This window comes from Homo sapiens, chromosome 19, assembly GCF_000001405.40.
Source record: "Homo sapiens chromosome 19, GRCh38.p14 Primary Assembly".
NCBI lineage: Eukaryota > Metazoa > Chordata > Mammalia > Primates > Hominidae > Homo > Homo sapiens.
In genome coordinates, this window is record NC_000019.10 from 45605200 (window position 1) to 46516159 (window position 910960).

General features: G+C 49.5%; 28 protein-coding genes, 8 long non-coding RNA genes, 4 other non-coding genes and 7 pseudogenes across 155 annotated transcripts, besides 164 other annotated features; 18 read left to right on the forward strand and 29 right to left on the reverse strand.

Annotated features, from left to right (window-relative positions):
* Positions 1-4200: 4200 nt before the first annotated feature.
* On the reverse strand, positions 4201-40430 carry EML2 (EMAP like 2). 12 transcript variants are annotated; one of them, NM_001352052.1, is made up of 22 exons: positions 40074-40430; positions 36935-37153; positions 36719-36842; positions 36442-36546; positions 33646-33674; positions 33306-33435; positions 29123-29272; positions 27871-27940; positions 27662-27772; positions 24752-24847; positions 21506-21640; positions 19520-19619; positions 16284-16438; positions 16008-16133; positions 13861-13992; positions 12431-12498; positions 11566-11654; positions 11262-11359; positions 10603-10690; positions 9406-9501; positions 8342-8472; positions 4201-4589 (listed from the first exon to the last, which is right to left on the reverse strand). In NM_001352052.1, the coding sequence occupies exons 1-22, from the start codon at positions 40243-40245 to the stop codon at positions 4464-4466; spliced, it is 2550 nt and encodes an 849-aa protein (NP_001338981.1). In that variant the 5' UTR covers positions 40246-40430; the 3' UTR covers positions 4201-4463. The 12 variants fall into 12 exon arrangements, 7 of the variants coding, with proteins under 7 accessions (NP_001338981.1, NP_001180197.1, NP_001338982.1 ...); NM_001193268.3 differs by having other exon boundaries at positions 36442-36549; positions 40074-40403; NM_001352053.2 differs by lacking the exon at positions 40074-40430 and adding an exon at positions 38380-38530.
* Positions 10847-11096: a silencer, noted in NCBI's record as "silent region_10782". NCBI's record gives its function as "represses an Ori minimal core promoter by ATAC-STARR-seq in GM12878 lymphoblastoid cells {active_cell/tissue: GM12878}" and the evidence as "EXISTENCE:reporter gene assay evidence [ECO:0000049][PMID:35858748]".
* Positions 10847-11748: a biological region, named in NCBI's record as "H3K27ac-H3K4me1 hESC enhancer GRCh37_chr19:46119367-46120205".
* Positions 10910-11748: an enhancer, noted in NCBI's record as "H3K27ac-H3K4me1 hESC enhancer chr19:46119367-46120205 (GRCh37/hg19 assembly coordinates)". NCBI's record gives its function as "activates a minimal SCP1, AML or CMV promoter by ChIP-STARR-seq in primed H9 embryonic stem cells {active_cell/tissue: H9 hESC(primed)}" and the evidence as "EXISTENCE:reporter gene assay evidence [ECO:0000049][PMID:30033119]".
* Positions 11749-12586: an enhancer, noted in NCBI's record as "H3K27ac-H3K4me1 hESC enhancer chr19:46120206-46121043 (GRCh37/hg19 assembly coordinates)". NCBI's record gives its function as "activates a minimal SCP1, AML or CMV promoter by ChIP-STARR-seq in primed H9 embryonic stem cells {active_cell/tissue: H9 hESC(primed)}" and the evidence as "EXISTENCE:reporter gene assay evidence [ECO:0000049][PMID:30033119]".
* Positions 22241-22741: an enhancer, noted in NCBI's record as "H3K4me1 hESC enhancer chr19:46130698-46131198 (GRCh37/hg19 assembly coordinates)". NCBI's record gives its function as "activates a minimal SCP1, AML or CMV promoter by ChIP-STARR-seq in primed H9 embryonic stem cells {active_cell/tissue: H9 hESC(primed)}" and the evidence as "EXISTENCE:reporter gene assay evidence [ECO:0000049][PMID:30033119]".
* Positions 25338-25417: a silencer, noted in NCBI's record as "silent region_10783". NCBI's record gives its function as "represses an Ori minimal core promoter by ATAC-STARR-seq in GM12878 lymphoblastoid cells {active_cell/tissue: GM12878}" and the evidence as "EXISTENCE:reporter gene assay evidence [ECO:0000049][PMID:35858748]".
* Positions 33024-33875: an enhancer, noted in NCBI's record as "H3K27ac-H3K4me1 hESC enhancer chr19:46141481-46142332 (GRCh37/hg19 assembly coordinates)". NCBI's record gives its function as "activates a minimal SCP1, AML or CMV promoter by ChIP-STARR-seq in naive H9 embryonic stem cells {active_cell/tissue: H9 hESC(naive)}" and the evidence as "EXISTENCE:reporter gene assay evidence [ECO:0000049][PMID:30033119]".
* Positions 33112-33406: a silencer, noted in NCBI's record as "tiled region #4040; K562 Repressive DNase matched - State 2:TssF". NCBI's record gives its function as "represses a minimal TATA promoter and a strong SV40 promoter by Sharpr-MPRA in K562 cells {active_cell/tissue: K562}" and the evidence as "EXISTENCE:reporter gene assay evidence [ECO:0000049][PMID:27701403]".
* Positions 33112-33406: an enhancer, noted in NCBI's record as "tiled region #4040; HepG2 Activating non-DNase unmatched - State 3:PromF". NCBI's record gives its function as "activates a minimal TATA promoter and a strong SV40 promoter by Sharpr-MPRA in HepG2 cells {active_cell/tissue: HepG2}" and the evidence as "EXISTENCE:reporter gene assay evidence [ECO:0000049][PMID:27701403]".
* Positions 33795-33888, reverse strand: MIR330 (microRNA 330). Its single transcript, NR_029886.1, has one exon. It is a non-coding gene; the product is annotated as a microRNA 330 (primary transcript).
* Positions 33876-34727: an enhancer, noted in NCBI's record as "H3K27ac-H3K4me1 hESC enhancer chr19:46142333-46143184 (GRCh37/hg19 assembly coordinates)". NCBI's record gives its function as "activates a minimal SCP1, AML or CMV promoter by ChIP-STARR-seq in naive H9 embryonic stem cells {active_cell/tissue: H9 hESC(naive)}" and the evidence as "EXISTENCE:reporter gene assay evidence [ECO:0000049][PMID:30033119]".
* Positions 34103-34382: a silencer, noted in NCBI's record as "silent region_10784". NCBI's record gives its function as "represses an Ori minimal core promoter by ATAC-STARR-seq in GM12878 lymphoblastoid cells {active_cell/tissue: GM12878}" and the evidence as "EXISTENCE:reporter gene assay evidence [ECO:0000049][PMID:35858748]".
* Positions 34403-34492: a silencer, noted in NCBI's record as "silent region_10785". NCBI's record gives its function as "represses an Ori minimal core promoter by ATAC-STARR-seq in GM12878 lymphoblastoid cells {active_cell/tissue: GM12878}" and the evidence as "EXISTENCE:reporter gene assay evidence [ECO:0000049][PMID:35858748]".
* Positions 36295-37641, forward strand: EML2-AS1 (EML2 antisense RNA 1). Of its 2 annotated transcripts, NR_130728.1 has the most exons (3): positions 36295-36567; positions 36680-36873; positions 37026-37641. It is a non-coding gene; the product is annotated as an EML2 antisense RNA 1 (long non-coding RNA). The 2 variants fall into 2 exon arrangements; NR_130729.1 differs by lacking the exon at positions 36680-36873.
* Positions 36702-36761: an enhancer, noted in NCBI's record as "active region_14803". NCBI's record gives its function as "activates an Ori minimal core promoter by ATAC-STARR-seq in GM12878 lymphoblastoid cells {active_cell/tissue: GM12878}" and the evidence as "EXISTENCE:reporter gene assay evidence [ECO:0000049][PMID:35858748]".
* Positions 37283-38134: an enhancer, noted in NCBI's record as "H3K4me1 hESC enhancer chr19:46145740-46146591 (GRCh37/hg19 assembly coordinates)". NCBI's record gives its function as "activates a minimal SCP1, AML or CMV promoter by ChIP-STARR-seq in primed H9 embryonic stem cells {active_cell/tissue: H9 hESC(primed)}" and the evidence as "EXISTENCE:reporter gene assay evidence [ECO:0000049][PMID:30033119]".
* Positions 37292-37551: an enhancer, noted in NCBI's record as "active region_14804". NCBI's record gives its function as "activates an Ori minimal core promoter by ATAC-STARR-seq in GM12878 lymphoblastoid cells {active_cell/tissue: GM12878}" and the evidence as "EXISTENCE:reporter gene assay evidence [ECO:0000049][PMID:35858748]".
* Positions 37562-37611: an enhancer, noted in NCBI's record as "active region_14805". NCBI's record gives its function as "activates an Ori minimal core promoter by ATAC-STARR-seq in GM12878 lymphoblastoid cells {active_cell/tissue: GM12878}" and the evidence as "EXISTENCE:reporter gene assay evidence [ECO:0000049][PMID:35858748]".
* Positions 38002-38051: an enhancer, noted in NCBI's record as "active region_14806". NCBI's record gives its function as "activates an Ori minimal core promoter by ATAC-STARR-seq in GM12878 lymphoblastoid cells {active_cell/tissue: GM12878}" and the evidence as "EXISTENCE:reporter gene assay evidence [ECO:0000049][PMID:35858748]".
* Positions 38142-38191: an enhancer, noted in NCBI's record as "active region_14807". NCBI's record gives its function as "activates an Ori minimal core promoter by ATAC-STARR-seq in GM12878 lymphoblastoid cells {active_cell/tissue: GM12878}" and the evidence as "EXISTENCE:reporter gene assay evidence [ECO:0000049][PMID:35858748]".
* Positions 38282-38331: an enhancer, noted in NCBI's record as "active region_14808". NCBI's record gives its function as "activates an Ori minimal core promoter by ATAC-STARR-seq in GM12878 lymphoblastoid cells {active_cell/tissue: GM12878}" and the evidence as "EXISTENCE:reporter gene assay evidence [ECO:0000049][PMID:35858748]".
* Positions 40190-40689: an enhancer, noted in NCBI's record as "H3K27ac-H3K4me1 hESC enhancer chr19:46148647-46149146 (GRCh37/hg19 assembly coordinates)". NCBI's record gives its function as "activates a minimal SCP1, AML or CMV promoter by ChIP-STARR-seq in naive H9 embryonic stem cells {active_cell/tissue: H9 hESC(naive)}" and the evidence as "EXISTENCE:reporter gene assay evidence [ECO:0000049][PMID:30033119]".
* Positions 40683-40952: an enhancer, noted in NCBI's record as "active region_14809". NCBI's record gives its function as "activates an Ori minimal core promoter by ATAC-STARR-seq in GM12878 lymphoblastoid cells {active_cell/tissue: GM12878}" and the evidence as "EXISTENCE:reporter gene assay evidence [ECO:0000049][PMID:35858748]".
* Positions 41053-41112: a silencer, noted in NCBI's record as "silent region_10786". NCBI's record gives its function as "represses an Ori minimal core promoter by ATAC-STARR-seq in GM12878 lymphoblastoid cells {active_cell/tissue: GM12878}" and the evidence as "EXISTENCE:reporter gene assay evidence [ECO:0000049][PMID:35858748]".
* Positions 42350-43210: an enhancer, noted in NCBI's record as "H3K27ac hESC enhancer chr19:46150807-46151667 (GRCh37/hg19 assembly coordinates)". NCBI's record gives its function as "activates a minimal SCP1, AML or CMV promoter by ChIP-STARR-seq in naive H9 embryonic stem cells {active_cell/tissue: H9 hESC(naive)}" and the evidence as "EXISTENCE:reporter gene assay evidence [ECO:0000049][PMID:30033119]".
* RN7SL836P (RNA, 7SL, cytoplasmic 836, pseudogene) lies at positions 46311-46606 on the forward strand (annotated as a pseudogene).
* Positions 62907-63066: a silencer, noted in NCBI's record as "silent region_10787". NCBI's record gives its function as "represses an Ori minimal core promoter by ATAC-STARR-seq in GM12878 lymphoblastoid cells {active_cell/tissue: GM12878}" and the evidence as "EXISTENCE:reporter gene assay evidence [ECO:0000049][PMID:35858748]".
* On the forward strand, positions 63022-78523 carry GIPR (gastric inhibitory polypeptide receptor). 12 transcript variants are annotated; one of them, XM_047438600.1, is made up of 14 exons: positions 63022-63099; positions 64116-64393; positions 65436-65535; positions 66086-66193; positions 67652-67755; positions 68875-68978; positions 69483-69627; positions 71750-71909; positions 72124-72184; positions 72511-72580; positions 72707-72795; positions 72889-73027; positions 76405-76446; positions 76530-78523. In XM_047438600.1, exons 2-14 carry the CDS (start codon positions 64322-64324, stop codon positions 76734-76736), a joined length of 1401 nt encoding a protein of 466 aa, XP_047294556.1. In that variant the 5' UTR covers positions 63022-63099; positions 64116-64321; the 3' UTR covers positions 76737-78523. The 12 variants fall into 12 exon arrangements, with proteins under 12 accessions (XP_047294556.1, XP_011525012.1, NP_000155.1 ...); XM_011526710.3 differs by having other exon boundaries at positions 64116-64196; positions 64278-64393; positions 72511-72795; NM_000164.4 differs by having other exon boundaries at positions 64278-64393.
* Positions 63447-63726: an enhancer, noted in NCBI's record as "active region_14810". NCBI's record gives its function as "activates an Ori minimal core promoter by ATAC-STARR-seq in GM12878 lymphoblastoid cells {active_cell/tissue: GM12878}" and the evidence as "EXISTENCE:reporter gene assay evidence [ECO:0000049][PMID:35858748]".
* Positions 65139-65657: an enhancer, noted in NCBI's record as "H3K4me1 hESC enhancer chr19:46173596-46174114 (GRCh37/hg19 assembly coordinates)". NCBI's record gives its function as "activates a minimal SCP1, AML or CMV promoter by ChIP-STARR-seq in naive H9 embryonic stem cells {active_cell/tissue: H9 hESC(naive)}" and the evidence as "EXISTENCE:reporter gene assay evidence [ECO:0000049][PMID:30033119]".
* Positions 65139-65675: a biological region, named in NCBI's record as "H3K4me1 hESC enhancer GRCh37_chr19:46173596-46174114".
* Positions 65496-65675: a silencer, noted in NCBI's record as "silent region_10788". NCBI's record gives its function as "represses an Ori minimal core promoter by ATAC-STARR-seq in GM12878 lymphoblastoid cells {active_cell/tissue: GM12878}" and the evidence as "EXISTENCE:reporter gene assay evidence [ECO:0000049][PMID:35858748]".
* Positions 65658-66176: an enhancer, noted in NCBI's record as "H3K4me1 hESC enhancer chr19:46174115-46174633 (GRCh37/hg19 assembly coordinates)". NCBI's record gives its function as "activates a minimal SCP1, AML or CMV promoter by ChIP-STARR-seq in naive H9 embryonic stem cells {active_cell/tissue: H9 hESC(naive)}" and the evidence as "EXISTENCE:reporter gene assay evidence [ECO:0000049][PMID:30033119]".
* Positions 65706-65755: a silencer, noted in NCBI's record as "silent region_10789". NCBI's record gives its function as "represses an Ori minimal core promoter by ATAC-STARR-seq in GM12878 lymphoblastoid cells {active_cell/tissue: GM12878}" and the evidence as "EXISTENCE:reporter gene assay evidence [ECO:0000049][PMID:35858748]".
* MIR642A (microRNA 642a) lies at positions 69729-69825 on the forward strand. The gene has a single exon (NR_030372.1). It is a non-coding gene; the product is annotated as a microRNA 642a (primary transcript).
* MIR642B (microRNA 642b) lies at positions 69733-69809 on the reverse strand. Its single transcript, NR_037512.1, has one exon. It is a non-coding gene; the product is annotated as a microRNA 642b (primary transcript).
* Positions 71862-71961: a silencer, noted in NCBI's record as "silent region_10790". NCBI's record gives its function as "represses an Ori minimal core promoter by ATAC-STARR-seq in GM12878 lymphoblastoid cells {active_cell/tissue: GM12878}" and the evidence as "EXISTENCE:reporter gene assay evidence [ECO:0000049][PMID:35858748]".
* Positions 71992-72251: a silencer, noted in NCBI's record as "silent region_10791". NCBI's record gives its function as "represses an Ori minimal core promoter by ATAC-STARR-seq in GM12878 lymphoblastoid cells {active_cell/tissue: GM12878}" and the evidence as "EXISTENCE:reporter gene assay evidence [ECO:0000049][PMID:35858748]".
* Positions 76153-76212: an enhancer, noted in NCBI's record as "active region_14811". NCBI's record gives its function as "activates an Ori minimal core promoter by ATAC-STARR-seq in GM12878 lymphoblastoid cells {active_cell/tissue: GM12878}" and the evidence as "EXISTENCE:reporter gene assay evidence [ECO:0000049][PMID:35858748]".
* Positions 76383-76772: a silencer, noted in NCBI's record as "silent region_10792". NCBI's record gives its function as "represses an Ori minimal core promoter by ATAC-STARR-seq in GM12878 lymphoblastoid cells {active_cell/tissue: GM12878}" and the evidence as "EXISTENCE:reporter gene assay evidence [ECO:0000049][PMID:35858748]".
* Positions 78524-82254: 3731 nt separating the features above from the next.
* SNRPD2 (small nuclear ribonucleoprotein D2 polypeptide) lies at positions 82255-87117 on the reverse strand. 5 transcript variants are annotated; one of them, NM_004597.6, is made up of 4 exons: positions 86967-87117; positions 86688-86793; positions 83188-83367; positions 82255-82528 (listed from the first exon to the last, which is right to left on the reverse strand). In NM_004597.6, coding segments are annotated over exons 2-4 (357 nt in total). In that variant the 5' UTR covers positions 86690-86793; positions 86967-87117; the 3' UTR covers positions 82255-82353. The 5 variants fall into 5 exon arrangements, with proteins under 5 accessions (NP_004588.1, NP_808210.2, NP_001356680.1 ...); NM_177542.3 differs by lacking the exon at positions 86967-87117 and adding an exon at positions 84034-84148; NM_001369751.1 differs by lacking the exon at positions 86967-87117 and adding an exon at positions 85373-85468 and having other exon boundaries at positions 82261-82528; positions 86688-86754.
* Positions 86290-87010: an enhancer, noted in NCBI's record as "H3K27ac-H3K4me1 hESC enhancer chr19:46194747-46195467 (GRCh37/hg19 assembly coordinates)". NCBI's record gives its function as "activates a minimal SCP1, AML or CMV promoter by ChIP-STARR-seq in naive H9 embryonic stem cells {active_cell/tissue: H9 hESC(naive)}" and the evidence as "EXISTENCE:reporter gene assay evidence [ECO:0000049][PMID:30033119]".
* Positions 86290-87098: a biological region, named in NCBI's record as "H3K27ac-H3K4me1 hESC enhancer GRCh37_chr19:46194747-46195467".
* Positions 86829-86958: an enhancer, noted in NCBI's record as "active region_14812". NCBI's record gives its function as "activates an Ori minimal core promoter by ATAC-STARR-seq in GM12878 lymphoblastoid cells {active_cell/tissue: GM12878}" and the evidence as "EXISTENCE:reporter gene assay evidence [ECO:0000049][PMID:35858748]".
* Positions 86969-87098: an enhancer, noted in NCBI's record as "active region_14813". NCBI's record gives its function as "activates an Ori minimal core promoter by ATAC-STARR-seq in GM12878 lymphoblastoid cells {active_cell/tissue: GM12878}" and the evidence as "EXISTENCE:reporter gene assay evidence [ECO:0000049][PMID:35858748]".
* On the forward strand, positions 87467-98788 carry QPCTL (glutaminyl-peptide cyclotransferase like). Of its 5 annotated transcripts, NM_017659.4 has the most exons (7): positions 87467-87711; positions 88214-88357; positions 90238-90519; positions 93348-93500; positions 93602-93701; positions 96599-96715; positions 97705-98788. In NM_017659.4, the coding sequence occupies exons 1-7, from the start codon at positions 87505-87507 to the stop codon at positions 97848-97850; spliced, it is 1149 nt and encodes a 382-aa protein (NP_060129.2). In that variant the 5' UTR covers positions 87467-87504; the 3' UTR covers positions 97851-98788. The 5 variants fall into 5 exon arrangements, with proteins under 5 accessions (NP_060129.2, NP_001156849.1, XP_047294953.1 ...); NM_001163377.2 differs by lacking the exon at positions 90238-90519; XM_047438997.1 differs by lacking the exons at positions 93602-93701; positions 97705-98788 and having other exon boundaries at positions 96599-96709.
* Positions 87624-88174: an enhancer, noted in NCBI's record as "H3K27ac hESC enhancer chr19:46196081-46196631 (GRCh37/hg19 assembly coordinates)". NCBI's record gives its function as "activates a minimal SCP1, AML or CMV promoter by ChIP-STARR-seq in primed H9 embryonic stem cells {active_cell/tissue: H9 hESC(primed)}" and the evidence as "EXISTENCE:reporter gene assay evidence [ECO:0000049][PMID:30033119]".
* Positions 101731-101960: an enhancer, noted in NCBI's record as "active region_14814". NCBI's record gives its function as "activates an Ori minimal core promoter by ATAC-STARR-seq in GM12878 lymphoblastoid cells {active_cell/tissue: GM12878}" and the evidence as "EXISTENCE:reporter gene assay evidence [ECO:0000049][PMID:35858748]".
* FBXO46 (F-box protein 46) lies at positions 105430-127978 on the reverse strand. 6 transcript variants are annotated; one of them, XM_047438538.1, is made up of 3 exons: positions 125650-125697; positions 118274-118686; positions 105430-108374 (listed from the first exon to the last, which is right to left on the reverse strand). In XM_047438538.1, the coding sequence occupies exon 3, from the start codon at positions 108294-108296 to the stop codon at positions 106485-106487; it is 1812 nt and encodes a 603-aa protein (XP_047294494.1). In that variant the 5' UTR covers positions 108297-108374; positions 118274-118686; positions 125650-125697; the 3' UTR covers positions 105430-106484. The 6 variants fall into 6 exon arrangements, with proteins under 6 accessions (XP_047294494.1, NP_001316562.1, NP_001073938.1 ...); NM_001329633.2 differs by lacking the exons at positions 118274-118686; positions 125650-125697 and adding an exon at positions 127736-127978; NM_001080469.2 differs by lacking the exon at positions 118274-118686.
* Positions 111757-112427: an enhancer, noted in NCBI's record as "NANOG-H3K27ac-H3K4me1 hESC enhancer chr19:46220214-46220884 (GRCh37/hg19 assembly coordinates)". NCBI's record gives its function as "activates a minimal SCP1, AML or CMV promoter by ChIP-STARR-seq in naive and primed H9 embryonic stem cells {active_cell/tissue: H9 hESC(naive and primed)}" and the evidence as "EXISTENCE:reporter gene assay evidence [ECO:0000049][PMID:30033119]".
* Positions 112428-113098: an enhancer, noted in NCBI's record as "NANOG-H3K27ac-H3K4me1 hESC enhancer chr19:46220885-46221555 (GRCh37/hg19 assembly coordinates)". NCBI's record gives its function as "activates a minimal SCP1, AML or CMV promoter by ChIP-STARR-seq in naive H9 embryonic stem cells {active_cell/tissue: H9 hESC(naive)}" and the evidence as "EXISTENCE:reporter gene assay evidence [ECO:0000049][PMID:30033119]".
* Positions 112541-112590: an enhancer, noted in NCBI's record as "active region_14815". NCBI's record gives its function as "activates an Ori minimal core promoter by ATAC-STARR-seq in GM12878 lymphoblastoid cells {active_cell/tissue: GM12878}" and the evidence as "EXISTENCE:reporter gene assay evidence [ECO:0000049][PMID:35858748]".
* Positions 115451-115951: an enhancer, noted in NCBI's record as "H3K27ac hESC enhancer chr19:46223908-46224408 (GRCh37/hg19 assembly coordinates)". NCBI's record gives its function as "activates a minimal SCP1, AML or CMV promoter by ChIP-STARR-seq in primed H9 embryonic stem cells {active_cell/tissue: H9 hESC(primed)}" and the evidence as "EXISTENCE:reporter gene assay evidence [ECO:0000049][PMID:30033119]".
* Positions 116832-117126: a silencer, noted in NCBI's record as "tiled region #3721; K562 Repressive non-DNase unmatched - State 14:Gen5'". NCBI's record gives its function as "represses a minimal TATA promoter and a strong SV40 promoter by Sharpr-MPRA in K562 cells {active_cell/tissue: K562}" and the evidence as "EXISTENCE:reporter gene assay evidence [ECO:0000049][PMID:27701403]".
* Positions 116832-117166: a biological region, named in NCBI's record as "Sharpr-MPRA regulatory regions 3721 and 14243".
* Positions 116872-117166: a silencer, noted in NCBI's record as "tiled region #14243; K562 Repressive non-DNase unmatched - State 14:Gen5'". NCBI's record gives its function as "represses a minimal TATA promoter and a strong SV40 promoter by Sharpr-MPRA in K562 cells {active_cell/tissue: K562}" and the evidence as "EXISTENCE:reporter gene assay evidence [ECO:0000049][PMID:27701403]".
* Positions 124552-124846: a silencer, noted in NCBI's record as "tiled region #6016; HepG2 Repressive non-DNase unmatched - State 2:TssF". NCBI's record gives its function as "represses a minimal TATA promoter and a strong SV40 promoter by Sharpr-MPRA in HepG2 cells {active_cell/tissue: HepG2}" and the evidence as "EXISTENCE:reporter gene assay evidence [ECO:0000049][PMID:27701403]".
* Positions 125695-125804: an enhancer, noted in NCBI's record as "active region_14816". NCBI's record gives its function as "activates an Ori minimal core promoter by ATAC-STARR-seq in GM12878 lymphoblastoid cells {active_cell/tissue: GM12878}" and the evidence as "EXISTENCE:reporter gene assay evidence [ECO:0000049][PMID:35858748]".
* Positions 125895-126024: an enhancer, noted in NCBI's record as "active region_14817". NCBI's record gives its function as "activates an Ori minimal core promoter by ATAC-STARR-seq in GM12878 lymphoblastoid cells {active_cell/tissue: GM12878}" and the evidence as "EXISTENCE:reporter gene assay evidence [ECO:0000049][PMID:35858748]".
* Positions 127979-128239: 261 nt separating the features above from the next.
* MEIOSIN (meiosis initiator) lies at positions 128240-159342 on the forward strand. 4 transcript variants are annotated; one of them, NM_001310124.2, is made up of 15 exons: positions 128240-128467; positions 130178-130248; positions 134427-134531; positions 139993-140122; positions 145476-145587; positions 148452-148589; positions 149280-149525; positions 150771-150879; positions 151978-152078; positions 153679-153834; positions 154215-154291; positions 156480-156668; positions 156740-156984; positions 158139-158228; positions 158772-159342. In NM_001310124.2, exons 2-15 carry the CDS (start codon positions 130178-130180, stop codon positions 158917-158919), a joined length of 1917 nt encoding a protein of 638 aa, NP_001297053.1. In that variant the 5' UTR covers positions 128240-128467; the 3' UTR covers positions 158920-159342. The 4 variants fall into 4 exon arrangements, with proteins under 4 accessions (NP_001297053.1, XP_011525873.1, XP_011525876.1 ...); XM_011527571.3 differs by lacking the exon at positions 128240-128467 and adding an exon at positions 129440-129467; XM_011527574.3 differs by lacking the exons at positions 128240-128467; positions 134427-134531 and adding an exon at positions 129440-129467.
* Positions 142378-143170: an enhancer, noted in NCBI's record as "H3K27ac-H3K4me1 hESC enhancer chr19:46250835-46251627 (GRCh37/hg19 assembly coordinates)". NCBI's record gives its function as "activates a minimal SCP1, AML or CMV promoter by ChIP-STARR-seq in primed H9 embryonic stem cells {active_cell/tissue: H9 hESC(primed)}" and the evidence as "EXISTENCE:reporter gene assay evidence [ECO:0000049][PMID:30033119]".
* Positions 158343-158897: an enhancer, noted in NCBI's record as "H3K27ac-H3K4me1 hESC enhancer chr19:46266800-46267354 (GRCh37/hg19 assembly coordinates)". NCBI's record gives its function as "activates a minimal SCP1, AML or CMV promoter by ChIP-STARR-seq in primed H9 embryonic stem cells {active_cell/tissue: H9 hESC(primed)}" and the evidence as "EXISTENCE:reporter gene assay evidence [ECO:0000049][PMID:30033119]".
* SIX5 (SIX homeobox 5) lies at positions 159586-164053 on the reverse strand. The gene is made up of 3 exons (NM_175875.5): positions 162843-164053; positions 161151-161956; positions 159586-160912 (listed from the first exon to the last, which is right to left on the reverse strand). Exons 1-3 carry the CDS (start codon positions 163643-163645, stop codon positions 160302-160304), a joined length of 2220 nt encoding a protein of 739 aa, NP_787071.3. The 5' UTR covers positions 163646-164053; the 3' UTR covers positions 159586-160301.
* Positions 161594-161808: an origin of replication, noted in NCBI's record as "amplicon J (PMID:20711191); peak of nascent strand synthesis detected by quantitative PCR of lambda exonuclease-digested DNA". NCBI's record gives the evidence for it as "EXISTENCE:nuclease protection assay evidence [ECO:0001106][PMID:20711191]".
* Positions 161594-167796: a biological region, named in NCBI's record as "origin of replication in DMPK trinucleotide repeat region".
* Positions 161772-162407: an enhancer, noted in NCBI's record as "H3K27ac-H3K4me1 hESC enhancer chr19:46270229-46270864 (GRCh37/hg19 assembly coordinates)". NCBI's record gives its function as "activates a minimal SCP1, AML or CMV promoter by ChIP-STARR-seq in naive H9 embryonic stem cells {active_cell/tissue: H9 hESC(naive)}" and the evidence as "EXISTENCE:reporter gene assay evidence [ECO:0000049][PMID:30033119]".
* Positions 162472-163031: an enhancer, noted in NCBI's record as "H3K27ac-H3K4me1 hESC enhancer chr19:46270929-46271488 (GRCh37/hg19 assembly coordinates)". NCBI's record gives its function as "activates a minimal SCP1, AML or CMV promoter by ChIP-STARR-seq in naive H9 embryonic stem cells {active_cell/tissue: H9 hESC(naive)}" and the evidence as "EXISTENCE:reporter gene assay evidence [ECO:0000049][PMID:30033119]".
* On the forward strand, positions 162597-166684 carry DM1-AS (DM1 locus antisense RNA). Its single transcript, NR_147193.1, has 2 exons — positions 162597-162932; positions 166291-166684. It is a non-coding gene; the product is annotated as a DM1 locus antisense RNA (long non-coding RNA).
* Positions 162773-162902: a silencer, noted in NCBI's record as "silent region_10793". NCBI's record gives its function as "represses an Ori minimal core promoter by ATAC-STARR-seq in GM12878 lymphoblastoid cells {active_cell/tissue: GM12878}" and the evidence as "EXISTENCE:reporter gene assay evidence [ECO:0000049][PMID:35858748]".
* Positions 163353-163572: a silencer, noted in NCBI's record as "silent region_10794". NCBI's record gives its function as "represses an Ori minimal core promoter by ATAC-STARR-seq in GM12878 lymphoblastoid cells {active_cell/tissue: GM12878}" and the evidence as "EXISTENCE:reporter gene assay evidence [ECO:0000049][PMID:35858748]".
* Positions 163814-163891: an origin of replication, noted in NCBI's record as "IS-SIX5; amplicon G (PMID:22354993); peak of nascent strand synthesis detected by quantitative PCR of size-fractionated DNA". NCBI's record gives the evidence for it as "EXISTENCE:fractionation evidence [ECO:0000100][PMID:22354993]".
* Positions 163933-164472: a silencer, noted in NCBI's record as "silent region_10795". NCBI's record gives its function as "represses an Ori minimal core promoter by ATAC-STARR-seq in GM12878 lymphoblastoid cells {active_cell/tissue: GM12878}" and the evidence as "EXISTENCE:reporter gene assay evidence [ECO:0000049][PMID:35858748]".
* Positions 163933-164508: a biological region, named in NCBI's record as "ATAC-STARR-seq lymphoblastoid silent region 10795".
* Positions 164324-164508: a silencer, noted in NCBI's record as "fragment chr19:46272781-46272965 (GRCh37/hg19 assembly coordinates)". NCBI's record gives its function as "represses an EF-1alpha promoter that drives an FKBP-Casp9 reporter gene in an ReSE screen in phorbol 12-myristate 13-acetate-treated (for megakaryocytic differentiation) K562 erythroleukemia cells {active_cell/tissue: K562(+PMA)}" and the evidence as "EXISTENCE:reporter gene assay evidence [ECO:0000049][PMID:32094911]".
* DMPK (DM1 protein kinase) lies at positions 164518-177291 on the reverse strand. Of its 14 annotated transcripts, none has more exons than NM_001424163.1 (16): positions 176994-177291; positions 175124-175182; positions 174579-174670; positions 174240-174323; positions 174065-174160; positions 173294-173442; positions 172928-173021; positions 172468-172674; positions 172128-172391; positions 169750-169835; positions 167442-167553; positions 166572-166729; positions 166369-166466; positions 166151-166197; positions 165772-165857; positions 164518-165441 (listed from the first exon to the last, which is right to left on the reverse strand). In NM_001424163.1, exons 1-16 carry the CDS (start codon positions 177170-177172, stop codon positions 165282-165284), a joined length of 1971 nt encoding a protein of 656 aa, NP_001411092.1. In that variant the 5' UTR covers positions 177173-177291; the 3' UTR covers positions 164518-165281. The 14 variants fall into 14 exon arrangements, with proteins under 14 accessions (NP_001411092.1, NP_001275693.1, NP_001411095.1 ...); NM_001288764.2 differs by having other exon boundaries at positions 165772-165861; NM_001424166.1 differs by lacking the exon at positions 175124-175182 and having other exon boundaries at positions 173935-174079.
* Positions 164523-164602: an enhancer, noted in NCBI's record as "active region_14818". NCBI's record gives its function as "activates an Ori minimal core promoter by ATAC-STARR-seq in GM12878 lymphoblastoid cells {active_cell/tissue: GM12878}" and the evidence as "EXISTENCE:reporter gene assay evidence [ECO:0000049][PMID:35858748]".
* Positions 164763-164872: an enhancer, noted in NCBI's record as "active region_14819". NCBI's record gives its function as "activates an Ori minimal core promoter by ATAC-STARR-seq in GM12878 lymphoblastoid cells {active_cell/tissue: GM12878}" and the evidence as "EXISTENCE:reporter gene assay evidence [ECO:0000049][PMID:35858748]".
* Positions 164844-164904: a protein binding site, noted in NCBI's record as "DM site 2". NCBI's record gives its function as "may negatively regulate DNA replication" and the evidence as "EXISTENCE:protein binding evidence [ECO:0000024][PMID:11479593]".
* Positions 165006-165065: a repeat instability region, noted in NCBI's record as "repeat instability region; expansion of the (CTG)n trinucleotide repeat (CAG relative to the plus strand of the reference genome) can be associated with myotonic dystrophy type 1". NCBI's record gives the evidence for it as "EXISTENCE:polymerase chain reaction evidence [ECO:0000082][PMID:1310900]" and "EXISTENCE:Southern hybridization evidence[ECO:0000078][PMID:1310900, PMID:1346925]".
* Positions 165006-165067: a tandem repeat, named in NCBI's record as "dystrophia myotonica protein kinase repeat instability region".
* Positions 165006-165068: a microsatellite, noted in NCBI's record as "trinucleotide repeat region".
* Positions 165033-165192: a silencer, noted in NCBI's record as "silent region_10796". NCBI's record gives its function as "represses an Ori minimal core promoter by ATAC-STARR-seq in GM12878 lymphoblastoid cells {active_cell/tissue: GM12878}" and the evidence as "EXISTENCE:reporter gene assay evidence [ECO:0000049][PMID:35858748]".
* Positions 165101-165161: a protein binding site, noted in NCBI's record as "DM site 1". NCBI's record gives its function as "may negatively regulate DNA replication" and the evidence as "EXISTENCE:protein binding evidence [ECO:0000024][PMID:11479593]".
* Positions 165313-165392: an enhancer, noted in NCBI's record as "active region_14820". NCBI's record gives its function as "activates an Ori minimal core promoter by ATAC-STARR-seq in GM12878 lymphoblastoid cells {active_cell/tissue: GM12878}" and the evidence as "EXISTENCE:reporter gene assay evidence [ECO:0000049][PMID:35858748]".
* Positions 165433-165942: a silencer, noted in NCBI's record as "silent region_10797". NCBI's record gives its function as "represses an Ori minimal core promoter by ATAC-STARR-seq in GM12878 lymphoblastoid cells {active_cell/tissue: GM12878}" and the evidence as "EXISTENCE:reporter gene assay evidence [ECO:0000049][PMID:35858748]".
* Positions 166392-166949: an enhancer, noted in NCBI's record as "H3K27ac-H3K4me1 hESC enhancer chr19:46274849-46275406 (GRCh37/hg19 assembly coordinates)". NCBI's record gives its function as "activates a minimal SCP1, AML or CMV promoter by ChIP-STARR-seq in naive H9 embryonic stem cells {active_cell/tissue: H9 hESC(naive)}" and the evidence as "EXISTENCE:reporter gene assay evidence [ECO:0000049][PMID:30033119]".
* Positions 167446-167796: an origin of replication, noted in NCBI's record as "IS-DMPK; amplicon D (PMID:20711191) and amplicon C (PMID:22354993); peak of nascent strand synthesis detected by quantitative PCR of lambda exonuclease-digested DNA". NCBI's record gives the evidence for it as "EXISTENCE:nuclease protection assay evidence [ECO:0001106][PMID:20711191]".
* Positions 171776-172509: an enhancer, noted in NCBI's record as "H3K4me1 hESC enhancer chr19:46280233-46280966 (GRCh37/hg19 assembly coordinates)". NCBI's record gives its function as "activates a minimal SCP1, AML or CMV promoter by ChIP-STARR-seq in primed H9 embryonic stem cells {active_cell/tissue: H9 hESC(primed)}" and the evidence as "EXISTENCE:reporter gene assay evidence [ECO:0000049][PMID:30033119]".
* Positions 174353-174522: a silencer, noted in NCBI's record as "silent region_10798". NCBI's record gives its function as "represses an Ori minimal core promoter by ATAC-STARR-seq in GM12878 lymphoblastoid cells {active_cell/tissue: GM12878}" and the evidence as "EXISTENCE:reporter gene assay evidence [ECO:0000049][PMID:35858748]".
* Positions 177748-187646, reverse strand: DMWD (DM1 locus, WD repeat containing). Its single transcript, NM_004943.2, has 5 exons — positions 187117-187646; positions 185706-185888; positions 180395-181672; positions 179442-179516; positions 177748-179091 (listed from the first exon to the last, which is right to left on the reverse strand). Exons 1-5 carry the CDS (start codon positions 187555-187557, stop codon positions 179044-179046), a joined length of 2025 nt encoding a protein of 674 aa, NP_004934.1. The 5' UTR covers positions 187558-187646; the 3' UTR covers positions 177748-179043.
* Positions 186017-186076: an enhancer, noted in NCBI's record as "active region_14821". NCBI's record gives its function as "activates an Ori minimal core promoter by ATAC-STARR-seq in GM12878 lymphoblastoid cells {active_cell/tissue: GM12878}" and the evidence as "EXISTENCE:reporter gene assay evidence [ECO:0000049][PMID:35858748]".
* Positions 186097-186146: an enhancer, noted in NCBI's record as "active region_14822". NCBI's record gives its function as "activates an Ori minimal core promoter by ATAC-STARR-seq in GM12878 lymphoblastoid cells {active_cell/tissue: GM12878}" and the evidence as "EXISTENCE:reporter gene assay evidence [ECO:0000049][PMID:35858748]".
* Positions 187295-187774: a silencer, noted in NCBI's record as "silent region_10799". NCBI's record gives its function as "represses an Ori minimal core promoter by ATAC-STARR-seq in GM12878 lymphoblastoid cells {active_cell/tissue: GM12878}" and the evidence as "EXISTENCE:reporter gene assay evidence [ECO:0000049][PMID:35858748]".
* On the reverse strand, positions 190514-210109 carry RSPH6A (radial spoke head 6 homolog A). 2 transcript variants are annotated; one of them, NM_030785.4, is made up of 6 exons: positions 209328-210109; positions 205404-205641; positions 199053-199817; positions 196921-197065; positions 195247-195364; positions 190514-190907 (listed from the first exon to the last, which is right to left on the reverse strand). In NM_030785.4, the coding sequence occupies exons 1-6, from the start codon at positions 209975-209977 to the stop codon at positions 190670-190672; spliced, it is 2154 nt and encodes a 717-aa protein (NP_110412.1). In that variant the 5' UTR covers positions 209978-210109; the 3' UTR covers positions 190514-190669. The 2 variants fall into 2 exon arrangements, with proteins under 2 accessions (NP_110412.1, XP_011525653.1); XM_011527351.3 differs by having other exon boundaries at positions 190815-190926.
* Positions 195686-196547: an enhancer, noted in NCBI's record as "H3K4me1 hESC enhancer chr19:46304143-46305004 (GRCh37/hg19 assembly coordinates)". NCBI's record gives its function as "activates a minimal SCP1, AML or CMV promoter by ChIP-STARR-seq in naive H9 embryonic stem cells {active_cell/tissue: H9 hESC(naive)}" and the evidence as "EXISTENCE:reporter gene assay evidence [ECO:0000049][PMID:30033119]".
* Positions 204185-205053: an enhancer, noted in NCBI's record as "H3K27ac-H3K4me1 hESC enhancer chr19:46312642-46313510 (GRCh37/hg19 assembly coordinates)". NCBI's record gives its function as "activates a minimal SCP1, AML or CMV promoter by ChIP-STARR-seq in naive H9 embryonic stem cells {active_cell/tissue: H9 hESC(naive)}" and the evidence as "EXISTENCE:reporter gene assay evidence [ECO:0000049][PMID:30033119]".
* Positions 204185-205921: a biological region, named in NCBI's record as "MED14-independent group 3 enhancer GRCh37_chr19:46313062-46314261".
* Positions 204605-205804: an enhancer, noted in NCBI's record as "MED14-independent group 3 enhancer chr19:46313062-46314261 (GRCh37/hg19 assembly coordinates)". NCBI's record gives its function as "activates an origin of replication core promoter dependent on BRD2, BRD4, P300/CBP and CDK7 cofactors, and independent of MED14, by STARR-seq in HCT116 cells {active_cell/tissue: HCT116}" and the evidence as "EXISTENCE:reporter gene assay evidence [ECO:0000049][PMID:35650434]".
* Positions 205054-205921: an enhancer, noted in NCBI's record as "H3K27ac-H3K4me1 hESC enhancer chr19:46313511-46314378 (GRCh37/hg19 assembly coordinates)". NCBI's record gives its function as "activates a minimal SCP1, AML or CMV promoter by ChIP-STARR-seq in naive H9 embryonic stem cells {active_cell/tissue: H9 hESC(naive)}" and the evidence as "EXISTENCE:reporter gene assay evidence [ECO:0000049][PMID:30033119]".
* A 101-nt stretch (positions 210110-210210) lies between the features above and the next one.
* Positions 210211-257948, reverse strand: SYMPK (symplekin scaffold protein). Of its 3 annotated transcripts, XM_011527354.2 has the most exons (28): positions 257859-257948; positions 256701-256828; positions 249192-249308; positions 248976-249041; positions 247283-247336; positions 247113-247186; positions 243551-243677; positions 242553-242802; positions 238831-239001; positions 237051-237290; positions 233262-233416; positions 229879-230029; positions 226185-226389; positions 224855-225005; positions 223771-224006; positions 222638-222719; positions 222311-222424; positions 221027-221174; positions 219972-220132; positions 218568-218676; positions 218173-218273; positions 217557-217647; positions 216185-216286; positions 212760-212947; positions 211599-211775; positions 211283-211378; positions 210652-210984; positions 210211-210498 (listed from the first exon to the last, which is right to left on the reverse strand). In XM_011527354.2, the coding sequence occupies exons 3-28, from the start codon at positions 249294-249296 to the stop codon at positions 210361-210363; spliced, it is 3825 nt and encodes a 1274-aa protein (XP_011525656.1). In that variant the 5' UTR covers positions 249297-249308; positions 256701-256828; positions 257859-257948; the 3' UTR covers positions 210211-210360. The 3 variants fall into 3 exon arrangements, with proteins under 3 accessions (XP_011525656.1, NP_004810.2, XP_047295441.1); NM_004819.3 differs by lacking the exon at positions 256701-256828; XM_047439485.1 differs by lacking the exons at positions 210211-210498; positions 210652-210984; positions 256701-256828 and having other exon boundaries at positions 211283-211415.
* Positions 211783-211852: an enhancer, noted in NCBI's record as "active region_14823". NCBI's record gives its function as "activates an Ori minimal core promoter by ATAC-STARR-seq in GM12878 lymphoblastoid cells {active_cell/tissue: GM12878}" and the evidence as "EXISTENCE:reporter gene assay evidence [ECO:0000049][PMID:35858748]".
* Positions 212013-212102: a silencer, noted in NCBI's record as "silent region_10800". NCBI's record gives its function as "represses an Ori minimal core promoter by ATAC-STARR-seq in GM12878 lymphoblastoid cells {active_cell/tissue: GM12878}" and the evidence as "EXISTENCE:reporter gene assay evidence [ECO:0000049][PMID:35858748]".
* Positions 221504-222271: an enhancer, noted in NCBI's record as "H3K4me1 hESC enhancer chr19:46329961-46330728 (GRCh37/hg19 assembly coordinates)". NCBI's record gives its function as "activates a minimal SCP1, AML or CMV promoter by ChIP-STARR-seq in naive H9 embryonic stem cells {active_cell/tissue: H9 hESC(naive)}" and the evidence as "EXISTENCE:reporter gene assay evidence [ECO:0000049][PMID:30033119]".
* Positions 256973-257611: an enhancer, noted in NCBI's record as "NANOG-H3K27ac-H3K4me1 hESC enhancer chr19:46365430-46366068 (GRCh37/hg19 assembly coordinates)". NCBI's record gives its function as "activates a minimal SCP1, AML or CMV promoter by ChIP-STARR-seq in primed H9 embryonic stem cells {active_cell/tissue: H9 hESC(primed)}" and the evidence as "EXISTENCE:reporter gene assay evidence [ECO:0000049][PMID:30033119]".
* Positions 257863-258272: an enhancer, noted in NCBI's record as "active region_14824". NCBI's record gives its function as "activates an Ori minimal core promoter by ATAC-STARR-seq in GM12878 lymphoblastoid cells {active_cell/tissue: GM12878}" and the evidence as "EXISTENCE:reporter gene assay evidence [ECO:0000049][PMID:35858748]".
* Positions 258913-259322: a silencer, noted in NCBI's record as "silent region_10801". NCBI's record gives its function as "represses an Ori minimal core promoter by ATAC-STARR-seq in GM12878 lymphoblastoid cells {active_cell/tissue: GM12878}" and the evidence as "EXISTENCE:reporter gene assay evidence [ECO:0000049][PMID:35858748]".
* FOXA3 (forkhead box A3) lies at positions 259127-268598 on the forward strand. Its single transcript, NM_004497.3, has 2 exons — positions 259127-259326; positions 266876-268598. The coding sequence occupies exons 1-2, from the start codon at positions 259258-259260 to the stop codon at positions 267857-267859; spliced, it is 1053 nt and encodes a 350-aa protein (NP_004488.2). The 5' UTR covers positions 259127-259257; the 3' UTR covers positions 267860-268598.
* Positions 268667-268811: an enhancer, noted in NCBI's record as "145 bp enhancer 173 fragment used in the MPRA reporter construct; PK_construct_1765". NCBI's record gives its function as "activates an SV40 promoter by MPRA in HepG2 cells {active_cell/tissue: HepG2}" and the evidence as "EXISTENCE:reporter gene assay evidence [ECO:0000049][PMID:23512712]".
* Positions 268732-268745: a transcriptional cis regulatory region, noted in NCBI's record as "HNF4 motif; enhancer activity is reduced when this motif is scrambled". NCBI's record gives its function as "necessary for full MPRA enhancer 173 activity {active_cell/tissue: HepG2}" and the evidence as "EXISTENCE:site-directed mutagenesis evidence [ECO:0005528][PMID:23512712]".
* Positions 276699-277251: an enhancer, noted in NCBI's record as "H3K4me1 hESC enhancer chr19:46385156-46385708 (GRCh37/hg19 assembly coordinates)". NCBI's record gives its function as "activates a minimal SCP1, AML or CMV promoter by ChIP-STARR-seq in primed H9 embryonic stem cells {active_cell/tissue: H9 hESC(primed)}" and the evidence as "EXISTENCE:reporter gene assay evidence [ECO:0000049][PMID:30033119]".
* Positions 277676-277820: an enhancer, noted in NCBI's record as "145 bp enhancer 100 fragment used in the MPRA reporter construct; PK_construct_218". NCBI's record gives its function as "activates an SV40 promoter by MPRA in HepG2 cells {active_cell/tissue: HepG2}" and the evidence as "EXISTENCE:reporter gene assay evidence [ECO:0000049][PMID:23512712]".
* Positions 277741-277754: a transcriptional cis regulatory region, noted in NCBI's record as "HNF1 motif; enhancer activity is reduced when this motif is scrambled". NCBI's record gives its function as "necessary for full MPRA enhancer 100 activity {active_cell/tissue: HepG2}" and the evidence as "EXISTENCE:site-directed mutagenesis evidence [ECO:0005528][PMID:23512712]".
* Positions 277804-278355: an enhancer, noted in NCBI's record as "H3K4me1 hESC enhancer chr19:46386261-46386812 (GRCh37/hg19 assembly coordinates)". NCBI's record gives its function as "activates a minimal SCP1, AML or CMV promoter by ChIP-STARR-seq in primed H9 embryonic stem cells {active_cell/tissue: H9 hESC(primed)}" and the evidence as "EXISTENCE:reporter gene assay evidence [ECO:0000049][PMID:30033119]".
* Positions 278024-278123: an enhancer, noted in NCBI's record as "active region_14825". NCBI's record gives its function as "activates an Ori minimal core promoter by ATAC-STARR-seq in GM12878 lymphoblastoid cells {active_cell/tissue: GM12878}" and the evidence as "EXISTENCE:reporter gene assay evidence [ECO:0000049][PMID:35858748]".
* Positions 278356-278907: an enhancer, noted in NCBI's record as "H3K27ac-H3K4me1 hESC enhancer chr19:46386813-46387364 (GRCh37/hg19 assembly coordinates)". NCBI's record gives its function as "activates a minimal SCP1, AML or CMV promoter by ChIP-STARR-seq in primed H9 embryonic stem cells {active_cell/tissue: H9 hESC(primed)}" and the evidence as "EXISTENCE:reporter gene assay evidence [ECO:0000049][PMID:30033119]".
* Positions 278409-280942, reverse strand: IRF2BP1 (interferon regulatory factor 2 binding protein 1). The gene has a single exon (NM_015649.3). The coding sequence runs from the start codon at positions 280573-280575 to the stop codon at positions 278821-278823; it is 1755 nt and encodes a 584-aa protein (NP_056464.1). The 5' UTR covers positions 280576-280942; the 3' UTR covers positions 278409-278820.
* Positions 280197-280436: a silencer, noted in NCBI's record as "silent region_10802". NCBI's record gives its function as "represses an Ori minimal core promoter by ATAC-STARR-seq in GM12878 lymphoblastoid cells {active_cell/tissue: GM12878}" and the evidence as "EXISTENCE:reporter gene assay evidence [ECO:0000049][PMID:35858748]".
* Positions 280477-280956: a silencer, noted in NCBI's record as "silent region_10803". NCBI's record gives its function as "represses an Ori minimal core promoter by ATAC-STARR-seq in GM12878 lymphoblastoid cells {active_cell/tissue: GM12878}" and the evidence as "EXISTENCE:reporter gene assay evidence [ECO:0000049][PMID:35858748]".
* Positions 281117-281266: an enhancer, noted in NCBI's record as "active region_14826". NCBI's record gives its function as "activates an Ori minimal core promoter by ATAC-STARR-seq in GM12878 lymphoblastoid cells {active_cell/tissue: GM12878}" and the evidence as "EXISTENCE:reporter gene assay evidence [ECO:0000049][PMID:35858748]".
* Positions 281417-281656: an enhancer, noted in NCBI's record as "active region_14827". NCBI's record gives its function as "activates an Ori minimal core promoter by ATAC-STARR-seq in GM12878 lymphoblastoid cells {active_cell/tissue: GM12878}" and the evidence as "EXISTENCE:reporter gene assay evidence [ECO:0000049][PMID:35858748]".
* Positions 281717-281766: an enhancer, noted in NCBI's record as "active region_14828". NCBI's record gives its function as "activates an Ori minimal core promoter by ATAC-STARR-seq in GM12878 lymphoblastoid cells {active_cell/tissue: GM12878}" and the evidence as "EXISTENCE:reporter gene assay evidence [ECO:0000049][PMID:35858748]".
* On the reverse strand, positions 284824-297414 carry MYPOP (Myb related transcription factor, partner of profilin). 3 transcript variants are annotated; one of them, XM_047438749.1, is made up of 4 exons: positions 297371-297414; positions 296076-296626; positions 286971-287080; positions 284824-286124 (listed from the first exon to the last, which is right to left on the reverse strand). In XM_047438749.1, the coding sequence occupies exons 2-4, from the start codon at positions 296572-296574 to the stop codon at positions 285762-285764; spliced, it is 972 nt and encodes a 323-aa protein (XP_047294705.1). In that variant the 5' UTR covers positions 296575-296626; positions 297371-297414; the 3' UTR covers positions 284824-285761. The 3 variants fall into 3 exon arrangements, with proteins under 3 accessions (XP_047294705.1, NP_001012661.1, XP_047294706.1); NM_001012643.4 differs by lacking the exon at positions 286971-287080; XM_047438750.1 differs by lacking the exons at positions 284824-286124; positions 286971-287080 and adding an exon at positions 289270-290433.
* Positions 297177-297226: an enhancer, noted in NCBI's record as "active region_14829". NCBI's record gives its function as "activates an Ori minimal core promoter by ATAC-STARR-seq in GM12878 lymphoblastoid cells {active_cell/tissue: GM12878}" and the evidence as "EXISTENCE:reporter gene assay evidence [ECO:0000049][PMID:35858748]".
* Positions 297417-297466: a silencer, noted in NCBI's record as "silent region_10804". NCBI's record gives its function as "represses an Ori minimal core promoter by ATAC-STARR-seq in GM12878 lymphoblastoid cells {active_cell/tissue: GM12878}" and the evidence as "EXISTENCE:reporter gene assay evidence [ECO:0000049][PMID:35858748]".
* Positions 297657-297766: an enhancer, noted in NCBI's record as "active region_14830". NCBI's record gives its function as "activates an Ori minimal core promoter by ATAC-STARR-seq in GM12878 lymphoblastoid cells {active_cell/tissue: GM12878}" and the evidence as "EXISTENCE:reporter gene assay evidence [ECO:0000049][PMID:35858748]".
* Positions 298027-298106: a silencer, noted in NCBI's record as "silent region_10805". NCBI's record gives its function as "represses an Ori minimal core promoter by ATAC-STARR-seq in GM12878 lymphoblastoid cells {active_cell/tissue: GM12878}" and the evidence as "EXISTENCE:reporter gene assay evidence [ECO:0000049][PMID:35858748]".
* NANOS2 (nanos C2HC-type zinc finger 2) lies at positions 308015-309579 on the reverse strand. Its single transcript, NM_001029861.3, has one exon. The coding sequence runs from the start codon at positions 309492-309494 to the stop codon at positions 309078-309080; it is 417 nt and encodes a 138-aa protein (NP_001025032.1). The 5' UTR covers positions 309495-309579; the 3' UTR covers positions 308015-309077.
* Positions 321767-322267: an enhancer, noted in NCBI's record as "H3K4me1 hESC enhancer chr19:46430224-46430724 (GRCh37/hg19 assembly coordinates)". NCBI's record gives its function as "activates a minimal SCP1, AML or CMV promoter by ChIP-STARR-seq in naive H9 embryonic stem cells {active_cell/tissue: H9 hESC(naive)}" and the evidence as "EXISTENCE:reporter gene assay evidence [ECO:0000049][PMID:30033119]".
* Positions 322573-322642: an enhancer, noted in NCBI's record as "active region_14831". NCBI's record gives its function as "activates an Ori minimal core promoter by ATAC-STARR-seq in GM12878 lymphoblastoid cells {active_cell/tissue: GM12878}" and the evidence as "EXISTENCE:reporter gene assay evidence [ECO:0000049][PMID:35858748]".
* Positions 328535-368666, reverse strand: NOVA2 (NOVA alternative splicing regulator 2). 2 transcript variants are annotated; one of them, XM_006723230.4, is made up of 5 exons: positions 368068-368666; positions 357073-357179; positions 355811-355954; positions 348581-348747; positions 328535-335746 (listed from the first exon to the last, which is right to left on the reverse strand). In XM_006723230.4, exons 4-5 carry the CDS (start codon positions 348647-348649, stop codon positions 334664-334666), a joined length of 1152 nt encoding a protein of 383 aa, XP_006723293.1. In that variant the 5' UTR covers positions 348650-348747; positions 355811-355954; positions 357073-357179; positions 368068-368666; the 3' UTR covers positions 328535-334663. The 2 variants fall into 2 exon arrangements, with proteins under 2 accessions (XP_006723293.1, NP_002507.1); NM_002516.4 differs by lacking the exon at positions 357073-357179.
* Positions 334524-334623: a transcriptional cis regulatory region, noted in NCBI's record as "silencer 7 or peak_14115 region targeted for CRISPR/Cas9 genome editing". NCBI's record gives its function as "negatively regulates DMPK gene expression in K562 erythroleukemia cells {active_cell/tissue: K562}" and the evidence as "EXISTENCE:mutant phenotype evidence [ECO:0000015][PMID:32103011]".
* Positions 347336-348283: an enhancer, noted in NCBI's record as "H3K27ac-H3K4me1 hESC enhancer chr19:46455793-46456740 (GRCh37/hg19 assembly coordinates)". NCBI's record gives its function as "activates a minimal SCP1, AML or CMV promoter by ChIP-STARR-seq in naive H9 embryonic stem cells {active_cell/tissue: H9 hESC(naive)}" and the evidence as "EXISTENCE:reporter gene assay evidence [ECO:0000049][PMID:30033119]".
* Positions 355138-355711: an enhancer, noted in NCBI's record as "OCT4-H3K4me1 hESC enhancer chr19:46463595-46464168 (GRCh37/hg19 assembly coordinates)". NCBI's record gives its function as "activates a minimal SCP1, AML or CMV promoter by ChIP-STARR-seq in primed H9 embryonic stem cells {active_cell/tissue: H9 hESC(primed)}" and the evidence as "EXISTENCE:reporter gene assay evidence [ECO:0000049][PMID:30033119]".
* Positions 368832-368991: a silencer, noted in NCBI's record as "silent region_10806". NCBI's record gives its function as "represses an Ori minimal core promoter by ATAC-STARR-seq in GM12878 lymphoblastoid cells {active_cell/tissue: GM12878}" and the evidence as "EXISTENCE:reporter gene assay evidence [ECO:0000049][PMID:35858748]".
* Positions 389626-389815: an enhancer, noted in NCBI's record as "active region_14832". NCBI's record gives its function as "activates an Ori minimal core promoter by ATAC-STARR-seq in GM12878 lymphoblastoid cells {active_cell/tissue: GM12878}" and the evidence as "EXISTENCE:reporter gene assay evidence [ECO:0000049][PMID:35858748]".
* Positions 390206-390385: an enhancer, noted in NCBI's record as "active region_14833". NCBI's record gives its function as "activates an Ori minimal core promoter by ATAC-STARR-seq in GM12878 lymphoblastoid cells {active_cell/tissue: GM12878}" and the evidence as "EXISTENCE:reporter gene assay evidence [ECO:0000049][PMID:35858748]".
* Positions 390268-413417, forward strand: CCDC61 (coiled-coil domain containing 61). Its single transcript, NM_001267723.2, has 14 exons — positions 390268-390305; positions 397809-397967; positions 398220-398302; positions 401360-401517; positions 402941-403102; positions 409850-410060; positions 410146-410228; positions 410855-411024; positions 411119-411194; positions 411495-411634; positions 411792-411870; positions 412048-412105; positions 412879-412951; positions 413091-413417. The coding sequence occupies exons 2-14, from the start codon at positions 397820-397822 to the stop codon at positions 413186-413188; spliced, it is 1539 nt and encodes a 512-aa protein (NP_001254652.1). The 5' UTR covers positions 390268-390305; positions 397809-397819; the 3' UTR covers positions 413189-413417.
* Positions 395732-396026: an enhancer, noted in NCBI's record as "tiled region #4903; HepG2 Activating non-DNase unmatched - State 23:Low, and K562 Activating DNase matched - State 8:EnhW". NCBI's record gives its function as "activates a minimal TATA promoter and a strong SV40 promoter by Sharpr-MPRA in HepG2 cells, with weaker activity in K562 cells {active_cell/tissue: HepG2 | K562}" and the evidence as "EXISTENCE:reporter gene assay evidence [ECO:0000049][PMID:27701403]".
* Positions 397898-398397: an enhancer, noted in NCBI's record as "H3K4me1 hESC enhancer chr19:46506355-46506854 (GRCh37/hg19 assembly coordinates)". NCBI's record gives its function as "activates a minimal SCP1, AML or CMV promoter by ChIP-STARR-seq in naive H9 embryonic stem cells {active_cell/tissue: H9 hESC(naive)}" and the evidence as "EXISTENCE:reporter gene assay evidence [ECO:0000049][PMID:30033119]".
* Positions 410092-410386: a silencer, noted in NCBI's record as "tiled region #13926; HepG2 Repressive non-DNase unmatched - State 10:DNaseD". NCBI's record gives its function as "represses a minimal TATA promoter and a strong SV40 promoter by Sharpr-MPRA in HepG2 cells {active_cell/tissue: HepG2}" and the evidence as "EXISTENCE:reporter gene assay evidence [ECO:0000049][PMID:27701403]".
* Positions 410854-410933: a silencer, noted in NCBI's record as "silent region_10807". NCBI's record gives its function as "represses an Ori minimal core promoter by ATAC-STARR-seq in GM12878 lymphoblastoid cells {active_cell/tissue: GM12878}" and the evidence as "EXISTENCE:reporter gene assay evidence [ECO:0000049][PMID:35858748]".
* Positions 411664-411723: a silencer, noted in NCBI's record as "silent region_10808". NCBI's record gives its function as "represses an Ori minimal core promoter by ATAC-STARR-seq in GM12878 lymphoblastoid cells {active_cell/tissue: GM12878}" and the evidence as "EXISTENCE:reporter gene assay evidence [ECO:0000049][PMID:35858748]".
* Positions 413418-413732: 315 nt separating the features above from the next.
* Positions 413733-413850, forward strand: MIR769 (microRNA 769). Its single transcript, NR_030412.1, has one exon. It is a non-coding gene; the product is annotated as a microRNA 769 (primary transcript).
* Positions 413851-413953: 103 nt separating this feature from the next.
* Positions 413954-417854, reverse strand: PGLYRP1 (peptidoglycan recognition protein 1). The gene is made up of 3 exons (NM_005091.3): positions 417536-417854; positions 414327-414448; positions 413954-414220 (listed from the first exon to the last, which is right to left on the reverse strand). Exons 1-3 carry the CDS (start codon positions 417820-417822, stop codon positions 414039-414041), a joined length of 591 nt encoding a protein of 196 aa, NP_005082.1. The 5' UTR covers positions 417823-417854; the 3' UTR covers positions 413954-414038.
* Positions 416462-417347: an enhancer, noted in NCBI's record as "H3K27ac-H3K4me1 hESC enhancer chr19:46524919-46525804 (GRCh37/hg19 assembly coordinates)". NCBI's record gives its function as "activates a minimal SCP1, AML or CMV promoter by ChIP-STARR-seq in naive H9 embryonic stem cells {active_cell/tissue: H9 hESC(naive)}" and the evidence as "EXISTENCE:reporter gene assay evidence [ECO:0000049][PMID:30033119]".
* Positions 417855-422611: 4757 nt separating the features above from the next.
* On the forward strand, positions 422612-424715 carry LOC105372421 (uncharacterized). Its single transcript, NR_187871.1, has 3 exons — positions 422612-422844; positions 422948-423059; positions 423734-424715. It is a non-coding gene; the product is annotated as an uncharacterized LOC105372421 (long non-coding RNA).
* Positions 427374-427977: an enhancer, noted in NCBI's record as "H3K4me1 hESC enhancer chr19:46535831-46536434 (GRCh37/hg19 assembly coordinates)". NCBI's record gives its function as "activates a minimal SCP1, AML or CMV promoter by ChIP-STARR-seq in naive H9 embryonic stem cells {active_cell/tissue: H9 hESC(naive)}" and the evidence as "EXISTENCE:reporter gene assay evidence [ECO:0000049][PMID:30033119]".
* Positions 433983-472430, reverse strand: IGFL4 (IGF like family member 4). Of its 7 annotated transcripts, none has more exons than NR_163177.1 (6): positions 471821-472430; positions 454986-455094; positions 435853-435911; positions 435319-435369; positions 434958-435217; positions 433983-434737 (listed from the first exon to the last, which is right to left on the reverse strand). NR_163177.1 is itself a non-coding variant. In XM_047438851.1 (6 exons), exons 3-6 carry the CDS (start codon positions 435761-435763, stop codon positions 434693-434695), a joined length of 375 nt encoding a protein of 124 aa, XP_047294807.1. In that variant the 5' UTR covers positions 435764-435911; positions 454986-455094; positions 471821-472430; the 3' UTR covers positions 433983-434692. The 7 variants fall into 7 exon arrangements, 2 of the variants coding, with proteins under 2 accessions (XP_047294807.1, NP_001002923.1); NR_163175.1 differs by having other exon boundaries at positions 435319-435549; NR_163176.1 differs by having other exon boundaries at positions 435319-435567.
* An 883-nt stretch (positions 472431-473313) lies between these two features.
* Positions 473314-610163, forward strand: IGFL2 (IGF like family member 2). 25 transcript variants are annotated; one of them, XR_007066607.1, is made up of 15 exons: positions 473933-474888; positions 576036-576141; positions 590910-591062; positions 591660-591714; positions 591826-592086; positions 592936-593053; positions 596266-596443; positions 598361-598457; positions 598853-599015; positions 599606-599721; positions 603733-603970; positions 604963-605070; positions 607591-607811; positions 608130-608284; positions 608598-609639. XR_007066607.1 is itself a non-coding variant. In XM_047438228.1 (8 exons), exons 5-8 carry the CDS (start codon positions 543787-543789, stop codon positions 555887-555889), a joined length of 393 nt encoding a protein of 130 aa, XP_047294184.1. In that variant the 5' UTR covers positions 473933-474888; positions 495782-495938; positions 537866-538013; positions 542617-542712; positions 543626-543786; the 3' UTR covers positions 555890-556090. The 25 variants fall into 25 exon arrangements, 5 of the variants coding, with proteins under 5 accessions (XP_047294184.1, XP_024307149.1, NP_001002915.2 ...); XR_002958257.2 differs by having other exon boundaries at positions 596266-598457; XR_007066609.1 differs by lacking the exon at positions 592936-593053 and adding an exon at positions 606917-607035 and having other exon boundaries at positions 596269-598457.
* Positions 508006-508659, reverse strand: LOC100533846 (solute carrier family 30 member 5 pseudogene; annotated as a pseudogene).
* Positions 514868-519489, reverse strand: IGFL3 (IGF like family member 3). 2 transcript variants are annotated; one of them, XM_011526953.3, is made up of 4 exons: positions 519426-519489; positions 519069-519122; positions 518687-518957; positions 514868-515121 (listed from the first exon to the last, which is right to left on the reverse strand). In XM_011526953.3, the coding sequence occupies exons 1-4, from the start codon at positions 519448-519450 to the stop codon at positions 515010-515012; spliced, it is 462 nt and encodes a 153-aa protein (XP_011525255.1). In that variant the 5' UTR covers positions 519451-519489; the 3' UTR covers positions 514868-515009. The 2 variants fall into 2 exon arrangements, with proteins under 2 accessions (XP_011525255.1, NP_997276.1); NM_207393.2 differs by having other exon boundaries at positions 514868-515158.
* Positions 527609-528440: an enhancer, noted in NCBI's record as "NANOG-H3K27ac-H3K4me1 hESC enhancer chr19:46636065-46636896 (GRCh37/hg19 assembly coordinates)". NCBI's record gives its function as "activates a minimal SCP1, AML or CMV promoter by ChIP-STARR-seq in naive H9 embryonic stem cells {active_cell/tissue: H9 hESC(naive)}" and the evidence as "EXISTENCE:reporter gene assay evidence [ECO:0000049][PMID:30033119]".
* Positions 528441-529272: an enhancer, noted in NCBI's record as "NANOG-H3K27ac hESC enhancer chr19:46636897-46637728 (GRCh37/hg19 assembly coordinates)". NCBI's record gives its function as "activates a minimal SCP1, AML or CMV promoter by ChIP-STARR-seq in naive H9 embryonic stem cells {active_cell/tissue: H9 hESC(naive)}" and the evidence as "EXISTENCE:reporter gene assay evidence [ECO:0000049][PMID:30033119]".
* Positions 529273-530103: an enhancer, noted in NCBI's record as "H3K27ac hESC enhancer chr19:46637729-46638559 (GRCh37/hg19 assembly coordinates)". NCBI's record gives its function as "activates a minimal SCP1, AML or CMV promoter by ChIP-STARR-seq in primed H9 embryonic stem cells {active_cell/tissue: H9 hESC(primed)}" and the evidence as "EXISTENCE:reporter gene assay evidence [ECO:0000049][PMID:30033119]".
* On the reverse strand, positions 531083-532398 carry TGIF1P1 (TGFB induced factor homeobox 1 pseudogene 1; annotated as a pseudogene).
* Positions 553891-555090: an enhancer, noted in NCBI's record as "BRD4-independent group 4 enhancer chr19:46662347-46663546 (GRCh37/hg19 assembly coordinates)". NCBI's record gives its function as "activates an origin of replication core promoter dependent on BRD2, P300/CBP, MED14 and CDK7 cofactors, and independent of BRD4, by STARR-seq in HCT116 cells {active_cell/tissue: HCT116}" and the evidence as "EXISTENCE:reporter gene assay evidence [ECO:0000049][PMID:35650434]".
* Positions 557342-575680, reverse strand: LOC105372424 (uncharacterized). Of its 2 annotated transcripts, NR_187895.1 has the most exons (6): positions 575602-575680; positions 575406-575490; positions 574287-574338; positions 568735-568853; positions 559379-559452; positions 557342-559017 (listed from the first exon to the last, which is right to left on the reverse strand). It is a non-coding gene; the product is annotated as an uncharacterized LOC105372424 (long non-coding RNA). The 2 variants fall into 2 exon arrangements; NR_187892.1 differs by lacking the exons at positions 557342-559017; positions 559379-559452 and adding an exon at positions 568228-568321.
* Positions 565433-565983: an enhancer, noted in NCBI's record as "NANOG hESC enhancer chr19:46673889-46674439 (GRCh37/hg19 assembly coordinates)". NCBI's record gives its function as "activates a minimal SCP1, AML or CMV promoter by ChIP-STARR-seq in naive H9 embryonic stem cells {active_cell/tissue: H9 hESC(naive)}" and the evidence as "EXISTENCE:reporter gene assay evidence [ECO:0000049][PMID:30033119]".
* On the reverse strand, positions 583830-597863 carry IGFL2-AS1 (IGFL2 antisense RNA 1). The gene is made up of 3 exons (NR_135234.1): positions 597641-597863; positions 593209-593243; positions 583830-585215 (listed from the first exon to the last, which is right to left on the reverse strand). It is a non-coding gene; the product is annotated as an IGFL2 antisense RNA 1 (long non-coding RNA).
* Positions 584833-585127: an enhancer, noted in NCBI's record as "tiled region #10795; HepG2 Activating DNase matched - State 8:EnhW". NCBI's record gives its function as "activates a minimal TATA promoter and a strong SV40 promoter by Sharpr-MPRA in HepG2 cells {active_cell/tissue: HepG2}" and the evidence as "EXISTENCE:reporter gene assay evidence [ECO:0000049][PMID:27701403]".
* Positions 591822-592081, forward strand: IGFL1P1 (IGF like family member 1 pseudogene 1; annotated as a pseudogene).
* On the forward strand, positions 605043-609639 carry LOC93429 (uncharacterized). The gene is made up of 6 exons (NR_027003.1): positions 605043-605070; positions 606410-606479; positions 606917-607035; positions 607591-607811; positions 608130-608284; positions 608598-609639. It is a non-coding gene; the product is annotated as an uncharacterized LOC93429 (long non-coding RNA).
* Positions 606073-606367: a silencer, noted in NCBI's record as "tiled region #8129; HepG2 Repressive non-DNase unmatched - State 10:DNaseD, and K562 Repressive non-DNase unmatched - State 7:EnhWF". NCBI's record gives its function as "represses a minimal TATA promoter and a strong SV40 promoter by Sharpr-MPRA in HepG2 and K562 cells {active_cell/tissue: HepG2 | K562}" and the evidence as "EXISTENCE:reporter gene assay evidence [ECO:0000049][PMID:27701403]".
* Positions 606073-607066: a biological region, named in NCBI's record as "Sharpr-MPRA regulatory region 8129".
* Positions 606188-607066: an enhancer, noted in NCBI's record as "H3K27ac-H3K4me1 hESC enhancer chr19:46714644-46715522 (GRCh37/hg19 assembly coordinates)". NCBI's record gives its function as "activates a minimal SCP1, AML or CMV promoter by ChIP-STARR-seq in naive H9 embryonic stem cells {active_cell/tissue: H9 hESC(naive)}" and the evidence as "EXISTENCE:reporter gene assay evidence [ECO:0000049][PMID:30033119]".
* RPL12P41 (ribosomal protein L12 pseudogene 41) lies at positions 614136-614767 on the forward strand (annotated as a pseudogene).
* Positions 620399-620599: a silencer, noted in NCBI's record as "peak3520 fragment used in MPRA reporter construct". NCBI's record gives its function as "represses an SCP1 promoter by STARR-seq MPRAs in K562 erythroleukemia cells {active_cell/tissue: K562}" and the evidence as "EXISTENCE:reporter gene assay evidence [ECO:0000049][PMID:32103011]".
* Positions 623891-625090: an enhancer, noted in NCBI's record as "CDK7 strongly-dependent group 2 enhancer chr19:46732347-46733546 (GRCh37/hg19 assembly coordinates)". NCBI's record gives its function as "activates an origin of replication core promoter dependent on BRD2, BRD4, P300/CBP, MED14 and CDK7 cofactors, with strong dependence on CDK7, by STARR-seq in HCT116 cells {active_cell/tissue: HCT116}" and the evidence as "EXISTENCE:reporter gene assay evidence [ECO:0000049][PMID:35650434]".
* On the forward strand, positions 624543-626044 carry IGFL1 (IGF like family member 1). Its single transcript, NM_198541.2, has 4 exons — positions 624543-624600; positions 624909-624962; positions 625075-625318; positions 625622-626044. The coding sequence occupies exons 1-4, from the start codon at positions 624576-624578 to the stop codon at positions 625629-625631; spliced, it is 333 nt and encodes a 110-aa protein (NP_940943.1). The 5' UTR covers positions 624543-624575; the 3' UTR covers positions 625632-626044.
* Positions 626045-630607: 4563 nt separating this feature from the next.
* LOC124904728 (uncharacterized) lies at positions 630608-645008 on the reverse strand. The gene is made up of 2 exons (XR_007067273.1): positions 644946-645008; positions 630608-630705 (listed from the first exon to the last, which is right to left on the reverse strand). It is a non-coding gene; the product is annotated as an uncharacterized LOC124904728 (long non-coding RNA).
* IGFL1P2 (IGF like family member 1 pseudogene 2) lies at positions 655236-655662 on the reverse strand (annotated as a pseudogene).
* Positions 655443-655942: an enhancer, noted in NCBI's record as "H3K4me1 hESC enhancer chr19:46763899-46764398 (GRCh37/hg19 assembly coordinates)". NCBI's record gives its function as "activates a minimal SCP1, AML or CMV promoter by ChIP-STARR-seq in primed H9 embryonic stem cells {active_cell/tissue: H9 hESC(primed)}" and the evidence as "EXISTENCE:reporter gene assay evidence [ECO:0000049][PMID:30033119]".
* Positions 657279-658478: an enhancer, noted in NCBI's record as "P300/CBP strongly-dependent group 1 enhancer chr19:46765735-46766934 (GRCh37/hg19 assembly coordinates)". NCBI's record gives its function as "activates an origin of replication core promoter dependent on BRD2, BRD4, P300/CBP, MED14 and CDK7 cofactors, with strong dependence on P300/CBP, by STARR-seq in HCT116 cells {active_cell/tissue: HCT116}" and the evidence as "EXISTENCE:reporter gene assay evidence [ECO:0000049][PMID:35650434]".
* Positions 660113-660407: an enhancer, noted in NCBI's record as "tiled region #13463; K562 Activating DNase matched - State 12:CtcfO". NCBI's record gives its function as "activates a minimal TATA promoter and a strong SV40 promoter by Sharpr-MPRA in K562 cells {active_cell/tissue: K562}" and the evidence as "EXISTENCE:reporter gene assay evidence [ECO:0000049][PMID:27701403]".
* Positions 666001-666714: an enhancer, noted in NCBI's record as "H3K27ac-H3K4me1 hESC enhancer chr19:46774457-46775170 (GRCh37/hg19 assembly coordinates)". NCBI's record gives its function as "activates a minimal SCP1, AML or CMV promoter by ChIP-STARR-seq in primed H9 embryonic stem cells {active_cell/tissue: H9 hESC(primed)}" and the evidence as "EXISTENCE:reporter gene assay evidence [ECO:0000049][PMID:30033119]".
* HIF3A (hypoxia inducible factor 3 subunit alpha) lies at positions 691843-738234 on the forward strand. Of its 22 annotated transcripts, none has more exons than XM_017027132.2 (16): positions 691843-691903; positions 693184-693315; positions 698699-698889; positions 700046-700191; positions 703022-703106; positions 703464-703576; positions 703952-704160; positions 706962-707068; positions 707307-707454; positions 715244-715362; positions 716577-716767; positions 720336-720440; positions 723882-724279; positions 725957-726074; positions 729706-729787; positions 734326-738234. In XM_017027132.2, the coding sequence occupies exons 1-16, from the start codon at positions 691878-691880 to the stop codon at positions 734421-734423; spliced, it is 2268 nt and encodes a 755-aa protein (XP_016882621.1). In that variant the 5' UTR covers positions 691843-691877; the 3' UTR covers positions 734424-738234. The 22 variants fall into 22 exon arrangements, with proteins under 22 accessions (XP_016882621.1, XP_005259209.1, XP_016882622.1 ...); XM_005259152.5 differs by having other exon boundaries at positions 724008-724279; XM_017027133.2 differs by lacking the exon at positions 734326-738234 and adding an exon at positions 733028-733341.
* Positions 697941-698524: an enhancer, noted in NCBI's record as "H3K27ac-H3K4me1 hESC enhancer chr19:46806397-46806980 (GRCh37/hg19 assembly coordinates)". NCBI's record gives its function as "activates a minimal SCP1, AML or CMV promoter by ChIP-STARR-seq in naive H9 embryonic stem cells {active_cell/tissue: H9 hESC(naive)}" and the evidence as "EXISTENCE:reporter gene assay evidence [ECO:0000049][PMID:30033119]".
* Positions 698525-699108: an enhancer, noted in NCBI's record as "H3K27ac-H3K4me1 hESC enhancer chr19:46806981-46807564 (GRCh37/hg19 assembly coordinates)". NCBI's record gives its function as "activates a minimal SCP1, AML or CMV promoter by ChIP-STARR-seq in naive and primed H9 embryonic stem cells {active_cell/tissue: H9 hESC(naive and primed)}" and the evidence as "EXISTENCE:reporter gene assay evidence [ECO:0000049][PMID:30033119]".
* Positions 701271-701378, reverse strand: RNU6-924P (RNA, U6 small nuclear 924, pseudogene; annotated as a pseudogene).
* Positions 714877-715378: an enhancer, noted in NCBI's record as "H3K4me1 hESC enhancer chr19:46823333-46823834 (GRCh37/hg19 assembly coordinates)". NCBI's record gives its function as "activates a minimal SCP1, AML or CMV promoter by ChIP-STARR-seq in naive H9 embryonic stem cells {active_cell/tissue: H9 hESC(naive)}" and the evidence as "EXISTENCE:reporter gene assay evidence [ECO:0000049][PMID:30033119]".
* Positions 715379-715878: an enhancer, noted in NCBI's record as "H3K4me1 hESC enhancer chr19:46823835-46824334 (GRCh37/hg19 assembly coordinates)". NCBI's record gives its function as "activates a minimal SCP1, AML or CMV promoter by ChIP-STARR-seq in naive H9 embryonic stem cells {active_cell/tissue: H9 hESC(naive)}" and the evidence as "EXISTENCE:reporter gene assay evidence [ECO:0000049][PMID:30033119]".
* Positions 741726-741905: an enhancer, noted in NCBI's record as "active region_14834". NCBI's record gives its function as "activates an Ori minimal core promoter by ATAC-STARR-seq in GM12878 lymphoblastoid cells {active_cell/tissue: GM12878}" and the evidence as "EXISTENCE:reporter gene assay evidence [ECO:0000049][PMID:35858748]".
* PPP5C (protein phosphatase 5 catalytic subunit) lies at positions 741888-785776 on the forward strand. 2 transcript variants are annotated; one of them, NM_006247.4, is made up of 13 exons: positions 741888-742018; positions 748549-748790; positions 770405-770552; positions 771254-771375; positions 778212-778277; positions 778581-778679; positions 779605-779710; positions 781894-782036; positions 782167-782254; positions 783209-783249; positions 783354-783532; positions 784852-784933; positions 785085-785776. In NM_006247.4, the coding sequence occupies exons 1-13, from the start codon at positions 741898-741900 to the stop codon at positions 785145-785147; spliced, it is 1500 nt and encodes a 499-aa protein (NP_006238.1). In that variant the 5' UTR covers positions 741888-741897; the 3' UTR covers positions 785148-785776. The 2 variants fall into 2 exon arrangements, with proteins under 2 accessions (NP_006238.1, NP_001191213.1); NM_001204284.2 differs by lacking the exon at positions 778212-778277.
* Positions 742006-742135: an enhancer, noted in NCBI's record as "active region_14835". NCBI's record gives its function as "activates an Ori minimal core promoter by ATAC-STARR-seq in GM12878 lymphoblastoid cells {active_cell/tissue: GM12878}" and the evidence as "EXISTENCE:reporter gene assay evidence [ECO:0000049][PMID:35858748]".
* Positions 744382-744441: an enhancer, noted in NCBI's record as "active region_14836". NCBI's record gives its function as "activates an Ori minimal core promoter by ATAC-STARR-seq in GM12878 lymphoblastoid cells {active_cell/tissue: GM12878}" and the evidence as "EXISTENCE:reporter gene assay evidence [ECO:0000049][PMID:35858748]".
* Positions 744802-744861: a silencer, noted in NCBI's record as "silent region_10809". NCBI's record gives its function as "represses an Ori minimal core promoter by ATAC-STARR-seq in GM12878 lymphoblastoid cells {active_cell/tissue: GM12878}" and the evidence as "EXISTENCE:reporter gene assay evidence [ECO:0000049][PMID:35858748]".
* Positions 745262-745501: an enhancer, noted in NCBI's record as "active region_14837". NCBI's record gives its function as "activates an Ori minimal core promoter by ATAC-STARR-seq in GM12878 lymphoblastoid cells {active_cell/tissue: GM12878}" and the evidence as "EXISTENCE:reporter gene assay evidence [ECO:0000049][PMID:35858748]".
* Positions 745548-746349: an enhancer, noted in NCBI's record as "H3K27ac-H3K4me1 hESC enhancer chr19:46854004-46854805 (GRCh37/hg19 assembly coordinates)". NCBI's record gives its function as "activates a minimal SCP1, AML or CMV promoter by ChIP-STARR-seq in primed H9 embryonic stem cells {active_cell/tissue: H9 hESC(primed)}" and the evidence as "EXISTENCE:reporter gene assay evidence [ECO:0000049][PMID:30033119]".
* Positions 747471-747640: a silencer, noted in NCBI's record as "silent region_10810". NCBI's record gives its function as "represses an Ori minimal core promoter by ATAC-STARR-seq in GM12878 lymphoblastoid cells {active_cell/tissue: GM12878}" and the evidence as "EXISTENCE:reporter gene assay evidence [ECO:0000049][PMID:35858748]".
* Positions 751655-751744: a silencer, noted in NCBI's record as "silent region_10811". NCBI's record gives its function as "represses an Ori minimal core promoter by ATAC-STARR-seq in GM12878 lymphoblastoid cells {active_cell/tissue: GM12878}" and the evidence as "EXISTENCE:reporter gene assay evidence [ECO:0000049][PMID:35858748]".
* On the reverse strand, positions 772288-799039 carry PPP5C-AS1 (PPP5C antisense RNA 1). Of its 2 annotated transcripts, none has more exons than XR_007067275.1 (2): positions 798636-799039; positions 772288-777325 (listed from the first exon to the last, which is right to left on the reverse strand). It is a non-coding gene; the product is annotated as a PPP5C antisense RNA 1 (long non-coding RNA). The 2 variants fall into 2 exon arrangements; XR_936001.3 differs by lacking the exon at positions 772288-777325 and adding an exon at positions 785602-788434.
* Positions 777569-778470: an enhancer, noted in NCBI's record as "H3K4me1 hESC enhancer chr19:46886025-46886926 (GRCh37/hg19 assembly coordinates)". NCBI's record gives its function as "activates a minimal SCP1, AML or CMV promoter by ChIP-STARR-seq in primed H9 embryonic stem cells {active_cell/tissue: H9 hESC(primed)}" and the evidence as "EXISTENCE:reporter gene assay evidence [ECO:0000049][PMID:30033119]".
* Positions 788516-789016: an enhancer, noted in NCBI's record as "H3K4me1 hESC enhancer chr19:46896972-46897472 (GRCh37/hg19 assembly coordinates)". NCBI's record gives its function as "activates a minimal SCP1, AML or CMV promoter by ChIP-STARR-seq in naive H9 embryonic stem cells {active_cell/tissue: H9 hESC(naive)}" and the evidence as "EXISTENCE:reporter gene assay evidence [ECO:0000049][PMID:30033119]".
* Positions 798241-798948: an enhancer, noted in NCBI's record as "H3K4me1 hESC enhancer chr19:46906697-46907404 (GRCh37/hg19 assembly coordinates)". NCBI's record gives its function as "activates a minimal SCP1, AML or CMV promoter by ChIP-STARR-seq in primed H9 embryonic stem cells {active_cell/tissue: H9 hESC(primed)}" and the evidence as "EXISTENCE:reporter gene assay evidence [ECO:0000049][PMID:30033119]".
* Positions 803481-804005: an enhancer, noted in NCBI's record as "H3K4me1 hESC enhancer chr19:46911937-46912461 (GRCh37/hg19 assembly coordinates)". NCBI's record gives its function as "activates a minimal SCP1, AML or CMV promoter by ChIP-STARR-seq in primed H9 embryonic stem cells {active_cell/tissue: H9 hESC(primed)}" and the evidence as "EXISTENCE:reporter gene assay evidence [ECO:0000049][PMID:30033119]".
* CCDC8 (coiled-coil domain containing 8 subunit of 3M complex) lies at positions 805130-808365 on the reverse strand. Its single transcript, NM_032040.5, has one exon. The coding sequence runs from the start codon at positions 807609-807611 to the stop codon at positions 805995-805997; it is 1617 nt and encodes a 538-aa protein (NP_114429.2). The 5' UTR covers positions 807612-808365; the 3' UTR covers positions 805130-805994.
* Positions 806739-807572: an enhancer, noted in NCBI's record as "H3K27ac-H3K4me1 hESC enhancer chr19:46915195-46916028 (GRCh37/hg19 assembly coordinates)". NCBI's record gives its function as "activates a minimal SCP1, AML or CMV promoter by ChIP-STARR-seq in naive H9 embryonic stem cells {active_cell/tissue: H9 hESC(naive)}" and the evidence as "EXISTENCE:reporter gene assay evidence [ECO:0000049][PMID:30033119]".
* Positions 809239-810072: an enhancer, noted in NCBI's record as "NANOG-H3K4me1 hESC enhancer chr19:46917695-46918528 (GRCh37/hg19 assembly coordinates)". NCBI's record gives its function as "activates a minimal SCP1, AML or CMV promoter by ChIP-STARR-seq in primed H9 embryonic stem cells {active_cell/tissue: H9 hESC(primed)}" and the evidence as "EXISTENCE:reporter gene assay evidence [ECO:0000049][PMID:30033119]".
* Positions 810073-810905: an enhancer, noted in NCBI's record as "NANOG-H3K27ac-H3K4me1 hESC enhancer chr19:46918529-46919361 (GRCh37/hg19 assembly coordinates)". NCBI's record gives its function as "activates a minimal SCP1, AML or CMV promoter by ChIP-STARR-seq in primed H9 embryonic stem cells {active_cell/tissue: H9 hESC(primed)}" and the evidence as "EXISTENCE:reporter gene assay evidence [ECO:0000049][PMID:30033119]".
* Positions 811332-811421: a silencer, noted in NCBI's record as "silent region_10812". NCBI's record gives its function as "represses an Ori minimal core promoter by ATAC-STARR-seq in GM12878 lymphoblastoid cells {active_cell/tissue: GM12878}" and the evidence as "EXISTENCE:reporter gene assay evidence [ECO:0000049][PMID:35858748]".
* Positions 818261-818310: an enhancer, noted in NCBI's record as "active region_14838". NCBI's record gives its function as "activates an Ori minimal core promoter by ATAC-STARR-seq in GM12878 lymphoblastoid cells {active_cell/tissue: GM12878}" and the evidence as "EXISTENCE:reporter gene assay evidence [ECO:0000049][PMID:35858748]".
* Positions 819498-823737, reverse strand: PNMA8C (PNMA family member 8C). The gene has a single exon (NM_001386793.1). It carries the CDS (start codon positions 823158-823160, stop codon positions 822546-822548), a length of 615 nt encoding a protein of 204 aa, NP_001373722.1. The 5' UTR covers positions 823161-823737; the 3' UTR covers positions 819498-822545.
* Positions 820908-821415: an enhancer, noted in NCBI's record as "H3K4me1 hESC enhancer chr19:46929364-46929871 (GRCh37/hg19 assembly coordinates)". NCBI's record gives its function as "activates a minimal SCP1, AML or CMV promoter by ChIP-STARR-seq in naive H9 embryonic stem cells {active_cell/tissue: H9 hESC(naive)}" and the evidence as "EXISTENCE:reporter gene assay evidence [ECO:0000049][PMID:30033119]".
* Positions 821127-821256: an enhancer, noted in NCBI's record as "active region_14839". NCBI's record gives its function as "activates an Ori minimal core promoter by ATAC-STARR-seq in GM12878 lymphoblastoid cells {active_cell/tissue: GM12878}" and the evidence as "EXISTENCE:reporter gene assay evidence [ECO:0000049][PMID:35858748]".
* Positions 821416-821922: an enhancer, noted in NCBI's record as "H3K4me1 hESC enhancer chr19:46929872-46930378 (GRCh37/hg19 assembly coordinates)". NCBI's record gives its function as "activates a minimal SCP1, AML or CMV promoter by ChIP-STARR-seq in naive H9 embryonic stem cells {active_cell/tissue: H9 hESC(naive)}" and the evidence as "EXISTENCE:reporter gene assay evidence [ECO:0000049][PMID:30033119]".
* Positions 821767-821816: an enhancer, noted in NCBI's record as "active region_14840". NCBI's record gives its function as "activates an Ori minimal core promoter by ATAC-STARR-seq in GM12878 lymphoblastoid cells {active_cell/tissue: GM12878}" and the evidence as "EXISTENCE:reporter gene assay evidence [ECO:0000049][PMID:35858748]".
* Positions 823468-823737: an enhancer, noted in NCBI's record as "active region_14841". NCBI's record gives its function as "activates an Ori minimal core promoter by ATAC-STARR-seq in GM12878 lymphoblastoid cells {active_cell/tissue: GM12878}" and the evidence as "EXISTENCE:reporter gene assay evidence [ECO:0000049][PMID:35858748]".
* Positions 829179-829379: a silencer, noted in NCBI's record as "peak3522 fragment used in MPRA reporter construct". NCBI's record gives its function as "represses an SCP1 promoter by STARR-seq MPRAs in K562 erythroleukemia cells {active_cell/tissue: K562}" and the evidence as "EXISTENCE:reporter gene assay evidence [ECO:0000049][PMID:32103011]".
* PNMA8A (PNMA family member 8A) lies at positions 861304-866364 on the reverse strand. Of its 3 annotated transcripts, none has more exons than NM_001103149.2 (3): positions 866138-866364; positions 864739-865915; positions 861304-863378 (listed from the first exon to the last, which is right to left on the reverse strand). In NM_001103149.2, exons 2-3 carry the CDS (start codon positions 865834-865836, stop codon positions 863340-863342), a joined length of 1137 nt encoding a protein of 378 aa, NP_001096619.1. In that variant the 5' UTR covers positions 865837-865915; positions 866138-866364; the 3' UTR covers positions 861304-863339. The 3 variants fall into 3 exon arrangements, with proteins under 3 accessions (NP_001096619.1, NP_060685.2, XP_011525369.1); NM_018215.4 differs by having other exon boundaries at positions 864534-865915; XM_011527067.3 differs by having other exon boundaries at positions 864463-865915.
* Positions 866365-885991: 19627 nt separating this feature from the next.
* On the reverse strand, positions 885992-890668 carry PNMA8B (PNMA family member 8B). Its single transcript, NM_020709.3, has one exon. The coding sequence runs from the start codon at positions 890264-890266 to the stop codon at positions 888359-888361; it is 1908 nt and encodes a 635-aa protein (NP_065760.1). The 5' UTR covers positions 890267-890668; the 3' UTR covers positions 885992-888358.
* Between the last annotated feature and the right edge of the window lie 20292 nt (positions 890669-910960).

Sequence of the window (910960 nt, forward strand, 5' to 3'; positions counted from 1 at the left end):
AAATGTAATTAAAAATTACATTTAATTAACAATTAGTCTCAAAAAATTTGATTAAAATGTTCAGATCTTAAGGGAAGAATATAAGGAATCCTGAAAATTGGATACACCATGTAATTAAACACCCAAATCAAGACTCAGGATATCGGCCAGGTGCGGTGTCTCACACCTGTAATCCCAGCACTTTGGGAGGCTGAGGTGGGCAGATCACTTGAGGTGAGGAGTTCAAGACCAGACTGGCCAACATGGCGAAATCCCGTCTCTACTAAAAATACAAAAATTAGTTGGGTGTGATGGTGGATGTCTGTAATCCCAGCTACTCGGAAGGCTGAGGCAGGATAATTGCTTGAACCCAGGAGGTGGAGGTTGCAGTGAGCCGAGATTGCGCCATTGCACTCTAGCCTGGGCGACAGAGCAAGACTCCATCTCAAAAAATAAATAAATAGTGCAGGTGCACTGGATCATGCCTGTAATCCCAACACTTTGGGAGGCCAAGGCAGGCGGATCACCTGAGGTCAAGAGTTCAAGACTAGCCTGACCAACATGAAGAAACCCTGTCTCTACTAAAAATACAAAATTAGCCGGGCGTGGTGACACATGCCTGTAAACACAGCTACTCGGGAGGCTGAGGCAGAAGAATCACTTGAACCCAGGAGGTGGAGGTTGCAGTGACCCAAGATCGTGCCATTGCACTCTAGTCTGGGCAACAAGAGCGAAACTCTGTCTCAAAAATAAATAAATTAATTAATTAATAAAACAAACAAAAACATAGCTATTCTTATAATCTTGTGTGGCTTTGGACAGGTGACTTTACCTCTGTGAACCACATTACCCCCTTCCTCTCAGGGATTTTTCTTTTAAGAGATGGGGTCTCACTCTTTTGTCCAGGCTGGAGTACAGTGGCTCCATCATAACTCACTGCAGCCTCTACCTCTGGGGCTCAAGCAATCCTCCCGCCTCAGCCTCCCAAAGCACTGAGATTACCAGAGCCACCAAACCCAGCCAAAGTGAGCAGGTTAACGAAGACTCAAGAGACCAACAACACTCATAGGAATAAATGTTTTTTTTTTTTTTTTTTTTTTTTTTTGAGACAGAGTCTCGCTCTGTCGCCCTGGCTGGAGTGCAATGGTGCGATCTTGGCTCACTGCAAGCTCCGCCTCCCAGGTTCACGCCATTCTCCTGCCTCAGCCTCCCGAGTAGCTGGGACTACAGGCGCCCGCCACCGCGCCCAGCTAATTTTTTGTATTTTTTAGTAGAGACAGGGTTTCACTGTGTTCTAGATCTCCTGACCTCGTAATCCGCTCTCCTCGGCCTCCCAAAGGGCTGGGATTACAGGCGTGAGCCACCACGCCAGGCCAGGAATAAATGTTTTTTTCCTTCAGGCCGGGCACAGTGGCTCACGCCTGTAATCCCAGCCCTTTGGGAGGCCGAGGCAGGTGGATTGCTTGAGGCCAGGAGTTCAAGACCAGCCTGGCCAACATGGCAAAACCCCATCTCTACTAAAAATACAAAAATTAGCTGGGCATGGTAGCGCACACCTGCAGCCCTAGCTACTCGAGAGGCTAAGACATGAGAATCGCTTGAGCCTGGCAGGCAGAGGTTGCAGTGAGCTGGGATTGTGCCACTGCACTCCAGCCTGGGCAACACAGTGAGACTGACTCAAAAACTAATAATAATAAAAAGATAAATTCTGAATGCTCATTGGTGGGCTTAGAGTCCCCTTCTCTCTCTGGCTCATCCTAAATTTATGCTGAGACTCGATCAGGGTCCTGGAGGGAAGCAAGTGGCCACTCCGAGTTTAACTGGGAGCATTTATGGGCAGTTTATAGAGGGATGGGCAGAGTGGAGAAAGCCACAAAGGATGGGGCGGCCCCAGGGGACCATCCGAAGTGGGCACGAAGCCATCGCCAGCCTAGGGCAGAAGGGACAGGGAGGGAGTCTGTTACCCGTCTCCAGGGACAGCTCGAGTTCCCAGAGGAACTGCGGCTCAGAGGAGGGGAACCACAGCCACTGTGAGTGCGGGATGCAGGGAGGGGCCCAGGAAGCAAATACCCTGACCTCTCTCCACCGACCCTGCCGATAGAATTTGCACACGGCGGTCTCCCAGGGCCCCGAGCTGGGGAAGGAAGGCTGAGAGTGACCCTGGGGGCGCGGAGGAGGGTCACGTGGAGAATCACCAGCACTTTTCCAGCAGAACTTTCTTGGCACATTTTTCCATGCAGGTCCAAGACTGGCCACGAGGGGTCGAAAGAGCACCCGGATGCCCGATGAAAGGGCCGCTTCCGCAGCGCTGGGCCACTTTCCCAGAACCTGGGCAATGGGGAAGGGACAAAAGGTGGGGAGTGAGGGGAGGAGGAGAGGAGGCTTTGACCCAAGAGCGGCAGAAAACTGTCTTCTAGACCTAAGGGTGATAGGATAGGCCTAGTGCAAACTCCATCCACAGGGTCGGTGGAGAGAGTCAGGGTACACTCACTTCCTGGGCCCCTTTCTGCTTCCCTTAGTCCCACAGTGGCTGTGGCCCCCTCCTCTGAACCACAGCTCCTCTGGGAACTCTGCCTGTCCCTGGAGACGGGTAACAAATTCCCTCCCTGTCCCTTCTGCCCTAAGGGTGGTGATGGCTTGGGTCTCACTGGTCTCCTATCTCCAGCATAGGTCTGGTCACTGCTGGCTGATGAGGAGTTCGCCCGTGGACAAGTTCAGAAAGGGAGGGTTCAAATGGCTGGCACCTAAGACAATGTGACTGTAGAGGGTGCTGGCTTTTAAAAAAGTGAAGGATCAGCCCCGGTGTGGTGGCTCATGCCTGTATTCCCAGCACTCTGGGAGGCTGAGGCAGGCAGATCACCTGAGGTCAGGAGTTCGAGACCAACCTGGCCAACATGGCGAAACTCTTTATTAAAAAATACAGGCTGGGCGCAGTGGGTCATGCTTGTAATCCCAACACTTTGGGAGGCTGAGGCGGGCGGATCACGAGGTCAGGAGACTGAGACCATTCTACCTAACACAGTGAAACCCCATCTAAAAATACCAAAAAAATTAGCCGGGCATGGTGGCAGGTGCCTGTAGTCTGAGCTACTCGAGAGGCTGAGGCAGGAGAATGGCATGAACCCAGGAGGCGGACCTTTCAGTGAGCCGAGATCGCACCAGTGCACTCCAGCCTGGGCGACAGAGTGAGACTCCGTCTAAAAAAGAAAAAAGAAAAAAAAATGCAAAAAGTAGCCAGGTGTTGTGGCATGCACCTGCATTCCCAGCTACTCAGGAGGCTGAGGCAGGAGAATCGCTTAAACCCGGGAGGCAGAGGTGGCAGTGAACCAAGATCATGGCACTGCACCCAGCCTGGGCGACAGAGCGAGACACCATCTCAAATAAAAAAAAAATTTTATTTTAATTTTTTTGAGACAGAGTCTCACTCTGTCACCCAGACTGGAGTGCAGTGGTATGATCTCGGCTCACTGCAACCTCTGCCTCCCAGGTTCAAGCCATTCTCCTGCCTCAGCCTCCTGAGTAGCTGGGATTACAGGTGCCCGCCACCACACCCGGATAATTTTTTTTGTATTTTTTAGTAGGGACAGGGTTTCACCATGTTGGCCAGGCTGGTCTTGAACTCCTAACTTCAGGTGATCAACCTGCATCGGCTTCCCAGAGTGCTAGGATTACAGATGTGAGCCACCGCACCCAGCCAGAAAGTTTTATTTTAATCTAAGTTAGAGCAAGATGGTTTCTGTTGCTTGCATCCAATGAAGACCTAAGTAACAATGGTCCCTCATCATAAGCACTGTGACACACTGATCTGGTTTGGCTGGGTCCCCACCCAAATCTCATCTTGAATTCCCAGGCGTTGTGGGAGGGAACTGGTGGGAGGTAATTAAATCACGGGGCAGGTCTTTCCCATGCTGTTCTTGATAGCGAATGAGTCTCACAAGATCTGATGGTTTTCAAAAGTGGCGTTTCTCTGCACAAGCTCTCTTCTCTTGTCTGCCACCATGTAAGATGTGCCTTTCATCGTCCACCATGATTGTGAGGCCTCCCCAGCCACATGGAACCATAAGTCCAATAGACCTCTTTTTTTTTTGTAAATTGCCCAGTCTCAGGTATGTCTTTATCAGCAGCATGAAAACGGGCTAATACACTAATACACACACACATCCATACACATACACAACTGTGTAGGCACATACCGTACAAATACATAGACCCTGACACACCTTAGTGTACGTGTCTTTATTTCTGGATGATATAAAAGAAAAAACTTAAAAAACACCCCAAACCAAACACCAATGGATCCCCAAAGCGATGTGACTCCCTCTTCCCACCCGGATAAATAGAGACTTCTGTATGTCAGTCTACCCTCCCGCCCCCATAACCCCCTCTGCTATAGACATACTCTGGGTATATATTACTCTACTCGGCAATAGACATCTCCCGAAAATAGAATTCCTGCCCTGACACCTGACTCTTCCCTGGCCGCATCAGACCACCCGCCACTGTAGCACACTGGTGTCCTTGCCCCCTGTGGTCAGGGCCATGCTGTCATCCCACAAGAAGGCCACATTTGTCACATGGCTGCTGTGTCCACCGTACTTGTGGCTGAGGGCCTGTTACAAGGAAAGAAGTAAGTGAAGAAATGTCAGTGGGGACAATGCCACCCCATCATGGTCCTCTTGTCTTGACCCGGTTCTTTTCTGCTCTTCCTCTTTTTTTTTTTTTTTAATCACTTAGAGTGAAGTCACTTAGGTATGAGCACAGCTTCAATGCAGCCTTGACCTCCTGGGCTGAAGGGATCCTCCCACCTCAGTCTCCCAAGAAGTAGCTGGGATCACAGATATGCGCCCCCACACCTGGCTAATTCTTTTTCCTTTTATAGCAATGGGGTGTCCCAGTGTTACCAGGGCTAATAAGCCCTTTGTTTAAGAACCAACAGAGGCCAGGCGTGGTGGCTCACGCCTGTAATCCCAGCACTTTGGGAGGCCGAGGCAGGCGGATCACAAGGTCAGGAGATCAAGACCATCCTGGCCAATATGGTGAAACCCCGTTCTCTACTAAAAATATAAAAATTAGCTGGGTGTGGTGGCGCATGCCCGTAATCCGAGCTACTTCGGAGGCTGAGGCAGGAGAATCACTTGAACCAGGGAGTCGGAGGTTGCAGTGAGCCAAGATTGTGCCACTGCACTCCAGCCTGGTGACAGAGTGAGACTCTGTCTCAAACAAAAAAGAACCAACAGAACAGCTGGGCATGGTGGCTCACGCCTGTAATCCCAGCACTTTGGGAGGCCGAGGTGGGGGTGGATCACTTGAGGTCAGGAGTTCAAGACTAGCCTGGCCAACGTGGTGAAACCCCGTCTCTACTAAAAATACAAAATTAGGCCTGGCGTGGTGGCTCATGCTTATAATCCCAGCACTTTGGGAGGCCAAGTTGGGGAGATCACTTGAGGTCAGGAGTTCGATACCAGCCTGGCCAACGTGGTAAAACCCTGTCTCTACTAAAAATACAAAAAAATTAGCCGGGCGTGGTGGCACACGCCTGTAGTCCCAGCTATTTGGGAGGCTGAGGCATGAGAATCACTTGAACCCAGGCAGCGGAGGTTGCAGTGAGCCGAGATCGTGCCACTGCACTCCAGCCCGGGCGATAGAGGGAGACTCTGTCAAAAAAACAAAAACAAACAAAAAACCCAGCAGGGCAACTGAATTGGTTTATTCAGCAAGTTAATGGCATAAATAGAAGAAATAGCATGCACGTGGGGAAGGCTATTCTACATGCTGGGATTTGAGACATAAGCAAATGTAGTTTGGACCCTGGTTCAAACAAACCAACCATAGAAGGCCAGTCTGGGGCACATCAGGGAAATATGAATATGTACTGGCTATGAGATCATATTTAGGAATTAACGTTTTGTTTTTGCCTTCCTAGGGATGAGGCATGTAAGAAATTAATGTTGCTGGGCGTGGTGGCTCACGCCTATAATCCCAGCACTTTGGGAGGCCGAGGCAGGCAGATCGCCTGAGGTTGGGGGTTCAAGACCAGCCTGACCAATATGGAGAAACCCTGTCTCTATTTGAAAAATACAAAATTAGCCGGGCATGGTGGTGCATGCCTGTAATCCCAGCTACTCAGGAGGCTGAGTCAGGAGAATCGCTTGAACCCAGGAGGCGGAGGTTGCAGTGAGCCAAGATCGCGCCATTGCACTGCAGCCTGGGCAACAAGAGTGAAACTCTGTCTCAAAAAAAAAAAAGAAGAAGAAATTAATGTTAATTAGGAGTGGTCAGAGGCTTGTGGATATGTAACAATTCTTCTTCTTCTTCTTCTTCTTTTGAGACAGAATCTCGCTCTTTTGCCCAGGCTGGAGTGCAGTGGTGCAATCTCAACTCACTGCAACCTCCGCCTCCCAAGTTCAAGTGATCCTCCTGCCTCAGCCTCCTGAGTAGTTGGGATCACAGGTGCCCGCCACCACCCATGACTAATTTTTTTGCATTTTTAGTAAAGACGGGGTTTCACCATGTTGGCCAGGCTAGTCTCGAACTGTTGACCTCAGGTGATCCGCCTGCCTCGGCCTCCCAAAGTGCTGGGATTACAGGCGTGAGCCACCGGGCCTGGCCAGAATTATCCTTATTTTTTTAGGCATGAATGCTCAATTTAGAGGGCTAAAAGATAACCTATGCGTTTTCGTGTGTGTGGGTTTTTTTGTTTTTGTTTTTGTTTTATGACGGAGCCTTGCTGTCGCTCAGGCTGGAGTAAAGTGGCACGATCTCCGCTCACTACAGCCTCTGCCTCCCGGGTTCAGGCAATTCTCCCGCCTCACCTTCCCCAGTAGCTGGGATTACAGGCGTGCACCACCAGGCTTGGCTAATTTTTGTATTTTTGTATTCTTTTTTTTTTTTGAGACAAAGTCTCACTCTATCGCTCAGTGCATTGTTGCTTAGTGGAGTGCAGTGGCGTGATCTTGGCTCACTGCAACCTCTACTTCTTGGGTTCAAGCAATTCTCCTGCCTCAGCCTCCTGTGTAGCTGGGATTACAGGCGCCTGCCACTACGCCTTGCTAACTTTTGTATTTTTAGTAGAGTCAGGGTTTCACCATGTTGGTCAGGCTGGTCTCAAACTCCTGACCTCAGGTGATCCATCACCTTGGTCTCCCAAAATGCTGGGATTACAGGCTTGAGCCACCGCACCCGGCCACATATGCAGTTTCTTAAAACTACAGACCAGGACAGGTACTGTGGCTCATGCCTTGTAATCCCAGCACTTTGGGAAACTAAGGTGGAGAGGATTGCTCAAGCCCAGGAGATCAAGACCAGCCTGGGCAACAGAGAACCTATCTCTATGAAAAATACAAAAATTGGCCAGGTGTGGTGGTGCACGCCTGTAGTCCCAGCTACTCAGAAGGCTGAGGTGGGCGGACCGCTTGAGTCCAGGAGGTCAAGGCTGCAGTGAGCCGAGATTGTGCCATGCCACTGCACTCCAGCGTGGGCAACAGAGTGAGACCCTGTCTCAAAAATAAAAAATAAAAAAAGAAGAGAAAGGAGAAAGAAGAAACAAATGAAATAAATATACCAAATCTGGTAATAGTTGAACATGGGTAACAGGTACAGGAGGAGTCACTGTACTAGTCTTTCTGCTTTTATGCATGAAAATTTCCTAGGAAAATGCTGAAACAATCCCTCTTCTGTTAGAACCAGAGAATGGTAAAATTAACGTCCAGCTTTTTTTTTTGTTTTTGTCTTTGTTTTGAGACAAAGTCTTGCTCTGTCGCCCAGGCTAGAGTACAGTGGTGCAATCATGGCTCACTGCAGCCTCAACCTCCTGGGCTCAAGCAATCCTCCCACCTCAGACTTCCTTGTAGCTGGAACTACAGGCATGCACAACCATGCCCAGCTAATTTTGTGTGTATTTTGTAGAGATGGGGTCTCACTTTGTTGCCCAGGCTGGTCTTGAACTCCTGGCCTCAAGCAATCCTCCTGCCTCAGCTTTGCAAAGTGTTGCGATTACAGGTGTGAGCCACTGCAACTGGCCTTGGCCTCCCTTAAAAACTCATAAGATCTGGTTGTATATCCTGTGCCTAGGTACATAGTAGGTGCTCAATAAATATTTACTGAGTTAACAAGGATAAAAGAACCAAAGAGCTCAGAATTGCAGTTGCTCAGAACTTCAGAGAACCAGGTCTTCACCATGACACACTGAAATTCATCCACCTTGGGGTTAAGAAAGGCCCTTGGGATCAAGACTACTGTCCTCCTTGTACAGATGGGGAAACCGAGGCTCAGAGAAGGGGTGGGGTTGGACCAGAGCTGCCTGAATTTTGTCCCCACCCCTGCTTGCTACCCCCGTCCATCCCCATCTCCCCAAGGGACTCACTCGAGGCTGACAGCAGGGGTAGCTAAACAGGTGAACTTTGCCAAAGTCATCAGCTGAAGCCAGCAACTTCCCATCATGAGAGCGGGCCACAGCGTTGATATCAGTGCCGTCCGCCCCCTCAGACCAGATCCCTGTGGGCAAGATGAAGGGAAGTGGTAAGATGTCAGCTGGAGCCAGGGACCGCCAAGAGGAGCAGATTGCCACTCCAGCCACCTTAATTTGTTCCGACCTAGCCTGTATCTATCCGAGGATATGAGTCAGAATTACCTTAAAATGTGAATCCGAGCCTGCCCCTGCTCTGCTTAAAACCCTTCCATGGCTCCCTGGTGATCTTAGAAGAAAGCCTGTGGTTCTAAGGCTCAGCAGGCCCCATGCACTGCTCCAGCCTCATCCCTCATCAGTGCTCCTGTTAAACTCTGTAATGATTTGGCCACCCTGCCTCCCTGCATTTCTCCAAATGCCAAGTTCTGTGTCACGCGTGGGCTTTTGTATGTACTATTCCCTTTGCCAAGAGACTGCTTTCCTTCTTCACTGCCCTGGAAAGTAACTCCTCATCCTCCAGGTCCTAGCTCAGATGTCTCTTCCTCCAGGAAGCCCTCCCTGATTCCCTCCAAGAGTAGGCCAGATGCCCCACCCTGGGTTTCCCTGTCTCAGACCTGCTCACTCTGGGTCATCACTGTCTGGGGACAAGTCTGCCTCCCCCACTGGACTGAGAGCCACAGGAGAGCAGGGCCGTCAGTCATGGTCACTGCCAAGCCCACGGCAGGCACAGAACTGCTCAGGGAATATGTGTTTGCTTCATTCGTGCCTGAATGAATGGGTGGCTAGGGCACCGGCAGTGTGGATCTCTCCTGGCCAGTTACCACGCCCATTTGGTTTCATTTTATTACAGCTCTAATGAGTCATCTCACCCTACCCTTTCCTCTTACACAAATACAGCCCACATGCAGTAAAGCAGTGAGCTTCCCACACTGGAGGTAAGCAGTAAGACTCTGGAAACCACCAGCGGGGATGTCTCTCAGAACTACTGTCCTCAGTGAGACCTCTCTCATTCCAGAACTCACCAAACACCCCAAACCCTAGGACACAAGTAGCTGTGGCCCATTCCATGTTCCTCACAGCATCCGCACTGGTGATCTGCTTACAGGTAGCCGGGTCCCCTGGGGCAGAAAATGGGAGGAGACATTCAGAGTTGGAAGAACTACCCAGTAAACCCATCCCTTTCTTAGACAATCGGAGCTGAGGTCCAAGACAGAGGAGGCTAAGGTCCCAGGGCTCATTCTACCTGTCAGGACTGGCTGAGAAGGCATCACATGCTGGGGTCTTCACAGCCCGCAGCGTAAGCAGGAGCATCTACTTTTAAACCCGCATCTGGCCGGGCATGGTGGCTCACGTCTGTAATCCCAGGAGGCAGCATGAGCCACAGCATCTGGCTGGATCACCTGAGGTCAGGAGTTCGAGACCAGCCTGGCCAAGATGGTGAAACCCCATCTCTACTAAAAATACAAAAATTAGACCAGGTGTGGTGGCTCATGCCTGTAATCCCAGCATTTTGGGAAGCCAAGGCAGGCGGATCACCTGAGGTCAGGAGTTTAAGACCAACCTGGTCAACATGGCGAAACCCTGTCTCTACTAACAATATTTTAAAAATTAGCTGGGCGTGGTGGTGGACACCTGGAATCCCAGCTACTCAGGAGCCTGAGGCAAGAGAATCGCTTGAACCTGGGAGGCGGAGGCTGCAGTGAGCCGACATCGTGCCATTGCACTCCAGCCTAGGAGACAAGAGGGAAACTCCCATCTCAAAAAAAAAAAAATACAAATACAAATATTAGCCGGGCATGGTGGTGTGCTCCTGTAATCCCAGCTACTCAGGAGGCTGAGGCAGAAGAATCACTTGAACCTGGGAGGCGGAGCTTGCAGTGAGCCGAGATCGCGCCACTGCACTCCAGCCTGGGGGACAGAGCAAGACTCCGTCTCAAAATAATAATAATAATAATAATAATAATAATAATAATTAAAAATTTAAAAATGTAAAAAAAGAAACCTGCATCCTACCCATCCGACCGGAAAGGGGAGGAGTTGACTAAAAGTGGGGTATACCAGGGAGAAAATGAGAAGCCAGCGGTCCCTAAATTCCAAATCAGAACCAGCCTTGAATACCAAGGGAGCGAGGCTTGAAGCCCCTCCCTCCCCTCCCAGAACTCAGGGAAGTCTGCAAATGAGACGGAGGAAGTAATGTCTCTGGGTCCCGGAGAACTCACAGTACAGAATCTCATAGTCCCCGGAGTTGGTGACAAAGCAGCTGCTGTCCTGGGCCCAATCCAGGTGGGTGATAAAACTGGAATGGCCCTGCGGGGGAGGGAAGGGATGGTGTTAGAGCTGCAGAGGGCGGAACCAAGGAGAGGGGGACAGGATTAAATCAGGAAAGTGGAAGTCAAATACAGAGGTAGGGCGAGAACACAAGGGGACTAAAGGAAGGATACACAGGCCTTTGGAGTATGGGGGCAGGGCCAGAATACTGTGGGCGGGGCCAGACTGTGATGGGCAGGGCTAGACAAAAAGCACTTAGAACACAATGGGAGTTTAGAACAGGTGGGCAGGGCTAGACACGGAGGAGCTGGCTTTGAATGTTGAGGGGCGGGGCTACACAGAGGGGCGGTCTCGGAACGTGAGGGGCGGTCTCGGAACGTGAGGGGCGGGGCTACACAGATGGGCTTAGCACGTGGGGGCGGGGCTACACAAAGGGGCGGGCTTAGAACACACGAGGTGGTGAATGTGTGGACGTGGCCAAGACTCCTTGCTCTGATCAGGGCAGAATCAGTTGAGTGTTGAAGCTGCGCTCCCTTGAGGTAGAAAATTGGTTAATTTTGCACCCCCTGGGCGGGGTGGCGGCGCGGGCTGGGGGCCACTGCCCACTCACCGAGCACTTGCCCAGGCGGCTGACCTTGCGGCCGCCCTGGTCCACCGTGTACACGTACACCAAGTTGTCGTGGGAGCCCACGGCCAGGTACGCCCCGTCTGGGGGAGGGGGAGGGGGGCTATGAGGAGGCACCCAGGCTCCATCCCCTCCTCGCCCAGACTCAGCCCCCTCAACAGTCCCCAGCTCCATCCCCACTGCATCCCTCCTAGGCCTCGCTTCGCAGGCTCCACCCCTCCCCCTGCCAAGAGCTCTGAGCCTCTGTCCCCTGGCCCTGCCGCTTGGGTGTCCCAGGCCTGCCGCTTACCTGGGGAGAAGCTGACCACTGAGATCTGTTCATTGCCGTCTGTGTGGATAGCCACCAGGTCATGGGTCTCCGTGTCCAGCAGCAGCCATCTTGAAGGAGAGGGCGTGGTGGGGGGAGGAGGGGTGAGCTGATCTGACAGAGAGAGGCCGCAATCTGTGGGGTCTAAGGGAGGGATCAGAGGGACCCCAGAAGTGACCTGGGCTGGGCACGGTGGCTCAGGCCTATAATCCCAGCACGCTGGGAGGCCGAGGCGGGTGGATCACTTGAGGTCAAGAGTTCGAAATCAGCCTGGTCAACATAGCAAAACCCCGTCTCTACTAAAAATACAAAAATTAGCCAGGCGTGGTGGCACGTGCCTGTAATCCCAGCTACTTAGGAGGCTGAGGCACGAGAATTGCTTGAACCCGGGAGGCAGAGGTTGCAGTGAGCTGAGATCGCGCCACCGGACTCCAGTCTGGGCGACAGAGCAAGACTCTGTCCCCCCAAAAAACAAAACAAAACAAGGCCAGGTACAGTGGCGGTGGCTCACGCCTGTAATCCTAGCACTTTGAGAGGCTGAGGCAGGTGAATCACTTGAGGTCAGGAGTTCGAGACCAGCCTGGCCAACATGGTGAAACCCCGTCTCTACTAAAAATAAAAAAAAATTAGCCAGGCATAGTGGTGGGCGCCTGTAATCCCAGCTACTCGGGAGGCTGAGGCAGGCAAATCGCTTGAACCTGGGAGGCAGAGGCTGCAGTGAGCCAGAGGAATATTGAGGGATCAGGGCTCGGTAAATAGTGGGATTTGGGAAAGTAGGAAAGAGGGAAGAAGGGCCAGTTCCCCAGGGAGCAGAGAAGGCCTCCCGAAATGCTCTCCTCAGCTTTACCTGCCAGTCACTGTACCCACAGCCAGGACAGAGCCACTGGGGTGGAAGCCGGCTGAGCGGGCAGGGTCCTGAGAAGGGAGAGAGAAGAGGCAGGGCTCAGAGCTGGGGTCCCATGTCCATCTGGACATTCTCTTGCCTCAGGGCCAAGTCTAATCTTTGCATGAGGGCTCTCCCCTCCCTCTGCTGCCCTTTGGGACACCCCCACCCCAGACACCATGGCAGCCATTCCTCTTTACATTTCTGTAGCATGTTAACCTGAACAGAAACCATTCCTCCTGTCACTCCTGTCCCGGGATCCCTCCTTACTCCTCTTCTAAATTCCCACAGCTTTATTCATCCAAGACGACTTCTTTAGATAATTTCCTAGATGTGGGAATGCTGGGACAAAGGGCATCTAGAATTTTAAGACTTTATTTTTGTTTTTTATTTTTTAAATTTTTATTTATTTTTTTGAGATGGAGTTTCACTCTGTTGCCCAGGCTGGAGTGCAGTGGCACGGTCTCAGCTCACTACAACCTCCGCCTCCTGGGTTCAAGCGATTCTCCTGGCTCAGCCTCCCAAGTAGCTGACATTACAGGCGCCCACCACCACGCCCGGCTAATTTTTGTTTTTTTTTTTTCATTTTTTGTAAAGATGGGGTTTTGCCATGTTGCCCAGGCTGGTCTCAAACTCCTGGATTCACACAATCTACCTGCCTCAGCCTCCCAAGTGCTGGGATTACAGGTGTCAGCCACCACACCCAGCTGAAATTTTTATTCTGTTTACATTTTAATTAATTGTGAATAGCCATGTGTGGCCAGTGGTTACCCTATGGGACAGTGTAGCTCTACACTTGACTGTTGCAGCGGTCACACCTTCCTTGAACTCAGCGGCTCCTGACTCCCCCCTCCTCATGGCGGCACCCCTGACAGGATGGTTCGGTGTCGTCCTGGGCTCCCTTCCAGTCAAGAACCTACTCCTCCAACCCTTCTGAGAGAGCTTCTAAGCACCCAGTTCCCTAGATGAAACCCCCACCCTGCTTAAAAAGACCTTGTTTGGGCCAGGCTTGGTGGCTGGCATCTGTAATCCCAGCACTTTGAGAGGCCGAGGCGGGCGGATCACGAGGTCAGGAGTTCGAGACCAGCCTGACCAACATGGTGAAACCCTGTCTCTATTAAAGATACATAAATTAGCTGGACATGGTGGTGTGCACCTGTAATCCCAGCTACTCGGGAGGCTGAGGCAGAAGAATCACTTGAACCCGGGAGGCGGAGGTTGCAGTGAGCCGAGATCGTGCCATTGCCCTCCAGCCTGGGTGACAGAGCGAGACTCCACCTCGAAGAAAAAAAAAAAAAGACCTTGTTTGGTTTCAGTCTAATGTGCTGAGCCCTGACACAGGGGGAAAGGTAGTTCTGTTAGAATGGTGCTTTTCCAGTCCCCGGGCCCCTTACCTCGATGATCCTGCTCCACAGGGGCTGGTGGGAATCTGAGCTCCATAGATGCACCAGCTTATCCTGCCCGCAGGTCACAAACTGGGCCCGACTGGGGTGTGTGGCCAGGCCCCACAGCTCTTCCACATGGCCCTGGTGGAAAGGGAGGACAGCAGGATGGAGACAGCAGCCCTGGCCTTTTCCCACTCAACACTAATGCCAGACAAATGCTAGATGAGCCCCAGCAACTCACCCTGCCCCAGCGGGACCCAGGGAAGACCTTTCCCAGTATGTCTGAAGGGGGCCTCAATTGGGCATCTGAACCCATGCCCTGGTGTGTGACTCAAGGCAAATCCTGCCCCTTCTCCAGGGACCTCTGCTTTCTTCTTTGCACAATGGGAGGCAGGAGGGCATGGTGGCTCAGAGCTTGATCTCAGGGGTCAGACAGGCTGCACCCTGGCCACACACCTCCCAGGTCTCCAGCTCCAAGGATCTGGGAAGGCGCTTCTGGAGTCTGCCTGCATCCAGACAGAGCCCAGAAGTCTGAGGGACCTCATGGAGGGCACTAAACCTGATGGCTCTGACCTTCGGCTTTCTATTACTGACCGAGCGCAGTCATCTAGGCAGGTGACATCTCCTTGGGACCTCAGTTTGATCGCCTGTAAAATGGGGCCAATTGGTATGTATGCCTCATAGCATTCCTGTGCTCACTCAAATCATGGATGGAAAATGCTGGCCAGGTGCGGTGGCTCACGCCGGTAATCCCGACACTTTGGGAGGCTGAGGCAGGAAGATTGAGCTCAGGAGTCCGAGACCAGCCTGGGCAACATGGCAAAACCCCATCTCTACAAAAAATACAAAAATTTGCCAGTTGTGGTGGTGCACACTTGTAGCCCCAGCTACTTGGGAGGCTGAGGCAGGAGGATCCCTTGAGCCCAGGAGACGGAGGTTGCAGTGAGCTGAAATGGCATCACTGCATTCCAGGCTGGGTGATATAATAAATAAATAAAATGCTAAACATGAGGATAATTCAGAGAATGTGGTCACAAAATGGAAATGTCTAACTATTAATATTTATAACAAATTTTTTTTTTAGACGGAATCTCACTCTGTCATCCAGGCTGGAGTGCAGTGGTAGGATCTCAGCTCACTGCAACCTCTGCCTCCCAGGTTCAAGCAATTCTCCTGCCTCAGCCTTTTGAGTAACTGGGATTACAGGCACACGCCACCATGCCCAGCTAATGTTTTGTATTTTTAGTACAGATGGTGTTTCACCATGTTGCCCAGGCTGGTCTTGACTCCTGATGTCAAGTGATCTGCCTGCCTCGGCCTCCCAAAGTAATATTAATATTATGATTAATAATTATAATAGCCAATATAATAGTATGGGCTGGGTGCAGTGGTTCATGCCTGTAATCCCCGCATTTTGGGAGGCTGAGGTGGGTGGATCACTTGAGGTCAGGAGTTTGAGACCAGCCTGACCAAAATGGTGAAAACCCATTTCTACTAAAAATACAAAAATTAGCTGGGTGTAGTGGTACATGCCTATAATTCCAGCTACTCGGGAGGCTGAGGCAGGAGAATCACTTGAAGCGGGAGGCAGAGTTTGCAATGAGCCGAGATTGAGCCACTGCGCTGCAGCCTGGGCAACAGAGCGAGACTCTGTCTCAAAAATGAAAAAAAAAAAAAAAAAGTATAAATATAGTGCTTCCCGGTAGGTGAGTTCTTTAATTGGGTCAGGGGTAAGGAAGGGAGGGAGGAGGCCAGGAAGGGAGGAGCAGGCGTTTGAGCTTCGAGAAGAAATGCAAGCAGACTCCAGCAGGACCTTCCCCAATCCGTGGAGCTGGAGTCTGAGAGGTGTGTGGCCAGGGTGTCTGCAGCTGTGGGACAACCTGTAGGGACACTCACCAACCTGAAGGGTGCCACCCCCAATCAGAGTGGCAGGAGGCAGCACAGTTGGAGCAGGGGCCTGGGGCCCCTCTGCTGTGCTTGGAGTTAAACTCTTGGTTGCTGGATCCTGGGAAGGGGTCCTGGGTCAGGGCCAGGTCAGAGAAGGGACAGAGCAGGGAGGTGAGGAGAACTGGGAGTGGGGAGGGGGAGTGGATGATGCAGGGAAGGCCAGGGAAAGAGCTGGGAAGAGGGGAGGGGTGCAGAGGAGAGAGGCGCACCTGGACCAGCAGTGAGAAGCCTGTGTGCACGGAGCCCTGCAGGATGGAATTGCGGGTGGTCCCCACGTACAGTGTGTCTCCGTGGCCCTCTGCCACGGTGCGCACAGGGCCAAAGTCCTCAGGGACCTGGGTGGACAGATAAGAGGGAAGATGAGTAGGATGCACACGGGTGGGTGTGGGGTGACATACTGTGGGGAGGAGGGTCTGGCGTTGGGAGCCCTGGTGAGATCGGGGGGGGCCTCTCTACCCCCATCTGAGCCCACTGCCCCTCCTCACCTCCACTTCCTGCAGCTTGCTGTAGTCAGAACCCCAGAGGACCACCCGCCGATCACGGCCCCCTCCAGACACCAGCGTCCCGTCCCGCAGGGCGCAGAGCCCAAACACGCCGCCGTCGTGGGCGCCCAGCACCGCCTGTGTGATACGGTTCCCACCTGCAGGGTGGCCAGGGGCAGGGTCAACAGGGAGAAGCCACCCCTATGCTGACCCCTGAAAGCATCTTGAACTCTCAAGCCTATGTCCATCCATTCTCACCCACTTTTCCACCTTTTTTTTTTTTTTGAGACGGAGTCTCTCTGTTGCCCAGGCTGGAGTGCACTGGTGCTATCTCGGCCCACTTCAGCCTCTGCCTCTTGGGTTCAAGTGACTCTCCTACCTCAGCCTCCCAAGTAGCTGGGATTACAGGCGCCCACCACCATGCCTGGCGAATTTTTTGTTTCTCGTAGAGATGGGTTTCACCATGTTGGCCAGGCTGGTCTCGAACTCCTGACCTCAAGTGATCCACCCGCCTTGGCCTCCCTAAGTGCTGGGATTACAGGCATGAGCCACCATGCCCGGCCCCACCTTTCGACCTTTCTATCTGCTCTTCCACCCACCCAACCACCCAAGCACCTGCCACCTACCCACTCAAATACAATACCTTATCATCTATTCATTAAACCATCTGCACTAACATCTACCCATCCACCCATCTACCCTTTGACCCATACACCCACCCATCCATCCATCCACTCACTTATCTACTGGTCTGTTAGATGAACACTATCGACTCATCCATTCATCACCCATCCATCCACCAGACTATCTATCCATCCATCACCCTAGCCATTCATCCACCCATCTCTCTACTGATCCATCCAGTCAGCCACCCTGCCATCCATCCATCAACCCACCTCTCATCCATTCATTTGCCCTCTCTCGTTTTGTTTTGCTTTGTTTTGTTTTGTTTTGTTTTATTTTGTTTTTGAGACAAAGTCTTGCTCTGTCGACCAGGCTGGAGTGCAGTGGTATGATCTTGGCTCACTGCAACCTCTGCCTCCTGGGTTTAAGCGATTCTCATGTCTCAGCCTCTGGAGTAGCTGGGATTACAGGCATGTGCCACCACACCTGGCTAATTTTTGTATTTTTAGTAGAGACAGGGTTTCACTATGTTGGCCGGGCTGGTCTCGAACTCTTTGACTCAAGTGATCTGCCTGCTTCAGCCTCCCAAAGTGCCAAGATTACAGGTGTGAGCCATGGCACCCAATCTAATAAAGACAATTTTTTAAAAAGAGAGGGCAGGCGGCCGGGTTCGGTGGCTCATGCCTGTAATCCCAGCACTTTGGGAGGCCGAAGGGGGCGGATCACGAGGTCAGGAGATTGAGACCATCCTGGCTAACATGGTGAAACCCCATCTCTACTAAAAAAATACAAAAAATTAGCCGGGAGTGGTGATGGGCACCTGTAGTCCCAGCTACTTGGGAGGCTGAGGCAAGAGAATGGTGAACCTGGGAGGTGGAACTTGCAGTGAGCTGAGATTGCGCCACTGCACCCCAGCATGGGCGACAGAGCGAGACTCCGTCTCAAAAAAAAAAAAAAGAGAGAGAGCGCAGGCTGGCCGAGTGCGGTGGCTGATGCCGATAATCGCAGCACTTTGGGAGGCCGAGGTGGGCGGATCACGAGGTCAGGAGATGGAGACCATCCTGGCTAACACGGTGAAACCCCGTCTCTACTAAAAATACAAAAAATTAGCCGGGTGTGGTGGCGGGCACCTGTAGTCCCAGCTACTTGGGAGGCTGAGGCAGGAGAATGGCGTGAACCCAGGAGGCAGAGCTTGCAGTGAGCCGAGATCACTTGAGCTCAAGTGTTCGAGGGCAGCCTGGGCAACATAGCGAGACCTCATCTCTACAACAAATACAAAAATTACCTGGGCCTGGTGGTGGGCACCTGTAGTCCCAGGTACTTGGGAGGCAGGAGGATCACTTGATACTGGGAGGCAGAGGTTGCAGTGAGCTGTGATGGCAACCACTGCACTCCAGCCTGGGCGCTAGAGTGAGACCCTGTCTTAAAAAAAAATTCTTTATTAAAAAAAAATTTTTTTTTTTTTGAGACAGAGTCTTGCTCTGTCCCCTAGGCTGGAGTGCAGTGGTGCCATCTCTGGTCACTGCAATCTCCACCTCCAGGGTTCAAGTGATTCTCCCACCTCAGCCTCCCGACTAGCTGGGATTACAGGTGCTCGCCACCATGCCAGGCTAATTTTTGTATTTTTAGTAGAGATGGGGTTTTGCTATGTTGGCCAGGCTGGTCTTAAACTCCTGACCTCATGTGATCTGCCTGCCTCGGCTTCCCAAAGTGCTGGGATTACAGGCGTGAGCCACCGCACCCAGCCTAAAAACTTTTAAAAGTAAAGATGAGGTCTCACTATGTTGCCCTGGCTGGTCTCAAACTCCTGGGCTCAACCAGTCCTCCTGCCTCAGCCCCTCAAAGTGCTAGGATTACAGGCATGAGCCACTGTCCCAGCCTCAACCCATTAGTTTGTTAATAAAGTCATCCATTGGTTGGAGCAAGTATTTCTTCACCCAACCATTGGCTAAGACAAGTCATTTATTCATCCAATCACTGATTAACTTCTTGGAACAATCTGTTCTTCATAACACATTAATCTGTTGGCTGAAACAACCATTCATTCATTCACTCACTCATTCACTCATTCATTCATTGCTGTATAGATCCACTGCCTGAGACAAAACCTATTCACTAACATAGTTAGCCATTAGTGGTAACAACCACTCATTTGTTCCTTTACCCAGTCACTCTCCCTTTAAGGAGGATGACACATTCATTTACTTATTCTTCCATCCATTTCCTAGGATCACACCTTCATTCATTCCTTCATTCACTTATTCATTGATCCACACGCTGGGACAAAGCACTTGTCCATGTATCCATTCATCTACCCATCCGTCCTTCCTTCCATCCACCCATCCATCCATTCATCATCTAAACACAACTGAGCTAACCCATTCATTGATAATCTGGACTTGATCCCTAACAAGGGATTTCCAGAGGGCAAGGCAGGGGGGAGTCAATAAAGATTTCCTGGAGATAGGGATACTTGAGCTGAACCTTGACGAGGGTGTTGGAATCGGACATCCATTTACACTCATTTCACACAAGCAGAATTCCACGAAGGGAGGCAGAGCCAGGAGTGTTTCAGAAGACTGGATTGGGAACCAAACAGATGGGGTGACACTGACCTTTGCCCCAAACATAGAGGTTCCCCCCAGAGTCCCCCGTGACCACGTCGCCACCTTCCAAAAAGGTCACACACAGCACATACTTCGGTTTCTCATGTTTCTAAGGTGGGGGAGGAAAGGAAGGTGTCAGAGCGTCACTGAAGCAGGTAGCCTCCCAGAGGTCATCTGTCACCCAGGACCGTGGCCAGGCAATCCCCTCTATCTATGCGTTTAGGGTAAGGCTCTGCGTGGAGCATCCCTTCTCCCACCTGCCTCCATCCGGCCTGCAGTGCTTCGGTGGCCTAGAGGTTCTGACCACAATTGTCTTGCTTTCCTACCCCTGGGCCCACTTCCTGCCCTCTCTCTGGTCCCCCTGACTCTTTCTTTTGAGATACAGTCTCACCTGTCATCTAGACCGGAGTGCAGTGGCATGTCTCGGCTCACAGCAACCTCCCCCTCCCGGGTTCAAACGATTCTCCTGCCTCAGCCTCCCAAGCAGCTGGGATTACAGGCCTGCGCCATCATGGCCGGCTAATTTTGTTTTGTTTTTGTTTTTGTTTTTCAGACGGAGTCTCGCTCTGTCACCAGGCTGGAGTGCAGTGGCGTGATCTCGGCTCACTGCAACCTCCACCTCCCGGGTTCAAGCGATTCTCCCGCTGCAGCCTCCCAAGTAGCTGGGATTACAGGCGCCCACCATCACGCCTGGCTAATTTTCATATTTTTTTAGTAGAGATGGGGTTTTGCCATGTTGGCCAGGCGGGTCTGAACTCCTGGCCTCAAGTGATCCACCCGCCTCGGCCTCCCAAAGTGCTGGGATTACAGGCGTGAGCCACCGCACCCAGCCTGGTCCCCCTGACTTCTCCCCTCCTGTCGGCGCCTCATTCATCCTGTCTCTCCTCCTCCCTCCTCACCTCCAGTCTGTCTCTCTAGGTCCCATTCCCTGCCTCACTCCACCTTCTCAGTGTCTCTGTTTCATCTCCGTGCCCAGTGTTCTCTGGGCTTCCCTTTTGGGGTGGAAGCCCCATCTCTCACCAAAGGCAATGAGCCCTATGGGAGGAAGCCCTGTGTCTTCCCACCCTCTGCTTCCCACTCAACTTGTGGCTCTCTCAGCCAGGCAGCCTCTGAGTTCTCTGATTATCCATCATATCGACAACCGCAGCACCCCTGTTTTTGTTTTTGTTTTTGTTTTTGTTTTTTTTGAGACAGGATCTCACTCTGTCACCCAGGCTGGAGTGCAGTGGTACCATCATGGCTCATTGCAGTCAACCTCCTGGGCTCAAGCGGTCCTCCCACGTCAGCCTCCCAGGTAGCTGGGATTACAGGTGCGCACCACCATGCCTGGCTAATTTTTGTATTTTTTGTAGATATGAGGTCTCTCCATGTTTCCCAGGCTGGTCTCGAACTTCTGGGCTCAAGGGATCCTCCCACCTCAGCCTCCCAGGTAACTGGGATTACAGGTGCACACCACCATGCCCAGCTAATTTTTGTATTTTTTGTAGATATGAGGTCTCACCATGTTCCCCAGGCTGGTCTCGAACTCCTGGGCTCAAGGGATCCTCCCCCCTCAGCCTCCCAAAATGCTGGGATTACAGGCGAGAGCCACCTTGCCACAGTACCCATTTATTGACCATTTACTATCTGCTAGGAACTGCTGTACTCTTCATCCCTTTGAATCCTCACAACTTTTTTTTTTTTTTTTTTTTTTTTTTTCTGAGATAGGGTCTCGTTCTATCACCCAGGCTGGAGTGATCATTTGATCACGGCTCACTGCAGCCATGAGCTCAGGTGATCCTTCCACCTCATGGTGCCCGGTCACCCTCTTAACTCCAGAGTTAAGGTGGATCATCACCATGGTATGGAGAAAGAAACTGAGGCCCCAGCAGGCAACATCTCAGCGTCCCTGTAATCCCAAACCCCTGCCACCCTCTGGGGGATCTTGCTACCTCCCTGCCTGTCCCTAACTACCTCTCTCAGGGCCAGCCTGTCCCCCAAACCCCTGGCACTCACCTCAAAGAGGCCTTGCCGCTTGCTCAAGCTGCCCCCCTCCAAGGTCCAGAAGTAGATGTGAGATTTCCCGCAGGTGATAAGCACAGTGGGGTCCGTGGGGTGGAAGGTGGCCACCAATACAGCCTCATTGGAGCACTTTGGGGGGTGGGGGAGATTCTGAATGAGGACCTCAAAGTCCCCAAGGCTACTATACCCGCCCCTCACAGGACTGCCCTAAACGGCTGTTTGTGTTGTATGCTGCACACCTGAACTTTTCTTTTTTTTTTTTTTTTCAGGGCAGAGTCTCACCCTGTCACCCAGACTGGAGTGCAGTGGTGCAATCTCTGCTCACTGCAACCTCCGCCTCCTGGGTTCAAGCGATTCTCTTGCCTCAGCCTCCCGAATAGCTGGTATTACAGGCAGGTGCTACCACACCCAGCTAATTTTTGTATTCTTAGTAGAGACAGGATTTCACCATGTTTCCCGGCTGGTCTCGAACTCTTTACCTCGTGATCCACCCGCCTCAGCCTCCTAAAGTGCTGGGATTACAGGCGTGAGCCACTGCGCCCGGCCTTTTTTTTTTTTTTTTTGAATATGAGTCTCGCTCTGTTGCCCAGGCTGGAGTGCGGTAGCACAATCTTGGCTCCTACAACCTCTGCCTCCCAGGTTCAAGAGATTCTTCTGCCTCAGCCTCCCAAATAGCTAGATTTACAGGGACGTGCCACCACACCTGGCTAATTTTTGTATTTTTAGTAGAGATAGGGTTTCACCATGTTGGCCAGGCTGGTCTCAAACTCCTGACCTCAAGTGATCTTCCCACCTCAGCCTCCTAAAGTGCTGGGATTACAGGCGTGAGCCACCACGCCTGGCCAGTACCTTTCCTATACGGTAAATTAAAGTACAGGAAGCAGGACAAGCCAGCGAAGCATTATCATCTTCTTCATCATTAACAAAACAGCAGACACTTGGAGCTCCTCTCCTCTGCCCTAAGCACTGTGCTCAACATTTTACAATCATTAGCTCCTTTAATCCTCCATCTCCCTGTGAGGTCAAGACCATTATGCCCACCTCATTGCAAATTAAAAAGTGAGGCTCAGGCTGGGCGTGGTGGTTCACGCCTGTAATCCCAGCCCTTTGGGAGGCCAAGGCGGGTGGATCACCTGAGGTCGGGAGTTCGAGGCCAGCCTAACCAACATGGAGAAACTCCGTCTCTACTAAAAATACAAAATTAGCTGGTCGTGGTGGTGCATGCCTGTAATCCCAGCTACTCGGGAGGCTGAGGCAGGAGAGTTGCTTGCTTGAACCCGGGAGGCGGAGGTTGCAGTGAGCCGAGATCGTGCCAGTGCACTCCAGCCTGGGCAACAAGAGGAAAACTCCGTCTCACAAAAAAAGTGAGGCTCAGAGAGGGCCGGGTGTAGTGGCTCACACCTGTAATCCCAGCACTTTGGGAGGCCGAGGCAGGCGGATCACGAGGTCAGGAGTTCGAGACTGGCCTGGTCAACGTGGCGAAACCCCATCTCTACTAAAGATACAAAAAAATTAGGCGTGGTGGTGCGCACCTGTAATCCCAACTACTTGGGAGGCTGAGGCAGGAGAATCACTTGAACCCAGGTGGTGGAGGTTGCAGTGAGCCGAGATCATGCCATTACACTCCAGCCTGGGTGACAGGGCGAGACTCCATCTCAAATAGAAAAAAAAAAAGTGAGGCTCAGAGAGGGTAAACCATTTGCCTAAGGCCACACAGCTAGGCAAGAGTTGTGTGTGGAACCCAGCTCACCTAGCCCTAATTCCAGAGCACAGCCTCCGCACCATTTCTGTTTCCCCAAACAGTGGGCCTTGATTCAAAACCCAGGTTTCCACCAGGCGCAGTGGCTCACGCTTGTGATCCCAGCACTTTGGGAGGCAGAGGCAGATGGATCACCTGAGGTCAGGAGTTCGAGACCAGCCTGGCCAACATGGTGAAACCCCGTCTCTACTAAAAATACAAAAATTAGCCGGGCATGGTGGCACACACCTGTAGTCTCAGCTACTCAGGAGGCTGAGTCAGGAGAATCGCTGGAACCTGGGAGGTGGAGGTTGCAGTGAGCCAAGATTATGCCATTGCACTCCAGCCTAGGTGACAAGAACGAAACTCCGTCTCAAAGTAAGTAAGTAAGTAAGTAAGTAAGTAAGTAAATAAATAAATAAATAGAACAAAACCCAGGTTTCCTTCCCCTAGCCCAGGACAGGTGTGCAACCTGAGGCAAGTATCTCTTCCCCTCACCATGCCTCATCCTTAAAATAGGCCACCTCTCAGAGAGGGAAATCGAGACACCAGAGGACTGCAGAGTCAGCAAGCAGCCACCTCAAACCCACCCTTCTGTTGGGCCTGGTCCACCGTACCCCATATCTCCATATCCTCACCAAGGCCCTACGAGGAAGATGCTACCATTATCCCCATTTTATTTTATCTATTTATTTTTTTGAGGCAGGGTCTCACTCTGTTGCCCAGGCTGGAGTGTAATGGTGCAATCATGGCTCACTGCAGCCTCAACCTACCAGGTTCAAGCGATCCTCCTACCTTAGCCTCCGAAGTAGCTGGGACTATGGGTGCACACCACACCCAGTTAATTTTTTTTTTTAAGTGCCAGATTTTCTGTTTGTTTTGTTTTTTGTTTTTGAGACGGAGTTTAGCTCTTGTTGCCCAGGCTGGAGTGCAATGGTGTGATCTTGGCTCACCGCAACCTCCGCCTCCGGGTTCAAGAGATTCTCCTGCCTCAGCCTCCCGAGTAGCTGGGATTACAGGCATGTGCTACCATGCCCAGCTAATTTTGTATTTTTAGTAGAGACAGGGTTTCTCCATGTTGGTCAGGCTGGTCTCGAACTCCTGACCTCAGGTGATCTGCCTGCCTCGGCCTCCCAAAGTGCTGGGATTACAGGCGTGAGCCACCGTGCCCGGCCTTTTTTTTTTTTTTTTAAGTAGAGATAGGTCTCCTTATGTTGCCCAAGCTGATCTCAAACTTCTGAGCTCAAGCAATCCTCTCATGTCGGCCTCCCAAGGTGCTAGGGTTACAGGTGTGAGCCACCTTGCCCAGCCTATTATCCCCATATTACAGATGAGACCACCAAGGCTCTGAGGTGGCAAGCGGCTTGCTCAAGTCACACAGCCAGCAAGGAGTAAAGCCAGGGCTTAAACACGGGTCTATCTGATTGCAGACTCCTAACCACTGAGATTGGGAAAGTCCCACAGTGGCACCCAGCAGGAGGGGATGAGAAAAGTCACCTCACCTTGACATCCACCACCTTGGTCTCCTTGGCCCAGTCCCACACCGAGAGCATGTGATCATTGGATTCATCCACTGCACACAGCAGGTTGCCTCCATTCTAAAGAGGAGGAGAGAGGAGGGGGACAGAGGCAAGGGGAGTCAGGGCCCATCCTCCCCCCATGCCCACCAAGGCATTCACCACACAGGCCTGTTTTAAAACCTTCAGGCTGGGCACAGTAGGTGGGAGGATCGCTTGAGTCCAGGAGTTTGAGGCCAGCATAGGCAATATAGGGAGACCCTGTCTCTTAAACAAAACAAATTTAAATATTAAAAAAAAATAAAAAGCCAGGCGTGGTGGCTCACACCTGTAATCCCAGCACTTTGGGAGGCCGAGGCAGGTGGATCACGAGGTCAGGAGTTCGAGGCCAGCCTTGCCAACATAGTGAAACCCTGTCTCTACTAAAAATACAAAAAATTAGCCAGGCGTGGTGGCAGGTGCCTGTAATCCCAGCTACTCGGGAGGCTGAGGCAGGAGAATCGCTTGAACTGGGAGGCAGAGGATGCAGTGAGCCAAGATTGCGCCATTGCACTCCAGCCTGGGTGACAGTGAGAGACTCTGTCTCAAAAAAAAAAAAAAAAAGACCTTCAAAGGCCCTGGCCATTTTGCAGGAAACACATTAAAATACACCCTCCATTAGAAGCTGTGAAGACATCTGAAATGGTTTCATACTATGCCTTGAAATGACTCATCCCTAATAAACTCATTTCATTTGCCCTCAGCTATTGTTTCTCTGCAGCCAGCACCCCTAGCCAGGAATTCTTGCTGACATCATCTCATTTGCATTTACATATATAGAGAATGACTGATGTAGGTGAAATTCAGCAGTTAACAAAGTTGGTATTATGTTGGGTTTTTGTTTGTTTTTTATTTTATTTTATTTTTTGAGACTGAGTCTCATTCTATTGCCCAAGCTGGAATGCAGTTGCATGATCTTGGCTCACTGCAACCTCCACCTCCCAGGTTCAAGCGATTCTCCTGTCTCTGCCTCTCAAGTAGCTGGCACATGCCACCACTGCCCTCCTAATTTTTGTATTTTTAGTAGAGACAGGGTTTCACTATGTTGGCCAAGCTGGTCTTGAACTCCTAACCTCTGGTGATACACCAGCTTCCACCTTCCAAAGTGCTGGGATTACAGTCATGAGCCACCTCGCCTGGCCAATGTTGGGCTTTTATACCTTTCATTAAATACAGGTTAATTTTGATTTGGCAAGGTTTTATTTTCTTCTCCACACCTTTGGTAACAATATGGCTTACCCCTACCCCAAGCTCTTAAATGTTTCTTTAGGCCTCAGAAAACCGGTGAGGGTCCAATCCAGTGCCTCTTAAGCTATCTGTGCAGGAGACTGGCTGTTTTTTACTCCCTAATCCATTGAAGACTAATATTTTAATCAAATATGATAAAAATGTAAAATATGATTTTTATCTATCTATCTATCTATATATTTTTGAGACAGAGTCTCACTCGGTCCCCTAGTGTGGAGTGCAGTGGTGGGATCTGAGCTCACTGCTACCTCCGCCTCCCAGGTTCAAGTGACTCTCCTGCCTCTGCTTCCTGAGTAGCTGGGATTACCACACCCAGCTAATTTTTGTATATTTTTAGTAGAGATGGGGTTTCACCATGTTGGCCAGGCTGGTCTCGAACTCCTGACCTCAAATGATCCACCCATCTTGGCCTCCCAAAGTGCTGGGATTACAGGCATGAACCGCATCTGACCAATTTTTATTTATTTTTTAAAGTCAGCGTCCTGCCATATCGCCCAAGTTGGAGTGTAGTGGCATGATCACAGTTCACTGCAGCCTCGATCTCCTAGGCTCATTCAATCCTCCCACCTCAACCTCCCAAGTATCTGGGAGTACAGGCCCAGGCCCACACTAGTACACCCAGCTAATTAGAATTTTTTTTTTTTTTTTTTTTTTTTTTAGTTGGAGTCTCGCCCTGTCGCCCAGGCTGCAGTGCAATGGCGCGATCTCGGCGGCTCACTGCAAACTCCGCCTCCCAGGTTCAAGCAACTCTCTTGCCTCAGCCTCCCAAGTAGCTGGGATTACAGGCACCCTCCGCCATGCCCAGCTAATTTTTGTATTTTCAGTAGAGACGGGGTTTCACCATGTTGGCCAGGCTGGTCTCAAACTCCTGACCTTGTGATCCGCCCGCCTCGGCCTCCTAAAGTGCTAGGATTACAGGCGTGAGCCACTGCACCTGGCCTTTTTTTTTTTTTGAGTACGAGTCTCGCTCTGTCGCCCAGGCTGGAGTGCTGTGGCGCGATCTCGACTCACTGCAAACTCCCCCTCCCGGGTTCAAGCGATTCTCCTGCCTCAGCCTCCCGAGTAGCTGGGACGCCACCACCTCAGACTAATTTTTGTACTGTTTTTGGTAGAGACGGGCTTCACTACGTTGGCTAGGCTGGTCTCAAACTCCTGACTTCAAATGATCCTCCCACCTCAGCCCCCCAGAGTGCTGGGATTACAGGCACAAGCCACCATGCCCAGCCAAAATAGGATTTTTTTTTAAAAAAAAGCCCACAATCACACACTTGGATGTTGTGGTGTTGTCAAACTGCTCTCCAAATTCCTAAAGGCATACTCTCGCTTTCTGTACTTATCTCTGCCTGGACATGCCAAAACCCGCCTGCAAATGGGCAAGGACCAGCTGGGCCCTAGGCACTGGGTTTAAAATGCCTGAGAGGGCTGGGCGGGCACGGTGACTCACCCGCCCCTTGGGGTGAGGACACGCCCTCATTGTGACGTCACAGAGGCGGGCCACGCCTCCAGCAGGATTCCCGGCCCTCAACCCAAGGGGCGGGTGAAAAGGTGCGGGCACTTGCCCTCCTTTTCGGGGCGAAGGGGCGGGGTTAGGGTGGGCGAAGGACTTACAGATTTGGAGAAGCCCACACAGCACACGGCTCTGTCAAACACCCCCAAGCCCAGCACGTGTAAGGTGGAGAGGGAAACTGAGTCCCAGATGCGCACGTGGGGCGGCAGCGGCTGCAGGGAAGAGAGGCTTGTTACCTTGGGGGTGCCAGCTGCTTGTCCCCCACAACTGCGTCCTGCACTCTTTTCTGCTTTCCCCTCCCTTCCATTACCTTCCCTTCCTTAGTGGTTCCCGCCACCTGTCCCGTGGCGATGGTGACCATATCTGGGTGGATGGCCAAGCTGCGGAAAGAAGGGACAGAGAGACCAGGGCTCAGTGGGAGAGAAGAGGCTCACAGAGACCCAGGACATTCATTCCACAAATTGGCTGGTTGAGTTTAGTCAATAAACGTGTATTTAGTGCATTAATAGCAGTGAGCGGATGCCCTCCGGGTGCGCTGGCGCTGGATCAGAAGCAAGACTTAGGCCTGGGGCCTCTAACTCAAATGCCAGCAGGACGCAGGTCTGTACCTCACATAGTGGCCAGGAGAGCACACTTATTTAAGGGGGCTGACACCACCCTGCTCCAGCCACCAGGAATTGTCTGGAGTGCCTATTCAGTTTTTTTTTTTTTTAAGAGGCGGAGTCTCCCAGCACTTTGGGAGGCCGAGGCGGGCGGATCACCAGAGGTCAGGAGTTTGACACCTGCCTGGCCAACATGGGGAAACCCTGTCTCTAGTAAAAGTACAAAAATTAGCTGGGCGTGGTGGCGGGCACCTGTAGTTCCAGCTACTCGGGAGACTGAGGCAGGAGAATCGCTTGAACCCAGGAGCGGAGGTTGCAGTGAGTCGAGATCGTGCCACTGGACTCCAGCCTAGGCGACAGAGTGAGACTAGTTCTCAAAAAAAGAAAAAAGAAAAAAAAAGGAGATGGAGTCTCGCTCTGTCCCCCAGGCTAGAGTGCAGTGGCAGGATCATAGCTGACTGCAGCCTCCAACTCCTGGACTTCAGCGATCCTTCCGCCTTGGCCTCCCAAAGTGCTGCTTTCACAGGCGTGAGCCACCTCGCTGCCCAGATTTTCAAAAGAAGAAAAAGATCCAGGCATTGCGTGAATTCACTGTCTGAATTTTTTTTGAGACAGAGCTTGCTCTTTCACCCAGGCTGGAGTGTGGTGGCTCAGTCACTGCAGCCTCGACCTCCTGGGTTCAAGTGATCCTCTCGCCTCAACCTCCTGAGTAGCTGGGACCATAAGGGCTTACCACCACACCCAACTAAAACACCTGAAATATTGAAATATTGATACTCAATCCACATTTTCCCACTAAATTCAGCCTGAGGGCAGCTGGTGGCTTTGGAGAGGGAGCAAAGGCTTAGCCTTGCCCCAAACCCCACAGGGTAGCAATGTGAAAAGAGGCATAGAGGGGCAGGGGCTGGAGCTCCATCTCCAGCCACAGCTCCCTCCCGTCCCCTCTGTCCCACATCTCACCATTTGATGTCATCGTTGTGTCCCAGGTAGTGTCGCTGCCTCTGCTCCTCCACGCTGTATAGCACGGCTACGGAGGCCACAAAGTACACTATCTCCCCGGTGGGCAGCAAATAAAGGTTGGCCCGGCAGTCTCGGCCACGGTAGCCATAGCTGGAGCCACCCAGGGGCTGGTTAAGGAATGTGTTTTGTTGTTGTTGTTTGTTTGTTTTGTTTTTATTTATTTATTTATTTTTAATTTTTTTATTTATTTATTTTTTTGAGATGGAGTCTCACTCTGTCGCCCAGGCTGGAGTGCAGTGGCGTGATCTCAGCTCACTGCAAGCTCCGCCTCCTGGGTTCATGCCATTCTCCTGCCTCAGCCTCCTGAGTAGCTGGGACTACAGGCGCCCGCCACCATGCCCGGCTTATTTTTTGTATTTTTAGTAGAGACGGGGTATCACCATGTTAGCCAGGATGGTCTCGATCTCCTGACCTTGTGATCCACCCGCCTCGCCCTCCCAAAGTGCTGGGAGCCACGGCACCCAGCCTATTTATTTTTTCTTTTTTTTGAGACGCAGTCTCGCTCTGTCTCCAGGCAGCAGTGCAGTGGTGCAATCTCAGCTCACTGCAACCTCCGACTCCCTGGTTCAAACGATTCCCCTGCCTCAGCCTCCTGAGTATCTGGGATTACAGACACACGCCACCACACCCAGCTAATTTTTGTATTTTTAATAGAGATGGGATTTCACCATGTTGGCCAGGATGGTCTCAATCTCCTGACCTCATGATCCGCCCGCCTCAGCCTCCCAAAGTGCTGGGATTACAGGCGTGAGCCACCACGCGCGGCCTGTTTTGTTTTTTTAAGACAGAGTCTGTCACCCAGGCTGGAGTGCAGTGGCATGATCCCAGCTCACTGCAACCTCCGCCTCCTGGGTTCAAGCCATTTTCCTGTCTCAGCCTCCCAAGTAGCTGGGACTACAGGCAGATGCCATCATGCCAGGCTAATTTTTGTATTTTTAGTAGAGATGGGGTTTCACCATATTGGTCAGGGTGGTCTCCAACTCCTGACCTCAGGTGATCCACCCACCTTGGTCTCCCAAAGTGCTGGGATTAGAGGTTTGAGCCGCTGGCGCCCAGCCGAGGAATGTATTTTGCATCACACACACTGGCTGAGGACCAGACTCAACAAGGTCATTGGAATGAGGTTTTTCTGTTTCCACTCTCACCCCTGTAGTGGGCTGATGGTCCCCTCCCACTCCAAAAAAAAATGAATGTCTGTTTCCTTTTTTTTTTTTTTTTTTTTTTTTTTGAGATGGAGTTTCGCTCTTGTTGCCCAGGCTGGAGTGCAATGGTGTGATCTCAGCTCACGGCAACCTCCACCTCCCGGGTTCAAGGGATTCTTCTGCCTCAGCCTCCTGAGTAGCTGGGATTATAGGCATGCGCCACCATGCCTGGCTAATTTTGTATTTTTAGTAGAGAAAGGGTTTCTCCATGTTGGTCACGCTGGTCTTGAACTCCCAACCTCAGGTGATCTGCCCACCTCGGCCTCCCAAAGTGCTGGGATTATAGGCATGAGCCACCGCGCCCGGGCTATGTCTGTTTCTTAATCCCCACAACTTGCAAATGTGACCTTACAAGGAAAATGGGTCTTTGCAGATATAATTATAGATCTCAAGATGAGATCATCCTGGATTATCAGAGTAGCCCCTAAATCCGATCACAAGTGTCCTTATAAATGACAGAAGAGGCAGCCTCAATCTCCTGGGCTTAAGTGATCCTCCTGCCTCCGCTTCCCAAATAGCTGAGACTACAGGCATGCACCACCATGCCCAGCAAATTTTTTGTATATTTTTGGTAAAGATGCAGTCTCGCCATGCTGCCCAGGCTGGTCTCAAATTCCTGGGCTAAAGCAGTCCACTTGTCTTGGCCTCCTAAAGTGCTGGGATTACAGGCATGAGCCAATGCACCCAGCCTGCCTGGCTAATTAAAAAGAAATTTTCTGTAGAGATGGGATCTCGCTTTGTTGCCCAAGCTGATAGTTATCTGGTTTATTTGTTAACTGCTCATATTCCCCAATAAGACTGTGAGTTCCATGGTGGCTGAGATTGGGCTGTTTTTTTTGTTTGTTTGTTTTGTTTTTTTCATTTCTGTATCTCCTCCTCCAGGAAGCCCTCCATGACTCCAGGCTGGGTCAGCCCTGTCCCTGTGGATTCCCCATCCCAGTCTTGCACACTCTGGGTTGTCACTCTCAATGAGTCTGTTCCCATGCTAGACTGTATGCCCCAGGAGGGCAGGCAGATGCTGTCATGGTCAGCACTGGGTCCCCAGCCCTATGTCTCAGATGTTCAGAAAATATCTTGAATGGGCCAAGCACGGTGGCTCACGCCTGTAATCTCAGCACTTTGGGAGGCCGAGGCAGGTGGATCACTTGAGGTCAGGAGTCCAAGACCAGCCTGGCCAACATGGCGAAACCCTGTCTCTACTAAAAAACACACAAAAAAATTAGCCAGGCATGGTGGCCCATGCCACCCAGCTACTGTAGTGGCCGAGGCAGAAGAATGGCTTGAACCCAGGAGGTGGAGGTTGCAGTGAGCCAAGATCGTGCCACTGCACTCTAGCCTGGGTGTCTCAAAAACAAGAAAATATCTGAATGATTGTCAATATACATATATCCTGACCCCATGAAACTGCTCTGACCTGCAGTCACTGCAAAGGGGAGCAATCTGAGGTCCTCACTTTTGCAGTCTCAGCCACCTCTCATCAGATGCTTATCAAGCCCTACTGGCAGGACATTTGGGACAGATTCCAGGGGATATTTCCAGCTGCCTCGAGAAGGCTCTGGGCACCCAGAAGGCCAGGCCATTTCACCAACCACCCTGGCTCCTCCAAAGAGGAAACCAAGGCCCAGAGAGAAGCAGACAAGGACCGGGTTCCTGGGGTGTGGACTCCAAGCTCAATAGGATTTTAGGAAAAAGTTTGGGTCCCAGAATCAGGATTGTTGTCTCCTACCTATAACCTCAGTTTCCTTATCTGGAAAGGAGGTATAATAATTTCCAAACTGTAGGCCTCAGAGCTCTTGGAGGCCACTAGTTGTAAAAAAATAAATTCATACCTGGAATAACTTACAACAGTGTCTGTCAGATAGTAAGTGCTTGAGTTATTATTTTGGATTTTTTTTTTTTTTTTTTTTTTTTTGAGAAAGGAGTCTCGCTCTGTCGCCCAGGCTGGAGTGCAATAGCACAATCATGGCTCACTGCAACCTCGACCTCCCAGGCTCAAGTGATGCTCCCACCTCAGCCTCCAGAGTAGCTGGGAACCACAGGAGCATGCCACCATGGCTGGCTATTTTTTTTTTCTTTTTCTTTTCTTTTTTTTTTTTTTTTTTTTTTTTTTGAGACGGAGTTTCACTCTTGTGGCCCAGGCCGGAAAGCAGTGGGGCAATCTCGGCTCACTGCAGCCTCTGCCTCCTGGGTTCAAGCGATTCTCCTGTCTCAGTCTCCCGAGTAGCTAGGTTTACAGGCACATGCCACCACACTCGGCTAATTTTTGTATTTTTAGTAGAGACAGGATTTCATCATATTGGTCAGGCTGGTCTCAAACTCCTGACCTCAGGTGATCTGCCCACCTCGGCCTCCCAAAGTGCTCAGATTACAGGCATGAGCCACCGCGCCCGGCCTGCTATTTTATTTCCTGTAAAGACGAGGTCTTGCTATGTTGCTCAGGCTGGTTTCAAACTCCTGGGTTCAAGTGATCCACCCACCTCGGCCTCCCAATGTGCTGAGTTAGTGTTTTATCAGTCCCTGTGCATGGGGCACATACTATGAGCTCAGTACCTTTACACATTATTTCACAGGTCTATGGACCTGAGATCATAAAATTCATTTTTCAGAGTCAAGACGACTTTTCCAGGGTCACACGGCCAGGTACGGGCTGGACTGGGGTTTGAACCCATCTCTGTCAGACTCCAGAGCCCGGGCTTCCAGCCATTCCCAACTCTTTTTGCTCAAATGCACCAATCCCACTCTGGCCACATAGCCCTTGAACGTGCTGTGCTTGTTTTGTGTGTTGCCCAGGCAGGTCTCAAACTCTTGGCCTCAAACGATCCTCCCAAAGTGCTGAGATTACAGGCCTGAGCTGCCTTGACCGCCTTTCTATTTCCTCCTGGGGGGATGGGAGCACCAAGGAGATTCCAGCAAAAGGATACACCCACTCCAGCTTGAGCCGGCAAGAAGGCAGCTCCGAGCGTGTGTCCAGGCTGTAGGTGGGTGCCAGCTCGTCTGGGATCATCATGGGCACAGGGCGGCCCCTCAGGAACATTTTCACGGAGCCATCCTCTGCCAGGACACCCCCAGAGGTCAGGCACTGACACCAGCCCCATCCCTATTCCCTCTCCTCTTCCAGCTTTATTTATTTATTTTTTTAAAGGCAGGGAAACTGAGGCCAGAGAGGCAAAGACCCAGTAGCCAAGACTCCTGACCTCTGGCTCCAGCCTGTCACCCCAACAAGCAAGCTTCCACCGAGCCCTTCCCCATCTCCCCACTCACCCACACTGAAGATAACTTCTTTGGTTTTGCTGTCAGGAAAGGACAAAGAAAAAAAAAGGGTCTTAGTATTCAGTTCAGAAAAGGGGAGAAACCATTCCTCCACCCCCACCGCTCCCCGGAGGTCTCCGATGAAAACGGGGCCGAGTAAGGGGCAGAGCGCTGCCTCTCTGCAGGCCGTGTGCTTTGCTCGGTTGATCTTGCAGAGCCTAAGACACAGGCCCAGAGAGGCAGTGATCGCCAAAGATCACACAGCACGAAGTGGCAGGGACGCGATCCTGGAAGAAGGGAGTCACCAAGGACCCTTCCCTCCTAATCAGCAAGGTGCTCCCCAGCGCCCCCCACCCGCAGTTCCCCCAGCACACCAAACGTCAAGCAGAGGGAGAAACGGGGAGAGTTTAAGGGAAGGGGCGTGTCCCCACGCCGGTCTGGGTCCCAGGGGTTGGGTGAAACCTGAGATCTAAGCCCCGGGAGCGCGGAGAGGAGATGGGGGGTGGTCTGCGAAAGGGTCTCACCCAGCTCCAAAGCTACTCATGGCGGCGGGTGGCGGAGCTTCGGGGCCGGGGGTGGAGCCGGGACCGGCTCTGCCGCTTCCGGCCCTGGGAGGCGCCCGGGCCGCCGCGCCCCTGCCCCGCCCTCCACAGCCACCCCTGGAGCCGGAGGGTCCCACCGGGTCACACATCCCGGGCTGTGGACTCCCGATCCCAGGTTCTTTCGGGGTGGGTGGGGGAGAGTGGTTGAGAACATGGACTCGGGAGCGCGCCTGCTTGAGTTAAAACCCCAGTTCTGCTAATTCCTAGCAGTGTACACAGGTCGTCCAACCTCTGCCTCGGTTTCCTCATTTAAAAAATGGGGATAATAAGAGTACCCGGCCGGGCGCGGTGGCTCATGCCTGTAATCCCAGCACTTTGGGAGGCCGAGGCGGGCAGATCACCTGAGGTCAGGAGTTCAAGACCAGCCTGGCCAACGTGGTGAAACCCCGTCTCTACTAAAAATACAAAACTTAGCCTGGCGTGGTGGCTGGCGCCTGTAATCCCAGCTACTTGGGAGGCTGAGGCAGGAAAATCATTCGAACTCGGGAGGCAGAGGTTACAGTGAGCTGAGATTGTGTCATTGCACTCCAGCCTGGGCAACGAGAACAAGACTCCGTCTCAAAATAAATAAATAAATAAGAGTACTCACACCTCCCGGGGGTAGTTGCGAGGGTGAAATTGGTTAATTATTGGGAAGTGCCTGGAGTATACACAACGCTGTATTTGTGTTTGCTATGTTTGAGCAGAGTTGAAATGTGCAGCTTTTGACCTTGGTCTTGCCCTTGCGTGGCCTCCTAGCGCTGACCACGCCCACTGCACCATAACTCCAGCCTTAGGGTGATTTTTGTTTTGTTTTGTTTTTGATACAGGGTGTGGCTCTGTCGACCAAACTGGAGTGCAATGGCGTGATCATGGCTCACTGAAACCTCGAATTTCCTAGGCTTAAGTGAGCCTCCTGCCGCAGCCTCCCAAGTAGCTGGGTCTACAAGCGAAGGCCAGCACGCCCGGCTATTTTCTTTCTCTCTCTTTTTTTTTTTGTTTTTTGTTTTTTGTTTTTTGTTTGTTTGTTTAACGGAGTCTTGCTCTGTCAGCAGGCTGGAGTGCAGTGGCGCGATCTCAGCTCACTGCAACCTCCGCCTCCCGGGTTGAAGTGATTCTCCTGCCTCAGCCTCCCGAGTAGCTGGGACTACAGGCACGCGCCACCACGCCCATTTTTGTATTATTAATAGACAGGGGGTTTCACCATGTTGGCCAGGATGGTCTCGATCTCTTGACCTTGTGATCCACCCGCCTAGGCCTCCCGAAGTGCTGGGATTACAGGCGTGAGCCACCGCGCCAGGCCTAATTTATTTTCATTTTTAGTAAAGACGAGGGCTCGCTATTTTGCCCAGCCTGGTCTCGAACTCCTGAGCTCAAGCGATGATTCCCGCCTCCGCCTCCCAAACTGCTAGAATTATATAGCCTTAGTTTTTGACTCTGTCCAGATCTTCAGTATGGCCCCGCCTCTGGAGTTGACCACGCCTGTCATTCTGAGCCTCCCTTCTAACCCTGTCCCTGAGTTGACTCAGTTGCTTGAGAATTGACTGCTACCTCCCGCCAACGCTCCTTCTCCGGCCCGCCAGGCATTCTGATTACGTCCATTTTCACGTATTCCTTATGTGAATACCTTCGAGGCCTCCAAGTTGGCTGCACCTCTTGGCATTTGACCACGCCCCTACGGCCCCGCCCAACCTTTAAGCCACGCCCTTTTCAACCTGGCAGTGCCCCCCGATTTTGATGTCAAAGCTTCTGGAATCTGGAATGCCTCCACCTGGTCTCAGCCTCTGTTACTCCGTACCCCAGATTTTAATTTCGCCCAGGCGAACACTGTGGCTGCACCCTTAAATTCCTCAGACTCCCTCTTTCCTTGTAGAAACTCTGTGGCTGCTGCCTTGACTTCATCCCTGAAACTCAACGGGGCCTCTCCTGTACCTTAATAACCACGCCCATAAGCCAAGCTCCTCCCTGACTTCCTCACCCAGTAGACCTGACCGTCCAGCTTCTAAAAACTCTGGCCACGCCCCTCAATATTGACTCCGCCCTCCCAGACCTTCCACTGTTACCGTGCCACCTCAAGATTGGTCCCTCCAAGGCTCTGGCACCGTCCCCGCTTTTGAACTAGCTGGCCCCACTCTAGGTTACGACCTCGTGGCCTGGGGCATGACTACATTTCTCGACCATTTCCTCCCTATCTCTTTCTGCGGCTTGACGCCGCCCCAGTCCTTACCCTTCCTTTTTGGCGCTACAGTTGCTGCTGGAGGATGTGGTCCGGCTGCGGGGGTCCTCACGGCGCACCGAGGCGAGGCGCTCTGGTGACAAGTAGCGGCGGACACTGCTAAAAGAGAGCACACAGGTGGGGGCAGAGCCTTCTAGGCCAGCAGGCGAGTGCCGTGAGCAAGCGAGATTCTCCCTGCACCCTCTGCTGCTGGAGCTCAGGCAAACAAACCACCTCTGTCTCCCACGAGGTCTTGGAAGAGGCTGGGGGTCCCGGCCTTGTGCCTTACCTGCGCCCGGAGGTCGCCTCCTTCTTGGGAGAGGATGGGGACGTGGCATAGCCACCCACGCGCCGCGGGGGTCCCGAGCCATTAAGGGGCGTCCTGGTGGGAAGGCCTTTCAAGAGCTGACACACTGGAGGGATGGGGTTAGGGGACAGAAGAGGGTGAGTATAAGGACCAGGCCCCGGTCCTCCCCATCCCACCCCTCCAGTCTAACGGGGATACCCGAGGCAGTGGTGCCTAAGCGCGGAGGCGCCCGGCCCTTGGGGGTGCCCCGCGCGCGTAGCGCCGCTCCCTGTTCTTCGCATGCCCGCAGGCGACGCAGAGCATCCGCCAGCGCCGCCTTTAGGACCGCCAGCTCGTCTTCCTGTAACTGCAGCCGCTGCTCCAGCGCCGACACGCGGTCGTCCACTTCCATACCGCTCGTGCCCGACAAATTGTCATCTGGAAGACGGGGGAGTGCCGGCTGCAGGGCCACCCAGGAGCTCCAGTGCCCAAGGGGTCCCTCCCGCCTTCCTGGGTCTAAGCGGGGGGCCAGCCACGCCCCTTTCCTGTCCCGCTACCTGGGGCTGGGACACTTGGACATGAGCCAAGGAAGAGGACTCTGAAGGGGGAAGGAAATCCCCACAGCTCTCCAACCCATCCGCACACTCCTCTCTGCCACAGCGCGCTGGCCGTGTGACCTTGGGGAAGTCCCTTCCCTCTTATTTTCTAAGAGTCTGTGAACCCAGGAGCCTCTCGCTCTGGCTTTAAGATGCTATGACTAAGACGTGACCAGGCGCAGTGGCTCACGCCTGTAACCCCAGCACTTTGGGAGGCCGAGGCGGGCGTATCACGAGGTCAGGAGATCGAGACCATCCTGGCCAACATGGTGAAACCCCGTCTCTACTAAAATAAAATTAAATTAAAAATAAAATAAAATTTAAAAAAAAGCCGGGCGTGGTGGCGCGTGCCTGTAGTCCCAGCTACTCCGGAGGCTGAGACGGGAATCGCTTGAACCCGGGGGGTCGGAGGTTGCCGTGAGCCAAGATCGCGCCACTGCACTCCAGCCTGGCCACAAAGCGAGACTCCGTCTCAAAAAAAAAAAAAAGAAAAAAGAAAAAGAAAAAAAAGATTCTTTGATTTTATGACTAAGACGTTAAGTATCTATGAGTGATAAGAGCATTTGCAAAATGACACCAACCTACTCCTAATGACACTAAAGTTCTAGAATTGATCCCCAACATCCTCCGACGAAGATTCTGTTATGAATACCAACGTCTCTTCACTGTTTCTAAGACTTTCCAAGCCAAAAGGTCATGCCTAGCCTCCCCGTTTCCCCTCCTCTCCTCACCCTGGGGTTCGACCCTAGAGCCAGCTGCAAGGACAGAGCTTCGGCGGCCCCTGGCGGCGGACTTGGGGGTTGCAGGCAGCGCATGGCAGACCCAGAAGACCCAAGGGAGATGCAGACCGGATTGACAACCAAACTCTTCCCCAGCAGGCATTCCTCTTTTCTGTTCCCCTTCTTTATTTCGCCTCTGTACCCCGCGCCCCAGATTTGGCTCTCCAGCCTATGGGTGCAGCCAAAATGACTCCCCGAGTCGCCCCCCCAACCCCGCTCATTTTCCCAAAGTGGGAGGGGCGGAGACCGAAGTGGCCCCTCTCCCCCTTTTCCCGCAGAATACTCATACCCAGACTCATTGCTGACCACAACCAAGGAAGCCCTGGTTCCCAGCCTGGTGGAAGTAAAGGTGGTAGCTTAGACGGGGACAGGGCGTGGAGCTCGCCCCTGCCATCCCGCGTCCACAGGCCGCGCAGCTGGCCCTCTGGGCTCCGCAGTGCAGCCGCCGCTCCTCCCTCCTTCCCTTCGTAGCCCAATCGCCTGCCGAGGCTTGCCCGCCCTGCCCCCCACTCAGCGCCTCCCAGGTCCGGTGCCTGGACCTGCAGAGGGAGGTGGGAGCCTCCTGAGGTCAGAAGGAGTGAGCCGTCAGGACTTAGAACTCGTAACAGGGGGAAACCTCTAGGGGTCTTGTTGGCATCACGTTTTGCAGACGGGAAACTAAGGAAGGAGGCTAGTAGGAGTGTGCAGAGACACGCCAAAGATCACTCAGCCCGTAGGTGGGGGCTGGGGACCCAATCACCTCCTGTGCTCAGCCTGGTCCTACCTACCATTAATTATACGACCAGAAAAATGGCATCTGTTACTGTGAGCTTACATGTGCCAGGCACTGCTCACGCAAAACATTTAGCACGTTCCCGGCTCATGTTGATGCTCGATAAATCCAGAATAGGATTAACTATTTTTATGATACCTAATGCTTTTGGCAACTCTAGTAGTTGTAGTAGCATAATCCATTTTAGGAGGAGAGGAGGAGGAAGGTTACTGAAGCCCAGAAAGGTGACGTTACTTGTTACACGGACACACAGCCGTTCAATGGAAGAACCCATACTCAACAGGAATGGCCACCCTGTCATTCTGGCTCTTAGAGGGACAGAGGAGGACAAAATAAGCATTCTGGGTCCCCTGCCAATTCCAGTGGTCCCTGGCACTAGGGTGTGTGCCCAGAGGACTGAACCTCCAAACTGAGTTAATAGAGGTGCTTTCATCTTGACCCTTCTGCCCCACCCAGAGAGGCCAGCTGCACTGTCAGGCCTTGGCCAGCCCATCCTACCAACCCCCACACCTCCACCATCCCCATCCCTGTGACTCAAGCCCTCCGCTCCCTCCTGACCATCCCCCCATCCTCAGCCTTTTCCCAGAGACCAGGCCTCACTTCCCACTTTTCCCTCCCAACTCCCCTCTTCTCCTATCTCCCCTCACCTGAGCCCGACACCCACAGTGGTCCTTCTGGTATCACACCCATTTGTCTAGGGAGAAGGGATGGTGCTAATGCATGGGAGGGCCAGGGCCAGAGGATTTGGGAGGTATCCTAGAAGCAAAGTCCTCTGGCCGTCCCTTTCCAGTCCCACACTCTGCCCTCAACTCAACACCAAATCCACCCCCACCCCCTCTGTCTGTCCCCCTGCTATGGAGATAGGGGAGCATTCCAGAAGCTTGAGGGGAGAGAGAAAGGGCAGAGTTCCAGGCCCAATCGACCCCCAGGCCGTTCCCCCTTCCAATCCCAGGTTCCTTCGGGTTCTGCCCCCTTCTCTCCTCTCCGTCTAGCCACCTCGGGAGTACAGAAGGATCCAAGTGGATGGGGGGCTGGGATCTAGGTTTTGGGGACCAGGGACCTTGCTCTTGGGTCAGGGTCCTGCTGAGGGAGAGAAAAGGGGGATCTTCAGCAAGGGAGGGGGTTGGGGACTTGCAAGGAGGAGGCTGGGGCAAGAAGAGATGGGTCCAGCCTTGGGCGGGGCCAAGGTCGGAACTGAGGAGGGGTCTCACCGTTGCAGTATCGCAGCAGCGAGGACGTGTCGTACAGGCCGCAGAAGGCCGGGCCGCGCTCCGCCATCGCCCCACCACAGCCACCGCCGGCCCCCCCGGTCCCAGCCCGGGCCCGGTCCCCCCAACCAGGCCCTGCCTCCCGTTGCCATAGCAACGCCCTTCGTTCCAGCATCCCCAGCTCAGCTCGCCTGGCATCAGGCGGCCGGCGCCGGGCCCGGCGCTGGGGTCATCCCCAGGATGCCCAGAAAGGGGGGTCGGGACACCGCCTGCCAAGCCCCCCAACACAATCCTAGGGCCAGGATTGGCTGCGCCCGGATCCCCCTAGGTACCGTCTGGTCCCGCCCACAACCGGAGTATAGTCTCTCTAGACCCCCCTCCTCGCCCGTTCAGAACCAATGAGAGCCTGTCGCGCAGGGCCCTTCACCAATAGGGATGCAGAGGGATTGGAAGGGGCAGGGTCTTTCCTGCTTTCAGCCTGAAGCGCAGCCCCGAGCTCCGGGAGGAGGATGGTGTGGAGGAAGACACTCCACTATCCCCAAAACCTCTTCAGACTTTCATTGGATTTTCCAAAAGCCCCCTCCGTAAGGCCAGGGCCCGACCTTAGAGCCCCAAACCCGCCCAGGGAGCTCTTGTTTATGACATCTAGGCCCACCCCCAGGCTCTTAGCCCCACCCCCAGAATCTTGCGGGTGCTAAAGTTTTATTCCTACCCACGGAATCATTAGCACCGCCCCTGAACCGCCAAGGGTTTATAGTATAGTACTTCTCCAGAGCTCTGGACAGGACCTTCTTATAGGATTAGCTCTGGCCTCGGAATTTAAATCCCTCCCCCCGCGGTCTGGTAGTCCCTCCCTAACTTTCCCCACCGCTCTGTCTGCGGCCCCAGGCCCTTAGCTCCGCCCTTAGAGCCCTAGCCTCCCACAACCGCATTATCCAGTCCGGGCTTTGGCACAGGCCCAGTTGTGAGGCTTGGACTAGCCCGCGTGTCAGGCAGAGATGGCTCGAAAGTTGTGGGGGAAAAGGGGAGGGTACAAAACCCGACAATGGATTTCAAGAATATTGGACCGCCTTCCTCAAGTCTCCAACGACGGTAAACACCTAGAGTATAGGCAGGAGAAGTGAAGTCCGGAGCCGAAAAAGAATTCCCTCTGGACACAGAGATGAAAAGTAGAAGTTTTGGAAGCAGATTGACCTGGGTTTGAATCCTGACTCCTCCACTTTCTGGTTTCGTGACCCTAAAGCTCCACTTCCTCATCTGGAAAGTGGGGGCTCATAATCGCGCCTGCCTCATTCATTCATTCAAAAATGTTTACTGAGTGCCTAACGGGCCAGGCTCTGTTCTAGGTGCTGAAGTTTTCGGAATGACCAAGTGAACCTGTTTCCTCTCATGTATTGTTCATTTAATGGAAGAGGTAAACAATCATACACAAAATAAATAACAATACCTAACGTTTAATCAGCAGTCACTATGGGCAAAGCACTCAGTTATCCTCACCAAAAGCCCTATTTTGTTGTTGTTGTTGTTGTTGTTTGCTTGTTTGTTTTCGAGACGGAGTCTCTCTCTGTCGCCCAGGATGTAGTACAGTGGCACAATCTCAACTCACTGCAACCTCCGCCTCCTGGGTTCAAGCGATTCTCCTGCCTCAGCCTTCAGAGTAGCTGGGACTACAGGCGCACGCCACCACGCCCAGCTAATTTTTGTATTTTTAGTAGAGATGGGGTTTCACCATGTTGGCCAGGATGGTCTCGATCTCTTGACCTCATGATCCTCCCGCCTCGTCTTCCCAAAGTGCTGGGATTACAGGCGTGAGCCACCGCGCCCGGCCTATTTTTTTATATTTTAAAAATATTTTGTGGAGAATTGCTTGAGCCTGGGAGGCGGAGGTTGCAGTGAGCCAAGATCGTGCCACTGTACTCCAGTCTGGGCAACAGAGCTGGAGAGCAGAGGCGCGATCTTGGCTCACTGCAATCTCCGCCTCCTGGGTTCAAGCGATTCTCCTGCCTCAGCCTCCCGAGTACCTAGGACTACAGGTGCCTGCCACCACTTCCAGCTAATTTTTGTATTTTTAGTAGAGACGGGGTTTCACCATGTTGGCCAGGCTGGTTTCAAACTTCTGACCTTGTGATCCGCCCGCCTCGACCTCTCAAAGTGCTGGGATACTTTTTCCTTTTTTTTTTTTCTTCTTAAGAAACTGGGTCTCCCACTGTTGCTCAAGCTGGAGTGCAGTAACATGATTATAGCTCTCTCCCTCTCCCTCTCCCTCTCCCTCTCCCTCCTCTCCCTCCTCTCCCTCCTCTCCCTCTCTTTCCACGGTCTCCCTCTGATGCAGAGCTGAAGCTGGACTGTACTGCTGCCATCTCGGCTCACTGCAACCTCCCTGCCTGATTCTCCTGCCTCAGCCTGCCGAGTGCCTGCGATTGCAGGCGCACGCCGCCACGCCTGACTGGTTTTCGTATTTTTTTGGTGGAGACGGGGTTTTGCTGTGTTGGCCGGGCTGGTCTCCAGCTCCTAGCCACGAGTGATCCACCAGCCTCGGCTTCCCGAGGTGCCGGGATTGCAGACGGAGTCTCGTTCACTCAGTGCTCAATGGTGCCCAGGCTGGAATGCAGTGGCGTGATCTCGGCTCGCTACAACTTCCACCTCCCAGCCGCCTGCCTTGGCCTCCCAAAGTGCCGAGATTGCAGCCTCTGCCCAGCCGCCACCCCATCTGGGAAGTGAGGAGCGCCTCTTCCCGGCCGCCATCCCATCTAGGAAGTGAGGAGCGTCTCTGCCCGGCCGCCCATCGTCTGAGATGTGGGGAGCGCCTCTGCCCTGCCGCCCCGTCTGGGATGTGAGGAGCGTCTCTGCCCGGCCGCCCCGTCTGAGAAGTGAGGAGCCCCTCCGCCCAGCAGCCGCACCGTCTGAGAAGTGAGGAGTCCCTCCGCCCGGCAGCCACCCCGTCTGGGAAGTGAGGAGCGTCTCCGCCAGGCCAGCCGCCCCGTCTGGGAGGGAGGTGGGAGTCAGCCCCCCGCCCGGCCAGCCGCCCCGTCCGGGAGGGAGGTGGGGGGGTCAGCCCCCCGCCCGGCCAGCCGCCCCGTCCGGGAGGGAGGTGGGGGGGTCAGCCCCCCGCCCGGCCAGCCGCCCCGTCCAGGAGGTGAGGGGCGCCTCTGCCCGGCTGCCCCTACTGGGAAGTGAGGAGCCCCTCTGCCTGGCCAGCCGCACCGTCTGGGAGGGAGGTGGGGGTCAGCCCCCCGCCCGGCCAGCCGCCCCGTCCGGGAGGGAGGTGGGGGGGTCAGCCCCCCGCCCGGCCAGCCGCCCCGTCCGGGAGGGAGGTGGGGGGGTCAGCCCCCCGCCCGGCCAGCCGCCCCGTCCAGGAGGTGAGGGGCGCCTCTGCCCGGCTGCCCCTACTGGGAAGTGAGGAGCCCCTCTGCCCGGCCACCACCCCGTCTGGGAGGTGTACCAAACAGCTCATTGAGAACGGGCCATGATGACAATGGCGGTTTTGTGGAATAGAAAGGGGGGAAAGGTGGGGAAAAGATTGAGAAATCGGATGGTTGCCGTGTCTGTGTAGAAAGAGGTAGACATGGGAGACTTTTCATTTTGTTCTGTACTAAGAAAAATTCTTCTTCCTTGGGATCCTGTTGATCTGTGACCTTGCCCCCAACCCTGTGCTCTCTGAAACATGTGCTGTGTCCACTCAGGGTTGAATGGATTAAGGGTGGTGCAAGATGTGCTTTGTTAAACAGATGCTTGAAGGCAGCATGCTCCTTAAGAGTCATCACCACTCCCTAATCTCAAGTACCCAGGGACACAAACACTGCGGAAGGCCGCAGGGTCCTCTGCCTAGGAAAACCAGAGACCTCTGTTCACTTGTTTATCTGCTGACCTTCCCTCCACTATTGTCCTGTGACCCTGCCAAATCCCCCTCTGCGAGAAACACCCAAGAATGATCAATTAAAAAAAAAAAAGAAAAAAAAATATTTTGTACAGAGGAGCTCTTGCTATATTGCCAAAGCTGGTCTCAAACTCCTGGCCTCAAGTGATCCTTCGGCCTGGGCCTGTCAAAGTGCCGGAATAATAGATGTGTCTCACTCACTCTTGCCCTGGCTGTAATGCAGTGGCATGATCTTGGCTCACTGCAACCTCCACCTCCCAGATTCAAGCGATTCTCGTGCCTCAGCCTCCCCAGCAGCTGGGATTACAAGTGTGCACCACCATGCCTGGCTAATTTTTGTATTTTTAGTAGACACAGGGTTTCACCATAATGGCCAAGCTGGTCTCTAACTCCTGACCTAAAGTGATCCTCCCGTCTCAGCCTCCCAAAATGTTAGGATTACAGGTGTGAGCCAACCGCACCCAGTAAAAGTTCAATTTTAATCACCATTTTAGAGATGATGATACAGAAACAGTGTGGCAGTGACTCAACCTGTTAATCCCCAGCACTTTCAAAGGCCAAAGAAGGGGGATTGTAGGGGTGCGAGATCAGCCTGGGCAACAAAGCAAGACCCCGTGGCTACAAAACAAAATTTCTTTCTTTTTTTTTTTTTCTTTTGAGATAGAGTCTTGCTCTTGTCGCCCAGGCTGGAGTGCAACGGCACGATCTTGGCTCACTGCAATCTCCGCTTCCCAGGTTCAAGCAATTCTCCAGCCTTAGCCTCCCATGTAGCTGTGATTACAGGCACCCACCACCACGCCCGGCTAATTTTTTTGTATTTTTATTTTTATTTATTTATTTTTGAGATGAAGTCTCGCTCTGTTGCCCAGGCTGGAGTGCAGTGGCATGATCTCAACTCACGACAACCTCCGCCTCCCGGGCTCAAGCAATTCTCCTGCCTCAGCCTCCCAAGTAGCTGGGACTACAGGCTCGCGCCACAATGCCTGGCTAATTTTTGTATTTTTAGTAGAGACGAGGGTTCACTATGTTGGCCACGCTGGTCTGGAACTCCTGACCTCATGATCCGCCCACACCGGCCTCCCAAAGTGCTGGGATTACAGGTGTGGGCCATCGCACCCGGCCAAAACAAAATTTTTCATCCTCCTGACATGGTGGTGCACGCCTGTAGTTCCAGCTACTTGGAAGGCTGAGGTGGGAGGATCACTTGAACCCAGGAGGTCGAGACTGCAGCAAGCTATGATCATGCCACTGCACTCCAGCCTGGGCAACAGAGCAAGAAGGTGTACAGACAGGATAATATAGTAAAAAAAGGGAGCAGGAGGCTCATTTAGAGACCCTAGATCCAGGGCAGTTACCTCTGAGGAAATGACATTTGAGCTGACATGTGAAAAATAAGAAGGGTTGGGCACGGTGGCTCATGCCTGTAATCCCAGCAGTTTGGGAGGCCGAGGCAGGCAGATCACCTGAGGTCAGGAGTTCGAGACCAGCCTGGCCAACACGGTGAAACCTTGTTTCTACTAAAAATACAAAAATTAGCTAGGCATAGTGGCATGCACTTGTAATCCCAGCTACTTGGGAGGCTGTGGCAGGAGAATTGCTTGAACCAGGGAGGTGAAGGTTGCAGTGAGCAGAGACCACACCATTGCACTCCAGCCTGGGTGACAGAATGAGACTTCATCTCACAAAAAAAGAAAGAACAAAAAAAAAAAAAAAAAGAAAGAAAGAAAAAGAAAAACAAGAAGGAAGCAGTTATGCCTGGAGTTGGGAGGCAGGGGATTTCTAGGCAGAGGAAACAGCAAGTGCAAAAGTCCCGAGGTTGGTTTGAGTTTAGCATATTCCTGGGGCAACCAGAAGGTTGATGACGATGAAGCTGTGGAGAGATAGGGGAAGGGGGGGATGCGAGGCCAGGGAGGCTATGGGCCTTCCATATCTTGCAGGGCCTCAAAGGCTGGGGGAAGACTTTGGCAGTTTGTCACTGTATCCTCCACAAGCCACAGTGAGGCCACAGATATAAATTATATATGAGTGGCCAGGCCACGCCTGTAATCCCAGCATTTTGGGAGGCCGAGGTGGGTGGATCACTTGAGGTCAGGAGTTCCAGACCAGCCTGGCCAATATGGCGAAACCCTATCTCTACTAAAAATACAAAAATTAGCCAGGCATAGTGGAGCATGCCTGTAATCCCAGCTATTCAGAAGGCTGAGACAGGAGAATTGCTTGAACCCTGGAGGCAGAGGTTGCACTGAGCCAAGATGGTGCCCCTGGACTCCAGCCTGGGCGACAGAGCAACACTCTGTCTCAAAAAAGAAAAAAAAATTATACGTGAGTACAATGCCTAGCACACAATGAGGCATCAATGATGGGCCGGGCACAGTGGCATGTGTTTGTAGTCCCAGCTACTTGAGAGGCTAAGGTGGGAGGATCTGTTGAGCTCACGAGTTTGGGCTGTAGTCCACTATGGCAATTAGGTGTCTGCACTCAGTTCAGCATTAATACGGTACCCCTTGGAGTGGGGGACCACCAGTTGCTTAAGGAGGGGTGAACTGGCCCAGGTCAGAAAGGGAATAGGGCAAAACTCCCATGCTGATCAGTAGTGGGATCCCGCCTGTGAATAGCCACTGCACTCCAGTCTGGGCAACATGGCGAGAACCTATCTCATAAAAAGTAAAAAACAGGGGCTGGGTGCAGTGGCTCATGCCTGTAATCCTAACACTTTGGGAGGCTGAGGCAGGTGGATCACGAGGTCAGGAGATCAAGACCAGCCTGGCCAACATAGTGAAAACCCATCCTAAAAATACAAAAAATTAGCAGGGCGTGGTGGTATGTGCCTGTAATCCCAGCTACTCAGGAGGCAGAGGCAGAAGAATCGCTTGAACCAGGGAGGTGGAGGTTGCAGTGAGTGGAGATTGCGCCACTGCACTCCAGCCTGGGCGACAGAGCAAGACATCATCTAAAAAAAACAAAAAAACAAAAGTAATAAATAGGACTGGGTATGGTGGCTCACATCTATACTTTCAGCACTTTGGGAGGCCTAAGCCCAGAAGGATCACTTGAGGCCAGGAATTTGAGACCAGCCTAGGCAATATAGCGAGAGCTCCTCTCTACAAAATATTTAAAAATTAGCTGGGCTTACTTTTTTTTTTTTTTTTTTTTTTTTTTTTTGAGATGGAGTTTTGCTCTTGTTGCCCAGGCTGGAGTGCAATGGTGCAATCTCTGCTCACTGCAATCTCCACCTCCTGGGTCCAAGCGATTCACCTGCCTCAGCCTCCCAAGTAGCTGGGATTACAGGCACGTGCAACCATGCTCGGCTAATTTTTGTATTTTTAGTAGAGACGGGGGTTTTACTATGTTGGCCAGGCTGCTCTCGAACTGCTGACCTCAGGTGGTCCACCCACCTTGGCCTCTCAAAGTGCTGGGATTATAAGCGTGAGCCACCGTGCCTGGCCAGTTGGGCTTACTTCTTGTTGAACAGGTCTAAAAAAAGAAAAATAGGCAGGCATGGTAGCTCATGCATGTAGCTCCAGTTACTTGGGAGGCTGAGGCTGGAGGATCACTTGAGCCCAGGAGTTCGAGGCTGTTGTGAGCTAGGATGGCACCACTGCACTCCATTCTGGGTGGCATAGTGAAACCCCATCTTTTTTTTTGAGACGGAGTCTCGCTCTGTCTCCGAGGCTGGAGTGCAGTGGCGCGATCTCGGCTCACTACAAGCTCCGCCTCCCGGGTTCCCGCCATTCTCCTGCCTCAGCCTCTCGAGTAGCTGGGACTACAGGCGCCGGCCACCGCGCCCGGCTAATTTGTTTTTTGTAGTTTTTAGTAGAGACAGGGTTTCACCGTGTTAGCCAGGATGGTCTCGATTTCCTGACCTCGTGATCCACCCGCCTCGGCCTCCCAAAGTGAGACCGAGCGCCCGGCCGTGAGACCCCCATCTCTTAAAAAATAATAAATAAATAGGCCGGGTGCGGTGGCTCACGCCTGTAATCCCAGCACTTTGGGAGGCCGAGGCGGGCAGATCACGAGGGCAGGAGATCGAGACTATCCTGGCTAACACGGTGAAATCCCGTCTTTACTAAAAAAAAAAAAAATACAAAAAATTAGCCGGGTGTGGTGGCGGGCCCTGTAGTCCCAGCTATTCGGGAGGCTGAGGCAGGAGAATGGCGTGAACCCAGGAGGCGGAGCTTGCAGTGAGCCGAGATTGCACCACTGCACTCCAGCCTGGGCGATACAGCGAGACTCTGTCTCAAATAAATAAATAAATAAATAAATAAATAAATAAATAAATAAAATAAACAAATAAAAAATCAATGATGGGTTCAAAGTGATGACCAAAATAGCCGTGGGTCCTTATCCTCCCACGATCACCGCTAATTGTGTTACTGGTAGAAACAACGCGGGAGGTTTTCTGCCGCCCAAATCACCACTAATTGTGTTACTGATAGAAACAACGCAGGAGGTTTTCTGCCGCCCAAATCACGCTTCTCCCACCCGCCAATCCTCTTGAGCTCAGATTCTAGGAGAGGGGAAGTCAGACACCCAGATACAGAATTCTGAAGCAGGCTGCAAAGTGTTAAGGGCTGTTACTGGGGTGTCCCGAGAGGACCGTGGAGGCCCAGGGGAATTCAGATCCATGGGCTCCATATGGTGCGGGAGGAGGAGGGAGGAGAGCCAGGCACAGGGATTTAGCTTGATGAGTTATGGGAGGTGGGAGATGACACACAAAGATGAGTCAGACCTAGTCCTTGCCCTTGAGGGGCTCCCAGCCTCAGTGCAGGGACCACTGTCAGGGTCCATGCGAGCTAAGTGATCTTGGCTTGGTTTTTCCTCCTCTGCAAAACGGGAGTCATCCCAGCCCCCACTTCCCAGGGGAGCAGAGCAGGTTGAATGGGCTCATGCTGATAAAGTGCCCAGCACAGTGGTTTGGGGGTACAGGTAACGGAGCTGGTTTGATGACAAGTGCTTTCGCAGGGAGGTGTCAAGGATGTGGGAGATAGGCGTGGGGAGAGGGCGGCTCTGTCTGAGGAGGGGGTGCGGGCAGGCAGGGCTCACAGTCTCTGTCTTTCTGCCTCCAGGTTTCCTTCTCCCTAAGGCTTTTCGCTCTCATCTCTATCTCTGTTTTTCTTCATGTTTCTGTATAGAAATTGGATTTCATCCTAGTACTTTGGGAGGCCGAGGCAGGCGGATCACCTGAGGTCAGGAGTTCGAGACCAGCCTGATCAACATGCAGAAACCCCGTCTCTACTAAAAATACAAAATTGCTGGGCGTGGTGGCTCAAGCCTGGAATCCCAGCACTTCTGGAGGCCAAGGCGGGCGGATCACAAGGTCAGGAGATCAAGACCATCCTGGCCAACACGGTGAAACACTGTCTCTATTAAAAATACAAAAAATTAGCCGGGTGTGGTGGAGGGCACCTATAGTCCCAGCTACTCGGGAGGCTGAGCAGGAGAATGGCATGAACCCGGAAGGCGGAGCTTGCAGTGAGCCGAGATTGCGCCACTGCACTCAGGAGACAGAGCGAGACCCTGTCTCAAAAAAAAAAAAAAAAAGAAAAAGACAAAAAGAAATTAGCTGGGCCTGGTGGCGCATGCCTGTAATCCCAGCTACTTGGGAGGCTGAGGCAGGAGAATTTCTTGAACCCAGGAGGCAGATGGTGAGCTGAGATCGCACCATTGCACTCCAGCCTGGGCAACAAGAGTGAGACTCTGTCTTAAAAAAAAAGAAAAGAAAAAGAAATTGGATTTCAAAGTTAACTGGCCAAGTGTGGTGGCTCATGCCTGTAATCCCAGCACTTTGGGAGGCCGAGGCAGGCAGATCACCTGAGGTCAGGAGTTTGAGACCAGCCTGGCCAACATGGTGAAACCCCGTCTCTACTAAAAATACAAAAATTAGCCTGATGTGGTGGTGGGCACCTGTAATCCTTGCTACTGGGGAGGATGAGGCAAGAGAATTGCTTGAACCCAGGAGGTGGAGGTTGTAGTAAGCCAAGATTGCACCACTGCATTCAGTGAGCCAAGATCGTGCCTATGCACGCCAGCCAGGGCAATAGAATGAGACTCCTTCTCAAAAGACAACCCGGGTCCTGATTTCAACACCTATGAGACATGTCACCCTGATCAAGTTACTTCCCTTCTCTGGGCCTCAGTTTCCCTATCCAGAAAATGGGGATAATATAACACCTCTGCTATAGGTCTGTTATGAGAAGGGACATATAGATGTGTAAAATATCCAATATGGTGGCCATTAGTATTATTATTACTGATACTAATCTCAGACTCTGTTTTTCTCTCAGCATCTCTTTTTTACATTTATTTATTTATTTATTTATTTATTTACTTGAGATGGAGTCTCACTCTGTCGTCCAGGCTGGAGTGCAGTGGTGTGATCTCGGCTCACTACAAACTCTGCCTCCCAGGTTCAAGCAATTCTCTAGCCTCAGGCTTCCCAGTACCTGGGATTACAAGCCCGCCACCACGCCCGGCTAATTTTTTGTATTTTTAGTAGAGACAGGGTTTTACCATCTTGGCCAGGCTGGTCTTAAACTCCTGACCTCATGATCCACCAGCCTCGGCCTCCCAAAGTGCTGGGATTACAGGCGTGAGCCACCGCACCTGGCTACTTTCTTTCATTCTTTCATTTTTTGTTTGTTTGTTTTTTGAGACAGAATCTCGCTCTATTGCCCAGGTTGGAGTGCAGTGGTGCAATCATGGCCCACAGCAGCCTCAACCTCTTAGGCTCAAGTGATCCTCCTGCCTCACCCTTCTGAGTATCTGGGACTACACGAACGAGCAGCCGTGCTTTGCTAATTTTTAAAAATTTTTTTTGTAGAGACAGAGTCTCACTATGTTGCCCAGGCTGGTCTCGAACTCCGGGGCTCAAGCGATCCTCCCATCCCAGCCTCCCAAAGTGCTGGGATTACAGGTGTGAGCCACCATGCCTGGCCTCTTTCTTTGTGTTTCTCTCTCTACGTCTCATTCTGTCAGCTCGTCCCCCTACTTGGGTTTATGTTTGAGCTGGGAGCTTCACAAAGCCAGAGCAAGAGCTGTCCCAGTCACCAGGGTCCCCAGCATTGCCAAGCTCATAGCCTGGCATGTAACAAACGTCCAGTAAAATGCATTGAACTCTGACCTCTGCTGAACCAATGTTGGGCAATGCTGGAGACACAGCAGTGACTGAGACAGCCCCAGTCCTGCCCTCATAGGGCACATAGTGTTGGGCACGGTGGCTCACGCCTATAATCCCAGCACTTTGGGAAACTGAGGCGGTGGATCTCTTTTTTTTTTTTTTTTTTTTTTTGAGATGGAGTTTTGCTCTTGTTGCCCAGGCTGGAGTGCAGTGGCGCGATCTCGGCTCACCACAACCTCCGCCTCCTGGGTTCAAGTGATTCTCCTGTATCAGCCTCCTGAGTAGCTGGGATTGTAGGCGCACGCCACCACACCCAGCTAATTTTTTGTATTTTTAGTAGAGACAGGGTTTCATCATCTTGGCCAGGCTGGTCTCGAACTCCTGATCTCAGGTGATCCACCCACCTCGGCCTCCCAAAGCGCTAGGATTACAGGTGTGAGCCACTGCACCCGGACTGGATCTCTCTCTCTCTTTTTTTTTTTTTTTGAGATAGAGTCTTGCACTCACTATCGCCCAGGCTGGAGTGCAGTGGTGCGATCTCGGCTCACTGCAAGCTCTGCCTCCTGGGTTCATGCCATTCTCCTGCCTCAGCCTCCCCAGCAGGTGGGACTACAGGCGCCCGCCACCACGCCCAGCTAATTTTTTCATATTTTTAGTAGAGAGAGGGTTTCACTGTGTTAGCCAGGATGGTCTCAATCTCCTGACCTCGTGATCCGCCCACCTCGGCCTCCCAAAGTGCTGGGATTACAGGCGTCAGCCACTGCGCCCAGCCAACTGGATCTCTTTTTTATGTTTTGTTTTATTTTGTTTTGAGACAGGGTCTCACTGTCACCCAGGCTGGAGTGCAGTGGCATCATCTTGGCTCACTGTAGCCTGGACCTCCGGGGCTCAAGCAATCCTCCCATCTCAGCCTCCCAACTAGCTGGGACTACAGGCATGCACCACCACGCCATTAATTTTTCGTATTTTTTGTAGAGATAGGGTTTCACGATGTTGCCCAGGCTGGTCTCCAACTCCTGGGCTCAAGCAATCCACCCACCTTGGCCTCCCAAAGTGCTGGGATTACAGCTGTGAGCTACAACTCCTAGCCAAGAGGCTTTCTTTAGGACAGGAGTTCAAGACCAGCCTGGGCAACAGAGTGAGACCCCATCTCTAAAAAAAAAATAAAAATATAGCCGAGCGTGGTGGAGGCCACCTGTAAACCCAGCCACTCAGCAGGCTGAGGCATGAGAATCGCGTGAACCCAGGAAGCAGAGGTTGCAGTAAGCCGAGATCGTGCACTCTAGCCTGGGTGACAGAGCAAAATCCCATCTCAAAAAATCATAATAATTAAACAAACAAATAAATAAATTAGCTGCACTTTGTGGCCTGTGCCTGTAGTCCTAGCTACTGGGGAGGCTGAGGTGGGAGGATCATTGAGCCCAGGAGGTCAAAGCTGCAGTGAGCCATGATTGTATCACTCCACTCCAGTCTGGACGACAGAGCAAGACGCTGCTCGAAAAAAAAAAAAAAAATAGCCTAGAGGGAAAGGCCTAGGTTTGCCTGCTCTCCCTGAGGCTTGAAAAGGGGCTTAGGGGCTTGCTGAGCACTACCAGGGAGCAATCAGGGACCCCTACAAGTTTGAATCTTTCAATTGATCCTTCCCAGGGCTGGCGGTTTACACTGGGTTTTGGAGCCGTCTCTAGGGCCCCAGCTGAGAGCCCCTCTGCTGGCCTCTGAGGCCCTGGAGCCCCCACCTCCCCCTCCCGCATGAGATTATGTCAACATAGCCCAGACGCTTCTGGCCAGGACAATATTTGCCCTCAGGATCTGGGGAGGTCGCTATGGAGATGTGCCCTCCCAGACTAGGCTGGAAGACGCCGAGGGGAGCCATGCGTCTCTGTCTCACGGAGTCTGACTTAATCCCTGTTCTCTTCTGGGATATAAGTCCCTCTCTCTGTTTTCGTCCCTCTCTGTTCCCCTCCTTTCCCTTTCCTTCCCCTCTCCTCCCCTTCCCTCTCCCTGTCTCTCTCTCCTTTTTTTTTTTTTTTTTTTTTTTTGAGATAGGGTCTCACTCTGTCACCCAGGCTGGAGTGTAGTGGCGTGACCTCCGCCTCCCGGGCTCAAGCCATCCTCCCACCTCAGCCTCCCCAGCAGCTGGGACCACAGGTGCGTGCCACCATGCCCAGCTAATATTTTTTTGTAGAGATGCAGTTTTGCCACATTGTTCAGGCTGGTCTCTAACTCCTGAGCTCAAGCGATCTGTCTGCCTCATCCTGCGATCTCGGATCAGTGCAACCTCCACCTCCCGGGTTCAAGTGATTCTCCTGTCTCAGCCTCCCGAGTAGCTGGGATTACAGGTGCCCGCCACCACACCCGGCTAATTTTTTAATTTTTAGTAGAGACGAGGTTTCACCATGTTGGCCAGGCTGGTCTCGAACTCCTGACCTCAGGTGATCCACCTGCCTCGGCCTCCCAAAGTGCTGGTATTACAGGTGTGAGCCACCACGCCCAGCCTTGTTTCTTAGGTCTTATCTCTCTGGGTGTCCTCTCTGTCCCTCTTTCTCTGGGTCCCCATCTCTGTGTTTCTGTCTCTCCGTGTCTCTGTCTCTCCTTGGGTTTCATGTCTGTGTCTCTCTTTGGGTCTCTATATTTTTTGTTTGTTTCTCCAGGCCTCTGTCTCGGGATCTCTGTCTCTTCCCATCTCTGGACTCCCCTCTCTCTGGTTCACATCCGTTTGTCTGTGTGTGCCTGGACCCACATCTCTCGCCAGGTCTCTGTCTCAGCTCTGCTGTCTCTCTCACTCTCTGTATCTCTTCTCTTTCTGTGTATGTGTGTGTCTCTGTGTATCTGTCATTCAGGCCTCATCTCTCTGCAGTCCTGAATCTCCGAGATGGAGAGGGGGCTGTCACAGCTTCCCATTCCTGGTCTCTGTCCCCACGGGGTGCCCCCTCTCCCCATCTCTCTCTGCCTCATTTCTCTGGCACCATCTGCCAGCACCCCAGGCCCCCGCCTGCTCCCCGCAGGGTCTGCTTAGCCAGGCAGCCCCATGTGGGGAGACACAGGCCTTGCAGCTTCCACCCCACCCTTGCATCCTGGACAGGGGCACTGCCTGGTCATTGCTGGAGGGCCGGGGGAGGCAGGAGTGCAGGAGACCAGAGCCAGGAGACCAGGGACCAGGGGCAATGGATAGAAACAGACGCAATCCCAGAGAGGAGATGGAAAAAGGGGAAGAGAAAGGAGAAACTTTAAAGACTGGCAAAATGAGGCTAATCCAGAGGGAGAGAGAGAGAGTGAAAGAACCCAGCAGAGAGGCAGAATGAAACATGGAAAAAGAGAAGAGAAAAGCCTTCCCAACAGACAGGAGAGGAAGACAGAGGCAAACTGAGTGTGGGCTCAGAGAAAAGGAGTAAAGAGGCAGGGCACAGTGGTGCACACCTGTAATCCCAGCACTTTGGGAGGCTGAGGCAGATGAATCACTTGAGCCCAGAAGTTCAAGACCAGCCTGGACAACATAGCGAGACACCACCTCTACAAAAAGTACAAAAATTGGCTGGGCACCATGGTTCACACCTGTAATCCCAGCACTTTGAGAGGCCAAGGCAGGTGAATCACCTGAGGCCAGGAGTTCGAGACCAGCCTGGCCAACATGGTGAAATCCCATCTCTACGAAAAATACAAAATTAGTTGGGCATGGTAGGCACATGCTGTAATCCCAGATACCTGGGAGGCTGAGGCACGAGAATCTCTTGAACCCGGGAAGTGGAGGTTGCAGTGAGCCGAGATGGCACCACTACACTCCAGCCTGGGTGACAGAGACAAACTCCATCTCAAAAAAACAAAAACAAACAAACCAAAAGGCTGGACACGTAATCCCAGCACTTTGGGAAGCCGAGGCGGGCTGATCATGAGGTCAGGAGTTTGAGACCAGCCTGGCCAACACAGTGAAACGCCGTCTCTACTAAAAAAAATACAAAGAATTAGCTAGGCATGGTGGCAGGCGCCTGTAATCCCAGCTACTTGGGAGGCTGAGGCAGGAGAATCGCTTGAACCTGGGAGGTGGAGGTTGCAGTGAGCTGAGATCGCACCAGGGAACTCCAGCCCGGGCGACAGTGTGAGACTCCGTCTCAAACAACAACAACAACAAAAATTAGCCAGGTATGGTGGCATGCGTCTGTGGTCCCAACTACTCAGGAGGCTGAGGTGGGAGGATTGCTTGAACCCAGGTAGGGGGGTCGAGGCTGCGTTAAGCTGTGATCACTCTACTGTGCTCCAGCCTAGGCAACAGAGGGAGAACCTGTCTCAAAAGAAAAGAAGAGGAGTGAGGAGATATTTGGATGAAAGAGAGAAACAAGGTAGGATGGACAGAAAGAGAGAGAGACATTGGGTCAGGGAAGGTGGGAGAGAGATGGGAGAGGCAGAGGGGTTGTAGGAGAGGTTTTGCTAAACAAGACTAGAGACGGAAAATGGAGATCCATCGGGGTGGGTGTGGAAAGGCTGGGGAATGAGGCTCCTCTGGTTCTGAGTCCCCTGTTGCGGGAGTGGGGCGTGGAACTCAGCTGTCTGGGAGGGGCTGAGTTGGGATGGTGCATGCTGTTTCTCGGCCTGAAGTTTTCAGAAGCCATGAGCAACGCAGCTGGAGGGAGCCTGTGCAGCCAGCCCCTTTGCAGACGCTGGGAGACAACAGAGGACCCCAGGAGGGCTGAGGTGGGCAGAAGACCAGGCATCTACCCACCCCTGACTCCTCATCCTGTCTTCAGAAGTCTCACTCTGATGCCCAGCGCTGTGGTGCAGTCTCAGCTCACTGCAATCTCTGCCTCCCAGGTTCAAGTGATTCTCCCACCTCAATCTCCCGAGCAGCTGGGATTACAGGCACGCGCCACTACACCCAGCTAACTTTTGTATTTTAGTAGAAATGGAGTTTCACCATGTTGGTCAGGCTGGTCTCGAACTCCTGACCTCGGTCTCCCAAAGTGCTGGGATTACAGGCGTGAGCCACGGCACCTAGCCTCTCCTCTTTTCTTTTCCCTTCCCTCCCCTCCCCTCCCCTGCCCTTCTTTTCTTTTGAGACAGGGTCTCCCTCTGTTGCCGAGGCTGGAGTATAGTGGTATGATCACAGCTCACTGCAGCCTCGACCCCCTCCCCGGGCTCAAGCAATTTTCACTCAGCCTTTCCATCTCGCAGTTTCTTTTCTGGATTTTTTTTTTTTTTTTTTTTTTTTAGATGGAGTCTTGCTCTGTCGCCCAGGCTGGAGTGCAGTGGCGCGATCTCAGCTCACTGCAAGCTCCACCTCCCGGGTTCACGCCATTCTCCTGCCTCAGCCTCCTGAGTAGCTGGGACTACAGGCGCCCGCCACCACACCCGGCTAATTTTTTGTTTTTTAGTAGAGACGGGGTTTCACCGTGTTAGCTAGGATGGTCTCGATCTCCTGACCTCGTGATCCACCCGCCTCGGCCTCCCAAAGTGTTGGGATTACAGGCGTGAGCTACCGCACCAGGCCTTTTCTGGTTATTTATTTATTTAATTTTTTGAGACGGAGTCTCGCTCTGTTGCCCAGGCTGGAGTGCAGTGGCGCGATCTCGGCTCACTGCAAGCTCTGCCTCCCGGGTTCATGCTATTCTCCTGCCTCTGCCTCCCAAGTAGCTGGGACTACAGGCGCCCACCACCATGCCTGGCTAATTTTTTGTATTTTTAGTAGAGACGGGGTTTCACCGTGTTAGCTAGGATGGTCTCGATCTCCTGACCTCATGATCCACCCGCCTCGGCCTCCCAAAGTGCTGGGATTACAGGCGTGAGCCACCGCGCCCGGCCCTGGTTATTTTTTTGAGACAGTCTGGCTCTGTCGCCCAGGCTGGAGTGCAGAGGCACGATCTCAGCTCACTGCTACCTCTGCCTCCCGGGTTCAAGCGATTCTCCTGCCTCAGCCTCCCGAGTAGCTAGGACTACAGGCGCCCACCACCACGCCCGGCTAATTTTTGTATTTTTAGTAGAGCCGGGGTTTCGTCATGTTGGCCAGGCTGGTCTCCAACTTGTGACCTCAGGTGATCCAGCCACCTCGGCCTCCCAGGGCTCTGGAATTACAGGTGTGACCCACCGCGCCTCTCTGTCTCTCTCCGGCTCAGTCCCTGTTTTCTCTTTCTTGGCTTCTCTCCCTCACCCCCTCTTATCTGTGTCTGTGTTGTCTGTTTGTCTCTGTGTGTGTTTCTCTCTGTCGCTGTCTCTCTCTGTCTCTCTCTCCCCCTCTCTCTCTCTCTCTCTCTGTTTCTTCTAGTCTCTCTCTTGTAGTCTCTCTCTCTTGGTCTTTCTCTTCTTGCTTTTTTTTTTTTTTTTTTTTTTTTTTGAGACAGAGTCTTGCTCTGTCGCCCAGGCTGGAGTTTAGTGGCACAATCTCAGTTCACTGCAACCTCCGCCTCCTAGGTTCAAGCAATTATCCTGCCTCAGTCTCCCCAACAGCTGGGATTACAGGTGTGCACCACCACACCCAGTTAATTTTTGTATTTTAGTAGAGACATGGTTTCACTATGTTGTCCAGGCTGGTCTCAAACTCTTGACCTCAGGTGATCCGCCCGCCTTGGCCTCCCAAAGTGTTGGGATTACAGGCATGAGCCACTGTGTCTGGCCTCTCTTCTTGTCTTTATCTGCCTCCCACTCTAGATCTTTCTTGGTCCTTGATTTCTTTTTTTTTTTTTTTTTTTTTTTTTTTGAGACAGGATCTCACTCTGTCACCCAGGCTGGAGTGCAGTTACGCGATCATCACAGCTCACTGCAGCCTCAATTTCCTGAGCTCAAGCAAATCCTCCTGCCTCAGCCATCCAAGTAGCTGGGACCACAGGCGCACCACCACCATGCCTGGCTAATTAAAAAAAAAAATGTTGAGAGGCCGGGCGCGGTGGCTCACGCCTGTAATCCCAGCACTTTGGAAAGCCGAGATGGGCAGATCACCTGCAGTCAGGAGTTCGAAACCAGCCATGGCTAACATGGTGAAACCCCATTTCTACTAAGAATACAAAAACTTAGCTGGGCATGGTGGTGCGCACCTGTAATCCCAGCTACTTGGGAGGCGGAGGCAGGAGAATCACTTGAACCCAGGAGGCAGATGTTGCCGTGAGCCGAGATCGTGCCATTGCACTCCAGCTTGGGCAACAAGAGCAAAACTCCATCTCAAAAAAAAAAAAAAATTGGCCAGGCGCAGTGGCTCATGCCTATAATCCCAGCACTGTGGGAGGCTGAGGCAGGCCAATCACCTGAAGTCAGGAGTTCAAGACCAGCCTGACCAATTTGGTGAAAACCCAACTCTGCTAAAAGTACAAAAAAAAAAAAATAGCCAGGCATGGTGGCAGGTGCCTGTAATCCCAGCCTCTCGGGAGGCTGAGGCAGGAGAATCACTTGAACCTGGCTCACTGCAATCTCTGCCCTAGCCTGGGCGACAGAGTGAAACTCTGTCTCAAAAAAAACAAAAATTTTGTTTTTAATTCTAGATGACGTGTTGATAGATGCAGCAAACCACCATGGCATATGCATACCTATGTAACAAACCTGTACGTTCAGCACATGTATCCCAGAACTTAAGGTAAATTTTTTTTTTTAATTGGAAAACTGAAAAAAAAAAATATTTTTTTTTTAGAGACGGGATCTGGCTATGTTGCCCAGGCTGGTCTCCAACTCCTGGGCTTAAGTGATCCTCCCATGTTGGCCTCCCAAAGTGCTGGGATTACAGGTGTAAGCCACCACACTAGGCTCTTAGCTCCTTTTCCTGTTTCACACCACCAGCTCATTTCCTCTCCACTGCTTCCCCCTCCCTGCCAGCCTCTCCCTTCCCCCTCTACAGCCTCCCCACCCCTCACTGCCTTCCTCTGTGGAGTGACCTCAGGCCCTCATTGGGGCCAAGGAGAGACTCCCTTCCAACCTAAACTTCTCCCAAGGTGCTGGGCAATCTCAGACCCCCTTCCCTCTCCACTCCAGGACAGGAGCCTTTCCCAGGACCCGGAGGGCACCAGGAATGTGGGGCAGAGAGCGGGGAGGCAGCCTAAGTCCAGGAAGCGAGAACCCTCGCCTCCCCCGAGACTTGTCTCCTTCCAGCCTCTGGTGCAGACCTCATGCCACCCCTTACTCCCTGTCCCTCCTGGGGCCTCTGGGCCTTAATTTCTCCTCTACAAAATGGGCAGACTCGCCTCTGTCCCACTTAGAGTCCCAGGGGAGTGCATGCTCACAAATGTCCATTGTATGATTAATGTGCAGGAATTGGAGTTTGTATTAACAGGAGATGAGAGCTGGGAGCTGGGACTGGGCTCTGAGCCTGTCCCCCACCCCCAGTCACGTACAGATGTTCCCCATATTTAGGGCAAAGGAACAGACTGGAAGTAGAGACAGCAGAGAATGTGTGTGATTCACTGGCGACTGTCATGATGAGACCATGTGAGGCTATGGGTTAGTGTGCAATTGTGACACGATGGTGTGTGTGACCCTGTGTGCACCTGTGTGACTGTGCGTGACTGTGGGAGGTGGGATTGCAGGGTGTGACAAGTCACTGTGACGTGCACAGCTATGGGACAGTGAGGTTGTGTGCGTGACATGTATATGACTGTATGTGACTTGTGAATATGGGTGAGACTAAGGGAGAGTTGTGAGTCTGTATGACCATGTCACTCAGTGTGACCGTGGGGGTGAGGGTGACGGTGTGAGAGTGTTTGCCTCATGACAGTTGGGGAATGTGTGTTGTTGGAATGTGACTGAGGACTCTGTGGGTGACTGTGAAGTGTGTGAGTGTGTGACGGTGTTAATGGGTGTGGTTGCATGACATTGTGTGTGACTTTCAGCTTGTGTCATAAAAAGACTGTATAATAAGACATTAAAAAAAAAAAAGGCCAGGCGCGGTGGCTCATGCCTGTAATCCCAGCACTTTGGGAGGCCGAGACGGGTGGATCACGAGATCAGGAGATCGAGACCATCCTGGCTAACACGGTGAAACCCCGTCTCTACTAAAAATACAAAAAATTAGCCGGGCATGGTGGCGGGCACCTGTACTCCCAGCTACTCGGGAGGCTGAAGCAGGAGAATGGCGTGAACCTGGGAGGCGAGGCTTGCAGTGAGCTGAGATCACGCCACTGCACTCCAGCCTGAGTGACACAGCAAGACTCTGTCTCAAAAAAAAAAAAGAGTCGGGCACAGTGGCTCATGCCTGTGATTCCAGCACTTTGGGAGGCTGAGGCAGGCAGATCACCTGAAGTCAGGAATTTGAGACCAGCCTGGCCAACATAGTGAAACCCCATCTCTTCTAAAAAAAAAAAAAAAAAAAAAAGCCAGCCACAGTGGCTCACGCCTGTAATCCCAGCACTTTGGGAGACTGAGGCGGGAGGATCACGAGGTCAGGAGTTCAAGACCAGCCTGGCCAACATGGTGAAAACTTGTCTCTACTAAAAATACAAAAATTAGCTGGGCATGGTGGCGCGTGCCTGTAATCCCAGCTACCCGGGAGGCTGAGGCAGGATAATTGCTTGAACCAGGACCCGGGAGGTGGAGATTGCAGTGAGCCAAGATCACGCCACTGTACTCCAGCCTGGGCTACAGAGGGAGACTCGGCCAAAAAAAAAAAAAAAATTATTAGCCGGGCATGGTTGCGGGCGCCTGTAATCCCAGCTACTTGGGAGGCTAAGACAGGAGAACTGCTTGAACCTGGGAAGCAGAGGTTCCAGTGAGCTGAGATCGTGCCACTGCACTCCAGCCTGGGCGACAGAGTGAGACTCCATCCCAAGAAAGAAAGAGAGAAAGGGAGAAAGGGAGGAAGGGAGGGGGGAGGGGAGAGGGGAGAGGGGAGAGGAAAAGGAAAGGAAAGTCCTTTGCAGCAACACAGATGCAGCTGGAGGCCAGTATCCTAAGTGAATTAACAAAGGAACAGAAATCCAAACACCAGATGCTCTTACTTATAAGTGGGAGCTGAGCACTGGGTACACATGGACACCAACATGCGAACAACAGACACTGGGGACTCCTAGAGGGGGCAGGGAAGGAGACAAGGGTTAAAAAACTACCCGTTGGGTGCCATGCTCACTACCTGGATGATGGGATCATTTATACCCCCAACCTCCGCATCGTGCAATACACCCCCGTGACAAACCTGCACATGTGCCCCCTGAATCTAAAATAAAAGTTAAGGCCAGGCGCGGTGGTTCATACCTGTAATCCCAGCACTTTGGGAGGCCAAGGCGGGAGGATCACTTGAGGCCAGGAGTTGGAGAACAATATGGCCAACATGGTGAAACCTCATCTCTACTAAAAATATAAAAATCAGCCAGGCGTGGTGGCATACACCTGTAGTCCCAGCTACTCTGGTGGTTGAGGCATGAGAATCGCCTGAACCCAAGAGGCAGAGGTTGCCAAGTTGGCGCCACTGCACTCCAGCCTGGGTGACAGAGTGAGACCCTGTCTAGAAAAAATAATAAATAAAATGAATTAAAATAAATGAATAAATAAATAAATAAAAGTTGAGGCTGGGTGTGATGGCACATCCCTGTAGTCCCAGCACTTTGGGAGGCCGAGGCAGGAGGATTGCTTGAGGCCAAGAGTTGGAGACCAGCATGGCCAACATGGTGAAACCCCATCTCTACTAAAAATACAAAAATTTTAGCTGGGTGTGGTGGCACACACCTGTAGTCCCAGCTACTCGGGAGGCTGAGGCAGGAGAATCTCCTGAACCCTGGAGGCGGAGGTTGAAGTGAGCCAAGATGGCGCCACTGCACTCCATCCTGGGTGACAGAGTGAGACCCTGTCTCAAAAAAAAAAAAGTTGAAATTATTTTTTAATAAAATGGTGGGGCATGGTGGCTCATGCCCATAGTCCCAGCTAGTCAAGAGGCTGAGTTAAGAGGATCCCTTGAGCCCAGGAAGTGGAGGCTGCAGTGAGCTATAATTGTTCCAGTGCACTCCACTCTCATAAATAAATAAATAAATAAAATGTAAAAAGGATTGTATGGGCCGGGTGTGGTGGCTGTCGCCTGTAATCCCACCACTTTGGAAGGCCAAGACATGTGGAACACCTGAGGTCAGGAGTTTGAGACCAGCCTGGGCAACATGGTGAAACACCGTCTCTACTAAAAATACAAAAATTAGTCGGTTGTGGTGGTGTGTGCCTGGAATCCCAGCTACTTGGGAGGCTGCGGTGGGAGAATTGCTTGAACCCAGGAGGCGGAGGTTGCAGTGAGCTGAGATCATGCTTCTGTACTCCAGCCTCAGCAACAGAGGAAGACTCTGTCTCAAAAAAAAAAAATTCTATGTCTGCGAGTAACCACACAACTGCATACTGCGTATATTTATTTCATGACAATCCTTCCTTGAACCCCTGCTCTTAACGATTTTGGGGACCCAGTGGTGACCCAGATGTCCTGGCTCTACCCTCCTGGGCCACACAGGCTAGCAGGGCAACAGTGTTTGTGATGAAACCCGGTGATTGCGTGAATGTGTGGGTGATTGACAGTGTTGTTGGAACTGTGAGACACTGTGAGCGTTACTGTGTGTGTGCAGGAGTCCATAGCCCTGGGTACATGACTGTGTGTCACAGTGGATGACTGTCCACCTGTGAGTGAGAGACTGTGGCTGTCTGGGTGTGACCATGGGACTGTATGGGTGTGACTGAATGTGTGACTGTGTGAGTAACAGCTTGTGAGGTTCTGTGACTGTGCCTTTCCATGGCTCAGCCTATGGGATTGTGTGTGACACTGCATGTTTGATTGAGTGACTGAGGCTCTGGGAATGAGTGGCGGTGGGGGCGGGTACCTGTGGGTGGGACAGCATGAGAGATTGTACACACTTGGTGCAGGGGTCCTCAGGACGATAAGGACAATTCAGTAACTGCCCTCCCTCATGACCTTGATGACTGCCCCCTGCTCGGCTCTCTGCCCCAGAGCTCCCCGCTTCCGTTCCCTGTCCCGCCTTGGCCCCGCCCCCTCCCATCACCCCGGGCTGCCAGCGCCTGTCACCTCTCCCAGAGCCGAGACAAGGCAGTTGGAGGCAGCGGTGGCAGGGGCTGCAGGAGCAAGTGACCAGGAGCAGGACTGGGGACAGGTGAGGGCTCCCCAATCCCAGCCCATTCTCCCTGCCCCCCCTTGACCTCTCAAGTCTCTGGCACTCTCCCTCTCTGCTTCTCTGCCCTGCCTTTGTCTCTCTGTCTCTGTGCCCACCACCATCTCTGCTCATCTCTGTCTCTTGATGTCTCTGTCTGCGTGTTTCCATCTCTGGTTAGCTGCTAGATAACTTCTCTTTCCCCTGCTCTGTCTCCCTCCACGTCTCTGCCTCTTCTTTGTCTCCTAGCCCACATCTGCGTCTCTTTCTCTGTTTGTTTTTCTCTGGTCTCTGGCTGGGGGTCTCATTCTGTCCCTCCGTCTCTGCGCCTCTCAGTCTTTACATTTCTGTCTCTTGTGTCTGTGACGCCGTTGTCTGTCCTTCTGAGGCTCGACCTGAGATCCTCTCTGCTTCCGTCTTTCTCTACGTGGAGCCGCGGGGGCGCGGGTGAGTGGGTGTCGGGCGTTAGACCGATTTCCAGGCATCTGCACATCTAACCCCGGATCTGTCGCTTCTCTAGTCCCTAAGTATTTGGATGCTGGGAAAGGGTTGTTCCACTTACTCTGGGCTTTATCTACCCCCAGCGGGGAAAGTTTTGTAAGGTCAGGTTCCTATGTGTGCTAGAAAACCCTTTGGGCTTGGAGAGTGGGAGCTCGGATGGGCGTTTCAAGTTCTCCACCAGGCTGTGGGAACTCAGATGGGCGTTTCAAGTACCCCACTAGGGGGTACTGAAAACCTTCAAGTTTTTCAGTTCCCCATAGAAAAGGGGTCTAGGCTGACGGTTTCTACCCCCTCCTCTCCAAGGCGGTCCCCGGGTTCCCAGGAGTCTGTAGGTCCAGACTTCGGTGACACTGACACTTCCGCCCAGCGTAGCTCTAGGGCAACCGCCCGCTCAGCAAACACCCCCCCCTTCCACCTTTGCTGCCCCAACAACAGTCAGGGGAGGCCGGGGAATCACTTAAGGGGCCCCGCCCACCACCGGAGTTCCACCCACTCCGCGTGCCTCTCCCTCCCCCCAGATCATCACGCCTGGGAGTTGCGGGAGCGGGTGCGCTGCCTCGGAGTCCCGCGTGTATACGGCTCCCCAGCCGTCTGCCCCTGTGTGTGAATCCCTGAGGCGGGGTGACGCTGGGGTTGGAGTAGGAGGGCAGAGGTGCTGACCTTGCCCTGGGACCCTCCAGGCCTGATCGCCCCTGCACGAACCAGACCCTTCGCCGCCCTCACGATGACTACCTCTCCGATCCTGCAGCTGCTGCTGCGGCTCTCACTGTGCGGGCTGCTGCTCCAGAGGGCGGAGGTGAGGAAGCGAGGAGCCAGAGGAGCTCCAGGCTTGGAGGGAGGTATGGGGACGGTTTTAGGGCTTCCGTCGTCAGGGCGCTGTCGCTCACGCCTGTAATCCCAGCACTTTGGGAGGCCGAAGCGGGTGGATCACTTGAGGCCAGGAGTTCGAGACCAGCCTGGCCAACATGGTGAAACTCCCTCTCTACTAAAAAAAATACAAAAATTAGCCGGGCGTGGTGGCGGCCGCCTGTAATCCCAGCTACTCGGAAGGCTGAGGCAGGAGAATCGCTTGAGCCCGGGAGGCAGAGGTTGCGGTGAGCCGAGATCGCGCCACTGCACTCTAACTTGGGTGACAGAGTGAGACTCTGTCTCGGGGTGGGGGGGGGAGGCTTCCCTCAGCGCAAAGAGAGTTTCAAGACTGTCCCGCTTGCCCAGATTCAAGTTGTTGGGTGGTGGTTTGTTTGTTTGTTTCGAGACGGAGTCTCACTCTGTCACCCAGGCTGAGATGCAGTGGCATGATCTCGGCTCACTACAACCTCCGTCTCCCGGGTTCAAGCGATTCTCCCGCCTCAGCCTCTCGAGTAGCTGGGACTACAGGCGCACTCCACCATGCCTGGCTAATTTTTGGATTTTTAGTAGAGACGGGGATTTCACCATGTTGGTCAGGCTGGTCTCGAACTCCTGGCCTCAAGTGATCCACCCGCTTCGGCCTCCCAAAGTGCTGGGATTACAGGCGTGAGCCACCGCGCCCGGGCCCAGATTCGAGTTTTGATTATCGTTTCCACTCCCTTTTCTTCCCCCAACAAGTCCTCCTGATAATTTCCAGCCACCCCCTCCCCAATTTTCTTGAAGGTTTTCAGTCTCCCATAGCAACTCCAGTGGGTGGCTTCCAGGCACCCCACCCCAAGACTTGGAACTGGTTTCCAAGCTACCCAAGACTCCCGAACAACACGCAACAGACCCTCAAAGTCTCTCTGGGGCGCTTCTGGGCCACATGGACCTAGCAGCCTGGGAGCGGGGGTCGGTCTGGGGGGGTCCTCCCTTCTTTCTTTTCCTAGACAGGCTCTAAGGGGCAGACGGCGGGGGAGCTGTACCAGCGCTGGGAACGGTACCGCAGGGAGTGCCAGGAGACCTTGGCAGCCGCGGAACCGCCTTCAGGTGTGACCAGGAGGGCTGGGGACGCGGGGAGGACCTGAGGCTGAGAGGGGTGGGCTTGGGATGGGCCTTGGGCTGACGGGCGGGGAAGAAATCTCGGGGCGCTGTGGGCTGGAGAGGCCCGGGGACTGACCTGAGCATGGTGGGAACTGGGGCGGGACCACGGTTCCTGGGGGAGGCCTGGGAGGAAGCTTGAAATGGGAGGAGCCTTGGGCGGGGCCTGCACAGAAATAAACCTTGAAGGGGGCGGGGTTTGGGATGGAGACTGGGAAGGGCCCTTCCGGGTGGGACGATCTGGGGCGGGGACTTGTTTGGTGGGAGGAGCCCAGAGTGGGGCCGGGAGGAGGGGCGGAGCTTTGAGGCTGGTGGGAGGAGCTTGTGGCCGAGCCGGGACGGAACGCCCTCCGAGTGGGCGGGGCTAGAGCCGGGCTTGGTGTGGCCGGCGGAGAAGCACTTGGCCCACTGCGGAGAAGCACTTGGCCCACTGCGCAGTAGCACTTGGCCCACTGCGCAGTAGGTCCACTGGGCACCTGGCCCCCGTGCCCACCCCCAGGCCTCGCCTGTAACGGGTCCTTCGATATGTACGTCTGCTGGGACTATGCTGCACCCAATGCCACTGCCCGTGCGTCCTGCCCCTGGTACCTGCCCTGGCACCACCATGGTGAGGTGCTCCCTGGGCCCGGAGCCCTCCCCAGACACAAACAACTGCTAACCTTTGCCCCCAGACACCTACATCCGAGTCCCACAGCTCACCTGCACCCCTCTCCTGCTCCTCTTTGCCCCCTACTCCTTTCCGGCAGGCTGGGTTTCTCCTGTCTGTCCAACCCTGCCTATCTCACATAACGCAGCTTCTCTGTCTCCGTATCTCTTTCTATTTATTTATTTGGAGACGGAGTCTCGCTCTATCGCCCAGGCTGGAGTGCAGTGGGATGAACTCGGCTCACTGCAACTTCCGCCTCCCGGGTTCAAGCGATTCTCCAGCCTCAGCCTCCCGAGAAGCCGGGATTACAGAAGCCGGGATTACAGGCGCGCGCCACCACACCCGGCTTTTTTTTTATATATATATTTTTAGTACAGACAGGGTTTCACCATGTTGGCCAGGCTGGTCTCGAACTCCTAACCTCAAGTGATCCGCCGGCCTTGGCTTCCCAAAGTTCTGGGATTACAGGCATGAGCCACCGCGCCCGGCCACCACAGGATTCTTATTTTGTCTCCTTTTCCTGAGTCTGTCAGTCTCTGGGCATCTTAACCTAACTAGCTATGTCGCCTCAGACACTTTATTTATTTAACCTATTTTTTTCTTTTTGAGACAGAGTCTGGCTCTGTCACCCATGTGGTGGCAGCATCATAGTTCACTGCAGCCTGGGAACTCCTGGGTTGAAGCGATCCTCCCGCCTCAGCCTCCCAAATAGCAGGGACTACAGGCGCACGCTAACACACCCAGCTAATTTTTTTTAAAAAATTGGCAGTGACAGAGTCTTGCCATGTTACCCAGGCTGGTCTTAAACTCCTGGCCTCAAGGGATCCTCTCACCTCAGCCTCCCAAAGCGCTGGGATTACAGGCCTATTTAACTTTTGTTGTTTTTGTTGTTGTTGAGACAGAGTCTCGCTTTGTTGCAAGGCTGGAATGCAGTGGCGTGATCTCGGCTCACTGTAACCTCACCTCCCGGGTTCAAGCGATTCTCCTGCCTCAGCCTCCTGAGTAGCTGGGACTACAGGCGCACGCCACCACACCCAGCTAATTTTTGTATTTTTAGTAGAGACAGGGTTTCACCATGTTGGCCAGGATGGTCTCGATCTCTTGACCTTGTGATCCACCTGTCTTGGCCTCCCAAAGTGCTGGGATTACAGGTGTGAGCCACCACGCCCAGCCTTAACATTTTGTACCTCAATTTTCCCATATGTAGAACTAGGTTAAGGATATTACTAATTCCATGGGCTAGTATGAATATTAAATTAATACAAATAACATGCCATATAAGGGTTTATCATCATCATCATCATCATCATCATCATCACCACTTCGGCTCTCTCCCTCTCTGTTATTGTCTCACAGTTTGTCTTTCTGTATTTATCTCTTTCTCTGTGTGCCTTAATTCCCTCTCTTCTTTCCCCACAGTGGCTGCAGGTTTCGTCCTCCGCCAGTGTGGCAGTGATGGCCAATGGGGACTTTGGAGAGACCATACACAATGTGAGAACCCAGAGAAGAATGAGGCCTTTCTGGTAAGAAGAGGTGAGGGCTTCAGGTTAGGAGTCCAGGGAGAGATGGAAAGGCAGTAGATTCAGGCAGGGCCTGAAACCCCTTGGACTGTTCAGACCTCTGGGTTGTAAGTGAGAGAAACTCAACTCAGACTTGCTTCAAAGAGAGAAAGATGTACTGCCTTCTGTGATGGAAAAGAATAAGATGGCCGGGTGGTGTGGCTCACGCCTGTAATCCCAGCACTTTGGGAGGCCAAGGAGGGTGGATCACTTGAGGTCAGGAGTTTGAGACCAGCCTGGCCAACATGTCAAAACCCCGTCTTTACTAAAAATACAAAAATTAGCTGGGCATGGTGGTATGCACCTGTAGTCCCAGCTACTCAGAGGGCTGAGACATGAGAATTGCTTGAACCCAGGAGGCAGAGGTTGCAGTGAGCCAAGATCGTGCCACTGCACTCCAGCCTGAGTAACAGAGCGAGACTCCATCTCAAAAAAAAAAAAAAAAAAAAAAAAGAATGCTGTAGTTGGGCCAAGGTCAATGGCTCATGCCTATAATTCCAACACTTTGAGAAGATGATTGCTTGAACGCAGGATTTTGAGACCAGCCTGGGTAACATAGTGAAACTCCATCTCTACAAAAAATATAAAAATTTGGCCAGGAGTGGTGGCTCATGCCTGTAATCCCAGCACTTTGGGAGGCCAAGGCGGGCGGATCACGAGGTCAAGAGATTGAGACCATTCTGGCCAACATGGTGAAACCCCGTCTCTACTAAAAATACAAAAATTAGCTGGGCATGGTGGCACGCACCTGTAGTTCCAGCTACTCTGGAGGCTGGGGTGGGAGGATCGCTTGGGCCCTGGGGGGCGAGGCTGCAGGGAACCATGATCCTGCCAGAGCACTCCAGCCTGGGCAACAAAGCAAGACCATGTCTCAAAAAAAAAAAAATCTCTGGTTGGCTGGTCACATGCCTCGTGCCCTGGAGCTGAAGGGTGGAGTCAGCCCTTCTCAAATAAGGGTAAGCAGTTCCCCAAGATAAAATAGGGTATTTGGGCAGAAACAAAGAGCAGAGGTCCTTCCAGTCTCTCTCTGGGCCTGGGGCTTCGAGCCAAGCCTTGTTCCCTTCCCCTTCTTGCCCCGACCAGGACCAAAGGCTCATCTTGGAGCGGTTGCAGGTCATGTACACTGTCGGCTACTCCCTGTCTCTCGCCACACTGCTGCTAGCCCTGCTCATCTTGAGTTTGTTCAGGTGGGACCTTAACCCTGAGTGGTGGCGGCAGAGATGTGAGCTCGGCCTCAGTTTGTCCAGTAAGATGGGGTGGTCTGTTTCCACCAGGTCCAGCTATCCACTGGTGGTTCTATGGGGAGCAGTGGGGGTGGTTAAAGGAGCTCTGTGTGGCCGGGAGCGGTGGCTGATGCCTGTAATCCCAGCTCTTTGGGATGCCAAGGCAGGAGGATCGCTTGAGCCCAGGAGTTTGAGATCAGGCTGGGCAATATAGTGAAACCTTGTCTCTACGACAAATAAAATTAGCTAGGCATACTGGTGGTGCACCTGTGGTACCAGCTATAGGGGGGCGCTGAGACAGGAGGATTGCTTGAGCTCAGGAGGTTGAGGCTGCAGTGAGCCCTGATTGTGTCACTGCATTCTAGCCTGGGTGACAGAGTGAGACCCTGTTTAAAAAAAAAAATAGAACTCTGTGTGGCTGAGGACAGCTCTCCAGGGGCCCCCACACTGCCTTCCAAATTCCCCTAGGCGGCTACATTGCACTAGAAACTATATCCACATCAACCTGTTCACGTCTTTCATGCTGCGAGCTGCGGCCATTCTCAGCCGAGACCGTCTGCTACCTCGACCTGGCCCCTACCTTGGGGACCAGGCCCTTGCGCTGTGGAACCAGGTGGGCATCCTCCTTCCGTTCCTCCAAATGGGAATCTTGCTTCTCTGGTGGGACCAGGAAGTTCTCAGTCCATTTCCTATCTCCTACACTCTCCACAGTTTATCTGAGTTGGGAGGGTCCCTCTCCAAATGTGTCTTGGGGTGGGGGATCAAGACACATTTGGAGAGGGAACCTCCCAACTCGGCCTCTGCCATCATTTAACTCTCCCAGCCTATCACTCCCATACTGGAATTTTCCGTTCCTCTCCCTCATTATTTCACCCATCATTGAACTTTTTCACCAATGAGAGAATCCACCTGCTGGCGGTGAGGCATGGCAGGATACGAGAAAGTAAGTGGGGGTGGGGATGTGGCAGGTGCCAGTTTGTTACTAGGAGACAGGGTGGGAGAGACTAGAGTCTGGGAGCAGACGTGGTAAGAACTAACTTGTTGAAAGTTGGACCATACCAATTGTTAAGAAGCCGCACGCACCCAGGCACAGTGGCTCACATCTGTAATCCCAGCACTTTGGGAGGCCAAGACGGGCAGATCACGAGGCCAGGAGTTCAAGATCAGCCTGGCCAATATGGTGAAACCCTGTCTCTACTAAAAATACAAAAATTAGCTGGGTGTGGTGGCGGACACCTGTAATCCCAGCTACTCAGGAGGCTGAGGCAGAAGAATTGCTTGAACCCAGGAGACAGAGGTTGCAGTGAGCTGAGATTGCGCCACTGCACTCCAGCCTGGGTGACAGAGCAAGACTCCATCGCAAAAAAAAAAAAAAAAAAAAAGCCATAGCGTGGCCCGGCAGTGGCTCATGCCTGTAATCCCAGCACTTTGGGAGGCTGAGGTGGGCAGATCGCTTTTTGCCCAGGAGTTCAAGACCAGCCTGGGTAACATAGCAAAACCCCACCTCTACAAAAACATACAAAAATTAGCCAGGCATGGCGGCCCTCGCCTGTACTCCCAGCTACTTGGGAGGCTGAGATGGTAGGATCACTTGAGTCCATCAGGTCGAGGCTGCAGTGAGCTGTGATGCTGTGATAGTGCCAGTGCAATCTGGCGAAAGATTGAGACCCTGTTTCAAAAAAATAAAATGAAATAAAATAAAATAAGAGGGGCCAGGCACAGTGGCTCATGCCTGTAATCCAAGCACTTTGGGAGGACGAGGAAGGCAGGACACAAGGTCAGGAGTTCAAGACCAGCCTGACCAACATAGTGAAACCCCGTCTCTACTAAAAATACAAAAATTAGCTGGGCATGGGGCACATGCCTGTAGTCCCAGCTACTCAGGAGGCTGAGGTAGGAGAATCACTTGAACCTGGGAGGCAGAGATTGCAGTGAGCCGAGATCGTGCCATTGCGCTCCAGCCTGGGCGACAGAGCAAGGCTCCGTCTAAAAAAAAAAAAAAAAAAAAGAGGAAGCCATAGGGCAGGAGAGTCCATAATGTGGGTACTGGCAGGGAGTTCAGTTCTTAGAAGGAGCTGGGGTGACCAGTGACAGAGGTCACATTTTGGGGATCTAGGGGGGAACTGACGGCAATGATGGAAGATACCAATTATTTTTTGTTTTGTTTTTGTTTGTTTTGTTTCTTTGAGATGGAGTCTCAAAAAAGAAGCTGATTTTTTTTTTTTTTTTTTTTTTTTTGAGACGGAGTCTCCCTCTGTCGCTCAGGCTGGAGTGCAGTGGTGCAATCTCGGCTCACCGCAACCTCCACCTCCCGGGTTCAAGCGATTCTCCTGCATCAGCTTCCCGAGTAGCTGGGATTACAGGCGCCTGCCACCACACCTGGCTAATTTTTGTATTTTTAGCAGAGACAGGGTTTCACCATGTTGGCCAGGCTGGTCACCAACTCCTGACTTCAGGTGATCCGCCCACCTCGGCCTCCTAAAGTGCTGGGATTACAGGCGTGAGCCACCGCGCCCTACCAGATACCAATTGTTAAGGGGTTCAGAGTGGGAGAGTCCATACAGGGAAAGGGAATAGGGTGAGAGAAACCAATCACAGATACCATTCACTGGGGACACAGAGTGGAAGAACCTTTGATGGCAAGAGACGGGGTGGAAGGGCGATCAAAGCTGGGGGAGACTGGGAGACACCCGGGCAGCGCTGACTACCCCTCTACCGGTCTGGCCCCTCCCTAGGCCCTCGCTGCCTGCCGCACGGCCCAGATCGTGACCCAGTACTGCGTGGGTGCCAACTACACGTGGCTGCTGGTGGAGGGCGTCTACCTGCACAGTCTCCTGGTGCTCGTGGGAGGCTCCGAGGAGGGCCACTTCCGCTACTACCTGCTCCTCGGCTGGGGTGAGCTCCGATCCCGTCCCCCGCCCAACCCAGCGCGCCTCTCCTCGGCTCCCCCAACTGCCCTGCTGGTTGGCCTCTGCGGGTCTCCTCCCGTCTCTAGGCTTCTGCCTTCCCCACCCCGACAGAGGAATTCCGCGGGTCTTGGGCCTGGCGGGGCCCGTGAGCGCGCTGACAGCTGCGGCGGGGTGGGGGGGCGGGGTCGGGGTCTGCACAGGGGCCCCCGCGCTTTTCGTCATTCCCTGGGTGATCGTCAGGTACCTGTACGAGAACACGCAGTGAGTTGCAGGGTCTGGGGCGGGGCGTGGGAGGTGGGCGGGGCTTTGAGGGACTGTGGCGGGTTGTGATGGACATGTGGGCAGGGTCGGAAGGCTATTCGGTGCTGGGGATACGTGGGCGGGATCCGAAGTAATGGGGAGCTAGGAAAGGTTGTGTTCCAGGGCAATCGGCAAGGGGAGGGGGTGGGGCCTGGATCGTAATGGGCGGGACCTTAGAGAATGTGTGTGGTCTCAAGTGCGGTGGGCGGGGCCTAGCGAGCAAATGAGCTTGGTGATCGGTGAGTCTAGAGTTTTTCTATCTCTTAGCTCTACTCCGCCTTCCCCAGGTGCTGGGAGCGCAACGAAGTCAAGGCCATTTGGTGGATTATACGGACCCCCATCCTCATGACCATCTTGGTAGGATCGGTCCCGCCTCCACCAGGCCGCCCTCAGGGATTTCCCATTCTGGGAAGTGGGCTGCCACCTCCTCCTGCCCCTTCAGAATGGGATCGCGGCTGGCTCAGCCCTTATCTCTCCCCACAGATTAATTTCCTCATTTTTATCCGCATTCTTGGCATTCTCCTGTCCAAGCTGAGGACACGGCAAATGCGCTGCCGGGATTACCGGCTGAGGTGAGGGCATGCGTTGGGGACCGAGGGGAAGGGGCCGGGTGCGAGATGGGGAACCAGGGCTGCGGGATCACTGCTGCCGCCCTCTCTCCCCAGGCTGGCTCGCTCCACGCTGACGCTGGTGCCCCTGCTGGGTGTCCACGAGGTGGTGTTTGCTCCCGTGACAGAGGAACAGGCCCGGGGCGCCCTGCGCTTCGCCAAGCTCGGCTTTGAGATCTTCCTCAGCTCCTTCCAGGTGCTCAGGCAGGGTGCAGGGGCTCCATCCTTCCACCCAGGGCCTCCTCCCCAGAGGGGCACGAAAGCTACAGTCGTTCTCTGGTGCAGCCACTGAATGGGGTGGGAAGATGGGATTTAGTTCGTTCATTAATTAATTCATTCTTTTTTTTTTTTGAGACGGATTCTCGCCCTGTCGCCCAGGCTGGAGTACAGTGGCGCGATCTCGGTTCATTGCAGCCTCTGACTCCCGGGTTCAAGCGATTCTCCTGCCTCAGCCTCTAGAGTAGCTGGGATTACAGGAATGTGCGACAACACCTGGCTAATTTTGTATTTTTAGTAGAGGCGGGGTTTCACCATGTTGGCCAGGCTGGTCTCCAACTCCTAACCTTGGGTAGTCCACCCGCCTCGGCCTCCCAAAGTGCTGGGATTACAGGCGTGAGCCATGGCGCCCAGCCCGTTCATTCATTCGATACAAAATACTGAGCTAGGACTGTCCTGGGCTGTGGGGAGCAGCAGGGACCAGGACAGGAGATTGGCGGCCCCAGCAGTGCTGCCTGCTAGTGAAGAGTGAGGGCTTCGAAGCTGGACACAGCTGAGGCCAAATTCAGGTTCTGTCACTTTCTAGCTGTTTGCCAGCTGTGTGGCCTTCACCTCAGGGTTGAGGGTAGGGAGAGGTAAGTGAGGTGCCAACGTGCAGAATCTAAGGAAAGATTCATTCCAAAATTGAAGGCCCACCTTACACTTGCTTGGTTTACCTGAGTCCCCAACCTGCTTCACCTCATTCGGCCTGTTTTCTCATCTCTAAAGTGGGGAAAATACTAGTCTCAGTGGACAAGGCTGTTCATTCATTAAATTCAGCAAAAAATTACTGAGCATGTGTATATGCTAAGCACTCCTCCAGGCTTATCACAGGAATACAGCCAAGAACCAAATGGTCCCTACCCTCCAGTGGGAAAGACACACTAAACACACTATAGAAGTAAGGCATACAGCTGGGCGCAGTGGCTCACACCTGTAATCCCAGCATTTTGGGAGGCCGAGGCAGGCGGATCACCTGAGGTCAAGAGTTCAAGACCAGCCTGACCAATATGGTGAAACCCTGTCTCTACTAAAAAAATAGAAAAATTAGCTGGATGTGGTGGCGGCCGCCTGTAATCCCAGCTACTCAGGAGGCTGAGGTCGGAGAATCGATTGAACCCGGGAGGTGGAGGTTGCAGTGAGCCGAGATCACGCCACTGCACTCCAGCCTGGCCACAGAGGGAGATCATGTCTCAAGAAAAAAAAAAAAAAAAAGGAAAGCATATAGAATGTCAGATGGTGAGATGTGCCTAGAGGGAGAATAAAGCAAGAAAAGAGATGAGGAGTGTCCACTGAGGGATGGGGGTTACTGTTTTATTTATTTTTATTTTTTTAGAGATGAGGTCTCCCTCTGTTGTCCAGGCTGGATCCAGTGCAGGGGTGTGATCCTAGCTCACTGCAGCCTTGGACTCCTGGTCCAAAGCAATCCTCCTGCTTCAGCCTCCTAAGTGGCTGGGAGCACAGGAGCAAGCCATCACACTTGACTAATTTTTTTTTTTTTGAGACAGAGTTTCACTCTTGTTGCCCAGGCTGCAGTGCAATGGTGCCATCTCAGCTCACTGAAACCTCTACTTCCCAGATTCGAGCGATTCTCTTGCCTCAGCCTCCCAAGTAGCTGGGATTACAGGTGCCCACTACCACGCCTGGCTAAGTTTTGTATTTTTAGTAGAGATGGGGTTTCAACATGTTGGCCAGACTGGTCTCGAACTCCTGACCTCAGGTGATCCGCCCGCTTCAGCCTCCCAAAGCGCCGGGATTACAGGTGTGAGCCACCGCGCCTGGCCAAGATCCTCATCTCTACCAAAAATAAAAAATTAGCTGCCGGGCGCGGTGCCTCATGTCTGTAATCTCAGCACTTTGGAGGCCAAGGAGGCCAGTCCAGCGTGACCAACATGGAGAAACCCTGTCTCTACTTAAAATACAAAAATTAGCGAGGCTAGGTGGCACGTGCCTGTAATCCCAGCTATTCAGGAGGCTGAGGCAGGAACATCGCTTGAACCTGGGAGGCAGAGGTTGCACTGAGCTGAGATTGTGCCACTGCACTCCAGCCTGGGAAACAGAACAAGGCCCTGTCTCAAAAACAAAAAAAAAATTAACTTGGTGTGGTGGTGCATGCCTGTAGTCTTAGCCACTCTGGAGGCTGAAGTGGGAGGATCCCTCTAGCTCAGGAGTTGAGGTTGAAGTGATGAAGTGAGCCATGATCACTCCACTGCACTCCAGCCTGGGTGACAGAGCCAGACCCTGTCTCAAAAAACAAAAACAGGCTGGGTGCGTTGGCTCACGTCTGTAATCCTAGCACTTTGGGAGGCTGAGGCGGGCGTATTGCCTGAGCTCAGGAGTTTGAGACAGCCTGGGCAACATGGCAAAAATTCTGTCTCTACTAAAAACACAAAAAATTAGCTAGGCGTGGGGGCGCATGCCTGTAATCCCAGGTACTTGGGAGGCTGATTCAGGAGAATCGCTTGAACCTGGGAGGCCAAGTTTGCAGTGAGCTGAGATCGTGCCACTGCACTCCAGCCTGGGCAACAGAGCAAGACTCTGTCTCCCTGTCTCCAAAAAAAAAAAAAAAAAAAGCAAAAAACAAAACGGCAACACAATCACCCTAAATTTTCACAACTACTACTATATTACTGCTCCATTTTCCAGATGAAGAAACTGAGGCACAGTGTGGTTAAGCAGCTTGCCCAAATGGGAAAGAAAGTGGAAAGGTGGTTTTTGAGTCCAGGGAGCCCACCTCCAGGGTCCACAGTTCTTAACCCCCAGCCAGCAGTGCTCAGCTAACCTTCTGGAGCAAGCAGTGGGGTTGGTGTGGGGGAAGCCAGGAACCAGTGAAAAGATGACCCTAATAGTTTAGGACCACGGTGGCGGTAGCTGAGGTGCTTCAGGGCCTGGCAAGGGCGCGAGCTTATTAAGAGAACAGTTACAAAGGCTAGGCGCGGTGGCTCATGCCTGTAATCTCAGCACTTTGAGAGGCTGAGATGGGTGGATCTCCAGAGGTCAGGAGTTCGAGACCAGTCTGGACAACAGGATGAAACCCCGTCTCTACTAAAAATACAAAAATTAGCTGGGCGTGGTGGAGGGCGCCTGTAATCCCAGCTACTCAGGAGGCTGAAGCAGGATAATCACTTGAACCCGGGAGGTAGAGGTTGCCGTTTGCCGAGATCGTGCCACTGCACTCCCGCCTGGGCAACAAGAGCAATATTCCGACTCTTAAAAACAAACAAACAAACAAACAAACAAAAAACGGGGAGGGAGGCGCGGAGGCGGTTACAGTCCTGCCCCCACCAGCGATGTAACCTCCGCGCCTCCTCTGGGCAGGGCTTCCTGGTCAGCGTCCTCTACTGCTTCATCAACAAGGAGGTAGGCAGAGACCCGGCCGCCGCCCCCGCCCTCTGGCGGCAGCGCGGGGTACGGCGCCGCCTCTGAGCGCCATCGTCTCACAGGTGCAGTCGGAGATCCGCCGTGGCTGGCACCACTGCCGCCTGCGCCGCAGCCTGGGCGAGGAGCAACGCCAGCTCCCGGAGCGCGCCTTCCGGGCCCTGCCCTCCGGCTCCGGCCCGGGCGAGGTCCCCACCAGCCGCGGCTTGTCCTCGGGGACCCTCCCAGGGCCTGGGAATGAGGCCAGCCGGGAGTTGGAAAGTTACTGCTAGGGGGCGGGATCCCCGTGTCTGTTCAGTTAGCATGGATTTATTGAGTGCCAACTGCGTGCCAGGCCCAGTACGGAGGACGCTGGGGAAATGGTGAAGGAAACAGAAAAAAGGTCCCTGCCCTTCTGGAGATGACAACTGAGTGGGGAAAACAGACCGTGAACACAAAACATCAAGTTCCACACACGCTATGGAATGGTTATGAAGGGAAGCGAGAAGGGGGCCTAGGGTGGTCTGGGAGGCGTCTCCAAGGAGGTGACACTTAAGCCATCCCCGAAAGAGGTGAAAGAGATCACTTTGGGGAGAGCTGGAGAACAGGATTCTAGGCGGAAGCGATAGCATAGGCAAAGGCCCTTGGGCAGGAAGGCGCTCAGCCTTGGCTGGAGTAGAATTAAGTCAGAGCCAACAGGTGGGGAGAGACAGAGAAGTGGGCAGGGGCACCCAAGTTGGGATTTCATTTCAGGTGCATTGGAGATTCTTAGGAGTGTCTCTTGGGGGTAATATTTTATTTTTTAAAAAATGAGGATGTCACTCTTACCCAGGTTGGTCTTGAACTCCTGGGCTCAAGCAATCCTCCCACCACGGGTCTCTCAAAGTGCTGGGATTACAGGCGTGAGCCACCGCACCCGGCTTTTTTTTTTTTTTTTAAACGGAGTCTCACTCTGTCACCCAGGCTGGAGTGCAGTGGTGCAATTTCAGCTCACTGCACCCTCCACCTCCCGAGTTCAAGCCTCCCGGGTAGCTGGGATTACAGGCACCGCCACCATGCCTGGCTAATTTTTGCATTTTCAGTAGAGATAGGGTTTCTCCATGTTGGCCAGGCTGGTCTCGAACTCCTGACCTCAAGTGATCCACCCACCTCAGCCTCCCAAAGTGCTGGGATTACAGGCATAAGCCACCATGCCCGGCCCAAATGGGCTAATGTTTTAAACAGATCCTTCTTGTCTGCCCTGTAGGAGGACAAATTATCAGGGGCAGGGGTGGAAGCTGGAGCCCAGAAAGGAGGGGACTGCAGGTGGGAAGTGATGGTGGCTGGACCAGGATGGAGGCCACTGAGGGGTATGAAGCAGTCGGATTTGAAGCTGTTTAAAAGGTGGAGGTGAGAGGATTTCATGAAGGAGCACATGAGGACACAGCAGCAGAGAGGACTCCTTGGCTTTGGATGGTGGAGAGACTAAAGATAGAGAGATTGGGTTCGGGTAGGGGGAGAACCACGTGTGCTCTTTGGAAAGGTTAGGCTGGCAGTGTTTGTAGGACATGACAGGACACTGAGTGTAAGGGTCTGGAGCTCTCAGGAGAGGGGCGAGCTGGAGATAGTAATGTGAGAGGCACTGGGTCCTGAGAGGGTGATTTGGTGTGGACCGGAGCACAGGTGAGGCAAGGCAGGCCTCGCAGCTGAAACTTTATATCCAGAGCAGCCAGGGCCACTGCTGGCTGCGGAGTGAGGACGCATATCCCCACTGTCCTTAGATGGGTGGCCCCTGGAACCTGGGAGAATGAGGGGGCATGCTGACAGTCTCATTGTGGCTGGACCACCTGTACATACACCCACAAGACCCTCACCCCTAAATCCTCCCCCTACACATATGCACACTTAAGTTACCGTATGGGTGTTGTCGAGCATTTTCCCTGGGGTCTGTGGCTCCCTGGACCGACATGCCCCAAAGCTGAACTCAGCCTTTTCAAGCTTGCGGCCCTGCTGCCCAATTCCCCTACACCCTGCCTTGTGGGTTCTCGCGGGGTGGGGGCCTTAGGGCAAGGCTCTTGTAAATAAAGTATAAGAAACAGTTGCTTTTTTTCTTTCTTGGGTAGAAGCATCTTCTTGGCAGTGTCACAAAGGGAAATGACCGAGGCAGGCTGCCTGGTGGAGTAGGGGCCCGTGGTGGCTTTACTCAAATTTATCCATGTGTTGCTACAAGAAAACGGGACACCTGCTGCCACTGTCCCTCCTAAGAGAGTCCCCAAGTGGCCATGTTACATGTGATCTGTGACATATACGATCAGATGTTACCTGCATCCTAGGGTCGCCTGGCATGCCCATGAGTGACGCTTAGGACCGTGCCTGGTGCTGGTGTGTGGACAATGCTGGGCCAGTTTGCCCAGGGCTATGCCTGCCACCTCTACTTTTATTTCACCCTCTGGAGGCGGACGCATTGGAAAGCATGTGGGGCAGGAGGTGAGGAAGGAAATTCAGACAAGCTGAGCAGAGCGGCCAGGACTGGAATCTTGGGTGCCAACCCGCAAGGTGGGGAAACTGATTTCCATTTCCCAGTAATTACAGGTCAATACCACACCTGAGAAGGCAGGCAGGAATGGAACCCAGACTGACTCCAGGGCTGTGTTGCTTCCTGTATCAGAACCAAACCCCGGGTGACCTCCTGTTGCATGCCCCTTGTCCCAACTTTATAGATTAGGACACTGCAGCTCCATCTTGCTACCCAAGAGTTAAGACTTTTTCTGGAGGACCTGGCTCCCCGGGTTTGGAAATAGTACCATTGTTTCCTAACTGGGTGACCCCGAGCAAGTTGCTTACCCTCTCTTGGCTTCAACGATCTCATCTATAAAATGGGATCACTTAGGTCGGGCGTGGTGGCTCACGCCTGTAATCCCAGCACTTTGGGAGGCCGAGGCGGGTGGATCACAAGATCAGGAGTTTGAGACTAGCCTGGCCAACATGGTGAAATCCTGTCTCTACTAAAAATACAAAAATTAGCTGGGCGTGGTGGCGGGCGCCTGTAATCCCAGCTACTTGGGAGGCTGAGGAAGAACTGTTTGAACCCGGGAGGTGGAGGTTGCAGTGAGCAGAGATGGTGCCACTGCACTCCAGCCTGTGGGCAACAGGGTGAGACTCCTTCTCAAAAAAAAAAAAAAAAAAAATAGCTCTAGTATCCACCCCACAGATGGTTGTTTCCAATTAGATGTAGTAAATGCACGCCTTTATAACCCCATAACCCATTGCCTTCTGTGTATCAGGCCTCTCTCTGCTGCAGGGTCCCAGCTCTGCCACAATGCTCACAGTGTATCTCAGGCTGTGCCTTTCTTTTTTTTGTTTTCTTTTTCTTTTTTTTTTTTTTGAGACGGAGTCTCACTCTGTTGCCAGGCTGGAGTGCAGTGGTGCGATCTCGGCTCACTGCAACCTTCACCTCCCAGGTTCAAGCGATTCTCCCGCCTCAGCCTTCCGAGTAGCTGTGACTACAGGCGTGCACCACCACACCCAGCTAATGTTTGTATTTTTAGTAGAGACACAGTTTCACCATGTTAGCCAGGATGGTCTTGATCTCTTGATCTCGTGATCCGCCTGTCTTGGCCTCCCAAAGTGTTGGGATTACAGGGCGTGAGGCACCACGCCCGGCCCCAGGCTGTGCCTTTCACAGCTCAGAGCAGGGCACACATCTCACTGAGTGTGCACTGACCTCAGGCCTGCAAACTCTTGCAACTTTCAGGTGTTTGCCTATATCCAGAGGACAGAGACATAGGCAGAGACAAAGATATGGGGGGAGGGCCCAACACAGTGGCTCACACCTGTAATTCCAGCATTTTGGGAGGCCGAGGCAGGAGGATCACTTGAGCCCAGGAGTTCAAGATCAGCCTGGGTAACACAGTGAAATCCCATCTCTACAAAAAGCCGGCAGGAGGATCAATTGAGCCTGGGCAGTCAAGGCTACAGTGAGCCATGATGGTGCTGCTGCACTCCAGCTTGGCAGACAGAATGACACCCTGTCTCAAAAAAAAAAAAAAACAACAAAAAACAAAGATATGGGGAGCACACGATGTGTGTGTCAGAGCAACACAGGGAATTTCCTTAATCCCCCCAGTATATACCACCTCCCTTTCCCACCTCCATTTATCTCCCCAAATTTGTCAGAGAATTCCTCTCAAGGGTAATGCAGTTGAATCTGAGGGGCAGCAGAGCTCAGGGGTGAAGCCACAGGCTCTGGAGGTGAGTTTAAATCACAGCACCACCACTTCCTGGCTGGTTGTCCCCGCAAAGTGACATTGCCTCTCTGTGTCTCAGTTCCTTCTTCTGGAAAAGGGGGATAATAAATTAACAGGCCCGCGCCAGAGCTGTTGGGAGGATGTTTGAAAAGCGCTGAGCCTGGCCTGGCACCTAAACAGCTCAGCAAGTGTTAGCCAGGATCACTAGCAGTAATATTTAGCTACTGACTGCTTTCTTTTCTTTTCTTTCTTCCTTTCTTTCCTTTTTTTTGAGAGGTAGTCTTAGAATCTGTTGCCCAGGCTGGAGTGCAGTGGCGCGATCTCAGCTCAGTGCAACATCCGTCTCTTGGTTCAAGCTATTCTCCTGCTTCAGCCTCCCAGGTAGCTGGGACCGCAGGCGTGCACCACCATGCCTGGCTAATTTTGTATTTTTAGTAGAGACAGGGTTTCACCACGTTGGCCAGGCTGGTCTCAAACTCCTGAGCTCAGGTGATCCACCCGCCTGGCCTCCCAAAGTGCTGGGATTACAGGTGTGAGCCACTGCACCCGGCCCTTTTTTCTGTTTCTTATCTATTTAGTTTAGAGATAGTATCACACTGTCTATAAAACTCACAACCATTCTCCCAGGCTAGTCCTAAACTTCTGGGCTTAAGCAATGCTCTCACCTCAGCCGCTGTGCTGGTGGCACTGACTGCGTTCATCACCTGTCTAATCCTCCTGTCTTTCAGGGCAGACCAGAGGCTCCTGGGTACCTGGTGCCCCTGCACTGCAACACAGGGCTGGACACACAGGGGGCATTTGGGGGATGTTTGCTGAAGGAACAAACATAAAGAAAGGCTGAAAGATACACATATATAATTTTTGAGATGGAGTCTCACTCTGTCACCCAGGCTACAGTACAGTGGGGCCATCTCAGCTCACTGCAACCTCCATCTCCGGGGTTCAAGCAATTCTCCTGCCCCAGCCTCCTGAGTAGCTGGGATTACAGGTGCCTGCCACCATGCCCTGTTAATTTTTGTATTTTTAGTAGAGACGGGGTTTCACCATGTTGGCCAGGCTGATCTCAAACTCCTGACCTCAGGTGATCCACCCGCCTTGGCCTCCCAAAGTGTTGGGATTACAGGTGTGAGACACCACGCCCGGCCAGTTTTTGTATTTTTAGTAGAGACAGCGTTTTACCATGTTGGCCAGGCTGGTCTCGAATTCCTGACCTCAGGTGATCTGCCCGCCTCCACCTCCCAAAGTACTGGGATTACAGGTGTGAGCCACCATGCCTGGCCCCAAAAGATACTTTGGTCAAGCGAGGCCAATTCATTATAAGAGGTAGAGAAGAGAGCAACAGAGTGACAAGGAGAAGCTCAGGAAGATTAAAGCAGGAGAGCTAAAATGTTCTCCAGAGCCACAACTGGGCGCTCATTTCCATGCAAACTGTTTGCTTTGCAGATGGAGAAAGTGAGGCCTCGATGGGGCAGAGCCAGGGCCTCTCCACTTGCTCAGGGGTCCTGCTCCCACCATTCAGTCCGATACCAGCTGCCTCCCCCAAGCCCTCCTGAATCCACCCCACTCCCAAGGCTCTGGAAACAGATACCACTAGAAAAAAACACAGAGCTTTATTATTCTCAACACCAATGGCAGCGGTCTTCATAGGACAGAGGAGTGAGTTCTGTCAACAGACAGGCGGCCCCTACTTGCCGGCGATGAGCGGGTTCCGCAGGACCACGATGACTGAGTCCCCGCGCAGGAACATCTTGGAGATGTAGCGGTCTTTGTTGACTGGCTTGGACTTCTTCTTGCCCTTGCCACTCTTGGGTACCTCAGTCCACATCTCCTTCACGTTCTCCAGCACCATGTTGCAGTGCCTGGTGGGGAACAGGGAGGGGAGGCACTGGGCGTGAGGGGCGTGCCTCTGACAGTGCCCCCTACTGCCTGCTGCTCGCCCCCTCCAGCAGCATGGCTTGGGGAAGGGTGCAGGTGCTAGGCCGGGATGACCAAGCTGCCAAAGCAACTCTGCCAGTCCTTAGGTTGAGGCTGAGGCAAAGGACTGCACCTCTCTGTGCCAGTTTGCTCCTTTTTAAGAGGGAAGATAATCACGTTACCTTCCTCACAGGGCCATTGAAAATTATCATTTTCTTTTTTGAGACAGAATCTCACTCTGTTGCCCAGGCTGCAATGCAGTGGTGCGATTTCAGCTCACCACAACCTCCGCCTCCTGGGTTCAGGCTATTCTTGTGCCTCGGCCACCTGAGTAGCTGTGAATACAGGCGTGCACCACCACGCCTGGCTTTTATATTTTTAGTAGAGATGGGGTTTCGCCATTTTAGCTAAGCTGGTCTTGAACTCCTGACCTCAGGTGATCTACCCGCCTTGCCTTCCCAAAGTGCTGGGATTACAGGCATGAGCCACCACGCCTGGCCATACACCCCAGGCTTCTGAGACAGCTGTCTTTGAGCTCTTCAGACTGGAGCTGGAGTGGCCTCTCCAGGCCTGCGGAGAACACCTCCCAGGACCCAGCACTCACCTATCGAAGGCCTTCACGCGGCCCAGGAGTTTCTTATTGTTGCGGCAGTTGATGAGCACTTGGGTATTGTTCTTGACTGACTGTGTGAGCACAGAGAGTGGACCGGTGTTAAATTCCTCCTCCTCTCGCTTCTGCAGCTCCTCTGGGGTCATCTCACTCTTGGGCTTGTTGAGGAGGCTCCTGCATGGACAAACATGGAACCAATAAGTGAGAGAGGCTGGAGTTGAGAGGCTGGAGCTGTGAGGATGGGTGATCAGGGCCTTGGCTTCAGTGTCTCCCCAACCTTGTCCCACCACATCTGTCCTCCTGTTCAGCCTTCTGAGTATCATCAGCTAGATGCCTAACAGACATTTTTTTTTTTTTTGAGACGGAGTCTTGATCTGTTGCCCAGGCTGGAGCGCAGTGATGTGATCTCGGCTCACTGCAACCTCTGCCTCCTGGGTTCAAGCGATTCTCCTGCCTCAGCCTCCTGAGGAGCTGGGACTACAGGCATGCACCACCTCCACGCCCAGCTAATTTTTGTATTTTAGTAAACAGGGGGTTTCACCATGTTGGCCAGGATGGTCTTGATTTCTTGACCTTGTGATCCACCCGCCTCGACCTCCCAAAGTGCTGAGATTATAGGCGTGAGCCACCGTGCCCAGCCAGACATTTTCAACTCTGCATGTCTCAGGTCGGGATCCAGATCACCCAACCACCCAAGCCTACCCTATCTACAGCGTTCCCCATCTGCTTTGATGGTAACTCCATCCTTCTAGTTCTCTGGGCAAAAACTCTTTTGTCAACTTGATTCCTCTTTTTCCCTCACATCCTACATGAAATCTGTAGGAAATGGCCGTTTCTTACCATGGCCTAAGCCTCTGTCATCTCTGTCCTGGAATCTTTCTGGTCTCTCTGCCTCCACCCACGTTCCCTGACAGTCTGTTCTCCACAGAGTGGTCTGAGGGGGTTGTGCTAAAACCTAAATCATAACATGTCACTCTTCAAAACCCTCCCAGGGTATGGGTACAGTGGCTCATGCCTGTAATCCTAGCACTTTAGGAGGTCAAGGTGGATTGATCACTTGATGTGAGGAGTTCGAGACCAGCCTGGCCAACATGGTGAAACCCCATTTCTACTAAAAATACAAAACAAAACAAAACAAAACAACAATAAAAAAAACAACCAACAGAAAATTAGCCAGGCGTGGTGGTGCACGCCTGTAATCTCAGCTACTCGGGAGGTTAAAGTAGAAGAATTGCTTGAACTCAGAGAGTCGGAGGTTGCAGTGAAGTGAGATCATGCCACTGCACTCCAGCCTGGGTGACAGAGCGAGACTCTTGTCTCAAAAAATAAATAAATACAAATTAGAAAATACAAAAATTAGGCCAGATGCGATGGCTCACGCCTGTAATCCCAGCACTTTGGGAGGCCGACGCGAGGTGGATCGCCTGAGCTCAGGAGTTCGAGACCACCCAGGGCAAGATGGTGAAACCCTGTCTCTTCTAAAAATGCAAACAAATTAACCAGGTGTGGTGGCGCATCCCTCTAGTCCCAGCTACTTGGGAGGCTGAGGCAGCAGAAACGCTTGAGCCCCAGCAGCGAAGGTTGCAGTGAGCCAAGATTGCGCCACTGCACTCCAGCTTGGGCTACAGAGTGAGACTCCATCTCAAAAAAAAAATTAGGCCGGGCGCGGTGGCTCACGCCTGTAATCCCAGCACTTTGGGAGGCCGAGGCGGGCGGATCACGAGGTCAGGAGATCGAGACCATCCTGGCTAACACGGTGAAACCCCGTCTCTACTGAAAATACAAAAAATTAGCCGGGCGAGGTGGCGGGCGCCTGTAGTCCCAGCTACTCGGGAGGCTGAGGCAGGAGAATGGCGTGAACCCCAGGGGGCGGAGGCTGCAGTGAGCCGAGATTGCGCCACTGCACGCCAGCCTGGGCGACAGCGAGACTCCGTCTCAAAAAAAAAAAAAAAAAAAAAATTAGCTGGGCATGGTGGCGCATGCTTGTAATCCTAGCTACTTTGAAGGCTGAGGCAGGAAGATCGCTTGAACCCAGGAGACAGAGCTCGTGCTACTACACTCCAATCTGGGTGACAGAGCGAGACTCCATCTCAAACAAACAAAACAAAAGAAAACCCTCCCATCCTCCCCCCATCTCAGTGTAGAAAGTAAAACCCCGACCAGACACGGTGGCTCACACCTGTAATCCCAGCACTTTGGAAGGTCGAGGCGGGTGGATCATTTGAGGTCAGGAGTTTGAGACCAGCTTGGCCAACATGGTGAAACCTGGTCTCTACTAAAAATACGAAAGTTAGCTGGGCATGGTGGTGGGTGCCTGTAATCCTAGCTACTCGGGAGGCTGAGGCAGGAGAATCGCTTCAACTCAGGCGGCGGAGGTTGCAGTGAGCTGAGATCGCACCATTGCACTACAGCCTGAGCAACAGAGCAAGGCTCCGTCTCAAAAAAAAAAAAAAAAAGAAAAAGAGAAAAAGATTTTTCTTTTCCCTTGGGGACTAGAGGTTTCATTCACTGATGTATCCTATGTAGCTTAAGCAGTGTCTGATACATAAGCATTCAATGTAATATCTGCTGCACTAATAAATGCGCAAAATCATGTCAATGACTCGTTCGTTATCCGTGTAAGTTGTGAATCAAGTCGAAAACGCACCCGTCTCCAGCTCAAATGATCAAGATAAGTCCCTTATTTCAAATAATTATTTCTAAAAGTCCTAACTTCCCTCCCCCATTATTCGTTTTATTTCTTTTGTTTCGTTTTGAGATGGAGTCTTACTCTGTCGCTCAGGCTGGAAGTGCAGTGGCGCAATCTCGGCTCACTGCAACCTCCGCCTCCCGGGTTCAAGCGATCCTCCGGCCTCAGCCTCCCGAATAGCTGCAATTACAGGCGCCCGCCACTACGGCCGGCTAATTTTTGTATTTTTGTTAGAGACGGGGTTTCACCACAATGGCCAGGCTGGTCTCAAACTCCTGACCTCAGGTGATCCGCCCGCCTCGGCCTCCCAAAGTGCTGGGATTTACAAACCTGAGCCACCGCGCTCGGCCTCCCCCAGTATTCGTAAAATCGCTGCCCCTTAACATTCATTTCAATAGGACTAATTATCTAGGACCACTCCCGTTATCGTTTAAAACATGTTTTTCATAATTAAATTTTTTTTTTTTTTTGTAGAGACGGGGGTCTCGCTATGTTGCCTAGGCTAGTCTCGAACTCCTGTGTTCCAGCGATGCTCCGCCTTGGCCTACTAAAGTGCTGGGATCACAGGAATGAGCCCCCGCGCCCAGCCCAGGGCGTTATCTGATAAAGCTGTCCCCTCTCCCGAAGTCACGATGCGTCAAAGGCCCCACGCCCGTTCTCAAACTCATCAGGAGAAAAGCAGGACGCTGCATCCCTAAAACATCTGCCCCTGCCCCCCCCGCTCTGCTCAACCCTTCCCACACTCAATCGGTCAAATATCCACCCTCAACCTCATTCCCGCCGCCTAAGCCTAGCCCGGCCTCACATGATGGTCACTACGCTCTCCGTTCACTCCCGTTTCCTCCGCGTTGCTGCTGCCTGAGGAGAGAGAGGCGGGACTTCCTCTTCCTGCGACCCACTTCCGTTGGCGCCTGCGCAAAGCCAACCAGTAAGTGGAGGCGTGGCCTGTTGCCACAGCATTCCCCACCAACGGTGCACAATGATGGAATAAAAGCTTCGGGTAGGGGTTCGCGGCCAGTCAGAACCACACGGGGGCAGATGTTTATGACAATGAAGACAAAAGGAAAGGCAGTCTGATTCAAACCGTTTCTTGAAGAATGGTACAGGTTGAAGGAGGGAAATGACAAGCTATTTCCAAATGCCCGCCGGCCGTGACTTCGGGGGCGCGGCCTCCGTGAAGCCAATCCGCTCCTCGCTTCGGAGACAGGCACCGCCCCTCTTCCCTCTGGGACGCGTTACTGACGTATCTACTGATCTTTCCGACCCTGCGCCACCAATCCCCTGCCTACATCCGGAAGGGGCATGGACCTGCGCCCGGGAGATCGAATATTTTCCATGATCAAACGCTGTTCATTGGCTTTCCCTCCTCCGCTAAGGCGGAGCCTACTTCTCTTGCGCTCCCATTTGGGTCGTGCCATTCTCAGGGGAACCAACCCCAATACCTAAGGGAGGCTGGGAGGCGTGTCCTCAGGACCGTAGTTCTTATTGGTTTCGCTGCTCGCTGTGGGGTGGGCTGGTGCAGCCGCAGCTGTTGCTTATTGGCCCACCGATTCCATGGGGAGGAACTTGGCTGGGCCTAAACTCAATCCGTGGTCTGGTACAGGTTTCAGGGCAAAGCGGCCATGCGTTCCGGGGGCCGCGGGCGACCCCGCCTGCGGCTGGGGGAACGTGGCCTCATGGAGCCACTCTTGCCGCCGAAGCGCCGCCTGCTACCGCGGGTTCGGCTCTTGCCTCTGTTGCTGGCGCTGGCCGTGGGCTCGGCGTTCTACACCATTTGGAGCGGCTGGCACCGCAGGACTGAGGAGCTGCCGCTGGGCCGGGAGCTGCGGGTGAGGCTGGGCGGGGACCCGGGCACCGCGGGGACCCTCATTCCCTCCCCGCTGTTACCCAGGGTTGACGTGGCTTTAGCGTACGGCCCTAACCGCAGATGCCACCGTCTTCGTCATCTGAGCGCATGACCCTTACCAAAGGAATAAGGCTTCGGGCTGGTTCTGCAACAGTAGCTTCCTTTTAAGAGGAAAGGTCTGAAATAGTAAGACGGGGGGGTTCAGGGTTCTACGCCTTTAGTCAACTATTTGGAAGAGTCCCTTCCTCCATCTCCCCTCTCTCTCACTGGGCCTCGATTTCCCCATCAAGTTTGAGGTAGGCTGGACCGGATGGTCTTGGAAGGACTTTTCCTGAGCCTTGGATTTATCCTAGAAGTCTCCGATGCTGGAGGCGGCAGATTAGGAAGAGAACCCGGGGCTCCTCGCGGGTGACGGCGCCCGGGGTAGGGTTGAAATGGGGGGGTTGCTCTCATTCTTCCCTTCCCTATCCCACCTCCTTCCCAAGGTCCCATTGATCGGAAGCCTCCCCGAAGCCCGGCTGCGGAGGGTGGTGGGACAACTGGATCCACAGCGTCTCTGGAGCACTTATCTGCGCCCCCTGCTGGTTGTGCGAACCCCGGGCAGCCCGGGAAATCTCCAAGTCAGAAAGGTAAAGGGACCCACCTCCAGTCCCTGACCCCCTAGCCCTCCAGGGAATGGGAAATAAGAATCCTGTTCAAGATCCCAAAGAAGCTAAGAGGAGGAACTGGGGCTCTGACTGGAGTTAATCGGACTCTAGACTCCATGCTGGTAACAAACCACCAGGCTGTACTGCCCCCCTTAATGCCCCCACCAAAAGCTTACTGTGTGCTAGGCATAGGCAACAGACAGCCCTATAAGGTGGGTACCAATATGATCTTCATTATGCAGATGGGGAAACTGAGGCTCAGAGAGGTTATACACATTGCACAAATCCTACAGATAATAAGTAGTAGACCTTAGCCGGGTGCAGTGGCTCATGCCTGTAATCCCAGCACTTTGGGAAGCCAAGGTGGAAGAATCACCTGAGAAGTTTGAGACTAGCCTAGTCAACCTAGTGAGACCCAATGTTTAGAAAATCATAGACCTAGAGTTGAACCCAAACAGGTTGGCTCCGAGCTGGTGCTGTAATGTATCTGTTGTCTTCCAGAAAGCATGAAGAGTCATTTAAAGGCCAGGCGCAGTGGTTCACACCTCTAATCCCAGCACTTTGGGAGGCCGAGACAGGCAGATCCCTCGAGATCAGGAGTTTGAGACCAGCCTGGCCAACATGGTGAAACCTCATCTCTACTAAAAATACAAAATTAGCCAGGCGTGGTGGTGGGTACCCGTAGTCCCAGCTACTTGGGAGGCTGAGGCACGAGAATCACTTGAACCCAGGAGGCGGAGACTGCAGTGAGCTGAGATTGCGCCACTGCACCCCAGCATGGGTGACAGAGCGAGACTCCATCTCAAAAAAAAAAAGTCACTTAAATACTGCCTGAGTCCCAATGCTACCTCATCCACTTAGATTGTGACCTTGGACTGGTTTCTTTTTTATTTTATTTTATTTTATTTTATTTTGAGATGGAGTCTCACACTGTCGCCTGGGTTGGAGTGCAGTGGCGCGATCTCGGCTCACTGCAACCTCCACCTCCCAGGTTCAAGCAAATCTCATGCTTCAGCCTCCTGAGTAGCTGGGATTACAGGTGTGCACCACCATGCCTGGCTAATTTTTTGTATTTTTAGTGAGACGGGGTTTCACCATATTGGCCAGGCTGGTCTCAAACTCCTGACCTTATGATCCGCCCACCTCAGCCTCCCAAAGTGCTGGGATTACAGGCGTGAGCCACCGCGCCCGGCCTGGACTAGTTTCTTAACCTCTCTGAGCCCATTTCCTCATCTGTAAAATGGGGTCATGTATTGGCAGTCCCTCCCCTAAATGGTTCCTAGAAGAGGGCTTAGCACACAGTGAGAGCTATTTAAGGGTAAGCTGTGATGAGTCTTGCTGGCTTCAAGAGGTGGGGTCTCCCCAACATCTGGCACCCAGTAGGTACTCACCAGCACTGTCAAGGGAATGATTTTAATCAGAGTAGGGGGCTGGGCACAGTGGCTCACATCTGTAATCCCAACACTTTGGGATGCTGAAGCAGGCAGATCACTTGAGGTCAGGAGTTCGAATACCAGGCTGGCCAACATTGTGAAACCCCATCTCTACTAAAAATACAAAAAATAGCCAGGCGTTGTAGGGGGCGCCTGTAACCCCAGCTACTCAGGAGGCTGAGTCAGGAGAATCACTTGAAGCCAGGAGGCAGAGGTTGCAGTGAGCCAAGATCAAGCCACTGCACTCCAGCCTGGGTGACAGAGCAAGACTCCATCTCAAAAAAAAAAAGAAAGAAAGAAAGAAATCCATTCAATCAGAGTGGGGCTTTAGTGTCAACCCATCTGCTCTGCATGGCTCAGGTCACGTGGCCCTTCTCCCCACCTCCTCCCCAGTCCCCGTCCACCCTCCCACCTCTCTCTTGCCGCTAGTTCCTGGAGGCCACGCTGCGGTCCCTGACAGCAGGTTGGCACGTGGAGCTGGATCCCTTCACAGCCTCAACACCCCTGGGGCCAGTGGACTTTGGCAATGTGGTGGCCACACTGGACCCAAGGGCTGCCCGTCACCTCACCCTTGCCTGCCATTATGACTCGAAGCTCTTCCCACCCGGATCGACCCCCTTTGTAGGGGCCACGGATTCGGCTGTGCCCTGTGCCCTGCTGCTGGAGCTGGCCCAAGCACTTGACCTGGAGCTGAGCAGGGCCAAAAAACAGGTGAGGAGCAGGAGTCGGGGAGGGTAGTGGGCTACCTCCACCTTTTCCCAAGCCCCCACCCTCCCTTGCCTGGACATTTGTCATCCCTCTCGTCTTCCCACTCTACTCCACGCACAGAGCCACAGGGATCTTTTTTTTTTTTTTGAGACGGAGTTTCGCTCTTGTTCCCCAGGATGGAGTGCACATGGCGAGATCTTGGCTCCCCGCAACCTCTGCCTACTGGGTTCAAGCAATTCTCCTCCCAACCTCAGGTGATCTGCCCACCTCGGCCTCTCAAAGTGCTGGGATTACAGGCGTGAGCCACCGCGCCTGGTCATCACAGGGATCTTTTTACCTTCTAGATGTCAGATTCTCTTTCCTCTCCCCCAAACCCTCCCAGGGCTCCCGCCTCATTCCAGCCATAATCCAGAGTCCTTATATTGGCCCACGAGCTGTGCCCTGTTACCTCTCCAGCCTCATCTCCCACCCCTCACCTCTTGCTCACTCTGCTGTAGCCACCCCCACCTCCTCTGGGTTCCTCAAACCCGCAGAGCTTGCTCCCACCTCAGGGCATCTGCACTTGCTGTTTGCTTTGGATAGAATGTGCTTTTCTGGCCAGGCTCCGTGGCTCACACTTGGAATCCCAGCACTTTGGGAGGTTGAGGTGGGTGGATCACAAGGTCAGGAGTTCAAGACCAGCCTGGCCAACATGATGAAACCCCATCTCTACCAAAAACACAAAAATTAGCCAGGCTTGGTGGTGCACACCTGTAACCCCAGCTACTCGGGAGGCTGAAGCAGAGAATTGCTTGAACCCGGGAGGCGGAGGTTGCAGTGAGCCAAAGTTGCACCACTGCACTCCAGCCTGGGCAACAGAGCGAGACTCCATCTCAAAAAAAAAAAAAAATTATCTGGGAGTAGTGGCATGCTACTTGGGAGGCTGAGAGGGGAGGATGGCTTGAGTCTAGGAGTTTGAGACTGCAGTGAGCCATGATCGTGCCACTGTATTCTAGCCTGGGTGACAGAGACCTTGTCTCTTAAAAAAAAAAAAAAGAATATGCTTTTCATAGATATCTTCCTGGCTGGCTCCCACTCTTCACTCAGGTGTCCACTCCAATGTCACCCCTTCAAAGAGGCCTTCCCGGCCGGGCGTGGTAACTCGCACCTGTAATCCCAGCACTTTGGGAGGCCGAGGCAGGCAGATCATTTGAGGTCAGAAGTTCGAGCCCAGCTTGTCCAACAGGGAAACCTCATCTCTACTAAAAATACAAAAATTAGCTGGGTATGGTGGTACATACCTGTAATCCTACTACTTGGGAGGTTGAGACAGGAGGATCACTTGAAACTGAGAGGCGGAGGTTGCAGTGAGCCGAGATCGCACCACTGCACTCCAGCCTGGATGACAGAGCGAGATTCTGTCTCAAAACAAACAGAAAAGAAAAACACAGGCCAGGTGCGGTGGCTCACACCTGTAATCCCAGCACTTTGGGAGGCCAAGGCAGGTGGATCGTGAGGTCAGGAGATTGAGACCATCCTGGCTAACACAGTGAAACCCCGTCTCTACTAAAAATACAAAAAGTTAGCTGGGCGTGGTGGCGGGCGCCTGTAGTCCCAGCTACTTGGGAGGCTGAGGCAGGAGAATGGCGTGAACTCGGGAGGCAGAGTTTGCAGTGAGCCGAGATCGCGCCACTGTACGCCAGCCTGGGCGATACAGCGAGACTCCGTCTCAAAAAAAAAAAAAAGAAAGAAAAAAAAGAAAAGAAAAGAAAAACACAGATTTAATCATGCTCCTGCCCTGCTTAACCCCTCTCTGTGCCTCCCCAGTGTCCCTATAACAAAGCCCACACTCCTTGGCCCTTGCTAAACCTTCCGTACCCCTCTCAAACCTCTGGGACCCCTTCCCTGGCCATAGCCTTGCCCTGTGTTGCTCCCTTGGCTGGGAATACTCTTCCTCCTGCTCCATTTTGCCAGGCCAGTTCCTACCCATTCTCATGGCAAACATCCCTTCCCAAAAGACCCAACGCCCTCTCCAGGCCAGGTCATCCCCCAGCCTCCTTCCTATGCCCTCTCAGGACTCTATAGTTCTTAGAAGCATTTGTCTCAACTGCATTTCACTGTTTGTATAATTATTCATTTGTGGATCTATCTGGTTCACCAAACTGAGCTTGAGGAATAATAATCAGAGATAACCCTTATTTAGTTATATGCCAGGCACTGTTCTAAGACCTGGATTCAAACCTTACCCTTTGAAAAGAACTGTTATTGCCGGGCGCGGTGGCTCACATCTGTAATCCCAGCACTTTGGGAGGCTGAGGTAGGTGGATCATTTGAGGTCAGGAGTTCGAGACCAGCCTGGCCAACATGGTGAAAGCTTGTCTCTACTAAAAATACAAAAATTAGCCAGGCATGATAGCGGGAACCTGTGGTCACAGCTGTATGGGAGGCTGAGGCAGGAGAATCTCTTGAACCTGGGAGGTAGGGGGTGGAGGTTGCAGTGAGTCAAGATTGCATCATTCCACTCCAGCCTGGGTGACAGAGCAAGATTTATTCTAAAAAAAACAAAAAACAAAAAAAAAACAAAAAACCTCTTATTAACCCCATTTATAGATGAAGAAACTGATCCTTCCAGAAGTTAGTAACTTCCCCATGCCTGCTTTGTTATGAAGCAGCCAAGTACGGATTTGATCCCAGACAACTGACTCGGAATCTGTGCTCTTGGCTACCACGTTCTATGAGTGAGGACACCTTATGTGTTCTCTTAAGCATGCAAGCGGGCAAGAAGTGTGGGTATGTTGAGGCTGAGGGCTAGTCCTGAGCTGGCTCTGGCCACCCCCCTGCTGCTCCCACAGGCAGCCCCGGTGACCCTGCAACTGCTCTTCTTGGATGGTGAAGAGGCGCTGAAGGAGTGGGGACCCAAGGACTCCCTTTACGGTTCCCGGCACCTGGCCCAGCTCATGGAGTCTATACCTCACAGCCCCGGCCCCACCAGGATCCAGGCTATTGTAAGACCAGGGTCCCCTGGCTTCTGGCGAGGGAGGGAGCAGGTTAAGCAGGGCTGGCGTCATCCTGCACGGGCCCCTCCAGTCCTAGCCTTTCTCCTTAGGAGCTCTTTATGCTTCTTGATCTCCTGGGAGCCCCCAATCCCACCTTCTACAGCCACTTCCCTCGCACGGTCCGCTGGTTCCATCGGCTGAGGAGCATTGGTAAGGGTGAATGCGGAGGTGGGCCCCAGCCCACCTGGGGTATGGGGTACAGGGCGGTGGGCTGGGGTAGGACAGGCACCTACACTCTAAAGGCTCATCCACCAGTCTGGGCCACATAGGGAGACCCCATCTTTTTTTTTTTTTTTTTTTTGAGATGGAGTCTCGCTCTGTCACTGAGACTGGAGTGCAGTGGCATGATCTTGGCTCACTGCAACCTCCACCTCCCAGGTTCAAGCCATTCTCCTGCCTCAGCCTCCCGAGTAGCTGGGACTACAGGCGCATGCCACCATGCCCAGCTAATTTTTGTATTTTAGTAGAGACAGAGTTTCACTATGTTGGCCAAGCTGGTCTTGAACTCCTGACCTCGTGATCCGTCCACCTCAGCCTCCCAAAGTGCTGGGATTACAGGCGTGAGCCACCGTGCCTGGTGACCCCATCTCTTAAAAAAAAATTAGCTGGGTGCAGTGGCATGCACCTGTCATCCCAGCTACTGGGGAGTATCCTTAGAGCCTGGGAGGTCAAGGCTATAGTGAGCCAAGATTGCGCCACTGCACTCCAGCCTGGGCAACAGAATGAGATCCTGTCTCAAAAAAATAAAAAATAAAAATAAAATAAAGGCTGGGCTTGGTGGCTCACACCTGTAATCCCAGCACTTTGAGAGGCAGGTGGATCACTTGAGCTCAGGAGTTTCAGACCAGCTTGGGCAATATGGCGAAACCCTGTCTCTACAAAATAAAAACAAACATTAGGCCAGGCGCGATGGCTCACACCTGTAATCCCAGCACTTTGGGAGGCCAAAGCGGGTGGATCACCTGAGGTTAGGAGTTTGAGACCAGCCTGGCCAACAGGGCGAAACCCCATCTCTACTAAAAATACAAAAAGTTAGCTGGGCGTGGTGACATGTGCCTGTAATCCTAGCTATTCGGGAGGCTGAAGCAGGAGAATGGCTTGAACCTGGGAGGCGGAGGTTGCAGTGAGCCGAGATCACGCCACTGCACTCCAGCCTGGGCAACAGAGCGAGACTCCATCTCAAAAAAAAAAAAAAAAAAAATTAGCCAGGCATGGTGGCACCTGCCTGCAGTCCCAGTGACTTGGGAGGCTGAAGTGGTAGGATCACTTGAGTCTGGGAGGTCGAGGCTGCAGTAAGCTGTGATCACACCACTGCACTCCAGCCTGGGGACAGAGTGAGACTCTGTCTCAAAAAAAAGTAATAATAAAAATTAAAATTAAAAAAATTAAAAATTGTTTTTAAAAATAAAGGCTTGGCTGGGCGCAATGGTTCACGCCTGTAATCCCAATACTTTGGGAGACTAAGGTAGGTGGATCACAAGGTCAGGAGTTTGAGACCAGCCTGGCGAATATGGTAAAACCCTATCTCTACTAAAAATACAAAAATTAGCTGGGTGTGGTAGCGTGTGCCTGTAGTCCTAGCTACTCCGGAGGCTCAGGCAGAAGAATCGCTTGTACCTGGGAGCACAGGTTGCAGTGAGCTGAAATTGTGCCACTGCACTCCAGCCTGGGTGACAGAGCGAGACTCTGTCACTAAATAAATAAATAAATAAACAAATAAATAAATAAGAAAATAAAATAAAGGCTCACCCAGCCTTTCCTCTACCTCCCTAGCCTTTCTAAGGAACTAGAGATTAGTAATAGTGATTACCAGACAGGGGCTCTAAGGTGAGACAGCCGTGGTTTCCAATCTTACCAGCTGGATGAACTTGGACAAGTGGCTTCATTTCTTTGAGCCTCAGTTTCCTATCTGTAAAACGGCCAGTGGGGGCCGGGCCTGGTGGCTCATGCCTGTAATCCCAGCACTTTGGGAGGCCGAGGTGGGCGAATCACAAGGTCAGCAGTTCGAGACCAGCTTGGCCAATATGGTGAAACCCCATCTCTACTAATAATACACAAATTAGCTGGGTGTGGTGGTGGGCGCCTGTACTCCCAGCTACTCAGGAGGCTGAGGCAGGAGAATTGCTTGAACCCGGGAGGCGGAGGTTGCAGTGAGCCGAGATTGTGCTACTGCACTCCAGCCTGGCGACAGAGCAAGACTCTGTCTCAAAAAAAAAAAAAAAAAAAAGGCCGGAGGGCCCAGACATAGTGGCTCATGCCTGTAGTCCCAGAAATTTGAGTGACCAAGGCAGGAAGATCACATGAACCCAGAAGTTTGAGGCCAGCCCGGGCAACACAGGAAGATCCCATTTCTACACACACGCGCACACACACACACACACACAATTACCCAGGCATGGGGGCATGCGCCTGAAGTCCTAGCTATTTGGGAGGCTGAGACTGAAGGATCACTTAGGCCAGCGAGATTAAGGCTGCACTGAGCTGGGATTGTCCCACTGCACTCCAGTGTGGGTGAGAGAGCAAGATCTTTTTTTTTTTTTTTGGAGACAGAATCTTACTCTGTCACCCAGGCTGGAGTGCAGTGGTGCAATCTCAGCTCACTGCAACCTCCACCTCCCAGGTTCAAGCAATTCTCCTGCCTCAGCCTCCCAAGTAGCTGGGATTACAGGCGCCCACCACCACACCCAGCTAATTTTTGTATTTTTAGTAGAGACAGGGTTTCACCATGTTGGCCAAGCTGGTTTCGAACTCCTGACCTCAGGTGATCCACCTGCCTTGGTCTCCCTAAGTGCTGGGATTACAGGCATGAGCCACCACACCAGGCCACAAGATCTTGTCTCAAAAAAAAGAATGTCTATGTCTTAGACTCTGAGGGATTGAATGAGACCAGGAACATAGTGAGCCCACAGGAAGGAGTAACTGGCATTCACTCTTGTTGGGCTGACCAGGGCTTTGTCTCTGGGTGCTCTGCCTTCCTCTGATTTGTGGACTGGGGACCTTCGACTACTAAGGACTAACCCTTCCTCTCTAATCGCCCCCACTTCCAGAGAAGCGTCTGCACCGTTTGAACCTGCTGCAGTCTCATCCCCAGGAAGTGATGTACTTCCAACCCGGGGAGCCCTTTGGCTCTGTGGAAGACGACCACATCCCCTTCCTCCGCAGAGGTACCAGCTGCAGGGAGGGATGGAGGGTGGGTGTCCAAGGAAGCCACAAATTGGAACTGGCCAAGTCCCCTTCCCAGGGCTGGGGAATGGTGCTAAGTGGCCTTAACCTCTTTGTGCTTTGATTTATTCATCTGTAAAATGGGGATAATACTCCCTATCTTAGAGTATTGTTGAGGGGATTGAACATGCTAACACCGGTAAAGACCTTACTTGGACCAGCACCCAGCACATAGCAAGCATTCCAGAAATGTTTGCAGCTGGGCACGGTGGTTCACAGCTGTAATCCCAGCACTTTGGGAGGCTGAGCGGGGTGGCGGGGGGGGATCCTTGAGCCCAGGAGTTTGAAACCAGCCTGGGCAACATGGCATAAATCTTGTCTTTACTAAAAATACAAAAAAATTAGCCGGGCATGGTGGTTCACACCTATAGTCCCAGCTACTCGAGAGGCTGAAGTGGGAGGAGCACTTGGGCCTGGGAAGTCAAGGCTGCAGTAAGCCTTGATTGAGCCACTGCACTCTAGCCTGGACAACAGAGGGTGATGATATCTCAAAAAAAAAAAAAGTGCCAGGCTGGGCATGGTGGCTCACACCTGTAATCCTAGCACGTTGGGAGCCTGAGGCGGGCAGATCACCTGAGGTCAGTAGTTTGAGACCAGCCTGGCCAACATGATGAAACCCCATCTCTACTAAAAATACAAAAATTAGACAGGTGTCGTGGTGCCTGCCTATAATCCCAGCTACCCGGGAGGCTAAGACGGTAGAATCGCTGGAACCTGGGAGGCAGAGGCTGCAGTGAGCCGAGATCACGCCACTGCACTCCAGCCTGGGCGACAGAGTGAGACTCTGTCTCAAAAAAAAAAAAAAAGTGCCAGAACATAGTATCTTTCACCAGTGTGTGGTGGCAAGGCAAGGTTACCTAGAGGTTGGGCTTGGGCTCCTGGGTTGTGGTGGGCTGCAGTGGACCTGACAAAGTCTCCTCTGTCACTTCAGGGGTACCCGTGCTCCATCTCATCTCCACGCCCTTCCCTGCTGTCTGGCACACCCCTGCGGACACCGAGGTCAATCTCCACCCACCCACGGTACACAACTTGTGCCGCATTCTCGCTGTGTTCCTGGCTGAATACCTGGGGCTCTAGCGTGCTTGGCCAATGACTGTGGAGAGGACTGTGAGAGAGAAGGTCCCAGCGGGGGCCAGTGAAGCTCAGGCAGGATCTGCCTAGGGTGTGCTGGTTTGTCCTTTTCATACCTTTGTCTCCTAATTGTGCTACAATTGGAAGACCTTCTTTCTTTTGATTGTCTCAAGCTGCCACCCTTCAAGGACAGGGAAGAGACCACTGTGGGATGACAGCCAGAGGAATAAGAACTTGCTCCCTCCCCAGAGGTAAACACTTGGTCCAAAGGTTTGCAGGGACCAAATACTGTTCTTTTTTTTTTTGAGACGGAGTCTCACTGTGTTGCCCAGGCTGGAGTGCAGTGGTGCGATCTCGGCTCACTGCAAACTCCGCCTCCTGGGTTCACGCCATTCTCCTGCCTCAGCCTCCCAAGTAGCTGGGACTACAGGTGCCCGCCACCACGCTGGCTAATTTTTTGTATTTTTAGTAGAGACGGGGTTTCACCGTGTTAGCCAGGATGGTCTCGATCTCCTGACCTTGTAATCCGCCAGCCTCGGCCTCCCAAAGTGCTGGGATTACAGGTGTGAGCCACCGCACCTGGCAAAATGCTGTTCTTTAAGTCAGCGAACTGAAAAAGTAAAAGACTGCTGGGTGTGGTGGCTCACACCTGTAATCCCAACACTTTGAGAGGCTGAGGGGGAAGGATCACCCGAGGTCAGGAGTTTGAGACCAGCCTGGTCAACATGGCGAAACCCTGTCTCTACTAAAAATACAATAATTAGCTGGGCATGGTGGTGGGCGCCTGTAATCTCAGCTGCTTGGGAGGCTGAGGCAGGAGAATCACTTGTACGCAGGAGGCGGAGGTTGCAGTGAGCCAAGATCACACCACTGCACTCCAGCCTGGGCAACAGAGCGAGACTCCATCTCAATAAATAAATAAATAAATAAATATTTTTTAAAAAGAGTAAAAGACTAAAAGACTATTACTGGTCTGGCCCAGTGATGCCACCCAGCTAGATGAATTCTCTGTGGTTTGTGTTGTGTCAGTTCATTCTCCAGAACAGCAGCCTTGCTACTGCACCAGTCCTAACCTAACTCCCACACGGGGCACACAGAGGATGTCCTCATAACCAGGCACAGAGGAGACAGAAGCTCATATTTTGGAAGTCCAGATTCTTCCAGACCCAGTGGGTAATAAGCCATTGTTTCTGGCTGGGCATGGTGGTTCACACCTGTAATCCCAGCTCTTTGGGAGTCAGAGGCAGAGGGATAGCTTGAGCTCAGGAGTTTGAGACCAGCCTGGGCAACAGAGCATGACCCCATTCTCCAGAAAAAAGAAAGAAAAAAAAAAGCGTAACCAATGTTTCTGCAAAACACCACCTGCATAAGCCAGGTGTGGTGGTGCACACCCTGTAGTCTCAGCTATTCAGGAGGCTGAGGTGAGAGAATCCCATGAACCCAAGAGTTCAAGACCAGCCTGGGCAACACAGTGACACCCTGTCTCAAAACAAACACCACCACCACCAACAACAACAAAAAAGGCCATTCTGTAGAACTCGTGTAAATAGACATTGCATGACAAGGGGGATCTGAAATCCAAGAAGAGGGTGAGACAACATAAAATGAGTTTCCTCACTGCATCATGTGAATTTTTAAGACAGAACCCAGAGGCTCCCAAAGTATTTCACTATGGAACACTTTTTATTGGGAAGCACTTCATAGAACTAGGATACTTCGGCCGGGCATGGTGGGTCACACCTGAAATCCCAGCACTTTGGGAGGCCGAGGCCAGCAGTTCAGCTGAGCTCAGGAGTTCGAGAGCAGCCTGGACAACATGATGAAACCCCATCTCTACTAAAAATACAAAAATTAGCCAGGTGTGGTGGCATGAGCCTGTAATCCCAGCTACTTGGGAGGCTGAAACAGGAGAATTGTTGGAACCTGGTGGCAGAGGCTACAGTGAGCCAAAATCACGCCACTGCACTCCAGCCTGGGCAATAGAGCGAGGCTGTCTCAACAAACAAACAAAATACAACAACAACAAAAAGAACTAGGATACCTCAGAAGGTACTTTGGAAAACATGGGGTTTTGAAAGTCTGAGAGCATCTATGAGAGGAATGGGTAAGACAGATCTAGATTTACCGCAGAGTAGTTAGGGCACACTGTCTTTCCCCTTCAGCTGTTGGTACAGCACTGTGAGATGGCAGTGTAACTGCAAACTCCAATGAGCAAGTATTTCCCAACCCTACCTAATTTTCAGACTCAGCTGGGGTGCTCATTAAAAAATGCAGACTGGGTGCAGTGGCTCATGGCTGCAATCTCAGCACTTTGAGAGGTTGAAGTGGGAGGATCACTTGAGCCCAGGAGGTTTTTCTTTTTGAGGCGGAGTCTCGCTCTGTCACCCAGGCTGGAGCGCAGTGCTGCAATGCTGGCTCACTGCAACCTCCGCCTCCCGGGTACGAGCGATTCTCCCGCCTCAGTCTCCCAAATAGCTAGGACTACAGGTGCGTGCCACCACGCCTGGCTAATGTTTGTATTTTTAGTAGAGACAGGGTTTCACCGTGTTAGCCAAGATGGTCTCGATCTCCTGACCTCGTGATCCGCCTGTCTCGGCCTCCCAAAATGCTGGGATTACAGGCGTGAGCCACCGTGCCTGGCCCACGCTGTCCTTAAGGAGACACTTTGGTGCATACACAGCTGCTCAGCAAACCGACTCAAAAGAAAAACCTGAGACAGATGGCACCTGGAAGCAGTCCTACGCTGTGTAGGTGAGCATCTGCCCTCCAAATCAGCTCCAGGGCTGAAACTCGGGGTATCAAATGAGAGGATAAACATAGGTCCTCAATTTAGGTTCTTCCACATTCGCTGACATTTATTGAGCATCTACTATGTGCCAGGCATCATGAGAACTTTTTTTTTTTTTTAAGATGGAGTTTCGCTCTTGTCACCCAGGCTGGAGTTGCAGTGGCACAATCTCGGCTCACTGCAACCTCCACCTCCTGGGTTCAAGCGATTCTTCTTCATCAGCCTCTGGAGTAGCTGATTACAGGCATGTGCTACCATGCCCAGCTAATTTTTGTATTTTCTTGGTTTGGGGGAGAGAGTCTTACTCTGTCGCCCAGGCTGGAGTACAATGGCGAGATCTCAGCTCACTACAAACTCCACCTCCTGGGTTCAAGCGATTCTCCTGCCTCAATCTCCCAAGTAGCTGGGAATACAGGCACCTGCCACCATGCCCTGCTAATTTTTGTACTTTTTAGTAGAGATGGGACCATGTTGATCAGGTTGGTCTTGAACTCCTAACCTCAGGTGATCCACCTGCCTCGGCCTCCCACAGTGCTGAGATTACAGGCATCGAGCCACCATGCCTGGCCAATTTTTGCATATTTAGTAGAGATGAGTTTTGCCATGTTGGCCAGGCTGGTCTTGAACTCCTGACCTCAGGTGTCCACCCGCCTTGGCCTCCCAAAGTGCTGAGATTACAGGCGTGAGCCACCGTGCCCAGCCCATGAGAACTTTTTTTTTTTACATATACAAAACTATGTAGTCTCCCTGACTACAAATCCTGAAATAGGTACAATTTCAGTTCTCATTTTGCAGGTGAGGTGGCTGAGACTGAGAATTGCAAACGAGTTGTGTATGGTGTGCAAATTTTCACTCACAGCTGTGCTCGCAACCCCCATGTCCTATCTCCCTTCCAAAAAGTACCTGTGGCTGGGTGCGGTCACTCACCCCTGTAATCCCAGTCCTTTGGAAGGTTGAGGCAGGAGGACTGTTTGAGCCCAGAAGTTCCCGACCAGCCTGGGCAACAAAGACCCTGTCTCTACAAAAAAAATTAAAATTAGCTAGTATGGTGCCTGTGGTCCCAGCTACTTGGGAGGCTGAGGCAGGAGGATCTCCCGAGCCCAGGAGTTTGAGGTTACAGTCAGCTATGATTGTGTCACTGCACTCCGGCCTGGGTGACAGAATGAGACCCTGTCTCAAAAAAATAAAAATAAAAATACCCCAAATACACCCCCACCACTACCAAAAAAAAAAATACACTTGTGCCAGATGAAATTTGTTAAGAAAAAGTATCCATAGAATTTTAACTTTAATCTGCTTTATGCAGATTTTTGGCTTGAATCTGGGGTAAGAACTGTTAGCCCTGTTGTACAGATGAGGCTGCTGGTGCCTGGCAAGTTCCCGCAGCCAGCAAACCCTTTTATCTTTTTTTTTTTTTTTTCTAGACAGAGTCTCGCTCTGTCGCTCAGGCTGGAGTGCAGTGGCACGACCTCAGTTCAGTGCAACCTCTGGCTCCCGGGCTCAAGCAATTCTTCTGCCTCAGCCTCCCGAGTAGCTGGGACTACAGCCACACGCCACCACGCCCGGCTGATTTTTGTATTTTTAGTAGAGACAGGGTTTCACTGTATTGGCCAGGCTGGTCTCAAATTCCTGATGTCACAATCCACCGCCTCGGCCTCCCGAAGTGCTGAGATTACAGGCATGAGCCACTGTGCCCAGCCTTGCATTTTTCATTTGTAAAAGTTATGTCAGTGGGTTTTTTTTCCCTTTCCTACCTACTAGGCCATTTTGATTTTTTTTTTTTTTTTTTTTTTTAGTTTTGGCTTCCTTGCTGATAATTCCAAGCTTTTAAAATTTTTAAACAGTTTAAAATAAATTTTGTATTATAATCTGTGATTGACAGTTTCATCATGTGAAGCCTATGTGGGTGTTTTTGTTGTTTCTGCTGGTTCTTATTCATATTATTTCCATTTGTTTGGTTATTTGTGTACTACTCATTACCTGAAAAATTATTTGTGGTGGGCTGGGTGCGGTGGCTCACACCTGTAATCCCAACACTTTGGGAGACCAAGGCGGGCAGACTGCTTGAGGTCAAGAGTTCAAGACCAGCCTGGCCAACATGGTGAAACCCCATCTCTACCAAAAAAAAAAAAAAAAAAAAAAAAAAATTGCTGGGCGTGGTGGTGGGTCCCTGTAATCCCAGCTACTTGGGAAGCCTAGGCAGTAGAATCGCTTGAACCGGGGAGGCGGAGGTTGCAGTGAGCTGAGATTGTGCCACTGCACCGTAGCCTAGGCAACAGTGAGACTCCATATCCAAAAAAAAAAAAAAAAAAAAAAAAAAAGCCAGGCGTGGTGGCTCACACCTGTAATCCCAGCACTTTGGGAGGCCAAGGTGGGTCAGGAGTTCAAGACCAGACTGGCCAACATGGTGAAACCTTGTCTCTACTAAAAATACAAAAAATTAGCCAGGTGTGGTGGTGCGCACCTGTAGTTCCAGCTACTTGGCAGGTGAGGCAGGAGAATCACTTGAACCCAGGAAGCAGAGGTTGCAGTGTGCCGAGATCGCGCCACTGCGCTCCAGCCTGGGCAACAAGAGCGAAACTGCATCTCAAAACAAACAAACAAAAATATTTGTGGGGCTTCTAGATGACAGTTCCTTCCACAGGTGGACTTGTGTTTGTTTCTGCCAGACATGTCAGCTAGAAGTACCCTGTATCACACAGGACGTGAACCTGGCTGCGAACCTGTGCCGAGGGCCAGTCTGTGACCACAGATTATCAGAATCTTTCTTTTTTTTTCATTTGATTTCTGCCTCTTGAATACCTCTTCAGTCTTCCGGGTCATCCTTACCTGAGCTTGTAGCTCTCTGGAATCCCAGTTCCTGCAGTTGCTCACTGTGGGCTGGCTTTGGACTTGACTTTTGCCTGCTCCTTCCAGTAAGGCTGCCAAGTAGGAAACCCCAGTGTGTCCACATCAGCAAACACCCTGAGAGCAAATGTGGCTTCAGAGCCCCACATATCATTCTTTTTTTTTTTTTTTTTTTTTTGAGGCGGATTCTTGCTCTGTCTCCCAGGCTGGAGTGCAGTGGCGCAATCTCGGCTCACTGTAAGCTCCGCTCCCCGGGTTCACGCCATTCCCCTGCCTCAGCCTCCCGAGTAGCTGGGACTACAGGTACCCACCACTACACCCGGCTGATTTTTTGTATTTTTAGTAGAGATGGGGTTTCACTGTGTTAGCCAGGATGATCTCGAACCGCCCGCCTTGGCCTCCCAAAGTGCTTGGGATTACAGGAGTGAGCCACCGCGCCCGGCTCCCACATATCATTCTCTTAACTATTTGGCGTGGTGGGTCTTTACTGTATTTTATTGGCTATTTGATCCTTTGAAGGGCATTTTTTTTTCAGTTGTTCTCAACAGGAAGGTCCGAATAATCTAACTCACCCTCCCCACAAGATTCAAACCCAGGTCTTATTGATTCTAAAATCTAAGCATTGAATCACTACCATAATGTATCCTAGTCCTCTGGAAATTCTGATTTCCGGAGAAGAATGTCAGAGACTTAGCTGCCTCTCAATATCCATTTTTCCCTTCCTTTAAACTGAAAATTTAAGATATCCAGCTGGGCGTGGTGGCTCATCCCTGTAATCCCAGCACTTTGGGAAACTGAGATGGGTGGATTACTGGAGGCCACGAGTTCGACAGCAGCCTAGACAACGTGGTGAAACCCCGTCTCTACTAAAATACAAAAATTAGCCAGCTGTGGTGGCGAGTACCTGTAATCCCAGCTACTCAGGAGGCTGAGGCAGGAGAATCATTTGAGCCCGGGAGGCAGAGGTTGCAGTGAGCCGAGATCACACCACTGCACCCCAGCCTGGGTGACAGATTGAGACTGTCTCAAATAAATAAATAAAAAATTAAGTGGCTATTTAAAAACTTTAATTACAGGGATTTTTAGTAAAGAGTGTTTTGTTGGGCATATTGCACCCAGCTAAAAGACTGCATTTCCTAGACTCATGCAGCCCTTCTGTGGCTAAGTCTGACGGGTGAGATGTATATAGAAGCATAGTGTAGTGCTTCTGGGAGGAAGGGGGCCTCCCTTCCAGCAAAATGGTGATAGTAAAAGCAATATAATCTTGGCTGGGCATGGTGGCTCACTCCTGCAATCCCAGCACTTTGGGAGGCCGAGGCGGGCGGATCACGAGGTCAGGAGATCGAGACCATCCCGGCTAAAACGGTGAAACCCCGTCTCTACTAAAAATACAAAAAATTAGCCGGGCGTAGTGGCGGGCGCCTGTAGTCCCAGCTACTTGGGAGGCTGAGGCAGGAGAATGGCGTGAACCCGGGAGGCAGAGCTTGCAGTGAGCCGAGATCCCGCCACTGCACTCCAGCCTGGGCGACAGAGTGAGACTCCGACTCAAAAAAAAAAAAAAAAAAAATTTAAAAATTAGCTGGGTATGTGGCGTACACCTGTAGAAAACCCAGCTGCTTGGCAGGTTGAGGTGGGAGGTTTCCTTGAGCCCAGGAGGTTGCTGCAGTGAGCTGTGATCATACCACTGCACTCCAGCCTGGGTGACAGAGAGAGACCCTGTCTCTAAGGGAAAAAAAAAAAAAAAAAAATCTTGTTCAAGCTACTACTATTTTGAGATTTTTCAAATCCAAATTGACACAGATGAGAAGAGTAAAAAATAATCTCAGGCTAAGGGACTTGGCTAGGGATCCCTTCTCTTTCCACTTTTTCCATCCCCCATACACAGGCCTACAACTCCCCTCTCTTCCCAAACCCTCCCTTCACAACACACAAACCAGTCTGCACACAGCCTTATAAATATTGATTTTATAGAAAGGACCAATTCAAAATTGGTCAGATGCCACACGCTAGAAGCTTCCAGAACCACGATGGAAAGAAAAAAAAGAAAACAAAAAACAGAGAGAACAAACAAAAATACCCCAGACCAAAATGCCTGAAAAATCAAGGTCCTGGTTGACCAAAGGATTCTTAAAGAAACATGTGGCTGGGGTGAGGAGACCCCAATGCCTGAACGAGACCCCAGAGTGGAAGGAAAAACAACCCAGAAATGCAAATCCGAAGTCCCTGCCCACGGGGCCCCCCCACGCTGTCAAAAGCGAGGCAAAGGGCTTCACAGCTTTATGGGGGTGGGGTTGATGGCAGTAGCTTAAATAATAACGGGAGGAGGAGGGTTTTTATACTTCAGCTTTTTTTTTGTCTGCCCCCCTCTTCCTCTACGCGGAAGAGGAGAGACTGGTAGCTTGAGGTTAAGGAGAAAACAGTATTTCCCCCCCACTTCTTTAATAGGCAAACCATCTAGAAATGGACTGTCATAAAAAAATGCCAGATCCCACCTGTGACCTGACAGCCCCCAATTCCTAGAGAGGTGAGAGCTGTCGTGTGGCAGGTTAGGAGAGGTGCCAACCTTGGGCGATGCGGCTTCTTGGGAAATAACAGCTCCAGCGAGAAAGAATTGGGGTGAGGGAGAGGATGGGGGCCAGAATGGGGGGACCCTTAAGTGGTACCAAAATTAGCTGCCGTCTGCTCCCTGCTGGTGGGTCCTTGGGGTGGAAAGCATGGCAGGGAGGGGGTTGGGGCTGAATGGAGAAGAAAGTGAGATGCTGATAAAAAAAAAAAAAACACCCTTCTCAGAGGGTCCACGGCCCTGGTTCTGAAGAGTAGAAAATCAACAGGATCAAGCAGAGGGCTTTCCTGGGTCACCCCTGCTGAACCCCAGCTCAGTTCCGGTGAGGGATCAATGCTGCCTGGAGTAGGGGAATGGGCAGGCGGCCCAGTCCGGACCCTCGGCTCCCGGGGGGAGAGGGGAGGGGTGGGCGTGGTGGGCTCTCCCCTCCCCTCCCCCGGCTTCACCTCCCCTCCTCCCGGCCGGCCCGGCCCCCGCCTGGCCCATTGCAGGGCAGCACCCAGTTGTTATCGTGGAGGCCCAGGCGGCAGCCGGGAGTCTCGCGGTCGGCTCGACGGCAGCACATCCAGTAGGAACGTCCGTAAGGCAGGTCATGGTGGTAGGGCTTGGGGTGCCAGCGGCAGAGCGACACGTCGCCCTTCTCGTATCTCTTGCGGCACTGTTTGCACGGATCATCGCGGTAGAGCGGGTCTCGGCTCCAGCGCGAGTCTGTGGCCCGCACGCCAAACGCCTCGATGATGCCCTTGAAGTGGTGGCAGGTGCACTTGAGGGCGGCCAGCGCGCGCGTGGGCAGGAAGCTGAAGATCTTGACCAGCACGTGCTCGGGCAGCAGCAGCATGTACTGTCGCGGCTCCAGCAGCCGCTGAATCTTGAAGCGGATCTCTAGGAAGTCGTGCGACACGTGCCGGTACAAGCGGCACAGGGAGGTGTCCGCCGTGCCCTCGGCATCGTCTGGGCCGGGCGCAGTGGCCGGGGAGTCGGCCGGGGGTGGCTCCGGGGGCCCGTCCGGCCCGCGGTTCTGGAGAAAGAAGAGCTGGCCCGGAGGCGGCGGTTCCTCCGGGCTGACCGTCAGGCACACAGTCTCCTCCTTCACGTTCTTGGTGCCGTCCTTGCCAAAGAAGATGCACTCATCTACCACGCCCGTCACCACCACGTCCACGTGGAAGCCTGACGCTCCGCAGTCCCGGGCAGGGGGCGGAGGGGGCGCCGGGGGAGTGTCCTCAGGCCTGGCGGGTGCCGGGCTGTCACCCTCACTGGCCTCATCCGCCCTGGCCAGCAGGAACTCCACGTTGCTGGGGAGGGCATCCCGCGAGGGGCTGATGAGCTGGTATAAGTCACATGTGATCTTGTCCTTGGCTCGGGCCCCAGGACCTGGGCTGCCAGGGTAGGCACAACCAGGCCTGCCCCCGCCCCCACTGGGCAGGCCGCTGTCTGGTGCACGGGGCTCCCGGCCGTTGGAGATGCGGAAGGCGATGCGCACCTCCCCAGGGCCTGGCCCGGGCCGCTCTTCCTTGCGGAGGCCCTTGGTGGGAGGGCTGTCCCTCTGCGCTTCAAAGTGGGCCACGGCCTCGGCTACACGGCTGCAGTCCCCACCACCGGACCGCCGTTCAGATCCCACCCCCTTGGCCGGTCCACCTTGCTCGGCGGACACAAAGACTACAGGCGCTGGGGTGGTCGGTCGTGGGTAGCTCTGCAGGGCCAGGGCTGCCCGCTGTTCCACCAGGGCCACCATCTCGGCCACAGAGAGCAGGTCCACGTCCTCACCGGCTGAGGCGGGGCCCTCCTCAGCAGCAGGGGGGCCCTCCCGGCCCCCTGGGTCAGGAGGAGCCTTGGTGGGGTCAAGACAGCGCCTCCGCCGCTTGGCCTTGGAGCTATCGCTGCCCCAGTGCCCCTTGACCTTCATGGAGCTGGCCCGGCTGCCCCCACCACACTGGTGGGCCACAAAGAAGGCCACCTTCTCCTTTGTATTCCCGGGCTTGATGACATACCACGTGTCCAGGAGGACTCGACCCTCATCACCAGCAGCTGCTGCTGAGAGGAGCGGAGCCGGCTGGGAGGCAGGGACCTCAGTGGCCAAGGCGGGTGGTGTGTTCTCTGAGTGGGCAGGCCCATGGTCTGGCTCGGCCCCGCCACCAGGCTCAGGGCAGGCTGATGGCTTGAGGGCCGCAGAAGGCGGGCGTGGCTGGTTCTGTGAGTAGGTGCCAAAGGGCCGGGGGCACCATAGCTGGAAGGGCAGGAGGCTCCCACGGTCCATGCTGGGGGATGATGGCAGACAGGCTGGGCTTCAGCGCATCTCAGGACCTAGGTGGTGGTGGGAGGCTCCACATGCCACCTGGAGACACGAAGAGGAGGTTGGGGAGCTAGGGGGACAGCCTTTCTTCCCAGGACCACCCCAACCTCCACCTCTCCTTAGACCAAACCAGACCATCAAGAACTCTATTCCTGGCTGGGCGCGGTGGCTCACGCCTGTAATCCCAGCACTTTGGGAGGCTGAGGTGGGCAGATCACCTGAGGTCAGGAGTTTGAGACCAGCCTGGCCAACATGGTGATACCCCATCTCTACTAAAAATACAAAAATGTGCTGGGCGTGATAGTCCACGCCTGTAATCCAAGCTACTTGGGAGGCTGAGGCACGAGAATCGCTTGAACCTGGGAGGTGGAGGTTGCAGCGAGACCAGATGGCACCATTACACTCCAGCCTGGGCGACAAGAGCGAAACTCCGTCTCAAAAAAAAAAAAAAAAAAAAAAAGAACTCTATTCCCACTGCCATGCTCAGGTGAGCAGACAGAGGTTGCAGAGGGGATGAGAGATGCCCTTTTAACTTGCAGAGCGGGACCCTAACTGGCAGCACGCACCAACCCCATAGGTCCTACCCCACTGTCCAACTGCCTTTGCCCACAATCCAGAGGCCTTTAAACTGCCATAACTTTTACACTTAAGTGAAAGGACCACTGACAGACAAGGTCCTTTTTCTATTTGCTCACTCAGTAGCTCGTTCCTGAAAAGACAGAAATTCCCAGCCCCACCCACAGCTATGGCTGCTTAAACCCACAGAGAGAGGAACGAAATGCGCTGGGATGGGGATGAAAATCTGAGGTCAGATTCAGACAAGCACTTAAGAAATCGGCTTTTCTTTTTTTTTTTCAGGTAGTGGGGCTTAATGAGAATTTATTAAAGCTGTGTGTCCTCAGTCAGAAAAATGCACACCCTTGCAAAGACAGTACAGGGGATTCCCTAAAGCACAGCCGTGGACCCGCGGAGTAAGAGGGCCTGTTCTAGAGCCTAGGAGGAGTTCCAGGCTGCAGGGAGCAATGATGGCACCACTGCACTCCAACCCGGGTGACAGAGTGAGACCCTCTAAAAAACAGAGAACAAAGCCGGGTGTGGTGGCTTGTGCCTGTAATCTTAGCACTTTGGGAGGCCGAGGTGGGCAGATTGCTTGAGCCCAGGAGTTTGAGACCAGCCTGGGCAAAATCCATCTCTACGAAAAAAGATACAAAAATTAGCCGGGTGGGGTGTGGCGCACCTGTAGTCCCAGCTAGTTGGGAGGCTGAGGTGGGAGTATCGCTTGAGCCCAGGAGGTGGAGGCTGCAGTGAGCTGTGATGCTGTGATCATACCACTGCACTCCAGCCTGGGTGACTGAGAGAGAACCCATCTTGGGAAAAAAAAAGAAAGAAAACACGAGGGTGCCTGTTCTAGCCTAGCTTTCTCCTCAAGCTGCACACAGATAAACAGAGGCTCAGAGTGGGGAAGGGTGACATAGCTAAGATTACAGTGGGTCCGGAGCAAAAAGAGGCTCTCAACTTGATTTCTGGACTCTTCAATTTAGGGCTCTGTTAATGACTATTTTATTTTGGAATGACTTGATGTGAATGACCTAATCTGGAGGCAATCTTGCGCATGAGTCCGACATGATCACTTTCACTGCAGTTTGAACCTACTAAGTAACATATGCCTCAATCTTTCTCTGGCTCATCTCCCTCCAGACAGCTCAAAACCAAAATGACCCTTTAAACCTTGAAACTTCCACATGCCTACAGGCCAGAGAGGTCAGCAAACTATGGCCCAGAAGCCTAATCCAGCTCGCTGTCTTTGTAAATAAAGTTTTATTGAAACATGCTCATTTGTTTATGGATGCTTTCATCTTCAACAGCAGAGCTGAATAGCAGAACAAAGACCACATGGCCTGCAAAGCTTAAAATACCCATTATCTGGCTCTTTATGGAAAAAGTTTGCCAACTCCTGCAGTACAGACCATCCCTCTAAATTCAAACAATTCCAGGCCTGGCACAGTGGCTCACACCTGTAATCCCAGCACTTTGGGAGGCCGAGGCAGGCGGATCATCTGATGTCAGGAATTCGAGATCAGCCTGGCTAACATGGCAAAACCCCGTCTCTACTAAAAATACAAAAATTAGCCAGGCGTGGTGGTGCGCGCCTGTAGTCCCATCTACTCAGGAGGCTGAGGCAGGAGAATAGCTTGAACCGGGAGGCGGAGGTTGCAGTGAACTGAGATCTTGCCACTGCACTCCAGCCTGGGCGACAAGAGCTAAACTCCATCTCAAAAAAAAAAAAAAAAAAAAGAAAGAAAACAAAACAAAATCCAGACAGCCTCCAAGCACTCACAGGTACCAGTAAACACAGAGAATCCCCATGTCAAGAATCTTTATCTCCACTCCATAATCCCCAATCCCACCTACCCCTCAAATACTTACAGTCCCTGCTGTAATCTCAGCTCAGTGTTAAAAATATCACTCCACAGCCTCCAAAACCTATAGATGGCTGTTTACCAACCACCAATTCACATACATGTTGAGTATCTCAAATCTGAAAATCCAAAATGCTCCCAAATTCAGAACTTTTTGAGTGCCAAGATGACACTGATAGGATATGCTCATTAGAGCATTTCAGATTTTTCAGACTTGGCATACTCAACTGATAAGTATAATGCAAATACTCAAAATCCGAAGAAATCCAAAATCCGAAACACTTTTTAGTCCCAAGATTTTCGGGTAAGGGATACTTGACCTGTATAACCAACTGCCCAGGGAGGCAGGCTAACACAGCAAAAGCCAGTCTCTACAGATGCCATCCTGCTACAACCTGGCCACCCCCTCAAGTCCCCTAATCAGTTCCAACCTTACCCCCAGCATCTCAATGTCCTCCCCCAAATATCGAAAAGCTTTCAAATACTACTTTAAACCACCGAACCTAAAAATATCCTCTCCAGCACTGAAGGGCCGAATCTCAGTCAATCTCTCACAGATCCCAACACAGCAATTCCCCAAACTATGTCATAAACAATCACTCTCCCGGAATCCTATACTCCCCCCAACCCTCCTCCATTATCTCCCAATTCCACTAGAAGCCTCCAACAGCAGACGAACTCTTTGAAAACACAAAAGCTCCCTAACACTTTAAGATGAATCTTAAACCATAAAAATGTTTCACAAAGCCAAAAAAAAAAAACAAAGAAACCTCACAAATGTTACAATAGCAGACATGTGCTTACTGCACGCTCGCTGCGAGCTTACTAGGTAGGTACTGCGCTAACAATTCCTAATCCTCCTCGGTCCCTAGGAAGCAGGTAGTGTTATTAATGCCTAGTTCCCGATGAGACACAGGTGAAATCTCCTGTCCGGGTTAAGACAGGTAGGAAGTCAAGACGCGAGCCCAGACATTCCACCTCCAGGACTGGTACTCTCGGGCTCTTTGCTTCTGTCTCTCCGGGAGCTCCCCAAATTCTATGCCCAACAAACACTCCAAAACACAAAGGGAACCCGATCCCGAAAACACAACCGAACCTTCCGCATTACAAACGAACCCAAACTCCAAGGTGCCCCTTAAGCGCGAGAGAACCCCAAAAGTATCCCCTAAACCCACGTTAAAACTTCCCCAAGCCCCAGAACATTTTGCAAATGGAAAAGGAACCCCCAAATCTTGTAACCGCCCCCCCAAAGAAATCTTCCAAACCCCTCAGGTGACCCTCGAAACCTACACACGCCCCCAAAGAGCCCTCACCCGCAGCCCCCCCAGGCGGCGGGAGAAGGCTGCAGCCCACACGCATGCGCGCGAAAGGTAAAAGGGCCCGCCCCCTCGCTCCTTCCCTCCGGCCACCGCGCGGGCAGACTAGCAACTAGCTTCCCTCCGCCCTTTTGTTGACAGACGCGCGCGTGACGCTCTCAGCCAATGAGCGGCCGCCATTCGGGGCCGTGCCCATATAAGGCAGGCCTTGGCGAAGGGGCCCAACTTCGAAATAGGGAGGAGTAGGCGAGAGGTGATGGGAGTGGGTGGTGGGGTAGACACAGCCGGATGCAAGGGAGCGTGGAACAACTCCCAACGTCCAGCTAAACGGAACAAGGTCAGGGCAAAGGCCACGACACTCCAGGGGAGGCTTATTACACCACGTCCCCTCGAACAGAAGCCCTGATTGACGCTTGAGACTTAAAGGGCCAGGCAGCCCGGGGATTAAGAACACCAAGGCGGAAGGAAGCAGGCGGAGAGATCAGAGTATCCAGCTTTGGTTGGGAACTGTGGGGGCGGGGGGCGGGCTGAGGATTTCCGCGGGGGGAATTGGGCATCGGGATAACCCCACCCTGAAAAACAAATGGACAGAACCCTACGAAGGTTCCCACGGCAACTGAAAACAAGCCTCTAGGCCTGGCGTTCAAGGCTCAAGCCGTGTAGCCATTCGGAGCTGCCAGTTCAGCCTTTCCAAACAGGCGCCCCAAACCTGCCTCACTTAGTACAAAAGAGCAGCCAGAAAAGTCCTGTTAAAGCACAGTCCTATAAACCTGAACCCGTCCCTATCCTGGTGAGAACCTGCCATGGCTCCCCAGTGCCCTCTGGAAAACACCCAGGTACCCCACCTGTCCAGTCGCATCCCTCCCCACTCCTCCGCCCCGCAGGCAATACCCCAGTGCACCCTGGTGGGCACCTGATCTGGCATACATAGAATACTCAGGACCCATCTGATCCCCGGTAGGAGTGATCGTCTCCACGGTATGGATGAAGAAACTGACGCAGGGCAGGTCTCCTGACCACAAGGTCACACAGAGCTGGAGTGTGAGCTGGAGCAGGGATATGAAGCCAGGGAATCTGATTTCCTAGTCACTGTGCCCTACTGTTTCACTATATATTCCCTGGGGTTTCAGCTCGACCACCCCTCCTCTAAGAAGCTGACACCCCCAATCCCCCTAGGCCAGGTCAGGCTTCACCCAGGGCGTCCATGCGGTGGGCTCATTGCTGTCTATTCCTCAAAGTTACCGGGCTCTTGCCTTCCCTGGTCTCTGCATTTGCTGTTCCCACCAACTGCAATACATTCCCCCTCTGCAAGGCTCAATTCCTTACTTCATTCAGGTCTGTGTTCAAATGCAGTTTTATTAGAGAGGCCTTCTCCAACTCCCTTCCTGGAAATCACCCACCTGCCCAGAGGGGACCTCTGGGTTCCCTCTTCCCTGCCTACTCTGGGTCATCGTCTGGGGTGGGTCTCTCTCCAGGCCTGAGACAGGATCTTCTAACTCCCCCACACTGAGCCCAGCATAAGGCCCTACACTAGGTCAGCCTTCAGCAACTACTCCATGAAAATCTATTCATTGTAAAACATTGTGAACCAAAAATATGGAAAATCAAAAGACGGCAAAAAACTGGCTGGGAAAACACGAACCAAGAGACAAGTAGAGGAGTAACATTACCCCTTAAAAAAAAAAAAAAAAAAACTTGGCCAGGCACGGTGGCTCACACCTGTAATCCCAGCACTTTGGGAGGCAGAGGGGGGACACAATCCCTTGAGCTCAGGAGTCTGCGACCAGCCTGGGCAACATGGTGAAACCCCATCACTACAAAAAATACACAAATTAGCAGGGTGTGGTGGCACGTGCCTGTAGTCCCAAGTACTCAGGAGGCTGAGGTGGGAGGATTGCTTGAGCCCAGGAGGTAGAGGCTGCAGTGAGCTCAGATCAGGCCACTGCACTCCACTCTGGGTGACAGCACGAGACTGTCTTAAATTAAATTAAAAATAAATTAAATAAATAAAAAATAAATAAACTGACAAAAGCAATGGATGATGACGAAACAAAATGACCAATTATTTACTTCTCTACATGAGTCCCTAGGGCTGGGGGAGGGAGGTGGAAGTGACCCATTATACACAAAAGTTCTCAACATACATGATCCAAATACTATGGCTTCCAAATAGATAAAGCAAAAAACGACCATCTCTACACATGACAGCCATAAACTTACAAATGACAAGGGAAAGTTTGTTAAATCCACAATTGATATGGGAAAACAACATATTTCTAAGAAAAGACTGCTTGGGAAAATTAGTAAGGACCTGAACCACTCAATCTACACCCTTGGTTGAATGCCCCCAACAATTAAATAATCCACATATTTACATCCCTAGCATACATACATACATGGTGCATTTGCAAAAACTTGTCTCTGACATTCACTGTGGTCCTGCATGCTGGCCATTGTTGGGCGCTGGAACACACAGGTGACACTGAGCTCCCCAGGAATGGCTCATGGGAAAGGGGTCAGACATCCAAACAAACAGTCAGAACCAACATGAATATATTAGAAAATGATAATCACAACAGCAGTCAATACTCGAGCACTCTACAAATATGAACTTGTTTGATTCTTCTATCTCCTATTTTTAATTTCGTGTTGAAGATAAGGAAACTGAGGCAGAGAATGGCTAAGTAATTGCCCTCATTTATAGCTTTGTAGCAGAACTCTGTTTTTGTGAGTGTGTGTTTTGTTTTTTGTTGTTTTCTGAGATGGTCTCACTGTCACCCAGGCTGGAGTGCAATCTCGCCTCAACGCAGCCTCAATCTCCTGGGCTCAAGTGATCCTCCCATCTCAGCTGCCTTCTTTTTTGTTTTTTTTTTTAAGACGGAGTCTTGCTCTGTTGCCCAGGCTGGAGTGTAACGGTGCGATCTCGGCTCACTGCAATCACTGCAACCTCTGCCTCCCGGTTCAAGCGATTTGCTTGCCTAAGCCTCCCAAGTAGCTGGGACTACAGGTGTGCGCCACCATGTCCAGATAATTTTTTCATTTTTAGTAGAGATGGAGTTTCACCATGTTGGCCAGACTGGTCTCGAACTCCTGACCTCAGGTGATCCACCCCACCTTGGCCTCCCAAAGTGTTGAGATTACAGGCGTGAGCCACTGCACCTGGCCTAATATTTGTATTTTTAGTAGAGACAGGGTTTCACCATGTTGATCAGGCTGGTCTTGAACTCCTTACCTCAAGTGATCCACCCGCCTCAGCCTCCCAAAGTGCTAGGATTACAGGTGTGAGCCACTGTGCCCAGCCTATCCCAGCCTTTTGAGGAGCTGAAACCACAGGTGTATACCAGCACGCCCAGCTAATTTTTACATTTTTTTGTACTGATGAGGTCTCACTATGTTGCCTAGGCCAGTCTTGAACTCTTGAACTCAAGCAATCCTCCACCTTGGCCTCCCCAAGTGCTGGGACTACAGGCAGGAGCAACCACACCAAGTCAGAACTTAGAATCAAAGATCAGCTGACTCCAGAGCTCAAGGTCTAAACTACAATATAAACATCATCCTGGCTGGGCGCAGTGGCTCACACCTGTAATGTGGTGGCAGGCTCCTGTAATCCCAGCTACTCAGGAGCTTGAGACAGGAGAATCGGAGAATTGCTTGAACCCAGGAGGCGTGGCTGCAATGAGCCGAGATTGCACCACTGCACTCCAGCCTGGGTGACAGAGCAAGACTCTCAGCCAAAAAAAAAAAAAAAAAGAAGTGAAGCGGGGAAAAAAACAACAGAATAAACCAAACAAATAAGGAAAAATAGGCCACGTGTGGTGGCTCGCGCCTGTAATCCCAGCACTTTGGGAAGCCGAGGCAGACAGATCGCTTAAGCCAATGAATTTGAGACCAGCCTGGGCAACATGGCAAAACCCCGTCTCTACTAAAAATACAAAAATTAGCCAGCATGTGCCTGCAGTCACAGCTACTCGGGAGGCTGAAGTGGGAGGATCGCTTGAGCCCGGAAGTGGAGGGTGCAGTGAGCTGAGATTTTGCCACTGCACTCCAGCCTGGGTGCCAAAGCGAGACCCTGGCTCAAAAACACCAAAACAGAAAGAAAGAATGGAAAAATAATGATAAATGGTAAAGCGTAGATGTCTGACCCCACCCCACTTCCCCATCCCCACCCCTAGTCAGATGACCCCGCTCCCCATCACAGGGCCAGGGTCACACCCAGCACAAGGCACTTGCCCAGTTACATGGGAATTGGTGGCAGGACACCAGGGTTTCGTTCCTGGTCCTGTTCCTTTTTTTTTTTTTTTTTTTGACAGGGTCTTGTTCTGTCACCCAGGCTGGAGTGCAGTGGCACGATCTCGGCTCACTCGAACCTCTGCCTCGTGGGTTCAAGCAATTCTCCTGCCTCAGCCTCCCAAGTAGCTGGGACTACAGGCGCCCGCCACCACACCCGGCTAATTATTTATATTTTTAGTAGAGTTTCACCATGTTAGCCAGGATGGTCTCGGTCTCCTGACCTCGTGATCCACCCAAAGTGCTGGGATTATAGGCGTGAGCCACCACGCCCGGCACCACCCCACCCTTTTTTTTTCTTTTTTTGAGATGGAGTCGTGCTGTTGCCCAAGCTGGAGTGCAGTAACACGATCTCGTCTCACTGTAACCTCCACCTCCCCTGCCTCAGCCTCCTGAGTAGCTGGGATTATAGGCACCTGCCACCATGCCCGGCTAATTTTCGTATTTTTAGTAGAGACAGGGTTTCACCATGTTGGCCAGGCTGGTCTTGAACTCCTGATCTCAGATGATCCACCCACTTCCCGTAGTGCTGGGATTACAGGCATGATGCACCGCGCCCGGTCCCTGTTCCTTCTATGCCCTACCCTGCTGCTCCTTTGTCCAGAATCCTGACTCATCCATACCTCACCCATGGCTTGTTGGCCTTAGAGTCCACTGGGTCCCCTCCCTTTTAAGTTTTCCTTTCTGACTAATGGTCCCTGAAGGCAGGAATCATCCAAGCCCTGAGATCCTGGAAGCAGACAGGAACCAGACAGGGCCTGCTGGATCCCAGCTTTCCCACCTCTGGCAGTATGACCTCAGGCAGGTTTTTCAGCCCCATGTGCCTCAGTTTCCCCCACTGTAAAATGGCAATAATGACAGCATCCACCCATGGGCTGGCTGACCATCCGCTGAAACAAACCCAGCAGAGCACCTGGTACCAGTTTGGCACTGAGGCGTAGCTCACACCTGTAATCCCAGCACTTTGGGAGGCCCAGGCAGGCGGATCACAAGGTCAGGAGATCGAGACCATCCTGGCTAACACGGTGAAACCCCGTTTCTACTAAAAATACAAAAAATTAGCTGGGTGTGGTGGCGGGCGCCTGTAGTCCCAGCTACTCAGGAGGCTGAGGCAGGAGAATGGCGTGAACCCGGGAGGCGGAGCTTGCAGTGAGCCGAGATTGCGCCACTGCACTCCAGCCTGGGCGACAGAGCCAGACTCCGTCTCAAAAAAAAAAAAAAGTGGGCTGGGTGTGATGACTCATGCTTGTAATCCCAGCACCTTGGGAGGCTGAAGCGGGCACTTGAGGTCAGGATGAGACCAGCCTGGCCAACATAGTGACACCTTGTCTCTACTAAAAATACAAAAAATTAGTTGGGCATAGTGACAGGCGCCTATAATCCCTGCTACTCGGGAGGCAAAGGCAGGAGAATCGCTTGAACCTGGGAGGTGGAGGTTGCAGTGAGCTGAGATTGTGCCACTGCACTCTAGACTGGGCTACAGAGGGAGACTCCATCTCAAAAAAATAAATAATTAAACATAAAAATTGAAAGTGAAGGCTGTGGGTGGTGACTCATGCCTTAATCCCAGCACTTTGGGGGGCCAGGGCAGAAGGATCGCTTGAGCCTTGGAGATCAAGACCAGCCTGGGAAACAAAGTGAGACCACATCTCTAAAATAATTTTTTAAATTGGCTGAGCATGGTGGCATGAGCCTGTAGTTCCAGCTACTCGGGGAGGCTGAGACAGGAGAATCCGCTGGGCCCAGGAGTGTGAGGCTGCAGTGAGCTATGATCATGCCACTGCACTCCAGCCTGGGCAACAGAGGTGGGCCCTGTCTCTAAGTAAATAAATGAATGAAACACTTGTGGATTACTTAGGGAATGAACGCTAATTTTCCAGAGGAGGAAACTGACGTCCAACGGGATCAAATTACTTACCCTAGGTCACACAGCTGATGAGAGGTGAAGCCAGGACTCAAAGCTGGGCACTCTGGCTTTTTCATTTTATTTTTGTTTTGTTTTGCTTTTTGTTTGAGATGATCTCACGCTGTCACCCAGGCTGGAGTGCAGTGGTTCTGTCACAGCTCAATGTAGCTTCAACCTCCTTGGCCGCCAAGCCCAACTAATTCTTCTTTTTTTTTCTTAGACGCAGTCTCACTCTGTCACCCAGGCTAGAGTGCAGTGGCATGATCTCAGCTCACTGCAACCTCTGCCTCCCAGGTTCAAGCAATTCTTCTGCTTCAGCCTCCCGAGTAGCTGGGACTACAGGCGTGCGCCACCACGCCCAGCTAATTTTTGTATTTTTAGTAGAGACAGGGTTTCACCATGTTGGCCAGGCTGGTCTTGAACTCCTGATCTCAGGAGTTCAAGAAAAAAAAAAGAAAACTTGTGCTTTTAGGAGTAAGACAGCTTTACCATAGCAGTTAGAAATACATCATTAAACGTGGTAAAAAATACAATTTTTTTCTTCGTTTCCTAGTACATGTCACAGGTTTTGAAATAAAGATGGTAAAAATACCATTTTGTATGAGTAAGCTTCAGACAAGCACAGGCTGAAAACAAATTTAAGATTTCAAGAAAAGGCAAAATAACTTGGAAAGCAGACAAATGCTCTAAGACAAATAAATGAAGGCAACGGAAAACAAAAAAGTGTCAGATCACCCCAGGGTGGCCAGATGTGACACATAGGATCAGGGACAAGTGAGAGACTGGCAACTTTTCCCCAAACCAATAGGTTTTCAGATAATTCAATGAGGGCTGGAGACAGAATGTTAAAAAATCCATGAAAGCAGTGACAAGCAGGCCAAGCTGGCATAAGGGGCTGAAAATGAATTGGGAATAGAGAAACCCAAACTTGAAAATGAGCACAAATGCTCGCATACTTGCAGAACTGCCCTACCATTATGACAACAGCAAGTTCCCCAATGGCAGGGTCGAGTCTGCACCCAATACAGGCGCTGGCACATGGTAAGTGCTCTATTAACACTTGTGGGCTGGGCTCTGTGGCTCATGCCTGTAACCCAGCACTTTGGGAGGCCGAAGTGGGAGGATCACTTGAGTCCAGGAGTTTGAGAGCAGCCTGGGCAATATAGCAAGACCCTGTCTCTACAAAAAAAAAATTTCTTATTTTTTCTGTTCGAGACGGAGGCCTGCTCGTTACCCAGGCTGGAGTGCAGTGGTGCAATCTCAGCTCACTGCAACCTCCGCCTCCTGGGGTTCAAGTGATTCTTGTGCCTCAGCCTCCCGAGTAGCTGGGACTACAAGCACACGCCACCACGCCTGGCTAATTTGTATTTTTAGTAGAGATGGGGTTTCACCGTGTTGGCCAGGCTGGTCACAAGCTCCTGACCTCAAGAGATCTGCCCATGTAGGCCTCCCAAAGTGCTGGGATTACAGGCATGAGGCCACTGTGCCCCATCAACAACAAAATTTTTTTTTTAATTAGCTGGGCATGGTGGCAAGCACCTGCAGTCCCAGATACTCTGGAGGCTGAAGCAGGAGGATCACTTGAGGCCAGGAGCTTGAGGCTGCAGTAAGCTGTGACTGCACCACTGTACTCCAGCCTGGGCAACAGAGACAGGCCCTGTCTCTAAATAAATAAATAGGCTGCGGTGGCTCAACCCTGTAATTCTAGCACTTTGGAAGGCTGAAGTGGGTAGATCACTTGAGCTCAGGAGATCGAGACCAGCCTTGGCAGCATGTATTATTCATCTCTACAAAAATTACAAAAATTAGCCAGGTGTGGTGGCATGCCCCTGTAGTCCCAGCTATTTTGGAGGCTGAGGTGAGAGGATGGCGTAAGATCAGGAGGTGGAAGTCACAGTGAGCCAAGATAGTGCCACTGCATTCCAGCCCGGGCAACAGAGCCAGACCCTGTCTCAAAAAATAAATGAACAAATAAATAAATAACTAAAACACTTGTGGGCCAGGTGCGGTGGCTCACACCTGTAATCCCAGCAGTTTGGGCAGGTCGACAGCTTGAGTCTCATTGTTCAGGACTAGCCTAGGCAACATGGCAAAACCCTGTCTCTACAAAAATTTTTTTAAAAATTAGCCGGGCATGGTGGTGTGCGCCTGCAGTCCCAGCTACTTGGAAGGCTGAGGTGGGAGGATGGCTTGAGCCCGGGAGGTAGAGGTTGCAGGGAGCCGAGACTGTACCACTGCACTCCAACCTGGGCAATAGAGCCAGACTTTGTCTCAAAAACTTAAATAAAAATGAATAAATAAACACATGGACTACTTAAGGAATGAACCCCATTTTCCAGATTCAAAGTTGGGCACTCTGACTCCAGAGTGCATTTTTCTCCCTGTTTTCTTTTTGTTTTGTTGTTGCTTTGATTTTTTTGTTTGTTTGTTTGAGATGGTCTCGCTCTATCACCCAGGCTATAGTGCAATGGGGCAATCAGAGCTCACTGCACCTTCCACCTCCTGGGCCCAAGTGATCCTCCCGCCTCAACCTCCAGAGGTGCTGGGACTATAGGCTCATGCCACCAAGCCTGACTAATTTTTTAAAAAATTTATTTGAGGCTGGGTGCAGTGGCTCATGCCTGTAATTTCAACACTTTGGAAGGCCAAGACGGGCGGATCATTTGAGCATAGGAGTTCAAGACCAGCCTGGGCAACATAGTGAGAACCCGTCTCTACAAAAAAGATACAAAAATTAGCTGTGTGTAGTGGCATGCAACTGTAGTCCCAGCTATACTCAGGAGGCTGAGGTGAGAGGATCACTTGAGCCCGGGAAGTTGAGGCTGCAGTGAGCTGAGATCGCACCACCGCACTCCAGCCTAGGAGACAGAGCAAGACTCCATCTAACAACAACAACAAAAAAAATGGCTGGGCACGGTGGCTCACACCTGTAATTCTAGCACTTTGGAAGGTTGAGGCGGGTGGATCACTTGAGGCCAGGAGTTTGGCACCATCCTGGCCAACACAACGAAATCTCGTCTCTACTAAAAATATAAAAATTAGCAGGGCATAGAGGTGTACACCTGTAATCCCAGCTACTTGGGAGGCTGAGGCAGGAGAATTGCTTGAACCCAAGAGGCGGACGTTGCAGTGAGCCAAGATCATGCCACTGCACTCCAGCCTGGGCAACAAAACGAGACTGTCTAAAAAAAAAAAAATTGTTTGTAGAGATGAATTTTCCCTGTGTTGCCCAAGCTGATTTCAAACTCCTGAGTTCCACTGATCCTGCCACCCTGTTAATCCCAGCCTCCCACCTTGGCCTCCCAAAGTGCCAAGATTATAAGCATGAGCCACCTTGCCCAGCCTCAGTACCTTTTCTTGAAAGAATAAAAATCATAGAAAGACCTCACACTTATTGAGAGCATAATACACCCCAGGCATTTTATATATGCCACCTCATCAGTTACCACGTCAACTCCTTACGAGAAGCTCAGAGTTTAAATGTGGTCCCATTTTTACATGAGAATACTGAGGCTGGCTGGGCACTGGGGCTCATGCCTGTAACCCCAGCACTTTGGGAGGCCTAGGCGGGTGGATCACTTGAGGTCAGGAGTTCAAGATCAGCCTGGGCAACGTGGTGAAACGCTGACTCTACAAAAATTAGGCAGGTGTGGTGACACACGCTTGTAGTCCCAGCTACTCAGGAGGCTGAGGTGGGAGGATCCCTTGATCCTGGGAGGTGGAAGTTGCAGTGAGCCAAGATGATGCCCCTGCATGCCAGCCAGGGCAACAAAGTGAGACCCTGGTTCAAAACAAAAAAAAAGAAAAAAAAAAAGAGGTCGGAGCAGTGGCTCACGCCTGTAATCCCAACACTTAGGGAAGTCAAGGAGGGTGCATCACCTGAGGTCAGGAGTTCGAGACCAGCCTGGCCAAGATGGTGAAACCTCATCTCTACTAAAAATACAAAAATTAGCTGGGCGTGGTGACACAAGCCTGTAATCTCAGCTACGCAGGAGGCTGAGGCAGAAGACATCATTTGAACCCGGGAGGCGGAGATTGCAGTGAGCCAAGATCACACCACTGGCCTCCAGCCTGGACAACAGTGAGACTCTGTCTCAAAAAAAAAAAAAAAGGGAAAAGAAAACTGAGGCCCAGAGTGGGAATGCAGCTTGGCCAAGGTCACACAGCAACAGAAGCAGGGTTTTGACCCTGCGCCTCTCTGAAGCCAGTGTTTTCAACCATAAGCTTACTATCACAGCCAATGAATTAAGCCCAGAAAGCTCACAATAAACCAAACTGTTTCAAGGTGAATTTACAAAGTTGTCAAACTGCCCAATGAGGCCTTAATGACCCAAAAGTTAAACGAACAAAAGCAAACTAACAACAACAACAACAAGAAAAACCTAGTTAGAAATATTTTCTCTTCACTGAAACACCTGGAGTAAGGCCAGACTGGGTATTTGGCGGGGACAGGAATGGGAATGGGGACACACTGAGTTTCCTTGTTCTTTTTTTTTGAGACAGTCTCACTCTGTCGCCCAGGCTGGAGTGCAGTGGCACAATCTTGGCTCACTGCAACCTCCACCTCCTGGGTTCAAGAGATTCTCCTGCCTCAGGCTCCTGAGTAGCTGGGACTACAGGCGCCCGCCACCACGCCCAGCTAATAGAGATGGGGTTTTGCCATGTTGGCCAGGCTGGTCTTGATCAAACTCTTGGCCTCGGGCAATCTGCCCGCAATGGCCTCCCAAAGTGTTGGGATTACAGGCATGAGCCACCATGCCCAGCCCACAGATTGAGTTTGTAAGCACACTCTCCAGAAGTCGTAATTGGATTTAGGAGCCCAGAGGTGGAGGGCAGGGACATGGTGACAACATGAGAGAGAAAGGAGACAGCCTGACATCTTCCCTCTTGGTTCCTCTCTACTGCCTTCTCTTTCCCACTGACATTCAAAAACAACAACTCACACGTACTGAGCCCTTCCATAAGTATTGGAGTAAGGGCTCATAAAGTAAGTTCCACTATACTGCATTATCTTCCCGAAACTTCTCACCTTCCTAGGGTTACTGATCCCATTTTATAGGTGAGAAGAACCCAAAAGAAGAACCCTTGCCCAGGGCCAGGCGTGGTGGCTCACGCCTGCAATCCCAACACTTTTGGAGGTTGAAGCAGGAAGACCCCTTAAGCCTAGGAATTTGAGACCAGCCTGGGCAACAAAGTAAGACCCGCGTCTCTACAAAAATAAAAATAAAAAATTAGCCGTGTGTAATAAAAAATTAGTCCCAGCTACTTGGGAGGCTGAGGTGGGAGGATCGCCTGAGCCCAGGAGGTTGAGGCTGCAGTGAGTCATGATTGCGCCACTGCATTCCAGCCTGTCTGGGCAACAGAGCGAGACCCTGTCTTTAAAAAAATAAAAAGGCTGCGCGCAGTGGCTCACGCCTGTCATCCCAGCACTTTGGGACGCTGGGGCGGGCAGATCACCTGAGGTCGGGAGTTCAAGACCTGTCTCTACTAAAAATACAAAATTAACCAGACGTGGTGGCGCATGCCTGCAATCTCAGCTACTCGGGAGGCTGAGGCGGAGAATTGCTTGAACCCGGGAGGCGGAGGTTGCGGTGAGCCAAGATTGCACTCCGCCTGGGCAACAAGAGCGAAACTCCGCCTCAAAAACAAAACAAAACTAAACAAAAAACCATAAAAATAAATATAGGGCCAGGCGCAATGGCTCACGCCTGTTAATCCCAGCACTTTGGGAGGCCGAGGCGGGTGGATCACCTGAGGCCAGGAGTTCAAGACCAGCCTGACCAACATGCAGAAACCCTGTCTCTACTAAAACTACAAAAATTAGCCAGGGCGTGGTGGCACATGCTTGTAATCCCAACTACTCAGGAGGCTGAGGCAGGAGAATCGCTTGAACCCGGGAGGCAGAGGCTACAGTTAGCCATACCACTGCACTCCAGCCTGGGTGACAGAGGGAGACTGTCTCTAAATAAATAAATAAAAATAAATAAAAGACTTGCCTAAGGTCATATAGCAAGTAAATGGCAGAACTAATATTCTAGACTGCTTTGTTCGCTGTCTCTACTCATCACATTGTATATTTCAGTATGGAGAGAGGACTAAATTATAGTGCTGAAAGCACAGATTCTGAGCCAGGCTGCCAAGATCGGAATCCTGAGTCTAGCAATTAATGCTGGATAGCCTTGGGAAAGTTGCTTAATTTCTCTGTACTTCTGCTTCCTTTCTGTAAAATGGAGAAAATAACAGCACCTACCCCTCAGGGGTGTTATCAGAATTAAATGAGTTAATGTGTACAAACAGCTAAGGACAGGGCCAGGCATTTTGTAAAACAATAAGCGTTAGCTGTAATCCACAGTGGGGAGCCCCTACATGCTTCTGAGCTGGGGTGTGTGCCCAGATCAGTGCCAGCTTTTGAGAAAACGCCTCTGGGACTGGACTGGAAAGGAGGAAATCCATTAGCACCTGTAACCCAGTCACATTCCGGGGGCGGAGAACTTCCCACCAACAGCTCTGAGACTGAAACTTCACAGCCCAGCTCTCCCACTAATAGTAACGATTTTAATGACTCCCTTTAACCCTGTTCTCAGAGGCATGCTTGCTGTTCCCATACTACAGATAAGGGCACTGAGGCTCACAGATTTGTCCATGGCACAAAGGGGTGGAAGAATAGGGGATATGAATGCTGTACTTCTCATAGGGATAAACCATTACACTCTTCTAAATTCCACCGGGGAAGTGAGGGTGCGAAAGCCTGTCTCGATGGCCCTTTCTGGCCGTATTATCCTACAGTTCTGTGCCTGTCCAGCTTACCGGGAGTCTCTGGCGGGACTAGGGAAATTATCACTACATCCAGGCCCCTAATTTCACGCTCCTTACCCCACCCTCAGTCCTGGAGCCTAAACCCACACTCTATCCTACCACTGATTTCTCCCTCCTACCTCCTCAACTTGCCTTCCTGCCCCCAATCCGATCCAGAGGCCCCAACCCATTGCGTCCACCGTTCGCCTGTCCCTTGGAGCTTCCAGACCCCCTCACTCATCCTAACCCTGATCCTCATACCCTCGCCGCAGGTTAAGCCCCCATCGAAATCGACCCCTTCAGGGCCTCTACCTGGATGTCCAGCCCAGTCTCCAACTCGGGGCCCACTTCCCCAGCTCTGAGCCCCTTTACAATCAATTCCAAAGCTCCACTCCCACCCCACCTCCAAGACCCCTCCCCAAGCCACCATTCTTCTACTACTACCTCCGGCTCCCATTCCTCCCAGTCCTCTCCCCCAGGCAATCTCCCCTCACCCAGCCCCTTCTTTCGCCCCTGCCTCTTCCCCCTCGTCACCCGGTCCCGAACCCCCGTCCCGACTCTCCAGCGCCCCCGGCCCGCGCCTGGGCTCTCACCATCGCCGCGCGCTGCATCTCCCTCGGCTACGCGGGTTTCCCCCACTCGCTCCTCTCCAGCCTCCCCTTCCGGGTTCTCGTCCCGAAGCCCGCTGGGAATTGAAGTCCGGGCAGCCACGGACTACATCCCCCAGAAGGCAGCACGGTCAAGCTTGGAGGTGGGGTAGGAAGCAAATTAGGCGGGCGGAGGAAAAGAACGACTCGAACTCCCGGGAGACAAAGCCGGGGAGGACTTGGCAGCGCAAGCGCAGGGTGCTTCCCCGCTGGGCGCGCTGGGAGATGGAGTCTAGCCAGGAGGGCTCCATTTTTGCCCGAGGCCCTTGGGAAGGGAATTGAGAATATTGCAATAGGGTGTTGGTGAGGGGTGGAGAGTTGGGGAAGAGCAAATTTATTGATTCATTTGTGCCGATCAACACAATAGCTAACAGCTCCTTGTGCTTTTCCAAACTCCTTCCCATCCATCCCCTTCTTTTTTTTTTTTTTTTTGAGACGGAGTCTTGCTCTGTCACCCAGGCTGGAGTGCAGTGGCGCAATTTCGGCTCACTGCAACCTCCGCCTCCTGGGTTCAAGCGATTCTCCTGCCTGAGCCTCCTGAGTAGCTGGGATTACAGGAGCCCGCCACCACGCCCGGCTAGTTTTTGTATTTTTAGTAAAAACGGAGTTTCACCATGTTGGTCAGGCTGGTCTTGAACTCCTGACCTCATGATCCACCCGCCTCGGCCTCCCAAAGTGCTGGGATTACAGGCGTGAGCCACCGCGCCCGGCCCGTCCCCTCCTTTCTTACCTCCTGATTTACAAATGAGAAAATTAAGCCTTAGGAGGAAGGAAAGTCCCATACATTAGGAGTTAGTCCACATCATAGAATAGCAGCTCCACATCGCTCGAGCCCAGGAGTTCGAGGCAGTGAGCTAGTGTTACACCACCGCCCTCCATGCAGTTCAGCCTGGGCGACAGAATGAGACCCTGCTGCCTCTTAAAATAAAAGAAGGCCGGGCGCGGTGGCTCACGCCTGTAGTCACAGCACTTTGGGAGGCCGAGGCGGGCTGATCACAAGGTCAGGAGATCAAGACCATCCTGGCTAACACACTGAAACCCCATCTCTACTAAAAATACAAAAAATTAGCCGGGCTGGGTGGCGGGTGCCTGTAGTCCCAGCTACTCGGGAGGCTAAGGCAAGAGAATGGCGTGAACCCAGGAGGCGGAGCTTGCAGTGAGCCGAGATCGCGCCACTGCACTCCAGCCTGGGGGACAGAGCGAGATTCCGTCTCAAAAAAAAAAAAAAGAAGAAGAAGAAGAAGAAGCTCCAGGAGGGCAGAGATCTTTGTGTACCTTGTTCAAGCACCTAGAACAGCGTAAACATGTGTTCAGTAAATATTTATTGCATCGGAACTATATGCCAGACACCCTACAGACAACCCTGGTAGGAATTACAATCCCAAATTTATAAGGCAGAAAGAGATTAAGCCTCTTGTCGCTGGCAACACAGCCAAGAAAACGATTTGAACTGAAATGTATTGGATTTCAGGGTTTCTACTCTTGACTAGGTCGTTAGATCATCTCCCCTTAAGACGTATTTTCCAGGCTGGGTGCGGTGGCTCATGCTTATAATCTCAGCCGGGAGACTGGCTTTAGTCCAGGAGTTTAAGACCAAACTAGGCAGCAAAGTGAGACCCTCGTCTCTACCAAAAAAAAAAAAAAAAAAAGCCCAAATCTTTTATTCTTTTTCTTTCTTTTTTTTCCTTTTTTTTTTTTTTTTTTTTTTTGAGACAGAGTCTTGCTCTGTCGCCCAGGCTGGAGTGCAGTGGCGATACCAGCTCATTCAACCTCCACCTCCCAGGTTCAAATGATTCTCCTGCCTCAGCCTCTGGAGTAGTTGGGACTACAGGCGCGCCCCACCATGCCCGGCTAATTTTTGTATTTTTAGCCGAGACGGGGTTTCACCATTGTTGGCCAGGCTGGTCTGGAACTCCTGACCTCAAGTGATCCGCCCGCCTCGTCCTCCCAAGAAGGCCCAATTCAAATGGCCCTCCTCTTTGAATCCTTTCCCAACGTATTGTTCTCTGCATTAACCGAGTTCCCGTCTCACCGGATTCTCATGGTCTCGGAGGTTCTCACGGTCTTCTCGATTGTACTGGGAAGACAGTGGCTAAGTTCCCACCATCTAGCCTGGTGCTTGGCACACAGGAGGCCCTCATGAATCACGAACTGAAGGGAAAAGGTGGAAATGGGACATCATAGGGCCAGAAGGGACACAGGCGAGCTCGCTCTCTCTCTCTTCCTGAGAGTTGGCAGTTGAGGAAACCCAGCCTACTTGGGATGCAACGGCCCTGGACCACGCGGGTCGTGCAGGGGCGTGACCGCTTAAAAAGGCGGGTGGCTGAGCGGGCGCTGATTGGTCACCTAGCGGCTCACGCCGACCAAGGCCTTGTCAGAAGGCTCGAGGCCGAGCTCACGCTGTGCAAGACGACAGGGCCCTTCCCGAGGCGCGCGTGCGCACGGCCACTTGCACCCTGCCCTTTCAACCCCGTCGTCTCGTGCCCAGCACATCTTGGCTGGAACTGGTAGGGGCGTGGCCTGGCCTCAGGAACGCACTCTTGCTCTGCTCCTCACGCCTCGCGCAGGATCCTCGCGCCGGGAGGATTCGCACCCAACCCCAAGCCCGGTTGGGAACGTGGTGTCCGAGACCGTCTGGGATCCCCGCGCGCACGGCCGGCTTCCCGGGACCCGCGCGAGACGCTGTCTGATCGGGCTCCCTAGAGTGGGGCCCGGAGAAACCAGAACGGCGGGGGCAGCCTCACGCCATTTTGCACGCCCTGAGGCGGGTGCTGGAGGCCAAGGGGAATGGGGCGCGGGGCAGGGGGCCTCCCCCAGCACTAGCTGGGCTTAGGGGAACCCGGGATCCCCACAGGAGCTTCCCTCGGTGGGGGGCTCAGGGGAATAGAACATGCTCTGGGTGCAGGGCCACGGGCGACGGAGTTTGGGTTTGAAGCCGGGGGTCCAGGTTCGAGTTTGAGGAACGGAAGACTCTGTTTGTGTTGGGAATCCGGGCTCTCGAGTTCTGATCTGGGATCTCGGGATTTGTGTCTAGGGGTGACTAGTTCTGGAATCTGAAGAGCTTGAGTTTTGTGACTGGAAGCTTTCTCCTTGGAATCCAGAGATCCCAATTTGGGGATCTGGAAGTCTTAGTTCTGAGTTATGATGTAACATTTTGAGAGTCTGGAGCCTGATTTGGGGCAACTGAAGCCTCAGTATAGATTTAGGGCCTAAATCCCAATGTAGAGTATGAAGCTTTAGGATCTGGAGTCGCAGTTTGAGTCTTTAGAAGCACGTTTTAGGGCCTGGAGTGCCCACATTGAGTATGGGAGCTCCAGTTTTAGGGTCTGGGGTTTCAGAGTAGGACCCACATTCGAGATCTCAGTTTTAGGGTTGGGGCCACAATTTGAGGGACAGTTTGGACGTCTAAGAGGTCAATCTGGAGAAGTGAGATTTGTTTCATAGGGGCCTGGATTTCTTATCTTAGGATATAGGTTCATAGTGTTACAGCTTGCAGTCTGTAATCTTAGTATTAGGATCATATTTGAAGATCAGAAGTTGACAGTTTGAGGGTCTGGGGTATCTCAGTATTAGAATTTAGGGTTTGTAGGTTTGGGAGGGCTCCTTTTTTTTTGTTTTTGAGACAAGGTCTCACTTTGTCATCCAGGCTGGAGTGCAGTAGTGCGATTTTAGCTCACTGCAGCCTTGACCTCCTGGGCTCAAACCATCCCCCCACCTCAGGCTCCCAAGTAGCTGGGACTACAAGCATGTGCCACTATGCCCAGGTAATTTTTTTTTTTTTTTTGTAGAGGTGGAGTTTTGTCATATTGCCAGGCTGGTCTCAAACTCCTGAGATCAAGCAATCCTCCTGCCTTGGCCTCCCAAAGTGCTAGGATTACAGGCGTGAGCCACTGTACCTGGCTTTGGGAGGGCTCCAAAGTGAGGATTTAGGTCCTCATTTTGGGACTCTAAAGTATTAGTTTTAGTGCCTTTTTAGAGGTTTAGGGGTTTGTTTTTGTTTTTGTTTTTTGAGACACAGTCTCACTCTGTTGTCCAGGCTGGAGTGCAGTGGCTTAATCCTGGCTCAGTGCAACCTCCGCCTCCCAGGTTCAAGTGATTCTCCTGCCTCAGCCTCCCAAGTAGCTGGGATTACAGTCGTGCACCACCACGCCCGGCTAATTTTTGTATTTTTAGTAGAGATGGGGTTTCACCATGTTGGCCAGGCTGGTCTCAAACTCCTGACCTCGAGTGATTTGCCTGCCTCGGCCTCCCAGAATGCTGGGATTACAGGTGTGAGCTACCACTTCTGGCCAAGGTTTAGCTGTTTAATTTGGGTCTTTGGGCCCATAATTTGTTGGGGCTAGGGACTCTTATTTTGGGATCTCTGGGTGCTCAAAGGAGCATCATAGGGAAGATGAAGGGTGCCCATCAGGGTTCCTGCCCATCCTTCCTGCAATCCCAGAGGTCACTAATCATTCTTTTTCCCTCTTTGCAGATGTTTGGTTCCAGCAGATACTTGGGTTCCTCTGAACAGCCCAGAGCTAATTCACTGGGTCCCAGTGACAGGTAAGGGCTTGCCCCATCTCCCTTATAGCCCCAGCCACTCTCATTGAATAATAATAACAAAAACATTTGCTGAGCATTTACCGTTTGCTAGACTCTTTGCCAAACATTTTGTTTGTATGATAACTGTTAATCCATACAACAATCTCATGAGGAAGTTGTGTACAAAGATGCCTACCATTTTCCAGATGAGAGTACTCTGAGGTGATCGGCAAAGATCATTGCTTATTTATTTATTTATTTATTTTTGAGACAGGGTTTCACTCCTGTTGCCCAGGCTGGAGTGCAGTGTTGCGATCCCAGCTCACTGCAACCTCCGCCTCCTGAACTCAAGTGATTCTCCTGCCTCAGCCTCCCCAGTAGCTGGGACTACAGGCTCATGCCTCCATGCCTGGCTAATTTTTGTATTTTTTGTAAAGATAGGGTTTTGCCATTTTCCCCAGGCTAGTCTTCAACTCCTGGCTTCAAGTGATCTGCCTGTCTCAGCCTCCCAAAGTGCTGGGATTACAGGTGTAAGCCACCATGCCCAGCCCATTTCTTTTTTTATTTTTAGGGCAAAGATAACTTCTAAGGTCCTTGCAGCCTGTGACATTCTGAGTTTGTTTGTTTTCAGAGTTAGGGTATCACTCTGTTGCCCACGTTAGAGTGCAGTGGTGGCATCATAGCTCACTATAGCCTCGGACTCCTGGGTTTGAGCCTGGGCTTGATCCTCCTGCTTCAGCCTTCCGAACAGCTAAGATTACAGGCACATGCCACCACACCCAGCCAGTTTTTCTATTTGTTGTAGTGACAGGGTCTTGCTATGTTGCACAGGCCTGTCTTGAACTTCTGGCCTCAAGTGATCCTCCTGTCTTATCTTCCCAAAGTGCTGGAATTACTAAGCCACCACGCCCAACTGACATTCTGAGTGTCTTTCTTTCTTTCCTTTTTTTTTAAGACAGAGTCTAACTCTGATGCCCAGGCTGTAGAGTGCAGTGGCGCGATCTTGGTTCACTGCAACCTCTGCCTCCCAGGCTCAAGCGATTCTCCTGCCTCAGCCTCCCAAGTAGCTGGGATTACAGGTGCCCACCACTATGCTCAGCTAATTTTTTTGTGTGTATTTTTAGTAGAGACAGGGTCTCACTGTGTTGGCCAGGCTGGTCTTGGACTCCTGACCTCGCGATCCGCCCGCTGGAGTGCAGTGGCGTCATCTGGGCTCACTGCAAGCTCAACCTCCCGGATTCACGCTATTCTCCTGCCTCAGCCTCCTGAGTAGCTGGGACTACAGGCGCCCACCACCATGCCTGGCTAATTTTTTATATTTTTTTTAGTAGAGATGGGGTTTCACCATGTTAGCCAGGATGGTCTCGATCTCCTGACCTCGTGATCCGCCCACCTCAGCCTCCCAAAGTGCTGGGATTACAGGCGTGAGCCACTGCGCCCAGCCTTTTTTTTTTTTTTTGAGATGGAGTTTCACTCTTGCTGCCCAGGCTGGACTGCAATGGCATGAACTCGGCTCTCTGCAACCTCCGCCTCCCGGGTTCAAGCGATTCTCCTGCCTCAGCCTCCCGAGTAGCTGAGACTACAGGCGCATGCCACCACGCCCAGCAAATTTTTGTATTTTTAGTAGACATAGGGTTTCACCATGTTGTTCAGGCTGGTCTCGAACTCCTGATCTCAGGTGATTCACCCGCCTCGGCCTCCCAAAGTGCTAGGATTACAGGTGTGAGTCAGCAAGCCTGGCTTCTTTCCTTTTTTTTTTTTTTTGAAACAAGGTCTTGCTCTGTCACCTAGGCTGGAATGTGGAATGCAGTGGTGCAATCCCAGCTGACTGCAGCCTCGACCTTCTGGGCTCAAACAATCTTCCCATCTCAGCCCCCTGAGTAGCTGGGACCATAGGCGTGCACCACCACGCCTGGCTAATTTTTGTATTTTTCGTAGAAATGGGTTTTTGCCATGTTGCCGAGGCTGGTCTCAAACTCCTGGGATCCAGTGATCCACCCAGCCTCCCAAAGTGCTGGGGTTACAGGCATGAGCCACCACGCCTGGCTCTTTCTTTTTAGACAGGGTCTTGCTCTGTTCCCCAGGCTGGAGTGCAGTGACACGATCACAGTTTACTGCAGCTTTGACCTCCCAGACTGAAGCAGTCCTCCCACATCAGCCTCCCAAGTATGCAGGACCACAGGCACACGCCACTATGCCCAACTAATTAAAAAAAAAAAAAATTGGCCAGGTGTGGTGGCTCACACCTATAATCTCAGCACTTTGGGAGGCCAAGGTGGGTTGATCACTTGAGGTCAGGAGTTTGAGTCCAGCCTGGCCAACATGGTGAAACTCCATCTCTACTAAAAATACAAAAATTAGCTGGGCATGATATAATCCCAGCTACTTGGGAGGCTGAGACAGGAGAATCGCTTGAACCCAGGAGGCAGAGGTTGCAGTGAGCCGAGATCGCGCCATTGCACTCCAGCCTGGGCAACGAGTGAAACTCTGTCTCAAAAAAAAAAAAAAAATTGTGGACAGGGTCTCACCATGCTGCCTACACTGGTCTGAAACTCCTAGGCTCAAGTGATCTTCCTGCCTCAGCCTCCAAAAGTGCTGGGATTACAGGCGTGAGCCACCATGTCTTTACTTCCTTTCTTTTATTCACGCATTCATTCATCCATCAAGCACTTACCAAGTGTAATGAATCTTATAGAGGGAATTTTCACAGCAGATTGGAGGTTGGATCAGATTTCTCCCTCCCTCCAAAGTCTGGATAAAGAAAAAATAAGGCCAAAGTTCATATTAACCCCTACCATCTCCCCCAGTGACTTTCCATCCAACTATCTCTTCATTAACTCCAAAATTAAGCATCTACGGGGTTATGTCCTGATAAACCCATCATAAACTGAAAATATTGTATGTCAAAAATGCATGGTTGATGGCTCAGGCCTGTAATCCCAACACTTGGCGAAGCCAAGGTGGGCTGATCACTTGAAGTCAGGAGTTTGAGACCAGCCTGGCCAACAGGGCAAAACCCCATCTCTACTAAAGATACAAAATTTAGCCAGGCATGGTGGTGTGTGCCGGTAATCCCAAGCTACTCAGGTGGCTGAAGCAGGAGAATCACTTGAACCTGGGAGGCGGAGGTTGCAGTGAGCCAAGATCGCGCCGCTGCGCTCCAGCAACAGAGCAAGACTCAGTCTAAAAAAAGAAAAAAAAGCATAGCTGATTGGGAGCTGTGGCCCAGTGTTGCTGCCCAGCACAGTAAGAGAAGTATGGCTTCTACTGAATTTGTATGGCTTTCACACCATTGTAAAGTCGAAAAATGTTAAGTCCGACTGTTGTAAGACGAGGACTGTGTGCTTTGTTTAGGTTCTCTACCTAGATACTATGCTCAGAAGAAGCACCATGAAGAAAATGAAGAATGCCTATCCTGCTGCCCATTCCTCCTGGAATTTTAGAGTTGCCACAATTCATACTTTCATCCCCCTTTCTAGATGTGGGGGTCCTTGTATTGATAAAGACTGTTAGTTGCGAAGAACAGAAACCTAGCAAAAACTGGCTTAAGCATAAAAAGGGATTTATTGGATCATTTAAACAAAAAATTCAGGGATGTCGGCCTTGGCTGGTTCCAGGATGGAGGTTAAATGATGTTGCCGGGAATCTGCGTCTCTTGGCTCTGGTATTGTCTGTGTTGGCTTCTGTCTCAAGCAGGTTCTCCCTTTGCTTTATTTATATATTTTATCTTATTGTTTGTTTGTTTGAGATGGAGTCTTGCTCTGTCACCCAGACTGGAGTGCAGTGGCATGATAGCTCAGCGCAACCTCCGCCTCCTGGGTTCAAGGGATTCTCCTGCCTCAGCCTCCCGAGTAGCTGAGATTACAGACATGTGCTACCAGGCCTGGCTAATTTTCTCATAGTTTTAGTGAAAACGGGGTTTCACCATGTTGGTCAGGCTGGTCTCGAACTCCTGACCTCAAATGATCTGCCTGCCTCAACCTCCCAAAGTGCTGGGATTACAGGCGTGAGTCATTGTGCTCAGCTGCAGGTTGTCCCTTTGGAAGGGCAAGATGGTTCCCAGCAGTTCCAGGTCTATATCTTGCCAACTCCATATACCCAGAAGAGAAAACATCTTTCTAAGATTGATTGACTCTGATTGGCCAAACCTAGGATTACCACTCCAACCCTGAACCAATCACTGTGACTATTCTTGGCAGGACCTTGGTTTTGTGCTCCCTAGTGGAAGGGGAAGATAAGGTCAACCCCTCCGAACCACATGGACTGAGAATGGAGGAGAAATGGTTGCTCAAAGGAAAACTGAGGTACTGTTAACAGAAAAGGGGGGATTGGATGTTGGCCAAGCAAAAACATAGCCCATTGTTCAACACCTCTTACCCCTAAAATCATTCTGACAAATGACTGTACACACATGCTTTCTTTCTTCCTTTTTTTTTTTGAGACAGAGCTTTGCTCTTGTTGCCCAAGCTGGAGTGCAGTGGCGCAATCTCGGCTCACTGTAACCTCTGCCTCTAGGGTTTAAGTGATTCTCCTGCCTCAACCTCCCGAGTAGTTGGGATTACAGGCACGTGCCACCACGGCCAGCTAATTTTTTGTATTTTTAGTAGAAACAGGGTTTCACCATGTTAGTCAGGCTGGTCTTGAACTCCTGACCTCAGGTGATCTGCCTGCCTTGGCCTCCCAAGGTGCTGGGATACAGGCGTGAGCCACTGCACCCAGCCCCACACGCTTTCTTGAACTAACATTTCATGAACACTCCCTATGTACCAGGCACTATACGAAACACCTTCCAGATAAGATCAAGGTTTTCCTAGCCACCTCCATTTTGTAAAGGAGGAAGAAACAGGCACAGAGAAGTGAAAGCAGTTGCCCAAAGTCACACAGCAAGCGGAGGAACTAGGATTTGAATCCCAGTCTTTCTGCTTCAAAAACTGGAGCTTATATATCAACCTTTATGCCACCTCCTGGGACTGTCCCCTGCTTTGTCCCACTTTGGGGCAGCTCTTACTCTTACATCCCTACACACTATTAAAACAAATGAAGGCCGGGCACGGAGGCTCACGCCTGTAATCCCAAAACTTTGGGAGGCCAAGGCGGATAGATCACGAGGTCAGGAGATTGAGACCATCCTGGCCAACATGGTGAAACCCCGTCTCTACTAAAAATACAAAAAATTAGCCAGGTGTGGTGGCACATGCCTGTAATCTCAGCTACTCAGGAGGCTGAGGCAGGAGAATCGCTTGAACCCAGGAGACGGAGGTTGCAGTGAGCCGAGATCGTGCCACTGTACTCCAGCCTGGGCAACAAGGCGAGACTCCATCTCAATAATAATAATAATAATAATAATAATAATAATAATAATAATAATAACAATGATAATAAAGTAACTAGGGTATGTTCAGGTTGATTAGCTCAGGGAAAAGGAAACTTGAGAATTAGGTTCATATGCCACTTTAGAAGTCTGAGCAGCTATCCCAAGACCTTTCAGTATTCATTAATTCAATAATTCTTTATTGAGCACCCACTAAGTGTTAGGCATTATTCCAGGACTTAAGGGATATAACCAGCGCAGCATTATGGCTTCTGTGGGCCCTATACAATTTTACCTTCTTGATCCCCTTCTTCCATAGAAAAATATTAACGCTGGGTGCGGTGGCTCACGCCTGTAATCCCAGCACTTTAGGAGGCCAAGGCGGGCAGATCACGAGGTCAGGAGTTCGAGACCAGTCTGGCCAACATGGTGAAACCCCGTCTCTACTAAAAATACAAAAATTGGGAGGCATGGTGGCGGGCACCTGCAATCCCAGCTACTTGGGTTGCTGATGCAGAAGAATCGCTTGAATCTGGGAGGCGGAGATTTCAGTGAGCTGAGATCGCACCACTGTACTCCAGCCTGGACAAGAGCGAGACTCTGTCTCGGGGGAAAAAAAAAAGAAAAATATTAACAATTGTGGTTTATGATAGTATTGATATGAAGACAAGTATACTACAGATGGGGTGATATTTATTTTTTGTTCTAATTTAAAAGGAATTAGAATATTTTCATGAGCCCCTAAAAGTATCATGGGTTCCAAGCACTGTGCTTTCTGCATTTTATGGATAAATCAGCCTGGGATATAGCAATAAATAAGACAAAAATTCTTGCCCTGTGGCGTGTGCCTGTAATCCCAGCTACTTGGGAGGCTGAGGTAGGAGAATCACTCTAGCCCAGGAGGTGGAGGTTGCGGTGAGCCAAGAGCCTGCCACTGCACTCCAGCCTGGGCAACAGAGCAAAACTCTGCCTCAGAAACCAACCAACCAACCAACCAATTCTTGCCCTCATGGAGTTCATATTTATAATTAATAAATTAATGAAAGAAATAAGATTTCACAGCCTGTACAATATAGAGAGACCGCGTCTCCAAAAAAAAATTTATTTTAAAGTTTATTTTATTTTATTTATTATTTATTTATTTATTTTTTGAGACGGAGCTTTTGCTCTTGTTGCCCAGGCTGGAGTGCAATGGCACGATCTCGGTTGCTCACTGCAACCTCCACCTCCTGGGTTCAAGTGATTCTCCTGCCTCAGCCTCCCAAGTAGCTGAGATTACAGGCACCTGCCACCACACCTGGCTAATTTTTGTATTTTTAGTAGAGACAAGATTTCACCATGTTGATCAGGCTGGTCTTGAACTCCTGACCTCAGGTGATCCACCTGCCTTGGCCTCCCAAAGTGCTGGGATTACAGGCGTGAGCCACCACGCCCAGCTTAAAAGTTTTTTGTAGATGCAGGGTCTCACTATGTTGCCCAGGCTGGACTCAAACTCCTGGGCTCAAGGGACCATCCTGCCTTGGCCTCTGAAGTGCTGGGATTACAGGTGTGAGCCACTGCACCCAGCCTTGTCTCTACAAAAAAATTTTAAAAATAGCCTGGCATGGTGGTGCATGCCTAAAGTCCCAGCTACTCGGGAGACTGAAGCAGAAGGATTGCTGGAGCCCAGGAGTTTGAGGTTACAGTGAGCTATGATTGTGCTATTACATATGAGCTTGGGTGACAGAGCAACTCGTTGTCTCTTTAAAAACAAACAAGCAGGCCAGGCGCGGTGGCTCACGCCTGTAATCCTAGCACTTTGGGAGGCCAAGGCGGACAGATCATGAGGTCAGGAGATTGAGACCATCCTGGCTAACACGATGAAACCCCGTCTCCACTAAAAATACAAAAAATTAGCCAGGCGTGGTGTCAGGCACCTGTAGTCCCAGCTACTTGGGAGACTGAGGCAGGAGAACGTGAGGGTGAGGCTGAGGAGGCGTAATCCCGGGAGGCGGAGTTTGCAGAAGCTGAGATCGCGCCACTGCACTCCAGCCTGGGTGACAGAGCAAGACTCTGTCTCAAAACAAACAAACAAAACAAAACAACAACAACAACAACCAGGGCAACAGAACATTCCAAACAGAGAAGGCAGAAATAAAATTGGCAGTTGAGAGAAACAGAAAGAAAACCTATGTGACTGGAGCTGACCTGTTCCCTGAAAACCCAGAGGGCACAGCTGGGATTAGTGGATGCAAATATACAGACTGTGAGGGAAGAAATTGGCTAAAACCCGAACCATCCAGCAAAGAAAAGAGGCAGCTCTGGGAGGTGGTACATGGCTTCTGGAGGGCCCTGAGAGCGGAGCCCAGGTTGTACTTCTTCAGGACTACTGCCCAGACACTGGGGATGCCAAGACATTGGGATTCCCATCCACTCAGTTGCTCCCTTTCTAACCTCTGTGTTTACCCAGAAGGTTCACCCTGTGCTTTGTAAAACCCAGAATAAACACCCAGGGACTATGGTTTATATGAAACCCTCTGAGACGGTCAAATAACACCTTGAACTTTATAAGTAGACCTGGACACTTTTTCTTCCTTGCTTCCTGAGTTGTTTCTTGTCGGGTCTGCCAAGGGCCCCTCTAGAACACATGGGAAATAATGTGATATATATATATTTATTTATTTATCAGGGCTAGACAGGAGTTTAAGCTCAGCCTACTCAATTTATCTCGAAGGATAGAACCCCAACACCCCCTTGGCTCAAAGTTATCGTTTCTACCAGGAGGTAACTTGGGGACTCATCAGTGATTTTTTTTCTTTTTTTGAGACAGAGTTTTGTTCTGTTGCCCAGGTTGGAGTGCAGTGGTGCGATCTTGGCTCACTGCAACCTGTGCCTCCTAGGCTCAAGCAATTCTCCTGCCTCAGCCTCCCGAGTAGCTGGGATTACAGGCACGTGCCACCACACCTGGCTGATTTTTGTATTTTTAGTAGGAACAGGGTTTCGCCATGTTGGCCAGGCTGGCCTTGAACTCCTGGGCCCAAGTCATCTGCCCACTTCAGCTTCCCAAAGTGCTGGGATTACAGGTGTGAGCCACCATGCCCAGCCAACTTTTTATTTTTTCATAAAGGCGAGGTCTCACTTTTTTGCTCAGGCTGGTCTTGAACTCCTGGGCTCAAGTGATCCTCCCACCCTGACCTCCCAAAGTGCTGGGATTACAGATGTGAGCCACCACACTCAGTCAAAAGCAAAGCATGGCCTCTTCATGTATTGGTGACACCACACTTGCCACTTAGCATTTAGATCAATTTCCTTTTACAAGCTTCTTATTTTTACTTTTTTTTTTTTTTTGAGACAGTCTGGCTCTGTCACCCACAATCTCAGCTCACTGCAGCTTCCGCCTCTCAGGTTCAAGCAATTCTCGTGCCTCAGCCTCCTGAGTAGCTGGGATTATAGGCATCATGTCCAGCTAATTTTTGTATTTTTAGTAGAGATGGGTTTTTGCCATGTTGGCCAGGCTGGTCTTGAACTCCTGACCTCAAGTGATCAGCCCACCTCAGCCTCCCAAAGTGCTGGGATGACAGGTGTGAGCCACCATGCCCGGCCTCCTTTTACAAGTTTCCATAACACCAAGCAACACTTTTTTCTTTATCACGGCTAGCTTCATAGACATATGACCTGGGCAGTCACATAGGGCCCTGTGCTTAGGATGGTCCAATGCTTGGTTTGATGCTCTGCTCTCAGCATCTTTTTTTTGTTTTGTTTTGTTTTGTTTTTGAGACGGAGTTTGTTTTGTTTTGTTTTGTTTTGTTTTTCTCCTGCCTCAGCCTCCCCAGTAGCTGGGATTACAGGCGCCTACCACCACGCCTGGCTAATTTTTGTATTTTTATTATTTATTTATTTATTTATTTTGAGACGGAGTCTTACTTTGTCTCCCAGGCTGGAGTGCAGTGATGCAATCTTGGCTCACTGCAACTTCCACCTCCCGGGTTCAAGGGATTCTCCTGCCTCAGCCTCCCAAAGTGCTGGGATGACAGGCATCAGCCACTGCACCCACCCCACATTAGGACCTTAAACTTGATCCTTAACAATGGGATGTCATGGAGAGGTTTGAAGCAAGAGAGTGACGTGGTCAGATTTGTGTTTCAGAAAGGTCACCCTGACTCTAGCAGACAGTAGGGATGGAAGAGGCCAAATGGCAGGGTTGAGTGAACTATCAGGATGTTAACACATGGACTAGGGCAGGGCTGTGGGGTTGAAGAGAAGGTCATGGAAGAGGAGTGGGTAAGATTTGGTGACTGACTGATTAAGGGCTAAGGGAAAGTAACAAGTACGGGTGATGCCTGGGATTCTGTCCTCGGTGTCCAGGGTGGGGTGCGGGCAGCCCTAAAATGAGTAACACAGACAGGAGGTTTGCGGGTTGGATGTGGAATTCGTTTTGGATGTCCTAACCAAAACCAGCTCCTGTCCCCAAACAGGAATCAGAGGAACCAAAACAAGCTCCTGTCCCCAAACAAGAAGCAGAGGAAAAACCACACTAGCAAGCTGCAAGAGTTGGCACTGCTGCTGCCCATAGCCCTGAAGACGGGGACCAAGAAGCTCACAAAGGTACAGGGACTAGAGGAGAGGGGCCAGATTTGGGACGCAGGTCTTTAAATAGCAGCAAATGGGTCACCCTCTCCTGGGAAACCTGGACAGATCCTTTCAGTGGCAGCATTCAAATGGGAATGGTGCTACTCTGAACGGGAATTTCCGGGAGTCTGTGATCCCATAACTAGGTGCCTGGAGGATCCTTTTTTGCAAAGGAGAGAGGAGAAACCGGGCTGGGGAAATAGAGATAGCACAAAGATCATTGTTCCAGGAATCAAATAGCCATGGGTTTGAGCCCTCTAGCTTCACAGCTACAGAACTCTGGGCAGTTTCTCAGGCTACCCAGACTTTCTTTTTTTCTTTGTTCTTTTTTGTTTTTGAGAGTCCTGAGTAGCTGGGACTACAGGCACAGGCCACCACACCCGGCTAATAGTTTTTTTGTATTTTTAGTAGAGACAGGGTTTCACCATATTGGTCAGGCCGGTCTCAAATTCCTGACCTCAGGCGATCCATCCGCCTTGGCCTCCGAAAGTGCTGGGATTACAGGCGTTAGCCACTGTGGCCAGCCAAATTTATTCTCTTATGGTTCTGGAGTTCAGAAGTCCAATATCAGTCTCAGTGGCTTTTTCACTTGTTTGGTTGTTTTGGGGTTTTTAGGTTTTGTTTTGTTTTGTTTTGTTTTTGAGACAGGATCTCACTGTCTCACCCAGGCTACAGTGTAGTGGCTCGACCTCAGCTCACTGCAGCCTCTGCTTCCCAGGCTCAAGCAATCCTCCCACCTCAGCCTCCCGAGTAGCTGAGACTACAGGCTCATGCCACACCTGGCTAATTTTTTGTAGTTTTGGTAGAGACGAGGTTTTACCATGTTGCCCAGGCTAGTCTCAAACTCCTGACCTCAAGTGATCCTCCCACCTTGGCCTCCCAAAGTTCGGGGATTACAGGCATAAGCCACTGCACCCAGCCAGTCTCACTGGTTTAAAGTCAAGTTGTCAGCAGGGTTGGTTCCTCTTAGAAGCTCTAGAGAGTTTGTTTCCTTTCTTTTTGCCAACTTCTGGGGGCTGCCTGCATTCCTTGACCCATCATGGTCCCTCAAAGCCAGCATGGAAGCATCTTCAAATGTCTTTCCTGTCCTACCGCTTCTGTTGTCACATTGCCTTCCCTGCCTTTGACATTCCTACCTCTGTAAGATTATATGTGATTACACTGGGCCCACCCAGATAAACAGGAATAATCAGGCCATCTCAAGATCCTTAACACAGCGGGCTCAGTAGTTTGGGAGGCCGAGGTGGGTGGATCACCTGAGGTCAGGAGTTTGAGACCAGCCTGGCCAACATGGTGAAACCCCGTCTCTACTAAAAATACAACCAATTAGCCAGGAGTGGTGGCGCGTGCCTATAATCCCAGCTACTCAGGAGGCTGAGGCGGGAGATTTGCTTGAACCTGGGAGGCAGAGGTTGCAGTGATCCGAGATCGCGCCATTGCACCCCAGCCTAGGCAACAGAGCAAGACTCTGTCTCAAAAGAAAAAAAAAAAAAAAGATCCTTAACTCAATCATATCTGCAAAGTCCTTTCTTTCTGCCATACAAGGCAACATATTCATAGGTTCTGGGGACTAGGACATGGACATCTTTGGAACTTTGGGGGGATGCATTATACAGTCCACGATGGTGCTAAAAATATTTGAGGAATGTGAGTTTTTGGCATGCATAGGTGCTGGAATAGCCCTTGGGGAGCCAGAGATGACTATGACACAGTCCCTCCCCTCGAGGAATGGCAGTCTTGTCAGGGGACTGGCAACGTTTCATAAATGACCGGATGGCCACATCTCTTGGAATTCTCCCCAGGCCTCAGCCTACTTATTTACCATGTGTCCTCTGCTGTCTTCAGAACCCCTCTTCTCCCACCTCTTCATCCTTCCCTCAGCTGCATCATGGGGTCCTGCTCCACAGACAACCCGCATCCCGGGGCCGTGGGACATGCTCAGTCCAGTGCTCCGCGCCATAGCAGGAGCTGTGAGAATTGCCTCTCCTGTGTTAGAGACTTGGGGTGCAGCTTTGATTCAGAGTGTCCTTCCTCACCACTCTGGCTGGTGAATTGCCCCCTGCCCCGTCTGATCATGTAGGTTCTCCCTCTGACCATGAACACCCCCAGCGTATCACTGCAATTACTTCCTTGTTTCCGACCTCCTTCAGGTGGAGTTCTGCCAGAGCCATAAAGGAGACATCTCTGTCCGCCTTGCCCACAGGGCCTAGCAAGAGCAGAGAGCAGACAGCAGACAGCAGTAACAACCGTTCCCAACTTACTGAGCGTTCCAGGTGTCAGACCTTGAGTGCTAAGTGTCTTAGATACATTTTTCTCATTTAACTCTCCCACAAGGCTTGTGAGAGATGTATGGCTATGCTCATTCTTTGGTCTGAGGAAACTGAAGTGCAGAGAATGGTCACATCGCCCACAGGCACAGAGTTGAGATAGAAAGAGAGACAGAGAGAAAGAGAGAGGGAGGGATTCAGATGTGGCCAGGCACAGTGGCTCACACCTGTAATACCAGCACTTTGGGAGGCTGAAGCAGGCAGATTGCTTGAGATTAGGAGTTCGAGACCAGCCTGGGCAATGTGACGAAAGTCCATCTCTACAAAAAATACAAAAATTAGCCAGCCATGGTCCCCGCTACCCAGGAGGCTGAAGCAGGAGGATAGCTTGAGCCTGGGAAGTGGAGGTTGCAATGAGTCGAGATCATACCACTGCACTCCAGCCTGAGCAACAGAGTAAGACCCTGTCTTTTTTTTTTTTTTGAGACGGAGTCCCGCTCTGTACCCCAGGCTGGAGTGCAGTGGCACCATCTCGGCTCACTGCAAGCTCTGCCTCCTGGGTTCACGCCATTCTCCTGCCTCAGCCTCCTGAGTGGCTGGGACTACAGGTGCCCGCCACCACGCCCGGCCAATTAGTTTTTGTATTTTTAGTAAAGACAGGGTTTCACCGTGTTAGCCAGGATGACCTCGATCTCCTGACTTCGTGATCCACCCGCCTCGGGCTCTGAAAGTGCTGGGATTACAGGCGTGAGCCACCGCGCCTGGCCATGAGACCCCATCTTAAAAGAAATAGAGTCAGATGTATCTCACTCCAAAGGCTCTTGCCTTCAACCATTCTGTCACTCAAGGTTCAATAGATGTTTGTTGAATGACTGAATGAGCTCCCTTTGTTGGGACAGTTACAGGACCTGTTGATCTTACCTTCAGAAGGTCTTTGAGAGTCCAGACTCTGGTGTAGCCCCCAAGCTAACCTTCCTGAAGTTTCAATTACTGAGGCATCTGTCTTGAAATCTGGGATGATGCCCAATTGCTTTCTACATACAACCTTTATACTAGTAATAATAAGTAACATTTATATATTACTTCATGGTTTATAAGGACTTTTTCTTAGCGAGTGCCAACCATATGCTCCAAGCCTGGTATTAGAGATAATAAGCTTAAAAAGACTGAGGCTGGCTGGGTGCAGTGGCTCACACATGTAATCCCAGCACTTTGGGAGGCCGAGGTGGGTGGATCACTTGAGGTCGGTAGTTCGAGACCAACCTGGCCAACATGGTGAAACCTTGTCTCTACTAAAAATACAAAAATTAGCCAAGCGTGGTGGCACATTCCTGTAGCCCCTGCTACTCAGGAGGTTGAGGTGGGAGAATCGCTTGAACCTGGGAGTCAGAGGCTGCAGTGAGCTGAGATCGTACCACTGCACTTCAGACTGGGCAACAGACCGAGACTCCCTCTCAAAAAAAAAAAAAAGACTGAGGCCAGGTGTGGTGGCTCATGCCTGTAATCCCAGCACTTTGGGAGGCCAAGGCGGGTGGATCACTTGAGCCCAGGAGTTTGAGACCAGCCTGAACAACATGGCGAAACCTCATCTCGATAAAAAATACAAAAAATTAGCTGGGCATGGTGGCATGCGCCTGTAGTCCCAGCTACTTGTGGGGCTGAGACAGGAGGATTGCTCGAGCCTAGGAGGTGGAGGTTGAAGTGAGCTGAGATGGTACCACTAAACTCCAGCCTGGCCAACAGAGCAAGAGACCCTGTCTCAAAAAAAAAAAAAAAAAAAAGGCCGAGCGCAGTGGCTCACGCCTGTAATCCCAGCATTTTGGGAGGCTGAGGTGGGCGGATCATGAAGTCAGGAGATTGAGACCATTCTGGCTAACATGGTGAAACCCCGTCTCTACTAAAAAATACAAAAAAATTAGCGAGGCGTGGTGGAGGGCGCCTGTAGTCCCAGCTACTCGCTGAGGCAGGAGAATGGCATGAACCCGGGAGGCGGAGCTTGCAGTGAGCCAAGATTGCGCCACTGCACTCCATCCTGGGCGACAGAACAAGATTCTGTCTCAAAAAAAAAAAAAAAAAAAAGCGCAAAAAAAAAAAACAAAAAAAGACTATTGGCCGGGCGTGGTGGCTCACACCTGGAATCCCAGAACTTTGGGAGACCAAGGCGGGCAGATCACAAGGTCAGGAGTTCGTGACCAGCCTAGCCAGCATGGTGAAACCCCGTCTCTACTAAAAATACAAAACATTAGCTGGGCCTGGTGGCACGCACCTCTAGTCCCAGCTACTCAGGAGGCTGAGGCAGGAGAATTGCTTGAACCTGGCAGGCAGAAGTTGCAGTGAGCTGAGATCGTGCCATTGCACTCCAGCCTGGGCAACATAGCAAGACTCTGTCTCAAAAAAAAAAAAAAAGAAAAAGAAAAAGAAAGAAAGACAGGGTTGAGCACAACAGCCAGGGCTCAAGACAACGTGGGGCTGCTGGGGACCAGAGACACAGAGGCTCCAGGAAGGACCCCATTCCCCACCCACCCCAACAATTCTTCAGTCGGCAGAGACCTTCTTGTTCTGCTATCTAGCCCTCACTGCAGACCAGTGAGACAGGGGCTACAGCTACAGGCTGGAGTGCAGTGGCATGATCTCAGCTCACTGCAACCTTTGCTTCAGGCTGTGTCTCTGGTCCCCAGCAGCCCCACATTGTCTTGAGCCCTGGCTGTTGTGCTCAACCCTGTCTTTCTTTCTTTCTTTTTCTTTTTCTTTTTTTTTTTTTTTTTGAGACAGAGTCTCGCTATGTTGCCCAGGCTGGAGTGCAACGGCGTGATCTTGGCTCACTGCAACCTCCGCCTCACGGGTTCAAGCAATTCTCCTGCCTCAGCCTCTCAAGTAGCTGGCATTACAGGCATGTGCCACCACACCCAGCTAATTTTTTGTATTTTTAGTAGAGACGGGGTTTCACCATGCTGGCCAGGCTGGTCTCGAACTCCTGACCTCATGATCCGCCCACCTCGGCTTCTCAAAGTGCTGTGATTACAGGCGTGAGCCTGGCCAACCCTGTCTTTCTTTTGAGGCAGAAGGAGATTCTGGTGCATGTCCTGCAGTACATTCAGTACCTCCAGAGAAACATCGATGCCGCCAAGGCCTTGTTCAAATGCCACATCACCACTGGGGAAGGTGGACTTGCGGGTAAGTAGTTCAGCCAGTGTTTCCTGGTGCCTGTGATGTTCCAAGTGTTGTTCCAGCCATCAGGGATACTGAGTGACCCTTCTGTCAAGGCCTGGTATAGGGGACAAAGAGAGATATGCAAGATGCCTCAGAGAAGAGGGGCCTTGGAGCTGGGCCTTCAGGACTGTAGGAGATGCAGGGAAGCCCAGCCAGGCAGAAGAAACAGGCCGGGCACAGTGGCTGATGCCTGTACTCCCGGCACTTTGGGAGGCCGAGGCGGGCGGATCGCTTGAGGTCAGGAGTTCGAGACCAGCCTGGCCAACATGGCAAAACCCCGTCTCTACTAAAAATACAAAAATTAGCTGGTGTGGTGGCTGGCGCCTGTAATCCCAGCTACTTGGGAGGTTGAGGCAGGAGAATCACTTGAACCTGGGAGGCGGAGGTTGCTGTGAGCCGAGATCACGCCACTGCACCCTAGCCTGGGCAACAGAGCAAGACTGTGTCTCAAATAATAATAATAATAATAATAATAATAATAATAATAATATATACATAAAATAAAATAAATCTGATCATGACCTTCCCCTGGCATAAAATCCCTCAGTAATTTTCATCTTCTTCACTTCCCTCCATAGCCAGGTGCTGGAAACCATTTGGGATCTCATCCCTGCCTTCCTAGTCCCTGCCAAACCTCCCCAGCCTCATCTCCTACCATTCTGCCAGCGTATTTTATTTATTTATTTGTGCTTTTTGTTTTGTTTTGTTTTTTGTTTTTTGTGTGTTTTTTGAGACGGAGTATCACTCTGTCACCCAGGCTGGAGTGCAGTGGCGTGATCTCTGCTCACTGCGACCTCTGCCTCCCGGGCCTCTGCCAGTATATTTTACACTACAGTAACAGCGACAGCACCCAGCACATCTAGCCTTAGGGGACTGCTATGTTCCAGGTGCTGTGGTATGTTTCTTTCTTTCTTTTTTTTTTTTTGAGGCAGAGTTTAGCTCTTGTTGCGCAGGCTGGAGTGCAGTGGCGTGATCTTGGCTCACCGCAACCTCTGCCTTCCAAGTTCAAGTGATTCTCCTGCCTCAGCCTCCCGAGTAGGTAGGATTACAGGCACTCACCACCACACCCAGCTAATTTTTTTGTATTTTTAGTAGAGACGGTGTTTCACCATATTGGCCAGGCTGGTCTCAAACTCCTGACCTCAGGTGATCCACCCACCTTGGCCTCCCAAAGTGCTGGGATTACAGCTGTGAGCCCCTGCTCCTAGCCGTTTTTTTTTTTTTTTTTTTTTGAGACAAGGTCTCACTCTGTCACCCAGGCTGGAATGCAGTGGCATGATCATGGCTCACTGTAACCTCAAAATCCCAGGACTCAAAACTCCAGGGGTCAAGCAATCCTCCTGCCGCAGACTTCTAAGCAGCTTGTACTACAGGCACGTGCCACCAATATCCAGATAATTTTCTTTTTTTTGAGATGGAGTTTCTCTCTGTCGCCCAGACTAGAGTGCAGTGGCGTGATCTCAGCTCACTGCAAGCTCTGCCTCCCAGGTTCAAGCCATTCTCCTGCCTCAGCCTCCCAAGTAGCTGGGACTACAGGCGCCCGCCACCACACCCAGCTAATTTTTATATTTTTAGTAGAGACAGGATTTTGCCGTGGTCGCCAAGCTGGTATCACCTCAAGTGATCCACCCATCTCAGCCTCCTAAAGTGCTGGGATGACAGATGTGAGCCATCGTGCCTGGCTCTGGCTAATATTTTTGTTTGTTTTTTTGTAGAGACAGAGTCTCACTGTGTTGCCCAAGCTGGTCTTAAACCCCTGGGCTTAAGCAATTCTCCCGCCTTGGCCTCCCAAAGTGCTGGGATTATAGGAGTGGGCCACCAAGCCTGACTTGTTTCTATGTATTAACTCACATTTAATCGTCAGGACAAATACCGAAGGGAAAAGCTAATGTGGTCCTGTTTTGCAGGTGATGGAACTGAAGCCCAGAGAGGTTAAGGTCACAGAGATGAGCCTGAGTCAGGGCCTGGCTCAGAGCCCACACACATCATCTCCATGCCACGCAGACCTCCAATCACACCCAATGACTTGCCTGTCCCCAGACACCCCGCGCGTGTCTTCTCATGCCTGCAAGCTCTTACTCAGATAGTTTCTTCTTCTTTTTTTTTTTTTTTTTTTCTGAGGCGGAGTCTCGCTCTTTTCGCCCAGGCTGGAGTGAAGTGGCGAAATTTCGGATCACTGCAAGCTCCACCCCCTGGGTTCAAGCGATTCTCCTGCCTCAGCCTCCCAAGTAACTGGGATTACAGGCACCCGCCACCACACCCAGCTAATTTTTGTCCCTGACATGTAGTGTTGAGGACTGGTCATGAAGTGAGAGACTGGAGTCAGGGAGATGAGGAAAGACACTGTTCGGAGTGATCTAGACGGGACAATTAGGCCCAAGCTAGCGCTGTAGATGAGAATGTGGATAGAAGTGAGTAAACCTAGAAGATGTTAATGAGGAAGAATCGAGAGGCCAGAGGGAAAGGCCCCAGTGACCTTGAGGGGGTCGGCTAGGAGACCCTCACTGTGTTGAGGAAGGCGGGAGGAGGTACTGGTGTGGGCGGGGAGAGGGTGAAGCATCCTCAAGGTGCCCAGTCTGGGGAAGTGTTGATTCCATTCTCCCACTGAGCCAAGGCCCAAAACAGCCCTGAAGAAACCTGAGTTCTTGCCCTCTACTTTCACAGTCCTGACTGAGCGGCCTTGGATAAGCCCTCAGTTTCCACACTGTAAAGTCAGCCTGGGGGCCCACCCTGACCCGGGACTGAGGAGCATTGTCTGGAAGGCAGGAACTGCAGTTGGATGCAGATGGGGTGGGGGATCTGAGCTGTTTCCCTCTCCATCCCTGCAGGGCTGGGTCAGAAACCAGCCTGGGGCCCAGCCAGGCGGAGGAGACACTCTACCCCCTCCAGCTCCCCAAGCTCTCAGAAGTCCTGTCTCCAGGGGGCGTGCCAGAAGCCTCGGAAGAAGAAGCTGACCCAGGCATCAGGTACAAGCTGTCACTGGAGGCAGAACTAGAAGCCCAGGTCACCCAGGAGCAGGGCTCCTTCTCCAGGGATGTCCTTACTCTGGGGGCCTTCTCAGCACCCTGTGCCGGGGTTCAACTCCCAGCTCCTCCTTGTATTAGCACTGAGGCCTCACACCCGGAAACTTGGGGTTCACTGGTCTATGGCAGAACCTGGGCATCAGTATTTTTTTTTTGAGAGAGACTCTCACTCTGTCCACCAGGCTGGAGTACAGTGACACAGCTCACTGCCACCTCTGCCTCCCAGGTTGAAACGATTCTCCTGCCTCAGCCTCATGAGTAGCTGGGATTACAGGCATGTGCCACCATGCTCAGCTAATTTTTGTATTTTTAGTAGAGACAGGGTTTCGCCATGTTGGCCAGGCTGGTCTTGAACTCCTGACCTCAAGTAATCTGCCTGCCTCGGCCTCCCAAAGCGCTGGGATTACAAGCATGAGCCACTGCGCCTGGCCAGTGTTTTTTAAAGGTCGCAAGATGATTCTGACAGGTGGACAGGGGTTGAACAAAGAGGCCTGTGATTGAGGATCTGGGCATTCCCATACCAGGCCAGGCATAGCTTTGACACTGACAAGGATGTTTCCCACCTGAACCCTATTCTGGTGACAGGCAGGTGACTCCCAGGCCCCTCTGACACCTGAACCTCTGCTCCCCCAGAAAGCCAGACTCGGACCCCGAAGCCTCGCCGCTCTCTGGCCCTGAACAAGCCTGAGAAGCTGGTGGCCCCATCCCCAGACCAGAAAGGAAGTGGCACAGGGGGGACCACTACCCCTCCAAGGTGCCCTGACTCCTGCGGTCACCCGAGGCCTGCATCATCCTCACCTCCAGGTGACAGAAAAGGAGGACAGTCCCAGCTGACGCTGTTGGATCTGGCCGAGGACACCATCCACTGTGACATCTCAAGTGGGTCTCTTTCCTCACTCTGAACTTAGTCTTTCAGTAAGATGCCACTCTGGGGGCACCTGCTGTGTCCCAGACACAGTACCCGTAGTGGGGGCTGCAGCAGTGAATAGGAAACACCGCCTCTTACTTCTCAAGCTTGTGGCCTTGCTCTGGTGGTCTTCATCTCAGGCTGTGTCGTGGCTGTAATGGGGGGATGAGATCAGCGTCATTGTCTTGTGTGGGCTTCCCATCACAGAACCAGGGAGGAGGGCAGGGCCTCCGCCTCAGGCCTCACTTGGCTCTCCCATGCCCCAGTCACTGCACTGGTTTGGAAAACGTGTGGTGATGCTTTCAAGCAGAGAGCTAGGCCAGAGGGAGGGAGGTCGGAGCTCGAGGCTTTGAGGCCTCAAGTCATCTCGTTCCTCTATTTGTTCATTCAGCCTTTTCTTTTTTTTTTTTTTTTTGAGATGGAGTCTTGCTCTGTCGCCCAGGCTGGAGTGCAGTGGTACAATCTCGGCTCACTGCAACCTCTGCCTCCTGGATTCAAGCGACTCTCCTGCCTCAGTCTCACGAGTAGCTGGGATTACAGGCGCGCACCACCACGCCCAGCTAATTTTTGTATTTTTAGTACAAACAGGGTTTTGCCATATTGACCAGGCTGGTCTTGAACTCCTGATCTCAGGTGATCGCCCACCTTGGCCTCCCAAAGTGCTGGGATTACAGGTGTGAGGCACTGTGCCGGGCCCATTAGAGTTTTTTGTTTGTTTTGAGACAAAGTCTTGCTCTGTCGCCCATGCTGGAGTGCAGTGGTGCACTCTCGGCTACTGCAACCTCTACCTCCCAGGTTCAAACAATTCTCTGCCTCAGCCTCCTGAGTAGCTGGGACAGGCGCCCGCACCCATGCCCGGCTAATTTTTGTATTTTTAGTAGAGACGGGGTTTCACCGTGTTGGCCAGGCTGGTCTTGAACTCCTGACCTCGTGATCCACCGCCTCAGCCTCCCAAAGTGCAGGGGTTACAGGTATGAGCCACGGTGCCCAGCCCCCATTACAGCTTCTGATAGGGATGTGGGATTCAAAAAACCCAGGGGTGATTTGGGGCACCCCTCAGCCTCACACCAACGTGACACCCTGCATCCTGAGGTTTGGGCTAGGATTGGGGAGTGAGAGGGTGTGTGGCAGAAGCTGGCACCCCTTTGTCCCCTGCTTCTGGGCTTCCTGGAATTTGGTCCAGTCCCCAGGCATGGTCATCCTGATCTGCCCCTTAGGCTGCTGGTGCCAGGGCAGTGTCCAGGATGACGCACCTTTCCCTGCGCTCCTGGCTCAGGAAGATGTGGCGAGGATCCATTTTCTCAACAAGACCCAGCCCCATCCCAGGTAAGGGCGTCCCCAGGGCACTGAGTGAGTGGTGCTGAGGGGTTTGGTCTGGCGTGGGTGAGGGGTAGTGGGAAGACAGGCCAAGTCACGTCCTCTGCGGGTGCCCCTTGAGCACCAATGGAGGCCCAGCTTTGTGTCTGCCATTGTGAGCTCGCAGGAAAGCCTGACTTCCCATTTCCCAGACATGGTCACAGCTTCCTCACCAGTCTCTTTGCCTCACCTGTTGCCCCTCCATCCCATCCTCATGTGACCACATGGCTTTTCCAACACAGAGACGTTGACCACGGAGTTTGTGGCTTAAAGCCCTTCCTCAGGCCTGCAGCATAGAGTCCAATATTTTTGTTTGTTTGTTTGTTTGAGACAGGGTCTCACTCTGTCGCCCAGGCCAGAGAGCAGTGGCACAATCATAGGTCACTGCCGCCTCAACCTTCAGGGCTCAAGCAGTCCTCCTGCCTCAGCTTCCTGAGTAGCTGGGACCACAGGTGCACACCACCACACCCAGCTAATTTTTTTATGTTTATTTTTTGTAGAAATGAGGTCCCCCTATGTTGCCTAGGCTGGTCTTGAACTCGTAGGCTCAAGCAATCCTCCCACCTCAGCCTCCCAGAGTGCTGGGATTATAGGTATGGGCCACTGCACCCGGCCCGGATATTTCACCTGGCCTTTGAGACCTTCAGTGGCCCCCAACTCACCTCGTCAGCCCTCTCTCCTGCCCTTCACCCATGACTCTTATACTTCACACTGCCACACATTTGCCATTCCCCAGAAGCCCTGCGCCAGCCCCTCTGAGCTTCTCACATTCCAGTACTTCTTCCTGGATAGCCTGCTTCCCTGTGCCCCTGGAAAACTGCCCATCCCTCAGGCTGAGCCCACTGCTCTCCACTGGCTCATCATCCTCCAGCGCCCTCGGTCACAGCACTGCTTACGGGCTGGGCTATCCTCATGAGACTGTAAGCTCCCTGAGGATGGGAGCCTCGACTGACTGAGCTTTACACCCCCAGCACTCCCCCAGGGGCCAGTGCAGAGTGCCAAAGGGGCCCCATAGCAGTTTCTAGCCCAGAGTCTGTGAGTCTGACTCTGAAACTCCACCTCTTGCAGGCAGAAGCTGGTGTTCTATGATTCCAGCGAGGATGTGGACAAAGGGTCCCTAGACGCTGACCCTTGGCTCCCTGCCTGGACCCCAGAGAACAGCCCCCAAGGTGACTGCAACTCTGTCTCTCCTCCTTGTAGGCTGGTGTGGGCCTTCCCATACTTTCAGTCTGAGGATGTCTATGGAAGAGAGGAGGCGGGAAAGGGAATGGAGATCCCCTAAGCACAGGGAAGGCAAACACACAGTGCACCTGCCAGCTCTCCGCCACCGCTGCCACGGAGGCTTGACAATCAATCACCACTCTTTCCTTGAGCCCAGACATGGCCTCAGAATCATTCTGGGTCTTTTTGGTTTGTTTGTTTTCTTTTTTGAGATAGGGTTTCACTCTGTCGTCCAAGCTGGAGTACAGTGGCGCAGTCTCAGCTCACTTCAACCTCTGTCTGCTGGGTTCAAGTGATTCTCCTGCCTCAGCCTCCCGAGTAGCTGGGATTACAGGTGCCCACCACCATGCCCAGCTAATTTCTGTATTTTTAGTAGAGATGGGGTTTCACCATGTTGGCCAGGCTGGTCTCAAACTCCTGACCTACGGTGATCTGCCCGCCTCAGCCTCCCAAAGTGTTGGGATTACAGGCATGAACCACCCCTCCGAACTCTTTTTGTGTTTTTGTTTTGTTTTTTCTTTTGAGACAAGTTCTCGCCCTGAGGCTGGAGTGCAGTGGCGCAATCACAGCTCACTGAGGCCTCCAATTCCTGGACTCAAGGGATCGTCCTGCCTCAGCTTCTCAAAGTGCTGGGATTACAGGCACGTGCCCCTGCTCCCGACCTCAGAATCCATTTTTTTTTTTTGAGACGGAGTTTCACTCTTGTCTCCCAGGCTAGAGTGCAGTGGCACTATCTCAGTTCACTGCAACTTCTGCCTCCCAGGATCAGGTGATTCTGTGTCAGCCTCTGAGTAGCTGGGATTACAGGTGTGCACCACCACGCCTAGCAAATTTTTATATTTTTAGTAGAGACAGGGTTTCACCGTGTTGGCCAGGCTGGTCTCGAACTCCTGACCTCAGGTGATCCACCTGCCTCGGCCTCCCAAAGCGCTGGGATTATAGGCGTGAGCCCCCGCATCTGACCTCAGAATCTTTCTTGTTGCAGAGCTGCAGGTAGTTATAATCAGCCTATGGGACTTTGCACATTATGATATTGATTTTTCTTTTTTTTTGGCCATCCCTGACATAATGCCAAACATCATTTTGCTTCATTTCTTCTTCTTTTTTTTTTAAATTTTGAGACAGGGTCTCACTCTGTCACCCAGGCTGGAGTGCAGTGGCACGATCTCGGCTCACTGCAACCTCTGCTCCTGGGTTCAAGCGATTCTCCTTCCTCAGCCTCCTGAGTAACTGAGATTACAGGCACGTGCCACTACCCCCAGCTAAGTTTTGTATTTTTTAGTAGAGACGGGGTTTCACCATGTTAGCCAGGCTGGTCTTGAACTCCTGATCTCAAATGATCCGCCCACCTTGGCCTCCCAAAGTGCTGGGTTACAGGCGTGAGCCATCGCAGCCGGCTGCCTCTTCATTTCTGTGATCAAGAATTCAAAATGAGAAACTGAGATTCGCTTTCCGTAGCATCAGGCACTATCTCCTCAATGCCAGCTGCTGTGCTAGGGCAGAGGGTGATCTCTGGCCACACCCCTGAGTCTGCTGTTCCCTTTCCAGGGAGCCCACTGTTCCTGGGGCCTCCCCAGATTGATGTCTGGAGTGGAACAGGCCACCCAAGTGAGATCCTCGGGCTCAGCCCTAGCCTTTTCAGCTCCCCAGGGAAACTGCTGCCAGACGAGATCTTGGAGGATGACATGGAGTACCTGACCCAAGGTGAGGCCCAGGCCTGGCCCTGATGCTTAGTTCATTCGGGAAACATACGGTGCCCAGGCCTGCGCTGGGCCATCCTGGGTGCCCGGGGTGAATCCTGCCCTGGCCCTGCCTCAAGGAGCCCACGGCCTAGTGGGGGAGCAGCCACAGGCTGGTGTGGTGCATGGGTGGCTTTAGAAGCCCATAGCAGGACTTGAGCTCACTCTGTGTGTTGGAGGTGACCCAGGGGAGTGGGCTGTGAGCGGGATTTGGACCTAGGGTGGGAGATCCTGAAGGAGAACGCCAGAGACGGGGACTCCGGCTAGCAGGGACGGTGTGGCTGAAGCTGGGCGGTGTGGGAGAAGCATTTCCACTCTGGCTGCCCCTCTGGTCTCCCTCCCTAGCGGCTTTCTTTGAAGAAGTGTGCTTAGATCTGGAGTCTTCACCTTCAGCCTACACGCAGGAGGCTCCACAGGAAAAGGTAGACATCCTCTGCCCCTCTGTCCACAGACACATCCATCCGTCTTTCCACACACGTCACTCATGGCTTCATTCACTCATCCACTCCCTCACCCTTTCAGCCACCATCTACCCATCTGTCCTTCCACTCATGCGTCTCCTCATCCTTAAAACCGCCCCCCGACCCTCTCTGCGCTCACTGGTGGCCACCAGATGCCGGCTCTGTGCTGGGCACGTGGAACGAATTGGACAAAATGGATAAAAAAGGATAAAAGCTGCCAGGTGCCCATAGAAAAGAAAACTCACATCATTTTATTCATTTATTTTATTTTATTTTATTTTATTTTATTTAGACTGAGTTTCCCTGTTGTCGCCCAGGCTGGGGTGCAGTGGTGCGATCTCGGCTCACTGTAACCTCCGCCTCCCGGGTTCAAACAATTCTCCTGCCTCAGCCCCCCTAGTAGCTGGGATTACAGGTGCCTGTCACCACACCCGGCTAATTGTGTATTTTTAGTAGAGATGGGGGTTCACCATGTTGGCCAGGCTGGTCTCCAACTCCTGACCTCGAGTGATCCGCCCACCTTGGCCTCCTAGAGTGCTGGGATTACAGGTGTGAGCCACCGTGCCCAGCTTCCCACATCATTTTACAACTACTCTACGAAGCAGGGTCTCCTGTGGCCCCATTTTACAGATAAGGAAATTGAAATCAAAAGACTAAGCTGGGCGCGGTGGCTCACACCTGTAATCTCAGCAGTTTGAGAGGCTGACGTAGGCGGATCACCTGAGATCAGGAGTTCAAGACCAGCCTGGCCAACATGGGGAAACCCCATTTCTACTAAAAATACAAGAAGTGTCCGGGCGTGGTGGCTCACGCCTGTAATCCCACTATTTTGGGAGGCCGAGGAGGGCAGATCACCTGAGGTCAGGAGTTGGAGACCAACCAGTCTGGCCATCATGGCGAAATACTATCTCTACTAAAAATACAAAATTAGCCGGGTGTGGTGGTACGTGCCTGTAATCCCAGCTACTCAGGAGGCTGAGGCAGAAGAATCGCTTAAACCTGGGAGGCGGGGGTTGCAGTAAGCCAAGATGGCACCGTTGGACTGCAGCCTGGGCAACAAGAGCGAAACCCAGTCTCAAAAAAGGAAAAGAAAAAGAAAAAGAAATTATCAGGGTGTGGCCGGGCGTGGTGGCTCATGCCTATACTTCTAGCACTTTGGGAGGCTGAGGCGGGCAGATCACCTGAGGTCAGGAGTTTAAACCTAGCTTGACCAATATGATGAAACCCCCTCTCTACTAAAAATACAAAATTAGCTGGGCGTGGTGGTGGGCACTTGTAACCCCAGTTACTCAGGAGTCTGAGGCAGGAGAATCACTTGAACCCAAGAGGTGGAGAATGGAGCTGAGATGGTGCCATTGCACTCCAGCCTGAGGGACAAGAGTAAGACTCCGTCTCAAAAAAAAAAAAAAGAAAGAAAAGAAAAAAAAGAAAAGAAAGGAAGAAAGAAAGAAAGACAGGGTCTTGCTTTGTTGCCCAGGCTGGAGTGCAGTGTCACCATCATAGATCAGTGCCTTGAACTCCTGGGCTCAAATGACCCTCCCACACCACCATGCCCAGCTGGTTTTTTAAATTATTTTTAAATTTAACTTAATTCAATTTCTTTTTTTTTTTTTGAGACAGAGTCTCACTCTGTCACCCAGGCTGGAGTGCAGTGGTACGATCTCGGCTCACTGCAACCTCCGCCTCCTGGATTTAAGCGATTCTTGTGCCTCAGCCTCCAGAGTAGCTGGGACTACAGGCGCCCACCAACATACCTGGCTAATTTTTTAGTATTTTTAGACAGAGTTTCGCCATGTTGGCCAGGCTGGTTTTGAACTCCTGACCTCAGGTGATCCTCCTGCCTCAGCCTCCGAAAGTGCTGAGATTACAGGCATGAGCCACTGCGCCTGGCCTATTTTTTTTTTTTTTTTTTTTTTTTTTTTGTAGAACAAGGTCTCTCTATGTTGCCCAGGCTGGTCTGTAACTCCTGGCCTCAAGCAGTCCTCCTGCCTCAGCCTCCCAGAGTGTTGGGGTTACAGGCGTAAGCCACCACACCCTGCCAATCTGAGCTGCTGCTAATGCTCATGTTATGTCCTAGAAAAGCAGTACTGGGGGGATGAAGGGGCACCACTTGTCTCCCCTCCCATCTTTCTCCCTCATCATGCCCCAGGACACAGCCTCCAAGGCCCCCAAAGACCCTCCTGAGTCCCACAGCCTGCACCGGTCCTCAGTCTCGCTGGACCACTGCTACCTCTCGCTGAGCGGGAACAGCAAGGCGCCATCCAGCTCCAGCTCCAGCTCCAGCTCCAGCTCCAGCTCGGAGGACAGCGACTCGGAGCCCCTGTGGAAGCAGCGAGAGGTGAGAGACACGGCCGCATGCCAGGGCCAGCAGGGCCTCCTTCCTCTCTCACCACCCTCTCCCTCCCCCAGGATATGCAGGCCAACCCTGTGGGCACGCCGGGCTCCAGCGAAGAGGACGAAGACACCACATGGACCCCCACCCGGCTGGCCTCACCCCTGCTGGCAGCTGAGAAAAAGGCCACGAAGGGCCAAGTAGCCAGGGCCCCTGTGAAGCCCAAGGAGAAGAAGAAAGGCCCCTGCCCACCCCAGATGAAGAAGAAGTGTGTCAACGGCTTCATCATGTTCTGCAGGATGAACCGGAAGCAGTACATCCGGTGGGTAGGGGGTCGTCTTTGGCCCTGGGGAAGGCCCTGGCTTCGTTCTCTGCCCGCAGCCTGGCCATGCCGCTCCTCACAACTGTCTGACACTTTTTCCCCCTCCGAGACCCCACAAACCCTTCGTGGACCACAGTTCTTCCCCAGAACTGAACCCGGCCCCATTGTATTGGACAGGGTCCATCCATTGTCAGCGCTGAAACCCAATTCAGGCTTTAGACTTCAGAAAAAAAGGAGTTTTTTTTGTTTTGTTTTGTTTTTTGAGACAGAGTCTCACTCTATTGCCCAGGCTGTAGTGCAGTGGCACAATCACAGCTCACTGCAATGTCTGCCTCCCGGGCTCAAATCACTGCAACCTCTGCCTCTCAGATTCTCCTGCCTCAGCCTCCTGAGTAGCTGGGATAACAGGCGCGCCATCAGCTAATTTTTGTATTTTTAGTAGAGACAGGGTTTCACCATGTTGGCCAGGCTGGTCTCGAATGCCTCACCTCAAGTGATCTGCCTGCCTCGGCCTCTCAAATTGCTGGGATTACAGGTGTGAGCCATCAGGCCCAGCAAGAAAAGAAAATGAATTGGCTTATATAACCTAGAAAACAAGGGCGGGTATAGACTGCCTTGAGACATAGCTGGTTTTAGGGCTCACACAGGCTGTCTGGAATCTTTGTCCTTTTCACCCAGTTCCTCTGTCTTCCGGGCTGGCTTCATTCTCTGGCAGGTGGGGTCACCCCAGGAGGCACAGGCTCGGGTCCTGTCCCCCACCCAAGCGACCCCGGGAGGAGGAGAGGTCTCTAAGGTTTTAAGCAAAGTCCTTGGGACTGACTTTGGTAGATCCGGTGCCAACCCTGAACCAGTCACTGCCAGGCCTGGAGCCAGGGGATGGGGAGGCCCCCCCCAAGCCACAGTGGAAAACAGCTAGTTCCTTTACAGGAAGATCCAGATGTGGGGGCCAGGAGCGGTGCCCACAGGTCCCCTGCACTCTCCTGGGACACCAGGTGCCCCCTTGTGAACAGCCGCTGAGTCCAGCTCCCTCTGCCTCCTCAGCTCCAGAGGGTGGTCTTGGAGGCCTTGTAGACCCACAAGGCTAGGAAGGGTCTGAGTTCTCAGTCAGGGTGTCCTGCAGACCTCTCCTTACCTCCTCCTCCTTCCTGTCCCAGATCCTGCCCTGGAACCGCTTCCACAGCTGCCACCAAGGAGCTGGCCCAGCTGTGGCGGGTGATGACCCAGCAGGAGCGGAGGCCATACTGGTGAGAGGCTCCGGCCCCGAGGTGTGGGTGGGGGGTGGAAGAGCCTCCCTACCCCGGAACCCTGCTCTGTCTCTGGAGCCTTGGGTGTCATGGCATGGGAGACTGGGCCGAGGAATTTGCGTGTTGCCCCTTCTTATGAAACCCTTGGGGGTGACACAGGTGTAGGGGTACCCCACCACAGCTAAGCTGGGGAACAGCTGAGCCCAGACATGGACCCCTGCCTCAATTCTTTTGCTGTCTCTGCCACACGACTTTCTCGGGGCGTGGTCTGATTTTCCTGTCGCTTGGCCACCTCGACTCCCCCGAATCCTGTCCCCTCCACCTTCAAGGAGCTGCCACCTGCCCTGGCTCCTGACTTTGAACACATCCCAGAGCCCTTGGCCGAGTCCCATCTTACTGACTGGGACTTGGTGGACCCAAGGCTCGCCCAATAGAGGCTAAAACGGTGGCCCAGGCCCCTGCGGGGACACAGGATTGGGAGTGGTACAGGGATGCCCGGGAGGCGAGTGAGGAAGCCAGGCCATCCTGCCACCGTCTCCCCAGCACCAAGGCTCGCAGGTTCAGCCGCCAGCACAACCGCATCGTGAAGCAGGACGGCTCCAGCAGCGAGGCTGAGGACTGGGAGACGCCAAAGCCCTTCTACCAGCTGCTGGCCGAGAAGGCCTTGCCGCTGCCCCCGCACCTCCAGTGAGAGGGCGGCCCCTCGCCTCGCTCCCCTCACCCCTCATGGCAACCGCGGCTCTTGCTGGAAGCCAGGACCCATCGATGAACTTGTCCCTCCTGGGCCTCCAGCCCCTGAGAATGCAGGTCCCATGGGACTGGGGAGGGGGGCACTGATTAGCCCCAACCGCTGGGCACATTTGCCTGGAGCACCAGAGTCACCCACAGCTGCCTTGATTCTCCCCCAGGCTTAGGAAGGAAACCCAAAATGAAATGCGGGGTGTCGGAAGGTGAAGTTTACCCACCCCTCTCCCCTTCCCTTCCCCACCCCAGAGCCACTCGGTTGCAACCCTGTTCATGCTCACCTCACCCTACTCCTCCCTCTCCTGTTCTATTTTTAGACTATTTATTGTTTTAAATAAAATAAAGCAAGTGGAACCTTTGTTACCAGCAAGAGAGACAAGGGCAGGCCCTCCTGCGTCCCCCTGCTGCCCCACTGGGGTGCTCCGTCCACCCTCATCTGGAGGCCTGTGGCTTGCAAGAGGCCTCAGTGCCACCCCCTCCCCAGCCACTCTGTGCATCTGAATGCAAACCCCTCTTCCCCTCGGGAGGCAGCAATGGGAAGGCCAGGTCTCGAGGTGGGCTCTGTGTTCAGCGCTGCTTTGGACAGACACTGGAAGGCACCCCAGACCCCTGGTGGTGGTGTAATCCGATAACTTTATTTTAATTGAAAATGGAGGCATAACATGTCCTAGAAAAATAAAGATTTAGGATACAAAGGAGACACAGCGGCAGGGCTGCCCCCAGGGATGAGGGAATCTTTGGTCTGGGCCGGATAATGAGGACAAGGGCTTGAGTCGAGGGGAGCTGGTGAAGGAAGACCCCCGTCTCCCCACAGCTGCCCCACCCCCCGCCCCTGGCAGGAAATGCCACACTGGGGAGGGTCTCCAGTCTCAGGGGCGCGGGGCTGCCTGTCCTCCACCTTCGGATTCCAGGCAGTTGTGACAACACCAGCTATCGGCAGAGCTATTAATAGTGTTTCAGGGAGTGACAGGGAGAGGGCTCTGGGGGCTGGAAGTCCGGCCCTGGGGCAGGGTGTTCCGCTTACAGCTAGTACCAAGTGGAGGGGGCAGGGCCCCTGAGTCAGGACCCTGAGTCCCCCACGTATATGGCAGGGCACAGCATGGGGAGGGCTGTAACAGAGAGGCCTCCCATCCAAAGGGGGATGGAGACCTGGACAGGAGGTGGCCGGGGATACAACCCCCAGCACCACCAGGGCTTGGAGAGGCCACCCAGGCAGAAGGATGTGGTGACTGGGGTCTTCAGCAACCGCATTTCTGGGGCTCCCCCCTCCCATTCCTGTCCCTGCGTCTTCAGCACCAATGTCGGGAGAGGCCACGGGGCCACACTGGGTCACAGTTCCAAGGGCTCCTCCACAGGCACCGACTGGAGCTGGGTCAGAACCTTGGCCTCAGCTTCCAACCCCTCGTCAACCTCACCCCCTGCGGTGGCCCCCAGGAGCAGCCCCTCAGGGTCGGGGTCTGGCAGCCTCAGCACGGTGTGGGGGGCCTGTGTCCCCAGCCCCTTTTCCGCTTCCAGCAGCCCCTCTGTTCCTGCGCTTAGTTCCAGCCCTGCTGACCAGACAGGCACGGCCGCGGGTGACAACATCAGCCCCTCTGGTGGGGGCGCCGGGAAGTTGGGCAGGAGGCCAGGGGAGTCAGGGGAGAAGGGCAGGCTGGTGCTGGAGGTGGTGGCAGCGGCGGGGGGTGGCTGCTGTGCAGAAAGGGTGCCTAGGGCGTGAGCCTCTGGGAGAGCAGGGCTGGGGGCCACCGGGAGGCCTCCCTCAGGCACGGAGATGGCCGTCTCTGGCTTCAGTGGCAGGGCCAGGCCGGGGGCTGGCGGCAGGACCTGGGAGACGAGCATGCTGGTGGGGAAGGTGGCGGTGAGGATGATCTTGCCCTGCTGCAGGGCCACACCCGTCACGATGGGGCTGCCAGACACAGGGTTGGCCAGGAGGAAGTTTCCTGTGGGGAGAGAGGGACCGAGCGCAGGTGAGAGCCAGGAGAGCAGGCCAAGCCAGAGAGAAGTGGAGACTGTGCAGCTGGAGGGCGGGCGGAGGGAGCCTTGTGGTGGGCCTTGGGGCACTGGGACTTGCCAGGGATGAGATGCCCTCCAGGAGCCCAGGGACAGCCCCTCCCTCTCCGAGATGACTGCACCCCTCCCCGGCTCTCACCTAGGCCTGAGGGAGGGAGATGGGGGTACCTGGGGCAGTGGCCGAAGGCAGCTGCAGGGCAGTCACGCCCACCCCGGAGTTGATGAGGTGCACATTGGCAGGGCCTGCTGCAGCTGCCACCTTCACAGGGCTGCCTGGCCCGGCTGCCAACAGCTGCAGGGGCCCCACAGCCTGGGGCAGGGTCACCACCTGTGAGGTGGGTACTACCTGGGGCAGGTTCAATAGTGGGGAGGTGGGGCTCAGGCCCGTGGGATACCCCGGGGGTGGGGAGAGCGGTACCACTTGTGGGGCAGCCACAGCAGGCACTGGCCCCGGGGGCAGAGGAAAGGTGGCAGCCGTCGGGGGGCCAGGCACCACTTGGGCCAGGGGCCCCAGGACCTCCTCTCCAAGGGCTGGTCCCGGAGCAGCCACCTGGGCCCCTTTGGTCTCAGGGGCCTCCGACTGAGCCTCCTCCAGCCGCACCTCCCCTGTCTGAGGGTCCAGGACCAGAGAGGTCTTGGTCTCGCTGGCCCCCTGAGGGCTGGGCTGCGGTGGAGGGGCACCCCCGCCCCCAGTGAGCAGCAGCGGGCCCAGGCTGGAGGCCTCGCCCAGGGCCAGGCCGTTGATGATGACGGGGCCCCCGTTGAGGAGCACTGCTGGGGAGCCGCTGGCTGCCAGGAAGCTCCCGTTCACCAGGATGGAGGAGGAAGCCGGGCAAGGCGCGGGAGGGCCGGTCCCTGCCAGGAATATGGAGCCCTGGGCAGCGGCCTCGGCGGACACTGGGGCCGCCCCTCTCTCCAGGTCCTCAGGACTTCGGCTGGACTCGTCCTCAGTCGTGGGATTCCCATCAGACTCGCTGGCCGGAGAAATGGCTGTCAGCTGGGGTCCCTTAGCCTGTGGGGCCTCCCGCATAGCCAGCCAGCTGCTCCCCCACCTTTCCCTGGCCCAAGTTTCGGTGGATCATTCCAGGGGTTATGACGCCTCTCTGAGACCACTCCAAACTCCAGGGCCTTTTGCAAGCCCTGCGTGGACACCACTGCAGAGAAGCGCTGGGGAGGGAAGAGGCCCTTGCTCTCCCCCACCTCGGCCTCGGGTCCCCAGAGGCTGAGCTCCCAGGTTGCCCTAAAAGTTCCTTGGTTGGGCGGAAAGCGGGCGAGTGGCCTGGAGAGAGGGAGCAGCAGCCGCCAGCCCAGTTCCCGGTGCCCTCCCCGCGGGGCGTCAGAGAAGGGAGAGGCCGGCGCTCAGGGTGGGAGGAGAAGGGTTTGGGTTACAGGGAAACCGGAGCTGGGAAAGGTTCACGTTTCACAACAAAGGCAGAAGACGGACCACGCCGTCCGGGCCCGGAGGGAGTGTGGGGGCGGGTGGGTAAGAGTAACGGTCAGTGAAGAAAGGGGGCTGGGAGGCAGCCCCTACGCGGAGTGGAGTGGCCACAGGCCCTGTCCTTTTTCCTCAGTCCCTCTAGTGCCCCCCGCAGTGTGATTCCCCAACACCGATGGGATTTGGGAAGGAGCTCGGAATGGAGCCGCTGGAAGAGGAGACGCGTGCGGGGAGAGGGCCCGGGCGGGTGCCTGTCCCGTCCACACTTAGTCCCCGCGCCCCGCGGGCGCCTGAGATTGTGAGCTGGTCCCGGGAGATGTCCGAGGACCTCGGCGCGCCGGCCCCAGCAGTGGGCACGGGGGAAGAGGGCTGGTGGACGGGATGTCCCCGGGAGAGCTGGACTTGCGCCGCCCGAGGCCCCTCACCTCTTGCAGGGCGCGCCGCCTCCGGCCCCGGTCCGGTCGCGCTGTCGCCGGTTCTTGAACCAGTTGCTGACCTGCGTGAGCGACAGGCCGGTGAGTGTGGCCAGGCGGCGCTTCTCGTCCGGCGTGGGGTAGCGGTTGCCGCGGTAGCAGGCCTTGAGCGCTGCGCGGGAGCGCTCCTTGAAGCAGTAGACTGTCTCCTCGCCGTCCCAGATGGTCTTGGGCAGCGGGAACTTCTTGCGCAGTCGATACTTGTCCACTGCGCCAAGCGCGCGGCCGCGGGCCCGCTCGGCCTCATGGTAGCGCGCGCGCAGGTAGAGGTCCTGCAGGAAGGCGTGGTGGGCGGCGGGGAAGGGGCGGCTCTCGAGTAGCCGGTAGAGCTCGGCGTACTCGCCCCGCTGGAAGGCCACCAGGGCCCGCGCGCGCAACACCGGGTCGCTGCCACGTAGGCGCTCGGCCGGGGGCAGTGCGCCCAGGAAGCGGCTCAAGCGGCCGGCGTGGCCCGCCTGGAGCAGCGCCTCGCAGACGCACGCCACCTGCTCGGGCGAGAAGCGGAGGCCCGTGGGCGGTTCGGAAGCGGCCTCGGGGGGCGACCCGGGGACGCCCGGGGATCCCGGGCCCTCAGCTCCCGCAGCCGCTGCGCCCGCCCCGGCCCCGGCCGCCGCCGCCGCCTCACCCTCGGCCGCCTGCAAAGTCTGCAAGAGCTGGCGCGCTTCCTCCTCCTCCTCTTCGGTCGCCGCCGCCGCCGCCACCGCCTCCCCCCCAGCCGCCGGCCCCGCGCTCGGCTCCGCAGGCAAGGTAGCCATGTTTTGCAACTTTGGGAAGTTCCTCCCTCCCTCTCTTCCTCCCTCGGGCTTTCCCCAGCCTCCTCCCCCACCTGTCCCCCCTTTTCGCCCCCACTCCCCGCTCTTCTCGATCTTCTTTCTGGCCGACCCTGCGCCCCACGCCGGGAAGGCGAGATCCAGCTCTCCACTCGGGTCTCTGTCCCCTTGTGTGTGTCCGTCCCCCTCCCGTCTGTCTGTGATTCTCCCTTTGTTTTCCCTCCGCCTCTGGCCGCGCTTTCTGCCTCCCCCCAGCGTGTGCTTCTGGCTCAGGGCCTCAGTTTCCCCATCGGGACAACGCAGAAGGTAACGGGCCGTCCAGGAGGACTAAGGGCGCGAAGCCTCCGCCCCGAGACTGAGCTTCTGCACGCCTCCGTCTCCAGGGTCCTCTGCAGGCCCCCACATTCCCCATCTCGGCCTGCGCTCCGCCCCTCGGAATTCCCGGCTCCGCAGGGGGGGCGGGTCTGGCCGGGAGGAGGGGCGGGGAACGGGCTAGAAAGTTTGCAGCAACTTTTCTCGAGCTTGCGTCCCAGGAGCGGATGCGCGTGGCGTGCGCAGGCGCAGTGGAAGGAGGATGGCCGCGCGCGCTGCCAGCCCAGCCCCCTCTTCTCGACGCTCGGTGGCACAGCTGGGCCACAGCTGGGCGGGGGCGGTGCCTCCGGGTGGCCCGCTCGCCCTCCTATTGGCCGGACGCCAAAGCCCCGCCCCGTGGCTTTTCCTCCCCCAACCCTGATTCGGCCGCTTCGCATCCCGCTAGCTCCTCCCAGACCTTCGGCCGCCTCCACACGCCTCCGGATTGGCCCGCTGCGGAGCCTCCGGCCCACAACGCAAACCGCGGACACTGTGGAGTCCAGAGCTTTGGGCAGATGGAGGGCCTTTTATTCGCGAGGGTCGGGGGTGGGGGTCCTAGGTGGGGACAGACAATAAATACCGAGGAATGTCGGGGTCTCAGTGCATCCAAAACGTGGATTGGGGTTGTTGGGGGTCCTGTAGCCTGTCAGCGAGTCGGAGGACGAGGTCAATAAATATCCAAACCGCCGAAGCGGGCGGAGCCGGCTGGGGCTCCGAGAGCAGCGCAAGTGAGGAGGGGGGCGCGGGATCCCCGAAAAAGCGGGTTTGGCAAAAGCAAATTTCCCGAGTAAGCAGGCAGAGATCGCGCCAGACGCTCCCCAGAGCAGGGCGTCATGCACAAGAAAGCTTTGCACTTTGCGAACCAACGATAGGTGGGGGTGCGTGGAGGATGGAACACGGACGGCCCGGCTTGCTGCCTTCCCAGGCCTGCAGTTTGCCCATCCACGTCAGGGCCTCAGCCTGGCCGAAAGAAAGAAATGGTCTGTGATCCCCCCAGCAGCAGCAGCAGCAGCAGCAGCAGCAGCAGCAGCAGCAGCAGCAGCAGCAGCAGCAGCATTCCCGGCTACAAGGACCCTTCGAGCCCCGTTCGCCGGCCGCGGACCCGGCCCCTCCCTCCCCGGCCGCTAGGGGGCGGGCCCGGATCACAGGACTGGAGCTGGGCGGAGACCCACGCTCGGAGCGGTTGTGAACTGGCAGGCGGTGGGCGCGGCTTCTGTGCCGTGCCCCGGGCACTCAGTCTTCCAACGGGGCCCCGGAGTCGAAGACAGTTCTAGGGTTCAGGGAGCGCGGGCGGCTCCTGGGCGGCGCCAGACTGCGGTGAGTTGGCCGGCGTGGGCCACCAACCCAATGCAGCCCAGGGCGGCGGCACGAGACAGAACAACGGCGAACAGGAGCAGGGAAAGCGCCTCCGATAGGCCAGGCCTAGGGACCTGCGGGGAGAGGGCGAGGTCAACACCCGGCATGGGCCTCTGATTGGCTCCTGGGACTCGCCCCGCCTACGCCCATAGGTGGGCCCGCACTCTTCCCTGCGCCCCGCCCCCGCCCCAACAGCCTACAGCTGTTGTTAGTCCACTCGCACGCCTCGAATCCCGTCCGAACTCGTCATTGGCTGCTTCCTAGCGGCCTGTGTTGATTGGCTGCCCGAAGATCCGCCCTCCTGCCGTGGGCCCAGCCCCGCAAATGCGCAGCTAAGCGGGTGGCAAGGGGCGGGTGGAGCGCGGGGCGCGACGGCGGAGGGGGGCGTGGGCAGCCGGACGTACCCTGGCAGGGAGCAGCAGGTGGCGGCGGTGCATGGGGCCTGGCCCCACCAGCGGGCACTGGCCCACAGCCACGGCCGGGGGGCCATCTAGCTGGAGAGAGAAGGGACAGGTGACCCGATCGGAGCCCAGCCCAGCCCTCAGCGGTGGGGCGAGAGACAGCGAGGGGAATCGAGGTTGGGGAGGTTATCTAGGGAGATCCCGGAGGGAATCTGGTGAGGCCTGAACGGAGGGAGATCTGGGGCTGAATAAAGGGCTTCTGCCCTCTAAAGTCGCAAAGACGTAGGGTGAGCCCTATATCTGGACGGGGAGACCAGGAGCCAGGGAGGGGATCTGCAGAATGGGCAGCAGGTCTGAGGCAGGGGAAAGAGAGGGGTCTTACATGGGAAGGTGGATCCGTGGCCCGGGGACTGGGGACCCCCGTGACAGCTGGAAGGAGAAGAAAGAGGCATAGGGCGCGTGGAGGGGCGAAGGAGGGCGGTGGCGCGGCGTGCCCCAGCGTGGGTCCCTTCCCTCCTCCAGGTGTCTATACACGCCCCGCGGAGCAGACGGCCCACCTCCTCCCGGTCCTCCGGGGAAGGGGACACATGAGGGACTCACCTGTGGCTCCCTCTGCCTGCAGCAACTCCATCCGCTCCTGCAACTGCCGGACGTGTGCCTCTAGGTCCCGGTTCCGAGCCTCTGCCTCGCGTAGTTGACTGTGGGGAGGTAAGGACGGTGAGTCCGTCCGGGCCGGACGAGAGGGGATGCCAAGGGTTGCCACCGGCCCGCATCCCGGCCCCGGCCCCGGCCCCGATCCCGACCTGGCGAAGTTCTGGTTGTCCGTGCGGATGGCCTCCATCTCCCGGCTCAGGCTCTGCCGGGTGAGCACCTCCTCCTCCAGGGCTTCCTGGAGCTCCCGCAGCGTCACCTCGGCCTCAGCCTCTGCCGCAGGGACAGCCGCTGGAACTGCCACTTCAGCCTGTGTATGGGGACCAGGCTTAAGGCTGCCTGTGGCTCCTGGAAGACTCAGGACTTGGGCACTGGTTCCAGGCTAGGAATCCTTGTTTATCCCCTACTCCTCCGTCCCCTCAACATTTCTGGAATCCCCATAGCTCCTGCAATGATCCAAGCCCCCTCCCTTCCCTACCTCCCTCAGCCCCATCCCTGAGTCTGGTCCTCTAAATCTACACAGGGACCAGAGGGCTGGTGCTCAAACACTAACACAACCTATGTCCCTCTGCTGCTCAAAATCCCTCCAGCTCCCTAATGCCCTCACGACAAAAGGCCTTGCTGGGTTTTGTTTCCTGCTGGCCTCTCCAGCCTTCTCAGGAATGATTCAGCCAAACTACCTTTCAGGAACAAATCAGGATTCCCACCTGCCCAAGGCCTTTGCCCTGGAGGCTCTCGCCTGACCACTTGGCACCTTTCCTTCCATGGCTTGTTTCTCCTTCACCAGCGCTCAGCTCAAAGATCGACTTCTCAGATCCCCAGCAACACACACACCCTTACTTAATGCCCCACTGTAACTACAGAGACCGTCCCATGTCTGAAGTAACCTCGTCTCTCCGTGGTTTCTGTCTGCTTCTGTTCAGGAAGTCCCTAGAGGGCTCTACAGTGCACGCCACCCGGGAAGCCCTCACCTTTTCTCTCCCAATTGTCCCTGACGGACCCCCTCCCCTCCACCAACTTACTGTTTCATCCTGTGGGGACACCGAGGGCTCCAGGCTGGGCGCTTGCACGTGTGGCTCAAGCAGCTGCTCGGCCTCCAGTTCCATGGGTGTGGGGCCTGGGACCTCACTGTCCCTGGGGAGAGGAGGAGGGAGTGGGGAGGGAGACAGAATGCTGATTCTCTGGTGGAGAACCAGAACTTCTGGCCTGTGGGTAGGGGCAGCTGCTTCCAAGACCTCCTGATTTGAGGAAGGGGAGCAGCAGAGCGAAGAGAACAGAGTCCCAGGTAGGCCAATAGCCCCTCCTCTGCTTAGGAAAAGCCCTGCCCCTCTCCTGGCCTTGGGCCCCTGGGAGCTGCTCTTTCTAAACCTTCTGCAGGGACTTGGGGTCCAGACCCCCATGTTCTAGGGTCAGCTCATCTCCTCCCTTGACATGTGACCGCTGCAGACCCCTCTTCTCAGGGCCTCAGGACAGGGAGGCCGACCTGATGGGGAGACTGCTTGGCTCTGGCCACCTCCACAGATGTGGTCCTAAGACTGGGCATGGGACCCCAAGATGGCAACTTGAGGTCAGCACACCCCACTCAGCTGTGGGAAGGGGACAGCTCCTCCCTGGGGTATGAAGTGGCTGTCCCCTCCAACCCAGCAGTCCCTCCTGTGGGAACACGGCTCAGGACCTAGCTATCCTGGACATGCGCCTGGGTTCTAATAGAGGATGGGTTCAATCCTGACCCACCGTTCAGGCCCCGCAGCGGTTCAGAATCAAGCTGGAGTTCATTAATGATAAGGTATAGTATGTGTAATGTTGTCCAGTAATAAAAGCTGACTAGAAAACCAACTGTTCTCTTAGACAAAGTAGCATGAGGAAGGGGAAAAAAACAAACCAAAAAAACACCTGTTCTCCACTATTTAAACATGTGTCAGTACACGTGTGAGCCAGGGACCACTGCCATCTGGTGAGCTCACGAGATATCAACTTCCTTTTCCTTATCTGTATTTTCTAATTTACTTGTGATAAGCAATGCATTATTTGTGTAATTAATACTTTTGTTGAGACCAGGTCTCACTTTGTTGCCTAGGCTGGAATCTATCATGGCTCACTGAAGCCTCAAACTCCAGGCTCAAGTGATTCTCCTACTTCAGACTCCTGAGTAGCTAGGACTGCAGGCACAGACCACCATGCCTGGCACGATTTTTTCAATTTTTTGTAGAGACAGGGTCTCATTATGTTGCTCAGGCTGGTCTTGAACTCCTGGGCTGAAGCAATCCGTCCACTTCAGCCTCCCAAAGTGCTGGGATTCCAAGCGTGAGCCACCATGCCCAGCCTGTAAATTAGTACTTTTTTTTTTTTTTTTTTGAGATGAAGTTTCACTCTTGTTGCCCAGGCTGGAATGCAATGGCACGATCTCAGCTCACCACAACCTCCCCCTCCTGGGTTCTGATTCTCCTGCCTCAGCCTCCTGAGTAGCTGGGATTACAGGTATATGCCACCACGCCTGGCTAATTTTGTTTTTTAGTAGAGATGAGGTTTCTCCACGTTGGTCAGGCTGGTCTCGAACTCCTGACCTCAGGTGATCCACCCACCTCATCCTCCCAAAGCACTGGAATTACAGGCGTGAGCCACCACACCCGGCCTAAATAAATACTTTTTTTTTTTTTTTTTTGAGACGGAGTCTTGCTCTGTCGCCCAGGCTGGAGTGCAGTGGCATGATCTCGGCTCACTGCAAGCTCCGCCTCCCGGGTTCATGCCATTCTCCTGCCTCGCCTCCCAAGTAGCTGGGACCGCAAGCGCCCGCCACCATGCCCGGCTAATTTTTTTGTATTTTTAGTAGAGACGGGGTTTCACCGTGTTAGCCAGGATGGTCTCGATCTCCTGACCTCATGATCCACCTGCCTTGGCCTCCCAAAGTGCTAGGATTACAGGCGTGAGCCACCGCGGCCCGCCTAAATTAATACTTTTAAATGGCCTTATTGTTATATGGCTGATTCAAAGAATTTGCATTCTTTTACAACTGATTGTAAAAGTCTAAACTTCATATTTTCCAAGTTCTGAAGTCCTGTGGCTCTGTGTACTACAGACGTAAAAGTTAATGGTTACAAGATTCTGGGAAGCCCAGTCTGTGACTCTGAGGTTTTAAAATTCAATCTAACATTTTGAAGTACATAGATCTGAAAATTTAAGGTCCTCCAACTCTGGCCTCTTAGGAGTCTTTGGGCCCAAAACAGTAAGGTTCCAAGACTGATCCTGCAACTCCATTGGCTGCCAAGGAGCAGGACCCAGGAAGCTCAAGCAGCCTCGTGGCCCCTGGAGGCCGTCCAGGGCAGTGCTTACCTGAGGGCCATGCAGGAGTAGGAGTAGCCCACAAAAGGCAGGTGGACCCCTAGCGGCGCACCTTCCCGAATGTCCGACAGTGTCTCCTGCGCAAGACACACAGATGTGAGCAGCAGTCGTCAGGGCGGGCCCCTCACTGCTTTTTGATCTTGGCTTACATGTTCCCCCCAAACCAGCCCCAACTCAGGGCTTATCTAAAGTGGCCCCTCCAGCATTTTTTCTTTTTTCTTTTTCTTTGATACGGAGTCTCGCTCTGTTACCCAGGCTGGAGTGCAGTGGTGCAATCTCAGCTCACTGCAACCTCCGCCTCCCAGGTTCAGGCGATTCTCCTGCCTCAGCGTCCTGAGTAGCTGAGATTACAGGCGCCCTCTACCACGCCTGGCTAATTTTTTATATTTTTGGTAGAGACGGGGTTTCGCCACGCTGGCCAGGCTGGTCTCCATCTTCTGACCTCAAGTGATCCGCCTACCTCAGCTGTTGTAGTCCCAAACTCTGGGCTCAAGCAGTCCTCCAACCTCAGCCTCCCAAAGTGCTGGGATTACAAATATAAGCCACTGTGCCCAGCCCAGTTCTGTTTTTTTTTTTTAGATGGAGTCTTGCTGTCTCCCAGCCTAGAGTGCAGTGGCACAACCCCAGCCCACTGCAAACTCTGCCTCCCAGGTTCAATCAAGCGATTCTCCTGCCTCAGCCTCCTGAGTAGCTGGCATTACAGGCATACGCCACCAAGCCTGGCTAAATTTTGTATTTTTAGTAGACACAGGGTTTCACCATGTTGGCCAGGCTGGTCTTGAACTCCTGACTTCCAGTGATCTGCCTGCCTCAGCCTCCCAAAGTTCTGGGATTACAGGCGTGAACCACCTTGCCCAACCCTTTTTTTTTTTTTTTTTTTTGAGACAGAGTCTCACTCTGTCACCCAGACTGGAGTGTAGTGGCATGATCTTGGCTCACTGCAAACTCTGCCTCCCAGGTTCAAGCAATTCTCCTGCCTCAGCTTCCCCAGTAACTGGAATTACAGGCACCCGAGACCACACCCAGCTAATTTTCTTGTATTTTTAGTAGAGACGGGGTTTCACCGTGTTGGCCAGCCTAGTCTCAAAACTCCTGATCTCATGACCCACCGGCCTTGGACTCCCAAAGTGCTGGGATTACAGGCATGAGCCACAGCGCCCGGCCGCGGTCCAGCCTATTTTTTTTTTTTTTTTTTTTTTTTTCTGAGACAGAGTCTCGCTCTGTCGCCCAGGCTGGAGTGCAGTGGCACGATCTCGGCTCACTGCAAACTCTGCCTCCCGGGTTCACGCCATTCTCCTGCCTCAGCCTCCTGAGTAGCTGGGACTACAGGCGCCCGCCACCACGCCTGGCTAATTTTTTGTATTTTTAGGAGAGATGGGGTTTCACCGTGTTAGCCAAGATGGTCTCGATCTCCTGACCTCGTGATCCACCCGCCTCGGCCTCCCAAAGTGCTGAGATTACAGGCGTGAGCCACCACGCCCGGCCAGCCCAGCCTATTTTTTAATTTCAGTTTATCTTATTTTTGAGACAGAGTCTCTCTCCGTTGCCCAGGCTGGAGTGCAGTGGCACAATCACAGCTCACTGCAGCCTTGACCTCCTGGGCTCAAGCCCACGTCGGCCACCCTAGTAGCTGAGTATACAGGCATGCGCCACCACGCCCAACCAATTTTTAAAACATTTTTGTAGAGACGGGGGTCTCACCACATTGCCCAGGCTGGTCTCGAACTCCTGGGCTCAAGCAATCCACCCACTTCGGCCTGCCAAATTGCTGGGGTTACAGGCGTGAGCCACCGTGCCTGGCCCCATCATTTTTTCTTGTATCCTGTTGCTTCCCTTCAGGGCACCTGCCACACTCTCCATAATTCTCTAATTCTCTAGACTGCAACTGGATGAGGGCAGGGACCAGAGCTCATCTGGTCCGTGCTGGATCCCCAGTATTGTTCAGCAAAAGGGCACCCAGAGCCGAGCAAGCATGCCATGACAGCTTGTTACACGGTGAAGAGAGACGGCCTAAGGGAGGAGGAGTCCTCTCCTGCTTCTCATCCCTCCAAGTCTCAGCTCAGATAGCTCCCCACTCCAGAAAGCCCTCCAGGACCTTCCTTGCTGAGTCAGGAGTCCCCCACCCCCTGCACTCCATTGTCTCAGCCCTGATCACTCTGGGGCCTTACTGTCTGAAGACTGCTCTGTGTTCCCCCACTGGACTGTAAGTCTAGGTCACTGCTGGGTCCTCAGTAGTAGATGGGCACAGAGCAGGTGCTCTGGGGAATGAGTGATTCAGGACCCCAGAAGGTAGGCACTGTCCTTACTCCAACTTTATGGAGGGAGCATGGGGAGGTTCCCGCAGCCGAGCAGGGGCCACAGGTACCTACCCCGCCCCCGCTCACCATGGCAGTGAGCCCGTCCTCCACCAAGTCGAAGTTGCATGTGTCGGTGGCACCTTCGAAATCCGGTGTAAAGGGGGGCACGCTGTCCCGGAGACCATCCCAGTCGAGGCCAAAGAAGAAGGGATGTGTCCGGAAGTCGCCTGCTCCACCCCGGCCCAGCCGTGTCTCCGGGGGACACAGCAACCGCTGAATGAAGTCTCGAGCCTCCTCAGGGACCCCTTCGTCCACCAGCGGCAGAGAGAGGTGCTCCTGCTCAGAGGGAGAGGAGGCGATAGCCTGGGAGCGCCTACCGGGAGAGGCCAGGTCTCCCTGCGGCCGTGCTCACCTTGTAGTGGACGATCTTGCCATAGGTCTCCGCCGTGGAATCCGCGTAGAAGGGCGTCTGCCCATAGAACATTTCATAGGCGAATACACCCAGCGCCCACCAGTCACACTCGGGCCCGTAGCTGCCTGTCCCAGGCCCACCGCCCACAGCCTGCAGGATCTCGGGGGACAGGTAGTCTGGGGTGCCCACAGCCACCAGCGACCGCACCTGGACCAAAAGGAGCAGAGCGAGGCTTGGGCCCACCCCTCTGGGCCCACCAGCTCTGGGCCCTCCTTCCAACCACTCCCCAAATGCTTAGCCCCTCCCTCTGCCTGGTCTAATACTCCGCCACACAGATGCACACTTAAGCCTGGGTCACACCACCTCTTTTCCCCTCCAAATCCAGTCCCGCTCCCACACTCTGTGCCTTCCATCCCTCATCAGCAGCCCCAGTTGCTCTGTGGCCAGGGCACTGGCTCACCGTTCCATCTGCCCGCAGCTTGAGGCAAGAGCCGAAGTCGGCCAGGCGGATGTGGCCACAGCGGTCCAGCAGGATGTTGTCGGGTTTGATGTCCCTGCACGGAGGAAAAGAGAAGGGTGGGATAAATGAACCTCCCTTCTGTGGTCCCACCAGGCTCCGCCCCTCCGGGCAGTGCCACCTGGGACCCCACTTCCTCGGGTTCCGCCCCTGTAGGGCTTCTACAGTTCTGACCCCTACTCCCAGGCACCCCCCGGTGGGCCCCAACCAAGAAGGTCCCTCTCCAGGCCCTGGCCTCTCTGGGCTCTGACCTTCCAAGAACCCGGCCAGGGAACAAGCTTGCTATCCCCTCGGCCATGCTGCACCCACCTGTGCACGTAGCCAAGCCGGTGCACCGAGTCTATGGCCATGACAATCTCCGCCAGGTAGAAGCGCGCCATCTCGGCCGGAATCCGCTCCCCAAACTTGCTCAGCAGTGTCAGCAGGTCCCCGCCCACGTAATACTCCATGACCAGGTACTGAGAAGGGGTTCGTCATGGGTGGTTGGTAGTCCCCTGAGGCCCTGATCCATCACGGATGGCTGGGACAACCCCTCCCAGAGACACCCCATCCTTGGGCAGAGACCTGCAGCCCCAGCCCAGAGATAACCATAGAGATCTGCCGGGCCAAATCAGAGACCACCTGCGGCCCCCGCCCCCGCCCCTCAAAAAAAAACACAAACAAAAAAACTTTCCTGGGATGTCACTGGGCAGATTCACTCCCCCTGAGATGTTCTGGGAAAGAGAACCCAGAGGCCACCCAACACCCAGAGAATAGGTCCCAGACACTCCTTCCCTAGGCAGTGGCCCCGTTAGAATTCCTGAAGACCTATCCCATTCCAGGTAAGAGACCCCCCGCAACAGAGACATCTTTATAAGAGTCCCCCAGATCACCCCAGAAACGGGCAGTGAAGGACACCATCCCCGTCTCAGATAGGGAAGGCCCCTCATCCACCTGACACACCCTCTTACCGCACACAGACTTTCCCACAGACGTTTCCGGGCAGCACCCCCAATCCTAGAGCTTCCTCTCCCCACCTCCTCGTCCAGTGACAGCACGGGCTCTTGTCCCTCTTCCTAGTCACCCCGGCCCGGAGCTCACCAGGTAGTTCTCATCCTGGAAGGCGAAGTGCAGCTGCGTGATCCACCGCCGGTCCCCATTCACCAACACGTCCCTCTCCTCACGGAAGCACGACACCTGCAGGGCACCCGGAGGAGCTGCAGCCGGAGACGGGGCGCGGATCCTCAAAGCCCCCCACGTCCGCCCAGCCCCTCACCTCGCCCCTCTTCAGCATGTCCCACTTGTTCATGATCTTCATGGCATACACCTGGCCCGTCTGCTTCATCTTCACTACCGCTACCTGAGGTCGAGATAGTGAGACAGAGTGGAGACGGCGGGAAAACAAAAGGGCTCGCCCAGACCCAACTCCACCCGCTTCTGCACCCAGCCGTGGCCCCGCCCCACCTGCCACACCACGCCCATTGGTCCCAAGCCCCGCCTCCAGCCCAGCCCTAGGTTCTAAGGCTCGGTCATTCATCAATTTCTAAGGCCCCGCCCCAACCCCTATGCCCCGCCCACCACGAGTCAAGTCAGGCTCCCGCCCGGTTCGGCTTACCTCGCTGAACGCCCCGCGTCCGATCACCTTCAGAATCTCGAAGTCGTCCCTCTGCAGTCGGACCTCCTTAAGCCTCACCACGATGGGCTCCGCTGGGGGGGTGGTGGGGGAAAAGAACCGAGGGTCACCAGAAAGGGCACTGGAGACAAGGGGGAAAGCCCCACCCTCTGTCTGTCTCCCCTTCTCTCTGCCTCTCAGCTTCACCCTAGGACTGTCTGCTTCCCAGGGGCTTCCCCACATAAACACCGTGTAAGGTTCTGGGGGCCAAAAATGCCCTCCCATAGAGGTGAGATGCCTGAGAAGCCCTTTGCGGGACAGGGCATTGGCCCAGAGGGCTCCAAGGGTGTGCAGGATGGTTAGGGTGGGGTAACGGAGTCTGCAGAAGGACAGACCCTAAAGAACAAGGGGAGAAGGAAATAAGACCCAGTTCTTCCACCTTCCACCCTGACTCCAGGTGACAGTTCAGGTGCAGCCAGGGCCCCACCCCCACGTTCTCATGTAGAATGTCCTGGGTAACGGCCCAGACGTGGGGTTGTATCCAGTACCTCTAGATTCAGATGCAGGTGGTTCTTGAACCACACTTTGGAAAACCCTGGATTTGGGGCTGGGGGAAGGAACAGGACAGGGAGACAAAGGTAGCATGGTCACATATCCCAGACTCAAGTGCTCCGGTCCAGCCCATCTCTCAGTCCTCCAGGAGGAGTGCTTTAGTCCTACCCCTTATTTACAGATGACAATCAGGCCTCTCAGAAGTCAAGGTCCTATGACTAGGAATGTTAAACTGGGCAGCCTGGGTGGGGGACCAGCTGGGGTGGAGGCTTGTGGCTCAGGGACTGTGGGGACAGGGAGGCCTGGACTCCCGGGGGTGGAAGAAGTGGAGGCAGGATGGAGAGAGGGATGGGTATGGGAGGGGAGGGAAGGAGAGGAGACAGTGGGTTCTGGAGGAAAGAGAGGGGTTCCGGGGGGTTCCGGGAGAGTGGGCCAGCAGGGACGAACCAGCCAGGGCTGAGGACGGGGGAGGGAGGAGAGAGCCAAGACATTGAGCCCTTTTAAGGCAGCAGGAACCCTGGCCCCCTCCCCCGCCCCAGGCCTGGCAGGGGAGGGGCCGCGAGATGCAGCTCGGGCCACAAAAGGAGTGCTCCTCCCGGGAGCGCCAGACCCCTACCCCACCCGGTCTCAGTTTACCCTGCCAACCCAACTTCATCCTCTACTAAAGGGAGGCCAGGAGAGTCATTAGGGGCTGTGGGAGGTTGGGAGAAGGTTTTTCCAGAGGCTGAATGGCCTGGCCCTTCTTGGCCTCCACCTTCCCATCTGTGAAATGGGAGGAGGAGGGAAAGGAACCAGGCCTGGGTCAGAAAGAGATGGACACAAGAGGAAGCAGGGGAAGGCGGAGAAACAGGAAACAAGTGTCACACACAGTTTGTTACACACAGGCCAAAAACCAAACACCAGTCACTGAGGGCCAGACATATGAGGGCCAGAGGGGCAGGGTGCTGGGAATGAAAGAAACCAGTGACCAGTGAGCCCGAGTCCTGGGCTTGGGGAGGAGGTGGGCAGACAAGGCAGCTGGCAGAAGCGGAAGCATCCTCCTTCCAGCCCTGGCCCCAGGCCCTGGAAAGCCCTTGCAAGAAGGGGTTTTGTGGGACAGCTGGAAGGTTGGAGGCCCTGGGCCAGGAGAACTAAAGGACGCAGGGACCCGGGGTGGCGGGAATGGTGGCTGACCCACACGGCTCATAGGAACCGAGACTTTGGGGCTGGGGGTGGGGGTGGGTGCAGAACCTACAAAAGAAGGAGACACACCCAGAAGAACCCAAAGTTGTCCCTCCTGGATCGCAGAGGAGGGGGCACTGGTGGCGCCTGTCTGCAAAGCTGGTTCTCCCACAGGGCCCGCGTGAGTCACCGCCCTCCCAGTGCCTGGGCACCTGTTGGGGCAGCTGGAGAGGCTGGCGCCGAACACCTGCCTGTCGGCTGCGCCCCTGGCAGCTGCCCCATGCTGGCCCTCCTGGCTTGCCCCAGGCCACAGGAAACCAGGGGAGAGGGCCATAGAGCCCACTTTTGGGGGGAGGGTCCTAGGAGAGGGAGCTCCCAGCATGACCCTGACCCTGACCCTGAGGCGGGGTGCAGAGAGGCCATGGGAGGCTGTTGGCAGCCTAGCCTGCTGTGACTCCTAAGCCATGGCTCTGAGTCACAGCCACCCTAGCCTCTGCTGACCTTACTCTGCCCCTCCAGAGTGGTGGCATAGGACAGAGAAATGTTGCCCCAGGGCCCAGGTCCACACTCTGAGCCCCAGGATGGGAGGATCTCCCCATGCCCATCCTGCCATCCTGCCCCCCCAACAGCCAGGCCTCTGTGCCCAGACCTGTCTCCTGCCCCACCCCCACCCCATCTGCAGGAGCCCCGAGGGTAGGCACTCACCCCACTGCAAGAAGTCGGCCACGTACTTGTCCTGGGCCAGTTCGGAGGCGCCCAGCTCCTGGTGGACGCCCAGGAGAAGGTCGAGCAGGGGCTCCAGCCCCAGGAAGCCCGGGTCCAACACCAGCTGCTGGAGCCGCCTCAGCCGCACCTCGGCTGACATGTTGGACAGGCAGCACCATGGCCCCTCCCCGGGCCGGGGGCTCGGGGTCCTCCTGTCACAGGGCCTGGCAGCCCCTGTCCAGGCCCTGGAGCCCTGGCTGCATGTCTGCCTGTCCCTGGCTGTCCCCTGGGCCTCTCTGGCCACTTCTCTCTGCGGCCGGCCGAGGCCTCCTCCCCTTCTCCCCACCCCTTGGTCCAGCCCCCCTCCCGCCTCCCAGCCTTAACCCCTCACAAGCCAGCCCCCCAAGCTCCCTCCTTCCAGGGCCCTTCAGAACCCTTCAGTGCTAGAGTAGGGGGAATGCATGGAGAATCTCAGCTGTCACACTGTCACCCCAATAAAAAGGTAGAGCACAGAGGAAGCCACAGGTGTGATGAATTTCAAGAAGAACCTGCCCATTGCTGAAACAGGGCCAATTGAGGCTGAGTGACCCAGTAGCAACCACCCCCTTGCTCCCGACAAGCTCCAGAACTGGGGGCTAGGGGGTGAGGGCTGGGGGTTGGGGCTGGGTGGGAGAAAGGGGTTGAGGCCTGGGAAGGGGACGGGAGGCCAGGGCAGCTTCTTGGGTGACTCAGAGATGGATTCCGACTCGGACAGTTAAATTTAGCCCTCAGGCTCTCTGCTTTATACCAGCTTTTTTTTTTTTTTTTTTTTTTTTTCCCAGGAGGTGGGGAAGGGGTGGTGAGGACAGGACCAGGAGGGGGCACCCTCAGAGCCTGAACAGGGGTGACCTGCTGCCCAAAGGCTGGGGGAGGAAAGTGGTGGAGCCAAGCCCTCCCTGGGCAAACGAGACCCCAAAATAGCTCCTTGGCCCCTGGCCGGGGAGCCACATTCCTGCCCAGGCTGGGATTAGAAACAGAAACATTTCGGGGGGTGGAGGGTGGCGCGGGAAGACACACTCCCTGCGGCTCCGAGAGCCAAGAGGAATCTGAGCTCTTCTTTCCAGGGTGGACGGTTCTCCAGAGTGGAAGTCGGGGCCTCCAACCGGCCTGGGGTGCCTGGGCCTTGAGAGGGCCAGGCCTGAGAAACTAGGAGGCAAGGACCGAGGAGTCCCAGCTGGGCAGGGCCTGGGAAACGTGGTCCTGGGCAGTTCTGATAATTTAAAAAACACCGAGGACTTTGATGAGGGGCCCTGGCTGCGGGCAGGATGCTCTTCTCCCCAAGAGGGTCCTGCTCCAGCCGCTGGTGTGGGTCACCAGTTGTGTGACTCGCAGGTCCGTTCCCTCCCTGGGCTCCGGCTTTTCCTGCTATGAAAAGGGGTGGGAGGCGCTGGGCTGGGAGCAGGCCTGCACTCCTCCTCTGGGGAAAGCGGACTGCCTAGAACCACAGAGTACACACACAGGTCCTCTACATCATCTCCTCCGAAGGGGACAGACCCGCTGAGAAAACAGGGAACTTTAGTATAAATAAGAGGTCCTGCGGGACAGGGAGGAACCTGAGGGGCTTCCATAATTTAACACTCTTCAAAAGCACAGACAATAGCAAGGGCAGCTGGGGTGGGGGCCGGGCGAGGGCTGGACCACCCCCGGCCCTGCCCACTCAACTGAGGGGCACACTGCAGACCTGGGGCTCTTGTGGCAGGGGCGGGGAGTCTCTCCCCAGGAGTGACCAGTCACATGCTGGGGACAGGGATGAGGGTAACACTGATGTTTCAGAGGAAGAGGTCATTGTACTTGGCAGTGGGTGGGGGACAAGGCTGAGGCCACAAGGGCTATTACATCGCCCGTGTCCGGGCCAGTCTGGGGGGCCCCCAAATTTTGTGCAGGTGGGGGGACTGGAGCAGTCCATCCATCATGGTTAGTCTTGTTAATACGTTGATCTGTGAGGTCAGCAGGGAGGGTTATGGCTAGGAGGCTGGGGGCATGGGGTTGGGGGGGCCCGATATCCATGGCTTCACACCACTGTGCCACTCGGGGAGTTGCCTGGTTGGGAGGAGATGCCCTGGGGAAGATGAGAGGGAGAGATGGGAGGGGTTAGAGACCACCTGGGCTTCAGCCAGTGTCAAGGGGAGGGAGCCAGCCCAGAGTCCCCAAAGCTGCTGCCACCCTGGCCTTGCCCTTGGGTCCGCCCTAGACCCCCCAGAGGCCACTGCTCTAGGCTGGGAACTTGCATCTTAGCTAGCTTCCTGTCCTGGCAGTCAGCACTTTCACGCAATAATCAAAGTCCTTGGCGGATCCTGAGTGAGACCATGGGGTAAGGGTAAGGGTGGGAGGGGAGGGGGAAACTGGAGCTCCCTTCTAACTTGGGAGGGACCCTGAGGTGCTGGGGAAAGAACTCAGGGACAGTCCTACCTCTACCACTGACTTGCTGGGTGACCTGGGCCAACTTCCTTCCCCTGTCTGGGCCTCGGTCTCCTCGTCTGTGAACTACGGAGACAGAGGGGTCTCTTTTAGGACTCAACCAGACTCCCCAAATCCCACCACTCTTGCCTCTGAGTCACTCAGACTGTGCTCTCAAGTTCTAGGGACTCAGGACTCTACGATTCCAAAACTGAGGATCTGAGGAACCAAGCCACGGCCTCCAGGACCCTGGGCAACTGAGTCCAAGCCCTAAGAAGCTGAGACACCCAAGACGAGCTCCGAACTTACAAGATGCCAGGCCTGATTCGCCTACTATGACCTTCCCAACGCCACAGCCCACCCAGGAGGCAAGCACATCCACCCACTGCCCATCCTACAGGCTCTGTTCTAAGAGGTGATGAGTTGGAGGTCAGAGGGGGCAGTGACTTGTCCAGGGTCACAGAGGGAGTGGGACTGGAACCCAGGCCTGGGATTCCCAGCCTGTGCCTTCAGCAGGAGGCTCAGATCCTGAGTCCCAGACCCAGGCTGGCAGCCATGCCCACAGGCTTGAGCTCGCCCCTAGTTTTGGCCTGAAGTACTCAAAAAAGTTTCACGATTTAAAAAACAGATGTTCAACAGAAATAGATTCTGGTTCGAGTGACAGGCAGTAAGACCTGGCCATGTGGGGCCCATCTGCTGCCCTTCAGACGGCCAGCCTTGGATGCCCCAATTCCTAGCTGGCTCTCACACCCACCCCTCTTTCTGCTGCCTGCTGCCTAGGGCTAGACCCCCTCACTCTAAGGATCTGAGAGGTCTTGTACTGAGACACTAAGATTTCCCTGGCTTCCCCTCACCCCACGGAGCCAGAGGCTGTGACAGCAACAAAGCCCTCTCTCTGCCAATGCCTGCCTCTTCCCACGAAAGGTCCTGCCAGGTCCCCGGCAGGCTGGTGTGGGGCCACTCACCGCCTTGCCCGGCCGGGCCCAGGTGCAGATGAGGCCCTCCTGGCAGGCAGTGATGATGCAGTCCTCCAGGAACAGGAGGACTGTGAGCCGCTCCTGGGCGATCTTCTTGCACACAAGGGGCTCCAGCAGGGGCACCTCGTGGATGCGCGGGCACAGCGCAGTGCCCAGCACCTTGGCGGGGTCCAGGCGGCTGCGGGGAACAGGGCCGCTGGGCTTCTCCCCACCACTGCCACTGCCGCCACTGCCACCCCGGCTGATGTTGCCCAGGCTGTGGTAGCGCTTGTGCTCCTTCTCTGCCCCCCGGTCCCGCCGCTCCTGCAGTGTGAGCGTGGCGAAGCGGCCAATGCTGAATGGTGTGCCAGGCTCTGCCGCCACACCCGGGCCGCCCGCCTTGCCCCCGCCAGCTGGGTGCGGGAGACTGTTGGAGCGGGACAGCGAGCGAGGCAGGGGGCCTGGGCCAGGCTCGCCACCCCTCGAGCTGCTGGCGGCCGGTGGCGTGGTGCCAGGTGTGCCAGGGAGGGTGCGGGTGCGGGCCAGGGGGGGGTGCGGGTAGAGCACGTCTTCAGTGAGGTCCCACAGGCAGAACTGCGTGTCCTGGCCCGCCGAGCCAAAGCGGTAAGTAATGGAGCCAGCCTTGGGCAGTGGAGAGAGCGGGGCGCCCCCGGCCGAGCCTGTGCCCGCAGCCTCGGGCTCCTCCTCCTCCTCTTCGCCGCTCCGCTCCCCATCAGCACCGGCTGCTGTCGCCGCCTCCTCTGCCCTTGTGGTGTAGGGGTCAAAGGCCACAGCGTTGACCCAGGACTTGTGGCCATGGCCTCGAGCCACCACGCGGCCCTCGGTGAAGGACCACACGGTGACCAGGTCATCTTCGCCACCCGTCACCACGTAGCGGCCGTCAGGGCTCCAGCACACACACAGCAGGCCCCCAAAGTAGCTCTTCATGAGCCCACGCAGGAGCATGGAGTCGAAGTGGAAGACGCGCAGGCAGCCATCCTGGCTCACACAGGCCAGGTGCCGGCCATCGGGCGAGAAGGCGAACTCGTTGAGGGGCCCCTCACCCACCGCCCACTTGGCCAGCGGGTTGCGGGGTGCCTTGCTCTTGGCAGCATAGACAGAGAAGCCCTCGCCCTGCTTCAGCAGGCTGTACTGGGGCGGGGCCGAGGCGCAGGGGTGGCTGACGTTGTACAGGTACAGGTGGCCACTGGCGTGTGATGCCAGGAACAGGCTCTCCGACTCAGGCAGCCACTTCAGATATGTCACCTTGGTCTTGTCGATCAACCGCTGCCAGGGGAGACAGTGTGGGGTTGGGAGAAGGCAGTAAAACCCAGGCAGAACTTCTCCCCGACCCAAAGTCCCCAAGAAGGCCGTTGGACATGGCCCCGCTCACACAGCAGGTGCCACACCAGGCCCAGGTCCTCCTCGGAGAGAAGCTCCCAAACTGGGGAAGACAGATGGACACCAGGTCATGGAAACATGGGGAAACAGAGGCTGCTGCAAGGTGGCCACAGGGTGCTCCAAGGAGCCTCGATGTCCCATCTTTGGCGAGGGGACAGTCCTGCTTGCCACAGAATTGTCCTGTATCTCGGGGTCCTCAACCTCCGGGCCATGGAACAGTAGTGGTCCGTGGCCTGTTAGGAACCAGGCCATGCAGCAGGAGGTGAGTGGTGGGCGAGCAGGCATTACAGCCTGAGCCCAGCCTCCTACCGGAGCAGCGCACCATTCAATCCTCGTAAGAGTGCGAACCCCACCATGAACTATGCATGCGAGGGATCTAGGTGTGCGCTCCTTATTAGAATCTAACACCTGATGATCAGAGGCAGAACGGTTTCATCCCAAAACCATCCCCCCAACAGTCTGTGGAAAAACTGTCTTCCATAAGACCAGTCCCTGGTGCCAAAATGGTTGGGGACCACTGTATCTGTCTAACCCTCCCCCGATCTTTACTACGTCAGGCTTCAAGTAGGAAATTTCTTCACGGAAAGGCAGCTCCCCAAAGGAAGCGATCTTTGTTTGGTTCACTATTCTTTAAAGCAGTGCACACAGGAGGCAGCTTGAAGGTAATTCCTGGACAAATGAGTGACAACCCCCCATCCCGCTAGGTGCTTAGACAAAAAACCTCGGCATCTGCCCCTCTTTTCCTCATCCAATCCTTCCACAAATCCTGTGGGCTCGACCTTCAAAATACACCCAGAAGTGGCTGGGCGTGGTGGCTCACGCCTGTAATCCCAGCACTTTGGGAGGCTGAGGCAGGCGGATCACAAAGTCAGGAGTTCCAGACCAGCCTAGCCAATATGGTGAAATACAAGTAGAGATACAAAATCTCTACTAAAAATACAAAAATTAGCCAGGCATGGTGGCGGGCGCCTATAGTCCCAGCTACTCAGGAGGCTGAGGCAGAATTGCTTGAACCCGGGAGGCGGAGGTTGCAGTGAGGGGAGATCATGCCACTGTACTCCAGCCTGGGCGACAGAGCGAGACTCCACCTCAAAATAAAAAAAAAAGAAAAAATACACCCAGAATCTGACCTCCTCTCACCATCCCATTCAACCACCCCAAGCCTGCAATGCTGTGTGACTGGCCTCAGGCTCCAATGCCTGGGCCTGTCTGTCCTCTGCAGCCGCCACAGCGATGCTCTGTGAAGTATCAGCCAGCACCTGGCACTGTCCTGCTCTGAACACTTCGCAGCCTCTCTCAAGCAGGGTTCCAGAGCCTGAGGCCCTAATGCTCTCAGGCAGCCAGTGTATGCAACTAAGGAGCTGCTCTCCCAGGATGAGGTGCCTCCCATCCCTGGGAGAACTGAACAAATAATCACTCTAGTCACTTCTGCCTTCCAGGGCTCAGGTGAGCCCCAATGAGAAAGGCTCCTCCACAGGCTTCCAACTAAGAGTAAGGCAAAATCTCTCCGTGACCTTCCAGACTCTCCATGAGCCAGCCCCTCCGTTATTTCTTGGAACTCATCTACCATCTTCTCTCCCTCAGTAACTGCACTGGCCACACGGCTTCTGTGCAATCCTGCATTTGTCCTAGCTGGCCCCGATACTCAGAATGTCCTTCTTGGCTGGGTGTGATGGCTCACGCCTATAATCCCAGCGCTTTGGGAGGCCAAAGCAGGAGAATAGCTTGAGCCCAGGAGTTCGAGACCAGCTTGGGCAACACAAAGAGACCCCGCCTCTACAAAAAATACAAAAGTTAGCCAGTTGTGGTGGTGCATGCATGTAGTCCCAGCTACTCAGGAGGCTGATATGGGAGGACTGCTTGAGCCTGGGAGGCGGAGGTTGCAGTGAACGAAGATCGTACCACTGCACTCCAGCATGGACGACAGAGTGAGACCCTATCTCAGGAAAAAAAAAAAAAAAAATGCCCTTCCCCAGGCAACTCTTCTCACCTGCCTCCTTCAGGTCTTTATTTCAGTATCACCTCTTAGTGAGGGCTTTCCTGACCACCCTACTAAACTCTCCAAGCTTCCCTCAGCCCCTTCCCCACTGCTTCTTCTAAACAGGCCTTAATCACCTGCTGACACACGAAGACTTAACTTGATTAACTGTCTGTCTCCCCAGCTAGACTGAAAGCTCCAAAAGGGCAGGGCCTCCTGTCCAGGGCCCTGAGATGTGATATCCCTAGTGCTGGGAACGGTGCCTGGCACAGAACGGATGCTCAAAAACTATTTGTGAATGGATGAGCTAATGAATTTTTAATCCACTGACTGTTCCGTTCACTCCCTTCAGCCATTCACTCATTCTGAGAATATTTATGGAACACCTCCTCTGGACCAGAGAGAATGAGACAGAAGCCAAGAGCAGTCCCTGCCCGCGGATAAGGTCGTTTACTGGTATCTCCTCGTAGGCCAAGTTGGCCCAGGACTGAGCAATCTCCATGTATGATTCTACAACAGCGGTCCTGCAAGGTAGGAACTGGAATCCCATTTTGCAGAGGAGGAGAAGTGAGGCTCAGAGAATGGTCACCTTCCCAAAGTCACATGATGAGTAAATGGTGCAGCAGGGCTTTGAATCCAAAGCCTCCAGAGCCCAGAACTCAAAGAGCAAGGGCATCAACTAAGTCCCGACTTATTTACTAGCCTCAATTCTCTAATCTGCAAAATGGGCAGCACACTTCTGTATCCACTGGTTGATGAAAACTCAAAGAATGGCCGGGCGCGGTGGCTCATGCCTGTAATCCCAGCACTTCGGGAGGCCGAGGTGGGCGGATCACAAGGTCAGGTGTTTGAGACCAGCCTGGCCAACATGGTGAAACCCCATCTCTACCAAAAATACAAAAATTGGCCGGGTGTGGTGGCTCACGCCTTTAATTCCAGCACTTTGGGAGGCCGAGGCGGGCAGATCACGAGGTCAGGAGATCGAGACTATCCTGACTAACACGGTGAAATCCCGTCTCTACTAAAAATACAAAAAAATTAGCTGGGCGTGGTGCTGGGCGCCTGTAGTCCCAGCTGCTGGGGAGGCTGAGACAGAAGAATGGCGTGAACCCGGGAGGCAGAGGTTGCAGTGAGCCGAGATCGCGCCACTGCACTCCAGCCTGGGCGACAGAGCGAGACTCCATCTCAAAAAAAAAAATTAGCCAGGTATGATAGTGCGCACCTGTAGTCCCAGCTACTCAGGAGGCTGAGGCAGGAGAATTGCTTGAACCTGGGAGGCGGAGGTTGCAGTGACCCGAGATTGTACCACTGCACTCCAGCCTGGGCGACAGAGTGAGACTCCGCCTTAAAAAGAAAAAAAAAATTAAAAACAATAAAAATTACAATTACAATTAAAAAAAAAAAAAAGAACCGGGCATGGTGGCTCACACCTGTAATCCCACCACTTTGGGAGGCCGAGGTGGGCAGATCACGAGGTCAGGAGATCGAGACCATCCTGACTAACACGGTGAAACCCCATCTCCACTAAAACTACAATAAATTAGGCGGGCGTGGCAGCAGGTGCCTGAAGTCCCAGCTACTCAGGAGGCTGAGGCAGGAGAATGGCATGAACCCGGGAGGTGGATCTTGCAGTGAGCAGAGATCGCGCCACTGCACTCCAGCCTGGGTGACAGGGTGAGACTCCATCTCAAAATAAATAAATAAAAGAAAGAAAGAAAGAAAGAAAACCCAAGGAGTAAAGTATTCAGCACAAGGGTAACACAGCACAGGGCCTGGGTACAGTAAAGGCAGCTGTCATTAGCTGCTGTCACCCCATTCTCCATCTCTCCCTGGTCCTGCCCCTCTCAGGCCTACACTGTTCCGCAGGCAGCTGCATCCTAATGGCATATAGTGGGTAGGTGAGAAGGCAGAGAAGTTGGGGGCTCTGGGGGCTGCAATCACCTCCTCATTGAACAGCTTGCTGGTGTCCTTTTTGATGAGATCCAGGTACTGCACTTGACCCGCTGAGAAGCCCACCAGCAGCGAGATGGTCTCGGTGGCAGCAGTGAACTGGTTGAAATCGTGGCAGGTGGGCTGGGTGCCCTTGTAGATCCGCTTGTCAATTGGCTTGTTGAGGTCAATGGACTTGAGGGGTGGGAGAAAAGGAGTTAATGGTGTATGCCACTGAGGAGAAGGAAGAGGATGTTGAGGTTGGGGGAAACCACTAAGAGGAAGCAGGGTTAGAACCCAGAGGGAAGTGGGGAGGTGAGTAGGTGGATTGCGAAGGACGGGGCAACCACAGACGGGAAGGGGACCCAAATCACAGACAAGAGTAGCAAAAAAGATGGTAAGGATCCCCCTTGACCACAGTGCCTCCCCAAAGTTGGGTCACCTCTAATTCAGAGACACCCTTGTCCACATAATCAGGGTTCTGGGTCCACACAGTTCCTAAGCTCCGATTCCTTTTAGCCTCACCACTCCATCCTATAACCTCAGCAACTCCCTTGGGACCTAGTACCACACTATTCCAAGACCCCCAAACCTTGAGGTCACCCAAATTTCCAGGACTCTAAAGCCTAACATCCTAGCATTCTCTTCACTTTGTAGTCCCTAAACCGCCACAGTTCTGGGACCCGTCAAACCTCACGGTCTCCCACATTTTAGGCCCATTTATTACCTAGGGGCTCCGAAGGATCCCCATCATTTCTGGGATCACCATAAACGGCCAGGGTTCTCACCACATCGCTTTAGAGATGTCCTGAATCACACCTGCAGATTCCCCTGCCAGGGCCTCTCATTCCCTTGAGAGCTCCCATCAGCTTCCGGACGCTCATCTCCTCCAGGACCCTCATGACTTCCAGACCCCAATTTTCTCTAGAATCCCATTCAGCTTCTGGATCCCCTATCACCTTCAAGGCCCCCATCACTTCTAGACTTCTCCTCATTCCTGGGCTCAATCTCAAGACCCCTCTCCCACACCTCCAGGCTGCAATACTGGGTTCTCCATCACCTCTGGGCTTGCATCACCTCATGATTCCCCATTACCTGCAGAATGCCTGCCACCCCAGAACCCGGGGGATCCCACCTCATCTCAGATACCCCATCATGTCCAATAGTCACCATCCCAGAACTCCTACGCATAACGGGGGTAAAGGGGATTTCCCCCATCACCTCCAAGATGCCTGCCCAGCACCCCGCGGGCCTCTCATCACATTTCAGAATCCTGTACTCCCTCCAATGCTGTCGCCCTACAACGTCCATCACATTTAGAATGCCTATCTCAGGGCCCCATATCAATTCGGGGACCCTCCTATCAGTTCTCTGGAACCTCCATCCTTTCAGCACCCAGGGCCCCACGATGCAGGCCGCTCACCCGTTGGCTCCCACGACGACAGCAGCCTGGGTAGAAATAGAGCTCACGGCCCAAGTTGAAGCAGACGCGGTCTCCCCCCGAGCCCAGCCCCGCGGGCGTGGCGGGCGGCTCCCCGGCCCCGGCGCTGTCCGGCTCCCCGAGGCGCACGAGGCTGAGGCGCACGGCGGGCAGGGCGGGCCCGGGTCCGGGGCCTGCGGGCGGCGGGGACGACGCGGGGCCTGCAGCGCCGGGACCGGAGGCGGAGGCAGGGCCGGGCGGGGGCTGCGGTGGCTGAGGCGGCACCGGAGTCTGGGCGGAAGCCGGACCCGACCTGCGAGCGGCGCCGTCGCCCGGGAGTAGCTTGTAGAAACCCTCGCGCGTGCGGAATTGCGACTTAATCTCCGCGCAGTCCCCCATGGCGGCGCCGGGGCCCGAGCCGCCCTCCGCGCCGCCCGCCGCCATCTTGGGCGCCCCCCGGGCCCCGCCACTGCCGGACTGCCGCCCGCAGCCGGGCCCCCTCCCGGAAGCCGCTGGCCCGCGCCGGAAAAGGTGGGGTCGTCGCCCGGGCAACGCCTCTTCGATTGGCACCCAGATCCGGAGGCGGGACGAATCCCCGCGGTCGCTCGGGTAACGGTGCTGGGACTGTGGGCGGGGCGAGAAGGTGGGCGCGGCCTTTGAGCCTGTGACCGACTTGTGGTTGGCTGCGGGGGCGGAGCCCGCAATGGAAAGAGGCGTGGCCAGTTAGAAAGCTCAAGTCCTTAGCAACCGCGCCCTGGGAACGTTTGCCTAGCAACGGAGGGATTTTTTTTTTTTTTTCCCCCACGACAAAGAAGCCCTCATCCATAGTCCAGCCTTCCCATGAAGTCACAGCCAACCCCAAGTGACCCTGGTCTCTCCTTAGACGCCCAATATACACTCCCCTGACCTCCAGTGTTTCCCACTGACATATTCAAATCCCTGAATGACCACAGCATCTGCTACCATTCTTCCCCACCCTTGGTGACCCACCAAATCCCTGTGTCCCCACACAACTCAGAGGACTTCCTCTGACCCACTATTGATTAATGCTAACTCCAAACATCCTTCATATTTTCCACCAACCTCCAATGTATATTTCCATGATTTTCTTATTTTCAACAACCTCACTTGTCCTCCAAAACCTACCTCTGATTCCCAAATTGTATTGATCCCCACGGTGCCCCAGTGTCCCAGTGATCCACTCGTAACCCAAAGTCTCCCCCTGATCCCAACAGCTCCTACTCATAGCCAGTGCTCCCCATGTCTGCTGAAGCCACCCAGCCCCATCATAGATCTTTCTAGTCTCATGTAGTCAATGGCCTCTACGATTTCTCCCTAGAGTGTCCCAAGGGCATCTCACACTTAAAAAAAAAAATCCTACAATGGTTCGGGCATGGTGGCTCATGCCTGGAATCCGAGAATCCCAGCACTTTGGGAGGCTGAGGTGGGAGGATCGTTTGAGCCCAGGAGATCAAGACTGCTATGAATTCACATCACTGCACTAAAGCCTGGGGGACAGAGTCAGACTCAGTCTCTCTAAAAAAAAAAAAAAAAGAAAGAAAAAAGAATCCTACAATGAAATTGACGTCTTACACCAAATCCTCCACCTCTCTTGCATCCCCACCTTAGGGCTAGCTCTGCCGTCCACTCAGTCAACCAGGCCACAGACCTGGGTGTCTTCCTAGATGTGTACCATTTATCTTCACTCTGCCCCCGCTTACAGCCTCCAAGTCTTTTGCATTCGACCACGTGGAATTCCTCTTTCTCAGTTCCTTGTTCTCCCTGATCCAAGCTTCTCCTCTACCCAAGCCCTTCCCCCACCCCCACATCAACCGTGTCTCTTGGTCTCCCAGATTTCTGTCTCACCCCCACTTCCACCTTTCACTTGGCATGTAGAGAGGTTTTATTTTGTTTTTGTTTTTGTTTTTTTTGAGACAGTCTCACCCTGTCACCCAGGCTGGAGTGCAATGGCTCCATCTCGGCTCAGAGACGGGGTTTCACCATGTTGGCCAGTCTGGTCTCGAACTCCTGACCTCAGGTGATCCACCCACCTCGGCCTCCCAAAGTGCTGGGAGTACAGGCATGAGCCACTGCACCCGGCTTTTTTTTTTTTTTTTTTTTTTTTTGAGACAGAGTCTCGCTCTTGTCACGTGGGCTGGAGTGCAATGGGACGATTTTGGCTCACTGCAACCTCTGCCTCCTGGGTTCAAGTGATTCTCCTGCCTTAGCCTCCTGAGTGGCTGGGATTACAGGCACCTGCCACCACACCCAGCTACTTTTTTGTAGTTTTAGTAGAGACGGGGTTTCACCATGTTGGGCATGCTGGTCTCAAACTCCTGACCTCAGGTGATCCGCCAACCTTGGCCTCCCTAAGTGCTGGGATTACATGTGTGACCCACTGCACTAGGCCTAGAGAGGTCTTTCTAAAGCATGAATATGATCAGGGCCCTCCCCTGCTCAAAACCCATCTGTAGCTCCCTAGTGCTCTCAGGGGAAAGTTAAGCCCCAAGTGATCTGGCCCCTGCCAACCTCTTTTCAATCTCATATCTCACCACTAACTCCTCACACTATCCACCACCTAAAATGAGGCTTGAAAAACTACCCCAACATATCACACTCTCTCTTGTCCTTGGGTCTTTGCACATTCTGTTCCCTATTCTTGGAATGCCTTTCCCCATTCTTTTCTTGACCCTTTAAGAGTTGGCTCGGGAGCTCTGTCAGTCCTCTGGGCTTCCCCATTTGGGCTGTCACTGTCTGGAAATGAGTCTCTCTCCCTATAGTGTTGTGAGGTCCAGGAAGGCAGGACTGCAGCTGTCTGTGTCCCCAGCACAGGGGTGGGCTGACAGGAGGTATTTCAATAATGGTTTGATGGCTAGGTAAATGAATAAATAAAACAGGTGGGGCTGGTCGCGGTGGCTCACAGCTGTATCCTAACACTTTGGGAGGCCAAGACAGGCAGATCGCTTGATGCCAGGAGTTCAAGACCAGCTTGGGCAACATAAACCCCATCTCATAGTGAGACTCTGAAAAATTGAAAAAATTTAGCTGGGCATGGTGGGCTGTGCCTGCAGTCCTAGTTACTCAGGACCCTGTCTCTACAAAAAATACAAAAATTAGTGTATGTGGTGATGTGCACCTGCGGTCTCAGCTACTCCGGAGGCTGAGATGGGAGGACTGCTTGAGCCCAGGAGGTCAAGGCTGCAGGGAGCTGAGATTGTGCCACTGTACTCTAACCTGGGTGACAGAATGAGACCCTGTCTCAAACAACAACAACAAAAACCAAACAGGTGGGAGAGACTCTGCCAGGCAATGTCTGTGCTCTCTGCAGGGCCCAACAGCCCTGGCTTGGAGTCCATGTCAACAGAGGTGGTGAACAAATGAATGAATGGCTCATCCATAATGCCGTGGAGGAATTTTATTTGAAGCAGTTGCCTTCCTTTTCTATCCCTGCCCTCTGGGGACAGGAAGCACATAGTGAAAATATAATCCATGCTAACTACCTCTAAGGGGAAATTTGCTATCTACCTGCTTGGGGAAAGTGGCTAGAGGGTGGGCCTCAGTCATCTGTCTCCTCGCCCTCCTCCTCCTCCTCGCCCTCCTCCTCCTCCTCTGTGGCTCCCAGGGCTTGTTCCTGGGCTGCTTTCAGAGCCTGCTCCTCTTCCACTGTGGGGTCACTCATCTCCATGATCTCTGGGCCACTGGGGTACTCTTGTTGAATGGGGGCTGGCAGGGCCGGGTTGAAGCTCTCGGGGCTGTACTTGTGACCCCAGCCGATGTAGATGTTCTCAAACTTTCTGGAGAAGCAGTGAGACACTGTGAAATTCTCCCTCAAAGGCCCCAGACTTGACTTTTTTTTTTTTTTTTTTGAGATGGAGTCTTACTCTGTTGCCTAGTGCAGTGGTGTGATCTCGACTTACTGCAACCTCTGCCTCCCAGGTTCAAGCGATTCTCCTGCCTCAGCCTCCCATGTAGCTGGGACTACAGGCACGCGTCACTACGCCCAGCTAATTTTTGTATTTTTGGTAGAGATGGGGTTTCACCATGTTGGCCAGTGTGGTCTGGAACTCCTGACCTCATGATCTGCCCGCCTCGGCCTCCCAAAGTGCTGGGATTACAGACGTGAGCCACCGCACCTGGCCAGCCTTGACTTTCTTTAAGGGTAGGACCCAGCATGTGCATAGCATGACTGCAAAGTTGTGGATGGCAGGGTGAAATGTGCTCACTGGGTTCCTCTGTATTACCCAGGCTGGATGCAAACTCCACCTCCTGGGTTCACTGCAAAATCTGCCTCCTGGGTTCAAGTGATTCTCCCACCTCAGCTTCCCAAGTAGCTGGGACTACAGGCACACACCACCTCGCCCAGCTAATTTTTATATTTTTAGTAGAGACGGGGTTTCACCATGTTAGCCAGGCTGGTCTCAAACTCCTGACCTCAAGTGATCTGCCTGCCTCAGCCTCCCAAAGTGCTGGGATCACAGGCATGAGCCACCATGCCTGGCCTAATTTTTGTATTTTTAGTAGAGAGGGGGTTTCATCATGTTGGCCAGGCTGGTCTTGAACTCCTGACATCAAGTGATCTGCCGCCTCCACCTCCCAAAGTTTAAAAATTAGCCAGTTGCAGTAGCACGTACCTGTGGTTCCAGCTACTGGGGAGGCTGAGGGGGGAGGATTGCCGGAGCCCAGGAGTTTGAGGCTGCAGTAAGTTGTGATCATGCCACTGCACTCCAGCCTGAGTGACAGAGTGAGAACGTATCTCAAAATAAATCAAGAAATAAGTAACTAGGCTGGACGCAGTGGCTCACGCCTGCAATCCCAGCACTTTGGGAGGCCGAGGCGGGCGGATCACAAGGTCAGGAGATCGAGACCAGCCTAGCTAACACGGTGAAACCCCGTCTCTACTAAAAATACAAAAACAAAATCAGTGGGGCGTGGTGGCAGGCGCCTGTAGTCCCAGCTGCTGGGGAGGCTGAGGCAGGAGAATGGCGTGAACCCTGGGAGGCGGAGCTTGCAGTGAGCCAAGATCGCGCCACTGCACTCCAGCCTGGGTGACAGAGTGAGACTCTGTCTCAAAAAAAAAAAAAAGAAATAAGTAACTAAAAATAACAAAAAAAATTAAATTATATATGTGGCTCATATTTTATTTATGTGAGACATAATTTTATGTTGGATATCAATTTATTTATATTGTGACACTTTATTTATGTCCAACATATCATGTGGGACATAAATAAAATTGTCTAGGTGCTGGGGACACAGCAGTAAACAAACTAGACAAAACTCCCTGCCAGGTGCGGTGGTTCAGGCCTGTAATCCCAGCACTTTAGGAGGCCGAGGTAGGAGGATCAACTGAGGTCAGGGGCTCGAGACCACCCTGGTGAAACCACATCTCTACAAAAAATACAAAAATTAGCTGGGCGTGGTAGTGGGCGCCTGTAGTCCCAGCTACTCAGGAGGCTGGGGCATAAGAATCACTTGAACCCAAGAGGTGAAGGTTGCAGTGAGCTGAGATCACACCACTGTACTCCAGCCTGGGCGACACAGCGAGACTCCATTTCAAAAAATAAAAAAAAAATCCCTGGGTTGTGCCTACATTCTGCTAAGAGGAGACTGATAATGAACAAGGAGGTAAGTGCCCAGGCATAACCCAGCGAATTCAGCCTTTCTGCAGAATTTTAACTAGAGAAGGAAGAGGAATAGATGGGAGGAAAGGGAGGGGACTAAGAGGTAGGGAGAGAGGGAGACAGAGACTGATAAAGAGGCAGAGAGAGCCAAGCATGGTGGCCCACGCCTGTAATCCCTGCACTTTGAGAGGCTGAGGTGGGTGGATCACCTGGTCAGGAGTTCGAGACCAGCCTGGCCAACATGGTGAAACCCCATCTCTACTAAAAATACAAAAATTAGCTGGGCACGGTAGTGCATGCCTGTAATCCCAGCTACTAGGGGGGCTGAGGCAGGAGGACGGCTTGAACCTGGGAGGCGGAGGATGCAGTGAGTTGAGATCGCACCACTAAACTCCAGCCTAGGCAACAAAATAAGACTCCATCTCAAAAAAAAAGAAAAAAGAAAAAATTTAAAAATGAGGCCAGGCACAGTGGCTCACGTCTGTAATCCTAGTATGTTGGGAGGCTGAGGTGGGAGGATTGCTTGAGGCCAGGAGGTGGAGGCTGCAGTGAACCGTGATCACGCCACTGCACTCCAGCCTGGGTGACAGAGAGAGACCCTATCTCAAAAAAAAAAAAAAAAAGGCCAGGCGCGGTGGCTCACGCCTGTAATCCCAGCCCTTTGGGAGGCCGAGGTGGGCGGATCATGAGGTCAGGAGATTGAGACCATCCTGGCTAACACGGTGAAACCCCGTCTTTACTAAAAATACAAAAAAATTAGCTGGGCATGGTGGCGAGCACCTGTAGTCCCAGCTACTTGGGAAGCTGAGGCAGGAGAATGGCATGAACCCGGGAGGCGGAGGTTGCAGTGAGCCGAGATCGCGCCACTGCACTCCAGCCTGGGCAACAGAGCGAGACTCTATCTCAAAAAAAAAAAAAAGAAAGAAAAGAAAAACAAAAACAATGGAACAATGGGTGGACACAGATTGGGTGGGGGACAGAAGAGCGTTGGGTGGGTGGGGGCAGAGGATGGATGGACAAGTGGAGCCTCAAGTTTGTATCATTTGCTTTCAGAGGAATGTTGGCATATCAGGGTATAGCCTGAAGAAGGGAGTTGGCAAAAGCAAACGTGCCTCTTCCCAGCTTCCAGAGAAGGAAAAAATAAATGCCAGGAATGTGTTAAAGTATCCAGATTACATGCAATCCCACCACGGCTGTGATTCATACAGGAGCGAATACAGTCCCAGTTCACATTGAGATTAAAAACGAAATTCTAGGAAAAATCATCATGCCATCTGGTGGACAAAGCTGGTAGGTGCGCCCACCTCCAGCGGCAAACCCCCTGTCACGCAGCAGGGCAGAGGGCTGCCAGGTGCCTGCGGGGGAAGGCTGAAGGACTGTGGGGAGTGTGTAGCTGGGTGGGAGGATGTAGGAGTGACTTTGGCTTGCCATTCTTGTTTGTTTTTTGAGACAAGGTCTTGCTCTGTTGCCCAGACTGGAGTGCAGTGGTGCAATCACAGCTCACTGCAACCTCGATCTCCTGGGCTCAAGCAATCCTTCTGCCTCAGCCCCCTAAGTAGCTGGGACTCTGTAGTCCGTGCCATCATGCCGGGCTGATTTTAAAAATTTTTTTAATTTTTTTTTTTGTACAGATAGTGTCTTACTGTGTTCCTCTCGCTGGTCTCAAGCTCCTGGGCTCAAGCAATCCTCCCACCTTGGCAACCCAGAGTGCTGGGATTACAGGCATGAGCCAGTGCACCTGGCCCAAGCTTGCCATTCTTTTTGGAACAACTGGTGGTGGGAGGGAAGGTTTCTGCCCCATAGAGAGAAAAGCCTTCCAACTGGAAGAACAGGCCGGGTGCGGTGGCTCATGCCTGTAATCCTAGCACTTTGGGAGGCCAAGGCGGGCAGATCACTCGAGGTCAGGAGTCTGAGACCAGCCTGGCCAACATGGTGAAATCTTGTCTCCACTAAAAATACAAAAATTAGCCAGGCATGGTGGCATGCATCTGTAGTCCCAGCTACTAGGGAGGCTGAGGGAGGAGAATCACTTGAACCTGGGAGGCGGAAGTTTCAGTGAGCTGAGATCGCACTACTGCACTGTTGCCCAGCCTGGGTGACAGAGCGAGACTCCATCTCAAACAAAACAAAACAAAACCACAAACAAGAAGAACTGTCCAGGGGACCCCAGGGACGGAGTTAGCTCCTCCAGAGAGGGATTCTGCTGCTGTCATCAGGGGGCTGGAGATCCAGGTTCGTATCCTGCAAGTGCTGTGTGACCATAGCCAGTCCCTCCCACTCTCTTATTCTCCTTGCTCTCATCATGACTCATCACCAAGACCCATCCTAGTGGGCTGGTATTTCCCACTTTAGCCCTGGTGAAACTCCTAGGAGCTATGAGGGCATTAGTCCTTGGGGCTTCCTGAAGGGGGCCCTCCCCATCTCTGCCCACCCTGGCGAGTTGCCCAGCCCAACCAGGCTTGAAGAAGTCCTGAGAGATTCTCCTGCTGGGAGGGGCTGGGGGAAGACCTACTTGCCACTGGCATAGGCATAGGCCCCGGGCCAGAGGTTGGAGCGCACAACGGCCACTGAGTACTGCGGGCAGAGGCTGCAGGACAGGCGGGTGGTCCAGGGTGCCAGGTGCATGATTTCTGTGGTGGAGAGGCAGCAGAGGGGGGCAGCAGGGTCAGGGAGGCCCCCAGGCCCTGCACTGCACCCTGAAGGAAGGAAGGCAGCAGTGAGGGAGGCCTGGAGGGGCATGAGGGGAACTATAGCCACCAACAGCTCGGGCTGCGGTGTTTGAACCCTCGCTGCAGACCACACACACACACACACACACACACACACACACACACACACACACTCTCTCTCTCTCTCTCGCTCTCTTTTTTTTTTTTTTGGAGACAGAGTCTCGTCGCTTTGTCACTCAGGCTGCAGTGCAGTGGTGTGAGCTCGACTCACTGCAACCTCTGCCTCCCAGGTTCAAACGACTCTCCTTCCTCAACCTCCCGAGTAGCTGGGATTACAGGCATGCACCACCACGCCCGGCTAATTTTTGTATTTTTAGTAGAGACAGGGTTTCACCATGTTGGCCAAGCTGGTCTCGAACTCCTGACCTCAGGTGATCCACCCGCCTCAGCCCCCCAAAGTGCTGGGATTACAGGCGTGAGCCACCTCGCCTGGCCTGGACCACTCTTTCTCTATGTGGCCCCAGGAAGCCAGTTCACCTGTCTGAGCCTCAGTGGCTGCACCCAGGAAATGGGGAGACTCATCTGGCCTTTGTTGCAGGGTGGCAGTGAAGCCTGGTGACAAGGTCTGCAGCACACCTGCTGCAGTGCCTGGCGCCCAGCAGGGCCTCCAGACTGGGAAGCCACTGTGATTCCACTCCCGAGTTGGTCATCGGTTTGGACCAGGGTGCAGAGGGAAGGGCACAGGCTGGCAGGATCTGGCTTCAAATCCAGGACCTGTCCCCTGGCCCACTCCTAGCCTCTCTCTCCACTTCCCTCCGGGTGCCTGAGGCCCCAACCTTAAAAAATTCCTGTCCATTCATCCAAAATCCAGCTCCAGGTTGGGCACAGTGGCTCCTGCCTGTAATCCCAGCACTTTGGGAGGCCGAGTAAGGTGGATCACTTGAGGCCAGGAGTTCGAGATCAGCCTGGCCAACATGGTGAAACCCCATCTCCACTAAAAATACAAAAGTTATCTGGGCGTGGTGGCACACGCCTGCAATCCAGCTACTCAGGAGGCTGAGACGGGAGAATTGCAGGAACCCGAGAGGTTGAGGTTGCAGTGAGCCAAGATTGCACCACTACACCCTAGCCTGGGTGACAGAGCTGGACTCCATCTCAAAACAACAACAATGACAACAACACCACCACCACCACACACACACACACACACATACACACACATGCACACACACACCCAGCTCCAGTCTTTAGGCAGGGTTCCCCAACTACATCCCCTTCCCTCCAGGCCCAAACTCAAAAGGCCATATCCTAAGGTTTAGGCCATTGCCACGTGTCTATGGACATGTTCCCAGAACCTCCTGATGGGGCCACTGTGATTACACCCATTTTTTAGCTGAGAGAGCCTCTGAGCCTGGGAGGGAAGGACCGGGGAGATGGACCCCAGCAGTCCAGCCACCCCTCCCTTTCTTCCCAGCCCTCCCCAGCCAGTGGTGTACAGGCTGAGAGGGCTTCCTTACCTGCATCTTCTGAAAGTGGCGTTAGCAGTGGGGGGCCAACCTCCTGCTCCACCTCCTCTGGCCCCTCATCTGCCTTCTCTTCCTCCTCCCCCAGGTCCTCCTCCTCCTCTGTCTTCTGCAAAGGGTTCACCCAAGTGCAGCGGCCCTGGGGGTGGGGGGAAGCTCAGGTGATGGCCCCAGTGCACGGAACCCAGCCTGCCTCCTGTGGGGGAGGTGAAGGGCCAACAGGCATAGCCTTGTCCTCAGAGACCCAGGCACAGGCAAGAGGGCAAGATTTAGCCGCACAGCTAAGGGGAGGTGGGAAACGGGCTGACAGAACTGCTGTGTTGAGGTGAGGACTCCTGACTGTGCGACCCCCATTCATGCATTCATTCACTCATTGAATTTTTTTTTTTTTTTTTTTTTGAGATGGAGTTTTACTCTGTGGCCCAGGCTGGAGTGCAGTGGCACAATCTTGGCTCACTGCAACCTCTGCCTCCCGGTTTAAGTGATTCTCCTGCGTCAGCCTCCTGAGTAGCTGGGATTACAGGTGCCTGACACCACGCCTGGCTAATTTTTGTATTTTTTAGTAGAGACGGGGTTTCACCAAGTTGGCCAGGCTGGTCTCGAACTCCTGACCTCAAATGATCCACCCGCCTTGGCCTCCCAAAGTGCTGGGATTACAGGTGCGAGCCATTGCACCTGGCCCACTCATTGATTCTTTTCTTTTTTTTTTTTGAGATGGAGTCTGGCTCTGTCGCCCAGGCTGAAGTGCAGTGGCTCACTGAAAGCTCCGCCTCCTGGGTTCACGCCATTCTCCTACCTCAGCCTCCCAAGCAGTGGCTTACGCCTGTAATCCCAGCACTTTGGGAGGCTGAGGCGGGCGGATCACGAGGTCAGGAGATAGAGACCATCCTGGCTAACACGGTGAAACCCCATCTCTACTAAAACTACAAAAAAAATAGCCGGGCATGGTGGCGGGCGCCTGTAGTCCCAGCTACTCAGGAGGCTGAGGCAGGAGAATGGCGTGAACCTAGGAGGCAGAGCTTGCAGTGAGCCGAGATCACGCCACTGCACTCCAGCCTGGGCAATAGAGCGAGACTCCGTCTCAGAAAAAAAAAAAAAAAAAGCCAGGCATAGTTGTGGTGGTATGTGCCTGTAGTCCTAACTACTCGGGAGGCTAAGGTGGGAGGATTGCTTGAGCCCTGGAGGTCAGGGTAGCAGTGAGTTATGATCTCATCACTGCACGCCAGCCTGGGCAACAAAGCAAGTTGCTATGTCTTAAAAGAAAAAAAAAGCTGGGCATGGTGGCTCATGCCTGTAATCCCAGCACTTTGAGAGGCTGAGGCGGGCAGATCACCTGAGGTCAGGAGTTTGAGACCAGCCTGACCAACATGAAGAAACCCTGTCTCTCCTAAAAGTACAAAATTAGTTGGGCGTGATGGCACATGCCTGTAATCCCAGCTACTTGGGAGGCTGAGGTGGGAGAATTCGCTTGAACTAGGGAGGCGGAGGTTGCGGTGAGCCGAGATCACGCCATTGTACTCCAGCCTGGGCAACAAGAGCGAAATTCTGTCTCAAAAAGAAAAGAAAAGAAAAAAAAAAAAAACCAGCCAGGGCGCAGTGGCTCATGTCTATAATCCTAGCACTTTGGGAGGCCAAGGTAGGCAGATTGTCTGAGCTCAGGACTTTGAGACCAGCTTGGGCAACACAGTGAAACCTCATCTCTACTAAAATACAAAAAATTAGCCAGGTGTGGCAGCGTGTGCCTGTAATCCCAGCTACTCAGGAGGCTGAGGCGGGACAATCGCTTGAACCCAGGAGGTGGAGGTTGCAGTGAGCCGAGATCGTACCACTGCACTCCATCCTGGGTGACAAGAGCGAGACTCTGTCTCAAAAAAAAAAAAAGAAAAGAAAAGAAAAGAAAAAGAAAAAAAAGAAGAAAGAAAGAAAAGAAAAAAAAATGCCTCTGTCCCCAAAGGTTTCTGATGGGATTATCCGCTAATATCTGTTGAACCAATGAATGGATGGATGAATGAACGAATGAATATTAGTTGCCCAGCAGAGAGTAAGAGCTTGATGTCAGTATTGCAGGGTCATGCGTGAGCCCCCTGCTCCTGCCGTTTGTGAGAGGCGGGAGTCCCGGCGCTCACCTGCGGCAGGATGTGCTGTGTGTGATGCACCCAGTTGGCCATGGAGTCGACCAGCTCCAGCACGGGGATGCCCTCGAAGTCCGGGTTCTCCTCGTAGGAGTCGCGCCCAGCACCACCTTCCTCCTCCTCGTCGCCCTCCTCCTCACTAAACTGGTAGAAGCCCAGCGGGCTGACCTGCGTGGCGGCCGAGATGCGGGCTATCTGGGCCCGCAGGTAGTTGGCCTCGTTGCCCGGGAAGGGTGGGTAGCTGACGACTGGCGTGTCCAGGTAGCCTGTGAAGAACTTCTTGATCTTTCGGGCGTTCACGATCTGGGCTGGAGTGACGTGGGGCAGCCGCGTCCATGGCAGGCCCGGCTCGTTGCACACAAAGTACAGGTACTTGTTGGCGCCTGAGCGGCTCTCCTCCTTGGGGATCACGGGCGGCGGCTTCCATACGGACTTAGGGACGATGTCCACGGCCTTCTCCTCGTCCTCCTCGCCCTCCTCCTCGCCGTGCGCCTCCATGACCTCGCCACCTTCCGTCATCTCCTCCACCTCCTCCTCCTCTGCCTCCTCCTCGCCCTCCCGGAATTCCACCTCGGCCACCAGGTAGCTGCGTTTGATTCCCAGGATCTTGCCCCAGAAGCGACAGGTGTGGATGGGCTGCTGCTCCACCAGCTGTTTCATGGCCAGGAAAATGCGGAAGCTCTCGTCCGAGCTCAGGCCGACGCCGGCCTGCTCGAAGTAGAAGGCAGTCTCCATGATGTTGGGCACTGGTGTCTCCCCCTGCGCAGGGTAGGGTGGAGGGCAGAGGGGAGAATGCTGAAGCTCTGCTCCCTAGCCTACCTCTTCCAGACTCTTCTAGAGTCAAGAGAGCTAAAAGAGGCCGGGTGCAGTGGCTCACGCCTGTAATCCCAGCACTTTGAAAGGCCGAGGCTGGCTGATCACTTGAGGTCAATAATTCGAGTCCAGCCTGGCCAACATGGTGAAACTCTGTCTCTACTAAAAATACAAAAATTAGCCAGCCATAAAAGCAGGTGCCTGTAATACCAGCTACCCAGGAGACTGAGGCAGGAGAATCACTTGAACCGGGGAGGCGGAGGTTGCAGTGAGCTGAGATTGCTCCACGCACTCCAGCCTGAGCAACAAAGTGAGACACGGTCTCAAAAAATAAAAAGAGGCCTGATGTGGTGGCTCACGCCTGAAATCCCAGCACTTAGGGAGGCCAAGGCAAGCAGATCACCTGAGGTCAAGAGTTTGAGACCAGCCTGGCCAACATGGTGAAACCCCGTCTCTACAAAAAATACAAAAATTAGGCAGGCGTGATGGCAGGCACCTGTAATCCTAGCTATTTGGGAGGCTGAGGCAGGAGGATCGCTTGGACCTGAGAGGCGGAGGTTGCAGTAAGCCAAGATCACACCACTGCACTCCAGCCTGGGTGATAGAGTGAGACTCCCACTCAAAAAAAAAGAGAAAGAAAGAAAGAAAGAAACCTAAAAGATTCTGTAACTCAGCTGCTCAGGCCACTTGTGCTGGCCAGTGAGATGTAGGGAAAGCCCTTGGACAGGATGTCCCTGATGGAGAAGAAAAGGGAAAACCACACTAGGAGAAAATTTTTCTTGCCTTTTGTCATTCCCTATTCTTCCTGCCTGGAATGGGGATATAAGATCTGGAGCCACAGCAGCTATCTTGGGACCATGAGGCAACACATGGGAGACAAAGTACTACACCCTTAATGGTGGTGGAGATGAAAGGTGGAAATTGCCTGGTCCCCAGTAGCATTGCTCAGCTGCCTTACCCACCCTGACCTTCTTGCTCCTGTAACAAAGAAGCCACTTTTATTCATGATTTCTGTGACTTGAGGCCCAATGCACTCCTAACACATACTCCATGTTTCACAGAAAGTTAAGGGAGAAGACAGGTCTCGAACGGAGGAGTCAGTGATGTTAGAGGATGGTAATAAGTCCTGTCTTCACTGCCTCCATCTATACCGTGTGCTTGATTCACACAGCCAGAGGATGGGTGGGGTGGAGGAGAAGAAAGAAGGAGAGGAGGAGGAGGAAAAAGAGGAAGAAGGAAAGAAAGAGAAAGACAGAAAGACAGAGGCTCAGAAAGGGACTGAAGGCAAGCAGGCTGAAACTAGAAGCCAGCAAAGTTTATGGCTGGGCGCAGTGATTCACGCCTGTAATCCCAGCACTTTGGGAGGCCAAGGCAGGGAAATCACAAGGTCAGGAGATCGAGACCATCCTGGCCAACATGGTGAAATCTGGTCTCTACTAAAAATACAAAAATTAGCTGGGTGTGGTGGTGGGCGCCTGTAGTCCCAGCTACTCGGAAGGCTGAGGCAGGAGAATGGCATGAACCTGGGAGGTGGAGCTTGCAGTGAGTGGAGATTGCACCACTGCACTCCAGCCTGGGTGACAGAGTGAGACTCTGTCTCAAAAAAAAAAAAAAAAAAAAAAAAAAAAAAAAAAAAAAGGAGGCCGGCCAAGTTTTGGCTCAGAAGCCAGAGAAAGAAGAAGTGTAATGTACATCTGCACGGGCCACACACCAATGCTCTTCCTTCTCCCAGGGAAATGCCTGCCAGCCCCTATCCATGTGGCCACAAGGCTGTCCCCAACACTTTATTATTCAACCAGTCCCAAAATCTTTATTATTTATTTATTTATTATCATTATTTTTGAGACAGAGTCTTGCTCTGTCACCCAGGCTGGAGTGCAGTGATCTGATCTCAGCTCACTGCAACCTCCACTCCTGGGTTCAAGCCATTCTCCTGCCTCAGCCTCCCCAGTAGCTGGGATTATAGGCGTGCACCACCACACCCAGCTAATTTTTGTATTTTTAGTAGAGATGGGGTTTCACCATGTTGGCCAGGCTGGTCTCGAACTCCTGACCTCGTGATCCGCCCGTCTTGGCCTCCCAAAATGCTGGGATTACAGGCCTGAGCCACTGTGCCTGGCATATTATTATTATTTTTTAAAAATTATTATTATTATTATTTTTGATACAGAGTCTTGCTCTGTCGCCCAGGCTGGAGTGCAGTGGCGCAATCTCAACTCACTGCAAGCTCCGCCTCCCGGGTTCACGCCATTCTCCTGCCTCAGCCTCCCAAGTAGCTGGGACTACAGGCGCCCACCACCATGCCCGGCTAATTTTTTGTATTTTAAGTGGAGACAGGGTTTCACCATGTTAGCCAGGATGGTCTTGATCTCCTGATCTTGTGATCCACCCACCTTGGCCTCCCAAAGTGCTGGGATTACAAGCGTGAGCCACTGCGCCCGGCCCATTACTATTTTTTGAGACGGAGTCTCGCTCTGTTGCCCAGGCTGGAGTGCAGTGGCACAATCTCGGCTCACTGCAACCTCTGCCTCCAGGATTCAAGCGATTCTTCTGCCTCAGCCTCCTGAGTAGTCGGGACTACAGGTGCACACCACCACGCCAGGCTAATTTTTGTATTTTTAGTAGAGACAGGGTTTCACCATGTTGGCCATGCTGGTCTCGAACTCCTGACCTCAGGTGATCTGCCCGCTTTGGCCTCCCAAAGTGCTGACATAACAGGCGTGAGCCACTGCACCCAACCAGTGATGGGATTTATAACCAAGATACTGTGATGCTGAAAACAGCTCTCTTTGTTTAGGGACAGCTAGGGAGCCTGGGAGTGTGGGGAATAGGCAGCTCTCAGTGCCCTTCACTGCAGAGCCACCTTGCAAGACTAGGACCTTACCAGTCCTAGACTACACCTGACGATTCTGTGTGAGAAAAATGACCAACTCATCCAAGTCACTTATTTCTATTTATCTGACATCATCTATATCCTAACTTAAAGGGACCTATGTTGTCAAACAAGTAAAATAAGGTGTTAGTTTTTGGAATGTGCCAAAATAATCCTAAAGTTAGTCTAAAATTATAGATGTGGGCGGGCGCCATGGCTCACGCCTGTAATCCCAGCACTTTGGGAGGCCGAGGCGGACAGATCACCTGAGGTCAAGTGTTCGAGACTAGCCTGGTCAACGTGGCAAAATCCTGTCTCTACTAAAAATACAACAAATTAGCCAGGCGTGGTGGCACAGCCTGTAGTCCCAGCTACTCGGGAGGCTGAGGCAGGAGAATAGCTTGAACCCTGGAGGCAGAGGTTGCAGTGAGCTGAGATCGTGCCACTGCACTCCAGCCTGGGCGACAGAGCAAGACTCCGTCTCAAAAACAAGAACAAAAATTAGCCAGGCATGGTGGCGGGCACCTGTAATCCCAGCTACTCGGGAGGCTGAGGCAGGAGAATCACTTGAACCTGGGAGGTGGAGGTTGCAGTGAGCTGAGTTCACACCACTGTATTCCAGCCTGCGTGACAGAATGAGACTCCATCTCAAAAAAAATGGAAAAAATAAAATAATAAAATAAAATTATAGATGTGAGAATAGTCAAAACTTATCTTTTTTTTTTTTTTTTTTTTTTTAGACAGACTCTCACTATGTTGCCCAGGCTGGAGTACAGAGGCTCAATCTCAGCCCACTGCAAGCTCCGCCTCCTGGGTCCATGCCATTCTCCCGCCTCAGCCTCCTGAGTAGCTGGGACTACAGGTGACCGCCACCACGCCTGGCTAATTTTGTTTTTGTATTTTTAGTAGAGACGGGGTTTCACCGTGTTAGCCAGGATGGTCTCGATCTCCTGACCTCAGGTGATCCACCTGCCTCGGCCTCCCAAAGTGCTGGGATTATAGGCGTGAGCCATCAAGCCCGGCCGAGAATAGTCAAAACTTTTCTTTTTTTTGTTTTTTGCTTTTTTTTTTTTTTTTGAGACGGAGTCTCGCTCTTTTGCCCAGGCCAGAGTGCAGTGGTGCAATCTCAGCTCACTGCAAGCTCCGCCCACCAGGTTCACGCCATTCTCCTGCCTCAGCCTCCCCAGTAGCTGGGACTACAGGCGCCTGCCTCCACGCCTGGCTAATTTTTTGTATTTTTACAAGAGATGGGGTTTCACTGTGTTAACCAGGATGGTCTCGATCTCCTGACCTCGTGATCCACCCGCCTCGGCCTCCCAAAGTGCTAGGATTACAGGTGTGAGCCACTGCGCCTGGCCTTTTTTTTTTTTTTTTTTTTTTGAGATGGAGTCTCGCTCTGTCGCCCAGGCTGGAGTGTAGTGGTGCGACCTCCCCTCACTGCAATGTCCACCTCCCAGTTTCACGCCATTCTCCTGCCTCAGCCTCCCTAGTAGCTGGGACTACAGGTGCCCGCCACCATGCCCGGCTAATTTTTTGTATTCTTAGTAGAGACAGGGTTTCACTTAGCCAGGATGGTCTTGATCTCCTGACCTCGTGAACCACCCGCCTCAGCCTCCCAAAGTGCTGGGATTACAGGCGTGAGCCACCGTGCCCGGCTAGTCAAAACTTTTCAAAACAGAGGTTCAGTGATGGGGAGAATTATGCTACCAAAACAGCAACACCTGCCGTGCAGCTGCTGTCAGCAGTAAACAGGAGAGTCCTAGAGCAGGAAGCCATCCACAGAGCAAAGGCCGGGAGCAGAGACTCCTGCAGGACCCTGTGTGGGGAGCAGATGGTGCAGGTGGCATTTCAAAGCAGTGGGGGGGCAGGAAGGAATGGTTTATTGCATAAATGCCATTCAAGGTCCTGGCTAGCCGTCTGGAAGACAGAAAACGAGAGAAATAAGAGCCTTGCCTTGACAGAAAAAGAAACACAAAATGCTGAATCATGCATTTTTTATGAGTCATTTCCTAGAAGCATGTACAGGCCACAAAAGCCCCCAGTTTTGCCCTTCCACAGACCCCACATTAAGAACTCCAGCTCTTGGCTGGGAGTGGTGGCTCACGCCTGTAATCCTAATACTTTGGGAGGCCGAGGCAGGAGGATGGCTTGAGGCCAAGAGTTCAAGACCAACCCGGCCAACATAGCAAGACCCCCATCTCAATTATTTTTATTTATTTATTTATTTTTATTTATTTATTTTTTTGAGACAGAGTCTCGCTCTGTTGCCCAGGCTGGAGTGCAGTGGTGTGATCTCGGCTCACTGCCAAGCTCCGCCTCCTGGGTTCATGCCATTCTCCTGCCTCAGCCTCCGGAGTAGCTGGGACTGCATGTGCCTGCTGCCACGCTTGGCTAATTTCTTATATTTTTAGTAGAGACGGGGTTTCATCATGTTAGCAAAGATGGTCTTGATCTCCTGACCTCGTGATCTGCCCACCTCGGCCTCCCAAAGTGCTGAGGTTACAGATGTAAGCCACCCCATCCTGCCAAGACTGAAGTTGTTTTGTGACTGGATTGTGCAATGCTGTCTTTCGCCTCCAGGCCTTGGCACAGGCTGTGCCCTAAGTATGCTTGGGCCCCCACTGACCCTGATGCCCACCTCTCCTGACTGGCTCACTCACCACCTCCTCCTCCATCTCCTGTTCGCCTTCAGTGCCGCCTCCACTCCGGGTGAACAGCGCCTTCTGTTTCTCCGCCATCTTGTAGGTGGGCTGCATCTCGGGGTCGTCCCGCAGCGTGTCCAGCTTGGGGTGGAACCACTCCCACTGCGTGGTGCGGTTCAGAGACTCCAGGACAGACAAGGGGTCCTCAGGCCGCTGGTTCAGGATCTTGGTCAGCAGATTCACCAGGTGCTCGTACCTGCCTCCCGCAGGAGGAGTGGGAGGAGAGGGACCTCACTCACTCAGCTCACTGAGCTGGCTCCCATGTGCCTGGCCCTGTGCCTGGTGCTGGGGACACAGTAGGGAACTGAAAAGGTCCCTGCCCAGGTGTAGCTGACATTTATTTATTTATTTTTATTTATTTAGTTTTTGAGATGGAGTCTTGCTCTGTTGCTCAGGCTGGAATGCAGTGGTTCATCTCGGCTCACTGCAACCTCTGCCTCCCGGGTTCAAATAATTCTCCTGCCTCAGCCTCCCGAGTAGCTGGGATTATAGGCGCCCGCCACCACGCCTGGTTACTTTTTGGATTTTTAGTAGAGACAGGGTTTCACCATGTTGGTCAGGCTGGTCTCGAACTCCTGACCTCGTGATCTGCCCGCCTCAGCCTCCCAAAGTGCTGGGATTACAGGCGTGAGCCACCGCGCCTTGCCGACATTCTTATGGTGGAAACAGACACTAATCAAACGAGCAAAATATATACAGTGTGTCAGGCATGGGGTGGTAATTTTTAGGGTGACACATATAGTACTGAATGGGGCCTGGGGGTGCCAGGGATGGGAGAAGGTTTGCAATTTTATTTTTTTAATTTATTTTTCAGAGGAGGTCTCGCTGTGTTGCCCAGGCTGGAGTGCAGTGGCACGACCTCAGCTCGCTGCAGTCTCTGTCTCCTGGGTTCAAGCGATTTTCCTGCCTCAGCCTCCCAAGTAGCTGGGATTACAGGCATGCACCACCATGTCCCGCTAATTTTTTTGTATTTTTTGTAGAGGGTTTCGCCATGGTGGCCAGGCTGGTCTCAAACTCCTGACCTCAGGTGATCCACCTTCTTCCGCCTCCCAAAGTGTTGGGATTACAGGCGTGAGCCACCGCACCTGGCCAACATTTGTATTATTATTATTATTATTATTATTATTATTATTATTATTATTATTAGAGACAGAGTTTTGCTTTGTTGCCCAGGCTGGAGTGCAGTGGTGTGATTTCGGCTCACCACAACCTCTGCCTCCTGGGTTCCTGGGTTCAAGTGATTCTCCTGCCTCGGCCTCCTGAGTAGCTGGGACTACAGGTGCACACCACCATCCCCGGCTAATTTTTGTATTTTTAGTAGAGACGGGGTTTCACTATGTTGGCCAGGCTGGTCTCGAACTCCTGACCTCAGGTGATCCGCCCGTCTTGGCCTCCTAAAGTGCTGGGTTAACAGGTGTGAACCACCGTGCCTGGCCAACATTTGTATTTTTTGTATTTTTTTTTTGAGACAGGGTCTCACTTTGTCACTCAGGCTGGAGTGCAGTGGCTCGGTCTTGGCTCACTGCAACCTCTGGTTCCCGGGTTCAAGTGATTCTCCCACCTCAGACTCCCCAGAGCTGGGATTACACGTGTGCCAACATGCCTGGCTAATTTTTGTACTTTTTGTAGAGATGGGGTTTTGCCATGTTGCCCAGGCTGGTCTCAAACTCCTGGACTCAAGTGATCTGCCTGCCTCAGCCTCCCCAACTGCTGGGATTACAGGCGTGAGCCACCAGGCCCGGCCACAGTCAGCCTTTGAAACCAAGTTGGTCTGATTTCCAAGCATGTATGTGTCACCTTTTGCTTTGCGGAAGCTGTTTTGTTGGCAGTCTTGGGTGTGGTGTTGGGCCATCATGGAAGTTGGGAAGGGTAAGAAGAGGTGAGACTTTGGCTAGGGCTTCTCAGGAAGAGAGCCTGAAGCTCTGAAGAGCTGGCACTTGGGGAATAGCCAGAGGTTAATTCTGACTAGATTCTAGGATCCGAGGAAGGAGCAGGTAGTGACTAGAAATCAAGTTTGGTCAGCGGCCAGGGGCTGAACCACGTAAGGCCTTTTGTTTGTTGGTTTGTTTGAGACAGAGTCTCGCTCTGTTGCTCAGGCTGGAGTGCACTGGCACGATCTTGGCTCACTGCAGCCTCTGCCTCCCGGTTCAAGTGATTCTCCTGCCTCAGCCTCCCGAGTAGCTGAGATCACAGGCGTGTGCCACCACGCCTGGCTAACTTTTTGTATTTTTAGTAGAGACAGGGTTTTGCCATGTTGGCCAGGCTGGTCTTGAACTCCTGACTTCGAGTTATCTGTCTGCCTCAGCCTCCCAAAGTGCTGGGATCACAGGCATGAGCAAGGCCTTATATGTCTCAGGCCAGGAGCCTTGAAGGTTGTGGTGAGGAGTCTGAGCTTCCCCCTGTGGGCAATGGGGAGCCATAGCAGGTTCTGAGCATTGGAGGGACACGGCCAGCTTTGTGCTTTAATAAGAACCATTACTTCATCAACCTCATTTCTCCCGCTCTCCCTCTTCCTCCCTTGGTTCCAGACACACCAGCCCCTCCTTACTGCTCCTCAAAAACAGCAAGCCTCAGAGCCTTTGCATTTGCAGTGTGCTCTGCCTGGCTCACTCTTCCTCCGGTCATCTGCAAGATGCTCTCCCTCGACTCCTTCAGGGCCCTAATCAAATGTCACCTCCTTGGACAGGCCTTCACTGACCCACACAATTTATTTTTTTGAGATGGAGTCTCGCTCTGTTGCCCAGGCTGGAGTGCAGTGGCACGATCTCGGCTCACTGCAACCTCTGCCGCCCGGGTTCAAGTGATTCTCCTGCCTCAACCTCCCGAGGAGCTGGGATTACAGGCCCATGCTACCATGCCCTGATAATTTTTGTATTTTTTAGTAGAGACAGGGTTTCGCCATGTTGGCAAGGCTGGTCTCGAACTCCTGACCTCAGGTGATCCGCCCGTCTTGGCCTCCTCAAGTGCTGGGATAACAGGCGTGAGCCACCGCACCTGGTTGGACCCCCACTATTTCATGTGTTCCCTAGCCCTCTTAGCCTCCCTTATTTTTCACCTGAGTCCTTAGCTTCAGTTTATCACTTTTTCTGTTTCTTGTCCACTCTCCTAGAATGAGAGCATCCTGGGTATCTAATGGAGGCTGAGAGCAGTGTTTTGTGACTGTAGCTAAGTGGCTTTGGCAAGTATCTTCCTCAGGCAGGGAGGTTTAGTTGCAGGATAAGAGGGTCTCAGGAGGGCTGGGCACGGTGGTTCATGCCTGCAATCCTAGCACTTTGGGAGGCTGAGATGGGCGGATCACTTGAGGTCGAGTTTGAGACTAGCCTGGGCAACATGGTGAAATCTTGCCTCTACTAAAAATACAAAAATTAGCTGGGTGAAGTGGAGCGCGCCTGTAACCCCAACTACTCGGGAGGCTGAAGCAGAAGAATCACTTGAACTTGGGAAGGAGAGGTTGCCCTAAGCCAAGACCACGCCACTGTGCTCCAGCCTGGGTGACAGGGTGAGACTATGTCTGGGGGAAAAAAAAAGCAAGAGGGCTTGGGGAGCCAAATCACGTGTTCTGGAATCCTGACTCTGCCATATCCTAGCTGTGTAGTTTTGGGTAAGCGACCCAACTTCTCTGTGTCTCGGTCTCCTCCTCTGTAAAGTAGGATGAGCTGATGTGCTCATCTCCGGTGAGAATTAGGTGAGTGTGTGCAGTGCCAGCACATGTCTGGGAAGTGAATGCTAGCTGTTGTTGGCATTGATTCCGACTCAGCTGAATTAGAGTCACTGGTTTTCCATGAGGGATGATCCCTTGTCTGACTGACTGAGGCAGGCACTTCGGGTGGGGCCCCTCCCTGCCTGGGTCCCCCACCCGCCCCACTCCTAGCCCCTGCTCACAGGCTGAGGTCGCAATTGATGCTGGTCTGCAGCAGGTAGGCCTTGGCGTTCTGCACGGCCAGCTCCAGAGGCTCGGGCTCAGGCACCTGGGCACTGTAGTGTGGGAAGCCCAGCTCAGAGGGCAAGAACTGAAGGGCAGGGTCATCCCTTATGTAAGGCCCGTGCTGGGCACCTTCAGAGAACTGGTCTGTCTGGTAGAGGTTGAACTGGCCCAAGGGGTTGACTGGGGGCTCCTGGAAGGTGGGGTCCAGTTGCTGGAACAGGCTGCTTTGGCCCTGCTGGAGCCGCTGCAGCATTAGGCTGGTGGTGAGCTCGGCGACCTGCATCCTGCTTTCATCAGAGTAAGGCTGAGGCTGGAACTCTGAGGGAAAGCCCGTGTTCACAGATGGGTACTCCATGCCACCCAGCCGGGCTTCCTCAGCCTGGAAGACCTGGGGCATCAGCAAGTTCTCCTGTTGGGACAGGCTGCCCCTCTGTGACCAACCAGGGGCGTTTCGCTGGGCGTCTGGAGGTATCTGCTGCCTCTCCTCGGGGTCCGCTGCCAGGGCCTGAGCTTGGTCCCGACTGTGCCGCCTCTGGGAGGCCTGAGAAGTCCTCCGGCCCGGAGGCTGCTGGGCAGGGCGCTCAGGGTAGGGCGGCAGGTCTCCCATGGTTCGCCAGGAGGCACAGATCTCTAGGAGAAAGGCTTGCAGACAAGGAGGCCAAGCGAGAGCCACCTGTCGACACCGCCGGTTTCTGAGCACCGAGAGAGGGGGCCGTTACCCGTGGAGGGCGCGGGGAGCGGGCCAGGGTGGGTTCCGCGCAGGCTCTGGGCGCGCACTCCCGATCCCGCGCAGCCCCACGGTGGACGTCGCGCCAGACTCGAGACGGCACCCGCGCCCCAGGCCCGCCATCCCTTTTTTTTTTTCTTTTCAGTAACTTGCCCAAGTTCACATCTTTTATTTCTTTTTAAGGCAAAGCACCCGCAGGTCAAGCCCCGCCCCGTCCCCCAGCCCCGAGTCCCTGTCCCACCCCCTTTCCCCCTCGAGCCCCGTCAGCTGTTCCCCTTGGCCTCGGGTTCCCTGGCGTCCTCGGCAGCCGGGCTGGGAGTCTTCATAGCATCTTCTCCAACAGGTGCGAGGGTCTGGGGGCTCCGCTCCTCCTTCAAGGTCAGCCCGCCCGCTGCCGTCTCCTGGTGACCGGGGAAGGAAAGGGCAGCCGGGTGGAGGGCGCGGTCACCTCCACGCTCCCCTTCAGGCCCTGCCCCCTGATGGCCCCTCCTCCCCCACCTTCACCCCGGCCCAGATCCGGCTTCTTCCTTCGCAGCGGAGGCTGCTCTCCCTACCTTGGGTAGGGGGCCCTCGAGACTAGAGTCCAACAGCGCGGCCTCGGTCAGCCCCGAGTCGTCATCCATGCTGATGAAGATGCCCGGGGTCTCGCACTCAGGCCCCTCCTCCCGGAAATCCATGGCTTCCTCAGACGGGGGCGGGCCTGGCCGGGCCGACGGAGAGGGAGAGGGGGAGGAAGAGGAGGGGGCTCCCACTCCTCCCGGCTTCAGCTTCTGTTCCTCCTCCAGCTGCCGCTTTAAGGCCTTCTCCTGGGCCAGTCGCAGGCCGATGAGGTCCTGAGGGGGCCGGGGTGCTGGGGCCGGGGCCAAGGTCAGGGGCTCCAGATCATCCTGGGGATAGGGAGGGCCACACAGAAGCTCAGAGGTGGGTGGCTCAGAGGACGGCCGGAAAGAGAAGGAACCACCCTGAGGTGGTCTTTGAGTTCTTCACCAAGAGCATGGGGAGGAAGGGGCAGTTGTCCCCCAGACCCCCAACTCCCAGCAGGAGCATCCCCTGGGAGACGGGTGGCCCAGAGGCAGGGGTGGCCTGAGTCTCTCGGGGTCAGGAGGAGGCCATGGTGAGCCTTGCTGGCTTGGGGTAGGGGGTGGGAGTCTGGGGATCCAGATGGGTGGGCTGCAGGGCCCTCACCTCCTCCAAGGGCCCCGCAGGCGCCTCCTTGGCCTCTGGCTCCTGCTTGCCGCTGGCCTCCAAGATGGTCATGATGGAGTTAGGGATGTGAGCTTGCTGGGTGGAGAGCAGGAAGGGGGCGCTGGGGGCAGCTCTGGCACAGAGACCCCATTTGCACACCTCAGGTCCGGGGGCCCTAACCCTCCAGAACTCCCAGCAGTGCAGGGCCTTCTTGTGTCCGCCTCCATCCAGTCCCCACCAACCAGAGGGACCCAGGGGGCCGCCCACCGCACACCCTGGGTGGGGGGAAAGGGTACCTGGTGGGGGGAAGGGGTACCTGGTGGGGGGTGAAGGAGCGGACATGGGCCAGCAGGGGCTCCCGGAGCTCTGGGCACTTGTCAAAGACGGCTCCCAGCTGCTGGGGCGGCAGCTGCAGGATGACCTGGAAGCTCTGGGGCTTTGTGCGCTGGCAGCACTTGATGAAGCCCTCCCACACCTTGGGGTACTTCCACACCTGAACCAGGGAGGGAGGGAGCCGTCGGGAGAGGCACACAGGCATCCCCCCGAGCCTTGACACTGGGAGAAAGACCTTGCCAAGACCATGCCCAAATCCCACCATCCAAGATTCCTCTGGATGGGCAACAAGCAGCCCCGACCTCCCTCCAGAGGCCTTTGTCTTCCCGATCCAGGCGGCTGGACCACGAGGGCAACTTGGGAAGGGGGTGGAAGAAAACTCAGCCGCCTTTTACCAGAGCTCCCCCTGGGCCAGGCCCAGGCTAAGTGCTGCGGGAGCACCTCTCATGACATTCTCACGGCAGCCTCCAGGGGGCGAAATTACCCCTGCTAAACAGCGGAGGTCCGTGCCGGTGCCGGGACCTGTCCTGGGTCACATGTACATTCTCACCGCAGCCTCCAGGGGGCGACATTAGTCCTGCGGGGTTTGGTTTTTTTGTTCTCTTTTTTTTTTTTTTTTTTTTTTTTTTTTGAGAGATGGTCTTACTCTGCCGCCCAGGCTAGAGTGCAGTGAGTGGCGCGTTTCTTCCTCACTGCAGCCCCAAACTCCTGGGCTCAAGCAGTCCTCCTGTCTCGGCCTCCCAAAGAGTTGGCATTACAGGTGTGAACCATCACACCTGGCCTTATCGTGGTATTTCTAAAGCCCAAATTTCTAGCACCTCTTAAAAAACTGGGCCATTTTTCAGCTCTGGGATGCATCCTGGCCGGGCACACAGCGGTGGAGGGTGAGGAGCAGCCATGCCTCTCCCGGGTGCACACCCCTTGAGGGTTACCACAGCTCCTACCACCCAGCTGCCCTCCCTCATCACCTGGGAGCTGGCCCAGTCATACACCCTGGAGCACTGCTATTTTCTTGGCAGGAGGCAGAGCAGAGCCTGCTGTCCTCCACCGGGCTCCCTCCGGGGTCAGACGGGGGAAGGGGAGGGCAAGCAGGCTAGAAGCTGCTGTCTGCAGCCTGGAGGCGGGGTGGCCGGGGATGGGTTACCTGCTTCATGATGAGGCGGGACAGGATGTTCATGACGAAGCCCCCCAGGCGGGGGTACATGGTCAGGGACTGGATGACGGTCCTCATGAGCAGCATGGGCAGGGGGCTCTGCTCCATCAGCTGCTGCATCACCACGGCCAGCACCTCTGACGTGTACACGTTCCGCTCCGCAAAGCACAGGTTGGTGGCTGCGAGGAGGCGGAGAGTGGGCCTGTCCTCTCTGCCCAGCTGCCCCCTGGGAGGTGGGAGTCCCGGCCTCTGCTGTCTGCCCATGTGAGGGGAAGACTTCTAAAGCCCTGACTTCTAAAGCCCCTGCGGGAGAGAGGAGACTCCCCCGACCCAGCAGAAGGCACACTGCAAGCCCCGCCCTTGGAAAACCTGCAGGCTTGGTTCAAGGGAGAAGACATCCAACTCCAGGAAGCCCCAAAATGGGTGGAACAGGGAACCCGTGGCCCCTCACTTTAAGGACGACCTTGGGAAAGATGTGTTGCCAAGCCCTGGGGGAGTGGCAGGGCCCCCCACCCCTGCTAGGGAGGGAAGGCAGCTATTGGTTTCTACCAGCCCCTCCAGAGAGAACAGCAGTCCACAGACCAGCTTGTCAGAGGGCCAAGGGACTGCCCACCCAGTCCTGACAAGGATACAGGGCTTGCGCTGGTGCTGGGAAGATGGGGGGTGCCAGGCTAAGGGCTGTGTTGGGCATATGGGCACAATCAGAGTAATAGCGAAGGGAGGGACAAGAGAAGGCTGGGGCCGGGGCATACGATGACCCCCCGACTCAACACCCAGTGCCAGTACCAGTAGGACCCAGAGGGTTGGCACAGCACAAGCACCCATGAAGGCAGGCCCTGGGGTCTGTTCCCCGAGTGGGTGGCCATGCCCCAATCCACAGTGCTAATGGGAGGCCCCAGGAGCTGCCTTTGAAGCCCTTCCCCAAACACCACTTGCCATGTGAGTGTCAACCAGGAAGTCTTTATTGAGCCAGAAGAGCACCCCAACCCCCCAAATCCTTGAGAGGCTAATGGAGAACAGGGGTGGGGTCTCTAAGGGGGGGGGCGTAGACAGGTGGGGAGGAGGCTGAATGGGCAGAGCAGACAGTGGAGGTGAGGACCTGCCAGAAACCGAGGAAGCCCCTGCTCCTCGTCAGGGCCAGGTGGTCACTGGTCCTGCCTGCTCAGCCACCCCAAGGCTCCAGAATCACCCCTCCCCTCTTCCTTCCCTGTCGGCTTTGCCCCAGCCCCCCACCTGGGCCTCCCCCGAGCCTCCGATCCATTCTCCATATAGCAGCCTGAAGGGTGTTTTGGAAAGCTCAGACCTGACTTGCCTCCCAGAGACCCTCAAGAAACAAGGTCAAATTCCCACCTCGGCCTGCGAGACTCCTGTGTGGGCAGGCCCCAGGGGCACCTTTCCCAATGGCGACAGCCTGACCTCCTCCCTTGACCAGGCCCCCTCCTTCGTCCCCTAGGTCCAGAACCAGCCAGCAAGCACCTCCCTCGGTCCCTGCAGTCTCCTGCTGCTGCCGCCTACTCATCCTTCCTTGGTCTCAGCCTGAGTGTCCCCTTTTTCGGGAAGTCTTCCCTGATGTCCCACACCCAGGCTGGGTTACATGGCCCCTCTGGGCTGCCCAGTCCCAGGCCACCCCTCTCAGTTGTTACTGGCCAGGGACTTCTTGTCTCTCCCTGGACTGTAAGCCCTGGAAGGACAGGGCTAGGGCTGTCTTTCCTGTGTCCCCAGCACTACCCAGGATGGATATGGGTGAGCAGAGGTGCTGACTTTTCTTAATGCTGGACTACCAGGAGTGGGTCTAGTTATAGACAAGCTCCCCAGAGGAACAGGGTGGTCTACGGGGGAGTGAACAGTGCACAACAAAAGGACTCGACTTTGTGATCTGGAGCTTAGAGTGCAACCAGGAAGACTGCTGGTGCCTGAGCAGGAGAAAAACTTGGGTTGGGTGCTGGGGACACCAGCTGGAGGGTTGTCTGGCCTGCAGCGTGCACGCCTGGGCGTGTTGAAGGGTGGGGTGGTGTAGGGTAGGCCCTGCTGACCCCTCTGGGGGCCTCACTCCTGGTGGCCTGTGTGGCCTCTGGCAAGGCCCTTTCTCCTGGGCCAAGGATCTTCAGGGGCCTGGCTCCTGGTGGCCTGTGTGGCCTCCGACAAGGCCCTTTCTTCTGGACCTAGGATCCTCAGGGCTTCTAATCTGGGTCCACAAATGGCCTTGGGGTGTGTGTGTGTATGTGTGAACCCCCTCAAACTGTATGCAAATAATATGAGCATACTGTCCTGGGAATGGGCTAGAACTTTCCTCAGATCACCAAAGGGGTCGGGGAATGTGAAGACCACAGCCCTGGCCTATGAGCCTGGAGATCTTTCCTCCCTGCTGGTCTCCCACGAGAGGCCTTGGTGCCTCCTGGGTTTTATAATGTGGGTTTGACATTTCCATAAGCTGCTCTCTTGACCTTAAACGTTTCTCAGAGAACTTGCAGAGGAAGGTTAGGAAGTAAGTCACTGAAAAGCTGTTTCAAGCTAGAACACGAAAGTAAGCAGCACAGAGAGGAAGCCCCTTCCCGTCTGAGGGTGAGAAGAGAAATCAAAGGACAGCAGTCTTCTGAGTATAGAGGGCGACAGTGAGGGTGTCCAGCTCCGTGGGACAGGATGGCTCCTGGCCCAGAAACCTTGCTCAGGAGGGATGGAGGGGTGGGCGCTCTCAGGGGAGGTGGTCCTTAGACGCGGAACCGGCAGAGCTGGGATTCCCACCCAGGTCCGTTTCACTTCAGATTCTGTTTCTTCTACCACACCACTTAGCTTCTGCTTGGCCCTGAGTAAGTCACCTAACCTCTCTGGAGCCTCCATTTCCTGTCTACACAATGGAAGTGAACATACCCACCAAGTGGCGGACCAGCAGGCTCAGGCCTGTAGGCGTTCAGGGAGAGCCCAGCGCAGAGTGCTCAGTGAGTGGGGGCCATCGTGAGGCGGCCAGTTCGTCACCAACCCTGCCGCCCTGCAGGCAAGCTCTCCTGCCTCACCTACCCTGGCCCACAAGTGCCCTGGAGCCCTGGGTCTGCCCTGCTGCTGCGCCTCTACCACTCACGGTGTGCCCTGCTTCCTTCTGTTCCTCGGGGCTAGGGGTGGGGCTACCCAACTGCTTTAGGCCCACTCTGTGCCAGGGCACAGCAGGTACATCAGAGGCAGAAAAAGGTGGGTTGTAAAGGGTAAAACCTGGGAGGAAGGAAGGAGGAGGGAGGGAGGGAGGGAGGGAAGAGGAGGCAAGAAAAGGAGGGAGGGAGGGAGGTGGCTCTCCAGAGCTCTGAGGTGGGGCTGTGAGTGACAGTCTTTGACTTGGCAGATTCCAGTGGGGGCATGTGGGTGACTGAGGTCCTGCCCTGGCGTCGCAGGGGCCAGGCCACTGGAGTGGGGGGGAAGCGCCTCACCTTTGATGATGGATTTCATGTCGCACTTCACGGAGTCAATGTTGTGTAATGCGATCAGGAGCTCTCCAGGGTTCAGCGGGGACAAGGCTGAGTTTCCCTCACCTGCAGCAGGCGGGAGGAAGGGTGGGGGAAGACAGTGCGGACGCATAAGTGAAGAGATGGGTCTGAGTTCCCCAGATCGGGGGAGCTGCGAGCAAAGATGAGGTGCCCTCTGCTTTCAGGGCTGGAACAGGGGAAGCGACTGACAACATAAAAAGGGGACACCGAAGGCAGCAGCAGCCCTCAGGCAGCGTGAGGTTGCCACTGTGTGCTCCTCCCCATCCTGGGCTCCCACCCTGGGTAGCGTGTGGCACGGCTGGGTCTCTCTGCCCCTGGGCTGTGCACCCCCGAGGGCAGGGTAGGACCACCTCCTCGTGTGGTCCCCAACACAGACTCCACCGCGGCACAGGGGGTCATGGGCATTTGTGGCACAGGGCAAGATGGAGCCAGGCTACAGGCTTCCAAAAAGTGGCTGGAGCCTTCTGCTGTGTGGGGCCTGGGGGAGTGGAGGGGAGGCTGGTGGAGTGGCTCTTTGCTGCTGCTATTTTGATGGTCCCAGAGCCATCTATATGTGTGTTTTAAACCACCAGGGTCTGCGTGGAACAGACATCCTCCATTTTTTCTCTAGCACCAACCACTGGGGTAAGGGTGAACAATCCCTTGCTAGTTTTTCTAAGTTGAAAGTTTTGCTTCTTTTTTTTTTTTTTTTTTTTTGAGATGGAGTCTCACTCTGTCATCCAGGCTGGAGTGCACTGGCACGATCTCCGCTCACTGCAAGCTCCGCCTCCCGGGTTCATGCCATTCTCCTGCCTCAGCCTCCCGAGTAGCTGGGACTACAGGCGCCCGCCACCACGCCTGGCTAATTTTTTGTATTTTTAGTAGAGACGGGGTTTCACTGTGTTAGCCAGGATGGTCTCGATCTCCTGACCTTGTGATCCGCCCGCCTCGCCTCAAGTTTTGTTTCTTTTTGACTGTGTCAAAACGAAATGCCCCTGGCCCACAGCTTGAGGGATTCGGGCAAGATCTGAGGAGGGGCCAGACTGGAGCCGGGCCTGAGAGGGGCTGGTGTGTGGCCAGATCCTAAAAGGGAAGATGCTGCTGGAGCCTCCGCCCCTAGCTCCACGGTCTTGCCCCTGCTGTGAATGAAACCATCATAAAAATATCCCAGAGGGTGGCCTGGGAGCTCCGGGACACATGGAGATGTCCAGTACAGCTGGTGTCCCAGGGAGCAGGATGTGCCCTCTCTCCCTGAGGGGGGTGCCTGCACCTTGCCTTCTGCCCCAGCACCTGGGGTGGGTGGGCCTCTTGGTGGGGATGAGGCTGCATCACCTACCATGCTGGGTGCCCAGCAGGCGGTTGAAGACTTCCTTCACCACGATGGGGTTGAGTTTGATGAGTTTAGGCAGGGCCTGGATCACCTCTTTCTACAGGGAGAAGGTGGTGGGGGTGGGAGTTGAGTCACATACACCCTCATTTCCCTTCTAGACAAGCCACCCCTTCTGCTCGCCCTGGGGAGCTGAGGGCAAGCTCTGGCTCACTGAGCCCCTCCTACCCTCACCACACCCTCAGGGCGGAGCTTTCTCCCCAGCTCTCACCCCATCTGAGCCCCCTGCATGTCACATGTGTGTGCCCCCAAGAGGCATCCTGATCCTTGTCTGACAGAGGAGAAAAGCGAGTCTCAAAGAGGGGAAGGGACCTGCTTGAGGTAGAGGAGGAAGCAGCAGAGCCATTGGCACCCGGGTGCCCATGCAAATGAGGCCAGGAGCTGCTCCGCATTTCCAGGGTACCCAGGTGTCGGCGGCTTCCATGACTTCTGACCACAGGCAAGGTGCCTTCTGCCCTCTGCTATGTGCCTCTGGCTCAACTGCTGCTGAAGCAACGTGCTGCCCTGCCCCTCCCAGTCCCACATGTCCCAGGTAGCAGGGACAAACAGGCCTCCAGCTCCATACCTTCTCCAGCCCATTGAGCACCGGGATGAGGAAGCGGACGTCTGGCAGTCGCTTGTGGTAGAGATCCCGGACCCGCTTCACCAGCTCTGGGGAGGGTGGGACTGCATGGAAGCAGCAGGAGGCACCAAGTTGGAGGCGGAGGGGAGCGTGGGAAAGGGTGGGCACCCAGGAAAGAGAAGCAGGCAGGTGTGCAGGAAGGGATGGCAACTTCACCCTTGGCTGCTCACGTGCAATTAGCACCACACTGTTCCAAATGGAGAAACTGAGGCCCTAGGACAGGCACAGACCCGCAAGAGGTACGACCATCTGGGGACCCAGCAGCTCAGATCCCCAGGGCCCGGGGAAGGCTAAGGAGAGGGAGGAAAGCCATGAAAGGTGGGGGTCTCCAGGGTCACCTTTGTCTGTGAGGCTGTGCAGACATCTCGTGACCAGTGTCTCTGCTCCCTTGGGACAATTTTCCACCAGCAGGAGCAGCTCCGGGGAGTTCATGCCCATTCCTCGGATCTAGAGGCAGAGACAGGGATGACCAGACCCAGGGTGAGAGCTTAGGGGAGGGTCAGGTGTTGCCCGGCAGGGTGGCTTGCGGGGCATGCTGGCGCCCAGGGTGAGACTGAGGTGACAGGGTTTGGAGGGCGGGGGAAAGGTGGGGAAGGGCAGGAGAGTCAGAAGAACCTTGGCATCTCCCTGCAGCTCCTCCAGACATGGGCCTGCTCCAGCTCCCAGCCCTGGCTGGGCTGTCCTCCTGCGGGCCACTCCTCTGTGGCTCAGACTTGACCTGACCTCGAATGCCCACCCTGTGCTTCGTTCACTGGTGAAGATGTTTCTGGCTCCACCCACCTGCTTCGTGACTCGGTTTCTCAGGCGCAGCTGGCTTGGCTGCGAGCCCAGACCAGGCTCCACCTGCTGCTGCTTCCTGAGCCTGCTCTGCGGTGAATGCCAAACAGGAGCCAGGGCCAGGCTCCACCTCTGCCCAGTAACGTTTACGCTCCTGACTAAAACCGACTGTCTCTGCCCTCGAGAAGCTCACAGCCCTGCCAGATAACTTTTCTGCAAAGTGAGATCACTTTTCCACAGCTGGACCACCTTGAGAATGGGGCTAAAAATCTGTTTCCTCCCAACTACAAGCCTGTTATCCCCATTTTCCAGGTAAGGGCCCCACTGAACCCAAATGGCAGATAGGTGGGGATTAACATACACTTCTCTCTCCCGTTTATCACGAAAATGTTCTGTAATCCAAAAATGTCAGGGGCAGAAAGAAAAAAAGTGGTTTCAAATCCTGCTGCAAACTGGAAGAGCAGACCTTCTAATCTCAGGTGCTAGTCTGTCACTGAGCTGCTTCTCATGTGGGCAGACCTGTGCCTCTAGAGAGAGGGGCAGGAAGGACTTATGTTTATGTAATGACAGCTAAAGAGTCCCGTTAGCAACACTGGGAAGGCCAGCTCATAAAGTGACAGTAACACAGAGGTTTATGTGCCTGAGTTCATGGACTCCTTGCATCAGCGTGGAGGGACTGGAACGTCTTCCCCATTTTTACTGACGGGCCCAAGGTCGCAGTGAGAAAGCGAGAAGTGAACGCGAACCCAGGTCTATCAGCTCCAGGCTCCTAACTGCCGGGCCACTTGACGTTTCCTCAGGAGTGACATGCGGACCGCCTGCAAGCTACACAGCCTGGGTCGGCCCGGGGTGACCACCCTTCGGGCTTGGCACACTCTGAGGTGGAGCAGGTTGGGGAAGAGCTGGAGCTGGGGACACAGCCTTGCCCGTGGGTGGGCAGGGCCTGGTGGGCTCAGGGGCCTCACCGGCTGCTCAATGACCCTCAGCACCGTCCGCTTGATGTCGGCGATGGCTTCAGTGTACACGGCCGCCAGTTCGTGGATCAGCTTGTGGTTCTGAGGCAGGAGGGCCAGGTAGAGGTACAGACACTGCTTCACTGTCTCCTCCGTCCAGGGTGCTGCCACCTCTGACAGGGCAGGAGCGGGCATCAGATTGGCCCACACTCTTCTCCAACCCCCTCGGACCCTCAGGAATGTCCCTTCTTGGGCAGTGGAGCCGGGGAGGGCAGAGAAGGGAGCCGGGGCTGGGGAGCTAATTGTTCTAGGGCAGGGAAATGGCGGGGACCAGGACTTCCCACCTCCAGCCTCCCGTGACTGCCAACACACAAGGCAACTAGAAGGATCTTTCTAAAGTGCGATCCTGACCCTGTCCCTCTCTGGCTCCAATCCCAGCCATGCCTGCCCTGTGGCCTCAGAATAAACCCCCAGCTCCCTGCCTCACACTGTCTGCCAGGTGTTGTATGGGGTGGCCCCGGCCCGCTGCTGCTCTGCTGCCCTCCATGTTGGTCACATACCCATTCTAACAGTCCCGAGGGCCCTGGTCTCTTTGCCTTTGCATCCACCCTCCTCTTTGCCTGGTCCACGGCACCTGCTCAGCTTCTGGGCCTCCCGAAGGCTGTGCATCTCCTGGGAATGCTTCCTGGCACCTGGGCCAGGCCTCCCGTGCTGCCCTATCATGGCCCAAGCCTTCCCATTTAATGGTCCATTTACTCGGGGTCTGAGTCTACCTGTCTGTAATCCAGGGCTCTGCTGAGGGAACCTGCCTGAGATGGCCCTGCCTGGTCCTTCCTCAGGCCCCACCGATGGCTGGCTCTCCTCGTCCTCCAGATCTCTCTCCCTGACCCCCCAGGCTGGGCCAGATGCCCCCTACCCTGACTCCCACAGCCCCCAGGTGGCTGTCCCAGTCCTGCCCATTCCCGTCACTCGTGTCCGAGTGGCTTCCCCACTCATCCCCTCTGCTCGCAGGGCCCAGAGCGCGGACACAGCAGCGCTCAGTATGCATCTGATGACCTGTGCCCAACCTGTGTCCTTGTCAGCTCCAAACAGCACAGACGGTGGGTTGGGGTGCACCAGGAGCTGCAGGTAGTTGAGGGCAAATTTCTCCACATACTCCCGCAGCTGCTCCTTCTCATACATGCGTTTGATGAACAGCAGGGCCTGGGAGCGCACCTGAGGAGGAAGATGGAGAAGGGCAGGGTCAGGGAAGAGGTAAGAGGAAGAACAGCTATTCCTGCGAGCATGGCAACACTCACGTGAAAACAAGCCCGAGGCTGAGAAGGGGCAGCCCAGCTGTTACCAGGGCCCAGGGCTGGTCCCCAGTGCAGGAGGCAGATATCCTGGCCAGGGCCGGACCCGCAGCACCACCTCACTGCCTGCCTCTCCAGCCCATCTGCCCATCACTGCTTCTTGCCTTGCTCACTAAGCTCCAAGCAGAGGGAGAGCTCCTCAGTTCCTTAAAAGTGCCACTCCCTGCCAAGTCTCCCTAGAACGTCTACTGCCAGCTAAACCCTGTTTCACTCAGATATCATCTGCCAGGAGCCGTGAGGGAAGGGTCTGGTCCTGGGCACTCTGACCCCAGCAGCAGCACATGGCCATGGCCAGGGCCAGGGCCAGGGGTGTGAGATGAAGGTCTGCTGAATGAATGAAAACGCTACCCAGCAAGGGCTGGGGCAAAAGGCTGCAGGCAACGATGGGTCAAGGGCGCTCTCAACCACAGCACGTGCACATCTGTCCCCTCTGTCTAGAGCACACCCAGCTACTGATTTTCCAGGTCTCAGCGTACAAGTCCCCTCCTTGAAAGAAGCCTTCCTTGAAACACCTCCCCTGCCCACCCCACAACCAGATGGTCGGCCCCTCCCTCCCCAGGGCAGCCACACACTGCTCTGCTCAGCTGCTGAGCACGCTGTGTCCTCACTGCTGGCTGAGGCCACACCGGCTCCCCTGCTGGGCTGGGCAATGCCCTCAGGCCCCGGCACAGGACTGGGCTGCACGAGGAGCCTGTGCTGGCCACCACGGGTGGACTAAGAGCGAGAGTGGGACTGCCCTTCCCAGGAGGGCAAGCGCACGTGTGTGTGTGTACACACTACAGGCAGACTCAGGCACGGTAACCCTGGTTTCTAGGCAGCTTGATGCCACTGAAAATGAAAATAAAACAGACAGAAATAGCCAAAAAACCACTGAAAGAAGGGAATGGGCCCAGAGAAACTTGCAAGGGAGTGTGGAAGACGTGGGCTGGTTACTCAGGATAGAGGCGGCCTCTGCAAGCTGCAGGCTGAGGGCAGCCAGGAAGTGGAGGAGGGGATCACCTTGTCCTTCTCATGGGAGCTGAGGTCGAGGAGGACATGCAGGTACTGGAACTGGCGGGACGGGCGCTTGAAGATCAGGTCTCGAAGTGTGGACATGCCCAGATAGGTGCGACTCTGCAGCAAAAGGAAAGGGACCCGAGCTCAGCCCACCTGAGTGTGCCTCTGGGCTCTGTCTTTCCTGCCTGCCTCTGATCAGGTACCTGGACAAAAGGGCCCGGTCCCTCACAAAACCCCCGGCCACAAGGTTTAGACTGTGTGCCCTTCAGACCCCTCAGGGCAGGGCCCTGTCCCCTGCCCCGGGCTGCACTGACCAGGGCCTGTCCTCACCTCATCCTCGCAGTACTTGCGGACCACCTCCAGGGCACTCTCTGTGATGAGTGGCGCCTCCAGCACAACCTTGGTGAAGATCCTGCCAGAGATGGAGGGAGGGCCATGGCTGCAGAGGAAGAGGCCGCCTGGCTCCCGGGCCCTGCTGAATTGTAGGAGCTCAGGGCCAGCAGGCCCTCCCTCAGGGGCTGCTTGTTCAAGCCCCTGCTTATAAAGCTTTGGAGGTGAACAGAACAGGGTTCAAAAGCTGGCGGCTGGATGATCTGGGCAGAGACTGCACCTCTCTGAAACTCATTTCTTCCGTTTGTCAAACAGGGATTCCTAACTTTATTCACTGAACATAAGAACGGGAGGGAATGATGGCGGGTGGAGAAGGGTGTGGGTATTTTAGATATGGTGGCCTCAAAAGGCCGCTTTGAAGTTACAGTTGAGTACACTGGTGGATGAGAAGGAGCCACCCACACATAGAGTTGAGGGAAGAGCATTCCAGGTGGACAGAACAGGAAGCACCAGCGCCCTGAATTTGACATGTTCGAGGAACAGACAGAAGGCCAATGTGGCTAATGTTCGGGGGGTAAAGCCAAAGAGATTGGGTCACATAAGGCCTCACTGGTCACAGTAAGGAGGCTGTGTTTTATCCCAAGACCAATGGAGAACCATGGAAGGTTCCTTGTGGGGAAGTAATAAAAGGATTTATATAATAAAATGTTCCTGGAGCTGCTGTGTGGAGGATAGACGAGTAAGCTGGAGGCCACGGATAGGGAGGAAGCTACAGAACCAACTCAGGTAGTGAATGGGGTGTAGAGAAGTCTATCTCCAGGCCCATGGGTGAGCACTGTTATTTACAGATGGGAAAATGGCAGAGAGAGGGAGTGACAAAGCCACGCAGAGCAAGCTCAGAGCAAGTGGCAGAGCTGAGGAACAGCTCAGGGAGTGCGACCTGGAGCCCACATGCAAAACTACAACCTTGAACGTGCCTCCAGAGGGGGAGGAGGAGAGGAGACTTGGGATGGGTGCGAGGAGGACTGACTCGGGGGGTGACGAAGAGGGAGGTGGTCGCAATCAGAAAGGGAGGGCAGCACCAGGAGAGGAAGCCTCTCGGGGACAGGAGGGTGCAGGGTCAGCCCCCTCACCCATCCTTCTGGTCTGGTTTCTCCTGCAGGCCAGACAACAGGCGGATGAGGCAGTCCTCATACTTGTCCAGGGAGCCCGAGGCACCTGCGGCCAGGTAGGCGTTGTACTCCTGGTAGAGCCAGGCGAAGGCCAGGTCCAGGCGGGCCCGCACATCCTCCAGGATGAAGGACAGGACCTCCGCCTTCAGGCCCGAGTTGAACTGTGTCACCAGGCTGGCCAGGATCTTTATGCGGACCTGGTGGGAGGGTGAGCCAGCATGTCAGTGTAGGGTGGGCAATCCAGGGACTCCGCAATCGTGCCCTGCGACTTCTCCCACCCAGACGCAGGAACTCTCAGAGCAGACAAGGAGTGAAGCGAGGAAGGCCAGCCGAGGACCCTTATGCCTAGGAAGGTCCCGTTTGTGTGTTGGGGGGTGGGGGTACCAGGGTGGGGATCGATCATCACAGAATAAAAATGAGTTTCTAGGAGCAGCACCCATGTACTTAAGTGCACAGAAAAAGATCCTCAAAGATTCCCCTCATTTGTGCCTTTGTCACCTTTGAAGAGAGGGATGGGGTGCAGGTGATGGCCACGGAAGAGTACTGGATCTGGATTCCCCGGAAATATTTTTCAGCTCAGGGAGTATGTTCCTATACTACTGGCTAATCAACAATTAACTTCACAGAATGGGGAAAAAGTCACTTTTCCCCATTCTTTGAAGGTAACAGTGCCAGCAAGTGGCAGAATCAGGACAGAGAACCAGGTATATTTCTAAAGCTAAATAGTAACAGTAAGAACGTTAACAACCGTGAAGAACCAAGACCACAAGAGCAGCCCTCACTTGCAGAGGCCTCCCAGCACCTGCCCTGTGCACCTGAGTGCCTGTGCTCATTGCACATTTCCTCCTCGTCACCCAGGAGGAGCTGCTGCTACTGTCTCTGTTTTATGGAGGATGGGAGTGATCTGGAGAAGCGGCTGTGGGCAGCAGAGCTGGGGTCCGCAGCCAGGGAGGTTTGACGCCAGGGCCAGACTCTTCGCTGGATGTGAGGTAGACGTTTGGGTAGAGGGACTGGAAGGATGGGGTGGGGGGTGGCAGGCGCACACCTGGGCTGCCCCGCTGCAGGCCACAGCCTTCTCAGCCCGCAGGATCCGCTTCACAGCGCCCAGCTTCATGGCTTCCACCTGGGCATCGGTAAGGGGCTTCAGCACGTCGCTGAGACGGAAAATTTTCTTGCGCCCACCAGCGCCTGCCAGCCTGTGTGGAAGAGCAGTGACAGAGATGCAGTGACCCAGACTGCAGCAAAGGCCTGTCTGGTGACTCTCCCAACTTCAAGGACTAGGTAGGCAACAGAGATGGCCCCCATCCCCCTGCTGCCTCTCCAGTTCCTCTGTGTCTCTGAGGCACGGTGTGGCGGTGGGTAAGAGGAAGGAAGAGGATGTTATTTTGGTTTTGCAGAGGGCGTCTTACGGAAGGCTTCTGTGAGTGGGGATCTGAACGGAGGCAGGGACAAGATACACAAATGTCTGGGGGACCAGCTCTCCAGGCAAAGGCCCTTAGGTGGGAACAGACTTGTGGGCACGAGTGGAGGAGGGGTGAGGGTAGCAGAAGAGAGCTCGGAGGGTAGCAGATCCCGCTCAGCTGTGTTAGTAAGACTTGGGGCTGGGCACGGTGGCTCACGCCTGTAATCCCAACACTTTGGGAGGCTGAGGCAGGCGGATCACGAGGTCAGGAGATCGAGACCATCCTGGTTAACACGGTGAAACCCCGTCTCTACTAAAAATACAAAAAATTAGCCAGGCGTGGTGGCGGGCGCCTGTAGTCCCAGCTAATCGGGAGGCTGAGGCAGGAGAATGGCATGAACTCGGGAGGCGGAGCTTGCAGTGAGCTGAGATCGCGCCACTGCACTCCAGCCTGGGAGACAGAGTGAGACTCCGACTCAAAAAAAAATAATAAATAAATAAATAATAAAAAGACTTGGGTGGCCGGGACTGGCTGGATTTTGTGGTGTGTAAGGGAGGTAATAATGGGGACAATGATGATGACAGCCAGTAGCATTTACTACACAACAGGAACCACGCGAAATGCTTGACAATCACAATCACTTTTCACTCGAGTATCTAGTTACCTAACCATCACCATTACCACGAACTAATTTAATTCTTCTTTGATCCTTATGAGAAAGATACTATCATTATCCTAATTTTAGACATAAAAAAGGATTTTTTTTTTTTTTTTTTACAGGAAAGAGAACAGCAAAGGCTTAGTGGTTATGGCACTGACTCGGGAGTCAGAGAGAACCTATTCCAGACTTCCTTCTGTCTGCATCTCAGTTACACACACACACGCACACGCACACGCACACGCACACGAGCTGAGAACCAGACCTTCAGGGTAGGGCTCCTGTCCTGCCCTAGCACCCAGAAGAGGACTCACCGGGGCTGAGTGACAGGGATAATGGGCTCTGGCCTCCTCTTGGCCTGCGGTGCCTCTTCCTCCAGGGGGGACATGGAGCTCAGGGAACCCACCACCGAGATGGCTTGGCCCTGGGCTGACAGGCGCCGCTTGATCAGGACGCTCTCTGTCTTCACCACCTTCTCCTCCTTGGGCTCCTCCTTGCACTGTTTGGTCTGCTCTACACCTGAGGGGGAGGCAGCAAACAGACACCCAGTGCGTCAGACCCACCTGCTCCAACCCGAGGACCTCCTGTGTGCCTGGCTCTGTTCTGAGCCCTGTACACACAAAACCTCGTTTAAATCCACACAACACTGTCCTGGAGTGGGTACTCTTTTTATCCCCACTTTTCAATACAACTGAGGCTCAAACTAGAAATGCCATTCATTGCTGGGGGGAGCAGCAAATGCTACAGCCACTTTGGAAACATGATGAGCAGTTTTTGTTTTTTAGACTGGGTGTCACTCTGTCACCCAGGCTGGAGTACGGTGGTGCAATCAGGGCTCACTGCAGTCTTGACCTCCTGGGCTCAAGCAATCCTCCTGCCTCAGCCTCTCAGCCTCCCAACTAGCTGGGACTACAGGCGCATGCCAACATACCTAGCTAATTTTTGTATTTTTTTGTAGAGATGAGGTCTCCATATGTTGCCCAGCTTAGTCTTGAACTCCTGGGCTCAAGCGATCCTCCCGCCTTGGACTTCCAAAGTGCTGGGATTACAGGTATGAGCCACTGTGCCCAGCCCTCAGCTGTTTTTTTTGGAGACGGAGTCTCACTCCATCACCAAGGCTGGAGTGCAGTGGCTTGATCCTGACTCGCTGCAGCCTCCACCTCCTGGGTCCAAGCCATTTTCCCACCTCAGCTTCTGGAGTAGCTGGGATTATAGACACCCACTGCCACACCCAGCTAATTTTTTTGTTTTCAGTAGAGACGGGGTTTCACCACATTGGCCAGGCTGGTCTTGAACTGCTGACCTCAGGTGATCCACCCGCCTCAGCCTCCCAAAGTGCTGGGACTACAGGTGTGAGCCACCACACCCAGCCTGTAGCAGTTTTTAATAGCACTGATCACACCCTATGACCCAACGGTTCCACTCCTTGGTATATGCTCAAGACAGATGACAGCATGTGTACATGAAGAGAGTTGGACACAAATATTCACAGCAGCTTTATTCCCAATGGCCAAAAACTGGAAAGAAGCCACAGGTCCATCAATACCGGTGTGGATAAACAAATGATTGTATATTCATATGACAGAATACTACTGAGCAATAAAAAACCAACTAGTACCTCACACGACAACAATGAAGAATCTCAAAAATGTACAGCAGGCTGGGCGTGGTGGCTCACACCTGTAATCCCAGCACTTTAACAGGCCGAGGAGAGTGGATCACCTGAGGTCAGGAGTTCGAGACCAGCCTGGCCAACATGGTGAAACCCCATCTCTACTAAAAATACAAAAAAAAAAAAAAAAAAAATCAGCCAGGCATGGTGGCACATGCCTATAATCCCAGCTACTTGGAAGGCAGGAGAATCACTTGAACCCAGGAGGCAGAAGTTGCGGTGAGCCGAGATCATGCCATTGCACTCCAGCCTGGGCGACAGAGTAGGACTCCATCTCAAAAAAAAAAAAAAACCGTGAAAAACAAAAAATTAGCTGGGAATGGTGGCAGCGGGTGCCTGTAATCTCAACTACTCGGGAGGCTGATGCAGGAGAATCGCTTGAATCCAGGAGACAGAGGTTGCAGTAAGCCAAGAAAGTTCTGCTGCACTCCAGCCTGGGCCACAAGAGCAAAACTCCATCTCAAAAAAATAAATAAATAAAAATAAACAAACAAAAAAACACAAAAAACCATATGGCAAGCCAGAGAAACCAGACTTTGTGATCCTATTTAGTTTTGTTCAAGAATAGGTAAAACTAGGGCCGGGCGCGGTGGCTCACACCCGAAATCCCAGGACTTTCGGAGGCCAAGACGGACAGATCACAAGGTCAGGAGATCAAGACCAACCTGGCTAACACGGTGAAACCCCGTCTCTACTAAAAATACAATAAAATTAGCTGGGCATGGTGCCGGGCACCTGTAATTCCAGCTACTCAGGAGGCTGAGGCATGAGAATGGCGTGAACCCAGGAGGTGGAGCTTGCAGTGAGCTGAGATCGTGCCATTGCACTGCACTCCAGCCTGGGCAACAGAGTGAGAATCTGTCTCAAAAAATAAAAAATAAAAAAATAAAGAATAGGTAAAACTAGTCTATGGAGGCAGAAATCAGAACACTGGTTTTCTCTGGAGTTCAATGCCCTGAGGCATCTCTGGAAGAACAAGGAGGAAATTTCTACAGTGGCAATGGTCTATAAATCCGAAACTTTCTGAGTCTCAACAAAACACAAGGGTAAAATTCCACACCTGACCTCGTGTGGATAGATGGCAGTCAAAACATCATTTCATGAACAAAATTATTAAGAAATATTACAGGTCCAGTGCGGTGGCTCACGCCTGTAATCCCAGCACTTTGGGAAGCCAAGGTGGGCGGATCACAAGGTCAGGAGATTGAGACCATCCTTGCTAACACGGTGAAACCCCGTCTCTACTAAAAATACAAAAAACTAGGGCCGGGTGCACTGGCTCACACCTGTAATCCCAGCACTTTGGGAGGCCAAGGCGGGTGGATCACAAGATCAGGAGGTGGAGACCATCCTGGCTAAGACGGTGAAACCCCCGTCTCTACTAAAAATACAAAAAATTAGCCGGGCGTGGTGGCAGGCGCCTGTAGTCCCAGCTACTCGGGAGGCTGAGGCAGGAGAATGGCGTGAACCCGAGAAGCGGAGCTTGCAGTGAGCCGAGATCATGCTATTGCACTCCAACCTGGGTGACACTGCAAGACTGTGTCTCAAAAAACAAAACAAAACAAAAGCTAGCCAGGCGTGGTGGCATGTGCCTGTAGTCCCAGCTACTCGGGAGGCTGAGGCAGGAGAATCATTTGAACTTGGGAGGCAGAGGTTGCAGTAAGCCGAGATTGCACCACTGCACTCCAGCCTGGGCAACAGAGCGAGACTTTGTCTCAAAAAAAAAAAAAAAGAAAAAGAAATATCGTATATAATTACCTTTGAGCTATGTTTAGCTCATTATGAGCTAAACATAAATGAATTTCATGTTTAGACTTGGATCCCATCCCTAAGATACCTCATTATGTATATGCAAATACTCCAAATCCAAAGGTCTGAAATCTGAAACACTTCTGGTCCCAAGCATTTTGGATAAGGGATATTTAACCTGTATCTTGATCTGGGTGATGGTTACACTGGTGTGTTCACTTTGTGAAAATTCACTAAGGTCTATAATTAAGAGTTCTGCATTTCACTTATGTGTATCACACATTAATAGTACTGTTAAAACAGGGTAAAACTATGAAGCTCAGAGAGGTTAACTAACTTGACCAAAGTCATACAGATATTAAGTGGATGAGATCTGATTCAACTCAAACTTCAAACCCAGGTCTGTTGGATTCCAAAGCCCAGGACTTAAAAACACTGAGCCATCTATCTGTGGTACCTGTCATTATCTACACCTTAGCTCCCACATGATTTTCAACTGCACCACGAGAAGTTGCTCTTCCAGTAAGGAGAACCCAGAAGCCACAAGTGCCAATCCCTGGCCCAGGTTAGGGCCAGGACACACTCACCTGGTCCCAGTCCGGCAGCTGTCATCTGTGTGGCCATGAGCCGAGCCAGGTGCTTGATCTGGGCTTCCGTGCCTGCTGACTCCACGGGGGTGTAGATGGCCTGGAAGGAGGCTGGCATGGCCTCGGGTAGGTACACCATGCTGATGAGGACCTGTGGGATGCCCAGGAAGAGAGCCTCTCCTTAATCATTAACTCAAGAAGCATTCTTTCCATGCCCATGCCAATACTGGGGAAATGGCAGTGCCTAAGACCGACTTGGGCCTGCTCTCCTGGGGCCCAGCCTCTTCTGGAAGTCACAGAGAAAACAAATAATTATATAGTGTAGTGCTTGAGAGGGTAACATGAAGGGCACTGTGAGCCACAGCAGGAGCCAGGCAAGGCAAGGGCTCCCTGTGCAAGAAGCACCTAGGCTGAGAACTGAGGGGAGGGCAGGAGTCAGCATAATACAGGACAAGGTTTTGAGGTGGGAGGGGTGTGTATTCCCCGTAGAGAAACACCATGGGAGAAGGCTAAGAAGCAGCAGAGCTGGCACCCTGTCCAGAGAACAAAAGAGGCCAGGTGCAGTGGGTCATGCCTGCAATCCCAGCACTTTGAGAGGCTAAGGCAGGTAGATCACTTGAGGTCAGGAGCCCAAGACCAGCCTGGCCAACATGGTGAAACCCTGTCTCTACTAAAAATACAAAAATTAGCCTGGCGCAGCAGCATGTGCCTGTAATCCCAGCTACTCGGGAGGCTGAGGCAGGATAATTGCTTGAATCCAGGCGGCAGCAGTTGCAGTGAGCCGAGATCGCGCTACTGCACTCCAGCCTGGGTGACAGAGCAAGACTCCATCTCATTCATAAAGAAAGAAAGAAAGAAAGAAAGAAAGCAAAAAGAGGTTCAGTGAAGAGTGTTAGGACTGGGAATTGACTTCAAATAACAAGCAAACAAGAAACCCCCCAGAATCCTAACAGAGAACATCCATGGATGTCAGGAATTAGTAACAAAAGATAATTTCCTTTTTATTTATTTATTTATTTTTTGGGACGGAATCTCACTCTGTCCCCCAGGCTGGAGTGCAGTGGCACGATCTCAGCTCACTGCAACCTCTGCCGCCTGGGTTCAAGCAATTCTCCTGCCTCAGCCTCCCAAGTAGCGGGGATTACAGGTGCCTGCCACCGCACCTGGCTAATTTTTGTATGTTTAGTAGAGATGGGGTTTCACCATCTTGCCCAGGCTGGAAAAGGATAATTTCAAACTTCCTATACATTTGAAGCTTTAAAAAAAATTTATACTGGGCACGGTGGCTCATGCCTGTAATCATAGCACTTTGGGAGGCTGAGGTGGGCGGATCACGAGGTCAGGAGATCAAGACCATCTTGGCTAACACAGCGAAACCTCATCTCTACTAAAAATACAAAAAACTTAGCTGGGCGTGGTGGCAGGCACCTGTAGTCCCAGCTACTCGGGAGGCTGAGGCAGGAGAATGGCGTGAACCCGGGAGGCGGAGCTTACAGTGAGCTGAGACTGCGCCACTACACTCCAGCCTGGGCAACAGAGCAAGACTCTGTCTCAAAAAAAAAATGTATTATTTTTCTTAGAGACAGGGTCTTACTCTATTGTCCAGGCTGGAGTGCAGTGGCGCCATCAGAGTTCACTACAGCCTCAAATTCCTGGGCTTAAGCAATCCTCCTGCTTCAGCCTCTCCAGTGGCTGGGATCACAGGTACATGCCACCATGCCCGGCTAATTTTTTTATTTTTCTTTTTGTAGAGACAGGGTCTCGCTATGTTGCCAAGGCTACACAGTGAACTTTAAATGCACACACTAAGTAATAACTAATTAGAACAGAAAGATAATGAAACTGCTATAAATTAAAATTGTGGAATACAGCTAAAATAGTACTCAGATGGAAAATCAAATCCTTAAATGCTTGCTTACATTGGAAAAGATAACTAAAGATTAATGAGCCAATCACTTAAAACCGTGGGAACAAACATTCAAAGAAAGTAGCAGGAAAGAAATAAAGGCAACAGAAATAAAACAGAAAAAGTGCCAAAAGAATATGAACAAAACAAAGAGCTAGTTATTTGAGATGACTGAAAACAAGCAAATATTTTGCAAGATTGGACATAGTAGTAGCAACAGAAAAGGGGCACATTACAAACATATGGTATTTTATACTATGAATAGCAGGCATTTTTATAAATGTTGATGAGCAACTTCATGGCAAAACTGAAAAGGTCAATTCCTAGTGTGTGATAAGACAAAAGGTAGAATGGCCGGGCATGGTGGCTCATGCCTGTAATCCCAGCACTTTGGGAGGCCATGGTGGGCGGATCACCAGAGGTCAGGAGTTCAGACCAGCATGACCAACATGGTGAAACCCTGTCTCTGCTAAAAACACAAAAATTAGCTGGGTGCAGTGGTGGGCGCTGGTAATCCCAGCTATTCGGGAGGCTGAGGCAAGAGAATCACTTGAACCCGGGAGGCGGAGATTACAGTGAGCTGAGATCGCGCCACTGCACTCCAGTCTGGGTAACAAAGCGAGACTCTGCCTCAAAAAAAAAAAAAAAAAAAAAAGACAAGTTAACAGAAGCCAGATCAAAGATGGCTGACTAAGGCAAGTGGAACTTAAATTTTACTTGAAGGAAGTTGGAGCCAGGTAGCAAGTGAGGGTTGGGCTTCAGGTGAAAAGGGTGGGCCTGGCCCAGGGTAAGTGCTACAGGGGTGGAAAAGAGGGCAAGGATTAGGGAGAGAAGGAAAAGAGGTTCACTCCCAGGTTTCTGGTTTGGGAACTGGGAGGGGCCTGGAGAGGAGCGTGGGGAGAAAGTGGAAAAGTGTAGTTCTGCCACATGAGTCTGAGGTGCTCCTGGGACGTCCAAAAGGAGGATGATCAGAAGCGGGTTGCATACCCAGGCCTGAGGCTCACTGATGTAGTCTGGATATTTGTTCCTTCCCGAATCTCATGTTGAATTACAATCCCCGATGTGGGAGGTGGGGCCTGGTCGGGGGTGTTTGGATCATGGGGGCAGATCCCTCATGGCTTGGTGCTGTCTTCAGGATAGCGAGTTGTCACAAGATCTGGTCATTTAAAAGTGTGTGGCACCTCCCTGCTCCCCAACACTCCCTTTCTCCTGCTCCTGCTCTGCCACACGAGATGCCTGCTCCCCCTTCACCTTTCACTATGATTGGAAGCTTCCTGAGGTTTCCCCAGAAGCTAAGCAGATGCCAGCACCACGCTTCCTATACAGCCTGCAGAACTGTAAGCCAATTAAACCCCTTTTCTTTATTAATTAGGAGGGTACTCTGGAGGAGGTGGATGGTGTGAAGTGGAGGCAGGTGAAAGACCGAGGAGATCCTTCCTTCCTGCCCAGGGGGAAAACGCTCCCCACCCATCCTCACCAGATTAGCCACATTATCAGGCGTCAGCAGAGGCTGCAGGAACTCAGCTGTGATGTCCGTGTCTGACTGGCCGGAGATCTGCGCTGAGGCCTTCGAGGTCCCCGACGGGCCTGGCTCCAAGTCTTTGTCCTCATCGTCCTCCCCCAGGTTGGGCTCTGGGATGAGGGAAAAGAACAAGATGCTGGCTATAGAGAGAGCTGCAGGCCCTCCATCCTTCCGGGGTGCCCGGGTGGTCCCTGCCTCTAGTCAGCCTCAGCAAACAGGAGCAAACAGCGGATGAAGATCCAGGCTGCAGCTCTGCCTCTGGTGCCAAACCACTTTATGACCCTGGGCAACTACCTGACTCGTTCTGAACCTCAGATCTCCTGATCTGGGAAATGGGAGTAAGCCACACCCCTGCAGCTTATCATAAGCTCTAAGAAGAGATTATTATTATTACTATTTTTTGAGACAGTCTTGCTCGTCACCGAGGCTGCAGTACAATGGCATGATTTCGGCTCATTGTAACCTCCGCCTCCCAGGTTCAAGTGATTCTCCTGCCTCAGCCTCCCAAGTAACTGGGATTATAGGCATGCGCCACCAGGCCCAGCTAATTTTTTTGTATTTTTAGTAGAGATGGGGTTTCACCATGTTGGCCAGGCTGGTCTCAAATTTCTGACCTCAGGTGATCCACCTGTCTCAGCCTCCCAAAGTGCTAGGATTACAGGCATGAGCCACCACGCCCAGCCTGGTGCAGTTTTTTAGAAGGCACTTTGGTAATGGCTATCAAGAATGTACACTCGGTACCTAAGGGCACACCTGGGCTCAGACCTTGATTTCTGAAACTATTCCCCACTTAAAGGAAACCAGGGTTCCTTAAAAAGAAAGACTGATTCCAGGGCTGGGGCAAGGACAGTACAAGAGGAGTCTAGAACATCTTGTCATGCTAGTAAGTAAGTGAAATGCTCAAAACAAATTCCTGATAGTAAGTGGGAAGAAGAAGAGAAAGTTCTTCCTTACAGCAGAATGTCAACTGATAAATGTAGAAGGAAAATCTCTTTGGAGCCAGTATAGAATAATAGACTCAGGCAACAATCATCACTGGATGTTAAAACCACTGGGTGAGGCTGGGCGCAGTGGCTCACACCTGTAATCCCAGCACTTTGGGATCATGAGGTCAGGAGATCGAGACCATACTGGCTAACACGGTGAAACCCCGTCTCTACTAAAAAAAATACAAAAAATTAGCCGGGCAGATGGCGGGCACCTGTAGTCCCAGCTACTCGGGAGGCTGAGGCAGGAGAATGGTGTGAACCCAGGAGGCGGAGCTTGCAGTGAGCCAAGATTGCACCACTGCACTCCAGCCTGGGCAACAGAGCGAGACTCTGTCTCAAAACAAAACAAAACAAAACAAAAAAACACAAAAAAACCACTGGGTGAACGTTTAAAGAGAAACATGTATTTTACATAGTTTCAAATATCTCCCCCAGCTTATTACTGACAAAGATAAAAATGGCACTTGACACTAGAGAAAGCTGGTTGAAACTGTGTTAACCAAGCGTTCAAAAGTTAATATCTCCAACAATGGGACACCATGTGCCTCCTGATCCCATGTACTGAGGCAACCAGGGGATCACCTGAGGCGGGTGGATTACCTGAGGTCAGGAGTTTGAGACCAGCCTGGCCAACATGGTGAAACCCTGGCTCTACTAAAAATGCAAAAAAATTGGTCAGATATGATGGCGCGCACCAGTAGCCCCAGCTACTCGGGAGGCTGAGGAGGGAGAATCTCTTAAACCTGGGAGGCGGAGGTTGCAGTGAGCCAAGATCAGGCCACTGTACTCCAGCCTGGGTGACAGAGCGAGACTGTCTCAAAAAAAAAAAAAAAAAAAAAAAAAGACAAATTTGGTGGGTAAAATATAACTTTAAATATACAAACCCTGGCCAGGTGCAGTGGCTCACGCCTGTAATCTCAACACTTTAGGAGGCGAAGGCAGGCAGATCACTTGAGGTCAGGAGTTCAAGACCAGCCTGACCAACATGGTGAAGCCCCGTCTCTACTAAAAAGACAAAATTAGCTGGGCATGGTGGCACATGCCTGTAATCCCAGCTACTTGGGAGGCTGAGGCAGGAGAATTGCCTGAATCTGGGAGGCAGAGCTTGTAGTGAGCCAAGATCCCACCACTGCACTCCAGCCTGGGCAACAAGAGTGAAACTCCATCTTTAAAAAAAAAAAAACAAACAAATACAAAAATTAGCCCGGTGTGGTGGCATTCGCCTGTAATTCCAGTTACTCAGGAAGCAGAGGTATGAGAATTGCTTGAACCCGGGAGACAGAGGCTGCAGTGAGCCCAGATTACACCACTGCACTCCAATCTGGGCAACAGAGCAAGACTGTCTCAAAAAAAAAAGGATGAGGTAGATTTCTATAAAGAACTCCAAGATGAAAGTAAATGAAACTAAATGAAAACAAGGTACAGAATACTCTGCTTAGTATACTTAATTATGAAAAAACATAGTAAGATCCCTACCTCACTCCTTAGATAAATTCCTTTTTTTTTTTTGAGACGGAGTCTTGCTCTGTCACCCAGGATGGAGTGCAATGGTGCAATCTTGGCTCACTGCAACCACTGCCCCCAGTTCAAGCAATTCTTCTGCCTCAGCCTCCCAAGTAGCAGCAACTACAGGTGTGCACCACCACGCCTGGCTAATTTTTGTATTTTTAGTAGAGACAGGGTTTCACCATGTTAGCCAGGCTAATTTCGAACTCCTGACCTCAGGTGATCCCCTCAACTTGGCCTTCCAAAATGCTGGGATTACAGGCATGAGCCACTGTGCCTGGCAATTCCCCCCCCACCTTTTTTTTTTTTGAGACAGAGTTTCACTCTTGTCACCCAGACTGGAGTGCAATGGCATGATCTCGGCTTACTGCAACTTCTGCCTCCTGGGTTCAAGTGATTCTCCTGCCTCAGCCTCCAGAGTATCTGGGATTACAGGCATGCACCACTACACCCAGCTAATTTTTGTATTATTAGTAGAGACGGGGTTTTTCCATGTTGGCCAGGCTGGTGTCAAACTCCTAACCTCAGGTGATTCACATGCCTTGGCCTCCCAAAGTGCTGGGATTACAGGCGTGAGCCACTGCGCCCAGCCTAATTCCTTATTTTTTAAAATGAAAAAATAAATCTTTCGTAAATGCTCTAGAAAAAAAGTGTGATTTAAGAAAAAAATCTTAAAGTTAAGAAAAGCCATAGTTGACACTATTGATAAATAATACAACCACTAGAAAATTACTTCAGAAAGAAAATTATCTGATAACTAAAACAAAGGAATGAAAGAAGAGCTCCACACTCTACATAAAGCACTTCTGGAGGAAAACATAAAGAAGTGTTCACACCTGGGGAGTGGTTACTTCTTGGGAGAGGGATAAGAGGGATACTATTTTCATTTTATTCCTTTCTGTAAAATTTAAATAATGCATAATTTATTAAACGTATATTTTGATAATTCTATTGTAATTTATATATCATATTAAATACTGTAATTTATTTTTATAATTATTTTATAATTTTTTAAAATTAGAGACAGGGTTTTGCCATGTTGCCTAGGTTGGTCTTGAACCCCGGCCTCAAGTGATCTGCCCGCCTCAGCTTCCCAAAGTGCTGGGAATACAGGTGTGAGCCACTGTGCCTGGCCCACATAACATAATCTATAATATAATCTTAGTAAATACAAATTCAGCATAGTTTAAGGTAAATAATGAAACATTTCAGCATGGTCTGCCTGCCCCACCCCACCAGCCCCTCTCACCCAGCTTCATCTTCTTGAGTGTGGAGTCCGAGTCATCGCGGGGCCGCTTGCGGGTGTCCTTGCTGCTCGGCATGTTGCGGGCGATCTCGGCCTGAGGTGTGCCCAGGTCCACCAGCAGGGTGGTGATCTGGGCCTGGAACTCCAAGGAAGCCGGGTGCTTCAGCACACTCAACAGGTGCAGCTTCAGATTCTTACGCACACTGCTCACCTGCGATTTGGCCAGCGTCGGGGGCAGGTTGGCTGTGAGGAAAGTGGCAGGAGCTGTGTCTTGTGGAAGATCTCATGGCATGCTGCCAGTCTTAATTCTCAACCCCAAACTTGGGCAGTGGTCTTGCAGGCATCTACTAGAAAAGTTCCTTCACCCTCAGATCTAACGTGTGGCTTTCCGCCTTACAAGCTGATGCTTCAAACCCTGGGGGTCTCCATCAGTATCAGTCAATCTTAAAGAGAAAAACTCACCCTCTCTTTTAGTAAATACATACAATTTCGTCCTCCTCCATCTCTGGTCTGGAAATTCACATATGCTTCGCTTGGGGAGGGTTATAATCACCACTTTTGCCTCCAGAAACCCCCAACTGAACTGCTGCAACAGCTCACTGCTAGTCTCCCTGACGCCAGGATGACTTTCTAATGGTCACCCTGATAAGTGAGCCTCCCCTGTTCCACAGTGAAAAAGGATGCCTGTAATTCTGCCTGCCTAGCATCCACTGCCCCTTCCTCAGCCAACAACACAACCCACTCTCCGTTAAGGGAGACCCCCCTTCTCCAGTCTCCTTCCGAGTGGGCATGAGACCTGGGGCCAGTGAGAATACCACATTCCCTTGGCCACTGTAATTGGCTCAGAGACTGGCTCATAATCTCTGCTCAGCCAATCAGAAACAATGACCGTCAGCCCTTGGACTTCTGCTGGAATGGTTGGGAAGGAGACACTCTCTTTCCCATGGTGTTGCTAAGTGAACGGAATGGGAGCCATGAACTATGGGGGGCCATCTTTGCTACCCTAAGGAAAGGGCCAGAGAGTGAAACTAAAATGGAGAAACAAAGAGCTGAGAGATGGAGAAATGCAGATCCACGACCTGTACGCATTCATACCCCAACCCCAGACTTCTCGGTTTTCGTTTCACAAAACAGAGAAAATGGTATGAGTCTCTGTGTACCCATCAACATTTCGCTAATCTTGGAACATCTATCCTCCCTTTTGGTGGGGGGAGAGGACTGGAATATTTGAAAGTATTTCACAGACATCATGTCATTTCACCCCCACATACCTCAATATTAAAGCCAGTCCTGAATCAAGTTTCTGTCACATGCCAAAAGATTCCTGTCTAATGTAGAGAATCTCAGGCCTGCCAGATGGATGACTAGCGCTCGGGGTCCACCACGGAGCTACATTTCTTTAAGAATGAGCAGGCTGAGGCCGGGTGCAGTGGCTCACACCTGTAATCCCAGCACTTTAGGAGGCCGAGGCAGGCGAATCACAAGGTCAAGAGATAGAGATCATCCTGGCCAACACGGTGAAACCCCGTCTCTACTAAAAGTAAACAAATTAGCTGGGTGTGGTGGTGTGTCCTGTAATCCCAGCTACTCGGGAGGCTGAGGCAGGAGAATCACTTGAACTGGGGAGGCAGAGGTTGCAGTGAGCCAAGATTGCACCACTGCACTCCAGCCTGGTGACAGAGCGAGACTCTGTCTCAAAAAAAAAAAAAAAAAAAAAAAAAAAAGAAAGAGCAGACTGGCCAGTGAAGAGAAGGCAGGGGGAGGGGGGAGGACAATGACCTACCATGCAGAGTTTCATAGGCCTGGATCACCTCAGACATGAACATGGGTCTCTGGCGGGCGATATTGGCAAGGGAGCCCAGCGCTGTGGTCAGGTTGATGGAGGAGATGGCAGGGTGCACCATGAACTTAAGCAGCTGCTCCAAGGCTGCCTTGCCCTCTTCCCATAGCACGTCTAAGAGACAGAGAGGAGAACCAGTCAGTGGGATCCGTTTTCCCAGGCCTCTGGAGACAGCAGCTTTTGGGACTAAAAGGAAGGACAGATCCTGGTACCTAGATGTCTATGAATGGCGGGAAAAACAGAAAATGTGGTGGTTGATTAGTTCTATGAGACTATTAATGAGTATAAAAATTTAGTTATAAGGGGCTAGACGCAGTGGCTCATGCCTGTAATCCCAGCACTTTGGGAGGCCAAGGCAGGCAGATCACTTGAGGTCAGGAGTTCAAGACCAGCCTGGCCAACATGGTAAAACCCCGTCTCTACTAAAAATACAAGAAATTAGCCCAGGTGTGAAGGCCTGTGCCTGTAATCCCAGCTACTTGGGAGGCTGAGGCAGGAGAATCGCTTGAACCCAGGAGGCAGAGGTTGCAGTGAGCCGAGATCGCGCCACTGCACTCCAGCCTGGGTGACAGAGTTGGACTCCATATTAAAAAAAAAAAAAATTTAGTTATAAAGATGTTCAAAGCATGGGCTTGCAATAGTGAAAGACTAGAATACATGTGTATATACACACAACTCAAAGTCCCTTGTGACACCACTCCCCTCAATACAGTCCCCAAAATTAATGCTTAAAACTTTGGTGGATATCTTTCCAGACCTTTCCTATACAGAAACATAACGAATGCCATATATATGTTTTTAACTTAAAAAATTTTAATGGGTATATAGTAGGTGTAAATAATTATGGGGTACATGAGATTTTGATACAGGCATGCAATGCATAATTATCACCATCAGGGTAAATGGGGTCTCCATCACAAGCATTTATCCGTTTTGTTACACACAATCCAATTATACTATTTCAATTATTTTAAAATGTATGATTATTTTTTAGTATAGTTACCCTGCTGTGCTATCAAATACTGGATCTTTTTTTTTTTCCCTGAGATGGGGTCTCACTCTGTCACCCAGAGTGGAAAGCAGTGGCGTGATCTCGGCTCACTGCAACCTCCACCACCCAGACTCAGGTGATCCTCTCAACTCAGCCTCCTGAGCTGCTGAGACCACAGGCACATGCCACCATGCTTGGCTATCAAATACTAGATCTTATTTGTTCTAACTATTTTTTTGTACCCATTAACCATTCCCACTTCCTCCCCAACCGCCCATTACCCTTTTCAGCCTCTGGTAACCATCATTCTACCGTCTGTCTCCATGAGTTCAATTGTTTTCATTTCTAGCTCTCACAAATAAGTGAGAACATGCAAAGTTGTCTTTCGGTGCCTGGCTTATTTCACTTAATGACTTCCACTTCCATCCATGTTGTTGCAAATGACAGGATCTCCTTCTTTTTTATGGCTGAATAGTATTCAATTGTGTATGAGTACCACATTTTCTTTATCTATTACTCTGTTGATGAATACTTAGTTTGCTCCGAAGTCTTGGCTATTCTGACTAGTGCTGCAATGAATATGGAAGTGCGGGTTATCTTTTTGATACAGTGATTTCCTTTATTTCGGTTACATATCCAGCAGTGGGATTGCTGAATCATATGGTAGCTCAATTTTTAATTTTTTGAGGAACCTCAAAACTCCAAACAATTTTTAGGCTGTAGTAAGTGACATTCTCACCAACAGTGTACAAGTGTTTCCCTTTCTCCACATCCTCGCCAGCATTTGTTGTCTTTTTGATAAAAGTCACTTTAACTGGGGTGAGACATTTCATTGTAGTTTTGACTTGAACGCCACATTATTTAAAATAGTGAATTAGGCCGGGCGCGGTGGCTCACGCCTGTAATCCCAGCACTTTGGGAGGCCGAGGTGGGCAGATCACGAGGTCAGGAGATCAAGACCATCCTGGCTAACACAGTGAAACCCTGTCTCTACTAAAAATACAAAAAATTAGCCGGGCGTGGTGGCGGGCACCTGTGGTCCCAGCTACTCGGGAGGCTGAGGCAGGAGAATGGCGTGAACACGGGAGGCGGAGCATGCAGTGAGCCGAGATAGCGCTACTGCACTCCAGCCTGGGTGAAAGAGCGAGACTCCGTCTCAAAAAATAAAAGTGAATTAAAAATCTAAATGACCATCAACAGAGCATTGCTTAATAGAATGTAATGTAACTATACTATGGAATATGGTATAGCAACTATATGATTCTCACAGGGAAGGACGTCACTGATACTATTAAGTCAAAAAGGCTGTCAAACAATACATAAGAATAGTTAATATTTATGGAATGTTTACTATTCCAGCCATATTAATACACCAAATGCTCATACCTACATCCTAAATTAGATGCCATAATAACGATCCCCAATTTACCAATGAGGAATCAGGCTCAGAGACAAGGGAAAATAGGCTGTGTGTCAGACACAAGCTACTATAATGTCTCTGAGATGAAAACACAAAGCATGGCCTCATTTTTGCAAACAGAAAAGCAAACAAATGCAGACACTATGCATATACACATACAAATACCTACATGTGCACAGGAAAGATCTGAAAGGAAACATAATACTCTTAACAGTGTTTATCTCTGGAAAGCAGGACTGAGGGAGGGGACATTATTCCTTTTGATTCACCCATATTGCTTGACACCAAGTGTATATATAGTACTTTTTTTTTTTTTGAGACAGTCTCATTCTGTCACCCAGGCTGGAGTGCAGTGGCACAGTCTCAGCTCACTGCAACCTCTGCCTCCTGGGTTCAAGCGATTCTCGTGCCTCAGCCTCCCAAGTAGCTGGGATTACAGGTGCCCGCCACCATGCCCGGCTAATTTTTGTATTTTCAGTAGATAAGGGGTTTCACCATGTTGGCCAGGGTGGTCTCGAACTCCTGACCCCAAGTGATCTGCCTGCCTTGGCCTCTCAAAATGCTGGGACTATAAGCATGAGCCACCACACCTGGCCTATGTCCTACTTTTATAATTTGCAGTTAAGAAAACTGTAAAACTGCCCGGCGCGGTGGCTCAAGCCCGTAATCCCAGCACTTTGGGAGGCCAAGGCGGGCGGATCACAAGGTCAGGAGTTCGATACCAGCTTGGCCAATATGGTGAAACCCTGCTTCTACTAAAAATAATTTTTAAAAAAATTGGCCAGGTATGGTGGCGGGAGCCTGTAGCCCCAGCTACTTTGGAGGCTGAGGCAGAAGAATCTCTTGAACCCGGAAGGCGGAGGTTGCAGTGAGCTGAGATTGTGCCATTGCACTCCAGCCTGGGCGACAGAGGAAGACTCCATCTCAAAAAAAAAAAAAAGAAAACCATAAAACTAGCTAGCATCGACTGGCTCACACTCATGGAACTTCACTACAAACCTGTGAGAGTGGTACTATGTTATCGTCTCCAATTTACAAAAAAGAAAATGAAGTACAGAGACAGGTAACTTGCCCAAGTTCATGATGAGTAAGCAGTGCAGCTGGGATCTGAACCTAGCACCAGGGATCTTAACTACTGCACACACTGTTCCAGAAATTTAAAACCAAAAAAGACAAGGGGGAGAGAGGGAGGGGCGTGAAGGAGAGGAAACTGGTGCAGGGCTGTCAGGGGTGGCAGCTGAAGGCAGTACTCACTGTACTGGATGTAGGGGTGGTCACGAGGGATGCGGTCCAGGCTGATATCATGCTCCTGGCGTCGGGGTATCTCTGAGTCAGCCATGCGGGGTGACAGGGTGACAATGAGGCCCTCCACAAACTTGATGGCGTGGGTGCGGATGCCGTCATTGTCAGAGTCCAATAGCAGGATGATGTCCCCCGCCATGGCAGATACCATGTCCCAGCAGGCCTCCTGTAGCTCGCTAATGACCCGTGACTTTACCATCCACTGCCAGCAGGCCAGGAAGGAATGGAAGAGACACACAAAGAGGTGAAGACAACGCATCAATCACCAACACCCTCTGCCAATACCCAGAGAACCATGAATGATGAATACATTCATTTGGTTAACAGTTACTGAGTTCCAACTCTGCCCCAGCCCAGTGCTCGGTGATGCTGGAGACAGGACTGAGTAGTGGCCAGGCCTCGCCCTGCCCTCATGGGGATGCAGAGAGTGACCACTCAGTGTGATGAAGGCACACATCTTCAGGGTAAAGGACTAACAGTGCTGACTTCACAAGGTGGTGGTGATTAAATGGATTCATTCGTTTTATTAATGCTAATGTACATCACACCATAGAGTGTTCTTTTCCTATCACACTCCATAATCAATATTTATGTGATTCATTAATTAAGGTCTACCTCCCTCCTTGGGTTATGAGCACTGTGAAGGCAGTAAGCTGTCTTGGTCACTGCTGTGTCCCCAGCATCACCTAGCCCAGGGCTAAGCACAGAGGACATACTCAGGGAATGTCTGTTGAGTGAATAAACGGATGGTCAATGGAAGGAATGAAGGTTAAGTGCAACTTCCTGACCTAGGAGACAACGTTAGCTCTCCATGTTATCTGTTCCCACAGACCAGTGGCACATCTTGCCCATAAAGAGTATGCTCGGATGCTGGTTTTGAACCCCAACATATTAGTTTGTCAACGAGACATATCAGGCAGGATGGCCCTGGGTGGGGAGGGCGCTCTCACCTGCAGGGCCACCTTGTAGAGCTGGGTCATGGTGAGGATAGCCTTCTTCACCACGTTCACATTCTCGTCCCTCAAGAGCATGTTGAGGTTTGCAATGAGTTTCAGCAGCAACTCAATGTCTCGCTTGCTGAGGGATGGAGAAAAAAGGGGCGAGGTCAAGGTGTGGTCTTAGAGCAAGTAGGAGGAGCCTGAGGTCCAGGAGGGAAGGGAAATCAGGGACCTGTCTCAGGGGACCGGAATGGCACATCCAGAAGCTGGGAACAGTGCTTGGTGCCTCCAGACTGAGCCGCCCCTGAACCCTCTATCTAGACTGGTCCTGTAACACCAACTCCTTTGCTCTCTCAGGGCCCTGCTGTTCACATAAGGGACAGTAGGGGCAGACAACTGTGTGAATTTGGACAAGCGACTTCACCTCATTTAGAATAATAGTATCTATCCAATTGTTTATGCAATTTTTTGGGAAAATTGCAACAATACTTGTAAAGTGCTTAGAAGAGTGCCTGACATGCAGAAAGCATTCAGTAAACACCAAAAAGCATTCGGTAAACACCAGCCATTGCTACTTTAAAGCACTTTGTTTTCTGTAATCACTAGTTTTGCTTGCCTCAGTCTGAGGGCTCAAAAAGTAGGGACCCTTTCCTAGCTTGGCAATAACCCCAGCAGGGTCATTTTCATTGAAGAAAAAAATGAAGGGCCTCCAACAAATGTTCAATGAATAAATAGGAGCTCAGCACAGAATTTTCACAGCATACATTACAATCTGAAATATTAATTAAATCAGTCAAAAAATATGAAACTTAGCTGTCAGCTACATGAAGGCAGGAATAATACGTTTTTGCTCACTGCTATACTACAGCCTAACATGGATGCCTGGTACGACAGCAGTCACATGGTATGTATTTGCTGAATGGACTTTTTACAAATTCAGAAAATTTACCACAAATTCTCCCAGTAAATGGGGAGATAGGATATTTGGGTTCTGGCATTGCAGACATGAGTTAAAATCCCAGCCTTGGCCAGGCGCAGTGGCTCACGCCTGTAATCCCAGCACTTTGGGAGGCTGAGGCAGGTGGGTCACCTGAGGTCAGGAGTTTGAGACCAGCTTGACCAACGTGGTGAAACCCCATCTCTACTAAAAATACAAAATTGGCCGGGCATGGTGGCGGGCACCTGTAACTCCAGCTACTTGGGAGGCTGAGGCAGGAGAATCACTTGAACCTGTGTGGTGGAGGTTGCAGTTAGCCGAGATCGCACCATTGCACTCCAGCCTGGGCAACAAGAGCGAAACTCCATCTCAAAACAAAAACAAAAACAAAAACAAAAAAAAACAACAACAGAAAACAAAATTAGCTGGGTGTGGTGGCAGGCACCTGTAATCCCAGATACTCGGGGGGGCTGAGGGAGGACAATCACTTGACTCAGGAGGCAGAGGTTGTAGTCAGCCGAGATTGCACCACTGCACCCCAGTCTGGCCGACAGAGTGAGATTCCATCTCAAAAAAATAATAAATAAATAAAATCCCAGCCTTGCCACATTCTGGCTGTGTGACCTTAAGAAAATTCACTTCACCTCTCTGAGACTGTTTTCTCTTCAGTTAAAGGGTCAAACAACTGATCCATAGTATTACGAATAATGAAGCTGCTCAAGCATTTAATACAGTGCCTTACAAACAAATATTTAATACACAGTAGCTAGTCTACTTCCTCCCAGTCACAAAGCATCCAGTAAAGCTTTAATAAACAAATGAGCAAGTGACCAGCTTGAACAAGTCACTTGACCATTCTGAGCCTGTTTCCCTTTCTGTAAAAAGAGGATAACCACAGTATCCATCGAGGCTGCCATAATTACGGAGATAACACGGGAAAGGACCTGACACAGCGCAGGGCACAGTACGTGTTCCATGTGGTGACTGTTATGTTCAACTCATTCACGTGTGCAACAAATACGTAGTCAGCCCCTACTAGGTGACAACACTGCTCCAGGCAGGTACTGGGGACAAAGTGGCCAGCAAGACAGAAAAAGTCAAGCCCCGTCCTCACAGAGCTGATATTTTGCGGGAAGAATCAAGGTTATTTCAATGAGTGAGGAACACTGTAAAGAACAGTGAAGGTGGGGTGCCTGAGACATGGGGCTGCATGGGAGCGGGCAGGAAGGAATTTCTGAGGAAGAGACCTGAGGGAAGGGAGGGGAGAGCCAGGTGGCAACCTGGGGACGAGGGCCCCTAGCAGGAACAGCAAGCAGACAGGCTGCGAAATCCAACTGTGACTTCTGAGGAGCAGGGGAGACAGAGAGGATCAGAAGTGAGATGAAGCCGAAGTGAGAGTTTGGGTTTCCACCTAAGTAAGCTGATGAGCCAGCTGGGGTCTGAGAGCAGGGGTGTGCCAAGACTGATTTACATTTAACAGCGTCACTCTGGCTGCTGAGTGCAAGAGTGGAAGCGGGAAATGAGTGCGGTGATTCCTCTTTGGGGGATGAAATGCCCTGGAACGAGATTGTGAACGTGCTAAATGCCACTCACTTGTTCACTTTAAAATAGCTGATTTTTGCTGGGCGTCGTGGCTCATGCCTGTAATCCCCGCACTTTGGGAGGCCAAGGTGGGCCAATCACTTGAGGTCAGGAGTTCAAGACTGGCCTGGCCAACATGGCAGAAACCCCATCTCTACTAAAAATACAAAAATTAGCCAGGCATGGTGGCACGCACCTGTAATCCCAGCTATTCAAGGAGGCTGAGGCACAAGAATCTCTTGAGCCTGGGAGGTGGAGGTTGTAATGAGCCAAGATTGCGCCACTGTACTCCAGCCTGGACAACAGAGCAAAACTCAGTCTCAAAAAAAAAAAAAAGGCCAGGCACAGTGACTCACACCTGTAATCCCAACACTTTGGGAGGCCAAGGCGGGCAGATCACCTGAGGTCAGGAGTTTGAGACCAGCCTGGCCAACATTGCAAAACCCCTTCTCTACTAAAAATACAAAAATAAGCCGGATGTGGTGGCGCATGCCTGTAATCCCAGCTACTTGGGAGGCTGAGGCAGGAGAATAGCTTGAACCCGGAAGTCGGAGGTTGCAGTGAGCCGAGATTGCGCCACTGCACTCAAGCCTGGACAACAGTTGAGCGAGACTCCGTCTCAAAACAAACAAACAAACAAAAGATTAAAAAAAAAAGCTAATTTTGTTATATGAATTTCAATTTAACTAAAAAGAAAAAGAAGGGAGCCAGAGAGAGACCACTGAAGTCATCAGGTAGGAGGAAAGGGTGGCTTGGGCCTGCATAGTGGCAGAGGAAGTGATTGACAAACGGTCAGATGCTACAGATATTCTCAAAGTGGAGCCCACAGTCCTTAGTGATAATGTAGATGTGAAGTGTGGAAGAAGCAGAGGAATCACAGATGACCCCAGGGTTTCCATCTTATTAAGTATTTGCTGGGGAATCAGTGTGTATGAGAGAGAGAAAGGGTCTGGGAAGCAGAGGGCAGGCCTCTCAGTGGTGGCCTCCAGGCCAGGCCACGAGCTGAAGGCTGCCACCAGTGAGAATGCTCCCGGGGCTCCGTGCCTCGCCCCATACCATGCCTCCTCGATGAAGCCGATGACAAATTTTCGCACTTCGATTGACTTGTCTGCTTGGAATGCGATGATCTCCTGCCAATGTTAGAGAGAAAGTGGATCAGGGCTACACAAGGATCCACATCCCCTTTCCCCTACACCACACCCCTTTCTCTTCTGTCAGTCACTCACATCCAGGAAGTTGTCCAGTAGTGTGGGGTCTTTGTTGATGATCAGCTCCTGGACCTGGAAGGAGATTGGGGGTGGGGAGGAGGAATACCCATATAAAACGAGGGGCCAATCAATGCAGACAGGAGAGTAGAGGGGAAGACAGCAGAGGGCTAGGCAGCAGATACACTCATTTCAATGCCTGGCTCTGCTTCTCCCTACCAAGGGTGCTATGCTCTGGGCATGGTCTCTGAACCTCAGTTTGCTCTTCTATAAAATGAGACTCTTAAACATCAACTCAAAAGGGATGTTAGGAGGCTACAATGAGATCCTACAAGGCACAGGTCCTGGTAGATAGTGAGGACATGACACAGGAGGGGGCTGAAAAAAAGAGGAAAGTGCCCCAAGGCTCAGGCCTTCCTGAGGTTTGGCCTCCATTCACCTGTCCATCAGTTCTCCCCACTCTCCTTCTGCTTCTGCTCCCTACTTCACATTGCCATGATTCAGCAAACATCTTCACAGTGAGAACCCAATTCCTGAAGCCCTTGTGCCTGCCAGGCTCTTTGGAGTAAGCCCTTCCCATGGACATCCTCCAATAAGCAAAGAGCTGGCACAGGACCTGGCTGCTACAACTCAAGCTACTATTGCTAAACGGCCTCATGACCACCCATGGGGGAGGCACCAGGTGCATCCACTCCACCTCGGAGGTGGGGCTACTCCACAAGGCTACAGGCTGATGAAGGAGCCGAACGGGTTCTCACACAGGAATGCTAACCCTGCCAGTCTCTGAACTCCAACTGCCTCCTGCTCTGAACCATGCCCAGCCCAAGTGTCCCATGTCGTCTTCTGCCTTTGCACACACTTCTGTGCCCTCAGCTTGACATGCTCTCCCTCTCTTGGCTGGGCACGGTGGCTCGTGCCTGTAATCCCAGCAGTTTGCGGGGGCCAAGGAGGGTGGACCACTTGAGCTCACGAGTTTGAGACCAGCCTGGTCAACATGGTGAAACGCGTCTCTACTAAAAATACAAAAATTAGCCAGGCATGGTGGCAGGTGCCTGTAATCTCAGCTACTCAAGAGGCTGAGGCAGGAGTTGCAGTGAGAGCCAGGATCGTGCCATGGCACTCCAGCCTGGGCAACAGAGCAAGACTCTGCCTCAAAAAAAAAAAAAAAAGAGATGCTCTGCCTCTCTCATTTGGTACACTTCTCTCCTTTTATCCTCCATGGCTTGGTTCAAAAGTCCTCCCTGACTCCCCATCCCTAGGCTGGGTCAGGAGCTCCCTCTGGGCTCCCAGAGCCCCCCTGGGCTCCCTTCTCCATCCCAGCCCTGCCCACACTGGGTCATCATTGCCTGGTGACAGGAATGTCTGCCCCACTGGACTGGACACTGGCAGAGAAGAAATGCAATGATGAAGAGTGTAGGATTTGGAGCTGGAATCCAGGATTCAATTACTAGTTCAGCCAGCTCCCAGCAGAGTGACCCTGGGCTAATAATTTAAGCCCCGGGGTCTGCTTCTTTCTGTATAAAACAGGGATGAAACTACCCTGCCTTACAGAGCTTTCATGAGAACTAGAAGAGCAGAGGCCTGCACTGAGCACTGTGGCCGGCACACACTGAGTGTGTAAATGTGGACACTGGTGTTACTGCAAGTGTCTTTCTCAGGTTCCCAGCCTCCTCCCTTTCACCTGCTCAGCCCAGGATGCCCCCCGGGCCCTCACCTGTTTGAGCACTGTGATCTTTGAGTCATTGGTGATCAGCGCCGCCTGGTTCAGAAGATCCACCACCTGGAAGGAGGGGGAGTGGCAGGGGATAGTGCCAGCCCAGTCCAGCCCAGTGCAGCCCCCTCGGCACTCCCAGGGCTCTGCCACCTAAACAGGGATTGCCAAAGCCAGGGGCTATGCTTCCTCACTCCAAGCCCTACCCGCCACGCTCACCCTCTCTGAGGTGGTCATGCCATCGATGCCCGGCCCCTCCTCTTGAGTGAAAAACTGTGATGCCACGCTCCGACGGGTGACGCTGTCTCCACTGCCGCTCGCCATGGCTGCTGTCAGCTTGTCCCCAGGAAAGAAGAGGATGGATCAAGCTCAGGGAACCAGCGGATGGGCTGGGCTGGATTGTCACCCGAACACCTACAAAGGGCCCAAGCCTCCTTCCCAGGCTGTTCCTCCCCAGTCAGGCCTTCTCAAGTCCCTCTCCCCTCCAGGGTCTGTCTCTGGCTTATGGATATGTGCACGGGGCCTGTAACTTGGGGGAGACTGACATCTCCCAAGGCAGAGCCAGAAGTCTCAGCCTCAAGTGGGCCAACCACAAACAGCTGCTGAACGATGGGCCACATGAACGTGCAACAGCCACCTTGCAGGTCTCCGTGTGTCCCCTCTCTCCATCTGGGATATGCTTTGGACTGGGCACCACAGCAAACTTTCTTTTTTTTTTTTTTTTGAGATGAAGTCTTGCTCTGTCACCCAGGTTGGAGTGTGGTGGTGCGATCTCAGCTCACTGCAACCTCTGCCTCCCAGGTTCAAGTGATTCTCCTGCCTCAGCCTCCCAAGTAACTGGGATTACGGGCACATGCCACCATGCCCAGCTAATTTTTGTATTTTCAGTAGAGACAGGGTTTCACCATGTTGGCCAGGCTGGTGTCAAACTCCTGACCTCAGGTGTTCCACCTGCCTCGGCCTCCCAAAGTGCAGGGATTACAGGCGTGAACCACAGTGCCTGGCCCAGAGTAAACTTTTAAAAACACAGCTCTGAGGAATATCAGGCACAGAGTCCGGCACATAGTAGGCACTCAATACATCACAAAAGGCCTGCTTCAATAATTATGTTTCAGCCACTCTCTGGAATATCATGAAGCTGTTTTTAAAAGGGAGGAAGGGGGCTTTCAGGCATCCATCACAGTCACACAGGCAAAATTATGGAATGATTAACGTAGCAGTATATGTCAATTACACAACTATTCATAATAGCAAAAGACTAGAAGCAACTCAAGTGTTCTCAAATAGGGAGACTGGCTGAAAAAAAGTTCATACATAATCAAAGGCCATGGGGCTTCAACACCTGTGAAAGTAAGTGAAAAACATATAAATATAAATAAAGGAAAAAGACTATGGAACTGTAACAAGAAAGGAAGAAAAAAACAAAAAAATGAGAACAATCTCTAGACACTGATAGAGAGTGCATACATTAAGTGAAAACAAGCAAAGCTGAAGACAGTGTTGACTGTATGTTTCTGTTTTACAAAAAAAAAAGAAAAATGAGGCCAGGTGCAGTGGCTCATGCCTGTACTCCCAACACTTTGGGAGGCTGAGGCAGGCAGATCGCTTGAGCCTAGGAGTCGGAGAGCAGCCTGGGCAACATGGTGTAACCCTATCTCTACAGAAAATATAAAAATTAGCTGGGCATGGTGGCGTGCCTGGTAGTCCCAGCTACTCAGGGAGGTGAAGGCAGAGGCTGTAGTGAGCCAAGATCGGGCCACTGCCCTCCAGCCTGGGCAGCAGAGTGAGAACTTGACTCAAAAAAAAGAAAGGGGAAAAAATATATATGTTAAAAAAGGAAAAAAATCTGAAAGGATAAACCAAAAACCAGCAGAGGAAACAGGGTAAAAAAAATTGGTGAAGCCGGGCGCGGTGGCTCACGCCTGTAATCCCAACACTTTGGGAGGCCGAAACGGGTGGATCGTCTGAGGTTAGGAGTTTGAGACCAGCCTGGCCAACATGGTGAAACCCCATCTCTAGTAAAAATACAACAGTTAGCTGAGCCTATAATCCCAGCTACTCAGGAGGCTGAGGCAGAAGAATCGCTTGAACCCAGGAGGCGGAGGTTGCAGTGAGCCGAGATCATGCCACTGCACTCCAGTCTGGGACATAAAGACAGACTCCATCTCAAAAAAAAAAGGTGAATCTCAGTATATTATCCTGAAAAGAGGTCCCTGACAGCCTGTTGCATCAGAGGACAATACATGCAGTTCAAGCCATTTTTGTCAAGTATGTGTTTATGTATACGCAGAATGACCTGAGGCAAGACATTTAACTTCTCTGGCTCTCAGTTTCCTCTTCTAGGAAACAGGGATAGTAACAGGGCTTACCTCCCAAGACTATTTTGAGGATTAAATGAGTTAGTATATACAGTAAACATTGGCTAAGTATACTATTATTTTTATGTACATGGGAAAAGATCTGAAGGCTACTGCATAAACTGCTAACAACAATTATGATAATTAATAATAATTTGGCCAGCTCACGCCTGTAATCCCAGGATTTTGGGAGGCTAAGGTGGGAGGATCAATTGAGCTCAGGAGGTGGAGGATGCAGTGAGCTGTGATCCCTACCACTGCATTCCAGCCTGCGGACAGAGCAACACCCTGTCTCAGAAACAAACAGGCCAGGTGCAGTGGCTCACATCTGTAATCCCAGCACCTTGGGAGGCTGAGGTAGGCAGAACACCTGAGGTCAGGAGTTCGAGACCAGACTGGCCAACATGGAGAAACACTGTTCCCTACTAAAAACATACAAATTAGACAGGCATGGTGGCGCATACCTATAATCCCACCTACTTGGGAGGCTGAGGTGGGAGAATCACTTGAACCTGGGAGGCAGAGGCTGCAGTGAGCTGAGATCACGCCACTGCACTCCAGCCTGGACGAGAATGAGACTGTCTTAAAAACAAAACAAGGCTGGGTGCGGTGGCTCACACGTGTAATCCCAGCACTTTGGGAGGCCAAGGCGGACGGATCACGGAGGTCAGGAGATCGAGACCATCCTGGCTAACAAGGTGAAACCCCGTCTCTTCTAAAAATACAAAAAAATATGCCGGGCATGGTGGCGGGCGCCTGTATTCCCAGCTACTCGGGAGGCTGAGGCAGGAGAATGGCATGAACCCGGGAAGCGGAACTTGCAGTGAGCTGAGATCACAACACTGTACTCGAGCCTGGGCGACAGAGTGAGACTCTGTCTCAAAAAAAAAAAAAAAAAAAAAAAAACACACACTAAACAAACAAACATGCCAAAAAAACAATAATCTGAGGACGGTGAAAATGATACTTTTTTCTTTTTTTGAGATGGAGTCTTGCACTGTCGCCCAGGCTGGAGTGCAGTGGCGTGATCGTGGCTCACTGCAAGCTCCGCCTCCTGGGTTCACACCATTCTCCTGCCTCAGCCTCCCCAGTAGCTGGGACTACAGGCGCCTGCCACCACGCCCGGCTAATTTTTTGTATTTTTAGTAGAGACGGGGTTTCACCATGTTAGCCAGGATGGTCTCGATCTCCTGACCTCGTGATCCGCCCGCCTTGGCCTCCCAAAGTGCTGGGATTACAGGCGTGAGCCACCGCAACCAGCCGAAAATACTTTTTTTTTTTTTTTTTTAGATGGAATTTCACTCTTGTTTCCCAGGCTGGAGTGTAATGGCACAATCTCAGCTCACCGCAACCTCCACCCTCCCAGGTTCAAGCAATTCTCCTGCCTCATCTCCCAAGTAGCTGGGATTACAGGTATGTGCCACCACATCCAGCTAATTTTTGTATTTTTAGTAGAGACGAAGTTTTACCATGTTGGTCAGGCTGGTCTCGAACTCCTGACCTCAGGTGATCTGCCCACCTTGGCCTCCCAAATTGCTGGGATTACAGGTGTGAGCCACAGCGCCCAGCCGAAAATGACACGTTTTTTAAAAGGAACTACCCAATAGCTATTCACAGTAGTATCACATGATAGGGGTCTCCTCAATGAATGACGAGCCACAGCCTCCTCCCTAGTTTCCCTGCTGCCTGTCACCCCCTATCTTGCTCAGGGTCAGGGCCAATGTCCCCATCAAGGCCTACAAGATTTTATGGCATCTGGCCTGTTCTTCCTCTGACTGCCTCTCCCCCTGGGCTCTTTGCTCCACCCACTCTGGCCTCCTCGCTGTCCTGTGAACATGCCCAACATGCCCCTTCCTCAAAGACTTTGTGCCTCTCTTCCGTCTGCCTGGAATATTCCTCCTCCTAGATATCAGCACAACTCCTTCCCTCTTCATTTCCTTCAGGTCTCCACTCACATGTCTCTGCAGTAAGGTCTTCCCTGACGACTATGTTTCTTTTTTTTTTGAGACGGAGTTTCCCTCTTATTGCCCAGGCTGGAGTGCAATGGCGTGATCTCAGCTCACAGCAACCTCTGCCTCCCAAGTTCAAGCGATTCTCCTGCCTCAGCCTCCCTAGTAGCTGGGATTACAGGCATGTGCCACCACGCCTGGCTAATTTTGTATTTTTAGTAGAGACGGGGTTTCTCCATGTTGGTCAGGCTGATCTCGAACTCCCGACCTCAGGTGATTCGCCCGCCTTGGCCTCCCAAAGTGCTGGGATTACAGGCATGAGCCACCGCGCCCGGCCGACGACCATATTTCAAATTTTAACTTCCTCTCGATCCCCATCTGTGTTGCTTTTTCTCCATAGCATTTATCATCATCACACACTACATATTTATAAGTTCCACGAGGACAGTGATTTATTTATTTGAAATCATTTTTTGGTAGAAGCAGAGTTTCGCCATGTTGCCCAGGCTGGTCTTGAACTCCTGCACTCAAGCAATCCACCCTCCTTGGCCTCCCAAAGTGCTTGGGATCACAAGTCTCAGCCATCGCCCCCGGCCTAGAACAGGGATTTTGTTCCTTCACTTTTTATATTCCCAGCACGGAAGAGTGCTTGGCACCTAGCAGGAGCTCAATAAACATCTGCTGAATGAGTGAACACTACTGCCAAACGGCCTCCCCAATCACTGGGTTCAGTATTCCTGCCCTTTCACTCTTGAATCCTAATAGCTATACTTGTTCTACTTTTTCCCCCTTTCTCACTACTGCACTTGACAAGTCTTTAAAAAAAAAAAAAAAAAAGGGCATGGTGTGGTGGCTCACTCCTGTAATCCCAGCACTTTGGGAGGCCAAAGTGGACAGATCACTTGAGGCCAGGAGTTCAAGACCAGCCTGGCCAACATGGCAAAACCCAGTCTCTGCTAAAAATACAAAAAAATTACTTGGGCATGGAGATGGATGCCTGTAATCCCAGCTACTTGGGAGGCTGAGGCATGAGAATTACCTGAGCCTGGGAGGCAGACGTTGCAGCGAGCCGAGATTGCGCCACTGCACTCCAGCCTGGATGACAGAGCAAGACTCTGTCTCAAAAATAAAACAAAACAAAAACAAAGAAAGGAAAGAAAACAAAAATAGGACGGGTATAGTGGCTCACAATTGTAAACCCAGCATTTTGGTAGGTCTAGGTGGGAGGATGGCTTGAGGCCAGGAGTTCAGGACTAGCCTAGGCCTAAAAACTAAAAAAGAAGGCCAGGTGCAGGGGTTCATGCCTATAATCCCAACATTTTGGGAGGCTGAAGCAGGAAGAGTACTTGAGGCCAGGAGTTTGAAACCAGCCTGGGCAACACAGCGACACACCATCTCTAGACATATGCACAATTAGCTGGGCATCGATATCATGCCACTGCTCTCCAGCCTGGGAGACACGGTAAGACTCCATCTAAAAAAAAAAAAAAAAAAAAAAAAAAATTAGCCAGGCATGGTGCCATGAACCTTTAGTCCCAGCTACTCTGGAGGCTAAGGTGGGAGGATTGTTTGAGCCTGGTTGTAGTGAAGTATGATTGGGCCACCGTAGTCCAACCTGGGCAACAGAGCATGAACCTGATGAACCTGTTTCCAAAAAAAAAAAAGAAAAAATAATCAGTTAATATATATTGAACACGGCCGGGCACGGTGGCTCAAGCCTATAATGCCAGCACTTTGGGAGGCCAAGGCGGGTGGATCACCCGAGGTTAGCAGTTTGAGACCAGTCTGGCCAACATGGTGAAACCTCATCTCTACTAAAAATACAAAAAAATTAGCCAGGCATGGTGGCAGGCACATGTAATCCTAGCTACTCGGGAGGCTGAGGCAGGAGAATCGCTTGAATTTGGGAGGAGGAGGTTGCAGTGAGCCGAGGTCACATCATTGCACTCCAGCGTGGGCAACAAGAGTGAAACTGCGTTTCAAATTAAAAAAAAAAAGAAAAAAAACCCACACACACAGAGAGAGAAAGAGAAAGAGAGAGAGAGAACACTTAATATGTGCTAAGCACAATTCTAAGATATACATATTAACTCATTTAAACCTCAGACACCAAGGTTTAAATGAATTAATATGTATATATTAGAATTAATATACATGAGTTAGGTTTACATTTTTTGTTTTTTTGAGACAGGGTGTCACTCTGTTGCCCAAGCTGGAGTGCAGTGCCGCAATCTCAGCTCACCGCAATCTCTGCCTCCCGGGCTCAGGCGATCCTCCTACCTCATTTTCCCAAGTAGCTGAGACTACAGGCGAATCCCCATTTAATTTTTGTACTTTCTGTAGAGAAGGGTTTCGCCATGTTGCCCAGGCTGGGAGTTAGTATTTTTAATTTTCATTTTACAGATGAGGAAACTGAAGACCAGGGAGGTAAAGTGACCTGACCAAAGGCATATAGCTTGTAAGAGGCAGAGTCAGCAGCATGGCTGCATATCTTCCTTACCACTATGCTACAGTACTGTTTATCTGAAAGGAATTGTTTTTTACCCCCAGGTCTGTTTACGTAAGCCAAGGATCCTGGCCACCAGACAACCGGCATGGCATGCCGTCCCCAGTCAAAACATAAAAAAAACAGGCCGGGCATGGTGGCTCACACCTGTAATCCCAACACCACTGCACTCCAGCCTGGGCGACAGAATGAGACTCTGCCTCAAAAAATAAAATAAAATAAAATAAAACCCCATAATAAACATTTCCACTTTTTTCATGATAATACATTCAGATCAACCAAAATATTTTACCCTGTTTCATTCTTCTTCTGCTTTTTGGTTTATGCTTTCAGTTTTGTTTTGTTCTTTTTTAAACACACATACACAAAATTCTCCTGCAGGAGCTAGATTTTATGCAAAAAAAGGAAAAAAAATGAAAATAAAAAAACCCATATATACATATTTCCCTTTCATTTACAAAAAGAGCATACACAGGGCCGGGAGCGGTGACTCACGCCTGTAATCCCAGCACTTCGGGAGGCGGAGGCAGGTGGATCACGAGGTCAGGAGTTCAAGACCAGCCTGACCAACATGGTGAAACCCCATCTCTACTAAAAATACAAAAATTAGCCAGGCGTGGTGGTGTGCCTGTAATCCCAGCTACCTGGGAGGCTGAGGCAGGCGAATTGCTTGAACCTGGAAGGCAGAGGTTGCAGTGAGCCGAGATCACGCCACTGCACTCCAGCCTGGGTGACAGAGTGAGACTCTGTCTCAAAAAAAAAAAAAAGGAGCCTACACAGGCCGAGTTTGGTGGCTCAGGCCTGTAATCCCTGCACTTTGGAAGGCTGAGGTGGGCAGATCACTTGAGGTCAGGAGTTCAAGACCAGCCTGGCCAACACAGAGAAACCCCGTCTCTACTAAAAATATAAAAATTACCTGGGTGTGGTGGGGCACGTTTGTAATCCCAGCTACTCGAGAGGCTGGGGTGGGAGAATCACTTGAACCAGGGAGGTGGAGGTTGCAGTGAACTGGGATCGTGCCAGCCTGGGCGACAGAGTGAGACCCTGTCTCAAAAAAAAAAAAAAAGAAAAAGCATATACAATAAACACCAACCTCCACTTCACTTGTTTTCCCTTAATATATGTTGGAGGCCACTATATCAGTGTATAGAGATTTTCATCATTTCCTTTTATCTACCTCATTCCTTTTTAGAGTTGCATAGTATTTTTTATGTGGATGTATTATAGTTTCTTTCAGCCAATCTTCTTATTTAAGAACATTTGGGATGCGTGTAGCCTTTTGCTATGATGAACAGTATCACTGTTTCCCCTTCCCTCTCGATGTACTCGTTAAGAAGTGGTACCCTGCCCCACTGCTACCTAGGAATCTGATGACTACCCTGTTTCCCCAAACTGGCTCTAGGAGTATCTTTTATTCCTTCAACGAACATTAGCTGGGCGTCTCCGGCGTGATTGGCGCTGTGCTGAGAACACAGTGGCGACAGAGACAAACCTAGTCCCTACCTTCATGGAACACACGGTCATAGACATCATAAAACAGCACACAGATAAGAGTCGGATAACAAATTAGACCACACGTGACATGAAGGAACACGGACCGACAAAAGCATTTAACAGGCGGATTTCTGGATGGAGGGCAGGGAAGGAGGGCTTCGCAGAGGAAGTGACGTTGGTGCCGAGACCCGAAGGATGAAATGGGAGTTAGCCAAGCCGAATGGGTAAAAGGATGTTGCAGGCAGAAGGGACAGCCTGTGCAAAATCCCCGAAGCGGGAAAGCGCATGGCAAGTTTAAGGAACCGAAAGGCCAGGGCGGCTGTTAGAGGTGGGGGAAAAAGCAAAGAGGCCGAGTCGAAGCAAGCGAGGTCTGCGGGGCGGTGGCGCCCGGGGGGCCACGTTGGAACTTTGCCTCGAGGGCACTAGGGAGCCAAGGAAGGGTCCTGAGCAAGGGAAGAAACATGGGTCGCGAAAGCCACTGTTCCCCTCTCCCCACGGCGATGCCCTCCCCGCCCGAGCCCCTGCTTCTTTAGGAGCCTCCTCCTTTCGTCTCCGGGCCCAAACGCCGCCTCCCGCTCACCGCAGCTCTGGCCTCCGTTCCCCTCGCGCCCCCTCAGCAGTGCCTCTTCCTACACTCCGCCGCCGCCGCCGCCGCCATCTTCCGTTCGTCGCCGGGAACGGTGCGCACGCGCCACACACCCAGGGCCGCCGGGAAATGGAGTCCAGAGCACAGCCCGACCCCGCCCATGCCTCGTCCCGTGCGAGCGGCATTCTGCCCGCCTCCATACTACGGCGAGCAGACCCTTCATTTCCGGCTCTGGGTCCGGCTAGGCCTTCTGGGAAATGTAGTCCCTTCGGAGGCACCGGGCGGAAAGGGAGCTAGAGCATTCTGGGAAATGGAGTTCTCAGTGGTGCTGAGTCCCTGGACGGCTGGCTGGTCTTGGAGAGTGCGGAGTTCGGGCAGCGAAGCTCCTGGGTCTTGGAGGGGAGGTGGTCTGTTGCCCTAGTGGGGTCTGCGGAGAGGCCCCGATCCCCTCCATCTTTGTTCTTGACCCTTTCAACAGTCTGAAGCATTTCTTTTTCTTTTCTTTTCTTTCTTTCTTTTTTTTTGGAAACGGAGTCCCGCTCTCTCTCCCAGGCTGGACTGCAGTGGCGCGATCTCGGCTCACTGCAACCTCCGCTTCCTAGGTTCAAACGATTCTCCTGCCTCAGCCTCCCGAATAGCTGGGATAACAGGCACGCACCATCACGCCTAGCTAGTTGTTGTATTTTTAATAGAGATGGGGTTTCACCCTGTTGGCCAGGCTGGTCTCAAACTCCTGACCTCAAGTGATTCGTCCGCCCGCCTCGGCCTCCTGCAGTGCTGGAATTACAGGCGTGAGCCACCGCGCCCGGCCAAGTTAAGCATTTCTAGCCGTCGGAAGCCTCAGTCTTCCTGTCTGTCCAATGGGGATGTGATTTCGGGGACCTTTTACGGGTCCTTGTAGTCGCATAGTGGCCCTAGCGTTCTGATTCCCCTTTCTTCCGCCACGGTCATGCAGGGCTCTGGCTCTTCGTCCTCTCCTGCCGAGATGATGAAGCCCCCTGAGGTAGAAAGGCTCCAGAGTTCTGACCTCGGGGCCCTTGGTATCTGCAGCGTCGCTGCGGGCAGCTCCCTCACTCCTGAATCACCCCCAGCTGTCGCGTCCTGGGGCTGCGGCCCCCGGCGCCTGAGGTCTGTCTCCTGGCGATCCCGCAGGGGGCGCCCCAGTCCGAGCGCGCCGCCCTCGGGGAGGCGGGAGGGGAGCCCGGGGCGGGCGAGGGCGGGGGTGTCCCGGCTATAAAGCGTGGCCGCCTCCCGCGGCGCTCGGGACAGCCGTACCCCGGGCGGTCGGACGGGCGGGCGCCGGTGGGAGCTCGGGCCGTGCCCGCTGAGAGATCCAGAGCGCTCCGTTCCCCCGGGGCCGGAGCGGGGGCGGGTGGGGGCGTAAGCCCGGGGGATGCTGGGCTCAGTGAAGATGGAGGCCCATGACCTGGCCGAGTGGAGCTACTACCCGGAGGCGGGCGAGGTGTGTCCTCGGGGATGGCGGAGCGGGAAGTTGGGGGCAGGTATCGGGGTGTGGGCTCACATGGAGCAGGGACTGGTTGTGGGTTCAAATGGAGGCAAAGGCGTCTACTTGGGCAGCTGAGGAACTGGGAACACGGAGACCAGGTGTGGAAGTCGGGGACCGGGGACGAGGCATGGATGGGAGCGCTGTTTGGGCAGCCTCGCCGCGGCCAGGGCTTAAAAATGGAAGTCAGGAAAATTTAGCCAAGGGTCGGGTCACACCTTAAACTTGGGAGCCGGGTGTTGGAGCCCCAAAAAGCAAGGGATTTATATGTACAAACCAAAGATAGGAATCAGAGTTCCAGGGTAGGGGACAGACTAGGGGGTTTCAGGATGTGAGGTTCAAAGTTGGAGGGAAAGAAAGACTAAAAGATGGAGGAGGAGTCACCATTAAGGGGAAGACTGAGGTGGGAGCTCAGGGCCAGCACACAGTGTTAAAGAACCGGGGTTCGGGGCTAAGGATCAGCTGGTAATCTAAGGTAGGGTCAGACATAGGGATTGGTGCTCAGGGGTCAGAGATGGGGGTGCTCAGAGATGAAGCTTCGTTTTTGGAGTCTGAAATAACAGGTGGCTTAGAGTTGGGCATCTGGGAGCAGAAGATGTAGCCATCAGCATTGGCAGGAGAGGGGCCGATCTCCACCCCCCCATCCCTACCCATGACCCTCCGCAGGGACTCCCCAAGTCGGAAGATGGAGAGTTTTAGATTGTGCACCTTCCCCTGCTCCCCGCCAGTCCAGCAACCTCCAGCTATTGCTAAAATTCCCATCCAGTCTCACCTCAGACAAGGCTTCCCTGGAGTGGGGGGTGGCGGCATATTCTAATCCCCTCACCTGGACAGACAGAAAGTCCTTCCTCAAGTCTGACCCCCATTCGTCTTGCTGCAACGACCCCTACACCTTAGCTACCTCACTCTGTAATCAACGTTGTGAGGTTGTTGGGGCTGGGGGTTGGGTTCTTGGTCTGAGAATTATGGGGGTCTGGACACTTGGACTTCTAACCTGGAAGGGGACTGTGGGCTTGAGGTGGGGTGTGGGGCAGGAATGGCTAGGTTCTCCAAGGAGTCAAGATCTGGTGACTGCGGGGGCCCCAGTGTGCCTGAGTCTTGGGTCTGGGGCTCGAAACTGTAGGGTGGGACTCCTGGATCCCCAGGCCTTCAGGGCTGGGCAAGGTGCCTGGGAAGGGCCAGTCCTGGGTTTGGGGAGGTGTGAGGTGCACGTGGGGTGGGGCAGGGCCAACAGGGAAAGGGACTGGGAGTGTTGAGAGGTGGAGGCAGGGTGGCTGGAGGTATCAGTTGTGAGATGCGGAAGGCAGAGACCCAGGTGGGAAATGGAGGGTTCCAGGTAGTGGGGGTGATCCCAGCTGGACCTCTGCAGAACTCAGTCTGGGGACCTGATTTAAGGGAACCACCTACAGACCAATTGTACAAACCAACTACAGTTGTTTTGGGGGCACATCTTAAGTAAATGATGGGGGTCTAGGCAGGAGGAGTTGATATTTGGGGCACAGTCTGAATAGATCCAAGTTTAGGGGACAATTTGTATGGAAATTGTGTCAGAAATTGAAGGAAAGCCGGCACAGTGGCTCACACTTGTAATCCCAGCACTTTGGGAGGTCGAAGTGGGAGGATCTCTTGAGCCCAGGAGTTTGAGGCCAGCCTGGGCAACATAGGGAGACCTTGTCTTTAAAAAAAAAATTTTTTTTTAATTAGTCAGGCATGCCTGTAGTCTAAGCTACTTGGTTGGGAGGCTGAGGTGGGAGGATCACTTGAGGCTGGGAGTTCGAGCTGCCGGGAGCTGTGATCGTATCACGGCACTCCAGCCTGGGTGACAGAATGAGACCCTATCTCAAAAAATAATAATAGTAGAGGGACAGTCTGGAGGTAATCAGCATTTCAGGGCATATTTTGGGAGAGTCAGTATTTGGAGGAATGGAAATGGTTGGGTGATACTGTCTGAGGCTCTCCCCAGCCTTCCCATCAGATAAGCCCACCTCTTCCCCTTGGGTCAGAACAATGGGGAGAGAAATACCTACACTCAGCCAGCAACTGAGAGCTGAGAGGGTCCCCAAACCACTTCTTGCCCATAGCACCCTCCCGCTTGGGGTGACGTTAACACTCAGGGCAGCTTGCTGTCTGGAAAGAACTTGGAAAGTTACCATCCTGGGATATCCCTGTTGGCCTCAGGTTCTTGCAGATCAGCTGGTCCAGCTGCTCCCCTGTTTTAGAGGTGGTTAACTCTGAAGCCCCGCACGCAGAACACTGGGGTCCTGGGTTGGGTCTGGGACTAGAAACTTGGCTTCTGGCTTCACACTGCCTTCCTCTGCTCCCTGTCACACCCTTCTCCAGAGACAATAAGGAAATGAAAGAGGAGAAATTCCAGTCTCCTGGTGTGGGGGTGCGGGTCCCCCAAGGGCTTCCCCCCAATCTCAGCCCCACCCTGTCAGGGGAGATCCGGCTCAGACCCGGACACCAGGGGTTCATCCCAGCCCCGGGGCGTGGGAAAGCCTAGGGTGGATTAGGGCAGCTGGAGTGCTTGAGGTCGGACCTCAAGGAGGACTTCCGGGTGGGTGGGGAGCCAGAAAGGAGGGCCCTGGGGTCCCTGTCTGTCTTACTCTGCAATACCAGAGAGCCTGACTGGGTTGCAGAAATGGGGGGTGGAGGTATAGGGGGATTTGGAAACTCTGTGGACCCCTCTAATCCATCACCTTCTCACCTCATCCCTTTTCTTTTTCTGGGGAGGGGACCCGAAGCCACCAACCAGCGGGAGAGCCTGCATGGGGGAAGGGAGTAACTGTGGCTGCAATTTCACTGTAAGACTTGGGGTGAGGGGGAATGGATTTGTTGAAGGGAGGGAGATAGATAGATAGATAGATAGATAGATAGATAGATAGATAGATGCATGGATGGATGGATAGATAGATTGATAGGAAGATGGTGGCTCGTCATGGTAGCTCATGACTGTAATCCCAGCACTTTGGGAGGCCGAAGAGGGTGGATCACTTGAGGTCAGGAGTTCAAGACCAGGCTGGCCAACATGGTGAAACCCCATCTCTACTAAAAATACAAAACTTAGCTGGGCATGGTGGTGCATGCCTATAATCCCAGTTACTTGGGAGGCTGAGACAGGAGAATTGCTTGAACCCAGGAGGCGGAGGTTGCAGTGAGCCGAGATGGAGCCACTGCACTCCAGCCTGGGTGACAGAGTGAGACTCTATCTCAAAAAAAAAAAAAAAAAAAGACAAGAAGATGGGCTGAAGGAGGAAGAAAGGTGGGAGTTGGGGTTGGGAGGGGAGTGGGGTAGAGTCGGATAGTGAGAGAGAGTGCCCAGGAAGGGAGAAAGAGATGGAAGGATGGAGAGAGAGACAGGGGCCGAGATGGAGGGGAAAGAAAGATGGGAGAGGACTCGGGAGGGGTCGAGGGTGGGCAGGAAGAGCAAAAGAGGTTAGGGTGGAGACAGAAGGGAAAACAATGCGGGGGTGGGGAGGGAGATGGGAGAGGGGAATATGGGTACTAGTACTGAGACGGGTAACACAACGGCAAAAATAGCCAACAGAGATTCAAAGAGACATGATGAAAGAGTTCCTTGGAGAGACATGAAAAGGAAAGAGCAGAGGATTTCTCGACTGGAACTCAGACTTAGGGTTGAGTTGGTTGCCTCCACTCTCTGATTCCCTAAGCCACCCTGGCCAGACTCGTTTCTCCGGACCTTGTGACCTGCAGAAGCTTACAGTGGTAGGGCCAGACATGGTGGCTCATGGCTATAATCCCAACACTTTGGGAGGCCGAGGCAGGAGGATCACCTGAGGTCAGGAGTTCGAGACTAGCCTGACCAACATGGTGAAACCCTGTCTTTACTAAAAATACAAAAACTAGCTGAGTGTTGTGGTGCGTGCCCGTAATCCCAGCTGCTCGGGAGGCTGAGGCAGGAGAATCGCTTGAACCTGGGAGGCAGAAGTTGCAGTGAGCTGAGATTGCACCACTGCACTCCAGCCTGGGCGATACAGTGAGACTCTCTTAAAAAAAAAAAAAAAAAAAAGCTTACAGTGGCAGGAGACTAGGCGGTATCCAGTTAACTCACATTTGGTGGCTCTAGCCAGTGCTGTATATAGCAGCATTCCCCCACCCACGCAGTGCCATGAGACCCCAGGCCTCGGAGGAGGCAGTGGGGAAAGGTCCAGGTGGAGAATGGGGCAGAGAGGATGGGAGACAGTGGTTGAGAAGGGATAAGTAGATACAAAGAAAGAAACAACCTTCCAGCATGCCTATGTTTTCCTGGCGTGTTCTGTTCACTGTTGTGTTCCTGCTAGACTGTTGGCACCACGAGGGCAGGCATTTCTGTCTGTCTTAGTCACTGCTTTTATTTTATTTTATGATTATTATTTTTTGAGATGGAGTCTTGCTCTGTTGCCCAGGCTGGAGGCAGTGGCACGATCTTGGCTCACCACAACCTCTGCCTCCTGGGTTCAAGCAATTCTCCTGCCTCAGCCTCCCTAGTAGCTGGGATTGCAGGCATGTGCCACCATGCCCGGCTAATTTTGTATTTTTAGTGGAGACGGGGTTTCTCCCTGTTGGTCAGGCTGGTCTCGAACTCCCGACCTCAAGCGATCCGCACCCCCACCCCCCCCACCTCAGCCTCCCAAAGTGCTGGGATTACAGGCGTGAGCCACCGCAACTGGCCTAGTCACTGCGTTTATAGCGTGACCCGGAACAGGTCTGGAGCCAGACTGCCTGGTTGCAGAATCCCAGTTCTGCCCCCATTCTTGCTGTGTGACCCCAGCAACCTCTCTGGGCCTCAGCTAGCTCAGCTGTAAAATGGGCATCATCATAACACCTCCTCCCATAGTATGGTTGTCAAGATTAAAGGAGACCATTCTTGTGAAGTGCTTGGAGCAGCTAACTGATAAATATTGGTTGAATGAATGAAAGAATATACAGAGGGTTACTTAGGAGGCACTGCAAGATCTACCGTGTTCCATTGACCTAGGATGCACCTTTTCCCCCCATTTGAACATTTCCAAAAATGGGATGCATTTTACAGTCAACAGTGTCCTATGATTTTAACTGAGTGTTTTTCCCATTTGTATTAATATATAAAGTAATGCTGCAGCTTCCAGAGAAGTCTTAGATTTGAAGATATATAGTAAATGGATAATATTATTAGGTTGAAAAGTGATTTCTGATATTCAAACACTTTTATGTATAAATACAGTAATTTATTTTTATTTATTTATTTTTTTTTTTTGAGACAGAGTCTTGCTCTGTCGCCCAGGCTGGAGGGCAGTGGTGCAATCTCGGCTCACTGCAACCTCCACCTTCTGGGTGCAAGCAATTCTCCTGCCTCAGCCTCCTGAATAGCTGGGACTACAGGCGCCCGCCACCATACCTGGCTATTTTTTGTGTTTTTAGTAGAGACAGGGTTTTGCCATGTTGGCCAGGCTGGTCTCGAACTCCTGACCTCAAGTGATCCACCTGCCTCGGCCTCCCAAAGTGCTGGGATTACAGGTGTGAGCCACTGTGCCCAGCCTAAATGCAGTAATTTTATAAGCTAAAAGATTGAAGAGAGCTACACATATATGTTAGATATGTTAGATTATTACAGAGTTATAATAACTTTTTTTTTTTTTTTTTGAGACAGAATCTCACTGTCGCCCAGGCTGGAGTGCAGTGGCATGATCTCAGCTCACTGCAAGCTCCACCTTCCGGGTTCACGCCATTCTCCTGCCTCAGCCTCCCAAGTAGCTGGGACTACAGGCGTTCGCCACCACACCCGGCTAATTTTGTTTTTGTATTTTTAGTAGAGACAGGGTTTCACCGTGTTAGCCAAGATGGTCTCGATCTCCTGACCTTGTGATCCACCTGCCTCGGCCTCCCAAAGTGCTGGGATTACAGGTGTGAGCCACCGTGCCCGGCCTATAATAACTCTTTATGATTACTAAAATTGAGAACTGCTGATTTACCTAATAAACCAGCAGTTATTAAATGTTTTGGTCTCAGGACCACCCCCCTTCTTTTTTTTTTTTTTTTGAGATGGAGTCTTGCTCTGTTGTCCTGGCTGGAGTGTGCAGTGGCATGATCTCAGCTCACCGCAGCCTCAGACTCCTGGGCTCAAGCGATCCTCCTGCCTCAACCTCCCGAGTAGCTGGGATTACAGTCCTGTGCCACGATGCCGGCTGATTTTTGTATTTTTGGTAGATAACAGGGTTTTGCCACGTTGCCAGGCTGGTCTTGAACTTCTGACCTCAAGTGATTCACCCTCCTTGGCTCCCAAAGTTCTGGGATTACTTTGGGAGGCTGAGGCAGGAGGATTACTCGAGGCCAGGAGTTTGAAAACAGCCTGGGCAACATGGTGAATCCCCGTCTCTACTAAAAATACAAAAAAATTAGCTGGGTGTGCGGTGCATGCCTATAATCCCAGCTACTTGGGAGGCTGAGGCAGGAGGATCACTTGAGCCCCAGAGTTTGAGGCTACAGTGAGCTGCGATTGCACCACTGCACTTCAGCCTGAGTGACAGAGTGAGACCCTGTAGAAAAAAAAAATTATTTAGGAGTCCAAACAGTTTCTGTTGATGTGGGTTATGTCTATCTACGTTTACAGTATTTACAATTAAAACTGAGAAATATTACAAACATGTATTCATTTAAAAATAGCAATCATTTGTTAGTGTAAAAGATTTTTATTAAAAAAACCAAATTTCAAAAAATTTAGTCAAAAGAGCGACACTGTTTTTTTCCATTTTTGCAAATCAAGTCTGGCCCAGTGGAAGACAGCTGGATTCTCCTGGTTGCTTCTTCATTCTCTCTGTTGGAATATCAACACCCCCTGGAAAACTCCACTGTACACTTCATGAGAAAGAGAGTGAAAAGGGCTAATAATAACTTAGGATTGCGGGTGTGGTGGCTCATGCCTGTAATCTCAGCACTTTGGGAGGCCGAGGCGGGCAGATCACGAGGTCAGGAGTTCAAGACCAGCCCGGCCAACATGGAGAAACCCTGTCTCTACTAAAAATACAAAAAAAAAAAAAAAAAAGCTGGCGTGGTGGCACACACCTGTAATCCCAGCTGCTCTGGAGGCTGATGCAGGAGAATTGGTTGAGCCCAGGAGGCGGAGGTTGCATTGAGGTGAGATCACGCCACTGCACTCCAGCCTGGGCGACAGAGCAAGACTCTGCCTCGAAAAAAAAAATAGCATTATTTTGAAAATAGTTTTGACTTCGTGGACATCCTCAAAGGGTTTCAGAGACTGCCCTGGGAGTCCCGAACCCTGGAGAATCACTTAAAGGATGATGTTGAGTGTATGGGAGCATGGTGGGTGGGAAAGCAGGGGGCAGAAAGGGCGTGTCCAGGGAGTGAGGAGAGACCTTGAGAGACTGCTTTCTACAGATAGAGGTAATGATGGAAGGGATTTGTAGAGAAGGCAAGATGGACAGACAGACGGACACTCAGTGGGTCCTGGGATCCTTTGCTGACCAGCAGAGTGGAGCCCCACTGACCCCTCCTTTCATCTTTCCCCTAGGTCTACTCGCCGGTGACCCCAGTGCCCACCATGGCCCCCCTCAACTCCTACATGACCCTGAATCCTCTAAGCTCTCCCTATCCCCCTGGGGGGCTCCCTGCCTCCCCACTGCCCTCAGGACCCCTGGCACCCCCAGCACCTGCAGCCCCCCTGGGGCCCACTTTCCCAGGCCTGGGTGTCAGCGGTGGCAGCAGCAGCTCCGGGTACGGGGCCCCGGGTCCTGGGCTGGTGCACGGGAAGGAGATGCCGAAGGGGTATCGGCGGCCCCTGGCACACGCCAAGCCACCGTATTCCTATATCTCACTCATCACCATGGCCATCCAGCAGGCGCCGGGCAAGATGCTGACCTTGAGTGAAATCTACCAGTGGATCATGGACCTCTTCCCTTACTACCGGGAGAATCAGCAGCGCTGGCAGAACTCCATTCGCCACTCGCTGTCTTTCAACGACTGCTTCGTCAAGGTGGCGCGTTCCCCAGACAAGCCTGGCAAGGGCTCCTACTGGGCCCTACACCCCAGCTCAGGGAACATGTTTGAGAATGGCTGCTACCTGCGCCGCCAGAAACGCTTCAAGCTGGAGGAGAAGGTGAAAAAAGGGGGCAGCGGGGCTGCCACCACCACCAGGAACGGGACAGGGTCTGCTGCCTCGACCACCACCCCCGCGGCCACAGTCACCTCCCCGCCCCAGCCCCCGCCTCCAGCCCCTGAGCCTGAGGCCCAGGGCGGGGAAGATGTGGGGGCTCTGGACTGTGGCTCACCCGCTTCCTCCACACCCTATTTCACTGGCCTGGAGCTCCCAGGGGAGCTGAAGCTGGACGCGCCCTACAACTTCAACCACCCTTTCTCCATCAACAACCTAATGTCAGAACAGACACCAGCACCTCCCAAACTGGACGTGGGGTTTGGGGGCTACGGGGCTGAAGGTGGGGAGCCTGGAGTCTACTACCAGGGCCTCTATTCCCGCTCTTTGCTTAATGCATCCTAGCAGGGGTTGGGAACATGGTGGTGGGTATGGCTGGAGCTCACACCACGAAGCTCTTGGGGCCTGATCCTTCTGGTGACACTTCACTTGTCCCATTGGTTAACATCTGGGTGGGTCTATTACTTACTGTGATGACTGCTGTCTCAGTGGGCATGGTGTTGATCCACGGGGTACTGTGATAACCACCATGGATACATTTTGGTGGCCCACTGGGTACTGTGAGGACTGCTACATTGATGGATGTTATTGGCTAATCCACTGCATGGTTTGATGGCCACCATCTCGGTTGGCCCTTTGGGTGTGATGGTGATAGCATTTCAGTGACATCTTCTTTGGCCCCCCCCATTAGGTGCTGTGCCCACTTCTTTTTTGGTGTACTTGGCACAGTAGGTGCCAAGTTGGCCACCATTCTGTGTAACACCTTTTTTGGCCCATTGGGTGCTTTGATGGACATCATACTGGGTAGGTGACAACGTCAGTGGGCCACCATGTGCCATGATGGCTGCTGCAGCCCCGTGTTGGCCATGTCGTCACCATTCTCTCTGGCATGGGTTGGGTAGGGGATGGAGGTGAGAATACTCCTTGGTTTTCTCTGAAGCCCACCCTTTCCCCCAACTCTGGTCCAGGAGAAACCAGAAAAGGCTGGTTAGGGTGTGGGGAATTTCTACTGAAGTCTGATTCTTTCCCGGGAAGCGGGGTACTGGCTGTGTTTAATCATTAAAGGTACCGTGTCCGCCTCTTACTGAATGTCTCTTTTCCTTGGCCAGTGGGCCCTGTGGGGCTTGAACACCTGAATTTCTGCTCCTCTGTCCCTTCTGCTTCCTGCCCCTAAGAGCTGGCTGCCTCTGGGGGAGGAGTTGGGGGAGGCATCGACCTGACCTTTGGCTCTTTGCTGTCCCTGACCCCAAGGACAGTTTGCTCACAGATAGCAGCCCCCGCAGCAGTGGGGCCAGAGCAGCAGGGGGAGGTGGCTCTGCAGTGACCAAGGCCATCTCCCCACCCCCACTTCTCAGACATACACACAGACCTCTACCTCTGAGGCTCTGCAAGCCTAATGGCCGAATAATCTTTGGCTAAGCTGGGGAGGAGGAAAAAGGACAGATGAGGTGTCAATTCAATGACTGGAGATCGTGCACATGTTGGAGTTTATCTGCGTGTGTGTGTGTGTGTGTGTGTGTGTGTGTGTGTCCTCTGTGTGTCATAGGATAGCACTATGCCTATTGGGGTCCTCATGGTCTACCGCAGGGTGTTGTCTGTTGTCAGTATCCCTTGATTGTGTAGGTTTTTGTGTCTGTTCATACCCTGGGTATATGCTTACTTGCCCTGGGTGGCTGGGAATATCAGACTCTTGTGTATGTTTTTTTTTGTTTTTTTGAGACAGGGTCTCGCTCTGTTGCCCAGGCTGGAGTGTGTGGCACAATCTTGGCTCACGGCAACCTCCACCTCCTGGGTTCAAGTAATTCTCTTGCCTCAGCCTCCTGAGTAGCTAGGATTACAGGTGCCCGCCACGACACCTGGCTAATTTTTGTATTTTTAGTAGAGACAGGGTTTCACCATGTTGACCAAGCTGGTCTCAAATTCCTGACCTCAAGTGATCCGCCCACCTCAGGCTCCCAAAGTGCTGGGTTTACAGGCGTGAGCCACTGTGCCCTGCCTTTTGTGTATGTCTTTATTGTGTTGTGTGTGTGGTTCTCTGTGTACACTTATCCCTGGGTCTCTCTGGGTCTCACACTGTGTTACGTGTGTGTCTATATGCCATTCTCTACCTAACTCACTGCCTCAGAGAGTGCGTGTGTGGAACGAGATGCATATGGCAGGGCTGGCTGTTCTTGTGTGTTCTATGTGTGTCTCTGTGAGTCCGTGTATGTCTGCATGCTTAAAAGAAAACATGTAGTCTGGGTGTGGCGGCTTATGCCTGTAACCCCAGCACTTTGGGAGGTCGAGGTGGGCGGATCACTTGAGGTCAGGAGTTCGAGACCAGCCTGGCCAACATGGCGAAGTTGGCCTAAAAATACTCTATTAAAACACAATAATTAAGCCGGGCATGGTGGCTCACACCTGTAGTCCCAGCTACTCAGGAGGCTGAGGCAGGAGAATTGCTTGAACCCAGGAGGCAGAGGTTGCAATGAGCCGAAGGTTGCAGTGAGCCGAGATTGCACTGCTGCACTCCAGCCTGGGCGACAGAGCAAGACTGTCTCAAAGAAAAAAAAAAAAAGAAGAAAGCATGTGTGTTTGTGTGTGTCTGGTGGCTACCTTTGCTGTGTACTTGTCACTGTTGCATTTGCATCTGAACGTGTGTGGAGAGTAGGCTGGCCTGGTGTCTGTCACTTTTGCAGGAGAGTGTGCGGGGAAGGAACCGTGTCCTCCTTCAGCCACTGTGAGCCTCTGGGTTTGGGATCTGTGTTTCTGTCCCCCAGGTCTCTCCTGTGACTCTGAGTCTGCCTGTCTGTTGCTCAGATTGGCTGTCCCAGAAACACAACTGTGCACCTCCCACCTCTCCTTTCAGAATGGAAACTGAGGCCCAGATGGGATGGGACTGGGCTAAGGTCATTCAGCGGGGCTGGAGTGAGTGGGCAAGGTTGATCTGATTCTGTCTTTTCCTTACCTGTCATCTGCCTTTCCTGGTTGCTGGCTCTCTGGTTGCTCATTCATTTATTCAGTCAGCCAGCCAGCCATTCAGTCATTTGAAGACCAAAGACTTTGTCTAATCCACGTGTGTGTGTGTGTGTGTGTGTGTGTGTGTGTGTGTATGAGCGCACACGTGCATGCATGCACACCAGTGTGACGTGTCTTTCAGTTTCTGTGGGTCCATCTTTTTCCTTGTCTCTTAGTGTCCTTTTTTCCTCTTTTTCTTTCCCTCCCTCCCTTCCTTCCTTCTTCCCTCTTTTCTTTTCTTTTCTTTTTTTTTTTTTTTTTGACAGGGTCTTGCTCTATCACCCATGCTGGAGTGCAGTGGCGCAATCACAGCTCACTGCAGCGTCGACCTCCTGGGCTCAAGCTATCCTCCCTCCTCAGCCTCTCGAGTAGCTAGGACTACAGGTATGCACCCCCACGCCTGGCTAATTTTTTAATGTTTTATAGAGAAGGGGTCTCCCTGTGTTGCCCATGCTATTCTTGAACTCCTGGCCTCAAGCAATCCTCCCGCCTCAGCCTCCCAAAGTGCTGAGATTATAGACATGAGCCACTGCGCCTGACCAGTGTCATTTCTTTCTGTATCAATCTGTCCCTCACCCTCTTTCTGTGCCTTTATCTGTGTTTCTTGGTTTGAGTTGCTGGTGCTGTCTGTGTGTGTCTGTCTCTCCTATGGCTCACCTCATGCTCTCTCTCTCTCTCCCCCCTCGCTCACCCGGCCCCCGCCTTTTCTCTCTACTGCTCTGACTTCCCTCCTCCCTCCACCTGGGTCTCTGGGTTTCTCCCTCCTTCTCTCAGAGTGACTCTTTCCTGGGGTCCGTCTCCCCCCACTCCTTTCCTGGATCTCTGGTCTCTCTTTCTCTGGCCTCCATCCCTCTCCCAGCTCTCTGGGTTTCCGCCTCTACCTGCCACCTCGCAGGCCAGGCCCTCTATTCCTGTCGCTGCGCCCCGCCTTGCCGGCTGCGTGTCACCCCCGCCCCCTGCCGCGCTGGCTCCCCGTCCGTCCCACCAGCCTTGCTGTCCTGGGCAGGCCGGGGAATTCCTCCCGGTTCCTGGAAAAAACAACTGGGGCCGAGAGAAAGGCCCTCAGTCTCCCCAGGCACCCGCCCCCCTCCCTCGGGCCTGGGGGTCTCTCCCGGAGTCGGCCAGCCCGAGGCAGGAAGCCCTGCGGTTTCTGGCTTCTCCCAGGCGGCCTCCGGATCTGGCCCCCGCCCCCCGGCCAACAGCCCAAATATTATTCCGCGGGAGGAGTCGGTGGTGGCGGGAGGAGGCCCAGGCTGAAAGAGGCTTTCAGGGCGGCCAGGCCTGGGGCTTCCTGTCCCCAGGCTCGGGCCTCAGGCCGCCCCAGTGGGGACCTCAGGTGGCCGGAGGGGCGGGGTGTTGTTGTAGGGTCCTCGGGGGAGGGTGGGGCCATCCGTCGGGGTGTCTGGTGGCCACCAGCTCTGCTGGCGTGGGCAGGTGTGACCCCCACCCCAGGGACAGCCGGCTGATGTCCAGCGTGGAAAAGTACCACGGTCAGACATGGGACGCATGGACAGACACGGGACGCCACGAATCAGGGATGTGGGGTGGCCATGGGGACACAGGCGGCCCTGGGCTGTGGGCCTAAGGTGACATGGTCCAGGGGAGGGGCCTGTGGGTTGGAGCAGAGGCCGGGGCAGGGTCGCAGCTGTGGGCAGAGGGCTGTCAGCATTAGGAGGTACCAGATGATGATGATGATGATGGTGATGATGGTGATGATGATAATTAAAAGATCCTAGGGCTTCCCATGAGTCAGGGATTGTGTTAGCACCTTACAGAACTGATGGGCTCCATCTCTCCCGCTCCCCCCAACTTTACTGTTGAATGAAACTGAGGCACAGAGAGGTGAAGTAACTTGCACAGATAATGAGTGGGGTGCTAGGGCATGAACCCAGGCAGTCTGGGCCCAGAGTCAGTGCCTCTAAGCACCCCGCTGTTCTGCAGGATGGGAGGGATAGCGGCAGTGCAGCACAGTCCTGGGGTCCCAAGCCCTCCCTGGCAGGCACCCCCCCTCTCTGCCACAGCCTGCCATATGGCAGGAGGTGGGTTCCCAGAAGCCACATACTCACTGGTGACCAGGCGGTTCACAGCTAGGTAGGACATGTGTGTCTAAGCGGTTTGTCATTGGGCTTTATTCGCGTGTCTTGCTGTCAGCGTCTCAATGTCACTGTGTCTGTGGGCTCGTGTGTTACTCCATGGTGTGTCTCTGTTGAGCGCATGAGTGTGTGTGCCTGGACACCTCTATGTTGGTGTCCATTGCTGGGTTTGTGTTGGTGTCACTGACTGTCTCACCGTGTACACGTGTAGGTGACTGTTCTGTCATTGTCTTCTTTGTGGCTGTCACCATGTTCTCTATGTCTGTTCATCGCTGTGTGCTTTGTCACTATGCCTCTGTGCCTGACAACACATTTGCCTGTCATTGTGTTTTCTGTGAGCATGCATCAGTGTGTCTGTCACCGTGTCTGTGACAGTGTGTCTCTGTGACTGTTTACGTCTCTGTCACTCTGGACCTGTCACTGTGGCTCTGTCTATATCTGTCACTGTGTGTCACCGTGTCTGTCCCTCTATGTGTCACCATCTACCCAGGTGTCACCATGCATGTGTTACTCATCGCCCAGGCCACAGGTGGGTGTGTCGGGCCCACTGGTGCCAGGGCTGTGGCCCAGCCCCTCCCACCCTTGCTGACCGTGGGCCAGGCTGGGCGCCTATTTGCAATCCTGCCCCAGGTAAACACCAAGATCCGGAACCCAAGGGCCACCTCCCTCACCTCTGCTCCTGCCCCTCAGCCTGTTCTGGGCTGGACCAGAGCCCTGCAGACAGTGTGCCCCAGACTGGAAATGGGCCCTGAGCCTCCCCCTAACCCTGGGCACCAGCCTCCCCAAGCCTTCAGCCTCAACTCTCTGTCTGTCTGTCTGCTTCTCTCTCTCTCTCACTGCATGTCGATTTCTCTGTTTCTTTTTGTGCCTGCTTCCTCTCACCTGGGCTTCTCTATGGCTCTGCCTCTCTCTGGAATGACGCTTGTCTTCATTCTGTCACTGTCCCTCTTTCTGTGGCTCTTTCTGTCTCTCTGCAGATAGGTTCCATTTCTCTGGATGTTCAGCTGATGTGTCTCCATTTGAGTCCGCCTGCTTCGTGACACTTGCTTTCTATCTAATGCTGGCACTGTCTCCGTAAGTCTGTTTCTGTCCCACTTTGTAAGTTTCTCCCCCACCTTCTCTCTGTCCACCGTCTCTCTGTCTACTCTGAGCCTCTTAGTCTTGGGCACTATCTCTGTGGGTCTCTGAGTCCCCAGCCCCCACAGGGGCAGACTGCCATGCCTGGACCCTTAGGGGAGTGTGTAGCCCCCAGTCTCCCCCAGCCAGTGTGCTGGTGTGTGTGTGTGTGTGTGTATACACACACACACATATATATAAATGTATATGTGCATATTATTTATATCTGTACCCAGGCAGGAGGGGAAGACACTGGGGCCTTTGTGTAGCCGCTGCCCTCCTGCCCGCCACTCTTCTCCCTTCGTCCCTGCCGCCCGCCCACCTCCACTCCCCCTGCACAGAAAGGTTCCTGTGGGGCCTGCCAGCTTCCTCTGCCTGAGGTGTGAGTGGGCACGCCACGGGTGAGGCAGGCAGGAGGGCCTGGGGGATTTTTCCAGCCCCAGGAAGCTTTCCGGGTGGGGAGGGTTCTGGAAGGAATGGGAGTTCTCAGCAGGGCTGCTGTGGGTCTGTGTGGATCTGCTGTCCCTGAGTGTCCCCGGGCCCTGAGCTGGCCTCTCCCTGGGGGTCTCTGAGCCTGTTCGTCCATCTAGTTGCCATTCTGACGTTTTCTCTGTTGGTTTGGGGTCTCACTCACACATGCACACACAGTCATCGGGCATTTGTGTTGGGCTCCGTGTTGAGAACACACAGATAAATGTCGGTCCCAGCGGGTTCTATGCCGTTTCTGTCTCATTTGCTCCATCCCTTTACCCTCTGCTTGAAAGCTCCCACCTTTTCCTATTAAAACAAAATTCAGGCCAGGTGCAGTGGCTCACGCCTGCAATCCCAGCACTTTGGGAGGCCAAGGCGGGCGGATCACTTGAGGTCAGGAGTTCGAGACCAGCCTGGCCAACATGGTGAAATCCCGTCTCTACTAAAAATACAAAAATTAACCGGGTGTGATGGTGGGCGCCTGTAATCCCAGCTACTCAGAAGGCTGAATCAGGAGAATGGCTTGAACCCTGGAGGTGGAGGTTGCAGTGAGCTGAGGTCGTGCCACTGCACTCCAGCCTGGGTGACAGAGAGCAAGACTCTGTCTCAAAAAATATAAAAAACAAAATTCAAAGTCCTTATCACAGTGTACAGGTCCTCTTACTGCTCCCCCACCATCCCTCTGATTCAATTTCCTACTACTGTCCCCCAGCACTGGTCACCTGGTTGCTTCTGGGACAAACCAAGCAGGCTCCCACCTCAGGACCTTTGCAGGTGCTATTTACACAGATTTCTGCTGGCTTACTCCCTCCCCTCCTTCAGTTCTTAGTGTCACGTGCTCAGTGAGCTCTTCCCTACATCCCTTTCTAAAATAGCAACCCCAACTGGACACGGTATCTCATGCCTGTAATCCCAGCACTTTGGGAGGCTGAAGCAGGCAGATCACATGAGGTCAGGAGTTTGAGATCAGCCTGGCCAACATGGTCAAACCCCATCTCTACTAAAGATACAAAAATTAGCCAGGCATGGTGGTGCGTGCCTCTAGTCCCAGCTACCCGGGAGGCTGAGGCAGGAGAATTGCTTGAACCCGGGAGGTGGAGGCTGCAGTGAGCTGGGATCGCACCACTGCACTCCAGCCTGGGCGACAGAGCGAGGCTCTGTCTCAAAATAAATAAATAATAAAATAAAATAGCAACCCCGGCTGGGTGCGGTGGCTCACACCTGTAATCCCAGCACTTTGGGAGGCTGAGGCGGGCAGATCGTTTGAGCTCAGGAGTTTGAGACCAGCCTGGCCAATATGGTGAAACCCCATCTCTATTAAGATAAAAAAAAAGAAAGTAAAATAGAAACCCCCATCACTCTTTATCCCCTTTCCCTGGTTTATTTTTTCTTCTTAGGACTGACCATTCTAAGTGTCTTTTTTTTTTTTTTTTTTTTTTTGAGACAGAGTCTTGCTCTGTCACCAGGCTGGAGTGCAGTGGCATGATCTCCGCTCACTGCAACCTCTGCCTCCCGGGTTCAAGTGATTCCCCTGCCTCAGCCTCCCAAGTAGCTGGAACTACAGGCGTGTGCCACCACGCTTGGCTAATTGTTTGTATTTTGGTAGAGACGAGATTTCACCGTGTTGGCCAGGATGGTCTTGATCTCCTGACCTCGTGATCTGCCCGCCTTGGCCTCCCAAAGTGCTGGGATTACAGGCGTGAGCCACTGCGCCCGGCTGGCTGTCACATTTTATGGTCCTGTTTCCATCTCTTACCTGAATGCCAGCTCCATGAGAGCAGGGGCTGGATTCTGTTTCCTGCTCCATCCACATTATCTCCCCCAGTGCTTGTCACATGGTGGATGCTGAATAAACACTTGTTGAGGAAGAGAAGCAGTCCATTAATCTATCCATCCCTTAAGCTGACCCTGTGCTGGGTGATGCTGGGGACGCAGTGGTGATCAAGACAGCCCTGGCCTTGCCCTTTTGGGGCTCACAGTCTGCTTGCCAGACAGCAACACTCCAGAATGGACAGGGCTGGGATTGGGGGAGCACAGAGGGATATGTGGGGTGCAGAAATGGCAGCTGATGCAGCCTGGGGGTCAGGCTTCTTGGAGGAGGTGCCTTGACTGGGGACTAAATGACCCAAACAGATCCAACCTTGCACTTCCTCCAGTTCCCTGCCTGTCTCACAGAACTTTCGAGTTTGATGATGTCATCACTCTAGTTCACACCTGTGCCTTTTCCTGATTTCAGTCTTTCTCATCTCTCCTTTTTTTTTCATCTCTTTATTGCCTTCTCTCTGCATCTCAGTCTCCCCTCTTTTGCATCTCTGTTGTTGGCAGCTCATCCGTACATCTCAGTCTCGCTCAACCCATCAGAATATTGTCCATTTCCTTTTCTTTTCTGTCTCTCCTTCTCTGTGTCTGCCTCATCTCTGAGGCTCTCTGGAGTCTCTCCCTGTCTCACTGGGTCTCCGGCTTCTGCGTCTCCTTGTCTCGTTCAGTGAGCTGGTCTCTGCATCTCTCCCTCCCCACCTCTGTTGTCTCCCATCATTCCCTGAGTGTCTCTCTGCGTTTCCCCTATCTCCAAGTCTCTCTACCTGCTTCCTGATTCCCAAATAAATCCAGAACCCCTCCACCCTGGCCCCACCCTGGCACTGGGGGAAGGGGGGCTGATCCAGCCCCCACACCCACACAGGTCAGGCCTTCTGCTCTGTTAATGGTTAACTCAACCTCTATCTAGAATACACACCAGCCAGGCTGGGGGTGACTCCCCTGCCCCCCACCCACCTACCAGCTGTTCTTAAAGGACCAGGTGTCCTCCACAGCAATTTAGCTCCCGCTGGGACATAGGAGCCAGGTGTCTGGAGGCCTCCAGCTGTAAAGATTTGGGGGTGGGGGAGATACCCGGCACTTGGGTCTGCAGAGCTGGGTCAGGGGAAGCCACAGGCTTGCCTGGGAGGGGAGCCCAGGCACAGGAGCTCCATCCAGGTCTCTCTTGCCCCAGGCTTATCACCTGGTGTATTTAATCAGGGGTGGTTTTCCCAGCCCTGCCCTGAGCCCAGGCTGGCAGTGCCAGGGGTGGCAGAACACCTGAGAGCTGACGGCTGGGGGGTGGGGAAGGATGGGACCCCTCAGTCCAAGAACAGAGGGTCCTCCAGATGCGAAGGTTGAAGCCCTAGGATCCCTAATATCTGGGAGTTAGGACATGTAGGTATGCAAGTATGGGTGGGACCCCTGGGTAACCGAGCTGATGGGTCAGGACTTTAGGGGCCTCCAGATTCAGGTGATGGGAACCCTGGGTTCCCGAGGACATCTGGGGGCAAACTTGGATCCCAGAGCTGTCTGACAGTGCTGGGTGGTGGTTGGACAATCATTCCCTATCTCTCTGTCCATCCGCGGGCCTCTGAGCCCCGCATTCCCCCTTCCCGGAATCTCCACCTTAGCTTGGCCGGGGAGGCCGCAGGGGTGGGGGCTGGGCTCTTGGGGCCGCCCCCTCCCCTTAACCCCTGCTTTGCCGCAGCCCGCTCAGGCCCCGCCCCGTGACGCCAGCGAGCAGGAAGTCCTGGTTAATGATCAGCCACCCGGACAGGTGCGGGACAAGGCCGCGCACATCAGAAGCAGCCGCGGAGCGAGTGCCTTTCACTCTGCTCTCTAGGGTGGCCGCCAAAGGGGCTTGTCTCCCAAGACGAGGGTGAGGAATCCAGCTGGGGCTTCCCAAACGTCCGCCTCTGGGGCACCGCCAGAGGCAAGAAGTAGCCAAGTTGTTTCTAGGCATCCTGTTAGTTTACCCCGTGGAGGTAAATTTCCTCTTTCCTCGGGCAGTCCCTCTAGCAGTCTACCCTAAATTCTCCCTTCTACCCGGCAAGAACCCACTGCCCATGTCTTCTAGGAAGCCTCCCGCTGCCTCTTTCCCCTCCCCACGTAGGCGCTGAGTCCTCCACCTTCCAGGTAGAGATAGGGGATGGGTCAGCTACAGAAGGGTAATCTACTCCCAAGCCTGTCTGTGGCTCCCCTGCAGGAGCCATCCCCTCTCTGAGCCTCAGTACTTTTATCTGGAAAACGGGCCGATGGCTGAAACGTGACCAGTGGGTCGCACTTGTTGAAGGTCGGCCGGCGGGACCGCCTGGGTGCAGGGCGCCACCTGGAGGCTACCGCGCAACGTCCTCGCCCTCGCAGGACCAGTTCAGTCCCAAAGGGGGCGCAGCATCTCACACAACTAAGGGACCAAGAAGGAAAAAAAAAACCCATCTTTCGGTTTATTGAAGGAGCAGAAGGGAGCGGGGGGTGGGGGGGTGGGAATTAAATGCTTTTGCCTCGTTTATAAAGAGCGAGTTTTCAGGAGGTCCCTTCTCAAGGAGGAGGGGGGCACCTCTCCCCCAACTACAAGCAGCAGCAAAGCCAAGCCAAGGAGGACAGAGGGAAACTGGAGGGGCCAAGGGACCCCAAACACCCCCTCGGACAGGAGCCACAAGCTTTCTCCCCCCACCCACAATGCATCTACCCCAGGGGACCCATCTGGGTGGAAGAAGGGAGTATGTACACAGATAGAGGTGGCACTGGGCTGGGTCGGGGAGGGAATAATTTATCCGCGGCAGCGGTGGGTGGCAAAGGGGCAGAGGGCAGTAGCCTGGAGGCAGTGGTAGCCTAGGGGTCCCGTTCTTTCTTAACTTTGATGTCTCCAGCAAGGATGGTGGCGATCTCGCCCTGCATGAAGGCCCAGGGCACGGAGGAGCCGACCAGCGGGCACTTGTCTCCGCTCGGGCAGTACACCTCCCCGGCCGGGCCCTGCGCCTTGATGAACTCCCGGGAGCAGGGAAAGCAGAACTTGTGTCCGGGCACCGAGGGGCACTGGACGAAGTGGGTGTCTTCTAGCCGCTCCCTGCACAGGGTACAGCACAGGGGGGCCCCAGGGGTCGCCCCAGTGCCGCTGCCACCCCCGCTGACAGCTTCGGCCCCCGCTGTGGGACTGACTTCTGCTTCGCCGTTGCGGGCCACAAGGCGATGCTGGGTTGGCGGCTGGGCCGTGGAGGAGGCTGCAGGGCTGGCGCCCCCTGCACGCACAGGCCCCCCGCCTCCGCCAGGGTCCTTGGGTGAGTGGCCCAGGGCTTCGGCCACATTCTTCAGGGCGGCAATGGGCGAGGGCACACCAGGGGTCTCAGCGGAGTACGGGCCGCCGGGTGCCACCCAGTGCCGTTGCTGCTGCTCCTCGGTGGTCATCTTCCCAGCCGCCTCGCCCTCCGGCTCGGGGGATGCCTTGCGACGGCGCGGCGTGGGCGCCAGGTTCCGGGATGGGGCTCGCGGGGGTGGGCCACAGAGAGCCGCAGGGGCCGGCTCTGGGTACTGCTGGGGCAGGGCCTCCGCGGGAGCTGGCTCGCGGAAGCTGCGGACGCCGTCGGTAAGCAGCTCGCCCAGCTGCCGCCATTCTCCTGATCCATGCCGGCGTTCATATTCGAGGTACTTGAAGCCCGAAGAAGCCAGTGCCTTGCCCGGCTCCCGCAGAGCATCGTGGAACATCTGGCGAGCCACTGCCAGGACGCCGGCGTACACATTGCCGGAACCACAGGGGTATTCGGTGAAGAGCTTCAGCTCGAACTCGTATCCTGGAGGACGGGCAGTAGCATCGAAGGCGAACACTCGCCCCACCAGCCCGTGATCCTTCTTGAAGCGCACATTGAACGGGGCGCAGGCGGACAGCGCCAGTAGCTGTTCCCGCACTGCTTTGGGGCGCCCGTGCCATTCCTCTGCCCGGCCTCGCATGGCCTCGTTCAGTTCTGCCAGACAGTCCGCATTCCTCTGCTGCTTCTCTTTCTCGAAATCGGAGCCGAAGAGGGGACGGGCAGGACTCAAGCCGGGTGCCAGCGTCAGGCCTCGGCTTCCCAGGCCAGACACTGCAGCTGCCAGCAGCCCAGGGGGCATCAAGCCAGGCATGGAGCCAAGCAAGGCCCTTCGCGCCCCCTCAGCCACGGCCTCCTCACGGCCCAGCCCATTGGCCAGGCGGGACCCCAGAGTGTACTCCAGGGCGGGCGAGGGCAGGGGGAGGCGGCCTGATGATGTGGCCCTGTCATAGCGGTCCTGGCCCGACACGCCGCCGCCGGTCCCTGACGGCTGGGGCTGGGCCTGCGGGGGCGGCAGCTGGGGCCCCTGTGCGGCTGCCGCCGCCAGGTCCTTGGTGGCCGGGTGCTTAAGGGCCGGGGGCCCGGGCGAGCGGCCCTCGGGGAGCACGTGGCTGCGCTTGAGCTGGCGGGCGGCATCGATGAGCAGTTCGATGCGGTCCGCGCCCTCGAAGTTCACGCAGCCGCGACACACGGCCTCGCTGAAGTCCCACACCATGGCCCACGGCATCTTGGGCAGGTCGCACAGGTAGCACCACTGGCGGCGGGACGCCTGCACAGACGCCATGGCCCCAGTCCGCGCGCCGCCCAGCTCCCGCGTTCCACCGGCCGCCGACGTGCGATCCGCGCCGCCAACGTTCGATCCGCGTCCCGGGGACAGCGCGAGCCACGGTCCGGCCTCCGGCTCGGCCTCCCCGCCGGATCCAGGCCCGGCCCCCCTTCCCCGCCCCCTGGGCCCTAAGCCTTTCTGCTCACTCCCGCCTCCCTCGCGAAGGCAGGCTGAGGCACGTCGGCGCCCCCGCCCGGTCCGGGCTCCGAGCCGAGGCGCACAGCTCGGGCCCCACGATGGGCCGCGAGCGCCGCCGCCTCGGGCTCCCGCCGCTCTCGCCGCCGCCGCTGCAACGGCCGCCGCCGCCTCCACCTCCTTCTTCTGCCCCAGAGGCCGCTTCGCAGGGAAAGTTACATAACACGCCTGCAAAGCCTTCTGGGAAACGTAGTCCCGCCGGGGCCGGCTCTTAAAGGGAACGGCGGGCAGACGCGGGCTGGGGGGGTTGTCGCCTCTGCCGGCGCAAACCTTACAACCTTCTCCGTGGGGCCGGAGTTCAGCGCGCCGCAAGATGCTGGGACACAAAGGTGGTAGGCGAGGATGCAATACAAATGATCAGAGCTACTCCGGATTCAGAAATTGTGGGGGTGGGTGGACAGGCTTCCGGGCTTCCAACTTCTGCTCGGATTTGCTGTGCAGCTTTAGGCAAAATGTCTTGCCCTCTCTGAACCTCAGTTTCCCCGCCCAGCAAAGGTGGGCCAATGACGGATTAGGAAAGTAGCAGCTTCTGGGGCGGGGCGGAGAAGCCCTGATTGGCTTCAGAGCAGGGACGGGAAGCTGGCAACTAGGTGGGGGTGGGGGTGGCCACCTGGCACTTCGTCCTCCCCCCGGAATCCTAGATATATGCTTCTGGGGCCCGCCACAGCCAGAGAAGGGAGAGGACTAAGGGCTTCCGAGCCAGAGCCTTGTCTCAGTTGTTTCTCTGCTAAAAGAGTGGGGCGACTGGCCGCCCTCTAACCCTGTCCCAGCTCTGCCCGCGCGCTCTGGTCTCTAAAGGGTTACACCATCGGGGGCTCGGCGTCCCCCACCCGCTTCACTACAATTCCCAAAATGCACTGCGGGTCGGACATAGTGACGCACTTCCGCCCTCTGGGAGGTTTGGGGAGGCCTTCCAGATTCACGCTACTTTCCCGGCTACCCCCCGCCCCCCCACTTTTCTGGGGGCTCTTTACGTGCATTCGGAGCGTGGCGTTTGGGGGACCCTTATCTTCTGTTGCTCCCCAGTTTGAGGGAAGAGTAAGGGGTTAAGAAGTGACGGGCAAGAGGAGGGAGTTGCTGGGGAAGGGCAAACACCAGACCAACCTTTCCCCAACCTTGAGCGCTCACTACCTGGAAGGCCCAATCAGGCTGTGAGGACCCTTCTTCTTTCCCAGGCATTGGGAACTGGACGAGGCTGTCTTTGGGGAAGGGCGGAGGCGGGTCTCCAGGTTCCAACCCACAACAGCCCCTTTCTCTAGGCCTGGGTCCGTGTTAGGTGCTCAAAAATATTTGAATGACGTACCAGTTGGCCCTGGTTTTGTCTAGTGAGGGGCTGCTTGTCCCTTCTCCTCCCGTCCCACTGGAACCGCAGCAGCTCTGATTCTGTTACCCAGACCTCACAATTTTAAAATGGTTTCACAATTTTGTCTACTACCTGTATTTGAACACTTTTCTCCCTTAAAAAAAAGATTTATCAGGCTGAAGTGGGAGGATTGCTTGAGCCTGGAGATAACAGGCTACAGTGAACCATGATTGCGTCACTGCACTCCAGCCTGGGCAACAGAGCAAGATCCTGTCTCAAAAAAATAAATAAAAATAAAAAGATTTATCTATTTTTGCCTCATCCTAGGTAATACGTTCACAATCATGGGTTTCATGTACTGTGGTTACCTTAAAAAAAATTAGTGAAAACTATCGACTCATTCAAGAGGACATTAATATGTCACTTAAAGTTGCCTTTGGGCTATTATTTACGAAACACTAATGGGAGTTAAGGCTTCTGGCCAGATTCAGCCTTCAGGTGGACTGGATTGGCCTCTGACCAGCTGTGGCCTTGGGCCAGTTTCTAAACTTCTTGGAAAAAATGGAGACCCCCTCCAGTCTCCTTTTATTTGGGTACCTTCAGATTGAATGCAAACATGCATATAAATGCTTAGCTTGGTGCCTGGCACAGAAAATAAGTGCCACAAATGGAAGTTGTTTTTAAGCTGGACAGTTATTCAAATATTCAACCCCTCTTCCATGCTGGGCAATGCTGGGGACATAGCAGTGACTGAGACAGGCTTTAAGCCTTGCCCCTGAGAAGCCCCAGCCTGGTGATGGAGGCAGATAGTAAATTTACTCAAATGATGAACTAAAATTTGTGATGACTGCGGTGGGGAATGTGTGTCAGGAAAAGCTTTCCTGGCCATAGTGGCTCATGCCTGTAATTCCAGCACTTTGGGAGGCCGAGGAGGGCGGATCACTTGAGGTCAGAAGTTTGAGACCAGACTGGCCAACATGGTGAAACCTTGTCTCTACTAAAAATTAAAAAATTAGGGGGCCGGGCGCGGTGGCTCACGCCTGTAATCCCAGCACTTTGGGAGGCCGAGGCAGGCAGATCACAAAGTCAGGAGATTGAGACCATCCTGGCTAACACGGTGAAACCCCGTCTCTACTAAAAATACAAAAAATTAGCCAGGTGTGGTGGTGGGCGCCTGTAGTCCCAGCTACTCGGGAGGCTGAGGCAGGAGAATGGTGTGAACCCGGAAGGTGGAGCTTGCAGTGAGCCAAGATCGAGCCACTGCACTCCAGCCTGGGCGACAGAGTGAGACTCCATCTCAAAAAATAAAAATAAAAAAAAAATAAATAAATAAAATTAGGCCGGACAGTGGCAGTGGCTCACATCTATAATCCCAGTACTTTGGGAGCCCTATCACTTGAGGTCAGGGGTTCGAGATCAGCCTGGCCAACACGGTGAAACCCCCATCTCTACTAAAAAGTACAAAAATTAGCCAGGTGTGGTGGCGCACACCTGTAATCCCAGCTACTCAGGAGGCTGAGGCAGGAGAATTCCATGAACCCAGGAGATGAGTTCACACCACTGCACCTCCAGCCTGGGGGACAGATGCAAGACTCCGTCTCAAAAAAAACCAAAAAACAACAACAAAAAAACAAAAAACTAACTAAATAAGTAAAAATACAAAAATTGGCCAGGTGTAGTGGCACACGCCTGTAGTCCCGGCTACTTGGGAGGCTGAGGCAGAAGAATCACTTGAACCCGAGAGGCAGAAGTTGCAGTGAGCCAAGACCGCGCCACTGCACTCCAGCCTGGGCGACAGAGGGAGACTCTACCTCAAAAAAAGAAAAAAAAAAAAGAAAAGTATAATCTAATTATAGGAAGAAAGACTCTGACATCTTTATGTCCATTCTACAGATGAGGACACTGGAAGCCAATGGTTACACAGTTGGCCAGGGCAGCACCAGTACTTGAGCCACGTCTTGAGTCCAGAGTGGTGGTGATTATCTACTTTGTTACCTGGCCCTGCAGCAGAGTAAAAGAACCAGTTCCTGCCTTCATGACATTATGGGCAAATGTGCCTTAAATAGATAAAGGCCTGTGTTCATTTAGAGTCACTATGAAAAAGAACCCAGCTGTGTGTGGTGGCTCATGCTTGTAATCCTAGCACTTTGGGAGGCCGAGGTGGGAGGACTGCCTGAGCCCATGAGTTCCAGATCAGCCTGGACATCATAGAAAACCCCATCTCTAGAAAAATAAAACAATTAGCTGAGCATGGTGGCACATGCCTGTGGTCCCAGCTACTTGGGAGGCTGAGGCAGAAGGATTGCTTCAGCCTGGGAGATCGAGGCTACAGTGAGTTGTGATCATGCCACTGCACTCCAGCTGGGGCAACAGAACGAGATCCTATCTCAAAAAAACGGAAAGAAAAGAAAAGAAAGGAAAAGAAAAAGAAAAAGAACCACAGGACACTGAAAGAGACTCTAAGAGGCAAACCCACGTTAGCCTTGGGGAAGGAATCTAGGACTTTCTCCTGGAGTTGACATTTAGACTGGTATCTAAAGGAAGAGTAGGAATAAGATTTCATGTAAACACAAGACTTGATGGCTTTAAGAATTAAAAAAAAAAAAAAGCTGGAAAACCACCAGCCTCCCAATTGCCTGCCTGTGGAGGGGGCGGGGCAGGTGTAGGTGCTGGTCCCCCAGGCCTGTCTCAGACAGAGCCTCAAGTAATTGTATTAAAAATAAGTTTATTGATATCTTGTCACCACTGGGAGAAAGGAGGGGGTTGAGCTCTGGAAGTCAGAGACAGCAATGGTAGGCAGAGAACCCAACCTGTACCTCTCCCATCAGAACTCGGCGCCTCCTCTCCCTGGGGTATACACGGCTATATCCTCTTTGTCATCCGTATTTTGATTTGTCTTACAACTCCCACCCGCTCCAAAGTCTGGGTTGGGGAGGTGGGGAGTCCCCCACGGGTCAATTCTCTTCAAGTCAAGAACAGGAACTGTTAGGGAAGGGGAGATGTGCAGACCCGAGAGGTTCCCTCCCCACCCCACATAGGGCAATAATAAATAACATGAAATTGATGGCTTAGAAGTCAGGGTTAAGGGAGGCAGCCAGGCAGACAGCACTGTACCAGAGAAAGGGGTTGGGGGGGCCCATTACTGAGGCCCCCCCCAGAGAATCAGGCACTAACTAGCACAGGGAGTGGGTGCTCACATCCCTGGAGCAGGGAGCTAGGGTGCAGCTGGGATGGGCAGAGAGCATCGCCCCCCTCGACTGCGCCAAGCTGGGGAGAGGGGTTGCAGGCAGGATCATAGATAGTAGATTTCACGGAGATTTCCATCGGCCGCGCCTTTTCCGTGTAGGGAAACCTTTTCTCCGCTTGTGTGGGGGGGAGTCGTGCGGAGGGAGCGGGGCTGGGGGGGGCCGGGGTGCCCCCTCCTCGCTCCTTGGGGCAATGATCACTCCCCTGGCTGCCACCACTGCCCCGTCCACCACAGCAGCCACCACGGACACGGGCTCTGGGGTGATCTCCACCTTGGGGGCCGGTGGGGGCAGGACAGGCCTGGGAGGTGGCGGTGGGGGTGGGGGTGGGGGCAGAGGTGGAGGCAGGGAGTCAACTGGGGTTCCTGGCAGAAGGGGCAGCAGAGCGCTGAGGGCCTCGCTCAGTTTGGCCAGTCCCTGTCGAAGGGTGCCGGCCAGCTCCCGGATGGCGTTGGCAGTCTCCTGCTGGGCCCGCAGGAAGTCCAGGGAGGGGTCTGAGGCCGAGAGCGTGGGTGGAGGCCGAGGAGGGGGTGGGGGGCTAGGGGGTGAGGGTGCCACTTGGGCCAGTGGCGGTGGGGGTGGCAGTGGAGGGGCTGGGGGTGGTGGAGACAAGGCCAGGCGAGGCAGCTGGACCGGCTGCAGGGCCGAAGGGGGTGGTGACTCACGCTCCTTGGGCCGTGGGCAGCCCCCTTCCTGGGGAGTGCAGGAGGGCCGGGCCCATGGCTCCGGGCTGCTGGAGCCCGCCTTGCTGTGGGCTGATGTATCTGTAGAGAGAGAAATACAGGTAAGGGGTGAGCGACCCTCGATGCTGCCTTGATTTCCCCTTTCCCACTCCTTCCCTCACCTCCCCCCTACCCGAACCCAGAACTATCCTTCTCACCCCCGCCCCCCAGCCCCAAGACAGTCTTGGTCTGTCACCCAGGCTGTAGTGCAGTGGTGCAATCTTGGCTCACTGCACCTTCCACCTCCTGGGTTCAAGCGATTATCCTGCCTCAGCCTCCCGAGTAGCTGGGATTTCAGGTGACCGCCACCACACCCGGCTACTTTTTCTATTTTTAATAAGAGACAGGGTTTCACCATGTTGGCCAGGCTGGTCTCGGACTCCTGACCTCAGGCGATCCGCCCGCCTTGGCCTCCCAAAGTGCTGGGATTCCAGGTGTGAGCCACCGCGCCTGGCCCCAGAATGATCCTTTTAAAACCTAAGTCAGATCATGCCTTGGAAGAGAAGCTCCATGGCAGGCCAGTCTTTGTACCCGGAGGAGAAAAAGTCCTGCCAGCTTTAGTGGAAACAGGTCCTGGAAGTCCCTTGCTAGGCCAGGCAGCTCCCATCTCACTCACAGTAAGAGCCAACAGTTTTTTTATTTTTTTAATTTTTTTTGAGACAAAGTCTCACTTTGTAGCCTAGGCTGGAGTGCAGTGGCGTGATCTCGGCTCACTGCAACCTCTGTCTTCCGGCTTCAAACGATTATCCTGCCTCAGCCTCCTAAGTAGCTGGGATTACAGGCAGGCGCCACCCCGCCTGGCTAAATTTTTGTATTTTTAGTAGAGATGGGGTTTTGCCATGTTGGCCAGGTTGGTCTCAAACTCCTGACCTCAAGCAATCCACCCACCTCGGCCTCCCAAAGTTCTGGGATTACAGGTGTGAGCCACTGCGCTCGGACAAGGGCCAACATTTGACGAGGTTCTGAACTATATGGATACTGCACCACACTGCTGGATCCTGAGGAAGTGAGAGAGAGGTCTGGGAGAGAGCTGGGGTGTCTGGGCACTGGTGGACACTTCCCTGAGACTCTCTCCAACCAGGACAGCAGGATTTTCCAGTTCAGCCCCCAGCCTGGTAGGTTTCCTCAGTCTGTACTCACCTGGGGTCTCATTCATGCTCATGGGCTTGAACAGTTTGCATACAGGGGCTCCCAGCTTCCTGGGCTCAGCCTGAACCTCTCGCCTGGGCTCCAGACTCCTGTCTCCAGCTGTGTACTCTCAATTGTCGAAAAACGCCCCAAACTCACTTGCTCGGAGCTGGGCTTCTGATCCTCCCCCACCCTGCTCCTTCCTCAGCCACCCCCATCTCAGCTGATGCAGCTCCATCCTCCCAGCTGCTCAGGTTAAACACCTTCACTGTTTTGTTTACTAAGACACCATCCACATACAGAAGCTATCGTCTCTGCCTTCAAATTAAATACATACAACTTCTTTCTTCCTGGTCCCCCACCCTGGCCCAACCACCAGTATCTCCCACCAGGACCACTGCAGTCATCGCCTCCCTGAGGGCTCTCTGCTTCCACCCCTGTCCCTGACAGTATCTTTTTCCACCAGCAGCCTGAGGGGTCCAACCAAAATACAAGTCAGTTAGGCTACGGGAAACAAGCTAGTCACAAAGAACCACAGATCACAGGGGCCATTTATATGAAATGTCCAAAATAGGCAAATTTGGCCGCATGTGGTGGCTCATGCCTGTAATCCCAGCACTTTGGGAGGCCGAGGCGGGTGGATCACCTGAGGTCAGGACTTCAAGACCAGCCTGGTCAACATGGTGAAACCCCATCTCTACTAAAAATACAAAAAATTAGCCGGGCATGGTGGCATATGCCTGTAATCCCAGCTACTGGGGAGGCTGAGACAGGAGAATCGCTTGAACCCGGGAGGCGGAGGTTGCAGTGAGCCATGATCGTGCCATTGCACTCCAGCCTGGGCAACAGAGCGAGACTCTGTCTCAAAAATAAAAATAGGCCGGGTGTGGTGGCTCACGCCTGTAATCCCAGCACTTTGGGATCTGAGGTGGGCAAATCACCTGATGTTGGGAGTTTGAGACCAGCCTGACCAACATGGAGAAATCCTGTCTCTACGAAAAATACAAAGTTAGCTGGGCATGGTGGTGCATGCCTGTAATCCCAGCTACTCAGGAGGCTGAGGCAGGAGAATCGCTTGAACCCGGGAGGCAGAAGTTGCAGTGAGCTGAGATTGCATCATTGCACTCCAGCCTGGGCAACAAGAGCGAAACTCCGTCTCAAAAAAAAAAAAAAAAAAAAGGCAAATCTATAGAAACAGAAAGTAGATGAGTGGCTGCCGGGGGCTGGGGGAAGACAGGGAAGATGGGAGATTGGGGATGGCTAAGAGGTGCAGGGTTTCTTTCTGGAGTGATGAAAATGTTCTAAAATTGATCGTGGTGATGGTTGCATAACTCTGAATATACTAAAAGCCATTGAATTGTACGCTGTATTTTATTTTACTTTTTTTTTTTTTTTTTGAGATGGGAGTCTCACTCTGTCGCCCAGGCTGGAGTGCAGTGGCGCGATCTCAGCTCACTGCAAGCTCCGCCTCCTGGGTTCACGCCATTCTCCTGCCTCAGCCTCCTGAGTAGCTGGGACTACAGGCGCCCGCCACCACGCCCGGCTAATTTTTTGTATTTTTAGTAGAGACGGGGTTTCACTGTGTTAGCCAGGATGGTCTCGATCTCCTGACCTCGTGATCTGCCCACCTCAGCCTCCCAAAGTGCTGGGATTACAGGCATGAGCCACCGCGCCTGATCCTGTACACTTTATTTTTAATTTTTATTTATTTTTTATTTTTTGAGACGGAGTCTCGCTCTGTCGCCCAGGCTGGAGTGCAGTGGTGTGATCTCGGCTCACTGCAAGCTCTGTCTCCTGGGTTCACACCATTCTCCTGCCTCAGCCTCCCGAGCAGCTGGGACTACAGGTGCCCTCCACCACGCCCGGCTAATTTTTTTGTATTTTTAGTAGAGACGGGGTTTCACCATGTTAGCCAGGATGGTCTCAATCTCCTGACCTTGTGATCCACCTGCCTTGGCCTCCCAAAGTGCTAGGATTATAGGCGTGAGCCACCGTGCCTGGCCTTAATTTTCATCTTTTTTTGAGACACAGTCTTGCTCTCTCGCTCAGGCTGGAGTGCAAAGGTGAGATCTCGGCTCACTGCATCCTTAATCTCCCCAGCTTAAGCGATCCTCCCATCTCAGCCTCCTGAGCTTCTGGGACCACAGAGGTGCGACCCCACACCAGGATAATTTTATTTTTTTGTAGAGATGAGGTCTCACTATGTTCCTCAGGCTGGTTTCAAACTCCTGGTCTCAAGCAAATCGTACACTTTGAGGTGATTGTATAGTGTGGAAATTATATCGCCATATATATATACATTTTTTTCTTTTTTCTTTTTTTTTTTTGAGATGGAGTCTCATTCAGCTGCCCAGGCTGGAGCTCAGTGGTGCGATCTCGGCTCACTGCAACCTCTGCCTCCAGGGTTCAAGAAATTCTCCACCCTCAGCCTCCTGAGTAGCTGGGACTATAGGTGCACACCACCATGCCCAGCTAATTTTTGTATTTTTAGTAGAGACGGGGTTTCACCATGTTGGCCAGATGGTCTCGATCTCTTGACCTCGTGATCCACCCACCTCAGCCTCCCAAAGTGCTGGGATTACAGGTGTAAGCACTGCGCCCGGCCTTATATTGCAATATAATTGTTTAAAAAAACACAAGTCAGATATTGTTTCTATGCTCAAACCGTCCTGTGGCTCTCACCTCACTCAGGGTAAAAGCAAAGTCCTTGAGGCCTCTAGGGCCCTGCACGATCTTCCCCCATTGCCTTCCTGACCTCAGCTCCCATCCCTCCCTCTTGGGTTACCTGGCTGTAGCCACGGTGGCCTCCTTGCTGATCCTCAAACACATCAGGCCTACTTCTTTTCTTTTTTTTGAGACGGACTCTCATTCTGTCGCCCAGGCTGGAGTGCAGTGGTGCAATCTCGGCTCACTACAACCTCTGCCTCCTGGGCTCAAGCGATTCTCTCACCTCAGCCTCCTGAGTAGCTATAGCTGGGACTACAGGTGTGCACCACCACGCTTGGCTAATTTTTGTTTTGTTTTTGTAGAGACAGGGTTTTGCCATGTTGCTCAGGCTGGCCCCATCTCCTTCTTTTTTTCTCCCCTAACCCTACCTGATTCCTCTCCCAGCACTTATCTCCACCTGGCACGGTATGGCTCTGTGTCTGCTGTCTGTCTCCTCCTCCTGATGTCAGCTCCATCAGGCAGGGCTTTGTATTGCTCCCTTCTGTTTACCCGGCGCCTAGAACAATGTCCAGCACAACATTTTTTCTTTAACGAGAAAAGAACTGGGGCTTCCAGAGACTCAGCGCTGATTGGGTCCCAGGCCCCAGAGTGCCCAGCACCCACAGGAGAAAGTCCAGCCTCTTCCCACGGCTATGGGGCCTCAGCACTTGCCCCCAACTCCGCCTGTCTTCCCACATGTCGTTCCCTGGGCCAGGCTCACACTGCCTCTTGCATCAGCTTGGATGTTTTTTTGGATGTTCCTTCCTCGGGGAAGCTGGCCTCCTGCTCCTTGGCCAAATCAGATCACCCTGCTCTTCTCTCAAAAACAGCCAGCCAAAGAAAGAGAGAAGATAGAGAAAAAAAAAATAACAAAAACAAAAAACCAACCATCCAGGCCGGGTGCGGTGGCTCAGCCGGTAATCCCAGCACTTTGAGAGGCCCAGGCAGGCGGATCACCTGAGGTCAGGAGTTTGAGACCAGCCTGGCCAACATGGTGAAATCCTGTCTCTACTCAAAATACAAAAATTAGCCGGGTGTGGTGGTGCACGCCTGTGATCCCAGCTACTTGGGAGGCTGAGGCACAAGAATCGCTTGAACCCTGGAGGCCGAGGTTGCAGTGACCCAAGATCACACCACTGCACTCCAGCTTGGGCGACAGCAAGAACCTGTCTCAAAAACAAACAAGCAAGCAAACAAATCAGCCACCTCCTACCCTGACTGCTGGGAGTCCAGCCTCCCTGGGCCAGCCACCAGCAGGAGGTAGGGAGGCTGGGAGACAGATGAGTAGAGCGGACAGTGACAGGACACCTGCTCCCGCCAGGCCCTGGGCTAAGCTCCCCTCTTAAGTGATTCCACCTAGTCTTCCCAGCCATTCTCTGGGGTAGGTGCTACCATGATCATCGCCCCATTTTATAGATGAGGTGATTTGAGGCTCAGAGAGAGGTGTCATAGAGTGATATGCAGAAAAGGGATTTGAACCCAGGTTGACTCCAGAGTCCATTCTTTTTTTTTTTTTTTTTTGAGACGGAGTCTCGCTCTGTCGCCCAGGCCGGACTGCGGACTGCAGTGGCGCAATCTCGGCTCACTGCAAGCTCCGCTTCCCGGGTTCACGCCATTCTCCTGCCTCAGCCTCCCGAGTAGCTGGGACTACAGGCGCCCGCCACTGCGCCCGGCTAATTTTTTGTATTTTTAGTAGAGACGGGGTTTCACCTTGTTAGCCAGGATGGTCTCGATCTCCTGACCTCATGATCCACCCGCCTCGGCCTCCCAAAGTGCTGGGATTACAGGCGTGAGCCACCGCGCCCGGCCTCTTTTGTTTTATAGAGATGGGAGCCTCGCTATATTGCCCAGGCTGGTCTCAAACTCCTGGCCTCAAATGATCCTCCCGCCTTGGCCTTCTAAAGTGCTGGGATTACCGGTGTGAGCCACTGCTCCTGGCCAGAGTCCATGGCCTTTTTTTTTTTTTGAGATAGAGGCTCACTCCATCACCCAGGCTGGAGTGCAATGGCGTAATCTCAGTTTCCTGCAATTTCTACCTCCCAGTGCAAGCAATTCTCCTGCCTCAGCCTCCCGAGGAGCTGGAATTATAGGCATATGCCACCATGCCTGGCTAATTTTTGTATTTTTAGTAGAGACAAGGTTTCACCACATTGGCCAGGCTGGTCTCAAACTCCTGGCCTCAAGGGATCCGTGTACCTCGGCCTCCCAGAGTGCTGGGATTACAGGTGTGAGCCACCACACCAGGCCAGAGTCCATGCTCCTAACCATTCCTTGGGCAAGGGCTGTGGGCCTGGGGTGTGAGTGACAAATCTTCCTTATAAGGAACGTGGGAATTGCAGAAACGTGGCTTTTCCAGTCTACTGAGTAAAAAGGAACAGAAAGTAGCCCAGCCTTCATGCCCACAAGGCTCACAGGAGTCACAGCAGTGCCCCTGCAAGAGTTTGTTTTTGGTTGTTTTGAGGAAGGGTCTCACTGTGTTGCCCAGGTTGGAGTGTAGTGGTGCGATCATGGCTCACTGCAACCTCCGCCTCCCAGGTTCAAGGGATCCTCATGCCTCAACCTCATGTGTAGCTGGGACCAAGGCGCCGGCCACCATGCCTGGCTAATTTTTGGATTATTTTGTAGAGATGGGGTCTCACTTTGTTGCCCAGGCTGGTCTTGCCCTCCTGGGATCAAGCAATCCTCCCACCTCAGCCTCCCAAAGTGCTGGGATTACAGGCATGCCTCTGTGCCTGGCTTCCACTGTTTAAAAGTTAAAATCATATTTATTTGCAAACTTTGGATCTCAGTTTCCCTACTTGTTTTCTTTTCTTTTTTTTTTTTTTTAAGACGGAGTCTCGCTCTGTCACCCAGGCTGGAGTGCAGTGGCACAATCTCGACTCACTGCAACCTCCACCTCCCAGGTTCAAGTGATTCTCCAGCCTCAGCCTCCTGAGTACCTGGGACTACAGGCGTGTGCCACCACGTCCAGCTAATTTTTGTATTTTTTAGTAGAGACGGGGTTTCGCCATGTTGGCCAGACTGGTCTTGAACTCCTAACCTCAGGTGATCCGCCCGCCTTGGCCTCCCAAAGTGCTGGGATTACAGGCATGAGCCACCGCAGCTGGCCCTCAGTTTCCCTACTTGTAAATGAGTGTGTGAGCTGGTACTACACAGAGTGCTGGGATTTCAGGCGTGAGCCACCATGCCAGGCCTGTGTATGGTTCTTTTTTTTGTTTTTTTTTGAGACTGAGTTTTGCTCTTGTTGCCCAGGCTGAAGTGCAATGGCGCGATCATGGCTCACTGCAACCTCTGCCTCCCGGGTTCAAGCGATTCTCCTGCCTCAGCCTTCCTGAGTAGCTGGGATTACAGGCATGCGCCACCACGCGTGGCTAATTTTGTATTTTTAGTAGAGACGGGGTTTCTCCATGTTGGTCAGGCTGGTCTCGAACTCCCGACCTCAGGTAAGCCACCTGCCTCAGCCTCCCAAAGAACTAGTATTACAGGCGTGAGCCACCGTGCCTGGCCAGGCCTGTGTAAGATTCTAATCGAGGATGCTCTACGCGTGTTCCTGCCTCAGAGCTTTTGCACGTGCTGTTTCCTCTAGTCTAGCAGGAGTGCCCTTCTCCCAGATGTCTGTCAGGCCTACTCTATTCCCATCTCTACTTGAATTTCACCTTCTCAGAGAAGCCCTCCCTGATTACCCTGTCTGTATAGCCCCCTTCCATGACTCACCATCCTCTGAATATGACTTATTTATCCTCTTAGTTCTCACCACCTCCTGGTATACAGTCTGTTTTGGGACTTCTTTGTGGTCTGTTTCCTCCAACTACATAGAATGTCAGCTCCAGGTCGGGTGTGGTGGCTCACGCCTGTAATCCCAGCACTTTGGGTGGCCAAGGCGGGCAGATCACCTGAGGTCGGGAGTTCGAGACCAGCCTGACCAACATGGAGAAACCCCATCTCTACTAAAAATACAAAATTAGCCAGGCATGGTGGCGCATGCCTGTAATCTCGGCTACTCGGGAGGATGAGGCAGGAGAATTGCTTGAACCTGGGAGGCGGAGGTTGCGGTGAGCCGAGATTGCGCCATTTCACTCTAGCCTGGGCAATAAGAGCAAAACTCAGTCTCAAACAAACAAACAAACAAGCAAACAAAAAAAGAATGTCGGTTCCATAAGGGAAGGGGATTTTGTCTTTTTCTCTACATTATTCCCTGCACCTACCACAGCGTCTGCCTTGGATGAGGTTCTCAATATATATTTGCTAAACGAGTGAATGAAGTGGTAACAAGTTTCTGAAAAAATAAGTTGGCCATCTCTGCTCTGGTCCTATGGGGCCATCTCACAGATGGAAACACTGAGGTTTGATTCAAGGTTTGAGAACAAGGGTCCCATGTGATTGTGTCACCTTCCTGCTTAGGAGATTTTCATGCCTCCTGAATGCCCTCAAGAGCAAGTCCAGGCCGGGCGTGGTGGCTCAGGCCTGTAATCCCAGCACTTTGGGAGGCCGAGGTGGGTGGATCACCTGAGGTCGGGAGTTCCAGACCAGCCTGGTCAACATGGTGAAATCCCATCTCTACTAAAAATACAAAAATTACCTGGGCATGGTGGCAGGCACCTGTAATCCCAGCTACTCAGGAGGCTGAGGCAGGAGAATCACTTGAACCTGGGGAGGCGGAGGTTGCAGCAAGCCAAGATTTCGCCACTGCACTCCAGCCTGGGCAACAGAGCAAGACTCCGTCTCAAAACAAAAAACAAAACAAAAAAAATAGTAAGTCCAAATTCCTGACCTTGACTTCCAAGCCACGTGTAATCTAATTCTGGCACACTCATTAACTCCTGGTCAATATTAACTCTTGTTATTGCTGGGCAATCTTGCTCAGTGGTTAAGTGCCATGGACTGGGGGTTGGACGCACACTTATGCTTGAGTCCTGACTCTGTCACTTACTTGCTGTGTGACCTTGGGTGGGTGAATGAACCTCTCTGAATCACATAATCTTGAACTGTCTTGTTTGATCATGCCCATGTTCCTCCCCTTCTCCAAACTCTTCAGTGGCTTCTCATAGCAGTCAGGATAAAATCCAAACTCCTCACCTTGGCCTAAAGGCCCAGTATGGTCTGGCCTTTGCTGACCTCTCTGAACTCATCTCAAAATGTTACTTTTCTTCAACCTTTCCACTCTACACTCTTTTCCCCGCAACTTCTTTTAGTTTCCCAAACTGGCCAAGCTTTCTTGCCTCCAAGCCATTGTACATGCTGTTCCCTCTACCAAAAATACTTTCCCAGTTCTTCATTCTTACTCTTTGCATCTCAGCTCTGATGTCCCCTCCTCCAGGAAGCCCTCCTGGACCACCCCCCCCCCCACCGAAATCAGAAACCCTCTCTGGGCTCCCACAGTCCCTGGGATCCCCTACCCCAGCCCTGCTCCCTCAAGTCATCACCGTCTTCCCCACCCCCCTACTAGACTGGCTCAGTCATCCATGTGTCCCCAACCTCATCGAGCATGGGGCAGGTGCTCAGGGAACGGCTGTAGAAGAAATAATCCAGAATCAAGGCTAAGCAGGAAGTTTCTGTAGTCAGCTCTCCACACCTCTATCCAAGGCATGACCTTGGGAAAATTACCAAACATGTCTGAGTCTTTTATTTATGAAATAGTGAAATAGTATGCATCTTACCGCATTGATGATTCTATCAAGAACTAACAATGAGAGTTGAGGAGGTGCTGAACTAAGCAACTTACCCATATTAGCTCATTTAATCTTCACAGCAACGCTTTGAGGTGCAGACTATTTTTATCTCCATTTTACAGATGCAGCAACTGAAGTACAGTAACTTACTCAGATGACACAGTTCAGTGGCAAAGTTGTGATCGGAGCCCAGGCAGCCTGCCTCCAGAGTCACTACTCGACACTGCATTTAATGAAATCCTGCCTGTGCTGATGACCCCAGGTGTGGACCTGAGTCAGGCCTCCTAAATCTGGTTCCATTCCTGGCTCTTGACAGTTACTAGCTATCGGAACTGAGGCAAGTCATTTCATTTTTCTGAGCTTCAGTTTCCCTAGCTATAAAATGGGGCGAAGGACAGCATCCACCTCACAGGGCTGCAGCAAGGCTTTGATGAGACATGTAAAAGGCTTGCAACAGCGCAGGCACACAGCCTACTCTGAAGACACTCACCTGCACGTCGGTCCTCCCGGCGGTCTTCCGACAACACGTAGCGCTGAGGGCAGGCGCTTGGGGGCGGCGGCTGTGAAGAGGGGGCCGCAGGGGGCTCCTCCGCCCCAGCACCTGCCCCCGGCGCCGCCACACCTGGCCCCAGGATGGCAAAAATGGTCTCCTCTTCCGCGGAGAAAGCGTCCTCCGCGGCGGGCCCGGCGCCCTGCGTGGAGTGCGGCACGCGAGCGAGCTTCTCCTTGGTGCGGCGCTTGAAGTCGTTCCAGCGCTTCTGCACCTCCTGGCCCGTGCGCTTCCAGCTGGTGATACCGTTGATCTTGGCGGCGATGCCGTCCCACACGCGCCGCCGCTCTGCCACGCTCACCCGACGGCTCTGCGCGCCGTAGAGCTGCGGGTAGTGGGCGCGCACCTCGCGGATCAGGATCTGGTTCTCTTCGAATGAGAAGCGCGGCTTGCGCAACCGGGTGGTTTCCTCCGCTTCGCCCGCCGCCGCCGAGGCCATGGCGCCCCCCGACGCCGCCGTCCTGCCGTCTGGCGCATGGGGGGCGCCGGCGCTGCGGGCAAAGGGCGCACGGGGCTGGCTGGGGTTCGGGGTCCCCCCGCCGCCGCCTCTCCCAGACCGCCGGGCCGAGAGCTCCTTAGTCCCCGGGGGCAGGAGTGGGGGCGGGGGGCGGGCGGGGGCGACGGGCACCCGGGTAAGTCGGAAGCGCCTAAGAGTAGCTGACACCGGCTGAGCGCTTGGCTCGGACTTCGCGCGGCGCGAAGTGCCACGCTGAAGAGTTGATAGAAATTGGGGGAGGGTCTGGAGGGATGGAAGGAAAGGAGGAAAAGTGCGAGGAGAGGAGGTGTCTGCAGGAGTTAGAGAATGGGGGCACGGGAGGATAGGAAATGGAGGGAGGATGGGGGTGCCTCGGGGGGGTCTTAGATGCATGAAGATAAGGAGATGCGGAAGGGGGGATGCAGCAAGAAGGGGGGAATCTGGAGCAGAGGAGGCGCTCTAGGGGCTCTAGGGGGCAACGGGGCGTCTGTAAGACCGATATGAGAAGGGCCCTTAGAGGGATGTCCAGGAATAATGGTGAGGTGGGAGCTCCTGTATCACTGGAAGAGCTGGAACGATCAAATATTAGGGATCAGGGTCTGCGAGGATTGTGGGGGCTCTGGGGATTGCCAGAAATTAAGGGGAGCTCTGGAAATAACGGGGGTCCCGTATCACAAGGAGACAACGGAGGCTACGGGGGACGGCAGGGAGAGCGAAGGTCGCGGAGGGTGGGGACCGAGTCGGGCCACGGGTCACTCACCGGCTCCGCCGCAGCCGCCGGTGGGTCAGGGCTCGGGCTTCTGCGGCCTGTTCCCACCCCCCGCCTCCCTCCCTCCCCTCTTTCGGCCCCGCCTCCGGCCGCCCCGCATGCCAAGGCGCAGGCGCGCCCAGGGCCAGTCGGCCCCAATGCCCTTACCGCCAGGGTTTCATTCCCACCTACCCCAGCACAGCGCAGGCGCAGAACTGCGCTCCGCCGAGCCCCACCAGCAGGCCGCAACTGCGCAGCCGCAACGTTAGCGCCGCGCGGGTACCCCAGCTTCCTGGGGCCACAACGGCGCACGCGCAAAAACTCCATCGCGCGCATGCGCGTGCCTCGGGTTGTACCCGGTACCGGGTCTCGGCGCAGGCGTTGCGAGCTTGGATGGGAGAGATGCTGGGAGCGCGCCAGTACCCAACCTTTCGGACAGTCTTCCAGCCCACCCTGCCCTCTAACCAAAGGGGAGGGAGACAGCGCTGAAGGGAAGCGCTTTGTCTCCTTGACAACTGTGTGGGTGGGGTGGAGGCGTGAGGAAACCGCTTTGCCTCCTGGCTTGCCCGCCCCTGCGCTGGGCCGCTCCAGAGCTTCCCACCTCGCACCCCTAGAGGCTGGGCGTCCTGGGGATGTCCCGCCCCGGGCGGATGCAGTAACCATAGCGACCCACAAGCCTTCCAGTCACGCCTTGGGGGCCCCTCTGTGCGCACCTTTACCTCGAGGAGCGGGGAAAATAAGAGGGAAGAGCTTCCTGGCTGGTAGGAAGGGAGATCCTGACGCCGGCACGACTTTAAGCAAGTGCATGGAGACAGGAATGAAGCCAGAACGCAGGTGGGGTGAGCCGCATGGCAGGATGATGGAGCTCAGTCCGGCTGAGAAGTGTGTTCGTTAGCATCCTGCAGGAGTCCTCAAGGTCATTCGACAATTGGTGCTTCATTCATCGACTCAATAAATATACATGAGCACTTACACAGTTCCTGGTACAATGAACATAAAAGCTAAAATCCGTAGCCTGGGCCGGGCGCGGTGGAGCTCACGCCTGTAATCCCAGCACTTTGGGAAGCCAAGGCGGGCGGATTACCTGAGGTCAGGGGTTCGAGACAAGCCTGGCCAACACAGTGAAACCCCATCTCTACTGAAAATACAAAAACTAGCTGGGCATGGTGGTGCATGCCTGTAATCCCAGCTACTCGGGAGGCTGAGGCACGAGAATCGCTTAACCCCGGGAGGCAGAGGTTGCAGTGAGCTGAGATTGCACCACTGCACTCCACCTGGACGACAGAGTGAGACTCCGTCTCAAAAAAAAAAAAAAAAAAAATACATGCCTGTAGTCCCAGCTACTTGGGAGGCTGAGGCGGGAGGATCGCTTGAGCCCAGGAGTTGCAGGCTGCAGTGAGCTATGATCAGGCCACTGCTCTCCAGCTTGGGCAACAGAGTAAGACCCTGTCTCAAAAGAAGAGAGAGAGAAAAAAAAGGCCCCTCTGCCTGCTGTGTGGAGGGTGGGTGGGAGGGAGCAAGACTACTGGGTAGAGTCAAAAAAAGTCATGAGCAGGGGTAAGAAAAGGATTAGGAAAGCGAGGGGAGACTAAACTAAGACAGGGACAGTGTCAAGGGGGACACGGAGAGACATTTGAGAGAATATATGGAAAGCATGGTGAGTGTCGCGCTAGCGAGGGAAAGGAAGATGTCTAGGTGAAACCCAAGTCTCTGGCCCAGGTTCTCACTTGGGGGTGTGGGGTCAGGTAAGATGTGGTGAATGTAAGGCTGGGTGCAGTGGCTCACGCCTGTAATCCCAACACTTTGGGAGGCTGAGACAGGTGGATCATCTGAGGTCAGGAGTTCGAGACCAGCCTGGCCAACATGGTGGAACCCTGTCTCTATTAAAAATTCAAAAAAAAAAAAAATAGCTGGGTGTTGTGCCATGTGCCTGTAATCCTAGCTACTCGGGAGGCTGAGGCAGGAGAATCTCTTGAGCCTAGGAGGCACAGATTGCAGGGAACCGAGATCTCACCACTGCACTCCAGCCTGGGCGACAGAGTGAGACTCTGTCTCAAAAAAATTAAAAAAAAGGCCGGGCGCAGTGGCTCATTCCTGTAATCCCAGCACTTTGGGAGGCCGAGGCAGGTGGATCACGAGGTCAGGAGATTGAGACCATCCTGACTAACATGGTGAAACCCCGTCTCTACTAAAAATACAAAAAATTAGCCGGGAGTGGTGGCAGGCGCCTGAAGTCCCAGCTACTCGGGAGGCTGAGGCAGGAGAATGGCATGAACCCGGGAGGCTGAGCTTGCAGTGAGCTGAGACTGCGCCACTGCATTCCAGCCTGGGGGACAGCGTGAGACTCTGCCTCAAAAAAAAATTAAATTAAAAAAATAAGAACAACAACAAAAAAAACACAATCAAAAAAAGATACGTGAGTGTAAAGTGACCAACAGGTTGAACTGTTTCCCCCAAAAAGAGAGGCTGAAGTCCTGATCCCCCAGTGCTTCAGAATGTGACCTTATTTGGAAATAGGGTCCTTGGAGAGGGAATTCGTTGAGAGGTAGCCATACCAGTGTAGGGTGGACCCGTCATTCCTCATTCCCGGTGTCTTTATAAGAAGAGGAGACACACAGGGAAGACAATTCTATGGTGACAGAAGTGGAGACGGGGGTGACGCAGCCACAAGCCCAGGAAGGCCCTGTGCTATCAGAAGCTGGAAGAAGCCAGGAAAGATCACCCGCTGGAGCCTTGTCCGGAGTGAGGCCACGCCCATGCCTTGATTTCGGATTTTCAGCCTGGTGAATCTGGGAGACAATACGTTTCTCTCTCTCTGTTTTTTTTTTTTTTTTGAAATGGAGTCTTGCTCTGTTGCCCAGGCTGGAGTACAGTGGCACGATCTCGGCTCGCTGCAGCCTCTGCCTCCCGGATTCCAGTGATTCTCCTGCCTCAGTCTCCCGGGTAACTGGGATTACAGGCGCATGCCACCATGCCCAGCTAATTTTTGTATTTTTAGTAGAGACGGGGTTTCACAGTGTTGGCCAGGCTGGTCTTGAACTCCTTACCTCAGGTGATCCGCCTGTCTCGGCCTCCCAAAGTGCTAGGATTACAGGTGTGAGCCACCGTGCCTAGCCACGTTTCTCGTTTTAAACCACCCAGTTTGCGGTACCTTGTCATGGCAGCCACAGGAAACAAATGCACTGGGGACCCCGGGAAGGCATTCGGGGAGCTGCATTCAGGGAGCTGCTGCCTCCATGGCAGTCCAGGCAGAGAGTTGAGTCTAAACCTGGCTCTGGGTTCACGAGGCGGTGGGAGGTGGAGAGCCACAGCAGTGGGGTATGGAGCTCCACAGATGTGGGTAGCTGGAAGCTGGATGCAGGAAGTCAGAGGGCAAGACTCCTGGGGTGAGGGTGGGTCAGGGAAGGCTTTCTAGGGCCACATTTTCTTTCTTGTCTTGCCTCTTTTCTTTTCTTGATGGAGTTTTGCTCTTGTCGCCCAGGCTGGAGAGCAATGGTGCGATCTCGGCTCACAGCAACCTCTGCCTCCCTGGTTCAAGCGATTCTCCTGTCTCAGCCTCCTGAGTACCTGGGACTACAGGGGCACGCCACCACACTTGGCTAATTTTTGTTTTTTTTTTAGTAGAGATGGGATTTCACCCGTGTTGGCCAGGCTGGTCTCAAACACCTGACCTCAGATGATCCACCTGCCTTGTCCTCCCAAAGTGCTAGGATTATAGGCATGAGCCACTGTGCCTGGCGAAGGGCCACATTTTCAAAACTGTGAGTTGTGAGTCCTTTTTTTTTTTTTTTTTTGAGACAGAGACTTGCTCTATGACCCAGACTGGAGTGCAGTGGTACAATCATGCAATCATGACTCAAACTTCCAGGCTCACCCTCCCACCTCAGCCTCTAGAGTAGCTGGAACTACAGGCACACACCATCATGCCCGGCTAAGTTTTAAAATTTTTTGTAGAGACAAGATCCCACTGTGTTGCCTAGGCTGGTCCCAAATTCCTGGGCTTGAGCAATCCTCTGTGAGGCCTCAGCCTCCAAGAGTGTTGGGATTACAGGCGTGAGCCACTGAGTCCAGCCAAAACTGTGAATCTTGACCCATTAGTGAGTCCAGGAAAATACTTAGGAAGTTGCAAGGAGAGATATTTAGGAGGAAGAATGGACAGGACTTGGAACCTGATGGGCTGTGAGGGGTGAGGGAAAAAGCCTAGATCTCTGGCCCTGGAGACAGGGTACATTACATGGTAGGGCCGGCCAAGATGGGGACTTGAGGGGTAGCAGATGTGGGGGTAAGATGCTGAAGTGGTTTGGGATGTGGTGGGTATGAAAGGCCTGGGGAGGTTTGGGGAATGAGGAAGAGCATCCAGGAACCCATCAGGTATGTGGAAGAGGGCTGGAGGCAGAGGCGGAGTGGAAGCTAAATTTTTGTTTTGTTTTGTGTTGTTTTAATGCTAAAAGAAATGGATGCAACAAGCATATCAAGTGCTGCCCTAGGGCTGGGCCTGGTTGCTCATGCCTGTAATCCCAGCACTTTGGGAGGCTGAGGTAGGAGGATTGCTTGAGGCCAGGAGTTCAGGCTGCAGCGAGCTATTATCTTGCCACTGCACTCCAGCCTGGACGACAGAGCGAGACTCTGTCTTTTCTTTTCTTCTTTTTTTTTTTTTAATTTAAAAGATAGAGATGAGGTCCTGCTACATCACCCAGGCTGGTTTTGAACTCCTGGGCTCAAGTGATCCTACTGCCTCAGCCTCCCAAAATGCTGGGATTACAGGTGCGAGCCACTGCACTGGCTGATACCCTGTCTTAAAAAAAAAGAAGGGGCCAGGTATGGTGGCTCATGCCTGTAATCCCAGCACTTTGGAAGGCTGAGGCGGGTGGATGATGAGGTCAGGAGTTCGAGACCAGCCTGGCCAACATGGTGAACCCCCGTCTCTACGAAAAATACACAATTAGCCGGGTGTGGTGGTGCACGCCTATAATCCCAGCTACTTGGGAGGTGGAGGCAGGAGAATCGCTTGAACCAGAGCGGAGGTTGCAGTGAGCTGAGATGGTGCCACTGCACTCTAGCCCGGCAACAAGAGCGAAACTCTGTCTCAAAAAAAAAGAAAAAAAAAAGTGCTGGCCGTAGGCACCTGGGATACAGCAGTGAATAAAATACTGAACTCCACTCTCAGAGCTTCCTTTCTAGCTGGGGATGGTGGATGGACAGGAAGTAGCTCACTTCAATCAGGGATAACACGGAGGAACAGAGCCAGTAGGGGGTATGTATGAAGTGATCTGTTGCAAGGAATTGGCTTACAGGATTGTAGGGCCGGCTAAGCAACTTCAAAATCCATACACAGGGCACCATCGGAAAGTGCAGGCTGGAGCTTTGGGCGTGAACTGAAGCCACTGTCTACAGGCGGAATTTCCTCAGGGAAGCTTCGGCTCTGCTCTGAAAACCTTTTGACTGATTGCAGCAGGCCCACTTAGATTATTATTATTATTTATAGAGACGGAGTCTTGCTCTGTCGCCCAGGTTGGAGTTCAGTGGCACGATTTCAGCTCACTGCCAACCTCCGCTGCCCCAGTTCAAGCAATTCTCCTGCCTCAGCCTCCCGAGTAGCTGGGACTACAGGCGCCCACCACCATGCCCAGCTAATTTTTTTGTATTTTTAGTAGAGACGGGGTTTCACCATGTTGGTCAGGCTGGTCTCGAACTCCTGACCTCAGATGATCCGCCTGCCTCGGCCTCCCAAAGTGTTGGGATTACAGGCGTGAGCCACTGCACTGGCCTATTATTATTATTATTACTCGAGACAGAGTCTCACTCTGTCACCCAGGCTGGAGTGCAGTGGTGCGATCTTGGCTCACTGCAACCTCCACCTCCCGGGTTCAGGTGACTCTCCTGCCTCAGCCTTCCGAGTAGCTGGGACTATAGGTGCATGCTACCATGCCTGGCTGATTTTTGTATTTTTAGTAGAGACAGGGTTTCACTATGTTGGCCAGTCTGGTCTTGAACTCCTGACTTCAGGGGATCCACCTGCCTTAGCCTCCGAAAGTGCTGGGATTACAGGTATGAGCCACCGCCCCCTCAGATTATCTAGGATAAATTTCCTTCCTTAAGGTAAACTAATTATAGTCTTTAATCACATCTATGAGATATCTTCACAGCAGCAGCTGGATTCATATTTGACTGAATGACTGGGGACAGCGGTCTAGACAAGCTGACATGTGAAACTGACCATTGCAACCAGAGACATAATAAACAACTCAGCCATGTGGCATGTTAGATGGTGGTAAGTGCTAAGGAGGTAAGAAAAGTAGAGATGGGTTGGAGGGATCAGGAATATGTGGGTGGGAAGGCCTCGGGGAGGTGGCGGCCTTTGAGCAAAGGCTTGCAAGAAGTGGCAGAGTAGGCCATGTGAGTATCTGGTCCAAGAGCTGTCCAAGGAGCCGGAAGGGTGAGTGCAAAGGCCTCGAGGCCAGAATGTTCCAGAAGTGTTCGGGGAACAGCTTAGAGGCCAAAGTGGCTGGAGAAGACTGAGCAAACGGGAGAGGGTGGGAAAAGAGCCAGACTTGGGTGAGAGGCAGATTGTGTGGGGCCTTGTGGGCTGAGATGAGGATTTTGGCTTTTAGTCAGAGTGAGACAGTGACCACAGGAGGGCTCTGAGCAGAGGAGGGAGATGAGCTGGCTTGTGTTTTAATGGGATCACTTTTGTTGGGTTTTGAAAATATACTCTTGGCTGGGCACAGTGGCTCACACCTGTAATCCCAACACTTTGGGAGGCCGAGGCAGGTGGATCACTTGAGGTCAGGAGTTTGAGACCAGCCTGGTCAACATGGCAAAACCCCATCTCTACTAAAAATACAAAAATTAGCCAGGCGTGATAGCGGTCACCCGGAATCCCAGTTACTCGGGAGCCTGAGGCAGGAGACTTGCTTGAACCTGGGAGATGGAGGTTGCAGTGGGCCGAGATCATGCTACTGCATTCCAGCCTGGGAGACTGAGTGAGACTCCATCTCAAAAAAAAAAAAAGAGAGAAAGAAAATAAAATATACTTTTTTTTTTTTTGAGACAGTCTCCCTCTGTTGCTCAGGATGGAGTGCAGTGGCGCCTTCTTGGCTCACTGCAACCTGCGCCTCCCAGGCTCAAAGATTCTTGTGCCTCAGCCTCCCAGGTAGCTGGGATTACAGGTGTGCACCATCATGCCTGGCTAATTTTTGATTTTTAGCAGAGACGGGGTTTCGCCATGTTGACCAGGCTGGTCTTGAACTCCTGGCCTCAACTGATCCACCTGCCTCGGCCTCCCAAAGTGCTGGGATTATAGGAATGAGACACTGTGCCCAGCCTGAAAATATACCCTTAGGGGTTGAGAGTAGAAGCAGGAAGATCATTGAGGAGGTGACTGCAGTACTCTGGGTGAGAGGTGGTGGGGCATTGGAAGGTAGTGTGCTGGAGAAGAGATGGTCAGATTTGGGATGGATGTTGAAGCTAGAGCCAAGAGGATTTCCTAATGAATGTGAGATTTCTGTTTTGGACTGGATAAGGAGGAGGGAAGGAAAGAAGGGAAGGAAGGAAGGAATGTGGGGAGGGAGAAAGGAGAAAGAAAGGAGGGCGGAAGAAGAAGGCAAAAACGACAGATGGAGAGACACGTTAAGAGAGAATCTGGATCGGGCACAGTGGCTCATGTGTGTAATCCCAGCACTTTGTGAGGCCTAGGAGGGAAGATTGTTTGAGGCCAGGAGTTCGAGGCTGCTGTGAGCTATGACCACTCCACTGCATTCCAGCCTGGGTGACAGAGCAAGACTTTTTGCGGGAGGGCAGAGAGAAGGAGAAACTGAATGATAAACCTAAAAGTGATCTCTCAACATTCTTAGTACAAATTAAAAATAAAGACTTTTGTTAATAGTGCGATCTTGGCTGGGTGCAGTGGCTCACTCCTGTAATCCCAGCATTTTGGGAGGCCTAGGCAGGTAGATCATTTGAGGTCAGGAGTTCGAGACCAGCCTGGGCAACATGATGAAACCCCATCTCTACTAAAAATACAAAAATTAGCTGGGCGTGGTGGCGCATGCCTGTAGTCCCAGTTACTTGGTAAGCTGGGCAGGCAGGAGAATTGCTTGAACTCGGGAGGTGGATGTTGCAGTGAGCCGAGATCATGCCACTGCACTCCAGCCTGGGTGACAGACTGAGACTCTGTCCCAAAAAAAAAAAAAAAAAAAAAAGTGCAATCTTTTCCCTTCCTTTGTATAAAATTCTCTAGAATGGGCCAGATACTGGTTAGCATTGGAAATAGGCTCTAATCTATGGTCACCACTCACCAGAACCCCTGGAACCCCACGTGTGCACAAATCCAGTTTCAGAGACCAACACAGTGGTAGGCACTCTTGGCCACTGTGGGAGTGTGAGGTGCAGAGACAAAGCCTTGGCCTTATATACTTCAGAGCACACTGGGGACTCTGTGAGGCTCTAGGTCTATCCTTAGTGGATCTAATTTTCCTGCCCTGGTTCTTTGTGGGTGTAGAACTATTCCCCTACTCTCTCTCCTAAGCCCAAAGTGGTGCTGGAGGGAAGAGGCCGTTCTGAAGCATTTGCTTCTCTGCATGGAGTCTCCCTGCTGTCTTCTCTGATTTCCTCAGGGGTGGGCGAGATGGTGTCTGATGCACACGGGCGCCACGCACAAGTCTCCAGTGGCCCCTGCATGCCCACTCTGCCTCTTTGTATCTTCTCTGAGCCCAGGAGGCTGCCCTGTGTGCTCTCCATCTGCCTGCCTGCCTGGTCTCAGGTTCATGGGAGGTAACTGCAGGAATGGGGCAGATGCAGGAGAATGACCAGCTGTCCTGCACCTGGCCTCGACCTGTCCACAGCAGCAAAGCTCTCTGTACCTCTTCCCATAACTCTCTGCATGCAGCCTTCTCACAGGCTCCAGGCCGGACTTTGACACGCACCTACTTCAGTCCAGACTCCCTGGATGCCTCCCCAGAGCCCCAGTGCATTCCTTTCCTGTAGCTGTCATGACAAGGTACTGCAAACTGAGTGGTTTAAAACAAGGGAAACGGGCCGGGCGCAGTGGCTCACACCTGTAATCCCAACAGGCATGGGAGGATCGCTTGAAGCCAAGTGTTCGAGACCAGCTTGGGCAACAAAGCAAGACTCCAGCATGCCTGACTATTGTTTTGTATTTTTTGTAGAAACGGGTTCTCACTATATTGACCAGATTAGTCTCAAATTCACGGTCTCAAGTGATTCTCCCACCTCCGCCTCTCCGAGTGTTGGGATTACAGGCGTTAGCCACTGCACAGGGCAGGGACCACAATTTTCAACACCTCGCCAATGGGGTCTGGGAGCTCAAAGTTTAAGAATTACCAAAAAGCCGGTCCTGGAAGATCCCGGGGGTTCACAGGGCCAGAGAAACCCATAGACATGACATGAAAAGGGAATGGGGATCAAGGCAAAGGCACAGGAGGAATTTGAGAGCCAGTTCATAGGTGGCGGATGTATCAGGGGCCGGCTGGGAGGGGAACCCAAAGCCCCTTCCTGTCCTGCCTCCGTGTTCCCCGTGTTGGATCTGGCCAATGCAGCTACCTGCTCCTTCACGCAGCCGCTGAGGACAAAGCCAGATGAGAGGATGGAAACAGAGGCCTGACGCAGTGGCTCACGTTGTAATCCCAGCACTTTGGGAAGCCGAGAAGGGCAGATCACCTGAGGTCAGGAGTTCAAGACCAGCCTGGCCAACATGGCGAAGCCCCATCTCCACTAAAAAAATATATATGTATATATATAAAATTAGGCAGGTGTGAGGCACTCTGGAGCCTGAGGCAGGAGAATCGCTTGAACCCGGGAGGCAGAGGTTAGTTACAGTGAGCCGATATCGGGCTACGGCACTCCAGCCTGGGTGACAGAGCGAGACTCCATCACAAACAAACAAACAAACAAAAAAGTCCAGGCGCAGTGGCTCATGCCTGCAATCCCAGCACTTTGAGAGACCGAGGTGGGCGGATCACCTGAGGTCAGGAGTTCGAGTCCAGCCTGGCCAAAATGGTGAAACCCCGTCTCTACTAATAATACAAAAAAAAAAAAAAAATTAGCCGAGCGTGTTGGTGGGCGCCTGTAATCCCAGCTACTTGGGAAGCTGAGGCAGAAGAATCGCTTGAACCTGGGAGGTTCAATGGTGCAGTGAGCCGAGACCGCACCATTGGCACTCCAGCCTGGGCAGCAAGAACGAAACTCCATCTCAAAAAAGAAAAAACAAAAACCAAAAATAAAAATTACCTGGGTGTGGTGGCGTGCACCTGTAGTCCCGCCTACTCGGTCACCCCGTCTCTACTAAAAATACAAAAATGGCCAGGCGTGGTGGTGCATGTCTATAATCCCAGCTACTCCGGAGGCTGAGAGGCAGGAGAATCGCTTGAACCCGAGAGGCAGAGGTTGCAGTGGGCCGAGATCGCGTCATTGCACTCCAGCCTGGGCGACAACAGCAAAACTCCGTCTCAAAAAAAAAAAAAAAAATTAGCCAGGCGTGGTGGGGCGCACCTGTAGTCCCAGCTATTCAAGAGGCTGAGGGAGGATAATCACTTGAATCCGGGCAGTGAGCCAAGATCGCACCACTGCACTCCAGCCTGGGCGACAGAGCAAGACCTTGTCTCACAAACAAACCAAAGACGGAAACAGATACAGCCATTTCAAAGACGACTAGAAAACCTTTTTATTCACCAGAGCTCAATACTCAGGGTCCCGACCCTGTGCCAAAAACTGAACAACTTAAAATCTGACGGGGGCCCTTCTTCTCTTTGCCCCTAAAATAAAAGCTAGGCCATTGCCATTCCCATCCGGGTACTCAAACCCCCTTCTTATCGGCGGTTCCTTGACTTGAACGTTGGAGGTTGAAAAACACAGGAGGAAAAAAAAATGTCCTTTAGTCAACTATCACGATTTGGGGGGTCGGACGGGAGGTGGTCGAGAGATATGCTTCTCGCTGGGGGAAAGGACCCATCGGTGATTTGGGGATGGGGGCAGGTACCGGGTGCAATGGGCTGAACAAGGGGAAGAACAACCAGGGGGCATTGAAAGGTGTCAGCTCACCCCACGGCTCTCCATCCACAGGTGAGCCTGCGAAGACACGGTGCCCTCCAGTGATACGGTGCTCTCCAGAGTCCTACTCCGCTCCTGACGGATGGGTACTGAGGTCAGGGAAGGAATGAACAGGCGTGGTCCACGATGACACCGTGGTTCTGCAGGAGGCTGAAGATGGAGAAGGCTGGTCTTAAGTCGACATCCCATCTTGAAGTTCTTGAGTAGGCACTTCTCAGCCAGCCTTGTTCAGTATCTCCTAAGGGCTGGCTTGGGACAGCACCGTGGAATCCTGGAGGTTCAAAAATCCAAGAACTCCACAAGGAACAGAGAAGTCGAAGGGGCAGGGCTCCAGTCACCAGCAGGCCCCACGAGGACAAAAGATCCATGAACCGGGGCCCAGAGGGCGCTACAGGGCCGTGCAGGAAGGGTTCCCGCGGCACCAAGGACCCTCAGGCCAACGCCCACAGGCCAGAGCTCCGAGGGCTGACAGGTCCAAGGGGGCGGGGCTGGCCTGGCTCCCAGCAGCCTCCACTGTTTCAGGATCCAGCCAGGGTGGAGTTCTGGGGGCCAGAAATTCCAAAGGGCTGGGTGACTGGAAGAGAGAGTTTAGGGACTTGGGTGGGATGGACCAGGAGGGTCAGGGGTGCGGGTGGTGAGCATCTCACGATGCTCAGCGCTTGACCCTGCGTCCGGCCGAGTTGCGCCCGCTGCGGCGGTAGAGGGACTGCTGGCCACCGTTAAGCGGGCAGTACTTGAGCGTATGGGCCTGGTCACCGGTGGCCCCGCACACGGGACACACGTAGTGCCTCAGGATGGGACACACCACCACGCCATCCGGTGTCTTCAGCTGGTGTGAGGAGTAGACGTGGCGGGACTCCCCGTTGTGCTTGCAGAAGTTGCACAGGGTCCCCAGGCCCCCGTTGGCCCCTGGCGCCCCCAGCCCCTGATCCTGCCCCAGCGGAGGCCCGGGACTTGGCTCCTCAATCTCTTGGGTCTCCAGCCTTTGACCCCGACTTGCGATCAGCGCCCACACCACCTGGCTCAGGTTGAAGTAGTCCTTCCACATGTCGAAGGGTGGCAGCTGCATGGCACCAAAGCAGGGGTGGTGGGCCACAGGAGAGGGGCTGGGGCTGGGGGCCCGTGGGCAAGGGCAAGAGCAGCAGGCGTTTCCCAGAGCAGAAGGGAGCTGCATCCCCTTTTATAACGCCCAGAGACTCTTCTAAGTAAAGGTGGAGCTTAGGATTTAAAGGGCTCACTCCCTGCCCATAACCCCCATCTGACTTTAGTTCTTCACAGAGATGTGGAAGGAGGTCATTCCCCTGATCTCTGGTCCCAGCTCTGCTGCCAAGGTGCTCTGTGACCTCTGGGAAGACACTTCCATTCTCTGTGCCTCAGTTTCCCTATCTGTTCAAAGAAAGTCCATGTCTGCAAATATCCCCCACCCCTAGGCTGGAGGGGCTGCACCCTTCATAGACTTCAGAGTTATTCCTAATCATCATAGCAGCCAGGCTGGGCGCAGTGCCTCACACCTGTAATCCTGGCACTTTGGGAGGCTGAGGAAAGAGGATCGCTTGAGCCCAGGACCTCTAGGCCAGCGTGGGCAAAATAGCGAGACCTTGTCTCTACAAAAAATAAAAAGACAAAAATAATAATAACAACATGACCTGATTTATTTTATTTATTTATTTACTTGAGACGGAGTCTTGCTATGTCGCCCAGGCTGGAGTGCAATGGCACGATCTCAGCTCACTGCAACCTCTGCCTCCTGGGTTCAAGTGATTCTCCTGCCTCAGCCTCCTGAGTAGCTGGGATTACAGGCGCCCACCACTAAGCCTGGCTAATTTTTTTTTTTTTTTTTTTTGTATTTTTAGCAGAGACAGGGTTTCACCATATTGGCCAGGCTGGTCTCGAACTCCTGACCTCAGGTGATCCACCTGTCTCTGCCTCCCAAAGCGCTGGGATTACAGGCGTGAGCCACCGCACCCGGCCTAGTATTTTCATTTTACAGAGAAAGATATGAAGCTTGGAGAGGTTAAGGAATGTATCCAAGGTCACACAACAAGGAAATGGCAGAGTCGGGTTTCATAATCACTCTGGGAACTGGGAATTGATGTTAAAAGTGGCAGAGGAACTTGGCACAGAACAATCTCACTTAGAATGCCCCCTCTTGGGCTAGGCATGCTGGCTCACGCCTGTAATCCTAATATTTTGGGAGGCTGAGGCTAGAGAATCACTTGAAGCCAGAAGTTTGAGACCAGCCTGGGTAACATAGTGAGACCCTGTTTCTACATATAATACAAAATCAGCTGGGCATGGTGGCATGTGCCTGTAATCCTAGCTAGTGAGGAGGCTGAGGCAGGAAGATCACTTGAGCCCAGGAGGTTTAGGCTTCAGTGAGCCATGATTGTGCCACTGCAGTCCAGCCTGGGCTACAGAGTGGACCCTGTCTTTTTTTTTATGAGATGGAGTCTTGCTCTGTCACCCAAGCTGTAGTGCAGTGGCACAATCTTGGCTTACTGCAATCTCCGCCTCCCAGGTTCAAGTGATTCTCCTGCCTCAGCCTCACAAGTAGTTGGGATTACAGGTGCCCACCACCACACCTGGCTAATTTTTTGTATTAGTAGAGATGGGATTTTGACATGTTGGACAAGCTGGTCTGGAACTCCTGACCTCAGGTGTGATTCACCTGCCTCGGTCTCCCAAAGTGCTGGGATTACAGGCATAAGCCACTGCGTCTGGCCAACCCTGTCTCTCTAAAAAAAAAAAAAAAATAGCCCTTTCTTGGCCCCATCCATTGTCTTAAATCCTTCCTGGCCTTTGGAACGAGCAAAAGCCTCATCTCCCGCCCACCGCACCTGGGGTTCTTCTTCCACCCACAGTCTCCATGGGCCACCTTGATATTCAACACATAGTTACTGAGGCTCCATATTGGGTGCTGGAAATTCAGCAGTGACCAAGGCTACCTTATGCCTGCTTCATGAACGAGTTCAGGAGAGCGACCAGTAAATGAGAAAACGCTAGACTGTAAAGACCTGCTGGCCTGTGAACCGGGTGTTCTAAGAGTGGCTGGCTCAGGAATGGGACTTGGAAGCTGAGACCACTAAGAAGAATCTTCCAGGAAGAGGAACACAGGATATGGAAACTGTGGCTGGGTGTGGTGGCTCATGCCTGTAATCCCAGCACTTTGAGAGGCCGAGGTGGGTGGGTCACCTGAGGTCAGGAGTTCGAGACCAACCTGGCCAAGATGGTGAAACCACCCCCATCTCTACTAAAAATACAAAAATTAGCAGGATGGGCACAGTGGCTCACGCCTGTAATCCCAGCACTTTGGGAGGCTGAGGTGGGCGGATCATGAGGTCAGGAGGTTGAGACCAGCCTTGGCAACATGGTGAAACCCCGTCTTTCCTAAAAATACAAAAATTAGCTGGCGTGGTGGCGGGTGCCTGTGATCCCAGCTACTCAGGAGGCTGAGACAGGAGAATTGCTTGAACCTGGGAGGCGGAGGTTGCAGTGAGCTGAGATCATGCCATTGCACTCCAGCCTGGGTGACAGAGCGAGGCTCCATCTCAAAAAAAAAAAAAAAAAGTAATAAAAAATAAAAAATAAAATAAAATAAAATAAAATAAAATAAAATTAGCTGGGCGCAGTGGTGGGTGCCTGTAGTCCCAGCTACTTGGGAGGCTGAGGCAGGAGGATTGCTTGAATCCAGAAGGTGGAGGTTGCAGTGAGTCGAGTTAGGGCCACTGCACTCCAGCCAGGGTGACAGAGTGAGAATCCATCTCAAAAAAAAAAAAAAAAAAAAGACATCCTGAAATTTGGGAACAGCAAGGGGGCTGGAGTGGCTAGAATGGAGTGAAGATCCCAGGATGAAGCCAGCATGATTTGCAGAGGCTGGACACCCTCAGACTCTGCAAATCTCCCTTAGGGCATGTTTTGGAATTGGTGAGGGCGTTTTGAGTTTGTCACCGTGATTGGAGGTGTGGCTGGATTTAGTAGGTGGGGACCAGGGATGGCAGATATCTCGCAGTTCGCACCACCAAGACCTGTTCTGAGCCCCACTTAACTTTCCAGTGTCCCACTGAACACCCATCTAGGTAGAAAAACCCATTTATAATTATCCAAATTCAGAGCCTAGCTATGTTTTATATATAAGCACTAGGTGCTTTTTGCATTATTTTAAGATAACACTCATTTTTCCTGGAATGCAACCACTGTGTTCATTCTGGTCTTCAAGCTCTTGGTTTTTCTGAGAACTTTATTCAGTTATTCACCAATTCTAGAAGCCACAACACTCAAGGCAATGCTGCTTGTGGTATCTGTCTCCAAACAACATACCATTTGTTTGTATCTCATTCATGGTGAATCTACACAGAGAGGCTAGTGTCTGCCCTGCTCAGATGATTTTTGGAGTGTCCATGCCTGAGCATTTATACACTTACATAGACATTATTTTATTATAAATTACTGTCTTTTTATTTTCCCTTTATATTTTGGTTAGGACACGACACGATATCCATTTTTGAAAATAAAATTTGTGACTGGGCACAGTGGCTCACGCTTGTAATTCCAGCACTCTGGGAGACCAAGGCAGGCGGGTCACTTGAGGTCAGGAGTTCCAGACCAGCCTGGCCAACATGGTGAAACCCCGTTTCTACTAAACATACAAAAATTAGCCGGGCGTGGTGGCACGCACCTGTAACCCCAGTTACTCTGGAGGCTGAGGCAGGAGAATTGCTTGAACTCAGGAGGTGGAGGTTGCAGTGAGCTGAGATAGCACCACTGCACTCCAGCCTGGGCGACAGAGCAAGACTCCATCTCAGGAAAAAAAAATAATAAAATAAAATAAAATTTGTATGTTGGTGAGCTATATTACCTATGAGTTTAATTTTCAAGGTCCTAAAGGGTAATTGCAAAATGTTATCTATAATGTTGGGGGTCCTCTCTTGGCCCCATCCATTGTCCCAAATTCCCATTCCTGTAATCCCAGCACTTTGGGAGGTTGAGGCAGGAGGATCACTTGAGTCCAGGAGGTTGAGACCAGCCTGGGCAGCATAGTAAGACCTAGTCTCTATAAAAAGTACAAAGAAGTTAACTGGTGATGCATGCCTATAGTCCCAGCTACTTGGAAGCCTGAGGCAGGAGGATTGCTTGAACCCAGGAGGCTGAGACTTCAGTGAGCTGTGTTCGTGCCACTGCACTCCAGCCTGGGTGACGGAGTGAGACCTCATCTCGAAAAAAAAAAAAAAAGATCATCTATGAAATGAAGACACAATTGAGACAATAATCATAGGCACACTCATTACTGAGCATCTGTGGGCTGGCACCATGCTCAGGGCCCGACCTGTGTCATCTGTAAATCCTCCCAGATCCTGTCAAATAGTCTGTTAATGGTCCTGTTTTACAGATGAGCAAAGGGAGACTTAGAGGGGCTCAGGAGCTTTTCCAAAGTCATATGGACAGTAAGTGTTAGTCTGGGCTGGGCACAGTGGCTCACACCTGTAATCCCAGCACTTTGGGAGGCTCAGGCGGGCAGATCACTTGTGGTCAAGAGTTAGAGACCAGCCTGGCCAACATGGTGAAATCCGGTCTCTACTAAAAATACAAAAATTAGCCGGGTGTGGTGGCGGGTGCCTGTAATCCAAGCTACTTGGGAGGGTGAGGCAGGAGAATCGCTTGAACCTGGGAGGTGGAGGTTGCAGTGAGCCCAGATCGCACCACTGGACTCCAGCCTGGGTGACAGAGCAAGACTCTGCCTCAAAAAAAAAAAAACAAAAAAAAACACCATTAAAAATAAAAATAATGTTAAAAAAAAAAAAGGTGTTTCTCCGGAGCTGAAACCCAAGACTGTTTGACCCCGACCTTGGACATCCTCCCACCCCCTGTAGAAGGAGCACGCAAAGCCCGCTGTGAGCGAAGAACCTGCCTAAGACCCCAAGGGAAAGCAGCAGACCCTGGGGGTCTTGCAGTGTGTAGCGACAGATTGAGGTGGGAAGCCAGGAAGGATGGGGGTATTTGAGCCAGGTAGCTTTTCAGATACAGAGCAGATGAGACCTGTCAGCCACCGATGGACATACTCAAGAGCAGAAGAGACTGTGGTCGGCAGAATGGAAGAACAGTACTCCTGGGGAGGCACCACGACGGGCATGGGGGTCCCTGTGCTGAGTGCTTTCTGCAAAGTCACAGCCTTGACTTTCCTCGTGGGAGGTGTGAGTTCCCTGTGTGTGCAGGGCCTGGACCCAGTAACCCAGTGACAGTGGTTACAGCTGTGGCATCTGCGGGATGTCTGAGAATGATGTAAGGAGAGGCCGTTCCCAGGCTCCATGGCTCCCCTTAACAATTGCACCTATTGTTCGGAGAACCCCAGATACTGCTGGCTTGGGAGTTTTTTTTTTTTTTTCTCCTTATTGTTTTCTCCCTAATTGTTTTCTTCTAGGATTCTGTTATTTGGGCCATGGCTGCTTTCCACCCCCCAACTCCAGTATTATTGGATGAGTTGATTGAAAGATACCCCTTATCCTTCTTCAGACAAGCTCTCTTTCCCTGGTGTGGTTGCTGCTCTGAGTTAAGGGAACGGGAGATGATACTGACTAGAAATTCATCAGCCCCGGTGTTTACTACGTCCTAACCTCCGCCCCCACCCCAAGGCCACGACCGCTGTCTGCTAACCTGACGCCAAGGTGCCCTGTTTATTTGTGAGTTTCCGTCTCCGCCTGATGCCTGGCAGAAAATAGCTCTTGCTGGGGGTCCAGAGACGAGTGGGGAGGGGAAAGAGTTAGAAACCCCGAGAAAGTGTGGGGAGAAACACGTAAATGGGCAGCAGTGACTCCCAGAAAGACCGAGGGACCCGCTGCGAGACCGAGAGACCTGCTCATGCGGGGACCAAGACAGGGGAGATGAAGACCAGGGGGAGAGAGACCCCGAGGGCCAGCGAGGTCACCATCATCATCATTGTCCTCATGGTCTCTGCTGCGTGCTTGCCTGTGCCATGTCATTAAATCCCCAGACAGCCTTGTCAAGTATCTTGTAATATCCTCATTTCACAGAACAGGAAACAGGCTTGGAGGTGACATCTGTCATGGAGTGATTCAGTGAGGCTGGACTGAAATCCAGATCTGGGGCTGGGTGCGGTGGCTCACCCCTGTAATCCCAGTACGGGAGGACGAAGCAGGAGGGTAGCTTGAGCCCAGGAGTTTAAGGCCAGCCTGGGCAATATAGTGAGACCCCCATCTCTAAAAAAAATTAAAAATTAGCTGGACTTGGAGTCATGCCTGTAGTCTGAGCTACCCAGAAGGCTGAGGTGGGAAGATTGCTTGAGCCCAGGATGTCAAGAAGTGACCGTGCCACTACATTCCAGTCTGGGCAGACAGAGCAAGATCCTGTCTCTAAAAAAAAAAAAAAAATATATATATATATATATATATATATGTTAAAATTATATGTTGTATATATTTATATAGTTATATATAAGTAAATATATGCTATTTTTATAGAATTATATGTGATTTATATATATTTATATTTTTATATTACACATAATATATAACATTAATATAGTAATATATATTCATAAATATATTTGCATTTACAAAATACTATATATCAACATTGATGATTAATAATATATTAATAATTATATATTTATAATATATAAATATTATCAATATAATATAAAAGGTATATGGGTACTTATATAAAATATAAGATATTTTATATCTTATATATAAGATATTAAATATCTTATATTTTATATATTAATATATATTAATATATATATTTATATCTTAATATATAATGTTTTATATTTATATATTTATATATTCATAAATTTAAATATATATTTATAATTTATATTTATATATTTATTACATATAAATATATATTAATATTAAGACACATTTATTATTAAAATATGTATTTATTAATATTTATATATTTATATGTGTATATTTTATATATTTATGTTATATTTATACTTTTTATATATTTATATTTCATATATAATGTACAACTGTAATATTTATATATTATAAATTTATATATATAAATCTATATATAATATAATATATATTTATATATAAAATATAAATATATAAAATATATAGTTATATACATAATATAAAAATATAAAATACATTTATATTTGTTTATATTTTATTGAACATGAATATGATAATGTATATCAAAATTATATATATAATTGGCCAGGCATGGTGGCTCACGCCTGTAGTCCCAGCACTTTGGGAGGAGAGGCGGGCAGATCACCTGAAGTCGGGAGTTTGAGACCAACCTGGGTAACATGGTGAAACCCTGTCTCTACTAAAAATACAAAAATTAGCTGGGCGTGGTGGTGGGCGCCTGTAGTCCCAGCTACTCAGGAGGCTGAGGCACGAGAATCTCTTGAACCTGGGAGGTGGAGGTTACAGTGAGCAGAGATCACACCACTGCACTCCAGCCTGGGTGACAGAGCGAGACTCCCTCTCAAAAAAAAAAGATAATTTAAAAAATTATATATGTAATTATATATAAGTTAATAATTATATACATATACAATAATAAGTGTTATGTGTATTTTTCAGGTTGGGCTATGTGCTATACAGAAGAAATAAAGGGGGCAGTGGTTAGGAGCGGCCTTTTGGAAGAGGTACCATTTGAGAAGAGTCTTCACGGATGTAGAGGAGGGAGCCTTGTTGATACGTGGAGACGTGCGACCCAGACAGAGGGAGCAGCCAGTGCAAAGGCCCTGAGGTTGGACCATGACTGGGTGTTCAGGGAGGCGAGTGTGGCTCCAGTGGATTGACAGGGAGAATGGGAGGGAGTGAGCGAGAATGCAGGACCCGGTGGGCCACAGTAAGGACATTGGGTTGTGCTTTGAGTGAGGTGGGAGTGATGGGCGGGTCTGAGCAGCAGCGGGGAATGCTTTGACTGAAGATCTAGCAAGATTTCTCTAACTGCCCTGTAGGGGGACAGACAATGGGAGTTGAGGGCAGAAGCTGAGAGCCCAGTGAGGTTAAGGCAAGAGGTGATGGTGGCTGGACTAGAGGGAAGGGAGAGAGAAAGTGTCGAGGAGTGGCTGGGTGTTGATTACCGCACAGCAGCAGAATGAGATTTCTAAAATATAAATCAGATCGTGTCACTCCTCTTGCTTAAAACTTACTCTGATTCTCTATTATCCTCAGAATAAAGTCCCAAAACATTACTGTGACCTACAGGCTCCTAGGTGATATGTGTCCCCTCTTCTCACCTTCCCTGGGATCTCTATGATCTCATTTTCTATTGCATTTGGCTCCAGTTGCTCACTCCTCTGTAGCCACCCAGGTGTCATTTCTCTCTCTCTCTCTTTTTTTTTTTTTTTTTTTTTTGAGACAGAGTCTCTTTCTGTCTCCCAGGCTGGAGTGCAGTGGCGTGATCTCTGCTCACTGCAACCTCCGCCTCCCAGGTTCAAGTGATTCCCCTGCCTCAGCCTCCGGAGTAGCTAGGATTACAGATGCCTGCCACCATGCCCAGCTAATTTTTGTATTTTTAGTAGAGACGGGGTTTCACCATGTTGGCCAGGCTCGTCTTGAACTCGTGGCCTCAAGTGATCCACCTGCCTCAGCCTCCCAAAGCTGAGGCTAAAGGGTGAGCCGCCATGTTTTTAAAAATATTTGCCTAAAAATGTTTTTAAAAACATTTGCTATATCATGGACTGAATTGTGTCTCCCCAAATTCATATGTTGAAGCCCTAACACCTAGGACCTTAGAATGTGACTATATTTGGATATAGGACCATTATTTTGTATTTATTTATTTATTAAAAAAATTTTTTTTTGTAGAGATGCAGTCTCACTGTATTGCCCAGGCTGGTCTTGAACTCCTAGACTCAAGCGATTCACTGGCCTTGGCCTCCTAAAGTTCTGGGATTACAGGTGTCAGCCACCGCATCTGGAGACAGGGCCTTTAAGGAGGTAATTTAAAAGGTGGCTGAGTGGGGCTCGGTGGCTCACGCCTGTAATCCCAGCACTTTGGGAGGCCAAGGCGGGCAGATCATGAGGTCAGGAGTTCGACACCAGCTTAGCCAATATGGTGAAACCCGTCTCTACTAAAAACACAAAATTGGCTGGGCGTGGTGGCACACGCCTGTAGTCTCAGCTACTTGGGAGGCTGAGGTAGGAGAATCGCTTGAACCTGGGAGGCAGAGATTGCAGTGAGCTAAGATCGCCACGCTGCACTCCAGCCTGAGTGACAGAGCGAGACTCCTTCTCAAAAAAATACAAATAAAAAATAAATAAAAGGAGTCTGTTAGGGTGGACTCTAATCCAATCTGACTAGTGTCCTTATAAGAAGAGGGGATTGATGGTGGCTCATGCCTGTAATCCCAGCACTTTGGGAGGCCAAGGTGGGTGGTCAGGAGATCCAGACCATCCTGGCTAACATGGTGAAACCCTGTATCTACTAAAAATACAAAAAATTACCTGGGCATGGTGGCGGGCACCTGTAGTCCCAGCTACTTGGGAGGCTGAGGCAGGAGAATGGCGTGAACCCGGGAGGCGGAGCTTGCAGTGAGCCGAGATTGCGCCACTGCACTCCAGCCTGAGCGACAGAGCGAGACTCTGTCTCAAAACAAACAAACAAACAAACAAACAAACAAACAAACAAAGAAGAGGGGATTGAAACATACAAAGAGACACTAGACACTCTGTGCACAGAGGAAAGGCCATGTGAGGACCCAGAGAGAAGGCAGCGATTTGCCAAGGAGAGAGGCCTCCGAAGAAACCAAATCTGTTGACACCTTGTTCTTGAACTCCTAGCCTCCAAAATTGTGAAAAAATAAATCTCTCTTGTTTAAAGTCACCCAGTTTGTGGTATTTTATGGCAGCCGTAACAAACTAATACAATATACATTCTTAAAGTTATTTTTGCAAGGTATAAAATTCTACATTATTCCTTCTTTCCCTGTGTACATAAGATATTTAAAAATATATAAAATTCTACATTAGACGTTCTGTTCTTTCAGCACATTGAAGATTTCATTTTACACTCCTGTGATTTCTACTGGTGCTGTTGAGAAGTCACCATTTAGCCTAACAACCTTCCATTTCCTCCTGTGGTCGCTTTAAATTTTTTTTTTTTTTTTTGGGATGGAGTGTTGCTCTGTTGCCCAGGCTGGAGTGCAGTGGTCCGATCTCGGCTCACTGCAACCTCCACCTTGCAGGTTCAAGCAATTCTCCTGCCTCAGCCTCCCGAGTAGCTGAGATTACAGGAGCCCACCACCACGCCTGGCTAAATTTTCTATTTTTAGTAGAGACGAGCTTTCACATATTGGCCAGGCTGGTCTCGAATTCCTGACCTCAGGTGATCTGCCTGCCTTGGCCTCCCAAAGTCCTGGGATTACAGGCATGTTTGGAATCTGCTGGCCTCCTCTAGTTGTGATCTGGTGTCTTTCATCAGTTCTGGAAAAATTTCAACTACTCTCTCTTCAGATCTGATCTCTGTCCCCTTCTCTCTCTCTTTTCCTTATAGGATTGCTAATTTTTGTTTATTTTCAGTGGAGATGAGGTTTTGCCATGTTGCCCAAGCTGGTCTCAAACTCCTAGACTCAAGCTTCTCAACGTGCTGTGATTACAGGTGTGAGCCACCATGACTCATGACTGTTTTAATACTGGTGTCTGATCTCCCAGCATCTAAAGTCTGAGCCACACCTTTTCTGTTCTTTTGATTCTTATTGGTGTCATATTTCCCTGTGACCTGATTATGTCGGCCTGATGATTATTGACCTTTGCATTTTTTTTTTTTTTTTTTTTTTTTTTAGTGGAGTCTCCCTCTTTTGCCCAGGCTGGAGTGCAGGGGCGTGATCTTGGCTCGCCACAACCTCCACCTCCTGGGTTCAAGCGATTCTCCTGCCTCAGTCTCCGGAGTAGCTGGGATTACAGGTGCGTGCTACTACGGCTGGCTAATTTTTGTATTTTTAGTAGAGACGGAGTTTCACCATGTTGGCCAGGCTGGTCTCGAACTCCCAACCTCAAGTCATCCGCCTGTCTCGGCCTCCCAGAGTGCTGGGATTACAGGTGTGAGCCACCGCGCCCGGCCGACCTTTGCATTTAACTGGGGAATTTCCCCTGGGCCTGAGTTGAATGCATGGATTCCAGGGTCTGTGTTTGCTTTGGTTAGGCACCCCTCAGACACTTCCAGTTACAGCCTCTCCAAACATGGTTCTGGTTTCTTGTTCCTTGACTCATCCAGTTATCTACACTGGGGGTGTCAACACTGTTCTTGGGCCATTCTGAAGCCACAACTTCTCAGGGACTTTTTTTTCTTCCTTATCCCATTCTGCTCAGTGTTGATGCTGCTACCTTTGGAGTTGGGACTTGGAGTTGGGACAGGGACAGGTTTAGGTCTGGCTCGAACTCACTCAGCAGAAAGCACTTTGGGGTCCCAGCTTAGTGAAAGGAGGGTCTTTCTTTGCACTTCCTATCTAAGCCAGGCCCTGGAGGCCACAGTACTGAAATCCAATCATATGCTCCCAGCAAACCCGTTGAAGAAACAACCACCTTTTTTGTGTTCTTCTAGCCACCCTGTTTACACTGCACATTTTACAGGTGTTATGTCCTGTCTTTGCATTTCATCAGTGCTTTCTTTTAACTTTTTATTTGGAGAGAATTGTAAAGTCACAAGTTGTCATAATAAATAATGGAGATCTTCGTGTCCTTTCCTCAGTTTTCCCTGATGGTAACATTTTCCACAACTGTAGTACAATACCACAACCAAGATATAGACATCGATACAATCCACTGATGTTGTTCAGATTTTACACTTATTTGTACTCATTTGTGTGTGTGTACTTGTTTTTTGTTTGTTTGTTTGTTTGTTTTTTGAGAGAGAGTCTCGCTCTGTCTCCAGGCTGGAGTGCAGTGGCACGATCTCGGCTCACTGCAACCTCCACCTCCTGGGTTCAAGCGATTCTCCTGCCTCAGCTTCCTGAGTAGCTGGGATTACAGGCGCCTGCCACCGCGCTCTGCTAATTTCTGTATTGTCAGTAGAGACAGGGTTTCACCATCTTGGCCAGGCTAGTCTTGAACTCCTGACCTCGTGATCCACCCGCCTTGGCCTCCCAAAGTGCTGGGATTACAGGCGTGAGCCACTGCGCCCGGCCAATAAATGTATTTTTTTAAATGACTAGGTACCTCCTGAGAAGGATGCAGCTCCATTTCCCTACAGTTGGAAGCTCATTGGTTAAGAGAAAGAACAGTGAAGAGAAAATGGGGTTGAGATGGCCGCAGCTTTCTGGAGAGTAAAGCTGAGTGGTCAATTACTTCTGGCCAACTGAGGGCCCTACTCTGCTCCAAACCGAAACCATAATCCCCCACTGTGGCCACTCCAACTCTAGCCAGTAACTCACCGGTCTCTTTCGGTTCACGTTGCCTACCTGGAGGTGCTTGATCTTTCCACCTGCAGGGAGAGCAGCTGAGAAATGCCAAAGCATGGGTCCTGTTCCTGGCTTGTCTGTGGAACTACGGGACACCCATGTCTTACCTCTCCCTCCTCTTCTTCCTTAGGGATCTGAGCTTCTGGTTCAGCTGAGAGTGGGGTGAAGGTCAAGAGGGAGATCCCCGATAGTAAGGTTGGAACTGAGGATGAGGATAATGGTGAGGCAGGGGGCTATGAGAATTGGCACTGGTCATACAGGTGGTGACCAAGAAAAAGGACAGAGAAGGCCATAGAGATGGAAGAATTGAAATAAAACGAGCGTGGGGGCCAGGCACGGTGGCTCGCCTGTAATGCCAGCACTTTGGGAGGCCGAGGCAGGTGGATCACCTGAGGTCGGGAGTTCGAGACCAGCCTGGCCAACGTGGCAAAACCCCATCTCTACTAAAAATACAAAAATTAGCCGGGCGTGGTGGTGGGTGCCTGTAGTCCCAGCTACTCGGGAGGCTGAGGCAGGAGAATCGCGGAGGTTGCACTGAGCCGAGATCGCGCCATTGCACCCCAGTCTGGGCGACAGAGCGAGACTCTGTCTCAAACTAAACAAAAACAAAAACAAATTCTGGAGAGTGAAAAAGATGGGGGGGAAAATCAAACCAAGGAGACAGAACACACACGAAGACAGCAAGTGAGATTATACATGCACGTAAAAACAGAGATGGACAGAGAGAGAGGGCGTGCAACCACGTGGAGGAGGTGTGGCGCCTCTCAACATCTATTCCACTCTCCTAGCGCACCTTCCTGCGACTGCAGCGGCTGGAGGGCTCAAAACTACGTTTCCCAGAATGCCTTGTGGCTGCGCATGTGGCCGGAGGTTAGGTTCCACCAATCAGGTGCCTCCGCGGGAAGCTTGAATTTCTTACCGAAGTAAGCTGGGCGAGAGGCAGCCCGAAGGCCAGTGCAGATCCCGGCGAGAGGCTGCGGCGGTGGAGCCGGCTGGCGGCTTCCTGATCGCGCAGGAGGAGCAGCGGTTCCTGGACGGCCCTTTCTGAGCGCTGGATTTGAGAATGCCCTGGAGGCTCAGCCTAGATTCTGTTTCTTCTGAGAGGCTCTGTGTCCCTTAATAAGTCCTTTTTGCTTACACTGTCCCAAGTGAATTCTGTTCGCGCCTCTGAGCAACGATGGGTACACAGACAGGGAGAAATAGATGCAGACACGGACAGAGACAGGGAAAGTGATTCAGGGAGACACACAGAGACCCCATCCCTGCGAAGAGACAAGGAGAAAGACAATTCTGCAGAAGTGGGGTGGAGATGCAGGAAAAAAAATCAATGGGAGAAGGAAGACCTGGTTAGACAGACACTCAGAGAAATACGGAAGATAACAGGCAGAGAGGAGTGAGAGGCAAGGGCAGGTGGGCCAGAAACAGGGACACGGAGACCTCACCAGAATGCTGGCGTGAAGGTGTTGGTTGAGAGGCCTCATTTTAAATATTTATTTATTTATTTATTTAGGGACGGACTCTCGGTCTGTCGCCCAGGCTGGAGTGTAGTGGCGCAATCTCCCCTCACTGCAACCTCCACCTCCGGGTTCAGCAATTCTCCTGCCTCAGCCTCCCGAGTAGCTGGGATTACAAGCATCTGCCATCTCGCCTGGCTAATTTTTGTATTATTAGTAGAGACGGGGTTTCACCATGTTGGCCAGGCTGGTCTCGAACTCCTGACCTCAGGTGATCCGCCCACCTCGGCCTCCCAAAGTGCCGGGATTACAGGTGTGAGCCACCGCGCCCGGCCGGAGAGGCCTCTTTAGAGAACAGACTTCTCTGAAGGCATGGCAGTTGAAGGCAGGAGAATGGAGGGGACTTTGGAGAAATCTCTGACTTGCTAGACTCTCTGATTTTGGTGGCAGCGAGCATTTGCCTGGCAGAACGTCTCTTTGTCCCAGCACCTATTCCCAGCCCAAAGCTTCATCAGCTCTGACTGCGGAGGGGGTAGTGCCCCTGAAAGTGTTTCCCATTCTCCATCACTTGCCCCTGAGGCCTTGTCCCCCAAAACCAGCCCCCACTTGACAGCTTGGTAGGAGTGAGAACAGTGACTCAACTGGTTTTAATGTGTGAGGCAGATTCCAGGAGTAGTGACTGACTGAGGAACTAAGAGGAGTTGGGGGTGGCGGGAGGGACAGAAGGACTGCAAAACAGGGACACCAACGAAAAAAGAGAGGGAAACGTAGGGACAGAAAGCAGGGAGCGTGTGAGGCAGGGAAAGTGGAGACTGAGAAACTAGGGGCAGAGAGAGGGAGGGATCCAGGGGCTGAGAGAGGGGACAGAGGGGAGACAGAGGTGGGGGGCAGAGGGACAGAGAGGAGGGGCAGAGGAGGGGGACAGAAAGACAGAGAGGGGGAGGATGAACAGAGAGAAGGAGACAGAAGGACAGAGAGAGGGAGACAGAGGGACAGGGGGGACAGAGGGACAGGATGGGGAGCAGAGGGACAGAGGGAGGGAGGATGGAGGAACATAGAGAGGGGACAGAGAGATGGGGGGCACAGAGGGACAGAGAAGGGTGACAGAAGGGCAGAGAGGAAAGGGATACAGGAGTTACGGGCAGTAAGCTGGGCATGCCCCAGTTGGGATTCCAGATGGTGGACGCCTCGGCTCCTTTAACCAGTTCTCCTGGCTTTTTTTGTTGCCCCTCAGATTTCTTTTTGTTTTCCTCCACCTAAGGTTGCCAGGTAAAATACAGGATGCCCAGTTTCATTTGAATTTTAGATAAGCAACAATTCATATTGTAGCATACGTATTGCCCACATATTGCATGGGACATTTTTACACTTTTTTTTTTTTTTGAGATGGAATTCCACTCTGTCACCCAGGCTGGAGTGCCATGGTTTGATCTCAGCTCATTGCAACCTCTGCTTCTTGGGTTCAAACGATTCTCCTGCCTCAGTATCCCAAGTAGCTGGAAGTACAGGCGTGTGCCACCACGCCCGGCTAATTTTTGTATTTTTAGTAGAGATGGGGGTTTCACCATGTTGGCCAGGCTGGTCTCAAACTCCTGACTTCAGGTGATCTGCCTGCCTCCACCTCCCAAATTGCTGGGATTATAGGTGTGAGCCACCGCGCCCGGCCTAAAAAGTTCTTTTAATCTGAAATTCAAATGCCACTGGACACACAGTATTTTTATTTGCTAAACCTTGGCAACCTTATCTCCGTCACTTTCCAGTTTCTGCCTCTTTTTCATTTTCTATTTGTGTGTGCCTGCCTCTCCCTCTCTTCTAGTTCATCTCCACCATCTCTATTCTCCTTCCTCTGTTTTTTATTTTTGTTTGAGACAGGGTCTTCCTCTGTTACCCAGGCTGGAGTGCAGTGGTGTGATCTCACTGCAAACTGCCTCCAGGGATCAAGCGATCCTTCCACCTCAGCCTCCCAAGGAGCTGGGACTACAGGCACGCACCACCACACCTAGCTAACTTTTATGTTTTTTGTAGAAACAGGGTTTCGTCATGTTGTCCAGGATGGCCTCAAACTCCTGAGCTCACGAGATTCTCCCACCTCTGCCTCCCAAAGTGCTGGGATTACAGGCATGAGCCACTGCGCCTGGCCTCCCCGTCCCCTCTTAATGACCTGGCTCCTCTCATGTGTAGAGACCTCTCTTGAGACACCCCCACCAGGTCCCTGCCTAGGCCCCTTCCTCCCTCCTTCCCCCTTCCCAGCCCTCTTTCTAGGGCTGTCTCTGTGCTCCAGGCAACTTCTCTGTCTTCTTTCTCCATCTCTCTTCTCATTCAGATCCCCCACCTTTGCAATTCTCTCTATACTCCCCTCACCCCCTGCCCAGAGGAGAAGGTTTGGGGGCTTTGAGGGAGCTAGGAATCTCCCATTACTCACCTTCATCCTGACCTCATCTCCTTTCCTTTCCATTTCCTGGGCCAGAGACATCATGAGGGTTTTCCAAAGCCACACAGCAGAACAGAAACACCCGCCCTGTCCCTCCAAATCCCTTCCAATTTCCCAGCTTCTTGGTGGAAAATTCCTTTACTCTTCCTGAAAATGGCCTGGCTTGGCAATGTTTCTGAATACCAGGCAATGCTTGAGGGTCACAGGCCAGGACCAGAGGCGCCTGTGGCTCATGGGATGGTAGACTTTTGGACACCTACTATGTGCTGAGAGTGAGGGATATGGCCTGTGGGCTGTAAATACAACAACAGTGATGTGTCCTGGGCATCACCATATCCCTAGGCCCAGAACACAGTAGGTGTTCAATAAATACCTGTTGAATGAACGAATGAATGAGTGGATGGACACATCCCCAGCAGGTGGAGCCTCATCTCCATGTCTGCCCTCCTCTTCATCCCTATCGCTCTTGCTTACTTTATCCTAGCCTGAGTCCCCCTTCTTCCATCCCCCTCTGTTGGGCTTGTCCTTTTCTGGAGTCCTGTTATTGTTATTTTTATCAGCTGGAGGGGGTCTCTGGTGACTACCATGCGCTGAGCGTTTTCTCTATGTCAGGTACTGAAGGGGTGAGTGACATGTAGAATCCTTCTGGAATATTCCAGAAGGCAAGTACAGCTTTCTAGGGCGTTTTCCAGATGTGGAAATTGGGAGCCAGGGAGAGGAAGAGAAAGTGCCTTGGGTCACACCAGAATCCAAGCGTCTGGCCTCACCCCACCCAGCCTCCTTGGCCTTGGTCTCTTGTTTCTCTGTCATTATCTGCCAAGCTGCATCTCTGACACCTCCAAAATGTAAGGCAATTACTTATCTTTTTTTTTTTTTTTATGAGACAGGGTCTTGCTCTGTTGCCCAGGCTGGAGTGCAGTGGTGCAATCACAGCTCACTGCAGCCTCGACCTCTCAGGCTCAAGCGATCCTCCTGCCTCAGCCTCCCGAGTAGCTGGGACTATAGGCATGTACCAACACACCTGGCTAATTTTGAAGTTTTTTGTGAGACAGAGTCTCAAACTCCTGGGCTCAAGCGATTCTCCTGCCATGGCTTCCCAAAGTGCTGGGATTACAGGTGTGAGCCACCACATCCAGTCAGGCAATTTTTTTTTTTTTTTTTTTGAGACGGAGTCTCGCTCTGTTGCCCAAGCTGGAGTGCAGTGGTGCGATCTTGGCTCACTGCAGCCTCCGCTTCCTGGGTTCCAGTGATTCTCCTGCCTCAGTGTTCTGAGTAGCTGGGATTACAGCCACCTGCCACCATGTCCAGCTAATTTTTGTATTTTTAGTAAAGAAATGGTTTCACCATGTTGGCTGGTCTCGAACTCCTGACCTCAAGTGATCCGCCTGCCTCAGCCTCCCAAATTGCTGGGATTACAGGTGTGAGCCACCACACCCAGCCAGGCTAGTAATTTTTAAATATTTGCTCAGGGGTTGCAAACGTCCAGAGCCTAGGCATGTGAGATAAATGAGCAGTGCCGGTCAGGAAGGGGCTAAGCCTCTCTGCCCTGGGTGAGTGGCAGTGGCTGCCCCAGGCCAGCCCATTATGGGCAGGTGGCAATTGCAATCAAAGCTATCACATGGCATTTCTCAAGAGGGTCTTGAAACCCATGTTTTCAAAAGTCTCCCAATGTTTAAATGCTGGCAACAATTCCACAAAACACTGTTTGGGTCAAATGAAATTATGGGTACCGCACCTGCCTGTTGGCCGATGGTTTGCAACCTCTGAATTCATTTGAGTCCCACGTGTCAGGTTTTGTGTTAAGAAGAATTTCCCAATTCCAGTAGACTGTATGCTCCAAAAAGCCAGAGATACCTGGGTCTGTTTTGTTCATTGCTTTATCTTCAGCACCTAGAACAGTGCCTTATGCATCATAGGTCTTCAGTAATCATTTTTAAAAAAGTGAATAGTGTATCGATCCAAGCATAAGCCATATGATGTAGAAATAACAATTTAAAAAATCCCCATGTTACAGATGGGGACCTGAAGGCTCAGAGGAGCAAAGGACTGAGGGTAACACAGCAGCACGGGGATCTAAACCCATAGCTCACCTGACTCGAAAACCTCCACCTTGGCCTATCCTGATTCTACCTGGCGTTGTGTATTTGCAGGGCTGTGTGTGGGGATGTGCGTCCAAGACAAAAGCCTGTTTGTGGGACTGTGGCTCTGCATATGTGTGTGGTGGTGGTGGTGTCGGTTCTCCTGACTGGACACTGAGGCCCTGGAAGCTACATTTTTTTTTTTTTTGAGACAGTCTTGCTTTGTTGCCCAAGCTGGAGTGCAATGGTGCGATCTTGGCTTACTGCAACTTCCGTCTCCCAGGTTTAAGCAATTCTCCTGCCTCAGCCTCCCAAGTAGCTGGGACTATAGGCGCGTGCCACCATGCCTAGCTAATTTTTTGTATTTTAGTAGAGACTGGGTTTCACCATGTTGGCCAGGCTGGTATCGAACTCCTGAGCTCAGGTGATCTGCCCGCCTCGGCCTCCCAAAGTGCTGGGATTACAGGCGTGAGCCACTGCGCCCGGCCTCTGGAAGCTAAACTTGAGCACCTGCTTCTCTTCAATCACAGTTACTCCGGATGCTCACCCCGTCCAGAGAGAACAGTCCTCCCTCCCCAGCTCCCCCATCTGGGACCATCCTCAGGGGTCCCCCCACCCTCTTCCCCTAAATGCCCAGAGCCCTGGGGGAAAGGGGGAAAGAATTTAGGATGAGGGTGGAGGTGCAGGGAGGAGGGAGAGGGAAGGGGATGGGTTAAGAAGGAGTGTGTGATGTCAAGCAAAAAAGACAACATTAGACACAGATGCTGAGATGGCGTTTATCGCGGCAAAAAAAGGTGAAGTCGCCGAGGGGAAAGGGGTGGGGAAAGGGGGTGTGGTGGGGGCTGGGGTGGGGGCCATGGAAGCTAATACATGGTGCACTAGGTCACACAACGGACACTGGGGGTGGGTGAGTGGGTGGGGTGGGCGTGGCCCAGGCATGGCAATGTGGGGAGTGGGAGGAGACGGCAGTGCACCCCAGCCAGGAGCTTCTGGAGGTGGTGGGCAGGAGGCGGGCGGCGTCTCTGGTCGCAGAGGATGGAAGGAATCAGTTAGAGGGGGTTGAATGGAGGCACTGGAGGCATGGCCACATTCCAAGAAATGGAATGAAGGAGTGGGACAGCAGGCAGGGGGCCAGCCTGGGGCCTGGGCCTTTTAATCTAAGGACTGGGGAGAACCAAGGGACCTTAGAGGTCCTCCAGTCCTCCCCATATTCCAAGAGGGAGAACAAGCCTGGAGAGGAGGCTACCTTAAGGTCCTAAGAAGGATTTAGCAATCGGTTCTCCAAAGATGGCCCTGCAGCCTCCCCTGTCCCCCATTCTTCTGCTACCCTGTCTCCAACAGAGAAAGGGGGAAGAGAGGTTCTAGCTCCTCTGACTCCACCATTATCTCACTGAGGCTCCTCAGGGAAATTGGAGGATGAATCCATTTCACAGAAGGGGAAAACGGAGGCATCCTCCCAGACTACACCTTTCCACACCTCTCCCACCACCCTGCCGGGGAATCTATGCACCCCATCCCTCTAGAGTAATACTGATAGCTTGAAATCCTTAGCGATGGGGACAGGTGAGGGGACATACCTTAAAATTCTCCCAAATCGACCCGGGATGTGGGCCATGCCTCCAGTGGCCTGAGATGCCAACATAAAGAAAAGAAAAATGACTCCCCACGTCCCCTGGCTCAAACCCAGTACAAAAGTGACTATTTACAATGAAGGCGTGGGGAGTGTGTGGGGGGCACACGAAGGAGGGGGTCAGAGTGAGCGCTCCATTTGAGGGAGGCCACGCCCCTGGACCCGCCTTTTAAAGGGACAAAGCCAAATAGCATAGATATTTATAGAGGATGTCAATCCCCAGGGTGGGGCAGACCCTAGGGGTGAGGGATGGGGGTGGGGCATGGGATGGGGTGCGGGTGGGGAGGCATGGGTGGTGGGAGGAGATGGAGGAAAGGTAGCAACTGCCCCTAGCCTCCCCCCTCCCCCCTGCCGGACACACAGTTTTCCGTGGGATGAACACAGAAAGGGTTAATCAAAAAGAGTTCGATGAGCGAGTCTGACGGTCGAGTGGGGCGGGCTGGAGCAATGAGGCCGCAGGTCCCGGTGGCCGGTGGTGATGGAGTCACTTAGAAGATGAGAGGTTGGTGGTTTTGGGGGGAGAGGTGGGGTAGGGAAAGGGGTGGGGGAGGGGGGGTTAGGCAGTCCCCCCCCAGTTATCTCTGGGAGACAAGTGTCCTGGACTGGTTGAGAAGGGATTAAAAACCAGCAGCCTTCACCACCATGACCCCACAGATTCTCTTCCCATTTCCCTCCCTGCCACCCAGCAATCTCCAATGCAACTTGCAGGGGACACTAAGACAGACCATACACACCAGCAGTGGCGCCCGGAGACAAGCCCTCTCCAACCACGGCGTGGAGACAGCTGACCACAGTGCAAACGGATCGCGATAGCAGGGCTGGGTGTTATCACCCCAGTAAACCAGTGTCCCTGGCTCGCCTGTGCCCCAGCTTGGGTATCGCGATCCCGTTCTCCCCATCGTGACATCCAGTCCAGGCTTTCAGGACAGCGAGCCCGGTTTCCAGGCAGGTGCTTGTCGAAGGCCTGGCTGGCTGTACCGACAGGCGGGCACTCAGTCAGCAGCCTGGACGCCCCAACTGCCATCCTCATCGCCACTCTTGTTAATACTTTTGCCACTGCACAGTCTATCACAGCCTCTAATCCCGGTCCTGAAACAGCAATCATCCATTCAGGGGGACTCCTCTCATTTTCCAAACAATTGGCCACCAATCAAAACAAAGTAAGAAGGAGGATGTGGGATGGAGGAACAGGGAGGAGAAACAGAATGAGGGGATATTGAAGGATTTGGTGGTCCAGAGGGGAGAGGAAATACACCTCGGAGATAAGCGACACCCTGGTGTTCCAAGTAGAGGTCCCCAACCATCTATAGGTCGGCTTTTATCAACATCCACTTGGGATACCCATAATTCCCAACTACAAGTCCAGGGTAGGCGTTAGGGCAGATAGAAACGGCAAAATCATTGTCTTCTGATCACCACCCCTACTAATTATTGCAGTGAAGCCTCCTTGCCCATGTAGAGGTGGCTGGGACAGGGCAGAAGAAGGTGGCTGGGCAGGTTGGCTCAGAGCCCCCTGAGATGGGGGATGAAGGAGGTTAATTTGGCACATCGAACCCCCTCTTCTCATAGGAGCTTTGAGGTCCTTCTCTTGAATCCAGTTGGTACCGCCCCTTGGGCTAGCAGAGGAGGAGTTGAGCTTGTCTCCTCCTCCCCAGTTTCCATAGATTTGCCAGGAAGTTGGCAAGTGGGATTCTCCTTGGCTGGTGGAATTTGGGGGGACCCAAAAGGATAGGGGTAAGTTGAAAAGGAGAGCTTTTTTCTGTCTTTTTTTTTTTTTCTTACAAAGATTCTAAGAAAAACTCAGGGTGGGAGGGCTGTGGAAGGGGGACCCAATTTAGCTCCATGTCCACACTTTTGCAATGCCTCTTAGGGACCTCCTCAAAGAGAAATGGTCCCATTTCCTCCCCTCTATCCAAGGTCCTCTCCCCCCAGAGCGGCTCAGTTCCAAGGAAGTTTGGCACTTTTTTTTTTTTTTAAATGGGGAAATTGGGGAGAGAGAGTTGAGACATTTGAGGAAAGGAGGAAGACAGACAAAGACTAAGATAGAGACAGGACAGAAAACAATGGGAACCACACGGAGGAAAAAAAAATAGAAAGTCATAGGGAGCCAGACAAAGAAAGGGAGGAAGACACTTGGAGAAGGTATGGGAAGCTAGAGGGCAAATGAGAAGGAATAGGGAGATAATCCAATGCAGCAAACACTTATTAAGCACCTACTGGGTGCTGAAGAGAAGGGTGCAAGGAGGCCACTCAGAGACTCTGAGATCGGATTGGCTAATAGGGAGACGGGGAAAAAAAAAGAGATGATGGGTTTTTCAATAATCCTCATCCCTGACCCCACATCTGTGTCCCCTCTGGACAAACTGCAGCACAAAAGATTGAGGTCAGATTGCAGAAGGGACTTTCAAGAGATGGCAAAGATGGTGGAGTGAGTTTCCCAAGGTAAAATGGGGAAAGGTGTGGCTCTCTGCTCACCAACATGGTGAGTGAACTAGCTCACTGAGCTAGCAAAGTATACCTTTCAGATCACCCTGGCTGGCTGGGTAGGGGGTCCCCAAGAAATATGAATAGGGAGGGGTTGTTACACAGACACCCCAAGCAAACACTTTTCAGGAGGCCCAGCCTCCGGAGATGTGTCTGTGTGAGAGGAGTCCTGGACCCGGCTGATTGGGACCCAGACTCCAGTGAATGAGTTTGTAGAAAGCGGCTGCCAAGCGGAGGATGCAAATGATATGCAAATGAGTTCATTCAGATCCCACCTCCCCAGTCCCAGACCTTACTTCACTCTCCCTGGCTCCTTCCCTTCCTCATAGGGTCCTGGGGGGCTGTAGGGGGATATTCCAGCTAGATACTGTAATACTCGCGTGCGGGTAGAGATACTGTGAAATACTGTAAGGTCTTTTGAGAGGTGGAGGGGAGCAATGGCCCACAGAGCCGCCCCCACCTCTAACCCCAAGAGCCCCCAACGGTAGTAGAAGATATGTACAAAGTTACATCAAGAATTGTTTTGGCACTCAGATCTCCATCTGGGTTCAGTCTGGAGATTAGGGGTGGGGCAACAACAATGGGAAGTGGGGGATAGGGGAGGGGAAGTGGGGCCTGCCTCCCACCCTGGAGATGACAAGGGCATGGAAAAAGTCACCCCAGTGCCCAAGTTACAGCCTCCCATCGGGTGGAAGGGCTGGGGTGGGAAATTCAGTGCAAGGTACCTCGAAGGCTATTGCTTTCTAGGGATTTTCACATTTTGATTTGGGGGTGGCTCTCTAGCAAGGGAGAGGGATCTCCTAGGCTTTAGGGGCAGGAATTGTCTCTGTGGCTTTTCTTCCCTCCTTTTTTAGGAGAGAGACAAGGAGGCTGGATTTCCCCCAAAGTCATAGAGAAGAAAAGGGTTTGGAAGACCTAGGAGGCGGACAAATGGGGGAGAGGGTGGGCATGGGGCGCCCCTCCCCCAGAGATGCTGATGATGGAACCAGGGCACTGGGCGCCCTGCTTTGGGTTGGAGAAAGTGGAGGTGGTCTCCAAGGAAGAGAGGGAGATGGGTGGGGGTAGAGGGAGGTCTCAGCTATCCTAGTCTACATGGTTGTCAGGCCCTGAAATCTCAGTCTGCCAACAGGTCCTTAGAGCTGACCACAGCCACAGCACTCAGGGAGCCACTCCTAAACCAACTCTCAAGGCCGCCTGGCTTGTCAGACTCCATCAGAACATTCTAGTTCTCCAGAGCCCCTGGTGAGCACACCAAAACATTCTGATCCATCAGACATCACCGAAGTATGCCAGCTTGCTGGAAGCCACCAAACCAATCTAACCTATCAGACCACACGAAGCATTCTGGCCCAAGGGACCCTACTATGGCTCACTGAACTCTACACCTGGCCATACTGGCCTGACAGAGCCACCACACACTTGGCTCACCCGATTCAATGAAACAAAGCCACGCAGACACAGGCATGCACACAAAAGGCAGGGGTGGGAAGGGAGGTCTTTAACAGTAGTTTGCACTAGGTCCATCTCCCACCCCTCCCTCCAGGGCGAGTTCGCAGACTTGACGTGTTTGAATGGAGATGACCCTGACAATATTGGTTTTTTTCCGTTAGAGTCCTCCAGATTGGATCCAAGTCCCGTGCCTTATTCTCTTCCTAGGAAGACCCCCAGGCCAACACCCACCAAAGAAGGGTGTGGAGGGAGAAGGCAGGTCAGAGACTGGTCACTGTCCAATACAGGAAGTACATGCTTCAGCCTAATGACATCACAGGACGTGACCTCTAGGCATCACCGGAAGTACACCTTCCCATGATATCACCAAAGTGACCTTCAAGGAAGAACTCATTGAGACATCACAGGAAGTACCTGCTCCCTTATGTTCACAGGAAGTAACCTCTGAGGAACTGCTTCCTGTGACATCATAAGGGGTGCCCAGAAGCACCCCAGAAAGTACTCAGTGACATCACAACAGAGACCCTCATTGCCATTACTCTAAGCCATCAGAGATACCACACCAAGTTGATCCAGCCTCTTGCAAGTCTTGCCCACAGGACTGGCCCAATCCCAGAGCTGGCATCCTTCCCAGCAGCACTGTCCCTGCCCCCCCATACAACCTGACAACAAAAGAGTGAACATTCCCACCTAGGAGGGACAGCTCCAGTGGGAGGAGAGTAGCTGAGAAGATCTGGGAACTCTGGGGTCCTTGCTCCAAATGCCCCATTTCAGCTCAGACGCCTCTGCTACCTCTACTCCCATGGCTTCCCTCAGATCTAGAACTGAAAGCAGAGAGGTGGGGTGTTGTGTTTTGGGAAGGCCCCTCATTCTGGGTGACCCAGAGGCTCCCTCCCCTCCTCCCATATGGAAACAAAAACTTATAAAGGGGGAAAAAATCCTTACCAAAAAAAAAAAAAAAAAAAAAAAGGAGGGAAAGAAAGAGAAAATAACGCTTTGTTTTCTATTAAAATCAACAAAATGCAATATATACAGATATCACACAGACCTGGGCCCTGGGACAGGAAGGGTCAGGCCCAGCCAAGCACAGGGAGGGAGGAAGGAGGGGTCAGTTCCGGGCTGGGGAGGGGGCTTCTGAGCCCCCTTCCCAACCGTCACTCAATCCTGCCTATGACTACCAGAAGGGGAGGGTGCAGTCGGGCCTACCCCAGCCCCATCCCAAGAGGAGCAGGACTACACCAAGCTGAGGTCAGGAGTTGGGGGGGAGGAGGAGAGGGAAGAGGAGGAGATGGGAGGAGAGAAAAGGGTGGGAGCACACACCACAGGCCTCATCCCACTTTCTGGGGGTTTGAGGCCCTCACTCCCTGCTCGTAGGTGACCCGCTGACTGATGAGGTATTGAGCGGCTTGCGTGGCCGCGGGGCTGCCCGTGATGGTGACCCGCCGGTTCCGCGTGCCTGGCAGGAACTCGCCCTTCTTGGAGATCTGGATGCGAGCGCCCGTCAGCTCCTGGTACTCCACCAACGTCTTGCCCCCCTTCCCCAGGATGGCTCCCACCAGGTTCTCAGGCACCGCAATCTCCACCAGCTCCTTGGCACTCTCAGCCGCCAGCTTCTCCGCCGTCAGGAAGCCCCCGGCCGCCCCGGCCGCGGCTGCAGCGGCCACCAGCGGGCCGCCCCCTCCGCCCGCCCCGCCGCCCGCCCCGGCCCCGAGGTAGCCGTTGGCGGCTGCGGCCAACGCAAAGGACCCCAGGGCTCCGGGAGGCGGGGGCGGCGGCGGGGCGGCCCCTCCGGCTGGCCCGGCCCCGGCCTCGCCCGCGTAGGATGCCAGGAGGTTGGCGGCGGCGGCGGCTGCTGGGTTGGCCCCGGCGGCCACGGCGGCCAGGACGCCGGAAGCTGCGGCCGAGTTGAGGCCCAGGCCCAGGGAGTTGGTGTTGTAGCCGTAACTTGCCAGCGTGTTAAGCGCCGTGCTGATGGCCAGCAGGTCGGTGCCTGAGAAGGCGGGCAGCGCGGCGGGAAAGGCCCCCACGCCAGCCAGCCCGGCGGGGCCCAGCAGGCCGGAGGCGGCGGCGGCCGACGCTGCGGCCGCGGCTGGCAGCACATCCGCGGGGCTGGCGTACGGAGAGCCGGTGGGGTTGGAGTTGGCCACGGGGCCTGCCACGTTGGCGTAGCTGATGTTGAGGCAGCTGCTGCTCTGGGGGTCTTCTTGTACCTTCTGCACGATGGCGCTCACGGCCTTGTGCACCTGCTCGGGCTCGCCGCTGACCGTCACCACGCGCTCCTGCAGGTTGATGCCCTCCGGCTTCTGGGACAGCTGCACCCATGCTCCTGACTGTTCCATCACGGCTTTCACCGTGGCGCCTCCCTTGCCGATGATCAGGCCCGCCGTGCTGTTGGGGACGATCAGCTTGGCCTGCGTGGGGAGCAAAAGGGAGGGTCTTTAATTTTATTTTTTTAAAAAATTAAATTAAATTAGGCTGGGCACGGTGGCTGTCGCCTGTAATCCCAGCACTTTGGGGGGCTGAGGCAGGCAGATTACTTGAGGTCAGGAGTTCCAGACTAGCCTGGCCAACATGGTGAAACTCCGTCTCTAGTAAAAATCCAAAAATTAGCCAGCTGTGTGTTGGCACATGCCTGTAATCCCAGCTACTCAGGAGGCTGAGGCAGGAGAATCGCTTGAACCCAGGAGAGGGAGGATGCAGTGAGCTGAGCTCGTGCCAAATTGCACTCCAGCCTGAGTGACAGAGGGAGACCCTGTCTCAAAATAAAATAAAATAATATATATATATATATATATAATTTTGTCTATCTATATTAGTAGAGATGGGGCCTTGCGATGTTGCCCAGGCTGGTCTTGAACTCTTGGCCTCAAGGGATCTCCTGCCTTAGCCTCCTAAAGTGTTGGAATTACAGATTTGAGCCACCAAACTGGCGAAGGGAGGGTCTTTACGGTGGCTGGAGACTGAGACGCCCCAGGTCATTCCCTACCCCTCCTCTCCAGCATCCAAAATCAGGCCCAGCATGGCCTTTTGATATGCACCAGTATGGTCCAACTGGTTGTTAAAAATATTGAAATATTTCAGGTCAGGTGCAATGGCTCAGGCCTGTAATCCCAGCACTTTGACAGGCTGAGGTGGGAGGATAACTTGAGCCCAGGAGTTTGAGACCAGCCTGGGCAACATAGCGAGATCTTGCCTCTAACATTAAAATTTTTTTTAAAAAAATTGAAATATATCCACAATGGTTGGTTAATGAATAGCCAGTATTTGAGGTCCCCTCAGTAGCCCCTCAACCACCCTGTCCCATGTACCTGGGACTCTTAGTACTTCCTCTGCGTCCAGCATCTAAAAGCTTAATGGCTAATCCAATGGGGCCCTCCAGGATCTCACTCCAAGCTTGCACAATGGCCCACCCATGCCTTCTAGTGTTACGTACTCTGACTTCCAGCCCTGGAAAAGCCTTCATTAAGCCTTACTTTACAGATGAGCCTCTTGAGGCCCAAGAGGTGAAAGGACTTGTCCTAAGGTTCCCCAGTTAGTGACGGAGCTGAAATCTAGGCTCTTGGGTTCCTGATCCATTGTGCTCCCCTAGACATGGTCTTCTCGTTGAACTCTCTGTTGTTATGGGCTGACACTGTGTCCCCTTCAAATTCATATGTTGAAGGCGTAACTTCCAGTACTTTAGAATTTGACTATATTTGGAGAGAGGGTCTTTAAAGAGATAATTAAGGTAAAATGGGGTCATTAGGGCGGGCCCTAATTTACTGACTGGTGTCCTTATAAGCAGAGGAGATTAGGACACAGATGCACACAGAGGGAAGACTGTGTGAAGACACAGGGAGAAGAAGGTCTAGGAGAGAGGCCTCAGAAGAAACCAACCCTGCTGACACCTTGATCTTGGACTTCTGGCCTCCAGAATCATGAGATATAAATACCTGTTGTTTAGACCACCCAGTCTCTGGCACTTTGTTATGGCAGCCCTAGCAGACTAATCTAGTTGTCCTGTCTGTAAAATGAAGATAACATGAAGGCTTTTGTCTGAGAAGGCAGACGTAAGTGGATGTCTTGGATGTCACACAATGGATCGGGAACCCAAGAATCTAGATTTCAATCTCCTTCTAATTCCTGGGACGGGAACTCTCCAGGATGAAGAAGTTGGTCATTTGAATCTGGTGACCTCTCCTTTCTCAGTTGCAGAGCAGCCATCCTTCAACCACCCATTTGTCCAAGCATCTGCAAGTCTGATCAATCTTAATTCCTGTGGAGACATTTCAAAACCAGTCATGTCCTTTTGCACCTCCGAGAGCATTTCTACACATAAATTCCTCCCTCTCAAAAATCCTTCCCATGTCCCCTTAAACCCTGGGGGTGTCTGAGAAATTTGTGGGGGTGGTGGTTTTGGTTGTTGCAAGGACTGGGGGAAGATGTGGACTGTCAGTGGGGAGGACCATAGGTGTCTGTACCCCACAATGGAGAGTCAGTCCCTCACAAGAAAGAGCTGTCCCAGGCCCTATATGTCTACTTTTTTTTTTTTTTTTTTGAGACGGAGTCTCACTGTGTCACCCAGGCTGGTACACAGTGGTGCGATCTCGGCTCACTGCAATCTCCACCTCCTGGGTTCAAGGGATTCTGCCACCTCAGCCTCCCTAGTAGCTGGGATTACAGGCGCCCACCACCATGCCCAGCTAATTTTTTTGTATTTTTAGTAGAGACAGGGTTTCACCATGTTGGCCAGGCCAGTCTCGAACTCCTGGCCTCAAGTGATCCAGCCACCTCAGCCTCCCAAAGTGCTGGGATTACAGGTGTGAGCCACCGCACCCAGACACTATATGACTACTTTTGAATGTCCTGTTGGACATTCATGCTGATGAAGAGCCTGTTTTTAAATCTCTGAGCCCACGTCTGGGCACGGTGGCTCACGCCTGTAATCCCAGCACCTCGGGAGGCCAAGGTGGGAGGATCACTTGAGCCCAGGAGTTGTAGACCTGCCTGGGTAACATGGCATGACCCCATCTCTACAAAAAAAAAATTAAAAACATTAGCTGGCCTGGTGGCACATGCCTGTAGTCCCAGCTACTCAGGAGGCTAAGGTGGGAGGATCACTTGAGCCTGGGAGGTATAGGCTACAGTGAGCTGTAATTGTGCCACTGCACTTCAACCTGGGCAACACAGTGAAACCCTGACTCAAAAAAAAAAAAAAGTCTCTGAGCCCAGAACCCAACTGACACAGTGAGACCCTATCCCCCCCAAAATAAATAAGTAAATAAAAATAACAAAATAAAAAAAATCTCTGAGCTCAGAGCCCAACCCCATGACACATGTAAGTACCAAGTATTGTTTGCATGGTTTTAAGAGCTACTGAAATTTCCAGGAACGCAACTACCAGTAAATCAAGAGCAGATTGTGCTTTGTTTTGCTCTGCACTTCACTAAAAGTTTTCATCATTTTAGAAAACCTGGCGTCAGTAGCAACAGCATTTGTATTATTTAAGTCTCCAGTATTATACTCTGGATCACTTTACATATGTAGTTGTCTCACTTAGCTATGCTTAGGTGTGAGCAGCTGCCTAATTCATTATTCCTTCTATTGTGGTCCTGACTATTTATTTACATATTAAAATTCACCTTGGCTGGGTGCAGTGACTCACACCTGTAATCCCGGCACTTTGGGAAGCTGAGGCAGGGTGAATCACTTGAGCCCAGGAGTTCAAGACCAGCCTGGGCATCATGATGAAAACCTGTCTCTAGTAAAAATACAAAAAATAGCCAGGTGTGGTGGCATCTGCCTGTGGTCCCAGCTACTTGGGAGGCTGAGGTGGGAGGATCACTTGAGCCCAGGAGGTTGAGGCTGCAGTGAGCTGTGATTGTGCCACTGTACTCCAGCCTGGGCAACAGAGCAGACCCTGTTTCAAAAACAAAACAAAACAAAAAACAAAAACAACAACAAAGAAGCAAAAAATAAAATTCATCTTGTTTTATAACAAATCACCTTCCTTTTATTTCTTCTTTATTTAAAAAAGTCTCGTGGGATAAATAAAACATGGTATATCCATACAATGGAATATTACTTGGCAATACGTTGAATGAACAAAGTACTGATACATGCTATAGCGTGGATGAATCTAGAAAAAATTATGCTAAGTGAAAGAAGCCAGTTACAAAAGACCACAGCTGAGTTCATTTACATAAATGTCCAGAATATGCAGATCCACAGAGCCAAAAAGGTAGATTAGTGGTTGCCAGGGAATGGGAGGAAGGGGATTGGGGGTAACTGCCTACAGGCATAGGATTTCTTTTGGGTAATAGATACTTTCTGGAATTAGAAAGTGTTGATGGTTGACCATATACTGTGTGATTCCTTTTACAGAAATGTCCAGAATAGGCAAATCTATAGACACAGAAAGTAGATTTGTGGTGGCTTGGGGTTAGGGAGAGGGTGAGCTGAGGTGGGAGATCGAGGGGTCATAGCTAAGATGATCAAGATTTCTTTTGGAGGCCAGGCTCGGTGGCTTATGCCTGTAATCCAGCACTTTGGGAGGCAGAGGCCAGAGACTGCTTGAGCCCAGGAATTAGAGATCAACCTGGGCAAGATGGTGAAACCTCATCTCTACAAAAAATAAAAATAAATTAGCTGGATGCAGTGGTGTGCACCTGTCGTCTCAGCTACTCAGGAGTCTAAGGGATCACTTGAGCCCAGGAGTTTGAGGCTGCAGTGAGCTATAACAGGTGCCACTACACTCCAGCCTGGGTGACAGTGCAAGACCCTGCCTCTAAAAAAAGAAAGAAAGAAAAAAAAAAGGATTTATTTTGAAGGCAGTGCAAATGTTTGAAAATGGATTGTGGCAATAGGTGTACAACTATGTGACTATAATAAAAGCCAATGAACTGTACACTTTATTTATCATGTATTTTATGTTTCTCTTTTTTTAAATAGGGTCTTGCTCTGATACCCAGGCTGGAGTGCAGTGGTGTGATCAGAGCTCACTGCAGCCTTGTACTTCTGGGCTCAAGTGATCCTCCGGCCTCGGCCTCCTAAAGTGCTGGGATTACAGGCATGAGCCCCCATACTGGGCCTAGAGCCGTGTACCTTAAAAGGGTGAGTTGTATGTGAATTATATCTCAATAAAGCTGTCAAAAAGTCTTACGGGTGTAGATATGTCTATATGTGTATATATGAATATGAATAGTATTTCAGAGAGTCAAGTGAACATGACAAAATATTTGTAGGAGAAAGGGGGTGTTGCTGTGACAGAGCTCCCCATGCTCTATTCCCTGTTGGTCTCCCTGACTTTATTATTATTATTATTATTTTTTTTTTTTTTGAGACACAGTCTTGCTCTGTCACCCAGGCTATGGTGCAGTGGCATCATCTCAGCTCAATGCAACCTCCACCTCCTGGGTTCAAGTGATTCTCAAGTGAGCCGAGATCATGCCACTGCCCTCCAGCCTGAATGACAGAGTGAGACTCCATCTAAAAAAAAAAAAAAAAAAAGGCCAGGCATGGTGGCTCATGCCTGTAATCCCAGCACTTTGGGACGCTGAGGTGGGCAGATCGCTTGAGCTCACAAGTTGTACAGCCTGGACAACATGGCAAAACCTCATTTCTACAAAAAGTACAAAAATTAACTGAGTGTGGTGGTGCATGCCTGTAGTCCCAGCTACTTGGGAGTCTGAGAAGGGAGGATGGCTTGAGCCCAAGAGGTGGAGGTTGAAGTGAGCCAAAATGGCATCACTACACTCCAGTCTGGGTGATCGAGCCAGACCTTGTGAACAAGAAAAAGGAATCTTCATTTATTCTAGAGTAAAAGAGACTAATGAGGTGTAACAATCAAATGCAAAGCACGAATGTTGACTGAATCTCAGATTGAAAAATCCTCTATAGCTATAAAAGATATTTTAGGGCAATTTGAATATGGACTTTCCAATGAGACAATAGTATAGAATTAGCATTTTTGTTTGTTTGTTTTTGTTTTTAGGTGTGTTGACAGTAATACAATAATGTAGGAGATTGTCCTTGGAAGATACATGTTAAAGTACTTAGGAGTAAAGAGTCATGAGGTCAGCCAGGCACGGTGGCTCACGCCTGTAATCCCAGCGCTTTGGGAGGCCAAGGCGGGCGGATCACGAGGTCAGGAGATCGAGACCATCCTGGCTAACATGGTGAAACCCCATTTCTATGAAAAATACAAAAATTAGCCAGGCGTGGTGGCACACGCCTGTAGTTCCAGCTACTTGGGAGGCTGAGACAGGAGAATTGCTTGAACCTGGGAGGCGGAGGTTGCAGCGAGCCGAGATCATCGCACCACTGCATTCCAGCCTGGTGAGTGAGCAAGACTCCGTCTAAAAAAAAAAAAAAAAAAATCACAACAAAAATTGTGTGTGCGCACGCGCATGTACACACATGCATGCACATGTGTTCATGCATGCACAAATGTTAACAACTGGTGAATCTAAGTGCAGTGTATGGGGACTATTCCTTAAACATTTTCAAAATAAAAAGGAAAAAAATCTATGCCCTAACATTCCCTTTTCCTCTTCTCCGCTTTATTTTTCTTCATAGTATTTTTCACTCTCTAACATCCTCTATATTTTACTTATCTCCTTGTTTATTTTGTGTTTCTCTGTAAAAGAATTTCAAATCCACGAGGTTAGAGATTTTTGCCTGTATTATTACTGCTGGGTTCTCAGCGCCTAGAAAAGTGCCTGGAACACAGTAGATACTCAGCAAAGGGTGAGCGAATAAATAGACGGATGAAGACTGAAGGATGACACGCCCACAGGCCCAAGCAGGAAGGCGAATGGGTGGAGGCAGCAGGTGTATCTTACCTGGTGGGGGTGGGGAGTGGTAGAGTACTATGCAATTGGGCAGCCAAACTAAGCCTGATGGACATTTTCCAGATGAGTTGGAAATGCTGATTTGTAAAATGTGAAGCACCCTAGTTTTTTTTTTTTCTTTTTTTTGAGACGGAGTTTCGCTCTTTTGCCCAGGCTAGAGTGCAGTGGCGCAATCTCAGCTCACTGCAACCTCCGTCTTCCAGTTTCAAGCGATTCTCCTGCCTCAGCCTCCCGAGTAGCTAGGATTACAGGCACCCACCACCACGCCCGGCTAATTTTTGTATTTTTAGTAGCGATGGGGTTTTAACATGTTAGCCAGGCTCGTTTTGAACTCCTGACCTCGTGATCCGCCTGTCTCAGCCTCCCAAAGTACTGGGATTACAGGCCTGAGCCACCACACCTGGCCAGCATCCTAGTTTTTAAATGTTGGCAATCTCTTAAAAATGTCTAAGATTTGTGTAGTAGAAACAATGCAATGTACTAGCCAGGCTACCCATTTGCAGTCTGTGCATACAAATCCCTGAAAAGCTGCCTTGGACTCTGGAGTCACCTGCTTGGGTTTAAATCCTGGCTCCCTGTCTGATGCTGGGCAAGGGACCTAACCTCTTTGAGACTCAGTTTTCTCATCTGTAAAACAAGGATATTCAGACCTCCTCATAGGACTATGATGAAGCTTAATTGAGCTTATGCATGTAATGGTGAGCTTGAAATCCAAGCATGACCACAAGTAGCTGGAACTGAGAGTGAGTGCCCTTCAGGTGACTCACAACTGCTACCATTGGCAGATTACACCTCAGTCCCTATGTTTCTGCTTGGCCCTGTGGGTGAAGTCATCACCTATTCATTCAAATAAGTGACATGTGCTGAGCACCTACTATGTGCCAAGCATAGGGCATCATGTATGTGTGCAATTAATATAAGCCATAGAAGCACTCAAGAAATGATTATTGTCAGCCGGGCGTGGGGGCTCATGCCTGTAATCCCAGAACTTTGGGAGGCCAAGGTGGGCGGATCACGGGGTCAGGAGATCAAGACCATTCTGGCTAACACGGTGAAACCCCGTCTCTACTAAAAATACAAAAAAATTAGCCAGGTGTGGTGGCGGGTGCCTGTAGTCCCAGCTACTCGGGAGGCTGAGGCAGGAGAATGGCGTGAACCCGGGAGGGGGAGCTTGCAGTGAGCCGAGATTGCGCCATTGCACTCCAGCCTGGGGGACGGAGGGAGACTCTGTCTCAAAAAAAAAAAAAAAAAGAAAAAAGAAAAGAAAAGAAAAAGAAATGATTATTGTCATTGTTATCCCCATGGATGGAGCTGGATTTAAATCCCACATCTGCGGTACAGCTATTATGGAAACCAGTCTGGCAGTTCTTCAAAAAGTTGAACATAGATTTATCATATGTCCCAACAATTCCACCCTAGGTATCTACCCGAGAGCTGGAAATATATATCTACAAAAAGACTTGTACATGAATGTTCAGAAGCATTACTCATCATAGCTAAAAAGGAGAAACAACCCAAATGTCTATCAACTGATGAACAGACAAGCAAAATGTGGTCTATGCATACAATGAAACATTATTTGTCTATAAAAAGGAGTAAAGTTTTGACACATGCTAAACTATAGATAAACCTCGAAAGTATTACATCAAGTGAAAAAAGCTAGACACAAAAGACCATATATTATATGATTCTGTTTATATAAAAGATCCAGAATAGGCAAGTCCACAGAGACCAAAAGTAGATTAGTGGCTGGAAGACGTTGAGACTGGGATCTGGGGGAATGGTGAGTGACTGCTCATGGGCACAAGGTTTCTTTTTGGCATGATGAAAATGTTCTGGAATTAGATGGTAACTGATGTACGACTCTGTGAACATACAACAAAACTACTAAACTGTACACTTCTAAACAGTAAAGCTTACAGTATGTGAATTATAGCTCAACAGAGCTGTTATTTCAAAAAAAAAAAAAAAAAAACACCAGGAAAAACAAACAGCCTGACAAATCAAGAAGATGGAACAGCATGTTCACAACCACAACCAGGAGTGGTATTTAGTCTGTGATGCAGTATTTTAGAGCAGTGAAGGAAGGATAGATTGGCCAAGAAAAGGTTTGAGGACAAGGGGTTAATCATGTGGGAAAAATAAAGTTAGGTTTTAAGAAAATTTCTACCTCTTCCACCTCCTAGCTGGTGGCCTGTGAAAGTCCCTTTACTTCTCAGAGCCTCTTTTTCCACATCTGTAAAATGGGCATACTATTCCCGATCCATACGATTTGTGCAAATATTCAGTGAGACACTGGAAGCCTGCTCTCTGGAGTCACTCAGTCAGCAGGGTTGCTGTTTCTACAACACAGCAAGGTCCAAATCGTAGGTTGTTTTTTTTTTTTTTTTTTTGAGACAAAGTCTTGCTCTGTCAGCCAGGCTGGAGTGCAGTGGTGCGATCTTGCCTCACTGCAACCTCTGCCTCTCAGGTTCAAGTGATTCTCCTGCCTCAGCCGCTGGGGTAGCTGGGATTACAGGCGCCTGCCACCATGTCTGGCTGATTTTTGTATTTTTAGTAGAGATGGGGTTTCACCATGTTGGCCAGGCTGGTCTTGAACTCCTGGCCTCAAGTAATCCGCCCACCTCGGCTTCCCAAGGTGCTGAGATTACAGGCATGAGCCACTACGTCCAGCCTCCTAGTTTATTCTTTAGTAACTGTGTGACCTTAGGCAAATGCCTTCACCTCTCTGTGCCTTACCTTTCTCATCTCCAGTATTAGCATAACCACACCTACCCTATATTATTATTGGAAACATTCTTTTTTTTTTTTTTTTTACAGTCTTGCTCTGTCACCCAGGTTGGAGTGCAGTGGCGCGATCTCGGCTCACTGCAGCCTCCGCCTCCCAGGTTCAAGCGATTCTTCTGCCTCAGCCTCCTGAATAGCTGAGACTACAGGTGTGCACCACCATGCCCGGCTAATTTTTTTGTATTTTTAGTAGAGATGGGGTTTTGCCATGTTGGCCACGCTGGTCTCGAACTCCTGACCTCAGGTGATCCACCCACCTCGGCCTTTCAAAGTGTTGGAATTACAGGCATGAGCCACTGCTCCCGGCCTGTTATGGGAAACATTCAATGACTAAAGTGATGCCCAGTGCCTGGCACATGGGAAGCGCTAAGCCAATGGCAGCTGCCTTCATGATAGACCCTGAATTGTAGAACTACAGCATCTTAGAAAGATCTGCAGATGCAGACTCATAGAATCTTGGAATCCCAGGACATTAGAACAGTAGAATCTTAGATAATACATGCTTAGAATCTTGGAATCACAGAGCCATAGAACTGTTGAAGTTTTAGAGCCAGAAGGACCAGAGACCATCTGCCCCAGTGATTTGCAAGCCCATGGAAATTTGCAAATACTACTACTACCACCACCAACAATAACAACAAAAGCAGCATCAACAGCTAACAGTTTAATAGAGTAACTTATCTAGGTTCCACCACAACCCTAAGATAGGTGTTATTATTACCCCATTTTCTAGATTGGGAAATGGAGGCACAAAGAAAGAACTTGCACAAGTTCTTTCACAGGTAATGAGCAGTAGAGTCAGGATCTGATCCCGGGCCAGAGTTTATGCTCAGATTCCTAAGCCTTACCAGAAATATTGATTCAGTGGTTCTGGACAGGACCCATGAATCTGCATTTTAAGCTACCCAGATGACTCAGATATCAGCTAGGGGTGAGAGCCACTGGTATAACCCAGAAGTGGCAATCTGGTGATCCTCAGGCCCCAGTCAGCCTACAGCCATACATGTTTTTTTGACCTTCATAGTGTTTTAAAAGCAGAGTTGGCCTGGCGCAATGGCTCACGCCTGTAATCCCAGCACTTTGGGGAGCTGAGGCGGGTGGATTGCTTGAGTCCAGGAGTTAGAGAACAGCCCGCAACATGGTGAAATCCTGTCTCTACAAAAAATACAAAAATTAGCCAGGGGCCGGGCGCAGTGTCTCATGCCTGTAATCCCAGCACTTTGGGAGGCCAAGGAAGGCAGATCACCTGAGGTCAGGAATTCGAGACTGGCCTGGCCAACATGGTGAAACCCCATCTCTACTAAAAATACAAAAAATTAGCCAGGCATGGTAACAGGTGCCTGTAATCCCAGCTACTTGGGAGGCCAAGGCAGGAGAATCACTTGAACCCGGGAGTTGTAGGTTGCAGTGAGCTGAGACCAGGCCATTGTACTCCATCCTGGGCAACAAGAGCAAAACTCCGTTTCAAAAAAAAAAAAAAGAAAAGAAAAAAAAATTAGCCAGGCGTGGTCGTGTTCACCTGTAGTCCCAGCTATTCAGTGGGCTGAGGTGGGAGGATCGCTTGAGCCTGGGATGTCGAGGCTCCAGTGAGCCTAGATCATACCACTGCACTCCAGCCTGGGTGACAGAGTGTGACTCTGCCTCAGACTAATATATATTAAATAATAATAATAATAAAGCATTTTAAAGTCAGTTGATCTAAAAAATTTATGGCTTCTTTTGAAAAATTTGGAAGATGTGGTAGCACTATGTTCATGTTCCCAAAGTGCAATAATTCGGTGGATTTGAGTGGCAGCTTCTCCCTTTAAAGATGGCATACCCTCTCCAGAGAGCAACAACCCTCAAGGCTTTTGTTACCTTTTTCAATACTTTAGTTATTTAATTTATAATCCCTGGTTTGGCCCAGCTGCTGCACTGTAATAAAAGAGAAACTGAGGTCTACAGAAGGAAAGGGGCTCTGAGTAACACTGCAAGTCCAAGGCAGAAAAGAAGTAGACCTGTTTCCTGACTCAAAAATCCCATAATAACAACAGAGAACATTTTTGGGGCTAACTTTCTATGCATTATACACATAAGCTATGTGCTTTTCAAACATCAACGAACACTAACCATCACCCTTAAGGAGGCATCATAATGAATCTCATTTTACAGGTGAGAAAAATGAGGATTGGAGAAATCAAAGTCACTTGCTCAAGGTCACATAGGACGTAAGTACTGTACGGAGAAGGATTCAACTAAACAACAGAGCCCAGAGCCTGAGTTTTCAGCTATGATCTCCCTCAGTCTTTGGAACACTCGAGTAATAAGGCAGGGAATAAATCCTGGTTCTATAACCTTTCGACTCCACTGTCTCAGAGCTCCTGTGGATTAGGGGGAGGGGGTAGAAGGCTCAGGCACAGATGGTGCTGACCCCATTTTCCTTGCAACATTCACAAACTCCTGATGAACCCTGAGTCCCTTGTGGCCACGACCAAGGCGGAGGGAAGAGGCAATGCCCTCGCCTCCCTGTAAACTGTGAATAACTTGTGCGCTGCTGGTGGGAAGGGATTCGGGAGAAACCTGGCGGGGAGCGAGGAGCTTCAGCACCAAGGACAGCGTCCGCGCTACACGCCCCAAGCCCTGCGGTCTTTTTTGGGAGCGCTCCACCCTGCAGCTCTCCTCCAGGCTTCTCCGCCCACCATTTCCCCATGAGCTTAGGGGAACTCAGGCCTGTGCTCTGCCCCACCTCAGGGCAACGACAGGACCCAAGAATTCCAGATTTTACGGACTCCCTCTCTCCTGTCTTTGCCTCTAGGTAGACGTTAACGAGCCCTCGCAAGGGGCCCTCCCGTCAGCCCAGGGGTTCTCGCCCCATTGCACGGAGTACGCATGCATAGGGGAGTGGGGACGGGAGAGAAAACGGGAGCCAGCCCCGCGTTTCCGTTCCCTTACGCACTTCCGGGTCCGGACAGCGCTGCCTGCAGCTTTGAGGGGAGCCCACCTGCCCCGTGAGCGCCGTCGTCATGGCAACCGGACAGGCCCGGGAAGCGATTGGCCACTCCCTGCCACGCCCCTATGCCACTGCTTCCCCGTAACTGAGGCAACGGAGGGGCGCTGCCTTCCCCCTTCCATTCCTTCCTGGAGAGGGCTGTGTAGGAGAGGGACCCACCTCTTCTCTCGCTAATGAAACACCACCTCTACCCCCATACGTTAATTATGGAGGGAAGGAGGATGAGAGGCCATTTGTAAACTCTTCTGGATGTGGCTGAACTGTCACTGAGGTCACTTCCGGTGATAGCAGGAAGTGGGAGGCAGGTCGTTCAGAGAGACAATGGGATGAGGTGGAAGAGAGAAGAGGAACTAGAGAATCCTAGGAAGAAAGGATCGAACAATAGGGAATCATGCCACATTCTCCCAGACCTTCACTCCCTCTCTGAATCAAGCCCACTCTAAATGTTCTGGAGTCCTTTCTATTCTATTAGAGCTGACTCCCTAAAAATAATACTAACCACTACCATGTGGTCTTTGACTGATGAGATTTTTATCAGCTTTGTCCCATTGAACCTCACAGTAAGCAGTGATGTGGGAGGAATGTTTCTTTGTGAATGTCAACAGCTTTACAGCAACCCAGTCTCTGCCCCAGCTGACCTGCTTGGCTCTGTCGGGGTTCATCGTGGTTTGGGGTTGAAGGATGTTGACCACCTCAGGCTTGGTCATCGCTTGTGGGATTTCTCGGACCTTCTCGGCAATAAAGCTGTGCACAGCATTCAAGGCCTCTGCCGTGCCCTGTACTAGGCATACCCGCTCTGTGGTTCCTGTTGAGCAAGGGAGAGAGAGGGCACACTCATGAGACAGGAATGGGAACATTCCTGAGAGACAGGCCCCATTTAATGGAAGAGGCAAGCTGAGGTCCAGAGAGTGGACCTGACTGATCACACGGTGAGCCTGGGGGAGCGGGCATGGGCTGGCAGGCCATGATGGGCAGCTGGGAGAATGAGTGCCATCCTGTTTTATAATCTGCACTTCATCTCCCTCCCCTAAAACAACCTCTAGGGATGGAAGAATGATGCTTAAATGTTTTGCGATGCCCACAGCAGCCCTGGGCAGGGGAGACAGGGCTCAGCTGCCTCTTCTCAGTTCTTGCGGTTCCCTGGTTGCTTTGGCAACCATTCACTCACTCCGCCCCCCTCCCCTTCTGGAAGCAGAGAGCTCAGGCCTGCAACGGTTGCCACAGTAACTGGAACCCCCTTATCGGTCTGGCTGGCCGGGTCCTCAGCCCACCCCCAGGGGGACGAGGGACGAGGCCCTGTTGTCATGGCAACCCCTGAAAGCCTGCAGCGTTGGCCTCTGGGCTTTTTGGAGAGGATGGGGGAAGAGCTGGGGGATGGGGGAGGCAGAGGAGAGGCCTGAGTGCCTGTCTGAACCCACCAGATGGAGGGCTGAGGGGTGGGGGAGGGCAGGGGTGTGGACAGGGGAGAGCAGGGTGGGTCAAAGACTGCTCATGGAGGAGTGAGGACCAAGGAACTGGGGAGGGAGGGTCTTTCCTGGAGATTCTCCAGATACTGGCTGTGGCTCTGTCCTGGGCATCCTTCTCATTTCTGCATGAGAGTGTTAGGGAGTGGGGGCACGGGGGAGAGAGAAACTGGGGGGTATTGGGATATGTGTGTGAAAGAGATTCTGGGTGACACTGTGACCAGTGTGTGTGTCTGCGAGGCTGGTGAGTGGTGTGTGTGTGTGTGTGTGTGTGTGTGTGTGTGTGTGTACTTGAGCAGGACTAGCTAGATGATCCTAATCTGTGTTTGTAGAAGATAAAGTGCAGAGACTGCCTTATGAACAGACTATGTGACACAGTGATTCCGGTGAAGATGTTCGTGCGTGCCCTTGTGTGTGGGACAGACTTTGGTGTCGCTTTGATGATGAAGGTTATGTAGACTCTTTGTGAGACAGAGCTGAGTGTATGTGAGAGTTTGAGAGAAAGAAACAAAAGAATCTCACAAAGTGGGATAGAGGCTACACAATGAATATATACCACTTTGAGACTGGATGGCAGTGTATGTGTCTGCATTTGTGTGTGTACGTGTGTTTGTGAAAGTGAAAGAGAGACACACTTCTGGATGTTTCTGAGACTATTTGGATGACCAGTGTGAATATACACATATGTACAGGAGACAGGAAAGACCCTATGACCAGTGTGTGTGAACCTGAGAAGGAGAGACAGACAGGTAGACTCAGGTGTCAGTTTGTAGGACTTTTTGGATGACTGGTGTGTTTGTGTATGTGTGTGTCTGAACATGTGAATTACAGCGAGACAAAGAAAACTTGACTGGTCAGTGTGAGAATGTGCGTGCCTGGGTGAGCCGGGATGTGTGTGATGCGTGGAGTGTGAGTGTGTCTCTCTCTCTTTGAAGGGGATTCTGCCCCTGAGAATGTAAAAGGTCTTGAGTGTGGCCGGGTGCGGTGGCTCACGCTTGAAACCCCAGCACTTTGGGAGGCCGAGGTGGGCAGATCATGAGGTCAAGAGATCGAGACCATCCTGGGCAACATGGTGAAACCCTGTTTCTACTAAAAATACAAGAATTAGCTGGGCGTGGTGGCACGCACCTGTAGTCCCAGCTACACGGGAGGCTGAGACAGGAGAATCGCTTGAACCTGGGAGGCGGAGGTTGCAGTGAGCCGAGATCATGCTACTGCACTCCAGCCTGGCGGCAGAGCGGGACTCCGTCTCAAAAAAAAAACAAAAAAAAGAAAAAAAACAAAAAGTGTCTTGAGTGTGCACCAGGCACCGTGTGGCTGTGTACCTGTGTGTCTGGGATACCTGGGGTGTGTGTCAGTGTCCAGCAAGCACTTCAGTGCAGCACGCTGGTGACACGACCCTGACTCCTCAATTGCCATTTCCCAGTCTGGCAGGCCAGCCTCGCCATGTGTCTGGGCGTCACTGTCTGTGGGTCACTTGTGTAGCTGACATCCCCCACCCGCTTTGGGCCATGTTCCTCACTCTTACTACCCCCCCTTCCCCACCCCAGAACAATGGCTTGGTCTGAGCCAAGGGTGAGTCAGCCTGCAGTCTGCCTCCGTCTGGTGTAAATAGGAAAGGGTGTGGGTTGGGGTGGGAACTGGGGGGCGGGGTAGGGGGAGGTGGATGCCCCAGGAAGAGCTGGCCGAGGGTTTGCCTCTCTGTGAAGCTTCCTTCCAACTCAGGAAGTCTTTGACCTTCCATCCCCTTGTAGTTTTTACAAGGGGGCCCACAGGGGCTTTTGGGGAGGTTGGTTAAGCCCCACAAGAGTGTCTAATAATAGCTGACCCTTATACAACCCAAGCCTCAGGCACCATTCTAAGCACTTTTTTTTTTTTTCCCTGAGACAAGAGTCTCATTCTGTCGCCCAGGCTGGAGTGCAGCGGTGCGATCTCAGATCACGGCAACCTCTGCCTCCCAGTTCAAGTGATTCTCATGCCTAAGCCTCCTGAGTAGCTGGGATTACAGGCGTGTGCCACCACGCCCGTCTAAGTTTTGCATTTTTTGTAGAGATGGGATTTCACCATGCTGGCCAGTCTGGCCTCAAGTGATCCACCCGCCTTGGTCTCCCAAAGTGCTGGGATTACAGATGTGAGCCATCGCACCTGACCAAAGCACTTTATACATACGTGTTCACTTAATATATGAAGTAGGCAATATTATTATTGTCCCTGATTCCCTGCTAAGGACGCCGAGGCACAGAGAGGGCTCAAGATGTGTTCAAGTTCTCTTAGATGGTAGTGGATGTTCAGAGATTTGAACCCAGGTGTCTGGCTTCAGAGTCTGTGCATTCTGCTAAATTTGGGGTGCATGGAGTGATCAGCTCTATGTGTGTATCTTGGAGGGAGGCATAAAATGATGACAGTTTTATTTTTGTATTTTTGATATTAAAAAGAATATGAATGTATTAAGTAGTCATTCAAGAGTATGCACGTTGATAGAGGTATGTTATAAAACTATAAAAATGTTTTTTGAAGTGTGTGTGGTGGGACACAGTGGCTCATGCCTGCAATCCCATCACTTTAGGAGGCCAAGGTGGATGGAGGGCTTGAGCTCAGGAGTTCAGCCTGGGCAATATAGCGAGACCCCATCTCTACAAAAAAAAATATACAGGCCAGGTGCAGTGGCTCACGCCTGTAATCCCAGCACTTTGGGAGGCCGAGGCGGGTGGATCACCTGAGGTCTGGAGTCCGAGACCAGCCTGCTAACATGGTGAAACCCTGTCTCTACTGAAAATACAAAAAATTAGCTGGGCATGGTAATGGACGCCTGTGATCCCAGCTACTCGGGAGGCTGAGACAGGAGAATCGCTTGAACCTGGGAGGCGGAGGTTGCAGTGAGCCGAGATCTCACCACTGCACTCCAGCCTGGGCAACAACAGCGAATCTCTGTCTAAAAAAAAAAAAAAAAGTAGCTGGGCCTGGTGGTGCACACCTGTAGTTCCAGTTACTCAGGAGGCTGAGGTGGGAGAATCACCTGAGCCCAGGAGGTTGAGGTTGCAGCGAGCCACGATCGTGCCACTGCACTCCAGCCTGGGTAACAGAGGAAGACCCTGCCTCAATATAAATAAATAAATACAAAATAAAAAGTGTGTGTGTGTCTGTGCTTTTCTTCAGCAGTTAGGGTATAAAGCTTCAAGCAGATGTTCAACATCAGACGGTGTTTTAGAATCCCTAGGGTGGCCGGTCGCGGTGGCTCAAGCCTAGCACTTTGGGAGGCCGAGGCGGGTGGATCGCGAGGTCAGGAGATCAAGACCATCCTGGCCAATATGGTGAAACCCTGTCTCTACTAAAATACAAAAACATAAAAATAAAAAAATTAGTTGGGCATAGTGGCACATGCCTGTAGTCCCAGCTACTCGGGAGGCTGAGGCAGGGGACTCGCTTGGACCCAGGAGGCAGGGGTTGCAGTGAGCCGAGATCACGCCACTGCACTCCAGCCTGGTGACAGAGCAAGACTCCGTCTCAAAAAAAAAAAAAAAAAAAAATAGAATCCTCAGGGTGGATCTGGGCTGACGCAAGGGAGTCTGTGTGGCCCTTGCGCAGGTGCTTGCCTTTTTCTGCATTTCAGTTGCTCCATGTATGACCTGGATGGATTGAATCTAGGGCTTTGGGATCCACCACAAAGGAGGGGAGGTTGTGTGTTCTGCCCTTCTCTTGGAGTTAAGTGCCAGGTAGGTTTTTATTTCATGTAGTAGACACCCAAGTGCTGTGTGTGTGTGTGTGTGTGAGAGTGTGTGTGTGTGGGAGCATGTGTGTGAGTGGGGTGTGTGTGAGTGTGAATGAGTGTGAGAGCACGTGTGACAATGTGTGTGTAAGCGTGTGTGTGAGTGGGATGTGTGTGAATGAGTGTGAGTGTGTGTAAGCATGTGTGACAATGTGTGACAGTGTGTGTGACTGTGTGTAAGCGTGTGTGTGGGTGTGAGGGTGTGAGTGTGAATGAGTGTGTGTGAGCATGACAGTGTGCGTGTCAGCGTGTGTGAGTGTGAGCGTGTGAGACTGTGTGTGAGTGTGCATGTGAGAGTGTGAGTGTGTGTGCATGCTAACCTACTAGGCCCAGAGTGCCCTTTCAGTTTCTCCACTGTCATTTCTCACATGTTCTGTCTGCTTTGGCTACATTGACCAAACTGCTCAGCAGCCTCCGAGTATGCCATTTTGTCTTCCTGGGCACACTTCCCTGCACTTTACCTCGCTCATCCTTCCCTACTGCTCTGGTCGTCTCTTCCAGGAAGCTCTTCCTGACCTCCCTGGGCTGGGTCCTTTGTGCCACTTGGGCTCCAACTACCAACCTCTGGACTTCCTGTCCCAGCCCTGACCACTCTGGGTCATCACTGGTGTGACGTCTGCTTCCCTGACTGGGATGTGAGAACCAAGGAAGCAAGGCTGGGACATTTCAGCCACTGCTATTGTCCCCATTTCTGTCTGGCACCGGGCTGGCATAGAGGAAGTGCTCAGAGAATGTGTGTTGAATGAATGAGTGAATGAATGAATGACAGGGTGTCACGCCAGGAGTGGAGGGAAGTGTTTTTTGTCTCCTGCAGTAGCTTTTCCATTTTCCTACATTCCTGTGGGATGTAGGACTAGGATGTAGGGGGCTGTGTCCTGCTTCTCTGAGTCAGCAGCCGGCTCATGCTGTATGATCTGGAAGTTGCACGCCAGGAGTGGGGATGGGGGCTGACCACATGTCCAGGGGCTGAGGAGAGACGCTGGCTCCTGTTGCTTGTCTGAATACTGTTTGACCTGGTAGGACCAATGTCTGTCCCGCCTTCTGGGTTTCCCAGCTGCCTGGCCTGTGGGGTGTGTCAATGGGCTGGGAGGGGACGACATGTCTCGTGGCACAGAATGTGATCCAGGAGCAAGGAACCAAGTGTCCTCGGAGGAACATTCCGAACAGAGGTCTTATCCATATCTTGTGGGCTACAGGGGAGTGGGGAAAACTGGGCCAGGGTGGAAGAGAAAAGGAGGAGGTGTGCCTGGTTCACTCGATTTTTCTCTAAACCTCTTGCCAAAGCTGCTTAGTGAGATGGGAGGCTGGGGGCGGGGTGGATGGTGGAGAGAGAGAGAGAGAGAAGAGGAGAGAAGATAGAGCAGAGAGAGAATGAGAGAGAAAGAGGGAGGAGAGAGGGAAAGATAGGAGAGAGGAGAGACGGGGTGGGGAGAGAGAGAGAGACAGAGAGGGAGAGAGAGAGAGAGAGAGAGAAAGAGAGAGAGAGAAAATGAGTGCGTACTGACCCTGGGCTCCAGCTCTGGTGTTTGACCTAAAAAATCCAAGGGGATTAAGGATGAACTAGAACCAGCACTGGACCAAAGATGCAATTCAGGAGGCCTTCCCTGGAGTCCTAGATGTCGATGCTTGTCGGGCATTGGTCTTGGGAGGGAGATAGGGAGAGGTGAGAGACTTTGGAGGGAATAGAGAGAGTGGAGGGGCCTTGGAAAATGTATGGTTGGGGGAGAAGGATGGAGCAGGGGGAGAGGCAGAAAAGGGACTGGGTTTGGAGGAAGGGAAGAAAAAACCAGGAGGGAGCTGAGACTTAGGAAAAAAGAGACACAGGAAGGGAGAGGCAGAAAGAAATGTGTGACGCCCGCAGAGGAGGACCTCAGTGAGAGGGGGCTAGTAGATACTGGTTGAATGGATGATTGAACAGAGTTCAGAGAGAGAGAGGAGGAAAGGAAAAACGTGAGACTATGAGAGGTGGAGGGAAGGAAAGGATGGGGAGAGAGACAGGAAGACAAAAGGAGAAGGAAAGATGAGGGGAGGGACAGGGAAAGCAGAGGACAGATGAAGAGGACAAGAGATGGGGGGTATCCAAACAGAACCAGAGAGATGGACAGAGAGGCAGACAGAGGGGCAAGAGACAGAGGGAGGCAGAGGGGAGCAAGAGACGAGAAGTCAGAAACAGAATGAGAGGGAGACACATAAAGAATGACACCGAGACAGAGAAAACCAGTGAGACTGGGCAAGAGGGGGTGACAGAATTCCAAAGGGGGGAGCAAGTGTGTGGAACATGGCTGGCTGGCCCCCAAGCCCGGAGGGACGCCCTGACACCTGCCTCCCTCCCCACCCTCGCTCCTCCAACTGACCAGAGGGGGCAGGTGTGTGGGAAAAGACACATCTGCCAGCGCATCATGCAAATGAGCTCATGAATATGCAGCAGGCCCGTTGTCTTGCCCTGCCCCCACCCCCATCTGCTCGGCCAGGCCCCTCGGGCTGGGGGCAGCTCTGTCCCCTTAGGGGAAGGGGAGGCCCCCTCCCCACCACTGTCACTGTCCTTAGGGCAGACCTTCCCCCTCATCTAGGGCCCAGGTGGGAGGGAGAAAGGGAGGAAGGGCGGGGGGCCTAGGGCAGAGACCTGGGCCGGGGCTCACCGGGGTAGAAGTCTTTGGACTTGGAGAGCTTGATGGTGGCTCCGGTCTCCTTCTGCAGCTGCACGATGGTCTGCCCGCCCTTGCCAATGATGGAGCCCGCCGCGTAGCTGGGGATCAGCACCTTCAGGAAGTATTCGCCTTCCTCTGCGGGGGCACACAGGGTGGAGGGGAGTCAGCGGGGGAGGGGTCTTCACCTTTGGAGGGGGTGAGCAGAGGAAACCCCAGGGGTCACAGTAGCAGTATGGAGAATAATACAAATAATGATCTTCATTCACTCATTCATTCAACAAATAGTTATTGAGCACCTGCTACGTGCCTGGCACTGGTCTAGGGAAACAGCCAAGAAGAAAATAGACAAAGCTCCCCGATTTGTGGGCAAATGAGGCAAATAAGGCCGAAAGAGTTTTAGTGATTCAGCCAAGAGCTCGCACAGCTAGCTACATTCTTCTAGGTGGGGAAGACAGACAGTATATTTCATGTCAGATGGTGGGACTCCTGATGACACAAAAAAGGCAGGAAAAGGGGGTCAGGGAGGGTGGGAGGCTGCAGTGTCAGAGAGGGAGGCCAGGGAAGCTCTTCCTAAGAATGTGGCAGGCTTTATTCATCATCACACACTTTTGCAGCACCTGATAGGTGCTATACTGTTCTAAGTACTTTCCAAATACCAGTCCTTTGAATTTTCACACTTATCCTATGAAGGAACCCATCATACAGATGAGGAAACAAAGGTGAAGAAATCACCCAAGGACACTTGTAGGTGGCAGAGCTGAGATTTGGAGTCCATGCTCTGAACTATTATGATCATCAGGATATGGAGGAAGGAACGGAACCACATGGCTATGTGAAGGACGAGTGAGTGCAAAGGCCCTGAAGTGGGACTGTGCCTGTGCTCTTCCAGAGGGACTAAGGAGGCCCCTGTGCCTGGGGCTGAATGAGAGAGGGGAAGAATGGGAGGAGATGAGGACAGAGAGGGGTGCTGGTGGTGAGGGGTGATGGGGCTCGCAGGCCACAGTGAGGTCCTTAACTTTTACCCCAAGTGAGATGGAGCCATGGGAGGGATGTGGCCTGACTTAGGTTTTAGGAGGATTCCTCTGATGCCCATGAGGGGAGCAGACCGTGAGAAGCAACGGTGGGAGAGGTGGGGGCCCAGTGAGGTGGCGACTGCAATGGTCCAGGCAGGAGGTGACGGCGGTCTGACAGGTGGAAGCGGTGAGCGGGGAGGCAGAGGAAGGCCGGACGCTGGGGATGCTCCGAACACTCACTTTTGATCAGGCGCTGTGCTGAGTGCTTTGTGAGCTTGATCTCGTCCGTTCCTCACAACCTCCCGGTGAGGCGGGTGGAATGAGCTCCATTTTTACACAAGAGGAAACTGAGGCACAGAGGGGCACAGAGAAGTGAAGGTACCAGCCCACGGTCATCACCAGCCCAAGGACACGAACACAGCTACTGGGCTCAGATTCAAATCCAATTCTGATTCAGTCTCCTCCCATCATTGCTTAACACCCTCCACTCCTGGGGGGACCAACACGATGAAGGACAGCCTCGAAGACCTAGATGCAGTGCCAGCGGCAGCTTGTGGAGTTTTGGCCATTCTTTGTTATAGGCCAATTTTTCTTTTCCTTTTCTTTCTTTCTTTTTCTTTTTTTGTTTTTCCTGAGATACGGCCTTGCTCTATTGCCCAGGCTGGAGTGCAGTGGTGCAGTCTCGGTTCACTGCAACCTCCACCTCCCGGGTGTAAGGGGTTCCCCTGCCTCAGACTTCCGAGTAGCTGGGACTACAGGCGCCCGCCACCACACGTGGCTAATTTTTTGTATTTTTCGTAGAGACGGGGTTTCGCCATGTTGGTCAGGCTGGTCTCAAACTCCTGATTTCAAGTGATCCGCCCACCTCGGCCTCCCAAAGTGCTGGGATTACAGGCGTGAGCCACCGCACCTTGCTTATTATAAACCAGTTTTTTTGACCATGTGAAAAGCATTTTGTTAATGTAGTCTCAAGGCAAGCATCTAGCCTCCCCTGCCCGTTGCCCCTACGTGCCTCCAGGATGGAAATTCTGGACACTTCTCAGTATAAGAAGACCCTTTGCGGCCGGGAGCGGTAGCTCACGCCTGTAATCCCAGCACTGTGGAAGGCGGAGGCGGAGGCGGGCAGATCACGAGGTCAAGAGACGGATACCATCCTGGCCAACATAGTGAAACTCCGTCTCTACTAAAAGTACAAAAATTCGCCGGGTGTGGTGGCGCGTGCCTGTAGTCCCAGCTACTCGGGAGGCTGAGGCAGGAGAATCGCTTGAACCCAGGAGGCAGAACTTGCAGTGAGCCGAGATCGCGCCACTGCACTCCACTCCAGCCTGGCGACCCTTTGTGACTTGGCCCCACCCACCTTTCCAGCTTCACTTCCTCATCTTCCTCCGTGAGCCTCAGGCTCAGTGCATATTTTGTTCCTTAAACGTGCCCTGCTCCTTCCCACCTTAGGGCTTTTGTGCATGCTCTGTGCCTGGCAGCTTCTCTTCCCCTCAGTCAGTTTCTTTTTTTTTTTCTTTTGAGACAGAGTCTCGCTCTGTCGCCCAGGCTGGAGTGCAGTGGCGCGATCTCGGCTCACTGCACGCTCCGCCTCTCCGATTCACGCCATTCTCCTGCCTCAGCCTCCCGAGTAGCTGGGACTACAGGTGCCCACCACCACGCCCAGCTAATTTTTGTATTTTTAGTAGAGACGGGGTTTCACCATTTTGGCCAGGATGGTCTGGGTCACCTGGCCTCGTGATCTGCCCTCCTCGGCCTCCCAAAGTGCTGGGATTACAAGCGTGAGCCACCGCGCCCGGGCCCCCTCAGTCAATATCTTTTGTCCTTTAGGTTCTCACTCAAATGTTTCTTCTTCTTGGAAGCTTTCCTTGAACCCCAAAGATAGGATGAATCCCCGTTTCATGCCTTCAGAGTAACTGATCACAGAGGTCCACTGTGGATCACATCCATAGAGCTCACCCATGTCCTAGGGACTTGAACAGTGTCCCCAAAACTTGAACAGCACATACTAGGTTTGCAATAAGCACTGGGAAAAGAAAGGGAGGAGTTAGGCCATCCTGCTTCCAAATTTTAAGGTCTTAAACCATCCCCCAATGGTTTTTCAACTTTTAAGCAAAGGAAGCCTATTTTCTTTTTTTCTTTTTCTTTTTCTTTTTTTTTTTTTTTTTTTGAGACAATCTCGCTCTTGTCACCCAGGCTGCAGTGCAATGGCGCGATCTCGGCTCACTGCAACCTCCGCCTCCCGGGTTCAAGCGATTCTTCTGCCTCAGCCTGCGGAGTAGCTGGGATTACAGGTGCCCACAACCATGCCCGGCTAATTTGTGTGTGTGTGTGTGTGTGTGTGTGTGTGTGTGTGTGTGTGTGTGTGTGTATTTTTAGTAGAGATGGGGTTTCACCATGTTAGCCAGGCTAACATGTGCTGAGATTACAGGGGTGAGCCACAGAGCCCAGCCAGGAAGCCTATTTTCAATGTCTCACGTAAAACCTCAACATACAGAACAGATAAAAGAGAAACTGCTCTAACACTCTCTGATCTCTCTCTCTCTCTCTCTCTCTTTCTCTTTCTCTGTTGCCCAGGCTGGAATACAGTGGTGCCATCACAGCTCACTGCTGCCTCGACCTCCTGGGCTCAAGTGATCCTCCTGCCTCGGCCTCCCAAGTAGCTGGGACTACAGGCACATGCCACCACTCCTAGGTAATTTTAAAATTTTTTGTAGAGATGGAGTTTTGCCATGTTGCTCAGGCTGGTCTCGAACTCCTGAGCTCAAGGGATCCAACTGCCTGGGCCTCCAAAAGTGTTGGGATTACAGGCGTGAGTCACCATGCCTGGCCTCTGCCTGGCCTCTTAAGATGAAAGTTCTGTGTTCCCTTATGTGTGTAAGATGGGGGTGTGGTAAGAGGGGCTAGATGTGGCTTTGCAGGCATGGGGAAGGGTCCAGAATTAAGGAGTTTCCTGACACCAAGGCAATCCTCTTAAACTTGCTTAATCAGACCATTAAGCCTATTAGGTAATTAACCCCTCTCTGGTGCCTTCCTACCAATCATCCTGACCCCTACTGAATTCATTCTCTTCCATGGACTCACGGATATGTCCTCTTCCCCACCCTCACCCTAAACTTGTCACAGATAAGGGGTCCTTTATCTCCAGAAGGCTCAGAAAGATGGGGAGGGAATTCTCACTAATCCCTAGGACTCCGTCCTCTCTCTGCTTCTTCAATTTCACTCCCCATCTTCTCTCCCAGCCAGAGCATCTTCCCTGCTTCCCTCTGAGGGTGGAAGGTATTCATTTTCTCTGAAGAAAACTGGGGTCACCCTCTTCCCCATCTTCTGCCCCCTCTCTCTTGTACTTCTTTAAACTGTCCCTGAGAATTTTTGTATGAAACAGCAGAAGCAACTCTAGACTAAGAGTGACGTTTATGGTCGAGCGCAGTGGCTCACGCCTGTAATCCTAGTGTTTTGGGAGGCCAAGGCGGGTGGATCACTTAAGGTCATGAGTTCGAGACCAGCCTGGCCAACATGGTGAAACTCCCGTCTCCACTAAAACTACAAAAATTAGTCAGGCCTAGTGGCACATTCCTGTACTCCCAGCTACTCGGGAGGCTGGGGCAGGAGAGTCGTTTGAACCCAGGAGGCAGAGGTTGCAGTGAGCTGAGATCGCGTCACTGCACTCCAGCCTGGGTGACAGAGTGAGACTGTGTCTCAAAAAAAAAAAAAAGTGCATTTTGCCACTGATGGGCTCTATGCCCTTGGGCAAGTCTCCTCACCTCTTTGGGCCTCAGCTTTCCTCATCTATACAATGGGAATCATGATAGTGCTACTTCATGGGGTTACTGTGATTAATGAAATGAGGAAATGTAAGGAAAGGTACTTCGGATGGTCCCAGGCACATAGAAGATTTGAGAAATGTTAGATATCATCATTATCAGCATTGCCTACACCATGAACACAAGTTCAGTGCTTATCACAGCATCAGACACAGAGCAAGCACCCTATACGTGGGGTTTGGGGGTTGGGTTGAGAGGTAGGAGGAGGGGTGATCCTACTTTGTTAATCACCCATTTCCCTAGGGGGCTGTCCCAAACTTTTCCCTCCTTCTTGGAGGAGGAATGTCCTCTCACTGATACAAGCCAGACCTTGTCTCCATTCTCTGCACTCAGCCTCTCTCTAATTCCTGTCTTTCTCATGCCACCTTCTAGAATTTTGCCCCTTTTATGTCCTTCTGTACTGGAATTGTTCTTTCTTCTCTTTTTCTCTCCTTCTTCCTTCCCTTCCTCCAACAAATCCTTCCTGAGCACCCATGACCTTCCAGTCCTTGGTTCAGGTGCTGGGGATGCAGCAGGGAACAGACAAGGTCCCTTTCCTTTAAATTCCTTTTAAATTTTAAATGCATTTATTTACTTATTTATTTATTGTATTTTTAGTAGAGACGGGGTTTCACCATGTTGCCCAGGCTGGTCTTGAACTCCTGGGCTCAAGGGATCTGCTCACCTTAGCCTTCCAAAGTTCTGGGATTACAGGCATGAGCCACCGCGCCTGGCCTAAATGCATCCATTTAAAGAAGAAATTAGGCCGGGTGTGGTGGCTCACACCTGTAATTCTAGCACTTTGGGAGGCCGAAGCAGATGGATCACCTGAGGTCAGAAGTTCGAGACCAGCCTGACCAACATGGTAAAACCCCGTCTCTACTAAATACAAAAAATTAGCCAGACGTGGAGGCACATGCCTGTAATCCCAGCTACTTGGGAGGCTGAAGCAGAAGAATTGCTTGAACCCGGGAGGCGGAGGTTGCAGTGAGCTGAGATGGTGCCACTGCACTCCAGCCTGGGCAACAAGAGCGAAACTCCGTCTCAAATAAAAAAAAATTAAGAAGAAATTTAAAAATCGTTGCTAACAATTGGAGCTTGAAGGGCTGGTTGTTTTTGTTCTCCCTAACATACATTAATATAAACATACAATGTTCAAAAATGAAAAAAAAGTTTGTCCATGGACCACCTTAAATCATCTTGTGGGTGGCTTGATGGTCCCTGTATCAGACTAGTGCAAATCTGACGCCTGGAGCCCCCTCTTCTAGTGAGTCTCCTATGAACAGTGATTGGCTAAGACCTCCCACCTGTAGAGACTCAGCACTTGAATTCCCAGGAGTCCCCGTTGTGAGCATCAGTCTGTGCTGGTCCTTCCCAGAATTTTATGCACATCTTTTCTGTTTGGGGAAGTTTCCCACCATGTGAGTCCTACCTCCCCAGAAAGAAACCAGGTCTCTATTGACCAGCCTTCCTCACAGCAAGGGCAGACACGTGACCTCAGCTGAACTCGGAGCCCTCAGCCATTACGCACGCCCACCCTGTTTGAACAACCAAGGCACTGCTTGTGAGAAAGTTCTCCCTTGTAGTGAGGCAGAATCTACATGCCAGAACTCCGCACCCACCCATTCCCATCCCACTCTTCACTCTTCCCTTGAGTCCAGGCAGCTCCCTCTACCCGATGTAAGAGTCTGAAGAACTGAAGATAGCAAGTTCAGGTCTCCTGACTAATTTCCTGCTGCAATTTCAAACATTTCCACCTTGGAAAGGTGCCGTCTTTCCCCTTCTAGTCACTGAGTCTCTGCTCTTGCTCCTTTTGTATCCACCCCCTCAGGGATGCTTCTGACGGCTTTCAAAAATCCCAGCACTTTGGGAGGCCGAGGTGGGCAGGTCACCTGAGGTTAGGAGTTTGAGACCAGCCTGGCCGACAAGGTGAAACCCTGTCTCTACTAAAAATACAAAAGTTAGCCGGGCATGGTTGTGGCACGCCTTTAATCTCAGCTACTTGGGAGGCTGAGGCAGGAGAATCACTTGAACCTGGGAGGCGGAGGTTGCAATGAGCCGAGATTGCGCCACTGCACTCCAGCCGGGGTCACACAGCAGGGCTCCATCTCAAAAAAGAAAAAAAAAAAATCAGCCAATACTCCCTTCCCCCTTCCATAAATAACAATTGCCTACCCAAGAGATTTGGGGTGTTGTAGTAAGAGTGGCCTATTTTAGTGTCAGAGAGTTCACCCTCTAAGGTGGCTTTGATCTTGGGGGTCATGAATGACAAAGGTAAAGCTGAAGGGGTGTGGGTTGTTGAGGTGTTGTTTTTGGTGTTAGTGTGTCCAGATGCAACATCAATGTTGGGTGTTGTCCTCATGGCACCTCATGGTTTTGTTTGGGGGCTGGGGAAGGGAGAGCTGGCATGTTCTATGAGGGTACGAGGAGGCTGGGGTTTGACATCGGTGTTGTCATCGGGAGCCTGTGGGGATGCTGCTGGCAGAGAGGGTGTGGGGTGGGAGCAGTACTGCCGAGGAGGGGTGGGACTTCAGGCATGTGATGTGTTTCTGTGAATGGCGGTGTTGCCTATTTGGTGTGAAATGCAATACAACTAGAGTGTGCTTATGTAGGGATGAGATGCTGAAAGGTGTGATGCTGCCTTGAGTTGTGACGGTCTCTAAGTGAAAGAAAGGCAGATGGGCCACGGTTTTCTTGGAGTGAATCACCATTGGATGGTGGATGGTGAAAAGGGAAAATGACATACACTTATATAATAATAATGATGATGATGATGATGATAGCGACTGTTTACTGAGCACTTACCATCTACCAGCCTTACGCTATGTGCTTCACATATGCAATCTCATCTAATGCACAAAACCCAGAGAGGTAGATCTTCCTGCCTCCATGTTTCAGACAAGCAGGCTGAGGCTCAGAGTAGTGAAATAACTCGCCTGAGGATTCCACACCAAGCACATGACGGTGGCAAGATATGAATCCTGAAAGAGCTCATTCTAGGAGGGGCTCTTAACCTGGTGATGTTGACTTCGTGATAAAGAATGTGGCCGGGCGTGCTGGCTCACGCCTGTAATCCCAGCACTTTAGGAGGCCTAGGTGGGTAGATCACCTGAGGTCAGGGGTTCGAGATCAGCCTGGTCAACATGATGAAACCCCATCTCTACTAAAAATACAGAAGTTAGCCAGGCGTGGTGGCACATGCCTGTAATCCCAGCTACTTGGGAGGCTGAGGTACGAGAATTGCTTGAACTCAGGAGGTGGAGGTTGCAGTGAGCTGAGATGGCACCACTGCACTCCAGCCCGGGCGATACAGCGAGACTCTGTCTCAGAAAAACAGAACAAAACAAAACAAAATAAACAACAACAACAAAAAACAAAGAATGAGGGATGTGGCTGGGAATGGTGGCTCACACCTGTAATCCCAGCACCTTGAGAGGATGAAGTGGGTGGATCACCTGAGATCAAGAATTTGAGACCAGCCTGGGCAACATAGCAAGACCCTGTCTCTACAAAAAAATTCAAAGAATTAGTCAGGCTTGGTGGTGCACACCTGTAGTTCCAGCTACTGGGGAAACTGAGATGGGAGCATCACCTGATCCTGAGAGGTCAAGGTTGCAGTGAGCCATGACTGCACCACTACACTCCAAGCCTGGGTGACAGAGTGAGACCCTGTCTCAGAAAAAAAAAAAAAAAAAAAAAAAAAAAAGAGGGATGTTAGGAGCAAGATCTGGCTGGTGTAAGCTACGTTGAGGGTGTGAGATATGTATGTATGTCTGTATATGGGTTTTTATTTTGGGGGGGTTGACAGAGGTGGGAATATAGTCAGGAGTACAGGGGTCATTATTGTTGCAGCTTAAGAGTTACGATCTGTATCAAGGGGGCCACTGTTTGTTATTGTCCTGCCAGACTGGGGTCATTTATTTCTGCAAGGAGTCCCTGACTAGAGTTTCCGTCCAACCTCTTCACCCAAGTCTTCCTGCCCTTAGTGCCTTGTTTTCCTCCCAGCGGCATCTGCCAGCCACTCACAGTGCCCAGAAGCAAGTGTGAACTGCCACCATCTCCTCCACTTCTCCCATCTGCTCCCAGAAGCGGGCAGGAGTGGGGCAAGAATCTCATCTGTCCAGTAGGCCACTGCTTGCTGGGACACCCAGGAAAAGCCCTCTGAGCCTCAGTTTCCCCATCTAAAAATAGGGTCCATTCTAGTGTCTCCCCACACAATGGAGCCAGCCGCCTAAGTTCACATCATGGTTCTGCTGCTTATCAGCTGAGTGACGTTGGGCAAGTGACTTAACCTCTCTGTGCCTCAGTTTTTCATCTGTAACATGGGTTAACATGATAGAATTGTTGTAAGGATTAAGGAATTGATCCATGTCAAGCACTTCCCATGATAGTTCCTGGCATACTGCAGTATCGTAAGTCTAGCCATTATTATAACTGATTATTATTATTCCATCATAGCATGTTGGGAGAGTGATATGAAATTGCACGTAAGACATTAAACAATAATATAGGTAGCTATTGTTAGTATTATCCTTGTGTTTTTTGTTGGTTTTTTTTTTTTTGAGATGGCGTTTCGCTCTGTTGCCCAGGCTGGAGTGTGGTGGTGCGATCTCGGCTCACTAAAACCTCCACCTCCTGGATTCAAGCGATTCTCCTGCCTCAACCTCCTGAGTAGCTCGGACTATAGGCGCCCACCACCATGCCCCGATAATTTGTGTATTTTTAGTAGAGATGGGGTCTCACCATGTTGGCCAAGCTGTTCTTGAACTCCTGACCTCAAATGATCCACCCGCCTCAGCCTATCAAAGTGCTGGGATTACAGGCATGAGCTACTGTGCCCAGCCCCTTATGGTCATTTTTATGTGCCCACTTGGCAGATGAGGACACTGAGGCTCAGAAAAGGGGATGGGTTGGCCCAGCATCCCCCAGCTATGAATGTATATTATTGAAAGAAGCCCTCAATTTTGGGATCAAAGTCCTGGACCCTTGCCCAGCCCTGCCCCTGAGTGTGTTTCTGTCAATGGAGGCCTGTCCCTCTGCATCTCCCGGCCTCAGTTTCCCCATGAGTAAACAGAAGCGGGGTGGGAGACAGTCTGGAGGAGATGGTCCCTAAAGGCTCATCCTAGTTTCCCCGCTGTGGAGGGAGGCAGGATAGCACAGAGGTTACGTCCAGGAGCTCCGGAACCAGGCAGCCTAGGGTTGGGTAAATTCTAGCTCCATCACTTAGAAACCGTGTGACCTTGGGCAAGCGGTTTCATTTTGCTGAGCCTCAGTTTTCCTCATCTGTAAAGATGCTCAAATCATGTCTCCCAGGGGTTGTACTGAGATATTAACCCATGTCTCAGAGTAGTAGGTGCCAAGTAGGCAGATGTGACTGTTATTAGCAGCAGTGGCATCAGTGTTAAGTTGTGCTGAGAAGTGATCAGATTCTAAGCATCTCAGTCCCTGTAGAGAAAGGTGGGAACCCCCTACCCTCTGGAGGACGGTGGTGGAGGGCTAGACAGTCTGGCTGGGCTCAGGGACCTCCTGGGTCCCTGACCTCTCCAGGACTGGGAACAGCAGTGGGGCAGGAAGGAGGGAAGGAAGTCGGGGACATATTCATGTGTGTGCTGGGGGTGGGGGAGCAGGAAGAAGGACAGGAAACTCCCTCCCATCCCCTCCCCCAACTTCCCTTTCCTCCAATTTCTGCTGGACACCCTCACAGGCATCCAGGGGGTCCCTGATTCCTGTCCCACCTGGATGGAGGTGGGGGAGGGCTAGGATGGGAGGAAGAAAGTCGGCTTGTATTCATCTGTAGGGAGGAGGTAGGAGGCCCCCACCCCACCCACTGCCAGGCCTGGCGGAGAGGAAAGGGTGCACTCTGCCTGAAGCCATCCCTCTCCCATCCGGAGGAAAAGGCCAGAGGAAGTGGAGATTTTGGCAAGGTGACCGCGGGGAGGGGCTTGTCCGCTGCGGGGTCTCCCTCCTACCAGGGAGCTAGAGGACAGGGCTCTGAGGACCCCAAAAAACCCCACCTCTTCCCTGAGCCCCCCACGGCAGGGCATGCACCTAGAGTTCCCAGCTCGGCTTTTCTTCTCTGGTACACACACCTCCTTGGGTCACACACCCAGGGAGAGCCCCTCTCTTCCCTCACACTGCCTTCCGTGGTGTCAAACATTCGGCAATCTCCAATACACACGGACACACACACAGCCTCCCTTGTCAAACACATGCAGAATCATCCCCATATCTCTGGTGTCACACACTCAGCCATTTCACACACACACCTCTCCTTGTTACACCCATACACACAGCTGGGTGTCATATGCACACGTGCCCTGTCACATGGGGACCCATCCTTCCTTCTCCTTTTTACACACCCTCGTGCGTTTCACCCACAAGCCCCAGCCTCTCCCTCGTCATACACCCACCTTCCCTGTTGCACACACCCCCTCTGATGTCACTGTTGCACACCTCCATGTGTCACACCCAGCCACAGCCTCTCTGGAGTCACACCCACACCCTTTTCTTGTCACATCCCCTCACCAGCCACGCCTGTGTCACACACACTGGACCCCTTTCCTCTGATCTACACGGCCTCTTCTGGCTGACACCCAGAGCCAGCCCATTCGGTGTCCCCCACACACCTCCTTGCATGTCACACACACCCTCTCATGTGTCACACTCTGCCACAGCCCCCTTGGGGGTGACAAGCACACACCTTTCCTTGTCACACGTACCCGCTGGAGGGTCTCAAACATGGAGCCCAGCCCCTGTCCCCTGTCTTTCTCATACACCCCCCTATGCTGTCATATTCCTGATCCCTAATGTCACACATCCAGGCTGTAGAGGGCACACATACACACACACGCACACACATACACACCTGTCCTAGCCTCACATTCTCCCACCTAGCTTTACACACCCACCATTTCCTCCATTTCACCCCACACACCTACCCAGCCTGTCCCCACGCACGATCCGGCCAGGGCCACACAAGCCTCCATCTGGGACAACCCTTGTTCAGGACATCCCCAGGGAGGGAGGCTGGGAAGCTCCCGGTCCACAGGCCTCTACTCCTTCCCCTCCCCCAGCCAGGACACGCGAGCTCGGGGAACACCCCTGCTCCGAAAGGGTCACATCACACACCCCTCAAGGACACACAGACACCTGCCCTGAGGCTCCCACGCCCCCCATCTTCTGCGCCCCCCAAGGACACTTATCACCCCCTCCCCCCCACCCCTCTCCTCGCAGACAAAGCTCCCAGCCCCGGGCCTCAGCGAGAGGAGGAGGGGGTCCAGCCCCCTCCTCAACTCCCCGCTCTGTCCCCCGCCTCGGGGAGGGGTGTCTCTCCCCTCCCCAGAGCCCTTGCACCTGCCACGGGAGGGGGGGAAAGGATGGAGAAAGGCGAGGCCCCCTGCCCGCTCCCCCGCCCCGAGCCGCAGCCCTTTCTCACCTCCCGTGTTGCTGCGCTTGGTGCAGACCACCTCGGGGGGCGTTTCGAGGGGCCTCTTGCGGGAATCCGGGGCCTCGGGCTCCATGGGGGGGGCCTGGGGCGGCGGCTGCTGCTGCTGCGGCGGCTGCGGCGGCGGCGGCGGCGGCTGCTGTGGCGGCGGCGACGGCTGCTGGGGAGGCTGGGGTTGCGGCGGCGGCGGCGGCGGGGGCGGCGGCGGCTGCGGGGCCGCGGAGGCCGTGAAGAGGCCGTGCACCGCGCCGGCGGCCATCATCCTCATGGTGGGGGGGGGCGGGGGGCGGGGGGCGGGGGAGGGGGAGGGGAGGGGAGGTGGGAGGGGGAGGGGGCGGTGGAGGGATGGGGGAGGGGGAGCCCCGGAGAGGGAAGGCGGGGGTAGGGGGGAGCCGGTTCTCGGGGGGCTGACAGAGCCTGGAGAGCGGCCGTGAGCAGGATGGCAGGGCCGAGGGGGGTCTCCGATAGGGCCGGGAAAGAACTGAGAGGTGGGGTCTCTCCTGGGACCACAGAGGCTGGGGACTGGACGCGCCACTGGGGGGACGGGACTCCCCGCTTCTTCTTGGCTCCCTGGGGCAAGAGGGCCGAGCCCCCCAGACCCTGCTCGGGGTGGGGGGCCGGAGGAGCGTGGCCGGAGTGGGAGGCGGAGGCGGCCGCTAGTGGGGGCCCGGGGGGCGGCGGGCGCGGGCGGCGGCGGCGACGGGGCTGGCGGTGGCTGCTGGCCCGAGCATCTTCTTCCCGGAGGCTCCCACAGCGCCTGGCCCCTCCCACCCAACGAGGTCACGCCCATGCCGGGTAGGGCCACGCCCTTCGGCGCCCCCATTGGTCCAGCCTTGAAGCCTGGACCACGTCCCTCTGGGTTGGCCACGCCCCTCCCGGCGGCAGAGAGCTGGACCCGACTCCCCCAGGCTGCTGGGAGGACCCCGGGCTCCTCCAAGCCGTCCCCACTCCTCACCTTGAATGAACGTTTATTGAGCACTTACTGTGTGCCAGGTCCGGTTCCAAGCAAGCACGTCACAGACGTTATCGCATTTACTCCCCAGAGCGACCAGCTCTGTGAGTTACGCTTATTATCCCTATTTTACAGATGAGGAAACAGCCTTAGGAGCTTACTTTGACTTCACTTGGTCAAGACAAGAAATTTCGACTAGGCGCGGTGGTTCATGCCTGTCATCCCAGCACTTTGGGAGGCCGAGGCGGAAGAATCACTTGAGCCCAGGAGTTTGAGACGAGCTGGGCAACAATATTGTGAGACCCCATCTCTACAAAAAAAAAATTTTTTTTTTAATTAGCCAGGCGTGGTAGCACATGCTTGTAGCCCCAGGTACTCTGGAGTCTGAGGTGGGAGGATCTCTTGAGCACAGGAGTTTGAGGCTGCAGTCAGCCATGATCAAGCAACTAGATTCGAGCCTGGGAGACAGAGCAAAACCTTGTCTCAAAAAAAAAAAAAAAAAAGAAAGAAAGAAAGAGAAAGAAATTTCACTTCACTCTTTTTCAATCCTTTCAGCTGGGAAATTCCCCTTCAAATCTTTCATCCATCCTTTGAAGAATCAACACCGTGATGCTGAAAGGGCTCAGAGGATTGAATTCACTGAGCTGGAGTTGCAGCCTGCAGCACCTGCCCTGGGGCACAACTGGCTCTCCATTCAAACAACAGCACTCAGGGCCTACCTACTAAGTGCCAGGCACTGTCCCTGATGCTGCGATACAATAGAGAACAAAACAGCCTTGGCCCTTGTACAGTATTACTACTCATGTCATTAAGAAAAATTTGTTTTCAGATGACAAAGTGGAGGCCTGGGAACATTGAGGGTGGCTTCTTCAAGGGCACACAGCTTGAGAGAGAGAAACTGGGATGAGAACGCAGGACAAGTCCAATTTCAGAGCCCAAAGTCATTGGAACTAGGGTGCCTTTCTTTGGAATGGATCATTGCTATTATTCTGTGTTCCTTGATGCAAGAATTTCCTTCTCCCTGGGTTCTTAACCTCCAAGGAATCTTTCCTTCCTGGGTTGGTCAGAGGCAAGATTAGGCTCAGAAGGGGTCTGGATGCAGGTAATTGTGGCCACTGCGTGATCTGCGGCAGGGGGATCGGCTCCAACCCCCCCCTGCTCCTCCCTTGCCATGCTCTCAGGTCCCCAGGATGGGGGAGGGTAGCAGATGGCCTGGGGTGGATGGGGTGGCTACCCATCTGTCCCCTCCCCCCCATTGTCCCCAGAGCCAAGGGGGATGGGAGGGGGCTGTGGTCCACTGCAGTCTGGATCCTCCCCCTCCATCTTCCTGGAGGGAGCTGAGGAGCTGGTTGCCATGGAGATGGGGAAGAGGCAAGACGGATATAGGGAGATACGGGGGTCAGGCTGAGTACCACACCTTAGACCCTTTGAGTCAAATAGCCTCACACCACACAGGTACATATCCCAACATCCATGAAATTAGCTGTGAAGTTTCCCCCTCTGTGTGACACACACAGAGTCACACTGGCCCTGCTGCAGGTGCACGGTCTCAACACAGTCACACAGACACACTTATAGGGGATAGGCACACGTACACACACATACACACTCATCTGTAATGCACATTCAGTCATGCAGACGCAAGGCCACAACACAGGCTCTCATACACAAATAGACAGACACACATCTAATATGCAGGTATGTCCCAGGTACACACATTCAGAGCCACGACAGCTCCACACTTGGCCCCACACACTCGGAAAAGTTACAAATCCATGATCAAAGCCACAGGACATCCATGGCCTATGTTACATAAGACATATCAGCGACATGTGATGTATAGACTGACGAACAGACTAAGTCTTTCCTTGCACACAAATTGGGTAAACACACACAACACACACATTTAGATACACGGCCCACATAGGCTAACGCACACAATAACTGGACTTCACGGGCCACTCAGTGACACGCACAACACACATGGAAAGCTGTGTGCCGCTCAGCCCCCACCCCCGAGGCATGCCTGCAGCCCCAACCCTGCGCTCCCCCCATCGAGCCCTCCCGTTTGGACACACACAACAGCACGGTCGGTCACGCACTCACACTCACACACAAACACAAACCTCCTGCTAGATATTTTTAAACCCGGGCTAGTTCTGCTGCCATGGCAACCGCCCCAAACCCATCACCATAGCAACCCAACGTCAGCTTTCCAAGCACCAAATCCTGGGGGACTGCAGGGCCCCAATCAGAGGCTGGCGGAGGGGGCTGCTGCACCCTTTGCCATCATCCATGCCACCCTTGTGCCCCCACCCCAGAGCTTTCAGGGGAGCAGTCACCCTAGTCTGGGCAGGGGCCAGAGTCAGGGACATCAGAGACCCCCACCAAGCTGGGGCAGGGGATCCCCGAACCTGCCTTTTCCTTCCAACCTGGCAGAGCTATATGGAGGGGCTCGTTGGAGTGAAGGTCAGCTTACAGAAGCCTGGGTTTGAGTTCTGGCCCTGCCATTTACATGCTGTGTGACTTGGGCATGCCCTTACCCTTTCTGAGTCTCTCATTCTTTAATTTGGAAAATGTTGCTGCTGCTGTTAATACCCCCTTTATTTTTATTTTATTTTTTATTTTTTAATTTTTTGGTATTTTTAGTAGAGACAAGGTTTCACCACGTTGACCAGGTGGGTCTTGAACTCTTGACCTCAGGTGATCTGCCCGCCTCGACCTCCCAAAGTGTTAGGATTACAGGCGTGAGCCACCGTGTCTGGCCAATATCCCCTTTAAATGACTGTTATGATTTGGTGGTTAAAAGCCCAGACAGATCTACATCCAGATTCTGGCTTTCCCACTTCTTAGCCATGTGAACTCAGGCAAGGGCCTTCTCCTCTCTATGACAAGTCTCAGGGGTAAATAGTCCAATTACATAGGGCTGCTGGGAAGATTCCCTAGCAAAGGGGTATGGCAACTGTCCTAAGAACTTTGCATGTATTCTAACTTATCAGTCTTAAACATGGTCTTATGGGTGGATTACTATTCTTATACCCATCTTGCGGAAAAGGAAACTGAGATCCAGAGAGCTTGCCTGGTGTCACATAGCTACAAAGTTTAGAAGGATGGGATTTGGGCCGGGTGCAGTGCCTCACGTCTGTAATCCCAGCACTTTGGGAGGGCGAGATGGGAAGATCACTTGAGTCCAGGAGTTCAGGACCAGCCTGGACAACATGGTGAAACCCCATCTCTACTAAAAAATACAAAAATTAGCCACGGGTGGTTGTGCACACCTGTATTTCCAGCTACTTGGGAGGTTGATGCACAGGAATCGCATGAACCCAGGAGGCAGAGGTTGCAGTGAGCTGAGATCGTGCCACTGCACTCCAGCCTAGGTGACAGAGAGAGACTCTGTCTCAAAAAAAAAAAAAAAAAAAAGAAGAAGAAGGAGAAGAATGAATGGGATGGGATTTGAGCCTGGGCAGTCAAAGACACATCTTTAGCCATTTCTCTCTCCTGCCTCTCAAAGAGGGCAGTTTGGAGAAGGGTGACAGAATGGTGCATCCTTGGAAAGGCTTTCTAGCTTTGTTTTCTGGGATGAAATGAAAGGCCTCAGTCTTTCAGCCTACAGAATGGAGGTTGAAATGATACTGCTGGCTGGAGTGTCAGGAGGATCGATAAGGCAGTTTGTACCTGTTGGGCTCTGAGGACAGGCTGGCACCCCTGAGTGCTCTTGCAGGTGTGGAGCAGATCAGGAGAGGCTGGGCGAGTGGGCAAATGGGCAAGGATTACCTGTGCAGGCTCAGGAGAGAAACTCACTGGGGCTCAAGCCTCAGCTTTCCCAGCCTGGTGATCTTAGGCATGAGATGTCTCCAGCCTAAGCCTCAGTCTTACCATCTGTCAAATGGGAATCATGACCATACTCGGGGTGTGACAAGGAGTCCATGAGCCAAAGCAGGCAAAACCACTTGGCACGGATCTCAACAAAGAGATAAATCTGAGCTGCTATTAATATCATCCATCTACTCAGCGCACAGGATTTAGGAGAGGCAGGACTGCAAACTTTTTTTGCAGGGTTTTTGCAAACTTTGTTGACTCACAGTGAGAAACACACATCATGATGCAATGCATATATTAGGTTGGTGCAAAATTCATTGCGATTTTTATCATCAAAAGCAATGGCAAAAACCGCAGTTACATTTGCACCAACCTAATACAACTGAAATGAAAGTTTCATGAAACCACGCTTCATCTCCACCTTAGTCTACATTATGTTGACACTATGTGCGTAGACTCTGATCTATTCTTTTTTTTCTTTTTTTTTTTGAGACGGAGTCTTGCTCAGTTACCCAGGCTGGAGTGCAATGGTGCGATCTCGGCTCACTGCAACCTCCACCTCCTGGGTTCAAGTGATCCTCCCACATCAGCCTCCCGAGTAGCTGGGATTACAAGGAGCCGCCATCATGCCCGGCTAATTTTTGTAGAGATGGGGTTTCACCATGTTGGTCAGGCCGGTCTGGAACTCCTGACCTGAGGTGAGCCATCTGCCTTAGCTTCCCAAAGTGCTGGGATTACAGGTGTGAGCCACTATGCCCGGCTGACTCTGATTTATTCTATGCTATTGAAAAAACTACTGGTTGATTTTACAGCCTGCTAAGCAGTTGTGACCGACAGTACAGAACACCCTGGTGTGGCGATTACAATGTGGAATCCTTGAGTCCCTGGAGGATTTTAAGCAAGGAAGTGACATGGGCATCATAGGGACGATGAAGGGGAGGGGGCTAGATGGGGGCTGGGATGAAGCCAGAATGGACTCTAAGAAGGAGGGATCCTTTGCCTTTACCCCCTGGCAGAAGCAGCGGAGATGGAGATCGTTTGAGCTTGGGAATTCAAGGCTGCAGTGAGCTGTGAGATGGAGAGGTGTGGTCATATACCAACACCAGAAAGCAGCTATCTCAGCGCTTTGCATAAAAAGGTATAGTGGGGAGGAGCATGAACCCCAGACACTCATCTGCTTGGCAAATATTTACTGAGCACCTACTATGTGTTGGGCACTGTTCTAGGTGCTGGGAATACAGCAGTGAACAAAACAGATACAAATTCCTGACCTCATGAGCTCACGTTCCAGGGAGACAGATAATCAAGTAAAAAAGTAATACATAGAGTGTGACAGATGAGGCTAACTACCGTGGGGAAAATGCAGCAGGGGAGGAGGAAGAGGCATAGGGTATGGGGGCAGGGGGGATGGCTGCAATTTTATTTATTTATTTATTTATTTATTTATTTATTTATTTACTGATGGAGTCTCACTCTGTCGCCCAGGCTGGAGTGCGGTGGTGGGATCTCAGCTCTCTGCAACCTCTGCCTCCCAGGTTCAAGCGATTCTCCTGCCTCAGCCTCCCAAGTAGCTGGGATTACAGGCCCGCGCCATCATGCCCGGTTAATTTTTGTATTTTCAGTAGAGATAGGGTTTCACCATGTTGGCCAGGCTGGTCATGAACTCCTGACCTTAAGTGATCCACCCACCTCGGCCTCCCAAAGTGCTGAAATTATAGGCATGAGCCACCACACCTGGCCTGCAATTTTAAATAGGGTTGACATAGAGAGAGAAGGCCTCGCTGAGGAATGACATTTGAGCAGAGACCTGAAGGAGGTGAGGGAGTGGGCCGCATGGGTCTGTAGGGGGAGCAGCAGGTGCAAAGGCCCTGAAGCAAGAGCATGTCTAGTATGTTGGAGGAAGAGCAAGGAGCCTAGGGAAGCTGGACGACAGTAGGGGAGGGGAATAGTGGGAGGAATAAGGCTAAAGAGCCAGTCAGGGAGCCAACTGTGCAGGGGGCCTTGAGGACCACCATAAAGACTTCAATTTGTATGCCTGTAATCCCAACACTTTGGGAGGCCAAGGCAGGAGGATCGTTTGAGGCCAGGAGTTCGAGATTAGCCTGGACAACATAGTGAGACTCTGTCTCTACAAGAAATTAAAATAAATTACCAGATGTGGTGGCATATACCCGTAGTTCCAGCTACTCTGGAAGCTGAGGATCGCTTGAGCCCAGGAGGTCAAGGCTGCAGTGAGCCAAGATCACGCCATTGCGACAGCCTTGGTGACACAGCGAGACCCTGACTCTAAATCAATTTTTTGTTAAAAGACTTAGATTTGACTCTGATTTAAGTGGGAGCCATGGGGGTGGGGGGGTGGTTGTGAACAGAGGAAGAACTTGAGCAGACTTAAATTTTATCACATGATCCTTCTGGGTTGGATACAGTGGCTCATGCCTGTAATCCCAACACTTTGGGAGGCCAGGGTGGGCGGGTTGCCTGAAGCCAGGAGGTTGAGGCTGCAGTGAGCTGAGATCGCACCACTGCACTCCAGTCTGGGTGACAGAGTGAGACCCTGTCTCAAAAAAAAAAAAAAAGTTGGGGAGGCCAGGCACGCTGGGTCATGCCTGTAATCCCAGCAGTTTGGGAGGCCGAAGCAGGCAGATCATCTGAGGTCAGGAGTTTGAGACCAGACTGGCCAACATGGCAAAACCTCATCTCTACTAAAAATGTAAATATTAGCAAGGTGTGGTGGTGGGCGCCTGTAATCCCAGCTACTCGGGAAGCTGAGGCAGGAGAATCACTTGAACCCGGAAGGTGGAGGTTGCAGTGAGCCAAGATTGCGCCACTGCACTCCAGTCTGGGCGACAGAGTAAGACTCTGTCTCAAAAAAAAAAAAAAAAAAAAAAAAAAAATACTGGGGGGAATCCTTCTGGCTGTGTATGAAGAACATGGTAGCAGGGATGGGGCAGAAGTAAGGAGCCCAATAGGAGGTGACTTTGACCAACCAGGTGAGAGGTGCTGGTGGTTGGACCAGGATGTGAGACAGCAGTGCTGGTGAGGAGATGTCTTGGAATCCCAGTTCTCCCCTGTGACTTTGGGCAAGTCATTTCAGAGTCTGTTTCCCGATTTACAGATGAGGATGATAATAAAGCTCCCACCTCAGAGGGCTCCTGCGTAGTCTTCATTTCACTGAGCGTGAATAGCCCCTGGCACAAGTGCCGCCTGCCATTGTCACTAATTTTATCCTCAAGGCTCCTGGATCAGGGCACTTCTGTACCCTGCCCAGTGGTGCACAGGTGGGCTTTGGGGAGGAGGATAAGGAGAAGAGATTTAATCTTGTGTGCTGATTGTGTGTTTATCTGATCCTGGGGATATCTGAGTCAGGGCTTTCTCTTCCTAACAGCCTGTCTGTAGTAGGGAGTATTGAAGTCCAGTGAGGGGTGCTAGCTTGCCCAGAAGCCCACAGTGAGTTGGGGGCTGAGCCAGGGCTAGAAATCTATCCCTGCCTCCTGTTTTCTCAGGCCTGTGTTCCAGGTCCTGGCTGCCACCTTGGTGATTTTGGCAACTGACTGAGTCCCCTCCCCCGCTCCAGCCTCAACATCTTCCTATGAGTCCCTGCTGCCTCTGGGAGAAATTCCAAACTCTCCCGGTTGCTCAGGCCAAAACCTTGCAGTTGCCCTTGACATCCCTTTCTTCCTCACACCCACATCCACTCCATCAGCAAACCCTTTCTGCTCTACCTTGAGTTCCAAATCTCACCCCATCTCCCTACCTCCAGCGGCACCACCGAATGGGGGTCCATTAGCTCCCACCTGGACTCTCCCAGGAGCCTCCTCCCTCAGACCCCACTTCCACACTGGCCCACCCTTTCCCACCAGCAACCAGAGTCATCCTTTTTTTTTGAGACCGAGTCTCGCTCTCTCGCCAAGGCCAGAGTGCTGTGGCTCAATCTCAGCTCACTGCAGCCTCCACCTCCTGGATTCAAGCTATTCTCCTGCCTCAGCCTCCCGAGAAGCTGGGATTACGGGCACGTGCCACCACACCTGGCTAATTTTTGTATGTTTAGTAGAGACGGGGTTTCACCATGTTGGCCAGGCTGGTCTCAAACTCCTGACCTCAAATGATCTACCCGCCTTGGCCTCCCAAAGTGCTGGGATTACAGGCGTGAGCCACCGTGCCCGGCCCAGAGTCATCCTTTTCAAAGGTGAGTCAGATCACGCACTGCGCTTTATCTAAAAGAAATAAAAATGGGGTTTCTGGCCAGGCACAGTGGCTCATGCCTGTAATCCCAGCACTTTGGGAGGCCAAGGCAGGAGGATCGTGTGAGGTCAGGAGTTCAAGACCAGCCTGGGCAACACAGTGAAAGCCCATCTCTAAAAAAAAAAATTCAGCCACACACAGTATCTTCCACCTGTAGTCCCAGCTACTTGGCAGGCTGAGATGGGAGGATCATTTGAACCCAGGAATTCAAGGCTGCAGTGAGCCTTGATGACACCACTCGCACTGCAGCCTGGGTGACAGAACAAGAGCCTGTCTCAAAAAAAAGTGTGCGTGTGGGTGATTTCTGTAAGAACCTTGAGGAACAATCTGTATTGCTCTATTTCTTGGCTTAGGTTGTGGAAGACGAAGGCACTTTCTGTGTGTCTCTTATGACTACAAATAGTACGAATGGGTCGGCTGTGGTGGCTCACACCTGTAATCCCAGCACTTTGGGAGGCCAAGGCGGGTGGATCACAAGGTCAGGAGTTCGAGGCCAGCCTGGCCAACATGGTGAAACCCCGTTTCTACTAAAAAATACAAAAATTAACTGGGCATGGTGGCACGCGCCTGTAGTCCCAGCTACTCGGGAGGCTGAGGCAAGAGAATCACTTGAACCCAGGAGGTGGATGTTGCAGTGAGTCGAGATCGTGCCACTGCACTCCAGCCTAGGCGACAGAGCGAGACTCCATCTTAAAAAAGAAAACAAAACAAAACAAACAAACAAACAAAAAACCCCAGTGGAACTGTGAGAGAGCTGGGCTTTGAACCCTGGCAGCCTGGCTACAGGGGCCATTCTTTTAACTGCTTCACCAGCTGCCTCTCTTTCTCACATGTCCCCCTCCCTCAGCTGCAACGCCTCCCCACCCCATGGTCCTCTCCCTCCCTGGGGATCTCGATGCTTCCCTGATTTAGAACTGCAAGTGCGTAGACTTATGCTGATTCTATGCAATCATCTTCAGTTACATTTAATTTTAGTAATTTCTCCCCTTCATCTGTCCCCCCACAGGCACCCACTCTTATGTGCTTAATTTTTGGCCTTCCAATCTTTCTATTCTTTTATCAAGATCCCTGTGTATCCTTGCAGTTAGTTTTGCTGTATGTGGGTGTGTGTGGTGTTTTTTTTTTTTTTTTTTTTTGAGATGGAGTCTCGCTCTGTCGCCCAGGCTGGAGTGCAGTGGCGCGATCTTGGCTCACTGCAAGCTCCACCTCCTGGGTTCATGCCATCCTCCCGCCTCAGGCTCCCTAGTAGCTGGGACGACAGGCGCCCGCCACCACGCCCAGCTAATTTTTTGTATTTTTAGTAGAGATGGGGTTTCACCATTTACAGGATGGTCTCGATCTTCTGACCTCATGATCCACCCTCCTCGGCCCCCCAAAGTGCTGGGATTACAGGCGTGAGCCACCGTGCCCGGCGCTGTATGTGTGTTTTAAATTTGTAGAGTCGTTGTTAAGCTACAAACCTCATTCTCTTTCTTTCTTTCTTCTTTTTGAGAGCTCTCTGGGTGGCTATGCTTATTTCTAGCTGGAGATGAGTGCCAGAGTCTGCCCCGGTTCAAGTTCCATCCTCACTGCTTATTGGATGAATGACCTTGGGCAAGTTACTTAACCTCTCTGGGCTTCAGTTTCTCCATTTGTAAGATGAAAGTTGTTAAATAATGGTCACTTTCTCATAGGATTGTTGCAAGCTGGTTTTTTGTTTGTTTTTTAGAGATGGAATATTGCTCTGTCACCCAGGTTGGAATGCAGTGGTGCCATCATAGCTCACTGCAGCTTCAAACTCTGGTACTTATTTGGTCTTGAAACCCACTGGGAAACAGTAGAACAGTGAGTTTTGCAAAGGCAGGAACAAGGAATTGAGTAGAGGGTAACTCCTTATGCTGGAAGGTCCTGGGCTCCAGCGATCCTCCTGGCTTGACTTGCTAAAGTGCAAGCTGATATCCTTTTTTTTTTTTTTTCTGAGATGGAGTCTTGCTCTGTCGCCCAGGCTGGAGTGCAGTGGCACGATCTCGGCTGACTGCAACCTCTGCTTCCTGGGTTCAAGCAATTATCCTGCCTCAGCCTTCCAAGGAGCTGGGATTACAGGCATGCGCCACCACGCCCCGCTAATTTTTGTATTTTTAGTAGAGACGGGGTTTCACCATGTTGGCCAGGCTGGTCTTGAACTCCTGACCTCGTGATCCAACCACCTCGGTCTCCCAAAGTGCTGGGATTACAGGCATCAGTCACCGCTCCCAGCCCAAGCTGATATCTTAAAGCATTCAGCATTGGGCATTTACTGAGCAATACACTGATGTTAGTTTCTCCCTCTTTTACATTGCTGTGTAGTATTCCACTGTGTATTCCATATTCTACTTCTCCAACCCTAATGATGGACATCTACTTCTTTCCAACTCCTTGCTGCCTAAATTGCACTCCAATGGACATCCTCATACAAATCTCATTTAAGGGCCTGTTGGACAGTGTGATAATTGGGTCATCAGGCATCCTCACATTTAATTTCTTAAAGTATTGCTGGATTGTTCGCCAGAAGGGATGCACCTCTTTGGCCTCCTACCATCCATGGCAAATGATCCATTCTTGCATATATTCCTCCAGAACTTGATGTTCTTAGACTGTCTAATTTTTGCCAATCTGTTGGATGTCAGAGAATGAATGTATTGCTTTGATACTTTTTTTCCTTTTTTTTTTTTTTTTTTTGAGACGGAGTCTCACTCTATTGCCCTGGCTGGAGTGCAGTGGTGGGATCTCGGCTCACTGCAAACTCTGCCTCCCGGTTTCACGCCATTCTCCTGCCTCAGCCTCCCGAGTAGCTGGGACTACAGGCGCCCGCCACCGTGCCCGGCTAATTTTTTGTAGTTTTAGTAGAGACGGGGTTTCACCGTGTTAGCCAGGATGATCTCGATCTCCTGACCTCATGATCCGCCCGCCTTGGCCTCCCAAAATGCTGGGATTACAGGCGTGAGCCACCGCGCCCAGCCCTTTCTTTTTTTTAAGACGGAGTCTCGCTCTGTCACCCTGGCTGGAGTGCAGTGGTGTGCTCTCAGCTCACTGCAATCTCTGCTTCCTGGGTTCATGTGATTCTCCTACCTCAGCCTCCCAGGTAGCTGGGGTAGCCACGCCTAGCTAATGTTTTTGTATTTTTAGTAGAGATGGGGCTTCACCAGGTTGGCCAGGCTGATCTCGATCTCCTGACCTCAAGTGATCCATGCGCCTCGGCCTCCTGAAGTGCTGGGATTACAGGCCTGAGCCACAGCGCCCGGCCTTGATACTTTCTTATGTAGATCAGCTTAGCTTCTTCAGGTTTCCTCGGTCTTCATCTCTACCCAGAGTTACCACAAACTAATGTGTGTGTGTATATAAGGCTTTCAATATGAACCCTTCAATATTATATATGTACATTATATATATATCCACATACACACACACACATATGTATATATACACACACATATATATATATATAATAGTTTGGAGACAGGGTCTCGCTCTGTTGCCGAGGCTGGAGTGCAGTGGTGCAATCTCAGCTCACGGCAGCCTCAACCTCCTTGGCTCAAGTAATCCTCTCAACTCAGCCTCCTGAGTAGCTGGGACCACAGGCATGGGCCACCACACTTGTCTAATTTTTGTATTTTTTGTAGAGTCGGGGTTTCGTCATGTTGCCCAGGCTGGTCTCAAACTCCTGAGCTCATGCAATGCACCTACCTTGGCCTCCCAAAGTGTTGGGATTACAGGCCTGAGCCACCATGCCTGGGCCAAACACTTTAATATTTTAATTGCTGTCACAGTAGAAAAGGAATCATAATAGCACATCCCTTCTAAACTGTTATGACGATTCAGTGAATGATAATAGCCACGGTTTATTATGTGTTTACTACACGGCGTGTGCTGTGCTAAACTCTGTATACATTTACTCACTTATTTCCTCTAAAAGCTCTGGGAGGTCCCTGCTGCTGCTATCGCCCCCATTTTATAGAGGAGAAAACTGACACATGAAGAAGTTGACTGCAAGAAGCAGAGCTGGAATTGAAATCCAGGCAGACAGGCTAACTGACCATCTCACTGCCTCTCAATGAGCCTATGCAGGAAAAACACACAGGGCTTCACAAATATTCTGTATCATCCCACCTGTGATACTCAGGCAGGGCAGTCCAGAAGGGCTTGGGGAACGTTTGCTGATTGCCTCTGCAAATTTCTTTTTTCGAGACGAGGGCTTGCTCTGTTGCCCAGGCTGGAGTGCAGTGTGGCACGCATAATCATAGCTCACTGCAGCCTCAACCTCCCCGGTTCAAAACATCCTCTTGCAGCAGCCTCCTGAGTAGCTGGGACTACAGGCACACACCACCACACCCAGCTAATTTTTTTTATTTTTAGTAGAGATAGGGTCTCACTATGTTGCCCAGGCTGGTCTTGAACTCCTGGGCTCAAGTGATCTGACTGCCTCAGCCTCTCAAAGTGCTGGAATTACAGGCATGAACCACTGCACCTCCTCCACAAATTTCATAATGGGTTGAGCTATTGGGACATTTTCCGAGCATAATAATAATTGCATGTTGCATTTGGGAGAAAAACATCATTTTAGAGCGTATAAAACCTGAAAGGGACCTCAGTGGGTTGTTACCGCATCTGTAAAAGGTTCGGGTAAGACTCATGGTCCCTCTCCTTTCCAGAGCCCCTCTGTTTACCACATCAAAGCATTTATAACCATAATCATCACAGCCAGATTCTTTATTTATTTATTTATTTTGAGACAGCGTTTTGCTCTGTCGCCCAGGCTATAGTACAGTGGTGCAATCTTGGCTCGCTGCAACCTCTGCCTCCAGGGTTCCAGCGATGCTCCTGCTTCAGCCTCCCAAGTAGCTGGGACTACAGGTGTGCACCACCATGTCCATCTAATTTTTGTATTTTCAGTAGAGACAGGGTTTTGCAATATTGGCCAGGCTGGACTCAAACTCCTGACCTCAAGTGGTCCTCCCAAAGTGTTGGGATTAAAGGCATGAGCCACCATGCCCGGCCAACAGGCAGGTTTTTATGAGAATCCCCAAGAGCAGCACTTCTGCAGGGTACACGGCTGTCACCCAGCTCTTTCCTACTCTGCACCTGCATCTGCTGAACGTGGCCGGAGAAAAACACATAATACAGTGGTGAGACTGAGCTCACCACAATTTCACGATTACTCACCTGGGGGCTGGGGACTGCCTGCCAACCTCAGTCCTGTCTATTCACTCTCCCACCCTCCTGGGAATCTATTTCCTACCTGTGGTTCCCTCCTCCAACCTTGCCCACCTCCTCTCCATCCTCACCCTCACCCTTGACCCTGTTCTTAGTTCCTGGAGAGAAGAGAAGCCATCAGGAAACTTCCTCAGATTTTCTTGTTTTTTTTTTGGTTTTGTTTTGTTTTTTGTTTTTTGTTTTTAATGGAGTCTTGCTTTATCTCCCAGGCTGGAGTGCAGTGGTGCAATCTCGGCTTACTGCAACCTCCGCCTCCCGGCTTCAAGTGATTCTCCTGCCTTGGCCTGCTAAGTAGCTGGGACTACAAGTGCATGCCACCACACCCAGCTAATTCTTGTATTTTTTTTTTTTTTTTTTTTTTTTAGTAGAGACGGGGTTTTACCATGTTGATCAGGATGGTCTTGATCTCCTGACCTTTGATCCACCAACCTCGGCCTCCCAAAGTGCTGGGATTACAGGCATGAGCACCGCACCCGGCCCTTACGCAGGTTTTCAACACATCTACCCACCTACCTGTGACTATTGTTTTCCTCTCTCCTGTTAACTGCAGAAACACTCTCAGCCAAGGCCAACTTCTACATGTGTACACTTGGTCCCCTTCTCTCTCGCCTACTCAGGGACATCAGTCAAGCAAGCCTCTGCTTTCTCTCCTGCACCATCAATTCTCCGGTATCTCCTCGAGCATTCTCATTGGCATCAAAGCACATTCTAATACAAACCTGCTTTTTCTTTTTCTTTCTTTCTTTCTTTCTTTCTTTCTTTCTTTCTTTCTTTCTTACTTTCTTTCTTTCTTTCTTTCTTTCTTTCTTTCTTTCTTTCTTTCTTTCTTTCTTTCTCTCTTTCTCTCTCTCTTTCTTTCTTTCTTTTTTTCTTTGAGATGGAATCTTGTACTGTTGCCTGGGCTGGAATGCAGTGGTGCGATCTCAGCTTACTGAAACCTCCACCTCCTGGGTTCATGCGATTCTCCTGCCTCAGCCTCCCGAGTAGCTAGGATTACAGACACACACCACCATGCCTGGCTAATTTTATTATTATTATTATTATTAGTAGTAGTAGTAGTATTTCTATTTGTATTTTTAGTAGAGACGGGGTTTCACTATGTTGGCCAGGCTGGTCTCGAACTCCTGACTTTGTGATCTGCCTGCCTCAGCCTCCCAAAGTGCTAGGATTACAGGCGTGAGCCACCACGCTGGGCCTCTGCTTTTTAAACTCCGTGTCTGACTCTAGCTTCAATGTTCTGCTGCTCTTTATAATACAATCCTCAGAGACTGGGCATGGTGGCTCATGCCTGTAATTTCAGCACTTTGGGAAGCCAAGACGGGTACATCACTTGAGGCCAGGAGTTCAAGACCAGCCTGGCCAACATGGGCAAAACCCCATCTCTACTAAAAATACAAAGATTAGCTGGGCGTGGTGGCCGGCACCTGTAATCCCAACTACTCGGGAGGCTGAGGCAGGAGGATTGCTTGAACCCGGGTGGTGGAGGTTGCAGTGAACCGAGATCGTGCCACTGCACTCCAGCCTGGGCAACCAAGTGAGACTCTGTCTCAAAAAATAACATAATAAAATAAAATAAAACAACACAATCCTCAGAGGTATTTGTACTCATCTTGTGTCTCTGATTCCTTTTCCTCCCAAATCTGTGACTTTGCCAAATCAGCTGTTTTTTTTTTTTTTTTTTCTCAGGCTGGTCCTGAACTCCTGGGGCCAACTGATCCTCCTGCCTCAGCCTCGTGAGTAGCCGAGACTACAGGCATGTGCTACCATGTCTGGCTATTTTTAAAATGTTTTGTAGAGACAGAGTCTCCCTATGTTTCCCAGGCTGGTCTCGAACTCCTAGGCTCAAGTGATCCTCCCTCCTCAGCCTCCCAAATAGCTGGAATGGCAGGTGCAAGCCACTGTGCCCAGCTCCAAATCAGCTCTTGGTGATGTTACCAATGACCCCTATGTGGCTCAGTCCCGTTGTCCAGTGGCCTGTCCTCATATTACTTGAGCTCCCTCCTTGTTGACAGTCATGCCTTCCTCCTTGGTTTATTTTCTCCCTCAGGTTCCAGGACACTCCACTCTCAAGACTTCCCTTCTGGCCCATTGGCTCCTCTGCAGTCTTGCCCGTCCTTGGAGTCTTTAAACATTGGAGGGCTGTAGGGCTCAGTTCTGGATTCTCTTCTCCTTTCTCTCTTCACTCACTCTTTTGGTGATGGACTCCCACATCAATCAGTCTAGGTTGGATCTTATCCCTGAACTCAGACTCATATTCACCTGTCCTCTCAATATTTCCACTGGGAAGTCTACTGGGTACCTCAACACTTCCAAAACCAAATTTCTGATTCACATTCTCCTCCTGTCTCCCTATACCTGCAATTCACCTAATCTCAATACGTGGAAACCTCATCTTGGCATCTTTTCAGATCAAAAACCTTAGAGTTGGCCGGGCGCGGTGGCTCACGCCTATAATTCCAGCACTTTGGGAGGCTGAGGCGGGTGGAACACCTATGGTCAGGAGTTCAAGACCAGCCTGGCCAACATGGTGAAACCCTATTTCTACTAAAAATGCAAAAAATTAGCCAGGCGTGGTGGCGGGTACCTGTAATCCCAGCTACTCGGGAGGCAGAGGCAGGAGAATCGCTTGAACCCGGGAGGCGGAGGTTGCAGTGAGCCGAGGTCGCGCCACTGCACTCCAGGACCCTTAGAATCATTTTTGACTCCTCTCTTTCTCTTCCTCCCGACACTCAATCCATCAGCAGATTCTGTCAGCTCTACCTTCAGAATAGATTCTAACCACTTCTCACCACCTCCGCCATCACCACCCTCGTGGAAGCCACCATCACCTCTCATTCTAATGATTTTTTAATCTGTTGCTTAAATTCTTTTTTTATTGAGGTGAAATTCACATTAACAGAAAATTAACCATTTTAAAGTGAGCAATTCAGTGGCATTTAGTACGTTCATAATGTTGTGCAATCATCACCTCCATCTAGTTCCAAAACATTTCATCACCCCCCAAAGGAGACCTCACACCCATTAAACAGTGATTACCCATTCGCTCCTTCCCCCAGCCTCTGGCACCACAACACTATTTTCTGTCTCTGTGGACTTGCCTCTTCTGGACACTTCATATAAATGGAATCATACACTATGTGACCTTTTGTGTTTGTCTTCTTTCACTTAGCATCATGTTTTCAAGGTTTATTATCCATGTTGTAGCATCTATCAGCACTTCATTTCTTTTCTCTTTTTCTTTTGTTTTTGAGATGGAGTCTTGCTCTGTTGCCCAGGCTCGAGTGCAGTAGCGCGATATTGGCTTGCCGCAACCTCCGCCTCCCGGGTTCAAGCAATTCTCCTGCCTCAGCCTCCTGAGTAGCTGGGATTACAGGCATGCGCCTCCATGCCTGGCTAATTTTGTATTTTTAGTAGAGACTAATATGGTTTTGCCATGTTGGCCACGCTGGTCTCGAACGTCTGACCTCAGGTGATCCGCCTGCCCCGGCCTCCCAAAGTGCTGAGATTACAGGCATGCCACTGCACCTGGCCTTATCTGCTCATAGATTTATGGACATTTGGGTTGTTTCCACCTTTTAGCTATTGTGAATAATGCTGTTATGAACATCCATGTACAAGTATTTGAATACCAGTTTTTAATTCCCAGGTATACACCTAGGAGTGTAATTGCTGGGTCATGTGTTAATTCTGTTTAACTTTCTGAGAAACTGGCTGTTTTCCATGTCCACATTATTTTAACAGCCTAAGTTTTTTAATTTAAATTTTTATTTTTAGAGATCGGTTCTCACAGGCTGGAGTGCAGTGTCGAACTCCTGTCCTCAAACAATCCACCTGCCTCAACCTCCCGAGTAGCTAACAGCCTATTCTTAATGCAGCCACCATAATGATCATTGAAGACATGAATGAGTAGGCCAGGCGGTGGGGCTCACCCCTGTAATCCTAGTACTTTGGGAGGCTGAGGCGGGTGGATTGCTTGAACTCAGGCGTTCCAGACCAGCCTGGGTAACATGGCGAAACCTCGTCTCTACTAACAATACAAAAGTTAGCCAGGTGTGGTGGTGCATGCCTGTAATCCTGCTACTCGCGGGGTTGAGGCAGGAGGATTGCTTGAAACAGGGAGGCTGAGGTTTCAGTAAGCCGAGATGGAGCCACTGCACTCCAGCCTGGGTGACAAAGTGAGACCCTGATTCAAAAAAAAAACAAAAAAAGACATGAGTAAAATTATGTCCTCTCTGCCTAATACCTTCGATGGCTCCCACCTCACTCAGAGTAAAACAAAAGGCCTCACAAGGGCCGACAAGGCCTTATATAACCTGGTCTCAGGCATCCTCCCAGACATCATCTTCTGTCACACTCCACACACTCAATATTGATGTCTTTGCTGTTTCTTAGAAACACCAGGCATGTTCCCACTACAGGGCCTTTGTACTCACTGTCTCATCTTCTTGCAATGGTCCACCTTGGTACCCTCAAGGCTGGCTTGGCCAGGAGCGGTGGCTCACGCCTGTAATCCCATCACTTTGGGAGCCCGAGGCGGGTGGATCACATGAGCTCAGGAGTTCGAGAGCAGCCTGGCCAACATGGTGAAACCCCATCTCTACTGAAAATACAAAAATTAGCCAGGCATGGTGGCATGTGCCTGTAATCCCAGCTACTTGGGAGGCTGAGGCAGGAGAATTGCTTGAACCCAGGAGGTGGAGGTTGCAGTAAGCTGAGATCACGCCATTGCACCTCCAGTCTGGGCCACAGAGCGAGACTCCATCTCAAAAATAAATAAATAAATAAATAAAAATAAAAATAAAAAAAATAAATAGGCTGGGTGTGGTGGCTCACACCTGTAATTCCAGCACTTTGGGAGGCTGAGATAGGTGGATCACTTGAGGTCAGGAGTTCAAGACCAGCCTGGCCAACACGGTGAAACCCCATCTCTACTAAAAATACAAAAAAATTAGCCAGGCCTGGTGGCAGGCACCTGTAATCCCAGCTACTCAGGAGGCTGAGGCAGGAGAATTGCTTGACTTTGGGAGGTGGAGGGTGCAGTGAGTCAGGCGCCACTGCACTCCAGCCTGGGCGACAGAGTGAGGCTCTCTCTCCAAAATAAATAAATGAATAAATAAATTCCTGGCTCAGTCACTTGCTTCAGGTCTCTGCTCTAAATCAGCTTTTCTGAGACATCTTCCCACCCCTCTAACCCCCAGTTCCATCCACTTCACTCTGCTTTATTTTCTCTGTAGCACTTATCACCCCGGACCTGGACATTTCTTTCTTTCTTTTTTTTTTTTTTCTTTTTTTTGAGATGGAGTCTCGCTCTGTGGCCCAGTCTGGAGTGTAGTGGCCTGATCTCAGCTCACTGCAACCTCTGCCTTCCGGGTTCAAGCGATTCTCCTGCCTCAGCCTCCCAAGCAGCTGGGATTACGGGCATGCACCGCCATGCCCAACTAAGTTTTGTAGTTTTAGTAGAGACAGAATTTTGCCATGTTGGCCAGGCTGGTCTTGAACTCCTGACCTCAGGTGATCCGCCTGCCTTGGCCTCCCAAAGTGCTGGGATTACAGGCGTGAGCCACCGCGCCTGGCCTATTTCTTTACTATATGTTATTATTTGCCTTCCTTTCACTAGGGTATGAGCTTTTCCTGTTTGTTACCAGATGTTTCTACCTCCAGCACCCAGAAAAGTGCCTGGAACATAGCAGGTGCTCAATAAATGGCCTGACAAGTGAGTGAAGAAATAAGTGAAGCAATGAATTGAACTCCACTTACAGATGAAGAAAGTGAAGTTCCCAGAAGAGGCATGACTTGTGGGAGGTCTCACAGCTGGCAAGGGAAAGCCTTCAGATTCTAATCCATGTTTCCTTTTTTTTTAATTGTTATTTATTTATTAATTATTTTCTTAGAGACAGAGTCTTGCTCTGTCACTCAAGCTGGAGTGCAGGCATTTATGGGATTTAGCTGAGGGGAAGGTGAAGTGAGAATACATTTAGATTGGGTTTACAGGGATATTTTTATGTGGTTCATAGATACTTCTCGGATACTTAAACCACCTAATTAGTTGTCATGGCGTAGAAATGGCTTCCCGGAATGCTTCTGTTGTGTAAGTTACTAACTCACTAGATGCGAGGCCACAGCCTACTAAATGGCATGAATGTATCTTTTAGCGGCTCATTCCAGAAGCATCTGTGTAACAGAAATGTCAGGAATTGAAAGGAAGCCTGCGCGGTGGCTCACACCTGTAATCCCAGCATTTTGGGAGGCTGAGGTGGGAGGACTGCTTGAACTCAGGAGTTCGAGACCAGCCTGGGCAACATAGTGAAACCCCATGTGTACTAAAAATAAATTAAAAAAAAATTAGCCAGATGTGATGGCGTGTGCCTGTAGTACCAGCTACCTGGGAGGGTAAGGCAGGAGGATCACTTCAGCTCAGGAGTTCAAGGCTGCAGTGAGCCATGAACATGCCACTGCACTCCAGCCCAGCGATGAAGCGAGACCCTGTCTCAGCAAACAAAGAAACCAACAAACAAAAAATTGAAAGTATTGAGCCAGAAGTTAGTCTGTGGAAACATTTTCCAAAACATAGTTAACATGTGAATGAAACTTTATGAAAGTTTTTCTTTTTTTTTTTTTGGAGGTGGCATCTCACTCTGTTGCCCAGGCTGGCGTGCAGTGGCACGATCTTGGCTCACTGCAACCTCCGCCTCCCGAGTTCAAGTGATTCTCCTGCCTCAGCCTCCTGAGTAGCTGGGATTACAGGCGTCCGCTACTGCGCCCAGCTAATTTTTTATATTTTTAGTAGAGACAGGGTTTCACCAGGTGGTTCAGGCTGGTCTCGAACTCCTGACCTCGTGATTCCCAAAGTGCTGGGATTACAGGTGTGAGCCACCGCGCCTGGCCAGAAGTTTTTCTAGATTTCCAAAAGACTTCAATAACATCACCAATACTGATTTGTGAAGCTGAAACTTGTTCTAAATTATAATGAATTTTTAAAAAGTTCCATCAACCACGCTAGAGGAAAGATAACTTACTTTTCTCTTTGTAGACAAGGATATTGTGAAACATGCAGCTGAAAAAGTAGGAAACATCACAGAGGTGTGTCAGGCAGAAAATTAATAAAAACATTACGTTATCCTTTGGGATTTTGCAATGTTTGTGGTATTTGGCTCTTTTAAATATGTAATTTGTTATTATTTCATATTCTAAGTAAACTTTCATGTCAGTTTTTTTTTTTCTTTAAACTTTATTTTCCTTTCTTAAAGAGGTCCCTCCTCCCCCATCCCCGCGCTCAATTCCTTTAGCTGGATCCTTCCAGTTCATGACTGATCGGTTTAAAATATGGGTCGTTCAAAAGCCGTGTGAACCCGGGCTAGTGGCTATACCTCTCTGAGACTGTTTTCTTAGTGGTAAAATGGAAATCATAATAACTTTGCAGGGCTGTTATAAAGTTTAAATAAGCCAAGTCCTGCAAAATGCTTAGTGCAGGTTTGGAATGCACCAAGCGATGACAAATCTCAACCTGTCTTTATGCTGAGACCACTCCCCAGTTTCCGGAGCCGCGGCCACTATCTCCCCATGCGCATGCACACCCGGCTCTCCCTTCCAGGCCCTCCCCACCACGTGGGCGCGGCCTACCCTCCCGCAGGGGGTAATAGGTGGAGTCAAGGGGCTACTTCCGGGATTCTTTCCCTTCCACTCTGGGGAACAACCTTTTTGTATGACTGGCAGCATTATTAGCCAGTAGTGATTAGAGAAGAGCCCGACGTTAGGTGCCTCCCCCAACCCATTTGGGACAGCCTCTTCTTAGTTAGCCAATTGGAAGTTTTGGAGGGCGGGTTCTCCTCTGGGGGAGGGACAGAGTGATGGGCGTCTCTTTTGGCTAATGGAAACTTGGCTGCTGGTAAGCTGTGACCAATCAGAAGCGAGAACGCCGGATCCTGGGGCGGGGCTGGAGCTTCGTCAGTTGAACCGCTCGCGAGGAGGGTTGCTAGTGGAGAAGGTGAGAGGCCGCGGGAGTGGCGGTTGCGCGGGCCGTGGTGGAGGTCTTAGGTGGAGGGGAAGGGGCTTCTCTCGGGGGAGAGTGGGCTGCGGTGGGCAGCTGACCTGGCCTTGTAGGAATCGGGAGGGAGGGTGCCCTTTAACAAGGGTAGGCGCTTGATTGAGGGGTTGTGAGGCTGAGCGCAGCATGTGAGTTGGGGGTGATCTGTATATCGCAGGAGGGTCTTCAATGGGGAAAGTTGTAAAGCAGGAGACAGCAGATGGTAAAATATAGAGACGTCCTTGGAATGCAGCGTGGCGATTTAGTAGGAGGTTTTAAGGCAGAGGGTTATTACAGCGCACTATGCTTTACAAGCTTTGATTTGGGTGAAAGTCGTGGGAAGAAGCAATATTGAGGAAGGGAGGGAAGGAGACCTCCAGGGATGAGCATGTACTTTAAAGAGATGTGAAGCCCTATTATGCCTGTGGCGTTTGCTATGTGCTGTGCACCTGCCAAGTGTTTTAGGTGAATTAACTCTTAAACTTACTCTACTGATGGTTAAGAATGTGGGCTCTGGCGTCGGGTTGAATCCCGAATTTGAATCCTGGCTCTGCCACTGATCATTACTGTGGCTTTGGGCCAGTTGTTTAACCCTTCTGTGCCTCAGCTTCATCATCAGTAGAATGACATCATCTCTGTCTATACCATTGGCTAGCTTCACCCTCTTTATCTAATGAGAACTCCCACGTGTGTATTTCCAGCCTGGATCTCTGCCCTGAACTCCAGACTCATATCATGGCCGACTCTTCTCTCTTTGGAAGTTCATCTGACATTCAGACATAAACTTGTCCCAAACCAATCTTGCGATTTCTTCCTTTCAACCTCCAAACCCAGTTGATGGGACATTCATCCTGCCAGGTACTAAGATCAAGAAGCTTGGAGTGTTCTTTTTTTTTTTTTTTTGAGACAGAGTTTCGCTCTTGTAGCCCAGGCTGGAGTGCAATGGCGCGATCTTGGCTCACTGAAACCTCCACTTCCCAGATTCAAGGGAATTACAGGCGCCCGCCACCACACCCAGCTAATTGTTTGTATTTTTAGTAGAGAAGGGGTTTCACTATGTTGGCCAGGTTGGTCTTGAACTCGTGACCTCAGGTGATCCACCCGCCTCAGCCTCCCAAAGTGTTGGGATTACAGGCGTGAGCCACCGTGCCTGGCTAGCTTGGAGTCTTCTTCACTTCTCCCTTTTGTCTTACTTATATATGGTCTAGCAGATCGCATTAGCTCTGTCTTCAAAACACATCCAGAATCCAACCATGCCTCACCAGCTCCTTTGCTACCACTCTGGCCTCAGTTTGTCTCCTGCTCTTACCTGGTTTGTTGCAGTGGCCTTCCAGGTGGGCTCTCTGCCTCTCACTGTTAGGGGGATACTAGTAGAACAGAAGTCAGGTCAGGTTGTTTCTCCTTTCAAACCCTCTCCTGGCTCCCACATTACACTGCAAAAGTCTTCACCATATCCACGAGGCCCCAACCTATTGGGTTCCTCCTCCTCCCTCCCCTCAACTCCCATCACTTCTCTCATTCCCCTGGCTCACTCTGCTGCAGCCACCCTGGCCTCCCCGCTGTCATTTGAACATAGCGAACACATTGCCATCTCAGGGCCTTTGTACTCGCTGTCCCTGAACGCACTGCCACCTCAGGGCCTTTGTACTCGCTGTCCTGTCCTTCTGGATCAGGTCTTTTCAGGTGTCTGTGTGGCTTCTTCCACACCTCTTTCAGGTCTCCGCTCAGACGTCAGCTTCACAACCAGGCATTTGCTAAAGTACTACTCAAGCTAAAATAACTCCTGTCACTGTATGGCCCTTCACTTGGCTTTATTTTTCTTCATAACACCACTACCTGATATAGATTATTATTATTATTTTTTTTGAGATGGACTCTTGCGGGTCACCCAGGCTGGAGTGCAGTGGCGCGATCTCGGCTCACGGTAGCCTCCACCTCCTGGGTTCAAGTGATTCTCCTGCCTCAGCCTCCCAACTAGCTGGGATTACAGGTGTATGCCAGCATGCCCAGCTAATTTTTACATTTTTAGTAGAGACGGGGTTTTGCCATGTTGGCCAGGGTGGTCTCAAACTCCTGACCTCAGGTGATCCACCCACCTCAGCCTCCCAAAGTGCTGAGATTACAGGCGTGAGCCACTGCGCTGGGCCTATTATTATTTTTTGAGATAGAGTCTCTCTCTGTCACCCAGGCTGGAGTGCAGTGGCCTCATCTCAGCTCACTACAACCTACGCCTCCCAAGTTCAAGTGATTCTCCTGTTTCAGCCTCCCAAGTAGCTGGAACTACAGGCATATGCCACCACGCCTGGCTAATTTTTGTAATTTTAGCAGAGATGGGGTTTCACCATCTTGGCCAGGCTGGTTTCGAACTCCTGACCTCAAGTGATCTGCCCACCTCAGCCTCCCAAAGTGCTGAGATTACAGGCGTGAGTCACTGTGCCCGGTCCTCACATCAATTACTGTTGGTTTATATCCACTGGGCTTCTTGGACCTCCCCACTAGAGTGTTTGACTCCATGTGAATATGGAACCCAGCACCTAGAAGAGCACATGGTGTTTAAAAAGTGTTGCTTCTCCTATACTGTCCTCACCACCCTTTGGGGTCTCCCTGTGGTATGGGGCAGGGTTGCTGAACTAGGAGGGTCATGTGTGGGGTGGTAGGGTCGGAGGTGGGGGAATAAACTGGGCAGATTGTGGCGCCCAAGGGCAGAAGGAACCTTTAGTGTCTGAAGGAACTTGGAGGAAATGCAGATTTCTGGGCCCACCCCCAGAGTTTCTGCTTGTGTATAGTTGGGACCCGACCTAGGAAGCTGCATTTTCATAAGCACTTGTGGTAAGGATTATGTTCCTTGGCCATCACTGTGAGAAACACTGTTAGGCTGGTTCAGAGTTTGCTGGGGCCACTGTGGTGATTGAGACAGCTCCTGACCCAGCCTGGGAGTCAGGGAGGGCTTCCTGCAGGAGAGGGGATTGGAGCTGAGACCTGGAGGATGACAGGGAATGAGCCGAGGGGAGAAAACCTTGGCTGTATCCCCAGTGTCTAGAACCCCATTCCCTGGCATCTCCCGTTAAATTCACAAGCAGTCCCTGAAGATACAAGATTGATTAAAATGGCTCTGCCCTCACGGGCTCCTGGTCTGTCAAATAATCAACAGATCACACAGATGGTAACAGGGAGTGCCAGCCACTGTTTGAAGCACCTTATATACACTAAATAATTTAGTTCAACAACAACCCTATAAGGTAGGAGCTCTTATTATCCCGCTTTACTGATGGGGGAAGGCCCAGAGAGGGCAAGTACTTTGCCCAAGGACACACCAAGGAGAAAGGCAGCTGGAATCTGAACCCAGAAGTACCCAGCCTGCAGCATGTGCCATGCTTAAGGTGTGAGGCCGCATTTGGGTTAGTTCTGGGAGGAAACAGGAGGTGGTCAGGGAAGGTCAGCTGGGTAAGGGGAAGGAAGACGAATGTTTCTGTCTTTCATGGTGGGATCCTAGACAAGCCTCAGTTTCATCCTCTGTATAATGGGGATGGTTATAATACCCACCAGAGAGCAGAATTTAGGGTGAGTCATTCATTGGGTTAATAAGTGTGCATGGTCCTTATCTAAGGCAAAAGTTTGCCTTTGAGAGACAGTGGGAGAGGGAGTTGATGCCCCAGGGGGAACTGGGGTGCCGCAGTGTGCACCGTAGAGATTTCATTGCTTGGTTCCCCAGAGGGCTTCTCTGTCTCTACAGTCTATGGGGACAATGTGGAAGGCTTTGGTCTGTATTCTGGGGCAGTGAAGGGGGGGTTCTATCCAGCCTCAATTCACCCACGTGGTGGGGAGGTGAGGTCAGAATGGGGTCGGGAAGGGGGTCATCCAGGCCAGGCCACGCGTGTGAATGTGGGGCGGAGGGCTGCTGCAGGAGAGAGCCCATCTAGGGTATGGCTGGGCTGGAATATGTGTTGGCGGTGGTGGGGAGCTGCAGAGTGTGGGGAAACAGCCATCAGGTGTGGGCTGCCAAGGGCAGTGATTTGCCCGTGTCTGGTATGGGAGGTAGTGATGTAGATTTGTCTTTGGTGAGCCCAGCGTGGAGAGTTTTCAGCTCCGGCCCCGGGGTAAGAGCTGTGAAATCTGTGAGCTATCTGGGGAGAGCCATTTGGAAGGTGGAGCCAGGGGTGGTGATGTAACGCTGGAAAGGAAAGGGGTCATCCTAGTGAATGATGAGAGGGAGAGAGCTGGGGGCTGAAACACTGGGTGTAAGTGTGCCAGCGCCATGATGTCATGAGGCCCGAGAAGTGGGTCAGGTGTGTGGGCCAGGATGGGGCCTGGAGGGCAGCCGCACAGTGCTCGCAGGGATGGGGTGGTGACGTCATGGGTTGGTGAGGGCGGGGCCTCGAAGGCACCGCTGGGATGCGTGAGGTCAGGAAGGAGGCAGAGGCTGAGAAGAGGAACTGGGAGAGGCTCAGGACTGGAATGAAATCAGCCACCAGGATGAGCCACTGGTCATTCCGAAGCAAGGATGGAGGATGCAGGTAGAGGGACAGGGTCAGCGGCGGGAGGGGAGAGGGGGCTCAGGGTCCGGGGAATCCTAGAAGTGGCGGTGGTGGTGGGGTCAGTGGAGAGGAGGGGTTGTTCAGAGAGGGCTCTCTAAAGGGAAGAGAGGTGGAAAATATGTGTGCGGGTGGAGTGGGGGTTGGGGGTGGGGTTACAAGCAATTTGGGAGGGAACAGAATCCAGGTGAAATATGGGAGTGATGGAATACAGGCTGAAAGTGGGATGTGTGGAGCAGAACCTTGAGCAAATATGCGGGAAGAATGCAGTTGGAATAACGGGGTGCATTGAAGTTGAATATGCGGGAGCCCTAGGAGACCGTGGGTGGCTGGTGTAGGGAGGAGAGTGCGGCTGCCTCCCTGCCCCCAAATCTGGGAGAGCAGGATGGAATGAAGGGGCTTTGGACGGGAGAGAGGGGGCTGGTTTCCGGGGAATGTAGCATGAGGGTTGGGCTGGAATATGTGGAGTGGGAGGTTCTGCAGAGAGGAGGGGAAGGGGAGTCCAGAATTCCGTGGCCATCTGGGGGACAAGTGACGGGCAGCTGGGGTCAGGGAGGCCGTGTGGAGCTGGCACGGGTGTGGGATTTATTCCATCAGCAGTTACTGAGCACTTAGGACATGCCTAGAGGAGGGGAAGGGGCCGGGCAGCGGGTGAAGTTTGTGGAGGTGAGAGAGGTGTAAGTGTGCAAGGGGAATTGAGTTTAGGCAGAGTATTCGGTGGCTCAGTGTCTGGGATCAGGGCGGGGTGGGGGCTAAGGACAAGGCAATGGGATGCCGAAAGGGGCTGCTCTTCGCGGGGTGGGTATGGGGGGTTTCTGCCGAGCAGTGGGGAAAGGGGAGTTGGCGGCGGGGATGCGGTGTGGCGGGCCCCCTTCCTCTGTGCGGTCTCCTCCCGGGAGTTGGGGACCACGAGTGGGGGCGGTGATGCTGTGCGGCTCCTCAGGTGTTCAGTTCCGTGGGTGCCTCCTACGCCTTGGTAACCCGGACGGTGTCGCCGCTGATAGGTTCTGGGAGCCGGAGGGGGTGGGGTTGATGGGCGGGGTTTAGAACACCCAGTGGGGCGGGGCCAGTGCTGCCACGCACTGCATTGGGGTCAGGGGATGTGGGATATGCGGCAATTTGTTTGCAGCAAGATCGAGATTATTATTTTTTATTTATTTGTTTTTTCTGAGACAGAATCTTGCTCTGTTACCCAGGCTGGAGTGCAATGGCATGATCTTGGCTCACAGCAACCTCTGCCTCCCGGGTTCAAGCGATTCTCCTGTCTCAGCCTCCCGAGTAGCTGGGATTACAGGCACCTGCCACCACGCCCAGCTAATTTTTGTATTTTTAGTAGAGACGAGGTTTCACCATGTTGGCGAGGCCGGTCTCGAGCTGACCTCAAATGATCCACCCTCCTCGGCCTCCCAAAGTGCTGGGATTACAGGCGTGAGCCAACGCACACGGACGAGATCGAGATTATTAACCTGGACTTATGAACCATCAGAGAATGAAAGCACAATTGCCAGAATGTGAATTTTCCAGGGGAAGGGGGTCCCCGAATTCATCAGCCCTTCCAAAGCACTCTTCTCCCAAATGAAGTTAAGAGCTGTGATCTAGAGAGAGGTGTCTGTCAGGAGGTCTAGGGCCTACGCCATTGCCCTTGGGCCTCTGAGAAAAGAGATCTGTGGATGGGCCTGGGGGGTGGTAATTTGGGAGCCACTGAAATGAACTTGCAAAAGGTTTTGGGACTATTCATTTATCTGCAGAAGGCTCAGAAATTTCATTAGATTCTCAAAGGCTCAAGGACTCTAAAAAGGTTAAAAATCCCTTACCTGGAGTTTCAAGGATCATCTTTTTTGCCTCACAATATTGTATTTTCTGATATTAGATTTTATTTTATTTTTTGAGATGGAGTCTCCCCCTGTCGCCAGGCTGGAGTGCAGTGGCACCATCTCAGCTCACTGCAACCTCTGCCTCCTGGCTTCAAGCGATTCTCCTGCCTCAGCCTCCGGAGTAGCTGGGATTACAGGCACGGGGCACCACACCTGGCTAATTTTTTTGTATTTTTAGTAGAGATGGGGTTTCACCATTGTTGGCCAGGCTGGTCTGGAACTCCTGACCTCATGATCCACCTGCCTCGCCTCCCAAAGTGCTGGGATTACAGGCATGAGCCACCGCACCTGGCCTGCTCTGACCCCCTTTTAAAAGCTTGGCTCATCCTACTCCAATACCCCCGTCCCTCTTTCCAGCTTGACTTTTCTCCACAAATGTTTGCTGAATGAATGAATGAATAATAATAAATATATAATGAGTATAAGACTTAATAAATTAATACTAATATTAATCATGATTCTTTTTTTGGCCATCATGTATTTCTTTTCTTTCTTTTTTTTTTTTAACTGAGTCAGGGTCTCACTCTGTCACCCAGACTGGAGTGCAGTGGCAAGATCACAGCTCACTGCAAGCTCTGCCTCCAGCCTCCCGAGTAGCTGGGACCACAGGCATGCACCACCACACCTGGCAATTTTTTTGTATTTTTAGTAGAGGTGGGGTTTCACCACATTGCCCAGGCTGGTCTTGAACTCTTGAGCTCAAGTGATCCTCCTGCCTCAGCCTCCCAAAGTGCTGGGATAACAGTTGTCAGCCACCGCGCCCGGCTTGGCAATCATGAATTTCTAGTATCCAGCACATATTGGACACAGCCTCCAGGTCACAGTACCAAGTACTTTTATACATATTGCCCAATGTAATCCTCACAACAAGTCCACGAGGTTGGTGCCATTATTATACCCATTTTCCAGATGAGGAAACTAAGGCACAGAGAGGTGAATTCGCTTTCCCAGGATGCCACAGCTGGTAAATGATGGAGCCAGGATATGAGGCCTGGCCTTCCAACTCATGAGCCTGGGCTCTGAGCTCCTCTAGGTTTCTCTCTCATCTCCTTCTCCAGCAACCTTGGCCATGGACCAGCCGGCTGGCCTGCAGGTGGACTACGTCTTCCGGGGTGTGGAGCATGCCGTGCGGGTGATGGTTTCTGGGCAGGTGCTGGAGCTGGAGGTGGAGGACCGGATGACGGCTGACCAGTGGCGGGGCGAGTTCGATGCTGGCTGTGAGTGTGCCTGCCTGGGGTGGGCTCACCTTTCCTCTCCTGGGATCAGCTTCTCCCAGAATATCAGGCCACCCTGAATCCTGCCCACCTGCCTCTTCTTTGTCACCAGAAACTCTCCAGTGTGGGGAGGGGTGTAGGTCTTGTTGCTCAAGCCAGAGACACTGGAGTCGGGTAGAATTGCAGAGCTTAGGTGCATTGCCCTGGGGCTGGGCAAGCGGTCAGACCTCAGGAGAGACTTTTCTCCCCACCCAGTCATTGAAGATTTGACTCACAAGACAGGGAACTTCAAACAGTTCAACATCTTCTGTCATATGCTGGAGTCAGCCCTCACTCAGGTAGGGCCCGGGTTGGCGGGTTGGGGTGGGAGGGGGGTTCTGTCTTCCAGGTTCCAGGGGGGTTGATGCCCATCTGATGTATGTAAGACCCTCTACCTTCTCTTTCATTGTGGGAAGAGGGCGATCATTTTCTTCTTTTGCCAAGTGTAAATGCTTCATTTTGAACTTAATGATAGTTATTCTCATGTAGAAAATTTAGGTCACAGAGAAATATAAAGAAGAAAGTAAAAATCACTCCAGCCCTAATACTCGCTTCTGTTAATATTTTGGTGAAAATCACTCCAGTCCTTTCTCCATGTCTCTGTTTGTTTCCAAATACGTGTGTGTGTGTGTGTGTGTGTGTGTGTGTGTGTGTGTGTGTATGCATTTGCAGATCTGTAATTATATATAGTTTATATAATTTCCAAGGTATTCTGCAACCTGCTTTTTTTGGTTTGTTTGTTTATTTTTTTTTTGAGATGGAGTCTCGCTCTGTCGCCCAGGCTGGAGTGCAGTGGCACCATCTCAGCTCACTGCAACCTCCGCCTCCCAGGTTCAAGCGATTCTCCTGCCTCAGCCTCCTGAGTAGCTGGGATTACAGGCGCACGCCACCATGCCCGGCTAATTTTTTGTATTTTTAGTAGAGACGGGGTTTCATCATGTTGACTAGGCTGGTGTGGAGCTCCGGACATCAGGTGATCCACCCGCCTCTGCCTCCCAGAGTGCTGGGATTACAGACGTGAACCACTGCGCCCAGCCTGCAACTTGCTTTTAAAGGATTCAGCAATATCTCATAAAAATGTAGTCACATCAGTGAATATAGCCATTCATTCATTTCATTTGCTGAGCATTGACAGTGTGTCAGTCATTGTGGGGGACACTGGCGATACAGCAGTGAACAACAGACAAAACCCCTGTCCTCATGAGGCTGACATTTTGGAGAGACAGACAAATGAAAAAATACATAATGTCAGGTATTTAAAAGTTTTTGTTTGTTTGTTTGAGATGGAATCTCACTCTGTCTCCCAGGCTGGAGTGCAGTGGCGTGATCTCAACTCACTGCAATCTCTGCCTCCTGGGTTCAAGCAATTCTCCTGCCTCAGCCTCCCGAGTAGCTGGGACTACAGGCGTGTGCCGCCACACCCGGCTAATTTTTGTATTTTTAGTAGAGATGGGGTTTCACTGTATTGGCCAGGCTGGTCTTGAATACCTGATCTCAAGTAATCCTCCTGCCTTGGCTTCCCAAAGTGTTGCAATTACAAGCGTGAGCCACCGTGCCCAGCCTAAAAGTAATAATCAGGGGGAAGAAGCAGGTTAGAACTTAGAGTGACAGGGATGGGTGGTATTTAGATATCTTTTTTTTTTTTTTTTTTTTTTTTTTGAGACAAGAGTTTTGCTCGGTTGCCCAGGCTTAGTGGCACAGTCTCAGCTCACTGCAACCTCCGCGTCTCGGGTTCAAGTGATTCTCATGCCTCAGCCTCCCAAGTAGCTGGGACTACAGGCCTGCCCACCATGCCCAGCTAATTTTTGTATTTATTTATTTATTTTTTTTGAGATACTATCTGTGTAGCCCAGGCTGGAGTGCAGTGGCATGATATTGGCTCACTGCAACCTCCGCCTCCCGATTTCAAGCAATTCTCCTATTTCAGCCTCCCGAGTAGCTGGAATTACAGGCATGCGCCATCATGCCCGGCTAATTTTGTATTTTTAGTAGAGACGGGGTTTTGCCATCTTGGCCAGGCTGGTCTTGAATTCCTGGCCTCAAGTGATCCACCTGCCTCGGCCTCCCAAAGTGCTGGGATTACAGGTGTGAGCCACCGCGCCTGGCCTGGACAAGCGATAGTTTCTTAAAGGTTAGTTGCAATGTGGAATCTGCATCCTCATCAGTGAACTTTTTGTATTGTTACATTAAATTCCACTGACTTATCTTGCATTTTGTATGGATATTTTTTTACCTGTGGATGATCTTGTAACATCATGCATTGGTCATTTGGAAAATATTGGTTCACTAAGTTGTGCAGATTTTCCAAATGTTGACACATTTCCTTATATAATATCCAGAAGTCACATTTGTTAATATCCTCACCGATTTCCCCAGGAAAGTCTGTGAACACCGAGAAGCTATCAGACACCCAGTGGAAGATACAAGTTTTCCAAAATTCTAATTTCAAGTGCAAAGCTTGAATTTTGTTATTGGCAAGACATCCTGTTAGCTGTTTTTCTTGAAGTGACAGGCTCACTTTGTTCGTTTTTGAGAAAATTTCTGCCAGATAGCCCGAGTCTAAATAACCATAGTTTTGTCTGTCAGTCGTTTTTTTTTTTCAAGTAAAAATAGTGTTCTATGAAAAGTGGCTAATTTAGCTCAAAACTCAGATACAGAAGTGCTTTTTCCCGAGACCATCGTCATACTTTGGCGTGCACAGAAGTACTTGATGTGTACTTCCCATTTTCTTGCTCAACATAATAAAGAGATGTGTGCTCTAGGGGCTGAATTCAATAAAATTAATAATTTTTACTGCTTCATCAAGAACATTCCGATGTTTCATTTCCTGTGTTTTATGGTTGATTTGCTTATTTACTTGTTTGTTTATTTCTCTTCCCCAGCCCCCCACTGAGACTGGGGAGATACAATAACCTCCAGTACCATTCGGTGCCAGGGGCTTGATTTCTCCTAAGGCACCAGCAGTTTTTCCCACCATTGCTTTTGTACCATTCGCGCACATGTCAACACAGTGAAAAAGACAAATGACGTCTTTGTATTATTATGAAAGTAGCTTTGACCTCAGTGGAGATCCCTGAAAGGGTCTCGTGGACCCCCCAGGGATCTGGAGACAGCACTCAGAGAGTCACAGGTCTAAGCTGTTCTCTCTGGTTGAGCATTTAGGTTCTTTCTGGTTTCTTCCTTCGATGAAGTCCTTGTGTCTGCCCTAGGACAGGGCCATGTTGATTGCCAGCCTTCGCGTAGGAAAGCCTAGCCCGCCTAGAGAACGGGAAGGGCTGTGGCCCAGGTGTGTGCTAGGTGCCCTCCGTGTGGCAGTGGCGGGTGCTGTGGCAGCTCCTCCTCTCCTCTCCTGACAGAGTAGTGAGTCAGTCACCCTGGACCTGCTGACCTACACAGACCTGGAGTCCCTGCGGAACCGCAAGATGGGGGGCCGCCCAGGCTCCTTGGCCCCCAGGTCGGCCCAGCTCAACTCCAAGCGCTACCTGATCCTCATCTACTCCGTGGAGTTTGACAGGTGGGGAGAAGGGTCTGGCTCCAGGGCCAGGCTGGTGGGCGGGGTGGGAGAGGATGTGGGTAGGCCTTAGGAACCCCTGGCACCCAGGCAAGGTGATATTGGTTAAGCCTTGCCTTGGGAATCTTCCCTGTTGGGGTTTGTATCATTTAGTATTGTGTTTGGCTACAAGTAGCAGAATAACCATCACCAGTGCCCTAAACAAACAATACATCAAACAAATAATACGTCACGTAACAAGATGTCTAGGTAGGTGTCTGCCACCTGTTTAACAGTTCCACTAGGGACTCAAGCTCTTTCTTTTTTATTTTTTTCCTTTTACTGTCGTTAATGTGTTGGCTTTTTTTTTTTTTGAGATGGAGTCTCACTGTCTCATCCAGGCTGGAGTGCAGTGGTGTGATCTTGGCTCACCGCAACCTCTCCCTCCCAGGTTCAAGCAATTCTTGTGCCTCAGCCTCCAGAGTAGCTGGGACTACAGGCACCCACAACCACGCCTGGCTAATTTTTGTATTTTTAGTAGAGACGGGGTTTTGTCATGTTGCCCAGGCTGGTCTTGAACTCCTGGCCTCAAGTGATCCTCCTGCCTCAGCCTCTCAAAAGTACTGGGATTACAGGCATGAGCCACCACGCCCGGCTTGGCCTTTTGACTTCATCTTTATCTCTTCATGGCCACAAAATAGCTGCTGGATCCTCCAGACATTGCATCTATATCAAGGCAGGAAGAAGAGGGACAGGGCTGAGTTTGTTAATTGCCTTTGCTGTTTTTATCAGGAAAAAAAAAAGTGTTCCCAGAAGACTCCCAACAGATTTCCTGTAATATGTGGCCAGAGGTGGTCACATGCAAGGGATGCTGGGAAAATGAATATCTGGCTTTCTAGCCTTTATAGGGGGAGGGTAGCAAGAGAGTTGGGAATGGCAGTTGTGTAGCTAGGTGACCGTGTCTGTCCCATGTGTTAGTAGCCACTGGATTTCTTAGTGGAAAGTTACCAATCCTCTGTGAATAGCATCTCATGGGGCCGTTAATCACAATGGCTCACCTTTCCCCAGCCAAGCCAGGGTCACCCAGGCCAGGCCAACCAGAATGCCCCGCTGTGGCATCTGAATTAGGATTGCGTTTGGCTGCAAGTAACATGATACCAGCATTCCCTTCATCAGCAGTGGGTGACAAGGAAGTTCCCCCAGACTACACCAGGGCTGCCAATCCCAGTGGTCCCCAAATTGTTATATAAGAGGCTTTCACAGGTGGTGACTGGAACAAGGGGTCCGGGTACAGGGAGGGGCCTTGAGGATGTGCTCATAAGCCTCTAGGACAGTGCAGTTTTTGGAATTGTGTGTTTTCGTACTCTGTGGCTCTCAGAGGCTGCTGTTTACCCTCAGGTGCATTCTTGGCCTCTGAGATGCCACGGTTTTAATCCTCCCTCCTCAGGATTCACTACCCGCTGCCCCTCCCGTACCAGGGCAAGCCAGACCCCGTGGTTCTGCAGGGCATCATCCGGTCACTGAAGGAGGAACTGGGCCGCCTGCAAGGGCTGGATGGCCAGAACACTCGGGACACCCGGGAGAATGAGATCTGGCATCTGCGGGAGCAGTGAGTCTTGGAGGGGTGGGCAGCTGGGGCGGGTGGGGGCCCTCCCATCATGCACCGCGGGGCCCATGCTCGGTCCTGTGGGGAGGATGACTGTCCTTCGCCCACCACGTATTCTTTTTTTTTTGAGACAAGAGTCTCACTCTGTTGCCCAGGCTGGAGTGCAGTGGTGCGATCTTGGCTCACTGCAGCTTCCTTCTCCCGGGTTCAAGCGATTCTCCTGTCTCAGCCTCCCAAGTAGCTGGGATTACAGGCACGCGCCACCATGTCCGGCTAATTTTTGTATTTTTAGTAGAGAAGGGGTTTTGCCATGTTGGCCAGGCTGATCTCAAACTCCTGGCCTCAAGTGATCTGCCCGCGTTGGCCTCCCAAAGTGCTGGGATTACAGGCATGAGCCACTGCGCCCGGCCTCTGAGCCCCTCTTCTGTACCTTTGTGCTGGGTGGTGCTGGGGACATAGTGGTGACCAAGACTATCTTGGCACTGCCCTCCTGGGACTCTGAGTCCAGGGAGGGAGGCAGATGTGTTTGCAGACAGTGAAGGCTCTGGGTGGGGTACCTGACCCTGCCTGGTACGGGAGGGGTGTTCTTGGCAAAGGGAGCAGCATGTGCAAAGGTTGGGGGGAGGTCGAGCTCTATGTAGGCGAATCCACCTTCATGGGGTGCACCTTTTGTGCTAGCCCCTCCCTGCCACTCACGTAGTGCCCAGCCCTGGGGGAGATGGGTGCTAAGTATATAACCACTTGAGTATATCATTACAGATGGAGATGAGTAGGGCAGGAAAGGGAGCCTGTGCTGTGGGAGGCTGTCACAGGACTCCACTGGGGTGTAGGGTGGGTCAGGCCCAGGGGCTGGGGAAGTGTTGTAGGCAGAGGGAACAGCCTGGGCAAAGTCCTTGTGTTAGGTGGGAATGCGGTGAGAACAAGGGAATGAATGAAGTGAAAGAAGCAAAGGCCTTTGGCATATATATTCATGCCTGCCTTGTGCTTGGTTCTGTTGGGGAGACGAATCTGGGGCTTGATCGCTACCGGGAAGAGGCCTGGCTCGTTGGGGAGGACTAATAATATTTTTAGTAATAATGTTACCAGTAACTAATGTTTATTGAACATTTAACTGTATGCCAGGGCTGCTCTGTGCTTTATGATTAAATTCATTTTATCCTCACAGCCACCCTACAAGGTAGGCACTGCTATTATCACCGTTTGACAGAGGCCCAGAGAAGTTAGGGAACTTGGCGCAGGTCACACAGTGGGTAATATGGCTAGGCTGGACCTTAGATCCAGGCAGCCAGCGCCGAGCCTCTGTTGTTTCCCCAGCTGTTTGCACTGTTGGTGGCTGCAAGCCCAGGACAGAGCGCTAAGTGCTGACCCGGAGGACCAGTCCTTATGGGAGCTCATGGGGCTGGGGAACCCCGCCGGTCTTTGGAGGAGCTCGCCTGTGTACGGCTGGGCCGAGGAAGGCCGCAGTGGGGAGGCCAAAATTTATCCTCAGGATCTGCTCTCAGGCTGTGTGTGTGTGTATGTGTGTGTGTGTGTGTGTGTGCGCGCGCGTTTGCTCTGTCTCAGGCTGTGTGTGTGTGTTTCTAGGTTTGTGTTTCTGGGTGTGTGTTTCCCAAGATGGCCACAAGGGGGCGCCCTCCACCCTTTGGAACCAACCACAGGAGCCTTGAGATCCCACCGCTGCTCAGTGGCTTCTTATCTTCCTCTTCCCAGCCAGGAATTAGGGAGTTTGGGAAGGTTCTGAGATTTATTCATTCATTGAGCCAACATTTATGGAGTTCATACTGTGCCAGGCACACTGCCTGACGCTAGTTAATGTTTATTATGCTAGACATGGTCTAAGCACTGTGGATAGATTCTTACAGCCTAACAGGCGGGCATTCTTATTATCGTCCCTCTTCACAGATGAGAAAAGATGGCCTGAGGCTCAGAGATGTGAAGTGAAACTGCCCAGGGCCACCCAGCTTGTTAACAAGTGGAATAGAGTTGAATGCAGGGCGCCCGGCCACGCAGCCTGGGGTCCTGTGCAGTGAACCAGACAGGTGGAGGCTCTGCCCCCAGAAAGGTGGGATCCACATGGGAAACGGACACTCCTCTACATGCCAGGTCTGCCAGGGCTGGTGCTAGGAAGGAAAGGTATAGAGGGCTGGGAGAGCGGAGAACGTCAGGGGCAGGTAGGCTTCCCGGATGAGTGGAGTCGTTCTTGCCAGGAGAAGAGGGAGAGAAGGTTCTGGGAGGTGAGAACTGCATCTGGCTGGAGCCTGTGGGAGAGGGAGGCAGGAGGAGAGGAGGGGAGAAGTCAGATGGGCAGGGGCTGAATAGAAAGGAAAGCTCCTTGTTAGAGAGTGTGGGGAACCACGGATTTTAAGAAGGATTTATTAGGAAAAATTCCAGCACCACAAAAGTAAACAGTAGTATAATTTGCACGTACTTGTCCCCCAGCTTCAACAGTTACCCACGTTTGCCCATCTTGTTTGATGTACTGCCACCCCCTGCCCTGTAGCAAATCCCAGTCTTCGTGTCTCCTCTGTAAAAGCATCAGTGTGTATCTTTAACACATAAGGATATAAGTGCTGCCATCACATCCAACAAAATTCACAAAAATTCCAGGATGTCATCTGAAACCCACTGCGTATGCGTTCACACTTACACTTCTCTGATCACCTCTCAAATGTCTTTTTTGCAAGTGGTTTGAATTCGTCCTGTATCTAAATACGGCTGCACATTGCAGTTTGTCGAGGTCTTTCTTTTCTTTTCTTTCTTTCTTTTTTTTTTTTTCAGTCTTGCTCTGTTGCCCAGGCTGGAGTGTGGTGGTACGATCTTGGCTCGCTGTGTCCTTACCTCCTGGGCTCAAGCGATTCTCCCACCTCAGCTTCCTGAGTAGCTGGGACTACAGGCACATGCCATCATGCCCAGCTAATTTTCATATTTTTTTATAGAGACAGGGTTTGCCTGTGTTGCCCAGGCTGATCTTGAACTTCTGAATTCAAGCCATCCACCTGCCTTGGCCCCCCAAAGTGCTGAGATTACAGGCACGAGCCACTGAGCTTGGCTGATGTATTTCTTAAATCTCTTTTAATTTATATCCCCCTCTCCACTTTTCATGCTACTTATTTGTGGAAGAAATCAGGTTATTTGTCCTGTAGAGTTTTGCAGTCTAGATTTTGCTGAATTTTTCCCTAGCAAGCATACTCAGATGGAAAAATGAAAAATAGATTTTGCTGATTATATCGCCATGGTGTGTTTAATGTCCTTCTCTGTCCCCTGTACTTGCAGTGAAGTGGTGGCTAACCCTATATAGGTTTAATCACATGTGGGGTAGGTTTTGGCAAGATGCCTCCTTTGGTGGTGTTGAGACTGATGATTTCAGCTGTTGAGAGCTGGCTCCCTCTTTTATAAAGTTCTCTTCGGCCTTTCAACCAATGCAGTGGTTCACTCTGGATATGCACTCAAATTGCCCGGGAGCTTTGAAAAATCTCAGTGCCCTGGCTGCCCTGTACATTCACCATTTCTTTTTCTTTTTTTGAGACCGAGTCTCGCACTGTCACCCAGGCTGGAGTGCAATGGCGTGATCTCTGCTCACTGCAACCTCTGCCTCCTGGGTTCAAGCGATTCTCCTGCCTCAGCCTCCTGAGCAGCTGGGATTACAGGTGTGTGCCACCACACCCGGCTGATTTTTGCATTTTTAGTAGAGACGGGGTTTCACCGTGTTGGCCAGGCTGATCTCGAACTCTCGACCTGTCTCAAGTGATCCACCTGTCTCAGACTCCCAGAGTGTTGGAATTACAGGTGTAAGCCACCGTGCCTGGCCTATTTTTCTTTTTTTAAAAATTTTGTGAGCAGTGAGGAGTTCCAGGGCAGGCCCTGACTCCTCCAGACACACCACTTACACCTGAATCTCTGGGATGGGACCCGTCCCTCCTGCCCAAGAGTCCCACTGCTTCCACTACTTAACTTTCTTGTTGTGAAAAATAATATACTCCAAAGAGTATAAAATATAAATGTACGGTTTCACAAATTATCATAAAGCCAGCGTACATGTAACAACTACCCAGGTTAAAAAATTGAGGCTGGGCTCAGTGGCTCACGCCTATAATCCCAGCACTTTGGGAGGCCGAGGCGGGTGGAACACCTGAGGTCAGGAGTTCAAGACCAGCCTGGCCAACATGATGAAACCCTGTCTCTACTAAAAATACAAAAATTTAGCTGGGCAGGGTGGCGCATGCCTGTAGCCCCAGCTACTCGGGAGGCTGAGACAGGAGAATCACTTGAACCCAGGAGGCAGAGGTTGCAGTGAGCCGAGATCACGCCACTGCACTCCAGCCTGGGTGACAGAGGGAGACTCTATGTGGAAAAAAAAAAAAGGAGAAAAAAATCAAAAGTAGTCATTTCCCCATAGCCTCCGTATGTCTTTTTCCGGGAGAGACCCTCCTGCCCCAACCATGCTCCCAAATGCACCAGATCTCACTCACTTGATTTGCTTATGGTTTTGCCAGCTGAACTATGCATCCCTAAACAATATAGTTTAGTTGTATCTCTTTTTGCACTTAATTTAATTTTTTTTTTTTTTTTAAGAGACAGAGTCTTGCCCTGTCACCCAGGCTAGAGTGCAGTAGTGCAGTCATGGCTCACTGTCAACTCAGACTCCTGGGTTCAGACAACCTTCCTGCCTCAGCCTTCCCAGTAGCTGGGACTACAGGCACATGGCACCATGCCAAGCTATTTTTTTTTTTTGAGACAAAGTCTTGTTCTGTCCCCCAAGCTGGAGTGCAGTGGTGCAATGTCAGCTCACTGCAATCTCTGCCTTCTGCCTCCTGGGCTCAAGCGATTCTCCTGCCTCAGCCTCCTGAGTAGCTGGGATTACAGGTGCCCCCCACCAGACCTGGCTAATTTTTTTTTTGAATTTTTAGTAGAGAGGGGGTTTCACCATATTGGCCAGGCTGGTCTTGAACTCATGACCTCAGGTGATCTGCCTGCCTTGGCCTCCCAAAGTGCTGGGATGACAGGCATGAGCCACTGTACCTGGCTGCAAGCTAATTTTTGTAGAGATGGGGATTTACCTTGTTGCCCAGGCATGTCTCAAACTCTTGGGCTCAAGGTATCTGTCCGCCTTGGCCTCCCAAAGTGCTGGGATTACAAGTGTGAGCCACCACACTTGACCTACTTATATGTCTTTTCTTGTGATGAAAATCTTAGTTTCTAGGGATAATAACATATTTATTTGCTTTATCTTAAACAATACCAGTGTAATTACTAATAATTGAATTTTGAATGAAGTTTAACATTTCCAGGGCCGGGTGCGGTGGCTCACGCCTGTAATCCCAGCACATTGGGAGGCTGAGGCGGGCAGATCATGAGGTCAGGAGTTTGAGACCATCTTGGCCAACATGGTGAAACCCCGTCTCTACTAAACATACAAAAATTAGCCAGGGTTGGTGGTGGGCGCCTGTAATCCTAGCTACTTGGGGGCTGAGGCAGGAGAATCGCTTCAACCCGGGAGGCAGAGGTTGCAGTGAGCCAAGATCGTGCCACTGCACTCCAGCCTGGGTGACAGAGCAAGACTCCGTCTCAGAAAAAAAAAAAAAAAGATTTCTTTGCAGTTCTTTTTGGCCTTAGGCTATATCCCGCTTGCTCAAACGATGTGTTTTAGTCACCTCCTATAATTCTCCAATGTGCCACCAACTTTGATATAGAGTTAGGTCTGTTTGGGCCAGTTTCTTTTAAAATTTTTGTGATGGCATTTGTTAAAATTTAATTAATTAATTTGTATAAAATATTTTTATAGTTCCAAAACTGAAAAAGAGGGTACATTCAGAGAGGTCCAATTTCTTACATTTTTTAAAAAATTATTTTTACTTCTGGTTTTCTTATTTTTTTGAGATGTGATCCACCTGCCTCGGCCTCCCAAAGTGCTGAGATTACAGGCATGAGCCACTTTGTCCAGCCAGAGAAGTCCAATTTCTGTTCATTTTCCCCTTCCCCATAAATAATCCTTTTTTCCCCCATAGATTTTGGTTTATTCTGTAATTTTGAAAATATAAACATATAATTTATAATTCTCATTTCTTTTATGAAAAGGGACATTCTGAACATACTGTCTGCACCGCACTGTGTCACAGCAGTCACTCGGTGACAGGACACAGAGATACTCTACTTTCCTCTTTATAGTTTTGTGGGACTCAATTGAGTAGATGTATTAGAAATTCAATTAGTTCTCTTTTAACATACATTTTGGTTATTTCCACTCTTTTGCTATTACAGATTGTGCTGCAATGAATAGCCTTGTGTATACATTTTCTCAAGGAAGGGTTTTGAGCATGGTAGTTACCTGATCAAATTTGTATTGTAGAGGATTTCGTGACTGGGAGACTGGCCTGGCGAGGTGGGAGGAGGAGGGAGGCAGTGCTAGGCTTTCAGGGTGTGTACAGATTGATGAAATCGTTTAGAATTGGAACTCACATGGCTGTGTTCCCACTCCTTCACCCGCACCAGGGGGAGGAGTGTGTGTGTGTGTCCTGTGCGTGGTGGGGTCATGTCCTCTTCGTGAGGTGCATGGGGGTGATGTGACCACATCCCTCCTCACACGTCGCAGGGGATATGATAGGACCCTGCCCCTCCCCATGGGGTCAGTTGAGACTGATGAGCCGTGTACCCCCTTCCGGGGAGGTGAAATGATGAGGCGTCCCACCCCCATGGAGTAGTGGGAATGGGGCCATGCCTCTCTCTCCAGCGCTCTCTCCGCGTCTTCCCCAGGGTGTCGCGCCTGGCGTCCGAGAAGCGGGAGCTGGAGGCGCAGCTGGGCCGATCGCGCGAGGAGGCGCTGGCCGGGCGCGCGGCACGCCAGGAGGCCGAGGCGCTGCGCGGGCTGGTGCGCGGGCTGGAGCTGGAGCTGCGGCAGGAGCGCGGCCTCGGGCACAGGGTGGCCGGCCGTCGCGGCCAGGACTGCCGCCGTCTGGCCAAGGAGGTGAGCAGCGGGGGCCCGGGGCGGCCAGCGAGGCGCGGACCTCGGCCTCAGCCTGGACCTCCGCGCCCCTCTCCCCTCCCGGCAGCTCGAGGAGGCGAAGGCATCGGAGCGGAGCCTGCGCGCCCGGCTGAAGACGCTGACCAGCGAGCTGGCATTGTACAAGAGGGGGTGAGAGCGAGGCCTGCCAGGCGCCTGGGCGGATGGGCGGGCCCTGAGGGTGTGGAGGCTGATGAGGCGGAGCCTAAGGGGGCGGGGCGGGGCCAGGTAGGGTGGAGGGGGCGGGGCTGAAGGGGAGGCGGGGCTTAGCGGACCCCGTCTGGAGTCCAGACAGGATTTGGGTGCAGTGGTTAGGAGGTGGACCCGGGCTGTGCGGAGATGCGCAGGCTTGGGGCGGCGTTCAGGAGGGACTGGGAAAGGGATCGTGCCCTAGGGTCTCCTGGTGCGAAAGGGTGCGGCGCAGCAGGTGGGATCAGGGTGAGGTCCGCTGGCATTTATGGGGTGGGTGGTGGAAAATTGGAAAGAGTTTCCGGGGAGTTGTGGAAGACTCCGGAAAGAAGGGTCTGTTGAAGGCGGTGTGTTGAAAGGATGTAGGGGAATGACAGAGGGGTGTTTTAGGGGTCCAATTGGGTGAGGTCTGGGGGGGAAGATATCGAGAGGGTCATGGGCCCAGGAGTGCACGTCTAGGAGTTGATGGGGTAGGCCTGAGGGTTCGGAGAAGGTGCGGTCGGGGAGGAGTCTCGCGATTGAGTTTGTCGGGGCGGGCGGGAAGCTGACAGCTGCCTCTGTGGTCTCAGGAGGCGGACTCCGCCGGTGCAGCCGCCCCCGACGCGGGAGGACCGGGCCTCATCGTCCCGGGAGCGCTCCGCGTCGCGAGGCCGCGGCGCCGCGCGCTCCTCATCCCGGGAGAGCGGCCGCGGGAGCCGGGGTCGGGGCCGCCCTGCGCGCCCCTCGCCCTCGCCCACAGGTCTGTGCCCCTGCCCTGCGGTAGGGAGGGGACGCACTGGCGCTGCCAAGGCCCGTCTCCGGACCTAGCCGCCTCCTCTCCCACGCCGTCCTAGGTGGTCGCGCGCTCCGCTTCGACCCCACGGCCTTTGTGAAAGCCAAGGAAAGGAAGCAGAGAGAGATCCAGATGAAGTCAGTGCCCCTTCCTCCCTCACCTGCCCCTGTCCCTGGCCCGTGCCCGCTCCCGGGCTCTCATCTCTCCACGCCACCATCAGTCTCCATCCCCTGCCACCTGCTCGCTTCTCGCCGGATACCCCGCCTGCTCTCCCTTCCGTCCGTCCTACCTCCTCGTCTGTGTTTCTGCGTGCTTTCCGCTCGTAGGCCTGTCACCTCAGGCTTTCGCTGGCGTGGCTGTGACCTTTAGGGGCGCAGTGACCCCCTTGCCTGCAGGAGTTGGGCGTACAGACCGGCGTCTCCTTTCTTTTTTCCCAGGCAGCAGCAGCGGAACCGCTTAGGCAGTGGGGGAAGCGGGGACGGTCCGTCCGTCTCCTGGTCTCGCCAGACCCAGCCCCCTGCTGCCTTGACTGGCCGAGGGGACGCCCCTAACCGCTCCCGAAACCGCAGCTCCTCAGGTAACTGGCCTGGAGCTGGGGGCTGCCGGGCTAGGCGGGACTGGGCGGGGCTGGGCGGGCTGGGAGGCACTGGGCAGGGCGGGCGGGCTGGGAGGGCCTGGGAAGCACTGGGCGGGGCCAGCGAGGGCCAGCGGTCACGCCCTCCGTCTCCCTCTAGTGGACAGTTTCCGCAGCCGCTGCTCGTCTGCCAGCTCCTGCAGCGATTTGGAGGATTTCTCTGAGTCGCTCTCCAGAGGGTAAAACTTGAACTTGGGAAAAGGATCGCCTCCAAAGGGTTTCTGGGGAGACTAGAAACAGTCTTTTGCAGGGAAATTGGGTGATGGAGCCTGGGGGCCTTGAAACCACAAAGGTCGGGGAGGTGGGAAGTACCAGAGCCTCCCCACCACTGGTCCTTGGTTACTCCTTTTTCTCAGGGGTCACCGCCGCCGTGGGAAGCCTCCCAGCCCAACGCCCTGGAGTGGGTCCAATATGGTGAGTAGAAGGGGCAACATAAACCACTGGAACACAGCTGCCCCCATTTCCTGTGATTCCTTCCTGGGGATCAGGTGCAGAGGCGACTCTGAATGCCTTTGGCAATAGGGCTTTTTTAAGAGTGCGTCTCGCTCTTTCAGGCTGGGGTGCAGTGGGGCAATTGTAGCTCACGGCAGCTTTCAACTCCTGGACTCAAGAGACCCTCCCACCTCGGCCTATGGAGTAGCTGGGACTAGGCTTTTTTGGGGGGGCAGGGTGGGGTTGAGACAGGATAAGGGGGTGGTATTGTCTCTTTATGTTGCCCAGGCTGGTCTGGAACTCCTGGCCTCAAGCCATCCTCAGCCTCCTACAGCGCTGGAGTTACAGGCTGGGCCAGCGCACCTGGCCTGGGAACAGCACGTTTTGAGAGCATTAGATTGGAGAAGGAATAATGAGGGGCACGTGATGCTCTTTAGGGCTTTGGCTTCTGACTGTCAGGTCTTGAAACCTGTCTCCTCCTCTTCCCAGCTGTATGGTTCAAGGCAGTTCTTTAGCCTCTCTGTACCTTAGTTTTTGTTTATCAGTTAACCAGGGTTGGTAATGGCATCACCTCACATGTGAGGTGAGGGCTCTGTGAGGACATTAGGAGGTTATTTTGCAGATAATGAATGGCCAGTAGGTGTCAGGCCTTATTTTTCCCCAAGGTCCTTAGGCTCAGGATTTCCAGTGGGATTTAGGGGGACAGAAATAGAGGGACGGTGGGTGACCCCCTTTCCTACCTTCCCCATCACCAGAAGTCTCCCCCCGTGGAACGCAGCCACCATCAGAAATCTCTGGCCAACTCCGGGGGCTGGGTCCCCATCAAAGGTGAGCCTGGGACTCCACATCCCCTCTCCCAGCCCCAGGACCCGTTGGAATGGTAGTGCGGGCAGTGGTATATTGGGCCCAGGAACTCCCTGGGGCTTCAGGCCCCTCACAGCCCCCATACCCACACCTGCTCTCACAGAGTACAGCTCGGAGCACCAGGCGGCTGACATGGCCGAAATAGACGCACGCCTGAAGGCCTTGCAGGAGTACATGAACCGACTGGACATGCGGTCATAACGTGGAGAAGGGGTACTACCCCTCCATCCCCCACCCACTTGCTGGGTATGGTGTGGGGGGTGGGGCCAGGGTGGCCTCCAGCCCTGCCCAGTCCCTGCCCTGGCCCCGTCCCTCCTGCTGCCCCTGGGGTCTCAGGTGTGTGAGGCCCTGACCCTGCCCTCTCCCCAGGCAGTGCATGCTGGGAGGGAGGATGTGTGCATTTTGTAAATAAACATATTTGCCCTGGGGACCCCTCAGCTTATGACTAAAGGGTGAGGGTGGAGTGGGGAGAAATGTGGAGGAAGAGAAATTGGGGGGTATAATTGGGACCTGTGTGTCTGTGCCTCGGAGGCAGATTGGGACTCAGGCCTAGGAAAAGCTTGTACACTCTCTAAACAGTGCAAGGGCAGACCTGGGAGGAGTAGTGAGCAGCCCGTCCCTAAAGGAGTCCAAGCAAAGTTTCTGCGCAGGATGCCTTTGGCTGTGTGGTGGGAAGGAGGTGTCTTGCAGCGTGGTTCACTGCCCAGGAGGACCCCCAGGACCCACTGTTGGTGACATCCCGGCCGCCTTGGTGCTGATTCCTGGGCTCTGACCTGAGACCTCTGGGTTCTGAGCTGTGATGTTGCTCTCGAGCTGGGATCTCCGGGGTCTTGGTTCAGGGCCGGGGCCTCTGGGTTCCAAGCACCAGTGAGGAGAGTGCTGGGAGGGGAAGGGGTGGGAGGGCTTTGGTCTTGTGGGAGGGAGAGAAGGAGGGGAGGTGTGTGGTGGGACCTGCTGAGGAACACATTTTGAGCTACATCTTTATTGGAGAAGGAGACAGTGGGGTTTTTGGCCATGGGAGGGGAGGAATGGGGTGCGGATCAGCAGGGCCTCAGGGGGAGCGGTAGTGTGGCCAATTCTGGATGAGGTGGTAGAGCTGGTTGCCTGGAGAGAGTGTACGCTGCACATCCCGGTGTCCTTTGAGCACATAGTTGGACCTCAGGGCTCCCTGAGCCACACCGCAGGCCAGTAGACCCTGGGCTGCCCGGATGGCCTGGGGTGTGGGCACCCGATCTGGAGGAGGCAGAGGTAGGAGTCAGGCAGGGGCTTCCCCGAAGGGGAAGTGATAGCGTAGGGCCCCGTGTCAGCCCCCATCCCAACTGGCTGGACAGTCACTCACCCATGTAGTTGCCCATGAAGCTGATGCCAATGGACATGGGGTTCCATAAGTGACCTGAGTGGGCACCCGTGAAGTTCCAGCCACGGCCCTCGTATACGAGCCCGTCTTCTCCAATCAGGAAGCTGCATGGGGAGGTGGGGGGGCTTGATGAGTGAGGGAGGGTTTCCCGAGGAGGACTCCTCCTCCTTCCTCCACTCACCCTGCCTCCGTTACTGCCGTGGTGCACACAACTTCCCCAGCATCCTTCTCACCCGTTAATTTCCCACGATAGTAACAATGACTGTGGTCATTTATTGGGCCCCTGCCATGTGCCAAGCACAGCTCTGCATACACCTTTTTCCATCCTCACAGCAACCCTGTGAGTCACTATCACCCCCGTTTTATATAGACAGAATCAGAGCGGTAGAATCACCTGCCCCGGGGTCACACAGCCTGTCTGGGGCACAGCTGGGGTTTTTAACCAGGCCTCCATGGTCCCCACCCATGTGATCTTGTGCGTTGCTCTCTCCTGCCTCCCTAGAGGATTTGTGGAAGTCCTGTTTTACTGAATCCTTGCAGGACAGCCCTCTGAGGCAGAGACTTTTTTTTTTTTTTTTTTTTAAGACGGGGTTTCACTCTTGTTGCTCAGGCTGGAGTGCAGTGGCGTGATCTCAGCTCACCGCAACCTCTGCCTCCTGGGTTCAAGTGATTCTCGTGCCTCAGCCTCCTGAGTACCTGGGATTACAAGCATGAGCCACCACACCCGGCTAATTTTTGTATTATTAGTAGAGATGGGGTTTCACCATGTTGGCCAGGCTGGTCTCGAACTCCCGACCTCAGGTGATCTGCCCGCCTTTGGCCTCCCAAAGTGCTGGGATTACAAGCATGAGTCACCGTGCCCAGCCAAGGCAGGGACTCTTATCATCCTCATCTTAAGCAGAGAGAGCAGAGACTCAGAAAGCGACATAATTTGTACAAGCTACTCAGAGCCCCCTGCCTCTCAGAACTCTGCCTTTGCCCCAGCTTGCTTCCTGCCCTCGGGGTCCACTGGGGGACAGGATCACAGACTCAAAGTTGGGGTCGTAACCAGATACCGACCCTGGAGCCCCAGCACCTGCCTCTTTGAGGTTCCCAAGCCTGGCAGCAGATCCTTAAGGCTGATTCATTCAGCACATCTGATTGAGCGTGTCTGACTTGGCAAATGGGAATGAACTAGAAGATCAGTGCCTTGGAGCTGCAGTATGTGCCAACTCAGCCCCCGCGCTCACAGTGTCATTAATGACGCACAGAATGTCGGAACTTCCGAATCTTGAGTCCCGAATCTGCTGCTTAGGAAGCCAGCTCCCAGAATCTGGCCCCAGTGATGCTGGCTGCTGGGACTGGCTGGTTATGGCCCTGCTGGTGATGCTGGCTGCTGGGACTGGCTGGTTATGGCCCTGCCATATTCCCGGAGCCTGGCATGATGGTGCTGGGGTCGGGGGTGGTTGGTTCTCCCTGGTCATTTGTTGCATGAATGCATCTCATTGAAACCTCAGCCACCATCGCCAAGCGGGTACAGTCAGAAGCCCCATTTACAGGTGAAGAAACGAGGCTCAGAGAGAGAAGGTGACGTGACATGGAAAGGGGATTCAGAACGTTAGAACCAGATTCGGAATCCTAAAAGCTGAGGGCCAGACAGCGGCTGCTTCTGTATGTGGTGATGTGGACCCGAGGCTCGGGCCTTCGTGACCTCATGGGAACACTTAGGATCAGAGCGCCTGAGTCTTGGAAACAAAATGTTGAAGTTGGAGTCTTTGATAAAATCTTGAACTGGAAGGGCTGGGAATACCTTTGGACACTTCTAGACTTCTCTGGGTGGGTTTTGTGTGTGTGTGTGTGTGAGACACAGCCTTAGGAGGTCCTGAGAACATGTGTCCCCTGGGTGGGGTCTATTGAAGTGGTCTCTGGGGACCTGCATGTTCCTCCAATAAGCTCTGCAGGAGATTCTGATGCTTACCTGGGTCTGAGAGCCTGCAGGATTGAAAGTTCCCTCCCTGTGGAAACCGTCAGGCTGGACTGCAGCCCATTCTAAGGAGGAGGTAGCTGGTAGGCGTGGCCCCGGACCTGCTTCAGCCTGCTTCAGCCGGCACCCCTTACAGTCTGTTCTCCCCACAGCAGCCAGAGGGAGTCTCTTGTACCTACACTAGCCCTGGTCCCTGCTCTGCGGGGGGAAGCCTCCCATGGCTCCCATCTCGGAGTAAAAGCTACAGTCCTCACTGTGGTCCACAAAGCCCTGCCTGGTCCTGCCCTTTCCTCATTTCATTCCGCTCGCCCGGCTGTGTTCAGCCACCCTGTCCTTCCCACAGGACCCGCCCACTCAACCCCGTTGGCTTTGCCCCCAGCACCCCCTGCCACCTGCAGGCCTCTGTCTGCTCCCCCATCCCAGAGCCAAGGCAGCCACTCTCAGGGAGGCTTTCCCTTGCCCCACCCTTCCAAGGAGCCTGTGTGGGTCTGGTCCCAGCCTGAGGTCACCCTCCCTCACCTCTTTCCTTTTATCCATCGCCTCTATCACCGTCTGAATTCACCTGTGGCCTTGGCTTGTTTCTCCCTGCTGGTCTTTCAACCCCAGGAGGCTAGAGTGGCACCGTTCTCCATGCCACATCTGGCACACTGCCTGGCACATAGTAGGTGCCTAATGGTAATAGCCCGTGGCTTTGCGGGCCCCCGTGTGCCAGGCAGTTCCTAGGTGCTTTGCCTGTATTGGCTCATATAAGGAGCAGATGGGCCGCGATTCCATTGACTTTGCCGAGGAGGAAGCTGAAGCCGGGAGGACCCGCCCCAGGCCTCAGCCAGCAATAAGATGAGCTGACCCTGGAACCCAGCTCCGCACTGAGTCAGCCTGGTTTTCCGCCTCCTAACAAAGGCACCAGGCATCAGGAAGGGGCGCCTTCATAAGGCGTCGCGGACACCTTGGTGTGTGTTAGGCAAAGCCTGCCCCTTCTTCCCGGGAGCGGGAGCGGGGCTTGGATTTCAGCCCATCCCCCCTTCTCACGCATCTTTGTGCTGTGAGCACCTGCCCCGGCCCACGTGGTGACCCGAGGAAGAAATGACCTTGTGAGGTTCAGTAAGCTGCTCAGGGTGTCAGCCAGGTGGCCTCAGCACCAGGCCTAGAAATGGTCCCGCTGGCGGGCACTTGCACACCTTTGCCTCTGGGATCCCCAGTCCAGCCCGTGCCCCCCTGCCACACTCACTTGTAGCCCACGTCGCACCAGCCCAGTGTCTTCATGTGGTAGTGCTGCACATTCCGGGCCTGCTGCTGGCACGAGGCGGGGGTGTTGCAGCTGCTGCCCGCCGTGTGCGATACCACCACATAGCGTAAGGGCAGGCTCAGGTGCTGGGCGCACTCTGATGCCAGGGCCTTCCACTCGTTCCGGGGCACTATGGGGCTGCAGCAGGCCGGGTCTTCTGTCTCCTGAGCCGCTCCGAGTCGAAGGAGGCTGGGGAGAGCCCAGGCAAGCAGCATAGAGCGGCGGGACATAGTGGCAGGGCGGCAGGGTCCGGGAGACCGCTAGGAGCGCCCGGTGGAGGGGCCGCCTTTATCTGCTGGGGGATTCCAGGAGTGGCCCGGAAAGTCTTGCTTCACACCCTGCTGGGACTTCCTGCTGGCCCAGCAGACCCCAGACTCAGCTTCCTTCTCTGGCTGGGCCAGGGCGGGATGCACTGTGGTTGGGGTCTGGGTCACGCCCACGGCAATGACAGGCCCCCTCGCTCAGCAGGGAGGGACGCACAGGCCCCTGGGCGCTTCGCCCCGCCGTTTCTGGAAGACCCGGGGCCGGGATCCCGGTCCTGCTTGTCTCTCCTCTCAGTGGAACATTGAACAACTCAACAGGAACTTACATCGCAGAGGCCCGGGGCATTGGCACATCTTCTCCCCGCAAGGACTGAGGTAACAAAGCTACCCATTTTAAAAACACTTCCTTCCCCCAGGTCCAAGCCTGATGCCATTTACGCTTGCAGCAAACTCAAGAGGTGAGTATCTGGAAGTCCATTTCACAGTGGAGTAAACTGAGGTTGAGAGCAGGGAAGTCACGGGCTGAGACACCGGAGGCACTGGAGCCCCGCGTCTAGAGCCAGGCTGCCTGCATGTGAATCCTGGATATGCAGTGTGTGAGAGCCTGCAAGTGGTTTTTAAAAATGTGTATTTAAAATTTTTTTTTTAATTTTCTATTTTATAAATAATATTTTCCTTTTTTTTTTTTTTTTTTTTTGAGATGGAGTTTTGCTCTTGTCACCCAGGCTGGAGTGCAATGGTGCGATCTTGGGCCACTGCAACCTCCGCCTCCTGGCTTCAAGTGATTCTCCTGCCTCAGCCTCCTGAGTAGCTGGGATTACAAGTGCACACCACCACGCCCAGCTAATTTTTATATTTTTGGTAGAGACGGGGTTTTGCCATGTTGGCCTGGCTGGTGTCGAACTCCTGACCTCAGGTGAGCCACCTGCCAGTGTTCCAGAGTGCTGGGATTACTATAGGCATGAGCCACCGTGCCTGACCTGTGTGGTGTGTTTTCATCTTCTGTGTTCTGCCTTCTCATATACATTGTACTCATGCTGTTACTGAATTGTGCACCAGGCATCTGTAGCACTTTTCAGAAATTATCATATACTCAACGACAAGCTTGCCAGATCCATGTTATTATTAACCCCTCTTACAGTTGACGGAACTGAGGCCCGGGGGGATGATCACATACAGGAGGTGATGAAGCCAGGGTTTGGCTACAGGCTTTCTGCCTGCAGAGTTATAAACCGTATTCTCCTCCCTACAAACTTATATAAGGACATTAAAAAAAAAAATCAAAACCATGTGCATCAATTTACCTTTTGTCACCTAATATTTCATGGGCATCTCACCAGGGCAGTACATCTAATTCTAATTTATTCTTTATAATAGTTGCACAATATGCTATAGTATCAGTTCAGCATTGTGGATCTTTTAGTTTTTGAAGGTTTTCCAGTATTTTCTCCACACTACGCAAAATATTTTCAGACATATATCCCTATGCACTGGTGCATTTATAAGTAAATTATAAACACAGAGTTATTAGGTCAATGAGTATACATATTTAATTAATATTACCAGATCATTTTCCCCAAAAAGCCATTAATAATTCATATTTTTCACCAGTAATGTTTTGGAGCCTCCTCACCCCGACCCCAGAAGTGGGTGTTATCACTTTTTTTTTTTTTTTTTTGAGTCAGAGTCTCGCTCTGTCACTCAGGCTGGAATGCAGTGGCACGATCTTGTCTCACTGTAAACCTCCACCTCCTGGGTTCAAGCCATTCTCCTGCCTCAGCCTCCCAGGTAGCTGGGATTACAGGCATGTGCCACCACACCTGGCTAATTTTTGTATTTGTAGTAGAGATGGGGTTTCGCCATGTTGGCCAAGCTGATCTCGAACTCCTGAGCTCAGGTGATCCACCCACCTCAGCCTCCCAAAGTGCTGGGATTACAGGCATGAGCCACCTTGCCTGGCCAGTGTTATCACTTCTTAAATTTATAAGTATAAAGTGACAGCTCCTTTGGCATTTTTATACCCACTCAGGAGACTGGGTATTTTTCTGTATTTGCTGTCTATATTTGGGCTTGCTCTTTTGTCAATTACCTGTTCATATCCATTGCCCATTAAAAAAAATTGGGTTGTTTGCCTTTTTGTTATTATTTGCAAAATGAACAAAAGAATCCCATAATTGGGATTTTTGACTTCTTGGGTGTGTACATTTTGTGTATTTCAGTTTTTTTAGAAGCATTAAAGAATAATGTAATATAAAAAGTGTGTAAACACATTTTTTATAGAGTTGATAGACTTAATAGAGTAGTGAGCTTATGAGTGTTCACGAAGTGAATCCACCTGTGTATCCAGTGCCTGGATTAAGAAGTAGAGCTACACTTAAAATTTTAATAGGAATTGGTAAATACAATACCAAAAAGATTTTAGTATATATTTTTCCCACAATATGATCAGTTTTTAAATGTTTTACTAATCCAAAGAACAAGATCTCATTATTGCTTTATTTGCATTTCCTTGAACATTAGAGAGGTGATTATCTTTTTACATATTTATGGCTATCAGCATCCATCTTCAAACTGTCTGTTCATCTCTTCTGATCATTTTCTTGTTGAGTTGTATATGGGGGATATTAACCCTATGTCTTATCAAATGTGCTGTAAACCCTTTCCTCTAATCTGTTAAAAAAATATCTAGGTTTTTCTTTTATGGTTTCTGTGTTTCCTGTCTTGCCTTAAGAGGGACTTTTCACACTAAGATTGTAAAACTTTTTCTATTTAAAAAAGATTATTTTGTGTTTTACTTTTAGATCTTTATCTCGGCTAAAATGTATACTTGCATGTGGTGTGAGGTAGGGGTCTGATCTTGTTTCCAGATGCCTAGCCGTTTGCCCAGGTTCTGTTTATTATATAGGTAGACCTGGTTTTAAATTTCCATTCTGCCCCTTATTAGCTACATGATCTTGGGAAATTGGATAGCAATTGACACAGTCGACCACTTCCTCCTTCTCAAAATACTTATTTCCCTTAGCTTTTGTGATGTAAGACTGCCTTGATTTTCCTTCTGCTTCTCTGGCTGGTCTTTTTTTCTCTCTCTCTTTTTTTCAGAGCAATTCTTCCCTCCTGGACCCTCAAACCATATATTTTGTGCTGAGTGATCTTATCCACATAATGGCTTCAGCCACAGTCAAAATGCAGAGGATTCCTGTATTTCAATGTCTAGTCTGGAGCTCTCAGTTGAGTTCTGGATCTGTGTATCCACCTGGCCACTTGACGCCTCCACTTGGATGTCCCACAGGCACCTCCAATGCAAAATGACTCATGACCTTCTCCTCCCCATCAGCACTCTCACAGGAGTTCCTGTCTAAGGAAATGGTATCACCATCTTCCCATTACAAAAGCCATACATTTGAGCACCATCCTTGACTAATTCCTGTTCCTTCCTCTGTTGTACCCAGTACCCAAAAGAATGCCCAGCACATGGTAGGTGCTCACTAAATAGCTACTTGATTGAATGGATATGCAACCCACCACCAAGGAATGCCACTGTGATGAATTAGAACTCTTCTATCTAATTCCATTCTCTGCACCCTGGTCCAGACACCACCTCCTTTCACCTGGATTTTGCCCTGCCTCTTCAGTGACCTCCCAGGATGCACTCTGGCCTCTGTGAAGCCAAAGCTCTGCTCAGATCTTTTCTAAAGTCACCCTCAAAAATGAGTCACATTTTTCATTGGCATCTCTTGATTCCTAGAATGAGGCCCAAGCTCCTCCCCATGGCCAACAGCATGGGCTGCCTACAGTATGGGCTGCCCCCATCCCAGCCTCACCTTGCTTACTCCCAAAAGCCTCTTTCTGACTCCTGCAGCCACTGTCCCCTTCTTGCTGCCCTTGAACATGCTTTGACTACCCTGTTCCCTTGGGGACTTCAGACACACCAGGTATAAGTTTTAAATAGAGGAACCTGGAACGAATTCAGGAACTTTGTACCTTAGCTTTAAGACAACAAAACACCAAGCCAGCCTTTTGTAAAAAGACAGGACTATTTACACATCACATTCCTTTTTTTAATTTTTATTTTCTTTTTTCCCTTTCTTTTGCCTGTTCTTTCATTTGAGGCACAGATCCCTTAAAGACACTAAGAATATAAACATTAGCCAGCTGGAGTGAAGCCTTCCATTGTGAGAGTTTTATTTAGTCTGTATCTTTAAAAAAATGTATTTACTTATTTATTTTTTGAGACAGTTTCACTCTGTTGCCCAGGCTGGAGTGCAGTGGCACAATCTTGGCTCACCACAACCTCCGCCTCTTGGGTTCAAGCAATTCTTTTGCCTCAGCTTCCCTAGTAGCTGGGATGACAGGTGCCCACCACCATGCTCAGTTAGTTTTTGTATTTTTTTTTTTTTTTTTTTTAGTAGAGATGGGGGTTTCACTATGTTGGCCAGGCTGGTCTTGAACTCCTGACCTCAGGTGATCTGCCTGCCTCGGCCTCCCAAAATGCTGGGATTAAAGGTGTGAGCCATATTTACTTACTTATTTTTACATACAGGTGTGAGCCATATTTACTTACTTATTTTTACATACAGGTGTGAGCCATATTTACTTATTTTTACATACAGGTGTGAGCCATATTTACTTACTTATTTTTACATACAGGTGTGAGCCATATTTACTTATTTTTACATACAGGTGTGAGCCATATTTACTTACTTATTTTTACATACAATACAAACACTTTAAATAAAGTTGAAGATCATCTCCATGGACCAGGTGGTCAAGCCGAACACCCAGGATCCAGCTGTCAAGTTCAGGGTAGCCCCTGAGCTTCTCACTCTGACTCCAACAGGGTGAGCTTGCTATCCTTGTGGCACAGGGCCTTTTGCATTGTGGATGATGGAGCGGCTCGTATAGTCCATAAGTTTTGTGCGTAGCTGTGTACCCTGTCCCTGTGAGCTGGTTCTGCCCGGCACCTCGGTGACCTCGAGGAAAGAAGCTGAGGTAAGACCTGGCCTGCCTGGCTCCTCGACTTCCTTCCTCAGCCCTCAAATTCTGGCTCCCACCTCACTCTCTAAATTTATTTTTATTTTAAATTTCATTTTAGAGACAGAGTCTTGCTTTGTCACCCAGGCTGGAGGGCAGTGGCACCATCATAGCTCACTGCAGACTCGAACTCCTGGGCTCAAGGGATCCTCCTGCCTCGGCCTCCAAAAATGGTGAGATTATGGACATGAGACACTGCACTGGGCCTATTGTGTATCTTGTTGGCCTAAAATTGAAACATGCCTTGTGAGCGTTTACTGCAACTTCAATGAGTGATTATTATGTTGCCTTTAATCCTGAGAGACTGTATTACTTGTGCACTTTTTTTTTTTTTGGATAGGGGGAAATTAGATTTATTCCCTATATGTTTTAGAAAATTGAAGTTTTAAATATCAGACTCACTAGCTGCCCTGATTTAATCTGTTACAATTAAGTCAGTTAAAAAACTCCTCCTTGGCCGGGCATGGTGGCTCACACCTGTAATCCCAGCACTTTGGAAGGCCAAGGTGGGCAAATCACTTGAGATCAGGAGTTCGAGATCAGCCTGGCCAACATGATGAAACCCTGTCTCCCCTAAAAATACAAAAATTAGCCAGGCGTGGTGGCGGGCGCCTGTAATCCCAGCTACTTGGGAGGCTGAGGCAGGAGAATCGCTTGAGCCCGGGAGGCAGAGGTTGTAGTGAGCTGAGATTGCGCTACTGCACTCCAGCCTGGGCAACAGAGCCAGACCCTGTCTAAAACAAAACAAAACAAAACAACAACAAAACCCCCAGGACTTCCTGTACCCACATTCTAGTGGGGAAGACAGGAAGCAAATTAACAAACATCTAATAACTATTTTTAAAAGCCAGATATACGATATTTCACGTGGATGACCCGATTGGCCTGCTGCGGGTCAGGGAAACAGGCTCCCAGGTCGCATCCTCAGCTTGTTCTTGGCGCTGGAAAAAAGATGCTACGCGGTTCCCTCCTTCAGCCACCAGAGGGCGCGCCCTCCCCGTTTGTCCTCTTTCGCGCACTTTTTCTCCCGCACCTGTCAGTCACAGGGCAGCCCTTTAGCGGAACAGGGATCCTGTTCTGTGATTTTCCTGAGGGCCTGCCTCTCCCAGGGAGTAGCGGGCTCCTACGAACAGTAATAGCAACCATAATGTAGAGACCAAGAGCAGAGTTACTGAGTTTTATGCTGATGTCCAAAGTCACAGGGCATTTCATTTTTCTTCTTTTTTCCTTTCCTTTAAAAAAATGGGCTGGGCATGGTGGCTCACGCCTATAATCCCAGCTCTTTGGAAGGCCGAGGCGGGTGGATCACCCGAGGTCAGGAGTTCGAGACCAGCATGGCCAACATGATGAAACCCTGTCTCTACTAAAAGTACAAAAAATTAGCTGGCTGTGGTGGTGGGCGCCCGTAATCCCAGCTACTCGGGAGGCTGAGGCAGGAGAATCACTTGAACCCGGGAGGTGGAGGTTGCAATGAGCCGAGATTGAACCATTGCACTCCAGCCTGGGCAACAAGAGCAAAACTGTGCCTCAAAAAAAAAAAAAAAAAAAAAAGTGATTGGGTCGTGAGAGTTCTGTTTTCATAAATGAATTAATACATTCATGAATTAATGAGTTAATAGATGAATGGGTTATCATGGTAGTAGGACTGGTGGCTTTATAAGAAGAGGAAGAGAGACTTTAGCTAGCATCCTCAGCCCCCTCGCCATGGGATGCCCCATGCTGCCTCAACACCCTGTAGAGTCCCCACTAGCCAGAAGGCTGTCAACAGAAGGACCCCACAGTTTCAGCCTCAGAACTGTAAGAAACAAATTTTGTTTCTTTATAAATTACCCAGTTTCAGGTATTCTGTTATAAGCAACAAAAAATGGACTAAGACAGGAATATTACTGGGTTAAGAAATAAAAGTAAAAAAGAACTACTATTGATACATGCAATAATCTGGATAAATCTCAAGGGCATTATGCTAAGTGAAAAAAAGTCAATCTCAAAAGATTTCATACTGTACAATTCCAATTATATAACTTTTTTTTTTAGACGGAGTCTTGCTGTGTCACCCAGGCTGGAGTGCAGTGGTACAATCTTGGCTCACTCTCACTGCAACCTCTGCCTCCCAGATTCAAGCAATTCTCCTTGCCTCAGCCTCCCAAGTAGCTGGGATTACAGGAGTGCACTACCACGCCTGGCTAATTTTTGTATTTTTAGTAGAGATGGGGTTTCACCATGTTGGCCAACCTGGTCTTGAACTCCTGACCTCAGGTGATCCACCCGCCTTGGCCTCCCAAAGTGCTGTGATTACACGTATGAGCCACAGCGCCCAGCCTATATAACATTCTTACAATGAGAACACAACAGAGATGGAGAACAGATTGGTATTTGCAAAGGGACAGATACAGTGTGTTTGTGTATGTGCATGTATATGTGTGTGTGCCTGCCACTATAGTGGTAACACAAGGGGATTCCTTTGTGGGTCTCTATCTTGATTGTGGTGGTAGGTATACAAATATTTATATGGATCAGATTGCATAGAAACACACATGCACATGCGTGCACACACACACAGGAATGCATGTGAAACTGGTGAATACTGAATAAGGTCCTCTGTAATCTAGTTAACAGTAATGTACCCATGTCACTTTCCTGGTTTTGATATTATACTATGGTTATGTAAGATGTTCCCACTGTGGGAATACTGGATGAATGTTACGTGGGACTGTATGTACCATGCAATTTCCTGTGAGTCTGTAAGAGTTCAACACAAAAAGTAATTACAAAAGAAGAAAAGAAAAGGTGCTGGTGATGACAAGGTTGTTGGGAAAAGGGCTTGTGCGGTGCCTGCATAAACTGGCCGTAAAAAATATGGGACAATAAGTTGTGGAAAGCCACAGGAGGCCTCTGATGAGGAAAGCCTTCTAATTGCCATCACGTTCCCATGGCCAGAGCGTGACCTGCTCTCTTATTTACAAGCACTGTGCTCAAGGAGAAAGACACTCCTTTGAAGCATTGGAATGTGGCCAGATATGCCGGCTCCTAGTTACGCCCACTCCCCACAGCTGCTCTCCAGTGAGTTAAAGAATAAATCAGTAGTTAAGTTTATGCTGCTTCAGCACAAAGACAATTTACCTAAACCGCCATTGCTATAGATTAGGTGTATGACACACCGCCCCCCTTTCACCATTTCACCCCTGAATATCTGCTTCTCAGATCTAAGTGATTGTACTCAGTAGTGTGGAGACCAGAGTTTGGCACCTTTTGCAGCCTCCAAAAGTGCAGTTGGCCCCCTGGCACCCCACCCTTTATGCACTCTTAACCTGTCTCTTCTCATTCCTTCGTCGCCACCGGACTTTGGGTACCCTACGGGTGGTGTTGAGGCTGGTCCCCAACACAAGGTGACAGCAGCCATCCCACTCCATTAGCAACTGTGGTGATAAGCACTGGTTTAAAATGGGCTGAATTGAAAACTGTTACTCTTGCCTTAGTCCAGGGATTGGCAAACTTTTTCTATAAGCCCCAGGTAGTAAATATTTTAGGCTTTATGGACCACATATAATCTCTGTTGCATATTCGTTTCTCTCTCTGTGTGTCTGTGTGTCTATGTGTGCTTTAAAATGTTTTATAAATGTAAAAACCATTATTAACTCATTGGCTGTTTAAAATAGGCCACATATAGTGTGTGTGTGTGTGTGTGTGTGTGTGTGTGTGTGTGTGCACATAGGTGAGATTTGGTCTGTGGGTTATAGTTTACCAACCCCTGCTTTATACAATATTTCTAAAGGCTGGACATGTTACGTCTTCTGACTCTGGAGTTGTTGACAATGTCTTAGCCACCTGTTCTGCCACTTGGAAGACTATAGACCAGCAGACTAAAGATATCTCTTTATAAGGCTGTGAACTCTGGAAATTCAATCACAGCTGCTAATGGAAACTTCTAAGTCCACTAGCAGCTGTGATTCATTATTCATGTAGATGCTCATAGTAATGATGGCAGCAGTGGCCCGTCTGGAGCTGCCACTGCCATCATGTGGGCTGCAGTGGGGGGCAGGTGGCACAGTTGGGGCTGTACACTCCACTAGACGGTTGGAGCTGGGGACAAGTGGGAGCCCTGCCCCTTCCAAGTTGGTGGGGCAGGAGCTCCCCGGGTGCAGCTGCAGCCACCCAAGTCATGGCTATGGACCCAGGCCTTCCACTCCATGGAGCAGGCAGAAACCCCACCCTCCCAGGTGCAGCTGCGGCTGCCCAAGTTGTGGCCTCCCTGTGCTCTTGGAGGTGCTGGGAGCAGGCAGGAGCCCCACCTTCCTGGGCACAGCTGTAGCTGCCCAAGTCATGGCTGCAGACCTGGGGCTCCCACTGCATGGAGGCCAGAGCCCCACCCCCCCAGGCATAGCTGCAGCCACCCAAGCCATGGCTGCAGACCCAGGCATCTCTGCACTCTTAGGGGCCTGGGAAGGCACTCCCTGCCCTCACAGGCTTAGAAGTGCCTCCTCCTGCTGCCTGGCTTCTCCCTGCTGTCAGCACCCACTGCAATCTTAGAGCAAAGTTGGGGCCGAGCCTAGGCACTGTCACAGCCTGGCTGGGTGTGCACATACCCGGGGCAGTGCTGACACACCAGCCCCCTGCCACAGCCCCCTCCAGACTTTGGGCACCGATGAGCATAGGAGGAAAGCTGAGGGGGTGCTGAGGGCAGCTTGGTACTGGCCTGCAGGTGCCCTTTGGCATAAGCAGCCTGGGCACCATGGATGGCAGCAGGAGGCAGACAGCCTCCTGGGCAGAAGGGGGCAGGTCCTGGTGAGGCCCCACCTTGAGGTCAGGGAGGGCCTGAAGGCTGGGGGCTGGGCTGCCAGTCCCAGGACCAGAGGATGAACCTGTGGTGCCTTTTTGGGGCCTATTCATGGCCATCTGTGGAGCAATCAGCATGCACTTCCTCCCCTCTGTGGCCCATAAAAGCCCCAGGCTCAACCAGCACAGGGCAGATGATGGGACAACCAGCTGCAGAGCGGAGCTATACTTTCTGCTGAGAGCTGGAGCAGATGATGGGATGACCAGCTCCAGGGAGGAGCTACCCTCTCTGTTGAGAGCTGGACACTTGTTGGGATGATCTGCATGCAGAAAGGAGCTGCCTGCTGCAGGAGACTGAGCTGGTCTATTGCTCAGTAAAGCTCCTCTTCATCTTGCTCACCCTTCGCTTGTCTATGTACCTCATTCTTCCTGGTCACAGGACAAGAACTTGGGACCCACTAAATGGCGGGGCTAAAAGAGCTGTAACACAAACAGGGCTGAAACATGCCCCTTGCTTACCACGCTGCAGGCAAAGAGAAGGAGACAAGAGCTGTGGCCCTTCAGGGAGCCCAGACTTGGGAGCTCCCTGAGCCAGGGCTATGACTCCCTCTTGGGGCCCTGCAGCTCCTGGTGTCTCCAGGCATCTGGATGCTACCACATTCCCCAGCTCCAGCCAGGGAAGCTGAAGTGAGGCACCGGGTCCAGCTGCAGCCTCGCAGAGAGCCGGCACCATGCTGGCACCGGGAGCTGCCCGCCCCGTGGCAGCAACTGGCACGTCTGACTGCGCAGTGGCTGGACCCCATGCTTGCTCACACACCCCTCGCAGTCTTCCTTGGAGGCATGGGATCAAGGCCAGTAGTATAAGCTGAGTGCAGCCTGCCAGGCCAAGTGGGCAGAACGAGCCCAGAGGGTCCAAGCAAAACTCGGGCAAAGGTGCCACCAGCCATGGGTTTCTGGCCAGAAAAGCAGCACTCCAAAGATCCTGTAACAGTAAGGACCCATTCTCTGATGAGACTGACTGGAATCAAGCTACTGATCAAATTTGCACAACCTTCACTGCTGTCATTGCCATCCGGATCCATCATTGTAACACGCTGACCTTATGGCCATGCGAGGAGAGCAACCCTAGCATCTGGGGAGAGAATGCCACATGCTCACGAGGCACGGGGAAGGAAGAACAGTGCTGTGTTCGCCCCCCAGATTCAGCACTGCAGCCCGAATCAAGCAACAGCTGCTGCTGGGTTTGCCACCCCCCACCTACATGCTATGAAAACAGAGAAACTCGTTTTTCTTTTACTTTTCCTTTCTTTTTTTTTTTTTTTTTGAGATGGAGTCTCACTCTGTCATCCACACTGGAGTGCAATGGCGCAATCTCGGCTCACTGCAACCTCCACCTCCCAGATTTAAGCGATTCTCCTGTCTCAGCCAACAGAGTAGCTGGGATTACAGGCGCCTGCCACCACACCCGGCTAATTTTTGTATTTTTAGTAGAGACGGGGTTTCACCATGTTGGTCAGGCTGGTCTGGAACTCCTGACCTTGTGATCCGCCCGCCTCAGCCAAAGTGCTGGGATCACAGGTGTGAGACACTGTGCCCGGCTGAAATATGTTTTTCTGACATGGCTGGTCCTGAACCACTCTGTTCTGCCTTATACCATCAATAGCACCTTCCAAACGTGGATCTTCCTCATATGTGCACAAACACATAGACTGATAGACATCTTGCTTTAATCGGACATAGAAATTTATGGCTGGGCACAGTGGCTCACACCTGTAATCCCAGCACTTTGGGAAGCTGATGTGGGTGGATCACTTGAGCCCGGGAGCTCAAGAACAGCCTGGGCAACATGGTAAAGCCATGCATCTACTTTACAAAAAAAAAAAAAAAAATATATATATATATATATTTATATATATATATATATGGTAGTGCATGCCTGTAGTCCCAGCTACTTGGGAGGCTGAGGTGGGAGAATTGCTTGGGCCCAGGAGGTGTGTTGAGATGAGCCAGCATCGCATCACTGCATTCTAGCCTGGGTGATAGAGCAAGACCCTGTCTCAAAAAAAAAAAAAGCTGGACATGTTGTATTTTAGGTTATGAGACTCTGGAAATAATTTAAATCTTGTTTTAGTTGGCTCTGTTTGACACCACTATAGCAGGGGAAGGAAGTTGGGGTGCTGTCTCCACTGCCAGGTCAGGGTAGAAGTCCGGGTTCTTGACAGCCTTCATTGATACCTGGTGGGGAGAGGGTGAAGAGTGCCTTGATACTGATGGGTTTTGAAATTCAGGTTCCCCTTGTCGTCCCCACTGATACTGTGACTCTATTCTTGGCACTCTCTAACCTTAACCTGGTGGGATAATTAGGATTCCTTACAGCCCACAAAGAGACTGAAAAAACAAAGGTAGAATATCCAAGGATGCTGGGACAACTATAAAACCGGTAACAGGCTGGGCATGATGGCTCATGTCTGTAATCCCAGCATTTTGGGAGGCTGAGGAGGGTGGATCACTTGAGGTCAGGAGTTCGAGACAGGCCGGCCAACATGGTGAAAGCCCGTCTCTACTGAAAATACAAAAGTTAGCTGAGCGTGGTGGCACCTGCCTGTAGTTCCAGATACTCGGGAGGCTGAGGCAGGAGAACTGCTTAAACCTGGGAGGCAGAGGTTGCAGTGAGCCGAGATTGCACCACTGCACTCCAGCCTGGGTGACAGAGCAAGACTCTGTCTCAAAAAACAAAAACAAAAACAAACAAAACCTGTAACATTCACTTAATGGTAATATTGATGACAGCAGTGGGCTGTCTGGTGTGACCGCTGCCATCACGCTGGCCACTGCAGGGAGGGTGCAGGAAGGAGGTGGACAGCACTTCCACAGCTGCAGTCTTGGGGGCTGGCACCATGGGATTGGGCTGGGTCGCCTGTAGCGGGGTGGGGAGCAGCGCAGTGGGAGAGCAGTGCCTTCAGGCACATCACAAAGCATTTTCACAGATAGCTTGTTTCTAGTTTTTATGGTGGGATAAAGGGGCCTGATGCAGATCTGGGGCCATGATTTGGGGGCCCGGGCTGGGAAGTGGGAGTGGTGCTCTCTTCAGGGTCCCAGCCACTGGCGAAGCCACTGTGCCGACCTTGCTGAGGGTGCTAGGTTCCTGGGGCTCAGGAGAAGGATCTGCACTGCGCCGCTGGGGTCTCCTCCCTGGTGTCCACCTGGGCATTGGAGTGATTGCCAAACCTGTCACTCCAAATGGCCTGGCCCAGGGCCCGTGATCCACTCTGTCCCAGGCCATCCCTGAGTGCCGGGGTAACGAGGCAGCTTGTGGCAATGTCGCCCCTACCCCAGATGCCAGCCCAGGCCCAGCGAGGATCAGGAGTCCCCTCCCCAGGCTGTGAGGGGGCACAGCCAGAGCTACATGCTCCACAGGGCAGCCAGGAGCCCTGCCCAAGTTGTGGCTGCAGATCTGAGCCTCTGTGCTCTTGGGGGGCCAGGAGCAGGCAGGAGCCCTGCCTTCCTGGGTGCCACTGCACCTGCCCAAAGCGTGGCTGCAGACCCAGGCCTCCTGCTCCATGGAGCAGGCGGGAGCCTCCTCCTGCCCCTGCAGCTGCAGCTGCCCAAACCAGCAACTGCAGCCTCAGGCATTCCTGCACTCTTGGGAGCCTGAGAAGTGCCCCCCTGCCTTTGCAGGCTTGGAAGTGCCTGCTTCCGCTGCCTGGCTTCTCCCTGTTGTTGTCGCCTACCATAATCTTGGAGCAAAGCTAGGGCTGAGCCCAGCGGGCCATGAACAGCAGCAGGAGGCAAACAGATTCCTGGGTGGAAAGGGCCACGTCCCTGGTTAGGCCTCACCTTCAGGCCTGGGAGGGCCTCATGGCTGGGGGCTGGGCTGCTAGACTCACAGGCCAGGAGCGGGGACTTGTGATTCCTTTTCTGGGTGCCCGTGGTCACCCATGGACCAATTGGTATGCACTTCCTCCCTTCTGAGGTCCATAAAAACGATGGGCTCAGCCAGAGGAGGGCAGAGGATGGAGAGATGACTGAATGACCAGCTGAGAAGAGGAGCCACCCTCTCTGCTGAGAGCTGGGAAGATGACAGGATGAACAGCTGCAGATAGGAGCTCTCCTCTCTAGGGCCTCCTCTTTGCTGAGGGCTGAACACTTGACAGGATGACCTGCCTACAGAGAGGAGCTACCCACTGTGGGTCTCTTCTGAGCTATTCTATCACTTAACAAAGCTCCTCTTTGTCTTGCTCACCCTCCATTTGTCTGTGTACCTTTCTTCCTGGATGCAGGATAAGAACTCAGGCAAAAGTGCCAGCAGCCACAGAGGTTTCCAGCCAGAAAGAGCAACACCCCAAAGATTCCATAACAATACCAGAAGGAAAAAAAAAAAAAGAAATGAATGGAAGAAATGTTTGAAACAATAATGACTGAGAATTTCCCCAAATTCATGTCAGACACCAAACCACAGATCCAGGAAGCTCAGAGAACACCAAGCAAGATAAATGCCAACAAAGCAAGACCTCATCTCCTGAAAGGTGCTTACTTTCTGGGAGACACAGATCCCCTCCTGGAAGAGGCCCATGACCACACGGCAGGAGTTCCTTTCCGAGACTGCCAAGCACCTGTAGCAGTGCAGACCCTGAGCTCTCTTCATGCACAGCAGGGCCATCAGCAGGACCAGGGCAAAGGTCTTCATGGCATAGGAACTGCTCATTCTTCCTCTCTTGCCAGTCATTTAGTTTCAATAAACTAAAATTTGTTCTTAGTTTTGTAGCTTAAAAAAAAACTACAAATAAGCCAGTGCAATTTCCACAACCATGTTGTCTTGTACATTTTCTGATGCTATAACAGAAGTGGATTGGATAATTTAAAAAGAACAGAGATTTATTTCTTATGGTTCTGGAGGCTGGGAAGTCCAAGGTCCAGGGGTCCACATCTGGCAAGGGCCTTCTTGCTGTGTCACCCCATGGCAGAATGCAAAAGACAAGAGAGCCCATGCACACAAGAGGGGAAAGGGGTCTGAACTCATCCTTTATTTTTTATTTTTATTTTTTTATTATACTTTAAGTTTTAGGGTACATGTGCTTGTGCAGGTTAGTTACATATGTATACATGTGCCATGCTGGTGCGCTGCACCCACTAACTTGTCATCTAGCAGTAGGTATATCTCCCGATGCTATCCCGCCCCCCTCCCCCCACCCCACAACAGTCCCCAGAGTGTGATATTCCCCTTCCTGTGTCCATGTGATCTCATTGTTCAATTCCCACCTATGAGTGAGAATATGCGGTGTTTGGTTTTTTGTTCTTGCGATAGTTTACTGAGAATGATGATTTCCAATTTCATCCATGTCCCTACAAAGGACATGAACTCATCATTTTTTATGGCTGCATAGTGTTCCATGGTGTATATGTGCCACATTTTCTTAATCCAGTCTATCATAGATCGACATTTGGGTTGGTTCCAAGTCTTTGCTATTGTGAATAATGCCGCAATAAACATACGTGTGCAGGTGTCTTTATAACAGCATGATTTATAGTCCTTTGGGTATATACCCAGTAATGGGATGGCTGGGTCAAATGGTATTTCCAGTTCTAGATCCCTGAGGAATCGCCACACTGACTTCCACCATGGTTGAACTAGTTTACAGTCCCACCAACAGTGTAAAAGTGTTCCTATTTCTCCACATCCTCTCCAGCACCTGTTGTTTCCTGACTTTTTAATGATTGCCATTCTAACTGGTGTGAGATGGTATCTCATTGTGGTTTTGATTTGCAGTTCTCTGATGGCCAGTGATGATGAGCATTTTTTCATGTGTTTTTTGGCTGCATAAATGTCTTCTTTTGAGAAGTGTCTGTTCATGTCCTTTGCCCACTTTTTGATGGGGTTGTTTGTTTTTTTCTTGTAAATTTGTTTGAGTTCATTGTAGATTCTGGATATTAGCCCTTTGTCAGATGAGTAGGTTGCAAAAATTTTCTCCCATTTTGTAGGTTGCCTGTTCAACTCTGATGGTAGTTTCTTTTGCTGTGCAGAAGCTCTTTAGTTTAATTAGATCCCATTTGTCAATTTTGTCTTTTGTTGCCATTGCTTTTGGTGTTTTAGACATGAAGTCCTTGCTCATGCCTATGTCCTGAATGGTAATGCCTAGGTTTTCTTCTAGGGTTTTTATGGTTTTAGGTCTAACGTTTAAGTCTTTAATCCATCTTGAATTGATTTTTGTATAAGGTGTAAGGAAGGGATCCAGTTTCAGCTTTCTACATATGGCTAGCCAGTTTTCCCAGCACCATTTATTAAATAGGGAATCCTTTCCCCATTGCTTGTTTTTCTCAGGTTTGTCAAAGATCAGATAGTTGTAGATATGCGGCGTTATTTCTGAGGGCTCTGTTCTGTTCCATTGATCTATATCTCTGTTTTGGTACCAGTACCATGCTGTTTTGGTTACTGTAGCCTTATAGTATAGTTTGAAGTCAGGTAGTGTGATGCCTCCAGCTTTGTTCTTTTGGCTTAGGATTGACTTGGCGATGAGGGCTCTTTTTTGGTTCCATATGAACTTTAAAGTAGTTTTTTCCAATTCTGTGAAGAAAGTCATTGGTAGCTTGATGGGGATGGCATTGAATCTGTAAATTACCTTGGGCAGTATGGCCATTTTCACGATATTGATTCTTCCTACCCATGAGCATGGAATGTTCTTCCATTTGTTTGTATCCTCTTTTATTTCCTTGAGCAGTGGTTTGTAGTTCTCCTTGAAGAGGTCCTTCACATCCCTTGTAAGTTGGATTCCTAGGTATTTTATTCTCTGTGAAGCAATTGTGAATGGGAGTTCACTCATGATTTGGCTCTCTGTTTGTCTGTTGTTGGTGTATAAGAATGCTTGTGATTTTTGTACATTGATTTTGTATCCTGAGACTTTGCTGAAGTTGCTTATTTGCACTCCAGCCTGGGGGACAGAGTGAAACTCTGTCACAACAACAACAAAATCAATGCAGTATAATTACCAAGTATTAGATTCTAGAGTGATCTGTGACTCTGCTACCCCAGAACAGTCTAGATGAGGTCAGATCTTGACACAGGGCTTTTTGGGTGGTATTCCTGCAGAAGGAGAGAAGTGGGAGAGGGGAATAAGAGGGAGGGTGGTAGCAGCAGTGGCGGGGAAGGAACAGAGACATGGAGAAAGACAGAGTTGCATGGTTACTGAGAGATGGGAAGGTATGGAACCCAGCAGAGACTGCACATCTGGGTGGGACATGGACAACCAAGCTCCATTCCCTACTCCCCCCTCCCACAGCCTGGACTGGAGTCAGATCCTTACCTGGGCACAGATCCTGGTGATAGGGGAGGACTTGCAATCTGGCTTCATGCCTGGGACCTTGAACCTCACAACTGTCTGGTTCTGAGAGCCCAAAGACTCCAGGCAGCAGTGCTGGAAGCAGGGCCAGAAGGTGCAGCTGGAGCCGCAGAGCCGGGTCTGGTTCAAGTCTAGGATGACACCGTCATCACAGCACTGCTCCAAGGGGTTGTAGGTCCACTCCCCGCACCTGGGCGCTGGCTGGCATAGCCACAGTCTAAGATCTGGAAGAGTCGGGGCTGGATGGGCTGCAAGGACCAGCCTAGGACCACCTCCCCACCAACCTTAATGCTGTTCTCTCCTCCCTCACTGCATCTGTTCTCACCTGTGACTCCTTCTGAGTTTGAACCCAAAAGTTCAAAAATGAAGATGGCAGCTGAGAAGCAGAAGGAGAGCGAGAATGATTCTGAGGTCACTAGGTCTTGACCACGGGGCACAGGATGATGTCTCTGAGCTTCTCTGGTTGCTGTTAACAGCTCAGAGTGGATTTTGGGACTGGCTGTGGGTGCAGGTCCTGGGGACTGGGCTTGGCAGGTGAGGAAAGGCAGGGAGGGCTCTGGGAAAAGTTAAGCTTCTGGAATTTGCAGTTCAGGAGACAGATTACAATGCAGTCACAGATGACATAGCAGTGATTATGAGGTGGGACACCAATAATTAAATAGGGAAGAGAGAATTAACTTTGAAGTTCAGAAATAATTAGGGATGTGATATCATTAGGGATTAGCTTAGCCTAGGGCTGGGGTCTCCTTACCAGAAATTCTGGGCACCATGGGTTAGGCTTCAGAGCAGCGGACGAGGGAGCAGCAGTGGAAATGGGTCAGTGACTTTACATAGGGGCTTATATAGGATATGAACTTACCGCCATTTAGGGAGGTGTGCAGAAGGAGTGGTTTCTTGGGAAGAGTTAGGCAAAAAGAGCTGCAGGGAACATAAATAATTCATCAAAAGCTTAATGAGATGCTTCTGGACCTGTTCCAAGTGGTTGCTGCCTCCTCAGACCCTTCAGATCCTCAGGGTAAAGGCTACCCAGGAACCTATCTAAGCTTTGACTCTGCTGAGTGTCTTTCTTTGAACACCGCCCAAGGGAAAACCACTTGGAAGATATTCCTTAACTCTTGCTTATCTAAGATCAAATTACTCACCAAACACCGGCTGTCTCTAGGCTCCCCATATTCCTCCACCCTGAAGTTTCAAGGAGTCCCTCTACTCCCCGTCTCAGTTCACCTGCAGACCTGCACTGTCTATAATTTTTCAGAGTCACGTAGGAGAATTTGTGAAGTTGCAGCATAATCTAGAAGAACAGCAGGGGCTGCAAAACTGTGCCAGGGAGAACAACAACAACAAAAATAGGCGGTGGTAGGATGGATCTCTGGGATTCCAGATAGGAAAGCAGCACCTTTTTTTTTTTTTTGGTTTGTGGAGTGCCTTGTCCAAGAAAATGCTCCTGTGTGTCTCACTGTGTGATGGGATTACATGTGGCGTATTTTTAGAGCATGCCCCTCCATTTTCCACTGGTTTCTTCCCTGTGTCACAGTGAGAAGGGTGGGAGGGTGAAAGAAGGATAAGGCACAGGTATTAGAGCTTTGTAAAAGTGCATTGTTAGTATAGACTCTCTAGAGTCTCTTCCTCCTCCCTCCTCTCTCTCTTTTTTTTTTTTTTTTTTTGAGACACCGTATCTCTCTGTCTCCCAGGCTGGAGGGCAGTGGTGCTATCTTTGCTCACTGTAACCTTTGCCCCCCAAGTTGAAGCCATCCTCCCACCTCAGCCTCTTGAGTAGCTGGGACTACAGGCAGGCACCTCCTGGCCTGGCTAATTTTTTTGTATTTTTCATAGAGTTAGGGTCCTACAATGTTCTGGTCTTGGAATCCTGAGCTCAAGCAATCCACCTGCCCCAGCCTCCCAAAGTGCATTGATTTTGTTGTTGTTGTGCTTATTTGCACTCCAGCCTGGCCTCTCCTTTCTTGACTGGATGTCCAAGTCTTCGGTATTGATTTCATGCAATAAACTAGCTCTCCTCGCCTATTTCTGCAGTTGCGTATTTGCATAGATATGTCTGTTTGTCTGCTTATCAATATGCCTTCTCCTTTCCCACACATCCAAACAGAAATCCCACCTGTAAAGACACATTCTCTCACCTACACAGAACAGCTGCTGCGGAAACAGACCTATAAGAACTACATTCCTGTTTATCAAGTTAAGTAGTGTGAATACCGCATTATAACTCCGAGCCAGCAACCAAGAAATTTATGACCACTTGAAAGGGAAAGCTGCAATGAAGAGTACAAGTGACTAAGGAGGGAAATCCCAAAGCTGATTACTAGAATTGATCTCTGTATAATTGAACTATCTATGTAGAAAATCCCACGGAACCCACTGTCAAGCAAGAGGTGAGTCTGACAGATTCTGTTAGTGACAAAAACAAGCTCTTTTTAGATTCAGACACTTTATTACTTACACAGACAGGGAAAGAAAGAGCCACAGGTGCCAGCACCATGTCCCTTATACAGGGTGACACTGAAACAAAAGGGCCAGATGACTGAACAAGAATAATAGGATGCCTGTTGCTGAGTAGAGAATCCAGCCTGTGGCTCCATGGTATAGGGAGGTAGAAAGCCTCATCCCTCCCTAGAAGCCAGAGGCAGTGAGAAGCTGTGTCATGGCGGCCTCCCTTATCCATAGGGAAGTGAGTGACAAGTGATGCTGTAGCAGCTTCCCACAAGCCTCCCATGACCTCACGTTCTGGGAAGACCAGAGAGTGTTCTGCCATGACATACATCAGCTACAGTTAATTTCACCAACGTGGCCCACGTGGAGATGTTTGAGGTCGCCGGGGCAGTAGGGCAGAGCCATTACCGTAAACCTACCCCCAAAGCTCCGGGAACTAATAAGTAAATTTAGATGGTTGTAGAATACAAAGTCAACACACAAAAATCAATTGTATTTCTCGCTCCTGGAATAAGTGGAAACAAAAATTTAGAGGGGAACAATGCCATTTATAATGCCCCCCTACTGAAATTGAATACTTAGGTATACTGTAAATCTAGGAGAACATGTAGAGGATATATATGCTTAAAACTATAAACTAGTGATTAAAGTAATCAAGGAAAACCTAAATATAGAGTGGTATATCATGTCATAGTTTAGAATATGGGGCTTTTTAGCTAAGATGTCAATTCTCTCCAAATTGTCTACAGATTTAACACAATTCCAATGAAAACCCAAGCAGGATTTGTCTCAGATAGAAGCAAAATAATTCTAGAATTTATCTGGAAAGGCAGTGGAAACAAGAATGGCCCAAACAATTTTGGTTGATGAAAAATGTTGGAGGACTCACACTACCCAATTTCACAATTACTCCAGCTACACTAATGAAGACAGTATAGTATTGGCAAGTGGAGAGATACATAGATCAATGGAGCAGAACAGATTTCAGAAATAAACCCAAACAAACATGGCAAATTGACTTTTGACAAAGATGCAAAAGCAATTCAATGTGGGAAAAGATAGTCATTTCAACAAATGGTGTGGGACAATGGGCATGCATATGAAAAAAAAAATCTTCTACCAAAGCTTACACTTCCTACAAAATTTAACTCCAAAATGATCTAGATATAAAAAGTTAAACTATACATTTTCTAGAAGAAAACATAAAAAAAATCCTTATGACTTAGGGAAAAGATACAAAAAACATTGTCCATTTAAAAAATGGATAGATCAGGAAGCGGGCAAGATGGCTGACTAGAAGCAGCTGTGGTCCACCGCACTCACAGAGAGGAATGAAAGGAGTGAGTGAATTCAGCATCTTCAACTGAAATATACAGGTTGTCACTCTCAACCCATGGAGAACGAAGAAATGCAGGGTAGGGTGATGGTCCACCCAGGAGCAGTGTGGAGGTATGGGGACTCCTGCCCCCAGCCAAGTGAAGCAGTGAGTGATTGTGCAACCCTGCCTGGGAAACCATGCTTCTCCCATGGATATTTGCAACCTTAGGATCAAGAGATCCCCACATAAGCCCACGCCCAGAGATTTGGGTCCAATACACAGAGCTGTGTGGAGTCTTGGCAGAGCGGCCACAGGGGCACTCACAGAGACCCAGGAGTTTTACGTACTCTGGCCCTGGGATCTGCAGCAAGGGAGGACATCCCTCCATACATATTTCTATGAAGGGGGCTGAATCCAGAGAACCAAGCAGTGTCATTCTGTGGACCCCACTTCCACAGCACCTCACAAGTTAAGACCCAGTGGCTTGGAATTCCAGCCAGCCAACAGCAACAGGCCGGAGTCTGCCTGGGTCAGGACCAAGTTCCTGGGGTGGGGGTGTCGTGGGGGCAGTCACCATCTCTGTGGTTCAGTAGACTCAGCCATTCTAGCCTGCCAGCTTTGGAGAATACAAATGGTCCAGATGAGGAAGGGTTCCCCACAACACAGCACATCTGCCTTGCCAGATTGTAGCTAGACTGCTTCTTTAAGTGGTTCCCTGACCCCATTCCTCCTGACTGGGTGAGACCTCCTAACAAGGGTCTCCAGCCACCTCCTACAGGGACGTTTGGGTCAACAACTGGTCAGAGGAAGGAGCAGGCTGCCATCTTTGCTGTTTTGCAGCCTTCACTGGTGACACCTTCAGGTACGGGAAAAACGGAGGCAACCAGGGTCTTGAACAAACCCCCAGCACACCACAGCAGCCCTGTGGAATAGTGGCCTGACTGTTAAAAGAAAAACAAACAGAAAACACCAACAACATCAGCAAAAAAGACCCCACAGAAACCTCATTCAAAGGTCAGCAACTTCAAAAATCAAAGGTAAACCCACACAGATGAGAAAGAATCAATGCAAAAATGCTGAAAACTCAAAAAGCCAGAGTGCTTCTTCTCTTCCAAATGACCACAGTACCTCTCCAGCAAGGGCACAGAACTGGGCTGAGACCGAGATGGCTGAATTAACAGAAGTAGTTTTAAGAAGGTGGGTAATAGGCCAGGCGCAGTGGCTCACACCTTTAATCCCAGCACTTTGGGAGGCCGAGGCAGGTGGATCACGAGGTCAGGAGTTAGAGACCAGCCTGACCAACATGGTGAAACCCCCTCTCTACTAAAAATACAAAAGTTAGCTGGGCATGGTGGCACATGCCTATAATCCCAGATGCTGAGGAGGCTGAGGCAGGAGAATCGCTTGAACCCGGGAGGCAGAGGTTACAGTGAGCTGAGATCGCGCCACTGCACTCCAGCCTGGGTGACAAGAGTGAAACTCTGTCTCAAAAAAAAAAAAGAAAAAGATGGGTAATAATGAACTTCACTGAGCTAAAGGAGGATGTTGTATCCCATTGCAAATAAGCTAAGAATCATGATAAATTATACAGGAGCTGACAGAATAGCCAGTTTAGAGAGGAACATAACTGACCCAATGGAACTGGAAAACACAAGAACTTCACAATGCAATCATAAGTATCAGTTACAGAATAGTTCAAGCAGAGGAAAGAATTTCAGAGCTTAAAGACCGTCCTTCTGAAATTATACAGGCAGACAAGAATAGAGAAAAAAGAACAAAAAGAACTGAACAAAACCTCTGAGAAATATGTAAAGAGACAGAATCTATGACTGATTGGGGTACCTGAAAGAGACAGGGAAATTGGAACCAAGTTGGAAAACATACTCCAGGATATCATCCAGGAGAACTTCCCCAAACTTGCAAGACAGGCCAACATTCAAATTCAGTAAATACAGAGAACCCCAGTGAGATACTCCATAAGAAGATTTACCCCAAGACATATAATCAGCAGATTCTTCATTGTCGAAATGAAAGAAAAAATGTTAAGGGCAGCCAGAGAGAAAGGCCAGGTAACCTACAAAGAAAAGCCCATCAGACTACCAGCGGACCTCTCAGTGGAAATCCTACAAGCCAGAAGAGATTGGGGGCCAATATTCAACATTCTTAAAAGAATTTCCAACCCAGGATTTCATATCCAGCCAAACTAAGCTTCATAAGTGGAGAAATAAGGTCCTTTTCAGACAAGCAAATGCTGTGGGAATTCGTCACCACCAAGCCTGCCTTGCAAGAGCTCCTGAAGGAAGCAATAAATATGGAAAGGGAAAACCTTTACCAGCCACTACAAAAACACACTGAAATACACAGACAAGTAACACTATGAAGCAACCAACAAAACAAGTCTGTAAAATAACCAGCTAGCATCATGATGACAGGAACAAATTCACACATAACAATACTAACCTTAAATGTAAGTGGGCTAAATTCCTGAATTAAAAGACACAGAATGGCAAGTTGGATAAAGAGCCAAGACCCATTGATATACTGTCTTCGAGAGACCCATCTCACATGTGGGACACACATAGGCTCAAAATAAAGGGATGGAGGAGAAATTTATCAAGGAAATGGAAAACAGAAAAAAGCATGGGTTGCAACCCTAGTTTCTGACCAAACAGACTTTAAACCAACAAAAATCCAGAAAGACAAAGAAGGGTGTTACATAATGGTAAAGGGATCAATTGGACAAGAAGAGCTAAGTATCCTAAATATATATGCATCCAATACAGGAGAACCCAGATTCATAAAGCAAGTTCTTACAGATCTACAAGAGACTTAAGACTCCCACACAACAATAGTGGAATACTTTAACACCCACTGTCAATATTAGATCATCGAGACAGAAAATTAACAAAGATATTCAGGACCTGAACTCAGCTCTGGATCAAGTGGACCTGATAGATATCTACAGAACTCTCTACCCCAAACAACAGAATATACATTCTTCTCATTGCCACATGGCACTCACTCTAAAATTGATCACAAAATCAGAAGTAAAACACTCCTCGCAAAAGCAAAAGAACTGAAGTCATAACAAACAGTCTCTCAGACCACAGCACAACAAATTAGAAATCAAGATTTAAAAATTCACTCAAAACCACACAACTACATGGAAACTGAACAATCTGCTCCTGAATAACTCTTGGGTAAATAATGAAATCAAGGCAGAAAGCAAGAAATTCTTGAAACTAATGAGAACTAAGAGACAATGTACCCGATTCTCTGGGACACAGCTCAAGTGGTGTTAAGAGGGAAATTTATAGCAATAAATAACCCACATCAGAAAGCTAGAAAGATCTCAAGTTAACAACCTAACATCTCAACTAAAAGAACTAGAGAACCAAGAGCAAACCAACCCCAAAGCTAGCAGAAAACAAGAAATAACCAAGATAAGTTATTGGTTAACAGAAATAAGCAATAACTGAAGGAGATAGAAACACAAAAAGCCCTTCAAAAAATTAATGAATCCAGGAGCTGTTTTTTTGAAAAAATTTATAAAATAGATAGACTGCTAGCCAGACTAATGAAGAAGAAAAGAGAGAATAATCAAATAAACATAATCAGAAATGACAAGGGAGATATTACCACTGACCCCACGGAAATATAAACAAACATCACAGAATACTATAAACACCTTTATGCACATAAACTAGAAAATCTAGAAGAAATGGATACATCCCTAGACACATACACCCTCCCAAGACTAAACCAAGAAGAAACTGAATCCCTGAATAGACCAATTATGATTTCCGAAATTGGGGGGTAATAAATAGCCTACCAACCAAAAAAAGCCCAAAGTTGGAAGCATTCACAGCTGAATTCTACCAGAAGTACAAAGATCTGGTACAATTTCTACGGAAACTATTCCAAAAAATTGAAAGTGAGGGATTCCTCCCTAATTCATCCTATGAGCCCAGCATCATCCTGATACCAAAACCTGGCAGAGATACAACAAAATAAGAAAACTTCAGGCCAATATCCTTGATGAACATCAATGCAAAAAACCTCAGTAAAATACTGGCAAACCAAATCCAGCAGCACAGCAAAAAGCTTATCCACCATGACCACATTGGCTTCATCCCTGGGATGCAAGGTTGGTTCAACATACGCAAAGCAACAAATGTGATTCATCGTATAAACAGAACTAAAAACAAAACACACATGATTATCTCAATAGATGCAGAAAAGGCTTTTGATAAAATTTAAACATCCCTTTATGTTAAAAACTCTCAATAAACTAAGTATTGAAGGACCGTACCTCAAAATAATAGAAGCCATATATGACAAACTCACAGCCAATATCATACTGAATGGGTAAAAGCTTGAAGCATTCCCCTTGAAAACTGGCACAAGACAAAAATGCCCTCTCTCACCACTCCTATTCAACATAGTATTGGAAGTTCTGGCCAGGGCAATTAGGCTAGAGAAAGAAATAAAGCGTATTCAAATAGGAAGAGAGGAAGTCAAATTATCTTGTTTGCAGATACATAATCCTATATCTAGAAAAACCTCATCATCTCAGCCCAAAAGCTTCTTAAGGTGATAAGCAACTTCAGCAGTCTCAGGATACCAAATCAATGAGCAAAAATTGCTAGCATTCCTATACACCAACAACAGGCAAGCAGAGAGCCAAATCACGAATGAACTCTCATTCACAATTGCTACAAAAAGAATAAAATACCTAAGAATACAGCTAACAAGGAAAGTGAAGGACCTCTTCAAGGAGAACTACAAATCACTGCTCAAAAAAAATCAGATAGGACACAAATAAATGGAAAAACACTCTATGCTCATGGATGTGAAGAATGAATACTGTGAAAATGGCCATACTGCTCAAAGTAACTTATAGATTCAATGCTATTCCCATTAAACTACTATTGACATTCTTCACATAATTAGAAAAAACTATTTTAAAATTCATATGGAACCAAAAAAGAGCCCAAATAGCCAAGACAATCCTAAGCAAAAAAGAACAAAGCCAGAGGCATCACATTACCTCACTTCAAACTATCCTACAAGGCTACAGTAACCAAAACAGCATGGTACTGGTATAAGAACAGACACATAGGTTGATCAATGCCTCCTGGTCTCTGATGGCCATGGCTGGGAATCTCTCTGTACAAAAAGATGACAGATAGGAGGCAGGACTAACTTGCAGCTCCCACTTGGAGGGACAGAGAAGCATGTGGAGACCCACATCATGAAATTTTTCTCCAAGAACAACCACAGGAACATACCAGGAAAGCTGAGAGAATCCAGAGACCCTTTAAAGGAGGTGGATTGCTGCTGCAGATTATGTGGGACAATCAAGAAACTGTGAGTTTGCTTGCTTTCTCAGCTGGGAGGCTTGTAGCCTGGGGCAAGTTCTCAGTCCTGCTCACTGGCTGCCTGGAAATAAACTTGGTGCTGTTAGGGGGGCATAGTGGGAGTGAGACTGGCCTTTTGGGTTGTGGGCTGCATGGGAGCTGGGTGAGGTCTGTGATTGCTGGTTTTCCCTCACTTCCCTGGTGACCTATGTGATGCAGCAGAGATAGCCATAATTCCCCTGGGAACATAACTCCATTGTCCTGGGAACCACACCCCCATCCCCTATAGCAGCCACAGCAAGTCCCCGCCAAGGAGATTCTGAGCTCAGACATGCCTAATGCTGCCCCCACCTGATTTTCTCTATCGGCCCTGGGAGCAGAAGACAAAGGACACAGTCTCTTGGGAGCTCTATAGCCCTGCCCATCACCTGAGAAACCTGAATACTCATTCAAAGGTGACCCTAGGGCAAGTTTGTATCCTCCCCACACAACCACAGCTGACGCGCTCTTAAAAGCGCCACCTCCTGGCTGGAGGCCAACCAACACAAACCAGTGCACTTAACACACATACAGCCAAGGACCCTCACAGAGTCCACTTCACTCCCCTGCTACCTCCACCAGGGTAGGTGCTGGTATCCACGGTTGAGAGACCTAAAGACGGATCACATCATGGGACTCTTCGCAGACACTCCCCAGTACCAGCCTGGAGTCCTGTAGCTCCACTGAGTGGCTGGATCCAGAAGAGAAATAACAATCACTGCAGTTCAGCTCTCAGGAAGCCCCATCCCTAGGGGAAAGGGGAGAGGACCACATCAAGGAAGCACCCCTCTGGGACAAAAGAATCTGAACATCAGCCCTTCAGCCTCAGATCTTCCCTCTGACATAGTCTGCCCAAACGAGAAAGGAACAGAAAAATAATTTTGGTAAATATGATAAAACAAACCTCTTTAACACCCCCGAAAGATCACACTAGCTCACCAGCAATGGATCCAAACCAAGATGAAATCTCTGAATTGCCAGAAAAAGAATTCAGAAGATCGATTATGAAGCCAACCAAGGAGGCACCAGAGAAAGGTGAAGTCCAACTTAAAGAAATAAAAAAAGATACAGGATATGAATGGAAAAATCTCCAGTGAAATAGATATCATAAATAAAAAACAATCACAGCTTCTTGAAATCCAGGACAAACTTAGAGAAATGCAAAATGCACTGGAAAGTCTCAGCGATAGAATCAAACAAGTAGAAGAAAGAACCTCAGAGCTTGAAGACAAGGCTTTCAAACTAACCCAATCCAACAGAGACAAAGAAAAAAGAATTTTAAAAAATGAACAAAGTCTCCTAGAAGTTTGGGATTATATTAAACGTCCCAACCTAAGAATAGTTGGTGGTCCGGAGGAAGAAGAGAAATCTAAAAGTTTTGAAAACATATTTGAGGGAATAATTGAGAAAAACTTCCCTGGCCTTGCTAGAGATTTAGACGTTCAAATACAAGAAGCTCAACGGACACCTGGGAAACTCATCACAAAAAGATCATCACCCAGGCACATAGTCACCAGGTTATCTAAAGAAAAGATGAAGGAAAGAATCTTAAGTCCTGTGAGGCAAAAGCATCAGGTAACCTATAAAGGAAAACCTGTCAGATTAATAGCAGATTTCTCAGCAGAAACCCTACAAATTAGAAGGGATTGAGGTCCTATCTTTAGTCTCCTTAAACAACGCAATTATCAGCCAAGAATTTTTCATTCAGTGAAGCTAAGCCTCATAAATGAAGGAAAGATACAGTCTTTTTCAGGCAAACAAATGCTGAGAAAATTCACTACTACCAAGCCAGCACTACAAGAACTGCTAAAAGGAGGTCTAAATCTTGAAACAAATCCTCAAAATACACCAAAATAGAATCTCCTTAAAGCACAAATCTTACAGGACCTATAAAACAATAACACAATGAGCTGGGCACAGCGGCTCACACCTGTAATCCCAGCACTTTGGGAGGCCAAGGCGGGTGGATCACCTGAGGTCAGGAGTTTGAGACCAGCTTGGCCAACATGGTGAAACCCTGTCTCTACTAAAATACAAAAATCAGGTGGGCGTGGTGGCAGGTACCTGTAAATCCCAGCTACTCAGGAGGCTGAGACAGGAGAATCACTTGCACCCGGGAGGCAGAGGTTGCAGTGAGCCGAGATCGTGCCGCTGCACTCCAACCTGGGTGACGGAGTGAGACTTTGTCTCAAAAAACAAAACAAAACAAAACAAAACCAAAAAATAATAACACATGATGAACATGTAGTATTGAGATGTGAGAATAGTACCTCACATCTCAATACTAATGTTAAATGTCAGTGGCCTAAATGCTCCACTTAAAAGACACAGAATGGCAGAATGCATAAGAGCTCACCAACCAAGTGCGTGGCTGTCTTCAAGTGACTCACCTGACACACAAGGACTCACATAAACTTAAGGTAAATGGGTGGAAAAAGATATCCCATGCAAATGGACACCAAAAGGGAGCAGGAGTAGCTATTCTTATATTAGACAAAACAAACTTCAAAGCCACAGCAGTTAAAAAAGACAAAAAGGGATATTATATAATGATAAAAGAACTAGTCTAACAAAAAAATCACAGTTCTAAATATACATGCACCTAACACTGGAGCTCCCAAATTTATAAAACAATTAGTACTAGATGTAAATACTGAGATAGACAGCAACACAGTAATAGTGCAGGACTTCAATAATCCATTGATAGCACTAGACAGGTCATCAAGGCAGAAGGTCAACAAAGAAACAATGGACTTAAGCTATACCCTAGAACAAATGGACTTAACAGATATTTACACAACATTCTATGCAACGACTGCAGGGTATACATTCTATTCAGCACAGGGAACGTTCAGAATTAGCTTAGACCATAAGATAGGCCACAAAACAGGTATAATAGATCTCAATAAATTTAAAAAAATCAAAATTATATCAAATACTCTCTCAGACCACAGTGGAATAAAATTGGAAATCAACTCCAAAAGGAACCTTCAAAACCATGCAAATACATGGAAATTAAATAACCTGCTCCTGAGTGATCATTGGGACAACAATTAAAGATAGAAATTGAAAAATTCTTTGACCTGAATGATAATTGTGACACAACCTGTCAAAACCTCTGGGATACAACAAAAGCAGTGTAGCATTAAATACCTACATCAAAAAAGTCTGAGCCTGGCCAACATGGTGAAACCCCATCTCTACTAAAAATACAAAAATTAGCTGGGTGTGGTGGCATGTGCCTGTAATCCCAGCTACTCGGGAGACTGAGGCAGGAGAATCACTTGAACCCAGGAGTCGGAGGTTGCAGAGAGCCGAGATTGCGCCATTGCACTCCAGCCTGGGCGACAACAGTGAAACTCCGTCAAAAAAAAAAAAAAGTATATTAATCCCAGCCTAAAAAGGCAGAAATATCAATTGCTTTGCAGACATGAAAACTATTAACACATACTTAAAATGTACATTACATGTTTTATTCCCTAGAATTCTACAGGTATTTATATGTTATCTCGTTTTTTTTTTTTTTTTGGAAATGCTTGCTACTCTGTATCAGCAAACATCCCAGGGCTCGAAGTAGTGGGAATTGAAAAGCTTTGGGAGAAGTCAGAAAAGAAAAAAAAAAAAAAAAAGCAGGAGGAACCCTCGGTGGAAAGTATGCATAGACAGTAAACATGCCAACGGAGGCCCATCTGTTTCTGTACCCTTTATGCAACATGTCTGTATAATTGGGGATAGGCAAGTTGTATAATTGGGGTTGGCTAATAATAACAATTATTTGAAGTGGGGAATATTAGTCACTTACACTGCAATATAGCCAGGGTATCTGTGTTACTTCACTTGGTTCTGATTTAAATGATCTGTTTTGTTTTGTTTTGTTTGAGACGTTGTCTCACTGTGTCACCCAGGCTGAAGTGCAGTGGCATGATCTCAGCTCACTGCAACCTCCACCTCCCAGGTTCGAGTGATTCTCCTGCCTCATTCTCCCGAGTAGCTGGGATTACAGGCACCCACCACCACGCCTGGCTAACTTTTGTATTTTTAGTAGAGCCGGGGTTTTACCATGTTGGCCAGGGTGGTCTGGAACTCCTGGCCTCGAGTGATCCCACCTACCTCAGCCCCACAAAGTGCTGGGATTATATACCATATTTTCTTTATTCATTCGTCTGCTGTTGGACACGTAGGTTGATTCCATATCTTGGTTATTGTGAATACTACTGCAATAAACATGGAGGTGCAGATGTCTCTTAGATATACTGATTTCCTTTTTTGTGTGTGATAAATGCCCAGTAGTAGGATTGCTGGATGATATAGTGGTTGTTTTTATAGTTTTTAAAGAACCTCCATACTGTTCTACATAGTGGTGGTATTAATTTACATTCTAATCAACAATGTGTAAGAGTTCCCTTTTCTCTGCATCCTTGCCAGCATTATTTTTTATCTTTTTGATAATAGCTAACCTAACTCAGGTGAGATGATACCTCATTATGGTTTTAATTTGCATTTCCCTGATGATTAGTGATGTTGAGTAGTTTTTTCATATATCTGTTGCCCACTTTTATGTCTTCTTTTGAGAAATGTCTGTTCAGATCATTTGCCCATTTTAAAATCACCTTGTTTGTTTTTGCTATTGAGATGTTTGAGTTTTTTGTATATTCTGGATATTAATGCCTAGTCAGATGAATAGTTTTCAAATATTCTTCCATTCTATAAGTCATGTTTTCACTCTGTTGTTTGTTGTGCAGAGCTTTTTATTTTGATATAATCCCATTTATTTATTTTTGCTTTCATTGCCTGTGCTTTTGAGGTTTTATTCATAAGATATTTTCTCAGACTAATATCCTGAAGCATTTTCCCTGTTTTCTACTATAAGTTTTGTAGTTTCAGGTTTTACATGTAAATCTTTGAATCATTTTGAGTTTATTTTTGTATAGGGTGATCCATGGGAGTCTAGTTTCATTGTTCTACATATGGATATTCAGTCTCCCCAGCAGTATGTATTAAAGAGACTGTCCTTTCCCCAATGAGTGTTCCTGGCACCTTTGTCAAAATCAGTTGGCTATAGATACTTGGATTAATTTTCAGGTTTTCTGTTCTGTTCCATTGGTCTCTGTGTCTATTTTTATGCCAGTGCCATGCTATTTTGGTTACGACAGCTTCGTAGTATATTTTGAGGTCTGGTAGTGTGATGCTTCCAGCTTTGTTCTTTTTACTCAAGATTGCTTTGGCTTTTTCAGGTCTCTTGTGGTGTACTTTCATATCTCTACTTTCTCAATAATACCTCAAAAGCCATTTTTTTTCATATGATGCCCACACCAAAGAATAAACAAAGACATAAATACCTCAAGGACCTAATACCTAAAAAATTGAGCCTCTGTAATCTCAAAGAGAAAGTAAGAACCTGAGGGTTCCAAGGGAAGATGAATGTGAGGAAAACAGTGAGTAGCCTAGAGATAAAGGAATAGAAGATCTATAGTCTTCAAAGTTGGAAGATAAAGGAAGATGGCCTTCTGTCTTCAAGAACAAAATTTGAAATGGAGGGAATCAGCCCTGGAGCTATTGCTGATGTGTTTGCCAAATCAATACATCCCTTTATCATCCTTCAGTATGGGTATTTATAGGGCCACTTGAAGAGAGCCTATAGCCAACTTGGACATCTTTGGTGTCTTGGTGACTAAGGAGGGAAACCCAGTTTCTCTCAAAAGGGAAATGAAGAGAACTGCTGTATATGTCCCCTATGAACCATGGGAGCAGTAAGTAAAACTTGGTAAAGGTCATCAAATTAGTTCTGCCAGGCTCTCACCTGTGACTGTGAAGGCACCTCATGTAAAGTAACATGCCTTCCTGGGAATGGCATTTGATAACAGCAGATTTGTTCTCAGTAATATGTTTTCTTTTCATTTCATTTCTTTTCTGTTCTTTTCCAGATAGGGTCTCACTGTGTTGCCCAGGCTGGCCTCTAACTTCAGGAGTTCAACAGTTTCTCCTGCTTCAGCTTCCTGGGTAGCCAGGACAGGTGTGTGCCACCAGGCTAATCTTCAGTAACGTGTTTTCTTTGATCTATCATTGCATGTTTTGTTAGCCTCCCATGGCTGGATTGAATCTTGAATACCTCCCATGATCTTATCACACCCATCTTAACTAGAATATTTCCATTCAACATTGTGGCCACAAATTTTCCAATCTTTTGAAATGAGGTCAAAGCTCTTCATTTGAATTTGCTTATTAGTGTTTACCTATATTGAAAAAAAACTACATCATTAATTGCATCCTTCAGTTCTGGTCCTTATAAGTGGAAAGAGAGCTTTAGAGATACTTGGAAAGATCAGAATGTAGAATCATAGATATTTACACTTTGTTCTCAATATTTTACAGCTGAATGGTAAAAATTTAATTTGACAGCAAAAAGTTTTGTGAGAGCTCAGTTTAATTTTTTTTTTTGACGAAGTCTTACTCATTCTGTTGCCCAGGCTGGAGTGCAGTGGCATGATCTTGGCTCACTGCAGGCTCCACCTGCTGGGTTTAAGTGATTCTCCCGCCTCAGCCTCCCGAGTAGCTAGGATTACAGGTGCCCACCACCGTGCCCAGCTAATTTTTGTATTTTTAGTAGAGACAGGGTTTCACCATGTTGGCCAGGCTGATCTCAAACTCCTGACCTCAAGTGATTGGCCTGCCTCAGCCTTCCAAAGCGCTGGCATTACAGGCGTGAGCCACCATACCCAGCCCAATTTAGTTTTTATATAAAGGTGGCATAAATGGTAACACCATCTTTCAACCTTGAACTTTCCAAATGCAATCAATAGGACTTGCAGAAGTAATAGGGAATATTAACTAAACTAAGGCTGTGCTACACCATGTGGTTTAACTTTAGATTAATTGAAATTAAATAACATGAAAAATTCAGTTCCTCAGCTGCACTGTTCACATCTCATGTGCTCAATTGCCATATTGTCTAGTGGTTACAACATTAGACATCTCAGATACAGAACATTCTGATCATTGCCGAAAGTTCCATTGGACAGCTAATTAGAGTCCCTTATATGAAGTTCACCTCAGGAGGCTCATACTGGAATTAAGAGGCATTTCAATTATTCTCCAATTCCATCTTGTACTGCATCAATGTGCCCCAGCAAGGATCTCCTCCACTCGCTCCCTATGTATCCAGGGATCCCCTGGAGTTTTAGTGTCTGCTGTGACATTCTGGAGATGCCTCCTGATGAATTGGAAAAATACTGACATGGGTGAGGTCTGGTGGTCAAGAATTGTTGGATGCTTGCCAGCCCATGAATACACAATGGATACACAGAGAGACGAGGAGGAGTCAGGAATCAAAGGCAATGAAATATTTCCACTTAGGGCTGCAAGCCCGTCCAGGCAAGTCCTCCCTTTGAGCTGGAATTCTTTTTACATCTACCCAGCCACAGAAGACAGAAATGGAGCCCATTACGTCATTTCTCAACTTGCTATTCCTCCAGCATATTCCTTGCATAAGACTCCCTGTAGGATCTCACCGAAGGAGGACACAAATTCCTGAAACCTTTGACCTGACCCTCTTCTCTCCCTATACACCCCAGTCACTCACTTTTGATCATGTGCACCCTCTTTGTCTTAGGCTTCAGAGTCCCAAAGGCTGTTATTTTCTTCCTTTCTGGACAATAAGGTAGAAAAATTTGAAAATATGTGAAGATCTCCAAGGATTTGATACAAATGACCAAAAGTACATCTGAATATGAGAACTTTGACTTTTCTTTCAACTTATGTAGTAATAAGTACCCATTAAAAATGTTAAAGAATCAGTCTCAACATATTAAAAACCTTGAGACTTAAATATAGAAAATAAGAAATACTTCTTCTACTATTTTCTTATGTTTTTTTCTTGTGGGGCAGGGAGGTAGTGGACTCTTAAGCTTAGGAGTCTAGAGAGGGCAAGAGAGGCTCATTTTTAGAGTAAAAATATTAACCACATTTTTCCTCAGGGCTGAGGAAAGAATACACCAAAATATAGCTGTGGTTTATAACTGGATTTGAGTTGGCTGTGAAGGGGAATTTGAAACTTTTTGTATCCAGAAACATCAATGGATACGATTTTAGTTCCCCATAAATCAGCCGTGCTAACATTCATGTATAATAATAATTATTATTTTTTAAAGTGAAAGCAAGTTTATTAAGAAAGTGAAGGAATAAAAGAATGGCTACTCCATAGGCAGAGCAGCCCTAAGGGCTGCTGGTTGCCCATTTTTATGGTTATTTCTTGATTATAAGATAAACAAAGTATACTAGTCTGCTCTCATGCTGCCAATAAAGACACACTCAAGACTGGGTAATTGATAGAGGAAAGAGGTTTAATTGACTCACAGTTTCACCTGGTTGAGGAGGCCTCACAATCATGGAGGAAGGCAAGGAGGAGCAAAGCCACATCTTACATAGTGGCAGGCAAAGAGAGAGCTTGTGCAAGGGAACTCTCATTTATAAAACCATCAGAACTCTTGAGATTTATTCACTACCATGAGAACAGCATGGGAAAGACCCGTCCCCATGATTTAATTACCTCCCACTGCATCCCTCCCATGACAGGCGGGAATTATGGGAGCTACAATTCAAGATGAGATTTGGGTAGGGACACAGCCAAACCATATCATTCTGCCCCCAACCCCTCCCAAATTTCATGTTCTCACATTTTAAAACCAATCATACCTTCCCCACAGTCCCCCAAATTCTTAACTCATTTCAGCATAAACTTAAAAGTCCATAGTCCAAAGTCTCATTTAAGACAAGGTGAGTTCCTTCCACCTAGGAGCCTGTAAAATCAAAAGCAACTTAGTTACTTCCCAGATACAATGGGGGTACAGGTATCGGGTAAATACACCCATTCCAAATGTGACAGACTGGCCAAGATGGAGGGGCTACAGGCCCCATGCAAGTTAGAAATCCAGCAGGGCAGCCAAATCTTAAAGCTCTGAAATTATCTCCATGGACACCATTTCTCACATCCAAGTTATGCTGCAAGAGGTGGGTTCCCATGGTCTTGGGCAGCTCTGCCTCTGTGTCTTTGTGGCTGCTTTCACTCCTGGTGTTGAGTGTCTATGGCTCTTCCAGGTGCACAGTGTAAGCTGTTGGTGGATCTACCATTCTGGGGTCTGGAGGACGCTGGCCCTCTCCTCACAGCCCCACTAGGCGGTGCCTCAGTGGGGACTCTGTGTGGGGTTTCAAGCCCACATTTCCCTTCTTCATTGCCCTAGCAAAGGTTCTCCATGAGGGCGCTGTTCCTGAAGCAAACTTCTGACTGGACATCCAGGCATTTCTCTACATCCTCTGAAATCTAGGCGGAGGTTCCCAAACCTCAATTCTTGACCTCTGTGCACCCGCAGGCTCAACACCATGTGGATGCTGCCTAGGCTTGGAGCTTGCACCCTTTCAAGCCATGGCCCCAGCTGTACCTTGGCCCCTTTTATCCATGGCTAGAGCAACTGGGATGCAGGATATCAAGTCCCTAGGCTACACACAGCCAAATCATATCACAAGGGGTGGATTATTCATGAATTTTCCAGGAAGAGTGGGCAATTCCCAGAACTGGGGGTTCCTCCCCTTTTTAGACTATATAGGGTAATTTTCTGATGTTGCTATGGAATTTGTAAACTGTTTTGGTGTGGGTAGGAGTGTCTTTTAGCATGCTAATGCACTGTAATTAGCATATAATGAGCAGTGAGGACAATTAGAAGTCACTTTTGTTGCTATCTTGGTTTTGGCCGGCTTTTCTTACTACAACCTGTTTTATCGGCAAGGTCTTTATAAGCTGTATCTTGTTCTGACCTCCTATCTCATCCGGTGAGTTAGAATGCCTTAACCATCTGGGAATGCAACCCAGCAGTTCTCAGCCTTGTTTTACCCAGACCCTATTCAAGGTGGAGTTGTTCTGATTCAAATGTCTCTGACATTTCCCCCCTCCCTTTTACAAGGCAACTCTTAATCCTAAGGGTTGTGGAAGGATGAAGATCCATATTCTGTAACTTCTTCAGGCTGAATAGGGGCAATGCTTTCCTGCCTAACTGTTAGGGTCTCTTGTATTCAGGGTAGAGAGGAGCTCAGAAAGCATAATTATGGTGAGGGTCACTTGTAACTCCGAGTTCTGACAAAAGGTGGTATCTGTCTTGTTTATTCTGAACTGCAACCAGAGATCACTGGTTGGCTCACAGGAATAAGCAGTCAGTCTAAATTGCAGAAGAAAACCCTCAAAAACAACTGATGAGATTAGAATCTAATAACAGGTGTACCATAGTTCTTGAAACATAATTTTTCTCTCTCCAGTCTCCCATTTTTTACTAAAGACAAATCATGGCAAAACCAATTTGCTTTATTATACTTGGCCTAATTATTTGTATAAAGTGCAGCAATAATAATTATTTTTCACAGAGGCTTTTAAAATTGACTTTGATGGAACTGTGTTTCATAAAATGAATCTCAGATAAGACTTTTTAAAAGCTGAGCCCAGCCGTGAGTTTGCACCCTCAAATACCTGAGTTGGGTAAATTCCTCTCCTCTTGAGGTCCCAAGATAACCTGGGGCTCCTGGGCCAATCAGAAAGTGACATTCTTTACTTACCACAGGTCGGGAACCCTGTACAGGGACTGTGTAGACAAGGCATGAGGCCAGGTTTCCCAAGGGGCTTTTATTGGCTTTATAAGTCAAGTTTGATTCCTTAAAGGAAAACATACCATTCCAATCAAAGCTTTGGTAAAATCACCAGTTTCTCCAATTGTGTCTGTTTGCAAAAGAAAACAGATCCTTATTGTACTTATGCAAATAACTATATTGCTATAAGTTAAGAATACTCACAAATAGTTTCCAAATTTTGGAGAAATCAGGCAGAGAGAAACAAATATGCTCCAAATTTTGTTCACAGGAGTTAAGCTGTCAGTAGCTCAAAAGAAAAGTTTCCTTGACTCTGAAAAACAAAACAAAGGATCCGCAACATTTTAAGCAAAAAGCCGAAAAAGATCACCTCAGTCCTCTATTAGTTCAGTCCATACAGATAACTTCTGTTCTGTTTGATATTCATGAACATTTCAGCTCTCCATGAGAGTCCTGAAAGTTTTTTCCTGTATTCTAATGTCACAATCTCCAAAGTTATCAGAAAACCTGCATTTAAGAATATCTGCTAGAGTCCTATAGCTGATTACAAACCACCTTTTGAAGAGGATTAAAACAAGAAAGCAATGATCTGTGGATGACATAAAGTCTTAGGACAGCCATAGTCAAAGATACGATTGACAAAGATATTTGGTTACCTTGTGGCACACAATAATTTAACATAACAATTGTAATTATTACTGATAATGTACACTAAGTTATATTAGAATAATAAGAGTTTCTCATGATTTGGGAACACATACCAATACATATTTACACAAATACAGCCCAAAGAAAGCCAAACATCATTTCATATTTGACAGTGTTTCTTGTATGATTTTTGTATCAAATAAGCCAAATGCCACCTTTGCATTAGTGTACTATTAATGTTAAACCTAATTCTTAATAAAATTTTATAGACAAATCTATTTAACCTTAATCAGTTTGACCATAAGGTAAGATTCTCGTAAACTTTTTATTAACCCTTAACAGATTTTCTTTAAAAAGCAGATCAGTGCTCTAAGATAAACCTTTTGTACTTTTATTCCAATGTTCAATTCATGGAAAAAACTGAGTAATACCCCTTTAACTTTAGCCAACATGTTCATACACAGAATTTCTTTCACAAGATCAATTTTTCACAAACCTTTCATAACTTGCTTAAACCTTCAGCTTTATTCTATCTTAAAACTTAAAACAATCCTTCAACCCTTTAATCTAGGCAAAAACAATCCACATTCCCATGCCTTCTTATAATCTTTTACCAAAAACACATTTCACTTTTTTACACACCTTGCATGTAAAACTTTTTTTCCTGAAGATTACATAAGTCACATGAACTAAAAGGCATTATAGTTTTTGTTTTTCTGAGAAAATATTTGATATAAGCTCTTATTATTTTTAAACCAATTAATTAAAGCTCTTTTATATAAACATTACACACAACACATGTAAATACACAGACAGACAGAAGAAGATCCAGTAGTTGTAAGATTGTTCATTTGCCAGTTTGTTAATTGGATTACTGGCAGGGTGGAGCCTTTGGAGGAACAGGGCCAGGAAAGCATGCAGTTTCTACAGCCTAACAAGCAGGCACAGCTGGAAGGCAAAAACAGATCCCCAAAAATTAAGGGCCTCATTTTTACACCAGGTCCTGGATCCCCAAAAGAAATGCTATAGAACAAGACAGTACAATAATTTTACCATGCATTTAATTGCTAGGCAACCCAAAGTCAATCAGCCCATTCTGTGATTAACCCATCCCCCATAGGAGTCTTATGTCTGGGTGGGGGGAAAGGGCATTTCCATACTTTTTAGGTGGTCAAGAGCATGCTTTTCTGTTCCAAGAAAAAGCAAAGCGCCATATATTCCCAAACCACTGCCATTAGTTATTTACCAAAGTATATTTCCTATCTAGTTATTACACACCAGAGTTCTCTCATAATGCAAAGTAATTTCTGATATTCCCCCAAATCAAAACCATCACATAACACAATGCGAAACAGAACAGAGTCTTCGATTTTGAGAGGAATCTATCCACTTTTAATTCCTAGGGTTTCATGAGGAAAACAGGTTTTTCCCAAAACGTGGTCTGTAGCACTTCCTGTTTTTCCCAAGGAGTTCCATGATGCTAGAGCTTGAAAAAGCTGACTTTTAACCATAGTGCTCTTAAAAAATCCTTTAAAATTTCTTATTACCCAACTTTAGCCAGGCCAAACTGCCAATATTTCTGGCTTTTGAACTTTACCAAAGGAAAACCTTCCAAATGCTCCGAGAAAGGAAAATTCAAGATGGTTGGTGGAGGGGAAAAGAATCAACAAATGATGAAGGTCACACAGATATAAACCAGAAAGCACTGATTCCCTAAGCCAGGATTGAACCCAGGACACCATTGGAGAATGGCACAGCCTTACCTACTGAGCTACAGCACTGAGCAGTTTCTGCTGCTTTTCCCAGAAGGAGCCTAGAGCAGCCAATTTTGAGCTTGCACAGGCTTTTAAGTGCTCAAGATAGTTTTTAGAGTTAACTGTGATATGAACCCCTAAATTCATGTTCCCTGGAAGGTAGAGCCAGGAGAAAGTACTGCCACATCGTTACAAGGTTAAGCTCCCAAGGACATCTTTCAACATGTGGTCTCTGGGCAAGATGAAGGAGCAGACAGTTGTCCTGAGTAACAGAAAAGAGAGAAAAGAGAAAGGAGAGAAAGGGAGAAAAGCATTGCCTGTGGCAGGGTAGGGAAGGCAAAGAACTCAGGGAGGCCAGAGAAAGACTCACCCATTGCAGCCACACTGAATCAAAAGTTTAGGCCGCCCCTTCTTGGTTGCGAAGGAATCTTTTCCAGCAGTCCCATCAGCTCTCAAGTTTCCCCCTTTGGGGAGAAGAAAAGTTCCCCATGTCCTATTGTCCCATGATCCTGTACATGCCTAATCCTGTCACCCACAGCCATCAGCAAAGAGTGCAAGGCAGATTAATCCAAAGAGAATAGCACTTAACATCCTGTAGTGCCAAACCTGTTCTTAGCACATAGAGAGGGACTTTACTGAGAGGGGCCTCCATCCTCTTAAGTCTTAGGAAGGATTCTAATCTGCCTAAGATGGGCCTTGAACCCAAGTTCGGTCAAGCGTCCTTGCCTTTAATTAAGAACGACCTTTACTCATGTATGATTATTTTTATTGTGGTAGAAAGAGCTTGGAGCTAGTAGTTCAGCAAAGTGAATATAAACCCTGAATTGGCACGGAGTGATGGGGCACTTACTCTATTATTTAAATTCATTGCAATCATTACAGATGCCCTCCAGAGCTATCACCAAAGCCTCCCTTTTCTCTATTCAAAAGAACATTTAGAACACACACGCATGCACACACACACACACACACACACACACACACATACACGATCCCTCTGTCCTCTTTTATGTCATCACTAACTCAGTTCAAAGAGCACTTCCTCAGAAGCATTCACTCACTCACTCCCCAGATTTTGTCAAGGTTCCCTTTTATCAACTCCCATTTGAAATCTTTACTTTCCCTACATGCACTTTAAAAGAGATGGTATTTCAATAATTATCCTTTCAATGTCCATTTCATGTCCTGCACTACAATAGAAATGTCTTGCCATACACTCTGCATCTAGCACAGAGCCCTGCGCAGAGGAGATGCTCCATATTTATTGACTTCAACATCAATAGCCAAATTGAGGCACTGAGTGGAAGTAAACCAAATTCAATTAAATAAGATGGGTCAGGAAAGACCCATACTTGGGAATAAATCTAATAAAAGTGTACAAGATCTTAACACTGACAGTTACAAAACATTGCTGCAATAAATTCAAGAATTTTGAAATAAACAGAGCTATTCCATGCTCATGGATTGGATTTCTTAATATCTTTAATAAGTGATTCTCCTTAAATGAGGTATAGATTTGGTGCAATCAAAATCAAAGTCTGTAGGCAGGCATAGTGGCACGTGCCTGTAATCCCAGCTACTTGGGAGGCTGAGACAGGAGAATCGCTTGAACCCGGGAGGCGGAAGTTGCAGTGAGCCAAGATAGCACCACTGTACTCCAGCCTGGGTGACAGAACGAGACTCCACCTGAAAAAAAAAAAAAAATTCCAACAGCTTTTTTCTTCCTGGAAGTTTACATGCTGATTCTTGTTACAGGACCTAGAAAAGCCAAAATATTTATTCTTAATTTTAATATTTGTGGGTACATAGTAGGTGTATATATTTATGGGGTACATGAGATGTTTTAATACAAGCATGCAATGCATAATAATCATGTAAGTGGGGTTTCCATCTCCTCAAGCATTTATCCTTTGTGTTACAAATAATCCAATTACACTCTTGGTTATTTAAAAATGTAGAATTAAATTATTATTGACTATAGTCACTCTGCTATGCTATCAAATACTAGATCTTATTCATTTATTATATTTTTGTACCCATTAACCATCCCTCCTACCCTCAATACACTTTCCCATTAACCACGCCCCCTACCCATACCCTTTCCAGCCTCCAGTAACCATCCTTCTAATCTCTATCTCCATGAGTTCAATTGTTTTGATTTTTAGATCCCACAAATAAGTGAGAACAGGTGATGTTTGTCTTTCTGTGTCTGGCTTATTTCACTTGGTATGACCGCCAGTTCTATCCATGTTGTTGCAAATGGCAGGATCTCATTCCTTTTTATGACTAAATAGTACTCCATTTTGTGTAAGTACCCCATAGATACTTAGGTTGTTTCCAAATTTTGGCTATTATGAACAGTGCTACAACAAATATGGAAGTGCAGGTATCTCTTCAATATATTAACTTCCTTTCTTTTGGGTATATATCCAGCAGTAGGATCATATGGTAGCTCTATTTTTAGTTTTTTGAGGAATCTTCAAACCGTTTTCCACAGAGGTTGCATTAATTTACATTCCTACCAACAGTGTATGAGGGTTCCCTTTTCTCCACATCCCTGCCAGCACTTGTTATTGCCTGTCTTAAGGATATAAACCATTTTAACTGGGGTGAGATGATATCTCATTGCAGTTTTGATTAGCATTTCTCTGAAGATCAATGATATTGAACACCTTTTCATATGCCTGTTTGCCATTTGTATGTCTTCTTTTGATATATGTCTATTCAGATCTTTCACCGATTCTTTTGATCAGATTATTATATTTTTTTCCTATAGAGTTGTTTGAGCTCCTTAGGTATTGTGGTTACTAATTTTTCTTTTCTTTTCTTTTTTTACTAATTTTTCATCATATGGGTTTGCAAATATTTTTCTTATTCTGTGTGTTGTCTCTTCACTTCATTGATTGTTTCCTTTGCTGTGCAGAAGCTTTTCTTTTCTTTTCTTTTCTTTTCTTTTTTGAGAGGGAGTCTCGCTCTGTCGCCCAGGCTGGAGTGCAGCGGCGTGATCTCACTCACTGCAACCTCTGCGTCCTGTGTTCAAGTGATTCTCCCAAGTAGCTGGAAATACAGGTGCATGGCACCATGCCCAGCTAATTTTTGTATTTTTAGTAGAGACGGGGTTTCAACGTGTTGGCCAGGCTGGTCTCAATCTCTTGACCTTGTGATCTGCCTGCCTTGGCCTCCCAAAGTGCTAGGATTACAGGCCTGAGCCACCGCGCCTGGCTGGCATTTATTTATTGGGTGCTGCTACAGATCCCTCTGCAGATATTAAGCAAATGTGCTGAAAGCCTTTCCAAGAAAGAATGAGTCAGATTCCAATCCGGGCCTTAGCCCCAGGATATTGTCCACAGAAATGTGGAGCACAATGATTACGCCTCTTTCTCACTTAGGGGATTTTCTGTAGAATCTGTTTCTCTCCAGTTCTTGCCCTATATTGATATATTTCTCAGGGCTGCTCTCTAGAGGGTAAAATGTGATGTGTCAGAAGATCCATGGAAGCAGCCAGGAACCAGTTGCTAGGAGTTTGGAAAAAAATCCTGGGAGCAGGCAGAGGGTATGTGGGTTTGAATGTCAAAACGGCCATGAAGCAAAGTAAGTGAGAACCAAAGAATCCCATCAAAGTAGCCCCTGAGAGACCCTTAAGGCTGAAAGTGGAACTTAGCTCAGCATGGCCCTCTCAGCCAGGTGATTTTTTCTCTTGATTTCTGGTGAAGCGTGAGCTTGTAAAGCCACAGGGAGCCAGCACCTACCATCTTCTTGAAAGCCTGATGCCAAAGATCTTTAAACATCTTGACACCATATATCAAGGAATCCAGCTGCCAGATAAAATACAAGACTTCTAGTTAAGTTTGAATTTCAGATGAGCAACAAAGAAATATTTAGTGTAAGTATGTCCCAAGTGTTACCCAAAACATACTAAAATGTTTAAATTATCTGAATGTCAAATTTAAGTGGGCATTCTTATGTTTTTATTTGCTAAACTGGCAACCATAACTAGGAACACCCAACTCCCAGCATCCATGAAAGCTCTCTCTACTTTCCTGCAGACTCAAAGCCAAAGAAGTACCAATACTTCTTCAGGGACCAGTGTATTAAGCCACTTTTGCATTGCTATAAGGAAATACCCAAGGCTAGGTAATTTACAGAGAAAAGACGCTTATTTGGCTCATGCTTCTTCAGGCTATATAGGAAGCATGGTGCTGGCATCTGGTTGGCTTCTGGTGAGGCCTCAGTGACCTGTTACTCATGGCAGAATGTGAAGCAGGAGCAAGCATGTCACATGGCTAGAGTGGGAATGAGACTGAGAGGAAGTGTCACACATTTTTAAATGACCAGATCTTGCAAGAACCCACTATTGTGAGGACAGCACCAAGCTATGAGGGATCTTCCCCATGACCCAAACACCTCCTGCCAGGCCCCACCTCCAATACTGGTGATTATATTTCAACATGAGATTTGGAGAGGACATTCAACCTATATCAACCATTTAAATTTAAAGTTGAGGAATGAAAACATTTAAGAGCAAGTAAGCATGAATTATGTTCACCCAATCGTACTCCTAAAACCATCTCAGCTCCTCTCCTTCAGCCAAGGGCATGTCCTCATGTCCAATCTGGTTCTCACTGGAGAGATTTGGGAGTGGGAACTCTGCAATCTTGCTGTGGTCAATAAAAGAACCTCCCAGAGGCTCACAGGGGCTTCAAGCTTCAATCGTAGTCCCCATTTCAGATCCTCTGACACTCTCCCATCCACTCTCCTTGTGCCTGCTTCAAAGCCACAGCAAACAGAAGCCAAACCTTTAGTAAGGATGATCCCAATCTCAATTCCAACCCCAGCCCCAGCATATCCACCTTTGCCTATACCTAACACTACTATCTGGACATCCGCTTTCAGCCCAGGCCCTCGCTGTTTTCCTCATTGCCTCTGTGGCACCTCAGTCCCAGTTTGCCCTCCACCCATCCAGGAAGCTCACTCCCTTCCCTGGATTCTCATCTTGGCTCTTTTATGAGCTTCCTTGCATGCCTTCACCTTCCTGGGTTCCAGAGAGCCCAAGACCAGCTCCCAGGAATAGTGCCCCTACCCCGATGAGCCTGATCCCAGAAGAATTAGCCCCAAAGTAATGCTGAGCTTTAGCCAGAACAAAAGCTAGCCTAGAAAATTCCCCAGGCAGGAAACAGATGACTGCACATAAGTCTCATTGCCGACCCCATTCGTTTCCCACAGGGGCTTGTCTGCATCCTCATCCACGTGTGCTCAGGCTCAGAGTGAGTTTCAGGTGAGGAAAGAGTGATGAACAAGCAGAATGGAGGAGGAATTTGTGGGGTTGCAGGATGGGGCTCTGACAGGGCCCCAGGTTGGCAGCCAGGTTTGTTTCTCTCTGGGACCCACATCTGATCTATCCCTCAGGAAAGAGTCAGTCAGCCAGCCCCCAGGTGTGGAAACCAGATCTGTGACATCATGGAGAACTGCTCCATGGATAAGCCCATGAGTAAGCCCTAGTGCCATTTACCCAGGTGTGGATTCACCTGCTCCTATGCTCCACTTCCAGCAATGATGACAAACATTCTTTGGTCCCTTGGATCAAAAGACTTTGAGTCAAAAGGTTTCAGGTGTGAACTCTGACTGCACCTTCCCCCATAATCAAAGAAGGATCCAGGTAGGAATCCCTGCCATGCTCCAGGCTGAAGCGGGGAGAGAGCAGCAGAAAAGGAATTTCAATAACTGGGTCCTCCCAAGAGGGGACCCTGCTCTGTTCTCCATCTCTCCACCTTTTGTCACAGATGCTCTTCAACCAATTCCGCCACCATGTGTCACCATGTGTCTCTGAACACAAATCTTAAACAATCTCTTTATCTCTCCAGATGAAGAAAGACCCACCAGGGCAGACAGAGCTGATGTTTCCTTGCAGTGGCTTAGACAGTAATCTGAGGTCCTGGGATACAGGGTACATTAAGATATTAAAGACCTCGAGCTCTGAGTGTCGAATCTCATCATGATGGAATCCAACATAAAACAAGACTGAATGCAAACATGATGCTTAATTGTGTGCGGAATTGAAAAAAATAGTTCTCAATTTTTTTGCTTGCAAATTGTGGGATACGTTTACCAGATTTGAACTTTTCCCTTATTTGTCATCCCGCTTTGTTGATTCTGTAACCAGGGGCTTGGGATTCATTTTGGGGATCCCAAAGCCCTTGTTTGTTGAAGGGTTTCAAAGTCTGGTAGGAGGGTGGTGCACACACAGATAGAATTGTTCATCTGTGGGCGGCCTCTGACTCCCTCCCTGGGTAGGCCTCCAGGCCCAATCCTTCCTTCTGAGGAACCGCCGGGAAAGACTTTGATCAAAACAATTAAATGCATTGGGAGCTCAGTCTGAGGCAATTATGTGGTTTCATAGAGGAAGAGGTAGAGATGACTCAGGCATTTCTGGCCCCATGTCAGCCTCAGGGCAATCACATTCGGGATTTTGCAAAAGACACATTCACTCTGAGCACTGGAGACCTACATCTCTTTGTCCAGTTGACTTAAGTTCTCACCAAGTGAATATCTTCATGCTAAAGACAGTTTCATTTGTGATTAGGGACAGGAGAGCATGTTTCCCCTCGGTCCTCTGATTCTGACTGGAGGGGCAGTGCTGAGTTCTGGATCGGGGCTGCTGGCAGTACGTGGGAAAGCTGTCCTATCAGTACTGTATAGAACAGGTGGTCAGAGAAAATGCCTCCCTGGAAAACCTTTTCACATGGTTGAATGTCCCCAGACATGAGAGGGAGTGGAGGACTTTGTTCTAGAGCCCACCTCAGAGGCCAGGCACTGCCAATGCCATGAGCAAAATCTTCCACCTCTTTCCCCCAATTTTCTCTCCATCTGGATTCTGTGTTGCTGAGGTCATTTGCTCTGTCTCTTCCTACCCTCTGTATTCTTCTCTCTCATCTGACTGACTTTTCTCACTCAATTTTCAAATATCACCTAAAATAATAATACAGATAAGAAACAAATGTATTCTAATGAAAATGTTCAGTCTGAGAAGTAAAGATTACATGGTGAGCATTGATAATTTTTATCATGCTTCCTACCCTCCCCAAAGGTAACTGCATTTAAGATGTAGTGTTTGTATTTTTCCATAAATTCTGTATAGTTGAATACATATAAGTCTACATATATGCCACACTTTTCCCTTCTTATAAATAAGATATCATACATCCCCCCCTTGAAGCCCTAAAAGCCCACAGATCACAGATAATTCTCATGGCTGCCTAGATTTCTATTTTATGGATAAATTGTAATTTATTTCATTTGTCTTCTTTTTGAAAATTATGTAGGTTGTTTGCAATATTTCAGCCTTACCCTAAAAATTCTGCAACAAATATTCTTGTATGTACATATTTGGGCACTTTAATTAGAGTGTTTAGTCAACAGCAATAGATGTGAAAATTCTGAAGCAAATTGTGTAAGATGCTCTGAGCCATATGCATAGGGAAAAATCTAAACAATAGATTAGACTAAAGCAATAAACATGAATGAACAGGTTCAGGGTTTCAGTTTTAAGAATTGAAACATATTTTGAATGGCAGCCAGTAAAATGCACTGACTCCAAACACTTCAAACAAGACATTCCTGTTATCAGGAAGGTTAGGAGGGTAACGCTTGTTTTGTTCACTAAGCTGGGTGGACTCATGATTACTGAAGCAATACTCATTTCTGCTTTAGTCTCCTATGTTTGCATCCCATGAAGCTCAAATACGAATTGAAGCAAATCTCTAAGATTTTTTTTTTTTTGCCTTATCTCCTAAAACTTGAGGAATGCATGTGTTCTTAGTGATTCACATCCACGGGACAAAAACTCAAGGAGAAATAAGAGCTGACGTCATGCAAGTCTTGGCTGCTTTTGTTACTATACATTTTCTCTGAGAGTCCAACAGACTTCGGGCTGGAACTTGGCACTGGAGACTCATGTTCGGAATCATAGGGGAACATCTGGCTGTTAATCACTTGCACAATTTAGAACATTTCCTTTACATTGGCTTTAAATTCTAGCCCTTATTTCATTTTGTAGTCTTATTTTCTTTCTTCTGCATGCTCACAATACCAAGCATTAAATGTATTTTAATAACTAAAAAAAAAAAGGAATTTTATTTCTGGTGGTGTTACTAATGGTTGTGTGATTGTGCAGAGTCCAGAAAGCTGCTGACTTAACTACCCATCACCCAGCTCAAAACGCCCAATCCCCTCTTAGGTGAAAAGTGATGACCATACAGATATTTAAAGGAGAAGCACCCTCACTTACAACATCAGAGGGTCAAATCTACAGGCTCATCAGCTGTCCTACATTTTGTCAAAATAAAGCTCCTCTCAAACATGGAGGCACATCGGCAGTTCATGGAGCCAGAAGTACCTACTTCACCCTCTCTCTTACATGGGTGGGCCTGAAGTACTCCTTATCAGGGCATCTGGACTCTATTTTGGGTGTGTGCAAAGTGTTTTGAAGGGTTTTTCTTGGTCGATGTTTTGTATTTGGGGGAAAAATTAATCATCCTCAAATTGAATCGCCTAATCACCAGGTGACCCCAGGTGATGGCATGGCACCATACTCTCCAGAGGTCTGCGATATTTGCCCAGTGGAGTACAGCTCCCAACAAGCCTGCGGTCCTCCATTCATGATGCTCTCTAGAATCCCAAGATGGCGTTTGTTTGCCTGCATGGGATTCACCTTCCATGACTCTCAGGAATCAGGAACTCAAAAGACATGATCCTGTTTTTTTTTTTTTCTTTTTTTCTCTGCCTATGTGTATCAGCTCAGCCAACCTCCTCAATGTGCTTTCCCTCACGCCAGCGGCACACCAGCAAGTCAGCAAAGTTCAGGGGCTCAGTATGCACTGAATGAGGACACAAGTCTTATTTGCCTCTCCCTTGACTATGTTGGGGGTAAGGAGAAGACACAGCCTCTCTGCAAGCACAATACTCTTCCCTGAAAGGCCACCCTCTTTCTGGTTTCCAGTACTCCTCTTATATCACTAGTATCACTAGTTGGTTCTGCTTCTCTCCCATCCAGGGATCTGGAGAAGTTTCATATCAAATAAACATAAACACACGAATAAATGGGTGTGGTCCTGGAACCAAATAAATAATCTTCATTGAAGTGGGGATGGGGAGGTGTAAGACAAAGACAGTAGTGACTTGCATTAGACAGGAGGTAGTGTGAAACCACGACTCCTGAAACTGTAAGCCTGGTCTGCTGATCATGGACACCAGCAGAATGAATTCATAAGTTCAAGTGGTGGAATAATATTTTTACAGAGGTAAAAGAAAATAACAGCCAACAAAGACCTTTCTAAAATAGCCTTCAAAAATGGTAAGGAGGTTGGGCACGGTGGCTCACGCCCGTAATCCCAACACTTTGAGAGGCCAAGACAGGTGGATCACATGAGTCCAGGAGTTTGAGACCAGCAACTCCTGGGCAACATGGTGAAACTCCATCTCTACAAAATAAAAAATTAGCCAGGCATGGTGGCACATGCCTGTAGTCCCAGCTACTCGGGAGTCTGAGGTGGGAGGATGGCTTGAACTTGGAAGGCAGAGGTTGCAGTGAGCTGAGATGACACCACTGCATTCTAGCCTGGGCTACAGAGTGAGACCCTGTCTCAAAACAGAAAAAAATGAAGCTGAGGATTCTCCAACTTACAGCCATTAAGGGCAGTGACTTCAACGAGACTACTTTTCCTGCTATTGACAACAGTAAAACTGGATGAACCAAATGAGGCCACTGTTTTCAGGTGGTGAACGAAGACAGGATAAAATATCAATCTCTGAAAGTAAAGTCACAGAGTGAACACCTGGATATTTGGACTCTGCCTGGGGACAGTTTCCCAACGGAAGTGCAAGTAGCAAGGATCTGAGTATAGCACAGCAGTTCCGCAGAACTAAGGTTCTGGATGGCTTGATGGAACTGGAATCCCTTAGGTGTGGCATCAGTGAAGAAGTGCGAGCCCCCCAAATCCACGTGGGGTCCACCAAAGTTCCTGGATGAAGACTGGTCTGCACATGCACATTCTAGACCACCCAAAGCTTAGCAGAGAGGTAAGTCTTAAGAAGTATTTGTCTCATTTATACCCATGGGATTTTAATCAATGGAGGTAATGACAGGGAGATGCCAATGCCATTGAAATATGTTTAATGTCACTCACAGTTTCGGTAGAAATTAGAGGCACAGAATGTGAAGCAGGGGCATGTGGGGAAGCCCCAGGTGTGATCAGGAGACAGAGGCAGGAGTGAGCAAAAACCTAGGCCAGAGCCCTTATGATGTGTTCTGTGGGAAAGGCAGAACAGGGCAGGAGATGCAGCTCACAACTGGTCAGTTTGAATAATATTGGCAGGGTGTGAAATATAGTGGCAGCCTCTAGTTGTCTGGTACCTGGCCCTGGGTTGACTTAGGGCAGAGAAAATGTTGGCTTGGTGTGTAAGAGAGATAAAGGAGATGGTTCAGAGCGGGGGCTCTGGATCTCGGGGGAGATGCAGATACCTTTGGCCATGAGTTAAACCCCGTAGTTAATGGATACCAAATAGAGAAATACAGACTCAAGAAAACACAAAGCACTATCCCAGTTGGGAGAGCACAAAGGAGACATTATCAAAAGTAATGTGGGATTCTGGATTGGATCCTGGAGCAGGAAGTGGACAGGAGGGGACTACCAACAAAACTAAAATAAAGCCTGTAGATTCAACATTCATTTCCTACTTTCAATAATTGTATTAGGATCATTTAAGATGTTAACATTAGACGAAGTTGGGTGAAAGATCAAAACTCTGTACTGGCTTTACAACATTCTTGTAAATCTAAAATTATTTCAAAATGGCAGGTTAAAAAGTATTTTAAATGATACCTACAAAATACTATCATGATAGTGATAGTGAACACTCACTAAAGATATGATCAGGATGCCCTAATAGGCCTCCTTATTCTTGTAATTGCAATTAGAGTTCCTTCTTTCCTTAATATTATGTAACTGGAGCTCCCTTGAGCTATTTCTAGCCTGGGGTATAATGTCTGACTCATACACATGTAGTTTCATAGGAAGCCTTGGGGCCCTAGCAGAATAACACTATCACCCACAAGATAACCAGCCAGGTGCTGCACCAGGTCTAGGCCCTCTGTGTGATGGATGCGGTCCCGTAACCAAAGGGAGACAAAGTTACCACACCCTATGTGGCCCAGAAAAATGGCCAGAGACTGAACTGGCACAGTCTCTGCTAACACAAGAGTAACAGCACTCTTCCACCCAGTCCATGCTGCCTGGAACTTCCCTGACAGAGAATCATTCTGGGATCATTCTCGAGAACTTGGCAAATATCTCAACACTCTGACATCACATTCTCTTCTACAGTCAGGATCCTCAATCCTGGATTATAGACTCACAATCTCAACTTCTTTTCTGGACACTGGAAGTCTTTAAAGATAGAATGGTCAGAATGACTGAAAGTATTTTTTTGTAATGAGAAGCCAAATTATTGTAACACATAAAATGATTTTGCTGAAAAACTTGATTGATGGCACATAATTACAAGGCATATTCTTTCCTTTCTTAGTAGCTTAAAAAATCAACATTTCTTTCCTTCTCTAATACATTACTTGGGAATGTCTCAGTGGGGAAGGCTCATTTCTCCTTCGCACAGTGTTAGCTACGATGGCCTGACTGAGCCTGGAGGATTTGCTTCCAGAATGGCTCATTTATGTGCTTGAGAAACTGGTGCTGGGTGTCATTTGGGAGCTCAGTTCAGGGAATTGGCTAGGGGGGTCTTAGTTCCTCTTCATATTAGTGCCTCCACAGGGCTACTTGGGCTTCCTCCCAAGAAATCTGTATTAGTCAGGGTTGTCTAGAGGGACAGAACGAGCAGGAGATATATATATACATATATATATATACACACACACATATATATATCTTATTATTGTGGGACCTTGTGATCGTGTGAGTTAACACTACTTAATAAACTCCCATATATGTATATGTATACTTATTATAATTAATGTATGTATATCTACATATGTATATATGTGTATGTATATATACACATATGGGAGTTTATTAAATAGTATTAACTCACAGGATCACAAGGTCCCACAATAGGCTGTTTGCAAGCTGAGGAGCAAGGAAGCCAGTCCGAGTCCCAAAGCTGAAGAACTTGGAGTCTGATATTTGAGAACTTGGAGTCCGATGTTTGAGGGCAGGAAGCATCCAGCATGAGGGAAAGATGTAGGCTGGGAGGCTGAGACAGTCTAGTCTTTTCACATTTTTCTGTCTGCTTTCTATTCTAGCCAAGCTGGCAGCTGATTAGATGGTGCCCACCCAGATTAACATCGGGTCTGCCTTTCCCAACCCACTGACCCAAATGTTAATCTTCTTTGGCAATACCTTCACAGGCACACCTAGCATCAATACTTTGCATCCTTCAATCCAATCGAGTTGACAGTCAGTATTAACCATTACAGAAGCCAAGCTCCGCATGCAAGTATTCCAAGAAGCTGATGAAAATCATGTCCCTGACATGGAAATCAAGACACTTTCACCACATTCTACTGGTCAAGGAAGTCACAAGGTAAGCCCAGATTGAAGAGGAAGGGATTCAATTCCACCTTTCAATGGGAAGAACAGAAAGAATTTGTGGCTATCTTAAACCTACCACTTAGAGTTTTCAATAGTTTAAAGAATAATTTATTTTTAGAACAGCATTAGATTTACAGAAAAATTAAGAAGCTAGTATAAAAAGCTTCCAAATACCTTGAAACCAGCTTCCCCTATTTTTAGCTTCTTACATTAGTATTTTATTATAATTAATGAAAGGATATTTATACCCCGTTAGTAACTAAAGTCCATAGTTTATCTAGGTTTTCTTCATTTTCACCAGATGTTCTCTTTCTGTTCCAGAATCCTATTCAGGACACATTGCATTTAGTTGTCCTGTCTCTTTAGCCTCCTCTTGACTGTGACAGTTTCTCAGATTTTTCCTTGTTTTTGATGACCTTCACAGTTATGAGCAGTACTGGTAAGGAACTTGCTTATTTTCTGGCACAAGATGCTTCAGATCCTTACCAGGGTCTGAAGGGCACTGGTAAGGTTGTAGAATATCCCTACTGGAATTTGTGTGATTTTTCCCTCTAATGATTAGACTGACATTATTGGTTTTGGGGAGCAAGATAACAGAGGTAAAGTACCATTTCTATCACATCCTATCAAGGAGATACTGTCAACATGATTTATCATTGATGATTATGACACCGATTACCTGGCTGATGTGGTATTTTTCTCCAGCGTAAAGTTACTCTTTTTCTCCCCTTTCCACATTGAACTCTTTGGAGCCAGGTCATTATTTGCAGCCTGCATTTTAAAAAGTGAGGAGTTGGGCTTTCCTTCCTTGATGGTGCTGTATTTATATATATTACTTCGAATTCTTCTGTATTAGAGATTTGTCTCTTCTCCCCACTTATTTATTCAATCATTTATTTATACCAGTAGGAACTCATGAGTATTTATTTTAAACTTTGGGTTTATCTTAGTCCATTCCTGCTGCTATAACAAAATACCTTAGACTGGGTAATTTATAAACAACAAAAATTTATCTCTCACAGTTTCCGGAAGTTTGAAAGTCCAAACTTTCAAACACCTGCAGAGTCAGTGTTTGGTGAGGGCTGCTCTCTGCTTCAAAGATGACATCTTTCACTGTATCTTCACATGGCAGAAAGGGGAAACAAGAACAGACTTCCTCCAGCACTTTTATATGGGCACTAATCCCACTCATGAGGGAGGAGCCTTCGTGACCTAATCATCTCCTATAAACCTACCTCTTAACACTGTTGCATTGAGGATTAAGTTTCAACGTGAATCTTGGAGGGACACAAAAATTCAGACCACAGTAGGGTCATAACCCAATACCACCGAATTCATTTCTTGCTCAAATTGTTCCAGCTTTGGCCACTGGGAGCTCTTCTGTTGGCCCTTGTGCCCCTTTGACATATTGTGATCAATGTGGGGTTATATCATTATTGTAATTGTTATTTTCAGCACTTCCTTATTTTCTGGCACAAGATGTTCCAGATTCATCGTGTATATTTTCTGTTCCAGATCTAGAATGTGCCATTTCTCCAAGGACTGTGCAGTCCTTTTTTACACTTCTTTCCTTTTAAATTTATTCCGTGGTTCTAGTTCTTCCTTGATCCTAAAAGTTTAGGTCAAATTGTATACATTTTCCCGGTTAGTTTTATTTAGTAAATATAAATATATTATTTAGTTTTATTATAAATACATTATTTATAATAAATATAAATACATTATTTATAATAAATATAAATAATAAATATCCTGGTGTTGTCAACTTAAAATGCCCAGAAATATGTAAAAGTGAAAACAAAACTCTTGATTTAAAGATACGTTTCACTCTATCTTTCCTGGCTGCCCGGCACTTCTACCTATGCGTCTTCCCTGTTCACTGACCTAGCTTCTGTTCTTTTGGTGCTGGAAGCACAAAGAGGGTGTGAGATTCCTAACGTTATTGTGATTATCCATGGGCTTTTCAAATATGTAAAGCGGATTACCTCAAAGGCCCCCTTTGGCTTCTTTAGAGACACAAATGCTGAGGATCTCTCACCTGAGCATCCCTCGATGAGGGCTGTTGCGTCTTGATTTCATCTGGGTAGTTACAGGCATCATCCACCACGAAGTTTCCAACCCAGAGTCAGGATGCAGCTGAGCTTGACGGGCGTGGTGCAGACGTCGGTGCAGCGAAAGCTGAGGAGCCGTGGGCGTTCACCCGGGTGCCGGTGTTTCTAAATCGCGGGCTGCGACCTGCATACTCAGGTGCCAGCTGGGAGCAGAGGCGGATTTGCGAGGCCAAAACCTGGGTGTGACTTGGAATCTCAGTCGCGCTATGGGGGTGCACGCTGGCTCAAATCCCCGTGGAAGATGCACCTGTGACCTGCCCAGGCTGCAAAACCAGGTGCGCTGCCATGGGCACGACTCACTGGGCTCCATTTTCACCACAGGGAACTTGGACCGCCTGACATTGAAAAAGACTGAGGTAGCTCGGGGGCAGCCAAAAGAAACCAGAGGCGGGGATCCTAGTATCATTCAGGAAGTGGACCCAGCCGCAAACTCAGGAGCGTTCCAAGTGTCCAGAGCGTCTGGTAGTCGCAATAGCCAGTGATCAGTGACACCCCCAAGAAAGTGATAGCGACAGAAACATGGCGACTACTTACACTGCCGCCCCCGTGCGCCCCTGCGCGAGCTCTGCTGGAGGCGCCCGCGGGAGCGCCTGCGGGAGCGCTCCACTGCGGAATCCGCCGCTCTCTTCTCTGAGCAGTCTCCTACTGCCATCTAGGGAGGAATACGGGGATACCGGCTGGAGTACCCTCTCTATCTTCTTGCCTGCAGGGGTCGCAGGATAGATGTTTCGAGAGCCTATAAAAGTCATACAGTGCTATGGTGGGTGCACGCTAAACGTGCCTTTGACACTGTGATTAAATCACATAACCCATATAAAAAGTAATTGGAAAAGACAACCCCCAGAATGGAGAGAATGTTTAAAAATCGTATTTCTGATAAGAGATTAATATCCAGAATATATAAATAACTCCTGAACTCAACAACGGGAACAAATAACTCATTTAAGAGACAAGAGAAGGATTTGAATAGACATTTCTCTAAATAAAATACATAAATGGCCAATAATTACATGAAAAGATGCGCAACATCATTGATCATTAGGGAAATGCAAATCAAAATAACATGGAGATAGTACTTCACTCCAACTAGCATGGCTATTAACAAAAAAACAGAAATTAACAGGTGTGGGTAAAGATGCGGAGAAATTAACAGGTGTTGTGCATTGCTGGTGGTAATGTAAAATGGTTCAGCTGCTGTGGAAAACAATGGGAGTTTCTCAAAAAGGTAAATATAGAATTAATTAATATACGACCCAGCAATCCCAATAGTAGGTATGTACTCCACACAATTGAAATAGGGACGCAAAAAGATATTTGACATCAATGTTCATATCAGCATTATTTATAGTAGCCGAAAGATGGAAATAACCCAAGGGTCCATCGACAGATGAATGGATAAACAAAATGAGGTATTTTGATACAATGGAGCTGGCTACTAACCACCTGCTCCTGTATTACCTAAAGGCCTTCACTCCCTAACCCATTGGTCTTTTTTGTCCATTATTTTTTGTAGGGGTTATAACAGCATTCAAGTGTGGAGTCAAGGCTCACTTTAAAATGCATCAAACATAGCTATGTATCAATTCACCACAGTCCGTCAAAAGGCCTGTGACGCACTCTCTCTGGGGGTATTTGAGCCGATATCCCAGTAGTCAACACTAGATGGCAGTAGGAGACTGCTCAGAAAATGGAGAGCGGCGCCCACCTTGCAGTGCGCAGGCGTCGTCAGTAGACATCGCGCAGGCGTCGTCAGTAGACATCGCGCAGGCGTCGTCAGTAGACATCGCGCAGGCGTCGTCAGTAGACATCGCGCAGGCGTCGTCAGTAGACATCGCGCAGGCGTCGTCAGTAGACATCGCGCAGGCGTCGTCAGTAGACATCGCGCAGGCGTCGTCAGTAGACATCGCGCAGGCGTCGTCAGTAGACATCGCGCAGGCGTCGTCAGTAGACATCGCGCAGGCGTCGTCAGTAGACATCGCGCAGGCGTCGTCAGTAGACATCGCGCAGGCGTCGTCAGTAGACATCGCGCAGGCGTCGTCAGTAGACATCGCGCAGGCGATGGGTGAGGCGGCTTTGGCCGCCATGTTTTCGTCGCAGTAACTGCCTTGGTGTCAGTAGTCATTGCCAGTTTCGGGCGTTCTGGACAATTGGGATGCTGCAGAGTTCATGGCTGGGGCTGCTCGTTGGGTGGGACAAGAATCCTCTGCAATGGTTTGTTTTGGCTGCCCAGGAGGTGCGTCAAGTCGCTGCCGCTCCCCTCGTGGGCGTCAGGCCTCAAGAGTTCCCCGCCTAGAAAATGGAGCTCAGCGAGTCGTGCGTACCATGGTGCACCTGGTTTTGCAGCCTAAGCGGGTCACTTTAGTGCATCCTCCTCGCGGATTGGAGCCTGTTTGCACCCCTATAGCCCGAATGAGACCCAAGTCACACGGGCTCAGAAGTTCTTTGCCCCTGGCCATGATCCCCCAGCCAGCCACCCGAGTTTCCAGGCCTCAGGCGCTTTGGAAACGCCTGTACGTCGCCTGTACCTGAATGGCAGGTACTCATCTGCTTTAGCTACATCATAGTCTGCACCACTTCTGCCAGCTCGATTGCAGCCTGGATTTGAGTCAGAAACTTTTCATGGTGGATGAGGGTTGTAAATATCCAAAGCGACTCCAGATGAAATTGCCCTCATCAAAGGAAGCTCAGATGACAGATTTCTGCATAGAAGCCAAAAAAGCCTTCCCTCAAGGAAAGAGTCAGTTTCAAGTATTTGCAAACTCAGAACAGTGTCAATTTTAGATCACTACAATGCTGCCCATCAAGGAAGAACCCTATTGCTCCCTGGCGTCTCTCCTTGAGCCCTAAACACAGTAGATTCAGAAACTAAGTCAGCAAATGGAGGAAGATTCTTAACCGTGATAAGTTGGAAAACGTGCGTCAGAGGGCCACATCCCTTCCTCGAGTTCAGGCTACCACCTGACTGCAGGTCAGAGCTGGAAGAGACAGTGAAAATGTAAGTTTAAATAAAGATTGTCGTTTTCACTTTTACATACTTAAAGCCATTTTAAATGAGTCACGGGCAGATATTTATTAAATAAAATGACCAAAAAATTAATGGGATTTGACCTAACTTTTATCCTGGGGCAGGGGAAGAACTAGCACTGCAGAATACATTTAAGCTGCGAGCCGTGGCTCCTGCCTGTAATTCCAGCACTTTGGGAGGCCAAGATGGGAGAATCACTTGAGGCCAGGAGTTTGAGACCATTCTCATCAACATAGCGAGTCAACTTAGGGAGATCCCATCTCTATTTATTTTTTAAAATAAAAAAAAGAATAAATTTAAAAGGAAAGAGGTGTGAAAACGACAGCTACTTAGTAATTAAATTCTGTGAGTCATGGCTTGTTCATGGGAATGATTCTATTTGAATGTTATAATAATTTTGTTTCTAATTTCAGAAAGTATTTTGGTCCTTCTGACCAAGTCTTTGTATCTGTGTAAATCATGAGTTAAAGAAATAACTTTCCAAAAAGAGGTTGAGATCTTCTGATTCAGGACTTAAGCATTGTGAGTGTCAAGGGGGTGTGGTGTCAGTGTTGAGATGTGTGGCCCTGTCCCTGTTGGTGGTCTTGGTTTCAGACTTCTGTCAGGAAAGAGTCAGACAGTGTTGACTAGGAAAAGGAGTTCTGTGGTGTCTGTGGTTTGGTCTGTGGTAATTTTGCTGAGCCAGAAAGGGAATTCCAGCCTTGATGTCCAGGGCTGACTCTCCGGGCAGGCTGCCCATTGGTGAGTGGGAGCAGTGCCTGCTGTGCTTTCAGGACTGTGTCCATCACTTCCTGTCCAGGTGGACACTGTAGCGCAGGCTTCCCATTGATGGACGGGAACCTGATCTCCCTGTGCTTTTACTGCCATGCTCATCACGCACTGGGGATCATCAGCCCACCTTTTAAACCCAGCCCACAATTGGCCAGTTATCTTGTGGGTGATAGTGCAACTGTCTGTGTCGCCAGGCTTCCCACACAACTATCTGCATCTGGTTTGGACTGGCTAAACCAGGCCACACCAAAGGTCAGGGGAGCCTTAGATACATAACGCTTATTTCAGGTGTGAGGGAGCATGTGAAGGCACCCTGATTGCATCTTTAGGAAGTGTTCATTATCGTGATTGCGTTTTTATATGTAACATTTAAAATATTGTCTAACTTATTACTTTAAAATAATTTTAGACTTACAAAGAAGTTGCAAAAACAGTATGGTGAATTTGTCTTTTTCACTCAGCTTCCTCTAATGTTGCATAGCCTTAATAAAATTATTGAAACCAGAAAACTAATACTGACATAATACTATTAACTGATCTGCAGACCTTATTTGAGTTTCATCAGTTGTCCCACTCGTGTCCGCTTTCTGGTCTAGGATGCAATCCAGAATTCAGTGTTGCAATTCGTTATTGTGTTTCCTTACTCTCCTCTATTCTAGGATAGTTCTTCCTTAAGCCTTACCTGTCTGATAAGCCTTGTCTTATCAGACAGATAGTCTTGTCTGTGTATATGCAGCCTAGCCCTCAGCCAGGAATTTGGGGAAGACTCCACAAGGACATGTGGTGCTTACCTCTGCACAGTTCTTCTTTGATACCATACCTCAGAGACTCCAGGCTCACCAGCTGCCCTGAATGCCCTCAGTGCTGCAGAACTGCTGTCCTGTGCTCAGATCCCAGCTATCTGCATTGCACTTGGGAAATTGTTCTTTGACAACTTGTTTATCTAAGGGCTCACCCTGTAAATGTCCATCCCTTGTGGAATTGCAGTCTTGTGCTACCTGTTGTCTGGTACCTAAACACAGTGGCTTCATATACTTTATTCTGTGTGCAGTTTTATAGTTGTTAATGTCAAGAGAGCTAGTCTAGTTTCAGTTAACACCATCATGGCTAGAAATGGGAGAATCCTCACTTTCATTTTGAAGGCTATTTTAGCAGAGTATACACTTCTACATTGGCTGTTTCATTCTTTCACTCTTTAATGAGGAAATTCCTTGTTAGTACTATTCATGTCCTTGGTTAGCAGGCCAGTCATGCTTTCAGGAGTCTAGTTTTCACACCATCTTCTCTTCAGTTCAAATTACTGTTACTTTCCTTTTCTGTTTCCCCATACCTGGGTCCATGAAGATGTATTTACTATTACTACTATCATTATTAAGACAGTTAAACTCTCCTGGGTTCCTAGGTGGGAGAGAAGTTTAACTGTCTACAAGTATAAGGGGAGAACTGGAAGGCAAAAGAGGGTAGCCTTTTGGGGCAAGGTGTTTCTCTTTAGAGAGACTGTAATTCTCTTGATCCCCACAGGGTGGAGGTAAACTTGGCTGGTTTCCTAGTTCAGTGCATACTAAACCTCTGAACTTGCTTGTGTGCCACTGAAGAGAGGGAAGACACATTGAGGAGAAATGCGGAGCTGATACAGACAGGCATATTGTACACAACCAAGATAAGTGGGATCAAGCCGCCCTGTAAGAGAGAGGGTAGAAGCAGGGACTTCTGGCTCCCTGAACTGTTAACTGTGTCTCCATTTTTTTTTTTTTTTGAAGACACTCCACTCTGTCACGCAGCTGGAGCGCAGTGGTGCAGTCATGGCTCACTGCAGCCTTGATCTTCTGGGCTGAAGTCGTGTCTTCATTTTTGATAGGAACGTTATTTTGACAAAATGTGGGACAGCTGATGAGCCTATAGATGTAACTCTCTGATGTAGTCAGTTAGTCATATGGGTAGCTCTCCTTGACAAACTGCATAGGAATCTCTTTTGTCCTCTTAGTAGGTGGTAATTTTCCCCTGGGTGTGGGATGGCTAAGAAGGACTTGCACAATTACATAACCATGGGTGACATCTCCAGAAAGAAAACCTCCGATAAACATGACATTTTCTCTTTTGGGGCATTTGGATTCAGTGCATTTTATTGGCAACTGTCCTATGTGTTTAAATTCCTAGAACTGAAACCCTGGACGCACGGTAGCTCATAATTCTTGTTACATAAGATAATTTGTTTATTGTTTTAGTTTTCAATTAGTTTTTCCTTAACATATAACTGAGTGCATCATAAACAATTTGCTTTAGAATTTCTACTTCCAGGGCTGTTACTGACTGGATGCAGTGCACAAAGACATACGTATAAGACTATTTTTTTGTGATATTTTAGAGCAATGGTGAAAAGTTGGGAACAACTTAAATCGTTTTCAACAGAAGACTAATGAAATAAATTACTGAAACTTATTCACAAAATGGAAATCTAGGCAGCTGTAAGAAATGGATATGTGCTCTTAGGGATTTAAAGGGGTGTGTATAACATTATCCCATAAAGACTAAAGTGTGGTACGTGTGTACATTTATATTAATATGTATGCAAATGTGTAGAATATAGAAAAATTCAGACACTATGTTGTAAACACAGTTACTTTGGGGAGGAGAGGAGGTGCGATGAGAGAATACCAACCATGGCTGTATAATCTCTATTTCTGAACATACACAACATTTTTCAAGAAAATATATTACTTTATTATTTGAATTATTATTTTCAGCCATATGTATAGACTGAAAGGAGAGAGAGACAAGGAGACAGAAAGAGACAGTGACAGAGAGGACAGAAGAGTCACAAAGAGTGGGAGGAGAGAAAGGGAAGGACCTTAGCCACAGAAAGTTGAGAGGAGAGTAAGTTGGAAGAGGTAGTGATTAGAGATTTTGCGCATTGACAGTGGTTGACTTGGCTTCTGGGGTAGGCCCTGGAACAAAGTCCTCTGATCCTCGGTTGTTTGGGAATAGTCAATTATGTAAGGGTATTCTGGTGCTACCAGTTTTGTGCAATGGTGGGCATTTACTGCTATAAACTTCCCTCTTAGACCTGCTTTTGCTTTTTCCTACAGATTTTGGTATGTTGTGTTTCCATTTTGTTTGTCTCAAGAAATTTTTAAATTTCCCTTTTAATTTCTTCACTGACCCAATGATTGGTCAGGAACATGTTGTTTAATTCCCATGTCTTTGTACTGTTTCTGAAGTTCCTCCTGTTACGGATTTCTAGTATTATACCATTGAGTTAGAAAAGATACTTGATATGATTTCAGTCTTCTTAAATTTGTTAAGACTTGTTTTGTGGCATACATATGATATATCCTGGAGAATGCTCATGTGCAGTTGAGAAGAATGTGTATTCTGCAGCTGTTGGATGAACTGTTTTGTATAAATCTATTAAGTTCATTTGGTCTAGAGTATAGTTTGAATCTGATGTTTCTTTATTGATTTTGTTTTGTCTGGTTGATCTGTCCATTGCTGAAAGTGGGGTGTTGAAGTCCCCTACTATTACTGCATTGCTCTCTCTCTTTACTATTACTGCATCTGTCTCTCTCTTCAGATATATTAATATGTTAGGCCATTCCTACATTGCCATAAAGAAATAGCTGAGACTGGATAATTTATATAAAAAAAGAGCTTTCATTGACTCACAATTATGCAAGCTGTACAGGAAGCATGGTGCCAACATCTGCTTCTGAGGAGGCCTCAGGAAGCTTACAATCATGGCAGAAGGCACAGTGGGAGCAGAAGCTAGAGAGAGAGTGTGTGTGGGAGGTGTCACACACTTTTAAAAAACCAGATCTTACAAGAACTTATCACCAAGGGATGGCACTAAGCCATTCATGAGGGATATGTCCCCATGATACAAGCACTTCCCACTGGTGCCCCCTCCAACACTGGGTATTACATTTCAACATGAGATTTGGTGGGAATACAAAGATCCAGACCATATCATTCCACCCCTGTCTCCACATCTCGTGTCCTTTTCACGTTGCAAAATACAACCATGCCTTCCCAACAGTCCTGAAAAGTCTTTACTCATTCCGGCATCAACTCAGTCAAAAGTCTCAAGTCTCATCTGGACATGAATTCCTTCCACCTATGAGCCCGTAAAATCAAAACAAGTTATTTACTGCCAACATACCATGGGAGTACAGCTATTGGGTCGCTCTCCAAAAGGGAGAAGTTGACCAAAAGAAAGGGGCTACAGGCCCCAATGCAAGTTTGAAACCCAGCAGGGCAGTCATTAAAACTTAAAGCTCCTGCAGTGAGCCGAGATTGCGCCACTGCACTCCAGCCTGGGCAACAGAGTGAGACTCCAGCTCAAAAAAAAAGGAAAACAAAAAACACCAAAAGAAAACAAAACAAAACAAAAAAACTTAAAGCTCCAAAATAGTCTCTCTTGACTCCAGACTGTAGTGTTGGGTGCATGTGTATTTCATATAGTTAAGTCTTCTTGTTGAATCTGACCCTCTATCATTATGTAATGCCCTTCTTTTTCCTTTTTGATCATTATTGGTTTAAAGTCTGTTTTGTCTAGAATAAGAATAGCAACCCCTGCTCTTTTTTGTTCTCTGTTTGCTTGATAGATCTTTCTCCATCCCTTTACTTTGAGCCATTTAATTTGAGATGGGTCTCTTGAATACAGTATACAGTTGGGTCTTGCTTCTTTATCTAACATGCTCCTCTGTCTTTTAAGTGGGGCATTTAGCCTGTTTACATTCAAGTTTAATATTGATATGTGAGGGTTTGATCCTGTCATCATGTTGTTAGCTGGTTGTTATGTAGACCTGATTGTATAGTTGCTTTATAGTGACAGTGGGCCATATACTTAAGTGTGTTTTTGTGGTGGCTGGTAATGGCGTTTTGTTTCCATGTTTAACACTCCCTTAAGGAACTCTTGTAAGGCAGGTCTGGCAGTAATGAAGTCCCTTAGCATTTGCTTGTATGAAAAGGATTTTCTTTTCTCCTTTGCATTTTTGTTCTTTGCAACAACAAAGAAACCATACAGGAACATTGGTTGCCTTCTGGGACACCAACAATTCAAATATTTTATTGCTTTAATAGTGCTTCATATTTCATGTAGGCTCCACTCATTCTTTTAAATTATTTTTTCTTTGTTTTTGTCTGACTAGGTTACTTCAAAAGACCCATCTTTAAGTTCTGGGATTCTTTCTTCTGCTTGATATGGTCTATTTTTGAAGCCTTTGAGTGTATTTTCTATTTCATTCAATGGATTCTTCAGTTCTAGAATTTATCTTTGGTTCTCTTTAATGATACCTATCTCTTTGGTGATAAATTTCTCATTCATAGCCCGAATTGTTTTTCTAATATTGTTGGTTTTTTTGTATTGTATGTCATTGAGAACAACTCACTTCTTTAATAACAACATATTGAATTTTTTCTGGGATTTCATAAATTCCTTTTTTTTCTTGTTTTTTGGAGATGGAGTCTCGCTCTGTCTCCCAGGTTGGAGTGCAGTGGTATTCCACTGTCCACTCCAATCTCCTTCTCCTGTGTTCAAGAAATTCTTGTATGTCAGCCTCCTGAGTACCTGGAATTACAGGTGCGCACCACCATGCCTGGCTAATTTTTGTATTTTTAGTAGAGACAGGGTTCCACCATGTTGGCCAGGCTCATCTCAAGCTCCTGACCTCAAGTGATCTGCCTACTTCGGCCTCCCAAAGTGCTGGGATTACAGGCATTCGCCACCACACCTGACCTCATAAATTCCTTTTTGATTGGGATCTGTTGCTAGTGAATTATTGTGTTCCTTTGGATATTTCCTTACTTTTTCATGTTTCTTGTGTTCTTACGTTGATATCTGCACATCTGGTGTAAGAGTGGCTTCTTCCAATTTTTTGAATTTGCTCTCATGGGGAGGATTTTTTTCCTGAAGTTGTATCTATGATGTTGGTTGGGTAGGGAATTTTGGCTTTGATTGTGGGTACATGCAGTAGTGTAGTCTCTGTGTGATTTATTTTGGCTATAAACAGCATCAGTGGTGTCTTTCATTTTCTCAGTGGCTTAGGGTGCAATTGTTAGTGAAGGCTATTATGAAGTTTTGCTGGAGACTGGGATGCCAGGTAGGCCAGGTTTTGGGCCACGGTGGCAGTAGTGGGCTGAATGTGCCTGTCTTTGGGCCCCAGGGTGGCATACACTGGCATCAGTGTTAGCAGGTCCAGGCAGGCCAATCGTTGGTCCTCCAGGTCGCTTGATCAGGTATTGAGAATAGCAGTGGTATTTGGATGGGTGGACAGGTTCTTGGGCCCTGGGCATAAGTAGCATGGGCAATGGCAGTAGCAGTGATGGGACAATCCTCTGAGACCCAAGCAGTCTGTGCTGATGTTGGTGGTAGCTGGGGTGCACTAGGCAGGCCATTCCTCAGGCTCACAGGTGGCACCTGCAGGTGGGTGCTGGCTGTGGTGGTAGTGGCAGGCTGGTTGGGCCTAACCTCAGATGTTAAGAGAAGTGTTCAGGTGCTATCAGTAGTAGACCAGGTTGCGTGATCTGCAGGCCCCTTTGATGGGTGCTCAGGTACTGGGGAGGTGGAGCTGTGCCAGGCAGACCTGTTCTCAGGCCCCCAGATGATGTATGTAGGCACTGGCTCTGGTAATCAGGGATAGGGTGATCCTCAGGCTGCCAGTGGAATGCTCAGTTGAGGGCAGCAGGAGCTGCACTGCGGCCATGCTACTGGGAACAGTGAGACTGCTTTTAGTGGGAGCAGCGTTAGGCAGGTGGCTGGGGCATGTGTGCTTTGCCTGTGCCTCAACCCTGCAGTAGCCTGCAAGTGGCAGCAGGCAGTGGAATTTGTCCTTGGGGCATGAGAAAATGCATGACTGCCCCTCTACTGATGGGAAAGGGTTGCTGTCATCAGTTTCCACTTTGGTCCTGGCAGTGGGTGGGGAATGTCAGTTGGGCTCCAGGGATATCGGGATGTGAGGGCTGTTTGGCCCAGGGAAGGATGCAGTCTAGTGGAGGTGGAGCTCATACAATGGTGCCTTGATGCAGCTGATTAGGACTTAGGAGTTTGTGGGACTCCATCTCATTGGAGCAATGCCATAGTGCAGTCTCCAGACAGCTCCCTATGTTAGTCTCAGGACCTGTGAGGGCTGAGGGGCTCTCCTGTGGCTAGGACTGTAGGAATCTGTGGTAGAAATGTGGACCACTGGGGGTCTCTCACCATTCGCCCAGTTGATTCTGGCTCGGCAGGCCACTTCACTTTTCTCTCCTTCCTTGCTTTTGGTGCCTCCCATTACTTCTCTGTTGAATTCTAATGTCCTCTTTCAGATGATCTATTTGAAGTGTCATTATCTATGGACTATTTTGTTTCCTCTCCATAAAAGAGGCAAGTACCCAGTGCATCTAGTCAGCTGTGTTAAAGTCTTTCCTTTATTCTGTGTCTTTTGATTGGATAATTTGATCCATTTACATTGTTTATTATTTAAGATAAGGGCTTTTTTTCTGTACTAACTAATGAACCCATATGTTTAATTGTCAGACTTTATTCAGCACCACTGAGTCTCAATATCAAAACAACTAAAATTTAAGACACAACCTTCAATTGTAACATATATATTTACACTTCGTGTTCATTATATTGTTGAATGGTGCCATCATTCATCTACTTGGCTAACTGCTAACCAGAAATTAAAACTCTTCCATTCAGCTTCTTGTCATTGATTTACAAAGATTTATTGAACACTTTCTATATATTAAGAGCTTAATTGTGCACTAGAAATATAAAAATAACAAGATAATATCTGTTCTGGAGTTGAGGCATTTGGGTGACAATAAATGAAGTTACAAAACAATGTGAGAAGAGGCGATGAGAATACAAAGATAAAGACATATCTAGAGCTCTTCTGGAGTGATCATGTCATTTGAGACCTCACAGATGAAGTAATATCATAGCCTACTGTTGTATGTTGATTGGGGTTTGAGAAGATTGAAAAACAAAACAAAACAAGGATGTCCCAGACAGAGGAAATAATCAGCAAAGCTATAAAGGATTGAAATAGGAAAAGGAAGTCATTCTATGAACATGACTGGGTTAAAGGCGCTAATGTAGACTCTGGTAGATCTTAAAAGTTATTTATAGGTAAGGACTTTCTACTGCTATTTTGTTTATTGTTTTATAGATCCTTTGTTTCTTTCTTCCTGTCTTACTGTTCCTTTGTGGTTAAGTGATTCTCTCTAGCAGTATATTTTGATTCCTTACTTTTTATTTTTGTGTTTTTATCTACTATAGGTTTTTGGTTTGTAGTTACCAAAAAAAACTTTATAGTTACAAGAAAACCTTATAGTTATCATATGTTATTTTAAGCTGATAACAACTTTGATAACAAAAAAGCCCACCTCTACACTTTTACTGCTCTGCACCTTGTATTTTGAATTTTGATGTAATCATTTACATCTTTTTATGTCGCATATCTCTTAACAAATTATTGTGATTATTTTTAATAGTTTTTAAACCTTCATGTGAAATACATGTGATTTATACACCACTGTTACAGTATAATTCTAAATTTGACTGTATACTTACTTTTACCAGTGAATTTTGTACTTTCAGATGTTTTTGTGTTACTCATTAGCATTTTTTTCTTTCAGCTTGAAAAACTCCCTTTAGCATTTTTTGTAAGATGGCTCTGGTGGAGGTAAACTCCCCCAGCACTTGTTTGTCTGAGCAAGTCTTATCTCTCCTTCATTTCTGAAGAAGATCCTTTTAGGGTATAGTATTCTTGGTGGTAGGTTTTTTTTTTTCCCTTCTGCACTTTGAACTCTCTCAGGTCTGTAAAGTTTCCGAGAAGTCTGCTGGTGAGCATATTGAAACTCCCTTATATGTTATTTGCTTCTTTTTTCTTGTTGCTTTCAGGATCCTATCTTTGTCTTTGATTTTTGGCAGTTTACTTATAATATGGCTTGGGGTAATCTTATTTGGATTGAATCTGGCTAGAGTCCTTTGACCTTCTTGTACCTGGATATTTACATCTTTCTCCAGGTTTGGAAAACTTTCTGCTATTATTTGTTTAAATAAGCTTTCTACCTCTTGGTCTCCCTCTTTAATTCCAGTGACCCAAACATTTGCTCTTCTGATGCTGTCTCATAAATCCCATAAGCTTTCTTCATTTCTTTTTATTATTTTTTTCTTTTTTCCCCTCTGATGGTACATTTTCAAATAACTTGTCTTCAAGTTCACAGATTCTTTTTTCTACTTGATTAGTTCTGCTGTTTAGACTCTGTATTGCATGTAAAATTTTGTTCATTGTATTTTTCAGCTCTGGGATTTCTGTTTGAGTTTTTTAAAATTATTTCAGTCTTTGCTAAATTTCTTATTCTAGCCACTTACTGTTTTCCTCATTTCTTTGAATTGTTTCTCTGTATTTTCTTTAAGTTTGCTGAGCTTCCTTTAAAAAGTTATTTTGAATTGTTTAGTAAGGAGTTCATATTTATCCATCTCTTTATTGTTAGTCACTGGTGCTTTATTTTGTCTCCCCGCTAATGTCATATTTCTCTGATTGTTCTTGATCTTGTGGCCACACGTCAACATCTGCATATTTTAAGAAGTAGGTACTTATTTCCAGTCTTTGTAAACTGGCTTTGTCTGGGAACGCCCTTCAACAATAAGCCTGTCTAGATAGCCTGGACAGACTGGTGTGATCTCTGTGCCACTGTGGCCATTACAACTCTAGAGGGTGACCTATGCTGGTACGTGATGACAAGCACGTTGCCCGGCTGGAATCTCATGGCTTCTGAGGCTGGCACAGAGCTGGCATATGCCTGAAGCCTGTGGCTGCTGGTGCCTGCCTACTGCCAAGATTTGTCTGTAGCCCAGGGCCCAGGCTAGCAGTGATGCAAACTGTGGATTGAGCTGGCCTTGCAGGGGCTGTGGGTTCCCATCTGGTTCCCGGGCAGCTCTGGAAGCTTAGTCCATAGGTACTGATATGGGTTGAGCGGTTGCAGGGGTCTGCCTAATGCAGGGTTTTACTGTGGAAGATCCAGTATTAGGGTCCAAGGCAAAATTTTGTTTACTTTCCTCTCTTTCCACCAAGCAGACAGTATGTATCTCTCTCTGTGCTATGCTGCCTGGGGTTGAGTGAAGGGTAATTTGGGTGACATAAAATTGTTCTTCCTACTCTCTTCAATGCATCTTTTCTTATTATGCTATAACTAGGTACTGTGATCTCTCACCTGGTTTCCTTAGCTCTTTTGAAGGTATTTTTGTGCATGAATCATTCAAATTGATGTTTCCGTGTGGGCAATGATTACTAGAGAGTCCTAATGCACCATCTTGCTCTGCCCTTCTTCCCAAATGCCTGTAGCCTCATAGAAAAACATTTGTAAGAAGTAGATATCTAGGGAAGGATTCCACTGAGAAGTGGTCCACATTTATGTTTTTAAACAGCACGTTTTAGTGTGAGGAGGCCATTAAGTGGGGATATTTATGAAAGAATATAGGCAAACTGTTACTTAGAATGTCTTCAGTTCTGTAAGGTGCTTGGCATGTAAGGTGCTTGGCCTACATATTTCTTTCAAATTAGTACACAGTCAAAAACTTTAATCAGTATACAAATTATTCTGTTAGAAGAGACACTTGTGTTTTCCATGTTTGTGTTTCTCCTTAGGAGTTGTATTTCTGTTGCTGAGATAACCTATTGTTATATCCTAGTTTATTTATAATATGTTTTGTAAGAAAGACTGATGTCATTCATTGTAGGTGTAAAACAGGCTTACCATGAAATGAAAGCCTTTGTTCAACTTAGAGTCCTAATGTTTCTGATTTCTTACTCTTGTTGCTGATATACAGAAGCAGCTACAAGAGCTGAAAGATGACTGTGCACTTAATGTCTTTAGTTGAAAGAATTATTTAGCTAAAGAAACACAGTCATTAGCTATGGAATTTGAGAGCCTCAACAGTTTCAATGACAAATACAAAAGCATTTTTAAAAAATGAACTCAAACAGCATGATAAATTTTTATATAAAAATAAAGTTTCAATTTATTTTTTAATGCCTTTCTGAATTACTGGTTAAACTAAAATCTATAAAAATGCAATGCATTAAGTGTATATACCATAATCAAAAGTTTGAAGTGTCACATTTCTTCTATAATGGGGAGAAATTAATCACATTTGGTAAACATTTTTTACGTTCAAACCTGGATTTCAAGATAAGTTAAATAATTACTTTCATTCACTGTCAAGGCTCTTTCTTGATTCACATTTTGAGGTTGTTTCTTTTCTTAATGCAATACTAACTTTGTGTTGTTGTTTGTTAGAGATTGGGGTCTTGTTCTGTCACCTAGGCTGGCCTGCAGTGGTGTGGTGATGGCTCACTGCACCCTCAAACTCCTGGGCTCAAGCGATTCTTCTGCCTCAGTCCCCTGAGTATCTGGGACTACAGGCACACAGCACCACTCCTGGCTAATTAAAAAAAATTTTTTTTTTTTGGCCAGCCACAGTGGCTCACACCTGTAATCCCAGCACGTTGGGAGGCTGAGACAGGTGGATCACTTGAGGTTGGGAGTTTGAGACCAGTCTGGTCAACATGGTAAAACCCTGCCTGTACCAAAAAATACAAAAATTAGCTGGGCTTGGTGATGTGCGCTGGTAGTCCCAGCTACTCAGGAGGCTAAGGTGGGAGAATCACTTGAACCTGAGCGGCTGAGGCTGCAGTGAGCTGAGATTGCACCACTGTACTCTAGTACTCCAGCCTGGGTGACAGAGTGAGACCCTGTCTCAAAAAAAAAATTTTTTTTTTTTGTAGAGATGGGATCTCACTGTGTTGCCTAGGCTTGTCTTGAACTCCTGGCCTCAAGTTATCCTCCTGCCTCAGCCTCCCAAAGTGCCAGGATTACAGGTGTGAGCCATCATGCCTGTCTGTAATACCTAATTTTTGACCATTTATTGAAATTGTTATTTTATCAGATAATCTAAGTTATAATGTAGTTGATCTTTTAAAAGGGCATACTGTCTCTCTAAGTAGAAATGGCTCCAAAATGTTTTTGGGAAGTTTGATACTTTTATATACAAGGTAGCCTTAACCAGAAAAGTGACAATTTAAAATTGACAAAATGATATTTTTAAGACTTCAAAATGATAAATAATTTTTAACTATTAAAGTTCGCCTCAAGCTAATAAACTTAAGTCTGTAAGGAAATTAAAATTAAATATTAGTTTAATAACAACTAAATATTTAGTAGAAGTTGCCTCTCTTTATTGGTGATTTATTTTTAATTATAAAATTTTTGAAGATCTTTGCTTAAAGACCTTGATATTTGAAATAGTTGGACACTTGATGAGGAAATTGCCTTTATGATTATGAAAATCTCAGCTTTATAAAATGCATCTGTTAATAAAGATAATTTCTCTAATGGTGATCAAAATATAAAACTTAAGACATTAATATCTCACTGGAAGTGTATATGGGTTTCTGAGTAATTAAAACATTCATAAGCAGAATAAAATGCATTCTCAGAAAACTAGAAATATCAGGGACCTTGCTTAACTTTGTAAAAGACATCTACAAAAATCCTACAGCTAATGTCATATTTAATGGTAAAGATGGAATGTTTTCCTCCTAAGGTCGGGAACAAGGCAAGGGAGTCTATTTTCACTACTTCTATTCATCTTTGTCCTGGAAGTCCTAGCTAGTGTAATGAGGCAAAAACGCATGCAGATTGGAAAATAAGTGATGAACTGTCTATTTACAGACATTATTGCCGATGTAGAAAATCCCAAGGAGTCTATAAAGAATTCATAGGACAAATAAATTAGGTTAGCAAGTTCACAGACTACCAAGTCAATTAATATAAAATAATAAAATGTATTTCTGTAGACTATAAACAATAGTCTATGGCACAATTCAAATTTGAATTGTTCACTGTCTGTCTGTTTGAACAATTCAAATTTGAAATTAAAAGCAATTTAAAATTGTATCAAAAATTAAATATCTAGGCCTGAATCAAACAAAATATGTGTGGATCTGTATGCATGAAAGTTAAAAAACTGATGACATAAAGATCTAAATAAAAGGAGAGATATACTGTAGCCATGGACTGGAAGACTCATTGTTAGATGTCAGTATTCTTCACCTTGATATGTACATTCAAAGCAAACTTAACAGCCTTGGAGGATTTTTTTTTTTTTTTTTTTTTGCCAGGGGTAGGGGGTCAGTATTGTAAAGCTGATTCTAAAATGTGTAAGGAAAGGCCAAAGAACTAGAATAGCTAAGACAATTTTGTAAAAGAAGAGCAAAGTTTAGGGACCTGATTCTGAGGCTTTTTATAAAGGTGTAGTAATCAAGACAGTATCTTATTGGTGAATGGAAGAACATATAGATTGATGGAATGTAATGGAATATCCAGAAATAGACCCACACAAAAATGGCCAATTGAGTTTTACTTTTTATCAAAAGTAAGAAAACTTATTTTGCAGAGGGGTTGGTTTTAAAAAAATATTTAGATTGATTTTATTGGATAAGCAATGTATGAATATATATGTCCTATTCAAAATGATAGAAGTCTATAGAGCTGAAAGTGAAAGTCTCCATTACCTCACCCCAATCTGTTTTTGTTGTGCTGTAATTTTGTTTTTTTCTTTTTCTTTTTTTTTTGTGTGTTTTTAAATTTTATTGTATTTTAAGTTCTGGGATACATGTTCAGGACATGCAGGTTTGTCACACAGGTAAACGTGTGCCATGGTGGTTTGCTGCACCTATCAACCCATCACCTAGTATTAAGCCCTGCATGCGTTAGCTATTTATCCTGATGCTTTCCCCTCCCCTGCCCCCACTGACAGGCCCCAGTGTGTGTTGTTCCCCTCTCTGTGTCCATGTGTTCTAATTGTTCAGCTCTCACTTACAAGTGAGAACATGCAGTATTTGGTTTTCTGTTCCTGTGTTAGTTTGCTGAGGATAATGGCTTCCAGCTTCATCTATGTCCCTGCAAAGGACATGATCTCATTCCTTTTTATGGCTACATAGTATTCCATGGTGTATATGTGCCATGTTTTCTTTGTCTAGTCTATCGTTGATGGGCATTTGGGCTGATTCCATGTCTTTGCTATTGTGAGTAGTGCTGCAGTAAACATACATGTGCATGTATCTTTATAATAGAATGATTTATATTCCTTTGTGTATATACCCAGTAATGGGAATGCTGGGTCAAATGGTATTTCTGGTTCTTGATCCTTGAGGAATTGCCACTGTTTTCTACAATGGTTGAACTAATTTACATTCCCACCAACAGTATAAAAGCATTCCTGTTTCTCCACAGCCTTGCCAGCAACTGTTGTTTCTTGACTTTTTAAATAATCACCATTCTGACTGGCATGAGATAGTATCTTGTTGTGATTTTGATTTGCATTTCTCTAATGATCAGTGATGTTGAGCTTTTTTCCATATGTTTGTGTGTCACATAAATGTCTTCTTTTGAGAAGTGTCTGTTTATATCCTTTGCCTACTTTTTGATGGGTTGTTTTTTTTTCTTGTAAATTTGTTTAAGTTCCTTGTAGATTCTAGATACTAGACCTTTGTCAGATGGATAGATTGCAAAAACATTCTCCCATTCTGCAGGTTGTCTGTTCATGCTGATGATAATTTCTTTTGCTGTGCAGAAACTCTTTAGTTTAATTAGGTGCCATTTGTCAATTTTGCTTTGGTTGCAACTGCTTTTGGTGTTTTGGTCATGAAATCTTTTCCCATGCTTATGTCCTGAATGGTGTTGCCTAGATTTTCTTCTAGGGTTTTTATAGTTTTGGGTTTCACACTTAAGTCTCGAATCCAATCCATCTTGAGTTAATTTTTGTGTAAGATGTAAGGAAGGGGTCCAGTTTCAATTTTCTGCATATGGGTAGCCAGTTTTCCCAGCACCATTTATTAAATAGGGAATCCTTTCCCCATTGCTTGTCTGTGTCAGGTTTGTCAAAGATTAGATGGTTGTAGATGTGTGGACTTATTTTTGAGATCTCTATTCTGTTCCATTGGTCTGTGTGTCTGTTTTGGTACCAGTACCATGCTGTAGCCTTGTCATATAGTTTGAAGTCAGGTAGTGTGATACTTCTAGCTTTGTTCTTTTTGCTTAGGATTGTCTTGGCTATATGGGCTCTTTTTTGGTTCCATATGAATTTTAAAGCAGTTTTTTTCTAATTCTGTGAAGAATGTCAATGGTAGTTTGATGGGAATATCATTGAATCTATAAATTACTTTGGGCAGTATGGCCATTTTCATGATACTGATTCTTCCTATCCACAAGTGTGGAATGTTTTTCTATTTGTTTGTGTCCTCTCTGATTTCCTTGAGCAGTGGTTAGTAGTACTCCTTGAAGGGGTTCTTCACATCCCTTGTTAGCTGTATTTCTAGGTATTTTATTCTCTTTGTAGCAATTGTGAATGGGAGTTCATCCATGATTTGTCTCTCTGCTTGTCTGTTGTTGGTGTATAGGAATGCTTGTGATTTTTGCACAATGATTTTATATCCTGAGACTTTGCTGAAGTTGCTTGTCAGCTTAAGGAGCTTTTGGGCTGAGACAATGGGGTTTTCTAGTTATAGGATCATGTCATCTGCAAACATAGACAATTTGACTTTCTCTCTTCCTATTTGAATACTCTTTATTTCTTTCTCTTGCCTGATTGCCCTGGCCATAGCTTCCAATACTATGTTGAACAGGAGTGGTGAGAGAGGGTATCCTTGTCTTGTGCCAGTTTTCGAAGGGAATACTTCCAGGTTTGCCAATTCAGTATGATATTGGCTGTGGGTTTATCATAAATGGCTCTTATTTTGAGCTATGTTTTATCAATACCTAGTTTACTGAGAGTTTTTTAACATGAAGGGATATTTAATTCTATGAGAGGCGTTTTTCTGCATCTATTGAGATAATTGTGTGGTTTTTGTCATTAGTTCTGTTTATGTGATGAATTACATTTACTGATTTGCATATGTTGAACCAGCCTTGCATCCCATGGATGAAGCCAGCTTGATTGTGGTGGATAAGCTTTCTGATATGCTGCTGGATTTGGTTTGCTAGTATTTTGAGGATTTTTGCGTTGGTATTCATCAGGGATATTGGCCTGAAGTTTTACTTTTTTGTTGTATCTCTGCCAGATTTTGGTATCAGGATGATGCTGGCCTCATAAATGAGTTAGAGAGAAGTCCCTCCTTTTCAATTGTTTGGAATAGTTTCAGAAGAAATGGTACCAGCTCCTCTTTGTACCTCTGGTAGAATTCAGCTGTGAATCCATCTGGTCCTGGGCTTTTTTTGGTTGGTAGACTATTTATTACTGCCTCGACTTCAGAACTTGTTAGTGGTCTATACAGAGATTTGACTTCTTCCTGGTTTAGTGTTGGAAGGGTGTATGTGTCCAGAAATTTGTCCATTTCTTCTAAATTTTCTAGTTTATTTGCGTAGAGGTGTTTATAATGTTTTTCTGATGGCTGTTTGTATTTCTGCAGGGTCAGTGGTGCTATCCTCTTTATCATTTTTTATTGTGTCTGTTTGATTCTTCTCTCTTCTTTTTTAGTCTAGCTAGCAGTCTATTGATTTTATTAATTTCTTTTCAAACCAGCTCCTAGATTCATTGATTTTTTTGGAGAGTTTTTTGTGTCTCTATCTCCTTCAGTTCCATTCTGATCTTGGTTATTTCTTGTGTTCTGTTAGCTTTGGGATTTGTTCTTGGTTTTCTAGTTCTTTTAGTTGCAATATTAGGGTGTCGATTTGAGAGCTTTCTAGCTTTCTGATGTAGGGATTTAGTGCTATAAATTTCCCTCTTAATACTGCTTTAGCTGCATCCCAGAGATTCTGGTACATTGTCTCTTGTTCTCATTGTTTTTAGAGGACTTCTTTACTTCTGTCTTAATTTCATTGTTTACCCAGGAGTCATTCAGGAGAAGGTTGTTGAATTTTCATGTAGTTATGTGGTTTTGAGTGAGTTTTTAAACCTTGAGTTCTAATTTGATTGCACTGTGGTCTGAGAGACTGTTGTGATTTCAGTTCCTTTGCATTTGCTAAAGAGTGTTTTACTTCCAATTATGAGATCAGTTTTTGAGTAAGTGCCATGTGGCACTGAGAAGAATGCTTATTCTGTTGTTTTGGGGTAGAGAGTTCTGTAGATATCTATCAGGTCCACCTGATGCAGAGCTGAGTTCAAGTCCTGAATACCCTTGTTAATTTACTGTCTTAATGATAGTCTGATATTGACAGTGGGTGTTAAAGTCTCCCGCTATTATTGTGTGGGAGTCTAAGTCTCTTTGTAGGTCTCTAAGAGCTTGTTTTATGAATTTGGGTGCTCTTGTATTGGGTGCATATATATTTAGGATTGTTAGCTTTTCTTGCTGTATTGATCCCTTTACGATTATGTAATGCCCTTCTTTGTCTTTTTTGAACCTTGCTGGTTTAAAGTCTGTTTTGTCAGAAACTAGGATTGCAACCCCTGCTTTTTCCTGCTTTTCATTTGCTTGGTAAATTTTCCTTCATCCCTTTATTTTGAGCCTATGTGTATCATTGCATGGAGATGGGCTTCTTGAATCTTGAATACAGCACACCAATGGGTCTTGACTCTTTATCCACATTGCCAATCTGTGTCTTTTTTTTTTTTTTTTTTTGAGATGGAGTCTCGTTCTGCCACCCAGGCTGGAGTGCAGTGGTATGATCTCAGCTCACTGCACTTCTGCCTCTTGGATTCAAGTGATTCTCCTGCGTCAGCCTCCCAAGTAGCTGGGACTACAGGTGCATGCCACCATGCCTGGCTAATTTTTGTATTTTTAGTAGATATGTGGTTTCACCATATTGGTCAGGCTGGTCTCGAACTTCTGACCTCAGGTGATCCACCCGCCTCGGCCTCCCAAAGTACTGGGATTACACAACATGCATGAACCACTGTGCCAGGCCCAATCTGTGTCTTTTAATTGGAGCATTTAGCCCATTTACATTTAAGGTTAATATTGTTATGTGTGTTTGATCCTGTCATCATGATGCTAGCTGGTTATTTTGCAGACTAGTTGATGCAGTTTCTTCATAGTGTCGTTGGTCTTTGTACTTCAGCATGTCTTTGCAGTGGCTGATAGTGGTTTTTCCTTTCCATATTTAGTGCTTCCTTCAGGAGCTCTTGCAAGGCAGGCCTGGTGGTGATGAATTCTCTCAGCATTTGCTTGTCTGAAAAGGATTTTATTTCTCCTTTGCTTATGAAGCTTAGTTTAGCCAAATATGAAATTCTGGGTTGGAAATTATTTTCTTTAAGAATGATGAATATTGGCCTCCACTCTCTTCTGGCTTGTAGGGTTTCTGCTGAGAGGTCCACTGTTAGTCTGATGGGCTTCCCTTTGTAGGTGACCTGGCCTTTCTCTCTGGCTGTTTTAACATTTTTTCCTTCATTACATTCTTGGAGAATCTGATGATTATGTGTCTTTGGGTTGATCTTCTCATGGAGTATCCTACTGGGATTTTCTGGATTTCCTGAATTTGAATGTTGGCCTCTCTTGCTGGGTTGGGGAAGTTCTTCTGGATGATAGCCTGAAGTGTGTTTTTCAACTTGGTTCCTTTCTCCCCATCTCTTTCATGTACTCCTATCAGTCATAGGTTTGGTCTTTTTACATAGTCTCATAGTTCTCGGAGGTTTTGTTTGCTCTTTTTCTTTCTTTCTTTTTTTTTTTTTGAGACGGAGTCTCACTCTGTCACCCAGGCTGGAGTGCAGTGGCACAATCTCAGCTCACTGCAACCTCTGCCCCCCGAGTTCAAGTGATCTCCTGCCTTAGCCTCCCAAGTAGCTGGTATTACAGGCGCCTGCCACTGCGCCTGGCTAATTTTTGTATTTTTAGTAGAAACGGGGTTTCACCATCTTATCCAGGCTGGTCTTGAACTCCTGACCTCGTGATCCACCTGCCTCAGCCTTCCAAAGTGCTGGGATTACAGGGATGAGTCACCGAGCCTGTGCTTGTTCATTCCTTTTCATTCTTTTTTTCTCAGTCTTGTCTGCTTGCCTTATTTCAGCAAGATAGTATTCAAGCTCTGATATTTATCCTTCTGCTTGATACCTGTGTTCGCATCACGAAGTTCTTGTGCTGTGTTCTTCAGCTCCATCGGGTCATTTATGTTCCTCTCTAAACTGGTTATTCTAGTTAGCAGCTCCTATGACCCTTTATCATGGTTCTTGGCTTCTTTGCATTGGGTTAAACATGCTCCTTTAGCTTAGCAAAGTTTATTACCTACTTTCTGAAGCCTTCTGTCAACTCATCCATCTCAGCCTCCACCCAGTTCTGTACCCTTGCTGGAGAGGAGTTGTGATCATTTGGAGGAGGAGAGGCACTCTGGCCTTTTCAGTTTTCAGCGTTTTTTCATTGATTCTTTCTCATCTATATGAGTTTGTCTAGTTTCAATCTTTGAGGCTGCTGACTGTTAATCAAGGAAAATGACAAGAAAAGTCTCAATCATTTTAGGAGATTTATTTGCCAAAGTTAAGGATGCACCCGGGAAACAGGTCTATGCCTTTCTCTGAAGATGATTTTAAGGGCTCCAAATTTAAAGGGGAAAGGGTGGGATATTGAGAAGTATACAGTTTTCATGCAAGTGAATCTGCATTTTTACATACAAGGACATAAAAGGGGCAGAGGAAAAATGTGGGGAATCAGCATTTTACATAAGATAACACAAACAGAATGTGGTAGGGAAACAATCAGATATGCATTAGTGTCTGTGGGCCAGGATGACAGCACCTGGAAAGATAAGCTATCAATTTGCATTGCCATGGTGAAGTTTTAACCATTCACTAGGAATATCCTTGTGGGCAAATATGGGGGAGGCATGTAGCTTTTCATCTTGTAGCCATCTTATTTAGGAACTGAAAGTGGGAGGCAAGTTTGCATGACCCAGTTCCCAGCTTGACTCTTCCTTTTAGCCAGATGCATTTGGGGTCCCAAAATTTAATTTCCTTTCAGTGTTTTTTTTCATTCATTCTTTCTCATCTTCATAAGTTTGTCTAGTTTGAGGCTGCTGACCTTTGGATGAAGTTTTTGTGGTGACTTCTTTGTTGATGCTGTTGTTGCTTTCTGTTAGTTTGTTTTTCTTTAACAGTCAGGCCCCTCTTCTGTAGGACTGCTGCAGTTTGCTGAGGGTTCACTTCAGGCCCTATTCACCTGGGTCCCTTCTGCAGCTGGAGATGTCACCCGAGGAAGCTGGAGAACAGCAAAGATGGATGCCTGCTCCTTCCTCTGGGATCTCTGTCCTCGAGGGGCACTGACCTGATGCTGGTAGGAACGCTTCTGTATAAGGTGTCTGGTGACCCCTGGTTGGTGGGGGTCTCACCCAGTCGCGGGGCACAGGATCCGGGACCCACTTAATGAAACACTCTAGTTGTCCCTTGGTGGAGGGGATGTGCTGTGCTGGGGGGAAACCCACTCATCTGGGCTGCCTGGATTCCTCAGAGCTAGTGGAGGAAAGTAAGTCTGCTGGTTTGTGAAGGCCATGGCCACCCCTCCCACTAGGGGCTCAGGCTCAGGGAGATCAGAATCTTTTCCCTAAGGCCCTGGCTGGGGTAGCTGAAGTTCCTGCAGGGAGGCCTCGCCCAGTGAGGAGGGATGGGTCAGGGTCCAGCCTAAAGAGGCAGAGTCCACAATCTGCCACAACTGGTGTGCTCCACTGTGGGGAATACCTTCTGGGTCCAAGACATCCAATCTCCCTGGCACCAGCAGGGGAAAAACGGCAGCCCCGAGCTGTAGTGATGGCTGTTGCCCTTCCCCAGTGGGGGTTCAGCCTTTTAGGCAGCCGCAGTGATGGGAGCTCAGACGTCGTAAGCAGCAGGCAGCTGCAGTTGCAGTGATGATGGCTGGCCCTCCTCCCCAGAACTCGGTAGTCTTAGGCAGACTCCGGCCCAACCGCTGTTGAGACTGTGCAGCTCTGTGGTTGGGACCTAAGGCCCTGGTGGTGTGGGCTCATGAGTGAGATCTCCTGATTCACAGGTTGCACATCCATGAAAAAAGCAGTTTCCAAGGCTAGGTAACATTGAGGTGGGCAAATAAAGAGAGAACGTTAGAGAGAGAAAAATAAGTTTAAAAAAGGCAAGCTTTCTGTACTATGCTGACACATCCCAAGGGCAGTAACAGGCATAGCCTGGACCCAGGTGAGGACCTGATAACATTATCTAAGTGGCTGGAGCTGGAAGGAATGTGCTCTGGAGACTTTCCCAGGGGTAACAAAGAAGTAAATTTTCCCTGTGTCTTTAGCATAAGTAAAAGTCCCTTTGAACCCCCTCCAGTGTGTGATTGTACCCACTCTGCAAGTTTTATGAGGTCCTGTTTTTCTGTAGCTAATTTCATGCGCGCGTCTGTGTGAAGAGATCACCAAACAGGCTTTGTGTAAGCAATAAAGCTTTTTAATCACCTGGGTGCAGGCAGCCTGAGTCCGAAAAGAGAGTCAGCAAAGGGTGGTGGGATTGTCATTAGTTCTTATACGTTTGGGATAGGCGGTGGAGTTAGGAGCAATTTTGTTGCGGGCAGCGGGTGGATCTTACAAAGTATATTCTCAAGGATGTGGAGAATATTACAAAGTACCTTCTTAAGTGTGGGGGAGAATATTACAAAGTACCTTCTTAATGGTGGGGAGGGTGTATAGTACAAAGTACATTCACAAAGGCAAGGGAATATCACAAAGTACATTATTGCGAGGGCGGGGAGGGTGTATTGTCACAAAGTCAATTGATCAGTTAGGGTGGGGCAGGAACAAATCACAACGGTGGAATGTCATCAGTTAAGGCAGGAACTGGCTGTTTTCACTTCTTTTGTGAATCTTAAGTTGCTTCAGGCCATCTGGATGTATATGTGCAGGTCACAGGGGATATGATGGCTTAGATTCAGCTGAGAGACCTGACATTTCTGTCTTCTTATATTAATAAGAAAAATAGAACAAAATAGCGGTGAAGTGTTGGGGCGGCAAAATATTTTTGGGGGTGGTATGGAGAGATAATGGGCAATTTTTCTCATGGCTGCTTTGAGCAGGATTAGGGGCAGCATGGGAACCTGGAGTGGGAAAGATTAAAGAAAGATTTTGGGGTAAGGGGTGATATTGTGGGTTTATTAGAAGGAACATTTGTCATATAGAATGGTGATGGCCTGGATGCAGTTTTGTATGAATTGAGAAACTAAACAGAAGACACAAGGTCCAAATAAGAGAAGGAGAAAAACAGATATTAAAAGACTAAGAAATGGGAGGACCCAGGACATCCAATTAGAGAGTGCCCAAGGGGGTTCAGTGTAATTATTTGCTTGGTTGGTGAGTTTTTGGGCTCAATCCTTGAGTTTTTGATGTTGTCATATACCAGGCCAGATTGATTTAGGTAAAAGCAACACTCTTCTTTTAAAAAATATACAGAGTCCCCTTTTTTTTTAGCAGTAAGTCAAAGCCTCGGCGATTTTGGAGGAAAAAGAAATGCAAAGCCAACAATCGTTTGTTAAAGAAGGTTTAGAAACGGCTAGGAGAGAGTGAGTGAGATTGATAGTGTGGTGGAGGTAGCTGGGGAGAGGTAGAGGGTGGCACAAGAACGGGAATGAGAATAAGAGTGAGTGTAAAAGTAAAGAATAGGACTTCATCAGGGTGAAAGTATTGGAGTGTGCCCTGTGAGCAAAGATCATCTATCCACTCCAAGAGGGAGTCAAGAGTGGCGGATTGGGGATAGTACTAGGAGATATCCGCTGTGATGGTTTGGAGGAAAAATGTAAACTGGCAGTGTAAACAGGGGCACGACACTTATGAGTAGTTGAGAATGGTGAATAGGAATATGACTAGACAGAAGATAGTAGGGATGACAAGTTTTTGGGGTGCAATCCAAGTGGGAGGGGTGAATGCGTAAAGCTTTGTTGGGAAGAGTAGGGTAAGGACGAAGAGACCTAATAAAAATGATAGGATGTATTAGGCTTATAAGGGTTACTATTATCATTTAGGAATGCGGGTGAGTTTAAGGGAAGTAGGGTTGAGTACTTGCGACTTCCAGGAGGAAGAGGAGAGATCAGGCTGTCTGTCTGACAGACAAAGCTTTATTCTGGAATGGTGAACCCAATGGGGAGGGTCCTGCAGGCGGACAGCAGTTGGGGTACTAGAGATGACTAAGTAGGGTCCAGTCCATCGAGGTTGTAGAGTTTGAAGGGTCAGATTTTTAACAAGAACTTATCATCCAGCTAGGGTGTCTTCATATGGCTGGGAATCTGGAGTAGGCAAGAGAAGATGAGCAGCCTGGCAAATTTCCTGTCTAGCCTGCTGGAAGACTGGAAGATAGTCGCCTAGAGGGCTGGTGTCTGGGGCAAGGTTGGGTCCGAGCAAGAAAGTGCATCCATATAAAAGTTCAAATGGACTGTACCCTGTAGCATCTCGAGGACAGGCTCTAATTCTGAGAAGGGCAAGAGGTAAAAGTACTGTCCAGTCCTTTTTAAGTTGGAGGCTGAGCTTGGTGAGGTGTGTCTTTAAAAGACCATTAGTCCGTTCTACCTTTCCTGAAGATTGAGGACGGTAAGGGGTATGAAGCTTCCACTGAATAGAGCCTGAGAAACTGCTTGGGTGATTTGACTAATAAAAGCTGGTCTGTGATGAGACTGTATAGAGGTAGGAAGGCCAAACCAAGGAATTATGTCTGGAAAAAGGGAAGAAATGACTGCGGTAGCCTTCTCAGATCCTGTGGGAAAGGCCTCTATCCATCCAGTGAAAGTGTCTACCCAGACCAAGAGGTATTTTAGTTGCCTGACTCAGGGCATGTAAGTAAATCAATTTGCCAGTCCTGGACAGGGGCAAATCCCTGAGCTTGATGTGTAGGGAAGGGAGCGGGCCTGAACAATCCCTGAGTAGTAGTAGAATAGCAGATGGAACACTAAGAAGTGATTTCCTTGAGGATAGATTTCCACGATGGAAAGGAAATGAGAGGTTCTAAGAGGCAGGCTAGTGGCTTGTAACCTACATGGAAGAGGTTCTGAAAAGATGACAGAATAGAATGGGCCTGTGAGGCTGGAAGGAGATATGTTCCTTGGTCCAAGAACCATTTGCCTTGTGTGAGAGGAGATTGATAGGTGGAAGTTACAGTGGGAGAGTAGGTGGGAGTGACTGATGAGAAGGAGAAAAACTGGCCATGAGGGACAGAAGTTGGAATGCTAGCTGCTTCTTCAGCTACCTAATCAGCATAAGCGTTGCCCTAAGCAATGGGATCTGATGCCTTTTGATGGCCCTTGCAGTGAATGACTCCAGCTTCCTTTGGAAGTAAAGCGGCCTTGAGAAGAGTTTTTATTAAAGATGCATTAATGATGGAGGACCCTTGTGTAATGAGGAAACCTCTTTCAGCCCATATAACAGCATGATGGTGCAGGATATGGAAGGCATATTTAGAGTCTGTATAAATATTGATGCGTAGTCCTTTTGCAAGAGTGAGGGCTCGAGTTAAGGCAATGAGTTTGGCTTGCTGAGAGGTAGTGGAGTGGGGCAGAGCAGTAGCCTCAATGATAGATGTGGAAGATACTATAGCATAGCCTGCCTTTGCTAGTGATTGGTGATTAGGCTTGGTGGAACTGCCATCAATAAACCAAGTGTGATCAGGGTGAGGAACAGGAAAGAAGGAAATATGGGGAAATGGAGTGAATACAAGTTAGATCAGAGAGATACAGTTATGGGGGTCAGGTGGGGTATCAGGAATAATGTGGGAGGCTGGATTGAAGTCCGGGCCAGGAACAATGGTAATCGTTGCAGACTCAACAAAGAGTGAATATAGCTGAAGGAGCCAGGGGCAGAAAGTATATGCATCAGGTGTGAGGAAGAAAATAGATTTTGGAAGTTATGAGAACTGTAGGGAGTGAGTTAAGCATAGTTTGTGATTTTGAAGGCCTCTAAAAGTATTAGAGCAGCAGCAGCTGCTGCACACAGAGATGAGGGCTAGTCTAAAACAGTAAGGTCAAGTTGTTTGGACAGAAAGGCTACAGGGTGCAGTCCCAGCTCTTGTGTAAGAATTCTGACTGCACAGCCCTGTACTTCAGCTGTGTGTAATGAAAAGGGTTGGGATGAGTTAGGGAGAGCAGCTTTTAGGGTTGTTTTTTAAGGAATGGAAAGGGGAATGGGGAAAGGATTTAGGATTTATGGGGTCAGCTAAGTTTCCTTTTGTGAGTTTATATAATGGTTTAGTCAGGATGGCAAAACCAGATATCCAAAGGAGAAAGTACCTTAACCATGCCTAGGAAGGAAAGGAGTTGTTGTTTGTAGAAGGGGTTGGGGTTTGGGAGATTAGCCGGACACAATCAGCAGGGAGAGCACGTGTGTTTTTATGAAGAAAGGTGCTGAGATAGGTAACGGATGAGGAAGAAATTTGGGCTTTGGAGGGGGATATGCAATATCCTTTTGAGAATAGATGTTGGAGGAGCAGGAGGGTGCCCTGTTGGGAAGACTTGTAGGGTGGGCTATAAAGGAGAAGGTTGTCAAAATTTTGAATAAGGTGAGAAGCAGATGGACAGAAAGAAAGTAAATCATGAGAAAGGGCTTGACTGAAGTAATGGGGGCTGTCCCTGAAGCCTTGTGGCAGTACAGCCCAGGTAAGTTGCTGGGACTGATGGGTGTCAGGGTCAGTCCAAGTGAAAGTGAAGAGAGGCTGGGATGAAGGGTGTAAAGGAATAGTAAAGAAAGCATGTTTCAGATCCAGAACAGAATAATGGGTTGTGGAGGGAGGTATTGAGGATAGGAGAGTATATGGGTTTGGCACTATGGGGTGGATAGGCAAGACAATTTGGTTGATAAGGCAAAGATCTTGGACCAGCCTGTAAGACTTGTCTGGTTTTTGGACAGGTAGGATAGGAGAGTTGTAAGGAGAGTTTGTAGGCTTTAAGAGGCCATGTTGTAACAGGCTGGTGGTAACAGGCTTTAACCTTTTTAAAGCCTGCTGTGGGATGGGATATTGGCGTTGAGCATGGTAAGGGTGATTAGATTTTAATGGGATGATAAGGGGTGCATGATCAGTCGCCAAGGAGGGAGTAGAGGGATCCCATGCTTGTGGATTAAGGTAGGGAGATACAAGGGGAGGATTCGAAGGAGGCTATGAACTGGGGAAAAGGGTGGCAGTGAGGTGTGGCTGTAGCCCAGGAATAGTCAGGGAAGCAGATAATTTAGTTAAAATGTCTTGACCTAATAAGGTAACTGGGCAAGTGGGGATAACTAAAAAGGAGTGGATAAAAGAATGTTGTCCAAGTTGGCACCAGAGTGGGGGAGTTTTAAGGGGTCTCGCAGCCTGGCCGTCAATACCCACAACAGTTATGGAGGTAAGGGGAACAGGCCCTTGAAAAGAAGGTAATGTGGAGTGGGTAGCCTCCATATTGATCAAGAAGGGGATGGACTTACCCTCCACTGTAAGAGTTACCTAAAGCTGTGATGGTCCAGGAGGTTTCCAAGGTGATCGGGCAGCGTCAGTCTTCAGCCACTAAGCTGAGAAGATCTGGGAAGGAGTCAGTCAGAGAGCCTTGGGCCAGAGTTCCAGGGGCTCTGGGAGTGGCTGCTAGGCGAATTGGACAGTCTGATTTCCAGTGGGGTCCGCACAGATGGGACATGGCTTAGGAGGAATCCCAGGCTGTGGGCATTCGTTGGCCCAGTGGCCAGATTTCCAGCACTTGAAGCAAGATCCTGGGGGAGGAGGTCCTGGAGGAATGCCTGGCTGCTGTGGTTTAGGAGTTTCAAAGTTCTTGTGTGCTAGAAATGTGTGGGTGGGGTTTCTCTCACAGTGGAGGCAAGTAATTGCAACTCAGAAATATGTTGGCACTTGGCTGCCTCTTTTTTATTATTGTACACCTTGAAGGCGAGGTTAATTAAGTTCTTTTGTGGGGTTTGAGGGCCGGAATCTAATTTTTGGAACTTTTTCTAATATCGGGACTGGATTGGATAATAAAATGCATATTGAGAATAAGACAGCCTTCTGGCCCCTCTGGGTCTAGGGCAGTAAAGCATCCAAGGGTTGTTGCCAAATGGGCCATGAACTGGGCTGGGTTTTTATATTTGGTGAAAAAGAGCCTAAATGCTAACTGATTTGGGAAAGGTCTGATAGAGAAAAAGGAGCATTAACCTTGACTATGCCTTTAGCTCCAGCCACCTCTTTGAGAGGAAATTGTTGGGCAGGTGGCGGAGGGCTAGTTGCGGTACAAAACTGTAAGCCAGACCAGGTGTGAGGAGGGGAGGTGATAGAAGGATTATAGGGTGGGGGAGTGGAGGCCGAGGAAGAATTGGGACCTGGCTCAGCCTGGCGAGGAGCAGCCTGGGGAGGAGGGGAGAGGTCAGATGAGTCTGTAGTAAAGGAGGATTCAAAGGACTCAGAGCTTGGGGTGGAGACTGAAGGAACAGTCAGGAGAGAAAGAAGGATTTGGGATGGGTCGCATTGTGAGCAGAGACTAGGGAGGAACCGAGGTGTAAAAGAATGCCTGGACATCAGGCATCTCAGACCGTTTGCCCATTTTTTGACAAAAATTATCTAGGTCTTGTAGAATGGAGAAATCAAAAGTGCCATTTTCTGGCCATTTAGAGCCATTATCAAGTTTGTATTGACACCAAGTAATGTTGCAGAAGAAAATAAAATGCTTAGGTTTTAGGTCAGGTGAGAGTTGAAGAGGTTTTAAGTTCTTAAGAACACAGGCTAAGGGAGAAGAAGGAGGAATGGAGGGTGGAAGGTTGCCCATAGTGAAGGAGGCAAGCCCAGAGAAAAGAGAGGGTAGAGACATGGAGGAGGAGGGAGTGGTACTTGCCACCCAGGGGAGGTGGTGCTTGCCACCCAGGGGAGGTGGTACTTGCCACCAAGGTGAAGGATCAAGGCAGGCATCCCCGCAGTGATCAGACATCCCTGAAATGTGGGTGAATAATCAGGCAGGCATCCCCACAGTGATTAAACACCAACGGAAGACTGTCTGGAGTGACCAGCGCTGGAGTTTTGAGTTTATGGATAAAACACGTCTCTTCTGTCTCTACCAGAAAGGGAAAGGAACCAAAATTAAGGAAGGGAGAGATTGAAGGGTGGAGCAACAGCAAGAGAGGTTGGAGAAGAGAGTGAAAAGACCGCTTACCTGATTTGAAATTGGTGAGATGTTCCTTGGGCTGGTTGGTCTGAGGACCCAAGATGGTAGGTGGATCTCCTCATGGAGTGAGGGTGAGGACAGGGGACTGGTCTCCCGAAGGAGTCCCCCTCCCCCGGGTCTTTGGCACCAAATGTCACGTGTGTCTGTATGAAGAGACCACCAAACAGGCTTTGTGTGAGCAATAAAGCTTTTTAATCACCTGGGTACAGGTGGGCTGAGCCCAAAAAGAGAGTCAGCAAAGGGTGGTGGGATTATCATTAGTTCTTATAGGTTTGGAATAGGCAATGGAGTTAGGAGCAATGTTTTGTGGGCAGGGGGTGGATCTTACCAAGTACATTCTCAAGGATGGGGAGAATATTACAAAGTACTTTTTTTTTTTTTTGACGGAGTCTTGCTCCGTTGCCCAGGCTGGAGTGCAGTGGCGCAATCTTGGCTCACTGCAAGCTCCACCTCCCAGGTTGACGCCATTCTTCTGCCTCAGCCTCCCGAGTAGCTGGGACTACAGGTGCCCGCCACCACACCCAGCTAATTTTTTTTGTATTTTTAGTAGAGATGGGGTTTCACCATGTTAGCCAGGATGGTCTCAATCTCCTGACCTCGTGATCCACCCACCTCGGCCTCCCAAAGTGCTGGGATTACAGGCGTGAGACACCGCGCCCGGCCCAAAGTACCTTCTTAAGGGTGGGGGAGAATATTACAAAGTACCTTGTTAAGGGTAGGGGAGGATATTACAAATTACCTTCTCAAGGGTGGGGAGGGTGTATCATACAAAGTACATTCACAAGGGTGGGGGAATATCACAAAGTAGTTATCACAAGGGTGGGGAGGGTGTATTGTCAGAAAGTCAATTGATCAGTTAGGGTGGGGCAGGAACAAATCACAATGGTGGAATGTCATCAGTTAAGGCAGGAACTGGCTATTTTCACTTCTTTTGTGGATCTTTAGTTGCTTCAGGCCATCTGGATGTATACATGCGGGTCACAGGGGATATGATGGCTTAGCTTGGACTCAGAGGCCTGACACTAATAACTGTAAGTTTCTGTTTTTCGTCTGAGCTGCATAACAAAGGTCACAAGACATGTTCGAGTAAGCCTAGATTGTAGCCCTCCAGGCACCACAGCAAAGGACATAAGTTTGGACAAGATTCCTTTGAGCATAAGCTAGATAACAGCCATCGGGGCCACATAGCAAGAGACACACGTAAACCTGAGTTATGAACCTGTCACTGTTTGATAAACTGCCTTTGTTCTGCTTCTGTACATTCACTTTTCATGCCACTCAGAAGAAGGTGTATAAGCAAGACCCTGTCTTTGTTCAGGGCGCAGTTTTTGGATGTTAAGTCTGCTGGGTCTGAGTGTACTCAATAAAGATGCTCCTGTATTTCACCCTCAGGTCTCTCTGGTCCTCCTGATTCCTGCAACAACACAATCACTCACTGCCTTTTTTGGCTGAGGATGGGGGCTCCCCTTGTCCCCTGTGGCTCTCCAGTGTTGGTTTTATGATACATCAAAAACTAATATTATACTTTCATATTCTCATTGCTTGTTTCATATCAGTGGCAGCAATTTTTCCAAATAATTTAGTATACAATTAAAGTGGCAATGTAGAGTTTACTTAATGGACTTGTTATAATTAGGAACCAGTTTTATACACAGAGAATCCATAAAAATACAACTTTTTTGCTATTTTATCCTTTGGCTATGCAAAAAGTTGTTCAATGTTTACTGTAGGTGTTTGTTTTAAGCATGCAATACAGTTTATAGTGGAGATACCTTCTGACAAGAAGTAAACACCCAGAAGTGATTTTTGTCTTCATTAGAACTCATTACTATTTGTCTGTTTTCCAAGATGATACGATACATCATGATCTTATATTTTAAAATTCTGTTTCTATATGTAATTTAAATAAGTTATTTTACTTATACAATTAATGTTTCATTCTGTATTTAAATTTCCTGTAAGAAATATTCCTTGATTTAATAATGAGGAGCTTTGTTATTTTTTTAAAATATGGTGACATGTTTCTTTATAATTATGTACAATTTTTTTTACTTCTAGCAACATAAATACTGAGTCATTTATTCTTTATTGCTCATACCCCAGGGTAGTTGTTGAGTTATCTTACATGATGTAAGTACCGTCTTTTGCAGTACTTTATACTCTTCGTTTGTTTTGTTATAGCCAGAACATTATAAAATCCAGTTCTTAGATCAGACATATGTTGAAAGTAACCCTTTTTCCACTTGAATTGTTAAATTGTTTAATCTAGCATCTTTACTCCTACAACTTGCAGTACCATTCTTTGTTCCAGCACATTGGATGTCACCTCTATATCAGTTGGTCCTGTCCCAATAGTGGCAGAATGATATCAAAAAGTGAAGGTCTCAGTGTAATATGAAGCCTCAGTTTTTAAAATAAGTATGTATATCTGTTGGATATTCTGGTGGTAGTCTCAAAAGGATGACCTGATAAACTGACAGGCATCTTTAATTAATGGGACAACACTGAGAGGTATTCATATGGCAATAAAAAGAGAATAGAAGAGTTAAGCAATAAGCCACCCACACCGCTCTGTGAGCATAATGGATATGATCACACCCACATTGCCAAGTGTGTCTGCCAAAACATATGGAAATACATCTTTCTTCTAGCACTCATGCCTCATTAATGGCTGTAACTGTTTCACAGTCATGGTGTCCACGTATATGATACTAATGGCTATGATTAGATGAGTCACATCTTCATTGAGTAGCTCAATAGGTATTGTTATGGGCATAGATACCAATCAGGTTTACTACCAGCCCCGTAGCTGAGACTGGTGTTAATATGTGTATCTAGTCCTAGAGGATCAATTGAACCACTGACTAACACAAAAACAAGTTTTGCCATTAGAAAAATCTATTAATAGAAACCCAAACCTCACCATTATGAAGTATATCCATGTAACAACCTGTAAATGTACACCCCGAGTCTGTACAAATAAAAAAGATTACATTATGATGAAATGGTGAAACAGAAAGCTTTGTTACATGGAACTTTTCCTGTTGCATTCAAAACTGCTTCATTAAATAGTCCTGCAGAATAGACTCTACGACTTTCAAAGCTAGGAGAAATTGGAGTGACCAGTTTATTCCTTTTATGAAGAATTATCCCTGAGATGCCGAACATCTGTGTGTCAGAAGCTCCCAGCTAACTTTCAAAAGGCAGTTTAATTTCCAATAATAGTAATTCAACAAAACTGAGAGTTTAAATTAGGCAATTTAACTAATAGGCAAGTATTCTTTGTTGTGCTTCACATTTATTTTGGAGGTCCAAGATCTGCAATTATGACAAAAACCACCACCACCACCTGAGGGTACATTCTGTTTGGCCTTAAATAATTATAGTGGCCCCCACCCCATGTCAGAAATTGGTTTCAGAGTGGACTAGTGACCCTGTTTTTCCAATGAGAAAGGAAAAAAGCTGTGGGGCTTCTAGGAAGGTCCCTCCTTCCTAAGAAAAAGACTGAGAATCTCTTTGGATCTCTGGACATTGCTGTGTTTGGATGTGATACCAGAACTGTTCCATCCATGTGCCAGGAGCCTGGAGGCGAAACCAGTACAGTCAGGACCACAAAGCATAGATGAACACAAGCTGGGACCTTGAGGACATGGATGAGTGGCTGAATCAAACAGCCCTAAAACTTGTTTGACCTTAGAACTTTCAAATATGTTAGAGAATAGATTTTCTAATAGCTTAAGCCTGCAGAGGAGGAGTGGGAGTAGACAGCTTGTCGCTGTGATGGCTGCCAGTGGCTGAAAGTGATTTGGAAGAATCATCACATTCTGGATGTAATGTAATGTTTTGGTTTGGTTTTTACAAATCTGCTATCAAATTGATGATGTGGCTCATACTTGGTAATGGTGTCAAGGAAATACAGTACATTAGAGCTGCTGCTCAGAGTGGAAAGGTGCATGTTAGGAAAGAGGTCAATTCCTTCAAAACACTTGTAAGTTTGTTTTAATACCAATTGAAATACAAATGGAATTTTCTTGGAGAAAAGAAAAAGTCTATTAATAAATTGAGAGAGAATTTCTATTTGGGTGCACCCATAGGAGAAAAATCCCATTGCATTCCATCTTTTCATCAGGGCAGCAATAAATATCATGACTAAAACACATCTGTCATAGAGTGTGTGAAATACATCTGAGATGAGACCCAGACTGCTGGTCAACACATCATAGAATGATTCTACAGAGGCAAAAAGCGTTCCGTCCTCTCTTAGAGGGAGATGAAAAGACGTTGGTAGACAAAATGAAGACCTAGTACTCACTATCACTCCTCCAGACAGGATGTGTTCTGCACTTTCCTGGTATGCCATTTTGTTCATAGCCTGAAGTCAGACTGTTGTTGGATGTATTCAGAAATTTCCAAAGCACTAATAAAAACAGGAAAGGATCAATCATGGGGACATTTGGAAACTTCCATTTTGACTGAACAAATGGAATCCACGTAGATATCCAGGATTACGACAAAGAAGATAAGCATTGTGGAAGCCATAAAGGGAGAAATCCAAGATTTATCTTTAACCTCAGTTGTCACAGGAAAGACAATGACCCATGGGCACAAGAGAAGCAGGAAATAAGATGGGATAAAGCTTGAAGACTTTTGGCTCCACTGATGTCTATAGAGAGCTTTCTGGGAGCTGTATGAAAACCAGCTTTACACCACAAAGCCAAGACTAGCAATAATATTCCATGCTTGTTATCTGCCATGTCTAAGAAGGCAATGGTTGTGTAAAGCATGTAAGTTAGAGCCCTGAACTACCCTAATTAAATGGGGTGTTCAGCCGTTTTAGCCTTGAGATCATCACTGTCAAAAAACAGCAATAAATAGATGACAGCAATAATGAAGAAAGCAGTCCCCTGTATTGAAGTTCTGCTCTGTGTTACAAAAAGAGCTTGGTTTATGGCTGTATTTCTTAGAGATGAGAGACAAAATATACAGACAATGGCCAGACCACATATAAAAACAGAACTCTGACCCATAACCTACAGCAGCCTGCCTAGGAAATCAACCCACTTTTCTACAATAAACAGCCCAGGAAGCCACTTGCTGTAAGTCACACTTGTAGGAAGTCAGACTTTCTCTGGTAACAATCCAGGAAACTAAACAGTAACTCCAGTAACAGTCAGCTCCAAATGGCCAGGACTTTATTAATAACTGACAACTTCCCAAATTTTTGTTCCTGTTTCTAACTTAGGAGCAACGTAGGAAAGCCAAATACGTACCCTAAACCAATCCCATAGGATGCTGTGCATCTAGTTAGCTATCCTCAGCTTCCCCATGCCAACAGCCTCCAATCAGGGAACATGCGAAAAAAAGGGTGATACCTTTTCCACTATAAAGCTTTCCTACTCCTCTGCTGGTCTTTGAGTCTCTCCCAAAATGGAAGTGATGGTGGCTGACTTCTTTGTTGTAGAATAGATAGCCTTTACTTTCTTATTTGGTTAGTCTTTGTTTTCACAGAAGTTATTGGCGAACTCCATTTATTAAAGTCATGGGTGCTGATATGGTTTGGCTCTGTGTCCCCACCCAAATCTTACCTTGAATTACCCCACATGTTAGGGAGGGACATGGTGGGAGGTGATTGGATCATGGGGGCAGTTTCCCTCATTCTTTTCTCGTGATAGTGAGTGAGTTCTCCTGAGATCTGATGGTTAAAAAGTGTGGCACTTTCTCCTTCTCTCTCTCCTGCCACCATGTAAGATACGCCTTGGTTCCCCTTTGCCTTCTGCCATGATTTTAAATTTCCAGAGACCTTCCCAGCCAAGCGGAACTGTGAGCCAATTAAACCACTTTTCTTTATAAATTACCCAGTCTCAGGCAGCTCTTCATAGCAGTGTGAAAATTGACTAATACAGGTGCTTTTTGAAAATGCAGTTTCCTGGACTCCCCACAGGTTTACAGAATCAGAATCTCTGGGAGTAAGGCCCAGAAATTTGCATTTTCATCCATAGCCCTAGTGGCTCTCATGCATACTAATATTGAGGACCAGTGTCCTAGAATATTTGGTGATTATCTTTCTCTGGCATTTGTATCACACCTATGTTCATCCATAGCCCTAGTGACTCTTGTGCATGCTAATATTGAGGACCAGTGTCCTAGAATATTTGGTGATTATCTTTCTCTGGTTTTCGTATCACAACTATGTTATGTGTATGAAATACCTAACTATCCCCACTTGTGTGTTTCAAAAGGTCCTTTTGCCTACAGGAGCAGGCTAAATCTCATGACATTCCCCACACTCAATCCTCACCCAGAATTCCTGAGCTCTGGGGAAGGTGCCATCTCCAGCCTGGTTTGCAAGCCAGAAACACAGGCTCTCTCTTACAGGGAAAATGAAAATACATTTTAAAAATGTGAATAACCCCCAAAATATCAGGTAAGGCACATAAAACAAAAATAAGGCGGCGTCAGTAGAAAACACAAGACAAAATGAAATGCAGCGAATCACTGGAAATGTTGAGGGAAGTAGCAGTTCTGGGTCAGGGGAGGCAGAAACAGCTACAGCTTGGGAGCTGTGGCCAGTGTGTTCTCTGAGAGGTAGCTATGCAGACCCAAGCTAACAGCCAACCCCAGAAACCTCAGCCTGATTCAGATTCACCTCAGGGTGAATCTGGTGACTCAGCCTGAGTGGGAGCAGTTTCACTACCCGACTCTCTGTGTAATTTAATCTTGTGTTTGCAGCCAATACCTAGCCAATACAGAAAATTAATGTATGGGAGGAGGCCAGCTGCTCTTGACATGGAAAGTTCAGATTATTTTCAAGCTTCAAGAAGGGAACCAGCGACAGGGATAAATGAATGAGTAGAGCCACTTACCAGCAAAAAGCGTTGGAATTTTTTCTATACCACTCCAGCCCCTCATTGCAGGGCTGCTGTAGAGAACTGATGTCCCCAGTTCTGCCCATCTCAGGTATACTCCAGGAGGCTCGCCGGCTGACAGCTTCCTTGCTCTGCCGCCTGTGTGAAGGGGCTGCCACTCTCTGTTCTCAGGTCTTGGTGACTGATGATGGGTCCATTTTTCCTTTTGTTGATGTTATAAGTGGGACTGTTAATTCTATTTTTGGATTGTTCATTTCCCAATCTTTTTTTTTATTATTATACTTTAAGTTCTAGGGTACATGTGCACAACATGCAGGTTTGTTACATATGTATACATGTGCCATGTTGGTGTGCTGCACCCATTAACTCGTAATTTACATTAGGTATATCTCCTCATTTCCCAGTCTTTTAAGACATACCAAATAATTTTCTCTGTGAGTGTGAGCTTACAGAAAAGAGCTCTCGTTGTCTTTCTGGCAGCAACACCGTTGATAATGCATTGCTGGCAATATCTACTTGTGGTTTTCTGTAAAAATGCTGTGAGTTTAAGGACATTTACCTAATAGTCTGACTGGGAAATCCTAGATTTTAGTAATTAAAAAAATACATTGCTTTGCCTCTAGCAAATAAGAACAATGTCTCTTTGCTGATTCAGATATATTGAATCTTTCCAAAGCATTTGCTTTAGTTAAAGCAATTTTTGATTAGTATTATTCTAATTAGAACAATTTTTAAATTTTTACAGATGAGGTTTCACTCTGTTGCACAGGCTAGTCTCGAAATTCTGGCCCCAAGGAATCCTCCTACCTCAGCCTCCTGGGTTGTGGGGATTACATGTGCTTGCTACTGAAGCGGGCCAATTAGTATTTTTTTAATGGACAAGTTATAATTGTGTGCATTTATTTGATACAATGTGATGTTCTAATTCATGTAACGGAGTTCTGGGAAAGTCATACCAACCTACAGTGGTACCTTTGTGGAAAGATTAAATCAAGCTAATTAACATACCCATTACCTTGCTTATTATTTTTAGTTTTAATAGAGCCAGTAAATCTTTTCACACTCGAATTTAACTTATATTAAATTATTTATATTGTACAACTTACACAAGTTAAATTAATTAACTTGTTTATCTTATATTAAATTAGGCAATTATAATAACTAGTAAAAATTTTATATACTGGTTTGGCATAAACTTAATTGATTGGAGTAAAAGTAGGCAAGGATTTGATTCTAAAATGAAGCCTTAAAATCTTGAGCTTTATTTTGACTATTTTTTTCTCATTATGTAAGGTACTTTATTATTTATTTTTAAAATAATTTTAAGCTTTAATTGAGCTAAGCCTATTCAGTAAGTTTTTCAGTATACCTAGAGAATAAAGGTTAATTGAGGCTGCAGTTAGGAAGATTTCTCTCTTTTTAAATTTTTATATTTTGTAGATATTTTGTAGGTATGAGGTGTCACTATGTTGCCCAGGCTGGTCTTGAACTCCTGGCCTCAAGTGATCATTTTACTTCTGCCTCTCAAAGTGCTAGGATTACAGGTGTGAGTCATTGCACCAGGCCAAGAAGAATTCTCTTAAAAGTCAATTTTTTTTTCTGATTGAATTGGTGGTTTCCAGTCCCTTCTTTTTTGTTGTTTTTTGTTTGTTTGTTTGCTTGCTTGCTTGATTTTTTTAGAGACAGAATTTGTGCTGTCACCCAGGCTAAAGTGCAGTGGTATAATCATAGCTCACTGCAGCCTCAAACTCCTGGGCCCAAGGGATCCTCCCACGTCAGCCTCTCAAGTAGCTGGGACTACATGCATGTGCCATCAAGCCTGGCTAATTTTTTTGTATTTTTAGTAGAGACGGGGTTTCACCATGTTGGCCAGGATGGCCTCGATCTCTTGACCTCGTGATCCACCCACCTTAGCCTCCCAAAGTGGTGGGATTACAGGTGTGAGCCACCGCGCCCGGACTACCATCTGTTCATTTTTAAAATGAATCTTGCTTGGGACTACAGGCCCCAGAATGGAGATAGCACTTCTTCCTGCAGGAACCAGGGACCACCTCACTCTCTTGACACTACAGAGCCTGCCTTCCTTAGCCCCTGCTTGTTAGGTGCTCCTAAATGCAACCTTTGTGGCCATACTTAGCATGCAGTGTCCTCCCTCAGGCTGTGAGCATACGTGGGGCTAATAATCTACTGTTGATTTTATCCACCCAGAATTAACGTCCTGTGTTTTGCCATCCCCACAGCCCTAGGGTGGGCATCCTTTTCTTATAAACAAGGTAAACAGGAGGCAATTAAAACAATAAAAAATTTTAAAGAGAAGTTTAGTGTTCATAAATGTCTTTAACATTAAACCACCGATAGTCTAGAGGCAGCCTTTCAAACTTCTATAAATTGGAATAGACTTTGGAGATGAATCATAACGGCTGAATAGATGCAGGTATGTTTGTCTCCCCCACAGAGAAAACCAGAATAGCAAGTAGATACTCACATTTCAAACAAATGGTCTAGGAGAGAATGCTGAGGTTCACCAGAGAAGAGATGGGAAGCACCAGAAGTAAGAAAAGGGTTTGAGGCAGCTTGCCCACCTGGGATTGACTGAGCTGGGAGAGGCTCCTGGAATGTGTGGGGAAGCAGTAAGAGAGAAAGCCCCTGGGCTCCACACTCCTAGACAGGCTTTTATAATCTTGGCTGTGGGAGAAACCCCGGACTCATTAGGGCCTCCGGCCTGACATATGAAGCTGCCCAAAGATGTTGCTCCAGAAAGGGAACCCCCACACACTCCCACAGGCATCTGAACCCTGGGCAGCCTCAGATGGGCACCATTTTGAGAGCCCAGACATCAGGTATCTACAGACAGCTGCTGCCACTTTACTGCTGCAAGGAGGCAGAGGGGAGACCAGGCACTCCCATGCACCCCTGGGAGAGTTACTGCCTCCCTGCTGAAGGCTGAAGTTGAGACTTACACGTGAGCAGACTGCATTCCCCATAGCTTCTTGCCCATGCTGCTTGCCTGCGAGGGACCTCAGCCTCTCTGGTTGCAGGCCCAAGGTGCAGTTTCCATAGTTTAAGTTCAGGCTGTGCCCTGCCCTTGGCCTCAGTTTGAGTTGACATGGCTGCAGCTGTGGCCCGGTTTAGGAGGGACAGGGAGTCCAGACTCCCTTATACATACTCAAGATAATACTCAACACCCTGCTATGGGATGATGCTTTTCTGGGAGGGATCTCTGTTTTGTCTGGTCACAAGCCCACAGCTGGCACCATTTTGAGAGTTTAACACTTGGCTGTGCCCCGCCCTCCAGGTGAGTTTGAGGTGATGAGTTCCACACCCTGCTGGGAGAGGAACAGGGTAGACTAAGCTCTCTTACCAAACAGGGTAGTCCAAGCTCTCCAGGGTACACCACACTTAGGACAGTGACCACTGCAGTACTACAAGTGACTGTGGGACTGGGGACAAGCCTGCCAACTGATCGCATCTTCTTGTAACACCAACATGGAGGGCTTGGGTCCCAGTGAGCTGTTCTACCACTGCTACTGCTATCTCCCATGCCACACCAGCTGCCCAGAGGTCTGAGAACCTGCCCACACACAGGGATCATCGTTCCCACTGCAAGCTTCTAAGCCAGACATCTGGAGGCCCAAGAATCAGCCCCTAGAACCTACTGACTGGAGCCAGGGTATGCTGCTCTGGGGCCTAAAAACAGTCATTCTCATCCCACTGCTGCTACTACTGGGGCCAAAGACTGGCTTAGTTGACGTCCAAGTTCCCAGTTAAACTTTACTACAACCTCAACTAATAGCTGTAGCTTAAGCCACTGAGGAAATCACAGATACCACTGACCCTGAATACTGCCAAAGAAGTCATGCAAAGACCACTCTACTGCAGGTCAATTGGGATAATTTCCCTAACCCCTTCACAAGACTTGTGACAGAGGTGCCTCACTCGCTCAGCCTGTAGTGCTCAATTGCTCACCAGTGGGTGGGGTGGGGTGGGGGTGCAGCTTGCCGGCAAGGGGATGCAGGAGCCCGGGTAGGTGTGTTTTGGGCACTGGCAGGAGCACAACTGTGTACTGGCCCTGCAGCAGCATCTGGGGGATGCCCACAACTCATGAAGCCTCAGAGGGAGTGTTACAGTCAGTGCTCTTTTGGCTCTGCCATCCATGAATGGCTTAGGTGTTGAACAGCTCGGTGTGACAGCCCTCTGTATCCTGAGCTCCTGCTCAGTGTCCAGGAAGAATCAGGTTGCATGAACGAATTGAAGATGGTAAATGTGGGGGATTTTATTGCCGATGAAAGTGGCTCTCAGCGGGAAGGGGAGCTGGAAAGGGGATGAAGCAGGAAGGCATTCTTCCCCTGAAGTCTGGCCATCCCCAGCTGGGCTCCTCTCCAAAGCTATGTCATTGAGCCATCCCTCTGAAGTCAAGTTGCTTCTCTCCGAAGTTCAACTGTAGTCTCCGATGTCCAGCTGCTTCGTCTCTTCTCCCCTTGTCTGCCGTCTGCCAGTGGAGCCTGGGGTTTTTATGGGTACAGGACGTGCCTCCTGTTCCTATCACAGTGCCCCAAATCAAAGTGTCTTAACAACATATATTCTCAGGAAAAAATTATCCCCTACAAAAGCAATTTTAACAAACTTGACTTTAACAGACTTGACTGCTACACCAGATGTGTAGATATCAACAGAAGGACACAGTCACCATGAAAAAGCAGGAAGATAGGACACCACATGAAAGATCATAACAATTTTCCAGCAACAGATCCCAATAACAAAGAATTCCTCAAAATGCCAGATAAAGAATTAAAAATATTGATCTTAAAGAAAATGCAATGCAATAGAAATCTGAAAACCAATACAGAGATATCAGAAATTCAGTTTGGGATATGAATGAGAAATTTACCAAGGAGATACAGATATTATAAACTTCTATAATTTGGTTATTGCATAGCATGATGCATATAGTAAAAAAATGTATATTTCAAAACTATTAAGAGAGTAAATTTCAAGTGTTCTTACCACAGAAAAATGAGAAATATTGAAGGTAATAGATATGTTAATTTCCTTGAGTTTAATTATTCCACATTGAATTCATCAGTCATGCTGTACCCCATAAATACAACTATAATTTGTCAATTTAAATTAAAAAATTAAAAAATAAACTTAAGAAGCCTTAGGTTTATTTTTAATTCATATCCAACTTGTAGCCCTTTTTAAAATAATTTATTTGCATTTCAAGATACATATTTGATGGAACATGTACATTTTTCAGCGCTTAGAAAGTTCCAGGCACCACTATAGTGGTGGCTCACTCCTATAGTCCCAGCACTTTGGGAGGTCAAGGCAGGCAAATTGCTTGAGCTCAGGGGTTTGAATCCAATCTGGGTAACATAATGAAAACCTGTCTCTACCAAAAAAAAACCAAAAAACCAAAGTTAGCCAGATGTGGTGGCATGTGCATGTAGTCCCAGCTACTCAGGAGACCGAGGTAGGACGATCACTTGAGCCCAGGAGGTTGAGGCTGCAGCTGCAGTGAACTGAGATCATGCCACTGCACTCCAGCCTGGGTGACAAAGTGAGATCCTGTCTTGAAAAAAAAAAAAAAAGAAGAAGAAAAGAAAATTTCTAAGATTTTCCTCCCATCCTACTTACTCCAACACTCATAGCCTGAGCATCTTCCCAAGATGCATCTCAACAGCCCACTGAGAGGAGTAGTATTTTCTCTCAGCTGTGGAGAAAGAAAAATTGAGGAATTATGAGACAAAGACAAGAAGAGAGGAAAGATGTCAGAATTAGCCAGAGATAAAACAACGGTGTCGCACGTGACGACTATCTGAGGTTAGTGTCACGTGAGTAGTAAAAAGAATTCACCAAGACAGTTGTAAAGAAAGGCAGATTTTTTAGAAAATGTAGGTAAAGAAAGGCAGATTTTTTAGAAAACGTAGAAAAATTGTTGCAAGAAAGCAAAGGCAAAACAGCAAGTGCGGAGCTGACTGCAAAGAGACAAAGGCTTGCTGGGGATTTTATAGGTTGGTGCTTGTGCTGGAGAGAGCTACTTAGAGTACTGATAATGGTAAGGTTGCAGTGAGCTGATTTGCATATTTCTTTTTTAATGAAATTTAACTTGGCTTTTACTGCATTTTTAAAATGTAAAAATGTAAAAACAAACACAACATAGTATTTCAATGCTGTACCTTTATGCAAATGACTTCATCTATCTTTTTAAAACATGCTGTGATATAGCTAATGTTAAAACTGACACAGCTTCACTTTCTTCTTTTTCTCTGTACTGAAAGCTGCAGAAATACACCTTTAATTCCAAGACAATTTGGTTGAAGCCCTCAAAATAAAAAGTGTACATCCACTTCCATTGCCCTGACTTTCCCCACATTGTTGATTGTGATTCTCTGTGCCATGTTGGTAGATCAGGCAGGCTATATATAATTTGCACAAAACATCTTTAGCCAGGGTAAGGTTTTAGAAACTATCTTAAAAAGAAACTTGTCAAAATATTTTTGATATTTAGGACAAATACTAAATATTATAATTTTCTCCCAGCACATCTGTTTACACAGCCTAGTTAGCTAGCTGACCCTGTTAAAGATCAGCTTATGGAACAAATAGGTGAAGTCATTTCCTGAGCCAAAAGATACAGATAATAAATGTTAATAATAGCAGCAGACTAAAAACATTCCTTTTTGTTGTTTGTTTTCCATAGTCAACAGTTTTAGCACAAGGACTTTAGAAAATGACAGATTTTTTTGGTAAAGTTTACTGCCTGAAAAGAGTTTAATAAAGAACATCCAAGGCCTGATTGCTGTTATTCTGAATATAACTTTTAATTACTTTCTGTAAGTTACATTCGGTTACTGTCAGACAACTTACTGTTGCATGGAAAAATGCCCCAAAAAACTGCAATGGTTTACATACATTTTACATTACACGTATTACCTCTTAAAACCCCCAACAGAATAAAGTCTTAGCAAACACAAATTTTAATTTCTGAACACCCTTCCAGTAAGATTGTAAAGGTGGGAGGAAGGGGAGGAAGGACTTGTTTTTTGTATTCCTAGTCTACTTGATTAAAATGTAATCTTCCAAGGGTTTGTTTAGCTCACTATCCAGACTGCTAGGGTTATGATGAACATTATTACTTCTTTCCAGGGTAAAAAAAATGACATTTGAAAATAATGTAAATGCTATGACATGATTTTCCCAAGCATGACCTCAACTTGAAACATTAGATTACTTAAGAATTCTAAAGATTGGTATACCACCACTGCACCAGAATTTTTAATTATTCCAACAGCTACAGGAATTTTTTAATAGTTTTTTTAATTTTATGAACTTAAAGCTGAAGAAAATAACCGATTTAGAAACCATAATAAAAGGACAGATATTTAGCCAGAGATATCAGTTCCTCCTGAAAAAGGATACTGACCTCCTCTCACTGCAGTTTTTCTCCAGGTATCTTACTGATTTCAGATAGAATTTAAAATTCATCTTAAAAATAGAAACAAAAGGACTACTTAAACTGACATTAACTAATAAAAATATGCTCAAATTTACTGACAGAATCATGGACACTTCATACAATACTTAGACTCTACCAGTTTTAAGTAAAGTAAGGAAAAAATTATAATTACAAAGCCAGTCTTTCCCCTTGGGGAAACAAAAAAGCCACTTTTGACCAATTGTTCCCTGCATATACATATACTGTATATTATTATAAGCTTCTTCAGAGAAGCAAAACATCTTTGTCTTCCTGACACTGGATTATTTAGCATGTTTTTTTACATCAGGAAGGCAACTGCACTGCTTGCATTTTTCTACCAGCTGAGTGTCTGGTGATAGCTGGGTGCAAGAAGATTGTGAGTTATTTATGCAGGAGGACTGTTTGTCCTCGACCATGAAGAAAGGCAGACTTATAGCTTATCTGCTTCTTCTTTTTGCTTTCCCCTGCTGCCACCAGCCTGACTCTTTTGCCGTTAGAACTCCACAAACAGGAGTTCCTCTTCAAGCCCTCTGTATCCCTCATCCCTCCCTCATTCCTTTAGTTAAGAGCAAGGTAGGGACCTTTACCTGGTACAGCTCCGGGAGATGGGAGATAAGTGACACTGAGACTTCATACCCAGAACCCTCAACTTCACAAGAAACTTCTGCTGGGGGCCAAAAGACTCGGGACAGCAGAGCTCAAAGCAGGGCCAGAAGGTGCAGGTGGAGCCACAGCGGCGGGTCTCCTTTAAGGATAAGATGGCATCATCATAACAGCACTGCTCTGAAGGGTTGTAGATCTTGTTCCCACACCTGGGTGTCGGCTGGCACAGCCACAGTCCTGAGCCAACAGGAGCGTCTGGGGGCAGACATTGATGGTGTACATCCAAGGAAGAACAGATACTCAATTCCCAGTCTCTTTTCCCAACACCACCTCTTCCCTCCTCATTTTTCCCTGTCCTGTCCTTACCTGTAGTTCCTTTTGAACACTGGAGGAGGAAGACTGTTATCCAGCAGACAAGAGCTAAGGGAGAAAGGAAAAAGGTTGAACATGGAGCTGAGAATGTGACAAGTATGGAAAAAACAAACAAACAAACAAACAGAGGTTAGGGTGGTTTAAAGGTGGAGATTATCACTTGGGGCTAAGTCTGTATGGGATCCCGTTCAGGCAGGCCCTGAGCAGCACGCTCAGTCACCCTTTGAGGTGACTAGTAGGGCACAGGAGGCTGGAATAATGTTAGAGATAAAGAGGAATAAATCGGGTTGAGGTTTGGGAGCTGCACTGGGAATGAGATGAGATGATGTTTGGATTTGGGGTCCTACTTGCCCAAGATGCAGCATCGTGGCCTCATGCTTCCAAAGATGCTCTAGGAGAATTGAAGAAGAGTGGTAAAAGGCTGGAACTTATGGAGACAGCCTAAATGGGGTTGTCTGTTAACCTGGTAAGTTTACTGATTGGATGGCTGCTGATCATGCCACCTGCAGTCTCCCAAGCACATTCCTTGAAGATAACCAAAGTCTCCCAAGCACATTCATTAGTTTCTTTAAGGAGGAGACTGGGTGGCGTAAGGGACCACAGAGCCGAATGTTGCAGACTGACTCATTGCATTCTCCATATACTATTGCAGACCTCAGGGTGAATGAGTGTAGGTTGGTCCTACTCCAAGTTAGGCTTCTAAGAGTTTTCAAGCTCCGACATTGAGGAGACAGTGCCCAACTAAGCTCCAATCAGAGAGAATGCTTCAGCCACTTCCCCATCTGGTTTCACATCCTCCCCTTCCTAATACTTGCTTCTTCTATATTCCCCAAGCACGATGTCTCTGGAAATGTCAAGGGGACCGTTTATGAAGCCACTTTATTTTTTGCTCTGGAGTCATTAGAGTTGCCACCTGCTCTAGCAGTTGAGCCACGGCTCTGGAAACTCCAATAAAGGGGGTAGGGGTGGAGAATAGCAATGGCCCAAATCTCCTGGTGTGCTTGGTGTGAGGATTCAGAGACCTCCAGCATCTTAGTTACATGGTCAGGGAAAGTACTAAACACCTGCTTTTCATAATCATATTATATTAGTGGCCAATGATAAGTGATGTAGTACTTAGGAGTGTGTAGTACTTAGGTGTGCAGACAGAGGGAAGGGCAGGGCAAACTGAGGCCTGCCAGGCAAGTGCCAGCTAGGGAAGGGCTTGGACAAATTCAAATAATCCCGAAGCTGTGGAAAGGACCTCAGTCTTCATGGATGTGTGATGATTCAATCAGAAAATGTCTAAGGATTGGCCAGACTTTCCATCCTCCACTTGCTGGCACAGCATAGGGAAGAGTTGCTGACTTAAGTTCATCCAGCCTGTACCATAGCCTTTGAAATGGTTCTCCTTTTCTGAGCTTCATTCTTAGCTTCCTGTACATGTGCGGAGGTGTGGGGTGTGGTTTGGATGCACAAGGCTGCTCTCCCCTACCCCGGAACCTAAGAAGGCCAACAATGTGAAGATTCCTAGTGAGCCCAGGCTGTCAGCTTGTTTACTACCAAATGTTAAAAAGAAACGTTTGAGTTTGATTAGGTAAAATACAAAGGACAAATAATAATATCTTTAATATACAATTATCATTCTTATTCCAAATGAAACTTCAGCTTTACTATTGGGCATTGGGAAGTTAATGTGTACTTAATTTTTCATCTTACAGAAGTGGCAAGGGGCAGCTTGAAGGGATAATTTTTAATGCATTTTATAATGATAATCATTTAGAGAAATCCTTATGTTGTATCTCATTAACACTAAGATGTTATTGAAAGATACACTGTTGTTTTGCAACTCTAAGATGCAATCTCATCACTTAGAATGTTTATTAACAGAGCTTCTTGCAACATGTTGAGACGTAGACTTTTGGAAGGCGAATAGAAAAATAAAAATATATGGGAAATAAATCTGTTAAAGATTTCTTAAAATGTCTCCACATTTGGAGACTGCCTCCTGTGAATCATCTTTCAACCCCAGATTGGTTCCTGTGCTTTCTTACACAACATCATTCTCAGTTCTACCAACAGCATTGGTCATGCAAAGTTTGGTTTTATTCTAAGCTGCTGACACCCATACTGCAAGTTATCATTGAACTGGTGACACTAGCCCCTTCTTTCTTTGAATTTTCTTTCATCTATTCCTAGAGATTTTGACAACTCCTTCTGCCTTTCATTATGTTGTTTTCCTTGTGCTAGGCAATCCTTCTGTGCCTGTCTCAGAAACAAAATGTGATACTCTTCATCTCTTTATCTTCTTGTGCCCCATAAAGCACTTGGTTGTTGATCTGCAAGAAAATATGTACTTGGGTTCATTCCTAAAACAATGAGCATGTGCTTCATTAACAGTAAATTTACGTCATCGTCTTCTATTAATGTGTCATTCTGCACACACAACACACAAGCCAAATCATGGTGTTTTCTGATATTTAAAATGACAGTTACACTCAACACATGAAACATAAGCAATCCACACAACTTAATTGAAGTGTCAAGAATATTAACCTGAAGACTTAGTTCGTCCCTGTACAACTGGCAGCAGCTATGTCACTCTGCTTGTCTGATAGCTATTGCAAGACCCTATTGATGATACGATGCATCACTAGTTCAAGGGTATGGGAATGTAGAATATATATGTACATCTCTGAGTGGAGGAGAGTCATTCCAATTTGAAACTTAGTATATTTATGAGGATCAGATGAAGACACACTTGAAAAGCTCCCAGCACAGTAGCTGGAGTGTGTCAAGCTTTTCGTATTTTCTCTCCTCAACTGTGCTTTCTTAAGAAAGCTGCAAAATAGTCTGGGCACAGTGGCTGACACCTGTAATCCTGGCACTTTGGGAGGCTGAGGTGGGAGAACAGCTTAAAGCCAGGAGTTCAAGACCAGCCTGGGCAACAAAGCGAGACCCTGTCTGTACCAGAAAACAAAAATAAAATTAGTTGGGCATGGTGGTACATGCCTGCAGTCCCAGCTACTCGGAAGGCTGTGGTGAGCTGTGATGGCACCACTGTAATCCAGCCTGGGTGACTGAGTGAGATGCTGTTGCAAAGAAAGAAGAAGGAAGGAAGGAGAGAAAGAGAATAAGAAAGAAAGAACAAAATATACACATCTTGTTCCATGAACTATTGACAATTTAGGTCATAGGCAATCATTCTTAGTCTAAATTTTCTTGAAGGAAGAAATAACTTTCTGTCTGGCACTAAGTTTCAACATAATTTAGGTCCCGGACAATTTTTGCTGATTTAATGAAAATTATCAATCCTCCCAGAAAATTGTTCTTAAACGGATGTATAGGTAGATAGGTAAGATGTATAGGTAGGTAGGTAGGTGGGTAGATAGGTAGGTAGGTAGATAGATAGATGATGGATGGATGGGTGGTTGGATATTAGATAGATGTTAGATTGATAGACAACAGACAGACTGCATGCAATTTCTTTTTTTTTAGAGTCACTAATTTTACTTTTTTAAAATGTTAAAAAATCTACTTTTAATTTTTTCGTAAGTTATTGGGGTACAGGTGGTATTTGGTTACTTGAGCAAAGGAGCCACTGGCCACAGAAGTTTCTGGTTGGTGAAGCGACACCCCAAGGATCCCATAACACTTTGGGAAGTATGGCCATTTTTAACAATATTGATTCTTCCTATCCATGAGCATGGAATGTTTTCCCACTTTTTTGTGTCATCTCTGATTTGTTTGAGCATTATTTTGTAGTTCTCCTTGTAGAGATCTTTCACCTCCCTGGTTAGCTATATTCCTAGGTATTTTACTCTTTTTGTGGCAATTGTGAATGGGAATTGCAGTCCTGATTTGGCTTTACTGTTGTTGGTGTATGGGAATGCTAGTGATTTTTGTACATTGTACAAAAAATGTACATTTGTACATTGATTTTATATCCTGCAACTTCGCTGAAGTTGCTTATCAGCTGAAGGAGCTTTTGTGGAGACTGTAGGGTTTTCTAGATACAGGATCATGTCATCTGCAAACAGGGATAGTTTGATGTACTCTCTTTTTATTTAGATGCCCTTTATTTCTTTCTCTTGCTTGATTGCTCTGGCCAGGACTTCCTATACTATGTTGAATAGGAGCAGTGAAAGAGGGCATCCTTATCTTGTACCAGTTTTCAAGGTGAATTCTTCCAGCTTTTGCCCATTCTGTATAATGTTGGCTGTGAGTTTGTCACAGATGGCTCTTGTTATTTTGAAGTATATTTCTTCAATACCTAGTTTATTGAGAGTTTTTAACATGAAGAGGTGTTGAATTTTTCTCAAAAGCCTTTTCTGCATCTACTGAGATAATTATGTGGTTTTTGTCTTTAGTTCTGTTTCTGCAATGAATCACATTTATTGATTTGCATATGTTGAACCAACCTTGCATCCCAGGAATAAAGCCTGCTTGATCATGGTGGATTAGCTTTTCATGTGCTGCTGGATTCAGTTTGCCGGGATTTCTTGAGGATTTTTTGCATTGATGTTCATCAAGGATATTGGCCTGAAGCTTTCTTTTCTTGTTGTGTGTCTGCCAGGTTTTGATATCAGGATGATGCTGGCCTCATAGAATAAGTTAGGGAGGAGTCCCTCCTTCTCAATTTTTTGGAATACTTTCAGTAGGAATGGTACCAGCTCTTCTTTGTACATCTGGTAGAATTCAACTGTGAATCCATCTGGTCTTGGAAATTTTTTGGTTGGTAGGCTATTTATTGCTGATTCAATTTCAGAACTTGTTATTGGTCTATTCAGGGACCGAATCTCTTCCTGGTCCAATCTTGGGAGTGTATATGTCCAAAAATATATCAGTTTCTTGTAGATTTTCTGGTTTATGTGCATAGAGGTGTTGATAATATTCTCTGATGGTTATTATTTCTGTGGGGTTAGTGATAATATCCCCCTTTACATTTCTAATGGTATTTATTCGGATCTTCCCTCTTCTTTTTTAATCTAGCTAGTGTTCTATCTATTTTATTAATTTTTTTCAAAAAACCAACTCTTGGATTTGTTGATCTTTTGTGTGTGTGTGTGTGTGTGTGTGTGTGTGTGTGTGTGTGTGTGTCTCTGTCTCCTTCAGTTCAGTTTTGATTTTGATTATTTCTTGTCTTCTGCCGGCTTTGGGGTTTGTTTGCTCTGGGTTCTCTAGTTCTTTTAGTTGTGATGTTAGGTTGTGAAGCTGAGTTCTGACTCTCTGAAGTGGGCAATTAGTACTATAAATTTCCCTCTTACTCCTGCCTTAGCTGTGTTCCAGAGATTCTGGTATATTGTATCTTTGTTCTCATTGGTTTCAAATAGCTTCTTGATTTCTGCCTCAATTTCATTATTTACCCCAAAGTCATTCAGGGGCAGGTTATTCAATTTCCATGTAATTGTATGGTTTTGAGCAAATTCCTTAGTCTTGATTTCTAATTTGATTGTGCTATGGTCTGAGAGAGTGGTTGTTATGATTTCGGTTCTTTTGTGTTTGCTGAGGAGTGTTTCGTGTCTGATTATGTGGTCGATTTTTCAATGTGTGCCATGTGGTGGTGAGAAGAATGTATATTCTATTGCTTTTGTGTGGAGAGTTCTGCAGATGTCTATCAGGCCCATTTGATCCAGTGCTGAGTTCAGGTCCTGAATATCTTTGTTAATTTTCTGACCTGATGATCTGTCTAATACTGTCAGTGAGGTATTGAAGTTTCCCACTATTATTGTATGGATGTCTAGATCTCTTTGAAGGTCTCAAAGAGCTTGCTCTCTGAATCTGGGTGCTCTTGTGTTGGGTGCATATGTATTTAGGATAGTTAGGCCTTCTTGTTGAATTGAACCCTTTACTATTACATAATACCCTTCTTTGTCTTTTTTTATCTTTGTTGGTTTAAAGTCATCTGAGATTAGGATTGCAACTCCTGCTTTTTTCTGTTTTCCATTTGCTTGGTAGATTTTCCTCCATCCCTTTATTTTGAGCCTGTGGGTGTAATTGCATGTGAGATGGACTGCATGCAGTTTCAAGGGTTCAGGTTCACTGTTTATTTAAACCAAATACTACAGGGTATGATCTCCTGAACTAAGTGGGTGAAGTACACGTTTCCTATGAAACAGCCTTTTTCATTATCTCACAGGGCAATAACTTCTTTAGAGTTTTGATAAATATTTTAGTTCCCCCAGCAAGCATCAGATGATGAGTTAAAGAACATACCATGTTATTTAAAATATGGCATTTGTTTGTCTACATGCTGTTTATTGAGGTTCTTGGAAGCACCTTTTCATTATGTTTATAAACTGGTTACTTGCAAGTGGTTGCTTGCCAGTTTAAACTAGCTTAAGCTGTGGCAAAAAGAGGAATTTATTATCTTTGGTAGGTTCCAAATTAAAAAATAAAGTGAGCAAGAACTAAGATTAGAAGAAATTTATGAGCTTGGATGAAGGTTCCCAGTATTTCTCATTATTTTTATGTTTAATGATGTATAGTTCCTTTTCTGTAAATGATACACTATTCAGAATAATTGTTTTGGGTTGTTTGCTTCCTTCTTATTAATTTATAAATGCTCTTTTTATATGGGAGATACTAACCTTTTGTCTGTTATATGTTTTCCTCGCCTTTGTGTTTGTTTCTCAGTAATGCTGGTGGAGTCTTCTTTTTTGAGATATTTTAAATTTTTATGCAGCAGTGTCTTTTACCACTGCCCTACATCTTCTTTCCACTTTTTGGCTTCCGCTTACGTAAGGAGGCCATCTCCAACTTAAAGTTCTATGAATAGTTCTATATTTTTACTTTCTTTTTAGTCATTTTTATTCACATATAACTTTTTCTATAAGATGTGATGCTGAGTCTAAGTTAATTTTCTTGCTAATGAATGTCCTATTGAATCTGAAATTACTTGTTGACTAGTTTCATCCCTTTTCTTCTAATGTACAATGTTACTTTTCTTATATCTCAGTTTTCCATTATTAGCTTTATCTGTTGATGGACTCTGTTCAATTGATTTATGTGTAATTTTTCTAGGTAGTGTCTGGTTCATTTACAGTAGCTTTGTTTTAAATTTTAATAATAGACAAAAACTTCTCTCCTTATTACACTACATTAAGCTTTACTCGACAATATTTGTGCAGTCAGCTTTAAGAGCTCCCAAGTAATTTTCTAAACCCTCCTCCTAAAAAATAGCAAAATTTAAAAATGGGAATTCAGATGAAATTTTTTTGTAAACATTGTTTGGCTTTGGAAAGCATGAGCATTCTAATGTTTTAATACTTTCTGTCTCAGAGGTTTATCGACTTCTTTTTTTATTAGGTCTAGTTTGCTGTCAACACCCATTTAATTTTACGTAAACATGCTCTTCGAGGCTGAAGCGAATATGACTGATTTTCAGTGTGAAAATAAAACATAAAAACCCCTTCTTGGCTCATGCCTGTAATCGCAGCACTTTGGGTGGCTGAAGCAGGCAGATCACTTGAGGCCAGGAGTTTAAGACCAGCCTGGCTAATATGGTGAAACCCTGTCTCTACTAAAAATACAAAAGTTAGCCGGGCATGGTGGCCTATGCTTGTAGTCTCAGCTACTCGGGAGGCTGAAGTGGGAGAGTCGCTTGAACCCAGGAGGTGGAGGTTGCAGTGAGCCAATATTATGCTACTGCACTCCAGCCTGGGGAGCAGAGCGAGACTCCCTCTCAAACAACAACAACAAAAACAAAACTGTTCTTGGAGTTGTTTCTAAACAGAACTTGTCTCTAGTATTAACGTAGCAGAAATGTATATGATTTTACATTAGTATTAAAGATAAGAATATTCTTGGCCAACAGGAAATGGGTTAAAGCCTTGCAGAGGAGGGAAACAGTGAATTTTGTCATTCACTTAACCAGTTTTCACACACACACAGAGAAAGTCCAGAAGCCTGGCTGGTAAGAAATTCTTACCCTTTTGCTGGCATGCTACGGTTTTGGGTTCTCTTTTTCTGAGCAACTTTGGTGACCTTGCTCCCTGTGGCATAGCTGTGGGGGCCAAGCCACGTTACAAAAGAAAATGATCCCTTTCCATTTCATGGAACCATAGGCAAAAGTCTCTCCTTTTTACAAGAGGCCAACCAGTGGGTTGCATGGGAAAATAAGATATTGAATTAAATGCACAGAAAGAAAACAATTCATTGGGACATAAGTGACACAAACTTTGGTTCCACGTGCTGTCAGTTCTCTCCTTAAAAAGCCAGCACCCAAAGTTGATAGACTCACACACCCAAACAGACAGATGACAGAAAAGTCCACAGGCTTCCCCTCCTCACATGGTGTGGCAAAGAGAAAGTGAAGTGGTGAGGGGTTTTGAATAGAGTTACAGGATTGAGGGCCAGTATGACAGAGAAGGGGAGAGAGAAGGAGAGGAAGAGGGAGGGAAAACGATAGAGGGAGAGAGGGAGGGAGAGGGAGAGGAAAGAAGAAGAAAGGGAAGGAGGGAGAAAGGGAGGGAGAGGGAGAGGAAAGAAGAAGAAAGGGAAGGAGGGAGAAAGGGAGGGAGGGATGGATAGAATTGTTTCTTGGGACTGGAACCCAAACCAACTTAGGCCAGGGAAAAGGTACACTCTGTCCCACTGCCTGCTGAGTTGATCAGATCCAGGTAGTCAACGATTTCAACCTGTCCCTCACAGATATCTGTTCACGTGACCCAAACCACTAAGGATTAGGAGAGGAGAGACAAGGCACCCTAAGTGACAGAAAAGTTAGGAAGTGAAAAGGAGAGAAAGCAAGAAGGGAAGGGAGAAAAGCATTGCCTGCAGGAGGGATGGGGGAGGCAAGGAGGGCTGGCAGGCTGGAGAAAGACTCAACCAGCTTGGCGACACTGAATCAGAAGTTCAGGCAGCTGCTTGTCAGCCGTGAAGGGATCTTGTCCAGCAGTCCCATCAGCTCACAAGTCTCCCCCTCAGGGAGAGAAAGGCTCCCCACATCCCATTGTTGGGAATGGGTGCTCGGTGTCACAAAAATCAACACTGAGACAAAGGATCTCTCAGCAAGGCTAGTTTACTTTCTGCAGAAAGAGGGCCGCTTGCTAGCAGTCTTGCCATGAGAGCACACACGAACAAAGGAGACAGGGTCATTTATAACCTGATATGCCACCCTACTGCTGTGTCTGGCTTCCGTTGGCTGGAATGGGACCTCACATTCTGTACTTGACCTGATTGGCTAGCAACTTAGAACTTCCCCAAAGAGGCAAAGGCAGAGGAGAACAAAGGAAGACAGGAAGTAACTTGTGGAATGCTGAGAGAGGCAAAAGCACTTCCAAATAAGGAAGAGGAATAGGCTATGACCTAATGCTTGCTTGGGCCTGTTCAGGCATGCCAGGGCAAATATCTAGGCTAAAATGCGGTAGCTAAGAACGCAGAGTATATTGATTTCTTTATTATGGCTAGCAGATATTTAAGAATATTAGCACAGGTCTTTGAGTAAATTTTGCTTCTAAGAGAGGTTACTATCTATTCTCAATTAGACTGGGAGGAAAGTCCCTCTGAAGAGGAACCTCTACTTATTTTATTTTCTACACCATGATCCCAGGCAAGCCCCTAAATAATACATTACTGGTCTTGGGTTCTTGGGCTCTCAATGCAATAGAAACTGACATGAGGTCAAAATAGTTTTCCCAGACAAAACTTCATTGGAGATTATTCCTGGAAATAAGAGAGGCAGCACAAAAGAGAAAGAATTCCCTGATGACTCCCTGAAAAGAGCTGGTAGGGCTTTTTTTATTAGGCAAAGTGTGGGAATTGACATCAGGGGTAGGGTATGCAGGCTGGGCTGGGCAAAGCAGGAGAGGTATACGGTATGCAGGTCAGCAGTATCTGCTTAGGATGGTTTTCTTGAGGAAGAGACCACCTGGTGGTCTGGCCTGTGGCAGCAAGGCTGTGAATCAGTTGTTCAACATTCTTTCTGGAATCTTGGTTGTCTCCTAAGACCAGTTCTTGGGATTCTTTAAGTAAAAGGACTATTAGCAATGAGGTAGTGGCGTGGGTTTTGTGATCAGCAGGAATGTTGTAGTACAGCAGTCCCTAACCTTTTTGGCTCCAGGGACTGGTTTCCCAAGGAAGACAGTTTTTCCATGGACAAAGGAGGAGGGGGATAGTTTCAGGATGATTCAAGCACATTACATTAATTGTGGACTTTATGTCTATTATTGTTACATTGTAATATATAATGAAATAATATACATTATATATTACATATGCAACTCACCATACTGTAGAATCAGTGGGAGCCCTGAGCTTGTTCTTCTGCAGCTAGATGGTCTCATCTGGGAGTGACAGGAGACAGTGACAGATCATCAGACATTAGATTCTCATATTAGATAAGGAGTATTAGATTAGATAAGGAGTGTGCAACCTAAATACTTCACATGCACAGTTCACAATAGGGTTCATGCTCTTATGAGAATCTAATGCTCCTACTGATCTGACAGGAGGCTATGCTTAGGCAATAAGGTGAGTGATGGGGAGCAGCTGTAAATACAGATGAAGCTCCACCCACTAAGTCACTGCTTACTGCCTGCTATGCAGCCCAGTTCCTAAAAGCAGACACACTGGTACCAGTCCATGGCCTGTGGGTTGGGGACCCCTGCTCTAGTAGGGGTGAGATGAAGCCAAGCCCTGACTCTTCTCTGTCTCAAGGAGAGCCCTAGGTGCATAATACTGAGAAGAGGAGCAGCTCTGTAATTGCAGTTTTAGGCACAAGGAAGCATCATTGGGCATCCTGATTATCTCTTTAATGAATATTCACTGTCACTATCTTGATAATATCTGTAGGTATCATTTACAAAATTTTCTTAACTACTATCTTGAAATAATTTTAAACTTACAAAAAAGTTGTACAGTTGGTTTCTTTCTTTCACACAGATTCTCATAATGTTAACATCTTAAATGATCTTAATACAATTATTGAAAGCAAGAAATGAATATTGACTAACACTATTAATGAATCTACAGGCTTTATTTTAATTTTATCAGTTGTCCCCTCATGTCCACTTCCTGCTCCAGGATCCAATCCAGAATCCCACATTGCTTTTGATGATCATGTCTCCTTTGTGCCCTCCCAACTGGGATAGTGCTTTGTGTTTTCTTAGAGTCTGTATTTCTCTATTTGGTATCCATTAACTACAGGGTTTAACTCATGGTCAGAGTTGTTTGCATCTCCCCCGAGAGCCAGAACCCCTGCTCTGAACCATCCGAACCATCCCCTTTAGTGTAGGGGAGAGAAGAGGGTTAGATAAAAGGTTTCAGTCACTTCCTACAGGAACCTCACTGAAGTAGGACACAAGTTCGTGAGACCTTTGATCTGAGGTCCTTCAGTGAGGGAGGTAGGACCTCACTGATGCAAGAAACATGCTGGAGGAATAGCAAGTTGACCTCCATTCCAGTCTTCTGTGGCTGTGTAGATCTAGAACTAATTTCCACCTCAAAGGGAAGACTTTCCTGGACAGGCTTGCAGCCCTGAGTGGAAACATCCCACTGCCTTTGACTCCTGACTCCGTATCTCTTTTCCAGTAACAGTTGTGTAAATGTTTATTAGCTGACAATTATCTAACAATTCTTGGCTTCCAGACTTCACCCATGTCAACATTTTTCAAAGTGTGGCAGCAAACACTTTCTTTTCTTTAAGGATTCTGAATACAGGCCCTCAGTCTTTTCTGGCTTGTAGGGTTTCTGTTGAAAGGTCCACTGTTAGCCTAATGGGATTCCCTTTCCAGGAGACCTTCCCCTACTTTCTAGCTGCATTTAATATTTTTTCTTTATATTGACCTTGGAGAATCTGATGACTGTGTCTTGGGGATGGTCCTCATGTATAGTATCTCAGAGGAGTTATCTGAATTTCCCAGATTTGGATGTCAACCTCTCTAGCAAAGTTGGGGAAAGTTTCATGGACAGCATCCTCAAATGTGTTTTCCAGGTTGCTTGCCCTCTCTCCCTCTCCTTCAGGGATGCCAATATGTGGTAGGTTTGGTCTCTTTATATAGTCCCAGATTTCTTGGTGGTTTCATTCTTTTTTTAAGAAAATATTATGTCATGAAAAAACTCATCAATTAACTAGATTCATACTTGTTTGAACAAGAATTGAAAATCTATTAAATAGGCAGAATGTGGGCATCTTGTTCCACATGGGAATGAAAAGATGCTATAGGTTCTTTAAGAATTGCACAGTGTAAAAAAATAACAAGAAAGGAGAAGGAAAGGGGAAAAAATCACATGATATTGGGAGCCATCTCACATTATGAATAATCTACCAATAAACATGTAAAAAATAATACTCTTTGTTTCTGCAGTAGCTTTGAGTTTATAGTTCTTGGAATGACTGTATTCCATTGAAGACATCTCAGTAACAGGAGGCTGTTTTAGCAATCCCATGTGCAGATATTAATAAAAAAATATATAAAATAATGCAATTCATCTCTTGCCATCACCCCAGAAATCATGACATTTCTGAGAACTGTTTTGCTTGAAAATGGGTTAAGCTGTAAGTTTCGGCTGAAGCTCTGTCTCTCCAACCCGTTTGAGTGCAACATTCACTAGAAGCTGAAATCCACTAAAGTCCTGGTTGAGATCCATTGGAGTAGGGGGAGGAGTGTTGAAAAGACTACTCTGTGTATTGGTACTTGGTCTAGATTTACACATGTCCTCTGGGCACATGAGAGAGGTGTCTGTAAAGTTGTTGGCTGCTACCTGCTGTATATCTGTGTTTTGTCCCACACCAACTGACTGGCAGAGAAAGGGACATCTTTCAATGCAGTCACAGTGGCATGGCAGATCACTGATGGACGAGCCAAAACTGATCCTGGGGAAGACGGCTTAGGAGACAATGGCCTCCCTAGGGTTGGGTTTGGCCCAGATGTACAGGAATGAAATGGGGTCTCCTCTAGAGCTGGCATGAAGTTTTTGATGCCCATCACAAACTTCACAGAGCTTGTTTCAGAAATCTTGGGCCCACGGCAGGTAATTGTGAACTGATTTGGATCTTTGCCATCCTTTCTCAGCATGTCAGGATGCGTACACCACATGCAATATTATCTCCTTCGTAGGCTCATTTATCTGAGAAGCTTGTGGCGGGCGTTGATGAACCAGTTACAGACCTGTAGTGTAGACAGATATGTTTGCTGGGACAACAGTGCTTTTTCTTGCTCGGAAGGATGGACATTGTAATGGTGCTCATACAGCCAATCTTGAAGAATCTGCACAGACTCCTTGGGCAGGTTGCCCCTTCTCCTTCTCTTGCCTGAGCCAGAGGATGAAGGAAGGTCCAAGGGAATGTCCATGGAATCGTCATCCTCCGTCTCACTGCCAGATGCTGCAACAATACCTTTCATTGTTTCCATGAGTCAGTGCAGAGGAGCAGGACCCTGCGTGACCCAGGATGGGGACACCTATGCGGCCAGTGTGGCCCAGCCTTGGTCCCCGGCTTCAGGGAGAGGGTTTTCTTCATTTTAAAAAATGCTTTTTTAAATTTTTGTCTGACTGAGTTGATTCAAAGAACCAGTCTTTGAGCTCTGAGATCCTTTCCTCAGCTTGGTCTATTCTGTTGTGAATACTTCTGATTATATTATGAAGTTCTTGTAGTCAGTTTTTCACCTCTGTGAGATCTATTTGGTCCTTTCTTAAAATGGCTGTTTACTCTTTAAGCTCTTGAATCATTTTAGTAGATTCTTTAGATAACTTGGATTGAGTTTTGACTTTCTACTTAAATCTTGACTATCTTCATTGCCATGCAGCTTCTGAATTCTGTCTGTTATTTCAGCCATTTCGGTCTGGTTAAGAACCATTGCTGGGAAGCTAGTGCAGTCATTTGGCGGTGAGAAGACACTCTGGCTTTTAGAGTTGCCAGAGTTCTTGTGCTGGTTTTTTCTCATCTGTGTGGGCTGAAGTTGCTTTAATCTTTGAAGTTGCTGTCCTTTGGATGGGGCTTTTGGGTTTTACATTCTTTGATGCCCTTGAGGGTTTAACTATGGTATAAGTTGGGTTTAGTCAACTGGTTTCATTTCTGGATGATTTCATGGGGCCAAGGCTCAGCTCAGCACTTCTGGGCTGCATCGTCTAACCCTGGGGAGCTGGTACCAGGCCCATGGCTTTGTCCCCTGGATCTTCAGGGTTAAACACCTACTGCACTAGAGGGGCTAAGGTGTTCCCCATTTGCTAGCAACAACACTCCAACGTGGGGTGTTGACAAAAGTGCTTCATCTGGGTCACAGCAGTGGGATCTTCACTCACACATGTGCTGGTGGTGGGGGAGCATTGATGTCTGTGTGCATGTGCATGCTGGCAAAGTGTTGAGGGGAGGCTGTGGGTGAGTGCTTGCTGGCAAAGTGGTGAGAGGAGGCTTTGGCTGGGTGCATCCTGGTGGGACCTGTCTGCAAAGGCTCTCTGATAGTTGGACAGGGTCTACTGGTGAAAGGGCTAAGGCAGTGGCCCCTGGGAAGCACCTTAGTTTGGCAACTGAGGCTTTGCTGCAAACAGATGTGGCGGGTAGGGAACTTGGGAGAGGCCAGCACACTGAGAGGCACTCGTATCAGACTGGCCCCATCTCCTAGGCAAGATAGTCCTATTCTGTCCAGGTCTGACAGTCAAGAAAGGCCAAAGCCACCTAGAGGAGCAAGGTGAGCCTTGGAGAATGAGCATCCCTGTCCATGCTCCACTGCAGCTGTTTCCAAACCAGACTCTCTGGGCTCTACACAGGCTAGAGTCCTGTCCCTGCCAACTCTCCAAGCAGCTCTCTCTGCCAGCGCAAATGTCCATGGGGGCTGTGGGACCTTTTGCAGCTAGGATTCTGGAGGTCTCTGGCAAGAGTGGGCCACTCCATGCCTATTTAACTCCCCACTTCCCCAGGAGCTGTTCAGGGCCAGGAACAAGTCCTCATGCTCAGCAACCCTGTGCAGGGTTTCCAGCTTCCTCCCCTTGCAGCTGAGGGCCTGCCTCCCTCACTCCACTCTCAATGCCTTCCTTTCGAAGATCTGCTTGGTGTATGCTGGTCTTCTTGATGGTCAGTCCCTTGGTGGGAGAAGCTCTTCCTGGCTGCATCTAGTTGGCCATCTCAGCTCCTCTCCCCAATCAAAACCAATTTTTTTTTTTTAAAAACGAAATCATTCAAATTGAATTCTAAGATTTTAAGGCTGAATTTAAGAAAGAACCTCTATGCACATGTAAGAAATCTATGTTACATATGAGGTTCCAGAAATGTTAAAAATTAGTATGTAGAAAAGATACATCATGCAAACACTAGCAAAAGAAAATTACTGTAGCTAAGTGAATACCAAGGTAGGCTTTAATGCAAAAGATAAAGCTAGAGATAAAGCAGGACAAGTAATAATGACACAGGGATCAATCCAAATGGAACATATAATAATTATGAATCTGAATATACCTAATTACTTAGCTTGAAAAAAGTAACTAAAATAAAAGTGGAAATAAGCAAGTTCACAACTGTGGTGAAAGACTTTAATACACTTTTTGGGATAGCTTATGTAATAAGGAGAACAAAAAATCAGAATGGGCTAAAAATTTGAACAATACAACTAACACACATAACCAAACTTATATGTGTATATGTCTATATATATTTATATGTGTGTATGTATTTATATGTGTGTATATATTTATATGTGTATATGTATATATGTATATATAGTATGAGATACACATATATTTCACGCACTCACACACACACACACACATATATATTTTGAGACGGAGTTTCATTCTTGTTGCCCAGGCTGGAGTGCAGTGACATGATCTCAGCTCATTGCAACCTCCACCTCCTGGGTTCAAACGATTCTCCTGCCTCAGCCTCCTGAGTAGCTGGGATTACAGGTGTGCACCACCATGCTGGGCCAATTTTTGTATTTTTGGTAGAGACGGGGTTTCACCACGTTGGCCAGGTTGGTCTTGAACTGACCTCAGGTGATCCACACACCTCAGCCTCCGAAGTGCTGGAATTACAAGCATGAGCCACCACGCCCAGCCTATATATATATATATATATATATCTCAAAATGGTAGAACTTACATGTTTTTCAAGTCTACATAGAACATTTATGCTAAATTGATCATATGTTAGGTCATAAAGAAAGTCTCAGCTTCCAGAGGATGAACGTTATTAAAAGTAGGTTTTTGAGCTGGGCACAGCGGCACATGCCTGTAATCCCAAATACTCAGGAGGCTAAGGTGGGAGGATCACTTGAGCCAAAGAGTTCAAGTCTAACGTAGGCAACATAGCGAGACCTCATCTCTGAAGAAAATGTTCTCTGGGACTCCCAGTTTCTAGTCAAGCATGTAAGAGGCTTGGAACTCATCGCTCCATCTTAACAGAAAAAATACTGAACAAAGTAAAAAATTAACAACTCTTAGATAAGTGGGATCACAGAGCAAACTACTACCCTACGATTTGTTGACAGGCAGTTGGATACAGAGAATCAAAACTACTGCAACAGAAACCCATGACCAGAAACCCCTGTGGGAACCAGTACCAGGACAGGAAAACATGAAGTCTAATGAATGAATTCCTGGAGGCTCAGGGTGGAGCAGTCTGAGAGTTAAAAACTCCAGGGGGCCCAGTCTAAGGGGAGCCTCTGCACTTTTCTAAGAGTTTTACCTCCAGGAACCCTATCAGGTTCTCACAGTGAATATGGGAGAAAAATCTCCTTCATGGTCTGGCATGAAGTGGGAAGGGGGAAAGTAACCGCTGTGAAACACACCAGAGTATTCTGTTCTTCTTAACAAGCTCTGCCATTAAGAGAAAGCATTTTACCAGAATCTAAATTATTAGGGTTTTATCAGAGCCTAAGTGACCTGGAGGAAGAGAGTATTATTTTTATACAGGACAGTAAACAAGTATTCTTTGCTCTAAAGGGAAACCTTACCTCTATCTTCCAAGGCAGTTCACTACACAAACATCCTTGAAAAGAGTGTGGAACAAAAGAACAGTCAATGCCTCACTGCCAGGCCAGCAAAAATGCAAGAGATCCATGGGAAATTGTCTCTGACACCAACAAACCAATATTTTTGCAAAGTAAATAAACACATGAGCAAGGTGATAATAGTGTGCCGGAAAACGCTGCCCTGCTGCAGTGGTGACTGTGATAGTCCCGGGTGTCTGGGAAGACACGCCAGGATCACAGAGTGGGGCCTGGTTTTAGAAGAATGCAAATCTGGTCATGAGTTTCACTGCTTAAAATTATTGAACGACTCCCCACCATGTCTAGGATGGAACCCAGGCTCCCAGCTCATCCCACAAGGCCCTTCACTACCTGGGCCTGCCTTTCCCTCTAGCACCTTCTCCACCTACACCCATGGTGGCCCTCTGTCATCCAGCTGAACAGCCACTCCTAGAAACACCCAAAACAGGCTTCAACAACATGACTCACCTACCAGCACCTGCTTGAAGCCCTCCTCACAGTAACTCTTAGTTCCCTTCAGGGTTTCTCCTTCTCCCCATCTTCCCACCCTGCTTCCAACTTCCCTCACTGATAGAGAATTAAGCACTCACTCTATGCATCCCACAGGACTCATGCTTACCTCTGTCACTGTCTTGCCATTGGTCAGTCTCCTGGGTATTTGCCCAACCCGAATTCACCCTAAATTATCAAAGATATGCATGCAAAGAACAAAACTTCTGTTTTTGAAAGTTACAAATAAAGTATCCTTCTCCTCCTTTTACCTCACCCCTCCCTTGCTCATTTGCTCTCCTCAGAGATCAGTGCTGTTAGCAGATTCTGGCTTCAGTACCTTTGAAGTTTCCAATAATACTCTCATAATTCTCTCTCATGACTTTAGGGACCCAGGTACACCATTACCAGTTGTGGAATTCTAAAAATTTACTTAACCTCTCTGAGCTACAGTTTCCTCTTTAAGCACAATGAAATAATGACTTACAAGCATCCAATAACATAAATGTGTGTATAAAGTTCATGTAAACTGGGACCCCACACACACCCCTTATCATGCCAAGTGAATCCATCTTGGGAAGTATGTTGGATGGAAAATTTTCAGAATGTAGAAACTTGCATTCTATTATTTTAAGTGACAAAAATAATAATGTTCCTAGCCCAGTTAATACCACCAGGTAATTTCCTCAAACATTACAAAAATACTCTTAAAAAGCTTTCTAGCAGTCTATCCAGGGTTTCTACGTGAAATATAGCATTGAGAAGAGTTATTCTTTGTTAACATTTACTCACTGGTGAGTATGGGTATCTGAAGTAAGAAATACGTTGCGTAATATCTGAATCAAATTATCTATTCCTTCTGCAATGAAAAAACAATGCACTGTGATGTAATATAAATATACAAGTATGTTATCTATCTATGTTTAAATTATTATATGAAAGAGACTATTTAAATTGGACTTTAGTAGGCAGCACGACTGGTGGCTGACAGATATTATTACTGGGACCCATGCTGGGTGAAACCCTCTGGAAAATGGTAGGGAAGATGAGAGATACTGCTCTGTATGTACAGACAAGCCCAGAGAGCTGCTGACATTGGCTAATTGCACTCTGCATCCTTTTGCGTGTACTTCTGCCAATTTAAAAGCTTCCACTGGCTTCTACATGCACATTATAACAGCTTTTGATACAGATAATCTCATTTAGCTTATCACTGTCAAGCCTTCACAGCAAATATTGTTATAGTGTAAGTTTATATAGTGAAGAATACCTGTACATTACAAAATGAGAGAAAATTTCATTTAACTCCTATAAATGCACTGGCTCTGTGAGGTTGCTGGGTGGAAATGCAGGGGTTGACTGTTACATGTTACTGCAATTGATGTTTGAACAACACAGGCTTGAACTATGCAGGTCCATTTGTATTTTCTTCCACCTCTGCCACCCCTGAGACAGCAAGACCAATGCTTCTTCTTCCTCATCACCCTCATCAGTGTGAAGACAAGGATGAAGACCTTTATGATGATCCACTTCCACTGAACACATAGTAAATATATTTTCTCTTTCTCGTGATTCTTAATAACGTGTTCTTTTCTCTATTTTACTTTATTGTAAGAATGTAGTGTATAACACATAGAATATACAAACTATGTATTAATTTACTGTTTATGTTATCAGTAAGGCTGCCCATCAACAGTAGGCTATTTGTAGTTACGTTTTTTGTTTTCTTCTTCTTCTTTTTTTTTTTTTTTGAGACAAGAGTCTCACTCTGTTACCTAGGATGGAGTGCAGTGGTGCAATCATGGCTCGCTCCAGCCTTGAATTCCTGGGCTCAAGCAATCCTCCTGCTTCAGCCTCCCAAAGTACTGGGACTATAGGTGTGAGCCACCAGGCCCAGCCAGTAGTTACATTTTCAGGAAATCAAAAATTACATGCAGATTTTCAACTGCCCAAGGGTGTCAGCACCCCAATCCACACATTGTTCAAGAGTCAACTGTATTATCAGATGGTATTGTTGGTAATAACAATAGCTCACATTTATAAACCCCTTCCCATTTGCCAGGCACTATAGATATTGTCTCTGCTCAAACCCCCTCCAAGGGCTTCCCTGTGGCTCAGAGAAAATCAAGATTGTGCACAGTGGCCTACTGAGCTATATAAACAGGCCCTTGGTCTACTGTGACCCATCACTTGCCACTTCACATTCCCTCACTCAGACCCAACACGTGGCCTCTGTTATTTGTTGAATGCCCCATGCAGGCAACCCCAACTGGGGCTACAGCCTTAGGGGATTCTTCCAGTAACCTGTGGGCCCACCTCTCACCTCTGTCAGGCCTCTGCTCAGAAAATAACTCATCACAGAGGCCTTCCCTGACCACCTTCACTTAGCATTGTTTACAGCAGCGGTTGGCATACTTTTTATGTAAAGAGTCAGGCTTTGCAAAACATAAGTCTCTTCTGCAACCACTCAGTTCTGCCATTGTAGTGAAGAAGCATGAAGACAATACATGAATGAATGAGTGAATATGGCTGTGTTCCAGTAAAACCTTATTTATGGATACTGAAATGCCAACTTCATATAATTCATATAATTTCATATATTTTAAATGTGTCATGAAATGTTACTCCTCTTTTGATCTTTTTGACCATTGATACAACACAATTATTCTTAGCTTCTGGCAGTCGACCCTCAAGTCATGACTTGCTGATACCTGTCCACGTAATTCTCTATCTCCTAAACTCCTTTGTTATTTTTTCCATGGCATACATCATTGGTTGATATCGTATCATATCGTATCATATCATACCATATCTCATATCATATCATATCAAATATACTTACTCGATGTTTATTTTCTGTGTCTTCTAAACAAAATTAAACCCCTTATTTTGCTCACTGCTATATTCTTTGCAGCTAGAACAGCACTTAGTATAAAATATGTATTCAAAATTATTTCTGAATAAATAAGTGAATACAAAGGTCAGTTTCCACACCCTGATTTTATTTTATTTAAAAACATACAGTAAGTTGACTGTTTTCTATGCACAACTTAATGGATTTAAACACAGGTATAGATTCATGTAGTCACGATCAAAATCAGGTTACAGAACAGTTCCATCACCCCAAACCCAACCCCAACCCCTGGCATTCACTCTTTCCTATAGTTTTGCCTTTCCTGAGTGTCACAGGAAAGGCTAAGTTGATTCTTACCTATGTAATTGTTGAGACCAACTTCTTGTATCTGACACGGTGCCTTTGAGATCTTGCCAAGTCATGGTGTATGTAAATAGTTCCTTGTCTTTTTATTGCTCAAAAGTTTCCATTGTGTGTGTGTACCACGGTGTGTCTCCCATTTCCCCTGTTGATAGATATTTGAGTTGTTTCCACTTTTTTGCTATTACAAGTAAAATACTATGAACGATTGTGCTTTTTTGGTGGGAACATAAGTTTCATTTCTCTGGGATAAATACACAGGAGTGTGAATGATGGGTTGTATGGTAAATGTATAATTTTATAAAAACAGCCAAAATGTTTTTCGGGGTTATATATATATACCATTTTCATTTCCATCAGTAAAATATGAGAAATTCAGTGTCTTTACTTGCTTGTTAGCACTTGGTATTGTCGATATTCTCTCTCTCTCTCTTTCATATATGTTTGTGTATAATTTCATAATATCTAAATACACATACTCCGGCACTTTTTCACTTACACCCCCAGTGGCCCTCCCTCGTCCAGTCCAACACAGTCAATCCTTGCAACACCCCAAACAGGTTTCCACACGTGACTTACCTACCAGTGAGTGACCCACTCACCAGATTAAAGCCCTCCTTCCAGTAACTCTTAGTTCCTTTCAGGGTTTCTTCTCTCCACCTTCCCATCTTGCTTCCAGCTTCCCTCACTGGTAGAGAATTAAGGACACACTCATATATATGTGTGTGTGTGTGTGTGTGTGTGTGTGTGTGTGTATTTATTTATTTATTTATTTAATATATATATTTAAATTTTGCCAATTCTAGTAGATGGGAGATAGTATCTCACTGGTTTTAATTTGTAGTTCCAGTATGGCTAATGGTGTTGAACAACTTTTCATGTGCTTATTTGCTATCTGTATGTCCTCTTTTGTAAAGCATCTGTTCAGATATTTTGCCGATGCTTAATGATTTTGTTTGTTGTTTCACTTTGAGTTTTGAGAGTTTTTCATATACTCTGGATTCAAGTCCTATGTTAGAGATGTGATTCACAGACACTTTCTGCAGTTGGTAGCCTGTCTGTTGCTTCACTTAACAATTTGTTCATCAAGTTTAACTTTAAAATTTTGATAAGTCCAATCTGTTTTTAAAAAATGGATAATGCTTTTGATGTCTTTTCCCAGATATAAATGTTTTCTCTGATGCCTTCTCCTTGAAATACGTAGTTTTACTTTTCATATCTAGACCATTTGGAGTTAACTTTTGTATAGAGTGTGAGCTTTGGTAGAAGTCTTCTTTTTTTTTTTCATATGCATGCCCATTGTCTCACACCATTTGTTGAAATGACTATCTTTTCCCCCATTGAATTGCCTTTACATCTTTGCCAAAAGACAATTTACTATATTTGTTTGGGTTTATTTCTGGAACCTATTCTGTTCCTTTGATCTATGTGTCTATCCATGTCTATCCATTTGCCAATACTACACTGTTGTCATTACTGTAGCTTGAGTAATTGTGAAATTGGATAGTGTGAGTCCTCTACCATCTTTCCTCATCCAAAATTGTGTTGGCCATTCTAGTTTCCATTGCTTTTCTATATAAATTCTAGAGTTATTTTGTTTCTCTCTCAGACAAATCCTGCTTGGGTTTGATTGGAATTGTGTTAAATCTGTAGATAATTTGGAAAGAATTGGCATCTTACCTAAATTACAGATTCCAAACCACGACATGATATACCACTCTGTATTTAAGGTTTCCTTGAATACTTTAATCGTACACATCCTTTATATGTTCTCCTAGATTTACAGTATACCAGTTCAGTTTTTGGGGAGGGGGGTATTGTAAATGGCATTTTTTTTCTTTAAATTATTGTATCCACTAGTTCTTGCCAGTATAAAGGAATACAATTGACTTCTGTGTGTTTCATACGCTACAACCTTTCTAAATTCACTTATCAGGTCCAGAACTCTTCTACTAACAATGCACTTTTATAAAGCCCTAACACCTCTCCTGATCTCTGTCTCACCCTCCCACCTATCTCACTGTGGGATGGGAAGGAAGTCAATGGAAAACACAGGAGCGCATTCTAATAATAGCCCACATGGTATCCAGTGACACAAATAATAGTGATGGTGACAATAAAATAACAGTAAGAAACACAGAAGGAGCGTTTCCTTGGACAAAGCACTCCAGAAACAACAACAAAAAGGGGCTGCCTTTCCATCTATTCTATGAATCCCAGATGTCTATTTTATCACTGTCTGTTCCTTTTCTGTTCTCCCTGGCAGGGTTTTTACAGCCCCTGCTCTTTTTCTAGATTATGCTGCATCTTCACAGTTTCCCCTAAATGACTCTGAAGAATTATAGACAGTGCTGTCTACAATTATAATAATGGATATGGTGGTCCATTTCCAAGACAAAGTACCTCAGATAGGCTGAGGCCCACAAACTATGGAAGGACAGAATATACTAGGCCCATAGCTGGTGCATGCTTGTCGGGGTCCCCTTAGTTACCCTCTCCCAAACCAGAGTTTAGTCTAGAATGAAAGTTTACTAGCCAGCAAAATAGCTCACTTTATCTATTCTTATCAGCTTGCCTGACTGCCTAGGTCATAAGTCAAATACTTGAAAAGCCCTCGAGCTGGCTTTGATTGCAATGTATTATAGGCTGCAACAAAATGCAGTGAGACAATCCTAAAGAAAACACCTAAAAGCCTCAACCCAGCAACCAATAGGCGACGTCTGGGAAGATCGTGACCCCATCGTACTTAGCCTACGAGGAACCAGGGGAGAGACTTGTGCACTAGGGGATAAATAGCTTGTTGTAACCGTACTGGGTGTGCCTGCCTACCAGACATTCAATCTTGCAAGACCATCATTAAAAGTCTTGCTTCCACTGTTTTCTGTGTCTCTGAGTCCATTCTTTGGGTTTGGACGGGTGCGTTTGTTTCTCATAGTGCAGGTCTGGAGCCGGACTGAGATGGGGAGTAGAGGGACCCCTTGAAACTTCAGGGTGGATGAATATGAAGTTTCATCACCAGCTGTGATGTTTGGTGAGTAGTATGCTCTCAGATAAGTGAGAGCCAAGGAATCTCTTTCAAGTCTCTTTGCCGTGGGCAGAGTTCAAAGAATGACACTCACTCACGGCTTTGAAAGGTTCTAGGGAAGCCTTTACTCTGAGATTTCGAGAGGTCTGAGAAGGTAGCAGTCACTTGGAACAGGTCCAGGAACATCTTACTAAGCTGTTGATGCAGTTTTTTCTTATGCTTTCTGTGGCTTCTCATGCCCCACCCTTTCCAAGAGGCCAGTGCTTCTGGGCACCTCCCTAAATGTGGATAAGTTCATAGCCTACATAAGTCCCTGTATAAAGTCACTGACCCATTTGCACTGCTGCTGTCCCATCAGCTGCTCTGAAGCTCCATGGTGCCCAGAATCTTCGGTAAGGTAACCCTTGCCCCAGGTTGAGCTAATGCCTACTGTTATCCCTAATGTACCTCTGAACCTCAAACTTAATTCTCTCTTCCCTATTTAATTCTTGGTTTCCCACCTCATAATCACCCGTGTCCTCTCTGACTGCATTGCAATCTCTCTTCCCCACCTGCAAATTCCAGAAGCTTAACCCTTTCCAGAGCCCTCCCTGCATTTCCTCACCTGCCAAGCCCAATGCCCAGAACCTGCACACAGAGTCAGTCCCAAAATCTGCTCTGAGCTGTTACAGCAACCAAAGAAACTCAGAGACATCATCTTGTGCCCCATGATCATGATCTGGTGACCCCAGAATCACTGTCATTCTTCTCTCAGCTGATCTTTATTTTTGAACTCCTGGGCTCAGACTCAGAAGGGACCATAGGTGAGAATGGGTGTGGTGAGTGGAGGGAGAAGAAAGGAGGGAGGATTATAGCACTGTGGATAGGGTTGGGGGCTCCCAGAGGTCCCCTGCCAGCTCATCAGCTCTGACTCTTCCAGATATTGGACTGTGGTTGTGCCAGTTGACACTCAGGAGTGGAGACTAGATCTGCAATCTGTTGGGACTGTGATGAGGGGATCATCCTGCCCTCGAACCAGACCCAGCCCTGTAGCCCAGGCACTATTGCCTGGAGTTCCTGGGCTCTCAGCGCCAGGAAATCATGAGGTTCAGTGTCTCAGGCATGAGGACCGACTACCCCAGGAGTGTGCTGGGTAAGTAAGGGCAGCCCAGGCAGTGGACTGAGTTTTGTTGTGTGTATTCCATCAAGATGAGCAATGCCTGCTGTGTTCACTAACTTCTTTTTGGGCAACCATCTCTCTCTCTCCCTCTCTCTCTTCTCTCTCTCTCTCTTCTCTCTCTCTTTCTCTCTCCCTCTCTTTCTCTCTCCCTCTCTTTTCTCTCTCTCCCTTTTCTCTCTCTCTCTCTTTCTCTTTCCCACTCACCCCTCACCCTTTCCACCTCTCCCCCTCTTCCCCTCTCCCCCTCCCCCTCCCCTCCCCATCTCCCTGTGTCCCTCTGTCTCACATCCCCCTCTCTTCTCTTCCCCTCTCCCCTCCCTGTCTTTTCCCTCCTCTCCTTCCTTCTCTTCCTTCCTCTCTCAAGTTGAAGGAAGAGTAGCTCAGTCATCTTCCAGAATTGCTTTTTACCTCCGAGTCACCTGGCTCCATAGCCCCCGACCACCGCATGCCCATTTAGCTGTTCCTCTCTTTCCCCTCTACCCTCACCCTTGGCAACCACCAGTCAGCTTTCTGTCTCTATGGATTTACCTATCTGGGACATTTCATATAAATGGAATCACACCATTTATAAGTGACCTTTCGTGTAACTTTTTTTTTAACTTAATGTTTTCAAGGCATATCCCCATTATAGAATTTATTAGTACTTCATTCCTTTTTACAACTGAATAAATTCAATTGTATCCATGTATCAGCATTCATTTATCCATTCATCTGTTGATGGACACTTGGGCTGTTTCCACCATTTGGCTATTGTGAATAGTGCTGTTACAAACATATGTATACATGTATTTGCTTGAGAACCTGTTTTCAGTTATCTTGGGTGTACACATAGGAGTGGAATTGCTACGCCACATGGTAATTCTGTTTAACTTTTTGAGGAATTGGCAAACTGTTTTCCACAGAGCTGCATCAATTACATTCCCACCAGCAGTGTATGAGGGCTCACATTTCTCTCCAGATTCTTCAACCTTTGTTATTTTCTATTTTCCTGTTTATTACAGTCATCTGGGTGGGTGGGTGTGATATCCTGTGTAGTTTTAATTTGCGTTTCCTTGGTAAATAACAATGCTGAGTGTCTTTTCCATGTGCTTATTGGCCATTTGTATTCCTTTTTGAGAAAAGGTTTATTCAGATTTTTCCATGTTTAAATTGGGTTATTTATTTTATTATTATTTAGTTGTAAGAGTTTTAGAAGATATGCTGGATACTCATCCCTTATCATATATATAATTTGCAAATACTTTCCTCATTATGTGGATTGTGTTCATTTCCTTGATGCTATTGCTTGCAGTGCATAGGTTTTTAATTTTTGATGAAGTCTATTCTTTCTTTTCTCTCTTGTGCTTTTGGTGTAATATCTAAGAAAATATTACCTAACTCGAGGTCATTAAGACTTACTTGTATGTTTTCTGCTAGGAATCTTTTTAAGAAGTTGACAAAGAATAATTGTGTATATTTATGGGGTAAAATATGATGATTTAATGTATGTTTGCCTTGTTAAATGATAAATCAAATTAATTACCATATCTACCACCTAATATACTTATTACTTTTTGTCACTAGAACATTTAAAATATACTCTTCAGCAATTTTGAAATATACAACACACCATTTGTTTTTTTAAGAGGCAGGGTCTCACTCTGATGCCCAGTCTGGAGTGCAGTGGTGTGATCACAGCTCACTGCACCCTCTACCTCTGAGGCTCAAGTGATCCTTCCACCTCAGCTCCCAAGTAGCTGAGACCACAGGCACGCACCACCACACCATGCTAATTTTGTTTTTCATAGAGACGATGTCTCACTGTGTTGCCCAGGCCGGTCTCCAACTTGTAGGCTCAAGCAACCCTCCTCCTTGGCCTCCCAAAGTGCTGGGATTGCAGGTATGAGCCATCACGTCCAGCCCACAATACACTATTATTTATTATAGTCACCGTGCCCTGCAGTGGATCTCTAAAACCTATCTTTCCTGTCTAACTGTAACTTCATATCATTTGCTTATCTCCCTGTTGCCCATCTGCCCACACCAATCCTCTGGTAACTGCCCTTCTCTCTACTTCTATGAGTTCAACTCTTTTAGATTCTACATACAAGTGAGATGGTGTGGTATTTGTCTTTCTGTGGGTTGCTTATTTTACATTTCTGCTAAGAGTTTTATATGTTCGCTCTTGTATTTAGGTCTGTGATACATTTTGAGTTAATCCTTGTGTATGGTATGAGGAAGAGATCCTCTTTCTGCCCACTCTTTTGTGTATGAATATACAGTTTTCCCAGCACCATTTGTTGAAAAATCATTTGTTCCCTTACTTCATAGTCCTAGCACTTTTGTTGAAATTTGATTTCAACAAATCTAAGGGTTTATTTTCTGACTGTTAGTTTTATTCATTGATCTATATGTCTATCCTGTGTGTCAGCTCCTACACTGTCACTATAGCTTTGTGGTAAGCTTTGAAATCATGAAGTATCAATTCTACAATTTTGTTCTTTTTCAAGATCGTTTTAGTTATTCTCGGTCCTTTATGTTTCAATATGAGTTTTAGGATCAACTGATTAATTTCTTCAGAGAAGGCTGGGTCCTGTGGCTCATGCCTGTAATCCCAGCACTTTTGGAGGCCAAGGAAGGTGGATGGCTTGATCTCAGGCGTTAAGAGACCAGCCTGGGCCATATGGTGAGACCACATCTCTACCAAAAAATGCAAAAAATTAGCCAGGCATGCGGTGTGCGTCTGTAGTCCCAGCTACTTGGGAGGCTGAGGTGGGAGGATCACTTAAGCCTGTGAGGCGGAGGTTGCAGTGAGTCATGATCACGCCACTGCACTCCAGCCTGGGTGACAGAGTGACACTTGATCTCACAAAAGTTCTTTGATATGGATTGCATTGATTCTATAGATCAATTTGGGATTTTTGGCACCTGAACAATATTAAGTCTTCCAATTTGCGAACATGGATGTATTTCCATTTATTTACATATTCTTAATTCTTTTCAACAATGTTTTGTTGTTTTTAATGCACAAATCTTGCACCTCTTCTGTTCAATTTATTCATAAGTATTTTATTCTCTTTGGTACGTGGAATTATATTCCTAATTTCATATTTAGATGGTTTTTTACTAGTGTATACAATTGCTTTTTATATGTTGATCTCTTTTATCTTACAATCCTGTTGAATTTTTCTATTAGTCTTTAGGTCATAGTAGCTTCCTTAGGTTTTTTTTTTTTTTTCTTTTTCTTTTTTGAGACAGAATCTCACTCTATCATGCAGGGTGGCGTGCAGTGGTGTGATCATAGCTCAATGCAGCTTCGAACTCCTGGGCTCAAGTAATCCTCCTGCCTCAGCTTCCTGAGCAGCTAGAACTACAGGCATGTGCCACCATCCCTGGCTAATTTTTTTATGTTTTTATTTTTATACAGATGGGGTCTCGCTATGTTGACCAAGCTGGTTTCAAACTTCTGACCTCAAGTGATCCTCCCCACTTGGTCTCCCAAAATGCTGGGATTACAGGAGTGAGCCACTGTGCCTAGTCCTTAGGATTTTTAACATACAAAATCATGTCATTTGCAAATAGAAATCATTTTACTTTATCTTTCTCAGTCTAAATTCATTTTATCTTCTTGCCTAACTTTCATGGCTTGAACCGCCAATGCTATCTTGAATAGAGTGGTAAGAGTGGATATACTTGTCTTGTCCCTGATATTAGGGGGAAAGTATTCAATCTTTCACAATTAAGTATGATGTTAGCTATGAGTTTATTGTAGATGCTCTTTAACAGGTTGAGGAAACTCTCTTCTATTCCTAGTTTGTTCTTTGTATTTTATCATGAAAGAGTGTAGATTTTGTCAAATGCTCTTTCAGTATCATTTGAGAGAATTACGTGTCTCCCTCCTATAGTCTAGTAAGGTGGTGTATTATATTAATTGATTTTCATATGTTGAACCAACTTTGCATCCGTGGGATAAATCCACTTGGTCATGGCGTATCGTTCTTTATATATGCTGCTGGATTTGGTTTGCTATGTTTTGTTGAGGATTTTTGAACTTATATTCATAAGAGATGTTGGTCTGTAGTTTTTTTTCCTTGTGATGTCTTTGTCTGGTTTCGGTATCAGGGTAATACAGGCCTCAGAATAGACTGGAAAGTTGTGTTTGGTTTTTTTGAAAAGTTTGTGAATGATTGGTATTAAGCCTTCTTTAATTGTTTTGTAAAATTCACCATCTGGGTCTGGATGGGCATTTCCCGTGTATGGGTATTCCCCTTTCTCTGCATCCTTGCCAGCATCTGTTATTTCTTGTCTTTTTGATAAAAGCCATTTTAACTGAGATGAGGTATCTTATTGTGGTTTTGATTTGCATTTCCCTAATGTAAGTAATGTTGAACATTTTTTCATATACTTTTTTCATATACTTGAGTGTTTGTATGTCTTCTTTTGAGAACTAGGTATTCAGATCTTTTGCCCCTTTTAAAATCAGATTCTTTATTTTTCCCAGCAATACAATTATGTACATATTGTTTTATGCCATTACTTTTAAGACCAGTTAAGAGAAGAAAGGATAAGAAATAAGCAATTATACTGTTTTAATAAGTAGTTACAAGTTATATAATTGCTTATATAATTACACAATTCTATTTTATTAGTGCTCTCCAGAGGGTGCAGCCTTGGGCATGAGTGCTGGATCGCTAACTACTCCAGATAATTATGGTTTTAGCTGGGTTCTTTTTTTGGGGTAGCTTTTGCCTTTTTATTACAAATTATATATGTGTATATATATATATATATATATATTTTTTTTACTTTAAGTTCTGGGATTCATGTGCTGAACATGCAGGTTTGTTACATGTGCCATGGTGGTTTGTTTCACCTATCAACCCGTCATCTAGGTTTTAAGCCCCGCATGCATTAGGTATTTGTCCTAATGTGCTGCTTCCCTTTTCCCCCAAGACCCTGACAGGCCCCTGGGTGTGATGTTCCCCTCCCTGTGTCCATGTGTTCTCACAGTTCAACTCTCACTTCTGAGTGAGAACATGTGTTGTTTGGTTTTCTGTTCCTGTGTTAGTTTGCTGAGGATGATGGTTTCCAGCTTCATCCATGTCCCTGCAAAGGACAGGAACTCATTCTTTTTTTACTATTTTTTCCTGATGTTTCTGTTAAGCTTCTGGCCCGTCTGCCTCTGTTGGTATCACTTGCATCTGTTAGACTCCTCTAATTGTTAATTGATTGCTCTTTTCTTTTTAATAGGCCTGTGGGCTGCTTAATGTCTAACCCTTTTGCCAAGACAAAGTGTTGCCAGGGTTTGAGGCTGTCTCTGACCCCAGGAGGAGGGCCCTTCTTAGTTATCTCTTTTTCTGATTTTCTCTGTTAAGCTTCTGCCTGGATTTTTGGGTTTTGTTTTGTTTTGTTTTGTTTTTGACGGAGTCTCGCTCTGTCGCCCAGGCTGGAGTGCAGTGGCGCGATCTCAGCTCACTGCAAGCTCTGCCTCCTGGGTTCACGCCATTCTCCTGCCTCAGCCTCCCAAGTAGCTGGAACTACAGGCACCCACCACCACGCCTGGCTAATTTTTTTGTATTTTTTTTTTAGTAGAGACGGGGTTTCACTGTGCTTGCCAGGATGGTCTGGATCTCCTGACCTCGTCATCTGCCCGCCTCAGCCTCCCAAAGTGCTGGGATTACAGGCGTGAGCCACTGCGCCCAGCTGGTCTTTTTGTTTCTTGTTACTACTGTCATGGAATTACCACCCTCTTCTTGGTTTTTTAGCACCAGAATTTCAGATATTTTTGTACGGTGTTCTTAGGCATGAACTTCTCCACACTCTTTTCAAGAAAAGCCAGTTTTAGGGAGACTTGTGGAGCTCTCTGTTCTGATGGCCTCCCTCTCCCCCGGGCAGAACCGCTGAGCCACTGGACTGGAGCTGGTGTCAGGGACAGCAGCTAGCTTCTCCTGCAGCGATGTCTTTCCTCTACAGCTAGAACACTGGGAGGGGGTGGTAGCTGCTCCTCTTCTCGGTTTGCCCTTTCTTGTGTGGAACCTCTGCCCCATGAGTGAACTCAGGCAGGATCAGTGAAGCCCAGTGTGCTTCACCTGCTAAACTTGGCATGGAACTTCCATGCTAGGAGGAGGGGCTGGATGGGAGAAGGAGCCCCGGTGCTGTAAGCCACAATTTCTAACTAATATAGCACATCCGCAACATGGAGACAGTAGGATAAAAGATGCTGGTGCACTGCCCTTTCTGAACTGAAACTGTAGCCCTAGGCTGGGAGCTGGGGAGAGGTGGAGTCCCATTTTCTTGTCCGTGACTACCCAGCATAGAGCTTCAATTACACAGAGTTGGCTGGGGATGTGGGGAATAGGGATAATTTGTGGCTTAAATGCCCTCAGACTCTCGCTGCTCTATACAGATTGAGTGGAATTTCTTGAATAAACATTTCTTTATTTGCTGTATGCCCTTAGGACAATTTCCTGAGACTTAACTAGTTGTTTTTATAAAAAAAATAATTTTCATCAGTTAAATGGTTGTTTTGCCGGGAGGAAGGCACCCATGCTCTTCACACTGACTTCTGGAAGTCCTGCTTTATAGTTTGAAATATTTTGCATTTAAGTCTATGATCCATTTCAAATTAATTTTCACATTTTGTGTGAGATAAGGGTCAAGATACATTCCCCCCCAATATAGATATCTATTAAAAGGACTAATCTTTGCCTGGTGAGTTGTAGTGGTACAATTGTGATAAATCACTGATTGTCTGTGTGTGGATCTGTATCTGAACTCTGTTTCATTCCATTGATAAAATTATTTATCTTTCGCAATACCACGCTCTAAATTATTATAGTTTTATGAAACTTCCTGATCTGTTAGGGTAAGTCGTATAACTTTGTTTAGTTTCTTCAATATTGTATTGGCTATCTTGTCATTTTCATTTTCTGGTAATTTTTAAAAAAAATATGTATAGAGTCAGGGTGTCACTGTGTTGCCCAGGCTGGTCTTGAACTCCTGGGATCAAGCAATCCTCTTGCCTCAGCCTCCCAAAGTGCTAGGATTACAGGTGTGAGCCACCGTGCCCAACCATCACTTTCTGATAAATTTTAGAATCACTTTGTTAACTTATACAAAACCTTGCTGTAATATTTATTGAGTTTGCATTGAATTTATCGATCAATTTGGGGAACACTGACATCTTTGTTATATTGAGTCTTCCAAAGCATAAACCTGGTATGTTTCCCATTTACTTAGGTGTTCTTTAGTATCTTTCAGCAGAGTTTTGCAGAGGTTTCTCACCTTTCTTTAGATTTAATTCTAGGTATTTGTTATTTTTGATATCATTGTAAATGGTAATGGAGAATTGGCTTCTATCTAGAGCCGTAAAACAAACCTCAACAAGTTCTAAAGTATTGAAGTTTAACAGAGTAAGTTGTCTGACCATAATTTGATCAAGCTAATGACTACAGAAAGATCTCCAAGCACTTGGCAGCTAAGCAACACAACTCTAAATAACTCATGGTTTAAAGATGAGTCTCAAAGATTTTTAAAACTATATTTAACTTAATGAAATGAAAATACAATATATCAAAATTTATGGAACATATATAAAGCAGTGCTAAGTGTGAAACTTATTGTGCTAAATAGTTGTATTAGAAAAAAGGAAAAATCAATAATCTAAGCTCCCACATCAAGAAGCTAGGAAAAAATAAAAGAGCAAAATAAACCCAAAGCAAGAAGGAAGGAAATAATAAAGAGGAGAGCAGGAGTCGATAAAATTGAAAACAGAAAAACAGTCTAGAAAATCAATGAAATAAAGAGTTAATTCTTTGAAAAGATCAATAATCTTTTGATAGTTTTAGCAAAACTCTCAAAAATTCAAAGAGAAGACACAAATTGTCAGTATCAGGAATGAGACAGGAGATATAGGTTTTGCAGACACTAAAAGAATAATAGTGGAAAACTAGGAATAACTCTACACAATTTGACAACTTAGATGAAATGGACCACCCATTTAAAAGCACAAATGATCACAACACACCCAATATGAAATACATCATTTTAGTAGCCTTATAACTATTAAGGAAATAGAATTCAGAATTTAAAATATCTCCTAAAAAGGAAATCTCCAAGCCCAGATGGTTGCACCTGAGAATCTAACAAATGTTTAAAAAGAAATTGACACCAATTCTGCACAATCTCATCCAGAGAATAGAATAGGAGGGAATTCAATTCATTTCATAAAATCAGAGTTATTTTGCTACTAAAATCATAAAAAGACAAACAAGAACAATGACAACAACAAAGCAATGAAACTATAGACCAATATCCTTCATGCAAAAATCCTTGACAAAATATTTGTAAATTAAATTCAGCAATATAAAAAAATACTTACACATCATGCCTATGTAGGGCTTATTCCAGAATGTAAGCCTGGCAGAATATTTCAAAAATCACTCTCAGTGTAATCCATCATATTAACATGCTAAAGAAGAAAAATGACATGATCACATCAATTGATGCTGAAAAAGCATCTGATAAAATTTAACACCCATTCGTGATTTTAAAAACTCCCAGAAAAACAGGAATAGGGGGAATTTCCTCAACTCGATAAAGTCCATCTACAAAAACCCTACAACTAATATAATAAGTAATGGTGAAAAAGTGAATGCTTTCCACCTAAGACTGAGCAAAGGAGAGGAAGTCTGCTTTCACCATTCTTATTCAGTGTATTGCTGGACATTCTAACCAGGGCAATAAGTCAAGGAAAAAAAGAATTACAATTTATACAGATTGGAAAGGAAGCAATAAAACTGTTCCTATATTTGTAGGCCACACAACTGTCTATGTAAACAGTCCCAAGGAATCTAAAAATGTACTCCTATAACTAATAAGTGAGTTTAGCAAGGTTTCAGAATGCAAGATCAACATAGAAAAAATCAATCGTGTTTCTTTATACCAATAATGAACATGTGGACATTGAAATTAATAACAAAATAGCACCTGCAATTGTTCAAAAATGAAAAAGTTAGGTGTAAATCTAACAAAACATGTACAGGACTTATATGCTGAAAATTACAAAATGCTCCTGAAAGAAATAAATGGAGAGACATGCCATTTTCATGGATTGTAAAACTCAACTAGTAAAGATGTTAGTTCCCCCCAAATTGATTGCAATTTATATTTTATTTTATTTTGAGACAGAGTGTCACTCTGTCACCTAGACAGGAGTGCAGTGGCGCGATCTTGGCTCACTGCAAACCTCCGCCTCCCGGGTTCAAGTGATTCTCCTGCCTCAGGCCCCCTAGTAGCTGGGATTACAGGTGCGCACTACCATGCCTGGCTAATTTTTTTGTATTTTTAGTAGAGATGGGGTTTCACCCTGTTAGCCAGGACGGTCTTGATCTCCTGACCTCGTGATCCACCCACCTTGGCCTCCCAAAGTGCTAGGATTACAGGTGTGAGCCACCACGCCCGGCCTGATTGCAATTTCTATCAAAATCCCAGCAAGATTTTATTTTTGGGGGGGCGGGTGGGTATAGACAAGATTCTATATTTATATGGAAAGGCAGAGGAACTAGAATAGCTAAAACAGTTTTGACACTTGTACCTTTTCTTGTTAATTTCATGTACAACTTTTCTTGAATAACCAAGCTGGCAGGTGAGGCTCATCAAGAATATCCAGATTCTTGATCTTCTTAGGCTTTGTAAAGGAGGCCAATACCCTTCAACGTGCATGGGAGGCTAAGAATGGAGCTTGGGAGAGAAGAGCCCTCCCTAAGGTTACTGATGCGGTCAGGATGATTAGGAGTAAGGGCTCCCCCACAAGTTGTGGCAGCAGGTGGGGGATGGAGTGTCAGATCAGTTGTCATCACTGAGGGCTGGCTTCCTTACTGCCCGGGTCCTGCCAGATCTGCTGCCTTCCTCATAGGCATTGGTTTACCTTGTGATTTTGTTTATCTGGGCTGCACTCTCAGGTGCTGTATCACATATCATCTGCCACTTACTATTATTACTATTATTACAATCTGCACTCTAGAACCACATGCCCTTTGGATCCTCACAACAACTCCATGAAAAAATCGCAGCTGTCACTCTTCTCTGGTTCTCTTTTGGAGTTTATGGTGCCTGTGCACTTCTGCTAGATCACGTGAAAACTGTGGATATGACTCCAAATAGTTCTCCAGGGAGTAAACAAAGTGGTTTGGGGCATCATCTTTTGAAACTTCTAAGGATACAGTGCCTGGGAAATATAGAATTAGAAGGTGTTTAGTAGAAGGGGGATTAAAATAGATGGGAAGAGCCACCTTCTCTAGTTTCATGTTCATTGGTAATGGCCGGTGGTACTGGAGGCCATGAGCTTCCTCAAGCCACAACATGGAGTAGGACTTGGCTGCATTCACTCTCTGATATGGAGTAGCCCAGGAGAGGAAAAAGGTTATAGTATAAGGGGAACATTTTTCATTTGCAAGTACAGAAGACAAAAACGAACACCCTTCCTCTTATTTTGCTCACATAATCTCATTGTCACCTGCCTGTACATGCTTTCAAAAGCTGCCTGTACATGTTTTCACCTGCCTGTACATGCTTTCAACCATGGAATATTTGAACTTGGATCACTATGTTAGTCAGGTGATTGCATCCATAAAAAAACCTTCATATTCCATCATTTTTTTCCATTTCCTTTATCTCTCAACCTTCACCCACAGTCATGGTGTCAGAAACTGCAAAACAAATGAGGAGAGCCCCAAATTTTAGACCTACTGTCCGTCTCTACAGAAAATAGAAAATTACCTGGGCATGGTGGCACATGTCTGTAGTCTCACCTACTCAGGAAGCTGAAGTGAGAGGATCGTTTGAGCCCTGGAGTTCAAGGCTGCAGTGAGTCAAGATGGCACCACTGCACTCCAGTCTGGGTGACAGAGTAAGACCCTGTCTCAAAAAACAAAAAGCAAACAAACAAAAAAAGACCTACTCAAGCCCAATCCTATCTCCAAGACAATCCTGCACCCCAGTTCTCCACTTGCCAATCTTACTCAGCTTCCTTCCTCCTTCCTTATCACCTTAATCTTAACCATGGTTAATCTTTAACAGCTGCTCCCTCCTTTTTCCAACTGGTAAACTTCAGCATATTCTTAGAATCATAAACGAAGATATTCCAAGAGTTTTCCCTGCATTCTCTTTCCTAGAAGGGTCCATGCTTCTCTGGCCCTGCTGTCTGGACTCTTAACTGTGTCAGTTAGATCCTATGCAAAGATAGTTCCAAACCCAAGCCTTTAGAGCTAATCTGGAACTAAGCCTTCCCCACCCTGGCCTGCCCTCCCTGAGATCAACCTAGTGGCCACACTTCCAGCCCCATCCTTAACCTCCTTTCTTTCTCTCCCAGCTCCTGCTTATGTGTCAGTCTGTCTCCTCCTCTTGTGTCCAAGGGAAGTCATCGGTGAGTACAAGGATGGGCAAGAGTGAAGAGGAAGGAGGCTGACTTTGGAAAGTGGGCATGGGGGTTCACAGAGGGCTCCTGATTGGGGGATGTAGTGCCTGGTTATCCTTGAGCTCACACCAACAATGTCTGTCCATCTGTCCAGCTCCCGCTGGCTCAGAACCATGGCTGTGCCAGCCGGCACCCAGGTGTGGAGACAAGATCTACAACCCCTTGGAGCAGTGCTGTTACAATGACGCCATCGTGTCCCTGAGCGAGACCCGCCAATGTGGTCCCCCCTGCACCTTCTGGCCCTGCTTTGAGCTCTGCTGTCTTGATTCCTTTGGCCTCACAAACGATTTTGTTGTGAAGCTGAAGGTTCAGGGTGTGAATTCCCAGTGCCACTCATCTCCCATCTCCAGTAAATGTGAAAGGTAGGGACCCCGTCCCTGGCCAGGGGGTCGGGGGAAGGGAGGTGGAAATGAGGAGGGGAGTCTAGATGTCTTCATCACTCCTTTTGAAGAGCCCTGGCCCTGTAGTCTAATCTCTAGCAGTTTCTCAAATATTTTCAGTTATCTCCTTGTCTGTTATTCGTAATTTCTTGGTTTCTTTTTCTCTGTAGCAGAAGACGTTTTCCCTGAGAAGACATAGAAAGAAAATCAACTTTCACTAAGGCATCTCAGAAACATAGGCTAAGGTAATATGTGTACCAGTAGAGAAGCCTGAGGAATTTACAAAATGATGCAGCTCCAAGCCATTGTATGGCCCATGTGGGAGACTGATGGGACATGGAGAATGACAGTAGATTATCAGGAAATAAATAAAGTGGTTTTTCCAATGTACACACCTGTACCCAATGTCGTCTCCTTTCTTTTTTTTTTTTTTTTTTGGATTGAAATAGGCAAGGAAGACTATTCAAGACTATTGCAATGGAGGAAAGAGATTGAACTCAGTTCTGCTGAAACAAAAGGCTGGAGAGTTTTTAAGTACACTATTATTGTGTGGGAGTCTAAGTCTCTTTGAAGGTCTTTAAGAGTTTCCTCTATTAATCTATGTGCTTCTCTGTTGGTTGCAAATATATTTAGGATAATTAGGTCTTCTTGTTGAATTGAACCCTTTACCATTATGTGATGCCCTTCTTTTTTTATCTTCATTGGTTTAATGTCTTTGTCTGAAATTAGGATTGCAACTCCTGCTTTTTTCTGTTTTCCATTTGCTTAGTAGATTTTCCTCCATTCCTTTATTTTGAGCCTATGAGTGCCATTAAGTGTGAGATGGGCTTCTTGAAGACAGCATACCATTGGGTCTTGCTTTTTTATCCAGCTTACTAGTCTGTGTCTTTTAAGTGAGGCCTTTAGCCTGTTTACATTAAAGGTTAGTATTGATATATGTGGATTTGATCCTGTCATTGTGCTGTTAGCTGGTTATTATGTTGGCTTGTTTGTGTGGTTGCTTTATAGTGACACTGGTCTGTGTGTTTAAGTGTGTTTTTGTATTAGCTGGTTGTGGTCTTTCCTTCTATATTTAGTGCTCCTTGCAAAATCTCTTGTAAGGCAGAGCTGGTCGTAATGAATTCCCTCAACATTTGCTTATCTGAAAAGGATCTTAGGAAGCATAGTTTGGCTGGATATAAAATTCTTGGTTGAAGACTTTTTCTTTGAGAATGTTGAATATAGATCCCCAATCTCTTCTGGCTTGTGCTGAGAAGTCTGCTGTTAGCCTGATGGGGTTCTCTTTGTAGGTGACCTGCCTTTTCGCTCTAGGTGCCTTTAACATTCTTTCTTTCATTTCAACCTTGGAAAATCTGATGATTATGTGTCTTGGGGATGATCTCCTTGTGTAGAATCTTGCAAGAGTTCTCTGTATTTCCTGAATTTGTGTGTTGGCTTCTCTAGCAAGGTTGAGAAAGTTTTCATGGACAATATCCTGAAGTATGTTTTCCAAGTTGTTTGCTTTCTCCCTCTCCCTTTCAGGGATGCCAGTGATTCATAAATTTAGCCTGTTTACATAATCCCATACTTCTTGGAGGTTTGGTCATTTCTTTTTATTTTTTATTTTTCTTTATTTTTGTCTGACTCTCTTATTTCAAAGAACCAGTCTTCAAGTTCTGAGATTCTTTCCTCAGCTTGGTTTATTCTACTGTTAATACTTGTGATTGCATTGTGAAATTCTTGTGTTGTGTTATTCAGCTCTGCCAGACCTGTTAGGTTCTTTTTTATACCAGCTATTTTGTCCTTTGGTTCTTGTATCACTTTATTGTGACTCTTGTTTTCCTTGGATTGGGTTTTGCCATCCTCCTGAATTTCAGTGATCTTTGTTTCTATCTGTATTCTGAATTCTACTTCTGTCATTTCAGCTAGTTCAGCATGGTTCATAACTCTTGTTGCAGAACTAGTGTGGTCGTTTGGAGGACATATGACCCTCTGGCCATTTGAGTTACTGGAGTTCTTGCATTGCTTCTTTCTCATCTCTGTGTGTGAGTGTTTCTTTAACCACAGTGTAGATTAAGTACAGTCAATAGACTTCTTTTCTGGATGTTTTCCCTGGGCTGAGGCTTTGTGTGGGGTCTTTATTTGAAACTGACTTCTTGTCTCTGGTTTCAGAGGCCGGATATGTTAGTAAGGTATTATTTATGTTGACGCTTTGGGGTGTGATCCAGCAGGTGGCACTTAGGCTTATTGGTCAGTTGTATGGCTCCCCTATGTTTCCTCACAGTTGCAGCTGTGTTTTCTCACAATGCTCTGAAAGTGTGGGTTCCTCTCCCTCTTGAGTGCTGGCTGTGATTATGACTTGGGACTCCTGGGCTGCCCACTGCAGCTCTGGGGTGATCTCAGTGTTTATGTTCCTTCCTCAAGTTGGAAGCAGCAGAGGAAGGGATCTTATTAGTGGTTGTGGCCAAGGGTTGTTTGCTTGTCTCCTGGGGGCTCCATTCCAGAGAGATGAAGGTCAGCAGCCACTCAGTGCAGTCAGCTCAAGGTGGAGCATCTGTGCCGTGGGTCCATGCCAGGGGTTCCCTGCCTGGTGATGAGCAGTGGGAGAGGGAGTATGGGACCCATGGGAAACAGACTGATCTCCTCTCCTTGGGTTGACTGCAGCTTGTTGGAGGTGTGAATAAAGCGCTTAGGGCCTTTGCTCCTTTGTTAGTCTGAGGGTGGCAAGGACAGTTCCACTGCAGAGGCAGTGGCAGAGGGGCTTTCAGATGGCGCTGGAGGCTCTGTTCATGGAGTTGCTGAGTTGCTACTGGCTTCATAGCTCTGGCAGGGGGTGGCTGGAGGCCTAGGCTTGGAGAATCTGCCTGATGAGGAGACATGGGAATGGGCACCAATGTAACAGTCTGTCCTCTTTTCTGTAGGGCTGCTGTGGTATTCTGGGGGCCTGCTCCAGTCCTTAGTTGCCTCAGATAGTCCAGTACCTGGAGGTATCACCAGTGAAGACTGTGAAACAGCAAAAATAGCAGCAGTCCCTCCCTGAAGCTTCATCCCAGGATGGTACAGGCTTGTTGCCAATGCAAAGGCACCTGTAGGAGGTGGCTGAAGACCCCATTTGGGAGGTCCTGCCCAGTGAGGAGGAATGGGATCAGGGACCTGCTTAAAGAAACAGTCTGGCCATGTTTTGGTAGAGCAGCTGTGCTGTGCTGGGGGTCCATGTCAGCCCCTGGTTCCTCAGATACTCTGAGGCCTGAAGGCTGGAACAGCTAAGTCATCTAAATGGCAAAGATAGTGGCCCGTCTCTCCCTCTGGGAGCTCTGTCCCAGGGTGGTTACAAATCTCTGTAGGATGGAGAACACAAACAGGGGTGACTGTAGGTCCTGGTTGGGACATTCCACCCAGTGAGGAGGAACGGGATCAGGGACCCATTTAAAGAAGAAGTCTGACCACCTTTTGGTGGAGCAGCTGTGCTGTGCTGGGGGACCTCTTCTGCCCCCAGTCAGCTCAGACTCTCCAATACCCAAAGGCTGAAACAGCTAAGTCACCCAAACAGCAAAGATGGCAGCCCACCCCTCCCTCTGGGGGTTCCATCCCAGGGAGAATTCAAACCTCTGTCAGCTGGAGAACATCAGCAGGGGTGGCTGGAGGCCCCAGTTGATCACCTGCTTCCTGATGAGGATAGGAGAAGCACTTGGTACATACCATTTTATCAATTTAGCCAGTGTCTTCTGCAGCATCCCCATTTCCTCAGAGGGTCAAGACCAATTTACAGTCACCTGGTAAAGGAGAACAATAGACCTTTACGTCTTGCGTGAGGGATATTTACATAACCTTATAGTGGCTGCTGACCTGAGTAGATGGAGTGCGCTGGAGAAGGCACGTGTTTTCCATTACATTGATGATATCACTAACTTCTGAGTCTTTTTTCAGCTTACAAACTGCAGGCCCCACCTTGCTGTCTCACTTCGTGAACAGAGGATGGGTGGTCAATGTAGACAAAGTTCAGGGTCCAGGCTTATCAAATACTTGAGTGTCGTCTGGTCAGGTAAGACTAAAGTTGTTCCATCTGTCATTATAGATATGGTGTAGGCCTAACTGTGTCCTACCACACCAAAGCAGTTGCAGACCTTCTTAGGCCTTCTAGGGTATTGGTGTCTTTTTATTCCCCATGTGGCCCAACTTGTTAGGCCCTTGTACTGCTTAGTCAAGAAAGGGGCCCACTGGGACTGGTCCACAAAGGAGGATGATGCCTTTGGACAAGCTAAACTCACAGTGAAGTGAATACAAACCTTGGGTGTTCTAGGGCAGGGACGGCCTTGTAAATTTGACGTAGCCAGTTACTCCAAGAGGTTAGGGCGCAGCCTGTGGCAAAGGTGAGGACACAGATATGTGCCTGTAGTATTCCGGTCCCAACTATGGAAGGGTGCTGAAGTTATCTGTAGAATCATGGATCAACAATGCTACACTACATATCATGCCTTACAGCAAAGGGAGGATGTTACAAAGGGGGTCCCATTCTAGTCTGCAGCCAGCACCCCATAGCAGGTTGGCTGAAGGACACCTTCCAGAAACCAAAGTCTGGGAATGCCCAGACACAGAGTGTGGCCAAATAGCATGCATGCTTGCACAGAGGAGCACATTAACTAGCACAGGGAGCACATTAACTAGCACAGGGCTCCATTTGGTGCGTGGCCCTGTCACCTACATGACAGCTGAAGGAGGGCCTTTGACACAGACACTGAGCCTCCGCAAATTACCTCCTCATGCAAGAGGGACAGGGCCCGATTTCTGACCAGGCCTGGTACAGAGGTGGCTTGTCACGAGGCAATGCCTGCACTTGGATAGCCATGGTCATCCAGCCATCCACTGATAGTATCTGGCTTGATACAGGCAAAGGACATAATAGCCAATGGGCTGAGCTGTGAGCCGCCTGGGTTGTCTCTTCTGTGAGCCGGACCCAATAGTCCTGTGCATCAATAGCTGGTCCATCTTTAAGGGACTTACCATGTGGCTACTACAGTGGGAAACACTGGATTGGATGGTAGCTGGCCGCCCCCTTTGGGGAGGCTGACATGTGGAAGGACATTCTCCATTGTATCTCGGACATGCATATAATGGCCTAGCATGTGGATGCCTGCACAGCACCTGCACCACCTGGAAATCAGCAGGTGGACTAGCTATCCCACATTCATCTACTGGAGGAAGTTCTGTTTCTAACTTCCAAAAAGGTGTTAGAAACAGAAGATGTGGCCCACTGGCTAACAAAGAGGACATTAAGAACAAGATACCTATCGGGGGACCTGCCCCGATAATCACATAGGTTCTTTTCTATTTTCCTAAGCGTCAGCTGGCTTGAGAAATAAAGGGACAGAGTACGAAAGAGAGAAATTTTAAAGCTGGGCGTCTGGGCGAGACATCACACATTGGTAGGATCCTTGATGCCCCACAAGCCACAAAAACCAGCAAGTTTTTATTAGGGATTTTCAAAAGGGAAGGGAGTGTATGAATAGGTGTGGGTGACAGACATCAAGTATTTAACAGGGTAATAGAATATCACAAGGCAAGTGGAGGCAGGGCGAGATCACAGGGCCACAGGACTGAGGCGAAATTAAAATTGCTAATGAAGTTTTAGGCACCACTGTCATTGATAACATCTTATCAGGAGACAGGGTTTTGAGATCAACCGGTCTGACCAAAATTTATTAGGCGGGAATTTCCTCTTCCTAATAAGCCTGGGAGCGCTATGGGAGACTGGAGTTTATTTCATCTCTGCAATCTCGACCATAAGAGACAGGTACGCCCCGGAGGGGTGGCCAGTTCAGAGACGTACCCCTAGGTGCGCATTCTCTTTCTCAGGGACGTTCCATGCTGAGAAAAAGAATTCAGCGATATTTCTCCCATTTGCTTTTGAAAGAAGAGAAATATGGCTCTGTTCTGCCTGGCTCACCGGCGGTCAGAGTTTAAGGTTATCTCTCTTATTCGCTGAATAATTGCTGTTATCCTGTTCTTTTTTCAGGGTGCCCACATTTCATATTGCTCAAACACACATGCTTTACAATTTTTGTAGTTAACACAATTATTACAGGGTCCTGGAATGATATACATCCTCCTCAACTGACAGGATTAAGAGATTAAAGTAAAGACAGGCATAGGAAATCACAAGGGTATTGATTGGGGAAGTGGTAAGTGTCCATGAAATCTTTACAATTTATGTTTAGAGATTGCAGTGAAGATAGGCATTAGAAATTACAGAAGTATTAATTTGGGGAACTAATAAATGTCCCTAAAATCTTCACAATCCACGTTCTTCTGTCATGGCTTCAGCCGTTCCCTCCGTTTGGGGTCCCTGACTTCCCGCAACAGGTACCCTTTGGGCCACAGTGAAGAACTGGTGCCCACCACTATGACATAAAGACATAGTACACATCTGTCAATAATGTCCTGCGTGTGTGCAGGAGAGCCGCAGCCCCTTGCTGCATGATACTGGGCAGATCAGCCAGGGTCGGAGCCTGGCTCCGTGGTGGCAGGTAGACTATATAGGACCTTTGCCCGTATCTGATGGCTGCTGCTATGCCTTGACTTGTGCAGACCCCTACAATGGGGCTAATGCAGGCATATCCCAGCAAGCGTGCCACCCAGAAAACCACCATAAAAAGACTAGAGCAGCTGTGTGCAACATATGGCATCCCCTTCCGATATGGACGGGGACCAGGGCTCACACTTTACTGGACAAAAATACATTATCTATTATGGACTGAATGTTTATGTCTTCCCCAAAATTTGTATGTTGAAGCCCTGAAACCCACTGTAGCTGTAATTGAATGTGGAGCCTCTAAGGAAGTGCTTGAGGTCATAAGGGTAGGGCCCTGATCTGATAGGATTGGTGTCCTTATAAGAAGAGCCACCAGAGAGCTTGTACTCTCCCTGCACACACAAAAGAAGAGGCCATGTCAGCACACAGTGAGAGGGCGGCTGTCTGCAGGCCAGAAAGAGAGCCCTCAACAGAAACGGCATTGACCAGCACCTTGATCTTAGACTTCCAACCTCCAGAGTGTGAGAAAATTAACTTCTGTTGTTTAAGCCACCCAGTCTGTGGTATTTTGTTATGGCAGCCTAAGTGTCCTACTATGATATCTTAATATGTATTATCTAGAAGGAGGAAAGGCTAAAACAAAGTCAAAGCCGTGAATACCGAGGACTACGGGCACATACCACCATGCCAGCTAATTTTTGTATTTTTTTAGAGACTAGGTCTCGCTGTGTTGCCCATCTTGGTCTCAAACTCCTGGCCTCAAATGATTCTCTTGCCTGGGCCTCCCAAAGCACTGAGATTACAGGCATGAGCTGCCAATACCCAGACAAGGATTACATGATTGTTTTGAAAAACATTATCGTTGGTTAAAAAGATTAATAACAAGGGTGGCATCAGTTTTGAGTTTGGACAGGCAGTTGCTGGGCAAATGTCTGGTCTTATTTAAAGCATTTCACTCTTATGTTTTTGAGAAAAGAACTTTTATCTAAGGAATGAAAATATTTTCAATTTTCAGGCCCAGAGAGGCATTAAAATGAGACATCCAATCATGTCATACTCCTCCCTTTGAGCTATATCTTCATCTCTGGAAACTGCTTGCTATTGCCACAAGTAGCTATAAATTAACCTAATAATGCCACACCTGACACTATAACCCACACCCTATAACTTAATAATATGTAGCCAGTCACTAACCAGTGCCATTTCTGTAAACCCATGAAAACTGACAAACAACTTTGTATCAACCCCACTGCTTGTCCCCCTTTTTTTGCCTTTAAACATCCACTTGTAACTGCTGCTAAGCAGAGTGTGCATTCAGTGCAACTTGCATCCATGATCCCAGGTTGCAGTTCTCAAGCTTGGCCCAAATAAAGTTCTACTTATATAATTTTGCTTCAGCTTCTTCCTTTAAGGTTGGCATATCCTACATGCTGTAATTTTTTTCCCTGTTTTTTTCTGTACTTATTTTTTCCTGAATAGATCAGTAGATTGAGTGTGTGTGTGTGTGTATGTGTGTGTGTGTGTGTGTGTGTATGTGTATGTGTACCTTTTTTCTCCACTAAGATTATTTGGAAACTATGTGTTTGTTTGCCCACTGGTTGCTATATCCAACATAGTGGGACCCTAGCTCCACAAATTTTTCTTTTTTAATTAGCCAGGTCTGGTGGCATGTACCTGTAGTCCTAGCTTCTCAGAAGGCTGAGGCTGAAAGATCACTTGAGCCAGGAGGTCAAGGCTGCAGTGAGCTATGATTGCACCAGTGCACTCCAGTCTGGGCAACAGAGCATGACTCTATCTCTAAAAAATAAAATAAATTAAAAATGTTTTCAGAAATCTTTAAGACCTTAAAAATAGAATTGCCCAATCCAATATAAATTGAATTTCAGTGGACTAAATTAGGTGAATCAACCTGAAGACAGTAGAAATATCAAGATTGTTTCAATTGAATGCAGTGATAGAGAAAGAACAATGACCATAAAAATACAAAGTAAAATAAAGGCCATACACTCTAAAGCAAAAATAATGCCACTCAAAAGAAGAAAGTGGAGAGAGAGAGTGAATAGATGTTTTCAAGGTGGATAAATAAATAAATCTGTATTGGTGATAGTGTTGGAGACCTAATGAGAACAAAACTAGGAGTAATTGTATGAGAATATGGGTGAGCAAAGAATAATGCCTTTATTTAAATAAAGTACTTTGGGAGGCCAAGGTGGGCGGATCACCTGAGGTCAGGAGTTCAAAACCACCCTGGCCAACAAGGAGAAACCCTGTCTCTACTAAAAATACAAAAATCAACCAGGTGTGGTGGTGGGTGCCTGTAATCCCAGCTACTCAGAAGGCTGAGGCAGGAGAATTGCTTGAACCCGGGAGTCAGAGGTTACAGTGAGCTGAGATCATGCCATTGCACTGCAGTCTAGGCAACAGAGTGAGACTCTGTCTCAAAAAAAAAAAAAAAAAAAAATGGAGATAACACCCTAGAATTGCCAGAATTTAATCTTTTCAAGTATTTGTATGATTTGCTTTCAAATAAATGGTACCTAGTGAGATCTTTGCTAATGTCCTGCAAGAAACATTCCAAATTGATCTCAGATTTTCTGCCCAAGTAGTAGAAATTGAATGACTAGCTCAGTTTCTGAACATTCTGGGTGGCTAGAAGGGGGATGCAAGGGCTCCATGGCACCATATGGGAGATATGAAAAATAAAATAGGGATAGCTAAATGACATGTCCAGGGTAGCTTACTAAGTGGGTGCACCGAGAGAGAGTAAGAATCGGGCTCTCAAGCTTGAGACTCACTGTGTTGGTGTCACTCACTGTTGTGTATCAGTGATTGTTGTGGGAAGTCAGGGAACCCGAATGGAGGGACCTGCTGAAGCCGTAACAGAAGAACATAAATTGTGAAGATTTCATGGACATTTATCACTTCCCCAATCAATACTCTTATAATTTCCTATGCCTATCTTTAATCTCTTAATCCCATCATCTTCATAAGCTGAGGATGTATGCTGCCTCAGGACCCTGTGATGATTGCATTAACTGCACAAATTGTTCGTAAAGCATGTGTGTTTGAACAGTTTGAAATCTGGGCACCTTAAGAACAGGATAACAGTGATTTTCAGGGAACAAGGGAGATAACCTTAAAGTCTGGCTGCCTGTGGGCTGGGCAGGACAGAGCCATATTTCTCTTATTACGGAAAACAGGTAAGAGAAATATTGCTGAATTCTTTTCCCAGTAAGGAATATTAATAATTAACAGCCCTGGGAAAATAATGCCTTCCCAGGGGGGCCTCTAAAATGGCCACTCTGGGGGTGTCTGCCTTATGCAGTTGCAGATAAGGGATGAAACATGCTCTGGCCTCCTGCAGCACCCCCAGGCTTGCTAGGATTAGGAAATTCCAGCCTGGCGAATTCTAGTCAGACCAGTTCTCTGCTCTTGAACCCTGTTAAGATGTTTATCAATGACAATGTGTGCACGGCGGGACATGAAACTTCATTAGTGATTTTAGTTTCACCCTGACCTTGTGATCTCGCCCTGACCTTCTGCCCTTGTGATCTTTTGTCGCCCTTGAAGCATGTGATCTCTGTGACCCACACCCTATTCGTACACTCCTTCCCCTTTGAAAATTGCTAATAAAACCCTATTTGTACACTCCCTCCCCTTTGAAAATTGCTAATAAAAACTTGCTGGTTTTATGGCTCAGGGGGCATCATGGAACCTGCCGACCTGTGATGTCTTCCCCAGACACCAAGCTTTACCATTTCTTTCTTTTGTACTCTTTCGCTTTATTTCTCAGACTGGCCGACACTTAGGGAAAACAGAAAAGAACCTACGTTGAATTATCGGGGGCTGCTTCCCCCGATAAGTGATAGCCTGAATGAGTCACTTTCTGGGTCAAGAGCCAGGAGCTAAGTCAAGGGGAGTCAGCCAGAGGGAGGTGCTATTCAAGACGAGATTATGGGTGGGGTTCAGATTGACAGAGAGAAGAAGCTATTGGGCAAGAGTGGTGACTTGCTCACTCAGATGAGTTCGAAGATAATCTCTACTGATAAAACAATCAAACTTAGACCATACCATTCATGGAATGACATGGAGATGCACATTTCAGAGTATTGTGTCTTATTTTTCTCTATCTCCATTTTCTGTCAGGGCAAATTAACTCTGAGTACAATTTACAACTGCCTTCTCTTCCTTGGACTCAGCATAGCTCTCAGCAGTCTCCTGTCTTATAGGGACAGCCTGCTGTTTCTCATATTCCATAGGTCTAGTCTATTGTTGACTTACCCAACCTCTCAAGGAGAAAATGCGAGTACACTTACTTTATCTTTTGATAACTCCCTTCTTGAACTCCCCATCAGTATGAAGCTCACCCTGTTGAATGGCCTAGATGGAGGATATTACAAGGAACCAAAAGGACATTCAGGAAAAGTGAGAATTTTTTTTACCAAGTGATAAGTTTTATAAGAATGAAAAGTGGGTGCCGTACAGGTAAAATTGGTGCAAATAATATATTGTTACACCAAAAGGAATTTGAAGCTCTGAAGAACTTTCACCAGGAATCTGAATTGCAAAAAAAAAATTATGTGTGATGAAGATTAATGATAGAAACATCCCTAATTCAAAAGGTCTTATTTTTGCTTTGGATTAAGCATGCAAAAATCTGGAGTAGTCCTTGGCAGGAAGTGTTCTTGCTGTTGACTCCAGAGATACGGACTTTGGAAGTGGAAGCCATTAACCTGGATGTAACTGAATGGTTATATAGTCTAAGGTAGAAGAAATCGTGTAAAGCCTGATAGTAAAAAGTGGCAAATTGTCCTGATTATCAAGGGGGGAATTGGGTAGTTACTACACAATCGGCAGAAGAGAGTATAACTATACCACTCACACAAGGCATTCTGTGGGATGCCTCTTAGAACTCCCACGTCCCATTGTAAAACATGGGAAAATGATAATAATCCATTACAGGAAGGACTCCTGAGGGAATGTATACTTCATGAAGACGTGAGTAACTTCACCAGGTTAAAAAATCACAGCCAGTTGAGGTGTTTGCTGAGAGCATAGGGATTATGGAATGGATAGTGGAAGAAATTTTTTTTCAGGTGGAGTTCTGTTACGTTCCCCAGGCTGGTCTTGAACTCCGGAACTCAAATGAGCCTCCCACCTCAGCCACCTGAGTAGCTGGGATTACAGGCATGTGCCACTGTGTCTAACTTGAAAGAGGAAATTTTTAAATGCCAGCTTTAGCCTCAAGGCCAGCTGCTGAAACAAGGACTAAGTTAGATATTTATATAATCTTCCTCACTTTGATGTGTATATATATATATTTTTTTTCAGACAAGGTCTCGCTCTGTCATGTAGACTGGAGTGCAGTGGTGCGATCTTGGCTCACTGTAACCTTCACTTTCCAGGTTCATGCAATCCTACCACCTCAGCCCTCTGAGTAGCTCTACAGACATGTGCCACCATGCCCAGCTGATGTGAATATAGTTTCTGTATTAACTGAGTCCTCTGCTTTTTGTCTCAGTGCCTTCATACCCCTCTATGTAATATAGGTTTATATTGGTTGATCCTTGGTATTTATAGCATGAAAGAGCAAAAGGGGTTGTTAGTCATCTGGGAGACGGACTAGCATTTTCAAATATCTCTTCCATAGAGAAGATTAAAGGTCTTTGGGTTGTAAAATGAATAGTTGCATCACATTAGGTGGAAAATAGTATTGTTGCTGCTTTTATTTGGAAGTTGAAAATGTCTACAGATGCTTATTTTTGAATGGGGTGGACTGTGCTAGACTTTCTGTTGTCAACGTGTCCCCAACACCACTGTTCCTTCTGAAGTGGGAACCACGTTTTCCAGAATCACTTCCCCTATATGGAGCCCAGAAGGTGAATTGTATGATGTGGAAAATTCAGGAATAACAAGCACTATCGTATCCTCATGTGATTCACGTTCTGACCCATTATAAAGCAGACTACCTCTGTTGGTCCATTTCCATTGCTATAAATGAATACCTGAGGCTTGGCAATTTATAAGGAAAAGAGATTTAATTGGCTCACGGTTTTATAAGCTGTACAGGAAGCATGGTGCCAGCATCTGATTCTGGTGAGGGCCTTGGGAAGCTTACAATATGGCAGAAGGCAAAGGAGGAGCAGTCACGTCACATGGCAAGACAGAGAACAGGAGAGATGTCAGACTCAAGTCACCAGCTCTTGCACAAAGTAACAGGGTGAGAACTCACTTATTACTGTGAGGAGGGCACCAAGACATTTGTGAGGAATCTCCTCCCATGACCAAAACACCTCCCCAGGCCTCACCTCCAACATTGGGGATCACACTTTAACATGAGAGTTGGAGGGGACACACATCCAAACTGTATCACAGACAAGGGCAGGAAATTGTAAACTTTCATAACCAGAGCTAGATTGTGCCCCAACCACAGATGCTGTGCCAGATGTTGTGTCTTTATTGGGGCAAATCAAAACAGAGTTTGGTACTTGGTATGCAATTATTGATCTGGCAGTTGTGTTCTTACCAAAACCCTGCAGCCTCAAGTGTGTCTGGGCAAAGATGGAGCTGGGGTAAAGTCCTTTGGACTGGGTATGAGCCCATGGACGAGAACATGCATATGGAGTCAAGTCCTGGGAAGGCCACCTAGAGGAGGGAGCAGAAACAGGACAGATGAGCAGGTAGCACCCCTGCCTGCCTGGGCTGAGAAAGGACTTAGCACTGGCGAATACAGACCCACCTTTTCCTCACCCAGAAAAGCACAAGTGAGCTATCACAGGACCTGGAGTCGAGGTAGGACCGACCACAGAATTTTCAGGGCTCAGTGCAAAGTGAACATGCAGCGCTGCTTGTTCAATATGTGTTTTGGATTTCAACACAGTGACAGCAGAGCATAAAACCAACACCGGGCCCTTGTAAGTGCAGGGGACCCGCCCTTGTGGCTGGCTCTGGAGATCCACATCCTGAGATCTGACACGAGATTACAATTATGTAAGAACTCTTCCTCCCTGTTTTTCCAGAACAAAAACTACATAGAGGGAGGAGGAATAAAATATCAGGTGGGAAAGAAAGAAGTGGCTGGTAACACCCTCAGCATAGCTGAAAGTTTCCCAATCATGGAAAAACTGGATGTTGGTGGGAAAACATTGAGGACTCGTCCTCAATTTTCCCTAGTGACAAGTAAAGGCACCTCCATATAATAAATGTATGAGGAGTGGGTAGGGCAATAGGAAAGACGTTTCCCCAGTGCTCCTCACACTTGATATCCTCTGACATTTATGCTTCTAACCCTGGGGTTGGGAGCTGTCAAAAATGCAGCCCAGTCTCTCAGACCCTCTTTGGAACTGGCAGGTGACTCCAACCAAATTCCCAGATTAACTCTCTAAATTCCCATCCTCTTCTGGAATGTGGCTCGGTAATTGCTCATTACTTTGTTAGGTCATTGATGCTTTTAAGATGTTTTTGTATTTTGTTCAGCTTCTTTTATTGTCTTTAGCAAAAGGATTGATCCAAATTACCAGGTCTGATATTACTACAAACCAAGACCAATTATCTGAATTTTAAAATCTTTAAAGCTTGCTTGTCAAGAATCTGGGTGTTCAAATATTGTGATATTTGAAGTCTGAGAAGTACAAGAATGATAGAAGAGTTTTTAAAAATTAGTAAATTATTAATAACTTGGTCTATATATTCCTCCCAGAGAAGTAATATATTAATACATGAATCTGTCTCTGAAAACTAATAATGTCTAACACTTATCGAGCACATAATATATCCAAAATATTACCCTAATTTTCTTATATGTATTACCTTATTTTATTCTCCCAGCACATTTATCTGTTAATACTAATTCCTATTTCAAACTTACAGATAATAAAATTGAATAATTCACAGTGAGGTTAAGCAGCTGACTCAGGACTACAAAGATAGTAAGAATCAGAATCAGCATTTGAACCCAAAGTATCTAACTGTAGAGCCCAGGTTCTTAAACATCACTCTACAATGCCTCCATGCAGGGCAGGGAATAGAGTTGAATGAGAGAGGTATACATCTCTGGTGCAAAATTTAAGAGGGTGTCAAAAAATGAGTAAGGTAATACTTTGTGCCAAAAAATGAATAAGATAAGTAATACTTTGTGCAATTTTTTTTTTTAGACAGTCTCGCTGTGTCACCCAGACTGGAGTGCAATGGCATGATCTCTACTCAGCTGCAACCTCTGCCTCCCAGGTTCAAGTGATTCTCCTGCCTCAGCCTCCCGAGCAGCTGGGATTACAGGCGCCCGCCACCACACCTGGCTAATTTTTTTGTATTTTTAGTAGAGACGGGGTTTCACCATTTTGGCCAGGCTGGTCTCGAACTCCTGACCTCAAGTGATCCTCCTGCCTCAGCCTCCCAAAGTGCTGGGATTACAAGCATGAGCCACCGTGCCTGGCACTATTTTTTTTTTTTTTTTTGAAACGGAGTCTCGCTCTGTCACCCAGGCTGGAGTTCAGTGGCACAATCTCGGCTCACTGCAACCTCCACCTCCCTGGTTCAAGCGATTGTCCTGCCTTAGCCTCCTGAGTAGCTGGGATTACAGGTGCATGCCACTACGCCCGACTAATTTTTTTTTTTTTTTTTTTTTTTTGAGTGGAGACGGGGTTTCACCACGTTGGTCAGGCTGGTCTTGAACTCCTGACCTCGTGATCTGCCCGCCTCGGCCTCCTAAAGTCCTGGGATTACAGGCGTGAGCCACCGTTCCCAGCCCAGCACTATTTTTAAAAATCAAAATTAATGCCAAAAAAAAAAAAAGAAAAGAAAACTGGAGAAGGATCCAATTGGATGACTAGATGCAGGTAGTATGTGCCTCTTCCACAGAGAGGAACAAAAACAGGAAGTAGATATTCACATTTTGAATATATTGTTTAGGAGAGAATTCTAGCATTGACCAGGCAAGAGACAGGAAACAGCAGAAGTAAGTAACAAGAGGGTTTGAGGCCACTCGCCCACTTGGGGACACACTGAGAGCTGGAGATGCTCTAGGATGCAGGAAAACAGTGAGAGAGAAACCCGCAGGGATCCAAAATGAGCTTTTATAATCTTGACTCTGGGAGAAACCCTCAACCACTAAGGCCACAGGCCTGACATACAGAGCTGCCTAAAGATTGCACAGGGCCATTGCTGCAGAAAGGGAGCCCTCACAGAAGCCCACAGGCATCTGAACCTGGAATAACCTCAACTGGGAGCCATTTGAGAGCCCAGATGCCAGGGATCTACACATGTGGGTGCTGCTCCTAGGGGGAAGTGGGGATCCTAGGGGCTGTCATTCACCCCTGGGAGGGTCCCTGCCACCCTGCAGCAGGCTGCTGTTGAGACTGCGATGTGACCGGACCACACTCCCCCCAGCCTGTTGCCCATGCTGCTTGCCTGAGATGCGCCCCATCCTCTCTGGTCCAAGGCTGAAAGCACCATTTTCAGTTTATCACTGGGCTGCACCCCACATTCAGGCCAAGTTGGAGGCAATGTGACTGAATCTATTGCCCAGTTGGGAGAAGAAAAGGGGAGTCCAAGCTCTTCTAAGCACACGCATTACCCTACCCACTGCCCTTATCACTTTATGTGGTTCCAGATATCTTGAAGGTTTTGCTCATTCTTCAATCTTTTTTAGCCCTTAATTTTGTTTGACTGGATTGTTTCAAAAGATCTGTCCTCTACTAAAAAAAAAAAATAGCTGGGCATGGTGGTGCAAACCTGTAGTTACAGCTACTCGGGAGGCTGGGGTGGCAGGATTGCTTGAGGTGGAGTTCGAGACCAGCCTGGCCAACATGGTGAAACCCTGTCTCTACTGAAAATACAAAAATTAGCGGTGTGGTGGTGGGCACCTATAATCCCAGCTAATGGGGAGGCTGAGGTGGGAGGATCACTTGAGCCTGGGAGGCAGAGGTTGTAGTGAGCTGAGATCGTACCACTACCCTCCAGCTTGGATGATAGAGTGAGACTCCGTCTCAAAACAATATACAGATAGTTTACTTAATCCTTTATCAAATGTGTACTGAACTAGGAATCAGGCAATGTAATATATATATACATATATATATACGCATTATATATAAAATACTCCACATAAGAATAAAAAAAGATGTAATTATGCACATCAGGCCATCAAAGAATGAGAAAGAATGAGAAAACTCTTGGGGACATGGTCCAAGGTAGTCAAGAGCCCCAACATTTTAGGGTCCAGGGACCCTTCCAAATCCCTTTGGAGAGTCCTCCTACCCCTCACTCCCTGCTGTCCTGTGATTCCACCCCCACCTGGACACAGGAGGGTGAGGATGGAGGCTGCAGCTGGGGGAGATGAGGGGCACTGCAGATGGGCTGGGAGATGCAGTGGGGCAGTGAGAGACCAGGAGGAGCTCTAAACCAAAAATAAAATCTTCAGCTCCCCAGCCAACTGGACAGAGCCTCTCTTGGCCAAGGTGACCCAAGAGAAATCTGAAAAACTAAATTCCAGGCCATGATGGGAAGGGAGGTCAGACACCCCTTGTGTTCAATCCCTTCCCTCTTGGAGTTTAGGCACAACTGGCCATCATTAACATTAAAATAGAGAGCGTGGCCGGGTGCGGTGGTTCACGCCTGTAATCCCAGCACTTTGAGAGGCCGAGGCGGGTGGATCATGAGGTCAGGAGTTCGAGACCAGCCTGACCAACATGATGAAACCCTGTCTCTACTAAAAATAAAAAAATTAGTCGGGCATGGTGGCGCATGCCTGTAATCCCAGCTACTCAGGAGGCTGAGGCAGGAGAATCACTTGAACCCAGGAGGCGGAGGTTGCAGTGAGCCAAGATCGTGCCACTGCACTCCAGCCTGGGCAACAGAGCAAGACTCTGCCTCAAAAAGAAAAAAAAAATAGAGATCGTAAGGCTAACACAACAGACTCTGTGACAATAAGATACCAAATTTCAACCTGACTGTCTTATAACATCACACTACAGATAGCCAGCCCTGAAGGAAATCAAAATATTTTGCCCCAAAATATAATTCTTTGACATATTTTAAAATGGCCCTACAAAGCCATTTTTTTATGGGAGAAATTTACAACTGTACAGAATCTCCTTCCCATTCTAGGTCTTTCCCAGATCTAGGAGAGATTAAATGAGAGTCTGACACCTTTTAGGTCTAAAAAGAAACATTTATCATCTATTCTCTCTGAAGCCTGCTACCTTGAGATTTCATCTACATAAAAAGAACCTTGGTTTCCACAACTTCCCTTATCTGAACGCAAGCATTACTTTCTACTGACTTCAAGTCTTTAGAGATAGCTTAGCTCTTTCAACCAATCAGAAAATCTTTGAATCCACCCATAAGCCCCCACTTCAAAATGCCCTGCATTTTCAGGCTGAACCAATGTATACCTTACGTGTATTGATTTATGTCTTTGCCTGTAGCTTCTGTCTCCCTAAAATATATAAAACCAAGCTGTAACCTGACCAACTCAGGCACACTTTCTCAGAACTTCCTCGACTCTGTTCCCCAGACTGTGGTCACTCACATTGGCTCAGAATAAACCTCTTTAAATATTTTACAGAGTTTGGTTTTTTCATCAACACAGTGAGTAGAGCAGAGAGAAGAGGCAGAGAGAGAAGACCAGGGTGGGAGAGACGAGGATAGGTGAGGAGAGGAGGAGAAAGAGGCAGGGCTGCAGGGGTCCGGGCAGATCTGGTTGTGGGGTGGGGGGTCTGTGAGAGGCAGGGATGCAGGGGTCTGGGCAGAACTAGTTGTGGGGTGCAGAGTCTGTGAGAGGCAGGACTGCAGGGTGAGCTCTGAGCAGAGCTGGTCATGGGGTGGGGAGTCTGTGAGAGGCAGGGGTGCAGGAGTCTGAGCAGAGCTGGTTGTGGGGTGCGGGGTCTGTGAGAGGCAGGGCTGCAGAGGTGCAGGTGTCTGAGCAGAGCTGGTCATAGGGTGGGGGGGGTCTGTGAGAGGCAGGGGTGCAGGAGTCTGAGCAGAGCTGGTTGTGGTGTGCAGGGTCTGTGAGAGGCAGGGGTTTGCAGGAGGGGAAGGATCTGAGCAGCCTGACTTGGGCTCGGGTGGGGTCCTCCTTACTTGACGTGCAGCTGCTGGTCTCCACTCTGCTCAGTCAGGCTTCACATCGGGTCTGATGAATCCGAGCACAGCAGGAAAGAGGGTAGAATGGAAGAGCATTTATGAGGATGGGTGGATCGTTTACTGAACAGTGGCATCTCAGGACAAACATTGCTGTTGGGCTGGGCTCAGTGGCTCATGCCTATAATCCCAGCCCTTTGGGAGGCCACGAGGGGAGGTCAGGAGTTCAAGACCAGCTTGACCAACGTGATGAAACTCCATCTCTGCTGAAAACACAAAAATTAGCCGGGAGTGTTGGTGCATGCCTGTAATCCCACCTACTCGGGGGGCTGAGGCATAAGAATTGCTTGATCCCGGGAGGTGGAGGTTGCAGTGAGCTGAGATTGTGCCACTGCACTCCAGCCTGGGCGACAGAGTGAGACTCTGTCTCAAAAAAAGCAAAAACAAAAAAACATTGCTATTGGTTGGGGGTGGCAGAGATTATAGAGATTCCCCCAGGGTTTTCCCTCTTGTTGGTAACACCTCACCATCTCTCCAGAAGACAAATACACGCATCTGTGATGTATATATTCATATATGAGAAACAGGAATGCTGCAATGGAGTTTCGTATTCAGACTAGCCCTAACTCCATCTTGATTGAGAGCCAAGAAAACACCTGCTTTACTGAGGCACTGGTATTTTGATGATATTTTTCTTTTTTTTTTTTTTCTGAGACAGAGTCTCCCTCTGTTGCGCAGGCTGGAGTGCAGTGGCACGATCTCAGCTCACTGCAACCTCCACCTCCCGAGTTCAAGCAATTCTCCTGCCACAGCCTCACGAGTAGCTGGAACTACAGGCACCTGCCACTATACTCGGCTAATTTTTGTGTTTTTAGTAGAGACAGGGTTTCTCCATATTGACCAGGCTGGTCTCGAACTCCTGACCTTGTGATCCGCCTGCCTTGGCCTCCCAAAGTGCTGAGATTACAAGCGTGAGCCACCGCGCCCAGCAGTATTTTGATAATTTTAAAATAGCCTTTTATATTTACTACATTTGTATTAGTCAAGGTTCTCTAGAGGACACAACTAATAGGATATATGTATATATGAAAGGGAGTTTATTAAGGAGAATTGACTCACATGACTGTAAGGTGAAGTCCCACAATAGGCATCTGCAAGCTGAGGAGCAAGGAAGCCAGCAGTGGCTCAGTCTGAGTCCCAAAACCTGAAAAATATGACAGTGAAGCTGACGGTGCAGGCTTCAGTCTGTGGCGGAAGCCCTGAGAGCACCTGGCAAACCACTGGTGTAAGTCCAAGGGTCCAAAAGTCAAAGAACCTGAAGTCTTGATGTTCAAGAGCAGGGAAGCATCCAGCACAGAAGAAAGATGAAGGCCTGGACGACTCAGCAAGTTGACTCATTCCGTTTTCTTTGGCCTACTTTTCCTAGCTGGGCTGGCAGCCGATTGGATGGTGCCCCCCCAGATTGAGGGTGGGTCTGCTGCTCCCAGTGCACTGACTCAGATGTGAATCTCCTCTGGCAATGCCCTCTCAGACACACCTAGCAACAATATTTTGCATTCTTGTATTCAATCAAGTTGATACTTAATATTTGCCATCCCAACATTGAAACCTCCTTTGCAGAATTATAAGTAAGGAGAGAAATCAAACATGACTGACTCCATCTTGCTTCCAGCCTCACTGCTACATTTGGTTGTGTGTTGTGTGTTTTCTGTTTTATTTATTTATTTATTTATTTATTTCTTATTCCAGCACAGAGACCAAGATAACTATGAGAGGAATTTAACTTATAGTTCAACTTGCAGACAAGGGAAACTGACCCTCCTTCTTGTCCAGAGATTGAAGCCACATTCATAAGGTGAGTTTAAAATTATGGAAGGGGACTTGAATTTTGCTAAAGAATAGGCGTGGTCAAACAATGACCTGCCATCACTTAACTTGTTTTTCTATAAGTTGCTTCCTGCCCCAGAGTCACATAACAGGGGGTTGCAAGATTTATAACTTCCCCAACTACCTCTGTAGATCACATCACTATTGTGAAACCTAAAGCACTGATCTTTGAGAGAGTTTTCAGATTTAGCACTTCGGCAGACCCAGGGCTGCCGCCTGGTCCTGACACTCCCTCCCAGGAACTGACTCAGCTGCGTAAAGACAGCTTTAGACGTCCCTGTGATGTCATCAACTGTTTCAGTTTCCCAGCTCCCTGCCTGTCAAAGGATCCTTAAAAAGCCCTGGCCCCCAAATTCTTGGAGAGACGGGTTTGAGGAGTTTCTCTCTGTTTTCCTTGCTTGGCTAGCCATGAAATAACAAAAGTCTTTGCAACAATACTGGTTGTTCTCAGTATATTTGGCTCTCTGGGCAGTGGGCAAGGTGAACTTGTAGGATTGTTACAACCTGATTACCTTCCCAGTACCTCTCCTTTCTCCCTCCAGATCTGGTCTCCAGTCAGACATCATTTTCTTTCATTAGGAAGAACTTTCTTTTTAGCATCTCCTATAATACATGTTCACTGGCAACAATTTCCCTGAACTTTTGTGTGCATAAAAATATACTCATTTTATATCATTATTTTTGAATGGTATTTTCAGTGGATAAAGAATTCTGGACCAGGCGCAGTGGCTCACACCTGTAATCCCAACACTTTGAGAGGCCGAGGTGGGCAGATCACAAGGTCAGGAGTTCGAGATGAGCCTGGCCAACATAGTGAAACCCCGTCTCTACTAAAAATACAAAAATTAGCCGGGCTTGGTGGTGCATGCCTGTAGTCCCAGCTACCAGGAAGCCTGTGGCAGGAGAATTGCTTGAACCTGGAAGGCAGAGGTTGTGGTGAGCCAAGATCGCACCACTGCACTCCAGCCTGGGCAACAGAGAAAGACTTTGCCTAAAAAAAAAAAAAAAAAAAAAAAAATTCTGGATGCCCAGAACATTTTTTCTCTCACAATTTGCTTGTGTTTTTTTAGTGCATTCTTAATTACTGTTTATATTGAGATCTTAACATAATTTCTATTTGCTAAAAGAAAACTTGAGCCAAGTACAAGAAAAAACTTATAATGTCACAGGCATAGCTTAAGTCCTTTTTTGTTAGCTGAGTTGATTGAGGCATAATGTACATACAGTAAACTCCATCCGTTCCGTGCACTGAACTTGTTGTGTGAGTTGGAGATTGGATCCTTTCTTTCTCGATGCACGTGTCAGCCACGGTGTTGCATGTGTCAGATCGTCCCTTTTCATTGCCGAGCAGGACTTTGCTGATGACTGTACTGCCGTTAGTTTCTCCATCCACCTGCTGAAGGACATTGGGTCAGTGTGGCCCTGCCTTTCCCTGCCTCCTCTCCCTACACTCCTGCCCTCTGTCTTGTGGTTTCTCCCCATCTCTCCTGCCTCTCTCTGTCATCTCTCTTGTCTCTCCTCACATTCTCTAGTCTCTCCTCACCTCACCCCTTTCTCCCTTTCTCCTCATACTCTTCTCAATGCTTCCCACTTCTCCCCATCTCTCCCAGACTGTATTACTCCATTCTCACACTGCTATAAAGCTACTGCCTGAGATTGGGTAATTTATAAACAAAAGAGATTAATTGACTCACAGTTCCATGTGGCTGGGGAGGCCTCGGGAAACTCGACTTCAATTATCATGGTGGAAAGCAAAGGGGGAAGCAAAGGCATGTCGTACATGGCAGCAGGAGAGCAAGACGGGGGACGTGCCACATTTTTAAACCATCAGATCTCATGAGAATTCACTCACTATCATGAGAACAGCATGAAGGAACCACCCCCATCATCCAATCACCTCCCACCAGGTCCTTCTCCTGACATGTAGGATTACAATTCGAGATGAGATTTGAGTGGGGACACAGAGCCAAAGCATATCACAGACTCTCCCAGTTTCCATTCTCTCTCCCTCTTTCTCCAGCCTTCTCTCCCTCTCTCATTTCTTCCCTCCCAGCCACTCTTTCTTCTCTCTCCCAGGCTGGGCCTCAGCCTACCCCTCCCAGTCTCTCCTGATTCCTCTTCTGTCTCCCAGTCTCTCCCCTACTCTGTCTCTCCTTTCTGCAGACTTTTTTTTTTTTTTTTTAGATGGAGTCTCACTCTGTCACCCAGGCTGCAGTACAATGGGGTGATCTCTGCTCACTGCAACCTCCACCTCCTGGGTTCAAGCAATTCTCCTGTCTCAGCCTTCCGAGTAGCTGGGATTACAGGTGCCTGACACCATGCCTGGCTAATTTTTGTATTTTTAGTAGAGATGAAGTTTCATGATGTTGGCCAGGCTGGTCTTGAACTCCTGACCTCAGATGATCTGCCTGCCTCGGCCTTCCAAAGTGCTGGGATTACAAGCATGAGCCACCACGCCCAGCCTTGCAGACTCTTGTCACAGGTTTCTCCTTGTCTTTCGCTTCTCTACTAATTCCTCAGTCCCATCACTCCCATGCTTCTCTAATTTCTCCAGCCTTCTAGGTTTTCAGCATTTTTTCCCCTTCTAGTTGCATCGGTTTTTGCCCCCAAAATTGGTTATTTCCTTTTTGAGTTCCTATTTGATTTAAGGGATATCTGTCAGCATATTTCTTAACTTTCCAGTGATGATGGAGATCACGTTTTCTCATTATTTAATTCTAATTTTATTGGACACACTTCTAATTTTGTTCTGGTAAGGTTTTCATTGCATTCAACACATGTATAATTTTGCTTGTGGGTCATAATCAACCACAAAATGCATGGTGTCTACTTGGGTAGTTCAAAATTATATGTGCCTCTCTCTTTCTTTCAATGTCACTGCTTTCCTTTTTCTTTTTTTTTTCTTTTTTAATTATACTTTAAGTTCTGAGGTACATGTGCAGAATGTGCAGGTTTGTTACATAAGTATACATGTGCCATGGTGGTTTCCTGCACCCATCAACCCGTCATCTACATTAGGTATTTCTCCTAATGCTATCCCTCCCCCAGTCCCCCACCCCCGACAGGCTCCGGTGTGTGATGTTCCCCTCCTTGTGTTCATGTGTTGTCATTGTTCAACTCCCACTTATGAGTGAGAACATGCAGTGTTTAGTTTTCTGTTCTTCTGTTAGTTTGCTGAGAATGATGGTTTCCAGCTTCATCCATGTCCCTGCAAAGCCTTTTTTTATGGCTACATAGTATTCCATGGTATGTATGTGCCACATTTTCTTTATCCAGTCCATCACTGATGGGCATTTGGGTTGGTTCCAAGTCTTTGCTATTGTGAACAGTGCCACAATAAACATACATGTGCATGTGTGTTTATAGTAGAATGATTTATAATCCTTTGGGTATATACCCAGTAATGGGATTGCTGGGTCAAATAGTATTTCTAGTTCTAGATCCTTGAGGAATCGCCACATTGTCTTCCACAATGGGTGAACTAATTTATACTCCCACCAACAGTGTAAAAGCATTCCTATTTCTCCACATCTTCTGTTGTTTCCTGACTTTTTAATGATTGCCGTTCTAGCTGGCGTCAGATGGTATCTCATTGTGGTTTTGATTTGCATTTCTCTGATGACTAGTGATGATGAGCATTTTTCCATGTGTCTGTTGGCTGCATAAATGTCTTCTTTTGAGAAGTGTCTGTACATGTCCTTTGCCTACTTTTTGATGGGGTTTTTGGTTTTTTTTCTTGTAAATTTGTTTAAGTTCTTTGTAGATTCTGGATATTAGCTCTTTGTCAGATGGATAGATTGCAAAATTTTTCTCCCACTCTGTAGGTTGTCTGTTCACTCTGCTGATAGTTTCTTCCTTTTTTCTACCCCCCTCCCTCTCAGTTCCTCTCTTCTTCTCTGGGCAGCTGCTCCTCTCTCTGCCTGCCAGCTCAGTTTCCTTGTGTCTACTACCCTTCCTTAGGGTGGGCCATGCCTCCAGTCCAGCCTGGGGAAGGGCCACTGTGGGTGCTCAGAATCAGAGACATGGGGAGGAGGCAATGATGGGGAGATTTAGGCACCCGCCTTCACTCCTGCTCCCTTAGAAAATCCAGATAGCAGCTGCCAAGTCAAGGAACCTGGGCTCTTCCCTCTACTGGATAAAGGTGGGGGCTCTAGAGTGGTGTGGGAGTCTAGCAGTCACACAGCGTGGTCAGAGCCAATACTGGGCACCTCTCTTTCTAAAAGTTGGATGTGAGGAGACCTGGTCCTTAATTTCTTCTGAAGAGAAGCCTGTTTATTCCTAGAGCTTTGAAAATACCGGACCTGGTTAATACACCCAGTCTATACAGTGAGCTTGGATCATTGAGGTCGTTTTATTATTATTGTTGTTATTATTACTGATGTTTATTGTTGTTATAACCTTGACTAAAGTTTATCCATGAAATGGGTTTGATTTACTGAAGTTGTCGACAGAGGGTCCCCTACACACACCTCGCACCCCGGCCTCCCAAGGTCATGTACATGCCAGGCAGGCAGTCCTATGAGCCCCGGGAAATTTTTAAGACTCCCTCTGAAGGAAGGGACAGATCAGTGATGGCCTGAGAGGGCTATGGTGGGCGTCATCGGCCCGGCCTCCGTCCCATCTGGTGCTGGGTAGTCTTTATGAGACTCTAGGAAAATTTCCTAATCGTTCTCCAGGTCTCGGGAACCTCCTGTTCCAGCCAGGAAGTCTCGAGGTGAGTGTGTCCTTTGCTTGGCAGGGCCCAGTGATCACAGGAGGCTCGCCCCAAATTTCCCCAAGACTCCCTACTGGGGCCGGGCTGATTGCGTGCCGGCAGCCCTGGGTGAAGAAACTCCGTCCAAGGGGCACCAGGAAACGGCCGTGGATCAGGCCGCAGGCAGGGCACCCCCGCCGACCTGAAGACCCAGATCAGACCTGGTGCCGTCCATGCCACTTGTCGGGCGCCACCTGGCAGTCACTTTTAGAGGGTTTTCTCTGGCGCTCCGGAGAATTTTGGATGGGATATTACCCAGCTGCGGTGTCCACAGAAGCGTTCCAGGACCCTGGCAGCGGTGGCAGGCTCTTATCGGTGTTGACCCCATGCTATTGTGGAATAAATTCCTTGACCTTGTTCCTGCAGGGAAAGAGTGCTATGGCCTGGATATGGTCCCACATGGAGGCTGCTTATCAGATTCACTGTCCACAAGTTTATCAAAGCCCAGCTGATAAAATGAACATCACATCCCGTTTCTCCTAGTCACTTGTCCTCCTTCCCCAGGAAACCTCTATCCAGTTGATAGTCTGGCCTTCCAGAAGATATTACAAGAAGGAAGGCTTTTCAGCACAGCATAGATTTGATGGCTGCAGGGACAGATATGGGGTGTTAATTAGCAAATTAGGCGTCTCTTTTCTACCCTTCCCTAAAGTGTACAATTGAAAAACACTGAAGTCCGCTGCTACGTGTCAGGCATTGTTTAGGGGCACAGGGAGTCCCTGGCTAACAGGAAAGACAAGATGCCTGCTCTCTTAACGAGCCTGCTCTTCAGTGTGAAAGAAAAAAATAACCTAAGTTTATTTAAGCTTTGCTCTCAGATCACACGATTATAAAACAGGAGGAACCTGGTAGATAGTGTAAAGTATTTCACAGTGGGGAGACATTAGAAAGGGGGGTTTCCTAAGGATGAGCACTTGCTTATAGGGAGACCAGACCTGGCTTTTCTTTAGCACTTGAAAGATGTCAGACCTGCTGGTGGTTGGACCCAGTCGATGCTGCTGGTATGTGCTACCTGATCAGAGATGGTGAGCATTAACCCGTTTAAACCTGAGGTTGTGCTGCTGGTGTGTGCTACCTGATCAGAGATGGTGAGCATTAACCCGTTTAAACCTGAGGTTGTGCTGCTGGTGTGTGCTACCTGATCAGAGATGGTGAGCATTTACCCATTTATACCTGAGGTTGTGCTGCTGGTGTGTGCTACCTGATCAGAGACGGTGAGCATTAACCCGTTTAAACCTGAGGTTGTGCTGCTGGTGTGTGCTACCTGATCAGAGACGGTGAGCATTAACCCATTTAAACCTGAGATTGTGCTGCTGGTGTGTGCTACCTGATCAGAGACGGTAAGCATTAACCCGTTTAAACCTGAGGTTGTGCTGCTGGTGTGTGCTACCTGATCAGAGATGGTGAGCATTAACCCGTTTAAACCTGAGGTTGTGCTGCTGGTGTGTGCTACCTGATCAGAGATGGTGAGCATTAACCCGTTTAAACCTGAGGTTGTGCTGCTGGTGTGTGCTACCTGATCAGAGATGGTGAGCATTAACCCGTTTAAGCCTGAGGTTGTGCTGCTGGTGTGTGCTACCTGATCAGAGACGGTGAGCATTAACCCATTTATACCTGAGGTTGTGCTGCTGGTGCTACCTGATCAGAGATGGTGAGCATTAACCCGTTTAAACCTGAGGTTGTGCTGCTGGTGTGTGCTACGTGCTACCTGATCAGAGATGGTGAGCATTAACCCGTTTAAACCTGAGGTTGTGCTGCTGGTGTGTGCTACCTGATCAGAGACGGTGAGCATTAACCCATTTATACCTGAGATCGTGTTGCTGGTGTGTGCTACTTGATCAGAGACGGTGAGCATTAACCCATTTGTATCTGAGGTTACAGTTTTTAAATTTGAAAAATCGGACCTTGGTGATGACCTTGAGCAATAGGATATAAATAATTCCCACATTCTTAGCATTCCAATAATGGAACACTAGGCATAAATGGGGTTAATGCTTTCTTGAATAATTTATGAGAGTCTCCAAAAGTTCCAGTTTCACCCTCCCCCAATACCTATTTCTCCCTATCTTTACCTGTTCCAGATCGGTCCTTGGTCCAGCCCCCAGAAAGGCAGGTAACCCCAGGGCATCTTGTGCATGTCAGGGTTAGTGGGGGGCCCAGTGTGTGTACTGTAGACACCCATTTATTTGTTTTGTGGTGGAGCAGTTCATCATGAATCTTGCTGTTTGCACATGATCAGCTAAGTGAAAGGTCCATCCCCAGCCACCGTGACGCTCATTCCTGTGACCGCCCCCCCCACTCTCCTCTATATTGCCTTTGTGATTATAATTTGTGTGGACCAACTCCCATGCAGGATAATTTTGGACTATCAACATAAAGCAGCACAGCCTTGATAATGGGTGATCAGAAGCTCAGTGTGTTCCTCTCTCTATACTGAGGCTTACAATAGACCTCCTGGGTCTTTGTGAACCCATAGTGTTCCCCGTGGGTTCTGTGTTCCATGACCAATGGTTTTCAGATGCTCAGTGTCCTTCCTGGTTGTTGGGGACCCATACCCAGCTGGCCCCTATGGCCATCTGACAGCACTTCAGATGTATGGCTGGTGGGAGGCACCTCACTCCTTGTTTGTCCTCTGATGCCCACATATTTCCTACCCTTGCCTGACAGCTCATTTGCCTCCCAGCATATGGCCAGAGGCACACCTTTAGCAACTCGGACAGAGCCCCCATTCATCCTGGGGCAGGTGGCCAGCTCTTTGTGGGAGCATGGCAGGCAACTGCGAAGTCTTCCACAGTGGGATAGAGAGTCCTGGGATGTAGGGACCAGCCCTACAGGGTCTGTGGGTTTTTCTCCCCATGTGCGGAGACGAGAGATCATAGAAATAAAGACACAAGACCAAGAGATAAAAGAAAAAACAGCTGGGCCCGGGGAACCACTACCACCAAGACACAGTGACCAGTAGTGGCCCCGAATGCCAGGCTGCGCTGTTATTTATTGGATACAAGACAAGGGGGCAGGGTGAGCAGTGTGAGCCATCTCCAATGATAGGTAAGGTCATGTGGGTCATGTATCCACTGGACAGGCGGCCCTTCCCTGTTTGGCAGCTGAGGTGGAGAGAAAGGAGACAGCTTATGCCTTTATTTTTGCATTTCAGAGACTTTTAGTACTTTCACTAATTCTGCTACTACCTAGAAGGCAGAGCCAGGTGTACAGGATGGAACATGTAAGCGGACCAGGAGCGTGACTGCTCTGAAGCACAGCATCACAGGGAGACAGGCCTCTGGATAACTGCGGGCAGGCCTGACGGATGTCAGGCCCTCCACAAGAGGTGGTGGAGCAGAGTCTTCTCTAACTCCCCCGGGGAAAGGGACACTCCTTTTCCCAGTCTGCTAAGTAGTGGGTGCTTTTCCTGGGCACTGACGCTACCGCTAGACCAAAGTCGGCTAGGTAACGGGCATCTTCCCGGGCACTGGCATTAACGCTAGACTAAGGAGCCCTCTAGTGGCCCTGTCGGGGCATAATAGAAGGCTCACACTCTTGTCTTCTGGTCATTTCTCACTGTGTCCGTTCAGCTCCTATCTCTGTATGGCCTGGTTTCTCTTAAGTTATAATTGTAGAGAGAAGATTATTATTATAATGGAATAAAGAGTAATTGCTACAGACTAATGATTAGTAATATTCATATATAATCATATCTACGATCTATATCTAGTATAACTATTCTTATTTTATATGTTTTCTTTATTATACTGGAACAGCTTGTGCCCTCGGTCTCTTGCCTCGGCACCTGGGTGGCTTGCTGCCCACACTGGGAAATGTGTAAGTAACACGTCCTGGGTTGACAGGGTAGAATCTGAGTAATAAATTTGTGAATGAGCCCTTGGGGCTGAAATCAGGAACTCTGCAGGGACCCCAAAGCCCAGAACCCAATATTAAACACGGTGTTATGTGTCAGTTTGCTGGTGCTGCAGAATCAACGACCTCTACATTCAGTGTCATGGAACAACCACATCATGATTGCTCCTGAGTCCATAGGTCATCTCGTGATTCTGTTGATCTGGGCCAGGCTCAGTTGACCTTGATGGGGGGGTTGCTCACATGTCTGTGCTCAGCAGGTAGATAGACTGGATTCTGGTTCATCTACAAAGAACTCATTCACCTGTCCTCAGTTGTCTGGAAATAGGCTTTTCTGGGATGTCCTCAGCTGGGACATCAGGGCTCTGTCTCCTCCATGTGGTCTCTCACCCTCCAACAGGCTGGCCAGAGGGTGTTCACATTGCTTTAATTTCCTGAGAAAGTGGAAGTACCAGAGTCCTTGAGCAAAGTCTTAACTCAAAACTGGCACATGATCGATCACTCCACAGTGTCCTATAGACCACAAATTCCACAGGGTGCAGACAGTCAAGGGAATGGGGACATGGATACCAAATCTTAATAGACGTAAAGTCATATTTTGCAAGTGTGTGAATGAGGAAGGAGAGATAATCAGGACTGTATCTGCAGCCTACCACAGACCCTCCCAGCCCTCTTTGCCAAGGCTGAGGATATTTATCACGCCCCCTGGTAATCCCCCAACCCTCTCCTGTGGGGCAAAGAGCCTTGCATCATTCCTTCCCCCATGGGGGGTGGGGGTTGACTTTGAAGAGACCAAAAATGCATGTGGCTTTAGGGTATTCTGCAAAATCACGGACCTGGATCTTTTTACCATCAAAAAGAAAAATTCAGAAAAGACAATCCCTGAGACTCTGGCCCTCGCCCTCAGAAGAAGGGTTGACTATTCGGGAGTCCCGCTGAGTCATCTGTGGTGCTAGGAACACCAGGAATGATTGAGCCTCCAGTCCAAGCTCCATCTCCCCTCAGGCCCCTCAGTATGCACCATCCCCACAATGCCAGCATTTCTCAATGGACTGGACCTCAAAGTGGGGGAGAAGCAGGTATGTTTTTCTGAGGCATGTCAAGAAAGACTTCATTCTAGATATGTTAGAGATATCTCACCTTCCTTTCTAAATTTAACAAAAAAGTTATTAAATATAGAATTAATAAAGGAAAAATCATACTTCTAGTATAATTTCAAGAGCCCACAGAAAACAGATACTACAAAACTCAGCCCAGAAAGGGAAGACGCAGGGCCATAATGGGAGGGAGAGGAGAAAAGAGACTGATTTGGGGTTGGGAGGCCGATGTAGACTCCAGGGTATGCCTCACTGGAAGGAATGCTATTCCTCACTGAATTTTCCCTCCCAGGGCGGGGTGAGGGTCAGATTCAAGTTTGGCCTCAACCTGAGCTGGGCTAAAGAGAAGATCAGGAAGTGAGGATGAGGATGAAGGAAGGTGGACAGGACTAGGTGGTGGTGGGAACAAGTAAACGTTGCCAGAGTGGATAGGTGCATCCTGGGAAAGAAAGCTCTGAGCTCTGAGGTGTGTCTTTATGTCATACTTTGGATTGAGTTCTCAATCTCACCACCTGCAAGGAACAGGGAGGGCAAGAGACATGAGGGCCCTTTTCTCTCTCCTTTTTTTCTCCAAAAGAAAGCATGTTTTTGGAGAGCCGCAGGTCATCACAGACTCAGGGGCCTTGTGAAATTATGCTGGGAAGCAGAAATGAGCAAACCGGCTTCTCATGTTTGTTACTTTGTCTCACAGTGACCACCATAATTTCATTAAATATTAGCTCTCTTCTCCCCCCATCATTTGATTACTCTTTTTGTAAAATATGGGATTTTTACATAGTTTGACTAAAAGTATCTGATTTTCTTTTGTAATCTTATTTACTATTTTATTTGTAATCATTGAATTTTTGATTCATACTTTTCTTCTTGGCATAGCTTGTTTTCCATTATTTTATACATGTGAGAGGTGTTCTTTTAAAACTTCATCAGCACAGCAATAAAGTGAAAACCAAAGCTCCTTTTCCACTCTAAGCCCTTGTCTTTCTCCTTGGAGTGATTCACTGTCCTCTCTGGTGAGAACTCAGGGTTCCAAACGTGCCTAGAAGAGCACACCCACAGGGACACAACAGTGGGCAGCAGGGGCTGGGGTGCAGGTGCCCTGTGGCTAGCGCTCCCAGGTCAAACCCTGACCTTGCCCCACTGACTGTGACTGTGGGTGAGTTATGAAGCCACTCTGTGTTTCAGTTTCCTCATTTGTAAAATGATGATGAAACCCAGACAAGATGAATCAATAATTGTAAAGAGTTATGAAGAATGCTCGATGCTCAAATTACATTAAACATTGTGGAATTGCTTTTCTGAAAATATTTTGTTTGTTATAACTTTACATAAATGCCTCATTCTTTTGCTTTTTTTTTTTTTTGAAATGGAGTCTCGCTCTGTCACCCAGGCTGGAGTGCAGTGGCATGATCTCAGCTCACTGCAACCTCCACCTCCTGGGTTCAAGCAATTCTCCTGCCTCAGCCTCCCAAGTAGCTGGGACTACAGGTGCCCACCACCATGCCGGGCTAACTTTTGTATTTTTAGTAGAGACAGGGGTTTCACCATGTTGACCAGGCTAGTCTCGAACTCCTGATCTTGTGATCCACCCACCTCGGCCTCCCAAAGTTCTGGGATTACAGGTGTGAGCCACTGCACCCGGTCTCTTTTGCTTTTTAAATAGAATTATTTGAAGTATTTTTGAAGAACAAAGCATGGAGTCATCCCAGCCTTTCTAGTGGCTGAGTATTATTGTGGTATAGTAATTCCCTCTTATCTCCACTTTCACTTTGGCGTAGGTTTCAGTTACCCATGATCAACTGTGATCTGAAAATATTAAATGAAAATATCAGAGGCCAGGCATGGTGGCTCATGCCTGTAATCCCAGTACTTTGGGAGGCCAAGGTGGGTGGATCACTTGAGGTCAGGAGTTCGAGACCAGCCTGGAAAACATGGTGAAATCCTATCTCTACTAAAAAATTACAAAAATTAGCCGGGTGCTGTGGCATGTGTCTGTGATCCCAGCTACTTGGGAGGCTGAGGCAGGAGAATCACTTGAACCCGAGAGGTGGAAGTTGCAGTGAGCCAAGATCGTGTCACTGCACTCCAGCCTGGGGGACAGAGCAAGACTCTGTCTCAAAAGAACAAAAACAAAACACAAAACAAAGAAAAAACAGTTCATAAATTTTAAAGTTGCGTGTCACACTGATTGTGAAATGCCGTGTCGTCCCGCTCTGTCCTGCCCCGCTGGTGAGTCATCCTTCGTGCAGCATATTGACACTGTAGATGCTACCGGCTCAGTAGTCTCCAGTAGCTGTCTCAGTTATCAGATCAACTGTCATGCTATTGCAGTGTTTGTGAAAGTTTCTCAAGAGGGCTTTCTTTATCGTAAAATAAAACCTTTATTTTACTTTGTAATGGCCCCAAACTGCAAGAGTAGTGATGCTGGCAATTCAGATATGCCAAACAGAAACTGTAAAGTGCTTCCTTTCAGTAAAAAGATGAAAATTCTCCACTTAATAAGGAAAGAAAAAAAAATGGGCTGAGGTTGCTAAGATCTATGGTAAGAATGAATCTGCTGTACCTGAAATTGAGCAGGAAGAAACAGAAATTTGCACTAGCTTTGTGTCCTACCTCAAACTGCAAAACTTACAGCTGCACTATGTGGTAACTGTTACAATATATTGTAACTGTTCTATTTTATTCTATCTTGGATGTCTCCCTTCGATGTAATGATGCTGCTCTGTCCAGCAGACACCGCTCTCGGGTCTAGGCTGCTATCAGTTCAGGAAGAGATGGGTATTTCTGGTCAGAGTATTACCACAGTGTGTTGGCTCAGCCTCTCTGTTTCCACCAGAGCCCAACAACATGTTAATAGCTCCTTCAGAAAAGGTGCATGATGAGTGGCCATTTCTGGGAGCCTAGAAGTCCAGAAACTTTGCGGTCATCAGACTCTGATGGCTTTTCCTTTTGGTCAGATTCCAGTCTTCCTCATCTCCTAGCACTGAAACTTGTCATTCAAATGGGGAGCTGGGCTCTACGGGACACAGGGGCCTGAGTAACTGCCTGAGGTAGGGCCTGGAGTGCATTGTACTCCCTGGACCCCCACTGGGGGTCCCTGGAAAGCAGCTATGTCTCTGGTTATCTGGTGCAGGGGGACCACCAGAATGCCCAGATGGAGTCTATGTTGTCTTTAATATCCAAAATACCCAGTGAGGCGTTGACTCCACGGTCTGCAAGGGCCTCTCTCTGCCTGGTACCAGATATCAGATGTGGAAAGGCTGTCAATCTCTTTGTTAGAAACCTCCTGTGGTATCAGCCAGGCACCCAGAGGCTGCCTCTGGCACAAGCGCTTGGGTTTAGAGTCTTCTGACTTTGTTTATTTTAACTTTCATCACTCATTGGGTCTGATCCCATTCTGCTGCAGAAAGCAGTAAAGCTTTTCAATGGCTTCACCAGGGACAATGCAAGCAAAAACCAATCAAGGGCCGGACACGGTGGCTCACGCCTGTAATCCCAGCACTTTGGGAGGCCGGGGGAGGTGGGTCACTTGAGATCAGGAATTCAAGACCAGCCTGGACAATATGGTGAAGCCCCATCTCTACTAAAAATGCAAAAATCAGCCAGACGTGGTCACGGGCACCTGCAATCCCAGCTACTAGGAAGGCTGAGGCAGGAGAATCACTTGAACCCCGGGAAGCAGAGATTGCAGTGAGCTGAGATTGTGCCACTGCACTCCAGCCTGGGTGACAGAACAAGACCCAGGCTTCCTCATTTTATATATATATATATATATATATTTTTTTTTTTTTTTTTTTTTTTTTTTTGGTAGTGTTTTTTGTTTTGAGACAGGGTCTTGCTATTTTGGCCAAGCTGGTTTCCAACTCCTGGCCTCAAGTGATCCTCCTGCTTTGGCCTCCAAAGGGGTTGGGATTACAGGGATGAGCCACTGCATCTGACCAAGACTTTTTTTTTTTTTTGATACTGAGTCTCTCTCTGTTCCAGAGGCTGGAGTGCAGTGGCATGATCTCAGCTGACTACAACCTCCACCTCCCGGGTTCAAGTTATCCTCCCACCTCACCCTCCCAAGTAGCTGGGACTGCAGGTATGTGCCACCATGCCAAGTTAATTTTTGTATTTTTTGGTAGAGACAGAGTTTTGCCATGTTACCCAGGCTGGTCTCAAACTCTTGACCTCAAGCGATCCTCTCACCTCGGCCTCCCCAAGTGTTGGAATTACAGATGCCACTGTGTCCACCCAGTGGTGCCCTGTTAATTAATGACCCTTGTTATCAATTAAGTTCCCCTTTGTTGTCCTGCCTTGCTTAGATCAGATAACAGAAAAACCATGACTATTACACCCTTTGTAAAAAATGTTAAATGTGCCCTTCTCATAGAGAAACATTGCCTATAAGCAACTTGCTGTAATGATGTGCCAACCTTTTATGAAAAATGTTGTAATCCTGATAAAAACACCTCTGTCTTTGCTTATATACACGCAAAGACAGAGGAGTCTAAATGTATGTATTTATTTAGAGACAGGGTCTCACTCCATTTTCTGGACAGGAGTAAAATCCACTCCACTTGCACCCCCAGGGCCGGGCAGGTGACGCTTTGGCCCCTACCTGGGAGACACTAGAGCTCACACTGTGGGCACCTCTGGAGCTGACTGGGGAGATTCTCCTGAATCCTCGGCTCCCGCTGGGTCTGGACACCCTGTGGCTTCCCGATCACAGGATGGCTTCACACCTCTTCCGCTGTCCTGGGCCCTTGCACTGATTCACATCTAGAAGGGGACCAGGTCATGGAGCAACCCTCAGTCCGTGTCTCGACTCTAGACTCACAGGGTCAGCTGTAACATTGTGGCTGTGTGAGTGTGGGAGGGTGAGGACGACCCCAGGAGTGTCCTGCAATTTCCTATTTGCCAAAGAAGCCTCCATTCTGGAGGAGAGAGGGACCGAGGGTGGAGGGAGCATCGGTCCTCTCCTGGCTCTCAAAGGACCTGGCATCAAATCCACCATGACACATACCCTGTCTGGGACCTGTCTCGCTCCAGGGCCCAGCATGTCTCTGCAGGAAGGCAGGGCATCCCACGATATCACCAGCTCCTCTAGGAGTATAGGAGCCAAGGAGCTGCTGAGACCTGCTGATCACCCACTCACTCCCCTCCAGCCACCCCAGAGCCATGGCTCCCGAGGCCACATCTTGGGTAAGGAGGACAGGACCCCATTCCCACCCGAGCCCATCTCCCATCTCAGCCACCACCGAGGCTCACTCCCCACCCCAAACTACACCTCATCCCTGTCCCCATGCCTGGCCTCCTCCTCAGACATGGCTCCATCACAGCAATTCCCCATCCACAGCCCCTGGGTCAGCCCCATCCACAGCTGTTTCAGTCCCCAAACTACTCCCCAAACTTATGCCTAGCCCTGGTTCCAGTCCCACCCAGTCTTTTTCTAAATGTCAGTGCCAGCCACACCCATAGCACAACGCTAGTCTCGGCTCAGCCCCTTCCCTGCCCGACCCCAGCTGAGCCTCCAGCTCTGAACTCCTCCAACACCAGGAAACAACCACATTGCCCTGAACCCTAGGCCCATTTCTTCTGAGAGTCCTGCCTGCACTCCCTGGCCTTGCCCAGGACCCTTGAGCACAGGGAGACTGTGCCTGACCTCAGATCACCTTCTAGCCCTTCCTCGAGCTCCAGTCAGGACAGAGACCCCCTTGGACCCAGTGCTGCCGCAGGCTGGGGTCCCAAAGATGGCTCGTGGCCTCCTCCAGAGCCCTCCTCTTCTTCCTTCTCCCACAGCTGTCTTGGCGTCTCTCTGCATCCTCAGCCTTCTCTGATCATGTGGAGCCCCCAGGTGAGCCCAGGAAGGGCTGGGAATCTGGGGGAGGGGTGTGGCTCCCAGGAGATCCCAGGCTGGGACCCACCTGCCCTTCCACCTGGACCTCACCAGCTCTGTCTCCTCCAGTGGCCCCCATGGGTGCTTATCTGATGCTGTGCCAGCCACAGGCAAGATGTGGGGACACGTTCTGTGACCCTCTGCAGCACTGCTACTATGACAATGCCATCCTGCCCTCGGATGGGACCCAGAGGGGTGGAACTGCACCTTCAGAGTCTGCTTCGAGAAGTGCTGCCCCTGGTCCCTCAGTCCCCCAGCGTCCCTCATGGTGAAGATGAAAGGCCAGAAGTGCTCCTTGACCCTGACCTCAGATAACAGGCTTTGTCACAGGTGAGGTCCTGTCTCCTCCATGAGATTGTGGGTCCTGGGGGGCTGCATGCCTGTTCTGCCCTGAGTAGAGCCCCCATTCTCTGTGTCTGTCCTCCTGCCTCTAGTCAATCCACCTCCCCCTTTCCCTACAGTTGTATTTCTTCCTCCCTTCGTTTTTATTTTCCTCTCACAACCTCACTCTCTCAACATTGCTGGCCTCTCCTCCTGGCTCTCCTGTCCTCCTTTCTGCACTGTTCAGTCTCTCCCCCATCTCTGGCCTGCTCAGTGTCTCTGTCTTCAGTGTCAGCTCAGACTGGAGGGCAGTGGCTCAATCACAGCTCACTGCAGCCTCAACCTCCCAGACTCAAGCGATCCTCACACCTCAGCCTTTAGAGTAGCTGGGACCACAGGTGTGCACCACTGTGCCCAGCTAATTTTTGTATTTTTTGGACAGACGGGGTTTCAGCATGTTGTTCAGGCTGGTCTTAAACTCTTGGGTTCAAACGATCCTCCCTCCTCATCCTCCCAAAGTCCTGGGATTAAAGGTGTGAGTCACTGTGCCTGGCCAGGACAGGAGCCCTGGACTGGCCCTGGCTGCCCTCCTCCCATCACAGATGGGGTTTTGTCATGTTGCCCAGGCTTGTCTTGAACTCCTGAGCTTAAGTGACCTGCCTGCATTGGCCTCCCAAAGTGCTGGGATACAAGTGTGAGCAACCACACCTGGCCCCTCCCCTCCCCCTCCCTCCCTCCCTCCCTCCCTCCCTTCCTTCCTTCCTTCCTGCCTTCCTTCCTTCCTTTCCTTCCTTCCTTCCTTCCTTCCTTTCTTTTTCCTTTCTTTCCCCCCTTCCTCCCTTCTTTTTTGTTTTTCAGGGTCTCACTCTGTTGCCCAGGCTGGAGTGCAGTGGTCTGATCATAGCTAATTGCAGCCTGGAACTCTTGAGCTCAAGCAATCCTCCTGCCACAGCCTCCCAAGTAGTTGGGACCACAGGTGTGTGCCACCATGCCCAGCAATTAAAAAAATTTTTTTTTTGTAAAGACTGGATTTTGCCATGTTGTCCAGGCTGGTCTGGGATTCCTGGCCTCAAGCAATTCTTCCTCCTCGGCCTCCCTAAGTGCTGGGATTACAGGCATGAGCCACCATACCTGGCCACTTCTTCATTCTTGTTGGCTTTGCGTCCCTGGAAAAAAAAATAAATTCTGCCTCGGTATGTGGCTTACCAGAGTCATGAACGAAGGTTTCACTACAAGGCAGTTTCATATATAGAAATGAAACCATAAGTTTCTGGGTGCTGGCTCCAATTTTTGGAGTTGGTGTTTCTGGGTGGGCTATCCTCAACATTCGTGCTGGAATAAACTCTCTTTAAATTAGATTCTGACCATTTTGATCACCAGGTTGACACCATCCAGTCTTTGGTCACCAAAGCCCCTTTGCAAGGAGAGAGAGATCAGCCCCTTCAATTCTGATAACTATGCTCGGAGAAAATGAGTGACACAGCTTCCTCATCAGCCAGCAAAGAGAGGTGTTTAGGCTGGAGAGCTTCCGTCCCTCCTGTACACACATGCAATGCCACCCCATCCCTGCCTATCCCCTGGGAGGGGCTCCTTGAGGCCAGATGGAACTAACACCACAAAGATGCCAGGTGGAAGAGTCATTCTATTTATTCCTGGACAAAAGAGCAAGTGAAGAGAGAGCCTTTGAGAGTGGGAAATGTCAAGGCCCCCACGGTTTCACATTCCAGGAGCCCAGCTCTGCCAGCCCCACCGAGGAACCCTGGGAATGTCAGATTTGGGTCTCATCCAGGGATATCTGTGACCAAGGCCTGCCTCCCCTTCCCAGAGGGGCTGGGCCAGCAGAGGCAGGGTAGGGCAGCAGTTGGAGGCCTGTGGACTGGAGTTCAGGAGACCTGGGCTCTGGTCCAGCCTGTGTCTGTGACCAGCAGTGGGTCCTCGGACCGTGTCTTGCTTGGATTAGAAAGTGAGATGGGAGAATTAAACAAATGTCTGTCTGAGGTCAGGATCTTGCCCTTACTTGTCAGAAAAACAACCTCCTTTCACCGTGGGTAGAGGTAGAGTTCCAACCCCTGAGGATCAGTTCCACCAAGGCAGAGCTGGGCTCCAGTGCCGAAGACAGACCTGTCCCCAGACAATGGATTGGATAGGGTTGGGGACTCCACGGGGCTGGCGGAGGCATTGGACAGCTCTGTGTGCAAAGGCTTTTTTGACACCTGGAGAAGGGGCAGAGACAGGAGCACTGGACTAGCCCTGGCCACCCTCCCCGCTTCCCAGCCTCTGAGAGCCCCCTGCGCTGTCATGATCTCCCTCCACTGTCTCACCCCAGGCCTGACTCAGCCACCCTGAGAGATCAGGCTCAGGCCAAGGAGGGTCAGCTAGACTCCTCTCTCCTCGGGACACAATCCTAATCCTGACCCAAGAAACCTGCTTTCTCCCACCAGCGTCTAGGCCTCTACCTGCCTCGAGCCATCCCAGGAAATGCCTGGAACCATGGTTTGAGAGATGAAGCCCGTTATTGGGAGATGTGTTGGGACATCTAAGTCAGCAGCACTTAGGCAAGAAGGAAGCCAGGCCATGCCTGCACCCTTCTTCATTCCTTTTTAAATTTTTTTTTTAATTGAGACGGAGTCTCGCTCTGTAGCCAGGCTGGAGTGCAGTGGCACGATCTCGGCTCACTGCAACCTCTGACTCCCTGGTTCAAGCGATTCTCCTGCCTCAGCCTCCCGAGTAGCTGGGATTACAAGCACACGCCACCACGCCTGGCTAATTTTTGTATTTTTAGTAGAGATGGGGTTTCACCATCCTGACCTTGTGATCTGTCCACCTCGGCCTCCCAAAGTGCTGGGATTACAGGTGTGAGCCACCGCACCTGCCCTAATTTTTTTTAATTTTTATTTTATTTTATTTTTTGAGACAAGATCTCGTTCTGTCACCCAGGCTGCAGTGCAGTGGTGTGATCTCAGCTCACTGAAACTTCCACTTCTCAGGCTCAGGAAATTCTCCTGCCTCAGCCCCTGAGTAGCTGGGTCTACAGGCCCATGACATTATGCCCGGCTAATTCTAATTTCTGTATTTTTTGTAGATATGGGGTTTTGTCATGTTACCCAGGCTGGTCTTGAACTCCTGAGCTTAGGTGACCCACCTGAGTTGGCCTGTCAAAGTGCTGGGATTACAGGTGTGAGCCACCACACCTGGCCCTTTTCTTTTCTTTTCTTTTCTTTTCTTTTCTTTTCTCTTTTCTTTTCTTTTCTTTCTTTCGTTCAGGGTCTCACTCTGTTGCCCAGGCTGGAGTGCAGTGGTCTTATCATGACTAATTTCAACCTGGAACTCTTGAGCTCAAGCGTTCCTCCTGCTACAGCCTCCCAAATAGCTGAGACCACAGGTGTGTGCCACCATGCCCAGCTTTTAAAAAAAAAAAAACTTTTGTAAAGACTGGATTTTGCCATGTTGCCCAGGTTGGTCTTGAACTCCTGGCCTCAAGCAATTCTTCCTCATCAGCCTCCCTAAGTGCTGAGATTACAGGCAGGAGCCACCATACCTGACCACTTCATTCTTGTTGGTTTTGCTTCGCTGGAAAAAATATAAATTCTCCCTCAATATGTGACTTACCACAGTCATGAAGGAAGATTTCACTATAAGGCAGTTCATAAAAATCTGTGCAGTGTACACTAACCCATTTTTGTGTCTGTTTCTTGAATTAAAAAAATAATATCTATGACATACTCAAGCAGTTATACCACCCAATAAAATGTTGCCACCCTTAGTATGGAGGACACTACTCTTTCCTGAACTGCAAATGGAGAAGCCAGGGGAGCAGAGAGCAATGGAGAAGGAGAACACGCTGTCCCCTCTCCACAAGGGAGGAGGAAGACTGCAGGCCCCTCGTGATTGCACCATTACCCAGCTCCAGACTCAACCCTCCTCTCCACCCTCCTCACAAGAGAGATACAGGGATGTTCTACAACCATAAATCTGGTCACTTCCATCCCCTGCTTAGGCCTGGGCCATGGTCAGTGCCCTCAGGATAGACTGGAGTTCTCCAAGGGCCCATAAAAATGCCCCAGCCTTGCTGCCCACTCCAGTCTCCTCTTCCTGCCTTGCATTCTGGCCTCTGGGTTCAGCTTTGTCGAAACAGGCACAGTTCTCATTCATTCTTGAAATAGTAGCTCAAATGTCTTCTTCTCCTAGAAGACATCGCTGGCCTTCCAGGCTGGGTGAGGCAACCACTGTGGGCTCCCAAGCCTTTACGCGTCCCCAACCCAGCCCTGACTCTCTGAGTCATCAAGGCCTGAGGACAATCTGTGTTCCCAGTGATGGCACATGGCCCGCTATTATGTCTCTGCTGTGTCCTCTGCAGCACGTCGGGGTAAGGATGATTAGGTTTTAATGGGATAGTAACGGGCGTGTGATTGGTTGCCAGGGAGGGAGTAAAAGTGTCCCATACTTGTGGGTTAAGGTTGGGGGATACAAGAGGAAGACGTGAAGGAGGCTTTAGGTTGGGGAGAAGGGCGGCACTGAGATGTGGCTGTAGTCCAGGAATAGTCAGGGTAGTGGATAATTTTGTTAAGATGTAAAGGATCATTAACCTTGACTCTGCCTTCAGCTCCAGCCACCTCTCTAAGAGGAAATTGTTGGGCAGGTTGGGGAGGGCTAGTCACGGAACAAAACTGTAAGCTGGACCGGTTGTGAGTGGGGGAGGCGATAGAAGGATTATAGGGTGGGAGAGTGGAAGCTGAGGAAGAACTGGGACCTCGCTTGGCCTGGTGAGGAGCAGTGTGGGGAGGAGGGGAGAGGTCGGATGAGTTCACAGAAAAAGAAGATTTAAAGGACTCAGAGCTTGGGGTGGAGACTGAAGGAACAGACAGGAGAGAAAGAAGAAAGATCTGGAATGAGTCACATTGGGAGCAGAGACTAGGGAGGAACTGATGTGTAAAAGGATGCCTGGACATCAGGCACCTCAGACCATTTGCCCATTTTTTGACAAAATTATCTAGATCTTGTAGGATGGGGAAATCGAAAGTGCCATTTTCTGGCCATTTAGAACAATTGTTAAGTTTGTATTGGGGTCAAATGCTGTTGCAGAAGAAAATAAGATGCTTAGGTTTTGGGTCAGGTGAGAGTTGAAGAGGTTTTAAGTTTTTTAGAACACAGGCTAAGGGAGAAGAAGGAGGAATGGAGGGTGGAAGGTTGCCCATAGTAAAAAGGTAAGTTTAGAGAAAAGAGAGGGTAGAGACATGGAGAGGGGGGTTGGTACTTGCCATCCAGGGGAGGTGGTACTTGCCACCAAGGTGAAGGATCAAGGCAGGCGTCCCTGCAGTGGTCAGACACCTCTGGAATGTGGGTGAATAATCAGACATGCATCCCCACAGTGATTAGACACCAAGGGAAGACTGTCTTCCCGAGTCTGTGACCAGCAGCAGAATTTTGAGTTCATGGACAAAACGTGTCTCCTCTGTCTCTACCAGAAACGGAAAGGAACCAAAATTAAGGGAGGGAGAGATTAAAGAGTGGAGGGATATCTAGCAAGAGAGGTTGGAGAAGAGAATGAAAAGAGGCTACTTACCCGATTTAAAATTGGTGAGAAGTTCCTTCGGCTGGGCTGAGGACCCGAGGTCATGGGTGGATCTCATGGAGAGAGGGCGAGGACAGGGGACCGGTCTCCCAAAGGAGTCCTCCTGTCTCAGGTCTTCGGCACCAAATGTCACATGAGTCCATATGAAGAGAGTCCACCAACAGGCTTTGTGTGAGCAACAAGACTGTTTATTTTACTTGGGTGCAACTGGGCTGAATCTGAAAAGAGAGTCAGCAAAGGGAGATAGGGGTACAGCAGTTTTATAGGATTTGGGTAGGTAGTGGAAAATTACAGTTAAAGGTGGTTATCTCTTGTGGGCAGGGATGGGGATCACAAGGTGCAGGGTGGGGAGATCATGAGACTCATTGTCTAGGGGAGGAATGTCACAAGGTTGATGGATTAGTTGGGGTGGGGCAGGAGCAAATCACAATGATGGAATGTCATCTTTTGTGGTTCTTCAGTTGCTCCAGGCCCTCTAGATGTATACGTGCAGGTCACAGGGGTTATGATGGCTTAGCTTGGGCTCAGAGGCCTGACACCAGAGAGTTGGCCAACACCCCGGTACAGTTGGCCAGCTGCACTAGAGCTGCTTTGTTCTCCTGATTTGAATTTCAGTGGTTTCTTACAGTTTTTGCTGCTGCTGTAGAGCATTTAAGCAGGAAGGGATCCAGTTCAGCCATCCAGGGACTGGCACCCAAGTTCTTGTTGCAGGTAGCAGGGACCAGCTTGCAAGCTTGAAGTGTGCAGATGGAACACAGAGCACTCCAGCCACCCAGGCAGATATCAGAGGATGGGCCCTCAGGCACTGGTGAGGCCCAGTCCTCTCCCTCAGTGACATCTGCATTCCTAGCATTCTGGGTTTTTTTGTTTTTGTTTTTGTTTTTGTTTGAGAGAGTCTCACTCTGTTGCCCAGGCTGGAGTGCAGTGGTGCAATCTCGACTCACTGTAACCTCTGCCTTCCAGGTTCAAGCAATTCTGCTATCTCAGCCTCCCGAGTAGCTGGGATTACAGGTGCATGCCACCACACCCAGCTAATTTTTGTATTTTTAGTAGAGACAGGGTTTCACTTTGTTGGTCAGGCTGGTCTCAAACTCCTGACCTCAGGTGATCCACCCGTCTCGGCCTCCCAAAGTGCTAGGATTACAGGCATGAGTCTCCGATCCCAGCCCTAACATTATTTTTGAACATCTGAAATTTCACCAGATTCCTGTCTGTCACCTGGGAGAGGCTCCCTGAGGCCAGGTGGAAATCATACCCGGATGCCACCAGAATGATGATTCAGCCCTTTCCGTGCTTGTTCCAGAGGGGAAGCCCATGAAAGGAGGACAGCCAGTGCTCTCCTGTGTGCCACGTTCCAGAAGCTCAGGTCTCCCACCAGCAGCTGGGGTTGTGGGAAAGTCTTCCCTGAGGCCAGCCCCCGGGTGCCTGGGATCAGGGCCTGCTTGCCTTTCTGGACGAGCTGGGCCTGGGACTGGGGGGGGTTGCTGGGCTGAGACAGGGGTACCTGGGTCCAGTCTAGATGGTGTCTGTGACCTGCAGGGGCCCCTCATGCCAGGGTGCTCTTTACATAGAGGGAATAGGGTGAGAAAATATGACCAACAGATGTTGGAGTTTACTGTTATTTCCCAGGAAGCCATGAGAATCCTGTGACCCTGGAAAGAGACAGGGTTCCCAATAACTAGGGACATGGCAGTGAGTGATGCAGCCCTGCTCCCTGTCCTCAAACAGCTCTAGGTCCACTGTCCCTAAACAGTGACAACACAGAGTGGGCAGCTTTGGGATGTGGAATGCACAGGCGGCTGCTTCGGGAATTTTGATATGGGGTTTTAGCAGCTCCTGCTGCTTGCTGGGAAAAATCCCTCAGGGAATTGTAATGGACTTCAGGAGAAATGACACACAGGTGCTCGTGTATATGAAATAAGTTGTTGTTTTGTTTTTTGTTTGTTTTTGAGACAGTCTCACTCTGTCGCGCAGGCTGGAGTGCAGTGGCACGATCTCGGCTCACTGCAACCTCTGCCTCCCGGATTCAAGCGCTTCTCCTGCCTCAGCCTCCCAAGTAGCTGGGATTACAGGTACCTGCCACCACACTCAGGTATTTTTTTTTTTTTTTGTAGTTTTAGTATAGACGGGATTTTGCCATGTTGGCCATGCTGTTCTCAAACTCCTGACCTCAGGTGATCCACCTGCCTTGGCCTCCCAAAGTGCTGGGATTACAGGCGTGAGCCACCGTGCCCAGCATGAAATAAATTTTATAACCTGAATAGGACCCGGTAATATAGGAGTTAAGAAGAAATTATTTTAGGCAGATAGTGAAGGTAAGAAAGTCCTTGGTAAGGTTTTTCTTTTAATGAAAAGCACCCTCCAAATCATATACTTTTCCAACAAACAGCAGCCATTAAAATCAAGCCACAGACATAGAAAGGCAGGCTAGAAGCTTCCACAGGTGAATGCCAGCATTTGTGCCAATAGGAAAAGGCTACCTGGGACTAGGCATTTTCAAAATGGCAGCTCCATCTTCCCTTTTCCTTTCCAACCACATGCACAGTAGAAAGCAGATAACATGGCATCCACCAAGTGGAAAGTCCATTTGCATAATAAGATTAGGGTGGGGTGGTCAGCTTCTTCCAGCACTATGTAAATGTCACAGCTGATCCAACCAATCTGTGGGCCCTATGGAAATCAGATACCACCTCTTCAAACCCGTCTATAAAATCCAGTGCACTCTGCTGTAGGCTGGAAGTCCCATTCAGGTGCTGAGAGAGAGAGAGAGAGCTGTTCTTCTTTCTCTCTCTTTTGCCTATTAAACCCCTGCTCCTAAACCCACTTCTTGTGTCCATGTACTCGATTTTCTTGGTTTGAGACAATGAACCTTGTGTATTTACCCCAGATGATGACGCCACATTACCAGTGTCAGCACTCCCCAAGAAGAAGGATTGAGGCTTGGTCCAGTGTGAAGCAAGTGGGCCGTTAAACACGTGGCTTTGGCTAGTTTTTGAGCATGGGGCTATGGTGAGGGTTGCTGCCTGTGGGCTGGGGCTTGAGTGGTTTGAACGTCCTTCTGCTGCCAAGACAGAAAGCACATGGTGTGCCCAGATGTGCATTGGAGGTGACTGAGGAAGGGCTGGGAAGCTGACAATATCCAAAAATCTAATGTTGTTGTCATACAGGGAGATAAACAGGGCTACTAGAAAATAGCTTATCTGACCCTTTGAGAAAATGTAGAGAGAAGAGTCCAACCCAGGGCTGTTTGACCACAAAGTCTCAGGATTGCTGAGAGAGGGACTCTTGCATCCACAGAGCCCTGGCCCTGCCCCACTGCCCTCCCTCGAACCCAGCTTCTGACACCCCCTGCCCCGTCATCATCACCCACTGCTGTTTTCTCTACCCAGCCTGACTCAGCTGCCCTGACAGATGGGGACCAAGGCCAAGGAGGGCCAGCTGGGCTCCTCTCTTCCAAGAGATGGCAACTCCAGCCCTGCCCTCAGGAATGTGCTTTTCTCCCTGGCACTGGCTGCTCTCCAGGCCTAAATTCAACCCTGTTTTTAGCACAGAAAACCAGGCCAAATGCCACACCCAGTCTCAGCATACGAAGCACCTAGAACTGACACTGTGAGCTCTGAACTCTTTGTGTGTGTGGGGCGGGGTGAGGGGGAGCAACATGCCCGGACAGGTAGTCAGTGATTTTTAAGAAAGATGGAGGCGAGCTTATACCCAGAGGATTTTTCCTTCCAGTGTTTAGTAACTGTTTGGCTGTGACTTGCTAGGAAGCACTCATATTACATCAGTCCAAAAGAAAGTTTAATTGAACACTGATGAATAAGACACTGTGCCATGCACACTCTTCTATTTCTTTTGATTCTAGTTGAATGTATAAGATACCCATGTTGATGAATAAATTGATTCACAACCTGAGAGTGTCACAATCCCCATGTTGGAGATCACTGCTCTACCCTGCAGCTTCAGGAGAGGGGAGGCCAGAAGGCAGAATGAGAAATGGGGTCGGGGGTGTGAGTGCTTATCTCATCCACCCATGACAGCGAGTGGGCCTGCAGGACTCTGGAAATTGCATGAGAATTTCTGCTCCATCAGCTTCCTGCCTGGTCTCATGCTCCCATCTCAATCCTCTCACCCACCCTCCTCCCAGCAGAAGGACACACGGATTTTCCTGAATCACAATCTGATCACTTCTATCCCCTGCTTAAGACCTGTCTGTAGCTTGAGTACACTGAGAAGAACAGTTCTCACCAAGGCTCATAAGGGGAGGTGGACAGGGGAAGCGATGGGGATGGTGGGAGCTTCCCTGGCCTTCCTGGACACCCCATCCTCTCAGCACCTCCACATGTTCAGCAACTGGGAAGTTCAACTCTAGTTTTTCAAGAGTTTTTATAAAGTTTGGTCCTTATCTCCTCGCCATTGCCACTTTTCTTGGAAGTTGGTGGGTGATACTGAAAGTTTCTACCCTCTAATCCTCAAATCTTTTGGTCTTTGTGATGACTGGCATGATACTGAGGCTACCTGGGGACCCTTCCCTAATTCACATTTTTTTTTTTTGAGAGGGAGTCTCACTCTGTCACCCAGGCTGAAGTGCAGTGGCATGATCTCAGCTCACTGCAACCTCCGCCTCCCAGGTTCAAGCAATTCTTCTGCTTCAGCCTCCCGAGTAGCTGGGATTACAAGCGCCCACCAGCATGCCCAGCTAATTTTTGTATTTTTCGTAGAGACGGGGTTTCGTCATGTTGGCCAGGCTGTTCTCAAACTCCTGACCTCAGATGATCCACCCGCCTCGGCCTCCCAAAGTGTTGGGATTACAGGTGTGAGCCACCGCACCTGGCCCCTAAATCACATTTTTAGCATGAACTCAGCTGGTGTGATCTGAAAGAGTCTCATCTGGAAGAACAAAAGACATTCCTATCACTCAGGAAATTCCAAGTTTAGCTTCATGGTAGGAACAAGAGTCAAAGAACAAACATTTTCATGTTATAGCACACCCAGTAAGCCATGGGTTCATCAGATTGGACTCTCTTTGCTCTGCCAAATTGGCAGCATTTGTGAGTTACCAATCCCAAGGGAGGACTCCCACTGCAGGGAGGATGGCAAAGGTCACCACTGCGCTAACCACCCGGAATAGGGGTCTGAACACTTCAGCCACCGCATCTTGGGCTGCACTCTGACTACACTGAGCGTGGTGAACAGAACACCCACAGCCACAGCCAGTTCGACAAAGCAGGTTAATTACTTACAGACAGGCAGCGAGGGACAGCGGAAGCCTAGGCTGCATGACTGTTCATCTCTCTGTACGACAAGAACATTCAATTTTTGGATATTGTCAGCTTCCCAGCCCTTCCTCAGTCACATCCAGTGCACATCTGGGCATACCATGTGCTTTCTGTCTTGGCAGCAGAAGGACATTCAAACTGGTCTCCCGGGGCTCAGGAGCACTGCCCAGGGCAGATAGAGTCTCCCATGCCTGCCCCACTTGCACCACAGCTGAGGACTCAGCAGTGAGCTCTGGGTTTTAGATGTGGTGGACACGCCCTGGGCTAGTGTGGCAGGACACCCCCTCTAGGAGGGATGGGAATGAGGCCAGGGCTGTCCTGGGCAGTTTCTCTTTAGCTCAAGGTGTTGCATTCTCTCGGAGGAATAGAAACCAAGCTTGGGCACTTTCAGGCAGTTCCTCCTTACTCAGGATGGTGCATTCTTATATAATTTGGCTCTGTCTTGCCACACAAATCTCATCTCACATTGTAATCCCCATGTGTCAGGGGAAGGATCTGGTAGGTGATTGGATCATGGGGGCAGTTTTTTCCATGCTGTTCTCCTGATAGTGGGGGAGTTCTCAGGAGATCTGATGGTTTAAAAGTGTGTAGAAGTTCCCGGCTCGCTCTCTTTCTCTCCTGCCACCATGGAAGGCGTGCCTTGCTTTTCCTTCACCCTCCAGCATGATTGTACATTTCCTGAGGCCACCTTGGCGTGCAGAACTATGAGTCAATTAAACCTCTTTCCTTTATAAATTACCCAGTCTCAGGTAGTTTTTTTTAGCAGTGTGAAAATGGACTAATACACATTTCTACTGTATTCTACAGTGATTCTGGGAACTGTGGGCAAGAAGAGAGGCGGGAAAGCCAGAGCCATCCAATGCTTGTCTTCTGGTGCCCTCCTCCAGGAAGCCATTCCTGGTGCCCTGGGCGCTGCTCCCAGCCTTGCTCACCCTGGGTCATCACCGTTTTTGGAGGGGTCTGTGTCCTCCCCAGACTATAAGACCCAGAAAAGCAGGGCCTGGAGCTAAGTCACAGTCGTGTCCCCAGCATCCACTGACACAGAGTAAGTGCATAGTGTGTGCTAAATGAATGAAAGAAAAGTGAAAGCATGATGAAAGCCCTGTGTTCAGGGTGTGTCTCACTCAACCTGTCTGTCCTGTCATGGTGACTTGGTGAGAATTGTTGCCTGAAGGTCTTTAAAGCTCTCTCCCTTCCAGGGCTTCCGCATGGAGCTGCTTCTCAGCTGTGCCCTATGGGGTCAGATGCACTGGGGAAGAACTAAGGCTCTTCTCCACAGCCCACCTTTTGTCCCCTTAGCCCTCCCAACATAGGACACACCATGTCCAGGGCTGCAGGAGCCCAGGCTGTCAACAGCATCAGCATCCTGCTAGAAGAGGGTAGGGATGGCTGGTACTCAGAAGAGCCTTCTAGATTCCTAAGTTTATTAATCCTTTCACTGCAACTACTAAGAAAAATAGGTGTGACATTATTACTGGGTTACACACAGTCACACACACACACAAAAAGCGAAAGCAAAAATTGTCAAGAATATGTCAGCTTCCCTCAGGGGAGTGGCTTCTTCAACTTTGATCCCAAATGACTTATTTCAGAGGAAACCTCTCCCCTCTCCTCAGAACAAACACATTCACACAGGAAGGGATTAAATTCCTGCAAAGAAGAAGAAGGAAAACCTTCCACTGGTCCTTTGGTCTTAACTATCCTGGGCCATAATGTATTTGAGAGTCCAGTAATGACTGTGGATTTTTTTGCTCAAAATATCACAGATGATTGCCAAACATTGTGAAATGCCATTGAATTGCACACTTGAAAACACACACATACACATGAAAACTTAAGTAAACGCATATACTTAATTGTGGGGGCTGCAGGGGGGGAGCGGAAAGAAACATCCAGACATCTGGTGGTAAATATTCTGCTCTGGTTCAGCTAAAAATAAAGCCCTTTATCAGTTTGGTCACTGGAAGGACTTGTTCCCTTCTTGTTGATGATCAGAAACCTTAGCAGGAACTAATTCTCAAGTGTCTGCCTTAACAGAAAAGCCACAAAGAAACATGGTAAGAGCGTGGCAGATAACATCCACGGTGCTATCGGGAGGTGACAGGTGACTGACCTCAGCCTTGGTGTTCAAGAAGATTCCAGAAGGTGGGTGACATTTAAGGGAAAAATGAAAAATGAAGAGGGATGGGAGAATTGGAGGCAGAAGCCAGAGAGACATTGTGGTTCTTCCAAGGAACTGTGCTAAGTCGAGGGCAGTGAGAGCCAGGGAAGGTGTATTAATCAGGGTTCTCTAGAGGGACACAATTAATAGGGTTCTTTAGAGGGACACAATTTATATATATATATGAGTTTATTAAGTAGTATTAACTCACACAATCACAAGGTCCCACAATAGGCCATCTGCAAGCTGAGGAGCAAGGAAGCCAGTCCATGTCCCAAAGCTGAAGAACGTGGAGTCTGATGTTCGAGGGAAGGAAGCATCCAGCACGGGAGAAAGACGTAGGCTGGAAGCTAAGCCAGTCTAGCCTTTTCACGTTTTTCTTCCTGCTTTATATTCTGGCTCTGCTGGCAGCTGATTAGACAGTGTCCACCCACGTTAAGGGTGGGTCTGCCTTTCCCAGCCCACTAATGCAAAAGTTAATCTCCTTTGGCAACACCCCTACAGACACACCCAGGATCAATACTTTGCATCCTTCAATCCAATCAAGTTGACACTCAGTACTAACCATCACAGAGGGTGTGCATGATGTGGAGGTGGACACTTGGCATCCAGCCAACTTCTTCAGGACTTTCTGGTCTGCAGAGGCTGGAAGCTTCACACTTTCCTTCCCAGAGGGCCTTGCAGGTGGGGTTCTGGATACATTTGAATCTCTGGTAGCACAGTCATTGTGTCTCTGGGTGTATCCACAGTAACATCTCACATCCAAGCAATAGCTCTGAATGGCTGAAAGGCTGTTCCAGACACAGAAATGGCACCTGAATCTTGAGTCTCAGCTCAGCAGATTGTTCTAGCTTCATTCCTGGTTGGCAAACCCTGGGGCCTCTCCTCCAGCCTCTCCTATGACATGGAGGCTCTTAATTCACTGGTCTGCATCATACGAAGGATCCTGCCAGAGCAGGGATTAGGCTTTGGTCAACAGAAGCCACCTTGCAGGGAGCTTCTGAAATCCCAACATAGTGTTTGGAGAAAATGACTCACACAGACTCCTCCTTGTCAGCCAGCAGCGGACAGGCCTCTGGCCTGGGGAAACCCGGCCTTCCTTCTACATACCTGACATACCTGCACACCTGAAATTCCACCTCATTCCTGCCTGTTTCCTAGCAGGGCTTCCCTGAGGGCAGATGGAAAGGCCACTCCAAATCTGCCAGGAGGGAGATTCCTTCTATTTTTTCCTGGCATAAAAGGGCAAGCAGTGGGGGAGCTGCTGACAGCTGGAAATGCCAACGTCCTCCGGGGTTTCACATTCCGGGTTTCACATTCCAGAAGCCAAGATCTGCCAGCCCTGCCTGTTCTCTCACCCCGCTTCCTGGATCCAAGCAAGACACGGGCTGAGGTACTGCTGCTGGTCAGTGACGCAGGCCAGGCAAGAACCCAGGTCTCCTGACCTCTCACCCATGGGCTTCCCAACTCCCCAGGCCTGGTCTCTCTGAGAAAGGAAGACAGGCCCTGTTCACAGACACTCCTGAATGATACCCAGGTTCTCGGGCCAGGCTGGCAGATTTTGGTTCCTGGAATGTGAAACCTCTGAGGACTTGGCATTTCCTGCTGTCAGCAGCTTCCCTACTTCTATTGTACAATAGTATAATATGATCGAATGATAGAATGATATTCTACCATTACGTGGAATACACACAGTTCCAATAAGAGTGTCATAAACAATCTAGCACAGCATTCTGGTTAGGGCACACTGTCCCATTTCTTAATCCATTTTTTTTTTCAATTAAAAAATAACATTGCTTATGCCCAACTGATGGTTTTCCATGTTATCAGCACGTCCTAATCTGTGTCCTGGAAAACAACACTCTACCCCACAGCAACAAGGCATGGAGGCCAATGGAGAAGACAGGGAGATGGTGCTGGAAGCAGGGTCTGCTCTTCCCCTGGGGAAGGTGCGTGCTGAGCACTCTGGTATTTATCATGAGATCATTTCTGCTGCAGCCTCTTCCCTTGTCGCCTGCCTCCAGAGAGAAGCCCCTGTCCATGCTCCCCAGAAAGATACAGGATCTTCCACACACACAGATCTGACCACATACATCCCCTGCTGGGAATAACCCTGGGGAGAATGGCTTGTCCATACCAGGTGTGGCCTGTGAACTCACAAACTGAGGAAATCCTGCAGAAGCTGGGAGGGGCCCACAGAACTGACCCAAGACAGCTTCTTCCCCTCTGTTTTTTCGTCCTGACCCCAAGATGGCTCTTCTGTGGGGAAATCACACACCCGACCCTCTGAAAAAGCACGTTAAGGAAAAATGTCCTTGAAAATCTCAGGAGGGCTGTGGAATTTCTCCACCACCAGAACTTCACAGTGACAATGACACCAAACACAAGAACGACAATAACCAAAATCAGGAGTTTTATTCTCCTACCTTCTCTCTCTCTCTCTCTCTCTCTCCTCTCACTGTCATGAACGTCACGAAGACACTGACTTTGCATTTTCTACTCAGCACTGCATCACCAGTGTCTGACACAAAGCCTGGGACATGTGGGCTTCCAAGTGGACCTCTCCTGGATAAATGACCATTAATGAAACAGAGAAGGAGTTGAAGAGCCCCCAGAGGAGTGTGAGTCCCAGGGGTCCCGCCAGCTCCACTCCCACCTTCCAAACCTGTGAAAGTCAGGTGCCTGAGTCGCACAGTCTCTCCCACCCGAATGCCATGAGCTGCAGGTGAGTGAGCAGTTACTGCATCCTGGGCCATGGGCTTGGGTTGTGAAGTTAGGACCTGATTAGAGGATGTCAGGGGTTAGCAATGTACCAAGGAAAGTGGAGAAAGTCATAGCTCAATGGGATCCTGTGGAATCACTGTGTGGCTGTGTGAGTGGGGGAGGGCGGTAACTATAGGAGCATGCTGCACCTTCCTGTTTGCCAAAGAGGGGGCATGTAGGACACAGAAGCGGAGGGTGCACCACTTCTCCCTGGGTTCTCAAAGTGTCTGAGATCAAATCTACTATGACACATACCCTGCCTGGCTCCTTTACTGCCCAGCGACCCAGCCTGTCTCTGCAGGAGGGCCAGACATGCCGTGACATCACCAGCTCCTCTAGGAATATGGGATACAAGGAGTGGCTGAGATCGGCTGATCACCAGCTCACTCCGCTGCAGCCGCCCCAGAGCAATGGCTCCCCGAAGCCGTGTTCTGGGTAAGGAGGGGAGGACCCCATTCCCAACCGAACCCATCTCCCATCTCAGCCACCACCAGGGCTCGCTCCCCACCCCAAACTCCCTGTTCCCTCATTCTTGTTCCCATGCCCAGCCAAATCTCCAGGCGTGAATTGCTCACAGCAATTCCCCATCCACAGCGCCCGGGTCAGCCCCATCCACAGCCCTGTTTCAGTTTCTGAACTGCCCAAAGCCATACCGAGCCCTGGTTCCACCCAATCTTCTTCTAAATGTCAGTGCCAGTCGTATCTGTGGCTGTCCACTCACCCCATCTTCCCCTTCCCTCTCCCACAGCTGTCTTGGCCGCTTTCTGTTTGTGACTCTCCCTGCCTCCACTCCCCCCACCACCCCATGAAATGATCTCATTTGGTCATTTAAACGGAAAACTAAAAAGTTTTAAGTGACTCTAGGAGAGCAGGAGAGAGGCAGGTCTCCCAGCTCAGACCCCGCCCCGGGACGGCCCCACGGAAGATGCACATCTGGATGTAGGCGCTCAAGGCACCGCGCGTGCGCCGAGTGGCCTTGCTCAGCTCCGTCCTTCTGAAACCCGGAATCCTCATGTGTCTGGGTCCCGCCCCATCCTGGCCTCCTACACCACTGGTCCAGATCCTCCACCTTCCCCCAACGCGAGGTATTGACATCAAAGCATCACCTCATCTGGCACAAGAATCTGAAACACAGACCGCACCTTACACCAACGTAGTGAATCCCTCCTTGGACCTGAGTTCAACAAGCCCAGAGTCGGGGCTCTGGGTTCCCGCCCAAATGCCACGCATGCACACAGATGGCACCTGGCGTCTCCTCAAAGGGACAGGAATCCCGGGCTTCCCAGAATCACCAGGTCGATTTAAATGGCATCAGATGAACTGGAAAAGAATGAAAGTGCTATTGCCTAAAGTGATGAAATTTTCAGAGGATGTATCGGTCCTGTCTGGTGGACAGACGGCCACCAGAGGGAATGAACCAGTCTTCTCTGAACATCCATGAGGATGAAGAACAGTCACTGAGGTGACGGTACCAAGTCACCGGCCACCTCCCAGGGATCCTCTCATCCGGTCCTCACAGCAGCGCTGCATGGTCGGACCTCATCACCCACATTCCACCAAGAGGAAGCTGAAGCCCAGGGCCTTCATCCACTCATGTCCTCCAGACCCCTGGCACCCATCCTGGGCCCCACCCCATCATCCAGGCCTTGGGCCTTCGACCTGGGGAGAGTCCCTGTCTCCTCCATGAGCCGTCCAGGGCCTGAAGAGGTATCCAATAAACAAGAAAGCAGAACACAAAGAGCTGTGATGGAGTGGATCTTATGTAGTAAGAATAAAATTATTTTGAGAAATTACTGGGTCATGTATTTACCCACAGAAAAACAGAAGCAAACACACGCGTGCGCGCACACACACACACACACACCACACAGGCTGTCACGTGTCCTCAGCACAAAGTGCCTTGAGAAAGGCCATTGCTGGCCCCACACTTATCCTGACTGTGATCTTGCTGTGATCAGCACATCCCATCAGTGTGGCAACAGGTGTGGCCAGAGTGGGAACCAGGCCTTTTCTTCAGATTTGCTCTTTGTTCCTGAATAGCCACCGTCAGAACAGACACCCTCCTAGGAGTCACTTGATTAAAAATTTCCTTTTGGATATTTAGGTTGATGTTTTATCCATCGGTTAAAGTATAAATGTATATTTATTATAAAAGTGTAATTATGGCTCTAATTAATGATTATGGTGAATTTTACTAACTATAGCTATGAAAATATTCCAATAGATAAAAACAGTGCTAAAAATGTACAGTTAATCCAAGAGTGGTAACTTTAAGTCTTGTAATTTTTGATCTAATAAATCTTCATAAAATATACATGATCATGAAGTACATCAGTAGAATTAATCCTAATATTTACAGCAATACTTGGCGTGCTGTCTCTCATAAAAAATAACATTAATAGTAAAAAAAAAAAGAAGAAATCGGCCAGGCACGGTGGCTCACGCCTGTAATACCAGAACTTTGGGAGGCCGAGGCAGGCAGATCACAAGGTCAGGACATCGAGACCATCCTGGCTAACACGGCAAAACCCCGTCTCTACTAAAAATACAAAAAATTAGCCCAGCGTGGTGGCGGGTGCCTGTAGTCCCAGCTACTCGGGAGGCTGAGGCAGGAGAATGGCATGAACCCAGGAGGCAGAGCTTGCAGTGAGCCGAGATCACGCCACTGCACTCCAGCCTGGGTGACAGAGCGAGACTCCATCTCAAAAAAATAAAAAAATAAAATAGTAATAAAGAAATGATGAAATTTAAAAATTCTATTTAATTTTGGGTTGTTTAATTTTCATTTGGGGCATGACTATGTGAAGTAATAAATTTTGTTTGGGCATTAATATGGGATGACCTATGTCTCCCCCTAAATTCATGTGTTGAGGTCCTAACCCCAGTATCTCAGAATATAACTGTATTTGGAGATAAGGCCTTTGAAAAGGTGATTACAGTAAAAGGTCATATGAGCAGGACCTAATCCAAGCTGACTGGTGTCCTTATAAGAAGAGGAGATTAGGGCACAGACACACACTCAGCGGCCATGTGAAGACACAGGGAGGAATTGGCCATGGATAAACCAAGGGATAGACCCTCAGAAAAAACCATCCTGCCAACACTTTGATCTCATGCTTCTGCCTTCCAGAACTGTGAGGAACTGAATTTCTCCTGTTCAAGCCACCCCTCTGGTGCCCTTGATTATGGCAGTCCTGGGGGATTAACACAGGCAGAAGGAAAATGAAGGATGCAAGAGTCAGAGAAAGGAAGAAAATGAAATGTAATTTCTCCTCAAACAATTTTCAAAATAATGGACTTTGGGAAAACACTTTCAGGAAATTATTCTAAACTGGGTGTTTGACGTTTTATTCTAAACTGGGTGTTTAGTGTTTTAAGTGTTTTGAAGTTTTTACTATTAATAGAACTATTTGAATAGTTGAAGAGGAAACATATTTGAAACCTGATGATATTATGACTCCTGGCTAAGGTTCTGTAACCAATGGAAAGTCTTGACTGTGAGTTGTCCAGGCTCTTGGCATGTTAAACAAAGAATTGAACAAAAATCACAAGCAAAACAGCGGAAGAGGAAGACATAGATTTATTCAAGTGAAAGTACATGCCCCAGAGTGGGAGTGGGCTCGAGCAAGCAGCTCAAGAGCTCTGAGTGTTGGTAACCCCCCTGGGGTACCATTTAGAGGCCTCCAATTGGTTGCACCCTATGCAAATGAAGGATTTGGTGCGTGGCCAATCAGAGACTGAAGTGGAGTTACATCCTATGCAAATGAAGATTGATTGGCGGCCAATCAGAGGCTGAAGTGAAGGCTTGGCCCATGGCCATCAAAGGCTGAAGTTCTCCCTTTGGTTTAATTCCAAGAAGTCAGCCGTGGGTTGGCCTTAGGCTCCTTGTCTCCAGACCCTATTCTCCTGCCTCAGTTCCTTCTTTAGAATATATTACTAATAACTGCCTGGGAATGATATTGCCCTAGACATAGACACTTGAGTGACTTCCTGCAATGTAGCCTTCTAAGAGAGTCCATCCCTACAGCATGTCCACAGGCAGTGTGAGGCTTCAGGGGTCCCCTGGCAGCTGGCAGCACTGAAGAATGAGTTCAAGCTTGAAAATTGACTGCTAATCACAGCAACAATAAAACTATTATTTTTTAAAAATCTGATAACATTCTAGATTCATCATTTTTTGCCCCAGTTTGTTCCTTGGTGGTGATATTCACCTTAAGCCTCAGGGTCTAGAGAAAAGAGAAGGTCTCTCAGGAATTTTAGCATTAGGGTAAATCTTACAAATGGACATTTGCCAGAGAGTGTAGGGAGCATTTGGAAGCCTGGCAGCAGGGCTGAGAGGATGAGAGGGATAGGAGAGAGAAGTGAGAGAGGAGGCACATACTCCAGGGAGGGCCTGGGAATGTGCTGCATAGCAGAGGCAGGAAGGGTACACAGAGAGAGTGGACAGGTTCTTGTCTGGAAACCCAGAGACACAGAGCACAAGATGGGTAGCCAGAGCCGGGGTTTCGCCATATTGCCCAGGCTGGTCTCCAACTCCTGGCCTCAAGCCATCCACCCACCTCGACCAAACTGCTGGGATTACAGGTGTGATTCACGACGCCGGCCTTTTTATTAATTTTTAAACCACTTTTTCTTCAAATTTGGACTGGAAAGTGAGATGAGTCACTGAGCTGGCCTTTTGATTAATTGTTTTATGGAATGCTTCATGAATTTGGGTGTTATTTAAACCACGTTTATGTCAAATTTGGACTGGAAAGTGAGATGTCTCTAGGATACCTAGAGTAAGGTCTTACTTGACGGTCGTCAGAAAAACACAGCCAAACCTCTTCAATATTCTGTTACAGCTGATTGGAAAATGCTGGTGTTATCATTGTTTTTTCTGGTCTCTTCAAAGTTAACCCCACTTTGGAAGCAACTAGAGCCTTGTATTGGGAGAGTCCTAATCTACCCATCCGCACCACTGGTGGTTGTATAGTGGGGACAGGTGGGCTTGGAAAGTAGTGGAGATTTGAACAGGGCTCAGGCCGTTTGGGATCTCATGTTGTAGGACTAGGGTTCAGGGAGGAATGACACAGGCTGCTTGCACTAATACATGGTTTGTTTAACAATGGTTCTGGGCCCTGGGGTCCCTGCAGAACTCCCTGATTTCAGCCTCCTGAGGGCTCATTCAGACTTCTTATTCAGATCTGACTCTGTCACCCCAGGATATGTTTCTTACACATTTCCCAGAGCTCTCTGTATCCCAGGGTGGGAAACTCTCAAGTTGCATCCATCCTCACACAACGAGCTGCCAGGATGAATGGGGCTCTGTCCGTGGTGCTGAACATGTGCCTCGCTGTGTGCTGGTAGGTAGATGAGTTGTCAGGCAAAGGCAGAAAACATATGAACATCAGAAGACAGGCGTGGAGTGAGGTGCCTCCCACCATCCACGAGTTTCCATTACTGGTTTCCTTTTAAGCTATTCATTGGGTAACAAATTTGCTTGTCATCCTATATCGCCAAAGTCATTGTAGAAAACATCTTTCACAGGCTTTTCACACAGGCTAGGAAGGGACACTCAGACCATGTGTAGACTGTTTGCTGAGTCAAATGTCATCCTCTGCCTCCTGGTTGATTCTTTTTTTTTTTTTTTTTTTTTTTTTTTTTTTTGAGACTGAGTCTCGCTCTGTCGCCCAGGCTGGAGTGCAGTGGCACGATCTCTGCTCACTGCAAGCTCCGCCTCCCAGGTTCACACCATTCTCCTGCTTCAGCCTCCCAAGTAGCTGGGACTACAGGCACCCGCCACCACACCCGGCTAATTTTTTGGATTTTTTAGTAGAGACGGGGTTTCACCATGTTAGCCAGGATGGTCTCGATCTCCTGACCTCATGATCCACCCGCCTCAGCCTCCCAAAGTGCTGGGATTACAGGCGTGAGCCACTGGGAAGTTTCTCTTCATTCATTCACTTCTTTATAGATTGTCCCTTGAGGTCTTGTGAATCCTTAATTTTTCAAGACTAAATACTTCCTTTTCTTTCGTAACACATAGTATCTGATTTTCTGGGAAACTTTCTATTTGACAAAATGGGACTGGGATGTCAACATGAATTCTCCATGGAAAGGCTGATCTCACTGATTTAGAATTTGTGGTGGTTCTTGTGGTAAGATACCTGAAGAAAATATTGCTCTTATGTGACATTAAAAAAGAAAAATGTGACACTTAAGGTGAGTAAAATGAAGGTGTGTAGTTCTCTGCTCCCTGGGCATTAGTATGTAGGAACTGGATGCTAGAAAATCTTTGGCTTTGCTTTCAGCTTTTGGCTCGGAGGAGGCCAAAGTGCACCTTTCTTCGGTCGTCCCAAATCCAGGTTCATCTGACACCAGCCGCCTCCACCATGCCGCTGAAGTTTGATCCCAATGAGATCAAAGTCATATGCCTCAGGTGCACTGGGGGTGAAGTCGGTGCCACTTCTGCGCTGGCCCCCAAGATTAGCCCCCTGGGTCTGTCTCCAAAAAAGGTTGGTAATGACATTGACAAGGCAATAGGTGACTGGAAGGGCCGTAGGATTACAGTAAAACTGAACATTCAAAACAGACAGGCCCATATTGAGGTGGCACCTTCTGCCTCTGCCCTGATCATCAAAGCCCTCAAGGAACCACCAAGAGACAGAAAGAAACAGAAAAACATTAAACGCAGTAGGAATATCACTTTTCATGAGGTCGTTGACATTGCTCGACAGATGCGGCACCAATCTTTAGCCAGATAACTCTCTGGAACCATTAAAGAGATCCAGGGGACTGCCCAGTCTGTGGGCTGTGATGTTGATGGCCGCCACCCTCATGACATCATATATGACATCAACAGTGGTGCTGTGGAATGCCCAGCTAGTTAAGAAGCACAAAGGAAAATATTTCAATAAAGGATCATTTGGCAACTGGAAAAAAAAAAAGAAGAAAATCTTTGGTTTCATCTTGAGGGAAAGGCAAAAGACACTGCCAGCCACTTCCCCAACACTGTCTCTGTAGATCACGTCACTACTGTGAAACCTAAAGAACTGGCCTTTGAGGGATTTTTCAGATTTAGCACTTCAGCAGACTCAGGGCTGTCGCATGGTCCTGAGGCTCCTTGAGTATTGCTCCTGCCTGTTGGGCTTGTTCCACCCACTCGGCCTGGCTGCACTCAGACCACACTACCACGTCAGATCCCACACCCACCACAGGCAAGCCGGGCATGGAGTGGTGAGCGGTGTGTCAGCAAGCGAGCATGAGGTCTGGCCACTGTGCACAGCCAAGCACTCTGGCTGCTTTGGTGGAGTGGGCAGCTCCATGAGCTGGCATAGATGCCATCTCCATGCAAGGCCGTGGCTGGCCCAGATGCAGGTGCCTGCAGCAGAAGCTGCATGTGGTACATCTGGACAAGGGGAACATGGCAGTGCCTGGAAGCTTGGAGACACCAAGAACCACAGAGCCCCAAAGAGGGTGTCACAGCCTAGCTTGACAAACCCCTAGGTCTCCAGTCCTCAAAAAGCTGCAGCTTTTCTCTGCTTCTTGTTACTGGTAATGTGCAGAGTGGGAGGTCATGTTTCAGCCCTGTTCGTGTTACAGTTCTTTCAGGGGCTGGGACCTAAGTTCTTTTTGCAGGTAGCAGGGACCAGCCTATGTGCGTGAAGTGTGCAGGTGGAACACAGAGCACTCCACCCACCCAGGTGGATATCAGAGGATGGGCGTTCAGGCACTAGTGAGGCCCAACCCTCTCCCTCAGTGACATCTGCGTTCCTAATATTCTTTTTGAACATCTGAAATTCCACCAAATTCCTGCCTGTCATCTGGGAGAGACTCCTTGAGGCCAGGTGGAAATCACACCCAGGTGTCACCAGGATAATGATTCAATCTCTTCTGCACTTATTCCAGAGGGCAAGCCCACGACAGGATGAAATCCCAATGCTCTCCTGTGTGCCACGTTCCAGAAGCTCAGGTTCCCCAGCAGCACCTGGGGTTGTGGGAAAGTCTTTCCTGAGGCCAGCCTGGGGCATCTGGGATCAGGGGCTGCTTGCCTTTCTGGAGGGGCTCAGCTCAGGACTGAGGGGGATTCTGGGCTGGAACAGGAGTGCCTGAGTCCCGTCCAGATGGTGTCTATGAGCTGCAGGGGGCCCTCATGCCAGGTTCTTTCTTACATAGAGGAAACTAGGGTGACAAAATGTGACCAATGGGAGTTGGAGTTTACTCTTATTTCCAAGGAAGCCATGAGAGTCCTGTGACCCTGGAAAGAGATGGGGTCCCCAATAACTAGGGACATGGCAGTGAGTGGTGCAGCCCGGCTTCCTGTCCTCAAAGAGTTTCAGGCCCACTGTCCCTGGACAGTGACAACCCAGAGTGGGCAGCTCTGGGATGGGGGACAGACACAGGCTGCTTCTTTGGGAATTTTGATATGGGGTTTTAGTGGCCCCTGCTGCTTGCTGGGAAAATTCCCCACCTTGGAATTGTAATCGATTTCAGGAGAAATGACACACAGTTGCTCATGGATATAAAATAAATTTTATAACCAAAATAGAACCCAGTGTCAGCACTCCCCAAGAAGAAGGATTCAGGCTTGGTCCAGTGTGAAGCAAGTGGGCACTTAGGCAGGTGGCTTTGCCTATTTTTTGTGCATGGGCCCATGGTGAGGGTTGCTGCATGTGGGCTGGGTTTTGAGGGGTTCGAATGTCTTTCTGCTGTGCAGAGAGGGAGCACATGCTCTGCCCAGATGTGCAGTGGATGTGACTAAGGACTGGAAAGCTGATAATCTCCAAAACTGAATGTTCTTGCCATACAGGGAGATGAAAGGGCTGCTAGAAAATAGCTTATCTAACCCTTTGAGAAAATGTAAAGAAAAGGTTCCAACCCAGGTGTGTGTGACCGCAAAGTCTCAGGATTGCTGAGACAGGGGCTTTTGCATCCACGGAGCCCCGGGTTGGTCCCGCTGCCCTCCCTCCCACTCAGCCTGTGACTCCCTGGCTCTGTCATCATCTCCCTCTGCTGATTTCTCTTCCCAGCCTGACTCAGCTGCCCTGAGAGATCAGGACCAAGGCCAAGGACGGCCAGCTGGGCTCCTCCCTCCCCAGAGACGCCAACCCAACCCTGCCCTGAGGAATGTGCTTCTCCTTGGCACTGGCTGGTCTCCAGACCTAAATTCAACCCTCTTTTTAGCAGGCTGAATGCCAAGCCCAATCTCAGCGCCCCCAGGAAGGACCTAGGACTGAGGCTGTGAGCTCTCAACTTGTTTTTTTGGGGCAACAGGCCAGGGCAGCTAGCCAGTGATTTTAGGAAAGACGAGGTGAACCTGTGCTCAGAGGATTTTTTCCTCCCAGTGTTTAGTAACTGTTTGGCTGTGACTCACTAGGAAAAGCTCATATCACATTATTTATGGCTTACACACAGCCCAAAAGAAAGTTTAATTAAACAGACGAATAAGATACTGTAGCGTGCACATTCCTCTATTCTTTACTGATGCTAGTTTAATATCTAAGATACCCATGGTGACAAATAAATTGGTTCACAACCTGAAGAAGTGTCACAATCCCCATGTTGGAGATCACTGCTCTACCCTGCAGCTGCAGGACAGGGGAGGCCAGAAGTGAGAGTGAGAAATGGGGTCGGGGATGTGAGTGCTTATCTCATCCACCCATGAGAGCGAGTGGGCCTGCAGGACTCTGGAAATTGCATGAGTATTTCTGCTCCATCAGCCTCCTGCCTGGTCTCCTGCTCCCATCTCAATCCTCCCAACCAGCCTCCTCCCAACAGAAGGACACACGGACTTTCCTGAATCACAATCTGATCACTTATATTTCCTGCTTAGGGCCTGCCTGTAGCTCGGGTGCACTGAGAAGAAAGACCATTTCTCACCGAGGCTCATAAGGGGAGGTGGACAGGGGAAGCGATGGGTATGGTGGGAGCTTCCATGGCCTCCTTGGACTCCAGATCCTTTCAGCACCTCCATGTGTTCAGCAGCCAGGAAGTTCAATTCTTCTTGTTCAGGAGTTTTTAGGCTGGGCATGGTGGCTCACACCTGTAATCCCAGCACGTTGGGAGGCTAAGGCGGGTGGATCACCTGAGGTCAAGAGTTCAAGACCACCCTGGCCATCATGGGGAAACCTCATCTCTACTAAAAAATACAAAAATTAGCCGGGCGTGGTGGCAGGCACCTGTAATCCCAGCTACTCGGGAGGCTCAGGCAGGGAGAATTGCTTGAACCTGGGAGGGGGAGGTTGCAGTGAGCCAAGATCGTGCCACTGCACTCCAGACTGGGTGACAGAGCAAAACTCTGTCTCAAAAAAAAAAAAGTTTTTATACTTTGGTCTTTATCGCCTCCCCATCATCACCTTTCTTGGAGGTTAGTGGGTGACACCGAAGGTTCCTTCCCTCTAATCCTCAGATCTTTTGGTCTTTCTTCTGGTGACTGCCGTGATGCTGAGGCTACCTGGAGACCCTACCCTAAGTCATATTTTTAGCATGAGCTAATGCTGTGTGATCTGAAAGAGGCTCATTAGGAATAACAAAAGACACTCCTGTCACTCAGGATGTTCCAAGTTCAGCATCATAATAGGAAGAGGGCCAAAGAACACACATTTTCATATTACAGCACACCTGGTAAGCCATGGGTTCATCAGACTGGACCCCCCTTACTCTGCCAAATTTGCAGCACTCATGAGTTACCAATCCCAAGGGAGGACTCCCACTGCAGGGAGGATGGCAAAGGTCACCACTGCGCTAACCACCCGGAATAGGGGTCTGAACACTTCAGCCACCGCATCTTGGGCTGCACTCTGACTACACTGAGCGTGGTGAACAGAACACCCACAGCCACAGCCAGTTCGACAAAGCAGGTTAATTACTTACAGACAGGCAGCGAGGGACAGCGGAAGCCTAGGCTGCATGACTCACTGGTCCCCCGAGGCTCAGGAGCACGGCCCAGGGCAGATAGAGTCTCCCGTGCTTGCCCCACTTGCACCACAGCTGAGGACTCAGCAGTGAGCTCTGGGTTTTATATGTGGTGGACACGTCCTGGGCTAGTGTTACAGGAGACCCCCTCTGGAAGGGATGGGAATGAGGCCAGGGCTGTCCTGGGCAGTTTCTCTGTAGCTCAAGTTGTTGCATTCTCTGGGAAGAATAGAAACGAAGCCCGGGCACTTTCAGGCAGTTCCTCCTTTCTTAGGATGGTGCATTCTGATATAGTTTGGCTCTGTGTCCCCACACAACTCTTCTCTCAAATTGTAATCCCCATGTGTCAGGGAAGGGGCCTGGTGGGAGGTGACTGGATCATGGGGGCAATTTCTCTATTGTTGTTCTCATGATAGTGGTCGAGTTCTCACGAGATCTGATGGCTTAAAAGTGTGTGGCAGTTCCCTGCTCCCTCTCTTTCTCTCCTGCCATCATGGAAGATGTGCCTTGCCTTCCCTTCACCCTCTGCCATGATTGTACATTTCCTGAGACCTCCTTAGTCATGAAAAACTGAATCAATTAAACCTCATTCCTCTATAAATTATCCAGTTTCAGGTCATTCTTTATAGCACCATGAAAATGAACTAACACGCACTTCTAGTGCATTCTACAGTGATTCTGGGAACTCTGGGCAAGAAGAAAGGTGGGAAAGCCAGAGCCATCCAATGATTGTCTCCTGGTGCCCTCCTCCAGGAAGCCATTTCTGGTGCCCTGGGCACTGCTCCCAGCCTTGCTCATCCTGGGTCATCACTGTTTGGAGAGGTGTCTCTGTCCTCCCTGGACTATGAAAACCAGGAGGGCAGGACCTGGAACTAAGTCACAACTGTGGCCATAGAATCCACTAGCACAGAGGAAGTGCACAGGGTGTATTAAATGAATGAATGAAAAAAGTGAATTGACGATGAAAGCCCTATGTTCAGGGTGTGTCTCACTCAACCTGTCTGTCCTGTCATGGTGACTTGGTGAGACTTGTTGCCTGCAGGTCTCCAAACCTCCCTGTCTTCCAGACAGCCCCAGGGCTTCCCTGTGAAGCTGCTTCTCAGCTGTGCCCTACAGAGTCAGATGCATGGGGGACGCTCTAAAGCTGGACTCCACAGCCCACCTTTTCCCCGCTTAGCCCTCCTAACACAGGACACAGCCACATGCAGGGCTGCAGGAGCCCAGGCTGCCAACAGCATCAACCACCTGCTAGGAGAGGGTAGGGACGGGTGAGACTCAGAGCCTTCCAGCTTACTACGTTTATAAATCCCTTGGCTGAAACTACTAGGAAAAATAGTTGTGACTTCATCACGTGGGTTACACACAATCACAAAGAAAAGGGAAAGCAAAAATTGACAAGAGTGTGTCAGCCTCCCTAAAGGGAACATCTCCAAATTTGGATCCCAAATGACTTTTTTCAGAGGAACCCTCCTTCCTTCTCCTCAGAACAAGCACATTCATTCACACAGGAAGGAGATTAAATTCCTGTAGAGCAGAGGAGGAAAAACCTTTTCACAGAGGAGGTTCTGTGGTCTTAACTGTCCTGGGGTCATAATGTATTTGAGAGTCTGGAAATAATTATAAAGTTTTTTGCTCAGATTATCACGGACAATTGCGAAATATTGTGAAATGCCACTGAATTGCACACTTGAAAACACACACACATACACACATGAAAAGTTAAGCAAAAATGTGTATTTAACTGGTGGAGAGTGTTGGCGGGAGAACAAAAAGAACTGTCCAGACCTCTGGTGCTGAATGGTCTGCTCTGGTTCAACTAAAAATAAAGCCTTCGATCAATTTGGTCACTGAAAAGACTTGTTCACTTCCTGCTGATGATCAGAAACCACAGCAGAGACCTGATTTTTGGGTGTCTGCCTTAACAGAAAAGCCACAAAGAACTGTGGTGAGGGCATGGCAGATGACAACCACAGTGCTATCAGGAGGTAACAGGTGACTGACCTCAGCCTTGATGCTCGAGAAGATTTCAGAGGATGGGTGACATTTAAGTAAAAGAAGAAGAATGAAGAAGGATGGGGTATTGGGTGCAGAAGCAGGGGTGACGCTGTGGCTCTCCCAATTAGCTGTGTTAAGCCAAGGGCAGTGAGAACCAGGGAGGGTGTGCAGGATGTGGGTGTGGACACTTGGAATCCAGCCTACATCTTCAGGACCTTCTGCCTGCAGAGGCTGGAAGCTTCACACTTTCCTTCCCAGAGGACCTTGTAGCTGGGGTTCTGGATGCATTTGAATCTCTGGGCAGCGCAGCCATTGTGTCTCTCGGTGTAGCCACAGGAACATCTCATGTCCAGGTGATGGCCCTGAATTGCTGAGACACTATTCTAGCCACAGAACTGGCATCCGGATCTTAATTGTTCTAGCTTCATTCCTGGTGGCAAACCCTGGGGCCTCTCCTCCAGCCCCTCCTATGACATGGAGGCTCTTAATTCACTGGTCTGCATCATACGAAGGATCCTGCCAGAGCAGGGATCAGGCTTTGGTCAACAGAAACCCCCCTTGCAGGGAGCTTCTGAAATCCCAACATTGTGTTTGGAGAAAATGACTCACACAGACCCGTCCTTGTCAGCCAGCAGCAGAGGGGCCTCCGGCCTGGGGAAACCCGGCCTTCCTTCTACATACCTGCACACCTGAAATTCCACCTCATTCCCACCTGTTTCCTAGCAGGGCTTCCCTGAGGGCAGATGGAAAGGCCACTCCAAAGCTGCCAGGAGGGAGATTCCTATTTTTTCCTGGCGTAAAAGGGCAAGCAGTGGGGGAGCTGCTGACAGCGGGAAATGCCAGCGTCCTCCGGGGTTTCACATTCCAGAAGCCAAGATCTGCCAGCCCTGCCCGGGAGCCCTGGGAACATCAGACCTGGGTGTCTTCCAGGAGTGTCTGTGAACAGAGCCTTCCTGCCCTTCCCAGAGGGGCCAGGCCTAGGGAGTTTGGCAGCCCTTGGGTAGGAGGTCAGGAGACCTGGGTCCTGGCCCAGCCTGTGTCACTGACAACCAGCAGCAGAACCTCAGCCCGTGTCCTGCTTGGATCCAGGAAGTGGGTGAGAGAATGATGGTGATGGTCGTTTGAGGTCAGGGTTTACATTTACTGTCCAGACACCTGGGATCTTCTCCAGACACTTGAGGACAGGCTTCCACTGGGAAATCCTGGTCCCACCTCACACATCTGGGTCCCCAGGCAGAAGACAGACCCATGCCCAGACGTGGACGCTCCAGAGTGGGCATGTTAGGAAGGGGGACTCCGAGGGATTGGTGGCGGGATTGGACATGGCTGTGTGCACAGACTCTTCTGACACCTTAGGAAGGTGCAGGGACAGGGTTTGAACGCAGGGCTGACTGACCCTAAAGCCTCCTCATGTCTAATTGGGGGCTCTTAGTGTCCAGGGAGCCCTGGACGGGTGCCCACTGGCCTCACACTGTCCCAGCCTCCGAGGCCTCCATGATCTGCTAAAATCTCCCTCTACCTTCCAGATGCTGCATTGACTCAGCTGCTCTGAGAGGCCAGGAAGGAGCAGCTGGACTCCTCCCTCCTCAGAGGTGCCCACCTTGCCCCTGCCCTGGGGAAGGTGCTCCACTCTCTCACTCTGGCTCATATGCAGGCAGCCTTGCCTCTTCTTGGTAGAGACAGTAAGACCAGTGCAGGGCTCCACTGCAGCCTCCCAGAAAATGCCTGGAACCAAGGACCTGAGAACTCTACCCCTTTATGGAAGACATCAAAGGGGAGACATGTCAGTGGCTCTTAGAGAAGAAGGAGATGATCCTGGAGGCTTCTGTGCTCCCAAGTGTCCTCACCATTTGGCTGTGACTCCCTCCAGAAACTAGATATCTAGTTCTAGATATGTGCTATGCTATCATATAATAATATCATACGATAGAACAATATAATAATATTCTATCATTACTTGGAATATACACAGTCCCAATAAGAGGGTCCTAAACAGGCTGGGCGCAGTGGCTCACACCTGTAATCACAGCACTTTGGGAGGCTGAGGTGAGCAGATCACTTGCGGTCAGAAGTTCAAGACCAGCCTGGCAAATACGGTAAAACCCCATCTCTATGGAGAATACACAAATTAGCCGGGTGTGTTGGCGGGCATCTGTAATCCCAGCTACTCAGAGACTGAGGCAGGAGAATCACTTGAACCTGGCAGGCAGAGGTTGCAGTGAGCCAAGATCGTGCAACTGCACTCCAGCCTGGGCAACTGAACAAGGCTTCATCTCAAAAAAATAAATAATTTTTTTTAAAGTGTCATAAACAGTTGAGCACAGCATTCTGTTGAATGCACACTGTCCCATTTTCTAACCCATTTCTTCACTTAAAAATAACATTGTTTATGCCCAAGTAAATTGATTTTCCATGCTACTAGCACATCCTAATCTGTGTCCTAGAAAACACTGCTGTACCCCACAGCAGCAAGGAACAGAGGCCAAGGGAGCAGACAGGGAGATGGTGCTGGAAGCAGGGTCTGCTCTGTCGAGGGAGAAGGTGGGTGCTGAGCACTCTGGTATTTATTGAAGTCATTTCTCTGCAGCCTCTTCCTGTGTCTCCTGCCTCCAGAGAGAAGCCCCTATCCGTGCTCCCCAGGAACACAGATGCAGGATCTTCCACACACACAAATCTAACCACATCCATGCCCTGCTAGGAGCCAGCCATGGTGCCTAGAGGGTGACAGGTCACCTTGCCTGGCCCGGAGGAGAACGGCTTGTCCATGCCATGTGTGGCCTGTGAGCTTGAGCGGAGGAATTCCTGCAGAAGCTGGGCAGGGGTAGGGGGGCACAGAACTGACCCAAAACAGCTCCTTCCCCTCTGTCCTCACATCCTGACCCCAAGATGGCTCTTCTCAGGGAAAATCACAACCCAACCCTCTGAAAAAGCACATTAAGGAAAAACACCTTTGAGAATCTCAGGGGGGGATGTGGAATTTCTCCACCAGAACTTCACAGTGATAATGACACCAAACACAAGAACGACAATAACCAAAATCAGGAGTTTTATTCTCCTACCTTCTCTCTCTCTCTCTCTCCTCTCACTGTCATGAACGTCACGAAGACACTGACTTTGCGTTTTCTACTCAGCACTGCATCACTGGTGTCTGACACGAAGCCTGGGACATGTAGGCTCCCAAGTGGACCTGTCCTGGGTAAATGACCATTAATGAGACAGAGAAGGAGATGAAGAGCCCCCAGAGGAGTGTTGAGTCCCAGGGGTCCCGCCAGCTCCACTCCCACCTTCCAAACCTGTGAAAGTCAGGTGCCTGAGTCACACAGTCTCTCCCACCTGAATGCCATGAGCTGCAGGTGACTGAGAAGTTACTGGATTCTTGACCATGTGTTTCGGTTGTGAGGTTGGGACCTAATGGGACCCTTTGAAATGATGTCATGGGTTAGCAATGTCCCAAGGAAACTGAGGAAAGTCATAGCTCAGTAGGATCCTGTGGAATCGCTGTGTGGACATGTGAGTGTCGGAGAGTGTTAATGCCAGGAGCATCCTGAACCTTCCTATTTTCCAGAGGACTCAGTGTGGGGGACGATTGGGGCACATAGCACAGAGAAGGTGGAGGGTGTACCGCTTCTCTCCTGATTACAAAGGTGAGATCAAAGCTACAATGACACGTACCCTGCCTGGCACCTCTCCTGCCCAAGGACCCAGCCTGTCTCTGCAGGACTTGCAGGAGGGCAGGAAATGCCATGACATCACCAGCTCCACTAGAAATATGGGATAAAAGGAGTGGCTGAGATCTGCTGATCCCCTCCTCACTCCACTGCAACCACCCAGAGCCATGGCTCCCCGAGGCTGCATCGTAGGTAAGGAGGACAGGACCCCATTCCCACCTGAGCCCATCTCCAATCTCAGCCACCACCAGGGCTCTCTCCCTACCCCAAACTACACCTCATCCCTGTTCCCATGCCCAGCCAAATCTCCAGGCGTGAATTGCTCACAGCAATTCCCCATCCATAGTGCCCAGATCAGCCCCATCCACAGCCCTGTTTCAGTCCCTGAGCTGCTCAAAGCCATACCGAGCCCTGGTTCCACCCAGTCTTCTTCTAAATGTCAGTGCCAGTCATATCTGTGGCTGTCCACTCACCCCATCTTCCCTTTCCCTTTCCCACAGCTGTCTTTGCCATTTTCTGCATCTCCAGGCTCCTCTGCTCACACGGAGCCCCAGGTGAGCCCAGGAGTGTTTGGGAAGCTGGAGGAGGGGTACACCTTCCAGGGGACCCCAGGCTGGGACCCACCTGCCACTACCTCCTGGATCTCACCAGCTCTGTCTCCTCCAGTGGCCCCCATGACTCCTTACCTGATGCTGTGCCAGCCACACAAGAGATGTGGGGACAAGTTCTACGACCCCCTGCAGCACTGTTGCTATGATGATGCCGTCGTGCCCTTGGCCAGGACCCAGACGTGTGGAAACTGCACCTTCAGAGTCTGCTTTGAGCAGTGCTGCCCCTGGACCTTCATGGTGAAGCTGATAAACCAGAACTGCGACTCAGCCCGGACCTCGGATGACAGGCTTTGTCGCAGGTGAGTCCTGTCCCCTCCGTGGGATTGTGGGTGCAGGGTAGCTGCATGCCTGTTCTGCCCTGGGTGGAGCCCCCATTCTCCTTGTCTCCCTGTCTCTGCCCCCTGCTTCTATTCAATCCACCTCTCCCTTTCCCTACACCTGTGTCTCCATCCATTTTTATTTCCCTCTCAGAATCTCACTCTCTCTACCCCGCTGTCCTCTCCTCCTGGCTCTCCTGTCCTCATTTCTGCCCATGTTCAGTCTCGCCCCCATCTCTGGCCATCTCTGTCCCGCTCAGTGTCTCTCTCTGTCACTATCTCCAGTGTCAGCTAATGGAACATCAGGGGAACGATGACTCCTGGATTCTCCTTCCTGGGTGGGCCTGGAGAAAGAGGCTGGTGTTACCTGAGATCTGGGATGCTGAGTGGCTGTTTGGGGGCCAGAGAAACACACACTCAACTGCCCACTTCATTCTGTGACCTGTCTGAGGCCCACCCTGCAGCTGCCCTGAGGAGGCCCACAGGTCCCCTTCTAGAATTCTGGACAGCATGAGATGCGTGTGCTGATGGGGGCCCAGGGACTCTGAACCCTCCTGATGACCCCTATGGCCAACATCAACCCGGCACCACCCCAAGGCTGGCTGGGGAACCCTTCACCCTTCTGTGAGATTTTCCATCATCTCAAGTTCTCTTCTATCCAGGAGCAAAGCACAGGATCATAATAAATTTATGTACTTTATAAATGAATGCTGTAGAATTCATGAATTAGAGAGCTTGGACTGTTGAAAGGGGTCACAGAGGGTGACGTGGGGCCCCTTCTCTCTGTCACCCTGAGGCATCTGGGCCTTTCCATTTGTTCTGTTCGTGCACACACTTATTTTCTCTTTTTCCATTTATTTTTAAATTTATTATTTTGTTATTTGTGCTCGGTGACTAGGACCCTGGCCGCACCTGGGACAGGGGCCACCCTCCTACACCAGCCTCCACCACCCCATGGCTCCCTGAACCCAGTCACAACATCGGGAGCAGCCCAGGTGGGGTGGGGAGGAGGTGGGGATCGCGAGAGGGCTTCGGAGAGGCACTCCCTCTCCCACCAGTTCTGGGACAGAACAGGACCCGGCTGTTTGTTCTTGATGTACGTTAAGGAGATGCAGACAGACTGGGAAAGAACGGAGGTTCTTTCTCCAACTGGCTATGGGGAGAAGGTCAGAGTAGCTTACCAGACCAACTCAAAGCTACAAACTTCTTTTTCTAGTGCTTATATGCATTCTAAGCTCCACGCCTATGTGCGGAGTGCACCTGCAAGACAGCGTGTTTCATTCTTATCAATATCTAATCTTTAACTAGTGTCCAGGGTCTGGAAAGCTTTCTCCAGAGTCTTGGAAAGTTTCTTAATCTTAAATGGACCCCAGTATGAGGAATATGTGGAAGAATGCTATTATTATTTGATCAGATTTTAGGGTCTGAGAAAACCCAGCTGGGGTTTTAATGGGCTTGTTTTCTCATTCCCGCCCTCATCCCCAGGCACTAGTTTATCCAGTTCTATAATGTTTAAGGTATGCATTCATCAAAAATAAAGTTTAGTGGAAACTGACTCTTCTGGTCGCTAACAGAAACCTGATCTGCCACACACCCATCCCAGGCACGCGTCCCCTGGGATCGTGGAAAACCCACTGGGCAGGTCCAACGCCCAGAGATGCCACACTTAGTCTGACTTTGGGCCAAAGCTGGAGCCTGAGAGGGAGTGGGTGGGGCGGGGTGTGGAGGATGTGGGCTATGGAGGAGCCCTCGGGTTTGGAAGGAGGAAGCAAAGGCTGGCCAAGGCACCTGAAGCACATTCTTCAGGCCCTGTGCCAGGGACAAACCCTCGTGGCCAGTGCTGATGTGGAATAGATCGCAGGGAGGGGGCCACGCTGCTGCTTACCCAACCCAGAAGCAGGTTCCTTAGGGAGCGTTCAGCCCTAGGGTCTCCACCAACCTGGATTCCCCAAAGTCAAAGAAGCCACCACCTTTCTGGGTCCTGTTTCTCAGGGCCAGGGGGTCTGCACAGGGCCTGCGTCCCTGGGCCTCAGTCATCCGAGGCCAACCCAGGCTCCCGGACTGCCCGATGGCTTCCCTGGGCAGATTCTGACTCAAAGGGTTCCATCATCGCCCCACAGTTGGCAGCCTCGCCTCAGTGGCCCCAGACGGGCCCGGTGGCCAGGTGTCTGCACGTGCGGGAACTCTGGACCCGGCACATCACCATGGCAGCAATCTGGCATCACAGGGCAAATGCCCTGTCTCACAGGCCTAACCCTAGCTCAGGGCCTATCAGTGGGAGCACACCCAATGCTGGGTGAGCTCTGCCTCCCCATGCTAGGATTCTGCAGGGCGTGAGAGCTGTGCTGGCGCCTAGAAAGCGACAGACCCACCCCACCCACGGGGTGGCTGCTTCCTCATCCTCCACAGTGAGCGTCCTAAACCTTCACCCTGTCCACATGTGACTCTCCTTGCCTGCACTCCCCCCACCACCCCATGAAATGATCTCATTTGGTCATTTAAGTGGAAAACTAAAAAGTTTTAAGTGACTCCGTGAGAGCAGGAGAGAGGCGGGTCTCCCAGCTCAGACCCCGCCCTGGACGCCCCCACTGAAGCCGCACAGCAGGATGTAGGTGCCCAAGGCACCTACACGCGCCGAGAGGCCTCGCTCAGCCCCGCCCTTCTTAAACCTGGAATCCTCAGGTGTCTGGGTCCTGCCCCATACAGGCCCCCTAGACCACTGGTCCAGATCCCCAACCTTCCCCCAACACGAGGTATTGACATCAAAGCATCACCTCATCTGGCACAAGAATCTGAAACACAGACCGCACCTTACACCAATGTAGTGAATCCCTCCTTGGATCTCAGTCCAACAAGCCCAGAGTCGGGGCTCTGGGTTCCCGCCCAAATGCCACGTGTGCGCACAGAAGGCACCTGACGTCCCTTCTAAGGGACAGGAATCTCAGGCATCCCAGAATCACTAGGTCTGATTTAAATAGCGTCAAATAAATTGGAAAAGAATGAAAGTGCTATAAAGTTCGGCTGAAATTTTCAGAGGTTTTATTGGTTGTATCTGGTGGAGAGAGTGGGCAAGTCTTCTCTGAACATCCATGAGGACGAAGAACAGTCACTGAGGTGACGGTACCAAGTCACCGGCCACCTCCCAGGGATCCTCTCATCCGGTCCTCACAGCAGCGCTGCATGGTCGGACCTCATCACCCACATTCCACCAAGAGGAAGCTGAAGCCCGGGGCCTTCATCCACTCATGTCCTCCAGACCCCTGGCACCCATCCTGGGCCCCACCCCATCATCCAGGCCTTGGGCCTTCGACCTGGGGAGAGTCCCTGTCTCCTCCATGAGCCGCCCTGGGCCTGAAGAGGTATCCAATAAACAAGAAAGCAGAACACAAAGAGCTGTGATGGAGTGGATCTTATGTAGTAAGAATAAACTTATTTTGAGAAATTTCTGGGTCATGTATTTACCCACAGAAAAACAGAAGCAAACACACACACACACACACGCACACACACACACACACACACCACACAGGCTGTCACGTGTCCTAAGCACAAAGTGCCTTGAGCAAGGCCATTGCTGGCCCCACACTTATCCTGACTGTGATCTTGCTGTGATCAGCACATCCCATCAGTGTGGCAACAGGTGTGGCCAGAGTGGGAACCAGGCCTTTTCTTCAGATTTGCTCTTTGTTCCTGAATAGCCACCGTCAGAACAGACACCCTCCTAGAAGTCACTTGATTAAAAATTTCCTTTTGGATATTTAGGTTGATGTTTTATCCATCGGTTAAAGTATAAATGTATATTTATTATAAAAGTGTAATTATGGCTCTAATTAATGATTATGGTGAATTTTAATAACTATAGCTATGAAAATATTCCAATAGATAAAAACAGTGCTAAAATATACAGTTAATATAAGAGTGATTACTTTAAGATAAATCTTGTAATTTTTGATCTAATAAATCTTCATAAAATATACATGATCATGAAGCACATCAATAGAATTAATCCTAATATTTATAGCAATACTTGGCGTGCTCTCTCTCATAAAAAATAACATTAATAGTAAAAAAAAAAAAAAGAAACAAAGAAATCGGCTGGGCATGGTGGCTCATGCCTGTAATCCCAGTACTTTGGGAGGCTGAGGCAGGCAGATCACGAGGTCAGGAGATCAAGACCATTCTGGCTAACATGGTGAAACCCCGTCTCTACTAAAAATACAAAAAAGGAGCCGGGTGTGGTGGCGGGCGCCTGTAGTCCCAGCTACTCAGGAGCTGAGGCAGGAGAATGGCATGAACCCAGGAGGTGGCGCTGGTAGTGAGCTGAGATCATGCCACTGTCCTCCAGCCTGGGCAACAGAGTGAGACTCCATCTCAAAAAATAATAATAATAATAATAAAGAAATGATGAAATTTAAAAATTCTATTTAATTTTGGGTTGTTTAATTTTCATTTGGGGCATGACTATGTGAAGTAATAAATTTTGTTTGGGCATTAATATGGGATGACCTATGTCTCCCGCAAAATTCATGTGTTGAAGTCCTAACCCCAGTATCTCTGAATATAACTGTATTTGGAGATAAGGTCTTTGAAAAGGCGATTACGGTAAAATGAGGTCATATGAGCAGGACCTAATCCAAGCTGACTGGTGTCCCTATAAGAAGAGGATATTAGGGCACAGACACACACACAGAGGCCATGTGAAGACACAGGGAGGAGTTGGCCATGGATAAGCCAAGAGATAGACCCTCAGAAGAAACCATCCTGCCAACACCTTGATCTCATACTTCTGGCTTCCAGAACTGTGAGGAACTGAATTTCTCCTGTTCAAGCCACCCCTCTGGTGCCCTTGATTATGGCAGTCCTGGGGGATTAACACAGGCAGAAGGAAAATGAAGGATGCAAGAGTCAGAGAAAGGAAGAAATCAAATGTACTTTCTCCTCATACAATTTTCAAAATTTCAGTTACTTTAGGAAAACACTTTTTGGGAAATTATTCTAAACTGGGTGTTTGGCGTTTTATTCTAAACTAGGTGTTTAGTGACTAGATACTTTCTTTTCTTTCATAACACATGGTATCTGATTTTCTGGGAAACTTTCTATTTGACAAGTGTGTGATCAGGGATCTCTACATGAATTCTCCACAGAAAGACTGATCTCATGGATCTAGAATTTGCAGTGGTTCTTGTGATTAGATACCTGAAGGAAATATTGCTCTTATGTGACATTAAAGAAGAAAAATATGACACTTACGGCAAGTAAAAAGACGGCGTGTGGTTCTATACGCTTGTCTGGGGCTTTTATTGTCTGCACCCTTTGGCCTTTTTGAGTTGCCAGCTTCTCCAGGTCCTCCAGCTTCTCATGAGTTGCATCTAGGATATATGAGGCAAAAAAGAAAACTCAGGGAAACTCCCTGCTCTGCCATTTCTGTGGTCCCAAGGTCCTCCCTTCGTCTGCCTTCTTACCCTACCTTTCTGAGTCTTCTTATGCTTGTTTTATAGCTGTACTGAGCAGGAGAGATATGGAAACATATGCCTACCTCGTCTTTCTGGAAGCAGAATTCCACTCCTACTGAAGGGTTTTGGTAAGAACACATTTGCCAGATCAATAATTGCCTACCAAGGATCAAACACTGTTTTGATTTGCCCCAATAAAGATACAACATCTGGCACAGCATCTGTGGTTGGGGCACAGTCTAGCTCTGGTTTTGAAAACTTACAAATACCTGCCCTTGTCTGTGATACAGTTTGGATGTTTGTCCCCTCCAACTCTCATGTTAAAATGTGATCTCCAATGTTGGAGGTGAGGCCTGGGGAGGTGTTTTGGTCATGGGAGGAGATTCCTCACAAATGGCTTGGTGCCCTCCCCATAGTAATAAGTGAGTTCTCACCCTGTTGGTTTGTGCAAGAGCTGGTAACAAGAGTCTGACATTTCTCTTGCTCCCTGTCTTGCCATGTGACATGCCTGCTCTTCCTTTGCCTTCTGCCATAATTGTAAGCTTCCTGAGGCCCTCACTAGAAGCAGATGCAGGCACCATGCTTCCTGTATACAGCTTATAGAACCACGAGCCAATTAAATCTCTTTTCTTTATAAATTACCCAGCCTTGGTATTTCTTTCTAGCAATGCAAATGGACTAATGTAGTCGCTTTATGAGGGGTCAGAACGTGAATTGCATGAGGACATGATGATAGTGCCCATTATCCCTGAATTTTTCACATCATGCAATTCACCTTCTGGGCCCCATATAGGGGAAGTGATTCTGGAAAATGTGGTTCCCATCTCAGAAGGGAGTGGGTGTTGGGGACAAGGTGATAATAGAAAGTCTAGCACAGTCCACCCCATTCAAAGATAAGCATGTATTGACACCCATTATAGCCATTTTCAACTTCAAAATAAAGGCAGCAACAATACCATTTTCCAAGTAATGTGATGCAACTATCAGTTTTACCACCCAAAGACTTTTAATCTTCTCTAGAGAAGAGGGGTTTGAAAATGCATTGTCCATCTCCCAGATGATTAACAACCTCTCTTACTATTTCATACTGTAAATACCAAGAATCAAACAATATAAACCAATACTTGATAGAGGAGTATGAAGGCATTGAGACAAACAGCAACGGAATCAGTTAACATAGAAAATATTCACATAGGCCAGGCATGTTGGCTCATGTCTGTAATCCCAGCACTTTGGGAGGCCAAGGCAGAAGGATCGCTTGAGTCCAGGAGTTCGAGACCAACCTGGGCAACACGGTGAAACCCCATCTCTCCAAAAAATAAAAAAAGAAATTAGCCAGGCATGGTGGTACACGCCTGTAGTCCCAGCTACTCAGGGGGCTGAGGCGGGTGGATCACTTGAGCCTCGAAGGTAAAGGTTGCAGTGAGCCGAGATCACGCCTCTGCACTCCTGTCTGCATGACAGAGTGAGACCCTGTCTGAAAAAAAGAAAAAAATAAATAAAATATGTTCACCTCAAAGTGAGGAAGATTATATAAAAGTCCAACTTAGTCCTTGTTTCAGCAGCTGGCCTAGAGGCTAAAGCTGGCATTTAAAAATTTCCTCTTTCAAGCCAGACACAGTGGCACATGCTTGTAATTCCCACGACTCAGGTGGCTGAGGTAGGAGGCTCACTTGAGTTCAGGATTTCAAGACCAGCCTGGGCAACATAGCAAAACTCCACCCGAAAAAAAAATGTTTTTCACTCCATTCTATAATCTCTTTGCTCTCAGCAACCACCTCATCTGATTGTGATTTTTTTTTTTTGTTTTTTAATGACTATATTGTCTTCTCTTCATCCTTACATGAATCACCCTCTCCCTCTCTCCCCGAAAAAATCAATCATTCCATTGTTAGAATGCAGTTTAGGGTCTATAAACTCCAAACTCAGTACATAATTAAAATTTATATTTGCACTTTGGGAGGCCGAGGTGGGCGGATCACGAGGTCATGAGATCGAGACCATCTTGGCCAACATGGTGAAACCCCATCTCTACTAAAAATACAAAAATTAGCTGGGCATGGTGGCACGTGCCTGTAGTCCCAGCTATTCGGGAGGCTGAGGCAGGAGAATCGCTTGAACCTGGGAGGCGGAGGTTGCAGTGAGCCGAGATCGAGCCACTGCTCTCCAGCCTGGGTGACAGAGCGAGACTCCATCTCAAAAAAAAAAAAATGTATATTCATTGGGACCTTGAACTCAGTCTTCAAGTTTTACATGCAGTACCATTAGTTTAAGTTCAGTTGATTCACTGTCTTTCTGTCTCCTTCCACAAACCAACCTCTTGCATCAGATGTTCTCCTTAACTTGCTTAGAGTGCTGCCATTTTTTGAATTTTTTTCCACTTTATCACCTGAAACCTCATTTCCATCTTAAGTAGGCCTCCCATGCATTGTCTAAGTATCTCCCTAGTAATTCCCAACATTTTCTTGTCCCAACTGCAGCCTAGTTCTCTCTTTAATAGAATTGTTTTACATCCCTCTCTTGTTGTAGATATGATTTCTCTACAACTCCATATATGAAAAAGATAAGGTGAATAGAGGATATTGTGAGCAACTCAGTTTCCCTTGCCACTTCCCAGATTGGTAGTCCAACCCCTTCTCTGTGTCTATTCCCTCCAGCCATGCTATTCTTTATTTATTCTTGTGGCCTCCTTGTATATTCACAGAGGACTTTGCTTTGCTCTGGTTGTGATTTTTAACCTGGTGAAATTACCCACGTCTTCATTCTTGAAGTATATATGCCATTAGGAGTCTTTTCTGTAATGAATTGTTATAGTTTTCCCATGTTTTACTATGGGACGTGGGAGTTCTAAGAGGCATCCCACAGAATGCCTTGTGTGAGTGGTATAGTTATACTCTCTTCTGCCCATTGTGTGGTAGCTACCCAATTCCCCCCTTGATAATCAGGACAATTTGCCACTTTTGGCCATTAGGCTTTACACAATTTCTTCTACCTTAGACTATATAACCATTCAATTAGAGCCAGGTTAATGCCTTCTACTTCCAAAGTCCACATCTCTGGAGTCAACAGCAAGAACATTCCCTGCCAAGGACTACTCCAGATTTCTGCATGCTTAACCCAAAGCAAAAATAAGACCTTTTGAATTAAGGGTGTTTATATCATTAATCTTCATCATATGCAATGTTGAGTTTTTTTTGCAAAGCAGATTCCTGGTTAAATTTTTTCAGAGCATCAAATTCCTTCTGGTGTAACAATATATTATTTGCACCAATTTTACCTGTATAGCAACTACTTTTCATTCTTATCTTATAAAACTTATCATTTGGTAAAAAAAAATTCTCACTTTTCCTGAATTTCCTGTTGGTTCCTTGTAATATCTTCCATCTAGGTCTTTCAACAGGGTGAGTTTCATATTGATAAGGAGTTCAGGAAGGGAGTTATCGAAAGATAAAGTAAGTGCACTGGCATTTTCTCCTTGAGAGGCTGGGTAAGTCAACAATAGATTAGACCTATGGAATATGAGAAACAGCAGGCTGTCCCTACAAGGTGGGAGACTGTTGACAGCTATGCTGAGCCTAAGGAAAAGAAGACAGCCATGAACTGTGTTCAGAATTAATTTGCCCCGACAGAAAATAGAGGCAGGGAAAATCAAGATACAGTACTCTGGAATGTGCATTTCCATGTCATTCTCATGAATGGTACAGTCTAACTAAGTTCAGTCATTTTCTCAGTACAAATTCTGATTCTTGCTCTCTCTGGTTGCATCTACTTGGCGAGCTGCCCTGGGCATGTCGTTTAGCTATCTCTATTTCGTTTTCATACCTCCCATACAGTGCCATGGAGTCCTTGTGTCTCCCTTGTGGCCACACAGAATGTTCAGACAATGAGCTTAATCACTTGATTTCTACTACTTAAACAGACAACTCTTGAAATCAATTTGGAATGTTTTTTGCTCCACCAAGTATTGCAAGACGTTAGCAAAGATCTCAGCTAGGTGCCCTTTATTAGAAAGCCATCATACAAATATTTGAAAAGATTCAATTCTGGCAATTCTGGGGAGTCGTCTCCATTTTACAGCTGCTTCTCTTTACTTGGGGAAGGTATAAGTAAATTACACCTTCCCCGAGCATCTCAGGGAGACACTCAGGGGAATCCCCTCTGGCTTCCCCGACTCTGTGTTATCAGTTAAGAAGCGCATGAACATTATTATGCATTGTGTAATGATATGGTTTCACTGTGTCCCCACCAAAATCTCATCTTGAATTGTAGCTCCAATAACTCCCACATGTTGTAGGAGGGACCCGGTGGGAGATCATTGAATCCTTGGGGCAGTTTCCCCATATAAGACTTATTCTTGCGGTAGTGAATAAGTCTCGCGAGATCTGATGGCTTTATACGTGGTTTCCCCTTTCTCTCGGCTCTTTCTCTCTTTGCCTGCCACCACCTAAGACATACCTTTGCTCTTCCTTCGTCTTCCACCATGACTGTGCGGCCTCCCCAGCCATGTGGAACTGTGAGTCCATTAAACCCCTTTCCTTTATAAATTACCCTGGTCTCAGCTATGTCTTTATTAGCAGCATGGGAACAGACTAATACGTGTAATATTGCTATCGGCATTTATCTAACAATGATATAGCTCTAAGCAGGTGTTCTGTGTTCTTACTACACACTATTTTCGCTACAGTGAAGCTGTATACCTGTTGATTCCCCATCTGGCCCATTGCAGCCAGATTTTTCTACCACTGGCAGGCTACACCTTGGCTCACTACAAGTCAATGTGTTTTGTATTTTTCTCTAGCCATATATGGTTTCAAAGATGTAGGAAGAGTATAGGTGGAGAACTGGATTTAGATAAGGCTGTGGTTTTCCTAAATGAGTCTTACCAAACAGTGGGGAGACAAAGGACAATGGAAATCAGCAGGCTGTAATTATAATGATTAAGCAAGGAATCTAAGGTAGATAAACAAGTGTTATGAAAGCCGTCTTGAATCAGAAGTCAGGCTGGTCGCGGTGGCTCATGCTTATAATCCCAGCACTTTGGGAGGCCAAGGCAGGTGGATTACTTGAGGTCAGGAGTTTGAGACCAGCCTGGCCGACATGGTGAAACCCCGTCTCTACAAAAATACAAAAACTAGCTGGGCATGGTGACATGTGCCTGTAATCACAGCTACTTGGGAGGATGAGGCAGGAGAATCACTTGAACCCAGGAGGTAGAGGTTGCAGTGAGCCGGGATGGAACCACTGAACTCCAGCCTGGGCAAGGGACCCAGACTCCATCTCAAAAAAAAAAAAAAAAAAAAAATGGCCGGGCGCAGTGGCTCACGCCTGTAATCCCAGCACTTTGGGAGGCTGAGGCGGGTGGATCACGAGGTCAGGAGATCGAGATCATCTTGGCCAACATGGTAAAACCCTGTCTCTACTGAAATACAAAAAATTAGCTGGGCGTGGTGGCGCATGCTTGTAGTCCCAGCTGCTCGGGAGGCTGAGGCAGGAGAATCGCTTGAACCCAGGAGGTGGAGGTTGCAGTGAGCTGAGATTGCGCCATAGCACTCCAGCCTGGTGACAGAGCAAGACTCCATCAAAAAAAAAAAAAAAAAAAAAAAAGCCGTCTTCAATCAGAAGTCACATATGAAGAGATAAGAATTCAAAACATCTTAGAATTCACATTCCAAATAGCTTAAATGGAACTGGGTTATTAAGAAAGAGGGCTAGAAACATAAAATGTACTAATGAACTCATCTAAATAAAGGAATAATGTGGTTAACAAGGCAGGCTATTTCAATAAAAAACAATTGCCTGAATGGCCAAATCTGTTGCCTGGGCAACAGAGCAAGACCGTGTCTCAAAAAACAAAGCAAGCAAACAAAACAAGACCTACTCAAGCCCAATCCTATCTCTAAAACAATTCTGTGCCCCTATTCTCTCCTTGCCAGTCTTCCTTATCTTCCTTCCTCCTTCCTAATCACCTTAATCTTAATCATGGTTAATCTTTAACAGCTGCTCCATCCTTTTCCCAACCGGTAAACTTCACCACATTCTTAGAATCCTAAACGACGTTCCCCCCATTCCTATTTTTCTGAGAGTTTTTATCATGAATGGGTGTTAAATTTTGTCAGATGCTTCTTCAGCATCAATTGATGTGGTCATGTTATTTTTCTTCTTTTGCGTGTTAATACGGTGCATTCCATTGATAGTGATTTTTGAAATATTCTGCCAGGCCTACATTCTAGAATAAAGCCTAATAGTCATGGTGTGTAATTATTTTTTATATTGCTGAATTTCATTTACAAATATTTTGTCAAGAATTTATTTTTCTTTTTTTTAAAAATGGAGTCTCCCTCTCGCCCAGGCTGGAGTGCAGTGATGTGATCTCGGCTCACTGCAACTTCCGCCTCTTGAGTTCAAGCGATTCTCCTGCCTCAGCCTCGTGAGTAGCTGGGATTACAGGCGTGCACCACCACACCCAGCTAATTTTTTGTATTTTCAGTAGAGATGAGGTTTCACCATGTTGGCCAGGCTGGTCTCAAACTCCTGACCTCAGGTGATCTGCCCGCCTTGGCCTCCCAAAGTGCTGGGATTACAGGCGTGAGCCACCGTGCCCAACCAAGGATTTTTGTATGAGGGATACTCATCTATAGTTTTATTGCTTGGTTGTTGTCATTGTTCTTTGTCTTTTTATGGTTTTGGTAACAGAGTAATTTGATTTCACAAAATAAATTGGGAAGTATTCCTTCCTATTCTATTCTCTGGATGAGATGGTACAGAACTGGTGTTAATTTCCCTTTAAACATTTGGTAGATCCTCAAGTCGACCATCTGGGCTTGGAGATTTCTTTTTTAGGAAATATTTTAAATTCTAAATTCAATTTCCTTAATAGTTATAAGGCTACTAAAATGATATATTTCATATTGGGTGTGTTGTGCTCATTTGTGCTTTTAAGTGGGTGGTCCATTTAATCTAAGTTGTCCAATTGTGTAGAGTTATTCCTAGTTTTCCATTATTAATCTTTTAGTGTCTGCAAAACCTATAGTGCTATCTCCTGTCTCATTATTGATATTGATAATTTGTGTCTTCTGTTTTTGATAGTTTTGCCAAAAATTTATACATTATTGATATTTTGAAAGAATTAACTCTTTATTTCATTGATTTTCTATACTGTTTTTCTGTTTTCAATTTTCATGACCCCTGCTTTCCTCTTTATTATTTCCTTCCTTCTCCTTGCTTTGGTTTATTTTGCTCTCTTATTTTTTTCTAGGTTCTTGCTGTGGGAGCTTAGATTATTGATTTTTCCTTTCCTTCCTTCCTTCTTTCCTTTCTTTCCTTTTCTTTCCTTTCCTTTCCTTTCCTTTTCTTTCCTTTCCTTTCCTTTCCTTTCCTTTCCTTTTCTTTCCTTTCCTTTCCTTTCCTTTCCTTTCCTTTCCTTTCCTTTCCTTTCCTTTCCTTTCCTTTTCTTTCCTTTCCTTGTCTTGTCTTTTCTTTTCTCTTCTTTTCTTTTTTTCTTGGAGTTTCACTCTTGTCGCCCATTCTGGAGTGTAGTGGCACGATGCAACCTCCGCCTCTTGGGTTCCAGCAATTCTCCTGCCTCAGCCTCCCGAGTACCTGGGACTACAAGCACCCGCCACCATGCCCGGCTAATTTTTGTATTTTTGGTAGAGATGGGGTTTCACCATGTTGGCCAGGCTGGTCTTGAACTCCTGATCCCAGGTGATCCACCTGCCTTGGCCTCCCAAAGTGCAGGGATTACAGTCTTGAGCCACTGTGCCTTACCTGATTGTTCCTTTTTTCTAATACAACTATTTAGTGCAATAAGTTTCACACTTAGCACTGCTTTATATATGTTCCACAAATTTTGATATATTGTATTTTCATTTCATTAAGTTAAATATACTTTTAAAAATCTTTGAGACTCATCTTTAAACCATGAGTTATTTAGAGTTGTGTTGCTTAGCTTCCAAGTGCTTGGAGATCTTTCTGTAATCGTTAGTTTGATCAAATTATGGTCAGAGAACACACTCTGTTAAATTTCAAAATTTTAGAACTTGTTGAGGTTTGTTTTATGGCTCTAGATAGAAGTCAATTCTCCATTACCATTTACAATGACATCAAAAATAACAAATACCTAGAATTAAATCTAAAGAAAGGTGAGAGACCTCTACAAAACTCTGCTGAAAGATGTTAGAGAAGACCTAAACAAATGGGAAATAAACCATATTTATGCTTTGGAAGACTCAATGTAATAAAGATGTCAATGTTCCCCAAATTGATCTATATATTCAAGGCAAACTCAACAAATATTACAGCAAGATTTTGTATAAGTTAACAAACTGATTCTAAAATTTATCAGAAAATGATGGCCAGGTGTGGTGGCTCACACATGTAATCCTAGCACTTTGGGAGGCCATGGCAGGAGGATCACTTGAGCCCAGGAGTTCAAGACTAGCCTGGGCAACACAGTGACACCCTGACTCTACTTGCACAAATTTAAAAAAAAAGGATCAGAAAATGAAAATGACAGAAAATGAAAATGACAATACAATATTGAAGAAACTAAACAAAGTTATAGGACTTACACTAACAGATCAGGAATTTTTATGAAATTATAATAATTTAGGGTGTGGTATTGTATAAGGTAAACAAATTTATCAATGGAAAAAAACAGAGTTCAGACACAGATCCACACATAGACAATCAGTGATTTGTGACAAATGTACCACTACAACTCACCAGGCAGACATTAGTCCTTTTAATAGATATCTATATGGGGGGAATGTATCTTGACCCTTATGTCACACCAAATGTGAAAATTAATTTGAAATGGATCATAGACTTAAAAGCAAAAGATTTCAAACTATAAAGCAGGATTTCCAAAAGCCAGTGTGAAGAGCATGGGCGCCCTCCTCCCAGCAAAACAACCATTTAACTGGTGAAAAAAAATTTTTAATAAAAACAACTAATTAAGTCTCTGGAAATTGTCCTTAGGGCATATCGCAAACGAAGAAATGTTTATTCAAGAAATTCTGTTAGCCAGGTGCGGTGGCTCACACCTGTAATCCCAACACTTTGGGAGGCTGAGGAGAGCAGATCACCTGAGGTCGGGAGTTCGAGACCAGCCTGACCAACATGGAGAAACCCCGTTTCTACTAAAAATACAAAATTAGCCGGGTGTGGTGGCGCATGCCTGTAATCCCAGCTACTTCGGAGGCTGAGGCAGGAGAATCCCTTGAACCTTGGAGGCAGAGGTTGCAGTGAGCCAAGATCACGCCACAGCACTCCAGCCTGATGACAGAGCAAGACTCTGTCTCAAAAAAAAAAAAAAAAAAAAAGAAAGAAAGAAAAAGAAAAAGACATTATACTCAATCTGTAAACAGCAGCAAGAGTCTGAGGGCATTTAAGCCACACATTACTCCTATTCCCCACATCCCCAGCCAACTCTGTAATTGAAGCTCTATTATGGTCAGTCACAGTCAAGAAAATGGGACTCCACCTCTCCCCAGCTCCCAGCCTAGGGCTACAGTTTCAGTTCAGAAAGGGCAGTGCACCAGCATCTTTTATCCTGCTGTCTCCATGTTGCGGATGTGCTATATTAGTTAGAAATTGTGGCTTGCAGCACCGGGGCTCCTTCTCCCATCCAGCCCCTCCTCCTAGCGTGGAAGTTCCACGCCAGGTTTAGCAGGTCAAGCACACTGGGCTTCACTGATCCTGCCTGAGTTCACTCATGGGGCAGAGGTTCCACACAAGAAAGGGCAAACCGAGAAGACGAACAGCTACCACCCCCTCCCAGTGTTCTAGCTGTAGAGGAAAGACATCACCGCAGGAGAAGCTAGCTGCTGTCCCTGACACCAGCTCCAGTCCAGCGGCTCAGTGGTTCTGCCCGGGGGAGAGGGAGGCCATCAGAACAGAGAGCTCCACAAGTATCCCTAAAACTGGCTTTACTTGAAATAAGAGTGTGGAGAAGTTGATGCTTAATGACATTGAAAAAATAAAAAAGGAAATTTTGGTGCTGAAAAACCAAAAAAGGGCTTGCAGTAGCAACAACAAACAAAAAGACAAGGCAGAAGCTTAACAGAGATAATCAGAAAAAGAGATAACTAAGAAGGGCCCTCCTGGAGTGAGAGACAGCCTCAAACCCTGGCAACACTCTGACTTGGCAAAGAAGCTAGACTTTAATCAGCCCACAAAATGATTTATGCATTGTGCTATAGGCCTATTAAAAAGAATAGAGCAATCAATTAACAATAAGAGGAGTCTAACAGATGCAAGTGATACCAACAGAGGCAGACAAGCCAGAAGCTTAACAGAAACATCAAGGAAAGGACAGTCAAAAAGAGGCCAGCTTATGCCATAACTATCTGGAGTAGTTAGAGAGACAGTGCGTATGCTTAGGGCTGCACCCTCTGGAGAGCACTAAGAAAGGTATAATTGTTCATATGTAATTATGTAATTATTACTTGTATGCATGTTATATAATTATTGCTTATATGTAATTGTGTAATTACTTATAAAAACAGCATAATCGCTTATTTCTTACCCTTTCTCCCCTTAACTGGTTTTAAAAGTCATGGCATGAAACAATATGTATGTAATTGTATTGCTGGGAAAAATAAAGAATCTGATTTTTAAATGGGCAAGAGGTCTGAATAGCCATGTATTAAAGGAAGACATACAAATAGTCAACGGATATATGAAAAAATGTTCAACAACACTTATCATCAGGGAAATGCAAATCAAAACCACACTGAGATGTCCCACTTCGGTTAAAATGGCTTTTATCAAAAAGACAAAGAATAACAGATGCTGGCAAGGATGCAGAGAAAGGGGAATGCTCATATACTGGAAATGCCCCTCCAGACCCAGACAGTAAAATTTACAAAACATTTAGAGAAGAATTAATACCAATCATTCACAAACTTTTCAAAAAAGTCAAACAGAACTTTCCAATTTACTCTGAGGTCTGTATTACCCTAACACCAAAATCAAAGATATCACAAGAAATTAAAAAGAAAAAACTACAGACCAACATCTCTTATGAATATAAATTCAAAAATCCTCAACAAAATATAGCAAACCAAATCCAGCAGCATATATAAAGAATGATATATCAGCCGGGCACAGTGGCTCACACCTGTAATCCCAGCACTTTGGGAGGCCAAGGTGGGTGGATCACGGGGTCGGGAGATCGAGACCATCCTGGCTAACATGGTGAAACCTCGTCTCTACTAAAAATACAAAAAATTAGCCCGGCATGGTGGCACGCTCCTGTAGTCCCAGCTACTTGGGAGGCTGAGGCAGGAGAATTGCTTGAACCCGGGAGGTGGAGATTGCAGTGAGCCAAGATCGTACCACTGCACTCCAGTCTGGGTGACAGAGCGAGACTCCGAAAAAAAAAAAAAAAAAAAAACAATGATACATCATGACCAAGTGGGATTTATCCCGGGGATGCAGTTGGTTCAACATAAGAAAATCAATCAATATAATATACCATATTACTAGACTATAGAGGAAGTCACGTAATTCTCTCAAATGATATTGAAAGAGCATTTGACAAAATCTACACTCTTTCATGATAAAGTACAAAGAACAAACTAGGAACAGAAGAGAGCTTCCTCAACCTGTTAAAGAGCATCTACAATAAACTCATAGCTAACATCATACTTAATTGTGAAAGATTGAATGCTCTCCCCCTAACATCAGGAACAGGATAAGTATATTCACTCTTACCACTCTATTCAACATAGCTCTGGAGGTTCAAGCCAGGAAAGTTAGGCAAGAAGAGAAAATGCATTCAGATTGAGCAAGATGAAGTAAAATGGTTTCTATTTGCAAATGACATGATCTTGTATGTTAAAAATCCTTAGGGCCAGGTACTGTAGCTCATGCCTGTAATCCCAGCATTTTGGGAGGCCAAGTGGGGAGAATCACTTGAGGCCAGGAGTTTCAAGCCACCCTGGTCAACACAATGAAACCCTGTCTCTACAAAAACAAAAAATAAACAAAATTAAAAAATTATAAGTACCTGAGGTGATAGATAGCGTAATTAACTGGATTTAATCATTCAACAAGTTAAGCCTACATTAAATCATCACATTTTACCCAATGTGAATAAACAATTATTCTTTGTCAATTTCCTAAAAAAATTCCTAGCAGAAAACGTGGAAGTAAATCTTGATGACCTCAAGTTAGGTAATATTTTCTTAGATATTACACCAAAAACACAAGAGACAAAAGGAAGAATAGACCTCATCAAAAATTAAAAACCTATGCACTGCAAGCATCAAGGAAATGAAGACAATCCACATAATGAGAGAAGTGTTTGCAAATCATGTATTTGATAAGGGATGAGTATCCAGAATATATTTTAAAACTCTTACAACTATATAATAATAAAATAAGCAACCCAATTAAAACATGGAAAAAATCTGAATAAACTTTTTTCAAAAAGGAATACAAATGGCCAATAAGCACATGGAAAAGATATTCAGCGTCATTATTCATTAAGGAAATGCAAATTAAAACTACACAGGATATCATACGCACCCACCCAGATGACTGTAATAAACAGGAAAATAGAAAATAACAAAGGTTGAAGAATCTGGAGAGAAATGTGAGCCCTCATACACTGCTGATGGGAATGTAATTGATGCGGCTCTGTGGAAAACAGTTTGCCAATTCCTCAAAAACTTAAACAGAATTACCATGTGGCGCAGCAATTCCACTCCTACATGTACACCCCAAAATAATTGAAAACAGGTTCTCAAGCAAATACATGTATATGTATGTTCATAACAGCACTATTCACAACAGCCCAAGTGTCCATCAACAGATGAATGGATAAATGAATGCTGATACATGGATACAATTGAATTTATTCAGTTATAAAAAGGAATGAAATACTAATAAATTCTACAATGGGGATACAATTGTAGAAATTGTAACAATGAAAACAATAAACAAAGTAAAAAAAAAGAAGGTGACACAAAAGTTCACATATGGTGTGATTCCATTTATATGAAATGTCCCAGATAGGTAAATCCATACAGATGGAAAGCCGACTGGTAGTTGCCAAGGGTGAGGGTAGAGGGGAAGGGGAGGAACAGCTAAGTAGGCATACAGTGGTCGGGGGCTGTGGAGCCAGGTGACTCGGAGCTAAAAAGCAATTCTGGAAGATGACTGAGCTACTCTTCTTTCAACTTGAGAGAGGAAGAGAAGGAAGGAGAGGAGGGAAAAGACAGGGAGGGGAAGAGAGGAGAGTGGGGCAGTGGAGGGGGAGAGAGAGAGAGAGAGAGATTGATGGTTGCGCAAAAAGAAGCTAGTGAACACAGCAGGCATTGCTCACCTTGATGGAATACACACAACAAAACTCTGTCCACCGCCTGGGCTGCCCTTACTTGAGCACACTCCTGGGGTAGTCAGGCCTCACTCCTGGGACATGGAGCCTCACTACTGCCTGGTGCTGAGAGCCCAGGGGCTCCAGTCAGCAGTGCTGGAAGCAGGGCCAGAAGTGCAGTTAGGACCACAGAGCTGGGTCTTGTTCAAGGACAGGATGATCCCCTTATTACAGCCCCAAGAGATTGCAGATCTGGTCTCCACTCTGGAGTGTCAACTGGCACAACCACAGTCCAATATCTGGAAGAGTCAGAGCTGATGAGCTGACAGGGGACCTCTGGGAGCCCCCAACCCTATCCACAGTGCTATAATCCTCCCTCCTCTCTTCTCCCTCCGCTCACCACACCCCTTCTCATCTGTGGTCCCTTCTGAGTCTGAGCCCAGGAGTTCAAAAACAAAGATCAGCTGAGAGCAGAAGGAGAATGACAATGTTTCTGGGGTCACCGGATCATGATCATTGGGGCACAAGATGATGTCTCTGAGTTTCTTTGGTTGCTGTAACAGCTCACAGTGGATTTTGGGACTGACTCTGGATGTAGGTCCTGGGGACTGGGCTTGGCAGGTGAGGAAATGCAGGGAGGGCTCTGGAAAGGGTTAAGCTTCTGGAATTTGCAGGTGGGGAGAGAGATTGCAATGCAGTCAGAGAGGACACGGGTGATTATGAGGTGGGAAACCGAGAATTAAACAGAAAAGAGAAAATTAAGTTTGAAGTTCAGAGGTACCTTAGGGATAACATTAGGCATTAGCTCAGCTTGGGGCTGGGGATGACTTACCGAAGATTCTGGGCACCATGGTTTAGGCTTCAGAGCAGCAGATGAGAGAGCAGCAGTGGAAATGGGTCAGTGACTTTACACAGGAGATTATTATAGGGTATGAACTTACCCATATTTAGGGAGGTGTGCAGAAGGAGTGGTTTCTTAAAAAGGGTGGGGCATGAAAAGCCACAGAAAGCATAACAAAATAAAAGCATTGACACATTAGTAGGATGCTACTGGACCTGTTCCAGGGCTGTCATGTTCTCAGACAGCTCAAAACTCAGGGCATGAAGGACATTTTCTCCGGTATTCACTGTGAGAACCTCATAGGGTTCCTGGAGGTAAAACTCTTAGAAAAGTGCAGAGGCTCCCCTTAGACTGGGCCCCCTGGAATTTTTAATTCTCAGATTGCTCCACCCTGAGCCTCCAGGAATTCATTCGTTAGACTTCATGTTTTCCTATCCTGGTACTGGTTCCCACAGGGGTTTCTGGTCATGGGTTTCTGTTGCAGTAGTTTTGATTCTCTGTATCCACCTGCCTGTGTCAACAAATCTTAGGGCAGTGGTTTGCCCTGTGACCCCACTCCTCTAATGGATATAAGAAGAAGTGTTAATTGTTTCTTTGTTCAGTATTCACTTTCTGTTAAGATGGAGTGATGAGTTCCAAGTTTCTTACATGCTTGACTGGAAACTGGAAGTCCCAGAGAACATTTCTTTAGAGATGAGGTCTCACTATGTTGCCCAGGTTAGACTTGAACTCTTGGGCTCAAGTGATCCTCCCACATCAGCCTCCTGAGTATCTGGGATTATAAGCATGTGCCATAGCACCGGCTCAAAAACCTACTTTTAATAATGTTCATCCTCTGCAAGCTGAGACTTTCTTTATGACCCAACATATGTGTGGGGTTCCCAGTTTACATGATATTTACAAACACGTTGACTTTACTGGATGCTTATACGTCCTCATTTCATTGTGCTTAAAGAGGAAACTGTAGCTCAGAGAGGTTAAGTACGTTTTGAAATGCCACAACTAGTAATGGTAAACCTGGGTCCCTAAAGTCACGAGAGAGAATTATGAGAGTATGATAGGAAACTTCAAAGGTACCGAAGGCAGAAACTGCTAACAGCATTGGTCTCTGAGGAGTGCAAACGAGCAAATGAGGGGGGAGGTAAAAGGAGGGGAAGGAGATTTTTATTTTTAATTTTCAAAAACCATGTGCTGAAAGTTTTATGCTTTGCATGCATATCTCTAATAATTTAGGGTGAATTTGGGTTGGGCAAATACCCAGGAGAGTGACCAATGGCAAGACAAGACAATGAGAGAGGTAAGCGTGAGTCCTATGGGATGCATAGAGTGAGTCCTTAATTCTCTATCAGTGAGGGAAGTTGGAAGCAGGGTGGGAAGGTTGGGAGAAAGAGAAACCCTGAAGGGAACTAAGTTACTGGGAGCAGGTGCTGGTAGGTGAGTCATGCTGTGGAAGCCTGTTTGCACTGTTTCAAGGAGTGACTCTTTGGTTGGATGAAAAAGGGACGCCGTGGGTGTAGGTAGAGAAGGTGCTGGAGGGGAAGGCAGGCCCAGGTAGCAAAGGGCCTTGTGGGACAAGCTGGGAGCCTGGGTTTCATCCTAGCGGTGGTGGGGAGTCGTTCAATAATTTTTTTGGTTTTTTCTTTTCTTTTCTTTTCTTTTTTTTTTTTTTGAGACAGAGTTTTGCTCTTGTTGCCCAGGCTGGAGTGCAATGGCGCCATCTCGGCTTATCACAACCTCTGCCTCCAAGGCTCAAGCAATTCTCCTGCGTCAGTCTCCCAAGTAGCCGGGATTACAGACATGCACCACCACACCCAGCTAATTTTTTTTAATTTTTATTTTTTGTATTTTTAGTAGAGATGGAGTTTCTCCATGTTGATCAGGCTGGTCTTGAACTCCCAACCTCAGGTGATCCACCCTCCTTCGGCCTCCCAAAGTGCTGGGATTACAGGTGTGAGCCACCGCGACTGGCCATCACTCAATAATTTTAAGCAGTGAAACTCATGACCAGATTTGCATTCTTCTAAAACCAGGCCCCACTCTGTGATCCTGGCGTGTCTTCCCAGACACCCGGGACTATCACAGTCACCACTGCAGCAGGGCAGCGTTTTCCAGCACACTATTATCACCTTGCTCATGTGTTTATTTACTTTGCAAAAATATTGGTTTGTTAGTGTCAGAGACAATTCCCCATGGATCTCTTGCTTTTTTGCTGGCCTGGCAGTGAGGCATTGACTGTCCTTTTGTTCCACACTCTTTTCAAGGATGTTTGTGTAGTGTACTGCCTTGGAAGACAGAGGTAAGGTTTCCCTTTAGAGCAAAGAATACTTGTTTACTGTCCTGTATAAAAATAATACTCTCTTCCTCCAGGTCATTTAGGCTCTGATAAAACCCTAATAATTTAGATTCTGGTAAAATGCTTTCTCTTAATGGCAGAGCTTGTTAAGAAGAACAGAATACTCTGGTGTGTTTCACAGCGGTTACTTTCCCCCTTCCCACTTCATGCCAGACCATGAAGGAGATTTTTCTCCCATATTCACTGTGAGAACCTGATAGGGTTCCTGGAGGTAAAACTCTTAGAAAAATGCAGAGGCTCCCCTTAGACTGGGCCCCCTGGAGTTTTTAATTCTCAGACTGCTCCGCCGTGAGCCTCCAGGAATTCATTCATTAGACTTCATGTTTTCCTGTCCTGGTACTGGTTCCCACAGGGGTTTCTGGTCATGGGTTTCTGTTGCAGTAGTTTTGATTCTCTGTATCCACCTGCCTGTCTCTCGAAATCTTAAGGGCAGTGGTTTGCTCTGTGATCCCACTCCTCTAATGGATGTAAGAATTGTTAATTTTCTCTTTGTTCAGTATTCACTTTCTGTTAAGATGCAGTGATGAGTTCCAAGCCTCTTACATGCTTGACTGGAAGCTGGGAGTCCCAGAGAACATTTCTTTAGAGATGAGGTATCACTATGTTGCCCAGGTTAGACTTGAACTCTCAGGCTCAAGTGATCCTCCCACATCAGCCTCCTGAGTATCTGGGATTATAGGCATCTGCCATAGCACCCAGCTCAAAAACCTACTTTTAATAATAATCATCCTTTGGAAGCTGAGACTTTCTTTATGACCCATCATATGATCAATTTAGCATAAATGTTTAACATAGACTTGAAAAAAATGTATGTTCTACCACTGATGAGAGAGAGATATTTATATATTTGCATATATAAAATTAGGCCAGGTGTGTTGGCTCACACCTGTAATCCCAGCACTTTGGGAGTCCGAGGTGGGCAGATCACCTGAGGTCAGGTGTTCAAGACCAGCCTGGCCAATATGGTGAAACCCAGTCTTTACTAAAAATACAAAAATTAGCTGGGTGTGGTGGTGGGCACCTGTAATCCCAGATGCTCGGGAGGCTGAGGCAGAAGAATCACTTGAACCTGGAAGGCAGAGGCTGCAGTGAGCTGAGACGGTGCCACTGCACTCCGGCCTGGGATATTGAGCGAGACTTCAACTTAAAAAAAAAAAAAATTTCTTGCATTTCTATACACTAACAATGAACAAGCCAAAAAGGAAATTAAGAAAACTACCTCATTTATAATACCATCAAAAAGAATAAAGTGCTTCAGGCCAGGCATGGTGGCTCACGCCTGTAATCCCAGCACTTTGGCAGGCTGAGGCAGGTGGATCACTTGAGGTCAGGAGTTCAAGACCAGCCTGGTCAACATGGTGAAACCCCGTCTCTACTAAAAATATGAAAATTAGCCGGGCATGGTGACGCTCGCCTGTAATCCTAGCTACTCCAGAGGCTGAGGCAAGAGAATTGCTTGAACCCAGGAGGGGGAGGTTACAGTGTGCCAAGATCATGCCACTGCACTCCAGCCTGGGCCACAGAGCAAGACTCTGTCTCAAAAAATAAAAATAAAAAAAGAATAAAATAATTCAGAATAAACTTAACCAAGAGAGCAAATGACTTGTATAGTGCAAACTACAAAACATTGTTGAAAAAAAGTAATGAAGACACAAATAAATGGAAAGACAGTCTGTGTTCATGGGTTGGAAGATTTAATATTGTAACAATGTCCATACTACCCAAAGTGATCTACAGCTTCAAAGCAATCTCTATCAAAATCTCAATGACAATTTTGCAGAAGCAGAAAAAATCCTAAAATTCGCATGGACTCTTAAGGGACCCTGAATAGACAAAATAATTTTGAAAAATAAAGAACAGGCCAGGCGCGGTGGCTCACGCCTGTAATCCCAACACTTTGGGAGGCCAAGGCAGGCGGATCACAAGGTCAGGAGATCGAGACCATCCTGGCTAACACAGCGAAACCCTGTCTTTACTAAAAAAAATACAAAAAATTAGCTGGGCATGGTGGTGGCCACATGTAGTCCCAGCTACTTGGGAGGCTGAGGCAGGAGAATGGTGTGAACCTGGAAGGCGGAGCTTGCAGTGAGCCGAGATCGCGCCACTGCACTCCAACCTGGGCAACAGAGCGAGACTCCATCTCAAAAAAAAAAAAAAAAAAATGAAGTTGGACCCTTATCTCTAACCATACACAAGAATTAGTTCAAAAAACTAATGAGATCCAAGGCCTAAATGCAAAAGTTAAAACTATAAAGCTCTTAGAAGAATACATAGGGAGAAAGCTTCCTGACATTGGACTTGGCAGATTTCTTGGATGTGACACCAAAAGTCCAGGCAAAATAGTAAACACCAATAAATTGAACTCCATCAAAGTCAGAAAGAAGAACAAACTTCAGGGCCATGTGTTGTGGGCATTTACCATGCCCTACAGGAATAGCCACAAACTTGATGATTCACTTTTAGGCAACAGATCTGGTTCCTTGGTTAACCAGTCCGGTTTCTTTAGCTTCCTTCCTTCCTGGAGGTTTTCCTATTCCGTTGTTAAGTGGGGCCAATGCCAAAAAGAAATTAGGGCAATCCCTGCTAGAGTATCTATCACCTTAATAGATTTCCTACTCCTACCAATTACTCAGGACGCAGATTCTTTGAGAAAGTTTCTCCTCCTTCCGAGACAAAATTTTACACATTAATATGTCTTATGCTACTTGCTGTTGCACATATCACTAATTGAAATGATACATTAATTTGCATAATTTGCTCATTTCTGTGCCTTCTTCTCTAGGCCGTGAGCTCCAGGGTGAAAGACTGAAGGCTCTTCCTCCAAGATCAGGAACAAGACAAAGAGACCTGCTTCTACCACTGCTATTTAACATTGTACTGGAGGTGCTAGCCAGAACCTTTAGAAAAAAAAAAAGAAAAGAAAAGAATTAAAAGCATCCAGAGAGAAAAGGAGGAGGAAGAAGAGGAGGAGGAGGTGAAACTGATGATAAAAACCCATCCAAGAATGTAAATGTGACATCTGCAGCAGGTTCAAATCTAAGCTATAAGACAAACGGAATCCTTCGTAAGGACTGTCATCTATTATGCACAGAGAGCCGAAATCCATTACTGAAATTCTCTTGGTGAGCCACCTGATGGGCCCAGTGACGTACTAGTACACACAGGAGTTGAAACAAAAAAAAGTCTGGCATATTCTTTGGATGACTGGCAGAGTGTGACACCAATATGGTACCCAGCCCTACTATCATTACAAGGACTTCATGACCAAAAAAATAATAGAGAATTGTTTTGGTGGTTAAAACAATTAAAAGCATCCAAATTGGAAAGGAAGAGGTAAAAGCATCTCTATTCACAGAAACATAATCTTATTTATAGAAAACACTAAACCTTCCACACACACACACCCCAAATAAAACACCTGTTAGAATTAACAAACAAGGCCGGGCGCAGTGGCTCACGCCTGTAATCCCAGCACTTTGAGAGGTCGAGGTGAGTGAATCACCTGAGGTCAGGAGTTCAAGACCAGTCTGGCCAACATGGCAAAACCCCGTCTCTACTATATACAAAAAATTAGCGGGGTGTGGTGGTACGCACCTGTAATCAAAGCTACTCAGGAGATGAAGGCAGGAGGATCGCTTGAACCTGGGAGACAGAGGTTGCAGTGAGCCGAGATTGCACCACTGCACTCCAGCCTGGGCGACAGAGTGAGGGTCTGTCTCAGAAAAAAAAAGAATTAACAAAAAATTCAGCAAAGTTGCAAAGTGTGAAATTGACACTCAAAACTCTATTGCATTTCTACACACTAACAAACCATGGGCAACACAGTGACCTCACCCTGTGTCACAGGGCCAGGTACACAGAGGTACTGAGTAAACATTTTAGTTTTCATTAAGTGGATAAATAAAACCAAAACCTATTATTTACCACTCTCCTTTAACACCTCTCTAAAAGCAGAAAGAGATACCTCCATGAGGGACTTTGTGACACTTTGGGCAAAACTAATGCTGGCACTAGTTTGGATGCATCAGCGAATGCTGGACTTCTCACGTTGAGGATTCTCCAGGTGCCCTCCTTGGGCTCATTTCTTCCATGGAGATAAAAGAGAACAGGGTTTTTTGGGGTTTTGGTTTTGGGTGTTTTTTTTTTCCAGAGACAAGGTCTCAACTATGTTCCCCAGGCTGGATGAACTTGGGCTCAAGCAATCATCTGGCCTCTGCCTCCAGAGTAGCTGGGACTACAGGCATGCACCACCACCATAGCCAGCTGTTTTTTTTTTTTTTTTTTTTTTTTTTACATAAATCCTTTCTATAATAAACATTGTCCCTGTGACAGCTAGCGCTCCTCAGTGTTGTCAACTAAGGGCTCACATACGAGCCCCATCCAGCCTGTCATCTCACATACTGCATGAATCCATTTATACAAAATATCCAGAAGAGACAAATTCGTAGAGATAGAAGACTAGTGGTTGCTGGAGGCTGAGAGAAGGAGAAAAAGAGGCGTGACTCCTTCATGGATACACGGTTCCTTTAGGGTGATGCGATTGTTTGGAAATAGTGGTAATGGTTGCACAACATTGTGAAAGCACTCACTGCCTCTGACTTGTACATTTTTAGAAACTTAATTTGACATTATGTGAATTTTACCTCAAAAAAAAATGCCATTCTGGACATAAGGCAGTACCAGCTTTGCCCTAACTCGTCTTCACACAGCACTGCCCACCTTACCGCCCTCTGCGTTCTTCACAGTGTTCTAACCCAACTCCCTTCAGAGCTCTACTGAGATATCACCTTCTTAGGGCAGCCTCACATACCATTCTCTCTAAAATAGCATCAGCCATCACCCTATGCCTTCATAATATGTTTCTTCGTCATAGAACTATTGCCACTGGAACTATCCCTATTTCTTTCATTTTTGGTGGTTTCTTTTTTGAGCTAGAAGCTCACTCCATCACCAAGGCTGGAGTGCAATGGTACAATCATGGCTTGCTGCAGCCTCCATGCTTGGGCTTAGGTGATCCTCCTGCCTCAGCCTCCTGAGTACCTAGGCAGGTGCCACCACACCTAGCTAACTTTTTAATTTTTTGTAGAGATGGGGTCTCACTCTGTTTCCCAGGCTGGTGTCAAACTCCTGGCCTCAAACAATCCTCCCATCTTGGCCTCCCCAAATCCTGAGATTGCAGGTATGGGCCACCATGCCTGGCCTTTTATCTTTTTAATTTTTGAAATGACCAATAGAATTTGAGATGATGGAATTAACATCTTGGTTCAGTGCTGGGTCCTCAGATCCCAAATAGCAGCAGGCACACCGTACTTTCTCAGCAAATGGCTACTAACTTAATTAACCAAACTAATTAAAGGAGGAAAGTCATATGATTTTATACATATATAATTATGAATAAAGAATTTGATGAAATACCTTCAGCAGAAATTTCTAATATGAAAGTATGACTAAGTAAAATAGGATTTTTAAAACCTTTATACATTTGAAGATGTTTATTATAAACCACCAGAAATCATCATATTATTCTCCTTAATATCCACATAAGACAGATATGTCTTCTTCAATCTCTATTATTCAGTATTACTTTGGTGTTGCTAACTATCGCAATACAGTAACATGTAGAAATGAGTTAGAGCCGGGTGTGGTGGCTCACGCCTGTAATCCCAGCACTTTGGAAGGCTGAGGTGGGCAGATTACCTGAGGTCAGGAGTTCAAGACCAGCCTGGCCAACATGGCAAAACCCCATCTCTACTAAAAATGCAAAAATTAGCTAGGCATGGTGGTGGATCCCTGTAATCCCAGCTACTCGGGAGGCTGAGAAAGGCGAGTCTCTTGAACCTGAAAGGCAGAAGTTGCAGTGAGCCGAGATTGTACCATTGCACTCCAGCCTGGGTGACAAGAGCAAAACTCCACCTCAAAAAAAAAAAAAGGAAAAGAAAAGAAATGAGCACTGGAAGAAAAGATATTATTATTTTTAGACAATATGTTTGTATATCCAGAAAACCCAAAAGATTTGCCTTAAAAGAAGATAAATGGATTAGGAATATTTAATATTTTGACTGAATATAAATTAAATGTACATACATCAACAGATAATGTTATACTAGCAATAACCAGGGGAATTGAAATGTAAAAAAGTAGAGTATTGCAAAAGGTTATGTTACACAGGAATTAATTGTATCAAGAAATATGTAAGATTTGTGGTAAGGAAACCATAAAGTGATACTTAAGAACATAAAACTAGATCTAATTTTAAAAAGTAAATAAACCTGGGCCAGGCAGGGTGGCACCCAGGCTGGAGTGTAATGGTGGGATCTTGGCTCACTGAAACCTCCAACTCCAGGCTGAAGCGATTCTTGGGCCTCAGTCTCCCCAGAGCTGGGATTACAGGCTCACATCATGCCCTGCTAATTTTTGTAGTTTTTGTAGAGATAGGGTTTCACTATGTTGCCCAGGCTGGTTTCAAACTCCTGAGCTCAGCTGATCTGCCTGCCTCAGCCTCCCAAAGTTCTGGTATTACGGGCGTGAGCCACTGCACCTGGCCACTTTTTTTTTTTTTTTTTTTTTTGAGACGGAGTGTCCCTCTGTCGCCCAGGCTGGAATGCAGTGGCGCGATCTCGCACACTACAAGCTCCACCTCCCAGGTTCACACCGTTCTCCTGCCTCAGCCTCCCGAGTAGCTGGGACTACAGGCACCCGCACCACGCCTGGCTAATTTTTTGTATTTTTTAGTAGAGACGGGGTTTCACCGTGTTAGCCAGGATGGTCACGATCTCCTGACCTCGTGATCCGCCCGCCTCGGCCTCCCAAAGTGCTGGGATCACAGGCGTGAGTCACCGTGCCCGGCCACCTGGCCACTTCTTCATTCTTGTTGGCTTTGAGTCACCAGAAAAAAAGTAAATTCTGCATCCTTATGTGGCCTATTGAATCTAAAATTACTTGTTGACTAGTTTCATCCCTTTTCTTCTAATGTATAATGTCACCTTTCTCATATATCAGTTTGCCATTATTAGCTTTATCTGTTGATGGACTCCTGCCAGGCAGGAGTGAGCAGCTCTGCCGCACGGGCTGGAGACCCCGCCCTCGGTGCTCAGCTGCCACTGCCTCGTGACAACGATGCTGAAAGAGCGAGGTTCTGAGAGGGAAATCAAAACAGATGGAGGAAGAGAAACAAGTGGAGGGAAAAGGAGAGGTGGATTGAATAGAGGCAAAAAAAAAAAAAAAAGTAAATAAACCTCTGGGACGGGAAGTATTAAACATTTTGGTCATTGTTCCCAAAGCCAAACAATATTTACAAAAAATTTTCATCTCAATCTGCACTTCTAAATTTTGCTATTTTTCAGGAGGAAGCTTTAGAAAATTACTTTGGAGATGTTAAAGCTAACTGCACAAATATTGTCAAGTAAAACTTGATAGAGTGTAATAGGGAGAGAAGATTTTTTTGTCTCTTATTATTATTATTATTTTGAGACGGAGTCTCGCTCTGTCGCCCAGGCTGGAGTGCATTGGCGAGATCTCGGCTCACTGCAAGCTCCGCCTCCTGGGTTCAGGCCATTCTCCTGCCTCAGCCTCCCGAGTAGCTGGGACTACAGGCGGCTGCAATCAAGCCCGGCTAATTTTTTGTATTTTTAGTAGAGACGGGGTTTCACCGTGTTAGCCAGGACGGTCTCGATCTCCTGACCTCGTGATCCGCCCGCCTCAGCCTTCCAAAGTGCTGGGATTACAGGCGTGAGCTACCGCGCCCGGCCTTTTTTGTCTATTATTAAAATTTGAAACAACGCCATTATAAATGAAGATGACACTACCTAGAGGTGGGAGGGCAGAGACAGACAGACACGGAGAATGGGGACTCCACCCAGTGCAGAACAAGTATGCAGCGCCCCGCTCCCCTGCACCCACAATGCCATGGAGAGGACCGGATCTCACCTACGAGAAAGCCTGTCACCCGAGGTCAGGGCTGAGGAGCACTTCTGGCCTTTCGTCTTCACCATGAGGGACGCCTGGGAGCTGAGGGACCGGGGCAGCACTGCTCGAAGCGACACTGAAGGTGCAGTTTCCACACTTCTGGGTCCTGCCCAAGGGCACGACAGCACTGTCATAGCAACAGTGCCGCAAGGGGTCGTAGAGCTTGTCCCCACTTCCCAAATGCCGCTGGCAGAGCATGAGGTAAGCACTTATGGGGCCACTGGAGGAGACAGAGCTGGTGAGGTCAGATGGTTGGTAGATGGGTCCCAGCCGGGGGTCCCCTGGGGGCCACACTCATCCCCCAGTTTCCCAGTCCCTCCTGGGCTCACCTGGGGCTCCGTGTGAGCAGAGGAGCCTGAGGATGCAGAGAGAGGCCAAGACTGCTGTGGGAGAGGGAAGGGGAAGAGGGGGTGATCGGGAAACCACAGGCGATCCTTGGAAGCCCAGCTTGGGGAAGGGGGGCTCCGAGGGAGTTTCTGCCCTGACTGAGACTCAGGGAAGGGCTAGAAGCTGACCTTGCCCTGCCTTCCTGCAGACACACGCTGGGCCCTGGGGTGAGAGAGGTCCCAGACAGGGGATGTGTCGTGGTGGATTTGATGCCAGGTCCTTTGAGAGCCAGGAGAGGACCGATGCTCCCTCCACCCTCAATCTCTCTGTGGTCAAGGGGTGCAGGCAGGACTCTCGGAAGAAATGGGCCTAGGGTTCAGGGCAATGTGGTTGTTTCCTGGTTTTGGAGGAGCTCAGAGCTGGGGCTCAGCTGGGGTCAGGGAGGGAAGGGGCTGCGCTGAGACTGGTGTTGTGCTATGGGTGTGACTGGCACCAACATTTAGAAAAAGATGGGGCTGGGATTGGAACTAGCGCTAGGCAAGACTTTGGGGAGTAGTTTGGGGACTGAAATGGCTGTGGATGGGGCTGGCCCGGGGGCTATGGATGGGGAATTGCTGTGATGGAGCCATGTCTGAGGAGGAGGCCGGGCATGGGGACAGGGATGAGGTGTAGTTTGGGGTGGGGAGTGAGCCTCGGTGGTGGCTGAGATGGGAGATGGGCTCGGGTGGGAATGGGGTCCTGTCCTCCTTACCCAGGACATGGCCTCGGGAGCCATGGCTCCGGGGTGGCTGGAGGGGAGTGAGTGGGTGATCAGCAGGTCTCAGCAGCTCCTTGGCTCCTATACTCCTAGAGGAGCTGGTGATACCGTGGGATGCCCTGCCTTCCTGCAGAGACATGCTGGGCCCTGGATCGAGACAGGTCCCAGACAGGGTATGTGTCATGGTGGATTTGATGCCAGATCCTTTGAGAGCCAGGAGAGGACCGATGCTCCCTCCACCCTCGGTCCCTCTCTCCTCCAGAATGGAGGCTTCTTTGGCAAATAGGAAATTGCAGGACACTCCTGGGGTTGTCCTCACCCTCCCACACTCACACAGCCACAGTCTTACAGCTGACCCTGTGAGTCTAGAGCTGAGACATGCACCGAAGGTTGCTGTATGACCTGGTCCCCTTCTAGACGTGAATCAGTGCGAGGGCCCAGGACAGCAGAAGAGGTGTGAGGCCATCCTGTGACAAGGGAGCCACAGGGTGTCCAGACCCAGCGGGAGCCGAGGATTCAGGAAAATCTCCCCAGTCAGCTCCAGAGGTGCCCACAGTGTGAGCTCTAGTGTCTCCCAGGTAGAGGCCAAAGCGTCACCTGCCCGGCCCTGGGGGTGGAAGTGGAGTAGACGGCACTCCTATCTGGGCAACCGAGTAAGACCCTGTCTCTGAAGAAGTACATACATTTACTTAGACTCCTCTGTCTTTGTCATATATATACATATATGACATATATGAGATATACATATTATATATATGATATATATATGATATACATATATAAAATGTCATATATATGTGTCATATATATATGACATTTTATATATAGGAGCTCAAGACCAGCCTGGGCAACGTGGCAAAACTCCACCTCTACCAAAACATACAAAAATGAACTGGGCACAGTCGCACACACCTGTAGTCCCAACTACTCAGGAGGCTGAGGTAAGAGGATGACTTGAACCCGGGAGGCAGAGTCGAGCTGAGATCGCGCCACTACCTGCCAGCTTGGGTGACAGAGCCAGACTGTGTCTAAAAACAAACAAACACCAGAAGGCAGTGATTTTTGCCCCAAAGTGATTTAACTCTCCCTAGTCATTATACAGAACAAGAAAAATAAGAACATGAATTAGTCTGGGCGCAGTGGCTCACACCTGTAATCCCAACACTTTGGGAGGCCGAGGCGGGTGGATCACTTGAGGTCAGGAGTTCAAGACCAGCCTGGCCAACATGGTGAAACCCCGTCTCCACTAAAAATACAAAAATTAGCCAGGTGTGATCCCAGCTACTCGAGATCTGGGTAGCTACTGAGGCAGGAGAATTGCTTGAATCCGGGATGTGGAGGTTACTGTGAGCTGAGAACACACCACTGCACTCCAGCCTGGGTGACAGAACGAGACTCCATCTCAAAAGCAAACAACAACAACAAAAGAAAAAGAAGAAGAAAGTGAGTTGACCTGTAATGTGAGAAACGGAAGTTGTAATCATATGTGACTCAGATCACAGTCATATCACTTAAAGTGCTGTTATGGTTCAAGTGGCTTTTAAATAATATTGATTTTCACAGTGGTCAGACCACATCCCTACCCTGGTTAACCCCACTTCATGAAGCAGAGCGTTTGGAGGGGGAGGATGGGAGGAGGAGAGCAGGAACCCAAAACCCTCACGTGGCTGCTCTGCTCAACAAACTGGAAACACCGTCAACTTATTTTGATACAAATCCCTATGACCCATTTTTATTCAAGAATTCTGTCACCTTTGGCTGTTTTTCTGAGGTTTCTCCATAGCACCTTATCCTAAAATTTTCTCTTTTTTTTAATTTTAATTTTAAATTTTTTTTTTTTTGAGACAGAGTGTCACTGTCGTCCAGGCTGGAGTGCAGTGGCGTGATCTCAGCTCACTGTAACCCCTTCCTCCCAGGATCCTCGTGCCTTGGCCTCCCGAGTACCTGGGTTTACAAGTGTGCACCACCACACCCAGCTAATTTTTGTATTTTTAGTAGAGGCGGGGTTTCACCATGTTGGCCAGGCTGGTCTTGAGCTCCTGACCTCAAGTGATCCAAACCCCCTCAGCCTCTCAAAGTGATTACAGGTGTGAGCCACCATGCCCGGCCCTGCTCCTGGAATTTTCTTACAGAATCAGAGCAGACACCATTCCTAGAGGTAGGAAACTATCTCTGCAATTGGCTGTTCTGGAAGCCAGAAACAAAGGACCGGCCAGGAACCCATCTCCCCTGACAATTGTGGAGGAGCAAGTTGAGGACTTTCAGGATCCACAATGCCAGGCAGGAGGGAGCAGCTCTGCCACACAGGGCTGGAGACCCCATCCTCGATGCTCAGCTGTCACTGCCTCGTGCTATTAAGTTGCCACATCCTTGATGGTTTAATGCCCAACTCCAGGGCTGCTTGCTCTGCCTGCATTGGTTGATTCTTCTGGAAAAATAAAACTCTATAATATTTTGATCCAGGGAGCCCAAGGACCATCTTCCCAGCTCTCTCGAATTACGACACAATCCTCGTCCTAACTCCACTAGATTGCCCTGGTTAATGGGGTAATTCTGTGAGAAAACACAGGCGCATCAATATTGCAGTGTCCCTTACAGAAGCGCTGAGAGTAACACTATTGCTTTAGTTGGGGTCCTCATAGAACAGGTGATACCTCATAGAATTTTCTAGTGCTTTCCAATACCTCAATTGATATCATTCAGATTCGGCCGGGCGCAGTGGCTCACGTCTGTAATCCTAGCACTTTGGGAGGCCAAGGTGGGTGGATCACCTGAGGTCAGGAGTTCGAGACCAGCCCAGCCAATGCAGTGAAACCCCATCTCTACTAAAAACACGAAATTTAGCCAGGCGTGGTGGTGTACACCTGTAATCCCAGCTACTTGGGAGGCTGAGGCAGGAGAATTGCTTGAACCCAGGAGGTGGAGTTTGCAGTGAGCCGTGATGGCACCACTGCACTCCAGCCTGGGCGACAGAGACAGAGTGAGACTCCATCTCAACATATATGTATACACACACACATATATATCTCAGATCCTCTAGTGCAAAGTCACATATCTGTATGGGAGCTCCAATAAATTGGAATGCAGAGGTTAAAGGTTAATCAGTTAGCTACACCTACTAGGAACTTTCTCTGTTATAAGGGGTGGTGCCCACCAGGGACTGGTCCCATGGCCAGTTCCCACATATAATCTAACCCTGTATGGGATTTTAGAAGGTGGGAAACAAAGCCTGGCACGGTGACTCACGCCTGTAATCCCAGCACTTTGGGAGGCCCATTCGGGCAGTTCACTTGAGGTCAAGAGTTTGAGGCCAGCCTGGCCAACATGGTGAAACCTGGTCTCTACTAAAAAAAAATACAAAAATTAGCTGGACATGGTGGCCGGTGCCTGTAATCCCAGCTACTCAGGAGCCTGAGGCAGGAGAATCTCTTGAACCGGAGGGACAGAGGTTGCAGTGAGCTGAGATTGCATCACTGCACTCCAGCCTGGAGGCCAAGGCAGGAGGATCACTTGAGGCCAGGAGTTTGAAACCGGCCTAGCCAACATAGCAAGTCCCCATCTCAAAACAAAAAGCAAAACACAATATTTTGACCCAGGCAGTGTGAAGGGGGCAGGTGGCATCTTTTTGAAGATGCCAGAAAATTTGGGACCTCCAAACTTGGACAATGTTAGCAGCTGTCTGAGGCCACAAAATTAGGCAAACCACACTGGAGAAAGAAAATCCTTCGGAAACCTGTTCATTTAGGCAACTGTATGAGTTTCAGCTGAATTTTCTAAATGCCTCTAAATTACATCCTCAGCCTGGAGGGACATCAGAGCTGATTTGACTCACTTGTGGGGCCTGCTTCTGAGTTATTAACGTGGTTATGGCTCCCCCATGTGGTGGAGGGGGGCATATTCATTTTTTAAGTTCCTATTTCAGCCCAGCAGGGTGGCTCACACCTGTAATCCCAGACCTTTGGAAGACCCAGCGATCGCTCGAGCCCAGGAGTTTGAGACCAGCCTGGGCAACATGGTGAAAGCCCGTCTCTATTTAAAACAAAACAAAACAATGAAGTTCTTCCTATTTCTCTCCCTGTCCTTGACACGAGGGGATTCCAACTACTTTTTCTGCTAATCGTCCTTGTACATGAGCATATATACTGACAGGATTTTTACCTGTCCCAAATAATATGCCTTTGGTCCCATCCCCAGACAGGCAGGGAATGAACAGGCCATCTGTGACTCTCGGTCTTGCTCTGTCGCCCAGGCTGGAGTGCAGTGGTGTGATCTCAGCTCACTGCAGCCTCAATCTTCTGGGCTCAAATGATCCTCTTGCCTCACCCCCCCAAGTAGCTAGAACTATAGGCCCGCACCCCCGCGCCTGCCTAATTTTTTTCTTTTCTTTTCTTTTTCATAGAGATGGGGGTCTCACTATGTTGTGCAAGCTAGTCTCCAACTCCAGGCTCAAGCAATCCTCCCACCTCAGCCTCTCAAAATGCTGGGATTATAGGCATGAGCCATTGCGCCCAACCTGGATGTTGAGTTTTTTTTTTTTAAGAAACTGCCAAACTGTTTTTCAGAGCAATGTATAAATGATCCAATTTATCTCCACCCTTGCCAGCTTTCAATGGCGTTGCGGTTTTCAAAATTTTTAGCCATTTTAATTTAATTTGCGTTTCCCTAATGGCTAATGATGTTGAACATCTTTTTATCTGCTTACATGTCATCTGTATCTCTTCCTCATTGAGATGTCTCTTCATGTCTTTAAAAAGTTTTTATTTTCATTTGATTTTTTCATAGAGACAAGGTCTCACTATGTTGCCCAGGCTGGTCTCGAACTCCTGGGCTCAAGCAATCCTCCCACCTTGGTTCCACAAACTGCTGAGATGACAGGTATGAGCCACCATGCCAGATCCTCTTCAGGTCTTTTGCCCATTTTTTTAATGGATTTTTTTTTCACTATTGAGTTTTCACAGTTCTTTACATTTTCTAGATAATTGTCCTTTGTCAGGTATGTGCTTTGCAAATATTTTCTCCCAGACTATAGCCCTATCTGTCCTTCTAACTGGGTTTGTTTTTTGTTTTTTGTTTTTTGGGGGGTTTTTTTGAGACGGAGTCTAGCTCTGTTGCCCAGGCTGGACTGCAGTGGCGTGATCTCGACCCACTGCAACCTCCACCTCCAGGGTTCAAGCAATTCTCCTGCCTCAGCCTCCCAAGTAGCTGGAACTACAGGCGTGCACCACCACACCCAGCTAATTTTTGTATTTTTAGTAGAGAAGGGGTTTCACCACGTTGGCGAGGATGGTCTTGATCTCCTGACCTTGTGATCTGCCCACCTCAGCCTCCCAAAGTGCTGGGATTACAGATGTGAGCCACTGCGCCTGGCCTAACTGGGTTTTTCTTAGAGCAAAAGTTTTTCCTTTTCATAACATCCAAACTATCAATTTTTCTTTTTATGGACTGTGCTTCAGATGTCAAATCTAAGAACTGTTTGCCTGGCCCTAGATCCTAAAGATGTTCTTGTATGTTCGTTTCTAAAATTTTTGTAGTTTTATGTCTTACATTTAAATCTGTGATCCATTTTGAGTTAGTTTTTATATAAGGTGTGAGAGAGGAGAGAGGTTGATTTGTTTTGTTTTGTTTTGTTATTCCTATGGATGTCCAATTGCTCGGCACCATTTGTTAATAAGCTCTCTTCCCTCCATTGATTTCCCTTTGCGCTTTTGTCAAAAATCAGCCGGGCCCAGGCAGAGTGGCTCACGCCTGTAATCCCAACACTTTGGGAGGCTGAGATGGGAGGATCACCTGAGGCCAGGAGTTCGAGGCTGCAGTAAGTCATGATCACTCCACTGCCCTCCGGCCTGGGCAATCCTGTCTCAAAAAGAAAAAAAGTTGCACATATTTGTGTGGGTCTATTTCTGAGTTCTCTATTCTGTTCCTATTCTATTATTTTCTCTATTCCTCTGCCAGTAATACCACACAGTCTTGATTACTGCAGCTAGATGTCTTTAAATTGGGTAGACTGACTCTTGTCACTTTATTCTGGGTTATTTATTTATTTATTTATTTATTTGAGACAGGGTCTCGCTCTGTCACCCAGGCTGGAGTGCAGTGGTGTGATCTCGGCTCACAGCAACCTCCGCCTCCCAAGTTCAAGCAATCCTCCCGTGTCAGCCTCCCAAGTAGCTGGGATTACAAGCGTGCATGACCACACTCAGCTAATTTTTGTAGTTTTAGTAGAGATGGGGATTCTCCATGTTGGTCAGGCTGGTCTCAAACTCCTGACCTCAAGTGATCCACCAGCCTCCGCCTCCCAAAGTGCTGGGATTACAGGCATGAGCCATGGCACCCAGCCAATTCTTCTTCTTTCAAATTGTTTTACACTTTCTAGTTGCTTTGCCATTCCATAAAAAAATTTAGGATAATCTAGTCGATATCTAAAAAAGGAATTGTGTTCAACCTGTGTATTTATTTAGGGGGAAATTGACATGTTTACTATGCTAAGCTTTCTAGTCCATGTACATACTATACCTTTTCATTCTTTTAGAGAGTATTTGATTTATTTTATCAGAGGCTTTTACTTTTCAGGATACAAGTCTGGTACTTTTTTTTTGTTTCATTTTGATTTTTTCTTTCCTTTCCTTCTTTCTTTCTTTCTTTCTTTCTTTCTTTCTTTCTTTCTTTCTTTCTTTCTTTCTCTCTCTCTCTCTCTCTTCCTTCCTTCCTTCCTTTCTTTTTCTTCATTTTTTTTTGACAGGGTCTCACTCTGTAACCCAGACTGGAGGGCAGTGGTGCCATCATGGCTCATTACAGCCTTCACCTCCCAAACTCAAGGAATTCTCCCACCTGAGCCTCCTGAGTAGCTGGGACCACAGGTGCATGCCACCACACCTGGCTAAATTTTTTTTTTATAGAGATAGGGTCTCACTATGTTGCCCACGCTTGGTACATATAATATTGGATTTACACCTAAATATTTCATTGTTAAGCAGTTGTATTTGGTATTGATTTTATCTTTAATTTAGCTGTTTATCACTGATCTATACCAATGCAATTGATTTTGTATGTTTATCTTGTCTATCTCAACCATGGTGAGCTTGCTTGTTAGCTGTAGGAGGTTTTGTGGTTTTTCTGTCTTGAGGTTTTGGTTTTATTTTTTGTTTTTTGGTAGATTCCTTGGGATTCTCTATGTAGACAATCATGTCATTGCAAATAAGGACAATTTTATTTCTTCCTTTCCAATCCCTGTGATTTTTAGTCATATGGTAACTCTATGCTTAATTGTTTGAGAAACCACCAGACTGTTTTCCAAAGTGGTAGCTGAAACGTTTCGCATTCCGCAGGCAATGTATGAAGGCTCTAATTTTTTTTTTTTTAATTGAGATGGAGTCTCGCTTTGTCACCCAGGCTGGAGTACAGTGGCACAATCTTGGCTCACTGCAACCTCCACATCCCGGGTTCAAGCAATTCTCCTGCCTCAGCCTCCCAAGTAGCTGGGACTACAGGTGCGTGCCACCACACCCAGCTAATTTTTTTTTTGTATTTTTAGTAGAGACAGGGTTTCACTGTTTAGCCAGGGTGGTCTCGATCTCCTGACCTCATGATCCGCCTGCCTCGGCCTTCCAAAGTGCTGGGATTACAGGCGTGAGCCGCCACGCCCGGCCAGAAGGCTCTAATTTATCTACATCCTCATCACACTTGTTATCATTCTCACTTTTTAATTCTAGCCAGCCTTGTGGGTGTGAAGAGGCATCTCATTGTGGTTTTGATTTGCATTTCCTTGGAGACTAATGATGTCAAGTATATTTTCATTGCATATTGGCTATTTGTATATCTTTCTTGAAGAAATGTCAATTCAGATCCTTTGACCATTTTTAGTTGATTTATCAGTCTTATTATTGAAGTGCAGGAGTTTTTTTCTATATTCTAGGTACAAGTCCTTTAGGAGATACATGATTTGCAAATAGGTTTTCCCATTCTGTGTGTTATTTTCACTTTTTTGACTGTATCCCTTGAAGCACAAGTGTTAATTCTGACGAAATGCAAATTATCTATTTTTTTCTTTTGTTGTTCATGTTTTTGGTATCGTATCTAAGAATACTGTATTTTATTTTTTTGTTTTGTTTTGAGACTAAGTCTCACTCTGTCAACCCAGACTGGAGTGCAGTGGCACAATCATGGCTCACTGCAACTTCCATCTCCCAGGTTCCAGAGATCCTCCTGCCTCAGCCTCCTGAATAGCTGGGAGTACACCACCACACCCAGCTAATTTTTATATTTTTAGTAGAGACAGGGTTTCGCCATGTTGCCCAGGCTGGTCTCGAACTCCTGACCTCAAGTGATCTGCCCACCTCGGCCTCCCAAAGTGCTGGGATTACAGGCATAAGCCGACGCGCCCGGCCTTCTTGTTTTTATAAGTATTAGTCTTCAGCTTTCCATCTTCTGTCAGGATTTATTAAAAGACTCTTAGATATGAGACAGGAGGATCACTTGAGCTCAGGAGTTGGGGACCAGCCTGGGCAACAGAGGGAGACCCAATCTCTATTTTAAAAAAAAATTTTTTTTTAATAAATTAGCCAGGAATGATGGCATGCACATGTGGTCCCAGCTACTTGGGAGGCTGAGGTGCGAGGATCGCTTGGGCCTGGGAGTTCCAAGTTTCAGTGAGCCATGATCACGCCACTGCTCAGCAGTCTGGGTGGCAGAAAGAGATCCTGTCTCCAAAAACAACAACAACAAGATAAAACAACAAGAAAACATTTACCAGTTTTGTACCCAAGCGAGTTAGAGAAACGCTACACTTGGAGACAAATTCAGGAATCCTTTATTAGCTGGCGACCGAGAGACGGCTAACGCTCGAAATTCTCTCGGCCCCGAAGAAGGGGCTTGATTTTCTTTTATACGTTGGTTTAGAGAGGGGAGGGGGGGAATCTAGCTGTAACAATCTTTCAGAAGTAAAACAGATAAAAAATTAAAAAGACAAATGGTTACAGGAGAACAAAGTATTCCAGGTGCAGGGGCTTTAAATTCATCATAAGGTGATAGGCGTGAGGGCTCTGCCGGACACAAACACGGGGGCTTTATGGCACTATCTCCTGAGCGAATTCCTGGGAACTACGGACATTGATTGCCACAGTACCTTATCAGTTAATTGGACTCTCTGATATGCTGAGAGTCAGCTTACACGAGTTAACTCCTTGAGGAAGGGGGTCGGTAAGGAGTCCTGGATGTCTTGCAAATGAAGGAGCCAAATGGAGTCCGTCCGGTTTTCTCAGCTAAGGGAGAGTCTATTCATATTAAAACAAGGTTAGGTATTACACCAGGACAACAGCAATAACATGAAAGCATTCTTTTATTGAATAAATACTATTCAAGTTCTGTATTTCCATGGATTAGTTAATTAAATCACAAAATCACCTTAAGATGTCAGTCTCGTAAGAAAACTATGGCTCAGGGAGAGAGACAGAAAGAGATTTTCTAAGTGCTGTATGGCAGTGTGAGGAGTTTATCTCTGCAGGGCTTTGGCAACAAATGGAAACTGGTTCTGTTCGGAGATGGGCAACCACGGATGTACGCTGCTCAGATCTTCCTGTAAGAAAGGAAGCCCACTGGCCGGGCGCAGTGGCTCACGCCTGCCTGTTATCCCAGCACTTTGGGAGGCCAAGGTGGTCAGACCACAAGGTCAGGAGATCGAAACCATCCTGGCCAACATGGTGAAACCCCCTCTCTACTAAAAATACAAAAAATCAGCCGGGTGTGGTGTCACGCGCCTGTAGTCCCAGCTACTCGGGAGGCTGAGGCAACAGAATCGCTTGAACCCAGGAGGCAGAGGTTGCAGTGAGCTGAGATCGCACCATTGCACTCCAGCCTGGGGGACAGAGCAGGACTCCATCTCAAAAAAAAAAAAAAAAAAGAAAGAAAGAAAGAAAGGAAGCCCACTGTATGAGTCTGTTCTCACACGCTATAAAGATACTACCTGAGGCTGGGTAATTTATAAACGAAAGAGGTTTTAATTGACTGACAGTTCTGCATGGCTGGGAGGCCTCAGGAAACTTACAATCGTGACGAAAGATGAAGTGGGAAGCAAGGCACATCTTACTTACGTGGTGGCAGGAGAGAGTGAGGAGGGGAAACTCCCAGACACTGATGAAACAACCAGATCTCATCAGAACTCACTCACTGTCATGAGAACAGCATGGGGGAAACTGCCCCCTTGATCCAGTCCCCTCCCACCAGGTCCCTCCCTCCTCACCTGGAGATTACAATTCAAGATGAGATTTGGGTGAGGGGACAGAGCCAAACCATGTCACCCACGGGTCAGCCACAGAGCATAGTTAGCTTTACTTTAGCTGTAATGCCTTCAGGATCTGTCATAGCCTGGGAGACCAGATCGTGCACTTCCTGGCCAATGACCTGGACATTTCTTCCAAACGCAGGACTCCTCAAGTGGAAAATCTTTGTTGTGAAGCACCCTTTGAGGTTTGCCAAGATTTTCTTTCAGCTCTGAATCATAGTCTGAGTATTTTTCTGCCCACCTCAGCTTCTCTCTGTCAAGCAAAACTGACATATCTGGAAAGTAAGAAAATAAACCAGGCCACATGCAGTGGCCCATGCCTGTAATCTCAGCACTTTGGAAGGCCAAGGCCAGAGGATCATTTGAGTCCCAGGGTTTGAGACGACCCTGGGCAACACAGGAAGACCCTATCTCTACAAAAAATGTTAAAAGTTAACCAGGCGTGGTCAAGTGTGCCTGTGGTCCCAGCTGCTTGGGAGGCTGAGGTGGGAGGATCGCTTGAGCCTGGGAGTTGAGGACCAGCCCAGCCTGGGAAACAGCGAGACCCTGTCTCCACAACAAACAAAATAAGTTGGGTGTAGTGGCACACACCTGTAGTCTCAGCTACTTGGGAGGCTGAGGTTGGAGAATCGCTTGAGCCTGGGAGATCAAGGCTGCATAGAGCCAAGATTGCACCACTGAGCTCCAACCTGGGTGACAGAGCAAGACCCTGTCTCAAAAAAAAAGAAGAGGAAGAGGAAGAAGAGAGAAAGAAAGAAAGAAGGAAAGAAAGAAAGAGAGAAAGAGAGAAGGAGAGGGGAGGGGAGGGGAGGGAGAAGAAGAAAGTTCCCTCATCTATCAAGAAACTGGACCTGCCAAAGAGTAACACAGTTGCCTTCCCTGAAATTTCCTTAACCCTAGAAGATTAAAATTCACATCACAAGGCCGGGTGCGGTGGCTCATGCTGGTAATCCCACACTTTGGAAGGCCGAGGTGGGTGGATCGCCTGAGGTCAGGAGTTCAAGACTAGCCTGGCCAACATGGTGAAACCCCGTGTCTACTAAAAATACAAAAATTAGCCAGGCGTGGTGGCATGCGCCTGTAGTCCCAGCTACTCGGGAGGCTGAGGCAGGAGAATCACTTGAACCCAGGAGGCGGAGGCTGCAGTGAGCTGAGATCGCACTGGAGATTGGACTCCAGCTTTGGCAACAAGAACAAAACTCTGTCTCAAAAAAAAAAAAAAGAGAAAGAAAAACTTACATCACAGAGAAAAAGGCTGAAAATAAAACACCACAACTGAAAGCCAGGCAAACTGCATCCCAAACCACTGTCTGCTCTCCATCTTATTCAACTGGCAAAGAAAATTATTTACTAACTTTCACTCGCATCCGTGTGAAGACACCACCAAACAGGCTTTGTGTGAGCAACAAGGCTGTTTATTTCACCTGGGTGCAGGCGGGCTGAGTCTGAAAAGAGAGTCAGCGAATGCAGATAGGAGTGGGGCTGTTTTATAAGATTTGGGTATGTAAAGGAAAATTACAGTCAAAGGGGGAGGTTGTTCTCTGGCTGGCAGGAGTTGGGGGTCACAAGGTGCTCAATAGGGGAGCTTTTGAGCCAGGATGAGCCAGGAGAAGGAGTTTCACAAGATAATGTCATCAGTTAAGGCAGGAACAGGCCATTTTCATTTCTTTTGTGGTGGAATGTCATCAGTTAAGGCAGGAACCGGCCATCTGGATGTGTACGTGCAGGTCACAGGGGATATGATGGCTTAGCTTGGGCTCAGAGGCATGACATTTCTGTCTTCTTATATTAATAAGAAAAATAAAACGAAATAGGGTTGAAGTGTTGGGGCAGTGAAAATTTTGGGGGGTGGTATGGAGAGATAATGGGCGATGTTTCTCAGGGCTGCTTTGAGCAGGATTGGGGTGGCATGGGAACCTAGAGTGGGAGAGATTAAGCTGAAGGAAGATTTTTGTGGTAACAGTTGATATTGTGGGGTTGTTAGAAGAAACATTTGTCATATAGAATTATTGGTGATGGCCTGGGTACGGTTTTGTATGAATTGAAAAAAGAACGGAATAAGACAAGGAGAAAAACAGGTATTAAAGGACTAAGAATTGGGAGGACCTAGGACATCCAATTAGAGAGTGCCTAAGGAGGTTCAGCATAGCCCTGCCAGCAAAGATTATTTGTTTACTTTAAGAGGGAGTTAAGAGTGGCAGTTTGGGGATAGCACCAGGAGATATCCGCTGCGATGGTTTGGAGAAACAGTGTAAACCAGCAGTGTAAACAAGAGCAGGGCATTTATGAGTAGTTGAGAACGGTGAGTAGGAGTTGACTAGACAGAAGATAGTAAGGATGACAAGTTTTTTGGGGCGCAGTCCAAGTTGGTCTGGTGTCTGGAATGAGACTGGGGCCTAATAAAAAGGATTGTCCATACAGGAGTTCAAATGGGCTGTAACCTGCAGCATTTCGAAGACAGGCCCGAATTCTGAGAAGGGAAAGTGATAAAAGTACTGTCCAGTCCTTTTTAAGTTGGTGACTGAGTTTGGTGAGGTGTGTTTTTAAAAGACCATCAGTTCACTGAATACTAAGAGCCTGAGAAACTCCTTGGGTGATTTGACTAATAAAGGCCGGTCTGTTATAGGACTGTATAGAGGTGGGAAGGCCAAACCAAGGAATTATGTCTGACAGAAGGGAAGAAATGACCGTGGTGGCCTTCTCAGACCCTGTGGTAAAGGCATCTACCCATCCAGTGAAAGTGTCTACCCAGACCAAGACGTATTTTAGTTTCCTGACTCGGGGCATGTTGAGTAAAGCTAATTTGCCAGTCCTGGGTGGGGGCAAATCCTCAAGCTTGATGTGTAGGGAAGGGAGGGGGCCTGAATAATCCCTGAGGAGTAGTAGAACAGCAGATGGAACACTGAGAAGTGATTTCCTTGAGGATAGATTTCCACGATGGAAAGGAAATGAGAGGTTCTAAGAGGCAGGCTAGTGGCTTGTACTATAGCATAGCCTGCCTTTGCCGGTGTGTGGCGATTAGGCCTGGTGGAACTGCCATCAATAAACCAAGTGTGACCAGGGTGAGGAACAGGAAAGAAGAAATATGGGGAAATGGGGTGAATGTCAGGTGGATCAGAGAGATGCAGTCATGGGGGTCAGGTGTGGTATCAGGAATAATGTGGGAGGCCGGATTGAAGTCCGGGCCAGGAACAACGGTAATTGTGGGAGACTCAACAAAGAGTGAGTACAGCTGAAGGAGCCGGGGAGCAGAAAGTATATGTGTCAGGTGTGAGGAAGAAAATAGATTTTGGAAATTATGAGAACCATAGAGAGTGAGATGAGCAGAGTTTGTGATTTTGAGGGTCTCTAAAAGTATTAGGGTGGCAGTGGCCGCCACATGCAGACATGAGGGCTAGGCAAAACAGTAAGGTCAAGTTGTTTGGATAAAAAGGGTACAGGACGCGGTCCCAATTCTCGTGTAAGAATTCCGACTGCACAGCCCTGTACTTCGGCTGTGTGTAATGAAAAGGGTTGGGATGAGTCAGGGAGAGCTAGGGTAGGAGCAGTCTCTAAAGCTGTCTTCAAGGAACGGAAAGAGGAGTGGGGAAAGGATTTAGGATCTATGGGGTCAGCTAGGTTTCCTTTTGTGAGTTTATATAATGGTTTTGTTAGGATGGCAAAACCAGGTATCTAAAGTCAAAAGTATCCAACCATGCCTAGGAAGGAAAGGAGTTGTTTTGTAGAAGGTGTTGGGGTTTGAGAGATCAGTCGGACACGATTGGCAGGGAGAGCATGGGTGTTTTTATGAGAATTATGCCAAGATAGGTAACAGATGAGGAAGAAATTTGGGCTTAACTGAAGTAATGGGGGCTGTCTGTGAAGCCTTGCGGCAGTACAGCCCAGGTAATTTGCTGAGCCTGATGGGTGTCAGGGTCAGTCCAAGTGAAAGCGAAGAGAGGCTGGGATGAAGGGTGCAAAGGAAGAGTAAAGAAAGCATGTTTGAGATCCAGAATAATGGGTTGTGGAGGGAGGTATTGAGGATAGGAGAGTATATGGGTTTGGCACCATGGGGTGGATAGGCAAAACAATTTGGTTGATAAAGCACAGATCCTGAACTAACCTGTAAGCCTTGTCTGGTTTTAGGACAGGTGAAATGGGGGAATTGTAAGGGGAGTTTATAGGCTTTAAAAGGCCATGCTGTAGCAGGAGAGTGATAACAGGCTTTAATCCTTTCAAAGCGTGCTGTGGGATGGGATATTGGCATTAAGTGGGGTAAGGGTGATTAGGTTTTAATGGGATGGTAAGGGGTGCATGATGGGTCGCTAAGGAGGGAGGAGAGGTGTCCTATACTTGTGGGTTAAGGTGGGGGGATACAAGGGGAGGATGTGAAGGAGGCTTTGAACTGGGGAAAAGGGCAGCAATGAGGTGTGGCTGTAGCCCAGGAATAGTCAGGGAAGCAGATAATTTAGTTAAAGTGTCTCGGCCTAATAAGGGAACTGGGCAGGTGGAGATAACTAAAAGGAGTGCTTTAAAGAGTATCGTCTAAGTTGGCACCAGAGTTGGGGAGTTTTAAGAGGTTTAGAAGCCTGGCTGTCAATACCCACAACAGTTATGGAAGCAAGGGAAACAGGCCCTTGGAAAGAAGGTAATGTGGAGTGGGTGGCCTCTGTATTGATTAAGAAGGGGACGGACTTACGGTGCACTGTGAGAGTTACCTAGAGCATCTGTGACGGTCCAGGAGGCTTCTGAGATGATCGGGCAGTGTCAGTCTTCAGCTGCTAAGCCGAGAAGATCTGGGAAGGAGTCAGTCAGAGATCCTTGGGCCAGAGTTCTAGGGGCTCTGGAAGTGGCTGCCAGGTGAGTTGAACAGTCCGATTTTCAGTGGGGTCCCACACAGATGGAACAGAGCTTGGGAGGAATCCCAGGCTGTGGGCATTCCTTTGCCCAGTGGCCAAATTTCCAGCACTTGTAGCAAGTTCCTGGGGGAGGAGGTTCTGGAGGAACCCCTGGCTGCTGCGGTTCAGGCATTTGGAGTTCTTGCGTGCTGGAGATGTGGCTGGGGTTTCTCTCACAGTGGAGGTAAGGAATTGCAACTCAGAAATATATTGTTACTTAGCTGCCTATACTTTATTATTGTACACATTGAAGGCGAGGCTAATTAAGTCCTGTTGCGGGGTTTGAGGGCCGGAATTTAATTTTTGGAGTTTTATTTAATGTCAGGAGCAGACTGGGTAATAAAATGTATATTGAGAATAAGACGGCCTCTTGACCTTCTAGGGTCTAGGGCTGTAAAGCATCTCAGGGTTGCTGTCAAACGAGCCATGAACTGGGCTGGGTTTTTATATTTCATGAAAAAGAGCCTAAACGCTATCCAATTTGGGATAAAGAAAAAGGAACATTAACCTGGACTATGCCTTTAGCTCCAGCCACCTTTTTAAGAGGAAATTGCTGGGCAGGTGGGGGAGGGCTAGTCACAGAACAAAACTGTAAGCCGGACCAGGTGTGAGGAGGGGAGGTGATAAAAGGATTGTAGGGTAGGGGAGCAGAGGCTGAGGAAGAATTGGGACCTAGCTCAGCCTGGTGAGGAGCAGCCTTGGGGAGAAGGGGAGAGGTCAGATGGGTCTGTAGAAAAGGAAGATTGGAAAGAGGAAAGACTCAGCAATGCTTGGGGTTGGGACTGAGGGACAGGCAGCAGGGAAAGAAGGAAGATTTAGGACGAGTTGCATTGGGAACAGAGACTAGGGAGGGACCGATGTGTAAAAGAATGCCTGGACATCAGGCACCTCAGACCGTTTGCCCATTTTACGGCAAGAATTATTTAGATCTTGTAGGATGGAAAAATCGAAAGTGCTGTTTTCTGGCCATTTAGAGCCATTGTCAAGTTGGTATTGGGGCCAAGTGGTGTTGCAGAAGAAAACAAGGGGTTTAGGTTTTAGGTCAGGTGTGAGTTGAAGAGGTTTTAAGTTTTTGAGAACACAGGCTCAGGGAGAAGAGGGAGGAATGGAGGGTGGAAGGTAGCCCATAGTGAAGGAGGCAAGCCCAGAGAAAAGAGAGAGTAGAGACACAGAAGGGGTGGGGGGTGATTACCCCCCAGGAAAGTGGAGAAGGGGTAGAGACATGGAGAGAAGGGGTTGGGGGGTTCTTGCCCCCCAAAAAAGTGGTACTTGCTGCTAAGGGTGAAGGACCAAGGCAGGCATCCCCACATGGTCAGACACCTCTGAAATGTGGGTGAATAATCAGGCAGGCGTCCCCACACAATTAAACACCAAGGGAAGACTGTCTTCCCGAGTCTGTGACTGGTGCCGGAGTTTTGGGTTCACGGATAAAACGCGTCTCCTTTGTCTCTACCAGAAAAGGAAAGGAACTGAAATTAAGAGAAGGGAGAGATTGAAGTGTGAAGCCAAGATTGAAAGGAGAAAGAGGTTGAGGGATAGTGAGAGGGGTTGGAGAAGAGAGTAAAAAGAGACCGCTTACCTGATTTAAAATTGATGAGATGTTCCTTGGGCTGGTCAGTCTGAGGACCTGAGGTCATAGGTGGATCTTTCTCGCGGGACAAAGAGCAGGAGGACAGGGGATTGATCTCCCAAGGGAGGTCCCCCGATCGGAGTCATGGCACCAAAATATTTCACTCGCGTCCGTGTGAAGAGACCACCAAACAGGCTTTGTGTGAGCAACAGGGCTGTTTACTTCACCTGGGTGCAGGCGGGCTGAGTCGGAAAAGAGAGTCAGGGAACGGAGATAGGGGTGGGGCCGTTTTACAAGATTTGGGTATGTAAAGGAAAATTACAGTCAAAGGGGGAGGTTGTTCTCTGGCTGGCAGGGGTGGGGGTCACAAGGTGCTCAGTAGGGGAGCTTTTGAGCCAGGATGAGCCAAGAGAAGGAATTTCCCAAGATAATGTCATCAGTTAAGGCAGAAACAGGCCATTTTCACTTCTTTTGTGGTGGAATGTCATCAGTTAAGGCAGGAACCCGCCATCTGGATGTGTACGTGCAGGTCACAGGGGATATGATGGCTTAGCTTGGGCTCAGAGGCCTGACACTAACCATTGTCTGAGCATTAGGGCCATTCATTTCCCCCTAAAAATCACTGAATATCACGCAAATTGCCATATTTCCCCCATGTCCCCTTCCCCTATGAAAAAGGCTAAGAAGTATCTGTACCCCATTGGGTTATTGGGTAATCAGTCTCCTGTGAGTCCCCTGGGCAATGCATGTTAAAAATACATTTATATGCTGCCTTCTTCTACTAGTCTGCCTTTTGTCACTTCATTTTCAGTGAACCTTCAGAGGGTGACTGAGGATGTGTTCCCTCTTTGCCCCTACACAGCCAAAGTGGTTAACATCTCCCCCGAAATCCTTTACAGGCATACAAAAATCATATTACAAACCCTCCATTCCATCCCCAGTTCATACCCCAGCCACCTCCTCTATCTGACCCTCACACATCAATCTGCCTGAATCACTCAGGGCCAGGTACTGGACCACTGAAGACCAGCCGCGCATTCTTGAGTCTCTGACATCATTCAAAGCGGCCAATCCTGAGCTGTTTCCCCTTCCCTGCCTTGCCTTTCCCATGGAAACCGCAATAAAGGCCCTGGCCTAGGCTTTCCCTCTCTCTCCCACCTGCTGACCGAACCTGGTGCTTTCCCCTGCATGGCATGGCATGCGCCCGTCTCTCAGGAAGTGTAGGTAATCAATTCTTTCAAAGGCATCAACTTCATGTTGTCACTCAGTCACTTCCAGAAGATTAAATCTCATAAAGGCCGGGTGCAGTGGCTTATGTCTGTAATCCCAGCACTTTGGGAGGCCGAGGTGGGTGGATCACTCCTGAGGTCAGGAGTTCGAGACCAGCCTGGCCAACATGGCAAAGCCCCGTCGCTACTAAAAATACAAAAATTATCCAGGCGTGGTGGCACGCACCTGTAATCCCAGCCGCTCGGGATGCTCAGGCAGGAAAATCGCTTGAACCCAGGAGACAGAGGTTGCAGTGAGCTGAGATCATGCCACTGCACTCAGCCTGGAGCTAGACTCCGTGTCAAAATAAATAAATAAATACATCTCATGAGAAGAACTGAGACAACTCCCACCTTTCTCTCAGCATCTGCTCCCTGTAGGAGCCAAGCTGATCCAAGAGATTGATCCAATAAGTAATCATATTGAGGATAACGGAAACCCGGGTTAAAACCATAAAGGCCAGGCCAGGTGCAGTAGCTCACACCTGTAGCACTTTGGTAGGCTGAGGCAAGAGTATCACTTGAGCCCAGGAGTTCGAGACCAGCCTGGGCAACATAGTGAGACCCTGTCTCTACAAAAAGACAAAGTAAAAATTAGCCAGGTGTGGTGGCATATGCCTGTGGTCCCAGCTACTCAGGAGGCTGAGGCAGGAGGATTGTTTGAGCCCAGGAGATCAAGGCTGCAGTGAGCCGAAATTGCATCACTGCCCTCCATCCTGGGAGACAGAGTGAGACCTTGTCTAAAAGAACTTTAAATTATGTGATGTGAAATGTTTAAAACAGTTTCTGGCACATAATCTTTCAATGAATTGGAGATATTAGTATGTAAAATCTAGCTACTGGTGCTGGGTGTGGTGGCTCACACCTGTAATCTCAGCACTTTGGGAGGCCAAGGTGGGCGGATCACTTGAGGTCAGGAGTTCGAGACCAGCCTGACCAACATGGAGAAACCCCGTCTCCATTAAAAATACAAAATTAGCCGGGCATGGTGGCGCATGTCTGTAATCCCAGCTATTCGGGAGGTTGAGGCAGGAGAATCACTTGAACCCAGGAGGCGGAGGTTGCGGTGAGCCGAGATGGCATCATTGCACTCCAGCCTGGGCAACAAAGAACGAACCTCTGTCTCAAAAAAAAAAAAAAATTTGCTGGGTGTGGTGGCACCCGCCTGTAGTCCCAGCTACTTTGGAGACTGAGGCAGGAGAATCACTTGAAACTGGGAGGCAGAGGCTGCCGTGAGCCAAGATCGCGCCACTGCACTCCAGCCTGGGCAACAGAGCGAGACTCCGTCTCAAAAAAAAAAAAGGAGAAAGAAAAAGAAATCAGGCTACTAAAATATGTAGCCAATGTGACCCTCATATGTAAGTATAGTATCAGAGTCATCCTAATTTCTGCCACGAGAGGGCGTGTCAGGCTTAGTTAGGGCTTAGCTGCCAGCAGCTCCCAAATGATGGTCTCAGAACTCCTTAATTTTATTATTATGATTACTATTATTAGTATTATTTTGAGGCAGGTCCACACTCTGTTGCTCAAACTGGAGTGCAGTGGTGCAATTGTGGCTCACTGCAGCCTCAAACTCCTGGACTCAAACGATCCTCCCACCTCAGCCTCCCGAGCAGCTGGACTATGCTGTGTAGGCCACCACACCGGCTAATTTTTTCATCCTTGATAGAGATGGGGGTCTCACTATGTTGCCCAGGCTGGTCCTGAACCCTTGGCCTCAAGCAGTCTTTCCACTTTAGTGTCCCAAAGTGCTGGGATTACAGGTGTGAGCCACCGCCCCCAGTCATGTTTGGATTTTTTAAGTGACATATCGGCCGGGCACAGTGGCTCACACCTGTAATCCCACCACTTTGGGACGCTGAAGTGGGAAGATTGCTTGAGCTCAGGAGTTGGAGACCAGGCTGGGTAACAGAGCAAGACCCTGTGTCTACAAACAATTTTAAAAATTAGCTGGACGTCGTGGCGTGCACCTGTAGTCCCAGCTACGGAGGAGGCTGAGGTAAGAGGATCACTTGACCCAGGAGGTTGAGGCTGCAATGAGCCATGATCACACTGCGCCACTGCACTCCAGCCTGGGCGAGAGAGTGAGACTCCATTAAAAAAAAAAAAAAAAAAAGTACCACATGTCTATGGCACATATAATGTAACGCCCCAACTGGGTTCAGGATAGTTCCTGGAATCAAACACATCAACATTTATGCAATGAAATGAGGGCTATTCACAGAAACGTGGAGTAAATATAGAAGATTGCCAAAATAGCCTTGTGTTAGTTCAGGTCAAGTTTTGCCACCAAATAAGTTATACAACAATCTCTACCTTTTCAGAGTTATTTGGAAGTTGGAATTGTGTGTGGATGGGGGGGTGTTTGTTTTGTTTTGTTAAGACGGAGTCTCGCTCTGTCGCCCAGCCTGGAGTGCAGTGGCGTGATCTTGGCTCACTGCAACCTCCACCTCCCAGGCTCAAGCGATTCTCTTGCCTCAGCCTCCTGAGTAGCTGAGACTACAGGCACGCACCACCGTACCCGGCTAAATGTCATATTATTAGTAGAGACAGGGTTTCACCACGTTGGCCAGGCTGGTCTCAAACTCCCAACTTCAGTTGATTCACCCACCTTAGCCTCCCATAGTGCTGGGATTACAAGCGTGAGCCATCACACCTGGCCGGAATTGTGGCTGATGAAGGGTGAGCCTCTCATTTCTCATAGATAAGAGGTGTCCTGCCAGGTCAAAGCTTGAATGCAATTCTGCTCACAGACATACAGAGTCAGATATCCCTTCTTTTGATGAATTAAAAGTTTGTATTTAAGGTGAATAAGACAATATTCAGTCAAAAGTCTGTTTTTCTTTAGAGTCAACATTTTGAAATAAGAACTAAATAAGAGCGTTCCTATGTCTATGTAGACTACGGCAGAAGCCAAGGCTGAGTGATCAGCATAGATCATCTGAGATTCAAATACCATGAGAGGGGTAGACGTGGGCCATACAATTCTCTGAAGTGGAGAACTTTCCCAATATCAGCTTCTGCCCGAAAGAGGGTGCTACGTTCCTTTGATCCATGTGTAACAGTTGCTTTCCCAGAAAAGTCAGAGTGAGTTAAAATGCTACAGGCCAGGCGCAGTGGCTCACGCCTGTAATCCCGGCATTTTGGGAGGCCGAGGCAGGCGGATCACTTGGGGTCAGGAGTTCGAGACCAGCCTGGCCAACATGGTGAAACCCCATCTCTACTTAAAAAAAAAAAAAAATTAGCCGGGCATGGTGGCGGGCGCCTGTAATCCCGGCTACTGAGGAGGCTGAGGCACAACAATCACTGGAACCCAGGAGGCAGAGGTTGCAGTGAGCCCATATCGCGCCACTGCACTCCAGCCTGGGCAACAGAGCAAGACTCCATCTCTAATCTAAATAAAATCAAATAAAGTAAAATAAAATAAAATAAAATGCTGCAGCCAGGCACAGTAGCTCACACCTGGTAATCCCAGCATTTGGAAGGCTGAGGCAGGAGGGTTGCTTAAACCTAGTAGCTTTGTTTATTTTCTTTCCTTAAGACAGCAGAAAAGGTGATTTATTTATTTCTATTTATTTATTTGAGAACTACAGGTGCAGACTACAGGAGCGCAGCACCACGCCAGGCTAATTTTTTGTATTTTTAGTAGAGATGGGGTTTCACTATGTTGGTCAGTCTGGTCTCAAACTCCTGACCTTGTGATCTGCCCCCCTCGGCCTCCCAAAGTGCTGAGATGACAGGTGTGGGTCACCACGCCCGGCCTATTTTATTTATTTATTTATTTTGAGACAGAGTCTCACTCTGTCACCAGGCTGGAGTAAAGTGGCATGATCTCAGCTCACTGCAATCTCCACCTCCCAGGTTCAAGCAATTCTCTGGCCTCAGCCTCTCGAGTAGCTGGGACTACAGGCATGCACCACCATGCCTGGCTAATTTTTTTTTCTTCTTCTTCTTCTTATGCTTGTTTCCTATCAGCTGATTTTTGTATTTTTTGTAGAGACAGGGTTTTGCCGTGTTGCGCAGTCTGGTCTCCAACTCCTGGGCTCAAGCGATCCACCTGTTTCGCCCTCTCAAAGTGCTGGGATGACAGGTATGAGCCATCAGGCCCAGTCAGAGCCTAGAATTTTAAGTCCAGCCTTGGCAACATAGTGAGAACCCATCTTTACAAAAAAACAATTTAAAAATTAGCCTGGTGTGATGGCATGCGTCTGTGGCCCCAGCTACTCTGGAGGCTGAGGCAGGAGGATTGCTTGAGCCCCGGAATTTGAGGCTGCAGTGAGCCATGATCACACCACTGCACTCCAGCCTGAGCAACAGAGTGGAAAAAAAAAAGGTGCAATGTTCTTGTTGTTTCTATCTAAGATGGCCTGCCATGATTGTTAACAGATTCTTCCTGTACAAGAGGACTTGAACAGGATACAGGAAACCCCTCCTTGCCAGAGCTATGCGTGCATCGCACAATGCCTGGAGTCCCTGGCTTCAGCCACTAATTACCGGAAGCTCCATAAGTTTGCAAATACCTCCCAGCTTCCAAGAGCTACTCACTGAGCCCTAAAAAAGGTGCCTGCAGGAGAGGTGAGGGTGCAGGGCCTGGGAGGGGCCCCTTGGCCACCCAGAGTCTGTAGAGAGTTTCTCCTCCTGGGAGACGCTGAGGCCACCAGCAGGGGACTAGGGCCACAGTCTCCGTCACACCGCTGTCCAGGGCAGTCACCTGCATCAGCATCAAGTAGACATCAGCATCTGCACAGGGAACCGTGACATATACGAGACCTTTGCGTACATGCATGTGATGACCATAAACATGAGTTCAGCATTCAAGGTTTGTTTGTTTGTCTGTTTTTTGAGACGGAGTCTTGCTCTTTGCTCTTGTCACCCAGGCTGGAGTGCAGTGGCATGATCTCAGCTCACTGCAGCCTCCGCCTCCCGGGTTCAAGTGATTCTCCTGCCTCAGCCTCCTAAGTAGCAGGGATTACAGGTGTACACCACCACCCCTGGCTAATTTTTGTATTTTTAGTAGAGACAGGGTTTCGCCATGTTGGCCAGGCTGGTCTCAAACTCCTGACCTTGTGATCCACCTGCTGCGGCCTCCCAAAGTGCTGGGATTACAGGCATGAGCCCACACCCAGCCCAGCACTCACATTTTATTAAAGGCAGCTGCTCTTCTTTAAAGAACCCCAGTGTGTACAGGTGTCAGTATCAGTCACTATCGGCACCAACATGCGTCCACGTGCCGTCATCGGTAACCATGCTACTATCAAGGCACGCCTAAGGCTAAGACACAGATCTTAACACGATGGCATGTACTGACACATGTAGTTGTCAGAATTCACATGGGTGGATACTGACTTGTGTGTTGATGGCAGCTAGTGACATGACACCTGCCTGTGTGCCATTGACACATGCATGGGCATATATAGATGTGGGCACACGCATCTACACTCGGTGTGAAAGTGTCCATCTGAGCCCCATACATCCACCCTCCAGGCTGGAGCCCCTCGATGGGCTGAGGCCATTCTGATTAAGTTGTGTCCCGGTATCTGGCAGAGAACAGACGCATCATAAACGCTTGAATGAGGGCCAGGCTTGGTGGCTCATGCCTGTAATCACAGCATTTTGGAAGGCTGAGGTGGGTGGATCACATGAGGTCAGGAGTTGGAGACCAGCCTCGCCAACATGGTGAAACCCCGTGTCTACTAAAAATACAAAAATTAGCCAGGCGTGGTGACGGGCACCTGTAATCCCAGCTACTCAGGAGGCTGAGGCAGGAGAATCCCTTGAAGCTGGGAGGCAGAGGTTGCAATGAGCTGAGATAGGGCCATTGCACTCCAACCTGGGCAACAAGAGCAAAACTTCATCTCTAAAAAAATAAATAAATGCTAGAATGAGGCTGTGTGCAGTGTCTCACACCTGTAATCCCAGCACTTTGGGAGGCCAAGGTGGGAAGATTACTTAAGTCTGGGAGTTTGAGACTAGCCTGGGCAACATACTGAGATATCTTCTCTATCTAATAAAAAAATTAAATGCTTGAATGAATGAATAAATGGCAACAAATACTTTGAACAGACGAGGGCCAGGCACTGTGATAAGCACTCACATGCCTGATCTAATTAATCCATACCACAGTCTCTATGGGTAAGAACTAATGATCCCACTATACAGATGGGAAAAACTGAGTCATAAAGACAGGATGTAGCTTTCCCAAAGCCATATGCCACGTAAGTGACAGAGCCTGGATTTGACCCAGGTCTCTCAAACTCAAAAACTAATGTTCTTAATCACTGCCCCATCCTCGTTATGATGGGACAACCCTCTCTCCCAATTCCTGGATTCCTGGGACACACCACCAAACTCCTTCCAGTGCAGGCGCTCAGCAAGCTACAAGAAAGTAAGACAGCCTTTCATCATCAAAACAGAGGAGGCCGGGCGCGGTGGCTCACGCCTGTGGTCCCAGCACTTTGGGAGGCCGAGGCGGGCAGATCACGAGGTCAGGAGATTGAGACCATCCTGGCTAACACGGTGAAACCCCGTCTCTGCTAAAAATACAAAAAATTAGCCGGGCATGGTGGTGGGTGCCTGTAGTCCCAGCTACTTGGGAGGCTGAGGCAGGAGAATGGTGTGAACCCGGGAGGCGGAGCTTGCAGTGAGCCAAGATCGCGCCACTGCACTCCAGCCTGGGCGATACAGTGAGACTCCGTCTGAAAAAAAAAAAAAAAAAAAAAAACAGAGGAGAAAAGAGAGAAACTTTAAACCCAACGAAGCTCAGAAGTTCTGTGTCAGGGCTGGGTGAGGTGGCACATGCCAGTTATCCCAATGCTTTGGAAAACCAAGGTGGGAGGCCAGGATTTGAAGACCATCCTGGACAACACAGCGAGACCCCATCTCTACAAAATAAAAATTAAAAAATTAGCCAGGCCCTGTGGCATGCACCTGTAGTCCTACCTACGTGGGAGGCTGAGGTGGGAAAATCACCTGAGCCTGGGCAGTGAAGGCTGCAGTGAGCCATGATCACACCACTGCACTCCAGCCTGGGCAACAGAGTGAGATGCTGTCTCGAAATGATAATATTAAAGAGCTACCTGAAAAAATAAAAAATTCAGTTCCTCAGTCACACTCACCACATTACAGGTGCTCAGTAGCCACATGAACAATTTAGATACAGATCATTTCCATCATCATAGAAAGTTCTGTTGGACAGCATGGTCTAGCATGGGTGTCCAACCCTTTAAATGGACTGACTCTTCTGCTTATCTTTTTTTTATTTGTCTGTTTTTTGAGACAGGGTCTCACTCTGTGGCCCAGGCTGGAGTGCAATGGCATGATCTTGGCTCACTGCAACCTCCGCCTCCCAGGTTCAAGCGACTCTCCTGGCTCAGCCTCCTGAGTAGCTGCCACCACAGGCGTGCGCCACCACACCCAGCTAATTTTTGCATTTTTGGTAGAGACGGGGTTTCTCCATCTTGGCCAGGCTGGTCTCAAACTCTTGGTCTCAAGTGATACAACCACCTCCTTTTTTGCTTATCTGTGGTAGTAGATATCACGAAAATTATACACAGACCTTTTGAGACAGAGTCTTGCTCTGTCGCCAGGCTGAAGTGCAGTGCCGTGATCTCAGCTCAATGCAACCTCCATCTCCTGGGTTCAAGCAATTCCCCTGCCTCAACCCTCAACCTCCCGAGTAGCTGGGACTACAGGTGCACGCCACCATGCCTGGCTAATTTTTTGTATTTTAGTAGAGACAGGGTTTCACCATGTTGGCCAAGATGGTCTCCATCTCCTGACCTCAGGTGATCTGCCCGCCTCAGCCTCCCAAAATGCTGGGATTACAGGCATGAGCCACCACGCCCAGCCATGGACCTTTTTTTTTTAAGCGATCACCTATCATTAGGGTATTTTATGTGAGATCCAAGACAATTCTTCTGCTTCCAATGTGGCCCAGGGAAGACAAAAGTTTGGGCACCCGTGATAGTCTACCCCAGTCTATATATGATCGATTCTTCTTTATGGCATTGTTTAACATATTCCTCTGTTCCCTGCCTTTCCTGTACACCAGTAGTTACACGTGGAAGCCGAATAATTTCAGGTTCAATTATTTTGGTGAAAATACTTCCTAGGTCTGCATCCTTCCACCAGCAGACACATCAGGTCTCGTCTTTATTGTGTGAGACTCACATCCTATTGGCCACAGGAAGTCACATGACCAAGCCTGACATCAGTGAGTCAGGGAATGTATTTGACATACTCAAGAGGACCTGTAAAGTCACATGGTACAGTCATGGATGTATAATTCTATAACAAGGAGGAAGTGGAGATTTGGAAACAATAATTCAAGCTACCATGAGGGCGTTTTTGTTTTGTTTTGTTTTGTTTTTTAATCAAATGAACTTTTCAGAAATGACTCGGTCAGATGCGGTGGCTCACGCCTGTGATCCCAGCACTTTGGTGAGGCCGAGGCAGGCGGATCGCCTGAGGTTGGGAGTTCGAGACCAGCCTGACCAACATGGAGAAACCCCATCTCTACTAAAAATACAAAATTAGCGGGGCATGGTGGGGCATGCCTGTAATCCCAGCTACTCGGGAGGTTGAGGCAGGAGAATCGCTTGAACCCAGGAGGCAGAGGTTGCAGTAAGCCGAGATCACAGCACTGCACTCCAGCCTGGGTAACAAGAGCGAAACTCTGTCTCCAAAAAAAGAAAAAGAAATGACTTACGCCTGTAATCCTAGCACTCTGGGAGCTGAGATGGGAGGATCGCTTGAGACCAGGAGGTCCAGACCAGCCTGGGCAACATGGCAAGACCCTGTCTCTACAAATAATTTTAAAAATTAGCTGGGTGTGGTGGTCTGCGCCTGTGGTCCCAGCTACTCAGGAAGCTGAGGCAGGAGGATCACTTGAGCCCTGGTCAAGGCTGCAGTGAGCTGTGTTCATGCTACAGTACTCCAGCCTGGGCGACAGAGCAAGATCCTCTCTCAAAAGAAGGAAATAAGCCAGATGCAGTGGCTCACACCTGTAATCCCAGCACTTTGGGAGGCCAAGGCAGGCAGATCACCTGAGGTCAGGAGTTCGAGACCAGCCTGGCTAACATGGTGAAACCCCGTCTCTACTAAAAATACAAAAATTAGCCGGACATAGTGGCGCACACCTGTAATCCCGGCTACTCGGGAGGCTGAGGCACGAGAATTACTTGAATATGGGAGGCAGAGGTTGTAGTGAGCTGAGATTGCCATTGCACTCCAGACTGGGCAACAGAGTGAGACTCCATCTCAAAAAAAAAAAAAAAAAAGAAATGAAGGAAGGAGGAAGGAAGGAAGGGAAGGGGAAGGGAAGGAAGAGAGACAGAGAGAGAAGGAGAGGAAGGGAGGGAGGGAGGGAGGGAGGGACGGACAGACGGACGGACGGAACTAACTCTATGAGTCACAGAGAGGTTAAGTAATTTGTTCAAGGTTCTGCAGCTGGTAAATGATGGGATTAGAATGCAGGCAGCCTGGCTCCAGAGTCCACTATAGGAAAACATTGGAGCCCACTTAATGGGGCTGCTGTGACATTCCAATGTGAACAGGAATGCCAAGGGCTCAGGACAGCGCTTGGCACAGGATCTGTGCATCATGCTTGGAACTGGTGCTGTTTATTTCCATCACCTGATTCTGGGTTGGCCTTGGCTTGGGTTTGGAGGGATTTTCTGCCCCTGGCAGTGTTCCAGGGGTGGCAGCTGGACTTTTTAAATCCAAGGACCTTGTTAGGAGTCAGAGTTGGGCAAGGGGAGACTGGAGATAAAATCCGATCACAAGAGGTAGCTATGAATAGGTCAGGAGCAATTCTCCCCAGCCTTGAGCAGTAGGGAGGATGAGTCAACAGAAGTGAACTCACCCTTCCTACTTGTTATAGAATTATACATCCATGACTGTACCATGTGACTTTACATGTCTTCTTGAGTATGTCAAATACATTCCCTGACCCACTGAGGTCAGGGTTGGTCATGTGACTTCCTGTGGCCAATAGGATGTGAGTCATACCCAATAAAGATAACCAGACCTGATGGTAAGTAGAATATCCATGAAGATGTGCAGGAGACCATGGCCAGCAACACTGGCTTATCAGAACTGGGTTCATGCACAGGTCTGAGTTTTTGTTGCTGAACCCTCTTTCCCTGTCAATAAGACAAGCATTTATTCCCCAGTATCCCAAGGCCTATGACTCCACCTCCAGGCTGCCACTCATAGGTGGAGCTCACCTGGCACCTGCGGCTGGAACATCTACTTATCACCTTTCCATGTGGCTCCTTGGGCTTCCTCACATCATGGCAGCTAGGTCCCAGGGGCTATGGGACCTAGCTAGATATTGTGCTTCATAGCTAGATACGGTGCTATGAAGAGTGTGGCAGTTGACATTTCCTGGAAATGGTCACAGTAATATTTTGAGTCTCACATGCTCTCCCTTGTGGTAGCTTGCCCCTCCCATCAAAAGGCAGAGTATTTTCCTTTTCTTGAAGCTGGGCAGAACTTTGTGATTGCCTTGACAGAGGGGAAAAAAAGGGTTGGGGGGGTGCAGAAGTGACACTATATGCCTGTGTGACTTCCAAGGCTAAGTCATAAAAGCAGACACGGCTTTTTCTTGTCCTTTCCCTTCCCTTCCCTTCTCTCTCTCAGCCTCCCTCTCCCTACCCCTTCCCCACCACTGGCCTCTGGGACCTAGCTGCCATGATATGAGGAAGCCCAAGCAGCCACAGGGAAAGGTCACAAGTAGAAGTTCCAGCCACAGGGCCCAGGTGAGGTCCCAGCTGATAGGCAGCATCAACTGCCAGACAGGTGAGTGAGAAAGCTTCAGATCATTCCAGTCCACAGCCTTTTAAGCCACCCCAAGGGGTGTCAAGTGCAGCAAAGATGAGCCATACCTGCTGAGCCCTGCCCAGATTGCAGATCTGTAAGCAAAGCAAATCTTTTCACTGGGGTGGTTTGTAAACTAGGGAAGTTCCAGCTCTTTCCTAGTTGAAGACTTTTCCCTTCTTTAAAACCTAACTCAGGCCGGGCACAGTGGCTCATGCCTGTAATCCCAGCACTTTGCAAGGCCAAGGCAGTTGGATCACTTGAGGTCAGGAGTTTGAGACCAGCCTGGCCAACATGGCAAAACCCCATCTCTATAAAAAATACAAAAAAATTAGCTGGGTGTGATGGTGCACACCTGTAGTCCCAGCTACTCGAGAGGCTGAGACAGGAGAATTGCTTGAACCGGGGAGGTGGAAGTTGCAGTGAGCCAAGATTGAACCACAGCACTCCAGCCTGGGCAACAGAGTGAGACTCTGTCAGAAAACAAACAAACAAACAAAAAACACCTAACTCAGATGTTGCTTTCCTGCTTAAAAGCCTCCCATGTTCCCATCTCCTTCAGAGTAAAAGCCGAAGTCTATACTTAATCTAAAAGATCCTTCCTACATGATCTGCCAATACCACGGTTTCCTGTCAACATTGACTCTCTGACCTCTTATCCCACTCTCCCCATCCACCCCTCTGCTCCAGCCACACTGGCCTCCTTGCTGATTCTTAAACTTACGAAGCAAGTCCCACCTCAGGGCCTTTGCACTTGCTGTTCTCCCAGCTCAGAAGGCTCTTCCCCCAGAACTCTATATAGCTCCCACCTCATGATCAGGTCTTTGCTCAAATGTCATCTTCTCAATAAGCCCTTCCATGACCACACTATTTAAAATTACAACTCCCCCTCCCTCCCCACAAAATAAATCACTCCCATCCTTATTCCCTGGGTTCCATTTCTGCAGAGCACTTAGCATAATCTAATGGATTGCATATTTCACTTATGTTTCTTGTGTATAATCTGTCTGCCCAACTAGAGTGTAAGTTCCATGAGGGCAGGTGAGGGATCTCTATCTGTCTTGGTCACTGCTGTATCCCCAGTGCCTACAACAGTGCCAGGCATATGTTCACCACTCTGTGAATATTTGTTGGTATAAATGGAAGGAATGAATGGATTAATGGGTGCATATATTGTTGGAAGAATAGATCCAAGGGAAAGGAAAGAGGAGGGTAACAGGAAAAGAGCCCAACTCACCCTAAAAACATGAAGGCTTCCATTTGCCAAAGGCAGAAGATACTTAAAAAAAAAAATCTTATCTCCACAACCAGATGATCAACCAACTAATCAATCACTCTCCAAACCATGTCCCTCTTGCCTCCTAAACATTTCTTGTTTCTTCCAACATTTTATTATGAGCAATTGCAGGCATGCAGAAAAGTTGAAGGATTTTACAATGAACACCTTTACCCCAATCACCTAGACTCCACTCTAAACATTTTACTGTCTTTGCTTAATTATATTTCTATACATTTATCCATCCCTCCATCCATCCCTCCATCCCTCCATTCTTCCATCCACCCATTACTCCATCCATCCATCCATTACTCCATCCATTCATCTCTCCTTCCATCCATTACACCACCCATCCATCCATCCATCCATCACACCATCCATCCACCCAACCATCCATCCATCCATTTATCCATCCCTCCATCCATCCCTCCATCCATTCATCTCTCCATCCATCCATTACTCCATCCATTCATCCATCCATCCATCCATCCATCCATCCATCCATCCATCCATCCCTCCAGCTTAATTTTGATGCAGTTCAGTGAAAGTTGCAGACACCAGTACACTGCCCCCTAAGTCCTTCAGAGTGTCTATCGGTATTTGTTTACCATTCTTTATTTTCTATTTTGAAGTAAAGTTTACATACAAGATGTGCAAATCTGAAGTGTGCCATTCACTGAGTTTTGACAAATTCATATACCCGTATAACGCAAACTTCTGTCAAGATAAAGAAGCACTCCCCTGATGTTTTTTCCACTATACATGAGCCTTACTTGTTCTGGAATTTCATTTAAGTGAAATTGCATAATACATTCTTTACTGTGTCTAGCTTCTTTCGTTCATCATAAGGTTTTTGAGAGTCATCCATGATATATGTGTATCAATACTTCATTTTTTTTTTGTTGCTGATAGTATTCACTGCATGGGCATACCACAATTTGCTTATCCATTCTACTAATGATGAACCTCAATATCTCTTCAATCCACCCCCTTTCCTTCATCTCCATGGCCCCTTCCCTGGCCCAGGCATCTCTTCTTTACACCCAGGTCTCCACTCCAGCCCAGCCTCCTTCTTGCTCTCTGATCTCTAATCTCACTCCCTGTCATCCACCTTCCAGAGGATTTTGTTTTGTTTTGTTTCGTTTTGTTTTGTTTTTTAATACAGGGTCTCTGTCACCCAGGCTGGAGTAAATGGCAGGATCATAGCTCACTGCAGCCTCAACTTCCTGGATTCAATCAATCCTCTTCCCTGAGCCTCCTGAGTAGCTGAGACTACAGGTGCATGCCACCATGCCCAGCTAATTTTTAAATTTTTTAAAGAGATGGGCTCTCACTATGTTGCTCAGGCTTGTCTCAAACTCCTGGCCTCAAGCAATCCTCCTGCCTTGGCCTCCCAAACCTGGGATTACAAGTGTGAACTACCACACCCAGCTCCCAGAGGAATCCTTATCAGGCACATGTTGTGTTCTGTCCTGCTCAAAACTCGGCCATGGCTCCCCAGTGCTCCCTGGGGAATGCCCGAGATTCTTTAATGGCTTTCAGACTTGGTTTGATCTCACCCCGATGCACCCCTCCACCATCACTTCCCATCTCCTCTCTTTATAATCCAGGCTGCAACCACTGTCTACCTGTCAGTTCCCTCAATGTGCCAAGCTCTCTTTTGCCTCCAAACTGTTGTATTATCTTCCCTTTGCCTACAATACTTTTCCCCCAGCCCTCTCATTCATGTATTTATTTATTTTACAGATGAGGTCTCACTCTGTTGCCCAGACTGGAGTGCAGTGGCACAATCATAGCTCATTGCAGCCTCCAGCTCCTGGGCTCAAGCAATCCTCCCGTCTCAGCCTCCCAAGTAACTGGGACTATAGGTGCACATCACCATGCCTGGCAAAGTTAAAAAAAAAAATTAAGAGATAGAGGCCGGGCCGGGCGCGGTGGCTCACGCCTGTAATCCCAGCACTTTGGGAGGCCGAGGCAGGTGGATCATGAGGTCAGGAGATCGAGACCATCCTGGCTAACAAGGTGAAACCCCGTCTCTACTAAAAATACAAAAAATTAGCCGGGCGCGGTAGCGGGCGCCTGTAGTCCCAGCTACTCGGGAGGCTGAGGCAGGAGAATGGCGTGAACCCGGGAAGCGGAGCTTGCAGTGAGCCGAGATTTCGCCACTGCAGTCCGCAGTCCAGCCTGGGCGACAGAGCGAGACTCCGTCTCAAAAAAAAAAAAAAAAAAAAAAAAAAAGAGATAGAGGCCGGGTGCAGTGGCTCATGCCTCTAATCCCAGCTCTTTGGGAGGTTGAGATGGGCGGATCACCTGAGGTCTGGATTTTGAGACCATTTTGGCCAACATGGTGAAACCCCATCTCTACTAAAAATACAAAAATTAGCCAGGCGTGATGTCAGATGCCTGTAATCCCAGCTACTAAGGAGGCCAAGGCAGGAGAATTGCTTGAACCTGGGAGGCAGAGGTTGCAGTGAGCCAAATCGCACCAATGAACTCCAGCCTAGGCGACAAGAGCAACACTCAGTCTCAAAAAATAAATAAATACATACATAAATAAAATAAAAATTAAGAGATGGGATCTTGCTATGTTGCCCAGGCTGGTCTCAAACTCCTGGCCTCAAACGATCCTCCCCCTTCAGCCTCCTGAGTCATTGAGATTACAGTTGAGAGCCACTGCACTCGGCTGTCCCCAACCCTCTCTCTGCTTGCCTCACTGTTATTCCTTCTTAAGTCTGCATCCAAATGCCCCTTCCACAATAAACCTTTCTGACAGCCCCGACAGGGTGGGTAAGGTGCTTCCACCAAGCTCCCACAGTTCCTGGCAGTTCAGACCACTCTACAATTTAATATTAAAAGGTCTTAAATTCCCACTTAACTTCAGTTCCAGGTACAAAACTTGTCTCTTCAAACAAGAACATATCCTTTAGCAAAAGTTGGAAATCATTTTAACGGACACATTTCCCTTATTGCCTTAGCTGCTGGGAACCTCTGAGCGAAGTTTAACGCTAACCTACATCGTAGAGAGACACCTGTTGCATCTCTGTGTGTAAAGTGTTAGTTCTATTTTAATGTTTGTTGAAATAGTGCCAGCTTTTCTTGGGCACTGTAAATCCCTCCGATTGGCTCTCTGCTGTGACTCCCTCATACCAAAATCAATGAGTTCTTCCACTGAATCTATCATCCAACTACTGCCCCCTCCAAACTCTTCCAACACACCCACTGGAACTCTCGTTGTCTTGTTAACAACCACTCCCCTTCCTCAGTTTCTCCCTTGAACATCTCTTCTACCCCATGTCCTTACCTAAACCCTAAGAAGCTCTAAGAACAATGCTTCCTCTGCAGCCCCTTCTACTATTTATTTATTTATTTATTTATTTAGAGACAGAGTCTTACTCTGTCACTCAGGCTGGAGTGCAATGGCATGATCTTGGCTCACTGCAACCTCTGCCTCCTGGGTTCAAGCGATTCTCCTGCCTCAGCCTCCCGAGTAGCTGGGATTACAAGGGTGTGCCACCACACCCGGCTAATTTTTGTATTTTTAGTAGAGATGGGGTTTCACCATGTTGGCCAGGCTGGTCTTGAACTCCTGACCTCAGGTGATCTGCCCGCCTCAGCCTCCCAAAGTGCTGGGATTACAGTCGTGAGCCACCATGGCCGGCCCCCCTTTATAATTCAGACTGCTCCTTTTCTAACATCCCACCTGCCTCTACACTGAGGGTTGAAAGCTGATTTCTCTATCAAGATTCTTTTGGGTGCAAGTATCTAAAATCCATTCAAACGAATCTAAGCACAAAGCAAATAAGGCAATAGTGAATGAAGCAATATTTGACAAAAGCAACAGCAAAAAAAAAAAAAAAAAAAAAAAAAAGCCCATTGTGGGTTTCATTTGAAAAATCCAAGAATTAAACTGGAGTTCAGGTATGGCTGGATCCAGGCACTCAAGTGCTGGTGTCAAAACTGCCTTTCACAATCGTTCATTTCTGCACAATCTCTTTTGCACTGAACCTCATCTCATAAAGCCTCTCCTCTCTTTGTGGCAGTGTGAGCCCCATCTGCTCCATCTGCCCAGCAATTCCAGCAGACATAGAAAATCCTCTTTCCTAATGGTTTCAGCAAATGTCTCAGGGTTGATTCTCATTGGGCTAAATTAGGTAACATGCCTTCCCTGAACCAATCACTGTGGCCAGGGAAGCAGACTCAACTGATTAGCCAGGTTTGGATCCTATGTCCATCCCTGGAGCTGGTGAAGGCAGAGCAGTGGCCAAGCCCTATTCAAATTAAATAGATGAAGAGGACAGAGAAGTGGTTTCCCAAAAGAAAACAGAGTGGGGAACTGGCGTGAGCCGGGGAGCCGTGTGGATTCCTGGAGGAAGAGTGTGCTAAGCTGTGGGAACAGCAAGTGCAAAGGCCCTAAGGTGAGCAACTTGCCTGGCAAGTTCAAGGTTCAACAAGGCCACTTCTGCTGTAGTATCCTCTTCCCTGCCAACCAAATCCAGAATAGTGGTCCAACACACACACACACACACACACACACACACACTCTGTTCCTTATCCAACTGTAATGCTTTCACCCTTGCTTGGTACCTTTGTACTTCTCCCTTCATAGTCGACTAGTTAAAAAAAAATACATTTCTCGGCTCTTTTTTGAAGTAGGTGTGATTGAGTTAAAACATATTTACTTGACATAAGCTTAATTATTCATCAATGGGAACCTGAAAAGGGAGTCAGAGAGGCCAAGAGGTTAGGGTGGAGTAGAGGGGGTAGGGAAGGTAAGCTGGGGTGCAGAGGGTGCAGACTGGAGGAATGGGGGCGAAGTGGGGTATGGGACTGGGGTGGCAGGGAGGGGCTGGGGAGAGAGAGAGAAGGGTAGGTGCCAGAGGGCCAAGGATTGTGGAACTGGGGTGGGGTTGGGAGTTGGGGGGTGGGGAGGAGATGTGGGGTACTCTGTGAATACCTTAGAAGGGATAGAGAAGGCAGGGCTAGGGGTTTGGAAGGGGTGGGATTGGAGGTCAGAGGGGCTCAACTGGGGTTAGGAAATGGAAAGGTGAGAAGAGGTGGGGGTTAGAGGCTGGGGACTGGGGTCCAGAGAGCAGAGTGAACTGAGTGGGTTCAGAAGAGTACTGGCGTTGGCACTTCAGAGGCTGGACTAGAGAAGGCGCGTTCAGCCGACGGTGCGGGATACACTGCCGAGGAAGTCCGCGGCGAGGGGCGTGGTTGGGGGGTGTGTATTACACGGTATCCCCCCCTTGCCTTTCCAAGTCTTTCCCTCTGGTTCCGCCTCCTTTTCAGGAGTGACATACCGTTGCCCAATCAGAGCCTCAGGCCTGGCGTGGCACAGCCAACCGCGCGGCGTGGGGAGGAGCTGGGGAGGGGGCTCGCAAGGCCGGGGAGGGGGCTAGGGGCCTCCGAGGGCTCCGGAGCGGCGACTGGCGAGCCATGGCGCTGGGGCTGCAGCGCGCAAGGTACTGAAGTTCGGGGGCAGGAGTTCTGGGAATTGGGGGGCTCTCCTCCTGGAGACCCCTGAGCTGGATTGTTGGGGGGGGTGGGGTTCGCGGGTGCGAGCCAAGAACGCCCCGGGGCGCGCAGTTGGAGGCACATCCCCACCGCACTCTCCACCCTTAGGGACTGCAGGGGTGGGGGATTCCCTACGTCTCTGGCTGCCCCGCCCCTCTGGCCAAGAGCGGCTTCGGGGTTCCCGATTTCTCGCTACCCAAGGCTCATTTACCCTCCTGGTTGGGGGTGGAACTTGGGATTCCTGATAAATTAGGGGTGATTGCATTTGAGCAGTCCCCAGGCTTCTGCGGGAGATATTCGCCCTCCACATATTGATCCCTCTGGCCTCTGAACCCCCCAAAATTGAGGGTATTCTTTGCCACCAGGTGCCTGGGATCCTAGGTGATATGGGATACCCCTAAATGGAGCCTTCCCACATATAGGGAGTCCCTTGGAATGGCATTCAGCTCCTGAGTTCAAGAGAGGAGAGATCTCCTCTAATAGTATGCTTCCTGACACAGTCTCCTAAACATTGGGTTTCCCTAGAAATGGGCAGAGGGGAGCCCCTTTCAGAAGCCGTCTGGGACCCTTCCCAAGAGACTTTTTGTATCCTTTCAAAAGCCAGAGTCACCCCCTTAAATAACAGGGAAACAAGCTGGACCCACTTCCCAAAGTCCAGCCCCTCATCTCACCCCTGCACCCCCATCCTGAGAGACAGGGGAGCCTCATCCAAGCTTTATTTTGGGGAGACTCCATGGCAGGGTGCTGTGAGCCTGCAGGCTGTGATGGGAACGCCCCCTGCCGCAGTACTCAGATGGGGTCATCCCGGGCAGAGGGTGGGTTTCTGGGTTCACTTGCCCAGCAGGTGCAGCTCTGCTGGAACACAGGGGAACCTGTGCCCTGGGGCCGCTGCCGGGGGGTTTTATCTGGCCATGTTCCCATGGGACCCTGGAAAATGTTCTAGGTCCTCAGCTTTCCCTGTCCAATGTGAGGCACCCAGTAAGCCTCACCCCCTTCCCTCCTCCCTGGCTTCTCAGGCCTGATTGGATCCATGCACACCCCATGTTTCTAACCGCCCCCATCCTCTCCCCTGTCCCCTACTCTATTCCAGGCCCTGGCTCTGGGCCTAACAAGGAACTCTATCCCACCCCTTTTGGGCCAGCTGTCGTTCCGCCCCTCTCAGCGCCCCCTCCTGGCTGGGTGGGGGCCCCTCTTGGCTGAGCTCGGGTGCCCCCCCTCCCCACCCAAGGCCGGCCCTTTCCTGTGGAGTCATCTCACCGCCGTGCGCACCCACTCGTAACTCGCACCCGGGTCCTGGCTGCACCGCATCCCCTCCTGCACCCCCTGGATGGCCCTTCAGCCAACGGGGGCCTGGGCGATGGTGAGTGGGCCCCCAACACCTCCTTTCCCCCTTCCCTTCCTCTAGCTGGGGCTGGCTGCCATCCCACTGTGGCCAAGGATGCTCTTGGGAAGTCCCTGGTGGGTACGGCTTGCAGCCCAGAGTGCCCAGTGAGGTAGTATTCCCGGAGAAGATAGGATTTTGGGGACCAGCACCCTACCAGATTACCATGTCCTTGAGAACAGGCAGAGTCGGGGGGCAGAGAGACTCCCCCAGACCCCCATGCCAAGTCCCTTTGCAAACCCAAACCCTGCCTCTGGTCTCTCAGGACACCTCTCTGCAATGCCAAAAGGCATCCTTGCCCAGCTACAACCTAAACCCCCACCCACCAAATCCTCTGTGCTTTTCGTAAGACGCCCCCCCCCAATACCCAGCTGGGTGTCAGAATAGAAAAGCCCAGAAGTAGCCCTGAATGTGGGCAGGGACTGCCTGCTTTTATTATGCCTTCCTCATGGGTGGCAAATTCTTCAGGGCAGGGAAGAGGTGAACTTCTCTCCTTCCTGGTTGGAGGGGGGCACTGGGCCCCAACCCCCATTCTCAGGCCTCACCCTGAGCCCGCCAGGCCCTGGCCCCACCCCCTGTTCTTGGCTGGAACACGGAGGAAGGGTGGCAGGGTTCCAGCTGCACGTCCCAAGCTGGGCAGAGTGCCAGGGGGCTGGACCAGGGCTGGGCATGGGGCCAGCTGGGGCGATCTGGAGGCAGCAGGGGTGTGACGGGGGAAGGGACCGAGGCTGCTAGGCAAAAGAGGGGTGGGGCAGGGGCCTCTTGGGTGGGGGCCACACCTGCCAAGAGCACAGGGCCCAAAGACAGGGTTCAAATCCCATCTCACCCACTTCCTGGTGGTGTGGAATTGTGTCAGTGACTGCCGCTCTGAGCCTCACTTTCAGATCCTGGAAATACGGGCAGGCCGGGTGCGGTGGCTCAGGCCTGTTATTCCAGCACTTTGGGAGGCTGAGGTGGGCGGATTGCTTGAGTTCAAGACCAGCCTGGGCAACATGGCAAAATCTCATCTATACTAGAAGTAAGCAAATTAGCCAGGCATGGTGGTGAGTGTCTGTAGTCCCAGCTACTCAGGAGGCTGAGGTGGGAGGATGGCTTGAGCCTGAGGCAGAGGTTGTAATGAGCCAAGATCAGGCCACTGCACTCCAGCCTGGACAACACAGCCGGACCTTGTCGCAAAAAAAAAAAAAATAGAAAAATAGAAAAAAAAAAGAAAACTGGGTATCACACTCCCTTTCCACCACCCCAGATCAAGATGAGGAGCCAGTAGTGAGGAAGCAGACGGTGGGGGGCGGGACACCCAACAGGTGTGCCACAAACTGAGCTCAAGTCAGAGTAGACAGACCTGGCTTGAATCCTGTCTCTGCTACTAAAAGCTGTGTGGCTTCAGTTTCATCACCTCTTTGGGCCTGCTTCCTCATCCGGAAAATGGGGAAAGTCATTGCAGGAACATGGTCGGATTCACTGAGAAGTGGTTGAACATAGTTCAGTGTCAATGGAGGGCGCTGGGTTACTTGGGCTGGGGATGCCATTGCTCCAAATCTCAGTTTCTGCCTCTTTAAAAGGAGAGATCACTTCTCCTGCTCAATAGGGTAGTAGTAAGGACTTAATGGGTTCTCTAGCTCCGTGAGTGTTCAACACACCAATGCTATCATTATTACAGTATCACTGTTATTTAATCCTCCTTTTAAGATGCTTGTGTAAAAACCATGTATGTAATTGCATGCACACACCACACTATGGGGCGTGTAGAGTAATCCACAGGTTACTGTAAAGCCCAAGAAGCTCCTAAGCCCATGCTTTCCATCTCTGATACGCACAGAGGGAGAACAGTAAGTCTAACCTTGGCCGGGCGCGGTGGCTCATGCCTGTAATCCCAACATTTTGGGAGTCCGAGGCAGACAGATCACCTGAGGTCAGGAGTTCGAGACCAGCCTGGCCAACATAGTGAAACCCTGTCTCTACTAAAAATACAAAAATTACCCAGGCATGGTGGCAGGAGCCTGTAATCCCAGCTACTCAGGAAGCTGAGGCAGGAGAATCGCTTGAAACTGGGAGGCAGAGGTGACAGTGAGCCAAGATCAAGCCACTGCACTCCAGCCTGGGCAACAGAGCAAGATTACGTTCACACAGCTTATAAGCAGTCACACAGCTTGTAAGTAGTGGAGCTTGTAAGTAGTAGCTTATAAGTAGTGGAGTTGATAAGTAGTAGAGTCAGGATTGGAACCCTGAGCCAGAGGAACTAGCCCCCAGTCTGTGTAATGGGAAAGACCCACACTTCCCAGTAGAACATCCAGAGGGCAGGCTGGGAGCTGGAAGGAGGGTCCCTCCGCAGCCACCAGCTGGCTCCTTCTATGGAAGAAGCAGCCCAGCCACAGAGGATTACAGAGCCCAGCTGCCTGGGAGGTGGGGCACTGGCCCCACCTCCCTGCCAGTTCCCACTCCCTGTTCCCTGTCGGGCCCCCAGCTCCGTGAGGCCCTCTCGCCCCCACCCTCTGGGCAGGAAGACAAACAGGGCTGGAACAGAACAGGACGGAATGTCCTCTCAGGCAGGCAGGACTGAGGCCCCTGCCCCCACCAGCCAGGAAGGAGGGGACGGGGACAGGGGCCGTATCTCCCCTGCTCCAACCCTCCATCCAAACTGCCCCCTTCTGTGCCTCCCTCCCTGCTGTACTGAGGATTTTATTTTCCTTCTGTCTCCAGACAGGAAAATATCCCCTTGCCCTGGGGGGTGGGGCCGCAGGTCTCTTGCCTGAGGCTGGGGTTGATGCCACCCCAGAAGCACCCTCTGCTCTTGAATTTAAGAAGGGACAGTGTCCCCTCCTAGAGGTTCTGCTTCCCTCGGATGGGTCCCAAGGAGGGGATGAGAAAAAGCCTGAAGACTGGAAACTCACCGCCCAGATTCAAATCCCAGCTCAGCCAGTTGTTGGCTTTGGGGCTTCTTGGGCAAGGACTTCACCTTTCAGAAGCTGTTTCCCCACTGTAAAGTGGAAGTTTAAAATGCCCCCCTCCGCCGGGCATGGTGGCTCACGCCTGTAATCCCAGCACTTTGGGAGGCTGAGGTGGGCAGATCACTTGAGGTCAAGAGTTCGAGAGCAGCCTGGCCAACATAGCGAAACCCCGTCTCTACTAAAAATACAAAAATTAGCCGGGCGTGGTGGCAGATGTCTGTAATCCCAGCTACTCGGGAGGCTGAGGCAGGAGAATTGAACCCGGCAGGCGGAGGCTGCAGTGAGCCAAGATCGTGCCATTATACTCCAGCCTGGCTGACACAGTGAAACTCCGTCTCAAAAAAAAAAAAAAATTAAAAATTAAAAATTAAAAAATAAATAAAAAATGAAATGGCTCCCTCCTAGGGGTCCCCTGAGGATTGGATGAATACATGTAGAATATATAGTACAGTGGCAAGCACATAAATGCTTAGCAAATGACAGCTGCCTATTACTAATAGTAATATTTATCAATATAAATGTAGATGAGACTATATATACCATATACTACACTAGATTATATATACAATATAGTAGATGTAACACATCATATAATAATTTTTTATTTTGCCTATTTTTGTTAATTTGTTTTTTGTCTTTTTTTTGTTTTTTATTTGTTTGTTTTGAGACGGAGTCTCACTCTGTCGCCCAGGCTGGAGTATAGTGGCGCGATCTTGGCTCACTGCAACCTCCACCTCCCAGGTTCAAGCGATTCTCCTGCCTCAGCCTTTCAAGTAGCTAGGACTACAAGGTGCCCACCACCACGCCCAGCTAATTTTTTGTATTTTTAGTAGAGACAGGGTTTCACCATGTTAGCCAGGATGGCCTCGATCTCCTGACCTCGTGATCCGCCCGCCTCGGCCTCCCAAAGTGCTGGGATTACAGGCGTGAGCCACTGCGCCCGGCCTGTTTTTTGTCTTTTTTTAGAGACGGAGCCTTGCTGTGTCACCCAGGCTGGAGTGCAGGGGCACAATCATGGCTCACTGTAACCTCAAACCTGGGTTCAAGTGATCCTCTGTCTCACCCTCCCAAATTATAGCCGCTTCCGGCTATAATTTTGTATGAAAGAGGCCAGGCGTGGTGGCTTACACCTGTAATCCCAGAATTTGGGGAGGCCAAGGTGGGAGGATCACTTGAGTTCAGGAGTTCAAGACCAGCCTGGGCAACAAAATGACACACTGTCTCTACAAAAAATACAAAAATTAGCTGGGCGTGCTGATACGCACCTGTGGTCCCAGCTACATAAGAGGCTGAGGCTGGAGGATGGCTTTAGCCTAGGATACTGAGTCTGCAGTGAGCCATATTCATGCCATTGCACTCCAGCCTGGGCAACAGAGCGACAGCCTGTCTCAAAAGAAAAGAAAGAAAAGAAAAGAGAAACTTTGGGTTCAGAAAGACCTGGAGTTTGAATTTGAAGACAGTGGCAGAAACAGGGAGAAGAGCTAAAATTCTGGACATAAATCCAGGCCCATAGAGATAGAGAAAATTTGAGAATTTAGGTAGACCATTGTTTAAAGGCAGGCTTCCCTATTTGTGGGCAGGCACTGCACCTCTCTGAGCCTCGGTGTCCTCATCTGTTCAATGGGACGTTATCAACTTCCTTCTGGGTGGCCTGAGCATTAGGCGGGTTAATATAAGTTTCGCACTTGGCACTGGGAGTGACAAAATAGTAAAAGCTGGATAAGTGGCAGATATTTCTGATAAAACGACACTTATTCTTCCAACCCCACATGCAAAATGTAGGTATCTGAAGTGGATTACAGGGCAGGGTGAGTGGTAAACAGAACAGGTTGCTTTGCTGTGTCACCCTGGCGGGTCCCTGCCCCTCTTAGGGCCCCTGTTGGTGGTTCATCGTTAGACTTTGAGATCTATGTTCCAAGATTCACAGGACGGCTCAGTTGAGGGAAAAGGGCAGAGGAGGTGATTCTGGGAAACTGCAGGGCAGGGGGCCTGGGAGGCTGTAGGCCTCTCCTTCGTGGGCCCTCCCTCCTCTGGCCCCTGGCCAGCTCAGCCAGCCCCCTCCCAGCAGGGGCCCTCCCTGTCCCCCAGGCGTCCCTAGCCTGGGAAATAAACTGCAGATAAGTCAGGGAGGGGACAGAGCGGCCCTAGGCGCGCCACAGAGAGGAGCGAGGCGCCAGAGGCACCATGGACTGGCAAGACCACAGGTAAAATCAGGGCTAGGAAGGGCTCCACAGTGTAGCCCTTCCAGGCCCAGGGAGCGCCGCGAACTCGACAGGGCCACACATCGAGGCCTGCGCAGCCGCGGCCCAGCACTCCACGAGCCCCGGCCCCACGTGGCAGCTCCCCACGTGCTCGTCCCGTCCTCCTTTTCTCTTTCCCGAGTCACCACCAGTGAATGCTGCCCATGCCCTCAGGTCGACCACGGAGCTGCGCAAGGAAAAGTCCCGGGATGCGGCCCGCAGCCGGCGCAGCCAGGAGACCGAGGTGCTGTACCAGCTGGCTCACACGCTGCCCTTCGCCCGCGGCGTCAGCGCCCACCTGGACAAGGCCTCTATCATGCGCCTCACCATCAGCTACCTGCGCATGCACCGCCTCTGCGCCGCAGGTGAGCCCCGCCCGCGGGAATTCCCGTCTTGGTCAGGCCCCGCCCACGGAAAAAAACTACATCCCAGGGAGGCCCCTCCTCCGGGAAGCCTTATTCTGACAAAGCCCCGCCCCCTGGTGTCGTTTTTTTCGGCGGAGCCCCACCCCCCTGGAATCGACTTCCCCGGGGAGGCCCCGCCCCCTTTGAGTTCCTGGCCTGCTGGGAGTCCCGCCCCCCTCGAAGTCTATCACTTGTGAGGCCCCGCCCCTGGAACGCGCCCTTTGGAAGCCCCGCCTCCTTAGGACTCAGAAAATCCGCTAACCCTTCAACTCTTACGATTTGGTCCTCTAGGAGACTCTCCCAGATGGATAGGCCCTGGTCTCTCATAATATATCCACTGGGAGGCTGCGCCGCCCAACTTTTCGTTACTGTATCTGAGAGTCCCTTGTCCCTTCCCCACCCCTCTAGTTCTACATCACTTGTTCTCTTAGTAGGCATCTCCTTGAATTTCTACCCAGTTAGAATTGCATCCTGCAGCGGGCTTTGCCACGCACGTGCACGCGCGCGTGCACACACACACATACACTCACACATAAACCCCGTGGAATCCCAGGACCCTGAAAGCGGGGGAAGTAGCGTTATTCTCTGGGAGGCTCTGTCCATTTGACTTCCCTGCCCCATAGAATTTTACTTTTCTTGGAGGCTTTACCCCCTTAGAAGTCTGTTCCCTGGGAGTCCCTTCTTCTCTAGAGTTCTGTCCCTCTGGAAGGTCCTGCCCTCCATGAGTTTGAACCCCTTCGAGGCTTCCCCCTCATCTCTATATTACAATTCCCCTTAGGCCCTGGCCCCTTCATATTTTGACCCTGGGGAGTTCCATCCACTTAGAATTCTGTCCTCCTAGGAGGCCCACCCACATCCTTAGAATTCTGTTCCCTTGGGAGACTCCTACTTCCTTAGAATTCTGCCACCCTGGGAGGCCCTGCTTCTAATTCCAGTGCTTCTTGGTCCTGCTTTCTTCCTTGGGAATCCAGGCCACTAGGATGTACCCCCACTTCCTTGGGGGTGCATGTAAGTTTCTCTGAATGAGGAAAGGCAGAGGGAGGCTAGCCCAGGGTCAGTCCATAATTCAGACCATAACTGACTAGAGATGCCCCCATCCCCCTGCCCCGGGCACCAGGGGAGTGGAACCAGGTGGGAGCAGGGGGAGAACCACTGGATGCCTGCTACCTGAAGGCCCTGGAGGGCTTCGTCATGGTGCTCACCGCCGAGGGAGACATGGCTTACCTGTCGGAGAATGTCAGCAAACACCTGGGCCTCAGTCAGGTGAGAGGAGCTCCTTGCTCTGTGCCTGGCCCTGTACTGGTGATGCTGGGGATACAGTGGTGACCAGGACAGCCATAGCCCTACCTTTATGGGACTCACAATACAAAGGGGATATAGGTATGTCACTAGACAGGAAGACCCAGAATGGTCAGGGCTGGGATGGGACAGTCTAGGGGGCTGTGAGAGCACAGGGGTGGGGTGTACCTGACCCAGCCTGAGTGGGAATGGAGGGCTTCCTGGAGGAGAAGATATCTGAGCTGAAATCTGAAGAACTTAGCCGGTCAAAGGGTATGGAGAATGGATGGGATCAGTGAAGATCAGGAATGTACATGGTAGAGGGAACAGAGGAGGCAAAGGCCAAGAGGTGAGGAAAAAAAAACAGAATAATTTGGGGAAATAAAGTTGGCCACGTGCAGTGGCTCACACCTGTAATCCCAGCACTTTGAGAGGCCAAGATGGGAGGATAGCTTGAGTTCAGGAGTTCAGTGTTTCACCTGGGCAACACGGCAAAACCCTGTCTCCACCAAAAATACAAAAAATTTGCCAGATGTTGTGGCACATGCCTGTGGTCCCAGCTACTTGGGAGGCTGAGGTGGGAAGATCATGTGAGCCTGGGAGGTGGAAGTTGCAGTGAGCCAAGATTGCACCAGTACACTCCAGCCTGGGTGACAGAGCAAGACCCAGTCGCAAACAAACAAACAAAAAAATAATAAAAAGTTTATCCTCCTAGGTGCAGAGTGCAATAGGAGAAGCTGAGAGACAAAAGGCTAGAGAGGTCATCAGGGTAGACTGTGGCCAAATTTAAGGCCAAATTATCTTTATCTCCAGGGCCCCGGGGAGCTATAGAAGGATTTTAAGCAGTGGAGAGGTTGTGCCAGAAAGGTAGAATCAGATTTACATTTTTGAAAGATCCTCTAGGTACGGCATGGAGGTAGATTTGGAGGGAGTGAGATCAGAGGTTGAAAGATCAGCAATGGGTAGATGCCAATCTCAGGTGGGAGAAGAGGAATAGGGGCAGGGACCATGGGGATGGAAAGATAGGAACAAGAGACATTTAGAAAGTAGAACTTACTTTTTTAATTAACATGGAAGGCTTCATGCATTTGCATATCATCCTTGTGCAGAGGCCATGCTAATCTTCTCTGTATTATTCCAATTTTTAGCATACATGCTGCCTAAGCAAGCATAGAAAGTAGAACTAACTTTAATTCATCCTTACAGCAAGGCCTACAAGAAAGTTCCCATTCTTTTTTCTATCTCACATAAATAGGCTCCATAGTTGGTATCTGTTCCTTTTCTCTGCCTCGTTACCCCACTCCTGGTACCAATTTCTCTGTTAGTGTGAGTGAGCTTTTTGGACCCAGAGAGATGAATGTCCCGAGGTTCCAAAGCTAGGAAGTGGCACAGCCAGGATTTGACTCCAGCTACAAGAGATGTTGTCAGAGGAGCGAGATCTCCCTCTTTCCCTATTCACCAGCACCAGCACCATTCACATGGTGAGCCAATAGGGTCCACCTTCATCTGTGTCCCCTCCTCCCAGCACCACGCTCATTTCCTAAATTGAAATGAAGAATTGGGTTTTCTGCCTGCCAGAAAAGTGTGATTTGAATGGAGTCTCATCTCGGGGCCTTGCGCTTACTATTCCCCTCTTTCTAGAATACTCTTACTCCAGGGGGCCATAAGGCCACCTCACTTGCTTTGTTCAGCAGCTTTTTAAATGTCACCTCTTCAAAGAAACTGTCTAGACCACTCTGTCTAAAGCAGCCTCCCATCATTGCGTTACCTTGTACTGCTTTTGTTTTCTTCATGTTACTTGTTATATTGTTGTTATTTGTTCTTTCATTCACTGTCTGTCTCACCCCACTGGCCAGTAAGCTCTTCAAGGCAGGGATTTGTGTGTGCAGTCACCGTGTCCATACCATTTAGAAGAGCCAGGTGCAGTAGCTCCCACCTGTAATTCCAGTACTTTGGGAGGCCAAGGTGGGAGGATCACTTGAGCTCAGGAGTTTGAGACCAGCCTGGGCAACATGGTGAGACCCCCATTTCTACAAAAAAATTTGTAAAAATTAGCCAAAAGCTGGATGCGGTGGCTCACACCTATAATCCCAGCACTTTGGAAGGCCAAAGTAGGCAGATCACTTGAGGTCAGGAGTTCGAGACCAACCTGGCCAACATGGTGAAACCCCGTCTCTACTAAAAATACAAAAATTAGCCGGGTGTGGTGGCACATGTCTGTAGTCCCAGCTACTCGGGAGGCTGAGGTGGGAGAATCACTTGAACCAGGGAGGTGGAGGTTGCAGTGAGCTGAGATCGCACCACTACACTCCAGCCTGGGCAACAGAGCGAGACTCCATCTCAAAAAAAAAAAAGAAAAGAAAAAAATAGCCAGGTGTAGTGGCATGTGACTGTAGTCCCAGCTACTGAGGAGGCTGAGGTGGGAGGATCAGATCGCTTGAGCCCAGGAGGTTGAGGCTGCAGGAAGTCATGATCGCGCCACTGCCCCGCTGCATTCCAGCCTGGGCAACAGAGCAAGACCTGTCTCAAAAAATAGATAGATAGACAGATAGGTAGACAGACAGACAGACAGACAGACAGACAGACAGACAGACAGATAGATAGATAGATAGATGAGGGCCTGGCACTTGGTATGCGCTGAATAAATGCTTGCTCAGTGGGTGGATGGATGGATGGATGGACAAATGGATGGATAAATGAATGGGGAGACTGGTGAAATCATCCAGGCTCATGAATTGGAGCAGGGGAATGAGGATGGGATGGAGGAGATGGGTCAGAAGCCCTGGTAGACCCCCACCCCTCTCATCCCTGGCAGCTGGAGCTCATTGGACACAGCATCTTTGATTTCATCCACCCCTGTGACCAAGAGGAGCTTCAGGACGCCCTGACCCCCCAGCAGAGTGAGTTCCCTGGAGGCCTCTGTCCCCACCATACAGAGGAGGAAGCTGAGGCTCCACCCCTCCCTCAGCATATCCCCACCTCCTGTGGAACACCAGACTAAGACAAGTAGGAAGAGGAGAGATGGCCCTGCCCTGGGGTCTATGGGGACAAAGACCCTGCCCTGGGGGGGTCTGAGGGGACACAGCCCTGCCCTGGGGGGTCCAAGGGGACACATACTACCCCTGGGGGACCCTCTCTGGTTCCAGGTCCCAATTGTTGGGATGGAGCTGGGGAGGCCTGAGCAGCCAGGGTGCCGGAGGGCACTGGGCCTGTGTGTAGCTGCCTGTGACCTCCCCGCTGCCCCCGGGCCTCCCCAGCCCTGTCCAGGAGGAAGGTGGAGGCCCCCACGGAGCGGTGCTTCTCCTTGCGCATGAAGAGTACACTCACCAGCCGCGGGCGCACCCTCAACCTCAAGGCGGCCACCTGGAAGGTGCGTGGGGCCGGGCCAGAGGAGGGCGGGGACGCTGGGGCTGGGTGTGAGCCCTGAAAGATCTTGAAGGGTGCTGGAGTCCAGGCATCTCCTAGGCTGGGGACCCTGCGGGGCTCACTCAGGTCAGGTCTAGCGGGTCTCAGGGCATCGAGGAGCATGGGTGTCTGTGGAGTTGGGACCTGGGGCTCCTGTAAGCTCTCTTAGGATGGGTTCCTATGGGCCTGGGGCTGGGGATCCTCAGTCCCTTTGAACCTGAAGTCTTCATGGGGTTGGAATCTCAGCTCCCTGATGGGCCCTCAGGACGCATCTTCCAACCCCATGGGTGGTCTCAGGCCCAGAGGCACCACTGCCTTGTCCCCTCATCTCGGCCCCCAGGTGCTGAACTGCTCTGGACATATGAGGGCCTACAAGCCACCTGCGCAGACTTCTCCAGCTGGGAGCCCTGACTCAGAGCCCCCGCTGCAGTGCCTGGTGCTCATCTGCGAAGCCATCCCCCACCCAGGCAGCCTGGAGCCCCCACTGGGCCGAGGGGCCTTCCTCAGCCGCCACAGCCTGGACATGAAGTTCACCTACTGTGACGACAGGTGGGCAGGGGCCCCCTCTTCCGTCTGCCCAAGTTCAAGTGCTGTTTCCCTCCCCACCTCCACACTCCCGCATTTCTCTCTCTCCTTCTCTCTCTCTCTCTCACTTCATCCATCTCTCTCTCTCTTTGTGTGCCTGCCTGTCTCTGAATTTTCTACATGCCTTTTATATCTTTTCTTTTTTTGTAAAATCGCTGCCTTGCCATTTGCCCAGACTGCTCTCAAACTCCTGGGCTCAAGCCATCCTCCCACTTCGGCCTCCCAAAGTGTTGGGATTACAGGTGTGAGCCACCGCACCTGGCCTCCTTTTATCTTTCATTCTCTTTCTGTCTCTGAGTCTTTCTCTTAGTGTTTGTCTCTCTTTGTCCCTTTTCTTAAATGAGTCAATTTGTGTCAAGCAGTTAATATGGTGCCCAGCACACAGGAAGCATTCAATAAATTGTCGATAGGCCAGGCACAGTGGCTCACACCGGCAGTACCAGCACTTAGGGAGGCCGATGCGGGAGAATTGCTTGAGACCAGGAGTTCAAGACCAGCTTGGACAACATAGGGAGACCCCGTCTCTACAAAAAAATTAGCCAAGTGGGGCCGGGTGCAGTGGCTCATACCTGTAATCCCAGCACTTTGGGAGGCCAAGGTGGGTGGATCACCTGACGTCAGGAGTTCAAGACCAGCCTGGCCAACATGGTGAAACCCCAACTCTACTAAAAATACAAAAATTAGCTGGGCATGGTGGCGCATGCCTAAAATCCCAGCTACTCGAGAGGCTGAGACTGGAGAATTGCTTGAGCCCGGGAGGCGGAGGTTGCAGTGAGCCGAGATTGCACCATTGCACTCCAGCCTAGGCAACAGAACAAGACTCCGTCTCGAAAAAGAAAAAAAAGAAAAAATTTGTCAGGCGGGTGGCATATTCCTTTAGTCCCAGCTACGCAGGAGGCTGAAGTGGGAGGAATAATTGAGCCCAGGAGGTTGAGGCTGCAGTTAGCCATGATTGCACCATTGCACTCCAGCCTGGGCAACAGAATGAGACACTGTCTCTCAAAAAATAATAATAATAAATAAAATAAACTGTTATTATTTGTTCACCCTCTATCCTTCCTTTCATCTCTTTTTCTCTCCCCCTCTCTTCCTTCTGTCCTTCTCTTCCTTCTTCTGTCTTATCCCTCGCCCTGGTGTCATGCTTAGGAATGGTGACTCTGGATTCAGCCTGCTTGAGTGTCAGTCTTGGCTGTGTATCCTTAGCCAAATGACTTCACCTCTCTGTGCCACAATTTCCTCACCTATACTGTGGAATCATAACAGAACCTGCCTTGTACAGTCGTTCTGAGCAGCTCAGTGAGTTTCCCGGTGCAAAGCACAAGTATCTAATTTTTAAATCATTATTGTCATCATTACTTTTTGTTGTTGTTGTTGAGGTGGAGTCTTGCTCTGTCACCCAGGCTGGAGTGCAGTGGCAGGATCTTGGCCCACTGCAACGTCCACCTCCCGGGTTCAAGTGATTCACCTGCCTCAGCCTCCCGAGTAGCTGGGATCACAGGGGCCTGCCACCATGCCTGGCTACTTTTTGTATTTTTAGTAGAGATGGGGTTTTACCATGTTGGTCAGTCTAGTCTTGAACTCCTGACCTCAGGTGATCGGCCCGCCTCGGCCTCCCAAAGTGCTGGGATTACAGGCGTGAGCCACCGCACCCGGCCTATCATCCTCATTACTTTTTATTTATTTTCATTCTTCTCTTTCTTTTTGTGTTTTTTTCTTCCCCTCTCTTCCTCTCTCCTATGTCATGCATGCTGTCTCTTTTTCTGTCTTTTCTTAGCTCTTCTTCCCCTCTCCACCCCTTCTCTTCCCTTGTATTAGTTCCCTGTTGCTGCTGTAATATATTACCACGAACTCAGTGGCTCCAAACAACACAAACTCACTGTCTTACCGTTCTGGAGGTCAGAAATTTGAAATGAGGCCAGGCATTGTGGCTCACGCCTATAAACCTAGCACTTTGGGAGGCCAAGGCAGGAGGATGGCTTGAGGCCAGGAGTTCCGGATCAGCCTGGACAGCATAGTGAGACCTCATCTTAAAGAAAGAAAAAGAAATTAGAAATGAGTTTTACAGGCCAAATTAAGGCTGTGTTCCTTCTGGAGGCTCCAGGAAAGAATCTGTTTCCCTGCCTTTTCCAGCTGCTAGAGCTGGGCCCACCTGCATCCATCTCCCTATCTCAAGACTAACGTTAGGCAGGCCGGGCGAGGTGGCTAACACCTGTAATCTCAGCACTTCGGGAGGCTAAAGCAGGAAGATTGAGCCTGGGAGTTCAAGACCAGACTGGGCAACATAGTGAGACCCCCATCTCTACAAAAAAAATGCAAAAAGTAGCCAGGCAGGGCACACACCTGTAGTCCCAGCTACTCAGGAGGCTGAGTCAGGAGGATTGCTTGAGCCTGGGAGGTCAAGTCTGTGGTGAGCCATGATTGAACCACTGCACTCTAGTCTGCGTGACAGAGCGAGAGCCTGCCTCAAAAAACAAACAACAAAACAAACAAAAAACTTCTAATGTCATCATATCTGCAAAGTCCCTTTAGCCACGTAAGAGACCATATCTACAGATTCCGGGAATTAGGATGTGGACATCTTTGGGGGTCATTATTCAACCCACCACACTCCTCTTGTTCTGTTTCTTACTCCTTTTCTCTCGGTTACAATCCTTCTCGACATCTTGCTGGCTTTGTTCCTGTGTCCTCTGCTGCTACTTCCCTCTGCCTACCCTCTCTCTCACCCAGTAGCATCCTGACCAGACCCCACTCCGCCCCACCCCCAGGATTGCAGAAGTGGCTGGCTATAGTCCCGATGACCTGATCGGCTGTTCCGCCTACGAGTACATCCACGCGCTGGACTCCGATGCGGTCAGCAAGAGCATCCACACCTGTATGTATCCCATTTCCCCAGGTGCGAAGCCAGCTGCCACATGGCCCCCAGCTGACACCAGGACCCCCCAGCTCCCCATACCCCAGGATGCACTGCCTCCCCACCTCAACACCAGCTCCCTGCTCCCCAAGCCCCAAGGAACTGTCTCCTTCCTTGCCCCCTCATACCCAGTCCCCAGATATTTCTCTCCCCATTTGCCCCCTTGGTGGCCCTGATCCCTCCCGATCCCCCTCCTCAGTGCTGAGCAAGGGCCAGGCAGTAACAGGGCAGTATCGCTTCCTGGCCCGGAGTGGTGGCTACCTGTGGACCCAGACCCAGGCCACAGTGGTGTCAGGGGGACGGGGCCCCCAGTCGGAGAGTATCGTCTGTGTCCATTTTTTAATCAGGTAAGCAGGAGGAGGGGCTGGGGTGGCTGTGTGTGGGCCTGATCTGCATGTGTGGACAGGTGTGTGTGTGTGTGTGTGTGTGTGCGTATGAGCATGCATGTGTATCATGCATAAGTGTATGTGAGGGAGTGTGCACGTGTACACATATGAGGAATGTGTGTCACCATGTAAATGCCGGTGTGTGTGTCTGCATGGACACAGGTATGTGTATGGGTGTGTAGACTGTTAATTTTTTTTTTTTTTTTTTTTTTTTTTTTTGCGTGAACCTCTGCTTAAGTGGATTGTTAATTCAAATTAGAAAGGGGTCTTTATTTGGCCTGGCATGGTGGCTCATGCCTGTAATCCTAGCACTTTGGGAGGCTGAGGTGGGCGGATTGCCTGAGCTCAGGAGTTCGAAACCAGCCTGGGCAACATGACGAAATGCTGTTTCTACTAATAATACCAAAAATTAGCCGGGTGTGGTGACACATGCCTGTAATCCCAACTACTCGGGAGGCTGAGGCACGAGAATCATTAGAACCCAGGTGGTGGAGGCTGCAGTGAGCCGAGATTGCGTCAGTGCACTCTGGCCTCGGCAACAGAGCGAGACTCTGTCTCAAACAAACAAACAAACAAACAAACAAAAGGACTCTATATTCAAGTTAAAATAAGAAGTGTAACAGAATCATGGGGTCTTTTTTGCTTTTTAAATTTTGATGTGGCTCACACCTGTAAATCCCAGAACTTTGGGAGGCCAGGGGAGGAGGATTGCTAGAGCCTGGGGGTTCAAGACCAGCCTGGGCAAAGTGGTTAGGACCCATTCTCAAAAAAAAAAAAAAAAAAAAACCTGAAAACAGACCAAAAAAAAAAACCACACACACGCAAAGATAGATGGTTTGCATATGGTAAATTCTCTTTATGGTACACAGTTCTGTGAATTTTTGACACACGCATGCAGTTGTGTAACCACTATCACAATCCAGCTATTGACCAATTAGTGTGATTATAATAGTGGTTACACAATTACCACGATTTTTTTTTTTTTTTTTTGAGACAGAGTTTTGCCCTCGTCACTCAGGCTGGATTGCACTGGCACGATCTCGGCTCACTTCAACCTCTGCCTCCCAGGTTCAAGCGATTCTCCTGCTTCAGCCTCCCGACTAGCTGGGATTACACGCAACAACACGCCCAGCTAATTTTTATATTTTTAATAGAGAAGGAGTTTCACCAGGTTGGCCGGTCTGGTCTCGAACTCCTGACCTCAGGTGATCCACCCCCCTCAGCCTCCCAAAGTGTTGGGATTACAGGCATGAGCCACTGCACCCGGCCCATGTTGTGGTTTATATCAGTAGTTCCTTTGTAAATAGTGAACAGTATTCCATGGTATGAATAGAGCACAGGTTTTTTTTTTATCCATTCACCAGTTAGAAGACATTGGGCTGTTTCCAAGTTTGGGTGATTACAAAAAAACAGCTACTGTAAACATTCTCATACAAGATTTTATGAGATCACATGTTTTCATTTCTCTTGGGTAAACAGCTAGGATTGGAATGGATGGGTTATATAGTAAGTGTATATTTAATCTAAGAAACTGCCATGGCTGGGCACAGTGGCTCACGCCTGTAATCCCAGCACTTTGGGAAGCCAAGGAAGGAGGATGACTAGAGCCTCTGAGGTGAAGACCAGCCTGGGCAAAGTGGTTAAGACTCAACCGCAAAAAAAGAAAAACAGAAAACCTGAAAACAAACCAAAAAAAAAAAACAAACACAAAAATATATATGGTTTTCATGCAGTAAATTCTGTTTATGGTACACAGTTCTGTGAATTTTGACACATGCATGCAATTGTGTAACCACTATCACAATCCAGCTATTGACCAATTAGTGTGGTTACACAATTACCACAATTTATTTATTTTTATTTTTATTTATTTATTTTTTTTGAGACAGAGTTTTGCCCTTGTCACTCAGGCTGGAGTGCACTGGCACGATCTCGGCTCACTTCAACTTCCGCCTCCCGGGTTCAAGCAATTCTTCTGCTTCAGCCTCCTGAGTAGCTGGGATTACAGCTGGGATTACACCAAGCCCAGCTAATTTTTGTATTTTTAGTAGAGTCGGGGTTTCACCATGTTGGCCAGGCTGGTCTCGAACTCCTGACCTCAGGTGATCCACCCGCCTCAGCCTCCCAAAGTGCTGGGATTATAGGCATGAGCCACCACACCCGGCCATTACCACGATTTTTTACACAAAAATATTCTCTTGTAGTAAACCCCTCCCACACTCCCATGTCCCTGGCAACCACTGTCCTCAGACCCCAGAGTTTTGCTTTTTCCAGAGGGTCACATACAGGGAATCCTACAGTATGTAGCCTTTTGGGCCTGGCTCTTACTTAGCTTGATATATTTAAAATTCCTCCATGTTGTGGTTTTTCTTTCTTGGTTTTTTTGTTTTGTTTTTGAGACAGAGTCTCATTCTGTTGCCCAGGAGTGCACTGGTGCAATCTCGGCTCACTACAGCCTCCGCCTCTGAGGTTCAAGTGATTCTCCTGCCTCAGCCTCCTGAGTGGCTGGGATTATAGGCGCGCACCAACACGCCCAGCTAATTTTTATATTTTTAATAGAGAAGGAGTTTCACCAGATTGGCCAGGCTGGTCTCGAACTCCTGACCTCAGGTGATCCTCCTGCCTCAGCCTCCCAAAGTGCTGGAATTACAGGCGTGAGCCACCGCGCCCAGCCCATGTTGTGGTTTATATCAGTAGTTCCTTTGTAAATAGTGAACAGTATTCCATGGTATGAATAGAGCACAGTTTTTTTATCCATTCACCAGTTGGAAGACGCTGGGCTGTTTCCAAGTTTGGGTGATTAGAAAAAAACAGCTACTGTAAACATTCTCATACAAGATTTTATGAGATCACATGTTTTCATTTCTCTTGGGTAAACAGCTAGGATTGGAATGGATAGGTTATATAGTAACTGTATATTTAATCTAAGAAACTGCCATGGCTGGGCACAGTGGCTGATGCCTGTAATCCCAGCACTTTGGGAGGCCGAGGAGGGCAGATCAGTTGAGGCCAGGAGTTTGAGACCAGCCTGGCCAACATGGCGAAACACCGTCTCCACTGAAAATACAAAAATTAGCCAGGTGTGGTAGCACATGCTTGTGACCCCAGCTGCTTGGGAGGCCGAGACATGAGAATCACTTGAACCCAGGAGGTGGAGGTTGCAGTGAGCTGAGATCACACCGCTGCACTCTAGCCTGGGTGACAGAGTGAGATTCTGTCTCAAAAAATTAAAAAAAAGAAAGAAAGAAACAGCCAGGACAGGGTGCGGTGGCTCATGCCTGTAATCCCAGCACTTTGGGAGTCCAAGGTGGGTGGATCACCTGAGGTCAGGAGTTCTGGACCAGCCTGGTCAACATGGTGAAACTCCATCTCTACTAAAAATACAAAAATTAGCTTGGTGTGGTGGTGCATGCCTGTAGTGCCAGCTACTCAGGAGGCTGAGGCAGGAGAATCACTTGAACCTGGGAGGCAGAGGTTGCAGTGAGCTGAGATCAGGCCACTGCACTCCAGCCTGGGCGACAGAAGGAGACACCATTTCCAAAAAAAGAAAAACAGAAACAGCCAAACTCTTTTCCAAAGTGGCTGTATCATTTTGCATTCCCATCAGTAACGTATGGGGGTTCCAGTTGCTCCACATCTGTGCCAGCATTTCGCATTGTCTGGGTGTTTGGGTTTGGTGTTACTTTTAGTCATTCTAATAGATGTGCAGTGGGAAAATCACGATGGGGCTTTTTTTTTCCATCATGTGTCATAGAAGCTTTTCACCATTTAGAAATGCAGAGGTATCCATGACAACATTATGAGGCAGAGTTAGAATTACAGCTTTTCGGTCGTGCGCAGTGGCTCATGCCTATAATCCCAGCACTTTGGGAGGCTGAGGTGGGCAGATGACTTGAGGTCAGGAGTTCAAGACCAGGCTGACCAACATGGTGAAACCCCGTCTTTACTAAAAATACAAAAATTAGCCAGATGTGGTGGCGTGTGCCTATAATCTGAGCTACTTGGGAGGCTGAGGCAGGAGAATCACTTGAACCCCGGAGGCAGAGGTTGCAATGAGTGGAGATCAGACCACTGCACTCCAGCCTGGGCGACAGAGTGAGACTCCATCTCAAAAAAAAAAAAAAAGAAAAAAGAATTATACCTTTTCTTTGAAGAAGGTTATCTTATAGGACATGCACCAGTTTTCTAAAGCCTTAGGGGTTTTTCTAGATCTGGAGGAATGTTCTGAAATACAAATCAACATATACATATGTATATAAATTTTTTTTGAAATAAAGTCTTGCTTTGTCATGCAGGCTGGAGAGCCGTGGCACAAACAGGGCTCGCTGCAGCCCTGACCCACCTGAGCCTCCCAAGTAGCTGGGACTATAGGTGCGCACTACCATGCCTAATTTTTTTTTGTATTTTTTGTAGAGATGGAGTTTCATCATGTTGCCCAGGCTGGTCTTAAACTCCTGAGTTCAAGCGACCCACCCGCCTCGGCTTCCCAAAATGCTGGGATTACAGGTGTGAGCCCTGGTACCCAGCCTATAATTTTTTAAAAATAGGGATGGGGTCTCACTGTGTTGCCCAGGCTGGTCTCAAACTCTTGGGCTCAAGTGACCCTCCCGCCTCAGCCTCCCAAAGTGCTGGGATTGCAGATGTGAACCACCATGCCAGGCCTACAAATCAACTTATGCCTCATGTCTCTACCCTTCTCAGAGCCCTTCTGAAGCTCCCCAGTATCCTCAGGAGAAAAGCCAAGGGCGTTGGTGTGGTTCACCAGGCCCTGTGAAGCTCCTGCCTCCCTCCCCTTCTCACTTACCCTCCAAATCTCAGGGCCTTTGCACAGGCAGTTCCTCCTTCCCAGAATGCTCTCTTCTCTTCCCTCCTCTCCTTTCTCCTGAGTCATGCCCGCTCATCCTTCCAGTCTCAGCTCAGACATCACTTCTGGAGACCCTCTTTCCTGAGCCCCTACATGAGCTCAGGTGTCCCCCATGCCCATTTTCTCTCCTGGTGTCCTGTACTTTTGCACCAGAGCACTTAAAACCATTTGTAATTATCCTATTAACTTGTGTGTTCAGCCAGGCCTTCTTCGATCGTCCTTTTCAAAATTGCAAACTCCCATCACTGCTTTATTTTCTCTGTAGTACTTACCACTATCTTTTTTTTTTCTTCTTTTTTTGAGACAGAGTCTCATTCTGTTGCCCAGACTGGAGTGCGGTGGCACAACCTCAGCTCACTGCAATCTTAGCCTCCCGGGTTCAAGTGATTCTCCTGTCTCAACCTTCCAAGTAGGGATTACAAGCACCCGCCACCACACCTGGCTAATTTTTGTATTTTTAGTAGAGATGGGGTTTCACTATGTTGGCCGGGCTGGTCTTGAACTCCTGAGCTCAAGTGATCCACCCACCTCAGCCTCCCAAAGTGCTGGGATTACAGGCGTGAGCCACTGTGCCTGGCCCTCCCTAGTATTACCACTATCTAACCCAACGTTGTCCAATAAAAGCATGATGCCAGCCACATATGTCATTTGGAATTTTTTTTTTTTTTCTTTGAGACAGAGCCTTGCTCTGCCACCCAGGCTGGAACCACATTAAAAAGGTAAACGGAATGCTGGGCATGGTAACTCACACCTGTAATCCCAACGCTTTGGGAGGCCAAGGCCAGGAGTTTGAGAATAGTCTTGGCAACATAGGGAGACCCCATCTTTACAAATAATTTAAAAATTAACCCAGCGTGGTGGCATATGGCTGTAATCCCAGCTACTCAGGAGGCTGAAGCAGGAGGATCACTGAGCCTGGGAGATTGAGGCTGCAGTGAGCCGAGATCGCACCACTGCACTCCAGCCTGAGCGAGAGAGTGAGATCCTGTCTCAAAAAAAAAAAAAAAAAAAAAAGTAAACAGAAGCAGGTGAAATTAATTTTATTTTTTAAATTTCATTTTATTTATTTATTTATTTATTTTGAGACAGAGCCTCACTCTGTCACCCAGGCTGGAGTGCAGTGGCGTGATCTCGGCTCACTGCAGCTTCCACCTCTGGGGTTCAAGTGATTCTCCTGCCTCAACCTCCTGAGTAGCTGGGACTACAGGCGCATGCCACCACACTCAGCTAATTTTTGTATTTTTAATAGAGATGGGGTTTCACCATGTGGGCCAGGCTGATCTTGAACTCCTGACCTCAGGTGATCCACCTGCTTTGGCCTCCCAAAGTGCTGAGATTACAGGTGTGAGCCACCGCGCCTGGCCTAATTTTAACAATACATTTTATTTTCATATTCAAGATCACACCACTGTGTAAGTAGCGGAGCTGGGATTTGAACCCAGGCCACTGACTACAGAGTCCTTGCTGTGAACCACTACACAGCAGTGCTTGATGAGGATATATTTGTGGAATGATGAATGAGTTAACTGAATGTGTCACACGTGCACATATTCGAGCCCAAGTGTATGGAGCATGTGAGCATATGTGTCCCTATATGCACTCAGGTGTATGTGAGCGCTCCTGTTTGTGCCTGTGTGTACCGAGTGTGTATACAAGTTCGATTGTGTGTGCTTGTATCTTTCAGGGGAATAAGGGTGGCTTTGATCCAGCCTAAATTGGGATGTTTCCAGCCCAGGGAGGGTTTATTGAGTGTGGGGAGAGGTCATAGCTTCTCAAGGAGCTGGTGGGAAGACCAGGCCCACCTGCCTCCTGTCCTGAAGGGGGTTATGCAGATGAGATACAAATGAGGGCCTGATCCTCAGCCCCACCCAACTCTCCAAAAGCCAACTTGCACAGCGAGCATTTAGATTGTCTCTGCAGCCAGAGACTGTGTGAAGGGAGGTGCCAGGGACATAAGGATGTATTTCTAAACCTGTTCCCTTGAGTATGAAAAACATCTATGAATAGAAACAGCATAAATAAAATCTTATTCATAAAAATTACAGCCCTATGAATTCTTCCTATTTGGTCATGTAATGAAGACTATGTTAAAAATATATTTTTTCATCAATACCTTTCTAAGAATATGTTTATAAGTAAAAATCTATAAAGAGAATATTTAGTTATTCTGAAGCCTTTCGCTCACCCCGCTCTTTGCCCCTGGGCCTCCTCTCTCTGTTCCTAGGTCTCCTCCCGCTTCTGTCTTTCAGTGCCGCCCCACCCCCTTCCCTCAGTCTTCCTCCTCTCTGCCCAGGCTGTGCTAAATGCCAGCTCTTTTTTCTGCCTTTCCTTTTACAGAAGGAGCTTGGGAAGGGACAAACTTAACTTTCTTTTAAAAATGGTGTCAGAATAGGCCGGGCACAGTGGCTCACGCCTGTAATCATAGCACTTTGGGAGGCTGAGGCAGGTGGATCACCTGAGGTCAGGAGTTCGAGACCAGCCTGGCCAACGTGGTGAAACCCCGTCTCTACTAAAAATACAAAAATTAGCTGGGTATGGGGGCTTGCACCTGTAATCCCAGCTACTCGGAAGGCTGAGGCAGGAGAATCGCTTGAACCTGGGAGGCGGAGGTTGCAGTGAGCCGAGATCGCGCCACTGCACTCCAGCCTGGGCGACAGAGTGAGACCTTGTCTTAAAAAAATAAAATGCTGTCAGAATAAAAAGCAGTCAACAGAAATGAAACCCTTATAGGAGACAAATAAATGTGGGCAATTATTTTCTGCAAAATGCCCTCCAAGCCCCTGGGCGCCATTGCCTTCTGTAATAGGACATCACCTGAACAGGCTTTCTGGGCTGGAGCCAAGGACCCTCCCTGACTCCCACCTCCCTTTCTGCCTTGTACCCCAGCCAGGTGGAAGAGACCGGAGTGGTGCTGTCCCTGGAGCAAACGGAGCAACACTCTCGCAGACCCATTCAGCGGGGCGCCCCCTCTCAGAAGGACACCCCTAACCCTGGGGACAGCCTTGGTATGGGGCAGGGCTGGGGCCGGGAGGGGTTGTGTCCCCAGGGCCCTTGGGAGAAAGCCCAAGCACCTTAACATGGCTCACCAGGCCCTGTGGGACCTGCCTCCTGCCTCCCTTCCCTGCGCACTCAGCCTCCAAAACACACAGCCTCCTAAGAGCCCTTGGAACACTCCAGCCTCGTGCCTCAGGGCCTTTGCACATGCAGTTTCCTAGAATGCTCTTCTCTCTCCTGTCCTCCCTCCCCTTCTGTGGCTATGGGGTGGTTGCTTCAGTCTCTTGCTGGCCTCTGCTCTAAATCCTGCTGTGGCTCCACATTGCCCCCACGCTTCTGCCTCTTCCCTGTTCTGGCTTTGCTGCTCTTTGGCTTCCAGTAATCTCGATCCTCCTAAGTCTGGCTCCTTTCTCCCTCTTCCTTCACTCTCCTGCCATCCTGGATGAGCCTCCCTCCCAGTCTATCCTTCAAGACCTCACCTTCTCCAAGCTGTTGCTGGCCACCCATGCTCCTGGGTGTGGGGTGGGATTGCTGATATAATATCCTTTCCTTTTCTGGCTCAGAGCTGGCTCTGGGCCTTGTCTTAACCTCTGGGGACCTTACAGCCTCCTTGAGGGCTTGGGGCCAGTCTTTTCTCCTAAGGTGAAAGCTCCCCAGAGCTGAATGGCCAAATGCTGTTCTGAGCCACCAATCCCTTCCCCTCGGACCTTTCAGAGCCTCACCACAATCTGGCCACTGAAGTTCACACCTGGGCTGGGAGCAGTGGTTTATGCCTGCAATCCCAGCACTTTGGGAGGCCGAGGTGGGCGGATCACTTGAGGTCAGGAGTTTGAGATCAGCCTGGCCAACATGGTGAAACCCTGTCTCTATAAAAAATACAAAACTTAGCTGGGTGTGATGGCGGGCACCTGTAATCCCAGCTACTCTGGAGACTGAGGCAGGAGAATTGCTCGAACCCAGGAGGCAGAGGCTGCAGTGAACTGAGATAGTGCCACTGCACTCCATTCTGGGCAACAGAGCTAGACTCCATCTCAAAAATAAAAATAAAGTTCACACCTGGCCCAGCAGGGGTCCTCCAGGCCCCTTCCTTACCCTCTCACTAAGAACAGTGGCCATCCTGACCTGCTGAAGATGTCAACTGTGTTCCTGGGGTTGGTATGGAGGGCTCTGGCCCTTGGCCCTCAGTCACCAGCCCGTGTCCTCCCCATCTCCATGTGTCCTGCAGACACCCCTGGCCCCCGGATCCTTGCCTTCCTGCACCCGCCTTCCCTGAGCGAGGCTGCCCTGGCCGCTGACCCCCGCCGTTTCTGCAGCCCTGACCTCCGTCGCCTCCTGGGACCCATCCTGGATGGGGCTTCAGTAGCAGCCACTCCCAGCACCCCGCTGGCCACACGGCACCCCCAAAGTCCTCTTTCGGTAAGCCATCCCACCCATGTGAGCCCTCAGCATCCAGTGCTCAGTCCCTCAGGGGGTCTTGGCCTGTGACTTAAACCTGACTGTTCTCTGGGCCTCAGCTTCTCCATCTGTGTAGTGGGGAGGTTGGGATGAGATGGGGTTGAGGTTCCTTTAAGACGCAGATCCAGATTTTTCAATTGTTAGAATTCCAGAGTCTGGCTCTGTTTAGGGAAAAACTCTCTCAAGCTATGTTTTTCCTCTGCTCTCCTAATAATGCAACAATCGTCAACACAGAAGAAGACTTCTGTGACCAAATGTGGGCAGTTTTTCCCACACACCAAGCAGCGGACACCAGCTGGGTGTCCTCCAATTCAATTCCGGCATCATCTACCTGGAGATAGTGTCAGATTTCACAGGTTGGGCCTCAGTCCCCAAGACTGCTCTTTGCTCTTCAGACACCAGTCACAAGTCTGGGCCTCCAGAATTTCTTTTTTATTTTTATTTTTATTTTCGAGATGGAGTCTCACTCTGTCACCCAGGCTGGAATGCAGTGGCGCAATCTCGGCTCACTGCAACCTCCACCTCCGAGGTTCAAGCAATTCTCTTGCCTCAGCCTCCCAAGTAGCTGAGATTACAGGTGCATGCCACCACACCTGGTTAATTTTTTGTATTTTTAGTAGAGGCAGGGTTTCACCATGTTGGCCAGGCTGGTCTCGAGCTCCTGACATCAAGTGATCTTCCGGCCTCGGCCTCCCAGAGTGCTGGGATTACAGGTGTGAGCCACCGTACCTGGCTCTTTGGGTTTGATTAATTTGCTGGAGCGGCTCACAGTAATCAGGACAACACTTATTTAGGTTTACTGGTTCATTGTCAAGGATATTGCACGGATACGGATGAAGGGATACATTGAGTGAGGTATGGAGGAATGTAGGGTTTCGGAGCTTCCATGCCGTCCCGGGCACCACCCTCCAGAAACCTCCATGGGTCAGCTATCTGGAAGCCCCTCCAACCCAGTCCTCTTGGGTTTTTATGGAAGCTTCATGACATCAGCATTCCTTCCCCCAGGGTATCGGGCAGGACCCTCTCTGGGGACAGTGGTTTTTTTTTTGTTGTTTTTTTTTTGAGACGGAGTTTTGCTCTTATCGCCCAGGCTGGAGTGCAATGGCATGATCTCAGCTCACCACAACCTGCGCCTCCTGGATTCAAGCAATGCTCCTGCCTCAGCCTCCCAAGTAGCTGAGATTACAGGCGCACACTACCACGCCCAGTTAATTTTTTTATTTTTAGTAGAGACGGGGTTTCACCATGTTTGTCAGGCTGGTCTCGAACTCCTGACCTCATGATCCACCCGCCTCGGCCTCCCAAAGTGCTAGGATTACAGGCATGAGCCACCGCGCCCGGCCTCTGGGGACAGTCTTATGACCCACAATCAAAAAGGCAGGGGAAGATTAGAGACCTGCCTTTGGGCAGGTGAAACGAGGGCAGAAGAAGGCTGGAGAGGTTCTGTTTCCTGAGGCCTAACACACCCAGTGTTCTAACAAAAGACTGTTAGAACTGTTTTACTAGACTGTTCTAATAAAAGACTGTTCTAACAAAAGACAACGGCCATGGGAGTTTGACCCAGGAACCATGCACAAAATCATATATATATATGTGTGTATAAAATAACACCACAGGCCCTGTATTAGTCTGTCTTCACGCTGCTGCTAAAGACATACCCAAGTCTGGGTAATTTATAAAGAAAAAAAGATTTAATGGACTCACGGTTCCACATGGCTGGGGAGGCCTCACAATCATGGCGGAAGGTGAAAGATATGTCTTACATGGCGGCAGGCAAGAGAGAACGAAAACCAAGCGAAAGGGGTTTCCCCTTATAAAACCATCAGCTCTCATGAGACTTATTCACTATCACGAGGACAGTATGGGAGAGACCACCCCCATGATTCAATTATCGCTGACCAGGTCCCTCCCACAGTGTGTGGGAATTATGGGACTATAGTTCAAGATGAGATTTGGGTGGGGACGCAGCCAAACCCTATCAGGCCCCTAACCTGGGATGTTTGGAACTGGCACAGATGACCCTCCTCCCACTCCAGCTTGTGACTAAGCATCCAGTTCTCTGAACTTTGACCTCAAAGAGTCAAAGTGTCTAATATCCTGATTTATACAGACCTGGATTAAATCCTAAATCTGCCATTTATCAGCCACGTTACCCTGGCTGGGCAAGCAAGTTCTTGAGGCCTTAATTTCTTCACCTATAAAAGAAAGATAATAACATGTCACCACATCATTGGTTATTCTGAGCATTAAGTGACAGTATTCATGAGAAGCACTCAGTAGGGGCCTGGCACCTATCGGTGCTCAACAGATCATACCAGTTACTATCAATATTTGTTGTGAAGATAGTCTGACCTTTGACCTCAGTGGGTCCACGTTATCCAGTGTTGACTGTCTTCATCCCCACTCTCCACCCCAAGAAAATATCCTCTCTCCAGAGAAATACAGACTGTGACCTTTGACCTCATCCTTTACCCCTGAGACAGCTGAACTCTCCATTGTTTCCCCACTAAACTCCAGGCTCCAAGACCTTTAACCCCAGAGGATTTGTTTGAAAGTCTTGGCCTCAGGCTGGGTGCGGTGGCTCATGCCTGTACTCTCAGTACTTTGGGAGGCTGAGGTGGGGAGATTATCTGAGGTCAGGAGTTCAAGACCAGCCTGACTAACATGGTGAAACCCTGTCACTACTAAAAATACAGAAATTAGCCAGGCGTGGTGGAGGGCGCCTGTAATCCCAGCTACTTGGGAGGCTGAGGCAGGAGAATCACTTGAATCCAGGAGGTGGAGGTTGCAGTGAGCTGAGACCACGCCATTGCACTCCAACCTGGGTGACAGAGTAAGACTCCCTTTCAAAAAAAAAGTCTTGGCCTCAAGCTCATGTTTTTATTTATATATATATATATATACACACACACATATATATATACACATATATATATACATATATATATATATACACATACACACACACACACACATATATTGTGTGTGTGTGTGTGTGTGTGTGTGTGTGAGACAGAGTCTTACTCTGTCACCCAGGCTGGAGTGCGGTGGCATGATCATAGCTCACTGCAGCCTCTGCTTCCCAGGCTCAAGCCATTCTCCTGCCTCAGCCTCCCTAGTAGCTAGGACCACAGATGTGTGCCACCACACCCAGCTAATTTTTGTACTTTTAGTAGAGACAGGGTTTCACCCTGTTGGCCAAGCTGGTCTCGAATTCCTGACCTCAAGTGATCCACCCACCTTGGCCTCCCAAAGTCCTGGGATTACAGGTGTGAGCCACTGAGCCCAGCCAGGCTCTGATCCTTCTAACTGGAACTTCCATGTTTGCCCCATCCATCTATGTACACCCAGGCATTCTGAGTTTTGAACACCCAGGTTCAAAACTCATCTGCATTTGCCGTTGGACCCCCTTTGTGCCCCAGATGCCTGGCATTTGATCCCCACTTCTACCCTTGAGCTGCAGACTGTCTTAATGTTGATACCTCCCAGGCTCAAGATTTCCTGAAGTTTCTACTCCATCTCTCCACAGGCTGATCTCCCAGATGAACTACCTGTGGGCACCGAGAATGTGCACAGACTCTTCACCTCCGGGAAAGACACTGAGGCAGTGGAGACAGATTTAGATATAGCTCAGGTAAGGGCTGGCATGGAAGGGAGTAATCCTCAGCCCTGTGTTCTGGGGATTCACATATGTGGCTTTAGAGAAGGGTAGTGGGATGGTTAAAGGAATGAATGGATGGATGGATGGACCATTGTATTCATTAGGTGGATGATGGTGGATGAATGGATGAGGTTTAGGCAGATATTTTAATGGATGGATAGATGGGTGGGTAGGTGGATGAATGTTTGGATGGATATTTTGATAGCTGGATGAAAAATGGATAGGTGATACTTGGATGGATGATTTATTGAATGCATAGATAAAATGACAGCAGCATGATGTATTAGTTATCTACTGTTGTGTAACAAATTGCCTAAAAACTTAACACCTTAAAACAACAACTATTTATTATGTCACATGGTGACTGAATATCAGAAATTCAGGAGCACCTTATCTGCTGGTTTTTGCTGAGTCTCTCATGAGGTTGAAGTCAAACTCTCAGTCAGGGCTACAGTCATCTGGGGTTAGAGGGTTTTCTTCCAAGCTCACACACATGAGGTTGTTGGCAGGCCTCAATCCCTCACTTTGCTTTGGCTGGAGGCCTCAGTTCCTCATCACGTGAACCTCTACATAGACTCCCTAAGTGTCCTCACAACATGGCAGTTGGCTTCCCTAAGGCAAACAATCCAACAAAGAGAAAAAGGGACAAATGGAGAAGTAGAGAGATAGAAAGTACAAGTCCCAGACTGAAGACACAGTCTTTCATGGCCTAATCTCAGAAGTGACAAATCATCGCTTCTGCCATATTGTTTTGGTCATATAGATCAATCCTGTACACTGTGGGAGGCAATAACATAAGAGTGTGAACATCAAGAGGCAGGGATCATTGGGAACTTCCAATGATTGATGTCTCTCCCTCATGCAAAATACACTCACCCACCTCTCAAGGCCCCCCAAAGTCTCCCAAAGTTTCTTCCCCTTACAGCATCAGCTTGAAGTCCAGAATCTGATCATCTGAATCTGGTCTTGGTGCTGGGGAAGCTCCTTGAGTACAGTTCCTCTCAACATTTTGGCTTGTGGACTAATGGGGACAAGTCATCTGTCACCCACATACTCAATATACAGTGGTGAGACAGGAATAGACACTACTATTCAAAAAGGAGGGGTAAGAGGGGCATGCATATATCCCTGGTCCATAGCAGTTTTGAAATCCATATGGGAAAATATCACAAGTTCTTTCATTAGGACTTTAAAAAAAAACTGGGGGCCAGGCGTGGTGGCTCACGCCTGTAATCCCAGCTCTTTGGGAGGCCGAGGCAGGTGGATCTTGAGGTCAGGAGATCAAGACCGTTCTGGCCAACATGGTGAAACCCTGTCTCTACTAAAAATAAAAATAAAATTAGCTAGGTGTGGTGGCACATGCCTGTAATCCCAGCTACTCGGGAGGCTGAGGCCAGAGAATCACTTGAACCAGGGAGGCAGAGGTTGCAGTGAGCCGAGATTGTGCCACTGCACTCCAGCCTGATGACAGAGCTAGACTTTTGTCCCAAAAAAAATATATATATATATAAAAATAGAGACAGGGTCTCAGCCCAGGCTGGTCTTGAACTCCCAGGCTCAACCTCCCAAAGTGCTGGGATTAGAGGTGTGAGCCACTGTGCCTGGCCCAAGGGTGCTCTTCATTGCTCTGAGACCACTTTTTTTTTCTTTTTTCTTTTTTTTTTTTTGAAATGGAGCCTCACTCTATCACCCAAGCTGGAATTCAGTGACGCAATCTTGGCTCACTGCAACTTCCAACTCCCAGGTTCAAGTGATTCTCTGGCGTCAGCCTCCTGAGTAGCTGGGACTACAGGTGCCCACTACCATGCCCAGCCAATTTTTCGTATTTTTAGTAGAGATGTGGTTTCACCAGGCTGGCTCAGAGACCACTTATTAATGTTAGCATCATTTGCCATCTGGAGGGCTCCTGCAGTCAGCCAAACTCAAGGTTAATGGCATGGTTCTCCAGACTGCCAAGTCTGCCCAAGACTTCTGACATCAGACACAAGTTTGAGGGTCCCCAGGGTCACCCTTACTTTAGACCAGCTGCCTACCAATGTGGAGATTCCCAGACTCCTGTAGACTCCCTCAAGTTTGATAATTTGCTAGAAGTGTTCATGGTACTCAGAAAGTGCTATACTTAAGATTGTAGTTTTATTATAATGAAAGAATACAGATCAGAAACAGACAAAGGAAGATATTCATAGGTGGAATCTGGGACTGGAGGGTCCCAGATGGAAAGTTTTCTTCTCCTCAGGGACATGTTGTCCTCCCAGTATTGACATGTAGCAATATGTGGAGAGTAATGCCAACTCAGGAAGCTCACCAAAGCATCAGTGTTCAGAGTTTTTATTGGGGTTTCATTGCATAGGCATGATTGAGCAAATTACCGCCCATGTAATTGAATTCAGTCTCCAATGCTACCTCTACCTTCCCTGGATCCGGCTGATTTTGTGCGGGCCAAAGCCCCAACCCTCTAATCACAATGGTGGTTCTTTCTGCATGGCCAGCCTCCATCCTGAGTTATCTCATTAGCAAAAACTATCTAGGGGCTCACCATGAGTCACCTGGTTAGCATAAACTATCCAAAGGACCCACAGTGAATAGTAAAGACACTGCTATCACTCAGAACATTCCAGAGGTTTAGAGGTTAACTTCCAGGAGCTGGGACAAAAGCCAGACCTCTCTTTGGGTAAAGTTAATTATTCACTACACAAGGAGGTTGAGAATCTTCAAAACCTTCAAGTACTATCTCCTTCATGTTTAACATTTCTTCCTTTAGGAGAAATATTTTTTTATCTCTCTCTCTTCTTGCCTTTTACTATAAGTAACAAGATGAAATCAGGCAGCCCCTTCAACACTCTGGCTGGGAATCTTAGCTGGATCACCTCGTGTATTTGTTATATTTTCTACTTTCCACATAACTGCAGGCAACAGTGTTGCTAAACTTTCAGCCACTACAGGACAAAAATTCTCTTTCCTCTGGTTTCCAGTGATATGTTTCTCACTTCTCTCTAAGCCCTCACTGAGTCTTCTCAATGTTCAGATTTTGACCAATGGTTTCTTTGAGGCATTTAGGTTTGTTTTTTTTTTTGAGACAGTATTTCACTCTGTCACTCAGGCTGGACTGCGATGGTGTGATCATGCTCACTGCAACCTCAAACTCCTGGGCTGAAACAATCCTCCCACCTCAGCCTCCTGAGTAATTAGAACTACAGGCATGGGCCACCATACCTGGCTAATTTTTTTCCTTTTTTGTGTAGGTGGGGGTCTCACTATGTTACCCAGACTGGTCTCTAATTTCTAGCCTCAAGTGATGCTCCCGACTCAGCCTCCTAAAAGCTCTGGGATTACAGGTGTGAGCTACCATGCTTCTGACCCAGTTTAGGATTTCTCTAACATGTTCTTCAGGGAGTCCTTATACCCATTTTACAGATGAGGAAACTGAAGCTCAGACTGTTGACCACAGGCACAGAACTCAGAAGTGATGGTGCTGGGACTTCAGCCAAGGTCCACCCAAGTCCAAGGCTCATCCTCTTACCTCCCTCCTGCCCTCCGCAGGATGCTGATGCTCTGGATTTGGAGATGCTGGCCCCCTACATCTCCATGGATGATGACTTCCAGCTCAACGCCAGCGAGCAGCTACCCAGGGCCTACCACAGACCTCTGGGGGCTGTCCCCCGGCCCCGTGCTCGGAGCTTCCATGGCCTGTCACCTCCAGCCCTTGAGCCCTCCCTGCTACCCCGCTGGGGGAGTGACCCCCGGCTGAGCTGCTCCAGCCCTTCCAGAGGGGACCCCTCAGCATCCTCTCCCATGGCTGGGGCTCGGAAGAGGTGAGCCACAGTAAAGGGGGGACATCAAGGCAGCATCCCCTCACCCCGTCTTGCCCCTGCCTCCTGCTTCAGCCTCATCCCTCACCATTTCTCTAACCCTGATCTCTGCTCCAGCCAGGCCCTCGGTGGGCCCAGCACATGCCAAGTTTGTGCCAATCTCTGTGCCTTTGCCTAGGCTGTACACCCCTTCTGGAGTGCCCTCCACTGCTCTCACTGTTTATCCAAATCCCACCTGTCAACCAGGGCTCTCTCCTTTGGAACATAGTTATATCTGATCTGGTGACAATTTTTGTCAGAGTTTAGAAGACATTGCCGTGTGTCAGAGAAACTATCTAAGCCGGGTGTGGTGGTGCATGCCTGTAGTCCTAGCTACTTGGGAGGCTGAGGTGGGAGGATCTCTTGAGCCCAGGAGATCGAGGCTGCAGCGAGCTGTGCTTGTGCCACTGCACTCCAGCCTGGGCAATGGTGAGACCCTGTCAAGAAAAAAAAAAAAAAAAAGATAGAGAGAGAGAGAGAGAGTGAAGAGAGAGGAAGGAAGGGAGGAAGGAAAGAAGAAGGAAGGAAGGGAAGGAGGGAGGGAGGGAGGGAAGGAATGGAAAAAAGAAAAGAAACTGTCTAGAACTAAATTGCAAGCATGTGCTCATTTCGAATCCAGAGTGGTCTTATCCTTATGGATACATCTTGGTATCTCCCAAGGCTCCCAGCTTGGTACTGGCTATAAAGTGGGCCTGATAAATACTTATTAAATGAGGGAGGGAGGGAATTATTAATGAATATAGTTGGCACTTTAATGGGTGGACAGGTGGATGGATGCATAGGTCGATGGAAGGACAGATGGATGGATGTGTAGGTGAAAGGGTGTATGTATGTATGTGTGTATGTCTGGACGGATGGATGGATGAATGATGGATGTCTGGGTAGACAGAAGGATTGATGGATGGGTCAATGGATTGATGGGTGGCTGAAAGGAAGGATAGATGGTGGATGGATGGATGAATCGGATGGATGGAGGGATGGATGGATGGATGGATGGATGGATAGTTGGATGGATGGTGGATGGATGGCAGATGGATGGTGGATGGATGGTGGATGGATGGGTGGTTGGATTAATCAATGGATTAATGGATGGATGCATGGATGGTGGATGGATGGATGGATGGATGGTGGATGGTTGGCAGATGTATGGTGGATGGATGGCAGATGGATGGATGGATGAATCAATGGATTAATGGATGGATGGATGGTGGATGGCAGATGGATGGCAGATGGGATGGCAGATGGATGGATGGGTGGATCAGTGGATGGATGGATGGATGGATGGATGGATGGTGGATGGCTGGCAGACAGATGGTGGATGGATGGCAGATGGATGGATGGATGGATGGATGGGTGGTGGATGGCTGGGTGGAAGGATGGATGGATAGATGAAGGACAACTAGGTGGATAAATAGGTGGATGAATGGAAGGATAAATGGATGGAGGTTGGGTGGGTGGGTGATGGATCATTGGATGAATGAGAAGATGGATTGGTGGATGGATGGATGGACTGGTGGGTGTATGACTAAAGGAATAAATAGGTGCTCAGGGGAGTGAATGAATGCTCATCACCTGCTTACACTGTTATCCACACTTGCCCAGGTTTGCTGTGTCCTGAGATTCTTGCCTGTTTTCCTCCAGGACCCTGGCCCAGAGCTCAGAGGACGAGGACGAGGGAGTGGAGCTGCTGGGAGTGAGACCTCCCAAAAGGTCCCCCAGCCCAGAACACGAAAACTTTCTGCTCTTTCCTCTCAGCCTGGTGTGTTGGGGGATTAATGGGATTCTCTGGCCCTCATTACCTAGCTGGCTTAAACCTACTGTTTTATAGATAGGAAACCAGAGAGGGGCAGGGGCTGGTTGAGGGTCATACAGAAAGTCAGTGGGCCAGCTGAGACTAAAGCCTGATCTTCTAGTTTCACTAATGGGTATTAAAAACCTCTGCAGTGAACTGAGATTGCGCCACTGCACCCCAGCATGAGCGACAGAATGGGACCTTGTCAAAAAAAAAAAAAAAAAAAAAAAAAAAACTCTGCAAATACATGTAAGATGGCAGTAAGTCAGCTGGGCGCGGTTGCTCACGCATGTGATCCCAACACTTTGGGAGGCCGAGGCAGGTGGATCACCTGAGGTCGGGAGTTTGAGACCAGCCTGGCCAACATGGAGATACCCCGTCTCTACTAAAAATACAAAATTAGCCGGGCATGGTGGCGCATGCCTGTAATCCCAGCTACTCAGGAGGCTGAGGCAGAAGAATTGTTTGAACCCAGGAACAGAAGATTGCAGTGAGCTGAGATCGTGCCACTGCAGTCCAGTCTAGGCAACAAGAGTGAAACTCCGTCTCAAAAAAAAAAAAAAAAAAAGGCAATAAGTGCAAAGAAGGAAAAATTAAGCAGGCTAAGGGGAGAAATGGCATGTGGCTGGTATCTGCAGGGATCTTCTCTGCTCCCATGGGACCCCCTCCCCAAACTAGAACAGGTCTTGGCCTTGGATTACTAGTGCAGAGTTCAAAGTGCAGACACTAGAATCAGACTGACCTGGGTTCAAGTCCCAGGTCTGCCACCCAGTAACTGCCACCTGACCTTGGGCAGGTTACGTCACCACGTGGAGCCTCAGTTGCCTCATCCAGAAAGTGGGAATAGTTACATCTCACGGGACTGCCATGAGGATTAAAGGAAATTAGGCCCTTAGCTGACACTCAGTGGGCTGACCATAAATGGTGTACAAAAACAAACCAAAGGGCCGGGCGCTGTGGCTCACGCCTATATTCCTAGCACTTTGGGAGGCCGAGGTGGGTGGATCACCTGAGGTCAGGAGTTCGAGACCAGCCTGGGCAACATAGTAAGATGCTGTCTGTACAAAAAAAAAAAAATTAAAATTTAAGCGGGTGTGGTGGCATGTGCCTGTAGTCCCAGCTACTTAGGAGGCTGCGGTGAAAGCATCACCCGAGCCTGGGAGGTCAAGGCTGTAGTGAGCCATGATCGTGCCACTGCACTCCGGCCTAGATGACAGCACAAGACGCTGTCTCAAAAAAATAAAAATAAAAAAGCCAGCCTGGACTATGTCACTTCTGCAAGGCCTCCCTCTAGGACCTTTCATGGCCCTCTAGTGCTTACAGCAGTGCCCTGGTTCTTCACTCTGCAAAGGGTTGTTTGAATATGAGATGTGGTTGATAATATAACAGTTTACAGGCCAGACATAATGCCTCACGCCTGTAATCCCAGCACTTTGGGAGGATGAGGCGGGATAATCACTTGAAGTCTGGAGTTCAAGTCCAGCCTGGCCAACATGGTGAAACCCTGTCTCTACTAAAAATACAAACGTTAGCCGGGTGTAGGTGCACACCTATAGTGCCAGCTACTCGGAAGGCTAAGGCACAAGAATTGCTTGAACTCTGGAGGCAGAGGTTGCAGTGAGCCGAGATCGCGCCATTGCACTCCTGCCTGGAGGACAGGGTGAAACTCCCTCTCAGAAAAAAAAAAAAAACAACCTCTCTCTATATATATATATGTATATATGTGTGTATATATATGTATATATGTGTATATACATATATAACAGCTTACACTTATTAAGTGCCTACCATGTGCCAGACACTAACTGCACTAAATTCCTTGCATGATTAACTTATTTAATCCCCACAACTACTATTGAAATGTTCTTGTTACTGTTATACACACTTACACAGAAGAAGTTAAACAACTGTATCAGAGTCTGCACAGGAAAGGCAGCACACTCAGAGGGAGTGTTGAGGAGAATTTAATAACAGGACTGTTGAAAAAGGTGTTAACATAGTGTAGGGAAATCAGCAAGCCTGGTGCAGTACCTTGGGGCACAGCATGGGAAGTGGGCATCAGCCCTGGCCTGAAGGTGCAGGGCGGGGTGGTCACTGGATCCTGCAGCGAGTGGAGTCCAGCTAATGAGGGCTGAAACCTTCCATGGAGGGACACCGCCAACTCACAGAGAAGAATAAATACCCTACCTGCTGGTGTCTCCCATGAGCTAACCAACAGGATCACACGGAGCAAAGTTGCATGCTGTCACGGTCTCTGTGTACAGGTCCTCGGGCGAAGGAAGAAGGAGAAGGGGGATGAGGCCCTGGAGGAACACAAGTAGGATGACTGGACAGGGACTGACCCAAAGTCACACCACAAATGGGTGGCCACTGGACCTCAGCATCCCTTAACTACTGCACCATCTTGTCTTTGGATATATATTTTTTTCCTTCCTTTCTTTTTCTTTTCTTTTCTTTTCCTTTCCTTTCTTTTCTTTCTTTCTTTTTTTTTTTTTTTTTTTTTTGAGACAGAGTCTCACTCTGTCGCCCAGGCTGGAGTGCAGTGGCGCGATCTCGGCTCACTGCAAACTCCATCTCCCGGGTTCACGCCATTCTCCTGCCTCAGCCTCCCAAGTAGCTGGGACCACAGGCAGCTGCCACCACGCCTGGTTATTTTTTTTGTATTTTTAGTAGAGACAGGGTTTCACCGTGTTATCCAGGATGGTCTCAATCTCCTGACCTCGTGATCCGCCCAACTCGGCCTCCCAAAGTGCTGGGATTACAGGCGTGAGCCACCGCGCCCGGCCTCTTTTCTTTCTTTTTTGAGATGGAGTCTCACTCTGTCTACCAGGCTAGAGTGCAGTGGCACGATCTTGGCTCACTACAACCTCCTCCTCCCAGGTTGAAGCAATTCTCCTACCTCCGCCTCCCAAGTAGCTGGGATTACAGACATGCGCAACCACACCCTGCTAATTTTTGTATTTTTAGTAGAGATGGAGTTTCACCATGTTGGCCAGGCTGGTCTCGAACTCCTGACCTCGAATGATCCACCCATCTCAGCCTCCCAAAGTGCTGGGATTACAGGCGTGAGCCGCCATGCCCAGCTTATTTCATTTTTTAAATTTTTTTGTAGAGATAGGGTCTCATTATGTTGCCCAGGCTGATCTCAAACTCCTGACCTCAGGTGATCCTCCTACCTTGGCCTTCCAAAAGCACTAGAATTACAGGCATGAGCCACTGCACTTGCCCTTATTTTTATTTTACTTTTATTTTTATTTTTATTAGAGATAGGATCTCTGTCACCCAGACTGGAATGCAGTGACACGATCATAGCTCACTGCAACCTCAGCCTCCTGGTCTCAAGGGATCCTCTCACCTCAGCCTCCTAAGTAACTAAGATTACAGGCACATGCCATCACACCCAGCTAATTTTTAAATTTTTGTAGAGATGAGATCTCACTATCTTGCCCAGGCTGGTCTCAAACGTTTGGGCTTAAGTGATCCTCCCAATCCTCTGGCCTCAGCCCCCGAAAGTGCTGGGATTACAGTCACCACTCCCGGCTGTTCCTTGGATACTAATGATGATGATGATGGTGGTGGCTTTGTCTCTCTCCCACAGAGTTTCCTTCTGACAGGAGGACCAGCCCCAGGGAGCCTGCAGGACCCCAGCACCCCACTCCTGAACCTGAATGAGCCCCTGGGTGAGTAGCAACCTGGGTATCCAGAGCCCCAGAGCACCTTCTCCCCCGGGAGGTGCGAGAGGGATGGAGCCATTCCAAAGGTGCTGGGGGACTGTCAGTGCTTGGAGGTGACCTTGGTGGAAACGGCAGCTCCTGTCTCTTCTCTCTTCTCATGGGCACTGTGGAGGAGAGAGCCCCTAAGGGAGGCAGGGGCTCTCCAAGGCTGCCTTTTGGGGTGGAAGCCCGAGCCTAGGTCTCTGGAGCCTGCACGCCTATGATCACATTTATTTATTTATTTATTTATTTATTTATTTATTTTTTGAGATGAAGTCTCACTCTTGTCGCCCAGGCTGGAGTGCAGTGGCATGATCTCGGCTCACTGCAACCTCCGCCTCCCAGGTTCAAGTGGTTCTCCTGCCTCAGCCTCCCAAGTAGCTGGGATCACAGGTGTGTGCCACCACACCTGGCTAATTTTTGTATTTTTAGTAGAGATGAGGTTTCGCCATGTTGGCCAGGCTGGTCTCGAACTCCTGACCTCAGGTGATCTGCCTGCCTTGACCTCTCAATGTGCTGGAATTACAGGTGTGAGCCACTGCACCCAGCCTAAAAATTTTTTTTTAATTGGCTGGGCATGGTGGTGCATGCCTATAGTTCCAGCTACTCTGGAGGCTGAGGTGGGAGGGTCACTTGAGCCTGGGAGTTCAAGGCTGCAGTGAGCTATGATGGTGCCACTGCATTCCAGTCTGGGCAACACAGCGAGACCCTGTCTCAAATAAAAAAGAGTGCAAGAGGGCAGGGTGAGTGTTTCCTGCCTGTAATCACAGTGTTTTGGGAGGCTATGGAGGGGAGGATCACTTGAGACCAGGGGTTCGAGACCAGCCTGGGAAACATGGCAAAACCCCGTCTCTACAAAAAATTTTTAAAAACCTGGTGAGTGTGGTGGCACGCACCTGTTGTCCTAGTTACTTGGGAGGCTGAGACGGGAGGATTGCTTAAGCCCAGGAGTTCGAGGCTGCAGTGAGCTGTGACTGCACCACTGTACTCCAACCTGCGTGACAGGGCGAGATCCTGTCTCTATTTATTTATTTTCACATTTTTATTTTCTTTCTCTCTCTCTCTCTTTTTTTTTTTTTTTTTTTTTTTTTTGAGACAGAGTCTCGCTCTGCCACCCAGGCTGGAGTGCAGCCGTGCGATCTTGGCTCACTGCAGGCTCTGCCCCCAGGTTCACGCCATTCTCTGGCCTCAGCCTCCCGAGTAACTGGGACTACAGGCGCCCGCCACCTCGCCTGGCAAATTTTTTGTATTTTTAGTAGAGACAGGGTTTCACCATGTTAGCCAGGATGGTCTCAATCTCCTAACCTCATGATCCGCCCACCTCGGCCTCCCAGAGTGCTGGGATTACAGGCTTTCTCTTTTTTTTGAGAAGGGTCTCGCTCTGTCACTCAGGCTGGAGTGCAGTGGTGCACTGTCAGCTCACTGCAGCCTCTGTGTCCCCGGGCTCAAGCGATCCTCCCACCTCAGCCTCCCAAGTAGCTGGGACTGCAGGTGGGCACCAGCACACTTGACTTTGTGTGTTTGTGTGCGTGTGTGTGTGTGTGTTTAGTAGAGACAGAATTTCACCACGTTGCCCAGGCTGGTCTTGAACTCCTGAGCTCAAGCGATCCACTCATCTCAGTTTCCCAAAGTGCTGGGATTACAGGCGTGAGCCACCGCACCAGGCCCCTGTCTCTAAACAAACAGTCCAGGTGCAGTGGCTCATGCCTGGAATCCTAGCACTTTGGGAGGCTGAGGCAGGCGGACCACCTGAGGTGAGGAGTTCAAGACCAGCCTGGCCAACATGGTGAAACCCTGTCTCTACTAAAAATACAAAAATTAGCCAGGCACACTGGCAGGCGCCTGTAATCCCAACTACTCGGGAGGCTGAGACAGGAGAATCACTTGAGCCCAGGAGGCAGAGGTTGCAGTGAGCTGAGATCACGCCATTGTACTGCAGCCTGGGCAACACAGCAAGACTCTGTCTCAAAAAATATAAATATAAATATAAACAAATGAACAAAAAAGAGTGGGAGATGAAAATAAGTGTAACGGGGAAATAATGCATGCAAGGAAAAAGGTTTGGAGTAGGGGGATTTCAGTTTTAAACAGTATGATCAGGGTGGTTTCATTGAGAAGGTGATAGCTGAGCAAAGACCTGGAGTGAGTCCTGACGATATCGGGGGGAAGAGTGTCCCAGGCAGAGAGAACAGCAAGTGCAAAGGCCCTTAGGTGGGGACTGTATCTATCTTTTTTGGGGTGTGGGGGGACAGGGTGTGTCTTGCTCTGTTGCCCAGGCTGGAGCACAGTGGTGCGATCACAGCTCACTGCAGCCTTGAACTCCTGGGCTCAAGCGATCCTCCCATCTCAGTCTCCCAAGTAGCTGGGACTACACTTGTAGCTGGGACTACAAGTGCGCTTCATTACGTCTGGCTAATTTTTTAATTTCTGTAGAGAAAGAGGTCTTGCTATGTTGCTCAGGCTGGTCTCAAACTCCTGGGCTCAAGTGATCCTCCTGCCTCAGCCTTCCAAAGTGCTGAGATTGTGCCTGGCTGTCTCTGTCTTCTTTGGGGAAAAGCAAGGCCAATGTAGCTGAAGCAGAGAGGAGAGAAAGGTGAGGGCTGACTGCATGGAGCCTCTGTGGGGCATTGTGATGGCTTTGAAGTCACCTTGCTTGAGGAGGCTGCCTCAGGGCCTTTGCATATCCTGATCCTTCTGCCTGGCATACTTTTCCCTCTGTTCTTTGCCATGTTACCACATCCTTTAGATCTCAAACCAAATATTACTCCTTACACAAAGCCCTGCCTAACTTCATACGCTCATGGTTTATAACACTCCATAATTACACAGGCCTTTGTGTCATAATTTGATGACTGTCTGTCTTCTCCTTTGGGTATGAGACCTTCAAGGGCAGGGGCCAGGGCTGTCTGGGTCCCTGCTGTTCTCTTCTTTGTGCACATGGGTGGGCGGTGGCTAAGCACAGAGGAAGTTCTCAGCACATATTTGTGAATGAGGAGCTAAGATTCACGCACTCGCACTGTGCCTAGCTTTGTGCTAAATCCTCTATGCACCTGATCCAATTGGCGCTTCTCACTGGAGTGTCGGTCCCATAAGGGCAGGGAGATTCATCCATCCTGGTCACTGCTGTGTCTCTAGCACCTGGCACAGTGCCTGACACAAAGTAGGTGCTCAGTAAACATGTTGGGTTTTTTGTTGTTTTTGAGATAGGTTTTCACTTTGTCACCCAGTCTGGAGTGCAGTGGCACAAACACAGCTCACCGCAGCCTCGACCTCCTGGGCTCAAGTGATCCTCCTACTTCAGCTCCCACAAGTAGCTGGGACTGCAGCTATGTGCCATCATGCCTGGCTGATGTTTATATGTTTTGTAGAGACGAGGTTTCACCATGTTGCCCAGGCTGGTCTTGAACTCCTGAGTTCAAGCGATCCACCTGCCTTGGCCTCCCAAAGTGCTGGGATTACTGGTATGAACCACCACGCCCGACAGTAAATATGTTTTGAATGAATAAACTCTCATAAATGAAGTATGTGTGAGTATCCTGGTTTCCCAAGTAACAACAGCTGACTTAACTGCTTTCTCACCAGTACTAGTTATGGTTCAAAACACCTTCCATGGATTTACTCATTTATTCCTCACAACAGAGGAGTAAATCAAGAGGGAGGTGCTGTTATTAGCCCGTCTTACAGATGAGGGAACTGAGGCACAGAGAGATGAAGCCACCTGCCCCAGGTCACACAGCAAGTAAATAGCAATGCCTGGATTCAAACTAGGGCAGCATCTGACTCTGGACTCGGGTTCTTCACCGCAGCCCTGAACACCCCAGAGAGGTTCAGAGAGCAGAACGTGCCCAAGACGTCACTGCCGTTTGAATCCAGACAGGCTTGCCTCACCACCCAGGCTTTTAACTGCCAGGAAGGGGAGACGGGTTGGTGTGGGATATGATGAGGTTTCTCTTCAAATAACCCGATCAATCTTTTATTCTTTAATTGATAGTACCCCCCACCTTTTTCCCTTCTTCTCCTCTTTTCCTTTTTGCCTTTGTTAAATGCCCAGACACGCCACAATACCAGGCGTTATCAATACCAGCTCACATTCCTTTCCTTATTTAAAAAAAGGACTAACTTTCTAACTCATCACAGACACCCCTTCCCCTTTCCTCTCTGCTTTCTTTTACGTGTCCACCTTATCTAAAAAAAAATCAAATGTTTAGCCAACCGAAATTAGTTTAAATTGTATAACCCGACCCCAGCCAATAAAAAAAAAGTACAAAAACAAGACTTGCGTCAAAAATAAAGGCTCTTGTGCCCCTTTGTTCCAGTGTGCTCTCATGGCAACTAGCCAAAGAGGCACCCCTCTGCGCAAAAGTAAAATTACTAAAAATCCTTTGTTCGAGTGTTCAATTTCCTTAAGATTTTAAACATTATTCCTGACATTGGGGTTATGGTTGTCCTGTGATTTATCTTTCGTCTTTTACCTTTCATTTATCATTTATCTTTCATCTTTGCAGGCCTGGGCCCCTCACTGCTCTCTCCGTACTCAGACGAGGACACTACCCAGCCCGGGGGCCCCTTCCAGCCAAGGGCAGGCTCAGCCCAGGCTGACTGAGCCGGCTCCTCTCCCCATCTGCCTTCTCCTCCCCCAGAAAGGACCTCAACCACACTCCACGCCGGCAGCCAACGCACAGGATGGGGGCGCCAGGAGAGGGGCCCCTCTCTCCTCTATGTACCCCCTGCCCACCTCGGGCCTACCTCAGCCCTCACCCCTCTGCCTGCTCCCAATCTGGGGGCTCTCTGGGGTGGTCTCAGCTCAGTGACCTCTGGGAGGTGGTCCCTGGCCCCCTCCTCCTTCTCTCAGGATTTCTCTTGGGGTTCTCAATACTTGGTTACCTCATTATCCCTTTCTCTGCCTCTCTTGGCTTTATTTTGGGGAATCAGGGGTGAGGAGGGTTGGGGGGGTCATATCTGTGTTTCCAGGTTCTGGGGAGAACAATGATCCACGGGTCAACGTGATCACATTTCCTTCTATCCTTCTTGTATTATTATTTTTATTTTTGTCAATTTCATGATATGGTTTTTAATCATGATGAATTGCCTGGGGTCTGTAAGAATGTGGGACTCTGATCTTCCCCCTCTTCAGGTGTCAGTGCGGAGAGGCTCTGGGCCAGACCTCACCCCCAGTGACTTCCGATTGAGGCCAAAGACCCCAAGCTGCCCGCCAGCTCTGACTGCCCCTTGCGCTCTGGGCTTCCTGCCGCCCCCAGCTTTGCCTGGACACTGACTTCATTCATGGTCCTCCTACTTCAGGGGCAGCCTCCCAGTTCCTCTGCTTCCAAACTATGCAACCTCCAACCTGCTCCAGTTCCAGACTGTATAACCTCTGACCTGCACTGGTTCTAGACCACACAACCTCCAATGTGGTCTGCTTTAGATCACCTTCTTCTTCTTCCTTCTTCCTCTTCCTCTTCCTCCTGCTCCTCTTCCTCTTCTTCTTCTTTTTTTTTTTTGACAGAGTCTTGCTCTGTCACCCAGGCTGGAGTGCAGTGGCGCGATTTCAGCTTACTGCAGCCTCCGCGCCCTGGGTTCAAGTGATTCTCCTGCCTCAACTTCCCAAATAGCCGGGACTACGGGCATGTGCCACATTGCCCGGCTAATTTTTGTATTTTTAGTAGAGATGGGGTTTCACCACGTTGTCCAGTCTGGTCTCGAACTCCTGACCTCAAGTGCTCCACCTGCCTCAGCCTTCCAAAGTGCTGGGATTACAGGCGTGAGCCACTGCACCCGGCTAGAACTCACTTTCTCCAAATCCCTCTGCTTCGAATTTCACCGTCTTCAGCTCTTTCTAGTTCTGGGCCTCACCAGCCTCTCATTCTGCCTGTTTTCAAACCTTACGATCCCCAAAAATTGTCTGGTTCTGGGCCTCTAACTCCCTCTGGCTCTATAGTCTATGACTACCAGATTCTTTTGGTTCTAGAATTCACTAACTTCCTCTGGTTCTAGACCTCTTCCTATAAATTAATCCCTCTTGTTTTAGATCTCACACCCTCCAACGCCCTCCGGTTCCAGATCTTATATTCAGTGATTTCCTCTGGTTCTGGACCCCACAACTCCAAGCTTCCTATTGGTTCCAGTTCTCCTGATCGGTAATACATTTGGTTCCAAATCCAGACCTCTTAATCTCTCTCTTTTTTTTTTTTTTTTTTTGAGACAGAGTCCCACTCTGTCACCCAGGCTGGAGTACAGTGGCTCAATCTCGGCTCACTGCAGCCTCCACCTCCTGGGTTCAAGCAATTCTTGGGCCTCAGCCTCCCAAATAGCTGGGATTACAGGCATGTGCCACCACGCCCAGCTAAGTTTTATATTTTTAGTAGAGACAGTGTTTCACCATGTTGGCCAGGCTGGTCTTGAACTCCCGACCTCAACTGATCCACCCGCCTCAGCCTCCCAAAGTGCTGAAATTACAGGAGTGAGCCTGGCCAGACTTCTTAATTTCTAAATCACTTTTGTTTTAGACCTTATGAGGCTCAGCTTATTCTTCTGCAGTTCTCTATAACCAAGACTCATTTTCTCTCATCAAAAACAAGTACAGAGAGTTTGATGTGTTTATCTCTTTTTTCTTCCTCTTCTTTTTTTTTTTTTTCTTTTTTGAGATGGAGTCTCTCTCTGTTGCCCAGGCTGGAGTATAATGGTGCCATCTAGGCTCACTGCAACCTCCGCCTCCTGATTCAAGTGATTCTCCTGCCTCAGCCTCCTAAATTGGTGGGATTACAGGAGCCCACCACCACATCCGGCTACCTTTGTGTATTTTTTAGTAGAGACGGGGTTTTGCCAAGTTGGAGGGGCTGGTCTTGAACTCTTGACCTCAGATGATCCACCCGCCTCAGCCTCCCAAAGTGCTGGGATTACAGGCATAAGCCACCGTGCCCGACCCTGTCCTTATCTTATAATAACCAGTTCTTCTAGAACCAGACGATGCTCTAGTTCTCCTAGATTCTGAACCTCATGACCTGTACCACTCACTAGTTCCAGACTACACAACTTCTAGAAGGTGCCACCTCCAGGGTCCTGATTCAAGATCTGGTGATCTGCTGTTTCTCTGGTTCTAGAACTGACTTACAAGTGCCTTCTGATTCTAGACCTCATTCCGTAAGTTCCCTTGGCTCTAGACTTCATCATTTCCAGCTCCTCCTCACTCAAGATCTGACTCCAAATTACCCTGGGTCTAGAATTCAGCCTTCAAATATCTTCTGATTTTAGACTTTGCCTTATACATTTCTCTGGTTTTAGATCTTACCACCCTCAACTCCTTCTGATTCTAGATCTTATGGTTCCCAAATCTCTCTGGTTCTAGAACTCAGATTTTAGGCTTTTGTTTTTCCTTTTTTTTGTTAAAAAAAAAAAAATAGAGACGGGGTTTCACCATGTTGCCCAGGCTGGTCGCGAACTACTGAGCTCAAGCAATTCTCCCTCCTTGGCCTCACCAAAGTGCTGGGACTACAGGCATGAGCCACTGAGCCCAGCCAGGCTTTTTCTAATTCTATGCTTTATTCTATAAATTCCTCTGCTTCTAAGCCTCACAGCTTCCAACTGCCTTTGATTTCAGATCCAAATTCCTCTGATTCTATAATTCAGCCTCCAAATGCTTCTGATTCTGGAATCTAGACTTTTCCCTAAAGATTCCTCTGGTTCTGAATCTTATAACCTCAACTCCCTAATTCCAGACCCCAGCCTCCTAAATCTATTCTGGGCTTCCCACCCCACTGAACTTACCCAATTCCTTCTTTCAGTCTTAAGTTTTCCCATTCTAAACCCCTACCCTCTAGGCTGTGCTGCTCCTGGACTTCATGCCTCTCCATTCTCATTGCCTACAATCTCTGTGCCCCAGAACCCCCTCCACTTCCCACCCCAGCCCTCCAGACATGCACTTACCTTGACTTTACCCCACATGTTTGGGGCACCTGGGGCTCCCTCACCCCTTGGGTGGTTTGCAATCTGAAGACTTCTCCAGCCACACAGGCACATGCACAGGCACGGTGCTGTCTGCATATTGCCAGGTGGGGAGAGAAGCCAGGACCCCTCAGCTGTCTGCCACCATCTATGTGCCTCCCTTACCCCCCAGCTTTCTTTCTACAGATGGTGCTACTCTTGGTCTCCCACAGGAAAAGGCCTCCCCCCTTCTTAGCCCCATTTACCCCGTTTGTGGAAGGCACTGCTCGCTCTGTTTTGTCAGAGAGTGGCCTATCCAGATTGGTGCTATGGGGGGGTCTGACCCCTCCCTCCTCCCTCTGGAGGTGATGTGGGCCCTCAATGGAGGGAATTGTGCTGGGCTAGGGAAAGGGGAGGGACTAGACTGGCCACACTGGCTCTGAAACTCACCAATCTCTATACACCATAAAGACCTCACCTTGGTAGGCACCAGAGCTCTGCGTGTTGACTCATCTTTTGGATCTCCTCTGGGAGTGTGGGTGCACTGGTGGCTGAGTGTCTTTTTTTTTTTCCTTCCTTCCTTCCTTCCTTCCTTCCTTCCTTCCTTCCTTCCTTCCGCTCTCTCTCTTTCTTTTCTTTTTTTTTTTTTCTTGGAGTCTCACTCTGTTGCCCAGGCTGGAGTGCAGTGGCACAATCTCTGCTCACTGCAACCTCCACTACCCAGGTTCAAGCGATTCTCCTGCCTCCGTCTCCCAAGTAGCTGGGATTTCAGGCATGTGCCACCACACCCAGCTAATTTTTGTGTTTTTAATAGAGATGGGGTTTCACCACATTGGTCAGGCTGGTCTCGAACTCCTGAACTCAGGTAATCTGCCCGCCTCGGCCTCCCAAAGTGCTGGGATTGCAGGCATGAGCCACCATGCCAGGCCCTTTCTTTCTTTCGAGACAGGGTCTCACTATCTCACCCAAGCTGGAGTGCAGTGGTGTGATCACGGCTCACTGCAGCCTCCTGGGCTCAAGCAATCCTCCCATCTCACCCTTCCCGGTAGCTGGGACTACAGGTGCATGACACGAGGCCCAGCTAATTATTTTCATTTTTTTGTAGAGACAGAGCCTTACCATGTTGCCCAGGCTGGTCTCAAACTCCTGGGTTTAAGCGATCCTCCTGCCTCAGCCTCCCAAAGTTCTAGGATTATAGGCTTGAGCCACTGCACCAGCCCCATGTTACTTTCTGATTCTGTGTATCTGTATGTGTGTGTGTGTGTGCATGCACACGAGTGTGTGCACAGTGTCATTCTGTGTATGTGTATGGGTCTTTGTCACATTCTGTGAACCTGTGTTGCAGCAGGTGGGTGGGGTTGTGATTCCTTCTACAAGTGCATATTAGTATCTGGGTGAAGTGATTCTGCCTTATGTGTGTTTCTGGTTATTTTGGGTTTCTGTGTTTCTGAGTGTGGAAGGTGCTGTGATTTTTTTTTTTTTTTTTTGCCTATGTATGTCTGTATGATGTGATTCTGTGTACATGTGTGGGACTGCTTGATGCTATAATTCTGGGTACCAATGTGTGTGTGACATGATTGCCCATAGTTAAGTGAGCATGTGTGTGCAAGAGTGTGTGTCCATGGACTCATGTGCAGGTGGGTGTGTCTGTTGTCATGTACGTCACTCTCATAACCCCCCATACAGGGTTGCACATAGGAATCTCTTCAAGGGAAGAAAAACACTCTCAAGCCTTTGCACTTCCTATTCTTCTGCCTGAAATGCCTCTCTCCCTTCCCCTCTCCCCTCACTTGGTTACCTCCTACTCATATTTCACATCTTGGTTTAGGTAACAGCTACTCCAGGAAGCCTTCCCTGCCTGCTCCAATTGGGTAAAGTGCCCCTAAAAGCTCCCCTTGGAAGCCCCCTCCCATCACAGCACTAGGCACTCTGCCCAACTCTGAATATTTGTTTTGTTTTATTTGTTTTTTGAGACAGAGTCTCACTCTGTAGCCCAGGCTGTCGTGCAGTGGCGCGATCTCGGCTCACTGCAGCCTCCGCCTCCTAGGTTCAAGCAATTCTCCTGCCTCAACCTCCCTAATAACTGGGACTATAGGTGCGCACCATCATGCCCAGCTAAATTTTTGTATTTCTGGTAGTGACGGGGTTTTGCCATGTTGGCCAGGCTGGTCTTGAACTTCTGACCTCAAGTGATCTGCCTGCTTTGGCCTCCCAAAGTGCTTCGATTACAGGCATGAGCTACCATACCCAGCCCACTTTGAGTATTTGTGATGGAGTGAATATAAAAGTACTACTCTGTGTCAGGCTCCCTGACAAATGCTGTACTCATGTTGTCGAACTCTCCTCTAATCCTGTATGATGGGGATAATTATTATCCCCACTTTACAGAGGTTGAAACTGAGGCTTAGAAGAGGGTGATCACTTGCCCAAGGTCACAGTGTCAGGAAGGATTCCGCTGGACTCGAAACCAGAATTCAAATCCACTATGGCAGCTCCTTTTCCCCCAACCCCAAAACAAACAATACGAACAAACAAAAGAAAAATTTACTAACCCACCAAGATGGGCTCTGGCACCTACAGAGGCAGTAGAGTGGCAATGAAGGACATAGGAATTAGATGGGATTCCTGATCCTGGCTCTGTCACCTTCTTATGTTGTTGTGACCTTCGTCAAACACCTCTGCAAGTCTGTGTCTTTATCTGTAAAATGGAGATGATACTAATATCTGCCCTTTAGGGTGATTGTTGGTTGTGCTGGGGGCCAGTAGGAGAGATGGGGTTGGACTAACAAGAGGTTTGGGAGTGGGATAGATAGGTTTAGGAGTGTGCTTCCAGGAGGGGATCCAGAGCCTTACAGGACTTAGTGCTACATGAGGGCTTAGAAAGGACAGACTGGAAGCGTGTACGGCGGGTGGGGATTGGCAAAGGGGTGGAATCTGGATATTAGACTATTCAGCCTGAGGTTAAGACTATTCAGGGTCTCCTAATCAGGAGTTTGGGTTTTCTCCTAAGGGTGCTGGGGCCATGGAAGCCTGGGAGCGAGAGTGTGCCATGGTTTTATCATGTCTTAGAAAGATCCCTCGGCCGGGCACGGTGGCTCACGCCTGTAATCCCAGCACTTTGGGAGGCCGAGGCGGGCGGATAGCTTGAGGTCGGCAGTTCGAGGCCAGCCTGGCCAACGTGGTGAAACCCGTTTCTACTAAAATACAAAAATTAGCCGGGCATGGTGGCGGGCGCCTGTAATCCCAGCTACTTGGGAGGCTGAGGCAGAAGAATCGCTTAAACCGGGAGGCGGAGGTTGCAGTGAGCCTAGATGGCGCCACTGCACTCCAGCCTGGGCGACAGAGGGAGACTCCCTCTCAAAAAAAAAAAAAAAAAAAAAAAAATGTGAAGGGTAAACTGGAGGGAGGCAGAGTGCATGCAATCAATGCTGTGATCTCAGACAAGAGAATCTGTAAAAACACAAACAGGAGAGTTTATTTGAAGATTCAGGATTTGGGAAGCTGAACACAGGAAGAAAGGAGATGGTGCAACACACTTCTAAGCCTTGCTCAGGACTTGAAATCCAGAGTGCCTTCAGTTAAAAACTCAAACACTGACCCTCAAGGTTGGACCCTTTTTGGCTTGAGAAACCACTAATTTTTCAGAGATGGGTAACTGAGACCCTAGAGAGGAAGGGAAGATTTGTTCAAGGTCACACAGGTAGTCGACAATAGGGCTCGACGCCCGGGTCCGGCTCCGCGTAGGGCATGGCGCTGCCTTGCAAAACAGCCACACCCGCCAGCGACATTCACAACCCACCCCCCAACCCTAGAGGACAGCGGGGAAATCCCACTTTCAGAACCGAGAAACTTTTTACAGCCTTGGAACACGGTAACTTTGGGAGGAGAGGCCACACCAGGTCTGTTTCCCCGCGCGCCCCTTCTCTCATTCCCTATTGGCTCTCTCTACCAGGGGTACCGTCTGGGGAACCTCTGGTCACCTTGTCCTCCGCGCGCTCTGTGGCGAAAGGGACCTGCGCAGGCGCGTGAAGGGCGCCTTCAGGGCCCGCGCTTTACGACACTTGTGCGGCAGCGGCGGCGGCCACCCGGCGCTCCTTCGCGACGGTTCGGCCGGGTGCCGCTGGCGGCCGTTGCCAGGGTAGGGGTCGCTTTGCGGCATGGCGATGGCGGAGGGCGAGAGGACTGAGTGTGCTGAGCCCCCCCGGGACGAACCCCCGGCTGATGGAGCTCTGAAGCGGGCAGAGGAGCTCAAGACTCAGGCCAATGACTACTTCAAAGGTGCGCCCGCCTGGCAGGGAGGGTGGACAGTGGCCCAGGCTGAGGGGTGCCGGGCCCGCGCGGAACCATAGCAACGCGGAGCTGCAGCCTGGGCGCGGGGCAGACACTACCAAGTGACCGGGCGTGGGGAGGCCCAGGATGGCGCTGCCAAGGAGCGACATAGGGGGCTTCGGAGAGTGATACCTAGGAGTGGCGTGCGGAGCGGGTGCTACTCAGTGGAGAGACTGAGGAGGGCGCCACCAATTGTGGGGCGAGAGGGGGACTGGAATGAGGGCGCTACCAAACGTGAGGCCTGTAGAGGGCGCTACCAGGCAGTGACATGTGGTGGGGGAGTGATTGATGGCGCTACCAAATGGGGAGTCCTGGGGTGGGTGCCGCCAAGTGGGGGGTAGAGGGGGCACAGCCCCAATAGAGAAGGCAATCGTGGGGGTGGGGAATGGATCATTAGATGGGGGGAACAAGGAAGTAGGAGATTTGGGCTGACCCGAGGAAAAGGAATGTGATGGTGGGGGCCTTGGGAGTAAGGGTGGGGATCCTTAAGAATAGTATCACTTAGAATATTGAGAGTCAAGTGTGGGGCACCCATTCATTCATTAATTCAACAAATATTTATTGAGTACCTGTTATGTGCCAAGGACTGTGCTTGACTTTGGGGATATAGCAGTGAATGAGACAGATGTGGCCCTGTCCTTAGCTTGTAATTTTGCAGGTGAACCAGACATGAAAAAAAAAAAAACAAAAAAAAACCATGTAAATAAGTAAAATACTTAAATTGTGATGAGTGCTTTGAAAGCAAACCAGCAGTGTGATGAAGTAGAGAATAAGGGTTGGAGGCTACTTTAGATAGGGTAGTGGGGGAAGGCCTTACTGAGCAGGAGGCGTTTAAGCTGAAACTCACAGAGGGAGAACTGGAGAGGAGTGTTCCAGGGAGGTAAAGCAGCCTGTGCAAAGGCCCTGGGATGGGGAATGAAAGGGTACTGGCATGGCTGGGGCTTTGGCTACTTAGGGGGAGACCAATAACAAGATGAGATTAGGACAGAGGCCAGATCATGCAGGGTCTCCGTGAGTCATTACAAAGACCAGTTTGGAATTTTTTTTTTTTTTTTTTTTTTGAGACGGGAGTTTTGCTCTTTTTGCCCAGGCTAGAGTGCAATGGCGCAATCTCGGCTCACTGCAACCTCCGCCTCCCTGGTTCAAGCGATTCTCCTGCCTCAGCCTCCCGAGTAGCTGGGATTATAGACGCACACCACCATGCCCAGATAATTTTTGTACTTTTAGTAGAGATGGGGTTTCGCCATGTTGGCCAGGCTGGTGTCGAACCTCTGACCGCAGGTGATCCGCCCATCTCGGCCTCTCAAAGTGCTGGGATTACAGGCATGAGCCACCACGCCCAGCCCTACAAGAAGACACATTAAGTAAATGGGCCAGTCTGGACTGGAGAAGAATTTGGGTGTGATCAAACTATGGTTGGGAATGGATGAGATCATCTAGTAAGAGGGTCTAGAGGGGGGACTTAGGACAGAACCCAAATGGAAGAGGGTGAGGCTAAGGAGGAGCACTTAGTGAGGTGGAAAGGAAGCCAGGAAAGGTGTCGGGAAGGCTGAGAGAAGGGAGCGCTTCTAGAACAAGGAGCTGGTGCCTTTAGTCCGATGCTGCCAAGGCAAGCACTGGCCATTGGCTTTGGCTCCATGGATGCTGGTAGTGATGTTGACAGGAGCAGTTATTGGGGAGTGATGGGGGTGATGCAGCCAGGAGGTGCTGAAGAGTGAATGGGAGGGGAGGAAGTGGAGACAGCAAATGTTAAGTGTTAGGAGTATTGGTTCTGAAGGGGAGTGGAGAAATGGGGGAGGGTGGTAAGACGAGAACGTGCACAGGAGTTCGAGACCAACCTGGCCAACATGGTGAAACGACGTCTCTGCTGAAAAAATTAGTTGGGTGTGGTGGCACACACCTGTAGTCCCAGCTACTTGGGAGGCTGAGGCAGGAGAATTGCTTGATCCTTGGAGGCAGAGGCTGCAGTGAGCCAAGATCACACCACTGCATTCCAGCCTGGGCAACAGACTCCGTCTCAAGAAAAAAAAAAAGAGAGAAGATGCAGTGTCAGGGAAAGATGGATTTTTTGTAAGGATGGAAGAGAGTAGAGTCCAATAGAGATGGAGAATTGATTCTGCACAGGAGAGGGGGGACTTGCAGCAGCAAAACCCTGGAGAAGGCGGAGGTGGGAAGGGTCTGGAGCCCTGGAAGAGACTTGGCCTCCAACGGGAGCAGAAGCAAAGTGTGGAGAAGCTCGATCCGGTGGGAGCCGTGAGAGGGAGGTAGGACCAGTGAGAGATGAGGCCAGAGGTAGAACCTTGGAAGTCAGATTGGGGAATATGGGTGTCATCCTGGGGGTGGTCGATGCCATGGGAAGTTTCAAGAGCGGGGTGCTGTGGTTCAGTTAGTGTTCAGAAAAGATCCCTGGCTGCCATGCAGAGACTGGACTCCAGGGTAAGACAGGAAGGAGTCTAGATTAGTGGACAGGTGAGGAGGGGTGGTGATCGCCAGCCAGGCTGGAGGGACAGAAATAGATTCAAGAAGTGTTTCAGGGAGGAAGTGAGAGTGGCTGCCTGGAGAGAGGGTGGACGGTACTCCAGGCAGGGAAAAAAAAAACAAAAACAGGTGGCAAAGGCCCAAAGGTGAGCAGAGCCAGGCATGGAGGCCATAAGTGGGGCCACAGCGTAGGAGGCTGGAGGAGGTTATGATGAGTTTGCAGGGAGTAGATTGCGCAGGGCTGTAGGAAGGAGCCAGGGCTTTCTGGGGTGGGGTGGCGGTGGGGGGTGGGGCTCTGGGGAGCCCTGGGAGGTTCTGAGTAGGGAAAGGACAGGGTCAGGTTTGTGTTTTAGGAACACCCCTCTGGAGGGGCAGGACAAGAGGCTGCGAGGCCAGGTGGAGGCTGAGCCAGGAACCTGGGCAGGAGAGGCCAGACCAGGGCTGGGTGGGGCTGGAGGGTGAGAAGGGAGTGGCTGAATCTGAGAGATGTTCAGGAGGCTGACTTGGCAGAATAAGTGAAGTGACTACCGGGCTTTGGGGGCTGAGGGATGGAGAGGAGTCCAGGATGAGGCTGTCTCAGCCAGGTGATGGGGTGGAAGGTGGAATTCCCTGGGATGGGAGCAGCCTGCATGGGGGTTGCTGCTGAGGCCGCATCAGAATTCTGGGCCACAGCAGCCATTGGGAGGAGCCTGTTGCCCCCCAGGACCTGGGATCCAGGCTCTCAGGAGTCCTGGGGCTGGGCAGGCAGCCAGAGGGGCCTGGCACTGAGCTGGCACGGAGGAGAACGGCCCTGCTGGCCCAGGCCCCTTGCTGTCTGTCAGGCAGTAGCAGGCACAGAGCCCCAGGCTCCAGGGCTGTGGGAATAACAATAAAAAAGAATAATGACAGCTCACCTTAATTGAGCCTTGTGGCCAGGTACGCTGTGGGGTTTAATCCTCCCCGGGGGCTGGGAGATGGCTAGGAGTGGCCCTGTTTGTTTTATAAAGGAAGCAAGGCTCGGAGAAGTGAAAAAACCACTCGCCCAAGGTCAGAGTGTGTGAGCAGCAGGGCCCGGATATCCCCTTCCTCGCCACGTGCTTGGCTCCCACGTTCAGGTTCCTCCCAGAGCTGTACTGGCCCTGTTGAGGAGAAGAGGGGCCCCAGCAGGGAGAAGAGAGGTCCCAGGGCTCAGAGGACTGTCCCCTCAACTGTGGCTGGTTGCTCTGTAAGTTCAGGCCTATTCCAGAAATCCTGGGGGCAGAGCCTCGTCCCCCGTCTCATGTCTGAGTCTAAGGGAAGTGTCTCAACTGTCTTCCCCTCTCTGTGGGCCTCAGTGCCCCGCTTCTGTAAAATGGGGGGTGGGGGCTTATGCTTAACCCCTAAGGAGGCTCCAGGTATAAGAGCTTGTGGGGAGGAAGCAGGCCATGGTTGAGAGCTCAGGCTGCCTGGGTTCAAACCCTATGTCTTCCTTTACCTGCTTGATGACGCCTGGGCAAATGACTTAACTTCTCTGGGCCTCTGTTTCCTTGCATCTAAAATGGGGAATGTCTTGAGGCTTAAATATGGTCCTGTTTGTAAAGCGCATAGAACAGGGCCAGGATATGGCATGTGGGTCGACCCGTGGAGTACAGGCTCCTCCCATTTCCTCTTGTTCCCTTCACTTCCTCCCTTCATTTAGTCATTCACGCATTCACTTCTTTTGCCTGCTTCTTTTGCTGCAGCCAGTTTTCTTACACAAGTTCGTAAAATCCTCACGGCCACCCAGTGAGGCAGAGCTCAGAAAGAGGAGGCTATTTGCCTGCAGCCTCGAGTTAGAGATCTGCAGAGCCGGGTGGCAGGCCCTGAGACTCCAGGATCCCCTCCCTGTGCCACTGGAGTAACAGCTGCCCCATCAGGAGCGCGGGCCAGGCAGCCTCTGGACCACAGCCAGGAGGCCTGAAGGAGTCCTCAAAGGCGCTGGCATTCCAGGGAGGGTCGGTCAGATCTGGGCTGCCCAGTTCTGCCCTTGTTTGTTTTTGGGAAGTCCCGGGCCCTGCCCTCCTGGGGCTTACAGCTCTGGAGGGACACACTCATTACTCAACAGTGACGATGAGAGTGGACAGGGCTGGCACAGGAGATCCCAGGGGCTGGGGCAGCCCAGTCGGGGGCCTGACCCAGCCTGGGAGTAAAGGAGGGCTTCCCGGAGGAGGGGACATGTGAGCATTTGAAAGATTGCCAGGAGTTGGCGTGGCAAAGAGGAATGTTGTTAGATTGTTGCTGGCCACATCCCCAGGACCCGGCTTCTCCCTTCTGTAATGTCAGTCCTCATCTCTCTCTGCATCCCTCCTTCCTTTCCCTCTGGAGCCACTCATGGAGCCTGGGACTCTCTTCTTCCATCTCTTCAACCAACTGACTCCCATCCTCCAGGTCTCAGCCCCAGTGTCCCCTCCGAGCTGCCCCAACCCTAAACACTGGGCACCACTGTCTAGGGATGGATCTGTCTCCTCCACTGGATGGTAAGCCCTGGGAGGGCAGGGCTGTGTGTAAGAAGGACTCTCGGAGTGCTGTTGAGAACATTAAAATGGGAGTGAGGGTGGGGACTCTGTGCAGGGCTGCTGGTAGAAGGACTCTAGGAAACCCTAGTCCACAGGGGGTTCCTCAGTAGCCCAGGGATACCCAGGTAGTAAGAGGCAGAGCTAGGGACTGGGCCCAGGCCACCTACTCCTGCCTCTGTGCTTACCCCTGTGCCACGCTCCTGCCCAGAGGTCACCATGGCATGGGGCGTGAGAGTGGGAGCCTTTTGGTCTTGGCCTGGCTCAGAAGGCCCACTTCTCGGCCAGGCGCTGTGGCTCACGCCTGTAATCCCAGCACTTTGGGAGGCCAAGGCAGGAGGATCACGAGGTCAGGAGATCGAGACCATCCTGGCTAACACGGTGAAACCCCGTCTCTACTAAAAATACAAAAAATTAGCCGGGTATAGTGGCGGGCGCCTATAGTCCCAGCTGCTCGGGGGGCTAAGGCTGGAGAATGGTGTGAACCTGGGAGGCGGAGCTTGCAGTGAGCGGAGATCGCACCGCTGCACTCCAGCCTGGGCGACAGAGCGAGACTCCATCTCAAAAAAAAAAAAAAAAAGAAGGCCCACTTGTCACCTGCTGTGTGACCTTGAGCACCGGCCTTTCTTCCCTGAGCTTCAGTCCCCAGATTTGGAGACGGGGGTTAATGTAGTTTCCCTGGGCTTGTGAGAGTTCAGTGAAGGGGGACCTGTGTACTAAAGCCCTGCATGGCTCTGGTACATCACGGCCCCCAGTGGGGACAAGCCTCTAAGGCTGTTTAAGCCTTGGCTCTCCTGCCTGTCAAATGGGCACGAGGGAGGGATCAAGCCTGGCTCTGCAGGTGCAGACAGGGCATTTGACCTTGAGCAAGACCTCCATGGCTTGTCTGTAAAATGAGCACCAGATGGTCCTTACTCCCGTGGAGACATGAGGATTCCACAGGTCACGAGGTAAAGTGCAGGGTACAGCTATAGCTCATCTCAAATAAAATCCGACCTCTCCTCCTTGGCCAGATGTCACATCCTGTCACTCCACACTTAGAACATCAGTGTCCAGACCTCACTGTGGCTGCCCGGGGCCCAGGGATCTGTCCCACCAGCCTCCCTGCCTCATCTCTCCTCCCCCTGCCCACTCCACCCAGCTGCCTCAGCTCTCACTGGCCCTCAGACAAGGCTCAACCACCTCTGGGCCTCTGCACCTGCTCTTCTTGCTATCGGAGTGCTCTTCCCTCAGTCTGCTGCTAGTGCCCAGCTTGGGGCTGGAGGGGTGGGTGGGCGGGTGTGTGGAGTCCTGGAGACTGTGGCCGAGAGGACAAGCCCTGAGCTAGGTTGGTTGGGACAGGCAGGAGGGGCAGGCTGAAGAGATGTCTCTGGGCTCAGGGTAGCCCTCAGCTTCCCCATCTGTGAACAGGGAGACTGGGCGTCACCCAGCCCAGGGCCTGTCCTCGCAGGGTTGGAGCACTGCCTCATGCCTCTTCTTCTGTCTCCGCAGCCAAGGACTACGAGAACGCCATCAAGTTCTACAGCCAGGCCATCGAGCTGAACCCCAGCAATGCCATCTACTATGGCAACCGCAGCCTGGCCTACCTGCGCACTGAGTGCTATGGCTACGCGCTGGGAGACGCCACGCGGGCCATTGAGCTGGACAAGAAGTACATCAAGGGTTATTACCGCCGGGCTGCCAGCAACATGGCACTGGGCAAGTTCCGGGCCGCGCTGCGAGACTACGAGACGGTGAGCTGGGGAGTGGGCCAGGCCTGGCACCTGAGCCAGGCAGATACTGAGGGCTGGGCTGGCGGGGACGGGTGTGAGGAGCCATTCACTCCTCTACTTACCACTCAGCCAGCCAGCAAGTGCCTGTGGGGCCTTGGGCCCAGGCCAGAGTACCCAGGCCACAGCTCTGCTCAGCCATCTCACATTTTGTGACCCTGAGCCAGTTACCCCGCCTCGCCACACCTTCCTTTCCATATCCGTGAAATGAGGAGAACAAGAGGATCAGCCTCAAGGGTAGCGGTGAGGAAAAGTGAGCTTTTGCCTTTCACACGAGTAGACCAGTACTTGGCCCGGGGTCAGTGTCCTGTGATGGTTCACCTGATGGTTACTGTCATTGTTAGTGCTGGTGCTGGACAGGAGCCACACAGCCTCTCTTCTTCTGGTGGAGCTTGTCTTTCAGGGGCAGGCAGAAAACCCACCACTGAATAGGTTAGCAGAATAATTGCAGGTGAGGATCTGCACTTTGAAGAAAAGAGGAAGGGCAGTCGGGCACAGTGGCTCACGGCAGTAATCCCAGCACTTTGGGAGGCCAGGGTGAGAGGATTGCTTGAGCCCAGGAGTTTAAGACAAGCCTGGGCCACATAGGGAGGAGACCTCATCTCTACAAAAAATACAAAAATTAGCCAAGCGTGGTGGCACGCACCTTTAGTCCCAGCTACTCAGGAGGCTGAGGCAAGAGGATTACTTGAGCTCAGGAGCTCAAGGCCGCAGTGAGCTATGCTCTCACCACTCCACTCCAGCCTGGGCGACACAGTGAGACCCTGTCTCAAAAAAAAAAACAAGAAGGGTGATATGCTGCCAGGGACAGCAGACAGGATATGTGTGATATGCTGATGAGGGAGGGGACCTAGGGCACAGTGAGAATTCGCTAGTGCCCTCACCCACCTAATGAAAATCCTGACGGTATGAGGCTCTGCAGAGCGAGCACACACCTTCACACCAGGTGTGCTCTGCATCTTCCTTCAGGGAGGCTGGCTGAATCATTACAGCACCCTGGGACGTGGGAACTGGGATTACTCCCCTTGCACAGATGAGGAAACAGTCCCTAAGGGGTGAAGTCACCTGCCCAGTGACCCCCACCTGGTTAGTAGCAGAGCTGGGATTTGAACCCAGGAGGCCTGGCCTCAGGGCCTTATCTCTCCCACCTCAGAGTTCGCTCCCTGAGACGGGGCCGTGCGCTTGTCCTGCGCATGGGGATGGTGCAGCAGGGGGCTTGGTCAGTGTGTGTCGAGAGGATTGTTATCCTGCCCCCCGACACAGACACACTTCACTCCCTCCTTCCCTTGCAACCATCACACTCGGAGCTGCTTGTGTCGTGTAGGGAGGGGCAACCAGGGAGCTGGGAGCCGCGAGTCTGCAGTTGGTCGCGGGGCTGAGAAGCACGAGTCTGCAGTCGGTGGAGCCAGCTCAGACACTGTCCTGGCTGTTGGCCGCTGGCCTGGGGTGGAGGGTGGACTTCAGGCCAGGTGAAGGCTTGAGCTAAGCATGAGTCCAGGGGACACATGTTAGGATGGGGGCAGAGATGTGGCGGGGGGTTAGGGCGACACCTAGAAGGGTGGGGGCAGGGGCAGCAGAGCAGAGGCCTTCCCAGCTTGGGCTCCCAAGCCATTCTTGGCCAAGCCCCTCCCTCATTGTCTCTTCCTGTCCTAATCTAGAAAATGGTGACAAGAGGAGTGGCCGCCTCCGGATGGCTGTGGCTGTGATGACATGGTTGAGTAAAGGTCACGAGCTGCAGGGCTCAGTAATGAGTAACCAAGGACAGTCGGTGTTGGGTTGGGGCAGGGCTCCAGGTGGGAAGGGGGCCTGGGGAGACAGTGGGGCAGAAGAGAGGAGCCCCAAGGACAGGTTTAGGGCAGGGTCTTCATCTCGTGTGGGGCTGCAGGAGCATCTTTCCCCAGGGTAAGGAGCAGGGGCTGCAGGCAGGGTCTTCGTCAAGTGTGGGGCTGCAAGAGTGTCTTTCCCCAGGGTAAGGAGCAGGCTTTTCAAGACTCTGGCCCAGTCTAGGGCCCAACCCCGCATACTCCCAACCCCGCATACTCCCTGAGGCTGGGCTGGTTGGCTTCAGCCATCTTGTGGGTGTGCCACGTCTGAGCTGTGTCCCAGGCCTGGCGGATGGCAGGGAGGGTTGAGGGGGTGGGGAATTCAGAGTCTTTTACAGAATACCCAGCACCTAAATTGTCATGGCCCATTTCCCCATGGGGGCTCTCCCAGCAGCATTGGGGACCCCCACATGAACATGAGGGCTTACCTGTCATCAGGCCATCCATATGCCTGCAGGCCTTCAGCCTTGCTCCTTTCTGCGCAGTTCTTCAGGCTCCATGTGCCCTGGGGCAGTTCATCTTCCCAAGACTCTACCTCCTGCTTGCTGGATGCTAGAGTTTCCTCCTAGACCAGAAGCTCGCCAGGGAAGCAGAGCAAAGACGTGACCTTGGCCTTGGGCGGGGGAGCTCCCCTTAGCCTCGGTTTCCTCAGCGGTCTGCTCACTCTGGGCCCAGCACTGCTGGGAGCCCTTTGTGCACCTGAATTCAGCCTGAATTCAGACTGAGGCCTAGAGAGGAGATGTCCCTCCTCCAAGGTCACCCAGCAGGGAAGTGGCAGAGCTGAGACTTGAACCCCTAGTCCATGCTTGTAACTGTTTCTGGGCCACAATCAGTTGAATAGCTTCAGCACTTTTGTCTTCATCAAACAGAGAATTAAAAACGGTTCATTGTTTGGAGGAAGTGTGTATAAATATTGTTTTGTGGAAATGACTTTTCATTTACACAAGTACAGATGAGTGATGGATGTGATATAAAAATCCCTATTTTACATGTGGGCTGCAGGCAGAGAGTCTGCGGTCACCAGTGCAGGGGCTAGATGGGGCAGGCTCTGGGCTCAGGACGCCTAGGTTCACAGCCAGCTCAGATTGGGTAGCAGCTGCATGGCTCCTAGTGCCTTTTTTCTCAGCCTTAGTGTCCTCATCTGTTAAAGGAGGTGAGAATATAGGAATAACAACCAAAGTGTTTTTTCTTTGTTTTTGTTTTTTGTTTTTTGTTTGAGAGAGAGTCTTGCTCTGTCACCCAGGCTGGAGTGCAGTGGCACAAATCTTGGCTCACTGCAACCTCTGCCTCTTGGGTTCAAGCGATCCTCCCACCTCAGCCTCCCAAGTAGCTGGGACTACAGGCGTGTGCCATCAAGCCCGGGTAATTTGTGTAATTTTTGTGGAGATGGGGTTTCACCATGTTGCCCAGGCTGGTCTCAAACTCCTAGGCTTAAGGAATTTGCCCACCTTAGCCTCCCAAAGGGCTGGGCTTACAAGCATGAGCCATGGCACCCGGCCCCAAAGTGTTTTTTCTATTCTCTCAGTCAACAGTTACACAGAAAATTTCTGTGACCACTGGTCACGAAAGGGAGTGGAGGTCTCTCCCTACCGGCAACCAAGCAGTCGATTCTGCAGTGGACACCAGCTGGGTGTTCTCTTATTGAATTAATTCTGACACTATCTGTCCAGAGATAGCATTAGATTCCACAGGTTGAGGACTTAGTCCCCACTTGTCCCTTATTTCTGATGCTGATCACAAGACCTAGGTTATTTTGCCGGTGATTCTGACTGACTGGCTATTAATTAGGGTTTCTGTGACCCACTCCTTGGGTTCAATTAATTTGCTAGAGAACTCCCTCATGGAATTCAGAGAAACACATTTACCAGCTTATTATAAAGGCTGCTACAAAGGATACAGATGAGATGCGCAGAGCAACGTGTGGGATGGAGTGCAGAGCTTCCGCGCCCTCTCCTGGAGCACCACTCTTCAGGAACCTCCATGTGTTCAGCTATTCAGAAGCTCCCTGGACCCAGTCCTTTCGGGTTTTTATGGAAGCTTCATTATGTAGACATGATTAATTATACCATTGGTCATTGGTGATCAACTTAACCTTCAGCCCTTCTCCCCTCCCGGAGGTTGGAGGGTGGGGCTGAAACATTCCAACCTTACAGGCCCACTTTGGTCATTCCAGTGACCAGCCCCCATCCTGAAGCTACATAGGGGTGGCTAGCCATTAGTCAACACATGAGCATGCAAAAAGACACATCACTTTGGAGATTCCAAAGATTTTAGGAGTTATGTGCCAGAAAACAGTACATGATGAATATCAAACCTGTATTTCATAGTACCACTGGCCACCCGTGGTCTTCAAACACAGTTCCCTCATATCCAAAGAATATACAACTCAAAAGGTATTACTGGCCAGTTTGTTACTAGAACTCCATTAGGTCATTAATAATTAGTTCATCATATTATATGATTATGTCTCCCAGGGTGAGACCAGTCAGGTTTGCAGGTTTCTATTCAGTCTTGCCAATTTCCAAAAGCAGGCGTGATCTCAGCAAATATATGGCTCCCCCCTTTCAGGCATTAGGTATAATTGAGATAAGAGACAATGTCACCCTTGTTCTGAGCCTCTTTCAAAGTGTTAATGTAATACTGGAGATTTCTTAATTCATAACTCATTTATTCATTCGTTTACCCTCGTAAATGTTCCTCCGTTTCTTCATTTATACCTGTTGTCCTAAAGGAAGAAACTGAGGCAAAATTAATATAAGTAGAGATTTTATTTGGGCCAAGGTTGAGGACCAGCCTGGGAGCCTCAGGTTATCTCGGGAAGTGCTCCAGAGAACAGATAAGCTCAAGCGTTTAAAGACAAAAGGATAAATCGGGGAGGAGTGATTACAAAGGGTGTCTTTCAGGAATTCTCATTGGTTTAAAAAATAACATTGATCAGTAATTGGCTCTGCGTTATTAAATTACAGGGTGTAAGTGATGGCATCCGTGTATGGCATTGTGAGGTTGATGTGTAGCTGTCTCTGGACTCTTACTCTTGAGTCCACAGGGTCAGTGGCTTCGGGGGATGAGTTTTTCTCAAGATGGGGAGTGGGACATGACTGCTCCCTCATTCCAGTTCCTCTCTAGGCTCAATCATTTAAAGGGGGTTTGCATTACTCAAGGAAAAGTTTCTTTTCTTTCTCATTTTTCCCTTTTGGTCAAAATCTTTCTTTTTAAAAGCATTGATCAGAGTCTGAGTGTCAGGGTGTCCCTCGTCACTAGGAAGGCTCACTTTAGGACAGGCCTGTTCTATGTTGGGGAGGGGGAAGGAGATGGCTCAGTGAGGAATTTTCAGTGTGTCCAAAAGCTGAAGTAGGATGGCCTCACAGAGTGGCAAAAAGAAGACCTGAATCAAGTCACTGATTTATACAGCTGCGTCTCTGTGTCCAATCATCTCTAGTCTTCAGAATACCATGATTTTCATTTTCTCGGAAGTAAAACAAGAAGATTAGTAATTTAAATAGTAGAAATATAATGCACATAAGGATTATAATGAAAACAAGAATGTATATGCCAGAATGAAAAAAAGAGCCTTTTCCAATTAGGGAGCCAGCTAAAAACATGAGGAAAATGAAACCCAGCTTCTGCTTTGGGGACTTACTGTAGCCAAGATAGAATTCAAGATTCAGTACAAACTGTAGGCAAGTAATAAAAACCCAAAAACAGTGGTCAGGGCTAGAATCTAAACACAGATGTGCAACTGAAGCATCATTTTTCCTTTCCAGTCCCCCAGTTTTACCAAAGACACTAATAATAGCAAGACCAATTTATTCTCAAAATAAGTTTTAGTGTTATACTTTATTTGCATAAAGTACAGCAAGATTAGTGACTGACCATATAGACTCCTTTTAAGTTGGCTTTCCCGGAAAATGAGGAATTTCGGATTAGACTTTTTTTTTTTTTTTTTTTGAGGCGGAGTTTTCCTCTTGTTGCCCAGGCAGGAGTGCAATGGCGCAAACTCGGCTCACTGCAACTTCTGCCTCCTGGGTTCAAGTGATTCTCCTGCTTCAGCCTCCTGAGTAGCTGGGATTACAGGCACCTGCCACACACCTGGCTAATTTTTGTATTTTTACTAGAGACGGGGTTTCACCACGTTGGCCAGGCTGGTCTTGAACTCCTGACCTCAGGTGATCCACCTGCCTCGGCCTCACAGAGTGCTGGGATTACAGGCCTGAGCCACTGCACCCGGCCTGTAAGATACTTTTTGAGAAGAATTAAAGTAAAACAATAATTGCCTGTGTATGACAGAGGACTTAGAACAGCCATGGTTAAAGACTCAATTGACCAGGAAATTTGGCTATTTCTGCAGCATATAATTTAACATAATAATCATAATTAATAACTGATAACATATACGAGGACATAGTTTCTTTTTTAGAAATCTGTACAATTTTGGAACATATATTAATGAGACCCATACAAATATAACAAAAAAGATCAGCACCATTTCCTACGTGACAATACTTCCCATATGGTTTTTAACATCCCAGATAAGCCTAATATGTCTCTCTTGGTCTTCCGGGGTCCCTGACATCCAGAAGTTAGTTCGAGGTCAAAAAGACTTAATTTTAGAATTTGAAATTAGATTTTTCTTTGAAATTAGATTTTTCTTTTTTTTTTTTTCTTTTTTGGAGACAAAGTCTCACTGTGTTGCCCAGGCTGGAGTGCATTGGCACAATCTTGGCTCACTGCAACCACGGCCTCCTGGGCTCAATTGATTCTTGTGCCTCAGCCTCCCAAGTAGCTGGGATTACAGGCATGTGCCACCACACCCCGCTAATTTTTTTGTATTTTTTGTAGAGACAGGGTTTTGCTATGTTGGCCAAGGTGGTCTTGAACTAGCCTCAAGTGATCAGCTTCAGCCTCCCAAAGTGCCAGGATTACATGTGTTAGCCACCACGCCCAGCCCTGAAATTTGGTTTTGTAAACCCTACAAATGCATCAAAGGTTTGAAACACTTAATCAAAATAGGATCACACATCACTGTGAAATAATATAGTCATTCATTTAGCCAAAGTGTTAATTAGAAGATTTCAAAAAGCAAAAACCTTTACTCTTTGGTAGAGAGGAGACTCAGTTTCCCAAATAATCAAAAGACCTAATAAAGACAGCATAAGAGCAACAGAATCTTTCTCTCCCTCTCCCCTTTTTTGTTTTTTCTGTGTTGTTTGTTTGTTTGTTTTTTGGGATTTTTGTTTTGTTTTGTGTTTTGCAATTTACCCAAAAGATAAGTGAAAGAAAATTTTTTTTTTTTTTTTTTGAGACGGAGTCTCACTCTGTCGCCCAGGCTGGAGTGCAGTGGTGCAATCTCCACTCGCTGCAAGCTCCACCTCCCGGATTCACCCCATTCTCCTGCCTCAGCCTCCTGAGTAGCTGTGACTACAGGTGCCTGCTACCACGCCCAGCGTATTTTTTGTATTTTTATGAGAGACGGGGTTTCACTGTGTTAGCCAGGATGGTCTCAATCTCTTGACCTCATGATCCGCCCGCCTCGGCCTCCCAAAGTGCTGGGATTACAGGCGTGAGCCACTGCGCCTGGCTGAAAAATCTTTTATTATCTTTTACTAATACTACACCAGCCGGGCATGGTGGCTCACTCCTGTAATCCCAGCACTTTGGGAGACTGAGGCAGGCGGATCATGAGGTCAAGAGATCGAGACCATCCTGACCAACACGGTGAAACCCTGTCTCTACTAAAAATTAAAAAAAAAAAAAAAAAAAAAAAAAATTAGCCGGGCTTGGTGGCATGTGCCTGTAGTCCCACCTACTCGGGAGGCTGAGACAGGAAAATCACTTGAATCCGGGAGGTGGAGGCTGCAGTGAGGCAAGATCGTGCCATTGCACTCTAGCCTGGCGACAGAGCCAGACTCCGTCTCAAAAAAAAAAAAAAATACTATACCAAAATTTTGCTCAAAAGAGAAAAACAAATTCTTCCTTTGCATCAATGTATTATTTATGGTAAAGCTAATTTTAATAAAACCTTATAAACAAATCTATCCAATCTCAATCAGCTTTGACCATACAAAATAAGATTTCCATGAATCTTTTGTAATTTACAAATTTTTCCATTCTTTTTTCTCCCTACTTTCCATATCTATTCAGTTTATCTCATTTTTTCTTTCTTTTATTCCTTCAATTTAATACAACCTTTACCTCTAAACTAAGTAAAATTGCTTTTCCTTTAACAAAACCACATCCTCTGTCTTGTGTATAACCTTCCTTACCAAAACCACATCTTAGACGTTCTGTATACAGAATTGTTTCTCTTGGTTATCACATATTAGAATTTTAACTCTTAGTGACCGTAATTCATAGCAAAAACCTAAGAAGCAAGCAATTTTTAACTGTTAGTCATGTAGCAGTAATTTATGATGCCATCTTTATAATTTTTAGAAATATAGGGTTTCTAATGGAACAATTTTTCAATGGAACAGGACATTTTTCCTAACAGATCTCAGTATCTTTTGTTTCTCTAAAATAAGAAGTCAGAAGCCATATTTAGTAGTTACTGTCTTAGCATCATCTCTTATTTGGAAATGATCTAGATATTCAATGAATATTTGTCATTAATTTAGCTTAGTAAAACCCTAAGGGCATAATTACCAAAAGATTTGAGAAACCTTTTTAAGTAGGCATATTATAAAACATAATTATTATTAAAAGTTCATTTATAAAGTTGATTCTATTTATATGTATTTAATTTATTCATTTTTAGTGATTGTTGGGAAAATTTCGTGAGACAGACAAATCCAACCATCATCTCAAGTTAAATTTTCTATTAACCATTTTTTATTATTGTACGTTAGGCAAGTATCATAGAAGTAAGAACCTTAAAGTTAGATACATACATATTTTGCTGGTAACTCAGAAAACATAGTTTTTATTTATTTATTTTTATTTTTTATTTTTATTTTTTTTGAGATGGGGTCTCACTCTGTCGCCCAGGCTGGAGTGCAGTGGCGCGATCTCGGCTCACTGCAAGCTCCGCCGCCCAGGTTCATGCCATTCCCCTGCCTCAGCCTCCCGAGTACCTGGGACTACAGGCGCCCGCCACCACACCCGGCTAATTTTTTGTATTTTTAGTAGAGATGGGGTTTCACCGTGTTAGCCAGGATGGTCTCGATCTCCTGACCTCGTGATCCGCCTGCCTTGGCCTCCCAAAGTGCTGGGATTACAGGCATGAGCCACTGCCCCGGGCCGCCGACATAGTTTTTATTAAAACCATCCCGGCTAAAACGGTGAAACCCCGTCTCTACTAAAAATACAAACAATTAGCTGGGCATGGTGGCGGGCGCCTGTAGTCCCAGCTACTTGGGAGGCTGAGGCAGGAGAATGGCGTGAACCCGGGAGGCGGAGCTTGCAGTGAGCCGAGATCCCGCCACTGCACTCCAGCCTGGGCGACAGAGCGAGACTCCATCTCAAAAAAAAAAAAAAAAAAAAAAAAAAAAAAAAAAAAAAAACAATTTTAAACTAGTTTTATTTGCCAAAAGATTTACTGATTTACTCAGGTCATGTGAACTTGGAAAATCTTTGGGCTTACTTTCTTTATTTTTTTCTTTTTCAGACGGAGTCTCACTCTGTCGCCAGGCTGGAGAGCAGTGGCGCGATCTCGGCTCACTGCAATCTCTGCCTCCCAGTTTCAAGCGATTCTCCTGCCTCAGCCTCCAAGTAGCTGGGATTGCAGGCACGCACCACCACATCCACCTAATTTTTTCATACTTTTAGTAGAGATGGGGTTTCACCATGTTGGCCAGATGGTCTCGATCTCCTGACCTTGTGATCTGCCCCCGCTCAGCCTCCCAAAGTGCTGGGATTACAGGCATGAGCCACTGCACCTGGCCTCGGTTTACCTTCTAATTTGTGAGTGCTCGTTTGTCTTTAATTTTGTATCATGTAGATAATATACAAAAACATGTATAGACATAACATATATGTAGACACAACATATAGCACACATGTACACATGTATGTATCGACAAGTTACAGAGATCAAGGAGCTCTATGTAAAAGAGAATAGAGCTTTAGACCTGAGAGGAGCCTGTTTACCCACAATGCTTGGGGCTCCATGAGGATAAACAGAGGTTCACTCATGTGATACCAAAGGTGGCAAGAGGAAGGAGGGACAGACAGCGGTACATCAAAGAACAGGACTTAGAGGAGCCAGTCAAGGAGATCTTGTTTTCCATAAAGCAATTAAGTTTTACATTATCCTTGGCAAAAATCATGTCAACAAGAAGAAAGAGGGATTGTGTATAATTAGGAGCAGTTTGAGAAGAGAGGAAATCAGAGAGAACAGAGGCATCAAAAAATATATATATACGTGTGTGTGTGTATGTGTGTGCATACATATGTAGCCAAATATCAGCTTTTAATCAAGTCAGCTTTTGACTATAGAGCTCTTTAAAAACTTTTAATCAGGTTTTAGCCAGGCAGATAGTAAACATTCGGCCAGATGCAGTGGCTCACCCCTGTAATCCCAGTATTTTGGGAGACCGAGGCAGGAAGATCACTTGAGGCCAGAATCCTGGGCAACATGGCAAGACCTCTTCTCTAGTCTCAAAAAAATGTTTTTAAACAGATAGCAAACCTATCTGTTCCTTGGCTTTCCCTTTCTGAAATTCACATCAAGGAGTTTGCTTTGGGAGGTGGGTCATATTTGTTTATTAGAGGTCTAGGGTAATCATTATTTAAAGCTATTTGTCTTTTGTAAATCTTGCAGCAAAGTTCAGCAGACAGTTGGAGCATTTAAAGGGTTTTCTGGGGGAGTTTCCTAAAAAAAAAATAATTGTACCTTTCAAATCTCTTATGAGATTGCAGCCAGGACAAATAGGAAGTAGGTCTCCATTCGATTTGTCTGGTTCTAAATCCTGCCTTTTCCAATTGTGTGCACAAATACATTAATTTAGGAATTTCAAGACCCTCATTTGGGCCATTGCACTTTGGGGTATCTCACGCCGCTGGGTCCATTTACCTAGGTATTTGCAGGATGGCGCTCCATAGGTATTAGACATAAATCCAGCTGGTGTTTCGGGGCCGGGGCGGGGGGGCTGTCCTTTAAGGCAAAGCTCAGTTTCAATGAGCAGTTTCCTATAATTTTATTTATTTATTTATTTGAGATGGAGTCTTGCTCTGTCACCCAGCCTGGGGTGCAGTGGCGCAATCTCAGCTCCCTGCAACCTCCGCCTCCTGGGTTCAAGCAACTCTCTTGCCTCGGTCTCCCAAGTAGCTGGGATTACAGGCATGAGCCACCACGCCCAGCTACTTTTTGTGTTTTTAGTGGAAACGGGGTTTCATGATGTTGGCCAGGCAGGTTTTGAACTCCTGACCTCAAGTAATCTGCCCACCTCGGCCTCCCAAAGTGCTGGGATTACAAGCGTGAGCCACCATGCCCAGCTAATGTTTGTGTTTTTAGTAGAGGCGGGGTTTCACGATGTTGGCTAGGCTGGTTTCAAATGCCTGACCTCAAGTGATCCACCTGTCTCAGCCTCCCAAAGTGCTGGGATTACAGGCGTGAGCCACACACCCAGCCTCCTATAATTTTAGAATTTCCTTCTCAAAAGTGACCAAGGCCAGGACAGTATATTGCGTCGAGGTGTGCCGCTTTGTGGGTGTCACTCTTCCAGGTGTCACCAGTGAATCGTGAGGCATGTTCTTATGTGTCTTGGAATCTCTTATCACCTTGTGGCAGCAGAGTGCTTCAGGTATCAGAGTGACCAGTCCCTTATTCATACCTTTCCAGCTGAGCAAGAGTCCTTACTGGTCTTCTTCCTAATGGGAGGCCCTTTAAGACTCCAACACGTCATGCATGGAAAAACATCCCCATACCTCTGCAAAGTCTCTGGTTGCCTAAAGAATCCAGTGGGTCAAAGGGGGCAATTTTCTCTTCTCTTTGAGGCAAGATGACTTACCCTCATGCAGCTTAGTCAGAAGCAGCTGCAATTTAAAAAGCATGCTGTCTAATTTCAGCCCAGAAGTGCAGCCACCAGTGCCAGAATGCCAGTACTGTGACCCGGGCCTCCTGCTGTGAAGCAGCGGTGGAGAAGGCAGTTTTCTTTTTTTCCCCCTGAAACTCGAATCCCTTGCTCATAGACAAAGATGGAAACCTTCATTCTAGAAAAAGAGAGATAGAACCACTCAAATAAAGTCTAGACCTCATCTGACAAGAGAGGGGGTCCAGATTCAGGAGCACTCACCCTTTTGCCCCCAGTGAACCTGTGGAATTGGAGGAACACAGTGGGTTTGTTCTGGTACTGAGCATCGAGTCCAGGGGCACCCAGTGTCTGAGTGGGTAGCTCTGAACCCTGCTCACAGGGCCAAAAAACATTGACATAACCGAAGAAACTGAGGCAAAATTAACATAGACAGAGTTTATTTGGGCCAGGGTTGAGAGAATTGCAGCCCTGGAAACACTTTAAGTTACCTTGGGAAGAGCACTGGAGAACAAGGGAGAGGCTTGTGGTTTTTGTTTTTTTTTTAGAGACAGAATTTTACTCTGTCACCCAGGCTAGAGTGCAGTGGCACCATCATTGCTCACTGCAGCCTCAAACTCCTGGGCTCAAGTGATCCTCCCACCTCAGCCTCCCAAGTAGCTGGGACTGCAAGTGCATGCCACCGTGCCTGGCTAATTTTTTTCTTTATCGTAGAGATGGGGTCTTGCTGTGTTCCCCAGGCTGATCTCGAACTCCTGGACTTCTGCCTCAGCCTCCCGAAGTGCCAGGATTACAGGTGTGAGGCACCATGCATGGCCTGCTTGAGCTTTTAAAGAAAAAAAGGACAAATGAGAAGAGGGGTGATTATAAAAGGGGTTTTGCAGGAAATATCATTGGTTTACAGAAATAACATTGATTAATAATTGCCCATCCATTGTGGAACTAGAGGGTGTGAGTTACGGTGTCTGTGGTTGGTGGCAGTCTAGAGTCCACGTAGCACGTGGCTTCAGGCGATGAGTACTTCTCTTAAGTGAGAAGTGGGATATGACTGCTGTCCTATTCCAGTGCCTCTCTGGGCCTGATCATTTAAAGGGGCTCACCATATAACTTTTCTTTCTCATACCCACCCTTTTCGAAGGGACATTGGAATTGGCCACTGTGCTGGATCTAGGTCGTAGGCAGCAAAGTAATCTAGCACATGCCTCCTCTTAGATCACTTCCATTCAGATAGGGTGTGGTTACATAGGTGCGGGACTAGTGGGCTATTTTTATCAGCAGGCTATATAACTGCATTCACTGTTAGCCCCAGTTTCACCAGATGGTGTGAAAGCACAACCCACTCCCATCCGGCCCTTGGGAATTCTGACAGAAGGTTTAAAAACATAGTTACGGTTTCTTAGGAATTATCCCTGCTTCCAGCACTTGGTGCTGGTAGATAGAGCCTTGGTGCTAGGACCATTACATCAGGTAGGAGAAAGAAAGAGAGAAATAAAATTTATAATCACTGTACCAGCGTATTTCTCCCTTGGCTAGAACTGCAGAGTCACACCAACATCTTCCCCAGATTCTGCATGTAATGTTGCTGCTTGGGGAGTTTGAGAAGATGCTGACAGTTTGAAGCAGGGATCAGAAGGTGGCCCACCAGGAGTGAGCTGGAGATGCCCGGTCTCTCTTGGTTTAACATAGAGGACGGGGAATCAAAGGCTTAGGGAAATTGTAATGCTTGAGTGGATTTGTAACTTAAAACCCACTCACCCACACTGGAGGGTCCAGAGAACACACCTTTCACCAATACTTTGAGAAGCAGATTTATGAGGGGGCCCCGGCATCCCTGGTTGCTCCTCTCTGCAAGCTGGACCTTACGGTGGGAACCGCAGTCACTCAGTTGGAAAACTTACATGCAGTGGGAACAATTAGATCCTGGAGAGGCAGGGACCAAGTGTCAGCACTCAGCTGCTGAAGGCAAGATGTCTGTCATGGACACAGAAGCAAATCCACAATTAGAATAATCTGACTGTTGCGCCCCAGTCAGAATAAGGGCTTATGGGGGCCTGGTGATGAATGGAGTTTTAGCTCAGGTCCGACTCTCAGTGGGTTGAGTTGGTCCCTGGACCCCTCCTGTGGTCATTTCCCCCGTTCCAGCTGCACAATTGGAATAAATGTACTCAGCAGCTGGCGGAAAATCCCCACGTTGGTTCCCTAAGCTGTGGAGTAAGGGCCATTATGGTGGGAAAGGCTAAATGGAAGCCATAGAGCTGCCTCTACCTAGGAAAATTGTAAATCAAAACAGCAGCACATCCCTGGAGAGATTGTAGAGATTAGTGCCACCATCAGAGACTTGAAAGCTGCAGGGGTGGAGAGCCTTACCACACCCCCACTTCACTCTCCTGTTTGGCCTATGCAGAAGACGGCTGCATCCTGGAGAATGGCAGGGGATTATCGTAAGCTTCACCAGGTGGTGACCCCAGTTGCAGCTGCTGTACCATGCGGTTTCATTGCTTGAGCAGGTGAACGCATCTCCTGGACCTGCCATGCAGCTACTCGTGGCGAGTGTCCTTTCTCCATCCCTGTCCGTAAGACCCACCAGAAGCAGTTTGCTTTCAGTTGGCAAGGCCAGTGCCACACCCTTGCTGCCTGCCTCAGGGACATATCAGTCCTTCAGCCCTGGGTTACAGTTTCCTTCACAGGGATCTTTTCTTTTTAAAAAATTAATGAAATTTTTATTAATTTGTTACCTTTTTATTTTAATAGCTTTGGGGGTACCCGTGGTTTTAGTGGCATGGATGAACTGTATAACAGGGATGAACTGTATAGTGGCAGAGTCTGAGATCTTAGTGTACCCGTCACCCGAGTACTGTACAGTGCACCCAGTACATAGATTTTACCCCTCACCCCTCCCACTCTCCCCCTTCTAGGTCTCCAGTTTCCATTATACCACTCTGTATGCCTTGCATACCCATAGCTTAGCTTCCACTTACAAGTGAGAACATAGAGTGTTTTATTTTCCATTAGTGAGTTATTTCACTTAGAATAATGGCCTCCAACTCCATCCAAGTCTACAAAAGACATTATTTTGCTCTTGTTTACGGGTAAAGTAGTATTCCTTCATGGGGATCTTGATCACCCTTCCCTTCTGCAAGCTATCACACTGGTCCACGACACTGATGGCATTTTACTAATTGGACCTAGTGAGCATGAAGCAGCTACTCTGTACTTATTGGTAAGACAGTGTGGAGTGAGGCAATTCTCCTAATAAACACCCTCTCATATATATCCACATGCATAGGTATAGTCATGCATTGCTTAACAAGGGGTAGTTTTTGAGAAGTGTGTTGTTAGGTGATTTCATTGTGTGAGCATCATAGAGTGTGCTTACACAAACCTCGATGTTACAGCTTACTGCATACACACCTAGGTTATGTGGCATGGCCGAGTGCTCCTAGGCTACACGCCTGTACAGCATGTTACTTTAGTGAATGCTGTGGCAACTGTAGCAAAACAGTAAGTATTTATGCATCTGAACGTAGAAAAGGGATGGTAAAGTCATGGCTTACACCTGTAATCCCAGCACTTTGGGAGGCCGAGGCGGGTGGATCACGAGGTCAGGAGATCAAGACCATCCTGGCCAACACGGTGAAACACCGTCTCTACTAAATATACAAAAAATTAGCCGGGCGTGGTGGCAGGTGCCTGTAGTCCTAGCCACTCTGGGGGCTGAGGCAGGAGAATGGCGTGAACCCGGGAGGCAGAGCTTGCAGTGAGCGGACATTGCGCCACTGCACCCCAGCCTGGGTGACAGGGCGAGACTCTGTCTCAAAAAAAAAAAAAAGGCCAGGCATGGTGGCTCACGCCTGTAATCCCAGCACTTTAGGAGTCTGAGGCGGGCAGATCACGAGGTCAGGAGTTCAGGACCAGCCTGGCCAAGATGGTGAAACCCCATCTCTACTAAAAATACAAAAATTAGCCAGGCGTGGTGGCATGCTCCTGTAATCCCAGCTACTCGGGAGGCTGAGGCAGGAGAATTGCTTGAACCCGGGAGGCGGAGGTTACAGTGAGCCGAGATCAAGCCATTGCACTCCAGCCTGGGCAGCAGAGCGAGACTCCGTCTGGAAAAAAAAAAAAAAAAAGATAAAATCTAGTACACCTGTTTAGGGCACTTACCATGAATAGAGCTTGCAGGACTGGAAGTTTCACTGGGTGAGTCAGTGCGTGAGTGGTGAGTGAATGTAAGGCTAGGACAGTAATGTGTATGTCTGTAGGCTTCATAAACACTGTACACTAGATTATATTAAATTTATTTTTAAAAGTTTTTGGTTCTTCAATAATAAATTAACCTTAGCTTACTGTAACTTACTTTATAAACTTTTTAATTTTTTAAAACTTTCTCACTTTGTTGTAATAACACTTAGCTTAAAACACACATATACACCTGTACAAAAATATTTTCTTTATATCCTTATTCTGTAAGCTTTTTTCTGTTGAAAAAATATTTCTTTTGCTTTTTAAACTTTTTTGTTAAAAACGAAGACACAAACGCAGACATTAGCCTAGGCCTACGCAGGGTCAGGAGATCAGTATCACTGTCTCCCACCTCCACACCGTGTCCCACTGGAAGGTCCTCTGGGGCTGTCACACGCATGGAGCTGTCATCTAGGGTGACAGTGCCTTCTGGATACCCCTGAAGGACCTGCGTGAGGCCCTTGAGAAGGTGTGGTTCTTTTCAGAAAAATGTCCATGGTGGTTCGCTTGGCTTCTTTTTTCGTCATGGATTTGTGTGAGTAATGGCGTTGTGCTGAGACATTCCCATGGCTGTGCTGTCACCAGGCAATAGGACTATTTCAGTGTGTTTATCTTCTGGGACCACACTTGTATATGTGGGCCACTGCTGACTAAACATCATTATACAGCTCATGACTGTGTGTATGTCTCTCTCTTTTTTTTTTGAGATGGGTCTTGCTCTGTCGCCCATGCTGGAGTGCAGTGGCGGGATCTCGGCTCACTGCAAGCTCCGCCTCCCGGGTTCATACCATTCTCCTGCTTCAGCCTCTCTAGTACCTGGGACTACAGGTGCCCGCCACTGCGTCCAGCTAATTTTTTATATTTTTAGTAGAGATGGGGTTTCACTATGTTAGCCAGGATGGTCTTGATCTCCTGACCTCATGATCCGCCCACCTCGGCCTCCCAAAGTGCTGGGATTACAGGCGTGAGCCACCACGTCCAGCCTGTGTGTGTGTGTCTCTCTCATTAGTTCTGTCTCTCTGGAGAACCCTGACTCTCATGATGGATGTCCCTCACGGGGTCCTTTTCCGGAAGACACCACCTATGTTCTTTCCTGTCTATGCTTGGAACTTGGGTGCAAACCTAGGCCGGATCTGGGGGACTCCCTCTGTGCTCCCTGGCCCTTCCTGGGATCTCCTGATTTTTGTTCTGTGGCTTTGGGTTCCTTACATCAGAGTCCAGCACAGTCAGTTAGAAATGCGTGTTGCCTTGCAAGCGGATACTAGTGCCTGTACACCTACAGCATGGATCTGTGAAAGTAACAGGAATAGTCACAACCACTATTTCATCCAGCGCTCGCCAGGGCCCAGGGTGTGACCTTCATGCAGTAATATAACTCATTTCATCTTCACGGCTACCCTGCGCAGTGGAGACTCTCTTTGTCCCTGGTTTATAGGTGAGGAAACCAAGGCCCAGAGGGTAGCTCACTCCACTGAGGTTGCACAGCCAGGAGGTGGCAGCTTTGTCCCAGAGTCAGGCCATAAGCAGGGCAGGCGCAGCGGGTCCGAGTTTCTCGGCACAGCACTCACCCTTAGCTCAGGCAGTGCACCTTGGTGGTCTCTCTGACTTATTATACAGAGAATGCTGGGTATGACTTGCCAAACTCATTCACCAGAAACTAACCCACTAGGGTAAAAACCCTTATGTCAGGCTTCAGGCTGTCACTAGCAGCGGCATTTCCTGCCCTGGAAACCTGACTTCCCCCAGCTGCCTGCATGCCTCAGGCAGGCACGGCTCCCTTCTGGGCTGCTGCTCATTGTCTGCATGTTGGAGATATTCAGAATGCCCTGTTACACCTTGTACTGTGGGTCCACTCCATGTGGGATCTTGATGCTGCTCTATAATCCCTCACCCTTAGTTTTAAAACCCAAGCAGTTCTGAAGAACAGTTGTTCTGGTAAGTTTGGGCAGCTCGTTCAGTGGCAAAACCTGACCTGAACTACTAAGAAGCTGCTGATGGTCTTGATTACTCTCCAGTGGCATGTCTGGAGGTTTTGCTGCAGAAATGGCCGTGTATGTGCTTGTGATTACTAGGTACTGCCTTGGACCTGCTGGGGGTGTCCTATGATAGAGCATGTACACAAAATCATGTGGGTTTTTTTGTATTGTTTTGTTTTGGTTTTTTTTTGAGACAGAATCTCACTGTGTTACCCAGGCTGGAGTGTGATGGCACAATCATGACTCACTGCAGCCTTACCTGGGCTCAAGCAATCCTCCCACCTCAGCCCCCCAAAGTAGCTGGGACTACAGGCATGCACCACCATACCTGGCTAGCTTTTTGTTGTTGTTGTTATTTTTTTCTAGAGATAGGGACTCACTATGTTGTCCAGGCTGGTCTTGAACTCCTGAGCTCAAGTGATCCTCCCACCTCAGCCTCCCACAGTGGTGGGATTATAGGTGTGAGCCACCACACCCGGCCATCTACCAAATCACCTTACTAAAATCCAAAAAATTCCCAATCCCCAAATACACGCAGCCCCCAGGGCTTCTTCGGGGATTGTGAACCTGTGTTACCATTTCACCAGCTCCAGACATCATTACCCATGAGTACTCGCTGACGAAGATAATGCTTTTAGAAACAACTTGTTTACTTAGCACTGTGGATTCACCTGCAGTTGTAAGAAGTAATGCAGAAATCCCAGTTTTCCCTAAAGGTATATCTGGCATAACTACATAAATATCACAGTCAGAATACTGACCTTGATACAATCCAACTGCCACTTTAAAAAAAAAGTTCAGTGTGAAGTTCTGACCCGGTGGGCCTTCAGGAGCTGAGTCCCTTCTGGTCTGGACTGAATGACCTTCCTCAGGAGCAGGAGCCCAGCAGGGCATCTTCACTGTCCCAGCTAGACCTTGCGTGTCGCAGCAGCTACAGTAGCAGCAGGCCTTGGGATGAGCACTTGCCTGCTGCTGCCTGGCATTAAGTTCTCACGACAATCCTCCAGGGGGTGCTGGCACCACCCCTACTTTCTAGAAACTGAGGGAGGCTTGAGATGTGAGGCCGCCTGTCCTGGCAGGCCTGGATTCAGACCCAGGAGGCCTAGTCCCAGAGCCCAGGCTCATAACCACTGCCCCACGCTGCCTCCCTGGAGGGCATGCAGTGTGCCCCAGGGACGAGAGGCCCAGGCAGGGAGGGGAGGTGGTGGAAGGGGAGCCCATCCCAGCGTGCATAGCGGAAATCAGGAGCCTGGGCTTTGGCGCAGTTTCGCCTGGGAGAGAAGGGAATCCTGGCTTCCTGGGTGGGTGACTTCACCTCCCCGGGCCTTGGTTTTCTTGTCTGTCAGATGAGGATTGTGAAAACACTGCCATGTAGAGGTGCATGGAGGATAAATGAGCAAGTGAATTGCTTACACAATATTAGGCACATAGTAAGTGCTCTAGAAGTGAGCTGTGTATTATTATTGTTGCCGCTGCCACTGTTGGTATTCCCACTCCCTTTCTCCTCCCTGCGCTGTCATTGTTTGCCTTCATCTGCCTTCCCAGCCCGCCCACCCCTGGAGAACAGGAGACTGGCGGGGAGGAAATGCTCAGTCACTCATTCATTTCTTTGGAGAAAGGGGGGAAGGGAAATTCATTGACTGCTGCACGCACAGCTATGGCTGAGCCTCAGCCCTGCCCTCACAGGGCCACCTTCCAGCGGGGTGGACAGACCGGTTCCGAACCAGCAGGGCTCACGGCTGGAACAAGGGAGCCCAGGGGCCTTTGGGAGCCCAGAGGGGGTGCCTGACCCAGCCTCTGGGGCTTCCTAGAGGAGGGATCAGTGGGGCTGAGACCTGGAGGAGGAGCTGGAGGTGCAAATGAGGTGCTCTGGGCAGAGGCAGCCTGCATAAAGGCCTGGAGCCAGCATGCCGGGGACATGAGTGGTCTGGCTGGGAGGTATAGAGGGGTGGGAGGAGCCGCATGGGCCAGGCCACATGCTGGTTTGGATGCCAGCCGGGTGTGGGCACATAACCACTCCTCATTGGGAAGGATGCCAGGGGCTGCCTGGCACTGTCTTCCTCCCCTGCCTTACACCCACCCACAGCCCAGGTGGAGCTGCCTGGCAGGGTGCCCTAGGCCTGCCCAGACAGGGAGGAGGCCGTGGCCTGCTGGGCCTGGGCTCTTCTCACCCCGCTTGGCGCACACACCTGTTTCCAGCATGGATGAGCCTCACCCCCTGCTTCTGTCACACCAACCTGCAGGGGTCAGTGGGTGTCTCTGTGGAGGTTTCTGAGTCACGCTGCCAGGCTTTCCACCAGAGGCCACCCCTGCTCCTTGAGGGCCGGCCCTGGGACCTCCCAGTCTGTCCTCTGGCACAGGAGATACGGGGGTCTGCTCCTGGGGAGGCTAAGGATGGTGGGCAGGTCAGACGGGGGTCTACGTGACTAAACAGGTGAAGTCACTTGCCCAAAGTCACATGGCAAGTAAGTAGCAGAGCCAGGATCTGAATCCAGCCCCCAAATCCAGTCTGCTTTTCAGGTTAGAAGATCAGAGTTTGCAGGAATCGGGGTAAATAAGGTTGCGGGGATAGGGCTCCTTTCACTGGGAACTTGCTATGTCCCAAAGCTGAACGCCCCATGCCTATTGTGTATGATCTGGTCATCAGCGCAGCAGCCCCAGAAGGGGGACCGTGAAGAGCAGTGGGCGCCCACGTGGAGTTTCCTTTCACCTGGCACCACTGTGCAGGGTTCACAAGCATTCACCCATGCAGCTCTCCCAGTGGCCCTCTTGAGGGAGATATATATGGTTCTCAGTCCCACCTCAGAGAGAAACTGAGCCACAGAGAGGCAGACTCACCTGCCTGAGGTCACCCAGCTCATGACTTGCAGAGCTGGGATTTGAACCCGGTCTCAGGGATCTGTGACCCTCAGTTCCTCTCTTCAGTGGACAAAACAGGGAAATCTTTTGTCCTGGGCCTCCCCAGAGTGTGAGGGAGGGAAGTAACAGCACTCGGTGCTGCTGCCCACCTGCCCCTGCTGCATGCCGGGCCCCCTGTGTTACTTATTCCTTCCCACAGCCCTGGCAGGGGAGCCCTGTGTCACCTCCCTGTTAGAGATTAGGTAACCTGGGCTTGGGGAGTCCATGTCGTCCAGCAAGTCATTGGCCCTTTGTGTGAGTCTGGGCTGTTCTGTGACCGTAGACCCAGCCGGGCCCTTCCTCTCATGCTCCGCCACCTTGGTAGTCACGATAGTAGCATCAGGACCTGTGCTTGGGATGCTGCTCACCCCACAGGGATTCTCACAGGGCACCTGAAGCTGAGCCCGCAGTCCTCAGACAGGCAGTTGTTTGATTTTAGCGCGCTCATAGCTAAGATTGATGAAGTGCACCCATGCGGGCAGCTTTGCTGTGCCCAGTTTTGGGGTGCAGAAACCAAGGCTCGGCAGTTAAATACGTCTAGGGTTGCACCATCAGCACCTGGCGCCCAGGCGGTCTGACTTCCACTTTCATGGAACCCAGGGCTGGGCAGCCTGGGGGCAACCGCTGTGCCCCCACCTCAGCCTCAGTGTGCACGCCCCTTCCCTCCCACCCAGGTGGTCAAGGTGAAGCCCCATGACAAGGATGCCAAAATGAAATACCAGGAGTGCAACAAGATCGTGAAGCAGAAGGCCTTTGAGCGGGCCATCGCGGGCGACGAGCACAAGCGCTCCGTGGTGGACTCGCTGGACATCGAGAGCATGAGTGAGTCAGGCCTGGATGCTCCACGCTCCAGCCCAGAACATTCCACACGGGCCTTCTCCATTCCCTGGGGGTGGGGTTGGGCTCAGGGGTGGCCCCTTGTTCTGTCCCCAGGCTGGTGTCTGTCGCTCCTCTGCCTGTGTTCCAGGGCGCTCCATCCACAGCCCAAAGCTGGGCCTCACGCTTCCCAGTGAGCGAGATTGGAGAGCCATGGTCCCCCTGCCATTTCACGGGCCCTTCCTCCGGGTAGTAGCACAGTCCCCACAGGCTGTGTCTGATTCACCTCTAGGTGCTGAGAAGATCCAAGGGATTGTTGTGGATCATCCCACAGATGATTATTGAGCATCTCCTATGTGCCCGGCACTGTCCTAGGCACTAGGGGTACAGCTATGAACAAAACCCTTCCTGTCCACATGGAGCCGATATTCTAGGAGGGAGATAAGATGATGAATAAGTCATGAAATGAATAGTGCTAAGTGCCATAAAACTGAATAGAGTAAAGGGGGGTGGGTGAAGGAAGACAGGGAGGTCAGGAAGAGGCCTCTGGGCCAGACCTGACCCAGGAGGGGACTCTTCACTCACTCTGTCCCGCTCTCGACCTGTGTGTCCACACCCAAGTTTTCCCCATCCCTGGGAGCGAGACCCCCTTCTCCCTCATAGTGGCTGTGGTCACTGACTCTCGTGTCCCGTTGTTCACACCCTAGCCATTGAGGATGAGTACAGCGGACCCAAGCTTGAAGACGGCAAAGTGACAATCAGTTTCATGAAGGAGCTCATGCAGTGGTACAAGGACCAGAAGAAACTGCACCGGAAATGTGCCTACCAGGTAATGCATCTGTCAGGTACTGGGCACCCGGGAACCCTGGGATGGCATCACAGCACTGCCAGCCGCGGGCACTGAGCAAAACGACAGGAGAAGGGCGGCCATGACAGCCAACACCAAACAGGAGTCGTGTGCCGGACACTGTGCCGAGGGCTTACCACATGATCTCATCTCGTCCCACAGCAGTTTGGGGAGGTGGCAGGCAGTGCCATTTGACAGATGCAGGGACAAAGGGCCAGAGAGGTCAGGTGACTGGCCCAGGGTGAAAGGTGAGGAAGCAGTAGAGTCTGTTGCTTTGAGTTCTCATCCCAGGCTCTTGGGCGTCTGTGGCTGCTGGTTGTTGCAGGTTGTTTGGGACCTGCTGGTTGCTCCTAGTCCTGAGACCACCCCCTCCCCGACCTAGGAGGGCAGCTGGCCACAGGGTGTTAACTGGTTGAGTGAGACTCAGGCTCTGGTATCCCATCTGGACAAGGCCCCCTGCCCTGACCTCTCAGGGCTACAGGGACCTTACCATAGTTTTGGGGAACTGCTGAGATCCACCACCTCCTGGGTTGGTTATGAGGATGCGGGACTTCTTGTGAGTCAGGTTGACAGGCAGGTGACTCTTACAGGAGTGTGCAGGCAATATGGGAAGCCGCCATTTGATAGGTCCTAGAGAGCCAAGTGGCCTGGGTTCAAATCTCTACCTTCCCACATACTAGCTGTGTGCCTGTGGGCAGATGGCTTCACCTCTCTGTGCCTTGATTTCCTCCTCTGTGCAGTGGAGATAATCATACTGTCTCCACCAAGGGCTGTTGTAAGGAGTAACTGCGTGTAATCCACATCAGTGCTTCGAATAGTGCCTAGCACATGGTTAGTGCTCTGTATGGGTTAGCTGTTGATCATGTTGTTAAAGGTGAGACAGGAGGAGGAATGTCCACATTCCTGGTTGTTTTTAATTGAAGTATAATTAATGCACAATAAAATACACAAATCTGAAGTGTCCTGTTAGATGAGTTTTTAGAGTTTTATGTGCCCACTGCCCAAACAAGTTACAGAACATTTCCATCAACCAGAAAGCTCCCTTTGACCCCTTTCTAGTCAGCCCTCACTCCCATCCCAGGGGCAACCACTGATCTGATTTTTCACCACTGTAAATTAATTCTGCCTGGTTTTGAATTTCATTTCAATGTCATATGGGCTTACAGCGTTTAGTGTCTCTTCTTTCATGTGGCACAATGTGTGTGGGATTCATACATGGATGTTGTGTATATCGGTAGCTCAAGTCCTCCATTGTCTGAACAGCCCATGACTTGTTTATGCAGTCTTCTTTTGAGAGACATTTGGGTTATTTCTACTTTGTAGCTTTTATAAGTATAAGCTGCTATGAACTTCTTGGACAAGTCTTTTTGTGAACATGTTTTCATTGTTCATGTTGAATTTCTCTATTGATTGTCTTTTGTTTCATTGATTTTTCATTCATTATTCTCTATGCATGCTTGAGGTTTAATTTGCTTTCTTCTGGCTTCTGAAGATGGACATTAATGCTGTTAATTTTACATCTTTTCTTCCACACAAAGCATTTAAAACTAAATTTCCTTCCAGGCAGTAAGTTAGCTGCGTCCCGTGAATTTTAATACGTCGTATTTTCATTATCATTGAGTTAGAATTGTTTTCTAATTTTCTTTATGGTTTCTGATTTTATCCATAGATTATTGAGAAGGGTATTGTTTAACTCCCAAATATTTGGGGACTTCTAGATGTTACTGTTACTGATTTCTAATTTGGTCAGACAACACACTCTGGATGATTCCATTGGGGCTATTTTTAGATCTGTCTTGGCAAACATGCAGTATGTACTGGAAAATAGTGTGTATTTTGCAGTCGTTAGTCATAGGGCTCTATAAATGTCAATTAGTTCAAGATGGTTGAGACTGCTGTTAAAAATCTTTTATAGCCTATTTTTTCTAATTGCTCAATCATTTATTGAGGGGGCTGTTAAAAGCTCCGACTATACTTGTAGATTTGCCTATTTCTCCCTATAATTCTCAGTTTTTTGCTTCCTGTATTTTGAAATTTTTATTAGGCACACATTTAGGATTGTTATGCTTTCTTGATGAATTGACTCATTATAATGAAGTGACTTCAGTACTTTTTGGCTTGAAATCCCTGTTTTCTATTAAAATAGTTAAACCAGATTTTTACAGTTAATATTTGCATGCTATAACTTTTCTACCCTTTTGTATTTAACCCATTGGTATCTTTATATTTAAAATGTTTTTCTTATAAACAGCATATACTTGGGTCTTGCCTTTTTATCCAGTTGGACAATCTTTACCTTTTTTTTTTTGAGGTGGAATTTCGCTCTTGTTGCCCAGGTTGGAGTGCAATGGTGTGATCTTGGCTCACTGCAACTTCTGCCTCCTGGATTCAAGCAATTCTCCTGCCTCAGCCTCCAGAGTAGCTAGGATTACAGGCACACGCCACTATACCCAACTAATTTTTGTTTCGTTTTGTTTTTTGAGACGGAGTCTCATTCTGTCACCAGGGTAGAGTGCAGTGGCGCAATCTCAGCTCACTGCAACCTCTGTGTCCCAGATTCAAGTGATTCTCCTGCCTCAGCCTCCCGAGTAGCTGGGACTACAGGTGTGCACCACCATGCCCAGCTAACTTCTGTATTTTTAGTAGAGATGGGATTGTACCATGTTGGCCAGGATGGCCTCGATCTCTTGACCTCGTGATCCACCTGCCTCAGCCTCCCAAAGTGCTGGAATTACAGGCATGAGCCACCATGCCTGGCCTGATTTTTGTATTTTTAATAGAGACAGTGTTTCACCATGTTGGTCAAGTTGGTCTCAAACTCCTGACCTCAGATAATCCACCCACCTCGGCCTCCTAAAGTGCTGGAATTACAGGTGTCAGCCACCATTCCCAGCCAATCTTTACCTTTTAATTGGAGTGTTTAGTTCATTTATGTTTAACTATCAGCAATCATATGATTGCATTTCAATCTACTGTCTAGATGTCTCTTTTCTATATGTCCCATTTGTTTTTTTCCCCCTTGTTTCTCCTTCTTTGACTTTCTTTTGTGTGAATCAGGAATCTTTTAGCATTTCATCTGTTTTATTGAATTTTTTGTTATACTTTTGAATGTGTGTGGCGAGGGGTGGAGTGTTACATGGTTGCTCTAGAGCAGCCCTTCTCAGCTGAGGCTCTATAGAGAGAATTAAGCCCTAACTCCCTTAGGCATCCATTATATCCGCAGTGAATTAACTCCTCTCCTGTGAATCTGTGTGCTCTCCTTGGGAGAACTGAGCAGATATCACTGAAAATATTTTTTGTGGGGCTTAATCATTTCCCGGAACCCTGGATGAAAAAGGCTGCTCCAAAGATTACAATGTGTAACTTTAACTTGTCCTATTCTACTTTCAAATAATAATATGATACTTAATGGACAATATAAGAATCTTATGGCCTGGGGCAGTGGCTCATGCCTGTAATCCCAGCAGTTTCGGAGGCCGAGGCAGGTGAATCACTTGGGGTCAGGAGTTCCAGACTAGCCTGGTCAACATGGCAAAAACCCCATCTCTACAACCCTGTCTCTACTAAAAATACAAAAATTAGCCAGGCATGGTGGCACACACTTCTAATCCCAGCTGCTCGAGAGGCTGAGGCAGAAGAATCACTTGAACCCAGGAGGTGGAGGTTGCAGTGAGCCAAGGTCGTGCCACTGCACTCCAGCCTGGGCAACAGAGCGAGACTCCATCTCAAAAGAAAAAAAAAAAAAGAATCTTACAATATTGTGATTGCTTTTATTTTCTCCCAGCCTTTGTGCTCTTGTCATGCTTATGCATCTGCTATAAATACATTGTTGTCATTTCCTTAAATAGACACTAGTCTTCTAAAGAAATACACGTATGAATACACAGAAAATGTCTTTTATATTTACCCTTTCTCTTACTCCTTGTTTCTTCTTCCATATGTGAGTTTCTATCTGGTATCATGCCCCTTCTGCCTGAGTACTTTTAGCATTTCTTACAGTGCACGTCTGCTGTAGACTAATTCTCTCAGCTTTGGTCTGCCTGAAAATGTTTTTATTTTGTCTTCATTTTTAGGGGTGTCTTTGCTGGATGTAGAGTTCTAGGTTGACATTGTTTCTTTCAAGGCTTTAAATGTGTTTTTTTCCCATTGCCTTTTGACCTCCATTGTTTCTGTGAGAACTCAGCAATCATTCATATCTTTGTTCTATATAGTCTGCTTTTTTCTTCACTGGTTTTAAGATGTTGCCTTTGGGTTTTAGTAGTTTGACTATGATGGGCTTTGATGTGCTTTTTTTGAGTCTGTGGGTTAATATCTTTCATTAGTTTTGGAAAGTTCTTAGCCATTATTTCTTATATTTCTTCCCATTTCTGCTCTCCTCTCCGTCTGGAAAGCTAATAACATGCTCTTTGATACTATTTGATACTATTCCTTAGATCTTAATGACCTGAATTTTTTTAATTCTTTTCACGATTTTTCCTCTATGTATTTCAGTTCAGATAATTTCAGTTGTCCTTATGTTCACTGATTCTTTGTAACTGCTGTCAAGCCCAACAAATGAATTATTTATTTCTTACATTGTATTTTTTATTGGTAGCATTTTCATTTAGTTGTGTTTTTTTTAATAGACTTTTCATCTCTGTGTCTCATGTGTTCATGCATGTTGTCCACCTTTTCCACCAAGTCCTTTCACACATTTACCATGGTTATCTTAACGTCTCTGTCTGATAGTTCCATCATCTGGTTCATCTCTGAGTCTGCTCTGTTACCAGTTCTTCATGTGTTTTACAATTTTATTGTATGCCAGCTATTTTGTATAAAAGAACATTAGAGACTGAGGTAAATAAAGTTTTTCCTCAGAAAATGGCACACTTAGGCTGGGCACCATGGCTCAGGCCTGTAATCCTAGCACTTTGGGAGGCCAAGGTGGGCAGATCGCTTGAGCCCAGTAGTTCAAGACCAGCCTGGGCAACTTGTAGAAACCCCACCTCTACAAAAAAAATACAAAAATTAGCCAGGCATGGTGGTTGGCACCTGTAGTCCTAGCTACTTGGGAGGCTGAGTGGGGAGGATCACCTGAACCTGGGAGGTTGAGGCTGCAGTGAACTGTGTTCGAGCCACTGCACTCCAGCCTGGGTGACAGAGTGAGACCCTGTCTTAAAACAAATAAACAAATAAGAAAATGGCACACATTTCTCCTGTTGAGCCACAAGAGGGAGGGGCTGTGTGAACCTCATCTGTAGTTTAGGGGCAGCTTTTATTGGAGTTTCTTTACCACCGGCTTTAAATGTGTTCAGAGTAGAATTAGGACTTTCCCTTCAGCAGAGCTTGGGATCTTAGCCCTGGCAGAATTCCAGGGATGTCTTTATGTTTTAAAGTCGCCAGCTTTTGGAACTGTGGGAGGCCTCTGGTATTCAGCCCTGCCGCCAGACTGTGGGGCCACTGGGGTGCTCTCCGCTCTCCAGTCTCGCCCCCACTTCTGTACCTCAGGAGGTTTCTCTGCACCTCACTCCCTCGCGCCCAACCTTCCATGAAGCCCGTGTGAGGGAGTTGGCAGGGGGCAGAGGCGGGCTGTGCTGGGGCTCCCTGGAGTCCTCATCTGTCACGCCAGTCCCCACACGGTCATGAACTTCCACTCATTTCCCCTCACGCAGGGCATCCCGCCCTGCTGCCTCGCACCAGGGTGAAAGCTGTGGGCTCCTTCCCCAAGGAAGGGCTCGTCCTGTCTGCATTTTGATTAATTTAGGTCCCTTTGCATTGCCAGCTCTCAGATGGCTTTACCTTTGATTTTGTTGCTTGTTTGGCTTGTTTTCATCTTTAGGGCGAGACAGTCTTTTGTAACTTTTCTACCTTCTGACTAGAAGTGGATGCCGCCTGCATTTTCTTAACACCTTTTTCCCCAGCTTATTTTGGAAATCGTCAGACCTACAGAGAGCTGAAAGAACAGTACAGTTAACATCTGTCCACCCTTCACACAGATTCACCACTTGTGAACATTTTAATGCATTAACTTTATGTGTCTGTCTACTTATTTATGCATTTGTATGTGTATACTTTTTTCTTTTTTTTCCCCTAACCCATTTGAAAGTAAGTTGCAGCCATCATAACCTGGATCTCCCAAAAACAAAGACGTCCTCTTGTGTGACCACAGTTGAATTGTCCTACCTTAGAAATTCATCATTGATGTGATAATACTGACTAAGGTAGACAGTCCACAGGCCATCCGGAAAATCTGGAAACATTGACAAATATGCATGTCATTGTCAAGGTCATATCCAATCTGTGAAAAATAAATCATCTGCATTTCTAGACATCTATTAGTATTTTAATTCTCCCCAGCTCTCCCCAAAACATCCTTTTTAGCTGCTTTTAAAAAATTCAGCGTCCGTTGAAAGCACCAGTGTTGCCTATGACCTGCCTTTTTACCTCTTTTTACCTAGAAAGTCTCACTTCTTTTTTGGGAGACTCTTTTATGACAGTGACATTGCGCTGTGTCCAGGCCAGTTCTTTTATAAAATGTTCTACGATCTGGATTCATGCATGTATTTCCACTTGATGCTGAGTATTTTAAGATAATTCAAGAATCAGGTTTTCGTACAAAACAATCGCAATGCTTCGGCACTGCACAGGCCACAGAAGCCTGCGGCTGCCTCCGGCCCCGCCTGCTCCCGCTCCCCCAGGCCTGCCCTGCCCTTTTTCTTCTCTCCCTGCTTCTCCCTCGCCCTCAGCCCAGCAGCGTCTCATGGGCAGTCCAGGCTTTCGGGGCCAGGTTGGGCAGCAGCCCCTGCAGCCGGTCCCACTGAGTCTGCCCTGCCTTCCAGATTCTGGTACAGGTCAAAGAGGTCCTCTCCAAGCTGAGCACGCTCGTGGAAACCACACTCAAAGAGGTGCGCGTTGTGGGGCAGTGCGGGGAGGGCCAGCGGGGGTGGGCTCTCTGGCTGGGGAGGGGCCACAGAGCTCAGGAACTCACGGATCCACCTCCCTCTCTCCCTCACACCCCACCCCTGTGCCTTTCCTCCTGAATATCCCATTTCTCTCCTGGCCTCTTGGTCTTCGTTTGTGTTCCCTGCTTGTGTCTCTTGCATGATTCTTCTTGGTCTACTGTGAACTCTTACCCTTCCCCTCACCTCTGCCCCCTCCCCACGTCTCTCTCTCGGCCCGTCCCTCTCCGGTGGCCTCTTTTCTTTCAGACAGAGAAGATTACAGTATGTGGGGACACCCATGGCCAGTTCTATGACCTCCTCAACATATTCGAGCTCAACGGTTTACCCTCGGAGACCAACCCCTATGTATCCTTCTCAGCAGAGCCACCCTCTCCCCACCTCCACCCCCAGCCGCAGCCTCAGGTCTGCACAGAGTGGGAGGAGCCCTTGCCAGGAAAAGACGTGACCTTGGAAAGGAGAGGCCTGGCCATGCTGGGGCACCAAGGTGTGGGTGGAGCTGCAGGCTGGCCATGCACCCCAGGCTCCAGGCTCGGACAGGCCTGGGCCAGCACCCACCTGCTGTGTGACCTAAGCTGGTAGCTCAGTCTCTCTGGGTCTTGGCTTGTCTTCGTCTGCCTCAGGATCACATTTGAATGGCACCTGGCACTGGCCACACTTGGGTTCCATCCTGGCTTTGCCACTTCCCAGCTGTGTGACCGAAGCAGGTTACTTCACTGCTTGGTGTCACAGTTTCCCCATTTGCAAAGAGGGATAATAATATGTGCAACCTTGTTACTCAGCAGTTACTGAGAGGACAGGTTAAGAACAGGGCCTGGCCCACACCTGATGCTATCTAAGTATTTCCCCGTGTTATGGTATCTGCTCGATGAACGGCCACTTGTAGGGCCACTAGGCCTATGCATTGTTGAGTGGGAGGGCCCGTGTCCCATCTCCCCCATGGCTCCAGGCCTCTCTGAGGAGAGCTGAAGGAGGTGGACTGACTAGTCCCCGCACCTCCCCGCCACTGGCTTTCCGGGAGACAGGAGGCAGGGTCCTCAGTGCCATACTACTGAGGCTCAGCGGCCAAGCTCTGGCTGGAGCCACGGTGAGGAAAGGATTAGAAACCCAGATCCCTTGAGCCCTGCCAAGTCCTCACTCCCTGGGAGGTGCTGACAGGAGGCTTGAGGCCAGGCAGGAGCAGCCCATCTGGCCCATCTTCTGCCACCACCCCCAACCCCACCGCACCGCACCCTTCCCCTCCACGCTTGCCATGTTTTCCTCAGCAGGACAGATATTTAATGGTGACTTTGTGGACCGAGGCTCCTTCTCTGTAGAAGTGATCCTCACCCTTTTCGGCTTCAAGCTCCTGTACCCAGATCACTTTCACCTCCTTCGAGGTGAGCTGGGAAGTGACAAGGTTTGGGTTCATTGTGGGGTCCTGAGTGGGGCACTCACTCTGCAAGGATAATAGTTGCAGCTGTATTTATTTTGTGGACTCGGAGATCATGCACAGGGCGACCTTTTAAGATTGAGTATGTAGTGCACTGCACAAAAGCATCACACCAAAGGACGCGTTTACATCATAGATAGTGTAGAAATGGATGTTTACTCTGACCATTTTTCAGCAGATGGCAAACAAGGGTGTGAGGATGGGCCCCTTATTCTAATTTGCACAAGGGCATGAAACAGGCTCCTGGGTGGCCCTAAATCTGGCACTAAAGCTGAGTGACTGAGTGAACAGACCAGGGCTCGAGGGTGGGAGTAAGGAGACTGTTGACGAGGCAGTTGTGCCCCCTCAGATTCAGGCTTGGTGTCAGATTTGGGTTCTCTTGATTGAAGTAGAGCCCGGAGCTGAGTGTGCTGGTTCACACCTGTAATCCCAGCACTTTGGAAGGCCCAGGTAGGAGGATCACTTCAGCCCAGGAGTTTGAGACCAGCCTGGGCAACACAGTGAGACTTTGTCTCCAGTAAACATTTTTTAAAAAGGCCAGGCGCAGTGGCTCATGCCTGTAATCCCAGCATTTTGGGAGGCCAAGGCAGGTGGATCATCTGAGGTCAAGAGTTCGAAACCAGCCTGTCCAATGTGGTGAAACCCCGTCTCTACTAAAAATACAAAAATTAGCCGGGCATGGTGGTACACGCCTGTAATCCCAGCTGCCTGGGAGGCTGAGGCAGGAGAATCGCTTGAACCCAGGAGGCACATGTTGCAATGAGCCGAGATTGCGCCACTGCACTCCAGCCTAGTCGATAGAGTGAGACTCAGTCTAAAAAAAAAAAAAAAAGCCAGGCATGGTGGCACCGTGCACCCGTAGTCCCAGCTTCTTGGGTGGCCAAAGTGGAAGGATTGCTTGAGCCCAGGAGTGTAAGGCTGCAGTGAGCCATGATCACACCGCTGCACTCCAGCGTGGGCAACAGAGCAAGACCCTGTCTCTTTGAAAAAAAAAAAAAAAGTAAGAAACTTGGAAGTAGAGCCCAGAGTATTTGCTGGAGGAACAGACACAGGTGTGAGACAAAGAGGGAACGAAAGGGGCCCTCTAGGGTTTTGGCCGGAGTATCTGGAGGGCTATGGCTGCCAGTGACGAAGACGGGAACATGTAGAGCAGGGTGTGGCCAGGAGCTGAGGAGCTCCCCTTTGGATGTGGCTGAGACTCAGGAGACATGGGATGTGGGTGGGGTTCCAAGGGGTGTTGAAAATGTAGGTTTCTTGGTGTCCAGATGAGATTAGACAAGAGGAGCTCACTGGGATGTGAGGGCCACACAGGGGAGGCCCTGCCCATGGCGGGGCCGGGGTGAGTTGGGAGGTGAGTGATAGGCTGGGGCGAAGCCTGCATGCCCGTGTCCCTGGGCTCACAGGGTTCACGCAGCAGTGTCCAGCACAGGGTCAAAGCTCAGGAAGCCCGACTGTGGGCCTCGTTGCAGGAGGCAACAAGTGCTCAGGCCGAGAAGTCAGACAAGCAGAGTCTGAGCAGATGCGAGACTGGGCAGCCTTCTCCTTGCCCCCAAGCTCTGGAAGGGAAGAAGGAGGCCGGGTGCTTGTGTCTGAGACAGAAGGATGGAGCTCAGGGTGGGGTGGGCTGGGGCACATGTTCTGTAGATGGGCCTACTTTTTGGTTTTGAGACGGTCTTGCTTTGCTCTGTTGCCCAGGCTGGAGTGCAGTAGCATGAGCATAGCTCACTGCAGCCTCTGCTTCGTGGGCTCAAGTGATCCTCTGGCCTCAGCCTCCCAAGTAGCTGGCACTATAGGCACGCACCACCATGCCCAGCTAATTTTTAAAATTGTTTTATAGAGAGGTCTCAGTATATTGCCCAGGCTGGTCTCAAATTGCTGGGCTCAAGCAGTTCTGCCTTGGCTTCCCAAAGTGCTGGAATTATAGGCGTGAGCCATGGTGCTTAGCCATGGACCTACTTTTTGTCAAGATTCCCCCCTTGGTACCTCCAGTCTGGAAGGCACCGCAGTGGCAAGTGCGAGGCCCATGGGGGCAAGGGACGCATGCACAGTTCTGGGCCTTGAGGGTGCCAGGCTGGAGGACACTGATGTACCTGGAGGCTGAGCTTTCTCTTCTGTCCCCGTGTTGGCCAGGCAACCACGAGACAGACAACATGAACCAGATCTACGGTTTCGAGGGTGAGGTGAAGGCCAAGTACACAGCCCAGATGTACGAGCTCTTTAGCGAGGTGTTCGAGTGGCTCCCGTTGGCCCAGTGCATCAACGGCAAAGTGCTGGTGAGGACGGCGCGAGCCCTGAGTGTGGGTTCCCCACCCAGCCACACCTGGGCAGATGTGCTGGTGAAGGAAGTTGGGGCCTGTGGGTGGGTGGCACCTTCCCTCACAGCGGCATCCCCCATCTCCCCAGATCATGCACGGAGGCCTGTTCAGTGAAGACGGTGTCACCCTGGATGACATCCGGAAAATTGAGCGGAATCGACAACCCCCAGATTCAGGTGAGCAGCGCGGGGCCAGGTGTCTCCAGCAGAAAGGGGCAGCCTGGGCTGAGCTCTCCCCTGCAACCCAGCCCTGCCTCGGAGGATGGGCTTTGTGCCCTTGGCAAGAAACAGCGGGTCTGAGCCTCAGTTTCCTCACCTGCGACTTGGGCCAGTGCACCTCCTTCATGGGGCTGTGATGGCAAGCACGGTCGTGACCATGGTGCGGGGTGAAGGCACGGTGACCGCCGAGCACACCTGTCCTTATTTATTTGTGAGTTCAGCTGTGGAACCCTGGAAGGAGGGGAGGTCTTGGGGCTCCTGTGCTAGTGACGGGCACACTTCAGAGAGTTCACCCACAGGTGCACACGCACGTGCACACTGTGAGTGCTGCAGAGGACATGGATTGGGTGGGCTGGTGCTGGGTGCTCAGGAAGGCCTCTCCAGGGAGGCGAGGTTTGAGCTGACACTGCGGGAAGCAGAGGCATCTGCCGTGCACAGAGCCTGGCGAGCATATTCCAGGCTTGAGGAGGGGTCCTAAGGCAGGGAGAAGTTGGCGAGTGGGCAGGGCTGTGCTTTGAGGGCTGACATTGGACATGGGGTTCACTGGGCCCAAATCCTATGGCGCTTTACAGGCCCCAGTGAGGAACTTTGTTCCTAGGGCAGTGCGGAGCCACCAAAGGCTTTGAGTGGGAGAGGGGCCTGATCTGAATAGTGACATTGAAAGCTCTATCTGGCTTCGGGGCCACAGGGGATTGAATGGGGTCTGGAGGGCAGATCAGCAGAGAGGGTGGGGGTGGCTCAGAATCACAGTCACCTGTCCTGAATGTCCATGTCCATGCTGGATGTCCCCTGCCCAACACCCACCCAGGCTGGGCTGTGGGGTCAGCACCTGGCCGGGCCAGGAGGTGGCCTGTGAGTGACCACCCCCGGGGAGGTGGACGAGTCCCTAATGTTTCCCTCGCTCCCCACCAGGGCCCATGTGTGACCTGCTCTGGTCAGATCCACAGCCACAGGTGAGTCTAGGGTGGGGTGCAGGGCCGGCGGGTGTGGGCTGTGGCAGCAGGTGGAGGCAGACAGTCACCCTGAACCCCTGTCTCTCCCTTCTGCCCACCCTCAGAACGGGCGCTCGATCAGCAAGCGGGGCGTGAGCTGTCAGTTTGGGCCTGACGTCACCAAGGCCTTCTTGGAAGAGAACAACCTGGACTATATCATCCGCAGCCACGAAGTCAAGGCCGAGGGCTACGAGGTGGCTCACGGAGGCCGCTGTGTCACCGTCTTCTCTGCCCCCAACTACTGGTATGTCTTTGCCTTTCCAGCCCAGGGCCTCTACCAAGCCACGGGTTTTTGTCTTGGTTTTTGTTTTGCCTTTTTATGATGGAACATTTCAAAGACAGGCAAGAGCAGATAAAAGAACATGACGAACACCCCCGTATGTGTCACCCACCCATGCAGCACCAGTGGGGCCAGCCTGTGAGTGCTGACCAGCTGCCCTGTGTTACAGCAAGCCCCTGGCACTTCACCTTTCTCCCACTGATTGCCCAGCACTTTTCAGAAGGAAAGGGATCTTTTTCTTAACCACAATATCGTGTTTACACTTTTGAGTGCTGGCTGGGCATGGTGGCTCACGCCTATAATCCCAGCACTTTGGGAGGCCGAGGTGGGCGGATCACCTGAGGTCAGGAGTTTGAGACCAGCCTGGCCAACATGGTGAAACCCCATCTCTACTAAAAATACAAAAATTAGCAGGGCGTGGTGGCACACACCCGTAATCCCAGCTACTCAGGAGGCTGAGTCAGGAGAATTGTTCGAACCCGGGAGGTAGAGGTTGCAGTGAGCTGAGATTGCACCACTGCACTCCAGCCTGGGGAAGAGTAAGACTCCATCTCAAAACACACGCACACGGGCAAGAGTAAGACTCCATCTCAAAACACACACACACACACACACACACACACACACACACACACACACACACACACACACACACACACACACACACACACACACACACACACACACACACACAGTGTTGATCCCTTGCCCCCACCCGAATCCTGCCAAGTTCTCTTTCTCCTGGTCTCTCCTAAGTGTCTTTTCCAGCTGACTTCTTCCAGACAGGACCTAAACAAGGACCACATTTTCAGTCTCTTTGCCTGTGAGTTCCCTGTCTCTCCCCACCCGCATCATTTATTTGTTGAAGAATAGGTTGCTGCCTGCTGTACGAGTCACCTGTGTCCTGGACTAGGCTGACTGCATCCCCGTGGTGCCGTGTGACATGTTCCTCTGTTCCCTGCATCTCTGGGTGGGCAAAGCTAGAAGCGTGGTCAGATTCCTAGTGGGGTCTGGCGAGCATCCACCTCCATGAGCTATGCCCTGCCCCTTCCTGCTCCTGCTTCCTGCACTCCCACCCTCTTTTCCCCATCCCCATCCTCCTGCCCCTCCCATTCTTTCCCCTGGATTCGTCTTTCCCATCTCTGTCTCTCTGTCCATCTGTGTCTGTTGTGGCTCTGTCCCTCCCTCTCCCTCTGTCCCTTCTTGCCCAGCCATTCCTTCTCTTAACCCACCAGCCCCACCCAGCCCTGACCACACTGTCCACTCTGCTCCTGTCCCTGCAGCGACCAGATGGGGAACAAAGCCTCCTACATCCACCTCCAGGGCTCTGACCTACGGCCTCAGTTCCACCAGTTCACAGCAGTGGTGAGTCACCCCTCAGGGCCCCTGCCCCTTCCATCCCGGCCTGGGGACAAGGAGGCTGAGACCCTGGTAAGGGGCAGGGGTAGGTTCTGCCGGTGGGTGCTCAGGGGCTCTGTTCTGACTTCTGTCCATCCCACCTGCCCTGGTCCCACAGCCTCATCCCAACGTCAAGCCCATGGCCTATGCCAACACGCTGCTGCAGCTAGGAATGATGTGAGGTGACGGGCGGGGCGGCCTGCATCCCAGGGCCCCTCCAATCCCACCGGACCCAGGCCCTGGGCTAGGGGCAGAGCAGGCCCCGCCCCAGGGCAATGTTGGACCCCCTTTTACTTTGTAAAGTTTGTATTTATTCCCCTTTAGGTTTGCAGAGGGGGTAGGGGCAGAGTCAGGGGCTGGCCAGAGGGTCTGCTCCCTGGACAGAGAGGAAGGAGGTGGAGCAGCTGGGGCTGGGGGCACAGCCTGGGCATTCTGTGGGGAGGCCGTCCTCGGGGTGGGGTGGGGCCGAGTGGCTGCCCTGCCCCCCTCATTTGCATGGCTCCTCCCCCACTCAAGCAATAGGGCCCCGCCATAGGAAGACCCCCAGAGAGAGGGTCAGCAGGGGGGCCCCGCCTGCGCCTCCCCTCCTATAGCCCCATGGTGGGGCTAGGCTGGGGCTCACCCCCCTCCCCAGCTATTTTATGTCTGTAATTAAATATGTTAAAATAAAGTCATTATCGGAAGTCAGCTTGTCTCTGGATGGTGGAGCCGAAGGAGCTGCCCGGGTTGGGTTACGCCTGCTCAGGAGATCCGGAGGGTGGGGAGGCCGCAAAGTCCCGCTGGCCGGGCCCACCCAGCTCTGGGCTGACCGCCCAAGTGGCCTCTGCCTCTGCCCAGCACCGTGGGCTCCTGGGGAGAGTTCTGCCCCCTGGGTGGGGCGATGAGGCCAGCACTGAGTGGAGCGGAGCGGAAGCTGAGGCATAGCCTCATCCTTTGCTGGCTCCAGCAACAAGCATGACAGTGCCGCTCCCTGCTCCCTGCTCAGGGTAGGCCCAGCAGTGGTTCTTGACATCACACGATGAGGCGCGCATCTCCCGTCATCCAGGGAGACCAGAGGACCCTTGTCTCACTCCCAGTTGGCTCTTAGTCACAGGTAACGTTGGATTCCATTCAGGCTGCCCTGCCAGGCCTTGACCCTCCAGAGAGATTGTGTTTTCAAGTTTGAGCTCCTCTGGACTCAGCTTTCTCCAGTGGTATGTGGCACTGGGGGATGGTCTACAGCAAATGACTCCTGCAGGGCCGAGTCCGGGAGTGTTTGGCCCTTTGGAGACCTCCCAGGCAGACATGAGGCGTCCGCGGTCCTGATTGCGCGTAGGCGCTGGGGAGGTGTTCTCTAAGGCCCATCAGCCTTACAGTAAGTGCACCGCCTTCTGGGGTCAGGTGCGCCACGGTCCAGAAGCCAAGTACACATGGCTTCAGGAAAACAGGCACGAGGCCCAGGTTGCCAGTGCCATTCATTTCTCCTGGGAAAGACAAAAACAGCCACCATGACTGTCGGGAGGGTGCTTCAGACCTGATGGGAGTCAGCCAGGCGGGCAGCTGTGAGGCTCTCAGACTCACTGGGTGTCGGGGTTCCCTGCCGCTGCAGTTCAGGAGGTCTCCCAGGACCCGGTATGGTCATTATCCTCACAGTGAGGGCCTATTATAGCAAGAATATGGGGATGAGAATGAGAGGAGGGAAGAGGCAGGCGCAAGCGTCCCACTGCCCTCTCCCGTGGAGCTGTGTGGACAGCGCTTATTTTCCCCGCATGGATGCGACAGCGTGCTGGAGTGTGGCCACCTAGGGAAGCTCACCCGGGCCTCTGCATCCAAGGTTTTCTTCAGGGGTTGGTCATGGGGACTGCTCACCCCGCGTGGCTGACCGTAGCCTCCAGAGAGACCCACGGCCCCCACCCTAAATCACATCCTTAGCATAGACTGTCCACTGTGGCCCAGGGCCCCAGATAAAGAGACGCTCCTATGAGGTAGGACACACCGAGGGCTCTCCGGTGACCTCCCAGGAGCCAGCCTTTTCTTCCGTCAGGGCTGCAGCCATGCTGCACAGCTGCATAACAAACACCCTAACCCCCCCCACCCCCTCAGCTTCAACAACGAATGCCTTGCTGTCTTCCTCAGTTCTGTGATTGGCTGGGCTTGGCCGTGCAGGGCGCACCTGAGGGCTGAGGCATTTGTGGTCGGGGGCATTTGGGGCTGGAGGCATCTGAAGACTCGCCCGGCTGGACTCCGTGGGGGCTCACTCCCGTGACGGCAGTTGCTGTGGGCTGTTAGCTGGGCTGGCACTGGAACGCCTGCGTGTGGCTTCCATGTGGCCTGAGCTTCTCTCAACGTGGCAGCAGGGTCCCTCAAGGGAGCATTAAATGTTTATATTTAAGTCAACCAACTGCATTCCAGCTGTAGCTCTTGCCTCAGCAATGTCCTGCCACACATTCAATTGTCTCTTTCATTTCCTTCAATCTGGAACATTTCCTCAGCCCCGCTTTGTCTTTGACATGGACGTTTGTGATGATCACGTTCCTCCCGCTCCCCGTGTCTGAAGAGTGCTCCCTGACTGGCTGCCGTCTCCTCCCTGTCGGGTCTGGCTGGGTTCTCCAGAGGGAGTGCTGCGGAGGGGACACAGCAGAGGCCCCATGCTCGTGATGTATGTTGCAGATCATTTTCCCCCATTCTGTCCTTTTTTGTTAAATTGTGGTAAAAAGCACATAACATAAACTGTACCACCTTAACCATTTGAAAGTATATATCCCAGACTGTCTTTTATCTTTAGACTTCACTTGTGGTTTGTTGCCACAGTACAAGTTTATTTTTATGAAGCCAAATGTATCAGTATTTCTTTAATTGTGCTGGCGTGGGAGTCAGTACTTCTCCCTACACCCGGGTTTCAGGGAAGTTCCCTCGGGTTTCTTCTGGTTTTTGTACAGTTTTCTTCTTTATGTCAAGATCTCCAGTCTATTTGGAGTTCCTTCTTGTATGTGATGTGAGGAATGGATCTAATTTTATCTTTTTCCAAGTGGATATTGGAGGAAGTTTTTAAACGAGAAGAGAAATTCAGAAGATGCTGCAAGAGATGGGACCTTTACGGCGATCAATGTCTCAGTAAAGTCAGAACAAAGAGACTCAGGCACACCCACCACAAGTACCAAAACTTTGAGCAGATCAACGCCACAGAGCTGGGCTCGGGAAAACGGAAGGGCCATGGGAGGGAGGGAAAGCATTTAATGGGGGAAGGTCTGGGTAAGCCGATAAGTTTTGGGGAATCAAGGGGGATAAATACACGTGAGTAGGGCTCTGAAGTTAGAGGCAATGAATTGACCAAAAAGAAACAGTAACTTCCAAAAGGGAGTGTGACGGAGAGATGCCCATAGACGCAGGTGATGAACATCCAGGGCTGGCCGGGCACGGGGGCTCACGCCTGTGATCCCAGCACTTGGGGAGGCCGAGTCATGTGGATCGCTTGAGCACAGGAGTCTGCTAAAATAGGGGACACCACTCTAGTTACAGTTTGGATCAGGGTCATCACGCTGGGGACGTGCCAGGCACACGGAGGTGGGGGAGATGCTGGGGGCTGGGGGCAGGTGTGGACACTAAGCAATGGTGTCAGAGGCTGCTGGGGAGTCTCAGGGTCTGGCAGGAGCAGATGTGGACTCCCAGGAGTCATGGACATGAATTAGGGGTCCTAAGAAGCCTCGCCACTGACAAAGGAAGCTGTGAAGGGAAGACCAGAGAACCGGGGGGAGCGGGGGTCTTAGGTGCTCCCCACCCCATCGACCAGGATGGACCCAGGCATCTGCCCAGCTGGATGGAACAGAGACTCCAAGGCAGGAAGGACCCGAGTTCTGTCTCCCTGTCGTTCTCTTGGACCCTTTCACGCTGTCTTTCCCCACCCCCATCTGTCAATGGCCATGATTAGATCACAGACCCAAGCTCTGGCCACCAGGGAAGGCAGAAAGATGACCTAACCTCCATAGCACCGGGTGGGGCCCCTGCCTCCCACCTGTGGGGGGTGTCAGTTGCTTGGCAGCCAGAGGGACAGAGGCCACCACCCCTCCCCTCCCGGCCAGCACCACAGATGGAGAAACTGGGCCCATGGTTCCCTCTGCCCACACCCTCCCATGGCTCTCATCTCCGTGGTCCAGCGGATGGGGGGAAACAGGTTGAGGAATTTGGACACTGGAAAATGGGTGGAAGCAGTTAAAACCTGAGGGGACCAGGAGGGGCAGGGTGGGCACCCATCTCAGATGAGTCGAAGAGCAGCAGGGTGATTTTCCATGCCCGGCCCCTTGGCTCTGTTCTAAGAGTTTACACGCATTAACATTTCATTCTAACTCAGTGAGTCAGACACTTTTCAGATGCCCATTTTACAGATAAGCAAGATAAGAAGTACAGAGAGGTTAAGTTACATGCTCAGAGTCACACAGCCAGCAAATGGCAGAACGGGACTTGAGCACCAGCTGACTGGCTGCAGAGTCTGTGCCCTGAGCCAGTTTGCAGTAGCATTGAGCACTTTATGTGTCAGGCAGTTTACAGGCACTTTGGGTCCTCGCAACAGCCCCATTTTACAGATGAGGAAACTGAGGCACAGAAGCAGCAATATACCTGAGGACACACAACTAGGAAGGAGGATAGAGCATATTCGGTGGGAGATAATAAAACCTTTGATGCCAAATGCTAAAATAATATTTGGGGAAAAGCTTTTGACCCCTTTTAGCAAACAAAAATTTTATGATGGCAAGAATTTATCCTGCTGGTTAATCTGATTTTTCCCTTTTTAGTACATGGGTGTTCCCTAACCTTACCCCTGAAGAGAAAACTCATGACTTCCCCCAGAGCTGTGCATTCTCAAAGCTTTTTTTTTTTTTTTTTTTTTTTTTTTCCTGAGATGGAGTCTTGCTCTGTCGCCCAGGTTGGAGTGCAGTGGCGCAATCTCGCTCACTGAAGCCTCCCCTCCCCCTCCTGGGTTCAAGCCTCGTAAGTAGCTGGGATTACAGGCGTGTGCCACCACGCCCAGCTAATTTTTGTATTTTTAGTAGAGACGGGGTTTCCCCATGTTAGTCAGGCTGGTCTCGAACTCCTGACCTCAAGTGATCTGCCCGCCTCGGCTGCCCAAAGTGCTGGGATTACAGGTGTGAGCCACTGCGCCCGGCCTCAAAGCATTTTTGTTAGCGGTCTTTTTAAGATTTCTCCACCGGGTGTGGTGGCTCACGCCTGTAATCTCAGCATTTTGGGAGGCCGCGGCGGGCAGATCACGAGGTCAGGAGTGTAACACCAGCCTGGCCAACATGGTGAAACCCCGTCTCCACTAAAAATACAAAAAAATTAGCCGGGCATGGTGGCACGTGCCTGTAATCCCAGCTACTCAGGAGGCTGAGGCAGGAGAATTGCTTGAACCAGGACCCAGGAGGCGGAGGTTGCAGTGAGCCGAGATGGCGCCACTGTATTCCAGCCTGGGCTACAGAGCGGGACTCCGTCTCAAAAAAAAAAAAAAAAAAAAAAAAAAAATTTCTCTTGTAACTGTTCTGTGATTGTCCACTGTATGGCGCTAGGGGGCGCTGTAACACCACGGTGTTTTATAGTCATTACAACACTCTTCCAGCAGATGGCGGCAAAGTGTTGGGGAAAGAGGGTGCCTTTTTGCCAATCCCCATATATTTTTCTAATTTTCTTTGTATGGTATGCAAACATTTCCAATGCTCAAAATTTGGTCTCAGCTACCATTCTAACTATTTGAGGCTTACGCTTCTCTGTTTCCCCTCCAATCTGGGCCGAAGTCTTCCTGTCAGTGAAACAGGGATGTTTAAAGGAGTTTTTTTGGGGCCCCTTTCCCAGAGCTGTCCTGATGGCCCATTTGGGGCAGTTTCTCTCTTTTTGGAGCGTGGAGCTGCTCTTAAGGCCCTGCCTGCTGGATTCTCAAATAGCATGGTGGACACTCCCCTCCAGACCTCCTCTGTGGGCCCAGCCTCCCCTCTCTTAGCCCCTTGGAGTTCCTGCCCCTTTTGGGCCCCAAAGTCCTGTCTCTAACTCAAAGACAGTTAGTTATCTGTGTTAAAATAAAATAACATGGGCCGGGCGTGGTGGCTCACGCCTGTAATCCCAGCACTTTGGGAGGCCGAGGTGGGCGGATGACCTGAGGTCAGGAGTTCGAGACCAGCCTGGCCAACATGGTGAGACCCGATCTCTACTAAAATTGTCAAAGAACAAATTAAGGTGTGGTGGCGGGTGCCTGTAATCTCAGTTACTCGGGAGGCTGAAGCAGGAGAATTGCTTGAACCCGGGAGGTGGAGGTTGCAGTGATCGGAGATCGTGCCAGCCTGGGTGACAGAGCAAGACTCCATCTCAAAAAATAAATAATTTTTTAAAAATGGAGACCAGGACTGAGAATTCCCCAAAGCAGACAAAAGCAGTTAGGCCATGTAAACACAACTTAATCTAGTTTGACTTCTGAATGTGAGTGAAACTTAGCTTATTCCCTGTAAATAAATGCTGCTGAGAATCATAAACAAAGCTGAAATCGCCTTCCAAAAGGATGTAAGACAATCACTTTTAACCGATCCCTTGTCATATGGAAGCCCCCACCATCATAGTCGGTCATCGTGAAGGTGAAGCCACCTCCTGGTTTTTGCTTTTTTTTTTTTTTTTTTTTTTTTGAGATGGAGTCTCGCTCTGTCGCCCAGGTTGGAGTGCAGTGGTGCGATCTTGGCTCACTGCAAGCTCCGCCTCCCGGGTTCACGCCATTCTCCTGCCTCAGCCTCCCGAGTAGCTGGGACTACAGGTGCCCGCCACCACGCCTGACTAATGTTTTGTATTTTTAGTAGAGACAAGGTTTCACTGTGTTACCCAGGATGGTCTCGATCTCCTGACCTCATGATCCACCCGCCTTGGTCTCCCAAAGTGCTAGGATTACAGGCGTGAGCCACCGCGCCTGGCCTTTTTTTTTTTTTTTTTTTTTTTTTTGAGATGGAGTCTCACTCTTGTCGCCCAGGCTGGAGTGCAGTGGTGCAATCTCCATTCACTGCAACCTCTGCCTCCTGGGTTCAAGCGATTCTCCTGCCTCAGCCTCCTGAGTAGCTGGGACTACAGGCACCCGCCACCATGCCTGGCTAATTTTGTGTATTTTTAGTAGAGATGGGGTTTCACTATGTTGGCTAGGCTAGTCTCGAACTCCTGACCTCGTGATCTGCCTGGCTCGGCCTCCCAGAGTGCTGGGATTACAGGCGTGAGCCACTGTGCCCGGCTGGTTTTTGCTTTCTAAGCCATCCTACACCAGCCTGCCTCTGAGTTGCTTACCGCTCAGATTGAAGTCTCCTGGATGACAATTCGTGCTTTTTGCATGACAATAAACTTTTTTTTCCCCCCCCTAATTGGAGCCTATTTTATTCTGGACATTTTGGGGGAATTAGAAGTGAGATTCAAAGAAGATCCCAAGGAGCCCTGACTGCAGGGAGTAACCAGGCATGGGCACCCACACAGCCAGCTGTGTTCACTACTTTCTTGCTAACCAAGGGGTTTGGGATAAGTCTTTTTCGGATCTGAGCTTCCTTCTCTTCACCTTTGAGCTCTCCGTTTGTCACACAAAAGGGGCCGATTCTGTTTGTTTCTATTTGTCTGTCTGAGTTTGAGCTCGGGTAAGTCATTCTTTCCTGTTCAATAATGGAGGAGGATCTGTGTTTCCCTGCATCCTAGAATGGTAACCCCCTGGCTAGACACCCCATAGCTTATTTGGCAGAGTCTCAGAGGAAACGAAGGCCAGGGTGCATTCAGAACATCCCAGTATTCTCCATCTAGAACTCTACCTGCTTATATGTTTAAGAACTATGGCCGGGCGCGGTGGCTCACACCTGTAATCCCAGCATTTTGGGAGGCCAAGGCAGGGCGGATCACTTGAGGTCAGGAGTTCAAGACCAGCCTGGCCAATATGGCGAAACCCCATCTCTACTAAGAATACAAAAATTAGCCGGGCATGGTGGCAGGAACCTGTAATCCCAGCTATTCCAGAGGCTGAGGCAGGAGAATCTCTTGAACCCAGGAGGTGGAGATTGCAGTAAGCCGAGATCGTGCCTCTGCACTGCACTCCAGCCTGGCAATACACCGAGACTCCATCTCAAATTCCCAGTGTCAGCCAGGCACAGTGGCTCATGCCTGTAATCCCAGCACTTTGGGATGCCAAGGCAGGGCGGATCACTTGAGGTCAGGAGTTCAAGACCAGCCTGGCCAATATGGCGAAACCCCATCTCCACTAAAAATACAAAAATTAGCCGGGCATGGTGGTGGGAGCCTGTAATCCCGGCTACTCCAGAGGCTGAGGCAGGAGAATCTCTTGAACCCAGGAGGCGGAGGTTGCAGTGAGCTGAGATCGCATCACTGCATTCCAGCCTGGGCAACAGCCAAAATACTGTCTCAAAAAAAAAAAAATAGATAGATAGATAGATAGATAGATAGATAGATAGATACATACATACATACATACATACATACATACATAGATTTTTATGGATCTCTCTGAGATCCCTGACACTGTATGGGCCTCTTCTTCCACAGATGTGGGCAAAATAAAAAATGCTGAACCTATGAAAATTCAGATTAATCTTTCAAAACCACTGTTGAAGTTGTCTCAGTACCCGCTTTACAAAAAGCCATACATGTGCAAACTCCTACAACAGAAGATTTAATGAAACGGGCTATTTCTTGTAATGTTCCTATCCTGTTTTAAAAAATGTACAGATGAGGATGGATATTTGTACAAGATCTCGATCTCCATGGGATCTTTACTACACCCATAAATAAAACATTTAAAAATGTCCCGTATACATATGTAACAAACCTGCACGTTGTGCACATGTACCCTAAAACTTAAAGTATAATTTAAAAAAAGTCCCATAGTGCCCAACCCCAACACCCTATTGATGAAGGTGCCAAATGATTCCAAATCGAATGGTTCACAGGAGTGGACATATGCTGTCTGTGGTTTTTTTTTTTTGTTTTTTTTTTTTCCCCAGACAGAGTCTCACTCTGTCGCCCAGGCTGGAGTGCAGTGGCGGGATCTCGGCTCACTGCAACCTCCGCCTCCCGGGTTCAAGCAATTCTCCTGCCTCACCCTCCCGAGTAGCTGGGATTACAGGCGTGCGCCACCGCGCCTGGCCCCAACCTGCATTTTCATTGGTTGCAGGGATAAAAGGCAAGTCCCACCAGAAAATCAATGCCAACCAGGAACTGAGGGTGGCGGTGTTCAGTCTGTTCCCAGGGTTTTGAGAACTGGTGCAGTGCCTAACAAGCACACACGTTCCCCTTAGTAAGGAAATACGGTTAAGAATGAAGTAAAAAAAAAATTGTTTTCTTTCAATTTATGTGTCTATATATTTTCATTTTTTATGTTAATAAAGACAAGGTCTCGCTATGTTGCCCAGGCTGATCTCAAACTCCTTAGCTCTACATATTTTCAAATGGCTACTAACTTCTTAGGACATAAGAGCTTAGGTTGTTTAGACCTCACCAGATGAGAATGGAACTGTTAGGTATTTCTTTGGGGGCGCTATGGAAAAAATGACTGAATTACTAAGGTCTGGTGCACCAAGCAAGTCCAGAGCCACCTGCACCAGGGCACAGGGGTTGAGAGCCTGGGCTCTGGAGTCAGAAGACCTAGGTTTGCCACCTCACTTTGCCATCCTTGGGCATTGTGCGACCTCTGCGCCTGTAAAACGGGAATAGTTAACAGTTGTGGGATTAGTGACAAAGCCCATAGAAAACATTCAGACAGGCCGGGCGTGGTGGCGGGCGCCTGTAGTCCCAGCTACTCGGGAGGCTGAGGCAGGAGAATGGCGTGAACCCGGGAGGCGGAGCTTGCAGTGAGCCGAGATCGTGCCACTGCACTCCAGCCTGGGCGACAGAGCGAGACTCCCTCTCAAAAACAAACGAACAAAAACATTCAGACAATCCCTGGCATGTCTTAGCAGGCGATAAATGTTAGTTTTATAAATTTATTTATTTAACCAAAATGGACTCATTCTACATATGTATTTCTATCATTTTTTTCCTTATTATTATCTGGACATTTTTTTCTAGGCAGGCCTGTAAGGATCTTTCTTTCTTTCTCTTGCCTTCCTTCTTTTTTTTCTTTTTTCTTTTTTTTTTTTTTTTTTTTTTTTGAGACAGGGTCTTGCTCTGTCACTCGGGTTGGAGTGCAGTAGCACGATCTCAGCTAACTGCAGCCTCCATCTCCTGGGCTCAAGCTATCTCCTCCCACCTCAGCCTCCTGAATAGCTGGGAACACATGCCACCACGCCCGACTAATTTTTTGTAGAGACAGGGTTTCACCATGTTGCCCAGTCTTTTCTCACTCCTGAGCTCAAGCCATCCTCCTGCCTCAGCCTCCCAAAGTGCTGGAATTATAGGCATGAGCCACTGCGCCTGGGCAACTGTTCTTTCTAATAGCCCCCTAGTCTGCATCCTTCAGGGACTTCTTAAAGTAAAAACGTCCAGCCAGGCGCAGTGGCTCACGCCTGTAATCCCAGCACTTTGGGAGGCCGAGGTGGGTGGATCACGAGGTCAGGAGATCAAGACCACCCTGGCCAATATGGTGAAACCCCGTCTCTACTAAAAATACAAAAATTAGCCGGGCATGGTGACACGTGCCTGTAATCTCAGCTACTCGGAGGCTGAGGCAAGAGAATCACTGGAACCAGGGAGCTGGAGGTTGCAGTGAGCTGAGATTGCACCACTGCACTCCAACCTGGTGACAGAGCGAGACTCCGTCTCAAAAAAAAAAAAAAAAAAAGAAAAAAGAACTCCAAGACTTCAAGGTTCCCCTGAAGCTTGGATGCAAACGTAAAGCCTGACCTATCCTCATTGATAAATAGGCCCTTATTCTCCCTTCCCTTCCATTACTTCCCTCCTTCTCATAGGAAGGCATTCCATTTCTTCATCCTGCCATTTGAGGCCTCTGCCTCTGTGTCCTGCCCTGGCTAAGGCCCCTGCCTCTGTCTCCACCATGCCTTGTGACCCTGGAGAGGTCCCTCAATTCCTTAAGCCACAGGTTCCTCATCTATATAATGGGGATGATAATAATAGAAGCTGCATCCCTGGGCTGCTGTGAGAATTACAGAGTTCAACCCCCAAGGCTATGACGAATCTGCCCGTAGTAAAGAGTGAGGCTGGGGGCGGTGGCTCACCCCTGTAATCCCAGCACTTTGGGAGGCCAAGGCAGGTGGATCACTTGAGATCAGGAGTTCAAGACCAGCCAGGCCAACATGGTGAAACCCCGTCTCTACTAAAAATACAAAAATTAGCCAGGTGTGGTGGCAGGAGCCTGTAATCCCAGCCATTAGGGAGGCCGAGGGCAGAAGAATCGCTTGAGCCCGGGAGGCAAAGGTTGCAGTGAACCGAGATCGCTTCACTGCCCTCCAGCCTGGGTGACAAAGCGAGACTCCTTCTCAAAAACAAACAAACAAAAAACCAAACTGTTCCCCTGAACTTGTTTTTTTGTGGCAGCGGGTGGCAGCTGGGCCTGTCAGATAGAGGCTGATTTGGAATCAAGACATCGGTCTTTTGGGGCAACCGTTCAGATTCTGTGAGTTTGAAACCACAAATGCCAAAGTTTAAATTGGGAGACTGGACCCTGCAGGCACTATTTAAATCCCTTTTTGTGTTACAAATAGTGAACCCCCCCTGCTGCCATCTGCAGGCCACTAAAGTGTCCATTCCACATCTGAGTCCTGGGCGATTCTGAAGTGGGATCCCGAGGACAGAGATACTAATAAGTTGGCTCACGCCTGTAATCGCAGCACTTTGGGAGGCCGAGGCACGCAGATCACGAGGTCAGGAGTTCGAGACCAGCCTGGCCAACATGGTGAAACCTCGTCTCTACTAAAAATACAAAAAATTAGCTGGGTGAGGTGGCGGGAGCCTGTAATCCCAGCTACTCAGGAGGCTGAGGTAGGAGAATCACTTGAAACCAGAAGGCGGAGGTTGCAGTGAGCTGAGATTGTGCCACTGCACTCCAGCCTGGGCGACAGAGCGAGACTCCGTCAAGAAAGGAAGGGAGGAAGGGAGGAAGGAAGGAAGGAAGGGAGGGAGGGAGGAAGGAAGGAAGGAAGGGAAAGGAAGGAAATGAAGGAATAAGAAAAAAGAAAATAAAAGCAAAGGAAAAGAAAAGAGAAAAGAAAAGAAGAAAGAAAAAGTTGTGTCCATTCCCGAGTCAAACTTAGACTCCGGACCTCTTTTCCCAGCTGCCGCCAGGGGGCGCAACGTGGCTCATTGTCTCCAAAAAACAGCCGCTGTCAATTCTTCCCTTCCCCGTATGCCCCTGGTACCTCCCCCCGTCAAGAGGTGAAGTCTATTTCCCTTCCGCTTGAATCCAGACTAGCCTTATGACTTGGTTTGACCAAGAAGTTGAGTCCCATCGAATGACTCCTCTTCTCTTCAAATCCTCTTATGGCTTCCTATGTCACTAAAGGTCAAAGCCAGAGTCCTTATAACAGGGTCTGGACCTGTTCAGTGCAGCAGCCACTACTGACATGGGGATATTTTAATTTCAATGTAACTAAATACAATTAAACATCCACATCCTGAAGTCACAGTAGCTACATCGCAAGTGCTCAAGAGCCACACGTGGCCAGTGGCTACCACATCACGCAGTGCTGGTGCAGGACACTGCCACCATCGCACGCAGTTCTCTTGCACAGCTCAGGTCTACACACTCCGCCTCCATCTCACCCCCTGCCTTGTTTCCCACCTCCCTCTCTGTGTCTCCCCCCGTGGCTTCAGCCACCCAGGTCTCCGGGTCACACCAGGCATATTCCTGCCTCAGGGCCTTTGCACTGCTGTTCTCTTTCTTCAAATGTCACATTCCCAGGGAGGGCTTCCCTGACCACCTATAAAAATGTAACCCAGGCTGGGCGCAGTGGCTCACCCCTGTAATCCCAGCACTTTGGGAGGCTGAAGCGGGCGGATCACCTGAGGTTGGAAGTTCAAGACCAGCCTGAACAACACGGAGAAACCCCGTCTCTACTAAAAATATAAAATTAGCCGGGCGTGGTGGTGCATGCCTGTAATCCCAGCTACTCAGAAGGCTGAAGCAGGAGAATCGCTTGAATCCAGAAGGTGGAGATTGCGGTGAGCGGAGATCGCGGTGAGCGGAGATCGCGCCACTGCACTCCAGCCTGGGCAACAAGAGCGAAACTGCATCTCAAAAACAAACAAACAAACAAACCCTAGCCTGGCTCGGTGGCTCACGCCTGTAATCCCAGCACTTTGGGAGGCCGAGGCGGGTGGATCACTTAAGGTCAGGAGTTCGAGACCAGCCTGGCCAACATGGAGAAACTCCGTCTCTATTAAAATACACAAAAATTAGCCACGCGTGGTGGCGCGCGCCTGTAATCCCAGCTACTCGGGAGGCTGAGGCACGAGAATCGCTTGAACCCGGGAGGCAGAGGGGCAGTGAGCTGAGATCGTGCCACTGCACTCCAGCCTGGGTGACAGAGCAAGACCCCGTCTCAAAAAGAAAAAAAAAAAGTGACCTTTTCTGCACTTGCTCGCTTTATTTTTCGGAGCTCTGATTGCCCTGGTTCACTCATTTGTTTCTCAATAGCACGCCGACTTGTCAGGAAGGTTAATAGAGGAAATTGGTGACACAGACATTGCAATCAGGAAGGGCTGAGAGTAGCAAGTCAGGTGGGCTCACCATTAGCAATGCAGGGAGCTGCTGTCTCGTGAGGATTGGAGGAGCCACGTGGAAAATGCTGCTGCCCGGAGCCCAGGTGGCTGCGCTGGCCAGGGAGAAGCCCCTGGTTGGCGGCGGTGGCCGTCACTGCTGCTGCTGCTTCTGCAGCCACCACGGCCCAAGCATCCCCCAGATGGCGTCCCCTTCCTCTGGCTTCCTCTCCCGTAGCAACAGCAGTCCCTGCAGAGGACTCTGGAGTGGTGGTTGCGGGGTCCTACCCCGCAGGGGGCAGGTGGGCGTGGCGGGGAGAGGCAGTAGAGTCGCTCAGGGTCAGCTCTGACCTGTCCCCGCGGTGTTCCCGGCCCCAGCAGCTGCTCAGTTATTTGTCGAGTGCTGACGGTCGGTCGGAAGAAACCACCCGGACTGAGGAAGGCTGACCCCAGATGCGCCTAGTTGGGAATGTGCTGGAAAGATACGCCCCCTGGAGGGAGTGCGCCCAGGAAGTGGGGAGGAGCGTTTGAGATCGAAGGAGTGGCCGCGTAAAGGCCCTGAGGTCTCGCAAGGAAGGGTCCCGGGGCGTCCCAGGCCCTGTTCTAGGTGCAAGAAACAGGAACCTCCTGGAGCGAGCATGCGGTGGGGAGGCAGGGGGTACGCCTCCTACATGAGGAGGAGATCCACGCATTAGGAAGTGAGGCCTGCTGGGGACAAAAGTCTGGCAGGCAGGGCCCCAGGAGGGCCGGGGCAGGAGAGGGTTTGCAGTCATCGTAAACGGGGCGGCATGGAAAGCCCTCACTGAGAAGGTGCCAAAGACCCCAAGGAGGTGAGGGGTTGCGGCCGGCAGATGCCTGGGGAAAGCGCATGACCGGAAGCGCAGGAAGAGCCAGGTTAAAAGCCCCAAGCCAGAGTGTGATAATATGGGGCTGTTAATGTGTGACTACTGCCCCTCCCGTGCCAGGCTCGGTGCTGGCGTAGGGGAGGCAGTGGGGCCAAAGAAGGCCACCTGCCTCCATGGTGGTCGCTGTCGGGTTGGATTTCCACGTGCCTGGAGTTTAAAAGTGAGGCAGCCTGGAAATGAGCTTGCAGAGTTCGCTGGGGGCGTGGGGGAGGTTTGGCCGTGCAGACTTTCAGATAGCGGGCCCAGGCAGGGACCTCGATCCTGAACCCGCCCCCACCCCGATCCCGGAGCCAGCTCAGACACAGGGGCGCCTGAAAACTCCTAGGGACATGACCAGGTGCTGGAGGGAGGGAGAAGTCTGGGTTCCGGGGACAGAAAAAGACAGTCCCTACCGCCAACGGGTTCCCCAGACCCGGTTTCCACTGAGGCCCCACCTTCCCCAGCGCAGTCTTCGCCCCTTGCATAGGAGGCCACATCTCCTACACGTAGATATGCAGAGAGCGTGTCAACGCGCAAGAGCTGCAGCGCCCCATTTAACCACCAAGAGGCTCCAGGGCCGCTGGTTAAAATCGTGCGGGAAGAGATAGCTTGACGCCAGGAGTTCAAGACCGGCCCGAGCAAAATAGTGACCCACCCCCAACCCCCGCTCCCCGCCTCTCGTCTATACAAAAATAAATATACATAAATAAAATAAAATAAGCAAATAAATATTACATCGTGCCGGCGATGGTGTTTCCCGAGCACTCGAAGCGCCTAAGTTTTCCCTGGCCTTTGAACGCTAGACTGCAGAAAGCGGCAGGACAGCGGTTCTCAAAGTCAGGTTCTGGACCAGCTGCGCCAACGTCTCCTGGGAACTAGATACACATGTTCGGGCCCACCCGAGACCTACAGAACCCCTTTGGGCAGGCAGCCCGGCAAGCTGAATTTTCGAAGGACCCCCCAGGCACCTGCGATACGGGACCAGTTGGAGAAACGGTCCGGCATCACAGTTTGAGACCCCAGATGTGGGGTCTGATGGTCTCTAGGACCCCTAGGGTCACAGTTGTCAGCCCCGGCTGCCCATTGCTGGGAATCACCTGGGAAGCTTTAGGGACTGTTGCTGCCCCAGCGGAGGCCTGGCACCATCCCGAGATTCCCAGAGTGGGTCCTGTGTGCATGCTGGACATGGGCTCCGGGTCATTTCAGGGACAGCCGGGGCGGGGACTGCTGCCCTGGGGTCTCTGTCAAGGCCGATGTGTGCAGTGAAAAACTGGCCGCTGCTGATACCTAGCAGGAATAAGACGAGATGACGTCTCCTAGGGTTGATTGGAGCACGAACACATCACACCCTTTTCAGTACCCTGAGCAATGCTGGAAGGAAAGCTCTGCTATGATCCCCCTTTCCCATGAGGACATGGAGTCACAGAGAGGTCAAGTTACCAGCCCAAGGTCACACAGCTTGCAAGGAGCGGTGCTGGGGGAGCCAGGCAGCTGAGCTCCAAATTGCTCTCCTGTCACACCCTGTGGGCCTGGGAGGGAGACCCACAAATCAGAAATCCTTCCACCCCCATGTCTTTTTTTTTTTTTTTTTTTTTGACAGAATCTCGCTCTGTCACCTAGGCTGGAGTGCAGTGGTGCAATCTCGGCTCACTGCAACCTCCGCCTCCTGGGTTCAAACAATTCTCATGCCTCAGCCTCCCAAGTAGCTGGGATTACAAGCACCTGCCATCACGTCCAGCTAATTTTTGTATTTACAGTAGAGACGGATTTTTGCCATGTTGGCCAGGCTGGTCTCAAACTCCTGACCTCAAGTGATCTGCCCATCTCGACCCCCCAAAGTGTTGGAATTATAGGCGTGAGACACTGTACGCAGCCCCTCCACCCCCATGTCTCAGGGTGGCATCCCTCCCTTCCATGTCTGTGTTCTGGAATCACCTGTGGCCTCTTATTTTCCTCTTTGGTAAAAATGAGGAGCAGCTGGGTCGGGCACGGTGGCTCACGCCTGTAATCCCAGTACTTTGGGAGGCCGAGGCGGGCGGATCACGAGGTCAGGAGATCAAGACCATCCTAACACAGTGAAACCCCATCTCTACTAAAAATACAAAAAAATTAGCTGGGCGTGATGGAGGGTGCCTGTAGTCCCAGCTACTAGGGAGGCTGAGGCAGGAGAATGGCGTGAACCCAGCAGGCGGAGTTTGCAGTAAGCCGAGATCGCGCCACTGCACTCCAGCCTGGGTGACAGAGCGAGACTCTGTCACAAAAACAAACAAACAAACAAACAAACAAACAATGAGGAGCAGCTGGACTGGTCCAGATGAAGGCTGATTCAGAGACCAATCTCTGGTTTCCTGGGCTTCCTCTTGGAAACCTTCGTGCATTTGAAACCACACCCCAGAGGCATCAAGGGACTGACTGGCCCTGCAGGTGCTGTTTGAAGGCCCCTGCGCTGAAATATAATAGCGAACACTCTGTTCTGTCTCAGTTACTAGAGGGCTCCCCTACCTGTGGGGCCTCCCTGAATGCTCACGGTGGGGATGCTGGGAACAGTTCAGAAAAGGTTGTGTTCACTCGGGGGGCAACAAATTTTGACTCAGTGGGGGATAGACTTGCCCAAAGCCTCAGGGCCACCCAGAAAGGCTATGCAAATAAGACCCAGGGATGGCCGGGTATACAAGTAAGACTGGGGGGGCTGAGGCACGAGAATTGCTTGAACCCGGGAGGCAGAGGTTGCAGTGAGTTGAGATCCCACCACTGCACTCCAGCCTGGTTGACAGAGACTCTGCCTAAAAACAAAAACAAAAACAAACAAAAAAACCCAGGGAGACGGTGTGAAACTGTTTCTTTTTTCTTTTTTGAGACAGGGTTTTGCTTGTTGCCCAGGTTGGAGTACAATAGCGCAATCTCAGCTCGCCGCAACCTCCTGGGTTCAACTGATCCTCCTCCTACCTCAGCCTCCCGAGTAGCTGGGATTACAGGCATGCACCATCATGCCCAGCTAATTTTTTGTATTTTTAGTACAGATGGGGTTTCACCATGTTGGCCAGGCTGGTCTCGAACTCCTGACTTCAGGTGATCCACCCACCTCGGCCTCCCAAAATGCTGGGATTACAGGCGTGAGCCACCGCGCCCGGCTGTGAAACTTTCTGCAAGCATCTGTGTGTCTGTGACTGCCTGGCTTTTGAGTTTGTGTGATAACATGTGAGTGTGTCCATCTGGCTGAGGGAATCAAAGTGTCCAACGGCATCTAGCAGTGTGTGACGGGTCCTGAGTGGGTGAACACGTTGACATTTCCAAGTATGTCAGTGTTTGTATGAATGGGTCTGTGAATGTGTGGGGGTTGGCTTCCCGGAGCACAGTGGGTCTGTGCGCCTCTGTGAGTACACGTGTGTGTACTACATGTGTGTGTCCGTGTCTGTGTCTATGTATGGGCAGATTAATCATAATTTCTGTTGGTGAATGTGGGTCTGCCAGTGGTGCCTGAGTGTACATGTGTCTGTGGTATGTGCTGTGCCTGCGTGCCTGGATCCGAGTGTGCATGTGTCTATGTGTGTGTCCACACGTGTATGGCAGTGAGAGAGACTGACCCAGTGTTGCCTGATGTCTGTGAAATCCACGCAGCTCCTCGTTTAACTCCATCTTGCCACTTGTTTGGGGTCCACACCACTTTCCTTCTCATGGGCCCCTGATGTTCCCCCGAGACCCCCCCCCCCCCATAGCTCTGGGCGCTGCAGGGAGGAGGAGCAGAGAGACTCGCTCTGAGCCTTCATTTCCTGCATTCATGCCGTCGGCTCCTCCAGTCTCCGAATCCCTCCAAACATCTGTCTCTGCTGTTCCTTTTTACCTTCCAGCTCCTCAGGCAGGCCAGGTCCCCATGGTCACGAGACCTCTGCCCTCCGAAGTGGGCAGCGACAAAGGACAGCCTCCCTCCCCACCAACCAGAACCTTCCCACCCAGCCTGTCTTCCTCCGCGCACCTGCAAAGCCTCCCCTCCAGGTGAGGTCCACAGCTTGTATTTCTTCCAAACCTCCCAGGGCCTCGTTCTTGCTGTGAGCCGTGGACTACACGGCCAAGTATCCACCAGCATGCACAAAGCGGCTCTAGCAAGGCCATGCGGCGCGCCAGGCAGCAAGCAGCACCAGCAGTAACCACTCCACTCAGAAAAGAGCAGGGGTGGGGCGCGGTGGCTCACTCCCATAGTCCCAGAGCTGAGGCCAGAGGATCGCTTGATCCCAAGAGTGCAAGTGAGCCGTGATTGCAACACCACACTCCAGCCTGGGTGACAGAGCCAGACCCTGTCTTGAAAGAAAGAAAAGAGTAAAGAAAAGAGAGAAAGAGAAAGGAAAGAAAGCAAGAGAGAGAGAGAAAGAGAGAGGGAGGGAGGGAGGAAGAAAGAAAGAGGGAAGGAAGGAAGGAAGGAAAGGAGGGAGGGTGGGAGGGGGAAGGGGAGGGAGAGGGAGAGGGGAGGGAGAGAGGGAGAGGGGAGGGGAGTGGAGGGAGAGAGGGAGAGGGGAGGGGAGTGGAGGGAGAGAGGGAGAGGGGAGGGGAGGGAGGGAAGGGGAGGGGAGGGAGGGAAGGAGGGAGGAGGGTGGAAGAGAGAAAAACAAAAGGAGGGTGGTGGGATAGAATTCTTTACTTTCCTGAGGAAAAAAATAAGAAACTTAGGCCAGGCCTGCAACCAGTTAGGAAGACAGACTGGCCTTTGGACCTCCACGAACTCTCTTTTCTCCTGCCCTCAGCAAGGCTAGAGTGTGGTCATTTGCTGTTTTTCACTGCTAGGGGTTGTGGGGACACAAGGCAATACAGGCCCCCAGCTTCCTCCTAACCTCCACAGGGCTTTAGCAACCCAGTTTCTTCCCAATTATAGGAAGCAGTTGGCCGCGTGCAGTGGCTCATGCCTGTAATCCCAGCACTTTGGGAAGCAGAGGTGGGCAGATCAGCTGAGGTTAGGAGTTCAAGACAAGCTTGGCCAATATGGTGAAACCTCATCTCTACTAAAAATACAAAAATTAGCCAGGTGTGGTGGCACACACCTGTAGTCCCAGCTATTCGGGAGGCTGAGGGAGGAGAATCGCTTGAACCAGGGAGGCGGAGATGGCAGTGAGCCGAGATCGTGCCACTGCACTCCAGCCTGGGAGACAGAGAGTGAGATTCCATCTCCAAAAAGAAAAAAAAAAATGCAGCAGCAATTAATGCACAATACACACAGCCTCTTTTTTTTTTTTTTTTTTTTTTTTTTTTTGAGACAGAGTCTCACTGTGTCACTAGGCTGGAGTGCAATGGCACAATCTCGGCTCACTGCAACCTCCACCTCCTGGGTTCAAGAGATTCTCTTGCCTCAGCCTCCAGAGTAGCTGGGACTACAGGCGTGCGCCACAAGGCCAGTCTAATTTTTGTATTTTTATTAGAGACGGGGTTTCACCACGTTGGCCAGGATGGTCTCGATCTCTTGACCTCGTGATCCACCCGCCTTGGCCTCCCTAAGTGCTGGGATTACAGGCGTGAGCCACCATGCCCGGCCAACCACAGCCCCTCTTTTGGGCCTTTTCCTATTGCAATGATTTTTCAATGTGTCCAGTGGCCGAGTTGCCCAGATGTCCGTGGAGCTTGATGCAAACAGAATTCAGAGCCACACAGGCACCGCTAGCAAATCCACACCTCTGGTGCCGAGGGCCCCAGAATCTGTGTTTTGAATGCATTTTTCAGACGCTTTTACTGTACCTTATAACCAAGATCGGGTGAGGTGTGCAAACCAAGGGCCCTGTCCCCTCCAAACCAGCAGAGCCCGGGGCATGAGGATGGCAAGCGAAGTGACAACATAAACACAGGTGTCTCCATCATCAAGGATGGGAGTGGAACGGACAGCAAGGGCCAGGTCACCCCCAGAGCATTCGTCAGTTGTCAAGTCCAAAGCTAAGAAATCAGTTCATAAATGTTTTTTGATTTGCATGTTGGCTCAACTCTTTTTAAGTCCAAGGAGGCAGTCCACATTAAGTGTGCAGGCAAAAAAGAGATGGAAAAAGGAGTCAGTTTCTCCCCTGCCCTCCCTCTCTCCCTTTATCAAGCTGAGCACCTTGAGTTGCATTTGAGGAAATGAAAACTATAGGTGACGCAACCCCATTGTGTCGAATTCTTTCTTTACATTTTTTGGGTTGCTACAAGGAATCAGTATTTTTTTTTTTTAATCAGATGGTGTGTGTGGTGGCTCACATCTGTAATCCCAGCATTTTGGGAGGCCGAGGCAGGAGGATCACTTGAGGCCAGAAGTTTGAGGCTGCAGTGAGTTATGATCATGCCACTGCACTCCAGCCTGGGCAACAGAGTGAGACCCTGTCTCTAAAAAATTTAAAAAAAAATCAAAGCATGAACAAAACTTTAACAAGAGAATAAAGAGGGTTGTTAGGTGGAGACGTGGCCAGCACTCCACCTCCACTTTGAAGTTCAGAGGCAGAGCATCTCTCCCTCCCACACTTGGAGGGAGGGCCCGTGGGCTGTCTCTAGCCCTCACCTCACAGCTGGTCTTCTTGCTCTCCCTGCTCAGCTTCTGCTCTGGCCTCGGCCCTCAGCACCCTGAGGTTCCTGGCCTCTCCTGCCCTGGGGACTCTCTTGGGCAGGGTTGGCAACCGGGGAGTGTGCCAGAAGGCTCTCCGGCGCTTGCAAAACCACGAAAAGCGTCCAGGGGTCTGGAACCTCACTGTCTTGACCTGTTTCCGGGCCCTGGCTCCTGGAGCTGTTCCTGTGGTCCCTTGGGCAGCTGAGACTTCAGCTTCCTGGATACCTGGGGCCCCTGCCCTCTGATTATGTGCAGCCTCTGCCCTCTGGCCAGCCCGGGCCTGTGCCCTCTGATTATCTGCACCCTGGACAGCTGGGGCCCTTTCCCTCTGGTCATGTACGGCCTCTTCCCTTTGATTATCTGTAACCTCTGACCCCTGGTCAGCTGGGGCCTCCGCCCTCTGATTATCTGCAGCCTCTTCCCTGTGGTTATCTGTGCCCTGTGACCTCTGGTCAGCTGGGGCCTCTGCCCTCTGATTATCTGCAGCCTCTTCCCTCTGGTTATCTGCAGCCTCTGCCCCCTCCTCAGCTGGGGCCCCTGCCCTCTGATTATCTGCAGCCTCTTCCCTCTGATTATCTGCAGCCTCTGCCCCCTGGTCAGCTGGGGCCCCTGCCCTCTGATTACCTGCAGCCCCTTCCCGCTGGTCAGCTATGGCCTCTTCCCTTTGACTATCTGCAGCCTCTCCCCCCTGATCAGCCTCGATGTCTGCCCCCTGACCTGTGGGTGCTGTCTGCTCCTTCCTGCGGCGCCGAAAGGAGGCCCAGTTGATCTTGGGCCTCCATCGCCTAGGGGAAGCCTGGGGCACACAAACATCTCCCGCGTTTCCCAAGCGATCCCCCGGGCTGGTGCCCTCTGGCGCCGATGATACCCCTGCGCTCTCCACTGCGGTGGAGGCCAGCCGGGCCTCGCCCACCCCGGGGCCCGCCCTCGGCGCCCAACCCTTCACCCTCCGCTTCAGCTTCCCCCAGGACACCTGGCTGACATACTCCCGCCACCTGTCCGCTTTGGACAGCTGAGGCCCCAGGTTGTCCTCAAACATGGGCACTGGCAGGTTGACGCGGCGGCGGGCAGGCGGCGCGCTGGGCTGCTTCTCCTGTCGCCGGAGGAAGGCCTCGACCAGTTCCTCATCATCCTCACTCTCCAGGTCGCTTCCCAGGAACTTGCTGCCCAGGTAGCTGACGGGCATTTTGCGCACCTTCTTGCCCCGCCGCGGGCCCTGGCGGCTCTTGTCTCTGGAGGTCTCGAAGTCGCTGAACTCGCTGTCGCTGGCGTTGCTGCTGTCGTACGTGCCCACGACCAGCCGGGGCGGAGGAGTCACCATCTGCTGCACTCTCCTCCTCACTCGGGGCTCCTTGGGCTTTTTGGGGGGCTGGGGCGGGTGCGGGGTGCTCTTCTCCATGATGCGGGCCACGTCCTCCAGGGTGCGGCCCTCTTCTTCCAGGAACTGGGTCAGCCGCTCCCGAAATTCTGCTTCCTTGGTGGCGGGCTTAGAGATGACTCTCCAGACGCCCCCAGCCAGCCTGACCTCCCGGGGGATGAGCAAATAGTCGACGTCCTCCCCGATCTGCAGCATCCCCACCGTGGAGTCCTCCTCCTTGCGGAACACCTTGCCGATCTTCTTAAATGTCCCCACGGGCTTTAGGGCTTCCACGAGGACGTCCAAATCCACATCTTTGCAGACATCGGGGACGCTCCAAAGAATGAGGCAGTCGGGGGACGGCAGGAAGCCCCAGGGGAACCAGCCCCCCACGTGGCTTTTCTCGAGAGTCTTTAAGATCTCCAGGGTGATATCTGGGGTGAGGGGGCAATGAGCCCCAACAAACTACTGTAGCCCTTAGTCTTGAGGGAGGGACTGGATGGGGGGAGTTCCAGCAACGCTGACCGGAGAGTCTCACCTCCCTAGCCAGGGACGAGCCAAACGCCTCCAATCTCTTCGCCTGCAACAAGTACAGTCTTGACCAAGTCCGGCTCCCCCACCAAGGACTTGGGGGAATCAATTTCCAGGATGCCTACGTGAGCCGGGGGCGAGGTCAGTCCCAAGGCTCAAGGCCCACTCCAAGCTGGAAACGTGGTGTCCCAGCTCCAAGTTGGGGCGCGCGGGCTGCCAGCGACTCTTCCTGCCCCAGGCCCCAGGGACGCGGCTGGAACTTGGGACAGGACTTCGCAGACAAAGACGGTCCAGTCGAAGCTATTCAATATGGCCGAGGCGCTGGGAGGCCCCAGCCCGGGCCTCCAGTAGGGTCCCCCGCCCCCAGGCAGGCCGCCACCCAGCTCCAGGCTGACCTTGACGCGCCGCAGCCTGCCAGCCCGCGCGCTTAGAGCTCTGCACCGTGGAGCGCGCGGGCAGGAAGTTCCTCCTCGCCCTCCGCCAGAATGAGGCCCACCTTCCCCCGTCTCATCTTACACTCCCAGACTCTGGAAGACTGACAGGGGGGCTGTCCACTCCCTTCGGGGCGGCCTCCTTCCCCTCCCCCACAGGGGTGTGGCCGCGCCCCGGGCCTAGCTGGGCCCATTGCTTCCCAGCGAAGCGGCAGTGGCCCACGTCAGCACCTTTCCTGAAAGGCAGCGGTTCCCAAACCTGCCATCCGAAATGTGCAAGTTTCCAGCCAAGTCCGGGAGGTGGGTGTGCTAGTGGATTCTACTTTTTGAGAGCCACTGGCACCACAGATTAGCATTTTAAATTCACGCGACTATCGGTACCCGTACACCTATATGCGTGGGTAGAGAAATGGGTACCTGACTGCAACAGTCCCACTGTGGCGCTTGGCAGGTCAGGGCTCAATACATATTTTTGAGGGGATGAATAAACCCAAATGTTCATGGCCAGGCGCGGTGGCTCATGCCTGTAATGCCAGCACTTTGGGAGGCCCAGGTGGGTGGAACACTTGAGGCCAGGAGTTCGAGACCAGCCTGCCCAACATGGTGAAACCCTCGTCTCTACCCCGGGTGTGGTGGTGCGCGTGCGTAGTCCCAAGCTACGCGAGAGGCTGAGGCAGGAGAATGGCGTGAACCTGGGAGGTGGAGGTTGCAGAGATCGCGCCACTGCACTCCGGCCTGCGCAACAGAGGGAGACTGTCTCAAAAAAACAAAAGTGCAAAAAAACCCCTACAAATAAACAACAACAAAAAACCCTAAAAGTTCACGAGTAGAGACTGCCTCTATTTTATGGTAGTATCTTACAGTGAAATATTTTGCAACTTCGAAAAAAGAATGAGATGGCTAAGGATAGGCACGGTTTATGAGGCGCTTCCTATGTAGTAGGCACCATTCCCAGTGCTTTCTATGAATGAACTCAGGAAATCCTTGCTATAACAGGAGACTGGTAGCATGAGTACAATTCCCATTAGACAGCTGAGGAAACTGAGGCCCAAGGACATAAAACCACACTCTCAAGGTCACAGCCATGGGGAGTGGTTGAGTTTGGATTTGAATCCAGAATAGTCTGCCTTTTGTGTCGACCAAAGAGTCAAGATGGCCAGGCGCGGTGGCTCACGCCTGTAATCCCAGCCCTTTGGGAGGCTGAGGCGGGCAGATCACGAGGTCAGGAGATCAAGACAAGACCATCCTGGCTAACGCGGTGAAACCCTGTCTCTACTAAAAATGCAAAAAAATTAGCCGCGCGTGGTGGTACGTGCCTGTAGTCCCAGCTACTCGGGAGGCTGAGGCAGAAGAATCTCTTGAACCCGGGAGGCGGAGGTTGCAGTGAGCCGCGATCGCACCACTGCACTCCAGCCTGGACGACAGAGCAAGACTCCGTCTCAAAAAAAAAAAAAGAAAGAAAGAAAGAAAAAAAAGAATCAAGATGTGAACCAATGCTAGTCGCATTCGGCCGGGAGCTCGGTTCTTGAGACGCGAGTCTACCGAAGCTCCCGCCAGTTGAGAGGCGAGTCTGCCGAAGCTCCCGGCCGAAAAAGCCAAATCCTTCCTTAACCCAGTGTCTGAGGGGTTTTGTCCGTGGCTCCTCCTGCTACAGGACATGCGACTAGCATTGGTCCACATCTTTGGAACCAGGCATCCAGAGACATGTTGAATAGGCCTCGTTGTTAGGAACCCTCAGAGGTACATGGTAAGGCCAGTGCCATCAATCATCTTTTTACAGACGGTGAAACTGAGGCTGGTCTGAAGTTGCACAGCTCTGAGTGGTGGATCTAATATAATATTAGAACCAGATCTTGGGCACTAGCATTTAAAACACTAGCTGACGCTAAAGACACAGCTAATCCCCTTCTCCTAAATGTGTTGCACCATTTAACCACTTAGCAGCCACAATACTTGCAGCCACTCTTGCCTGGATGTGTACAAAGCCCCCTCACTGGGCTTCCCGCCTCCCCATCACTGCTTGCAATCCAGGCCCCATCCAGAAGCTGGGGGCATCTTTTAAAAACTTAGGTCCGATCTGTCTCTACTCTTTTGAAAATTCTCCATCTCAGGCTGGGCGCCGTGGCTCACGCCTTTAATCCAGCACTTTGGGAGGCTGAGGCGGGCGGATCACCTGAGGTCCGGAGTTTGAGACCAGCCTGGTCAACATGGCAAAACCCCATCTCTACTAAAAAATACAAAAATTGCCGGGCGCGGTGGCTCACGCTTGTAATCCCAGCATTTTGGGAGGCTGAAGCGGGTGGATCACCTGAGGTCAGAAGTTTGAGACCAGCCTGGCCAACATGGTGAAACCCCGCCTCTACTAAAACTACAAAACTAGCCTGTCTTGGTGGCGCATGCCTGTAATCCCAGCTACTCCGGAGGCTCAGGCAGGAGAATCGTTTGAATCCGGGATTCAGAGGTTGCAGTGAGCTGAGACCGTGCCATTGCACTCCAGCCTGGGCAACAAGAGCGAAACTCCGTCTCAAAAACAAACAAACAAAAAAAAGAAACGAACAAAAATATAAGAATTAGCCGGGCATGGTGACACATGCCTGTAATCCCAGCTACTGGGGAGGCTGAGGCAGAAGAATCGCTTGAACTGGGAGGCGGAGGTTGCAGTGAGCCAAGATCGCGCCACTGCCCTCCACCTTGGGCGACAGAGCGAGACTCCGTCTCAAATAAATAAATAAATGTGATCTTATTTAACTCATAAAGGAACCAGGCAAATTTTTAAAGAGGGAACGGAGGAAAAAGAGACGGGCCAGAGGGAAAGAAAAGATGTGGGGGCTTAGGGGACGTTAAGGTCTCAGCGAGCGGCCTGTTCACAATTACCGGCTTATTCAGGTTGTTTTTCTCTTGCAGAGCCAGGTCGTTGGGCTTCGCTGGATTTTTCTCCTCTTTCTCCCTGGCTCAGTCCCAGCCGCCGCGCTCAGCCCCCGGGCCTCCCGCGGCCCCGCCCCTCGCCTCCCCCTTCGCACAGTTTGTGGCCTCCGCAGTCCGGCGGTCTCCATGGCAACCACGGGACGCGCTCCTCCGCGCGGATCAAAACTAAGCGGGTGGGGCGGAGGCGGAGGCGAGGCTGCAGGGAGATGGTGGGGGTGGGGGCGCCACGGAGGACGAGGGCAGGAGCTCCTCTTTTCTGCCCCTGGTGCCTCCCTTAGGCCTCATCCCCAAAGCCAGCTTCCCTGAAAAGCTGTTTGTAGAAACCAAAAAATGAAAAATCCTAAGGACACCTAGGTTTCAGGAATGCTGATTAAAGAATCGCAAGTCTGAGGGCTCATGACAGTGCCTTCCAAGTGGTGACCTCGCAGATGAGACGTTTGGGTTTTGTAGTCATAAAAGGGCTTTCGTTTTGTTTGTTTGTTTTGTTTTTTGTTTGTTTTTCTTTTTTTATTTGGTGGGGGAGCAGGGAGCGGCGCAAGGAGGATAATCTAAGAAATGAAAATCCCAAATGTTCCATATTTTTGCAAAAATCGTCAACCTCCGGCCGGGGGCGGTGACTCATGCCTGTAATCCCAGCACTTTGGGAAGCCAAGGCAGGAGGATCGCTTGAGCCCAGGAATTGGAGACCAGCCTGGGCAACATAGCGAGACTCCGGTCTCCACAAAAAATTTAAAAATTAGCCGAATATTATGGTGTGCGCCTGTGGTCTGAGCTACTCGGGAGACTGAGGTGGGCCTATCGCTTGAGCCCGGGAGGTCAGGGCTGCAGGAAGCGGAGATCGCCCATCTGCACGCCAGCCTGGGCAACAGAGCGAGACTCCATCTCAAAAAAAAAAAAAATTGCCAGCCCCTGAACGGTTCAGCTGTGGGTGTTTTTAATTGCACAGATCTCTGGCAGGTGAGACCCTTCTCCAGCCATCACAGAATAAAATAATAAAAACGAGAACTGTAGCCTCACTTTTGCATTTGTTTAAAATAAATGGAAAGTTGGAAAAGAATGGGGAAGAGAAACAAAACACGGCTGAAATCCCTCTACCCAGCTACATTTTGTTGCCATTTAAAAAAAAAATGGGACACGCGGGCCAGGGGCAGTGGCTCAAGCTTGTAATCCAAGCAATTTGGGAGGCCTACGCGGGCGATCGCCTGAAGTCAGGAGTTCGAGACCAGCCTGGCCAATATGATGAAACCCCACCGTCTCTACTAAAAGTACAAAAATTAGCTGGGCACGATGGCAGGCGCCCGTAATCTCAGCTACTAGGGAGGCTGAGGCAGGAGAATCGCTTGAACCTGGGAGGCACAGGTTGCAGTGAGCTGAGGTGGTGCCACTGTACTCCAGCTTGGGCAACAGAGTAACACCCTGTCTCAAAAAAGGATACACGGTCAGAAAAAGCAAAAGTTACAGAAAGGTAAATTTTTTTCAAAAAAGGATTCTTCTCCCCAAACCCCACCTTCCAGCCTCTCCCCAAAAAGTAACCAGTTAAATATCTCTGTATTTTTCCAGAGAAAAAATGCTTGCATTAGTGTATGTGTTAATTTTATTTTATTTTATTAATTTATTTTTTTTTTTTTGAGACGGAGTTTTGCTCTTATTGCCCAGGCTAGAGTGCAATGGCGCGATCTCCGACTCACCACAACCTCCACCTCCCGCGTTCAAGCAATTCTCCCGCCTCAGCCTCCAGAGCAGCTGGGATTACAGGCCAACCCACCCAGCTAATTTTGTATTTTTAGTAGAGACGGGATGTCTCCATGTTGATCAGGGTGGTCTCGATCTCGAACCTCAGGTGATCCACCCACCTTGGCCTCCCAAAGTGCTGGGATTACAGGCGTGAGCCACTTCACCTGGCTTTTTTTTTTATGTTAATTTTAGAATTTATCTCACAGAGATTTTTTTCCCCCATCATCCTAAATTATTTTCATCACAGCACTTACCACTTTCTGTTTTTGTTTTTTTTTTTCTTTGAGACAGGGTCTCACTCTGTCACCCAGGCTGAAGTGCAGTGGCATGATCATGGCTCACTGTAACCTCGAAATCCTGGGCTCAAGCAATCCTCCCACCTCAGCCTTCTGAGTGTCTGGGGCTACAGGTGTGTGCCACCATGCCTGGCTATTTTTAAAAATTTTTTGTAGAGAGGTATTCTCATTATGTTGCCCAGACCGGTCTTGAACTCCTGGCCTCAACTGATGCTCCTGCCTCTGGGTCTCAAAGTGCTGGGATTACAGGCGAGAGGCACCACGCTGGGCCTATTTGTATGTACTTATTTATTGTTTCACCCTATTAGAATACTATCCCCATGAGGTCTGGGATATGAGTCTGGTTTGTTCACTGCTGAAGTCTCAGCATCTAGAACACTTCAGGTAGGAGCTACAAATATTTATTAACTGAATGAATGCTGAGAATTGCACTAGATTTATTACTATAAAATGTGTTTTCACTTAATGTCCTTCTGTATCAGTGCTTGCCAGTCTGTTTTTGTTTGTCACGACAGCTTCCATCTTTATTCCTTCAAGCCAGGAACGTGATACTGATAATAATTCATTTTTACTGAGCACCTACTTTATCCTTGGCCCTGTGCATTTTCTCATTCAGTCCTTAGAACCCTTCCTTAAGCAAATGTTATTCCCATTTTTCAGATTAAAAAAAAAAACTGAGTCCAAGGAAAGTCACACAGCTAGGTAGTGGCAGAGCCAAGCTTTGAATCACTCAGGTTTATTAGATTCCAATCTCCACACACTTTTTGTTTGTTTGTTTGTTGTTTGTTTGTTTGTTTTGAGACAGGGTCTTGCTCTGTCGCCCAGTGATACGATTTCTGCTCACTTCAGCCTCGACCTCCTGGGCTCAAGCTATCCTCCCATCTCAGCTTCCCAAGTAGCTGGGACTACAGGCCCATGTCACCATGCCCAGCTAATTTTTTGTAAAGTTGGAGTTTCGCCATATTTTCCAGGCTAATCTCGAACTCCTGGGCTCAAGTGATCCTCCTACCTCAGCCTTCCAAAGTGCTGGCATTACAGATGGAAGCCACCATGCCTGGCCCCAATCTCCACACTCAGTGGGGTGGATCGCTTGAGCCCAGGAGTTCAAGACCAGCCTGGGCAACATAGCAAAACCCCATCTCTACAAAAATAGTACAAAAAATTAGCTGGACGTGGTGGTGCAAGCCTGTAGTCCCATCTACTCGGGAGGCTGAGGTGGGAGGAGCATCTGAGCATAGGATGTCCAGGCTGCAGTGAGCCATTATCGCACCACTACACCCCAGCCTGGGTGACAGAGTGAGACGCTGTCTCAAAAAAGTTTAGAAAAAAGAGGCCAAGGGCTGGGCACAGTGGCTCGCGCCTGTAATCCCAGCACTTTGAGAGGCCGAGGCGGGCAGATCACAAGGTCAGGAGATCGAGACCATCCTGGCTAACACAGTGAAACCCCATCTCTACCAAAAATACAAAAAATTAGCCGGCCGCGGTGACAGGTGCCTGTAGTCCCAGCTACTCGGGAGGCTGAGGCAGGAGAATGGCGTGAACCCGGGAGGCGGAGGTTGCAGTGAGCCGAGATCGCACCAAGGCACTCCAGCCTGGGAGACAGAGTGAGACTCTGTTTCAAAAAAAAAAAGAAAAGAAAAGAAAGAAAGAAAAAGAAAAAGGAGGCCAAGGAAGATAACACAGAGGCAAAGGCGTACAGAGTGGAGGAGGCGATGTGGATGTAACCCTGTAGGCAGAGGCTGGAGAGATGCAGTCAGCAGCCAAGGAACTCCTGGAGCCACCGGAAGCTTGAAGAGGCAAGCAAGTTCCTCCGCCTGGAGCCTCTGGAAGGAGCTCAGCCTTGCCAACAGCTTGATTTTGGATTTCTGTCCTCCAGAACCATGAGAGAATACATTTGTGATGTTTTAAGCCATCTAGTATATGGTAATGTGTCACAACAGCCACAGGAAACGAATACAGAGCCCGTTGTGTGGCCACGAATTCCCCTGAGTCCAGTGAGGGCAATTCCAAATTAAAACATGCTAATTTTATTCTGTGACCTTGTCTCTCAGGAATAATTATCCCTGAAGCGAAAGAATTCTTGTACAGTGTCCTGCGCCCTAGGAATTACATATGGGTGACGGGCACCTTGGAAGTGGTGGGGTTTTTGGTTTTTTTTTTTTTTAGACTGAGTCTCGCTGTGTTGCCCAGGCTAGAGTGCAGTGGCCCCATCTTGGCTCACTACAACTTCCACCTCCCGGGTTCAAGCAATTCTGCCTCAGCCTCTGGAGTACGTGGGATTATAGGCATGCGCTACCATGCCCAGTTAATTTTTGTATTTTTAGTAGAGACGGGCTTTCACCATGTTGGCCAGGCTGGTCTCAAACTCCTGACCTCAAGTGATCCACCCACTGTGGCCTCCCAAAGTGCTGGGAATACAGGCGTGAGCCACTGTGCCCAACCACTGCTCTGATTTCTGTCCCTATAGTGTTTTTTTAGTTTTATGTAAAAGGAAGTATATAGTGTGTGTCCTTTTTGGTCTGACTTCTTTGACTCCGCATAACGCTTCTGAGGTTCACCGATGTTGCTGTACGCATCTGAGGTTCATTCCTTTTTTTTTTTTTTTTTTTTGAGACGGAGTCTTACTCTGTCACCAAACTGTGACAGGAGGAGTGCTGTGGCACAATCTTGGCTCACCACAACCTCCGCCTCCCCGGTTCAAGCAATTCTTCTGCCTCAGCCTCCCGAGTAGCTGGGACTACAGGCACCCGCCACCACGCCCAGCTAGTTTTTGTCTTTTTAGTAGAGACAGGGTTTCACCATGTTGGCCAGGATGGTCTCGATCTCTTGACCTCATGATCTGCCCGCCTCAGCCTCCCAAGGTGCTGGGAGGGCGACCGCGCCCGGCCAGTACATTCTTTTTTGTTGCTAGGTCATATTCTGTTGCATGAATACATTGCAGTTTGTTTATTCATTCACCTGTCGTCGGCCATCGAGTTGTTTCTAGTTTTTGGTTCTTAGAAATAAAGCTGCTGCCGGGCGCCGTGGCTCACGCCTGTAATCCCAGCACTTTGGGAGGCCGAGACAGGCGGATCACGAGGTCAGGAGATCGAGACCATCCTGACTAACACAGTGAAACCCCGTCTCTACTAAAAATACAAAAAAAATTAGCTGGGCGTGGTGGCGGGCGCCTGTAGTCCCAGCTACTAGGGAGACTGAGGCAGGAGAATGGCGTGAACCCTGGAGGCGGAGCTTGCAGTGAGCTGAGATCGCGCCACTGCACTCCAGCCTGGGTAACAGAGTGAGACTCCGTCTCAAAAAATAAAAAAGAAAAAAAAAAAAAGAAAGCCTGAAGGGCGACTGAAAGTCAGAGGGAACAGCAGGTGAAGAGCTGTGTGCTCTGTGCCCACCTAGGCACATATGCCCACCCCTTCCCTGTTCCCCCCAACTTCCTGCCCCATCAGCCAGGGGTCCCACAGCACCAGAGGGCACATGCAGCTGGGATATACGTATATATATGTTTTTTTCCTTTTTGAGACGGAGTCTTACTCTGTCGCCCAGGCTGGAGTGCAGTAGCATGATCTTGGCTCACTGGAACCTCTGCCTCCCAGCTTTATGCTATTCTCCCACCTCAGCCTCCCGAGTAGCTGGGATTACAGGTGCGCAACACCACGCCCGGCTAATTTTTGTATTTTTAGTTGAGACGGGGTTTCACCATGTTGGCCAGGCTGGTCTCAAACTCCTAGCCTCAAGTGATCCACCTGCCTCAGCCTCCAAAAGTGCTGGGATTACAGGCGTGAACCACTGCACCTGGCCGGAATCACAAGTTATGTGTCGGTCACTCAGAGACTCAGAGACTGCCTTCAGAATCCCTGTTTCTCACCAAGGACTGTTGGGAGGAGGCCTCAGGGTGCTGTCTCCCTGGATCCACCAAGACCTCATTCCTCTTTGTGCTGTGCCAGCCCTCCATGTGGTGGAGCACGTGGGCTCTGGAGCTAGGCTGCCTGGGTTCAAATTCTGGCTCTATCACCCTGTGGCTGTGTGATCTTGGGTCAGTTCCTTCACCTCTCTGAGCCTTGGCTTCCTTCTCTGCAAAATGGCAGTTGTAATGAGACTTAACCTCATGGAGAGGTTGTGAGCAGTTCACGAGACCATGATAGGTATTGGCACAGAACCCAGGGATGGTAAATGCTCACAGTTATTAGAAAAGGCAGAGTGGGCCAGGCATGGTGGCTCATGCCTGTAATCCCAGCACTTTGGGAGGCCAAGGCGGGCAGATCACAAGGTCAGGAGATCGAGACCATCCTGGCTAACATGGTGACACCCTGACTCTACTAAAAATACAAAAAATTAGCCGGGCGTAGTGGCACGCGCCTTTAGTCCCAGCTACTTGGGAGGCTGAGGCAGGAGAATCACTTGAACCTAGGAGGCGGAGGTTGCAGTGAGCCAAGATCGCACCACAACACTCCAGCCTGGGCCACAGAGCGAGACTCCATCTCAAAAAAAAAAAAAAAAAAAAAAGCAGTGTGGTCTAGCTGTTTGTAGACTCAGTTCCGGTTCACATCCTGGCTCTGTTTACAAATCGTGTGGCTCTGTGCCTCAGTTTCCAAATCTGGAGAATGAGATTGTATCAGTCTCATGGTGTTGAGTCTTATGAGGATTAAATTGTTTGTGTAAAATGCTTAGAATAGTGCCTGGTAGATATGATTATTCAATATGCACGAAGATTATTCTCTGCTCTAAGCCCCCACTTAGAACCAGAGCGTGTACTGCAGTTTCAAACAGGCCCTCAGAGTGCCACCCACCTCTGGCTTGTTTCTCAAGGAATCCTGAAGAATTTCTTCTGCCCAGCCGTTTACCAGAGAAATCATGCTCTATGACTCCGATGTCAGCTGGGGCCTCCCAGACTGAGAGAGACCCGAATCAGTGTGAGGAGCACAGAATGTGGTCAGAGGCCTGTTTTCAATTCCTGTTGTGCTTTGCTCTGTAGCCTTAGACAAGTTACTTAGCCTTTCTGAGCTTTACTTTCTTCATCCATAGAATGAGATGATGATCTTAATAATAGTACAGTTTGATAATCTAATCTCTTATCTGGTCTTTTTTTTTTTTTTGAGATGTAGGGGGGTATCACTCTGTCATCCAGGCTGGAGTGCAGTGGTGCAATCACAGTTCACTGCAGCCTTGATCTGCTGGCCTCAAGCGATCCTTCCACCTCAGCCTCCAGAGTAGCTGGGACTACAGGTGCATGCCACCGTGCCTAATTTTTTTTTTTTTTTTTTTAGTTTTTGTAGAGATAGGGGTCTTGCTGTGTTGACCAGGCTGGTTTTGAACTCCTGGCCTCAAGCAATTCTCCCACCTTGGCCTCCCAAAGTACTGGGATTACAGGCGTGACCCACTGCACCTAGCCCACTACAGAAGTATTGATGGGATTATAAGGGCTTCCCGCATCCCCCTGGGAAGTAAATTCTACAATATAAGGTATAGTCACTGTATCATTTTTCTAAAATCCAAAACTCTGAACCACATATACCCCTGAAACCACACCTGGCTGAGGGTTTTTATAAGGGATTGTGGACCTATAGGGCCATAACTCACAGGGTTGGCAGGATATGATGGGTTAATGATATGAAGGAATGTGGCATAGTGCCTGGAACACAAGATAGCTGTTACTGTTTTTGTTTCAGTTAAATTGTTTCACCTTTCACACCAGCCACTGGAAAATGACCTGACATCCTGAGAAGTCCGTAGGATAAAAGAAAGCTGTGTTTCCGCCGGGCGCGGTGGCTCACACCTGTAATCCCAGCACTTTGGGAGGCAGAGGCGGGCAGATTACGAGGTCAGGAGATCGAGACTATCCTGGCTAACACGGTGAAACCCCGACTCTACTAAAAATACAAAAAAATTAGCCAGGTGTGGTGGCAGGTGCCTGTAGTCCCAGCTACTTGGGAGGCTGAGGCAGGAGAATAGTGTGAACCCGGGAGGCGGAGCTTGCAGTGAGTCAAGATCACGCCACTGCACTCCAGCATGGGCAACAGAGAGAGACTCTGTCTCAAAAATAAATAAGTACATAAAAATAAAAATAAATGCAGTCCTGGAAGACTTCAGGCCATGGAAGCAGTTTTCAGTACTTGTTTTAGCAGCCACATCATTTTTCCAAATTAAATCTTACATGGATTTCCCCCCATATGTCAAGGGGCAGACTATGATTTCATTAGCATACATTTATTTTATGAGTTCATATTTGTACAAAAGAGCATCTCAATCACAAAGAACAATGAAGAGTTTTAGCTGAACCCCCTTTTGAAATCAGGGGTTTACAGAAGCCAGATGCAGCCCTCCAACAGCTGGCACATTCAATTTACTTGTGAATTTTTGCTTGGGATTTGCCCTACCAGTGATGTTTTCACTCAGCTAAGTAGCTTCAAATGGTGACAGTTTTGCATGACAACTTGCATTGGAGTCCCAGGATACACTTTGGTCCAGAAAATCTTGAAAGAGAAGTGGTAGGATTTTGATTTCATGGGCAACATTGAACAACCACGCATGTTGTGTATCACAAATATAAATGTTATACCCCTGAAATCCACAATAAGCACAAAATACAGTCTTCATGCTGCAATATGATAAGAAATGTCACACTATCCCTTATTATACAACGATTATGCCTTGATGGGAGAGCAGCATGCAACAAACACGCTGGAGGCTTTCGTAGCATTTATTCAAGCTCAGACTCTGGGATGCAATAACGAACACAGTAGTACAATATTCTGCGAGTGGGTATGCCCAGGCTGGGCATTTACAAGGAATAGAAAAATCAGGCCGGGCGTGGTGGCTCACGCCTGTAATCCCAACACTTTGGGAGGCCGAAGTGGGCGGATCACAAGGTCAGGAGATTGAGACCATCCTGGCTAATACGGTGAAACCCTGTCTCTACTAAAAATACAAAAATTAGCTGGGCGTGGTGGTGCGCACCTGTAGTCCCAGATACTCAGGAGGCTGAGGCAGGAGAATCACTTGAACCCAGGAAGCAGAGGTTGCAGTGAGCCAAGATCGTGCCACTGCACTCCAGCCTGGGCTACAGAAGGAGACTCCACCTCAAAAAAAAAAAAAAAAAAAAAAAAAGAATCAACAGAGAAGCTGGGCGCAGTGGCTTACACCTGCAATCCCAGCACTTTGGGAGACCAAGGCGGGAGATTGAGACCATCCTGGCCAACATGGTGAAACCCTTTCTCTAGTAAAAATACAAAATTTAGCTGGACGTGGTGGTTCATGCCTGTAATCCTAGCTACTAGGGAGGCTGAGGCAGGAGAATCGCTTGGACCAGGGAGTCAGAGGTTGCAGTGAGCTGAGATTGCACCTCTGCACTCCAGCCTGGTGACAGAGCGAGACTCTGTCTCAAAAAAAAAAGACGTTAGGAGTCTCTGACATTACAATTTGGTAGGCTGAGTCTTTGTGTTGTGTGTAAGTTACATTTTTGAAAAGAGATTCAGTCAAACCTTTGCAGATCCTTGAACTAACAAGTTTGCAAATTGACAGGTCCGTTGTCTCTGAGCAAAAGATCTGCCTACTCACATGTATTTGGATTTTACCTGATTTTTAAAATTCTTCTTCACCTCAGTGTTAACGTCGTTCATTGGTAACTCTTGAAAATGGCCTCTTAATGATTTACCTCCTTTTGGACCATTGCCCAGAAGCCTTGCCTCTTCTTTAGAGAGTGGAGTTCACTCCTCCTCACCAAGCCAGAGCTTCTGGAATTTAACTTGGGGAGACTCACACCCTCACCCCAGGCGCCAATCGGGGCAGAAGGGTCCCGCTTCTGACCACTTCTGTAAGAGAGACTCAGCGTGTAGAGAAAGACGACAGCTTTTCAAGAGCCGCTTACAGATCAGTGAGTTCCTCAGAGGTGGGGAGCAGGCAACTCACTCTCAGCCATGGTTTCTGCTTGACATGCGCAAAACAGGGTGGCCCACTCCGAACAAGTTTGTGCCAGAGGTACATTCAAGGTACATGCTTTTGAAACACAGAAAACGGCTCTAGACTTTGCAATAACAGGATTTCCAGGAGGGCGCAAAGCTAGAGGGGTCCGTGCCGCCCGCCTCCCCCCAGCAAGAGAGGCTGTCCCCAGAATCAGGCCGTGGGTGACAGCCGAAGGAGGATGGCGGCCCTTCTCCCGAGTAGGGATCTCCCTGACACGTTCCTCCTGGGTCTGCGTGAGTTTTCTTCAACTCCAGTAAGAGATCTGCAAAACCTTGGAATCCAGGACCGTTTCCACCTCCTCCATTTTCTGCAAAGGGCGCAGGCGCCTGGGGTCAGCCTGTGGTCTCCATAGCAACGGTCGGACGCGCTGCTAGGTTCTGGCTCTGACTGCGCCTGCGCGGCTGGTCCCGCGGGGTCTCCCGAGTAGCGGAAGATATTTGTGGGTCTTTGAGACCCTTCCTCGCTTAGAAATTACTCTCATCTACTCAAATGATACCCATACACATATTCAGGTGTTACCCGCACACTCTCAAATATTACCCACAACTACTTTCAATTATACGCGGATGCCACCCACACACTCTAATGCTACCCACACTCACTAACGTGTATTCAAGTAACCCAAATGTTACCCGCACCTACTCAAATAGCTACTATGAGAGTCACGGGCAAGGTTTTGGTCTGTTTATTCCCCTTCTGTATCCCCAGTGCCTGGCACACTGTAGGTCCTCAGGAAATTTTGTTGGTTGCATGGATACATGGATGAATGAGCAATCCACACTCAACCAGATTTTATGATCATTCAGCTGTTACCCACATGTACTCAAATGCTACCTACGCTCACTCTGATGTCTCCAAGTAATTCAAATATTACCCACTTACTCTGAGTGCCATGAAGGCAGGGATTTTTATTGAGTTTACTCCCTTCCATATCCCCAGCTCCTGGAACATAGTAGGTATGCAATAAATATCTGTAAGATGAATAAATGAGCCACGGGCACCCAGACGTTAACCACACCCACTCAGATGTAACCCACAAGTTAGTTAACTCAGATAAAGATATCCACCTCTTTCGCACTAGTCAGATGTTACCTGTGCTATCCAAATGATACCCATTCTTACTCCAAAGTTACCCACTCACTAGAGTCATTCCCACCCTCCCTTGCATTACCCACACTCACTCGCACTCCTTAAACGTAGTGAGGTGGTACCTACCCTCCCACAGTCATCACCCACACCCCCTCAGACACTCCCCACGCCCACCCGATGCCACCACCTCACAGCTTCTTGTCTGAGGCGTGATGCCGCCGGCGGTTTTTCTTGTTCTTCCTTTTGCCCCTCTTGCCAACTCCAGCCTTGCTCTCCTTCTCGGAGGAGTCCAGAGGTGGCACCACGTCCATCTGGACGGTGGCCCCAGCCTCCGGTTTCTCCCCCAGCCCAGGCACAGAGCACTTTCTTGCAGGCAGCTCTCTGGGGCCCGTGGCTGGGGGACACAGTTCCTGCCTCAGGACCCGGGCCATATCCTCCACCGTCCTGCCCTCGCTCTGCAGAAAGAGGTTCAGCTTGGTCAGGAATTCAATGTCCTGCTTCCGGGGCATGTAGACCACTCTCCACACACCGCCCTTGCCCTTGATCTCCCTGGGGACCACGGCGTAATTGATGTCCTCCGTCAGCTGAATGATGGCCGCCTTGGATTTATCTTCTTCCAGATAGGCCTTCCCAGCCACTTCGAACTTGCCTAGAGGTTTGAGGGGCAGCCGAATAATCTCTTCGAATTCCTCGTGGTTGCAGTCCTCCGGGATCCCCAGGATCATCAGGGACTTGTAACTGTCCACCTCCAGGGCCTTGCACCCGTGCTCCAACAGTGCAATGTCCTTCACCCCGAACAGCATCTTGCCCAACTCTTTGAGGCAGCAGTATGCCCGCTGGTGGACACCTGAGCTGCCTCGGGAATCCACGAAATTATCCAGGATGCCGCGATTCCTTCCCAAAGGCTACGAGAGAGTGAGGCCTCAGGGGCCGGAGGCCGCTCCCAGGACCCCTTCGTCCAGCTCAGTGAAGGATGCCCCCAGCCCCTGCCTGCAGGGCTGTGCAACGTCGGGGCTTCTGTGGCTCCCTCTGAGTGGGCTCGAAGATTCCCAGGGACTTACGCGTGCTGGAGAAGCAGAAGGCGGTGTTTGCCACCTGACTCGTGGCTCCCGGGTCCTGGGCAAGGCTGCACCAAGGAGGGTCTAAAGATGATGCTTCCCCTTTCTTGGCGTGGCCTCCGAAGGTCTCACAGGCCCCAACGGTCTCTCCGGATCTGGGACTGCTGATCTCCCTGGGACAACTGCCAACAGAGTGTCGTAGGCGCGGCCCTGGCAGGCAGGGAGGCGCGTCCCTCACCGCTGGCCCAGAGGTTGCACTCAGTGCCCTGTCGCCGGACTAGGACGAGGATGTGGCCGCTGCACTTGCTCCCGCGGTGACGTCACCGCCTCCTTCCGCTCTGCGGCCTGGCGGTCTCCATGGCAACCGCTGAAGCATCCATCTCCTCTGCCATTGGCCGACTGGCCGCATTGAAATCAAGAGTCTGAGGGGGTCATTCGGAGGTGAGGGGTCGGCCACCAGCCCTCAGAAGCGCCCGCGATTCTCCTTTGAATAATAGCCGATTCCAGGGGTGAGGGGACAGCGAATGTACAAGAGGCACCCGGGGCATCTTTTGGGGTCAGAAAGTAAGGAAGTGATTAAAAAAAAAAAATGAGAACACCTGGAAAGACAGAGGAACCAGCCTGAAATGCTCCCACTGGCCAACCCTGGGACAATTTGAGCATCAACGTTAAAAATGAAAGTAACAGATTATAACCCCTTGAATAAAATTAGAATCTATGAGTTGATGTAGATATAAGCACGTGAATGCAAAGTTTGGTGAAGAATGTGAACTATCAAAGTACCTGCCCATATAATACTCATCAAAGGGAACAAATGTATCTTTACAGTGGAATGTTCTTGCATGTAGGACACACACACACACACACACACACACTATAATATTCAGAGCGATATGACAATTTAGACTCAAAATGCTTCAGAGGATAAAACATTCTTTTTTTTTTTTTTTTTTTTTTGAGATGAAGTCTCCCTCTGTTGCCCAGGCTAGAGTGCAGTGGCCCGATCTTGGCTCATTGCAACCTCTGCCTCCCCAGTTCAAGCGATTCTCCTGCCTCAGCTTCCCAAGTAGCTGGGATTACAGGCATGTGCCACCAAGCTCAGCTAATTTTTGTATTTTTAGTAGAGATGTAGTTTCACCATGTCGGCCAGGCTGGTCTTGAACTCCCAACCTCAGGTGATCCATCCACTTCGGCCTCCCAAAATGCTAGGATTACAGGCCACAGCCATTGCACCTGGCCGCGAAAACATTCTTTATACTATATTTGCAACTCTTCTGTAGGTTTATGGTTGTTTCAAATAAATGTTTAAAAATAAATAAGAAATGTCTCCCCCATGTGATGACATCCACAATGTCTATTCCTCTCCTCCCCAGTCCCCATTAATAAAGCCAAAACATTTGGGTTAGGTCGACACCCTTTATACCCCCAGTTCCAGGGATAAGCCCTGATTGGCTTGAACCAATTAGCATAATCTCACCCTCCTTCCCACAGTGATTGGTTCAGAAATGGTCACCCAGGTAACCTGGACAAAAAGCAATTAGTGCTTAATATGCCCCTCTTCTCTGAGATTGGTTAAAGGTTAGACACGTGAACTCAGTAAGTCCAGTCAGAATGAAGGTAAGGATTTCTGCAACTGGTAAGCGGAGGAAGACTCTCTCTTTCCTCCTAGACGTGAAAGACTAAGTATAGGAGCTACAGGAGGCTGTCTTGGAAGCATGACAAACTCTCTTCCTTCCTTCCTTCCTTCCTTCCTTCCTTCCTTCCTTCCTTCCTTCTTTTTTCTTTCTTTCCTTCTTTCTTTCAGACAGAGTCTTGCTCTGTCGCCCAGGCTGGAGTGCAGTGGCGCGATCTCGACTCACTGCAACCTCAACCTCTCAGGTTCAAGCAATTCTCCTGCCCCAGCCTGTAAAACAGCTGAGATTACAGGCGCCCGCCACCACGCCCGGCTAACTTTTTGTGTTTTTAGTAGAGACAGGGTTTCACCATGTTGTCCAGGCTGGTCTCAAACTCCTGACCTCAAGTGATCCACCTGCCCCGGCCTCCCAAAGTGCTGGGCTTACAGGCATGAACCACCGCGTCCAGCCAATAAACACTTTGAGGATGAACTTTGCATCTAGAGGAAGGCAGAGTTGAGGGAACAACCAGAAACCAGGCCATAGTCAGGAAGACATCATATGCCTCAGGATCAAACAACACCTGAAACCGACATCCCCTGAAACTTTGTTTTTACACGTAGTCAGAAGTGCACGAATTATAAATGAAAATCCATTAACTGAACACATGGTGTAACCAGCACCCAAATCAGTAAATGAACATCATAGCATTCCCAGAGGATATCCTGTGCTTTCTCCAAATCACTATATCCTCTTAAGGGAAGCCACTATCTTGACTTTCAACAGCATAGGTTAGTTTTGCCTGTTTTTGTATTTTACATAAATGGAATCACATATTACGTGGTCTATGTTTCTTGGTGAACATATATGTACATATCCATTAGTTTTAAGCCTGAACAAATGCCTTAGCAGATTCTACAAGTTTCCCAAACTGGTCGTACCATTTTATTCTCCCACCAAACAGTGTAAAAAAAAAAAATCCAGTTTCGCCACATGCTCATCAATACTAGATTTTTTTTTTTCCTGAGATGGAGTTTTGCTCTTGTTGCCCAGGCTAGAGTACAATGGCACGATCTCGGCTCACTGCAAGCTCCGCCTCCCGGGTTCACGCCATTCTTCTGCCTCAGCCTCCCGAGTAGCTGGGACTACAGGCGCCCACCACTAGGCCCGGCTAATTTTTTTGTATTTTTAGTAGAGACGGGGTTTTACCGTGTTAGCCAGGATGGTCTCGATCTCCTGACCTCGTGATCTGCACGTCTTGGCCTCTCAAAGTGCTGGGATTACAGGCGTGAGCCACCGCGCCCGGCCTGATGCCTCCGGTTTTATAGTCAGGAAAACCGAAGATCAGAGAGGTTAATTCACTTACCTAAGGTCACACAGCTAGTGAATGGCAAAGCTAGACTTCCCGCCTCAGCACCCTGACTCCTGGGCGCACAGATTTAACATTATACAATACCATGGAGTTCCCTGAGAAAGGGGTCCCATATTGTGTCACGCGGCTTAGTTCCTGTTCTGTCGTGAAGTTTCTGGATGACAGTTCCCTCTCTGGGCTGTATGTTGATTTTGTTCAGTGCCAGTTTAGCTAAGCTGGGCTTGTGTGTCCTAGAATAGCTTTCTGCAGGTGGCTGTTGGTTAGAGTCGTCTAAAAGAGAAATGTGCATTAGATTTACACAGCGGCTGGTGCTGTGAGAAGGTCTGCACAGGGTGCCACATGGCTCATGCATTTCATGACTGGTCTGTGGGCTCACCTTATTGGCTTGGGGCAGCCTCTGGGACTCCACCTGCTCCTGCCGGTCTCCTTTTCAGCGTCGGTGAACTTGGGGCCAGCACCGGAGCAGCTCTGTGGGGGCAAAAGGCACCAGCTTCCCCTGCAGGTCAAGCGTGGAATTGAGGTTGAAGGTGGGAAAAGAGACGTTGGTTGGGGGCGGGGGTTCCAGTTTGTCTTCAAGGATTCTAATTTTTTTTTTTTTTTTTTTTTTTTTTTGAGACGGAATCTCGCTCTGTTGCTCAGGCTGGAATGCAATGGTGCCATCTCTGCTCACTGCAACCTCCACCTCCCGGGTTCAAGCGATTCTCCGGCCTCAGCCTCCTGAGTAGCTGGGATTACAGGCACCCGCCATCATGCCCAGCTAATTTTTGTATTTTCATAGAGATGGGGTTTCACCATGTTGGCCAGGCTGGTCTCGAACTCCTGACTTCAAATGATCCGCCTGCCTCAATCTCCAAAAATGCTGGGATTGCAGGAGTGAGCCACCGCACCTGGCCTAGATTGTTCTTGTAGGTTCCAATTTGTCCTCTCTGTCCCGGTTCAGTTTCTAAATTGCCCAGCAGACTGGCCTACAGAGACTTAAAACCCAATACTAGTCACAGAAAAAAAAACTTTGATACACCCCTCCTCCAGCAACCCTAGCGCTCCCTGGTTAGTAATTTTTTTTTTTTTTTTTTTTTTTTGGAGATAAGGGTCTCTCTATGTTGCCCAGGCTGGTATCAAACTCCTGAGTTCAAGTGATTCTCCCACCTCGGCCTCCCAAAGTGTTGGGATTACAGGCCTGAGCCACCACGCCCAGCCTCAGTAACTTTTAAACAAGATCTCGCCATCCCTATATTATTATTATTATTTTGCCATCACGAATATAGTTTATTTTTAAATTTTTAATTTTTAATTGTGCGGGTACATGGTAGCTGTATATATGTATGGGGTTCACAAGATATTTGATACAGGCATGCAATGAGAAATAATCACATTGTGGAGAATGAAGTCGCCATCCCCTTAAGAACTTATCCTTTGTGTGACAAACAATCCAATTACATTCATTTAGCTATTTTGAAATGTACTATTATTATTAACAATAGTCATCCTGTTGTGCTATCAAATAGTATGTCTTATTCATTCTTTCTATTTGTGTTGAGTATTGTACCCATTAACCATCCCCACCTCCCCCATCCATCCCGCCGACGACCCTTCCCAGCCTCTGGTAACCTTCTGTCTATATGTTAAAAAAAAAAAAAAAACTGCTTTTTTTGTTTTGTTTTGTTTCGAGATGGAGTCTCACTCTGTCGCCCAGGCTGGAGTGTAATGGTGCGATCTTGGCTCACTGCAACCTCTGCCTCCCAGGTTCAAGTGATTCTCATGCCTCAGCCTCCCTAGCAGCTGAGATTACAGGCACGCGCCACCACGCCTGGCTAATTTTTGTATTAGTAGAGATGGGGTTTCACCATGTCAGCCAGGCTGGTCTGGAACTCCTGACCTCAAGTGATCCACCCGCCTCGGCCTCCCAGAGTGCTGGGATTACAGGCGTGAGCCAACATGCCTGTCCTCGTTCAATTGTTTTGATTATTTTAATTCCCACAAATAAATGAGAACATGCCGTTTGTCTTTCTGTGCCTGGCTTATTTCACTTAACATAATGACCTCCAGTTCCATCCACGTTTTTGCAAATGGCAGGATCTCATTCTTTTTCATGGCTGAATAGTACTCCATTGTGTATAAGCACCACATTTTCTGTATCCATTCTTCTGTTGATGGACACTCAGGTTGTTTCCAAATCTTCACTGTCGTGGACAGTGCTGCAAAAAATATGGGAGTGCAGAGATCTCCTTAATCTACTGATTTCCTTTCTTTTGGGTATATACCCAGCAGTGGGATGGCAGGATCAATTTTTAGCTTAATTTTTAGTTTTGAGGAACCTCCAATTTACATTCCCACCAACAGAGTATGAGGGTTCCCTTTTCTCCACCAGCATTTGTTCTTTGCTGTCTTTTGGATATAAGCTTTTTTTTTTTTTTTTGAGACGGAGTTTCACTCTTGTTGCCCAGGCTGGAGTGCAATGGTGCAATCTCGGCTCACTGCAACCTCCGCCTCTCAGGTTCAAGCAATTCTCCTGCCTCAGCCTCATGAGTAGCTGGGATTACAGGCATGCTCCACCACGCCTGGCTAATTTTTTGTATTTTTGGTAGAGACAGCGTTTCTCCATGTTGGTCAGGCTGGTCGTGAACTCCCGACCCCAGGTGATCTGCCCGCCTCAGCCTCCCAAAGTGCTGGGATTACAGGCGTGAGCAATTGCATCTGGCCAGATATAAGCTATTTTAACTGGGGTGAGATGGATATCTTTATCTTATTTTAGTTTTGACCACCATCCCTTTCTGGGTCCTCACCTCCCCAGATTCACCCCCAATTGTCTAAGATCCAATCACATAATGTTTCTTATCCCACGTGGCTCATAGCAGACCTCCTTCTGCTTAACACGGACCAATCCTGAACAACCATGACTCTTCCTTTATAAACATCAGTTGCACTAACATACTACTTTTCAGGTTTTCCAGTAGAGAGAAAACAAGGGAAGTGTGCCCTCTCATTTAGGGGTTTTAGGAACCAGCTCTTCCACAGAGATTTCTTTTAAGTCTAATTTTGTCATAAAAAATTTTGCATTCGAGCCGGGCGTGGTGACTCACACCTGTAATCCCAGCACTTTGGGAGGCTGAGGCGGGTGGATTACCTGAGGTCAGGAGTTCGAGACCAGCCTGGCCAACATGACAAAACCCCATCTCTGGTAAAAATACAAAAATTAGCCGGGTGTGTTGGCACACACCAGTAATCCCAGCTACTTGGGAGACTGAGGCAGGAGAATCACTTGAACCTGGCAGGTGGAGATTGCAGTGAGCCAAGATTGCGCCACTGCACTCCAGCCTGGGTGACAGAGTGAGACTCTGTCTCAAAAAAAAAAAAAAAAAAAAAATTCACATTCGACTCCATGACATGACCATTTTAATACAAAGATGAGTTTTCCTTCCAAAGATGAAGTAAAATTGTTGATCCAAAATATTTGCCACGAGTTTATGAATCCTTGACACGCCATTGCATATCCCTGGGCTTATGCATGTTCCCAATTGAGAAGCAAGGGAAGAGAATGGTTCATTTATTTGATCCACCAGGATTTACTGAGAAGTGTCCTTGTTCTAGGCTTGGGTAACGTGCTGGGCATACTTGAGTGAGGGAGACAGGCTCTGCTTTGAGGAGCTCAGTCCAGTGGTTACGACAGGCTGGCTCAGTCTGTTTACAGGCAGGGAGAGAAGCCCTATAATTACTACGATGTGTTCCGATCCTGGTGTGGGGTGTAGAATACAGAATATATCAAGTGGGCTTAGTTTTCCTGGAACATGTTTTGCTAGAGTTTAAAGAGAGAACCGCATAAAGTCCTTTGGCGGCCCTGAGATACCTGACTGACATAATTACTGTATCAGTAACCTTTTTATTAATTCACTCTTCAACGTCTCTGATTAATTCTCCATAAAGGAATTCATCTGTCTGGTCTCATCTGGGAAGGCTTCCCGCAGGAGGTGACATTTGAGAGAAATCTTGATGGATGCATATAATAACCACAAATAATACTATTTTAAAAAGTAATAACTGCTAACTTTTGCATAGGGCATACTAAAATATTCTAAGCCTTCTATGTGTACTAAGTCATCTAATTTTTACAACAGTCCATGAGTTAGATGTTTTATTGATTCAATCATTTATTCATTCAACAAGTATTTATTGAATAGTTCCTGTATCTTATAGTCAGGAAAACTGAGGACCAGAGAGGTTAAATCACTTACCTGGGGCCACACAGCTAGTGAGATTTTTTTTTTTTGAGATAGGGTCTTGCTCTGTTGCCCAGGCCGGAATGCAGTGGCGCAATCATGGCTCACTGCAGCCTCAACCTCCCAGGCTCAAGCAATCTTCCCACCTCAGCCTCCTGAGTAACCGAGACTATAGGCGCATGCCACCACACCTAGCTAACTTAATTTTTTTTTTTTTTTTTTTTTGTAGAGACAGAGTCTCACTATGTTGCCCAGGCTGGTCTCAAACTCCTGAGCTCAAGCAATCCTCCTGGCTCAGTCTCCCAAAGTGCTGGGATTACAGGTATGAGCCATTATGCCTGGCCAAATGAGTTTTGTTTTTTTTTTTTGGGGGGACGAACTCTCGCTCTGTGGCCCAGCCTGGAGTGCAGTGGCGCGATCTTGGCTCACTGCAACTTCCGCCTCCCGGGTTCACTCCATTCTCCTGCCTCAGCCTCCCGAGTAGCGGGGACTACAGGTGCCCGCCACCACGCCTGGCTAATTTTTTGTATTTTTTTTAGTAGAGACGGGGTTTCACCACGTTAGCCAGGACGGTCTCGATCTCCTAACCTCGTGATCCGCCCGCCTCAGCCTCCCAAAGTGCTGGGATTACAGGCGTGAGCCACCGCGCCTGGCCTTTTTTTTTTTTTTTTTTTTTTTTTTTTTTTTGAGACGGAGCCTCGCTCTGTCACCCAGGCTGGAGTGCAATGGCGGGATCTCAGCTCACTGCAACATCCGCCTCCCAGGTTCAAGTGATTCTCCTGCCTCAGCCTCCCGAGTAGCTGGAATTACAGGTCCCCACCATTACGCCCAGCTAATTTTTGTATTTTTGGTAGAGAGGGGGGTTTCTCCATGTTGGCCAGGCTGATCTCGAACTCCTGAGCTTAGGTGATCTGCCCACCTCGACCTCCCAAAGTGCTGGGATTACAGGCATGAGCTACCACGCCTGGCCGAGATTTTTACAATTTGATTTAGCTTAATTTTTTTCCATGAATTTTCTGTTTGTATCTTTTACCCATTTTTATTAAAAAATGGGGTTTCCTTTTTTGCTGAAGAGTAAAAAAGCTTTACAGATAAAGGAAATTAGCATATTATCACACCACATGTAATAGCTTAGTTACTTGTTTTTTGTTGGTGGCTTTTTTTTTTTTTGAGATGCAGTCTCATTCTGTCACCCAGGCTACAGTGCAGTGGCCGATCTCAGCTCACTGCAAGCTCCGCCTCTCAGGTTCATGCCATTCTCCTGCCTCAGCCTCCCAAGTAGCTGGGACTACAGGCGCCTGCCACCACGCCTGGCTAATTTTTTGTATTTTTAGTAGAGACGGGGTTTCACCATGTTAGCCAAGGTGGTCTCGATCTCCTGACCTCTTGATCTGCCTGCCTCAGCCTCCCAAAGTGCTGGGATCACAGGCGTGAGCCACCGCGCCTGGACGATGGAGTTTTTTTTTTTTTTTAAATAATCTATATATATATATTTATTATTATTATTTTATTTTTGAGATGGAATCTCACTTTATTGCCCAGGCTGGAGGGCAGTGGTGTGATCTCGGCTCAATGCAACCTCCGCTTCCCAGGTTCAAGCGATTCTCCTGCCTCAGTCTCCTGAGTAGATGGTATTACAGGCGTGAGCCACCACGCCTGGCTATTTTCTTCGTATTTTTAGTAGAGTCAAGGTTTCACTATGTTGGCCAGGCTGGTCTTGAACTCCTGACCTCAAGTGATCCACTTGCCTCAGCCTCCCAAAGTGCTGGGATTGCAGGCGTGACCCACCGCGCCCGGCCTTGGCTAAGTTACTTGTTGGTTAGAGTCTAGGTTCTGGGGATAGAGCAATGAATGAGATGGACAAAATCCCCTGATTTCCAAAAGCTGACACTGTATTGGGCCGACAGAGCAGGGACAAATAAATAAGATATATAATATGTCATGTGGTGATCAGGATTGGTTACGGGGAAAAATAAAGCAGGAAAGACAGAGAAGGGCCAGGACTCACGCCTGTAATCCCGCCACTTTAGGAGGCCAAGGCAGGAGGACTACTTGAGCCCAGGAGTTTGAGACCAGCCTGGGCAACAAAGTGAGACCCCAGGCTGCAGTGAGCTATGATGATACCACTGCACTCCAGCCTGGGAGACAGAGTGAGATCCCATCTCAAAAGAAAAAATTAAATTAAAAAGACAGACAGAGGGCCGGGCATGGTGGCTCACGCCTGTAATCCCAGCACTTTGAGAGGCCGAGGTGGGCGGATCACGAGATCAAGAGATGGAGACCATCCTGGCTAACACAGTGAAACCCCGTCTCCACTAAAAATACAAAAAATTAGCCGGGCATGGTGGCGGGCGCCTGAAGTCCCAGCTACTCGGGAGGCTGAGGCAGGAGAATGGCGTGAACCCGGGAGGCGGAGCTTGCAGTGAGCCGAGATCGCGCCACTGCACTCCAGCCTGGGCAACAGAGCGAGACTCTGTCTCAAAAAAAAAAAAAAAAAAAGAGAGAGACAGAGCGAGAGAGACAGGCATAGAGAGTGTGTATTGGGAGAGGATGTTATAATTTACAGTGTGCCAAGTAAAGGTTTCATGGAGGTGACATTTGGAGCAAAGACCTGAAGGAGGTGAGAGAGCCACCTTGTGAACATGTGAGGGAACTGTGTTCCAAGCAGAAGGAACAGTCAGTGCGGCCGGGCACGGCGGCTCACGCCTGTAATCCCAGCACTTTGGGAGGCCAAGGCGGGTGGATTGCCTGAGCTCAGGAGTTCAAGACTAGCTGGGCAACATGGTGAAATCCTGTCTCTACTAAAATACAAAAAATTAGCCGGGCGTGGTGGCGGGCGCTTGTAGTCCCAGCTACTCGGGAGGCTGAGGCAGGAGAATGGCTTGAACCTGGGAGGCGGAGCTTGCAGTGAGCCGAGATCCCGCCACTGCACTCCAGCCTGGGTGACAGAGCGAGACTTCTTCTCAAAAAAAAAAGAAAAAAAAAAAGTCAGTGCAAAGGCCCTGAGGCTGGAGCCTGCCTGGTGTACTTGAAGAACAGCAGAAACCCGTGGTGCCTGGCAGCAGAGGGAGCAAGGGAGTGTTGAGAAGAAAGCCCAAGAAAAAGCAGGCCGCGCAAGAGAGGAGGTGACAGCCAGATCTTACAAGACCTCAAAGCTCCTGGTGGGGACTTGGGACTTTTCTCTGGGTGAGATGGAACACCCAAGGTGGGGAGGTTTGATGAGGTAACTGAGGGCGTTATAGGAGTTTGCCAGTCAGGAATGATGTTGGAGTAGGAGGATGTAGGTTTCTGAGAGTTGAAAAGGAACAATTAATCCTTCACACAGCAAATGTATATATTTATACATTTAACTCTGGCTCTGTTCCAAACCTTGTGTTAACAGTGAGCCCAATAGCTATTAATACAAATAGAATGTAATGCCAGGAATTTAGCCACTCATAACTTACATGAGTTATGAACTTTTTTTTCTTTTTGAGACAGGGTCTCTCTCTGTCACCCAGGCTGGAGTGCAGTGGCGTCATCCTGGCTCACTGCAATCTCTGCCTCCCGGGTTCAAGCCATTCTCCTGCCTCAGCCTCCCAAGTAGCTGGGATTACAGGAGCACACCACCACACCCAGCTAATTTTTGTATTTTTAGTAGAGATGGGGGTCTCAACATGTTGCCCAGGCTGGTCACGAACTCCTGACCTCAGGTGATACACTTGCCTCGGCCTCTCAAAGTGCTGGGATTACAGGCGTGAGCCACCACGCCCTGCCTGAGGTGTCGTTTTTGACATTTAAATCTGCAATCTAGGCTGAGGATGGTGGCGCACGCCTGTAATCCCAGCTACTTGGGAGGCTGAGGCAGGAGAATCGCCTCCACCCAGGAGGTGGAGGTTGCAGTGAGCCGAGATGATGCCACTGCACTCCAGCCTAAGTGACAGAGTAAGACTCTCTCTCAAAAAAAATTAAAAAAAAAAAAAATAAATAAATAATAAATCTCCAATCTACCTCTAACTTTATACCTTTCCAGATGGCTATTGAGTGTCTTAGTTTTATGGAGAAAAGTCCATCTCGTTTTCAATGATATGAAATTCCACTGTTAAAATGTAAATTCCCAGCTGGGTATGGTGGCTCATGCCTGTAATCCCAGCACTTTGGGAGGCCAAGGCGGGTGGATTGCCTGAGCTCAGGAGTTCAAGACTAGCTGGGCAACATGGTGAAATCCTGTCTCTACTAAAATACAAAAAATTAGCCGGGCGTGGTGGCGGGCGCTTGTAGTCCCAGCTACTCGGGAGGCTGAGGCAGGAGAATGGCTTGAACCTGGGAGGCGGAGCTTGCAGTGAGCCGAGATCCCGCCACTGCACTCCAGCCTGGGTGACAGAGCGAGACTTCTTCTCAAAAAAAAAAGAAAAAAAAAAAGTCAGTGCAAAGGCCCTGAGGCTGGAGCCTGCCTGGTGTACTTGAAGAACAGCAGAAACCCGTGGTGCCTGGCAGCAGAGGGAGCAAGGGAGTGTTGAGAAGAAAGCCCAAGAAAAAGCAGGCCGCGCAAGAGAGGAGGTGACAGCCAGATCTTACAAGACCTCAAAGCTCCTGGTGGGGACTTGGGACTTTTCTCTGGGTGAGATGGAACACCCAAGGTGGGGAGGTTTGATGAGGTAACTGAGGGCGTTATAGGAGTTTGCCAGTCAGGAATGATGTTGGAGTAGGAGGATGTAGGTTTCTGAGAGTTGAAAAGGAACAATTAATCCTTCACACAGCAAATGTATATATTTATACATTTAACTCTGGCTCTGTTCCAAACCTTGTGTTAACAGTGAGCCCAATAGCTATTAATACAAATAGAATGTAATGCCAGGAATTTAGCCACTCATAACTTACATGAGTTATGAACTTTTTTTTCTTTTTGAGACAGGGTCTCTCTCTGTCACCCAGGCTGGAGTGCAGTGGCGTCATCCTGGCTCACTGCAATCTCTGCCTCCCGGGTTCAAGCCATTCTCCTGCCTCAGCCTCCCAAGTAGCTGGGATTACAGGAGCACACCACCACACCCAGCTAATTTTTGTATTTTTAGTAGAGATGGGGGTCTCAACATGTTGCCCAGGCTGGTCACGAACTCCTGACCTCAGGTGATACACTTGCCTCGGCCTCTCAAAGTGCTGGGATTACAGGCGTGAGCCACCACGCCCTGCCTGAGGTGTCGTTTTTGACATTTAAATCTGCAATCTAGGCTGGGGATGGTGGCGCACGCCTGTAATCCCAGCTACTTGGGAGGCTGAGGCAGGAGAATCGCCTCCACCCAGGAGGTGGAGGTTGCAGTGAGCCGAGATGATGCCACTGCACTCCAGCCTAAGTGACAGAGTAAGACTCTCTCTCAAAAAAAATTAAAAAATAAATAAATAAATAAATAATAAATCTCCAATCTACCTCTAACTTTATACCTTTCCAGATGGCTATTGAGTGTCTTAGTTTTATGGAGAAAAGTCCATCTCGTTTTCAATGATATGAAATTCCACTGTTAAGATGTAAATTCCCAGCTGGGTATGGTGGCTCATGCCTGTAATCCCAGCACTTTGGGAGGCCAAGGTGGGCGGATCACGAGGTCAGGAGATCGAGACCACCCTGGCTAACACAGTGAAACCCCATCTCTACTAAAAATACATAAAATTAGCCAGGTGTGGTGGCGTGTGCCTGTAATCCCAGCTACTCGGGAGGCTGAGGCAGGAGAATAGCTTGAATCCGGGAGGCAGAGGTTTCAGTGACCCAAGATCGCGCCACTGCACTCCAGCCTGGGTGACAAACCGAGACTCCATCTCAGATAAAAAAAAAAAAAAAAGATGTAAATTCCCATATGTATTTCTGGCCCCTCTAATCTGTCCCTTTTAACCAGTTGTCTGTCCTTTTATGGGCCAGTCCCAAACTGTTTGAAAACTATACTTTTATGATCAGTTTTCAAATGCAGAAGGGCTGATTTCCTCTTACATTTTCAGAAATGTTCTGCATCTTTTCACATTTTTTTCTTTTGAACCTCAGAATCAACCTGCCTAACTTTAAAAGAGCCTTTTAGTGTTTTAAATAAGGCTAGATTAAATTCATAGACTCGGGGGGAAACCAGGTTCAACTTTTTAATACTGGATCTTCCCAAATATTCAAATCTTGTATGCTCAGCCCTAGCAGCAGTTTCAAGTTTTTTGAACTAGATCCTGTGCCATTTTTGATAAGCTCATTCCAAGATATTTTTATTATCTTTTAATTCTTGCTTGAGTAAATGCAATGTTCTTTTCTTCTGCTTGTTTTCTAAGCCAGTTTTCTGTATACTGGCACTTGTTTAGGTTGAAGATATTAATTTTGCAACCCTAGAGCCCCCTTGCTCAATTCTCATTTCTTCCAATAGTTTATGGGTTCTCTTTCAAGATATACAGTCACATTGAGGCAGGAGAATAGGGCCTGGAGGCAGGGAACCTAAGGCTGATTCACCCTGACTTCTAGAACTACATCGAAAGAAAAACCTCAACCTTCCACGCTTAAGTAACGAAAGGACCAGGGGAGACTCCTGCAAACCCCAACCTTTTCTGTGGGGCAGATGGGAAATCGAAGGTACCCCTGATTGGTTGCAGAAAGCATAGAAGTGTAACTTCCTAACTTCACTTCAGCCTCTGATTGGTTGCTGTCCACAACCACTGTCCACAACCAATCAGACTGATTGCAGGCGAGGTCTTTGTTTGCATAGAAGTGCAACTTTGTAACTTCACTTTAGCCTCTGATTGGTCGCTTTTTGCTTGCAGACCACCACTTCATTTACATGGGGTGAACACCAAGTGGCCAATGGGAGGGCCAGGTGCAGTGGCTCACACCTGTAATCCCAGCACTTTAGGAGGCCAAGGCCAGCAGATCACCTGAGGTCAGGAGTTTGAGACCAGTCTGGCCAACATGGTGAAACCCCGTCTCTACTAAAAAATATACAAAAATTAGCCAGGCATGGTGACAGACACCTGTAATCCCAGCTACTCAGGAGGCTGAGGCAGGAGAATCTCTTGAACCCAGGATGCGGAGGTTGCAGTGAGCCAAGATCGCACCATTGCACTCCAGCCTGGGTGACAAGAGTGAGACTCCATCTCAAAATAAATAAATAAATAAAAATAAGTGACCAATGGGAAACCTATAGGAGGTATTTGGACCTAAGAAGATCCTGTATCCGGGGCCCTTGAGCAGCTGCTGGGGCCTGCTCCCACACTGTGGTGTGTACTTTCACTTTTGATAAATCTCTGCTTTCCTTGCTTTGCTGTGCGTTTTGTCCAATTCTTTGTTCAAAACACCAAGAACCTAGACAACTTGCAGTCAAGACCCTCTATCGGTAACAACATCATCTCTGAAGAATAGACATGCTTCCTTCTTTCTAAGGTTCATACTCTTCTTCCTTTTCCCTATATAATTACATGAGTCATGTTCCTTGAATCTGAGCCCAGCACTCAAGGTTTTTGCTTCCTGGCACAGGGCCTGGGGCCTCTGTCCATCCTTGAAATTCTTTGCCTATCATTTTCTGCTCCAAAACGGTTATACCCAAAGGTGCTTTACCATGACTTCTCAGGCACGGAGGCATCACTCCATTGGGAGCCATTTCGGCAGGAAGCTTCTCTGACTGTCCCAAGTCCTCATTCCAATAAACATAAAAACAACAATCATATTATAGGCATTGACATGCATTCTGAAGAACCTTATATTTTGCTCAATAGCATGTTTGTTTTTTGTTGTTCTTTTGTTTTTTTTTTTTTTTTTTGAGACGAAGTCTCGCTCTGTCGCCCAGGCTGGAATGCAGTGGCAAGATCTCGGCTCACTGCAAGCTCCGCCTCCTGGGTTCTGGCCATTCTCCTGCCTCAGCCTCCCAAATAGCTGAGACTACAGGCACCCACCACCATGCCCAGCTAATTTTTTGTATTTTTAGTAGAGACAGGGTTTCACTGTGTTAGCCAGGATGGTCTCAATCTCCTGACCTCGTGATCTGCCCACCTCGGCCTCCCAAAGTGCTGGGATTACAGGTGAGAGCCACCGCGCCCAGCCTGTTTTTTGTTTTTGAGACGGAGCCTCGCTCTATTGCACAGGCTGGAGTGCAGCGGCGTGATCTCAGCTCACTGCAACCTCTGCCTCCCAGGTTCAAGCGATTCTTCTGCCTCAGCCTCCCCAGTAGCTGGGATTACAGGTGTGTGCCACCACACCTGGCTAATTTTTGTATTTGTAGTAGACACGGGGTTTCACCATGCTGGCCAGGCTGGTCTCAAAACTCTTGACCTCAAGTAATCTGCCCACTTCGGCCTCCCAAAATACTGGGATTACAGGCGTGAGCCACTGTGCCTGGTCAGTAGCATGTTAGAATTAAATGAGCCTTTTGGGAAAATTCAGGTGAGGGTAGGTTACCCAAAGACTATGCAGCCACGTTCAAACCTTTGGTGGTTTATGTATTTATTTAGAGACAGGGTCTCACTCCTGTCACCCAGGCTGGAGTGCTGTGGCATGATCATGGCTCAGTGCAGCCTCGACCTCCTAGGCTTGGGTGATTCTCGTGGCCACCTCAGCCTTGTGAGTGGCTGGGACTACAGAGACACACCACCTCACCCAGCTAATTTTTTTTTTTGTATATTTGTATTTTTAGTAGAGACAGGGTTTTGCCATGTCGCCCAGGCTGATCTCAAACTCCTTGGCTCAAGCGATCTTCCTGCCTCAGCCTTCCAAAGTGTTGGGATTACAGGCATGAACCACCACACTCAGCCCTTTGGTGTTTTTTTTGTTTGTTTGTTTGTTTGAGATGGAGTCTCGCTCTGTCACCCAGGCTGGAGTGCAGTGGCGCCATCTCCGGCTCACTGCAAGCTCCACCTCCCGGGTTCACACCATTCTCCTGCCTCAGCCTCCCGAGTAGCTGGGACTACAGGTGCCCGCCACCACGCCCGGCTAATTTTTTTTTTGTAGTTTTAGTAGAGACGGAGTTTCACCGTGTTAGCGGGGATGGTCTCAATCTCCTGACCTCATGATCTGCCCACCTCGGCCTCCCAAAGTGCTGGGATTACAGGCGTGAGCCACCTCTCCTGGTCCTTAATTTTTAAAGTTTTTGTAGAGACGGGGTCCCACCATGTTGCCCCAGCTGGTCTTGAACTCCTGGGCTCAAGTGATCCTCCTGCCTTGGCCTCCCAAAGTGCTGGAATTACAAAGTGCTGGTGACGTGAACCACCTTGCCCAGCTGTGTACACTCTAAATGGTTCATTTTATATTATTTCTAAATGGTTCATTTTATATTATGTGAATTTCACCTCAATACAAAACTTTTTTTTTTTTCAGACGGAGTTTCCCTCTTGTTGCCCAGGCTGGGGTGCAATGGCACGATCTCGGCTCACTGCAACCTACGCCACCCCAGGTTCAAGCGATTCTCCTGCCTCAGCCTCCCGAGTAGCTGGGATTACAGGCACGCACCACCATGCCCGGCTAATTTTGTGTTTTTAGTAGAGATGGGGTTTCACCATGTTGGTCATGCTGGTCTCAAACTCCCGACCCCAGGTGATCCACCTGTCTCAGCCTCCCAAAGTGCTGGGATTACAGGCGTGAGCCACCGCGCCCGGCTTTTTTGTTGTTGTTGTTTTTTGTTTTTTTTAATTGACTCAGCTTTGGGCTTGAACTGTTAGAATGATGGTGCGTCCATTCAGTGAGATGAGGAAGCTCTAGGGAAAATGAACTTGGGAGTGGGGAATCCCATTTTGAATGTCTTAAATTTGATATGCCTTGTAGGCTTCCAAGCCGAGTTAGATATATGAGCCTGGAGTTCAGAGATGGGGTGGAGATAAAAATTTAGAAGCCATTGGCACACGGGAAATATCTTAAGCCATGGAGCTAGATGAGCTCATTTAGGCCAGAGGTGTCCAATCTTTTGGCTTCCCTGGGCCACACTGGAAGAAGAATTGTCTTGGGCAACACATAAAATACGCTAACACTAACAATAGCTGATGAGCTAAAAAAAAAAAAAAATCGCAAAAAAAAAAAATCTCATTTTTTGTTGTTGTTGTTGTTTTTTGTTTTCGAGACGGAGTTTCGCTCTTGTTGCCCAGGCTGGAGTGCAATGGCCCAGTCTCGGCTCACTGCAACCTCCACCTCTGGGTTCAAGTGATTCTCCTTCCTCAGCCTCCCAAGTAGCTGGGATTATAGGCATGCACCACCACACCCGGCTAATTTTGTATTTTTAGTAGAAACAGGGTTTCTCCATGTTGGTCAGGCTGGTCTCGAACTCCCGACCTCAGGTGATCCGCTCGCCTCAGCCTCCGAAAGTGCTGGGATTATAGGCGTTGCCACCGCACCCGGCCAAAATCTCATAATGTTCTAAGAAAGTTTACGAATTTGTGTTGGGCCACCTTCAGAGCCATCCTGGGCCGCATGCAGCCCACGGGCCGCAAGTTGGAGAAGCTTGATCTAGGGAAAGGGTGTGGGGAAAGACGAAGAGATGGCCCAAGCCCATGCCTCTGGCAGTCCCAGCGTGTCAGTGTCAGACAGCAGACAAAGAATCCAGGAGACAGCAGAAGAGGGCTGGGGGGAAGCCCAAGAGTGAGTGTTTGGAAAACTAAAGAGAGTAACAGCAATCGGTTGGAATTGGAGTGTATCCATTTATAGAGGACTATGCTTAGTGGTACACAAACATAAATTGTGGCGCATCCGTGTAGTAGAATACTATGCATGGTTACACGAAATAAGGAGGAAGTTCTCTATGTGCTGAGATGGGAAGATTTCCTTTGTATGAAATGATTTGCTGACATCCTCACAAAACACTGTTTAATAAAGCAAGGTGTATAACACTGTAAAAAAAAATAAAGAGAGAGAGAAAAATTCCTTTTTTTTTTTTCCTTTTCGAGACAGGGTCTCACTCTGTCACCCAGGCTGGAGTGCAGTGGTGCAATCATGGCTCACTGCAGCCTCCCAGGCTCCAGCGATCCTCCTGCCTCAGCCTCCCAAGTAGCTGGAATTACAGGCACCCGCCACCACGCCCGGTTAATTTTTGTATTTTTAGTAGAGACAGGTTTTCACCATATTAGCCAGGCTGGATCTCGAACTCCTGGCCTCAAGTGATCCACCCGCCTCGGCCTCCCAAAGTGCTGGGATTACAGGCGTCAGCCACCGTGCCTGGCCACAGGACTGGCTTTCAATATGAAGCACAGAAACGTCCTCCAAGGGGCAGGAGAGAAGGACAAGGGCACACACGTCCAGCAAATGCAGATTTCCTGGTAAGAAGCTGAAGAAACAAATTTTATTATTTAACAAAAATGTAGATGATGCTTACTATATGCCTGACCCTGTTCCAAGCACTTTGCAAATACTTCATTTGCATGAAAAGCCTTTGAGGTAGCTACTGTTATATTCTGTCATCCTCATCTTACAAATGAGGAAGCAGGCACAGAGGGCAATCACCTTCCCCAAAGTCACACAGCTGGTAAGAAGCAGGGCTGCTTAAAGGTGGGCAATCGGGCAGCAGAATTCACACTCTTAAACAGTACTCCATAATACTTCTCTGTGCTTGACCTCCTGGGGCTCAAGCAATCCTCCTGGGCTCAAGCGATCCTCCTGCCCCAGCCTCCCAAGCAGCTGGGATCACAGGCTTGCACTACCATGCCTGGCTAATTTTTTTGTATTTTTAGTAGAGATGGGCTTTCACCATGTTGTCCAGGCTGGTCTCAAACTCCTGGCCTCCAGAGATCCTCCAGCCTCAGCCTCCCGAAGTGCTGGGATTACAGGCGTAAGCCACAGTACCCAGTCCTCTGTGCTCTGTTCTTGATAAATGACATTTTATTGTACAGATGTGTTTTATTTTTAGATGGAAGATCAGTGGGTGAAGATTCAGGCTGGTTCAGGGCACTGGGAGTCTTGAGGAGAGAGGAGACTCAGAAGCTGCCGTCTTGGAGAAAAAAACTTACTAGAAAAACAGGAGGACTCCATGTTTGAGGTTTGTGGTGCTGGGTTTTCAGTGAAATCCCAGAGGCTGGCTGAGATTTTTCCTGCTTCGTGGGAGGAAATGGCTTTCGCATGGGAGGGGGAAAGATAAGTATGGCCCAGTTCACAGTCTGTCTGCAAATCCCCAGGCACTCTGGTTCCCCGGTTCTCTCGGGGTCCTGGAATCTGGTGCTGGGTGGCCTGTCTGCCCTTCCAACTGGCCACCTGGTCCCTGTGAGCTGAACTCCAGGAACCCAGCATGGCCAGGCCAGGCTGCAGGGGAGGGAAGGGCCTGGAAGCCTGTTCCCAGGCCATGGCCAAAGGAAACGAGTTACCTTCCAGGAACTGGAGCCCAGAGGCAGGGGTGAGGAGCTGGGGAGCTGGGGGCCTGGAGGGAAAGCAGTGCCCAGAACTTGCAGGGCCTCTGAAGCTGGGCTGGAGTTTGGCTCTGGGCACGAGAGCCAACAGGGCCTGTCATGGGCACAGTCTCCACCCCATGATTTGAGGGCTGAATAATGGTCCTCAAATACAACCACCTCCTAAGTCCTGGAACCTGTAAATAGGTGACTTCATGTAGCAAAAGGGACTTGGAAGATGATCCTGAATTATCTGGGTGGGACCAATGTCATTACAAAGGTCTTTATAAAGAAGGCCAAGCTCAGTGGCTCACACCTATAATGCCAACATTTTGGGAGGCCAAGGCAGGAGGATGGCTTGAGCTCAGGAGTTCAAGACCAGCCTGGGCAACATAGTGAAACCCCATCTCTACTAAAAATACAAAAATTAGCCAGGTGTGGTGGCAAGTGCCTACAGTACCAGCTACTCAGGAGGCTGAGGCAGGAGAATCGCCTGAACCCGGGAGGCGGAGATTGCAGTATGCCAAGATTGCCCTGGGCGACAGAGCAAGACTCTGTCTAAATAAATAAATAAATAAATAAATAAATAAATAAAATTTAAAAAGAAAAGAGGGAGACGAGAGGGTCAGAATCGGAAAAGGGAACGTGCCAATGGAAGCAGGGTTTGGAGTCATGCAAGAAACGGCCCCAAGCCAAGGAATGCAGGTGGCCCCTGTACTCTGGGAAAGGTGAGGACACGTACTCTTCCCTGGAGCCTCCAAAGGAACACGGCCCTGCTCATCCATTCAGACTTGTAACCTTCCGAACTGGCAGCCAATAAATTTTGTGTTGCCTTAAGTTAATCCATTTATGGTAATTTGTTACAGTGACAGAAGCTTGAGACAGCAAGTTTCTTTTTTTCTTTTTTTTTTTTTTTTGAGACAGAGTCTTGCTCTGTCACCAGGCTGGAGTGCAGTGGGGTGATGTCGGCTCACTGGAACCTCTGCCTCCTGGGTTCAAGCGATTCTCCTGCCTCAGCCTCCCAAGTAGCTGGGACTACAGGCACCCACCACCATGCCCGGCTAATTTTTTATATTTTAGTAGAGATGGGGTTTCACCATGTTGGTCAGGCTGGTCTCAAACTCCTGATCTCAGGTGATCCGCCCACCTCAGCCTCTCAAAGTGCTGGGATTACAGGCACGAGCCACCAAGCCCGGCCCGAGACAGCAAGTTTCTTTATCTCCTGGGGACTCTGTTTCTGAAACTGTGAATCAGTGATAACTGAATCCCTGCAGCGTTGTACTGAGGCTATTGGACACAGATACATCAAGTGTTTAGGATGGTTGCTGGCACTCAGCAAGTGCTTGACAATATTAGCTATCATTATCTTCAAAGTGTTACCAAAACACCAGGGGTTTGGTCTAGGTCATGCTGCTCACAGCACAGAAAGCCAATAAGGGAAGAAGGCTTTAATTGGGCGCTGCCGCTGAGGAGATGGTTCAATCTCAAATCCATCTCCTTGACCAGCTAAAATCAGGGGTTTAAATAACAGGGAAGAAATGTAACAATGTGTAAGAAAACAGGAACTAGGGAGGGGCAAGGAAGCAGTCATGATGAATGAGAGGTCCATTATCTCATTGTCTGGATGTGATGATCTGGTAAGTTTCAGTTATTTGATACTTTTTGTTTTTGAGATGCCTGAAAGTGAAAGGAACTCAGATAAAACAAATTAAGTCTCAAGCTTAAAGACCAGAAGGGTCAGTTTCCTATGTTTATCCAAAAAACTATCTATGGGACTATTGGGTCAGTTTCAAAAGTGTAGGCAAAGTATTCATTTGTCCAACAAATATTTATCGAGCATTTATTATGTTCCAGGCACTATTACTGCTGGAGATTCAGCATGAACCAGACAGATAAACACTTCCTGCCTCGGCCCTGAGCCCTCAGGAAACTTTCAATCTAGGGAGGGAGAAAGACAATAAACAAAAGAAATGGGAGAATGGCGTGAACCCGGCAGACGGAATTTGCAGTGAGCCGAGATCGCGCCACTGCACTCCAGCCTGGGCAACAGAGCGAGACTCTGTCTGAAAAAAAAAAAAGAAAAGAAAAAGAAATGTGTCCTTTTAGTTTTTTGTGGTTATTTTTTGCCATACAAAAGGTATTAATTCTTATGAAGTCATATGTAGCTATATTTTCTTTTCTGTTCTAGTTTTGGTACTCGTCTTACAAGACCTTCTTCTCTCCAAGAAAAGCAAATGTGAAGCACATCAAGGTCTTTTTTTTTTTTTTTTTTGAGACTGAGTCTCACTCTGTCGCCCAGGCTGATGTACAGTGGCACAATCTCGGCTCACTGCAACCTCTGCCTCCCAGTTCAAGCGATTCTCCTGCCTCAGTCTCCCAAGTAGCTGAGATTACAGGCACCTGCCACCACACCCAACTAATTTTTTGTATTTTTAGTAGAGATGGGGTTTCACCATGTTGACCAGGCTGGTCTTGAACTCCTGACCTTAAGTGATCCACCTGCCTTGGCCTCCCAAAGTGCTGGGATTATAGGCATTAGCCACCGTGCCTGGCCCAAAGTCTTAATAGTTATAATTGCTTTTGTTTAAACTTATATATATGTGTATACATACACTCATACATATATACACACATATACACAAACATATATACATTCATATATCACACATGCACAAATACATACAACATACTCATATACATATGTATATATCCACCCATATATACACATAAATGCACTTATATATGCACATATACATATGTACATAAATATACATAGACACAGAAAAGCAAACATATACATAAATTTACACACATATATACACAAACATACACTTAGACACAGAATTATAGACATACACACAAATTCATGCCCACACCCATAGACACACATATACATATATACACGCATGTATATGTCCGTATAGAGAGCTCTATGCTGGAATATACAAAAACATTTTTTCTCTTTTGAAGGAAAACGAGAACCTGCTATGGCTTTTGTGGGAGGTTGGGGAGAAGCAGACGGGGCACTCTCCGTTTCTAATTTTGTACAGCTGGAATGTCTAACACTCTGCATATCTTATTTTAAAATGTCTATGTGGGCTGTTTTAGCAACAGGATGATAGGTCAGTTCTTGTTTTCATCTTTATATGGCTCTTTATTCAATAAAAACAAAACCACTGCCACCTAAAAATAAAATGCTTTAGGAGCCAAGACCACGTTATAGGTTACAGTCACAGTCATTCTTTTTTTTCTTTATTTTTCTTTTTCTCTGGGTCTGGTATAAAGCTTTCATTTAACCTGATTTACTCTTGCCAATCTGTCGCTGAATAAGCCATTCATAGCCCTGCCGATCCAGGCCTGGGCATGTCCTGGTATGTCAGATTGTCCAAGCCAGCAGCTGCCACGGTTCCCATTCCTCAGGCTTCAAGAAATGACAGGAGCATCTGCCAAGGGTTCATCCGGCCATGGTGACCTGAGAGCTTTATAACAACAAGTGATTGTCTAATGAATTTGAACACAAGGGTTTGCTGTTCTAGGTGGCTTCACAGTGCTACGTTCAGGGTATTTCCCATGTGATTTTCTTAATTGTGATAAGAAATAAGAGTTGTGCAATTCCGCTCAGAAATATAAAAAAATTCCTCCACCAGGACACTTTGAATCCTTCTGGATCTATGTAACCAGGATTAGAACAGGCAGCTGTCTAACCGCCATTACTAGGTCCCTCAAGCTATGACACTGCTGGAAAGAAAGGGAGACTAACTGATTGAACAACCTACCAAATCCAAAAAAGAAATACAATAATTGAGACTGGACAAAGTAGCTCACGCCTGTAATCCTAACACTTTAGAAGGCTGAGATGAGTGGATTGCCTGAGCTCAGGAGTTTCAGACCAGGCTGGGCAAAATGGTGAGACCCCTGTCTCTACTGAAAAAATCCCCCCCAAAAAAAAAAATTGGCTGGGCATGGTGTCACACGCTTGTGGTCCCAGTTACTTGGGAGGCTGAGGTGGGAAGATTGCTTGAGCCTGGGAGGTGGAGGTTGCAGTGAGCCGAGATCATGCCACAGCACTCCAACCTGGGTTACAATGTGAGACCTTGTCTCAAAAACAAAACAAACAAACAAACTTCAAATGCATGAAACTCGTCCTTCATAGCTTCTGAGATATGTCTTTCTGCTTAGAAAAGTACTCTCCCTGCTTCTAAGAGTATAGATTACTTCACCATTTGCAGGGAGGCATTTGATGTCTTCATGCTTTGCATTTACATCTTTCATCCAGCTGGAATTTTTCTCAGTGAAAGTAACATTGGAATAGTCCATCACGCTCCAAAGAAATGTTTGGCCACTTGATCCTTGTCTCATCTGCTGGCCTGTAATGCTGCCTTCATCAAAACTGAAAATCTCACATTTAGGGACGCCAAACTGTCAGAAATATTATAGATTCATAATGCATTTTAGCGCCTGATAGGGCATACTCCTGCCCCACTGTGCATTTCAGAGTTTCTGGGTTGCTTTCATATGGTAACAATTTTTCAGCAGCTCATCTTGCATTTATATGTTAAACTCCAGAAGCTGGACAAAGACGAGGCGGGATGCTTTACTTTTACAGTTAAATGACTGGGCTAGGTGCGGCGGCTCACACCTGTAATCCCAGCACTTTGGGAGGCCGAGGAGGGCAGATCACCTGAGGTCAGGAGTTCGAGACCAACCTGGACAACACAGAAACCCCGTCTCCACTAAAAATACAAAAAAGGCGCGGTGGCTCACGCCTGTAATCCCAGCACTTTGGGAGGCCGAGGCGGGCGGATCACGAGGTCGGGAGATCGAGGCCATCCCGGCTAAAACGGTGAAACCCCGTCTCTACTAAAAATACAAAAAAATTAGCCGGGCGTAGTGGCGGGCGCCTGTAGTCCCAGCTACTTGGGAGGCTGAGGCAGGAGAATGGCGTGAACCCGGGAGGCGGAGCTTGCAGTGAGCCGAGATCCCGCCACTGCACTCCAGCCTGGGCGACAGAGCGAGACTCCGTCTCAAAAAAAAAAAAAAAAAAAAAAAAAAAAAAAAAAAAAAAAAAAAAAAAAAATTAGCTGGGCATGGTAGCACATGCCTGTAATCCCAGCTACTCGGGAGGCTGAGGCACGAGAATCACTTGAACCCAGGAGGCGGAGGTTGCAGTGAGCCGAGATCGTGCCTCTGCACTCTAGCCTAAGTGACAGTGAGACTCTGTCTCAAAAAATAATAAAATAAAATAAAATAACTAACACTATCAATAATTGTTCACATTCACCCAGCACTCATCCGCCATAGCACAAGACCACAGCCTTACTTCTTACACATTCGCTTATTTTTTGTTGTGTTTTTTTGTTTGTTTGTTTGGTTTTTTTGAGACTGGGTCTCATTCTGTCACCCAGGCTGGAATGCAGTGGTGTGTCTCTGCTCACTGCAACCTCCGCCTCCTGGGTTCAAGTGATTCTCCTGCCTCAGCCTCCCGAGTAGCTGGGATTACAGGCACACGCCACCACACCCAGCTAATTTTTGTATTTTTTGTAGAGATGGGGTTTCACCATGTTGGCCAGGCTGGTCTCCAACTCCTGACCTCAGGTGGTCCACCCGCTTCAGCCTCCAAAAGTGCTGGGATTATAGGTGTGAGCCACTGTGCCCGGCCACATTCACTTGTTTTTCTAGAACTATTATGCAGGGATTGGAGCTTTTCCAAAGCAGCCATGCCTGAGGTTTACTTGTCATTGGACTTGAGCATGACAAGGCATGCACTTTGCAGACATCGAAGGTAGAGTTTTTCAGTGGCAGGCATGCCCATGCCAGAAAAAATTTCAAACGAACCAGGACAGGCAGCGACCCACCTTCCAAAACAAGGATGCTTTGTATAACGTGCAAATATTTGTCCAGAAATGGCAAGAAATGCTTCTAAGAACTGCAGAAAAATCCAGTTAATTTAGCAATATAGGTGAATGTAGTTTGGGGTAATGTAACTTTTTAAATTTTTTGTTTAAGTATAATGTTGTTTTAATGTAAGGAAGTATAAAGAAAATAAATGACCCACTATCTGTCCTGTCCACATCAGCATTCTAAAATATAATGTGTTACCAAGCGTGAGAGTTACAGATGGGGACATAATGAAGTCCTTCCCTCCATTCCCCTCAGTTCCCCACCTCAGAAGCAACCCGTTTTCCATTTGTTGTTTTTCCTTCCAGAAAAAAGGAAAAAGATTGATACATATACTACCATATATAATAATATAATGTTTTTCATTTATAAAAGGGTCATCATATGTGCTTGTTACTTATCACTTCATAAAATCCCTCTCCCTCTCCCTCTCCCTCTCCCTCTCTCGACACGGTCTCCCTCTGTTACCCTGTCTGGAGGGCAGTGGACTGATCATATCTTACTGCAGCTTCAAACTCCTGGGCTCAAGCAATTCTCCCATTTCAGCCCCCTAAGCAGCTGGAAATACAGGTATGTGCTTGGCCTAAATCCCTATCCCTTCCCCTTCCCCTTCTTTCCTTCCTTTCTTTCTTTTTTTTTTTTTTTTCTTTTTTGAGACGGAGTGTTGCTGTGTCGCCCAGGCTGGAGTGCAGTGGCGCGATCTCGGCTCACTGCAAGCTCCGCCTCCCGGGTTCACGCCATTCTCCTGCCTCAGCCTCCCGAGTAGCTGGGACTACAGGCGCCCGCCACCGCGCCCAGCTAGTTTTTTGTATTTTAGTACAGACAGGGTTTCACCGTGTTAGCCAGGATGGTCTCGATCTCCTCACCTCGTGATCCACCCGCCTCGGCCTCCCAAAGTGCTGGGATTACAGGCGTGAACCACCGCGCCCGGCCCTTTTTTTCTTTCTCCCTTTCTCTGTTTCTCCTTCTTTCTTCTTTTATTCTTCCCTCTCTCTTTCTTGCCTTTTTTTTTTTTTTTGAGACGGAGTCTTGCTCTTTTGCCCAGGCTGGACTGTAGTGGCGCTATCTCGGCTCACTGTAAGCTCCGCCTCCCGGGTTCACACCATTCTCCTGCCTCAGCCTCCCGAGTAGCTGGGACTACAGGCGCCTGCCACCACGCCCGGCTAATTTTTTTTGTATTTTTAGTGGAGACGGGATTTCACCGTGTTAGCCAGGATGGTCTTGATCTCCTGACCTCGTGATCCACCCGCCTCGGCCTCCCAAAGTGCTGGGATTACAGGCATGAGCCACCGTGCCCGGCCTCTTCCCTCTCTCTTTCTCTCTCTGTCCTCCCTTCCCTTCCTCCCCGCCTCCCTCCTTCCTTCCTTGTTTCTTTCCTTTTTTTTTTTTTTTTTTTTTTTTTTTGACAGAGTCTCATTCTGTTCCCAAGGCAGTGGTGTGAACATGGCTCACTACAGCCTCAACCTCCCTGGGCTCAAGCAATCCTCCCACCTCAGCCTCCCGAGTAGCTGGGACTACAGGTGTGCACCACCACACCCAGCTAATTTTTATTTTTTGTAGAGACAGGATCTCAGTATGTTGCTCAGGCTGGTCTTGAGCGCCTGGGCTCAAGTGATCCACCTGCCTCAGCGTCCCAAAGAGCTGGAATTACAGGTGTGGGTGACAGAGTGAGACCCTGTCTCTCAAACAAAACGAAAACCAACCAAACACCCCACCAAGCATGAAATAAGGATGTACATATAGATGAATGCAATAGAGTTGACAGTCTAGAAAACCATCATGTGATACTATTTTCCGCATGGCTGGCAAAAGCTCTAAGCTTTGTCTAAAATCCCGTTCCAGGCCAGGCGCGGTGGCTCATGCCTGTAATCCCAGCACCTTGGGAGGCTGAGGCGGGAGGATCACGAGGTCAGCATATTGAGACCATCCTGGCTAACATGGTGAAACCCCATCTCTACTAAAAATACAAAAAATTAGCCTGGCATGGTGGTGGGCACCTGTAGTCCCAGCTACTCGGGAGGCTGAGGCAGGAGAATGGCGTGAACCCGGGAGGCGGGGCTGGCAGTGAGCTAAGATCGCACCACTGCACTCCAGCCTGGGCGACAGAGCGAGACTCCATCTCAAAAAAAAAAAAAAAAAAAAGAAAAGGAAAGAAAAGTGCTTGGCACACTGTATTATATAAACCTTTGTGAGATTAAATAAGTAAGCAATTTTTCAGTTTTTTATCTTTTTTTTTTCCTGTGGATTCCCTATTGAGATTCATTGCCAGGTTATTCTGTATTTCTTTTTTTGATACGTGCAAGCTCTTTGTGATTCAAGGAAATTATCTTGAGTCCATCCTTGTGGTAAATGTGTCCCCGGGTTTGTTGTTTGTCTTTTGACTTGTGGATTTTTTTTTTCTGTCTGAGGATTTAAATGTTTATATAGTCAGGTTGATTAATCTTTTCCTTTATGACTTCTGGGCTTGGCTGGGTGCAGTGGCTCACGCCTGTAATCCAAGCGCTTTAGGAGGCTGAGGTGGGCGGACTGCCTGAGCCCAGCAGTTCGAGATCAGCCTGGGCAACACGGCAAGCCCTCGTCTCTATAAAAGACACAAAACAGCCATGCGTGGTGGCACATGCCTGTAGTCCCAGCTACTTGGAAAGCTGACGTGGGAGAATCGCTTGAGCCCAGGAGTTCGAGACCAGCCTGGACAACATAGGGAGACCCCATCTCTACACAAGATCAAAAAGTCAGCCGGGCACAGTGGCTCACGCCTGTAATCCCAGCACTTTGGGAGGCCGAGGCGGGCAGATCACCTGAGGTCGGGAATTTGAGACCAGCCTGATCAACATGGAGAAACCCCGTCTGTACTAAAAATACAAAAATTAGCTGGGCATGGTGGTACATGCCTGTAATCCCAGCTACTTGGGAGGCTGAGGCAGGAGAATTGCTTGAACCCAGGAGACAGAGGTTGTAGTGAGCCGAGATCGGGCCATTGCACTCCAGCCTGGGCAACAAGAGTGAAACTCCATCCCCCACTCCAACAAAAAAAAAAAGTTAACTCAGTATGGTTGTGTGTGCCTGTACTCCCAGCTACTAGGGAGGCTGAGGTAGGAGGATCACTTGAGTCCAGGAGGTAGAGGCTGCAGTGAGCCACGATCACGCCACTGCACTCCAGCCTGGGCAACACAGCAAGACCCCGTCTCCAAAATACAAAAATTCTTCTGCTTCCAAAATTATAAGTAAACTCATTCCTATTTTTACCTAAATGTTTATTAATTTCATTTTTCACATTTACATCTTTGATTCATCTGGAAGGTATCTGAGGACTCAAAGAAGGAGCTAGGGAAACCAACTTTATTCTTTTTGTTTTGTCCAAATAGCTAGCCAGTTTTCAGAGCATTAGCTAAGTTTAGAAAATCTCTTTTCTCTCCTGCCGATTTAGAATAAATAGCACCATGGCTGGTCATAGTCTAAGTTCTCAGATGTATGAAGCTCTATTTCTGGGTTCATGATTCTGTCCCACCATTTTGTTGGCCTAGTTCCTCAACACAAGTAAACTACAGTGACATCGTATCCTCACAATCCATTCCTTGATATATCAGTGGGACTAATCCGACGACATGAATTTTCATTTTCCGGGATATTCTGGCCATTAACAGAGGGTAGTCGGTTTTTATTTTTTATTTTGTTTGTTTGTTTGTTTGAGACAGGGTCTCATTCTGTCGCCTAGAGTGTCGTGGCAGGATCATAGCTGACTGTAACCTTGAACTCCTGGCCTCAAGGGAGCCTCCCAACTTAGACTCCCTAGTAGCTGGGATTACAGGTGCATGCCACCATGATTTTAAATGCAGTAATTTGCTTTATAATGTCAGGACGTGGTTTGGTGAAACCAACCCAGATGCTTGTAAGTCAAGGATGAAAAACTTGGGTCACCCGGCATCACTAACATTCCCTAAGAGCTGAACGCTTTCCCCTCATAAATGTCAGGGTCACGGGAAGCAACAGGAAAACCTTCTCCAATGACTCCTCTGGGGTGGCTTGTTGCGCCCTCCCTCCGGACCACGCAGCCCCTAAAGGTCAGTCCCAGACCTTGAGCTCAGTGTAATATCTAGATTCATGCTAGAGACATGAATCAAAGGTTCAATTTTATGAGAACGAATGTGTAGGGCCTGAATTTTAAACACGGAGCCATGTTAGGCTGCAAACAGTCTTAAACCACAGCATGCTGATCAGAAATGTGAATGAGACACACAGGGAGGGCAGGGGCAAGTTTATTACAAGATCTATAATCACACACAAGATGCGTTAAACTGGGCCCATCAGTGGCTGGCTTTGGTGTGCAGCATTGCTATAGCTTTGGCTGTTTATTCAGTGCACAGGATTGTAAAGATGAAAATAAAATAGCCACTCCATTGCTTTTTATTTATTATTATTTTTAACTAATTAATTATTTTGAGACGGAGTTTCACTCTTGGCACCCAGGCTGGAGTGCAATGGCGCTATCTCGGCTCACTGCAACCTCCGCCTCCCAGGTTTAAACAATTTTCCTGCCTCAGCCTCCTGAGTAGCTAGCATTACAGGTGTGTGCCACCACGCCTGGCTAATTTTCTATTTTTAGTAGAGACAGGGTTTCACCATGTTGGCCAGGCTGGTCTTGAACTCCTGACCTCAGGTGATCTGCCCGCCTTGGTCTCCCAAAGTGCTGGGACTACAGGCGTGAGCCACCATGTCCGGCCATTTTATTATTTTTTTTTAAATAGAGATGGGGGTCTCGCCGTGTTGACCAGGCTGGTCCTGAACTCCTGGGCTCAAGCGATCCTCCCACCTAGACCTCCATAAGTGCTGGGATTACAGGCATGAACCACTACACCTGGCCCAGTTACTTTTTAAAAATAGTTTCCATTCAAGTATAATTTGCATGTGGTGAAATGCACACATTTAAAGTATATGTACAATTTGATGATTTTTGACAGAAATTCATTTTAACACCTGTGCAACCACCAACCCAGACACAGAACCTTCCACCACTCCAAAAAGTTCCTTCTCAAAGTCCTTCTCCTTACTGAGACACCCACTGTTGTAATTTTTGCCATCATAGATTAGTTTTTCCTATTCTAGAACTTCTTAAAAATGAAATCATATAGTACGTGGGCATCTTTTACTTCTGGCTTCCCCTTAGCATAAAGCCTTTGAGATCCATCGATATTTTTTTTTTTTGGAGCTTAATTTGTGGCATATATTCCTAATCCCAATGATCAATAATGTTTGTATATCATTATATTAGTATACAGATTCAGTGGTGGCTATTTCATGTGGTCTCTGAATTATGCCTTTATATAGTGTAGGCTCTGTCCTATTTGGCTTGGTAAACTTACCTAGATTAAACAAGAGGTGTTAATTGCACACAGAGGCCTCCTTGTTGTATGGTTAGTACATCTAGAATTATGTGGTGGTGAGCACTGCTAAAACCAGAGAATTAGCTTCTGTCTGGAGCTTATGTAAGGAATCTAGAGTTGTATATTTGGACTGGACTCTATTAGTCTGGAACTCTTTTGCTGCCTACGTTTTTTTGAGATGGAGTCTCCCTCTATCACCCAGTACAATGGCGCGATCCCAGCTCACTGCAACCTCCGCCTCCTGGGTTCAAGCGATTCTCCTGCCTCAGCCTCCCCAGTAGCTGGGATTACATGCACCCACCATCATGCCCGGATAATTTTTGTATTTTTTGTAGAGATGGGGTTTCACCATGTTGGCCAGGCTGGTCTCAAACTCCTGACCTCAGATGATCCACCCACCTTGACCTCCCAAAGTGCTGGGATTACAGGCATGAGCCACGGTGCGCAGCCCCATCGATATTATTCTATCAGTCCTGCAGTCCTGTTTATTGTTGGGTAAGGTTCCACTGAAGGGTTGTACTGATGCAGGATAGGCAAGCCCCCAAATTGAGGCTTAGTCTAGGAGGGTTCTTGGCTTCACCCTTGAAATAATTCAAGGTCAAGCTGGTGGTGATAGCAACTTTTCTTGAGGCCGCAGTGCACAGCCGCAGCAGAGAGACTGCTCCTTGCAAAGCGGGGCTACCCCATAGGCAGTGTGCCTAGAGGAGCAGCTCAGAAGCAGTGCTGCTGTCATATTTATACCCACTTTTAATTATATGCAAATTAAGGGGTGGTTTATGCAGAAATTTCCAGGAAAAAGCTGGCAACTTCAGGGTTGTCAAGGGCATTGCCATGGAAAGGGGCAGTAACTTCCAGGTGTTACCATGGCAACGGTAAACTGGCATGGTACAGTGGTGGCCATGTCTTCTAGAAAGCTGCTTCCACCCCAGACCTGTTTTAGCTAGGTCTCAATTTGGTCCAGTGTCTAAGCCCTACCTCTAGAGTTGAGCTCCACCTCCTACCGCAGTACCACTCCTAGCTATATACAAGAGAAATCTATGCCCACACAAAAACTGGTACACCAATGTTCATGGTGGTATTATTCAAAATAGTCAAAAAGTGGAGGCAACCCAAACGTCCATCAACCAATGAATGGATAAATAAAATGTGGTACAACATTTGGGCTGTTTCCAGATTTAGGCTATTATGAATAAGTATGCTATTATGCACATTTGTGTACACATCTTTGGTGGATATATATTTTCATTTATCTTAGGTAAATACTTAGGAGTGGAATGTCTGGGTCATATCATAAGGGTATGTCTAACTTTTTTTTTTTTTGAGACAGAGTCTCGCTTTGTCACTCAGGCTCAAGTGCAGTGGCGTGATCGCAGCTCACCACAACCTCCACCTCCCAGGTTCCAGCGATTCTCCAGCCTCAGCCTGCCAAGTAACGGGGATTACAGGAGCCCGCCACCATGCCCAGCTAATTTTCGTATTTTTAGTAGAGACGGGGTTTCACCATGTTGGCCAGGCTGCTCTCGAACTCCTGTCCTCAAGTGATCCTCCCGCCTCAGCCTCCCAAAGTGCTGGGATTACAGGTGTGAGCCACTGAGCCCAGCCAGGGTATGTCTAACTTTTTAATAAATTTCCAAACAGTTCTCCAAAGTGGTTGTACTATCTCTGGTTACTTTAAAATAAATGAATATAAGTATTTATTGTTTGTGGTTGAAATATTCAAAGACACAAGATGAAAAGTGGGACTCTGCTGGGTGTGGTGGTGCATGCCTGTTATCTCAGCACTTTGGAAGGCTGAGGCAGCAGGACAGCTTGAGGCCAGGACAAGCCTGGGCAACATAGGGAGCTGTCTCTATTAAAAAAAAAAAAAGTAAAACAATTAGCTGGGCAAGGTGGTGTGCTCTTGGGGTCACAGCTACTCAGGAGGCTGAGGCAGGAGGATTGCTTAAACCCAGGAGGTGGAGGCTGCAGTGAGCCGTGATCATGCCACTGTACTCAAGCCTGGGCAACAGAGTGAAATCCTGTCTTTTAAAAATTAAAATTGGCCGGGCGTAGTGGCTCACGCCTGTAATCCCAGCACTTTGCATGTCTGTAATCCCAGCTACTCAGGAGGCTGAGGCAGGAGGATGGCTTGAGCCCAGGAGGCAGAGGTTGTAGTGAGCTGAAATTGCACCACTGTACTCCAGCCTGGACAACAGAGCGAGACACAGTCTCAAAAAAAAAAAAAAAAAAAAAAGGAGAGTCACAGAAGAAACACCAAATCTTACCCTGGGCACTGGGATGATGCCTCATGTCATGTTGCCAAGCTGAGACCTGCCACGCATTCTCTTGCTATTATGTGGCCATTCAGGCCTGAACAAGAGCCAGGACCCAAGGGGTTTGCAAGAGTCATGCCTGAGTTTAATTAAGTGGGACAGATGTGCTATTTAGAACCAGGACACCTGGGAGCAAGTTTAAAGGCTTGGATGTGCCCTGCCTGTGATGAACTTTAGCACAGACCAGCACAGTTCCCTAATCCTCTTAATTGTTCATACCATTACAAAAAGTGCAAATCTAAAACAGAGATGAACAGAAAAAAATTATTGCATTATCGTTAATCTGACCACAGTGGCTAATGTTGCTTGAATAATGCATTTGGGTGCTTTTAAAAGTCTGCAGTCAGCCTGGGCAACATGGCAAAACCCTGTTTCTACCAAAAAATACAAAAATAGCTGGGCATGGTGGTTTGCACCTGTAGTCCCAGCTACTTGCAGAGGGGCTGATATAAGAGGATGGCTTGAGCCTGGAAAGTCAAGGCTGCCATGAGCCAAGATCACGCCACTGCACTTGAGCCTGGGTGAAGAGCAAGACCCTGTCTCAAAAAAAAATTAAATAAATAAAATTTAAAAAGTCTGTGATGTTTTATTTTTTAATGTGGGGAAAATATTAAAAAGTAAATTGGCCGGGTGCGGTGGCTCATGCCTGTAATCTTAGCACTTTGGGAGGCTGAGGCGGGCAGATCACGAGGTCAGGAGATCAAGACCATCCTGGCTAACACAGTGAAACCCCATCTCTACTAAAAATACAAAAAAAAAAAAAAAATTAGCCGGGCATGGTGACGGGTGCCTGTAGTCCCAGCTACTCGGGAGGCTGAGACAGGAGAATGGTGTGAACCCAGGAGGCAGAGCTTGCAGTGAGCTGAGATCGCACCACTGCAGTCCAGCCTGGGCAACAGAGCGAGACTCCATCTCAAAAAACAAACAAACAAAAAAAGTAATTTAAAAATATGTAGGTCGTGGTGGGGCACAGTGTCTCATGCCTGTAATCCCAGCACTTCAAAAGACTGAGGCAGGAGGATTGTTTGAGGCCAGGCATTCAAGACCAGCCTGGGCAACATAGTGAGACCTCATCTCTACCAAAAAAAAAAAGTTAGCTGGGCATGGTGGTGCGCATCTGCAGTCCTAGCTACTCAGGAAGATCATTTAAGCCCAGGAGTTTGAGGCTGCAGTGAGCTGTGACCACACAATTGCACTCCAGCCTACATGATGGAGCAAGAGCCTGACTCTTAAAAAAATTTTGTTTTTAAATAATTGAAAATACTACTCAAACACACATGAATCTCAAAAACACGATGCTGGCCGGGCACGGTGGCTCACACCTGTAATCACAGCACTTTGGGAGGCTGAGGCGGGTGGATCACGTGAGGCCAGGAGTTCGAGAACAGCCTGGGCAACATGATGAAACCCCGTCTCTATGAAAGATACAAAAATTAGCCGGGCGTGGTGGTGCACACCTGTAGTCCCAGCTACTTGGGAGGCTGAGGCAGGAGAATCGCTTGAACCTGGCAGGCGGAGGTTGCAGTGAGCCAAGACTGTGCCACTGCACTCCAGCCTGAGCAACAGAGTGAGATGCTGTCTCAAAAAAAAAAAAAAAAAAAAAGGCCGGGGCGTGGTGGCTCACGCCTGTAATCCCAGCACTTTGGGAGGCTGAGGTGGGCGGGTCACCTGAGGTCAGGAGTTTGAGACCAGCCTGGCCAACATGGAGAAACTCTGTCTCTACTAAAACTACAAAATTAGCCAGGCGTGGTGGTGGGCACCTGTAATCCCAGCTACTCGGGAGGCTGAGGCAGGAGAATCACTTGAACCCGGGAGGCGGAGGTTGCAGTGAGCCGAGATGGCGCCATTGCACTCCAGCCTGGGCAAAAAGAGTGAAACTCCCTAAAAAACAAAAACAAAAACAAAACAAACAAAAACACTATGCTGAGGAAAAGAAGCCAGACACCAAAAAAACCATATGCTGTATGACTCCACTTACAGCACTCCTGGGACAGACACACTGAGCTTTGGCTGGAAAAATCATTACAGTGCTCACCTCTGAGAGCTGCGGCGGGGACCGACTGGGAAGGGGCACAGGGAGGCTTTCTAGGATGATGATATTGTTCTGTAACTTGTCGCAGGGGTGGGTTACACAGGTGCCTGCCTATGTCCAAACTTATCCTTATCAGACCGTTCACTTAAGATCTGTCCATTTCACTGTATATAAATGTTTTATTTTAACTAAAAAATGAAAATGTAAAAAAAAGGAATAAATGAATAAGTAAATCAACACAACCCACTTCTTTCTCCTTGGCAGCTCTGCTAACCAGATCCCCAAATGGGCAGCTTTTTCTTGGGCCTCCTGGGTCCAGCTACTGTCACCTCCCCACTAGGCTCCCAGCTGCCACCTCACCCTCTGCAGTCTGTTCCCCACCAGGCTTCCAGGGGGAGCCTGGAAACAACCTATGTAGGATCCTGACGCTGTGTTCAGCACCCTCCCATGGCTCCCATCTCTCAGATTAAAGCTGGAATCCATCCTGGCCGCACCTGTGGGGCTTTGCACACCAGCCTCCAAAGCCCCCTGCCCTCTTGCTCCTCACCTCCTCCTTGCTTTTTTATTTTTATTTTTTTGAGACAGAGTCTTGCTCTGTCGCCCAGGCTGGAGTGCAGTGGTGCGATCTCAGCTCACTGCAGTCTCAACCTCCTGGGTTCAAGCAATTCTCCTGCCTCAGCCTCCCAAGTAGCTGGGACCACAGGCACGCGCCATCACACCTGGCTAATTTTTTTGTATTTTTAGTAGAGATGGGGTTTCACCATGTTGGCCAGGCTGGTCTTGAACTCCTGACCTCAGGTGATCTGCCCGCCTTGGCCTCCCAAAGTGCTGGGATTACAGGTGTGAGCCACTGCGCCCAGCCTTACTCACTTTCTGAAACAGATTAGAGCCTCCCTCCACGATGACTGTTCCCTCTGCCCAGGAGGCCGTTCTTGGCCAACTGCTTGTCTCACCCCTCACCCCCTTCAGGTCTGTTCAGACATCCAGTTCCCAGAGAGGCTCCCCCAACCATTGTAAGCGACAGCCAGCCGTTTCTGCACACTCACCTTGCCTGCCTATCTTCCTGTTATATTTTTCACGGCAGAGCTCCCCACCCCTCCACCTGTGTCTATATAAGGTCTGTCCTCACTCAAACGTCAGGCTCCAGGAAGCCAGGACTCTGTCTTGCTCCTGGCTGTCGTACAGCAGATTCTCAACGAACCTTGCTTGAATGGCAGCATGGGCAACCAGGACACTTTGCCCTCGAGCCCTGCTGGTGGCATCCACAGCTCTCCATCTTCCTGCAAACACTCCGGGCCAGCGCCTCCCCAGACGCACCCCTGAACAGAACACCTCCACCCGGGGCGATGAGGTTTCTTTGAAGAGAGCTTTCATGTGCCCCAACCTTGGATTCCCCCCATTTTTAGGGCACGTAGGCCTTTCATACTTTACTGACAGCCTGGGTGTAACCAGTAGGAGTGACTATTATTGTGGGAGGTACTTAAACATCTTGGTCAAATAGGGCTTTTCCCATTGTGGGGGTGTGGGGGCACCCAATAAATAGAGCTTCATCCAGATGCTTCTATGAGTACACGGCAGTTCCTAACGAGCTCCGCGTCCTCAAATCCCAGCTTCCCTTTTGGTCTCTTTCGCATCTTTCCTCATAATCTCCATTCACTTTCACAAAACCTCAACCTGGACCCCTAAGGACACTTCCGTTTCCCCAAGTCTGAATTATTCCACCTGAAGCTCTCCAACCTGTATTATTAATAGAATTCTTGGCTGGGCGTGGTGGCTCACGCCTGTCATCCCAGCACTTTGGGAGGCTGAGGTGGGCGGATCACGAGGTCAAGAGATCAGAGATCGAGGCCATCCTGGCCAACATGGTGAAACTCCATCTCTACTAAAAAAAATACAAAAATATTAGCTGGGCGTGGTGGCGCACCCCTGTAGTCCCAGCTACTTGGGAGGCTGAGGCAGGAGAATCGCTTGAACCCGGGAGGCAGAGGTTGCAGTGAGCTGAGATCATGATACTGCACTCCAGCCTAGGAGACAGAGCGAGACTCCGTCTCAAAAAAAAAAAAAAAAAATTCTCAGGAGAAACTGTTTAAGACGCAGATAACTATGTACAACCCCGAAGAGATCCTGAATCAGCAGGTAGAGCCACGAAATGGTACCTTGAACAGATTCCAAGTGACTGATGTAGTGGCCACCCTGGTTCAGGAGTTCCTGGGGAGGGGCAGGGGAGGGCCAGAAGAAAACTATATTTTTAGCTAAAAGACCTCAGCTTCTGGCTTGGCATGGTGGCTTACACCTGTAATCCCAACGCTTTGGGAGGCCGAGGTGGGCAGATCACTTGAGCCCAGGAGGTAGAGGCTGCAGTGGGCTGAGACTGTGCCACTGCACTCCCACCTGGGTGACAGAGCGAAACTCCATCTCAAAAAAAAAAAAAAAAAAAGACCTTGGCTTCTGTGTGAGGGAATAGGAAGGGAGGGAAAGGTTTTCATTTTCCAGCTGTTTATAAAAAAATAAACTGGTACTTTGAGGTAATTTGCGTCACCAGATACCTATTCTAGAAACCCCAAGATCTGTGGGACATCCTTCCACATCAGTGGAAAGCCATTCGCAAAGAGGACAAACGGCTTCTTCTCTCATGGATCATTAACAATTCTCAAAGCTTGAACCCGTATCTGATAACCAGTCACATCTGGCTGGGGGCACTGTTTGAGGAAAGGGGAACCCTTTCCTCAAATTTAATAGTCCATGCAATCCTCACCTACAAGAGACTTAACAGGACACTTAATTTGCTAAACTTTATTTTATACATACACGTTTACATTTACTAGTCATGGTGTCAACTTGTTAACACAACGAAGCCCTAATGGACCCGTTTTGAAATTAGAAGCTGGACAGTTACAGGCTTTGGTCTCTTCAAGAATCCAATTCACCCCTGGGTTTCGCTTGGCACACACCCCAGGAGAACGTCGATGCACACAGCTGTGTAGCTGCAAACGGAAACCACTCTCTTTTCTCTCGTATTTTTCAGTCAGACTCACTCAGGATTTTGAAATGAATCATCACGAGAAATTTGTTTTAAAGTTGAATCACTGAGAACATCTAACAACTGTTCACATTCTTTATCACAAAAACTGAAGTCGGAAAAGACGCCCTGAAAACTTGCAAGGGCTAATACTCTATGATAGAATATTACTACTGTTCACCATGTTAATACATTTACTTACTACCATACACCTGAACAGTCACGGCAGAACAAGAGCATGTGAATGACGAAAGGAAACTTGCTTTCAGGGTGTCAGATTATAGAACATGCACAGGAATTTCTTCCACTTCTAACCTCGCTCATCAGTCACATTTACAAGAAACTCAATTTTAAGCAAAGAGATGCCTGAAATAACTAAGACGTGTACAAAAACAAGTTAACCTATGAACACAAGGTAATATTCTGATAGTCTTCGATGTGACTTCCAACATATCTGAGTAGTCACTTTTCAGTTTTTTAAACACGTGAGAAAAATAGATTTGGATTACATCTTTGTGGACGGCTACGATACAGTTTGGAAACCATTATCTCAGGGACCCTGCTCTCTCCTCTACACATGCGCACGCAAACACACACACACACACACACAATGACACATGGTGGTCTGGTCTAATATAGTGTGTCTGAATTCAGAGGGCAGACATTAACAGCCAAGTTTTGTTTTTTTGAGAGAGAGTCTCACTCTGCTGCCCAGGCTGGAGTGCCGTGGCACAATCTCGGCTCATTGCAACCTCTGCCTCCTGGATTCAAGCAATTCATCTGCCTCAGCCTCCTGAGTAGCTGGGATTACAGGCGCGCGCCACCACGCCCAGCTAATTTTTGTAGAGATGGGGTTTCACCATGTTGGTCAAGCTGGTCTTAAACGCCTGACCTCGTGATCGACCTGCCTCAGCCTCCCAAAGTGCTGGGATTACAGGCGTGAGCCACCGTGCCCGGCCAACAGCCAAGTTTTAAAAGATTTTTTTCCCCTCTTACTATAATGTGAGTAGTGACCTTCTGCTGCAAAGATGGTGACAGTTTGGTGCAAAGATGGTGACAGTTGGGTAGATGGATGGAATTAGAGCTGGGGACCTAGGAATGCCTGCGTCCTTCCCTATAATCACCCCCCTTCCCCACAGGATTCCTGAGAGGGCTCATCCCAAATGGGAATCAAAGTGCCATTTTTACTAACAGACTCTAAAACTCAAAGACTTTGAGGTCTAGGCAGACATTCTTTTTCCCTAAAACTAACTCTTGGGACCTCCTGGCTAGATAACTGGAGGATGGAAGCTGGAGACTGAAGGAGCAATAAAACCAGGTTTGCAGCGAAGGTCCTGGCTTAACTTACCCCGCTGGTTACACGAGAGGAAGGCGGGAGGAAGAATATGGCAGGGCCACCCAGCTCTTCCAAATGCCAGGGCCTGCAGAGGTCGCTGACCATTCCGAGGAGGGAGCAAGGCGTGGGGGAGAAAAGCTGAACATGGATGAGTGTAACAGTGACCCTGCTCATGCATAAAGGGGAATGAATGTTCTAGAATTTTCCCAATCCTCTTACCAACTCTCCTGCCTCCGAAGAGAAGGTGAGTAGAGAAGGCGGTGAAACGGCAGGCCTGGTAGAGAAAAGGGCATAGAGATCCACCTCCCTTCCCCAACTCCCTCCCACCCAAGACCTCACCTATCGTTTACCTCAGGGCCAGATCTCTATCAACAGGGGCCCTAAGAGAGTCCAAAGTCTTATTCAGTGACAAGAGAGAACTTGGTTGACTTGGTACTTCTTCCTTGTTCTTTCAACTCCTCAGTATGGGTGGTCCCCCAGATCAAACCTTTCTGGATTCTGCAAATAAATGAGAGAACAGATCAAGAAGGGAAGCAGAGAGGTGTCATTAGGAAATGCATTACTTCCAAGAAATTTCTGGGTCCCTGAACATTTCTATTCCCCAGCCAGGTCTCTAGAAAACTTCACCCTTAAAGCCACATACCCTGCAAACACCATAACTCCAAAGTATTAATATTTTTTTTGGGGGGAGGGGGGAACAGGGTTTCACTCTATCGCCCAGGCTGGAGTGCAGCAGTGTGATCTTGGCTCCCTGCAACCTCCACCTCCCAGGTTCAGGGAGGGTAAGAGCCCAGACCGCCCTTCCAGGAGCCCCTGAAGGCCGATGCTGGAGACATCTGGTGGGCAGATGTCTGGAGGCCAATCCCAGGCCTTGGCCTCCCCAGTAGCTGGGATTACAGGCACAAACCACCATGCCCAGCTAATTTTTGTATTTTTAGTAGAGATGGGGTTTCACCATGTTGGCCAGGCTGGTCTCGAACTCCTGACCTCAGGTGATCTGTCTGCCTTGGCCTCCCAAATCATTAAATTCTTTTTTTTTTTTTTGGAGACAAGAGTCTCACTCTCGTCACCCAGGCTGGAGGGCAGTGGCACAATCTAGGCTCACTGCAACCTCCACCTCCCGGGTTCAAGAGATTCTCCTGCCTCAGCCTCCCGAGTAGCTGGGATTACAGGTATGTGGCACCACACCCGGCTAATTTTTTGTATTTTTAGTAGAGACGGGGTTTCACCATGTTGGCCAGGCTGGTCTTGAACTCCTGACCTCAGGCGATCTGCCCACCTTGGCTTCCCAAAGTGCTGGGATTACAGGCATGAGCCACCAAGCCTGGGCCCAAACCATTAAATTCTCATCAAGGAAGATGGGTCAGATGGAGTGGCAAATGACCACAGTGACACTCATTGTGGGTTTCCTCTGCCACCTCCTGCCCACCAGATGTCTCCAGCATCGGCCTTCAGGGGCTCCTGGAAGGGCGGTCTGGGCTCTTACCCTCCTCAACTGGTGTGTCATCCACCTCCTGCCATGCACCAGGGTCCTCCTCATCACCCGCTTGACCCACCACCTCCTCGGGCTCCTCTGCCCCACCTGCCACTCCTGCTCCTCCTGCCTCATCCACTTGCTGGCACGAGCCCAGTCACTTCTGCTATCATTCTCACCATTGGTGGCACGCCGAGGAGAGCCTTCTGGCTTGGCCTTCGGACCCCTAGAGGTTGAGGCTGTTGCCTCGGCAGGCTGCTGGCCCCGAGGGGCCTTCTGATCTGATGCCTCCCTTCTTGAGCCTGGCCCTTTCTTTGGCATCACCGGCTTCTTCCTGCCATCTTCTGAGTCAACCAAGACGTAGGAGACAGGGCCCAAGCTCACCTTCTTCTTCTTCCTCATGGGAGCGGGGTTCTTGGCAGACACCCAGGCCACGGCCTTCTTCTTTGGTGGGCTTTCATGGCCACCATCTTGGTCTGACTCAGAGGCGCCTCCTGGGCTCTCGGCTTCTGCCCGGGCATCCTGAGGTGGCTCTCTGGGACCCTTCCAGGCACATTTCGCCATGGGCTTCTTCAAAGCCAACTCCTCCTTATTCACACAGGGCTTTCTGCTGCCCTTGATCGGCTCTGAGATCGCCATGCTTTCAGCATCACCCACCTCAGGATCCTCCAAGTTAGCTGTGCTGTTGGAATTGATGCCTTTGGGTTTTTTCCAGGGCACTGCTTCCTGCCTGGAGTTCTTCTTCTGCTTCTTTCTCCTGGAGCGAGACTTAGCTCCAGCCCTGCGAACCAAAGGTTTGGTAGGCTCATGCTGGTCTTCCGTGGCATTCCAGTTGTTGGGGGTCTCTGCCTTTAAGGCAGAACCCACCTCTGCTGCAAGCCCCGGTTCTTTCTTCACCTTCCTCCCTGCTGCTAAAGCCCAGGCTGCCATCTCCTCGAATTCAGCGGCCTCCTGGGCCCTGGCTTCCTCCCGGCTGCGGATCTCGGCATCCATGCAGAAGATGATCTGCACCACTGCTCCCAGAAGCACCCCCAGAGCTTCTGCCCAGTTCTCTGGGGGCTGATGCTGGTTCTGGGACAGGGTGGGGTGGTTGAGCTGGAGCAGGCGGACCACATCCTCCCAGGTGCGCCCCTCGGCATCCAGGAATTCATTCAGATTTTTTAAAAACTCGGCATCCTGGGTAGGGTCTCTACAGACCACTCTCCAGACACCACCCCTTCCTGGGAATTCACGGGGGATGGTGCTCAGATTCACACCTTCACCAACCTCAATGAGGGCAGCTTTAACATTCTCTTCCCTCACAAAAATCTTGTTGAGCACGCGGTACGGGCCCAGTGGGGAGAGGACCCCATTCAAGGTCTCCTCAATTTCTGCCTGCCCACAGTCCTCTGGGATGCCTGTGACCAACAAGGACCTGTGGATGTCCACTTCCATTCCCCTGCACCAATCCTCCAGAAGGTTCATCGCCATGGTCTTGGACATTTAGCGGCTCTGAACCTACTATGTGTAGTAAATAGTCTATCAGGTGGACGTGGGCTGCAGCGGTCTCCAAACAGTAATCCTGCAAGGTGACAAGGGAGCGAGGTCACGTTCCCAGGAAGATGACCAAGCTCACAGATCCTAGCTGCCCCCTCCGCGGCTGGCCTGCAGGAGGCCTGGCGCTTTCCCAACACCCTCCTCCCCAACCCAGGCCCCGGTGCTCACACGTGTCCCTGAATCTGCAGCAAAAGGCCCTAGGACCCTCCCCCGGGCCTGACGCTCCGCCTGCCCAGCCGGGACTTACTTGGCAGATCAGCCTCCGACCGCCCAGCCAGGCCAAGGAGACGCAGTGGAATGCAGCCGTTTCCCAGTCGCTGGCTCCGGCTACCCCGGCGCCGCTGCTAGAGGCAGAAAGGGCCAAGAAGGCGCCGTCCGCCCCCGCTCCGGCCCAGGCGGGTCACGGGGCGTCCAGACTCGATGCCGTTAGCGGCGAGAAGCCGAGGTTGGCGTCGCAGCGCGCGCCTGCGCACTGGCTCCCGCACCGCCGCTCGGGGGTCTTGGGCTGCGCAGGTGCCGACGTCTCCATGGCAACCGGGCGTGGGTTGCTAGGGCTGAGCCCGGCCGGCGCGCCGGCGCTGCAATTGGACCTAGGGAGCCGGGTGCAAGAGTGGCCTGTTCAGGTCGCAGAGCAAGCGGGTCTGGATACACTCCGGTGGCGCCTCCACGGAGGCCCTCTTTCAACCCAAGTGGGCCTCGCGAACGGGGGTTAGGTCGATGAGAAGCGCCAACACCTATGGCTGCACCCACTGACTGTATTATCCTCTGCCCCACCTGTTGGATTCACCCAACGCAACTCTTGGGAGACACTAGAAATCAAGAAAGGAGGAAAACGAGGCTTTAATCTTCTTGGGTTCCTCCAACAGCAGGTGCAGTTCCTGTTGGGCTTGTAGCCTTCTCTCTTACAAGCTGCTGGGTTCTTCCAGGAATTTCCAGAAACTTCTAGAAATTTCTTAGTCTCCTCCCCGACCCCTTCTAGCATGAGGATAATGCCTCGCCTTTTCTTGTTTCCTCAACGTGATTCAGGGCAGGTTCTTGGCATCCTCCAGGCAGGGGACAATGTTACAGCTCAGTGACTGCCCCTACAGAGAAGTGTTAGTCCAAACTGCAACCATTTTGTAAGCCCTGACTATTTTGCAGATCTTGGTCAAAGTGAAATATTCCACGGGGGTTCGGGCCAATGAGAAACATCCTGCCTAATCACCTGACCACAAGGCGGACAAAGGCCCAGCTAAAGAAACATTATCATACCCTATCGTGCAAAGGCCCAACTGAAGAAACATCCCTATCATATTCTGCTGGGAGAAAGTGCAGAGAACACCACATTCCACCAGAACAAGGGCCAGAACCGCCTCATCATGGAACCATCTTATCAACATCCTGCTGGGCAGCAAACCATACTGCTCAGACCCCTCCCACCCATAACTATAAGTACCCCCAGCCTATAAGCAGCAGTGGGCTCTGGCATTAGGCTGGTTACCCACTTCCACAGGTGTCTGCAGTATACCTGAGTTGCTGTTGAGCCGCCTTCTGTCTGTGTGTCTTTAACCCTCACCTTCCCTCCAAAACCTAACAAGGAGGGCTACCCTCTAGGCAGTGTGCTGAGAATAGCACCTCGGGGCAAGGCTGCAGTCACATTTATACCCACTTTTAATGACGTGCTAATTAAGGGGTGGGTTTTCAGAATTAGCAAATTGGCAGTAACTTATGGGTGTTGCCATGGCAATGGTAAACTGTCATGGTGCTGGCAGGCATGTCTTATGGAGAGAGGCTTTCGGTGCCTTTTCCAGGTTTTGGCCAGTCTTCAATGTGATCCTCAGTGGAGTCCCCTGGGCCTCCTACCTCAACCTTGCTGCCCATGAGCAAGAACTTTGTTAATAGTTTATTAATGCCCAGTGCTGTGGCTCACGCATGTAATCCCAACACTTTGGGAGGCTGAGGAGGGCGGATCACTTGAGCTGGGGAGTTCGAGACCATCCTGGGCAACATGGCAAAACCCCGTCCCTACCAAAAACGCAAAAAATTAGCCAGGTGTGATAGGGGTCACCTGTGGTCTCAGCTATTCGGGAGGCTGAGGTGGGAGGATTGCTTGAACCCAGGAGACCCTGTCTCAAAAAAAATAAACTAATTAATTAAGCACTCCTATGAGACTCGGTTGGACTGGCCATCTGTTTTTTTTTTTTTTTTTTTGCCAGTCCCTCACTGATCCACCTACCAATGTCCCTTCCTGGCTGTGTGATCTTAGAGAAATAATTTGACCCCGCTGAGCTTATTTCTTTTCTCTGTAATAGGAATTCTAATAAAAAATCTTCCTGATTTGGAAGTTTTGAAGATTCGGGGGGATCTCATCTGAAAGATGCATGGAAGTACAATTTGGGCCTTGGTATTCAACCAAAATCTGTTCTTTGGGTTCATTTTTGAAACTGACATTTGCAAGGCCAAATAGCCAAATGTTCATTTCACTGTCATCTCTGGCATTCCTAAATTTGGGCATCATCAATACTTGTGTGATTGCCCAAGTTTCCATCATATTTTGTGCTAAAAAGTTGTGTCATTCAAATCGTTAACCTCTGATTATTCACATAATTCACACCGAATATTCCAATAAACACTCTAGCTATGATTAAAGTCTTTAAATCTCATGTGCTTTATATGTTGAAATTCTACATATCAGTGGAAGAATGAGTGTATATTTTTAGGCAGTGGTTTAAAAACATAGCCATAAATTCTCCGACACTTCTATTGAGAAGTGACGATCTGTGTCCCCTCCTCGTGAATCTGAGCAGACTTGTGACTACTTTAACCAATGGAGTTTAGTGGAAAGGAAGCTATGTGGCTTCTCAGACTATGTTACAGAAGGGCACGCAGCTTCTTCCTCATTCACTGGAACACTTTTTTTTTTTCTTTTTTGAGACAGAGTCTCGCTCTGTCGCCCAGGCTGGAGTGCAGTGGCGCAATCTCGGCTCACTGCAAGCCCCACCTCCCGGGTTCACAGCATTCCAGGTTGGGAAGAACAATGAACAATTTTTCTGAGAGATGGCTAATCACAATCCCCCATGGGCACAATGACCTCTTTCTGCATGTAGCCCCCTCCAGCATACCCCTATGAAACTTCCAGTCCCTGCCTTTTTGCAGACAGCCCCCTTCTCTGCTGTGCTGCCCATTGCAACCGTGCAATGTATTTTCATATCTTCTCTAATAAATCTGCCTTTCTTTACCTACAACTGTCTTGGTAAATACCTTTACTGCCCACAACACCCGCCGCACCTAGTCGTACCCGTGACAGTTGGGGGTGACTCAAATGACTGAGAGCTAGAATCATCTGGGAGTTTCTTCACTCACATGTCTGGTGCCTGGGCTGAAATCCTTTGAAAGCTGGGCTCAGCTGGGAAATGTTGATGGAAGCACTGATGTGGCTTGGGCTTCCTCACAGCATGAAAACCAGAGGGTAGATCGTTGAACTTCTTATTTGGAAGCTCAAGGATGCAAGAACAAGAGTGTTCCTGTGAGGCTGGGCGCGGTGGCTCACGTCTGTAATCCCACCCTTTGGGAGGTTGAGGCGGGTGGATCTGGACGTCAGGAGATCGAGACCATCCTGGCTAACATGGTGAAACCCCGTCTCTACTAAAAATCCAAAAAAATTAGCCGGGCCTGGTGGCAAGCTCCTGTAATCGCAGCTACTCGGGAGGCTGAGGCAGGAGAATGGCCTGGCCAACATGGTGAGCCGAGGCTGCACCATGGCATTCCAGCCTGGGGGACAAGAGCGAGACTTCGTCTCAAAAAAAGAAAGAGAGGCCGGCGCGGGCTCACGCCTGTAATCCCAGCACTTTGGGAGGCCAAGGCGGGCGGATCGTGGGTCAGGAGATCGAGACCACCCTGGCTAACATGGTGAAACCCTGTCTCTACTAAAAATACAACAACAACAACAAAAATTAGCCGGGCGTGGTGGCGGGCGCCTGTAGTCCCAGCTACTCAGGAGGCTGAGGCAGGAGAATGGCGTGAACTCGGGAGGCAGAGCTTGCAGTGAGCCGAGATCACGCCACTGCACTCTAGCCTGGGCGACAGAGCAAGACTCCGTCTCAAAAAAAAAAAAAAAAAAAAAAGTTACTCTAGAGAAGTATTTGGGACCCCCATGGGAATGAGATGCGTCTACCACCGTAACAGGAGGGACCTCTGCATCCAGGACATCTGGGTCCAGGAACGCTAGTAGGAGTGAAGGTAGAAAAATGAAGACGGGCTGGGCACGATGGCTCACGCCTGTAATCCCAGCACTGTGGGAGGCCAAGGCAGGCAGCTCACCTGAGATCAGGGGTTCAAGACCAGCCTGACCAACATGGAGAAACCCTGTGTCTACTACTAATACAAAAATTAGCCGGGCATAGTGGTGCATGCCTGTAATCCCAGGTACTTGGGAGGCTAAGGCAGGAGAATCGCTTGAACCCAGGAGGCGGAGGTTGCGGTGAGCTGAGATTGTGCCATTGCACTCCAGCCTGGGCAACAAGAGTGAAACTCCGTCTCACAAACAAAAAAAAAAAGTAAATTATTTTTTGAAAAATAAATATAGGTTAAAATAGTGAATTTTATGTTATGTGTATTTTACTACAAAAGTGAACAAATAATGCGTTACAGAATGGAGAGATGGGGGGCAAGGGAGGGAGAGAGATGCCTTCAGCTTTGCCTCAAAAGCCAGGTTTCAGCTTTCTGCAGAGCCAATATTCCTAACAGTCCTGGCTGCCCCTTCAGGAATGCCACCCAACCCCAGTGCATGAGCACAGAATCAAAGTTCTGGAACTTTCTCTTCAAAGAGAAAACAAAACATCTCAGTGTGTTTGAAAATTCTGCTAAGGATTTGTCAGACCAAAAAAAAATAATAATAAAAAAATAAAAGAAGAAGAAGAAAATCGTCAATCTAGACAGGATAAAAAGTAAATTTATACCAGCAGTGGATTGTAAAACATCATAACTAAAATGAAATGGAATGGATGTTTGCTGAATCTCAGAGGCTTTTGCTATGTTTGCCAAGTAGTTTTACAAATGCGGGAGCTTGTTTGTGATCCAGGCTGCAGACAAAGTTGCTGCAGTGGAAACTGAGTCACACAGTGACTCAGTTAGAATTAGACACTGTCTGTTTTTTCTTCTCTCTTTTTCAGTTATTTATTTTGGCATGCAAGGGAATGACAGACACTGAGTTTTGATAAATACTGGATTTTTAAATGCAATAATCCTCCAAGTGACTATCTCTGGGGAGAAGAAGAGGGCAAGTCATATGGGAGGTAGGACACAGCCTATTTAAACAATAATTTTGTTTAAAGATGTGTAAATAAATTTAGCATAGTATTAAGATTTAATAAAGAATGGCAAGGGATACATAAGGGTTAATTATATAAATCTCTTTTTTTTTTTTTTTCTGAGACAGAGTCTTACTCTGTCCCCCAGGCTGGAGTGCAGTGGCGCACTCAGCCTCCACCTGCAGGGTTCAAACGATTCTCCTACCTTAGCCTCCTGAGTAGCCGTGATTACAGGCACGTGCCACCATGCTGAGCTAATTTTTGTATTTTTAGTAGAGAAGGGGTTTCCCCATGTTGCCCAGGCTGGTCTCAAACTGCTGACCTCAAGTGATCCGCCTGCCTCGGCCTCCCAAAGTGCTGGGATTACAGACATGAGCTGCTGAGTCCAGCCAATAATGCTAAAAAAAAAAAAAAAAAAAAAAAAAAGGTGTAAATAAATTTAGCATAGTATTAAGATTTGATGAAGAATGGCACGGGATGCATGAGGATTAGTTATATAAATATCAATTCTTTTTTTTTCGAGACTGAGTCTCACTTTGTCACCCAGGCTGGAGTGCAGTGGCGCGACCTCGGCTCACTGCAGCCTCTGCCTCCTGGGTTCAAGCAGTTCTCCTGCCTCAACCTCTCAAGTAGCTGGGATTACAGGGACCCGCCACTATGCCTGGCAAATTTTTGTACTTTGTTTTGTTTTGTTTTGTTTTAAGACGGAGTCTCGCTCTGTCACCCAGGCTGGCTTGCAGTGGCGCGATCTCGGCTCACTGTAAGCTCCACCTCCCGGGTTCACGCCATTCTCCTGCCTCAGCCTCCCAAATAGCTGAGACTACAGGTGCCCGCCACCACGCCCGGCTAATTTTTTGTATTTTTAGTAGAGATGAGGTTTCACCATGTTAGCCAGGATGGTCTCGATCTTCTGACCCCGTGATCCGCCCGCCTCGGCCTCCCAAAGTGCTAGGATTACAGGCATGAGCCACCACACCCAGCTTTTTTTCTTCTTGAGACAGGATCTTGCTCTATCTCCCAGGCTACAGTGCAGTGGCAGGATCACAACTCACTACAGACTCAACCTCCTGGGCACAAGCGAGCCTCCTGCCTCAGCCTCCTGAGTAGCTGGGACCACAGGCATGCACCACCACGCCCAGCTAATTTTTAAAATTTTTTTGTAGGGCCAGGGTATCACTATGTTGGGTAAGATGGTCTCCAACTCCTGTCTCAGCCTCCCAAAGTTCTGGAATTATAGGCATGAGCCACCGTGCCCAGTCAATTCTCTATTCTTGACTTTGAGTTTGGAATATTCCACAATTTTTATTTTATTTTATTTTATTTTATTTTATTTTATTTTATTTTATTTTATGAGATGGGGTCTCACTCTGTCACCCAGGCTGGAGTGCAGTGGCTTAATCACAGCTCACCGCAGCCTTCATCTCCTGGGCTCAGGCAGTCCTCTTGACTCAGCCTCCCAGGTAGCTGGGACTACAGGCATGTGCCACCACACCTGGCTAATTTTGCATCTTTAGTAGAGACAGGGTTTCTCCATGTTAGTCAGGCTGGTCTCGAACTCCCGACCTCAGGTGATTCACCCGCCTCAGCCTCCCAAAGTGCTGGGATGACAGGCATGAGCCACTACACCTGGTTTTTTTTTTTTTTTTTTTTTTTTTTTTTTTTTTTTTGAGACAGAGTCTTGCTCTGTCTCCTAGGCTGGAGTACAGTGGCGCACTGCAACCTCTGCCTCCCAGGTTCAAGCAATTCTCCTGCCTCAGCCTCTCAAGTAGCTGGGACTACAGGCGTGCACCACCACACCTGGCTAATTTTTGTACTTTTAGTAGAGATAGGGTTTCATCATGTTGGCCAGGCTCTCAAACTCCTGAGCTCAAGTGATCCTCCCGCCTCAGCCTCCCAAAGTGCTGGGATTACAGGCATGAGCCATTTCATTGCATCTGGCCATGTTTTTGCCATTACTTTCAATGGCAAAAACTGCAATTAATTTTGCCTCAGCCTAAATATTATAAAGGTACAACTATGTGTGTATATGTGTGTGTGCGTGTGTGTGTGAAGTGGAGTCAGCTGCCTGCCTGCTCTCCCATTAAAGAGCCACAGTGATTGCTAGCTGATTTAAAAATAGTTCAAGCACCCTTAACAGGAATCATTACAGTGGTTTCCATGACAACACGATGTGCTGTGGTTTCCAAGGCAACAACTGGCACTGTGGTTTCCATGACAAAGCATCCCTGCAGCCCCAACCCTCCCCTCCATCTCTGCACTTCCAGTTTAGGGTTCTCCTTCCATCCTCTTCCGCTGTGTTTCACCTTTGAGTTTTTATTTTGCCCTGCTGTGTATGTTCAGTGAGAACCCACAGAGTTTCCATAAACACTGAACCCAAAGAAAGTCCAGGGGGCTCTGGGATCCCGCCTAGATGTTTCCTCCTGAGTCAGTTGCAACAACCCATCATGGTGGTTCTGTGACTCAACCTGGCTGGCTCTGTCCAATTTGTTCTGTGAGAGCCCCTTCTTGCTGCAGAGTTTCCTTTTTTAAATTATTTTTTTTCTTTTCTTTTCTTTTCTTTTTAATTGAGGCAGAATCTTGCTCTGTCACTCAGGCTGGAGTGCAGTGGTGCGATCTCAGCGAGGATTACAGGTGCATGCCACCATGCCCGGCTAATTTTTGTATTTTTAGCAGAGGCAGGGTTTCACCATGTTGACCAGGCTGGTCTCAAACTCCTGACCTCAGGTGATCTGCCCGCCTCGGCCTCCCAAAGTGCTGGGATTACAGGTGTGAGCTACCATGCCTGGCTTTATTTTCTATTATATCTACGTGTGTGTGTGTCTCCTAGGTCACAGCAAAATGTATTTCTTATCACGGATCATGATCAAACACATGTGACAGCCACTGCCATAGGTTAATTACCGAGTCCCCTATGGATGGCTATGCAGGTCGTTCTCTATTTTCCGGTCTTTCAAATGAAGAGCTGAGAAGGGCTGGTGGCTGATGCCCTACAGACATCTATGTTGCTTGGATTCAGGTGTGACTTCTTAACTTGTTTGAAAATATGGCCGGGCGCGGTGGCTCACCCCTGTAATCCCAGCACTTTGGGAGGCTGAGGCGGGTGGATCACGAGGTCAGGAGATCGAAACCATCCTGGCTAACATGGTGAAACCCTGTCTCTACTAAAAAAAAAATACAAAAATGTAGCCGGATGTGGTGGCAGGCGCCTGTAGTCCCAGCTCTTCGGGAGGCTGAGGCAGGAGAATGGCGTGAACCCGGGAGGCGAAGCTTGCAGTGAGCCAAGATTGTGCCACTGCACTCCAGCTTGGGCAACGGAGTGAGACTCCGTCTCAAAAAACAAAAAATAAATAAAATATGATGCTTTTCAAAAGTTACAGTGTCAGCTGGTTGCAGTGGCTCACGCCTGTAATCCCAGCACTTTGGGAGGCTGAGGCGGGCAGATCACTTGAGGTCAGGAGTTCGAGATTAGCCTGCCCAACATGGTGAAACCCCGTCTCTACTAAAAATGCAAAAATTAGCTAGGCATGGTGGCCCATGCATGTAATCCCAACTACTCAGGAGACTCAGGAGAATCGTTTGAACCCGGGAGGTGGAGGTTGCAGTGAGCCAAGATCACACCACTGTACTCCAGCGTGGGTGACAGAGCAAGACTCTGTCTCAAAAAATAAAATAAAATAAATGAAATAAAATAAAATAGCCCGAGATGGGAGGATTGCTTGAGGCCAAGAGTTCAAGGCTAGGCAACATAGGGAGACACCTGCCCTCCCACCAACCCTGTGTCTATTTGTAAGATAAAAAATTAAAAACGGCCGGGTGCAGTGGCTCATGCCTGTGATCCCAGCACTTTGGGGGGCCGAGGCGGGTGGATCATGAGGTCAAGAGATCAAGACCATCCTGGCCAACATGGTGAAACCCCGTCTCTACTAAAAATCCAAAAATTAGCCAGGCGTGGTGGCAGGCACCTGTAGTCCCAGCTACTCGGGAGGCTGAGGCAGGAGAATTGCTTGAACCTGGGATGTGGAGGTTGCAATGAGCCGAGATCGCGCCACTGCACTCCAGCCTGGTGACAGAGCGAGACTCCGTCTCAAAAAACAAACAAAACATTAAGAACATAAAGTCCAGTAGTTTTATGCCACAATCCTAGCAACTCTATCCTGGGCCGTTCTGAGTTAGCTCTCTCTCTCTCTCTGGAAATAACCAATAAAACCTTAGGATTATGCGGCGGGAGAAGAGATGTGTTCTCCTTTGAGCTGGGGCGGGAGGCGGGGGTGGTGGTCGGGTTACAGCCACAGCTGCAGGCCCTGAATTTCCTTCTGACAGAAAAAACGCCAGCAGCTGTCTCCACTCTCTACAGTGAGGGAACAACATTCCAAGTGAGGAATTGTGGCCAGGAAACCGAGAGGCCCCATGTCCTTTTCTTTTCTTAATGTATTTTTTCTGAAACACACACACACATACATTAAAAACAATCCACCAATAGGATTACATTCATGTAAGATTCAAACATAATCAAATCTACCGTGTGGAGAAATTCATAGTTTGTTAATAAGCATACACGTGTATAGAAAAGGCAGCGTTTATCACAAAACAGGATGTTATTTATCCCTGGGGCAGGGAGGGATTTGAGATGGCCAGAGCACATGAGGGGCTTCTGGGAGGACGATGATTTCTAGATCAGATGACAGTAACATAGGACTTGCTATGTAATTATTTGCCAAATTATATATTTGTGTTTAGGGCACGTTTCTGGAGGCATGTTACATATTCTACAATTGTAAAAAAATGTTTTTTTAAAAAACACAGCTACACATTCAGGGTTATAGCGGTGAAATAAATGTTATCACTATTTTTTTCTAGAATATTCTATGGCTGAAAACCTGAACGCAGCAGTAAAAGTACACGTTTTTAAAACGACTCATAAACCAAATGCACAAAACACAGTCAGGTGAAGTTTCTCTCATTTGTTACGGAGGTTGGTCGTATTTCTTCCTGGTGCCTGGAAGACGTCACGTGGTCTGAACACAGTCTTGGCTGGTGATGATTCCTGATTTTTGTCTGAAATCCTTGGCCAAAGAAAAGAAAGAGAACAAATGAGTCTCTTTATTTTTTTTTAAAGAAGGTTTGTATCATATTTCTCGAATTCTAAATGTATATTTATGTTTGACAAAAGTTATAAATATCTACTTGAAGAGGTAACACAGGAGAAAAACTGGCAAGCCAAATTTAATAAACGTAATGAAGAGTTTACATTGTGTTATGTGGAGAGAGATCATATTCTCTTGTTATGGGCGGAATCTTATCGTCTTGTGGGCTTGGAAGATGTCACACAAAGGAAATAAGAATCACATACATTTACAGACAGGCCTGGCCAACATGATGAAACCCCATCGCTACTGAAAATACAAAATTAGCCGGGCGTGGTGGTGGGCGCTTGTAATCCCAGCTACTCGGGAGACTGAGGCAGGAGAAACACTTGAACCCAGAAGGCGGAGGTTGCAGTGAGCCGAGATTGCACCACTGCACTCCAGCCTGAGCGACAGAGTGAGACTCTGTCTCAAAAAAACAAAAACAGAACAAAAAGAAAAAAAGAATTACATAAATTTAAGCCCTAAATGCAAGGAAATAGGTTAGGTAGGACATTAGGACCGAGGGGTCACCCTAATTAGGAACAGAAACGTATGATCCAAGAGTAGAGAGATTTTTTGCCAACTGAAACAAGATTTCTGCAGGAATGAGGCCATCTTTCAGGGCCACCCACTCACCCCGGGGAAAAGTTTTTAGCTTAGAGGTTGAAGAGAAAAATGAATCATTTGGACATCTTTCCTCTTTTTCCCTCCCCTTGGCTAAACCCAGTATTTCCATTAAAATGCTCCACGTCCATCCCACCCTACTTAGTCTACTTGCTTTTGTTTTGTTTTTTTCCCTAGCACCATTTATATAGACTTTTTTTTTTTTGAGACAGAGCCTCGCTTTGTTGCCCAGGCTGGAGTGCAATGGCATGATCTCGGCTCACTGCAACCTCCACCTCCCGGGTTCAAATGATTCTCCTGCCTCAGCCTCCTCAGTAGCTGGGATTACAGGCACGTGCCACCACACCTGGCTAATTTTTGTATTTTTAGTAGAGACTCGGTTTCACCATGTCAACCAGGCTGGTCTCGAACTCCTGACCTCAGGTGATCCACCTGCCTCAGCCTCCCAGAGTGTTGGGATTACAGGCGTGAGCCACCGAGCCCAGCCATAGACATTCTTTATCTGACCACAAAAGTGATGTATGATTACTGTAGAAAAACTTGATAAATATGGGGAGAAAATCACCCATCATTCTGCTGCACATATATCATTACCATTTCACTGTAGAACGTTTTGCTTATTAAAGTTAGAATATTGGTTTTAAGGAGTTCGAGGCTGCAGTGAGCTGTGATTGCACCACTGCACTCCAGCTTGCACGACAGAGCAAGACCCTGACTCACACACACACACACACAAAGGAATGTCATATCAGCAGTCAGACTCCCTGGGTGTCAACACTTCCTGGTGGTGTGGCTTTGGACAAGTAATTAATTAACTTCTCTGTGCCTCAGTTTCCTCATCTATAAAATGGTAACTATTAGACTAGTACCAAACTCATAAAGAGGTGAGGCTTAAAGAAGTCAATTCAAGTAATGGTCTTAGAATGGTGCATCACAAGTACCCAATAAATGTAAGCTATAATTATCATCCATGTGAGGATGCTGTAAGGATGAAATGAGTTCATTCATACAAAGTGTTTGGAACAGCCCCCTTGGGGCCAAAATAGGACACCTTGTTGGCTCTATGTAAAGATTCACTATTAAAATTAAGGAAAATGTTTTAATTGGGGGATGCAAGAGTTTCATATCTTTATTTCATATAGCTACAAACTTAAACTAAGGCTAGATTCTAAAAATATGTCTGTTCATTCAAAGCACATAAAAAGATGCTCAATATCATTCATCATCAGAGATATTATTAAAACCATGATGAGTTGCCAGCCTCCTTGCTTTCTTTTATACACAGCAACTCAGGCCAGACGCGGTGGCTCATGCCTGTAATCCCAGCACTTTGGGAGGCTGAGGCAGGATCACTTGAGGTCAGGAGTTCAAGACCAGCCTGGCCAACATGATGAAACACCATCTCTACTAAAAATACAAAACTTAGCTGGGCATGGTGGCATGCGCCTGTTAATTCCAGCTATTCAGGAGGCTGAGGCAGGAGAATTGCTAGAACCTGGGAGGCAGAGGTTGCAGTGAGCTGAGATCGCACCAATGCACCCTAGCCTGGCAACAGAGAAAGACTCCGTCTCAAAAAAAAAAAAAAAAAAAAAAAGAAAGAAAATAAGAGAAAAGATGGAGAACAACCTGAATGTCCAATAATGGGACTGATTTTCAAATATGGTTCATTCACACAGTGTAATACTACACAATTGTTAAAAAGAAAAAAAAAGGCATGAGGAAGATCTCAATGTGCTGATAAAGATGTCCAAGCTACAATGTTAAGTGAAAAAAGCAAAGTAAGGATCATTATGCATAGGATGCTACTATTTATGTCGAAAGTAAGGAAAAAATGCACCTATTCATATATACTTTATATGCATTAAAAATACTTGGAAGTGGCTGGGTGCAGTGGCTCATGCCTGTTATCCCAGCACTTTGCAAAGGAGGCCAAGGCAGGCGGATCACTTGAGGTCAGGAGTTCAAGACCAGCCTGGCCAACATGGCAAAACCCCGTCTCTACTAAAAATACACACGAAAGGACCAGGCACGGTGGCTCACGCCTATAATCCCAGCACTTTGGGAGGCTGAGGTGGGTGGATCACCTGAGGTCAGGAGTTCAAGACCAACCTGACCAACATGGTGAAACACCGTCTCTACTACAAATACAAAAATTAGCCAGGCATGGTGGCGTGCACCTGTAATCCCAGCTACGTGGGAGGCTGAGGCAGGAGAATCGCTAGAACCCAGGAGGCGGAGGTTGCAGTGAGCCGATATTACACCATTGCATTCCAGCCTGGGGGACAGGGCGAGACTCCATCTCAACAAAACAAAACAAAACCAAAAAAAATGCACACAAAAAATTCAGCTGGGCATGGTGTTGTGTGACGGTAATCCTAGCTCTTCGGGAGGCTGAGGCAGGAAAATTGCTTGGACCCGGGAGGCGGAGGTTTCAGTAAGCCAAGATCGCACCACTGCACTCCAGCCTGGATGACAGAGCGAGACTCCATCTCAAAAAAAAAAAAGAACACCTACCCGGTAACAGCATCTCCACCAATCACGCCAACTCTGGTTTTGAGCCTCTGAAATCAAGAAACTCTGCTTTCAAACAGCTTATGTGAGCTTCTGTTTTTGGCCAGGAAAAGCCTCTCTTTGTCCCCCCTCCTCAGACGCATCTGTGGCTTGCCATAGCCCTGCATCCTGGATTACAATCCTTTGTGCTTACTCCTGAATACATTCCTGCTATCAGAAGACATTTTTCTCTGATGTCTTTTTTTTCAGGTTGACACAATAGATAGCTTATTTCTTTACCCCGTTTATTGTCCTTGTCTTTTTAACAGACCATCAGCTCTGCGGGTGGGGCCTTTCTATCTGTTCTGCTCTGGTGTGCCCCCAGCTTCTAGAACAGGGCTGTGCTGTGTTGAATTGTGTCTCTCAAAGTTCATGTCCACTCAGAATCTCAGTGAAGATGAGATCATGCCGAATTGGGTTGGGCTGTAGATCCAATGACTGGGTCCTAGTAAGAGGAAAGGTACAACCAGGTGCAGTGGCTCACACCTGTAATCCCAGCACTTTGGGAGGCCCAGACGGGCGAAATCAACTGAGGTCGGGAATTTGAGGCCAGCCTGGCCAACATGGTGAAACTCCGTCTCTACTAAAAACACAAAAATTAGCTGGGTGTGGCGGTGGGAACACCTGTAATCCCAGCTACTTGGGAGGCAGAGGCAGGAGAATCGCTTGAACCCAGGAGGCGGAGGTTGCAGTGAGCCGAGATCGTGCCACTGCACTGCAGCCTGGGCAACAGAGTGAGACTCCGTCTCAAAATAATAATAATAATAACAATAAATCCTAATACAGACACCTATGCAGATACGTACAGAAGTTGTTGGGAGTATTTCATTTTTTATCAAATAAAGGGGAAAGGGTCATAGTGTATGAACTTTTCTTGCATCTCACTGTGTTCACTCAAAAGGTCCCAGTGGAAACTCTCCAGTCCGTCCTTTCAAGACTGCAGAAGAACCCTTGTGTGGTTGGACCATGGTTCACTTGGCCACTCTCCTATCTGTGGGCATTTGCAGGGCCCGGGCTGTTTTGCCAACACAGTGAAGCCACCTTGATGCTTAAAACTTGAGCCCATGCCAGCCTGTGGTGTGCTAGAAATCCTCACTCTTTATGAACCCAATCATCTCGTGCACCACGGTGGTTGTGTTGCTTTACATTTTGTGTGTATTAAAGCCATCATTTGCTAAATGTCACTGATTAAACTATACCACCGTTCAGTGGTGCGGCTGAAATGATTTGACACATCTTCATTTTCTAATGAACCAGGAGACTTTTCTAAAAAGCAGACTGGGCCGGGTGCGGTGGCTCACGCCTGTAATCCCAGCACTTTGGGAGGCCGAGGTGGGTGGATCATGAGGTCAGGAGATCAAGACTATCCTGGCTAAGATGGTGAAACCTCGTCTCTACTAAAAATACAAAAAAATTAGCCAGGTGTGGTGGCGGGCGCCTGTAGTCCCAGCTACTCTGGAGGCTGAGGCAGAAGAATGGCACAAACCCGGGAGGCGGAGCTTGCAGTGAGCCGAGATTGCGCCATTGCACTCCGGCCTGGGCCACAGAGTGAGACTCCGTCTCAAAAAAAAAATAAAATAAAAAATTAGCCAGGCGTGGTGGTGGGTGCTTGTAATCCCAGCTACTCAGGAGGCTGAGGCAGGAGAATTTCTTGAACCTGGGAGGTGGAGGTTGCAGTGAGCTGAGATTGCACCATTGCACTCCAGCCTGGGAGACAAGAGCAAAATTCCGTCTCAAAAAAAAAGCATTCACAAACTCCTAAACCCACAATTTTAAACACCATGCTCCAAGACTCATCAGTCTAGACACACACATGCATACAAGCCTATGCACAAACACAGATCAATACAGACACCCACACTATGTGCAGACACATACACCTACTCATGCACACACTCACACATTCACTCACATAGACACGGACACCCATACACACCCTAATGGCTGAGGGGTGAGCACACACCTGTATGCACACTGGGACACTCAGACATGGATTCACATACACACCCCTAAGTGTACACACACACATACACTCAAGAGACACACGTGTCAATCACACACAAGGTTTTGATCCTCCCACCCCCTCTGAGTATCCCTGACACTTTGGGCAAATCTGTCTCCCACTAGAGTCTCTGTTTCCCCCTTGAGTGGACATACTATTTTCTGCGTTCCATTCCCAGCATCTTCAGTGTGACATCCAGTGAGGCCCCAGGGGTGCAAGGAGCCCTTGGGTAACTTGAGATGAGATGCGAACAGAGGCGTCAATATTTTCAAATCAAGGGGGTTTCAAATGGAGCCTGCAGGGCCAGTTCCCCTGAGGTAGCCAGTTGATGCCTCTGGGGTATGGTTTCAAACGCCCCAGAAAACCAGAGATTTGACTCCAAATCAGCCTTCATCTGGACCAGTCCAGCCACCCCTCACTGTCACTAAAGAGAAAAATGAGAGGCCACAGGTGATTCCAGAACACAGACATGAAGGGAAGAGATGCTACCCTGAGATAGGGGTTGGGGGAGGGGGGCTTTCTGGGTCCCCCTCCCAGGCTCACTGGGTGTGACAAGAGAAGAGGAAATGGTTAGAGATGGGAGGAGGGGTTTGGAGCCCCGCTGCCTGACTCCCCCAGCATTGCCCCTTGCAAGCTGTGTGACCTTGGGCTGATTACTTGACCTCTCAGTGCCTCCACATCCTCATGGGAAATGGGGATCACAGCAGAGCTTTCCTGCCAGCACTGCCCAGGGGACTGAAGAGGGTGTGATGTGTTTGTGAGGTCATCTCGTCTTATTTCTGCTACGTATCAGCGGCGGCCAGCTCTTCACTGCACACCTCAGCCCTGACAGGGACCCCAGGGCAGCGGTGCCCACCCCGGCTGCCCCTGGAATGACCCAGAGCCCATGTCCAGCCTGCAGATCTCGGCAGCCGCTCTCGGAATCTCTGAATGGTGCAGGGCACGGCTGGGGCAGCAACAGTCCCTAAAGCTCCCCGGTGATTCCAAGCAATGGGCAGCCGGGGCTCACAACCGCGACCCTAGGGGTCCTAGAGACCATCAGACGCCACAGCCGTGGTTCTCAAACTAGTCCCGCATCGCAGGCACCTGGGGGTCCTTTGAAAATGCAGCTTGCTGGACCTCACCCCCAAAGGGGTTCTGTAGGTCTAGGGTGGGCCCGAGAATGTGTATCTAGTTCCCAGGAGACGTTGACGCAGGTCCAGGACCTGATTTTGAGAACCGCTGTCCTGCAGGAAAGTCCGCTTTCCCCAGCCTGGCGTTCAAAGACCAGGGAGGGTTGTCCCTTTAAAGCGCTGGGGAAAGCGCCGTGGCCCCACGATTTTAAACGGCGGAACTGGGGTGCCTCCTGGTGGAATCAGCGGGCATCGCAACTCGCGCGGATTCTTCCCCTGCTCTGGAGTCGTAGGTTGCGGGGGCAAAGGGAAGGGTCGTCGTCTGCGGCGCAGTTCTAGGACGTGGCCACATTCCCAGAGTTTGGGGATCGCTCATTTCCCGCTTAAGCAGGCCGAGGGGCCAAGACAAGTTCAGCCTCTAGGGGAAAGGGTCTGGACCCCGGGATTCTTCGCGGTGGGGAGGTGGCGGGGGAGGGGGGAGAGGGAAGAGGTGAGGGAGGGTCTGGGGTCTGGACCCCAGGATACCTTGGCCTCATCCTTGGGGGAGGACCATTCCGTCCCTCCCCTGGGGCCGGGAGGGCCGATTATTCGAGGGAGCCGTAGAGTAAGACAAACGTGGGTTCCAGCTCCCTTCCTTGCCTCTCTGAGCCTCGGTTTCTCTATCTGGGAAATGAGGGTGAAAATCTGCCTTCATCCTCTTCCCTCCTTCATCCTGCCCTCCTCTCTACAGAGCCAATAAAGACGCACAGACATATACATTCGAATGTGTCCACCCCCAGATCCACACAGAGACACAAACACATACACACACAACCTCAGCCCGCCAGTCACCTGGTCAGCTGAAATCAGGCTCCTGAAAACTCTTCAACCACTTCCTGCCATCCCCACCACCCTGCGCCGGTCCAGCCTTAGGCCTGTCCCCTAGGTTCCCGCCCCAGCCTCCTCCTGCTCCAGCCTTGCACCCTGCACACGACAGACCTAAAGCATAAACCTCTCCCTCTCCTGTTCAAATCCCTCCCATGGCTCCCCAGCGCTTAACGAGGCCCTGAGGCCCTGCCAGTCTGCACGCCCTACTCCAGGGACCTCTTCATGCTCATTTGCTGCCTCAGGTGAAAATCCAGCCAGACAGCGACCACCATGGAGGCAGGCGGCCTTCTTTGGCGTCACTGCCTCCACTCCACCAGCACTTAGCCTGGCATGGGAGGGGCAGTAATTACACGCTAATAACCCCCTACAGTCATACCCTTGGCTTGGGAAGCTTTTGCCCTGGCTCTTCCTACACCCCGGTCATGGACTTCCCCCAGGCAACCGCCGGCCGCACGTCCTTCGGGTCTTTGCAACATTCAGAGACCCCGTCTCTACAAAAAATGCAAAAAGTAGCTAGGCTTGGTGGCGCGTGCCTGTGGTCCCAGCTACTCTAGAGGGAGGCTGAAGTGGTGGGAGGATCGCTTGAGCCCAGGAATTCGAGGCTGCAGTGAGCCGTGATCGCGCCACTACACTTGTCACCTTCTCAGTGAGGGCTTCCCAGGCCACTTTCCCAGGCCCGTTTATGACGACTGCAAACCCTCTCCTGCCCCGGCCCTCCTCGGGCCCCCTGCTTGCCGGACTTTTGTCCCCCAGCAGGTCTCACCCCCTAATGCATGGATTTCGTCCTCATCTAGGGAGCGTAACCCCAGCCTCCCCACCGCATGCTCCCTGCGGGAGGGTCCTGTTTCCTGCACCAAGAACAGGGCCTGGGACGCGCCAGCCCTGGATAAATCTCATGGACTGCGCGGATGGCGCTGAGGGCTCCTCCCAGACAGTCGCCTTCTCTCCCAGGAGGGGGCAACCGCGCTCCGCTCCACCCGTCGCCAGAGGCTCCACGCGCGGGACAGACCCGGCTGCTGCAGCCTGTGCTGGTCTCTGTGCACCGGGACCCTTCCCTGCAGGATCTCAAGGCCTTTACGCGGCTGCTCCTTCGACCCCAAACACTCCTCCCCATCCCCGCCGGAGCACTCCCTCCAGGAATGAGGGAATGAAAACAATGTTTCTTTCCAGCACATTCCCCACCAGGCCTATCTGGGATCTGACTCACCCAGTCCGCGTGGTTCATTCCGACCGTCAGTCATTCAACAAATAACAGCCGCCGCCGCGTGCCAGGCACGGTGTTGGGGCTGGGGACACGAAGGGGAAAGGCCAAGCCACACTTTTTCCCTACGGAGCTGGCCCTAAGCCGCTCTGCCGCGCCTCTCCCCGCCACGCCCACCTGCCCCCATGCCGCATAGGTCCCCACAGCCACCGCTCAGGGCCCTCTGCAGGGGCTGCTGCTGCTGCAAGCCCACGGGGCGCTGGGGGGAGTTTGAAAGCAGGAGGAAAGGGACGCCATTTGGGGGAATGCTCAGGCCGTGGTGGCAGCAGCAGCTGGCGGTCACTGCGGTGAACCAGGGGCTCCCGGGTCTCTCCTCAAGCAAGCCGGCCCCGTGCGTGGAACTTGGCAGTCCTACACTAGGGCTCTGATCACCAGCCTTTCCCAAGTGGCTCCTCCAGCCCTCGGGAGGGAGCAGCTCCCTGCATTGCTAATATTGGGACAAAACGATCTCCCTGTTTTTGCACTTCCTGATTGCAATACCCCAGTCACCAATTTCCTCTATTAACCTCCCTGACAAGTACAGTCGGTGTGCCAGGGGGCAGTCATAGCTCTGAAAAATAAAGGGAGGAAGTGCAGAAAGGGTTCCTTTTTTTTTTTTTTTTTTGAGACGGAGTCTTGCTCTGTCACCCAGGCTGGAGTGCAGTGGCACGATCTCAGCTCACTGCAACCTCTGCCTCCCAGGTTCAAGCGATTCTTCTGCCTCAGCCTCCCAAGTAGCTGGGATTACAGGTGTGCACCACCACACCAGACTAATTTTTATATTTTTAGTAGAGACGGGGTTTCACCGTCTTGGCCAGGCTGGTCTTGAACTCCTGCCCTCGTGATCCACCCTCCTCGGCCTCCCAAAGTGCTGGGATTACAGGCATGAGCCACCGTGCCTGGCCGGCCACAAAGAGTTACATTTTTATAGGTGGTCAGGGAAGCCCTCCCTAGGAATGTGGCATTTGAAGAAAGGTCTGAGTGACATGAAGGTTGGAGCCACGCCTATAGCCCAAGGAAGGGCACTCCAGGCTGCAGGAAGAGCAGTGCAAAGGCCATGAGGCAGGAATATGCCTGGTGTGTCCCAGAGACCTGGGTGGCTGAAGCCACAGGAGACACAGAGAGGGCAGTGGGAAACAAGGCAGAGGGTGAGATGGGGGTGGAGTGTGTAGACCTGAGCTGCGAGGGAGAGCTGCATGCGATGGCCATGTCCTGCACCAGCACCGTGCAATGCGGTAGCCACTGGCCACGTGTGGCTCTTGAGCACTTGTGACGTGGCTGGGAAGACTGAGGACATGCATGTGTATTTTTATTTAATCTTAATTACATTTAAATCCAATTTACCCCGTGTGATTACCTAGTTGAACAAAGCATGTCTAGACAGTCCTAAGAACTGCAGATATGACGGCACAGGAAGGAGACCTTGGGGGATCTGGGGAGGCGAGGGACGCAATCAGACCCCAGGTGTGACTTCTAAGAGGACGTCTCTGGCAGCCATGTATGGTGGGGGGACACAGGATGGAGGGAGGCAGAAAACTCAGGTAGGATGGAAAGCTGAGTCTGAGGTCCAGGGCACAGGTGAGGGGTGGAGGCTGGGGGGAGAGTGCCTGCAGCTGTGGCCTGGCAGAGTGTATCTGGGTGGAAGCTAGGGTGGGGATTGGCTGGGCGGGGTCTCCATGGGTGTCCAGGGGCTTCGGAGCTGAGGCTGGAAGTGGGGAGGCATCAGGGGTGGGAGTGGAAGCTGGCTCAGATCTGCAAGGGGTGAGATGATGCTGGGGGGTAGGGAGAGCCAGGCAGGGATCCCGAAGCAGCAAAGGACAGTGTATGTAAACCAGTGACAGGACAGTTCCCAGGTATTCTGGGCAAACCACAGTCAAGACCGTGGACATCTGTGGCCCACGCTCCCACACCCCGCCTGCCCCACTGCCCAGAGCACAGAGAGAGTACAGTGCTGAATTTCACTTTACTGGAGGATCCAGGTGACACAGGGCACAGGGAGAGAAGCCTAGGACTGCTACGGGAGAAGCACACCTGGGGCCCTCCCCACCCACAGGCAACACCACAGGCTGCTGTGCCCAGCTCAAGGTACACCCAGCCTGGTCCTCAGTGGGTGGGTCACTGTCCAGGGACAGCCTCCAAGCAGAGGGGAGCACCCACGCCCTGCAGCAGGTCTCAGTCAGCTTCTACATCTGGGTGTCCCTGACATAGGACTGGGACAGTCTGGTCTGGACTGTGAGGTCACACCCAAACCCTCCTATTCCTTCCCAGGGACAAGTGGGGCAGGGCCCCCTGGCACGATGGGCTCCTCACTGCCAGGGAATGGAAATTGGGACGAGGAAGCACACACATTGCCCCAGGGACAAGAAGGCATGAATGAAGGTGGGGTCCCGTGGAGACTGATATTTAGGTAAAAATCGAGCTCAGCCGGGGTTGCAGGAGCTGAAGCATACGGCACGGCACGGCACAGACTCACATACAACTCAAGCGTGCTTGGGACAGCAGGTTGTGAAGCCTCACAGCACCGGCCCGCCTACTCTGGAACCTCCAGGGCAGGGCTGGGGTTTCCTCCCCAGGTCATTTCATCCCCTGTAAGGAGGGACACGCGGCCGGCTTCTGCACTGCCCAGGTGAGCCTCTGTCCCTCACAGTGCCCTTCGGGGCCCCTCTGGCCTTTAATTCACTCAGGGGGTGAACCCAGGGACTTTCAAGTCTTTTAGTAAGGGCTGCAAGGCCAGCGCTGAGCGGTGGGTCAGCTCCACTGGAGAGGGGGCACCCAGGGGAGCCACAGCCTATGGGAGGGGCCAGGGCCCACTCAGCCCAGAAGAACCAAAACTGGATTTTAAGTGAATTACCCCAAATTGAACACCTCTGCAAATAATTAGAATGTTGGGAAACACTGCAGTCTGAGTGACAAATTCAACTTGTGGTCAGGGGCAGGTGGCCTTGGCCTGGGGCTGGTTCCTTTGTTATCAGGGGCGCCCCAGTAGGCAGGGCTGGCATGTGTCTTCCCTCTGCTCCCCCCTCCCCCTCCTCCTCCTCTTTCCCTTCTCCCACCGTTCCTCTCCCCTTTCCTCCTCCTCCCCTTCCCAACCGCCTTCTATCTCTCAGACTTTCCTTTCTGGAATCATCTCTTCCCCTGGCTGGGAGCTGGGGCCTCCCCTGGCTGAGAGTTGCGCCCTGACACGCGCTGCGCGGCTGGTGACTGAGCCTCCACCACAGACCCAGGGCCCAGTCAGACTGGGGTAGGGGCGACAGCGGCCTACAGCACCTGCCAGGCGCAGGCCCCGAGAGCGCCACGAAGAGCCCTGCTCGCCTCTGCAGGTGCCCGGCGTCCACACACACACCCCCTCCGGGGGCAACCCGGGCCCCCAATCCTGGTCCACTTGGCGCGTCCCCATCTCGGCCCTGCGCTGCTGCCTCGGGCGCCCACTTCTCTTTCCTCCTCCCATCCGGGCTTCCTCCGTCGGGATCGCTGGCGCCCCCGGCCTGCGAGGGCCCGAGAGGGGAACGTGACGCTGGCAAAACGCGGCCCGGGCGCGCTGTGAAGCGAGGAGATTGCGTCTGCGGAGGACAGGAAGAGGGGAGGGGAGGGCGGGGGCCACAGGCGGGCGGGTGCCCTGCGGGGCCTGCTCGCAGCCTGGGCGGCTTCTTGGGGGGCCACTAGCGGCATTTAGGGGGCAGCCTCCGGCCCCGACGGGCCTTCTTCCCGCGCGCGGCCTTGGATCCAGTGGGCGCCTGGCCCTTGGCCTCGCCTGCCCTGGCATGGGCCCCGGCGCCCGCGCTCCCCTTCTTCTTCCTGCTTCCTGCGGCGTCGTCCTGGGCCGAGCCCCGGCTCCCGGCTTTCTTCTCGGGAGTGACGCCCCGGCCTCGGCCTCGGCCGCCCGCGCGGGTTTTGCGGGCCCCGGAAGCGGTGGGAGGCGCGCCGGCCGGAGTCAGGCCCCTGGGGGCCGTGCGCGCCCTCTTGGCCCGGGGCTTCCTGGATGCCCTGTCCTCCGGCTCCGACGCCTCGCTCTCGGTGTCCTCCGACTCCTCCTCGGACTGTTCGTCCGAAGCCTCCTCCGACCCCTCGTTGGACCCCATGTTCTCCCGGGCGGCCAGGAGCGCCAATACCTCCCCCAGTTTGCCTTTGGGGTATTTGTACTTCCCGCCTTCCCAGGCGTTTTCTTTTTCCTCCTTCATCACCTCCGCCATGTCCTGGGCAGCCAGGAGCGCCACCAGCTCCAGAAGACCCCCTTCGTCCTCACGGTGCTCGCTCCAGCCCCCGAAGAGGCCACGCCCAGCCTTCTTCGCCTGGGGAGGGAGATCCGGCTGCGCCAAGGTGGAAATGCACTCCCGGAGGTCCCCGTCATCCCCGGCCTTGCGCAGGACCACGGCGTCCACCTCGCGGCCCGCCTCTTCCACCTTCACGCGGGTCCCGTTAGTGTCCTTGGACATGACGGACAAGACCTGTCGGAGGGGGTCTCGCTTGTCTTTCTCGTCGCTCCAGCCCAGCGACTCGATAACAGAAGCGATTTTCAACATCTCCTCCCGGGCCCAGGGGTCCGACGGGTCGGTATAGGCCACAATGGCCACGAACTCAGGATTATCCAACTCCTCTGTTTCTTGGTCCCCACTTTCCTGCGAGTCGCTCTCCGAAGTGTCGCTGTCCACCGGCTCCTCGTCCGGGGTGTCTCTCACAGCCAGCAGGGCCACTAAGTCGGGGACACCATTTTTGTCTTCTTTGGTGTTCAAGCGGATGGATTCGGCCCCAGCTGGCTCCTTCTCTGCCTCTTCTTTCTTCGATTTGTCGGTGACGGTGACCAGAGCCAAGAACTCGCGGGGACCGTCTTCTTCCCCCTCGGAGTTGCAGGGCGCCCACTGCCTAACCAGCTCCCTGGCAGCGGCCTGCAGCGTGGCGTACAGCGCGCTCTGGTCCTCTTCTCCGCTCAGGTCGCCCTGGTCGATCTCCTCGATCACGATGCCCAGGCTCTCGTCGGAAGAGTCCTCGGCCTCACTCCTCGCGGGAGCAGACGGCCGTCCTCCTCGGCTTCTCTTCTTGCCCTTCTGGGTCAACCTGTTGCGTCTGGTTCTGTTTCTGCGACCCCGACGGCCCCTCCTTGGGTTCCTGGCTGCCCCAAGAAGCGAGCCAGCCTGCCCTGTTACCTCCCCAGAATCCTGGGCCTGCGTCTCCGAAGCGGGAGGGGTGGGTGCCTCCCCGGGGGTCCCAGCCTCCGCGGCCTGCGTGGGCCCGTCATCCAGCAGCAGGCGTCTCATCTGCCTCAGGACCCTCGTGTCCTGCGCACGGTCCTTCCACAGAACCCTCCAGACCCCATCCTTGCCTGGGATCTCCCTGGGAATGGCAGCGTGATTGACGTCCTCCACAAACTCCACCAGGGCGGCCTGGGCCTTCTCGTTCATCAAAGCCTTCATGTGTCGCAACCTGAACGTGCCCAGGGGCAGGAGGGTCGGCTGCAGGACGGCTTCGACGTCTGCCTGCTCCAGGCCCTCCGGGATGCCGGTGACCAGCAGGGCCCTGTGCGCGTCCACGTCCAGGCTCCGGCACCAGTCCTGCAAAAGGCTCATGGCCATGGTGCAGCCCCCTTGGCGCTGATCTTGGGGCAGCAGGGAGCCCGAGATAGGGGTGGGCTGCAGCGCACGGTGTCAATGCAACCCTAGAAAGCCACTTGCAGGGCTTAGAGTCCCGGTTCCGGTGAATGTGGCAAGGCTGGAGTGGGGCTCGGGGCTCGGGGGCTCTAGCTGCCTGCTGGCCGGCTGGACGCAGTGACCTTCCCCCGGGACCCCTCTCCAGAGCTGTCTGAGGATCCGCGGGGGGCTTACGTGTCTGCTTTCCAGGACAGCTCCCTCCCTCTCTCCCTGACACAGGCCTGAGTGACTCGGCACCGCAGCCAGGTGCAGGGGGGCGGCGCCGAGTGCACCTGGAGAGGCGTGGGAGGTAGCAGCCGCAGCTTGCCTGGCGCTCGCGCCGCGTCTGAGCGCGCACCCTGGGCCTGAATCTCAGCAGTTCCGCTGCGACGCGGCTGCTCGCGCGTGCGCCTGCGCAGAGGGAGCCGCACACCCTCCCCTGTCCCCCGCCCAACCGTCTCCATGGCAACGGTGCAGCCTTGAGCTGGGGTCTGCGTCGCTGTGGCCTGAGACGCTTTTCTTAAAGGTCCCGATGACAAGGACTTGGGGCCTGGAAGCACCACTTTCATTAACCAGCAAAAAACAAGGCCGAAACCACAGAGGGCCAGAAATCACTCAAGGATACCCGACCTCATTCAGGGGATAGAGGCCTCCTTCCAGAGGGTACCGGCATCACTGGGGGTTACAATTCCCCCTTCCAGGGGCCAGGTGGAATTCAGGATTATATAGGCCTAAATCAAAGGGCACTGGCCTTGCAGCGTAGGACCAGGACTTACTCGGGATACTGGCCTCATTCACAGTATATGGGTCTCAGTATCAAATAGGGGGGCCCAGGCACCACCTGTGAGCAAGACACCATTCAGGGTATATGGGCCTCACTTGCAGGGTACAGGCCCCACTCGATGGGACCGGCCCTCACTCCCATACACGTTCCTGTATTCTGAACTATGCATGCACAATAAATCCTGTGGTTTTGCACACGCTTTGAGCATATGTATGATTGTGAGACCAGGCATGAATTTTGCAAGAAAGCATTTCCCTTGACTGGGACAGCAGACTGGGGCGTGTGAACGTCAGTCATAGCTACTGTAAACATGCATTTGCTTCTCTGTCCCTTGTTGGCCATGAGGCTGTCCCCTACTCTATATGAATCTGGCTCTGTAGACCAGCTGGTAGGTTTATATCTCAACCATCATCCCTACCTCAAAGGGTTTTGTTTTTTTGTTGTTGTTTGTTTTGGAGATGGAGTCTTGCTCTGTCACTCAGGCTGGAGTGCAATGGCACAATCTTGGTTCACTGCAACTTCCGCCTCCCATGTTCAAGCGGTTCTCCTGCCTCAGCCTCCTGAGTAGCAAGGATGACAGGCCTCCCAAGTAGCTGGGATTATAGGCATACACCATCACGTCTGGCAAGTTTTTGTATTTTTTGTAGAGATGGGTTTTTACCATGTTACCCAGGCTGGTCTCAAACTCCTAACCTCAAGTGATCTGCCCGCCTCAGCCTCTGAAAGTGCTGGGATTACAGGATTACATGGTGAGCCACCATGCCTGGCCTCAAAGGGTTCTCATGAGGATTAAAGGGAATAATCCAGGAAAGCATTTAGAAGAGCAGCTGGCCCACAGCTGGTGCTCCATGAAAGATGGCTAAGAGAAGTATTTGTTGAGAACTTACCATTATAAAAGCATCTGTTTTGTTGGTTTGTTTTTGAGATGGAGTCTTGCTCTGTCGCCCAGGCTGGAGTGCAATGGAGCAATCTCGGCTCACTGCAACCTCCACCACCCGGGTTAAAGCCATTCTCCTGCCTCAGCCTCCCGAGTAACTGGGACTACAGGCATGCACCACCATGCCTGACTAGTTTTTTGTTTGTTTGTTTGTTTGAGAGAGAGTCTCGCACTGTCACTCAGGCTGGAGGGCAGTGGCGTGATCTTGGTTCACTGCAACCTCCGCCTCCCGGCTTCAAACCATTCTCCAGCCTCAGCCTCCCAAGTAGCTGAGATTACAGGTGCCCGCCACCACGCCCAGCTAATTTTTTGTATTTTTAGTAGAGACGGGGTTTCACTATGTTGGGCAACCTTGTCTCAAACTCCCAACCTCGTGATCCGCCCGCCTCGGCCTCCCAAAGTGCTGGGATTACAGGTGTGAGCCACCGTGCCCGGCCTAGTTTTGTATTTTTAGTAGATGGATTTTCACCATGTTGGCCAGGCTGGTCTGGAACTCCTGACCTCGGGTGATCTGCCGGCGTCGGCCTCCCAAAGTGCTGGGATTACAGGCACGAGCCACCGTGCTCAGCCCAAAGCATCTGTTAATAAACAAATAAATAGGAAACCAAAACACCTCGAGTTTTTTGTTTTTGCCACCAGGCCCAACCCCTTACTTTTGTGTTTGGATTTTTTTATGTTTAAGGAGAGTTTAACTGCAAGGTTACCACAGCAACTGGGCAAACCGCTTACTCACTCCTATTTTCCCCCACTTTTTCCTCCTCTGATCTTCCTGATCCACAGATGGATGTGATGTGACTCTTTTCTCCAGAGCAGCGTTGTCCAGCAGGAATAGAATGCCAGCCCCAAATTCGAACCGCACGTGCAATGTTAAAACTCCTAGTTGCAGCCAGCCAACACTGACCTCAGGTGGTCCACCCACCTCAGCCTCCCAAAGTGCTGGGATTACAAAGTGTCATTTTTGACATTTGAATCTCCAATCTAGGCTGGGCATGGTAGCGCACGCCTGTAATCCCAGCTACTTGGAGGCTGAGGCAGGAGAATCACATGAACCTGGGAGGCAGAGGTTGTTGCATTGAGCCGAGATTGCGCCACTGCACTCCAGCCTGGGAGACAGAGCAAGACGCTGTCTCAAAAAAACCAAACCAAACCAAACCAAACCAAACCAAAACAAAACAAAAAACGAGCTGCTTTTTCTGCATCTATTGATCTAAAAAAAGAAGAAATATGGTGACTCACCATGTAATCCTGTAATCCCAGCACTTTCAGAGGCTGAGGCGGGCAGATCACTTGAGGTTAGGAGTTCGAGACCAGCCCGGGCAACATGGTGAAAACCTATCTCTACAAAAAATACAAAATTTCCTAGGGGGCCACCTTCAATAAATAGAAAAGAGGGAAGAAAAATGAATTTTAAGAATAGATTTTGGCCAGGCGCAGTGGCTCACGCCTGTAATCCCAGCACTTTGGGAGGCCGAGGCAGGCAGATCACTTGAGCCCAGGAGTTTGAGACCGGCCTGGCCAACATGGCAAAACCTCGTCTCTACAAAAAATACAAAAGTTAGCCAGGCTTAGTGACACACATCTGTAGTCCCTGATACTCAGGAAGCTGAGGTAGGAGGATTGCTTCAGCCCAGGAGATCAAGGCTGAAGTGAGAGATGATCATGCTACACTGCACTCCAGCTTGGGCAAGAGAATGACCCTGTCTCAAAAAAAAAAAAAAAAAAAAAAAAAAAAAAAAAAAAAAAAAGGAAAAGGAAAAAGAAAAAGAAAATAAAGAATATATATTATTTATCCCGAAATATACAAAGTGTTGTCATTTGCACAAGTTGTCAATGTAAAACAATTATTTATGAGCTATCAGACACTCTCTTTTCATAATGAGTCCCTTTGGAGTAGCCGTATTTCAAGGGCTCAGCAGCCACACAGGGCCATTGGGAATTTGTTTGCAAGAATTAATTAGGGGGAGAGAGAGAGAGAGAGAGAGTGTGTGTGTGTGTGAATACACTCAGCACAACTGTTATTTATAACTGCAAGATTGGAAAACACAACAAAAAGAGAAACAGGAAGCTTGCACTTTGTGTGTGTGTGTGTGTGTGTGTGTGTGTGTATTTTAGAGTCAGAGTCTTGCTGTCTCCCAGGCTAGAGTGCAGTGGCATGACCATGGCTCACTGCAGTCTTGAACTCCTGGCTTCAAGCACCTCTCCCACCTCAGCCTCCAGAGTAGCTGGAACTGCAGCACACCACCACGCCTGGCTAATTTTATTTTTTGTAGAGATGGGGTCTTGTTATGTTGCCCAGGCTGGTCTCAAACTCCTGGGCTCAAGTGATCCTCCTTCCTTGGCCTCCCAAAATGCAGGGATTGCAGGCGTGAGCCATCATGCCCGATGAAGCTGACACTTTTCTAAGTCGTTGTGGATAACCACAGGTGAAATTCTTGTAAAAATGAAGATTCATATACCATATAACCCACCCATTTAAAGTGCACAACTCAATGGCTGTTAGTTCATTCAGAGTTGTGTGACCAACACCACGATTGATTTTAAAACATTTTCATCACCTCAAAAAGAAATCCCACACTGCTTAGCCATCACCCTCCAACCCTCTAATCTCCCCCCAGCCCCCGGCAACCACTAATCTGCTTTCTGTCTCTACGGACTTCCCCATTCTGGACATTTCATATGAATGGAGTCATACAATATGTTGTTCCTTTGTGTCTGGCTTCTTTCACTCAGCATCATTTGTTCAGTGTTGTGTGGCAAGTGTCATCCAATACTCTGTTCCATTTATTTAGAGACAGAGTCTCGCTCTGTCACCCAGGCTGGGGTGCAGTGGCACAATCTCAGCTCACTGCAACCTCTGCCTCCCGAGTTCAAGGAGTTCTCCGAGTTCACCTGCCTCAGCCTCCCGAGTAGCTGGGATTACAGGCACCCACCGCCACACCCAGTTATTTTTGTATTTTTAGTACAGACAGGGTTTCACCATGTTGGCCAGGCTGGTCTCAAACTCCTGACCTCAGGAGTTTGCCTGCCCATCTGCCCATCTCGGTCTCCTAAAGTGCTGGGATTTCAGGTGTGAGCCACTGCACCCAGCCTCCATTCTTTTTATGGCTGAGCAATGTTCCATGGAATGGATAAATCAAATTTTCTTTATCCATTCATCAGTTGATGGACATTTGGGTTGTTTGCACTTTTGGGCTATCATGAATATGCTAGGAACATAGGAGCATGATGGATATGCTGTGTGCAAATTTCTATGTAGACATATGTTTTCATTTCTCTTGGGCAGACACTTTTAGGAGAGGAATCCCGGGGCACATGGTAACTCTATGTTGAGTCATTTGAGGGGCTGAAGGGATGCTTTTAGCAATGGTCAACGCAGAGCAAGAGTCTTTCCTACTTCCCACAAAGCCGCTGTAAGTGCTAAAATGGAGTTAGGTTCTGGACCCAGATCATTGTAGACTGATTTTTCAACAGTGTCACAGGCTGGATGGCTTAGATAACAGAAATCTATTTTCTCCCAGTTCCAGAGTCTGGAAGTCCAAGATCAAAGTGCCATCCGGGTTAGTCTTTTACATTTGCCCAATAACCAAGCAAGTCACTTTGTCTCTTCATGGCTCTGTGGCCCCAGTTTATCGTGAGGTTGTGAGGATTTAAGCGGGATGTGTGTGTGTGTGTGTGTGTGTGTGTGTGTGTGTGTGTGTGTGTTGGAACAGTGCCTGGCCCTGAGTGTTACTGGGACAAAGATTTCATTCTCACCGTGGGACAGGATGAGGTGGCACGCTGGAATGCAGAGGGGACTCCCCAGGAGAGCGTCTGGTTTATAAGAGGACCCAAAGGTACAGAGGCTGAATTATGTCTCTTTAAAATTCATATGTTGGAGCCTGGGTGTGGTGGCTCACGCGTGTAATCCCATCATTCTGGGAGGCTGAGGCAGGTGGATTGCTTGTGGTCAGGAGTTCGAGACCAGCCTGGCCAACATGGCGAAACCCCATCTCTACTAAAAATACAAAAATTAGCCAGGTGTGATGGTGAGTGGCTGGAATCCCAGCTATTCAGGAGGCTGAGGCAGGAGAACCGCTTGAACCTGGAAGGCGGAGGTTGCAGTGAGCTGAGATTGTACCACTGAACTCCAGCCTGGGTGACAGGCATGACTGTCTCTAAATAAATAAATAAAATAAAATAAAATAAAATAAAATAAAATAAAATAAAATAAAATTCATATGTTGGGCTGTGTGTGGTGGCTCACACCTGTAATCCCAGCACTTTGGGAGGTTAAGGCAGGCAGATCACTTGAGGCCAGGAGTTCAAGACCAGCCTGCCCAACATGGTGAAACCCCATCTCTACCAAAAATACCAAAATTAGCTGGTCATGGCCAGGCATGGTGGCTCATGCCTGTAATCCCAGCACTTTGGGAGGCTGAAGTGGGTGGATCATGAGGTCAGGAGATCAAGACCATCCTGGCTAACACAGTGAAACCCCGTCTCTACTAAAAATACGCAAAATTAGCCAGGTGTGGTGGTGGGCACCTGTAGTCCCAGCCACTTGGGAGGCTGAGGCAGGAGAATGGTGTGAACCCGGGAGGCAGAGCTTGCAGTGAGCCGAGATTGCGCCACTGCACTCCAGCCTGGGCAACAGAGTGAGACTCCCGTCTGAAAAAAAAAAAAAGAAAAGAAAAATTAGCTGGTCATGTTGGCAGGTGCCTGTAATCCCAGCTACTCAGGAGGCTGAGGTGGGAGGATTGCTTGGGCCTGCCAGGTCGAGGCTGCAGTGAGCCATGACTGAGCCACTGCACTCCAGCCTGGATGACAGAGTAAGACCCTGTCTCAAAAAAAAAGAAAAAAAAAAAAAAGGATAGACTATGAACCCCAAGCCCTGTGCACAGAAGATCTTACAGGGACCAGCCAGGCAGGGACATCAGGATCCCCAACATGTCCTGCCCAGTCCCGCCCTGGGCATTTCCCCTGGAATCATGATCTCTTCTTAGGCAGAGATGAGCCTATGACTGACCAAGCCACTGCCTGTAAGGTTCCAATGGAAACAGCTGGAAGAAAGGGCGTAAAGCGTTCAAGGCCGGGCGTGGTGGCTCACGCCTGTAATCCCAGCACTTTGGGAGACCGAGGCGGGTGGATCACATGAGGCCAGGAGTTCAAGACCAGCCTGGACAACATGGTGAAACCCCGTCTCTACTAAAAATACAAAAATTAGCTGGGCCTGATGGCATGCACTTGGAGTCCCAGCAACTCAGGAGACTGAGGTGGGAGGATCGCTTGAAAAAATTGTTCGAAATTCTTCTCCCCCTCATTTTGTGTTCGAGAAAAATACAAGTGAATCTGCTTAACTGGAAATGGCGCTATTGGAGCAAGGGTTCTCTTTCTTTGTTTTCGTTTTTTTTTTTTCGAGACGGAGTCTCACTCTGTTGCCCAGGCTGGAGTGCAGTGGCGCAATCTCAGCTCACTGCAAGCTCCGCCTCCCGGGTTCACGCCATTCTCCTCCCTCAGCCTCCCAAGTAGCTGGGACTACAGGTGCCTGCCACCACATCCGGCTAATTTTTTAATTTTTTTAGTAGAGACGGGGTTTCACCGTGTTAGCCAGGATGATCTCAATCTCCTGACCTCGTGATCCGCCCGCCTCAGCCTCCCAAAGTGCTGGGATTACAGGTGTGAGCCACCGCCCCCGGCCAGAGCAAGGGTTCTCAAAGTGTGGTCTGGGGACCTCTACGGGTTGCAAGGACATTCCAGGGCATCCATCAGATAAAAACCATTTTCATAATACTAAACCATTATTTGTCTTTTCACTCTTACTCTCTTACCAGTGTTCAGTGGAATTTTCCAGAGGCTACATGCCGTGCCGTATTGCAGCTGACTGAACCAGGAGGCAGGTCAAGGATTGTTGAGCCAGATATCAAAGTGAGTTGAAAAACACCAAAATACTACAGTGCCACTCTTCTCACTAACTTTGTTTTGTTTTGGGAAATATATCTATTTTTAGGGCTAGGCAAGGTGGCTCATACCTGTTATCCCAGTACTTTGGGAGACCAAGACAGGAGGATTGCCTGAGCCCAGGAGTTCGAGACCAGCCTGGACAACATAAGGAGACCCCATCTCTACAAAAAATACGAGAAAAATTAGTCAGTTGTGGTGGCCCATGCCTGTAATACCAGCTACTGGGGAGGCTGAGGTAGGAGAATTGCTTGAACCTGGGAGGTTTGAGGCTGCAGTGAACCATGATTGTGCCACCGCACTTCAGCCTGGGAAACAGAGTGAGACCCTGTCTCAAAAAAAAAAAACCTATTTATATATGTTATCTACATGAGTGTGTAACATGTTTGTTACTAGGCAGGAGATTTTCAGGCTCCAGATGGCCCTACTTGGCTGGTCACCGTTAGATCTTACGTGCACGGGGCCTGGGGCTCAGGGTCTATTCTTTTCTCTCTCTCTCGTTTTTTTTTTTTTTTTTTTTTTGAGACAGGGTCTTACTCTGTCACCCAGGTGGGGTGCAATGGCTCAATCATGGCTCACTATTTTTGAAAGGGTTAACAAATACCATATTCTTTTAATTTATCAGGAGAGATTCCTAATAGAGTAAATATCGACACATATAACCCACATAAACAAACGCTCTTTAGGGTCCTTGATAATTCTTAATAATTTGAGAGGTCCTGAGACCAAATCGTTGGAGAATATACATACTCGAGAATATAACACAATGTTCCCTAGGGCCCAAAACAGAAAAACCATATTTTTCAGCCGGGCGTGTGTGTGCGTGCGTGTGTGTGTGCATGTGTGTGTGTGCGTGTGTGTGTGCATGTGTGTGTGCGTGTGTGTGTGCATGTGTGTGTGTGCGTGTTTCTCCAGCAAGTTACAGTTGAATCATGGGAGTTAGGTGCACTGCAGACTCATCTCCCATCTCCCCTCCGTTGTCTTTCTGCTCCTCTCTTTTCGCCTCAGAGCAGTGTTGCCAGGGAAACCAGATCAGCACATCCTCAACACAAAATCAATTTACCTCCCGTGTGTCTGGAGGGTGACGAATGGCAGGTCTGCCTTTCAACACGTTTACATCCAAGGAGCTGTCAACTCCGCCTGCCTCCACGTCTTAGAAATGCCATTTTATCTTCATCCCCCTCTCCCATTCCTTTTCACTTTTCATTTTGTGATGGCTGTCCTTTTATTTTCATGTGTTCCTGCAAAATGTGCATTGCTGTTTGGGGGCATCTAGGCTAAATTTGCATAACTTGTTTTCCATGATCTATCTCTTTTTGTTTCTCATGGTTTTTGTGTGTGTGTGTGTGTGTGTGTGTGTGTGTGTGTGTGTGTGTGTGCGGTTTTCTTTCTTTTTTTTTTTTTTTAGCACTCAGCAGTAACGTGTCTAAGATTGATCCCAGTTCTGTATCTTGCTGGTAATTTCACCTGCTGAATGGGGCTGCATGGTTGTTAAACATTGCTGCAAGTTCTTTAACTCTGCTGAGAGGTGAGATCTACCTCCTCTTTCCTTGAAGCTGAATCTGGGTGAGTTTGTGACTACCTCAACTGCTAGTGTACATCCACTTGCTCTGTGTCTTTCAAGGTTAGCTGGATGCTAGGTGACTTCCAAGGTTAGTTATAAAAGGCTTTTGCCTGGTTCTTCTGGAATAATTACTGCTTGGAACTTAGCTGCCATGCCGTGAGGAAGCCCAACTCACATGGAGAGCTCTGCATGTAGGTGCTCAAGTCAACAGCTCCAACTAAGTCCAGTCTTCAAATCATCTCAAACCAGGCACCGGACATATGAGTGATGAAGCTTCCAGATGATTCCAGACCCTAGCCATTGGGGTCATCCCAGCTGTGGCCCCACACATTATGGGGCCAAAAGAAGCCATCCCCTTTCATAACTATGGACCCATGGAATCTATGGGCATAATGAGATGTTGCTGCTTTATGACACTAAGTGAGGGTTGGTTTGTTACACAGCGAAAGTAACCAGTGCACACCCAGATCCATCTCCTGCTCCCACATACACACAGCACAAATACTCTACCATAAATGTTCTTGTACACATTTTCTTATGATGTTGAATGAGAATGAGACACTGAGACTGCCCTTGGCATAGGTCCCAGGAGCAGAATTGCTTGGGTCTGCATATTCCTTTATTTATTTATTTATTTTTGTCACCGAGTGACAGTAGCCATCATGGCTCACAACAGCCTTGACTTCCTGCACTCAGGTGATCCTCTTGCCTTAGCCTCCTGGGTAGCTGAGACTACAGGTATGCACCACCACGTCTTGCTTATTTTAAAAAAATTTTTGTAGAGATAGGGTCTCACTATGTTGTCTGGGCTGGTCTCGAACTCCTGGGCTCAAGCAATTCTCCTTCCTAAGCCTCTCAAAGTGCCGGATTACAGCATGGGCCACTGCGCCTGACTAGGGTCTGCGTATTCCTAACTCTACCAAGTCCTACAAGTCACTCAGTGCAATGAATGTCCCTATTTGCTCACATATGAGGATTCCTGTGCCCCCAGTGCCCACTCCCACCTCTGGAGATTGTCCAGGCTTCTAGGATTTGCCCATCTCATGGGCATAAGGTGGTAGCTCATTGTTCTCCAACTACAAATGAGTTTGCACATCTCTTTTTTAGTTTATTTGGAAATCCCCTTCTTTAAATATCCTGTTCATAGTGTTTTCCCATTTTCTCATTGCTGTTTGTGCTTTTACCACCACAACTGTTGACTTTTTTTTTTTTTTTAGACAGTCTCGCTCTGTTGCACAGGCTGGAGTGCAGTGGCACTATCTCGGCTCACTATAAGCTCTGCCTCCTGGGTTCACGCCGTTCTCCTGCCTCAGCCTCCTGAGTAGCTGGAACTACAGGCGCCCGCCACCACACCCGGCTAATTTTTTGTATTTTTAGTAGAGACAGGGTTTCACTGTGTTAGCCAGGATGGTCTCGATCTCCTGACCTGTGATCCGCCCGCCTTGGCCTCCCAAAGTGCTGGGATTACAGGCGTGAGCCACCGCACCCGGCTAATTGTTGACTTTTTTGAACAGAGCCCAATGCAATTCCTAAAGGTATTTTAGCTCTTTCTGTTGCTCCAATAATATATTGTTAAATGTGAATAACATTTCTATAATACAAAGAGGATAGTATAACATGGTGCTCAGTAAATCTTGTATTGAACAGATGGAGGAAGAAAGGAAAGGAGGAATTATAACATCACACACACCATGCCAAGGGATGATCTTATGCCAGACATTGGCTAGAATAGCCTTTAATATATTGCTTCATTTAATCTTCACCACAGTCATGTAAAGCCAGCCCCATTATTATCTCTATTTCCCAGATGAGAAATCTGAGGCTGTGTGTGTGTGCACACACACGCAGGGTGGAAGGTCTTTTACAACTGGGAAGTGGTGAGACATCAATTTGACCTCAGGTCTCTGTGACTCCAAACCTCTGATTCTTTTGTTTGTTTGTTTGTTTGTTTTTGAGATGGAGTCTTGCTCTGTGAGCAGGCTGGAGCGCAGTCGCGTGATCTCGGCTCACTGCAACCTCCGCCTCCTGGGTTCAAGTGATTCTCCTGCCTCAGCCTCCCAAGTAGCTGGGATTACAGCCACCTGCCACCACGTCCAGCTAACTTTTGTATTTTTAGTAGAGACGGGGTTTCACCATGTTGGCCAGGATGGTCTCGATCTCTTGACCTCATAATCTGCCCGCTTTGGCCTCCCAAAGTGCTGGGATTACAGGCGTGAACCACCGTGTCTGGCTCCAAACCTCTGATTCTAACAGGGATACTAGGCAGACTTTCAGCAGCACCATCCCTCCTCAGCACTCATTCATTCATTTGTTCATTTAATCATTTAGCAAACACAAAGAACCCACACGTGTGGGATATGACTGTGACTACATCAGACCAGGGCCTGGCTGACATCATAGGGAGATCAGATATGAACCACTAATAACTACGAATTCATAATGATGAAAAGAGTGAATAAATTACTTCACAGACTTTCTGTGGATTTTCATGTGATGATGAAAAACAGTGAGCTGGGTCCCAATGTATTTCCTGGCAACTGGCCATGTTCTATTGTTGCAGAGAAGCAAGATATAGGATGAAGTGTATCAGTGATTCCATTCACACTAGAGCGGACCATGAAATATGGATTTCAACCTTAGTCAAGCCTCATCATGTTCCACCTTAGAAAATGCTAAAAAATGTTAACCCACTATTTGCAAAAGAAAACAAAAAGCTGGGCTGGGCGCAGTGGCTCACGCCTGTAATTCCAACACTTTGGGAGGCCGAGGCCGGTGGATCACCTGAGGTCAGGAGTTCGAGACTAGCCTGGCCAACATGGCGAAACCCCATCTTTACTAAAAAAGCAAAAGTTAGCCGGGCATGATGGTGGGTGCCTGCAATCCCAGCTACACAGGGGGCTGCGGCAGAAGAATCACTTAAACCCCAGAAAGTAGAGGTTGCAGTGAGCTGAGATCGCACCACTGCACTCCAGCCTGAGCGACAGAATGAGACTCTGTCTCAAAACACACACACACACACACACACACACACACACACACACACACAAATGAAAAACAATAAAAGCAAGCATTCAGTAAGATGTGACATGCACCAAGGAGGAGACACATGAGGTGCTGTAGGACGAGTAATGGCTCTGGGGGGCCGGAGGGGTTGTGAGAAACAAAATCAAGGTCCCAAGGGATAAAACCCACTCCTGGGGCGGGGCCCCGCGGCTCACGCCTGTAATCCCAGCACTTTGGGAGGCCGAGGAGGGCGGATCACTTGAGGTCAGGAGTTTGAGACCAGCCTGGCAAACATGGTAAAACCCCGTCTTAGTAAAAATACAAAAATTAGCTGGGCACGGCGCGGGCACCTGTAATCCCAGCTATTCAGGAGGCTGAGGCAGGAGAATCACTTGAACCCAGAAGGTGGAGATTGTAGTGAGCCAAGATCGTGCCACTGCTGCACTCCAGCCTGGATGACAAGAGGGAAGCTCCGTTAAAACAAAACAAAACAAAACAAAAAAAACACCACTCCTGGGAGGAAACAGCTAGTGACCCAAGTTGACCAGGGTCTGCTTTAAGACAAGGAATGAAGAGGTCTCCAAAGACCAGAGTATCCCAGGGGACCACATAAAAAAGTCTTTAGTTTTTCAAATAGTTTGCATGACTGGACCCTTGGGACACCGGCCTGAGAAGGAAGGAATTAGTCAAGAGATGGACAATGCCAGAAAAAGCTTTTCCTTGGAAAAAGACCCTGGTTTAAGTTCAAGATAGCCTCATGAGTAAAGAAGCAAGACACAAAAGTGTACATCTTTTTTTTTTTTGAGATGGGAGTTTTGCTCTTGTTGCCCAGGTGGGAGTGCAATGGCACAATCTCAACTCACCACGACCTCCGCCTCCTGGGTTCAAGTAATTCTGCTGCCTCAGCCTCCCGAGTAGCTGGGATTGCAAGCATGCACCTCCATGCCTGGCTAATTTTGTATTTTTAGTAGAGACGGGGTTTCTCCATGTTGGTCAGGCTGGTCTCAAACTCCCAACTTCAGGTGATCCACCCGCCTCGGCCTCCCAAAGTGCTAAGATTACAGGTGTGAGCCACCGCACTTAGCTAAAAGCATACATCTTTCTATGATTCCATTTGTATGACATTCTAGGACAGGCAAAACTATAACCTATGGTGGAAAAAAATCAGAGCAGTGCTTGCCTCTGGAGTTCGGGGACTGGCTGGAAAGGAACATGCAGGAACTTTCTGGGATGATGGGGTGTTCGGTATTTTTTTTTTTTTTTTGAGATGGAGTCTCACTCTGTCACCCAGGCTGGAGTGCAGTGGAGCGATCTCAGCTCACACTGCAACCTCAGCCTCCCGGCCTCAAGCAATTCTCCCACCTCAGCCTCCTGAGTAGCTGGGATGACAGGCACACCATCACACCCAGCTAATTTTTGTATGTTTTTGTAGAGACAGGCTTCTGCCATGTTGCCCAAGCTAGTCTCAAACTCATGGACTCAAGCAGTCCTCCCGCCTCGGCCTCCCAAAGTACTGGGATTACAGGCATGAGCCCCCGTACCTGGCCTGAGTTCTGTATTTTGACAGGCATTTGGTTTTTCAGGGGTATGTATTTGTCAAAACTCAGTGAATTTATACCTGAGATCTGTGCATTTTATTGTGTGTATTTTACATTCTTCTCTCAAAAGAACAAATATTAAACCTTAGTTAATGATATGAAGCATTAAGAGGGCAGTGGACAGATAATCTATAATTTATTTTGAAATGCACAAGAAAAGATGGCTTGATGGATATGGGATACAGCCACACCTGTGATACAGCAGGCATGATAAAATGTCAATGGTAGAATCTAGGAGGTGGGGATAGGGGCGCTTGTTGTGAAATCTTTCAACTTTGCTCTATGTTTGAAAGTTTTTGTAATAAAGTGTTGGAAGGACTGTAGTAAAATTGTTTTTTGTTTGTTTGTTTGTTTTGAGATAGAGTCTTGCTCTGTCACCTAGGCTGGAGTGCAGTGGCATGATCTCTGCTCACTGCAAGGTTCGCCTCCTGGGTTCACGCCATTCTCCTGCCTCAGCCTCCCAAGTAGCTGGGACTACAGGTGCCCACCACCACGCCCAGCTAATTTTTTGTATTTTTAGTAGAGACGGGGTTTCACCGTATTAGCCAGGATGGTCTCGATCTCCTGACCTCGTGATCCGCCCGCCTCGGCCTCCCAAAGTGCTGGGATTACAGGCATGAGCCACAGCGCCCAGCCTGTAGTAAAATTGTTTAAAAAGATGATACTGGGCCGGGCACGGTGGCTCACGCCTGTAATCCCAGCACTTTGGGAGGCCAAGGCAGTTGGATCGTCTGAGGTCAGGAGTTCGAGACCAACCTGGCCAACATGGTGAAACCCCATCTCTACTAAAAATACAAAAATTAGCCAGGCATGGTGGTGGGAGCCTGTAATCCCAGCAACTTGGGAGGCTGAGGCAGGAGAATTGCTTGAACCTGGGAGACGGAGGTTGCAGTGAGCTGAGATCATGCCACTGCTCTCCACCCTGGGCTACAGAGCAAGACTCCGTCTCAAAAAAAAAAAAAAAAAAGATGATACTGGGTACCAAGAGGGTGGGGGCTGGCACCATGGGGATCTGAGTATTAGGGAGAGGAGACCAAGTTCAGTTACTGCAGGGAAAAATGCTTATTGAGCATCTACTGTGTGCCAAACCATGTTCTAGGTACTGGGGACATAGCATCAAACAAAACACAAAAATCCCTGCCCTCATGGAACTGATGTCACAGGTGACATGGATAAGTGATAAAATATATATATATATATATATATATATATATATATATATATATATATATATATATATATATATATATAGTGGCTGGGCACAGTGACTCATGCCTGTAATCCCAGCACTTTGCGAGGCCAAGGTGGGCAGATCACTTGAGCCCAGGAGTTCAAAACCAGCCTGGGCAACATGGTGAAACCCCATCTCTACTAAACAATACAAAAATTAGCTGGGCCTGGTGGCACACACCTGTAGCCCCATCTACTCAGGAGGCTGAGGTGGGAGAATAGCTTGAGCCGAGGAGGTCAAGGCTGCAGTGAGCCAAGATTGCACCACTGCACTCCAGCCCTGGGGACAGAGCGGGGCTCTGTCTGTCTCTCTCTCTCTCTCTATATATATATATGTGTGTGTGTGTGTGTGTGTGTGTGTGTGTATACGTGTATATATATATATACACACGTATATATGTATGTGTATATATATATATATATATATTTGAAGAAATAAACTACATAACATGTCAAGTGTAAGTGCCAAGGTAATATTAACATGGTGTAAAGTGGGTGCAGGGGTGCTCAAAGAGGATCTCAGTGAGAAGGTGACACAGGAGCAGAGAGCAGAAGGAACTGAGGGGCAAGACATGGGGAGACAAGGTACAGTGTGCAGTAAGTACTAAGGCACTTAGGGGAGCTTGGCCCATTGGAGAGTCAAAAGAACAATGCAGGAATGGGAGGCATTCAGGGCCCTACTGCTCTGATAAAAACGTTTCGTTTTGCTGTGGGTGAGATGGGAGCCATGGGTTGGTTTTGAGTTTTCGTGTGGATGTTATCTATTGCAATAAAACATGCCACCCCCAAAACTTTGTGGGTTAAAGCAGTGGCAGTATATTTTTTCTCTTGATTTTGCAATCAGGACTGGGTTCAGCTGGCTGGTTCTTCTGCTTGATGGGCTTCCATTAGGGTAGGGATGTCCAAGATGGTTCCTTCACTTAAGATGTCTGGCACCTCGGATGGGATGATTCTAATGGCTGGGGACTGTCTGGCATCTCTTTCTTCACACAGCCTGTCCACATGGCTGACTTGGGCTTCCTCATACCATGGCAGGATCACAGGGGTCAGGCTTCTTACATGGTGTTAAAGCAAACTAAATATGGCCCGAGAAGGATTCTATACTTCTATTTTTGAGTCCTTGTGGACAAGCTATAACCTAGCTTAATAGGCAGACAAGATCGAAAACCTAATTCAAACTGTGTTCAAATAAGGCAAACACCAACATGTAACCAATCCTGCTGTTTCTGTACCTCACTGCTGATTTTTGTATGTCACTTCCCGTTTTTGTGTGTGTGTGTGTGTGTTTTGGCGATGGAGTCTTGCACTGTCGCCAGGCTGTAGTGCAGTGGCGCGATCTCAGCTCACTGCAACCTCCGCCTCCCAGGTTCAAGGATTCTCCTGCCTCAGCCTCCTGAGTAGCTGGGACTACAGGCATGCACCACCACGCCCAGCTAATTTTTTTATTTTTAGTAGAGATGGAGTTTCACCATGTTGGCCAGGATGGTCTCCACCTCTTGACCTCGTGATCCACCCGCCTTGGCCTTCCAAAGTGCTGGGATTACAGGTGTGAGCCACTGCGCCCAGCCACTTCCCTTTTTTTTTAATCTATAAATTTGTTCTGACCAGGAGGCATCCCTGGAGTCTCTCTGAATCTGCTGTGATTCTGGGGGCTGCCCAATTCACAAATTGTTCATTGTTCAATTAAACTTTAAATTTAATTCAGCTGAAGTTTTAAACAATGGCGGCTGGCTTCTAACAGGGAGGCGGTGAATCCTGCCATGTCTCTTAAGGGCTACACCTGGAACTTGTATCACATCATTTGTGCTGAATTCTATTGGTCCAACCAAGTCGTAAGGCTAGCCCAGATTCAAGCTGAGGAGAAAGAGATCCCATCTCTTGATGGGAAAGGTAGTGGGCTCATAGGGCAGGAGAACTGATAGCAATCGTCTTGGATACCATGCCCCACAGTGTGCCCTGTGGCAACAGCTGGCAGAGAAAAGACCTGAAGAGTCTAAATCTGTGTTTCTCTGGAATGGACACAACCATCTCTGCCCCTGGGACGCCACAAGAGCATCAGCCAAGGGCTCAGCTATGAGATGGGCACTTTTGTAATCCAGAGATGGCAGCAACAATATTCATTATTTTTAACTCAAGGAGGATTAAATTCAGTTCCCAAATTCATGGTTATGGTTTCAGACAACAGGATTTTCTTTTTTATTTTATTTTATTTTATTTTTTGAGGTGGAGTCTCACTCTGTCACCCAGGCTGGAGGGCAGTGGTGTGATCTTGGCTTACTGCAACCTCTGCCTCTCGGGTTCAAGCAATTCTCCTGACTCAGCCTCCTAAGTAGCTGGGATTACAGGCACATGCCACCACGCCCAACTAATTTTTCTATTTTTAGTAGAGACAGGGTTTCGCCATGTTGGTCAGGCTGATCTCAAACTCCTGACCTCAAGTGATCCACCCGCCTTGGCCTCCCAAAGTGCTGGGATTACAAGCATGAGCCACCGCACCCAGCCCAGACAGCAGGATTTTTGATGAAATCGCCCCAGAAAACTGGAGTCTTGACTCCAAATTAGCCTTTACCTTCCCAGGGAGAGGACGAGTGGGGACATTATTGCTTCTAAAGTGGGGAGCTGGGGGATGGGGCAGGGGCATACAAGAGATGGGGACAGGGCTTGGTGTGGGAGGGATATTTGCAGTGCTGTTGCCTGGGCTCACCCCACCCCCAGCCCCTGCTGTCACTTACAACCTTCGGCTGGTTAATTACCTGTTGGGGCCTTCACTTATGTACCTGAAAATAGGGATCTCGTTCTCTTAGCATTGTCATGAAAACCTCTATAAGTCAGTGGTTCCCAATCTGGCTGCACTTTTGGAATCACTTAGGGGAAGATTTGCAAAATACCGATGCCCTGGCTCCACTCCCAGGGACTCTGATTCCGCTGTTTTGGGGTGTGGCCTGAAGATTGGGATCTTTAAGCACTCCCAAGTGATTCTAACATACAAGCCAGGCTAAGGACCACTAGGCCAAGCCACCGGGCCAGGGCGTTCTGAGCCGGCGCTTTAGCCAGCGGTCCTGCAGCGCCCCCTGGTGGGGAACACGAGCGCGTCGCCTGTTGTCTGTGGAACTCTCCTTCCTCCCTCCTAGCCGCGTGTCTCGGGCGCTCCTCTCCCTGCTTGAACCGCCGGAGGGGCTTGAGCATTCAGCCCCTGGGGATGGTGTTGTAGGGACCAGCGCGACATCGGGTCTAACCCGCCCGAGGGACAAGGGGGTGGCAATCAGAGGGGCCGACAGACCGGGGTTCGAGCTCTTCCCCACCTCTGAGCCTCAGTTTCCTCATCTGAGAAATGGGATGAAAATTTGACTTCATGTTGCTCCCCAGTGTCAGCCCCGGGAGGGTGCCTGCCCGACTTCCACCAGGGGGCCAGAACCTGAACAAGAGTGGGGACAGTTAGGTGAGGAAGTGGGATATATCCAAACGTAAATGTTTTCTATTTATTTATGTATGTATTTAGAAACGGAGTCTGCCTCTGTCGCCCAGGCTGGAGTGCAGTGGCCTGATCTCAGCTCACTGCAAGCTCCGCCTCCCAGGCTCAAGCCATCCTCTCACCTCAGCCTCCTGCCCAACTGGAACTACAGGCGCGCGCCAACACGCAAGCTAATTTTTGTATTATTAGTAGAGACGGGGTTTCACCATGTTGGGCAGGCTGGTCTCGAACTCTTGACCTCAAGTGATCTGCCTGCCTCGGCCTCCCAAAGTGCTGGGATTATAGGCATGAGCTGCCCACCTGGCCATGTTTTCCATTTAAAATCCTCGTTTTAGTTTGCAATTCTCTCCCACCCATTCTTTGGTTTTATGTTTTCCTTTCTTCACATTGGTTTCATTTTTGTGTTTGTTTTTACTCATTTTGCATTTATTTGGTTTTGGCTACATGAGAAGCTGGTGACCCTGTATTTGGGAAGTCCCCAATATGTGAGGATTATACTGAAGGTGACACCCAAAATTTGGGAGCATGCTGAGGATGGGTCCTTGCAGAGACTGAGGGCAGGGGTTGTCGGGTTCAAGGTGTGGCCGTGGGCTCCTGTCAGCTAGTGTCACAGTCACACTAATAGGCACACACCTACACACACAGACTTACACAGGTGCCAACACACTCACAAAACACACAATCATGCTCACACTCCTAGTCACATTCTAACACACACATCCAGATACACCGACATGTTCACACACACTTGCACATCCAGCATACCGATTCACACACCTTTGCACACACATATGCCACACCCACTGAAACCCTCTCACATGTCCACACACACCATCACCCCGACCCTGACACACACTCACACACACACACTGACACGTCCCCTCCCCTAGTCCACCCCTAATCCTGGCCACACAAATGCCCATTCTTTCTCCCCAGGATGGGGCCAAATGGTGTTTTCTTGGTCATCCTTGGCCGACCTGGCGGCCTGTCCCAGGCAGCCGGACTTACTGGAATCTCTGGGCTGTGGTGTGCACAGGAGAACTCCAGATGGGGCCCCCAGTGAGGAAGGCCTGAATGAGGTGGGGCATCTGGCTGGAGACCATCCTTTCCTCCCTTAGACCACAAGAGGGCGAGGCCCTCCCTCTCCTCCGAGCCAGGGGCTTCGCCCTGGTATTCCCCCACCCATGGCCCCACCCCTTATCCAGGCGCCTCCTTATCCCCCTCTCAGCCCTAGGTCTCCCATCCCCAGTCTTCCCCCATCCCACCCATTTCACCCATGGCAGCACAAATTTGCCCCTGTTCCTCCCCCTGCCTGGAACCTGCTATGGCTCCCCAGTGCCCTCAAGACAACACCCAGCCCTTCACCATGTGCTCCAGATCTGGAAAGAAAGCTCTGGCCAACCCTTCTCCCTGGTTTCATCCAGTCTAAAGCACGTGGACTGGGTCGGGTGTCCCCTTGGGGTTGTCAGTTCTCTCTCCCCCACTGGACTTTGAGTCCCAAGAGGGCAGGTCCAGTATTGTCATGGTCACTGCTGGGTCTCCAGTATGGAGAAGGGGCTCGAGAAGGTTTATTAAACAAAAGAAAGGGCCGTGCGCCGTGGCTCACACCTATAATCCCAGCACTCTGTGAGGCCGAGGCTGGTGGATTACCTGAGGTCAGGAGTTTGAGACCACCCTGGCCAACATGGTGAAACCCTGTCTCTACTAAAAATACAAAAAATGAGCCGGGTGTGGTGGCGCACGCCTGTAGTCCCAACTACTCGGGAGGCTGAGGCAGGAGAATTGCTTGAACCCAGGAGGTGGAGATTGCAGTGAGCCAATATCGTGCCATTGCACTCCAGCCTGGGTGGTGACAGAGCGAGACTCCGTCTTACCAAAAAAAAAAAAGAATGAATTCACGTAACTGTTTAAAGGGTGGATGTATTTTCCTTTTCCCAGAGCTGTGGCTCCTCATGCCCACTAGAGGGCAGAAAAAATCTAGAATTCAATGCATCTACCATGTGTCCTCCCTCCACCACCAAAACGTGCCCCCTCCGCCCCCACCTAAGGAGAAAGGAATAACAATAACAATGTGAATAACTGCTAATATCAGCCCTACTGCTTGTCAGACCCCTG

Excerpts from the sequence above, each read along its gene's own strand:
- EML2 (NM_001193268.3), bottom strand. The coding sequence starts at position 40,245 with ATGCTGGAACGAAGGGCGTTGCTATGGCAACGGGAGGCAGGGCCTGGT. Across the intron at positions 29,273-33,305 it reads CGGCTCAAGCTGGAGTGGGT|CTATGGCTACCGTGGCCGAG; the intron begins GTATCCTTTTGC and ends GGGTGGCTCCAG. Across the intron at positions 4,590-8,341 it reads ACCCCTGCTGTCAGCCTCGA|GCCCTCAGCCACAAGTACGG; the intron begins GTGAGTCCCTTG and ends TCCTTGTAACAG.
- GIPR (XM_011526710.3), top strand. The coding sequence starts at position 64,322 with ATGACTACCTCTCCGATCCTGCAGCTGCTGCTGCGGCTCTCACTGTGC. Across the intron at positions 65,536-66,085 it reads AGCCGCGGAACCGCCTTCAG|GCCTCGCCTGTAACGGGTCC; the intron begins GTGTGACCAGGA and ends GCCCACCCCCAG. Across the intron at positions 73,028-76,404 it reads TCTTCCTCAGCTCCTTCCAG|GGCTTCCTGGTCAGCGTCCT; the intron begins GTGCTCAGGCAG and ends TCCTCTGGGCAG.
- SNRPD2 (NM_004597.6), bottom strand. Across the intron at positions 82,529-83,187 it reads CGCGTGAAGGCCTTCGATAG|GCACTGCAACATGGTGCTGG; the intron begins GTGAGTGCTGGG and ends GTTCCCCACCAG.
- QPCTL (NM_017659.4), top strand. The coding sequence starts at position 87,505 with ATGCGTTCCGGGGGCCGCGGGCGACCCCGCCTGCGGCTGGGGGAACGT. Across the intron at positions 87,712-88,213 it reads CGCTGGGCCGGGAGCTGCGG|GTCCCATTGATCGGAAGCCT; the intron begins GTGAGGCTGGGC and ends CTCCTTCCCAAG. Across the intron at positions 93,501-93,601 it reads CCACCAGGATCCAGGCTATT|GAGCTCTTTATGCTTCTTGA; the intron begins GTAAGACCAGGG and ends CTTTCTCCTTAG.
- FBXO46 (NM_001329633.2), bottom strand. The coding sequence starts at position 108,296 with ATGGACCGTGGGAGCCTCCTGCCCTTCCAGCTATGGTGCCCCCGGCCC.
- MEIOSIN (XM_011527571.3), top strand. Across the intron at positions 134,532-139,992 it reads TTGCTCAAAGGAAAACTGAG|GAATCAGAGGAACCAAAACA; the intron begins GTACTGTTAACA and ends GTCCCCAAACAG. Across the intron at positions 156,669-156,739 it reads CCCTGTGGAAGCAGCGAGAG|GATATGCAGGCCAACCCTGT; the intron begins GTGAGAGACACG and ends TCCCTCCCCCAG.
- SIX5 (NM_175875.5), bottom strand. The coding sequence starts at position 163,645 with ATGGCTACCTTGCCTGCGGAGCCGAGCGCGGGGCCGGCGGCTGGGGGG. Across the intron at positions 161,957-162,842 it reads GGCGGCGCGCCCTGCAAGAG|CGAGTCTGATGGGAATCCCA; the intron begins GTGAGGGGCCTC and ends TTCTCCGGCCAG. Across the intron at positions 160,913-161,150 it reads GCCTTCGGCCACTGCCCCAG|GAAACTTCCTCCTGGCCAAC; the intron begins GTACCCCCATCT and ends CTCTCCCCACAG.
- DMPK (NM_001424163.1), bottom strand. The coding sequence starts at position 177,172 with ATGGTGCTGCCTGTCCAACATGTCAGCCGAGGTGCGGCTGAGGCGGCT. Across the intron at positions 174,161-174,239 it reads ACATGCTGAAGAGGGGCGAG|GTGTCGTGCTTCCGTGAGGA; the intron begins GTGAGGGGCTGG and ends GGTGCCCTGCAG. Across the intron at positions 173,443-174,064 it reads TCCAGGATGAGAACTACCTG|TACCTGGTCATGGAGTATTA; the intron begins GTGAGCTCCGGG and ends ACCCCTTCTCAG.
- DMWD (NM_004943.2), bottom strand. The coding sequence starts at position 187,557 with ATGGCGGCGGGCGGCGCGGAGGGCGGCTCGGGCCCCGGCGCCGCCATG. Across the intron at positions 185,889-187,116 it reads GTCGTCGTGGGAGCCAACGG|TCCATTGACCTCAACAAGCC; the intron begins GTGAGCGGCCTG and ends CCACCCCTCAAG. Across the intron at positions 179,092-179,441 it reads CCAGCAAGTCAGTGGTAGAG|GGCATCTCCTCCCAACCAGG; the intron begins GTAGGACTGTCC and ends CATCTTCCCCAG.
- RSPH6A (NM_030785.4), bottom strand. The coding sequence starts at position 209,977 with ATGGGAGACCTGCCGCCCTACCCTGAGCGCCCTGCCCAGCAGCCTCCG. Across the intron at positions 199,818-205,403 it reads AGGAGATGGAGGAGGAGGTG|GGGGAGACACCAGTGCCCAA; the intron begins GTGAGTGAGCCA and ends TACCCTGCGCAG. Across the intron at positions 197,066-199,052 it reads CACAGCACATCCTGCCGCAG|GGCCGCTGCACTTGGGTGAA; the intron begins GTGAGCGCCGGG and ends CCCCACCCCCAG.
- SYMPK (NM_004819.3), bottom strand. The coding sequence starts at position 249,296 with ATGGCGAGCGGCAGTGGAGACAGCGTCACCCGTCGGAGCGTGGCATCA. Across the intron at positions 222,425-222,637 it reads GCAAGTACTGCGAGGATGAG|AGTCGCACCTATCTGGGCAT; the intron begins GTGAGGACAGGC and ends CTTTTGCTGCAG. Across the intron at positions 218,274-218,567 it reads GCACAGCCTCACAGACAAAG|TCCCACCCTCCCCAGAGCTG; the intron begins GTGACCCTGGAG and ends GCTTCCATGCAG.
- FOXA3 (NM_004497.3), top strand. The coding sequence starts at position 259,258 with ATGCTGGGCTCAGTGAAGATGGAGGCCCATGACCTGGCCGAGTGGAGC. Across the intron at positions 259,327-266,875 it reads ACTACCCGGAGGCGGGCGAG|GTCTACTCGCCGGTGACCCC; the intron begins GTGTGTCCTCGG and ends TCTTTCCCCTAG.
- IRF2BP1 (NM_015649.3), bottom strand. The coding sequence starts at position 280,575 with ATGGCGTCTGTGCAGGCGTCCCGCCGCCAGTGGTGCTACCTGTGCGAC.
- MYPOP (NM_001012643.4), bottom strand. The coding sequence starts at position 296,574 with ATGGCCTCGGCGGCGGCGGGCGAAGCGGAGGAAACCACCCGGTTGCGC. Across the intron at positions 286,125-296,075 it reads CCGGGAGGACCGACGTGCAG|ATACATCAGCCCACAGCAAG; the intron begins GTGAGTGTCTTC and ends CTCTCTCTACAG.
- NANOS2 (NM_001029861.3), bottom strand. The coding sequence starts at position 309,494 with ATGCAGCTGCCACCCTTCGACATGTGGAAGGACTACTTCAACCTGAGC.
- NOVA2 (NM_002516.4), bottom strand. The coding sequence starts at position 368,152 with ATGGAGCCCGAGGCCCCGGATTCCCGCAAGAGGCCCCTCGAAACGCCC. Across the intron at positions 355,955-368,067 it reads CAAGCGCAGCAACACGGGAG|AGGAAGGCGAATACTTCCTG; the intron begins GTGAGAAAGGGC and ends GTGCCCCCGCAG. Across the intron at positions 335,747-348,580 it reads ACCCCGACAGAGCCAAGCAG|GCCAAGCTGATCGTCCCCAA; the intron begins GTCAGCTGGGGC and ends CTCCCCACGCAG.
- CCDC61 (NM_001267723.2), top strand. The coding sequence starts at position 397,820 with ATGGACCAGCCGGCTGGCCTGCAGGTGGACTACGTCTTCCGGGGTGTG. Across the intron at positions 397,968-398,219 it reads GGGCGAGTTCGATGCTGGCT|TCATTGAAGATTTGACTCAC; the intron begins GTGAGTGTGCCT and ends CTCCCCACCCAG. Across the intron at positions 411,025-411,118 it reads CCCCTCGCCCTCGCCCACAG|GTGGTCGCGCGCTCCGCTTC; the intron begins GTCTGTGCCCCT and ends ACGCCGTCCTAG.
- PGLYRP1 (NM_005091.3), bottom strand. The coding sequence starts at position 417,822 with ATGTCCCGCCGCTCTATGCTGCTTGCCTGGGCTCTCCCCAGCCTCCTT. Across the intron at positions 414,449-417,535 it reads TGGTGCGACGTGGGCTACAA|CTTCCTGATTGGAGAAGACG; the intron begins GTGAGTGTGGCA and ends CTCCCCATGCAG. Across the intron at positions 414,221-414,326 it reads CTTCATGGGCAACTACATGG|ATCGGGTGCCCACACCCCAG; the intron begins GTGAGTGACTGT and ends TGCCTCCTCCAG.
- IGFL4 (XM_047438851.1), bottom strand. Across the intron at positions 435,218-435,318 it reads AAACTCAGAAGGAGTCACAG|ATCTTAGACTGTGGCTATGC; the intron begins GTGAGAACAGAT and ends CGACTCTTCCAG. Across the intron at positions 434,738-434,957 it reads TCACCAGGATCTGTGCCCAG|GAATACCACCCAAAAAGCCC; the intron begins GTAAGGATCTGA and ends CTCCTTCTGCAG.
- IGFL3 (XM_011526953.3), bottom strand. The coding sequence starts at position 519,450 with ATGAGGCCACGATGCTGCATCTTGG. Across the intron at positions 519,123-519,425 it reads GCCACGATGCTGCATCTTGG|CTCTTGTCTGCTGGATAACA; the intron begins GCAAGTAGGACC and ends TTTCTCCCTTAG. Across the intron at positions 515,122-518,686 it reads ATCTCCCGGAGCTGTACCAG|GCTCCACTGGCAGACGGCAG; the intron begins GTAAAGGTCCCT and ends TAAAAACCCCAG.
- IGFL2 (XM_047438228.1), top strand. The coding sequence starts at position 543,787 with ATGAGGTTCAGTGTCTCAGGCATGAGGACCGACTACCCCAGGAGTGTG. Across the intron at positions 543,839-555,215 it reads CTACCCCAGGAGTGTGCTGG|CTCCTGCTTATGTGTCAGTC; the intron begins GTAAGTAAGGGC and ends TTTCTCTCCCAG. Across the intron at positions 555,270-555,414 it reads GTGTCCAAGGGAAGTCATCG|CTCCCGCTGGCTCAGAACCA; the intron begins GTGAGTACAAGG and ends CCATCTGTCCAG.
- IGFL1 (NM_198541.2), top strand. The coding sequence starts at position 624,576 with ATGGCTCCCCGAGGCTGCATCGTAG. Across the intron at positions 624,601-624,908 it reads TCCCCGAGGCTGCATCGTAG|CTGTCTTTGCCATTTTCTGC; the intron begins GTAAGGAGGACA and ends CCTTTCCCACAG. Across the intron at positions 624,963-625,074 it reads CTGCTCACACGGAGCCCCAG|TGGCCCCCATGACTCCTTAC; the intron begins GTGAGCCCAGGA and ends TGTCTCCTCCAG.
- HIF3A (XM_017027132.2), top strand. The coding sequence starts at position 691,878 with ATGGCGCTGGGGCTGCAGCGCGCAAG. Across the intron at positions 700,192-703,021 it reads AACACCTGGGCCTCAGTCAG|CTGGAGCTCATTGGACACAG; the intron begins GTGAGAGGAGCT and ends CATCCCTGGCAG. Across the intron at positions 703,107-703,463 it reads CGCCCTGACCCCCCAGCAGA|CCCTGTCCAGGAGGAAGGTG; the intron begins GTGAGTTCCCTG and ends GGGCCTCCCCAG.
- PPP5C (NM_006247.4), top strand. The coding sequence starts at position 741,898 with ATGGCGATGGCGGAGGGCGAGAGGACTGAGTGTGCTGAGCCCCCCCGG. Across the intron at positions 742,019-748,548 it reads GGCCAATGACTACTTCAAAG|CCAAGGACTACGAGAACGCC; the intron begins GTGCGCCCGCCT and ends CTGTCTCCGCAG. Across the intron at positions 783,533-784,851 it reads TTCTCTGCCCCCAACTACTG|CGACCAGATGGGGAACAAAG; the intron begins GTATGTCTTTGC and ends CTGTCCCTGCAG.
- CCDC8 (NM_032040.5), bottom strand. The coding sequence starts at position 807,611 with ATGCTGCAGATCGGGGAGGACGTCGACTATTTGCTCATCCCCCGGGAG.
- PNMA8C (NM_001386793.1), bottom strand. The coding sequence starts at position 823,160 with ATGCTGTTCGGGGTGAAGGACATTGCACTGTTGGAGCACGGGTGCAAG.
- PNMA8A (XM_011527067.3), bottom strand. The coding sequence starts at position 865,836 with ATGTCCAAGACCATGGCGATGAACCTTCTGGAGGATTGGTGCAGGGGA. Across the intron at positions 863,379-864,462 it reads AGGAGGAGCAGGAGTGGCAG|AATCCAGAAAGGTTTGATCT; the intron begins GTGGGGCAGAGG and ends ATTTATTTGCAG.
- PNMA8B (NM_020709.3), bottom strand. The coding sequence starts at position 890,266 with ATGGCCATGAGCCTTTTGCAGGACTGGTGCCGGAGCCTGGACGTGGAC.